At 35.5% G+C, this 1,153,433-nt stretch overlaps 2 protein-coding genes, 1 non-coding gene and 1 pseudogene across 6 annotated transcripts; 1 reads left to right on the top strand and 3 right to left on the bottom strand.

Moving 5' to 3' along the window:
• Nucleotides 1–62,125: 62,125 nt before the first annotated feature.
• On the bottom strand, nt 62,126–62,904 carry LOC116754383 (serine/arginine-rich splicing factor 7-like). Its single transcript, XM_032632963.1, has one exon. The coding sequence runs from the start codon at nt 62,840–62,842 to the stop codon at nt 62,213–62,215; it is 630 nt and encodes a 209-aa protein (XP_032488854.1). The 5' UTR covers nt 62,843–62,904; the 3' UTR covers nt 62,126–62,212.
• Nucleotides 62,905–224,782: 161,878 nt separating this feature from the next.
• On the bottom strand, nt 224,783–928,191 carry ADGRL3 (adhesion G protein-coupled receptor L3). Of its 4 annotated transcripts, XM_032632860.1 has the most exons (23): nt 928,128–928,191; nt 807,159–807,379; nt 705,646–705,859; nt 625,099–625,208; nt 551,813–551,827; nt 548,855–549,655; nt 495,023–495,103; nt 399,107–399,409; nt 396,924–397,027; nt 386,625–386,810; nt 383,664–383,702; nt 357,656–357,839; nt 356,600–356,722; nt 351,241–351,449; nt 350,370–350,546; nt 330,532–330,741; nt 320,318–320,538; nt 307,606–307,672; nt 306,215–306,306; nt 265,556–265,724; nt 258,348–258,473; nt 251,642–251,738; nt 224,783–227,129 (listed from the first exon to the last, which is right to left on the bottom strand). In XM_032632860.1, the coding sequence occupies exons 2-23, from the start codon at nt 807,229–807,231 to the stop codon at nt 226,330–226,332; spliced, it is 4,401 nt and encodes a 1,466-aa protein (XP_032488751.1). In that variant the 5' UTR covers nt 807,232–807,379; nt 928,128–928,191; the 3' UTR covers nt 224,783–226,329. The 4 variants fall into 4 exon arrangements, with proteins under 4 accessions (XP_032488751.1, XP_032488753.1, XP_032488752.1 ...); XM_032632862.1 differs by lacking the exon at nt 383,664–383,702; XM_032632861.1 differs by lacking the exon at nt 551,813–551,827.
• On the bottom strand, nt 366,178–366,282 carry LOC116754874. Its single transcript, XR_004350203.1, has one exon. It is a non-coding gene; the product is annotated as a U6 spliceosomal RNA (small nuclear RNA).
• On the top strand, nt 617,078–618,691 carry LOC116754491 (annotated as a pseudogene).
• Nucleotides 928,192–1,153,433: the final 225,242 nt, after the last annotated feature.

Raw genomic sequence — 1,153,433 nt, 5'->3', positions numbered from 1 at the left:
ATTTTCCTTTTGTTTATTATGGTGCAGTCACAATGCTTACTCAATGAATGGTGATGAACTATCTAGACCAGGGCACTATTTATCAATTAATTACTATATTATTCTATCAGGGACTCCAGTGTTTGTAAACCTTGTATTAGTGTGTTAGAGTTTCCACAACAAACTATCACAGTCTGGGTAGCTTAAAAAAGAGAAATTTATTACCTCACAATTCTGAAGGTTGGAAGTCTGAGATCAAGATGACAGCATGTTTAGTTCTTCTGAGACCTCTTTCCATGAATTGTAGATGGCCATCTTCTTCTGATGTCTTCGTATGGTCTTCTGGTGTTGGTTCATGTGTACAAATTTCCTCTTCTTTTTAGAACACCCAGTCATATTAGATTAGGGTCCACTCTGAAGACCTCATTTTAATTTAATCACCCTTTATAAAAACCTTATCTCCAGATACAGTTACTAGAGCTCATCAATGGAATTGATAAAATGGAGGATACAAAATTAATACACAGAAATCTCTTGCATTCCTATACACTAACAATGAAAGATCAGAAAGAGAAATCAAGGAAACAATCCCATTTACCATCACATCAAAAAGAAGAAAATACCTAGGAATAAACTTACTTAAGGATGAAAGACTTATACTCAAAAAACTATAAGATACTGATGAAAGAAATAAAAGATGACACAGATGGAAAGATATACCATGCCCTTGGATTGGAAGAATCAATATTGTGAAAATGACTACACCACCCAAAGCAATCTACAGATTCAATGCAATCCCTATCAAATTACCAATGGCATTTTTCACAGAATTAGAACAAAAAAAATTTACAATTTGTATGAAACATAAAAGACCCTGAATAGCCAAAACAATCTTGAGAAAGAAAACTGGAGCTGGAGGAACCAGTCTCCCTGACTTCAGACTACACTACAAAGCTATGGTCATCGAAACAGCATGGTTCTGGCACAAAAACAGAAATATAGATCAATGCAACAGGATAGAAAGTCCAGAGATAAACCCATGCACCTATGGTCACCTAATCTATGACAAAGGAGGCAAGACTCTACAATGGAAAAAAGACAGTCTCTTCAATAAGTGGGGCTGGGAAAACTGGACAGCTACATGTAAACAAATGAAATTAGAACACTCCCTAACACCATACACAAAAATAAACTCAAAATGGATTAAAGACCTAAATGTAAGGCCAGATACTATAAAACTCTTAGAGGAAAACACAGAACACTTTTTGACATAAATCACAGCAAGATCTTTTTCGATCCACCTCCTAGAGTAATGAAAATAAAAACAAAAATAAACAAATGGGACCTAATTAAACTTAAAAACTTTTGCACAGCAAGGGAAACTATAAACAAAAAGAAAGAATGGGAGAAAATATTTGTAAATGAAGCAACCAAAAAGGGATTAACCTCCAAAATATATAAACAGCCCATTCAGCTCAATATTAAAAAAACAAAACCCAATCAAAAAATTGTCGGAAGATCTAATAGACATTTCTTCAAAGAAGACATACAGATGGCTGAAAAGCACGTAAAGATGCCCAGCATCACTAATTATTAGAGAAATGCAAATCAAAACTACAAACTTCACACTGGTCAGAATGGCCATCACTACAAAATCTACAAACAATAAATGCTGGAGAGGGTGTGGAGGAAAGGGAACCCTCCTACACTGTTGGTGGGAATGTAAATTGGTACAGATACTGTGGGGAACAGTATGGAGGTTCCTTAAAAAACTAAAAATAGAGCTACCATATGATCCAGCAATCCCACTCCTGGGCATATATCAGAAGAAAACCATAATTCAAAAGGATGCATACACCCCAATGTTCATTGCAGCACTATTTACAATAGTCAGGACATGGAAGCAACTTAAATGTCCATCAACAGAAGAATGGATAAAGAAGATGTGGTACATATACACAATGGAATATAATTCAGCCATAAAAAGAATGAAATAATGCCATTTGCAGCAACATGGATGGACCTAGAGATTGTCATACTGAGTGAAGTAAGTCAGACAGAGAAAGACAAATATCATATGATATCACTTATACATGGAATCTAAAAAAAGGGTGCAAATGAACTTATCTGCAAAACCGAAATAGAGGTACAGATGTAGTAAGCAAACTTATGGTTACCAGAGGGTAAGGCATGGGGAGGGATACATTAGGAGATTGGGATAGACATATATGCACTACTATTTATAAAATAGATAAGTAATAAGGACTTGCTGCATAGCACAGGGAACTCTACTCAATACTCTATAATAGCCTATATGGGAAAAGAATCTAAAAAAGAGTGGATATATGTATATGTATAACTGATTCACTTTGCTGTACACCTGAAACTAACACAACATTGTAAATCAACTATACTCAATAAAAATTAAAAAAAAAAACAAATACAGCTACATTCTAAGGTACTGGGGCTTAGGACTTTAATATGAATTTGAGAGGCTATAATTCAACCCCTAACAAACCTGATCATAACACTTCCCAAAATTCAAACTTTGCCATCTTAATTATGAAGGTTTGAGTTTCTCCCAACAAAAAAGGTAACCCTAATTTAGAATTTCACCAATATTCATGTGGCATAATTTTCTTCTCAGTTTACAAATTCACAATTAGAAATACAGACTTTGCATGAAAAATTGCCTGTCTGCTAGAAAATAATTTATTAAAAAAATATGTATGTGGAGGGAAAATGTTTATCTTCTTTTTCTGTGAATCACTGAGCTTTGGAAGATCTTTATTTGCCAAAATTGTTTCATATAATACAGGTTTTATTAATGGATAAAATATATTTTCTTATTATTGATATTTTACTTGTTCCCTCTGGAACTATTTTAATATTGCTTTAAATAAAATTAAATATAAACAATCTGTTCTTTTCAGAACACTCATCTGTTCTTTATAGCAGTACTTTAGAGTATATGTCAAAGGTATTTTTAAATGAATACATAGACCGTATTTAATAGGCAATGGCATTTTAAAATGTTACCTATGTAATACAAAGGAGAATATCTGGAGCATTTAAATGTAGATAATTACTGGAAGAATTGTAATTGCTACATCATTTTCAAATATTTCCTTCCTGATGTTGGAAATCTTTTTTGCTTGGGACAATTACTGAGCTTTAAAAATATATTATATCATGTATTGAACACCCAAAAACTTCCTATTACATCTTTGTCTGTCTCAAAATCTCAATGTTCAGAAGATCATTCTATGCCAAGTTATCTTTTTTTCAAATACTTGCAAAACTAAATATTCCCTATGATGCCATCTTTTTCTATTTGGGTCATTACGTTTTTCAACCCATTTCTTTCCTGGATCTTGCCACATACCAAGATGAGGGAGACTACAGTGAACATCTGTTGTTTTTCCTGCCCAGCACTTTCTGATAACCACATTCTAATTTTCCTCTCAGTCCATTTGCTTCTGTTAGATTGGAATCCATCTCCCAATACTGTGTGATTTAGACCTGGAAATTTGGAGTACAGCATTTGCCTGGCCACATCAATTGTTAAGGAACAGACACATAACCTAAGCTGAGCTTGTGAGATGGAAGATGATTTTACTCTAATCTCTGGAAAGGATATTACTACCCTTTCCTGTGAGGCCTGAAATTACATCGGAACTGGAGATCCTGCAATCATCTTGTTACCACTTGTAATCAAAAATGTAAAAGCAAGGCAAGAAATGATGGAAGATACAATGAGTTCTAATGACATTGCCTTGTGAAGCCACTGGACTTCCTAGTTATGGGACCCAATAAATTTAATTTTGCTTAAGCCAATTTTGGTTGGGATTCTGTCATTTACAACATTAAGAATATCAACTAATGCAGAGAAAGATACTCTTTTAACCTAAAAACGTATAGGAGATGCTCCAGCAAATACATCTTCTTTTGGTTATATGTGTAACAGATAAAAATTCTATGATATGCAGATACAGGGTCAGAAGCTGCAAAAGGACCTTGAGTCTCACAAAAGAATTTCAGCAGACAAATGAAAATAGATCCACATTTTGTATTAGAAGAGTTAGAATTCTTTCTAGTATACCTTGTAAAGTCTAAAGCCATAACCGGGAATGCTAAGGCTGTGTACAGAAATATCTTTCTACATTTTCATAAATTAGTTCAGAGGAGAATGTATGCCACCTCACAATCTGTCAATAACTGTGGCATATATAACAGATAGTGAAGGGTGTATATTGAGAAGGAAGAGAATGAGGGACCTAGAAACCTGTGAGAGGCCCTATATCCTCTCAAGCATGGATGACAATGGAAGGTTTTGTCTCACATGTGCCAGGGCAAGTCCTCTTTGGTAGAATACATTCAAAGAAGCAAGTAGGAGGCTTTAAATGAAATCATTTAAAACCATTGTATCTCAGGGAAGAAAAATTAAGAATTCCGGACCACTGCAGAAGAATGAGTATATACAAAGGTGAATTTATAAAGTAGCCAGTTTACAAAGCAAAGCGATAAATGACAAGTTCCCACAGGACGTAAACCAGCTAGCTAAGTGGGCAGGGAAACTATTAACTCCTTGCTGTGTGACAAGCAGTGTTTCAAGTGAATTCTTTTTTATCTACTATGAAGAGAGGGAGTGTTCAGGACTGAAGGGATTCTACCAGGGCAGCAGGTGGTAGAGCAGATTTTGGTCCACCTCCCTGCTCTGTTCTTGGCCACAGACAGAGAAAGCCATCATTTTCCTATCATAGAGGCAACATGAAAGCAGGAATTTTCTGGATACTGGGAACTTGGATCATCTTTTATCTGTTCCACTCTGAGTCCAGTTCATGATCAGAGAACCATTTCCAACCTCCCTTCCACCTGTCATCTCCAATCAGCAATGGAAATAGAGGGACCCTAGTGACTGAATATTGAAGCAGAAAGTAGAGCCAGTAAAAGATTCTCAATGGGACAGAAAATCATTTAAGGGGGCTGAGAGTTAATAGGGCAAGAGAGGAGAAAGGAATCTAGAAAAAAAAGGAGTTTTGCTTACTAAGAAGGTATGGCCAAGTAGGTTTGAAGGTAGAGTATTAATGTCCTAAGTTTTATGGAGAAAATGAGCCTGGTGGGGATGTGGGTGTGGGACTGTTTTATGGTGTAAGAAACTGTTCCCCCATCTCCAACACTCTGTGAACTTTATGGATAATATTTTACCATTTGAACCCAACATAAAGGAATTTTTTTCCTTTCCCACTCCAGAGCCTAAGATTCATTTTCAATTGTTGTCTATCCTTACTTACTAAATGATATATTATTCTTTTTCCTGATTTTTTTAATAAATGGTTTTATCTGCCTATATCAGTCTTATTTAGCTTAAATTATCAGTTTCTTGAAGCTTGAAATGTTTGCCATACGACTTATGTTGTCCAGATTCTAGGACCAGGGATATATAGCTGTTCTTGGTGCTAATTTTGATAAAAATTAACACACAAAGTAAAAATTCCTTTTAGCTTCAGGAATAAAGTGATGCTTATTCTCTAGAAGAAGAATAAAAAGAATAAGAATCAGTCTGACAAAGGTATTATAATTTCCTTCTCATTTCACCTTACTGAAAAATTATTATCAGATAAATTCCAGTGAAAATCATGTCTGCTTAGGATTTTGATGACTTAGTAAGGCAAGCTATTGTAAACAGATTTCGTTTCAGATATTGTTATTCCTGCTATCTTATAAAGTCAAACTCAATAAAGTATAAGGCTTTATCTCATCATACTCTGGATAAGGAACAACCAGCTTCTTTAATACAATTCACTGAATTGTATTAAATAATTTAGACTTTGTTTTTTGCATAAAAATAATAACATTTATATTTGTTTAGTGTATAACAGTTAATAAAAAGCACTTATATATAAGTAATAAGGTTACCATGAATGAGTTTTAACCCCAAGGTTATTAAATCACTGGTGAAATGAGACAAAAGGAAACTAAACTATGTCTTATTAGCCCACAGGATAAGACTGTTCATGTTTAAAACCAAATAATCTAGGCTCTGAGAAGTATACTGATGTCTTACTATTACGTTACGTTTTTTTTTTGTTGTTGAGGCCTTGGGAACAGAACAGAAAACTGTGAATGGAGATGAGGTTTCTCCTGAAGAAAAATGGACATACTTGTTATCATTCAGGCTCCAGAAATAAGTCACAAGTCAAGGGTGCAAGCCTTAATTAGGTGTGAGGAAAAAGTTTATTTTTCCTTTTAGAGTTGAAAGTAGATTTGGTCTGAATTCAAGGTGTGGAGATCTTGGTAAATTTCAGTGCAGGAGTTCAGTACTCCTGATCACATGAAGAGTGGTGGGCAACGAGGCAGGATAAGGAATTCTAAAATGACTTGTTGGAACCCACATATTGTTGTAAATCAATTTCTGTGTTGTATTTCCCTAGAATCTGGTTCCTTAGACCTTTGGGAAAATATCCTTAAAGTTATGGACTGCTCTCAGCTGCACTTTGTAGAATTAGCATCCCCAAATCACATGCTGAGCTATGCATCTATTACTGTAGCAGAGGTCTGAACCATAGATCACAGGGCTCTCATGGCTAGGATGGGGAAAGCAACAACCAATCCATTAGAAAATTTGTGTGTCTAAAGACAGACTATAGGTTGACCTGCAAAACAGGCAGTCATAGGGCGGCATGACAGAGGGACAACGCAGAAGGACTTCAGGGGCTTGCCCTTGAGCGCATAAGAGGCAGCAACCTGGAAATCACCTCTGGGGTGTAAGTCATTTTAAGGAGGATGGATTGCTAAAAATTAGAACCAGTGAGAGCTCAACACATGCTAATCTGGGCATTAAAAATAATTTTGTAACTATAGGCTTGCAAGGTCTAGGAAACTGATATTAATACATTTTCTCAGTCATATCCTATTCATTTCCAAATGCCATTTAGGCTATAACTTTATCATCTCAAATCTCTACTTCTTGCCTTATCCCAAGTTTAGATCATCATAACCTCTTGCCCGAATTATCACAATGACCACCTAGATGGACTCCTTCCCCATCTTATGTAATATAGCTAATTAGTCTTTACAAAATATCCATCTCATTGTGCCAATGTCTTTTTAAAATTCCGCACTGGTGACTTCACATTCCACACATTATGGTGTGTAAAGCCCGTACTAATTTGGCTGCTGTTTACATGTTCATGTTCATCTCTCAAGACTCTTACCTTTGCCTCAATTAGCACATCAACTACTTACAGTCCCATTAATGATCAATGCTCTGTTACCTCCAAATTTTTCCATGTTATTCCCTCTGCCCAGAATGCCCCACCCACCACCCACTTCCATTATAGAATTTTTCTTCCTACTTTACTTGCATCTTTCTCTGAACAGAACATCCCCTGGAGAAGTCTTCCTGATTCTTTCCCACCATATATACACAGAATGGGTTATGTTCTCACCTTACCCCCCAGAAGTACTAATACATTTGGTATCATCTATCATTTCTTAAGGGAAAAGACTATGTCTTGTTTACTCTATCTCCTAGCACCATTCCAGACACAGTAGGTGATCAAGAAATGTCAGCTGAATAATTAATTTTTTCATTAGTAACACAACCACTCTATGAGTTAGAAGCAATTACTATCCCACTTTACAACCATGAAAACTGAGTGTAAGAAATAATAAATGACTTTTCCAATGTATCAGAAATAGTCGATGACCCAGCCAGGATTCAAAATTGGATCTTCTGTCTACAAACCTCATACTTTCTCTGCTCTATTGCAAAGCCTTATAGTATTCATGTATAGTGTACTATACATTTCTCTACGAATATAATGCTTTGCTAGAGGACTATAATCTAGGTTTGAAAATTCAATATTGCAGAGATGCTATTATAGAAGAAAGAGTAGATATTTGAATAAGGTAAATCTGTCCACATGGTTCTTACACTTAAATGTGTATTGAAATTACCTGGAAAACTTGTTAATACACAGATTGACCAAAGGTGGTAAAAAAAGGTTAAAGCATAGCTATACAATTCTACTTATGTGAAACCTATAAGAAAGCTTCTCTACATCTTTTCTTTTTAATCTTTAGTTATTTTAAATGTATTTCTGTATTTTCCTAGTACACTAGTGATAAGAAGGAAATTCTCAATCAACCAGATATTCAGAAAATTGGTCCAAACAAGGCTTAATCCTAGTACTGGAAGAACCCACCTTGGTAGTGCCAAATTTATTCTGGCAGTCCAAAGACTCTGGAAGGCATGGCCACAGTGACCACATTCCAGGCTCTGCTACATTCACTCACCATCTTGAATAGTAAATGTCCAGAAACCTTGGATGGGTGGCAGTATTCCTCCCACACTCAGGCTTGCATGAGATCTAAATGTGGGAGAAACTCAGACCTGGAAGCTAGTAGTCTTTATGCTGATCACAGATACCTAAAAAATGATATTTGCCAAGGAAGCTGACAGAAGACACTTCACCACACTAGATATCTCAATTTAGGAACATAGTTTCTTTTTAATTCATTTTTTAATTTAAAAATTCTGATTTCAAATGTTTATTTGTTTTGCTGGTTTTGTTTTCTTACACGCATCTGTTCATTTAAGTAAAATTGTCCTTTTTTTGGCTTCTGTTTCCTCTAGTTATAATGTCACATCTGCTTACCATCTTTATTTTTAATTGATGTGTGATAAATGACAACTTCATGCCTAACCCTTTAGCTCACAGTTTGGAGTAAATATAATCAGAAAACAAAATTGTACCCTCCTGCTTTTGTCTAAAATTCTAGGGCCACAAAAAAACTTAATATTTTTATGTGTATGTGATTTTCTTCTTTTGGCTTAGAGCCCCAACTAGGAAATTTATACTGTTTACCTACCACCTAGTCTAATATAGACCTTCAATACGCATTTGTCAAATAGTATTTATAGTGTAGTAGGCTGCCATCTGTAGCCCAACTTGCAAGATGCTGGCCACAATGGATTCAAAGTAAATTCTATTAAAAGTTGATAAAGTAAAGAAACAAATCACAGCAAATCACAGCTACCACAGTGCCTCATACGTCAAATATTTTCAAAAACAGTCTCTGAAGAATCCTTTTCTAATAAGCATCAGAGTCAATAATTCCCAGAGGGTCAGCTAAAATATCCTCTGCTGAGCGGTCTTCACAACGTACAATCTTATGATCTCCCCACTGGCCTGATCCATCTTTCCCCTCCACCAATGTGCTCCTCTGCTGGAAGTCCTAATTCAATGGACTCTCCCCATCCCAGTTCTCTAGAGGTTTCATAGATATTATCTAGGGAAGTCCCCTAGTTTTCTTCCTGATCTAGCCTATGGTTACAGTGCCTTCAGAGAAGTGTCATCATAACAATAAGTGCCAAGTTGGAGCTGCATACCCTTAATACCTATTTCCTTCTCAAAACCTGAAATAATATAATATAATGGGATAGAGAGATAATATAGTGCAAGGGGTCTCACTCTTTAGTGTGCCTCAAAATCACCTGGAGAATTTGTAATACACAGATTGCCAGGCCCCATGCCCAGAGATTATGATTCAGTAGATATAGGTTAGGGTCTGAAAAGTCTGTATTTCTTAGAAGTGGTATCGATGCTGGGCTGAGGACCACACTTTGAGATCCACTGTTATAATGGAAGGAGTATCAAATTTAGAAGTCTGAACTACAACTTCGTTATTTGCTAGCTGTGTGACATTGAGCAAAATCCTCAATGTCTTAAATCTTCAGAGTCCTCATTTGTACATATGAAAGATGGCAATCAACACTACTTAGGGTCATTGTGGGGATTCACTTAAAATTAGAAACATACACAACATTAGGCCAGTATCTGACTAAAAGAAGTGTTCTATAAATGTTCACTCTCTTTCTTCCCCTTTTCTCTGCTCTTCCCAGCTCAGTTGTCTTCTTCACAAAGAAGCAGCAACCTCTCCGCTCTGGGCTACAGCAAAGCCAGTATCACTGACTCAACCCCAAGATAGGTGATTTTTCTCCTAAATATAGTACTACTAGTAATCCTTCCACAACCCTTCCCTTGTTTCTCTAAGAGCTGCCAAAGGGCACCAGCTGCCTCCCAATTACTTTTATTTCATTCTCTGTGAAAATAACCAAATAACAAAAGGTTTCTTTCTAATGACAGACACTGATCACTGGCTGTAAACTCACTTGAATGAGGACTGCTTAAAAGTTCTCAAGCCCTGCCTATCTTTGAAAGTCTTCCTAAATAATGCAAAATTAACTTGAGCCAAAGGAAACTCAGATTCATTAATTTTCAGCAAAGGACAACATAGGCAAGAAAGCCTTTCTGTTAAATTCTTTTTTTCCTTTTCAGAGTAGTTTAAAATTGAATTAAGTAAAAATATGTTAACCAACAGAATTATACCTTCTCCAAACTTTTCTTCAGTTTTCCATTTTCAGTCTTAATTTGATTTAATGTTGACTGTGAGTATGCAATGCCTGAACAGTAGAAAGAGGGAGCAGTGAGGCAAGGATGGAAAGAGATGACCAGTACCTAATAAAAATTTCACTTTTTCCTGAGCACTCATTTTTTATGAGGGATTAGGCTGAAACATTTTGCTTATACTCTCTCATTTGATCTTATAGTAATCCTGTCAGGTTGAAAAGTATTTCATCCCCATTTTATGTATGACAAAACTGAGGTTATAAGAGGTAAAGCAGTTTTACATAGATAGTAAGTAAGGGTCAGGATCCAGACTTAGTTCTCTAATGCTTTTGCTCCTAATCATTACATCAAACTCTCTTCTAATAGGCATTGAAGAGTCCCTAAAGAATCCCTTATTCCTAAACACACACACTAAAATACTCAAGGGTGAATTAGAATACACACATACATACACACATGCACACACACCAATATGGCAAACATTAACAACTGCCGAATCTAGATGAAGAGTGTCAGGGGTTTATTGTATTATTTTTTGTTGTATATTTTTATAATAGTAAGCTGGCTTAAAAGAGGCTTCATAAGGTGATAGCATGGAGATGAGTTCAAGATATGGATATAAAAATAATAGAAGACAGAATGCAAACAGTATAGAGAAGAGGTCACTGAGTGAATTGATATTCTTTGAATTAATTCCCTTAATGCCCTTGGCCTTGACCATTCCATATCTCTATAGCTTTGTTGTCTAAATATCTTCCTACACTCTCCTTAGGCATCTGCAATCATCACAAAAGTTCACTTACTCATTTCAGTAATAAAAATCATCTTCTAGCAGTCCTAAGAGAATACCCAGAGTACATTTCTCTTTTTTTCTCTTTTATATATAGCTTTGCAATTTACATGTTCTGCCAAACTGATGATTATTTCAGAAAATATAATGAACTTTTCTGTTCCATCCAAGCAGTGATTTGCAGATTTTTTTTTCTTTTTAAGTAAAGCAAAGTCAAAATAAACCAAATTTAATGATATTTACATAACACTATTTGGGTCCTAATTTCTCAATGGCATAATTAAGACAAAATGACCTTTATCTGTGCAGTCTCTGATTACAGAAGATCCTGGATTTAAACAGTCACTATCATAACCTACTTAAATGAATGTGAGATACATCACCCAGGAGGCTTGTTCTCTAATGATTATTAACTTTAATACTAAAAACCAGGCCTGTCTTTTTCCATATCTATCTACAACGTATCTTACATGTAACTGATCCACAAAATGCAATAATTCACCAGAAAATTTTAAATGTCTATAATTCTACTCCAGGCTGTAGGCCCAGTCATGTAATTAGAACCAGAATTGTCTGGTTACAAAAATGTTTAGGGCAACCAGAAGGAATTCAGAATTTCTGAAGACAATGCCCAATTATTTCCTTTTGAGAGCTGGTCCTATAAGAACAGTGTGGAGGGGAGACAGGAAGCTTGAGCTTTGGAAACAGACTGTTTATGTTTAAATTATTATATCAAAATCGCTCTATGCCCTTTGGGAAAGTTATTTGACCTCGAGACCTCCTCAATAATTTGACCTCCTCAAATTATTCATTGTTTAATGGAAATAATGATAGCAACTATTAGATAATGTTGTCACGAGAATAACACAAAATAATTCATCTAGGCTGCATCAAAGATGGCCTATTGATAATTAAGCAGTTAATGCATGCTTCTTATTATCATCATTATTACCATTATTTTCATGCAGATGTACCAGGGCATCTCAAATTCAGAATGTCCAAAACTAAACTTATTCTTATCCTCTCCACTTTCACACCTTCTTCTCTAGTCTTCACCCTAATTAACAGAACCATAATCCACTTCATTCCCTCAAGACTGGAATCCAGGAGAAATCTGCTTATTATTGAATCACAATATCTACTCAGCAATCACGTTGTATCAATGACTAATAGCTCTCAAATTTGCCTTCTCTCCTCCATATCCTTTGATACTGAGTTAATTCAGGTCCTCATCATTTTTCATCTGATCATTGCAATAGCTCCTTTCTTGTAGTCTGGCTCCCTCCAGTATGTTCCCCACAAGGTTCCCATATAGTAACTCTTTAAAATAATTACCTTTTTACTTTCTTTTAAAAAATTGTATCATGACTTCTAATGAAAAGTCTTCAGGTTTTTGTTCAGACATGACAAATCAAACACATGGGATACTCTCTATTCCTTCTTAAGAATCTCTCTATATTTGTTACCTATGGTTATAAAATAAATAATATCAATTTAGCAGTTTAAAACAACAAACATTTATTATCTCACAGTTTCTGTGGCTCAGTGTCTTAGTCTGCTCAGGCTGCTATAACAAACTACCATAAACTGGTTAGCTTAAAAACTACAGAAATTTATTTCTCACAGTTCTGGAGGTCAATAAGTCCAAGCTCAAGACACCAGCAGATTTAATGTCTGGTGAAGGCCTGTTTCCTAATTCACAGACACCTTTTCACTGTATCCTCACATGGTGGAAGGGACAAGGGATCTCTCTGGGGTCTCTTTTATAAGAGTACTAATACCATTCATGAGGGCTCTGTCTTCATGATCTAATCACCTCCCAAGGGCCCAACTCCTAATACTATCACCTTGAGAGTTAGGATAACTTTGATGCAGCTTATCTGAGTACCTCTGCCTCATGGTTTCTCACAAGCCAAAAACCAAGGTGTCAAAGTGTCAAGTCTTCTTACCTGAAGACTTGAATGGGGGAGCATCTGCTTCTAAGCTCATTCATGTGGCAGAATTCACTTCCTCCCAGCCTATTGCACTGAGGGCCTACATTCCTTGATGATTATTGACTAGAGACCTCCCTTTGCTCATTGCCATGTGGGCTCTGTATAGGGCAGCTCACAGTCGGAAACTTGCTTCCCTCAGAGCTAGTGAGAGAGCAAGAATGAGAGTGAGAGCAAGAGACAGAAAGTAAGACCAAAATCAAGGTCTCTTTGTAAGCTAATCTTAGAGGTGAAATTACATTACATTTGTCATATACTATTCTTTATAAGTAAGTCACTAGGTCCGGCCCATATTTAAGGGGAGGAGGTTACACAAGTGCATGAATGCCATGAGGCAGTGACTATCAGAGGCCATTTCAGAGACTACTTACCAAACCCTTTAGATAGCTAATAAAAGGATAAAACAGGAATTAAGCCAGCAGGACAAAGTGAATGGAAAAAGTAACAACAGCAGACAAGAAACCAAGAAAGTAGCTGGACTAATAGTACATGATTTAATAGCTCAAAAAAAGCAACAACCTAAACCCTTAAGATGATTTAGTAATTCAGAGAAACCTGAAACCTAAACCCCAGAGAGATAAAGTCGAACAGAACCTAACCAATGGATAACTCAGGAATTTTCCCCAGAAAGCCAATAGTGAGTGTAGTCCACCAAACTAAGGGAATAAATCAGTAAAGAGGAAACAACAATTCAAAAAATAATAGATGCTGGTCAAAGAAAGGGATTTTCAAGATGATAGTGTGAGAAACAAGTTACAGAGCAAAGAGGTGAAACTAAAGTGGGAGGACAAAGTGTTCTGAGAGTCCTGTCTGCTAGAAGAAAATTAAACGGGTAGAATATCTGATGTGTTTTAACATATCCAGGAGTTATTTTCAATTCTATCAGATAACTTAGGGGTAAATTATTGATAGGGTGGACAGAAAGCTAAGCAAATGAAAATATATTATTGACTACTTTTTAAAAAATTGAATGGTAAAATAAAGGGAAAATGATCATAGTACATAGTACGTCTTGGCTGTAAAAAATATCCAGTTACTTTAATGACTATTTAACCAAAAATTGTAGTATAAGTATATTGGAACAATAGAAGGAAGTAGATTTGTATACATGAGGGAGGGAGGATGAAAGACATGATTTATTTTCTTATAGGATATTAATATCTAAAAAATTTTTAAATCATAAATAAAATTATAACAAATATTGGGAACCATATAAGCACATGCTTCAAACCTTCCTGAAATCCAATTTGAAAACTAATCCCAGAGACCGAACACTGTATAAATCCACAAAAGCAAAAGTAATTTCAAATAAATTCCAGTGCAAAATATTTTGGTATTTTGTTCTTTCAAGAAGGAATTCTTTATTAGATGCAACATATCATACTTGCAAGTTTATATAGAATTCATCATGAAACACAAATGGCACTACTGTCCTACAGAAAAACAAACAAACACACACAAAAAAACAAGAAACTCAATGATGGTATAGTTCTCTTAGTTCTTATCATATTACCTCCTATTTGCTTTGTGTGGAAAATTACCTGGCTTTACTTAAAAGATTTGTTATGACTTTAGGCAAATGATTTAAATTTTTTATGTCTTTATTTCTGCAAGACAAGGTGGGGGAATATGCAACTCAAACTTGGGGAAGTATTTTTAAAACATGACCAAAAAATTAAATACATAAGTTTTAAAAAGAAAGAAAAAAGCATTGATATACTCATGCTATTTAGAATAGATGTCAAAAAAAACACCATAAAGTGGAAGCTTCCAGATGGAATTAGACAGAGACCTGCTCTTTTTATAATTCTTATAGTACGAATTTTACTTTTTAAACTTGATATATTATTTTGGTGGAAATAATGCTTAAATTTTGAGAGGTCCTTCAGAATTAAACCATTAAAGAAAAGATTGACTTTCATCATTTTTTCCAGCTTAACTCTTCCAACTTCACATCTCGCACCAATGTCCCAACAATACTAAATTGTATGCAGTTTCCCAAAACCTGTCTTCCTGTGCCTGTGCGGCTTTTCCCGGGCCATTTCCTTCCCTGCACACTCACCTTCCCTCTGCCCTGCATCTTCTCATTTGTCTGAATCCTGCTCCATGGGCTGGACACAGCTTAGATTTCCTTTCCCCTGAACTGCAAACTGTGCAGTGGAGTTGCCAACTTACGTGTCCTGTGCATGCCACAATGGGAATATTTATCACATTATGTTGAATTATTTAACTTATTCATGTTTCTTCACCTTTGTCAGAAAATGGCAATTTCTGTTGGGTTTTTTTGGTTTGTTTTTTCCCCACATGGTTGGGGCAAAGCACTGTAGAGAGACAATCAGCTACATGAGATGATGGGGAAAGGGATTAAGAACTGACTCAGAAGCAGAAATTCTGAGCTAGAAGTATGGACTATTAAGAGGAAAATGTAACATTATTCTGGGTTATGTGGGATGGGGTTTGTTTTATTTTATTCTATTTTATTTAGATTTGGATATCAAAGGAAAGGACAATTCCCAAATCTAGGAAGCTTCACAGAGCTCAAAATCTCTAACTGGTTTCCCTGCCTACCTCTTGCTCCACTCTAATCTATTCTCCCAAATAGTAAGTATCCTGAGTGAGCTTGCAAAAACACCAATCTGATTAAGTTACTTCCATAACATAATCACAGTTTTAATACTTCAATTGGTCCTCACTGCTCAATGATATAAAGTCTGTAACATGGTTAATTAGACCTTTTCTGCCTGGGCCTCTGCTACCCGCCTCCAGCCTCATTGTTCACATTCTTCTCTCCTACTTTATAGTTCAGTGGTACTGAACATTCAGCTCTTCTGAAGCAAGTCACATTTCCCCTTGCCCCTCCCACAGTCTCATGCTCAGTCAACAAGAACATTCTTCATCATTCCCCTCCTCCATCTCTTTGAGTCTGTGAATTCTTTACCTGATTATCCTACTCCTTCAGGTCCAAGCTTACATATCATTTCTTCTGAGAAGTCTTCCCTGATACACCTGGTTTGAGATCTTGAACTTTGAACTTGTCCCAAGAAAGCACTCATCACCACAAATTAATTTGTTTGCATATTTATTCATATTCTTTACCAGGCTAGAGATGCTGTGGGTGAAGGGACCTTGATTCCTAGCTTACAATGGAATCCTCAATGCCTAAAATAGAGCTTGGCATCATGCAGTCAATAAATACTGGGTTGACTGATTGTATAACCAAATAATGGAATCACCAGAGTTTCAATTAATTACGAACATTTGAGTCATCTTAAAACTGATATTTCTATGAGGAAATATTGTTTGAGAATTAAGTGGCATCGTAAGAGATTTCACAATTCTTACTTGGCTTTTATTCCGTGATTTTTGGGGGTTTTGGCAGGAGAACCACTTTATAACTAGCTCAGAAGACCTGGATGCCAACTAGAAAGACAGGCACAAAGGAATTCATTGTCATGGGACAAATGAACAACTTCCTCCAGCAAAGAAGGACCTGGAAAACTCTAAAACAGCAGACCCAGAGGTTAATGCTATGTGGATTTCAATTACAGCTAAGATTAATAGTCACTGGGACTATTACAATAGTCACTAATACAATCTCCTGTCTAATACTGTCAATTTTTTAGAGGACCAGAAGGAGCTCCCTCTCATTTAATTTTCATAAACCTCTTACTTGATCCAGCCACGTGTGTAGTTCTGAAGAAGGAACTCTGATCTGACATTGACTTCGCCAGGAATTCTTCCCTGACCTCTTCTTTCATCTTACTCCTTGCTTATCACTCCTGGCTGAGCCAGAGTACCTCTGTTCCATGCTCTTTCCACATACATGTTTACCTGTACCTCCCTCTCTCAGCTAGGAACTCTTTTCTCTTTTTAATATAAGTTACAGGTGTACAATAGAGTGATTCACAATTTTAAAAGTTACGCTCCATTTATAAAATATCGGCTATGTTCCTTGTGATGTACAATGTATCCTTGTAGCTAATTTTATACCTAATAGTTTGTACCTCTTACTCCTCTATACCTATATTACCCCTTCCCCCTTCTCTCTCCCCACTGGTAACCACTATCTTGTTTTTAATTTATTTAACTTATTGAAATTTGTTTATGAAATGATCTTTAAATATATCTATTGATACTTAGAAAAGGTACATTTAAATGTCTGAAGATCTTATTTGAGCTATGTTACTTATAATTTTTATAATGTAGTAGACAGGAGTGTAAATTCAGGGGTTCAGTTGCCTAGGTCAAATTCAAGCTCCATGACTATTAACAGTGTGACTTTAAGGGTATTATTTAAACTATCTCTGTCTTAGTTTTCTTATATGAAAAACTGGGATAATATGACCTGAGAGAGCTGTTATAAGGATTAAATAAATGTATGCAAAGCACTCAAAACAGTGCATGGCATATAGGACATTTAATGTTATTTTTGTTTTATTTTTATCTCTGCCAGCCATAAAAGACTAACATTCCTTAGTAGAATAGAGTTTCTACCTCTTTCTCTACTATTTCTCTTTCCCTTTATATATTTTTATATTCTATTATGTGTTGCATAGTGGTTCATAGTTTCATGAGAGATGTAGCTGATTTGTGGACTGTACTGTTTATAAATATGAATGGCTGCCTTTTTTCAAGTTAACTTTTCCTATTTTAAATTCTACTTTGTCTCCTAAGAATATATTGACACTGATTTTTTTTTTTTATGGGTTTTTTTTTTTTTTAAACATCTTTATTGGGGTACAATTGCTTTACAATGGTGTGTTAGTTTCTGCTTTATAACAAAGTGAATCAGCTATACATATACATATGTTCCCATATGTCTTCCCTCTTGCGTCTCCCTCCCTCCCACTCTCCCCCTCCCACACTTCCAGGCTGTCACAAAGCACCGAGCTAATATCCCTGTGCCTTGCGGCTGCTTCCCCCCAGCTATCTACCTTACTATGTTTGTTAGTGTGTATATGTCCATGACTCTCTCTCGCCCTGTCAAAACTCACCCTTCCCCCTCCCTATATCCTCAAGTCCGTTCTCCAGTAGGTCTGCGTCTTTATTCCTATCTTACCCCTAGGTTCTTCATGACATTTTTTTCCCTTAAATTCCATATATATGTGTTAGCATACGGTATTTGTCTTTTTCTTTCTGACTTACTTCACTCTGAATGACAGACTCTAGGTCTATCCATCTCACTACAAATAGCTCAATTTCATTTCTTTTTAAGGCTGAGTAATATTCCATTGTGTATATGTGCCACATCTTCTTTATCCATTCATCCGATGATGGGCGCTTAGGTTGTTTCCATGTCCTGGCTATTGTAAATAGAGCTGCAATGAACATTTTGGTACATGACTCTTTTTGAATTTTGGTTTTCTCAGGGTATATGCCAAGTAGTGGGATTGCTGGGTCATATGGTAATTCTATTTGTAGTTTTTTAAGGAACCTCCATACTGTTCTCCACAGTGGCTGAACCAATTCACATTCCCACCAGCAGTGCAAGAGTGTCCCCTTTTCTCCACACCCTCTCCAGCATTTATTGTTTCTAGATTTTTTGATGATGGCCATTCTGACTGGTGTGAGATGATATCTCATTGTAGTTTTGATTTGCATTTCTCTAATGATTAATGATGTTGAGCATTCTTTCATGTGTTTGTTGGCATTCTGTATATCTTCTTTGGAGAAATGTCTATTTAGGTCTTCTGCCCATTTTTGGATGGGGTTGTTTGTTTTTTTGTTATTGAGCTGCATGAGCTGCTTGTAAATTTTGGAGATTAATCCTTTGTCAGTTGCTTCATTTGCAAATGTTTTCTCCCATTCTGAGGGTTGTCTTTTGGTCTTGGTTATGGTTTCCTTTGCTGTGCAAAAGCTTTGAAGTTTCATTAGGTCCCATTTGTTTATTTTTGTTTTTATTTCCATTACTCTAGGAGGTGGGTCAGAAAGGATCTTGCTGTGATTTATGTCATAGAGTGTTCTTCCTATGTTTTCTTCTAAGAGTTTGATAGTTTCTGGCCTTACATTTAGGTCTTTAATCCATTTTGAGCTTATTTTTGTGTATGGTGTTAGGGAGTGATCTAATCTCATACTTTTACATGTACCTGTCCAGTTTTCCCAGCACCATTTATTGAAGAGGCTGTCCTTTCTCCACTGTACATTCCTGCCTCCTTTATCAAAGATAAGGTGTCCATATGTGCGTGGATTTATCCCTGGGCTTTCTATCCTGTTCCACTGATCTATCTTTCTGTTTTTGTGCCAGTACCATACTGTCTTGATTACTGTTGCTTTGTAATATAGTCTGAAGTCAGGGAGCCTTATTCCTCCAGCTCCTTTTTTCGTTCTCAAGATTGCTTTGGCTATTCGGGGTCTTTTGTGTTTCCATACAAATTGCGAAATTTTTTGTTCTAGTTCTGTGAAAAATGCCAGTGGTAGTTTGATAGGGATTGCATTGAATCTGTAGATTGCTTTGGGTAGTAGAGTCATTTTCACAATGTTGATTCTTCCCATCCAAGAACATGGTATATCTCTCCATCTATTTGTATCATCTTTAATTTCTTTCATCAGTGTCTTATAATTTTCTGCATACAGGTCTTTCGTATCCTTAGGTAGGTTTATTCCTAGATATTTTATTCTTTTTGTTGCAATGGTAAATGGGAGTGTTTTCTTGATTTCACTTTCAGATTTTTCATCAATAGTATATAGGAATGCCAGAGATTTCTGTGCATTAATTTTGTATCCTGCTACTTTACCAAATTCATTGATTAGCTCTAGTAGTTTTCTGGTAGCATCTTTAGGATTCTCTATGTATAGTATCATGTCATCTGCAAACAGTGACAGCTTTACTTCTTCTTTTCCGATTCGGATTCCTTTTATTTCCTTTTCTTCTCTGATTGCTGTGGCTAAAACGACACTGATTTTTTTTAAGTTTTTTCTTTATTTTTCATTTTGGATTTGCTTTATGCATTCTTTGCATTTTAGCTTTCTGTATCTTAAATGTAGCTCTGCAAGCATCATATAGATGGATTTTGATTTGGAACCCATTCCAAGAAACAATTTGCTGTATAAACAAGTAAAACAAGCTGTACTTGCTGATTTTTGTTGTACTTTCTTGCTATTCCTTTATTACATATATTTTATTCTGTGTACAATATTTTCTTAGATTTTCTCATTCTTATAATTTATATAATGTACATACTATTTTTACTTTTACAAGGATGTTAAGGTATTAAATTTATATTTAGACTTATAATTCTCAAATCATCATCAAGATGAAAAAGCATCCTGATTCACTGGGAATTATAAAGAAATTAATAGCCACTTCTTGTTTTTTTGTGTATATTATTTAGAATTTTATTATTAGCATTTTACATTTTATGTATTTTTATCTCAGTAATTAGTCACTGAAATTTTAGTTTTTAGCAGATATGTTTTCTCATAACAAACTGATGTACACAAAAATGTTATTTTGAAAATATCCTTAAAACTAAAATTAGTCTCACTTCAAACTCCTGCTTCATGCAATTGCAAAAAACTGAATCTAGACATTTTCAAGTAAACTCAGTAACTTCTGAGGTTTACTAATAATTTCAACTTTAAAATATGTTAATAGAGAATTGGCCTTTACTCTTCCTTTTACCTGTGATGGCATCTAGGGGTAGAATTTGAGGAGGGCAGCAGGTTTATATAGCATCCCTGCATCAGGAACAAGCTCCCTTTGGGAGTCACTGAAATCCATTTTTTGTTGGCATCAGACCTTTTCTGTAACAAAACCACAAGCTACCATGTTTATTCTACTGGCAGCACCATGCTAGAGCAATAAAACTCAATTCCAGAAGACTGTTCACCTTCTGTGCACCACCTGAGAAATGAGAAAATGTCTCCCTTCTGCCCTCAAATCCCCACCATCACAAAGCTGCTATCATAGACCCCAGCCCTTAGCCTGGGTGAGGATGCAAACTTCTAATGTTTGCTATCTTCTCCAATCTTCTCCCTTTCTTTATTACATCTACAGCAGGAAATCATATACTTATTAATGATGCATTTTTCCCAAATCTATTATTAAGGTATGTATTTTGACTCTGGATACTGTAAAGTCAAACTGTTACCTACACCAGAAATTTCAAAAGTCCATCTTAAAATGCAAATCTGAACATAAGAAATTTAATGGTCTGCTCTCTCCTCCACAGAGGCCTAGGTACTCAATCTTTTCTAGAAAACACGACACAAGTGTCACATAGAAATGTACATACTGGGAGCAAAAAGTACAATTTAACATTAAAATATTAACTCAGTTACCATTTTTATAATAAATATATTTACAAACTATTGATTTAAGTCTATTTAACTATTCAGTACTTACTGTAAGTCCTTTTACACAACAATTTTTACTTTATTTTTGTTCATCTCTCAATTGACTGAAGTTTGTCTCTCATTGACTTCTTTGGAGGCGACTGTTTGAGTGCTATATTTGACTATTTAAGAATTTACTTATCTTAGAATCTTTCTCTGCTAGATTCACCCAAAACAACCATATATTTTTTTTCTTTTTTTTCCCTCCACATGATTTCTGTAGTCTGTTAATTTTGCCTTTTAGAACTATATGCAAAGTAACCAAGGTCTCTGAACCAGGTAAATTGTCACACAAAAAATGCACAGAGTTCATATAGTTTTTATGCATTTACAGACCAAATAAAAAGATAATTTGTTTAAAAATACATTGGATAATTGTTAAGCCGAAAATATAGACTCTTCTTAGACAATACCCCTTTATTAAGCTTGAAGTACACTTAATAATTGAATACAGTTAAAGCTTTCCCTCTGAAGAAAAAGGTTTAAAACTATATGTTGTGACTATATTAAGTTTTCAAATTAGTTCCACTTATATCCATGTACACATTTAAATTTCACACAATTGCAGAAATAAATTGCAGAGATTACAAAGTTCCTAGTGAAACTTTTGTCCAAATATTTTTTTCCATATAGTGCAATGAAAAGTATTCAGTATAGCTCAGTGTATAATGTTGATAATAAAAAATAGAGATAAGCCTGCTCATTAAACCTGTCCTAAATAGAGTCATGGAGTTATGATTGAACGCTATCACTGCTATCATTTTCAAAAATGTGTCAGAACACTTTCCTCTATTTGAAGAGCACAATCATAAGCAAAAACCCATTTTTTACCTTTCACAAAGGTGAAAGCTCTGCTCAAATCCAGATCTGCTCAAATATATAAGGAAGGAAAAATGGGAAAGAAAAGGAAAAGTATTTACAGAAGACTGAAAATAATGTGATAATGCTTCACTGTTTTTAACTTATCTGAATACTTAAAATGTTTTCCTTAAAAAAAAAAACCTCCTAAATAAATGTAAAATTTTAAATATAAAATGCTGTGAGATTTCCTTGTAAGAGGCTGAAATGGACATAAACGTCTACTTTCCTCTGAGTTTCTTACGCAAATGATCAATAAAATGCAAAAAAAAACCCAACCCCCAAATAAAAAAACACTGAAAATTCAATAATAGATCCATTCATATGTCTAACAATCAAACTATTATTTTCATGTGTTGCGATTATAAAACAATTATTATTTTATAATACAATGTACTATGAGCAGACCCTTTATTTGCCACCAAAAACATACATATTGTTTTTAACCAAATAACCTGTTGCTAAAAAAAAAATTAATTAATTAATGGGTCTAATATTTGAATCAGAGATGCTATGGGTTGTAAGTTATGGAATAACCTATTCAAATAATAAGTATTTATTATAAACAACAAGTCTAAAGGTAGGTACTTTAAAGATTAGTTCAATGTCTCAGTGTCACCAAAGATCCAGATTGGCTTCTCTTTTCAGGCTGTGGTTTCGTGGTTTCAGGATTGATGTTGCATGTCTTTGTATCACATGCTCAAACAGTACTCAAAGAAGAAAGTAAGTTAAGGTTCTATTCTAACCTCCCTATTTTTTTTTAATCAAGGAAAATATCAGATACGCATGTGCATGCACACACTCGCACACGCACACACACACACACACACACACACACACACACACACAGTTCTGCTTTTTTTATCTCTTTGGCCAGAGCTATGGCCTAGCCTTACTGTAAAGGAAGCTGAAATGTCAGAATCTGACATTTTCGTTTTTTATGATGAGAGGCACACTTTGGCAGGAAGTAAAAAAGAGGAAATGGTTAAACGTCAAGGCACGGTGTCTGACACCGCTTCATTACCTCATCCAATTATAGCATTGAATCAAATTTTTAGGTTAATCACTCAAATAATTTAATGGATTCAGTGTTAAATCATCAAAATATAGATTCTGTGGGTTTTTACTTAATTTATTTGGAAGACAAGTTTAACTTTGAGGAAATGAAAACTAAAATACTCAAAATGATATGTAAATATATCAAATGGATTATTCCTAATAACATTAACTTTCATAGTTTAGGTGTAAAATGTATCAACTGTCACATACCCTAAAAGAACACCAAAAATCTGTCTTTCCAGCAAAGTTAAGTTTCTTAGAGTTTGGACTGTAAGAGAGAATACCGCATTGACAGTCCTAGCTGCACCTCAAAAGAGAGAGATCAAGGAAAGATTCTTACAAAATTTGGGAGACTAGGTTCAAAGTTCAAGACAAGAACTTGATTGATATTCAGCATAGAATATGACATAATAATTTAGAACTGATGGACATAACACAGTGAGGGTTTTGATGAGTAAAATCTTACATGACATGTGAGTTTTTGCACCAGTGATCATTCTATTTTCCTGACAGGAGAGTTGTTTGCCCAGAGGAGAAAATTTTTTGCCCAGATAAATTGATTTACAGCAATTTCCTGAAGTAAACAGAAAAGTTATTTTTTGGGTTACACCCTTACCTTCCTGAGAAAGAACTTCCTGGGACAGAGTTGTGTCATATTATCACATGTAATCACAGTTCTCTATCCTCCCTTGTAATTCTTATATCTGTGCTGAACAATAAATCAGTATCATCTTGGGATGTGATCAGTCCAAGTCTAGACCATGCTTTGTGGAGTGTGATCATGTAACAAGTTCTAGTTGTGGTCATTTCAGTCTCTACAAAGTTTAGATTTTCTCATTCTTTTTGGTATATGATTGTTTGGGGCCAGTAGCTGTATAACAGCATTTAAGACTCTAGAGATAATACATTTGAGTACTGCAACATAGTAAATACTAAGAAAAGATTATGATCAGAGTTTTTAGTTTTCTTCGAGACTAGAGGATAAAAGTGCCCAAATTAAACCAAGAGAACAATCCTTTTACCAATCTAATAGAAAGAGATACTGGGGTATTTACCAAAGCATATTTGGCATCTTGTGTATATACATCTTGTATATGTAAATATATATTATATGTATATGTAATGGGCTGAATTGTATCTCCCCAAAATTCATATATTGAGATCCTAACCCCTGGTACCTCAAAATGTGATTATATTTAGAGATATGGTCTTTAAAATAGTAATTAAGTAAATGAGATCATTAGAGCGGGCCCTAGTCAAAAATGACTGCTGTCCTTATAAGAAAAGGAGATTTGAACACAAACACAGAGGAAAGAACACATGAGGACACAGGGAAAAGATAGCCATCTACAAACCAAAGAGAGAGACCTCAGAAGAAACAAACCCTACTTGACACATTGATCTTGAACTTTTTGTCTCCAGAATTGTGAGAAAATAAATTTATGTTACTTAAATCATTCAGTATGTAATAGTTTGTTATGGCCGCCCTGGCAAACTAATACACTGATATTTCTCTGTAACTCTTGAACCAAGTGTTACCTAAATATAGTTTATTTTTAATTACTATCTTTATCCAAAGTAACCAAATTTTATTTTTCCAAAGTCAAAAATAAAGGCAGAAAGCCAACAAATATTATTTCATAAGAATAAATCTATCAGATTAATAAATTTTAGTTTGATCATTCAAAGGCAATTGTATATACTTTTACTATACAACCATTCTATAGTATATAAAAATAAGGGGTAGATATAGACAAGGACTAATGACCAGTGTTTTTCATCTTTTTCTTCTTAGAAATTGTCCAAGTAACCAAAGATTAAGTTATTAACTCAGTAAGATATTAGTCTAAGACCTTAAAGTAACAGTCTAAAAATTAAAATTAAGTGAATACATTGTCTATATCATTGGTAATATTGTAAGTATTCATAGGCTTAACCACTTTTGGCAGTTATTCATTAAAAAAGTTATTCATTATTACAAGCTCTTTTAGTTAAGTAAAACTGCATGCCTTTGTAATATTGAAACAATTTGTGGAGGACTTCCCTGGTGGTGCAGTGGTTAAGAATCTGCCTGCCAATGCAGGGGATACAGGTTCGAGCCCTGGTCTGGGAAAGATCCCACATGCCACAGAGCAACTAAGCCCATGTGCCACAACTACTGAGCCCGCATGCCACAACTACTGAAGCCCGTGCACCTAGAGCCAGTGCACTGCAACAAGAGGAGCCACCAAGATGAGAAGCCCGCGCACTGCAAAGAGTAGCCCCCGCTTGCCGCAATTGGAGAGAAAGCCTGCACGCAGCAACGAAGACCCAACGCAGCCATAAATAAATAAATAAGTTTATTTAAAAAAATGTGTGGAAACACTGATGGCTCAACCCATATTTTATATGCAATATATAGTATAATAAATGTTACATAATATAATACAAACATTTTTAAAGTTTAACTCATAAGAAATTAGACTCAAGGCATGCCCTAATTGAAATATTGTGCTAAGATATGGTAGTAAATCAGGGAGAAGATAATAATCTTGAGTTCCATGTCTTGTTTTGGAATGTCACATGAACTCAGGATTTTACAGTGACACTAGCAATGCAAGAGAGATTTGCTTTCTCTGCATCCTCATCAGCATTTGGTATTGTAATTATTTTTTATTTTAGCTCTTACAATAAGTATGTCATTTTGGTTTAAATTTTTATTTCCCTAATGGCTAGTGATGTTGAATATTTTTTTGTGTATTTATTGCCATTCTTACACCCTTTTCAGTGCACTATTTCTTCATGTTCTTTGCCCACTTTCTATTTGGAATGGTTTGGGTTTTTTGTTTGTTACTGTTGAGTTTTAAGAGGTCATTTTATGTTCTAGATATAAATCTTTATCAGATATGCAGTTTACAATTCTTTCCTCAGTCTGCAGCTTGTCTTTTAATCTTCTTAACCATCTTTCTCAGAGCTAATGGTTTTCATTTTGATAAAGTCCAATGATCAATTTTTTTTATCATGCTTTTGGTGTTTCTTTCTAAAGAACACTTGACCAAGTTCTAGTTTTTCTCCTATGTTATCTTCTGAAAGTTTAAATAGTTTTGAATTATCCATTTTGAGTTAGTTTGTGGATAAGGTGTGAGGTACACATTGAGGTTTATTATTTTTGTCTGTAGGTGTTTAATTACTTCAGCACCATTTGTTGAAAAGACTACTCTTTCTCTTGCTGTTGCACCTTCATCAAAAATTAAAAATCGGTGTTTGTCGGGGTCTATTTCTGGGTCTAAAGTTCTTTTAAATAAATTACTAGAATTGGTCATGTTAATTTTCCCACTAGTTTTGTGACTCTGGTATAAGTTTTTAGTGTCTGCATTTTATTCATATAACCCTTAAAGACTAGTAAAATTACAAAATATACATTTTCTAATGTAACCTATTTCACATTAATAAAAACACATTTGAACTTATTTTAAATGTTTATTCAAACATTTCTTTCTTGATCATTCTCCTATCTTCTTTATCTAAATAATAAAATAGAAATTATATTCTACAACATTAGATTATATTCACAACATAAAAGTTCTGTCCTTTAATTGGATGAGATATTCCAGTGATTAAGAAAGTTTTCCTATTCTACTGGTATGATATATCATTTGGAACATCATGTAATTAAATACTAGAAATGAGCTATTGTTGAAATGAGAACACTGTCTAAAAGAATAATCTTTACTTATACAACTCTTTACAATGAAAAACATTGGCCAAAAAGTTTTGGCCTTGTTGTAATGATCTAGAATATTTTTTTTTCCCATTTAACTCTCTATACAGCATGAACTTAAGAGGAAAGAGAAATTGTTTCGTTGATGTTCAACATAAGGCAACTTTAACCGAATTACTCTAGGGAAACAATAGCCAGTACCATTAAAATCATCGTTTTATCTCTATTCCTCAGTGATTTATAAATTTTATTCTCTACAGAGAAAGAAGAGGTCGATGTGTAAGCACTGGCCTTCTCTTTTCCACCAAGTACATTCCCTGAATATATTGTTTAATTGAGGCTCAGGTTTAAAATTCTCCTTATAAAGAGTTCAGACGTAGCAAATAGCTGAGTCACTACAAAGCTAAATTAATAGTATATAAAACATGAGTGATATTTACATGAGTCCTTCATTTCATATGTCAGGATTAGAAATATAAATAAATTGGTACTATTCCTCCAGTTATCACCGTATTTAGCTGTGATGGTTAATTTTAACTTGACTGGCCATGGTGTGCCAGATTAAATGTTCTTTCTGGATGTGTCTCGAGAGTGTTCGTGGGTGAGATTATATTTGAATCTGTGGACTCAAAGTAGATTGCACTCCCCAATGTAGGTAAGCATTATCCAATCCATTGAGGGCCTAAATAGAACAAAATGTGAAGGAAGAAGGAATTTGCCTTCTTTTCTAGATTCCTGCTTGAACTGGGACATTTCATCTCATCTTCTCCTGCCCTTGGACTGGGATTTACAAACCTCAGCTTTCCTGGTTGTCAGGCCTTATGACTTGGACTGAATTACACTGCCAGCTGTCCTGTATAAGGCCAGCTTACAGATGGCAGAGTGTGGGAACTCACAACATCCACAATCACATGAGCCAATTTCTAATAATCCTTTTCTTCTCTCTGCTCCCCTATCCCCTCTCAGAACAGGATTCTATTTCTCTTGAGAACTCCACAAATACACTGCCCTTCTCATATCACCTCCAACTGTAGCAAGTTCCAAGCTAAGTTCTGTAAGCTATTTCTTTATATTGTAAATACATATGATAAAAAAGAATTGAAGTTTTTACTTCATTAAGGGCTCAGATTCTTCAGTATCATATGGCTAAAGAAAACCTTAGTATCTTCTTTTAAACAGACATGATTATTATTTCATAGAATTATAGATCTGGAAGAATCTCCATTATTTCATTACAATTATGGTCATTTTAACTGTGCCAAGCACTGTCCCACACCCCTTACATATACTTGACAGATGAAGAAATGGAGTGTCCAACATCACACTGTTAATAAATGACAAAGCCAATTTTGCTTAGGCAGACCATCTCAAGAGCTCACATTATCAAACCATAGGCCTCATATATTTTTTAGCATATTTATCGGAGTACAATTGATTTACAATGCTGTGTTATTTTCTGCTTTATAACAAAGTGAATCAGCTATATTATGTATACATATATCCCCATATCCCCTCCCTCTCGCGTCTCCCTCCCAACTTCCCTATCCTACCTCTCTAGGTGGTCACAAAGCACCAAGCTGATCTGCCTGTGCTATGTAGCTGCTTCCCACTAGCTATCTATTATACATTTGGTAGTGTATACATGTCAGTGCTACTCTCTCACTTTGTTCCAGCTTGCCCTTCCCCCTCCCCGTGTCCTCAAGTCCATTCTCTATGTCTGCATCTTTATTCCTGCCCTACTCCTAGGTTCATCAGAACCATTTTCTTTTTTTTTTAGATTCCATATATATGTGTTAGCATACGGTCTTTGTTTTTCTCTTTCTGACTCACTTAACTCTGTATGACAGAGTCTAGGTCCATTCACCTCACTACAAATAATTCAATTTCATTTCTTTTTATGGCTGAGTAATATTCCATTGTATATATGTGCCACATCTTTATCCATTCATCTGTCAATGGACATTTAGGTTGCTTCCATGTCCTGGCCATTGTAAAGAGTGCTGCAATGAATATTGAGGTACATGACTCTTTTTGAATTATGGTTTTCTCAGGGTACCTGCCCAGTAGTGGGATTGCTGGGTCACATGGGAGTTCTATTTTTAGTTTTTTAAGGAACCGCCATACTGTTCTCCGTAGTGGCTGTATCACTATGGAGAACATAGAATTTACATTCCCACCAACAGTGCAAGAGGGTTCCCTTTTCTCCACACCCTCTCCAGCATTTATTGTTTGTAGATTTTTTGCTGATGGCCATTCTGACTGGTGTGAGGTGATACCTCATTGTAGTTTTGATTTACATTTCTCTAATGATTAGTGATGTTGAGCATCCTTTCATGTGCTTGTTAGCAATCTGTATATCTTCTTTGGAGAAATGTCTATTTAGATCTTCTGCCCACTTTTGGATTGGGTTTTTTGGTTTTTTGATATTGAACTGCTTGTATATGTTGGAGATTAATCCTTTGTCAGTTGCTTCGTTTGCAAATATTTTCTCCCATTCTGAGGGCTGTCTTTTCATCTTGTTTATGGTTTCCTTTGTTGTGCAAAAGCTTTTGAGTTTCATTAGGTCCCATTTGTTTATTTTGTTTTTATTTCCATTTCTCTAGGAGGTGAGTCAAAAGGGATCTTGCTGTGATTTATGACAGAGAGTGTTCTTCCTATGTTTTCCTCTAAGAGTTTTATATTGTCTGCTCTTAAATTTAGGTCTTTAATCCATTTTGAGTTTATTTTTGTGTATGCTGTTAGGAAGTGCTCTAATTTCATTCTTTTACATGTAGCTCTCCAGTTTTCCCAGCACCACTTAATGAAGAGGCTGTCTTTTCTCTATTGTATATTCTTGCCTCCTTTATCAAAGATAACATGACCATATGCATGTGGGTTTATCGCTGGGATTTCTATCCTGTTCCATTGATCTATATTTCTGTTTTTGTGCCAGTACCATACTGTCTTGATTACTGTAGCTTTGTAGTATAGTCTGAAGTCTGGGAGCCTGATTCCTCCAGCTCCGTTTTTCTTTCTCAAGGCTGCTTTGGCTATTCAGGGTCTTTTGTGTTTCCTAGCAAATCGCAAAATGTTTTGTTCTAGTTCTGTGAAAAATGGCATTGGTAGTTTCATAGGGATTGCACTGAATCTGTACATTGCTTTGTGTAGTACAGTCATTTTCACAATGTTGATTCTTCGAATCCAAGAACATGGTATATCTCTCCATATGTGTGTATCGTCTTTAACGTCTTTCATCAGTGTCTTAAAGTTTTCTGCATACAGGTCTTTTGTCTCTTTAGGTAGGTTTATTCCTAGGTGTTTTATTATTTTTGTTGCAATGGTAAATGGAAGTGTTTCCTTAATTTCTCTTTCAGATTTTTCATCATTAGTGTATAGGAATGTAAGAGACTTCTGTGCATTAATTTTGTATCCTGCTACTTTACAAATTCATTGATGAGCTCTAGTAGTTTTCTGGTAGCATCTTTAAGATTCTCTATGTATTGTATCATGTCATCTGCAAAGAGTGACACTTTTACTTCTTTTCCAATTTGGATTCCTCTTATTTCTTTTTCTTCTGATTGCTGTGGCTAAACTTCCAAAACTATGTTGAATAATAGTTGTGAGAGTGGGCATCCTGTCTTGTTCCTGATTTTAGAGGAAATGGTTTCAGTTTTTCACCACTGAGAACAATGTTGGCTGTGGGTTTGTCATATATGGCCTTTATTATGTTGAGGTAAGTTCCCTCTATGCCTACTTTCTGAAGAGTTTATATCATAAATGGGTGTTGAGTTTTGTTGGAAGCTATTTCTGCATCTATTGAGATTATCATATGGTTTTTATCCTTCAATTTGTTAATATGGTGTATCACATTGATTGATTTGCATATATTGAAGAATCCTTGCATTCCTGGGAAAAACCTCACTTGATCATGGTATATGATCCTTTTAATGTGCTGTTGGATTCTGTTTGCTAGTATTTTGTTGAGGATTTTTGCATCTATGTTCATCAGTGATATTGACCTGTAGTTTTCTTTTTTGTGACATCTTTGTCTGGCTTTTGTATTAGGGTGGTGGCCTAGTAGAATGAGTTTGGGAGAGTTCCTCCCTCTGCTATATATTGGAAGATTTTGAGAAGGATAGGTGTTAGCTCTTCTCTAAATGTTTGATAGAATTCGCCTGTGAAGCCATCTGGTCCTGGGCTTTTGTTTGTTGGAAGATTTTTAATCACAGTTTCAATTTCAGTCCTTATGATTTGTCGGGTCATATTTTCTATTCCTTCCTAGTTCAGTCTCAGAACACTGTGCTTTTCTAAAAATTTGTCCATTTCTTCCAGGTTGTCCATTTTATTGGCATATAGTTGCTAGTAGTAATCTTTCATGGTCCTTTGTATTTCTGCAGGATCAGTTGTTACTTCTCTTTTTTCATTTCTAATTCTATTGATTTGAGTCTTCTCCCTTATTTTCTTGAAGAGTCTGGTTGGTGGTTTATCAATTTTGTTTATCTTTGCAGAGAACCAGCTTTTAGTTTTATTGATCTTTGCTATCATTTACTTCATTTCTTTTTCATTAATTTCTGATCTGATCTTTATGATTTCTTTCCTTCTGCTAACTTTGTGAATTTTTTATTCTTCTTTCTCTACTTGCTTTAGCTGTAAGCTTAGGTTGTTTGAGATTTTTCTTGTTTCTTGAAGTAAAATTGTATTGCTATAAACTTCCCTCTTAGAACTGCTTTTGCTGCATGCCATGGGTTTGAGTCATCATGTTTTCATTGTCATTTGTTTCTAGGTATTTTTTGATTTCCTCTTTGAATTCTTCAGTGATCTCTTTATTATTTAGTAGTGTATTGTTTAGCCTCCATGTGTTTGTATTTTTTACAGTTTTCTTCCTGTAATTGATATCTAGTCTAACAGTGTTGTGGTTGGAAAAGATACTTCATATGATTTCAATTTTCTTAAATTTACCAAGGCTTGATTTGTGACCCAAGATATGATCTATCCAGAAAAATGTTCCATAAGCACTTGAGAAGAAAGTGTATCTTGGTGTTTTTGGATGGAATTGTCCTATAAATATCAATTAAGTCCATTTTTTTTTTTTTTTTTTTTTTTTTTTTTGCAGTACACAGGCCTCTCACTGTTGTGGCCTCTCCCGTTGTGGAGCACAGGCTCCAGATGTGCAGGCTCAGGGGCCATGGCTCACAGGCCCAGCCACTCCGCAGTATGTGGGGTCTTCCCAGACCGGGGCACAAACCCGTGTCCCCTGCATCGGCAGGTGGACTCTCAACCACTGCGCCACCAGGGAAGCCCAAGTCCATGTTTTTAATGTATCATTTAAAGCTTGTGTTTCCTTATTTATTTTCATTTTGGATGATCTGTCCATTGGTGAAAGTGGGGTGTTAAAATCCCCTACTATGATTGTGTTACTGTTGATTTCCCCTTTTATGGCTGTTAGCGTTTGCCTTATGTGTTGAGGTGCTCCTATGTTGAGTGCATATCTATTTATAATTGTTATATCTTCTCCTTGGATTGATCCCTTCATTGTTATGCAGTGTCCTTCTTTGTCTCCTGTAATAGTCTTTATTTTAAAGTCTATTTTGTTTGATATGAGAATTGCTACTCCTGCTTTCTTTCGATTTCCATTTGCATGGAATATCTTTTTCCATCCCTTACTTTCAGTCTGTATGTGTTCGTAGGTCTGAAGTGGGTCTCTTGTAGACAGCATATATATGGGTCTTGTTTTTGTATCCATTCAGCCAGTCTGTGTCTCTTAGTTGGAGCACTTAATCCACTTACATTTAAGATAATTATTGATAGGTATTTTCCTATTCCCATCTTTTAATTGTTTTGGGTTTGTTTTTCTAGGTCTTTTCCTTCTCTTGTGTTTCCTGCCTAGAGAAGTTCCTTTAGCATTTGTCGTAAAGCTGGTTTCATAGTGCTGAATTCTCTTAGCTTTTGCTGTGTATAAAGTTTTTAATTTTCCATCAAATCTGAATGAGATCCTTGCTGGGTAGAGTAATCTTGGTTGTAGGTTTTTCCTTTCATCACTTTAAATATGTCCCGTCACTCTCCCTTTCAGCAGAGTTTCTGCTGAAATCTCAGCTGTTAACGTTATGCGGATTCCCTGTATGTTATTTGTTGATTTTCCCTTACTGCTTTTAATATTTTTTCTTTGTATTTAACTTTTGATAGTTTGATTAATATGTGACTTCACATGTTTCTCCTTGGATTAATCCTGTATCAGACTCTCTGCACTTCCTGGACTTGATTATTTACTTTCCCATGTTAGGGAATTTTTCAACTATAATCTCTTCGAATATTTTCTCAGTCCCTTTCCTTTTCTCTTCTTCTTCTGGGACCCTTAAATTCAAATGTTGGTGCATTTAATATTGTCCCAGATGTCTCTGAGATTGTCCTCAGTTCTTTTCATTCTTTTTTTCTTTATTCTGCTCTGCAGTAGTTATTTCCATTATTTTATCTTCCAGGTCACTTATCGATTCTTCTGCCTCAGTTTTTCTGCTATGGATTCCCCCTAGAGAATTTTTAATTTCATGTATTGTGTTGTTCATCATTGTTTGTTTGCTTTTTAGGTCCTTGTTAAACATATCTTGTATTTTCTCCATTCTACTTCCAAGATTTTGATCATCTTTACTATCATTACTCTGAATTCTTTTTCAGGTAGACTGCCTATTTCCTCTTCATTTGTTTGGTCTGATGGGCTTTTACCTTTCTCCTTCATCTGCTGCATATTTCTCTGTCTTCCCATTTTGCTTAAGTTACTGCGTTTGGGGTCTCTCCTTTTCACAGGCTGCAGGTTTGTAATTCCCATTATTTTTGGTGTCTGCCCTCAGTGGGTAATGTTGTTTCAGTGGTTTGTGTAGGCTTTCTGGTAGAGGGGACTGAAGCCTATGTTCTGTTGGGTGGGGCTGGATCTTGTCTTTCTGGTGGACAGGGTTGCATCAGGTGGTGTGTTTTGGGGTGTCTGAACTTAGTATGATTTTAAGCAGCCTCTCTGCTAATGGGTGGGGTTGTGTTCCTGTTTTGCTAGTTGTTTGGCTTGGGGCTTCCCGCACTGGAGCTTGCTGGCCATTGGGTAGAGCTGGGTCTTAGCATTGAGAGGGAGATCTCTGGGAGAGCTCTCACTGACTGATATTACATGGGGCCTGGAGGACTCTGGTGGTCCAATGTCCTGATCTTGGCTCTCCCACCTCTGAGGCTCAGGCCTGACACCAGGCAGGAGAACCAAGACCCTGTCAGCCACACAGCTCAGAATAAAAGGGAGAAAAGAAGAAAAAAATTCAAAAATAATTAAAATAAAACAATTTTTTAAATTATTAAAATTAAAAAAATTAAAAATTAATTTAAACAAAGAAGGGAGCAACCAAACCAATAAACAAATCCGCCAGTGTAACAAGCACTAAAAACTATACTAAGATAAACATAAAAATCGGAAACAAGTCAGTTGCAGACAGCAAACCCCAAGTCTACAGTTGCTCCCAAAGTCCACTGACTCAATTTTGGATTGATTCGTTGTCTATTCAGGTACTCCACAGATGCAGGATACATCAAGTTGATTGTGGAGTTTAATCCACTGCTCCTGAGGTTGCACAGAGAAATTTCCCTTTCTATTCTTTGTTCTCACAGCTCGTGGGGTTCAGCTTTGGTTTTGGCCCCACTTTTCATGTAGGTTGCCCACAGGCTTCTGTTCCTTTTGGGAAGTCTGGGGTCTTCTGCCAACGTTCATTAGCTGTTCTTTGGGAGTTGTTCCACATTTTGATGTATTTTTGATGTATTTGTCGGAAGGAAGGTGATCTCCACGTCTTATTCCTCCGCCATCTTGAAGGTCCCCCCACATATTCCTCATATACTTTAAACCATACAATCTCTAGTAGAAACTTCTCCTTCTACAGATATGAACCAATCCCTATAAACATTTTCAGTTTTTAGTCTTTAGTAGCAGATTTTATTAATATCAATGTCAAATGTTTGTTGTATTTTACCTCAGTATATGTTAGAAATTATTTAATATAGTTATTTGTGTTATAAATAACTATAATTATTAGAGTTCAATATCTTAAGTATTTTTGAGTCTTACGAAAGTTAAGATCAGAATGTTTACTTACAGTCTACAAGTTACTGTAAATCAGAAATCTGCAATGATTTAATCATTCCACTGCTCTAAGGATACACACACACATCATTGCCATGATTGTATCTGTCCCTCTCTGTGTGCCATGTATGTAAACATGTGCATGTCAAATATATGTATGTGAGTCTACACGTGTATGTATACATACATGTGTGCATATGTATGTACATATATGTACATATATAATGTATATACACCAAAATACATATATATATATACACACACTTATATACACACACTCACCCACATGGAGAAGTAGTACCAATGAACCAATGATCACATATTTTCCATTACAGTTGTCCCTCAGTATTTATGGAGAATTGGTTCTTGGACACCCCCTTTGGAGACCCAAATCCACAGATGCTCAAGTCCCTTGTATTAAAAAAGCATAGTACAGTGGGCCTTCTGTATCTGCAGGTTCTGAAGAGAGTGGCAAACCCAACTGGGGTACGTTTTCTAAAGAGAATTGTTAGTTCTGTAAATATAGCACTTAATCTTAAACACCCTGTGATTAACTTTAAGCTCAGTGGACTATAACTTGAGATCTAAAATTTCCTCCCAGCCCAAGAATTAGCAATAACTGACTGCAAGGTTTCCAGTAGGTAGAGTGTACTTGGCTGTATTTGAAAATTTGTCTAAATTTCTCATATAGTAGCTTAAAATGAAGCATATTTGTGTCAAGACTATGCATTAATGATGATGTTTCACAGATATGATGGACTTTAAAGATAAACTTCCATATTTTGTAACTGGATAAACTAAGATCTGTGGCTAGTAAATCATCTATTTTGGATGCACAGCTAATTCGTGGCACAAAAAAGATTGTATGGCTAAAAAATTGCTTATTCCACTAAGCACTGTCTTCATGTATCAAGAAAAACAGGAGTATATATGTCCCTGGACCTCTAGCAGGATGATCAGGGAAGATTATCTGCACTTAGCCTTAGGGATGGAACTGGAGATATTAGAAAAATGAAGAGCATATCCATTTTTTTTAAAACAGGGGCAAATCAAAGATGAGATCTATTTTAAATAACTATACTCATACTAATATTAAGTATTCACTAGGTACAAAGTACTATTTTAAGCATTTTACAAATATTGTCAGTTACTATTAACAATTTTCAGATGAAGTAACTGAGTTACAGTGAGGTTAAATAGCTTGCTGAAAAGTCACCCAGACTTAAGAATATAGTTCCAGAATTCATATGTTTAACCACTGTGTTCTAGTGCTTCTTTGAGTAGATTACAACCTTTTTCAGAACAGAGGTCTTATCATTTTATATCCTCAGAAACTGGTTCATAACCTACCATTTGATAGGCACACGGAAGACATTAATTTTGCTTCCATTGAAAAACAATAGCTGGGAAAGCCAAAGTCTAAGCCAGCAGTCTGATACATTTTCAAGTCTCTGAGGGAGAAACACCATGCAGCCCTTTGGTCCCAGAGTGATGAGTGATATCTTAGCCTTGTGATCTTCGAGTATTCTTTTCTACCCACTGAGTTGTTCAAATTAAAGTAGGTCGAGCAATACCCTTATCTGCTTTCTCCTAGGTCAAAACCAGGCTCTGGGATCTACTACTCTAGAATTTATTATAACATACTTGAACAAAGTTTTCCTAAGTTGCCAATTCTGTACCTGATTTCCACTAGACCTCACCCTGGCTTCTCCAGGCTTCCATGGGACTTCCTAAAGGAAGGAAAGTGCAGTTTACCCTTGCCACACATGGAAAGGAGAAGAAGAGGAAAGGCCAAATCTAAAAAACATAATGTTACAAAACAAAGAGTCTTTCAGACATTTTAAGAAATACCAAAAAGGCATTCCTTTTGGAAGAGACAGCTTTTAACTTCTTAGTTTCCCCTTCTGCCTCTGCCGTCTTAAATCTCAGACCCACTGTGTATATTAAGTATTCCATTTTGCCTATTTAGCCTTTCATTCTTGAGATGGGAGAAAAAGAAATACTTTCTTTGCTTTCTCACATCCGATGTTTCAAAGTGAGCCACTATTGCCAGATAACTAACGTTTGCAAAATTAAAGAAACCACAGGCCATATTAAAATATCAAGAATTAAAAAATTCTAAATTTTACTTTTTCCAAGACAGAAAAATATTTGATGGACTATGAGTGCACCTTTACCAATTTTTCCATTTATCAGATGAAAATCATTCTACAAAATACTTTCAGATATACCACAATTGATTAAGCTGCTTTTATATTACATATATATATATATACATACACACATATATACATACATATATATAATTTTTTAGTAAAAAATTGTTGCTTAATGCCCTGACAGTGCAAAGTTATCTTGTCTGTATGTTTAACCTAACTTATGGTAAGATAAATGCAAAGAAAAGCTATACTTCAATGGCATTTCTCAACTATTAGGCAAAAATCCAAAAGTTTGACTACCTACTCTGTTGGCAAAGTTGTAGGGAAACAAGCATACTAAAACATTGCTAGTGGAAATGCAAATGGAACAACTCTAATGGCAGAGAATTTGGCAATGTCTAGTAATTTCATATGGTTTACTTTTTGACCCTATGGTCCCATGTCTAGCTACCTATATGAAATACGCAATGGCAAAAATACAAACAAAGTATCCACAAAGCTAGTTATTACAGCATTATCAAAATAGTAAAGTGTGCAAACCACTCAGAAGTCTATCCATAGCAAATTTGTTGAGTAAAATATGGCAGTATTACTCAAAGTCTAGTTTATGCTCTAAAATCAGCAAAATTCAGGCTGCAGGTAATTCTATGGGACAAACACCCTGGTCTCTTTAATAGCAAAATTATAAAGAAAAAATGTTCGATGGAGATGAAACCCATTCATCAAAAAGACTCAAGAAACATCAGTCATTCATCTATATGCATGGAGCTTATTTCAACCTTGAATTAAGCAGACAAACTGTGTGTTCAAAACAATGATGAAAATTGAATACTAACTGGATATTTGACAATATTGAAATTATTATTATTTAGATGTGATACTTGATTTGTCATTGTGATTTTTAAAGACTTTGTGTTTTAAAGATCATACTGAAATATTTACAGATGAGCGAATATAATGTTGGTAATTGCTTCAAAATAACCATGTGGGAGACAAAGGATGGGGCTATAGATGAAACAAATTGGTTGTGCCCTGATAATCATTGAAAGTGGATGATGGGTATTTCATGTTCTTTTCACTATTATCTTTAATATTACATGTTTCAAATTTTCTATATTAAAAAGATTTTTATCTTATCTCTAAATATATATGCAACTCCAAAAAGTTTCTCATTATACACTTTTATTATTCTATTTTAAAAGTATGCATGTATTTTCAAAAAGTTGGGAAGTTTTTGGTTTATTAGTTTTTTGTTTTTTCAGTTTCGCATCAAAAATCCCATACCCATGAAATAATTCAGAAATACCCTATGATGAATAAATAAACAGTACTGAGCATTCAGCCTTCAAATATTTATGATGAGATAATTGTATGACAGAATATGAGTCTTAAAGAACCCTTTGGAAAGAGAATCTTCAGCAACCTAGGAAATATCATACAAAGGACAAAAATTTTGTTTTATATTCTCTCTTGTAAGGCACAGGCGAATATTAGAATAACTAGAGTAGATTAAATAGCAGTAAGCAAGGCTGGTGGTATACCACTGACTTTTATTCCTAATGAGCTCAAACAGAGCACATAATCTAAATTTATAGAATTTAGTTGTATCTTTGCATTGTTACTGGAGAACAGGCTGGTATAGATTGCTTGAGACTAGCATTGTTTAACAAAATTATTTTGTCATAGGAAATCATGAAGTACAACTAAATCATCAATGAGGTGTAGTAAATAGTCTTGTAAATAGCTAAGTAAAGGTTACAAGCAAGCCTATCTATCTATACGGTGATCAGCTAGCAGTGGCCAAAGAAAAGTAGTTGTTAGGGATTTCCCTGGTGGTGCAGAGATTAGGAATCTGCCTGCCAGTGCAGGGGACACGAGTTCCAGCCCTGGTCCGGGAAAATCCCACATGCTGCAGAGCAATTAAGCCCATGCGCCACAGCTACTGAGCCTGCGTTCTAGAACCCATGAGCCACAACAGCTGAGCTCCTGTGCCACAACTACTGAAGCCCGTACACCTAGAGCCCGTGCTCGGCAACAAGAGAAGCCACCACAATGAGAAGTCTGCGCGCTGCAACAAAGACTAGACCCCGTTCGCCACAACTAGAGAAAGCCCGTGCACAGCAACAAAGACCCAAAGCAGCCAAAAATAAATAAATTTATGAAAAATAAAAGTAAAAAAATGAAAAGTAGTTGTTTACCTTTATAGAGACAAATATGTCCATGTACCTTAGATATTGCACCATCATTTTTAACAAAGAAGTCTGAATCAGCTATTTGAGGCAATAATGATAGTGTGTACAGTAGTCACTAGCTCCATGTCACTTTAAATAAAATTTTAACTATAGTTAAATAACATTAAAATTTGTGTTCTTGAGTTGCACTAGCCACATTCCATGTGCTCAGTAGACTCACATATCTAATGGCTATCATATTGGACAGCACAGATATAGAATATTTCCCTCATTGTGTAGAAGGTTCTATTACACATTGCTCCTAGAGAGACTTCCCACTAACCAAGCACCATAGTACTTGTAAGCTACTTTTCATTCTTGAAACTAGCCTAATAGCTGAAATTACTATTTACTCCATTTTATTGTTAAAAACCTGATTTGCCAATTATAACTCAATAACAGCCATTTGGGTGAGCAGTGTACTTATTCCTTTTTCTTTTTTACATGCATAGCATTTTATTTATAACTATTTATACCACTTTCTACATTCTGCTTCCATATATGTATGTGTGAGTGTGTTTAAAAGAAATACATATTTTTTACAAGCAAAAAACGACATCCTTGAATCTCCTTTACTGCTCTAAAATCTTCCCCATCCCAGCTGTGGTTTCCTTATCCACAAGTTAAATAAACTAACACTGTCAACTCATTATGAATCAATAGCCCTTAAAAAATTAAAGAGGTAAGAGAAAAAAAAGATTATAGTTATGGAAAATTACACTGAATAGATTACTGAAGAGAATTAACTTTTGTAATTTTCTCACATATCAACCCGGGAAATTACTATGGCAATGGCTACTCAGTATCAGTACAGATTATTAAGGTTAAAAGATTTCCTAAAGCAACTGGACTACAGTGGATTTTAAAGGCAATTATCATCAAGTGGATTACAAACAATTATTTCCTGATGTTTTCAATTTGCAATTGTCACAGATTCACTTTACCTTCCTCTAAACAGAATATACCTGCCCTTTAAATTCCTACCTCTGCTCTTCATCAGCAGTTCTTAAACCTTTCTGATTTCCAGAGTCAACTGGGCAACTTTAAAAAATAATTTATAGATATTAAAAAGTTCATTCTAAAGTGGAAAGTAAAACATGCAAAAATAGCCAGGAAAACAGAAAACTAGGAGAGGTAACTAACCGCACCAGAAATGAAAGCACACTATAAGACCTGGGTAATTAAAAGTGTGGTACTGGATTAGAAATAGAAAATAGACGAGTGTAATTGAATAGAAAGCCCATAAATTGGCTCAAGTATACACAAAAATCTTATATATGATAAAGGTAACATCTCAAATTACTAAGGCCAGAAAACCCAACAATAATAACTTCCAATTCACCTTCCATATCTGAAAACACTCTTACTCTCTGAGGGTAGGAACCTACAATCTTTAAAGCTCTTCAACAACCAGCCTGACACAGCCATCCTAACACAAATCCTGTGTTAGTTTCCTATTGTTATTATAACAAATTACTAAAAACTTAGTGGCTTAAAACAATAAAAACATATTATTATCTTACAGTTCTGGTGGTCAGAAGTCTGAAACACGTCTCATGAAGCAAATCAAAGTTGCTTTCTTTCTGGAGGCTTTTGGCAAAAACACATTCCCTACCTCTTCCGGCTTCTAGAAGTGGCTCACATTCCCTGACTTTGGCCAAACCACTCTGGCCTCTGATTCCATCCTCACTTCTTTGACGTTGACCCTCTGCATCGCTCTTATAAGGATACCCGTGACTACATTGGGGCCACCTGAAAAATTTCTCCATCCTAAAACCCTTAACTTAATCACACCTACAAGTCTTTGATCCACTTAAGGTAAAACATTCACAGGTTTCAGGGATTAGGATGTAGCCATCTAGCAGGAGCGAAATTCTTTGTGATACATTGTTTTGGTTGAAATAGGTTAAAAAAAAATCTGGCCTCACACAAATATGCAGTTAAAGAAGGGACCACATTTTGAAATTCACTGGTGTAGAGGAAATTCAAGAGAATTAAGATTAGGATTTAGAATTAAGAATTAAAATTAAGAATTAAAGGATTGCCTTCATTTAGAAGGGAAAAGAACAAAAGCAGGAGATGAAGGAATATCATAGCAGAAAATAAAAAAGGGGAAAAATATAATCATAAACAAAAAGAAAGTAAAAATGGAAGAGTAGAGATAAGGAGAAAGAAAGTGAAGAAGGAAACAACTGGTGAAAGAGAGGAAAGGGGGAATGAGAAAGGACAAATAGAAGTGGCAGACAGTAGAAGATAACAAGACAGTAAAGATATTGAAAAAGAAGCATATCGTAGGACTATATTAAAGTAATGGAGAGAGTTATGAGCAGATTTCAACAGTATTAAATGCTAAAGAAAACTCAAGTGATTTTATGAAAAGCCAAGTGATTTGGGATAAATACACAATGACTATTACTATAATAAATATTTATTATTGGTGACCCTGAGATGTAAGTTCCTAAAATGGAATCAAAATAACAAAAAGATAAAACTGCATGCTGCAGGGTTAAGATAAAAGCATATGTAGATTTTAAAGCTACATTTAATTATATTCTAATTCATTTAAAATCTTTAGTTTCAATTAAAGAGTTATACATTGCAATTGCCCGGTGAGTTAACTGAAAATAATTTGCACGCCTTCAATATCCAATAATATGGGTTTAATTGGAAAGTAAAATTAAATGTCCAGCAAGAGGAATTAATTGGAACAAACTGTTTTTCACAACTAAGCATAAAATTAAAACATAGCAAACCAGCAGAAGTGAAATAATTGGTTTATAATGAATTATAATTTTTAATCACTGAGATCCCCCAAACCTACTCATTTTCCTTTTACAGTAAATTTTATTTTTAGATTAATTCTAGTTTTCCTATTACAAGTGCAATACTTACTACAGAATAATTGATACAATTAAGTGAAAAAAAGTCATAGGAAAATCACATGCCTCCAGATATTTTCATGTATCCAGATACCACCACTAATAAAACCTTGATGTTTATATTTCCAAATCCTAGTCTATGTTTAAGTAAGTTTTATTGACTTTAGGCACACTATCATAGTTTACACAAGCATCCCATCAGCTGTGAAACCCTAAAGGGTTCCAACTAACCCATTCTTGTAAAATTGCTCCACACAGTATATTAGGGTTAGATATTTTCAGTTTTCTAACTAATGTTCTACTGTTTGGTATTAAAATTGGCACAAGTTTTTTATGTAACAAATAGTGATATGTATATATAATTGACTTAAAGTTGATTATAAAGAGTACAAAATTGAGAGAAATCTAAAAATAAACAAAGCAGAGATCCAAAATAATTTACAAAAACTACATGATACACCAAAATTGCCAATGCTCAAAACACTAGTAACTGAGACTCAATTCTCAACAATAATTATCATGTTGATCAATTTGTTTTCTCTTAAATTGCTTTAGGCAATTAGCAAGGGAAGGAGTTGGGAGGTTGGAAGAACAGCAAAATTAACTTCACAATACTTTTCTCTCCCTGGGACTGGAATAAATGATTTCTCCGGGAAATAGATTTATAAGGAAATAAGTTGCACTCTATCACTCCCCAGATTTTATTATTTTAACCTATGGGTCTTAACTATTAACCCTTAGTAATTAAAAGCAGGGATGTGGCTGTGCCCCTGTGTGGAGAAGATCATTATTCTCTCAGGCTGGTCCTACTCCCACTTCCTAATATAATTTCTCTATACCAAATACAGCTTTTTTGGAATATCATCCTGGGACCACTGGATGTGGGTTTAGCTTTTGCCTCAAGAAAATATTAGATTAAGTCAAAATATCACACAAAATTAATTTCAAGGACACACTACCCCCACCGTCCAATAAAGTTGCTTCCTAGAATAATCCCCATCCTAAATGTTATATCTTGTCCCAAGGACAGATATAGCTTACTAGAAATTTGGTAATCAGCTCAGTGATGGCAGAAATACACCTCAAAGAACACAAATATTCAAATGTCTAACATTTAAATACTATTAATTCCTCTCCCATTTATCAAAGTCCAGGAAGAAATTAAAGTCCAAACTTTAATTCTACTTCAAAATTATGAAAATCTCAAGAAATGAAATCCATAATTACCATCCTCAATTTCTTACTCTGCTCACTTTCAGTTAGAGGGTTCTCATGGAATCCCAGGTAATTAGTCTCATGACAGTTTTCCCAGGAATTATAAAAAAAAAAAAAAAGCTCTTTTAGGCTTTTAGGCTTTAAGGTTGAATTAATTGGACCCTAAGGTCATTTATGTTTTAAATTAAAACTTTAGAACAACAGTGTCTGGCACATACTAAGAATGATCAATAAATTATTATTATTATATGTATGCATATATGGCTGTTTAAAAGGCCCTTAATAATTACAAGGACATGTCTTGTGATTGCAAAAACAGCCCTATGCCCACAAAATTTAGAGAACACAAGAAATTCCCAAGTGTCCATAAGCAATTTTTCATTCTTAGTGTTTTTGTACTCCATACTAATGTTGTAAAACTGTCCTTTTATCTGAAGGAAGGTTCAGACCACAAAGATGCTATGAGAATAAAGGAAAAGTTCTCTTGGCTTCATTTCAGCAGGGTGCCAATTAGCCTGTGCAAACTGATGTAGCTTACAACCTTTAAATTTAATCTCAATGGATAAAACAAGTGGTTCATTATGTCACCATGTTTACCCTATCTTGGGAGGTAGGGAAGGAAGGTGGGGCAGCAGTCGGCACCAACCTATTCTTTCTGCCTCCTTTCCTGGCAAGTGACTACCAATTTTCATGTAAAATACAGAAATCTGCAGTGGTGATCCCCAGTCCCTGAGTCTTACATGGTAAGTTTCCTGCTAAGCCTTCTGGCATTGTAACCCACTTACTTGCCTTTGCTTCTTGCTCTGAAAATTGTCTTAGCCCTGGGAAGTCTGCCTACTGAAGAAAAGCCTCTCAGCGTATTATTTTTCCCAGCTGGAAAGTTATCCTCAGCAGAATCTTGAATCAAAAGTACAACTGATCGTTTTGAAACATGTGTCTCGGAATTCTGAAGAGGGCCAAAAACCTACCTCAAAAACTGTCCTTTTGAAAACTTTTCTATTTTCCATACCTTGAGTAATTCTACTACTTCGACAACAGCTGAAACATTTTGTTTTGCCAATTATGTTTTTCTGCTTTAATAGGGTTACCCTCTTGTTTTTTATCTTCGGTTTCTTCTTCTAGGCAGGCTCAGCAGATTCTAATCTTCTTCAATTATCCCTTTTCTTCTCTCCAAAGTGTACATATTTTACTTTTTTTTTCATTTTGCTTTTGGGTCAGGTTATTAATTTTTTCTAAATTATTGTTACTATTAAATGCTCAACTATCAGTATTAGACTTCATCTGTTAATGTCTTGCTTGGTTTCCCTTTAGTATAGTTCACATTCCCTATACCTTTCCTTTGAGCCCTAACTACATATATTTCCCTGGTGTGCTATCTAAGGATAAATGTCCTGTTGAAACTAATCTAAAAATGATATGTCAAGGTTGTCTTCTCAGGCTCCTTTCATATCTTTTTTCTTACCACATTAATGTGTCCCATTCCTCAATGAACAATTAACCCAAGAATGTTTTAATTACTGATTTCATGTCTGAAGTTTAACAGGGAGCCTCTCAAAAGTGTACTTATTTGGATCCAGGATTTTTCAGGGGTATGACTCCAGTTTATTCCATGAGCTCATGCCTCTTGTTTTTTTTTAGGTTTCTCTGACCCCAGTCAATCTAGTAATAAGTCACATATAGCTGCCCTTATAATACCATTTTAACAGCAGTAAGTTCTGAGTATATCTGCTAAAATATGAGCTCTATAGAGCACAGGGATTTGTGGCTTCTTTTTTCCTTTTTTTTTTTTTTCTGTGCAGTATAGCAAGTGCTTAAGTATTTTTTAAATAAATAAATAAAACTATTTTTTTAGCCTGTCAGATGGATCTACTTTGGCTTCAATGACCTTGCCTCCTTTTAAGTATATTTCTCCAATACTCCTTGATACTTCCCCAATGTGCTTGCTGCTATTTCCAGAGTTAAAATAATTCCCTGAGCTTCATTCATCTAACATCTTGAAACTTTTCTGATGTCCAAAGTTCTTATACGCTTTTGGTGCCACCAGATTTTACGCAACAAAGCACCCTACATACAAGATTTTTTTTTACTTTGATCTTGGGATGTGTGGTAATCTCAAAGTTTCTTCTACCACTTTCAAAAAGAATCAATATTACCATTAAAATGGAGCCCCCCTCTCTATTTATCTGTTTATCAATAAATATTCACCACTCCTCTGTGGTTGAATACTCTGACTGGCTCCTGAAGCCAACGTTCACAGTCAAGGCTTATATAATCAATAAATCAAACATGATTTGAAGGATGTGTTAGAGGAGGGGATTGGCCCTCCAACTAATGGACAGGCCTCATAAATACAGTAAGTTATCAGCTCTGCAACGTTTTTTCTTTGGTCCTGAATACAGCTAATAACAAGATAAAGTAGAACAATGGTTTTGGCTATTGATTTAATATGCCAACTAACGATCAATGCTAAAATTATAAGGCAAAAACCACATACTCTAATGCTCTGTAGCCCATGTGACACATAGCTTGTCTTGAGGTTTAAAGTCACAGCCTGTAGGTTCTGTTGAGAAAATACAGGGAGGAAAAGGTCTCTCAACAACCTTTGTATATAAAGTCTGTATACTGCTCCTTTTGTGGTAAGCTTCAATAAGACTAAAAGACTCTCTTTTCTTGGTTCTCTAATCCCTGGCTTGGTGGCACCTACTTAGGTTAGGGCTGTTATTCAAAGTCAGTCTCTGAGGTGTGAATAGTCATGCAGACTGAAGTCAGCCACCATCTTCTCTCCTATTGACTAAAATCATCTTGAATCTTACCACTTAGTACTTAGAAAAGTTGAGCAAGTTTACTAACTGATATTTATGGAATACATCCTAATGCCTGAAAATGCATAAGATGCTAGAAATCAAATGGTCCCAGAAGCCACATGGCTTTCAGTCTACTCAACAAGCAGATGTTAAATAAATAATAGCACAAACAATTATATACTGTATATCATCAGTTTTAAAACACAAGTTTTTTACATTTTATTGTGCTTCACCATTCTACTGTGTCTTACAATCAATGGTGTTTTACAATTTCTGAAAGCCAGGCAGCACCCATGGTGTAGTTGTCATTGTCAGTATATAACCAAGCTGTCCATTGTTGTCACTTAGGTTGAATTATGTGTATTGTTGGAAACACACCAGTGAATTTCAGTGACATTTTAAATACCTCTGAAAGATAACGCTTTGATTTGTCCTGAAATTTAAAATATTATTTTCTACACAAAAAAAGAGAAGCAGGGTAGGTCAATGTAAATGTAATATGAGGGAAGAGGTAGTCAGTAGCCAAATCATGATAGTAGCCTATAGGCTATATGAGTGAATTTTAATTTTATCCAAAGTGCAATGGTAAATTATTGACATATTTTAACCAGGTAAATAACATAATCCAGTTGGTATCCTAAAAGATCAGTATGAATTGTGTAAGCTGATTGAGAAACAATACTAGAAGGGGAACCATTTAAGAGCCTATAGTAATGTAGGATGGTGGAGTGGAATAGAGATTGTCAAAAGTATACAATTTGGGATACATTTGTAGAATCCACAGGACTTGATGATGAATTGAATTTTAGGTGAGAGAAAAAGGGAAGTGTCAAGGATGACTCCCAGATTTCTAGAGAGAAGAGTTGGTCATGTGATTTATCACATGGGTACGTTTTAGTGAGATGGATAAAATTGGAGAAATGGTTAAGACTAGAGTCCACTAACATTGAAAATTGAGACCAAGAATACTTGTAGGAAATTTTATTTCTCACTCATTGCATTGTAGCAGTTAGGAGACAGGAACTACACTGGTTATTCAAAAACAGAAATTTCAATATAAAGAATTGTTAACTAGTAAAAAATGGTTTAACTACTAAGAGTAAATAAAATGGACTTCAAGGGATCTAGAAGCAGTGGGTTCAAAAGGGCAACTACTACCTCTAGAGGATGAGAAACAATAAAGAAACTAAGAACCAGGAAAGACCACTGTCCAGCCAATGCTGAGATTCAGACTTCAGCAAAGAGAGCATGGGTGCCACAGGGATACACAGCCTGCCAGTGGTGAAGAAACTTGTCAGAGGGCTTGGCTGACAATAGCTTGTAGAAGCAATGAACTGTTGGGGTTTGGGAGCCTTCAGAAGGGCTGCTGGTGGGGAGAACATGGCATGAGGGCACAGCTGTTGCTTGTCTATAGAGGCCCCTGGAGTCCCCAACTCAATAATGCCATTTGCAGCAACATGGATGGACCTACAGATTGTCATACTGAGTGAAGTAAGTCAGACACAGAAAGACAAATGTCTTCATATCACTTATGTGTGGAATCTAAAAAAAAAAAGGGTACAAATGAACATATTCACAAAGCAGAAGTAGAGTAATAGATGTAGAAAACAAACTTATGGTTACCAGGGTTTAAGAGGAGGGAGGCATAAATTGGGAGATTGAGACTTATGTATACACACTACTATATATAGAAATAGGTAACTAATAAGAACCTGCCATATAGCCCAGGGAACTCTTCTCAGTACTCTATAATGGCCTATGTGAGAAAGGAATCTAAAAAAAAAAAAAAAAAAAAGTGGATATATATACGCATAACTGATTCACTTTGCTGTACACCTGAAACTAACACAACATTGTAAATCAACTCTACTCCAATAAAGATTAAAAATGATAATAATAAGAATAAATGGGGACTTTGAACCTGGAAAGAAAAGTGTCTTCCTACTGCTATCACCTTGCAGTCACTCCAGTGCCCTCTACTGATGAAGCTTAACGTTCTGCCAGCTGCAAAGGAGATTCCAGAGCACAGCTCCAATGTCAGGAAGCAAGGTAAACAAGGGTAGATTTGGAACTTAAACACAGTAAGTTGATAATTGGCACAGTCATTTATGTGTTAATTCTTTTGATAATAATCTACTGTAAATACATTAGTTACCTTATTTAATCTACCATATTTAAGGCAGTAGCTGAATATAATGCTATATCATTAACTAACAACTATTTACAGATTTCAAATAACAACTCTGGATATTGCTAAGGAAAGTCTTTATTAGGAAAAATTATTGCAAGAGAGGGAAAGGGACTATTGTAATTGGGGGAGGGGACTGTTTCAGGAGGGAGAAGCTCTGACCATGAGATCAGCCAGTGTCTCAGAGGTCAGGCAGAAAACGGTTCTCTTCTTCTTTCTTTTTTTTTAAATAAAAGGGTTTTCTTTTATAAGGAGTAAATAAGGCTAAAATAGGTGGGAAAGTGAGGTGACAGGATAGTAGGTAGTAGATCAGAAAATGTTTTATCTCAAGACCTGAAATACAGCTTGGGAGAGGCTGTTAAGGAAGGTTCTATGCTGCTCAGGCTGGGGGTGTGTTAATATTTAGGGGCCTGAGGGAAGGAGAGAAGCTTAACCAAGATCTAGTTAACCAGCATTTTGTTCCTATTGACCAGTGGGGCAAGCCTTTCCGCTAGTCATTTAGAAGCCAAAAAGGGGAATTTGGTGGGTCTGTGTCTGGCTTGTCATCAATAAGTAGGAGGCATCCTGAGTGTTATCTATGTCACCTGGGAGGGATGGTTCTTCCAAGTAAGGCCTTTTCAGGAACACAAAAGTGTTGAGGGATTTCTTTAACCTTCACTCTTCCAGGATCACAAGGCTTAGTTCAACATTGTCACTACTGATCTGTTTGGAAAATACTGTCCTTTTCAGGATTGTTTCTATAATAAACAAGTAAGCCAGGCTAAACATCTGCCCTAGTTCTTCCCAGTAAGCATATACAAAATTCTTAAAATTAGAGTAAGCAAAAGGGCTCCATTTCAAATTACTTGAAACTTATAGTTCAAAAAACATTAAGAGAAAAAGAAGCTGGAACAACAAAATTATACAATCAGCCTTTCATATACAAGCACATTTTTATACCAGATTTTAACTAAAAGAACCCTAATATAAAGTATCCCAAAGTGCTTGGAAGTCAGGACAAATCCCAACATGGCTTATACGAAACAATATAAGAAAATAATTCCAGAATTAGAGGCAAGCAAAAAAAAAGATAAAGTGCAAAGGTCAACAAGGAACTATTTCACTTACTGTTTCCCTAGCTCAAATTCTGAAAAACATCTCAAAGGAATGGTTGTCCTTCTGCTTTCCAGGCCTCTCTTTTTTACTGTGTTTTCACACATAGACCAGAACAGAGAAAGCCTGAACTGCAACTATTTAGAAGTGGCCTATCTATCATATACTGTCAGTATCTGGAGAGTGTTATTAAATATTTTAGTATGAAGTGCTAATGTGACTAGTGGTGTAATAAAAATGAAAATAATGATAATAATGTTGTCGTTGATGATGATGATATAAAAAGATACATGCCTTAAGAAACCCATAACTCTAAAGGGCATTACCTTTAATAGGGAAGAAGAGATTTTTATCATCAGACCAAAAGGCCAATATAATGTTAATCTTGGTCTTTTTCTGTGTTAATTTATTTATTTTAACTACCATTTTAACTGCCATTTATAGGAGGACATATTTTTCTACCGAGAAAGTCTGTTGCAAGGGAGAATTAACTTAATTTGTGAAGCCCTTTGTAATTTCCAGTTATCCTTAAATCATTCCTTTCAACTACTCCAGTAAGGAGATATATCCAATGTCATGCTTTAAGAGCCAATTAATTTTTAAAGTCAGAAAGATATAAAATAGGCATGTACATGCCCTGAGAGAATTTTGTTTATTACTCTGCCTTATAGAAGTTTCCAAGCTTAGAATTGAAGGTATGCCTGCATTACTATCAAAATATATTTAAAGTCACAAACTACAAATTAGCCAGGAAAATGATACTACTATTTACCTGTCTTTGTCTAATCCTGGATAGTAGGTTTTTATTTTGGGTGACCACAACCATAATGAATTTCTCTTCATTTTTTTATCATTGCAATTAGCCGTATAAACTCACATGCACTAATGAATCAGAAGCAAAGGCTGTGCCCTGTTCCTGTTTTCATCCACGGTGCCCAGAACATAGTCTGTCTTCAGTGACTGGACCTCTGCATACTGTATACTCACACTGACAATACTCAAACAAGAATACTGCTGGGGTCAATTTTTGAGAATCCAATTAGCTTCCACACTTCATTTACTGGTTCTCCCAGAGAACATTTCAATAACTTCTCAATATTATTTTTAGAGAGGCAGCATTTATTTCTTAATGCTTTCTTCCACTATTCAAAGCAAATCATCCTCTGAATAACACATCTTTCACATATTTTCCGTGTATTTACCCAATCCCATTTGCAACTAATTCATGTCCACACAGCAACAACACACCTTGAAGTTATTTTTAATTACAAATTCATCTTGGTTTGAATATACAGCCACTATGTAAGTTTCTATAATTGACACCTGTAGAGAAATTTATTTTTTCACAAAACAAAATGAATGAAGAGATTAGGGTGTTACTAATATAGGGAGGATGTAGGACCAGAGTGAGATCTTACAAAAGCTGGATTTTATAAAATACAGGGACAAGAGCCCCACCAAATAACTGGAAACAACTGCAGTTTGGTGAAGAGAAAGTTACAATAACCGTATCAAATAGAAGTTCTCACACTTCTGATTGAGATAGGGAGAATGAAGGGAATTATGCTTGAAGCAAAGAAAAGGTGAGGTGGTGGTAGTAGGTAAATGTGTCAAGTCGTGGTTACAAGATGGGAGATATAACAGAGGGAAAACAGTTATTTTTTGGTCCCCTAGGCCCAGTTATCGCCTTTCCAATCCCAAAGTTTTGGACATGTGCACATTGAACCACGCTGATGTAATTTAATTTTCTCAAATGGATCATCCATTCTTTTATATTTCTTGCCTTAAATAATCCATAACAAACTTTATCAAACAGACTCAACATTTCATCATGAAAACAACTTCAGAGAAAGGAAAGAATATACTATGCATTCAAGAATAGTCACAGTTGTTAAGCATCTAGTAATCTATTTGGAAGAAAGGTGCTATACACATGTTAACCCATCATTTACATAAATAGATGACATCTACAATTGGTTTGCAAAAGTTTCTTAAGAGATTTCCTCTCTTAATTATTTTCTCTGAGCCCCTTTTTACAATAATCATTCATTATTGACAGTACTGGTATGCAATTCTTTCTGCAAATAAAGGGTTTCATGGATTTAACTGGCAAAACACAGTAACTCAGAGACCCAGAGAGAAACTTCCATAATGATGAAGAAAGGTAAAACAAGCAAAAAATAAAAACTCCAAAAGATAATGAAATGCGAGGACCATCCAAACAACCAGGCTTTCTCTAGTGTATTTTGCACAGAAAGAGAGGCCCTCCAAATGCAGATAAACTGAGAGGAAAAAGATGTTCACTTCAATACCTCCTTTATTTTCTTTTATTTTATTCTGTATGGTACATTAGCAGGGACTACAGGCACTACTAGTAGGAGAACCGATCGGAAATGAAATCTCTTGATGGTACATGTTTGTACACATGGACTGCAACTTTGAGATTTTGAAGCATGGGGTTGTTGAGACAAAAAGCTCTCCAAGAGTATTACTGGGAAAATTACACTCTTGAACAGATCTCATTAATGGAGGAAATCAAGCCTAGCAGCTACTTCAGAAAAAAAAGAAAATCAGTAGTATTGATGACTAGGGTCTGTGTGTAGGTGTGTGTGTGTGTAAGAGAGCTTTAGATAGAAAAAAAATTTTTTGTATTGATATTTCAAAGCTTTCTACCAGCTTTTTTGGTTTTCTAAGAGTAAAAGCTTTTTGTTTTTCTTCTTTTACTATGAATTTTCAGTGCAATTCGGGTAAAGAAGTGGGGGGAAAGAGAGTTTTCTCTGAGAGATTCAGATTAAAGAAGGATATTTTTCACTAACGTGAGATATTCCATGAAATTTGTTTTTTGTTCGTTTTTTTAAGAATACAGAAGGTAAGAGTTAAGAGAAAAACTAGATTTAAAGGAGGACAAAACCTAAATCCATTCTTCTGTTTACTATATAATTAATCTCTGTCTTACTTATTCTTATTCTGAGATCTTGTATTTAGTGTACCTGCTATTGTATAATTTCACTTCAGAATATTCACCTCTTACTGATAATTTATCATGCTAATTTGCATTTTTTCTATATTTGATGTTAGCATGCTTAATTTGTAAATAATTTGAGCATACTGATGTTTAATATTATCTGGAGAGTACCTGGATTTCAGAAAAGACCAAAACGTGGGATACCTCCTACAAAAGCTATTTATTTTGAGGTTAACAAAGTATAAGGAAATATTTTCTATACTTCTTGCTTGAAAGCTCAAGAACTAAAAGCACTCCTATATAGGAGTTAGAAGATTTCCTCTGGAGTTTAAATTGATATGCCCTACAACATAAAAATGACCTATTCAGCTTAATTGACTTTTACAGTGTGCAAACAAATTTGAATGAATGTTGATGTTGAAAATCCTATGTCAGTTAAGAAACACAAATTTAGATCACAATAAGAACAAATTTATTTAACACTGTATGCTTTGAATTGAATTTGGAAATCTATTTTTTTCCCCAAGATTGGAATCCAAAGAACATTCTTTCTAATATAACTTCATGTAAATTAGCATTGAATTTATATCATCTGTTTTTTGTTTTGTTTGGTTTTTGGGTTTTTTTTTTACATCTTTATTGGAGTATTTTATTCCCTTAAGTTAGGAACTATGTTGTTCAAATTCAGGGGACAATAGGACTTACTACAGTCATAAATATTGATACATTTTTAAAATTAAAAAGGAATTCAAGAGATCTATAACCTTCAAATATAACCAAACATGAAGTTATCATAAAAATATCTATTTAATTTGGCTATCTTTGGATATCACGTTTTCATATGAGCTTAGAAAAGAACCCAGGTCCAAATTAATATCCCTGTATTTGAAAGTATTTTTCTTAGCCCAATCCTTGTCAAAATTCAAGAACTAGATACTACTACCTGGCTGTCATGTTCTGATTAATGGAGGATTGCAAATAAAGGCTAATAAAATTTCCTAGAAGAAGCCAAATGGTATCAGGATGCCAATGTGATTCTACTGTTGCAGCTGAAATTTTCTTGAGGATAGGGATTCTAGAAAATAGCTTTATTTACATTTAATATGGCCTTAGCACAGCACTTTGCACATAGAAAATACTCCACAAATATTAGTTGAATGAATACTTTTGATATTGCTGTAGTTTTCTATTGTTGCATAACAAATTACTGCAATCTTTGTAACTTAAACTAACACACATTTTATTATCTCACACTTTCTATGTACCAGGAGTCTGGGCAAAGCTTAGATGTGTCCTCTACTCAGCAATTCACATGGCTGCAATCAACATTTCAGCCAGGCTGTGCTGTCATCTGGAGCCTTGACTGGGAAAGAATCTACTTGCAAGCTAATGCAAGTTGTTGACAGAATTCATTTCCTTGCAGCTGTATTACTGAGGGTCTCAGCTTTTTTCCAACAGTTGGTTAGAGGCTGCACCTAGTGGCTGTCCACAGTTCCTTCCATGTAGGTTTCTCTAATATGGCTGCTTACTTCATCAGGTCCATAAGGAGAATCTTTCACCTCAGGAAGAGCCCAGTCCTTATTTTAAGCATTTTTGTATGATTAAGTCAGGCCCACCCAAGATAATCTCTCTTTTGATTAATGCAAAACCAACTGATTTAGGACTTTTATTACATCTGCAGAAGCCCTTAATGTTTGCCATATTCTACTGACTAGTAGCAAATCATGGGTCCCACCTACACTCAAGGGACATGAACATCAGGGGGTAGAGAACCATGGGGGCTACCCTAGGATCTGTCTGCCACAGAGGTAATCTGATTTACAAAACATATCATGAACTTTGTAGTTACACACACATACCCTTACTGTCACTTTCTGTATGATTTAGAACAAATCATTTCGTCTCTTTAGCCCTCCTCTCTTTATCTATAAAAAGGAAGTGATAACAATAGTTTTGCAATATCAGTATGAATAAAAAATTATAAATGTGTAGAAATTCATAAATGGCTGGTAATGACATTAGTCTAGCCATTGTGTGAGGAATCAGAAAAGATCAGCCTTGATTTTGTCTTCAGTAAATTCATTAAATTTGTCAGACCTAACTAAACCAAATGTCACTGATGCATACCAACTTCTTGCTCTCCTCTCTGGTTCAGTTCAACATTAGAGTAGGCACCTTGCACAAGCAAAGAAAAGATGAGCTAGAAGAATCAATATTGTGAAAACGAGTACACTACACAAAGCAATCTACAGATTCAATGCAATCCCTATCAAATTACCAATGGCATTTTTCACAGAATTAGGACAAAAAATTTTACAATTTGTATAGAAAAACAAAAGACCCTGAATAGCCAAAGCAAGTCTTGAGAAAGAAAACTGGAGCTGGACGAACCAGTCTCCCTGACTTCAGACTATACTACAAAGCTACAGTAATGAAAACAATATGGTACTGGCACAAAAACAGAAATATAGATCAATGCAACAGGGTAGAAAGTCCAAAGATAAACTCACACACCTATGGTCACCCAATCTATAACAAAGGAGGCAATATACAATGGAGAAAAGACAGTCTCTTCCATAAGTGGCTGGGAAAACTGGACAGCTACATGTAAACAAATGAAATTAGAACACTCCCTAACACCATACATTAAAAATAAACTCAAAATGAATTAAAGACCTAAATGTAAGGTCAGACACAATAAACCTCTTAGAGGAAAACATAGGCCGAACACTCTTGGACATAAATCACAGCAAGATCTATTTTGATCCACCTCTTAGAGTAATGAAAATAAAAATTAAACTTAAATGCTTTTGCACAACAAAGGAAACCATAAGCAAAATGAAAAGACAACCCTCAGAATGGGAGAAAAACTTGCAAATGAAGCAACCAACAAGGGATTAATCTCCAAAATATACAAACAGCTCATGTGGCTCAATATCAAAAAAACAAATAACACAATCAAAAAATGGGTGGAAGATCTAAACAGACATTTCTCCAAAGATGTACAGATGGCCAAAACGCACATGAAAAGATGGTCAAGATCACTAATTATAAGAGAAATGCAAATCAAAACTACTATGAGGTATCACCTCACACTGGTCAGAATGCCATCATCAAAAAATCTACAAACAGTAAATGCTGGAGAGGTTGTGGAGAAAAGGGAACCCTCCTACACTGTTGGTGGGAATGTAAATTGGTACAACCACTATGGGGAACAATATGAAGGTTCTTTAAAAAACTAAAAATACAACTACCATATGATCCAGCAATCCCATTCCTGGGCATATACCCTGAGAAAACCATAATTCAAAAAGATACATGCACCCCAATGTTCATTGAAGCACTATGTACAATAGCCAAGACATGGAAGCAACATAAATGTCCATCAAAAGAGGAATGGATAAAGAAGATGTGGTAGGGCTTCCCTGGTGGCGCAGTGGTTGAGAGTCTGCCTGCTGATGCAGGGGACACAGTTTTGTGCCCTGGTCTGGGAGGATCCCACATGCCGCGGAGTGGCTGGGCCTGTGAGCCATGGCCACTGAGCCTGTGCGCCTGGAGCCTGTGCTCTGCAACGGGAGAGGCCACAACAGTGAGAGGCCCACATACCGCAAAAAAAAAAAAAAAAAAAAAAAAAGAAGATGTGGTACATATATACAATGGAATATTACTCGGTCATAAAAAAGAAAAAATAATGCCATTTGCAGCAACATGGATGGACCTAGAAATTATCATACTGAGTGAAGTAAGTCAGACACTGAAAGAGAAATATCATATGATATCACTTATGTGTGGAATTTTTAAAAAGCATACAAATGAACTTATTTACAAAACAGAAGTAGAGTAATGGATGTAGAAAACAAACTTATGGTTACCAGGAGATAAGGGGGGGTGGGATAAATTGGGAGATTGGGATTGACATACACACACATACACACACACACACACACACACACACACACTACTATATATAAAATAACTAACTAATAAGAACCTACTGTATAGCACAGGGAACTCTACTCAATACTCTGTAATGGCCTATATGGGAAAAGAATCTAAAATAGGGTGGATATATGTATATGTATAACTGATTCATTTTGTTGTACAGCAGAAATTAACACAACATTGTAAATCAACTATACTCCAATAAAAAATTTTTAAAAAGAAATTCATTTTAAAAATAAAAAAAAGAAAAGCTGAGCTACTGTTTATTAACGATGTATCACTGGTCAGGCTTTGTGCTAAATGACGAGGTAGAGATAGAGTTAGAGATAGAGATAGAGAAAAAGAGATAAAGAGACAGAGACAAGAGACAGAGATAGATATGTCTCTATGAATATATATATACATATTATATATATAACATTCATATATGTGAGGAGGAGGAAACATTATTATTCCTATTTTACATGAGGAAACTAAATCTAGGACTCTAAGGAAAGCTAAATAACATTGTCACACAAAGTGGCTAAGAACAAGAGAATTTAAGTTAAAAAAATGACCACTCTCAACTTGAACAAATTATTTAATCTCTCTGTGCTAATAATAATACAGTTAGCCCTCCTGTATCCAGGGGTTCCACATCCATGGATACCAAGTGCTGACTCCACTATGTCACTTTATATAAGAGACTTGAGCCACTGAATTTGGGTATCTACAGGGGTCCTGGAACCAAATCCCCTGCAGATACCAAGAGACAATGATACTTACCTCCATGGGTTGTTACAAATATTAATTGAAATAACACATAAAGCATTTTGCCCTGCCTAAAACACAATATTAGCTCTTATTATCATGGTTTTTATTTTTGGTAATAGTAGTATTAGAACTGTTTGGAACAATTAGAACAATATTAGAACCATTGGGATTCAACTTCAGGTTCTGGCCACTAATAATTATCTTTTCTCTGTGCCATTTCAGAAGGTGCTAATTCCCCTTGAAACTAAAGGTAGAGTACCTAGCCCAGAGGTGCAAGTTGCACCTGCAACTAAGTAAGCAGTAAATTACACAGATCCACAGGGTGAGCCCACTCCATCCCAAGGGCAGCTAGGGAGTTCCAACATAGAATAGGCTGAGTTCCCAGGATCCTGTGGCCTGGAAAAGCTCATTCTTATTCACACAATGAAATAGGGAATTGCAAACAGCCTAGGGTGCTCTTTGTTTCAGCAGCTGTCACAGAGAAAAACAAGGACTTGTCAGTGGCCTTGAGGAGACCACATCTAGCCTGGCACTCATCCACTAATCCTCCCTCCCCACTAATCAAATTATATTTTCAGGTAATACATCTCCAAAAAACTATCTAATAAAGAAAATCCAAATAATAAAAAGTAAGGGATATAGTATCTCAAAACTCACCACATCTCAGTACAAATCTTTAGAAGAAGGAAAAAAAAAACCACATTAAATTAATATTAATCAGCCTCTCTCATATGTTAAATATTTCATCATCTAGTACATTAATTAAAATGGTAAATTTTATCTCCAGATTTTGCCCTAGAGATCCATTTTGATATCTTAAATTCCAGATTTAAATAGAAATGGAAAATACTAGGACAAGGAAGAACAACACAGAAGTTACATCCATTGGGCCAAGCTGGTTTCTGTGTTTGGTGTGGGAATAGGTGTCTGGTTGTCCAGGTTGAACATTTGTTTTAAACTGGTAGCTGTTAATCATATAATAAAGAAGGCAATCTCCCTATGATAGGAAAGGAAAATTAGGAACTGATAGAAATACATTTGCATACATCTAGCTCATTTTACTTTCTTCATAAAACTTACCAGCATGTGAGATGATTATTCCTTTATCTGTTTACTAATTTGCTAATCTATTCTTCATCATCCTCCTCTAGAATGTAAAATAGGCCAGATCAAATATCTTGCTTGTCTTGTTTACCACTTTATTATTAGAATCTAGAATAGTTACTTGCACATAGTAGAAGCTCAGTAAATATTTACAGAGCCTCCTTTAAAGACCATTAGGTCTAAGGAAAGAATTTGTTAAGAACTCCATACACATTTGCTTCATGGCCATGTCAGTACTTGATAAATATCTGATAGCAACTTTGATGATATTGAGTTCTTTATTTGTAAAAATGGATCATGAGAAATAAATATCAAACCAAGTGCTAGAAAAATAAGCAGCAAAAAATACATATAGAGAGAGTTGTGGCCATTTGTATTTCAATTACAATTTCTACGAGTTAAAAAAGAAAATTTTATTTTCATCTGAAGATTGTTAAGCAGAATTTGAATTTTCTTGTCTTCTTTCTAACAACTACAAATCACTAAAATCTCATCAGATTTTGGCTTTGGAAGGAAGCTTGGAAATCATCCAGTCTGCCTCCTTATTTTCTAAATTTGTACAGGGAAGCCTGGAGAGACTTAGCAATTTGCCTACATTACCCAGGTTTTAGCTCCCATGGAAAGAGTAGAAGTCAGGTCTCCTGACCACTAAATCCAGGCTTTTTTCCACTATATTTTTGCCTTCTTAGCAAAATTATTTTTCTAACTTCATTCCTGCTCTTCATGTTTCGGGGTTTTGGTTTGGTTTGGTTTTGCTGGCCTTTTGACAGTTTTATGCATATTTCTTTTCACAGCACATCATCACGGATGCATTTTTATTACCACGTATCTTGATGTTTTATAGTTGGCCTCAAATATTTAAGGCAGATGCATTTTGTAATGCTCTGTCAGTTTTTCAATAAAGGAAAAGACAGGAGCTGAGGTATTACCTGTTCTATTAAAAACAGGGTGGCAAGACTACCAAGTTTTTTTTTTTATTCTGTGCAGATTTATTGTTGAGTAATCTTATCTTCATATCCTACAGAACAATTAAAGCTGACCAAGTGCAACAAATAAGCCTGCTGATTACACACATAGCTATATACCAACCATATAATGCAGCCAATTGTCAAAATTCCAAAAACAGAACATCCAAACTTCCAACATACTAATGATCATTCAGACCAGTAAATAAACTTGAGGCAGATCAGTATTCCCAAATTGTAAAGTTATCCAATAACTTTGTTTAAAAGCATAAGAAACAAGGGCAGACAGCTGTGCCACCAGCACTAAATATTTTTGCACCAAAAGCTTGACCAGAAAACTCAAAATTGTTACTGCCGTATGATACTTAAGATATTTAAAGTCCAAATAAAGAATCTACTGGCTCTAACATTCTAAAATTTACCAGATGCTACCAAAAAATAACTACATGAGGTGTTGCTAAATATAGGTCGGATTTACAAAACTACTTTAGTCTTTTTAACATTTCTGATTGACATCTTTAATTACTTTGCACCAGCCTGGCAAAATAAGATAAAGTGTGTTGGTGTTTGGGAACTGCAAAATCTAACTTGGGAATTAACAGATCTCTGCTCAGAGTAAGGCAATCCATTTGAAGAGACAGAGGAGAATATCTGGGCTGGAAAATTTTGCAAAGCTGGTTTACATGAAGATGTTTTGTCCCAAATTCAGACTATTCTTCAGACATGCAAAAATGTTGGCATAAAATTGGTTAGTGTTTGAAAACAAAGGAACATTGAGTATAACTTCCTAGAATGGAGAACTCTAATTTGACACCATCTTATCTAATAGGCTGAAAACCTCAATTAGTTACTATACTTAAATAGGCTTCAAAAAATTCAGTTTCTCCAGCATTAAGTCCAGATACTCTTGCTCAGTTCCTGTTGCATTCACCTTATAGCAAGTCAGTGGTCCCTACAGCCTGACAAAAGAGATCGTTAGCCTGATGACATCTAATAATGCCAACTCCAACAGATTAATTTAGGGACTTGTCATGGTGCATTCATGCTACTAAGGGAGACTCACTCGAGTTCTTACCATCTTACCCAAAACTCTAAGCATAGAAAGGAATCTTCCAAGTGTATATATACTATTCAGTGATGTTCAAGACTTAAATAACACCATTAAACTTTGAATGTAAGTCTGTATGAATACGGTTAATATCAAGGTTGACTCTTGAAGCCTACCAAATTGAGGAGCATTAATACTGAACACAAATCAAAAATCTAATTAGAAACATTTTATTTTAAATGTGCCAAATAAAACCTACATTTTCAGACCATAGGATTTAATACATTCAACAAAAATTTATATTACCTTACTGCTGTGAATTTACAAAGTAATAGTCCAGATCCGTTTTGATTAGATGGTTAAATTACCCTTCCCTAAGTTACACTTTACAGACATCACAAATCCCTTATAATAATGTAAACAAAATAACTTTTCCCTAAAAGGTGAACTTGAGTAATATTCCATTGTATATATGTGCCACATCTTCTTTATCCATTCATCTGATGATGGACACTTAGGTTGTTTCCATCTCCTGGCTATTGTAAATAGAGCTGCAATGAACATCTTGGTACATGACTCTTTTTGAATTTTGGTTTTCTCAGGGTATGTGCCCAGTACTGGGATTACTGGGTCATATGGTATTTCTATTTGTAGTTTTGTAAGGAACCTCCATACTGTTCTCCATAGTGGCTGTACCAATTCACATTCCCACCAGCAGTGCAAGAGTGTTCCGTTTTCTCCACATCCTCTCCAGCATTGATTGTTTCTAGATTTTTTTGATGATGGCCATTCTGACTGATGTGAGATGATATCTCATTGTAGTTTTGATTTGCATTTCTCTAATGATTAATGATGTTGAACATTCTTTCATGTGTTTGTTGGCAATCTGTATATCTTCTTTGGAGAAATGTCTATTTAGGTCTTCTTCCCATTTTTGGATTGGGTTGTTTGTTTTTTTGTTATTGAGCTGCATGAGCTGGTTGTAAATTTTGGAGATTAAATCTTTGTCAGTTGCTTCATTTGCAAATATCTTCTCCCATTCTGAGGGTTGCTTAGCCATAAAAAGAAATGAAATTGAGCTATTTGTAATGAGGTGGAAGGACCTAGAGTCTGTCATACAGAGTGAAGTAAGTCAGAAAGAGAAAGACAAATACCATATGCTAACACATGTGTATGGAATTTAAGAAAAAAAATGTCATGAAGAACCTAGGGGTAAGACAGGAATAAAGACACAGACCTACTAGAGAATGGACTTGAGGATATGGGGAAGGAGAAGGGTAAGCTGTGACAAAGCGAGAGAGAGGCATGGACATATATACACTACCAAACGTAAAATAGATAGCTAGTGGGAAGCAGCCGCATAGCACAGGGAGATCAACTCAGTGCTTTGTGACCACTTAGAAGGGTGGGATAGGGAGGGTGGGAGGGAGGAAGACGCAAGAGGGAAGAGATACGGGAATATATGTATATGTATAACTGATTCACTTTGTTATAAAGCAGAAACTAACACACCATTGTAAAGCAATTATACTCCAATAAAGATGTAAAAAAAAAAGATGAACTTGAGAACTTCAGTCCACTCTTTCAGGACTTGCACTTCTTCGCGGACTTCCTGATGGGGAAGGACTTCTTTTCGGAGATAGAGATCTGGACTTCGATCAGCTGCTTCTTGCTTGTGAAAGAGACCTGGATCTTGATCTCGACCTGGACCGGGATTGGAAATACCTCGATCCTTTTATAGAACCAGACCTAAATCGTCTGACTGAAGCTGTTCTTGATCTACAAAGAGACACAGATCTAGGTCGCCGAGGCGGTGCTGATCTTGACCTCCTTCCCCTGCTCCTGCTGCGAGAGCGCGAGTATCGCCTACCTCTGGATCTTGAATGTGATCTAGACCGTGACCTGCTTCTTCTTCGGCGGCTATAGAGATGACAATCATAAGCATAATGTCCCTTTTCGCCACACTCATAGCATCTATCATTGGGATCAAAGGGACGTCGGGCAGGTGGTCTATCAAAACGAGATCTCCAAGGCATGCCTGTTGATAGTTCAACTCTCACTGGGGAACCACAAATCACTTTCCCATCCGGGCCTCGCACTGCATCTTCTGCATCTCTAGGATCTTCAAATTCCACAAAGGCAAATCCCGGAGGATTTCTGGCAATCCACACAGTTCTTAAGGGACCATAATAACTGAAAGCCCTTTCTAACTCTCCTTTGCCAGCACCAGTTCCCAGGTTACCAGCATACACCTTGGTTTCTCTTCCGTACCGCCCGTAACGCGACATGATAACTGGCCTGCGAGCTCGGCTCTTTCAGCTCGCAGCGCCCAGAGATCGATTACTACAAAACCTACAACACAGCCACACTCACCAACAGTCCCGGCGGCATGCAAGACTACCAAGTTTTAAACTACTTTTGATGGCTTATATTAGGAAGCCTTGTCAGAATAAAGGGAACTCAAACTCTGATTGATTAGTGTTGTCTGGTACATCGTAGTCAACTGCCTTAGGCCAAGGGTTGTGTGTTTTTGTTTTGTTTGGTTTTGTTTTGTTTTGCGGTACACGGGCCTCTCACTGTTGTGGCCTCTCCCATTGCGGAGCACAGGCTCCGGACGCCCAGGCTCAGCGGCCATGGCTCACGGGCTCAGCCGCTCCACGGCATGTGGGATCTTTTCAGACCGGGGCATGAACTCGCGTCCCCTGCATCGGCAGGCCGACTCTCAACCACTGCCCCACCAGGGAAGCCCAAGGGTTGTGTGTTAATGCTATTTGTGTGTGGCTGAAGTCTGTCAGAATGTGATCACCTGATTGCTGTTCCACTGCCGCCATCACAAAAATAATGTGAAGAATTTTATGAGGTTCTCAGGGCACAGAAATTTTGAATAAAGAAAAAAATGTGAGAGAAGCATGCAATATTTCAAGAACACTGTTTTGTTTGCTTACTTACCATTTTAGATATTGTCTTCTAATATGTTTCTACTTTCCCTGTTTATCATCGGTGTCTACAATGTAAGGAACACTGAGGTTTGGTAAATGTGTTTTGTTGTTTTGGTTGTCATTTGTTTCTGGAAAATATCTGAAAATGTAGAAAATAGATCATTATGAAAATGTAGAGAATAGAACACTATACAAATTTTTCCTAGGTATTTCCCCTTCTAAATTGTAACATTTTGTTTCCTTGTAAAAGCTATGAAAACTCTAATAAATATAGAAAATCCAGTTGTATACACAATATCCATGATACACTTCAGCCTCTCCAACCCCAATGGTTTCTTTTTTAAATTTAATAAATTAATTATTTTTGATTGCATTGGGTCTTCATTGCTGCACGTGGGCTTTCTCTAGTTGCGGCGAGCAGGGGCTACCCTTCCTTGCAGTGCGCGGGCTTCTCATTTCATTGGCTTCTCTTGTTGTGGAGCACAGGCTCTAGGCATGCGGGCTTCAGTAGCTGTGGCTCATGGGCTCAGTAGTTGTGGCTCACGGGCTCTAGAGAACAGGCTCAGTAGTCGTGGCACACAGACTTAGTTGCTCCTTGGCATGTGGGATCTTCCCGGACCCGGGATCGACCCTGTGTCCTCTGCATTGGCAGGTGGATTCCTAACCACTGTGCCACTAGGGAAGTCCCCCCCACCCCAAGTGGTTTCTTTATAAATTATTTATGCTTATTTTGCCTTAGTTAGTTCCTGTTTTTTTTTTACTTCTAATTCTTGTGTTGAGTTTATAATACAGCAGATATCAGAGGGGCTGGAAAGGAACTAACTGTTGTTTAGAGAATCTTACCAGAGTATTTTATGTACTGGTCCTTGTCCTAACTCCTCACATCAATTTTTTCAATGGTGAAGACTTTCATGGGTTTAATCAAGATCAATTAGGTCTTAGTGCAGATTCATCCCATCTTTCCAAAGTATTTAACATTTATCAAATGAGATGTAAATTTAGATAGCTGTTTACCTTCCCTAGCATTTTTAATAGCTTTACAAATATACTTGCTTCAGGGGAAAAACTCATCTGGCAGTCATAATTAAGCTCTCCAGCTTAAAATAGACTATTATAACCATGGAATGTATTCCTCTATTATGTTGACACCAGGTGGAATTTAACCTCTTGAAGACATTATTCTGTAATACATTTTGTTTCCCTGATTTTTCCAACTTTAGGTATAAAAGTTTGATGCTAATGGACAGAGAAGTTCCACCTAAACCAATGATTTTTTTTAACTTACCACTTTATGAAGATGATAAAAAGATGTACTGAAACTGAATGGATTATGACCATGTAATGTGAAAAGCTTACAGTTTAGAGTACTATGTATGTGTGTGTGATATTCAGAAAATTCTCAAATCTATTTCACTTTCTGAGTAAGGAAACAATTATTTTTAACTGGTATTGTTAAGATCATCCTCTCTATTCTGATCTAGTATGGATTTCTTTATGAAAGTTTTAAGGCATTACTTCCTATTACAAACAAGTTATAGTTTGTCCCAGGCTGTTTGCAATAGAATGTATATTTATTATTTTAAGGACTTTATTACTATCTGCAAACCTATTTGTTGAAAGGAAAGAAATCAAGTGCCAGTTCTTTAAAAAGTTGATGTAGTAGGGTGACATGTTGAGGGCTGAAAGAGCATGCCATTCTTTCTGTACCTTTCTCCATGAGTATCTACTAGCAGTGGGTGAGGATGGGAAAGGTAGGCCAGGGCTGACAGGACTGCGCCTCTACAGAAAGGAATCAGTGTATTGACTGCCATCCTTGAACGGTAGCCAAGTGAAACCTGTCTGATCTCCTAGGATGCATGGCAGCAATAGAAGCATCCTGGTGGACACTCTGGTATAGCACATAAAACGTGACAGGGTATATGAAGATGATACCTCTGTATATTGCTAAAAATTGCAGAAGACCACAGGTTGTAATCTAACTGAAGCTTTCTTAGTGGATCCTACCATAAACAAGGTGCAATTCTTCACCTTCAAGGGATCATGCTAGCTTCTTCTGGGAATTAGAGCCCAGACAAATTTCATGCACTGCAGATAATGAAGACTCAACCATAGCAACACATGGAAGTTGTGAAAAGAACTCGGAGAAACACAGAAAAGTAAATCCACAAGTATGTGGAAGACGGAGTTACTTCTCACTTTTTGAAAGCCCGTCAGGTTTCTTGGACAATCTGGCAAGAAGGGAGCCCTAAAGAATACTTCCAGGGACTTCCCTGGTGGCACAGTGGTTAAGAATCCACCTGCCAATGAAGGAGACATGGGTTCGTTTCCCGGTCTGGGAAGATCCCACATGCCACAGTGCAACTAATCCCATGCACCACAACTACTGAGCCTGTGCTCTAGAGCCCGTGAGCCACAACTACTGAGCCCTCATGCTGCAGTTACTGAAGACTGAGCACCTAGAGCCTGTGCTCCGCAACGAGAAGCCACTGCAATGAAAAGTCCACTCACTGCGACGAAGAGTAGCACCCGCCTGCTGCAACTAGAGAAAGCCCATGCACGGCAACGAAGACCCAATGCAGCCAAAAATAAATAAATAAAAATAAATAAATTTATTTTTAAAAAAGAATACTTCCATAATTCCAGAAACTTGAGCAGAATTTAATTTTTTTAAGCATTAACCAAATAAATGAGGGTTGCATGTAATTCAGAAACAAATATTCTTTCCTCCTGGGTACACATTCAAATCTATCCTGTAGGTTTGGTTCTTTTCTGTCACCATGTGAAATCTTGGGCAGGCCTTGAATCCTATCTCCTGACTCTCAGAAAATAAAACCTCTCTGTTCACTTTTAGTTATGAGCCTAATATCATTTATACAATTTAAATATCTATTGTATCTAACAGAACTCTGAATTACATTTCAAGTATAAGTTTCCCTTCTTCCCTAACTTGGACATAATGCTAGTGGGAAGGTCACATATGACCAGTACTGTCATGAGGGTTATGGTACATTCTGGACCAGGTAGGTATTTAAAGCTACCACTTTCTTTCATAGAGTAGTGTTATGGTTCTCTGGATTCTCTCTCATTATTCAAGTTGTCTTATGCTCTTGGATCATGTCTAAGTCAGCCCATGGCCAGCATTTTCTTGTTCATATGGTCCAGATTTTTTCAACAAAAAACATATAGTCTTGGTCTATTGTGTTGGGAGTTAGAGTGTAGTTACTGTCCTAATACAGAGCTCTATTCTGCTTCTATAGGTCATTTCAGCCAGCCTCTGACCTCTACACTTTTTGAGAGGAGAATATAAGTGGGGAAAGTGTTTAGGTATGCATCTCATGCCAGTTCAATATGTTCCCAAACTGCAGGCAACAAAGTCAAGACCATCACCCTTGACTTGAAATGAGGTAAAGCTCAATTTCCCCTACCCCTTTTTAAACAAGTATAAGTTTCTGCTGAAGAAAAACCATCCCTCTAATTCCCAAGCTCAACTTTTGAGGCTGAAGTAGATAGTGACAAGGATTGCAAAACTGAGTTTTGACCTCTTCATTTGCATGTCTGGCATAAGTATGTAGCCCTTCAGTTTGGAAGGCCAAAGCACTTGCCACCTGATTATTTTATTCTTGGTCTTCTGGGACCATTTGTGCATTCTGGTACATAGACAAAAACTAAACATAATAGCACTCACACCTTAAGTTAGTAGAACTAATCATATCAGTTTTCTTCCTTGCAATATGTATCCAAAATGGTGACTGCCAGCTTCATTAAAAAAGAATGGCTGGGTATTACTGCACTATTTAATTTTAGCTTTCTTACTCTGTGTTGATTATAAGCTGTATTCTTTCTTCCCTAGTCAGTATTATCATCATCACCACAGTTTTGCCTACTGTGATGATGATAGAGATGTTTAAATTCCTTTGGCAGAAAGATTCATTTCTTGCTCAAAGTATGTTATGAGCTGAATTATGTCACTCCAAAAACTCATATGTTGAAGTACCAACCCCCAGTACCTCAGAATGTGATTATATGGAAGATAGAGCTGTTAAAGAGGTAATTAAAGTTAAATGAGGTCATTGGGGTTGATTCTAATTCATTATAACTGGTGTCCTTATAAGAAGAGAAGATTTAGAACAGACAGGCATGGAGGAAAGACCATGTGAAGACACAAAGAGAAGATGGGTATCTCTAAGCCAAAGAAAGATGGCTCAAAATAAATCAGCCCTGCTGACACCTTGATCTTGGACTTCAAGCCTCCAAAACTGTGAGACAATAAATTTCTGTTGTTTAAGCCATGCAGTATGTGGTATTGATACATTGTTATGGCAACCCTAGCAAACTAATACAAGGCCCAAGCAGAAAATACATCCACACTGGCCAAACAGGGACATCATGACATTTCTTTTGCAAGCACATTAAAATCACCTTCTTTTTTAGTCTTCATACTACAGAAACTTAAGAAGGGCTTTCATTTAACCATTTCAAACTCATTATTATCTAACTTTGACAGTCTATGCATCATAAGCAGAGTATTATATACACCAATATCCTCCCTTAAAGAAAGACATTTTATCATGAACAAGGTATATTTTTGAAAAGACAAAATAATTTAACTTATTAAAATATCTATTAAATTTTAAATATTTGTGTAAAAATTTGTTTAAGCTAGAAATGTGTAAGAAGGGAATGAAGGTTTGGCCATTTAACTGCTGTTAAATTCTGTGTAATACATGAATGAGTTAAATAAGGATCTGTTTTCTTAATTCCACATATTTGGTTAATTACAGAGGTTTACACAGATCAAAATGAACTTTTAATTTTCACTTAAATATGTTGATTTGTGTGGACATGGCTCAGTTTTACTTTCAGCGAGTAAGATAATACGGTAAATGAGAATTTTTGCCACTGTTTTAACAATAATAAAGATAAATTGAGTACCTTGGATTTAGCCTAGGAAAAGTCCAAGCTACAGAAAGTTATCAACTTGCAAGTCAAGTTCAAAGTAATTCTTGAGGACGGCTTGAAGATGGCGGAAGAGTAAGACGCGGAGATCGCCTTCCTCCCCACGAATACACCAGAAATACATCTACACGTGGAACAACTCCTACAGAACACCTACTGAAGGCTGGCAGAAGATCTCAGACCTCCCAAAAGGCAAGAAACTCCCCACGTACCTGGGTAGGGCAAAAGAAAAAAAGAAAAAACAGAGACAAAAGAATAAGGACGGCACCTGCACCAGTGGGAGGGAGCTGTGAAGGAGGAAAAGTTTCCACACACTAGGAAGCCCCTTCGCGGGCGGAGACTGCGGGAGGCGGAGCGGGGAGCTTCGGGACCGCGGAGTAGTGCACGGCGACGGGTGCGGAGGGCAAAGCGGGGAGATTCCTGCACAGACGATCGGTGCCGACTGGCACTCACCAGCCCGAGAGGCTTGTCTGCTCACCCGCCGGGGCAGGCGGGGCTGCGAGCTGGGGCTCGGGTTTCGGTTTCGGACAGAGCGCAGGTGAGAGGACTGGGGTTGGCTGCTTGAACATAGCCTGAAGGGATTAGTGCACCACGGCTAGCCGGGAGGAAGTCCGGGAAAAGTCTGCACCTGCCGAAGAGGCAAGAGACTTTTTCTTCCCTCTTTATTTCTTGGTGCGCGAGGAGAGGGGTTTAAGAGCACTGCTTAAAGGAACTCCAGAGACGGGCGCGAGCCGCGGCTAAAAGCGCGAACCCCAGAGACGGGCACGAGGCGCGGCTAAAAGCGCGGACCCCAGAGACGGGCGGGAGACGCTAAGGCTGCTGCTGCCACCACCAAGGGGCCTGTGTGCGAGCACAGGTCATTCTCCACACCCGTCTTCCGCGGAGCCTGTGCAGCCCGCCACTGCCAGGTTCCCGGGATCCAGGGACAACTTCCCCGGGAGAATGCACGGCGGGCCTCAGGCTGGAGCAACGTCACGGCGGCCTCTGCCGCCGCAGGCCCGCCCCGCACGCAGTGCCCCTCCCTTATCCCCCCCCCCCACCGCCAGCCTGAGTGAGCCGGAGCCCCCGAATCAGCGGCTCCTTTAACCCCGTCCTGTCTGAGCAAAAAACAGACACCCTCCAGCGACCTACACGCAGAGGCAGGGCCAAATCCAAAGCTGAGCTCCTGTGAGCTGTGAGAACAAAGAAGAGAAAGGGAAATCTCTCCCAGCAGCCTCAGAAGCAGCGGATTTAAGCTCCACAATCAACTTGATATACCCTGCATCTGTGGAATACCTGAATAGATAAGGAATGATCCCAAATTGAAGAGGTGGACTTTAGGAGCGAGATCTATGATTTTTTTCCCTTTTCCTCTTTTTGTGAATGGGTACGTGTATGCTTCTGTGTGAGATCTTGTCTGTATAGTCTTGCTTCCACCATTTGTCCTAGGGCTCTATCCGTCCATGGTTTAAAAAAATTTTTTTTTTCTTAATAATTCATTTTAATTGTAATAACTTTATTATACTTTACCTTCATTCTTTCTTTCCTTCCTTCCTTCCCTCCTTTAGACAACGAATCACCCCAAATTGAGGAGGTGGTCTCTGAGAGCAAGATTTATGATTTTTCCCCCTTTACCTCTTTTTGTGAGGGTGTATGTGTATGCTTCTGTGTAAGATTTTCTCTGTATAGCTTTGCTTCCAACATTTGTCCTAAGGTTCTATCCGTTCCTTTTTTTTTTCTTAATATTTTTTAATTCAATAACTATTATACTTTATTTTATTTTTACTGTATCTTCTTTCTTTCTTTTTCCCTTCTTTCCCTCCTTCCTTCCTTCCTTCCTCCCTCCCTCCCTCCCTTATTTCCTTCTTTGCCTCTTTCTTCCTTCCTTCCTTTCCTCCTTTCCTTCTTTCTTTCCTCATACTTCTACTAATTCTCTCTACTTTTTCTCCCTTTTATTCTGAGCCGTGTGGATGAAAGGCTCTTGGTGCTCCAGCCAGGAGTCAGGGCTCTGCCTCTGAGGTAGGAGAGCCAACTTCAGGTCACTGGTCAACAAGAGACCTCCCAGCTGCACATAATATTAAACGGCGGAAATCTCCCAGAGACCTCCATCTTAACACCAGCACCCAGCTTCACTCAACGACCAGCAAGCCACAGTGCTGGACAACCTATGCCAAACAACTAGCAAAACAGGAACACAACCCCACCCATTAGCAGAGAGGTGGCCTAAAATCATAATAAGGCCACAGACACCCAAAACACATCACCAGACGTGAACCTGCCCACTAGAGAGACAAGATCCAGCCTCATCCACCACAACACAGGCACTAGTCCCCTCTACCAGGAAGCCTACACAACCCACTGAAACAACCTTAGCCACTGGAGACAGACATCAAAAACAATGGGAACTACGAACCTGTAGCCTGCAAAAAGGAGACTCGAAACACAGTAAGATAAGCAAAATGAGAAGACAGAAAAACACACAGCAGATGAAGAAGCAAGATAAAAATGCACCAGACCTAACAAATGAAGAGGAAATAGGCAGTCTACCTGAAAAAGAATGCAGAATTATGATAGTAAGGATGATCCGAAATCTTGGAAATAGAATGGACAAAATGCAAGAAACAGTTAACAAGGACCTAGAAGAAATAAAGATGAAACAAGCAATGATGAACAACGCAATAAATGAAATTAAAAATACTCTAGAAGGGATCAATAGCAGAATAACTGAGGCAGAAGAACGGATAAGTGACCTGGAAGATAAAGTAGTGGAAATAACTACTGCAGAGCAGAATAAAGAAAAAAGAATGAAAAGAACTGAGGACAGTCTCAGAGACCTCTGGGACAACATTAAATGCACCAACATTCGAATTATAGGGGTTCCAGAAGAAGAAGAGAAAAAGAAAGGGACTGAGAAAATATTTGAAGAGATTATAGTTGAAAACTTCCCTAATATGGGAAAGGAAATAGTTAATCAAGTCCAGGAAGCACAGAGAGTCCCATACAGGATAAATCCAAGGAGAAATACGCCAAGACACATATTAATCAAACTGTCAAAAATTAAATACAAAGAAAGCATATTAAAAGCAGCAAGGGAAAAACAACAAATAACACACAAGGGAATCCCCATAAGGTTAACAGCTGATCTCTCAGCAGAAACCCTACAAGCCAGAAGGGAGTGGCAGGACATACTGAAAGTGATGAAGGAGAAAAACCTGCAACCAAGACTACTCTACCCAGCAAGGATCTCATTCAGATTTGATGGAGAAATCAAAACCTTTACAGACAAGCAAAAGCTGAGAGAGTTCAGCACCAGCAAACCAGCTTTACAACAAATGCTAAAGGAACTTCTCTAGACAAGAAACACAAGAGAAGGAAAAGACCTATAATAATGAACCCAAAACAATTTAGAAAACGGGAATAGGAATATACATATCGATAATTACCTGAAATGTAAATGGACTAAATGCTCCCACCAAAAGACACAGATTGGCTGAATGGATACAAAAACAAGACCCTTATATATGCTGTCTACAAGAGACCCACTTCAGACCTAGAGACACATACAGACTGAAAGTAAGGGGATGGAAAAAGATATTCCATGCAAATGGAAACCAAAAGAAAGCTGGAGTAGCAATTCTCATATCAGACAAAATAGACTTTAAAATAAGGACTATTACAAGAGACAAAGAAGGACCCTACATAATGATCGAGGGATCAATCCAAGAAGAAGATATAACAATTGTAAATATTTATGCACCCAACATAGGAGCACCTAAATACGTAAGGCAAATACTAACAGCCATAAAAGGGGAGATCGACAGTAACACATTCATAATAGGGGACTTTAACACCCAACTTTCACCCATGGACAGATCGTCCAAAATGAAAATAAATAAGGAAACACAAGCTTTAAATGATACATTAAACAAGATGGACGTAATTGATATTTATAGGACACTCCATCCAAAAACAACAGAAATCACATTTTTCTCAAGTGCTCGTGGAACATTCTCCAGGATAGATCATATCTTGGGTCACAAATCAAGCCTTGGTAAATTTAAGAAAATTGAAATTGTATCAAGTATCTTTTCTGACCACAACGCCATGAGACTAGATATCAATTACAGGAAAAGATCTATAAAAAATACAAACACATGGAGGCTAAACAATACACTACTTAATAATGAAGTGATCACTGAAGAATTCAAAGGGGAAATAAAAAAATACCTAGAAACAAATGATAGTGGAGACACAACGACCCAAAACCTATGGGATGCAGCAAAAGCAGTTCTAAGGGGGAAGTTTATAGCAATACAAGCCCACCTTAAGAAGCAGGAAACATCTCGAATAAACAACCTAACCATGCACCTCAAGCAATTAGAGAAAGAAGAACAAAAAAACCCCAAAGCTAGCAGAAGGAAAGAAATCATAAAAATCAGATCAGAAATAAATGAAAAAGAAATGAAGGAAACAATAGCAAAGATCAATAAAACTAAAAGTTGGTTCTTTGAGAAGATAAACAAAATAGATAAACCACTAGCCAGACTCATCAAGAAAAAAAAGGGGAAGACTCAAATCAATAGAATTAGAAATGAAAAAGGAGAAGTAGCAACTGACACTGCAGAAATAAAAAAAATCATGAGAGATTACTACAAGCAACTCTATGCCAATAAAATGGACAATCTGTTCATTGCAGCTCTATTTATAATAGCCCGGAGATGGAAACAACCTAAGCGCCCATCATCGGATGAATGGATAAAGAAGATGTGGCACATATACACAATGGAATATTACTCAGCCTTAAAAAGAAATGAAATTGAGCTATTTGTAATGAGATGGATAGACCTAGAGTCTGTCATACAGAGTGAAGTAAGTCAGAAAGAAAAAGACAAATACCGTATGCTAACACATATATATGGAATTTAAGGGAAAAAAAAGTCATGAAGAACCTAGGGGTAAGACAGGAATAAAGACGCAGACCTACTGGAGAACGGACTTGAGGATATGGGGAGGAGGAAGGGTGAGTTTTGACAGGGAGAGAGAGAGTCATGGACATATACACACTAACAAACGTAGTAAGGTAGATAGCTAGGGGGAAGCAGCCGCAAGGCACAGGGATATTAGCTCGGTGCTTTGTGACAGCCTGGAGGGGTGGGATGGGGAGAGTGGGAGGGAGGGAGACGCAAGAGGGAAGACATATGGGAACATATGTATATGTATAGCTGATTCACTTTGTTATAAAGCAGAAACTAACACACCATTGTAAAGCAATTATACCCCAATAAAGATGTTTAAAAATAAATAAAATAAAATATGGGATATATCAAAAAAAAAAAAGGACAATCTGGAAGAAATGGACAAATTCTTAGAAATGCACAACCTGCCAAGACTGAATCAGGAAGAAATAGAAAATATGAACAGACCAATCACAAGCACTGAAATTGAAACTGTGATTAAAAATCTTCCAACAAACAAAAGCCCAGGACCAGATGGCTTCACAGGTGAATTCTATCAAACGTTTAGAGAAGAGCTAACACCTGTCCTTCTCAAACTCTTCCAAAATATAGCAGAGGGAGGAACGCTCCCAAATTCCTTCTACGAGGCCACCATCACCTTGATACCAAAACCAGACAAGGATGTCACAGAGAAAGAAAACTACAGGCCAATATCACTGATGAACATAGATGCAAAAATCCTCAACAAAATACTAGCAAACAGAATCCAACAGCACATTAAAAGGATCATACACCATGATCAAGTGGGGTTTATTCCAGGAATGCAAGGATTCTTCAATATATGCAAATCTGTCAATGTGACAAACCATATTAACAAATTGAAGGAGAAAAACCATATGATCATCTCAATAGATGCAGAGAAAGCTTTCGACAAAATTCAACACCCATTTATGATAAAAACCCTGCAGAAAGTAGGCATAGAGGGAACTTTCCTCAACATAATAAAGGCCATATATGACAAGCCCACAGCAAACATCATCCTCAATGGTGAAAAACTGAAAGCATTTCCACTAAGATCAGGAACAAGACAAGGTTGCCCACTCTCACCACTCTTATTCAACATAGTTTTGGAAGTTTTAGCCACAGCAATCAGAGAAGAAAAGGAAATAAAAGGAATCCAAATCGGAAAAGAAGATGTAAAGCTGTCACTGTTTGCAGATGACAAGATACTATACATAGAGAATCCTAAAGATGCTACCAGAAAACTAGAGCTAATCAATGAATTTGGTAAACTAGTAGGATACAAAATTAATGCACAGAAATCTCTGGCATTCCTATATACTAATGATGAAAAATCTGAAAGTGAAATCAAGAAAACACTCCCATTTACCATTGCAACAAAAAGAATAAAATATCTAGGAATAAACCTACCTAAGGAGACAAAAGACCTGTATGCAGAAAATTATAAGACACTGATGAAAGAAATTAAAGATGATACAAATAGATGGAGAGATATACCATGTTCCTGGATGCGAAGAATCAAAATTGTGAAAATGACTCTACTCCACAAAGCAATCTACAGATTCAATGCAATCCCTATCAAACTACCACTGGCATTTTTCACAGAACTAGAACAAAAAATTTCGCCATTTGTATGGAAACACAAAGGACCCCGAATAGCCAAAGCAATCTTGAGAACGAAAAAAGGAGCTGGAAGAATCTGGCTCCCTGACTTCAGACTATACTACAAAGCTACAGTAATCAAGACAGTATGGTACTGGCACAAAAACAGAAAGATAGATCAATGGAACAGGATAGAAATCCCAGAGATAAACCCATGCACATATGGACACCTTATCTTTGATAAAGGTGGCTGGAATATACAGTGGAGAAAGGACAGCCTCTTCAATAAATGGTGCTGGGAAAACTGGACAGGTACATGTAAAAGTATGAGATTAGATCACTCCCTAACACCATACACAAAAATAAGCTCAAAATGGATTAAAGACCTAAATGTAAGGCCAGAAACTATCAAACTCTTAGAGGAAAACATAGGCAGAACACTCTATGACATAAATCACAGCAAGAACCTTTCTGACCCACCTCCTAGAGTAATGGAAATAAAAACAAAAATAAACAAATGGGACCTAATGAAACCTCAAAGCTTTTGCACAGCAAAGGAAACCATAAACAAGACCAAAAGACAACCCTCAGAAAGGGAGAAAATATTTGCAAATGAAGCAACTGACAAAGGATTAATCTCCAAAATTTACAAGCAGCTCATGCAGCTCAATAACAAAAAAACAAACAACCCCATCCAAAAATGGGCAGAAGACCTAAATAGACATTTCTCCAAAGAAGATATACAGAATGCCAACAAACACATGAAAGAATGGTCAACATCATTAATCATTAGAGAAATGCAAATCAAAACTACAATGAGATATCATCTCACACCAGTCAGAATGGCCATCATCAAAAAATCTAGAAACAATAAATGCTGGAGAGGGTGTGGAGAAATGGGAACACTCTTGCACTGCTTGTGGGAATGTGAATTGGTACAGCCACTATGGAGAACAGTATGGAGGTTCCTTAAAAAACTACAAATAGAATTACCATATGACCCAGCAATCCCACTACTGGGCATATACCCTGAGAAAACCAAAATTCAAAAAGAGTCATGTACCAAAATGTTCACTGCAGCTCTATTTACAATAGCCCGGAGATGGAAACAACCTAAGTGCCCATCATCAGATTAATGGATAAAGAAGATGTGGCACATATATACAATGGAATATTACTCAGCCTTAAAAAGAAACGAAATTGAGTTATTTGTAATGAGATGGATAGACCTAGAGTCTGTCATACAGAGTGAAGTAAGTCAAAAAGAAAAAGACAAATACCGTAGGCTAACACATATATATGGAATTTAAGAAAGAAAAGGATGTCATGAAAAACCTAGGGGTGGGATGGGACTAGAGACGCAGACCTACTGGAGAACGGACCTGAGGATATGGGGAGGGGGAAGGGTGAGCTTTGACAGGGCAAGAGAGAGTCATGGACATACACACACTAACAAACATAGTAAGGTAGATAGCTAGTGGGAAGCAGCCGCATGGCACAGGGATATCAGCTCGGTGCTTTGTGACAGCCTGGAGGGGTGGGATAGGGAGAGTGGGAGGGAGGGAGACGCAAGAGGGAGGACATATGGGAACATATGTATATATATAACTGATTCACTTTGTTATAGAGCAGAAACTAACACACCATTGTAAAGCAATTGTACCCCAATAAAGATGTTAAAAATAAATAAATAAATAACAAAGTAATTCTTTCTCAAAATAAATAAATAAGTAAAGATAAATTATAGATAGTTTATATGAACAAGTAGTTCTCTTATCTGAAAGAAGTATTTCATTCCCTAATATGTTCAAAGATAATATAGCCAGAAAAGCGATCAGTTTAGGTCTTGAATTAACATTAACCAAAATAAAGTCATTATTTGTTTGAGTCAAGAAAAGTCTTATTAAATTTTTTCCCTAAGAATAAAGGCAGTATTTCCTTTAAAGTAGTTCACAGAATTTAGAAGAAGACCTAGCTCTGGCATATACGGTCTATTTATTCCATGAATAATACTAATGAACTTAAAGAGCAAGAACTAATTATTATGTAATCAATTCTCTCACACACATTTCCATATCTTCTCTGTGATAAAGGCGTTTCATTTTTCTAATGTCATATGTATTATTAGAATTAAAAGAAATCATTTCATGTTCATTTGCAAAGGCAAGACTTCTCTTTTGTAGTTAGTGATTTTCATCATAATTGATACTCCTTGAGATCAATTTCTCTGCTAAGGTAACATTTGTTTAAGTAGGGTCAGACCTTTTAAAGACCCATGCATATTCAATTTGTTTTAAAGGTGGTTTTCTTTTCCAAAATGTAATGATTTCTAAGTAGCTAGCAGACATTTTATAGTTGTTGAAATAAAATATATTCACATAGGCGCTTTAAGAACAAACAGAAACATGAGAACTGTAGAAATCTCTTGGATGGCAGCAAAGCAATAAAACATATTAAGCTGAAATACACTACTGGGAAGAACATAGTAACAAAACTTAAGAGGTGATAAAGTAAAAGAACAAGTTTTATACCTTATGTTTTTGGTTTTTATTTTTGCTGTATGTGGGCCTCTCACTGTTGTGGCCTCTCCCGTTGCAGAGCACAGGCTCCGGATGCACAGGCTCAGCGGCCATGGCTCACGGTCCCAGCCGCTCCGTGGCATGTGGGATCTTCCCGGACCGGGGCACAAACCCATGTCTCCTGCATCGGCAGGCAGACTCTCAATCACTGCGGCACCAGGGAAGCCCATACCTTATGTTTTATTGATACATGTACATTAGGACAAATGCTGCTGGATTGATCTATCAGAATTTATGGGATTTAAGCCATGATTTAATATAACTCAGGATGATGAAGTTATGAACATGTCACAGATGTGTCCATATTGAGAAAACCTATCAATATAATATAAAAACCTGCCAATGGTAAGTCTTATATAAATTGAAATTAAGGCTTTTCTGTAAATCCTGGTGTTTAGTTATACTATGTTATCAACAAAAATACTTGCCAGATAGTTATTTCTATAACTTGTACACCATTGCCTAGTGCTGGGCTTCAGTTATGTCTCTACATCCTCTTTCTTTGTCACTTTTACTTTAAATATGTTTCCGACTGTTCAATGTTTTCTATGGTATTTTACCATCAAGATGTTTCAAAATTTTAATCTAGCAAATTTATCAGTTTTTTCCTTGTGATATAATTTTCAGGAACCAGAAGGCTCAAAAAGCCCTTTCTCATCTGAGATCAGTGTTTTCTAGATTTTTAATTCATTTGTTTATTGTTCATTTGTTTATGAATTTTACTTTCAACACTTTAATTCATCTGGAGGTTGGGTGTTTTGGATACAACAATGGTCTGATTTGATTTTTTATTTTTAAGCACACTTTTTTCATATATTTGTTGAAAAGTGTATTTCATTCCTAATAGTTTATAATGATATCTTTATTATATACTAAGAATATGATAAATACAATATATGTATATATTTTACTTTGTTTTGTGACAATTAGTTCTGTTTTACTGATCTGGTTTCTAAACCTTGCTCAGTACTATGATTTTTCATAATTGCATTATTTTGTTTTTATAACATGATGACACGTTTTTATGTTTGGTAGTGCAAGTCTATCCTTGTTACAATTTTAAAACATTTTAATATTCTGTTCTTACTATTTGTCCTGTTAATTTTGAGAATTGAATTGAAGATGGGAAAAAATTGGCATTTCATTGGCTTTACACTAAGCCAAAAAACTAATTTGGAATTAACTGATATTTTTAAAACATTCTATTTTTCATCCAAGAATATGTCATGTGTCTCCAATCATTAAAATCTTTTCTCACATATCTCAAGAAAGTTGTGTGAAGAGCTTCAAATAAATATTATGAATTTTTTAGAGTAATTTCTAAATATTTACAGTTTATTTTAGGTAGTGACTGTTATTGTTTCTACATTTCAACTTCTGGCATACAAAAATGCATTTTGATTTTGTGTATCTGTCTTAACCATAATCCACATAGTAAATGTTCTCATTATTTCCAAGAATTTTTGGTTTCTTCTCTTTGGTTTTCTAATGTTTAATTGTGGCAGAGACTATTTTTCTCCTACCCAATGGTCATCCTCCTCTCTCTTACTAAAAAATCTCTAATGTTATTTAATATATCAATGCAGCTTTAAAAACTGTCTTTCAGCCTCACTTGGAGAGTAGAGATCATCATGGGACATAGTCTGTATAAGTAGAAAATTTTAAATGCACTTTCCAGGAAAAAATAGTTAAATAGCAGGGCAGACTCACCTAGCCATGATTTTTTTGTTGTTGTTGTTCTTTCCCTTTGTCCTGATCCTTCCTGCCCATTAGCTATCTTGAAAACATTAACAACAATCACATACTAAGGAAGATGGAGCAAAAACTAGAAGAGACCTCATTCTCTGATGATGTCAGGAAAACTCAAATCAATTGTGAAGTTCCTACCCCTAGTATTCTTTTATGTGCAACAATAATAATAACAATAATAAATATTAATTTTGTGTAATCCATTGTTTTTCAGGACTCTCAGGTGAGATGTAATTTTGAACAAATATAATACCTATGTTATTTGGAAATAATGACAATTTTTTTAACAACTTACTGTGTACAATCTTATTATATTGGCAGGGCTTTACAGACCCTGTTAAATAAAAATGGTGACAGCTTCTTGGATCTAGAACTCAGTTCAAACACATTTCCAAATCTATTTGAGTCTTGCTGGCCTATATACTGATCCCCAATATTTAACATACTCTTGCTCACTTATTGGTGGGCATCCGTAGAACTAACAGGTCCCTGTATTTGTTGCCATACCCAAATCCCAAGCTTTGGCTCTACCTTGCAGAGGTCACTATTCAGTCATATTCAAAGCAATTGCAGTGACCTCACTTTGACCCTTCTTTCATGTGTAACTGCAGCCAGTGTGAAAGAAAGTAACAGAGAATCATGATGGAGAATGAGGTGTTATTTACAATAGCCTGATCAATGGTTTGGAAGTGACATAGAATTCTACTACTATTTGAAGTTTAAAAATAACGTTGCTGAAAGAAAAGTAAAACCTGTGATAGAAATGTGAAAAATTGTATCAAGAAAGTGAGATAAAAGCTACCATTTAGCCTTTTATAAAAAGGCTTCAGGAAATTATATATGGTCATGAAAATATGGTGTTTCAAAAGACACTTTCAAAAGAAATAGTACAAAACTATTTTTGGAAGCACTTTTGTGGTTATGAAAGAGAATTATTCCCTACAGAACAATGCACCTAGCATGGATGAAATGGGAAAATTATTTTTTACATGTAACTTCTTCTATGATTATCAATAAGAGCAAATATTAAAGTATAAAACAGAAAAAAACTCAATCAGATAAGTTTATTAAGAGCAATGGTCTGAAAAATATGAGTTTCAATATCTGATATGTTGAAACTCTTAATCAAATACCATAAAATAAATGTAATAGTAATTTTATGAAAGCAAAGGAATATGATAAAATTTATAAGAACTAACAGAAATTACATAAAACAGAGTAAGATATGCATGAAGCCATAGTTTGGTTAGAGGAATAATGATTAAAAGCCAATAATAATAAGAAAGTATAATGGCTAATGATATATATAAAAATATGGTACATGGATCATTCATTTGTGGCTGTTAGAAATTTGTTATTTCAAAACCTGGTTTACTTTCATTTCCATTCAATACTCTTTTCTTGTCCCTCAAAAGGACATTGGAGAAAAAGAACACTACATTGTAATCTTCAATACTGAAATGATTCTATACCTGGAATCAGAAAGAGAGAAAAAAAAAAAAAGACCAGCAATTATTCATGAATTAAGAAAACTGATATCTCTTTTCTCAGCTAGGGAAGAATTAAACTAGGCTGCAAATTAATGAGAAGAGCTGTAATAAAAAACAAGTGAGAGCCCATGTCTTTTGCTCAAATCTACTCTATCCCACTACCCCCCTCAACTCCTGCCAGGGAAGGAAGGCAAAAAAGATATGCAAGGTTAGCCCAGGAAAGATATCTGCTGAGTACAGAGTGACAGAATTGACATCTGGTGATTTCCATCTTGCTATTTCTAAGTATATTTTGGCCTGTCTACAGGCTAGCTCTGTGTATGGTTGAAGATGCCTACTACATTTCCATCCATCTTCAAATGCCCATTCCAGACAATGCCCACAGGAAATGTGTCTCTTTTTCAGAAATCCTCAGTCTCCTTCCTTTCATATCTCAACAGCTTGAATTTTTTCTGATGTCCAAAACTAATGCACTTGTCCTGAAGAATGAAACCATTGAGATAAGGCTTAAGCCAATGGGGCAAATGATACACTAGACACTGGCATACCAGGGAAAGGATATTAATGGGTTTTGTTGCTTTTTTTTTCAATCAGATGTTAGTAAACAACATAATGACATTAATATTGTTTAATTCTGTGCCTACCACAAAATCTTGTAATGATGATTTGTCTTCCCATGTTGCTTGTCTACAGGGAGATAATGTATAAGACAGAAGTGTCTTGGCCCTTTCACAGTTATTCCTCACTCTAAAATAATAAATTTTCTTGTTGATTTCATTAAAAGAGAGTAAGGAATAGAGTGTCACAGCCAAAAATTCCTAAAGCCAGCTTTCTCAGACAAACTTCCTCCAAGGAAGTTTCCCAGGAGACTATGTACAAGGTGGGAATAGAAAGAGAAATAAAAGTATGAGTTGATTAGGTGGGCCAGTATCAAATGCTTTCCAAAGCAGAGCTCGAGTAAAGCTAATACGGGGTTTCTCTCTAGGTCTAATTCTAAGTGAAAATATTGGGGTTATACCATGTTCTGGTCAGCTCTGTGCTGTAAGAACTTGAAATTTGACAAGATTCTTAGAGAGAAATTGTGGATGCCATTGACTCTATTCATGGTAAGTATAGGAATATATATTCAGATACGACATGTCATTGAATCCAAGAAGCCATTAATTTTTGAATATACCATTACTTCATGTACCACTAAGAAAATAAAGCTACCAGTCAAATCATGGTATCATTGCCAAGAACTGTAAAGGGTCCACAATTTTACTCTATTTGGAAACTAACAAGTTAGCTTTCCACAGCTTCATGAAAGCTGGTAGAAGACATGAGATTCCTGGGTTAGAGATGAAGAGTTTATTACTCACAACATTAGCAATAGCCAGAGTACCCTCATTCTTGTGCCAATTCCCCAGCTGCCAATTCCCATAGGGCAACATAAGAGAGTCATATGACACCTGTTTACATAGTGGACTGCATTACCATAGAGGAAGATGTTGCATTCCAAAATTACAGATATTGTTAATAAGTTAAATACTTGCCTTATATAAAGTGGCTAACAAACAGCAGAACAGGTGTGTCTGAGGATGCAAGTGCCAACAGTAAATGAAGGGAATATGGACAAACAGTGAGAAAACATTCAGAAAGTGAAACTGTAGTCCCAAAAGGCAAATGTATTTTAATTTTCAACCTAGCATTTAGATGAGCCCAAACTAGTAAACAGACATATAACCTCTCTTATAAATTAAGGCACGGAAAATTTTGGTCCAAATCCAACCAGGAGCAATTAAGAAATTCCTAACTTAGACTAAACAACTAATTAATTCAATTGGCTAACCAAATGCTCTGTTAACAAGCACAATGAAATTATAAGTGAATGAAGGATCAAATAAATGAATAAGCATATAGACAATTAAGTACAGTTCTGTAATTTAACCTGTAAATCTTTTATCACAATTGGTGAGATATGCTGTACTGCTGTCTGAATGCTACAAATCTTGTTAGTATTTTTACTATGTTTTATCAAATCCAGTAGATTTCAAATAATTATATAACATTTCAAAGTAAATATAGATCATTTATGGTTGAATTTTTAAAATTTTATAATTAAGTTATTTCTCCATAATTTCTTTAAATATTCACCCAAAATTGGTTATATTTTGAATGCACCAGTGACACATTTCCAAGTTGTGAGCTTATTAAACCAAGAGCATTACGTTGGTTATTTGTTTTATCCTGCTTTATCATTTACATTAAATGTAAGCCCCAAATATCATTGCTTAAGTTACCTTTTTCTACAATGTTTTCTTCTAAAGGAAAATATCTTTAACAGTTTTAAGTATTGCTAAAAATTATTTTTATTTTTTAAATGTCATCCAACATCCATCACAGATAGTAACCTTTTATATTAGGTGACAGCTGTATTGACAATCTTCACAGTACATTTATAAAAATATGTCACCATAACATATACCTGAACATATATAAGAGTATATACACATTGGGAAAAGATTTTAAAATAAAAATTAACCCAATATTCAGTTTATCATCATACTTTATAGAATTGTTTTACAGAAATTTTAAGGACATCACTAATAGCCATAAAAAATGTCATTCATAACTATAGAAACTTTCAAAGATAAGATCATCTTTTCTAAATATAACGGTACCCTCAGCATCTGTATGTCAGCTGTTGTCTTTGGTTGTAGATATGGTCTTACTAGAAATTAAGAAAATGATGCTTCCAATTAAGGTTATTATTTAGGAAGTCAAAACCTCTTGGCATGAGTGTGTCTCAATATTTTTAATGTTCGTAACACTCAGATCTCTAGTAATTTATCATCTGTATTCCTTTTCTTTCCTACTAGTGGTTTCAATCTCCATCGATTCTTCTTTTTTTATTTTTTTCTGCGGTACGTGGGCCTCTCACTGTTGTGGCCTCTCCCGTTGTGGAGCACAGGCTCTGGACGCGCAGGCTCAGCGGCCATGGCTCACGGTCCCAGCCGCTCCGTGGCATGTGGGATCTTCCCGGACCGGGGCACGAACCCGTGTCCCCTGCATCAGCAGGCAGACTCTCAACCACTGCGCCACCAGGGAAGCCCTATCAATTATTCTTTAAAACAGCACTCTTGCGTGAAAGAACTTAGAAGCTGGTGGTGTGAAATAAACCACTTAGTAGCGTTTAAGGCTAATTCTTACCGCACTAGCTCTGTGCATGCTATTCCCCTCCCTGGGAATACTCTTTCTTCTTTCCACCTGTTCTTCAGAGGCCATTTTAAAGCTCCCATCCCCTATGAAGTCCTCCCAAATGTTTTTAGCGGTATCGATTTCTCTCATCCTTGAACCTGGACTGATGGCTCACAAGGTGCATTGTACTATTCAGTCTTTTTCTAGTTATTCCACTCTCTAATTAAATTATAATTTCCTATGAAGATAAAGATCTAGCTTTATAAAAAAATTTTATGTCTTTTCTTTAGATGCCAGTGATAGAGACTTCAAAGAGAAACAAGAACCTTGTGCATGCGGAGGTTACTTTTTATTCGAAGGAGACAACCAACATGTGATGACATAAAATATATTCAGATAGTCTCAGGTGACATACAGAAACTGAAACATGGTGATGTGATGTAAGTGATGAAGGGGCAATATTTTATATTGCGAAATTAAGAAAAGCTGCTCAAAGAAAGTAATTTATGAGCTGAGTCCAACTTATGAGAAAGAGCTGAGCAGGTATTGATCTAGAAGAGTGTGTACCAGGCAGAAGGGAGAACAAGTTATTAATTGGTGAACTGAATTTTGTTTCCTTCAGAGAGAAACACATTTAGCTGTATCTCTACAATTCAGTCCCCATTAGACTTCTGGCTTCTTTAGCCCTACCCCTAGCTCTCCAGTTTATCTTTTTAATCTCTCCAGTTATGTTTGCTTATCTTTTCCTCACCTCCAGGAGCAGTGAATAATATGAGTGGAGTTGATCTAATCTAAAGAAAAATCAAGAGGGAAGAGATTAGTGGGGGAAATGGATGTTAATAATTAATGAAAAAACAAGAAAAGGAAATAAACAGATCTGACAAACAAGGGAGGTTTTCTATGAATATGGAAGAGCAAAATGATCTGAAGAAAGCTATATCTGCCCCATTTAACACAGTCTATGTTCATTGTGACTTGTTGAACCAGAAGTGCAGCAGAATGTTTGAATCATACTGTCCTATACAGACCAGAGAGTAGTTCAAACTTCTTTTTTAGCAAGAAAAACACTAAATTTTAATAGTAAAGATATTACCTAATTAATTAGGACACAAAGTTGGCTTTAAATATTTCTTTGGGGGAGGAGATACTACATTCTATTCAATTAAGAAAAAAACGAAGTCCTAACTTTTACAACTTTTACAATCTGTGAATTCATAGGGAATAGGTTCCAGCTGTTCAGGTTCCTTTCCATTGGTGCTCACAAAGTGTGCTCCTCTGGGTGGAGCAGACTGGGGCTTCAAGTGAACCCAGGTACCTTTCTCCTTGGCTTCCTTCTTTTCTGATCATTTTCCTTCCTGAGTTTCAGGAAGCTATCATGGCTCTTAGAGTGTATATGCCTAACACATACACTAATTCTCTTGGCAAGAATCTTCCCCTTAACTTCTTACAATAGTGCGAACAGCCTGCTGGGTACACTCTAGACACTTCCAGTTTTGCCATGGTAATATTTGTGGCATATTCCTTTTTGAACAGTGCCCATTCCCTCGATGTCTATAGTATCACCTTTCTTGTATATTTACATGTATGTTGCCAAAAGAACAACTCGATGTTTTCTAAAAGGCCTAGAAAACATATGGCAGGTGTCTCTCCTCTTTATCCTTGTGTTAGTCATTTTGGCAAATTACTGGAAGATGGCAGTTCCCATGGAAAGGAGCTCAAATGTTGTTTTTCTTTTTTTGAATTTTATTTATTTTTTTATACAGCAGGTACTTATTAGTCATCAATTTTATACAAATCAGTGTATACATGTCAATCCCAATTGCCCAATTCATCACACCCCCCCACCCCCCCACCACTTTCCCCCATTGGTGTCCATGTTTGTTCTCTACATCTGTGTCTCTATTTCTGCCCTGCAAACTGGTTCACCTGAACCATTTTTCTAGGTTCCACATATATGCGTTAATATACGATATCTGTTTTTCTATTTCTGACTTACTTCACTCTGTATGACAGTCTCTAGATCCACCCACGTCTCAAAAAAGGACCCAATTTCGTTCGTTTTTATGGCTAATATTCCATTGTATATATGTACCACATCTTCTTTATCCATTAATCTGTCGATGGGCATTTAGGTTGCTTCCATGACTTAGCTATTGTAAATAGTGCTGCAATGGACATTGGGGTGCATGTGTCTTTTTTTTTTTGTGGTACGCGGGTCTCTCACTGTTGTGGCCTCTCTCGTTGCAGAGCACAGGCTCCAGATGCGCAGGCTCAGCGGCCATGGCTCACGGGCCCAGCCGCTCCGCGGCATGTGGGATCTTCCCGGACCAGGGCACGAACCCGTGTCTCCTGCATCGGCAAGCAGACTCTCAACCACTGCGCCACCAGGGAAGCCTGCATGTGTCTTTTTGAATTATGTTTTTTTCTGGGTATATGCCCAGTAATGGGATTGCTGGATCATATGGTAATTCTATTTTTAGTTTTTTAAGGAACCTCCATACTGTTGTCCATAGTGGCTGAATCAATTTACATTCCCACAAATAGTGGATGAGAGTTCCCTTTTCTCCACACCGTCTCCAGAATTTGTTGTTTGTAGATTTTCTGATGATGCCCATTCTAACTTGTGTGAGGTGATACCTCATGGTAGTTTTGATTTGCATTTCTCTAATGATTAGTGATGTTGAGCAGCTTTTCATGTGCCTCTTGGCCATCTGAATGTCTTCTTTGGAAAAGTGTCTATTTACGTCTTCTGCCCATTTTTGGATTGAATTGTTTGTTTTTTTAATATTGAGCTGCATGAGCTGTTTATATATTTTGGAGATTAAACCTGTGTCCGTTGATTCATTTGCAAATGTTTTCTCCCATTCTGAGGGTTGTCTTTTCATCTTGTTTATGGTTTCCTTTGCTGTGCAGGTCCCATTTGTTTATTTTTCGTTTTATTTCCATTACTCTAGGAGGTGGATCAAAAAAGATCTTGCTGTGACTTATTTCAAAGTGTGTTCTTCCTATGTTTTCCTCTTTAACATCTTAACATCTTTATTTTAAAGTCTATTTTATCTGATATGAGTATTGCTACTCTAACTTTCTTTTGATTTCCATTTGCATGGAATATCTTTTTCCATCCCCTCACTTTCAGTTTGTGTGTGTCCCTAGGTCTGAAGTGGGTCTCTCCCACAGCATATATATGGGTCTTGTTTTTGTATCCATTCAGCAAGCCTGTGTCTTTTGGTTGGGGCATTTAATCCATTCACGTTTAAGGTAATTATCGATATGTATGTTCCTATGACAATTTTCTTAATTGTTTTGGGTTTGTTTTTGTAGGTCCTTTTCTTCTCTTGTGTTTCCCACTTAGAGAAGTTCCTTTAGCATTTGTTATAGAGCTGGTTTGGTGGTGCTGAATTCTCTTAGCTTTTGCTTGTCTGTAAAGCTTTTGATTTTTCCATCGAATCTGAATAAGATCCTTTCCAGGTAGAGTAATCTTGGTTGTAGGTTCTTCCCTTTCATTACTTTAAATATATCATGCCACTCCCTTCTGGCTTGTAGAGTTTCTGCTGAGAAATCAGCTGTTAACCTTTGGGCATTCCCTTGTATGTTATTTGTCGTGTTTCCCTTGCTGCTTTCAATAATTTTTCTTTGTCCTTATTTTCTGTCAATTTGATTACTATGTATCTTGGCGTGTTTCTCCTTGGGTTTATCCTGTATGGGACTCGCTGCACTTCCTGGACTTGGGTGGCTATTTCCTTTCCCATGTTAGGGAAGTTTTCGACTATAATCTCTTTAAATATTTTCTCTGGTCCTTTCTCTCTGTCTTCTCCTTCTGGGCCTCCTATAATGGGAATGTTGTTGTGTTTAATGTTGTCCCAGAGGTCTCTTAGGCTGTCTTCGTTTCTTTTCATTCTTTTTTCTTTATTCTGTTCCACAGCAGTGAATTCCACCATTCTGTCTTCCAGGTCACTTATCCGTTCTTCTGCCTCAGTTAAACTACTATTGATTCCTTCTAGTGTAGTATTCATTTCAGTTATTGTATTGTTCATCTCTGTTGTTTGATCTTTAATTCTTTTAGGCCTTTGTTAAACATTTCTTGCATCTTCCTGATCTTTGTCTCCGTTCTTTTTCCAAGGTCCTGGATCATCTTCACTATCATTATTCTGAATTCTTTTTCTGGAAGGGTGCCTATCTCCACTTCATTTAGTTGTTTTTCTGGGGTTTTATCTTGTTCCTTCATCTGGTACATAGCCTTCTGCCTTTTCATCTTGGCTATCTTTCTGTGAATGTGGTTGTTGTTCCACAGGCTGCAGGATTGTCAAGCAGTTATATCAGTAGATGTAGTAAAATCCACAGTATCATTTCAGAGAGTCTGCTCCAAGATCTCTCTGCCATGAAATTTTAGCAAATAGATATTACAGCCTGGTTCTTTCCATAGTCTGGTATAAGTAAAAGTGTTCTTGTCTTGGAGGCAGAAAGATGGCATCAAATCTGGTTTGTCCACTTCTGACCTGGGTGTCCTTGGTCAAATCACTTGAACTTTGGGAGCTTCACTTCCTGCACTTATGAAATAAAGACAAAAACATCTATCTCCCAGCATTGTGTAGGAGGGTGGATTATAAACGTGAATCTCAAATGTTTTAATACATGTAAATGTTTTAATACATGTAAAAATACAGTAATTTTGAGGAGAGACACATGGAAATCTAGCCATGAGTGATGCCTCATTTTAGAGAGATAGGCCAAGCAAAGATGTTGAAATGAAAACAATGCTCTTGTTTGTACAAGACAATCATACAGGTGACCTTCATAGATTTGACTATATCCTTTGACTGATGTAATTGAGGATTATCATCCACTTAACATTATGTACTGTCTCTGTAGTGCCTCAGGGGACTGACATTCTTCCAATACCAAATCATGTCTCTTTATGTGCCACTACCCCTCTTCTTGATTAATTCGTTCAAGAATATTATACACACATATATTTTAACCAGCTCAGGAAAAAAAAATGAGTCTATATTGTGCTAGCTGAATAGGGAAGTGAAGTGTCAGGAGGAGCTCCTCTGACTATAAGATTACTTATGTTTTTGGCTTTTGGTTTTTGTTTTTCCTTTGTGTAACTTCAGATCTGGCAAGCCCTTTCAGTAAATAGTTTAAATTGCACACTTTAGTATTTATGCAGGAAAGTGGCTGCAAGATTTATAGCACAATAAAATATCAATTGGTACCATACTGTGTTGGTAATAATTATTATTAAGGACTACTTAACTAGGTATTTCACTTTTCATATCTTCATTAAACACTTGTAGTCCTTGCTGTCTCCTAACTCTCCCATGTCTCTCAGGTGGGAGAATTGGTTAATAGTATTTTCATCTTATTTCCTAGAGGCATGAGGGCTATTTATAATTGAAGTTCATTGATATGATTTAAAGCTTTCTTCAAAGAACAAAAAAGACATGAAGATGTCTTTAAGAATTTAAATAAGGGTTCATGTTAAAAACAAGCCTGTTAAAAAGGTTAAATGTACACCTTAAAGAGCTTTTACCCATTATGTTTCTAGAAATCTTGATTTTTTTTTAAGTGGTCGTATCACTTATGATGTGATAGTTATATATGTAAAAGCACAATTGTATCCTAGGTAGATTCCAGCCAGTGAATTATCTATTTTTTCTGTCTTTTAACCAATTGGAAAAGTAATATGTGTCCCCTTTTCTCTTTCTTCCCTTCTTTCCTACTTACTTCCTTTTTTTTCATCCTTTCTTTCTTCCTTCCTTCCTCCTTTCCTCTCTTCCTTCTTTCCTTCCTTCCTTCCATCCTCTTTCTCTCTTTCTTTCTCTCTCCTTTCTTCCTTTTTCTTTCCCCAAATATATTTTATCTAAAAAACAATTCTTTGTCAGTTCTTCTGAGGAATGCTGCATCCTGCAGTCCCCCACTGCACATTCATAATACATATAAGCATATTAAAATCTAGTATTTCCTGAGGTGACAACTTTTATTTCACCTTGTTTAAGCCAGCATTTTTCAAACATATGTGACCTGAGAATTGTTAGTATATAATAAGTCAACACCTAACTAAAAATAACCCAAGAAGGGCACTTGGGGACTATTATCAGAGAACTCTAAAGATGATTTGCTTATGAAAATACCTAAACAAATAACAGCATGTTGTTGGTAAATGTTCTCCAAGGAGAAAAGTGTGGGCGTGTGAGTGTGCGTGTGTGTGTTCATGTATGTATATGTGAGAGTATGTGAATAGACAACTTTCTATTATTTTCTAATTTGTGGGGACATAAAAACAGATTAATTTTAGCATAGAGTTAAGGTATTTCTGTACATTTTAATATAAGGTGTCACCTGTTTATAGTAAAAACTATTGTAATCATTATTTTCTCTACTTTATTAACTGTTACATAATTATTACACTGCATTTAGCTGGAAAAAAGGAAAATTATTATATTCGTGTGTATGTGTGTATGATCATATGTCTGCATGTCTCTCTCTATATAAATGCACATTGAAGTTTAGCTATGAGAAAATGGTAGAGATAAAAATACTGATGCTCCTATATATACAGAAAGGCTGTAAAAAATTGGGAGAAAGCTGAGGCTGCAGGCTGATGCTTTGAGCCTTGGAGGTGCTAGTTATATAAATAATGTTGAAAGATTTCTCCCTTTGTACAAATAAAAGGCTCAGTGATGCTAGAGGTCCCTGGTACCAGAGCCATAATATAGCAAGGCCATAAGTGAAGGATTGATATCAATGGCCTCTGACAAATGAAAACCATACCCATGTGGATGGACCAGAAGGATCAAAATATGTCATTTCAAAGGGCATTGGTATAAGCTTGGAATGTAAGGACAGCAGTCTTGAAGATCAAGGCTGCTGCCTCCTGACCAACCTGTCTACTGCTGTCATTTTGAGGCAGCCCAGATCTAAACAGAACTAAGTCTCCTCTAGGTAAACTTTCTTATGCAAGAGGGCTAGAGCAGTCACTCTGGCTTGACTGTCTGAACTTTATCACTTTAGACTAAAGTTGGGCAGGTGATTTAGGAAACTAACTTTTGAAAAGTCTAGAGTTTTAGGACAAAATTACAAAATTGACATACATTAAACATATTTGATGTGTCCAATTGGCCATTTAAGAGATTTATCACAATGCAAAATCACATTTCTCCTCAACGTGATTATTTTTACTCTTTGACCAGTGAGAATGACAATTCTCATAGTCTAATCCGATTATCCCTAGAAAAGCAGGGAGGGATTTAAGAGAGGAAAGAACTTTACAGTAATCAGTAATGTTATCCTTAGGTAACATATCCCTAGCATGATATTCCCATGATATCATGTGATAACGAACATTTATTATGTCATGGTTAGAGATTCAAGAGAACTTAGCTGAGTGTTTATGCCTCAGCATCTCTCACAATGCTGCGATCAATGTGGCAGCCAGGGCTGCTGCCACCTCAAGGGTCAACTGGGAAGAATTGTTTCCGAGTCCACTCACATGTCTCTTAGCCCTGAGAAGATATGTGTTTAAACTCACTCACATAGCTCTTGACAGAGCTCAGAAGATCTGCTTTCAAGCTCACTCATGTGGGATCCTCCACAGGGCTGCTTTGGGACACCAAACTTACTTCCCCCAGAACTGGCAAGGTATCAGAGAAAGGGAGAGCACCCGAGACAGAAGCCATAGACTTTTTATAACCTAACTTCAAAAATGACTACCCTTCATTTCTTATATTCTATTCATCAGAATTAAGTCCATTTCACAGTCAAGGGGGCAAGATTAAACACGGGTGTGAATACTAGGAGGTGAGGATAATTGAGGGCCACTGTAGTGGCTGCCTACCACATGAGAAAAACAAATTAACTGCATCTTCAAAAAGTTAACTGACTTGGTCATTGGACTCCAGTTCTCTTGACAAGTTTGCATTCAAGTATCTATTTCTAGAAATAATGTATGGCTGCTTACATTATCTAGACAGTATTTTTGGACAGTATTTTTGGCTTGATCTTAAAACTAATTTTAGAAGCAATACCTAAATATGTGAGGACTATGGAAATGATTATAAAGCTAATTTTATAAGTAGTACCTACCTAAGTGAAAACTACAGGAAAGACTAAAATGAACACAAGACAGGATTCCTTGAATTTGTTAGAGTGAAGATTTTAAGGATTGTAAATTTTAACAAGAAATACAATTTTTAAATTCTTTGCTACATGGTATAAGATAGCAATGGTATCCTTATCCTATAAATATTGGTTGTTGAATGTATGCTATTTGTAATTACTTTGGTATTGACATTAGTGGTCCAAAATTCCCCTATCAGGAGACAAATAGGCATTTTGGAAATTGACACCATAGAACTGCATAACAGAGACAGAGTTCTTCACCTTTAAAGAGTTTTAAGAGAACATCTCATTCAATTCCAGGTATTCCAATGCATAAATTTTTTTATAATTACAGAACTAGTTATAAAAATGATTTTGTAGAAATCATTCAGTCTAGTGGTCATTAAACTTATTTTTTAGTGTCTGCTCTGGGGGAAGGCTGGGCTAGTCATAGTGAATAGAAAATGCAAAAACCCTGAAGTGGATGAATAATTAGCATGTTTGTGCACATAGTGATGTTGAGAAGCCAGCTGAACAGAGAGAATAAGAAAGTGTGGAAAAGGATAAGATCAGAGAGATAGTAGGTAGAAGAGGGCAGCTCAAATAGGGCCTTGTGATAGGAGGTACATTAAGGGTCAGGTCATGTAGGGCCTAAGTGATATGGGATACCGTTGAAGAGTCATGAGCACAGAAATGACCTGATTTTACTCATCTTTTTTTTTTTTTCTGGTACGTGGGCCTCTCACTGTTGTGGCCTCTCCCGTTGCGGAGCACAGGCTCCGGACGCGCAGGCTCAGCGGCCATGGCTCACAGGCCCAGCCGCTCCGCGGCATGTGGGATCTTCCCGGACCGGGGCACGAACCCGTGTCCCCTGCATTGGCAGGCGGACTCTCAACCACTGCGCCACCAGGGAAGCCCTACTTATCTTTTTAAAAGGATTATTCCAGCTGCTCTGCTGAGAATAGACTACTGGGTAATACAGGTAGCAAAAGGGAACCATTTGGGAGGTGCTTGCATTAATCCAGGTGAGAAATGATGATGGTTTTGAATATGGTGATTAACAGTGGGGATAGTAGGAAATGATCAGACTTTTGAAAACAGAAGCAGTAAAACTTGTGTTGTATAGAGGCTGTGAGAAAAATAGAGGAATAAATGTTATTCTAATATCGTTGTATTAGTAGCAAAAAACTTTTCTTCAATTAAACCTTTTGTAACAAGTAGGAACAGAATCAAACTGATTGAAGCAGGAGTGGTGAGCTCAGATCCCTCCCCCACATACCCTATTGCCCCTGATGTCACTCTGAGGACCTGTAGAACATCTCAGAAAACAGTTCGAAAAATACGTGTAGCTGGTAACATTCCTCAATCTATATATTACTTTTTCCTTTTTAACGATCACTGAACTAAGTTTGAACTTAGTTTCAAAACATAGACAAAAACATAATCTTATTCAATCTCAGATAAACAGCCATCTCAGGTTATAATCAGTCAATTTAGGCTCCTTTATCCAGGGATTTGACAGTACCATGGTGACATTAATGGACAGGGATAATAATATTTTGTTATATTGTTTACTATGCTGCCATTTGTATCTACGGCCAAGTAAATTTTTACATGGTCGTAGGCACCTCTCTATTCATCCAGGTGCCCCAAGTTAAATGCAGTCTCCATATGTATACCTTGTTCAACTGTTGTGTGTCCTTAAATAGACTGGGACACAGTAAAATGCAGCTACATTCTTATTCCAATCTAGTGCCATGAGAAACTTCGTAAGGCTACTTCAAATACTTCTATTTGCCACTTACAGCTAGAGTGATCATCTAATTTATCATCTGAAACTGGGACATGTTGTCTGAGACAAATGCTATTGAAAAGCAGATGTAAATCAGGACTGTCCTGGGCAAACTAGGCTATGTAATTACCCTGTGTCCAACTCCAATAACCATCTATCTTCTCTTGTTCTCATGTCAAAATGGCATAGTGAATGCCTGCAAGGCTGCAGTTTTCCAGTTTTACAGACAAATTTGGAGAGCACAGCTCATTTGAACTCTTAGCTGCCCAAATTTAACTGGCAGTTTTATTATCCCAAACTTGAATCGTAAGACTCAGGGGTTGAAGTGTTAGAGCACACAGCCTCTTCTTTCACTAGAGTTTACTTTTGCTTCCTCTCATTGTCATGTCTAAAATTCAGCCAGGAATTTTAATCTCTTCTAGTGTGGGAGCAACATACCCAGGGCCTTAGAGTGTTTGGGATGCTATAACAAATACCATAGGCTGGTGGCTTACAAATAACAGAAATGTATTTCTCACAGTCTGGTGACCAGGAAGTCCAAGGTCAAAACAAATTCAATGTCTTGTGAAAGCCCACTTCTTGGTTCATAGATGGCTCCTTCTAGCTGTAACCTCACCTGGCAGAAGGGACAAGGAAGCTGTCTGGTGTCTCTTTTATAAGGCCAATAAGCCCATTCATGAGGGTTCCCCTCCCATGACCTAATCTCCTCACAAAGATCTCATCTCCTAATACTATCACATTTAGAGTTAGGATTTAATATACGAATTTGGAGAATTATAAACACTCAGTTGATAGCATTCAGGAAGTATTCTTACAGATCTCTTAATGTCATCCATGGACTGCTACTTAAAAGTCAAGCATGTACAGTTCCTATTTACTGGTTTGGCAACTGTGACCATATGAGCAACTGTGACCTCGTAAGTCAAATGGGCTCACACGTGGGATTAAAGCGAAGAGTGGGATGGAGTCAAAACACAGTAGCAACTTATATTACATTCACTCAATATTGATCAAAAAAAATCACTTTATTGATAATACTTATATCTCAGATCACATAGCTAGATAAAGCAAAGTTGGGATGACAAATCAGTTCTCCTGATGCCTCCTCTACTGGACTTAATTCTTTGATGATACTTTTAAAAGCACTGAACTGTCTTGTTTTAGTTCTGGTTGTTGTTGCCTCCAAACTCCTACCAAATAATATTGTTTCAAGGTTTTAAATCTCTAGGCTTTATATGCAGGACAACTTGAGATAAACTCCAAGTGTCTGCTTTCTCTCAGTATATGTCAACTTCTTGATTTAATGTGCTATATTTTTAAGTTATCTCACTATACTGTAAAGGCTACTACAAAATATGTAGTGAAATAATTCAATTAGTTTAAGTGAAAAAGAGGAAATTTTTATATACGTTAATATTGCTATAAAGACTATAACGATTTCAAAAATCTACTCAATTCCAAAAATTATAGAGGTTTTATAACATACTGCCTATAGTAAAACATATCTACTACCTTACACCAAGTTTTAGAAGCCTAAAAGTGCAAAAGGTTGACATTCTTTAAATGGATGGCATATTGGGATAGTTAAAGATTATACTGCTCTATTTGTAAAATGACTATTAACCGGTAGGGAGCAATTAGGAAACTGCTATGTTTCAGAGTATAGGTATATCATCATATTTAAGTTTAGAACACCCAAGATATAGGTTATCAACATAAAAAGGAAAGAACTCAGTTTGTAAATTTGGAAAAATAATCTAAGTTTAAAACGAGGTTAAACTTAGATTAATATAAACTTCTAAATTCTTACTTATGAGTTTATTTAATTTTATTCAAAATATTTTCTTGATCCTATTTGAATCTACACATACAATAAGAATAGAAAAAAAAGTGTATGTTAAACTGAGCTACTAAATTTCCCTTTAGGAATAAGTTAACAAACTACCCAATAAAGAACAACAAAATTTAAAGGTAAATGAATGCCGACCATTTCAAATTCATTTGCTTATTCACATGAACAATTTATTGGAGCATCTACTATTACTTAGGTCCTATTCTGTCTGAGCTAAAGTAGTGAACAGCACAAAGTATCTCAGAATAGCTTAGAATCTAATTAGGGAGTTCATTTGAATACCTTTAAAAATAATTATTTAGAAATATAATGTGAAGTAGTTTTGAGGTATGTAAAAAGTAAACTAAAATGGGTGAGAGGATAGAAAACGAAAGGTGGTAGGGAATGGATGATGTTATTTCAAATATTATGGGTTCCTCCTCCTACACTGTTAGTGGGAATGTAAATTGGTATGGCCACTATGGAGAACAGTATGGAGGTTCCTTAAAAAACTAAAAGTAGAGCTACCAGTTGATCCAGCAATCCCACTCCTGGGCATATATCTGGAGAAAACCATAATTCAAAAAGATACTTGCACCCCAATGTTCATTGGCTACTTACAATAGCCAAAACGTGGAAGCAACCTAAATGTCCACTGACAGATGAATGGATAAAGAAGATGTGGTACATATATACAATGGAATATTACTCAGCCATAAAAATAATGCCATTTGCAGCAACATGGATGGACCTAGAGATTATCAAACTAAGTAAAGTAAGTCAGACAGAGCAAGACAAATATCATATGATATCACTTATATGTGGAATCTAAAATAATGATGCAGGTGAGCTTGTTTACAGAACAGAAACAGACTTACAGACTTAGAGAGCAGGTTTGTGGTTGCCAATGGGAAAAAGTGAGGGGAGGGATGAATTGGGAGTTTGGGATTGGCATGTGCACACTACTAAATGTAAAATAGATAATCAACAAGGACCTACTGAATAGCACAGGGAGCTATACTCAGTACTCTGTAATAACCTATATGGGAAAAGAATCTGAAAAAGAATAGATATAGGAATATGTATAACTAAATCACTTTGCTGTACCCCTGAAACTGACACAACATTGCAAATCAACTATACTCCAATATAAAATTAAAAAAATTTTTAATCTTCCCTACAGAAGAGCCTAAGTCTGGAATTACTACTGTTCAAATGACTTATTGGGAAGATCTCTAAGGAGAAAGGGAGAACTCAAAGTGGAAAGAGCAGAGGAAAAAAGCATAGTAAGAATGTGGTCTCAGCCAGAGACTAGCTTCAATCTGATCCCATAGGGAAGCTTGGGGATATCACTGCCCTGCAGAGGTGGCCCTATCTCCCTGCCAGTTAGAGAATAGCCAGTGCTTTTTCATTTACTATCTTGAAAAAAGCATAGCTTTCAAGACTTCTAGTCCTTTCCTTCTAGCTGTCTCTCGACAGGTCAAGAAAGAAGTATGAGGGTTGTGCCAACAGCTAAGAATATCAGTTTAAGTACCAGAGACATGAGCATAGGCTGGGCCAAAGTTGATCCAGTGGACCCACTGTGAGATGGACTTGAGCTCTATTACCTGATCTTGTTCATCCCTCCTTTAACAAGGGTGCCATGACAACACTTTGGGTCCCAAATGTCAGTGCCAACTCAGATCCTCCATCCAAGGGTCCTCTAAAGATCTATTATTCCCCATTCCCCAGTGTATGGTTACCCTAACAAGCGGCCCTAGGTCCTTTTAGGGGAGGGAGTAGGGAGATCACTGCTGTTCAATCCATGATTTCTTGGTGTGAGAACTGGCTCACATCTAGGAGCTAAAAAGCAAGAGATCATAACTTTCTATGGAGGCAAGTGACCTCCACTTCTACATGCCCATTCTTGATCTTCTAATTATATATATTAAGCAGTAATCTGTGGCCACTTATTGATTTTGCTCCAAGAACAGGATAAATCCTATCATATCTCATCAAAAACCACATGCCATCTAAATTTATTGTCAATATTTTTATGTTTTACCAATGCTATATAAGTAATGTTATTAAATTATATTCTTCATGTTATAATTTTAACGTATCACTTGAAATTTTTAACATTAAACATATTTCTCTTTAATGTAAAAGAAATGAACATCTACCCTATTTTAGGTGCTGTACTGGGCCCTGTGTTGACTTAGAACTAGAAGTATTGCATTCAATTACTGTGGCAATTTTGGAGAACCACAGACAAATTCTCACAACGTCAGTTTTCCCGGTCTGTACTATGAAAACAAAAATATTTGCCCTATATTACCTTTCTATTTTGAAGTTCAAATTTTAAATTAAAATTTTTTTGAAAAACATAAAAGCCCTATGTAAATATCATTTACATGATTATCCTCATTTGAGCAGATGTCTCAGGTGTGTACTATTTTAGAATATATATGTGTACATATATGTATACATATATGTACATATTCAGAGAGAGGAATTAATACATAAATGATAACACCAGTTGGAACATTAAAAGAATTTGGTCTCCTGATAATTTTCTACTCATAGTCATTTTGTTAGCTCATAGAAGAATGCTACTTTTTTTTTTTTTTTTTTTTTTTTTTTTTTGCGGTACACGGGCCTCTCACTGTTGTGGCCTCTCCCGTTGCGGAGCACAGGCCGCGGACGCGCAGGCTCAGCGGCCATGGCTCACGGGCCCAGCCGCTCCGCGGCATGTGGGATCCTCCCGGACCGGGGCACGAACCCGCGTCCCCTGCATCGGCAGGCGGACGCTCAACCACTGCGCCACCAGGGAAGCCCTTTTTTTCACTTTTTAACATTCACTCTACTATTCAGGTCCTAAAATAAGAATTTTTTTTTTTTAGTTTGAATTTAAAGCTGGCCTTTGTAATACATGACATTTCTTGCTTCTGAAAAGGCCTCCTCGTAAAAGCTACAAAGGGCTCTCACACTTCAAATAGTTCCCTCAGACATTTCGATAAGTATAAATGAATTTTTTAATCTTCTGGCAGATTCATAATGCCCCACAGATGTGTCCCTGGCTAAGAAAATCACATAGACGTCTATAAGAGGAATGCTGTCCACTAACAGCTGCTATATTGCTTCCAGTGCCTAAAATGCTGTTCCCAGCTGCCATTTCATCCTCCCTAGAGAGATTTTATGTTGCAAACTTCAAGTTAGGAGAGCTTCTCTTATTACAGCAATTCAGGAGTGACTACCTTCTGACAAACTCCACTGCATTTGACTTGAGACTTGAATGAGAAAACAGTCATTGAGTCAATTTTAAGGTAACTTGTCAGGAAGGAAGTTTGAGGAGACAGACAGACTTGGGGTGTGGGGGATGGGTAAGGAGGTGGAAAAGGGAATGAGAGAGGTTTATACAGAAGCAACTTATTTAGGTGTTATAGGTGGAATATATTTTTCCACTCAGAAGTGACTGTGTTTCTAAGGAAATATTACTGAGGTATGTTCTTCAACAACATTTGCTCTGAGGAACCTGAAGGGCAGATGGAAAATGGAAGAATTCAATCTGAAGGTTTCGCAGTGGTACAACTCAAAACTTATCCACGAATCATGTCCTCCCCAAAACTCAGTTTATAATATCAGATTTTTTTAAGTTAACTCAAAGCAATCTACAAGACTACAGTTTAATCATATAAACTAAAATAACATAATTACATACAGCAAAAACCTATCTTGAGCATGACATTTACCATTTCATGTTACCTCTACTGTTATATCTTTTTTTTAATGAAGCATGACTCAAAAAGGTAAATTTTACATGTTACCCAGTTTCATTTTTCCTTCAAGCATCAGGCATTTTATTTCAGTGCTTTGCCTTTCAATTTCTTTTTCTCATTATAAAATGTATTCATATTAAATATCTTCTAGTTTAACAGGTATTCACTTCAGAGGGTTTCTCTGGAATGGATTTTCTACCAGAAAGGTAATTTATCATATTGAGTACTGTCTCTCAAGCTAAAAAGGAAACTGGTAGATAATAAACATTCTCAATGCACCCTCAGTATTTGCAAGTGCAGTCTTTAAAATAAGAGGGATGCAGTTTAAACAACATGTGGTTCAGGGCTTAACATGTGTGTATGTTTAGTCCAAATTGTTTTTTGAAATTGGCTTTCTTGACACGCTGTTGTAAAGCGTTTGTAAAGTTTGTAACCTAGCCATGCTTTAAGATAACCAGAAGTGCCACTTTAATTTTACAACATATATACCTATTACAGATACATTCTATGTTAGGAAACTCTGATATGAAAACACAGCTTTCTAAATATCTACATATTTTTATAAAAATCACATTTAATATGAGATCTATCTACCAAAACTTACTACTTTTTCAAAAAATTATTTTGTAAAAATTGATTTTATAACCAAGTTTTTAGGAATATATTCAAAACTGAATGTTAAGGACTTCATCTGATGTGTAAGTTCATGGGAAAGATCTCATGTCTAGATAAGTCTTTCAGTACTGAGGTCTTAACTGAGGGGAAATTCTGCATCTCTTCCTACATCTACGTGCCAAATTACATTTTATAAACATGCCATTAAAGGGAGACTGGAGAAAACATTTTCCATAAAGGTTTTAATTGGCTCCCTGAGCTTTTTCCACTGTTGCAGTTGTGTGGAAACTACTGCTGTGTGGAGTACTATGGCGCCATATGCTGAACTGCCAAGGCCTGTCCAGAATGTCATTCATTCGCATAACACGTACTCATCAAGTACCTTCCGTGAGCCACACGTTTATACAATGTGGATTCAGGAGTTACCAAAAAGTCGTTTCCCCACGGAGCTTAATTTCATTGGGATTTTCTTAAGGCAACCAAACACTTCAGGTAGTGATAAGTGCTATAAAGAATATTAAGCAGTGAAAGGGGATAGACACTGACTTAGGGGTGTGGAATGGGAAGTGATTGTTAAATATCATGGTCAGGGAAAGTCTCGCTGAGGAAGAAACATATAACAGAGAATAACATTGTGAGAAGCAGTGACCATGTAAAGACCTGAAGGAGCACAGTGAGGGTTGAGGAGATGGTGAAAGAGACCAGAAACTTAGACTAGGTCAGTTGCACTGTTGTGAATCGTGGTGTCTAGTTTTAGTTTATTCCAGGTGTAAAGGGTAGATATTGAAGGCTTAGAAAGAAAGAATCATGATGAGATTAAAATTTTGAAAACATAATATTATTGAGAAAAATCATGAGTTTTCCAAGTGGTTGTGAGCAAGTTGATGACAAGAATCTTTATTTTTGCATCTCTATTGACCTGCACAGTCCTAGACATCATGGTCATTACTCAATACGTGTGTGTTTAATTACTGATATCAAAGTAGTTGTGAAAAGAGTACACACAAGGCAACCTACACCTACTCCTGGTGATGTTGTAATTCTTTGGGGAAAGATTTAAACTGTTGGTCTGTTACTTCTGACTGGACAAATATATTCTCTAGTCATTTGTACTTTGTTTACCAAAGATTTCCCTTTCTAGAAGTAAAATTCCAGTAACAAGGCATTACCTCAGTCCACATAGTCCAACTTTCCTCTCAGGAGCAACAAGGCAGTTTCTTTATACTCTCAAAAGCAGCAAGATGTATAAGTATGATTTTCTAACATTTTCACTCACAGTCCACAGAGGACTTGATATGCTCAATATATATTGAACAATATACTCAATACTTCATTTAAAGGGATACAATAGTAATATATCATAATGGTTTCTAAAGAACTGAGGGCATGTAAGACATAAGGAACAAAGGCTACAAGCATTTCTCATAGTAATCAAATAGTCAAAGTCTTTATCTAAAGTAAAGAGTAATGTTATTCCGAAATTTATTATTTGACTAAATGTTTACAAACCTGGACCCAATTCCTGGTGAAACTGATAGCATATACTTAGAAATGATACGTTTTTAGCACAGTCATTGCACAGGCATTCTCTCTTCCAGGAGTGTTTTGCATGTGAGTTCCCTTTCCATGCTTCACTCACTTTCAATCACATTTCAGTTTCACTGTTTGAAGAATAAAGCTCTAATTCATTGTCACACACAATTTACAACCTTGATGGCTGGGTGGACATTTCTTCTCTTAAAATGCACATGCACACACAGTGGCAGAGTCTCCTGTCTTTTGAAAGCAATCTAGTGATGAGAGCTACCAGCTCCGTTACCAGGCAGAAACTTGACAGCAGCAGCCTCAGCTGCCCTAAAGCATCCGCCGTGTCACACAGACTATCCTTTTACTTTCTTCCTCTTGGTTAATAAGGATGCTGGGCTTCAGTTTTTCAATACAACCCGGTTGTCAGTTTATACACGATATCAGCATCTTTCAAGCTTCTCTTTGTAACGTGCAAAGTGAAAAAAAAAAAAAAAAAAAGTGATGACCTGATTCTTGGGATCAAAAATATAGAAAACTCTTCAGTACAGAAAATGATAGAAACAGAAGAAGAAAATATTGAAGACAGCAAAATCATATAATTAAAGAAAACTTATAATTTTTGAATTTTACCCTGCCATTAATCCCAGACCTATTAAAAAGCTGATATATTGGGCTTCCCTGGTGGCGCAGTGGTTGAGAGTCCGCCTGCCGATGCAGGGGACACGGGTTCATGCCCCGGTCCGGGAAGATCCCACATGCCGCAGAGCGGCTGGGTCCGTGAGCCATGGCCGCTGAGCCTGCGCGTTTGGAGCCTGTGCTCCGCAACGGGAAAGGTCACAACAGTGACAGGCCCGCGGACCACAAAAAAAATAAATAAATAAATAAATTTGATATATGTTAGAAGAGCTTCCATAATCTAATCATTCGTTCAGTAACTTCATCCTGTTGAAGGCCTACTATATGCCAGGCTCAACAGTAATACTGGGATTAGAGCAGTGGGCAAGGTAGGATTGCTATTTCTCAAGGAGCTTATATTGTAGTAGTACATATGCTAGTAAAAAAATATAATTTTAATGTACTGAGAGAAATATTATCATGGGAGAAGTATGGATTACTTAATTACAAAAAAAAAAAATAGGTTTTGGTGATAGCTTAAAAGAGCATCTGACCCAGATTTGAGAGTCAATAAAGGTTTCCTGTATAAAATGCTGTGTAAACTAAGACCTTAAATATGGACAAGATTCTTGGCAGAAAGTGTTCCAGGCTAAAATTTCCACATGTACAAAGTACCAGAGGCAAGAGGGAACATGATCTTTCTCAAGAAATGCAGCTTAGTCTGGCTAAAGCATAGAATGTAAGAGGTGAGTGAGAGAAGAAAAGAGAAGGAGACAGAGGACAAGGGTACAGAAGTAGACAGAAGCATATTAAATCATGCAGGGAATTTCACTCAGTTCTGTGTTCAAGGGGGAAACATCGAAGAGTTTATACAAAGATCACTCTGGATATTAAATTGGGAATGAATCGGAAGGAGTTAAAATTAGGAGAATGGCAGAAATACTAATGAGGACATTTCCATAGTAATCTAGCCAGGATGTAAGTTAGCATATTCATACTGAGACTGGAGGAAAGTTGATGGTCTGGACAGATCTTCAGGAGACAGAACAGATTTTATTTTCCTAAGTAACTCATTAAATATCAGGAGAGTGAGGAATAATGAATGAATCCCAGATTCTTGACTCAAGCAACTGTTGCTGTTCTTGATGGATAAAACAAACAGCCAGTAAATATCACATAAAGCCTCTTTTCACAGCATATACTGTTTCCTTAGTTACTCAGGGTACTTTTTAGAGTTTCTCATTGTTCAGCAAATCTAAACCCCTGTAACTCTCTTATGGACTGAACGTTGTCCCCCTCAAATTTGTATGTTAAAGCCCTAACACCCACCCCCCATGGGACTATATTTGGACACAGGTCCTTTAAGGAGGTAATTACAGTTAAATGAGATCATAGAGTTGAATATGACTGGTGTCCTTATAAGAAGAGGAGATTAAGACCTACATAGAGAGACACCAGAGAAAAAGCCTTGTGAGGATACCACGAGAAGATGGGCATTTGCAGGCCAAAAAAAGAAGTCTTAGGAGAAATCAAACCTTCTGACATCTTTGGTCTTAGACTTGCAACCTTCAGAACTATGAGAAAATGAGCTGTTGCTTAAGCCACCCAGTCTCTGGTATTTTGTTATAGTAGACCTAGCAAACTAATACATGCCCCAAAGCAGAATTTGTCTAAAGATCAAATTCACCATAAGCATATAGGAAATGTATCACATTTATCAGAGATCATGTTAAAGTTCAGGTGAGGTGTACATATTAAAAACATACCTGTTAAGGAAGAATAGCAAATACTATGCTGTAACAAATATTCTTTTTCAGTTAATGCCATTGCAAGTAATTTCAGTTGTTCAGGCCAATGAAAATTCCCCCAAGAAACTAATCATAAGAAATTAGGTTATTTAACACAGTAAAATCTTTCAATTAATGATCTCATGGTTATAACATGGGTTGCTGTGAGGATGAGGTTTGCCACCCCGTGTTCTCTATCAGCCTCCAGCTATCCCAATATACCTACACTCTAAGGAAAATAATGTGCTTCCTAAATAAACACAGCTACAAGGTAAGTTCACTAACCAGATTTCTGGCCCTAAGACTCTACTTAATGAAACTTCTAGTATTAACGTGAATCTCCTGCAGGCTTTTCAAGTTTTCTTGGTTTCCCGGTAGCTGTAGTAGTTTCAATACCACTGGGTTTCTGAAAATAAACACATGACTCAGCATCTCATCAATGAGTCATACTATTTTTCAGTGGGCTGAAATAATTTATACCAGTGATTTCTACCTTTACCAGTTTATAATAATTTATGTGGAATTAAAGCTCACATATTAGAATTTTTTCAGAGTTATGTACTGTATCTAGGATATTCTACAAGGTTTTCACTATTTGCTAAAATCAAGTAAAAGTAACTACTGAATATTCTTAAATCAGAAACACTGATTTTACAAATAAGTTTTCTCCAAGAATATTTTGAAAGTAAGAACGTGGTAATTTAGTACAATTTGAAGAAGATGACTTTAAAATAAATTGCCATACCAAAACCTCAAATATTTTAGGGCTACTCATGTGTTATTACTTAGGAATAGAGCAACAATGAAAAAACTCTCCTTTCTGTACTCCTACATTGCATTTTACCATTTTTAGAACATTTTCTATGTTTTATTTTTAATACAGTTATTTGCAATTGGCTTATATTCCCTAATACATTATAGTAACTTGAGAAAGTCACCTTATATCTTTTTGTTTTGATTCCTACATAGCATCATTCAAAATGGCTCAAGCATGATATATACTTCTAGATTGAATGACACCAAATATACTCACTATATATACTCTCTGAAAATCAAAAGATTTTCTGTACAGAGCCTGATGATTCCAGAGAGACTACAGAAACATACTTAGTATTATTACCAACAGTTCAAAAATGAACCACAAATTCCAATTAGTCTTTATCATTGATGTAAATCTTATCAGATAGCTACTACTGAGAAAGAAATGAAGCTTAACTTACATTGAAGAAAAAATCCACAAGGAGTATTTATTCTCTTTTAATTATTAACATCAAAGGGCAAATTCAGTGGCATTAATCCAGGCTTAAAAGAAGGCACACCACCCATGGAAAAGATAGCTCCACAGGGATCAATTTATAAAGCCAGTGCAACTAAAAATGTAATAATATTCAACTAGTCTAAAGCAAAAATAGTTGAAAGTTGCTAGCATTAAATAATCTATCCTTTTTCTAAATTAGTGGTTCAAGAGGCTCATAGAAAATAAAGTCAGGCTCCAAACTACGGTTCAGTGGTGGTAGGAATTTTTGTTCTCTCCTATACAGCATCATAAGGGATCCTTCCCCAGGTCTAATTCAACGAGGGATTTTGGAGATGTGCCTCTGTGTGTGTGTGTGTGTGTGTGTGTGTGTGTGTACAAAATGATGGTGGAAATAAAAATAGGTCACAAGGCAAAAAGATAAAGATGCAAAAAGTATTTTACTGTTAATGTGACAGTTGTATGACAACATGTTCAAAGTACTGAATTCATAGATATTTAATATGCAAATCATAATATAAACAGCATGTCAATCAAACCAGAACTTATGAGCGCTTTGGTTGATGGAATTTAGATCCTAAGATACAGAGCAGACTCAGATAGTGCCCCTACACATCCAGATGCCAGGTTTATTTGGTCCTGCACATTCAGTTGAAGGGAGAAGAAAGCATAAAATAGAGCAAGAGGTGGAACTGGCATGAAATGGAACACTGGATAGGTAACAAATGGGGATAATGACCCAAGCCACAGAGAAACCTGAGGTGTTTTCATGAGAGAGAAAGGGGCTCTACTGACACTGAACTAGTTACTATTAAGAAATGTGTAAAAAAGTATAACAAGGGATCAGGAGATAGAAAGCAAAATCAAGGTTATGGACTTTCAAATACCAAATTCCTCTTGCTCCAACCAAACTGGACAGACATGTTCTAATATCATTTTAACTTGCAGACTATTTCTTGTAGCAATTCACAGAAGTTTTATATTGATGGGAAATGAATTTGTGATTTTATTTCTAAAACCAGCAGGCTCTTAGAACAACGAATGCACATAGGCCCCTTATCAATAATCACTCTTATTTTTACAGTTGAATATTACATAATGCATAAGATTTTCCAACATCTCAATGCACTATATTTCTTTGTCTTTTATGAGTATCAGTAGCTCACAAGAGCAATGCCACACAAGCAAATGGCAACAGATAACACTTTCAATGTGAGCAGTTAGTGTTCTAAAATAGGAGTGTTACAGATAGCTAATTAGCCAGCACGTGAGTATCTAGAATAAATCAGTAGAATACATTCATGTAAAAAAAAACAACATGGCAATGGCATTCTCTTTTTACTCTTGTATATGTGTTCAATTTAGGACTGGAGGTATGAATAGTGAATCCTTCACTAATTCGACTGTGGGTTGTTTTTAGAAAGCCAACAAATACATGATCTAAAGAAATTAAAATGAATCCCTAGTTTCTAAAATTAAGATAGTTTAATAGATTGTAATCCTTGAACTACAAAATCTCTTTATTTTTGGCTGCCATCACACAGCTGTACAATTGGCATAGATTCTTCTCAATGAAATGTGGTACCATCACAGATGGAAAAGTTTAAGGATTTGTCTTGCACAGAGAGTAGGTGTTAGAATCACAATGCTACAACATTTCCGCTAAGCAGCATGACACTTTTCCTTCTTGCAAACAAACCACGTGATAATTTGAAAATTTTGCACCTGTCTTGGCACCTGCAGCAATATTTGTCACAAAGTTTGAATAACACTATGCTCCTACTTTGTATCTCTCTAGATGGCATGGGATGCTTGGGCTTACGGTACTTCCTACATTAGTAGCAAAATCAATACAAGGTCTAGTACAAACACACACACAAACACACACACACACACAATACATATAAAGGAATATTTTTGTTTTCTTAAGTAGATGCTAATTTTCAGTTGTTTTCATTAGATTTTTTTCTTATAGATTCACAAAGGAGATTCACAGCTTCTATCAAATGTTTGAAAATGACTCGGAACATTTTACTTCACAAGAAAAGTTGCACTTGGGATTTGTTCCTAAATAACTGTCACTTAAGTTTTATTTCAGAGGTTACATTTTTTCCAAATTCATCATCTTTAAGTTGGGAGAACTATTGGATTTTATGTAAGTAATAGGGTGTGCCACTATAGTTTCAGCTCTAGAATGGACAGAAGGCATACATTTTTATTCCTTTTGCTATGAGAGCATAATATACAACAATGTTGCATTTTGTTGGATATCATGGCTAGCTGCAGCATCAACACACTAAATAAAAAGCTGTATGTTTTCTGTGATTTCTTTAACAAACTAAAATTTTTGAACTCAATATTTCCTACTTCCCTCAGTGCAAAATTTATTTACTGACTTTAAGAATTCTCCAAAAAAATAAAATAATATAAGAATTCTCCTATCAATCCAGATGCACCTCCCATAATTCTCTAATACCCACTACTGCCTTGGCTAAGTAATTTTATCTTGCTGTCACTGAAATAAGTTCTCTTCAATGGAAAACACTACTTCAAAAAGATATATGCATCCCAATGTTCATGGCAGCATTATTTACAATATCTGAGATATGGAAGCAACCTAAGTATCAACCAACAGGTGAATGGATAAATAAGATGTGATATACATAAACACACATGCACACGCTGACAAAACACAATGGAATATTACTCATCCATAAAAAAGAATGAAATTTTGCATATGTAATAACATGGATGGACCTACAGAGTAATATACTTAGTAAGGTAAGTCAGAGAAAGACAAACATTGTATGTTTTCACTTATATGTAGAACCTAAAAAAAGAAGAAAGAGTATAACAAAACAGAAACAGATTCATAGATACAGAGAACAAACTAGTGATTCCTGGGAGGGGAGGGGCAAGATAGGGGAAGGAGATTAAGAGGTACAAACTACTAGGTTTAAAATAAATAAGATATGGGAACTCCAAAACAAATAAGTTATGGGAATTCCCTGGCGGTCCAGTGGTTAGGACTCAGCACTTTCACTGCCGTGGGCCCAGGTTCAATCCCTTGTTGGGGAACTGAGATCCTGCAAGCCACACAGCGTGGCCAAAAAACAAAACAAAAATAAAATAAATAAAATACAAGGATGTAATGTACAGCCCAGGGACTGTAACCAATATTTTATAATAAACTTAAATTGAGTATGATCTATAAAAATATCAGACCACTATGTTGTACACCCAAAACTAATATAACATTGTAAATCAACTATACTTCAATTAAAAAAATAATAACAGGTTCTTTTCTACCTCTGACATTGACCAGTGTTCCACTTCACCTTGAGAATGTCAACTACCCTCTCCAGGACTCAAACATCATTCCTTATGATAATCCACACGTGTAAGTGATACATTTTTTCAATGAGTAGTGAATAACCAAATCAGAAATATTAATGATAAATTTTGTAAGTTCTCTAAGCTTTCTATACTACCTGATTATAGAAAGATTAAAAGTTTTAAATAAAATATCATGTACGTTCAAAACTTCTTAAAGAAATAGCTTAATACAAAAATTTCCTAGTATTTTACTGCATATTAATATTGTGTTAGAAATTACGAAAACACAAATAACTTTACTTTAAAGGAAAACATTGGTAAACATAAACACATACATGTGCCTGTGTATCAGTTATCATCTCGCTAATTTAAGTTGATAGCTGCTCAGCTCAGTTGTTTCCTTTTAACTTTAGTCCAGCACACCCAAGGCGAGCCTCGGATGAATTCCTAACTCTGGGAGAGCTGGGCTTATTAGGCTTCAGAATTGCCTCAGCATGTTTATTTACCCTGACAGAAGTTCCTCAAGGAAATTTCCTAAGGGCAATTTTGCAGAACGTTTGATTACAGAATGTCCTTTTTTTTAAATCTAACTTCTCCCCTTCTCAGATGAAGATAAACTGGGAGAGTTGGTGGGTTGCCAGACTAGAGGGGGTCATGGAGAAGAGTGGAACAGGTGGGAAGGAGCTTGTAGGAACTGTGTGGAGACAAATAGTTAAGGACCTGACAGTGAGAGTACCAAGTTTCAAGGGTGAAAGTGTCAGAAAAAACCAAAGAAGTTGGGTGGTGGGCAGCAGAGGAAAGGGAAAGAAATTGCAAAAGGGAATTGGAGGTGCTGACTGATATCACAACCAACTACAACAATGTGTATTTTTTGTACCTAAAATACCATGTTATGGCAGATATTAGAATAATGAATGGTATTATAGCAATCACTACTTCAGAAATAATCCTCATAACTTGGACAAGTAGTAAAAAATGGCTTAGTTAGTGCTAGTTTTAAAGAGATGGGGCCTGGATTAGAGAACGTCTCAAAGTGACTCTCTTTGAGGGTAGGTAAACTGAACCCCGATGCAAGCTGGCAGTGTAGAGGTCAAGAAGCTCCTACTTCAAAAACTCTGCGAATATGTGGATTTTACAAACACTTAATTCCATTAAGGAACTCACAAAAAAATTACCGACCCAGCACCTTTATGTGTCAGACTCTGTGGCAGGTGCAGGAGGAACCGAGCTGATGCTGGCTTGTACTGAGAGTGGTTCTGTAGAGCATCCTTTTTTAAAGTTCTTTGTATTATATTATATATTTCTATTCTATTGTTCCCAAGTCTTCAGCAAAATCTTGTTAAATATTACAACCTGTTCTCAGGGATTCATTCCTGTGGGGAGCTGAAAAGCCAGCTCTCTGCCCACACTTAAAATGAAGCAGTTTGGATCAACAAGAGTCACCTGAGAGAAGTAAGTCTTAAGACAAAGGGTGAGATGACAAGCCACAGAGCACATGGTAAACTGAGCAGAGTGGAGAGCTGGATTCTAGAGGCAGGTGGCTACTTGATGTGCCAACAGGGATCAGAACTTACGTACATGCATTCCCTGGAGATTGCCAGAAGTAGGGTAATCTGGTAAAAGCCTGGACATAACATAGGTGGAATTCCAGCTGTATGTACACTATGCATTAGAGGGAAAAATCATGTGACTTGTCGATTGAATTCTAGGATATTTAGCAGGCATTATCATTAGATTAGTAACTATATACATAATAATTATATATATAATGAATACATAATTTTTTATGTTTTAAAAAGAGTAAATGGGTCCAAGACATTTTCATTCTTGTGTACTTTACCAATTAAATATCCCAGGGCTTGATAAAATTTAAAGGAATTATACCTCTCAAATTAAGTACCTTAATATGCGATTCACCTATTTAATTTCAACTTCTAAAAAGTCCTCCTAAATTCAGAGCTAAATGCTTTTCCTCAGGTAAAATCTTTCAAACTAGGGGCTTCCCTGCTGGCGCAGTGGTGAGAGTCCGCCTGTCGATGCAGGGACGCGGGTTCGTGCCCTGGTCCTGGGGGGATCCCACATGCCGCGGAACGGCTGGGCCCGTGCGGCTGGGCCCGTGCGGCTGGACCCGTGAGCCATGGCCGCTGAGCCTGCGTGTCCGCTGAGCTCCACAGTAGGAGGGGCCACGGCAGTGAGAGGCCCACGTACCGCAAAAAAAAAAAAAAAAAAAAAAAATATTTAAAAATAAAATCATTATTTCCCAAATGCCTAAATAGTTTACCGCAGTTTGCTCACTCAGTGGCAGGGAAACTGATTCAATTCAGTTGCAAATCTAGAAAATGATCTGCCCATCAGTCTTGGACTATATGTGAATCAGGGGTGTGTATAGGTAAACAAGTAAGGGCGGAAGACAAGAAGCAAAGAGGAAATAAAATGAAGAAGAGAAAGAATTGTAATGACAATCTTACCCTTCTCCTTTTCTCTATTTTAGACACTAATGCAACCCTAGGTGCATTTTAAACATTAATGGATTCTACTCTGGACACCTCTTCAGATGTGTTTACACATAGGAAATAAGTTAACACATTATATCCCCCATCTATTAAAAAGAAGTTGTATCTTCTTGAACCCATGTAGCTTACACATTACTCTAGAAGGAATAGAACTTCAGAGGATATTTTTTAGTTATACTTAAGAAAAAATATGACAATTCTTACCTAAAATTTTTTATTTAGGTAAAGACTGTGATATCATGTATTTTTTTTCCCTTTGGCTATAGGGTGTTCCAAGAAAATGCAATACATTTAAAATAAGAAAATATATAGTTTTATCGCTATCATATATGTTTACTAATTTTGTGTTTCAAGATACATTGTCTAAATTTATATTTTAGGAATCTTGAAAAGCAAGAAGCCAAGATATTAAAAAAATATTTCTGTGCTTGTAAAATAAAAATATGATCTACTTATAATTATTAATATAAATTAGAGTTGCTTCACAGATGCTAAAAATAAAAACTGCTGGTGACTGTTTTAATAATTCCATAATTATTACACTGTGCATAGGATCTTATATTGTGACAGCTTTACAGCTATTTTAACTTAATAGAATATAGTTATATGTTCATAGGACTGTGAATTTTATTCTAACTGAAATTTTTTCCAAAGATTCGGTGTAATTATGATTTTTCCAAGAGTAAAATAAGTTGTAAAACTTTAAAAGTTGTGAATCTTGGGGCTTCCCTGGTGGCACAATGGTTGAGAGTCTGCCTGCCGATGCAGGGTACACGGGTTGGTGCCCCGGTCACGGAACATCCAACATGCTGCGTAGCGGCCGCGCCCATGAGCCATGGCCGCTGAGCCTGCGCGTCCGGAGCCTGTGCTCCGCAACGGGAGAGGCCACAACAGTGAGAGGCCCGTGTACCGCAAAAAAAAAAAAAAAAAAAGTTGTGAATCTTACATTTAATCCTTAAATTCTTTTCATCTAATTTACCTCAGCAAGTCACAAGGTAGTTAGTTCTTTTCATTTACAGAGATTGAATCCATTAAGAAATGTGGGTCTGAGTTGGGTCAGAAGGACATGGATTCAAGCAATATGGAAAATGAATGAATGACTATTATTATTTCCAATTGACAGTGAGATTTTCTAAATCAAGAGAGATATAGAATTCTAATTTTTATCTTGTTTCATTCATTTTTTAGTGGTAACTCAGATATTTAACTTCAAATCTTTGTTGAGAACTGAAATGTATTTGCAATTTTAAACTATTTGTTGTTATAGTCCCCTTGATTCCAAATATATAATTCAACAAATAACTTACTTTCTACTCTATCATTTACAAAAATGTCTTCCTTGATTCCTTATAATTACATTCTTTTGTAATTATATAGTATTTATCATTTAATCCACAACTATTCCGAAGTCTAGCTGTGTGCTCCATTGGTTAAGAAAGAAAACATTATTATATCAAATTTCCCTTGCTTACACAAAGGTTCTTATTGAATTTGATGTTTCAAATAACACACTTGACAATTTTATTGTTGTCACTGATAAGAGTGCAGCTCAAACAAAACAAATGTCCTTTGCTGTCAAAAACAAGGATATCTCATGCCTTGAATGCCAACACAGACAGGAAATTGCTAGTACTGGTTTGAAACAGGGATTTCAGGAAGGAAAAGGGAAAGGCTTCTTGACAAACTGCATTCTTTACAAATTGCCCATCAATCAAAGAAGAAAAAATTTCTTTAGATTAGATGTTAACTTTCTTAACAGATGCATATGGTTATGCCAAATATTCTCCATGCAAGAAAACCTAGGAACTGTAATAATCAGAAGGGCATATTCTGAAAAACTTAATGAGTTTTATTCATTTTGTTGAAATACTGCTAATTAAATTATAGGTAATAAAATGAAACTGTATGGAAACAGACATGTTAACTATAATTTTAAGTCATGTTGGTTAAATGCAATGGCAAAATGTGTGAAATTTCTGAAAAAAAATAAACCTTCACTTCTAATTTTTTAAATGTATTCAGAATGTATAATACATGTATTTTAAAAGAAAAAAATGCAAATGTTAAATCACCCAAATATGTTAAAGATCATGAACTAGGAATCAGCTTTGGGTATATTCTCTCTACATTTAGTATCACTAATGTCTTGTTCTGTTACCTAGGGTGAAATCTCAATTGACTGGCAACTTATTATCCAGGTACTTTTGCTTCCACAACACAAGGCCTTTTAATGCATTTTCTTTCCCTTGTGCACTGCCATAGTATTTTTTACCAAGATATACTATTACAAGTGAGTTCAGCACATTTTGACGAGGAAAAATCTTCCCTTTTCAATTGCCTTTGGGATGTGGCAAGAAAATTAATTAAATGTATTATATCATACTATTGACTGGAAAACTTCAATGTCATTATTTACGTTTCTCAAAGTATTGCTACATTTCACAAAGGCATATCTGATTTATGAAACAAACCTTAGCCCATGAGAAATGGGGTTAAATGTACTTGTTCACAAATGGAATAGGATTTAATCAATACTCCTTGGTAACCTAGTCTTACCAATAAGTTATTGCAGAATTCATAAATTCCATGATAAAAAGATATAAAGTAAAAACATCACATTACTTTGTCTCTGAAATTAAGAGAACAAGAACATAAAGATTTAGGAAGCATTTGTATGTTTTGGGCTCTATGTGAGTGAGGTATTGGATGAGCTGGCTAACAAAAAGCCTATGCTTAAACCTGTAACTGAACTGGAAAAATATTTTCACTCATGGAAAAAAGGGCAAAGGCTTTACATCTTTCCTGTATTCCATCTCGCTGTGAAATCAGTGGGGTGAGAAATATAGGCAAGTACAGAACAAAGATTCATGACTGAGAACTCAGAGAAACAGTTTAACGTCTTAGAAAGAGAGAAAGCATCCCTAGTCATTAATTACTGAAAAGTCACAATAAAAAACATTGCATTACATTGTGAAAATGATTATACTACCCAAAGCAATCTACAGATTCAATGCAATCCCTATCAAATTACCAATAGCATTTTTCACAGAACTAGAACAAAAATTTTTACAATTTGTATGGAAACACAGAAGACCCCAAATAGCCAAAGCAATCTTGAGAAAGAAAAATGAAGCTGGAGGAATCTGACTCCCTGACTTCAGACTAGACTACAAAGCTACATTAATCAAGACAATGTGGTACTGGCACTAAAACAGAAATATAAATCAATGGAACAGGATAGAAAGACCAGCGATAAACCCACGCACATATGGGCACCTTATCTTTGACAAAGGAGGCAAGAAGATACAATAGAGAAAAGACAGCATCTTCAATAAGTGGAGCTGGAAAGTCTGGACAACTATATGTAAAAGAAGGCAATTAGAACACTCCCTAACACCATACACAACAATAAATGCAAAATTGATTAAAGACATAAATGTAAGCCCAGACACTATAAAATTCTTCGAGGAAAACAGGAACAACACTCTTTGACATAAATCACAGCAAGATCTTTTTGACCCACCTCCTAGAATAATGGAAATAAAATCAAAAATAAACAAATGGACCTAATGAAACAAAAGCTTTTACACAGCAAAGGAAACTGTAAACAAGATAAAAAGACAACCCTCAGAATGGGAGAAAATATGTACAAACGAAGCAACTGACAAAGGATTAATCTCCAAAATATACAAGCAGCTCATGCAACTCAATATCAAAAAAACAAACAACCCAATCCAAAAATGGGCAGAAGACCTAAATAGACATTTCTCCAAAGAAGACATATAGATTGCCAACAAACACATGAAAAGATACTCAACATCATTGATCATTAGAGAAATGTAAATCAAATCCACAATGAGGTATCATCTCACACCGGTCAGAATGGCCATCATCAAAAAATCTACAAACAATAAATGCTGGAGAGAGTGTGGAGAAAAAACCCTCTGGCACTGTTGGTGGGAATGCAAATTGATACAGCCATTATGGAGAACAGTATGGAGGTTCCTTAAAAAACTAAAAATAGAACTACCATATGACCCAGCAATCCCACTACTGGGCATATACCCTGAGAAAACCACAATTCGAAAAGAGTCATGTACCACAATGTCCACTGCAGCAATATTTACAATTGCTAGGACATGGAAGCAACCTAAATGTTCATAGACAGATAAATGTATAAAGAAGATGTGGCACATATATACAATGGAATATTACTCAGCCATAAAAAGGAATGAAGCTGAGTTATTTGTAAGGAGGTGGATGGACCTAGAGTCTGTCATACAGAGTGAAGTAAGTCCGAAAGAGAAAAACAAATGCTGTGTGCTAACGCACATATATGGAATCTAAAAACCGGTACTGATGAACCTAGTGGTGGGGCAGGAATAATGATACTGGTGTAGAGAACGGACTTAAAGAACACAGTGGGGGAAGGGGAAGCTGGGATGAAGTGAGAGAGTAGCACTGACATATATACACTACCAGATGTAAAATAGATAGCTAGTGGGAAGCAGCCACATAGCACAGGGAGGACAGCTCAGTGCTTTGTGACCACCTAGAGGGGTGGGATAGGGAGGGTGGGAGGGAGGGAGAAGCAAGAGGGAAGAGATATGGGGATAGATGTATACTTATAGCTGATTCACTTTGTTGTACAACAGAAACTACACAACATTGTAAAGCAATTATACTCCAATAAAGATATTTAAAAAATTTTTTTAAAAAAAGCACTGCATTGAACCTATTATCCACCAAACCAGTAACATTTAGCTGGAGGCAAAATTATGTAGGACTCTGAACTGAGATTTGGGTGTCAGACAACTCAGGCTCTTCTTCTAGTTCTGTCACTCCAATGTTTTGTAAGCTTGGCAAACCTAATTAATCTTTCTTAGCCTTCATTTCTCCATTGACAAATGGAGCTAATAACTACAGTACTGAAGTACACCCATGCCTGCAAGTGAATTTCTGCTGCTTTAGCCAGTGGGCTGATGAACCTTGTATAACGACTTACTGTAACTTTCTGCAAGTCATTAATGGATAAAAATCCTGTTGTACTCCACCAGTTATTGATAGTCTTAAGAGCTTAAAATAAAGATCTGCTCAAAGTGATCACTTTTAAAGTTTTACAGTAAGTTGAAAAGTATATACTTGCCAATTCCTCTAGGCAAAGGAAAAGAGATATGTGATTTGACCAAAAAAAAAAAAAAAGAAAAATCCTACCAGATAACCACATTAGGTGAACAAGTTCAAACTGTCCAGGATAGCTGATATGAGGAATAGATAGTATTTCCTTTTATATTCAAACAGAAGTATTTGAATGCTATTGACTCTTTCATTTCTCACTATAACAGTGGCTAATAGAACTTTATATAAAATTTCTGGATATTCATGTCTATAATGAACAATACTTCTTAAGAAAACAAGCCCCATTCTACATTTAGAACATATGACTTGATCTTGCAAAGAGTATCTAAGAATCATTCACAATTTTTATAATTAATTATAATAATTCAAATAAACACTGAATATAAAATTAAGATATATTTGTTATTAAATAAGAAATTGAAACATTGAAAAGGCCAAATAATTTATATTATTATAGGTCAGATTATTCTAGCAAATACATTAAAATCATAATACTAACTATTCTGCTCTATGCCTCTCAGATGCCCATTGACCCTTTCTGTTCTGTAACCAACTCAGCATGTTCCAACATCCTGACCTTTGCACTTGTTCCTTTGGATACTCTTCCTATGAGTATTCAGGTAGCTGAATCCATCTCATCATTCAGATTTCAGCCCAACTGTCATTTTTTCAGAGTCCCTTGTGGACCATCCTACCCAGAGTTCCTGTCCCAGGCACATTCTATCACATTCAGCGTTTGTATCCTTCAGAACAACTATTGCTCTCAGAAATTACCCTTATTAAATCACTAGTTACATATTTATATTTGTCTCCAATACAGTCTAGCCAATATAAGAGACATGCCTCAAGTTTAATATCCAGGGATAAAGAGTGGGAAGCGTGGGAAGATTCTAGACTTAATTGCCAGTGGCCTGTTTTAGAAATTGGGTACTTAGAGCCCATTTATCTTTAGCGTTAAGTCTCATACTCAATTTTGAGACAGCAGAGAAGCTCCACATAGCTTACACTGACATTGCTATTTGACAAGAATCTAACATGTAATCATGAATAGGTGAGCTAGAGGTGGGGTACAGGGCATAGTTTGCCTCAATTCACACCTGACTGAGAAAAATACATCTCATTCCAATTATACATTAAGTACTGTTTGCAGAGAAAAAAATTTTTTCTGAACTAATGGCAAAGATTAAAAAAATTTTCAAATAAACTAAAGACAAAGATGGATGAATAATTGTATTACAATCCTGTTAATGGTTTCCTTATCTAACTTTAATGTTCAATACTATAAACATATATATATTTATATATATATAATATATATATATAGCTTTTTATAGAGATATAACAAATTTCAAATCTCTGTTAATTCTTTGTGTGTTAAAATTGAACAAACTTTAATAAAATTATCCTTCTCACTTAGTAATTAGCAGAATTACTTGTATCTTCTATTTTTCCCCAATACCACTAGATTCATTGGCTTTTTTTTTTTTCTTTTTCCTTTATTTTTTTTTCTATAGACAAGTAGAAACCCACATCTCAGGATATCAGCAACTAGAAGGTTTCAAGGGACCTGGGGAGCAAGCTCTGCAATCTTTCATATGTGCTTCTTTCTGATAAAATGTTTAAATAATTTTTCTCAACATATCTACTTTCTCTACTACTCAGGTCACATGAAAGAAGGAAGATGACTGCCAACAGTTCCTTAAATTTACATGAAAGAGGTCCAGTCATAAGGAGAGAGACCAAGTTTCAATCTTCATTTTTCTCTCTCTCCATTTCTGTAGCCCAACTCCAAATTTTCTCCTCCTGTCACCCCATAAAAAGGGTTTTGGATTGCTTGCATTGTCCTTTGCCCATCTCCAGACCAACCAAATGCTACCAAGACCCTCAGTAATGGATTCTCTTTACAGTTAAGGGAATTATTTTGGATAGCAGTGCAATCCCCAAAGATATATGGGGTCAATGGGATAAAACTTGCATGTCATCCTGAGGTATCTGGACTTCTAATGGTTGGTAATTCAGTGTCATTTGAGATTTTCTATCTAAAATTTTGAGGTATTATATCTGTGTTTTGTAGTAAAAATTAATGGAAGTGGAGAGAATAGTTTAGAGCTAGACAGATTCTGAAGATAGGCACAAGAGTCAGGAAGCTATTTTAATAGATCAGAACACAGCTGTGGAGTTTCTGACTTGAAGCAATGTTTGGGAGGTTGTGATCAGAGAGGACAAATTTGAGAGATATTTCAGGAAGAATCTTGACAAGACTCAATGAATGATTATGAAAATGAAGGGGCAGGCAAATGTTAAGGATGGCTCTCGTTTCTATATTGAGTCATAAGTTAAATGGTATTTCCATGCATTGAAACAAGAGTCAGAAGAGCAGATGTGGACTGTGGATAGGATGAGTTCAGAGACGAAGAAAGATGAAACAATAGATAAAATCTATGTAAAGCTAGGTTAGCATCCTCTAGCTGTAAAATCCGGGATCCACCACAAAGAAATATGAGTCTAGTTCTTTGCACACTGACCAGTCAGAAGCATTTGACTATAGGTTTTCTTGATAGTGTGGCCAAGGATATCATAAACTGTGCCATCATACTGGTAAGCATTTTTAAAATTTTTCCTTTAGACCCTCCTGCTTCCAAGTTTCATTTTCAGGGTATTAAGAATCTCTCTTTCCTTCCACTCTGTCCCAGCACTACTACACTGTCACACTGCTCACCTCTCACTACATCTCCTCCAAATCTTGACATATTTTCAACCATGACTAGTCACTGGAAAAGTGTCATCCATCATCCATTTATTGCATTTTTTTGAAATGAGCATTTTGCCTAGAGTCCTAGTAAATAAAGCCTTCTTTTTAACATGTCATTGATTTGACAGTTATTGATATATGTAACTACTATAAGAAGTAATAAAATCAACGAAAAATTGTGAGAAATGTTTACTAAGTCAGGCTGGGTCTAAGGTGGAAGGAGACAACATAAGGGCATAAATACCTTGAGGCAAGGATCATTAGCAGTCACCAAAATAGGCAAACTAGAAAAATTATTCTCAAAGATTAGAGCTATGTTAAAATAAATTTGAAGAATCAATATAGCAATGTTAATATATAATAATGATAGGCTTATTTCACTCTCAGTTAAAACTGAATATTATCAAAAAAAAAACAAAAAAAAAAAAACTGAATATTATCAAGACACATTCAACTCATTACTAAATTGCAGTGTTTTAATAAAAAGAATATTTCCAAATGACCTTGTATTTGTCAAAGATATCTTTACACATTAAAATATAAATGAAGACCATATTCACAATTATTCAAATAAACGCAGTGGAATCACATAGGCTTTGTAAACAGCCTCAGAGGATATGTTAGAAAAAAAGTCATGTAAATTATAAAACTTTGCCTATTAACAGTCAAATTAAACAGACTCCTAGTTATAAATATGTACAGTGAAATTATTTTGGGAAATTTCCATAAATTCAAACAAATTTACTTGCCATGCCAAAATTTAGCACACATTCTTGAAACTGTGTTATTTCTCCCTCTTTCTTTCTCTCTTTTTCTCATGCACAAACACACACACACAGAGATGTTATTCATCTTTAAAGATGCTTTAAATCCTACCATTGACCTAAGAAAGAGCATATTTGCTTGTACTTTTTCCAAGTGGAGAAATAAACGAAGCAGTTTTTTTTTTAAAAGAAAACAGAGTTGATAGAATAACAAACATTTTCCATAAATACAAAAAAAGAACTTTTTAAAAATCTTAATCCCAACAGAAAATTAATAAAAAATGAGCACAGCCTTATGGAGTTGATAAAAATAACTACACTGAGAGGAAGTATTTGTTTCAAATGATTTTTAAAACACAGTAAATCAATTGTTCATTCTTAATAGGATATACACTAAAAGGGAGAAAACTGAAAAAAATTCTCAAACTATTTTCAGTAATCATACTTTTGAGAGCTAGCACTGTTTCCCTGAGTGTGCTGTACAGAACATAATGAATGAATAATAATAATGATGTCATTGAAAACTGGAATTTTGGTCATGAGGAAAGAAGGCTCACATGTAAAAGGAATTTGGTTAAGTAAAAGTCCTGAACTCCTGGGCTTTCCTGGTGGCGCAGTGGTTAAGAATCCACCTGCCAATGCAGGGGACATGGGTTCAAGCCCTGGTCCAAGGAGATCCAACATGCTGCAGAGCAACTGAGCCCATGTGCCACAACTGCTGAGCCTGTCCTCTACAGCCCGCAAGCCACAACTACTGAGCCCGTGTATCACAACTACTGAAGCCCATGCACCTAGAGTCCGTGCTCTGCAACAAGAGAAGCCACCACAATGAGAAGCCCGTACACCGCAACGAAGAGTAGCCCCTGCTCGTTGCAACTAGAGAAAGCCCGCGCACAGCAACGAAGACCCAACACAGCCAAAAATAAATAAATGAAAAAATTTTTTTAAATCCTGAATTCCTAAATTTGTTAAATTTGAATTGGAGCATAAACATGAATATATGATTTAAAAAAATATATATGTCCTACTTCTTTTCACTAAAAAGACCTACACAGGGACAATAAATATCACTTTTAACCAGATTTTGGCTTCCAGATATCATTTATCACAAAGGAAATGGAGCCCCTCAAAAAATTTTTAAATTTCAAGCTGGGGTAGAAATTATGCAAGATGAGCTGAGAACATGTTATCAAACCACACAGTAAGGAGGCAAACATTACTGAAATCATGTCAAAAGGACCCAGAAGCCAACTGGGAAACACTCCTACTATCCAAATCTGGGAAAATCCAAACATAAAAAGTAATAATAATTTCAATTGTTTAAAATACATCAAATATTTAAATTCATAAGCTCTTTAAAAAATATATTTTATAGAACTAATTCATGATTTTGCAAGGATGCTAGGAAGCCAGCTCATTATCTAGAAATCTGGTAAATAGGGAAAAGACTCAAGCATCTACCCTGTAGTTCTATCCCTACATGCCCTGAGTTCAGATAAACAAAAAGTTGACGGGGGAGAATTTTTTATTCATCTAAGTTTTTTCAGATAATAATTGAAAAGGAATGATTGAATTAGAATATCACCCTTTTACAACCCTTTATGAAATAATGGAACTAGCAGTGATCATCTGCTAAATTCACAAAAAATAGACAAGCAGATATAATGACCCTTCCAATGGAAATATTGCATCACCCATCAAGTAGCTTTGTCCAAAAACATCAAGCCTCAATCTGATCAATTTATAGGAAAAAAAGTAGAGGACCAATTTAAATATATCACAGGATGCAATCAGCAAAATTTAGACTGTGGGAAATTCTATAACACAAGCCATAACAAATAACTGTGAGAAAATAATAGTGAGATAGAGATAGAAGCTATAGATTAAAAGAGATGAGATATATCCACCAATTGCTGTACATGGAATTTATTTGGATCATGATTTGAAGAATTAAATTGTTTAAAAATAATGAGATATAGTTGTGGGAATTTAGACAATTTTATATGTTCAATTATATTAAAGAATCCCTCCTAGTCTTTTATGTAATAAGAGAGGTTCTATTTTGAAATGAGCCATCTTTTAGAGATACATAGAAAATACACACAGACAATGTAATATGATATGTGGTGTTTTCTCCAAAATAACCCAAGAGAAAGGAAGAGGAACAGGCCAGGAATATAGATAAATCCAACTGACATGAGTTGATAATTATAGAAGCTGGGTGATGAACATATGGGGATATATTGTATAATTTTCTTTCTTTTGAGTATGTTTTTTTCATTAAAAAGACTTGCAATGCGAATTTTTTTTTAAATAAAATAAACATTTGCCTGAGTCTTGAAAGCCATATTCAATCTGAACAGAGATCAAAAGAGAGAAATAGAGTAGAGGCTCTAAGGAAGTGAATGGCCAAGGGCAAAGTTTCAAGGAACACTCTATTCCCTATGTTCTTCCCTAGTAGCTTCTTGGCCAGAGACCTCAAGTTCTGCTATCTCTTGTAACTTCTGCCAGGAAGAAATGATGAATTCAATGAAGTTAATGAATTGAGTGGAGAAAAAAATAAAGAAAATACGAAAGCAATCTTAAGATCATGAGCTGTATACAGTCAGGCAGTTGAACTGAACCTCAGAATAGAACTTTTAACAAAAATTACAAGAAGATAAGAGCAGGGATCAAATCTGTAATCATCATTTCCCTGCAACCCTATCTGAAAAGAACTAAGCATGTCAGAAACAGACATGCTGGACTGAGTGGCTACTGGTATTGCCCCTTCACGCCTTGAATCTGGGAAGTGAGCGAGGGTGCAGCCACTCCGCCCTTCCCGCCATGGGAGCCCCCGTGAAGCTGTGGACGCTCCTTTTTCTGATGTGATTTAGCAAAACCTTCCCGCCCCCTCCCGTGGACTAGGACATGGCTGGTAGCATTTGTGAGAGAAGCAGCTCAAGACGCAGACAGACCCTGTTTTATAATTAAGGAAAAAACAAAGCCAGAACATGGACCTTTGTAAAAAGAGCCTTCTATGTTGGTGTTCTAATTTTGCTAAAAGATCTTAAATCCAGGGGATTCCATGCTCAATGGATGAATGTAGACACAAAACCACAAAACTTGTATGAAGGTGTAAAGTGCTGAAAATATTTTTCCTGTTTCCTTTTGTCTTTTTTTTTTTTTCTATCTGAATTGTGCCCTGTACTGCAGTTTTTTGAATAAAAGTTTTATTTATTGCCTCGAAAAAAAAAAAAAAAACCTATCTGAAAAGAAGAACGAAGGAGAGGACACTGTGTTTCAAGAGAAAACCAGATCCACAATTGTTCTGGCTTGTATCTATTAATTCAGTAGTGTTTAATATCTATGAAAACTAACAAAACTACCAAATAACTGGAGCGGCCATAAAGAGAGATAAAGAATGATAAATGTACTATTTTAACCATTATAGTAGATAGTCAATAGAAGACACTCTCTAAAGCCTATGAATCAGTATAGATGTTTAAGCATATAATATAAATTTATAAAGTTACCTCAATGAGTACCAAAATAAAAGTATAAACCTCCAAAAACAGTAGCAATAGAATTTATAAAAAAACAAAAGTATTTAAACTAAATAGCAGAATTTATAAACAAAGCACTAAAACAGAAAATATAAATGACAGAAGTATAACATACAATCATATTGAATATAAATATACTACGATAGTAGAAATTATATTATATTTTCTTTTCAACAGATGGTGGAACATTTATACACATTGATCATATGAAATCCTCAATAATTTGCAAAATATATTTTAAACTACAGATTCTATTAGCTAACCATGTAATCATTCTGAAAAGTTTTAAAACTTAGAAACAAAAGTATCTAAACAATTGGAAATTTTATCTTAAATTACTCTTAAGTTAAAAACTACTTAAGAACCTCTGATTATTTAGAATATAATTGTAGTGGTAATTAGGATTCTTCATGAATATTCTATTTTTGGTGGGCACAGAGTGTATTCCCCTCCTTTTGATATTTCTATGTCAATAAGCATTTTTACAATTTCACTAACTAAATGCCCTTCAATTCTTCACTTACTGATCATGTCATTTCTGTCATAAATTGAAGTGCAATAAATGCATGTGTTTGTTTCCAAATCTTCTGTTTTGTTCTATTCTATTTTATTCCTTACAGGAGTGCCTGTTTTAATGATTGAAGCTTCAAAATAAGTCCTGATGTCTTGTAGGACTCATCTTCTATTCTTAATTTCATTCTTCAGAAACATCCTGATTATTCTTGGCCTTTTACTCTTTCATGTTAAGAAGGACATATAAAGTTTTATTTTCTGCATTTATATGTTTAGAATATATAAATGGTATTTTGCTGGGAACATTATGCTTTTCTTTCTTTTTTTTTTTCCATGCAACACTGTTCCTAAGAGCGATCAAGTTTTATGTGTATATCTAGTCATTGTTTCTAGCAGCTTCATGGTATATTTTGAAGTGTAACCACCACATCACACGCGTCCATTCTCCCAGTGAAAGACAATTGCCTCTAACTCTCTGCTACTACAAATCATCATCAATGTCTCCTTACGTCCTTTGTAGAATTTCTCTGGGATATACACTTAGGAGCTGGATTGCTGGGTTTCGGTGTGGGCATACATAATTATACCAAGTGATATAAGATATCTTGACAATGTGGTTGAACCAGTCTGTACCTTCAACATCAGTGCACAAGATTTCTTTCTATCTAAATATCTTCCAGTACTTGGAATTATAAAACTATATCATTTTTCCCCAGTCTGATGGGTACAATTTATATGAGCATCTCTTCATATAACTGTTAGCCTTTTAGGTTTCCCTTATTTGCATTTCATAAGTTGGCCTTTTTTTGAGGGGGTGTGCTTTTTCTTTTAACATAGGATGCTTACAAAGAATGAGAATTGGGCTTCCCTGGTGGCACAGTGGTTGAGAGTCCGCCTGCCAATGTAGGGGACACGGGTTCGTGCCCCGGTCCAGGAAGATCCCACATGCCGCGGAGCGGCTGGGCCCGTGAGCCATGGCTGCTGAGCCTGCGCGTCCGGAGCCTGTGCTCCGCAACGGGAGAGGCCACAGCAGTGAGAGGCCCGTGTACAGCAAAAAAGAAAAAAAAAAAAAATGAGAATTATATAAATATCTTTTCATCAATAACATTGAATCTTGGAACATAACCCCATAAAAGGAATGCTATTTTTTTTGAACTTTGAATTCAGTCAAAACAACCCCTAAATTGAAATGTTTTCAGATATACAAGAAAGGGAATTAAAAGATGCAAAAAGAAAGTAACAAATCTTAAAGCACAAATTCTGAAACTAGAAAATAAAAGAAGCATGCAAACTAAACAGAGTAAAAAACAGAAGACAATAAAACCAAACTGGCTCTTTAATGAAAATAAGTATGTATAATTTAAAAAATGAGAATTATCATTTTTATAGATGATATAATTTTCCATCTAGAAAATAAAAATATAAACTGAAACATTATTAGATCCACTAATTATCATTTGCCATATACTAATCAGGTGAAAATCAATAGCCTTCCTATAAACAACAATAATTAGATGTAAAATAAAACATACTCTCAGATTAGCAGTTGCCACACCATCCTAACAACAAATAAAAAGCTGAACAGACCCCAAAAATCAACAACTCTTCTAGGAGTCTTAAGAAAGGGGATGACACAGGGCAATCTGCAGCCCACAACATTGGAGAGACAGGTGAATACAGGAAATGGCTGCTTCCTGGAGTGGAACACTTATGCTGCAGGAAGCAGTGCTCTGGTAGGGAAATCTGAACTGTACTAGACAAACTGCAGACAACTCTGACAACTAAAAGCCCCAAGGGGATCCTGTCACAGGGGAGCCCCACAATACTGTGAGATTTACCTCCAGGAGCTTGACCAGATTCCCATGGTATATATTGAAATATTTTAGGAAAATACCCTTGGACTTCCTGCAGAGGGAAGGGAAAGGGAGCCATTTTGAAATACAACAGAGCACTCTGTCCTTCTTAACAAGGCCTGCCCTCAGAGGAAACTAGTTAACCAAAGCCTAACCTGATGTAGTATTATCAGAGCCTAATTGACCTGGGCAAGGGAAATTTCTAACTGCAGCAGCTCTGGAGAAGCTGGAAAAGGAAAATACCAAAATCCAGTCCACTCTAGCCATACTATCCCACCTAACAGGAAAAAAAACAAAAACAAAACTGAGACACCCTTGTGAAGTACACAGTACAGAAGTGCAGGCTCACTAAAAGACTGAGACCCAATCATAGGACTACACACTTCATGTTATATATAAATAAGAATTTAGTACCTTATTGAGTTGACCTTTGAAATCAGTAGGGAATACACAGTTTATTTAACAAATAGGTTAGAGATCACATAAATAAGGGGTTTTTATCTCTTATGTAATACTATGTAGTAATTTCAAAGAATAGTATAGCTATTCTAAATACAAGAGTTTCTCTGCATGTATGAAGTTTAAAAATCAGATTGCAGAAAAAAGATGAAAATTATTATTAATTTTATAAATAAATGAATCAGATGTGTGAGAGAGAGGCTATGTGTATGTGTGTAAACATGTTTCTTTGTGGTTAAATACAGAGGGCTATGTCTGAAATGATTCACAGCAATCTGACAAGGTTATAGATAGAGAAGAAAGGTGACTTCCTAACTTTTGCATCCATATGATTTAAATTCTTTACAATAAAATGTATTTATAAATTCTTAAATGATTCAGTAAAGCTTAATATGAGTCCATTTAAGCTATGATCTTGAACAATTCAGAAATCTTAAAAATGTTATTTCATTATATATAAAATAATAGGATTATCTAAATATTCTCCAGGTCCAAAAAGGCCTAGAATCAAGTCTAGGTCTGGTTCCCACAACCAAGGTGACCTTGAAATTCAGGTTCCACATGAGTAACTGGAATTACATAGAAGTGGCTAATTTGCAGTGTCTCTGTGAAAAAGCATATCCCTGCAAAAGCTACAAAATTCAATGTACTGTTACTATTATAATCCTATAACCCTATAAATCTATTAGTGGCATATCATATTGTTCACAGAATAATACAGTTATATATATATAAATATATATATATATATTTCTTTACTCTTACTATATCAACTTGTTTCTATAAGATGCTCCTCTATGCCTTTTAAACCTAAGTAAAAGAGCCTTATCTACAAAGAGGAGTCTGTACTGGTAGTATGTATAAATATAAATTAGAATGAAGTTCTGTCTCTCAAGAAGCTCCATAAACCTTGAAATCATCTTACATTTATTCATAAGTGGAATGTAAATTTTAACTAAAAGTACTGATTTCTCTCTTTTGACAGAGAAAAAGGAAAAAGAAACAATTTCTTGGGATAGTTTTTACACATCATGGAGTATTAAATAGATGCCAATTGATTTCCCCTCACTTGATTGTCTCCATGTCAAAGTAACTCTAGCTAGCCTCACCTCTAACTTACTCATTCCCTTAAAGCTTTAAGGAACTGATTCTTCCTAATAAAACAATTATGCCTTTGTAACTAAATCAATCATTCTTCATGAGGCATGGGCTTACATTTACTTGTCTGGAGCAGGAAGGCTGAGGATAATGAGCCATTAAGAACTATGCTTTCCTAGCCACAAAAAAATCATGAGGCTTACTGGCAAAGAATGGGTTTTTAGATAAGAATGAAAATCTTAAGAGGGTCAATTTGTTTATAATTTGCTTGGAAGACTATCCCCCCTTTTTTTTAAAGTGTCACAGTGACAGAGTTGCTTATTTTTACTTCAGAACAATTATGTTAAATTAGGACCATACACTTATGGAATTACTGACACTGGAAATCTTTCATGAAAAACAAATAAAATCATCTCTGATTATAAACTTTAACATCAGATTAAATATCCCAAACTATTTTGAAACAAAGAAAATGTGTCTTTGTAACTTAATGTTCAGTCATTTCTGAACATTAAAATCTGGAGGGCTTCCCTAGTGGCGCAGTGGTTGAGAGTCCGCCTGCCGATGCAGGGGACATGGGTTCGTGTCCCAGTCCGGGAGGATCCCACATGCCGCGGAGCGGCTAGGCCCGTGAGCCATGGCCGCTGAGCCTGCGCATCCGGAGCCTGTGCTCCACAACGGTAGAGGCCACAACAGTGAGGGGCCTGCGTACCGCAAAAAAAAAAAAAAAAAAAAATCTGGAGAAAGAGTAACTAAATATTTCAAGGAGAATGCTACTTGATTTTTCTCTTTCCCAAACTAAGAAGTATGTTTAAATTAATAATTCGCCAAACAACGACATAAAAAACAAAAAACCACTTCCACTCCCACTTAAACTCAGTCATTTGCAATAAGAAAAATAAGTTCCCAAAAAAGGCAAATGTGAAAAGCTTTCTCCTCTGTAAGAGGTTCATCTCTAAGTTTCCTTATTATGAAATACTATAAACAGTGAACTTAAGATACTGCAGAGACGTACAAACACTCACTGATTCCTTATCAAGAGAAAAGTGTATATGAGAACGGACACACTACTCCACTGAAGCACATAGAAGTCATGCCCTTTGTTTCCCAGACCAGCACAAAGGCTCAGTCCATGGTGATAACCTATCTGGGGAACACCTTCTCTCTGATCACTTTTTCCTTGTTTGTAGGATGATGCCACTCAGAAGGAGCAGTATAATACCTAGAAGCTCTTTCTCAGAGAGGCTCTTTATTTATGGACAGGAGGGCTAATGACACCGATGGGAACAGTTGGTAAGAGATTTGCATCTACCAGGTGTATATTAGCCTGATAGAATCATGTTTCTTTGTTTCTCAACCCGTCGTCCAGCTGACAAAGTGACCCGCATTTTGACAGACATTCTTTCAATTCAAACCCTCTAGCAAAAAGCAAATGCTCTTTGAATACAAGGCAAAAAACAAAAGACATTCAAAGGTGCCACAGGATTAGCTTTCATTGTTCTTTCCATTGTATATTGAACTTGATACAGTTAAAAAGAATAAAGCATTGGATGAACTCTGTAGCAATTTAGAAGGCTTTTTGCTATTATTGGTAAAGGAGATAGCCTTTTCAATATCTCATGATTTTTTTTAATTGATAGTGATTCCTTTAAAAAATTATTAGCTAATATCAACTCTTTGTTAATGAGCTATTATTATGTCTAATGGGCCATGTCTTATCAAGAACTGCATTTCTAAGCCCAGATTTATGCTTTTAAATTATTTTCAAAAATATTTCTTTCCCAATAAATCCTTATTTTTATAATTTCATAAATATAAAGTGACACACAGATGGTAAATATAGGACCGTAATTTTGTGGGTGAGAAAGCTAAATCCTATGTGCAAGTTAGGGATTTTAGAATCCCAGCTGTTGATTCAGCTGCCACAGCAAAATCTCCCAAATATGGTATTAGTGGTAGCTACTAGGTGCTGAGCTCACTCACCACTCCTGCTTCCAAGAGTGAACTGATGTGACCCCAATTTGAAAACCAACTTATTTATAAAGTACCTGTTGCCTGAAGAACAAGATTATATCACCTTTCCACAGCTTGGTCTCACTCAAACCCTGGGCCAACTGCAAGGAAAAAGCACTTTTCCAAGTCCCTCAGGAAGGCATGTAACAAATACTGCTTAAGCTAAAATCCCTTAAGAATGTATAAGGTCCCTGAGAGCAAGGACTTGTCTGTTTTGTCTGATGCTCTATCCTCTGTCTAGATTATCAATACCTCAAAATAATCATGAGTTTTCATCAAAAAGTAAGGAAACTATATTCTGCCTGACCAGTGGGATAAAAAGGACAGTGGAAGATGAAAATAAAGTTGCTTTTATGATTATACCCTATAAATTTTTCTTGTTTAATGTACCCACTACACATGGAGTCAGTCCTACTTTGAAGGAAATACTAGGTTAGTTAGTTGGCTTGCATGGGTTTCCTGTGTACATAGAGGATGATGAGATAGAGATAGAGACAGAGTTGGTATAAGATGATATAGACAGATGATAGATAGATTTTTTTCCTCTCAACCCACAACATTCCTTGAATGGGGGACACTAATTCATGGTTTCAGGTTATTGTTGGGCTGGGGCCTAGTGACAGTTTTGCCAGTAGGGTATACAGATAAAGAACCACTAGTTAGGCAACTGGAAACTCTCCTCCCCTCCAACAACATTTTACAAATTAAGGAGGGTATATAATTTGTGGGGGTTTTTTTTTGGTGGGGGGGTGCGAGGCTGAGAATAGAGGAGTCTTTTTCTTGCATTCATTGTTTAAATCTGTTTACCTCAAATTCCACTGTGTTTCTCTCTCTCTCTCTCTCTCTCTCTCTCTGTCTCTCTCTGTCTCTCTGTCTCTCTCTCTCTCTGGACCCAGTAAATTCACCCCTGAGGCCAACGACAAACTCTTTCTAGAGCAGTTCCTGGCTTGAGCTAAGGGTAAAGTCATTACTGCCACCTATTTATTTAAATGAGAAAGAGCAGCTCTATAATGAATTTGCTGTGCTGGTTGCTCCCTGGCCCATTCCCTTGTACCTGTAGATTATGACCTTGGAGTTTCTAGAGAAGATCTATGCTTCTGTCTAGTGCCCAGGGCCAGTTTTCTTTTCTTCCTCCTTCAGTCTCATCGCTTGCTTTCTAACCTCCAGGAATCCTTTTAAGCTTTTGTTGTTCTGGCAAAACCTTTTCTTGATTTTTAATGACAATATTACATCTTGTTGTTTTGTTAAGGTTTTTCTGTGATTTCAGAAGAATCCTCAGAGGAGAGGAAATAGTTGCCTGAGATTAATATTTAGAGACTCCTTTAAATGGTTGAATTCAGCCAGAGAGATATTTTTCAAACAATTGCAGTAATTCATAATAATATAACTGGATTTATGACAGAATTTGAATGGTTTATTTTTCTATATTCAGTTTAAATCATTTAAATATTTTAGAATTTTAAAAGTTTCTTTGGGTGGACATGTTGGAAAGAAGTAGAGCTATCTTTCAATCTTCTGAAAATTAAAAAAAAAATTTAAAATGCCTTTTGAATCTATTACTTACTGGAGAACATCAGATTCTTATGTTGTTATTTTTATTTCTTTCAAAAAAAATAATAACTGTAGAGAGGAACCTCATGATTCAGGTGGGCCACAGACTGAAGCTACAAAATAGGAGACCAGGGCCACCTCCCGTCTTGTTGGAGGCACTTCCTCTCAATCATTTCTCCTCTGCCATAACTTCAGTTTATGTGTGGCAGATTCCAGCTCTACTTAAACTTGCCACCCTCACAGACAAAATCTACCTATTTCCATATTACTTATTGTGTTTCTTCTGTCTCTTGAAAAAGCCTAATCACATGAGGTAGTTGTGGTGCACTGAATGAAAAATGGACCAAAAGTCAGAATATCTCAGCTTGAGAACTAACTCAGATGCTCAGCCAGTCACTATACTACTAAGACTCCTTCATTTCCGGTAAAATGAGATTAATAAGAAATTTCACGGGGAATTGTTAGGATCACATGTGTATTAAAACAAATGGGGAGGGCATTATAAAATCCATAGAAAGCTTGGTTGTTACTATTAATTGGAAAACATTATCTTTTATAGTCAGAGATGACATCATCTAGCCATCAGCTTAACTTAATGTAAATTACAAACATAAAAAAAGAAAATTTTTTCTTTCCCAGTCTGAACATAACAGGACACAGTTCAAAATATGTATTCACCACCTTAGAAAAAAAATCTGTCATTTTCTGAAACTGACGGTTCTATTTCCTTAGTAGTAAGCTGAGTAGAAAAGATATATACAGGTCAGATGTAGCAGGCTAGACTGTAAAAAATATATATAAATAAATCCTGACCAGACCAAAGGATTTGCTTTCACTAAAAGAGTCTTTCAAGCACTGAAGAGTAAGCTTGTTCAGAAGTTCAGAAGTTCAGTTCAGCTAAGCACTCCCAAAATTTGGCAGTCGATCCAAATGTTATTTGAACCTTTAGAACACATATAATTAGACTGAAAATCTTATTAAAACAAGATCACTGTCTGGTACTATTTCCACAAGTTTTGCCTCTTGATATAGCCATAACAGAGGACTAGAAACATATGTAAATGTAATTGATGAAAATTACCCACATTTTTTTGAAATACAGGACAAGACTAAATCCGGATCATGCTCATGTACAAAGTTCAAGTTGCTTTAAATGCATTCCCATGTGGCAGTTCAAGTGGGTGAAAAGTGAATGGTTTAGGTGATAGCTTTCTCCTAAACTAAATTGTGAAAACAGTCAACTTAAGAAAGCCACCAATTTCTTCACATACAGTGAAACAACAATTGTTATTTCCCATGTAAGATACTGAAGAACATTTTTTTTTTTTTTTTTAGGTATACCAGTCTTCTTATAGGCTGATAAGATCTGCTTGGTCAAAGTTTATAAAATTCTTGAAAATAGAAATCGTACTGTCTTTTAAATGTCACCAGCTAATTTGATTCTTCTCTCCACTCAACTGAGGACAACATGCTTGCAAATGTAGGATATAAATGTAAATCCCCCCCTCCCCAAATAGTATTCTACAGCATAATTACATGTTACTATCAGTAATTTCAGGATAAAACACATACAAGAATAACATGACCTTTAAAATGCGAAAAAGTGCTCTAATCCCTATGTGAACTCTGTGAATTCTGACATTGCCATCATTTCCTAAAGGAAGGAGAAAGAAGAAACAACATTTTTGACTGCCACTCTGTGTCAGGTTTGTTTTCTTATCTTATTTCATTCATCATCAGCCTAATCTTGAATAAAAATAACAGCAGGATCATGTACATAAATGATAAATACTGTTAAAATATCTGTGCAGTAGAGAAAACAAGTGTGAATACAGAGCCTACAACTTCAAATCAAGCTTTATTTCCTTTTCATTTGAAGTGTATTTGGCATGTGTATGACTATGACACCTCACTTCCCCAACCCAAAAGGAGAGGCACAGGAGGGAAAGTAAGAGAGAAAAACAGAGAGATTCATGCAGTTTCCTCACCCCAGTTTGCTTGAATAAATGTTTCAGTTAGTATTGTGTTTACCTTTATATAAAAACAAAAATAAACAGGGCTTATAGGGTTTAACAAAAAAACTGTCATTCTCTCTAACAGATAGTCCAGGGTGAAGATGGCAGCAACACAGTCATCAAGTCCTCAAGTTTCCTTTTACGGAAAGGAAACTTGAGGACTGACTTACTTACTTACTTACTTACTTACTTACTTACTTATTTATTTGTTTGTTTATTTATTTATTCCAACATCCTTGCTTCTGAGATCTGAGGCTGCATGCTTCCTGAAACCCAAAAAGTCTCAGGGACTGAAATTTCTTATTAAAATTTTTCTTTTCCATAAAGTAAGTGTATGTCTATTATTTTTTATTTCAAAGAGCTTTTCTTCACAAGCCTAGTTTTCAAGGTAAACATCCTGTATATTTTGATTACCACCTAATTCAGTAATACTTGTTATTTGAGTTGGAAACCAAAAAATCAGAACCTTGGAATGCAGATTCACAAGGTGCTTCCAACAGGAAGAGTTAAAATCTGTATTCTAATACATCAGCTTCTTAGGCAGGCAGGTGACAAACTACCTGACTCTCAAACAATTTGCTTCTGAATCATTTTACACAACTCGGTCAAAATGCGATGTTTGTGCAATAAGTTTTAAATTTAGTACCTTTTTACAGAAGGAAAAAACCCATGAAAGAAGAAATCCAAACTAGCTTTTCCAAAATCATGGAAAACACAAAAACAAAGTAATCACGGAACACAAAGAGAAACAAACCTCACACCATGTAGGCTTAAGCCAGAAAGCACACACCTATAAGACCACCAGCATGCTTTCAGAAATACACCGAGGTATGTTCTCAAGGTGTATATTAAATGGGCATTTGGCTCAAATTTATGTGTAGTAGAAATCCTATTCCATTTAATAATTTCTCAATGTTTTTCAAACTGTCAAAGTAGTTCACATTTAGTTTATATGCATAAAATTCCTTAAGAATAAGGCAATTACCTGGATGTTGTTATTCTTTGACTCATAGCATCACTGAAATTCTTAGATACAGTTGCTGTCTCTCTCTCAACACTAACAAAAAGAAACCTAAGATTTGAGACAGTGAATATACAGCCAGAACTGTCCCTTAAGAGAATATGAGCTGTCCCATCCTGGAGGTATGTTTTTACTCATATCAATACAAAATAAGAAATGGCTTAAGAGCCAAATGCCATTTAAATTTTCCAAGTCTAATAGTCTCCTTTACGTCACTGTAACACACATCAAAGGCTATAGTTCAAGGCCCTGCTTCAAGAGACCGTGAGTTTCAGTTACTGATCACTGTAAGTACAATTATTTAAACAATCATCTCACCTTAAAGCTTGCTCAATTATTTTAACTGCATTGTTTTCAAAAGAAAATTTAAATTTCCTTAACTATTGAACACAGTCTCTGAGGAAGGCAGATAATTCTTGCCCATCTTCATTTCAAAAAACTTACTTCATATTGAATTTAGCTACAAAAAGTTAAAAAAAAAAAAAGCTAAGAAATTGGTACGACAAAAATGATTTTCTATTTTGACTATTGATGTCTTCTTTGCAGAATCCTCTGACAATCCTACTGGAGTACAGGTCTTAAATTGACACCTGTCAGAGAGAGCCAGCCCCACCAATTAACAGCAAATCTTTTTTGCTCCTAAATCCCGGCAGCAGACCTGTATTTCTAAAGAAAAGAGCCTCCAGAAAATCTCATGAATTGCTATTTCCTCAGAGGGCAAGAGAAATGAACCTTTATATTAGAAGAAAGACAATATTAAACAGCTGCTCACGAAGTCTCTCTCCAAAAGCACTTGATTTCTATAATAAACAGAATTAAATTGTGTCCATTTCTGGTCCTAAACAACAGGGCTGGGCTTTAAAATGTAGACAAGACACATAAAATGCCACCGTAAAATCCAGCCTCTATCATAATTAGGGTAGTCTAGGGAAATTCCCGATTGAAATTGTAAGCCAAAGCTTATTAACCAACTGCTTTAAAAGGACATAGGCAAGTTTTAATTATTTTTTTTCTTTATATCTGTAAACCAAATTAAAAAACAGAAAAAAACCAGAAACGAAAAACAACAAAAAGAACCCTTTTGTTTGACAAACAACAGGGCTTTTCCTTTTTTTTTTTGCCTTTCTAATTTGGAATGAAGAATAAAATTAAAATTGCCAGTCTTGTTTAAATGCCAACGCATGTCATTTGTGCCAAAATGGGTTTAGTCTGTGGGACCAGCCCCATCAATTAAAATTCACAAGTAGAAGGGACTTGGAGATTTAATGCTTTGCCTGTTGAGCAGCCAGTGAGCAGAGTAGAGAATTTCTTTTCTTTCACATTTAATCCCTGCTGATGACAGGAGTACAACACAAACTCTGATGAGAATAGCTGGAGTTTTTCCAGGCTCCTTACACCTCCCCAAAACCTTTCTAGGCTCAGTTTTTGTTTTGCTCTGTGTGCCCTCAAGACATCAGAACTGAGCTGTTGAATCTATTTACCTAGAACAGGATTCCTTTGGTCTGTTTAAATACTTTCTCTTTAAATGCTTGAATAAAAGGAAGCACTAGAAACCAGAGGAAATAGAGATAGAAAACCCAGAAGAAATATTTAAATGGAGAGAGGCCTGAAGGTAGACATTTTGGAAGCCCTCTCTATTGTTTGGAGTTTTTTCCCCTCTTTAAGTGTGAATAGATTCCACTCTAAACTGCAAAAGAAATACAACAGTACCTTAACCTTATAAACCTGCACAGACTGTGTGCCTCTCAGATTCCTAACTCAGGTGTGAGAGTCTAGTAAAGGCTGAAGAAGCAGAGCATCCTGAATGAGAACCTGGCCATTCAGAGACAAGCACCACACTGGAAAAATGACCAGTTTATTAGCTTGGCTGAACAAATGAAAAGAATGTCTTTGACATGATCTACTTGGTTAAATAGTTAAAAACTTATTGTTTTAGATGTTCCTTAATTCACTCAAAATGTGTTCAATTCAGTTACTGAGTAACTTGGGCTTGATTAGCAATGAGAAGAAATCATAGTAAACATTTACAAAAGTATTTTTTAAAAATATAAATTACTCTCATAAAATATGTATGCATGATTGGAATAAAAAAAAAATTAGTAAGTGCAGGGACTTTCCAAATCACTGAGCAAAGAATAAAAATAGTAGCCTCAAACTATTAAAATTATTTTAAATAAGTAAGAAATAATATTCTAAAAGTTATATATCTGATATATACCCTTTCATATTATTTAGTGAAGTAAATGAGTAGAAATCCAATTTCTACTCATTGGATTTATATGAGTAGAAATACCTTGAAATTTTAAAAAAAATGCTGTGATACTATTTCAAAAGTTCAATTGGGTGATATTGAGAATCTCATAATCTATTTTTTTCATAATCAAGATACTTGGAAAATGAATAATTTATTACATCAAATAAATATAAAGATGGGAGGTAGTCTGAAAACTTACATACTAGAAATATTCAACTTGAACTAATGCTATTTCATACACACACACGTGCACACACACATATATCCGTTGTTCATCCAGACTGCTTTTTGAGTTCCACTATGTTTAGGGAGCATTTTATAAATAAATAGACACATATGGAAAAAAATGTGTATTATGTGTCTAAATGCATGTGCATACATGTACACACATGCACACAATACACACACTCAGGTGCCATATATTTCAATGTAAGTTTCAGTCAGGATTGCAAACAATAGAAACCATTTTAGCAGGTTACGTAAAAAGTGGCCTTTAGGGGCTTCCCTAGTGGCGCAGTGGTTGAGAGTCCGCCTGCCGATGCAGGGGAAATGGGTTCGTGCCCCGGTCCGGGAAGATCTCACGTGCCGTGGAGTGGCTGTGCCCGTGAGCCATGGCCGCTGAGCCTGCGTGTCCGGAGCCTGTGCTCCGCAATGGGAGAGGCCACAACAGTGAGAGGCCCGCGTACCACAAAAAAAAAAAAAAAAAAAAAAAAAAAGTGGCCTTTAGGGTCTCTGCTACTTATGTCCCCCCCAAAAAAGAAATGTCTCCACCAGGCTCCGCCACAATTGCCAGAAAGATCCTATGAGTACGTCCTTCTTCAAGCCAGTCTCTTCCAAACAGAATTCCTGAGTGGTATGTCTGATTGGTAGCACTTAGGTCACGGATCTATATTTTAGCCATAAGAGAACCTGGGGAAGGGGACTTCCACCTTGGAGATGTGGGGTTCCTAACACTGGAAATTCAAAAATAGAGGAGGAATGTTCAAAACATGCTCATGGCCACAACAGATGACAAATATCCACTATTATCCATTTCTTGACATCCCAACATCACCACATATTTTCCTTTCATATTTAAATTTCAAACAAGAAAATGTCCCAGGTTAACATACTGCAATTTTCTTCATACAAATGAAAATACAAGTGCCCTCACTCTAAACAAGTAGCAAATCCAAAGCTCCAAAGATTTCCCCATTCAATTCCAGATCTAAGGTATCTAGGTGGTAGTCATTATTTTTCTAAGTCATAAGTCCATATTTATATTCTCTTATATACTAAATTGTGAAATAAAAGTATATAAATATAAAATAATAATAGAATGGGAAAGAGAGAAAATATTTTAAATTATGTAAATATGTGTAAGACACTGCAGGGAATATGAGTAGATACTATATTCTTTATTTCTGGAATGGCTTATTATGTCAAGTTTTGATTTTCTTTCTCTACTACATATTCTAGGCTTCTTTTTCCCTCGACTAGTTCCTCAACTGTTCAGGGTTCTTACCTGACATAGTACACCACATTTTATTCCTTAGATACAGGGACCTTGGTGGTCCTTCCTTTGTGTACCTACCTATGGTAGCCTTCCATTCACTTTATCACTAGCTATAATAGTACTATGAAGACCAGCATGTCCCCTATATTTTAAATATTCATCCCTGTACCCATCACTCTAGCAACACTTTAACCCCCATTCTTGTCCTGTTTATAAGAAGCTTGTAACGCTCATGAAGCAGTCTCTGATCCCAGTTATATGGAAACACAGTTGTGTGCCAGGGTGAAAGCAATGTTTTCTTGAGTACTGAGACTTCCAAACCAACAAAGCCAAAAGTCATGGACCATGAACTACAATTTTTGTCAATAGGTCATGAGGTCTAAAAGTGAGAGGTTATATTCTGACTCCCAATCACTTTGTTCTCAGATCTTTGAAAGAAAAAGCACTGTATATTATTGAATAGTATATAACATATGCCACATTCTGCAGGATGGCATTCTAGCCTCATAAGACTGGTGCCGTAATGTGTCTTCAATAATCTTATACACAGCAAGACCAGCAGCTTTTGGGTGACAGGGTACAAAGCTAGACCTCTAAATCCAGTGAGTATATATCTATGCCTTAATTTTGTCCCTGTAAAATCAGTTCCAGGATCAGAAGCACTGGTACATGGATATCATAATGGAACACAAGGCATTCAATTAGTCCACAGATATTATTCATGGAAAAGAGAGAAAGTAAATCCAAATCCAAAATAGTAATTTATTCCTGTAAGCCCAAATTATTGTCCAGTTCAATGGTAACTAGTTCACACTAGTTGACTAGCTCTCGACTAGTTCATACTCTACCCACAGGTATGGATGGTATCTATATTCCTCAAAGAGCTATTTAGATAGAAAATAAAATATACCTAGAGTGTGAGTTTATTTGCCAGCCATCTACCATTCTCGTTCCTTCTAAGTAAGTCCAAGCCAATCCAGCCTAACTATTAATCAGCATCTATGAATGGGTGTGAAAGGTACCTAGTGTCATTTTTCCTTCCGAGACAAATAAACAATGAGAGGTATATCCCCTAATTCTCCCCATTAGGATATTAATTCTTCCCCACTGTCTTTGAGGAACATCCCTGAGCACTATTCTAACACTGCAGAGGTCCACATTCCTGATATACCATGCAGGACGGTCTATAATCCAAACCAAGTTCAATTTTTTTCTTCCTCCATTAATTAACTGCTCATGAAATCATAGGCATAAATTAATGGAATGGATGAACTCACGTTATGGTGGAGGTTTACTGCACATGCCCAAATATATGGTTTGGTACACCAGGTAACACCCAACATGTAATGATAGCTCCTATTCCAAATCAAACTCTTGAATGGATGCTTCTAATTGGCAGAACCCTCTAATTCCATAGCCTAGTTTCAAGGGAGGATGGGAAAGTAAATTCCTGGTATTTTCCTTGAGAAGACAAGACTTATAAGGAAGAAAATTCCCCCAAGATGAAAAGGAATGTTCAAAATGTGGCAGACAACTACTGAGTATGAAGAACAGTCATTGAAACATACTTGTAGATCCTAGATGCAAATGGAATTGGCCTTCTAATTTAAGGTAATGGAGGCTAAGAATCAAATGAGAACATATTACATACTTTTTTGTAGAATATAGTAGTAAACAAAACAAAACAAAACCCAAATTGTCTCATCTAGACTCTCTCAACCTAAGTTAAAAAAATCTGCTGGAGGGAGTAATTCACTTATCCATTTTATTTATTCACAACATATGACATGATGGTTTCATTGCTAAGCACTAAAGTTACAAGAGTGAGCATGCATTCCACTGGGAAAGCTTAAAGAATCACACAATTTGAAGTCAGACAGGGCTTTATGATCAGACCCTCAAAGTACAGTCCCAGCAAATGAGACAGCTCTATTGCTAACTGAATAAAAGTGAGCAATGACAGCAAAATTAGAGATAAAAAAAATTCTCTTCAAACAAATGGAATTTTGACGTCATTACAAAAATGTTTATTCAGAAATTCAACGAGTTATATTGAGTGACCCTAATTTCTAACTAACTCATTCTCTAATAATAATTAAAGAGCTTAAGGAGATTTCTTGGTCCTTTCTAGCCTTTACTATTTTCTATGCATTGCTTCCACAGGGATTAATAGCCAGGAAAGGCAAAAGAATAAAATGAAAATGACAGAGTTATTGATTTTCTAGTCAACAAATTCCAAGTTGACAAATTATTTCCAGGTTAGGCTTCCAGTCAGGCTGTAAAATGTTTCTCTGGCTAAAGTTTTTTAAAAGGCACATTACGAGACATCACCTGTCTGTCTGTCTATCTATCTATCTAAGAACATTCTTTGAATCAACCATATGGAGGACTACAACTTACAAACCGTAAAAAGCACTTATTTTAAGAGAATAGCTCTATGAGTTTTGGCAAATGTTATACACACATTTAACCAACACCACGATCAAGATACAGACATGTTCATCACTCTAAAATAATCCTTTGTTCCCCTTTCCATTTGATACCTCCCCCAACTCCTAGCCATCATTTATTTTAATCTAAAAAAGCTAACATTTGGGCTTCCCTGGTGGTGCAGTGGTTGAAAGTCCGCCTGCCAATGCAGGGGACACGGGTTCGCGCCCCGGTCCGGGAAGATCTCACATGCCGCGGAGCGGCTGGACCTGTGAGCCATGGCCGCTGAGCCTGCACGTCCGGAGCCTGTGCTCCGCAACGGGAGAGGCCACAACAGTGAGAGCCCCGCGTACCGCAAAAAGAAAAATAAAATTAAAAACCTAACATTTGAATTATTAGCTTGTAGATACGAATTTCCTGTCTCTGCTTCTCTCTAACCTTCCTGATTTTGCCTTCTGGCTGCTGACAACAACCTTCACAAGGTTAAACTCATTCTGCATTTGGCCAAACTTCATGTGTATATCTGGTTGTGTACTGTTGTTAAATCTGTAAGTGTAGGTCACCTTATGTCTGTATAGGAAAAATTCACTTAAATCCTCATACTCATTGCCAGGCATTATATTTAGCATCAGTCTCAGACTATGGTGCTAAAAAAGTTAGACAAGATCCCCACCCTCGTGTGGATTACAATCTAAGTAAGTTGAATAAATTTACTGTAAACCAAACCCAATATCATTAATTCTATTGAATCTAACACGTCCTGTGCAATTTTAACACCACAAAAATGACAAAACTGTTTCAGCTGATAGAAACTCCATACATTTTACATGTATACAATTAAATGCATATAATCAATAAGTATTTAAATAATCATTGTACACTAAATAAATAAATTTTGTACTTTTCATTCATTTATTTCATTCAATATTTGGTTGGTTTGTCTAATACATTGTAAATCAACTATATTTCAATAATTTTTTTAATTAAAAAAATATTTGGTTGGTTTGAAGAATTATATCATTATATATACATAAGACAGTTTTGAAAACTACTTCTAAGAGTCTTTCTTTCATTAAAACTAATTAACAAAATATATTCTATGGCAACAAAACTCTTCCACCAACATCTGTTTTTTTTTCCCCAGTATCTATCTATCTTCAATTTGATAGTTGAAATGACTTCCAGACTCCTCTGTTATTTCCCATAATGTTCTGACATTTAAAAAAAAAAAAAAAAACCTTTTCTACACTAAACTTTATATGAACGGCTTTCTTCTCTGAGTAAAAAAAAAAAAGTTAAAATCAATTCCATAACAAAATATAGAAATGGCTCAACTGAATGTGTGCAAGCTAGGGAGCAAAACAGGCACAGTCTATATTATGTTACTCGATGAAACAGAAATGGATAATAAACTGAATGAAAAAAATATACAAGCAAAGATGGAATACAGCCAAAGAGCTAGTAAATGGAAGGTTGTAATTAAGCAGGCACCTAGTGGATTAGAGGAAATTAGACCACTGCTGCTGTGTTTCTGCTGCCAGCACAGAATGCTTTTTAACTCAAAATAGTCAACAGCCTACCAAGAGGACTGTAATTATATATGTTTAATTTTATTTCACAGCTTATAATTGAAGACAAGATAAAATCAACAAAAACTGAGAAAAATGCCTACTATCAATGACATTAAGATTAATAAGTATATCTCTGTGAGAAGAGTTATTAAATATTAAGTTTTAAAACTGGATTGCATATTTCTTTTAATTCTGGTCATGTGGCATTCAGTCAAAGCCTCCCAGATAAAGATCAACAGGTAAATATATGAAGAATTTCATTGCCGGCATCCTGCACAAGAAACATCTGGCATCATAATCCTAAAATAACATGTATAGAGAGCAAATGCCTTGAGCTGAATAAATAGATTCAAAGCATTTCAGACTACAGAATCTACATTTTGAATTAACCCAGTTTCCCTAGGAACTTTGATTGGGGGGCCAGCTTTCAGGGAAAATTAAAACTCAAAGGAAGTTTTCAGAGAACTCGTATATTAGCAAGTTTCTCTTCCCTCTCTGCACCATTCTCTTCATACCAACCCTGCCACCCATCAATGTGTCTATAATTCTCATTCAGTTATCTACTTAATATGGGCTCTCCCAACTCTAGATTCCCACAGTATTCCAAAAAGTTGTCTCTGTTTACTGGTCCTGATGACAGAAACAAACAGGTTAGCTTAAATACCAATAGTTAAATGAATAATGTCTTTATGTGCTACTCATTCTAAAGAACATCTACCTACAGTGAGTTATATTACAACTGCAGATTGGGTGGTAATGGATAACTAAGGCAAAATCTATAGGAGGTTGGAGAAGAAAAATTTCTAGAAATTATTGCTTTATCTAGTGTAATCTCTGACTAAACCTTTCTTTTCCTTTTATTTTCCCCAGATTATGTTATAGATCTACCTGCTTCCTTTTCCACTCTCACCACCAGTTATAACACCAGTTGTTATAAATTGGTCATTCTGACTGAAGGTTCTTTAAAAATAGGTAGGGCAAGCCAGTCTACCTCCATCAAATGACTCCAGTCTACTGAGATTGTCATGTATAGCTGCAGCCAAGTACAGATATTAGACTAAAACTCAACCTCTCATCAAATCTTTCACGATTAAAAGAATGAAGAGGTATGTAAATAAATACAGTGGAGATGTAATACTACCCCATACAGAGAAAAATCATTAAAAATCACATTCTCAGTTACTCTAAAGTATTTAGACTTGCGACTTGTTTGGTGAAACCTAGAGGTTGTGGACTATGGGCTATTGAATCACCATTTTCAAAAAAGAAAAAGGAAATACTTGCTTTTAGAAATAAAAGCACTTTTGTTATAATCCAATCAGCCAAACTGCTATTGAACACTTAAAATTATATAATTTTAGATGTGGAAGGTGATTTAGGGAGATTTGCTAAGTACTTTCATTTAAAATATGATGAAATTGAGTCCTTCAGATACGAAGCAATTTACATAGAATAATACAAGTTAAAACCAGAAGACCTACTGTAACTGAGAAGGACCCTATGGGGTCTTCCTGGGACAGACCCCTCCCCCATATCCTCTGCTTTAGCTCCTCTCTCAAATACCTAGATAACAGCTTTTACAGATGCTTTAACCAATACTAACTGGAAGATATTAACTACTTGATGACCATGAGCACATAGCCCCCAGGCCTAATGGAACCTAGCAATTGACAATGTTAACCCCTGTGACACAGCCCTGTTACCTCGCCAACAACCAATCAGAGAATTGTGCATGAGCTGATCACATACCTCGGGATGCCCCTCTCTCACCTTGCCTTTAAAAATGCTTTCCTGAAACCCACCAGGGAGTTTGGGTATTTTTGAGCACTAGTTGCCCTGGACTCCTTGATTGGCACCCTGCAATAAATGCTACACTTTCCTTCACCACAACCCGGTGTCAGTAGATTGGTTTTACCACACACAGGTGAGTGGACCCAAGTTTGGTCCACCGTGCCTCCCAATTTTCAAGGCAGCATCTTACCTTGAATGCAATGAAAACACAGGGGTATTTTCACACTGGTCAATTCAGGGAAATGAAAATGACTGTTGGGCACTTATTTTTCTTCCTTCAAAAGTAAAATAAGGGCTTCCCTGGTGGCGCAGTGGCTGAGAGTCCGCCTGCTGATGCAGGACACGCGGGTTCATGCCCCGGTTCGGGAAGAACCCACATGCCACGGAGCGGCTGGGCCCGTGAGCCATGGTCGCTGAGCCTGCGCATCTGGAGCCTGTGCTCCGCAACGGGAGAGGCCACAACAGCGAGAGGCCTGCATACCGCAAAAAAAAAAAAAAAAAGTAAAATAATTTTATTAAGACTATGAAAAACAAAATATTCTGTACATTAAATTCACAACAGAGGGTATTTCTGAGGAGCAAGATGACTGGGATATTTCACTTTCTATGTTGCGTGTATAACCAGAACATTTTGAAGTTATGCAGCCTTCCAGAGTTACCCTTTATTAATAGCCTTATAAAGTCGACCCAAGCCTCCATTCCATGAAACTGGAGCAGGTTCATTCCTCTACCCACTATTTCTGAGTCTTCCTGAGTTACCACACAGAATCAGAAAGGACACTTGCAGAAGGGACTCTTAGACTTGCACAGACGCTTTACTCTAAATCCCTGTTCCCGGTTCAATTTTAAGTTACTTAGTAAATCTCAATGCTACTTCACGGTGCTCCAGTTCTCTGTGTGTGATTTTACACCAAAACATGTTTTTAATCTTTACACTATGCCTAGAGGTGGTATAAGAACTTCATATGCATTAACACAGGGGTCCCCAACCCAGCCCTCCGACCCCAGGCCGCACAGCAGGAGCTGAGCTAACGAAGCTTCATCTGCCACTCCCCATCGCTTGCATTACTGCCTGAACCATTCCCCACTTCTTCCCACCACCCCCCCCATGGAAAAATTATCCCTTGTGCCGAAAAGGTTGGGGACTGCTGCATTAACAGATTTAATCCTCAAACAACTCTATGGATTAAGCACACTTTACTCCCATTTTGGAGCTAAGGTAAATGAAGCACAAAGAGGCTGGTAGTTTTAGACCTTAAAAAAATTTATCTATCCTTGATCAATGCTTCTTTTCCCTCTAAAATTAGGGTGTGAATATAGTTCAATTTTGTGTGATATTTTTTCTTCCCATTATATGTATTTTACCAAAAATACCATTTTTTGTAAATTAGAAGAAATTATTCTACATTATAAAGTTTGATTTAAACTTATTTTTTAAATGTCAGTATGAAAATTGACACTTTTCTAGACATTAAAATGTAATATAGGGGTATATTTGAGAACTCGAATAGTAGAGGATCCTTTCTACTTTTTCTTCCCGTGTATAAGTGATGGACTCTACTATAAATTTAGGTGGATTCATGTCTGTTAAGCTGTGTGATATTAGAAGAGTAATGAAGAATCAAAAATGAATTGTAAAATTGTTTAATGTAGTCATTAGAAAATATATACTATATAATCATTATTTGGAATACTAAAATTAATCATCTTAATTATTTAAGATGTTTTTCAGTTTTTGAATACTGACTTAGAATTAGATGAGAACTACAGACTTTATGGAGAAAAATACATGTACACATATACAAAAAGAATTGTGTACAAAATAACAGAAAGTTGACCCTTGAAAGGGGTCCACTGAGCTCTAGGTTTGAATTGTGAAGTATTACGTTAAATTTATTTTAAAATGTTTATTTTGTACAGTTTATTAATCTTACTTTTTCTAATGAATATCTGTTTCTAAATTTAAGGCATATTACTGTATTTAATCAAAGCAAAGTTAACTTCAATTGTAACATGCCTCATTATTTTAAGTTTCATGAAGAAAAAACATTATTCAATTTTAATTGTAGGATGCCATTAATTATAAGATGCTTCCAGGTTCCAGAGGTGTTAAGAATGTGAAAAAGTGCATCTTAGAATCAATGAATTATGGTATTTCTTTTTTATTTTAGATATGAAAAATTGTTTTTACTTTCGATAAATGAATATATGAAATATTAGGTTTTAGAGGCTTTGCCATTTTTCTTTATTATTTTCCAAGAACTAAATTCACTTTCCCTCAGAAATTCATATACTTGTACCTAATTTTATCATAGAATTATCATTTTCAAAATATTATTTTAACATGTCTGACCTTATCCTGCAAGCTTCCGACCTTTCTTGCTTAAAATGATATCTCAAGACCTGAGCCTACCCACTCTAGGAGGTAGTATAAAATGGAGCAGAGGCCAAGCAGCCTGCAATTTCTAGAATCAATCATATTTATTCTCTGATTTCTTAGATGTTCTATCTGATATATTTCAATCTAGAACTGAGGTGTCTGCCACACCACTCCTATCTATTGTGATTTTTTTGTTCAGCCTCATGTTGATGTAAAAGTTTACTATATCCTTGATCTAAACCTTTGCTTCAAATAAGTCCTAACACTATCCTTCTGATCCACCTTTGCCAGAGTTATCAACAATGCCAGCATTAACTATAGGACTGGCAAGGTTTTCCACTTGGAACTTGGTTTTTGGATCTAATAGTTATTTCTCCTCATTTCTTCATAAAATATATTTCATATTATTATCTTCATTGACATAAACCAAAGGTCAAAAGTCAGTGATCCAAGAAAAAGCTGAGAAAGATTGAAAACTTTAAGGTACTGAGAGCACTAAGCCATACTGACTTTCTGCTAATGTCCAGAAAGAAACCAAAGGTGGGAATGTTGATGGGAATTAGGCTTATTTATGTTTTGATATCTTTAATTTACCAGATGCTCAGGGAAGTCATTTGACTGATGAGGTCTATCCAACTCATCAGATGTGTAAGTAAAAAAAAATTTATTTCAATCTGAGTATGCTTGAACAAAGGAGAGCAATTAATTATTTAGATGATTACCTTTAAATGTAGTTTAGAGATTGAAAATAGTATACAGAACTTTGGTACTAGCTTTTTGTAATGGATACCTGACTAAAAGATTTTGACATAACTGAGCAAAACTAAAACCCACAAGTGATAAGCAAATTCATAGATGTAAAAAGGTTTTCAAAGTATTAGTAATTAACCTGGACAACCAAATAGAGAACAGATATATAACTTCTCACATTATCACATTTATCTAATAATAGAAATATACTAGGAATTTTAAATGTTGAAAGGTTTCAATGCTGATACAGAATTTTCAGGTATGTTAGATGATTAACTTACACTACTATGCTTTCAGTTTTATATGCATGTGTATGCTTTACAGTTTGCAAAAGCACAGCACTATTTGTTAATTCCAAATATATATATGTATACACCTTTCATATTTGTTAATTCAACTACTTGCTGAAATTTATTTGTAACCCCAAAATCAATACTTGTGGCATTTTTGCTGTCATTTGCAGACACACTCAAGCACAGAGCAGCAAAAAATTTCGGCTGCCAGCACTCACATTCCCTTTGGAAATTGAACAAGGCAACACTCTGCCTTCCTGTTTTAGCTCTCATACTGTAAACAAGTGTCCTTTTCACAGTTTATTTAGCACCACACTTTTTGCATTTTTGTGCTTTTTGTTGATGGTTTTGGTGTTTAAAATGGCCGCCAAGCATAGTGCCAATGTGCTATCTGGTGTTACAAATGTCAAGAAGTCTGTGATGTGTCTTATGGAGGAAATATGTGTGTTAGACAAGCTTCGTTCAGACATCAGTTGTAGTGCTGTTGGTCATAAGTTCAAGGTTAACGAATCAAAAATATATGTTAAGTAAGGTGACTTTAAACATAAAACCAAATAAAACAAAGTTACACATTTGTTTTGGCTGATGAAAATGTTGTAGCCAGTGGCTCACGGGAACCTAATTCTGTGCTTTTCCCTAACTGCAATGTTTAGCATTGGCTAACTCAGTGTTGAAAGAGACTTTATAGAACGTAACAAACGTGAATAACAATAATCAACTGTCTATATATTATAGAATGCCTAGTTTAGAGGACATCTGTTTGTCTTTAGTTTCCCTTTATTCAAAGTTTCTTCTAATTTAATGGAGGGTATTCTTCCATTGTTTAAACCTTGGTTGGAGTGTAAATTGTCAAGCTGAAGGGTACCAGATACTGTCTCTCCATAACCTTGGCAGTAAGGGTCAGGCACTTAACTATTATCAGTCAAGTGAATGTTATTACCTATGACACTGAATCTCGAGATGGACGTGAAAGCTTGTGACATGAAGACAAAGGCATAAGTTTTAATATATTCTCAGGGGGCAACTTTCAGCAGCAGCAGCATTTTGTCATGGAGACCAGATCAGACAACTTTGTAATGTGACCAGAGCTGGAAATCTTAATGTTGATTCTTCCTTGTTTCCTATTCATTCTCTGAGCCTGATTCTCCAGTTTTCCCATTAAGTCTGTGAGTGATGGCCTGATATACTTCCAAGAAATTTCTTTTCTTATAAGTTAGCCAGCTATTGATAGTGTGGCTTGCAACCCAGAATCCAGACTGTTATAACCATGATATGCCAAGTGTTATGCCAAGCACTGTCAGATTATATTGAAAATATATATAAATTTGGGATTATTTTGGAAAGTAAAAAACCTATATGAAGTAAATATATCTTCCTTAAAAGGCTTATCATCTTATGTCTACCTTCTATCTAATAATTTAATATAATAGAGAGAACTAGAGTTTTTAAAAGGTGTTTTAAGATATTTTAAAAGATTAATACGTACTCAATAAAACTATTAAAATATATGTTAACGACTTAGAATTAACTAAAATTAGACTCTAGGATAAATCTTTTCACTGATAAATTGATCCTAATTTTTACTTCCTTAGAAAGACCTTTCACGATATTTTACCTTTCTTCAATCTTTCTGAATTTTAGGGTGTGACATTTTCTCCTGCAGAAATATTTTGTAATTATAAAGCATAATTGAATTGCATTCCCACTCCATCAAAACGTGTAAAAATATATCTAAAAAGAATTAAAACTTAAGGAAGCCAAACAACTGTTCTATAGATATTTCTTACAAGTATAAGTTTAAGAAATTTGCCAAATACTGCACATTGGTTAGATACAGATAATGCAGCATTTATAGGGTTATTTTCCTGGCATATTGTCATGAAGCCATTTTCTTACACTCTCGTCCGTATTGCCTTCATGTTAAGAATCTGAAGCCACCAAAAATATGCAGGCTTTAGTTAATTATTCCATCTATTTTACAAACTATTCCGTCCCATGGTACTTTTGGTTTTGTTTTGTTTATTTCATTTTCACATTTCAGATGTGTTGAATAATGAAACTGTTTTCACAGATTATATTTCCCCCAAATTGTTTAGATATATTTGCAATTTCTCTCACTTCTTAAAAAAGACAGTTTCTGGCCCCACATGTTGAAGTGTTGAAGGGCCCCAGAGGAAAAAAAAATAAGATTTTTGTTACTCCTAGATTAAGCCTGATACTAAAAGCAGTTAGAAACACTTTTTGCATACTAGAAATACAACTGTCAAGTTCTAGAAAGAACAGCCATTAACCCCACCTGAGAAGCAAAGCTGACACAGAACAAAAAGAGTCTCATGGGTGCTGAATATCTTGGCAGCTTCTAAACCCAACATCTCTGGGTGTTTGTAAACCAAGTGAGCAACTCCAGGCCATCACAGAAATATGTGCACATGACATCTATTCAAATAAAATCTGTTGAAGTTAAAAAGGAAATACACCAACAGTAACAGAGTGAGCAACCAAATTAACAAGGGTCTTCTTCATGCACACTGTAGAAGATAGAAAAGCCAGATAGCCAAGAAGCTATTCTAAATTCCATTATTTACACTGTCTGGAAAATAGCCCCTTTCACTTGAGGTAGATATTTTTAGAAACCTTTTCCTGAAAATATATTAACATTAAATTTTATATAATAGGATATTGGAATTATTTTTTCTAAATCTTTTTAAGCATCCCTTAAGACATCTAACAAATGTCTTACTAATTCTATATATTGTTAACAAATATTGTTTAAATAGCCATACTACTCAAAGGCATTTATAGATTCAATTAAATTCCTATCAAAATTCCAATGACATTTTTCACAATAATAGAAAAAAACAATTCTAAAATTTATGTGAAACCACAAAAGACCCCAAATAGCCAAAGCAATCCTGAGAAAGAAAAAAGCTGCAAGCATCACACTTCCTGATTTAAACTGTACTAGATACATATAGTAATCAAAACAGTATGGAACTGAAATAAAAATAGTTACATAGACAATGGAACAGATTCAGGAGCCCAGAAATAGACCTTCGTGTATATGGTCAACTAAAATTTGACAAGGGAACCAAGAATAATCAATGAGGAAAAGATAGTCTCGTCAATAGTGTTGAGAAAACTGGGTAATCACATGAAATGAAATCAAACCCCTACCTTATACCATGCACAAAAATTAACACAAAATTAATTAAAAATTTAAATGTAAGACCAGAAACCATAAAACTCCCAGAAGAAAACCTGAGGAAAAGCTCCTTGACATTGGTCTTAGAGATGAGTTTTTGAAACTGACATCAAAGGCACAAGCAAAAACAAATAAATAAGTGAGGCTTTTTACAAACAAAAAAGCCTCTGCACAGCAAAAGAAACAATCAACAAAATAAGACTTATGTAATGAAAGAAAATATTTGCAAATTATTTATCTGATAAGGGGTTAATATCTGAAATACATACGGAACACATATGACTCAATAGCAAAAAATAACCAATCTGATTTTAAAATGGGCAGAGGATCTGTATAGACATTTCACCAAAAAAGACATCCAAATGGCCAACATGTAAATAAAATATGCTCAACATCATTCATCATCAGAGAAATGCAAATCAAAACCACAAGATAACATCTCACACCTGTTAGAATGGCTGTTATCAAAAAGACAAGAGATAAGAAATGTTGGCAAGGTTGAGAAGAAAAGAGAACCCTTGTGCACTGTTGGTGGGAATATATATTGGTTCAGCCACTATGGAAAACAGTACAGAGTTCTTCACAAAATTAAATTTAGAACTACCATATGATCCAGCAATCCCACTTCTGAGTATAAATCCAAAAGAAATAAAATCAGGATCCCAAAAAGATATCAGCACTCTCATGTTCATTGCAGCATTATTCACAATAGCCAAGATATGAAACAACCTAAGTGTTCATCGATGGATGAATTGATAAAGAAGATGAGGTACATATGTACAATGGAATATTATTCAGCCAAGAGAAAGAAGGAAATCTTACTATTTGTTACAACATGGATGAATCTTGAGAGCATTATGCTAAGTGAAGTAAGTCATAAAGAGAAAGACAAATGCTGCATTATACCACTCTTATGTGGAATCTAGGGGAAAAAAGTCACACTCATAGAAAAAGAAAGTAGAATGATAGTTGCCTGGGGCTGAGGGTGGAAGAAATGGCAAGATGTCAGCCGAAGGGTACAAACTCCCAGTTATAAGATGAAAAAGTTCTGGAAATCTAATGTACAGCATGGTGACAACAGTTTAAAATACTATATTATATACCCTTAAATTGCTGAGAGAGTAGATCTTAAATGTTCTCACCACATAAAAGAAATGGTAATTATGTGAGGTGATGGCGATGTTAAGGAAGGCTACCATGCTAGTTTTGCAAAATGAGTATATCAAATCATATGTCATACACCTTAAACTCACACAAAGTTATATGTCAATTATACCTCAATAAAGCTGAGAACAACATATATATTCAATAATATGTTAAATGACGATACCTTATATGAAGAAAATAAATCAAGGTAAGACGAATAGAGAATGTCAGGTGGTAGGTGTTGTCTCCTCTCTGTCTCATGAAAGTTAAGAATCAACTGAGAATAAGCTGTGCAAATATCTTGGTGAAGAGCATAGTGAGAACAGCACGTGCAAAGATTCTGAGGTTGGAACATGTTCTACATGTTCAAGAAACTGCACATTGGCCAGCATATCTGGACCTAAGTGAGCAAGGAGGAGACCAGAGGTGGAAAGCATAAAAATGTCACAGAAGCCAGATAATTAGGACTTTAGATTTTAGCCCTGTGGAGATGGGTAAACATTGTAGGGCTTTGTAGGGGATGACATAATCTGACATGTTAGAAAGAATCACCCTGACTGTGGGAAGAGACTAATCTGTAGTGAGAGAAAGGTGATAATGGAGACCAGTTATAAGGCTATTGCAAAAGCCCAGGCAAGAAATAATGGCGTTTTGTATGTAGACAGTAGCAATGAATGTAGTAAGAATTAAATTCTATATTGGACTGCAAACAGAGATGATAGAATTTACTATTGGTTTGGATATAGGGTAGGAACTATAGAGAGAAATCAATGATGACTTCAAAGTTTTTGTCTGAACAGCTAGAATAATGGAATTGACTTTGACTAGGAGGTGGGATTATAGGTGAGAAAAGTTAGTTTAGGATGGGAACTCAGGAACACAATTTTTGATATATTAATTTGAGAAATCTAAGTGGATATGTCTATGGCAGTTTAACATACATGCCTGGATTTCATGGAAATGGTTCAGGCTGGAGATATAGAGTCATCACAATATCAATGTTATTTGAAGCCATATATGTGATCTGATGAGATCACTGGAAGTGTGTAGATAGGCTGACAGGACAAAAGCTTCAAGACTGAGCCCTGAGCACTCCAACTTGGAGACATTAGGAAGAAAGAAACTGACAGACCAGACTCAGGAGGAAGAACTCATGAGGTAGAAAAGAACCAAGAGAGAACTGTATCCCAGAATTCAGGAGAAAGTGTTTTAAGGAGACAGGAGTGATCAAATGTTTCCATTGTTGCTGCTGCTGGGTTTCAGGACATGCTACCCCCAAATTTGTCACCTTGGCATATTGAATATTTTAAGCTGAAGGAGCTTGAGAAACAGGAAGTTCACTCTGACCCCCAGCCCCAAGCTTGCCCTTCTTCACTGAAACAGACCATGAAATCCCTATGTGAGAGGTGTCCTCCCTATAACCAGAGGAAACGAGCATCCTTATCTCCAAAGACAAAGGGACACCAAGAAGAATCTGAACAAATAAGCCTTGCTAAGTTTCCCCAGTTTGCTATACTTACCTCATGCTCTCTGACCTATCCTATATCTACACAACTGTGCATTCTTCATCAAACCTAGCATTAAAATACTCAGGTGTATTTATTTGGGTCTTCATTTCCTTAATAAAATCTCCCACGTCACATAAAACTTATATAAATTTGTGTACTTTTCTCCTGCTAATTGCTTTTTGTTAATTTAATTTTCAGATGCAGCCAAGGACTGCAAGAGGATTGAGTAACCCTTTGTCCTCCCCTACACTGCTGATAGATGAAGTTAGCATCTGACGGCATGAAAGTCACTGGTGCTATCCAAGGCTGCCAGGAGCTCAAAACTCTATGAGGGCATCTTCTCTCCAGAGACTATAGGGTGACTTCTAGGGAAGGGTTGTCTTATGTGAAGAAGGAAGCCTCCTCTTTCCTGAGATCATGAAGCAAGGTATTCCTTCACTTCTATAGTGAAGGCAGCATGTCAATAAAATTATCTGCATATCAATAAATTATTAAAATTATTTAATTTTAAAATTAAAATTATTTTTAATTCTTCTCACATCCAAACATGGGACCACTAACTTTACCATGCAAAGCAAGTCCTGCCCCAGGTGCACCTTCCAAGAGCTAACCAAGTTCCAGCATCTGTGAAAAACTGAAATGGCATAGGGATTGGATTAAATGGCAGTGAAGGTAATCAAAGATATGCCTCCTGAATCAAGGGGATATGTTGCAGGTAGAGTGGAGGATTGGAGTGATTTCCAAATTGATTAAGTAAACAAATTATAATCACTCAAGGAACTTCATGTTTTATATATGTTTTTATAATTTAAAAATCAGTTATTTCAATGCCACCTGTTAAAGAAGGTATCTCTCCCACAAGATTTTTAATTCCCTGGTGGTTGGTTTCTGTTGTGTGTATATCTTTAGGGCCTAGCATAATGCATGGCCAATAGGTGGGTGCTCCATAAATGTGTTACCAAAACCCAGGCTCAGTTAGTATATGAATAGTTGTCATGACCTCCATTCCCTAGCCTGAATCCCTGCTCTGACACCTCTAAGTTCACTCCTGGTTTGGGCTCCACGCTATCTCTTAATATTTATGAGATCTTAAGTTGCTTGTATTGTACCATATCTCCATAATACACTTCCTGATGCTGTGGGATTCATCTCCTGCTACTTGTCATTTAGATCAATTGCCACCCAAACAATGTGTCCTTATCATAATACCACTAAAGACGTAGGGAAAGACATATTTACCACCATTTGATGCTGGAAAGTTGAAGAAAATCTTGTTCAGCATTGTATTGAAAAGCGAAGGAGAGTGCATTCTTTTTGTTTTTTCAGGTTGACACCATTTGTTTCCAATTCAAAGGATAGGAGAATCATGCTTTCCATAAGATTACAAGAGACCAGGGTAAGATTAACTATGAAGCTAATATAGCTTAAAATTTGGGACCCTCACTAGACCACACCCCTTCCAAGACCCTAGGAGGGGTCCCTTGTAGTTATGTGTTTGCAATTTTGTACTTCATTCCTTTAAAAATTTTAGAAACTTCAGACACCACAAAATCTGTATCTGCCCTGACTAAAAGTCTTCTGTTTGATGGACCAGGAATGAAGCAAACCTAGTCATACAGTGCTAAGTACCATTAATTAATATTTGTTGAATAAATCAGCCCTCATAATAGAAAACAGTTAAACAGTTGCTTAAAAACATAATTTAACTTTGTTGAATATGGAAAATAATCTCTTTGCAGGAGTAGAAAGAAGATGAAATTTATTATGGTCAAAATGAAAGTCAAAGCTATAGGTTTATATAAACGTTTTCAAAGTTCTTTCAGGACTGTTGTGTCATTTTAACCTATTAGTTCCCTTTGAGTAGGAAATTATGCTTCACTTATGTGGTAACAATATATAGACTTTATGTTTTGGTATATTAGCCTTCAATCATAAAGTCTTCTTTAATATTAAGAAATTGGCATTTCTTAATATTAAAAACTTAGTATTCATTTTTATCTCTAAGCCTAAGCAAATAACATCTATGAATACCTATATGTTTTTCAATGTTTCTGTAAAGTATAGTAACTCATTTTATGGGGAACCTTTCATAGTGAAGCAATAGATTATGTGAAACCTGCATCAGCCTGCTCTGTCTGCAATGGCTTGTCAATCTTTGATGCGCTCACCAATTCTCCCCTGACCATCCGGTAATTTAAAACTGGTCACTGGGATTGAGACAGAGCTTCACTAAATATTGTTCAGTTTGTTCAGGGAGGATAACTAAAATGAGTTTTAGAAAAAAGTGTTTGTGGTTTTTGTGTGTTTAAATTCAATCTCTTTTTTTCCACATTCTCCAAAACCCAAAATAAACAAGTGGAATTCAACTTCATTCTGGTTCTTTTTCCAAATATTGTCTGTCCGTGCATCTGTTTTTCTTTCTAAGTTCCACAGTTGTTAAATGAAGTAGGATTGCAAGCTCAAAATGAAGAAAATCTAATTCTTGTTTTGTGTGAAACTTCAGTCCAGGAAAGTAAATATCCCATCCACATAGGGAATTAAGTGTCTGTAAAGTTTGTGTATGATGGGGGTCCTTTCTCTTCAGTTATATTTTATTGCTTCATCTATTGACTGGAGCATATTAATTCTCATACACTTAATTTCTTGCACAGATGAGAGCATTAGGCTGAAAAGAACAATATGAAAAACTACTTGCACACATAAAGTATAATAAAACCAGGCTCTCTCACTTTTTTCTCTCTCACCTCGCCATTTTTTTCCCCAAAGCCTAAGACTAGCAATGGAAAGAAAATGTTATTAATAGGAAACATAGCACATACATGGGCTACCCCTTTGTCTTTAAACAATGTGGGACTGATATAAGAAATAAGATTCCTATTAGTTTTCATAGACCAAAGTGTTGAACAGAGCTGAAATATTCCTTTGTATAATATTACAGAGTGTCTGGCTTTCAGTTCAATTCTCTTTTTGACTATGAACTGAATTTTTCTTGGTTATTATTCAAATTGTGAGAATATTCATATTAGTATTATTCTATATCATAAATGTAAAATTTAAAAAGAAAATTTCAATCACTCATCAAATGTGTTAGTGACCATTTCCATTTTCATAAATAACTGTGTATTGTAAATGACATCTGTAAATCTCTGATATCTCTGGCTCTTTCTCTTGCAATGTATCTCTGTCACTCTCTCTGCTTTCTGCAAAATCACTTAGAAATTTTAGTTTAGAAAACTAAATTTGCTCAAAGCAGCAAAAAAGATATTGGTAGAGATGGGCATATAAGATGTGCCATCTGAACTATGAAACTTAATAAATAATATCAAAACTTAGTAGGGGAAAAGATTTGAGTCAGCTATCCTGGCAATTTACACCTCATTACCCACAATGCCCAGTACTTGGAATAGTATTTAAGAAGTCTTCACGATTACATAGGAAAGAATAAAAAGTAAACCCTGACAAATATCCAATCTAACTTCTTGAAATCAAATGTGTGATAATCACCTATTAAGTTGTACTGAGAAGTGTTTTCCATGCTGTTTGTAAATAAATTTAAAAAAAAAAGAACGTGAAACAAAGGTGATTTTGCCACACAATAAGGGATTGCATTTGAGAGCAAAAGCAGGTCTCTGCAGGGCCATCAGACAGCTTCCTGGAGTGGAATAATTAAGTTTGAGATTGCTAGAGGAGACTGCAATGGTATTTTAGTTTATAGCCTCAAAGCCAAGGGGACCCATTAAAATGAAATAAGTGAAATTGTGCTAGTTCCTTGTAGGCCAAATACCTGAGTGACATCACCGTCATCAAGGTAACATACTTAAATGATGCTGGGCTACATTTAACCGTACTGGAATCTCAGACAGCCTTTCTGCCCTATGGGTGGTGAAACAGTGCTCTAGGACCTGACAGAAAATGAGCCACTAAAGGAGAAACAATTAATTAAAGACTCATTTGGGAGCTTAGAGAGCTGATAAACAGTCATGAGAAAGTCACTAAAATCTGATATTAAATGTGATTTAGCTGAATTCGTTTAGAAGGCAGTTTCACATTATGACTTCCAGACAGTCTGTCTCTAAAAGTCAGAGTTTTCTCATCTCCAGTGAGTGAGGTGGGAGGCAAGGCTGTATGGAATCATGAGTATTGACCCTGGATGACAGACACACTCTCACTAACATAAGGGACACCCAGATTCTTCTGAGAATCACTAAGTTTGGAAATGAACTATATCATGACCTGAAATAGTATGGAAAACACATCAAGGATTAAATATGTATGACTTATCATTTTAATAGTGAAAATGATGGAGACTAAAACATATCAGTTGAAAGCTAAGTACTATTAGACTCTACCCATCTATTCATCTACGGTACTATAAAAAAAATAGTATGTTGCATTAAAAAAAAAGAATCAGTTATCAGTATGAGTACTAATTGCCTAGATTCCATTTAAGCAGTATAACCAGTATAATGAACAAATAGAACTTGAGACATGAATAAAACACAACTTTCTTTTGCTCTAACACCATCCCTTTAAATTTTCTACAGTAAAGACCATCTCCCTGTAGCCCTGGATGGAAGTTCAGTGGGTCCAAAGGCTTTTTTGCACATTCTTGAGGAATACATCACAATATGGTCATTTCAGTTTGCAGATACTATTTCATTTTAGTAATTAGAATATCCACTATCAGATGCTCAAAACACTCCAGTCGATGTTGTTTGAAATCTCTTTCTTGCTCAAGTGGAAGCTCAAGGAAGGTGGATGAGGGTGGTGCCCAGGGCTTCTGCTGTCTACCAGCTTCTCTTTCTACTTGCAAGCTGCTGTTTGGTTCCTTACCAGATTTACCCGACTGGGTGGCTTTGCGCTATCTGAGCAGAGGAGATGGGTGAACCTCTGGGTGCCTTCAGTGCACCTAGCAGATAATCAAAGCTGACCCTTTCTCTCATGATCTTGATTTTATAAGACTCAGAATCGTTCTGTGCTCCTCCTCTTGCCTGAAATGCCCTTGTCCTGGGTTGATCTGTCTCTACAACATGTGGCCTCTTGTGACTTTGCCCTAGTCCCAGAGCATCCAGAGCACACTTCCAGCCCTCATTGCTTCCTCCTGAGATCCCTAATGGACAAGCCCCCCACACCCCAAAAATCTTCAAAGCGCATCCACGTCTGGTTCACCAGGAACAATTACACCTCTTTTTCCTTGACAGGATTTGAGAGGGTGGGCCTACCCCAGTGCAGCCACCAAAGCAACAGCTTTTGGTCAGAACTTCTCTCTTCCTTTGGGTTTCCTGGGCAGGAAAAACCTCAGAATTCATTCTGCTTTACCTTGCTTTATTTTGGTCAGGCACAAATAAAGTTTCCTGACTATTTCAAAAGTCAACAATTGTGAGTCTAGAAGCCCACCCTCTTAAAGCTTGGGGTTGGAAAGTAACTCCCCTCTTAATGCCTCGTCCTCAAAAGAGGATGGAACAGCCCAGCAGGGCAACAGCTCCAAAGAAACATCTTTACTAATCCTTTTCATAAGATCCTTTCTTTACACCGTGATCCTCTTGTATAGTCTCTAAGTAAGTGAGAGTGTTCAAGAAATAAAAGAGTAGGTTCTTAATCACTCTTTTAAAATCTTCCTGGGTAGATTTGTTTCACACTGACTTTGGTATCTGATATTATCAAAATAGAGTCTACATTGAAACTGAAACAGGAAGAATCCAGTCCTAACACACACCCTAGAGTCATATAAATGTCATGTTACCTTTGACTACAGATAAGCTTATTAAGCTTACTAAATTAAATGATTAGAATGCACAAATGAAATGTACAACTTTCAGGAATGTCACTTGGATAAAGCTGAATGGCTTAAAAATGAAGTGGAACTAGTCTTTATTTGAGCAGAGCCTGTCAAAGCCAATAGTGTTAGTGGATTTTTTTTGGAGGGGTGGGGCTGTGTTGGGTCTTTGTTGCCGCGCACGGGCTTTCTCTAGTTGCAGCGAGTGGGGGCTGCTCTTCGTTGCGGTGCGGGCTTAAGGTTTTAGAATCTGATGATAATAAATGGGCCATACCCTCCCCCACCCCGCAAAAATCACAAACACACACACACACAGAAAAATGCTTAAAATATTGCATACAATTTCAGCCATGAACTCTGGATTAAGCACCCCTCAGGGACATGACAGTTATAGGTTCCTTCAAGCTGGTTGCTACCTTGAGGAGTAATTTGTGTGTTACATAACACTGTAGTTATATCCTCTGCCAAACAATCTTCTGTTAGCAGATTCCCTTAATAATTATAGTTCAAATTAGAAACAATTATGAACAATATAAAGGTATTCCTTCTGGATTATACTACTGTTCATATATACTGTCAACCTGGGCTTTATGTCAATCTTCAAATTTAGACATTATATCACAGATATATAAAACTTTATGAAGGAAATGAAAATAATATAAAAATAATGAAAATACAAACTAGGGAAAAAGAAGATACAGAAATGCTTATCCTAAAAATCACTTTATTTTTGTCATCCAATTTAATAAATGTAACAAATTAAAGAATATGTAAATTTTTTTAAATGTAAACTATCTTTTCCTATAATTGCAGAATGGGGAGAAATAAGAGATATAAATTGTCTCCCACACTTCCTATCCCTGACAACATCTACGCTATCTTTTAACTGTATCAGGCGCTCACCACGTTTGCAGAATGAGCAAACTTTTAATTTAAAATTGTAGTAGAAATTGCTCTCTCACTCTCTTATTTTTTAGTGGTAATTAAAGATGTGAGCAAATAGGAAGATTCATTTATGGACAAAAGGTAGTAAATAACAGAAAGGGGAAAGATCAGATAAATGGCTTCTTGCAATTTTATGCCACCTGTAATTGCTATGGAAAATTTTTGTGACAAGTCACAATTATCTTGCATAATGAGAATTTTCTCTGTAACATATATACAAATATATATATATAGGTGATAATATTTGACTTCATTCTATGAAACATCTATGAATATCTCATTAATATTTTCACCTTTTTTAGCATGTGCTCACTAATTAGATTCAATTAGAAAGAAAAAATATCTGAAAATAAAATGATCCATCCTCATTATAATGTTGAAAATGCTTTGCCATTTAACACTGAGTTTCCAATTTATTCGTTTGAATTTTAAAATTCCTCAGTTTCATCAATATTTTAATCATGGTAAAAAAAGAATTCTGTCAAAATCTAAAAATAAACATAGACAATATTTAGGGATCCACACTTCTCTCATATTAAATCTAGAACTGAAAACTGCCTCTATTCGGGAAATCATCAAATGAATAATTTCTCTGGAAGTTGGAGTCAGGTTGAAATTTTTACTATGTTACAATAAGACCAAACTATTTTAAACCCCTCGTGACTCTGAAAAGAATATTATAGTGTGAGGATAATGACATAGTAAAGGACATTGCAGATGTATATACCAGGAAATAGGTGAAGATCCATACATGTACATACATGGGTACTCTGGAATTTTGATGAACTTTGGAATTTTATAGATCTCTGGAAGTAGGTATAGATCAGTGTTATCAAACCATCTTTCCCTTTTTATAGCAAATAATTTGTAATACACGGTTTACCACCCAAAATGAAGACCACAGATATGAAGATCTACCTACACATATTTTTTTAATATCTATATAATGCCCCATCTGCTATTTAAGTATAAATAATAAGAAAGCAGTTTATTAGGGAAAAAATCTGAAGTTCAGTATGTACACTCTTAGGCATAGCTACACAAGAAGATTTCATGACATAGTCAGATGCTGGCCTGTATCCATATAATTATATAAATGCAAAACTACAAATGCTACCTGATTCAGGTGTGAAGGATTGGGGACTCAAATTCTATGAATAACTTGCTATTGCTGAAATGATTTTGTGAAAGAGTGGCTGATACTAAACAATGCTGGCTAAGACTTTAAACAAAATAAAGTGCAATCATCCCTCAATGTACACAGTAATGTGTATTTCAGGAAAAATATCTCTATAAAATTATGCAAGGAATCTTTATATCTCTCTCTATAAAAAACGGAATTGAGTTTCTATTCAAATAAATAAGAACAGATTTTTTTTTGTTGCATGAATGTCCTATGTGCCATTTGAAAATCATGTGGAACAAAGAAGAATTGCATATATAATATTTCTGGTCCCTTATAACTAAAAGGACTAGTAACACTCACTTCCTATCATTATGACAAGAAAAATATGGTCTCATACTGTCTAAGTGGCATAGAGAACAGATGTATGGACCATTAAATGTGGAATGGACATTAAAGGTCATCTAGCAGAGGTTAGGAACCGGCTTCCAGAAGACTTGCTATAATTGGCTTGGCTAACAATGTCAATATCTCAGGTAAGTATTGACACTTTTAAGTTGATTGCAGCCCCCATTCACAGTGACTACTCTGCACATTTATTTTCCCTTCTATCTCCTAAAAACCGGTTGCATAAGAAATACCTGATTTTTGTCCAATTCTCTTACTTTACAAAGAATTAAATTGAAGAGTCCAGTTGGACATCATATAAATAGTAAAATTAAATCGTGCTAACTGCTTTTTCACATTAAAGATTTTAATCCACAAACTTAAAGATAACTAGTGGAGGGATTTCACGTAAAGTATATGTAATGTTATTGAGTGAAATGGCTCCCAGTGCACCGCCCCAAATCAGTGTCCAGCATCCAAAGTTGAAGACAAAGAGGCACTAATTACCCAACATTTTAAGGAGAGCTGGTCAACAGCTAAGGGCAAACACTGTCTACCCCCACCCTGACTCCTGAGTTAATTATGGGTTTGGAGAACCAGCCTCAACTATACCACCAGCTGCAATTCCATCTTCTTTCCCAATCTAAGAAAGAGGTTGGGTCCATGTGGAGTAAGAGAGAGAAAGACATTAGGTTATTTTTCTTGTAAAAACTGTAAGTTCTTAGAGAAAATATTATTAATCCCCCTCCCCACAGGGAAGGGGGTGATGCTTCTCAAAAAATCTGAAACCATGCTGTACTCTTAGAAATGAATGTCCTTCAGAAGAAAGAGCTGGCATACCCTTCCCTAAGTTAGTTAACTGTTAGGCATTAGACTCCTCAGAGCAGGACAAGAAAATTAGGGAGAGGTACAGAAGTGAAAGGACTAGAGTGACCTGTTTTCAGTATTTGTCGTGTTGAAAATGTGTGGGTTTCTCAGAGATCAGGGGAATACAAGAGAATATCTGATCTATCTTGCCAGTGAGCCATAAATGAGAATTGACCTCAAGGCAAGAGGATAAAAACAGCACAAACTTTTGGATATACTGCTTGCTACAGGGGTTAAGATGAGGAGGGAAATTTGAGCTCAAGGCTGACTTTTCAGATCAGGGAAATGACAGTGGGAGACTGCCTAAGATTCTCTTAAGAACTCGAGTATACAGCCCAACAGGGCAAACATTTAGATATCTGCCACACACAGGTATCAAGAACAAGACTGTATTAGATTCCTATAGCTGTCATAACAAATTACCACTAACTAGGTGGCTTAAACCAATAAAAACTTACTATCACACAGTTCTGAAGTCCAGAAGTCCAAAATCAAGGTGTCTGAAGTGTGGGTTCCTTTTGAAGGCTTGAGGAAGAATTCATTCCATGTCTCTCTCTCCTAGCTTCTGATGGCTACCAGCAATGCTCGATGTTCCTTGGCTTGTGGATGTAAAACTCCAATCTCTGTCTCCATCTTCACATAACTTTCCTCTCTGTATGTCTCTGTGTTTTCTCCTTTTCTTTCTTTTATAAGGATGTTCATTGTTGGATTTGGGGACCATGCTATAAAAGCAGGAGGATCTCATCTTGAGATCCTTAATTACATCTGCAAACACCCTATTTCCAAATATGGTCACATTCATAGATACCAGGGGCTAGGACTTGGACATATCTTTTTAGGGTGACTATTCACCCAATTGCTATCTGTCCTTAGAAGCTTTGTAGCCAAAAACAGGAGATTCTATCTCTTCCCTCTGAAATGATAAGAGTAATCTTGTCCCCTAAGCTGAACCCTCAATTCCTAATGGAAAAAATTTTGGACCTGGAAGAGAGAAGTGGTGGATGTATTCCAAAGCCATGCTCCTCAGCACTCCCTTCATGTGTTGGAGCCAGGAATCTGGTCTGTGCTAAGTAGAGGTGAAGAGATGAGATTTATAGAGTTTAAGTTTCAATGTTTTAACTGGGCTGGTTATAATAAGTGAGATTGACTGGGAATAGGGAATCTCTCTTAAATATTTTTTAAGGGACCAGAAATGGAGATAACTTACAGCATAGCTAAAGGCAGTGATTGAAGAAAAATAAAGCTGCTTCATTTTTTTTTAAAGTAATTGAATTTAGACGGCTTAACAAACTGATTATTTAAACCTTGAATGGCTTTAAATATATATATTTTTAAATGTTTGAAGAGAGTAGTCAAATTGTGGGTGAAAGGGGCAAGACACAGTAATCAGATTCCCCCCATCCAGAAGTTATCTTCTTTATTCAGTACTTAAATCTGATCTGATACATTATCATCTCTTTCTTGAATAATATGTTTAAAATGTTTTCAATATGTTCTTACTCCTATATCTAATGTTTTTTATAAATACACAGTTTCTTGTAGAACAAGGATTTATAGTAAATCTTAGCTGAGACAATTGCATGTTATATTTTATGGATAGAATTTGTAGAAGATGAATAGAAAAGTGATTAGATGAAGAGCCTATGAAATGTATCTCAAGACTGCAAAATATAACAAGTCTTAGCTCATCCTTTGGATAAGTGTGAAGGGCTAAAATTAGTAATAATAGCATATCTTTTAATGGATAAAAATCCCAAACCATCTAATTGGAAAAATATCCATTGGAATCTACATCGAATTAAATTAAATTCAATCACACTAAATCTTAATTACTTACATTTTACTGTGAGCAGTACCAAGAAGTCAAAAGACACAGATCTTGTCTTGATAGAGATTAAAAGCTAATTGGGGAGATTAGACTTGAACAATGAAGAATTAAAATCACAGTGAGGAATAATTTATAAAGAGTATTTGTAAAACAATAGTAATATAAGATTTCAGAGGAGAGAGGGTTAAAGAGGGTCAGTCAGGAAGTGTTCTTTGAAGAAGTGGAATTTGAAGAATAGAAGAACAATTGTAGGGAGATATTGTTGGGTGAGAGAATCACATCTGTAGATGCAGATTTATTTCTCCAAACATTGCATTAATCAAAAATTGCAGTATTTGGAAACACAAATTAATAAGATAAATACCTTGATAATATATTAGTCTCATTTTAGAGTCTGACATGTTTACCACTATTAAAAAATGTACACAACACACCATGCTTTATCTAGGAAAAAGTGATTATTGACCAAGTTTCCTAGAATTTTTTGTTTTCTGTTGGAAAACTATTATAAGAGAATTTCTGTTAACAGATCTCCTGAGCTATTTCAAAGGTACTGACCTCTGAGTGTTGAGGAACCCTGATGAAGAAAAATTATGAAAGTCAATTTTTTGAATAAGATGATGCCTAAGACTTCAAATAATTATATTTTTATAGATATCAAAGTATTTTTCCTGTACTAAGATTTTTTATGCAATGTGTGGCAAGTTTTGTATACATCATACAGTGATATTCATATTCACTTCCATTTTTATAGCTTTCTTCCTGTTTATCTAATGACCCTAACAACTAACTTCTCTGCCAGCTGCAGTGGCCCCTTCTGTCATTTGTGAGTCAGTTAATACTTATAGGCTCACCATCACAAGCTTGATAGAAAACTATGTCAAAAATATAACTTACATCTGGTTAAGTGACTAAGAGTTCATGCTTTTAAACAAATGTATTTTTTAAATTATGATTGCTAAATATTTATAAGGGATGGATAAAAGTTTTATGAGGCCTAAAAACTCACATAATTTGGAGGACTCTACTGAAGAAAAATAAACTAACATCTTTTAAAAAACTAACATCTTTTGATTGTAGCACAAACATAAAATTGAGGGGAAAAAAATATCTGTATTAGTTAACTGCCTGACACTTTTGTACACCTTTCCTGTATATTCCAATATATATATAAAATTAATGAATCTAACACATATAAGTGCAACTTAAAATTTCTTCTAGGTCACATTGACCTACATAATTATGTAAACAATATTCTTCTATAAAGGACAGCAACATGCACCCAAAAAATGCCTCTTTGGCATAAGCATTATTTTGAGCTGATTATTTTGAGCAACAGCACAACAGGAAAAGCTCTCAGAAAAGTAGAAGGTACCCTTTTGAAAGAGAAATTTACATTTATAAATGAAATCTTCATTTGTAAGGGTGTCTGCTTCTCTCTATCAGGAAGAGAAGGATGACTCTAAGTCACAAGAGAATCTTAATCAGTAGAGAAGGCACTAGCTTAAGTCTTCATAACAAACCTTATAGTTATTTACTAAACTTTTCCTAGTAACCTCTTCATAACTGACCTCTGCCAAACACACACATTTCTTTCTTTTATCTTTAGGTTAAAATGACATTCAAGCCTGAGTTCTAAGCCACCCCAGAGAGTTTTTCATGTTTTCCTGGGTATCTCCCAAGTATACCTGAGTTGTACATGTTAATAAACTTGCTTGGTTTACTTTTGTTAATCTGTCTTTTATTACAGGGATCTCAGACAAGAACTCAGACAGATAGAGCAAAAATTATCTTTCCTCCTCTATATTCTTCATTTTTCTACATTAATATATCCAAGTGCAATTGAATTAAACAGAGATTATCAAAAGGTCATCTTTGCCAACCCCTATGCAACCTCCCCCACCTCCCATTCTCACTTCCCATGTTCCAATAGGAGGATGTGGTGGTATCAAAAAATACTGAAGAAATGAGGTATGTACTATTGTGCCCACTCTGGTGTTGTCTCCCGTCCTCAAATGAATGAACGAACGAATGAATGAATTCTATTCAACATTTAATCATGGTCAATACAGTCTAGGCACTGATAGGCTGGATCTCAGAGATTTCAATTGTTCTTGGTTGTTGTTTCAGATTTTATTTCTCAAGCAAGATAGTTTGTTGTTTCAGAGTCTTAACTGGGTCTTATGGTTTATTTGTAGCCCACTTCCTTACCTGGCACACTGCCTCTAGCATAATAGTTGAAGATTGCTTCTTCAACTACCCCTAAGAGCCCTTTAAAAACTCAAAGACCATAGAAATAGTATATTTTTGTGAGTACTTCTTATTCTCACCTCAGTCTTAGTGAACTAATGAATTTAATATCATTAAAGAGCTGCAACTGACAAAGTGACTTAGACTCCTCCAACCATGGTCAGCCTTATAAGATGCTCATATGCATGTTTCAGACACAGCAAGCCTGAAATAGCACACCAAATTAGGTATTTGCAATTATCAGAGGTCTTGGAATGTGCTGTCACATTTGAGCCACACTCTACTACCACATCACATATATTGCCCGTGCCCATATCAGATTATGCTTTTCATCCTCTTACATGTTTTTGGTAACCCACATACCCACAAAGCATTCCTTTATTTGACCCATTCATCTTCCGGCTCAAGACTAAAACAATGTAGAGGGGGTATAATGAAAAGAAAATTGGATTTATAAACATAAAGTCCTAGGTCCAGGGCATTCTCCAAGTTTGATTGTTTTTCCCCTCTGCAATGACAAAAAGAGTGCTATAATCAACATGCATACATATTGAACAAACTGAACTTGCCTAATCTGACTGTGAAGTTTAGTCAGTTTTAATGAAGACTCATGACAATAATACAGCTTCCTTTATATATCATGGACTCAAAATACTGCCAACTGCACTTTTACTGAGCCTTGAAGTCATGTGCTGAGCATGTGAAGATGAAGGATTCTATCAATTTTATTCCACTCTTCCCTTGCCCTCTCCCTTGCACCTCTCTGAATAGATTTTTCAAATAATTTCACTGAAATCGAGACTCTTAGAGTTCCCTCTGGCAGACCTATAAATCACATGTTTTAATAGTGACTTCTATTTTCTGGGCCTTCTCTATTTTTCTATTAGTTTTCACATTGGGTTTTGTTGTCTACCTCTCAACTTCCATGGAATACAAAATTATATCCTTAAGCATGATGTTCTGATTTACTTCTGGATCAGCTAATTTAGCTCTTTACTTTTGTTATGAGAGTGACAATAATTTTTCTTGTACTTCTGTCCACAGCTGCTTCTCAACTTCCAAGATTTCTATTGCTGTTACAGACTGCATGTCTATAGACAACACCAGTGATCAAAAAACTTTTCTCTGAGCTGGCTGGCTAACAAAGCAGTTGCTAAGCCAAAGAATCCAATTTATGATAAATGGTTAAGTGCTTTAGAGTTGTTTTCCATATATAAAAATATCCATTCAGATGACCTTGTACAGGTCTTGAAAGCAACTCTTTTGCTTCTTTCCTATTTGCCCATTCCTGTTCCCCTTTAACCTTAGAAGAACCTAACTACAGAAAGGAGATCATGAGGCAGTTTAACCTAACTCCTGACTTATGCTCTACTGAATGCACACCATGACTTGCCTAACCTGTTGATTCTTTTCCTAGATTAAAATAAATAAGAATGAAGAATTAAGTAGTTAAGGAATGACTAGCTCTATACCCCCCAGGAGCTCCCTTAGCAATCCTGCAGGCAGATCACGTGGTCTAGATAAAATCTGAAGAAAGATAATGAGGATTCAGCCAGTCTTCACACAATGGAGAATGATGCAGAACCTAACCTCCTGCCTCGATGATTCACTGGGATTCTTTCACCCTTTTCCCTTTAAAAACTGTTATGGACAAGCAGAATTTCGGAGTTGGTTTTGGAGACATAAATCCACCTTCTCCACAGATTATTGGCCTTCTGATTAAAGCAACATTTCCTTTTTACCAACACTTCCCTCTTGAGTATTGTCTTTTGAGTGGCAAACAGCCAAATCTGAGTTTGGTAACAGTCTCAACACCTGGCATAGGCACAAATAAATTTCATTTCCAAAGACTTAGGAAGATAAAGCGGGTAGAGGAGATTGAACCATACAAATAACACTACAAACTTCATTTATTCATTGGACTGAACCTCATTCTTATGGTTTTATCTCCTCTCCTTTTTCTACAATGAAAGTTCTGAAATGTAGTGCAGCAGGAAAAGGAAATCTGCAGGAGAGAGTGGAAGGGAAAACGAACACTTTCAATAGTCCACAGATAACATGAGTGTCTTAAAAATATATACATTGGGCTTCCCTGGTGGCACAGTGGTTGAGAGGCCACCTGCCGATGCAGGGGACACGGGTTCGTGCCCCGGTCTGGGAAGATCCCACATGTCGCAGAGCGACTGGGCCCGTGAGCCATGGCCGCTGAGCCTGTGCGTCTGGAGCCTGTGCTCTGCAACGGGAGAGGCCACAGCAGTGAGAGGTCCACATACCGAAAAAAAAAAAAAATATATATATATATATATATATATATATATATATATATACATAAATTGGTGGCTGGTACATAGCTTTCAGTCCTGAATTGATGACAAAGGTCTATTGTTGTGACTGTTAAAAGCAATGAGAAATAAGTCAAAAGCAAATTTGAACTAATCCACAGCAAAGGAAATAACAACTTTTAGAATGATTTATTTGAAAGTCCATTTAAATACATGATAAATTAGAAATCTAAAGGAGTATTATTTGGCAGCATTTCTGGGGGGAAAAAAACGAGTATGAAGATTAAAATGTAGCCAAAAAAAAAATGAATTAGAGACAAATTCATATCTAAAAATAGAACCTCACAATTTACAACTCAGAACAATTATTTCTAAATTTAAAAAATGCAAGCACAAGGTCAATTTGAAAAGATATACTATCTTAGTAGTGAAATCTATGAAATGCTTCAAGAATAGGACTTGGCTTCTTTTAAAGTGTTTATCCAAAATATTTTGCACTCGGATGAGTTCAGAACAGCACACTATCACCACCCCATTATCACTGGAACCATTTCCTGTGGCTAAAGAATATGTCCTTTTAGAATTTTCAATGCAACACAATTGTTTTAAAATAGTTAATTCTCCATTCCTACTCCAACCACCTTCATTGTGTATCCAGAGGATTCATGTGGTGAAATTCTGTGTTTCAGTTTCAATCTTAGTCACAAAAGCAAGCCTTCTAATTCTGTCACCATTTAATGATCGACAGACGATTTTGCACTCATTTGACCTTTTCCATGCTTTCCATGCTCTCTTGTTTGATTAGGAGTCCATTCCTGCTTTCTTACAATAAAAGGTAGAATGGATAAACCAGTCAGAATTCAGAATATTTAAGTAGTTAAAGCATAACAACAGACTTCTGCTGGCATGTTATGCTGACGTTAAAATTCTAATGACTCATTCCCCTGCTACAGAGGAGGAAAGGAATAGAAATAGACATAACATGAATCTGTTCTTCTGAAACTAATTATAACAGGAATTTGAGATGGTAGAGACTTCATCCACTCATGTAAATAGTGTTTTTCTTTAGCTTGATGGGGAACCCCTTGGGATTTACCAAAACTCAGGCTTTTGGGGTATAGAATCAAATTAGTTTAGGGTTCAGTATTAAAAGATACGTTTTAAAGATAAAAGAATAGAAGGATGTGAAAGAAGGTAGAAAGGGGAGTTATAAACAAAGGTAGAACCTCTTTATTGAGGCATAATTTAAAAGAAAACTTCTTTAAAAAAGAAATCAGACTCTAAGGAAAAAACTTGGAATCATTCTATGACAATAAATGAATATCTATACAAGATATTTCCTTTTTTCCCTTGTGCTACAATAATGTAATCCCAGATATTATAAACTATTCTTATCCTACACTATAAGAAATAATAGTCAAAATAATCCAATAAATGTATTTCCTGAATTTGGGGAGGTGGTTTACATGAAATTACTGATATCAGTGACTGAATCCAGCATGTCTCCTGTCCTCTTGGAGCCTATATTCAAGTTCATAAGAGAGACATTAACTAAATGATCACACAAAGAAATATAACATTGCCATTGTAATAAGTAATGTAAAAGATACAGGAATATGTCACCCCAAAATATGCCTCTTTGGCATATGGATTATTCTGAACTAAAGGACACAGAGAACCAGCAGATGCAGAAAAAGTGTTAAAAACAGGGCACAAGTTTTCCACTTGTGAAGGAAATTTACATTTATAAATTTACATTTATAAAGGAAGTTTCTATCTGTAAAAGGTGTCTCCTTCTACCATACTAGGAAGAGGAGGACTTTTAATACCTCTTATCAATGGAGAAGGCACCTACTGACTTAAAGCTGCATAACAAACCTTATTAAATCTTTGTTTACTATACTTTTCCAGGTTACTGTCCCCTGCCTGGAAGCCTAAAACTTCTTTTTCATTGGTTTAGCTTAAGATATTATGTTAATTTAAGTTCTAAACACCCCTTTGGGTTAGTCATCACTGGGTGTTTTTCTGTGTATATGTGTGATGCACATGTCTATAAATTTCTATTGTTTTTCTCTTGTTAATCTGTCTTTGGCCAGTCTAATTTACAGAGCCCCAGCTAAAGAACCTAAAATAGGTAGAGGAAAAGAAACTTTTCTTACCCTACAAATGTTTCAGGAAGGAACACAGTGATTATGAGAACTTGTAATGGAGGAAATGACCAAGGTGGAAAGTCCTGGAAGGCTTGACCAAGGAAGTGGTGATTGACCGAGACATGAAGGAGAGGGAGAGTTTAGTGAAGGCAAGAAAGGACTCCTGGTAGAGGAAACAGTCCCTGGAAAGGCAAGAACAGAAGGTAGTTTGACACTTTTAAGGAAATATGAGATTGATGTGGCTTTTGTAAAAAGATCAAGGGGAAGAACGTTGCAAGACATGGAGGAAAATAGGGATAAAATACAATGCAAGTCTTTGTATCTTGTATCTCATGTTAAAGATTTTGACCTTTTTAAAAACAATGAAATAATTGTTTGAAAAATAAATAAATAATAAATTCAAACAAAAAATAAAAAATAAAAAAAATAAAATAAAAACAAGACATGTGTGTGCGTGCACATGTGTGTATCTGTACGTATGTATGAATAAGAGTTGATTTCTATTTACAGTACCACATTAGTACACTGTGGAGTACACTGTGGAGAATGGGTTGGTGGATAGTAAGGCAACAGGAGATAGTGAGGATCCAGGTTAGGAAACTATTGAGACTCTCTAAGTCTGTGATGGTTGCAACCAGGATGGAGCAGGAAGTGGTGAGGAAGAGAAGTATTTGGACAATACAGGTTATAAAGCACTAAAAAGTTTACAACTACTGTCTAAAACGGAAGGGAGTTGAATCGATTTTAAAAGGCATGGCAGGGTTTCCCTGGTGGCACAGCGGTTGGGAGTCCGCCTGCTGATGCAGGGGACGCGGGTTCATGCCCCGGTCTGGGAGGATCCCACATGCCACAGAGTGGCTGGGCCCATGGTCCATGGCCACTTGGCCTGCGCGTCTGGAGCCTGTGCTCCGCAATGGGAGAGGCCACAACAGTGAGGGGCTTGAGTACCGCAAAAAAAAAAAAAAAAAAAAAAAAGGCATGGCAGTTGTGAAATTTAATACACAGATGATACTGGTAATAAGCAAGACCATATAGAAAATAGATTATTATTTAATCATTCATATTATCTCTTTTACTCCTCACCACTTTTCAGTGAAGTAGAATCTATTATTCTTTATCTTAGGTTTGCATATGAGGAAGCTAAACTTCAGAGAAGTGGAGTGTCTCACCCATGGTCACTCAAATAAAGGGTGCCACAGATAGGCTCTGACTCTGAGTTTGAAGCCTGGTTAATGACTTCATCATTACTTGTTTGAAGTAAGTTTGCTTGTTGTTGAGGTAAACCATTAGAACTTATCTCTGACCCAATAGACAGTTTATTGTCCACTTTTTGAGAATGGTCTAGAATAACATTTCCCAAAGCACCTAGGATTTTATTAGGTATTTCATTTTAATAAAAATAACTTCACGGCTCTCTCTCTCTCTCTCTCTCTCTCTCTATATATATATATATACATACATATGTGTATATATATATATACATATATATATATAAAGTTTGCAAAATTTTCATCAAACAATGCTATTTCAGATTAAATGGAATTATTGCCCTGATTCTTCTCCCTTACAATGCATCCACACCTTGCCATGGCCTCACCATGGGTATATTTCACCACCCCTTGACTTTGGCTTAGTCAAATGACTGACTTTGATTAAAGGTCTATGGGTAGATGTAACAATGTGCCAGTGCCAAGCCCAGACCTTAGAAGGATGCATGTTTGTGCTTATTATCTTGCACCTGTGTGCCAGTGCTATGAGAGGAAGGGACATCTCTGGCTACCTCTCTGACACAAGGAAAATAAGAGATACTGAATATGCCCACTCTGACTTCAACCTTTAATTAGAATCAGGATCTGAGGCATCACTGTCTGCAGAGTGCCACCTAGTCAAGTTCAACTGAGATCAGCCAAGCCCCACAAGACAAACAGATACACAAGAATAAATGTGTTATTTCAATCCACTGGATTTTGGGGTGGTTTGGTACAGATCATTGTTGTGATTTCTCAGAATCCTTATTATGCTGGGAGCCCGAGGATCCCTCCATTAGAAGAGTCTTTCTCTGCAGCATTAGGAAGTGCTAGATTAGAATAAGATCAATCAGAAATAATAGTTTTCCCTAAGTCTATATTAGTTTAATACTCTTTAGTTTTGGGGGGCAGCAAATGAGCATAGTAATATATGTCATATGTTTTAGGATGTTGAATGGGACGTTTCCTATCGACTTGAAACATTTGGTGAAATCCCCAAGCTGCAGAAAGTAGGTGATATATAACTGCCTCACCCAAAGAGAGCTACAAACATTCTCACAGAACTTAATAACATGTGATTAAATTGTTCTTTGACTATCAATGACCATTATCCACTTCCAGTCTTTGTTAAAAATGACTGGAAGATTCATAAGGAGATTACTTAAAGGAAATTCATAAGAGTAGAGAAACCTGTGCCTCACTCTTTCCTTCATCCATGGAAAGGAAAGAGTGTTTCCATTGTCCCACCACCGCCAAGTGAAGAAAGGTGCCCCCCAAAATTATTAATATAAATAAGAGTTTTCTGTAAGAGGGAATATTAGCATCTCTCTCACTATTTGTATCTTATGCTTGTGAAGCTACAGATCTAATGACGTAAAGCATGAGAGAATTCTTAAGAAAAACTGATGTGAGTCTTCCGGGTTTGGGGGTAATGTGAAGAGAAAGACTGTACACACTTATCTTGGGAACTTCAGAGGAGGCAATGATGCCAGCCTTGGTAACATTAACTGACAAGGTGAAGGGAGAGGACAGTACAGCAAGCAGGCAGCCATATGCCTTAGTTCTTTTGGGCAGCAAGTGAGCATAGTAACATATGCCATATGTTATGGGACATTTGATGGGATGTTGAACGGGACATTTACTATCAACTAAAAAATTTAGCTAAATTCGGCATTTTGTAGAGCCAGGAGGCATGAGTTCCCTTGGGCCACAAGAATTCCATTATGGGTAAGTGGCTGGACCTGGAGCTGTGGACTAGGGGACAGAACCACTTGGATGGGAAAGAATTAATAAAAGAGTAGAAAGAGACCAGCCCAAAAGTATTATCTGTTGTGTATAAGCCTACATAAACCCATGCATGCCTGACATGGCAGAGTGTATTGAGAGTCAGTTTACACCAGTATCCAACTAATGAAAATATTTGCTCTATTTCTCTGTTGAATTATTTCTCTGTTGAATATAAACCTTACCCTGGCAGTATCAGAAGGATTGGGAAGGAGGTGGAGGGAAAGAGAAAAAGAGACTAGGTCTCATCCCTACTGCAGGTACCAGGCCACAGATTCAGTGTGAGGAAAGGGAGAAGAAAAGACTTAAATTTTATTTAAGATTAAATAAGACTATTTTTATAGTTGACAGTGACTGTGTACAGCCACAGGATCTGCCAGAGATACTGTCATCAGGTAGGGAAAGAAAAGCCTATATCAAAACACAGAAAAAGGGAAAGAATAAAGAATAAAGCTGTTCCCTTATTGCACTTTACTAAGTTAACCTGTTTTCTTAAAAAAAACTAGCCATATATATATATGGCACCTGTGTGGTGAAGGATTTGACCTTGCCCCACAAGAGCTTGGCCTTTGTCCTCAGCTTCTGCCAGGTATTCTATGCCATTGTTTAAAGGTGAGGGCTCTTGCCACACTGGATCTTAGTGTGGAGCTGGTCCTGCTAGAAAGACCAACCATGTGGATTAGAGTGGGGGCTTTGAATCCCGTGGTATCAACTGACCTGGTTTTATGGGTTGAGTGTTTGTGTCCTTCCAAAATTCATATATTGAAGCCCTAAACCACAATTTGACAGTATTTGGAGAAGGGGCTTTGGGGAGGTAACTTTGGTTAGATGAGTTCATGAGGGTGGGGCCCTGGTCTAATGAGATTGGTGCTCTTATAAGAGACACCAGATAGCTCTTTCTCTGTGAGCCCACAGAAAGATGGTGGCCATTGACAAGCCAGGAGAAGAGGGCTTAGAATAAAGTCTACCTTACCAAGACATTGATCTTGGACATCCCAGCCTCCAGAACTATAAGAAATAAATTTTTGTTGTTTAAGTCATCTAGTCTGTGGTATTTTGTTATGGCAGTCCAAGCAGAGTAATCTACCTGGTGATTGAGTTAAACCACATAGGCAACAAATCAATCAATTATTCCTATGTAATAAAACCTCAGTAAAAACTCTGGACACTGAAACTCAGGTGAATTTCTCTGGTTGGCAACACTTCAGGTGTATTGTCACCACCAATTCCAGGAGAGTAAATCACCCAGAAGTCAATAGAAGCTTCACATCTGGAACCCTCCCAGACTTTGCCTTATGCATCTCGTCCCTCGCCTGATATTTTCATATATTGTCTTTTCCTGTAATCATCTGTAACATTGAGTATACTGGTTTTCAATGAGTTCTGTGAATTCTTCTAGCTAATTTTTAAAATTTTGAGTGGTTATGGTAACCCCCAAAACTTGCAGTTGATGTCAGAAGTCTTGGGCACACTTGGCAGTCTAGAGGTATGTATCCTCAAACCTCACAATCTGGCAAACTGGTAACATCTTATTATATCTGTGAGAGTAAATGTTTAAGTCTAACTAAATTCGCAATATGTGAATTAAGTCCTGCTGCTCATACAGTTGATCAAATTAATTAACATACATTAATAATGTATATATTTCTTATTTATAAAGGTAATACAAAAAGATAAAAATTAAAAAAACAAAAGTAATAAATGTCATTTTAGAAGAATTTAGGAAATAGAACATGAAAAAGGAAATTAAAATCATTAGTAATAATATCAACCAAATATATGCAATATGAGTATGTTAACCTTTTACTGTATTAACATATATTCTCGGTCATATGAGCTAATATTATTAACATATTGTTCTGCAAAAAGGTTGTAACTACTTTCCAAGCACAGATGAATTTCTAGACTCTAAACAATGTCATTCTTTCCTAGTCTCCTTATTTGTTTACTTGCTGTACTCTTCTTTCTTCTACATGTAAACTTTATTCTTAGGCACCACAGAGTGGCAGGATGGCTGCAGTAACTCCAAAGTCATATATTCTTGGGTTCAAGTTCAGTGGGAAAACCTCTTTACAAGTAGCCCCCAGAAAGAGCCTAAGATCTGAATGGATCCTCTTTGGACACATGCCCAACTCTGAACTACTGATTGCCTTGAGCCTAGATTACATGGTTCACCTGTGGGGTCAGAGGTGGAGTCCCCAAATGAATTTCATGGAGTGATGTCAGAAGAGAATAACTGCTGGAGAGTTCAAGGAAAAACAAATAGTCATCACAGTACACTTATAGGCTATTGGTATTTCTCTGTGAGCTATTTCCAAACTTTGTCCTAAAGTAATTAAAATTTCCTTGTGAATTTGTTTTTTGAAAAGCAAGAGGTTAAGGTTCTAAACTATTTTTCTGTCATATTTCTTAATCATATCCGTCCAGTTTGTCATTACATTTGATTCGATGAATATTTCCATATAGATATTTTTCTAAGGGACATAAACTGTCTCTTTTGTCATTTCTTTCATTTGTTTTGTGCTTTTAAAAGTCCTCCCTGTAATACAATCCAAAGTTATCCACATATTTATTCTTGTATTGATTTTTGTTTTGTTTTTTCATTTTGTTTGTTTTGTATTATTTTTGAACAGTAATTTTACTATTTTTGCTCATGGTCCTCCATAGAGCATACAAAGAAAAACACATTGGCATGCCAAAAGAGTACCGCATACCTTTCTGAAATTTGACCTGCCTGGTTTTCTCTTAGAAAATTCAGACAACTGTGTAAACTGTTCACATCCTTAATAAAAAATTAAGGGATTCTGTCAAACTCTAGAAACCCACGAATTGTGCTTCTCCCACATTGTTTGCAAAGGCTAGCCAACTGTATAGAACTTTGCAACCACAGATCTTACCAATTCCTGTCATAACAGGAGGTGAATTCCTAATGGCTGCATAGTGTGTATTGTGGTCATGTTAGATATGATTTGTCAGTCTCAGGTCATTCCTCAGAAGGGAGAAGAAACAATCCATTGGATAAAGTTTTTCTCCCATCTCTTAGTTATAAAAGGTTTTACTCTGCCTTATTGTTTGGATTTACTAATAATTCAGCACCTTACAACATTCTGGAATCACACTAGGAAATGACCCTAAAAATAGACAGGAGGTGAGTAGGAAAATTTTGCCTCACTGTCTCTAATAAGACCATTGCCTCTGATACCTCCTAAAGAGCAGAAGGAAACTGTCAAGATATTTCAGCTGAAAGATTCCCAAGGGCTTCATCAAAATGTCTTTGTCTCCTAAATAACAAGACTTTCTGACTAATCTGTAGCCATATGTTTCCTAACTTTTTCTTGATTTATGGGGCTTGTGAAAATCAGTTCCATCTAATTCTATGGGAGGGTCGCAGAAATGAATCCCACGCAATGGTTAAACAATAATGATTATAATAAAAAGTATATGTGCAACAGAGGCCTACTTGAAGGGCAAAATCCGTGAGTGTGCCATGAATTCTAGCTTGTCAGCTCTTTTCATGCAAAAATGAAGTGTTTCCTTAGAAAAACTGTGAAAGGACCCTAAAGTCTGACAGTTAACCTCAGAACCAAGAATCTATACATGACAGGCACCAGGAACGCCTCCCTCTCATTTCACTCCAACATTCACATTCAAACAAGCATAAAATACTGTGAGGTTTACCTCCTAAGTAGTTCTTAAACTTTCCACTTTATTCTGTCACGATCACCAGTTAAAATGAAGCTCAATTGTATTACTGCAATAGGTTCCACTCTGCCCTACCCAACCAATCTCCAGTCTTGCCATTTTCCCTTTTTCCACTGCAACATGAGTCAAAGAATGATCTTCCTAAATACCACTCCTAAAATACCACTCCACTTCAAGAATTCCTCTTCGTCCTTTATATAAAGTCTAAACTTCTTAAAATCGCTCTCAAAATCCTCAGGATCTGGCTAACCTCTCCAGTCTTCTCTCTTCCCATTCTCCTGTCATACCAAATGCTTCAGCCATTCTGAAATCACTCAGAACTTTACACACACCAGCCTCTCTTAATATCTAAGTATCTGCTTTAGGCTTTTCTTTTTCCTTCAAAAAACTGTATTCTCCATGCAGCCATCAGTCCTATCCTCTCTTGCACTTCATTTGTCTAAGGAGTGTTGATCCTTTAAGTCTCACCCTACTGAACATTTTCTCCAGGAACCATCCTTTAACTCTCCAAATCAGAATTAATTGCCTCTCCTATGTGCTCCTGTAGCACCCTAAATGTCTAGTATTCTCCAGCATGTCACTCTGGATTATAATTACCTGTTTCATGTTTTTTTTCCCCATATTTAATAAACTCCTTAGGCAGAGATTGTGGCTTTCATGTTCATCAACACAGGTCTGATGTGCACTAAATTTTTAATCATTATCCACATCCTAGATCAACAGAAAACTCACTCTGTGCTTGGCAAAAAGAATACCTTCATCTTGAACATCTTCTGTCAATGAGAGAGCTGATGTTAATGTCCTCCATTTTAGCCTAGGAAAACTGCTTGAAGTGCCTTGCAAGAGAAGGCTATGAGAGACCTACAGACATCAATTAATAAAGGAGTATACAATATTCAAGTTGGTAAAAGAAAGAAAAAAAGAAACCTAGGGGAAGAGAAAAGGCCAAAAATGGCCTTGAATCATCAGAGTGATAAAGAGAGAAAAGGGTGGGGCATCTCACCCATGATTGAGGATTCATGGTGAATGGAGCAACCCTGGTTGGCAGGGACAGAGCTAGGATGCATCAGAAGCAGTGTCAAAATGTCACTGACACAGGAAACGCAAAGGTGGACATCTTTGCAGATCAAGAGTGAGAATCAGGAAAGAGGTGGAAAGAAGAAGATTTAAAAGTATATAGAATACAGAGGTGACTTCTTAGGATCATGTGAGGGGAAGGAAGGGCAATGGAGTGTGCTTGGTTTCTAGTGATTCCACTAGGTGATGCTCAGAGACAAAGATCGTTTTTAACTAAATTGTTTTTGTCACCCACATTCTTTGAATAACATACACAATAGTGTGGCTTCGAGGGATACAAATGATGTCTATGTGTATAACTATAAATTAGCTGTATTTCATAATAATTGTTAGCATTTATTGAGCCTTTGCTTAGAGCCAGACAAGAGGTAAAGTACTATGTGTGTATCATCCCACTTGTGGTAGGCTGAATGAAGACTCCTATGTTTACCTACATCTAGGACCTGTGAATGTTTTCTAATATGACCAAAGGGACTTTACAAATGTGAGTTATTTAAGTATCTTGAGATAGGAAGATGATTCTGGGTTATCTTTGTGGCCCTAAATGTAATCACAAGGAATGCAGGTGGCCACTAGAAGTTGAAAAAAGCAAAAAAAAAAGAAAAAAGAAAAAGATTCTCCCCTCAGAGCCTCCAGAGGAGACTGCCAACACCTTGACTTTATCCAAATGAAACTATGAGATTTGTTTAGGACTTCTAGTCTAGAACTGTAAGAAAATACATGTGTGTTGTTTTATGCCACTATGTTGTGGCAATTTGTTACAGCAACAGCAGGAAATTAATACACCACTTAGTTCTCACAACTACTCAATGTACCAACTATTATTGGAAGCACAGTTTACTTATCCAATCCAGGTAGTGTGGATCCAATCCAGGTAGTCTGGTTCCAAACCCCTTATCCTTACCTGCTACACTGTATTCCATGGGAAAGCTGACTGACTTACCCAGTATGTATCTATGATCAATCCAACCATATTTGCATTTTTGGTTAACCAATGTCAAAAATTCGAAACTGGAAATATGCATTTTGGGAAACTGGAAATTTTTTCAGCTTTTTTTAAGCCTCAATTTCCTGATTGTTTCCCATAATGGAATAATAATTCCTTCTATTGTATTAAATTTTTGAAAAACTCTCATAGGACATTAATTCATTAGCTATTGTAATCACATTATTATTGTATTCACACAAATAATATGCTCAACTGTAATTAATGCAGGATTCCATTCCAGAGGGGAAAAGGTATAAAGAAAATTCATAATGTGCATAGTTGACTATTGAAGATTTGAACTTGTGCATAGTTGACTATTAAAGATTTCAATTTACAAGTTAGCAGGACATGAATTTCAGCTGCAGATTTGCTCCTTAGAGTATAACCTTGAACAAGCAATTTAACCTCTCTTGATTCTCTTATCTATAAAATGTGGACTTTTATCTGTCAGCCACCTTCCTTCTCTAAGGTTCCATGAGTCTGTGATTCAATTCGTTCCTCAAACTTGTTGGTGACACTGTATTTTTCCATATAAAGTTATATTTTGCTGGTCCTGAACACTCTGCTCAAAGTTTGATTCTAAACAGAAATCCATCCCTTTGGCTTATTTACAACCACTTTGGCTTGTTGGAAACTCTGATTTTGTAGCAGACTGAGGCATTTTTAGTGCCATTACCTGTTGAGCAAAAATTTGGGGGAGCATTTACTGAGCACGTAGTATCTGTCAAATAATTTTGCATATTATCTCTTAAATCCTCACAATAACCCTTCAAAATAAGTGTATCATACTAATTTAATAGGTGAAGGATTTGTCAGAGACACTAAATAACTTAACAAGGACTTTTAAGTAGCAAAGTATCCTGATCTCAAATCCTTGCCTTTTCCACAATTCTATACTATATCATATAAAATAATAATAGCTTCTATATGTTGAGTACTGTAGAAATTTTATTTTCTAAAAATGACCACAGAATGTATGTACCCCATCCCACATGTTCTTACAATGTGACTGAAAATCTTCCCATCAAGAGGTAGGGTTCCATTGTGTCTGGGCAGGTGTTTGCAAGTGCTCTACCCAATGGAGTATGACAGAATAATTTTATTGACTGCTAAGGTTAGGTTGCATAATGGTTGCAGCTTCCCTTGGTGCTCTCTCAGGACACTCATCCTTGCAACCCAGATACCATGCTGTGAGGAAGCCTAAACTAGCCCTTACACAGAGAGGCTTATGGAAGAGGTACCTGTTAAGGTGAAGGACATTGTAGAGCAGATAAAAAAACATTCCCATTGTGCCCTGGCTGAATTCTGGACCCAGAGAACACTTGGACAGTTGTATACCATTAACTTTTGGGTGATTTGTTATGAAGCCTTAGAAACTGGAATAAGTATATGTCATATACACAGCACCTTAAAATTATCTCATTTTACAGAAGTGAAAACAGGCTCAGATTAAATGACTCACTCTGACCCACACTGTTAGTATATAAAGACATTGGGATTAAAACTCAGGCTGTTGTTTGGGGGACATTTGTTTTTCCAAAACCCATGCCCCATTCACTTTACTACATTATCTCCTAAAATGTATCCCAATTTGGAAGTTGTTGAACTTTATGGATACTCACAAGCTTACAGAATAAACCACATTTTAATATGACATTAAATTTATGACATTTGCTAAGTCAAAGACCATTCTATGTATGTAATCTGGTTTATCAACAAACAAGGCTTTTAGGGGACCACATTATTCCTAGGTTATTTATATTTTGTACCCATATTATCAGTTTCATTGACTTTAAGGCATATTTTTATTCTGTCATTTATACTGGAAAATATAAGGATTTTTTTTGAGAGCTTTAGTTTTCACAAGAAATACAGCAATTAATACATTAATGTATAATGCAATAACATACTTCAAGTACATTGAATAATTTGACTACATCAAAATTGATTTCATATAAGCCCTTAGAAGCATATGTGGTTGATTGCCTATCTAAAAACCATTCTATCTTTATCTTTGTTCTCAGAAATATGATTTTGTTTGATATTTACCACCCATTTTCCAGGCTTGTTCTAGACTATTTTTCAAAGTAAGATGAATTTTGCTAGTCTAAAGCTTTTTGTCTTTCAGGGGAAACATATTAAAAAGAAATTATGAGGCAATTGGTTTGGAGGAGGAAGCTCTAGAATAATATTATAAACAGCTCTTTCTTTTAAAAATTAAGTCACTGAAAACACTAGGTTAGCCCCAAAAGAATACTTTGTTCTGATTATTTCTTTTAAATGTTCCCCTATGTCTTTTGCATTTCCTCTCCTAAGCCAGACAATTTAATTTTTTTAACCCTCTGTGGAAATAGGTCAATAATTTCACTTTGAGACTAAATATTGACCTTCTTTTCTTTAAACATGAAACAATACAAGTGGTGGTATATAGACTCTCTAAATCTTTGCTATGCCTTCTCAACTATAATACAGCTGTTGTGTTTTTTGGGTTTTTTTTAAAGAAGAGAATGTTCTCTTTAAAGTAAATCAAGTATTGATTGGTGCAACAGATATTTGAAGCTAGTTTTAAGATGTTGTGCCTTTTAGCAGTAATTTCATAAATTCAAGTGCTACCCAACTTCCTGAGAAATTTTTGTCACTGATAGAATCTGGCTCACAGTGAATGAAATGGAAGATGTTTTTAAACCAAACATATGTTTCTAATAACACACTTGTGTATGCTGTGTAGTGCTCTCAATGTAGATGAGGTACTCTGATGACATCATCCTTTAAATTCTCTTTAGGTAAACCAGATGGTTGAAGTGAATACAGTAAGAGTGCTGTTAAATTGTCCAGAGAGAATAGTTTAACCATCTTTAAGAATGTAACTAATACCCAACATGTGTATTTTGAAATGGGTGTTTATATTGAAAAAAATGATGTCCCAAAATCTGTTTCAGACAATACTCAATTAAATTAAATGATAAAAGTTGCAGGTTTTTAAAAAACAAAAACAATAGTCTTGAATTCTACAATTAAAATATAAAAAAGGAAAAGAGAAGCAGAACTTCAACTTCCTTGTCCACTCATGAAACCTTAGAGCTAGAGATTTGACAAATAAATCTTGTCTCTGTGGCTTTCTTATGCATTCCATATACACAATGTCATGGGAAGAGATTAGCTTCTTATGATGATGTAATGAGTGAGGTTGGAGCTGGAGGAATCAAAGTAAACTGAGTTGATCCAATAAAGAAAAAAAAGTAAAAGTAAATTTTAAATTCGATGTTTGAGATTTTTATCATTGCAATTGCATCATAATTAATGGTTTGCCTTGGATCCTACCCAATGAGCTTCCTCCCACCCTGAAACTGTTGGTATACTAGAAAAAAAGTTGGGCAGAAGGAAATACATGAAGTTAGAAGAGGTTTAGTAAAGAAGGTGCACCCTTTAACAGTCAATGGTAAGAGGAAATCTACAGCATTTTTACAGCTTAAATTCATAGCTCCAAAGATTGGCCTAGATTTTACTGTTCTGAGGGTATCACAGATCTCTATTTAATCTTACACAAACTTAAAATGATAATACATTTAAGGTGAAGAATCTATCCTTAGGTTTTGAAAACTACCCAGAATGTTAGAATGCTATTATTTACCAGTGTTTAAGATGTCTTCAGTTCCATAGTAATATTAAAGTTTTGTGTTATTTCACTGTATTACCTTGAAAAAAAAATAAAGTTCATATTACCTTGATCGTAGAAGGAGGAATGATTTTCATGATGATGATGGTGCTAGAAGAAAGAATTAAGCATAAGTCTCTTGGCAACTTCTGTGCTTCTATTTTGTCTGCAGGAGGCATCTATTCTGGTCTGTTTACTGTCTTATTTGTAAGGGGAAACAAGTCTGGTATATCCACTCTGGGATTATACAGTTCTCCCATTAATGGGGTGAGTTAGTCTGATACAGAGATGGATTATTAGTAAGCCAATTTAGCTTTACATCTAAATTTACCTTTTCCAATTACTCATGAGAGAAATGAATGTGACATTTTGTTCTTTGTCTGGTCTTCAAGTCTATCTCTCAGTTGCTTCCAAACCCGAAAAAAGGATAAACCTTGAGAAATGAAAATTCAACGTGTTTTCATGTGAGATACGTTCTACCTGAAATTTTCATCTCATGAAATATATGAGAAATAACAATATTGAATCAGAATAATATTACACCTAACCCTGTGTCATACAGAAATATTAAAAGTATATTTGCAAAGTTCTTTAAAATAAATTTTTATGAGATCAAGGATTGCCTTTATGATTATAGGAAAGTATAAATTTACCACAAAACTTCTAACCTGGAGGTTCCAACCTCTAAAATGTTGTATGAATTGTCTGTGGCAAATCTAATATTGAATCAGGAGGTAAGGAAACTAGAGATCTATTTATGTTTAAAATATATATAAACATCATCAAACAATGCCTTTCATGTTGACTTTTCTCTGCTTACCTGTTTCCGACGCAGTATATATACAATGGTATAAGATTACATGAAGTCAACCTAAATAAGGATCCAGTTGAAGACTCCAGTGGAGTTTATAACCAAATACAGGCAACACATAATGTATGACCAAATATAGGCAACACATACTATTTTCAAGTTCCCATTGAAGAAGGAGAGCTATTGGCCATAAATCTCTAACCCAAATTAGCCACATCTGCCTTAGTGAAAATAATCTGACCAAAGAAGAAAATTTCTTTTTCTTAGTAGTTAGATAGAGTAAAAATGTTTCCAAAAGCAACATGAAGAAACTTCCTGTCAGGAACCAAATGAAATTAAGTAAGGGTGACTGTATAAGTAAATAATAATAATAATTAATCCTTACTGAAGTATTGGGCTGCACGCCGCAGGCTTGCAAGCCTCGTAGTAGCCCAGCCTCTAGACCAAAGAAAGAGCTCTGAGATGGAGACAGAGACATTGATGGCTTACCAGACAGGGAATCTTACCTGTCTGAAGCAAAAGGTCCTGGAGCGACATCGCTCTGTGGACAGCAAGTAGCAGAGAGGACAGACAGCCATCTTCACTACTCAGGGGAGAAGGAGGCTACCACTTACAGGAGAAATTGGCGTCAGGCTGGCTCATCAGTTACCAGGGAAACCAGAGGCTGGGGCATTTCCCTCACAGCCCCTCAGGTTAATACCATCACAAGGGCTTTCCCTTTAATGAACTAGCAGGTGGACCCGTTCTGGCCTAAGGATTAGGGCAATCACTAGCTGAGGCTGAGGGCAAGCATGTTCACGTGAGTAAGACGTAGGGGAAGCAGGGACTGGTCAAGCAGGGAATGTACAGAGAGCAAAAGCACAGCCATCTTGAGTGGCCTGACCATACATGATGCTATCTGCCAGGACATATACACTTTCTCTTTCAAGTCTCACAACTCTATAAAAAAATTGCAATGATTATTTCTACTTTATAGGCAAGGAACTGAGGCTTAGGGAAGTGATGTAAATAACCCCAGCACATACAACCAGTAAGAAGTTGAACCTGAATTCAAATCCAGTATCAGTCCATATCCCAAGCTCAAGTTAAAATGTATACTACCATGATAAAGAGAGAAAAGAGAACCTAGCTTTAAAAACAATTATATTCGTAAAAGTTCATTAATGGTAGATCACAATCTGAACACCACCAAATATAAACCATAAAATCTATGTAAATTATTTAGGAAGGTTTTTGGCATGTAATAAACATTAATAAACACTCAGCTAATAATATTTTACTCCACAAGGTGGTATGCTTACATAAAAATTAAAGCATATGGATAACCTAAGACCTGATGATTTCCATGATCTTAAGCATCTTCATAAAGGTTACCTGAATTTCTTGTTTCCACCTGAATTGTCCAACCAGTTATTATTTTTTTGGTAATTAATATAATGTGTCATACTAGTAAAATTTTAAAATATTAGGAATACATTGTCAATAGATATATTATGCTATCCTTCATATGTAGAATTGGGACTATTGACCCAATTATTAGGATCTAAATCTTAAAATGTTTGATTTTTCCATGAATGGAAATGAATTTGCAGTGATCTATCACACTCTCAAGATTGACCTTTATATTATAATTAAATCTATACTGTGTCTATATATTAAATTATGTATATCAGTTGATGGGAATTCTTGCCAGGATGTAAAAGGTTAAGTTGGGAAGCTAAAGGGTTATGTCTGATTAGGAGTAAAAGATACCTTGAAATAGCATCAATTTTTATGCACCTGGTCCTGACTTTTTAGCAGAACTAGACCCGTGTTTAATTTTTAACCTGCATTCAAATCACCTGAGGATCTTGTTAATTGCAAATCCGAATTCATAAGAGATAGAGTGCAGCTGAGATTCTAATTTCAATCAAGCTCCGTGATAATACCAGCATTATTATTCCATTGACCACAACTTTGAGTGGCAAGCGGTTAGGGAATGCAGCCTCTAGCCAAATACAAGAGATACTACTAAACTGTTGTCCAGCATCTCTTTTCTCAGAATATTCCCTTTTCTCTCCATCAACATTGATACAGTGGAAGCCCTCAAGATTCTATTTGATTCACACCCCAGGAGTGAGCCCTGAACTCAACTAATCAGTTCCTTGTCCAATAGTGAGAACTGAGACCCAGGGAGAGTCAATTTAGTATTTCTCAATTACCTCATGACTTTACTTAAATTCCAGAGCAAGTGTGTGGTGGTCATTTTCTACCCAGGGGACGGGGAAAGAGGAAACTGTCTTTCAATGAGAGAAAAAACAAAGCATGTATTCAGAGAAAAAATAGACATAAGAGGAACCAAGAGACTAACAGTGTATTCGTTAGTGTGTTCCCATTCTAATTCTATTCCTGAGGCTCAGATATATTGCTGTCCTAATAAATTAGCTTTTTGCTCAAGCTGAGTGGGTTTCCATTTCATACAACCTGAGTGCTAACATTATACTCTGACGTGTAATGTACTTTATCAGAATACATCTAAAAGCACATGAACTTGGGAATCATAATCGCAGCCGCCTCATTTACTTGAAGTGCTAGGAATCTGTGCTAAGCAGGCACAATTATGTATATAATAATATATATTACATACATGCATATTGTTGTAATGAATTTTTGCATCAAATATATTATTTCAGTACATCTGTTGCTTTAGAATTTGGTTCTAAGTAAATAAAGAAAGAAATAATTAAACTTAAAGATGTGCAGTGATAGAAAAATCTATTAAGTGATGTATGAGTGAATATTATATCTTTATAATCTAGGCAAACTGCTTTTTAAAAATGTGTGCATTTCTCCTTTCAGAAGCTCAGTAGTTAATAACGATGATGAAAAATCTTACATTAAATACATATGCTGATTGCTAACAAAGGCACCAGAATGGTATTTTCCTTTAGATAAAGGTATTTTAAACTACTCTGGTGCTTACATTATTATTCATAGTATCTATTCATATTTAACTGCTTAAAAGCTTAGCCTAAGCAAAATGTTTACAAATAAGCAATGCCATAAAAACATCTTCACATTTTGGCCTCTGGCCAAATCAATTTCCTGTAAACATGCAATGATGAATTCTATAATTGAATAGCTATTAAACCCATCTAACCTTAATCTTAAACTGAATCCACACATTTATAGCAATCAGATCATTTCAGTAACACAGGTGTTATAAAGCTATCATAAACTAGGATCTGAAGGAAATATCAAATTTCCTGTTTCTCAAGTGTTTAGACTAACTGCAATGCAAACTCAAAGTATGGCTGTTAATCCTAACACAATCAATAAAATTGTTTGAATAAATCACCAATAATTAAATTCCCGGAGCAAACCTATAACATAGAACTGACTTTGTGAAGTAGTAACTCAGACTGGTCCCAAGGTGAATTTGCTGCCAAAAATTCACATTGTACTGTTAATACATGAAAACTTGTCATAAATTTACAGTAAAGTTGATGGAGATTGCTAGTACTTCCAGGGATCTGGAAGAAGCAAATAAAAATCTTTTCTAGAGGAGCAAACCTTCATCTTAGGACTCAAAGAACTCTCATGGATAATTTCCCCAAAACATAAGCAGTTATAAGAAAAATAAATCAAAAAGCATTCAAGGAAATAAGCCACTATATGTAAGAACCAGCAAAAAAGAAAAAAAATAAATCAGACTACAGAAGTAAACCATGAATGCATCAAATATTCACATTATGAAAATAAAAAGCAATTATGCTGGCTAGAATTAAAGAAACAAAATATTAGTTTGACTCTACTTCAGGAAACTGGAAGCAATAAAGAAAACAAGCAGCTTTGGGAAAAAAAACAAAGAAAAACTTATAAAAATTTAAAATGTTAAAACTGAAATAGAAGCTCAGTAAATGATTATAACATCAGATTAGACACAAAAGAGGGAAAGAGTACAATGGAAGCTAGGTAATAAGAAAGCACACAGAATGCAGAACAGAATGTAAAACTTAGAAACTATGAAAAAGGTTAAGAGGTGGTGAAAATAACTGAGAAAATCTAACATAGTTCAATTACTGATCCAGCTAGAGAGAAATAAATTAATTAGTAAAAAGGGTGAGGTTGAGAATATTCTATAACTAATGGAAGATGCCAAACAAAAGACTCAAGAAGTCTGATGTGTCATTTATAGAATAGATTAAAGAAATCCATACATAGCAACATTTTAAAGAAATTATAGACAGCAAATAAAAAGATAAAATATTAAAATGAGATAGAGGAAAAGACAGGTTATTTTCAAAGGAATGTACCCTAGACAGTTAACTTTTTAATAAAAATGGAATCCAGAAGATAGGAGAGTTCTATCAATTTTTCAAAGAACAGATCATGCCAAATATTATAGACAATAGAAAAAGAGAAAATCTTCCAAACTCATTCTACTATTCATGGACATGCCTGATATTAAACCCAGAAAAATAAAAGAAAGGAAAATTACAGAAATATTTCATTCATGAATATAGATGCAATATCCTAAACAGAATATTAGCAAATAGAATCCAAGTGTATTTTTCTAATAATATATTTGGCCAAAATGGTATCCCAGTTATGTGAGATTAGGTCAATATTTTCAAATTCATACATTTAATTCAGCACATTAAAAGATTAAAGGGGAAAAAAGTGATCATCTACTTAGGTTGAAAAAAAACATTGAATAAAATCCAATGCCCATCATAGTAAATGTTATTAGTAAACAAGGAATGTAGAGTAGAACATCCTTAATCTTATAAAGAGGATAGACCTAAGGTTAATACCATCCTGAAAGGGGAAACTTTAGAAAAGTTTTCTTTATAATCAGGACAAAAACAAGGATGCACAATACCAGTGCTTTTATGCAACACTGCTTTAGAAGTCTTAGCAAGTGTAATAAGAAAAAAATGAGACATAAAGATGTGAAGTAGGAAAGATATAATTTACATAGAAAACCAAAGAGTTTATAAATTACTAAAAATAACTTAGTAAATTGCCTATATATAATTATTATTTAATTAAATAGTAATACAAAATTTACATCAGTTACATTTCCAATTGCCAGTAATAAGCATTCTGAAAATACAATTAAATAGATATCATAATTTACAATATTATCACAGAAGATCAAGAATCTTTAAAAATGCTCAAGACTGCTAAGATGACATTTTTTAAAAGCTTTATTATCAGATATTAAAAGACATCTAAGTATACTGAGTAATGTACCATGTCTCTGGCTAGAAAGACTGATGTTTGGAAATAGTATATCTTCTGATAATGATTATATCCAATATAATTCCAATGTATACCAATGTTATTCATGAAACATAATCTGATTCTAAAATGTTATGTGGAAGAGTAAAGGGCCAATAGTAGCCAGAGATGAAGGGGAAAGGAATTGCCCAAAGAGTGACCAGGAATTATTATAAACCTATAATAAGTGGGAAGTTAAACTGGTATAAGAATAAACAAAATGACAAGTGAAATAGAGAACTAAGACACATACCCACACTTGTTGATACATGACAGAGGTGACATTTCAGATCAGTTGGGAAAGGAAAGATGTTTGGGGAAAAAAAAGACTATCCATATGGAAAAAAGATTAAAAAAAAGAAAAAAAAAAAAAAGGAAGCCACTTCATCTCATATATAAACATAAAGTGCAAAGATTTAAAGACTTAAATGTCAAAACTGAAGTGTCTTAAGTGTCTGGTAGAAAAACCTATTTAAAAAGATTTTAGAATTAGGGACATGAAAGTTTCTTTAAAATACATTTAGAAAAAAGAGTTGACCATAAATAAAAAGACATAAATTTAACTATATCAAAACTGAGAGCTGTTATTAATCAAAAGATGTATTAAAGTGAAAATGTTACAAAGTGGGAGAAAATATTTGCAATATATATAACAGTAAAGATGTAGTAAAAAATTAATATGAAAAACTTTTAAATAATAAAAGAAATGGTCAAAAGGGATGGAGACTTTTCAAAGAAAAAGAAATTCACATGGCCAATAAAAACATTAGTATTGGGCGGGGAAATGCAAAAAAACCAATAAACCAAGAAAACAAAAAAACCACAGTGAAATACCATTTTATATGCACTTAATGACAAAAATTTTAAAAAGTGATAGACACAAATCCAGATTTTGTAAGAATCCAGGGGTTTAATTTGGGGTTCTCTCTCTAAGAAAAAAGAAATAAAGAATAACTAATAACAAATTAGGTATACAATTTAATATTTATTTAAAAAGAGAAATCACAGCAAATTACCAATTTTAAAAGCTGATAAATACCACAAACACCATAAGCCAAAACAAATAAACAAGAAAACTTTAAAAAATTTCCTTTTGGATATATCTTATAATGGTATGTACCTGAACTTTTTGTCTGCATATTCCCTCCTACATTTTTGTTTGTTTGTTTTGTTTGTTTTCTTTTTTGGCTAGGCCCCAAAGTATGTGGGATCCTGGTTCCCTGACCAGAGATTGAACCTGGGCCCTTGGCAGTGAGAGGACAGAGTCCTAACAACTAGACCACCTGGGAATTCCCCATGGCTGCAAATTTCTTTATTGCTCTTCATATACTGATAATAACAATTTTGGAAAATTTTTAGTGAAGGGAATAGAAGGATAATTCCAATTTTTAACATGATTGAAGTTTGTTTCTAATATTGTTAGTGTAGAAAAGTTTCAGCTTTATGACTTATTATTAGTAATATCATTTAGATTTTTTAAAAGATTTTTGTCAAAATTAGGAAAACCTCTGTAAGTTTGTTTCATATATAAGCTAGGAGATTTCAGGGCATTTAAAATTTTCTGGTGCAGGGAAATATATTAAAGAATTATGTATTCTTTAACCAAATTTTTTTTTTTTTTTTTTTTTTTTTGCGGTACGCGGGCCTCTCACTGTTGTGGCCTCTCCCGTTGCGGAGCACAGGCTCCGGACGCGCAGGCTCAGCGGCCATGGCTCACGGGCCCAGCCGCTCCGCGGCATGTGGGATCCTCCCGGACCGGGGCACGGACCTGTGTCCTCTGCATCGGCAGGCGGACTCAACCACTGCGCCACCAAGGAAGCCCCTTAACCAAATTATTGATAGCCTTATTGTGTGGTATATTTTATGGTATATTCATCAGTGTTAGTATTTTGGGTCACATCAGCAAGAAATCTTTTTTTTTTTTTTAGCATGAGCCATACATCTGGAACGTAAAAGACAAATGCATTTAATATACTAAGATGTGTTCCCATATGTTGAGATGTATAAAACAAGGTTGAACATGCTGGTGTACTTATTTGCAGTATGCCTACATGTTTGTGCCCTACAAAACATTGGAGCTCTAATAGATTCTACTGTATAAGTTACTTTTTAAAAAGTATGTATTTATAACTGTACCTGTGAATTACTGGGTGTGTATTGGACAGGACAGAGCTTCTGTTCTGAATAAGCATTGAGAATAACCACACCTTCTGCTTACCATTTTAAACCTCCTTGGAAGAATTTTCCACAAGTAAGTTCCTGCATTCATGCTTTCCAAAACGTATTTCTCCTTCACTTCACATATATTTCTGTTGCCAGGAACTGTAGGACAAGTTCATTTGGCAGCTCAGTTTCAGGGCCATAAGTTCTGTGCTGTGATGCCAGGTAAGACTGCATGATGCGCGGTTGGAGAACTCCTGGAAGGCTTTCCTACCCCAACACAGCAAACAAGAATTAAAAATCCAGGAAAGTTAACTCTATAAACCGCATAAACACATTTCTCTACACCTAAAGAACTTATCCCCTTAGCTGAATCCCCAAAAGTTCCATGGCCACTCTATTGCCATCAACCAGGTAGGGAAGTATGACTGAGGAAAAACTGAGTGGAAAAAAAGGAGCAATCAATTACAGTCAAAATATCTTTTACTGCAAATTTAACCAAAACATACGGCCAATGAATATATTGATTAAAGCCTTTCCAAGGGCTTTGCTACTTGTGAGAGAAACATTTAGAATTGAAAAATAGAGAGTTGAAATTAAAAGAATTCTTAAAAAGTTATAGCACACCATATTCTTATCAAAGAAAGCTGTTGTAGCTTTAAAAACAATAAACAGATAGACTTTACGTCAAAAAGTACAGTTAAAGATAGTTATTAAAGAGAATAAGTACAATTTCGCAGGGAAGTAGAACCCTTCTAATTTTAATGAATTTTTATATTCAGGTAAAAAAAAACTTAAAATGTAATAGGAAAAAATAGACAAATACATAATGAGGCAAGTACAATTTTCTTATACACTTCTATTGGGATATAATTCATATAACATAAAACTCACCTATCTGAAATATAGAGTTGTCTTTGATGTTCATAGAATTGTGCAAACACAACCACTAACTAATTCCAAGATATTTTTATCGCCCCCCAAAGAAACTCCATACACGTTAGCAGTCACTCCCAATTTTCTCCTTCCCCCAGTCCTTGGCAACAATTAACCTACTGTCTCTTTCTCTGGATTTGCCTATTCCAGACATTTTGTATAAATGAATGATCGAATATCTGGTCTTTCGTGAGTGGCTTCTTTTACATAGCATGCTATTTTTGAGGTTCATTCAGGTTGTAGCATTTACCAGTCTTCATTTATTTTTAGAGATGAATAATATTCCACTGTATAAATATACCACATTTTGTTTATACATTTATGTTTGCAGAATTTGATTTGTTTCCATTTTTTGACTATTATGAATATGCAGCTGTGAACATTTGTATGCAAGTTTTTGTGTGGACATATGTTTTTAGTTCTCTTGGGGATATCCCTAGGAGAAGAATTGCTGCCACATATAATAGCTCTATGTTTATTTACTCTTTTGAGGAACTGCTGAACTGTCATCCTTAGTGCCTGCACCTTTCACAATTTCACAAGCAGTGTTTAATGGTTTCACTTTCTACACAATTGCCAAAATTTGTTATTCTATGTTTTTTTGTTTCAGCCATTCAAGTGAGTGTGAAGGGGCATCTCACTATTGTTTTGATTTGCCTTTCCCTAATGGCTAGTGATACTGAGCATCTCTTTTCATGTGCTTATTTGTCACCTGTGTATCTTCTATGGAGAAATGTCGATTTGGTTTTTTTACCCATTATTTAATTAGGTTATTTAACTTTTCCTGGTTGAGTTGTAAATTTTGTATATATTCTGGATACAAATCCCTTATGATTTGCAAATATTTTCTCCCATTCTGTGGTTGTCTTTTCACTTCCTTGATGGTACACATAAAAACACATTTTTATTTTTGAAGAAGTTTAATTTATCTATTTCTCTTTTGTTGTTTGTGCTTTGATCAGCATAACTAAGAAACTATTTACTAATCCAAGGTCATGAAAATTGGCTACTGTGTTTTCTTCTAAGAGTTTCATATACTTAGCTCTTAAATTTAGGTCTTTGACTCATTTTGAGTTAGTTTTTACATACGATATGATGTAGAGGACCAAATTCTTTCCTTTTCGTGTGGATGTCTTGTTGTTTCTATCCTCACCACCACCCCCCAACTAAATTGACTTGGCACCCTTGTCAAAATCAATTGACCATAAATGTAAAAGTTTATTTCTGGAACTTAAATTCTATTCCATTGATATGTATGTCAATCCTTATGCAAGTATCCTACTGTCTTGATAAGCAGCTTTGTAGTAAGTTTTAAAATCAGGAAGTTTAAATTCTTTTTTTTTTTAATCTGCTTTGGTCATTTGGGGTCCCTTGCATTTCCATATGAATATTAGAAGCAGCTTGCTAAATTCTGCAAAACAGGTCGCTGGGATTTTTGACAGGATTTGAAATAATCTTTAGATCAATTTGGAGAGTATAACCATTATATATATATGTTTTATAATCTTAAAATGTGTTGAAAAAATCCAATAATGGGGGCTTCCCTGGTGGCGCAGAGGTTGAGAGTCCGCCTGCCGATGCAGGGGACACGGGTTCGTGCCCTGGTCCGGGAAGATCCCACATGCCACGGAGTGGCTGGGCCCGTGAGCCATGGCTGCTGAGCCTGCGCGTCCGGAGCCTGTGCTCCGCAACGGGAGAGGCCACAGCAGTGAGAGGGGACGTATCGCAAAAAAAAAAAAAATCCAATAATGTGTGGAGTAGCATTAGTCAGGAAAAGTCTCTTAGGAAGGCATATAAAATCACTAGTTGAATGAGTGCAGGAATAGCAGTGATACACAACCTATTTTCAATGAATATTCATTTAATAAAGTGACTTGAATGACAAAATGGAGTGGTTTTGGGGCTAGAAAGAAGTTCATTTGGATAGGCAAAGGACCTGAGTATTATGTTTAACTGTTTAATTTTATTGATTAAATTTATTTCATATTAAATGTTTTAAAGTTTTCTCAATCTCATCACTCACTGAATACAAAAGTAACCCTTGACAATGTGTATTTGTTTGACTCCCCCTCACAGTTTAAAAGAGTGGGTTATCTAGTTAATTCTTGATATATATTGGAATGGATACCAAATTTGCCCAGAGAGCTCTATTGTATGATTGTTTTCTATCATCACATCTCTTTTACTTATAGCTAGGCTAGATGCACAGGATCATCTGAAATCACTTCAAAAATTATTTTGTTTTAATAAAGCTAGTTAAGTGAATGTGTCCTTTGTGCTGCACAGTGACCTCCTGCCAAAAGCATTCAATTCACCTGGGAATAAAGACACTTGACACGTCTTCCTCCTGAAGGTAGCACTCACGTACCTGGGCATGAGTACCACAAATTCAATTCTATTAAAAGTAATGAAGTAGGAATGTCAGCACAATTATCTGCAAAAGGTTTGTGTCTGTTCAGGTTTTTTCAGGGTAAGTTCAGGTAAGTTCAGGGTAATAACTGCTGCAGGCTTATAAAATTTCTGTGCAGCAAAGCCTTACTGTGTGATATTTATGTGAACTTTAACTCATAGCTGACTTTTTTTTTTTCAAACAAACACCCAAAGTCCTACTTAGAAGATGATTTTGGTCTCAGCATTAGTTACTAGCAATGCAGTAGAGAGTTTCCAGTTTACAGAATTTAGAGAGACTTTAAAAATAAATACAACTTTTGTTTACAATGTAGTGGTGGCATTCATGAAGTTGGAGATAGGCTGGCAGGTTTTTACTAGTTGTATGACTTGGGACAAGTTACTTAGATTCTCTGTGCCCCGGTTTTGTCAAATACAACAAGGGGACATAGTGATCACCTAGCTTAAGATTGTGTTAGTAATCTTATGTGAATACTAGAGGAGATAAAACTTGTACAAAATTTAGTTCGGCACTGGCCATACAGTAAGTGGTTAATGGATGTTAACTATTATCATCAGTAAGAGTAAAAATAAAGAAAATATTGACAAAATTTTATTCCATGAATATCTCGATTTAATTTTATTGATAATAATTTGTAAATATATTTCTTTTCTTCTCTGACTCTCTATTACACAGACAAGCCAAGGTAGCAGAATCAGTACAGAAAGGAGAGTTGTAGGCAGACTTCTAAGATGACCTGTAATGACTCCTGCCTCCTGTTATCATGTCATTTTATGATCCCTTTCACTTGTATGTGGGATGAACCTAGTGACCTACTTCTAATGAATTGAACCCAGCAAAGGTGATGGGATGGTGTTACCAAGACTAGATTCAAATCTGACTGCCATTTGCTAGCACAGCTTTCTCTTGTCTTCTTGCTTGCTTGCTCTGATGAAGCAAGTTGCCATGTTGTGGGTGGCACTATAGAGAGGTCCAACTGGCAAGGAACTGAAGGCAGCTTCTGACCAACAGCCAGTGAAAACTGAGGCCCTAAATCCTGCCAACAATTTGGTGAGTGAGCTTGGAAGTGGACCCTTAGTCAGTTGAACCTGATGATGACTGCTCTCCTGGTTGACATCTTGATTGATTGTAACTTGAAACAGAACACCCAGCCTAGCCTCACTTGGATTCCTGACCTACTGAAACTGAAAGATAATAAATATTGTTGTTTTAACGGAGTGTCAGGGTAGTATTTTATGCAGCTACAAATAACTAATATAAGGAGGAATGATTTGAAACCTGAGCCATGTTTTCCAATAGCTCAAACAATCTTTAAAGGGGAATTAGAGAACATGAATTAAGAACTTATGTATAAACTGTAAAGCAACTGTTTTGTAGAAGAGATTATACTTACTCTGTTATTTTTTAAAATATAAAGCTTGCTTTTTTTAAAGTAGTAATCTCCTATAAAAACGAATCCAAAGAAAAATTATTTTAGAAACTGTCTCTGGGTATAAATGACATATTTATGATATTTAAAATGGCTACTTCTATGGTTTTAAAAGGCTCTGTAAAGATTCATATATGATTTTTCTTGAGGGAAATTGGCAATAAAAAAGGGTTACAATAGGATATTAGGCAATAAGCTCTCAAGTTCAAAAACAAAGTAATTTATCTTTGTAGCCTTAGCGGTTAACACAGAATCTGGCACACAGTACACACCACAGATTTGTTTTTCTTGATGAATGAACTGAAGTTTTAAAAAAGAAGAACCATGTATATAGAGCATAAATTTTGGAGCCAGGCAGATTTTATTTCAAATGCTGCCTCTGCACACCACTAGTTATGTGTCTTCAGGCAAGCCACTTACTTCCTTAAAAAGTAAAAATTATAATTAAATTTCATCTAATAGAAAGAAAACATTAAGAAAAATGTGTTGAGAGGAAAATAGTCCTAATAGATATTAAAATATACTGTAAAGATAATAATTTTAAATGGATTGTGATAGAAAAGAGTAGGCAGACTCTTCAAGTGAATCAGAATTAAATGCCCATTAATCAATCCAAGTACAGTTTTGTAATTTGTGATAAACGTGGGATTTCAAATCATCGAAGAAAACAGAATATTTGGGCAACAATGTTTAAACGCCAGGCTGTTTTATGAAAGACAAATGACATGGAATACTTAGGACACTATGAATCACTACATTGAAATTCTCTAAATAATTTAACCAATTTATTAATATATTAAAATAATAAATCAATACTGACAAGACCACCAACCTGTTAGAAATATGTTCAAAGGATACAAAACATTAGTTTCTAGGAAAACATACATGATTGCCCAGTATATCCATGAAAACAGTTCAAATCACCCTTTCTTCTTAAGCTTCTTTCATGAAAGGCAACATAAAACAGTGATCTACAACTGTTCAGTTGATAGACTGCTGAAGATGAAAAGTAATAATATCTAATGTTAGCCATGGGGTGGGGAAAGAAACTCTCATAAACTGTATGTGAGAACACAATGACTAAGACTTTGTTGAGGGAAATTTCCCCCTACCCATCAAAATTAAAAAGCCACATACCCTGTTTTCTAGAATATTCTGAAATGATTGTTGTAGTGGTATAACGTTGGATCTTCCAAAATCCCACCATAAAAAGAGATGCAGAAACTGCATAGCAAAAACCAAAACCTCACAGCTAGCAACTACAATAAAAATGGCAAAGTATCTCCATGGACTCCAAAATACAAGCAGATGGGGGTAGACCACCAATAATTATAAAACTGCAATTCATAGCATTCATTGGAGGGATAAAAAATGAAGCAAATGGAAATCTGAGTGATCTGAAAGGAGGAGAACTCCAGAATTCCAACAGATTTTTACCAGAAAGCACAGGAGCTGAAAGTGAGAGAGTTTTTGCACATTCCAATTCTTGAGTGCACGAGTTCCATGGTAACGTCTGACAGGATGGAGCAGTATAGTCTCTGTGAACACTCAAAACTAACTAGCCAAAGCTTCCATCTAGGACAAAGTCCCACAATGAGAAGAAATTGTTGGGAACAGATTGCAACTTGAGCAAGACAGGGATGATATAAAATATAAGAAAAGAGAAGGTCTGAATAAAAACAGAAGAAGGGTACCAGATCAGCAGAGTTCAGAAAATAAAAGACCATATCTTTTAACACTTTATGAAAACAAGAAGGATTCCTAGAAATATGCTAAAAAAATATTCTGATCGACCTCTCCTTTCTAAAAGTTCAGAAAACTAAATTTAGATAGAACTGAGCTACAGAAAGTGATTGGTTTGAAACCCATACAAAGTTTTTGGAAGCAAGAAAAGAATATGGAGCAGAACTTCCTATACACATGAAAGCAGACCAGATGTCCTCAAAAAAGATAAAAATTATAAAATAAATTTTAAAATAAAGTAAAAGAAATAATAAAATGATAGAAGTTATGAAAGAACAATATATATCAGAATTTTGAAAGTTTAGACAAGGTAATTGAACAAAAAATATTAATTCAGTAATGAAAAATTATTATAAAGAATAAGTGCTATTCCCTCTGTTGCCATTGAAATACTCAAAATGTAAAGAAAAAAAGCCATTTGCTGAAAATAATTTCTCATAAGTGACATAAGTAACATATTAAATGTGAATATGTAAAAGTGTCAGTGTAAAATATATAATTATATAAAGCGTGCCTATATATGCATATCAACATAGATATACGTGTGTGAATGTATACCCAGGCACAAATACACACTGGCATATCCCTAGAAAGTTTTTAGAAGGAATATGCACCAAACTGATATCAGTGGCAAATTTTATAATACGCTATTTTAAAATTTTTCATTATTGCCTATCCATTCATTGACTCATTTATTTAACAAATACTTATTTAGTGCCACTATGTGCCATATATGATTGCAGGAACTGGGAATACACTAATGAATAACATTATTCATTAGTGATTTATGAATAACATTATTCATTATTCATTAGTGATTTATGAATAAATCACTACTCTCATGGATAGTGATAATATGCCAGATAAATAAGTAAAAATTTTAGCATATCACAAGAAAAATTAAACAAAGAAAGAGTGGGAGGGGGAGATTGATGAATTTTTAGATAGGTTGGCCAGCACAAGCCTCACTGAGGAACTGTGGGCAGTAACTCTGGAGATTTTCTTGGGAGGGAGCCCTGCAGCAGAGAGAATAGCAATTGCAAGGACTTTTTGCAAGAGCACACCTATCTTTGAGGACTGGCACTGAGAACAGCGTGGCTGAGGGGAGAGAATGAAGGGAAGAGTATAGGAGATGAATTCAGAGGGAACCGGGTGCCTAATCTTGTAGGTCTTAGTAAGGACTTACTTTTTTGACACTGAGTGAGATGAGACAGGCTATCAGACATTTTTTTATTGTTTATTGCAATACTAGCTTTGGGCATTTTTCTTACGTAGTTATTTTGTTGTGATTTATAAGTTTGTATCATTTGCACATGAAAATACTTATAAAAAGGTGTCTGTGGTTGTCTTCACGTAACTTGGAAGTATGACCATTTGCAGAAAAGGAAAGCATTAGCCTGGGTGCCAATTGGCAGTGATCTATTTGAGAGCCTATCAAATCAAACCTCGAGTCATTTTTAAATACTTATGTGTTTAGCTCTAACAATCTTCACTATTTTTCCTCGTAACCACTTGTTGAAACTAGTTTCTTCACTTGCCACTACATCTAATTATGCTCTTCCTGTTTGTTCCTCTTAATTTCAAATAATGGAGGTATCTGTATATGTGCAAAAGATGGAGAATGCAGAAATATTCAGAAATGTCCATCTAAGCAACACTTATTAAGTGTTTTACCAGCCAATTGCTTATCAGCTTGATTATATTATGCTAGTCATGTGTGCCGTGTTATTTGGACAGAGAGTTGTATCTTACTGACATCATTGGGTAAAATGGCATAGCCTTATCAAGAGGAAAGTTAAATCACATACCTGGCCATCATTCCCCCTTCCCCAATAAGATACTGCAGCATTTGTTAAATAGCCATCTCACGGTGTGTTTGCCATTATGGCCCTTGCTATACCTTATCTAGTGCTCTTTTTTAATTGAGTAGTTAAGTGTTGATATAGACAGCTTTTATGCATGAGTCAAGAAAGAAAAGGATTTGTGTTGCTATCAGGTTTTAATTGAAGCATAATTTACTATCTTTCACCTAAATATTTCATTGCCATTTTCATAATGATTGCAGCCTTGAGAGGAAACTCCTCTGATAACTGTAGGTTAGTAATGAGAAATCATGCTGTGCTGGAGCTAAATGATAGCTGAGATTTTTCCACAATAATATATAACCCATGAAGAGATTAGAATTAAATGGAATCATCCTGTTTTAAGCGGTCTAAAGTGAGACCTTGATGCAAAGCTGTAGTTTAATGTTGAAGGGTAAAGCTCTGCCACTCTTTCCTTATGTTTAAAAAAAGGGGCATTATTACCTTTTCCCACCCCCATCAAAAGAAGAAAATAATAATTTTAATTGATTCACTGCTCTATCAGTTAGGAATTATGTTTAGCTACATGTGCTAGAAAAGTCTAAGTAACAATGACTAAAATAAGTTTGTGATTTATTTTTGCTCAGGTGAAAGATGTCTGAAGGTGGACAATTCAGGGTCATACAGAAGCTGCACAGTCACCAGGGACTTATGCTCTTACAGTCTCTTGCTCTGCCATCTTTAGCATATAGTTTTCTTTTTCAAGGTTGCTTAATGGTCCAAGATGGCTGCTAGCATTCCAACCATCACAGTTATACTCCAACAAGGATAAGGAAGAAGAGGAAGAAGGATGAAGGACACACTGCCCAGCTGAGGCAACTCCCATTAAGGAGTCTTCTTTGAAGTAATATCAATAATTTTCAGCTATATCTCATTGATCACATCCAGCTACAAAAAAGGATGGGTAATATTGATTTGTAGCTAAGCAAACTGCAATGGTATATAATATCAGGGTTTTATTAGTAATAGTAATAACAGTTTAGTACTTATGTACACTTTATGTGTATCAGGCATACACGTGTATCACAAGTTCTAAGTGCTTTTCCTAGATTAATTTATTTAGTTCTTATAACAAGCCTATGAGGGAGGTAAAATTATTACTCATGTTTTGCAGATGAGGTAACCGAGACAGTGAAGGGTTGTGTAACACACCTAAATCAGGAATAATCCAAGATTTGAAGCCTGATTTATGGTTCCAGAGTGTGTACCTCTAACTAGTAATGTCGAGGTTGACAACCTTTTAAAATTTTTTTTTCAACACTGCAAATTCCAAGAAGTGGTCCTTCTTAAAGACCTTCTTAGACCTTTTTTTTTTTTTAACATCTTTTTTGGAGTATAATTGCTTTGCAATGTTGTGTTAGTTTCTGGTGCATAACAAAATGGATGAGCTATACGTGTACATATATCCCCAACTCCCCTCCCTCTTGACCCTCCCTCCCACCCTCCTTATACCACCCCTCAGAAAGAGAAAAACAAATACCATATGCTAACGCATATATATGGAATCTAAAAAAAAAATAAAAATGGTTCTGATGAACCTAGTGGCAGGACAGAACAATCTTTTTTTAAAAAGGGCCGGATACTCAACATTTTAGGCTTGCCAGCCATAAGGTCTCTATGCAATTATTCAACTCTACCCTTGTAAATCAAAAGCAACAGCAATAGATGAAACTAAATGAATTGGCATGGCTGTGTTGCAGTAATACCTTCAAGGCGGACTTTGTTTACCCCCCCACAAATAGCTATGCCACCTCTCTCAGTGGGACAAGGATGACTGGGTAAATAACGTGCAATTGCTTATTCACCGAAGAGTGAGTCTATTCTGTCACTCCTCTCCAATATCTTCTTGCAAAATAGAGCATGATTGGGCTTCCCTGGTGGCGCAGTGGTTGGGAGTCCGCCTGCCGATGCAGGGGACACGGGTTCGTGTCCCGGTCCGGGAAGATCCCACATGCCGCGGAGCGGCTGGGCCCATGAGCCATGACCGCTGAGCCTGCGCGTCCGGAGCCTGTGCTCTGCAACGGGAGAGGCCACAACAGTGAGAGGCCCGCGTATCGGAAAAAAAAAAAAAAAAAATAGAGCATGATTGAGGTCCTGTTGATCAAGAACTAGGTTTAGAAATCAACGGATCATGGACTTAGTAATGGATTTCTAATGTTCTTTCTATTTTAATTTCCTTCTTTTACATCCCATCATAATCTGGAATATTATCCTCTTAGAATAACTTCTTAACGCTTCATTGCTGGAGAAATGTCATCATGATAGAGATTATTTTGAAGGCTTGATAACTTTTCCAAACTCTTTGAAAAAGAGGTGTAATATAAGCATTCATTTACTGGAGAAACACTAAGCTTACTTTGAGATCAGTAGATCTTTTTTTTTTCTCTCTCTTCTTTTGCAGAACTACAACACAGAAATAATTATTCAAAAGCTTTATCTCTAGTCCTTTGTGTCTCAGTTCCTAACACAGTAAACATTCTCTTGCCAACCTATGGTAGCTTTTGGCAGAGAAAATAACCCTAGCAGGGTGTGTTTAAAAAGTTACTTACTTGTAAGTGACCCTATACATTCTTCCATTTCTCTATGTTACTTTCCTTCCCCAAGCCTGCTTAATGTAGTTTGAGACTCAAAGTTCTAAGGGGATCGCCATAAGGTTTATTGCAAAGGAAATCAGATAATAGCAGCCAAATAACATGCAAGTCAGGTCATCCCTCCTCCATCCTCTCATTTCCAAAAATTATTTATTAAATGCCTATTCTGGGAAGAGGATTGTTCTGGGGACATTGTTAAATATTAGTGAAATAATTGGAAATAATTATTTGGCTAAGCTGTTTCCATCTAGCAGTAGTTATGTATTTATTAGTTCACTGACTCTAATAGAGTACTGTAACTTAATACGTAGTAGTAAATAAATATCTAATGGGATAATTAAATCTCAGTAGGGACATAATTGCTGAATAGCATTCTAAAACTCTGGAGACATCAGAGCTTCAGCTCATTTAATGAGAAAGGTTTTATTATTTGCATAGACAGCTTGTATTTTCCCTTTAAAGGATGGTCTTTACAGCACCTATTTTCTGTAACAGTCACATCAGGATTTATTTGTAGCACAATGTGCTTAGTTACAACAGTCTTGTGAGTTATAATCCTTTTAAGCACTCCCTTCTCTTGAAAGCATTTTCAAACACTTTGGGCATGTGACTCTACAAGCCCCAAGTGTGATTTAATCCTCAGTATTTTGGTTTGTTCTTGAAGTTGATATTCCTCTGAGAAAACTGAAAGTATATGTTGATTTTTTATGTTGTTAGCACTTATGTAGGGTGACAAGAAATGGTTGAACATTCTATCATCTTAAAAACTTTAGTGTCCTGAGATTATGCAACTGCTTTAATGTAAAGCATATATAGATAAAGGAAGAGGTCTTTTTTAGTAATCAAAATTCCATAATTCCAAAATGTAGGCTTTTAAATCTAGCAAACCTTCAATAAAGCATTAACATTCAATTGAATTTTACTTTTAAAATTGACAAAATTTAATCTTGTCTGTAATTAAGTCACTATTAGACTTTAATTATTTGAATTAAAGATTTGTATCATTTTCTTATTATGGTCTCTCCTGCAGCTTGTTTTGAATTAAATCTACTCGAAATAGTAATTTCTTCTGACATAAATCCAAGTTTTTGCAGATTTGTAACACTTCAAACTTTTTTTTAATGAGACCACTCAGTTTTTAAATTTTTGTCTAGCTTTAAACATTTCAGTAAGGGCTTCAAAAGAAAAATCAAAATTTAGTAGCACTTCTAGTTTGTTTATCCACAAAAATCTCAATAACCACTTCCACTTAAAACTGAAGAGGGGTCGGCGGGAAGATGGCGGAAGAGTAAGACGTGGAGATCGCCTTCCTCCTCACGGATACACCAGAAATACATCTACACGTGGAACAACTCCTACAGAACACCTACTGAAGGCTGGCAGAAGACCTCAGAGCTCCCAAAAGGCAAGAAACTCCCCACGTACCTGGGTAGGGCAAAAGAAAAAAGAAAAAACAGAGACAAAAGAATAAGGACGGCACCTGCACCAGTGGGAGGGAGCTGTGAAGGAGGAAAAGTTTCCACACACTAGGAAGCCCCTCCGCGGGCGGAGACTGCGGGAGGCGGAGTGGGGAGCTTCGGGACCGCGGAGTGGTGCACAGCGACGGGTGTGGAGGGCAAAGCGGGGAGATTCCTGCACAGACGATCGGTGCCGACCGGCACTCACCAACCCGAGAGGCTTGTCTGCTCACCCGCCGGGGCGGGCGGGGCTGCGAGCTGAGGCTCGGGTTTCGGTTTTGGACGGAGCGCAGGGACAGGACTGGGGTTGGCGGCTTGAGCATAGCCTGAAGGGGTTGGTGCACCACGACTAGCCGGGAGGGAGTTCGGGGAAAAGCCGGCACCGGCCGAAGAGGCAAGAGACTTTTTCTTCCCTCTTTGTTTCCTGGTGCGCGAGGAGAGGGGTTTAAGAGCGCTGCTTAAAGGAACTCCAGAGACGGGCGCGAGCCGCGGCTAAAAGCGCGAACCCCAGAGACGGGCGCGAGCCGCGGCTGAGGGCGCGAGCCCCCGAGACGGGCGCGAGCCGCGGCGGGAAGCGCGGGCCCCAGAGACGGGCGCGAGCTGCGGCTGAAACCGCGGACCCCAGAGACGGGCGGGAGACGCTGGGGCTGCTGCTGCCGTCACCAGGGGGGCTGTGTGCGAGCACTGGTCACTCTCCGCGCCCCTCTTCCGCGGACCCTGTGCAGGCCGCCACTGCCAGGTTCCCGGGATCCAGGGACAACTTCCCCGGGAGTACGCACAGCGGGTCTCAGGCTGGTGCAGCGTCACGCCGGCCTCTGCCGCAGCGTCACGCCGCCTCTGCCGCCGCAGGCCCGCCCCGCACGCAGTGCCCCTCCTTCCCCCATCCCCCAACCCCCGGCCTGAGTGAGCCGGAGCTCCCGAATCAGCGGCTCCTTTAACCCCGTCCTGTCTGAGCAAAAAAAACAGACGCCCTCCAGCGATCTGCGCGCAGGGGCAGGGCCGGGTACAAAGCTGAGCTCCTGTGAGCTGTGAGAGCAGGGAGGAGAGGGGAAGGTCTCTCCCGGCAGCCGCGGAGGCGGCGGATTGAAGCTCCACGATCAACTTGATGTGCCCTGCATCTGTGGAATACCTGAATAGACAGGGAGTGATCCCAAATTGAAGAGGGGGAATTTAGGAGCGAGATCTGTGATTTTTTTCCCTTTTCCTCTTTTTGTGAATGTGTGCGTGTATGCTTCTGTGTGAGATCTTGTCTGTATACTCTTGCTTCCACCATTTGTCCTAGGGCTCTATCCGTCCATGGTTTTTTTTTTTTAAAAAAAAAAATTTTTTTTAATAATTAATTTTAATTGTAATAACTTTATTGAACTTTACCTTCGTTCTTTCTTTCTTTCTTTCCTTCCCTCCTTCCCTCCTTTAGACAGCGAATCACCCCAGGTTGAGGGGGTGGTCTCTGGGAGCAGGATTTATGATTTTTCCCCCTTTGCCTCTCTTTGTGAACGTGTATGTGTATGCTTCTGTGTAAGATTTTCTCTGTATAGCTTTGCTTCCAACATTTGTCCTAGGGCTCTATCCGTCCATGGTTTTTTTAAAAAAAATTTTTTTTTCTTAATAATTAATTTTAATTGTAATAACTTTATTGTACTTTACCTTCGTTCTTTCTTTCTTTCTTTCCTTCCTTCCTTCCCTCTTTTAGACAGCGAATCACCCCAGGTTGAGGAGGTGGTCTCTGGGAGCAGGATTTATGATTTTTCCCCCTTTGCCTCTCTTTGTGAACGTGTATGTGTATGCTTCTGTGTAAGATTTTCTCTGTATAGCTTTGCTTCCAACATTTGTCCTAGGGCTCTATCCGTCCATGGTTTTTTTTTAAAAAAAATTTTTTTTTCTTAATAATTAATTTTAATTGTAATAACTTTATTGTACTTTACCTTCGTTCTTTCTTTCTTTCCTTCCTTCCTTCCCTCCTTTAGACAGCAAATCACCCCAGGTTGAGGAGGTGGTCTCTGGGAGCAGGATTTATGATTTTTCCCCCTTTGCCTCTCTTTGTGAACACGTATGTGTATGCTTCTGTGAAAGATATTCTCTGTATAGCTTTGTTTCCAACATTTGTCCTAGGGTTCTATCTGTTCTTTTTTTTTTTTTCTTTCTTTCTAAATATTTTTTAGTACAATAACTATATTATACTTTATTTTATTTTTACTGTATCTTCTTTCTTTCTGTCTTTTTTCCTTCTTTCCCTCCTTCCTTCCTCCCTTCCTCCCTCCCTCCCTCCCTCCTTTCTTTCCTTCTTTGCTTCTTTCTTCCTTCCTTCCTTTCCTCCTTTCCTCCTTTCCTTCTTTCTTTCCTCAAACTTCTACTAATTCTCTCTACATTTTCTCCTTCTTTCCCTCCTTCCTTCCTTCCTTCTCCCCTCCCTCCATTTCTTTCCTTCTTTGCTTCTTTCTTCCTTCCTTCCTTTCCTCCTTTCCTTCTTTCTTTCCTCATACTTATACTAATTCTCTCTACATTTTCTCCTTCTTTCCCTCCTACCTTCCTTCCTTCCTCCCTCCCTCCCTCCTTTCTTTCCTTCTTTGCTTCTTTCTTCCTTCCTTCCTTTCCTCCTTTCCTTCTCTCTTTCCTCAAACTTCTACTAATTCTCTCTACATTTTCTCCTTCTTTCCCTCCTTCTTTCCTTCCTTCCTCCCTCCCTCCCTCCCTCCTTCCTTTCTTTCCTTCTTTGCTTCTTTCTTCCTTCCTTCATTTCCTCCTTTCCCTCTTTCTTTCCTCATACTTCTACTAATTCTCTCTACATTTTCTCCTTCTTTCCCTCCTTCCTTCCTTCCTTCCTCCCTCCCTCCCTCCTTTCTTTCCTTCTTTGCTTCTTTCTTCCTTCCTTCCTTTCCTCCTTTCCTTCTTTCTTTCCTCATACTTCTAATAATTCTCTCTACTTTTCCTCCCTTTTATTCTGAGCCGTGTGGATGAAAGGCTCTTGGTGCTCCAGCCCAGGAGGCAGGGCTCTGCCTCTGAGGTAGGAGAGCCAACTTCAGGACACTGATCAACAAGAGACCTCCCAGCTCCACATAATATTAAACGGTGGAAATCTCCCAGAGACCTCCATCTTAACACCAGCACCCAGCTTCACTCAACGACCAGCAAGCCACAGTGCTGGACAACCTATGCCAAACAACTAGCAAAACAGGAACACAACCCCACCCATTAGCAGAGAGGCTGCCTAAAATCATAACAAGTCCACAGACACCCCAAAACACACCACCAGACGTGAACCTGCCCACTAGAGAGACAAGATCCAGCCTCATCCAGCACAACACAGGCACTAGTCCCCTCCACCAGGAAGCCTACACAACCCGCTGAAACAACCTTAGCCACTGGAGACAGACATCAAAAACAACGGGAACTACGAACGTGCAGCCTGAAAAAGGAGACCCCAAACAGAGTAAGATAAGCAAAATGAGAAGACAGAAAAACACACAGCAGATGAAGGAGCAAGATAAAAACCCACCAGACCTAACAAATGAAGAGGAAATAGGCAATCTACCTGAAAAAGAATTCAGAATAATGATAGTAAGGATGATCCGAAATCTTGGAAGTAGAATGGACAAAATGCAAGAAACAGTTAACAAGGACCTACAAGAACTAAAGATGAAACAAGCAACGATGAACAACGCAATAAATGAAATTAAAAGTACTCTAGATAGGATCAATAGCAGAATAACTGAGGCAGAAGAACGGATAAGTGACCTGGAAGATAAAGTAGTGGAAATAACTACTGCAGAGCAGAATAAAGAAAAAAGAATGAAAAGAACTGAGGACAGTCTCAGAGAGCTCTGGGACAACATTAAACGCACCAACATTCGAATTATAGGGGTTCCAGAAGAAGAAGAAAAAAAGAAAGGGACTGAGAAAATATTTGAAGAGATTATAGTTGAAAACTTCCCTAATATGGGAAAGGAAATAGTTAATCAAGTCCAGGAAGCACAGAGAGTCCCATACAGGATAAATACAAGGAGAAATACGCCAAGACACATATTAATCAAACGGCCAAAAAGTAAATACAAAGAAAGCATATTAAAAGCAGCAAGGGAAAAACAACAAATAACACACAAGGGAATCCCCATAAGGTTAACAGCTGATCTCTCAGCAGAAACCCTACAAGCCAGAAGGGAGTGGCAGGACATACTGAAAGTGATGAAGGAGAAAAACCTGCAACCAAGACTCCTCTACCCAGCAAGGATCTCATTCAGATTTGATGGAGAAATTAAAACATTTACAGACAAGCAAAAGCTGAGAGAGTTCAGCACCACCAAACCAGCTTTACAACAAATGCTAAAGGAACTTCTCTAGATAAGAAATGCAAAAGAAGGAAACGACCTATAATAATGAACCCAAAACAATATAGAAAATGGGAATAGGAACATACATATCGATAATTACCTTAAATGTAAATGGACTAAATGCTCCCACCAAAAGACACAGATTGGCTGAATGGATACAAAAACAAGACCCTTATATATGCTGTCTACAAGAGACCCACCTCAGACCTAGAGACACATACAGACTGAAAGTAAGGGGATGGAAAAAGATATTCCATGCAAATGGAAACCAAAAGAAAGCTGGAGTAGCAATTCTCATATCAGACAAAATAGACTTTAAAATAAGGACTATTAAAAGGGATAAAGAAGGACACTACATAATGATCAAGGGATCGATCCAAGAAGAAGATATAACAATTGTAAATATTTATGCACCCAACATAGGAGCACCTCAATACGTAAGGCAAATACTAACAGCCATAAAAGGGGAAATTGACAGTAACACATTCATAGTAGGGGACTTTAACACCCCACTTTCACCCATGGACAGATCATCCAAAATGAAAATAAATAAGGAAACACAAGCTTTAAATGATACATTAAACAAGATGGACTTAATTGATATTTATAGGACACTCCATCCAAAAACAACAGAATACACATTTTTCTCAAGTGCTCATGGAACATCTTCCAGGATAGATCATATCTTGGGTCACAAATCAAGCCTTGGTAAATTTAAGAAAATTGAAATTGTATCAAGTATCTTTTCTGACCACAACGCCATGAGACTAGATATCAATTACAGGAAAAGATCTGTAAAATATACAAACACATGGAGGCTAAACAATACACTACTTCATAATGAAGTGATCACTGAAGAAATCAAAGAGGAAATAAAAAAATACCTAGAAACAAATGACAATGGAGACACAACGACCCAAAACCTATGGGATGCAGCAAAAGCAGTTCTAAGGGGGAAGTTTATAGCAATACAAGCCCACCTTAAGAAGCAGGAAACATCTCGAATAAACAACCTAACCTTGCACCTCAAGCAATTAGAGAAAGAAGAACAAAAAAGCCCCAAAGCTAGCAGAAGGAAAGAAATCATAAAAATCAGATCAGAAATAAATGAAAAAGAAATGAAGGAAACAATAGCAAAGATCAATAAAACTAAAAGCTGGTTCTTTGAGAAGATAAACAAAATAGATAAACCACTAGCCAGACTCATCAAGAAAAAAAGGGAGAAGACTCAAATCAATAGAATTAGAAATGAGAAAGGAGAAATAACAACTGACACTGCAGAAATAAAAAAAATCATGAGAGATTACTACAAGCAACTCTATGCCAATAAAATGGACAATCTGGAAGAAATGGACAAATTCTTAGAAATGCACAACCTGCCAAGACTGAATCAGGAAGAAATAGAAAATATGAACAGACCAATCACAAGCACTGAAATTGAAACTGTGATTAAAAATCTTCCAACAAACAAAAGCCCAGGACCAGATGGCTTCACAGGTGAATTCTATCAAACGTTTAGAGAAGAGCTAACACCTATCCTTCTCGAACTCTTCCAAAATATAGCAGAGGGAGGAACACTCCCAAATTCCTTCTACGAAGCCACCATCACCTTGATACCAAAACCAGACAAGGATGTCACAAAGAAAGAAAACTACAGGCCAATATCACTGATGAACATAGATGCAAAAATCCTCAACAAAATACTAGCAAACAGAATCCAACAGCACATTAAAAGGATCATACACCATGATCAAGTGGGGTTTATTCCAGAAATGCAAGGATTCTTCAATATACGCAAATCTATCAATGTGATAAACCATATTAACAAATTGAAGGAGAAAAACCATATGATCATCTCAATAGATGCAGAGAAAGCTTTTGACAAAATTCAACACCCATTTATGATAAAAACCCTCCAGAAAGTAGGCATAGAGGGAACTTTCCTCAACATAATAAAGGCCATATATGACAAGCCCACAGCAAACATCATCCTCAATGGTGAAAAACTGAAAGCATTTCCACTAAGATCAGGAACACGACAAGGTTGCCCACTCTCACCACTCTTATTCAACATAGTTTTGGAAGTTTTAGCCACAGCAATCAGAGAAGAAAAGGAAATAAAAGGAATCCACATCGGAAAAGAAGAAGTAAAGCTGTCACTGTTTGCAGATGACATGATACTATACATAGAGAATCCTAAAGATGCTACCAGAAAACTACTAGAGCTAATCAATGAATTTGGTAAAGTAGCAGGATACAAAATTAATGCACGGAAATCTCTGGCATTCCTATATACTAATGATGAAAAATCTGAAAGTGAAATCAAGAAAACACTCCCATTTACCATTGCAACAAAAAGAATAAAATATCTAGGAATAAACCTACCTAAGGATACGAAAGACCTGTATGCAGAAAATTATAAGACACTGATGAAAGAAATTAAAGATGATACAAATAGATGGAGAGATATACCATGTTCTTGGATGGGAAGAATCAACATTGTGAAAATGACTCTACTACCCAAAGCAATCTACAGATTCAATGCAATCCCTATCAAACTACCACTGGCATTTTTCACAGAACTAGAACAAAAAATTTCGCCATTTGTATGGAAACACAAAAGACCCCGAATAGCCAAAGCAATCTTGAGAATGAAAAAAGGAGCTGGAGGAATCAGGCTCCCTGACTTCAGACTATACTACAAAGCAACAGTAATCAAGACAGTATGGTACTGGCACAAAAACAGAAAGATAGATCAGTGGAACAGGATAGAAAGCCCAAAGATAAACCCACGCACATATGGACACCTTATCTTTGATAAAGGAGGCAGGAATGTACAGTGGAGAAAGGACAGCCTCTTCAATAAATGGTGCTGGGAAAACTGGACAGGTACATGTAAAAGTATGAGATTAGATCACTCCCTAACACCATACACAAAAATAAGCTCAAAATGGATTAAAGACCTAAATGTAAGGCCAGAAACTATCAAACTCTTAGAGGAAAACATAGGAAGAACACTCTATGACATAAATCACAGCAAGATCCTTTCTGACCCACCTCCTAGAGTAATGGAAATAAAAACAAAAATAAACAAATGGGACCTAATGAAACTTCAAAGCTTTTGCACAGCAAAGGAAACCATAATCAAGACCAAAAGACAACCCTCAGAATGGGAGAAAACATTTGCAAATGAAGCAACTGACAAAGGATTAATCTCCAAAATTTACAAGCAGCTCATGCAGCTCAATGACAAAAAAACAAACAACCCCATCCAAAAATGGGCAGAAGACCTAAATAGACATTTCTCCAAAGAAGATATACAGAATGCCAACAAACACATGAAAGAATGCTCAACATCATTAATCATTAGAGAAATGCAAATCAAAACTACAATGAGATATCATCTCACACCAGTCAGAATGGCCATCATCAAAAAATCTAGAAACAATAAATGCTGGAGAGGGTGTGGAGAAAAGGGGACACTCTTGCACTGCTGGTGGGAATGTGAATTGGTTCAGCCACTATGGAGAACAGTATGGAGGTTCCTTAAAAAACTACAAATAGAATTACCATATGACCCAGCAATCCCACTACTGGGCATATACCCTGAGAAAACCAAAATTCAAAAAGAGTCATGTACCAAAATGTTCATTGCAGCTCTATTTACAATAGCCCGGAGATGGAAAGAACCTAAGCGCCCATCATCGGACGAATGGATAAAGAAGATGTGGCACATATACACAATGGAATATTACTCAGCCTTAAAAAGAAATGAAATTGAGATATTTGTAATGAGATGGATAGACCTAGAGTCTGTCATACAGAGTGAAGTAAGTCAGAAAGACAAAGACAAATACCGTATGCTAACACATATATATGGAATTTAAGGGGAAAAAATGTCATGAAGAACCTAGGGATAAGACAGGAATAGAGGCGCAGACCTACTGGAGAATGGACTTGAGGATATGGGGAGGGGGAAGGGTGAGTTTTGACAGGGAGAGAGAGAGTCATGGACATATACACACTAACAAACGTAGTAAGGTAGATAACTAGGGGGAAGCAGCCGCAAGGCACAGGGATATAAGCTCGGGGCTTTGGGATAGCCTGGCGGGGTGGGAGGGGGAGAGTGGGAGGGAGGGAGACGCAAGAGGGAAGACACATGGGAGCACATGTATATGTATAGCTGATTCACTTTGTTATAAATCAGAAACTAACACACCATTGTAAAGCAATTATACCCCAATAAAGATGTTAAAAAAAAAAATAAAAAATAAAACTGAAGATACTAATAAATAAAACACAACTCTACAGTCATATGGATCACTGCGCAGAAGATGCAGGACTGTAATTGTTTTTCACTTCTGACTTTGGAAATCCTATGGCACTATGCTAAGGGCTGGATCTTCTCCTTAACTCAGAGAATGTGGAGAACCCCAGAATATGCTGTATACATATACATCTTTCGTGAAATTGGGGGAAAACTGGTAGTATTCACTTTTGTTTGCTAGAATTGTGTATATATATTTTTCACTTGTTTTTTCCTCCCAATAGTTGCGTGTGTTGAAAAGTAAGATCGGCAACCCATGTTCAAATAAAATGCTTTTCGTGCAAGGCATACCTTGGGAAAAGTTCTGACAATTTTACCTGAAAGACTTTCTGACTGGTGGCAGCATTCTTTGTAAATATAACTGTTCTTTTATTTAGATGTACCATTGTGGTAGGGTGTATCCTCAGCTCTAAGCCTTCAGGCTTAGTAAGAATAACAGCTTTTCTGGATATCTCTTGCTAATCCTGGATTAAACCTAATAGCATTTTCATTTCTACCTTTTTTTTTGAGAAAGAGTTTTCATCAAAACCAATTTAATTATCTTTTCAAGGACACATAGTATTTAGAAAAAGTAGTATTTCTCTACTTGAAAATTTCAAACTTACAGTGTGGAATTCAAGACCTTGATCTGAGAGAAGAGTGAGCAGAACAAAACATTCATTTCTGATTTTCTAATGTTTACAATTAAGGCTTATTAAAGAGAGGAGAGAAATGAACTGTAACTGATGGAAATGTGTCACTTTGTAGTATTGATTGAATTATTGGGTGCATTTGATTAGCAGTATACTGGTGAGATAGAACACGGAACTGAGTAAAGATAAACAGTTAAGGTCAGTCAGACGTGAAGCATGATTTAGATAAGAAAGAGTGAAGTTTGCAAGGTTCATGTCTCAGATGGACTCGGTAAGACATAACACTGTAAGAACTGATTCTACTCCAAGTGTGTACTCAATCCTCTGGGCAAAACTGGTCCAGGGTGAGGTATAAGAACCAAGCATGGTGAATCTGAATGCTTCCTTGAGATTTTTCTAACCAAATACCCTTTCATATTTTCATGGAGCTATTTGATTCAAAGTCCAAAACTGCTGCCAAACATGAGTGTCTATAAAAAAGAGACTGTCTTGTTGCAACAGTAAGAAGAGGGAACAATTCTTAAGCATGTATTATGTGTAAGGCACTGTTCTAAACACTTTATTAACTCATGATTTTATCTCTATTATCTCAATAACTCTATTCAGTAGATTTTATTACCTTTTTTTTTTTTTTTTTAATAGAGGAAGAGACTGAGCTATAGAGAGGAACTTGCTCATAATCCCAAGACTAGAAAATAGAGAAGCAGGCTTTTAACTCACAGAGTCTAGATTCAAAGTCTGGAAACTCAATCACCATCAGATACTGCTTCTCAGTAGGAAAAAATATCAAGCTAGCACACAGGGAAAAACAGAAAAAATAAGACACAGAGAAAGTCTTTACTGTGTTCATTGCCCTGGTTCCTAATTAGCCTTGGCCTCACACATTTTCTTCATGATTAGGTGAGTCAATAAATCCCATTAAAATATTTGACCTAATGAAACTTAAAAGCTTTTGCACAGCAAAGGAAACCATAAACAAGACGAAAAGACAAACCTCAGAACGGGAGAAAATATTTGCTAATGAAACAACTCACAAAGATTAATCTCCAAAATATACAAGCAGCTCATGCAGCTCAATATCAAAAAAAATCAAACAGCCCAATCCCAAAATGAGAGGAAGACCTAAACAGGCATTTCTCCAAAGAAGATACACAGATTGCCAACAAACACATGAAAGAATGCTCAACATCACTAATCGTTAGAGAAATGGAAATCAAAACCACAATGAGGTATCACCTCACACCAGTCAGATGACCATCATCAAAATATCTACAAACAGTAAATGCTGGAGAGGGTGTGGAGAAAAGGGAACCCTCTTGCACTGTTGGTGGGAATGTAAATTGATACAGCCACTATGGAGAACAGTATGGAGGTTCCTTAAAAAACTAAAAATAGAACTCCCATGTGACCCAGCAATCCCACTACTGGGCATATACCCTGAGAAAACCATAATTCAAAAAAATGCATGTACCACAATGTTCATTGCAGCACTATTTACAATCGCCAGGACATGGAAGCAACCTAAATGTCCATCGACAGATGAATGGATAAAGAAGATGTGGCACATATATACAATGGAATATTACTCAGCCATAAAAAGAAACAAAATTTAGTTATTTGTAGTGAGGTGAATGGACCTAGAGTCTGTCATACAGAGTAAAGTAAGTCAGAAAGAGAAAAACAAATACCGTATGCTAACACATATATATGGAATCTAAAAATATATATATTATTCTGATGAACCTAGGGGCAGGACAGGAATAAAGACGTAGACACAGAGAACGGACTTGAGGACATGGGTTTGGGGGAGGTGGAGGGGGAAACTGGGATGAAGTGAGAGAGTAGAAATGACAAATACACACTACCAAATGTAAACTAGATAGCTAGCGGGAAGCAGCTGCATAGCACAGGGAGATCAGCTTGGTGCTTTGTGACCACCTAGAGAGGTGGGGTAGAGAGGGTGGGAGGGAGGCACAAGAGGGAGGGGATATGGGGATATATGTATACATATATCTGATTCACTTTGTTATACAGCAGAAACTAACACAACACTGTAAAGCAATTATACTCCAGTAAAAACGTAAAAATAAAATTTGATGTTTTTCATTTGTTTAGCTTAAGCAAGTTTGAATCATGGTTCTATTGCTTAAAATCAAAGGATCCTGAAATACTCATCTAGTAAGAGAGGAGAAACTAGATCACAGGTGAGGCAAACATGTTGCAGTAGAAAGGCTTAGCCAGGAAAATATTTTAAAAATAACATAGTAGAAAATATGCTGATCAGGAAGCCCTGCTTCAAGAATTAGCTCCAGCATGAATGAGCTATGACATTGAACAGTCACATGTCCTCTGTAGTCCTCAGTTTACTTATCTGTGAAGTAAAGGGATTGAACTAAATGATTTCAAGGGTTTTTTCAGGTCTGCAATTCTGTCAATTTACACTGTACATAGGAAGAACAAAGGACTTAGAGTGATGAATGGAGAAGTTCAGAGAGATGGATGAAAATGACCTAGAAAAAAAAAATGTGGTTGAGGGCTAAGACAAAGGTGGGTCTGGGAATTTAGAGAGAAAGAAGAAACGAAGAAAAGAACTATCTGATGCGTAAATCTCTAGACTGAGTGAGAGAAGATGCTGCTGATTTTTGGAGTTAAAGAAACAGCAGATAAGATAGAAATGACTTGTGAAACACAGACGTAAAAGGGGAAAACGAGTAAAACTAAGATTAAACATAAGAGGGAGACTGAGAATGAGATTGATAGGTAGGAAAAGATTAAAGAGAAAAGAGATCTCATATTTCTATGACAGTAGATGGAATTTAGCCTGAATCTGAGGGAGACTGGTCAGGGATGTGGTCAGATGGAGGTGATGACTGCATAGAGGAGGGGAGGGCTTAGGTATAGCTCTGTGAAAATAATGGGAAAGAAAGCTTTCTAAACATAGCCCAGTAATTTATATAAAGCAAACATGAGAAAGAAGTGGAATGAATGATAGAAATAATTTTTCTGCTCCCCTTGTAAAATATCAATATTTTCTATCATTGCATAATTGAAGTAGCTATCATCAAAAAGGAGTTAGGGCACTGGATTCTTCAAAAATATATGTCAGAGGTTCTTCCCTGGTGGCTCAGTGGTTAAGAATCCACCTGCCAATGCAGGGGACACGGGTTCGAGCCCTGGTCGGTGAAGATCCCACATGCCGCGGAGCAACTAAGCCCGTGCGCCACAACTACTGAGCCCACGTGCCACAACTACTGAGGCCCACGTGCCTAGAGCCCGTGCTTGGCAACAAGAGAAGCCACTGCAATGAGAAGCCTGCGCACCGCAACAAAGAGTAGCCCCTGCTTGCTGCAACTGGAGAAAGCCCTCGTGCAGCAACAAAGACCCAACACAGCCAAAAAATAAATAAATTTAAATAAATAAATAAATATAAAATAAAATATGTGCCAGATATTTGTATTGACAATTTGTATACAAGAGATAAATATATATATAATTTATATGTAAATTGCATGTGAGTTGATTATTACCCCTGCAGTTCTTTTCAATGACCATAGCAGACATAAATAATCCATCATGGAATTCTTTCTTACTAATCTTAGATGCAGCCTTCTGAAGACGTGCTCCAAACAGGCATTACCATTGGATTAGCTGTCACCAGAGTAAAAACTATTTGACACCCTATCACTTTATCCATGAAAGTTATGTGGTAAGTATCTTGGTAAATTAGATGTATTAATTCTATATATTGTTACTAACCATTGAAGGAGAAGACTAGTGGTTGTGAGAACCCAAGATAAGTGGTTATTTCTATCTAATGAATGGTTACTAATTTTTCTCTTACCTTCCATGGGGTCCTCCATGCTATTTAGAGAAACTTTTAGGAATCAATATTAGTTGTTTACTAAAACTGAAAAAGAAGAATGTGAATTGGGTGGCCAACAGCTAAATATAAGCTGGGAGTTATACTGAAGAAACTCGATTTACTATCATGCATTTTAAATAATAAAAAATATATATCCTTCATCAATTTACAGCTTTATTCTGTGGAATTACAGTCAATTTACTTTTACAATGAGTAGATTTTTGAATAGCTGTGACACTGTGCTAACTACCAGGTAGATATATGGTCTGATAACAGTCAAATTTCCAGGAAAAACCTGAAGAGGCTTTTGTTCCATGTAAATAATTCTGATATTTATCTGTGAATTCTGCATGATTTAAAATTAATAACTGACTTCTTTCTATATGATAATATTCATGGACCCTGAAAATGGTGATAGAAATCCAGATATTCTGAACAAGAGTTTTTGTTCTATGAATTAAGAAATGAAATATATATTTAATAATCCAGTTGATTTTTATTTTGAGAAATACAATTGTTGAGTAAAAACTCTTTGTCTCCAGCTGCTTTAGCCAAGTGGATATTTGATATTGGAAGATAGGAAGCTATACTAAAATCAAGGGATTCTATGATTAGGGCAGAATACTTAAGCCATCATTCATCTTATTAATTGCTCTTTCTCTACCTGAAGATTGGGACCATACATTTAGTGGAGAAACTTTTGTAACATTATTTTATGATGAGTTATAAAACCAATTAATATTGGAGGAGTCACACCTCCAGCATCTCATTGATGTAAAATACTCGCGGAAACTCAGCTGCAACAAAAATATTTTGGGCAGTGTTTTACAAACTGAGTTCCATGGGTTAATAGTTTTAAATTATTGCTCTTCAGGTTCCTTGAGGATTTCAGGGCCAAATTAGTTTAGGAAACAGCACGATAAATACTCTTCTACTTTGCAGCTCATTCTCTGAAATCTTGTAATAAAAAAGCTATTTTACTTTAGCCTGACATCTGCCAAATGTATTTAAACTCAAAAGCATTTTTTTTTCATCAAATGAGACCTGCTGAAAAACAAGACACACACACAAGGTCTATTTAGTACTAACCAAAAATCTGTTTAAGAGTTTTCTCGAGAATTTCATGTGTGCCAAGTACATTATGTGTCACATACAAATTAGGTATTGAATTTACTTTAGAGATGAGAAGGCTTATTCTTAGAAAAGTAATTTGTTCAAAAGTATAGAATCAGTGACACTTCTCTTTTTCTCTCTCTCTTTTATTTCTCCCAACTGCCTGGTACAATGGAGTTTGCATAAACTGCAAAAGCTCTTTAAAAGCAGGCTCCAAGTTTTTTTTAAGGTTTCCTTGAATGCCTGTTTCACCCATTTATTTAAACGAGAAGGGATGGGTTAATCTCTTTTCAACTCTTCATTTAGTTGATGCAATGTAACATGGTTAAAAAAGAATAAAATGGACTTTAGACTGAGAGATTTTGGTTCAAAACTTACTAGCTTTATGACTCTGAGATCTGAATTTCAACTTCCTTCATAAAGCAAGTATGAAAAAAATCTATTTCACCATATTATTGAAAAGATCAAATGAGGCAATGTAAAGTGTCAGGCACATACTAGCCACTCAGAAGCTGCTGATTTCTCTCTGTTTCCTCTTTGGAATATTTCTTACGAACATGTGTTTTCAATATTATAAAGTAGAGGCATCTAAATTAGATTACTCTAGCTGATATCTGTACTCATATTACTGATGCTAAGAGTTAGTAAACTAAATAATCAGAACCCCTGACACTACAGAAGGATGGTTAAATAATGTCTACTTTTGTGATCCACATGTATACTAATATTTATTGTGCTCTTTATTCAAAAGAAGAATAGCATCGAGTTCCTAACTCTCCTTTGGACCAAAGGTTCATTGGTGACTGACTCTCCTACTACCCAGTTTAAGATTAGGAGAAATAAATTGATGAGGCAGCAGATATAGGACTACATCTGATTATATCACATCATTGGCAAACTTTAAGGGCAAACTGTAAGTTCTTAATTTAACTTCCTATCTTCCTGGAAAGAACAAATCGACTTACAGACACCTTGGGTGGCAGCAGTTCTCTGGAAACATAAAGGAAAAAGCCTCACATTTTATTTTCAATATATGAGAGGAGGTTGAAGGGTGCGGGGATAGTAAGAAAATATACTAGGAGTCCATGTTTCAGTTATTATCCTGTAGTTTGAAACACTGTCCCCAAACCAATGTTTGAGTATTACCATATAATAACAGTGACTACATCACTTATTGTTCACTGATATTTTTTATTGAGGTTTGTAGCTCATGACTTTACATGTGATTGTACAGAAGATTTAAGGGGGAAAAAAGAGGTTGGAAAGGTTGTACAAGGGAAAAAAATCCAATAGGTTGAAATCTGGTGGGTGTATATGGTAAGAGTAATGCCATGTGTAATATATGAGAATGTAAGAGACCAAAGCTTGCAATAGCTATATCTTGCTCCTAAAAAATGATTTTTCTTATCAATGAGAAATAGCCTAATTAGTTGTTAGTCTTTAAAGTAAACTATCATTTTTAAAAAAGATGTATCTTGAATTAGATTTAATGCTTGGCAAGTGGGAAAACAGTATGAAAAAACTTTTTCAATTATCCTTCCATTTTCCAATACATTCACAGAAGCCATTAAGGGAAATCAAGTTGACCCTTTCTACAATTCTTGTCTTTGTAGTTCATAGGCAAAGAGCAGTGTTAGAATATACAAATAAGACTTGTTTATAAATGAAAACATTCTGATTGCCCACAGCTGTTTCAAGACATATCATCTTTTATTACTTAGGATGGTAAAGGAAATCTTTATTTTCAAATGCGGCATGAAAACCAACTTTAAATGTTTTTTTCCTCATCTCTTGATTCATGATGTCATTCAAAACATAAGATATTGTGACAAGTTGAAATTCAAGGCATTAAAAATGTTCTAGAGGACTAGGCAGTGGTCTGCATAAGAGGACACTCTGTTCTAGTCAGTGTATCCTGAGTTCCATCCCCAAAGACCTCTACCTACTATTAAAGAGTTGATGGCATTCATAAATTTTGCCATTTTTTTAGGTCAACTAATACGTTTCATTTTGAAGCCAGGACTATTTTGCCAGTTTCACATTAAGAAGAATCAGAGGAATTTTGAACCTTTAAAAAGTCACTTTGGGTATGGATTTTAAACACATTTCCTTGCCAATGTACTGTGAAATTCTGCAGTCTTGGGCCACTGAGACAAACTTAACTTCTTTAAAATTTAGGGGCTTCCTTGGTGGCGCAGTGGTTGAGAGTCCGCCTGCCGATGCAGGGGACACGGGTTCGCGCCCCGGTCTGGGAAGATCCCACATGCCGCGGAGCGGCTGGGCCCGTGAGCCATGGCCGCCAAGCCTGCGTGTCCGGAGCCTGTGCTCCGCAATGGGAGAGGCCACAACAGCGAGAGGCCCGCGTACCACACACACACCAAAAAAATTTAAAATCCTCCAATACTGGACTAAGTGTAATCTTTAATAACCTCTCCCTCAGACCACAAAGTGGAACGTTCTCATTTCAAATTTTTTCATTCTGAATGACAATATTTATCTAAATTAGATACTTAGAAGACAGCTTTACTTTCTCTTCTTTCAAGCTCTTTCCTTTAGCATTCTAGAATGAAAGAAGCACTGGAATACTTTTAGACACATTTGGATTATGGAGCACTTTGATAACATATCATGTGTACAACTGTCTGCAGAATTTTATGAATTGACTACAATAATTGAAGAGAGAGAAGGACTTGAGAGTAATATTTTCAGCAGTGTAATTATTTGTTCAGTCTCAAAGTAATATACATATATAATGAATTATCCTATGACTACTGCTTGGTTATGAATTATTTTGCACAACATACATAATTCCAATTTAATATTAATTTAATGTTTATTAGAAAGATTCATAGTAAAGCTCTAAAAGGTACAAAGCTACTAGTAGCATTAACTGCGTTGGCATACAACAGAGTAAGCAGATTAGAGAGTGAACGTGAATTGAGGCAACAATACTTAGACAAGAAATGCCTAAAGTGTTAAAAGTGTTTTAGTGTTTTCTGTGGAATCAGCAGGTTAAAATTATAATATGGTAAACTTCAATTTTATTTTTTTCAACACATCAATAGTATTGGGTACAGTGTTTAAGATTTTTATCACTCTAAGGAATTTTATTATTTTTTTCCTGGATAATTTTTCTCTGTATCTCTAATTTAGGTCCAGTTACCTCACCATGAATTTGCCAACTTGGTTCTGCTCTCCTGTTCCTATTGTGATTGAAAAGACTTTGTTATCTCAATAGAGGTTTTTTCCGTGTATAGTCTTCCTAGACTTCTTCACACAAATCAAAGTTCTTCTTTCACATGCCTTCTTAAAAATCATAGTTTGTATTTACCTAAATGCAATAAATGTTCTAAAGGGACACAAATTAAGAAAAATTTGCGTGATGTAATATTAAGAGAGAGAAAGAAACATCACAACATAGTTGAAATCAAGACATTGGAATAATAACAAAGATCCTAGACGTAAAAGAAGTGCTGACTTCTAACTTTTAAAAGAGGGAATAGCAATAATTTTATTTCAAATGAGAATATGCAAAACCATAATAACTACCTGTTTCATTGCAAAAATCACAAAGTTTGCAATAATGTAAACAAGCTATTTCCTTTGCAGGCTGGAAATAAAAGGAATGGAGTATGTAAGTATGTGTATAGGTGAAAGTTGAAGATTGATTTCCCTTTTAAAGCAAAGAAGAAGTAATCAGGTTAATTAGTAAACAGGAAAGATTCCTCTTACAGCCTAAGCAGGAAAGAAGCAACTACCAACACTTTAACTTCTTCTAGTCTAGAAATAAAAATTTAGATATTTAGCAATATTTTCCAGATGGTTTAATAAGGACCTATTTGCTGATTACAAAATTGAATTTACAGTTTGGATCCACCGAATCTATTTTATAAGGTCAAAGATGCGTCTCATGTAGAATTCATTTGCACAAAAATTCTTCCATAAACGATTTTGCAAAGCTGCTGCTTCACTCTTGTGCTTCCATGTTCCTAATTTACTGATGTGCAGAAATCCAACATGAGATATATTTAAAGTATTACTTAGAAATGCATAAGAATTATCTATATGGTGAGTTATGCATTGCTAAATGTGAACTAATTAATTCTTAATACCTTGATACTATAATATACTGGGGAGATCATACATATTGTTATTTTATCTAAAATATTTTTGTTAGAGAAGAAAGGACATTCACGTCAATATTTTCAGAATTGCTCAAAATCAAAATCAAATTAGGGTTTGGGTTCTTTTTTTTTTCCTCTCTCTAAATTTCTCTCTCTCCAAATTTTAATTGACTGTATTGTAATTCTGCAGTGTTTTGTGTTTTTTGAAGAATGCCCCAAGAAGTAGCACTTTGGTACACTACTGATGGACAACTTCTAAAAATGAATTATTCTTTCACTAATAGGAGGCGATGATTGATTAATTTGCAGTTGATCCTTAGATAACCCAGAAGAAATATTTTTTCTCTCCCTTTTGGTTTCTATAATTGAGCCAAAAGTCAGTCTTTGAAGTTTTTAATGTCATTTTCAAAAAATAAGCAAATTAGTCAATGGACCTGAACAAGCATGAGGGGAAAAGCTGAAGATATTGCCTAAATTTATGTCTATGGGTTCTTTATAAAATTACTAATTCACTTACATGCTTATCTCCATTATTATGAAAACGTCACACCAAGTTAATATTAAAAAATTACAAGATGAAATCTTAAAGACCTTTCATCAATATGTCAACATTTTTAGATTAATGGGGAATTTAAAAATACACATAATAAACTACACTTTAAGTCATTGTGAATTTGTATTACAGGAAGTTAAGGGGTTTCCATTACCTGAATTTGATTACTACATTTTCCCCACTATTTTTATCTCAAGAAGATTGTCCTCATGTCAGTTCTTTTTTGTCATTATGATTATTTTAGCATAGCAATTATTATTTAAGTATAGTATTTTTAATTGTAGTAGAGTGAAAACAAAGAGGGATGTTCAAAAATTGAATTGGAATTCCAGCCTATTCTCCTTCACAAAATTTATATTTCTCCATAAATATTATCAGTTAGGAATGTGAGCTGTGCAACAATCCAACAGCTTCTGAATCAAATAACATGAGGTTTGTTAGCTAGTGTCCTAATAAAGTAGTAAGTGAAATAGACCTCAAAGAGGAAAAAAAAGTGTAAAATGTTATGAAAATATTATTTTACTTGGAAATAATAATTTGTTTCATTGGCATAACTTTTACTTCCAGCTATCCAAATAATGTGCTATGTATGTATAGTATATTTGATGAAAATTTACTTCTTAATGGAAAATCAGATAAACACATCAGAAATATGCAAATAAGGTCATGAATGTCACAGGGTATTGCAAATATAGAGACAGCCAAAATGGCAAAAAATGAGAAAATTTTAAAGTTATTAATTTATCAGTTGCAACACATGAAAATGCATGTAAAAAAAAGATTCAAGTTCAGGAATTCAACCCTTGCTAGTGTAAAGAGGACTAAATGAGTACATGTTAGACATACACAAATTTCTATTGAAATGTATACATAATTAACTTTCATCCAGTTTTGTTTTCATTATAGTCACATTGAATTTGGGGGAATAATATCTTCATGTGAAAGTCTTTGGGATCTTAAGTCTTGCTGAAAGCACACCAGTTACGATGTATGCGAGTTCAAAAATCTCACCCTTTCATCTTGATGTAAGAACTTGGTAGTAACTAACAGGACTGAATGGCTTTCCATACCAGTTTATGTATTCAAGTGATTTTCTTCAATTTGGACTATGTAGAGCTGGGAAGCTATTGGCTTCAAATTTCCATATAATGAAACACAAAAGATAATGGGCAGGGAGGTAGCAATAGCAGAAAATCAGAATCGGCAGCATCAGCAAGCTGAATTGAGGTAGTTTCCCTATTATTCTGTGAAACTAGCTTCTTATTGATGGAGCTGCTTTCATATAGATTACTGTTGGATTGGCAAAACTAGCATAAATACTCATAAATCCACAGACTACATTTGTGTTTCTGAAGTTACCTTAAACATGTCTAAAAAGGATTCTTTCATTACCAAATGTATTCTATGTAACAGATAGGCTAACCACCTTTCAGGTGCTAATATTGCCATATGTGGTATGAGAAAACCTAATTACTATTAAAGCTTGTGGTTCTCCTGCAACTTAGAGAAAATCTGTAGACTTAAAAAATACTTATGTCAAAGGACTAAAAAGGAATGGTGCATAAGATATTTTGAGGTGATATTAATTTAAGGTTATGATGTACTCTGGCCCAGCACAGAATTTTTTCTTTTGTTATATATTTTAAAACTGTATGTATAGATTACTGGCTATTCTCTAAACTACTCCTTCTAATCTTAAGAAATTCATTTATAAGTGGCTGGTGCTTAAATTTTTTTTGAAAAAATAAAGAAAAAGAAATTGCCAAGATATCACATAATATAACAGAAATTACAATTTGGCAAATGCATTCTAACTTTGCCCTAGGAGGATCTCCATGCTTGGACACTGCTGGTAAAGATTCTTCAGTAATTGGAGATCTAGGAAGTTTCTTTAAAAGGACTTTTTCCCTCCCATTTTATCCATATATAGAAAAACAAAGAATTAGCAAAAAACTGTCTTATAGTACCATCTTTATAAAATGGATATTCTCCTTGCCATTATTCTTGCATTTTTAGCCAATTGAGTGAATTTAATATCCAACATCAAAATGAAGCATACAAAGGAGGAAAAAATATGATTCCCCCTTCCCCAGTTCAATACTGAAATCTCTGACTGAAGCTGACTTATTTATAATAAGCCATGTGACTGCAGTTGGCTTATAAATAAGCACATAGTAACCTATATATTAACCTGCTCGAAAGTACGTTATGCATCTTATTTCAGCCAACATAAACATGCCCATCCCATTTTTCTGGATTACTTTGCAAAAACTGTATAATTTTGTGCTTAGTTTAGGCAGTTGATTTCTTTTGCATGGCTCATTTGGGCCATAGAGGATTAACAAAGTTTATATATTGAAAACAGAAGGAAAGACGAGAAAAATGAAAAGAATAATTAATCATATAGTACATACATCAATACAATACCTTCTAAATCTCAATCAGTTGTTTATTGGTTGGCAAACAAGTTTCACTTTTACAACAAATATTAGTAATGAGGTCATCCAACTTTGAGACCATACAAAATGGATCATAAATTTAAAAAAAATTATATGTGCTGCTAATTTACCTCTTGTATTCCTACATTACTTAAAATCCTGTCAAATAAATAAATTTCCCTGTTAATAAACAGAAGTTTTTAAAAAAATCACTTCAAAATAATTGACCTTTCAATTCTTTCTACGAGGGAGTGAATTTCTTTTAAAAATTGGTAGTGCAGGTGCCCACTTGGGGAACAGACTGAGCATTCAGCACTCTCACACCCACGGGATACCATTTCTCACATGCAGAAGCCCCACTAGTTCTATTGACACCTCTTTACTTCTAGAATCATAGCTACTCTCTTAGTGATGAACTGCTTGCCACATATGTTTTGCATTACAACAGATGTGCACTGTAAACAGAAAAGTTCTTCCTGCTCTAATTGCAAAAATGTTCTTGGAAATATTCTGACTGAATAAAGATATATAGTGAGGGAAGGAAGTCTAATTTTATTTATTTTATTTTTTTTGTAAAAAATAATTTGTTTGCATTACTAGAAAATGATTCTTATAAAGTGATAGCTTCATTTATTTTATTTATTTATTTTTTGCCATGTGAAATTTTAAAGAAAAAAAAGGCAAAAAAAAAAAAAAAAGAACGAAAGAAAGAAAGAAAAGAAAATGAAGAAAAAAAGAAGAAAGGAAGGAAACTTTGCTCTCTTACTGGTAGACAAACTTGCAAGACCAGCACGAAAGAAAAAGAAAATTTCTTTTTTTTCCACTACATTAACAGGACTCAAATTCTGGAGGAACAGAAAGCAGACTACATGTGCAATGCTAGTATCTGTACATTACATAGAATTGTTCAAATTTTTTTCTGCCATTAGTTTTATCATCAGTTAATACAGCAAATCATAAAATATGCATTTAGCATATAATTCTAGAATTCCCCTCCATTCCATTATCGATTTTGTTGTTTTATTTTGTACACCTCAGCTATTCCTGCTGTGGTGAATTCAGGTTGTGAGCGACTAAAAACCACTATGTGATAGTTTGCTTTGATTTTATGTTTGTGCAGGACTCCAATCTAGATGCAGCATTGTTACTAATTTTCAAACAAGTGTTCTGGCCTTTTAAAAAATCAGGTCCTTGTAATTATAGTAACAGAGCATCAGAGATGTTAGAACAAACACAACATAATTCAACAAGGCCACAATGAGCGCCATCTTCTTCAAATCTCGTTCATTAACATAATGAAGTCTCCACCTGAGGGGGGAAGGACAGGAAAGAAGCTGGCACAGGGGAATTTCAGCAATGATCTTTCTCCCCTGGGCTGACCTAAAAAAATCCCAGTTTAAAAAAAAAAAAAAAAAAGAAGTCTGAGAGTTTGTGTTTGTCGTTTAAGAACAGCATATTTAGGAGTACACACATTATTACCACTGCTTATATCAACTCAGAACAGTCAACCAGGTGTTAGCAGTTTTGTTGGCTTAAATTTCTGTCATCTTCTATAGGCTAGTGACCAAATGAGCAGGTCCTTTTGAACTCCCCTCTGGAGGGGTCCCATCTTTGTTTGGAGGAACTATAAATCCATCACTGCTACCGCGGCCTAGCTGGTAGTAGGTATGCAGCTGATGGATGTGGTTTCTGGAGCCTAGGTTTGGCATGCTTTTGTAGTAAACATCTTCGGCATCACCACATTTGGCCAGTGGGGGTTCGGTCTGGGTGCTGGTGGTAACGCTCTCTGCGGCGGGCACACCAGCCAGTGCCGGCATGCTGGTGTAGAGAGAGTCCCTATGGGGTGACTGGAGATCTTCTGTGTGCTCGTTGGTTAGCAAAGGGAAAAAGCTCTCACTGTGGTCTTGGGGGATCCGCCTTCTGGTGTAATGATGTGGCTGGTGGTTCTCTGTGGAGTAAACTCTTGGGGGCAGCAAAGGAGCATCAGATTCCTCATGAATAAGTTCTAGGCCCAGACTCTCCTCATGGTTAAAGGAGGTGGCATCATCCAGGACAATGGCATCATCTTCACTCCCACTGCCCAGGTTATTCACCAGCTTGTTCATCAGATTCCTGTTCTGTTCGCTGGAGCGCTCATGGTTATTCAGGTAAGACGGGATATAGTTGGAAGTGAGTTCCTTCAGAATCTTTTTCTCTAGGGCGGTCTCGTTATGGTTATAGCCACGGTCTATGATTTGCACACAGTTGCTCAAGTATTCGCCACTGGCAATGCTGTAACTATTGCCATGGTTACCATTCAGTGGTAGAGTATCCATGACACTTGTATCCCTGGCATTGTTCAGAAGCCCCTCTGAAAAAGATTACAAAACATTATGACATTTATATCCAATTGGCCATAGAACACATACACAAACACAAAAGCGAAAACACCCGACTATGAAGTATGTATAAATTGCTAGCAATTTTAATTAAGTATAAAATGTTTGGAAATAAAAAAATATTAAATCTGTATGTACATATCTATATATATATGATACTTGGACAATTGATAGAAATCTTATAAACAGAAAAGAAGTATTTAAAGTAAATCTTTAAAAGAATTTTAAAAAACCCTATAAATTTGCAATTTCCACACAACATTGTTTGACAGTATTTGAAACATATTTGGTTATAACTTAGGGAAAAAAACGCAAAATTTTGCTGTAGTCATTCATAGCTTTCAATTTATACACACCAAAGTCAATCCAATAATTCATTACCTTTAATTTTATGTGCTGTCTTTAAATTGAAATAGGTATAAAATTAACATAATTCATGTGTGGTACTTTGAATATACTGGTCAAAGTAAAAGATTTGAGCAGGCTCTAATAATCTGATACGTAATTTATAAGATTGAAAATAATCCCTACACACAAAACCACAAAAGGATTATGTTAAATTTGTCAGAATGATATAGTCATGAAATAATGCCTAGTCAAATAAATGGCACTTCAAAGTAATTTGCACATAGGAACTTTCAAAAAAAATATTTGGATTTACTTTCCAATTTTTTTTCTGCTGTAAGTACTTTGGTTACTATTATATATTAATCCATTAGTAATTGTTTAGGGGCATTAGATAATTCTACAAAAGACTGTGTAAAGACATGGGGGATCTGATTCCTAAAAACAGTGTCAGTATTAAAGGTTCCATTTCATAACGAGTGATGACTTTGTGTGCATATTAAACTTTGGGTTTAAAAGAGATTAAATGTCTTATTCTGGGAAGAAACAGCTGCAGTGAAATTAATTTGACCACATGCTTCTTCAAGGTTTTTGCATTTTCTTGAACGAATAGAAATCCAAGGATCTATAATAGTTCCATAAATCTCTCCAAATGCAAACACAAAAAGAAAATAAAACACAAACATTTAACAAATACTGCTAAATAATAAAGGGTATTTCTTTATAGAACAATTAATTGAAGAATTCTATTAAACTTGTCAAAACATCACTAACTTGTGAAAATATAGCATTCATTCTATATCTGTGATGCAGTTATGTTTACCAAAACTGAACTAGTTCATTACTTGTTTAAATAAAGTATCCCAAATATAACAATTTTTATACGGACTTCTGATGCATACTCTGTATTCAAGTAACACAGTTTTCAAAAATAGCAATGCATTAAATACATTAAAAAAGCAGCCATCACAGACATAGGGTGAAGCGATTTATTTTCATGTTATAAGATATCTTGTAGACAAATCCACAATGTTAAGAAAAAATAAAAGTAAATGCTTTTTAAAGGGCCATATGTGATGGGTGATTGCTGCTGCAGAGGCTGCTATGGTAGGCTTGATGGTTATGGTTGAGCAACTGATGCATTGAAACATGTGTTTATTATTTCTGTTGTCAATGCATTGGGTATGGCTTGAAAACAGCCATAGTTAAATAAACTGGGTATGTTGCATGTATTTGTATGATGGAATGTAGTAATGAAAATTAAAAGTTTATGGATTACTTAGCAAAAATAAATGCTTAATTTAAAAACAATTTAACTCACACAAACATTACATGAGACTTAACAACTATGTTATGTGACACAATAAAAGAATCAGACAACAAAAGCGTCTAATCTCTATTAACATATATTTATATAAGTTGATTCATAGGTTCTTTAGTTTTTAAATTGTGAGATGAACTGTTTTTAATAACTACATCATCTATATGTGATGCAATAAAAGTGAACTAAAAAAAATTACATTTGATATGCAATGTTTAGCTTTACTCCCATACTTGTCTCTCTGTAGGGCTCTAAACGACAGCATGAAGAAAAGGAAAGAAAAAACAACAAGTAAGCTTACAGCGACAGTAGAAGAAACATGAGTAAAAAGCAAATTGATGATATGCAGAAAAAAGAGTCAAAGGAAATAGTTCCACTGCCCCAAAATTCATGAGTCTGTGTTACATGGTTTATCATAATTAAAAATACTGAAATGTTAGTCAGAAAATAAGAAACCCCCATAATACATGCTAATGAGTCTTTAATAAGCGTTTCTGCAGTTTGTAAATTTCAAACAAATACACACTTATTTTAAAGTTAAAATTATCACACCAACCAAAGAGAGTAAAATCTTGAGGGCAAGCTATGACTATTTCCACAACTAAAATTCAGTATTATGTATATGTGTGTGTGTATAGGTTAGGACATACTTGCTTCTAAGGAATGTCATTTAACTTTAACATTTTTCAGCAAGATTATAAATAAATTCTTTTGTTTATATACAGAGGAAAATACCACAGTTTGAACTTTTCATAATTGTGTTTTCTCTTATGTATCTTTTCTTTTCATGTACAAAGGTTATTTTTCTCCCACTGTACCTATACAAGTGCTTTTTATCATTTGTAAATTATACTGATCGATACTGTCATTTCTGGAGCTCATATTCAAAAGTTGTATAACTATGGAGAAAGAAAAAGGCTAAATGCAACCATTATTCTGTATCAAGAAAATGTGAGGAGGGAAAAAATACCACCAATCAATATCAGGTTTTCTTCTGGATTGTTGCACAATCATATGCAATCTAACATTTTAAAAGTTAATCCTTTAAAAACAATAGTAGCAAAATTATTTAAAAAAAGAAAACCCTCATATTTTAATCCTGTCAAAAAACCTGCTCTTGCTGATTTTGTTTATAAGAAGGTTAAATCATCACAAAATAAAAACCAGTGATGTCACTGGGCTGTATCATTTCAAGAGATTCCAACTTGTTATAATTTAGCCGTTGCTTTAGAGATACTGTTTTTGTACTTTAAAAGTCGACTTGCTTCTCAGCAAAAGACCAACAATATTTCAAAATGCAGAGAAAATTTCTTTTAAAGTTTCAAAACACATTTAGAAAAAGAATTGGAAATAAAAAGCCAAACTAGTATAGCAACAGATGGAAATTGCTAGTAGGCTCATTATGGCTCCTTCCGTAAATGATAACATTTTAGAACTGGAAAGCACATAGGAGATAACTGAAGTTCAGCTCCTGCTTTTTAAGATGAGGAAGCTTCAACCAAAAGAGACTGAGCCTTATCTAACGCCACTTCTGCTAACAGTGGCAGAACTGGGATCATAATGGGAATCTTCTAGATTGCCTCCGTGCACTACTATCTACCTCCTTCTCCTCACATCTGCCTTAGGCTTTGAAAGCTATAACAGAATATTTATTTATATACTTTATACTATAACCTTGTATTCTTGACAACTATAATGTATTCTTCACTATATCCCATCCTAGAGATATGTTTTTCTTTAAAGTTTTAGAATTGAATTAAGTTACTTTAAAATGTAAATTAACTTGTAAAAGCATGACTTCTCTATATTACATTTTGTTGACAGGTTAATCTATAATGAGATTTATCTAACAAAAACTAAATTCTCCAATACTGACAAGAAGATAATGGTCCAGAAATACTATGCATGAAGTTTTAAATATTTCCACAAATAGAATCTGAATCTAATATAACAAAATTATATTATTTATCTTTATTCCTAACTCTATATGCATTAGTAATACTGTAACATATCTTTACATATTTTAAGTAAAGGCATCACAAACAAAAATGGATACTTTAAATCTGAATGCTTCTTTGCTTGGATGGCATTGGTACAACAGAATTAAAGGACCAACAGAACAGAACCAAGTGGTAATTCAACATAATCCACTCCAGTACATACCGAGCCACCTATATTTCATGTAAGATTTCACCTTGCCAGTAAGAATATAAGTGCATTCATCTGAAAGCATAAGATTAGTAGCAATATGACAATCACCAAGTTTTTTGTTCAGTGGTAAAAAAATTATTTTAAGCACTACCATAGTTTCTTAACATCTCAAAAATATTAAAACATAAAGTAGTTGAACAATTCCATTTCTGACTCTGAAAACCAATAATAAAATTATTTACTTTTGTTTTTAAGGAAAGTCAGTAGAATCTAATTTACTGGCATAAACATCAAATCCATTCTGAAGAATCCTTTGTGTATTTTTTTATAATCTTAATAGCAATATTCAGTAATAGGCTCGATAGGAATAAAACTTTGGATTTATATGGTATTATTTAAAATTTTTAAATTTGTCATGAGAATTTCTCTTTGATAGTGTTTATAATAGTGTTCCATCCTTAGAAAAATCTCCTAATTTAGGATACCAGGAGTAAGATAAGACAAGAAGGCAGATACTGAATTAAGGAAAACATACAGATTAATGATTGTTAGTTTTTCATTATTTAAGACATTAGAAATTATATCTGAATAATCAAAAAAGCTAAACAAAATATGATCTAAACTATTACTTATTTTAAAACAATTTCTAACAACTCTGTATAAGGTGAATAATGTAGAAAAGATTTAATATGCAAATATGGTGTAAATCTTCATTTAACATCATTCAAAACATTAATATGTCAGAACAATTTAAAATACTCTAATGACACACTTATGTCATTTAGCCCAATGAAAATAAAGGGAAAAACCTAAACAAGACTCTATAAGGTCTGCAAAATTGTTCTGACAAACCACATTTAGTGCATTATGTAATATACACATCATTGAGTGCTACAACGAAATAGGGACATTGACAAATGGTAGACAATGTAAAGGGGGACAACCATGAAGAAACTTTCTCCTCCTGATAGCACTGAGGTTGCTTTACTAGAAAATGGAGGACTAAAAGAAGCCAGATTAACTGCCTTCAAATATTTAAAGGATTGCCACAGACAGCAGAAAAATGCTCTGTTCATCTTTGTTCTAGAAGGCATACCTAAGCATCACAGCCACAGGCAAATTTCGACTTGGTGGAAAGAAAAAATATTTATAACGAATGGAACACTTCAACAATTGAATATGTAAAATCCCGAGGTAGGAAGGGCCTCATTAGAGGAAATACTTAAGCACAGGTTGACAGAACGTCCACAATGTGGTACAGAGGATTCAATGAGTTCTATCTCTTCTTTTGATTCTAAGTCTATGATTCTTAGGTGTAGGCCCTTAAGAAACTGGATAAAACTGACAGTTTGCTTAATTATTTAATCCTATTGAAAAACAACTTGACTATTCCTGAAGTCACTTCTGACTTACTGGCTTTGGTATTTTTGAAATAATTTAAAATTATCCTTCGTATCTGACAAGGTGTCACCTGGGAAACTCAGATGGTTTTAGACACCCAATGACCATGTTGCAACAAACATGCTTTTCTGGAATAAGCATGCACACCAAGTTTTTCGCACTCATGCCACTAATCTTTTACCTCTGACTGAGAAGAAACACACAGACACACACAGACACACACACACACACACACACACAGATTCCCAAAGAGGATAATAGAAATTTTATTCAAGATTGCCTGGGAAAAATTTAAAATATTGCTAATCTGTCTCATCCAACTTGAAGGAACCACCAAAGTCTCTTTGTTTTTGTGAATTTTCTTTTAAATATAATTTTAAATAGGTGTATCACTGACTAAACTTTTTCTTTTATGACACTTTTACTTGAATAAATTTTTCCTGTGGTCACTTTATTTATGATATGAATATTTTAAATTTCTTGTACCCCAATACATTTTTTAGCTTAGAAAAGGTAAAAAGTCATGTAAAAATGCTTAGATTGTAAGTGGTTTTAAAGAGATTTATGCTTATGTGTTCGAGACACAATTACATTTTTAAATCATTTAAAGTTGGAGGATATACAGAGGAACCATATTCAAAACCTTTGTTTTTAACATGCAGCCACAGTAGAAAAAGCATTTCATGACCTTCCTGAGCCAGTTCATAGAGGCAATATCAAGCTATGGTAGAACGTGATCTGCTACTGTTCAATTCACTGTTCTTTCCACCACAGCTTATTTCAGTGTTTTCCATGGAGTTGATCTAAGTGCTTTCATCTGTAGTGATGTTTGTGCCTAGAGTGTGATTCATGGTATAACAGAGTAAGATTACTTTCTTGATCTTAAGATTGCTGAACCAAGTCTTCCTTTATCTTACTTACCTTAGGCAAATATATCATTTCTTAAAATGAATACATAGGTATTTAATATAGAAATCAATCAACAACAAGAAAAGTACTGACAAACCACAATACATTTTACAACATTACAGAGAAACAAACACATATTGATGAATCAAGCATTTGTTTATCAGAAGGAAGGAATCCATTTCTTACTAAGGAAAACCTAAGGAAAATGGAAAATAAAAGCACCAAGAGGGGTGGAAGGCAAAAAGAGTCTGTGCATCTGCTTCCAAAAGAAAGAAGAGGCAGGAAGAAAGAAAGAAAAATAGAATGTGGCCATAAAAGCTACATAAACTGGGACTCTCACTTGAAAAAATTAAAATAAACTCCAGCACACCTTGTGCGTTGTACATGCTGACAGAAGGGTTGTTACAGACCGCCGGTTCCCCAAGCAATGTATTATAGGGATTGTTAGTACCATGCGGACGAAGCAGAGCATTGCTTATAAGATGATTAGCCATGGCTCCTGGAGCAGCCCCATAGAAAGACAGAGAAAAAAAAAGGTCAATCAGGCAAATGTGTTTGAAAAAAAGGAAAGGAAACATTTAGAATGACAACAGTTGATATAGTCCTGATTACAGGCAGGCAGCTAGTTAGACTCAAAAATATATGCCACTAAAGCACACGTTTCCATCAAGGCACAAATCCAACTCAATGGGAAAGAAATTAAATGATTTACAATGTTGATTAAGCCACATTTAGGGTCTTCTCTTTCCCAGAGTGTAAGCAAAAATATATTACCATGCTTGCTAAAAATGAAAAAGTAAAAAAAAAAAAAGCAAAATATAGTCTTCCATATAAACAAAACATATAACACAAAACAAAAGCTGAAAGAAAAGTTTAAAACACAGAAAGAAAAGTTAAAATTACACAAAACATTTCCTCAATCACGGAAACCGTTGGGTTGTTTTCAATGAGATAATAAAAGGCAACATTTATGATAAAACACTCATTTGGAGAGCAGCTGTTGACACAACAGAAGATTTTGACATTACTTAAAATTCTATGAAGAAGAATTCTTTAAATTGAAATAAACTAAAATGCAATCACACTTATTAGTACACCATAGTAAGCATACTAATTAGGTGAACTTACAAATCTGATAAAATAATCATAAGGATATTATTTTTAAATATTTTAAATAAAATATTAACTTCATGGTATCAAGCAATATATATAATTCCATTTTCCATTTTCCAACTGGTTGTTTGGACTTTGGCATAGCAAAGTAACAAAGTTAAACTCTTTCATCTCTTTATGAACAGATGTACTTAATCTCTAACATACTGTCAGTATGCTTACAACCTCCCACCCTCAAGAGCCATTTAACCAAAAAAGCAAAAAATTGAGAATGACAGTTTTATTAAATATCATTAGGCCATGTATGGAAATGATAGGCAGAATGCATGTTTATGTTAGATGATAAAGAAAAGAAAAATGAAGAAAGAAAAACACAAATTATATAAGGATAGGTTGAAAACACAGGTATATATTAATTTAAACATAGATTAGAGAATAGAAATATATAGAACAGGAGAAAATACTTGCAAACAAATTTACAAATATTTGCAATCCAACAAAGGATTAGTTATCTGGGATATATGGGACTTTGGACAACTCCCAAAGGTCAACAGTAAAAAACAATCAACAGGAAACAAAACCAAAAACAATCCAATTAGTAAATGGGCCAAAGGTATAAACAGACATTTTATGGAAGAGGGTATACAGGTGGCAAACAAGCTCATAATGAGAAAATAACTATTAGTCACTAGGAAAATACAGGTTAAAACCATAATGAGATATCACTACACACTTAAAAATGGTGGTGACAAAAATGCTGGCATGGATGAAGAGAAACTGGATCACTCGTTCTTTGCTGGTAGGAAAGTAAAATAGTACAGCTACTCTGAAAAACAGTTTGGCAGTTTCTTATAAAACTAAACGTGCAATTACCATATCACCCAGCAATTGTACTCTTGAACATTTATCCCAGAGAACTGGAAATTTATGTTCACACAAAAACCGACAGATGAATGGTCATGGCAGCTTTATTTGTAATAGCCCATAATGGGAAACAGCCCAGATGTCCTTCAACTGGTGAACAGTTAAACAATCTGTGGCACATCCATACCATGGAATATTACTCAGGAATAAAAAGGAACAACTATCAATACACATAATGACCTGGATGAATTTCTAGAGAATTATACTGGGTAAAAGAGACAATTCAAAAACTGAATGATTCTATAAATACATATATTCTTGAAATGACAAAATTATAGAAATGGAGAATAGATTAGTGGTTGCCAGGGTTTAAAAATGCAAACGGGAGGGAGGTGCGTATGGTAATAAAAGGGCAGCATGAGGCATCCTTGAGGTGATGGAATGACTCTGTATCTTGGCTATGGTGGTGGATACACAAACTTACTCTTGTGATAGAATTGCAGTGAACTAAACACACACACACACACACACACACACACACACACACAGATACAATTAAGTACAAGTAAAATAGAAGAAATCTGAACAAAATTGGAGGACTGTTTCAACGTCAATACCCTGGCTGTGACACTGTAGTACAGTTTTACAAGATACTATTGAGGAAAACTGGGTAAAAGGTACATAATCTCTGTATCATTTCATACAACTGCAAGTGGATCTACAAAAAAATAAAAAGCAATCTATATTGAATGAATATGACAAGAACATTCAGTCACTCATAGAAATGTTAAAAAAATGAAAATGGAAAACTTGGCCATGGCAGTTTTAATTTTCTCTTAATCATAGCTCTTTGTTTTATAGTAAATTACCAGTCAAATAAATATTTTAACCTCAAAATTGGGAAAGTGAACTATTGATTTAAAGGACAATAAAGCTTGTCTGATCGCTAGAGCTAGAAAGTTTCAGTTTTATCAGGAAATAAGCCATATGTTTGCATCCTACACATTCTGCAAAGAACTAGCATAGAACTAGCACAGACGTTTTCTGTGTGCTCGATGAATATTTGCTGAAATTGTACTTCATATACATTTAGATGTCTTTACACAGTGAGATGACAGATCTTCAATTTATCATATAATGGGCATATCAGGTTATTATTTCCCATTGATGAATTAAATACATGGTATATTAGTATGAAAAGCTAAAAAGAGTTGGCTACGGTGCCTTTCAGATAAGAAATGGAATACTGTTAATCTTAAACATGGATATTGTTGATGTTACACAAATTTAAGATTAATTGTTTGAGACAGGATTTGGTCTGCCCAACATTTTTAGAAAGCAAACTACCTGTAAATTGTATCTGCTACCTAATATTTATTATTGCAGCCTTTTCTCAAGTAAAAAGGAAAGTTAGTCTTCTAACACAAGTAGCTGTCTTCTAAAGTTACTCTAAATAAGCATTTAAATAAAAAATGAAAGGTGTATAAGCAACTTAAAATGAACTAGGGTAAAAACCTTAAAAATATAAAATTGCTCAAACTCTTTACACTTCCTTATAGATCAAATAAGGGTAAGATCTTTATGTCTGGCACTTATATGTACATCTCTACACATTCCCTTTATTCCTACACATTATGTAATTTAAACTAACTGGAAAACAAACATAGGCTGGAAAGATGGCTCGTCACTTCTTTCTCTGGCTTCATATAGCTTATAAAAGAAAATATTCCTTTTTTTTTTAACCTGCTGATGTAAAAGAAGATGATCTGCTTAAAAGTTCTCATCAGAAGAAAAAAAAACTGTAATTATTTATGGTGATGAATGTGAACTAGACTCATTGTGGTGACCATTTCACAATATATACAAGTATTTAATTGTTATACACCTGAAACTAGTATAATGTTATATGTCAATTTACCTGAATTCAAAAACTAATAAATAAATGATAAAAGAATGTAATTAAAAAAAAGATGATTATACGTTAGAATAAGGAAACAATTGAGTTGGGAAGAATCAAGCATAAGCAAGAAGCAGGTGACTCAATATTTCGGTTTCTGTTTAGCGTTCAGTTTACAAAAAAGCTAATAATGTGAGAATAAAAAAAGTTTAATCATACAAAAATGGAGCTCCATAATGGAATTCTAACAAAGCTATCACAATTTGTGTAGATAATCTATCTGGTTCTAGCTTTCTTAGCATAAAGTTCCTTTTCAGTTTTTCTTAGTGTTTTTCTAATTTTTGAATGTACTTTAAATTTAAAGCACTTATATCAGTGAAATCTACTAATATAGGAAGACTGAATTTTAAAGTTCACTTACTTATCATCAATTCCTGCTGAGCTAGAAAGGCAAGCAACAATAGCAGAAATGGATTGGTATACAGCTGTATTATGACACAATGTTGGTGAAGTGGAACAATATTCAGTCTCTGCCACATGGCTTTGGTAGGGTGCTTCCTCAAATCTGGGTGCAGCACAGAATCTGTTACTAATCTACAGCCCTAATGAGTGACATGACTGGAGATCTACCTGCCGTTAAATCTAAAATCACACAAACACATTAAAAAAATTTAAAACAAAAATAAAGTCAGTTTTCTTTTTATCCTTGGTATTAAGGACATTTTTGCCTGATAGAAAAAGAATCGCTATTTAAATTAAGTTGCTTTTTAACTATCGCTCATTTTTATACTTCATGCACCATTTAAAACTAATATAATTAGTGTCACTGAAACTGATTTAGTCCTGAAAGTGGAGAGTTATAACACAAGTGAGGGCTCAGTCACAGGAACTACAGAGCAGGATGTAAAGTTTGGTGATTAATGTTTTGCAAAGAATGTAAGGTTATGGGTAAGCTCTATGAGTTTGCTAGTTTGAAAGAATGAGGGAGATGTCTGAATAACTGAACAATTATCCCTCATTTGATTCACCTAGTGTAAGAAGTTAATAATTTTTAACGGACACTCACAGCTTGCTGTGACCTCAAGAGGCCATTTTTCCTGTTGGCATGCCAAACAAGTGCAATTTTCCTAGAAAGTGTTTCCTACAGTACCCACTCACATTTAGGCATTTCAGTTATACTTTTTAAAGGTAGCACCGTCTGTGCTAAAAAAAACCAGCTTGTTGCCAATGCCTAGATCTTTTCCTAAAAACCTGCACAGAACCTGTCTACCTTCATCTTTTATGTGCACAGTTACTTTTGTCTTTTCTCTGTAGCTGCACTGCATTTCACTTGTCTTTGCCTAAGTCTATTCTGTTTGCTTCTAGCTGCTTCTCCAATTTAATAGGGTCACTTTGAATTCAGATACTATTTTCCAAGGTTCTGTCCATCCTGCCTCTTTCTCTAACCTCCAACTAACTTCTGATTTGTAAACTTCCCTTCTAATAGCTGTGAAATTGCTGAAGACTTCCAAGAAGATCAGTGTTTACAGACCATCTGTCACTGTTTTTCAGCTGAAAAGTTAAGCTTACTGGTTAGTCAGTTTGAAGACACAAATCAGTTGATGCTGGGAGGTAGTTACAGCCTATGTATGTGAAAAGCATGTTTATGTGCTAATTTCACTGGAATGTAAACCCCAGGAAAACAGGGAATACATAGGGTTTTTGTTTTTTCACTGCTCTATACCGCATGTCTAGGTTAGTTCTTAGAGCACAATAAATATTTCCTTAATTAAAGAAAAAATTTATGTGAAATCCATGGCATCCTGAAAATATGAAAACTAAAACAAGTCATTTTATCAATTATGAGTAGTTTTATATTTTGAGTAAATTTTTGAAGAGTGCCATTTGTCTAATTTCTAATGTGATTTATTTCCTTCTAATACTACACCAGTGGCCATAATACTGAAACTTTTAAAGCAAAGATAAACATTCATATAATTATTTGGAAATAGAAAATGCTACCTGAATACTAACTGAAGACATAAATTAGAGGGGAAAAAAACAGTACAACCTGCCATGACTCAAAAAAGCTAAAATAGGGTAAATCAGCTCAAGGTGGCTGTGAAAAATAGCTGTTCTTTAATTCTCTGAGTCCTTAAATCCTGGCTACAGTCTAGTCATACCTGCATATTTGCTATCAGAAACAAGGGTCAGCTCTTTCATAAAACCATGGAAAAGGAATTAACATTGAATTTCAAAATATATGAATCATTAACAAGGCTATCGACAGAAGACCAAGCACAAAATCTTTATTTCTGGTGAAAGCATGATAGAAAGCAAAAGAGGATTTTCATATTCCACACTGAAAAACTTAGAGAAGTTTTTCTGATGATTTTTTTGTAAGACAATAAGTTACTGAAAAAAGACTAAGTTTAAAATCACAGATAATCATTTTAAGAAGAGTTTGTTTTTCTTTTAACTTTATACCTGAAGACTGATGTTTTTGATATAAAAGTTTTTAAATGAGTGAAATTTGAATGGAATAATGAGTACACTTTTCAAATGTGTAGTTTTTACCACAAAACTGCTACATTTCTTTCCTTATGAAAATAAAATAGGTGTTTTGACATTGGGAGGCCCTGAATGACAGCACTGCCTCGGCCAGTTCAATGTGAACATGTGATTGAGGACTGAAACTCCAAGGCAGATCTGCCTGCTTTGAAATTGTGAAGTAAAGAACAGATCTGAAACAAGGTGACAGTTGGATCTCACTTGAATCTATATTATATCATTCAGAAACATAATTCAAACAACGTTTCTTCTTGACAGCAGGCTAACAAAAGTATACTGAAAAGCTCTTAAAATAACTTGAACTATCACTCTGCTCGCCCCTCACACTTCATTTTTTAAAAAATGTAGTTACATTCTTATTTTATCATATTGAATGGGCAAAGTTTTATAAATTAAGACCTCGGTGATCTAATGAACCAAATGAATACAGCCATTCTCTAATAGTCACATACCAATATACATCAATTTTCAAATTTTTATGTATAAACATGTAACATAGTAAATGTTCTGTTTTATTTCAATAAAATAGCTTTACCTGGATGATTCTTTCTTTCTTAATGTACCTCACCCTCCACTTAATTCCCTCATGGTTCTCTCTCCTTTGGTTTGACATATTTTTCTTTTATGAAGTCATTTTCATTATATATATCGACTGATGCATACAAGTCAGAGTTATACACACAGCAGAGTTACTACTGAGTGATGACTTTGTGCTTTTGTTTTCAGCTTTGTGCTTGGGTTTTGTTTTGTTTTGGGCCACATTAGTTTTGGCCCAAAGCAGTGACTTCATTTGTAACAAGCAAAAATAATTTCCCTAATGATGGTATTTTCTATAGAATTAGAATACTAACTTCAGTGTAAGGCAAGGAATCTTTCACCAGGAGATGGTATCTATGAAGTTGTGAAACCCTTAAAATTGTATGTAAAATGCTTTTGGTGTATGTTTGTGTGCTCCGTTGTGCACACACATGCCTGCACTTCTTTCTGGTGAAAGGGTCCTGAGGCTTTTACTTCCTTTTCAGTATTAAAGAAAAGAGGTATACAGGAAAAAAGACATGTCTCTTTCTTTGGCGAGTGACCTCTAATATAAACAAGAAAACTGGAAAAAATGATTCAGAATACACAAAATATATCTTACATATGTAAGTATCACCTAATCAATTGCAGTATAACATAATGGAGAAAGGTTATAATCCAGAATTTACAATGGAATAAGATTTTAATCTTATCTAATCTACTATCATCGCTCAATATGTAAAGAAACGCAGGTCCAGAGATTTATTCAAGGTCACACATGACTCTGATAGTTTTTCTTAAACATAGTTATATCAGCGATTTTCAAACATTTTTTAGCACCCTCTCCCAAAAATATGTTTCAACAAAATTTTATTAGGAGCCTTACAGGAGTGCATTACTTTTTTATAGTATGCTTTTCTGTAATGTTCAATTATTTTATTTTCATATTCACATATTAATTCATATAACATAAATAAACAAACAAAAATAAAAGTAAATAGATAAAAGAGACTTCTAGAACTGTGGAGAACTGATTCAATAGGCATTTTCTATTTTAAATATTTTGTTTCCAATTTTTGCTTTTCTATATAACAAAACAATATCAGCACACATGCAATCTACAGAAAGCCAGTGTAAGCAATGATAAGTTCAATTTTAAAGGGCTACTTTATAAAATAGAGACAGCCATATTAATCAAGACCAAGTTGTTTATAATAATAAACAAAGTTAAAATAATCTGCATACTATCCCTAAAAGTTATACAAGTTTTAAGGCCATAGAAACCATAATTTTATATTTTTTACTGTTTTTATTCAAACAATTAATGAAATTACAAAGTGTCAAAGAAATGCTTTATTGAAAGCCAAAATCTTTTTCATCATTTTTTTCTAAAGTCATAAATTGAAGAGCTGACATCTTGATTTATCACACTGTGCACTTTTAATAGCCAACAAGTTAGCTATTACATTTTAATCAACCTGCCTATTAAATTTCTTTCAAATGGTTCAGAGATACTTCCGTTTCTTTTAATAGCTAATTCATTCACTGGTAATCTATTAATATGGATTTCAATGACATGTCTTCTCCAGAGTACAGATCGGGTCATTGTTAGTTCAGTATAAAATGAAATATTCTGAATGTAGAGGTGTTGCCTCTATTTCAATATGTAAATTCAAAGCTTTAGAGTTGGGAACCCTAGAAATTACGTATTCTGTTCTCCCTTATTTTGCACTAATTGGCTTTATACATGTCTTCTTCATCAGATACATGGGTTTTTCTACAATAAACATTTAGAAGTAAAATTCCTGGGTCATATGTGGTCCACATTTTCATCTTACAACATATTGCCACAATGCTGTCAAATATGTATGTATCAATTCACACTTCCCATAAGCAGTGTATATTTCTTAAATTCTTGCTAGGACATGGTATTGTCAGGCTGACATTTTGCCAATTTGATAGAGCATGAAGTATCTCATATTACTGTTATACTTTGCATTTTCCTGATTACCAGACAGATGGAATAATTTTTCATATATTTATTGGTTGTAAAGGTTTCTTATTCTGTGAATTGCCTGTTCTTATCTTTTGCCCACATACATATTAGGTTGTTGAATTTTATTTATTGATTATTTATTGATACAATATATGCATTAACATTTTGTTTTTTATATGTATTGTTTATACCTCCTTCCAGTAGCTCACCTGTTTTGAGTACTGTTTAAATTTTGAGATAGGACTCTTATCTGTCTTTTCCTTTGTTTTCAAGAACTCCTTTAATTTATGATCTTTGTTTTCAAGAACTTATTTAACCTAAAATCTAAAGTATATTTTCTTCTAAAAGCTTTAAAGTATTATTTTATGTATATACATTTTTTTTTTTGCCCTGAAATTCAACACAACCCGGTTGTGCTGCAATGAAGAAACTGATACCATTAGATGCTCATTATTGTTTTTTATTGAAAAAGAAGCTTCTCAGAGCTCTTATGTTTTCTGACTGCTCTAGACAACAGTGGTAGGCTTAGAAATCATAATTCTTGACAAATCTTTGCCTTACAGTATAGGGAGTGGCTGATTTGCAAGTAGAAATGATGAACCTATACTACTCAGTCATTCATCTCTAAAACTCATTTTTTGTGGTCAAAGTCATGTATTTCTGTGTGCTTTTAACTTGGACATTTTCAATACATTGGCATAGTACTCAAAACAAAGAATACTGAGCCCAAAGATAATGGGCCAAGTATGCTTATCCACAGGTAAAATAGCAGTAAATTCCATTTCTTTCTAGTAAGAATGTAAGTCATTCCCACAGCTGTGTTTATTTGTAAATCACACACTGCTTTACATTTTATTTGTAAATTCACACTGCTTGTGAAGTTTTGCTGAATAAAACAAACCTCAGACAAAGGAAAGTATAACTATTTAACAATATAAAATAATTTACCAATTTGAAGAAAATATGACTTTTCATATACTTCTCTGCCCTCTATTGGTATACTTTCTTATATTGTACAAATTTTACAAACTCGTATGCAGAAAGTCTATACCAGCTAAAACCTGAATTTTATATTTGGAAATTTATTTGAAAAAAAGTATGTGAGAGAAAAGTAGATATGAATTAAAACAAGATATCTATGAATAAAGAGATTCTTGATTATGTTGTTCAGAGAAGGCTTATTTTGTCATATAATCACAACCAGCTCTGTTCTGTTTAGACTGAGACTGTTTCAGGAAACATATTGTTTCTATTTTTCTACATCAAGACTAATTGTCTTCCTTCAATCTGTATATCCTCTTAAATCCTTCTTAGTTCTCCAGTGATTTTCTGGGGTTATAAATTACTATCTATGAATGTGATGGGTAACTTGTTTTAGTTTTTAAAGCACCCACATTCCTTATAATAATAAACTATGAGGAAAGTCTATTATGAAGATTATAGGAAAGCCTATCACATAAACACTTATTTTTAAATGGCATGCAGTATATAAGGCTGAACTGTATAAAGTACAAGCCTCAGTGTGCAATAAACAGGGGCTATCCTGGATAATACACAATTATTGGTATTTAAGTATCTTTTTTTCTAAGACCTTCTTATGCTAAACATATATCCCATTTCCATATTTTAATTTTTCATGTAAATGAACTAACTTCTATTCACTTTCAAATAGCAGATATAGGTTAATATAATCTATTTCTTAGAAAAAAATAATCTGAACAAGTGATGACTTTTAGTTAACTTTGGTTATTATATACCACATTTATAGCATCACAATTTTATGCTTATAATACAGTAGGAATATTTTTCCAAATGAGAGGTACAGTCCAGTATTTTTTGCTTTTAAAATTTGAATTATAAGGCATTTCATAGTTTTTAAAAAACTGGAATTAGCACACAAAAGTAATAAGAAGTTTAATTTATAACATTATCACTACCTATTTGAAGTCAACTCAAATAAATTTCCTATCTGTTCTAGGCATTATTATATTGCCCTGACAGAGGACACAGTTTCAAGGAATATAAAATTCAGGAGTACGGAGATTTGGGAAAGTTATATCTTTGGTTCTATTACTAAATGATTATAGGCAGAAGCTATTTACCAGATTTTTTAAACACAGTCTTTGCTCTGACCAAAATATTTATCCTTTTACTGAAATATAAGAAATTAAAAATTAAAGATAAAAGGATTCAACTAATAAAATATCTTGAGATTTTTGGTATTTGAGAACTTCCAGGAGAAAAGAATGATTATAAAATTCTTGCAATCTAAGTCCTACAACTGAACAGTTATGTATAGTAATTCAGCATATTCGATATCAAATAGTTTTGTAAAAAAATGTTATTGGTCAATCCATCTCCCCATATATTCACAATATTTTAAAGCTTCTCCTTCCCTAGGTAAATAGGATGAATGAATCCACTCTAAAGAATTGCACTTATAACAAAATAAAGTGGAAAGAAATGAATAGTACATCAAGGAAATTAAGAAATAAAGATGTGAATAATTGTGCTTTAAGAATATCTTATTTCCATGAGGTGATAAAAATCATTCTGAAATACATTCTTGGAAACTTAATTTTAGTCTTCAGCAAGCTTCATGTAAAACTGTCATCATAAGAAAATAACGAACACTTTTATTATTGTGAGTAGGGCTGTGTGGTCAGAAAGCCCTCGTTTGGAATCTAGATTGTGTTCTTTATTAGCCATGTGATTTTGGACAAATTGCCAGAAAACCCAGGTTCTTCATGGATATAAAGATAATGGATAATAAATAATGAACAGTGTAAAACAGGTAAGTGATAGTTACACACGCTAAAGGAGAAATCCCAACTTCACCAAGAGTATAAAGAGGCTCATTGTGTTCTATCAGAGAAAAGAATACCACTAATTTCTGAAGATAAGTTGTAGTATTCACATTTAGTTCTCAAAAAAGATACTGTTTTCTAAAAAAACTTACATCCTCAGCAACTTATACAAAACAGTAATATTTTAAAACCAATTGGAAGTGTTCTATAGCACCATATTTAGAAGTTATCAAGGTAACCCACTGTGGCTTGTCTGATTTATAACAAAGAGGTAAGAGATACTGCTAACTATATATAAAGGCAGTAAGATAATAAATCATAAAAATGAGAAATCTACTCTACATAAATAAGCCTTTGTGAAGGGATCTTTGAAAACTATAATAATAATAATAATAATAAAACCATTTTTAATATTGTGTAGTTGACTGTGAGAGGCTGGATGATTTCAAGGATTCCGAACAAAGAGACAAAGTTAAGAACAAAACATAAGAAGGACTCACTGGGCAAGCATTTTAAAAGTTTTTCTTTTTCAGTTCCTGCTAACAATTTATAGAAAGAACATTTGCCCCAGATTGACTAGAGATCAATATTTAATATATTCCATTTTACAATGAAAAGTTCATTCTGAAAGTTATTTGGTCTCCTAGAATTAGGAATCAGGGTATTAGTAGTATTGTTTAATTATCTATTTGATGCAGCAACTCACTTTTTAAAATCTGTACCTATTTTGCTTTTGTATATTAAACTGATTTTCCTGAAACAGAAGATATCCTTATTTTATTGTACATTTTCTGATTATTGAGGACACATACAAAGGAAAGAAATTAACACAGAAATCACTGTTGCCTCATTTACAATCAAGAATATAAAGGTCAAAAAATACTAGATATAAATATAATGGCGAATGTCAAATGAAAAATTTCTCCATGCCATGGGACACATTATATTTGTGCTCATATCACTGTAATACTTTCTCAAAACAAAAAATAATTTGTTATATAGCCTAGTCTGATTTGTTAGCTATGCAAGAAGTACTCTTAGGCATATGATTAACTGTTTCTGCAAATTTGACAAATGTCAGATTATATTAGAATCTGGTTAATATTTATAACAAATGATTTTATAATCCTTCAAAACAGCAAGGCTTTGGGGCAATATGACACTTTAGGCATATAAGCCAAATTATATTTACTAACAGTAATAAAATGGAGTGAATGAGTTTGCGTGTTCACCCTAGTAGCTTTAATTTATAGAAATCATTAATCGCGGTGAACACCACTTATACCTTTCCATTTGTATTTTTCTTTAAAAACATAAAAACAAAATATGTTTAGTAGCCTGAATATTAATGAGACAGCAGGTGATTTATTGTGAAGTTTCATCCGTGCCAGTGACCAGCCTCCTGGGAAAGACAATACAGGCTCTGAGAAGATATGAGTTTAAAAAGGGAATGAGTCACATCCCTACTCTGCTACATAACTGGTTATTTAGCAGGCCTAACTAGTGTTCTCTAAACCTCTGAAGGGTAGGAGGGCTTGGAGGAAACAGAAGGCAGTGCTTGTTTATATCATTATCTAAGGTAGGGAGAAGAAATATTGTACCTTTATTTCCTCATTGCTAAAATATAGTTACAAATCAAAAATGGAAAGTACAACTATGCAGATGTAATTTGCATTTAATTTCTAATTTAAAAGAGATAATTCAGTTTTATGAGTTTATTTCCTTTTGTTAGCATCAAGGGGAGCACCATTTTAGGTAAATTATTTCTTTTACTTGACATTCAGGTAACCACTTAATTCCTCCCACCTATTATTAGAAAATACAAAGGAAAAGAAACCTTTGGTAGTGAATGATGAATTTTTTTTTTTTTTTTTTTTTTTTTGTGGTACGCGGGCCTCTCACTGTTGTGGCCTCTCCCGTTGCGGAGCACAGGCTCCGGACGCACAGGCTCAGCGGCCATGGCTCACAGGCCCAGCCACTCCGCGGCATGTGGGATCTTCCCGGACCAGGGCACGAACCCGTGTCCCCTGCATTGGCAGGCGGACTCCCAATCACTGCGCCACCAGGGAAGCCCGTGAATGATGAATTTTAATAACATTCTTGAAAGCACTGGCAAGGACCAGTTTTCATTTGTTAGAAAATATAAGTGAACTTCTGAATAGAATAATAATAGTACTTATTATGTCCCTGGCATGTTGTAAGCAATTAACACATATTAACTCAGTCCTCTCAGAGTCCATCTGAAGTGGGTACTGTTTATATCCCTATTACATAGACACTGAGAAGTTAAGCAATTTACGCAAAGTCACTGGGTTAAAGCTCCTTACTCAAAACTTCTATGCAAAAAACAACTACAGATTAGACATTCTTCTGCCATATAACACTTAAATATGGCTTAAATAAATATAGCTTTACTGGTCAGATCTCCATGAATAAAAATCTATATTGCATTAACTTGTATGGGAGGTTGATAAGATGGAGAATGGGAGGTAGGGGAAATAAAACCCCGCAATACAGGCCAAGTCATTGTTGCAGAAGGAGAAATGCCTTTTTGCTAATTCTGCCACTCAGATGTGGCACATTTTTGCAATCCACAGCTGGGAGGGGGGCCACCTTTTGGTAATTCATATAGCAATACCATATTGGTAGCAGCTACCTAGCAAACCTTGATTTTAAACTGAAATTTCTGATGTCAATTCAACTTATTAAAAAAAAGAAAGTGGGAAATGCAATTATATTATTCATGATGATAAACCTAGTAAAATCTCATTTCAGAAAAATTCCAATTTCCACATAAATCTACAGAAAGAGCGGAAATGTTTAACAATTAATTGAACTACCAGAGAAATTTCTCGCCAAATGCTTCATTTTTGGATCAAACTCAAGTTTTATAGGTATTGTTAATCTAAATCGCTCAGAATGCTGTTTGGCTAGCAGAGATTGTGGGTAGGGGATACAGGTGAAAAAGATTACCTTAGCTGCAAATCGTTTCTACTACTATCAGGAATTTAGAGCTACCAGAAATTTGGATTAGAGTTCTATTGGCCTGGGAGGAGCTTGGGGATTGAGGACTGACTTCGAGGTATGTGCAAATTGTATATGTTTAAATGAACAAATGAATAAACCCTCTTGTGGGGGTTGTGAAACTTGGGTTTGGATAAGAGTTAACTTTCCTTGAAACTCTCTGTAATCAACCATCACCTTAGGGCTCTCAAAAAGCTCCTTCTACTTGTGTATACAGCGGCATCGGTGAAGTTAACTTGATGGTAAGCCTGGCGTATTTGGTATTGCCCTCAAGAAATTCTGGCTTTGTATGTGTGTGTAGCATTGTAGCAAACAAGTCAGCAGAAGAAAAACTTTTGAAAATGTATAGAGAACACCTGGAAAACATTTTCATAAATATATTCAAAGGGCAATGTAATGAAAGTTTTTAAAGAGCTGATGTGACCAAATAACAAAATCCCAAAGAGAATATATAAGAATGATTACATAAATTGAAAATTATCAACAAATGTTCCAAGGTCTTGCTTGATTACAAGGAGTAAAATCCCAATAGTAATCAAATTTATCACATTGGGAAATCTGGACAGGTAAACTGATACATAGGATGTAACAAGCTGGTTCAAGAACAGAATATTAGAGATGATTTGAAAAAATAAAAACCACTGAGAAAGATTTCTGCACTGCATGGTAGATGCTTTATTCTTAATGAATCCCAAAGATGATACTGATGGATTCTTGTTTGGAAGAATAGGTGATAAGACGTACAGAATTTTAAAATAATTATTCTTTTGATGAATTGAGCAGTGGTTATGAATAGGAAAGAAAACCTGAAGTGAAAATAGGACTAATTTTTAGACAACTTCTTGTAGTTTTCAAAGGTCAGAAGTACTCTAAAAGCAAACATAAGAGATTTAATATATCTGTTAGAAAGAAAGGAAAATGGAGTTGGAATTTAAAAAAAAAATTGCAGCTGTAAGAAACTAAGAATGAATGGGAAGTTAGAATACTGTACATGAAGATGTAAAAATGCAGTGCCTAACATTTTATCTTAATAATAGGGAATATAATTTTTTGAATAAATAGATGTGACTAATTATGTTGCTGAGGTGACTGAACTGTTTATCTGGAAAGGTGAATCTTGGATGCCACCTACCTAAATATGATACACACGCCTGAATGCAGGGAGGATAGGACCCTGGGAAATAAGACAAGATTAAAGAAGGAAGTTAAAGACTAGCTTCAGAGATATAATATGAAGAAATAAAAATTTAAAATACTGTACTCATCTAAGATAAAAAATAATGAGATGAGAATAAAATGAGGAGTTTCTGACTAGGGGAACTAGGAAATTAATATAGGAGATCAGGAAGATTACTATGATGTCTACCACCATTAAAGTCACTGAGTGAAAGGAAGAATATATATCCTGAAGGAAAAGATCACTGCATGAACATACAAGTCATAAATTCAATTTAACCCCCTCCCCAAAGCCATCATCAAAGTAACTTATTGGATGTCACAAGAAATTTTATACCCTTTCTTCAATAACTTTAAAAAATATCTTTTAGAGCTAAAGATTTTAAAAACAGATTTAAACATATAATCAGACAATATAAAATATTATTTTCTATAAATATATTTCAAATTGACCTAGTCATCCTCATAGCACATATTCCAAGTTGAACTTTCTGAGAAGGAACTAAAAAGGGCACAGCAATGTTATATAATGTGATTGACCTTAAAAATCAAGGTCATAAAAATTATTCATTTAAAATAAGTTTTAATAAAGCTGCATACCTTATTATCTTTAGATAAATTTAGATCATAATGCTAAACCAAATAGTTATTTTACATATTTTATCTGTCTTCACAGTAGGCAAATAAACAGTGCATCATTAAAATTAAATCTCATCTTTTGTTTAAATGACACTTATCCTATGGCTGCTGTGACCGTTAGATGCAAGATACTTCTAATAATAAATCTTATTAATAAGGATAGTTTTCTTAAAGGAACATGTTGTAAATTTTCTATGTATTATTTCTATGTATTATTTAAAGTAAAATGAAAAATCTGTCACTATGAAAGCAAATTTGTTCCTAAACTTTGGAGGCATGTGTAAGTAATCTGTTCTCTGTGGTTTAGGAAGTATGTCAAAAAGTTAAAAGTATTCATATTTAAATTTTCACAAACTAACCAGTAAAACTAAACTTAAAATGAGAAGAATACTTAAGAGATATTATGTAAAATAAACTAAAAATGAAACAAAATAAAAGAAGGTAATTGTTTTATTTTAATGTATTTTCTTCAGATTTGGAGGAATATTTGCACTCACTGTTTTAACTTAAGCAAAAGTGATGTAGAAAATTTAATATCATTACTAGCTTATAGTTAACTATATCACTACCACAAATAAAAGTATGTAAATCAATCCAAATTAAATATAATATGGATGAATCCCTATATCAAATTCAACTTAGACACTACTTGTTGTAACTTCTTTTATATAAATAAGATGCAACTTACTTGAGTAAAAGTAATTAACAGCACCAGCATCTGAATCTTTCTTAATCGTAAACCATAATTATTAAATTGTTTCTAAGTAGCATTTAATATAACAGAAAGCTCTCAGAAACAGGTTTAAGACAAACAAATAATTCTAGCTTAGAGGCTAAAAAAAATAACAATGTCAATCATAAAAATAACCACTGAATATATGCATTAAAAAATGTCTCTTTTAGGACAGTGCAATTAGAATGTGCTCATAGAAGTGCCATCCCCCAGATAAAAGTGTATTCTAAAGATTTCCCTGTACAGACTGTAGTGTACTCTAGCTCTCCACAAACATTATATCTACTCATTTTTACTGCAGTCAATTTAATTTTAATCACACACACACACACACACACACACAGTGGGGAGGGGGAGAAGAGGGAGAAAGAGACAGAGGCAATAAAAAGATCAACCACAAACAAAATAGTAGATTAAGGGAACTTCATTTTCAAAATCAAAATGATACCCCAGAAGCATTTTAACCAGAAGCACATACACACCAAAAAAATCATTTTATATATATATAAGATTTATATATAGTGGGTTTTTTCTTCTGTATCTTTAAATAGCCAATATTATCTGGACACATCTTTTTGATATTAAGATTAGGTGGGATTTTTCCCCAAATACACAGGTTGCCTTAAGTATGTATCAGAGAGTATAATTTTACTTCCACAAAGACTATGAAATTGCTCTATACGTGGGGTAATGTGGAACTCTATGATGTCTAGCAGACTATATAGCCACATAATTGCCCATTTTCACTGCTTCCAATGAGGCCTGACAGCTCACCTGTTTATAACAGTGGCAGATGACTAGAGAAAGAAGTTTCTCACTTTTTAACTTACTTTCAGAAAAGATCTCCTGAAAATTCTGGATTGAAAAAACAAAAAGGTTTATGAATAATGGAACACACTACTACACTTAACCAGGTTTTATATCCTTGCAATATTCCTATCACATGGAACAAGGTCCAGAAGTTGTAAATAAAGCAATGCATTTAAGAACTTCTTAAAGTAATCACAAAAAAGAGTGAATATGAAAAATTATTTCTAATTACCTCTGTTGAGTGACGCTGAACTGTTTATATCTCCAGTAATGAAGGAAGACTCTGACTGCTTTCGGACCGTGTCATTCCACATCCTACGAATTCGGCTCTGGATGAGGGAAAGGAAAAAAAGGAAATGCGCTCACCACACTGTGAATTTTCACACATATTGTTCTTTTTTGTTTCTATTACAGTTATATGAGGCTTATATTTCTGGCATCTGGCAAATATACAACTTCTACATGCTTGTAGTACAGTAGCATAAGAACATCAGGAACTAAATTAATGATAATAATTGGTTCTCATTAAGTGTATTCTTAAATGCCTATGCCAGAAATAATTATAACTATTTAAAAGGAATAAATGTAACATACTATACCAATTTAAACATGAAGATACATAGAAATGTACTCTAGATAGAATTTAATAATTTAAATTTCTAAGGTAAAACAAATTATTTTCATTGTAACTTTTATGGGAATGGGATATTTAAATATGCATTAATTTGTAAGTTTTATTAACAAAAGATTTACTTATGAATTCAGAATCTTGCAAGAAGAAACAGTTTGGTAAGAAAAGAACAGAGTATATTAAAATGTTACTAAACTTAACATTTTCCATAAATTTTGTAAGACCAATGTAATTTTACAGGTTACATACTATCTCAACTTTTCTTTCTTTTGAAGGAGATAAAGGAAGTCGATTCATCTTTATTCATTTCTAGACAGTAGGAAGTTTTATAGAGAACTGAACATTCTTACATCATTATATATATTCTCAAATTCAATTTTCCAAGTGTCTGATAATTCAAGAAAGCAGTGTAATATTTTTCCATTGAGGGGGGACTTTTTTCTGGTTTACTGCTTTGCTACTTTATTTGAGTTAGGGATCAAAAAGTATTAACAATCTTGTGAGCAGGAAACAAAATATTTTCAGAAGCTTTTCCAAGGATGAAAAACTTCTTAGAACTATTACTAGTACTAATGGTGAAATCAAGCTCACAAATGGGTTATGTTCCAAATATATTTGAATTCCTTGAATAACAGGAGTACCTAATCTTAAAATACTAGACAACTGGTTTTATGAATATTGGGATATGTTTATCTTTTAGAAATGTCTATATTGTTATATAGGTCAGCAAATACATACATACACATACAGCAAAACTAATAAAAGTACAATAAGAAAACTGGTGCAGTAAAACCTGCACTTGAAAAATGTTTCTATTGAAAAATACTTCAAAACTTCAAGCTGAAATACTGAGAACAAATCTCTCACATTTGTTTTATTAGTTAACTAATTAAAAATATTAATTACCCTCTACTGCATGCCGAATACTAATCTAGGAAATACAAAGGGGAAAGGCAAACACAAACATCTTTGCCTTCATGGAGTTGCTAGACTAGTAAGTGACAGACTAATCAAATATAAATTAACAAAAATAAATGCAAAAGTACAATGTGCCCACAAATCTCCATAGAAGCATTACTTATAGCTGAAAACTGTGAACAACCCAACTGATTATCAATGGTAGAATGAGTGAATAAATTATAGAACAATATACAGCGATGAAAATAAAAGAGCAACATAGCCTCCTGAAGCAACGTAGATGTCCAAGGAAAGGAGGAAAACATAAAAGAATATGTATTGGATGATTTCATGTGGATAAGTATCAAACACATGCAAAACAAAAAGTACTGTTAAAAGTTAAGATAGTGACTATGTTTTGAGGTGAATGATTAAGAAGGGTTCAAATGGTTTCTGAGGCACTCTCAATATTCTAATATTTGGTCTGGGGAAGGGTAATAAATCATCGTGCCATACGCTTATATTTTGCATGCTTTTTTAATGTTTTTTATACTGCTTAATTGAAATAATTTTTAAGTGCACGTAACAAGAGAACATGTTTAGGAAATCTGAGAACATTGCACTGAAGAAGTGACATCTCAGCTGAGAGTTGATGGAATTATGATCATTGTTAGGTGACATTTATTTGAGCTGCCCCCATTATCTTCTATTATTATTTTCATTAGTCTCGCCTACCTGGGCTAGCCACACCTGTTCCCCTGCCATTCCTTAACACACCAAGCACAATTCTGCCTTAGGTTTTTTTTTGTTTTTTTTTTGCCGTACGCAGGCCTCTCACTGTTGTGGCCTCTCCCGTTGCGGAGCACAGGCTCCGGACGCGCAGGCTCAGCGGCCATGGCTCACGGGCCCAGCCCCTCCGCGGCACGTGGGATCTTCCCGGACCGGGGCACGAACCCGTGTCCCCTGCATCGTCAGGCGGACTCTCAACCACTGCGCCACCAGGGAAGCACCTGCCTTAGGTTTTGTATGATTATTTCTTCTGTCTGGAGTGCTCCTTCCCCAGATACTAGTATGGATAAACCTTTCACCTCTTCAACTTTCGATCCTGAAAGAGACCTAACTTGATCACCCTATTTAGAACTGTATTGCACCCACCCAACTCTGCAATTTCTGCTCACATAGCATTACCATCTTCTACAATATTATTATAATATAGCTTTTTCTTATATTTAATGTCCAATAATTAATGTCCAATGTCTGCATTAGGTTTGAGGCTCTAGAAAAACAGAAATTTTGGGAATTCCCTGGTGGTCGAGTGGTTAGGACTCCATACTTTCCCTGCCGAGGGTCCAGGTTCAATCCCTGGTCGGGGAACTAAGATCCCGCAAGCAGCGCAGCGTGGCCCAAAGATAAAAAGAAAAACAAAAATTTTGCCTTTTTTTGTTCAGTGATGTATCACACACCTGAAATAATGCCTGGTACACAGTGATTATTTTATGTGTATATACATAAAATATGTATTATAAATATAATATTTAAATATTTCAATTCTTTCTATGTTCTAGGTTTTATGCTATGTATTTTTCATGTATTCACTCTCTTATTCATTACAAAATTGAGGTTTAGAGGTTCACATGTCCAATATCACAGACCAAATAAATGGCATAACCAGTATTTGAATCCTGATCTAGGAGATTAACAACTCACTACATTATATCAAATAATTTCTGAAAAAGAAACGGAGAAAAGGGTAAAGTATTGCAGGCAGAAGAAAAGTATACAGTATGTGGCACAGAGCCAACACTTAAATGTTCATGGAACGAACCAGGACAAGCCTTAGAATGTGGCAGTGAATAAAGCAAGTCACAGAAGACTACATACAATAAGGTACCATTTTAAAGAAAGATTTTAAAAAGGTGAAGTAAACAACATATTTTCTGGAGGTGAAGAAATTATTAGAAAAGTCAAGGAAATGAAGAACAGAAGTTAGTAGCTGTCTCTGGTAGGGAGGCATAGGGATTGGTTAGGGAGAGGTTTCAACAAGGGAAAAACATATGGAAAATATTGTTTCCTAAGTTGGTTGGTAAGTTCATGGGTATTGATTTTATTATATTATGCTTCACAATTTAATATATGCCACATATATTTTTTTATGTTTCAAATATTATGTAACAAAAGTAAATACATTTACAAAGTCAGTAAAACAAATGAAAGATAAATGACAGAACAATTAATGGAAGGTCAAAGTGGAAAGGACAATACTTCAGCTCATAGTTTTTAAAAATACACACACATACCAATCCTATACACATCTCTGTGAATATATGTTTGTGTGTGATTATGGATATTACCACCTTTTCATAAGTGATTAGCACCAGGGGATCAACAGGTGGAGAGGATTTTTAATTTTTAGTCTTGCCAGTCACACTCTTTCATTACCTATATAGTAGCCACATGATCTTTATTACATGTGGATGATTTCCTGTCACTGCCTTTTCTAAATGATCCCATTACCTTTCTAAAGTAATCAAAATAAAATGTGAACTTCCATACTCTTAAAATACCTAAGGATCTGTCTCCAGCCTTCTTTGACTTCATCTGCTACTCACTCTCTCACCACTTTAGCCAATGACATTCTTCTTATTCCCAAAGTTGCAAGGTCTCATCCACCTAAAGGGCTTTGTATTTGATGTTCTCTCACCTGGAATTCTCTTTCCCTGAACTCCCTTCCTGTCATTTCCCCAAATAGTCTTTGTCTAGCACTTAATCTAAGTAACTACCTGGACTTTCTGTATCACATAACCATATTTGGTTATCCACCAGCTCTCACAATCTGATATTCCCTGTTGGTTTATTTGTTAATAAATTTTCTGCCTTTTACAATTAGAATGAAAGCTCCAGATCATGGGGAAAGTTATTTGTCTTTCAACCATTTTATCACCAGAGCTTACAAGACTGCTTGGCATTTAAAGAGGAACTCAATGTTTCTCAAAAAATATATAACAATTGTGATTTTAGAAGTTCTCTGATGTGGAAAAAGGCATCTATACTCCCAAAAGTTTACCTTAATATCAGTGACTGTTTTAGACTTTGCTCATGGAAGTTCACAGTTAATATGAAATATTTATTATTTTTACCTAAACAGACTAGATTTAAGTGACTATCATTTTATGTAGGGTTGGATTGTTGTAGTTAATCAGAATTAGTATTATATTAAGCATAATAAAAACCTAATATTGGGTTTTTGTTCCCACTATTAGAATTGTGATGTTATAACTGTAAAAGTGAAAAAAATGACACAGCTTTAAAATATATACCTGAAATTATAGTCTGCAATAATGACACTAGTAAGTGGTACCTGCTCCAGTTTATTGAGCATGTACAGTATGTTGTGTTTGGTATACATTAGCTTGATCTTCCTAACAACATAAGAAATCAGAAACCACTTTACTTATGAAAAAACTGAGGGTCAGTGAGATTTAATAACTTGTTTTGTGTCACAGCTGGTAGGTACATGGCAAGGCTAGAATTCAAACCAAGGTCTCCCCACCCACCAAGTTTATGGTTATTCTATTAAGCTGCACTGCCCTATCATGTAGCTTAGAAGTAATGCTAAACACTGCACAACTCTGTTTTAACATAATAAATGAAGCCCCAAAGTATTGTTTCATTAAGGGCATATGTCAATAAAATAACTACGGGATAATGGTTGATGCATTCGGTTTTATGAGAAGTATGCACAAACAAATCAAGTTAAATGACATAGAATCTCGGCAATTTAAAAGCTGTGGAAAAGATTGTTACAAAAGAGAGAGTTAAGCATTATCAGGTTGAAAATAAAGGAATGGATTACAAGGAGGTCATGCTGGAAGCATCATCCAGGTATGCCCCAACTCTTATGTGAAACTTCAGATTTCTAACGGACAAATTTAGTAGTCCTAGACTAAGAAATCTCAGTCCACCTAACTTGGAACATTTGCTTCCCCTAATTTACAATTTTGCAACCTCATTAAGGCATAGAAATAATAAAATAAATTCAAATTATTAATAGCTGTATATTATATGTAGGAATAAGTTTCATGATCATTATGATAATTAGTGCTTGTTAAGTGTTGAGATAGTCTGATAGGTTTGACAGTTATAGGTTAGTTTTAAATTTTTAGTTGGAAATATTAGATTGATATTAGATATGTAGTTTTATTTGTAAGATAAAAGAGAACTCCTTTAGTGTGAGAAAGTGTTTATTTCCGACAATATCGTTCATTATCTTTGGTTTATAGAGTTTTTCAAGTGCTAGTTAGGTGTGTACGACAGTCCAGTCTGACAGTGAATGTGTTTGAGAGAATCAGATATATTAGATTTGTAAATGATATTTAAAGGTTACGAGGATATTTAATTTTCTAAGCATATGAATGGAATTGTTTAGGTGAATTTAATGGATTAAATTTACAAGCTGATTGGAAATTAGTCAAATGTGAAGTGTTCTTTTTTATATTATATATAAAATTACCAAGTTAAAAAAATAGATTTATAGGTTGAGCTGAGTTAAAAAAATGTTATTGATTTATAACTTTATTTAGGAATTAAAATTCAAGTCTTCTTCAGAAAATTGCTATTAACAACACTGAAAAAAATGATTGTTTTTCCCACTGAACCATACAATCTTAAAAATATTAGTATGCTAGTTGGAACCCAAACTCATTCATGCATGACCCACATATGTCTTTTATTTGACTGGCTCATTTTAGTCATCCTAGAGTTGCTGAACTTTCTACGTAATAATCTTTGGACTGACATTGTGGCCTAGGAAAAATGGCAGACAGGTTACCTAAAAGTTTAAAATTTCCTTGATGAGGGATAATGCAGCTACTATATTTAATGCTGGACTGATGGGAGTAGCACTTAGATCAGTTAAGTCAATGATGCTATTATGGTATTCTTCACTACCTGAATTGCCCTTTGATTTACCAGCATACAATATGGTATGAGTTAGAACTGTTTTTATTAAACATACCATCTAATAAGTAAATACAGTATATGATAAAGAATTATTACACTAGTTAAGTGAAGTAATTAACTCAAGAATCATATATCTATGTAAAATATTACTTTCTTAGAATTTTGGGTGAAATGCAAAATTCCTTTCCTTACCTTCTATATTCATTCAACTGGGAATAATCTGAAATCATGAATTATTATGCAAACTTAGACCCTAAACTTCACTTTTTTTGCAATTTGGTTTCTTAAATTTCTGTCATAACCATTTTCATTTGAGACACACTAAAACAAAACAACAAATTTGATATGTTAAATACTTGGGATAGAAAATAGATCTCATCAAGAAAGGATAGCAACCCATAACAGAAGATAGGTAAGAGATATTTCATTTTAGTTAACAAATATTGTTTACCTGTGAGCCTGTGGAGTACCGCCCAGGAGTTCGAGAACCAGATGTTTTCCCTGAGCCAATGGAGCTCTCTGTACTTTTGCCACTACAACAGTGTGTTCGCAGACATTTCCCATACTCTTTTCGTACCTAGCCAAAAATATTAACTTCTGTTAGCAAGTAATTCATTTCAGCTAGGAAATATAAAATGCATGTGTTTTATTTTAGATAATTAATATAAAATTTTTTTGCCCTACAGATATAAAAAAGTCTGTTCAGCATATATTTTATACATTTTTCACAATATAAAATAATATTCATACTGTCAAGATTGAAATTTTGCATAATTGGAGCCTTTTAAAACACGCAAACACACATATATCCAATCACACTATAATGATACAGTCTCAGTTGGAAAAACAAAAACTTAAGACTCTTCAAGACACTATTTTTAGCTTCATAGATTTGATATGAAGTAGCCTATCTAACTCTTTCTCCATTCCCTCTTCTCTCTAACTTCCTCACTAGAACAGTTGTACTGTTCTTTTTTTTTTTTTTTTTGCGGTACGTGGGCCTCTGACTGTTGTGGCCTCTCCCGTTGCGGAGCACAGGCTCCGGACGCACAGGCTCAGCGGCCATGGATCACGGGCCCAGCCGCTCCGCGGCATGTGGGATCCTCCCGGACCAGGGCACGAACCCGTGTCCCCTGCATCGGCAGGCGGACTCTCACCCACTGCGCCACCAGGGAAGCCCAGGTGAACTGTTCTTTAGGCAGAAGTGTAGTGAGGAAGTTAGAGAGAAGAGGGAATGGAGAAAGAAGGAGAGGGAGAAAGAGAGGAGAGAGAATATTTAAAGACAGAACAGAAAAAAAAGGAATGTGTTGGGCTAAGCATTTTTTAAAATTTTATATTTCTCTGAAGTTTATTTCTCTTAAAAGAGGTCAAATCTGCAACTTGAGACTATAAAATATTCTCAAAATATTTTTAATTCATTCCTTCAAAATAGTTCTATTCAGTAATTACAGAGAAATATGATTGCTTTTCTATATAGCATTGTGGCTACATTATTAATCCTTGCTGTAGTATAAAAATCACAGGATAAAAGGAGATAATCATTTTTTAGCTGATGTTTTCAAACAGGAAAATATATCAACAATTTTGGGGAAAACTTTGATCATGTTTATTTAAAAATTTTTATTACTGCCTATTTAATCAAACAAGACATACAAAAATAAACAGTAACTGTTCTAAATCTCACCTCCACTAGCAACATCAAGAAATATAATTACCAACTACTTGCTCATCAATTAAAAACACATTCTAGGATAACTTACTGGTTTTATAGTCACAAATTTTATATTCATTATGAAATAACACTGTATATATGTTATTCTTAGCACTTTATTGATTTCACATGAGTTCATAGTTTCCAGAAATTGTGACAATGTAATATTATTTAAAACAAAGTTATAAAAACATGCTCTTTTGAGAAGTGTTATTTAGAATCAAAAACAAAAAAAGGAGTGTGAATGACACATCAAAATTAGTATTTGAAAAAAAACATTATATCAATATATTAACATTCATTCTATCAAAGATATAGCAAAATCAAAGACTGACTATATTCAGATTTGTTTGAAGAACTCACATTCATTAAATCCTTATTATGTGATAGGAACAATGATACAGAGTGAGGTGAATCAAAGCATGGAGGAGGAGAGCCTGATAGGAAGTGGGTAGGCAGACCAAAGAAGGCTTCTCAGAGAAGAGGACTTCTTCAAGCTATCTTTAAAAGATAGGTTGGAATGTGTTGGTTTAGAAGATCAAGTTGAAAGAATGGATAGTTAAGAGAAAAAAGGCATTCAGTGAGAACAAAACAGAGAGGCATGATGTGCTAAGCTTTGAAGCCTTTCTCTGATTTGTAATGTCAAAATTACATATTATTTAATATATTTAAGTTATATTAATGTTTTCCAACCAACCTCTTCTATGCTATATTTCTCAATAATTCGAAATAATTATTTTTATTCACTATTTACAAGCCAATTCATATTTTGTTTATTTTTTAGAAGAAGTAAGTTTGTGCCCACCTGTGTGTGTCCAAGACATGTGTAAGTTTTGGGAGGGTGAGATGAAAAAGCTTCTACTTTTTAATCACTATTTGCTAGGAACTATGCGAGGCTCCTCCCTCAAAATGATTCTGGGAAGGACTTCCCTGGTGGCACAGTTGTTGAGAGTCAGCCTGCCGATGCAGGGGACACGGGTTCGTGCCCCGGTCCAGGAAGATCCCACATGCCGCGGAGCGGCTGGGCCCGTGAGCCATGGCCGCTGAGCCTGCACGTCCGGAGCCTGTGCTCCGCAACGGGAGAGGCCACAACAGTGAGAGGCCCGCGTACCACACACAAAAAAACCTCCTATAGGAAATATGATTGTTAAATGTCCGTAAGAGCCAATACTGTCTATAGATTCAATGCAATCTCTTGAAAAAATTTCAATGATATTCTTCACAGATACAGGAAAAACAACGCTAAAATTTGTACAGAACCACCAAAGACCTCAAAGAGCCAAAGCAATCCTGAGAAAGAACAAAGATGGAGGTTTCGTGTTTCCTGATTTCACACTATACTACAAAGCTAGAGTAAACAAAGCAGTATGGTATTGGCATAACAGACACATAGACAATGGAACAGATGGAGAGCCCAGAAATAAACCCTTGCATATATGGTCAACTAACATCTGACAAGGGAGCCATGAATAATTAATGGAGAAAAGACAATCTCTTTAATAAATGGTATTAGCAAAACTGGTTAACCACACGCAGAAGAATGAAATTGAACCCCCATCTTATACCACCCACAACATTTAACTCAAAATGTATTAAAAAATTAAACATAAGGCCTGAAACCACAAAACTCCTAGAAGAAAACAGGGGAAAACTCCTGGACATTGGTCTTGACAATAATTTTTTGGATATGACATCGAAAGCACAAGCAACAAGAGCAAAAGTAGTAAGTTGTACTACATTAAACTAAAAAGCTTCTACACAGCAAAAGAAACAACAGAATTTATTGGCAATCTACAGGATGGAATAGAATATTTGCAAATCATATATCTGAAAAGGGGTTAATACCAAAAATATATAAAGAACTCATACAACTCAGAAGCAAAAAACCAAACAATCCAATTTAAAAGTGGACAAAAGAAATGAATAGAATTTTTTTACCTAAGAAGACATACAAATGGCTAACATGAAAAGATGCTCAACATAACTAATTAGAAAAACGCAAATAAAATCACAATGAGATATCACTTCACATCTGTTAGAATGGGTAGCATCAAGAAGACAAGAGATAATTATTGGTGAGGATATGGAGAAAAGAGAGCCCTTGTGCACTGTTGGTGGGAATGTAAATAAGTACAGCCATTATGGAGAACAGTATGGAGGTTCCTCATAAAATTGAAAATAGAACTACCATATGATTCAGCAATCCCACTTCTGGGTATATATCCAAAGGAAATGAAATCAGGATCTTGAAGAGATGTCTGCACTCCCATATTCATTGCAGCACTATTCACAACAGCCAAGATATGGAAGCAACCTAAGTGTCCATCAGTGAATGAATGGATAAAGAAGATGTGTTACATATATCTAGGAATATTATTCAGCCACAAGAAAGAAGGAAATCATGCCATTTGCAACAATGTTGGATGGACCTTGAAGGCATTATGCTAAGTGAAGTAAGTCAGACAGAGAAAGATGAATCCTGTATGGTATCACTTATATGTGGAATCTAAAAAAGCCAAACTCATAGAAACAGAATAGATTGGTTGTTACCAGAGGTTGGCTGTGTGGAAATGGGGGAATGTTGGTCAAAGGGTACAAACTCCTAGCCATAAGATGAATAAGTTCTAGAAATCTAAGGTACATGATGATGATTCTAGTTAACAGTACTGTATTATACAGTTGAAAGTTGCTAAGAGAGGAGATCTTAAATGTTCTCACCACAGAAAAGAAAAGATGTTAGATGATAGAGGTATTAGCTATTCACACTATGGTGGTAATTATTTCACAGTACATAAGTGTATCAAATCAATACATTGTATACTTTAAACTTACACAATGTTATATCTCAATTATACCTCAATTTTTAAAAAAGGAATAAAAGAAAAATCTCCTAAGACTGTTTCTGCAATTTCAAAGAGAAGTATCTGGATTTTTTGTAGGCAAAAAAAAGGTGAATGATAATTCGATGTCCATATTCTCTGATGTTGGGCCATGTTCTTGACACCCAATAAAAACGCCACCAAAATCGAAAAATTCAAAACACAGAATGCATGAAAGAAAATATACTTATTACTAGTTATTATAAATCATAAAAATAAGCTTCTGAATCAGGACCTGGCACTTTTTTCATGAAGGGCCAGACAGTCAATATTTCAGGCTTTGTGAACCAAGAGGCAAAACCAACAATGCTGTGTGTGTACTTATTTTAAATTTTAAATGTATCCATTTAAAAATGCAAAAACCATTCTTGGCTGACTGACTGCAAAAATTAAAAGCAGCTGGACAAATCTGGCCCACAAGCTGTGGTTTGCTGAACTCTGTTCTAATGAATCACAAAATTGAGCTTGATGACATATATTTTTAAAAATTTCACTTCTGTTAAATATGTTCAATATACTAAAAAGTCTAGACTTGTTTTTGGATCCTGAGGTCTGGTATCTCTACCTGGACATCAAAACATTGACATGTATTTGTAATACAATAAAAATAATAATTGGGAAAACTAATAGGTACTGGCTAATAAAAAATAATTACAATCAAAATCATTCATGCACAAAGCACAAAACTATTTTCTGTTCTGTAGAAAACTTCAATATAAACATTAAAATTTTAAAATGTGTTAGTCCAATTTCCAGCTAATACATAAAATAATTGATAAAGCTGGTTCCCTATATTTGAAGATGTTAGTATGACTAAATATGATGGCCCAATATTTCCTTATTTATATGGACAAATGCCACCCTTTCCCTTAATCTCCTGATTTTGCACCCATCATTCTACATATTGCTCTTGACAATCAGTTATAGCTTTTTTCTACCAAAATCTAGAAATCCTTCCAAGTGCTTAGTCTTTCTGACTTCTCTGAGTTGTTTTATAATACTGACCAGTGTCTACTTCTGGACATTTCCCCCTTATCTTTCATTTAGGTATTACCTTCTCATTCTTCTCCTCAAACACTTTCTTTCTTCCATTTCTATTCTTACTCATTACTCATGTCTCCTACTCTTCATAATCATCAAGTGTGGTAGACTGTTAGCTGTTTGTGATACCCAATTCCTCATCTTCCTGGGGTACAAAAAGTAGAGTATGTTTCCCAGTTTTCCTTGAAGTTTAGTTGGTACTATTTATAGTGTCCTATCTGATGGAAGGTGAGTAGAAGTGATGTGAACCACTTCCTTTTTATACAAGATCCTCTCTCTCTTTCTCAGACTATCTGCTAGATGTCAACACCCAAGGTGGTTGTGGAAATCAAACAGTGAGGTTGACTGAGCTTTCATTGGGCTGTGTCCCTCCATGAGGCACCCTCATCAATTGTGCAATGAGTAAAAAAAACCTTTATTAGGTTAAGTGATGGCAATTTGGGGGGTGTGTACACTAAGTATTTGGGAAGATTCATCCCTTCCAACACAACCTCTTTTCTAAGTTAATTCTAATCCATTAGATTAGAATCCATCCATTCTAATATCACAAACTCTTTTCTTTTCTGTAACTTACATTTACAGGTCTGAGTCATCAATACAATTCTAGCCTGTATTTAAGATCATGCCAACACATTTTTAATACCTACCACCACATAAAACTGAAACAGGATAAAACTGGATGCATCTCGACAAGTGAACACATTTCTCAACCTTTATTTGAGGTTCCCTTAGTCTCTCAAGCCAAAAATCGTAGAGGTGCATATCTTTACTCTTTATCTTCCAAAAACAATTTTAGGTCTTATAGTTTCTTTCTTAGAAAAAAAATTTCACTTCTTGCCATTTCATTTTCAGAGCCACCTCTCAATATCTCATAATTATTTTTATTACCTCCATTTTACACATGAGGAAACTGGAGTATATAAAGGTTAATTAAATGGCCCAAAGTCACATAAGCCTTTAAGTAGAGGAGCTAGGATTCGGACCCAGTCTTGGTTCAGGGGTCTATATGGTCAACAACTAAAAAGACCACATTTATAATAGAGTTAAACAGTGTAAAATGAGAAAATCAATCTTGAGATTAAAAAAAAATGCAATTTAAGTATTTAGTTGCTAAAATTAACTTTGAAAATGAATATTTTCATCCTTATAGATGTGAAAAATCATAAAAATAGACCAATATAAAAATTAAATATTGCATTCTAATCATCAAAATCATAGATTTTATAAAAGATGCTTTTAAAGAAATACAGAGATCTTTACTAAGTTTCCACCATTCATTTAAAAAATAAATGTTTTTATCATAAAATGTTTAGATAATTATATTTTCTAGAATATATCAATACAAATTAGTTTTTTAAGAAAAGAAAAATATATATTTCCTATGCCATGCCATATATGTACATATATATACATATATCCCATGCCTCCATAACATCTTAGAAAATCTACTCCCTAATACACAAATTCCATGTGTCTGTCAATAAAAATATTAAAGACTATAAGGTCAAATCTATAAGAATATAGTTTTTGTACACTGTCCAAATCAAAATATTTTGATTCTGTTTTTTGCTGTCAAGCACATTTGCCAACTTTTATGCTTTCATTTTTTTTTTTTTTTTTTTTTTTTTTTTTTTTCTGTTTTTTTTTTTTTTTTTGCGGTACGCGGGCCTCTCGCTGTTGTGGCCTCTCCCGTTGCGGAGCACAGGCTCCGGACGCTCAGGCTCAGCGGCCATGGCTCACGGGCCCAGCCGCTCCGCAGCATGTGGGATCTTCCCGGACCGGGGCACAAACCCGTATCCCCTGCATCGGCAGGGGGACTCTCAACCACTGCGCCACCAGGGAAGCCCTATGCTTTCATTTTATGTCTGTTTTGTCTTTACTATTATAAAAATGAAATCAAATAAGTAATATATTTTATTTATTACTTTATTTCTTAGAGACAAACACATCAAGAATGATTTATGTTATGGGTACTTTGCTGTCATAGGATGTATGCTATTTATTCTTGAACAGAGAATTCTAGCTTACCTTCTTTTGTAGGACACAATGGAAAATGAATATAAACATTCCCTGTAGAGAATTGAAAATGGTGAAGAGATACGCCATGATGACTGTGCTTTCATTAATATACATGAGTCCAAAGGCCCAGGTCAATCCTAATAGGCAGAGAAGAGCTATTGCACCTATAACCCAAGACCTGCAGAGAGAAGAGAAAATTAAGGGTTATCAAATAATTTGTCTTTAATTAACACAGTTATATTGTATCAACAATACTGACACTGAAAAAAATGTTACAGTTTTATTGACAGAAAATGTAAGACAGGTGGTATAAGTACTTTAAGATTTTAATGAGAACTTACATGTTTTCAAGCTTGAGGAGATATACACGAATGAAAATGCTATAAACACAGAAATTCACTTATGCAAAAGCAGATTTGTACTATTAAATTATTCATGTATTTGCAGCACATACGCAAATGGTATGGAGATGTAATTATGGTGAATGGCAAGGGGGAAGAGTCTGTAAAGCTATGTTAGTCTCCACTGGTCTCATTGGTATGATAACATTTGTTTGATTGGACTCTTTCCATTAATCAAACACTTGTTTGATTGGACTCTTCATCTGATACACTTTTACCCCATTTTTCCAAATTTCCTCTTTTTCCATAAAAAATTTAGTGTTTACAGACAAGAACAGAAGGAACCAGTATATGGAAGATTGTATAAAATTTTAAACTTCTATTTGTCTGATTCTATAGTTAAGTAGAACAAGTGTGAGATACAGTAAATGGGAAAAAATAGTTCCCCTCTAGATCACCATCTACTCTTTCAGCCTTTGGATTGCTGTGTCTTGGGTCATGTTGGACTAGACTTTGGATATCGGGCAATTGGCAGCTTTGTTGAAAAGAAGCCCAATAGCTCAGGACACCTTCACGTCTTTGAAGTGTCTGCAAACTCGCAGGAGAAAATGAAGCTGAGAATGGGATGGAGAGGGATGAACAAAGTAGTCCAGAATGGAAGACAAATTCTCACTCTCACTCCATTTCCTTAGTTTCCTCCAAGCTGCCATTCACAATAGTAATAAATGGGTGACAAAAGTCCATATATTTGTAGTTATGTATTATGTATTTACTATCAAAATAAAATGAATCTTTCCAATAGACGGGAATCCAATAATTGAAAATGGAATCTTCTCAACTTCTCTCTAAGTATATAGAATAGGACCAAAACAGTCTAGATCTCTATACTCTTATGAGCCCACCTTTTCCTTTCCCAGTATACCTTCCTGAACATGGTAATCTAATATTTATTTTTAGCAGACTGCTATCTGCTACTTACATTGTCTAAGGAATAAATATGGGGATTGAAACTTTACAAAATGAAGGGGAAAAATCACATATGTTTACTATAATCTGAAGCTGGGTTTAATAAATTTTTCAGAGAGAACTACGTCTTTAGAAAAATATGTCCCAAAGTAGTCAAATATTATTAAAGTCTTATTAAAATTAATCTCAAATATTTACCATTTTCCTTCTACAACCATCAGCCACTATATTTCAGATGTAAACATCCATTAAATTTAATGTGCTTAATTTAAAACTTTAATACTCTTGAATAAAGAATCCCTAAAGGAAGCTTGCCATTGTATGTGGCATGTTTGCTTATACAAATTAGAAAACATCTTAGATATTAATATCTTATTTTACAAGCAGATTCAGAAGTATGGGAACTTTCAAAGTAAAGCTCTTATTTGTTTACAGGTATTGGAATAAGGAAAAATGGGAAGAGTCGCCATTAAGTCAAAATCGCTATTCAGATTTAGAAATAAAATGATAGGATAAAATACTCAAGCCAGCTATTATCCACTAGAAAACACATGATGGGCCCAAGTGTTAATGATATAAAAGAGTGATGAGCCCAACTTCAAAAGAAAAAAATAAGCAAGAGCATGAAGAAGTAAGTGAAATGGTATTGGAGAAAATGAAAACAAAGGACTCTTCACCAGAAGAACAAACTGAAAGTCTACAGCAAGGTCACCCAAAGGTTGCCAATCTTAATTACAGGACATGTAATTTTAAAATGTACAAAGGAAAAAAAGCCCAAATATTAGCATTTGTGTTTATGCTTATAGATTAGTACAGACTTGTAGCTTTGTTTTAGAAATTTAAAAGACACGTTCATAAACAATTGGATCAACAATCAAGTGACGTATCGAATTTGAAAGAGACAATTTTGCATATGTAAAGTTTAATTTTTGAAGGAGATATTTTCCCCTCTTTTGGATATTTAACCTAAAACTTCATTAGTTTCATTTGCAGTTGGGTAGTTTCATACCCCTGAGATCATTTGAAGATATAACACTAAATCACAAAATAATTTTAGATGAATGATGTCCAAACAAACAACAGAAATGAGGACATATGCAACACAGAGGAGCACACCGAAATGAAAGGAGAAATCTATTAAAAGCAAAACAAGTCTGTACCACATGAAATTGCTATTACTGTGGCACTAAATTCAGGTGATATCCAATTAAAAGAGGTGAAGCAGAATTTTTCTGGCAATACACCTGCAGCATATTTATTCTGCATAGAAGTTGTATGCCTGATTATTTTCCTGCACAGTTTGCTCTTCTGCCTCAATGTGAATGACAGAAGCTCTAATGATTTTTCAGTACTGATCTGACAGCTGGTTCATGGGACCACACTGATAAATGGAATTTATCAGCCATTCAGGTCATTCTTACTTGATGAAGGGTCTGTTATCCTCATAGCTAAAGAATGCATAGACATAAAGACAAGAACACCAACATTAGCATTTTATGACAAAGAATTTCATATGAAAAATATTCTCCTGGTCCCCAAAAAGGCCTCTGTCCCCCACCTCCCTAAAAGGCATCATAAACTTCCCTTTATATCTAAAAGGTAAATGCTAAAATGACCATGAGAACTTAAATAACGAGGAATAAAATCAATTTTACAATACTGCAATATCCCTTATGAGACTAAAAAAATCCATTTTTTCATCATATGCTCATATTACTTGTGACTTGACAGAGACATTTATTTCTAAGAGATCACATTTCTCTAGAGAATGAGAAATCTTATGAGCAATCTGGAAAAGGCTTGGGGGCATACTTAAAATGACAGATTTCATGTCACCTAAAGGTCTTCTTATTGTATAATATTAGTAGGTAAGATTACTTAATTATGGACAGTACACTTCTGAGTAATTTTAACTTGCAGATGATTGACCTGAGTTAAATCTGAACATTATAGCTCTATAAAAATAATCAACCCAACTACTTTAAATTTTCTGATAGTGCACTGAGAAAAAATTTTGAATAATCTTTTGTAGTAATACAAGCAAACAGATGGCACCTGTTCATTATCACTTATATATACTAATCTATTTAGTATCATCCTGATAAAATGAGATCTAAGCACCAAATTAGTAAAGACTAGTTAGGGGATATTTTGGATATTTTTTTACAAACATAATTGCTACTCAGTGAATTGTGATAGGACAGAAAAGACTGTGTCCTCTTTTCTCTTACCTCTTGCAAGAGGCAATAGTTTCTGATATTATGCATATACAAGTAAGGTTCTTAGAAAGGCTCCAACTGTGATGCATTTTGAACAAAGAGAACCACTGATAAAAAAAACCTTACTCTCCAGGGTGATGAAAGGGTAAAGAATAGAGTGAGAGCCTGGGCTTTGAAGCCAGTTTGCCTGAGGTTTACATCCTAACTTAATTCACTTACTAGCTATTTGATCTTAGGCAAAGATTAATTAGCCTGTGGTTGTGTCATTTTATACATCTATAAAATGGTGGTAATTTTCTTGTGATAATGAAATGATATACTGTGTATCGAGTGCTCAGAACAGTGTCTGACATATTGTGTTTGATAAATATCACATAGTTATTATTAGACTATTTTCACAATGAAAATACAGAATTTCTTACCCAAAGACTAAAACACCAAATAATAAGGGAGAGGACTGGCAGCGTGAACACAGCCTGAAGGGTTTAGTGCACCACGGCTAGCTGGGAGGGAGTCCGGGAAAAAGTCTGGACCTGCCGAAGAGGCAAGAGACTTTTTCTTCCCTCTTTGTTTCCTGCTGCGCGAGGAGAGGGGATTAAGAGCGCTGTTTAAAGGAGTTCCAGAGGTGGGCGTGAGCCGCGGCTAACAGCGCGGACCGCAGAGACAGGCATGAGATGCTAAGGCTGCTGCTGCCGCCACCAAGAAGCCTGTGTGAGAGCACAGGTCACAATCCACACTTCCCTTCCGGGGAGCGTGTGCAACCCGCCACTGCCAGGGTCCCGGGACCCAGGGACAACTTCCCCGGGAGAACGCACGGTGCACACGTGCAACGTCACGCCGGCCTCTGCCGCCGCAGACTCGTCACACACTCCATACCCCTCCCTCCCCTCGGCCTGAGTGAGCCAGAGACCCCGAATCAGTGGCTCCTTTAACCCCGTCCTATCTGAGCAAAGAACAGACGCCCTCCGGTGACCTACACGCAGAAGCGGGGCCAAATCCAAAGCTGAACCCCGGGAGCTGTGCGAACAAAGAAGAGAAGGGGAGATCTCTCCCAGCAGCCACAGGAGCAGCGGATTAAATCTCCACAATCAACTTGATGTCCCCTGCATCTGTGGAATACCTGAATAGACAACGAATCATCCCAAATTCAGGATGTGGACTTTGAGAGCAAGATTTATTATTTTTTCCCCTTTTCCTCTTTTGGTGAGTGTGTATGTGTATGCTTCCGTGTGAGATTTTGTCTGTATAGCTTCGCTTTCACCATTTGTCCTAGGGTACCATCCGTCTGGTTTTTTGTTGTTTCTTTTTCACTTGTTAAAAATATTGTTTTCTTAATAATTTTTTATTTTAATTATTTTATTTTACCTTACTTTATTTTATTTTCTTTTATCCTCTTTCTTTCTTTTCTTTCTTTCTTTCTTTCTTTTTCTTTCCCTCCCTTCCTTCCTTCCTTCCTTTCTTTCTACTTTTTCTCCCTTTTATTCTGAGCCGTGTGGATGAAAGGCTCTTGGTGCTGCAGCCAGGAGTCACTGCTGTGCCTCTGAGGTGGGAGAGCCAACTTCAGGACACTGGTCCACAGGAGACCTCCCAGCTCCACGTAATATCAAACAGTGAAAATCTCCCAGAGATCTCCATCTCAACACCAACACCCAGCTTCACTCAATGACCAGCAAGCTACAGTACTGGACACCCTATGCCAAACAACTAGCAAGACAGGAACACAGCCCCACCCATTAGCAGAGAGGCTGCCTAAAATCATAAGTCCACAGACACCCCAAAACACACCACAGGATGTGGACCTACCCAGCAGAAGGACAAGATCCAGCTTCATCCACCAGAACACACGCACTAGTCCCCTCCACGAGGAAGCCTGCACAACCCACTGAACCAACTTCAGCCACTGGGGACAGACACCAAAAACAAGGGGAACTACGAACCTGCAGCCTGCAAAAAGGAGACCCCAAACACAGTAAGATAAGCAAAATGAGAAGACAGAAAAACACAGCAGATGAAGGAGCAAGATAAAAACCCACCAGACCTAACAAATGAAGAGGAAATAGGCAGTCTACCTGGAAAATAATTCAGAATAATGATAGTAAAGATGATCCAAAATCTTGGAAATAGAATAGATAAAATGCAACAAACATTTAACAAGGACCTAGAAGAACAGAAGATGAAACAAGCAATGATGAACAACAGAATAAATGAAATTAAAAAATACTCTAGAAGGGATCAATAGCAGAATAACTGAGGCAGAAGAACGGATAAGTGACCTGGAAGATACAATAGTGGAAATAACTACTGCAGAGCAGAATAAAGAAAAAAGAATGAAAAGAACTGAGGACAGTCTCAGAGACCTCTGGGACAACATTAAACACACCAACATTCGAATTATAGGGGTTCCAGAAGAAGAGAAAAAGAAAGGGACTGAGAAAATATTTGAAGAGATTATAGTTGAAAACTTCCCTAATATGGGAAAGGAAATAGTTAATCAAGTCCAGGAAGCACAGAGAGTCCCATACAGGATAAATCCAAGGAGAAATATGCCAAGACACATATTAATCAAACTGTCAAAAATTAAATACAAAGAAAACATATTAAAAGCAGCAAGGGAAAAACAACAAATAACACACAAGGGAATCCCCATAAGGTTAACAGCTGATCTTTCAGCAGAAACTCTGCAAGCCAGAAGGGACGGGCAGGACATACTTAAAGTGATGAAGGAGAAAAACCTGCAACCAAGATTACTCTACCCAGCAAGGATCTCATTCAGATTTGATGGAGAAATCAGAACCTTTACAGACAAGCAAAAGCGGAGAGAGTTCAGCACCACCAAACCAGCTTTACAACAAATGTTAAAGGATCTTCTCTAGGCAAGAAACACAAGAAAAGGAAAAGACCTATAATAACAGACCCAAAACAATTAAGAAAATGGGAATAGGAAACATACATATAGATAATTACCTTAAATGTAAATGGATTAAATGCTCCCACCAAAAGACACAGACTGGCTGAATGGATACAAAAACAAGACCCATATATATGCTGTCTACAAGAGACCCACTTCAGACCTAGAGACACATACAGACTGAAAGTGAGGGGACGGAAAAAGATATTCCATGCAAATGGAAACCAAAAGAAAGCTGGAGTAGCAATTCTCATATCAGACAAAATAGACTTTAAAATAAGGACTATTAGAAGACACAAGGAAGGACACTACATAATGATCAAGGGATTGATCCAAGAAGATATAACAATTGTAAATATTTATGCACCCAACATAGGAGCACCTCAATACATAAGGCAAATACTAACAGCCATAAAAGGGGATATCAACAGCAACATATTCATAGTAGGGGACGTTAACACCACACTTTCACCAATGGACAGATCATCCAAAATGAAAATAAATAAGGAAACACATGCTTTAAATGAAACATTAAACAAGATGGATTTAATTGATATTTATAGGACATTCCATCCAAAAACAACAGAATACATATTTTTCTCAAGTGCTCATGGAATATTCTCCAGGATAGATCATATCTTGGGTCACAAATGAAGCCTAGGTAAATTTAGAAAAATTGAAATTGCATCAGGTATCTTTTCTGACCACAACACTATGAGACTAGATATCAATTATAGGAAAAGATCTGCAAAAAATACAAACACGTGGAGGCTAAACAATATACTACTTAATAACAAAGTAATCACTGAAGAAATCAAAGAGGGAATAAAAAAATACCTAGAAACAAGTGACAATGGAGACTGTATAGCTTTCTCTGTATAGCTTTGTCTGTATACAGCAAAAGCAGTTCTAAGAGGGAAGTTTATAGCAATACAATCCTACCTTAAGAAACAGGAAACATCTCGAATAAACAACCTAAATTTGCACCTAAAGCAAATAGAGAAAGAAGAACAAAAAAACGCCAGAGTTAGCAGAAGAAAAGAAATCATAAAGATCAGATCAGAAATAAATGAAAAAGAAATGAAGGAAACGATAGCAAAGATCAATAAAACTAAAAGCTGGTTCTTTGAGAAGATAAACAAAATTGATAAACCATTAGCCAGACTCATCAACAAAAAAAGGCAGAAGACACAAATCAATAGAATTAGAAATGAAAAAGGAGAAGTAACAACTGACACTGGAGAAATACAAGAGATCATGAGAGATTACTACAAGCAACTCTATGCCAATAAAATGGACAATCTGGAAGAAATGGACAGATACTTAGAAATGCATAACCTGCCAAGACTGAATCAGGAAGAAATAGAAAATATGAACAGACCAATCACAAGCACTGAAATTGAAACTGTGATTAAAAATCTTCCAACAAACAAAAGCCCAGGACCAGATGGCTTCACAGGCGAATTCTATCAAACATTTAGAGAAGAGCTAACACCTGTCCTTCTCAAACTCCTCCAAAATATAGCAGAGGGAGGAACACTCCCAAACTCATTCTACGAGGCCACCATCACCCTGATACCAAAACCAGACAAGGATGTCACAAAGAAAGAAAACTACAGGCCAATATCACTGATGAACATAGATGCAAAAATTCCTCAACAAAATACTAGCAAACAGAATCCAACAGCACATTAAGAGGATCACACACCGTGATCAAGTGGGGTTTATTTCAGGAATGCAAGGATTCTTCAATATATGCAAATCAATCAATGTGATACACCATATTAACAAATTGAAGGAGAAAAACCATATGATCATCTCAATAGATACAGAGAAAGCTTTCGACAAAATTCAACACCAATTTATGATAAAAACCCTGCAGAAAGTAGGCATAGAGGGAACTTTCCTCAACATAATAAAGGCCATATATGACAAACCCACAGCCAACATCGGCCTCAATGGTGAAAAACTGAAATCATTTCCACTAAGATCAGGAACAAGACAAGGTTGCCCACCCTCACCACTCTTATTCAACATAGTTTTGGAAGTTTAGCCACAGCAATCAGAGAAGAAAAAGAAATAAAAGGAATCCAAATTGGAAAAGAAGAAGTAAAGCTGTCACTGTTTGCAGATGATATGATACTATACATAGAGAATCCTATAGATGCTACCAGAAAACTACTAGAGCTATTCAATGAATTTGGTAAAGTAGCAGGATACAAAATTAATGCACAGAAATCTCTGACATTCCTATACACTAATGATGAAAAATGTGGAAGTGAAATTAAGAAAACAATCCCATTTACCACTGCAACAAAAAGAATAAAATATCTAGCAATTAACCTACCTAAGGAGACAAAAGACCTGTATGCAGAAAATTATAAGACACTGATGAAAGAAATTAGAGATGGAGAGATATACCATGTTCTTGGATTCGAAGAATCAACCTTGTGAAAATGACTCTACTACCCAAAGCAATCTACAGATTCAATGCAATCCCTGTCAAACTACCACTGGCATTTTTCACAGAACTAGAACAAAAAATTTCACAATGTCTATGGAAACACAAAAGAGCCCAAATAGCCAAAGCAATCTTGAGAAAGAAAAACGGAGCTGGAGGAATCAGGCTCCCTGACTTCAGGCTATACTACAAAGCTACAGTAATCAAGACAGCATGGTACTGGCATAGAAACAGAAATATAGATCAATGGAACAGGATAGAAATCCCAGAGAGAAACCCACACACATATGGTCACCTTATCTTTGACAAAGGAGGCAGGAATGTACAATGGAGAAAGGACAGCCTCTTCAATAAGTGGTGCTGGGAAAACTGGACAGGTACATGTAAAAGTATGAGATTAGAACACTCCCTAACACCATACACAAAAATAAGCTCAAAATGGATTAAAGACCTAAATGTAAGTCCAGAAACTATCAAATTCTTAGAGGAAAACATAGGCAGAACACTCTATGACATAAATCACAGCAAGATCCTTTTGACCCACCTCCTAGAGAAATGGAAATAAAAAGAAAAATAAACAAATGGGACCTAATGAAACTTCAAAGCTTTTGCACAGCAAAGGAAACCATAAACAAGACGAAAAGACAACCCTCAGAATGGGAGAAAATATTTGCAAATGAAGCAACTGACAAAGGATTAATCTCCAAAATTTACAAGCAGCTCATGCAGCTCAATAACAAAAACCAAACAACCCAATCCAAAAATGGGCAGAAGACCTAAATAGACATTTTTCCAAAGAAGATATACAGACTGCCAACAAACACATGAAAGAATGCTCAACATCATTAATCATTAGAGAAATGCAAATCAAAACTTCAATGAGATATCATCTCACACGTCAGAATGGCCATCACCAAAAAACCTAGAAACAATAAATGCTGGAGAGGGTGTGGAGAAAAGGGAACACTCTTGCACTGCTGGTGGGAATGTGAATTGGTACAGCCACTATGGAGAACAGTATGGAGGTTCCTTAGAAAACTACAAATAGAACTACCATATGACCCAGCAATCCCAGTACTGGGCACATACCCTGAGAAAACCATAATTCAAAAAGAGTTATGTACCAAAATGTTCATTGCAGCTCTATTTACAATAGCCAGGAGATGGAAACAACCTAAGTGTCCATCATCGGATGAATGGATAAAGAAGATGTGTCACATATATACAATGGAATATTACTCAGCCATAAAAAGAAACGAAATTAAGTTATTTGTAGTGAAGTGGATGGACCTAGAGTCTGTCATACAGAGTGAAGTCAGTCAGAAAGAGAAAGACAAATACCGTAGGCTAACACATATATATGGAATTTAAGAAAAAAAAATGTCATGAAGAACCTAGGAGTAAGACAGGAATAAAAGACACAGACCTACTAGAGAATGGACTTGAGGGTATGGGGAGGGGGAAGGGTTAGCTGTGAGAAAGTGAGAGAGTGGCATGGACATATATACACTACCAAATGTAAAGTAGATAGCTAGTAGGAAGTAGCCGCATAGCACAGGGAGATCAGCTCGGTGCTTTGTGACCACCTAGAGGGGTGGGATCAGGAGGGTGGGAGGGAGGGAGATGCAAGAGGGAAGAGATATGGGAACATATGTATATGTATAACTGATTCACTTTGTTATAAAGCAGAAACTAACACACCATTGTAAAGCAATTATACTCCAATAAAGATGTAAAAAATAAAAACACCAAAAAATAAATGTTGAATAGTTAAATTCATTTGAGGATGTTTCAGGAGCAATATTATGCTGTAAAATAGATGTGGCAGAAATAAGTTTGTAGATGGAGCAGGGAGTGACTAACCACGATGTCTGATATGGAGTTACTGGTCACATGGGCTTGTTTAAATTTAAATTCATTAAAATGAGATAAAGTTTAAAATTCAGTTCCTTAATCACACTAGTTACATTACAAGTACTTAAAAGCTTCAGTAGCTGCCATATTGGACAGTGTAGTTCTAGAACATTTCTGTCTTCATAGAAAGTTCAATTGAGCAGTGCCAGACTAGAGAGAGTTTTAAGCCAGGAAATGAAATTCCAAGAGAAATTTAAATAAAGCCATGGGTATGTGAAAAGATAAAGAGAGAAGAATTTCTAAGAATTGATCATATTTAACAGCTGTAAACTGTGCCAAAAAAGAAAATCCTGTACTTCTGCTAACATTGAAAAGTTACAGAACTTAATTACATGATATTTATTCCATTATATGCATTCCCATTGCATCAATATGTTCCATCTGTGATGCCAAGTTCATGATTGGAATGACTGTAACTTAATCTGTATAGTACAATGTTAAGTAAAGAAAGTTTCAGACATTAGCATGTAGGAAAACATGCAAAAATACTCTACAAAATTTTATTAAGCTATCCAAATGTTTCAAAAAATAAAATATAGAACTTGCACTGTAATTGCTGGAGCGAGATGTTTGCCTTTAATGAGAACCACTAAAGAGAGATATCAGGGTGCAATTCAGCAGTTTTGTTGGTAATTGAGGGGATCAGCCGCTTGCTCTAGTCAATAACAAAGACAGCAATTCCAGCTTTACTTAGAGATAGCTATAGCTATGTGTTTAAGTAGTGTCCACAGGAATGTGAACAGAAGTGAACTGTGACATTTCTGGGTCTTGCCAATTAAAGGATTGGAATTGGCCTTCCTTTGACCATTTTTTTCCCTTCTCTTTTGCTAGGAGAAAGTGACAGACCTAGAAAGAAAGCTGTTTATTGATGTGGAGCCACTGTATTAGATTTAGACCACTTATTCTAGACCCATATAAGTTTAAGCAACTATAATTTAGAGTAATTTTTATAGTGTCTTAGCCTATGCAATAATTGCTAAAGCATTTAATTTGTATGTTTTAGCTATAAGAATCCCTAGTTCATATTCAGTATAGAAATTCATGCTAATGGCAAAGAACTATTCATTAATTTTACTTCCAGGATGACATGAATAATATACAATGGTTCAAAATCTAAAGATCACTAAAGATTATCTATAATATTTCAGTGCCTTCCATCATTTTGTCAGATATTCTATTGGCTTAGAGTATCTAGTTTTAGAATGTCTCTCCATCAAATCTAAATTAAATTGATGATAATGTTGCCACCAGTTATGGTGCTAAAGTGTATGCTATAGATTCTTTTTTTTATTCTAAAAAACATATCTATGTAACTAGTTTCTAAAGCTGAATAATTTTCATTTTGATTTACCAATGAAAGTCCATTGAAGCAAAACTTCATTCCAAGGTGTAGGACTGAAACAATTTTACTGCAATTATTTTAAGGTTTTATGAAAATATGGACACAAAGGCTTAAGATGTTCTTGGAAGACATTAATAGGAACTTACAGGTTATCTTAGAATTTATAAATGGTGACACTGAAAATGAGGTAAAACATATTGTACAAACAATTTTCAAGGCACAGTAAGAAAAAAAGACCCTCCTTTCTTTAGCATATCCACTTTTCTTTTCTTTTTTTTTTTTTTGGCAGTACGCGGGCCTCTCAGTGTTGCGGCCTCTCCCGTTGCAGAGCACAGGCTCCGGACGCGCAGGCTCAGCGGCCATGTCTCACGGGCCCAGCCGCTCCGCAGCATGTGGGATCCTCCCGGACCGGGGCACGAACCTGCGTCCCCTGCATCGGCAGGCGGACTCTCAGCCACCGCGCCACCAGGGAAGCCCCCCACTTTTCTTTTATCAGACATTTTATCATTTTATTCTTACATCTAAATTTGAAAGCTTTATTTAAACATTAATGTCATAAAATTATCTTTAAAAGTGATCATTAGAATCAAGAACAGAATTGTTAGGGGCCTCTGCATAGATTGATAATAATTATGCATATGCTTATATATTCTACAATTCCAAAGAACTTTATAATCTAGCCCCATAGAAGCTTAGCAAAAAATATATCTTCAAGAGGACAGATTTCTTAATGAAAACATTAATCATAAATAAATTAATGCTATGATATAAAGACTCATAATATAGTATATCAGTATAGACAGATGATAAATGGACAGAAACAATATGAATGAATCACATTAGTTATAGGATATTCTTTCTCTGACCTTAACAGTTCCAAGTATAATGTTTTTTGACAAAATTTTTGAAGGAAATATTACATAAAATTCAAGATGTAAAGAACATTAATTTAAAAAATAGTTTTAAACTTTCCCTTTTATTATATAAAATAGTACAGAATTGTTTAAAATAGTGGCATGGGTAAGGTTTGGTGTGAAGAAAGATGGAGTCATGAGAGCCATATTTGAGAATTTAATCCCCAAGCCAAAAGATCTGTTCATTGATAAATCACAACAGGTAAAGGAAAATGAATGCCTTTAGGCAGAATTGTTGATCTCATCAACTTCAAGACTAATACATTCTGGGATCCTCTGGAATTGTTGAATTAGCTAATTGCTGTTGGTGAGTGAACTGTATATTTAACAGTGAGAAGGAGTGCAATCATGATGTATATATACATTCTGGTTAGTGCTCCAGTATTTCCAGGTTCAGTATGCAGCTGAATTAACTTTCCCTGATATAAAACTAATTATATCAAACGAATAAAGATTTTTCCCTTGGATTTGGTTTGGGTTACTGTAGGAATGATAAAGGTAATATGAGTACGTTTCTCAAAATGAAAGTATTCTTCACTTTTCATTGAAGAAAAAAAAAAGTAATAAATACTTATGTATCTGTATGTTGAGTGGGCTTTCCCAGTTGCCCCTCATCGATAATGAGGCTCTCAAACTGAGGATAAAAAGGATTCAGTTACCCATATTCTAGCAACCCAAGCTAACAGACTTCATTTACAAGTGATCTATGAGACACTGCTTTGTCATACTACCAAATCCAGGGGTCCCCAGTCTTTATTTAGTTAGTTTTAATTAATTTTTATTGGAGTATATTTGCTTTACAATGTTGTGTTAGTTTCTACTGTACAGCAAAATGAATCAGCTATACATATACATAATCTCCTCTTTTTTGGATTTTCTTCCCATTTAGGTCCCCACAGTGCATTAAGTAGAGATCCCTGTGCTATACAGTATGTTCTCATTAGTTATGTATTTGATACATAGTATCAATAGTGTATATGTGTCCCCAATCTTTAAAACTGGAAGCGTAAAGACATGGCCTTTTAAGATTGTAATGTTCATAGAATACATAAAATAGTGCAAAGAGGAAGGAAGAAAACACCTTTACTTATACGAATCCCCCAGCCACAAACCTTAACAGGCAATGAAGGAAGTATGTTTTAAATGGGATGTGATTTAAGTATTAAATTGGTTTAAATTTAATAACCAGAATGGACTGACAAAGCATCAAGATCTGTCTAAGGTGGCGTTAAGATATCTGTTACCAGGTTGGTTAAGGGATATTTGAGATAGCATAGTTGGAAGAGTAGTGATCAGAGAAAAATCTAAACATATCAATGTTTATACCTCACTGTATTGAAAATGCTCAATCAGTTAGTAACTCTTATGATAGAAATCTTGACAGCTTTATATTCCTTTAAAATATACTTTATACTAGTGGGACTCTACCATCCTAGAGTTATATTATTATTCAATTCTCTCTCTTTTTTTCAACCAGTATAGGAAGATTAAAAGGAAACATCATTTAGAATGTAATTCAACATTTTTGAGTAAAATATAAGCAATGTTTCCTCATGGTCTTATGTTTAAATCACTAACTATCAAAGATATTAAAAATCCTTTCAAAATATTTAAGTTATATAATATAAATATAAAAATTATAAACAGCGAAGATGATTTTATTTCTACTGTGGATTTTACTACTATTAAAGTAGTACTACTAAAAGCTATATTTCTACATTTTGTTCATATAAAAATATTGAGGAGAATGAAATGAACCAAATAACTAAAATAAATGGTTTTGAATATATCATAAACATTTTCATTCCCATGCCTCAATTTCCTTACAATAGTATTGGAGATTTGAGAGCATACACCAATATTAAACTTTTAACCACAGATTTCACACTGCTGATGAATTGGGTAAGTCTGAAATTAGGCAGAACTGAGTATAATAAATCAGGATCAATAACTATTAAATCAATGACTAATAAAACTTTAATTATATTGTCTCCACAACTCAATGTTATACAAATTTTTATAACTCAATATAATATGGTCAAAGAACTAATATATGAAAGAAATTAGGGGTATCAATTATGAGAATGAATAATGAATTAGTATATTGTACACAGACAGCTACAAACTTATTACAGTTTAGTATCTCCAACTATCAGATTTATAAAAATGAATTGGAAGATTCCATGCAAATAAGATATAAAATTCTGGAATCATGTTGGAAGCAAATAAGATCACTGTATGATTACTTATTACTATTAATATATGAAAGGTAGTATATCATAGTGACTGAAACTGTGGATTTGTGAATCAGCCTGCCTGCATTTGTTTTTTTTTTCTTTTTTTGCGGTACGCGGGCCTCTCACTGTTGCGGCCTCTCCCGTTGCGGAGCACAGGCTCCGGACGCGCAGGCTCAGCGGCCATGGCTCACGGGCCCAGCCGCTCCTCAGCATGTGGGATCTTCCCGGACCGGGGCACGAACCCGTGTCCCCTGCATCGGCAGGCGGACTCTCAACCACTGCGCCACCAGGGAAGCCCCTGCCTGCATTTGGATGCCAGCTGAGCATTCTACTAATGCTGCAACCTTGGGCTAATTATTCAACTTCTCTGAGCCTCACATTCTTCATCTGCGAAATGCGGATAAATACAGAACTCTGTTCATAGGGCTGTTGTGTGTATTAAATAACAGGGCTTGGAACTTTTATTTAATATACAAAAATTATTCAAATACACAAAATTTTAACATACAGAAGTATTATATACAGGGCTTCCCTGGTGGTGCAGAGGTTGAGAGTCTGCCTGCCGAGGCAGAGGACACGGGTTTGTGCCCCGGTCCGGGAAGATCCCACATGCCACGGAGCGGCTGGGCCCGTGGGCCATGGCCGCTGAGCCTGTGAGTCCGGAGCCTGTGCTCCACAACGGGAGGGGCCACAAGAGTGAGAGGCCCGCGTACCAGAAAAAAAAAAAAAGAAAAAGTACTATATACATATGTGCTATTACATTTACTGTTGTGTATTGACCTTCTGACCTCAAAAAACAAGCTATAGCGAAAAAACACAGTTTTCCTTTTAAGTGTTTTGGAAATTCATATATTAAGTAGAAATCCAAAGAGGAAGAGGGAACCACTGTCTCTTTCTGAAATGATATCTATTATTTACATTTAGAAAGCTTCAGTTTATCCAATATTTCATTCTAAGATTTCTTTAGGCTTAGTAAATGCTATGAATTTTTACACTCTCATTTGAAATGGGTTATATTCAGATGCCTAATGAACATTAAAATAGAAACAAAGAGTCCTCTGGATTACATGAGAAATCCAAATTTATTTCATAAATATATTGTATCTTCAGTGTCAAAAAGTCCATTAAGTAACTGCAATGTTTCACTAAATGTAATCATTTGATCGTAAAGTAAGAAACAAAGGACATAAAATTATGTGAAATGTTCATGAAAATTCATTGAGATATGTGTTCTAAAATTGAACTTTATTAATATTTTCTTATGATTTTTTGAAAACTTGAAACTGTGAATAGGAAAGATAAAGTAAATGACAAAATATATAAAGAGAAATCTGTATTTCTAATTAGTAATTTTTATCTTGTAATCTATGAAAACTGGTTTTAGTAAGAAACATCTCAAGATCTATAAAATAATGGCAAGTTATGTTTTATTTATTAATACTTATAGTTAAAATCCTGTTTCCTGGTTCACTATTGAAGGGCCAGTGTTTTTCAGACTTACATGAGTCTTAGAATTCACTGACTCTTTAGAACAAGAGAGCTGATAAAATCTGGTCATTGGAATTCAAAGAGAGGAAGTACTTTAAAGAATCTATTACTTTCAGGGGTTTTTTTTTTGCAACTTAGAAGATACACAAACTTTTAACTTAAGTAAAATAAGTCAGGGAATTCATAACTTTTTGATATTCTTGCCAAATGTGTTCTGACAGGTTGAATGGCTGTTATACTCTTTCTCGTACCATATGGTATCATCACCTCTCACTTCAACAACCTGCAACAGTAACATTCATCATAACCCTTCTGTGAATAAACACCTTATTATAAACTGCTTGTAACAACAACTAAAACATAAAAAAAGCACAACTGAGTATTTAAAACATATTTGTACTTACTAAAGATGCCAATAAATGGAACAAAGGGAGGCCTTGAAACACAGTAGGGAGCAGACAAGTTTTATTTAATTTTGGTCAAGTAATTTAACCTTCATTACTTAGTTTACTCACCTTCACAATGAATAAAACAGTCTTACTAGGGGCTTCCCTGGTGGCACAGTGGTTAAGAATCTGCCTGCCAATGCAGGGGACATGGGTTCGAGCCCTGGTCCGGGAAGATCCCACATGCTGTGGAGCAACTAAGTCATCTTAACTGAGTGCCACAACTACTGAAGCCCATGCGCCTCGAGCCCGGGCTCCCCCAAAGAGACGCCACCGCAATGAGAAGTCTGCGCACTGCAACGAAGACCCAATGCAGCCAAAAATAAATAAATAAATAAAATAAATTAAAAAAAAAAAAAAAAAAAAAACCCAGTCTTACTAGGATCTTTTTAGAGTTTAACGGACCAAGAAAAGAATAGTCTATGCCCCAGCTAGTTACCTAGACAATGAGTAGACCTAGTTAATGACACAAGATCTCCACCACAATTCTGCTTCTAATACAGAAGCCCTGTAAGATGCTGTTGTTCCTAATTAAATTTATTACTAAAAATCTAATCTTAAATTTATGTCAGTGAGAAAAAATTTTAAAATGCTATAGAAAATTTAAGCAAATAAAGTAAATAAATCCAATTTTATAGATACACAAACTCCAAATACCAAAATAACAATTCTTAAATCAATCACATTTTAGGCCAAAGGGCAGCCTCAATAAAGTACTAAGAATCAACATCAGTCAGAATGTACTCTCTGATGATCGTGATGTTAAATTAGAAATAAGTAACTAATAAAATATGCATAGATGCACATGAACAATTATCCTTCTGTTGCTACATCTCCAAAAAGCCTCTAGACCCCAAACATTTTACAAATAAGTGCTATCTAATATTAAAGTAACAAATAATCCTTTTTTCACATAGGACAGGTCTAAACAAAAAGGAAGAAAAACTTTATGAGACTACTATAACTTACTATGTAGGGACAGTTTAAGAGAATAAAAAATAAATAAGAACATTTTATTTAAAATCCTACATAAAAATCCTAAGTAAGCTATTAATTAGCAAAATCTAATGGTGCATAAATATCTTGATCAATTATTCCAGAATGGTAAGGAATATATCAGAAGAACTTTAGAAACTGATTCTGAAATTTATGTGAAAGAAAATGAAAGTCTATGAGTAGTTAAAACAGTTTTGAAAGAAGATGATCAAAATGGGAGGACTCATTCTACCAGATACTAAGCAAGTTTTGGTAATAATGTGGTAATGGTAGAGGAACGAAGTGTATGTCCTCAGAATAGAAGAGAGCACAGAAACAGAGATTTGATATGGAATAGTGTAGCAGCACGAATCTGGAGGAAAAAGATGAATTATTTGGCAAATGATGTTGGAAATTTGGCTCTTTATATAAGGAACACAAAATGTCCTCCAAAGACCTCAAAAGCTATAGAGGAAAAGAAAACAATGATGATTTAAATATATATATTGCTCTCTGTAACAAAGGCAAAATCAACAGAGACATGACAGGCTGGGAGAAGATACATGCAATTAGCCAAAGCATTCAAGTTGTATGTTAGCAAGCAAAAGGGAAAGTTTACCGAAAAGCTAACAGAAAAAATTAAAACATTTTTTAAAACATTAAAAAATCTAATAGAAATAAATGAGCTTAATCATTTTACCAATAGGGTTCCTGTGGGTATTAACTGAGATGTTACATTTTTATTGTTTTATTGAATGAATGAAAGTTACTGAGTGGGAGATCTGGCAATTTTAGAAATCTTTCTACACCTAACTGAGCAAGATGTGGTAAATTCAAAGAAGGCAGAGGGTTTCCCTGGTGGCGCAGTGGTTGGGAGTCCGCCTGCCGATGCAGGGCACGGGTTTGTGCCCCGGTCTGGGAGGATCCCACATGCCGCGAGCGGCTGGGTCCATAAGCCATGGCCGCTGGGCCTGCGCGTCCGGAGCCTGTGCTCCACAACGGGAAAGGCCACAACAGTGAGAGGCCCATGTACCGCAAAAAAAAAAAAAAAAGAAGGCAGAAAAATGGGAAAAGTGCAATGACAATGACGAATATGTGCCATTTTTTTAACTTACATATATGTAATATATTAATATTCAATCATGTCAATACTTTTGCTGATAAATTATTACTTTTCATACTGATTGCTTGTTTTCTTTATCTCATAATTAAACACTTTGAAATTATAACCTTACACTATCAATCTCAGTTCTGGAACTGAGAGAATTTTTGTATTAGCACGTGTCAATGTCTGATTGAAAATGTTAACTTCTACAGACGACATTCCGGAGTATTCTAGAATGCATACTCATATAGCACATTTATAAAAGTGCCAGGGACTTTGTTGACAGATCTTTTAAAAATACATAATTGTATGTAGTGGAAAATCCAACAACAATTGGGATTCAGCCAAGAGGAAATCAGATTAGGAAATTTTCAAGTGTGGACTGAGTAGCTCAAGACACTTAACATTCCACTATACTGTCTACATGTTTTAATTACAAATCCAATGATTTACTACACAGTCCTTTATTTAAAATAACTATGACTTACATGCTTTCACCACTTTTAATATGAGGTAAACTTTTCTAAAACAAAGTAACACTCCTGTTAAAAAGCACTCCTGGAGAGTAGGAGGATGAGAAAAGCTGAAGTCTGAAAGAGTGCTGTTTACCTTAATGTTGTTTTTATTTAAATAAGAGGTATTCCCTTGGAATTAGGGAAAACTGATATGGACCCAGAGTGTGTTGCTAAGTTTTTCAGTCCATTTATGTAGCACATAACCTTTGAGATGATTAATTTGCCAATCAGTGATCTATTTATTACCTTTAATCATAGAGCATTTTAGCCTTCTTTTATGAAATTGGAATATAGTTAAATAGCCTGAGATGTGATTCTTAAGATTATGTATCTTGGTATTTTCTAGAATTTGGGGAGAAAATGTATGTATGTATCTAAGGCAGAGTGTAAGTAGTGTTCTCATCCATCTAGGGGGATTTTCCATTGATACTGGGTAGGAACTCTATTGCCCAAGATTGTAAGTGACTGCAAGAAGATAGTAAGTAATGAATTTGGACAACAAAAATGGTTCCAAGCTTGTTCCATCCACTACTCTAAAATTTCTTTGTATACCCCTTAATCCAATCCAAATTTCCACATTTCTCTTCCCACCCCCAAATTCCATACTGTCCTTTGAAATTCAGGGTCCAATATCAACAAATTCCCCTACATTCTAATCTTCATTCCTGTGTGTTTTTGTCACCTTCATGCTTTAAGTAAAATTGTTGCCTGCTGACAGTGCCTTCCCTAAAGACCACACAAACTCAAATATTGGTTCTCTTACAACTCAGGCAGTAGAAGTGGCACTGCCAAACTACTATTTCTCTTCTGTCCAAACCCCCAGCTCCTTTGAGGTTCTTGCCATCAAATATTTACTACCACCATTTATTTCCTCTTGTTTTTATTATCCTAGTAGCATCTCCAGACCTCCCATTTTTCTGTCTCTCCACATTTTCACTATATATCACCCCTTTTGTGTCCATCCTTTCCTGCTTGGCCAGACTAGATTCTATGACCTTTACTTTCTTACTTCCCCTTTCATCCTTAATGACTTGAAAAAATATGCAACCCTGGATAGGTGAGCATTGATGGAAAAAACACACAACCATGACTACTGAAGACACGTTAAATTCATGACAACAAATGTCTAACAGCCAATATCCAAAAGCCAACTAAACTCCCCTAGCACATATGCTTTCCCCCTTCCCCATAAGGAATATTTCACATCTTCCTTCAACCTCAAACTTCCTTTTCATCCCAACCCCCTTAGCTGAATATTGCCTCCTATTTCCTTAAAAAAAAAAAAAAAAAGAAACAATCTAAAAGTTGCAAATGCACTGGTACACTGTCTAGACCTCACAATCGCTTGCACAGCTCCTGAATTCATCACTCATGTGCTGCATGTTTAGCTGCTAAACACTTGCCCCTGTGACCCACAGATGACTGTTTTGGGGCACCAGAGCTGCTATGCCCATACAGCCAGTGGTGTCTGGGAGTTTACATTCCACTCTTATAACCGACCCCAACCCCCCTCAGGCAAGCCTGTAATCAATTATTAACAGGTGTGAAGTTACAGAATTCCAGCTCCTATGCCTTATGGTTGGACAGTTCCAAAGTGTAATTTACACTCCAGAGCTCCCTTTAGGATCAGGGTCAGTCTGAGACTTCACCCAAAATGACAACCTTGCATAGCTTCTTCCTCTTATCTATCCCCTTGCTTCCCCTTACTTTCTTACTGATTTTTTCTGAAAGCACTTTCTTAATAAATGTTTAAGCTGAATCCTTGGCTCAGAGTCCACTTCTGGGACAACTCAAACAAGACTACTGACAGAAATATTCTCATCTTTCCAACACCACATCTATCAACTACTTTCAACAGTAGCCACACACACTGTCTTCCCTCCTATTATGAGAGAAGGGCCTCTACTCTCATAAAGCCAACATATCCACTCATTCTGACGTTTCTCAAGAACTGTGCCCCTGTCTCTCCTGCTTTTATCAATATCTCCTCCCCTATTGGCTCATTCCCATCAGCAAACATACTTTAGTATTTCTTACTTTAAAAAACAAAACAACGAAACAAAACAAAACACCTTCCAGATCCCAGAGATTCTCCAAGAATCTTTTGTGTTATCCTTTCCTGAAAAATTTATCAAGAGTTTCGTAATTCATACTCAGTCACTTCTCATTTTCATAAAAGCCACTCTATTTAGGCATATGTTCCTAACTCCACAATGCCCCTGTCATTGCCAAATCCCTTGTCAACTTTTTCCATCTTATCATACTTGGGTACTCAGCAATATTCTATAGTTGAATAGAATAGAACTATTCAACTATAGTTCTTCTATTCTTGGGTTATATGACATAATTTTTTATTTACCTTATTGACTATACTTTCTGAGTCACCTTTACCAAAATCACATTCTTCTTGGGCGGTTTCATTCAGTAATTCACTTTGAATACTAGTAACTCTGAAAACTCTACCTCTAATTCTGACAAGACTGCTGTGACATTGACTCCTGAAAATTGAATGTTTCTAACCTGATTTTAGAGTTCATAACTTAAAATATTAAAATAATCACAGGATTTAAAAGATGGGGCTCTTAGGTCATGTATTCCAATCAATATTTGAATTTAAAGCTTCTATAAGCATGTATTCAATCTAAAATTATATTTACTAAAAAACTCTTAAATGAAGCACAATTTATTTATAGAAGTACAATGTGATATAACAAGGAATATATGGTAATGAGTAAAAAAATGGACACTGAAGCCAGACTGCCTGTTGGAAACCAAGTTTTGGTACTAACTAGCTGTGAGGTCTTAAGGTGAGCTAATTACTCTTTTAGAAACCTCAAAGAGTTATTGCAAAGATTAAATTTACACATGTAGAGGATTGCAGAACTGTACCTACCACATAGCAAAACTTCAATAAGTTAAGTATCTGTCTTGTTATTTTGCATATAGTTTCAAATAGACACAAACATGAAATCTCAAATTGATGTTGGATCAAGTGCAGCCATTATAGTTGATTTAAGGGCAGAACCAGAGAGTACAGGTTGTTTATTTCAGAATCTATGACTAAATTTTAACCTACAGCATGTGACTCAAAATAGGATATAATATTTAACTTAATATTACCCATAAAATTTTACTTTAAACATCTCCAAGAAGCATTTGAAACATGGGTTGATTAGGATTTGCAGGCTAAAAGTCTCTCAGCCCAATTTATAAACATATAATCATTGTACTAAATAAAAATTTCAATTTAAAATAATTTGTGTCATTTCAAACAGAGCTATATTAGGAAAAATGTAATTTCTAGTTGGTTCTGACTATAGCAACCAAGACAGCTCTTAAAAGCCACCAGATTATGATATCCATGAGATTTCATATGTACTTCATTCAGCCTGTGTAAGTAATCCTATTTTCCACTTTATACTTTAAAGACCTAGGACCCTAAGTATTCACTGGGGTAAAAATTGGCTTATATATTGAAAAGGAAAATTATCTGCTTGAAAATAATTCAAAAGTGATTCAAATGCCTTCATTTAGAGTTGAAATTTACAGTTCTAACTCTATGAATTCCTTGTATAATTGTTTATAAGCTGAAATTATATTAAAATAAATATGTTAAAAGTGAATGAAATCATTTTAGGATAGGATTTTTGAGTTTTCCCCATAGTATATATAATTTAATTTTATAAGACAGAATTAAATGAGATATTGCTAAATACATGTACCTGTTTTTGAATCTTTATTCAAATGTTTAACATTCAAGGAAAATTACATTTTTAAAAAATGAAGAAATGGAGATTAGTTCAAGATGGTAGAGTAGGATGTGTGCTCACTCCCTCTCGTGAGAGCAATGGAATCACAACTAACTGCTGAACAATCATCGACAGGAAGACAGAACTCACCAAAAATGATACTCCACATCCAAAGACATAGGAGAAGCCACAATGAGACAGTAGGAGGGGCGCAATCTCAATAAAATCAATTCCCATAACTGCTGGGTGGGTGACTCACAAACTGGAGAACACTTATACCACAGAAGTCCACCCACTGGGTTGAAGATTCTGAGCCCCACGTCAGGCTTCCCAACCTGGGTGTCTGGCAATGGGAGGAGGAATTCCTAGAGAATGAGACTTTGAAGGCTAGAGGGATTTGATTGCAGAACTTTGGCAGGACTGGGGGAAACAAAGACTCCACTCTTGGAGGGCATACACAAAGTAGTGTGCACATCAGGACCCAGGGGAAGGAGAAGTGACCACATAGGAGACTGAACCAGACCTACCTGCTAGTGTTGGAGGGTCTCCTACAGAGTTGGGCGTGGCTGTGGTTCACCATGAGGAAAAGGACAATGGCAGCAGAAGTTCTGGGAAGTATTCCTTGGTGTGAGCCCTCCCAGAGTCCACCATTAACCCATTCAAAGAGCTAGGTAGGCTGCACTGTTGGGTTGCCTCAGTCCAAATAACCAACAGGGAGGGAACCCAGCCCCACCCATCAGCAGACAAGCGAATTAAAGTTTTACTGAGCTCTGCCCACTAGAGCAACACCCAGCTCTACCCACCACCACTCCCTCCCATCAGGAAACTTGCAGAAGTCTCGTAGATAGCTTCATCTACCTGAGACAAGACAGCAGAGCAAGAAGAACTACAATACTGCAGCCTGTAAGAAAAAAACCACATTCACAGAAAGATAGACAAGATGAAAAAAAATGCAGAGCTTTGTACCAGATGAAGGAACAAGATAAAACCCCAGAAAAACAACTAAATGAGGTGAAGATAGGAAACCACCCAGAAAAAGAATTCAGAATAACGATAGTCAAGATGATCTAGGACCTCGGAAAAAGAATGGAGGCAAAGACAGAGAAGATGCAAGACATGTTTAACAAAGACCTAGAAGAGTTAAAGAAAGAACACCTACAAGAATTAAAGAACAAACAAACAGAGATGAAAAATACAATAACTGAAATGAAAAATACACTAGAAGGAATCAATAGCAGAATAACTGAGGCAGAAGAACGGATGAGTGACCTAAAAGACAGAATGGTGGAATTCACTGCCGTGAAACAGAATTAAAAAAAAGGCAGAAAGGAAATGAAGACACCCTAAGAGACCTCTGGGACAACATTAAACACAACAACATTCTCATTATAGGGGTTCCAGAAGGAGAAGACAGAGAGAGAAAGGACCCAAGAAAATATCTGAAGAGATTATAGTTGAAAACTTCCCTAACATGGGAAAGGAAATAGCCACTCAAGCCCAGGAAGCACAGAGAGTCCAAGGTAGGGTAAACCCAAGGAGAAACATGCCGAGACACACAGTAATCAAATTGGCAAAAATTAAAGACAAAGAAAAATTATTGAAAGAAACAAGGGATAAATGACAAATAACATACAAGGGAACTCCCATAAGGTTAACAGCTGATTTCTCAGCAGAAACTCTACAAGCTAGAGGGAGTGGCATGATATATTTAAAGTGATGAAAGGGGAGGAACTACAACCAAGATTACACTACCCAGCAAGGATCTCATTCAGATTCGATGGAGAAATCAAAAGCTTTACAGACAAGCAAAAGCTAAGAGAATTCAGCACCACCAAACCAGCTCTACAACAAATGCCAAAGGAACTTTTCTAAGTGGGAAACACAAGAGAAGAAAACGACCTACAAAAACAAACCCATAACAAATAAGAAAATGGTAATAGGAACATACATATAGATAATTACCTTAAACGTAAATGGAATAAATGCTCCAACAAAAAGACACAGGTTCATTGATTGGATAAAAAAACAAGACCCGTATATATGCTGTCTACAAGAGACCCACTTCTGACCTAGGGACACATACAGACTGAAAGTGAGGGGATGGAAAAAGATGTTCCATGCAAATGGAAATCTAAAGAAAGCTGGAGTACCAATAATCATATAAGATTAAAAAGACTTTAAAATAAAGAATGTTACATAATGATCAAAGGATCAATCCAAGAAGAAGATATAACTATTGGAAATATTTATGCACTGAACATAGGACCACCTCAATACATAAGGCAACTGATCACAGCTATAAAAGAGGAAATCTACAATAACACAATAATAGTGGGGGACTTTAATACCTCACTTACACCAATGGACAGATCATCCAAACAGAAAATTAATAAGGAAACACAAGCTTTAAATGACACAATAGACTAGATAGATTTAATTGATATTTATAGGAAATCCCATCCAAAAACAGCAGATTACACTTTCTTCTCAAGTGCACACAGAACATTCTCCAAGATAGATCACATCTGGGTCACAAATCAATTGGTAAATTTAAGAAAAACTGAAATCATATCAAGCATCTTCTGCGACCACAATATTATGAGATTAGAAATCAATTACAGGGGAAAAAAGTAAAAAACACAAACACATGGAGGCTAAAGAATACATTACTAAATAACCAAGAAATCACTGAAGAAATCAAAGAGGAAGTCAAAAAATACCTAGAGACAAATTACAATGAAAACACGACAATCCAAAACCTATGGGATTCAGCAAAACCAGTTCTAAGAGGGAAGTTATAGCAATAAAAGCCTACCTCAAAAAACAACAAAAATCTCAAATAAACAATCTAACCTTACACCTGAAGGAACTAGAGAAAGAAGAACAAACAAAACCCAAAGTTAGTAGAAGGAAAAAAATCATAAAGATCAGAGAAGAAAAAATGAAATAGAAACAAAGAAAACAAAAGCAAAGATCAATAAAACTAAAAGCTGGTTCTTTGAGAAGATAAACAAAATTGATAAACCATTAGCCAGATTCCTCAAGAAAAAGAGGGAGAGAACTCAATAAAATTCGAAATGAAAAAGGAGAATTTAAAACAGACACCTCAGAAATACAAAGCATCCTGAGAGACTACTAGAAGCAACTCTATGCCAATAAAATGGACAACCTGGAATAAATGGACAAATTCTTAGAAAGGTATACCTTCCAAGACTGAACCAGGAAGAAATAGAAAATATGAACAGACCAATCACAAGTAATGAAATTGAAACTGTGATTAAAATCTTCCAAAAAACAAAAGTCCAGGACCAGATGGCTTCACAGGTGAATTCTATCCAACATTTAGAGAAGCGATAACACCCATCTTTCTCAAACTCTTCTAAAAAATTGCTGAGGAAGGAACACTCCCAAACTCATTCTATGAGGCCACCATCATCCTCATACCAAAACCAGACAAAGATACTGCAAAAAAAGAAAATTACAGACCAATATAACTGATGAATATAGATGCAAAAATCCTCAACAAAATAAGAGCAAACAGAATCCAACAACACATTAAAAGGATCATACACCATGATCAAGTGGGATTTATCCCAGGGATGCAAAGATTCTTCAATATACACAACTCAATCGATGTAATATACAATATTAACAAATTGACGAATAAAAACCATATGATCATCTCAATAGATGCAGAAAAAGCTTTTGACAAAATTCAACAGCGATTTATGATAAAAACTCTCCAAAAATTGGGCACAGAGGGAACCTACCTCAACATAATAAAGGTCATATACAACAAACCCACAGCAAACATCAGTCTCAATGGTGAAAAACTGAAAGCACTTCCTGTTAGATCAGGAAGAAGAAAAGGATGTCCACTCTTGCCACTATTATTCAATATAGTTTTGGAAGTCCTAGCCATGGCAATCAGAGAAGAAAAAGAAAGAAAAGGAATACAAATTGGAAAAGAAGGAGTAAAACTGTCACTGTTTGCAGATGACATGATACTATACATACAGAATCCTAAAGATGCCACCAGAAAACTACTAGAGCTGATCAGTGAATTTGGTAAAGTTGCAGGATACAAAATTAATGCACAGAAATCTCTTGCATTCCTACACACTAATGATGAAAAATATGAAAGAGAAATTAAGGAAACACTCCCATTTACCACTGCAACAAAAAGAATACAATACCTAGGAATAAACCTACCTAGGGAGACAAAAGACCTGTATGCAGAAAACTATAAGACACTGATGAAAGAAATTAAAGATGATACAAACAGATGGAGAGATATGCCATGGTCTTGGATTGGAAGAATCAACATTGTGAAAATGACTATACTACCCAAAGCAATCTACAGATTCAGTGCAACCACTATCAAATTACCAATGGCATTTTTTACAGAACTAGAACAAAAAAATCTTAAAATTTGTATGGAGACACAGAAGACCCTGAAAAGTGAAAGCAGTCTTGAAGGAAAAAAACGGAGCTGGAGGAATCTGACTCCCTGACTTCAGACTATACTATTCTACAAAGCTACAGTAATCAAGACAATATGGTACTGGCACAAAAACAGAAATATAGATCAATGGAACAGGATAGAAAGCCCAGAAATAAACCCATGCACCTATGGTCAACTAATCTATGACAAAGGAGGCAAGGATATACAATGGAGAAAAGACAGTCTCTTCATAAGTGATGCTAGGAAAACTGGACAGCTACATGTAAAAGAATGAAATTAGAACCCTTCCTAACACCATACACAAATATAAACTCAAAATGGATTAGAGATCAAATATAAGACTGAACACTATGAAACTGTTAGAGGAAAACATAGGAAGAACACTGTTCGACATAAATCACAGTGAGATCTTTTTTGATCCACCTCCTACAGTAATGGAAATAAAACCAAAAATAAACTAATGGGACCTAATGAAACTTAAAAGCTTTTGCAAAGCAAAGGAAACTACAAATAAGATGAAAAGATAACCACAGAATGGGAGAAAATATTTGCAAATGAATCAACAAATTATTAATCTCCAAAATATATAAACAGCTCATGCAGCTTAATATTAAAAAGCAAGCAACCCAATCCAAAAATGGGCAGAAGACCTAAATAGACATTTCTCCAAAGAAGACATACAGATGGCCAAGAAGCACATGAAAAGCTACTCAGCATCACTAATCATTAGATAAATGCAAATCAAAACTACAATGAGGTATCACCTCACACCATTTAGAATGGGCATCATCAGAAAATCTACAAACAATAAATGCCGGAGAGGGTGTGGAGAAAAGGGGACCCTCTTGCAGGGTTGGCGGGAATGTAAATTGATACAGCCACTATGGAGAACAGTGTGGAGGTTCCTTAAAAAACAAACAATAGAAAAAAATAAACAAAAACAAAACTAACAATAGAACTACCATATGACCCAGCAATCCCACTACTGGGCATATACCCAGAGAAAACCATAATTCAAAAAGACACATGCACCCTGATGTTCATTGCAGCACTATTTACAATAGTCAGAACATGGAAGCAACCTAAATGCCCATCAACTGATGAATGGATAAGGAAGGTGTGGTACATATATACAATGGAATATTACTCAGTCATAAAAAGGAATGAAATTGGGTCATTTGCAGAGACATGAATGGATCTAGAGACTGTCATACAGAGTGAAGTAAGTCAGAAAGAGGAAAACAAATATCATATATTAACGCATATATGTGGAACCTAGAAAAATGGTACAGATGAATCAGTTTGCAGGGCACAAATAGAGACACAGTTATAGAGAACAAACGTATGGGCACCAAGGGGGGGAAGTGGCGGGGGGTGGGTGGTGTTGTGATGAATTGGGAGATTGGGATTGACACAGATACACTAATATGTATAAAATGGATAACTAATAAGAACCTGCTGTATAAAAAAGTCAATAAAATTCTAAAATTCAAAAACAATTTTTTTAATTAATAATGAAGAAAAAAATAAAAATTTTTTATCCCCAAATTATAACTAGATTCTTACATTAATTTTTTCAATGGTATAAACAAAAGCAATTAAAAACCTTAAAATGAGTTCCGTCTGTCAAAGAATTTGGAGATAAATGAACTACAGTAATCTAATGCTCCCGTTTTCATTAGACTTGATTGAATTTTCATTATGTCACTATATCCACAGTAAACAATTAATAATAGACAATTAAACATGATTTTTTGGAAACTTTTTTCAGAGGTTAGAAATATAGAATGAGTTCCAGAAAAATGGCATTTTAAGATTATTCTATTACTAATATGTTTATGGACATAATGTAGGGCAAGCAATTTTGAAGAAAAAATTGTTTATGAGTACTATATATTCATAATACCAACTTCAAAAATTCAGATTGCTGTGGTACAATAAAGAAACAAATATTTGGTCTTTGTCCTGGTTCCTAGTGCAGGGTTCCTAAAACCCTTGTAATCTTTGGAGTGGTAACGGTGTCTTTTGTATGCTCCTGAGATGATGGGGATGGGGGTGGTGCCTAGAGGTAATGGAAGACAGTAGTGGAGGCTAAGTAGCTCCTCAGTGGGAAGTGGTCTGAGAGAAACAAAGCCAAGATTAGAAGTTTGGAACTTTCAGCCCTGCTCCCGCCTATAACCCCATGCCCAGGGAAGGGAGGTGGGTGGAGATTGAGTTTAACCACTAGTGGTCAATGATTTAATCAATCATGCCTTTGTAATGAAACCTCCACTAAAACTCCTAACAGATGTGGTTCAAGGAGCTTCTAGGTTTGGCAAACACTTTGAAGGGCTAGGAGGGTGGAGCCCAGAGACGCCATGGAATCTTAGTTCTCCACCTCCCCCCTGTGCATTGCTTCCATTTGTTTTTTCCTAAGTTTTTTCCTTTTTTAATAAAGCTGCAGTTGTAAGTAGAGCAGTTTCCTGAGTTCTGTGATTTGTTCTAGTGAATTATTGAACCTGAGAGTTGGTCTTGTGAAGCCCTAAATTTGTAGTTCTCCAGGCAGAAGTGTGGGTAGCCTGGGCATTCTGTTTGTGGCTGGTATCTGCAGTGGGGAGCCCTTAACCTGTGGGATCTGCTCTAATGCTATGAGTTAGTGTTAGAGTTGAATTGAATTGCTGGCAATTTAGTTGGTGCTGGAGAATCAGCTGGTGTGTGTAAAAACAACATGAAACTGGTGTCAGAAAACACCACTCAAGTCCATGAAAAAGAACATTTTAAAGTACACACAATCTTGCCACTAAAAGGTGACCATTATTAACTTTTTAGTGCATTTCCATTTAGGTTTTTTTTCTGCATATATAATCAGTCATTTATGAGGAATAAGAATGTTCATTTTATATCCCAAAAGGTATATTAGCACTCAGCTATCCTATAAAGTATATTTGATAAAATTTTATAATATATATATAACTCTGCATTTTATTTTCAGGAAGATAGCTAACTAAAAGATTGTCTCAGGTATAAAAATGTGTATCTTATTATTTCTTGAAGGAAAAGGAATTTTGTTGCTTAAGTAATTTTTATTGATGATTAATCCTCTCCAAACTGTATGATCTATTGATTTTGTTTCTTAAATTAATGAAAAATACACATAAAAGTTACTAAATATGTTCAAAATATAAACTATTTTTACTTATCAACAAAGTATTTGGACATTTACATTTTATATAAAGTATATAGGTTATATATAGTGTGCATGGTACATAATATACATACATACACACATACCTACATATAGATATAGATTTTATAAGCAGAATATTAAATTTATAACAGTATATACATTAATATATATTAATGTAAAAGGGAAAATAGAGGATTAAAGAAAACTTGTAACAACATTGTATTTTTCAAGATGATATAACTTTCTTTCCAAGTAGATGGATGTTTCTGAACACAATGAGTCGTTACTGCTTATGAGTCATGATAACTTATTGCATTACTTTAAAGGAAAATATCTGCTGGTCAATAAGTTAACAGAACTCAGTCATAAGATTCATCATATAAAGGATGAACTGTTTTGCCTGTATTCCTTCTTACCTTCACCTGTACACTAGAGTCCATCTTCCCTTGCCTACTCAAATGCAGAAACCACACAATTTTCCCCTCTCTTGCCTGCATCAACTAACTGTCTATTCATACCAGATTAAAAGGAAGAGGCTGTAATCTTTATCATGCTTAAAAACTAACCAATCAACGAAACAAAGCAAAAAAATGCCCTTGATCCAACATTTCTCGCCAGCTACTATATTTCTTAGCTCTTATTTACAGAAAAAGATCTGAAAAGAGATGTCTTTACATGTGGTTTTTAACTCCTCTCTTCCCATCTGCCTCCAACCCATTTTAATAAGGCTTCATCAAACAACTTTTGTCAAAAACACAAGAACCTCCAAGTTGCTAAATCCAGTGGTCAAGTGTAAGTCCCCATCCTAATTGAAATGCTTCATTGCCTAGCTTCCAGGATCTCTAACTTTCTTCCTATCTCACTGGCTGCTCTTTCTAAATCTACTTTGTAGACTCTGCATTTCCAAGATCTCAAAAGTTAGAGTGACCCAGGGTTTCAGTCCTTGGTCTTCTCCTTTTATATGTCTACATCAATCCCTTCATTTTATCCAGTCACATGGGTTGAAAACAAAATCTACTGTGACCCATTCTCCCAAGATTGTAGCCAGTACCCACACTCCTACATTTGAGGGGTGGCCAAGCAGTGGCTGTTTGTGGGAGAGACAGACACAAGTTGGATGTGCTGGATGCAGTGTCCCGATGCCTGTGTGAGGCCCCACATGGTGTGGGATGGAAGTCAAGGTAGGAAGAGAAGGAAGATGGGTAGTGAGTCAATGGCCATATCCCGACATGGAACTCCAGGGAACTGAAGGATTCTAAATTCAATCCTGGCCTTCCAGGTGGTTTTCAAGGTATATCTGTTAGAGTAGGAGGTTAGGATATGTTTAATTTATCATTTTGTACTCTTGCCCTGAGCTCTGCAAATGTTGAAACTGACCTGTTCCTGCCCACAGGGTTGAGCCAGTCACCTCTGCCAGATCCCTGCTTTCCCAGACTCTCTTGCAGTAAGAGGTGGTCATGTGATCTAGACATGTGATATGAGCAAGGAGCTTCTGGGAAATATCTTCTATCCTGACCATGAGAGAGAAAGGCATGAGAAAAGGCTTCTGAGGAAAGCATTCTTTTCTCCCTTCATTTTTGCTTTTGAACACAATTGCTAAAGGATATGATGGTGGGAGCTGAAAGAGCCATCTTTGGACCACACATTGGCACTCTGAATGACAACAGCCAACATGCTAAGGAAGATAAAAGATGGAAAGAGCTTAGGTACTTACTACCATTACCGAGCTATTAAACCAACTATGGAACCACCTACCTCTGGATTTTAGTTTCTGTAAATCATCAGTATCATTATGATTTAGGCCCTATACTGGTCAGCATTTGCTACTCATAGCAAAGCTATCCTAACAGAAACATACAGTGACTTAGTGACAGAAACCAGTCTGGTTGGAAAATCACTATCTCAAGATTTTGTCATATCTGCATACCACCTTTACATTATTACTTTTTTTCCCCAAAATATCTCACTTTGCTTAATGTTTTAAAAGGAAATATATCATTTTCATAAATAAAAAAACAGGATCATTTACCATTATATAAAGTAATAAAGATATATAAAACAAAATCAATACTGAAAATAAATAAAACCTGAAAACCATTAAATGCAAAAATAAAATAAAATCTATATACCAATGAATCCAGATTTAAATCTTCAGCTTTCATTATTTCAACTGCCTACTCAGCATCTACACTGTAATGTTTAGTAAGTCTTTCAAAGTTATGCTGTTAACCACTTCCCCTAAAGCTCCTAATCTACCCCAATGTGATTTTTTTCTACAGTTCCATATCTCAGTACCACAAGCCAAAAACCTTGGAATCACAATCCACTCCTTTCTCTTATAGTCTATGTAAAATAAATTAACAATTTTGTAAGTTCTATCCTCAAAACATATCCAAAATTTTAGCACTTCTTGTTTATCAAATAAATTAATGAATAATTAAAGGACAAAAAATCATATCAAAGTTTATACATTAAAACTTAAATAAAATATGTGAATAATATGGAATACAAATATTATTTAATTATAATTATTCTCAGATTTCTTCCACTCTTATAAAAGTTTAAGTGAATATTTGCTCTGAACTATTTGGGGGGGAAAACTACAGCCTTATTATGACTACTTATTTTAGATTAATTTTTCTGTGTGTGTACGATTACTTCAGAAATTTCGGTTTCATAATACAATTCTGATTACCAAGCTTTCCCAAAGCTGACTGCACATTTCATATAGGATACAAAGGAAATCTGACTCCAGCCACATATAAAGAACAAAGGAGCTGCTAAATTTTACATTTTTCTCATAAAGAAGAATTATTTTTCCCTTAGGTAGTCTCTCATCCTTAGGCTGCAATTGACTCTCCTAATTCTGATATAAACCTAATTATTTTGGGGAAAAGTGAAAGAATTATTTGATCTCAAGGTATAACACTTAACAGTTCCAGTGTGCCTGTGACAGTCATCCTTCAAACTGTTTTTTTCTCAAGTGTCAGCTCCCAGAGTATGAAGTATGCCAAATACAGTGATACATAAAACACCTGGTTCCTAGAAAGATCACATAGGGATTTGAATGCATTTTAAAGAGAAAGCCTCAAAACAGAGACTAACACTTTTAACATTTCAGAAAAGTTAAAACTACAGCGTAAAACGCATAATACAATGAGACTGGCAACAATACTTGGTGAATGTACAGCTTCGTGAACCAGTGGCTACAGTTCATTTTCCATAGAAGTGATTGTTAAATGCTTGTAAATTGAAATTAAGTTAATCAGCAAAGGACTAATACCTAAGGAAGGTCTTAACTTACCTGAAGCGACTCTAGTGGTGTCAACAATACACAGGGCTCCAAACAGTGCTGTTTAGGTTGTATTACTTTTCAAATACACCTGGATCATTTATGATAATGTTATGGCACATTTCCAGTGATATTTAACCACAGAACAAGGAAATGGAGGAAAGGTGGGGAAAATGAGATAACAGATGATATTCCTTTCAGAATTTCTTAAAAAGTATTTTATCTTATAACAATGAATAAAATAAATCAATTATTAGTTCTGACTCAAGAACTAAAGTGTTCAATGTGTGTGTGGGTGTTGAAAAGTATATTTGATTAAAAGGTTTGGAAAAAAACACATCTTCAGTATAATGTGTTGGCCCTGGAATCTTTTTATAAGACGTGACAGTTTTTAAACACATCTCTAAATATTTAGAAATATTTTAAAATAATTAGAAATTTGTGATGTTTTCATTTAAATTGAGTAGGTTTGGTGGTGGAAGGTAAACAACGAATAAAGTCAAGTGAATGGAGACATAACTTTGTTTTTAAAAGTCGGCATGGACTATATAAACTATACTGAGCTTCCTGTTTAAAAACCCAAAACAATATTTCAACCTTTTTACATCACTAGCTAATATTTTAAGAAGAATGAGAAAGTACTATAAATATTTTCCTCAAAACTCATCCAGAAAACATTGAAGTGGATGAATATTTTTATTAAGTATAATTCAGAACTAGGTTTACTGTTCTCATAAAGGATCAAACTCTTTTTAAGATATTGCTCTGACTATGGTATAAAAATGTTACCATTTTGAAAAGCAGGCCATATATATATAATTCCATCTTAATATATTAATATAAAGAAGAAAATTAAAGCATTGAAATTTTTTTGTGATGTTGTTGCATTTTTCAGGATTATATCATTCTGCTTTTCCACCTTCAATTTTTTAGAACCCTACCACATTTAACTCCATGAAGTACTAATGTAATACTAGTCAAGCTAAATTACTTAACTGTTTCTACCAATATCTGGAAACACAGTACAAAGCAAAAGTTACCTTCTTAAGGAATAAATAAGTTATTATGGATACTGGTAAGGCAAAACATTTTTCTATTCATCCCTGAAGCTACTCAGAAGCCTTCTTAGATTTCATTATGTATGGCAGGTGCCCAAGTTCACTGAGACACTTCTTTTTTTTAATTTAGAGCTAACTACAGAACTTCCTATTTATTAATCAAATGAGCATTTCACTTCTAGAGCCAATTCTTTCATAATAGGATAACTTTGGCTTAAGAAAAAAAAAGGATCATATCAGGCAAATTCTTTATGACACTACATAAGAAACAAAGCCAGTGAAATTCTAATGAGATTTTGATAAGAGGTTGAGCAAATTTCACTAAGGAAAACACAGAGAACCAAAAGCAGCAATATATTTCCACATAGAGTGGTTAAAAATAATCAAACCATACTGTATGAATACTGAATTATGAGCTGTATGCTATACGTATATGATTATATTTAATTATAGCAAAACTCTACAAAGTAGAATCAATTATTCCCAATTCTGAGGAGATACTGAGACTGAGAGCCATGATGTAACTTTTAAGATCATATAACAATCACAGGACTGAACTGAAATCCAAATTGAAATTGTGTATGACACGAGTTTTTGCTCCTCTTTAGCACTACACCTTCCTTTAGCAATTAGAGCACAGGGAGGAAAGAAGGAAAGTGAAAGGTGTTTCTTTAAAAGATCTGACATTGTGTTTGCCAGCCCATCACTCATGTAAAACCCAAGTTAAGGGGAGATACCAGAAATCGGAAAACTGGGCTAGGTCAAAATCAGAATCTTGGATGCAGAAGTCTGTCCCTGGAAAAGGGCAAAGGGTCAGACATAGGAAAGGGAAGCTTAGTAGATTCCTTGTCTCTCCATACGGGCACCAATTTTCTTTCTTAGCCCTAAAAGCTTCTATTATTTCTTTTAATTCTGCAAAGTACTTGTGATGCTGTTAAATATTTTTTCAACAAGAGAAGTAGTTGATAACTACAGAAATGATCAACTTTTATTTCTAAGTTAAATGTCAAGCGTGCTATAAATGCTCCTCAAGAATTAAAGTTCTGTCATAATACTACAGCGATACTATAAATTAATTTTTACTGATAATTCATTAACTGTTTTATTTATATTCATATTATTTTTTAAGAACTAGATTAGATTTTTGCTATGATTACTGTAAGCTCCAATTTCAACTTGTTTGAAATTAAATCAGAAAATTCAAATGACTGGAATTACTTTTTTCCTCCAAATATAATTACCTATTTTGATGAAAAGAAGACAAAGGACAAGTAAGCAAACAGCAAACCGTAATGCATTATTTAGTTTTAAGTACTTTTGTAGTTAAATCTGAGACTTGGAGTACCTCATTTCCTCTGTAATCACGTTAACTATAGGAATTTACTCTATTATTATTTTTTCCCAGAGTATATCATTAATATAGTAATGAGCCAATGAAATGAATGTTTTATACTAATATCAAAAGGTGTTTATTATGATGACTGTGAAGTAAATTTAAAATATAATTAAATTATTTAAAAATAATAATTAAATTAATTAGAGTAAATTAGAGTTAGCCATACAGTGCTAGGGAAAAGAAAATCTGTAGAGTAGCAGCAGATAAGACCTGAAGCACAAGTGAGTACACCCAGAATGGCCAGAGGGACACATGGCTTAAAAAGGGACAACTAGACCAGGAAGGCTAAGTAGGCCATGGTAGTAAGTCTGGACTTTAGTGTAAGAGTAACTGGAAATCACTGAAGAGTTTTACCCAAGAGAGTTGCATAATCAGATTTAAACTTTTCAAGAGATCACTCTAGCTAATGAAGGTAGGAGCAAGAATCAGTATGGGGAAAACTGTCAGGAGACCACTGAAGCAGCTTTGCAGAAGTTCATGGTGGCCAAAAAGGAAGTGGTGGTAGTGAACATGGGGAGAAGCAAACACATTTTAGATAAAGAATATATTTCTATGTGAAAGAATGTGTGTAATTAAAGTAACAAATATTTGATAAATGAATGGTTTTAGAAAGACACTGACCAGCAAAAGGCCTTATATGGTGAGTTTATTTTCTCAGTAAACTGCCCAAGGTGGTGCATCTTATTCATCACTTTACAAAAAAAGCCCCAAGAAAACATTATTAACTTTTATGCCCTTTCCCTGTACTAAAAAAAGAAGACATTGCAAATAAATGATGCTATGCCTTTAAAATACTCTCACATCACCCAATATCACTTAAAAATTCATATTATACAGATCCTTATTTTTGTTAAAAACAAAAAGGATGCCAAATTTTGTGTTCTGCTTAAACCTTTCTTAAATTCTTTCCTTATCAATTATGCCCTGGTGATTTTTTTACAAGCACTTATTAAATAGTTAACATATTTTAAATGAAATAAAATGTCCTTCAGATTCTGGAAAGTTCTAAGGATTATTTTCTTGAGATTTCTCTCTTATTATCTCTCTCCTGCATGCTCTCGTGTCCTGTAGATGATCATTTTTCCTACTTTGTAGAGGAGAGTAGGCAGAAATCCCTCAATTTACTGCTCTACCCTGGTTCCACCACATATCTACATCACGCCTATTATTTATTTTATCTAGTCTGAGTAGAAAAGGATCCTCCTAGTTGGCTTCTGTTATCTCAGTAGAAAAGTGTCCTTCATGAAATTGAATGGAGTGGAATTACTCTCCCGCTATTCTGGATCTCATTCCCTATAGTTCCTCAGGTCATGACTATAACACTGATTTCCTTTCCTCTATCTCTAACCACTTTTTTACTGGTTCCTTCTCATCAGCATATCCATATCCCCCCCCCTTTTTTTTTTTAATGGTACGCGGGCCTCTCACTGCCGCGGCCTCTCCCCTTGCGGAGCGCAGGCTCCAGACGCGCAAGCCCAGTGGCCATGGCTCACGGGCCCAGCTGCTCCGTGGCACGTGGGATCCTCCCAGATCGGGGCACGAACCCGCATCTCCCGCATCGGCAGATGGACTCCCAACCACTGCGCCACCAGGGAAGCCCTATATCCCCTTTTTTTCCATCTTAAAACCATGCTCCATATTCTTTCTAATAGCTACTTAATTTCTCTCCTTGAGCCTTATTGATTTTTCCTTAAAAAGCATCATCAAAGGCTGATTACATACCTCTGTGCATTTGATGGCTGGGTATGTTTCATTATTATACCCATTTTAAAGAGGATAGGAAGCCTGAGCAAGGTTAAATAAACTTTCCAAAGGCTATAAACTATAAAGCAGTTTAGACAGAATTCAAATCAAGACAGTCTCATTTAAGGCTTTATTTTGCTTTGTAATATAAAGTTTTATGCCATCAATATCATTAAATGTATTTATTAGCTTTTGTGTGTTTGTTTTTCTAAATAGTAATATCACAGACATTCAACCCATATTACCTAAAGAAATACATACGAATAATGAGAATACAAATCTATCTTTTAAATATGTGACTGTACTAAGTACAAGGCCTTTTTGAAATTTTTAATCTGGTAAAAGCTGTTACATAAAAAAGTATTATTCACTTCTTTCTGATAGTACTTTAAAAGCATAACAAAAATGATAATAGAGTATTATATGCATTTTGTTTTATATTACACAATAATAGATATAAGGATGCAATTTATACTAAAGTGAGTAGAAGTATGATAAGATAAAGAAATTATATTTTATGTGCCTATTTAACAATCCAAATTCAATATCATCAGGAGCAAACGGTCCAAGGAACTAATACTGCATTTTTAGAAGGGCAGTCTAGTTGTACATAATTCAACAGTATAATGACTCAACTAAGTAATATTAAGAAGTACAAAAGACTATTACTCATAGTAGATAACTTCTAGTTTGCTCCATTACATTATTTTTTCTAATTCCTTAGCTACCTTTTCAACTAATGTAGACAGAGGACCCCTTAAACAAAATTAAATACTTAATGTCAACACACTTCTGTCACTACAGTCTTTAATGTATTACTTTAGTCTATAAACATTCATTGAGGGCCTACTATGGGCAAGGAACTATGTCAGGCACTGAATGTAGGAGGATGAAAAATGGGTGACATAGCTGCTATCTGAGGTAGTTCAAGGAGAATGTCAGTAGCACATGAAAGTCACAGGAGACCTCATGAAACTTCTGAAAGTGCATTCATTTAAATAAAAACATTTAACCAAGTTAACACATAGCACAGGCAAATCATATACAAATGCTACTTAATATAGAATATATATTAATGACTAAAGTACATGTTCACATTACTCTTTCTCAAGTGTCACAGCCTCCAAGGGAATAAGACAAAATTTTTGGTTACACTAAATAACTATTTTTTTTCCTCAGAAAATGTAAATTGTCTTCTTTTTGCATATATATAAAAGAAGTACTACTAGCGAGGAAAGGATTGTGGATATTTTCATATCTCTGCATGGTTCAGGTTTTTGAGGATACAAAAGTAGAATTTGGGTTAAAGGATAAACCTTAGGAATTAAAAGATGATGGAATAGGTAGTGACAGTCTTATGGAGAGATTTACTTCCCAAGAGGTAAATGTTAACATTTCAAAGGGGGTACAACCTGGAGCCATATATATGTATACAATAGGATTTTACATTAGGGAGCTGAGGTCTCCTTTTCTCTCTCAGGAGGAGAGGAGGGCAGCTGTACAACAGCTCCTCTGCAAACACCCAGGTTAATAATTTCAGGGTTCCTTTCTTCTGGTGTAAAAATCCCCCTTTTGGTACTTGCAGGTGCCACCATCTCACTCTCTTCACACTGCTCTGAAGGGAGAGATGGCGTGTTGAGTACTGGTGTGGTTATAGCTCTAACAAAATAGTCTGCCCAGACACAGCAACTTTGTTTCCTGGACAAAATAAATAAATGCATCTAATAAAAACTTATCATACTGTAAATAAGAATTTAGGGGGAAAAGTTTCTTTGAAGACAGAACTTCACTATACTTATTTTCAGGCAGATCAAGTCACCTCAATAGTCAATAAATGATCTTATTCAGCAAAGACAACACACTGATCTTTATAATTTTGCCATAAGATTTCAATACAATGAAAAGTAGGGATAGTTTAGTGTATCAAAGTAAGGTAGACTAAAGAAAAGAAAAAGAAAAATCACTTACTTGATATTATCAAGACAGCCCGATTCAGGTTTCAGAATGGCAGTGTGATGAAACATTTTATATAAAGCAATCCCAAGGAAGATTACATTAAGCTGGAATGTAAAAGGTACTGTTATATTGCATAACTGGAGTAGAAAAAAAGTAAGTGTATTCTCTATGACAGATGAGTTGTTCTGGGAAATTAGCTCTCCTACACTTATAAAGGAATTGGATCATAGATGACTGCCTAGTATTTTAGTAAAAGCAAGAGGCCAGTTTGGGAACTCGGGATACCAATGAGTTACAAAGCACTGCTATGCCAAATACACACACATACAAAATCAGCAGCAGTTGGAATGATGATATGGGAACTGCAAGATAAAGCCAAGTCAAGTATATATATATATATTTTTTTCAAGTATATATTTTTTAAAAAGACACTAATTATTCCAGGTATGTTACTATATCTACCCTTTAAACATGGCCCTTGATTTACTGTTCAAGTGCTACATTACAAAACATAAATACAAAAATCATAATATTTTTGAATAGCTAGGTCAAAAGGATTATAAAATGCTGGTTAAATTTTGATGCTACAACAAATTAGGATTAAAGTAGAGGGAACCCCCACTGACATTGTTATATCACTGGACCAAGAGAGAACATATGATTTGAAACAAAACAAAATAAAAGCTCCAGTGTACATTTCAAATATCACACATATGTAAACTGTATAGAAAACCACATGTTGAATTGCCCTTGTCACCTTCTTCGTTTATATATTCCAGAACTTGGGGCTATTTTGTATTTTAAAATGGTAAGTATATAAATAATATACTACCAATAGTATCTCAATTAGGATAAATAATGCATATTTGAAATCAAGATATTATGCATTTAAAAATAAAAAAAAGAAAATATAATTCCAGAATGTTTACCTAACTTACTTATCATTCGCAAGTGAAATCCTCTTAAACTTTAAAGCTTTTGAGATTTATATAAAAACAAAACTGGAAGGAACAGGGAGGTTATTTTGCAACATTTCCAATTTCTGTTTCCATTCATAATTCAAATTATCCAAATGAAAAAGAAAGAAAATGTACTATTTGTCAAACAAAGTCATCACTGTTTAAAACCTATAAAACCAAATGGATTATGCTAGATCAGGCCCCTGAGGAGCCACAGTACTGCATAAGCTCTTGCAAATGCATGTTTTCTTCTCCCAGGAGTTTTGATTAAGTATTTTACAATATAAAAGTAGACTATAATGAGTGTCTAATTGCTTGAGTTATATAGGGTCAAAAAAGTACATGCTTTCCCAAAATTACTCTATGTAAATTAAAGATAGACAGCACAAAGATAGTGAAAGTTTTATTTCTTGACCTGGGAAACACATAATTAGGAGTTCTTACCATAATAATCAAGGTCGCTGGTCCTATAAAACTCCAAATGAAGTAGGTGTCAAGTCGGAGCCAACATCTGCAATGAAACACAAGGAAGAGAAGGCATTCAAGGACTGGATATGGGACATACATCAAGAGTGAGCGAGTGACAGAGAAGAATGTGAGCTGCAAAGCATTCCACTGGGAGACAGGAAATATTACATTGCTTGTTCATTTAAATGCTGAATTATGTGCCCAATTTCTGACAGCACTATTGATGGAGTAAGATAATCACCCCTAGAGGAAGCAGGAAAAAAATGGCACTGGGCCTATTTGCTAGGGCCTTTTGTGTCTGTCATAGAAACCTTAAAAAAAAAGAAAAAGAAAGAAAGAAAAAGCCATACACATAGCCATTAAATCGAGTAGCTTTAAGCTATCTTTTTCTCTCCAATTATGGTGCTACATAACCTGTCTATCAGCTGTCAGGTAAAGTGACATTTTCCTGTCAAGAAGATCTGAGGAAATTCAGGACAAAGAAGAAATAAATTTGGTATCAGAAAACTGAAGTTTAATTAGGTTGGGCAGCCAACCTTTGAGAGTTCTTAAGTCTTAAAAAGTGCATTGTTACTGCTAGTGCTTCTGGGGTTGCAAATTATCCTTAGCATCCCACGAAGTTGATTCATGATCCAAAAGTAAATTATTAATCACTTAATTTCAGTTACATTTAATACTCCCTCAATTCTTAAAGCCTCTGGGAAATTACATTTTCATTCTTCAGGATGACAGGGAGACAAAATGGAAGTGACTAGTTATGAGAAAGATTAATGTAAATTTTGAACAAATTACATTTGATGTTAAAAATCATATCTTGAATTATTTGCCATTTGGCTATATTTGAGGCATAATTAAAAAAGAAAACACCTCCAGTGGAAAACAGTCGAGTGCTTTGCTAAGTGGTCTAAAAGAGCAAATCCAAAGTATGTAAATATTTCTGATTATTATGTAACTGTTACTTAGACCTCAGCAATAATGGAATATCAGAAAAGCTATGTAGAAAGAACTTTATATATGTCAATACAGGAATAAATAAATAAAATGTTCCCTATTCGTACGATGAAATGTTATAAAATAGTCAAGAGGGAGGAAGTAGATCTTTATATGTCAATAGAATAGACCACAGTAACAAAGTTTAGTGAAAAAGTAAAGTGAAGTATCTATACATCTTGGAACTATAATACACATATTTTTGACAGATACATACATGAATGCAATTTTTTTAATGAAATGGGAAAAATCATCAAACTCAGATTAGTGATTGCCTCTCATATGTGAGTACAGAGGACCAGAAGCAGATGAAAGAGGCTTTAGCCATGTGCTTTATTTTAGTAATTACTGAAAGCTATGTGCCAAAATACGAATAGTTTTAACATTTGAGTGATAGAGGCAGTGATGTTTATTATGTTTATTTTTTTACTTTTATGTAACTTGAATTTTTTTGGAAAAGGTTAGAAGCTAGATTTTTAAGTAAAGAAATAACCAAATGCACTGAAAAAAAGTGATTTCAAAACAAGAAAATCTGGCCTTAGTCTATTAAGTTAAATATATGTAAACTAATTTCAACTGGAGTGTAATATTTGCAGTCCAAAAAGAAACTGACTACAAGTTCATATTTTTTACATAGACATATAATTTCTCTTTATTCAAAATAAACATAATAATCCAATTTGAAAAAATGTTATTAGGGAGGCAATCAATACTTAAACTATTAGCCATTAGTTTGTTTAATTGGTTATCTTTTTGTTGTGCTGTTGTTCAAAATATTTGGTCATGGAAAATAAGAGTGTGGTATTGCCAATTCGGAGAAACAAACCAGAGAACACAAAGGTTGAAATATGAACATTGTCTTCATTCTGACCAGAGGCTAGTTTGTTACCGCCCTGATAACAAAGGAGTGTGTGTGTGTTGTGGGGAGACCAGAGAAGGGGATATATTTGTGGGTCTCTCTGGGTCCTCAACAAAGACCACATTTTCCCTCAAGATAAGGACAATAAAGGACAAATCATGGACATATTCCCTAATTAAAGCACAAAAGCATACACATACACACAAACACATACACCAGAGTCCAAGAATGTTGCTGAAATTGTAACAGCATGATATACTAATAATACATTTAAGAATGACTGTTAATAGTACAGCCCCTGTTCTTCTGTAGGTCAGACGAGTTTTAGAGAGCTAATGTGAGAACCAAAACACATTTTCAGCAAGCTGTTTTCAAAGGAAAATGTATTTCAAGAATTTATGAAAACTGTTATTCTACAGGTTAATGACTTCTTAGACAAACAATTTTAACTACAATATTACAGAATGTCTTGGATAAAGTAGAGAATTTTAAAATTTACATAATTTCACCAAATGTGTTGTTAAAATAAAATAATGTCATTAAATTTTAGCCTTACAAAACTTTTATACTTTTCGAAAAAGGTCTTTGTTTTGCAAATGCTTTATTTGGAAATAAATGTGCTTTTGGCATAGTGATCTCTAAATGTAGAAGTGAAATTACTTTAGAAGTTATTTTTTCTGTAAGAAAATTCTTCAGTATCTATTTGGTACAACAGATTTCAATTCTCTGAGGAACTGAACAGTGAAAGAGGCGATATGAAACACTTAACGTGTATTAAATAAATCCTCTCTCCTTGATGGCTGCCTGGGCTTGACTACCTTCTGGACCACAGTGTGGCAAGAATCCCTTTTCTAATTCAATTGCCATATGGCCATACCTGCTGTTTTTGGCCGCATGCTGGCTTTCTCAAAACTTTCTGTATTTCCTCTTTCCCATTAACTACCTTAAAAGTTTGTGTGATTTGTGCCCTGAGTTTCCTGTGCCAATGTTGAAAGAATTCACCCTGGCTTTAAGGTGAGGGAGAGTACAGACCAGAAACCATGGGGAATTGTTTCCAGCATCCCCCGTGGATACCAAAATCCATGGATGCTCAAGTGCCTTACAGCTGGCCCTCCATATCCATTCATGCTGAATGCATGGATCCGGAGGGCCGACTGTATTATGTGTGTGTTTTTACATGCCTGGGCACATACATCCTACCTCACAGTATCCTCTAAGTCTAGGCCATTCAATGTCACTTAGGTACAATGCAAAACCACTGATTAAGGGGAAACAAGTGCTATAAAGGAACAGCTTATTGTACTAAACATAATAAAGTCCAACTTGCAAATGGCCAGATAGACCTGCCATTGAAAAATACAATTTATCTGAAAATTGCCTTTATCCACAAAGCATCATTTAATTTGTGACATCATTCATTTTAATAGGCTACTTTTGTTTAATTTTTAAGATATATCAATTCTTTTTTTAAATGAACTTCTGTCATATACATAAAATCTATAAATTATGTTTATATCAGTACTGTAATAAAAGAGATAACCCGCTGTTGAAAGAGCAAATGCATTTTTTTTTTTTTTTTTTTTTTTAATGCGTTACGCGGGCCTCTCACTGTTGTGGCCTCTCCCGTTGCGGAGGACAGGCTCCGGACGCGCAGGCCCAGCGGCCATGGCCCACGGGCCCAGCCGCTCCGCGGCATGTGGGATCCTCCCAGACCGGGGCACGAACCCGTGTCCCCTGCATCGGCAGGCGGACCCTCAACCACTGCGCCACCAGGGAAGCCCAGCAAATGCATTTTGATGACACTACATGCTTATTTGAATCAAGACTGAAAAATCTTACAAGACCAGATACATTCTGGAATTCAAAGGAGAACTTGTCACATACCATAAACCTTTACTTTCTCTCCCATTTACCTATACAAAGATGTCACTGAAATTCTTTTTGTAGCAATTTTTTAAAAATTATAAAATCAGCATATATTGCCATATATTTGATAAAGTCTTACTACATTAATTCAGGTTTATTGGTTTAATGCTCTAAACAACTGATACTAATCTGCATGGATAAATTATTATGCTCTTCCAGAATTATTTTCTTCCAAAATATAAGAAACATCACTGCAAATTAAATAATAATAAAGGTGTTGAAATCTGGATCAGTCTCCTGTAAAAATGTTAATTACCAATTAAGCAAGTACTACCTTTAGGTTTACTCAGAAAACAGAAAAATAAAACAATGAAATAAATTAATTTCTCAAAACAGGACAACAGAAAACCATACTTCTAAAGCTAATTCTCTTCTCCTACTAAAATACTCCTCACCATTTTTTTATCATCAGTCATTTAAAAAAGGCATGGCTCTGTATTCTAAAAAGTGGTAAGACCAATTGCCCAACATATATAAATGTCACCTAAAACATATGTTTTATAATGTTTTTAGGTACCAGTAACACCACCAGAGTGTAGTTCCTTATTCAAAGTTAGCTTAACATTGTTCCATTAAGATGCCTTGGGATATTGTATTTTTTTGCCTGTTTAATTCACTCTTATCAAAGCGGACATCTGACCATTAACCAATTCTTTGAAGTAACGTAAATTAACAATGATATTTGCTTCATTTTCTACAGGACCTAAATCACAGACTAAACTATCCTTGTTGAGTATTAAATGTAACCAGTAAAGAATCTTTGTGACTGATAGACCATGAAATTTATAGGGTTTAATTATATCAGGTTGTTTATGAGAGTTTGTAAACTATACATTCTTCTTTTCTCTGTAGCATATGCAGATCTTTCTATATTTGTACTACAAATATCTGGCAAGACTGAGAGAAAAAAGAAGGAATAAGGAGAATTGGGGCAAGAAAGAAGGAAGAGAAGAGGAAAAGGGACAGATACACACTTCAAGCATAATAACTCTATTTCTAAGCTTACTGCATAATACATCTGTTAAGGGTTTTAAAATGACATTTGTATCACAGCACACTCATGCATCTAATACTGAAATACTTTGTGAGCAAGTGCATGAACTGGAAAAAAGATTGGCAGAGTAATGCAGGAATGGAGTGTGATCACTGGTACTCAAGACTGGCATTTGTGGTTCAGCTACAATTTTGAATTTTAGAACACAGAACTAGATCTCATACATCAAATATAGGTTAGGTTGTCTTCATGCACCCAATATGTTTTTGCTTTTTTTTTTTTGGCTGTGCCACATGGCTTGCGGGATCTTTGTTCATTGACCACGGATTGGACCTGGGCCCTCAGCAGTGAGAGCATGGAGTCCTAACCACTGGACCACCAGGGAATTCCCCCCAGTATGTTTTTAAAAAATAAGTGTTTCATTATTTCTTCAGCAAAATACATCCTATAAGTTTATGGTGGACTACAAAGGTAAGAAAAGTGCTGTGTTATAATTTATTGATATTAAATGTTGGAATAATTCCCATGGTCCCATGTTGCTTGAAATAATAGGATGCAGTAGCATAAGAATTGTAATCACTACTCTTATAAATGGATGCTTTTAATATTTATTTTATAATTAAAACAATGTTGCTAATCATAAAGTTTGTATTCCTTCATTTTCATCAGCTAAATAATAGTACCAGTAATAATAATAGTTATAATTTAATAAATGCTTATACATGCCAAACATTTTACATGCATGTATACTTAAATATATATACATATATATGCACACACATACATATACATATGTATTTACTCATACACACACAGTTTAAGATATTGCAGTAGTTTTGCAAGGTACTTATATAATAACCACCATGTTACAGATTAGAAAGTCAAACTGGCTTGCCCACAGCCACATGGCTAATAATTAGTTGAGCCTGAATTTTGTTCTAGTCTACCTGACTCCAAAGTCCCTGAACCTAATATGTGTTTCTCAAAAAGAATGAACATACAAGTTATAAAATAAATAAAAGCTATAGTTTTGTTGACAGTGATAAATTCTCAATGAGTAGATGAGAAATTTATATGCTGTACATAAAGCACACATTGTTGAAATATGTCCCAAGTAAAAATATTAGATCTTTCCAAATATAAGGTGATCTCTTGATAAGTTAGTAAAAATTTTAGTATTTTTAAACAGCTTTATTGCAGTATAATTTATATACTCTGAATCATCCATTTAAAGTATATAATTCAATGCTTTTAGTATATTTAAAAGTTGGGAAATGATCACCGTAATCTAATTTTAGAATATTTTCATGACACCAGAATGAAAACTTGTACCTATCTACAGCTACCTTCCATTGTCTCTACCAAATTCACTCCCTTGGTATGGTAATGGCTTCCCTACCCTCTCCCCAGTCCTAGTAACCACTATACTTTTTGTCTCTAAGAATTTGTCTATTCTAGACATTTAGTACAAATGGGATCATACATGTGTAGTCTTTTGTGACTGGATTATTTCATTTAACATAATGTTTTAAAATTGTGTTCATTTTGTAGCATGTATCAATACTTCATTTTTATTTCCAAGTAATATTCTATCATACGGATATACCACATTTTGTTTATCTTCTCTTCAACTTATGGATATGGGGGTTTCCACTTTTTTGGCTAATATGAATAATGTTGCTATGAAAATTCATGTGAAAGTTTTTGAATGAGCCTATGTTTTCATTTTTTCTTGGGTAAATCCCTAGGAGTGGAATTGCTAGGTCATTCAATATCTAATGTTAGCATTTTGAAGATCTGTCAAACTCTTTTCCAAAGTAGTTAGCTGCACCATTTTACATTGTCACCAGAAATATATGAGGATTCTGATTTTTCCACATCCTCACCAATATGTGTCATTAGCTGTCTTTTTGATTGTAACCTTCTAGAGGGTGAAATTATGATAAAAGGTAATCTCTAGATGTGGAAGTTATTATATATACTTCTTTGGTTCCAGTAAGAACTTAAGTTCCATATTTGACTTCAATTATATTTTCTAAATAACAGGACAGCAGTCCTGATGTTCTCTTATATAGGCTCTGGAATGGATAACTACTTAACCAAAAAAATTATGCTCAACCCCAAATTCTTATATACGGTGATAATCTTATGCCAGTCATAGGGTTCCTGGGTGATGAAATGATGATACAATAAGCCCTCAGTCTCTGATATACATACACATAAAATATGCTCTTGGCTTTAACAACAGAACATATAACATACAGAGCATTCCCCATACACATATTGAATGACTAACTTGATATATGTCAATGATAAATACTTCTTAATTATCTGTACTATTTCTCACTGGCCAACCTAAAGTCAAATGTGCCTGGTGATAAATATTTAGTAAGGTAAATGCTTCATGTCAACACAATGTTACAAGTAGGAATATTTTACATATAATAACATGCTTAGAGAAATATTTCAGATGAATATATAATGTTCTATGAGTAGGATGAGGTGCTTAGGCATTGCAAAATCTATTGAATAAAACTATGCATATAACTTTCAGATACTATCAAGTTTAATGTTCCTTGGCTCGGCTCCTTCTTGGATAATAACATAACCTAGTATTTTAAAAATCAATAATCACTCTTCTACCCAAATGATTATGCTGGTTAGAGAATGAAGTGGCAATAAAGAAATTGGGGGGCTTTTAACTAGCAGAGGAGAGACTACTCCTTTAGGAGCTGTTGTTAAGCTAGTGAGCTACGAAGACAAACCTAAGACTTAACAGATGATTTATAATAACTTTCAGATCATAAAATTGATTTCAATTATTTTTAAAAGCTCAGTTATGCTTTTAGAACTCAAGGATGTTCTTTCTGGTCCATTATAAATGTTCATGACCTGATCAACATCTTTCAGAAAACTTTTACCAATTTTTGAGCCCACATTTTAATTTCTGGGCTATTCTCTGAGCTTTACTCCTTCCCAGCACCCTCCCTTCTCCTCTTCTTGGAAACTACTTCCAGTCCTTTTCCAATCTACCCATGACTTTAACCACTGCTTTTTCTGTCATAAAGTTAGATTTCAAGGAAAATGCTATAAACTATAAATGCAATTTTTCCCCTTTGAATAAAAATTAACTGTTCAAACAGTTTGCATTTTTGGAGGTAATACTGTGGTAATTAAAGTTTACATGAACTAATTAGTTTCAGGTCATAAAATCAAAGTACTTAGCACAGAATTTCCGTATCAATTGTGTTTGAATTATTAAGTCAATGCCAGCCTTTATTTTTTGACAGTATCATATTGGACAGCTTCACCAAAGTCAAATGCTCTCCCTTTGAGCTATAACCCCATGGAAGGCTTCATTGAATGTTCATATGAATAACAGTATAAGAGACTAATGGTAGATAGAAAAACAGAGGGAAAATGGAAAACACCCCATAGTCAGTGCAATTTAGACCTGTGGTCCACTAGCTGAATTTCTTTTTTTTTTAATGACTGTATTGGACCTTTAATCTGATTTTTTAAGTGTCTGATAATTGTGACTAAATGTAATTCTAAGTAAATTATCTCGAGAATAATGTCAATACAGATAAAAAGATTTCATTAAATAACATCAGAAAATAATGAGATTCTCTTATAAATATTGCAAATTGATGGCAAACTAAGCAACTTCTCAAAATCAAATTATGTATGCTTTATGTGTATGTGTTTTCTACATAATAATCAATTCAACAGCCCTAATAACATTTCATAGAAAAACACATCATAATCCTTCAGCCAAATGGAATATGATAGTTACCTCTATCTGCATCAAAATAACATTTATTTAACCTACAAAAACAATTCTGTCTCTAATTTTATCTCCTACCATTGATACGATTCTCTACTTTTTAGAAATGTGAGTTATTATTATTATTAAAGGTTTCAGAAATAAAACCTCATTGTTATTATAATAAAATACATTAAGAGGAGAGAAAAGAAAGAGAAATTTGTTATTTGGATTACTGTAATATGTATTCAATGGTTTTAGTCTCAATGTAATCCAAGTGGTTGAGACTAAGAAGTAAAGATTTAGTAATAACAAAATTCCAAAAATAAGCAAAATAGACTTCCGAGAAATAAAAATTTACTGTATTAAGCTTAATAAGAATTTACAGAAAATGAGTGATAATATGTCTCTGAATTCTGGCTAATTCCAGTTTATTTATGACTGTAGACTTTACGTATTTGTATTTAAAAAAATCAATGTAGCACATAAGAAGGTAACACTGGCAAAAACAAGCAAACAAACCAAAAAGCCCCCAAATGTGATGAGCAGGAAGTAGGAAATGCCACTTGAAATAAAAGAAATAAACAATAGTAACAGAAACCAGAAAACAAAAACAGATTTAATAATAAGGAACAAAATACATAATTCTATATGCAGAAATCCTTCCAGTGTATAAAAATTCATTGCTTATATTTTTATTTGAGACAATATCTTGATTAAACTCCTGACAGAAACATGATCTCTTCATTTCAGCTTATCAAGTAAATACAAATGACTGAATAATGTTTCTTTTTCAACACCTGCTTCCTCAATGGGCAAAACAGCACTGTATAGATGTTGAGTTGGATGAATTCCCAAAGGAAGAAGTTAAATCTTTTTTCCATGTATTTTGAAGTTTTCTCTCTCTGGACAGTTTATTGAAAATGCACAAATGAGACACTAAATGCTCTATGCCCACCTGTGAAAGAATTTTAGTGTAATTTTCCCTATCCTTTTCTATACCTCTTTCATTTACCATTTATTTTATCTGCATCTGTTTTGCTTCTCTTTGTGTTGGGAAAAATCATAATGGTGAAACTGAACTATTATTAAGGCTTGTTTTAAATCAATGCCTAGGAAAAAAATTAGCCTCTATTCTCACAAAGTGATAATGTCAGTAAATGAGATCTTCCAGTTACGGTGCAGGAAATTAAAGCAATGATGGCCAAAACTTTAAAAAAATCACAAGAGACTACATAGTATTGATTCTAAGAAAAGATAGATTCCTGCTATCTAGAAAATGACCTCTCTTTCAAAATAAATGACTAAAACATAAAGCAAACAAGTTGTCAGTTCAGTAATAGGAAAATTTGCAAATATCTAAAGAGAAAAAACAACAGGAAACAAAAATAAAGCAAGTCAAGAACTGCAGAGAGCAAAATTGAACTATATAAGGACAATATTTATAGTATAGGTCACAAATAACAGTATCAGTCAATTTACTACATTAGAGAGAAAATGCATTAATTAAAATGTAAAATCCTATGATCTAAGGGCAGTAACTGCTAATGGGCTTCTTTTAGAGGGGATAAAAATTTTCTAAAATTAGATAGTGGTGATGGATGCCTAAATTGAATGCACTAAAAACAACTGAATTGTATTCTTTAAAAGAGTGAATTTTATGGTATGCAAATTATATCAATAAAGGTGTTTTTTATTAAAGTCTATGATCTAATCCCCCTCCCCTAAAATGTCTTTAGGAGCAAATACAGGCAATATTTTTACCTAATCCTAATCTGGTCCATGATTGCCACTGGGATACACAAAATGACCTCAGATTCGACCACAATTCACAAATGTTAGATTAAAAAATAATTACTATTAGTTACATTTAGACAAATTGTTTTATGTAGCTTGTCACTGTACTCAAGAAAAAAATTCAACAGAAGCGAGATGGTCGTTTTTTTTTTTTTTGTTTGTTTTTTGCGGTACGCGGACCTCTGACTGTTGTGGCCTCTCCCATTGCGGAGCACAGGCTCCGGACGTGAAGGCTCAGTGGCCATGGCTCACGGGCCCAGCCGTTCTGCGACATGTGGGATCTTCCTGGACCAGAGCACGAACCCGTGTCTCCTGCATCAGCAAGCGGACTCTCAATCACTGCGCCACCAGGGAAGCCCGAGATGGTCTTCTTTTAATCGTATTGTTGGTGCTTCTACACCATCGTATATTCTATTTTAACTATGCTCCCTATAACTCTGGAGTCCTCTTTTGGTTCCCTCCTTCTGAATCTTCTCTTCTGGAAAACGAGCTGCTTTATTGCCAGCATATTCAGGCTGCTGACTGCTGGTGAAAAGTCATGAAATTTGGCTTACTAACTTCTGTACAATTGATGTTGTCTAACCTCATCTGAGCCTACACTACTGCTTGGAAATCGTTTTATTAATGTCTAATTGGCTCCTTAACACATTTTCCATAGTGCTCATTTCAGAGCTTTTCAAATCTGTCCTCTCAGTGTGACCTCACCTATTCACTCAAAAATCAGCATCTCCTATTTGATGGAAAAATTCCTCCACTTCCAAATTTATCTTTTCTGTTATTTCCTTCACACCTCAGAAGACAGGGGTCATCTGACTATTTCAAAAACATCCTAGTTTTAGTGGAAATAAGCCTGACTTATTTCATCACATGTCTGCCACTATCTACCTCCATCACCATGGACAAGGCAATTAATTTATCTGGTTCTTGATTCTTTTTCATCTATAAAAATAATGCCTTGGGGCTTCCCTGGTGGTGCAGTGGTTGAGAGTCCGCCTGCCGATGCAGGGGACACGGGTTCATGCCCCGGTCCGGGAAGATCCCACATGCCGTGGAACTGCTGGGCCCGTGAGCCATGGCCACTGAGCCTGCGTATCCGGAGCCTGTGCTCCGCAACAGGAGAGGCCACAACAGTGAGAGGCCCGGATACCGCAAAAAAAAAAATACCTTGGACTAGGTGAATTCTAAGGCCACTTTCAGTACTAAATCAACATTTTTCTCATCTTATGTCTAATCTTATGTCTTTCTATCCCCCTAGGACCTTTTCTTTTCATTCAGCCTATATATATATTTAATACAAATGAGGCATAAGATACTTTCTCTCTACTAATCTCCTCTTACCAACTTGATTCTTCCCTCCCTAGGTATTTTGGGACTTCATTTTTAAAAATCCTTCTTCATTACTGTTACCATGAATTAATATTTTCACTATTTCTCGATCAAACTTTTTCAGGCTGTAGATAACACTTGAAGACTCTACTTCATTGCCACTGACTTATCTCTTCACACTTTCCAATTTGGCTTCTGCTTCCAGCACTTTGCCAAAAATAGTTGTTGCAAAGGATAAATGGACAGAGAATACCACCTTGAAACTTTCTTCTCACTTTCCCCATGGTTCTCTTTTAAGGCTCTGGTCATCTCTTTTCTTTCTTTATTTTTATTCTCCCTCCTCAATCTATGTTCTAAATGTGAGTATTCATCAGAGATCTATTTTGGTCTTCTTTCTAAACTTTTTCTGTTGAAACTCATTCATTCTCAGGATCCTAGCTATTATATTGATGTGGATTACTGAAATATTTTTCACTGAATTTCTTTCCATAAGTATGCTGATCATCTCTATGGGTATGTTTCACCAATTTGAAGGTAAGTTGAAAATAAAGTTCATCACTGTACCCCAATTGCCACCTAGGGGAAAAAAGGAAAACACAAGCTGCCCCTGCTCATATGCTCTATCTATCTTTCTGTTAATGATATGTTACTTTCTAGTGACTAGAATTGACATGTCAGGAAGAAGAGAAGCCATTAAAGTCAGGGACTACACTGTCCTCTGAATACACATCTTTAATACAGCTAGCTCTTCATTTGACAAATGTCTCAGTGCTCTGAAAGATATTAAAAGTATCATTCTTTTATAATTACTCAAGGTTGTGATGTAGATGTTCAATCTCAGGAATATTTTTTCTCTCTTTACATCATAACAAAAGTACAACCCATGAATTGAATTATCTCCATTTGCTTCTACAGTTCTGTTGTTTATTGCTGTGAAGTGATATAAAGCCTTAGCTTCTGAGAAAATGCAAAGTTTCAATTTCAACTAGATTTTAAAAGAGGAAAGAAAGGAAAGAAAACGTAAACTCACACTTTATCTGTTCCATAACTCCTATAGTCTACTGCAGCTGACACAGCCACAATGAGCGCAGGCATCCCATAGCCAACCAGGTAAAAGTATTTCCTTCGTGAATGTTCACTCTCAAAAACCTCCACCAGCATGATATAGAGCTGCACTCCCTCCAGGAACATCCACGTGAAGGCAGCCAAGAAGAAGAAATGTAAGAGAGCAGCAAAAACGGCACAGGCAATCTAGGGAAAGGGACAAATGAGTCAGTCAAATAACTACAAAATGAAATACCAACTGCCATAAAATTAAAATAAATATTTATCAAGACTGCAATAATAAGATAGGTCTGCAAAAAAATAATTGAGACAAGATTCTTAAAATTCAGACATTAAAACCTAATTAAATATAACTTATCTGTGAAAACTCTATTTAACATTTTATTAATAATGGCTATGGATGACAGCAGAGCATTATAATAAGAAAAAAGTATAACATATAGGGAAAAGTTCTAATAAGATCCTACTGATAATTATTACTGAGATTAGTCTAAAGGTTTTAAAATAGATCTCATGAATTTTTTTCTTGGTCATAATCCTGTGTTTATTAACATAGTAAGTTCTTCAATGTAAGTGAAAGACAAACACTAAAATCGAGGAGAATAAAAGCTCTTAAAATAAAAAAATATAATAAAGTGTTTTATAATGAGATTATTAATTCATTATTATTTATTGTTTATTTCTTCCTTGCCTTGTTTCAGAAAGGATTTAAGATGACATTGGGAAGTTCGTACTGCATAGGTGTAAATGTAGATCTAGTTAAAATAAAGTGTTCCAGAAGTGCTTTCATTCTCTCATTTTTTGTTATTTTACTAAATGTTGGGCTATACAAGCTTGGTCACAAAAGGCAGCTAGCCCTTACTTTGGCATATTTTCTAAGGTACTATAAGTTTCAGCTGACCATATATTAATTATCTTATGTCAGTTCCTGAAATTCTCACTCCTTTGGAGGGGAGGCCTTCATTTTTTCTAAGAAGTCTTAACTAAAATCTACAGTTCCTACTAGAAAAGGCAACAAATTTATAGAAATTAACTCATTAGTATGGATTCAATGATGAGTATGATCCTTGAGAAATGAGACAAAGGGCAGGTCTATTTCCTTGGATTAGAGAGATGATGATGAAGGGGAGATGAGGCAATCAAGTGTCAAAGGGGCTAGAAAGAGAAAGTAGAGCCTGACTGCCACATAACAGGCAGGAAGAGAACACATATACGGCAGGAAGAGAACACATATACAGCAATAAGAGTAAAGACAAGTTGGGCTGAGCTGCACTCAACTCAAATTTTTGATATCAATCATTGCCCTTTATGCTACACGTCAGAAGTTTTGTGCAGTATGCAACACTTGGAGAAGTTTATCATACCATATGTAACATCAAGAAGCAAAAATAAGAATAAGGTTTCTAAATGAAAAGAAATCACAGAGCATTTGAATTGCAGGTTAAAAAGAGAATGAAATGATTTCTTCTTGGGAAACAACATCGTTTTCCATTTCTTGCTTTGTAGAGTTAGAACATCAACTATTAATTTTTGTTATCAGAAGGCTTTACGTTTTTGGAGAAAGAATGTGCACTTTGATTGCTTATTCATCTGTATGCATTTATGGGAAAAACTGTCAATTTGTATATGATAACCAGTTAAAAGTATAATCACCATAATTGTACCCTTCACAGCCATTAATCATGAATGTGTAATCACAAACATGAATCCAACTGCATTTTCATTGTAACATACTGTATACATATGGACACATACCAGAGAACAGCATTAAGTGAATCAATTATTTATTATGCCTACAAGTCTTCTAAAAAATGAAAATTTTCATTTGCAGTTTTACTCATGAGAACCAACTTGCGTTATGTGCATAAATCTTAAGTTAGTAGAAAGGGCCTCACAAAAATTACAAATGTGCATAAAGTCTGTTTACTATATTAGATATTGTCTGTTGATCATATTTTCTGTTTGGGTTTATCAAGAACAGTTGGCTAGTGCTATTCATTTTTTCCTATTTCTTTCCTTCCCTCCTTCCTTTCCTCCCTCACTCTCTCCCTCCTTCTCTCGCCATCTCTCTCCCTCCTTCCCTTCCTTTCTTGATATGGCTAAACGTGGTTAGTAGTAAAGTATGAAGTACGAAGTTAGCACTTAAAGATGTAAACAGAATTTAAGAAAATATAAAGTGTAAAACAAAATTTGGGAAGAGTATATAAATTATAAAAATGACATTGAGTTTGAACTATTTTCCAAAATAGGTCAGTTAGAAAAACTCATGTTAGGAGACTTTCAAGATGGCGGAGGAGTAAGACGTGGAGATCACCTTCCTCCCCACAAATACAGCAGAAATAGATCTACATGTGGAACAACTCCTACAGAATACCTACTGAATGCTGGCAGAAGAACTCAGACTTCCCACAAGGCAAGAAACTTCCCACATACCTGGGTAGGGTAAAAGAAAAAAGGAAAAACAGAGACAAAAAAATAGGGATAGGACCTGCACCTCTGGGAGGGAGCAGTGAAGGAGGAAAAGTTTCCACACACTAGGAAGCCCCTTCGCGGGCGGAGACTGTGGGTGGTGGAGGGGGGAAGCTTCGGAGCCACGGAGGAGAGCACAGCAACAGGGGTGCGGAGGGCAAAGCGGAGAGATTCCTGCACAGAGGATTGCTGCCGACCAGCACTCACCAGCCTGAGAGGCTTGTCTGCTCACCCGCCGCGGTGGGTGGGGGCTGGGAGCTGAGCCTCGGGCTTCTCAGGTCAGATCCCAGGGAGAGGACTGGGGTTGGCTGCATGAACAGGGCCTGAAGGGGGCTAGTGCACCACACCTAGGCTGGAGGGAGTCCGGGAAAAAGTTTGGAACTGCCTAAGAGGCAAGAGACCATTGTTTCAGGGTGCTCAAGGAGAGGGGATTCAGAGCACCACCTAAACGAGCTCCAGAGACTGTCGTGAGCTGCAGCTACCAGCAGGGACGGGCATGCAACACTAAGGCTGCTCTTGTAGCCATCAAGAAGTCTATGTGCAAGAACAAGTCACTATCCACACCTCCCCTCCTAGAAGCCACTGCCAGAGTCCCGTGAAACAGGGAAAACTTCCCCAGGAGAACACATGGCACGCCTCAGGCTGTTGCAACATCACTCCAGGCTCTGTCACCTCAGGCTCACCCCACATTCCGTACCCCTGCTTTGCCCAGCCTGAGTGAGCCAGAGCCCCCTAATCAGCTGTTCCTTTAACCCCGTCCTGTGGGTGCTAAGAACAGATGCCCTCAGGCAACTTATATGCAGAGGCGGGGCCAAATCCAAAGCTGAACCCCAGGAGCTGTGCGAACAAAGAAGAGAAAAGGAAATCTCTCCCAGCAGCCTCAGGAGAAGCAGATTAAATCTTCACAATCAACTTGATGTACCCTGCATCTGTGGAATACGTGAATAGACAACGAATCATCACAAAACTGAGGCAGTGGACTTTGGGAGCAACTGTAGACTTGGGGTTTGCTTTCTGCATCTAATTTGTTTCTGGTTTTATGTTTATCTTAGTTTAGTATTTAGAGTTTATTATCATTGGTAGATTTGTTTATTGATTTGGTTGCTTTCTTCCTTTTTTTAATATATAGATTTTTTTTTTCCTTTTTCTCTTTTTGTGAGCGTGTATGTGTATGCTTCTTTGTGTGATATTGTCTGTACAGCTTTGCTTTTACCATTTGTCCTAGGGTTCCATCTGTCCATTTTTTTGTTTATTGTTTGTTTTTCTTTTTTTTAAGTATAGTTTTTAGTGCTTGTTATCACTGGTGGATTTGATTTTTGGTTTGGTTGCTCTCTTCCTTCTTTCTTTCTTTTTTTATTACCTTTTAATTTTTTTATTTTTAATAATTATTTTTATTTTAATAACGTTATTTTATTTTATTTTATTTATTTATTTATTTCCCTCCCTTTTCTTTTGAGTCATGTGGCTGACAGGGTCTTGGTGCTCCAGCCAGGTGTCAGACCTGTGCCTCTGAGGTGGAAGAGCTGACTTCAGCACATTGGTCCACCAGAGACTTCCCGGCTCCATGTAATATCAAAAGGCAAAAATCTCCCAGAGATCTCTATCTCAATGCTAAGACCCAGATCCACTCAACAACCAGCAAGCTACAGTGCTGGACACTCTATGCCAAACAACTAGCAACACAACCCCACACATTAGCAGAGAGGCTGCTGAAAATCATAATAAGGTCACAGATACCCCAAAACACACCACCAGATGAGGTTCTGCCTATCAGAAAGACAAGATCCAGCCTCATCCACTAGGACACAGGCACTAGTCCCCTCCAACAGGAAGTCTACACAACCCACTGAACTAACCCAGCCCACTGGGGGCAGACACCAAAAATAACAGGAACTACGAACCTGCAGTCTGCAAAAAGGAGACCCCAAACACATTAGTTAAGCAAAATGAGAAGACAGAGAAATATGCAGCAGATAAAGAGGCAAGGTAAAAACTCACCAGACCAAACAAATGAAGAGGAAATAGGCAGTCTACCTGAAAAAGAATTCAGAGTAACGCTAGTAAAAATGATCCTAAATCTTGGAAAAAGAATGGAGAAAATACAAGAAACGTTAACAAGGACCTAAAAGAACTAAAGGGCAAACAAACAATGATCAACAACACAATAAATGAAATTAAAAATTTTCTAGAAGGAATCAATAGCATTATAACTGAGGCAGAAGAACTGATAAGCACCCTGGAAGATAAAATAGTGGAAATAACTACTGCAGAGCAGAATAAAGAGAAAAGAATGAACAGAATTAAGGACAGTCTTAGACAACTCTGGGACAACATTAAATGCACCAACATTCAAATTTTAGGGGTCCCAGAAGAAGAAGAGAAAAAGAAAGGGACTGAGAAAATATTTGAAGAGATTATAGTTGAAAACTTCCTTAATATGGGAAATGAAATAGTCAGTCAATGCCAGGAAGTGCAGAGTCCCATACATGATAAACCCAAAGAGAAACAAGCCAAGACCCATATTAATCAAACTATCAAAAATTAAATACAAAGAAAAAATATTAAAAGCAGCAAGGGAAAAACAACAAATAACATACAAGGGAATTCCCATAAGGTTAACAGCTGAAACTCTGCAATCCAGAAGGGAGTGGCAGGATATATTTAAAGTGATAAAAGGGAAAAACCTACAACCAAGATTACTCTACCCATCTGATCTCATTCAGATTCAATGGAGAAATTAAAACCTTTACAGACAAGCAAAAGCTAAGAGAATTCAGCACCACTAAACCACCAACAAATGCTAAAGGAACTTCTCTAGGCGGGAAATGCAAGAGAAGGAAAAGACCTACAATAATAAACACAAAATAATTAAGAAAATGGTAATAGGACATACATATCAATAATTAACTTAAATGTAAATGGATTAAATGCTCCAACCAAAAGACATAGACTGGCTGAATGGATACAAAAGCAAGACCGATATATATGCTGTCTACAAGACACCCACTTTAGACCTAGGGACACTTAGCGACTGAAAGTGAGGGATGGAAAAAGATATTCCATGCAAATGGAAATCAAAAGAAAGCTGGAATAGCAATTCTCATATCAGAAAAAATAGACTTTAAAACAAAGACTATTACAAGAGACAAAGAAGGATACTACATAATGATCAAAGGATCAATCCAAGAAGAAGATATAACAATTATAAATATTTTTGCACCCAACATAGGAGCACCTCAATAAATAAGGCAAATGCTAACAGCCATTAAAAGGGAAATCGACAGTAACACAATCATAGTACGGGACTTTAACACCCCACTTTTACCTATGGACAGATCATCCAAAATGAAAATAAATAAGGAAACACAAGCTCTAAATGATATATTAAACAAGATGGACTTAATTGATATTTATAGGACATTTCACACAAAAACAACAGAATACACTTTCTTCTCAAATGCTCATGGGACATTCTCCAGGATAGATCATATCTTGGATCACAAAAAAGCCTTAGTAAATTTAAGAAAATTGAAATCGTATCAAGTATCTTTTCTGACCACAAAGCTATGAGACTATATATCAATTACAGGAAAAAAAATCTATAAAAAATACAAACACATGGAGGCTAAACAATACACTACTTAATAACCAAGAGATCACTGAAGAAATCAAAGAGGAAATCAAAAAATACCTAGAAACAATGACAATGAAAACACAATGACCCAGAACCTATGGAATGCAGCAAAAGCAGTTCTAAGAAGGAAGTTTATAGCAATACAATCCTACCTCAATAACCAGGAAACATCTCAAATAAACAAACTAAACTTACACCTAAAGCAATTAGAGAAAGAATAAAAAGACCCCAACATTAGCAGTAGGAAAGAAATCATAAAATCAGATCAGAAATAAGTGAGTAAGAAATGAAGGGAATAGGAGCAAAGATCAATAAAACTAAAAGCTGGTTCTTTGAGAAGATAAACAAAATTGATAAACCATTAGCCAGACTCATCAAGAAAAAAAGGGAGAAGACTCAAATCAATAGAATTAGAAATGAAAAAGGAGAAGTAGCAACTGACACTGCAGAAATACAAAAGATCATGAGAGATTACTACAAGCAACTATATGCCAATAAAATGGACAACCTGGAAGAAATGGACAAATGCTGAGAAAAGCACAACCTTCTGAGACTGAACCAGGAAGAGATAGATAGTATAAACAGACCAATCATAAGCACTGAAATTGAGACTGTGATTAAAAATCTTCTAACAAACAAAAGCCCAGGACCAGATGTCTTCACAGGCAAATTCTATCAAATATTTAGAGAAGAGCTAACACCTATCATTCTCAAACTCTTCCAAAATATAGCAGAGGGAGGAACACTCTCAAACACATTCTATGAGGCCACCATCACCCTGATACCAAAACCAAACAAAGATGTCACAAACAAAGAAAACTACAGGCCAATATCACTGATGAACATGGATGCAAAAATCATCAACAAAATATTAGCAAACAGAATCCAGCAGTATATTAAAGTGTTCTACACCATGATCAAGTGGGGTTTATACCAGGAACACAAGGATTCTTCAATATTAGCAAATCAATCAGTGTGATAAACCATATTAAGAAATTGAAGGGAAAAACCATATGATCATCTCAATAGATGGAGAAAAAGCTTATGACAAAATTGAAAGCCCATTTATGATAAAAACTCTCCAGAAAGTAGGCATAAAGGGAACCTACCACAACATAATTAAGGCCATATATGACAAACCCACAGCAAACATTGTTTTCAATGGTGAAAAATTGAAACCATTTCCATTAAGATCAGGAACAAGACAAGGTTGTCCACTCTCACCACTATTATTCAACAGAGTTTTGGAAGTTTTAGCCGCAGCAATCAGAGAAGAAAAAGAAATAAAAGGAATCCAAATCAGAAAAGAAGAAGTAAAGCTGTCACTGTTTGCAGATGACAAAATCCTATTCATAGAGAATCCTAAAGATGCTACCAGAAAACTACTAGAGCTAATCAATGAATTTGGTAAAGTAGCAGGATACAAAATTAATGCACAGATATCTCGTGCACTCCTATACACTAATAATGAAAAATCTGAATGAGAAATTAAGGAAACACTCTAATTTACCATTGCAACAAAAAGAATAAAATACCTAGGAATAAACCTACCTAAGGAGACAAAAGACCTCTATGCAGAAAACTATGAGACACTGATGAAAGAAATTGAAGATGATACAAAGAGATGGAGAGATATACCATGTTCTTGGATTGGAAGAATCAACATTGTGAAAATGACTATACTATCCAAAGCGATCTACAGATTCAATGCAATCCCTATCAAACTACCAATGGCACTTTTCACAGAACTAGAACAAAAATTTCACAATTTGTATGGAAACACAAAAGACCGCGAATAGCCAAAGCAATCTTGAGAAAGAAAAACAGAGCTGGAGGAATCAGGCTCCTGGACTTCAGACTATACTATGAAGCTACAGTAATCACGACTGTACAGTATGGGCACAAAAATAGAAATATAGATCAATAGAACAGGATAGAAATCCCAGAGATAAACCCATGCACATATGGTCAGCTTATTTTTGATAAAGGAGGCAAGAATATACAATGGAGAAAAGACAGCCTCTTCAATAAGTGGCGCAGGGAAAACTGGACTGCTACATGTAAAAGAATGAAATTAGAACATTCTGTAACACCATACACAAAAATAAACTCAAAATGGATTGAAGACCTGAACGTAAGGTCAGACACTATAAAACTCTTAGAGGAAAACATAGGCAAATCACTCTATGACATAAATCACAGCAAGATCCTTTTTGACCAACCTCCTAGAGAAATGGAAATAAAAAACAAAAATAAACAAATGGGACCTAATGAAACTTAAAAGCTTTTGCACAGCAAAGGAAACCATAAGCAAGACGAAAAGACAACCTTTAGAAGGGAAGAAAATATTTGCAAATGAAGCAACTGACAAAGGATTAATCTCCAAATATACAAGCAGCTCATGCATCTCAATATCAAAAAAACAAACAGGGCTTCCCTGGTGGCGCAGTGGTTGGGAGTCCACCTGCTGATGCAGGGGACACGGGTTCGTGCCCCGGTCCGGAAAGATCCCACATGCCATAGAGCGGCTGGGCCCGTGAGCCATGGCTGCTGAGCCTGCACGCCCGGAGCCTGTGCTCCGCAATGGGAGAGGCCACATCAGTGAGAGGCCTGCGTACCGCAAAAAAAAGAAAAAAAAAAAAACAAAAACTAACAACCCAATCCAAAAATGGGCAAAAGACCTAAATAGATGTATCTGCAAAGAAGATATACCGATTGCCAACAAACACATGAAAGGATGCTCACCATCACTAATCATTAGAGAAATGTAAATCAAAACTACAATTAGGTATCACCTCACAGAAGTCAGAATGGCCATCACCAAAACATCTAGAAATAATAAATGTTGGAGAGGGTGTGGAGGAAAGGGGACCCTCTTGCACTAATGGTGGGAATGCAAATTGATACAGCCACTATGGAGAGCAGTATGGAAGTTCCTTAAAAAAACTAAAAATAGAACTACCATGTGATCCAGCAATCCCCCTACTGGCATATACCCTGAGAAAACCATAATTCAAAAAGTGTCATGCTCATTGCAGCTCTATTTACAATAGCCAGGACATGGAAACAACCTAAGTGTCCCTTGATAGATGAATGGATAAAGAAGATGTGGCACATATATACAATGGAATATTACTCACCCATAAAAAGAAATGAAATTGAGTTATTTGTAATGGGGTGGATGGACATAGAGTCTGTCATACAGAGTGAAGTAAGTCAGAAAGAGAAAAACAAATACCATATGTTAACACATGTATATGGAATCTAAAAAAAAAAAAAGCTTTTGAATAACCTAGGGGTAGGACAGGAATAAAGATGCAGACATAGAGAATGGACTTGAGGACACAGGGAGGGGGAAGGGTAATCTGGGACGAAGTGAGAAAGTGGCATGGACTTATATATACTACCAAATGTAAAATAGATAGCTAGTGGGAAGCAGCCACATAGCACAGGGAGATCAGCTCAGTGCTTTGTGACCACCTAGAGGGGTGGGATAGGGAGGGTGGGAGGGAGATGCAAGAAGGAGGAGATATGGGGATATATGTATAGCTGATTTACTTTGTTATAAAGCAGAAACTAACACACCATTGTAAAGTAATTATACTCCAATAAAGATGTTAAAAAAAAAGGTTAAAAAAAAAACTCAACTCATGTTAGACATGCAGTTTTCAATATAATTTCCAGTGTTTTTTTTTTTAAATATATATTATAAACTTCAAAGAATAACAATTACATGTTAGAAAAGATACTCCTCTATTCCCCAAATGATTTAAGTTTTCTCATTATTCAGGTTTGTGATTAAAAAAAAATTAAAGAAAAATACTAATGAAGAAACACAGTTGTTTAGAAAGGCAAGTTTTTGAACAGAATTTCTGAAGAAATGTACATTCATACATCCATATATTCACTGCTTCTTTATGGCAATGGATATGAAAAAGGGAATACTGAAAAAGATCTCAAAATTAGTAACTATCTTAGACAACTGGAAGAGAGGATACTTTCAAACAAGAATATTTTGTGTATTGGAAAGCTGGAAGTGGAGAAATTCTTTTCTAATATCAAAATAAATTGCTTACTGGTTGATCTGTTCGGTTGATCCCAATCAAGAAGAGCAGTTCTGCTACAAAAAGGCTGATGCAGAGGTTCTTATGGATGGTGTTACGGTCACTCTGGAGCCCACGGAAAAAGCAAAATGTGAAGATGCAAATCAGGAGGCAAACAAGGGACAGCAAAATTCCAACCCATGTGATCACATCCAGAAGAAGGTCATGGACCGCATCACTGTGCTGGAAACACAATAGAAAAGGCATAAGTTGCAATTATGCATAACCAATTACAAAGTTTATAAGGGCCTGGTTCTATGAAGCATGATTTTAATAATGTACTAAATATCCTCCACACATGCAATGAATAAGATAACTTAATTATTTGGGTTTTCTAATCCACAGGTAAAGCATTTTATCTTTCCTGTGAGGTGTAAATCAGTTTGTCAATAGTGTTTGCATCTTTCTTAGCTATGTACATTTTCAACTATGTACATTTTCAGTTGAAGCATATCAACTTAATTCTGGCCAAAGATTTCAAGGTAAAGCTTTTCGTTTTTCTACCCCACATCACATTTTTAGGTTAATATTTTTACAACTCTTGCTAGGGAATACTCTATATAAAAATTAAGTTATACACTTAGGAAAGTGGTATCACAACTGAAATTTATTTGAATCTCTGAAGAATTTTTATTAAAAAAATACAATTCCTCTGTCCTATAAATCCTTTATCAGAATTTCGAAGGTTGAGTTCATAAAAGTATGTAATTTTATAAAGATCCCCAGTTAATTCTGACAGACAGCCACATATGTGTACCATTTATTTAGTGGAAAATCTAAAAGAATGAGGATAGTCACTGGATTTATATTCATATTGAATGGCTTAAGGAGATCAAGAAGTTTGATCACTGAAAGGTTTTGCATGAATAGAACCTGTTATACACAGATGGAAAATAAGTATTCAGAATTACTATACCCGATAGCAGCCCCAAAGAGACAGTGGGGCCATGAAAAAGAAATACGTTCATGAAAACTTCCTCATTGAAACTACATTATGTGTCTCTGTTACAGTCCCGTGAGTTCCATACCTGCCATGTTCCTTGGTTTGTCCACTATCTCATTTCTGTCTTTGTTCTAAGATTCAAAACTCCATTTCCACTCTATGATAGCTTGCCTCCGTCGAAACCACTTTTGTGAAGCTTAGAATGTATGGTAGCCCAACACATCAGTGTGCCAACATGTTGGAGCAGAATCGAGAAACTGTCAATTCCTCTTTTCTTCCTAGGTTTCTTGAAAATTCTTAAAGACCTAACTTCTAACAGTAGGGGAATACATAAATAATGGTTGATATTTATGGAATGATATTCAAAAGAGGAGTAGAAAATCAGTGTTCTAGATTTATAGTCACAAACATAGATACTTCTCAAAAATCTAATATTACGTTTAAAAAAATGCAAGTGGCAAAAGTATCTATACAGTATGATATCATTTATGTAAAAATTTAAATGACACAAATCAATGACATTGATTTTTATGGATATATGCATAAGTAGTGAAAGCATAACACATGCATGGGAAATTTTTTAGTTGAAAACAAAGATATGTGTTTCTAATTGACATCTTTTTCAACTGTATAGATCATACACATTGATTTTTGTTTTAGGATGGAAGTTACTACATTTAGTTGTCTCCCACATTGTTAGCTCACCTTAAAAAATTCATAAATATCCAGGTTTTCTATTTTTATTTTTATTCAAACTTTGTACCTTTCTGTTTTGTATAAACTTCATACAAAGATTATTCTGAATGTGGAAATTCTCCTTACAAGTGAGCCACCATGCTGTAACCTGAATCACAGCACTTCGCATATTGCTAGATACAACTTCACAGTTGTTATCTGATAAAGAACTCTGCTAGGACACTGCCAATGAAACAGTTTCAAACTATTCCTGCATAACTCTAGATGTATTTCTCAGAAGGAGCTCAAATCATGAAAGAAAACCACATGAAATTTTGCTTTAACTGCTTTGTTCTCCAGGGGACACTGCTAAAGTAGTGTTGGGTCTCTGATAGCTTAAATTACTTTTACTATTGGAGAGTGGAGAGTGGTTAGTGCTACCCGGTTCCCTGAACAGAGAGCTATTTGCTCTCTTCTTTGACTCAAAGGAAAGATGCTGTAATTGAGTATCAAGCACCAGCGTTCAGCACAGCAGTCTTCCATAATGGCAGGTATAATACATTCTCAAATATATCCTAAAGACCTAAAACACTAAAAAAGAAAGAAAAAAAAAGAAACCAAATAACTCCAGCTTTTCCTGGGTAGTTGCATTATTAGAAATGTATTGACTTTACTCAGTGCCTTTGTAGGTCTTTCAAAAACCTCATGCAGAGTTATTAAGAGAAGAATACCAAATGTCAAAACAACAGTACAAAAAGTACATAACGCTCAAAGAAAGAACAAAAAAGTCTAGCAATTAATTAGTAATCATCTTTCGGGTATTACTGTCTAGTTCAGAAAACATAAACACCAACTACCTTATATGTATTATACTGTGATCAAATGTAACTCACCACTTGAATTTTATCAGTAAGATGAAAGAAAAAGAACAATGAACATTAAATGTGAACAAGACCTATGAGTTTAGCCCTCTTTATAGTAGTCTGTCATAACAGAACTTTCAGGAGGCCAAGCCATGATAAAAACCAACCCCCCTTCAAGAGGATGGTCAATTGAATAAAACTCCTAGGTACAGTTTTTTTTTTTTTTTTTTTTTTTTGCGGTACGCGGGCCTCTCACTGCTGTGGCCTCTCCCGTTGCAGAGCACAGGCTCCAGACGTGCAGGCTCAGCGGCCATGGCTCACTGGCCCAGCCGCTCCACGACATGTGGGATCCTCCCGGACCGGGGCACGAACCTGCATCCCCTGCATCGGCAGGCGGACTCTCAACCACTGCGCCACCAGGGAAGCCCTCCTAGGTAGAGTTTTAACAATGTGATAATGCAGCAAGTATTCCTATTTCCAAGGTTCCACGTTTTGAGTACTCTATAACTCAATCACCCCTGACATGAACTATATACCATTATGTGACTTGAGATCTTATTAGTCTTATATCTTATTATTATATCCTAGCACTTAGTATTGGGCTTGACACATAAAAAATGATGAATAGGGCTTCCCTGGTGGCGCAGTGGTTGAGAGTACGCCTGCCGATGCAGGGGATGCAGGTTCGTGCCCCGGTCCGGGAAGATCCCACATGCCGCAGAGCGGCTGGGCCCGTGAGCCATGGCCACTAAGCCTGCGCGTCCGAAGCCTGTGCTCCACAATGGGAGAGGCCACAACAGTCAGAGGCCCGCGTACTGCACACACAAAAAAAAGATGAATAAATATTTGTTTTTGAATGGTTATAATAACACTATTCCACTTAAACCAAATGTCTAAGAGCTGAGCCCTCTTACATCAGTATAGTTTTAGTATCCATTTAATCCCCACTGGATTTTAAAAAGTATCAATATCAAATGTTACATGTTCAAAACTGAGCCCCTTCTTATCCTGTTTCACCCTCCGCTCCCACCCCCCACTCCCAAATCTACCCTTCCTTCTGTTTTCCTCATTTCAGTAAACAGCAACTTCATTCTTTGAAGTGTTCTGGCCAGGAACTTAAGAGTCATATTGATTCCTCTTTTTCACACACTACTGTTAATCCATCAAGAAATCTTGTAGCTCCTGTCTTCTATCTGACAGCTGCTCCTCACCTCAATTGCACAAAACTGGTTAGAGCTACCTGATTTTTTTTTTTTTTTTTTTTTTTTCTTTCGGTATGCTGGCCTCTCACTGCTGTGGCCTCTCCCGTTGCGGAGCACAGGCTCTGGACGCGCAGGCTCAGCGGCCATGGCTCACGGGCCCAGCCGCTCTGCGGCATGTGGGATCCTCCTGGACCAGGGCACGAACCTGTGTCCCCTGCATCGGCAGGCGGACTCTCAACCACTGCGCCACCACGGAAGCCCCACCTGATTTTTTTTTAAACAGCCTCCTAAATGATCTCCCTACTTTGACCCTCATCCATCCCCCTTTCCTCTCTGTTCAACAACATGGAGAGATTCTCTTTAAATACAAGCCAGATAATAAGATTCATTGATGGAGGCATCCAATGTCTCCTACCTCAATAAAAGTAAAAACCAAAGTCTTTACAAAGGTCTACAATGTCCTATAAGATCTGCACTCCTGTGAAACATTTCCTATTCTCTCCTTCATTCAGTTCACTCTACCCCAGTTGGCCTCCTCTAGCCTTTGAATACATCCAGCACATTCCAGCCTCAGAGACTTTGTACTTGATGTTCACTTGGTCTGGAATTCTCTTCCAATAAATAGCTGTGTGACTTACTTGCTAACTTCCTTCAGTTCTTCATTCAAATGTCACCTTCTCACAGAGTTTTTCTGAATCACCTCATCTAAAATTGCAAACATCATTTACCCACTCTCTCTATTGCTTTTCCTGAATTTTTTTTCCTCTTAACATTTACCTAGACTAAATATTTTATTAATATATCTTATTTATGTTTTCTACATAAACAAGAAATATTAATAAAATACATAGCCTAGAACCTATTGTATAGCACAAGGAACTCTACTCAATACTGTGTAATGGCCTATATGGGAAAAGAATCTAAAAAAGAGAGGATATATGTATACGTATAACTGATTCACTTTAATGTATCCCTGAAACTAACACAACATTGTAAATCAACTGTACTCCAATTAGAAAAAAAAAAAAATTTCTTGTTCATCGTCTGTGGCCTTTACTAGAAAGTACACTGCAAGAGAATAAGTTGTTTAATCACCAATGTATCCCCAGGTCCTAGAAAGCTGCCTCCCATAGAGTGGATGCACAATTAATGTGTGAACTGAATAAATGAATCTCTCTTCAATTACCCCCCCCTTCTGCAATGAATTTAGATTATAAACTAAAAGTTGTATCATGCTGCCCATTGCAACCTTTGGGGTTCTTTGGTTCATAAACTACCTGCTCTAAAATCTTGAGTAAAAGATAAAGAAAATTAAAGCTGGAGAATTAGAAGGTCGTTACACCATAATATCTTAAAATGTGTGGAAGTAAGAGGACTGCAGAGTAAGTATGATTAGAGTCTGAAGATGTGGATTTAACCTTGTCGCTCCAATTCTGCAATTGGACAACTTTAACAACTACTTACCCTTTAAAGTATCAGACACTTCATACATATAGAGATAAAACAGGTTCACTTTATCATATACCTGAAACTAACATGATATTGTAAATCAGTTATACACCAATAAAAATTAGAAAAATAAAGAATCAAAAACTTCAAGGAAATTAATTTCTTAAAGAAGATGGGGAGCTGTGAGAGAAAATCTACAAGCAGAATGACAGAATGATTCATCAGAATATACTTTCAGGAAATTCATTGACTCTATCCACACTAGAAAGAAATTTTTATGAAAACAATACTCATTTTTAAGGCTTTCTGTGAAGCTTACATTCACATATGAAATGCCAGATATTTTGTAAAAGCTACAGAAAGTTTCTGATTTTTCCTTTTATTTTCACCTCAATGAATCTGCTTTGTCTTATCACTGTGGGGTTACTGAGTAATTCAAATACCACAAAAGGGGTGAGTACCACAATGAAGGAAAAAAAGGTGGCTTAACCAATGATGTTTTGTGAAACTCACTCTGTCAGTATAAAACCCTCAAATATCCAATAGGTACATTTAATGAAACTAAGCCCAAATTCATGGAATAGGGAAATGTGACTTCCGCTTCATGATTTAAAAATAACTCAACCTGTGTACACTAAGATCTTTATGTATATCTTGATATTTCTAACTTTATTGTCCAAAGAGCATCTTATCAGCAAACAAGATGGAGAAATAGATTTTGAAATGTTTTCCATTTTTACTGCCTAAGTATTTCCAGATATATTGTATATTTCCAGATACACAAACTATATGAATTAATTCTGAACCCCTCTGGATGTTTTTTTATAATTTTAGAAAGTTGCATTTTCCAGACATTGCTTGAACAATCACCCTATAATAATTATTAATTGTAGGCAGTAATTTTCAAGAACCTGTTTTACTTTCTGCATTAAAATGTATTATTTTAATGTTGAGTCGGAGTTGTTAAGGCATAAGAATATGATTTTTAAATTGCCTCAAACATATCTTGTTCTGAAATACTTGTAATATAGCTAAATGAGTTTTATTTTTTCTTCTTTGCAAATGTAGGAGCACTCACTTTGCTACCAATGTATCACATCAGCATAAGGCGTTGCTTTGACTCAGGAATTTCACTGAAGCTAGTAGGGTTATGAAAGGCCTATTTTCTGATAAATATGGCAAGAACTCTGTGAAATAAGTTCCTTGCATTGCTCTAACAGATCATCAAACACATAGGTCACCACACGAATGCTTGGGAAAATAAAGGGCTCAATGGTCTGAGGAAATTAGAATTTTTTTTTGCAGTAATAGGATGAAGGTCAAAGTTGAGTAACACAGTAAGAAGAATGATATGATTGCATTTCTTATGATTTTTATAGTAAGTTAGCCAAAATAACTCAGCAATGATTTCCAAATTTGTATCAAGTTGAAAAAAAAATCAAATATTTTCAAGCTTTAATTGCTGAGAGAGTACCACTGGCAAGTAAAAGCACACAAAACTATTCATATCCAACTATCCTTTGAATTCAAGAGAACTTATTCAGAATATCCCTTTGGTTTCAGAAGCACAGCGCTGTATACTCTAAGTTATTTGAAGTTTTCTTGCTTTGAATTGAAAAAAGATTTTTTTAACCTCACCATGTTTGGTGAACCAGATTCACAACTACCTTAATAGAGGAAACAGAAAAGGAAATAGTAGAAAATGTGGAAATTAAGTATCTTACAGTAGTTGAGAATTAAATACAGCTATAGGTTTGTAAAAAGTAAAATTGATAAACAAAAAACAATTACTGACCAATTAGAAATTTTTAAAGTAAATGAAGTAATCAAGCAGTAAATAAGAAAAAGATTTTAGGAATATCTGGGGTGAGGGTAGAAAATGAAGCTGGGAAGATAGAAAATTTCATCTTTAACATTTCTGAGTTAAATACAGTGATGATGATAATGGTGATGATAATAATGATGATGATAGCTAACACATAACTTTCAAAATATCAGTTTCTTTTAGGAGTGCTTATCTATTTTATTAGGGTTGTCATTTAGTCCTATAAAACACTGTGATGTGATACTATTATTATTTCCAATTTACAGATGAAAAAACTGAAGCACAGATAAGTAATTTACCCCAGATCATTCAACTAGTAATGCAGTAGATATAGTATTAATGGTAACGTGACCAAGTATCCAGGTTTGCTCAGGAATGTCTTAGTTTTAGCATTAAATTTTTCTATCCTGGGAAAATCCTCTCCCAGACATGAAACTATTCCAGAGATCAGAGTTGGGTTCAGAAGTTTGAAAGCAAAGTACAAAATCCTTATGATAGTCTAGAAAATAGAGGCTGGAAGCAACATTATTTTTAGTATCAAGTGTCTGTGGCATTGAATATCCACCTTCCTTAGTGACTCTTGCTGTCCTTTTCCCTGACTACTGATGCTGGAAACCATGATTTGCAGTTCCTAGTAGAGAATCAGACATTGTTGTATTATTCTGAGTGATGAAACCAAAGTCTGCAAATTCAGGGCCTTGTGATGCTAAATTTCTCTTTGATTTTGGATTAACTGTTGTGCTTTGTACCAAGATTCTGCTAAATTAATTTTTAACATTGTTACTATTGTTGACTGTTCTCTAAGAGTTCATTGATGAAACTGAGAACAATATAATATAATAACATGACAATACTGAAAAGGAATGCTAAACAACTGTGTTATTTTAAAGATACATGGAAGGATACATGAAGTTAGATTAGAGAGATAACCAAAACAAAGCATACTACACAAAATGTGGAAATGAATTTGGGGCCAGGCATGAGAAGACTGTGAATGTGCATACGGAGGCTGAATCTCACAAATCTAGGATAAGACAGGCAAGATTTTGTAGGATAAAAAGTGGGGTTTTTTGTTTTATGTTTTTTTTAAACCTCTCCTCAAAAGGTACCAATGTTCAGTTGAAATTAATGGTAGTGGAGTAAGCCTGAGTATTCCAAAAGAATAAACATGTATTATTGCTTTCTTCCCTTTATTTGTCTTTGCACCTGAGTAAAGTTACTTTTCCTGATTCAGAGGTTGCAACTGAAATGTCCTGTGGGTAAACAAAAGGAGAAATTTTGATAACCAATGTTTTGCTTCCTTACAGTGTAGAGCTGATTCTGTCAGATCATGCTTTCTAAAGTATATAAAGTGAAGTGTTGAATCATAGCAACAAAATAATGTTTCCCCCAGCTCTTATACATTTTGATTTGAAAAATGGAATTTCAAATTGTCTTCTTGATTTCCATAAAGGTTTTGATTAAACTTCAGAAGACACGAAACAAAAGACTGTTGATAACCTTGCCCATATATAAACTAGACTTTGCTCATCTATCTGCATATTTGATGGACAGTGCAAATGTAAATTTTGGAAAATGTCATTCAGCCTATAAACTTCTTACAAAAGAAAATGAACAGTTCTTACCCACTAAATGTGCTGTACACCTTGTAGACAAGGCTGCTAGAAAGGAATGTGATGTGCTTACCTGCAATAGTGAGGTTTCATAATGAAATTATTTGGTCACTTTTCAGTTTCTTCAAAATGTGTAGAAGTACTTAATGAGCCTTTTAACTTTCTAGAATTGGAAGGAGATAGTCTCCTGAGACATGTGCCTTCAAGATGGCTATTACAGGGGCTGGCCATAGACAAGATGTTAAAATACTGACCTGTAAAATCATATTTCCAAAGTGTGGGACAAGAAAAATGTCTTTCTCTAACTTTGAAATATATGACAGATGAGAATGGAGAAAAAGATTACAATAAGACACATTTATATGTTTCTCTAAAACTGTTTGATGAGCTCTGAAGAGGCTATAGGGAACCTGGAAAAAGATGAACTTATTCTACCCGAGTTGCATGGACTTCTGCATAGGTTAGAAGAAAAAAATCATTACAGTGAAAAACATGATTTATTTTGGGGATTTAAGACTGTTTCCAAAAAAAAATGTCATCAGAAAAGGACAGTCATGTTAACAGGACTTTATCATTTCTTTATTAAAACTTTAACTTGCTTGGGTACAACTATTTCAGTGCTCTAAAACCATTATCCCTGATAGTGTTTAAGCTTATGCTGACATCCAATGTGCTTGGAAATGTTTATAAATCATGAACATTTTGGACATGGACAGTGAGTTCACAGATGCAAAAGAACAAATTGACAAACAGCTGGTTTACCAAAACAAGCCTGTACATACAAAGTGGATGGGCATTTCTGGAGATCTGGGAACTAATTGCTACAAGTCTAAAACGCTACAAAGTAAAGCTATTAATTAAAATCCTAAGTACTCTATGCTGAACACTTTTGTTGAGAAGATATTTATTTTGATGTCTTCTATTGGATTGACACCAGGAATCAATGTAATATGGGCTTGATAAAATCAGAACTTCAGGTCAAAGTGAATTTTACTTTTGACTATATTCAGTTTTAACTTTATTTAAAAAAAATGAAAAATACACATAGAAGAAACGTATCATAGTTATTTTTATTAAATATAGGTCATATCTGTTTAATTACTTTGTTGTACTAACTTATTTAATTCTCACATTTATAAAATGTGTGATAATATAGCCTGAAATTTTAAATATTCAATAGAGACTTTTGCTGTATCAGAGGATGGAAAGAAGCATTTAAAAAATATTGTTATAGGTATTCACACTATTAGCGCTACTATTAATGAGCATTAAATACTTCTAATTGTCACTTTTAAGTAGTAATAACACATAGGTGCATAATTACTTATTGCATATTAAGTATATTTTTTGATCTGGTAGTGCTGTTTCCTGGTTGGCTCTCTAAAAGGTTGATCACCCTAACTGATGGCCAAATACTCCATGCTCTTAACAATACTGCTAACAGTGGGGAGGACCACAGATCCTTTCCTATATTTCTTTTGAAGACTCAATTGTACTAAGCCCCTTAGAACTAAACAGAGGTAGGGTTCACGGGTGAAAATTTCTTGATTATACTTTAAATACAATGATTAAATCCAGTGGTTTTGTTAAAACAAAGTTTGCTGGGGATCATTCAGCTAATTTTCTGATTCTCAGACAAAATGGGTAACTTCGTTTAAGATTGTTTTCATTAAAACACATACACACACACACACACACACAATTTTTGATAGTACTTCTTAAAGGGTTAGGTGAAATGGAATGGGATAGAGGAGCTGAAGTATAAATGAAGGGAAACCATAGAAATGCCAGACTTGAATTACTCAGATATGTTTACTATTTTTATTTACTTGTAATTTTTTCTTTTTTTTTTTTTCGGTACGCAGCCTCTCACTGTTGTGGCCTCTTCTGTTGTGGAGCACAGGCCCTGGACGCGCAGGCTCAGCGGCCATGGCTCACGGGCCCAGCCACTCCGCAGCATGTGGGATCTTCGCGGACCAGGGCACGAACCCCCGTCCCCTGCATCGGCAGGCGGACTCTCAACCACTGCGCCACCAGGGAAGCCCCTACTATTAGTATTTAAATATCATTCTTCTCATAGAGCCATTTCCTTTGGCATGTAAGGAAAGATAAATTTACCACAATGAGAAAGAAAAGTTTTAAAATAGAGACAAATAGAATTAGGTTTAACAGAGAAAGTAATTTTGCATAACTACATTATAAAAACCAAATAAATAGAAACTACACCAAGCCAAAAACATCTAATAAAATTTGATAGATTCATCCTAACATTGGATGCCTAGAGTGTGTCAGGTACTGAATAAAACAGAATGGAAATATAAATATATACACACATACACACACATGTATATCTCATTTTTACTTCATTATTCATATTCATTTGGTTTTCTTAGCTATACCAAATTCAGGAAAAAGAAAAAGGGGATGATGGATATTAGGCTTTCTTTTTTCCATTCTCATGAATAAGTTTATTGCATTTTAAACAGAGTAGGGGTCTTCCAAATAATAACCCTGGGGAGAAGTATCCCACAGGCCTCGAGTCAACAGCTTGAGCTAACATTAAATTTTACAAAATTAACAACTTAAAAGTTCCATGATTGGCTTTTTAAATCAGCAAGTAACCAACCATAGAAGATCTTTAAACCATAATGCTTATGCTGTGGGGATACACAAAGGAAACTGGCAGTCCCCTGAATGGTCTATAACAAGGTAAGAAAAATGATTTAGTTCAGCCGTATTTTTGTTCACATGCTTTTAAAATCTTACACACAAGTTGATCTTACTGCCTATCTTAGAAAGCTATAAAACTATTCTGGAAAATCTAGCCTAATTCCTCTAGAGTTCAATAGTTCTCTAGCTTTATTACTTTATTTACTAGACACAGTAGAATGAAATAGGCCAGGAAAAAAGAAAAACAATCACAGAAGAGTCTGAATGTTAAAAAAAAAAAGGGTAAAATTTTGCAAACCAGAGCAAATAGACTACAGTTAGTAAACATATCAACCAATTCTTACCAAGAACAGTATAAGCAATTAAGGATAGTGTTAGAATATTAGGATGGAGAAAGTTTTCATGCTTGCTTCTTTTGCTTGGCAGGTTGATTATACTTTCTCAAGCATGGGTAAATTGGGTGAGTAGAGCCAATATACTAAACAAATTTGACAATTGCATTGTGATAAAAAGAAGCTGTCACTGTGAACAGTGATGCAAAGCACTGGCCTAAATGTCTTTCTTTCAGGTACAGGTAGATGATTATCAGTTATTAGAAACTCAACTAACTATTTGGGTCTTGATAGTTAACTACTCCCAGGATCAAGAGCTCAAAGGTTTTGAGGACAGTTAAGCATATAGTGAATTAAAAAATTATATTTTCGGGCTTCCCTGGTGGCGCAGTGGTTGAGAGTCCACCTGCCGATGCAGGGGACGCGGGTTCGTGCCCGGTCCACGAAGATCCCACATGCCGCCGAGTGGCTGGGCCCGTGAGCCATGGCCGCTGAGCCTGCGCGTCTGGAGCCTGTGCTCCACAACGGGAGAGGCCACAGCAGTGAGAGGCCCAAGCAAAATAAATAAATAAATAAAAATTATATTTTCAGAAAACTTTATAATTCTCAACATGATTTTAATAGATTTTGTTATTCAATCCCCCAAAATAATCCTGAGATAATGTTAGAAATAATTTTATTACTCTCCGTTAACTGATTAATAATGGGAACAGTGAGTCCAAATGATTTGCTAAAGATACAGGCAATTACCTAAAGAACTGGAATCAGGACCCTAAGCCTCCTAACTGTTCTTATTCCAACTTCCCTGCAAATTATAAAATGGGAAAATAAATTATGATGACAATTCCTATTCTGGTTCTGTGGATCAAATGAGATAATGTATGTAGACACTAAAGAAATGATGTTAATTCCTCTATCATTGAACATGCTGGGCCTTTCTGAGAGTTAAGTCCTCACCAGATCTCTACTTTTTGCCATCTCCATAAACTTTATTACTTATATTTCTCACTAGAATTGCAGATGCATCTCCAGCTGCTATTTTCAGCCATGCTTATTTACTGAAGATGATAAAGAACCTGAAAATTGTAAGGGTAAGGATCTAGTGTGCATATGAGAAGATTGCAGGTCTCTTTCTGCTTAAAAATTCTACTACAACTCAGAAATAAAAACAATCAGAAGAAGAGTGTAATTAATACGCTCTTGAATATAAATTTTACTGAAAATATACATTTCAAAACCACAAAAATGCAGCCTTACTTCATGTTACTTCAAGCCTGTTGCTCTCATTTTGCTTAAAGTTATGTCATTTCATCTAGAGCATCTTCTCTGACCTCTCAAGGTCAAGTTAAGGCTTTTCCCCATGTGTTTCTACAGCATTCTCTACCACAACAATAAGACATTTCTTATAAGATACAGATTATGTTGATTACTTATCTGTATTACTAATTAGATCATAAACTTTGCCTGTCACAAAGACAGTATTTAACTATTTGAGGAACAAGTAAAGGGTAGACGTAACAGATTACAATGAAAAAAACTGAGATTAATAAAACAAACTTTCCAGATTCGTTTCCACGTGTTCCTCTTAATTACAAAAACTTCAATGTTCCTGTACAATGTAACTTTAACAAAATGATCAAACTTAGTAACTCCAATAAGGGGCTTCCTGATACAATGGGAAGGATACTGCATCTCCTACAGGGTGTTTTTGCCAAAAATGTTTAACCTGGATCTAATTATGAGAAAACAATCAGAAAGATTGAGATTGTGAAACATTCTATAGGACAAATGGCCTGGACTCTGGACTCTGCAAAGTCTCATCTTCATGAAAGACAAAAACAGGCAGGGATACTTCTAAAGAAGAGCAAAGAAATGTCACAACTAAAGGTACTGTAATCTTTGATCAGGCCCTAAGTGGAAATACAATGGCTGTAAAGGACATTATCAGGATAATTAGAAAATCTGTGTATGAATTATACAGTAGATGATAATATTTAGTCAAAGTTAAATTTCTTCTGTGTTTTAATGGTAGAGCATGTTCTTGAAACCTATTTGCTGGAAGATTTAGGAATTAAATATTATAAAACCAGCAATTTACTTCCAAAGAGTCAAATAATACAGCAAAATATATATGCATGTACATACACAGAAGAGTGACAGTCAAATGTGTCAAAATTTAAATATGAATTCAGAAAAAGGGGTATATGAGTGTTTATTGTAACACTCTTTCAACTTTTCTATAAAAGTTCTATAAAAAGAGTGGAGAAAATAAGTAATAAAACAATTTTTCTTTCCACTCCAGCTACACTGTTCTTGCAGTTCATCAGAATCACCCCTGCTTCAGGTTCTTGTTCTTGTTTCATCTGCCTGGAAGAGTCTTTCCCCAGATGACCTGCAAGACTGATTCTCAGTTCTTTCAGGTCTCTGCTCCTAACACTGAGGTTGAGTCCAGTGGAGGAGGCAGAAAATAAAACAGCAAATAAATAATTTCAGATTTTAATAAATCTAGGAAGAAAACATATCATTATAAAACTGTTTGATGAGAAGGTCCAAGAATAGTTCTTGGTTCTAAGAGGTTGTCAATTTTTTTGATAGAGTTAATATTTAAGATAATATAATAAAATCTTACATTTTTGATCATTTTTGAAACCATTTTGTTTTCATGGAATTTTACATATTTGGAGGGTATTCAACTTGTGAGTTATCTAGTTTTTTTTCCCTCTAAATAAATACATTGTTTAACGTACTATGTAATATTTATGATTTTTAATCTCTACCTTCACCTCAATCCCACTGCACTATAGATGGCAAAATACAAAATGAACATAAAAATTTGGGAATGGACGTGTACAACCTTTAGCATTATACATTAAACATTTTATTTTTCACTAATAAAATCATTTTTTAAACTCTTAAATTAACTTTTCTTTTGAACTTTAAAAAAGTAAAAATACTCTTTTTGAAAAGCAAGTACTTTTCTTCATATTCAACTGCAGAACCTTACAGTGTATTTTCTTCTAACCTAGAAAAAGTGTAGTTATAAAATATTTGACACACAGAATCAATCCATGGTATGAAGTTAAAAATTTCCAAATTATCATTGTTTTAAATCAATACTAAATTTAAAAAGAAACACAATGATTTTAAATAGCAAAATAATGCCTATACTTGGACTGGGGAAAAGTTGGGGTAGGGGCAATAGGATATACTAAGCTCAAAAGAAAAGAGAGGGAGAAAGAGAGAGATGCAAGCATCTAACTAAGGAAAGTGAAGCCTTTTAAAGATAATAAAAATCAATGTCAAGTTGAACTGACAGAAATGAGTAGGGAGACTTTTTTTTTATTATTCCCAAAGAATTATAATTTGGGTAGAGGAAAAAGCTATAGGTGATATAAATTGTCAGATCATTTTCTAAAGCATTTTTTACTGTGCTCTACAAAACCATAGTAGAAATGTTAATTAGTCAATTAGTTTGAAACTTATGATCCTGCAAACTAAAATACCCCTCCCACAAAGACTGTTCACAAAAAGAATCACTGGTATGAGAAGAGACAGACATTTGAATTTAATATATTCAACACTCTACTGAACAACAGACAAATAAACCTGCAGGTGATTCCAATAATGGAAAAGTTTTTAAAATGCCATGCATACTACCACAGTTTGATATAAAATTATATAACTTTCCATAATTATTACTTTTGTATCTAAAAGAGAAGACAACCAAATGTTTCCTTAGACAAGAGCAGTAGAGAAAACTCGAAAGTAGTTAGTCAGCTGTGTTCCTGAAACTGAGCAGGACCCTGTAGGGCTCCTAGGCACAAAATTCTTTCTGTGCCCCCCATTTCTTGTCTGTAGGAAATAGGCTTCATTCAACCTTCATGACATTCCCCTGAGTTCCAAAGGGCAGATTCAAACAGTTACTAATCAGGGAAGGGAGGGGGATGCAGAGACAAGGGAGAAGCAGTCAAGAAACAATAGTGACGCCTTGGGGCAAGATCCTGGTTCCTCCTCAAGAGATACATATAACAATATCTTTGAGCTCTTCTGTAGAACCAACACCCCCGCCCCCCAGCCAAATGGAGGATGTTAACTACTTGATGAAGCATTCTTCATTGCAGAGAGAAGGTCATAGTTCGATAACCTGCAGAACCACAGAAGCCTATCACAAGACCACGGGACGCCAAATGATTTCTGGATTGAAGGAATGCAGGCCCTACATGCACACTGATCCTTATCAGCAACACTGCCCCTTGAACCATTACTATAAGACTCCTTACAACCCCACCCCCAGGTGGGGACACACACTTTTGAGGGCATTAGTCCACTGTGGGCCCCTATCCCTGGCAAAAGAATAAAGCTATTCCTTTCTACTTCACCCAAAACTTAGTCTCCGAAGTTCAACTTGGTGCCCATGCACTGAGGTCAGGTTTTGGCAACACTGCCACCTTGGGGCATCCCTTTCCTTCTTTTATCTGCTCAAATTGACCTATGAAATTGACCTCAGATTGACCTCAGAGCTATGAAACCTCTCTGAGCACCCCATTCAAAAACCAGCCTGAATACTTCTCTCCATTGATAAAGTATAAATTGACTGAGGCCAGGGACATGTTTTGCCTTATTTCCCACAGTATTTTGTGGGAGTGGGGTAATCTGAAATTTTAAAAGGGTGGACAGGGAAAGCCTCTTTGAGAAGGTTACACTGGAACAAAGACTTGAAGGAGATGAGAAAGCTAACCTTGTGGCTATCTGGGGGGGTGAAGGGTAGGAGAATGGAAACTTTAAGTCTAACCTGAGCAAGCCTGATGCGTTTGTGGAAAGGCAAGGAAGCCAAGTGAGCAAGGGGAAGAGTAGTAGGAGAGTAGGTCAAGAGTTGCTAAAGGGGTCAGGATTTGGGACTTTGCTTTTATTGAGATAAGAAGTTATTCAGGTTGGATCAAAGGTGTGAAGTACTTGATCTGCATTTTAAAGGGATTACAGTATGGCTTTTTGAGAATAAATCAGAAGAGAGACTCACATTTTAAGAGTATCCCTCTGGCAATTACGCTGAGAATAAATTTAAGAAGGACAAGAAATAAAGCAAGGAGACCAATTAAAGGGCTGTAACAAAACAGCAGAGGAGGGCTTCCCTGGTGGCACAGTGGTTGAGAGTCCGCCTGCTGATGCAGGGGACACGGGTTCGTGCCCCGGTCCGGGAAGATCCCACATGCAGCCGAGCGGCTGGGCCTGAGAGCCATGGCCACTGAGCCTGCGCGTCCGGAGCCTGTGCTCCGCAACGGGAGAGGCCACAACAGCGAGAGGCCCGCGTACCGCAAAAAAAAAAAACAAAACAGCAGAGGAGAGAGGATAAGGGCTGGAATCCAGGTGGTAGCAATGAAGATACTAAATCTGGCAGGATATGCTCATGAGATTGGGTGTGCAGTGTGAGTGAAAAGAAACAAATCAAAGATGGTGTATGGTTTAGGGCTGGAGCACCTGGAAGAACAGAGTAACCATTTACTAAGAAGGAAAGGACAGATGGGAAAACACCAAAAGTGTAGTTCTAGGATTGTGACCCTTATTAGAAATCTAGGTGGATATATCAAGTTAACTGTTGAATCTAGGAGTCTGGAGTTAAGAAATGGAGATAGAAGTCTGGGAATCATGAGATGATGTTTACAGCCATATGGACATATGAGATCAACTACAGAGAAAGAATGGATAGTGCCTAGACTACATCTAGGATTACGCTCCAGGCCAGAGCAACAAGAGGCTGTGGAGATGAGGAACGAGTAAAGGAAGCTAAAAAGGAGGGAAGCTGCTGCTGGGGAAGCTGCTGAGGAAGGAAAGAAGCAAGAGAGGATGGTGTACCCAAAGCAAAGTGAAGAAAATCTTCCAAGAATGTGCTTGATACAAATTCTCCACAGGTTACCTTACTAAATTCATCCTACTCATCCTTCCCAGAAAGTCACTTTTTTGATAAGCCCTCTCTGACCAGTCCTGCCTTAGATAGACAATCCCCCACTGTGTCCCTAAATCACAGTGTGGGCCTCAATTATAAGACTTATCACATTGGGCTTCCCTGGTGGCACAGTGGTTGAGAGTCCGCCTGCTGATGTAGGGGACGCGGGTTTGTGCCCCGGTCCGGGAAGATCCCACATGCTGCAAGGCGGCTGGGCCCGTGAGCCATGGCCGCTGGGCCGGCGTGTCCAGAGCCTGTGCTCCGCAACGGGAGAGGCCCGCATACCACAAAAAAAAAAAAAAAAAAAAGACATCGCATTTATGACTGCAGCTTCACTTCTCTGCCCTTTCTTTCCCCTTAGAAATGCAAGTTCCATGAGGGCCAGAAGCTTCACCAGAATGCTGGAATCTAGTGATATCTCTGGCAAATCAGGAGGAAGTTACATTTATTGACAGCCTACAGTGTAGCAGGCAACATGTCAATACCTTTACTCAGGTGTTTGAAAATTGTTAGAAAAAAAAATGAAGGAAGTACTGAATGAATAGCAGAGGTAACACAGATGACAGAAAAGGCAACTCAGTACACAGGTAGAACCCTGGAGTGAAGACCCATGCATTAGGGCACCACAGCTTAATAGCAATAGCAACAAGACTACTCAGGTAACTCTACTTGCTCTCATCAAGCAAAATTCTCGAATATAATTTTGTTTCCTTTATGGATTTCCCTGTGGAGTTAGGAAGTGATAACTAGCAAGCACAAATATCTGTTCTAACTGGCTGTTGCATATCTCACTGTGCCTGAATAAATTAGCATACATTTTTAGACATTAGTCTAATGTAAATTTGGTTGGTTTGTTTCCTTTTGGACTTCCACGGATGATCATTCTGCTTGTTTTTCGTTTTTCAAGTGCCAAAATCAGGTTGTGTGATCAAGATGGGAATGACCCAGGCAATTGCAAGAGATTGTGATACAAGAAACCCAGGGCATGCTTACTGTATGACTGACTGTCAAAGGAAAATATTGATTTCCATCTATTTTTATCTCTTGTTGATACACAGTAATGGTCACAGTCAAGATTCTTGTGTGGACTGGGTAGAGATTGTTATGCAATGAACTGAGCAAAAAATTATTTTTTGTGGTTGCTTGAAATATGATCCATTTTTCTGTTTGAATTTATTCCCTAAACTGAAAAGACAGAATCCTAGAGCCATACGAATACATTCCAGGTTTAAACTTAACATTTGTTAGTGTAGCCAATCTTACTAAGCTTGATCAATGCGTGAAGCTCTGACAAATTATGGTTTGTAGTCCTTTAAAGATCAAACTTGACTGTGTTGACACAGCTAAGGTAATTTATTCCTAAGGTCCTGAGTGGGCTTGGATTTGGTCTCCCTCTAAGATACCTGCATCATCTCTAAGTTCAACAGAGTCAAAGACAATTTTGGATGAAATTATTGGATAAATGGTATCAGGTGGATAAAACCTTTGCCATGGTTTTCATGTTTTAAAATGTATTGGACAGTGATACTTTCTCTATTTTTATTGACATCAGGAAGATGAGAATTCACAAGTATATAATTTCTTGTTAGTAACCCATCTATCAATTTCTATAACCAAGCTAATAATCCCTTTGTATTTTTATGTCCTAAGTATATCTGAAATCTAAATCCTCTTCCTGCCTTCCAAGACAACCAGTCACCTGGCAAGAGACTGATGCAGCCAAGTTAGCCACGTTTCTGATTTTGGAAACAACCTATCACCTAGATTTTTCCTTAGAATAGTGTCTTCTTGAATGGACAGAACGATTACATTATGTTAGAATTTGCCAGGCTCTATGTATTACAAATGCTTTGTGTACTGTGTTTAACAGCTATTTCCCCAAGACTCATTTTGAGAGTATTTAATCCCACGCACGGTTCCTTAGTCTTCAGCCTACCAGATCCCAGCTTTCTAACCCTATCACACTGGCCTTTGGTGCTGGGGTCCTACCTTGCCCTGTTCATGAAGATATGGTTTGATATTTACTCACACAAAATAAAAGCAGGGAAGAACACGGGAAGTTTTCTTAGCAAAATTTTATTTTATAAGCAAATTTCAATTTTATGAACTATATTGATAATAGAAAAAAAAAGGGTTCTTTGACTCATCAATAGGATATGGGTTGAACAACAGAGAGTTCTTGAATAGAATTACTGTGAAGGTAGAAACACACTCAAGTTGGACATGGAGTTAGGACTTTTTACAGTTAATGTCTTAACTGTATGCTAAGCCATTTTTATTTCATGGTATGTATCTTACCTTAACTTCCACATGTGCCATCAGTACTGCAAAATTGGTTAGGTGGTTACAAGAGCATGTAGTATGTGTCTTATTTGTTGTCAGGAGCCGACAGCCTTGGGTTGACCAATAACCTGTCATTGTGCGCTTGGAATAGCTCCAAAATGAACAGTTAGGATTGAAGTTTTCCTCAGACTGCTACAGGAAAAAAACATCAACAAAGCCAATAACTACTTTTGGATCATGTAAGTTAGGTAGGCATTTTTTTTACATCTAACACAACTTCACACTATGTTTCAATTTTTGTGGAGAGGTCTACCAGAGTTTTCATATTAAGTGGGGCTTATCAATTCTAAGCAAAATTGAGTATATGTTATTTATTCCCCCTGATTAGAGGTGAATTCATTTTTCAAAAGTAATATTGAAGGAATACTAGTATCATTGTCTCAGAATCACATCAATTAATTTACACTGCAAAGCAAAGAATTGCTCTATACAATGAACTTCGGATAGCATGGTTTTAAAAAATCTTTGTCCAATTTACAATACAATCCTTGCATATACATAAAAATATATCTACACACAAAGACATAACTACTTGTAACATCAGTTGAGCTATGCTGAGTTCCACTGAACATACTGCTAGCTCTTTTTAATTATAGAGAAGCATTTATAAATCCATCTATGAATGTTGTTACCTTAAATATATACACATACAAGAATTATTCTCCTCCCTCATTTTGGAAAAAAAATCACTAATCAGTTTATAGACAATGAATTGCTCTATGTCAAAAAATAGGGAAAAAGAAAAAGGAAATTAAGACACTTCATGCTCTTGTTATAACAAATATAGATAATGTGAACAAAAAACTTCACATGCCATTTTTTTTACCTTGATGTGTTTAACAGTGAACACCACAGGATCAGCCAAATAAACCTTATTACTGAATTCTTTGTTTATTGCTGCTGTAATAACTGGGGAATTGACGATAACAGAATGATTGGTGGACATAGCCTCTGTTCCCAACTTCATGCTGGCATTCTCCGTGGACAAATAAGGACCCAAGTTGTTATACAGGACAAAGGCCACTCTGATCTCTCCTAAAATAAGTACATATAAATTGGGAAGAAACTGATTAGCTTGTACTTCCCACTTAAATTAGAGAGTTCTAATTAGATTGTAATCAAATCTGTATAATATATATATTCACAACAAAATTCAAATATTCATTTCAACCAAAGTGCCAAGTCATTAATGAGGAAAGTCAAATGATACTGAAACAACTACGTATCAGTATTTTAAAAAAATATGAACCTCAATCCCTAACTTATTCCATACTCAGAACTTAATTCAAGATGGATCACAAGTCCTAAATATAGAAATCAGAACCAGAGAGCCTCTGGAACAAAATATAGGATACCTTTGTGATCTTGGGAAGGCAAAGATGCCTTGGATAGGACTCAAAAAACACTAACCATAAAATAAAAAATGGTAAACTAAACTTTATCAAAATTGAAACTTTGTGCCTATCAAAATACAGCATTAAGAAAATGAATAGGCAAGCCACAAACTAGGAAATATATATACACATATGACTCAAATATATTAAGCATTTCTGCTACTCAACAGTAAAATTATAAATAACATACTAAAATGGAAAAAGACATAAAAACACACTTTAAAAATAGATATATAAAAAGCTAAATGGGACTTCCCTGGTGGCACATTGGTTAAGAATCTGCCTGCCAATGCAGGGGACATGGGTTCGAGCCCTGGTCTGGGAAGATCCCACATGCTGTGGAGCAACTAAGCCTGTGCGCCACAACTACTGAGCCCGTGTGCGACAACTACTGAAGCTTGCACGCCTAGAGCCCATGCTCTGCAACAAGAGAAGCCACTGCAATGAGAAGCCCGCATGCTGCAATGAAGAGTAGTCCCTGCTAGCCACAACTAGAGAAAGCCCATGTGCAGCAACAAAGACCCCACACAGCCAAAAATAAGGATATAAATAAATAAATTTTTAAAAAAGCTAATAGACACATAAAAATTAACATCATTAGTAATTAGGGAAATAAAAATTAAAATCATATTGAGATACCATTTCATACCCACTAGGATCTCTGAAATCCACACTATAAAATACTAGCCACACTAATGTTAGTAAAAATGTGGAACAAATGAAATTCTGCATACTACTAGTGAGAGTGTAATATGGTTCAACTACTTGGAAAAATGTTTGGCAATTTCTTACAAAGTTAAACATATATCTACCCTTCCTAGATACATGAAAATATATATCCACAAAGAAAAAATGTTGTATAAGAATGTTTATAACATCCTTATACAAAACAGCTCCAAACTAGAAACAACTCAAAAATCTATCAATAGGAGAGTAAATAAATTATGCCTTATTAAAATAATAGAGTTACTATGCATCAATAAAGAACAAACTAATGATAGATGGAGCATCATGACTGAATCACAAAAATATTATACTGAGATAAAGAATACAGACAGAAAGAGTACATACTGTATGATTCCAGTTACATGAAGTCTAAGAACAGGTAAAATTTGTCTTTAGAAATAGTAATGAGAAGAAAGTAGTTCATCAGGTGGGGAGATGGGGTGAGAAGAGTGAAAAGAGGTATCAGGACATTTTCTGGGTAATACATGAGATTTTCATCTTAGTTTGTGTGGTGTCACAGAAGAATGTACAACTATCACATTCATCAAGCTAAACACAAGATATGTGCATTTTATTTTATGCAAATTACAACCAAAACAAAACAAAGATTCAAAATCTTTACCTGTGGTTGCCAAGGGGGAGATGGTGTGAGGGAGGGATGGATTGGGAGTTTGGGATTAGCAGATGCAAACTATTATATATAGAATGGGTAAACAAGGTCCTACTGTAGAGCCCAGGGAACTATATTCAATATCCTGTGATAAACCATAATGGAAAAGAATATAAAAAGAATGTATATTATGCATAACTGAATCACTTTGCTGTACAGCAGAAATTAACACAGTATTGTAAATCAACTATACTTCAATAAAATAAAATTTTAAAAAATCTTTGTCTTAAACTTCAATTATCATGCTCTTTTAAGATCACTATCTCCATACCTCCTTCTACCTTATTTTTTTTTCCCTTATGGCGATCTTTTACAAGTAATCCTCTGTAAAGTTAACCTTCTTTTAGGATGTTTTTAAAATTTTGTGTCATTTCCTTTCTTAAAATAAGTCAAGCCCTATGTTTTACTTCCAGTATAAATTCATTTTGGTGGATCCCCAAGAGACAGGAACTGCACTGACCACTGTGGTAACTAAGACGAGGAAGCCCCAGTCCTTATCCCTGAATCTTAGAGTCAAGTGGGAATAAAGACAATAAATTTTTTTTCCTCCATTTTTTTGAGGAGGAAGGGAGCTGTCTTGCTCTTACTCTCATGGAGATCATCTCCTAGAGAAAGAGTCAGACAATAAGCAGGCAACTTAAAAATAATAATAATAAATAATAATATAGTTTCATATAATGGTAAGTAAAAATGCTATGAAGAAGCGCTGGCAGAAAATGGCTAATGGGAAAATAGTGATTGGGAAAGAGTAGTCCACCTTCGAGGAGATAGGAAAAGCTTTCCTGAAGGGTTAAGATTTATAATGAGCAGTGAATGACAGAGAAGTTTCTATAAAAAGAAATATAAAATATGCATTCCAGAAGCAAGAAAATGCAAACATCTGATGAAGGAACACTCTTGGTGTGTTTGAGGAATAGAATCAAGACTGAATTAGGGAACCCTGTGCACTGTAGATAAAAATATAATTGATATAGCCACTATGGAAAATAGTATGGAGAGTCCTCAAAAAATTAAAAATAGAACTGCCATATGATCAGCAATTCTACTACTGCATATTTATCTGAAGCAAACAGAAACACTGACTTGAAAAAACCTATGCACCCTCATTTTCATTGCAGAACTATTTATAATAGCCAAGACATGTAAACAACCTAAATGCCTACTGATGGATGAATGGATAAAGAAAATGTTATATATATAATTATACATAGAAATATAAAATGGGGAATGGAATATTATTCAGCCAAAAAAGGGAAATTTTGCCATTTGCTATAACCTGGATGGACCTTGAGGGCATTATGCTAAGTGAAATAAGTCAGATAAAGATAAATATCTTTCTTACATGTGGAATCTTACAAACAAACAAAAAAATAAAGAAAACAGACTGCTAGTTGCTAGAGGTGAGGAGTGGGAGTAGGCAAAATGGGTGAAGAAGGTAAAATGTAAAAACTTCCATTTATAAAATAAACAAGTCATGGGGATGTAATGTGTGGCATGGTGACTACAGTTAATATTGGGTTGGTCAAAAAGTTCGTTTGGGGTTTTCTATAACATTTTACGGAAAAACTCGAACGAACTTTTTGGCCAACCCAATAATACTGTGTTGTCTATTATGAAAGTTGATATAAGAGTACATCTTAGGGCTTCCCTGGTGGCGCAGTGGTTGAGAGTCCGCCTGCCGATGCAGGGGACACGGGTTCGTGTCCCAGTCCGGGAAGATCCCACATGCCGCGGAGCGGCTGGGCCCGTGAGCCATGGCCGCTGAGCCTGCGCGTCCGGAGCCTGTGCTCCGCAGCGGGAGAGGCCACAACAGTGAGAAGCCCACGTACCGCAAAAAAAACCAACAAAACAGACGTGAGGTGGAGCAGCTGAGGCAGGAATGAAGTGGGCTGGGGAGCATGTGGTAGGCCTGTTAAGTCACTTGATTTCATTCTAAGCATAACTGGAGGTGAACTGGTCAGACTCATGTTTCAGGAAGAACACTTTGTCAACAGGACATACTGTTGTGGGGCAAGAGTCAAAGAAGGGAAACCAGTCAGGAAGCTAATGCAGGGATCTGATTTCGTGTTATAGAAAATCTTATTGCACACTCATGTGTATAAAATTGATGACTAATAAGGACCTGCTGTATAAAAAAATAAATAAAATTCAAAATTTTAAATAAATAAATAAATAAAAGAGTAAAAAAAAAAAGGAAAATCTTACTGCTGCCTCAAAATTCACAGTCAATTTAGCAACATAGTACTATTTATAAATTCAGTCTTATAAGATTTCCAACACTTATACAGAATTTTGTTCTGCTAGTAACAAACATAATTTGTTTTTCTTGATATTATTTAACAGTCTCTTCTTTTTTCAAAACTATTTACCTTGTAATATGAAAAATCAGCTTTCAGTTGGTTGCTACAACCTGAAGTCATCTTCCTATCACCTAGCAGGTTAAAGGATCTCACTTCCTTAGCAAAAAATATGTTTAAAAAGTTTTAGGGACTTCCCTAAAGTGGCACGGTGGTTAAGAATCTGCCTGCCAATGCAGGGGACAAGGGTTCGAGCCGTCTGGGAAGTTCCCACATGCCGTGGAACAACTAAGCCCGTGAGCCACAACTACTGAGCCCGCAAGCCACGACTACTGAAGCCTGCACGCCTAGAACCTGTGCTCCGCAACAAGAGAAGCCACTGCGATGAGAAGCCCGTGCACCGCAATGAAGAGTAGCCCCCCTTCACTGCAACTAGAAAAAGCCCGCATGCGGAAATGAAGTCCCAGTGCAGTCAAAATATAAAGAAAATTTTTAAAAAATTAATATTAGTGAGGCTTCAGACATACTTTCTCTGTGGGATTTTTACTTAATTTTATTCAATGAATAAAACCTAGTACTAAATCAATTGATATCTACCAGTTCCATTCCCCAAAAGCATCTCCTTACATTTATATTTTTTATATGCTTTGCAAAGGAAAAGCATAGAAACACCCTCAAAAAGAAGTTAATAAAGAAAAAACACATATAATTTTAAAATTACAAGTAAAATTTCCATTTGAAATTTTAGAAACAAAATCTGTCAACTTGGTGAGAGTTACTCCTTTTAAGGAAAAAATTCAGAACTTCTGGATTTTGCTGTTTATTAATTTCCCTTACATTCAAGTTTCTGATAGTTTTCTACAACTGAAAATTAACAACAATTTCCAAATCTAATTGAGAATTTTGTAGAGCAAATATCATTGCAATATTGTTGGTGCAGGAGCTAAGAAAGAGGAGGAAGAGGAGGTGAAGAAAGAGAACAGTGTAGTGAGAGGAGAGGAGAGCTTTTAGATAGCAGATCTAAAATTTGAAGCCAAGATGCAATGAATTAATGACAAGTTCAATTCCATCAAGCTTAATAAATAAATTCTAACCTACCATTTCGGCCATTTTGTTTTAGAGTATTTGCAGAGAGCTGGATAGTGCTTCCATGACCCATGTTTTCTGGAAACTTTAGGTCTTCTAAGTTTCCTTCAGTGCTCAGCCTTGCAACCTCCAATTCTATTAATGGCAAAGACATATCAGTGGTCGTTGAGAAACATGACAAATTTAAGATAATCTAATTATTGAAATATTTCTGAAATCAAAACACTGGAATTAATGTTCTGTCTGCCATACTTTATAGTACTTCAGTCTTCTATTTAGAAGTTTTTTTAGTGTTTTAATTTTTTTCAAAATAAAGCAAATAAAAGCTATTAAAATCAAGTAGATAAGAATACAAGGATATCAATTATAAAGTCTAGACTTTAAAACTCAAGCTCAAATCCTTACAATTTGTCATTGACTATAAGTTTACTTTCAAAATGTTATCTTTATTTTATGAATTAAGTGAAAATCCTTTTATAATCTAGAGCTGTACTATTATGTCAATATTGACTTATCTTTAAATGTAATAAGTTTGAAATAGCTTTATCAAATGTTCTGAAATAAAACTGTCAGCTACATCCTTAGACACATTAAAAATAGATTTATACTCTTTATGAGCCAATAACACAATTATCAAACTTGTTTTATCACCTTCATGTAAATGACTGGCTTCTTTATAGTTTATAATTCAGAGACATTCTTATTATAACTGAAGTGATCCATAAGGATAAAATTTTAAATACTACTGTACATACATAGATACACACATACATAAAAACTGAAAAAAAAATACATGGACCTCATTGTAAGTGATCTCAGGCTAATATATTCAATATTGGAATGTCCTTAGGAGGATACATACATGATTATGAGGATACTTCTAAGCTAATGATAGGTGATACCCTCCTAATTATAGAAAAAGGATAACTTATCTCCACTGAAATAAAGTATCACTCATGATATCTGGTCCGCTATCGATGATACATTTTCTTTTCTCTCTTCTGCTGAACAAGATGATAGCTTTTTCTTGTCCCTCTCTGGCCCTTCTGTAGAACAAAGGCCACTTACGAATATTGTCTGTGTTCTCCCTGACGATGTCAGTCTTCAAAAGGTTATCAGCCAGCACAAAAGCACTTTCCTCCACAGTGTCAAGCAACATGGTGGCTGCACGTAGTTGATCACTTGTAGTCAGGTCTCTCCAGGCATTCAAGGCTTGTGGCTGGAGGAGGTTGTTAACTGTCTCGACCATTGCCTACGAAAAGGATGAACAGAATGACTGAGGTCTCTAGTGAACCCACAGGGCTGTCAGAAATCCAGGCATACATGTTGCCCAGCAAGTAAGGATCAGTGATGTGCATCAGTTCAGTATTGTCCCAGCCTCCCCTGTGACATGCTGCAGTGGAAGCATTCATTATTTTGCTCTGTAAGACCCTAGCTGAGATTTTGCAAGGCAACAGGAAAAGCTGCTTTTGTTCTGAAGGACAACAAATAGATCCATGGTTGCTTCTTAAAATCAATAGCAAAGGCTTCAATAAGACTATAATTACATAGTTAAATTATTTGGTTGGTGAACTGTTGGCAAGTAATTTAAACTAATACTTTTATCACATCACCACACAAAAAAAAGATTTTCTCTATACATCACCATAAAACTAGATGCTAAACATAACAGAAATCAAAAGGATGACTATAGACAGGACAATACAAGAATCTGTCGCCTATAGGTTGAAGGACTTTGAGCAAACCAATTTTTTTTCTTAGTCAGCTAGTAAAATGTCAGGATAGGGAAAATATCAAAGCATACATACTCCCAGGGGCTTTGGATGTGTTACATGTGGAGAGAAACCTTCGTGCTGTTTATTACTAGGAAGGGGAATAAACAGTTGGAACTTGCTACCTATGGCCCTCAGGTGTTTTTCCTTAAAAAAAAACAGCAGTAGGTACACTCACACATAGAGATAAGGCACCACGTTTCTCTTTGCTTCATCCAAAAGAATCATCTTTCTAGTTACAATTTATATATTTCCTGTGGTTAGCTCAATACTCCAGGTTACAAGAAAAGACAGTTCTTCCAATAAGGTCTTCTTAAGGTTTCACTCAAACATAGAGAATTGCAAAACAGAAAAATACAACACCGGCAGTTTGAAAGTGATCATCCTTGAACCTGTTGATTATCAAATATGCATCTAATCTGGAAATGAAGTTGAATAAACAGCCAACACAGGCAATTTCCAGGCAGCACATAGGTGTTTAGAAACAGGACTCACATTATTGACACTGTTGGCAGAGGGACAGGGAAAGACTGGAGAAATATCCATTACAGCTGCAGTGTTTTCTTCTGGCTGGTGTTTTCATAGTAACTAAGTAACAACTGTTAAAAATTCAGCTTCATAATGAAACACCTTGGCTGCCAATTAACACCAGCTTCAAAAACTAATTTGCCTTTTGATAAAAATTGTTTTTCTTGATATTTTTCCCAGCTATTCCAAGTTCTGGCCAAAAATCATCATCACTGGACTTTTATGTAAAATAGTTCTACTTGCAACTTGAGTATTTTGCATCATTTAAAAAAAAACCTCTCGAGTTTAATGACTGGTTATTTTCACATAGTATGCTTAGCTCTGTCACTTGTTCTGGGTTTAAAGCATGACCTAGAAGCCAGACAAAAGCATTTCTGGATCACAACAATCTGATCTGCTTTTCAGGAAGTTTTCTATGGGGTGATGCCAACAGGATATGCCAAAAAAAGGAGGTGCCAGATAGAAATCAAACAAAAAGAAGTTTAGGTATTTTCTGACGCCAAACAGAGGACACTGACCTCTTGAGTGTAAGGAAATATTCTTTCTGGGATTAGATGATCCTCTGAATTCATTAGAAACGCTCTGAAAACCCCATATGAAACAGAAATTATGCCTGTGCTTTATGGAGCAGCCATTTTAACGTTAGTAAATAATCTTACATTGATTAATTTAAACCTTACCTCAGGGAAGAATTTTTGGGAATAATGCAATGTTTCTGTTCTGCTCTTTATTGCTTTTAATGTTTTAAATTATAAAAAGGCAAAAGGAGGAAAGAAAGAAAAGAAAAAAGAAAAAGAAGCAACTATGGTCAACTCTGGGAATGTTCTAAATAGAAAACTGTTTACAACAGACTGATTTAGCTAAAATACTGTCTTTAAATTGACAGCAAATAAATCAAACACACCCCCATTATCTTAGTTTTGCAACTGAAAATGTATAAGGTGCAATATTTTTTCATAGTTATACATTTGTATACATTTCAACAACTGCATCTTCCCAAATAAAATATAGTCTTTAGAGAAGTTTTCTATTAAAGGCCGAAGGATTTCCAAGTTCATCACAGAAACAACAGACTTAAAATATGGCCCTAAAACCTGGGTGGGTTAAGACACAAATCTAATATTTATTTATTCTTAAAACAGCACCTGTTATGATTGCCCAAGTATAACTGAAAGGAAATGTCAACACAAGAATTGAGAGAGAGAATTCTCTAGTGCTAAAATCAGTGTAGGATTTGGAACTACACCTGCTGAGTTTGTAACTGGACGCTGCCACTTTACTAGTTGTGTGCTGTTGGGCAAGTTACTTCACTTCTCTGTATTCACCTGTGAATTGGAGATGATAATATAATCATTTCATAAGGTTACCTGGCTCATAATAAGTGTTTAGGTGCAATCTTTACTTCCATTTGATATCGAAGTCCAGTGTGGGAAGAAAAGAGGTCTTCACTGAATAAAGCACAAGTCATACCCGATAATTGCAAAATATTCACACTGAAGTGAGATCTGGAAGGAATACCTCTTCTACAATGCAATCTTCATAAACAGACCTGTCACACAACTTTACTACTAAGGAACAGGAGGAACATGTGTATTAAATAGTTCATAATGTGTGTTCCAGAGGCTTGAACTAACTGACCCGTTTTCTGCTAGTGAGACAGCACAATTAAGTCAATCTTAATAGCTTTATAATTGATACAATTTGTGTAAGCTTTCCAAAGGTTGCTGATGTGTCCCTGTTACCAATTTAATGAAGGCCAATTAAATAGGCACAACTCTTCGATGGTAAAAGAATATATTTCGTTTTCCCTATATATTTTGCATGTATATATTTACCCATAAATAATGACATCTGGTAATTAAGTTTTCCATATTCTTTTTTCTTTTTTGGTCAAACTACTTATTTCCATTGCTTTCATTAGCTCAACAACATTTCTTTAAAAAACAGGTTAATTTTCATTGTATTTGGTTACAAAGAAATGAGCTTGACTACACTTAGAACCAAAGTTGAACAGGAAATATACAATGAATTTGATTAAAGTGAGGTGCTGTGGCATTACTTTAATGTCCAACAGCTCTCATTAATTTCTATTTTCTGCTATAATTTTTTTCTGACCTAAAATTTACATTCTAAAGTTGGACGGAAATAAGATTGGTTCTGAATATATCTTAAAAAAAATTATATTCTCACCACAATGCCTTGATCCAGATGGAAAAAACAAACAAACAAAAAACACCTAATGGTTTTGACATGTATAGACTGAAATAATCTAAATTTTGAGAAGTTAATTTAGTCAACAATATCTTTGCCAGAAGCTAAATGTTAATTCACTCCATTATCCTTTTTAAAACACTAGAAACTGAATAGGAGATGGACATTGGAAATGTACATTCTGGTTCTGCCACTAAATTTGTGTGCCTTTGAACAAATTGATGTTTTCTAACCAATCAACAACGTGTGAACTACAAAAGAAAATAAAACTCATCGTGTTTCAATTCGAGGGTGGTTAGGGGCATTCTACTATTAGATATTACTCTCCTCATTATACAGTTTATGGACTAGACTCTAAAGTCACTTTTTTTTTTAAGTCTTTATTGAATTTGTTACAATATTGCTTCTGTTTTATGTTTTGGTTTTTTGGCCAGGAGGCATGTGGGATCTTAGCTCCCTAGCCAAGGGATCGAACCTGCTCCCCCTGCGTTGGAAGGAGAAGTCTTAACCACTGGACCACCAGGGAAGCCCCTAAAGTCACTTTTGACTTTATAAAAATCAAATATAAATTAGGAAGTGTGAAAAGTCACTTAGATTCATACCAGGATCATGTACATAACATACCCTTCTGGACATATATTTGTATTACACAATATTATTGAACCTCTTAAGCAAATTCATTAGACTAATTTTACTCAGAGCATATAATTGTAGTATGTTTGTTAAAAGATGTTATAAACTGTATAATCACACTTTATATACTTCAAAAGGGAAGATGTACTTATTTGTTATAACTACTGTGAAAAATTTTGGAGAAAAACAGCTATATACCCTTCCAATAACAACTTTTGTCATTTTTCCAGGAGAATGTGCTTGTGAAATAGTCTAGGATTCCTTGGCAAGAATACATAAAAGGGAGCTTCCCTGGTGGTGCAGTGGTTGAGAGTCCGTCTGCCGATGCAGGGACACGGGTTCGTGCCCCTGTCCAGGAAGAGCCCACATGCCGTGGAGCAGCTGGGCCCGTGAGCCATGGCCGCTGAGCCTGCGCATCCGGAGCCTGTGCTCCGCAACGGGAGAGGCCACAACAGTGAGAGGCCCGCGTACCAAACAAAAAAAAAAAAGAAAGAAAAAGAATACATAAAAGCGTCCATGGTTGAAGTAAGTCAGAAAGAGAAAAACAAACACCGTATACTAACACATATATATGGAATCTGAAAGAACCTAGGGGCAAGACAGGAATAAAGACGCAGATGTAGAGAATGGACTTGAGGACACAGGGAGGGGGAAGGGTAAGCTGGGACGAAGTGAGAGAGTGGCATGGACATATACACACTACCAAACGTAAAATAGATAGCTAGTGGGAAGCAGCCGCATAGCACAGGGAGATCAGCTCGGCGCTTTGTGACCACCTAGAGGGGTAGGATAGGGAGAGCGGGAGGGAGGGAGACGCAAGAGGGAAGAGATATGGGGATATATGTATAGCTGATTCACTTTGTTATACAGCAGAAACTAACCACACCATTGTAAAGCAATTATACTCCAATAAAGATGTTAAAAAAAAAAAAAGGATCCATGGTGAAAAACATATCAATGGCACTTCTTACTGAGGTGAGCTGTAAATCTTAAACTAGGCAAGCAGAACCACCTGGGAAACTTAGTTACCCTTCTTCCTTTGCTTGAAACCACTAGAATAAAGATCCAAATAGAATGAATGTCTTGTGAAAAGATATACAACTATACCACCATGGTATTTTTCTGAAGACAAGCTTTTTGATCATGATCTCATTCAGGTTTTAACTCAGGTATCAACTGCTCAAAGAGGTCTTCTACTATCAGCATATCTAGGCAGAGTCTCCCACTCTTAAATCCAAGATCTGTTTTGTTTTCTTTGTATCATGTATCATTATCTAAGATATGTCAGATATTTATTTACCTACAGGACTCTCTCAGTCAAGATCTCTCACTCAAGAAAAGGCAAGCTTCATGAGGGTGGTGACTGTGTCATCTGTAAGTGCCAAAAACTCTGCCTGGAACATAATAAGTGTTCAATAACTCTTTGCTGAATGACTGCCATCCAGTGAAGATTCACACAGGAGTTTTCTCCCTTTTCACAACAGCAGAAAACAAATCTCTGATTTTATAAGAGCAAAGATTATCTAAGCACAAATGAAAAAACCTATTAGCTAGCGAATGTTATCTGAATCATTATCATTTCAGAGACTCAATGTCACAACAGGCTCCGATTTTAGTACTTATTCACCTCTAACAGAATTATCCGTATTTGGGTCTGGCATTCTCACTAGCTTATGATGTCCTCAGGGGATACATCATGTTCATTTGTATTTTTCCAGGGTAAATTTTAGTGCCTTGAGACATTTTGGGTATTCAATAAATGCCCATTAAACAAAAATAACCTACTTCTAATATCAAATCATGAATAAAATAGGGAAACTGAAAACATCTTCGTTTAGTTCTATAACTTTTTGTTGTGTCTCCCAAGAAGTCTTCTGAGTGCTCAGATATCAGCATGGTTTGGAAGGAAGGCAGGGTGAATTACAGGGAATTAAGGAGAAAAGCAGAAGCACAGGTTATTGTAGTGAATGCAGATCACTATGCATAATGACAATATATTCTACAAAAAGCTTTCCACAATGTTTTATTTATTTATTTTGGGTTTTTTTTTTTTTTTTTTTTTTTTTGGCTGAGCCACGTGGCCTGTGGGATCTTATTTCCCTGACCAGGGATTGAACCCACGCCCTCGCAGTGAAAGCTGAGAGTCCTAACCACTGGACCACCAGGAAATTCCCCCAAATGTTTTAAAATGTAAGAAAGCTCACTTTCAATGCAACTTAATGAGGTTTTATTAAATATGTATGATATGCAAAGAACTAGGGAAGTCACTGTTGCGTGAGGTTAGGAAAAATAAGGAAAACATGGAATCTGTTCTCAATTTGCCTATACTCCAAAGCAGAAGGTAAGCACGTCACATGGGACAAAAAGTAATGAATTCTTGCTGAGGAGGATCAAGAAAAGACCCCAGAGGTGTTTGGTTTTGAGTGGGACACTAAAAGATGAATAAACTTTCTTTAACTATGATGAGGAAATTTGAAGCTAAGGAACATAACAAGCAGTTGATGATTAAAAAAAAAAAAAAAAAAAGAAGGTACCAAGGCAAGCTATTGTTTGGTTTGAGGCGAGGAGCATGTATGGTGCTTGAAAAGATAGTTTAAGAGATGAGTACAGTGAGAGAAATGGTAAGTAGAAGTCAGGTTTTAGAAGATCTGCAGTATGATGGAAGTTTGGTTTTTATTGTGTAGAAAATGCACAGCCGTTAAAGATATTTAAGCAAAGGAGTTATAAGCTTAGATCTTAAGTTCTTCAGTTCATTTATTATATTTTTAAGTTCTCTCGTGTTAAAATAAAGCAAAGATTTATATATATGCAGATTATCATCAGGCAGCCCATTAGAAAGTTAAGAGCAAATGTTTCCTACTAGTAGATAAATTTAAATTAATAAATTGCTGACATCCTTTTGAAAAAATGCCTAGCAATGAAATTTTATTTTACTCTTTACTTCCACATCTTTGTTTTTCGATGTGTTCTCCTGAATGCAATATTTCTTTATCAATATATACAGTAATCATGCTGAACACTGTTATTTTCTCACTATATTGTACATATGGTTATGTTTAAATATATTTCATGTATAAATTTCAGGATATATAGAGAAAGAAATAAGTCTTCAGGTCTTCTCTACTCTCATTTCTTGCTTTCTCACCATATATATATATATATACACCCATATATATACATATATATATATAGAGAGAGAGTTTACATTGATTTATAATTAAAAAAATAAAAACAATTTTTCCTTCATTCTTCATTTTTGACTTCTTGATATAAAGTTTATTAGTTGAGAATAAAATAAAATAGAGTAAAAGTTTACAATCATTCCTGAATAATGCACATTGTACTCCAATTTACGTTTAGACATTGATTCGAATCGAAAATTTAAAGGTCAAATGTTAGAAGTCTTCAAAACAGTTTTAAACTTGCAGGTTTTTTATTAGAAGTCAAGATGAGTGACTGATAATTTACACATCTGATCAATAAACCTAAGGTTCTTTTTATAATCACTGTCATTTAATATTACTAAGCATATAAAAACCACTAATCTCTGAACTCCCTTTTACATTACAGTGAAGTGTTGGTATCTTCAAGTCTTAAATTAGATTGCATAACACAACTGACCTTAATATAGTAATAAGAACATTAAGTAGTAGAACAAAGTGAAACTAAAATTTCATAGAAATGACTCTGCCTCTTCAAGAAACCCCTTGTTATTTAAAAATGTATTATTTTTTAGCAAACTGTAATTGTATTATTTTTAAAATCTTATTTAGAGTTAAATGATTGAATGCTGTCAAATCTATGCTGTTTTATAGGAATTAAATGGAGCTATAAACTTGACTCAAACTTTCTGCTAACTCAACATTCATTCAACAAATATTAACTAAGTACCTTCAATTGGGATACTGCAAGAAGGACAGATATTCTCCCTTCCCTCAAAGTGGTAACAATATAGTGAGACCACTAAATAAAATACGACATGACAAGCATTATAACAGTGGAAACACAGGGTTCAAGCATTGTATTAGGCTCCATGAAGTAAAATTTCAAGCTTAAATACAACATTGACCAAACAGGCAAGGGGTAAACATGTGTTTATACATACAGAGGTGAAAGAGAACAGGCATCTCAGAGGAACTGAAAAAAAATTCCTTACAGTAGAGCAGAGTGCAAAGGGTTCAGTGACAAGATTAGTAAGTGAAGGCTAGTTTTCAAAGAGGCTTGCAAACCTTGTTAAGATATTTGCAATTCTTCCAAAAGGCACCAATAAGTCACTGAAAAATTTAAGGTAGGGGAGTGATATAAAATACAATGGTTAATATTTACTGAGTGTGTTCCAGACTGTCATCTAAATGCTTTTTATGCATCAGCTCCTTTAATTTTGAGAATAACCCAACAGGTAGAAGTAGTTATTATTCTCATCTTATAGTGAGAAAATTGAGACTCAGACAAGTTTTTTTTTTTTTTCTTTCTGTCATCCTTATGCAGGGGCCATGCTAATCTTCTCTGTATCGTTCCAATTTTAGTATAATGTGCTGTCGAAGCGAGCATGAGACTCAGAGAAGTTAACTTGCTAAAGGCTAATTAGTTAACATAGGGCAGAACCAGGGTTCAAATCCATGCATTCTGGCTCTGGGAATGGAGAAAAATAGAGATTCCAAAAATATTTAAAACAATTTGTTGATTAATTTACAGTTGGAAAGGGAAATGAAGTGAAATGCACAGAATTTGGGGGTAGGCAATGAGGTGGCACTCACTCAAAATGGGAATAAAGGAAAAGGAGCAAATTTTTGATTGTTAAAAGGTAGAGGATGTAAGTACATGTTGGGGGAAAGTGTGCAAAACATGATGAATTCAGGTTTGTTTATTTTGAATGCAAAGTACTTGAATTGAATTAATTTAAAAGGTCTAGAGAAGACTTGTACGGGAGAAGAGTAACCTTCCACTACCCTCTTAGGTTCGGTGACAAGACCCGAGAATTAAACTGACATAGAGTAACAGGAAAAAAGCACACAAATTTTATTTAATACAAGGGATACTTCATATGAAAAATAAAGACCTGAAGAAGTAGTTAGGACTGAGAGTTGACCTGCTTTTTTAACCAGAGAATGATAAATTTGTGATGAAGTGTAAACATAAAGGAAAAGGGATTAAGCTACTAGGGGCACTAAATTGTGGGAAAGCGACTAGGAAATACATGGGGGAAACAAGTGGAAAATAAGGGTTATTTTCATTTTTGTACATTTTTTTGCTCAGATCCATTTTGGCATTGACTCCCACTCTCTGGTGATAAGAATGTTCTTCTCTTCCTGGCACATGGAAATTTTACGATCTGCTTTTAGATAGAAAGGGGGGGATCAGAAAGCCCTTCTTCATCTGCTGTTTCTCAATTGCCTTCGGTTCAAAATAATCAATGTGCCAAAGTGACAGGTTTTGGGGTGGCATATTCTTAACCTCTTCAGTCTGCAGTTTACTAAGATATCTGCTCTTGGCATACAGGTTTAGGCATCATAAATTCGGGAAGCTCATTGAAGCCACTGAGATGTCTGACATTACCCAGATAAACTGAGTAGAAGGAGAAGAACTGATGACCTAGAAACACTAATGATAAAGAAGAACAGGTAGAAAGAATAGTCGACAACTGAGATGAAGAAAGAGTAAGTTGCCAGAAGAGTGTGGTATCACAGAAGTCAAGGGAAGATTGTTTCCATCAATTTCAAAATGAACTCAATCATAAAAGTATCAAAAAAGTCCTTCTTGGGTTTCCCTGGTGGCGCAGTGGTTGAAAGTCCGCCTGCCGATGCAGGGGACATGGGTTCGTGCCCCGGTCCGGGAAGATCCCACATGCCACGGAGCAGCTAGGCCCGTGAGCCATGGCCGCTGAGCCTGCGCGTCCGGAGCCTGTGCTCCGCAACGGGAGAGGCCGCAACAGTGAGAGGCCCGCGTACCGCAAAAAAAAAAAAAAAGTCCTTCTTGAAATAATAATAACTCTAGATTTTTTTCTGGGTATCTAGTAAAATGGTTGTAAAATAAAGAGTAAAACTATGGAGAAGCTGCTTTTGAGGGATAATCAGTTCAATTTTAAGTATCTTTACTTTGAAGTAGGACATTTATTCATTCAATAAGTATTTCTTGAGCATTTAATATGTCCCAATACTGTTCTAGACTCTTGATATACATCTTAAACAAAGCAGAAAAGGGGAAAAAATCCTAGAACTAAATGTTCTGGCAAGGAAAGTAAACTTAAAATCAGATAGATTTATCTATCAGCTAACTATCTAGTAAAATAAAAGTAAAATATACATGATAGGGGGATCTAGAGTTAGGGGTAGGATTGGGGACAGGGTAGCTTGTGATTTTACCTAGGATGGTCCAGTGGGCCTCCTTGAAAGTGTAACAAGTTAAAAAAGGCAAAGTTGCTGAGAGAGTTACCCATGCAGATACTTGGAGGAGATATTCCAATCAGGGGGAACAAACAGAATAAAAGTCCACAAGTGGAAACATGCTCTGCATGTTCCAAAACCTTAAGGAGGCCCATGTTTGGAGCTTTTTACAGAAAACAGGAGGGGTAGGACTGAACCACATCAATTGAGTAGGCAAACATTGCACAAAAATGTAGTTTTCAGGTGAAGACTGGGAATTCAGTTATAAATGGAGGTGTCAGAAAAAAAAAAGTGAAGATGTTGAGAAGTTAGCTTGAAATGAATTTTGGAGTTCAGGAAAGTGGTCTGTGCTACAGATAACATTTGTGAGTCTTAGGAACATAGGTGGTATTTAAATCAATGAGCTCACCCAGGGAGTGTGGGGACAAAGAGAAAACAAGAATAGACTGAGCTAGGAGGCACTCCAACCCAAGGATTTGGGAGAAAAGGAACCAGCAAAGGAGACTGGAAAGAAGCATCAAGAGGAGGAAAACCAAGAGAATGAGCTGTCCTGATGAGAATGTATCAAGGAAAAGGGAGTGGGGAGTGATCAACTGTGTTGGATATTTCTGATTGGTTAAGTATGATGGATTGACAATTGACTACTGAGTTTAGCAGCATGAAATCCTTAATGACTTCAGCAAGTGCAGCTGCAATAAGGTAGTGAGGGCAAAAGCCTGATGAGGTGAAATAAAGAGAGAATACGAGGAGAGGGATTGGTGATGGTGAGTGTAGACAAGTGTTTTGAGAATTTCTACTGCAGTGGAAATACCAGCAAGCAATAGGAAACATTAGCCAGAAGCCTCAATTGAAAGGTAAATATTTAGAAGTCACTTTTTGTGTGCTAAGTAGAATTTAAATGGTATTGGGGATATAGAAATAAAAGTGGCACTGTTCCTTTCCAAGGAGCTCCGAAATACAAAAGTGAACAGATATTACAATATAGCTTGACAACATTTAGAGATCCTTCTCGAACTCTTCCAAAAATTGCTGAGGAAGGAACACTCCCAAACTCATTCTATGAGGCCACCATCACCCTGATACCAAAACAAGACAAAGATACTACAAAAAAAGAAAATTACAAACCAATATCACTCATGAATATAGATGCAAAAATCCTCTACAAAATACTAGCAAACAGAATCCAACAACACATTAAAAGGATCATACACCATGATCAAGTGGGATTTATCCCAGGGATGCAAGGATTCTTCAATATACGCAAATCAATCAATGTGATACACCATATTAACAAACTGAAGAATAAAAACCATATGATCATCTCAATAGATACAGAAAAAGTTTTTGACAAAACCCAACACCCACTGATGATAAAAACTCTCCAGAAAGTGGGCATAGGGGGGACCTACCTCAACATAATAAAGGCCATATATGAAAAACCCACAACAAACATCATTCTCAGTGGTGAAAAACTGAAAGTGTTTCCTCTAAGATCAGGAACAAGACAAGGATGTCCACTCTCACCACTATTATTCAACATAGTTTTGGAAGTCCTAGCCACGGCAATCAGAGAAGAAAAAGAAAGAAAAGGAATACAAATTGGAAAAGAAGTAAAACTGTCAAACTCTATACACTGTTTGCAGATGACACAATACTATACATAGAGAATCTTAAAGATGCCAGCAGAAAACTACTAGAGCTAATCAATGAATTTGGTAAAGTTGCAGGATACAAAATTAATGAACAGAAATCTGTTGCATTCCTATACACTAATGATGAAAAATCTGAAAGAGAAATTAAGGAAACACTCCCATTTACCATTGCAACAAAAAGAATAAAATACCTAGGAATAAACCTACCTAGGGAGACAAAAGACCTGTATGCAGAAAACTATAAGACACTGATGAAAGAAATTAAAGATGGTACCAACAGATGGAGAGATATACCATGCTCTTGAATTGGAAGAATCAATATTGTGAAAATGACTATACTACCCAAAGCAATCTACAGATTCAATGCAATTCCTATCAAAGGAAACCACAAAGAAGACGAAAAGACAACCCTCAAAATGGGAGAAAATATTTGCAAACAAATCAATGGACAAAGGATTAATCTCCAAAATATATAAACAGCTCATGCAGCTCAATTTAAAAAAAAAAACAACCCAATCCAAAAATGGGCAGAAGACCTAAATAGGTATTTCTCTAAAGAAGACATACAGATGGCCAAGAAGCACATGAAAAGCTGCTCAACATCACTAATTATTAGATAAATGCAAATCAAAACTACAATGAGGTATCACCTCACACCAGTTAGAATGGGCATCATCAGAAAATCTACAAGCAACAAATGCTGGAGAGGGTGTGGAGAAAAGGAAACCCTCTTGCACTGTTGGTGGGAATGTAAATTGATACAGCCACTATGGAGAACAGTATGGAGGTTTCTTAAAAAACTAAAAATAGAATTACCATATGACCCAGCACTCCCACTACTGGGCATATACCCAGAGAAAACCATAATTCAAGAAGACACATGCACCCCAATGTTCATTGCAGCACTATTTACAACAGCCAGGTCATGGGAGCAACCTAAATGCCCATCGACAGGCAAATGGATAAAGAAGATATGGTACATATATACAATGGAATATTACTCAGCCATAAAAAGGAATGAAATTGGGTCATTTGTAGAGACGTGGATGGATCTAGAGACTGTCATACAGAGTGAAGTAAGTGAGAAAGAGAAAAACAAATATCGTATATTAACGCATATATGTGTAACCTATAAAAATGGTACAGATGAATTGGTTTGCAGGGCAGAAATTGAGACACAGATGTAGAGAACAAACGTATGGACAGCAAGGGGGGAAAGCAGCGGGGTGTGGGGGTGGTGTTGTGATGAACTGGGGGATTTTGATTGATATGTATACACTGATGTGTACAAAATGGATGACTAAGAAGAACCTGCTGTATATAAAAAATTAAATTAAATTAAAAAGTATATATAGCTTGATAATTGCTGTAATAAGAGGAAAAGCGAGGATGTATAAGAGGGCATTTATCCAGACTAGGTGGGAGAAAGAATGCTTCTTTACAGTCACTGGCTTATAATGTAGGTGTTGGCAGATAAGTCAACGTTACTGAGAATAAAGGATGGAGAAAGGAGAACAAATATAGAAGTAATCCAAGCAGAACATAACTGTGCCTTAAAAGGCACAGAGACATGAACTGCAAGTACTTAGGTGGTTTGGGAGTGTAGAATCTAAGAATATGGAAGGGGTCAGCTAAAGGTATGGGAAATCAGGTATGGGAAAAGAGGAGTAAAATTCTCAAACACTGTAGTCCAAAACAGGAAATTTTTTCTTTAGTGAAAAAGAGAGTAATGGACAGTCTTTGAGTGGGATCAAGTCTTAATCAGATTTGCATCTTTAAAACATTATTCAGCAGTAGGGAGAATGGAATGACAAATTTCTAAGTGTTTAAAGTGGTTGATTAAAGTTTTTTGAGAATTACCTACATAAAAGTGATAACTGAGCAGCAATAATGAATATCAGAGGAAAACTAAATTTGCAACCAAATTAATCTTGCAAAAATCTACTGTCACAACCCTAGTTAAAACTCTTCAATGGCATTCAGAATCTTGACTCCTTCCCATAGATTTCCTAGCCCTGTATTCTCCTTCAACCCATTGCTTCAGGCATATTATCCTTCTTTCTATTTCCAGAACTCTCCAACCTCACTTGGCCATGATGGGTGACCTCTGATTCTAGAATGCTTTTTCTCTAGATAGGCACATGGCTGATCTCTTACTGCCAGGAGTCAGCTGCACTGTCATCTCCCAGATACACACAGTCTAAAGTAACCAAGCAGTTACTTTAACTCATGATTCTGTTTTAATTCTCTGCATAGTACATCGGCCATTATCTTCTTTTATTATTTTGATTGCTTTACTGTCTATTTCCTTCCCAAACTCCAGTTTGCTAAGCTAGGATGTGAGCTCTGCAAGAATAGTAATCCTGTCTGTCTTTACCTTTGAATCACTGCACCTGATACAGTGCCTGAAGCACAGGAGCTCAACAAATATTGTCTGAGTGAGTAAATGAATGAGTATTTCTATGCTCTTTTTAAGTATACACACTAATTATTTTAAATGGAAAATATATTTTCTGACTTTAAAAAGGACAACCTTGCAGGAAAGTCTGAAAAACTGTCACAGCCTAGAGGAGCCTAAGGAGATATGATGTTTAAATGTAATGTGATATCCTGATAGGATCCTGAAACAGAAAAAGGCATACTTAAAAACTAAGTGAATCTGAACTATGCATTTTAGTTAATAATAATATATCAATATTGGTTCATTAATTATAATGAATGTACCATACTAATGTAAGGTAGTAATAGTAAAGGAAACTGTGTGTAGGAGGGATATATGGTATTGGAACTCGATACTAACTGACCAATTTTCTGTAAGTCTAAAACTTTTCCAATAAATACTCTGTACTAGTAAAAAAAAAAATTAAAAAGTATACGTGTGGATTAATCTCCAAAATTTATAAGCAGTTCATGCAGCTGAATAACAAAAAAACAAACTATCCAATCCAAAAATGCGCAGAAGACCTAAATAGACATTTCTCCAAAGAAGATATACAGACTGCCAACAAACAAATGAAAGAATGCTCAACATCATTAATCATTAGAGAAATGCAAATCAAAACTACAATGAGATATCATCTCACACCAGTCAGAATGGCCATCATCAAAAAATCTAGAAACAATAAATGCTGGAGAGGGTGTGGAGAAAAGAGAACACTCTTGCATTGCTGGTGGGAATGTGAATTGGTACAGCCATTGTGGAGAACAGTATGGAGGTTCCTTAAAAAACTACAAATAGAGCTACCATATGACCCAGCAATCCCACTACTGGGCATATACCCCGAGAAAACCATAATTCAAAAAGAGTCATGTACCAAAATGTTCATTGCAGCTCTATTTACAATACCCTGGAGATGGAAACAACCTAAGTGTCCATCATCGGATGAATGGATAAAGAAGATGTGGCACATATATACAATGGAATATTACTCAGCCATAAAAAGAAATGAAATTGAGCTATTTGTAATGAGATGGATGGACATAGAGTCTGTCATACATAGCGAAGTAAGTCAGAAAGAGAAAGACAAATACTGTATGCTAACACATATATATGGAATTTAAGAAAAAAAAATGTCACGAAGAACCTAGGGGTAAGATGGGAATGAAGACGCAGACCTACTAGAGAATGGACTTGAGGATATGGGGAGGGGGAAGGGTAAGCTGTGACAAAATGAGAGAGTGGCATGGACATATATACACTACCAAACATAAAATAGATAGCTAGTGGGAAGCCACATAGCACAGGGAGATCAGCTCGGTGCTTTGTGACCACCTAGAGGGGTGGGATAGGGAGGGTGGGAGGGAGGGAGACACAAGAAGGAAGAGATATGGGAACATATGTATATGTATAACTAATTCACTTGTTATAAAGGAGAAACTAACATACCATTGTAAAGTAATTATACTCCAATAAAGATGTAAAAAAAAAAGTATACGTTGTGAACAGTTGAAAATACATAAATATATACATTAAAACTGGAAAGTCTATTTATGGAATAACACCCACCTCTCCCAAAAGGAATTTCTTTGACAGTTAGTTGTGGACCCCTCCAGACTCATAAATATTTACACATACATACAGATAGATGTGATCACCATAATAACGTTATTTGTTTGGTTATTGCTTGCTTGCCTTTTTTTTTTTTTTTTTTTTTTAACTTGCTACTGTATTATACCCATCTTTCTAAGTCAATACGAGATCTACCTCATTCTTTCTGTGGCTAAAGATTATTCCACTATTTGGTGTAGCATTTTATTCAACTGGTTTCCTACTGATACAGTTAAGTCTTTTTGTTGATATAAACTGTGATACAAGTGTACCTTGTGATCGTCTCTATATGCTTATTCTTCTCAGTGGTGGAATGCTACCACATAATGTGGGTCTGCCACAGCTACTCCCTAAGTACTAGTTGTAGGTAAAGAGAACAGCACTGTTTTGTGATTGTATGAAAAAATTTATAAAGAAACATTACAGAAACATGGATGTGAGTAAAAATTGTCTTTCTGGTAGGATATTTAAGAGGCTGATAACAGTAAGGAAGGAGATCTGAATGACTGGGGAGAGAGGCAGGGCTGCTTGCACCACACAACTCCAAGGGGGTACCACTGAAATAGGTCACAATGTCAGTGGCGTGCCCCAGAGTTAGCAATGCAGCAGCCTCAGTGGGAAGGAGCCATACCTATTATTCTACTTTTTGAATTTTAAACCATATACCTATATTAGCTATTCAGAAATAATCTGAAATAATCTTTTTTTTCCTTTTAACAAAAATGATTGCTTTCATACTATAACTATAAGAGAACAATCAAAAGAACATTTTAATCTATACTTAGGGCTTAAAAGTAACCATTGGTATTGTCATAACTCTGGTAGATTATTACATCAAAACTGGATGAATATATCAATATGTACCATTAAATGAGAAAAAGTATTTTTGGTTGCCTCTAAGAATACTGTTTGTCCAATAATTCTCTTGTTTTAGATATAGAATCACTGGACATTAATAGATATAGTTATGCCCAGCTGCAAAAGTATACCTATTAATGAAGCATTTAGCTATGCAAAGCTAAATCCCTTGGGCTATCCCTGAGTAGCCCAAGGGATATGGTCAGAAGTAGGGGAAATGGTCAAATATAGTTGGGTGAGACATTTGGAAAGTTCTAACAGAGATAAATATTTTAGTTACCTGTCCTTATGCTTCTTTCTATGTAAAAATTAGCACGGATGCTAAGTAACCATCTTGTCATTTTGAGGATGGAAACCCATGTGCTAAAGACAATAGAGCAGAAAAGCAGATGAAGCCTTGGTCTCTGATACGGAGTTTTCACACTAATCCTGAACCGTTTCGGCTGCATTTCCTTTTTACTTAATGAAAATAAAGCCCTAGCTTAAGTTGTCATAGTTAAGTTTCTGTTACTACTGGCTGATAAGGGAAAATATCAGAATTATAACTCTGTTGGGAGCAGTATTAAAAAATCATTTGTTTGGTTCCAAGCCATCAAGGAACTACTCTACTGCAAATGACACCTTAAAACTTCCATTGCTTTCCTGACCTGTACCAGAAAGTAGGACCTTAAATCTGTAATTCTATTTTAAATGTATTTTTTTCCTTCTGGTTAGGTACATGATTATAATGCTGTTAAAGAAATAGCAAAGTAGGGCTTCCCTGGTGGCGCAGTGGTTGAGAGTCTGCCTGCCGACGCAGGGGACACGGGTTAGTGCCCCGGTGCGGGTGGATCCCACGTGCCGCAGAGCAGCTGGGCCCGTGAGCCATGGCCGCTGAGCCTGCGCGTCCGGAGCCTGTGCTCCGCAACGGGAGAGACCACAACAACGTGAGGCCGGCATACCACAAAAAAAAAAAAACAAAAAAACAAAGTAAATTGATGTCCATTCTCTTGTGTTTGCGTAGAAAGTATATCTATTTATATTCTATGTATTTAAAACTTTTCTGAAAGTAAACTCATGCTCGGAAAGCCAAGATGCGTTAGAATGGACTTTATATAAACAATTTTACAATTAAGTAGTTATCTAGGCTTTGATCAAGAAGTTATAAGACAGAAGAAAATAAAATTTGGTGAAAAGTGAGAAAATACTTTTGTTTTAAGTGAAAACATTTTATTTAAAAACAAAAGGGCTTTTTTTTTTTTCCCACCCTTATTAGAATTACTTCCTGAAGCATTTACAAGCCACGTATATACAAACAGCAGCTGGAACATTTTGTTTACTTATAGGAAATGTGCAAACTGGAAGAGTCAGAAATGACTTTGTAAAGTGGCCATCTCTGCCTGACCTGACACATTAGCCATGGGAATTTTGAGAGATTCCCAAAATGATGTTCTTTGCACGTCAAAGCAGGAACTCCCTCATCAACATCTGTCATTGTCCTTTGGAGGTTTTCAAATTATTAAGATTTATGAACTGACCTACCTATGCTCTTAAATAATAACCTGAATAATTTACACTGCTTACATTCCATATGGTTTTACTATCTTTTGATTCAACAATTGCTTTACAACAGCATTTAGAGACTGCAACTTATAGAAAAGAATTCTTATATCTTCTTTATCTAAAGAAAACTACTCTGCTTTGTAGATGGAAGTTACTTTCTTTGATCCCAAAGTCTTTTAGAAATAGGTTCAGGGCACCAGAAACATGCAGGGTGCAGATTTATATTTTTTCTCTTACTGACGCAAATCAAGTGCAGATTTATCAAGCTGTGAAATACATTAAGTTCACAAGGTTTTAACAAAGGGTTACCAAACCTCAAGAACCTGGTGTGATTCAAACTACTTTCAGATGTCCTTTTAATTATATTAAATGAAAGTTTGGGTTGGCTTTGATGCTTATGGGCAAACATCGAAATCTCCTGAAAGAGCTGCTAAAAGTACTCCCCGTTGCTGCAGTTAATATACTACATTGTATGCACACCACTAGCCAATTTATTCTAGCCACTTTAACAAGGATATCCAGCCTGACAGGCCACACAGAATAGTATCACAAGTCAAGCAAAGCACAAATCATTAGAGGACTCAGAAAGTCGTTTGACATGCACCATGGAGCTCTTTGTCACACAGCCAATTAAGTGACCAAACAAGAAACTTGAAAATACTCATTAATTTCTTCCTAGCAGTATAAATGGAGGTTAGAATCTTCCTTGTCTCATGCACCAAAGGCACACAAGTAAAACTGGCATAATTCAATCTGCACTTTGTCAAAGGTGCAAGTAGCAACTTTGGTTCACAGAAAGTCTGCATGCATTACAGACAAAAAAATGAAAGCAATAAGTAAAAATGTTTATGCAGTACATATAATAATATAGATATCTGGGCTTTGGAATTTTAAAATTCATCAAAAGTTGACGTTACTTTTATCATTGAAAAGCTATCAGCATTTTCTTTCTTCTTTTTTTTTTTTTTTTTTTTTTTTTGCGGTACGCAGGCCTTTCCCTTTGCGGAGCACAGGCTCCGGACGCGCAGGCTCAGCGGCCATGGCGCACGGGCCCAGCCGCTCCGCAGCATGTGGGATCCTCCCGGACCAGAGCCCGAACCCGCGTCCCCTGCATCTGCAGGCGGACTCTCAACCACTGCGCCACCAGGGAAACCCCTGTATCAGCGTTTCTGAGCAGATTCAGCAGCACTTGACATCATTTCCTTCTCCATGAAACAAGAACTTGAGTTGACTCCCCGATGCCATACTCTCCAGGTCCTACTCCTTCTTTAAGGCTGGTCATTAGTCTCTACGGCTGGTTCCTCTTCCTCTCCCTGATCTCATCATATGACAGTGTCCTGGGGCTCAGCTCTAGATTCTCTTCTCTTTCTACACTCATTTCCTTGATGAATTCATCTAGTACATTGGCTGAAAATGCCACTCTAAGTGAAACATTACTAAATGATTATGTCTAGCTTGACCTCTCAGGTAAATTTCAAGCTCATATATCTAACTGTATATTTACCATCAATATTGCATACCTAATAAGAATCTCCAACTTAACATGCCCCTGAGTGAAGTTCTTTTTGTGCTCCTCCCAAATTGGTCACAGATTGACTATCTCAATAAATGGTGACTGCATCCTTCCAGTTGCTCAGTCAAAACACTTTGTGTCATCCCAACTCCTATCTCTGACACTTCACATACAACCCCTTAGCGAATCCTGTTTGTTCCACTTAAAAAAATTCCCAAAGCTGAAGAATTATCTCAGCATCCCGCACTCATATCCTGTTCCAAGTGAATGTTGTTATTGCCCAAATGGTCACCCCTGTTTCAGCCCTTACTTTTCCTGCTACAACCTATTCTCCACTTTTTTTTTTTTTTTTTGCGATATGCAGGCCTCTCACTATTGTGGCCTCTCCCGTTGTGGAGCACAGGCTCTGGACGCGCAGGCTCAGCGGCCATGGCTCACGGGCCTAGCCACTCCGCGGCATGTGGGATCTTCCCAGACCGGGGCACGAACCCGTGTCCCCTGCATCGGCAGGCGGACTCTCACCCACTGCGCCACCAGGGAAGCCCTATTCTCCACTTTCAAAACACATCACATCATGTCATCCTTCTGCTCATAAACCTGCAGTGGTTTCCTGTGTGTCTATGAGTAAAAGTTGAAGTCCTTACGATGGTCTATCAGATCTGGGCCCTCGCTGCCCCACAGATTAATGTCCTGTTACCTTCTTCTCTTTCACTCTCCTCCAGTTGCATTCGCTTCCTGGACAACACGGGCATATTTCCACCTCAAAAACTTTGTTTTCTCTGCTGGAATGCTTTTTCCTGCATATCTTCACAGTTCACTCCTTCAGAGTTTTTCTGAAATGCCACCTCAGTGATGTGTTTCTTGCTCTATTTTTCTCCGTAACATTTATCATCATCTCACATACCATGTATTTCACATACTTAGCATACTGTTTATATTCTGCTACTGGACGTTTCACCCTAGGAGAGAGAGCAGGGATTTTGGCCTGTTATGGGCACTGCTATATTCCCAGTACTGATAAAATTACTGGGCACATGTGCTGAACTAGTAATTCTTGAATGTTTTTGTCGTTAACTACTATGTGATGTTTTTTACATAGTTTTGAATATAGAGATTGCTTTCACACTGATGGTACCTAGGATACAGATTTCTAGTGGATAATGAAGGTGAAACAAACAAAATAAATAAATAAAATAAACAAAAAAAGCAAACTATAATTCCAAACTGAAATAAAAAGAGACCTTATTACAAATACTTGGTAAGATTTAAAGAATACCTAGACTATCTGCCTTTGAAAAAAAAGGAAAGAAAAATTTAAGGAGGGATGAGGAAGGATGGAAAGAGGGAGGAAACCAGGTATGCATGTATATGTGTCTTTTAAAAGAAATTTGCATCTATTTACCAATTTTTTCTGATCAGTTCTCAGCCCAACTATGCAAATAATAGTAGGTTCCAAAGAATGACTCAAAAGATTCACATCAAAAACTGTATGTACTTATATTTCCCATTAAGCAAGATCGACTGCAGGCTCTAGGGAGTCCATGCCACCTCTGAGATTTGGAGGACAAAAGAAAACTGCTGATAAATATCTGCTGAAAAATATCTGCTGAAAAAAAAAACTGCTGAAAACTGCTGATAAATATCAAAACATGTTTCTTAACTAGGAAAATGTCCTGCTTTTAAAGCAGTAAAAAATGAACGCTAGTAATCCAGAGCCTGTGCCTTTAGTTCCTGCTAAATTTAGTTCCTGCTAAAGAGAAGAACAATGTTAACAAACATTACTATTTAAAAGATGGGAACTTGGGATTGAAAAATGAGAAAAAATATAAATAAAAGTTCTGGTTACATTTATAGAACATGAAGGCAGTTGTTCTTAAGCTATTTGAGGTCATATTCTACTCTCAGATTCTCATGAAAACACAGACCTCTCTTTGGAGCCATATAGTTTTTTTATTCGTTCATGGATTACCCTCCTAAAACTTCCCCTGCCCCCATTCCACCACTAGAGTTAAGAACTTATGCAATTCACATGTACTCGGATGGTTATAATCAAAAAGAGAAAATAACAGTGCTGCTGTAGATGTGGAAAAATTGGAACCCTTACATATTGCTGGTGGAAATGTAAAATGGTGTGGTCACTTTGGAAAACAGTTTGACTGTTCCTCCTTTGACATAGAGTTAGAATATTTTCTACTTGCTTTTTTCTTCTCTCAATATGATAATTTTTAAATCACAGTCTCCTCTGAAAACCAAACGACCTCAAAGTAAATTATGTTTGTATTTGACCTGGCTATAGGAGTACAAAATAATCACCACACAGCCATTTGAGCTCAGTCTCACAAAAAGGAGAAATTTAGAAAAAATTGTTATACTTTATACCATTCCTGAAATACAGTACCATAAATCAATAAATATAAACCAAATAATATATCTTGACTTCTAACACCAAATAATGTCAGTTTCGCAATCACATTATTTTGGCGAATGAGAGCATGAGTTTCTGAATCAGGAAGACCTAACTTTGAATTCAGGAGCCCCTCAATTATTACTGTGTAATTTTGTGAAAGTCATTTAATGCTTCCTGTGCCACATTTCCTCTAAGTTAAGAATAGCAATAACTTATATCATAAGGTTGTTTTGAATATTAAGAATTTATGCAGAATGCTTTGCACAATTATGGCCACAGTGCCTAATGAACATATTTATTCTTCATAATAAATCACTGTTATTCCTTTTTTTTTCTTGCGGTACGCGTGCCTCTCACCGTTGTGGCCTCTCCCATTGAGGAGCACAGGCTCTGGACGCGCAGGCCCAGCGGCCGTGGCTCACGGGCCTAGCTGCTCCGCGCGGCATGTGGGATCTTCCTGGACTGGGGCACAAACCCGTGTCCCCTGCATCGGCAGGCGGACTCTCAACCACTGCGCCACCAGGGAAGCCCTATTCTTAATCATGGTGTTGAAGAAGCACTGGATGCATATCAGGACAGCAGCATTAGTGCCACTGGTGCTAGTTGTGTGACCTTGGTCCAGTCATTTCATCTCTCCAGATCTCAACTCACTCATCTTCATCTCTAAGGTCCCTCCTGGTAATATTATATCATGGTAGCTACTTAATATGCATATGTAACACAAACCTTATTTGTTATCTCTGGCATAAAACTTAAAACCCTCTCCTAAATGAAGGTATGTATTATGCCTGCAATACGGTAATGCTATTTTTACTATGACATGTCAATATCTATCTTTTGATAGTCAACAAGGATTTTAATGTAATCTAAAATTACAACTAAATAAAGAAAAATAAAATATATTTGACCCAATTTTTTTTTGTTGTTAAAATCCTTGAGACAAAAGAATAATGGGTTTTAGGAGATTCACATATTATTTAAAAAATCAGAGCAACTATCTTTTAATTGTTCACCTATGGATGAGTTATCATAGCTGACGGCTGACAGTCCAGATTTCACTTTATTTTTTTTTGTGGAATAAAAAGTGGGAAGCAAGAAATAAAAAGTAGATCTAGATAATTCATAAAATAGACACTGTATTTCTAAAAAATTAAAAGCTAAATGTGTTTAGATGGTCAAAATCAAACCTAGGAGAATCACTGCTTGTGCCCATGGAAAGGAATTTTTTTTTAAGAATCTTGTGATAACTAAATAATTATACTTTTTCAAATTTAATGCATAAAACATTTCAAATGTATTTCATACCTATTTCATAGGTAGCTCAGAATGTGCTCTGAACATAGAAATAATAGGGAACATAAGCCTTTAAAATTCAAATAGACTAAAGTTTAAGGTATTATTCACTCTAGAATTTCATAGAATAATGACCTACAATAAAAGGAATAGAAATAATGCTGTGTTATAGTGAGCACAGCATTTCTGCTTCACCAATATTCTGTTTGTATTTGGTCTTATCAGATGTTTAGTCAATAGCTGAAACATTTATTCATAGCCAGTCAATTACAACACCAGGAAATCAGCTACTGAATAAACTGTGCTATTAATTTTCCATCAGAGATTCATGTTTGAATGACCATGCATTTCATAGATTTAAATACTGAAAGGCTAATTATCTCCAAGGCCCCATTAAAGGGATAGCATAGATTACAATAAAAAACAATCTTAATATTGCTCAAAAATGATCCTCAGGGGCTTCCCTGATGGCGCAGTGGTTGAGAGTCCGCCTGCCGATGCAGGGAACACGGGTTCGTGCCCCGGACCGGGAAGATCCCACATGCCGCGGAGCGGCTGGTCCCCTGAGCCATGGCCACTGAGCCTGCGGGTCCGGAGCCTGTGCTCCGCAACAGGAGAGGCCACACAGTGAGAGGCCCACATACCGTAAAAAAAAAAAAAATGATCATCAGCTTTCAATGCTGAAGAGTACTTCATTTCTCTGTCTATGGCACACACTAAGCAATATATATACATAAATGCCCCCCCAAGCAATTTCTTTCCCAAAACCTTAGAAAAATAAACCTGAACAGCTTCTTAAATACAAAGATTCATTAATTTATAAAGTTAAATGCAAATTAAAACCTTTTCTTCCTAATCTCTGTTCAATGTTCAAATTATTATTTTTTTCCTTTTAAATGACTGTCTCACAAAATGCCCTTATTGTGAATAAACTGATACTGTGTATTTTCTGGACTACTAATCTGAGAACCAGTGATTTGGGTCTTGAAGGTATCTCTCTTCATAAATGTAGTTGACCTTCCCCTTAAAAATGCTATGATATATACACATAGGGAGTAAAGTTGACAGTCACACAGTTTCATATTTTTTCTTCCTTCTGATAAAGTTACTTTGTATTTTGGGACCCACAAAATGGGGGCCACCGCAGTGGCCTGGTCCACATCACAAATCTAAATCTGTACTTATGGGAAATGACTGTCAAGGAAACCTCACATACACTGATCACAATCCTCCAACTCAGAGTTAGCTAGCTCACCTTACCCTAGAAAACAGGACCTGCTAGCCTTATAAGGAAATCCCCAACCTCCTTGCCAATCGAGCCCTGTTTAGAGTTGTCTCTATAAAACTCACTCTTGTCCAACATCCCTCAGGGAGAGTGCACCACTGATGGTGAGGCACTTACTGCCTCAACCCATGGATTGTTTTTCCTTGAATATAGCACATCAAAGTCATTACTAAATAGCTTTGTCTTTGAATTTGTCATTTGACCTTGCCTGCCTTTGTTCCTACCTCCTCCCTCCCCTCCCCTCCCCTCCCCTCCCCTCCCCTTCCCTTCTCTCCTCTCCTCTCCTCTTCTCCCCTCCCCTCCCTTCTTTCCCTTATTCTAAAAATAACTATGAAGCTTGCTTCTGGGATTCTTTCTCACAAAGAACTCATAAACAGTAGAAATGTTTTTTATCTTGCTTAGAAACAAATTACAACATGTTAACTGGAGGAAAAATTACACTTACATTCAGATTCATGTGTTTATAATAAGTGGAAGAGTAAGATCGTCACAGCTTGTCTTGATTAATTTGGCACAGAAGCATGATATTCCAAGTATCCTGGAATTGTTGTCTTATTTGATTGAGTGTCATTTCTGGATGACTTGCTACTCAAATATTAGCCAGACCAACATAGGAATGAAATGTTTTCATACCCACCTCTCTGAAGAAATTAGAGATTTATTATATATTACACCCAACTCACCTTTCAGTGATGATCAAAATTCTCACACCCAAAGTTGCACCTCTATGCTAGTCTGTGCTCCTCTCGTAAGATAGAGCACTGGCACTGTCAAATTTCTTTTTAGCACATACGCTTTCATATAACTTTCCATTCCCACCCTCCATGCCCTCCCTGAAATTCTTCTAGCTCAACAGGATACATTATCATCTTTCTATCGGATGCCCATACATGCTATCACCAACAGAGACAATTCAACAACTTAACACATTTATAAAAACGCAGAAAGTACCTGGACATAGGCTCTGCAAGAGCGCTCTCTTTTCTGAAGCTGAATCCATTAAGACAGCAGATTAAACACAGAATAGAAAAAACAAGTTAGTGACAGAAGAAAACAAGAAAAATAAAAGAACACATCTACACAAACACCTTATTTTGTTGCGCACTACTTTCAAGAAGAGAATGAAAGCTAAGCAGCAGCAAAATGTCAGCAACAGCTTGAAAAATAGTAACTAACAGCTTTCCAGAACCCAAGTGATAACTGGATGGTATAAAGCTGTTAATGATGGAAAGAAATCTTAGACTAAATTTAGTAGAAATTAGTAAAAATCAATATACTTCATTCATTTGACATGACGTTAGTTATTAATTCATGGGCCACAAATGAAGATCTATGAAGTTGAGTAAATTATGTCAAAAATTTGGAACCCATTTTTTAAAGATAGTAAATTGTCTGTGGTTTACAGATTTTTAGGTGGTTAATGTGTCCCACAAACCATTTGTTCATACATACAAAAAGTTCTATTTATTGAGAAAATAGAAATGCCCATTCATTTGACTATTTGATTCTAAGGGGCAAATACCAAGAGATAAGTAACTTCTGATTAAAAGAATGCAATCGATATTGTGATTTATCTTGTTTTTATTTCTTGAAGAATTCCTTTTGATGGTTTTGACGAAAAATTTTATACATTTTAGAAACTTCTGTGGGATAAGAAGCCTGTTTCTGTGTGTTTCTTTGTTTGCATACAGAATGAAATTTTTCTGGGCAAAAGGTTAACAGCAACTCATACTCAGTCCCAAACATTTTTTCCTGGTGATAAAATGAATAATTAATACATATATTTGCTCTGTTTAAATAAATGACTACAAATTTTATAAATTAGATTGTAGTTTTCCTCCTTTTCCCTATTATTTTCCTTCAGGAGCCTCGATTGTTCAAGGAGAAAATTACCCAGTTTTAAGAAGCAGTTACTCTGATGCCTTTTGTGTGGCTAATACTCTCCCACTTTAATTCATGCATTCTTCAATGAGCATAGAGCAGTTACTCCTCTAAAGAATTAAGTGAGGAATGAGTGCAAGTAAATTGTCAGCACTGTCATTTGGATCACTGACTCTCATTTTGGTTTAGCAGGTCTCTAAACCCTCCAGAATTTCAATGTGGAGCGCAACTGATTTGTACCAAGTTGACTTTGCAAATCTGATGGGTTAAAACTGCTTCAGGGAACAGTGGGAACCACAGGAAATGAGAGCCAGCCAGGAAGCATGTGAATAACCTCTGCCCTCCCATCTTCTTACCCCATCATGCAAATTAACATATAACAAACCACGTTATATAAACAGCTGAAAAGAGCCAAATAAGAAACAAAAGAGAGCATTAAAAAGCTTCACAAATGAAAATTTGTCCATTATGCAGTTATTTGATATTCAGACTAGGCAAGCTGATTAGCTCTAGCTAGTTAGAATGTGACATTAATTGCCAGGTTTACCCGATATTGTCAGACATCGACACCATTTTTAAATAAAGATACAAAGTATTGCTATAACAAGTAATGGTATGGATACGTAACATTAATAGAAATTACTATATCCAGTACATTATGATAACAATAGCTGGCAGCAATATTCATTAATAGCCTCCAGTCAGCCTGGGTAATAACACATTAAAATCACAGCATGCCCAGACTACATAGGCAGCTGTGGATTATATTCTGCCAGCGGCTTGGTTGAGATTCTATCAGGAATATGAATGACAAAAATAACTCCTTTTTGCTCAGCATGAAAAAAACTTTAGTAATAATTTATATCTAATTGATAAAACTGAATCTATTTTCTGAGGATGAAATTGCAGGAAAAACTGACATAAAATATCTAGCTTTTTAATGTCGAACCATTATTATTTAAAAAAGTTTCTTCCATCTCATGAGTGAGACTCCTAGTCTAATAAGACAGAAAAGAAATAAACATAATAAAGACCAGTCTGCAAAGTTATTTTTTCATTCTAAAGGGGAATGTTCATTTAGTGAATTTCATACAGGACATTAGAGGGTCACTGCCAAATTCTTGCTTTTTTAAGTAATAAGATTATCACTGATATTTGAGACCTTAAAATCAAGTTTCAATAACCGATTATCTTTACTACAAAAATGCCATTCAGGGAATACATGTTATCTGATGGCAGCATTCTAGTATCTTTTCACCATGTGATATTTTGTTACATAAATAAATGATATTCTTTATAAATATATTAAATATATTTTACATACTTATGTAAATAAAATGCTTATATGTGTATAGATTATATATAAAATGCTTATATATGAGTATATAATGTATATAAATATATAGTAGATTTATAAATATAAATTAAAATTCCTTAAAATTTAAAAAATAAATTATTTTTATTAGTTACAATTCAAAGTTGCTGAAAAACATTTAAACCTTTTAAGTTATAATGGTAATGATACAAAATCAGTAATTTAAAAATCAAAAGGAAATAAAAATTAAAACAAATACTTGCCCTATGAGTTTTTTAATGTAATATTAGGTTAAATTATTTTTAAAAAATCTATAATGTATTACTAATACCCTTTTTCATTGTTATTTTCTAAATTTCTGCTTGTTGATTAGACATTTGTTTTACTGTTAATTATATTAATATAAAGGTTTGAAAGGGGAAAAAAAAACCCAAAAGAAATGGCATTTATCTATAGTAACCCTGTCCGAATTTAGCATACAAAAGAGTACTATGGAAAATAGAATTGTAATTTCAAAATACATAAAGAGAGATCTCATTTATTGTTCCTTAGATTGAAAGTCAAATAAGGTCATTATTATACTGCAGTAGTGAAGTGAATTGAATATAGCTAGCAATTCTCTTTAGAATGATCTGATTTTATGGAAAGAAAGAAATTAATCAGGGAAGCCTTACTGATTTTACAACTTCAAAGATACATGTAACAAAGGTCCTTACCTTGTTCAAACTTCGTGCAGCACTATCTTTTCCACCTGGGGTCAAGTTCCGGAGCTGTACATCTAGGAGGCCGACCAGCTGATCCATGGCCCGGACTGAATAAGTGATATCTCCAGCGTTCAAGTGATTTCTTGTCTGTTCAGCCAGTTCTCTAGCAATGTTGGCAGCTGTCTCTCCAGATTTCAACTACAATTTTGAAAACAGAACAAAAAGGAAAGAGATCTTAAATAAGTAATTTTATTGGTTTCTTTGGACAATTGTTTTTGCATATGTTTTAATCATTGAGGCAAGAAAGTTATTAAATCCCATCTTTACTTGGTATACATTCCTTAAGTTTTCCTGCTAATCCATTATTTTCTTCAATACCTAACTTAAAATTCATGCCTTTAGGAAGCTCCTCTTGAGGAATCTAACTTCTAGAAATTGTTCTTAGTTTACCCATCTGGGTGGTTAAGTCTAAGGTTTGCCCTATGACTTTTCTCTATGCGTTTCTAAATTGGATGCTGACAGAGGCCAGTACAAATTTTCCATTATGCCTAGTTTAGCACTTAGTTCACAATGAATACTCACTGGCTGCTAAACTCTGTGAAAATTTAATTCCAAATAAAATCCCTGCTTTTCAAAGTGCTGTTCATCTTCTTACTAAGAGATTTTGTTCCCAATGTATTAGGTAGCAAACTATTGGTTAGTTTCTAGCACTTTCCTTTTCTGAAAGTATGTGCTGCTTTTTCAAGTATATTCTACAAGAATTTTTCAAATTGTCAACAATCCAAAGATGTTAAAAGAGATAGACTAATACCCTATGATTACTTGAGCAAATTTGATAGCTCTGGGTAATAAGACAGGAATATATATTAGCTTATAAGGAAGGCCTGGGGAACTTAAAAAAAAAAGTAAGTGTAATTTCCCAATTTATCATGTCCTTTATCATTTTTAAACTAATAGACTAAAATAAGATTATAAAACATTTACACAATACAGATATAGGTATGCAATGCAAAAATCATGAATGTCTCTTCTTTTGCCTCTATATATTCCCACTTCCCAGAGATTGTTAATGGTTTGGCATGGATCTTTCCTGACTTTAGCCTACTCTATTGCTACTTAAATATATAATAGTGTCATTATTTAGAAAATTTTCTTTTCTTCTCTTTTTCTACTTTTAACACAGTCTAATACAGAACTTAGGATCCCGAACAGAAAGGTCCTCTCTTTGTAAGGCTATCTTCCTAATGGATATCCAGAAAGCTATAAGGGGCACAACAAAAACTCTTAGTCAAATAGGTTATCACTATCTATTCAGGGATGCTTAATAAATGTTTGTATCAGTATTGAGTGTTAAAGAAACATGAATAAATTGGAGAAATTGGAATAACTAAATTGTTAACAATCACATTCTCAAGTATATAGAAAAATCCTAATTCAAAAACATAAAAATAGTTTAAGAACAAAGTGTTGACAAAGATTTGTAAAAATGTATATGACCATCATAAACTACTACTGAATGTGTATATTTGCATACTTCCTATGTAGAGAAAAAAATTACTAGTGTCTATTAAACTCTGAAATGTGAAGACTGTATAAGACAGAGATTTCTCTTATCACTATCAACCATAAAAAAATAATCCCACTGTTATGAAAGAGATATGTTCAAAGATGTTCATTCTAGCTTGCTTATAATAGAAAACAAAATGGGCTATGACTGTGGAAAACTGCTTATGTATATAAATACTATGGAATATTAATCAACAGTTTAAAAGTATGAAGGAGAACAATATTGTTAATCTTCAACATGTAATATTGAGTTAAAATAAATGCAAGTATAAAAATTATTTATATGCTAATATATATAGGTATGTTATTTGTGAAATACAAACACACAACTTGAGTAGCATATAAACATGTTACCTATGAAAAATAAATATTATATGTAAATATTTTACATTTATATATATGTGTATATGTTTAAACACATAGAACAAAATCTGAAAGATGGAAATCAAAAAACAAATCCTTTTCTGCAATGTTTAAATTTTACAAGAAGAATATTAATGTATTACAAGAAGAATATGTTAAAGTATTATTATATAGTTAATTGATACTTTTTAGAGACGCTTAAAATAAAAAAAACACTTGCACTAAATTTTTGAATTTGTAAATTATGGTCAGGACCTGAAAACCTGAGATACTTGTAAGACCAAATGGAATAGATTGTAAGGTTCAAGGATAAGTGTGTAACAAAGTCAATGTAGACCCACTGATGGATCATGAAAGTACTTTTAAGTGGTCACAAAGTGACGTAAATGTGATTATAATCCATACATTTAATCATTACATATAATTTAGGGCTACTTACTGGTAATCTAGTAAATCAATTAATGATTTATAAAATTCAGTATTCGTTAATTAAATTGGTGAAATGCTAGTACTCATGAAGTATTCAAATTCAATATTCCATCAGTAAGTCTGAACACCTGATACAATTGCTTGACAATGTTGCAAAACTCCTGTGCACGTGAGTATCCAGATAGCTGGAATTCCTATAATTTTCCAAAGGGGTATTCTTTTAATCAATGCACCACTCATAGAGTTTTTTTTTTTTATAGAAAGGCAGACTGCCACACAGCACTTCATTTGGATATGTCTAGAGTCTTGGAAGCTTGACTACCCTATGTTCTCCTACAAATGGACCTTGAGAGCTTGATTGGAGGTTCTAGCAGGGGAGCATACCTACTCATATACCCTTGACTGAAGAATGGTCCTCCTCTATTGGGAAAGGTCATCCTCTTCAACCAAGCGAGCAGCTTTGGAAGGGATGCACGTGGAGTGGTGAGGGAGGAAGGGGACACCTGCCTAGCCAGCCAGATCAGCCGAATCAACCCTGGAGATCATGGGGTGACAGATGCCACATCCACCATCCATAGAGTCTTGCATTTGTTGTAGTTTCTCACCTATGCTATTCTTATAAAAATGAATCTATTTGTGGAATTACTACTGTTTTACTTTGTTAAGCATTATGAACTTGTATAATTGTTTTATTATCATTATTACTGTATTGTTTTCTTCTATGCCTTTATTACCACATAATATTTTTTCTATGAGAAAATGTCAAGGCACATGGACCTCTGGAGTCTTTTGATTCACTTAAATGGGTGCTGTTGGAAAAAGGCTGAGATCTATGAGATAATAGGCTTTCTTTCACACATTATCTTCAAAACTAAAGATGCAAGTACTGACTTTCATTACAGCTATCAGGGAACATAATAAAAAACAAAATTACTTATCAAACAGAAAAAAATAGGTATTTTCACAGTGTAATTCAATTTCTTTTCTTTTTCTGTGTAGTTGTACAAACATAGTCTTCAATTATTAATTATTATAACATTGGGGTAGGACATGATAAGATGAAAAAGGAGGCCTATGTAACTCCCTAATATAAAAATTTAAACTTTTTCTTTATGAACAGTAATGAAAAAGTTGAAAATGTAAATGACTAATAAGTCAAAATATTACTACTCTCAACATAAAAGATAATGATGCTGCCAATATATGTGTCAAAGCAGATAGTGTAGTGTTGTAAAACCATGAGTCAAATATGAAAATCTCTAGTGGATTATCTTAAAAATAGTAACTACATTTTAGCACTCAAGTGTTTATTTATGAAGAATAAATCTAATTAACCCCACAAAAGAACTGTGGAACTCAATGTTCACCAACAAGGAAGTTGTAAGAAAAAAACTAAAGTACAAATAAGTTATAAAAATGTTTATAATAAAAATGTGATAAGCATGTTTTTAAAGTAAAATAAAAACTAATATAACCAGTTATTCATTACAGTCCTCTCTTCCTCTTAAAATTGAAGAATTCATAGTAAAATTCTTTCATTCATTCAACAATCATTTGGACACTGGTTATTTCTTAAGGAAATAAAGACAAATGTTATATGTGGCCCTTGCGCTCAGGAATCTCACATTCTACTAGTTGGTATTGCGGGGGAGGGTGCATAAAGGCAGGTAATACTAATTCAACAATGCAATCATAATAACAGAATGTATATGAGGTGTTATTGGAATATAGTACAGGGGTAATAAACACCTGGAAATTAGGTGGGAAAGCAACAGAAAGTAATAATAAGTTGCAAGTTAAAAGATAAGTTGAGGGTGACTTGGGAAGATAAAATTCTGGTGGGGACTGGCGGGGAGAGACAGCCAAGAGGATGCTATATAAAAAGCGAAGTCTAAATAATCATGGTTTGGGAAGACAGGGCACTAAAGGCAGAACAGAAAGAAAAAGCACATTTTTCTATCTTCAGAATTCAATTTGGTACCTACATAGCACAAATTGTGTGTCTGTACATATTAAATATATATATCTAGTTTTAAAAAAATAGAATATCTCTACCTCTACTTATAATTTCAACAATTGTTCCTTCAGTCTAAATGTTCATTTGTTATTTAACCAAAATTTGAATTTCTAATAGTATTATGCTAAAGTCTGGGGACAAAATGGTTCCCAATAACAGGACCTTACGTACTAGAAAGCGAAGAGCTATTAATAAATTAACTGCACAAGAATTTGATTTCAGTTTTTTTTGAGGGCAATACAGAATCCCAGTGCGGTAGAGTAGTTTAAAGGCATTTTAACCTGGTATATGAAGTTAGGGAATAATTTAGGAAATACTTCTGTGAGAAAGAATGTGTAATCTGAGATGAAATAGAAAAGAGGGAATTAGGTTGGGATGAGGGCTGGAGTTTCCGGGCAGAGAGAGCAGCTTTTAGGAGAGGGGGCGGGGGGCAGGGAGTCTTAAGGGTGCTGCACAAAGGGCACTTGTCACTGGGGTTTAGGCAGCTGGAGAGGTAAGCAAGGAGCAGATTGAGTAGTCTCACTTTGGAAGTCATGACGACGATTTTGGAAAATTGTGTTAAGAGTGATGTGAATGGGGCTTCCCTGGTGGCACAGTGGTTGAGAGTCCGCCTGCTGATGCAGGGACGCGGGTTCGTGCCCCGGTCCGGGAAGATCCCACATGCCGCGGAGCGGCTGGGCCCGTGAGCCATGGCCGCTGAGCCTGCGCGTCCGGTGCCCGTGTTCCGCAACGGGAGAGGCCACAACAGTGAGAGGCCCGCATACCGCAAAAAAAAAAGTGATGTGAATGTACTGAAGAGTCTAAATAGGAGTGGTCTAATCACTCTTATATTTGAAATCAAACTTAGTAGAATGGATTTAGAGGGTTCGGGAGTCCATGAAAGGAGACCTGCTGTGAGGTCTACTGCCACAGCAGTAGAAGAAGCTGTTGTGGATTAAGGGTAGTAGCAGTGGAGAAAAGAGACAACTGGCCTGATGTGGGAGAGATTTACAAGTACCCTGACAGGCCTATTATCTGATTGGACGTGTGAGGGGAAGGAAAGGGAGGCACCAAGAGTCATCTCCAATTTTCTTGTTGTTAATGGCAGTGGTGGCATCAAGTGGACTCTCTCATAGTCACTGTGACCTCAAGGTTCAAGCTCAGTTCAAAGGTTGCCTTCTCAGACCAGGCCTTCACTAACCATATTCTTTCCACGGGCATCCAGAAGCTACTCTTCTTTCTGATTGTCCTATTTATTTCTCTCACCACTGTTATTATTATCTTATTTCCATACAGAAATATACACATATCTTGAATCTGCCTCAAGTCTTCTGTGCAAAGAGGCAGGATTGAAATAGTTACTTCATATATTCTAGCTTAAAGACATCATTACAATGTCTATCTCTAACATTTCTTTTATTCTGCTTAAGTTATTTCTCAGAAGTAAGTACATGCACACTGAGAAATCTTATGAGTTTTGTGAGGATTAGTAAATTAATGCCTGTATTGAAATGGTGGGATTATACCTAGGGCTTCAATAGGGGAGGGGAAACCCTGCAGTTAAAGATAATAATTATGAGAGAGATGGATACTATTTGCATTTCAAATTTTGACACAAGGAAAAACAGTTTTCTTTGAAATAAGCTTTGACATTTTATGGGATTTATTATATCAAACATTAATCAGGTGTCAAAACAATTCATGATGAAGTTACTCATATTGTTTAAGTACAAAGCTACCATTTCTTTGAAAGATCTGCCTATTTTTTCTATAAATCTGAGTCAAGTAGGTATATAAACAATAAAATGCTTCTAGCTTACAACTGAATGTAGGCTAAATGAGCCTGAAGATGTGGAAATTCCACTAACCTCTGATCAAATTAACAAGCAATTTACTTTCATTCCATAGTAGATCTACAGAGGCTAAAAGAATGGAGAAATTAAGATCTGGGTGACAGGATTCAACCAGTCTTCCAGAGCAAATCACCGGCTTATTTTATACTGTAAAACAGAAACAGCATTTCTAGATCTTCACATCCTTCTTTAGAAAATGCAGGAAGAACCTTACATTATCTCAAAAGCTGTCAGTAGTTTGTGTGCAAACAAATGAAAAGATATTTCAGTTTGCTAGAAATAAGAAGACTATTTCCCAGTAACAATTCAGGCATATCTTTTTCATATAATAGTTGGACCAGGTAATGAAGTAGGAAGCAGACCTTACTTTACATGTAAATAAATACGGAATGTCTTCACAACTTTAATTTCACAATTTCCAACTGAAAAAAAGACAGGAGGGATTATAAAGTGCAATGAATTCTTCAAAGGTATGCAAAATAGAAAGTATAAACTCCTTTTTGATAACACGAGTCCAAGCTAGAGGTCAAGCTGAAGCCAGAGACTATGATTTCAGCAAACAGTCATTAAGAAATGTGAGAAAACAGGATATTTTACCACATATGTTAGAGAAGGCAGAGCTCTAAACTAATTTGTTGGCTTCCAGTATGACCAGAAACATATTTTTAAAACATTAATTCGAAGACATATGTACCTAGTCTCACTATCTATTTAATCTATCTTTGTAGCCAATCATCTGTTTATCGTTGTACCTACCTTTCTGTCCACCCATTCATCCACCCACCCAACCACCTACCGATCTCTCTTTCCCTCTCTGCCCCTACACTCCACCACTGCACCTTTTTGTACAACTTTTGCTTTTCACCTTCTATACAAATTATTAAATCTCATGATTATGAAAGTATTCTGGCCAGTTTGTAACAAATTTTTTTTGCCTTTAAAGGCTTACATTTTCTCTAGTGAAATGTAATCTATTCTTTAATATCACTCAAAATTTAATCTATAATTTCACCAGTATGTAAGGGCCTAAATTCATTTGTGAGTCAGAAACCATCAAGATTCTCTGCTTGCTTTCTCTCTCCTGGCCTGACTGTAGGGGAGAAAAACATTACTCATTTCTTAATGAAAATGAAAATTTAAGGTTTGCTTTTTCCAACTAGAGTAAGCATCCTGATCCACTTATTTGTGTATACTTGCTGTCTACAGTGGTGCCTGACATACAGTGTGTGAATAGTACCAATAACAAAATGAAAGATCCTCCCATAGGAAAGATGCAGTGACGGCGATCCAGATCCAGGGTAGTCTTTTCTTTAAAGCTCTCAGGAATTTCCCACAGGCACTATAAAGCCATAAGAGATGGGCCTCATGTTCCAAGGTACGTTCACCCACAAACTTGCAGAGGGAAAACTGAATACACTGTTTAAATGAGAGAATCGCCCCTTCTTTTCTTTTTTCATCTATGCTTTTATTGCGGGTAACAAGTGTTACTCTATTTTAAAAGTCTGAACCACAATGAGCAGAGGAGGGAAGGAACAAATCATTCCGGATACCTATTTCACTTTTACTTTTTCACACTGGCATTAACAAACAAATTAAAGAAAAGCAGGGAGGTCAGAACAGAGGAAGGAGGATGGAACAAGGGAAAGGGAGGAGGGGTGAGAGAAGGGAAGCAAAAACTGTGAACTCTGCTGGTTACTTTCCATTTGCTAATTCAAGGAAGGCCTCTTTCCATCCTCCTCCATCCTTCTCTCTGCCCTAGGAGGTGGACTTACATGATGTTAGTAAGAGCACCCCTCTTCTCTGGCTTTTGTTTGGGTTTGGCCAGTGGTGAGGCTGGGCAGGTGAGGAGGCTGGAAGAGGTGAGTGGGGGAGATCAGAGTATTTATTCCCCTAGATCTTTTCTGAAGAGTTGCCTGCGGCTAGGTTGTGTCTCTTGTCTATATAGGTCATCTTGCCTCTCAAGGATACCCTGTTACCAGTTTTCCGTCATTCCATTGATCTGGCAACCAGAGGCCTGGGGTTGGGAACAGCTCCATCCCTGTTACTAGCTCTGGGTTCCTCTCAAGCCCTTGCAGTTCACCTCTGCTCCCACAAATGCCACTGTAAACAAACCCTCTTCAAAGGTTCCATCTGTTTGTTTTTGGGACTCAGGTCCTGAGGGAGTAAATGAGCAAAGGGTTGAATTCTGTGGAAGATGCTTTGGGGAGGAGGGAGAGAAAATAGGGACAAATAACTCTGTGGACAGTGCATACAAATTCTCTCTCAGAAGCTTACGATGTGAATAGTTAAAAGTGTTAGAGTTTTGTGGTAACCTGTTCAACTATCATTTATGTTTAATGAATAGCAAAATAGTTGGAGGTATAAGTAAAAGAGTAGAGAGAAGTGAAGAGAGACTAGGTAAGTGGGTGTGGGATATAAAGGCCATCATGATCTATTCACAGTGTAGCCAGTGTTGTGGCTACATGTGACATGTTGATAAAGGTAGACCCAGCTAAACACCAGCTCCAGCACTGACCTGGCAATAGTTACATAAGCCAATTCACAGGGCTCAAAAACCTCCTCTTATACTTTTGACAATTCTATAAATTTATAAGTAATCAAGCTAAGGTATTATTATAAATTCCAACTCTCTAAATTGAATAATCTTAATATAATTATAATACAACATAATTTTACAGGTGCTACAGGATTACACAGAAATGCTCCAAAAGAACGGAACATACTTGCTATAAAACAAAAACATTCCATCCCTAAATCAAATGGGCAAGAGCTGTCTGCTCTTTGCAAGGAATTGTGCCTTTTGTCACAAGATTAGCAGGTCTGCAGAGGAAAGAAAAGAATTAAGCATCATTATCAGTTAAAGTCACCAGTAATTTCTGCAATGAAATAGGCCAACCATATTCAGGAATTATCACGAAAACACTCACTTTCTAGGTGAATTATTACTGAATTAATATTAACCCCCAGGCTTAGTATGTAGGGAATATTTTTTAAAAGTCGCTAATGTAAGGAGATATGCTAATGATCTTTTAATCTGATCACATCCAGGAAGAGTTACTTGCCCTGGGGTCTGAGCTACATTGTAATAAAATCAAAGGACATAAAAACTGTGGCAGGAACAGTACTGAAATTGGAGAAGCATCATTATGAATAGCAACAAGTATGGAGATGCACATGTAAGAGGGTAACTGGAGTCAATATAACCACTGTTCTTCCATGATTTAGGGTAAATAGACGGTTATGGCTCATCTGCTAAAGAATCTACTGGGTAGATATTTATGGATTATTGAACAGCATATTATTGAGGATAAGTCTGGTTAAAAACAAATAGAGAAAAGAGCAAATGGCACAGAGAGGCTTTTAGTAAGGCCATCATTTGTAATATTTCTCAGGAAAAATCTCTTTCAGAAATTCCTCAGCATAGCTAATGTAACATAGAAGGACTCTCCATTTTAAGAGTGCATAAATCCGCACAAATTGCTATAATAAGGAGTCATCCCATAGCCCTTTTGGCATAAATGCACATCTGGTCTCTGTTTGCAATGAAATCAATTCAAAGCCCCACAGTGCATTAATAATAAAAATGTTCAACATATTGCAACCAAATAAGCCCTGCAAATTTGAGTCTGCAAGATTCTGTCACACATGTGTATACTTTCAACACTGATAAATGATTAGGTTACAGAACATTTATCAAATGGATTAAGATTCCAAAGGTAGACTTTTTTTTTTTGGTAATTATTATTTCCACAGGAAAATCCATATGTATATATGCTAGAAGCTTTTGCTTGCTTGATTTATAATACCTCTTGGACTTTTATATCTGTAGTCCACAATACCATAAAAATTTTATTAATAATAAAATTATCATAAGCAATACTGCCTGGCTTAGAGGAAGTACATGGATTTCCCCTTTAAGAACAACAAAATTCTAGAATTAGCTCATAGCATATTAGGCTTGTCATTAAATCTTAAATTAAAATAAAATGGAGAATTTTTTCCACATTAATTTAAAAATTATTGACTATTTTGTTTTCAGCAGTTATAATCAACAACAGAGGATCTAGATCTGGCAAAGCCTTCCTTGTCAGTGACACGATTTACCTTCTGTGTTATATGGCTGACCCAAGGAGAAGAACAGTTGCTAAGGTCTGGTCCTTGGGGATCCCAGATTCCATCAGGAGCCAGGCATAGATAAGTTGATACTCCTAAAATAATGAGAGAAATATGTCTGTTTCAAATGTTCAAACCATCTTTCTTATAATGACTTTATATCCATAATATGTTCAAATATGAGCAAAGGTAAGACTATTATCATTAAACTGAGGTAATGTCTATTAAAACACCATGTACGGTGCCTAGCAAGCAACTGGCATTAGAGAAACATAATATAACAAACACTCAATGTTTTTAAAGCATTTGCTGACAACTATACCAGGTACAGGGAATAACTTCATGAATTAGATGAATGTGGTACCTGACTCCATGGGGCTTACTGCTTGAGTTTTCAGAGGCAAGGTAGCGGTTGAGTCTTAAAGGAATCAGTTTGCAGGTTTTTCAGGAAAACAAGGTGGGTAAGGGCATTCCAGGCAAAGGAAAAATATGCCGTCTTTGGGAATCATCAAGTGTTTTGAATTGAGGTCTACTGGGTAAGGGAGTTGTATTTAATGGAGTTGGAACGGCTGGCAGAGCCAGATCATAAACGCCCTTGTCTGTCATCTGTAGGTGATGGAAAATCAATGAAGACCATTACGGAGAGGAGACAAATGGGCTGATTTAGGCTGTAGAAAGATAACTGTGGCAGGAGCATGGAGGATGAATTTCAGGGAGTGATATGGAAGTTGTGAGGAAGCTATTGCAATAATTCAGGTGAGAAAAGACTGTGTGGGCCTTGAACAGGGGGCACAGCAGAGGGGACAGAGAAAGGGTAAAAAGAAGACCGCAGAGTAAGCACAGTCACCTGGGAGGGAGGGCTTCAGAAGGTTTCCTGTAAATCCCTTTCTCAATTTTCACAGAACAAGAACAACATATTTCTGTAGTGCTTTGCAGTCTGAAAACTGCTTTCAAATAAAGTATTTCACTAACCTCTACAACAAACATCTGAAGAAAGGGGGGCTGTTGTTATTTCTCTTTTAGAGATAAAGGAACTGAGGTCCAGAACTAAGGGGACAGCGCTAAGAGAAAAGTTCAAAACGTTTTCTGGTTCCAATACCACAGAAAACTCTGGAACTAAATATTGTGCCCCTTCGTAAAGGGAAGGAAGATCTCAGAATATTTTTAAACACTTTGATGAAAACAAATTAAATGTGCACTTTTATATATCTTCTTATCTTCCCACCACTTCATATACCATGGAATTCAGAAGGACATTTCCACATTGAAACTTTGTTAAGACAAACCTATTGAAGTAACCAAATCAATAACACCCAAAATCACAGCCCCCGACAATGCTAGTCTAGTGACATCTATTATGCATTTGTTTTATTTACACATTTTATGCAATAATGCAAATTTTATGCAGGGTGTCAAGTATTAGTTTTATGAAGATCAATATCTGTAACAATAAGAAATCAAACTATTTCTGGCTTAAAATGGTAAATAATAATATGGTTACCATTTGGTGATATTATGAATCACATCAGCGTGGAGGGGGCAGAGAGCTGTCTAGTTCTTGACTACCTCCTAGAGAAAACAATGCAGGATTGATCTCTCTAGTGGATGCTGTGTAAGAGGAGGTTGGCTCCTGCCAGCATCATCCCTGACTATGTATGTCAAGAGGCTCCAACTATTAAAGGACAGCTATGATGACTGGTAATAAAGGATAGTCAAATATTCTCTTTTGTTAAATGTTAGGTAGTTTCAATGATCATCTAATACAGAAGTCCTTGATCTAGTTTTCTGCAATAAACATTTGACAATTGGTGACAAGCATGAGAACTAGCTCCCACCAATCCAGTGATTCACTCTGGGCTGTTGCATAGGTGAGCTGGCCCTTTGGAGTAGCTGGGACATCCATAGCTTAATTATAACTTGACCTCACAGCATGGGTGAAAACTATTGATCTCACAGGTATTCCCACCAAATTCTCACCTGTGACTTCTTCAGGTTGCATTCTCAAACTCTGAAAATACTTGGCTATAAATTGTAATTTAGCTGAGTCCAGAATTTAATCAAATGTTAAGTAACAAAACTATGTTGTGACCAAAAAAAAAAAAAAAAAAAAAAAACTAGGAAAGCAAGCCAAAGTAACAATACACTTTTAGCTCAGCTTTGTAGGACAGACTTACCTATAGTTCCTGCAGGGCACGGCTGCTTTGCCATCTGTCCTTGACGGGTCTTAAACCACATGATTTCTCGAGCTTCCACAGCCTCACAGCTCTCTTCCAGAGCTGGAATTTGGGACGATCCTGACAGAAGGTGTGTGGTAATGTCGTCAAGTACCTCAGCTGCTGGAGATGGGGTGCTGGTATTCCGGTTTCTTCTTCCTGACACCGATGGGGTGGTACTCCTGCCTGGGTTCCAAGTTGTGGTCCGAAGGGTGGTACTGGTGGTGGTGCTTCCCGTGCCAAGAGGTCCTGCGGTAGAGATATCTGAAATAAAATTCAGAAGAAAATGCCTATATTGCTTGTTCACAGTAGGACCTAAAAATGTCCAAAGACTTCAGAAGTCATTTTTATTTGACAATTCAAGGAGCCTTAAACATGGGAAAAATAAGCCAATATCAAAATATCAGAGTGCTACTTGAGTTTGACTAATGCTAAATGTAGGCTTGTTTCTGGTTTTTCTCAACTTCAATTACAGAAAACAAAGTTACAGCACAATTCAACTCTTCAGTAAGCTTTAAGAAGCTTCAGGCCTTTTGGACAATTAGGGGATTAAAACATTTAAAGCCCTCTCCTTAGAATCTTCAAATTTGGTATAGGAAGGGAGAGAGCTATATACAATATTTTTTCCTCATTAACTATAACATGAATTTCTAAAGATGTAGCCAAAAAAAAAAAAATCAGAAATTAAAGTGCTCACAAGCTAAAAGGTAAAGAGCAATTCTGAGTATAATATCCTTAACATGAATTCGAGTAGCATGATTTACTCTGATGCTCTTAAAACAGACCCATTGTATCAAAACTTTCAAACTTCACATTAGTAACTTCCAATTAGTGTTCATAAATTATTTTCTAACTAGATTTTTAAAGTGGCATTTTCCAAGTTCCAGATAAAAGTGGTTAGGTTCCTTGATCAGATATTAACAGGTTATTAAATCTATAATGTATACAAAGGAATGTCTTAATGATACTATAGAAATAATCACTGCAGAGAATACCAGGCCTCCACATACATACACTGCTTTCCTAACTGTAAGATTAGAAACTACTCTTAACCTCACTTACTGGCAATAAACAGTGGGGGAACTGGCTCTGGTCAGATTCAAAGTAGCACAAGTTTAAGAAACTGAAGGGAGAGCTATGCTGAGCCTCCTGTTGTTTGTCATTCATGGTCTGCTTTACCATGTCATCAATTAGACTTTGCTGCCCCAGAAGAGATGGCAAATCCATCACAGTGTATTTGGTGCATAAAATAGAATAGAGATGGCAGAGGGAGGGTCTATGAATTTTTCAAACACTTATTTATTTTTTAACATCTTTATTGGAGTATAATTACTTTACAATGGTGTGTTAGTTTCTGCTTTATAACAAAGTGAATCAGTTATATGTATACATATAGCCCCGTATCTCCTCCCTCTTGCATCTCCCTCCCACCCTCCCTAACCCACCCCTGTAGGTGGTCACAAAGCACCCAGCTGATCTCCCTGTGCTATGTGGCTGCTTCCCACTAGGTATCTATTTTACATTTGGTAGTATATATATGTCCATGCCACTCTCTCACTTCGTCCCAGCTTACCCTTCCCATGTCCTCAAGTCCATTCTCTATGTCTGTGTCTTTATTCCTGTCCTGCCCGTAGGTTCTTCAAAACCATTTTAAACACTTATTTAATCACTGAAATTGTAGTATTTCTGAAATGATACTATTTGCTATTTTGTCTTCTTGCTTGTTCTTCTGTTTCCTCTCCACTTCTTCCTCCATTTTCTCTCACGTTCCCTCTCCACGTGAATGGTAATGTTCATAACTACATTTACTCAAAGTTCATACAAGAAACCACAGTATCCTTCGTTCCCCTTCTTTTTTCTGTATACACCATATCACCCAAATTGCCAAGTCTGGCAGATTCCATCTCTTTTAAAAAATTTCTTGGAGACCTTCAACATGGCAGAGGAGTAAGTTGTGGAGATCACCTTCCTCCCCACAAATACATCAGAAATACATCTACATGTGGAACAACTCCTAAAGAACACCTACTGAATGCTGGCAGAAGTCCTCAGACCTCCCAAAAGTCAAGAAACTCCCCATGTACCTGGGTAGGGCAAAAGAAAAAAGAATAAACAGAGACAAAAGAATAGAGACAGGACCTACACCAGTGGGAGGGAGCTGTGAAGGAGGAAAGGTTTCCACACACTAGGAAGCCCGTTCACTGGCAGAGAGAGGGGTTGGCAGGTGGCGGGGAAACGCTGGAGCCACAAAGGAGTGTGCAGCAACAGGGGTGCAGAGGGCAAAGTGGAGAGATTCCTGTACGGAGGATAGGTGCCAACCAGCACTCACCAGTCCGGGAGGCTTGTCTGCTTACCCGCCGGAGTGGGCGGGGTTGGGAGCTGAGGCTTGCGCTTTGGTCACAGTGCAGGGAGAGGACTGGGGTTGGCTGCGTGAACACAGCCTGAAGGGGGCTAGTGCGCCACAGCTAGCTGGGAGGGAATCAGGAAAAAGTCTGGAACTGCCTAAGAGGCAAGAGACCATTGTTTTGGGGTGCGCGAGGAGAGGGGATTCAGAGCACTGCAAAAATGAGCTCCAGAGACAGGCGCGAGCCGCGGCTGGCAGCGTGGACCCCAGAGACGGGCATGAAAGGCTAAGGCTGTTGCTGCAGCTGCCAAGAAGCCTGTGTGCAGTCACAGGTCACTATCCACACCTCTCCTTCAGGGAGCCTGTGCAGCCTGCCACTGTCAGGGTCCCGTGATCCAGGGTCCCGTGATACAGGGACAACTTCCCTGGGAGGACACACGGTACGCCACAGGCTGTCGCAAAATCATGCCAGCCTCTGTCGCCAGAGGCTGGCCCTGCATTCTGTACCCCTCCCTCCCCCTGGCCTGAGGGAGTCAGAGCCCCCTAATCAGCTGCTCCTTTAATGACATCCTGTCTGAGCCAAGAACAGATGCCCTCAGGTGACATACATGCAAAGGCAGGGCCAAATTCAAAGCTGAACCCCAGGAGCTGTGCGAACAAAGAAGAGAAAGGGATATTTCTCCCAGCAGCCTCAGGAGCAGTGCATTAAATCTCCACAATCCACTTGATGTACTCTGCATCACTGGAATAGCTGAATAGACAATGAATCATCCCAAAATTGAGGCAGTGGACTTTTGGAGCAAAAGTAGACATGGGGTTTGCTTTCTGCATCTAATTTGTTTCAGGTCTTATGTTTATCTTAGTTTAGTATTTAGAGTTTATTATCATTGGTAGATTTGTTTATTGATTTGGCTGCTCTCTTCCTTTTATATATATATATATATTTTTTTCTTTTTCTCTTTCTTGTGAGTGTGTATGCTTCTTTGTGTGATTTTGTCTGTATAGCTTTGCTTTTAACATTTGCCCTAGGGTTCTGTCTTTTTTTTTTTTTCTTTTTTAGTATTGTTTTTAGCGTTTATTATCATTGGTGGATTTGTTTTCTGGTTTCATTGCTCTCTTCTTTCTTTTTTTTATTACACTAATTTTTTTTTTTTTTTTTTTTTTTTTTTTTTTTTTTTTTGCGGTACGCGGGCATCTCACCGCTGTGGCCTCTCCCGTTGCGGAGCACAGGCTCCGGACGCGCAGGCCCAGCGGCCATGGCTCACGGGCCCAGCCGCTCCACGGCATGTGGGATCCTCCCGGACCCGGGCACGAACCTGAGTCCCCTGCATCGGCAGGCGGACTCCCAACCACTGCGCCACCAGGGAAGCCCCTACACTAATTTTTTTATGTTTAATAATTTAAAAAAAAATTTTTAATTTTAATAACTTTCTTTTCTTTCTTTCTCTCTCTCTCTCCCTCTGTCTCTCTCTCTCTCTCACTCTCCCTCCCTTTTCTTCTCATCTTTGTGGCTGACAGGGTCTTCGTGCTCCGGCCAGGTGTCAGGCCTGTGCCTCTGAGGTGGGACGAAAAGAGATCTCCCGGCTGCACATGATATCAAATAACAAAAGCTCTCCTGGAGATCTCTATCTTAACGCTAAGAGCTGGCTCCACTCAACGACCAGCAAACTCCACCGCTGGACACCCGATGCCAAACAATTAGCAACAAAGGAACACAACCTCACCCATTAGCAGAGAGGCTGCCTAAAATATAAAAATGCCACAGACACCCCAAAACACACCACTGGTCATGGTCCTGCCCACAAGAAAGACAAACTCCAGTCTCATCCACCAGAACACAGGCTCCAGTCCCCTCCACAGGAAGCCTAGATAACCCACTGAACCAACCTTCGTCACTGGGGGCAGACACCAAAAACAATGGGAAATATGAAGCTCCAGCCTGCAAAACGGAGACCCCAAACACAGTAAGTTACGCAAAATGAGAAGACAGAGAAATATGCAGCAGATGAGGGAGCAAGGTAAAAACACACCAGAACAAACAAATGAAGAGGAAATTGGCAGTCTACCTGAAATAGAATTCAGACTAATGATAGTAAAGATGATCCAAAATCTTGGACATAAAATGCAGAAAATATAAGAAAAATTTAACAAGGACCTAGAAGAACTAAAGAGCAAACAAACAATGAAGAAAAACACAATAAATGATATTAAAAATTCTCTAGAGGGAATCAATAGCAGAATAACTGAGGCAGAAGAACAGATAAATGACCTAGAAGATAAAATAGTGGAAATAACAGCCACATAGCAGAATAAAGAAAAAAGAATGGAAAGAATTGAGGAAGTCTCAGAGACCTCTGGGACAACATTAAATGCACCAACATTCAAATATAGGCGTTCCAGAAGAAGAAGAAAAAAAGAAAGGGATTGAGAAAATATTTAAGAGATTATAGTTGAAAACTTCCCTAATATGGGAAAGGAAATAATCAAGTCCAGGAAGTGCAGAGAGTCCCATACAGGATAAATCCAAGGAGAAACATGCCAAGACACATATTAATCAAACTATCAAAATTTAAATACAAAGAAAAAACATTTAAAGCAGCAAGGGAAAAGCAACAAATAACACACAAGGGAATCCCCATAAGGTTAACAGCTGATCTTTCGGCAGAAACTCTACAAGCCAGAAGGGAGTGGCAGGACATATTTAAAGTGATGACAGGGAAAAAACTACAACCAAGATTACTGTACCCAGCAAAGATCTCATACAGATTTGACAGAGAAATTAAAACCTTTACAGACAAGCAAAAGCTAAGAGAATTCAGCACCACCAAATCAGCTTCACAACAAATGCTAAACGACCTTCTCTATTCAGGAAACACAAGAGAAGGGAAAGACTTACAATAACAAACCCAAAACAATTAAGAAAATGGTAATAGGAAACATGCATATAGATAATTACCTTAAATGTAAATGGATTAACTGCTCCAACCAAAAGACATAGACTAGCTGAATGGATACAAGAACAAGACCCATACATGTGCTGTCTACAAAAGAACCACTTCAGACCTAGGGACACATACTGACTGAAAGTGGGGATGGAAAGAGATATTCCATGCAAACGGAAATCAAAAGAAAGCTAGAGTAGCAATTCTCATATCAGACAAAATAGACTTTACGATAAAGACTACTAAAAGACACAAAGAAGGACACTATATAATAATCAATGGATCAATCCAAGAAGAAGATATAACAATTGTAAATATTTATGCACCCAACATAGGAGCACCTCAATACATACGGCAAAGGCTAAAAGCCATAAAAGCAGAAATCGACAGTAACACAATCATAGTAGGGGACTTTAACACCCCACTTTCCCCAATGGACAGATCATCCAAAATGAAAATAAATAGGGAAACACAAGCTTTAAATGACACATTAAACAAGATGGACTTTATTAATATTTAGAGGACATTACATCCAAAAGCAACAGAATACACTTTCTTCTCAAGGGCTCATGGAACATTCTCCAGGATAGATCATACCTTGGATTACAAAACAAGCCTTGGTAAATTTAAGAAAATTGAAATCGTATCACGTAAGTTTTCCGACCACAACGCTATGAGACTAGATATCAATTACATGAAAAAGTCTGTAAAAATTACAAATCCATGGAGGTTAAACAGTATACTACTAAATAATGAAGAGACCACTGAAAAAATCAAAGTGGAAATCAAAAAATACCTAGAAACAAATGACAATGAAAACAAAATGACCAAAAACATATGGGATGCAACAAAAGCAGTTCTAAGAGGGAAGTTCATAGCAATACAATCCTACCTAAAGAAACAAGAAACATCTCAAATAAACAACCTAACCCTAAACCTAAAGCAATCAGAGAAAGAACAAAAAGACCCCAAAGTTAGCAGAACAAAAGATCAGATCAGAAATAAAATAAAAAGAAATGAAGGAAACAATAGCAAACATCAATAAAAAATAAAAGCTGGTTCTTTGAGAAGATAAACAAAATTGGTAAACCATTAGCTAGACTCATGAAGAAAAAAAGGGAGAACACTCAAATCAATAGAAATAGAAATGAAAAAGGAGAAGTAACAACTGACACTGCAGAAATACAAAGGATCATGAGGGATTACTACAAGTGACTACATGCCAATAAAATAGACAACCTGGAGAAATGGGCACATTCTTAGAAAAGCACAACCTTCCAAGACTGAACCTGGAAGAAATAGAGAATATAAACAGGCCAATAACAAGCACTGAAATTGAAACTGTGATTAAAAATCTTCCAACAAGCAAAAGCCAATAACCAAATGGCTTCACAGGTCAATTATATCAAACATTTAGAGAAGAGCTAACATCTATCCTTCTCAAACTCTTCCAAAATAGAGCAGAGCAAGGAATGCTCCCAAACTCATTCTCTGCAGCCACCATCATTCTGATACCAAAACCAGACAAGGATGTCACAAAGAAAGAAAACTACAGGCCAATAGCACTGATGAACATAGATGCAAAAATCCTCAACAAAATACTAGCAAACAGAATCCAACAGCACATTTAAAGAATCATACACCATGACCAAGTGGGGTTTATCCCAGGAATGCAAGGATTCTTCAATATATGCAAATCAATCAATGTGATACACCATATTAACATATTGAAGGAGAAAAACCATATGATCATCTCAATAGATGCAGGGAAAGCTCTTGACAAAATTCAACATCCATTTATGATAAAAACCCTCCAGAAAGTAGGCATAGAGGGAATTTACCTCAACATAATAAAGGCCATATATGACATACCCACAGCCAACATCATTCTCAATGGTGAAAAAGTGAAACCATTTCCACTAAGATCAGGAACAAGACAAGGTTGTCCACTTTCACTACTATTATTCAACATAATTTTGGAAGTTTTAGCAACAGCAATCAGAGAAGAAAAAGGAATCCAAATTGAAAAAGAAGAAGTAAAGCTGTCACTGTTTGCAGATGACATGATACTATACATAGAGAATACTAAAGATGCTAATAGAAAACTACCAGAGCTAATCAATGAATTTGGTAAAGTAGCAGGATACAAAATTAATGCACAGAAATCTTGTACACTCCTATACACTAATGATGAAAAATCTGAAAGAGAAATTTAGGAAACACTCTCATTTACCATTGTAATAAAGAGAATAAAATACCTAGCAATAAACTTACCTAAGGAGACAATAGACCTGTATGCAGAAATCTATAAGACACTGATGAAAGAAATTAAAGATGATACAAATAGATGGAGAGATATACCATGTTCTTGGATTGGAAGAATCAACATTGTGAAAATGACTATACTACCCAAAGCCATCTACGGATTCAATGCAATTCCTATCAAACTACCACAGGCATTTTTCACAGAAGTAGAACAAAAAATTTCACAGTTTGTATGGAAACACAAAAGAGCCCAAATAGCCAAAGCAATCTTGAGAAAGAAAAGTAGAGCTGGAGGAATTAGGCTCCCTGACTTCAGACTATACTACAAAGCTACAGTAATCAAGACAGTATGGTACTGGCACAAAAACAGAAATATACATCAATGAAACAGGATAGAAAGCCCAGAGATAAACCCACACACCTATGGTCACCTAATTTTTGATAAAGGAGGCAAGGATATACAAGGGAGAAAAGACAACCTCTTCAATCAATGTTGTTGGGAAAACTGGACAGCTACATGTAAAAGAATGAAATTAGAACACTCCCAAAAACCATGCACAAAAATAAACTCAAAATGGATTAAAGACCTAAATGTAAGTCCAGACACTATAAAACTCTTAGAGGAAAATATAGGAAGAACACTCTATGACATAAATCACATCAGGATCCTTTTTGACCCACTTCCTAGAGAAATGGAAATAAAAACAAAAATAAACAAATGGGACCTAATGAAACTTAAAAGCTTATGCACAGCAAAGGAAAACATAAACAAGATGAAAAGACAACCCTCAGAATGGGAGAAAAGATTTTCAAATGAAGCAACTGACAAAGGATTAATCTCTAAAATTTACAAGCAGCTCACGGAGCTCAATATTAAAAAAACAAACAACCCAATCCAAAAATGGGCAGAAGACCTAAAAAGACATTTCTCCAAAGAAGACATACAGACTGCCAACAAACACATGAAAGGATGATCAACTTTACTAATCATTAGAGAAATGCAAATCAGAACTACAATGAGGTATCTATCTCCTCACACAAGTCACAATGGTCATCATCTAAAAATCTACAAACAATAAATGTTGGAGAGGGTGTGGAGAAAAGGGAACTCTCTTGCATTGTTGGTGGGAATGTAAATTGATACAGCCACTATAGAGAACACTATGAAGGTTACTTAAAAAACAAAAAATAGAGCTACCATGTGACCCAGCAATCCCACTACTGGGCATATACCCTGAGAAATCCATAATTCAAAAAGATACCTTTAGCACAATGTTCATTGCAGCACTACTTACAATCGCCAAGATATGGAAGCAACCTAAGTGTCCATCAACAGATGAATAGATAAAGAAGATGTGGCACATATATACAGTGGAATATTACTTAGCCATAAAAAGAAAGGAAATTCAGTTAATTGTAGTGAGTTGGATGGACCTAGAGACTGTCATACAGAGTGAAGTAAGTCAGAAAGAGAAAAACAAATACCATGTATAATGGAACCTAAAAAAAAAATGGTTCCAAAGAACCTAGGGGTAGGACAGGTATAAAGACTCAGCTGTAGAGAGTGAACTTGAGGACATGGGGAGAGGGAAGGGTAAGGTGGGATGAAGTGAGAGAGTGGCATGCACATCTATACATTACCAAATGTAAAATAGATTGCGAGTGGGCAGCAGCTGCATAGCACACAGAGATCAGCTTGGTGCTTTGTGATCACCTAGAGGGGTGGGATAGGAAGGGTGGGAGGGAGACGCAAGAGGGAGGAGATATGGGGATATATGTATATGTATAGCTGATTCACTTTGTTATGAAGCAGCAACTAACACACCATTGTAAAGCAATTATACTCCAATAAAGATCTTAAAAAAAATATTCCTCTTTCTTCCCAATCACCATTATCTATGTTCAACCTGCCATCATCTATGAATGAAAACAGCAGCCTTTTAACATTTTTCCTAATAAAAGCAACACCAGAGCAAAATGCCAATACTGGTATTTCAATATCTACTTTTGCAGAATAGGAATTCAAGATTTAGTAAACAAAATTTTTGACACTAAGCGTTTAACACAATTCAAATATAATATTTAGCAGCATATTTTTAAACAAGTGTAATTGAATTCTTAACATTATAAACAGTACAAATTATTATAATATATATTGTTTACATATAAAATTATCAGAATTTCCAAAAAGAAAACATAAAAGTAAGAAAATTTAATAATAATAAGTTGAAAATCAAATATTATTTATTAATGTTAATTAATGTTAAAAGTAAATAATATAATTGTATTAATATTTAGCATTGGCTTTTAAAAAATATGTGTCAATTGTGTCATTGCTGGGAATATAAGCACATTTTTTGTGCAAATTTTTCCAGCTGATGGAAAAATTATTTTTGACCTCATACTACTTGATGGAGTAGTAAGGCAATAGTTAAAAGCTAACTTCAAGTTATTTTCTCTGACTCCAATTTCAGTAATGCCATCTCTCATTTGTACTTTTGAAGGGATGAATTTTTTTTTTTTTTTTTTTTTGTGGTACGCGGGCCTCTCACCACTGTGGCCTCTCCCGATGCAGAGCACAGGCTCCGGACGCACAGGCTCAGCGGCCATGGCTCACGGGCCCAGACGCTCCGCAGCATGTGGGATCTTCCTGGACCGGGGCACGAACCCATGTCCCCTGCATCGGCAGGCGGACTCTCAACCACTGCACCACCAGGGAAGCCCAAGATATATTTTTTTAAAGTTCAATTTGTTATGAAATACATTTCAAAGACTTTATTTAGTTTAATACAGAAACACTACTGTTAAGGATCAGTATAGATCTCTTTTCCTTGGAACTGTGTCGCAGAGAGATATCTACAAGCATGGTTGTACCTTTCTGTTTGACTTTATGCAGAATAAAAATCCATTTTAAAAGCTGTCCCTGATCCCCCATCCCTTCCCTCCCATTTACGGCCATGTACGACTCCCAAGATCTCTGCTCAATGCCAGCTTTTGGCAGAATAAATACTACTAGTGCCATACATGTTTTCACCAGTGCCCAGGAAAGAACAGGCCTTACTTCTAGATACTGTGAAAAAAGATCTAGATTCATGAAAGAGTTCTAGCAACACACTTTGTTGAAGTTCCAGCCTATATCATATGCTATAAGGAGTTTGTCCTTCTCTATCTTCCAGCAAGGTAAAAGTGATATGACACTTTTCCAGTGTACACTGTTACTGAATTTTACCTGATGACATAGCCAGCTTAATAAAACTATGTGTTTTTAGCGCCTCATATGCTTGAGGTTGTGTATCAGGGAAGGTTACTATGTAAAAGAAAATAAGTTTGAGTGACTGTTTATATAAAACACTTTATCAAAATTGTGCAGTTTTCCTTATTATTTTGTCATTGTCATTGTGCTTATTTTGCTTATACAGATTAGTATTTGGTTATCAGAAATGTAACCAAAAAAGTCCTTCATATTAACATTTTTCCCTCATAATTAACATTTATTTCCAAAATAAATTTTTAATTCTCTTGCCCTCTGAAATTTATTGTCCATGGGTTATTTCACTCTTATGATTTGATTTATTTTGCTTAATTTTTTTTCTTCAACCTGCCTTGAAAAGAATAAATATTATTTTAATTGTTACTACAGATTATACTCTGTGGAGTACACTATGGAAAACTGAAAATAAACGACATTTGTATAGTGCTTTACATTTTGTAATGCTTTCCCTTATCTCTATTATCTCATTGAATTCTTTTTTTTTTTTTTTTTTGCAGTACGCGGGCCTCTCATTGTTGTGGCCTCTCCCGTTGCGGAGCACAGGCTCCGGACGCGCAGGCTCAGCGTCCATGGCTCACGGGCCCAGCCGCTCCGCGGCATGTGGGATCTTCCCAGACCAGGGCACGAACCCGTGTCCCCTGCATTGGCAGGCGGACTCTCAAGCACTGTGCCACCAGGGAAGCCCTCTCATTGAATTCTTATTTTAAAATGTGCAGAGTAATTATAGCTATGAATTCCTAATTTTACAAATGAGAAAACAGAGGCTCAACTGGTAAGTGAATCATAATCATGCAAGTAGTAAGTCAGTGTCCTCTAATTCCATATTCCATATTTTTCATAATATGATTTTAAAAGTGGCAGCCTGAATTATTTCATGCATTCTACAAGTCTTCCATAATGCTTTAAGAAGAGACTGAAGGAACTAAAGTGATTCTAATAAAACATTACTATTTTTGATCACAAAACACATTTATTATTTGGGATTGACACTGTTAATGGACTTAGTTGTTTTCCCCCAAAATTCATATGTTGAAGCCCTATTCCACATATGACTATATTTGGAGATAGGGCCTTTAAAAAGGTAATTAAGATTCAATGAATTCATAAGGGTGGGGTCCTAATACAATAGAATTGCTATCCATATAAGAAGAGAGATACCAGGGATACAGGGGTACAGAGTAAAGGCCATGTGAGGATATAGTGAGAAGGTGACCATCTTAAGTCAAGGAGAGAAGCCTCAGGAGAAACCAATCCTGCTAGCACCTTGAGCTTGAACTTGAGATGAACTTTCAGCCATCAGAACTGTGAGAAAATGAATTTCTGTTGGCTTAAGCCACCTAGTCTGTGGTATTTTGTTGTTGCAGCCCTAGCAGACTAATACAGGCATCTTCTGAAAAATGTAATACTTAAAATAGAATATAAACAATGGAATCAAAAATAGGATAAACTTCACGATAGAAGAAATGTTTTCTTTCTACTCATGAAATACATGGACCTTCTTCTTGATTCTCCATTTTTTCCTTTCCTCTTTAAAATATGTACCTCCCCTCATGGTTTTCCCTTTACAAGCCTTTCTTTCGGGCTAACTTCATCCCAACATAAAGTATTTTGGTTGACTACAGAAGCATTTCCTTCTCCCCACCTTCCAAGCATTTAATCCAAGGTCAATTATTGAAGAAATCCTCCCAAGGGCGTGATAAAGGAAATATGAAAACCAAAACCATAACAATGCTGCAAGTGGCTTTTGGTTGCTTGTGCAGTGCTCTGGGTAGAAGAAAGAAATTCTGCCTGACCTCTATGAATGTCCGCTGGTGGCAGAAGATTTGATTACACATAGTTTTAAAAAGAAACATTAACATTATCAGTCATGAAATCATGAAATTTTCCAATTCTTTTCAGAATCCATCTATAATATTTGGCTCCATGGCCCCTTGAAATAGTGAAATTCCACATACTATCAGCCATGTGGGGGTAAATTTATTTTTGTAACTTGATCCATTTATATTTTCTCATTCTCTCATAGAATATATTCTTACTGTAAATAAAGAAAATTATCTGTTCTAATAAACATGAACTTGTAATGGCCTTATCATGTAAGATATTAAGGTAAAATAAAGGATTTGGGGGGCATCTTATTAGAATTATCTGCTACCTATTTAGCCCTTACCATTCCAGGAACTGTGATGTATGTATTATAAGAAATACTAATTTAGTATTCCTGATAACCTTAGGGTAGTTATACTGATCTTCATTTTGGAGATGAAAGAAGTCAAATTAGGCAATTCTCCCAAGCTTATATAGCTGGAAAGTGATAGAACCAGGATTCTAATCCAAGTCTATCAAAATCTCTCCCTTTCTATTAGGATTATCCTATTGTTAAAATTTTAGACAAAATTTAATGACAGGAACATATATGTAAAAACTCAATAAATTTGGAAATTAATATGTCTCCAATACTGCTCACATATGCTTTCTTGGTATTGCTACGGCCTGGACCTATTGGGTAGTTTTGAGTACTTATTATGCATCTGGCGCTATTCTAAGCACTTCACAGGAACTCGTCCATTTAATTCTGACAGCAAATCTGTACTATTAATTATCATGATTTTCAGATGGTGAAACTGAAGCACCAAGAGATTCAGTAATTTTTCAAAGGTTGAAAGTTCATAACAGAGAAACAACCTAGGCACACTCTTAACCACACTACCTTGGAAGGAATATTGATAACCTGAACTTGATCCACAGGAAAGTACCTGCCCACTGATGGTGAGACTGGAGGAAGTAATACTCTTTGAGCTCATTTCTTTCTGTTATGGCATGTCTAAGTCTCTTAACGTAAGGACCCCCAAGAAAAAACTATAAAGTCCAGAAAATTGAGTACAGTGTTGGGCACACAAGTAGGCAATAAACAATCAGCAAACAATAATGTGAAATATAGCTGCTTTTTCATGAGCATATGTTATGTACCTGGTAGTGTGCTAATGCTTTACATGCATAATTGAGGTACAGAGAGGTGAAGAGAATTTCTTAATTTCACATAGTTCAGAAGTGGTAAATCCAGGATTTTAATAGAGGTAGTTTGACTCCCAAACCCATGTGTAATCCATATTATCTGACAAAGATTTGAAGTCAATTTTTAAAGTATCAAGTCTAGAATATATTATTTGTCTATAAGAGAGCTCATTTCTAGGGATTATAAGATTAATTCATCCCATACATATTTATTAATCATCTACCATATGACAGGAGTAGTACTGGGAATAAAACACTGAATATCATTATCATGTTCCTTGCCCTCATGAAGCCCTAAGAAGCTTTATAGAAAATCTACTGAAGAAGTTAGGAAATAGAAAGAGGAGACATATACTAAAAATATTATTTATTCAGTAAATATTTATTGGTGTTTGTTTTATACTAGACATTGTGATGGGTATCAAGGATTCAGAGATTAAGCACAAGAGCACTGCCCTCAAGAAGATTTTAATATAGTGTATTTTGTGGAAGGTACAAGATCAATTAATTTTTCTTTGTGCCACTTAGAAAAATATCTCTGCCAATTAAACTGTGACATATCTTCAAGTGTTAGGTACATTCCAACTAATGAAATGTTAAGAGGTGAAATCATGAGAATCCTAGAGTTAATAAAATACTGTAGTAACAGAAATGTCTCTTTATAATACAATGAGATAAGTAATCATTTAAAAGAAATGTGACTTTGGACAAATTATAATACCTTTGTACTTTAGTTTTCTTTTTGTGTTTTTCACTAAATGGAGACAATAATATATATATATTTTGAGAAAAACGTGTCAATATGGGTTTAAAGTACTTAGCAAAGTAAATGACAGAGAACAGATTAATAAGCATTTACTATCAGTAATAATGTTATTTATTCCCTAATAGAACCAAGAATTATTGATTGCTTACTATGTGCCAATTGCTATTCTAAATGCAGGGGATACAGAATTGAACAATAAAAACAAGAAAAAATAAAAATCCCTGCCTTCATAGAGCTTACATTTTATTAGGATAAATAGGACAAAAATTTTAAATATATAGCATATTAGATCTTAAAAAGTGCTAAGGATAAGAAGAAAAAAAACAAACCAGGGGAAGGGAAAGTAATCGGAAGTTTTAGTAGAGGAAATTGCAATTTTTAATAGGGTGTCAGGCATTGCCTAGCTGTTATGGTGACAAGGAGGACCTGAAGGAAGTGGAGGGCTGAGAGATGTAAATAACTGCAGAGCATTCCAGGTAGAGGGAAGAGCATCTGCAAAGGTCTATATGCAGTGAGATGACCAGTGTTGCTGGAGCAACGTTAAGGAAAACAAGTATGGAATGAGATCAGAGATGTGGTGAGGGACTGAGCATATAGCACTTTATAGTTATAGGGAGGACTTTGGCATTTACTCTGTCTGGTGTGGGAAGCCGCTGTACGGTCTGAGCAGAGGAAAGGTATGATCTGACTTAGGTTCACTTGGGTTGCTGTGTTTAAGAGTGACTGAATGAGAAGAGAATAGAAGTAGGGAGAACAAGTATCTATTTGACTAAACATCTGAGGTGTCAGTGGTGATCATAATGACTAGAATGCTATGGGTCATGTGCATATATACAAGAGCATGGGGGTGTGAGAGAGGTGATGGCTTTTGAGTTTGGAAACTATGATCCTCATTGGTACATAGTAGGCCTTGAACAATGTTGGTGGAATTGAGCTGATGTTTGATCCTTCATTTTAACAAAAGGAGAGTCAGCTCTTCTAATGTCAATTCTTCTTCAGCTCCATCTCAATTACTATTATTTATTTAAAATTGAAACAACCACGTAGACATATTGACTTCAAACAGTACGAAAATATTCCCAAGGATTCCTGAGTTATAACCAACAGAGTTGTGTTGGTTTTCTCATTACTGCAAAATATCTAGAAGTTTTGATTTATGAGAATATTACATAAACTTTGGTGGCAACAAAGCCATGCAAACAAAAAAACTGGGAGAATAAATTCAACTGAATTTGAGTTTACTGATTCCTCAACAACCAGCAAAGCATTCAAGGAGTGTAAGTAGTTAAATTGGGTTAGGATTTAGAATAATTCCTTACTTCTAGCCTTAATATTGTATTTTATTCCCCTACTTTTGACACCATTGTTATCCAGTTACTAAAATTATTGCCTAATATTTGCAGTGACATATGTTTTATTATTAACTTGTGAATTGTAGTTAACCTATGAAGACAAAGTGATTCCAAACTGTAAGGCTTACACATGATTTATTTGTAAGTATGAAGCTAAAATAAATTCAAGAAAAATAAAATTATTCTCTGTATTTAGAAATGAAATACTCAAAGTGAATAGCAAAGAAAAGCTCATAATTTAAGCTCCAAGATTTTTTTTAAAGAATGCAATTTTAGTAACTTTGATCTACTGCAGATGCTTGAAATAATATATATGTGCTCGCCCCTGTACACAAGTTTCCAAGAAATTGGCAAAATGTAAGGCCCTTTTTCAGGGTGGCTAGAGTTCTTGGTTATTTGTTTTGCTGTTTACGTTTAGAGTACGGAAAAAAGAAGGTCATTATATTGCTTTCTAAGCACTTTCTTAAAAGCAAACAGTTAAACTCAAGCATTGATTTTTATTTTTTTTAACCAATTAAACCTAACAGTGACACAAATGGGAGATCCAACTGCTAGGATCCTAGCTGCTAGGATGGGAATACAAGTTTGAATATGACATGGCCCCTCTCCTCAAGGAGTTTACAGGGTGAGCAGGCTCACTCTATTATGGGTTGTAGAGAGTCACATCTTGTTGCTCCACTGTGCCCATCATCTTTCTAACACTGATGAGACCGCTAAACATTTCATTTTTTTCAGGTAATTTAAATTATCAAAAAGAAGGAGAGGGCTTCCCTGGTGGCGCAGTGGTTGAGAGTCCGCCTGCCGATGCAGGGGACACGGGTTCATGCCCCGGTTCGGGAAGATCCCACATGCCGCGGAGCGGCTGGGCCCGTGAGCCATGGCCGCTGAGCCTGTGCTCCGCAATGGGAGAGGCCACAACAGTGAGAGGCCTGCGTATCGCAAAAAAAAAAAAAAAAAAAAAAGAAGGAGAGCTGTATAATTGTCATATAAATGATTCTTAATTTCAAGTAAAACCGTAAATATTCTTCTAGTCACTTAACAATCAGCTTATAGATTACAGACTTGATAAATTAAGTCATTCTTCCAAAACCACATTTAAACTCTACAACTCTACAGCTATTACTGAGTGAAAGGAAATTTGATATTCTACTTTGTTTTCCATGCAAATATACTACCTGACATATATTAAATACTCAATAATGCATGATGGGTGAGTGATAGAATAATTATGCTTTATTTTGAAAAGTATTTTCAGATCTATGAACATATGTTACTGAATCTTATTACATTGAGATTTTAATAAAGTTGGATTAAATGATTTAATCACCCACTCCAGATTAAATTTTGTAAGATTTAATATACAGGAGTTTCAAATTCAAATATATATAATATCCAGTTATAATACAAGTATCAGAAAATACAGACCTAGACTCTCAAGAAACATAATATTTATAGATACTAGTAATTAATGATTACTTTCCTCTAAAATAAAGGTAGGAGTAGAAACTGTCTATGTTGAGAGAATTAAGTGGTTGAGTGACTAGGCCAAGGTATTTTCTGTTACACATTCAGGAACAGAATTCAGGACATTTATCTCTAAGGCAATGTTTTCTTTGTTTATTTGTTTTGTTTTAAGGTAAAAAGTAGATAGATTTATAAATACCATCTGTAAAGAGGTTGCAGGAAAATGGGGCTTGAGAGGATGGTCATGTCCCAGGTGTCAGGCAAGTTCCTGGGATAGGCCACCAAGTGAGGGTCCTTGGCTTCTCTCAGGAAAGAATTCAAGAGTGAGCCATAGGAAAGTGAAAACAGAAAAACACATTCCATAGGCAGAACGCAGTCCATCTCAAAAGGTCAGAGTGGCCCTGGGAGATACACACTCCACAGACAGAGTATGAGCTGTCTCAGGTGAGAGCAGCCCTGAAATACGGGGTGGACAGTTTTTATGGGGTGGGTAGTTACATAATTTAAAGAGTGGGAGATTTGAGCAGAAGCAAGTAGAACTACAATTCTGCAGCCTGTGGAAGGAAAACCACATTCACAGAAACATAGACAAAATGAAAAGGCAGAGGACTTTGTACCAGATGAAGGAACAAGACAAAACCCCAGAAAAACAACTAAGTGAAGTGGAGGTAGGCAACCTTCACGAAAAGGAATTCAGAATAATGATAGTGAAGATGATCCAGGACCTCGAAAAAAAAAATGGAGGCAAAGATCGAGAATATTCAAGAAATGTTTAACAAAGACCTAGAATAATTAAAAAACAAACACAGGTGAAAAATACAATAACTGAAATGAAAAATATACTAGAAGGAAAAAATGGCAGAATAACTGAGGCAGAAGAATGGATAAGTGACCTGGAAGACAGAATGGTGGAATTCACTGCCATGGAACAGAATGAAGAAAAAAGAATGAAAAGAAATGAAGACAGCCTAAGAGACGTCTGGGACAACATTAAACACAACATTCACATTATAGGGGTAGCATAAGGAGAAGAGAAAGAGAATGGACCCAAGAAAATATTTGAAGAGATTATATTAGAAAACTTCCTTAACATGGGAACAGAAAGGGCTACTCAACTCCAGGAAGCGCAGAGTCCCAGATAGGATAAACCCAAGGAGAAACACAAGGAGACACATAGTAATCAAACTGAGAAAAACTAAAGACAAAAAAAAGTATTGAAAGCAACAAGGGAAAAACAACAAATTACCAGGGAACTCCCATAAGGTTAAAAGCTGATTTCTCAGCAGAAACTCTATAAGTCAAAGGGAGTGGCACTAAATATTTAAAGTGATGAAAAGGAAGAAACTATAACCAAGATTACTCTACCCAGAAAGCATCTCATTCAGATTTGATGGAGAAATCAAAAACTTTACAGACAAGCAAAAGCTAAGAGAATTCAGCACCACCAAACCAGCTCTACAACAAATGCTAAAGGAACTTCTCTACATGGGAAACACAAGAGAAGAAAAGGACCTACAAAACAAACCCAAAACAATTAAGAAAATGGTCATAGGAACATTCATATCGATAATTACCTTAAATGTGAATGGATTAAATGCTCCCACCAAAAGACAGAGGCTTGCTGAATGGATACAAAAACAAGACCCATATATATGTTGTCTCTAAGAGACCCACTTCAGACCTAGGAACACATATCGACTGATCAGGGGATGGAAAACGATACGCCATGCAAATGAAAATCAAAAGAAAGATGGAGTAGCAATACTCATATCAGATAAAATAGATTTTAAAATAAGAATGTTACAAGAGAAAAGGAAGGACACTACATAATGATCAAGGGATCAATCCAAGAAGGAGATATGACAATTATAAATTGCACTGAACATAGGACCACCACAATACATAAGGAAACTGCTAACAGCTATAAAAGAGGAAATCTACATTAACACAATAATAATGGGGGATTTTAACACCTCATTTAAAACAAAGGACAGATCATCCAGACAGATAATTAATAAGGAAACACAAGCTTTAAATGACACAATAGACCAGATAGATTTAATTGATATTCATAGGATATTCCATCCAAAAACAGCAGATTTCACTTTCTTCTCAAGTGCACATGGAACATTCTCCAGGATAGACCACATCTTGGGTCACAAAACAAGCCTCAGTAAGTTTAAGAAAATTGAAATCATATTAAGCATATTTTCTGACCACAATGCTATGAGATTAGAAATCAATTACAGGGGGAAAAAAAGTAAAAAAACACAAACACATGGAGGCTAAGCAATACGTTAATAAATAACTAAGAGATCACTGAAGAAATCAAAGAGGAAGTCAAAAAATACCTAGCAACAAATTACAATGAAAACACGAAGATTCAAAGCCTATGGGATTCAGCAAAAGCAGTTCTAAGAGGGAAGTTATAGCAATACAAGCCTACCTCAAGAAACAACAAATATCTCAAATAAACAATGTGACCTTACACCTAAAGAAACTAGAGAAGAAGAAAAAACAAAACCCAAGTTAGTACAAGGAAAGAAATCATAAAGATCAGAGCAGAAAAAATGAAATAGAAATAAAGAAAACAATAGCAAAGATGAATAAAATTAAAAGCCAGTTCTTTGAGAAGATAAAGAAAATTGATAAACCATTAGCCAGGCTCATCAAGAAAAAGAGGGAGAAGATTCAAATCAATAAAATTAGACATGAAAGAGGAGAATTTACAACAGACACCTCAGAAATACAAAGCATCCTAAGAGACTACTACAAGAAACTATATGCCAATAAAATGGACAACATGGAAGAAATGGACAAACTCTTAGAAAGGTATAAGCTTCCAAGATTGAACCAGGAAGAAATAGAAAATATGAACAGACCAATCACAAGTAATGTAATTGAAACTGTGGTTAAAATATTCCAACAAACAAAAGTCCAGGACCAGATGGCTTCACAGGTGAATTCTATCCAACATTTAGAGAAGAGCTAACACCCATCTTTCTCAAACTCTTCAAAAAATTTTCTGAGGAAGGAACACTCCCAAACTCATTCTATGAGGCCACCATCACCGTGATACCAAAACCAGACAAAGATACTACAAAAAAAGAAAATTACAGACCAATATCACTGATGAATATAGATGCAAAAATCCTCAACAAAATAAGAGCAAACAGAATCCAACAACACATTAAAAGTATCATACACCATGATCAAGTGGGATTTATCTCAGGGATGCAAGGATTCTTCAATATATGCAACTCAATCGATGTGAGACACCATATTAACAAATTGAAGGATAAAAACCATATGATCATCTCAATAGATGCAGAAAAAGCTTTTGACAAAATTCAACACCATTTATGAGAAAAACTCTCCAGAAAGTGGGCATAGAGGGAATATACCTCAACATAATAGAGGCCATTTATGACAAACCCACAGTAAACATTATTTTCAATGGTGAAAAACTGAAACCATTTCCTCTAAGATCAGGAACAAGACAAGGATGTCCACTCTCACCACTATTATTCAACAAAGTTTTGGAAGCCCTAGCCATGACAATCAGAGAAGAAAAAGAAATAAAAGGAATACAAATTGGAAGAAGAAATAAAACTGTCACTGTCTGTAGATGACATGATGCTATGCATAGAGAATCCTAAAGATGCCACCAGAAAACTACTAGAACTAATCAATGAATTTGGTAAAGTTGCAGGATACAAAATTAATGAACAGAAATCTCTTGCATTCCTATACACTAATGATGAAAAATCTGAAAGAGAAATTAAGGAAATAATCCCATTTACGATTGCAACAAAAAGAATAAAATACCTAGAAATAAACCTACCTAAGGAGATAAAAGACCTGTATACAGAAAACTATAAGACACCGATGAAAGAAATTAAGGATGATACCAACAGATGGAGAGATATACCATGTTCATGGATTGGAAGAATCAATATTGTGAAAATGACTATACTACCCAAAGCAGTCTATAGATTCAATGCAATCCCTATCAAATTATCAATGGCATTTTTTACAAAACTAGAATAAAAAATCTTAAAATTTGTATGGAGACACAAAAGACCCTGAATAGCCAAAGCAGTCTTGAGGCAAAAAAGTGGAGCTGGAGGAATCAGACTCTGTGACTTCAGACTATACTACAAAGCTACAGTAATCAAGACAATATGTATTGGCACAATAACAGAAATATAGATCAATGGAACAAGATAGAAAGCCCAGAGATAAACCCATGCACCTTTGGTCAACTAATCTATGACAAAGGAGGCAAGGATATACAATGGAGAAAAGACAGTCTCTTCAATAAGTGGTGCTGGGAAAACTAGACAGGTCCATGTAAAAGAATGAAATTAGAACACTCCCTAACACCATACTCAAAAATAAACTCAAAAGGTATTAGAGACCTAAAGGTAAGACTGGACACTGTAAAACTCTTAGAGGAAAACATAAGAAGAACAGTCTTTGACATAAATCTCAGCAAGAATTTTTTTGATCTACCTCCTAGAGTAATGGAAATAAAAACAAAAATAAACAAATGGGACTTCATGAAACTTCTCAGCTTTTGCACAGCAAAGGAAACCATAAACAAGACGAAAAGACAACCCTCAGATTGGGAGAAAATATTTGCAAACAAATCAATGGACAATGGATTAATTTCCAAAATACATAAACAGCTCATGCAGCTCAATATTAAAAAAACAAACAACCCAATCCAAAAATGGGCAGAAGACCTAAATAGACATTTCTCCAAAGAAGACATACAGATGGCCAAGAAGCACATGAAAAGCTGGTCAACATCACTAATTATTAGAGAAATGGTAAAACTACAATGAGGTATCACGTCACACCAGTTAGAATGGGCATCATCAGAAAATCTACAAACAACAAATGGTGGAGAGGGTGTGGAGAAAAGGGAACCCTCTTGCACTGTTGGTGGGAATGTAAATTGGAGAACAGCCACTATGGTGAACAGTAAGGAGGTTCCTTAAAAAATTAAAAATAGAATTACCATATGAAGCAGCCATCCCACTAATGGGCATATACCCTGAGAAAACCATAATTCAAAAAGACACGTGCACCCCAATGTTCATTGTAGCACTATTTACAATAGCCAGGTCATGGAAGCAACTTAAGTGTCCATTGACAGATGAAGGGATAAAGAAGATGTGATACATATATACAATGGAATATTACTCAGCCATACAAAGGAATGAAATTGGGTCCTTTGGAGAGTCGTGGATGGATCTAGAGATTGTCATACACAGTGAAGTAAGTCAGAAAGAGAAAAAACAATACCGTATATTAACGCATATATGTGTAACCTAGAAAAACAGTACAGATGAACCTGTTTGCAGGGCAGAAATAGAGAGACAGATGTAGAGAAGAAACCTATGTTCACCAAGGGGGAAAAGTGGCGGGGGGTGGTGGTGGTGGGATGAATTGGGAGATTTGGATCGACATATATGCACTATTATGTATAAAACAGATAATTAATAAAACATGCTGTATAAAAAATAAATACAATAAAATTCAAAAATTAAATAAAGAGTGGGAGATTTATTGCAACTACTTTGGGGAAGGGATGGGATTTCCAGGAATTGAGCCAGTGCCTACTTTTTGTCCTTTTATGGCCTTGGAACTGTTGTGGTGTTGGTGAGTGTGTCATTTAGCATGCTAATGTATTACAATGAGCATATAATGAGTCTCAAGGTCTACTGGAGGTAGAATCTTCTACCATCTTGGGCCTAGTTGGTTCTAACCAGTTTTTGTCATATACTCAACAGCTCCATCATTTTTTTTTTTTAAATTGGAGTATAATTGCTTTATATTGCTGTGTCATTTTCTGCTGTACAGCAAAGTGAATCAGCCATACATACACATATATCCCCTCTTTTTTGAATTTTCTTCCTATTTAGGTCAGCAGAGAGCACCGAGTAGAGTTCCCTGTGCTATACAGTAGGTTCTCAGTTATCTATTTTATATGTAGTAGTGTATATATGTTAATCCCAATTCATCCCACCATCACCCTTCCCCCTTGGTATCCATACGGTTTTTATCTACGTCTGTGTCTCTATCTGCTCTGCAAATAAGATCATCTATACCATTTTTCTAGATTCCACATACATGCGTTAATATATATTTGTTTTTCTCTTTCTGATTTACTTCATTCTGCATGACACTCTCTAGGTCCACCCACGTCTCTGCAAATGACACAGTTTTGTTCCTTTTTATGCCTGAGTAATATTCCATTGTACATATGTATCAAATCTTCTGATTTATTCCTCTGTCGATGGACACTTAGATTGCTTCCATGTCTTGGCTATTTTAAATAGTGCTGCAATGAACATTTGGGTGCATGTATGTTTTTGAATTATGGTTTTCTCTGGGTATATGCCCAGTAGTGGGATTGCTGGGTCATATGGTAGTTCTATTTTTAGCTTTCTAAGGAACCTCCTGTTCTCCATAGTGGCTGTATCAATTTACATTCCCACCAACAGTGTAAGAGGGCTCCCTTTTCTCCACACCCTCTCCAGCATTTATTGTCTGTAGATTTTTTGATGATGGCCCTTCTGACCAGTGTGAGGTGATAACACATTGTACTTTTGATTTCCATTTCTCTAATAATTAGTGATGCTCAGCATCTTTTCATGTGTTTTTTGGCCACCTGTATGTCTTCTTTGGAGAAATGTCTATTTACGTCTTCCACCTATTTTTTTATTAGGTTGTTTGTTTTTTTGATATTGAGCTGCATGAACTGTTCGTATATTTTGGAGATTAATCCTTTGTCAGTTGCTTTGTTTCCAAATATTTTCTCCTTTGTCAGTTGCTTTGTTTCCAAATATTTTCTCCCAATCTGAGGGTTGCCTTTTTGTCTTGTTTATGGTTTCTTTTGCATTGCAAAAGCTTTTAAGTTTAATTAGGTCCCACTTGTTTATTTTCATTACTCTAGGAGGTGGGTCAAAAAAGATGTTTGTGTGATTTATGTCAAAGAGTGTTCTGCCTATCTTTTCCTGTAAGAGTTTTATGGTGTCTGGCCTTATATTTAAGTCTTTAATCCATTTTGAGTTTATTTTCGTGTATGGTCTCAGGGAGTGTTCTGATTTCATTCTTTTACTTGTAGCTGTTCAGTTTTCCCAGCACCTCTTATTGAAGAGACTGTTTTTTCTCCAGTCCTCAGGCTGGGAACTTAGTAACTTCTCCTCACTCAAATATGTACCGAACAATTTATTTTTTTCCTACTCTCATGCCAACCATGCCTACTCAACACTTTCCAAATTAATAGAGTAATAAAAACCTCCCCATTTTGCTTTCTCCTGATGATTTTCCTTTTAAGAAGATGGAGTCATGCATTGCACAGGTAGTAATAAATGGGTCAGGGAAGCAAATTTCTTAGGAAAAAAATCTGCCAACAGGATAATAATTTTCAGGTTTCTCTACATACACACACACACACACACTTATGCACACAAATATATGCATATCACATGTATATTTCAAATTGCTAGGAAAATAAGTAAATAAAATGGATACTGATTATATTGAGCTCTTCTACTCCAAAAAAATTATGCTCATTTTCAGAGACCTCTGAAGAGCCCTCAAAGGCTTCATTAAACAGTGTATTTACTGTAGTAATAATCAGATGAAAGACAGTGAGGTGTACTGGAAAGAATATTTATTTTAGCTTCAAATATTAGATAAGCATCTACTAGCTGTTTGGATCTGGGCAAGTCAATTTTCCAGAAAGTAAAAATTTACTTATCTTTAAAAATATGGATTTAAAAAATGTGGATTCCTATGTTTACTTCAGTAATACTGACAAAAAACAGACATTCAGTAATAATAGCATTATTATATCAAATGCAGGTTATCCTGAGATGCCACTGACTCTGTTTCAGAGAAGTTATAAACAGCCATCTAATTTAAAAAGTTGAACTATTTCCTGAATTTATATAACAAGAACTGAAATTAGGGCTTCCCTGGTGGCGCAGTGGTTGAGAGTCCGCCTGCCGATGCAGGGGACACGGGTTCATGCCCCGGCCCGGGAGGATCCCACATGCCGCGCAGCGGCTGGGCCCGTGAGCCATGGCCTCTGGGCCTGCGCGTCCGGAGCCTGTGCTCCACAACAGGAGAGGCCACAACAGTGAGAAGCCCGCGTACCGTTAAAAAAAAAAAAAAAAAAAAAAAAAAAGAACTGAAATTAGACCAGCCTGAAGTACAATTATAAAGTTTATCTTTTTCACCTCAATCTCTGAAGGATATTTAAAACCCCATTAGTAATCTACCACTGACTTTATCCAAACCAGCTTTGGAAAACATAAGATATTGTTACTTGCACTCCAATGGGGAATATTTTTTTAAGTAAGAATAATGTAAATAAGGAGCAAATATTTCTTCAAAATCGTTTATCTGCTCTGTGGTATTTCAAAACTTGAAATTTGTGGGCATACAGGATATAACAAATCTTTTTTTCCAAAAACATTCTATATTTAGTTTTGAAAGTAAAATGGGAGGGATGGGGAAGGGAAAGGACATTTTAAATCAATATTGAAATATACGATATGAAAAAGATGAAACTAGTAAGGAATCAAAATTGTAGATGGCTCACATAATTTAGGAGTCCACAAGCTATCAGTAGCTTGATCTCTTAGAAGCACTGCCTGGTCTTCATATAGCAGAGTATCAAAAATTTGTGTAACACTCTCTGCAGGCATGTTTTAGACTCTTTTGTCCCATAAGGACAGACTCTTGTTGTTTTGCTCAACAGTGGTCCTCAGTGCCTTCAATAGCCTGGGACACAGAGAGTAGCTCAATTAATATTTGTTCAATAAAAGCACTCTAACATCAACTGCCTTGCTTCCATACAAAATATTAACACTGGGACTTGCAAATTTGATTGTCGTTGAGCCCAGAGAATATTGCCTTTCTCATTCTTCACCACCATTCCCATTCTAACCAAAGCCTGTTCTATTACAATAGCTTTTTAAAATTCTTTTTATTTTGAAATAAGAATAGACTCACAGGAAGTTGCAAAAATAGTACAAAGAATCCCTTCCTTTAGCTTCCCTCCAATGGTGAGATCTTATATAACTACAGTATAATATCAAAGCCAGGAAATGGGCATTGGTACATAACTTCTAGTTTGAATCCAGACTTTATTCAGGTTTCACCGTTTTTAAACTGCATTCATTTATGCATACGTGCATATAGTTCTATGTGATTGTATCTCATGTATACATGTGTGTGACCACCACCACATTAATGATACAGAAATGTTCCAACAATAGAGAAGAACTGCCTGTGCAACCTGTCTGTATTCATACCCACACATCCCCATCCCTGTCTCCTGGCAGCCTCTTATCTATTCTCCATCTCTACAGTCTCATCCTTTCAAGAATGTTGTATAAGTAGAATCATAAGCATGAAGCCTTTGGGGATTTACTTTTTTTCTCTAAGCACAATGCTCTTGAGGTCCACTGAGGTAGCTGCAGCTATCAATAGTTATCTCCCTGAATCATCACATGAATACCTATAATCTTTTATTTTATATATATATATATTTTGCGGTACGTGGGCCTTTCACTGCTGTGACCTCTCCCGTTGCGGAGCACAGGCTCCGGATGCGCAGGCTCAGTGGCCATGGCCCACGGGCCCAGCCGCTCCGCCGCATGTGGGATCTTCCCGGACCGGGGCTCCAACCTGCGTCCCCGGCATCGGCAGATGGACTCTCAACCACTACGCCACCAGGGAAGCCCACCTATAATCTATCTTTAACCTGTAGCTGGAGTGATCTTAAAAAACACAAATCTCACGTTGTTGCTCTTTAAAAGCTCCCAACTGATCTTATTATAAATTTGACATGCTTAAACATGGTTTCAAAAGCCCTCTCATCCTCATCCTGCCTACTTCTCAAGCTTCCACTGAAGCCTCCTTGCCTTTGCTCTCTCCCTTCTAACAATCCTGGATTTATTTCCTGTGTCCCAAAAAGGCCCCATCTCATCTTCAATGATACTAACATTTGTTTCTGGAACACACTCTTCTCAGTCTTAACTATTCTTCCCACCTACATTCCACTTCCTTTACTTGGCTAAATCACTAATCTTTTCGATAGCTGTGATTTATAGTGATTGCAAGCAGAAAAGGGGAAAGAGTGAATGAAATGGTCATTTTTAGATTACTCATAATTGTATTCAATATATGTTTATTATTTTTAGGACGTTAATTTAGACTAAGAATTCAAGATTTCATTCTTACTAGTTAGATAGAGCCACATGAAGGGATGTTTGCATATGAATACCAGCTCTTGCGCTTTGAAACTTTGGTCAAGTCCGTAAACCAGGATGAGGGTTAGTTCCCTTTTGTGCTTAATAAATATTTTGTGTATATGTGAGTATCCATGTAAGATATGCAAATGGTGCAAATGTCCAAGAAAGTGATTTGAAGGAAACAAAAAAATCTATTTGACTACGTAATTTTCATGTCTCCCTAAATTATGCTTATGAATAAAATTTCTATAAAATAGAAACTCTGAATTCACCTATGAAAGTGAAAAATACACTTGATATCTACATAATGCAATTTTATCTGTCATCGCATATGTATTAAATACCATAGAATATGTCTTACAGTATATGTAATAGATCAAACAGTATATGGAAAGAACTAGTTATCTGTACATCTTAAAAGAACACAAATGTATAAAAGATTTACTGTAATCATAAAATTATTTCTCATTAATATTTGTGTGTTTCTTGCTTAACAATAATTTTCTTTAATATTATAACATATGTATTATCACAGTTTCACTGCTGAAATTAATTTCCAACACTAGAAATTAATCTGGCTTGTATAAAAGCCAAAGGGAATCATAGTTGCATATCAGAGAATGAACATTCAGCATACATTTAAACAGAGAAGTTCTCCAGTAAGGATATAGTAAACAAAATTTATAATAACAAGACAAATTTATTATTATAAGTTAAGCTTAATGTACAGTGGAGAGAGATTCAATACTGATTTTTGTGTTATGTAACTCATATAACGTTCACTTATTAGTTATCCCATTTATCATATTTATAATTGTATATTTTAAATACAGACGAATCTTCACCCATCACTAGTAATGAACAAGAAGCCAAGATGGCCTTTCTACTCCCCGAACACCCAAACTCCAAGTCCCAAATAATGTGAAAAATTTTAATACAGAGAAAGAAAATGAAACAGACAGAGGAGTGGACACTTTCACACTTTTGTGTAATTCCTTACCCTTGAATGTGGGCTAGATCTGTACTTACTTCTACCCTATAGAAATAGGCAAAGGTGGCAGGATGTATGTGATTATGTGCATGATTTACATTACACATAATATCTGTCTGTGAGAAGACTTTCCTTTTTGGCTTTGAGAGAGCATGCTGCCCATGTTGTGAACTGCCTATAGAGAGCCATGGGACAAGAAGCTGAGGACAACAGCCAGCAAGAAACTGAAACCCTCAATCTGACAGTCTACAAGGTACTGAATTCTACCAACTATTGAATGAGCTTGAAAACAGATTCTTCCCCAGTTGAGCCTTCAGATGAGGACTCTTCTCTGAGTAGCACTATGATTTCAGCTTTATAGAAGACCCACTTAAGCTGTGCCTGGACTCCTGATCCACAGAATCTCTGAGATAATAAATGTGCATGCTTTAAGCCTCCAAGTTTGTGGTAGCATTGTTATATACCAGTAGATAATACAAGTCCTAACTGTTTTCCGAGTTTTAAACGTTTGTGAATTAGAATTTAAAATTTAAGATATGATTTGGTTCCACAACTTTACTGACAGCAGGAATTCCTAACCTTGGTACTACTGACAACTCTTTGGTGCATGCGTGTATATGTGTGTGTGGGTTGGGTAAGGGGGTTGTCCTGTGCATTTTAGGATGTTTAGCAACATCCTTGGATTTTATGCACTAGATACCAGTAGTACTCACTAATCCTAGTTGTGACAATCAAAAATATCTCCAGAGATTGCCAAATGCCTGTTTTGGGGAAAATCAGCTCTATTTAGGAATTTCTTCATTTACCTCTAATCTATATTTGTTTAATGAGAGGGCCACTGCATGCTGATAATGGTTTTAGGATCTTTTAAACATATATTAATCTAAACATGAAATGGCTGGATGGTTGATTTTCAATTTGTGAAATGGTTCAAAGGCTGTAAATAAAGGAAATTGGATGGCTTTCAAAAACACAGATTATGCATTTCAATTTCTAGTGTTTCCATGCTTCTAAGACATAATTCCACAAATCAGACATTAATATTTAAAAATTGGTTCTGTTTAACTTAAGGAGCACATGCATAACAACATACCAGGAAACTAATGAAAAACACAAAATACAAAGCATCTCAATTGTATGCTTGAATTGGGTCAAGGACTGGGGAAGTTGGTGAGAGAAAGAGAAACTGTGGTGGCTTCATGCTTTCTGATTTCAGGGATCACACTGCACAGAATAAATTCTGCTAGCCTCTTGTTTACTATATTAGATCTGCCTTCCAAAGATGTTCAAATGCCTCTAGTGTCCAGTTGCTTTCTGAGTGAGAAATCTGGGAATGAAACTTCTTACTTCAATGTCACTGCATTCGATGAGCACAAATTATCAGCTTTCACATAAGCATACCTCATAGATGTGTTCTCAAGTTAACGTTTAAGGAAGAAATCATGAGAAACAAACAAAACTGCTCTCTAAAACTAGTTTATATCTTCCCCTTCTCATTTATTATACAGTTGGATTCACATCATTAACATGCAAATCATACTGCACTACAGTGCGTTTTTAACAAAGAACTGAAAGAAACCAGGGTTTGTAATTTCCTTATGGGTTGATAAATAGATATTAGAGAATAGACTTAAGAGAATAGACTAAACTCGAGTCACTTTCTGTTCACATTTTTGGCCTAAATAATAATTTAAAAACTAAACAAAAAAAGAACTACTTTTCTCACAAGTACTACTTGCCTATAGACATTTTTTAAGTTACCCTGATTTTAGTGTGAAAAATCTAAATACTGTTGTTATCAAGTTAAATTGGAAAAATACTCTGTTTCGTTTTCAGTCTTTGGGGATGTTGTTTATTTTTACTGAATCTCTACTCTTATTTTTTTTTTAATAAGGTTAACATTGGGACTAAAAACTGACTTGAGACTGATTAAATAAATGTCTAATTTAAACAATGGGGAATAGTCTAAAATAAAATAATAAATAAACAAATTTAAATAATCTTATAAATTATATGTCCTTAGTGTCACCAGTACTTCCAAGTACATGACAATATATACTATTACGGAACGGGTGGGAAAATGAAAAATAAAAGAGACCCCTTCTTACGAGAGAGAGAGACACACACAGAGAGAGAGAGAGAGAGAGAAAGAGAGAGAGAGAGAGAGAGAGAGAGAATTCTGTGCCTCTACAAGTCAACCGAACTAATAATGATCATCACAATCCCCTGGTCATCACCTTCCCATGGTTCTCTCCTGTCTATAGGACATAAGATTAAATTCTTTAGTGTGTCTATGTAAGATCCTTAGAAACAGGGCTTCTCCTTTCTTCTACAGCCTTATTTATACCACACCCCATTGGCTATCCTCTGATCCAGCTATTTAAGAAATATTTGTAGTGTCAAAACAAACCACACTGTTTGAGACCTGGGTTTACTTGTCACTTCTTTTTCATGTAATACCATTCACACATTGAACAAATATCTACTATGTGCTAGAGACTAGAGATATGGCAACAAATTAAGATGCAAAAATTCTTTCCTTCATGAGAAGGCAAATAACAAACAAGATAAGTAAAATATTTATGTTAGATAGTAATATGTGCAAAGGAGAAAATTTTGAAATTTAGATTGGTAATAAAGGTGGGCCCAACTGTAAGGTGACATTTGAAGAAAATGAAGCAGTGAGCCCTACAGATAACTAGGGAAGATCATTCTACATAGAGAGAGTATATAAGTAAAGGGAACATGCCTTTCTGTACCCTTCTTTCCTTAACTTTTAAAAAGTAACAGCTGTATTGAGATATAATTCACATACCATATAATTTAACCATTTAGAGTGCACAATTCAATGGTCTTTAGTATATTCATATGAATGTGTATCCATTATCACGACCTATTTTAGAATAATTTCATCACCCCCAAAAGAAACCGAACACCCATTAGAAGTCACTCCCCATTTTCCCCAACCTCCTAGCTCTAGGAAGCAACTACTTTTCTTTGTATCCTACAGATTTGCCTATTTCAGACATTTTATATAAATGGAATCATACAATATGTAAATTTTTTGACTATTTTCTTCAGCATGATGTTTTCAAGGTTTATCCATGTCGTAGCTTGAATCAGTACTTGATTCTTTTTTATTGCTAAGTAATAGTCTACTTACATATATACCATATCTTATTTATCCGTTCGTCTGTTGATGGATATTTGGGTTGTTTCTACTTTTTGTCTATTATGAATAAATGCCGCTATAAACATTAGTGTATTTTTTTAATGTGGACATATGTTTGAATTTTCTTGAGTAGATACCTAGAAGGAAAATTACTGAGTCATATGGTGGCTCTATGTTTAACCATTTGAAAAAATTATCAGACTGTCTTTCAAAGTGGCCACACCATTTTACAATCCTCAACAGTGGATGAGCATTTCAATTTCTTCATATTCTTGTCAACACTTATAGTTATCTGTCTTTCTGATTACAGCCTGTCTAGTGGTTAGAAGTGATATACAATTGTAGTTTTTTTTTAAAATAAATTTATTTATTTATTTTTGGCTGCGTTGGGTCTTTGTTGCTGCACACGGGCTTTCTCTAGTTGCAGCGAGCAGGGGCTATTTTTCGTTGCGGTGCTTGGGCTTCTCATTGCGGTGACTTCTCTTGCTGTGGAGCATGGGCTCTAGGAGAGCGGGCTTCAGTAGTTGTGGCACACGGGCTCAGTAGTTGTGGCCTGTGGGCTCAGTTGCTCTGCAGCATGTGGGATCTTCCCAGACCAGGGCGTGAACCTGTGTCCCCTGCATTGTCAGGTGGATTCTTAACCACTGCACCAACAGGGAAGTCCTACAATTGTAGTTTTGATTTGCCTTTCCCTGATGGCTAATAATGCTGACTACCTTTGCATGTGCTTACTTGACATTTGCATATCTTCCTTAGAGAAATGTCTATTCAAATCATTTGTCCAATTTTTAATTATTTATCTTTTTATTATCAAGTTGTAAAAAATTTTTATATATTCTGAATACAATTCTCCTATACGATATGATTTGCAAATAATTTATCCAGTTATGTGGGTGTCTTCACTTTCTTGACAGTGCCCTTTGAAGTACAGTTGGTTTTCATTTTGATGAGGTATGATATATCTATTTTTTTCTGTGTTGCTTCTGCTTTTTGGTGTCATATCTAAGAAACTATTGTCTAATCTAAGGTTGTGATGACTTTTCCTATGTTTTCTTCTAAGTTTTATAGTTTAGCTCTTATGTTTAGGTTTATGATCCATTTTTAGTTAATTTCTGTGTATGTTATAAGGCAGGAGTCTAACTCTGCTCACCGGCATGTAGCTATCCAATTGTCCTACTACAATTTGTTAAGAAGTCTACTATTCTTTTCCCACTGAATTGTCTTGTCTTTAACTTCCTGTGTCTGATGTGCACCTACTTATCATTCAAAGCAACTCAGTTCTACTCAGGCTGTCAACAATTACACAAATGTGTTGTTTTCAATCTCAAATCTGCGCAGTGAGTATTGCAAGAATAGAAACTATATTTTGTTCTGTTTTTCTTTCATTTTTGAAACTCTCAGTGCCTTCTACATAGTAGGCACTTGGTAACTGTTTGGTAAGTCAAAGAAAGACCTTTCAGATGGATCTTGAATAACTGATAGTACTCTAATGACTATAGTACCCATGGAAGGCATCCAAATTTGGGTTGCAAAGCTACAAAAGTGGGCTGAAGTGATACTTTGCAGCAATTTGAATGTCTTGCTAAGGACTGTAATTGCCTAGTAAATTAGAAGTTAAAACTTCTGTTGAAGTTTATGAACAGAGAATGAAGTTCTGTTTTAGGAAGAATAATTTGGCTATAGAACATAGAATACAAGAGAAAAAAGAAAGAAAGAAGAGTGTTAAAGAACAGTTTGGAAGTTATTATAATAAACAGTAGAGTTAAAGGACAATAGGGTAATAATGGCACTGGTAATAGAAAAGGTAGTGTGTATTTTAAAATGTGGTCCCATTATTAGTTTGTTAATGGAAAAGACATCATAACCCTTTCTCCTTATATTTCCGTTTCAGGAACTATATCACAAGGAAATTCTACAAAAGAAATGTATATAAAATGATGTATATGTGTGCTGTATATCAGAGAGGAGGTGAAGAGAATACAAATATGCAGTTTTAGAATGGCTTAAGTGGCTATAGATTATTGCCACTAAAAGTGATAAGTACATAAGCTGCACAGATATATCTAAGAGTGTATACAAAATCCAAGAGAAAAAGTACAAGACCCAACAATATGTGTCTATTTATTATAGCCATGTAAAAACTGAGTAACTGGCATAGCACTGGAATAGAGCACAAATACTAATACATGCTAAAAGTATAGCTTACATTTCGGGAATGACTTCTATAGATTTGCTAAGTAATCAATAGAGGGAAAAAACCCTGCTGTTCATATTGTTCTATATAGACTATCTTATGTTCTTTGATTTTGTCTCAAACTTCTTACTTTACTGGGAATTAAATATTTGCATATATTCACAGATAAAACTTTATATAGCAGTGTTGTCAAGAATAATATTGCATTTACCACATCAAAATGGTGACATTTATATTATCTACATTATCACTTATTACCCTATATATTTAATTAGAAAACTTAAAGACAAAAATCAATCTGCCATATATTACAATGACCTAATAAAAGATTGACATTTCATGTCAACCTGTACGTAGTGAAAGACACTCAGAATGTGAAAGTAATTTTGAAAGGTTCTCTGCTATACCCTTTTATAAAATAAGTTCAGTTATATTTCTTTATTTTGGAATATGGCATATGTTCAGAGAAATAAATAACTGTCATCAAAAATACAACAGCAATATTTTGATTTAGTGACATTTCCCATAAAGAAGAAAAGGTATATAAATTCCCCTTTATCATGAAAGCAAAAATCCATTACTTCTTATCAAGTACTCCAAATGTGTTTGGTAAAACTTTAAGGGTTATTCAAATAACTTTAAAAAGTAAACATATGATACGGTTCTTTCTCAGTGGAACAACTTCAAAGAGCAAAACAAACTCTTCGCTCATATTTTATCATAACCATTTGACAAATTTACTAGTCTAATGTGTTGTTTAAAAGACTCTGTATACTATTAATGCCCAATTCAAGTTGCATTTTACCGCTCCTACTTTAAAGGATATACACACTATTTGATCTTAGACTCCACCAGATCCTCCTTAAAATCAACTTCACTTAAATTCGTTTGGTAATGTTTTAGGGGAAGAAAAAAACCTTACTGTCATTTGGAAGGGCAATGCTAGTAACTACCCAAAACAACTTCTTAGAAGTATTGCAGGGAGTCAAAATAAGATCTATCTGACTCCTATGGTGGATCTTTAGTTAATCAGGTGAAATTTTTTCATGTTTCATTCCTTACTACTGTTTTCAATTCCTGCTCCTATTTCACCCAGCTGAATACCTTCTCACACACTTACCTTCTCCACCTCTTGCCTCTCTTACCCTCACAATGGTCTTCCTCCTCTTTACCTTTTAAGTTTAATTCTTTAACTTACTATTCGGAGCTGATATGATTATCTCAAAAAATTTACATTTAGCTGTAAGTTTGTTTGGTTTAATCTAACCAGTTATAATGCAAACATTCCTTAGCATATCTATTAAAAATAGATATGGGCTAATATCGTGATCCCTTTTCTATGACTTTTAACCTAAGAAACAGAATTTGAAGGCCAAGTACATAAGAATTTTCCATGTTGTAATCAAAAGAAACTACGACAAAGTCAATAAGATTCTTATAGAGTCCGTACATAATCTCTACTGTGCCTATAGTTGACTCTCAGGGAAAACAGCTGAATGCCATGAGCTTCAAAAGAACAGAGTTTTTCTTTTGTCTTGTTTACTTTTGCTATTCTACAAGTATGTGGATGATTGATCAATGTGACACTACCTTTAATCCCTAAAACAGAATTACAACAGATATGAGAAAATAATCTTCCTTCAGAGGACCTGATGTTGTGCTCAGGGGAGACATGCATTTTAGTTAATGCCAGGAAGTGAAAGGAGTCTTCAGTGAAAAGACTGGCTGAATAGGGAGTTCCTTAATTATAAGGTTTCAGAAGTTATACTGGAAAGCTTGGAGGCATTTTGAAATCTGAGTGTTTACTATGGACATGAAGGAAGAGAATGAAGTAGCTTTAGGCCAGTACCAATAGCATCTGAATTCCTCCTGCCACAGAGAACATATATGCTGAGGTCAGGCTGACTAGCTCCAGTGCAGAGAAATCTGATGTCATTAGATTGCAGACAGTCCTGAGGAAGTTCACTGCAGCTGGTACAAGTGATGTGACCCTGAGGAACATACTACAGTGAGAATGGTGAGATATGCCACCATCAAGTGTATTTAAGTTATTGAACGGCTGTGGCATTGTTTCCCTCATTTAAACCTAATGAGAAAGGATTCACGGGAGCTTAATATGTATTTCCCATAGTTTGGGGACAAAGCAGAGAAATAAAGACCAAGATGCATAGGGAATTAGCTATAATTCTACTCTAAAGATGACAACAAGGCTGCATAAGTTTCTCAGGAACCAGGGGAGGGTGTGGCCTGGAAGCCCAAGGTGACTTTTGGAGGTGAAAAATGATATCAGCAGAATAAGTGTACCACTGAATTTCCAGGGGCATAAGGAGGAAATGTAAGTGGTCATCCAACTGGAAGAACATGCATCATTTGCTTTTTCACATGAAACGCAGTCAAATATTTCTCAATAGGACCTTTCAGCTTTCAAGTAACTGCCCAAGACAGATTCATTTTTATCTATCTTCCTAAGGAGAAATTATTTCTTATTCCATCTAAATCTATCACATAAGAATTTTCCTGTGCCTCACTTCTCCTCCTCTCCTCACCTGCAATGCTAAACCATTTAGGAGCTAGAGGCAGTCTGTCCCACAGAAGACAAGTGGAACCAGCCAGTGAAAAAACAGAGAGGAAGCAGGCTAGGCACCCAGTTCACACAGCAAGCTTCCTACCTACCGCACTGAGGAGATAGAACGTTTCGAAGAAATTTTACTGTAAATAAAGATTGGAAATTTTGCTATTGTATGGAACTGTACATGGAACTTGGAACTTCAAAAATTATATTATTCTTTGGACTGAAATGATGATTGCAGGGGAAAAGGGGCTATAAGGGCAGGGAAGAAACTTGGTAGGATCAGAAAAAAGGTGTTTTATGACTGATCTCAGAATTCTTATTTAATGTGCTGATTACAGACTAACCATTACAAAAAGAAATGTTAATATTAGTATATTGGGCAATCTTCCTCTATGTGAAATTTCTTTCAAATAGCTAAAATGTATTAGCAGACTTATCATTTATTTTCATTAGAAAAAAGAGATTTTTCCTCAAATATAGTCTAGGACTTCAGTGGGTCTCGATGGTGATGATGGTGTCCTCTAGAGGACATTTGGCAATATCTAGAGATTTTTGGTTGTAACAACAGAGAGGGATGGTATCCAGTGGATAGAGGGCAGAGATGCTGTTCAACAACCCACAATGCACAAGACAGCCTCCTACAACAAAGAATTATCCTGCCCCAGATGTCAAAACGCCAAATGGACACCTGCCTGAAGTGTGGTGGGTGAGAACCTTGAAGTAGGCAAGGAGGGGAAGGAATGGGCATAAGCACATTTGGATTAATTTTTGCTATCAAATAAAGAGTGTGTGTGTGTGTGTGTGTGTGTGTGTGTGTGTTTGTGTGTGTTTCAGGGATATTTGGCAATCTATCTGTTAACTGAAGTGGAAAAGTATCAGATTGGTAAGAAACTATCCTCCATTACCAGGACTAATAAGAATGAATTCCCACTTTGCTTTCTGTGTTGAATATTTATGTTTTGGCTTCCCAGGCTTTCATTCCTTCTGCTTGGGAAAGCATCTCAATTTTGCTTTGAGAAACTATCCAGCCTCATGTGTCTATAAACTTGTGAAATGCCATTCAAGATGCCCTGACCTTCTCTGGTCCAGAAGTGGGTCTGAGAGTCAAGCTAGGTCAGTTAGACTTCCTGAGGATCTGCATGTTGAGTGAAGTGATATCAGGATACAAGAGAGTTACACTAAGGCCCTGAAGAAAATGATTCACTCAATTCCGTTTTTTTCCCCCTCCTTGGATGGTTGAAGTTTCTCATCTAAAATAATCATTTTATTCTAGATGAAAATTTTGTTTCATAGTTTTTGCTTAAATTAAACCAACCTCATTCAGAGAGATATAAGTAAACTACTAAGCAAATTACAAACATTCATACATAAATAATACTTTCTACATTTTCTCCTAACAGGCTAAAAATTGATGCAGCATACTGCATCATTATTTAGATATTTGGGCCATTCTGGATCGAAGTACCAAACATGTGATAGTGTATGGCCCCCAAATAAAACAACCACAAGATATGATTAAATGAAACATTATATACTATGCTTCTGGTGACTGCATTTTAGTTCAACAGCTTCACAACTTTATCAGTTTTTCCAACCTGTTCCTTTTATGTGTCTTCAGGGCACTATTCACAGAACTTGCTCAGTTCAGTAAATGTAACACTTTTTCCCCTCAGTCAGTTCAACACCAGATTGAAAAGAATCTTGTTTGAAAATTCCATTCTTTGCTCCAGTTTCTACTAGTGACCTCAGCTTTATTTGTTGCCTCAGCAGTATAAAGTTATTCTACCACAAATAAAAGGGAATAGTAGATCAAAATTCTTACCTTCTAAAGCCAGCATTACTATAGTTTCTTCACACGTTTTAGGCAGTAAGTGACTGTCACAATAACATCTGAAAGCTTGGCTTTCTGGTGAGCTCAGTTTAACTTGAGTATCTGATGCTCTGGGGCTTTGAAATGTTCAAATCAAATGTAAGATAGGGAAGAAACAGGATTTTATGTTGGACATGCAAATATACACTGAGGCTCCTGAAAGGCCTTTGGCACTGAGAGGAAAACTAGTTTGCCTTCCTGCTCTGATCAGGAGCTTGAATTCAGTGGGGAAATCATTATTAGTTTAGAGAAGCTATCTTTAAAGATCAATTTCCATGGACGTTCAAGATGGCAGAGGAGTAAGACGTGGAGATCACCTTCTTCCCCACAAATACATCAAAAATGAATCTACACGTGGAACAACTCCTACAGAACGCCTACTGAACGCTGGCAGAAGACCTCAGACCTCCCAAAAGGCAAGAAACCCCCCACGTACCTGCGTAGGGCAAAAGAAAAAACAGAGACAAAAGAATAGGGACGGGACCTGCACCTCTGGGAGGGAGCTGTGACGGAGAAAAAGTTTCCATACACTAGGAAGTCCCTTCACTGTGGAGACGGGGGTGGCGGAAGGGGGTAGCTTTGGGGCCACGGAGGAGAGTACAGCAGCAGGGGTGCAGAGGACAAAGCGGAGAGATTCCCACACAGAGGATTGCTGCCAACCAGCACTCACCAGCCTAAGAGGCTTGTCTGCTCACCTGCTGGGGCAGGTGGGAGCTGGGAGCTGAGGCTCGGGCGTCAGAGGTCAGATCCCAGGGAGAGGACTGGGGTTGGCTGTGTGAAAACAGCCTGAAGGTGGCTAGTGCGCCACGGCTAGCCAGGAAGGAGTCCAGGAAAAAGGCTGGAAGTGTCTAAGAGGCAAGAGATAATTGTTTTGGGGTGCACGAGGAGAGGGGATTCAGAGCACCACTAAACAAGCTCCATAGATGGGCGTGAGCCGCGGCTATCAGCGCGGACACCAGAGATGGATATGAAATGCTAACGCTGCTGCAGCCACCAAGAAGCCTGTGTGCAAGAACAGTTCACTAGCCACACCTCCCCTCCCCGGAGCCTGTGCAGCCCACCGCTGCCAGGGTCCCGCAATTCAGGGACAACTTCCCCAGGAGAATACAGGGCATGCCTCAGGCTGTTGCAATGTCATGTTGGCCTCTGCTGCCACAGGCTCACCTCCCATTCCGTACCCTTCCCTCCCTCTGGCCTGAGTGAGCCAGAGACACCTAATCAGCCGCTCCTTTAACCCCCTCCTGTCTGGGTGAAGAAAAGATGCCAGAGGGGGACCTACATGTAGAGGCAGGGTCAAATCCAAAGCAGAACCCCAGGAGCTGTGTGAACAAAGAAGAAAAAGGGAAATATCTCCATGCAGCCTCAGAAGCAGCGGATTAAATCTCCACAGTCAACTTCATGTACCCTGCATCTGTGGAATACCTAAATAGACAAGGAATCAACCCAAAATTGAGGTGGTGGACTTTGGGAGCAACTGTAGACTTGGGGTTTGCTGTATACAACTCATTAGTTTCTGATTTATATGGTTATCTTAGCTTACTTTTTAGTGCTTGTTATCATTGGTGGATTTGTTTATTGGTTTGGTTGCTCTCTTTTTTTATTCCTTTTATTTTTTTTATTTTAATAATTAAAAAAATTATTTTAATAACTTTATTTTATTTATTTTTCTTTCTTTCTTTTCTTTCTCCCTTTTCTTCTGAGCTGTGTGGCTGACAGATCCTTGGTGCTCCAGTCGGGTGTCAGGCCTGAGCCTCAGAGGTGGGAGAGCCGATGTTCAAGACATTGGACCACCAGAGACCTCCTGGCCCCATATAATATCAATTGGTGAGAGCTCTTCCAGAGATCTCCATCCGAACGCTAAGACCCAGCTCCACTCAACGACCAGCAAGCTACAGTGCTGGACACCCTATGCCAAATTACTAGCAAGACAGGAACATGACACCACACATTAGTAGAGAGGCTGCCTAAAATCATAAAAAGGTCACAGACACCCCAAAACACACCACCAGATGTGGTCCTGCCCACCAGAAAGACAAGATCCAGCCTCATCCACCAGAACAGAAGCATCAGTTCTCTCCACCAGGAGGCCTACATAAGCCACTGAACCAACCTTACCCACTATGGGCAGACACCAAAAACAACGGGAACTACAAACCTGCAGCCTGCAAAAAGGAGACCCCAAAACACAGTAAGTTAAGCAAAATGAGAAGACAGAGAAATATGCAGCAGATGAAGGAGCAAGGTAAAAACCCACCAGACCTAACAAATGAAGAGGAAATAGGCATTCCACCTGAAAAAGAATTCAGAGTAATGTTGGTAAAGATGATCCAAAATCTTGGAAATAGAATGGAGAAAATACAAGAAACGTTTAACAAGGACCTAGAAGAACTAAAGAGAAAGCAAACAATGATGAACAACATGCAATAAATGAAATTAACAATTCTCTAGAAGGAATCAATAGTAGAATACCTGAGGCAGAAGAACGGATAAGTGATCTGGAAGACAAAATAGTGGAAATAACTACCACAGAGCACAATAAAGAAAAAAGAATGAAAAGAATTGAGGAGAGTCTCTGAGACTTCTGGGACAACATTAAATGCACCATCATTTGAATTATAGGGGTCCCAGAAGAAGAAGAGAAAAAGAAAGGGACTGAGAAAATATTTGAAGAGATTATACTTGAAAACTTCCCTAATACGGGAAAGGAAATAGTCATTCAAGTCCAGGAAGCAGAGTCCCATAAAGGATAAATCCAAGAAGAAACATGCCAAGACACATATTGATCAAACTATCAAAAATTAAATACAAATGAAAAATATTGAAAGCAGCAAGGGAAAAGTAACACATAACATACAAGGGAATCCCCATATTTTTTTTTTTTTTTTTTTTTTTGCGGTACGCAGGACTCTCACTGTTGTGGCCCCTCCCGTTGCAGAGCACAGGCTCTGGACAAACAGGCTCAGCGGCCATGGCTCACAGGACTAGACGCTCCGCGGCACGTGGGATCTTCCTGGACTGGGGCATGAACCCATGTTCTCTGCATCGGCAGGCGGACTCTCAACCACCGTACCACCAGGGAAGCCCAACAAGACATATTTAAAGTGAAGAAAGGGAACAACCTACAACCAAGATTACCCGACCCAGCAAGGATCTCGTTCAGATTCGACAGAGATATAAAAACCTTTACATAGAAACAAAAGTTAAGAGAATTCAGCACCACCAAACCAGCCTTACAACAAATGCTAAAGGAACTTCTCTAGGCAGGAAACACAAGAGACGGAAAAGACCTACAATAACAAACCCATAACAATTAAGAAAATGGTAATAGGAACACATATATCAATAATTGCCTTAAACGTAAATGGATTAAATGCTCCAAGAAAAAGCTACAGACTGGCTGAATGTATACAAAAACAAGACTGTATATATGCTGCATACAAGAGACCCAGTTCAGACCTAGGGACACATACAGACTGAAAGTGAGGGGATGGAAAAAGATATTCCATGCAAATGGAAATCAAAAGAAAGCTGGACTAGCAATTTTCGTATCAGTCAAAATAGACTTTAAAATCAAGACTATTACAAGAGACAAAGGATACTACATAATGATAAAGGGATTAATCCAAGAAAAAGATATAACAACTGTAAATATTTATGCAACAAATATAGGAGCACTACAGTACATAAGGAAAGGCTAACAGCTATAAAAGGGGAAATCGACAGTAACACAATCATAGTAGGGACTTTAATGCCCCACTTTCAGCAATGGACAGATCAACCAAAATGAAAATAAATAAGGAAACACAAGCTTTAAATGATACATTATAAAGATGACTTAATTGATATTTATAGGACATTCCATCCAAAAGCAACAGAACACACTTTCTTCTCAAGTGTTCATGGAACATTCTGCAGGATGCATCATATCTTGGGTCACAAATGAAGCCTTGGTAAATTTAAGAAAACTGAAATCGTAACAAGTATCTTTTCCTACCACAACGCTATGAGACTAGATATCATTAACAGGAAAAACGCTGACAAAATACAAACAATTGGAGGCTAAACAATACACTACTAAATAATCAAGAGATCACTGAAGAAATCAAAGAGGAAATCAGGGCTTCCCTGGTGGTGCAGAGTGGTTGAGAGTCTGCCTGCCGATGCAGGGGACACGGGTTCATGCCCCGGTCTGGGAAGATCCCACATGCCGTGGAACGGCTGGGCCCATAAGCCATGGCCACTGAGCCTGTGCGTCCGGAGCCTGTGCTCTGCAACGGGAGAGGCCACAACAGTGAGAGGCCTGTGTACCGCAAAAAAAAAAGAGAAAATCAAAAATTACCTAGAAACAAATGAAAACACAACAATCCAAAACCTATGGGATGCAGCAAAAGCAGTTCTAAGAGGGAAGTTTACAGCAATATAATCCTACCTCAAGAAACAAGAAAAATCTCAAATAAACAATCTAACCTTACACCTAAAGCAATTAGAAAAAGAACAAAAAAACCCCAAAGTTAGCCAAACGAAAGAAATCATAAAGATCAATCAGAAATAAATGAAAAAGAAATGAAGGAAAGATAGCAAAGATCAATAAAACTAAAAGCTGGTTCTTTGAGAAGATAAACAAAATTGATAAACCATTAGCCAGACTCATCAAGAAAAAAAGGAAGAAGACTCAGATCAAAAGAATTAGAAATGAAAAAGGAGAATAACTGATACTGCAGTAATACAGTATCATGAGAGATTACTACAAGAGATTATAGGATCATGAGAGATTACTACAAGTGCAATATGCCAATAAAATGGACAACCTGGAAGAAATGGACACATTCTTAGTAAAGCGCAACCTTCCGAGACTGAACCAGGAAGAAATAGAAAATATAAACAGACCAATCACAAGCACTGAAATTGAAACTGTGATTAAAAATCTTCCAAGAAACAAAAGCCCAGGACCAGATGGGTGAATTCTATCAAACATTTAGAGAAGAGATAACACCTACCCTTCTCAAATTCTTAAAATACAGCAGAGGGAAGAACACTCCCAAACTCATTCTATGAGGCCACCATCACCCTGATACCAAAACCAGACAAAGATATTATAAAAAAAAGAAAACTAAAAAAAAAAAAAAAAAAGAAAACTACAAGCCAATATCACTGATGAACATAGATGGAAAAATTCTCAACAAAATACTAGCAAACAGAATCCAGCAGCACATTAAAAGGATCATACACCATGATCAAGTGGGGTTTACCCCAGGAATGCAAGGATTTTTCAACATACGCAAATCAATCGATTTGATACAAGCTATTAACAAATTGAAGGGAAAAACCATATGATCATCTCAATAGATGCAGAAAAAGCTTTTGACAAAATTCAACACCCATTTATGATAAAAGCCCTCCAGAAAGTAGGCATAGAGGGAACTTACCTCAACATAATAAAGGCCATATATGACATACCCACAGCCAACATCGTTCTCAATGGTGAAAAACTGAAACCATTTCCACTAAGATCAGGAACAAGACAAGGTTGCCCACTCTCACAACTATTATTCAACATAGTTTTGGAAATTTTAGCCACAGCAATCAGAGACGAAAAAGAAATAAAAGGAATTCAAATTGGAAAAGAAGTAAATCTGCCTCTGTTTGCAGAGGACATGAAACTACACATAAGGAATCCTAAAGATGCTACCAGAAAACTACTAGAGCTAATCAATGAATTTGGTAAAGTTGCAAGATACAAAATTAATGCACAGAAATCTCTTGCATTGCTATACACTAATGATGAAAAATCTGAAAGAGGCATTAAGGAAACAATCCCATTTACGATCGCAACAAAAAGAATAAAATACCTAGGAATAATCCTACCTAAGGAGACAAAAGACATGTATGCATAAAACTATAAGACACTGATGAAAGAAATTAAAGATGATACAAACCGATGGAGAGATATACCATGTTTTTGGATTGGAAGAATCAAAATTGTGAAAATGACTATACTACCCAAAGCAATCTATAGATTCAATGTAATCCCTATCAAACTCCCAATGGCACTTTTTACAGAAGTAGAACAAAAAATCTTAAAGTTGGTATGGAAACACAAAAGAGCCCGAATAGCCACAGCAATCTTGAGAAAGAAAAATGGAGCTGGAGGAATCAGACTCTCTGACTTCAGATTATACAAGAAAGCTACAGTAACCAAGACAATATGGTGCTGGCACAACAACAGAAATACAGATCGAGGGAACAGGATAGAAAGCCCAGAGGTAAACCCAGGCACCTATGGTCAACTAATCTACGACAAAAGAGGCAAATATATACAATGGAGAAAAGACAGTCTCTTCAGTAAGTGGTGCTGGGAAAATTGGACAGCTACATGTAAAAGAATGAAATTAGAACACTCCTAGCACCATACACAAAAATAAACTCAAAATGGATTAGAGACCTAAATGTAAGGCCAGACACTATAAAATTCTTAGAGGAAAACATAGGCAGAACACTCTATGATATACATCACAGGAAGATCCTTTGGACCAACCTCTTAGAGAAATGGAAATAAAAACAAAAATAAACAAATGGGACCTAATGAAACTTAAATGCTTTTGCACAGCAAAGGTAACCATAAACAAGACAAAAAGACAACCCTCAGAATGGGAGAAAAGATTTTCAAATGAAGCAACTGACAAAGGATTAATCTCCAAAATTTACAAGCAGCTCATGCAGCTCGATATCAAAAAAACAAACAACCCAATCTAAAAGTGGGCAGAAGACCTAAATAGACATTTCTCCAAAGAAGATATACAGATTGCCAAAAAACACATGAAAGAATGCTCAACATCACTAATCATTAGAGAAATGCAAATCAAAACTATAATGAGGTATCACCTCACACCAGTTAGAATAGCCATCATCAAAAAATCTACCAATAATAAATGCTGGAGACGGTGTGGAGAAAAGGGAACCCTCTTGCACTGTTGGTGGGAATGTAAATTGATATAGCCACTATGGAGAACAGTATGGAGGTTCCTTAAAAAACTAAAAAAAGAACTACCATTTCACCCAGCAATTCTACTCCTGGACATGTACCCTGAGAAAACCATCATTCAAAGAGGGTCGTGTACAGCAATGTTCATTGCGGCAATACTTACTATAGCCAGGACATGGAAGCAACCTAAGTGTCTACTGACAGATGAATGGATAAAAAAGAATGATACATATATACAATGGAATATTACTCAGCCATAAAAAGAAAGGAAATTGAGTTGTTTGTAGTGAGGTGGATGGACCCAGAGACTGTCATACAGAGTGAAGTAAGTCAGAAAGAGAAAAAGCAATATTGTATGCTAACATATACATAGGAAATCAAAAAAAAACATGGTCCTGAAGAACCTAGGGGCAGGACAGGAATAAAGATGCAGAAGAAGTAAATGGACTTAAGGACACAGGGAGGGGGAAGGGTAAGCTGGGATGAAGTGAGAGAGCGGCTTGACATATATACACTACCAAATGTAAAATAGATAGCTGGTGGGGAGCAGCTGCATAGCACAGGGTGATCAGCTCGGTGCTTTGTGACCACCTAGAGGGGTGGGATATGGAGAGAGGGAAGGTGGGAGAGGGAAGAGGGAGGGGATATGGGGATATATGTTTACGTATGGCAGATTCACTTTGTTATACAGCAGCAACTGACACAACAATGTAAAGCAATTTTCCTCCAATAAAGATGTTTAAGAAAAAAATAAGATCAGTTTCCAATATTTCATGCCAATTCACTGACAAATTGGAATGTATACATGGCAGTCATTCATGAGTAAACTGATTTGAAAAGAAGATCTAAATGGATTATTATTAGTTTTTAAAACTAAGTAACTTGATTTCCAAGGATAAGCAACCCAGATAGTTTGTTCCTATAACAGCTTAGTGTCCACTATCTTTCACTTAAATACATCAAGGCTATTTTCAATATTTGATGACAACCTCTAGTCATATAAACCATACGCTACAAGAGTTTGTCTATTTCAAATCACTTTCCTTTTTGCTCTCTTGCAAAGCTAGACATTCCAAATAATCAATGCTGACCAAACCTTCACATGGATAGCTGCAATATACCATTTCATTCCAAACACCTGTTAGAGCATAATTAAAATATCCTTTAAAAAAAAGCAATCTTTTCTGAAACTATACTGCTCAGAAATCGATGTTTATGAAGCAATGCTTCTATGATTTCAATTGCTTCAAACTGTGCCCTCATGCTGACAGTGAGGTTTTTTGCCTTTTGTTGCCAATAATAAATTATAGCCCTGAAGTTATAAAATATCTACCTTCCTCCACAACTAATGTGATATATTTGTAAGACTTGTGTTAATGTTTGAAAATAAAGTAATTTCACGTGTATCTATATGTGTGTGTCTATATGCTGCTATCAACATTAATATCCACTTTACCCCCCTTCCCTAAAAGATGTGGGACTGGAATTAGAGAATGAATGATGTCCAGACACTACGTGAAGTAGAGTATTTCCCAGTCAACAGTGTATTCGTCTGTGTTAGTGAGTTCAGGATATCATGTACATCACAGAATGTCAGAACAGAGAAAGGCCATACTGTTCATCTGGCTCAGATTGCCCTTCTCAGAGAGGAGTCACACAGTATTTAAGTGGCAAAGCTGGGCTGCAAATACCGGCTTCTGAAATCCAAGTTTTTTTGCCTATCTACTGTTTCCCTAATGTTCTAAATCAGAATCACTTTGGTGATAGAAAGTAGGAAGCCTATTTTAGTCTGATTTAAAAATATACCCCCTGTCACACCAAAAAATCAAAAATTGATTCAGATGCCCACCCAGGATGAGAACCACTAACCTAGCAGTTGCGCTGGACTAGTTGTGCTGGAGCCCTGCTTTTCATACTTTCTCAAACATCAGAATCACCTGGAGAGCGAGTTTAAACACAGATTCCTGGGTTACCTCCCAGTGATTCTGGTTTAGTCATTCTGAGATAGAGTCCAGGAAGTTGTAGTTCTAACAAGCTCCTGGGGAGGCTAATAGTAGTGGTCCCGGGATTACACTCTGTATTGCACTGCTATGGAGAGCAAGGCCACTAGCTTATGCAGAGACTTAGAGTGGAGGTTTTCCCAAGGGTACTGTTGGCAGTGGTGCTACACATAATACCAAAGACCATGTGTGAGGGGACAACGGTCTGCTTTGTTTTCGTTCAGGGCCAGGTTACTCAATATCCCATCATAGGTCAGTCTCTTTCTCTTCTAACCCACATTTGAAAATGCCAACCAACAACTCTAGCTAAAAGTGGGTCAGGCCAGCTGAAACATGCAAATGCCTATGCTTTGCTGATCTAGAATCTGCCTTCTCATAGCTACAGCTCTGCCCCATGATTTTCATCTTTGGTGCAGGCTATATTTTGAGCAAGTCATCTTCTTCCAAATGCTCTTTTGAATGTGAGCTTACCACAGAGAAACCAACTTATCCTGGCTATCCTGGGACATTCCCAGTTTTAAAACTGAGAGGCTCATGTCATGGTAACTCTCTAAGTCCAAGAGGGTTGGCCACTCTACCTTGTCATTCCCCCATCAAAAGGGAGAGTCTCATTCATCTCCCCTGAATCTTGGCTTTCCTTAGTGACTGCCTTGCACCAATAGAATGTTTCCGAAGTGATGCTACACAACTTGTAGGGCTAGGTCAGAAAAGGCTGTGCAAATTCTACTGTGTTTTCTGGGACATTTGCTGTCCAGAAGCTTTAACTTGGGGCACTCTCTTTCAGACAGCAGATGCCATGCTGAGAAGTCAATCCTACATGGAAAAGCCACATGTAGGCGTTTTGGTTGTCAGTTCCAGGTAGGCTTGGGCTTTAAGTAAACAAGGCCCAGCAGATAACTTGTGATAAGGAAGCTTCCAGATGATTCCATTCTTGGTCATTCAGGTCACCTGTTCAAGATTTCTCAGCTGAGGATATTGATATCATGGAGCAAAAGCAAAGCAATTCCACCATATTAGGGATGAATTGCTGACCCCAGAATTCATGAGCAGAATAAAATGAAAGTTTATGTTATTAAATTTGGGGTGGTTTGTTATGCACCAATAGGTAATCAAAATCCCATCTAATTAAAAGGGGACCAACCTTTTTTCTATTTAGACTTGGCTTTATGAAGATTGTTGCTTAAGCATGCTGCTCCTCAGTTGAATTTAATCTTCCATCCCTTTGATTTCTTGATTTAATCCAATCTAGTAATCTAGTCTTTCAGAATATTTTTTTCCTAAACAAACTTTTATAAGCACGAACTATTCATCAGGCATTACCCTAAATTAACCACCTATATTATTTCATGTAATTTTCACAACACCTTGTGATGCTATTGTCCCCACTGCACAGATGCCCAAGTTGACATCTGACAACCACTGGATTCTGAATTCAAATACATACTTCATTCCAAAGTCCTTGCTTTTAACAATCATGATATATTCTTTTGCTCTCACCTTTCCCAGGTCTTTCCCTGATAATCCTGAAGCTGGTTTCCTTAATTTGGAACCATGCTTTTTTTTAAAACGAGAGGATGTAACTGCCCTTGTACACCTATCCCATGACACAAAGCAGCACTCTGCATCCTCACTATACTAGGAAATAGATTTTAATATTTCATATGTGGAAATACTTGCCAATTGGACACAAAATGATGAGTGATTTAACACAGTAATATTTGGCAGCATGGCTTAGGGAAAAAAGCAGACTTAAGGATTAAGCCAAATGTGGTTCTTATCCTGGCTTTATCACTTCCTATTGTTGGATAAGCTACTTTACACTTGCTGAGCCTCAGTTTTCTTATTTGTAATAGAAGAATAATGATGATGATGGTTATGGTAGTTGTCTTGTAATATTGTGATGATTATTGAATGAGAAGACATAAAGTGCTCCAAAGAGTAGTTGCCACATGGCAGGCATTCTCATAGCAGCTATTAATAACCTGAAGGAGCTCTGAGAGGTGACCGCACTGGAATCGGGCATTCAGTGACAACTCTTAGATGTAGCACCCTGGGGAAGTACCACAGATGGAGTAGAGTGGATGAGAAGATTTGTATAATGTTGGCATGAACAAAAGGGCCCAGATATTGGCATCAGCACACTGCATTGATGCCAGCATCATTAACGTCTTCTACTCCACCCAGATTCAGAGAGATAAAAGAATTAGCTGGCAGCTGCTGTTATCCTATCGCTGCTTGTGGGCAAATTTGTTCACTTTCCGATCAGCATCATAAATAATTCCACATTTCACTCCAACTCTGATAATCTGATTTTGCTTGTCTCACACCAGTCAGAATGGCCATCATCAAAAAATCTACAAACAATAAATGCTGGAGAGGGTGTGCAGAAAAGGGAACCCTCTTGCACTGTTGGTGGGAATGTAAATTGATACAGTCACTATGGAGATTCCTTAAAAAACTACAAATAGAGCTACGATATGACCCTGCAATCCCACTACTGGGCATATACGCTGAGAAAAACATAATTCAAAAAGACACATGTACCTCAGTGTTCATTGCAGCACTGTTTACAATAGCCAGGACATGGAAACAACCTAAATGATGAATGGATACAGAAGATATGGTACATATATACAATGGAATATTACTCAGCCATAGAAAGGAACAAAATTGGGCCATTTGTAGAGATGTGAATGGACCTAGAGTCTGTCACACCGAGTGAAGTAAGTCAGAAAGAGAAAAGCAAATATCGTATATTAACATATATATGTGGAATCTAGAAAAATGGTACAGATGAACCTAGTTGCAGGGCAGGAGTAGACATAGAGAATGGATGTGTGGACACAGGAGGGGAAGCGGAGGGTGGAATGAATTGGGAGATTAGGTTTGACATAAATACACTACCATGTGTAAAATAGATAGCTAGTGGGAACCTACTGTATAGCACAGGGAGCTCACCTCGGTGATCTGTGATGACCTAGATGGGTGGGATGGGGGTGGGTGGGAGGGAGGTCCAAGAGGGAAGGGATATATGTATACATACAGCTGATTCACTTCATTGTACAGCAGAAACTAACACAACATTGTAAAGCAATTATATTCCAAAAAAAAAGTTTTTCTGGCTTAAGTTTATCTCCATATTGTTAAGGAAAAAGACAAAAAGAGGAGAGAATGTCACTGTTCTTGGGTTGGTTGTCCTAAGCTGGATGCAGGGAAGGAAGGAAACAATACACAAACCTGTATATATATACACGCACACAACACAATTGTGATTCTTACCTTTGACTTGCATGTTAGAAAGCTCCTGGGGTTCTTTTAAAAATTACAGAGCCCTGCCACCCTGAAGCTACTGAATCAAAACACTCCACAAGTAATTCTGAAGAATACCCTGTAGTTGAAAGCTTTATTCCAAAACAATAAACATATACATACACATTTACTCCTATTTTTTAAGGTAAGTATAAGGATTTGTACTTTGAAAATTAGCTTTTAGCATAATGTTATTTTATTAACCTAAAAGCAATGAGACCATATTTCTCTAAACCAGACAAACATCAGAAAAAGATTATGTCCTATATTTCTTTAATATGAATAATTAGGCACTAACTTACTTCCTTTAAAACTGGTTTTACCAATGAGATAACTGGTTCTGTTTAGTAGTTGCCTCTTTAGTGAGAATAATGCCACTTTAATACTGCATACTGCAGAAACAGATCATTATTGCAGATCCATAATCACAGTTATTTCCTAGCATTTTATTAGAACTGTTATAAATATCATTTAACAATGTTTTTAACTTTCTGAAATTTGAATTTCTTCTACTTCTTACATAGAACTGTTGTTTCTATGTCATGCTAAGAACAACTTACAAATTGGAAAGATAACAATAGTATTGAGAAAATACGGAGCTCTGGTTCACTAAAACCTACCTAATGATTAGGGACTTCACTAATAAATGTTTTTAGTTAATTATTTTTCACCATCAAGGAATTAGGAAAAAAAAACAAAAACATTTAGCACCATCATGACTGGAGTATGAAAAAGTTAAGTGTAACCACTAATTTGCAATATTACCATTACTAATTCTTTTATTATTACTTGATCTGCAAATTATTTTAAAGTTCTAAGCATTTCACTTAGTTTCCCTACAACTTCCCCAGTTAAATCAAACAGTTCTAAATAATGGCATTTAAAAGTTTTACTAACCATCCATCCTTCTTTAGATATTTTTCAAATGCAAGCTCTATTGCAGGTGGTACACTAAACACTGAAAAATACATAGAAAAATGAGCCCAGAAGCAGCAGTGTAGTATATATACTCATAGTAAATAGATTCATAGTTAACATAGGTATAGAATAATGATTATGGGATTATTCATAACAATACAGAATTTGTTTTACTTCTAAAATGTCATTTATTGACTCCTATCCCATAAATTCTGGTTCCCTAACCACATACTAGCCATGCTCTTTTCTCCCTCAATCCATAGACATTATGGTATTCACAACCATCATTTCAGACTTATTTCTATAGGTTAATAACAAAAACTTCCCACCTCTAAGCCAGATCTCTTTTTAGATCAAAGGTCAGCAAATTAAGGATCTTGGGCCAGATCTGCCCCACTGCTTGTTTTCTTATAGTCCATGAGTGCAGATTTTTTTTTCTGTTTTTTTAGTAGTTAGGGAAAAAAGAATACTTCATGACATGAAAATGATATGAAATCAAATTTTAGTGTTCATAAGGTTTTATTGGAACACAGCCTCCCTCATTTGTTTACATAGTGTCTCTGGCTACTTCCCAGCTTCAACAACTGAACTGAGTAGCTGTGATAGAGACCTTATATAGCTTTCAAAGACAAAAATAGTTACTATCTAGTCCTTTACCATAAAGGTTTGCCAGCTCCTGCTCTAGATCATTTTATTTATTACCTTTTGGGTATGTCACCTCTGCTTCCCATTGGTATCTCAAACTCAATGCGCTAAAACAGTTCATAATCTTTCCTCACAAGCCGACCTCTGTTCCTTTCAATAATGAAAGGTAATTTGGGATATCTTTATTCTTACCACTTATCAGTGATTAAGTTCCAAAGGATTCTGCCTCATCAAAGTATTGGGTTGGCCAAAAAGTTCGTCCGGGTTTTTGGTGTGCTGTGAAGGAAAAACCCGAATGAAATTTTTGGCCAACCCAGTAGCTCACATTTGTCTTCCTCTCTATCATTATTTCTGTACTTTAATTCAGATCTCTTATGTGGACTATTAAAACAGTCATTCAACACCTTTCTCAGCTGTCTACAATATTATGCTCTTCCAAAGCTTTCCTCGATGTTCTACCAGACACATTTAATGGCTGTTGTAACGCCACTCTTAGGTGTATTTCTTCATCATTGTGGAGGAAATTAGCAGTGCTTAGGTGGTAGGAAGTTAAAACAAAGCCACCTTCACTGTCCTTGATAAACAGCTGCCAGAATAACTTGATCATCTTATTCCCTTATTTAAAACTCTAGCCATGTTCATAAAGCCTCCTATAACCTGGAGCATGCCTCTATTTCTAGGTTTTTTGCTTATGGAAGCTTTTCTACTGTAGAATTTCTACTCCCACCATGACTGAAAAGTTCTCAAACACTAGAATTGTCTGGATTTGACATACTGCTTCAGGCTTCTGACTATGCCTTTGGTTTCCCAACTTCTTTGGCATGATGAAAGATATTTAAGCTCTGGAATCACCTGTTCTACAAAGCCTTTGTAAACTGTCCCTATCCTCTGGAATCGATGATTCCTTCTTCAGTGCTCTCAATGGACCCAGGCAAATAGTTTACTTAATTACTCTTATTGATTATATGCTCATTGCCCTCTACTAGACTGTAACTTCCTCAAAATTAGGGACTAAGTTGGTATCTCCAGAGCCTAGCAACTGGTAGGCATTCAATAAATGTGTGCTGAAAAAACTAAAGGAATTAAATCTACTGCCTTTCAGTGACTATTAGGCAAGTATTTTCTTCACTAATAACTCACTAATAACTTAAAACTACTTTAAAATGATTCAAGGTGGGTTATTAAAGTCCCAAGTGGGCCAGTTGTACATTTTACTAGTAAGAAGTTGCTGATATGTAAGGAACAAAATTAAATCTGTCATGATCTTTGCAATAGTCCCAGGAAAATTGTTAAAACTGAAAAATAATCTTTATTGATATTCCCTATTGCTATCTCAATATTCTTCATTGATAGTCAGTTCACTAACTAAACAACGTCTTTTAAATCAGAACTGCTATCTGTTGAAAAGCAAGCAAATACCATATACTCTTCAGTTTCTGGATTTGATTGCTTCCAGAAAATATTCAATACAAAAACTCAATCAACTCTATAAATGTGAGACTTTTGGTTTTGTAATTTTACTTTGTTCTTATAAGTTACCTTTTTATTTTACAATTAAAAAAATGTTTTCTAGCTTACTGCATAAAATTTGCAAAGATTACTTTACTTTGCAACTGGTTTCATATATACTCAGCATTCAGTTTCCCCATTTTTAACATCTTACATTACTATAGTATACTTGTCATAGCTAATAAACCAATATTAATAAATTATTATTAACTATAGCTAATAAACCAATATTAATAAATAAATAATTAACTAAACACCATAGTTTATTAGCTTTTCCCTAATGTCCTTTTTCTGTTCTAGGATTGCATCCAGGATGTCACATTACATTTAGTTGTCATGTCTCCTTAGCTCTCAATGGACTGTGACACTTTCTTACACTTTGCTTGTTTGTGAAGATCTTGATAATTTTGAGAAGTTCTGGTCAGATAATGTGTAGAATGTCCCTACATTTGTGCTTGTCTCTTGTCCTTTTCTCATGTTTAGACTGAGAATGTAGGCTTTTGGAAATATGGCCACAGAAGTGAAGTGGCATTTTAATCACATCATGCCAAGTGTATATGATATTAACATGGCTGACTGATGAAGATATCAGCATTGATCATCTGACTTAGGTAGTGTTTCCCAAATTTCTCCACTGTAAACTTACTTCTTGTTTTTTATTTCCCCTTCCATATTATATTCTTTGATAGCAAGTTACTAAGTGTAACCCACACTGAAGGTGTGGGAATTAAGCTTCATTTCATTGAGGAAGGAGTATCAACACAAATTATTTGGAATATTTTTCTGCAGATTTGTCTCTCCTCCTCCATTTATTTACTGATTTAATCATTTACCTGTATCAGTATGGACTCATGGATATTCATCTTATACTGTAGGTTGTAATCCAGTGTTACAAAATTTAACCTGTTGCACAAATTGTTTCTGCTTTGGCCATGGGTGCTCTTCCCTGTTAGTTACTCTCATCTCTCTTTGACACATCCCCATTGTTTTATTTTTTGAGACACCCCCCCCTTACTTTCTGACACTATAAGATTTTCCAGGCTCATTCTGTACACTTTCTGCCCCAGTCCCAGAGTCAGACACCCCTCCAAGGAGCTGGTTTCTTTGACTGGAGAATATTAGAAACCAAGACTTGGGTGCTACATGGCTTCTTTTATTTTTGATATTGGTTTCAGTTTTGCAAGGAAGGTATTGACTAGTCAACTTCCTGGATGCCCTCCATTATTCCATCAACCCTTCTAAGAATATGAATACAAGCATACTCACACACACGTATTTCTACCAATAAAGAGGAAATAAATTCCCAACTACTCTGGCTTATAAATAGGCTAAGATAGAAGATTTCTTAGAAAATAAACTAAACCATATCTGCAAATGATAACTGTAATGTATTAACATCCATAAGTACCCAAAAAGATAGATATGCTTTATACATCAAGTATAGATCTCAAGACCAGGCTGTAGAAAAGAGGCTATAAATAAAAACAATTATATTCAGGAATCATTATAGTTCATACTTTCCAGTTCTGGATCTCCCTTGTTGAGTTTTACAGATGAATCTGTCCCTTGGGACTGAGACTGAGGCTCCTGGAAAGTAAGAATAAATCTCAAATATTAGGAAATATATATAAACATTAATACAGGGAATGTAAATCATGTAAAGAAAAAATGCTTCAGTGCTTCCTTGGTGGCTCAGTGGTTGAGAGTCTGCCTGCTAATGCAGGGGACACGGGTTTGAGCCCTGGTCTGGGAGGATCCCACATGCCGCGGAGCGACTAGGCCCATGAGCCACAACTGCTGAGTCTGCGCGTCTGGAGTCTGTGCTCCGCAACAAGAGAGGCCGCGATAGTGAGAGGCCTGCGCACCGTGATGAAGAGTGGCCCCCACTTGCCACAACTAGAGAAAGCCCTCGTGCAGAAACGAAGACCCAACACAGTAAAAATAAATAAACATATTAATAAACTCCTACCCCCAACATCTTAAAAAAAAAAAAGACTAGCCCAATAATTAAAAAAAAGAAAGAAAGAAAAAATGCTTCAGCAGGTGGCTTTGAGTTTACAGGCTTGATGGGTCAAAGGCAGGGGACACAAACATGTTTCTTTAGTGTCTAAGAGAGAAATGTTCTTCAAAATAATTAAGGTAATAATAATACTTTATGGCAGAGATTACTTTTAAATTTTTCCAGGTATTTTCATAGCCATTATGCTGCAGCAAAAGTGAAATTATGTAGTAGAACATAAGAAGCAGATGATGAGACAGTAAACACACTGTGAAAGCCTACTGATGGTTTGGGAGAGGAAAATCTGGTCATAATATTCCAATCTCTGCAGAAATCAAACTGTGGCAAAATAAAAAATGTGTTTGGTCTTTGTCTCTGGTTCCTGGCACAGAACTCCTAAAGTCTTTAGAATTTCCTAAGTATTATGAGCGTCTTTTGTTATTAATAACAAATTCTGAGTTAATGCCAATGAGGTGACTCAGGGTGGGACCTCTAGATGGTTTCAGGAGCGGGGTGGTTAACAAAAAGACCAAACACAGGATTAGAGGGTGGGAACTTTAGGTTTCATTCCCCAACTGCCTGGGAGCGGAGAGGGGGCTGGAGATTCAGTCATACAAACTCTTGAACCATAAGATTCTGAAAGTTTCTGGGTTAGTTGAACACATTAATGCACTGGGAGTTGACACCCAGCATTGAGGCTGTGCAGAACGCCACACATCATCTTACAGATCACTTCAATTTGGCTTTTCTTGAGTTGCATATAAAGTTGGAATCCTAAATAGAGCACTTGCATGAGTTCAGAGTTCCATGGGTTGTTCTACAAAATTATGGAACCTGAGATGGGGGGAGGGAGTCATGGGAACCGTCTGAATTTGTAGTCAGGTAGGCAGAAGTGTAGGTAGCCTGGGCACTCATTTGTGGCTGGCCTCTAAGTGGTGGCAGTCTTCTTGGGAATGAGCCTTTAACCTGTGGGGTCTTCTCTTACTCTGGGAGTTAGTATCAGAAATGAATTGAATTATTGGACACCCGGTTGGTGTCAAAAAACAATAGATACAAACAATATGAAAACATACCTTAAAAAATGAAAGACATACCAGATAGTCCCTAACTATTCTAATTCCAGACTTCCTTTTCTTAGTGCCTTCAAAACAGTAGTAAGAAAAACAAAGAAATAGAAACAAAAGAACTATTGCTATTGTTTTGAAATTGCAACTGAGAACTTCTTTTTCCTTTTTTAAAGATAATATTAGGAACCAATACATTCTAAATATGTTTTTAGTCAAAAAAGGAAGTAGAAGGCTGAGAGAATAACACTAGGAATACATTTTTACAGAAATTAAAAAACTGCAGATTGCTACTCACTTAGAGAGGAAATGGTGCATCATAGCAATGATGCTACAAAATCTTAAATTCTAAATGGAATGAAAGATGGAAGCATCTTTCAAAATGGTTGAAAATTTGAAGGGGGGCCTTTTATAAGTAAGTATAAAAGTAGGGAATAACGCATTAGGAAGCTCTTGAAAAAACAATATAGGTAACTGCTGAAAACCGTGGTTGCAAAATGCCAGCTCAGGAACATATACCAATCCATTTCCCTTCTTCCTGAAACTAAAACAATATCTTTTACTCTGAGATTATGACTTTTATTCTCCCTTTCTTCACTGGAGAAGGGTCTAAAATATTCTTTCTTCTTATGTAATGATGCCAATAATAGCTTTAAAAAATATATATAATTAATATATTTATTTGGCAAAAAAAAACCCAAACGTCAATCTGTGTTTCTCATCCTTTGTTTATGTATATATGTATTTATTTGGTTAAGTTTACCAGTACAAAAAGGCCCCTTTAGGGCATGTAACCTGAATTGTTAGAATAGTTTCAGTAAACTGTGAAAAGGGTAATAATATCAACAGATTAGGTAACAAGGGTGGAACACAGAGCTGGATAAAAAAATCCTGCATTATGTACCACTGAAAAGCAATGCATTTATCACAATTCTTGAAGTTACTTAGTAACAGCTAAATCTCAGTGAGGACTACTGATGACTGTGCTCATTCTTGACTGTGAAGAACAAACTAGCTACTGACACAAGAAGCAGCAATGTTGATTTAGACCAAGGAGGGTGGGGGCCTGAAGGAAAACCCGACTGAGAGGATCTTTGTTTGAATTTTGCATTAAAAATCAGTGCCATTCGGCCCTAGTTTGCAGGAGCTTCAAGACGGCAGAAGAGTAAGACATGGAGATCAGCTTCCTCCCCACAAATATATAAGAAATACATCTATGTGCAGAACAACCCCTGCAGAACACCTACTGAACACTGGCAGAAGACCTCAGACCTCCCAAAAGGCAAGAAACTCCCCACATACCTGGGTAGGGCAAAAGAAAAAAGAAAAAACAGAGACAAAAGAGTAGGGACGGGACATGCACCAGTGGGAGGGAGCTGTGAAGGAGGAAAGGTTTCCACACACTAGGAAGCCCCTTTGTGGGCAGAGACTGCGGGTGGAAGAGGGGGGAAGCTTTGGAGCCACAGAGGAGAGCACAGCCACAGGGGTGAGGAGGGCAAAGCGGAGAGATTCCCTTACGGAGGATCAGTGCCGACCACCACTCACTAGCCTGAGAGGCTTGTCTGCTCACCCTCCGGGGTGGGTGGGGGCTGGGAGCTGAGGTTCCGGCTTTGGAGGTTAGATCCCAGGGAGAGGACTGGGGTTGGCTGCGTGAACACAGCCTGAGCAGGGCTAGTGCACCACAGCTAGCTGGGAGGGAGTCCAGAAAAAAGTCTAGACCTGCCTAAGAGGCAAGAGACCATTATTTCGGGATTAAAGAGGAGAGGGGACCCACAGCACCACCTAAACGAGCTCCAGAGATGGGCGGGAGCCACAGCTATCAGCGTGGACCCCAGAGACGGGCATGAGACACTAAGGCTGCTGCTGCTGCCACCAAAAGCCTGTGTGCAACCACAGGTCACTATCCACACATCCCCTCCCAGGAGCCTGTGCAGCCCGCCACTGCCAGGGTCCTGTGATCCGGGGACAACTTCCCCTGGAGAACACACGGCGTGCCTCAGGCTGTTGCAATGTCATGTTGGCTTCTACCGCTGCAGGCTCGTCCCGCATTCCGTACCCCTCCCTCCCCCTGGCCTGAGTGAGCCAGAGCCCCTGAATCAGCTGCTTCTTTAACCCCATCCTGTCTGAGTGGCAACAGACACCCTCAGGCGACCTACACACAGAGACAGGGCTAAATCCAAGCTGAAACCCAGGAGCTGTGAGAACAAGGAAGAGAAAGGGAAATTTCTCCCAGAAGCCTCAGGAGCAGCGGATTAAATCTCCACAATCAACCTGATGTACCCTGCATCTGTGGAACATGTGAATAGACAACGAATCATCCCAAATTGAGGCAGTGGACTTTGGGAGCAATGACATATTTTTTTTTTCCCCTTTTTCTCTTTTGGTGAGTGTGTATGTGTATGCTTCTGTGTGTGATTTTGTCTGTATAGCTTTGCTTTTACCATTTGTCCTAGGGTACTGTCTGTACATTTTTTGTTTGTTTGTTTTTGGTGTTTTTAATATAGTTTTTAGTGTTTGTTATCATTGGTGGATTTGTTTTTTGGTTTGGTAGCTCTCTTCTTTCTTTCTATTTTTTTATTACTTAAATTTTTTTTCACTTTTATAATTATATTTTATTTTAATAACTTTATTTTATTTTATTTTTCTTCATTTTTTTCTCCCTTTTACTCTGAGCCATGTGGATGGCAGGGTCTTGGCATTCTGGCTGGGCATCAGGGCTGTGCCTCTGAGGTGGGAGAGCGAAGTTCAGGACACTGGTCCACCAGAGACGTCCCAGCTCCATGTAATATCAAACAGCTAAATAACCCAGAGATCTCCATCTCAACGAAAAGACTGAGCTCCACTCAACGACCAGCAAGTTACAGTGCTGGACACCCTATGCCAAACAACTAGCAAGACAGGAACACAACACCACCCATTACCAGAGAGGATGCAGAAAATCATAATAAGGTCACAGACACCCCAAAACACACCACCAGACGTGGACCTGCCCATCAGAAAGACAAGATCCAGCCTCATCCACCAGAACACAGGCACTAGTCCCCTTCACCAGGAAGCCTACACAACTCACTGAACCAACCTTAGCCACTGGGAGGGAGACAACAAAAACAATAAGAACTACGAACCTGCAGCCTGCGAAAAGGAGACCCCAAAAGCAGTGAGTTAAGCAAAATGCGAAGACAGAGAAACACACAGCAGATGAAGGAGCAAGGTAAAAATCCACCAGACCTAACAAATGAAGAGGAAATAGGCAGTTTACCTGGAAAAGAATTCAGAATAATGATAGTAAAGATGATCCAAAATCTTACAAATGGGAAAAATACAAGAAACGTTTAACAAGGACTTAGAAGAACGAAAGATGAAACAAACAATGATGAACAACACAATAAATGAAATTAAAAATTCTCTAGAAGGAATCAATAGCAGAATAATTGAGGCAGAAGAATGTAAGTGACCTGGAAGATAAAATAGTGGAAATAATGACTGCAGAGCACAATAAAGAAAAAAGATTGAAAAGAATTGAGTACAGTCTTAGAGACCTCTGGAACAACATTAAATCACAAACATTTGAATCATAGGGGTACCAGAAGAAGATGAGTAAAAGAAAGGGACTGAGAAAATATTTGAAGAGATTATAGTTGAAAACATCCGTAATATGGGAAAGGAAATAGTTAATCAAGTCCAGGAAGCGCAGAGAGTCCCATACAGGATAAATCCAAGGATAAACATGCCAAGACACGTATTAATGAAACTATCAAAAATTAAATACAAAGAAAAAATATTAAAAGCAGCAATGGAAAAACAACAAAATAACATACAAGGGAATCCCCATAAGTTTAACAGCTGATCTTTCAGCAGAAACTCTGCAAGCCAGAAAGGAGTGGCAGGATATATTTAAAGTGATGAAAGGGAAAAACCTACAACCAAGATTATTCTACCCAATAAGGAACTAATTCAGATTTGACAGAGAAATCATAACCTTTACAGACAAGCTAAAGTTAAGAAAATTCAGCACCACCAAACCAGCTCTGCAACAAATGCTAAAGGAACTTCTCTAGGGAGGAAACAAAAGAGAAGGAAAAGACCTACAAACAAACCCAAAACAATTAAGAAAATTGTAATAGGAACATACATATTGATAATTACCTTAAATGTAAATGGATTAAATACTCCAACCAAAAGACACAGACTGGCTGAATGAACACAAAAACAAGACCCTTATCTATGCTGTCTACAAGAGACCTACTACAGACCTAGGGACACATACAGACTGAAAGTGAGGGGATGGGAAAAGTCCATGCAAATGGAAATCAAAAGTGAGCTGGAGTAGTAATTCTCATATCAGACAAAATAGACTTTAAAATAAAGACTATTATAAGAGACAAAGAAGGACACTACATAATGATCAAGGGATAAATTCAAGAAGAAGATATAACAATTGTAAATATTTATGCACCCAGCATAGGAGCACCTCAATACATAAGGCAAATGCTAACAGCCATAAAAGGTGAAATCAACAGTAAGACAATCAGAGTAGGGTATTTTAACACCCCACTTTAACCAATGGACAGATCATCCAAAATGAAAATAAATAAGGAAACACAAGCTTTAAATGACACATTAAACAAGATGGACTAAATTGATATTTATAGGAGATTCCATCCAAAAACAACAGAATTCATTTTCTTCTTAAGTGCTTATGGAACATTCTCTAGGATAGATCATATCTTGGGTCACAAATCAATCCTTGGTAAATTTAAGAAAATGGAAAGCATGTCAAGTATCTTTTCTGAACACAACGCTATGAGACTAGATATCAATTACAGGAAAAAATCTGCAAAAAATACTAATACATGGCGGCTAAACAATACACTACTTAATAACCAAGAGATCACTGAGGAAATCAAAAAATACCTAGAAACAAACGACAATGAAAACACAATGACCCAAAACCAATGGGATGCAGCAAAAGCAGTTCTAAGATGGAAGTTTATAGCAATACAATACTACCTTAAGAAACGAGAAACATCTCAAATAATCAACCTAACCTTACACCTAAAGCAATTAGAGAAGGAAGAACAAGAAAAGCTCAGAGCTAGCAGAAGGAAAGAAATCATAAAGATGAGGTCAGAAATAAATGAAAAAGAAATGAAGGAAATGATAGCAAAGATCAATAAAACTAAAAACTGGTTCTTTGAGAAGATAAAGAAAATTTTAAACCATTAAACAGACTCATCAACAAAAAAAGAGAGAAGACTCAAATCAATAGAATTAGAAACGAAAAAGAAGTAACGACTGACACTGCAGAAAGACCACGTATCATGAGAGATTACTACAAGCAACTATATGCCAATAAAATGGACAACCTGGAAGAAATGGACACATTCTTAGAAAAGCACAACCTTCCGAGTTTGAACCAGGAAGACATAGAAAATATAAACAGACGAATCACAAGCACTGAAATTGAAACTGTGATTAAAAATCTTCCAACAAATAAAAGCTCAGGACCAGATGGCTTCATAGGCGAATTCTATCAAACATTTGGAGAAGAGCTAACACCTATATTTCTCAAACTCTTCCAAAATATAGCAGAGGGACGAATACTCCCAAACTCATTCTATGAGGCCACCATCACCCTGATACCAAAACCAGACAAAGACATCACAAAGAAAGAAAACTACAGGCCAACAGCACTGATGAACACAGATGCAAAAAACCTCAACAAAATACAAGCAAACAGAATCCAACAGCAAACTAAAAGGATCATACACCATGATCAACTGGGATTTATCCCTGGAATGCAAGAATTCTTCAATATATGCAAATCAATCAATGTGATACACCATATTAACAAATTGAAGGATAAAATCCATATGATCATCTCAATAGGTGCAGAAAATGCTTTTGACAAAATTCAACATCCATTTATGACAAAAACCCTCCAGAAAGTAGTCATAGAGGGAACTTACCTCAACATAATAAAGGCCATATATGACAAACCCACAGCCAACATCGTTTTCAATGGTGAAAAACTGAAACAATTTCCTCTAAGATCAGGAACAAGACAAGGTTGTCAACTCTCACCACTCTTATTCAACACAGTTTTGGAAGTTTTAGCCACAGCAATCAGAGAAGAAAATGATATAAAAGGAATCCAAATCAGAAAAGAAGTAAAGCTGTCACTGTTTGCGATGACATGATACTACACATAGAGAATCCTAAAGACGCTACCAGAAAACTATGAGAATTAATCAATGAATCTGGTAAAGTAGCAGAATACAAAATTAATGCACAGAAATCTCTTGCATTCCTACACACTAATGATGAAAAATCTAAAAGTGAAATTAAGGAAACATTCCCATTTACCATTGCAACAGAAAGAATAAAATACCTAGGAATAAACTTACCTAAGGAGACAAAAGACCTGTATGCATAAAACTATAAGACACTGATGAAAGAAATTAAAGATGATACAAAGAGATAGAGAGATATACCATGTTCTTGGATTGGAAGAATCAACATTGTGAAAATGACTATGCTACCCAAAGAAATCTACAGATTCAATGCAATCCCTATCAAACTACCAATGGCATTTTTCACAGAACTAGAACAAAAAAATTTCACAATTTGTATGGCAACACAAAAGACCGCGAATAGCCAAAGCAATCTTGAGAAAGAAAAACGGAGCTGGAGGAATCAGGCTCCCTGACTTCAGACTATACTACAAAGCTACAGTAATCAAGACCACAGGGTACTGGCACAAAAATAGAAATATAGATCAATTGAACAGGATAGAAAGCCCAGAGTTAAACCCATGCACATATGGTCACCTCATCTTTGATAAAGGAGGCAAGAACATACAATGGAGAAAAGACAGCCTCTTCAATAAGTGGTGCTGGGAAAACTGGACAGCTACACGTAAAAGAATGAAATTAGAACACTCCCTAACACCATGCACAAAAAATAAACTCAAAATGGATTAAAGACATAAATATAAGGCCAGACACTGTAAAACTCTTCGGGGAAAACATAGGCAGAACACTCTATGACATAAATCACAGCAAGATCCTTTTTGACCCACCTCTTAGAGAAATGGAAATAAAAACAAAACTAAACAATTAGGACCTAATGAAACTTAAAAGCTTTTGCACAGCAAAGGTAACCATAAACCAGATGAAAAGATCACCCTCAGGATTGGAGAAAATATTTGCAAATGAAGCAACTGACAAAGGATTAATCTCCAAATTTACAAGCAGCTCAATATCAAAAAAAAAAAAACCAACAACCCAATCCAAAAATCGGCAGCAGATCTAAATAGACATTTCTCCAAAGAAGATATACAGATTGCCAACAAACACATGAAAGAATGCTCAACATCATTAATCATTAGAGAACTGCAAATCAAAACTACAATGAGATATCATCTCACACCAGTCAGAATGGCCATTATAAAAAAATCTACAAACAATAAATGCTGGAGAGGGTGTGGAGAAAAGGGAACCCTCTTGCACTGTTGGTGGGAATGTAAATTGATACAGCCATTATGGAGAACAGTATGGAGGTTCCTTAAGAAACTAAAAATAGAACTACCATATGACCCAGCAATCCCACTAATGGGCATATACCCTGAGAAAACCATCATTCAAAAAGAGTCTTGTACCACAATGTTCATTGCAGCTCTATTTACAATAGCCAGGACATGGAAGCAACCTAAGTGTCCATCAACAGATGAATGGATAAAGAAGATGTGGCACATATATAGAATGGAATATTACTCAGCCATAGTAAGATACGAAATTGAGTTATTTGTAGTGAGGTGGATGGACCTAGAGTCTGTCATACAGAGTAAAGTAAGTCAGAAAGGGAAAATCAAATACTGTATGGTAAAACAAGTACATGGAATAAAAAAAAAAAAATAGGTCATGAAAAACCTAGGGGCAGGACGGGATTAGAGACCTAGCAGACCTACTAGAGAATGGACTTGAGGACGCAGGGAGGGGGAAGGGTAAGCTGGGATAAAGTGAGAGAGTGGCATGGACATATATACACTACCAAATGTAAAATACATAGCTAGTGGGAAGCAGCCGCAGAGCATAGGGAGATCAGCTTGGTGTTTTGTGACCACCTAGAGGGGTGGGATAGGGAGGGTGGGAGGGAAGGAGATGCAAGAGGGAAGAGATATGGGGATATATGTATATGTATAGCTGATTCCCTTTGTTATAAAGCAGAAACTAACACACCATTGTAAAGCAATTAAACTCCAATAAAAATGTTTAAAAAAAATCATTGCTATTCTTATGAGAGAAATTAAGTCATTGTTTAGTAGATATCATCCTGCAGATGTATAATGTGTATGTTAGAGTAGTCTGGGTTTATTGTTTTGCTTGATTCATCCATCTTGTGAAAACCACTTGGGGGCATCATTAATTGTTAAATAAATGTTACGAAATTTAAAATGAGAGATCTCCATAGATCAACTTATTAACTTTGTAATTTTGGGCAAGTTAACCATACTCTCTGGGCTTTAGTTACCTTGTCCGTAAAATGTGCAGAAATAGTGCCTACTATATAAGGTTGTTGTAAGGATATAAAAAGAGTGTACTTTAAAAAGTACATGCAATGTTGTCAAGCGTGACAAGTGTTTAATAAATATTAGTAACACAAGCTGTGAATAATAATAGTAGTGTTAGTGGGGTATCCCAAGATCAGAGGGATAAATGGGCTACAATTATCAAAATTTCCTAAATTTGATTGTTAACAATGCAAGTTCTGTTTCACCATCAGGAGCCTAAAGGGTTAGAATCTGGGAGATGGTTCCTGGGAATCTGCATCCCAGGTAATTCTTATGGATCTTACAATGTGAAGACCACCATATCCTTAAGTAGATATTGGTTTACATTTATTCTATATGTTTACATTTCTTTAAGAAATAGTGATTGCATAAGGCATTCAATGAATACCGGATTAGTAAATCTTGCCCCTGTGAGTCCCCATGACAGACACTGTGCGAATTAAGAACAGGAGTACAAAGAGTGATGAGCTGTGACAGGCACACACTTATAGGGCACAAAACGTGTTTCTTTCTTCTACAGTCTAGCTGGTGATTTCAAGAGGGAAGTTAGATGTAGTTTTGAAAAGTAAGAAGCTGAGTTCTAAAACAAGATTCTTCTTCTGTGGGCAAAAATACCTAACTGGTAATTTCACACACTCTAATTAAATGCAATAAACTGACTAAATAACTATGGCATCTGCATTTTTAAAAGTTTTTTAAAACTTGTACTAAATAATACATCAATGTAATATCAGTGCTAACTAAGCAGAGTTTAGAGAAACCAAGGCAAACTTCCTTTTTTTTTTTTTTTTATCTTTTAAAAAACTGTCCTAAGAAGTAAGCAAAAACACAATAATATGGTCACCCTCAAATTTGTGATTTTCCATCCTGGCGGCCTCCCAACATATAAATTTAAGATCAAAATTTTTAATTGCTTAGGAAATACTTAGACACTAACAATATATATTTTAGTTATGACAAGTTTTTCCTCCATAAACACATACATAATTATATAATCAGTTGCTGACAAACTAAAAGCTATGTCAATCTTTTTTCTAGTTTATAGCAAAACAAGTCTTTACTATTGTATGTTGACAATGTCTTTCAAGATTTAAAGAAGTAAATCCACTGCATCCATTATATTATGTCAAAAACACATAAGCAGTTTCACATGTTATTGGAGAGATTTATTCTAATACTTCAAAGGGAAAAAAATCTTTAAAATATAATTTCAGGAAACACGGGTCTAGGGTGAAATTTTTAACAAAATCTCTACCAAAATTACTGTGTAATAACTATCCCCTAAAAGTGCCACTTGAATGCACTGAATCAAGAACCTTTGTTATTCATATTACGGGTCCTTTAATAAATGCTCTTGAAATGAATACATATTTTTCCTGAAATATACATCTTTGCTCACTTAAGTTAATACTAAAGATTTTCATAATTTCTCTGTACAATATGACTTTTGGATAAATCACTACATTTAAAAATAAATATATAAAAGACTTGGACATTAAGATAATATATATGATAAAAATAGTACATAAAGAAGATAAAATTACATCTGTTTTAGAATAAAAGCTACAAAGCTTTCAATTTAAATTTCTACTGTTGAGTGATTAAAAATGCCATTTGGCTCACTTTTTAATTCACTTCCATTATTAGGAAATGTGCCTTTCTTTATTTCAATGAGAAATGCCATGGGCAAAGATGATTCCATTTGGGAATAGAATTTTCAACAGCATAGCAGTATATCTTGATAGGGAATAATTTCTATTTTGCTCTATCTAAAGTTATTTTTTTTCTTTTCCCTTTTGTTGCACAGAGGATACTTTCTAATAGACTATTGACAAAAAATTTTAGATTTTCCATCTATATTTAAATTTCCATTTAACTACAATCCTATATAACATGGAAGATATTTAATGCTGTTATAAAGAAGTAATAGCCTTGCCCAGAGTATCCATTTTAAGTGCAATATGCTGGGAAGAAAATGCCATCTAGAAAGATCCCAGAGAACTAGCATTGTTATATTGACATCTTTTCTATCAACCATACAATTTTCCTGCATAATTTGAAACTCTTTGCCTAGGACAAAATTAGGACAAAGGATCTAAAATGGATCAGGACTATTCACTTAGTTACTAAAGTTAAGTTTATCATCTAATAATGGTAAGGAAAGCTAAAGTCTGATATCAAACCCATTCTACTTTTATATTTCACTGATGGTAAGTACTAGTAAACTGAATAATAGCATTTAAAATAGGACAGAAAATGCAATTATTTTATTTCTCTAAGATTCAGTGTCTTTATTTTTCAAATAGAAAAAACATAATAATCCACAATTGTTGTGAGGATAAAAGGAGATAATAAGCATAAAGTTAATAAGCAGAGTGAATGTGGCCCATAGCATGTGCTCAATAAATATTAAGAGAATATGGATTGACCATCCAATGTTCTGAATTAAGGAACTGTTTACATCAGGACCTGGATCAGAGGATACTACATATTTATTAGGAGTTAAGATTCTGATGTCCACAACAGGTGAAATTAGGAAAATAAAATAATGCCAAAAATCTGCCTAAACATGCTGTATATATTATGCCATTATAATTCAAGTGAATATTTTACAAGTGAATCTGTTTTGTAAAAGCATTCTGTTTACATGTAATGTGTTTATACCTAAAATACCCATGGCAATGTTTACAAGGGTATGAAAATATTTTAAGCAGTCCTCAAATTAGGAGTAAACTAAATGTGTTTGGTTATGTTCACTGCATTTTGTTTTTAAGAAATAAAGTCATAGCTGGCATTTAGATATTAAATGAATATAATATTTGTAAGAAATAATTGAAAATTTAACCCAAAGGCAATTAAAATCAGAGATGAGAAGAAGATACAGAATTGTTTCTAAAGATTACATATATAACTTCTATATAAAATGGATAAAAAGGCCCCCCACAAGCACTGCAGAGAGAGTACGGAAAGGGTTACTAAGGAAGAGTTAAGATACACCAGTTTGTGCCCAATGAAAGAAGGGGGATACAGTTTTTGAACCACATCCCACAAAAATCATATAAAATATTCCTATCTTTACAGAAAAGCAGAAAACACATTAGAATCCATCCTAATGATACAGAGAGCTTCACACTAAGTGAAGCTGTGTAATAGTTACAGCAGACAGCATTTAGAAGTTTGTGCCCTAAAGAACCAATACTTCATTGGTAATACAATGCTAAATATCATTGGATTTAAAGTGAAATTTGAGCATCTCTATAAGCAGACAGGACTTTTAAAAATAGTAGTAAGTGCCCTAGTAAAGAATAGTAGGCTATGGTGAGGGGAAAAATGTTCAAAAATAGAAAAGGATCAAAAGAACTTAAACCAGAGAAAAAAGGAAAAGACCAGCTAAAAAAGACCAGCTAAAAATGACCAGACCAGCTAAAAATGAATATTTTTTTTTTTACAGAAGTGGCTAAGACTTTTCAGTAGATGAAAACTGGTTATTATTGTAACTTTACTGCATATCGCTAAAAGCTGAACTTGTTAAAATGCATATACCTCCTATTTATGCGAGTTGGTTTGGTTATTTTGAAGTATTTAGACAGCTTTATAAAGCACTTCTCTAAATACTGGTATGGACAGAGGTCTGAATGGGCTGGAATTTTCTTCACTGCCTTCTGTCATAATCTAGACACCTGTGAGATCAGTGGCATGTCTCAGAAAATCCTCAGCGTATTTTAATTTTCCTATTACTTGTATACAAGAGGGTCTCTAGAACAGGAAGTAGTCACAGGATGCAAAAGTTTGGTCATTTAATTAATTTCTCCTTGCATGATGTAATACTATTAAAATTATTGACTACAAGTAAGAACTACTATTACCTCATTATCAAAATAGATAATTTATTGGATAAATTTTAAGATATATGGGGTTATCAGTTAATATGTGTCCTCCAAAGAGAGCTTGGTTGAAGTCCTGACCTGAATGTGGCCTTACTTTATAAAACAGAATCTTTGCTGATGTGGTCAAGTTAAGATGAGGTCACACTGGAGAGGGTAGGCCCTAAATCCAACTTGACTGGTGTTTATCTTTTTTTTTTTTTTTTGACTGGTGTTTTGAGATAGAGACACACAGGGAAGACAGCATGTGAAGATGGAGGCGGAGGTTGGAATTACTCTGCCTCTAGCTAAGGAACTCCTGGGGCTAAGAGGCAAGGAAGGATCTTGTTCTAGAGGCTTTGGAGAGATTATGGTCCAGCTGACATCTTGACTTTGGACTTCTAGCTTCCAGAACTATGGAGAGAATAAATTTCTGCCGTTTGAAGCCATTAAAATATGTGGTGATTTTTTACAGCAGCCTTAGGAAACTAATACATGTGGTTTCAAAATAAGAGTATGGTTTATAAGATAAAATTTTAGATACAGTACATGATTTAAAAAATATTCTGCCCTTCTTCTATTACTATTTAAATATGTAAATATTATTTTCAGTTAACATAAATTCCCAACTGGGACTTTTAAGCAACAGAATTCTATGATAAAAATTTAATGATTGGGCTTCCCTGGTGGCGCAGTGGTTGAGAGTCCGCCTGCCGATGCAGGGGACACGGGTTCGTGCCCCGGTACGGGAAGATCCCACATGCCGCGGAGTGGCTGGGCCCGTGAGCCATGGCCGCTGGGCCTGCGCGTCCGGAGCCTGTGCTCCGCAGCGGGCGAGGCCACAGCGGTGAGAGGCCTGTGTACCGCAAAAAAAAAAAAAAAAAAAAAAAAAAAATTTAATGATTCTTCACACAAAAAGTATAATATCTACTTTCAAGTGATACCTACACACACACCCCTCTCCTTAAATTGCTAAACATTTTTTTAAGTGGCTCTAAAGATTTGGTGAGATTTGGGGGAAAGCCCTATTTACATTGTATGTTAGTATAACGTTTCTGCAGGACAATTGTCAATGAGTATTTAAAAAGATGGGATAGCATTTTGCTTATCCTTTAATTTAGGAAGTTCATTACCTAGGAATTTAGTCTAAGGACACTGTCATAGATGGGGACAAAACATAGAATCACACAATTTGCAATATTCACTGCAGTGCTATTTATAATATGAACTAATTGGAATTATCCTAGGTATCATACCAACATCAATAATACTGTAGAAAAACATTTGTTGATGTAAACTTTTTTCATGACTGATTTTGAAGTTAATAAAATAGATTGCAAAACAGACTATACAATAATATTCCCTGTAGAAGTGGAGCAGAAGGCTAGGTGGCTATAAGCTAAGATGACAACATTGGTAATCTCTGGGAAGTGAATATACGAGTAATTGTTAATTTTATTCTTTTTTACTTTTTAATGTGTTCTACATGAGCAAGAGTATAATTTTTAATAAAGACTTTATGTAAATATAGAATTTTGCAACCAAAGAATGAAAGAATTGCTGATGAAATAATGTCATGCCAATAAATATTGTAAAAGTGTACTGAACAGTACACATTAATAGAATAGTACTGGTGGAGGCAATTGCTGGCAAAAATTGATTTACATCTCATCTTGTAAATATCTACACTGTCTCAGTTTGTGTCTTTCTGTATCCCTATAAGCTCTTCCAATTTCCCCCCAAACTGCCACACTTCCCACAGAAGCTATTGATTTCTGTCGTTAAGGGTTAATATTACGACTAAGCAAATTCTGGGTAATTAAATAGAACACAGTGGAGAGTGATCATTGTTAATACAAGAGAAAAATATAATGGGACTCGTGACCACTAGTTATGAATAGCTTCCTCCTTTGTCTCAATATAAGAAATTGTCCAAAAAAGAAGAGGTAAGGGGGCATTCCAAGAGAATTTATGCCTAAAAGAAAATTAAAATGCCAAGAATTAAACTATTAAAACACAAAATTGTAATTAAAAAGTTTATTGTACATAGTAGAAATGTATATGATGACTGTACCTGTCCACATAAAATTTTTAAAATGAATATAAACAGGAAAGCTGGCTTAGAACCTAAGAACAATCCCTTTCATCCTGCCTACCCTCCATCCCTTTTTCTTTCCTAATATTTAATGAGTAGCTACTATATGCCCATTAGTCTAGATAGACAAATGCCCTTCAGGAGCAGTTCCATTGGTTTTGACTGCCATGTAAAGAATGACTGCAGAGCGTGGTTAAGTGTTAAAGAGATATACCGTAGCACAGGGAGCTGGTCAGAGAAGGCAAAGAAACAGTCCAAAAGCAATGAATGTAGTTTGAGTCTCTTGGAATAACATAAACAAGAGTTGAAGGGGTTTTGCAAAAAGGCAAGGACAGTTGGAATGGATGTAAAGGCTACATCAATGTGGATCTTTAAAGCAGTAATGTTCAAACTATGAAACAGTGAGTTTATTGCCATTATTCACTTTTAGCCAGTTTTTCCCCAACTTTTACAAGAATGAAGTAAATATATACCCTTTACTTAAATTTTTTTCTGAAACCTTTTTTGACTGCAATTGCTACCAGTAAAACTAAAAAAAAAAAAGCAAAGATGAAAGAGAAAACACATAAAAATATAATTTTCACATTTTTATGCATTTTTGAGAAGCAGAGACCCTCATGAATTGATATAGGCACAGTCTACTAGTGACATTATTATTGGATCTCATGCTAGAGTATAATAGGATGAGGTTTAGCTGTTGGTGACAGAAAATTCAACAGAAGAATGGCTAATTCAAGAGATCATTTTATTTCTCTCTCAAGAGAACACAGGCTTCCAGGGTTAATATGGAAGCAGGCACCTTCTATCATGTTCTTTTCTTCCTTTAATACATAAGAGTCTACTTTGTGATCTATAGTGGCTCCTCTAGCATATTGCAACCAGTCAATAGGAAAGATTTTAAAAAGGGGAAGGCGAATGCCACCTTCATTCAAGAACACTTCTTGGAAGTTGCACACACCACTTCTATTTATGTACAATTGGCTAAGACATCCTTAGGTATAAGGGAAAATCTCTTTATTTACTAGCCAAGGGTCCAGCTAAAAATGAGGGCTCCATTACTGCAGAAGGAATGGTAAACAGATACTGGACATCTAGTTGTCTCTGCTACATGGATTTTTCATATCCATAAGTTTATATCTATACTTTTGGAAATGACATCAATTACTTCTGAGAATAAAGGAAATGGAACAATTTTGCAGCATGAACAATGATTCTGTCTCTGTCCTATCACACCCTTCCCACCTAGGCTTACATTTTGAAAGATTTGATCCCCTGTTGCTCTTTATTCTCTTTTTCCATTTAAGTCATTCAATACTTGTATAGATGAGGTCATAATCATAAGAATTATGAGTTGCTCTTTTTCTTACATTTGTTTCCTCATAGCCTCCTACTGAAAGCAATTTGTAACAGCCCTTATAGAACCAGTGCTGGAACACCTGTTTCCAATCTCCAATGTATAAACTACATCTTTAGTGTAGACTACATGCATTCATGACTAGAAGCCTCCATTTAGCTAATCTTTTCAAGAAAATTCATCAGTTACTGAAAACAGCAAGTGATGCAGCTTCATACAAAACACAAACTGCTTTCAACTACAGTTTATATAAAGTCATCCTCTAGCTTCAGGATTATAACAAAACTGATGGATTTTATTCATCTGGAAACAATACATTAATAAAATTTTGATTTTCTAAATGAAACTAAGAAGACCTGAGGAGATGGCTCTTTGGCCAGCTGCTATTTTCTCCCCTGGGAGGATGACTCACAATGTTTTTGTGCCTGTGTAACCAAATATAAAAGAAAACCTAGTTCTCTAGCCTTTTCAGTCAACCAGTTACCTAAATCCAAACTCTGAAAGCACTAAAGCAGAATGATGAAGAATTAATAGCCTTTAGTTGTTCCAAAAGTGAATTATCTTGTAGATTAAAAAATCCATTAGGTAAGAACAGAATGTAAACTTGATTATATACTTACCTATATAGAAAAATCCACAGGAAACAAGAAAGAGAAGAAATGGAGAGAGTTAAAAGAAAATCCCTCTAGCCAAAATACGATTATCTTAGTCACCTGCAAACATGTACCTTAATTCTCTCAGGTGAATAATATTTTAACCTATAGAACTTATTTTCACATATCTCTGTAAGATGTTACTTTTGGTCTTAAAAGGTTTGACTGTATGGAGTTTTATTCACTGGTGCCTTTTTAACACCTCTGTATTATGAAATTCTGTCATACATGGAAAAACAGATTTACATTAGGCTTTGGGAGTTTGCCATTTCATAAAATTTTCCCTTAGGAGTTTCAGCTAATTAAACAAATCATTGTAAAATACCCACAGTGTCAATTTTGCTGGCTTTTTCCAGGTACAACTAAAGCCAAATTTCAGTCATTTATCTCTATTTGTGCTGGCCTCTTCCCATGCCCTCTCCTTCCCCCACTACAGGTATTACTCTAATGGCAATGTGTGCAAAGATAATAGTAAAATACTTTAGGCAGCAAGGAACTAGCAAGAAAATAGCAAGCAGGTACAAAAGATTTCACTATGGAAATTATTTTTTCCTCATCATAACTGATTTACTTTGTCCAAAAAAAAAAATTTCTCCCATTCTACAATTTCAAAATTATCTCATGGTTTTAAATGATCTCACGGATGTGATTCTTCCTCTCTGAAAAGACAATTTATCCTTCTTGTGTGAAATATTCTTAGAAACAGATCTGTTTTGCTTTGTTAACCTTTTTCCTCAATTTTCATTCTCAAAATCTCTATCAGCTACTACGTGGTGCTGACGAAGTTTTGAGCCAATTAACATGAGCAGTGAAATGAAAAGGTAGGGAGAACAGAAAATTCTAAAAGAACTTCCTTAAGGGTACTGGCTATTGTGATTTTGACTTGAAAATCACCTGAGAATATCTGTTAGGCCTGAGGATGTATATGAAAATATAAGAAACTACATAATTTATATGCAAATACATAAGTGAGCCTCCAGCATCTTGGAAAGGCCTGGTGGAGACCAACAGTTTTCAGTTATGCCAAAGAATTTTCATACTTTGAGTTTTCAAATGTTTAAAGGTTTGAACAAGGATGTTCACTATTGTCACGGTTGTTTTTATTTAGGCAAAACAGGAGAGAGAAAAAGGAGAGGACCTAGTGAAAAAAGGAAAGGTGGGGGGATGGTGGTGGAAAGCCTAGCTCATGGCTGCCTTTTAGGGGGAATACAGAGTATTTGACTTTAAAAACTTATTCAACGTACATTTTTAGTTTACAACGATAAAGTTCACCTGGAATGTAGTTATTACTCTCCCTTGAGATTAGGGAAAGTTTGAGGAGAAAATCTTTATTAGGCTTGAAATAAAAGAAGAGAAGGGAGGAGGGAAGGAAGCAATTCTTAAAAAAAACATAGTCAAGGGACTTCCCTGGTGGCGCAGTGGTTAAGAATCCGTCTGCCAATACAGGGGACATGGTTTCGATCCCTGGTCTGTGAAGATCCCATATGCCATGGAGCAACTAAGCCCGTGCACCACAACTACTGAAGCCTGCGAGCCTAGAGCCCATGCTCCACAACAAGAGAAGCCACCACAATGAGAAGCCCACGCACCGCAACAAAGAGTAGCCCCCACTCGCAGCAACTAGAGAAAGCCCGCACACAGCAACGAAGACCTAAACGCAGCCAAAAAAAAAAATAATAATAATAATCAAAAACAAACACACAAACCATCTCTCTTTTGGCTGAAGAGGGAAACATTCACTTAAGTAGCATATTTTGATAGATCATCCAGAAGCATTCTTGTAACCTTTTCCTTCCTCCAATTCCAGATGTAAACTCAGGAACATGGGCTGTTTCCCAAATTATCTTACCCATTCTTTTAGGGAAAAATTCTCATTTCAAGATGGGACAGCAAGAAAACTAAACAAGCAATGAACACTTTTATTAGAACCTCCCAAAGGCACTAGCACAGTAGCTAGTAATATAAACACTGAAAAGAGAAGCAAAAATAGAAAAGGTCAGTTAAAGGCAATACATGGAGCTGCTAATTGACTCAGAAGCGTGAACTCAGACTTAGACTCACCAAAGGGTACACTTAAAATGTGTTATTACCAGTCACAAACTGTTAGAGCTTCCCTTTCCTTATATGTGTAAAAAAAAAAGCAAGACAACAGGCCCAAATGGAGTTGCTTATGCTAAGTCCCAGGTCACTAAACCAACCACAACTTATTTACAGTTTTGGTTCTCCCAGAAATGGAATCCTAAGCCAGTCAGTCAGGAATGGCCTGATCAGCACTAATTAGATCATCTGCCCCTGCTACTCCTTAAAGGAAACTAATCTTGTAATCACCAGTCTACATTTTTGCCTAGTATAACTTCATTGCTTCCACTCCCTTCTGCCTCTAAAAGTCTTTCCTTTTGTACAGCTCCTCAGACCTCCTTTCTATCTGCTAGATTGGCTGCTGCCTGATTCGAATCAACTTTTGCTCAAATAAGTTCTTAGAATTTTAATTTGCCTTAGTTTATCTTTTAACATATGTAAATGGGATTTTATAATCACTTCAGGTGTCTCTGTGAAAGTTAAATGATACAAACCAGTTAGTGGTTAATTCCTTTAAATAAAAAAGGTAGCATCATTCTATGCCATTACATCAGAACCATCCTTTTACAGGCTGAAATTTTTTATACATCTTATCTCTAAAACCTATAACTAAATCAAAAGTAACCAACCAATTAAAAAGAAGAGAATCTGGAAAATTATGACGATTAAAAAGAAAAAAAATTACCACATGAATATATTTTCTCCTGTTAATTCAAGAGTCGCACTATAACTATAAACTCTGTAGTTATATAAAAACAAAGAATACCATGGGTGGCAACACACTTTAAAACTACTGCATAAAGTATGAGACTTTTAAATAGTCCAGCACACACCCTCTTCCTTCCTGCTTCCCCCTACTCCACCCTATCTACCAAGTCTCCTTAACAGAAAATCACTGTATCAGCACAACCCTTTACATTAAGTGATTCTGAAGATCACTTCTGTACTAGTCTCACTAGCCTTCAATTCAAATTTTTAAAAGATCATTTCTAATTTCTCTAGACACTTAGACATACAAATGAATGGGAGTTAGTTATAGACAGAGGTTTTTATTTTTCATTAAATTAAACCAATCTCATTATCTCCTCCACAATAAAATATAACAAAGGGAAGAAATTAAATGAATCGGCATCTTCAGACCTTTCCTTAAAGATAAAAGGCACAGACTTTTTTTACTTCCAACCAGAGAAGGTATAGTTTTTCTTGTGCTAAAACTTCATTCATTAATATAAACAGAGTTGGTGATTCTTCAAGATGTTCAGTACATATTTATATATTAGATACCTATATCTACATGTAACCAAAGTAACTCAGTTGTACATGTTCATATGTAGTTCTAACAAAACCTGAAGTTTCAACAAATAGAAAATGGTCTTGAATTTACCTGCTTGACAATCTTACTTTAAATAAGACAAATGCTAATCTACCATGAGAAATCTGTAAAAAATTCCTGTTTGCTTCCTTCTTATAGAGCTAAATTCATATTCAAGTAATTTTAAACCACTGTAAACACAATTAAAATAGCTCTGCCTTTTTCAGAATCTGTTCACAAGATTTCTCGATTTTAAACTTGATATTTATCTTTATATATAATGAGACGGTCAATGGAGTTTATGAACACATTTCTTCCTCTTTCCCCTGTGACAGAATCCACAAGTGTAATTATTACTGATACCATCACAATGTGGTTTACATTTAGTTACAGCTGGGGATCTGAGTAATGTGACCCAGGATAATGAGGATTTGATGAGAAACAAACAAATTTTATCAACAACAACAAACAACACAGTTCTAATCCTTACTCCTAACTGCAAATAGTATATCATGACAAATGGAATTCAATCCAGTTCATTTCACTTTAAAACCATAATGCAATGCTATCCTCTCAACCCTCACCCCTGAGACATAACTATTAACTGGTAATAGTGTGTGATCTTTTCTTCCTAGAACACTACCATGAATTTTTTTTAAGTTGTTTCCTAAGAGATACTAGTATTTTGCTACTTTTATCATATCTGTCACTGACTATAAAAAATGAGGTTACTGCTTGGAATATCTTCCAGAGTCCCAGCTCTAGCACTTAATAGCTGTACAACCCTGGATGAGTTACCTCATCTTCTCTAAGCATCAGCTTCTTATTTCTATAATGAGGATAAAGAGACCTACCTTCCCAAGTTTTCATAAGAATTAGAAATAACCTACGTGAAGTACCAAACAGTGTATAAGGCTTAAAACTGCCATTCAGTCAGTGGTGACCTTTCTTGTTCTTATTTTGTTTGCAAGTAGCATTTCTAAAGACATTTCCTAAGTCTTAGATCTCAATTTTTCTTCTATTATTCAGTATTACTCCTATGGTTACAGTTGGATAGAAGCTGAGTAAAAGTCATATTTTAAATCACATGTTTATAAAGGGAAAAATTTCATATGACAGAATAAATAGAAATCACTTACTTTTTTCTTAATTGAGAACACATCAAAAAGTTCCCCCAAAGTAAATTTGTTTCATGATAATTACAGTCATTTAAAAATGAAATGTTAATAAGTACTACAATAAGCATTTATGAATAATATTTTTATTCAAGGAAAAATATTAGCATAAGGAAGACATTTGGGTTTTACATGTGTCTCTTGATTTGAAATTATGGGTACTTCAGATTCATATAGTTTTAGAAATGCATAATGTCCTGAATATCACACATCCAGATTTGATTGGTAAAATGAATGAGAGACTGTCACATTTCATATCAATTATCTAACACTGTCTATTCTAAATCATAGAACAAAAAAAGAAAGAAAGAAAAAACTCTAGTGGATTTTGTACACGAAACAATGCACGTAAGTTGTTTCCACTTGGCTTTTACAACTATATGACTCCAAGGTTTCACTTATTTGCATCACAAATATTATTCAATAGTACAGACAATAGTGAGTTTACATAGTTTGATAGGAACCTAGTTATATATTTTTTCTCAGAGAACATAGAACTTTGAAGCTTTAATGTAATGAGTAGTTTTTCTAGTTTAGAAAATGAAAAGAGATTAAGCCACAACCTATTTGAAACATAAAAAGGGAATAAAATAAGTAAAAAGTGTGAATTCTCAAAAATGTATGTCATTTTTCTTTAGGCTAGGTATTCTTCAATCAATTCATGCAAATAAATCTAAGTATTGTTCCAAAATTCCCATCAGTTTAATGTATCTGATTTAATAATGGTTCTAATTATACCCAAGAGGGAAAGGGAGCTGCTTACATTTTGGAATTATTCCATTTCTTGCTGACTGAAAGCAATTTACATTTTGCTGCTCTATAGCCTAAAATAGATGCTATATCTTAAAGTTTTCTGTTAAATTCCATAAACATTTATCGAATGATTGTGTTCAAGATAAGAATTGTAAATATTATAGTCTTTTCATTGTGATTGTACACACCTTGAAAAAATTATAATTAGATCACAGGCTTCCTCCATGTTGCTATTATAAATTACTGTTACACTATTTTCTACTATGTGCTATTTCATTAAAATTTTTTAAAAATATTTTCACTTTTATTAACATTTTCTTTTCTTGTTAAACATTTAAAATATTCGTTCATATATATTCTTGAATTTGCTTTGTGCATTATTAGCAGTTAAGCCCAATTTCAGTATGTATGAGGACTAAAGTTACTAATACGGATTTTACAGATTGTAATTATAGCTGGAAACAAAAAGGCAAAGTATTCACCTTTGCACTTTTTTTTTTTTTTGCATTACGCGGGCCTCTCACTGTTGTGGCCTCTCCCGTTGCGGAGCACAGGCTCCGGACGCGCAGGCTCAGCAGCCATGGCCCACGGGCCCAGCTGCTCCGCGGCATGTGGGATCTTCCCGGACTGGGGCACGAACCCGCATCCCCTGCATCGGCAGGCGGACTCCCAACCACTGCGCCACGAGGAAAGCCCCTGCACATTTTTTTTAAAATATAGTATGAGCCAAGTGCCCTTGCAAGAATTATGCTAGTTATTTTACATGAAATTTCATATTTTTCCTACCACTTATACATCATGATACATGCGTCTATTCTCTATTCAGTCTTGGCATAACCAGCAAAAATAAAATGAGTCTGAGGATACACATTCAAATAAATGCATTTTTTCTTTTAATTTCCAGATGGTAATGTTTCTTAATAGTTTTCATTTTGCACACAAAAACAACTGAAGATCCTGCCTGAAGACACAGCAGGAAATAAACATGGCTCTACATAAACATGACGGTTAGAAAGGTGAGAAAAACAATGATTGTGGACCCGTCAAGTGATTATAAAACCAGGTTTTCCAATATGGTTCCAGATGATGTAAATTTTTGATACAGCAGACCTAATGAAGCTGTGAGAAAAATACATATAAGACGATGGGGAAAGGAAAGTAAATGAACAGAGGTCCCTGCCAAGTATCAGTCTGGTGGTTTAGAACGGGCACTGAGGTCTAGTCAGCTGTCTAATGCTTGGACCAGGTGAGGGCTCTCCTATGTAAAGCTTACTATGAAGGTTTTGGAATTTTTCGCCAGCCAACTAAACCTTGAGGCCAACTTCCCCTTGATTCTGGTTACACTTGCCCAAAGGTTCCGATCTGTAAAAGACAGCAGTCTTAATCTGTTCATTTGGGGAGCTTGCATCTCTGAAGAGTCTCAGCCAGAATCACTCTAAGTCACCTTAGCATGAGTTTTCATCAAATAAACCCTAACAACATTATTTGGGTTGGGCGTTAAAAGATCATCTTCTACAACCTGGGTCCCTTTATGAGCTTTCCAGACATTTGAGTCAATGGAATATTCTATGGACTAATATGTCTATTGACCATTGCTGTCTATAGAAAATAGAAATAAAAGGCAGCTATGTCCATGCCGATTAGAAATGTGTCAGTGTAGTGAGGTTTTGCAATTGTATTCATTCACACTACCAGAGCTTTTTGTTTCTTTACGATATTAGAATTAAATATCCCCCACCCAGCATCTTCCCCTTGTCCTTGGTGACAGTTTTCAGTTATGTCAGACATCCCTTCCAAAATGCATGGTTTAAGTTCATAACTCTAATGAAGAAGTTCATAATCTTCTGCCACCTGGTTTCCTGTGTGAGTGCTGCCACTTATCACACTGAAAGCTAGAACTGGGTAGAAGACAAGCAGGTCCATAATATACAGGTGGAACCTTCTTTTTGGCAGCTCTGGCCTTTCAAACAGGCAAAGGCAATTGTAATATGGTGTTGGTACTAATGTAGATTCATCCTCATACCATCCAATTTTATTATCAGTTTGTTAATATTTTCCTGTCTGTACCATTCATTTTCTTTCTAATCTGGAAGGTCCAATAGTTGCATTGATTGTTTAATAGCCTTTGAGATTTCTTTTCCCATGTAGTGGATCCTACCATCGCCCCAGTCCTAAGATCCTTATTAGACAGCAGTTGAGACATCTCTGAAAGAACTTTTTCATAGATAGTAATTTCAGTCTGCAGTCTTCATAAGAACTGAAGCTCTCTCTAATAGAGATCTTGAAAATAGACATAGTGAAGTTCTGGCTGTGTTTACTTAAGTCCAAAGAAAAGGGCCAGAGGGTTCTAAAGATGCCTGTAGGAACATTAATTCTGAAAAACTACAAAGTGCTCGTTTCCTGGCTCTCTTATTTCCCTCAGCTTTTCTCTCACAAACCTAAGATTCTCTTTTCTTTCTACTGTCTGTCTTGTACATATCTTTTGGCAGTGCCACAGTTGATTATGGAATTATTATTATGGTAAAAAATACATAGATGAAATTTACTCTCAATGAACATTTAGATGTACAGTAAAGTATTGCTAACTATATGCACATTGTTGTATCTTTGCAGATTTCTAGGGAAACTTGTTTTTTCCTAAGAGCATTGTCACTTCTTTACCAAAATCAAATTAAAGTTCATAAGTAAAGGAAACTAAAGAATTGTACTATTATTTTAAATAGATATGTGCATTAACACATGGAATTTTATATCACCTGTGATTCATATTTATCTTCTCAAATTTCATAAATATAAGCAAAACATCTTATATTTTGAAATCCCAAAAGGATATCAAATTAATTCTATGTGTTTAAAAAAGGGGCTGGTATTGGGAGAAGGAAATTTACAGTAAAAGTGACATGAATGGACCATTCACTTGTATGGCCACTAATTCTGTAGGGCAACTGATCATAAATTAAATGTCTGACATTCAGTAATAGATGATTATATCTGACATAATGAAGCTATAATGGAAGGTGTTCACACACTGCTTGACTATTAAGTGCCCATTTATTGTCCCTGTACCAGGTGTGATAGTGATAGGTTATACAAATCATCCAGAAGAAATGTCAGAATGGGCTCCTTTGCTGATAAAGCACCACACATGTTTATTAATACAGCAGCTTGTCTTAGAACTGGTCCATCTGCTCATTCAAGACAAATCTTCTTCCTATAAATATCTGAATGTTAAGAGCATGACCACTCATCATAGTTTTAGAGTAATAGGAGTGGAAAGAGAAGAGGAGAAAAAGGAAAATAGCTGTAGCTTAAATAAAATATTATCCTCTTTCTTTTACCTTAGATACGTTTAACAGAAGAACGGGTGGGGAGGTGGCTTTTAATGTGTCATTTGCCTTAGATTACTGCTGCCTGAGTGCAGGTCATCAGAAATGGTCCAGGTTCCAGCAGCTGCTGGTGCCAGGTGGGGGATGGCAAATTTCACCAATGTTTTCAAATTACACGTTTCAGTAAGGTGCAAAATGAAGTACTCCATTAAGGAATTCTCCAGAGCATTAATCCATATGCATTTAAACTTATCAGAAAATATTTTAGCTGGATAAATTTTATAAAGAAAAATAAAACCACATTTTTTTGGGGAGGGTGGTTAAAAATTCTGAGGATTTGCTTCTGAAAACCCATGTTCCATAAGATAGCAACATCATGTTTTTATATAACAGGGAAAACAGAAGCAAAATTTGAGTGTCCATACCCCCCATTTTTTAACTTTAAGAAATCAGAAGTACAAGGCTAAGACATTTTCCATCTGGTATTCCAGGTTTTATGTGCTTGCAGTGCAGCCTGTACATTCTATGTTCAATCTTCAAGAATGGTTTTATCTAACAAAAAAACAAGTATGCCCTGAGGTGCCCCTCTCAAAGGAACACACACATTTGAAATGAAGTACAATTGTTCAAAAGAGTGAAACAAAGGAAAGGCATGGACCATTTGGTGACCAGAGGTGGTTTTCACTCTATAGCCTTGCCTTCATTTATTCATTCATTAAAACGTAAAGTCTGGCAGGCATGCCTTTCAGGTTCCAGGAAAGAGCTTTATCAGACTCAGTATCACATAAATCCACTAGTCATACTCTACTAAATAAATTACATCTCGGGATAACTAACCACCTGGTGACCAAAGGGCCAATTCAATTACTTCTAAAAGGCTAAAGGTCTCAAATACCCCTGAAATTATTTTTCATGTCTCCCATAGACTGAAAGGAAATGAGTTTCAATCATATTCCTTGTTACATGTATTTTCAAAAAATAAATAATGGGTGATCTTTAGTTTGAACATGGATTTCCCTTGTCTTCCAGGACGGTATAAATATTTACCCAAATTAGAAATCAAGGAATTATTTATTTTTTTCCTCTCCAGTATATCCAAGCAACCACCACGTCCTCTTATGCTTTAACTGCATATATGAATGTCTGTGAGTCCATCACATCTTTTGTATTCCCATTGCTACTGTCTTTAAGTTTGTACTCCTAAGAATCCTTTCTTAAATAACCTACTAATTTTCTTTATTCCTAATCCATCCTAAACAGAGTAGTCAACATTTCTATGCAAAATAGTGGTATTAATGCCTGCTATACCCAAAGTCCTTTGTGGTTTCTATAGGATACATTGAATTGCTAGGTTTAGTACACAAAGATCTGCTATAATCTCAGCTACAAACCCTTTTGCCAGCTTCTTTTTTCCCATTTCACATCACACCAATTGTAGACAATGAAGCGTTTCCCAGTTTCAGAGGCAATGCAGACCAACCTGACCAATAGGTTAACAGCCTAGCAGTCACCCAGCCAAGTGACTGAGACTATTGTTGCTTTAACAGGGTCAATATTCAGTGTACCCAGCCTGGGCTCAGCAAATGCAGTGTTTTCATGGGTTATCTGCTAGCACTTAATGCCCTTCTTCCCTCCAGGGACTGTAACCCCCAGGCATTTGTTGGAATCCAGGGATGTGTTCCCTCAGGTCCTACATCTAAAGGACTCAGCACTTAGTCCCACAGACAGTTTCCAGATTTTTCTGCTACTTCTGGATCAGAGAAGTCTCACATTACCCAAAGGGCAGTAATGTGGAAAATGGAGTGAAAAGCAGGAAAGAAAATCTTCAAAAAATTTAAGTGGCAGAAGGCAATTCTCTAAATGAAATTTAAATAAAGGCCACACCAATATGACTGGATTTACCTCTTTCTATGCCATCTTCCACCCTATAGCTAGAGTCATCTTTTTAAAATCAAAATCAGATTATGCAGTATTCTGTGTAAAAATTCCTCAGGGATCCTCACAGATCTTAAAATAAAAGCCAAACTCCTTTCATGGCCTACAAGGCTGACAAAGATTCCCTGCTAGATCAAACTTTAATTAGACTCCTGAACCCTCTTCTAAGTCCATCTGTGCACTTCCTTGTACAATCCAGTTTTGGCAAGGACCCTGTTAAGTCAGTTTAGTCAGAACTCCCACCCTCAATATCTGATCACCTTCCATATCTGATCAGATTCTTATCCTCCATCATCCCCTGGCTGAAGACAGGCCAGGGTGATGTCCTATCACCCTGGCCTGTCTTCAGCAAGAATTCTATTAAGGTGGTTCCAGAATCCCCCTCACCTGTGATATTTCCTTTTAGTAATTTTTCATCCAGTGACCGCCCCCCCCACACCGTTCCTTGGCTATAAGTTCCCACTTGTTTGTGCTGTATTTGGAATTGATGTCCCTTCTATCCCAGGGTCTTTATTCCTCTACTGAATAGCTCTGGGGAAAAACACTTTTTTTTATCCCTTTACTGTCCAGCTCTCTTTTTTCCTTGAAAAGGCCCTTCATGATCTGAGTCTTGCCTAAATACTCTGCCTGTATCCCTAGTCTCCCCTCTCATTATGTCCCAGAAATTATCACGCCCACTTATTTGTTAATTTTTCTGTTCATTTATTGTTTCTCTGTCTAAGGTGTATGTTTCATGAGAACTGAAGTCTTGGCAGACTTATAAACTGCACAGTTCCGTCAACACCTGGCACATGTGAGGCTCTAATCAGTATCTGCTTAGTGAAGAAATGGATTAACACACCATGACTTTTCTACTTCAGGGCCTTTGATTACACTATCCTTCAACTTTAATCATGGCTAACTCACTTTCATTCTTCACAGTTCAGCTCAGTAGTCAACCTAGAATGGTTTTGGTTGACCATCCACCTTATTTATCTCCTTTATAGCTCTAACCATAACCTATTCATAACCTTGCTTGTTTAATCTGTATTTGATCTATTGTTTACCTTCTCCACTGCTAGGTAAGGTCCAGCTGTTCTCTCTTGTACATCACTGTATTGTCTGTCCCCTGTAGAGTGCTTGGCACATAGAAGGCATTCACTATAGTATAGTTACATCAAAATTAATTTGACTTAAATTCAACTATATTCACTCAAAAAGGATTTGAGGGAAGATTCTATTTGCCATTTTACTCAAGGAGCACAAGGCCCAGAGTAACTAGAGAAGCAGAGATATGTTCCCTCGGTTCTATGTCTCTCCACAGCACTCATCACACAAGGACCTCCATTCCCAAGACAGATTTGAGGTATTTTTTATTCATATTTTCTGATATTGAGGAATAACTCACTGTTGGATAAACCATATTTTATAGACAATTTTGAGTATTTTTCAAGGTGGGTTTTATGTTTTGTTTTTTTGGCCTTACCCCCTAACTTCAAAATCTAACCCATGTATAAGATGCAGCTGCATAGAACACTGAACACTGAATGTAAGTTAGTCTTTCAGGAGAGCACAAAGAAAAGCTGATGTAGCTTTATTGTCTGATACATGTTTGAGATTTTAAATGTATAGACATTCAGGACTTCCCTGGTGGTGCAGCAGTTAAGAATCCACCTGCCAATGCAGGGGACACAGGTTCGAGCCCTGGTCTGGGAAGATCCCATGTGCCGCAAAGTGACTAAGCCCGTGCGCCACAATTACTGAGCCCGTGTGCCACACTACTGAGGCCCGCATGCCTAGAGACTGTGCTCAGCAACAAGAGAAGCCACCGCAATGAGAAGCACGCATACTGCAGCAAAGGGCAGCCCCCACTCGCCGCAACTAGGGAAAGTCTGCGTGCAGCAACAAAGACCCAACGCAGCCAAAAGTAAATAAATTAATAATTTAAAAAAATAAAATAAATGTATAGACATTCACAGGAAAAATATGGTTATTTTTAATATGAAACTGTATCATAATTAAGCCAATAGGATTTAAGGAGGATAAGAACATTCAGACTCCCTTGAGGACTTATTTCCTTGATCTATATGAGCTATAATGAGTTTTAGATTAGAGCAATAAAGTATTGCTGCTAAATTATATTAAGCAATATTTGTATAGCATTCTATAGGGTATGAAGCACTTTCACATATAGTATCATATTTTGTATCTGATACTTAAAAAATCTTGGGAGAGAGATTGCTGCTGTGGCTATTGGGTTTGTTCAACACTTAATACTTAGCAAATTAAGATTATCAGGATGAAGTCTGAGGATTAGAGTTGAAGCTGCATACTTCCATGTTTTTCCACCCAGGAGACTCTGATACTAAACTTAACAGGACTATCTGCAACAGTTAGGGAAATTGTTTTTTGCTGAATTGTTAAGAACTGGAAATAACTGCTGGACCCAGAGCTATAACTAACAAAGAGAAAAGTGTTTCTTAGCATTGGGGGAGCCAAATGTCTCTTACAGTGAAGGCAATGCTGTTTGGGGTGTTATGTGATGAATAATACTCAAAGTAATGTTACCCATACTGAAAAATATGCCTTTTAGAACTAAGAAAACAAGATCCTCACCCTCTTCATTTCTCATGATACATTGGTTGTATCTGTAATAGTTTCAACCCCTACCATCTAGGTATAAAAGATGAATCTGGAGAAAAGAGATCTTATCTAATCTCAGGCAACTGACTCTAAACGTAAAATATATTTTACATTTTAAGGATTTACCACACATTTTATCTTTATCATATCTATCTTCTAAACCTTTTGTCAAGTAAGAATTTTTATATTAAAGAAGATACTCCTGAGTAGTGTGTGTGTATGTCTGTGTCTGTGTGTGTGTGTATGCATGTGTTGTGTGGGTACAGCAAATAATTGGAACCTTATAGCTGTGAGTATTCAGCAGGTAGGGATGCAGGTGACTGCTATATTTGGAGGTCAAGCTGACTCCTTCTTCACCCCATCCCAGGCTCTAGTGGTGGCACTTAATACAACTATCAGCCTGCTGTCTGCTCCTGGTATTCAATCAATTGTTTTAGTATACAGGTGAAAAATTATTTTCTGGTGATTACACAAATAACCATTTTGGGGAGAGAATACTGAAAAACACAGTATTAGATACCTCTTTTGAGGGAAACAGTGAGACATTTTATGAAAAGAGTAGAAAGTAACAGAGTGGCAGTAGAACAAAGATATTCTATTTTCTTTTTTTTTTTCGATACGCGGGCCTCTCACTGCTGTGGCCTCTCCCGCTGCGGAGCACAGGCTCCGGACGCGCAGGCCCAGCGGCCATGGCCCACGGGCCCAGCCGCTCCGTGGCATGAGGGATCCCCCCGGACCGGGGCACGAACCCGTGTCCCCTGCATCGGCAGGCGGACTCTCAACCACTGCGCCACCAGGGAAGCCCAGATATTCTATTTTATAGAAAAAGACAACAGACAAAAAAAAATTTATTTGTCACTGGGTAGTAAATAGTACATAAGTGTTCAAACTACTTATATTGTGTTCTAGAGATGAATAATGGAAATGGTGAGAATTTTTAAAAAAATACTCTACTATGGATGGTCAGATCTCTCATTGCTTGCTGACAATACGTTTCATTACTAAATACTTGCTATAGTATGTCGTTTTAGAAATTAAGTCACGGTTCCTCTTGTATAAATGAAAAACTGCCATACCAGATTTTACAGATGCCTAGGTTTGAATCCTGGCTCCAACACTTAATACTTGTCTGACCTTTATGAAGTTAAAGAAAACTCTCTATGTCTCAGTTTTTTCATTCACAAAGTTGCAATAATAATACTACCTGATTCATGGTATTCGGGAAATCAGTGAAATAATAATCCATGTCAAGTGCTTAGAATAGAGCTTGGCACAAATGTTAAGTATAAATATTAAGTGTTCATACCATGTCAACTCAAAAAGGTGGTATCTATTGTAATATTCTGAAGAATAGTATGTTCGGCTCTCTTTGGGAATTGGGACAGAGGGGATCATATGGATAATTTTTAGTTTGAACATAGGACTTAAGGTTAATTTGCATAATAAATGTTAGCTCTTATTATTATTATTGTTATTATTATTATTATTGACTAGCAATACCTGACTGTAAAGTTGTGACATTCAGAAAATACTAAATATTTTCTCCCTCAACAAGATAAAGCAGCTCTACTCTCATTGATCTGAATGAGACAAATCAAAATAAGACAAAGAGAAGTAAGTACTGGAACCTGTGGTAGCAGTCTTAGGAGAGCTGGGCCATTGAGCAACCTTAGGAGGGGGCACAGAAAGCCGGGAGTGGTTGGGAGATGTGGGGAGTTGTGAAGTTCAGAGAACTGAACCCTGGTCATAGCTTCTTAGAGATATCTTAATCCCGGAGACTTTCCCTTGCCTTGAACAACAGCTCCAATGGAAGAATCGTCATATTCAAGTTCAAGGATCATTAACACTGGATTTGCCAGTAGGCGCAGTGAACCTGAAGGAGAATGTTCAGATCACAACAGTATCAAGTTTCTACTGAATACCCTTCGAATACTAGGACTATCATTCCATCAGCCAATGGGAAAGAGAATTCAAACAAGCTCCCTTCTTCTCATTCAGGCTCACTGAGAGAATGCCAAGACAAGTTGACTAGGAACCTAACGTGATAAACTACCAGATCACACTACTCTCTGGAATAATTATTCTCAACACACGAATTATTTTCCACAAGGGGCCTGCAGGAGTGTGCTAAATTATTTCAAATGATAAATGTTGGCTTTTCAACAATAACTTATATTTGGAAAGTATGTTACAATTTACAAAACCCTCCTACTTATTCCTAACAATATTGAATAAAAAATACATTTTACCATCAAGTTTAGAATTAACTTCAATTAAATTCAACCCAGATTCAAGTATTACTTCATAGTATGATAGTACAATGCTTGATACTAGAAATAGAATGATGATGACCAAGAAGTCTGAATGAAAAAAGTGATAGGATCCTTGTAAGACTAAGCGAGGCAATATGTATAAAACATTTTTTCCTGTGTCTGACACAAATACATACTTAATGAATGAGAGTGGTGTTTACCATTAATAATAACAAGCTATACTCTCTGCCTCTACCTTGTAGGTGTTCACAGTGTACTTAAACACAGCAAAAAAATGCTTGGCATTTGAAAGTGTAGGAAAAGGGTGTTTACTTAACATGGTCAAAGTACTCTGTTATATGCAAGTTTAATTTTTATTCCCTTGGGTTAAGGGTGAATAAAGCTAGGAAATTATATTCTACCATATAATATCTGCTAACCAGGTAAGTTAGAAAAACACCATCACAGCACTTTAAAGGACAAGCCTGGAGACTCCTCAATAAGAATGCCAGATGTCTTGTTCCTATTTTATTTTAATCAACATCAAATGCTTTTATATTTCACTAAATAATATCATTTGTTAAAGTCTCAAGTTTGTGATGCTGAATCTTTGGCTATAGCCTATTTTTAATATATATGCACCAGGCAGGACCATCTGTTTATTCTGAACTTAAAAAAATATTGTCAGTGTGTGGATGTGCTGAATGTAATTTATGTTTGCACATGAAACTTAATGCCTGGCATTATTCTAGTTCATTGATTATCTGCCAATGGAACCATGTTTATATTACTCATTTTATTATAGAAAAAAAGTTTAAAAAAATAGACACAGCTTTCCAAATGTGCCCAAATATTTTAGATTTTTTTCAGAGTATAAATTGTAACTGTCAACAATTAACAACTGTATAAATTAGCATTTAGTATTAGACTTCTGATCAAACATAAGATGCTACCTAAAGGAAGACTATACACATTACTATACAGAATAAATACAGTACTGTTTTCACCAGCTTTATTACTAGTGGTTTACCATATTAGAAGGCGGAATGTATCTGGTAACTGGCAAACTTTTATGTAGCAAAATATTCAAAGTATCATCCTTAGTAATAAAATGGAGGACATTTTTCGGAAGTTAATGTCTTTTCTTGGTTATTGACAGGAACTTACCTAAACTGAATTGCTAGTGATGTTGTGAAGAATTCATAGGTAGGGTTCTATCATTAACTGCTAAGGCTGTCAACAAACTGTATAGAAAAACAATGAAACAAAACCAAACCAAAAATAAAACAACAGAGTTTCAACTGAAGAGTGTGCCTCAATTGGTATATTTGAGTCTCAATATTCACCTCTGCTTAGGATTCTAATTCAGCTTCCAAAATAAATTCCCACCCAAACACCTTCATTGAGTGCTTCTGTCTGTAATACAGACATGATTTTGGGGTAGAGTATTTTGTGAGTAGTTAGAAAGCAAACTAAAGGTTAAGGACAGAGGATCCTTGGTGAGGACACATGTCCTTCAGAACTGCAACTTCTAATGAGCCCTGCTAAGAATTCCATTGTGCTGATTTACAAATCTGCTACAAAAATAACAAAGTAGACTTTCATTTCAGTTATAACACACAAAATTGGGAAATATGTCTGAAAAGCATAGGGAACTTATTTGCATACAGAAATATATAATAATCCCATTAAATTAAGTACAAAATTGTAACAAACTTGTTTTAATAATGAAAGGTTTAAAAATAATAGTGCTTCTAGATGAAACTATTTTTTTTTAAATTCCTGATTAATGAGACATATGGGAAGAAAAATTACTATAATGGTGAATGCTGACTCAGGATCTTATTTTTATTAAGTAGTTTATAGTGAGGGCTGTGACTATTTTTTCTATTTATAGTGGCAGCTCTGGTTAATTACCTTGTAATGTATTGTGACATTAATGCACTAGTAAACTATTGGAATTTACACTCCTATTCAGTAATAAAATCTATAAGTTGAAGAATGCATATAAAGTTATCACAGTCATAAATTATGTGACCAAATGCCATGTATGATCACATTAAACAATAGAATCTCTCAAATTTACTCATCGGGGGTAGGTGCCACTGAATTTATTATATACTTCAGCTATCTTGAAATATAGATTTCAACATTTTTTTCAAGGTTATTTGGTAACTTGTTACTACATTTTCCATATGGTTACTAAGAGCATGTTGGTCACAATTAAAATACACAGTACCAAAAAAGAAATACATTTTGACAAACAAGTGCATCAATTTCACAAACTATTTTTTCCCTAAAAAGTGAGTGCAAAAGTGAAAGAAATCAAGAGAATAGAAAGGAGGTAGTACGGTGACATGTGGATTAAAACCAAAATGATTCATAAGCTACATATAGAACTTAAGGGGATGAAAAAGAAATGAAAATGTCACATATACTTTTTGAAAAATAATTATATAATTATTTTTAAAAATAGAGGTTAAAAAACAATTCCAAAGTTACCAATAATTAGTTCACTATCTCAAATATTCAAAGCACAATCACTGTTAAAAAAAAAAAGGTACCAAGTAATCCAAAATATTTGAGATAAGAACAGAATAAAATGGCAAAGTATCTGAAACAATCTGATACGTAATTGTATGTTAGAGAATTCATACTTTCTACTGAAAAATTCCCTGTTCTAATATTGATAGCTATATTAATACATTTTAAACATTGTTTTGTATTGCTCTCTTGATGGATATCAAAAAGCTTAAGTATGATTTTCCTATGAAAATATAGTCAAGTCTGTAAAATACACAGGGAATTAATATATAAAGCAATAATTCCTAAAACATGAACATGCATGTACACTAGTGGAAATTGGTACAGGGAGGGAAAGAAAGAGAATACAGAGAACTGTAGGTCAGTGGGGGAAGGGGACTATCAAGACATAGCTCTCATTTTCTCAATATGTATAAAATTATAGTAGAAAAAATAGATATCTAATGTGGTTTTTCAGGTAGTTCAAAGGATATTGCTATATAATCACACAAAAATGATTAGAGACAGTATTTCAAAGTATTTAAAGAACCTAATTTATCTGATTGTATAAATTCAAATCAAAACCTATAATATACATGAGAGACTCCCTCTCTGTACATAGATATAGATAATGTACAGCTCATTTGTGTAATTTGACTGTGCATAAATATCAAAAATGTACACTATAATTAGAAACAGTAAATGCTGATGAGGGGTGAGAGTTGAAAGTTGAAAGGAAATACTTCATGGTTCCAATGCAATGATATTGTCAACTCTTACCATTTCCAATATTTGTTTTTAAGTAAAATATTAGATAGTTTTAAGAAAAAAAGCACAAGATGTTTTGCAATGTTATTTTGGTGAGTTATACAAATCTCTTTATTTATTCAATTAAATGTTCATTTTTTTTTTTTGAAAATTACAGGACTATGGCACATGAGCTAATGACTATAACTGCAATTGCACTAATCACAGTAGTTTAGGAGGGTCTCTGGGTCAATGCATGTAGAGGAACTATGTGAGAACTAGAAGTTATCAAGACAATTCTTCTAAGGTAGAGAGCACAACTTGAGGTAGATATAAAGCAGAGATCACTGCTGGATTCTAGTAAATCATTCTTCACCAGGTCAACACCATCACTACTTTTACTAAGATGATGCCGCTTTAAAGCGAAGCTCTTAATAATGCTACTTGCCTACTAACTCTTCAGGGTCTAGTTTATGTCAGGTTATTTGCCAGGAACTTGACACTAACTGTTTCACTTAATCATCCTTAAAAACTTGTTTTACAGTTGACAGACAGAAGCTGCCTAAGGTTGTGCAGGTCTGCTTGGCTCCAAGGCCCAGTCTCTTCCCATATGTCACAACAGCAAACCCCAAAGTTCGTATCAATAGTAATAGCCACATATTATCTAGGGCTTACCAGATGCCAGACTCTATTCTGTATCATCCTTAATCCTCACAAAGACACTGTGAGGATTTCTTATTTCTGAACTTCTGTGTGGTAGTTGAGGAAATTAAAGATAAGAAACGTCTAGAACTCCCAAGTTTAAGTTTATTGGCTATAAATCTCTTCATTTTATCACTCAATTTTTGTCTTGCTTCATTCTAAATTTATTTTACTCTTTATCTGCATAGCTACAGTAGGTTGAAATGGCCCAAATTCCTCTCCTTCCTGTATCCATGGTCCTTTGGATTATGGTTCCTCCATCAAGAGATGGAGTCCATTTCTTAAGTCTAGTGTTGCCTATGTGACTGGCTTTGGCCAATGGGACATAAAAAACATGAAACAAGTAGAGTATTAAACAATACCTGAACTTTGGGACTTTCCTACTCATTGCAAGGAATCCTGTCACAATGGGAATGAGCTGGGGCTAGCCTGCTGGAAGATGAGAGCCATATGGCCATCACTGCAGATGACATCAAGGTGACTACCAAACATGTGAATGAATTTCCTCCCCTGAAAATCCAACCAGCCTGCTAACTACTAAACATCCAGCCTCAGTCAAGTCAGCACATATGCAATTCAACCAACTCTGAGAACTATAAAAATGTTTCCTGTTTTAAGCCAATAACTTTTGGAGTCGATTATTACACTGTCACACCCATGACTTTATAGTATTCTTCCCAAATAATACTAGGATCATGTCTGAAGAATTTAATTATATTAAAGTCACCAACTTGCATAAATAGGTCTCCATCTTTGGTGGGAACAACATTCTACTAAGAATTAACATGTCTAAAACAAGGCATCCATTTAAAATTCATCTCTTCCTGATGATGAGAAATTATGTCATAAGCATCCAAGTAGTTAATCAATATAGAAACCTTAGAGACATTTCTGCTCTTTTCCCCGTATCAGTTCAGCCAATGCCATGTCTCTTCAAAACACTTCTCAGACCCTACCATTGCCACCAACACACTCCTAACTAATTTCCCAATCATCTTTTACCTGGATTACTGAAATGGCTTCCCTCTGTCAATCTTTCATCATCTACACTGATTTCAGAGATACTTTTCCCATATCAAGAACTGATTCTGTTATGATGTAACACCCCACTAACTTAGGAAAATTTTTTAAAAAATTAAAAATATTTGATGATTTTTTTCCAGGATAAAGTACAAACTCCTTGGCATGAGACACAGAATCCTTCACAATCTCCCTCATTACATCTTCCCAGTCTCTTCCTCTTAAACTGCTCCCATTTTACTGTGCACTCAAGCACATTTCCTTAAAAATATCACAACTTTCAGGTTTCACTGGTGGCGCAGCGGTTGAGAGTCCGCCTGCCGATGCAGGGGACACGGGTTCATGCCCCGGTCCGGGAGGATCCTACATGCCACGGAGCGGCTGGGCCCGTGAGCCATGGCCGCTGAGCCTGCGGTCTGGAGCCTGTGCTCCGCAACAGACGAGGCCACAACAGTCAGAGGCCTGGTACCGCAAAAAAAAAAAAAAAAAAAAATCACAACTTTCACATATAACATATTTTGGTTCATTCTGCTTCTTCTTTGTAAGGTTCTCTTATTGTCCCTGCTCAGTTTTCTTCTTGAAAAATGAGGATACATCTTTCACAATTTAGGTTGTCACCTTCACTTTCAGTCACTTAGAAATCATTTTAGGAGTTCCTATTGTGTGCCAAGCACAGATCAGTGGCTGGAGGAGAAATAATAATTATGACACTCTTTGCCCTCAAGGATCTTACAGAAGGAAAAAGGGACATTCAAGCTGAAAAATAAACTGCAGTGTTTTAGGAATAATAACTGAGGCAAGCACAGGGGATATTTGGAGGACAGAGGCATGTACTTAGCTCCTGCCTAGTACATGGGAAGACTTAACAGAGGAACTGAAGGTAAAGCAGAGCATTGCAACACTGGTAGAAACTTACTAGGTAGAAAAGAAAAGGTAAGAGACTCCTGGCAGAAGAAATAGCATGTATAGAAAACATGTCCATAAAAGTCAGATCTAATGACTTTTATTGTATACTATTGAAAGTATAAGAAAATATACCATGCCACTGGGACAAAGTGAGGAGAGTGGGAGGGAGGGGTGGAAGGGAGGAGATATGGAGATACGTGTGTATGTATATAGCTGATTCACTTTGTTATACAGCAGAAACTAAAACACCAATGTAAAGCAATTATACTCCAATAAAGATGTTAGAAAAAATAAAATAAAATAAAAATAAAGCTATGTTCCCCTTTGAAAAAAAAAAAGAAAATATACCATATTATTTTAAATTGAAAAATTAACCTTAGGATATTTGGTATTTATAAAATTAAAAGTTTGTCTATTATTACATTAGTTTGAACATTATAAAACATTTAAAAATCATTAATTTTTAAAAGTAGAAAGATAAATTCTATATTTAGATTATGAGATAAATGTTACTTTTAACTTCTATTTTGTATGACTAGTTATTTTTAAAAATCTTTAAACAGATGGCATCAATTTAAATACATAATTTTAATTTATATATTTTAAAACTAAATTATCATATTAATAATAAAATGACTTTTAAAAGGAATAATAAAATATAAGATATCACTTTGCAAGGAAATAAATCTGTCAATATGACTTAGATTAAGACATCTTAACTTATTTTAAAATAAAAAAGGGTAGTAGAAGAAGAAATTTCCAATAAACAAAAGTAACGGTTATCTGGTAATCTTTAAATCTAGGTTTGTTTTCAACTAGTCTTCCACTATGGATCCTCATTTCTTATTTGGTTTACAAACATTTCTCAAAACAATATTTCACATCTTATTATAAATAAGACTTACTCTTTCTGTTATAACGTTCCTTACACACCATTTTCCTCCTGTTTTTTAATAGGCACTGCATTGTAAGATACATATTTACAGTTATCTTTAATTTAATTGTCTTCAACAATGAATGAATAAATTTCTTTTTCTTTAAACTAAAAAAAAAAGAATACAACTCACCTCTAACAGGGGGTCTTTCTAGCTCAGAGTCAAGGTGAATTGGTGGAGAGATGTATGGTACCTGTCCATGATGTGCCTGTCCTGTGGACCCAAAAATAAATGTTAAGATATTATAATTATGTCTTCTTACATTTTTTTTGGTTTTATGATGTCATACATCTCTCTTCACACTGAATTACTAACCATTATAGAGTGCAGACAGATCTATCCAAACACAGAATCATTATGTGTCATCCAAACATCAAGCAATTAAATCAGTCCTTCTTAAGCCATCTACTTTGTTGCTGTTGTTAAATCACAAGTTTATTGTTGAGTGACACTTTAAAAAATACAATAAAAGTGATTGACAAGAAAAATGAAATGCAAAAACTAAAGACATAAAATACAAGTCCCCATTTTTCATTGTTAAACAGACACTAAGTACTCTATCAATTTGCTTTAAGTGTTTCTAAACATTTACTCTTAACTTTTGCATTTATTTCACTGCAGATCAGTAATAAATGGCCTGCAGACTGGCATCTATGTCAGATAACACTTTGAATAGCACTTACTTAGATAACTTTACAACCCTAATTAATTTATACCTTATTTTTATTATTACTTTTAAACTTTTTACTTATTATTTGAGTAGAAAACTACTCCTACTTGCTTATTGTACTTGATGAAAAAATAATAACTAACCACAATATAAAAAAGCAGGTAGATGGATTCATTCTCTGTTTCTTGTAAAGCATTCTGCTAGTTCACATGCATATCTGTAATACATTTTCTGTCTCATGAGTCAAAGTTGATTTGAAGGACTAGACGCTGACTGAAAAAAATTGCTAGCTTAAAAACAAAAGAGTTTTCTAATGCTCAAAGTAGCTATAGCTTGTATACTGATAATCCAGTAAGCAATTAGGATTTTAAGGCAAGAAAGCATAATTACAGAGTTCAATCTCTAAAGCTACTTTATATAACGAAGGTTTGGGTAAAAGTACAGAACCCACAGCTTTCTTTCTATAATGGGAATATGCAGTTATATTTTATACATTTACTATAGCAATCTACAGGGTTGTTAATCTCTTTTCCTAAACAAGGAAAGTTAATGATACATAGATTATGATAACAATTAGAGTAACCTTCCTGTTTCAAGTAATATTCGACTTGTAATAAACTCTGCTGATTTCTCTTATGAGGCACATTTCAAATAATTAATATGGCTCCCTGTTGATAGTAGCTGCTATTGCTCCCAGCATTTTTCTAGCTAACAGCAGACACAGTGGAGAGGCTGTAATACACAGAGCTCCTCATAATGGTAACTAAGAATATTATGCTTTCACTGGTCATGTTTCAGTGGAATACTAAAAGCACTATTATAAAAGAAATGACAGCGATTGTGCACTGCTAGCAGTCCATGTGTAATATAGCTTATTAAAAACTTCAGATTATCTTAATTATAAAAACACCTGATGTTTATCTCTGTTGCATACTTGGTTGCAAAAACATTTTTATTTTTAAGGTCTTCTGTCATTACAAATGAATTGGTTTGAAACGTTATTGATCATGTAAATGAAAATAAGAATCTTTCACTTTATATTGGTTCAAAATACCATCAGCATATAAAATAGTATTGATTTCATGTCAAACCAAGGAACATGGCTTTTACTACATATAATAATAACCACTACGCATTCATACATACATCATCTCCTTTTATGCAACCAATATCACTATAAGGATTTAAAGGTAGGTAATACATTAATACACACACATTTTTAAATCAAAGATACAAGCAGAGGAGATTAAGTAACTAACATGCAGATAGTAAACAGCAAGGCCAGTCATATTTTGACTTCAAATTTCAAGTGTTTTCATCTATATCATAATATTTTTCTCAAAGAAGGTATATTAAACCTGAATATAATGCGTATAGATTTTAGTGATTAAACTCTGACAAGTAACTGCTTTTGGGACTGTTACCTCTACATTTATAATGAAGTAAACAGTCCCTTTAAATGCCACATTTGCCTTTGTTCTTGGGATAAGCATGTAACCTCGACAGTACTCAACACAGGTACTTTAGGCAGTACAAGTTCACAGTGTGTATATCCCTAAGGGAAAATGGGGATATCAAAGAGCCAGTGGAATGGAATGGGGATTATTGATGGTCAAATTCTGAACCTGGTTTGCCACAATTTCCATTCTCTCTCCAAGGAGAAATCTAGCAAACTGCAGGATGCAGTATGGCAGGGAAAGTCACAGTGGTAGGCATTGACTGGGACTCTAAGCCTTAGAGAAAGGTGAGAAATGCAGTAATGGATTCCAATCTGGTAACTGAAATTTCTGATCTACAGAATCACAAAATCACAACTATTTTCAGAGCAACTATTGATGACAAAGAGTGGAAACCAGAAGAAAAGATCTTCTACAACTAAAGATATAAAGAAGGAACCACAACGAGATTGGTAGGAGTAGGTGGAATCACGATATAGTCAAGAGCTGTACCCCTGGATGGATGACCCACAAGGGGGATGATAATTACAATTGCAGAGGTTGTCTACAAAGAGTGAGAGGTCTGAGCCCCACATTAAGCTCCCCAGCCGGGGGGTCTTGTACCAGGAAGACAAATCCCCAGAACAGTTAGTTTTGAAGGCCAGTGGGGCTTAGTGTCCAGAGGGCCAGAGGGCTGTGGGAAATAGAGACTCCACTCTTAAAGGACATACACAAAATCTCACATGCTCCAGGACCCAAGGCAGAAGCAGTAAGTTGAAAGAAGCCTGGGTCAGACCCACCAGTTGATCTTGGAGAGCCTCAAGAAGACGTAGAAGGCAACTGAAGCTCACCGTGGAGATAAAGACACTGGTGGCAGCCATTTTGGGGAGCTCATTCTTCCACGCGGACACTGGTAGTGGTAAATGTCATTTTGGAATCTTCCCTCTAGCCTATTAGCACTGGGACCTGGTCTGCCCACCAGCTTGTTTGCACCAGTACTAGGATGCATAAGGACAAGTAACTAACTGGGTGAGGCTGCCTTAAGACCCCCTGAGCCCACAGCCATCTCAGGACATGGCCCTGTCCACCAGAGGGCCCAGGATCTGGGCCTACATACTACTGCACAGACACTAGACCTGGCACCCCCAGGTCTCTGCAGCCAGAGACGCTGGGTCCCAGCCCTGCCCATCAGCAGGTAGATACCAGCCCCAGGACCACCAAAGCCCTGCAGCCTGCTTTGTCAGGACCCAGCCAACCCACCAAAAGGCCAGCACCAGCCTTAAGATCACTTGGGCCCTGGCCCTGCCCACCAGCACCAGCTTTTTAAAAATTAATTAATTAATTAATCGATTTTGGGCTGCTTTGGGTCTTCATTGCTGTGCATAGGCTTTCTCTAGTTGCGGTGAGCAGGGGCTACTCTTTGTCGCAGTGCGCGGGCTTCTCATTGCGGTGCCTTCTCTTTGTTGCAGAGCACGGGCTCTAGGCACACGGGCTTCAGTAGTTGTGGCATGTGGGCTCAGTAGTTGTGGCTCACAGGCTCTAGAGCACAGGTTCAGTAGTTGTGGCACACAGGATTAGTTGCTCCACGGCATGTGGGATCTTCCCGGACAAGGGCTTGAACTTAAGTCGCCTGCATTGGCAGGTGGATTCTTAATCACTGCACCACGAGGGGAGTCCCCCCAACACAAGCTTTGTGACACCTTGGGCTCCTCAGCCAGTGGCCCAGGATCCAGCCCAACACCAGCCTGACACCAGATTTGGGTCACCCCAGAACCCATAGCCAGCCATGTCAGGAACCGGCCCACCGGCCAGCAGGCTGATAGTAGATCTGTGAACCCCAGCCCTGAAACCACCCACCCCAGAATCTGGCTCTGCCACCAGTGGGTCAGTATTAGCCCCAGGACCCTGTGGCATTCTGCAGTGAGCAGCCTCACGACCCAGCCCTGCCAACCAGCAGATGCCAGCTTCCGCAGGCAACCAACTGGACCAGGGGCCAGCCATACCTACCAGGCCACCCACCATAGTCAGCCCTCCATAACAGAAGGATCCATGCAGCCCACAAAGGGGACACCCCTAGAGTATATAGTTCTGGTGACCAGAGGGAAGTTTGCTGCTGGGATGCACAGGATGCCTCCTACAAAAGGCCACTTCCCGATGTTGGGAAATGTAACCAACCTACAAGATACATAGAAATAAAAACAGAAAATTAGGCAAATGAGGCAACAGAGGAACATGTTGCAACGGAAGGAATAAGATAAAACCTCAGAAGAAGAACTAAGTGAAGTAGAGATAGGCAATCTACCTGATAAAGTGTTTATTTTAAGGTAATGACCATAAAGATGATCAAAGAACTCAAGAGAAGAATGGATGAACACAGTGAGAAGTTGAACAAACAGTTAGAAGATAGAAAGAAGAACTAAACACACCTGAAGAATACAATAACTTAAATAAAAATACACTGTAAGGAATCAACAGATTAGATGATACAGAAGAACAGTCAGTGAGCTGTAAGTTATAGTAATGGAAATCACCAAAGCAGAACTGAAAAAATAGAAAGAAATGAAGTCATTTTAAGAGGTCTCTGAGACAACTTCAAGTGTACTAACATTCTCATCACAGGAGTCTCAGAAGGAGAAGACAGAGAGAAAGGGACAGAGAAAATATTTGAAGAAATGGTAGCTGAAAACTTCCCTAACCTGGGAAATGAAACAGACATCCATGTACAGGAAGCACAGAGACTCCCAGACAGGATCAACTGAAAGAGGATCATGCCAAGACTCATTGTAATTAAAATGACAAAAATTAAATATTAAGAGACAATATTAAGAATGAATGCAAAATAATAGTAATAATAATAAACTCCAGTTAAAACTATAACGCCCATAAAAATTTCTCTTGGACTTTATGGTGAATAATATTCAGCAAAAAAATGCAATCAGCTCAAAAAGAGCATAGGGAGGTAAAAAGCATGACAAACACGTTTTAAAAATATGACACATTTTCCACCATATTTGACTGTATTATACTAGTCTCACCTGGTCCTCATAACCACAGCTTTGTATATCGAAATATGTGATGTGCTCCTTTTATTTTTGTCCTTACTTTTCCAAATTAAAAAAGATACATATCTGCTTATTTTTCCTTCTGAATTTTATTGCATTTTTTTCTAAATTTTAAAGTAAAAAATCATATTGAGATTGTATTAGAATTACATTAATTCTATAAACCAACTTGGAGAATAAATATTTTAAATAGTTTGTCTTCATGTATTTTAAATGGACTGCTTTTTGTTTGAATTGCTTTTTAATAAATAGGAATAAATTATTTTTGAAGTTTTCTATATTTTGGTTATAAGAATATTTCATTGTGTAAGTATTCTATTTTCCCCATTTTGAATAAAATCTCTAAATTTTCTTGATGACTTTCATTTAACTTTTTTGACCTTTATTGTTGTAATTATTAGTTATTGAGTCTACCTTACTAGCTCCTTAGAGCTAGACACACTGATAATAATATTTTGGTGATGCCCTGTGATCTTTGTTTCTTGTAAGAAGTATATTCCCAGGTTAAGATTCATCTATATACCCTTGTATTTAATTATTTTGTGCTGCAGAATTTAAATTTTAAAGATTGAATTTATAGGACATGAATTTTAGGTGACAGTTTCCTGGTGTTACTATTCACATGTCATTTTATCTTTAAGTCCCTACAAAGTAATTACCAAAGGAATAAGCATTGCTTAATGACAGATTTCATAAAAGAATTACAAAGAATTAAAAAGTGGGAGGAAAAAATGCTTCTTGGTACATGGCTTAGGAGTCTAGAAGAATAATGGCAACAGGGTAATGGGTAGGTAGCTTATGAATTAGATTTTATTCAATTTGTAGTGTAGGTAAATGATACATTTGCATGAAAATGTCATATATATGCATTTATATATACATGTATGCACATACATACTTGTATATATGTGTACATTTATATGAAATATATACTTATATAATTTACATATCATACAATTCACCCATTTCATATATACAATTCAATGTTTTTAGTACATTTATAGATTTGTGCAACCACTACCACAATCAATTGAGACTACTTTCATCACCATAAAAAGAAATTTGAAGCCTCTCAGCAGTCACTCCCCATTTCCTCCCAACCCACCCTAGTCCTGGGCAACCACTCATCTCCTTTCCATCTCTATAGATTTACCTGTTCTGGACATTTCACGTAATTGGAATCATACAAATATATAGTCTTCTGTGATCAGTTTCCTTCATTCAATTTAATTTTTCAAGGCTCCATATGGTAGCATGAATCAGTACTTAATTCCTTTATGCTGCCAAATAATATTTCATCGTAAAAACATACCATATTTATTGTATCCATTAATCAGCTGATGGACTTTGGGGATAATTTCCACTTTTTGACTATTATGAATAATCCTGCTATGAACCTTCATTTAAAAGTTTTTGTGTGGACATATGTTGCATTTTTCTTGAATACACATACCTAGAAGTGGAATTGTTGGGTCGTATAGTAAACTCCATGTATAAACTTTTGTGGAAATGTCAGTCTGATTTCCAAAGAAGCTATACCATTTTACTTTTCATTAGGAATGTATGAGGGTTCCACTATCACAGAGATGTTTTTCAGGGTTTTTTGCTTGTTTGCTTGTTTGTTCATTTTAAGGTGATAGTCTAGTTAATCAGGATTGACGAGACCTGAAATAATTAATATTAAGACAATTGTGAAATCTGGGAAGGGAATAATCTCCCCAAATGAACACAGAAAAGTAAAGCATAGGGTTTGGGTCAGAAGCTGTACAGTTCATCCACATTGCGAGAGTAGAAGGAAAAAAAATGATCTGGCCAAAAAAACGAAAACAAAGAAAGAGATGCTCACATTCTGAAATGAAAATGTGTGAGCTATCTATCCAGTGTTAGGTATGCCAAAGATGTAGAAGATTTAAGGGTGCTGGTTAGTAGAAGCCAAAAGGCCATTATGGATTTTGGAAAAGCCATTATTTTTCTATTTTCAATCTCTTTTTCAACTTTCATTTAACTTCTATTTCTTTGAGGAATTCTCTGCAATTTCTACTAAAGTTCAAATATAGAAAAGACTTGACCAACACTAAGTACAGGAAAAGGATTTTTTTTTGTCCTCTTTCTACTGTCAATACTTTACTTGCACATCAGAGCACAGCAATACATTTTTAGAACCATAGAGTTTGGAGGGAGAAAGACATTTGATATCTTATAATCCCAAACCTACATTTTTAGAATAAGGAAGCTGACATCTTGATAAATTGGTGACTTTCAAATGTCAAATCAAGGTGGTGGTTGTCAAGAGTGATGTCAGAGGACAGTAAGAAAGGGGATGCAGCTAGCCTGCAGAGAACTGCCCTCAACCCTCTCTTACTTCTGAAGCCTTACTTAGCAAGCAATTATTTTCAAGTTGTGTGGGCCATGAGCTTTCAGGCTGTTGAGACATTAAAAGGGTTGAAAACTATTTATTTATAAAAATATGTATATTTTTTTCGATTTGGCTCTGCCTATAAACTAAAGGCAACTTAGCCTATCAGGTAAGATCATGCCCAGGAAACAGAACTGCCAGTGTTGGTATTTGGACTCTGCCACATTTTAGCCATAGAATTATTAACCATGTAAGTTATTAGCCAGCAACTATCAAGCTGTTTAACTTCTATGTGCCTCTATTTCCTCATTTGTATAATGGGGATTATAATAGCACTGACCTCATAGAGGTGCTTTGAAAATTAGATAAATGTATACATATGTAGTAATTAGAACAGTGCATGGGATGTAGCAAAGTACTTAGAATTTTTAGCTATATTATTATTATTATGCTAAATTCATTCTTTCATTCATTAATTCACCAAACAACATTAACTGAGTGCCTCATATGTGACAGGTGCCTTCTTAGGCGGTTGGCATTCATCACACAACAAAATAAATGATAATCCACACTCTTATGTAGGAGAAGACAGATAGTAAGCGTTTAACACAGTAAATATTATAAGTGTGAGATGCTGAGGGCAATGGAAACAAATTAGAACAGGCTAAAGGGGATCTGAAGTAGGAGGGGCAGGTTGCAATTTTAAATAGAGTGATCGGGAAGGCCTAATTTAATTTCTATGAATAGATTTTGAAGAGTTCAAGAAAAGGCAAGAGATATTATCTGACTTTTATAGGAAATTGTAAAAAGATAAAAGTATAGATAAGAGTCCAAATCTAATTCTATTAATTAAGAATGAAAGAACAAAATGTGCTGGTAGCAGATGCTTTTGCCTAATATTTATTTCAAGTTTTACACATATTCGTAGACATATTAATAATGACACCAACGAGTAAAAGAAGACATAAATAAAATACGGTGATATATAATTGGGAAAATGAACACAACTTTATTCCTAAAGTAAAAACACATTTTACTACCATAAAGTCCCCATTGGTTTCTCCAGTTATACTATCTTTCAACTCAAATTTTCCTCATTTTCTATATAGTGCTGTAAACAAGTTTAATAGTTTATGGCTCTCCAGGCAGATTTCATGCCTTCTTTTTGTTCGTTTCCTTTAAATTTTCAACTTCTGATTTTAATTATTTCCTCTAGAGATATGACATTTCCCCCTCCTTAAAAACAATAAAATAGATCTCACATTTTTGAACGTGGGGTTTTTAATGATATTGCCATTTTCCTTTTACAAGCTTTAGAATGATAGCAGGTTACATCGCTGCATTTCTCTGCCCTATTATAATAATGATTCCATGTGGAATGTGGAAACCTATACTAAACTACATTGAAGAACGGCATATGGGATTTTTCTAAATTTTTCAAATACTCTGAAAGTAAATGAGACTCCTCAAAAAAAGTTTAATTTTTTGTTGAAAATAATTTCAGCTACAAAAAAAATACCCAGAGGTCAATGTGTTGGTTGTGCTGATGGAAAACTGCGTGTGCCTGACATTACAACAGCTTGCTTTTTTTGTCTTTAAATCCCAGTCTGACTATAACCATCTGGCATCCAAAAAGTCAGCTTTCAGGTGCAGATATAAACACCAATCAAAAGTAATCATCAAAGAAAAGAGTTGTAAAGTTGTCAATTTAACACCTATCTTTTCACTCTGGTTTCCTTTTCCCCCTTCATCTTATTACTCACACTTATTTTCAGTAACTTTAGTAAAATATGAAGTAGCAGAGAAACAACTACATGATTGACTTCTTATTGAGGATATAAAGTCATTGATGGAGGTGCAAAGGTCACTGACTAGCTTCTCTCCAGTGGATATTTCTTGCCACAAAGGAAACAAATCGAGTAATTTGGAGCAAAGGTAACTTTCTTGTGTTGTGTGTGTGTGTGTGTGTGTGTGTGTGTGTGTGTGTGTGTGTAGTTCTTCCAGCAAATATTTCTTCAGTACCCACTCCCACTCTGTGACCAGTATTAACAATACCATATGAACAAGATAATACAATGCTCCAAAGAGAGACTTCAGCTTAGATGCAGGGTTAAGAAATTGCAGTGAAGTATGATATGTACCTTGATAGAGGTGAGAGAAAAGAGTACAACAATAGCATTGAACTGAGGTAAGTGAAGTGAGGGAAGATGAGAGAAAGATGAGACTGAGGGAACAGCAATTAGTCTAGTGAAAGAGTATGGCAGGCACGGAGAATCAGAAGGAATGATATGAGGGGAGGCCTGCTGATCAGATAAGTGAGAGGGCTAGGAGACAGGGACCCACAAAGGAGGGTGGGCAGAAAAGATGATTAAAAATAATGTAGGGCTTCCCTGGTGGCACAGTGGTTGAGAGTCCGCCTGCCGATGCAGGGGACACGGGTTTGTGCACTGGTCTGGGAGGATCCCACATGCCGCGGAGCGGCTGGGCCCGTGAGCCATGGCCGCTGAGCCTGTGCGTCCGGAGCCTGTGCTCCGCAACGGGAGAGGCCACAACAGTGAGAGGCCCACATACTGCAAAAAATAAATAAATAATAATAATGTAAAAATTCAAAAATGTACAAAAAAGGAAAGAATAAAAATTACATGTGAAGGGGAACAGAATGTATCACCCCAAAGCATGCCACTCTGGCATATTGATTGTTTTGAATTAAAGTTACTCGAGAAACAAATGGTATAAGAAAGACACTCTGACCCTCCTCTGTCTCCCTGAAAGCAGGAAGGTATCCTCTCTGCACAGGGAGGACAGAAGGCATCATTATCCCAGATAGGGAACTCAGGGCTGAGAAAGCTGCATAAACAAGCCCTGTTACTTCTTCACTAATTTACTACCCCAAGTCCAAGCCCCTTTCTTACAATGGTCAATTCTTTGAGTCATATTTTTTTGGGCCTCCAGTACAAACAAAATCAAATCTGTTTTTCTCTTGCTAATCTTTATGTCAATTTAATTATTAGACCAGCCAAAGAATTTAGAAGGGGAAAAGGGACAAGTTTTCCACCTCTACACATGTTTATCACCCAGCTTCATCAATGGTTAATTCAGGGGCTATATTGTTTCACCGTTCTCCTCCTATGCCTCTTTCCCCATCCCAGAATAAGGGGAAGCAAATCCCAAACATCATATAATTTCATCTGTAAATTATTTGAGTATGTGTCTATAAAATATGAGTTCTTTAAAAACAACCAGAATACCATTATGATACCTAAGAATTAGGAAGATACATTGTGAAATGAATTTAATGTAAAATTCAGTGAAGCAATTGTCAGGAAGAAATCAGCCAGTCTGAAAGAAATGAAACCTGTTGGCCTGAAAAATACCTCATTGGTCCTAGGGCTGAAATTGTGTTGGACTGAGGAATGTTTTATATCAATTATGAATTTCAGGTGCTCACAGATATAGAGGGGACTCTATCTTATAAGCCATACAAATGTTTTCCTTTCTTTCACAAGCGTGAAAAACAGACTTGGTAGTTAAAATGATAAACACTGAATTTTGGATGCATCGCTTCAGAATTATTCCTTGAAGTCTCAGAAACCTATTGTAGCAAGCCTTACAAAAATAAACTAGAAACAGAATAGAAAAAGAAAAAGAAATCAGAGCATTTATCTTTCCTGAATGTCTAGTTTTTATAATTCTTCAAAAATAAACAGGAATGAACACTTTGGAAACTGAAGATCATAGTAATAAAAATAATTATTTTCTAATTTTCTAAGAGACTAATACTAAGGAGCACCATGTGAGGTAAATGTTGCTTCTCATTTTAAAAATGCAGTAACCAAAGCTTTATAAGGTTAAGTGGATTTTCAGAGGTTACACAACAGTGTGTGTAGGAATCAGGTTTCAGTCCAGAGACCATGTTCTTACTATGTAGCTTACTGACTCCACACCCTATAAATAGACCTACGAGGGTGGAGAGAGGCAAATATACTAAATTTCTGAAACATTAGAAATTCTTAGTCCTTTTCCAGGCTAACCTAAAATTAAGTGTTTACATTAATAAAAGACTAAATCACAGAACAATCAGGACTCTAAAATCACTTTTCTCAAACAATGAGCAAAACACTATGTTCTACTTAACCCTAGGTTAACTATATTAGCCTTCCCCGGACATTTGTTTTTAATTTTAGTGGAGGTCTTAAAAATGGTAGGGGTCAGTAATACAGATTTCCTTGAATCACTGTGATTCCAAAAGCTGGAAAAAAGAAAAAAGACACTTGAAGTAGTCCTCCTCCCCACATGCACACTCACATCTTTCCTATTGTTTATCATCATTGTACTAAGCCCAAGTTTTGCATACAGTAGAATAAGGAGAAAGTATTTTACTATTGAAGTAGTTAATATTCAGGCCTATTCCACTGAAGGTGTGTATTCAGGATGAGGAGCTGTGAAAAGCTAGTTTAGAAAAAACACAGGTGAACCTAATGAGCAGAACTGATGTTAGCATGAACACAGGGGTCCATAACTTCAGTTGGTCAATTAGCACAGGACATACAAGAGGCTGTTCCTAAGCCTCCTTCTCTTCCAGAGCAATTCTGATTTGGGAATTATACCTTCCTCAGATATTTTGCTTATAGCTTATGGTAGATAGAACACTGGTCCTTCCTAATCCTCAGGATCTGTAAATATGTTATTTTATATGGCAGGAGGGACTTTGCAGATGTGATTATGGTTGAGATGGGGAGATTATCCTTATGACAGTAGTTCTTGAAAGTCGAAAAGGGAGGCAGAAGAGTAAGTCAGAGTGGTGCAACGTGAGAAACACTACATAAGCTATTGCTGGCTTTGAAGATGGAGGAAGGGGACCAGAACCAAGGAATTGGGGCTGCTTCTAGAACTAAAAAAGACAAAGATCCTTTCCAGAGTCTACATAAAGAACTACTTTTAGCCTAATAAGACCTGTGTTGAACTTCTGTCTTAGAGAAATATAAAGTAATAAATTAGCATTGTTTAACCCTCTAAGTTTGTGGTACTTTGTTCCAGCAGTGATAGAAAACTAAGACACGATATAATAACTGGTATTTATTTTAATTCTAAAAATATCCTTTTCATATTAAATATACTAATTATTTGAACAGCTAATACATGGATATGGTATATATTCAACTGGGACAAAATGAAAGCCTCTAATCAACCTGATGGCTATCCACAGGCAATCTCTCTTTCCGGTATCTTGTGTACATTTCTGGAGTTATTCTAAACCCTTATAACACACACATATACACACACTCTACCATATATTTATTTATTTGAATTGCTGCCATATTAAAACACACTGATATTCTGCATTTTGTCAAGACTGCTCTAGAAGACAGTTCTAGAGCTTCAACGTTTAACCACATCTTTCTAATACATACGAATTCTTGCATACATTATTAAGAATGTATCATCACCTAAAATACCACCAGTGGCACAGATAGTTCTTTTAATAAGAAAGAGGAGATTACTTCACAAGGCAATGTAATAACTTGATGACTGCAACTAAATGATAAGCATAAAACACAACTATATATAATGAGATAGACAAAACAAAAATCAAAGAGATAGAACAGCTTCCTTAGAAATCATCTAGCCCAACTGCTGTAATTTACAGGGGGAAATAGGCCTAGACAAGGTACAGGACTCACGTAAAGTCACCCTATAGCTAAGGGCAAGAGGCAGACATAGCATAATAGTTATATAACCCCTAGTTATGTGTTCTTTCCTTTATACTACTCTATCTCTTTATTTTTTTTAATTAGGATTTTTTTAGAACATTTAAAAATTCATAGCAAAATTAAGGAGGTACAGATTTCCCATGTATCCTGTCCCCACAAAGGTATAGATAGCCATTATCAATGTCCCCGACCACAGTGGTACATTTATTACAATTGATGAACTGACACTGACACATCATAATCACCTAAAGTCCATATAGTATTAGTGCTCATTCTTGGTGTTGTATAGTCAATGGATTTGGACAAATGTATAATGACAACTGTCCATGATTATGATATCATATGAGTATTTTCACTGCCCTAAAAATTCTCTGTGCTTTGCCTATTCATCCTCTCTCCTCCTTTATTTCTCTTATTTTTATGACAGAAAATGTAGAAAGTATAGAAACTTTGTTGGCTAACGATTAGGGCTAGGAATGCTGCATTACAGGAAAATAAAAGTTTTGTATAAAAGGAAGATTTAGAGTTTATCCACTGTTATGAAATTACCTAGGTCACAGATTTACTGTGAGAATGAAATCAATAGTGACATAAAGATTACTAGTGTCTAGTACAGAATCAAGCTTCATTAAATAAGTTTAGTTCCTACCCCTTTAATAAATATTTCCTTTCAGGTTACTTTATTGCTGTGTTGTGCATTTCTGACATCTTATTTATCAGTAAACAAAAATGATAAGTATAAGTAATGAAAAATAACTTACTTTTTAAAAGCTTTTTTAATATCTAATTTTGGGGAGGAGTAAATTAACACATGAGAATTTTGGATCAAGCTGGAATCATTCCTTGTCATGTTTTCCAATACTCAGAATCTAATTGTGTAGTGGGATATTAAAATGTGGGCAAGCTTGGTTACTGATTCAAATTTTCTGTTATGTATCAGCTGCATTTCTTATTAATATTCAGATACTTTGTGGTATTTTAAGAATATAGCAGATATTCTGTGCAGGATTGTGATAATGAAGTATATCTGATCTTCCTGAGGATATATCTTTGTTCAAGAATGGGTCATTCTAAAATTGTAAATTTTTAAAATAAATTACCAAATGTTAGTTTTATAGCAGTTATTGATCATCGAACTTGCAAAGACTGAGTAAAATAATTCTTTAACACAAATAATGGCAAAAGAGAAAGAAACTGTGTATGAGCTTTCATTAATTTCCTTAATTACTCATTTATTCATTAGGACAATATTTAATGAGTGCCTACTCTTTACTGGTACCAACTACTGGAAGTAAGCAAGTAAACTGTTAACTCTTGGAAGCTATAATCAGAGATATAAAATTATAGGATTTAATTGAAAAATCCACTTATTAAGGTAAAGGGAGCACAATAAATATGTATGTGACTCAGAGTAGGTGTTCAATAAATACTTATTATTTTTGCCTATAAGAAAGGCAAAAATAACCTTGATTACTGAGAAATAAAATCTCCTTGGGTGACTCAGGAAAGACTGGCAGAGGACCAGCATCAGGCGCACACTGTGACTCTGTAAGACTGAAGTTGTCATGTTCACTCTCCTAATTCTCTTGTGATATTTGGAAATATGATTCACCATATCATAAAGTGCTTTTTAAGAGAGAGAAAAAGATGAGGTGTTTTCCATGGTATCTGATTTATAGCAAAAAATACAGAAAGGGCATAGTCTATTAATTTACTGAATCCACGTTTTTACTTATAATTAAATTCACCTATCAAAACTTAATGTCAAAAGAAGATACCAATTATTTAACCTTTTCAACATGCAGCCTAGATATCAAATTCCAGGAAAATAAAAAGGGTGAAGTAGGCTTTATACTCATTTTCAGTTATGAAAATTTATATAATATTAAAAAATGTGTATTCTCCAGAAACTACGTGTGATGTGGGAAAATGTGAATAGCAATTTTGTGTGTGTATTTCTATTTATATATTTATATTTATAGTCACATGAACACACACACATACACATCTTGAATACCCTCACATTATTCTAGGATTTCTTAAACTTGTTTTAACATTTGCTACAATTTTGTAAATATTAAAACTGAAATATCCTTTCACTTCTCTAATCTGTCTTCATTGGAAGAGTAAGCGAACTGAACACATTTATAGCAAAGACTTTACATAGGTCAATCCAGGTATAAAACTCCATGAGAGTTGGAAGCATAACAACTCCAGTTTCCATGTATTCTCTGGCATCCTAGGACTCACTCAAATGTCTTAGTCACTGTAAGAATTCAGTGTATTTCTGTGAAAATTCACATCGATGACATAAAAATTAAGATGAATGTTAAAATTGCTACACTTCAAATTATAAATAAGGTAAATAGTAAAACTCTGTGAAAATTTCTTTCATAAATGGAAATAAATTCACAGTGCCACTAATTTTGTTTGAGAAATGTTACAAATTTTATAACTATTCAATTCTCTCAGCCTGTCCATTTCTACCAGAAAAGATTCATGCCATTCTTGAAGAGGTCTTTACCAAATGAGATGCACAGTAATTCCCTAGTACAGACTTTAACCCAATGCATTTATGTAGATTTAAAAAAAAAATACTCTTCTAATGTACTTTTATCAATTTTATTTTCCCCCTTATTAAGTAGGTGGCAATTACATCATTATGATAAACTGTGAAAAAAATGGATAAATTGGCACTATATTTATATTATTTATCTCTATTTAATGGAACTGAAAATAGTTAATGTCATAAAGGAAAGATTGGAATTACGTGCTTAGGATAAAGGGTTACAGTGCCTGAAAAGTGATATTAGAATTACTTCAAAGGAGAACTAGCAAATGAAAATCCACTTCTAGAACCACAGAAGCAAGCAGCAAGAAGAAAAGTATAGACCAGGGTCTTCACAACAAAGAGGTTTGTTCCCTAGAGTACAGAGCTAAGAAGCTGGCCTGCTGTGTTTATACTTTTAAAGTTCCGCTTTAAAGACTATCCTAGCATGCTAAGAAAAGCATAACATGTTAAATTTTCTTGTCCTCCCTGCTGACAGATCAGAAAATATCCAGTAACACTAATCCACAAAGAAGAATGGTAAAGCATGTCAAATGTACCTGAGGAAAAATTCATAGGTGGATGGCAACAAAATGCTAACACCTTGCCCTTAGCCCCACCCCCAAGGAAGGGTCCAGAATATGAAAAGTAGCAGCCTGGATTTGACTGGATAAATGTTATCAGTGGAGAAGTGTGACAACATAGATCTCAAAGTAAAAGCTACTAATCAGGTGTTATTCTCAAATGATGCCCATCAGGCATTTTTCCTCTCAGCTTCTGAGTCAGTAAATCTTAGAGAAGGCATATCTATAGGAGAATTAGAATGAGACCTTTGGATACTAGAGTATAATAAACTAAATATACTGAAACTTATTTAAAGGAGTAGAAAAATTCAAATATATTAATTACAGGTCCAGTGTTCAAAGTTCTTTTATATGTAAAATGATATAGTTAGGCAAGATAATGAAGAATCAGGCTTCCCTGGTGGCGCAGTGGTTGAGAGTCCAACTGCCGATGCAGGGGACGCGGGTTCATGTCCCGGTCCGGGAAGATCCCACATGCTGCGGAGCAGCTGGGCCCATGAGCCATGGCCGCTGAGCCTGCGCATCCGGAGCCTGTGCTCCGCAACGGGAGATGCCACAACAGTGAGAGGCTCGCGTACGGCAAAAAAAAAAAAAAAAAAAAAAAAAAAAGATAATGAAGAATCAGAGGAGATTTTTTTTTTACAAGAATATATATGAGGTTTGTTTATGAAATTAACTTTTTTTTCAAAGAAAAGAGAAAGGGAGATGCTTATTTCCCCCACAATTAGGTTCGAATCTCTTCTCCCTTTTCATCAATCCATGCGATCTGTGAGAGGATCTATCATGAAGAAAGCTCAGTAGGACCTGCCAGATTATTCAGTTAGTTGACAGAGATCAATATACACCCCAAAAGACCTGAATTCAGAAAATTCCATGCAAAAGGTATTGCATGCATAAGGCTTACAAAAGTGGGATCAGAGTGACCCAAGCATAATAAGACCAGATTTTCACATCGAGAATAAAAGGATATGGATATTCTTCCAGGATGACGACAGTGAATTTTACCACCTAATTCTTTCAATAAACTCTAAAATATCTCATTGTATAGAACGAAACTGCCTGTAGTGAAATTTTGACAACTCCCCTCTATGTGCTAAAATGCTGTCAGCTGAAAAATCTGAACTCTTTGTGCAAATTGTTCATTTTTGACAGATTTATCCTACTTTTATGTTTGCAGTCTTAATCAAAGGAATTTGGAAAAGTTAGAATTTAGCTTTACACTCAAAGAATAGGAAACACTATTAGCATAATTTGGAGGTACTAGGCATTTATATTATAGTTATCTATGAGAAGTATAAGCTGTCATAAAAGTGAAAATATTTATAAAGTAATAGTATAGAGTTTGATTGATTTTAAGATACTATATATTTTAATAGAAATATCTTTTTCTTAGTTATGCCACATTATTTCATAGTTTTATGTTTTCCTCTTTAAGAGACAGATATATTATTTTCATATTTCTAAAAAGGTCATCATACTTCATTATTGCAACTTAATGTATGATTAAATGAATCTTTCAGCTCCTATTATGTCTCAATTTTGGTGAAAATTTTGCATATTATAGTCTTATTTTTTTCCTTCAGACTTCAAGCAAACACCATCTGATAGATATTTTAGCTTTCCTCAAGTGATCTGAAAGTGTTAATTCTTATTCATAAAGGATTTTAAGATTTATATTGGGGAAAACAAGTAAAGAAGTAATAAACATAACTCCAAGGACAGGCTTATAAAAAAAAAACACCTCTACTAGTGTAAATTTAGATGATTTTTTTTGTTGTGTGGAATTTTGTATGTCTGTTTTTATTGTTGTTCAGCATCCCTTTGTTTCAGGATATATATAGCATTCAATATTAATCCTGCTCTAAATACACTGGGTAGGGCTCACCCTTTCCAGTATCCTCTAAAATCTGAGAGGTGAGTTCATCACCCAGGTGTGGTCACTCAGAGGGTTCTATCAAATATATCAGAAGACCCTATCAGAATTTTCCCTGGAACTTGCTAATGCTAATAGAGAGAAGGAATGCTCTTTCTCTGAGAACCTGAGCTCCATGAAAAACATAGGCTTGAAGATGCTGGTGATCATTTTGTTACCATGTGGAAGAAGTATATCTGAAACAGGAGCCAATCAGAAGCAAGCTGAGTTTAGGGACTGAGTGAGATAGAACCTTGGTAACAGAAATGAACACCTCCTTTTTAGATCTGAAGCAAGCCTCTCTGTTTGCAAGTCTAGTTACCTGAGACATCAAATGCCTTCTTTTATCTTTAGCCAATTTGAGTTGAGTTTTTCTTACCTTAAATCAAAAGCATTTTGTGTGTGTAGACATATACCTGTATGTCTAGGAAGCAGAAATATTTTCTTCCTTTAATAAGTGCACTCTATAAAAGGAAGCTAATCACTTCAGCTTTTTTCCCTTGACCATTCAAAAACTTGCTAACATACTTTCAGTTCAGTTAATTCAGCCACATATAACTCAATTAACACATCTTAATATATCAGTTTTTTGAATGTGAATATTTGGAGGGCTAATATATAATTCTTTAAAAATTACTCATTATCAAAGTCCCTAAAATGCTTATTAACTAGGAATAAACCTTAGAAATTTTAGACAGCAGTATCTACAAAAAATAGAGAAACTTGCTAAATCACTTCATATGTTGGTGAGGGAAAAGCATGAAATCATTAAACCATTAAGGAGAATATTCAGCTCTGGAAATTAACTATGTCAATATCCAACATGTTTGAAGTACTTTTATATCTTGAAAATGCTTTTTAGGGACACTAGGCATCAATCAAGATTCTTAGCAAATCCTACTATGAGCTGCTTGTATTACATAGGAATGCTAGACTTGTCACTGTACCCTCCTTTAGTATAGAATGAACAATTGATGCCTTATACCATAAGACCATGACGCATCATAATATCTTTACTTTTCCCTTTTTGTATTTCACTGGTACAGTGATTTAGAATGTGATAGTCCAAGGTTCTACTTGTAACGAGAAGTTATGGTTTCAATAAAGGAATGATGCTTTTTTCACTTTATTCTACTATCCAACATCTTATTTTCATGAGATGAATGTAAGATTCTATTAAAAAAATAAAAGCTAGAGAATGAATAGAATTCAAATAATCTCAATCTAATTGAAAATTTGTTCCATGTTATGTATATAAACCATTGTGTCTTATCATTAATATTTTACATCAGGTGCTAGTGCTGTACTCAAATAGCCTTGATGTTCTAAGTGCTCATAGAAATGTTATCTCAAGAAAAAAAAGCATATAAACCTTCCAAAAGCCATTATCCATGGCCTCCACTTTAGTGATGGCTTTACCAAGTACCCATCACTAACCTCATTTCTAAAAATAAGCATACTTTCAAGTAGATTATCTGCGCAGAAGAGCACGAGGTCTTACCTACAACTGCAAAACCAGAAAAGCAATGTTGAATACTGATGGGCTGAGTCATCTGCCACTGAACATCAAAGGTGACACTGTGCTAACTTCATGGAAGGTTTGAGGCTAGTGGACCATCTCAACTATCTTTTCAACTTGATCAAATTGACAGTTAACTGTGTAGGACAGCAGTCCTATAAGCCAGGTATGAAGGAGGACATCAGTACTAGAACATGGCTGAGGAAATAAAAGCTGGTCACAAAATAACAATTTGACTTATCTGACATACAGTATACTATTAAAGGAAAAAATTAAGTGGTTATTCCAGAATATTATTGTCACATTATGTAGAAAATATTATACACATGGAGGGACGATTTTCTATAAATCCTCCTTAGAATTATGCTCTAGAGGAGTTTAGTCCAAACTGTGCTGTTCATGATAACCCATTAAAAGAAATTACATTATTAGAAGATGACCAAAGATGTTTGAACAATATCTTCAGTTATATTTTAGGATAACTCCAGGGGAACGTCTCGATTTTGCAGGGTTACTTATCAAAACAACATGAAGGGTTTCTAGTTCTATCTTGAACCTCTGTTTTCATTATCTCAGCTCTGAGCCAATTATTTTCAATATACCGATGGCCAGATATTATCTTTTTGTGGCCATACCTGAATTTATCTCAGTTGAGGTTGGAAAGTTTATGAATAGTATCCTTATCTGAATGCCACTCTTCTTATCAAGAAACAGCCAAAATGATGGTGCAGACAAGAAAGGATCCCATATAGCAGAATGAAAATAACATGAAATAATATGAAATAATTAGCTAACGAATTGTGACAAATTGCTCAGTCTTCAAAGTGTCACTCAGTATCCCCAAACAACAATCATTCCTGCTGCATCCCATGGTGATAGCTTACATCTTGCTTCAACTGTACTCACTAAGGAAATCTTAAAAAAAAAATACATATACATATATGTATGTGTGTATGTGTGCATTTTTTTTCCTGTTTTTGTTCTACTTCTTTGCTGACTGTTACTAAATAGTTAAGAAGGTTAATCTTTGCTAGACCTTATTTACAAGGCGAAATGAGATCGGCTTCACTAACTCTAATCAAAGTCACGTATCCCAGAACACATGAGTTTCAGTAGTGAGGCAGTATAGTACCATGGTTAAGAACACAGGTTTTAGAGACATAAGATCTGTGGGTACTCATACAGTTACATCACTCACGGATTCTGTGGCTTTGAGTATATTCATCTCTTAGTGTCCATCTCACCTGTAAAAAGCAAACAATAGCATTCCCATTTCACAGGATTGTGGTGAGGGCAAAAGAAATAATAAATATGAAGCAGCGTGCCTGCCACATATTAAATGTGCCTGAACGTTAAAGTTTTGTCATTATAACTGTTTGCATCATCACTATCTCACACTTGTTTCCTCTGAGACAAATGAGACAGTATCAGCACTGTTCATCAAACCCCTTTGAGCAGGGGGTATATTACCAATAGCTTGGTGATTAGGAGATGGCATTAGAGGTGAGATTCTTAGCTGAAGATCAAAGTATTGTCTTTAATTGAGGAACCCTGGGAAGGCTGGTTAGCCTCTTGGAGATTCCATTTCCCTATCTGGAACATAGGGATAGTTAAAGATATTTCATAAAGCATGAGTCAGCCAACTACAGCCTGTAGACCAAATCTAACCCATGCTCTGATGCTGCATGGCCTGTGATCTAAGAATTGTTTCTCAATTCTTAAAAGATTAGAAGAACAAAAAAAGAAGTAGAAGGAAAACGAGGAAAGAAGAAAAGGAGGCGGAAGAGCATCACTAGCCGCACTGTAGGTCATATGTAGTCTGCAAAATCTAAAATATTTATCATCCAGTCTTTTTTTTTTTTTTGCGCTATGCGGGCTTCTCACTGTTGTGGCCTCTCCCGTTGCGGAGCACAGGCTCTGAACGTGCAGGCTCAGCGGCCACGGCTCACGGGCCCAGCCGCTCCGCGGCATGTGGGATTTTCCCGGACTGGGGCACGAACCCGTGTCCCCTGCATCGGCAGGCGGACTCTCAACCGCTGCGCCACCAGGGAAGCCCTATCATCTAGTCTTTTAAAGAAAAATTTTGCTGATCTCTGTCTTTGAATTACTGTGAATATTAAAGGAGCCAATATATAAGTAAATGTTAAGCAGAGGAGTTGGCATAATTATAGTTAATATTCCTGCTACTAACCTAAGCCTTCTTCTAAAAGCCATAGTAAAGGAAGCAGTAATACTTCTTGTGTCACCTCTGACTTCTGATGTGAAACTATCTGATATTCCAAACTCATTAGAAAGAATTTTCCAACAGGGTTCTTCTTTCTCTGGTTAAAGAAATATGCTAAATAAGGCAGAGACAGATAACGATATTATGCTTGCAAGGAATTATTTGGCAAATATAGTTTAGATCATTTTGGTTCATGCAGCTGCATTTAACAGGAGTAAGTCCTACATCAAAGATTTCCATTCAGACACACACCCACAAAGTATAGTGGGTGCTGCTTTGCGTGTACCTACTGTTGGCTCAGTTTTATCATAAGGGACATTAACAAACTATTGAACTCAGAAATGATAAAAGTTCCCACTGTGATTTGGTGTGATTTTAGCTCTGAGAAGTTTTTAAACCTAGCAATTGTTGACTGTCCCTCTTGCTATTTTATTACTAATCAGTACAACACAATGGGAGTTAGCTGCTTCAGAAAATGCATTCTCCTGATTTTTGTCCATAAGGTGCAAAATATGAATAATAAAGACTGCAATACATTTTCTAAACATCCCTTGATCATTCTAACTCTTCCACTTGTCAAATGTAATAGAAGGCTATGCCTTCCTATACTGAAAGATGGATGTGATCCAGTGATTTTTCTGAAGTCACAAACTAAGTCCTCAAGAGGTGGGTGTGGAAATAAAATAGCTAACAAAAATGACAACACATTAATTATTTAACATTTATAATGACATGGCTTCTGATATGCCAGTTGAACATGAAGGAGAAAATTAATCTATCCATTTGGAATTGAGAATTCATATATATATGGTCAAATTTAATCTAAAAAAGAATATGTGTTTTGGGTTTTTTCCCCCAATAGCATGAATATTTGGTTAAATAGTCAGACTTTTTCTTGGTTTATCAATTGGCTTGTGTAATGATAAACTGTTATAAAAGATAATATAAAAATGAGGATAATGATAACATTGATGATATTTGTTGAATATTTAACTCGGTACTAAATTCTCTGTTAAGGACTTTATAAACACATTTTTACACTTACAACAGATCCATGAGGTAATTGCTCTAGTCATCACTGTTTAACAAATGAGGAAACTAAGTCTCAGTTTAAACATGTTTTTCCCCCATATACTCTGCCTCAAATTTGTGGTAATTTCAGAGAAAATATGACCCTCAAATTAAAACTAAGGACTTTAATTTAGAAATACCCTTTTGTAGGGTACTTAATTTCCATATTGGTCTAAAATTAAACAACTGATATTTTGAAACATTCTTCATCACGCATCATAGAGTATGAATATCGTTCTTAGATACCAGAGTTCTAACCAAAATTCTGATTTTCTTATGTTATAAATTTACATTGCTTAACTTCTCTGTGAATGAAAAGCTATCAGAAAACTGAAAGAAGGAAAGTATTACCAAATTTCATTTGAATTGGTCATGTAAGGAAAAAAGACAAGAACTTCAGAGAAATCCTTTTAATTCTTTGGATAAGCAAAGGGATGCTGTGTTTGAGAAGAAAAGGTAAAGCCAGCCAGAGAGAAGAAAAAAGAAAACCGAAGGTTGTAAGTGCTAACCTTTAAAAATTCTAAAGAATAGGGGAAAACAACTCCACCACAAAATCAAATTGTTCAATTATAAAACCCAAAATACCAGAAGGGGTGCAAACTGCTTTCTTTTTTCCTTTTGAAATCTGCTTCTACTTTGTTAGAATGAAATCCATTAATGTTTAAACTATTCTAAGGAAAAAATTTAAATCATATCTGGTAAATAGCTGACAATGAACTAAAACAACAAACACATGAAAAAGGAGAGACATTTAGATTTAGCATGGAAAAACAGAGGTAAAAGAGAAATCAGTAAAGCCTTTTTTCATCATAATAGATTTCATCACGTGTTATTATTACAACAAACACCTCCTTTATTAATTCATTAACAAATGTTTATTAAATCCACATGATGTGTTACACCTGTGATTCTCTAGCCCATCTCCCTCGGAATCACCATCAGAGCATTTTCAAATTTCATAAGAGCTCTGATTGCAGTTTCTGATTTGATCCCTTTATCTTTAAGCCAGGGTGAGATGGCCTTTCCATCTCCACCAAGAGTTACTCTGGTAATGAGACACAGACATTGATGAGAGGAGGATGTCCCTCAGAAACGTTAGCGTGAAAAAAAAAAAAAAAGAAAAAAGAAACGTTAGGGTGGAAAAAATTGTCTCTTGTGAAGTATGTATGATGAGGATTTGAAATGATTATGGCATTAAGAACCTGCCCTAAAAGATCCCTTTCTAAGAGACAGGCATGTATACAAACAGTAAGTTTACAATGTGTTAAGTTCCATAACAGGTACAACAGCAATTAAAATAGGAAACAAGCATTCCTGTTTTGGGATAAACCATCACAGAGGACATAATGTTTTAGATGGCTCTTAAGTAAGAGGACCATACATCCCTGTTGACACCTATTTTCACACTTCCCATCTGGTTAGCTTTCTTTTTTACTTGTGTCCCAATTTGGGTGATAAATTCTATGATCATCCGAATCTCAAAAGATACAGAGGAGTTTGCTTCTATAGTGAGGAAAGAGAGGCAGCATCAAGGCAGCAGCATGTGGGGAGGTTCATTTGCATGAAATAGCACAGGGACACAACAGTCCATTGTACCAAGTAAGGAGTAAGAAGTGGGATATGGGATAAGAGATGTAAGCAGGAGCAGATTCTGGATATATTTTCCAACATGGTCACAGAATAATCTTTTGGGGGAGTGAAATAAAAAATTATCCTTTTCTGCAAAGGATCTTTGGTTTCTGTCTGAACTTACCATACTTCTAAGAAACAATGGAAACCCCCATGAATAGCTGAAAAGTGTTCCTTTGAAGAGATTACTTGATAAGCTGGAAAAGTGACTCATTTTCTTTATTTTTCTATATTTTATTTTCAATATTTGCATAATATATGTACTCCCTAGCCATAGTTAAACAGAGATGAGTTCAAATGATTTCTTCAAGGTCACATATAAACTGAAAAGAATGAAACTCAAGAATTCTAATCAGTACTTGCTCTCTAATCGTTCTTGATCTGATCTTTTTTTAATCTACGTTGAGCTCCAACTGATTTTTTTCATTTTTAGAAAATAGCTATTATTGTTTCTGTTTGATATACAGAAAAATCCAATGAATAAGCTCTTCAATTTCTCGTCAGTGACCTGACATAAAACCATTCATGTAAAATGCAATTATTGCATAGGAATTTTTTGAGCTGCTTAGGCATAAAAAGAGGTTAAGAGATAAGAAGTTATTCATGTGGAAGTAATTGTGAATGCAACAGAGATGAGTGACTTTCTTTAGAATAATTTGCAGTTAAGATCTATGCTCAAAATGGTCATTAGCAAACATGACAGAAACTGAAAGAGCCATCACCTAATAGTTTTCCTCATTTAGGCTCCACGACTTACAAATGAACAAGTGCCTCTTAAACTCTGTTACCTTATTCTTTAAGTCAGTCAATCATCACCAAGTGCATTTGAGTTCCTCTTCACTAAGAATATCTCCATAGGCAAGTGAACAATCACTTGTCTTTCCAGGAACCTCAATAACAAGAAGCTTTCATTTGTTTCAAATTGGAAGAAATAGACAACTACAAATGAATCATGGCTATTCAGCTTTACATTGTCTCTTAAACTGAATTCATGGGAAAACATCACACTCACTATTTAAGAAGAGACAGGTGTTCTCTTTTTTAGATTAATTGGTTTTAAAACCAACCAATTTGGTCTTTTCAGAAAGTATTACAAGAAGAAATTTCCATCCTGTTTAGAATATGCTAACAAAGGGCATCACAAAGGTGTGAAATCCGACAGTGGAAAAATACTAAAGACAGCATGCTGTAATAATTCATCCACTTACATCCTTACCTTTGTGAGGATAAAATTACCCTCGGCTAATGTTCAGGTGACAATGAATCCACCCCTACCCCCCAATGGTAAACAAACTTATAAGCAGGAAAAATGGCTAAATGACATTTTGTGTGAGTACTGTCAACTAGAGTAGATCACATGTTTAAGACTCTTTTAACTACAAAAACATATATGATCTACCTGGTTCTCTCAAGGCATATAACCTTATCAACTATGACTATGTCTGCAAAGTAGGTTATGACATTGTGGAAATGTCACCTAGAATCCTTCTTTGTAAAACAGATTTCCCATGAGTTAATGTGCTGATCATTATCAGGGAATTATTCTAGCTTCTCCAGCTACTTAATGTATTTAAAGTCTATTTTAAAAAATATTAGCTTACATTAATATTCTTCTTAGAACTAAATATATAAAATGCATTCTCATTCATAGTATAAATTTAGGTGAAATTATGACAACATATTGTTTATGGTGCAGTCTATATATTGAGGTCATATTTCTCATGATAGGTTTCATAGGGTTTACAATAAAATCAACAGGGAGTCAAGAAAAACTATAGGATTTAGATTATTGTTTTGAGTTTTAGAACTATCTGGTAGTTGTATGGAGGACAGACTGAGAGTGGGAATGAGGGTGGAGAGGAGTCTGCTGAGACTGGAGGCTGAGAGTTAAATCAATTACTGCAAGTCGATAGGCAAGGGATGCTGGGAACCTCAACCAATATTTCTCCCGCATTTTAGCCTCCAAATATGTAAAGGAAACACAACTTCCATCAGAAACAGTGACTCACCCAGCAATCATTCTCAACAGGTGAAACTCTAGAAGATGAGGAGGTTTAGGAAGCTTAATGTGTTCAGGTGATTATAAAACATAATTTGCAAGGTCCCTACCCCTCAACTGAATAGAAAATCAGTGGACTGAAGTAAAACAATGACAGTGGGGTAGAAAAGGGGATGCCAAGGTTATGTAATTTTAAAAAATATAAATAAATCCAGTATCCCAGAATTTGAAAAGAATTGATACAAGTGATGTAATTTACAGTGTCAACACTGTTTGACTTCTGTTTTTGCTTATTTTAAATAATAAGACAAATGCATGCATTCAGTGTAATCCAAGTTATTCATGATTACACAAATAAATGTATAGCCAACTATTATCATAGGAGCTGTGAAAGTTTAATTTAGAAATATAAATGTTTGTAATGAACATATATTTTAAGTTATGGGCACTTAATTTCTCATAATATCATAGTAAAAATAACCCACTTATCTTGAAACCAGGAATTTAAATATGAAATATACGTAAGACAAGTCAAAAGCCACAAACATAATGATAAACTGGAGTGACCAAGGAAATGTTAAAAGTTAGAGTGAGTTAGCTTTGATACAGAAAAAAAGTGTGATGAAAAAATAGAAAGTTAGTGTGTAGAAAAAATTACAGAAAGGATTTCTACAAAATGATTAAAATATATTGTAAATGTTTTAGTGCTTAAACATTCTCATTTAGAAAGAGAATTCAGCTATTCAGAATGACTCATTTTCTAAGGGATTCAAAAAGGAAAACTTTCATTCTATTTTTAATAATAGGTGCTGAGAAAAGCGCATGGTTCAGTTATGCATTTGCACTTTATATTGTTCATTCAAGTTTTGATTATGTAACAATTTTTTGGTGCCCTTTTGGAACCGTTTCCATTGACGTTACATAATGCATATTCTAGTGTGTGAATGTATTTTGGCAAAAGTGGAAAAAATTTATAATTAATTACACCTTGCTGGAGAGCAGACAGAAGAAGCAATAAGAACTACAATCCTGCAGCCTGTGGAATGAAAACCACATTCGCTTAAATACAGACAAAATGCAAAGGCAGGAGACTATGTACCGGATGAAGGAACAAGATAAAACCCCAGAAAAACAATTAAATGAAGTGAAGATAGACAACCTTCCAGAAAAAGAATTCAGAATGATAGTGAAGATGATCCAGGACCTTGGAGAAAGAATAGAGGCAAAGATCGAGAAGACGCAAGAAATGTTTAACAAAGACCTATAAGAATTAAAGAACAAACAGAGATGAACAATACCATAACTGAAATGAAAAAATACACTAGAAGGAATCAATAGCAGAATAACTGAGGCAGAAAAATGGATAAGTGACCTGGAAGACAGAATGGTGGAATTCACTGCTGCAGAAGAGAATAAAGAAACAAGAATGTAAAGAAATGAAGACAGCCTAAGAGACCTCTGGGACAACATTAAACGCAACAACATTCGCATTATAGCAGTCCCAGAAGGCGAAGAGAGAGAGAAAGGACCTGAGAAAATATTTGAAGAGATTATAGTCGAAAACTTCCCTAACATGGGAAAGGAAATAGCCACCCAAGTCCAGGAAGCACAGAGAGTCCAAGGCAGGATAAACCCAAGGAGAAACACACTGAGACACACGGTAATCAAACTGACAAAAATTAAAGACAAATTATTAAGAGCAACAAGGGAAAAATGACAAATAACATACAAGGGAACTCCCGTAAGGTTAACAGCTGATTACTCAGCAGAAATTCTATAAGCCAGAGGGGAGTGGCATGATATATTTAAAGTGATGAAAGGGAAGAAACTACAACGAAGATTACTCTACCCAGCAAGGAGCTCAATCAGATTCGATGGAGAAATCAAAAGCTTTACAGACAAGCAAAAGCTAAGAGAATTCAGCACCAACAAACCAGCTCTACAACAAATGCTAAAGGAACTTCTCTAAGTGGGAAACACAAGAGAAGAAAATAACCTACAAAAACAAACCCAAAACAACTAAGAAAATGGTAATAGGCACATACGTTCGATAATTCCCTTAAATGTGAATGGATTAAATGCTCTAACTAAAAGACACAGGCTCACAGAATGGATACAAAAACAAGACCCATATATATACTGCCTACAAGAGACCCAATTGACTTAGGGACACATACAGACTGAAAGTGAGGGGATGGAAAAAGATATTCCATGCAAATGGAAACCAAAAGAAAGCTGGAGTACCAATACTTATATCAGATAAAATAAACTTTAAATTAAAGAATATTACAAGAGACAAGGAAAGACACTACATAATGATCAAAGGATCAATCCAAGAAGAAGATATAACAATTATAAATATATATGCACCCAACATAGGAGCACCTCAATACATAAGGCAACTGCTAACAGCTATAAAAGTGGAAATCTACAGTAACATAATAATAGTGGGGGACTTTAACACCTCACTTACACCAATGGACAGATCATCCAGATAGAAAATTAACAATGAAACACAAGCTTTAAATGACACAACAGACCAGATCAATTTAACTGATATTTATAGGACATTCCATCTGAAAACAGCAGATTACACATTCTTCTCAAGTGCACATGGAACATTCTCCAGGATAGATCACATCTTGGGCCACAAATCAAGCCTCATTAAATTTAAGAAAACTGAAATCATATCAAGCATCTTTTCCGACCATAATACTATGAGATTAGAAATCAATTACAGGGAAAAAAACATAAAAAACACAAACACATGGAGGCTAAACAATATGTTACTAAGTAACCAAGGGATCACTGAAGAAATCAAAGAGGAAATCAAAAAATACCTAGAGACAAATAACAATGAAAACACAACAATCCAAAACCTGTGATATGCAGCAAAGGCAATTCTAAGAGGGAAGTATATAACAATACAATCCTACCTCAAGAAAAATCTCAAATAAACAAACTAATCTTACACCTAAAGGAACTAGAGAAGGAAGAACAAACAAAACCCAAATTTTGTAGAAGAAAGAAATGATAAAGATCACAGCAGAAATAAATGAAATAGAAACAAAGAAAACAATAGCAGAGATCAATAAAACTAAAAGCTGGTTCTTGGAGAAGATAAGCAAAATTGATAAACCTTTAGCCAGACTCATTAAGAAAAAGAGGGGGAGGATGCAATCAATAAAATTAGAAATGAAAAAGGAGAAGTTACATGGACACTGCAGAAATACAAAGCATCATAAAAGACTACTACAAGTAACTCTATGCCAATAAAATGGACAACCTGGAAGAAATGGACAAATTCGTAGAAAGGTATAACCTTCCAAGACTGAACCAGGAAGAAATAGAAAATATGAACAGACCAATCACAAGTAATGAAATTGAAACTGTGATTAAAACTCTCCCAACAAACAAAAGTGCAGGAGCAGATGGCTTCACAGGTGAATTCTAACAAACATTTAGAGAAGAGCTAACACCCATCCTTCTCAAACTCTTCCCAAAAATTGCAGAGGAAGGAACACTCCCAAACTGATTCTATGAGGCCACCATCACCCTGATATCAAAACCAGACAAAGATACTACTAAAAAAGGAAATTACAGACCCCTATCACTGATGAATATAGATGTAAAATTCCTCAATAAAATATTAGCAAACAGAATCCAACAACACATTAAAAGGATCATAGGGCTTCCGGGGTGGCGCAGTGGTTGAGAGTCCGCGTGCCGATGCAGGGGACACGGGTTCATGCCCTGGTCTGGGAAGATCCCACATGCCGCGGAGTGGCTAGGCCCGTGAGCCATGGCCGCTGAGCCTGCGCGTCCGGAGCCTGTGCTCTTCAACGGGAGAGGCCGCAACAGTGAGAGGTCCGCATACCGCAAAAAAAAAAAAAAAAAGATCATACACCATGATCAAGTGGGATTCATCCCAGAGACGCAAGGATTCTTCAATATATGCAAATCAGTCACTGTGATACACCATATTAACAAACTAAAGAATAAAAACCATATGACCATCTCAATAGATGCAGAAAAAGCTTTCGACAAAATTCAACACCCATTTATGATAAACACTCTCCAAAAAGTGGGCACAGAGGGAACCTAACTCAACATAATAAAGGCCATATACTACAAACCCACAGCAAACATCATTCTCAATGTTGAAAAAGTGAAAGCATTTCCCCTAAGATCAGGAACAAGACAAGGATGTCCACTCTTGTCACTCTCATTCAACGTAGTTTTGGAAGTCCTAGCCACAGCAATCAGAGAAGAAAAGGAAATAAAAGAAATACATATTGGAAAAGAATAAGTAAAACTGTCACTGCTTGTAGATGACATGAAACTCTACATAGATAATCCTAAAGATGCCACCAGAAAACTACTAGAGCTAATCAATGAATTTGGTAAAGTCACAGGATACAAAATTAATGCACAGAAATCTCTTATATTCCTATACACTAACAACAAAAGTTCAGAAAGAAAAATTAAGGAAATAATCTCATTCACTACTGCAACAAAACGAATAAAATACCCAGGAATAAACCTACCTAAGGAGACAAAAGTAGGGCAGAAAACTATAAGACACTAATGAAAGAAATTGAAGAGGACACAAACAGTTGGAGAGATATACCATGTTCTTGAATTGGAAGAATCCATACTGTGAAAATGACTGTACTACCCAAAGCAATCTACAGATTCAACGCAATCCCTATCAAATTACCAATGGCATTTTTTACAGAACTAGAACAAAAAATCTTAAAATTTCTATGGAAACATAAAAGACCCCAAATAGCCAAAGCAACCTTTAGGGAAAAAAACAAAGCTGGAGGAATCACACTCCCTGACTTCAGACTATACTACAAAGCTACAGTAATCAAGACAATATGGTACTGGCACAAAAACAGAAACATGGATCAATGGAACCGTACAGAAAGCCCAGAGATAAACCCACGCACCTATGGTCAACTAATCTACGACAAAGAAGGCAAGGATATACAATGGAGAAAAGACAGTCTCTTCAATAGGTGGTGCTGGAAAAATTGGACAGCTACATGTAAAAGAATGAAATTAGAACACTCCCTAACACCATACACAAAAAAACTTAAAATTGATTAAAGACCTAAATGTAAGGCCAGATACTATAAAACTCTTAGATGAAAACAGGAAGAACACTCTTTGACATAAATCACAGCAAGATCTTTTTTGACCCACCTCCCGGCATAACAGAAATAAAAACAAAAATAAACAAATGGGACCTAATGAAATTTAAAATCTTTTGCACAGCAACGGAAACTATAAACAAGATGAAAAGACAACCCTCAGAATGGGAGAAAATATTTGCAAACGAATCAACGGACAAAGAATTAATCTCCAAAATATATAAACAGCTCATGCAGCTTAATATTAAAAAAATGAACAAACCAATCAAAAAATGGGCAGAAGACCTAAATAGACATTTCTCCAAAGAAGACATACATATGGCCAAGAGGCACATGAAAATGTGCTCAACATCACTAATTATTAGGGAAACGCAAATCAAAACTACAAATGGAGAAAAGGGAACCCTCTTGCAGTCTTGGTGGGAATGTAAATTGATACAGCCACTATGGAGAACAGTATGGAGGTTCCTTAAAAAACTAAAAATAGAATTACCGTATGATCCAGCAATCCCACTACTGGGCATATACCCTGAGAAAACCATCATTCAAAAAGACACATGCACCCCAATGTTCATTGCAGCACTATTTATAACAGCCAGTTCATGGAAGCAACCTAAATGCCCATCAACAGACGAATGGATACATAAGATGTGATACATATAAACAATGGAATATTACTCAGCCATAAAAAGGAACAAAACTGGGTCATTTGTAGAGATGTGGATGGACCTAGAGACTGTCATACAGAGTGAAGTAAGTTAGAAAGAGAAAAACAAATATCATATATTAACACATATATGTGAAATCTAGAAGAATGGTACATATGAACCGGTCTGCAAGGCAGAAATAGAGACACAGATGAGGGGAAAGCAGGAGGGGGCTGGTGGTGGTGGTGGTGGTGGTATGAATTGGGATCTTGGGATTGACATATATACACTAATATGTATAAAATAGACAACTAATAAGAATCTGCTGTATAAAGTAAAATAAAATAAAATAAAGTAAAATGCAAAAAAACAAAAAATTACACCTTGCTAGTAATGAAGACATTTCATTCCTTAGAGAATTCTTTGAAAGTTAACTATCAGTCATTTTTATTATGGAGTATGTGTTTAAATGTGTCTTATAAAGCCCTTATAGGACAGTTCTTTTGAGAGTTTCTTCTTTTCTTAATGAAGACCAACTTATATCCATATTTTTTACTTATATAATTTAGTGAAAAGTATTCCAATAAAACATAAATTCAGTATATAAACACATGCTTTTCATTCCTATAATAGAACCTAAAATATAAGACATATTTTAACAAAAATATTTTGAGAAAAAGTAAAAAATATAAACAGTCTAGATAAATAGAACAGCTTTAATGCATGTCTTCATGACATAGATATATAAATTTCTAATATCCTGGCTCCAATGTTAAAATTTATTAAAATATTTCCTATTCTCTACTTAAATTTTAAAAGTGAAGAATGACTTCATTTAAGGTCTCATAATTGGGCTGAATTTAAGTTTTAAAATATGGAGTGTACATGTATATATATATAGGGTTAAGGAGACATAGTTTTATATTTTACATAAAAAGTCATATTTTGGAAAGCTTGACTTGATTTTCTTAACCATAAATTCATCATGAATCAATAAAACGATACAGATGCTTAAACTCTGATATACTCTCAGTCTGTATTAAAATGTTTTAGTATTCTGAACAGAGTCAAATGTAGATTGAAATCTCAGCTTTTAAGCTTACTAGTTATGTGATCATAGAGATACAGTCCAATCTTTGTAACTCCCTATTTCATCTGTAAAATGGGAAAAATAAAACCTCACAGTTCATTAGAAAAGCTCAATAAATTTTAGTGGTTACCATTGATGACAGTCAAACCACCTCTACATTGATCACATTATATCTCTATGTTGTGCCCAGTTTTGAGAATAGAAAGAGAAAAGGAGATAAGGAGTCTTAAAAACCTTGTTATGATGATACATGATGCTCAGACTGGAGAAGAAGACTGAAAAAGGGCAATTATTAAATTTGTGATGGACAATTATATTTAAATGAAGTTGATTTATTGCATCCTGCTCCAAAGGGAAGTGGAAAACTTTTTAAAAATTGGGTAAAAGATATTGATTTCATGTAAGGAAAAACTTATTACACTGGAATAATGGAATCAGTTCTCAACAATGGAATCCATTCTTAAAAATGGAAACCCATATCATACAAAGCAGAAAAAGGATGGCCATCAGCACATAAATTATAACAGGTATTTCCACATAGGGAGAGAAGATATATATAGATATATATATATAAACATCTAATCATTTTTGACTGCAATATTTGATAACTCAGTTACATAAACACACATATACACATAAATTTTTTATCATATTCTCATCTATAGAAAAAGTTCTTTACTGTCAAAATTGTGGCCAGATATCACGTTATGTAGTATGCATTTTTAGCCTCATTACTTTCTTCACTGTATTTTCTTTATTGTTTTTCTTAGTCTTTTTCAGTTTTAGTTTATGTGCTCTTACTCTATATTATGTACCAATATAAGACACGTTAAACTTTTTCTGATTTTTGGAGAACTATTCTATACCTTGATTGTGGTAGTGAATTTATGACTACATTTGTTAAAATTCATAGAAACCTATACTAAAATGGGTGAATTTTACTGTATACAATTTATTCTTTAATTATAAAAAATTTTTTAATTCTCTTTGAAATCAGGTAGGACCTTAATAAAAAATAAAGAAAATAACGTACAAGGAGTTCTGGCAAACATTCAATTAATGGTAAACTGCAAGAAAAATAGATTTGGAATGGGTTTGTTTTGGATCTCAAATTTCACTGGCTTGTTTTCTTCTTTCACAGGCATAAGCTGAAATCCCCATAAAACTCTTTATGGTGTTACTTCATAATACTGAAGGAGCATACAATAAGATTTTCAAATAACACAGTGGCAAAATATTATTTAATCCAAATTCACTGTTAATATGGGCCTATGATTTTTTTAAATCCATAATGTTACTTTTATATTTACTAAGATCTGGAATATTTGAAAAATAATGTGAGGATAATTAGAAATTTTCACAAAATTCTAGGATGCACAATAATGCTTGGATAACATATGCAATTAGTGGAAAACAGTACTCTATCTTAGGTGACATATCAATCACAGAGAAATGATCTATTCCATTGTGAGGTTAGTGAATTATTCACAAATTATGTCATTTACAGGATATAATAACAACTCCCTTGCCTGTAACAACCTCCCAGGGCATAACTTATATGGGAAATTAAGAATGGTTAATAAATTTATTTTTAATTAATTAATTTATATTCTAGATTTCTCCTTATCTTTTTTGTACTGGTGAATGTCATTAGAATTAGCATCGCTTTGTGTGATAAATTTTCTTCTTTCTTTTTTTAATACTAAAGAAACTCTTAAATAATCAGGATAAGACTTCACAAAGATCTAATTTTTGGTACTGATACTGTAAAATGAGAGTTCTTGAATATAAAACATTTGCATTTATTAGTAAATTAATAGGTCTATTTTGGATGTATGGCTTATCACCATCATAATATAAGGATTATTTGGGGTACCAAATGATGAATTCCATTCTAATTTTTCAGAAAGCTGAGTGGCTCTCAATAAAATCTATCAACTGAGAGATTATATTACAATAAATATATGAAAGCATAATGGGCAAACATTAGAATGTTTTTGTACCAAAAACTCATTTAGGGTAAGAATATCCTATTAGTTCATAAGCTCATCTGTGAGCAAAAACTGCAATTTTTAAAAATTCATTGTTTATACTATCCAATATAATACCCTTTTCAGATAGGTTATTGGTTAAAAAGTAAAAATAAATAAAAGTTATGAGAAATGTAATACTCTGTTGGTTAATGGCAATAGCAACTAAGGAATGGGTGCCTTATCAAATACCTTATTTCTCCTTTTTTCCCCATAGTCACTCATGCCTTTTGCCTTTTTGAGTGTTATTTCATCATTTTACGAATGCTCTTCCTCTCCTTTCTCCATTTGGTTTATTCATTTAAGGTCTGTGCCCCAACTGGACTGCATTCATTTTGGGCAAAATATATATTTTTTTATATATGTTAAATCCACACACAGTGTCCACCAAGTAACCTCATGAAAACAGAGTGAATGAATGAATAAATGTTTAAACTGTAGGAAGATGAATAAGAGAACTATTTACTGAATGCTAAAATCTGACTGCTTACTAATCACATCTCAAACCTTACACATTTCTAGTAAGGAGAAATTGGTGTTTTTGAAAACAGCCAAAACAACATTAAATGTCTTTCTAACAGCATGAATGTAGATACATATCAGTGGAGACACAAAACTAACATTCTACAGATGAAGCTATAATATTACAGCTAGTATACATACAAGTATCTTAGGTATACAGCCTCCAAGTTTATAAGGAAAACCTCGGTTGCCCAATTATACAACACTGCACAGCTAATATCACTGAGCCACAGTGTCGGTGGATGTGCTAACACTTTTATTTTTCTGGATTATTTGTGGTTGGCCTAAAAATATTGTAGGCTTAGCATACCAGGGAAAAAAGCAATTCCCTTTTAAGGAAGTCACTTTTAGAATATCATTTCAAAAGCTCCTCTGTTTCTTCATAACCATGGTTTTACTTTGAAAATATTACATTATATTAATGTTAGCAAGAGAGGTTTCACTAAATCCATTAAGAACAGTCAAAGGAAGAAGTCACCACAGTAGGACCAGTTACTATAAGAAATCTCTGATAATGTTAGCAATAGCACTGCATTGATGAGATTTTATTTGGTTAAAGAAAAAGAGAGGCTAAGAAAATTATTTGAGTTTATTCAGATAATCTCTGGCAGAAGCGCTACTGGAATAGACTTTACGACCTCTGGTTACCACTGAAAGTCAGCTGTATTATCAGTCACTAGGCAGTCATGCCCTAACATGGCATGTACTCAATTAGGTGCCAAACCATTATTAGAATACATTTTGTTTTCATATTAGGAGTTGACAATATTTCTGAAATTTTTTAGACCTTAAAAACATTGCTGCCTAGTTCACATGAAAGCTGTCAAGTTGCAGGGTTGTTGAAGCTAATTTGCCAATTCTGCATCATTTTAGCAATTACCAAAATTTAGGAAGGAGAGCAGTGCATAAATACAATTGACTAAATGTAAAAATTTTAAATTATATTTTATAAAAGATTATGATTTTCTTCACCCTGTGGTTTCTAACCACTTACCCTTGCTCACTGTAGGAAGAATGAAGTACAAATACCTTCTCATCCACAGACTTCTCTTCAGATCTTTGAAGACACCTCTGATTTCCCTACTAAACCCTTCTATTTATTTATTAATAATCTCTCTCTATCACTCTCTCTCTCCCTTGCTAGCCATTTATGCATTTTTAGCACTTACATGTCACTTATATTTCATTCATAGTTTTAAGTACTTTACAAATATTAACCAACATTTTGTAACAAACCTGAGATGTAGCTACTATTACAATTTCCATTTTATAGGTGAGGATACTAAGGTGAAGACAGGCCAAGTAACGTTCCCTAAGTCACACAACTAGTAAGTGGAGGAGCCATTTTCAAACTCATGCAATCAGCTCTCATCTCTGTTAGCTAAATATCCTGATCCTTCAAATGGATCATAGTTCCCAGAATACACAGCAAACCTAGACATCCTCCACTGGACGAACTCTCATATATTAACATTGCTCCTAAAAGCTGGTGCCCAGAAGTTCTGAACCAAATTCTTAGGAAATGGTCTGAAAGATTGGGAATAGCATGACATTTTCTTCTTTATTCCAGGTACTTTGTTGTTGTTGTTATTGTTTTTGTTATCATCAACACATTTGAAGACTGCATTCACTGTTTCTACCCCATATTTCAAACTGTTGATATAAATTTCATCTGTGGTCCTCCACATCCTATAAGCTTGGGAAGATAGGGACTAACTGGGTTTGGATCATTGCATTCCCAGTATATTATGCTGTGAGTCAACTAATTTGTATTTGCTGACTGAAAATGAGCTAAAAGTTTTGTTTTGTTTTTTCTTTCACATGAACAGCTGTCTAGCAGAGTCTTCTCATTTGGGTATTATATAATACACAAACAAACAAACCTGAACAGAGGACTTTATACTTATCCATGTCAGATTTCATCTTTTTCATTTTAGATCATTGATAAAGGCTGTCCAGATCCATTTGGTTCCTGATTTTATCACCTGGTCCATTATATTTCCTCCCAATAATCTGTCACCTATCAATGCAAATTGTCACATTTTCTATATCTTCATCAAAGTTATTCATTAAAAATATTGAGCAGGAGAAGGCCAATGACAAAGCCTGTCAACATGCCCAAAAGACCACCTTCTAGGCTTACTCTGACAAATCAACGTATTTCTTTATTCTCACTTGGTGATTCAAGCCACTTATGAAGATGTTACATTACATTAAGTCAAGTCATATGAAACTGGTAATTTGTAAATCAAAACTGCAAAAATATTGGCAATTCTATATAATGTAACCTAATCTAATCCAATCCATATTTCTTCATCTTCTCTTAAGACTGTTATATAAGAGTTGGCTAAATACCTTATTTAAATAAAACTAAATCCAAGTTGAATATGACTTTTGCAAGATTTATTATTTTTTATTAAGATGTATTATTATTAATTTGGTAAGTTTTTTTAAAAACTAAAAATATTGTTTACTTGGCATGACTTGACTTTGTTCAAGTGCACTGCCCGCTCAACTGAATTATATGTTTATTATCTATGGAGCCAAAGCTCTTATTTTATTTCTCACAGCATTCAGTAAAGTATTTTGCACATAATAAACACTCACAAAATGTTAAATAAATAAACTAATATTTTGAGTGTGCGCATAACTCATCCAACAAAAAATTTTCACTGAGAGGCTTTATGTACAATTTCCTGGAACTATCTCTTTTCAAAATATCTCCTATCACCAATCTAACTTCTCTTGGCTTTAATAACTTTTGGCACTTCCCACCCATATGAGACTCACATATCTGACATTTATAAACAAGAAAAAGGAATTCCTTTTCCTCATTAAAAATAACCTCTTTATTGAGGTTGAATTGAATATATACTAAGTTATCCAATGGGTTTGGCCCAGATATGGAGACACATGCTGATGGTGCATGACAAAAGAATAAAGTAACGTCACCTGCCACAATCCTAATGAATTCCCAAAATGAGTCATAGTATCCACTAAGTTACAAATGGCAAGAAATGTAATTTTAACCTCTGTTTAGCCCTCAGGCAAAATTGATGCTGTATTAAAATACTCCAATATAAGCTTTTTCATATCACTCTATCAAATACTACATGACATGCTACTGCATAGCCAGCAAAAGTGAATTTCTGATAACACCAGGTCTAGTAAATGGAGCCTGAGAATACTTTTCTTAGCAAAATCCAGAGCTCTTCAGTGGGCTTATGACACAATAAAGTCACTTATAATTAGAGGAAAATATCAGCAGTGATTATGGGATTCTTTCCAATTATGGATTTCCTGATCCTTGAATTAAGACTTCTTTGGCTCTAAAATGAAGCAGAATAACACACTCAGACTATGTCTATCAATATTTCTGGGCTGGAAAGCTCATGTAATGCCAGGATTCTTGGTAAGCTGTCTGACTCTTTTACTGGCAGAGTCGTCTTTCAGAGTGAATTTATTATTTATAGATGATTGCTTATTTTCTATTAAAGTAATCTTCCATTTTCTACCCATGCTGTTGTTTTATGTTAAGGAAAAAAACAAAACAAAACAGGGAAATTATGGTATCTGAATGAGTATGTGTTTATCTGTGCTATTCTTTGGAAACTGAAAGCCAAAGGATTCTAATGTGATTTTTTTTTGTAATCTGACCATTTTCCCCATTTGTCTGAGGCTTATTATGTTTATCTGCGGATAACTACTATAATATTCTCAGTACTACTTATTAAAACTCATCTCCTGAAGTCTTGCTCGACATTGCTAATTAACTTCTTCATTACCATAAGCATGCTGCTAAGCCACACTACTGTCATAAAATTTTTAAATGAATAAACAAAATCATGTAATATAAACAATGATACAGCTGCTCATTGTTTATACAGCTCAGCAAATAATGGCCAAGTGCTACAGCCTGAATCAGTGAATATTATTCCTTTTCATTAATGGAAAAAGAAAGGAATCTAGTATAAGCTGAGTATGTCAAAATAGCAGGGAGCTCACATATTTAGGATGCAGCCAGTGTTGTATCTCTGCCTATAGTACCCATAGATACCCTGCCAAATGATAACTATGTCCTACTTGTCCCATTTCAAGCAGTATAATCAGTCCACTTTAACACTAAAATGAATTGCTTTGAAATTTAAAAGGATCAATTCCATCACATATTCATTCTAATTAATTTAAGATCTTGAGTACAGAGCTGGACACAAAATTAAGAATTAAATAAGTATTTGTTAACAAAATGAATTATGTAAAAATTTTAGCCTTACTATATAAAATAATTAAGGAAATTTAAAAGGCCTCTGAATTATCTCAAAGAGAATATACTTAGAATCTAAAATCAGAAATCATGATAGCTATTAGTAAAACAAGATTTTTAGATTTTCCATCTCTTAGATTTTCCTTTTTCCTATAGTTTAGCAATGCAAAAAACCCCAAGGCTTGTGTGAGGCTTCATATTATTTTATTGCTGTTACTATTTCATATTATTTTAAACAGGAAAAATAGCAGAATTGCCTTACATACTAATCGGAATAGAGTACAGTCAAAACAAATAAATCAAACTTCATGCAACCAGAATGAATGACTGTATTTTCAGCTCTAAATCAGGGGGATGGATGGTGTAAAATTAAAATAATTAGAGGAAACTGAACAAAAAATCTTTGGAACAAACAACTACCATTTACCCTAGTCACTAACCAAATATTTCTAGGGATAACTCTAATAATAGATATTTTTTTTAAAGGCAAAAGGAAAATTTAACATAAAGTTTTTCATAAAAATAGTTATTTCCTTTAGTGGAACAGCAATTACATGCACAATTTTAATTTAAAAATTAAAATGATATAAAATTTTTGAGTGCCTTTTAAGCATATCAGCATATTTAATTCAACAGGTTCACATTTGAAAACATGCTTTTAAATTTTACATTCTTATTAGGTCAAAGCCACTAGATGCTTCTGTCTTAAAAGAGAAAAATGAGAGCAGCAGGGGGCTGGACCAAACAAAGATTACACATCAGCCTGATTCAGGATGGGCACGTTTTCTGCATCCCCTCAGATCTCAGCTGGCAAATCTGAGTGCCATTCATGCCGGCCTTGAATAGCCAGAATAAATGAACAGTCAGAAAGAGTGATCGGACTCAGGCAGCAAAATAGCATTTCAAAACAGCTTGTCATCTGTCCATGTTTACAAAAGTCAGTGGGAATGAACAGAAGAAGGAACTATCATGTATTCCAGACTATGTGTTAGTATACTTGTAAAATTATGAGCATAAATGAAAAATTCAGAATTCTACCTATCTCACTTTTGATTATGAAACAAAACTTAGCCTTAAATTAGAATATGGAAATTTGAGGTATTGCTCATGGTTTAAGGATGGGATTATACTGGTTGCTACGTTCCTTCAAATATAGTGACACGTCTAATTTGTTTTCCTGCACATATTTCACCTTTTTTTGTTTGTTTCCCAATATACGATTAGACCATGAGTGGTTGTGAGGCACTGCATGATTGCCTAGAGTCTCATTGCTCTTCTCACTGTGTTAATTAATTCCAGCTATTCAAGGTGAAGATGAATGGCATCTTGCATTGCTAGGACAAGCCTGAGAGGGAATGTGTCCATCCTGTATCAGGCTGCTGTTCTTTTCTGTCAACCACACAGGTAGTAATTCTATGAGGACACAAAACAGGGTCATTTAATAAAACAAAGTGATGCATTTCACTGCCAGAACAGCCTTAGCCCAGAGAGGAGGCAGAAAGTATATATTGCTCCACAGATTCTTAATGCATTAAGATAACATTCCTAAGATATAAATTTTATTTAAACCTTAGGGAACCTAGAGTAGTGATTTTTTCCAAACCCAGAATCACCTTTAAAATATACTATCCCCACGCCTCACTTTGCATACTGAATCAACATTTTAGGCCTGTGATTTGAAAGAGACAGGAAATCTGCATTTTAACATGCTCCCTCAGTGATTTTTACAGCCTCATTGCAGGAGTCATCAGATAGGGGACTGGGAAACAAAGGCAATCAACAAATATCACAGAAATTTAGAAAGCAAAAAAAAAGTTTAACGTTTTTAATTATACTCCATAGTGTATACTAACCTAATATATACAACCTAGGTGTTATGGCACCCACTGTTCACTAGAACAAAATTATTTGCCTCCCAAAATAACTACATAAAATTGCAGCAAAACACTCTAATACTTTCGCTATGAATGGTTTTTAATATAATTACACCCAGATAAAAACCATTAGTGCTTCTCCTTCATCAAAAATATTCATTGGATATCTTATTTTAATGGTTAATAGTCTATGTTCAATAAACATACTTACCTACTTCTTCCTAGAAAATATAAGCATGAACATAAAAAGGGCATAGTTGTATAAATAAAAAAAAGAATATTGAAAGTTTCAGATGGGCAATTTATCTGCTTTATTGTCAAAGCTAAAAGTAAAATATTTAAGTTTCATCTCTGATTAGAATGGTTGACTCTCTTTTCATTCAAATTCAATGTGGGTATATTTAAACTCATGGTTGTCTTTTTATGTTTTTGCCTTTTCAATTTTTATCCTTACAAACAACTGGTGAAAACTGATGCTTTGAAAGTTTAAAAGTCAAAATTGACAGAAAATACCACTAAACCAAATAATATAATGACTCTGTAGTCAAGGGGTAGAAGCAAAGTTTCTAGGAATGCCCAATACTTTTAAGAACTACAAATTTTCTTCCTTAGCAAAGAAAAAAAAGCTAGAAATGGAGTAAGGCTCCTCTCTTACAGTTTCATTCTCTCAGTAAGACTATGGCAATTTCTTATTTGTGTGTCCTAGTCACAAGGGGGTGGGAATTAGGTAGTTGGGTAATTGTCCTGAACACAGTTAGAAGGCCTTTTTACATTCCATCATAGAATTCTAAATAGATTATTGTCACTCTAGTCATGTGGAATATTAGCTTAATTTTCAGAAATTTATTTAAAATATTTCAGAGACTTAACATATTCACTAAAGAAATTTGGGAAAACCCAGAAAAGCTCAAATCTGAACCATTAAGAAATTAACTATCATTAAAACTCTGGATCCTCAGCTTGTTAAAAAAATGTACTAGGTATAATGAATAGGCCTATTCTACATAAATCATTTTTTAAAAACTTAAAAAAAATTTTTCAAACATAAATAGTAGAAAAATGTATAATGACCTGAATTCCAAATCATGTAAACCTGCTTTCTAAGAAAAATTAGCAATACATAATGAATATTTCTGATATCATTAAATATTCTTAAGTCACATGACTTTGTTAGTTGTACTGCTGAAGCACTTAATAAGTGATCTAATAATTGTATATAAGTTTAATGGGAAAGTAGAAATCAATATATTCAAGAAGAATACATGTGTTACTTAGGGAAAAAAGCTCTCACGGAAAGAATTTACACAGAAATAATTATGGAACTTTTTTTTTTAATACAGAGTAATTGTATCACAGATATTACCTTCAATTTAAATAAATTCATGTAGTTCTTTTATGTAATTAAAATATTATAAAATTATACTCTGTAAAGGTACCTTTTATTATGCACGATATACATTGCACAGTAATATATAATGCTATCTGTACTCTATACGGATATATTTTTAAAAACTCATTATATTTTATAAACTACTAAAGGAGTTTCAAAAATAAGTTTGACTATATTTAATTTTTACTTTAATAGATGATTTTAGGCTCTAACCCCAATATACAATTCAACTCCACTAGATAATTATTTTTTATATTCCTTATGTGATATTTTGTCCTGAAATTCAATACTTTCATGGCACGTATCTCTTAAGATTAACATCTTTTTCAGCCGTATAACTCAGAGAACTAAAACCTCCATCTTAATTCACATATGTCTTGTAGTTCACTATTTGGTTTAGAAAATTTTAGGTTTTCCATGCTTACAGAAACTGGGCACTTGAACCTGTGTCATGGCATTGTAAATTCTTAACTTTGGAACATGATCAGCTAACTCAGTAGTCCTGTTCATCCCCTGAAGTACTTTGCCATGTTCCTGAAAGCTTAAAAAGTATTGTTACACCAAAAGCTGTTATAGGAATCCAGAGTATATGAATCTATTCATACTCAGGGGGAAAATTCAGTGAAGGAGGTATAAAAATACTTTTAAAGCAATTAAATTCTCAAGAATTGTTTAATGTGCACAGTGGCTGAAACACATAATAGCTACTATTATGTCACACTCAATTAAAATTTCAGAGTGAAATTTTCCTTTTCTGACAAGAGAGAGCTTCTTTTACTAACAATGTAATGATTTCTGAGAAAGAGTTACAGGAGTTAAAGGTTGTTGGTACTTTGGCAAATTGTAATCCTGGCTTCTTTAAGTTATTACAGCCAGCTTGAGACCAAATGGAATGATATTACTAGAAAGAGTAAATTTCAGTATAAGATCCTTTCTTACTTATCATTTCATGGTACCAGTACTTAACTTAGTACATTTCTTTCTAAGGAATAACTGATCACATAATGCTTCCTTCTACCTTCAACACTGACCAGGGCTTTTAATATCTCTGTGCCAGCGAAGATAGATGTCCCATTCATGTCTCCTATTCCAGCTGCTTATTAGTCACTTGGGCAACCACACACAAAGCTTGCTCTCTATGCACACATGTAAGAAAGTTTCTCCAGTGAGCAAACCTAGAAGTGGATTTGCTAGTATATAAGATATGCCAATCATGTAGACATGGGCTCTACTAAATATTGCCAAGTTTCTCTCAAAAGTGGTTAACAACAATTTATATTTCAGCCAGCAAGGTATAAATATTCCATATTTTGTCTTTAATTTTATCTTTAACCACTTGAGGTTATTTCTTAAATCAATCTTGGAAAATAACATTTTTAAATGCATGCTCTTTCATCACCTTCCCTTTGAAGAAAGGGAACTCATTCATTTCTTGTCCATTTATTTTTAGGAAAAAAAATTTATTTCCCTCGTTCTTTGCCTCACTAACTCCTTTCTTTTCCTTCTTCGTTTTACTTTTTCCCTATTTTTCTAATCTTGCTCATGGAGAGTAACCATAATAGTATTGCTAGCAAAACATCTGGATTAAGAAAATTGAAATAAGTAGAAATAAATCTAACAAAGAGCCAGTCCCCAAAGCTCTAAAGTCTTTTATTTTTTTTAACATCTTTATTGGAGTATAATTGCTTTACAATGGTGTATTGGTTTCTGCTGTATAACAAGGTGAATCAGTTATACATATACATAAATCCCCATATCCCCTCCCTCTTGCTTCTCCCTCCCTCCCTTCCTATCCCACCCGTCTAGGTGGTCACAAAGCACGGAGCTGATCTCCCTGTGCTACGCGCTTCTTCCCATTAGCTATCAATCTTACATTTAGTAGTGTATATATGTCCATGCCACTCTCTCACTTTGTCTCAGCTTACCCTTCCCCCTCTCCGTGTCCTCAAATCCATGCTCTACATCTGCATCTTTATTCCTGTCCTGCCCCTAGGTTATTCAACCTATTTTTTTTTTTTTTAGATTCCATACACATCTGTTAGCATATGGTCTTTTAAATTGCTCAGAATTTCCACAAAAGTTTCTAAGTCTTCTAACCCTCCAATAATTCAATCTGTTTCTTCAAGCATTTCTAGGAACAGGAACACACACACACACACACCCCACATCAAATCTATACACCATTATATCATGTTCTATTGTATGTTTGTGTGTATTATAATTCTTTCCCTTGTAAATATAAACTGTTTCAGCTTCATGACTTGGTCAAACAAACCTGGGCTTCTTTGAAACCCACATCTACGTTTATCAACTGGGTTTCTCTGGACAGATGATTTTACATTTCTGAGTCTTATTTTCCACATCTGTACTTCATAGCATTTTTTTTAAGCGTTAAGGCAGTGTGAAACCCAGTACAATTTGGAGGGGATGTCAGGTGCTTTGTGTGTGTGTGTGTGTGTGTGTGTGTGTGTGTGTGTGTGTGTGTGTGAAAACGGAAGTGATCTGGAACCATCTCTTCAGTTCTCCAAAGTCCTCTCCAGAAACACCTGTAGCTCCTACATCCTACACCATCCTCCTGACAAGATCACTGGACCTCTACTTTACTAGAGCAGGTCTTGGCCGGGGATGGGGGGAGGGGAGTACACAGCAAAGCAGTGGAGACTGCTCTCTCTCAGTCTTCAGCCAAATGACTTATTTGTCTTCACTATTCTGTAAACTCGATGAGGGCAGGGCCAATGCCTGCCCTGTTCACAGTTGTAACCACAGAGTATAGCACAGTGATTGGCCTCAGCTACCTAAAGCCAAATTTCTTGAGTAATGAAAGGAAGTAAGGAAGGGAGAAAGAAGAGAGAAAGAGAGGAAGAAAGACCTATCAATCAATCATTGGACTTCTGACTTAAGCCCAGTCTGGCTCCCTGCTTCTGCTTTCTGCAGCAGGTTTGATTTTGTGCCTGAATTTCACTTTTCACCTTTGACCTTATCTTAAGATTTCCAATTCCACTTTCAAGCTTCTTCTCCACAAACAGGTTGAAGGATTTATTTTTCTGTATCAAAATAAAGAATGAATTTTCAGAACCCCCTTCCTGACTATTATCATTGTTTGTCTCAGATTTCTCTCAGTGGGCTTCTCTATAAAATATAAAAGTCTCTTTTTTTTTGTTTAATGTGTAAATATGTATACTATACAGCAAAATTATCATAAATTTTGAAATTTTGTTTTCACTAATTTAAAAAGTTTATGATTTTATATTTTTATTGAACAAAGTGTTTTTAAGTGACATTTTCTCTCAAAAGCAAGTTTCTTCAAAAACATTTCTTATTTAAAAAATTAGCATAAGAGGGCTTCCCTGGTGGCACAGTGGTTGAGAGTCCACCTGCCGATGCAGGGGACACGGGTTCTTGCCCCGGTCCGAGAAGATCCCACGTGCCGCGGAGCGGCTGGGCCCGTGAGCCATGGCCGCTGAGCCTGCGCGTCCGGAGCCTGTGCTCCGCAACGGGAGAGACCACAACAGTGAAAGGCCCGCGTACCGCAAAAAAAAAAAAAAAAAACCCACAAAAAATTAGCATAAGAGATAATTCTAAGTTATGAAATCAACAAATACCTAACTTCACTTGCATTTGTGTATTTTTGGTAGAATTGTTTTTTCTAACATTAGTTTTAAAAATCCAGATTTTAAGGCTAAAATATTTCAGTCACCTGACACTTCAAAGAGAAAGTCCTAGATAATTTTAATTTGTATTTTCATTGGGGTAAGTGGATGCATAGAGTTTGGCTATGAATTTGTACTACTGAAGGGAATGAAGAGAAACAGGCAAATTCTTATTAAGCAAACAAAAAAAAATATTATCCATTTGTTATCAGGGAAATCTGACATGTCTCATCCCATAAAATTATACAACATGGTAAATTATACCTGTAATTTAGGTATCTTAAATTTTTGGTCATTAATCATTATTATCTGAGAATTTAGCTCTGTGGTGGAAAGTAGTTATTAAGAGGGAAATACTCTTCTGCTTAAATTCATATTTTTGCTTGGCAACCCTATTCTAAGGTATTTGTTCATTGTCTAAAATTTTTAAAAAAACAACAGAGAAATAAAGCAAATGTCAGACTTTGCTATATAATAAAGTTAATTCTCAGTTATTTATGTCAATATGGATAGAAGCAGAGTATTCTAAAGTGGAACCCCTCGATAACCAGAAATCCCATGATAATCACTATTGCCAACCCTGACAAGGTGGGCTAATAATGAGCAGCCAACTATTTCAGTTCCACCTGCCTGCCCTCTGGTGGATGTGCTAATGAGCAGTGAAATGGCTACAGCAAAGACAGCTGGTGTGAGTGGGAAGCTTATTCACAAGTCATCTTTTACGAATGTGAGCTACATGTAGAAATAATCATGATTATTGTCCTAATAATTATACATTATCAGGGACATCACTCTGTAGGAAAAAAATTAATAAGTTAGTAACATTTGTGAAGCTTGCAGCTTGTCTCCTTTATTAGGAGGGTCACCTAGATGTGGGATGAATGGCTAACACTGGGCTCAGCTGTACAAAGCCAGGTCCAGCTAGCTGTGCTTTGTACAGGACTGCGATGTTGATATTCAGAGCCTGAAAAGCAGAAGGTGTTGTTCTAGGAAAGGTTTAGTCTTCAATTATGAAGAAGAAAAATACAAGACATGTAAAAACAAACATAAGAGAATTCAGCTGATGTTAAGTGGCAATGGAATAGCTATTGCAAATTTTGCAAGTTTTGGCTGTGCTCCCTGAAACATCACCAGCAGCAATGCCCTTCAGGCAGCAGCTGTCACTACAGGCAATGAAGAAGCATTGGAGAGAAAAAGAGGGGGCTCCTCTGCAGACAGGCAAACAGATGATGCATAAAAATACAGACCTGGATGAAATTAGCAACAAGTAGCTATTTTTTCTTTCTGTAAAGTTCACTCAGCTACTGAGATAGATGTAAACTAAACTTTACAGACAATGTGGCATCTCAAGTGGAACTGTGAAGCAATGCTAACCCATACACTGAGGACAAGTTTGATTTAAAATCCCACTACTTTCAGGCTCTATTTTGTGACTAGGGTGCAACGTATTTAACTAAATCGTTCAGGAAGCAGATTCAGCTACTTATTAAACACGTGATAGTTTCGAAATGTTCAAGATTCTCTGCCCAGCACTCACATTACTCAGCTGTCAAAGTAAAGGGCTCAGATATATGATGTGAAAATTACATTTTAACGAGGTGTCATGTGTGTTTAAAGTTCTTATTCATCACTACATAGCCACAGCTTTTACTGGAGACACAGATGCACTTAATCAGCATATTATAAGGACAGAAGGTTCACCTTATCTGCATTGTTAAACTGTTAGTGTAGGCTTTTTGTTGTGGTTTTAGAGTCTACTATCTTCAACATATACAAGAATGATTACATTTACATAAACTCAAATGGCTTTCAAGAAAATGTGGATTGTATTTGGGAAGCAGAAGAGTAGGCACTAGACAGTAGCTACATGTCCTTATCATTTGTGGTTCATACTGACTGCTTGATGTGTTTCACTAAACCTCAACCAACAGATTTTTAGATCTGTTAGACACACTAAATTCAGAAAAATTTTGGCTCTGGGCTTTTCTGTCTAGTCTATTCTTATTATCAACCTGAGCCTACTTCTTCTTCTTTCAGTAGGAAATAGTGGAAAATATTTGTATATTTGACAAGGAATGTTTGGATTATTCAGTGGACACTTTAGAAACAAAATGGAAGAGTCAAAGAAAATACCTCACATCTCCTATTTTATCAATGAATAATGAACTCAGCACAAGGTGCTTTAGCAGAAAGAACTCAAGAGTGAAAGTCATTCAACACCAGTTAACTAAAGGCAAGTAAAGCAACTATTTAATTCTCTCACACCGGATATATCAGGACATCAGGTAGAATTTTAGAATTATGATGCTGACATGAGAATCACTCAAATAACTTGTGAAATAGCTAAGTATTGTTTGGAGGTTTTTAATGTGTATCTTACAAAAGATAGCCAATTGGAGGCAATGATGAATGTATAGTTTTATCGTATTTTATAGGACAGGAAAAAGGCTCAGTTAAAAGTACATTTGAGGGCTTCCCTGGTGGCGCAGTGGTTGAGAGTCCGCCTGCCGATGCAGGGGACACGGGTTCGTGCCCCGGTATGGGAAGATCCCACATGCCACGGAGCGTCTGGGCCCGTGAGCCATGGCCGCTGAGCCTGTGCATCTGGAGCCTGTGCTCTGCAACGGGAGAGGCCACAGCAGTGAGACGCCCGCGCACCGCAAAAAAAAAATAATAAATAAAAGTACATTTAAGAAAAATTCTAGATTTGCTAGTTCTCTGCTCAGAAAAAAAAAAAATAGCACTTTCATATTTACTTCATCCTCAGGTGCTAATGCTTACAGGCATTTCTGATACTGGTGTCCAAAACCAAATCAATCACCTGTTCTGCACACAAAATGTATTTTCAAAGGAACACACTTATTCACTTGAATACACTTTCTATTTTCTCTAAGTTGAAAAAATTCCTGTAATTCATTAACCGAAAATTTTGAGAATAGGTTCCGAAAATAAAATTCATTGAACAGTTGTTCACTTTCTCATTGTAAATACTGACTAATTTCTCTAATTACTTCTTCTGGAAGAAAGTGCATTAGGTGTTAAAGTGCTTTGGCACTTTTTAACAGACCTAACTTCCTTTAGGTTACCAAGTATCGCTACAATCTGAGTGAAGAGAAGAAGTAGGTATGGGTGGTGTGTGGGGAATAAATGGGGTGACATAACACTTCTAGATCATAGGATTGCATGGTAAACTGAGAAGCATACATGTAATCTTAATAAAACAAATGTTAGGACTAATACTCCCATTCCCATAATATGCTGAAAAAGAAGGTTTCATATATATATATATATATATATATATATATATATATAAAATTCATTTATTTCTTTCTTAAATTATTCAACAAATCTTGACACAGTATGATTTCACCGTTGAAAAATAGAGGCAATTGTTTGGAGTGCAGATCTATGGTAATTATCTAATCATGAGAACTACAAATTAGATTTGCATCTGCAGAGTGTCTGACACATGGGGATACTGAGATCACTTCTGTCAAGTGAATGCATCCAGAACATAGCTTCAGTAGGCATACTTTCCACTACTAGTGTCATGGAAGGGAGCATGAATCTCCAGTTGGGCTGAATTTTAATAGCTGAGTAATTTTTAAATAAATTATATGAGCTGTAGTGCCTTAAGCCCCTCTATCAGATGATATGGATAATAATGGTCCTTGTAGGGTTGGCATGTAGATTTTATGTTAATCTTGCTATGCCTATTACATATATCATAACAATAATCTTCCGAGATAGGTATTATTTTTTTTCCATTTTATAGTTGAGGAAACTAAGACCAAGAGGCTCAGTAGCCTGCCTATAGTCAAACAAGCACCTGAGGCAGAATTAAAACACAAGTCCTTCAGGCTCCCAGATCCATGTTCAGAAGCAGTATGCCACCTCCATGGATGCTTCACCTGAGGATTTTTATCCATCTCAGAGAACATATTTGTCTCAACTTCCAACACCCAGATCTTTTAATTTACAGAATAGTAATATTCAGTAGAAGTAAAACACAGATACCCCATTACATAAAAACTTCAAAAGTGTGACTTTTCAATGATTAGAGCTCAGTTGAAATCAGAGCAAAAATACTCAGCTTGCTTCCAACAGATGGCAACAGAAAATATACTGTAGATCTATGGACTTAGAATTAGTCAGAATTAGTCTTTTTGACCCTAACGTATTTATACTATAGTTGGTTTCCATACATAGACACATAAGAAGATCCGTAATAAGAATTCATTAAAGGAAATTTCTTTGAAAAATGTCAATGTAATTTATACTAAAGAAAAACACTCAGTTGAAACTGTGTAGAATAAGGTGAACAGCCTCCATTAATGCTAACTGAAATTCTCATATTCATGCATAAAATGCACACTTATTATTATTCTACACTTATTCTTTCTACCTCTAAACTGTTAAGTCCACACCAAAGTACTAGCTTTTTAATTTGAGCATTCATGCATGAAAATTGATAATTTTTCTTGTGATTATATATACAAATTTAATACAGCTGAAATCTCACTCTTTGCAAAACATAAGAGAGCTTCACTGTCATTTAAAAAGAGTGAAAACTGAATCTCCTGGCTTAAGTTAGGAATTTGTTTCAGAAGCTGAACTTTATCATTTCTCAGTGTTTGTCACTTTAAAAACATGCTTTTAACAAATAGGAGCACTAGTACAAGTGGGCAAGATGGCTGATAATTTAACTCCCATAATCAAACAAACAAAATTAAATGAGTGGTATAATTTTCCTATGTCCACAATTACAATGACATCATATATATGGATACACACATAATTTTGTTAATGTACGTTAGAAATATTTTTTGGCAAGTCTCTAAATACATGAGGCTATGGTATCATCTTTTTCTTTAAGGATAATTTATAAACACTAAGCTAAGAATTTGCTTCAGTCCATCAAATCAAAACCTGGAATGTTAATTAATTTTAACCTATCTATTATTCTAAAAAAATAATGCATGATCTTTCCAATAAATAAAATGAATATACATTACTGCTCCTTATTCACGAACATTAAAAGATGGTGAGTTATTATATATTATTTCTTTGGAGGCAATTAGAAATTACTCCAGTTACAATTAAAAGTCAAAAAATGCTTAGAACCACTCATCAAGAGTTTTCACTGCCAAAATATGAATTTTGGTTTAAGAACATCACAGATCTGAAAGAACTGTCTTCCCAGAATATTCCAGATGATTTGCTTAGGTTTTTAATTGAAGGATGTGTTGGATTGAGAAACCTTACCTGTACAGAGGTTAGCCAGGTCTACGAGATTTTTGAGAACTTAGTAAGGAGAAGTTGCTTTTGCTGTATATTAGGCTTCTCCTTCCACACAAAGCAATTCAACATAATATCAGCATTGCTGGCCATGGAAAGAATTGCCGTCACTCTTACAGGGATTAGAGAAAATGCCACCCAATTTGACATTCTATCACAGTGAGAAGTGGAAAGGCATTCATTCATTCATCCATTCATTCATTCAACAAAGAATTATTGAGCCTTTATTTTCTATATGCCATATATGACACTAGTGTCTAAGAAGGCAGAAATAATGGTCAGATGAAAAATAATAAAAAGATGGGTAAGGCAAGATTACTGGCTCTATGGCACTTAGAATCTAATTGTATAAGAAGATATGTATATAGTGAAGTAAGTTAGTAAGCAGAATGACATGCTAGTAAAAGCAATGCAGAAAATAAGAAATATTAACATGTAAGCACTAGAAGAAAAAAATTAAACTATGAATTTCTACGTTACTATCAAAATTCGGACACCTATATCTTACTTTTCCATTATACTTTATCAGGAGGAACAGTATTATTGCTAGTTAAAATAATTTAACTTCTAGACAAAGATAATTCTGCTCATTTGTGCAAATAGAAATGTAAAAGATAAAGCAATTTATGACTGTCTTTAAATAATATTAAAAGTAAACAGTATGTCCTAGAGAGGAAAAATACAATTTTAAAGAATGGGAATTAAAGCTTATCTCATTTTTTTCAAAGCTGAGTTTTGCACTGCTGTTTCTTATAAAATTGAGATCTATTTTTTTGTCTGTATCAGTTATGAACATTTTTCTGTATGTATTAATTAGATACACTCAGACATATGTACAGTCAAACCGACAATATTCCCAGTAGGGGTGGTCATATATGATGCTCTTAGTGAGTTGAATATATTAGTGCAGGCCTCCTGAAGAATTATATCAAGCCAGCCCTTTGACATTTTCCAAGTGGAGAGCACTTTGCAGGGCATGTCACAATTAATTAGATGGGATGGCATTCTATTTTTGCAAAGGTTTTGTGTACTTCACTACACAAAGAACTAACTAGCTGATAATGAAAATGCCCTTCAAATAAGGGCTGAAGGTTGGAGACTAGCTGCACGGAGGAGGAAGAGTCAGTTTCTTATGCCTATATTTTTTTAAAGTTGAAAGTGATTAACAGCAACAATTTTTTAGCTGAAAAGACAATGAATAACTTTCAATACACAGGCCAGAAGACCACAAAAGGATGTCTAATCAAAATATACAATCAACTTACTAAGAGCAAGTTGTAAATATTGCCCCTTAAAGTACCATCAAAAGTCAAACTTACCTGATCTACTATCCAGAGGTCCAAAATCCAAAGAATATTTCACGACGTGATAGTTATTCCATACATAAAGAAGGTTGTCCCTGGGATTGTAATCCACAGCTGCTATGTACTGGTATGAATTGGGAAAGGGTACATCCACCAAACTATCCTTACTTTGGTCGGTGTTGTAAATGTAGTCAATCTTATTCCCTGTGGCCTCATTGTCATCATCCTCATATACAGATTTGACCACATATAGAATCCCACATATCATAAATGCGTTGGAAGCTGACCTTTTATCATATGCAGTATCCCATGTCCCTTCAATCCGCAGGGTGTAAGGGTTCAACTGACTAATGACAATTTTACCATTGTTTTGTTCTGTTGCATAGATTACCCATAGCCCATTCTCATCCACTGCCAGGTCTATGTCAGATTTGCCTCCCCAACGGTAAGGGGAGGTATCATGGTAATTGGCATTTGCTATGATAGCCTCTCCACTCTTTATCCTAGTCCGCAAATCAAACTTTACTATGTTCCTGGTGCGCTCTTTATTGAAGAACAAAGCTCCGTCATACACTACAAATCCTGTGCCATCCACCCTGTGAGGGAGCTTGTAGGTTGTAGTTGGCCTTCCAGCAATGAAGTCATCCTTGGACGAGTACTCAGTCAGGGTATCAGTTCTGTAGGGGGTCCAGGGCATATAATAAATCTTGTCAGAAGCCTGCAGAGGGTCTTTGCACCATGCCCCAGATTGGTGGTCGGACTCAAACAAATGTTCACTCTGGTATACTCCTTTTAGTAGTCCAGGACAAAGAAAGACTGTTGGAAGGGAAAGAGTCAAAATAATAAATGTATTAATTTTAATATTTTGTCATATATTCTTATTTTTCACCAAATGGAATTCAACTCTAACAAGAAATACCCACCACCACTTAATTATTTTGCTGTATTCTTCTGAGAACATAAAGTAGTCGTCCACATTAATTTTGACATTTGTTCATAATCATTTTGATTTCATTTGCTGAAAAACTTTGGCCTTTTAAAGAGTGGCTGTGCTTTCCTTTGCTCTTTACCTTTGCAAGTGTCTTACAATAATTTTGGATATGCTATATATATAATTGTGACTTATGTCTATGTATTCTATAGACATATAACAAATATAAATTTTTATATGTGATGGTTTTATATATCTTAATTGGAATTTTTAAAGAAATTGTTTTCATTCTGATGCTATTAACTATTTTATACTTATTAAGAAGCATATGGAAATATAATAGTAATTAAAATATAATAATAAGGGAAAAGAAAAGCCCTGTAATACAGGCCACTGAGCCTTCTAGGTAAAAAGCTCTTAAAGCTGCTATAGCACACACAGAGCATGCAACCCACACAATTAAAAATGAGTGATGGATGGATACTGGAAGGAAAAAGAGAAAGGAAGAAAAAGAAAGGAAAGAAGGAATAAGGAAAGAAGAAAAGGTGAAAGGTTACAGGGAAGAACCCAAGATCTAGATTTTAATCAGTTAAAAATGTCCTGTTAAATACAGTAGTATTGGAACTTAAAAACATGTACCTTTTACTGTTACATGAGAAGAACATTAAAAAACAAGATTACTTGCTAAAATATTTTGCTGCTCATACTTCAGACTGAAAATGGGCAGGAATTATCTGATTCAGTTGATTTTTAGTATGATTCAGTAGCACATCATATGAGTGGTGGTAAAAAAAAAAAAAAAAAAAAAAAAATTGGCCAATTCATCTGTAATGAAGTGGCTAAAAAGCAATGTTTCCCAAAGGGAGGTCATTGAAGCACCTGTTTTAAGTGGTTTAGCCACATATTACACAGAAAAAAAACAGGGATCCCTAGCCATCTGTGTTTAAGAAATATCATATGAAACATAATACCAGGACTCTAATAGCTGAGGTACATTAGTGAATCTCCAAGATGGAAGTGGGGAGGGTGAGCAAATTTCACAAACTAATTTGATCATGGAACCCTTTCTACAGAGCCTGATGGGGTGTAATGTTCTGCTGAACCTGCTATGGGAAACAGTGCTCCAATATTTTTGCAGAGAAAACACACTGAAAAATAATCATGCAGTCCACTGTTATGTTTGAAATGATTAGAAGTGTATTGGGAGGAGAAATTAGGAAATCACAAGAAATTTGGATGTTGACCCATATTTTAATGATTAAAGTATTATTCTCTTGGTATTAGTGATTAGCTCTTTAACAACAACTATAAACCTACATCCAATGGAAAATAATCTAAGATGAAACTCAGCTAGGGTTTACAGATTATTAAAAAGGAAAGTACATTATTAAAATGCCCAAAGTTTTAATTTTGGAAAAATGAAAAGTTTAGGGGAAAAGTTAACTATCAAAATCTTCCATAGCAAGGATAAAGGGCCATGATCAAATTATACTCGATAATAAAATTGATTATTAGAAGAATTTCTCAGGATTCTAATATGATGTCTATAATTATAAACGATGGGTAGGTATTATTGTCAAAATTGTATATAAACTTTATGCTAGTTAATAATCAGCCCTTGGTTACTAAAGCAATTTATTTTAAGGTATTTTAGAAAACCACCTCCCCTTTTCCCCTAATAGTTAAAAATTAAAGGAACAGGGGAACCACACCAGAGCTATGGAAAATTATCTAGTATAGAAATAAAAACAAATCTAAAGCAGTTACTATCCAAAACCATCTACTGTTTTTCTAACTGCTTAAATAAAGAGGAATAGAATGCACGGTTGAAAATTTTACACTATTAAACTGTTTTAGGATTAAAAAAATCAAACCAGCACTGGTCAGTACAACAGACTAAAGTGAAGTTGAGCAGCAGAAGTAGTAAATAAATTTTCATAAAATAGATAAGAATTAATAACAAAATTATTTTAACTAGATGTTAAACTGTTAAATAACTTAGCCTATAAATAGTATATAATTTATGAAAGGTATTTAATTACCTTTTTGTTCCACTTCTATTGGAGAGAGAGAAGTAAAGAGAGAGAGGAGAAAAGAGAATAGATTAATGGTACGATATTGGCCAAGCACTTTTTATTCACCTCTTCCAAACTGAAAGTAAATTATTTATTTCACTCATACTTGCTTTATTGAACATTATGTTTTTTAAAAAAACCCATTCCTCTATAAAATTATTTTTAAGAAACAATCACATTATAAGCTTAAAAATACAGTACAAACTTGGAAAAAATAAGGCAAAAGTTAATCAAGCTAAGACTGAATAAACATACCATTCCAAATTATAGACATAGGGAATACAATATTCATAATAATAACACAACTATTTTCCATGTGAAAGACAGGTTGGTAACTATACATAGAAAGCTTTCAGATAGCTGGGATAGTCTCATTTATTAAATATTATAGTTTATATCATTATTTAACATAATAGTCTTGCTTTTTACCCATCTCAAAAATTGATGTCTTCAGAAGAAACTACTCTGTAATTCATTTCCTAAGGCCTAATATTTTCTATATGTTGTCAGTATTATGAGAAATGTACTTCATGGGGTGACACATTAACAGGGAATGATCTCATTCTGAATAAACATATTTAGAATCTTTATTGAAGAAAGTTCTAGTCCTCACACTCAACAATATTTTATATTATTGTGGAAAAATACCGTCTTTCAGAAAAATCTGTATCTGAAGGTTGATATAATAATAAGCCACCTGCCCTGGGCTTTTCTGAAATTCCTAAGAGAGCCTTTCAACAAACTCTTAAAAGAATAAATTGGTATCCTCAAACACGTTACGGTTATGTATCTTTCAAATTAGATTCCATTATTATTTTAAGATATTGACTAATACAAGTCAGGGAAAATTCAGGGAAATTATAACATATTCATGAAACTCATCAAGCAGCATCTTCTTTATCTTATAAACATTTGTCTCATTAGAGACAATTTGCCTAGACCACAACAAGAAAAAAAAAAAGAATCAATGGGAAAAAAGAGTCAGGAAAGAATGGGTTCATAATACAAACTTTGAAAAAAAATCACAGATTTCAAGTGATACAAATCTAAGATAATTTCAGTGGAAGGGATAAATTGAGCTACTATGCACAATAAATAAAACTACAGGAAATTTTTAAAACAAGGGAGAAATATCATTTTGGATAGTTACTTTTAGGTGAGATTTTTGTGCATTGACCTAAGCTCATGTCTTCAATTGTTGGCAAAATCACACTCATTTCTCTCCACTGACTTTTTTTGAAAGCTCAGTATCACACGTGTTAGAAGACAAAAATGGAATATATGAAAAGTTATGCTTAGGAAGTTGTAAATGGGGTTCTCTTTTTAAGATTCCTTATCTCATTAATTTACAAATCTTATTTTTAGCAATATTTCTAGGACTCTTAAGAACTCTATGATACTTATACTGTTAAAATTTATCATCATCCTCAATTATGGATCTTTATCAAGTAACTGTACTGTTCACTGGACTGTATGCCTCATTATAGGTCAGTTAAAAGCTTTACCTAAGAGATGCACTTCATGCTATGGCTAGATTACTAACAAACCTGAGTTCAGACTGACAACTAGAAGAACCATAACTAAGCACCTTAAAAATTATTTAATCAGAAGAGCTTCAAGATGGCAGAAGAAGAAGACTTGGAGATCACAGGACATATTTAGAGTGATGAAAGGGAAAAACCTACAACCAAGATTACTCTACCCAGCAAGATCTCATTCACATTCGACGAAGAAACTAAAACCTTTACAAAGCAAAAGCTAAGACAATTCAGCACCAGCAAACCAACTTTACAACAAATCCTAAAGGAACTTCTCTAGGCAGGAAACACAAGAGAAGGCAAAGACCTACAATAACAAATCCAAAACAAGAAAATGGTAATAGGAACATACATATAGATAATTACCTTAAGTATAAATGGATTAAATGCTCCAACTAAAAGACACAGACTGGCTGAATGGATATAAAACAAGACCCATACATATGCTGACTACAAGAGACCCAGTTCAGACCTAGGGACACAGACAGACTGAAAGTGAGGAGATGGAAAAAGATATTACATGCAAAAGAAAATCAAAAGAAAGCTGGAGTAGCAATCCTCATATCAGACAAGTAGACTTTAAAATAAAGACTATTAGAAGAGACAAAGAAGGACACTCCATAATGATCAAGGGATCAATCCAAGAAGAAGATATAAAAATAGTAAATATTTATGTTCCCAACATAGGAGCACCCCAGTACATAAGGCAAATATTAACAGCTATAAAAGGGGAAATCAACAGTAACACAATCATAGTAGGGGACTTTAAAACCCCGCTTTCACCAATGGACAGATCATCCAAAATGAAAATAAATAGGAAACACAAGCTTTTAATGATACATTAAACAAGATGGACTTAATTGATATTTATATGACATTCCATCCAAAAGCAACCAATACACTTTCTTCGCAAGTGCTCATGGAACATTCTCCAGGATAGATCATATCTTGGGTAACATATCAAGCCTTGGTAAATTTAATAAAATTGGAATCGTATCAAGTATCTTTTCTGACCACAACATTATGAGACTAGATATCAATTATAGGAAAAAAAAATCTGTAAAAAATATAAACACATGGAGGCTAAGCAATTCACTACTTAATAACCCAGAGATCACTGAAGGAATCAAAGAGGAAATCAAAATATACCTAGAAACAAATGACAGTGAAAACACAACGACCCAAAACCTATGGGATATAGCAAAAGCAGGTCTGAGAGGGAAGTTTACAGCAATAAAATCCTAACTCAAGAAACAAGAAAAAAAAAAAAAAAAAAAGAAACAAGAAACATCTCAAATAAACAATCAAACGTTACACCTAAAGAAATTAGAGAACCAAAAAAAAAAAAAAGTTAGCAGCTAGCAGAAGGACAAACATCATAGAGATCAGATCAGAAATAAATAAAAAAGAAATGAAGGAAATGATAGGAAAGATCAATAAAACTAAAAGCTGGTTCTTTGAGAAGGTAAACAAAATTGATAAACCATTAGCCAGACTCATCAAGAAAAAAAGGGAGAAGACTCAAATCAATAGAGTTAGAAATGAAAAAGAATAACAACTGACACTGCAGAAATACAAAGGATCATGAGAGATTACTACAAGCAACTCTATGCCAATAAAATGGACAACCTGGAAGAAATGGACACATTCTTAGAAATGCACAACCTTCGGAGACTGAACCAGGAAGTAATAGAAAATATGAACAGACAAATCACAAGCACTAAAATAGAAACTGTAATTAAAAATCTTCCAACAGACAAAACCCCAGGAGCAGATGGCTTCACAGGTGAATTCTATCAAATATTTAGAGAAGAGCTAACAGCTATCCTTCTCAAACTCTTTCAAAATATAGCAAAGGAAGGAACACTCCCAAATTCATTCTAAGAGGTCACCATCACCCTGATACCAAAACCAGAGAGAGATGTCACAAAGAAAGAAAACTACAGGTCAATATCACTGATGAACATAGATGCAAATATCCTCAAGAAAATACTAGCAAACAGAATCCAACAGCACATTAAAAGGATCATACACCATGATCAAATGGGGTTTATCCCAGGAATGCAAGGATTCTTCAGTATATGCAAATCAATCAATGTGATACACCATATTAACAAACTGAAGGAGAAAAATCATATGATCATCTCAATAGATGCAGAAAAAGCTTTTGACAAAATTCAACATCCATTTATGATAAAAACCCTTCAGAAAGTAGACTTAGAGGGAACTTACCTCAAAAAATAAAGGCCATATAGGGCAAACCCACAGCCAACATCGTCCTCAATGGTGAAAAACTGAAACCATTTCCTCTAAGATCAGGAACAAACCAGGGTTGCCCACTCTCACCACTATTATTCAACATAGTTTTGGAAGTTTTAGCCACAGCAATCAGAGAAGAGAAAGAAATAAATCCAAAACGGAAAAGAAGTAAAGCTGTCATTGTTTGCAGATGACATGATACTATACATAGAGAATCCTAAAGATGCTACCAGAAAACTACTAGAGCTAATCAATGACTTTGCTAAAGTAGCAAGATACAAAATTAATGCACAGAAATCTCTTGCATTCCTAAACACTAATGATGAAAAATCTGAAAGTGAAATTAAGAAAACACTCCTATTTACCATTGCAACAAAAAGAATAAAATACCTAGCAATAAACTTACCTAAGGAGACAATAACCTGTATGCAGAAATCTATAAGACACTGATGAAAGAAATTAAAGATGATACAAATAGATGGAGAGATTTACTATGTTCTTGGATTGGAAGAATTAACATTGTGAAAATGACTATACTACTTAAAGCAACCTACAGATTCAATGCAATCTCTATCAAACTACCACTGGCATTTTTCTCAGAATTAGAACAAAAAATTGCACAATTTGTATGGAAACATAAATCACCCTGAATAGACAAAGCAATCTTGAGAAAGCAAAAGAGAGCTGGAGGAATCAGGCTCCCTGACTTCAGACTAAACTACAAAGCTACAGTAATCAAGTCAGTATGGTACTGGCACAAAAATAAAAATATAGATTAATTGAACAGAATAGAAAGCCCAGAGTTAAACCCATGCACATATGGTCACCTTATCTTTGATAAAGGAGGCAAGAATATACAATGGAGAAGAGACACCCTCTTCAATAAGTGGTGCTGGGAAAACTGGACAGGTACATCTAAAAGAATGAAATGAGAACACTCCCTAACACCATACACAAAAATAAACTCAAAATGGATTAAAGACCTAAATGTAAGTCCAGACACTATAAAACTCTTAGAGGAAAACATAGGCAAAACACTCTATGACATAAATCACAGCAAGATCCTTTTTGATCCACCTCCTAGAGAAATGGAAACAAAAACAAAAAACAATGGGACCTAATGAAACTTAAAATCTTATGCACAGCAAAGGAAACTATAAACAAAACGAAAAGACAACCCTCAAAATGGGAGAAAATATTTGCAAATGAAGCAACTGATAAAGGATTAATCTCCAAAATCTACAAGCAGCTCATGCAGCTCAATATCAAAAAAACAAACAACCCAATCCAAAAATGGGCAGCAGACCTAAATAGACATTTCTCCAAAGAAGATATACAGATTGCCAACAAACACATGAAAGAATGCTTAACATCACTAATCATTAGAGAAATGCAAATCAAAACTACAATAAGATATCACCTCACACTGGTCAGAATGGCCATCATCAAAAAATCTACAAACAATAAATGCTGGAGAGGGTGTGGAGAAAAGGGAACCCTCTTGCACTGTTGGTTGGAATGTAAATTGATACAGCCACTATGGAGAACAGTATGGAGGTTCCTGAGAAAACTAAAAATAGAACTACCATGTGACCCAGCAATCCCACTACTGGGCATATACCCTGAGAAAACCATCATTCAAAATGAGTCATGTACCACAATGTTTATTGAAGCTCTATTTACAATACCAGGACATGGAAGCAACCTATGTGTCCATCAACAAATGAATGGATAATGAAGGTTAGGCACATACATACAATGGAATATTACTCAGCCATAAAAGAAACGAAATTGAGTTATTTGTAGTGAGGTGGATGGACCTAGATTCTATCATACAGAGTGAAGTAAGTGAGAAAGAGAAGAACAAATACCATATGCTAACACATATATATGGAACTAAAAAAAAAGGTTCTGAAGAACCTACGGGCAGGACAGGAATAAAGATGCAGATGTAGAGAATGGACTTGCGGACACGGGGAGGGGGAAGTGGGACTTCGTCTCACTGGGACGAAGTGAGAGAGTGTTATGGATATATGTACACTACCAAATGTAAAATAGATAGCTAGTGGTAAGCAGCTACACAGCACCAGGAGATCAGCTCGGTGCTTTGTGACCACCTGGAGGGGTGGGATAGGGAGGGTGGGAGGGAGGGAAACACAAGAGGGTAGAGATATGGGGATATATGTATATGTATAACTGATTCACTTTGTTATAAGGCAGAAACTAACACACCATTGTAAAGCAATTAAATTATACTCCAGTAAAGATGTTAAAAAATTATTTAATCAAAAGCCAACTGTTAAAAAAGGTAACATAAAAGATTATACTAATGCCCATTAAAATAATGAATTAAACGTGATTTCAAAAGTGCAAAAATTTTTTAATCAATAGTCTCAAAAGTTTGGACTTGAGGCCCATTTTACAATGAAGTTGGAAGTTCGGAATGGAATCTTACACTAAAGTTGACATTTTTCAAGCACTAGCCTATACAGGGATTTCTAGAACTTATTTCATTCCTTGAAATAGCTCTAAATATATATCCTTTGAATTATATATGAAGGTATTTATATTCTACAACATAAAATGTACACTCACACAACTTTAGTCTTATTCCACATAAAATTCTTCAACTTAGATTGCAATTGCCCTAGCTTCTTGGTGATTAGTACTTCTCTCTCCAACAAATATTTAATGAGGAAGATGGCATATATGGTAAAAAGTATTGATAAGTTATTTATTATAGTCTATAAATACTATTTTACAATTCAATGGACATTTTTATTTTTCCAACAACTTTTACCTCTTTTTTTCTAAATTGTCATTAGGTAAAATTTAACTTTTAATTCTCTGGTCCTGGTCTAACGTGAAGAAATTGGCAGGAACTGTAGCATAAGTAAAGCGTGCCTCTGGTACTGCAGGTGACTCAAAATTAAGATTTATTAGGCAGTTGTACTTCGGAGAAAATTATTATGGTCTTGCCTATGTCGTGACTGGCTGTAGCCCATTCATCATTTATTTGCTAGTTTCAAGACTAAAGTAAAATATCCTATAATTTTAGTTGAAGTAAGTACACACAAATCAAATTCCCATAACAAAAACTGGCAAGGCAAACATGATTTGTCACTGAAAAGCTTAGTAACATTTAGGATTGGCCAGTCATTGCCTATCATCTAATTCTGATTCTAGAAGCTTCCCTCACCTGAAAAAATAAACAAAAAACATGCAAACAAATTGCCTGCATACAGAAAACATGCTTACCACAGTATCCTTCACAAGTTCACAATGCCTGGCACATAATACATACTTGATGAACAGCTATTGAATTAATACAAAATCCACAGAGGTGATTAATTCTGCTTCTCAATATTTTAAGCATGTAGTAAAAAGAAAAACGTGGCAAAAGAGAATCTGAACTTGTTATATAGACTCATACGTGCAATGCATATCTGCATGATGTCTTTCAATATTTTAATGCATGGGGAGGAAAATAAAATTTATAAGCAGTTTGTTTCTTCAACTCATTATATGTAAAACCAGAGCAAAAAAAAAGGCAAAGAGGAAAAAGTATATGAATGGTTCCGAGGGTTATATTGGCAAGAAAAATTTGTTGTTATAAAACAGCCTGTGACATACTCCCTTTACTCCTCTCTGTTATGAGATCATAAATAAATGAATTGTATGATGACAACTCTGCTAGGTCTTCTTTAGGACCTCTTGTCTTTAGCCTGGTCCAATATCCTGAATTCCACATTATAGCTGTCATTGTTCATGTCCAAATTTCCTTGGAACTAGTTTCTCTCCTTTTCTCTCTTCACTTTTAACCCCCAAACTATTTTCATTGTCCATTCAACCTCCATAAATATATTTATGTATTTCCTTAAATGATTTCCTTGTTGTCCTTTGTCCTCCTTAACATCTCAAGCTGTATCCTGTGGTTAGAGTAAGTGACAAATTCAGACTAAGCGTAATTGTATTCTGTATAAAAGGAAGAAACAGGGAAAAAAAAGAAGAGTAAATTTTCCCTTCATTCCCCAACAGTTCATAAAATAGATATAGTCATGTTATTGTTTAGAAAAATAAGATGTTATTAGTTCTATATTAGTTCTGTCCATATTTGTACCATATGCAATACTTTTGAATTGTGTTCCTTAATTAGAAAAGGTATAGATGAGAGAGCATATGCATGCATTGCCAAGTTTTTTTTAAGTTGTATTGCAAATTACAGAGAAATAAAATTGTTGCACGCCAAAAATTGTTAGAACTAAATTGCTATAACTAAGAACTATGAAATTGTCTCTAATTCTAATGTAGCTTAAAATTTCTTTTCTTTTAAACTGCAAGTCATACAACACATTTTCTATCTATGATTTAAAGGTTCCAAATGAGTAGAATGTTAGAATACAATGATGCCTCTGGATCTCCGTAATATATAAATAAAAAGATACTTAGGAGTAGCATAGGATAGTAATGAAATATTAAATAATTTATAAACAAAGATTTTCATCATTGAAATGTACTAGTTTTGTTTTTGTTTTTGTTTTTGCGGTACGCAGGCCTCTCACCGCTGTGGCCTCTCCCGTTGCGCTCCGGATGCGCAGGCTCAGCGGCCATGGCTCATGGGCCCAGCCGCTCCGCGGCACGTGGGACCCTCCCGGACCGGGACACGAACCTGCGTCCCCTGCATCAGTAGGTGGACCCCCAACCACTGCGCCACCAGGGAAGACCATGTAGTAGTATTTTGAATAGAATTATTTTCTTGGTTACATTTGGCTTAGACTATGAAAATACATTTGGGTACACTTATCACAGGCCAGCTGGGCAGTTAAGGAGATGGCAGAAAGGCAAACTAAGTAAGTAATAAGCAAATCAGTCTTTGATGAAAATTTGCCAGTGCATTATCTACAAACAAAATCATCTATAAGTGGATAACCAAAAGTTCACAGTAATATTTTATATCAGTATAGTACTAAGTAAACGAAATGTTTTCATATGAATCACTTGCTTTAATTCTTTAAACAACACTGTGATATGGTGCTAGTTACTACCATATCAGAGACAAGTCAACTGAAACTCAAAAGGATTTGACCCAGGTCAACACTAGTAGGTGGCAGAGTCCTATCATTTGTCTAATATCATACACTGGTTCTCACAACATGTAAACTCAATGAAACACAGTTTGTTGCATTCTTGCTCTCCGTTTCCTTTCTGTCACCAAATCCAAGCAGGAGTGTACTTTAGAGGAGATTAATAACATAAATGGAAACTCCCTAAGCTCAGGCACTGTGTCTATTATAAAAACTAACAATAATTAAGTATGTACCACATGCCACATATTGCATATGATACTAATTTAATCATCTCACAACAACCTTATGAGGTAGATATTCTCATTATCTTAAGTTTTCTAATGACAAAACAGGCACAAAGATGCATGGATCTTTTGTTAATAAGTAGCAGAGCTGGAATTCAAATCCAAGTTTTGATCTTATTCATCACTGCATCTTCAACGCCCAGCACACAGAAAGAGCTCAATTAATATTTCTTACGCCTCCATGCAATGATGAATTGCGCTGTGTTATTTTCAAAGAAAGGAACTGAATGTCATACTTTTCAGTGCTATCAAGCCTGAGAATGGTGATGCAATCCATATCTCCAGAGAAGATAAAATAATAGAAAAAATGGGTTCCTCATTTCTTGGCCAAGGAAACGAGATATTTCTTATCACCAGAAACAAACCAGTTCTGAATACCTCATGTCCTGTTAATTATTATTCTGAAGCAGAGAAAATTCTCTCTTCTTCCATTTCACATCCACCAAGAAAATACAGAAGCACTTCAATAAACAGAAATAAAAAGATCTCTGAAGTTAATTAATTTTTTGGTATATTACATATGAAAAATTCTGACAGACATCTGTCTCTTTCAGTAAACAAAGTGCTAATCCTTTATTTAATGAAAGACAAGGGTAATCTCTGCAGCTCAGCTTCTAAATTATGTTTTTCAAATGATACCCATGCATCAGTGAAGAAAAGTGCCGCTCAAGCACCTTGTATTACAATGGCTTTACATAATGTGTTTCCAAAATTATCACCTCCTAATGAATTTCATCCTGGAGTGTGTAGACTGAAAATGTCAATAATTTATAAAATGCTTTCACTAGTCCCATTATAATTTAAGCACTTAAATACAATATCTATAGATGCTGCAGAAAATGAGACTGCCTTTTATTTTGTATTAACTTTCCATTCCATTGATGTATCTGTAAAAGCTTTCAAACTGTTAATTTAGCCTTTTAAAAGAAAATGGTGCTATTAGTTGACTCCTTTGTGAATCTATTGGTAATAGCTTCTAGTGAAAATAGTAATTTTCAAAGTTATTATTGGTAACAGTTAAAGTCAACAACACATTTGGTTCATCTAAGATGTACCCTTGTCATAATGATTTGTCACCACTATGTAAAAACCATGTGGCATTTAGAGTTGCTAAATAAAAAACAAAGGCAGAGTCCCCTCAGAGAGTACTAGACTATATATGCATATTTATATATTAGATCCGCTGACTGCATTTTTTATGTGCAAGGCCCTCAGAGCTGTGAATACAGAGATAACTAATAACAATCATAATACCTAACAGTTACTGATCATATACTATGTGAATAGTCATCCAGTAGATCATTTTCTTTAGTCCTCAAAGAAACTGGATTTGCTGGTACTATTATGAATATGTTACAAGGGAGGAACTGATCTCTGCCTTAGGGAAGCTTATAATAAGTGGTGATTTTCAGTTTACCAATAAGTGGTATTCAGTTTACCACCAATAAGTTCCTTTTAAATGCTTTCAAAGGAGCTAGTATAAAAAGATTAAAAATAGACAAGAGGGCTTCTCTGGTGGCACAGTGGTTGAGTGTCTGCCTGCCAACGCAGGGGACACGGGTTCATGCCCCGGTCTGGGAAGATCCCACATGCCGCGGAGCGGCTAGGCCTGTGAGCCATAGACGCTGAGCCTGCGCGTCCGGAACCTGTGCTCTGCAACGGGAGAGGCCACAACAGTGAGAGGCCCGCGTACCGCAAAAAAAAAAAAAAAAAAGACAAGAAGAGAAGTGAAAGGCAGAGAAAGGGGAATTGTTAAGAGAAGCTGAAGTTAGAAACACATAGCATAACAGTTTGACTACCATCAAATTTCTTGTGGAAAATGTTATCCATTTGCTCTTGAGAAATATAGTTTTCACTGATGCCTATTACTAGGTTCTATGGATACAGCTCTGCATATCTAAACAAATAAAATACTCAAAATGAATCTAAATAAAGTCCCAGATAGTTAGTAAATACCTTATAATTAATGTTCCCAGGGTTCTAGGGCTGAAAGTTCTTTTTAGGTATCTAGTCCCAGCCAGTATTTTACAAATTAGAAAAATGAAGCCAGAGAATTAAGATAATAGCCCCAAATCAGTTTAATTATGTTTTTTTTTTTTTTTTTTTGCCGTACGTGGGCCTCGCACTGTTGTGGCCTCTCCTCCTGCGGAGCACAGGCTCCAGACGCGCAGGCTCAGCGGCCATGGCTCACGGGCCCAGCCGCTCCACGACATGTGGGATCTTCCCAGACCGGGACACGAACCCCTGTTCCCTGCATCGGCAGGCGGACTCTCAACCACTGCGGCACCAGGGAAGCCCTGAATTATGGTTTTAATAGTATTAAAAACAAATTATTAAGTAATGTGAATATTTTGAGACACTTAACAACTTTACGCATTGTGAAGGCAGAAATGGCTATCCTAATTTTATTGATGAGAAAAACCAGAAGCTGAAAGAAGTCAAGTTACTTTACTTTTGACTAAACATTATTCTTTCAGTCTTCACCAGAGCTCTTAAGATCTTGTGAATTATTCTTGGAACTGAAAATTTTTATCATCACTTGGTGCAAGAGAAAGGGACAACAAAACCCACAGTGACATTCAGTAAGGAAAAAAAGAAAACAACATTTTGAAGAATAGCTTAGGAATCTGAGGACCTACTACGTACTAGGGTACTTTGTAGAACTCTTCCAAATATCCCAACCAACCTGAACTAGATTCACTAGCCAAAGAGCAGAAAATATTTTGTATTCAGTAATAGCATAGATAATAATATAAATATGATTTTTGGAACTATAAACAAAATTAATCTCAGAATTCATTAGTAGAAAATATACACCAAAAATATATAGAAAAAGTGCTTCAGATGATTCTAATGTGCAGCCAAATTTAGGTGCCACTGCTTAAGCTTTTGAACCGCTGCTACATATTTTCACCTCATCTTCCTATGAGAATATCCAACTGTATTTTTTTCTTTTTCTTTTTTATAACTGTCTTATTATAAGATTTACTGTCTTAAATAAGATTGAGAAATTTAATGCTGAGCGGGACGAGGGGAAAATGGCGGGACGAGGGGAAGATGGTGGAATGAGGGGAAGATGGCGGAAAGTAAGATGTGGAGATCACCTTCCTCCGCACAGATACACCAGAAATACATCTACGTGTGGAACAACTCCCACAGAACACCTACTGAATGCTGGCATAAGACCTGAGACCTCCCCAAAGGCAAGAAACTCCCCACGTACCTGGGTAGGGCAAAAGAATAAAGTATAAACAGAGACAAAAGTATAGGGACGGGACCTGCACCAGTGGGAGGGAGCTGTGAAGGAGGAAAGGTTTCTACACACTAGGAAGCCCCTTCGCGGGCGGAGACTGCGGGTGGCGGAGGGGGGAAGCTTCAGAGCCGCGGAGGAGAGCGCAGCCACAGGAGCAAGGAGGGAAAAGCTGAGAGATTCCCGCACAGAGGATCGGTGCCGACCAGCACTCACCAGCCCAAGAGGCTTGTCTGCTCATCTGCCGGTGCGGGCGGGGCTGGGAGCTGAGGCTCGGGCTTCTGTCAGAGCGCAGGGAGAGGACTGGGGTTGGCGGCGTGAACACAGCCTGCAGGGGGCTAGTGCACCACGGCTAGCCGGGAGGGAGTCCGGGGCAAAGTCTGGACGTGCCGAAGAAGCAAGAGACTTTTTCTTCCCTCATTGTTTCCTGGTGCACGAGGAGAAGGGATTCAGAGCGCTGCTTAAACGAGCTCCAGAGACGGGAGCGAGCCGCGGCTAAAGCGCGGACCCCAGAGACAGGCATGAGACGCCAAGGCTGCTGCTGCCGCCACCAACAAGCCTGTGTGCGAGCACAGGTCACTATCCACACCCCCATTCCGGGGAGCCAGCGCAGCCCGCCACTGCCAGGCTCCTGGGATCCAGGGACAACTTCCCCGGGAGAACGCACCGTGTGCCTCAGGCTAGTGCGACGTCACAGAGGCCTCTGCCGCCGCAGGCCCGCCCCGCACTCTGAGCCCCTCCCTCCCCCCCGGCGTGAGTCAGCCAGAGCCCCCAAAGCAGCTGCTCTTTTAACCCCGTCCTGTCTGAGCGAAGAACAGACGCCCTCCGGTGACCTACACACAGAGGCAGGGCCAAATCCAAAGCTGAGCCCCTGGGAGCTGTGAGAACAAAGAAGAGAAAGGGAAGTCTCTCCCAGCAGCCTCAGAAGCAGCGGATTAAAGCTCCCGCAATCAACTTGATGTACCCTGCATCCGTGGAATATATGAATAGACAACCTATCATCCCAAACTGAGGAGGTGGACTTTGAGAGCAAGATTTATGATTTTTTCCCCTTTTCCTCTTTTTGTGAATGTGTATGTGTATGCTTTTGTGTGAGATTTTGTCTGTATAGCTTTACTTCCACCATTTGTCCTAGGGTTCTATCAGTCCATATTTAAAAAAAATTTTTTTTCTTAATAGTTTTTATTTCAATAACTTTATTATATTTTATCTTACTTTATTTTCTTTCTTTTTCTCTTTCCTTCCTTCCTTCCTCTCTCCCCCCCTCCTTCCTTTCTTTCTACTTCTGCTAATTCTTTCTTTCTACTTTTTCTCCCTTTTATTCTGAGCCATGTGGATGAAAGGCTCTCGGTGCTGCAGCCAGGAGTCAGTGCTGTGCCTCTGAGGTGGGAGAGCCGACTTCAGGACACTGGTCCACAAAAGACCTCCGAGCTCCACATAATACCAAAGGAGAAAATTTCCCAGAGATCTCCATCTCAACACAAGCACCCAGCTTCACTCAACGACCAGCAAGCTACAATGCTGGACACCCTATGCCAAACAACTAGCAAGACAGGAACACAACCCCACCCATTAGCAGAGAGGCTGCCTAAAATCATAATAAGCCCACAGACACCCCGAAACACACCACCAGACGTGGACCTGCCCACCAGAAAGACAAGATCCAGCCCCATCCACCAGAACACAGGCACTAGTTCCCTCTACCAGGAAGCCTACACAACCCACTGAACCAACCTTAGCCACTGGGGACAGACACCAAAAACAACAAGAACTATGAACCTGCAGCCTTCAAAAAGAAAACCCCAAACACAGTAAGCTAAGCAAAATGGGAAGACACAGAAACACACAGCAGATGAAACAGCAGATAAAAACCCACCAGACCTAACAAATGAAGAGGAAATAGGCAGTCTACTTGAAAAAGAACTCAGAATAATGATAGTAAAGATGATCCAAAATCTTGGAAATAGAACAGACAAAATGCAAGAAACATTTAACAAGGACTTAGAAGAACGAAAGATGAAACAAACAATGATGAACAACACAATAAATGAAATTAAAAATACTCTAGATGGGATCAATAGCAGAATTACTGAGGCAGAAGAACGGATAAGTGACCTGGAAGATAAAAAGTTGGAAATAACTGCTGCAGAGCAGAATAAAGAAAAAAGAATGAAAAGAACTGAGGACAGTCTCAGAGACCTCTGGGACAACATTAAACACACCAACATTCGAATTATAGGGGTTCCAGAAGAAGAGAAAAAGAAAGGGACTGAGAAAATATTTGAAGAGATTATAGTTGAAAACTTCCCTAATATGGGAAAGGAAATAGTTAAGTCCAGGAAGCCCAGAGAGTCCCATACAGGATAAATCCAATGAGAAATATGCCAAGAAACATATTAATCAAACTGTCAAAAATTAAATACAAAGAAAACATTAAAAGCAGCAAGGGAAAAATAACACACAAGGGAATCCCCATAAGGTTAACAGCTAATCTTTCAGCAGAAACTCTGCAAGCCAGAAGGGACTGGCAGGACATATTTAAAGTGATGAAGGAGAAAAACCTGCAACCAAGATTACTCTACCCAGCACGGATCTCATTCAGATTTGATGGAGAAATTAAAACCTTTACAGGCAAGCAAAAGCTGAGAGAGTTCAGTACCACCAAACCAGCTTTACAACAAATGCTAAAGGAACTTCTCTAGGCAAGAAACACAACAGAAGGAAAAGACCTACAATAACGAACACAAAACAATTGAGAAAATGGTAACAGGAACATACATATCGATAACTACCTTAAATGTAAATGGACTAAATGCTGCCACCAAAAGACACAGATTGGCTAAATGGATACAAAAACAAGACCCATATATTTGCTGTCTACAAGAGACCCACTTCAGACCTAGAGACACATACAGACTGAAAGTAAGGGGATGGAAAAAGATATTCCACGAAAATGGAAATCAAAAGAAAGCTGGAGTAGCAATTCTCATATCAGACAAAATAGACCTTAAAATAAAGAATATTAGAAGACACAAGGAAGGACACTACATAATGATCAAGGGATCAATCCAAGAAGAAGATATAACAATTGTAAATATTTATGTACCCAACATAGGAGCACCTCAATACATAAGGCAAATACTAACAGCCATAAAAGGGGAAATCGACAGTAACACATTCATAGTAGGGTACTCTAACACCCCACTTTCACCATTGGACAGATCATCCAAAATGAAAATAAATAAGGAAACACAAGCTTTAAATGATACATTAAACAAGATGGACTTAATTGATATTTATAGGACATTCCATCCAAAAACAACAGAATACACATTTTTCTCAAGGGCTCATGGAACATTCTCCAGGATAGATCATATCTTGGGTCAAAAATCAAGCCTCAGTAAATTTAATAAAATTGAAATTGTATCAAGTATCTTTTCCAAACACAATGCTATGAGACTAGATATCAATTACAGGAAAAGCTCTGTAAAAAATACAAACACATGGAGGCTAAACAATAAACTACTTAATAAGGAAGTGATCACTGAAGAAATAAAAGAGGAAATAAAAAAATACCTAGAAACAAATGACAGTGGAGACACGACGACCCAAAACCTATGGAATGTAGCAAAAGCAGTTCTAAGAGGGAAGTTTATAGCAATACAATCCTACCTTAAGAAACAGGAAACATCTCGAATAAACAACCTAACCTTGCACCTAGAGCAATTAGAGAAAGAAGAACAAAAAAACCCAAAAGGAAAGAAATCATAAAACTCAGATCATAAATAAATGAAAAAGAAATGAAGGAAACGATAGCAAAGATCAATAAAACTAAAAGCCGGTTCTTTGAGAAGATAAACAAAATTGATAAACCATTAGCCAGACTCATCAAGAAAAAAAGGGAGAAGACTCAAATCAATAGACTTAGAAATGAAAAAGGAGAAATAACAACTGACACTGCAGAAATACAAAAGATCATGAGGGGCTTCCCTGGTGGCGCAGTGGTTGAGAGTCCGCCTGCCTATGCAGGCAACACGTGTTCGTGCCCCGGTCCTGGAAGATCCCACATACCACAGAGCGGCTAGGCCCGTGAGCTATGGCCGCTGCACCTGCACGTCCAGAGCCTGTGCTCCACAACAGGAGAGACCACAACAGTGAGAGGCCCACGTATCGCAAGAAAAATATAAAAGATCATGAGAGATTACTACAAGAAACTCTATGCCAATAAAATGGACTACCTGGAAGAAATGGACACATTCTTAGAAATGCACAACCTTCTGAGACTGAACCAGGAAGAAATAGAAAATATGAACAGACCAATCACAAGCACTGAAATTGAAACTGTGATTAAAAATCTTCCAACAGGGCTTCCCTGGTGGCGCAGTGGTTGAGAACCTGCCTGCCAATGCAGGGGACACGGGTTCGAGTCCTGGTCTGGGAAGATCCCACATGCCACGGAGCAACTGGGCCCGTGAGCCACAACTACTGAGCCTGCGCGTCTGGAGCCTGTGCTCTGCAACAAGAGAGGCTGCGATAGTGAGAGGCCCGCGCACCGCGATGAAGAGTGGCCCCAGCTCGCCACAACTAGAGAAAGCCCTCGGACAGAAACGAAGACCCAACGCAGCCAAAAATAAATTAATAAAATTTAAAAAAAAAAGAAAAATCTTCCAACAAACAAAAGCCCAGGACCAGATGGCTTCACAGGCAAATTCTATCAAACATTTAGAGAAGAGCTAACATCTATCCTTCTCAAATTCTTCCAAAATATAGCAGAGGGAGGAACACTCAAAAACTCATTCTACGAAGCCACCATCACCTTGATACCAAAACCAGACAAGGATGTCACAAAGAAAGAAAACTACCGGCCAATATCACTGATTAACATAGATGCAAAAATCCTCAACAAAATACTAGCAAACAGAATCCAACAGCACATTAAAAGGAACATACAGCACGATCAAGTGGGCCTTATTCCAGGAATGCAAGGATTCTTCAATATATGCAAATCAATCAATATGATAAACCATATTAACAAATTGAAGGAGAAAAACCATATGATCATCTCAATAGATGCAGAGAAAGCTTTTGACAAAAATTCAGCACCCATTTATGATAAAAACCCATTTATGAAAAAAATGCAGTAAGTAAGCATAGAGGGAACTTTCCTCAACACAATAAAGGCCATATATGACAAACCCACAGCCAACACCATCCTCAACGGTGAAAAACTGAAAGCATTTCCACTAAGATCAGGAACAAAACAAGGTTTCCCACTCTCACCACTCTTATTCAACATCGTTTTGGAAGTTTTAGCAACAGCAATCAGAGAAGAAAAGGAAATAAAAGGAACCCAAATCGGAGAAGAAGCAGTAAACCTGTCCCTGTTTGCAGATGACATGATACTATACATAGAGAATCCTAAAGATGCTACCAGAAAACTACTAGAGCTAATCAATGAATTTGGTAAAGTAGCAGGATACAAAATTAATGCACAGAAATCTTGTGCACTCCTATACACCAATAATGAAAAACCTGAAAGTGAAATCAAGAAAACACTCCCATTTATCATTGCAACAAAAAGAATAAAATATCTAGGAATAAACCTACCTAAGGAGACAAAAGACCTGTATGCAGAAAATTATAAGACACTGATGAAAGAAATTAAAGATGATACAAATAGATGGAGAGATATACCATGTTCTTGGATTGGAAGAATCAAAATTGTGAAAATGACTCTACTACCCAAAGCAATCTACAGATTCAATGCAATCCCTATCAAACTACCACTGGCATTTTTCACAGAACTAGAACAAAAAAATTCACAATTTGTATGGAAACACAAAAGAGTCCAAATAGCCAAAGCAACCTTGAGAAAGAAAAACAGAGCTGGAGGAATCAGGCTCCCTGACTTCAGACTATACTACAAAGCTACAGTTATCAAGACAGTATGGTACTGGCACAAAAACAGAAATAGAGATCAATGGAACAGAATAAAAATCCCAGAGATAAACACACGCACATATGGTCACCTTATCTTTGATAAAGGAGGCAGGAATGCACAGTGGAGAAAGGGCAGCCTCTTCAATAAGTGGTGCTGGGAAAACTGGACAGATACATGTAAAAGTATGAGATTAGAACACTCCCTAACACCATACACAAAAATAAGCTCAAAATGGATTAAAGACCTAAATGTAAGGCCAGAAACTATCAAACTCTTAGAGGAAAACATGGGCAGAACACTATGACATAAATCACAGCAACATCCTTTTTGACGCACCTCCTAGAGAAATGGAAATAAAAAGAAAAATAAACAAATGGGACCTAATGAAACTTCAAAGCTTTTGCACAACAAAGGAAACCATAAACAAGACCAAAAGATAACCCTTAGAATGGGAGAAAATATTTGCAAATGAAGCAACTGACAAGGCATTCATCTCCAAAATTTACAAGCAGCTCATGCAGCTCAATAACAAAAAAACAAATAACCGAATCAAAAAATGGGCAGAAGACCTAAATAGACATTTCTCCAAAGAAGATATACTGACTGCCAACAAACACATGAAAGAGTGCTCAACATCATTAATCATTAGAGAAATGCAAATCAAAACTACAATGAGATATCATCTCACACCAGTCAGAATGGCCATCATCAAAAAATCTAGAAACAATAAATTCTGGAGAGGGTGTGGAGAAAAGGGAACACTCTTGCACTGCTGGTGGGAATGTGAATTGGTACAGCCACTATGGAGAACATTATGCAGGTTCCTTAAAAAACTACAAATAGAACTACCATATGACCCAGCAATCCCACTACTGGGCATATACCCTGAGAAAACCATCATTCAAAAAGAGTCATGTACCAAAATGTTCATTGCAGCTCTATTTACAATAGCCCGGATAGGGAAACAACCTAAGTGCCCATCATCGGATGAATGGATAAAGAAGATGTGTCACATATATACAATGGAATATTACTCAGCCATAAAATGAAACGAAATTGAGCTATTTGTAATGAGGTGGATAGACCTAGAGTCTGTCATACAGAGTGAAGTAAGTCAGAAAGAGAAAGAAAAATACCGTATGCTAACACATATGCATGGAATTTAAGAAAAAAATGTCATGAAGTACCTAGGGGTAAGACAGGAATAAAGACACAGACCTACTAGAGAATGGACTTGAGGATATGGGGAGGGGGAAGGGTAAGCTGTGACAAAGCGAGAGAGAGGCATGGACATATATACACTCCCAAATGTAAGGTAGATAGCTAGTGGGAAGCAGCCGCATAGCACAGGGAGATCAGCTCGGTGCTTTGTGATCACCTGGCAGGGTGGGATAGGGAGGGTGGGAGGGAGGGAGGGTGACGCAAGAGGGAAGAGCTGGGAGCATATGTATATGTATAACTGATTCACTTCGGTATAAAGCAGAAACTAACATACCATTGTAAAGCAATTATACTCTAATAAAGATGTAAAAATAAATAATTAATTAATGCTGAAAAAAAAAAGATTGAATGTACAGAAAATCCTGCTAGTCCATCTGCTATAGCTGGATACTTAGAATAATATCTTTAAGATATATACCATTTAAGTATTGTGACTGGCCTTTTTAAAATCATATATATATATATATATATATATATATATATATATGTATCATATACACGTCAATTGAATCTCTTGAAAGTAGATTTAAGATCCTTATTTAGATTTTGGCATTTGATAAAGTTAAGATGCTAATACCAATTCATCTGAATAAATTTCAGGTGTTTAGATGCATTGCTATAAATTTCCAAAAATGTGTTCTTTTTTCAAAAAATTTTTATTGGTATACAGTTGATTTGCAATGTTGTGTTAGTTTCAGATGTACAGCAAAGTCAATCAGTTATACATATTCATATATCCACTCTTTTTTAGATTCTTTTCCCCTATAGGATATTATAGATTATTGAGTAGAGTTCCCTGTACTATATAGTAGTTCCTTATTAGTTATCTATTTTATATATAGTAGTGTGTATATGTCAATCCCAGTCTCCCAATTTATCCCTCCCCCTCTTACCCCCGGTAACCATAAGTTTGTTTTCTACATCTGTAACTCTATTTCTGATTTGTACATAAGTTCATTTGTACCTTATTATTTTTTAAGATTTCACATATAAGCAATATCATATGATATTTATCTTTCTCTGGCTGACTTACTTCACTCAGTATCACAATCTCTAGATCATGTTGCTGTAAATGGCATTATTTCGTTTTTTTTTAATGGCTAAGTAATATTCCATTGTATATATGTACCATATCTTCTTTATCCATTCCTCTGTCAATGGATATTTAGGCTGCTTCCATGTCCTGGCTATTGCAAATAGTGCTGCAATGAACATTGGGGTGCATGTATCTTTTCGAATTATGATTTGCTCTGGATATATGCCTAGGAGTGGAATTGCTTGATCATATGGTATCTCTATTTTTAGTTTTTTAAGGAATCTTCATTCTGTTCTCCATAGTGTCTGTACCAATTTACATTCTCACCAACAGTGTAGGAAGGTTCCCTTTTCTCCACACCGTTTTCAGCACTTATTGTTTGTAGATTTTTTGATGATGGCCATTCTGAAGTGTGTGAGGTGATATCTCCTTGTAAGTTTGATTTGCATTTCTCTAAGAATTAGTGATGTTGAGCATTTTTTCATGTGCTTTTTAGCCATCTGTATGTCTGTCTTCTTTGGAGAAATGCCTATTTAGATCTTCTGCCCATTTTTTGATTGGGTTATTTGTTTTTTTTGATATTGAGCTTCATGAGCTATTTGTATGTTTTGCATCACGTCAAAAAGAATAAAATACCTACGAATAAACTTGTCTAAGGACCAAAAGACCTGTACTCAGAAAACTATAAGACACTGATGAAAGAAATCAAAGATGACACAAACAGAGAGATATACAATGTTCTTGGATTGGAAGAATCGATATTATGAAAATGACGATCCTACCCAAAGCAGTATACAGATTCATTGCAATCCCTATCAAATTACCAATGGCATTTTTCACAGAATTAGAACAAAAAATCTTACAATTTGCATGGAAACGCAAAAGACCACAAATAGGCAAAACAATCTTGAGAAGGAAAAACAGAGCTGGAGGAATCAGGCTCCTTGACTTAAGGCTATACTACAAAGCCACAGACATCAAAACTACTACTGGCACAAAAACAGAAATATAGATCAGTGGAACAGGATAGAAAGCCCAGAGATAAACCCACACACCTATGGTCACCTAATCTATGACAAAGGAGGCAAGAATATACAATGAGGAAAAGACAGTCTCTTTAGTAAGTGGTGCTGGGAAAACTGGACAGCTACATGTAAATGGACGAAATTAGAACACTCCCTAACACCATACACAAAAATAAACTCAAAATGGATTAAAGACCTAAATGTAAGGCCAGATACTATAAAACTCTTAGAGTAAAACACATGCAGAACACTCTTTGACATAAATCTCAGCAAGATCTTTTTCCATCCACCTCCTAGAGTAATGAAAATAAAAACAAAAATAAACAAATGGGACCTTATGAAACTTAAAAGCTTTTGCACAGCAAAGGAAACCATAAACAAAACAAAAGGACAACCCTAGAATGGGAGAAAATATTTGCAAATGAAGCAACTAACAAGGGATCAACCTCCAAAAATGTGTTCTTTATAACATTTTTCCAATTTTGTGTCTTACTGATTCTACATGCTAACCATATTCTTCACAGTGTTTTATTCATTTTACTTCATATACTCCACACCTATATTTATTTTTCAACTTTTACTCACTCTGTAGCCCCTACTTAGAATGCCTCACACACCTTATATCCCAGTTAAGCCAAACCCTATCTTTAGGTTCTAAATTATTCCTTCATGAACACTACTTTATTTTCCAGCTCCATAATGAATAACTGCATAATTCCAACACAGTTTATGGAGGAGGGGAATTTCCACAATGTCCCAGTCCAGAGATTGGCAAACTTTCTGCAAAAGGCCAGATAGTAAATAATTTAGGTTTTGTGAGCCACATACAAGCTGTGTCACACAGTTGTCTTCTTCTCTCTCTCTTTTTAAACAACTCTTTAAGAACGTAAAAGATACTCTTAGCTCATGGGCCAATACATAAACAACCCACTGGATGTTTATCCCTTGGCCATAGTTTGCTAATATCTATTCTAGTTAATTACATTTGTATGGTCTCATTTACTATTCTCCTGGACCTTGGTATTTTAACCTTCTATCCTTCTTCTGGAAGCACAGTTGACCCTCTAACAATGTGAATTTGAACTGTGCAGGTCCACTTATACACAGATATATTTCAGTAGTAAATACTACAGTACTACACGGTCCATGGTTGGTTGAATCAGTGGATACGGAGGACCAACTATAAGTTATACTCAGAGTAACCCTTAAGTTGTTCAAGGATCAACTGTACTGAGAGGTTCTTGAAGGCAAGGAGCTCTGTATCATTCACTCAGGCATTATAAGATTCTAAATGTCTTGTTATAACTGCTTGTCAATAAATGTTGGCACTGACATGCTTTTAAAATCACAGGCAAATGGCTCCAAATATGAACTTGGTATGGTTTATTTCATAATGTGAACAAAAGAGAAGGCGACAAATCTTAAAGATGGCAAAGTACTTTTGGTAAACAGGCACATAAAATCCCACTTAGGTACTACTTCTAATCTCTCTAGAGTGGAGTCCATTGTAGCTCTCACTATCTACTTAAACAACTGTACACTACAAAATATTTCTTCTACGATCAATTGCTAAGAAAGATTTTGTAATCCCTGTGGAATTTCTCCTTAAGAATGTTGAAACGCGTTATTTTTAGATTTTTTATGTTTAGTTAACATTTATGCTATGTCAGGCTACTTGCCGAATACTTTATATTATCTTATTTAATCCTCACAACAACCCTGTTGAGAATGTTGCCACTGCTATACAGATGAGGAGTTCAGAGTCCATATAATTAGCAATTAGTAGAGCTGCTATTTGAACTTCTGAGCCTGCACTCTTAACCTCTGTGCTACACTCTCTGGCAAACGAGAAGGTGATGATGAAAATAATGAGTACAACTAATATTATCTGAGTGCTTACTAATTACTAGGTGGTCTACTACTACTGTTTAAAATAATTTACATATACTATTCACATAATAGTCACATTACCATTATAAAGTGGACAGTATTATTATTTCCATATTACAGAAAAGGAAACTAGATGCAGATAAGTTAAATAAATAGTAAATGGCAGACCCAGGATCCAGTGCCAGGCCTCTGACACAAGAACCCAAGTGCTAAACCAGTATCTTTCAAGTGCAAGCTACTATTGTTGAATAATTCCATCAGCTGAGTGAGGAATAGAGTCTCAGCTATCCCTATTACTTTCTAAATGCCAATAGTGCTTTATCCACTAAATTATATTTATCAGGCATAGGAAATGAGTTGATGGCATGATCACAAGGAAAATATCTGATTGTGATTTCAACAAACAAAACCTTTTAAAAGTTAGTAATAACAACTACCAATAACTTAACTTGAAAAAAAGTGCTACACTGATTTTTGCTAAAGAATCTCTTCTCAGAGCCATCTATTTAAGATCTCTTTCCAGACAACAGCCCTTCTTTTCTGACACTTTTTTTGACTCACAAGACATACACTGGTCACCTGTAAAGGCAGGAGCTAGCATCTGACTTAAATCAATAATGTTGGACAGAGCTGGGAGAAATGCAGGGGTAGAAGAATTAGGTATAACAAAATAAAGGTGACATACGTAAAACTATTTGCTACTTTTTTCCTACTTGAAGGAAAAACACATGTTTTATTAATTATGCATCCTAAACTGTAGACGTAGCAGATTTCTTATGGGAGTCTCCTGTTTCTTAATTCCTCAGTATCCATCATAGCGTGTCTATAACAATTTAGTTGCAAGATTTCATTGGCCTAGCCAAACATAGTTAATTGTATAGTGAAAGGGTTCTACTTTTTTCTCACTCATAGGTGGGAGCATTCATAATGGAATTTAGCTCTGCAATGTTATAATATTTGACATAAAAAGTATATGCTCCTAAGAATGGGAGCATATTCTTCCCTCCTTTCCTTGTGAATTTATGTTCTTCTTTTGAGAGACAGTAACAGAAGGAATAAATATTCCTTAAAAGATGGTTGTAAATTAGCTAGATGAAAGTTGAGAAAGGAAATAATGAACAGGCAGCCTTTCAAATGTATATAGTGTGGTACGACACCCAAAGCTGAAATATTAAAGTTAAATTAAAACAAAACATAAAGAGTGCTGTCCCTTCCATTCTTTATAATACTCAGCCAACATCTGTTCAGTAATTCACTAAATGTATTGTTTTGTTTTAGTAAAATATGTCAAATTAGAGGAAAAGCAAGTTTTAGAGAATGAAATAAACGATCACTTTATTCTTTGCTGTAGTGGACACTGGCAAGATACTTTACAGTCTGCTTAAACTGACTAGGCTCCAACTGTTTGTTTGTTTGTTTGTTAATTTTGCCTTAAAAGCTATCTGTAGGAGGATCATAAAAACGAATTTGCTGGTTAGAGCATTAAGGAACGAACTATCATCAGTGTAACATTATTATATATAATTTTCTCACTTTTTAACTAAAAAAGTCCTATAAACAAACAAAAAAGCAATTAACATCTAGTAAACTGATGTAGATGGTATTTATTTAAATGTTTAATTTCACGTTTACAGGTGTAATTGTAAGTACTACATAAATGTTATTATTACATCTACCACATTACATCTACCACATATCATTACATCTACTACATAAATGCTATCATTATATCTACCACATAAGGTGATTTAAAAAATCCAACATTAAAGACCAAATAAATTTCAAATAGAAACTATATATTTCCTCAAGAACACTCATATTACGACCTGCTCTATTAATCTACTAGAATGTTAGTTGTATATATTCAAGGACTCTCACCATTTTATTCACCACTGTATCTCAGCACCTAGAAAAGTGCCTGGAATATAGAAGCTACTCAATAAATATACTGAATTTGTTAAATCAGTATAAAGCATCTCTATCTATGATGGTCTTGAATAACTGGTATAACTTTACTCATATTTCAAAGGCAAAATAAAAGGAAAAAATTTTAAATAGTATGTTGTATGTGGATTGCATAATTGCTATACTGAAGTAAAAGTTTTCTGCATATGATGTTTAATTAATAAACTCATTTGCTATTTTAGGTTAATATCTAATTACGTAAAAAAAAAACAAGTACTATACTCTATTCCATCATGCTCCATTTTAAAATAATGAACATTGAAACAAAATCATTTGCATTTTTTGGCATGTTAAAACATGACAATAAATGCATAATTTTGAAACAAGAAGCATTTACAGCAACAACAGCCAACAGTTACTGAATGTTTACTATGTGGAAACCCTTACTATTAACTCATTTAATTATCAAAACAACTGTTTAAGGTAAGTATACTATCATCATTTTACAGGCGAAGAAAGTGTAAGGAGGAGAAATTAAGTTAATTACTTAAAGTCACAAATTTAGTAAGAAACAGAGGCAGGATTTGAAAAAAGACAATCTGGCTCCAAAAGCTTATGCTCATCAGACGGTCTACATCATCTTTTAAGAAGATTATCAGTTTATACTGACTAATTTTTCTCACTCAGAAAACAGAGTAACACAACAGTTTGATGTCCTATTTTAAATGTCAATAAATTTGAAAAATAGATTCAAAAGTATGATGTTTTGAGTGAAATCTCAAGTTGTGAATTTTGGCTGGTTTGCTACATATATGAAAACTATGTGGCCCACAGAATCTGGTATCGACTTGCAAATAAATGACACATACATTTGGCAAGAGAGTGTGAGGTAAGTTTTAGATTTCTTAGATTTCTCGAGTTGATATTTTCTAGTCACAAGCAATAGCATCTTAACTCACAAGTCTTCTCTTAGCATCAGTTCTTTGGTTACGCACGTAGCATGGATTCATCAGACCAGGGTGAGGATCTATGCTCTACTGTGCCTACCAATTTTAGAGAAGGGGAGAGATTTGTGATGGAAAATTACAACTCCTTAGCAGCAAAAGTAAAAGTCAAATGCTTATACTACGAAAGGAAGAACAGAGTGCAAAATTCTAGTGCGCAGAAGTGCTAAGAAAATGGCTTTTCCTTATTTTTGAAATCAAATATAGTTTCTTCTACCACTGTAAAATTTCATGTCCAAGTTAAGTTTATGCATTTGGAGAAGGCAAGCAGTCTTTTATGAATCTTCTCTCTCAGCTTAGTAAACTATATATTGCCTATTTGAATTCAGGGCCATTAAATATTTGAAAAGTATTTGCTGCACTATATATATTATTGGTTCTGTCTCTGAACAGTGCCCTCTTTCTGTTTTATAGCTAATGTAGCATTTCTCCATGGCATCCATAGATTAAAACATTCACTACCAGAAAGCAAGTGAAAATGGAGCAAGCTCATTTTGCTACAAGCTAAATTAATAAATCTGTCTAGTTTACTGATGTTCACTTTCACTTAAAATTAGTACATATTTATCTTGCAAACTTCAAGAAGGCAGAGAGATTAAGTTTCCTTTTTTGTCCCTGGCAGCAATGCTACTTTGTTAATGTTAATAAATGGCAGTTTAATAGGACCAGATCTATATTTCTGATATATATTATACTTGGCAATATTTATAAGAGGGTCAATGAGGGGTATATTAAGACTTTAAAAGATTCTATCTATTGTTTCTAGAGCCATACAACTCTTCAGTATAGAAAGAGGCAAGAGAGCTTAAGTTAACTGGCTGAATTTTATAATGTTAGTTTGATGCCTTTTTAAAATTTAGTACAGAAAAATAGCTTATTGATGAACCTAGTTTATTTCCATTTGGACAAATAAAAACAAAACAAAAGCAAATTTAGTCCAATATTCTTAAGCTGATAATTGAGGGATAAAACAAAATATTGGAAACGATCAGCATTTTTCTTGACAGTATTGTAGAGGAAAAGATTTTTTACTTTAAAGACAGATAAACTCTTCCTTTTTACAGTTCCTTACTTCCCACAGAAGATAGTTATAGATACAGCTTATATAATCAGTCCCCTAGAGCGATTCTTACCAATTGGTCAAGCATGCAACAGTCAGAATAGATGCTCACTGATAATACAACCTGCTCTCTCCCAGTTCTATATGGCAATCACTTTACCCTTGGTTATGACAATACAATGGAAGAAAAACATTGATGTTTATTAAATCAGATCATGCCCACAGCTGTAAACTAGATATACTGTATCTTTTATGCACCTATCACAAGTACAAAATATCTCTCAGTAGATAAATCCCAGAATTTTTATTATTATACACTTGATTTTATTTCTGAAAAGCTGTGTGTGAATTAATGCCTTGCTTTCATTTTTATATATTGATACTATTTTCTTGCACACAAACTTCCCTTTTACACAAGAAAAAACAAGTTGGTTATAGGACCACTCTCTCCCAAACCATCTCTTTTGCAATGAAACACAGTAATTCTCCTATATCTGTGCCCTTGCACATACCACTTATCATTTAATGCTGACTTTCACAATCTCCAATACATTTATCTAAGATTTGTTGAAATCCCACCTCTTTTATGACGTTTTGAACAACTTCCCACGTGAACCACCACTTTCAGGAAGGCCTGCTTTCGAAAGATAAGCCTTAGGAAGAAAGTTTTGCAGAAATTGATCACTTTGGTAGATATGGAGTAAGACATCACTCCGATTAGTATGTTAACAAGAAATTCAGTAATCAGTAGAATCCCAGAAAGGAGCAGATTCTCTATATTACTGGCCAACTGTTTCAAACATAAAAATCTTACTTCATCAACAAGATTATAGCTGCTTTCCAAGAAAGTAGATAATATGTTAAATGTTATAAGAGGTGATAAGATGATTAATGTTTTGTCAAATCAGATTTACAAGAGGCTATGTAATATTTTTATAATAACACTAAATAATTACATAATGGTTGGTAGATACTTATTGACTGATGATGCCTACAAATGCTTTGAGTTACTCAAACATAATAAATCCAAACAATCTTATGTGGTATAGTGTCCTAATTTGGAATTCCCGGAAAGTAGACCCTGAGACAAGTATTTTGATGTAGGTAGTTTATTTGGGAGGTGATACCAGGAAACAAGTATGAAGGAACAGGGAGAGAGAAACTGAAAAGGAAGAAAAGTCACAATATGCATTATTATTGGAGTTGCCACTGTTGGAAAGGAGGACCAAATTCTGCCCAGATCTCTGAGATATTTCCCTGAGTAACATATATCTGGAGTAATGATACACAGGCCCTTCCTCCCCAGTGGTTGAGGACAATTTCACCAGATGAAAGCCCTTCATACAAGTGAATGGCTGGATGCCAGCCAAACAAGTTTCTGGGCTTGGGGAAAGTCTTATGGCAGAATGCTAAAAGACAAAGGCATTTGAGGTGAGAACCGGGTAACTGAGGTGGGCCTGAGTGCCCACAAAATAGTTTATTGTGGGTCTGGGTAAAATCAGAGTAGAGCCAAGGGGATGCTATATGTATGCCAGAGGCATCTGCTGTGTGTGTGTGTGTGTGTGTGTGTGTGTGTGTGTGTGTGTGTGTACATGTGGACATGAACAAAACATTACAATTAAGGTTTAAGGTACCTAAACCTTAATCTTTAACTTCTATTCTCTCATGATACCGAGTTTCACATTTATTTAGCAGTCACTTCAATTTTGGAAACAGCAATAGGTATTGTTACTCATATGGTTCTTTACATAGCAGTTTTTCTTCACTCTTTCTCCAACAACAACCAAAAAATCTTTACTACTGTAATATTACTAGCTTATTTTTGTAATATCCTTTCCGGTTACACACAGCTGAGAGTGAAAAGTTCAGAAAAGAATTGTCGCTAGAGGTCTAAAATTTACACATTCCACAGAACTCCTCCTGCAGGCACAGAAAGGGAAAAACAGAACTTGCTGTGACTGATTCTGTCTATTCTCATGTCAATTCTGGGAATGAAGAAAGAGAAAGATAAATCACTTAGATCACAAATCCTAAATTCACAAGCAGTTAAGACCCAGCTGACAAGTGGGGCTTCGGGAGAAGTAATAATTCTTTTCTGCCACTTTATACGGTAACAGTCACTTAAATTTAGGCTTTTGATACTCCTTCCTATTTACACTTAAATTGAGGCTTTTGATAGCCCTTCCTATTTTCATAAGAGAAAATTGTTTAGATAGACCTCATAATAAGAAACTATTAAAATACTTCCTATGTAGAAAACATTATTCATATTGGGAGGTCTAATTTTTGGCCTTTTAAAATACAGCATTGAGGGCTTCCCTGGTGGCGCAGTGGTTGAGAGTCCGCCTGCCAATTCAGGGGACACGGGTTCGTGCCCCGGTCCGGAAGATCCCACATGCCGCGAAGCGGCTGGGCCCGTGAGTCATGGCCGCTGAGCCTGCGCATCCCGAGCCTGTGCTCCGCAACGGGAGAGGCCACAACAGTGAGAGGCCCGCGTACCGCAAAATAAATAAATAAAATAAAATACAGCATTGAATTTAATAAATCACCTGTAGCTCAGTACAGTTACAGGGTGGTCTAAAATTCTTGAAGAATGAAATGATGGTCAATGCTTGCAATTTTAACTCAAATATTTTCATTTACTAACTCACATACAGAAAAGTGAACCCCTGCAAATTTTAAGATTCTGAGAAGATGTAATTTAAACCTAGAAGTAGATCAAGGTCAATTAACCTAACACAGTAAATTAGCAAGCAACCTGAAATATTTATAAGCAATTTAAAGGCAACAAAATGTATGCTTTGTTGAGCACTGTGTACATAATAAATACTTGCTGATTTATCGACTTAATGAAGATAATGATGAGTTAATAAGAACTAATTTCTAGATGGAGGAAGAACATACAGAAAAAAGAATGAGTACCCTCAGTGCTCACCATACAAGCATAATTGGCTCCAAAATGTTTTCTCATTGGAGGAAATGAGCACAAACGACCATTAACTACTCATATAATTAATATAAAATGACAGTATGTTTATTAATGTAAAAGTAGCTACAGAATCAAGCTAGTAATATAGTAATATGCATTCATACTTACATACTAAAATAATAATAAAGTCTTATCATTACACATAAATATAATTACTTTTTAATGAGCAGGGTACTTGGAAGTAGCTGCAATATCAATCCTCATCGTTTTCCACGTATCTGGGTGTTGTGCAACTCAGATACCCAGGTTTAACTTACAGACAATTTTGAAAGCATATGATAGTCATTTTTGTCAAAAAGGGCAATTTTAATTTTAAACCAACACTTTTCAAGAAGAAACACAGAAGATAAGTGTATACAGAGAGTGCTACATCAAGAGGCAAAGGCAACCAAAATCACAGTGAAGAATAAGGCATAATTTGCCTTCGTGCAGATGGCAGCCATCACTTGAATTCAAATAGGTGGCAAGTATGCTCACATAGTGATATCAGCCATGTAACTGTATGGACATGAAAGGGATCAGAATATGCCACCCTAAGATATGGCGCCTTGGCATATTAAATAATATTTTTACGGTGAAGAAATGTGAGAAACAGCAGATACAGGAAGGACTCTCTAACCTTCCCCTTCTCCCCTGAAGCACGTCATTAAGACCCTCTTGTGAGAGGTGCCCTCCCTATACCCAAAAGACAGAGGGATGCTGAGAGGAAACCAAAAGAACAGTTTCTCCCAGCTTACGAACCTTCACTCATACCTTTAGTCCTCTCATGTTTTCTCACACCTTCGTACTCTTTATCAACTTCCGTATAAAAATGCTCAGGTTAAGGTCTTCATTTCCCTAGGAAGGCTCAGCGAACTGGATAGTCCAGGACACAAGTCACACAAGTGTGATGGAAAAGCCTGGGATTTCAATCCAGATTTGTAAGATTACAAAACCTACATTCTAACCAAAATGCTATACTTCTGTTTGTGGATATAACAGAGTATAGAATGAAATACAAATGTAAAATATAATTTTATTTGCGATGATGCTGAAAACTCTCAAAAATGTTTTTCCCTGATACTGTTCAAAGCTAGTGGTATTCTAATTGACTTACTGAAATAGTTGCATCTATTATTTCTATAATTAAACTATTACAGCAAATCTCTGAAGCATATGTTTTAAGACAGCACTGTTAGGTTCATAGCATTCCCTGTTGCCAAATGGATCCTAACTTTAGTAACAGACAAAAAGGACAGAAAGAAGCATCAGCCATCATTGCATACTCCTTATTTAAGAGAAATCAATACTGCAAACTAAATATCATGTATAGCCTGTGCAGTGAAATATATTTTCCATTAAAATTATAACAGGCAAATAACATTGCTCACATTGTTTGTGAATGCTGACAGTCATGCTACAATATGTGCTTTATAAGCAAAGAAATATCTTCTGATATAAAAAGAGGTTCTATTTTTTAAAAATGTGTCTAATTAGGTCACTGAAATCTTGGCATTGGTCTTTCCCCGAGACATAATGTCCAGCTGTGGCTGACTTTGCTGGACAGTCTGCAAAAGTCTATAGAATTCATAATATACCACAAACCCTTCACAGATGTGGTGCCAAATTTTGATCAATGTGCAAAATCATTATCATAAATACAACTGAGAAGAATAATGTCTGCTGGATGAAATGTTAAATTAAGTGGAGTCGTGGTAACATGTGGGGTGCAACTTAGAGTACAGACAATTCCAGAAAAACTCCTCCAAAATAAACAGATTTACAAAAACCCAAATCAGTGATATTTAGTTGAAACCTACGAACTTTGTTTGACAAGTATATAAGGGTAGTAAGTCAGAAAACGTTTATGTTGAGAGGGCAACACACCAAAATGAATATACAGTGCTATATTTGTGAATGAAATTTAATTCATTCAAAAGAACCACAAAGATTCTGGTATTTGGAGGTGTTTTAATATACACATGTACATACACAGGTTCAGAACCATTGATATATACTCTAAGCATAATCTGCAATAACCTTAGTTTAATTCTTTCCAAACACTATCTGGAAATTCAGATATTCAACAAATTGCTATATTCCTGTTGGCCTGTCACTTAGCCAGAAGAATCAGAGAATCCTCCAGTCAAGGCAAAGAGAGTGGCATCCTGCAGGTGAGGATCTCCAGGAGAGTAAAGGGATATTGTGAAGAGAGACTTCCCCTAGTATAAATTTAAGGATATTTTAAAGCTCAAGATTGGATCCACTGGCCATTCCACAGACTAATCCATTGGCTTTTCTTTCTGTAAATATAATCTTTTTTTTTTTTTTTCTGAACAACAAAGTCATGAATAATCTTTCTTTTATAAATATGGAAATCTAGAATCTCATAAAAGCTTTGACTCAAAGCCTTGGGTAAACCTACCATCCAGCCACTGGCTTCAGAACTGCTTTTAATGCCATTGTTTAGACATTTGGGTAAGATAAAGAACCCATCTCATTTTAAACATCTGTAAGAGTAGCTTCCATTACCAAGTTCAGTTTAAGAAATAATAAGCATGTTTTCTATGTTAATTATTTCAAAGCTTTAGCCATAGAAAAACCAACTTGGCTACCATAAAAACATATGCTGCTTTGAATAACTTTTGCCTAGGAAATAGCATGCCCACACCCTGCTAAAGGTCACTAGGACCTAGGACTCTCAAGTCACTCCAGGAAATTAGCTGCATTTGCCTACGTCAATTCTATTATTATATCATGTGTACTCCTCTATACCCAAGTATTAACTTCCCTGAATATAACAGAAATTTGATTGCAATCATTAATAAAGTATATACTAACCACTACTGGCAGAATTTGGATTGGTCCACTAAAAATAATTAATCAACAAATAGTTCATTGCATGGTACTTTTTTATTGGGCAGAGTACTGCAGTGGTGAAGAGAACAGGTTTTGAGTCACATAGTTTCAAACAGATTCAAATCCTGGCTCTACCACTGGATAGCTATGTATCACTGGGTGAATAACATGTTTCTGTGCTTCAGTTTCCTTGTTGCTAAAAAAAAAAGTATAATAAAAGTCTCTATCTCTCTGGTTTATTATGAAGCTTAAACAGTGCTTGGCACAGAATAAATGCTTGGTAACTACTAGGTATTATTATTACTGTTTTAAATTGTTATTAAAATGAAAGAAGGGTCACTGGTAAACAAAAGACAAGCAAACACATGGTTTCCCTGCTTTTATGGTTTTCATAATTTTGCTACTAAAGATATGACTTCTACTGATTGAATAATTAGAAAATTAAATACATGAGCAAATTAGATAACATTTAAATATGAAATAAACGACCAGATTAGATATAAATTGGACTAAAATAACGGGCTAAATTTAAGAAGTAGATACAATGAGCTACAAATCATTCTATGGATAAGGTGGGGCTTAAACTGAAAGATTAAGAATTGTTAAAAATGGAAAAAGTGATCTTTTAACTTTAATAAATTTTCATTTATAACTTAAAAAAATATAAGTAGAAAACATCATGTGTTTCTTGAATTTCCATTGAGTTTTCTAGTTCTTACTTTAAAAAACTAGATCTAAGAAATTCTGAATTTTCAACTTGGAAACTTTGTATTAAAAAAAGCCTAAGACCTTAAGAGTTTAAACAACCAGTAACTTAGTAAAAATAAGTACCATTAAAAACTTGTTCTAAACCATCTTTAAAGATATTAAGAATAATCAAATCTTTCTTGCTAGTGGTGTAGGAAAAAAAAACTGCAATTAAAGAAAGGCATTTGATAGGTAAGATTTATGACTCTGATACATTACTTTACTTAGAATGAGACAATTTATTATGGCTCTAAATCCCTCTACATCCCAAATGACACTTATTGTTGGCACTGCAGTCACTTTCTCCCAGTGCCAGTGTAAATTCACATGATATTTTTCATGAATAAACATGAAAATGTCAGCAATTCTAAACAAAAGGGAGATGGCAAGTTTGGAAATAAGCCAATAACTGTGCCAAATGACCCAAGAAAGCTGATTTTAAGAAAAGAACGTCTGAAATTTGGGTAAGTTGAATGCAACTGAAGAAGACATAGTTAAATTACACATTATAGCCACAAAAGAAGGGAAAGAGTAGAAGTAAGATGGGGTGATCCACAGCTGAATTTGAAATAAAGTAGTGCAGGCAGTGACATGGTGAGTTAAGCCCTCCACTGTTCTCATATTGGGGTCCTGGTAGACTTGCAGCCAATATGCAAGTACATATGGGCCTTTCATCAGGGGGCTAGAGCAGCAGACAATCTTACACACCAAGGAGTATATGCTGGGATACATATGAAGAGAGACAAACACATGAAACTCGAGGGTTTTCATTTCTTTTCCATAGTTCTTCTTCATTGGCTTAAAAAAATTCAAAGTATGCTTATACACGCTGAAAAGTATTTCTAAGATCCGATTAGATAGCTAAAAATGTTTGCATGTTTGAACAAGGCTAAACTAATACAGCTTAAAAAAAAATCAAGGTCAAGCAAATACCTTTAAAATCATTGAAAAGATAGTAATATTAACACATTAAAAATAAATCAACAAACTGCTATTTATTTTATATTGCTATAGTTTACCTTTCTTTCCAAGTATTTGTACTCCTATGGAAATGTTTACTTATTGGTAAGTGAAGAGACTTTGATACATATTTTCTAGTCAATCTTGGACTTGATGTGATATCAAATAACAAAGCCTGGGCAAACTTACCTTCTTTAGCAATTATACATTTTTATGTTCCCATTAAAATCCTTCAGCTAGTAATAGTGTTGCCCCATGAAGCACTATTAATTAAATTTTACTGTTAAACATCTTCTAGAGAGCATAGATGCTACCCCAAAGAAGCTGTCTCCTGCTCAGCACTTTTGAAGCAAGTGATTCTGAGCTCCAATGACAAGTGACCACCTCCCTAGGGTGCAGATACTACTCCTTAACTTTTCTCCATTCAGCTCTCTAAACAAACCTTGTTATGTAAAAAGAACAATGGTTAAAATAACATCAAAGCAAACAATAGAAGAAATACATCATAAAGGAACATTCTACAGCCCAGTGGAGGAAGGGGATGTAAATTCGGGTCGGTGACAGGGTTTGGTCTTTTTATAGCACCCATTTTCTCTGTCATCTGCCTCTCTGAGTCACTGCCCAGCAAGACCATCCTAATTTTCTATCCCTAACAATAGAAATAACAGTCTTGATGACTATTTTATAAATTGATCCATTTTTCCTAAAACCGTACCCTATTTTTCTAATACTTGGCATTGTAACTTCAAATTCGGAAAGTTATTTTCAGATGTTGAATGGATAAACAGCACCCTTCATTATTACATATTTTTAACTGGATAGATGTCTCCCAGAAGCTGTTTATGTAGAAATAATTAAATACTAAGTTTCCAGCATAAGACTTGTACTCACTCCTCAAGCTTAGTAATTGAAAGAAACTTTGTATTTATTCAAAGACTTACAGTTCCCAAAAGCACTTTAACTCTAGGGTTGTAAATAGATCATGCTTCTTCGAAAAGACTAGTGTGCTGAAAAAAATAACAACCAAGATTTGTTGAGCATTTACTGTGTAAAGTATATTTTCAGCACTTAAGTTTATTTAATTTTCACAATGATGAGGAAACTAAGGTACAAAGAATTTGAGGGCATTACTCAAGAATGCAAAGCCACTAATATAAACTACTTCACAAATAAAATACAAATGAAAGTTGTGGGGAAGCAAGAGGAAAGACACATACCTTTGGTAGAAAGGGAGGGAATGTATGTTTAGAGAAACACATTAGTGATACTGAATTAGGACACAAGCTAGATTCTAGAATGATTGAAGAGATGGGTTCTAAATACATGAAAATGGAATCACTTACAAATTATAGCAAAGTAACACCACCTTTTTCATAGAAAATCAGGAAATGCAGGAATAAAGATTTTACAGGACACCAAATGGCTTTGACAAATTTTATCCTGATATATATGTGAATAGATTGTAGAAATAAGAACAACAATGATGATTCATTTAAGAGGACTTAAAGCTGTACCCAATGAGCTGGATGCAATTAATAACTGTACTCAGAGGATACCTGGGTAAGTTAAAGTTGGACAATGATTTATAGCAGCTTTCAGCAAACCTCTGTCCTTCATACTGATCACTCAAATATTAATATTCAGTTGGAGAAGGAAAGAAATCATAAAGATCAGATCAGAAATAAATGAAAAAGAAATGAAGGAAACAAGAGCAAAGATCAAAAAAACTAAAAGCTGGTTCTTTGAGAAGATAAACAAAATTGATAAACCATTAGCCAGACTCATCAAGAACAAAAGGGAGAAGACTAAGATCAGTAGAATTAGAAATGAAAAAGGAGAAGTAACAACTAACAATGCAGAAATACAAAGGATCATGACAGATTACTACAAGCAACTATGCGTCAATAAAATGGACAACCTGGAGGGAATGGACAAATTCTCAGAAAAGCACAACCTTCCGAAGACTGAACCAGGAAGAAATAGAAAATATGAACAGACCAATCACAAGTACTGAAATTCAGACTTTGATTAAAACTCTTCCAACAAACAGAAGCCCAGGACCAGATGGCTTCACAGGTGAATTCTATCAAACGTTTAGAGACGAGCTAACACCTATCCTTCTCAAATTCTTCCAAAATATAGCAGAGGGAGGAACACTCACAAACTCATTCTACGAGGCCACCATCACCCTGATATCAAAACCAGACAAAGATGTCACAAAGAAAGAAAACCACAGGCCAATATCACTGATGAACATAGATGCAAAAATCCTCAACAAAATGCTAGCAAACAGAATCCAACAGCACATTATAAGAATCATACACTATGATCAAGTGGCGTTTACCCCAGGAACGCAAGGATTCCTCAATATACACAAGTCAATCAATGTGATACATGATATTAACAAATTGAAGGAGAAAAACCATATGCTCATTTCTAGAGATGCAGAAAAAGCTTTTGACAAAATTCAACACCGATTTATGATAAAAACCCTGCAGAAAGTAGGCATAGAGGGAACTTTCCTCAACATAATAAAGGCCATATATGACAAACCCACAGCCAACATTGTTCTCAATGGTGAAAAACTGAAACCATTTCTTCTAAGATCAGGAACAAAACAAGGTTGTCCACTAACACCACTATTATTCAACATAGTTTTGGAAGTTTTAGCAACAGCAATCAGAGGAGAAAAACAAATAGAAGGAATCCAAATTGGAAAAGAAGAAAGAAAGCTGGCACTGTTTGCAGATGACATGATAATATACACAGAGAATCCTAAAGATGCTACCAGAAAACTACTAGAGCTAATCAATGAATTTGGTAAAGTAACAGGATACAAAATTAATGCACAGAAATCTTGTGCACTCCTATACACTAATGAAAAATCTGAAAGAGAAATTAAGCAAACACTCTCATTTACCACTGCAACAGAAAGAATAAAATAAACCTACCTAGGAATAAGCCTACCTAAGGAGACAGGAGACCTGTATGCAGAAAACTATAAGACACTTATGAAAGAAATTAAACATGATACAAAGAGATGGAGAGATATACCATGTTCTTGGATTGGAAGAATCAACATTGTGAAAATGACTATATGACCCAAAGCAATCTATAGATTCAATGCAATCCCTATCAAACTACCAAGGGCATTTTTCACAGAACTAGAACAAAAAATTTCACAGTTTGTATGGAAACACAAAAGACCCCGAATAGCCAAAGCAATCTTGGGAAAGAAACATGGAGCTGGAGGAATCAGGCTCCCTGACTTCAGACTATACTACAAAGCTACAGTAATCAAGACAGTCTGGAACTGGCACAAAAACAAAAATATAGATCAATGGAACAGGATAGAAAGCCCAGAGATAAACCCACACACATATGGTCACCTTATCTTTGATAAAGGAGGCAAGAATACACAGTGGAGAAAAGACAGCTTCTTCAATAAGTGGTGCTGGGAAAACTGGACAGCTACATGTAAAAGAATGAAATTAGAACACTCCCTAAGACCATGCACAAAAATAAACTCAAAATGGATTAAAGACCAAAATGTAAGTCCAGACACTATAAAAGTCTTACAGGAAAACACATGCAGAACACTCTTTGACATAAATCTCAGCAAGATCTTTTTCAATCCACCTCCTAGAGTAAAGAAAATAAAAGCAAAAATAAACAAATGGGACCTAATGAAACTTAAAACCTTTTTCACAGCAAAGGAAACCATAAACAAGACAAGAAGACAACCCTCCGAATGGAGGAAAATATTTACAAATGAAACAACTGACAAAGGATTAATCTCCAAAATTTACCAGCAGCTCATGCAGCTCAGTATCAAAAAAACAAACAACCCAATACAAAAATGGGCAGAAGACCTAAATAGACATTTCTCCAAAGAAGATATACAGTTTGCCAACAAACACATGAAAGAATGCTCAACATCACTAATCATCAGAGAAATGCAAATCAAAACTAAAATGAGGCATCACTTCACACCAGTCAGAATGTCCATCATCAAAAAATCTACAAAAATAAATGCTGGAAACAGTGTGGAGAAGAAGGAACCCTCTTGCACTGTTGGTGGGAATGTAAACTGATACAGCCACTATGGAGAACAGTATGGAGGTTCCTTAAAAAAGTAAAAATAGAACTACCATGTGACCCAGCAATCCCACTCCTAGGCATATACCCTGAGAAAACCATCATTCAAAAAGAGTCATGTACCACTATGTTCATTCCAGCTCTATTTACAATAGCCAGGACATGGAAGCAACCTAAGTGTCCATCGACAGATGAATGGATAAAGAAGATGTGTCACATATATACAATGGAACATTACTCAGCCATAGAAAGAAAGGAAACTGAGCTATTTGTAGTGAGGTGGATGGACCTAGAGACTGTCATACAGAGTGAAGTAAGTCAGAAAGAGAATAACAAATACTGTATGCTAACACATATGTATAGAATGTAAAAAAAAGGTTCTGAAGAACTTAGGGGCAGGACAGTAATAAAGACGCAGACGTAGAGAATGGACTTGAGGACACAGGGAGTGGGAAGGGTAAGCTGGGACAAAGTGAGAGAGTGGCATGGACATATATACACTACCAAATGTAAAATAGATAGCTAGTGGGAAGCAGCCGCATAGCACACGGAGATCAGCTCGGTGCTTTGTGACCACCTAGTGGGGTGGGATTGAGAGGGTGGGAGGGAGACACAAGAGGGAGGAGATATGGGGATATATTTATATGTATAACTGATTCACTTTGTTATAAAGCAGAAACTAACACACCATTGTAAAGCAATTATACTCCAATAAAGATGTTTGAAAAAAATAAAAACCACAGTGCCTTAGAAAAGGCAACAAACTTCTGATTTCAGTTCTGAGCAACACTTTTTGAGATCAATATAATCAAGGTGGACTAGTTCAAAGATTGAAACTCGAAAGGATTGGGGTCTAGAAACCATGAAAAAAGAACTGGAGTCATTAGCAGGACAAGATAATTCAGGGCCTGGTATTCCCATCATGCTTTGCACATCCTAGATACCCTGTTGTGAGCTCTGTAACCAACCTGTCTCCAGGGTAATTCTAACACAGTCATTAAACTAGTGGGCCTCACCCTTTCATCCTAATTCTACAATTCCACAATTCTCTTCCATTTTCTACCCCTAATCCTCCATCCAGATTTAAACTGTTCTTTTATCTCTGCACCACCTCTTTTAACATTCTTTAGATCTTAGTAACTCAAGAGCCCCCTCTTTTAGAACCTTCATCCTACCCCTAAATGTGATTCTTTTGTTAAAATATATTCAAATATGTAATTTCTAGGTTCAAAAAATAAAAAAGAAGATGTCTTCTAAGCTACCATGAAGTGAGCTTCCTTTAATTATTTCTCTGTACCTTTAATGTGTTAATTTACACTGTGATTCTAGAGGATGAGGGGAAAGAGGGTAGTGACAGCCTGTTATTTTGTGTCTTAACAAACTTACTTGGTGTTGGATGGACTCCTTCCTCCGCCCCCCTCAAATATGGTGTATGGCTAATATTCCACAGAACATACTTTGAGAAATGTTGCTCTACAGAATTCTACAAGCTAATGCACTTCTTTTACTTTAAACTTCTTTCTCCTACTTTTTGTGACAATAGCTTTTTTTCCTGGATTCTGGATTAGTGTCTTTCAATTTTAACAAATCTTCTCCATATGCATCTCCATCCTGTTTTCCAAATTTTTGTTATCTATCTTTTTTCTTTGGTGTGTTTCAGATATTTGCATCACTCTCAAAATTCCAATTGTACCTCTCTACAAATGATTCTCAAATGTTTAGTTCCTTCCTAAGTGGCAGCATAGTGGTTTGGTTCAGTGAAATGACTGTGAAGGAGTTCAAACTTCAGGTCTGCTTATTAGCTGTATGACCTTGGGTTTCAGCAGTACTTGCTCAGCAAGTTTTGAGAATTAAGTTAGAGTTCAAAAAAAAAATGCCTCAAATACTTACTAAAAAAAGCTATTCTTTTTTTTTTGGCTGCACTGCATGGCATGCAGAATCTTAGTTCCCCGACCAGGGATTGAACCCATGCCCCCAGAAGTGGAAGTGCGGAGTCGTAACCACTGGACCGCCAGGGAAGTCCCACTATTGGCTATTCTTTTTCTTTCCTAATCCATGCTCTTTTTTGGCCCTAAGGCTATCATCACTGCTGAGGGCTATAAATTTCAGCAGCGCCTCAAACTTTAGCTGTTTAAGACTTGCTTCCAACTCCACTTCACTGAACTCTACATATCAACATTTCTTCATTTTCCTATTGTAAATAATGGCAATATTACCACATGCACAATCACTACGGCTCAGAACTCAGCTCTTGGTTGTTTTTTTTTTTCCACCACATTTAAGAATTTGTTAGTTTCTGTCAAATTTTCTTTACCATGTCACCCCAATCTCACTTATCCCCATCACCATCATTGGCATATTAGTTCAGTTGGAATCACCCAGCGTCTAGACTGTGGAATTCATCTCCTTACCTATTCTTTCTGGAATCTAAGGCACCTGAATGCAACTGTCATAACATTTTCTAAAATTCTCTGATACATTTGTCTTCTTTTAAACTGGTATTTAAGGTAAGATCTGTTCTCTCTTGAATTAAAACGTGTTATTTTATTGTGTACTATTCTCAAATTCAAAATGTGCTTGGGTTTTGGGGTAGTATTAAATTTCTTCTTTCATATTCCATTTTATGGTACTTATGACACTTTGTCTAGTATTAGAGCTTTAGGCAAGTATTATTTTTTCCAATAGACTATAAGCACTATGAATACAAATACAATGTCTTATTCACATCCATATCTTCTTAATAACTTTCCATAGTGATTGGAAAATGACATGGCTTTTTGTGAATTTTTTATATACATTTCCATGGATTGACATATAATATACAGCTTCTTTCTCCCTCACTGGTCATTTTCCCCTCAAGTAATTGTTTTCTTTTTAGAATTCCTACAATACCTTATCTAGCCCAAATGACAAATGGATAGCCCAAATGGATAGATGATAGATAAATAGATCCTTGTTATCTGAGCACAGATCTAAACTTTTCTATTAGACTGTAACTTCTTAAAAGCATGATTTATCCATAATACTTTCTTCCAAGTTAAGCAATTTTCAAGTAGCTCCTGAATAAACAAAATAGCGTATTTTATTAGAAAATTCAACATTACTTATTCCTGTATAATTGCACAGATTTCTAGAAGTTATTATTATGTGTTTAGGAACCATTGAACACGTGGTTAAGAGACAAGAGCAAAAACAGCCAATATACAATATTAGAAATAAAAATCCTAATGGGTTTTCTCTGCTCCCTGTCTTAAATCCCCTATTTCACATTCCACTGAGAGTGATTTTTTTAAAACCTAAAACATGCTTTAAGCCCTTCAACAAACTTAGACCAAGTCTAAAACCCTTTCCCTGGCCCACAGGCCTTTCAGGGTCTGAAGCCCGTTTCTTCCTCTCCACCCTGGTTCTATTTTGCTTCCTGCTGTACTCAGTGCATAGCATACCAGAGGGCCCAGAGTAGCCAGTTAATAAATGATTAGCAGAAAATGTTTTTTAAAATTAAAATTATAATTGATTATAAGTATATTTCTAAAAAAATTTTATATTCTTCTGGAGTAACTCTGATATGCAACTTACTCCTTCTCACAGTTTTTCTTTCATTTTTAAATGCACATTACATCACATTAGATTTCCCTCTTAAAATCACATTTGGAGAACACTTTTCTCCTTCACCCCATTCTTCCATCTGTAAAACTGAAGAAATTCTTCTCACCTAGTGGCTCCATCTCAGGGATGCTGCAAACATTAACAAGGTCATATTTAAAAGTGCTCAAGATGCCTTTGGATGAAAGATGTTACTAAGTATAAAGTATTACTACCATTTCTGATAGGATTATATTCTGAATGGGAAAGTATAAATGGGAGTCCCTAGAGGAAGAAGCACACTAATGGTTTAAGTGAGATGCTCAAACCTCAAGATAAACTAATTTAAGTCAAAGCTCCAGAGTTAAAAAGAAAGTAATTTTAACTGGATTAAATAATGCCACCCACTGCAAAAGAACAGTCTGCCATTTACATAAGATATAATTTTAAAGTGGATTTTCTGGAAGTCTATGTAATATGCAATTATCTCAGTTTATAAGCAGGGGCTGGAATCAAAGATTGCAATACACTGTGACTGAATGAAGGATCACAAACCAAAATGAATATAATACTTAATCACAGATTTTTCTTAAGATAATCTCACATACTACTAAAATTTCTGTAAATAATTTATTTAATGTATAATTAGAGGAATTTTAGAACTAAGTATTTGAGAATGTCACAAGAACTTGAATGTGTGTAACCTCTTTTCACTCTGTAAGGTCAGTGACCAACTATTTTTTCACTTTTGGCCTCCGCTTTTTATCCAGTGCCTGGCATATAGCACTGAAGCTCAATAAATGTTTTTTGAATGAATCATAAAATTCACAATCATTAATATTTTATAACTTTGTATAGCCAAATAAGTTTTGATACTAGTGCCTCAAAGGAAGAGTCAGAAATCCAACAGAGAAAATTAAGATGAGTGATATTCTCCTCTATGTCTCCCAATTCCTAATGGTGGGAAGCCCCTTGAATAGTATTTAGTAATTCTAAATATTACTCTGTAGCTGAGAGATAATGGTATAGATCAGAATGATCTACTCTAGTCCAATAATCTCTCTTGGCCTTCATGTGGCAGAAATTTCTCTGTGGTTAAGAGATGAATAAAACAGACTAACTTGAGATTAGTAAATGAGGTTCCATGCTAACAGCAGAGAACTGGTGCAGAAGCTCTGTGGGTTTCCAAAGTGGGCACTGGTTCAAGTTCAAAGATACAGCAAAGTTCCCTACGCATAACCACAGTATGATACAATTATTAGGCCAGCTCCTGGAGAATTCAGAAATGGACAGAATACAGTTGATAGTGTTTTCTTGGAAACACCTGTCACTTACACCACATGTATACAGTCCTCTGATGTTTCACTGAGCTTTTGGATGTTTCCACCTATTTTTATCAATTTTCTAATAATATCAAATATGTTTGATTTAAAAAATTATTGAGGCTTATCTTTTAATTCACTTCATCATGAGTATTTCTTCTACCTTGAAATCTTTGCTTATTTTTGTTTTTGAATATTTCTTTCTACTTCTATAGAACCTGGTACATGATAATTTTTATTTTATACATATAGCACTATAGCAGTCATTCGTGAATTCGTATTTTCTCACCTATTTGGAGATAAGCTTTTAAAGGATATTAAGGTTATTTTGTATTTAGTCTTCAGTTGATCGTTGAAAAAATACTAGGAAGTATCTTCTATATATTGAGCAATGCAATTCATAACAGGATATAAACATGGACAAGAAATACATAGTTCCTGACCACATGGGACCTGGTGAATATATCACTTATCATTTAGATAGAAGGCATTCAGTAAATATTTGTTGAAACTATATGACAAAATTTTTTCTGTGGTTGGTGGGATTTTAAAATATAGTATCTGTTGCAATTAAAACTAAAATATAAGCTAGTAGGACTTCAAGTATCTTAATTAATTAAAATAATAAATCATCACTTAAATCCATAATAATAGTGATAGAAAACAAACAAAGTAAACCTATAATGGAAAATAATTTGAAAAACAATGATGTAAATCAACTATGCTTCAATACAAAATAATTAATTTAAAAAGGAAATAGAGGAGACCTTCAAGATGGCAGAAGAGTAAGACGCGGAGATCACCTTCCTCCCCACAAATACATAAGAAATACATCTACATGTGGAACAACTCCTACAGAACACCTACTGAACGCTGGCAGAAGACCTCAGACTTCCCAAAAGGCAAGAAACTCCCCACGTACCTGGGTAGGGCAAAAGAAAAAACAGAGACAAAAGAATAGGGACGGGACCTGCACCTCTGGGAGGGAGCCATGAAGGAGGAAAAGTTTCCACACACTAGGAAGCCCCTTCACTGTCAGTGATGGGGGATGGCTGGTGGGGAAGCTTCAGAGCCATGGAGGAGAGTGTAACAACAGGGGTGCGGAGGGCAAAGCAGAGAGATTCCCACACACAGGATCACTGCGCACCAGCATTCACCAGCCTGAGAGGCTTGTCTGCTCACCCACCGGGGCAAGTGCGGGCTGGGAGCTGAGGCTCAGGCTTCAGAGGTCAGATCCCAGAGAGAGGACCGGGGTTGGCTGAGTGAACACAGCCTTAAGGGGGCTAGTGCACCACAGCTAGCCGGGAGGGAGCCCACTAAAACGTCTGGACCTGCCTAAGAGGCAAGAGACCATTGATTCAGGGTGCGCGAGGAGACAGGATTCAGAGCACAGCCTAAACGAGCTCCAGAGACGGGCGCGAGCCACAGCTTTTAGCGCAGACACCAGAGACGGGCATGAGACGCTAAGGCTGCTGCTGCAGCCACCAAGAAGCTGGTGTGCAAGCACAGGTCACTAGTCACAGCTCCCCTCCCGGGAGCCTGTGCAGCCCGCCACTGCCAGGGTCCCACAATCCAGGGACAACTTCCCTGGGAGAACACATGGCATGCCTCAGGCTGGTGCAATGTCACGCCGGCCTCTGCCGCTACAGGCTTGCCCCGCATTCCTTACCCCTCCCTCCCACTGGCCTGAGTGAGCCAAAGTCCCCTAATCAGCTGCTCCTTTAACATCATCCTGCCTGGGCTAAGAACAGAGGCTCTCAGGCGACCTACATGCGGGGGGGGGGGGGGGGGGGGGCAAATCCAAAGCTGAACCCCAGGAGCTGTGCGAACAAAGAAGAGGAACAGAAATATCTCCCAGCAGCCTCAGGGGCAGTGGATTAAACCTCCACAATCAACTTAATGTACCCTGCATCTGTGGAATACCAGAATAGACAACGAATCATCCCAAAATTGAGGCGGTGGACTTTGGGAGCAATTATATATATACTTTCTTACTTTTTCTCTTTTTGTGAGTGTGTACGTGTATACTTCTTGGTGTGACATTGTCTGTAGAGCTTTGCTTTTACCATTTGACCTAGGTTTCACTCAGTTTTTTTTTTTTTTTTAGTATAGTTTTTAGCACTTGTTATAATTGGTGGATTTTTTTTGGTTTGGTTGCTCTCTTCTTTCTTTCTTTTTTTATTACTTTTATATATATATTTTGATTTTTAATAATTAGTTTTAACTTTAATAACTTTATTTTACTTTATTATTTTATTTATTTATTTCTTATTTTCTTTCTTTTCTTCTGAGCCATGTGGCTGACAGGGTTTTGGTACTCTGGGCGGATGTCAGGCCTGTGCCTCTGAGGTAGGAGAGCTGAGTTCAGGACATTGGTCCACCAGAGACCTCCTGGCTCCACATAATATCAAACGGTGAAAGCTCTCCAAGAGATCTCCATCTCAACAATAAGACCCAGCTCCACTCAACGACCAGCAAGATACAGTGCTGGACACCCTATGCCAAACAACTAGCAAGACAGGAACACAACCTCACCCATTAGCAGAGAGGCTGCCTAAAATCATAATAAGGTCACAGACACTCCAAAACACACCACCGGACGTGTACCTGCCCACCAGGAAGACAACATCCAGCCTCATCCAACAGAACGCAGGCACTAGTCCCCTCCACCAGGAAGCTTACACCACCCACTGAACCAGCCTTAGCCACTGGGGGCAGACACCAGAAAAAAAAAAGGAACTACGAACCTGCAGCCTAAGAAAAGAAGACACCAAGTACGGTAAGTTAAGCAAAATGAGAAGACAGAGAAAAACACAGCAGATAAAGGAGCAAGGTAAAAACCTACCAGAGCAAACAAATGAAGAGGAAATAGGCAGTCTACCTGGAAAAGAATTCAGAGTAATGATAGTAAAGATGATCCAAATTCTTAGATATAGAATGGAGAAAATACAAGAAACATTTAACAAGGACCTCGAAGAACTAAAGAGCAAACAAACAATGATGAACAACACAATATATGAAATTAAAAAGTCTCTAGAAGGAATCAAGAGCAGTATAACAGAGGCAGAAGAACAGATAAGTGACCCATAAGATAAAATACTGGAAATAACTACCGCAGAGCAGTATAAAGAAAAAAGAATGAATTGAGGACAGCCTCAGAGACCTCTGGGACAACATTAATGCACCAACATTAAAATTATAGGGGTCTCAGAAGTAGAAGCAAAAAAGAAAGGGACTGACAAAATATTTGAAGAGATTATAGTTGAAAACTTCCCTAATATGTGAAAGGAAATAGTTAATCAAGTCCAGGAAGCGCAGAGAGTCCCATACAGGATAAATCCAAGGAGAAACATAGCAAGACACATATTAATCAATCTATCAAAAATTAAATACAAAGAAAAAATATTAAAAGCAGAAAGGGAAAAACAACAAATAACATACAAGGGAATCTCTATAAGGCTAACAGACGGTCTTTTAGCAGAAACTCTGCAAGCCAGAAGGGAGCGGCAGGACATATTTAAACGGATGAAAGGGAAAAACCTACAACCAAGGTTACTCTACTCAGCAAGGTTCTCATTCACATTTGACGGAGAAATTAAAACTTTTACAAACAAGCAAAAGCTAAGAGAATTCAGCACCACCAAACCAGCTTTACAAGAAATGTTGAAGGAACTTCTGTAGGCAGGAAACACAAGAGAAGGAAAAGACCTACAATAACAAACCTAAAACAATTAAGAAAATGGTAATAGAAACATACATATAGATAATTACCTTAAATGTAAATGGATTAAATGCTCCAACCGAAAGACACAGACTGGCTGAATGGATACAAAACAAGACATGTATATATGCTGACTACAAGAGACACACTTCAGACCTAGGGACACATACAGACTGAAAGTGAGGGGGTGGAAAAAGATATTCCATGCAAATGGAACCCAAAAGAAGGCTGGAGTAGCAATTCTCATATCAGACAAGTAGACTTTAAAATAAAGACTATTACAAGAGGCAAAGAAGGACACTCCATAATGATCAAGGGATCGATCCAAGAAGAAGATATAACAATTGTAAATATTTACACACCCAACATAGGAGCACCTCAATACATAAGGCAAATACTAACAGCCATAAAAGGGGAAATCGACAGTAACACAATCATAGTAGGGGACTTTAACACCACACTTTCACCAATGGACAGATCATCCAAAATGACAATAAATAGGAAACACAAGCTTTAAATGATACATTAAACAAGATGGACTTAATTGATATTTATAGGACATTTCATCCAAAAACAACAGAATTCACTTTCATTTCAAGGGCTCATGGAACAATCTCCAGGACAGATCACATCTTGGGTCACAAATCAAGCCTCGGTAAATTTAAGAAAATTGAAATCATATCTTTTCCAACCAGAACGCTATGAGACTAGATATCAATTACAGGAAAAAATCTGTAAAAATACAAACACATGGAGGCTAAGCAACACACTACTTAATCACCAAGAGATCACTGAAGAAATCAAAGAAGAAATCAAAAAATACATAGAAACAAGTGACAATGAAAACACGATGATCCAAACCTATGGGATGCAGCAAAAGCAGTTCTGAGAGGGAAGTTTATAGCAATACAATCCTACCTCAAGAAACAAGCAAAATCTCAAACAACCTAACCTTACACCTAAAGCAATTAGAGAAAGAAGAACAAAAAACCCCCCAAAGTTAGCAGAAGGAAAGAAATCATAAAGATCAGATCAGAAATGAATGAAAAAGAAATGAAGGAAATGATAGCAAAGATCAGTAAAGCTAAAAGCTGGTTCTTTGAGAAGATAAGCAAAATTGATAAACTATTAGCCAGACTCATTAAGAACAAAAGGGAGAAGATTCAAATCAATAGAATTAGAAATGAAAAAGAAGAAACAACTGACAGTGCAGAAATAAAAAGGATCATGAGCGATTACTACAAGCAACTGTATGCAAATAAAATGGACAACCTGGAAGAAATGGAAAAATTCTTAGAAAAACACAACCTTCTGAGACTGAACCAGGAAGAAATAGAAAATATAAAGAGACCAATCACAAGTACTGAAATAGAGATGCTGATTAAAAATCTTCCAACATAAAAAGCCCTGGACCAGATGGCTTCACAGGTGAATTCTATCAAATATTTAGGGAAGAGCTAATACCTATCCTTCTCAAACTCTTTCAAAATATAGCAAAGAGAGGACTCCAAAACTCATTCTACAAGGCCACCATCACCCTGATAACAAAACCAGACAAAGCTGTCACAAAGAAAGAAAACTACAGGCCAATATCATTGATGAACATGCAAATATCCTCAAGAAAATACTAGCAAACAGAATCCAACAGCACATTAAAAAGATCATACACCATGATCAAGTGGGGTTTATCCCAGGAATGCAAGGAATCTTCAGTATATGCAAATCAATCAATGTGATACACCATATTAACAAACTGAAAGAGAAAAACCATATGATCATCTCAATAGATGCAGAAAAAGCTTTTGACAAAATTCAACACCCATTTATGATAAAAACCCTCCAGAAGGTAGGCATAGAGGGAACTTACCTCAACATAATTAAGGACATATACGACAAACCCACAGCCAACATCATTCTCAATGGTGAAAAACTGAAACCATTTCCACTAAGATCAGGAAAAAGACAAGGTTGCCCACTCTCACCACTATTATTCAACATAGTTTTTGAAGTTTTAGCCACAGCAATCAGAGGAGAAAAACAAATAGAAGGAATCCAAATTGGAAAAGACGAAGGAAAGCTGGCAATGATTGCAAATGACATGATATTATACATAGAGAATCCTAAAGATGCTACCAGAAAACTACTAGAGGTAATCAGTGAATTTGGTAAAGTACCAGGATACAAAATTAATGCACAGAAATCTCTTGCATTCCTATACATTAATGATGAAATATCTGTAAGAGAAATTAAGGAAACAATCCCATTTACCATTGTAACAAAAAGAATAAAATACATAGGAATAAACCTACCTAAGGAGACAAAAGACCTGTATGCAAAAAACTATAAGACACTGATGAAAGAAACTAAAGATTATACAAACAGATGGAGAAATATACCATGTTCTTGGATTGCAAGAATCAACACTGTGAAAATGATTATACGATCCAAAGCAATCTACAGATTCACTACAATCCCTATCAAACTACCAAGGGCATTTTTCACAGAACTAGAACAAAACGTTTCAAAATTTGTATGATACACAAAAGACCCCAAATAGCCCAAGCAATCTTGAGAAAGAAAAATGGAGCTGGATGAATCAGGCTTCTTGTCTTTAGACCATACTACAAAGCTACAATAATCAAGAGAGTATGTTACTGGCACAAAAACAGAAATATAGATCAATGGAACAGGATAGAAAGCCCAGAGAAAAATCTAGGCACATATGGTCAGCCTATTTCTGATAAAGGATGCAAGAATATACAATGGAGAAAACACAGCCTCTTCAATAAGTGGTGCTGGAAAAACTGGACAGCTACATGTAAAAGAATGGAATTAGAACACACCCTAACACCATACACAAAAATAAGCTCAAAATGGAATAAAAACCTAAGTGTAAGCCCAGACACTATAAAACTCTTAGAGGAAAACATAGGCTGAACTCTCTATGACATAAATCACACCAAGATCGTTTTTGACCCACCTCCTAGAGAAATGGGAATAAAAACAAAAGTAAACAAATGGAACCTAATGAAATTTAAATGCTTTTGCACAACAAAGGAAACCATAAATGAGACGAATAGAAAACCCTCAGACTGGGAGAAAATAATTGCAAATGAAGCAACTGACAAAGGCTTAACCTCCAAAATTTACATGCAGCTCAATATCAAAAAAACAAACAACCCAATCCAAAAATGGGCAGAAGACCTAAATAGATATTTCTCCAAAGAACATAGATTGCCCATAAACACATGAAAGAATGCTCAACATCTAAATCATTAGAGAAATGCAAATCAAAACTACAGTGAGATATCACCTCACACCAGTTAGAATAGTCATCATCAAAGAATCTACAAACAATAAATGCTGAAGAGGGTGTGGAGAAAAGGGAACCCTCTTACACTGTTGGTGGGAATGTAAATTGATACAGTCACTATGGAGAACAGTATGTAGGTTCTTTAAAAAACTAAAAGTAGAACGACCATACGACCCAGCGATCACACTAGTGGGCCTATACCCTGGGAAAAGAATAATTCAAAAAGAGTCATGTACCACAATGTTCACTGCAGCGCTATTTACAGTAGCCAGGACATGGAAGCAACCTAAGTGTCCATCGGCAGATGAATGGATAAAGAAGATGTGGCACATATATACTGTGGAATATTACTCAGCCATAAAAAGAAACAAAATTGAGTTATTTGTAGTGCGGTTGATGGACCTAGAGACTGTCATACAGAGTGAAGTAAGTCAGAAAGAGAATAACAGATACCGTACGCTAACACACACACATATATATATATAGAATCTTAAAAAAAAAAATCTTTATGAAGAACCTAGGTACAAAAGAGGAATATAGACGCAGATGTAGAGAATGGACTTGAGAACTAGGGGAAGGGGAAGGGTAAGCTGGGACAAAGTGAGAGAGTGCCATGGACTTATATATACTAGCAAATATAAAATAGATAGCTAGTCGGAAGCAGCCACATAGCAAAGGGAGATCAGGTCCATGCTTTGTGACCACCTAGAGGGGTGGGATAGGGAGGGAGGGAGAGAGACGCAAGAGGGCGGGGATATGGGGATATATGTATATGTATATCTGATTCCCTTTGTTATAAAGCAGAAACTAACACAACATTGCAAAGCAATTATACTCCAATAAAGATGTTAAAAAACAAACAAACAAAATGAAATAAAGTAGATACTTAAAATCACAGTCATTCTATTTTTTTATGGAAGGAAAACTACCATGAAGATTAAGTATGACCTGCAGGTAACTTGTAAAATTCACTGGCAGTCAAAACCCTGTCCTTGGAAGCACACTCCTTTCTGGAATAGGATATTCCCCCTGACTTTGTGGGTTCAAGTCATATGTAGAGTCAGAAATCTACATGTAATAAATTTGAAGAAGAAATTCTACCCTCAAGAATTTACCACTAGACTCACATGTTTTGTTAGAGGGCTTTTTTTTTTTGTAATATTTATTATAAATGTAGTTAACGGCTATATTTAATGACTATATGCTACATTAGAAAGAAAACATGATAAGGGCCAGAATCTTATCCATCTTATTCACTGGTGCATGCTGACTGCTTAACATGGTACCTATATTAATTGCATACAAGATTCAACTGTTGAGTAAATTTTGTAATTTTTTTGAGTTAAACTAAAAACATTGTTGAGGAAATAAAATGTTAATGCCTCAAATGCGGCCACATTTTTCATAAATTAAATTTCTATTTTTTTTCTTCTTTGTATATGTCATCAGCATATTAAAAAAGCAACTATACATTTTCAAAAGGGCTAGACAGATGAGATGATTATATGATAGGTGCCTGGATTAGAAATAAAATGTAGAAGACATACTGTTTTGAAGTCATTATCATCTCTTGGTTCAGAAACAATTTTGTGAATTACATAATATATATACTTTTTGCTCAATATCTGAAGAAACAGAATACTACATATTACTAAGCCAGTTAGAAAATGGATATCATACTTAAAACTTGCAGATGTAATTCAAACTTTTAGCATTAGGAGACTCTTAGAAGTTATTAACTACCTTGAAAAAGAATTTGGACCTCCTGATTCTCTTCTAAGTAGACTCCAAGTGTATCTGTTTCATGTTACTGTAGATAGTCTCTATCAAATTTCACAATATGCTATTCAATATCAAGCTGAATGAGGATAATTATAATTTTTGTAACTTTCTGTTTGAATAAAAAAAAAGTTAGTAAAAAAAAAAGAACCAATGCAAGAGGGACAGTTTGTCTCTCCTTTCTGTCTCCCTAAAGCAGGAAATAAATCTCTCATATGACAGGTACACTCCCTGCATCTGGAAGTAGGACACTCTTATCACCAGAGATAGGGAATTTGGGGCCAAGAAGGCTGCGTAAACAAACCTTGTTACCTCTTTAATTTACTACCCTAAGCCCAAACTCTGTTTAGATTCTTCTCTTAAGCACCCAAAGGCTATCTTTCTTTGTCCTGTCCACTCTTCACAAATGTATTGTTTCTTTGTCTAAAAAATATAAAAGCTTCCTGCTTTGGCCACTTCTTAGGTCCTATATCTATGAGACCCCCATACACGTAAATTAAAATGTGTTTCTTCTTCTCCTGTTTAAAAAAAAAAAAAAACAAGCTGAAGAAAGCTGACATGACCAGTCCTTTCTTGCCAAATTTTTGAAAATTTAATTAGACATTTGACTTCAAGAAGGCAATGTTAAAAACTAAATAAACTTTATCCTTTTAACCTTATTGACTGACCAAAGTAACATGAAAACATTAATACTTCATCTGCAGTGAGAACTCATATTGGATGAACTTTGTCTCTGTCATGGATATGACTACTTATGGAGGTGATGGAGCCAGACTTAAAATCAAATTACTCTGATGTGACAGCTTAATCTCAGACTTAACATAATCTTTATTCTACCACTGTGAACCTTCTTGGTGATTTAATAATACTCAATTTAAGGGTATAACATTATAAGCTTTAGGCATGCCAGTTAGAATTCTGGCATTCTAAATCTTTGGTTTGCCTAAAACTCTCACTAAAAATAGAATACATTTCAGTTGGAACTAAAGTGATCCATTTCCTTTGAAGCTTTAGAAAAGTGAACATGGCAGTTTAAAGGTTAATCTGGTTACTTTATGTAAGAAACTAAATAAACAGTGGTAATATTGAGTTAAAGTATGATAATAGAAGAGCGCAAAACAAAAGGATACATTTTCTGTTATTATTCCAATTATTGCTTTTCTTTTCACAAAAGTGAAGATAATTAAGCCTCACAAGACTAAGAATAAAAGAAAAAAAAAACTGTCCTTAACTTTAAGTACTTTTGTTCATGGATTTTGGCATTTTTCCCTGAGTTCTAAATTACTTTCACACAGGGAAGTTTTATAAAAAATGAAATTATACAATAGTTTTGGGACACGAAGAAATCGCTAAGGAGCAAAAGGATTGGAGCATGTTAATTTTCAAGAAAAGAACTCACATTTTTCCATGAATAGTCAAGAACACACTGAAGCTACCCACTACATGTTTGTGGAAGGATTGGGGTCATTGAATTCTTCAAAGTATAAGAAATTCAACAAACTAAAATAATAATTGTAGTATGAGATTGAACTGGCGACGGTTCTTCAAAATTTAAAAACAGTTCTCCGTGTGTGTGAGAGAGAGAGAGAGACAGACAGGTAGACAGACAGACCGAATGACTAACAGATAGAAGGCAAACGAAACTCAACCAGTACCTTGATTGTACAGTTCTTTATATGGAGTTTGAAAAATAGAGAGGGACAAAAGAAGTGTAGAGACGAGGGAAGGAAAGGGATGCCAAAATGAATTAAGAAGAAAACTGAGAGGATGGGATTAGATATTATGTAAAAGATAATATTTTCACATAAGTCAGAGGAAGAGCTTAGTAAAGGAGGAGATAGTAAATAGTCACAACTACTGCAGAGATATTGAAGAATAAGTTCTGAGAAAATAAAGTTTGACTCAAAAGAAAGTTTCAGATGGTTTTTGATAAAATGTTACCAGTAAATCGGTGGAGGAAAAAGATGGCGAGGAGGTAGCTACTAAATGCTTAAGGAATATCATTAAGTTAAGAAACAAAAACAAAAAAAAACCCTCCCAGCCTTGTGTCACTACAGAAATTAGTTCACATGTGTAGTCCCTCTGTTTCTGAGTAGTTCAAAGTTATTTTGGTTCTCTTGCCACAGGTATTTTGATTAAGGTAGTTGCACTACCTGTCACAGATACTTCTAAAGTTTAATTAATGAAAACTCTCCAAATCAAGCGACTCTACAGATTCATAGAACACATGCCTCAAACGTTAGCAAAGGCTAAGATTTGTCAGTGATGTTGGGTCAGTCATTTTGGTGGAGAATTAAAAGTCACAGGTTCAATCCCATTCAGCTTGAAAGTGTCTCACTGCTGTTTGAAAAGTAAGATAACACAAATGATTCTTAGTAAACCAACCGAGATCATCTTACTGGTAAAGATCATTCATCTTATCACATATGAAGCAAAATAAAAATTTCCATCAATAGGGGAATGACTGAATACATTGTCTACATCAACCCATGAAATATTATAAAGCTCTTAAAAAGAATCAAAGTTATACCAGCTGACTCTGGCTAACTTCACAAGATATCATATAATGAGAAAAGCAAGATGCATGTATGATATGATCCCATACACACACACCCAGACACACACATATATAAATCTATATTCATGTAAAAATCTCCAAAGGATACCTGAGTATAGGAAGAACTGTCAAGAACATACACTAAATTGTATGTTTATATATATATGTGTGTGCTTATATGTGTGTGTGTGTGTGTATATATATATATATATATATATATATAACTTCCATCCTTGTACAATCATGCATGTGTGTATATATGCATAAAGCAATGCCTAAAATAATGATAATTACAAAGTTAGTTGAATTTATCTCCAGTTAAAGAAACTGAAGTAATCTTTACTTTCATCTTCCTTTATATTTTTGTAATATTTTTATTATTTGATCATTTATTCTTTATTTATGTAACCAGAATAAAAGACATTTTATTGTAGAAGAAAAAAGGCAAGTGGATTGGTTTCAATGTAATCCATCAGTCTTAAATTAGCCATGGACTGCCCATTTTCTCCTAGATATTGATATTATGAGCATTCTGCAATTGTTGATACTCAATAATCAGGTATACTTGGTCTTTAAGAAACAGAGCAATAGAACTTCACATGTGTTCTATACTGAACTGTACTCTTTTAAAAATAAAAATTCGCACTTTAATTAAAACAAATTTGTAGAAGGCTGAATAATGACCCCTCCTCAATCGTCCATGCCCTAATCCCCAGAACCTGTGAATGTTTTACCTTTCATCATAAAGTGAACTTTTATGGATGTGATTAAGTTAAGGATTTTGAGATATTAAGATAATCCTGAATCATCTAGGTGAGCCCATGATGAGTCTTTATGAAAGAAAGGCAAGGGATTCAATGTCAGAGAAGAGACCTGAGGACAGAAGTAGAGGTTAGAGTGATGTGCCTTGATGATGGATGAAGGGGTCACAAGCCATAGAATGCATGTGACTTTTAGAAGATGGAAAAGTCAAGGAATCAGATTCCTCCAAAAGGAACAGACTCCTACAAATACCCTTATTTTAGACTTCTGACCTCTACACCTGTAAGAGAATAAAATTATCACCATGTTGTGATATAGCAGCAGTAGAAAACTAATGCAAAAGTTTAACAATTATTGACAGCAACAAAGCATTATAAATCAGATTCAGTTCAGAGCAAGACTTACAGAATCAGTGACAGTGATCACCCCACTCACTAACTGCAGTTTCTCTCCCTCCTTGTATTAACACAGGTTCCTACCAATGATTCCTGCCTCCTGACAGAAATTCTTTTCAAGTCAAGCTAACTTCAGCACACACAACTCTAATTTTTAGGCATCAGGCTACAGGGTAGTAAAATATTTTGTAAAAGGTAGCTGGTTAGGCTTCTCAATTCTCAGACAAGAAGATATTTTTACCAGCCTTTAACAAAATGAACAAAATCACATGAGTCAAAGGGACCTGTATTCAAATACCCACCCTCTCTCCCCACCAATCTACTAGGCATGGGAATTTGGACAAACTAAGGACTTAATTTATATTCTTGTGTTCCTTATTTTTAACATGGGAATTATACAACATAAATAAACTGCTATGAGGATAAAATGATATTGGATACAAAGTATTTAGCATAGTGTTAGCACTTGGTACTTGCTCAGAGAACAATATCTATTATTAGGGGGGAAAAAAAAGCCCTCATTTTTCTCCAGCAATTTTTCTTCTTTATATTTTAATTTTGACAAAGAGGAAGAAAATCAAGTAGAGGAATTATAGTTTATTTTTATTAAACACTCTAAGATATTCTTTCTCAATCATTTCCTGGGCCGTCAGCTTCTAAGTCACTCCAGTTTCCACTCCAATCAGAGAACGAACTGCTAAATGTTTAATGAATTATTTGCATCAAATGGTTACCTGGCAACCATCACTAATATAAAATTGGACTTGAGTTTCTGTAAAAGTCGACAATCTACTGAAAGGATTCGAAGATAGATAAATACTAGTCCCTGTCAGAATTTTAACTCTTAAAAACACACCCAGGTGGGCTCTCAAGAGGCTAAATCGGGAATGTGCAATATTATTTATAGCTTGGTATTCAGAATTTCATTATTTAGTGTTTTCAACAATAGGCTAAACACTCTATCCATATTGTATGAAAGACTAAAATAATACCAAACTTTTATCAAGCACTAATTACATGCCACTAACTATTTTAATTCTGATGTGTGTATTAGTTATTTGAAGAGTCAAAATAACTTTGATGTAGTGCTTACATTGAAGAGGTAAATCATATTTCTAAAGCATTAGATTCATTTGGATATTTCTGGTACACAATGAGACTCTTCGTCTCTATTATCCGTCAATGAGGCAAAAAAAGATTCTGGCTTTCCATTACTTAGGTAAAATAAAATGGCCTTTGTAGGTTGGTCCCTATTAGGTCTGAATCTTGAGCACTTTTAGAACCAATGATAAATGGGATTTTTAGTGAACAGCTCCTCCAGTGTTCAAGCTACTGCCTGATGATAAAGATAAGGTATTTCAACATTTTAGAAAATACCATCTGATACCCCCAAGGAGCAGCAGCTGGTGAGATTCAGTCAAGTAATATAACTCATCATAAACTCTTGAATTTTGTATTAGAAACAGTGTTAATCACAAATGTAGGCCATCATTGATAAATGACAGAAGGATTGCCAGTCCTAAAGACAAAGAATAGCTTATGTTTTTCACTTTACACTTATCACTCATTCTTAAAAAGAATAACACATGCCATCTGTTGCAGGGCAGTCATTCATAATTTATGAGATCTGAGCTTGATATTTGAAAACATTTAATATGAGTATTAGTGAGTGCATGATAAAGTAGAATCAGGAATTCTTAGAGCTTTGCCTTGATAATCTCCCCAATAATATTCTTTTACTAGGAAAGCATTTTTCTTGAAGTTAAGCCTTGATGAGTCTGGGTAGATAGCTCGATAAGTAACAGATCAGGATAAAACCGAAATATGGCCATAAGAACAATTTCTGTTAGATTCTGATACACACAAGTAGCCAGCTACCAGTTCTATTGGTGCCTGAGCAATCAGAATGAATACAGAAGAAAAAAAAAAGAAAGCATTGTTGTAGAAATAAATGCATTTTATTTCCAACAAATTTGAATATGATCTTCCTTCTGAGCCCTCCCTGTTGTCTTGATAAACTTAACAGCAAAGATTTCTCTAAGTGTAAGAAAAATAGGGGAGAGAACAAGTCAAGAAAAATCACATTAAAGGAAATCCTGTGTTCTGCCTTTTGAGAGATATGCATTCTCCTATTTTCTCCATAAGTACATTAGCTGGGTTTTTTGTTTGTTTTTAACTGCAGATGGTTTTTAGCAACTATGAAATCTCAATTCAACTGAGTACTGAACTTATTTCAAGCTGCTTTAAAAACTAAAATGAGAAAGGATTTGCCACAGAAATTTGGATACATATCTGACAAAGGCTTCCAAAAGTAAATAGTTAGCTTATAGTGAACATAAAAGCAAATTGCACACCCCAAAAATGTTCACTTACTGGCTTTCTCCAGGCAATTTTGAAATAAATTTATGAGAAAGGCCATGAGGCTTGAAATCTAGCTGTATGCACAGAAAAGACTGCTCTTTCATAATATTGAGAAAGTTGGTTTTTTTGATAACTCAATATGCTATTGTATGTATGTAATTGTATTAATTACAGGCTATACTGAAGGCAAACAAAGACAAAATAATCCAGTAGTCACATGAGGGCCATTTTGAATTTTGAAATCTTCCTGGAAGAATGTGAATTAAAATGAGGAACTGAATTAGAATGACAAATATCAACTAAAGGGGATATATTTGAATCTTTTATATTTTTGAGACTATGCCTTAATCACTGCTTCTGTCTCTAGGCTATAGAAACCTATTCTGAAATTTAAAGAAACAGAGTAGGATGATGGATTGACAATTCAACTTACAATTAGGTGTCAATGAGTTATAACTATATAATCATTAACTATTTCACTTATTCTGAGTCTTAGGTTGTTCACATACAAAAAAAAACTAACAGATAGGTTTAGTTTGCTTTATGATTAAATTCCACTGTGAACAGTATAGATCCAGTGGATCCTAGATCCAGTATATGAAAACTCATATGATAAAGGCTGAACCAATATTTGTTGAATGAAATAAATGAACATGGCCAGGCTCCACCTGGAGGTATTTGAGGACATTGACACCTCTTTATCTATTGTTATCTATGGGGAGAAATGGGTCTGGAGGTAAATAATCTAGTACTAAAAGCTAACAGCAGTGAGGAAAGTATGAAACTAAAAGACACAATGCTCAAACTCCATAGCAAGCTTGGGTGTGATTCATGCAATTTCTAGTACCAGCAGGTTAAGTCCGAAGGGGACGCAGAGCAGGAAATACGTGATAAAAGAACCCACAGAGACAACTGAGCTGAGGGTAGGTTCAGAAAATCTGCTTGCTTGATGTGTCTTAGTATCACTTTTAGGCGAAAGAGAGCAACCCCATAAAAGAGAACTGGTTCAAGAACTAAATCAGATGACAGATGCCTTTGTAACTAGCTCTGAGAAAGACTAAAAATCCAGAGGTGATCTGAAATAAAAAATGAGGAACTAAGACAAAAGTCTTATCTGTGAAATTATACCAATAGTCAAGAGCAAAAGAGAAGGCTATAACTCTATGATGCCTGGGGCTCCCTGGGATAAGTTAACAGCATAACATAATTCTAAGCCCCACTACATGATAGTATTGATCGTCAAAAAACTTCAGAAATGGATGAGATGCCAGAGACATATTAATTTTAATAGCTATGGTATACTGAGAATTTCTAACATGGCCATCACTGTACAACCTTTTTACATATATTTGATTTTAATTTTCATAGACACTGTGTGAATTGTCATCCCTATTTTCTATGTGAAGAGACTCATTCACAGAGGAGTAAAACAACTTCACTAGAAAACAGCTATTAATTAGCAAAATCAGAACATAAATTCTAAGGCTCTTACTCTTAACCACTATGTTATGCTCTTATGCTTGAGAGAACTTGATAAGGCAAAAATAGGGAAAATGTGATAGGACCTGCCACCTGCCTAAGTAATAATTAGAAATATATCATTGCCATGAAGAATACCTGAAAACAGCCACTTAACGTTTGTCTCCATATCACTTACTATTCTATTCTGCATTGGTTTCTGTTTTAATTGAAGTAGAAAGCAGTTAGCACAGAGAGGAGGAAATATATTTATAAAATATATTAATAAAAACTAAGCTGTAAGGCCAGACACCATCAAACCCTTAGAGGAAAACATAGGCAGAACACTCTATGACATAAATCACAGCAAGATCCTTTTTGACCCACCTCCTAGAGAAATGGAAATAAAAACAAAAATAAATAAATGGGACCTAATGAAACTTAAAAGCTTTTGCACAGCAAAGGAAAACATAAACAAGATGAAAAGACAGCCCTCAAAATGGAAGAAAATATTTGCAAATGAAGCAACTGACAAAGTAATAATCTCCAAAACATACAAGCAACTCATGCAGCTCAATATCAAAAAAACAAACAGCCCAATCCAAGAATGGGCAGAAGACCTAAATAGATATTTCTCCAAAGAAGATATACAGATTGCCAACAAACACATGAAAGAATGCTCAACATCATTAATCATTAGAGAAATGCAAATCAAAACTACAATGAGGTAAAACCTCTCACCGGTCAGAATGGCCATCATCAAAGAATCTAAAAACAATAAATGCTGAAGAGGGTGTGGAGAAAAGGGAACCCTCTTGCACTGTTGGTGGGAATGTAAATTGATACAGCCACTATGGAGAACAGTATGGAGGTTCCTTAAAAAACTAAAAATAGAACTCCCATGTGACCCAGCAATCCCACTACTGGGCAGGTACCCTGAGAAAACCATAATTCAAAAAGAGTCATGTACCTCAATATTCATTGCAGCTCTATTCACAATAGCCAGGACATGGAAGCAACCTAAGTGTCCATCAACAGATGAATGGATAAAGAAGATGTGGCACATATATACAATGGAACATTATTCAGTCATAAAAAGGAACGAAACTGAGTTATTTGTAGTGAGGTGGATAGACCTAAAGACTGTTATACAGAGTGAAGTAAGTCAGAAAGAGAAAAACAAATACCGTATGCTAACACATATATATGGAATCTAAAAAAAAAAGAAAATGGTCAGAAGAAGCTAGGAGCAAGATGGGAATAAAGACACAGACCTACTAGAGAATGGACTTGAGGATATGGGGAGGGGGAAGGGTAAACTGTGACAAAGTGAGAGAGTGGCATGGACATATATACACTACCAAATGTAAAATAGATAGCTAGTGGGAAGCAGCCGCATAGCACAGGGAGATCAGCTCGGTGCTTTGTGACCACCTAGAGGGGTGGGATAGGGACAGTGGGAGGGAGGGAGATGCAAGAGGGAAGAGATATGGGGACATATGTATATGTGTAACTCATTCACTTTGTTATAAAGCAGAAACTAACACACCATTGTAAACCAATTATACTCTAATAAAGATGTTAAAAAATTAACAAAATAAAACAAAACAAAAACTAAGCAATATTAGTTCCTTCCCTGTCTGATTCTATGTTGATATGATTACTCTAAGGATTACAGAATAATGAGAAGATTATTGTTTCCTGGAAGTTAGAAAACAGTCATATTTATATTATAGGGGACATGTAGACATTGTGCAATGTTTTAAGAAACAAGTAGGTTTTCATTAAGGGCTGATAAAACTAAATTAAATTAGTACATACAGAGAAGAATTGGAAGTCCATAAATACGGATTTAATTCAAGTATTACAAGTCAGTTATTGTGAAATTTTCCTGTTTGTTTGAAGTATAAGAAAATTTAAACAGAAATTCACTACATTTATTCATCCTGTCCATCTACTCATATATTTATAATCAACCACTTATTTACCCATTCACTATTTCTGCTGCCTCATATAAATAGTAGATAGGTGTAATACAGTAAAACTGATTTTACTAAACACTAACTTGACTTCAGTTTGCCTTGGGTTTTGTATATTTATAGAATTAAAATGACTTTTGTCTATAACAACATGCTGTGCATCCCACATCTAGCCAATCCATGACAGGGAAGGTTTCTATGTTTACATTTTAAAAATATTGTTACAGAAATACACCATAATCTTTATTTAGAAAACAAAACTATGTCTTTACTACTCCATGTCCTAAGTAAAAAAATGAATTTTTAAACTATATTAATCATTTCAGAAAAAATATTATAGCAAGTTGTATTAGTATTCTACTGCTGCTATAACAAATTACCACAAACTTAGTGGTTTTAAACAACACAAATTGTCAGAAGTTCAAAATGGGTCTTAAGGGCTAAAATTAAGAGGTCAGCAGAGTTGTGCTCATTCTGGATGCTCTAGGGAACATTTATGTCCTTGCTCTTTCCAGCTTCTTAGAGGATACCTGCATTCCTTGGCTAGTGGCCCCTTCCTCCATCTTCAATATTCATCACTCTAATCTCTGCTTCTGTTGTCATAGCTCCTGTTTCGAACATTAACCTCTTGCCTCCTTTTTATAAGGATATTTATGATTAGATTGGGTCTCCATGGATAATCCAGGATAATCTCTCCAACTCAAGATCCTTAATTCAATCAAGTCTGCAAAGTCTCTTTGCCATTTATAATAACATATTATGGATTTCTTTGAGGGACCATTAATGAACCTACCATATAAGTATTTAATTGTGTAAAAGAATTTGGGTTTTATAGCAGGATTTTGAAAAAGTTTAAGCAATTTAAAAACTGACAACATTCACAGGAATTGTGATCTCCTACCATTGGAGAAAGTCCTCAAAAATAAAACAAAAACATTAAAGTTTATGTAGATTTTCCCCTATACTAACTAATCATTCTAACGAAGTACTATTATGTTAAAATTGCAAAATCTGAATGAAGTACTTTCCAAGCAAATTGATTGCTTTTTTTCTAGCTTCATAAGATTAATGACTATAATACAAGAAAATTAACAATGCTCTTTCATAGTATTTCAATTGATTTTACAAGAATTTAGAAAAATTTTATCTGGAAAATTAACTCTTTAGATCTCACACATCAAGTTTGCTATAAGAGCTTTTTAGCAATAAACACTTTGGGGAAAAAAAAACCCTTCACATTTTCACTACTTCTCTTCCCATACAGATGCAGTATATTTTAAAAACAAAATGTTATATTCCATGTCTCTTTAAACCTCACGTGTTTATGCTATTCAATTTCAGGATCTTATAAAAATTTATTTGAATTAAGTTTAAGTGCATTAGTTCTATAATCTTACTATTTCAAATAAACCAAGTGAGCATGGGTAAACTAATCCCCCAACTTTATTTATGTCTGTAATAATATTTTACTTCCTAAATCAAATATTTTCCTAACTTTGCCAATCCAATTAATTTTTTAATACTCTCAATTCATCTTGTTTCCTTACAATTAGCATCATGTGTACACTTACATATTATTAATCCACTATAAATATATGTATTTATTCTTTCTAGCTGTTGATGCCATTTGATATTTGGTTTATTTGATATAAGTTTACCTTTATGTTATTGTACAACGTAATATTTTCAAAAATATATGTTTTAAAGGAAATATCACCTTATTAAATTTCATTCTGCAAACATATTTTGATTCTTAATAAATCCTAGAAACTTGAAAGAAATTGCTGCTTCATTATTAATGGTATTAATAGTACTAATTGCTGGTTGGTAATTAGATTGGGTCTAAGTCACTCTCCCCCATGTTGACTGCAAACATACTGACTTTCTATCAGTTATTAGGACAAGCCAACCTCTTCCCAACCTCACACTTTTTGGAGCTAATGATCTCTCTGCTTTGAAAGCTCTTTCCCAGGCTCTTTGCCTGACTGTCTCATTCTCATTCTTCAGGTTTCAAGTACCCTCTCTTGAGAGCAGTCTTTTATCACACCTATATAAGCTAGCCCTTTTATTGCTTTCTATTGTACAACTGTGTTTATTTTCTTCTTGCATTTTATCATTTACGATTATATGTATTGGTTAATGTGTATATTATTTGCCTTATCCACGGGACCACCAGATCCATAAGGCCGAACTCTACTTTTCCCCAGCACTTAACACACTGATTAACCCATAATACGTACTGATAAACTTCTATTGGTAGAATTATTGTTGGTGCAAGAACTTAATACTACATATTTTGAAAATAAAAAATATATATATAGTAACTATTTAGAGTGCTTTTACACCTATTAGCATTGATTAGATACAAACTCTAGAACAAGAGTTGTAAATTTAAGTATATTCAGAAGCCAGGAGATATTTTAAGAGTATAATGAACCAAGTACAATAAAATAAGTAATGGAAATGACAGGAAATAGCAAAGAGCAGACCCTATTTAAAAGGTGCAGCAACTACTCAGTTCTAGTTTCATGCAGTCCTGATGTCCTAGCCCAGATCACTACAGGACTTAGATCAGATGGACCATTTTTGTAACTGATTCATCCAAACGCAGAGTACTTAAGAGACTGTCCACTAACTCTTGTTCACTAGATCACTGGATCTTATTTTTTCAGACCTGTTTTTCACCTTTCTTCTTTTGATTCTGGAACTATTACTTTGTATTTCCCACCCTCCCTCCCGCCACAAAAGGCTTCATTTTTCAACTTAAATTAGTCAAAATTGCTTTTTGCAGATCTTCAAACAAGTATTTCTTATTAATATATTAGTTAATTACATTAAAAATAGTTTATTATCTTTATGCTCCACACTGTGATGAGTATTAGGGCTCAGAAGAATCCCAGCATACAGGTAAGTCATGATTTCTACCCTGCCCATCTATGGGTTCATCTCCTGTCACTCCTGTGTTTTGTTTTTCATGCAAACACCAAAGTGTTTTGGTTTTATATTAACGGTAACAGTTACTTATCTTACATCGTCCCATCTGCCAAAAATTATTGCCCTTCTCATTAAAGTCTACTCATTCTTTAAGATTCAGCTGAAGAGTCATCTCCTCTAGAAAACCTTCCCTGAAGATATACACCCCCCACACACCCCCTACAAACATCAGCCGCTATGGGATGGGCATGTCTTCCAGGTGCACTGCTAACATGAAGTGCTCAGTTGCTTTGCTGAGCTAGGAACAGTGTAACTTTGGGGACCTTGAGCCTCATTTGGCTAAATTCCTCTATGGCAGAATTTTTATCCTAGCATTCTACCTAGTGTTTAGCATAGTGCCTGGTCTGCAATAGACGTTGTGTGATGAAAGGAAGATAAAAGAGGGAGGTCTTGAAAGCAAATGATATAAACTAGTTGAGAATAATTTCCATAAACATATGAAGCAGCTAGACAAGAACAGGAGAGAATTTAGGGTGAAAACTTCTAAGAAAGTATATAGTCCACCTATGCTTCCTGTTTTCCAAACTTATAATAGCAATTTTTATGAATATTTCATATTTTGGACATACAATAAAAGTTTAAATTAACTATTAAGTAATTACTGATTCACTCGAAGAAGTTTTATGAATTATATGTTAGGTGCAAGATACTGTCAAGTAGAAACTATTTAAGAAAGAAACTGGCCCCTGGCCTCTGCGCCAAGCGGGTCTCCTCTCTGTCCGGTCTGCGCTTGGAGCAGGCATGAGCCTGGCCCTGGGGGCCGGGGGAGCCGGGCGGGGGAGCAGCGCCCCAGACGCCGTCGCCATGGCGCACCCTCACAGCCCCCGCCCGCGTTAACATCACGGTGGCTGCCCAAGGAGAACCCCAACTTCAGTTCAAACTTACATTGGTTGGTGATGGTGGTACTGGTAAAACTACATTCGTGAAACGTCATCTGACTGGTGAATTTGAGTAGAAGTATGTAGCTACCTTGGGTGTTGAGGTCCATCCCCTTGTGTCCCATACCAACAGAGGACATATTAAGTTCAATGTATGGGATACAGCTGGTCAGGAGAAACTTGGTGGACTGAGAGATGGCTATTATATCCAAGCTCAGGGTGCCATTATAATGTTTGATGTAACATCGAGAGTTACTTACAAGAACGTGCCTAACTGGCATAGAGATCTGGTACCAGTGTGTGAGAATATCCCCATCTTGTTGTGTGGCAACGAAGTGGATATTAAGGACAGAAAGGTTAAGTCAAAGTCAATTGTCTTCCACCAAAAGAAGAATCTTCAGTACTATGACATTTCTGCCAAAAGTAACTACAACTTTGAAAAGCCCTTCCTCTGGCTGGAAAACTGATGGGAGACCCTAACTTGGAGTTCATTGCCATGCCTGCTCTCGCCCCACCAGAGGTGATCATGGACCCAGCGTTGGCAGCGCAGTAAGAGCACGATCTAGAGGTTGCTCAGCCAACTGCCCTCCCGGATGAAGATGATGACCTGTGAGAAAGTGAAGCTAGAGTCCAGCATCAGAAGTCTAGTTTTATAGGCAACTGTCCTGTGATATCAGTGGTGCAGCATGTTTGCCACTTTATTATATAGCTAAGCAGAACATGTGCTTAATCTTTGGGATGCTGAAGGAGATGAATGGGCTTCGGAGTGAATGTAGCAGTTAAAAAAAAAAAAAACCTTCATTTTTTTGGACCTACATATTCAGGTGTTTTGGAACACAGTTGTTTCCTCCTTGAGTTCCAAATATAAGACTGCTACAGTCACATCACAATATTCAGTGGTGGAATCTTATTTGTTACTGTCATTCCCATTCCTTTTTGTTTAGAATCAGAATAAAATTGTATTTCAAATATCTAAAAAAAAAAAAGAAAAGAAAAGAAAAAAGAAAAACTTTGGTGGGAAGAAAAAGGAGAAAGAAAGGAAGAATTTTATTGTTCTTGTTATAACTATCATTCTAAAAAGGAGAATTTAGATAACTGACATTCCTCTTATAAAGGGACAATACTTGATGCATTATATGGAGGCATACAGAAGAATAATATGAAAAACAAATTGGTTGCTAGGACCATTCTAGCATTCTTGAGGAATACAATTACAACATCAAACAATTTGGAAAAACTAAAATTCATATAATCTATATTTTTTACCATAGATCTTCCCTTTGAATTAATAAGGTCTTGTGTGTAAACAAGAGTTTCTTTTGTTTATCATTTTAGCAATGAACATAATGATTTTAGAGGATTAAATTTTGACCATATTTCCTTTTTTCTTTCAATCATTCAATATGCCTTAACTGAATGTCTCCTATGTATCAGAAACTGGAAAAGGTACTGAGGCATTGGGAATCAATTTATATCGACATTCTGTGATATTTTTAAAACTTAACATATGGGTTAATTTCAGCATGAGTTTTAAAATATGTAATTATTTATTTACATAATAGGAGCCAAAGTGTGAACATATTAAAATATGCACTCAGTTGAATATTAGTTGCAAAATGTATTTAGTTATTTATAACTAAATATTTAAAGGCTTTTGTTCATTTTAAATGCTGAAAGATAGTACTTTTTTCTTTTAGTAAAAAAAGACAAAATATCAGATTATATCATTAATTGTAAATATTAATTTCCAACATTACTTGTTTTGCAGGTCTTTCCATAAAGACAATCACATACATAACTTCAGATGGTTAATATGAATGGTGAGAAAGTCTGTAAGTGCTATAAAATAAGATTGGTTTAACCAAACACTCATTTTTTTTTTTTTTACATCTTTATTGGAGTATAATTGCTTTACGATGGTGTGTTAGTTTCTGCTTTATAACAAAGTGAATCAGTTATACATACACATATGTTCCTATATCTCTTCCCTCTTGTGTCTCCCTCCCTCCCACCCTTCTTATCCCACCCCTCTAGGTGGTCACAAAGCACCGAGCTGATCTCCCTGTGCTATGCGGCTGCTTCCCACTACCAAACACTCATTTCTAGTGGCTCTCCAATTGTGTGCTTCCCCCGTCTATTTCAAAGAAAATCTACCAGCAGAGAAGATTACTGAATAAGTAATATGTACTTTGTATTTTTATAAAGAAGAAACAAAGAACTGAAGAGAAATGCTGGACTGTGAGAGAAGACAAACACTTTTTGAGTGTAATGTGTGTGAAACTGTATGCCTTGGAAAAAAGACAAATTATCAGCAGGATACAAAGTAAAGCTAAAGTAAAGACTTTTTGCTCAGAAATACTCTATATAGGTGGTTAGTTGTTTTACTGTGTTCTCTCTAACACAAGTCATCCCCGTAAACTGGCTAAATGAAGGAAGCTCTACTTAAAGATGCCAAAATTTCCATCCCAAATCAGGCTAGAAGTGATGGGGTGGGGTGAGAAGAAGGAAGCTGCAAAAACAAAACTGTGGCATTGGTAAATGCTGAGGTTTAACCTCTTGAATATTTGGGTCATCTCCTAGGGAGGAAATATCACGAAGGAGGAAAATCAAATCTCAAAAGAAAAGGCAAAGGCTATAAAAGTCATACTGGAACTAAGGTGTCACAGGAACAGAGAAAAGTATTGATTCAACTGTCCCCAAAACAGGCTACCTGTTGAACCCAAACAAGAAATTACAGACAGTAGAAAGAAAAGATTAAATACAACTTTAGTGATTTTGAAAAAACTGTGTACAAGACACTCAAAAAACTGAGTATAAGACAAATTCAGTAGCCTCACTAAATTGTTTAAAATTCCTAATTTTCCTTATTTTATTTCCCACTGTCATCTTTTCAAAACAAGCCACACCATTTGGTTGATTTAGGTTAAAGTCCTCTTAAAAATTTCAGTGTTCATTTATACACCAATTTACTGACTCCTAAAACTCTGCAGAAATTATTGCAAGCTTATCTTAGATGTTTTTAATTTTCCTTCTCCTGTGTGATACAATAAACTTTGTTGAATTTTTCTATATTACCTCTTATATACTTATATATCATTAATATTGATGTTTTTCTATATATTTTTATTTTTCTATATTTCTATATTTTCTTTCGAGATTTTCCATGAAAAAGTATCACCTTAAAAATAAATATTACCATAGAAACATATATACACAGAGCATATATAAAAAAAGAAAATATCAATAATATTTTTCCACATATCAATATTAAGAAAACATTCATAACAAAGTATATCACCATATACACTGCAGTTTGTCATCTTAAATTCAAAATGAAAATGGATATTATTAAATTATATAACAAACAGAACCTAAGAGTATTTGTTGTTTGGTTGTTTATTCAGTTGTTCAGTTAGAAAATTTTCAAATATTAATATTGAATCCTAAATATGAAGTCTGTCTGCTACTAATACAATAGGGTCTTTTAACAAGCATATTAATTAAGTACAAGGATTTTCTCCTATAATACAGGTAATTTAAACAACTTTTTAAGTTACTACTTAGATAAGAGCCTCATTCTAAATTGTCGGTGGTATTTTTATAGCACAAATTAGTCTTTGCCATAAAGCTTCATTAGGTGTTTGGGAAAATAAAAGTTGCAGTGATTCAGCTGTTTTAAGAAAAGAATACAAACCTCTTAAAAGTAAGTAGCAAAAGAAAGAAGAAAAAGGGTCCGGGCCCTTGAAGCATTTGCTTTCACTATGTACCTTTACTGTACTGATGAAAGTTAAATATTGAACACCACTGAATAACTCTTGAAAATATAAAGGGTAAAATCTAGGGGGAGAACTATAGCTGCGTCCTTAAGAACAGGTATTACAGACAAACTCAACTCTTGGCTCTGCCATTTCCTAGCTATTCTACATTTTACATGAAACATTTTACTAATGCTATTGAGTATGTTTCCTCTTCAGTAAAGTGCTGACACTCATACCTAACAGGGAGGAGAGTGTGAGAAGTAAATAAAATAATGTATGTAAACATATAAGCCATGTAGTAAATGTTAATAAATGAAAGCTATTTTAATAAGTGAATATTTTCAGCAATGGAAAAATCAGTGTGTTTTTATGGTGGAGAAAAGAAAAAGAGCTTATTATTAACTAAATCAGAACTTGTAGTAGCCCACCCGTTATCCACAGGGAGTACATTCTAAGACGCACAGTGGATTCCTGAAACTGCAGATAGCACCAAACCCTATATATACTGTTTTTCTTCCTATACATACATATCTATGATAAAGTTTAATTTATAAATTAGGCACAGTAAGAAAATATCCAAATTTCCAGCATGACTTCTCTTGTGTTTTGGGGCCATTAAAATATGGGTTACTTGAACACAAGCACTATGATAGTGTGACAGCTGAAGTGTTACAGATGACTAACAAGTGGGTAGCATATATAGTGGATACACTAAACAGGGGGATGATTCACGTCTCGAGTAGGATGGCATATTTCATCATGCTACTCAGAATGGCACATGATTTAAAACTTATGAATTGTTTATTTCTGGAAAGTTCCATTTAATATTTTCAGACTGAGGTTGACCATGGATAACTGAAACCAAGGAAAGTGAAATCACACATAACAGGGGACTACTGTACTATAGATGAGGGAAAGTCTATAAGGTGAGATCCAGAAAATTTTAATAGCTTACCTGAGGCTAAAGTATCCAGAATTTTTGTTAAGTAACCAGGCTTCCTGATATCTGGCCATTTTTCTACTAAACCAGCTTACCTTGCAAATGAGTCACTATAGTTTATTTTACGGTTTTTACTTTCTTTTGGATTATTTTCTTTTAAGTTCATGTTAAATTTTCTAAATGAGTTTCCAGTTACGCATTACACTTTTAACTGAAACATACTGAAGATAATTTAAACAAACGCAATTATACTATATCATATAAATTAAACTGTGTATAAACTGGAAAGTGGTTGCACCTGTGTTTATAATTCTTATTTAATGAAACAATCAGTTAAATATTTTAATATAATATGAACATACTTCTAAGGCAATCAGTACATTTTCAGGATTACCAGAAACCTGAAAATGTAGGATATTCAGGAATCAAATTGCCCAACTCTAAAAATTTATGAGAGACAAAATCTGTGGTAAACCACAATCCTTTTATACAAAAGTGTATGAGCAAGTTCTTATCTATATTGAAATGATTTAAGATGATTTTTCAGAATGAGTTTGGCAGAGGAATTTGGAGTAGTTATCCTTAAAGGAACTCTGAAGAAATACAGAAAACTGAAGAAAGAACTGTGAAATTCTTTAAATTTTAAAAATTGTGAAAAAAATATTTGACAAAACTTCTTCAGCTTTCATGTTGCAATGATTGTAAGTTTCTTAAAACTGTCTTTAAAAATGAGGCATACCTTATTTAATATATTTTTTAAATGCCTTTGGAAATAGCTATTCTACATATTTCACAAAGATCTTATTATGCAACCTAAGTATAACTGTCACAGTTCTAAAGTGGACTACAAATTTTATTTCTTTAAAGTATCACTAATGAACAATAAATGGTCATTTAGCTTTATATTTTTATAGAAGGGTTCCTGGAGATAACAATATAAGAAGCATAACCTCAATTGAGATTTCAATAAAACCTATACACTTATGCTTTTTCACAACAAAGAAAGTAAGCTTATAAAACTTCCCTAGATAAACTTTCTCTATTCAATCACACTGTAAATAAAGGAACAATGAAATTTTCTCTTGATTGCTTTCATTATTACTTTTAAATTTCAATTCATTTCTTGCTGGCCAAATTTCTCTATTGTTATTGGAGTACACACACTTACAGCTCATGAGCAATGTGCTGCTTTTTAAATAAACATCAGTGAGGCAAACCTAGAACTACCTCTTGACACAGTAAACTTGCTGACCCCCAGATGCTTTGTTTCTTCTGAGATATCAAGGGAAGTCGGAACCTGGGATTTGTTTATGAGGAGTTTTCTACCTCTGGGATGAGCTGCATATGTAATACGAGAATACAGGATTTCCTGAGTGATCTTCACTAAGGTATCCCATGAATAATTAACTAGTCAGATCAAAAATATTTCTTTTGAGATGATGATTCTACCTTTGGATAAAAAAGTCAAGAAAGGGCTTCCCTGGTGGCGCAGTGGTTGAGAGTCCTCCTGCCGATGCATGGGACATGGGTTCGTGCCCCGGTCCGGGAAGAACCCACATGCCGCGGAGCGGCAGGGCCCGTGAGCCATGGCTGCTGGGCCTGCGTGTCCGGAGCCTGTCCTCCGCAACGGGAGAGGCCACAACAGTGAGAGGCCCGCGTACCACAAAAAAAAAAAGAGTCATTTTTGATTGTTTGATTTTTCATTATTCCTGAAGAAAAAAGAAAAGTTGTTGGTATATATCATTTCTGACATAAAGGTTGCAAAGACACAGTTCTTGAGACTGTAAAAGATACATTCTCTACAGAGTGTTTTAGTCCATGTAATCCTTGTATTTTCTTTCCAATCTGCTCTCTCTGGGTGAATATATTTCTACTTCTCGATATCTTGGCAGCACAGGAAGCTTAGATATAATTGTTCCTATCAAATTCAAGATTTATCATTTTCTATACTACTATATATACAAGTATATTATTCACTTTCATTTCTGTTTGCTTGGACCTGGAGGGATATAGTACTGGCATACCACTCTTTCATCGCTTTTCTAAATATTTTATATTCTTGCATTAAGAAAAGAGCTTTAGAATAGATACTGATATACAAAAATATATAGTCAAAATTAAATGCTGCAGGATCATGCAGGCAACACCTAATTCTTCCAAGGGTGGGGAAAATGTAAGACCCTGAAAAGTTAAAATTAGCCAGTTTTTAAATATAATTTATGTGATTATTTTTATGTTTTCATAGAGACTATGTTGTCAATGCATGCAAAACAAAGCTTAATATCTTTCCTTTTTATAAGAAAAGTACAGGAATATACATACTGTAAGGGACACATTCATACTGCACTTCAAGGTATTTATAGGTTCCCGGACATGGATCTGGAAAAACATCGGGACCTGCCACCACTGCACACTGGGTTCTGTTATTGCACCTGAAGTCAAAAGAGAAGAAAAGAAAAAAATAATAAGTTTCTACATAGTAAATCATTATTAACACCAATACCAATTTTATTTTAGTTCCTAATTACACAGATTTAAATAAGGTTTTGGTCAATTTAGGGTTTTAGACTTGTTAAGGAAATATCTACAGTATACCTAAAAAAAAACTAGACATTAAAAAATTCATTCAGTTTATTCATATTAACTAATTTAATATTTGATTGAACACAGCATGATTTTGAGTTAGGAGTTAAATACTTCTTAAGCAACATTAACTGGCCCATAGGATATTGCCAATGTGAAGACAGGATGATTTGGTAGGAAAAACTCACTCTCTTATAAAAAAAATAATTAAGAAAATAGAACCACAGAGCTTTACTTAGGCAGTAGTAAAATAAATTCACTGATTATCATATTATTTATTTTATAGGCAATGAACATATGGTGTTGAAATGCTTTTAGCCAAACCTAAAAAATAAAATCAGTAAAAACTCTAAATATTAAAATATATCTAAAAATTTAATTTATATAAATTAATATAATAATAAACTAATCCCATAAGTAAAACCATTTTTAAGAATGGACTCATATTCCTCATGTACAGCCAAATAATGGCACTAACCTTAAAGATTGCTATTCACAAATGCCAATATCCTATAATTTAGAATAACTTTAAATCTCCAAAGAGAATAATCAGACATCACTATTGAAACAGAAACACAAACTAGGCATATTTTGTGGCAATTGGGCTAAATAGATCTGGGTTAGCAGATTTACTCAAGGGTAAATAAATATACATATAATGAAATTGATTCCTACTCTGAAAAAGACACTCAAGGTCAGAATGGCCTCCTTACAGTAAATTTTACTCCGAAACTTTCTAGACCCAATAGAGTTCCTCCCTTCCTTCCTTCCTTCCTCCCTTCCTCTCCCTCCCTCCCTCCCTTTCTTCCTTCCTTCTTTCTTCTTTCTTTTTCTTTCCGCCCTTCCTTCCTTCCTTCTTTCCTTCCCTTCTTTCTTTCCTTCCTTTCTTAAAAAGATGCTTCCTTTTTTGATATGACCAATACCTCTGAATCCTTGCAAGGCTACTAGTTGGATAAGGAGCATTTAGGGCAGAACTCATTTTGATTTAGAGTGAAAATGCTTTGAGTTTACTCAAGGCTATCATTTGCCAGGCTTACTGAGGATTTTATTTAGTCCCTAAATTAAAATTGATTCATTAGTAAATGTCTTAAACTGAAAAATACATTTCATGTTATCAGTGGAAGATTAATAAAAGCCAATATTCCATTCTCATCAGTCAGTTTAGCATAACAGCTAATCCTGAGGGTCAACATGTTCTAAAGTTCTCTTGTGTAGATTTAGTGTCTAAAGATGATTATCAGACAATTGTATAATAACATTAATGTAAATGTGGCTGTCCTCAACATGCATTACAAATAGGTAGTGCAAATATTTTAGTGTATTGACACTTTTTAAAAATAGCAGTACTTTCCTATTACATAGAAAACCCTTAAGAGGAAGCTGTCTCAAGTTAAAAGACATGTTTTTGCAGTTAAAGCAATACAATTTTCACATCACGCCTTGAAAAAATAAACTCATAAATCTATCTCAGGATTTTATACAATGAGCAGCTATATAAACTCAGTTATATTCATAATTGTTACAGAAACAATCAGCTATTATCAAAAATGCATTCAAAGTAGAAATAATGAAAAATGAAAGTATACATTATAAAATTTGATATTTAAATATTTTGTAAATATAATATTATTGCTGATCTCAAATCATTAAATTATAATGTTTAAAATAAATATATATACACATATTATATATATTATGTTTTGTCTCTTGGCCTACTGTTGTTTTACTGCCTACTATCGTCCTTTTTTCTAATTACTACAGCTCTTATAATAATAAAATTAATTTACAATCTGTGTTTATTCTTACAATTTTCAGATGTAAATGGGCAATTACAAATCTTTTATTATTTAAACAATCAATGTTTGATATCAACAAACCAAATTACTAGTCATTTTTGAGTAGGGCATAAAGGTTAAAATTTACAATTATGGAAGTGTTTGTTTCACAGAAAATTGTCTTGAATCAAAAAGAATTTCATATGGTTATATATGTATAGATCAGATATTAAAATATAATATGGACATTAGACACATCCACCCCATCCATTTAGTTATCTAAACATGTGAACTGATCATTTGCATATTATATACTATTTAATTTGCAAAAATACTATTTATGTGTATGTAAAAAAACCGAAATAAGCGACATTTGTTATAAACATTAGACACTGTAATGAGTCCCAAACATCTTACTTAATGTTAACCAAAGAAGAATCAAGAAAGCCTTCTACCTGGTGAGATAGTGTATGTGAAGAGGTATATAAACCAACACATTCTACACAAATAATATACTGCAATCATTGTCATCACTGTTCTGTAGAAAACAATGCTTTACAGCATTTACTTTTCAAAATAATTTACATTCTATTATGATTTCTATATCAAATGCTTTTTATAAATTAAGATACTGAAAAATCAAAAGGTAGGCAACATCTGGAATATTATTTTTGTATAAGATATAATATTGATTGTTTAAAGACTAGCTACATTTCAAAAACAGGAGTTTAAAAGTCTGTCTTCTTTTTTATGATTTCAGTCGCTGTGAGTCAAAATTAAATTAACCTTAATATTAGATTAAAGATTACTGATCAATTTACACCAGTAAGAGTACTTTTATAATTATATCAAAGTCATCAAAAGTAAATCATCCTAAATATGCTTGATGATAAAAGGGAAATAAAATAATTGAATGTTCCAATGTGCTTTACACTCAGATTTTTCTTTATATTTACTTTTAATTTAAATATAAAAAATGATTTTCAGTAACCCTGATACTAAGGATATTCTTAAAACCCATAGTAAAGGATGAGAAAAGACTACAATGATATGGTCAAATGTATCCTAATCTACTAATATCCACAGAAAAAAATGCCATAATCTTATAAAAGCATTAAGGCTTCAACTTTTCATAAAAGTTTCACTATTTTTTCATTGGAAAATTTATGCAATAAAATTTTTCTACCCCAACAATAGACAATTTTCAAATAAAGTATTTGATTAAAAAAAAAAGCAGATTACAATAACAAATACCAGATAGAATTCTCAAAGGAATCTATTGGAGTTTCGATTTTTACATATATAACACGGAGGTCAGTTATTTTACTACCTCACAGAGTTGACGTGCTTATAAAAATGCATTAAAAATTTGTAAAGTATCACATAAATGCACACGGTATACTATTTGTTGCTGTAACTATCCACATTGTTATCATTATTAACATCAGTCATTTGCTTTGGGATGGGTTAATAACACTTCATTCCAGATAGACTGAGTCTTTTGAGAGAAACCTACAACACAGAAGAAGTGACACACAGACAAGCACATAGATGCTTTGGATTAAGAGTAGAAACAGAAAAAAACAGATTCACGTTTTTTTTTAAAAAGAAAGCCAAATAAATTAGTTGTATGCAAAGTACATTACCCGGGATACCATGAGTTTGAGATTTATACTAACGCTTTAAACTTATCAAACATGTTCACATATATCTTACTTGTCACTTCTTTTGAGATGAAGTTACTAGTACCAATTTCACAGAGGAGGGAATAGGTATGGTGATGTTGAATAACTTTTCAGACTCTCAGTAGTCAAATAATAGTCACTGGACTCCAGAACAGTGACCTGAAAAACACTATCCTATTGTCTCCTGAGCGTATGAGTCATACATCTCATGGTCGCTCTGGGAAACTAATTTAATTCACTCTTATATGTTGTCAGGAGTACTATGATGATCTGATGAGGTAAAGATCAGCTGTGAAATATCTAACTGGCCCAGGATTCATTCAGTTGTGGTGTGGATCAGGCATTCCAAGGAAGCTCTGAATTTAACATTACATAACCAGGCCCTCTCAATTCAAATTGGAATGCAGCAATCAGAAAGATCAATATCTGAACATAAGGTGGAAGGAGTAATAAGATAAACGAGTATTTCTTTATATATAGACTATTCCAAAAGAAAAAAAGAAACACAAAAACATGCCATTTTAATTCAACCCACATTCAAAGCTCCAACTTAAGTATATTTGCCATCTATTGATAAAGTTTATTTAATAAATATTATGTAATATGTTGAATGCTATTAGTTATTTGCACTAATTTTAAAGTAGTATTGTTTAACTTAAAAAGAGGTCTTATGATGACTGCCAGGGAAGATAAACATAATTACAGGATTATAAATTAGATACAGAATTATTTGATGCTAACTTATTCACTCCAATATGATTTATAGCAGTATAAGAACAAAACTGGTTAAGAACGATAATGAAAAAGTCACCTCTGGGGCAAAGAAGTTCCTTTATTTGCCACAACATACTGCAGCATATAATAAAAATGATATTGCTAGGTTTATGCACATATCATCTATTCAGTAAGTTCTTATTATATATAAAATAAATGAACCAACCTCTTTTCTGCTAAATTTAGGAAAGTGATGTTTGTTTTAACTTCCATATCTAGATAAAAAGTAGCAGCCATTTTCTCCCGTTTAGTTACAACAAATTTATAGATGAAGCATATAAAATGAATCTTAAGTATAACTGTTTTAAAACGTTCTTACATAAGAGACATACAAGGATTGTATTGGTTGGTTCCATAACTCTAGTAATCTAATATGGTACAATTAAAATAATTTAAATAAAATATTGTTGTATTTCTCTACTAGGAGGGTAATTCATAGGGTTCGCCCTTAAAAAATCCAATTACATATTCTTATTATGCTCTTAAATCAGTGTGTACAAAAAAGCCAATCCTATGAATGCTCAGAAACGTCTCAATTAATGCTTCAGTCATGCAAATATATAAAACTCCATTTAAAATAATTGGAATAACAAGATATGATGGTGTAAAAAAAACATACTTTGTGGGTATCTCTTTGTTAGCAAAATAAGTCATATGAATTTATATTAGTATTTATCAAATGACTGATGGAGAAATACATACACTGAGTATACTCAAGTAATTCACAGCATCTAAAATATGGCAAATCAGTGTTTAAATCATATAAGAATGAGGCATTATGTTCCAAGAGAAAAATGTCTTAAAGATAACTATTCATGCAAAAAACAAGGCACTACCATCATGACACATTACTATTTAAAATCTAAAAATGTTTCTCAAGATTGCTGTGGCTATTTGGGGTCTTTTGTGTCTCCATACAAATTTTAAGATATTTCGTTCTGGTTCTGTGAAAAATGCCATTGGTAATTTGATAGGGATTGCACTGAATCTGTAGATTTCCTTGGGTAGTATAGTCATTTTGACAGTATGGATTCTTCCAATCCAAGAACATGGTATATCTTTCCATCTGTTTGTGTCATCTTTAATTTCTTTCATCAGCGTCTTATAGTTTTCAGAGTACAGTTTTTTGTCACCTTAGGTAGGTTTATTCCTAGGTATTTTATTCTTTTAGATGTGATGGTAAACGGGATTGTTTCTTGAATTTCTTTCAGATCTTTCACTGTTAGTGTATAGAAATGCAACAGATTTCTGTGTATTAATTTTGTAACCTGCAACCTTACCAAATTCATTGATGAGCTCTAATAGTTTTCTGGTAGCATCTTTAGGATTTTCTATATGTGGTATCATGTCATCTGTATACAGTGACAGTTTAACTTCTTCTTTTCCAATTTTGATTCCTTTTATTTCTTTTCCTTCTCTGACTGGTGTAGCTAGGACTTCCAAAACTATGTTGAATAAAAGTGGCGCGAGTGGACATCCTTGTCTTGTTCCTGATCTTAGAGGAAATACTTTCAGCTTTTCACCACTGAGTATGATGTTAGCTGTAGGTCTGTCGTATATGGCCTTTACTATGTTGAGGTATGTTCTCTCTATGCCCACTTTCTGGAGAATTTTTATCATAAATAGGTGTTGATTTTTGTCAAAAGCTTTTTCTGCATCTATTGAGATGATCATATTGTTTTTATTCTTCAATTTGTTGATGTGGAGTATCACACTGATTGATACTGAAAAATCCCTGCATCCCTGGGATAAATCACACTTGATCATGGTGTATGATCCTTTTAATGTATTATTCGATTTGGTTTGCTGGTATTTTGTTGAGGATTTTTGTGTCTATGTTCATCAGTGATATTGGCCTGTAATTTTCTTTTTTTCTGGTATCTTTGTCTGGTTTTGGTATCAGGGTGGCCTCACAGAATGTGTTTGGGAGTGTTCCTTCCTCTGCAATTTTCTTGGAACAGTTTCAGAAGGATAGATGTTAGCTCTCCTCTAAATGTTTGATAGAATTTGCCTGTGAAGTCATCTGGTCCTTTAAGTAACCAGGGTAACTAGGAGTTTTTAATTCTCAGGATGGAATGTAGCAATATAAAAAAACCCATAAATTCATATGTGAATATCAAGAGTATTTTGCTCAATGTCCATAAACAGAACAGAACAACTCTCTTTTCCTCAAGACAGTACTTTCCCTATGTGCCACTCCCTGTCTCTCTCAGACCTGCAAATACGTCATTCAGAATATGAATATATATATATATATATATATATCATAAAGGAATCATGTAGATCTCAATTAGTAAGAGAACTAAATAGTCAGAAAGAACGAAATCAATCATCATCATAAATATTAAAAATTTTTTCTAATTCTTATATTGTATATCTACACCTAGCATTCACACAGGAATTTGCCAGTGTTGTCCACATACACTTTAAGTGGCAATTTAAGAAGAGTAACAGAAGTGATAAAGCCCTTGTTTGCTGTTTTTATTTTTGAGAACATTGATTCTAAATCATAAACTAAAAATATAGTAAGATCTTACAGAACACATCGTGACAATGTATTTAAACCAAGTTCTATGATTCACAAGGTGATTCTTTAGCCTCAAGTCTTTCATTTTCTATATTCTTTTATATTTCATTTCACAAACATTCTTTACATTAGAAAAATGTGATGTGACACAAGCAAGTGAAAACATAACCAAAATGATGAGTGGGGAGAACCACAGAAACTAGGATACTATGTTAGTTTTCTTATTGCTTCTGGAACAAATTACCACAAACTTAGTGGCTTAAAACAATGCAAATCTATTCTCTTATAGGTCTGGAGGTAGAAGTCCAAAATGAGTCTTCTACGGCTAAGAGAAAGGTGTTGGCAGAGTTTGTCCCACATGGAGGCTCTGAGGAGAATCTGTTTTCTTGCCTTTTTTCAGTTTCTAGAGGCTGTGCCCTCATTTGTTGGCTGTGACCCCACACCACATCACCTTTTTTCACCCTGATTCTGACATGGCACTGCCTTCTTCCTTCTTTGCCCTTCTTGCTTCCCTCTTATAAGGACCCTTGTGATCATGTTTAAGGCCCACCTCCATAATCCAGGATAATGTGCCCACCTCAAGAACCTTAATATTGTCACATAAGTTCTTTTAGCCATATAAAGTACAATTCACAGATTATGAGGGTAAGGATGCCAATATCATTGGGGGTCATTCTTCGGCCCACCACAAGTGCTTAAGCAAAAAGACATATTGAGACTGTCTCCTGAGGTGGTCACTTTGTAGAAGTCTTACATGGGAAGATGCATATCATTACAGTGGAGCATGGCTACGGTGTTTAATGTCTCCCTAATATACAGTTTTATTTATTAAAAAGTTGCATAGGCCTCCACTTACATACACTATCTTTCAGTACAAACAAATGGTTTGATTATAGTTTGGCTAAAAGGCATCATATTATATGCTTGTTTTGTTGGATCACAATGGAATTTTCAGTGCATAAAGCTTATTGTGATAGATGTGAGAAACTGAGCTAGATTTGCCTGACCCATATAGGTTACTTTTAGAGCATTTTACAGAAACTGGGTCATTGTTTCAATTTGGAACTTCATAAAGTTTAAAATATCAAACATAAGACTTCATAAAATGTGAAATATCAAACATTAAGAAATTATTAATGAAACCCAACTGACTCATATTAAACTGAATTCATGTTTCAGTATCATTACACCTTTCTATGAATAAATAAAAGGTGACTATTTCACATTTACAGATTTAAATAATTTTATTTTGACAAAATTCAATTTAAAATACTAATTCTGTACTTCACTAAAAAGTGAAGTACATAGACATAGTAAAAAAGATATTATTTGTCTATGCTCTAAACTATTTCAGTAGCAATTTGAAAAATAGGAAACTCTTCAGATTCTCTTATTATAGAATAAATTTACAAGTTTATGAACCTTAAGGGTTTATTATTGGGAATTTTTCAAACTGACTTAATAATATTTTGAAAACATTGAAATATGTTTGAAAATGAGTAATCCTGCAAGGAAGTCCAATTTCCAAATATTCCACATATCTCTGGGTAATGTTTGATAGAATAAATTATAATCATCAGTCAGCATCCACAGAATATTTATGGAGCTCATTCCAAAAATAAAATGATTAGCTATGTTAGACATGAATACAATTCATAGAAGCATGTGTTCACAATAAATGGAAATGTGCATTTAAAATTAACATGTTCACAAACATTGCTTGGAAAAGTATTTCAGTCCTGAGTTATGTGTCAGTGATTTCTAAGCTGTAATCTTCTAGTAGTAGCTGAATGCTATAACAATAGTTACATAGAATTATGAGAAACTTTACATTTAAAAATAATTGGAATTGCATCTGTATTCGTTTATTACTGTCTACTTTCAGTAGCATATCAGAACTGAACATTCTTTACTTGCATGTATGGTTAACCAAATAAATCTCTGTGTGTGTATGAATTCATTATCTGAAAGTATAGCAGCAAATGGAGGTATTACTTGTTTTCTTCTAAATAAAAAGGAACAATATTTTATATGTATGTATTTTTCTTAAGTGAAAACAATGTTCACTTAACAGATATTAGTTTTTTTTTTAAGTCAGAGACAGACATAATTGATTACACTTCCTAAGGGTGCTGCAAGACATTCTTTTCTTCCCTGAGCTACAAGAATATCCTATCTGCCAAGACACAGCTAAGACAAGAGATGTCATACTGATTCATTTGGTTAAGTCTTTTTTCTTGTCAATGTGTAAAATTTCCAAATCAAACTATGTATGTATGAGAAAAATAAAAAGAAATGAATTCAAACCTTGAGAAAGAGAATTGCAACGGAAAAGGAATTTTACTAATGTTGGCTACTGAAGTCAGTTAACATGAAAACCAAGGAACAACATAAGATGAGCTCGGAAAAACATCTTTGGCTTCCTCACATTTGCTTTCAATAAAGTGCTAAATGAAAGCAAATGAATAACTCTGTGTTTGTGTGTGCGTGTGTGTATGTGTGTGTGTATGTACCCATGTATGCACATGCACACACTCATATATACACATTTATATACATAAAGACTTCCAAAGCAGAATATACAGCAGAAATAAACTTTGTCTGTGTCCTCATACATAAATTTTTTGAAGAGTGCAGTAGTAAGATTCATATTACACAGAAATAATTTTAGTCATCTTCATGCTTTGTAAGTATAATGTACCTGGTGCAGCACAACAAAATATGAAAGAAAGCCCCCATGTGCCAGTGACTGAAGATCAATAATTCTCATGGTCCCCTCTCCTCTAAGATGCTTCATCTCTCACTTCTGGTACTTGGCCTTGTTGGGCTACCTCTGTTGAATCACCTCTGTTGAATTAAGTCCAGTCATGACCTCAGACAGAGACTCATCTCAAGCATATATCTTACCTGCTTTGAATTATGGTATCACCAGGAAGCAATAAGTACAAGAGAAATGCAAAGACATTTCTATTGGTATCAGAATGCTTTAGGCTTCAAAAAACAGCAAGTACAAATTAAAGTGGCTGAAAAATAAGGGTTGTATTATCTCACATATTAAAAATTGGAAGATGAGTTGATTCAAGTTGGTTAATTCAGAGATTTACAAAGTCACGGTTGTGACTTGGAGTCTGGGAAATTTTACTGGATTTATGTCCTATAGTCCTAAGATGGCCACTGCATTTGTAGATGTTACTTGAAGATAAAATCCAGAAAAAGTAAAGTTCCTATCTTGTGTCTCATTTTAAGAGTAAGGATATTCTACACATAAGCCACTCAGCAGACTACCCTTAAAGAACAATGATCAAAATGAGCCAATGCCTACTCCTAAAACAATCACACAAGGGGAAGACATCCACATGACTGGTTTTACCCAGTGAAGTTTCATTATCACAGGTCCAGAGAGGCACCTGGTCTCCTCTGAAGCACTAGCCGCTTATAGGAGAGTGAATAAATCATGGCTTTGCTAGTGAGGATGGGTTTGTCGTAGGCAAACATATTTGATACACCATTCTCTCAAGTTCCCTTCTCTAGCAAAAATCACCTCATATTTAAGATATTACAAAGTTTTCAGCACAGCTACCAAAAAAATATTGGGACATATAAAATAAGTCGTTTCAAATTTAAACCACAATATTTTACTTTGAAAGTATGTATATGCTATGTGCATTCTAATGTATAGAGTCTGGTTAAATACATTAAAATGAGTCTGTACTATGTGATGCTAGACAGCCGTTAAAAATGATGAAGTAACTCTTCCTTTATTAACCTGAAAAAAACCCTTCATATTGAAATTTTAACTAAAAACATTAAAAAACTGTATAGCTGAATACACGCATAAATGTACGGAATATCTATGAATGATTAGTACCAACTGATTATCACTGAGATATAGAATAAGTGTGAGTTGTCAGTTTCTTAATAGTTTTTCCCCCCTTTTAAAACAAAGTGAACATTTACTATTTCATGATTATTCCAAAGTGTACATAAAATTCAAAGAGAATGATAATTCTTTCAGGACTATCCATACTAACTACTTCATATTCTGATAACCTTTTAACTCTTTAAAAATTTTACATAATATCTATAGAATGCAGCTTTCATAGAAGTTATATTTCTGTAAAACAAAGTTTCTCCTGTATTTATTGCACATCTCTCTGCCTCTAAAACATTACATTTATTTTTAATATTGAGTTGAGAAATAGCCTCTTTCTAGAGATAATGTACAGGTGCAGATCACCTAGCAATTCTGGCATAAAGAAAATCTAGATTGTCACATGTCCAGAAAGCTAATGCATATCATTCACAACTGAATAACCTCTGTTACAGTTGCTAAGGGCCTTAAGATGATAACAGTATTAGTTGATTCATCTTAGAATGACTCTGATGACAACTTATGACAATTTATACTGACACTGTCTTCAGGGAGTGTTTCACATTTGTCTCTTTGCAAGTGGTGGTCCTTATTCCATATACGAGAGAAATATATTGAAGGGATACTATAATGCTTAATCCAACACAGTGATTATCTGAGACATATGCTTCATAATTTATGCATGGTTGGGAAAGCTACCAATATTTTTTTATACATCTTTATTGGAGTATAATTGCTTCACAATGCTGTATTAGTTTCTGTTGTACAACAAAGTGAATCAGCCATATGCATACATATATCCTCATATCCCCTCCCTCTTGAGCCTCCCTCCCACCCTCACTATCCCATCCCTCTAGGTCATCGCAAAGTATGAAGCTGATCTCCCTGTGCTATACTGCTGCTTCCTACTAGCTATCTATTTTATATTTGGTAGTGTATATATGTCGATGCTTCTCTCACTTCGCCCCAGCTTCCCCCTCCTCCACCCCGTGTCCTCAAGTCCATTCTCTATGTCTGTGTATTTATTACTGCCCTGCCACTAGGTTCATCAGTACCAGTTTGTTTTAGATTCCATATATACACATTAGCATATGGTATTTGTTTTTCTCTTTCTGACTCACTTCGCTCTGTATGACAGACTCTAGGTCCAGCCACCTCACTACAGATAACTCAATTTCATTTCTTTTTGTTTAAGAAAACTTAAGCAATTTAAAGTTTGTGGTAAAAGAGAAAAGGGCAGAAAAAAAATCTGGTATCACAACTTGCCTTTACAGAGAATAAGCAATAGTTAGGTAAATATGATATATTTATTTTCTTGGTTGCCAGGTTGCCATTTTCAATGATTGGCACTTGGTGTTTCCTTTTGCATTTGGAATCATAGATAGATAAATAGATAGATAGATATTTAATAACTAATCTATACAACTTGAAGTTTAAGTGGAAGAACTTTATTTTACTGAACCTTAACAAGCTTAAACACATTTTATTAACATTTCCTTTATTATTATGAAATCACATATATGAAATAGAAATAAAATATTTAATATAATGCATAATGCACTGTTCTAAAAACTTTATAATGAAATACACACAATTATTACTTTATGTCAAACTTGAGAGAAAAAATATCAATATAATTCAACAGTCATTAAATTTGCTCTTTAAGAATTGCGTTCTTTAAAGAAAAGTTTCATAAATATTTATAACAACTAATAAACACAATAAAAAAACAAAGTTTTTTTATGAATACCTACTATGTGCTTACTATGTACTAGACTTTTTGTTATTCACATAAAACACTTAACTAGAAGAATGCCCTGATATAAGCCAATGGTTTCCAATCTTTTCAGGAATATAGAATTCCTTTTTAAGAAAAATACTATTTTTATTACAGAATAGTAGTTGTATTCTTGTTGCTTTTTGATTAAAAAGTCTAGAATGGAAAGTGATCATTTTATTCTTACTATTTTTAAATGGATTTATATTGTATTATTAAAATAATTTTATACACACTTGAAAAATATGCAAAATGTGCAGAGGTAGTTTTCAGGTTACTGACAATGCTTGAAATGTAGAATAATTTTAAGGTACTGAAAAAATCCACAGCGAAAAGTTTAGATACCATTAGTAATACAGAAAGTATCCTAGAATTAAGCTCAGAAGCCTACATTTGAACCTATATTATGTTGTAAACAAGACAAGATATGTAACCCCTCAGGGCCTCAATTTCTGTGTATGTGTAATTATAATCTGTGATTATTTTAAGACTAAAAAGCAATAATATACAGGATAATACAACACATAACCCAGGATGGTGTAGGTACTCAATAAATGCTGGGTTACTGAATCAAGATATATGATAATTAATTCTAAAAAAGGTAAGAATTAATTAAAAGGTAAAAATAAAATAAATGCATTCTAAAAAGTCTTTAATTTGGCATTCCAAATAAAATGAAACAATTCATAGACAACGAAGTAAAGCATTGTACATCCAAACCTCACGGTTTCATTTTTTTTTTTTTTTGTGGTATGCGGGCCTCTCACTGTTGTGGCCTCTCCCGTTGCAGAGCACAGGCTCCAGACGCGCAGGCTCAGCGGCCATGGCTCACGGGCCCAGCCGCTCCGCGGCATGTGGGATCTTCCCAGACCGGGGCATGAACCCATGTCCCCTGCATCGGCAGGCGGACTCCCAACCACCGCACCACCAGGGAAGCCCACGGTTTCATTTTTGAACAACTGGGTTCAATGTAGAAAGGTTACTCAGTAGAAAGAAGCCACTTAGCACTGTGCACTTCGCTTTTCTTCCTTCACACAGGATTGCCATCAACTAAAATTATTAATATATGGTGATTTTCATATCACTATGCCATTAGGTCTTATTCATGAACAGTTTAATTAAAATACTCTTGATTAATGGAGACAAAATTAGGAAACCATTTAGTTTGGGTTTGGGAAAATTGTTCTGCACTTTAAGACCATGCCCATTTCCAAATACACACGATATTTTCAACTATTATAGGAGACCTCCCTGATGATAGATAATGACTAAGAAACATTTGTTTTTAGTAGCTAAGGGAACGAATACATGTTGATGTAGTCAGAGAAAGCAGACTAAAATTACATATATGCTTTACTTTAAGAAAAAAATTCTGAATCAAAAGACCATTTTCAAAGTAACAATTATCCAACCAAACCATTTATCCTTCTGAGTTTTACTCTACTCATGTGTAAAACAACTGTAACAGGGCTTTGCCTCCCTACATCAAAGGTAATATGAAGTGGGAACAGTGAGGGAAATGTAAATATTTTATAATTACAAGGTATAATAATTCAGTATAGGTCTCATTGAAGCACGCATATACAGAGAAAGACACTTAAAGCCTCCAATATTTTCAAAAATATCAATCTGCTGAATTCTAAAATTTTAGATTCCAGCATCCATAGCATCATATGTGGCATCTGAGAACGGGTTCAAAGATTCATTCAACAGTGCTTCCTGAACCTCCTTCTCTTCCTTCCCAGTGTATAATCAGCCCCATACCTGTGTGTCCGCCCTCAACTCCAGTATCCCTTCTTAACCAGATTCTCTACTGCTGTTTTAGCTCAGCTTTTCTCAGAATCCTCACTTGATTTTCATGACCCTTCATTCCTTCCAGATTAGAAGCTAAACATGACATACCAGGCTCTTCATAAGTAGCGTCTATTTTCTGATTAAATTAAGTATCTGATGGTTCTGGAAGGGAAAGTGCATGATGCTGAAAACGAATCAGTAAGTTATAACTTCTTTTATTTATAATTTATAGATAAGCATGAAGGAATTAAGTAATTTCCCCAAAGCGGTACTAACAATGAGGACCCTGGGAAAATAACTATATTCTCTTTGCCCCTGATTCAAGGTATTTCTATTTCCTTTCTCTTTGTAGTAATGGGAAAACAAAAATCAGATTATTAGGTATTATGTGACATTATCAACTCTTGTAATCTTTTGTATCCCAAGACTTGTTTTTTAAATAGTGAACAATGATATGTCCGCTTAATTGACATGTATTAAAAGCTTACCATGTGTCCTGTGCTAGGAAGATAGATTACACTTGTCACATGCTCTAGAGAGGTTGATATCTACTATAGGAGATACACGAACAGGTTATTAACATATGATGAGTTAAGTGCAATGATAGCTGCATTACAGGTGATATAAAAATACACGAGAGTCACTGTCATTGGTTGAATTGTGTCCTCAAAAATATGTTTAAGTTTTAACCCCCAGTACCTCAGAATGTAACCTTATTTGGAATTAGACTTGTTGCAGATGTAACTAGGTAAGATGAGGTCAGAGTGGAGTAGTGTGGGCCCTTAATCCAATATGATAGTGTAGGGAAGTGTGGACACACAGGGAGAACACCATATTATAACTGAGGCAGAGATCAGAGTGATGCAGCTGCAAACCAAGGAGTACTAAGTATTGAGGGCCAAGGAAGGATTCTATCCAGAGGCTCAGAGGCAGCGTGGCCCTAAGACATCTTAGCATATCTGACTTTCAGAACTGTGATAGAATAAATTTTGTTGTTTTAAGCCACCTAGTTTGTGGTACTTTGTTTTGGCAGCCCTAGGAAAATAATACAGATACCTAACCTGGACAGAATAGGGGATATCAGGGCAGGTTTCCTGGAAATGACATCAGAATTGAGTGTTGAGAGATGAATAACAGTCACCTTGGTGAAATTACTGGAAGAAGAGAGAAGGCACTTCAGGCAGATGAAAAGAGAAAGAAAATTGAAACAGCATGGTTACATAGAGACCCAGAAGCCATTTGGTGCTCTTGGAGTAGAAGACAGGCTGACAAGAGGAGAGGTCAGAGAGGCAAGCAGAGGCTCAGATACAGAGATTTTGTATAACATGTTAATAAAGATAGTAGCTAACATGTATCGATCGCTTGCTCTGTGTTCAGCGCTGCGCAAAGTGCTTCATGTGCATTATCTTGCCTAATCTTCACAATGACCCTAATAGTGCTGTATACATGAGAAAAGCAAGGCTTTGAGAAATTGTGATTTATATAAAGGTTATCCACCTAGTTATGAAAGGAGTCTGGACTTGACCTACTTGGTTAAGTAAGATCATAGAATGTGTTATAAGCAAGGAAGTAATAGCTCTCACTGCTTTTGATATACATTAATCTGCCATTTCTATAGAAAATGAATCTGTGAAGTAAAGGCCTACAGGCATAGGGGTTGTATAACAGAGATGGAGAAAAAACGTGAATTCAAAATATATTTAATATATATTTTAAGTAATTCAAAATATATTTATGTGAAACTGAAAGGTCTTGATAATTGGTTAGAATGTCAAGAATTAAAATGAGGGAGGAACCAAGGCAGACTCTAGCTTTGGAAACTGAATGTTTGGTGGTGAAATCCAAGAAGGCAGAGAATACAAGAGGGGGCAAAAGTTACAGTAGATCTACATTAGGAAAATGATGCATGAAGCACTGGTTCTGGGTTGATGTGTACATAACAGGAGCTCTGAATGACTGCTGGTAAAGCCCCAATGTCCTTCGACAAGCACTGCTCCTCTGCTATATTGTGCTATAAGGTGGCAGAGTGGCAGATAGCAGCACTGTTAAACAGACTCCAAACAGACTCTCTTGCTCTCCAATGTTTATTGGTGTCCTTAAAGAGATTAAGATATAAACCTAAATCTCATATGTCAAAAGAAATATCTTGGGTATCCATCCTTTGGTTTTCTAATATATAATCTGAAATATTTAGCAATTTCCAATGCAATATATACATTCAAATAACCAGATTTTGTTGTTGTTGCTTATTCTTTCTCCAAAGAAAGAAACATTTCCAAAATTAGTCAGAAAGTCTCAAATTTCCCAGAAGAGCAACTATAAGAAGTGGTTGAAGCAGTTGGTTAGCTACAGAATTAAAAGGACAACCTTGTTTCTTGGCTTTGGTGTTGATTCGAAATTTTTACAACACATTTTAAAGAACTGAGTCTCCAGAGAGAATAATACCTATGTGAATAAAATTCCCATACTGTCAGAGATTGATTAGGGTTACTATCAGGTGACAAAATATTTTTGAACACATGCAATTATAAATAAACATTTATTTATCTAAGGCATATATGTATCTCTGTAGAATTAGCTCTTGAGGGTTATAAAGTATGAGTGTGTTGCAGAGTTGATAGTCCCTAAAGCCAGGGAAGAAGGTGGCTGTTTCCTTCTGCAGCATTCCCTATGGTCTAATTACAGAGCGATACTTGCGTCAGCTTGAGGGAAAGCCACTCTCATGGCTTCTCAGCGGGAAGCAAGTTACATAAAAATGATGGAAAGTAAATGGAAAAGCCTGAAAGGGAAGTACAAGAATGGACAGGAGGAAAGGTGAAAAAACACATATGCTTTTTACTGCTTACCATATTTCAAGCATTTTAATCCACTTGATAAGTAAACACATTTTACAAATAAAACGTATCAAAAGGGTAGAGATTTGGCAAATGTATGCAAACTGCAGGATGTGTTTGCTGCTTTTACAAGGTGAAAAGAATACTGGGAGACTGCCATTAATAGCACATCAGCTTAGAAAATCAGCGGAAGTTTAGCAAAGAGAGAAATAGCAGGGCATAAAAACTAAGTAGCTGCAATGGCTAACTGAATTTGAAATGTCTAAGTGGACATGAACAAGTAGTCAACTAGTAAGCAAGATGGTATATGCTAGGTGAGGAGGCTGATAAAGTTAGGAAATTCATTGTTTCAATTCTCTAAATCATGCATTGGCTGTTTTCCCCCTTCAGTGGAGACCCACTCTAGAAGTGTAGCACACAACTACTGCATCTCAACTTGCCAAAATTTACAAAATAGTAAGATAAAAATATAAAAAAAAACCAACTTGACTTGTATTTTACCTAGGAGCTAAATAACTCATGTATATAGTCATTTATAACATGCAGTTTTAAAATTTAGATTCCAAAATTAAGGGATATGGGTTCCAATATATATTTATCCTGATCTTCAAGGACTTCTTGAGTTCACTGCACACAGCAATGAAAAAAAGTGTAACAGAATACACTTTTTGTATGTTTCAACCAATCTATATGTACATTTATTGCAAGATTTTTTTAACTCAGCAAATGGTCATATATAAGTTTAATTTCATAGAGGAAAACTAAACTACTGATTCATACTAATATTTTAAAGATATTTTAAGATGCAGACTTATAGTTATACAAGTGGTGGCATCAAAAGAGAGCACTAAGGGACATTCATGAAATTTGTATCGCTGTCTGCTGAAAGATGGAATGTATGCCTCACTAAAACAATAAACGTCCTTTTGGCAATAAAGTGGGCACTTAATGCTTTATTTCAACATTAAGAACCTGATTAAGAAAATATATCAAAAGTTACTAGAGAAAACCAAACAGCTGGGGCCAAGTCAACCACTGATCTTGAATTTTAACATTGACAAGGAAGCAGGTATTTTTCTTTTATACCAGTTAGTAAAGTATATTCCACATATACCTAGAATCTCATAAATCCAAAGGAAATACATGTTTTTACTCAAAATCTAAATCTACGGTAACATTACATTTGTTTTATTTGAATTAAATTCAAGTCAACTGTGTACTCAGAGTTCCATAGGAAGAAAAGTATAATAAATCTTTTTTAGAAACTTGACTTACGCAGAAGTCAAATTTGCCAATTTTTGTGCCATAATTTATCATAGTGGCCAGCATATAGAAATCACTGATTTAAAAAGTGTTTTGAATGAATCTATCGAAGGAAAAATGAAGGTCTCAGTTGTTACTAACCACCACCACAATCTTGAGCCAAAAATGCTTTAACTAGGAAACACAAGCATTTGCATAAGAGAAACTCAAACTTTAGGTTATTATTTTTTTCCTATTGTAAAATATTGATTATTTAAACTGCTTTCTCATTTTAAAATTTTATTTCCTTTATCTTAGTTAGTACTGACTTGACTTAATGGCAAGCCTGAGGAAGCACATTACTATTAAATGCAATCATAACAAATTTGCTAATGAAGATTTTATGTATATACTATTGTTTTTATTATAATGTTTTTCAAATGTATGATTTTCAAATTACATGATAGAGGTAATTGGAGGTAGCCTTGCATAAATTAAAAACATTTGCTTAAAAATTATGCAAACCTGAGAATAAATCCTGGGTCAATTATCAGCTATTATATTTTATAAGTTACTTAACCTTTCTAAGCCTCAAACACCTCGTCTATATGATGGACATAATTGTACCCATGCTTCACAGGGCTCCTGTATGAATCATAAAGTATATGTAAATACAATACTGGTCACCAAGAAGACACTTTCATTTAGGTATTAATAGTGCTGATAACAGGAACCATACCAAAAATATAAAAAAATAATAATAATAATGAAAGGCAGCTCATTTAAAAAGGTCAGATTCCTGGAGAACCCCATTCTCAAAACACTGTTTCCTTTCCATATTTTTTAATATATTTATATATACAATAATTAAAGAATAACATTTTCTTTAGACTCAGGTCTTTTACTATATAATACAAATTTCATAATCTTTTTTTTTTTGAGTTTTTTTTTTTTACATCTTTATTGGAGTATAATTGCTTTACAATGGTGTGTTAGTTTCTGCTTTATAACAAAGTGAATGAGTTATACATATACATATGTTCCCATATCTCTTCCCTCTTGCATCTCCCTCCCTCCCACCCTCCCTACCCCACCCCTCCAGGCTGTCACAAAGTACCAAGCTGATCTCCCTGTGCTATGTGGCTGCTTCCCACTAGCTATCTACCTTACGCTTGGTAGTGTATATATGTCCATGCCACTCTCTCGCTTTGTCCATAATCATTTTTATTTCAGGAAATAATAGAACATGGAATAGAATTTTAAGAAATACAGAAGTGTTAAAATCATTTTCATATTTAATTTTCAAGTTGGTACTTATCTTACAGCATATGAACAATTTTATATATTCATCTGGAAACATTTCAAACTCACCTCATAGATAATGAAAAAGAGAATCCAATTTAATATAATAACCATGCTGTATTTATATTCATATCTAAATTTTGGGTGCTAAGAGAAAGTTCAAACATACATATATATTTTTTTCTTAATGAAATAAATCACATTCATTACAAAAATTTTCATTATTAGGGATATAAAAAAATCCGAAACTTTTAAAAAAGTTTCAAATTTCTAAATTAACTAATCACCAGGATATACATAAGAAATACAAACTTTTACCAAAAAAAAAAAAAGTCACTGTAGTCTTCTCCCATACTTTTTCATTGTACATCACCAAAGACAAAAGTCATATTCTTTTTAGCCCAAAATATCACAAAGAAAGATTAACGTAGAAAATCCTAATTACATGGAATTACACATTATTGAAAAGTTTCCCTAGAAGAGGTTTTTGGGTTAACTGAAGGTAGTCAATATCGATTTGTCTACCTAGCACCCACTCCTGTAAGTGCATCTGGATTTTGCCCTGAAGAATCATTTGCTCATATGTTCAATCTATTTGGGCATGTGAGCCTCACCTGCCTAATGCCGCTCCTTGGTCACACTGACTGAATCAGGGATGGGCTTGCAATCCAACAGAAGTCAACAGTATCCAAACTTGGAATTTTTGCTGAGAACACTGGAAAAAAGATTGCTGGTAACCTAAAACTGAGATTGAAAGGTCACGTACATAAGTCTGCTGCTCCTGGAGCCAATATGCTAACACTTAAAAATGAAGCCCAACACAAAGGACAAGAGAAGTGGAGAAAGACAGACTTCTGATCGCATCTCTTGAGCACCTAGATGAAGAGAGACCTAAAGTCAATTAAACCTGGGGCTTTTCAGGTAAAAGAGTAATTTCTTGCTCTGTAAGTCATTTTAAGTTAGACTTGAGCTCTCTGCAATTTAGAGTCCTGAATAGCTGAGTTTCCTCCAGGCCTGACTACATCTTGTTTAGTGCCTATAACGCATGTGTTGATTTAGATTATCTCTGACTCTCCCAGTGGATTGTGAACACAATTATTCACTTTTATATCATTAGTACTTACTTTTTCTGTGCCTACCAAGTGCTCAGTAATTGATTAAGGCATTAAGTAATTATTCTATTGGCAGCCATTATATAAAAAATTCTCTTACAAGAAAAATAAAAGGTGGTTATAATTATGATAGAAATACAAGTATTGTAGGTGAGGGAAGCAAAAACTGATAAACTTGGAAGAGTTTATAGATTCTATACCCAAACATTTTCCTTCAAAACGGTGTCTAAAATGACTGTAATATGGTGATGATCTATGTATGGTATATATGTATGTATTCCTTTGAGAGGTCAGCATAAGTTTTCTTTAAAAGTCAGGTAGTAAATGTTTTAGGCCTCACTGAACTGATGGGCTCTGTCACAAATATTCAAATCTGTCATTGTAGCAAGAAAGCCTCCACAGACAAAAAAACAAATAAGTTGTGTTACAATAGGCCTAGTTTGGTATGAGGGCCATTGCTTGCTCTCCCCTGATTTATTTAATCAATCAATCCAAAGAAACCTCCATTTTGATTTCAACAATAATAGCTATCTTTAACTTTGAGATTGGGTAAAAAATAAAATGAAAAATACTTATTAAAGTCCTATGGTTACCAGGGGATAAGAGAGGGGGAGGGATAAACTGGGAGATTGGGATTAACATATTCATACTGCTATATATAAAGTAGATAACTAATAAGAACCTGCTGTATAGCACAGGGAACTCTGCTCAACACTCGGTAATGCCCTATATGGGAAAGGAATCTTAAAAAAAATAAATAGTGTATATATGTACATGTAGAACTGATTCGCTTTGCTGAACACCTGAAACTAACACAACATTGTAAATTGACTATATTCCAATAAAAAATTTTTAAAAATGCTATGCATTCCATCATCAAGTAATACAAAAAATTTTCCCCAATTTAAAATTATATAGCTTTGCATTCCATGCATATGTTGATATCTAAAACAAAACACACAAAACTACCACCACCAACAGCAACAACAAAAAGATTCCAGTATTCTGCAATATTCTGTTAAAGTTATCTATACTAAGGCCATCCCTTAGATGCTTGGCAAAACATAGGGAATAAATTATGCTTTCTCCAATTTTGTTAGAGGGTATTAAGGAAATTCTTTTTTAATATGCATATGCAAACTTCTCAGAAAGATTGAAAAATAATAATTAATTCAATTATATTTCCTTCTTTGGCATAAATATTTTTAATAGAATTTTTATTTTTTAAAACATTATTAAAATTATCTTAAAAAGTAATTTATTTTGAAAACATTACTCAATAAAAGTTTTAAGCCTGCCCCTAAAAGTAAAACTGGTCTCTGTATGAAAAGCTTTCATTCCAAATCTCAAAAACACTACAACTTGAAATATATTTTCAAAACTGCAGCTGGTAGATCAGGCTACTGTATATTAGAAGTGCTCTCATATAGCAATTAATGACAAGAAATGTTAATAATTTAGTGAATTGTTTTTACTGACTCAATAAACAGTATAAATATATTTAGTGGTATTTTAGTGATTTAGGAAACAGTATAAATACAAAGGATTTATAATCATTGTACACATTTATCAGTTTATTTATCAGTTTTCATCACTCCATTTGCATTTGTTTGGGGATTGCAATTACCCTTGTAATATGATCCAAAAAAAGAATCATTTCTGCTTTCTAATGGACCAATAATGATTTGCTAAGATTTCTAACCTCATTCTCATATGGAAAGTGCCTCCATAAGCTAAAAATTTTCCTCCCAACATTTTAAAACTACCAAATTAATAGGAAAAAAAAATCATTTTGTTCAAGAATCACAATGATTGAGGTTGATTATATTATTCAAATCTCTTTGCCCTGTCTGTATTATTTTATTACTCCATTTTATTTTTCTTAAGCAGGCAAACAGATATTCAAAGAACACCCTTCTAAAAATTATTTATTGCTTATTGTCCACTATCACTTCATATGTAAATACAGTGGTCACGTTAATTTTCACTGTTTTCATATTTTATTTTATTTTAATTATTTTATCTACTATGGTTAAGGTGAAGGATGATCTCCATCATGACCTTGTAGTCAGAAGTCAAGTTATCTTCTTCAGCTGATAAGGATCCAGGTCAAATTAATATCATTTATTCATTTAGTTCACTTGGTAGTCATTTTGGTCAAAAGTTTCCAAAACAACAAAACAAAAAAATTAACAGAAAGACCCAGAAAACCTATTAAAATAAAAATACCAAAAAATTACAAAAACATGAAGGATAGTAGTCATAACTTTTAAAATAAATATTGTTATAAAAACATTACAATTGGAATTTAATATTTAAGTTTTAGGAATATATCATTACAAAAATATACAATAGAGAAACTTCATGCAACATAGACAGTGCTAATAATATAGTTGCATACTGAATCTGGTAAAACTTTTGGAAGCCTTAGAATATGCTTCCATTCAATACATCATTTCTAATGTTATTTAGTATGTATGACCAACAATTACAATTTACTTCTTAGAAAGTAATGAGTATTTTGAGATTGAATCAAGTCCAATTTTGATTATACTTTATAAAATGGTGTTGTATTTTATTGATTATCCTCCTTAATAAATTTCCATTGTAAATCCTGATAACATAAGAGGATATATGGATACATTTACTATTGTTCAAGACAAAGATTAAAAGTCTTTATTTCTCTTGGTAGATTTAATTGCCCTAAATTGCTTCTCCACTTTAACACCTTTAGCTGGTTACAATATACATGTGTTATTGTTAACTGGATACGATACTCTTCTAAAAGGGCAGAAAAGATGCCAGACAATGGATTGCAGCTTCAGTTCCAACTGCCCATCCTGAAAAAGGTCATAATGAAGCCTAGACAAGGCTAGATCAGTAATTCTTTGTCACCTTTACTGTAACAAGAATTACAATTCCCTTCTAAAATATGAAGGATCTCTATAATAGGAAAACAAACTGAGATGTGGACTCAAATCCATATATGTGTGTATGAGTGTGTGTGTGTGTGTGTGTGTGTGTAAATGGGTATCTTCTAGAAATAATAACTAGAGAGGGCTTGGTTCTGGTTCTAACTTTGCTATTTACAGGTCAAAGAAAAATAGTATTGATACATTACTTTTCTCATCTTTAAAAAAGTGATTGGACTCTCTCTAAAACTTTCATCTTAAACAACAAGGGTGTAAAATGATGATAACCAATCATTAGGATCAACCTAAAAGACGTTCTGTGTTTTGCTTAGTACTTTAAAAAGGAAAAAAAAAAAGTATAGATCATTAAAATAAAGAGATGTGAAAAAAGGTTAAACCCTGGTACAAAGTATATAAATAACCTATAAATTTAGTAAAAAAAAATAAAGGACCTCTAAAACATAAACGATAATATAAAAAGACAAAGCAAAGTTCATCCTATCAATTTACTGAGAACTGAAGGCATACAAATAAAAGATAAACATGCCTGAGAATAAAAAGAGGCCTAAAGCCTTAAAAGTTTATTTGGCAAAATTAGATATTGCCGCTATTAAGGATGAATTAATTATAGACCTTCATCTTATTAATAAAATACTAGAAGGATACATATCTTGTTATCATATTACCAAAAAAATTTATGAGCTTGATTTTTTCATTAATTAGTACGTGATGTTACCTTTATATATAACTATTTAAAAAGAATGAGATAGCACTGTTTTTACTAGCATTCTTTTCCAAAATGTATTCTAACTTCAAGTACCTATTTTAACTGCTCTATATTTAGAGCAATATACAGAGTAAGATCCCCTTTTCTTATATGTAGTTCATATATGTAGCATTAAAATATGATTGTTTAAAAGTGGTTACTTATAAGGACTAGAATGTGTGGTTTTTTTTTTTGAAAACATTATTTCTGTACTTTAAAGAACTTAAAAGAGAGAAGGATAGTATATAGAATACTAGAAAGAGATGGCTGAAGTCATAGGAAACTGTGTTCTTATTATGTCCGTAGTACTTTTTTTTTTTTTTTTTTTTTTTTGCGGTACGCGGGCCTCTCACTGTTGTGGCCTCTCGTTGCGGAGCACAGGCTCCGGACGTGCAGGCTCAGCGGCCATGGCTCACGGGCCCAGCCGCTCCGCGGCATGTGGGATCTTCCCGGACCGGGGCACGAACCCGTGTTCCCTGCATCGGCAGGACGACTCTCAACCACTGCGCCACCAGGGAAGCCCCGTTCCTAGTACTTTTAAGATTAAAAGCTATTTTTAAAAATTACCACATCCCATGGGACTCAAGTTCTTCATCAATAAAACTGAAAGAATATCTAAATGCCTGAATTAGATGAGAAGTAATTGAAATGATACATGCAAGGTGCTTAACAGTGTCTGGCACATAGCAGTTACTACATGAATTCCAGTTTGCTCATTTTCCTCCCTTGTTCATTAGTGAAAGGCAATGATGTTTCATATTCTAGACTGTTTTTTCTCCCCTAATGAGAATAGAAACATAGCTTATTAGACATTTAGCTTCACAGACTTGAAAGAGGATTACTCAGCATAGGAAAAGACTTTTTTAAAACCAAAAATACCCCCAAAACCCTCCTAGTACCAATGATACCTGTAACCAACAGGATTGGCAATGGTGACAAATCCTTAACTTGATTAACTTAGTGACCTAGAAAGGAATGTGTATCATTCCAACATTGCTGAACAGAAAATCACTCACTAAGAGCTGTTTTCAACTTAAAAGTATATGCAGATTTCATTCCCCAATTCTTCAAGCCTACTCACTAAAATCCTAGATTAAAAACTCTTGCTCTGCAAAAGACAGTGTCAAGAGAATGAGAAGATAGTCCACAGACTGGGAGAAAATATTTGCAAAAGAAACATCTGATAAAGGACTGTTACCCCAAACATAAAAGAACTCTTGAACAAACACGATTTAAGAAATGAGCCAAAGATCTTAACAGACATCTCACCAAAGACGATATACAGATGGTAAACAAGCAAATGAAAAGATGCTCCACATTGTATGTTATTAGAGAAATGCAAAATAAAACTAGATACTACTACACACATATTAGAATGACCAACAACCAGAACATATACAACACCAAATGCTGGCATGAAATGTGGAACAACAGGAACTCTGATACATTGCTGGTAGGAATGTAAAATGTACAACCAACTTTGGAAGACAGTTTGGCAGCTTCTTACAAAACTAAACATATTCTTACCATAGGATCCAGCAATTGCATTCCTTGATATTTACCCAAAGGAGTTGAAAACTTATGTCCACATAAAAATCTGCACACAGATGTTTATAGCAGCTTTACTCATAACTGCCAAGACTTAGAAGCACCCAAGGTGGCTTTCGTTAGATGAATGGATAAACTCTGGTACATCCAGACAATGGATATTATTCAGCTCTAAAAAGAAATAAGCTATCAAACCATGAAAAGATATGGAAATACCTTAACAGCATATTACTAAGTAAAATAAGCCAATCTGAAAAGGCTTACATACTGTACGATTCCAACTATATGACATTCTGTAAAAGCTAAAACTATAAAGACAATAAAAAAAGATCAGTGGTTGTTGGCAGGTGGGGTGTGAAGATCACAGAGGATTTTTAGGGCAGAGAAAATATTCCATATGATACTATAATGATGGATATATGCCACTATGCTTTTATCGAAACCCATAGAATGTATAACACTGAAACTAAACTCTAAAGCACATCCTGGACTTTGGATAATAATGATGTGCCTATGTAGCTTCGTCCTTGGTAAAAAAAAGTATCATTCCGGTGAATGAGGCTGATAATGGGGGAGGCAAGGGGTATAAAGGGGTGTAAGGGAAATCTCTGCACCCTCCTCTCAATTTTGTTGTTAACCTAAAACTGCTTTTTAAAAATTCTTTTAAAAAATTGAAAGATGTATCCATTAATCCAAAGCCCTAATAGTTAAAGAAAATTAAACAGCTTTGTCAAACTGTGGTTAATTACAAAGGAAAACAAGTTTATTCTAGAAAAATAAATCATTTTTGTTTCTTTAAAACAAACAAAAAACGAAGCCCATCCAAGCAGAACTCCAGAATGATAATGAGCCCCAACGACCTGTAAAAAAATGATTAAAAATGGTCTATTTTTCTAAGTACTGACTGGTGGAAATCAATAATTTTCTTAAATAAAAAGTGTTACGGGGGCTTCCCTGGTGGCGCAGTGGTTGACAGTCCGCCTGCCGATGCAGGGGATGCGGGTTCGTGCCCCGGTCCGGGAAGATCCCACATGCCGCGGAGCGGCTGGGCCCGTGAGCCATGGCCGCTGAGCCTGCGCGTCCAGAGCCTGTGCTCCGCAACGGGAGAGGCCACAGCAGTGAGAGGCCCGCGTACCGAAAAAAAAAAAAAAAAAAAAGTGTTAGGTACAAATAAAAACTACCTATTGAATGTCTAGTATGTGTCAAGACCTGACAGGGATCACTATCACTGATAGATAAATTAATAAAATGGAGTTTCCACACCCAGAGTTATCCTATGGAGAAGAGATGGATATGGACAAATAGATCAGAAAGTATGATGGAAATGTGTCACAACTATAAGGTCATATGGAGAGTAGAGTGAATCACAGTTTGCTCACAAAATCCCACATAATGAGACTGTGTGTCCTAAAAAGGCAATTACAGCTAACTACGTAACAGCGATCTTCTGTGGGGTACCATTAACATTCTTAGTTTACACTACAGAAGGCAAAAGTAGCCTCCAATGGATACTGTCAGAGGCAGAATGATGTGTTATGTAACTCATTCTCAAAAGATGACATCTGTTGAAAACATGGTATTGTATTTAATTACTATTTTTCTTGTTTTTCTCTGTTCAAAATGAAGACACACTCAATTATTTCCTCTTGCCATAGTCCGCTTTCTGAACAGACTTAGTTGGGCAGCAGCATGATCCAATCTGATTATTCGATCACAGCAGTTTAAATGATTCTAAGTTGTAAGTCTGCAGAAAGTAAAAAGAGGTGTTAACTATGCTGACCACTTCTTGCTTAGGGAGATAAGGATATTATACTCTGAACTGTTCTCTAGATTCCAGCTGTCAGCAGTAAAGTCAGAAGTAATTTACTCAGACATTTCTATTCTCTTTTAATGAGTGTGAGTACTGGTTAGCCTCTGTGAACTATAGATGGTCTCAACTGTTTTTCCATGTAATCTGTAACAGGAAGGACTAAGTAGAAATCTAGATAGATACTAAAATTATTTGAAAAGATGGTCAATATTAATTAGAACTTAATATGGGCTCTATGACTGAAGTTTAAAAATTATGGTTATGAACACATAATTCTGAATGAGAAATATGTGCACTCATTTTCTTTAATTTAACCCACTACTGAGACTACAATTTTAAAATCCTTTTTAATGAGATTTTATGACCTCTCTGCTACTTCAGTTTATACTTGCTGTAGTCGTGTCTTCAGCAGGATATCATATTTTATTAATTGAGTAAAATAAATCCCCCTAATGAATCAGTCCTATTTTGCATGATAAACCTACTTTCCAGAGAGATTCTAATTTATATTCACCCTTTCCTATTTGAGTTGTAAATGTAACTCTTGAAATGTCCTTCCTAAGATGTCACAAGTATGTAAGTTTTGATGACCAATTTCAGAACGTAGCAGTAATGTTTCATACTATTTTGGGAGATACATTTTCTAATTTTTTAAAAAGAATTTGAGCATATCATTTTATTTATTAAGATGCTGCATTATTCACATACTGTGTTAAATATTATTCCAAAGTCTTATCTTCCTCATAAGAAAGTACCTAATGCCTCAACAACCTAAGATCTTTTAATAATCACCACAACACATCTCACAGCCTTGGGGAGGTGGAGGAAGGAGGATGGCAGAAGTATATGGTTAAAACAAATAGGTTTTCTACTTTAGAGTACAAAGACATTTTGAGTTGGCATTTCTTCTACTTCTAAACCTACTATATGCACAAAGGAAATAATCTCACTCTTGTCATTGGCTGTTTTCAATAACTAGGTTTTATTCAGGGACATGGAAGTACAATATGACTGGCTTAGAACATAGGGTCAATTCAACAAGGCACCAAGCTTTATGCCACCTAATGCTCAAAGAGAACCACTTAACATAAACGAGACATAAGCAAGCAGGTTAAGTGAGGGGGAGAGAGGGCAGGAACTAAATTTATATACTATTGAGCTTTCAGTAGAAGACATTCACTGAAATGAGTCAGAGTCAAAATACTGTCATTTAAGATTTGTCTTGGCCACTGATCACCTCACTGATTCTGGATAAATAAACATGAGTGACACCATCCCCTCTATAAAACAGAGATAATCATACTGAGCCTTTCCTGTTTAACTCAGAGTAAGTTTGAAGGCTGAATATAGTATATATGCAGTATACTTTGTAAACTGAAACTCAGTATGAACATTAATATTAAATATTTGTGGTAGTAGTATTTTAGTAGATTAAAACATGGTGTACAATGTTCACTAAAGATAGATAAATTCAGATAAAAAGCGACCACATGTCAGTATAAGTAAATGTGTTTCTTATTCCAATTTTTTCCCAAGTTACATACATAAAATAAAGAGATCTTAAACATATTTTGATCAATTTCGGCAAATGCCTAGATTCACCTAACCCACCCTATGTAGCATGGGTTAGTCCCATTACCCCACGATTCATATATGCCCTTCTCACTGAATCCCTACTCTGCTGGAACACACACACAAAAAACAACTCATCTGATTTCCATTACCAAGTAATCAAACTGTATATATTTACTTAGTGTCTAGTTTCCTTCACTCAACAATGTTTTTTAGAGTTTTCCTTTTTGTGGCATACATCAGTGGTTTGCTCTTTTCTACTGGGGAGTAATGTCATATTGTATTAGCAATATACCACAGTTTGTTTATCCAGTCTCATATGGATAAACATGCAGGCTATTTCCTGGTTTTGGCTATTATCAATAAAGCCAGTATGAACATCCTTGTACAAATATTTTTGTGGATATATGTTTTCATTTCTCATAGATAAATATTTAGGATTGGAATTACTCAGACATAAAGTTGATGTATGTTCATTTTTATGAGAATCTGACAAAGTTATTATCCAGTCTGACAATTTCTGCCTTTTAATTGGAGTGTTTAGTCCATTTATCTTCAATGCAATTACTGCAATGTTTGAGTTTAATTCACTATTCAGGTGTTTGATTTCATTTCATGAAATCTGTATCTTGTTTCGTCCTCTTTCTGCCTTATGTTGGGCAGAAAATAAGGCGTTATTTTCTGCCCAAAATAAGGCATTAACCAAGTACTTTTAGTATTCCATTTTTTCTTTGCTACTGACTTTTTATTTGTGCCTGCATTAGTTTGCTAGGGCTGCTGTAACAAAGTATCACAGGTTGGATGGCTTAACAGCAGAAATTAATTGTCTCACAGTTTTAGAGGCTAGAAGTATAAGATGTGAAGGAGAAATCTGTCCTATGTCTTTCCCTTGCTTTCTAGCAGTTTGTTGTCAATCTTCGGTGTTCTTGGCTTATTGAAATACCACCATGATCTCCGCCTTCATCTTCACATGGCATTCTCCCTGGGTTCCTGTATGTGTCCAAATTTCTCCTTTTTATATAAGGATACCAGTCACATTGAATTAGGAGTCCACTCTACTCCAATAGAACCTCATCTTAACTCCAGTAGAACTCATCTTAATTACACCTGCAATGATACTATTTCCAAGAAGGACACATTCTGAGGTACTGGGGTTAGGACTTAATATATGAATTTAGGGGGAGAGGAAAAAATTCAATCCATAACAACGCCTCTTTTGTTGACTTCAGTTATTGCTCAAAACATAACTATATGTGTATTTAACTTATCACCCTCTACTTAAAAAAAATTCTATTAGTTCATAAGAAACATAAAAACCTTACAACAGTATATTTCCAATTATCATCCTCCCATCCTTTTTTTTTTTTTTTTTGCGGTATTCGGGCCTCTCACTGTTGTGGCCTCTCCTGCTACGGAGCACAGGCTCCGGACACGCAGGCTCAGCGGCCATGGCTCACGGACCCAGCCGCTCCGCGGCATGTGGATCTTCCCGGACCGGGGCACAAACCCACGTCCCTACATTGGCAGGCGGACTCTCAACCACTGAGCCACCAGGGAAGCCCCATCCTCCCATCCTTTGTGCTCTTATTATCGTGTTTTACTTCTATATATGCTATAAACATATTATACTGCTATTAGTTTTCCTTAATCACACAAATGAATTTAACTCGATTGATAATATATTTAATGTGTGCATATTTATTATAAAAATATATGTATATACGATATATACATATTCCCATATATGTAAATATATTCATATGTATATATTCCATATCTTTGAGGTATTCTTTACCTCAAAGATCACAGATACATATTTGTTATAATTTCCCTAGAGCCTGAAGAAGCTTTCCTTTTTATTATTTTTTTAATATTAACATATCTGTAATGGAGAATGCAGAGAAGAATTCAGCTTTTTTAATTTAGAAAAAATGCCTTCATTTCACGTTCTTTTTTGAAAAATATTTTTTTGTAGGGTATCGATTCTAGGTTGACAGATCTATCTTTTAGAACTTTAAAGATGCTATTCTGTTATCTCATGGCTTTCACTGCCTCTGATGAAAAACTGGGTATCATTTACATCACTTGCCCTGTATTTAATGTGTCTTTCTCTGGTTGCTTCCTTGAGTTTTCTTTATCTTTGATTTTCTGTGTGTGATTAGGGTATTCTAGGTATGTTTTTCTTTGTATTTACACTGATTGAAGTTCTCTGGGGTTTTGATCTGCAGTTGATGTTTTTCATTAATGTTGGAAAATTATCAATTATTATTCAAGTATTTCTTCTGTCATTCTCTTTCTCTTCACCTCCTGGGACTCTACTTAAACATAGTCTTATAGAAATCAGTTACTCTGTTATAATTCTTCCTGTGTTTCAAGTTAGAAAATTTCTATTGCTCTATGTTGGCCAGGTTCACTGATATTTCCTTTCATGTGTTAGATTACTGATAAGATCATGAGAACTGTTCATCTCCAATGCAGTATTTTTCATCTCTAGCATTCACATTTGATTCTTTTTCATAGTTTCTATCTGCTGAAATTCCCCATCTGCTCACACATGTTGTCCATCTTTTCAAGAAAATCCCTTAATGCATTAGAGGTATTTTAAAATCCAATCTGATAATTGCAACATCTTGGATCTGGTTCTATTGATTATTTCCTCTTTTGGCAAAGGATTACATTTTCTTGTTTTTTTGTGTACTGTAATTTTTTGATTGAATATGAACATTGTATGAAAGAACAATAAGGGTTGAGGTGAATAATATTTACACACAGAAAAAGGGTACAATTCCTGTTTGGACCAGATGTTAGTACAGTTTACATAGGAATTATAAGCTAAACCGTGTAACTTCAAAATTCATATGTTGAAGTTCTAACTCCCAGTACCTCAGAATATGATTGTGATTGAAGAAATGGTCTTTAAATAGTTAATTAAGATTGTATGTACTCATTAGGGTGAATCTCAGTCTTCCAGCTTCCAAAATCACGAGAAAATAAATTTCTGTTGTTTAAGTCACTCAGGCTGTAGTTGTTTGTCATGGCATACCTAGCAGACTAATACAGTGGCCCGGGGCTTTGCTGTTGTTTTAATTAAATTCAGTTCACCACAGGCTTAAATGCTGAGGGTGGAATTAGAAACTTCACTTTAGAGTCTAAGTGACAGAAGGTTTTGTCTTAGTTGTCATACTCTGCCTTCAGATGCCCCAGAGGCGTGTCTCAGCAATACTTTTCCTGTCCCAGTGCTATAGGGCCACTTCCTGGTACTCTTTCAAGAGCCCGGAGTGCCTCTCAGGTTTCTCCTGGTTTTGATCTCAACCCCCCAGTGCACTGGTGGCACCTATTCCTGGTCCATCTTACGACTTCATTCAACAGGGTCTCTGCACCTGTTATTTAGCCAGTTTCTCTCTCAACTCTCTTCTCCCTCCCCTAATGGAAGACAGACACTGACTCAGGAGAGAGAGCTTGTGGGCTTCTCTCTGTTCTGCCTGCCCTCAAACTTGAGCAGTCTGTATGGGAGGTCTCATCTCTCCTAGCCCTCCCCACTCCCACCCCAGAGCAGGAGCAGTGGGGATCTCTCCTGCCCCCCTCCTGTGGCAGATTGATTCTTCCACTTGTTCAATGTAAGTCCCAGAATGCAGAAGCATTTCTCTTAGTTCTCAATTATCACACTGAAACTACAGCAGACTTGGTGTACCTGCTCCTTACAGGATGCACTTCTCAGTTCTCTTGACCTTATCCTGTCCTGTCTCATGAGCTCTCAAATGAAAGCCAATGGGAAAAAGATGAGGAGAGTAAAGATTCCCCTCGTATCTAGGACTCCTAGGAATTCTGAGCTCCTACACCAGCCCACATACGGCATTTTAAAAATTTAAAAGTTCAGCTGCTTTATTTTTACTTTGCTGACTTCCTCCTCCCACATTTCAAAAATGAAAGCAGTTATATATGCTAAGAGAGGTTTGTCAAATTTTGGATTTTAATTTATTCAATTGCTTTGGGCCTGATTCTTTGATGGGCTAAAGTAACTGATTATATAGTTTATTCAGCTTGTTTTTATTGTTAGGTTGGGAGGAACATTCTCTCGCAACATTGTACCTCCTGAATCGAAATAGCAGCCCCATCACATTTCTTTTTAATTACCCTTTCTCATTCCCCTGTTTCCTTCCTTTTCATTTCTCTCTTCTTCTTCATGCCTGTGTGTTTTGATGTTCCAGTGGTCTCAATATAGTTTGAAGTTTCCATTCCATTAGTTTTTTTCATAGCTAAAAATTAGCAAGTGTTTGTACTAAGGGCATTACACATATTATGCCATTTAATTTTCAGAACAATTCTACAAGGAAAATACTTTAATGGTACTCCCCTTACACATAAGAAAAATGAGTCTTAACTAACTTGGGCCAGATCACACAGCTTGAAAGGAGTGAATTAAAACCCATGTGGTCTGACTTTATAGGATATCTACACTGGTATACTGCTTTTACTTCCCAGCACCCTAATATTTGCTTCTTTCTGTGCCTTTAGAATATGTGAAATCATATGCTTACAGAGTACAGTAACACAGAAGTGATTTGCAATTAGCATTAATGCTGAGATACTGCCCACTTTATTTTTGCATTGTAAAAGGAGCACACAAAAGATAAAATAAACTTAGGACTGCACATGAAATAGATGTTAAGCCTAAGTGTGAGTGCCAAACAATAACCATTCTTTAAAACCAAAAATTGCAACATGGGTCCAATGTTGTCAAATTACTACTTCAGGAACAAAGAAGTAAGAAAAACTGGCTTTGGAATCCCAGTTCCAAAACTTCCTATGTGTATGAGGACACAGTGAAATTGACTCTACAATATACACTTCATCCCTTCATTATATAGAATAATAATATCTATGATCTTAACAAGGTTGCTGCAAGGATAAAATAATATATGTGAAGGCACATCTGCAAACGTGTAAATTACTTTCAAATATAAGCTATGAACATCACTGTTATTATTGGGAAGCTCCAAACTTTAAAAGTTATCAATGTTATTTTCTAAAAATAAAGTTAATGAACCTTTTAAATTGTTAATAATGTGAATTCACATACAGTACAACAATGCCAGACATATATGGTAGATCAACTAAGGAGAAAACATTCTGGAAACCCAGAAAGGTCATTTACCTCAGCCAACAATTACACTGTATTGATAATTTATATTTACACCATTAAGAAAAGCAATAAGGACTGTATGCAATTATCCTTAGCAAGAGAAAATAAGTATGAGCACAGAAAAGTTGTTTGGGGGTAATGAGGTTCTGAAAAGGGAAACAAGAATTACCTTCCAGGTATAAAACATCAAGGAACAGTATCTAGGTTAGACTGGGACACTAGTTCATTTTTATCATGGAGTTAACAGGCATGACACCAGACTGTACATCTAAAGGCTCAACAAGGACTCTTCCTAAGCTTCTAGGTACAGGGAAAAAAAATTAGAGTGGAAAGAGCACAATAGAAGGCAGTTCCCTCATTGATTTTTAAACAATACATGCTTTTATGATGACTACTGCTTCCTTTCTTTAACTTAAAAGAACAAGCTAAGAGGACCTTCAAGATGGCGGAGGAGTAAGATGCAGAGATCACCTTCCTCCCCACAAATACATCAGAAATACATCTACATGTGGAACAGCTCCTACAGAACACCTACTGAATGCTGGCAGAAGACCTCAGACTTCCCAAAAGGCAAGAAACTCCCCACGTACCTGGGTAGGGCAAAAGAAAAAAGAATAAACAGAGACAAAAGAATAGGGACGGGACCTGCTCCAGTGGGAGGGAGCTGTGAAGGATGAAAGGTTTCCACACACTAGGAAGCCCCTTCGCCGGCGGAGACTGCGGGTGGCGGAGTGGGTAAGCTTCGGAGCCAAGGAGGAGAGCACAGCCACAGGGATGCGGAGGGCAAAGCGGAGAGATTCCCACACAGAGGATCGGTGCCGACCTGCACTCACCAGCCCGAGAGGCTTGTCTGCTCACCCGCCGGGGTGGGCGGGGGCTGAGAGCTGAGGCTCGGCTTCGGTCGGAGATTAGGGAAAGGACTGGGGTTGGCGGCGTGAACACAGCCTGAACGGGGCTAGTGCGCCACGGCTAGCCGGTAGGGAGGCCGGGAAAAAGTCTGGACCTGCCGAAGAGTCAAGAGACCATTGTTGTGGGGTGCGCCAGGAGAGGAGATTCAGAGCACTGTCTAAACGAGCTCCAGAGACAGGCACGAGCCACGGCTATCAGTGCGGACACCAGAGACAGGCATGAAATGCTAACACTGCTGCTGCAGCCACCAAGAAGCCTGTGTGCAAGCACAGGTCACTATTCACACCTCCCCTCGCGGGAGCCTGTGTTCAATTTTTTTTTGACAAACAGATTGCCAACAAACACGTGAAAGGATGCTCAACATCGCTAATCATTAGAGAAATGCAAATCAAAACTACAACGAGGTATCACCTCACACCAGTCAGAATGGCCATCATCAAAAAATCTACAAACAATAAATGCTGCAGAGGGTGTGTAGAAAAGGGAACCCTCTTGCACTGTTGGTGGGAATGTAAATTGATACAGCCACTATGGAGAACAGTATGGAGGTTCCTGAAAAAACTAAAAATAGAACTACCATATAACCCAACAATCCCACTACTGGGCATACACCCTGAGAAAACCATAATTCAAGAAGAGACATGTACCACAATGTTCATTGCCGCAGTATTTACAGTAGCCAGGACATGGAAGCAACCTAAGTGTCCATCAACAGATGAATGGATAAAGAAGATGTGGCGCATATATACAATGGAACGTTACTCAGCCATAGTAAGAAACAAAACTGAGTTATCTGTAGTGAGGTGGATGGACCTAGAATCTGTCATACAGAGTGAAGTAAGTCAGAAAGAGAGAAACAAATACCGTATGCTAACACATATATGTAGAATCGTACAAAAAAAATGGTACTGAAGAACCTAGGGGCAGGACAGGGATAAAGACACAAACATAGAGAATGGACTTAAGGACACAGGGAGAGGGAAGGGTAAGCTGGGACAAAGTGAGAGAGTGGCATGGACATATATACACTAACAAATGTAAAACAGATAGCTAGTGGGAAGCAGTGGCATAGCCCAGGGAGATCAGCTCCATGCTTTGTGACCACCTAGAGGGGTGGGATATGGAGGGTGGGAGCGAGATGCAAGAGGGAAGGGATATGGGGTATCAGTAGACGTATAGCTGGTTCACTTTGTTATACAGCAGAAACTAATACAACAATGTAAAGCAATTATACTACAATAAAGATGTTAAAAAAAGAAAAAGAACAAGGTAATACTCATGGAGATTTAAAGACTCAACAACACATTCTCACTTTCATTTTGACTTTCAAAATATTTAGATAAACATTTTACTTTACATGGAAAAATTATTATGATCTTAAGATTTCTAGTACACCAAAATAAATAATATATTTCTGGTTAGGAATTTTAAAATGTAAAATGTTTCCCAGTATCACCATTTAAAAGAAAATAATACATAACAGGCAAATAAATGTTAAGGAAGCAATGATCAAAATTAATACAGCTTGATTTGTCCTATTATCAATTATTACCTTTGAGTTGGTATGTATGTTATAAGAAGCTACTAGATATTTTGTTTCATAGTTCCCTTATAGGGGCCTTGCTGATATAGATATGTAAACAGTAGTTAGTTTTTAAGTAAAACAATACTAGTTATATTACTTTTTGAAATTACCTTAAGCTTATTTTAAGTAACTAACATATGTTACATTCTAGTAAGTAATACCTGATTTTAATTAAGCTCATTTTCTTTTTTCTCTAGGAAGTAAATCCAGTCAACAGGATTAGTAATCACTTTCTATATGCCCATTACGTGGTGGTATTTCATAATTATTGTTTCAACAGCATTGTATAGGATGCAGAGACTCAGAAAGATAAGAAATAGAGAAAGTGGTTAAGAATTCCTTCTAACACTTTACAGCTCAGCATTTTTCAATGATTGATCTATAGAACACCACCTCACGAGATTCTAACAGAAACTCCACGATAAAAGAATTCACTGGGGCTTCCCTAGTGGCGCAGTGGTTGAGGGTCTGCCTGCCAATGCAGGGGACACGGGTTCCTGCCCCGTCTGGGAAGATCCCACATGCCGCGGAGCCACTGGGCCAGTGAGCCATGGCCGCTGAGCCTGCATGTTCGGAGCCTGTGCTCCGCAACGGGAGAGGCCACAATAGTGAGAGGCCCGCATACCGCGCAAAAAAAAAAAAAAAAAGAATTCACTGGTTAAATGTTTTAAAGAAATGCTAGGATAATCAACATTAAACAGGTTTCTTTACTGTAGAACTTCTCAAAGCATTAATGTACACTGTGAATCTCCAAGGGGTGACAGAGTATGCAGCTTTCCCAAATTTATTTGAAAACAGAAACCTTTTATTATTTTTTCCCAGGACTCTCATTAATATCTCACTGGATATGACTATTCCAAAAAACTGAATTTAGAAAGTGCTGATCTAGGCGAAGTCAGGATTAGGCAGATGCCATTGGAAATATTGAGAAAGGTACAAATTCATTAAGCATAGTGAAGGAACAACAAAAAGAACCTCTGAGAGTGTACTAAAGATGAATAAAAGGAAGGGCTAGTCAAAGATAATTGTCATGGTTTTTAGCTTGGAATATTGGAAAATAATGGAATTAGCAACATAAATTGAGATACCAATAGGTATGCCTGCCAACCATTACTTCACTCATTTAATTATGCAATAAATATTTATTTGGCATTCTGAATTATTTAGGCTAGGAAGGTGGCCAGTGAAGAAAAAACTATCATCCAGTTTCAACCATCATAGTTGAATGACTGAATACAATATCCTCTAAAAGATAATATAAGTGGACATCTTTCAGGGTGTCTGCCCACCTCTTCTTTGAGAACTACCACCTATATCTCTGTCTATAAAAAATGCTCCATATTTATATACGCACTTTTCACTCACTCATATATTTACTTTGTGACCAAGATTTACAACCTAACCCAAATGTTCTTTCCTGGGTACTTGGCTAGCCAGCTTGGGCTGGTTTCTTGAACTGCAGACATGTAAACATGATTTCTATAGGATTTTTTTTGGCCATTTGTACACATTAGCTGCAAGAAACATTTAATAGTGAGAAAAATAAGTGAAAAAAAGAGAATTATAAAGAGAGTAAGGGAGAATGACAAAGTAAGTGGAAGAGAGAAAGACACAGAGCTTACTGAGTCCCTGAAGTCTTTTTTTTAATATATTTTATTTATTTGGTTGCCCCAGGTCTTAGTTGCGGCAGGCGGGCTCCTTAGTTGTGGCTTGTGGGCTCCTTAGTTGTAGCATGCGTACTCTTAGTTGTGGCATGCATGTGGGATCTAATTCCCTGCCCATGAATAGAACCCGGGCCCCCTGCATTGGGAGCACAGAGTCTTAACCACTGTGCCACCAGAGAAGTCCTGCTGAAGTCTTCATAGTTCTTTGTTCCAGAAAAATGTAAAGTCAGTAGACAACACAATATATTTCTAAAATAATTTCTTTCTCAATCAAACTATTTTTACTAAGATCCTATTACTTGCAGTAAAGAGACCTATGATTAAAAGAGAAATGTCATGAATAATATTATATACATATGAAATTATAATAATGTCAATAGTGAAAAAATTAGTTCACCTTTTGAATAGCATTATATTAGTTAGAAGGGTTAAAATATGTCTGAGTATTACATGTGTATAAACATACCCTAATAATTCAATTGCCAATTCAGTTCAGAAAACTGGGGTAATATACTGTTCCAATATATACAGTACAATAAAATCCATGAAAAGTATAATACCCTTGAAGTAGAGATTTCACAGGAGTAATCTTTCACATTTGAATAAGGTGGGTATGCAAAATACATAGATGAAGAGAACTGTCATGTTGCTCTCACTCTGGAGCATTAAAATGGCAGTGCTGGGAAGCATTTGCCCAAAGATTGGCAGGAATTCTGTCAACGACTTAGCATAGTAATTTATGGAAATCCAGAATGTTTAGACAGAACTGATTAGAATTAGTCTCTACAGAATATCATGCCAGCACATGGATACAATTAGGACACATGTTCAATGCAAATGACTGTGATTCTAGCAATCTGCATTATGATTTTTAGATCAATCCAAATTAGCTGGACTTTTTTAAAGATGGAGGAAAAATATGTAGTACAACTTTAGATACTAATAGCGTATGGCCCTGAATAACTATGAAGGATGTATGTTGTTGAACTACAAATGCAAGTTCACAAAGTAAGTAACAATGGGGACAGAAATAACTAATGTCACTACATCACCATAAAAATATACATTTAGCCCTACAAATTTCTAATAGTTTCAGCACCGTTTGTGAATATTACGAGTTGTCCTTTTAGAAAATGAAAACAAATCTTTCTATCTCCATAGCACTTCTGAAGCAAAAAGGTTCCTAAAGAGAATCTCCATCTATATATGTTAAGTTTCACTCATTCTCACCTTGCTGATCTGCAAATCATATCATTCTCACCAAAGTCTCACTTGTCTTTTCAGCATTGATTTGTTAGTCAAGTGAGGTAGCAAGATCTCACATTTCAGAGACTCAGAGGCTCTCATGCAGGCAAGGTTGTATTTGCTTTGCAGGAATAGGTGCTATGTAAGCAGAAAGTACCACTGCTATGCTGTGGCAGCACTTATTCTCCAGGTATTTTATATACTATCAAAAAGAACAAGGTCCAATTCTATTTTCTTTAATACTGAGATTCTTAAACAGGACTCTCCCTAAACTATATTTTGAAGCAGGAAACGTTGAGTTTGGCAAAGCAGTTCTCAACCTCCCTACAGCCATCTCTTTGAGGAATGAACACTGCCCTCAAAACTTTAATAAGAACAACAACAAAAAATGGAAAGAATATGTGAGAGAAAAGAAGCAACCATCTTTCGTGCTAGAGAGCCATACCAAAATTTTCCAAGTAGGCAGGTTAAGATGTCAAACTGTGATTTAAGCTTTTATCCTTAATTTATAATTAAATTCCAGTTATCAGTGAGATGCATAATGTTAAATGAAACTGCTTAATGAACTCAGTCATGAGTAAACCACATTATAAATATTAATTATTCTCTACAAACTCCTTTGTTTTAAAACAAATAATTTGTCAAGGAATCTGAAACATGCACTATTTTTGTCCTACTAATCATTAAGCTGTACATAGCTATGTTATGCATTAGCTGCTATTATTATTATCATTATTATTATATTCTTTCTACCATGCTATCAAGTTAACTCCAAGGGGAGTTGCCATGAAATAAACAACAATTTGGTCCAAGAGTCGCTGTTACCCAGGTTTACTTCCTACCTGTATATCCTTGCTTTTTTGCATCTCCTCCTTTCGTCTCTTCCATCACTATCCCACCCAATCACAAAATATATGATAGTGACTCAAAGATAATCTATAAAGTAATGTGTTGACATCTCAAAAGAAACTTTAATGCAAAAAAAAATGAGTTTAAATGATTGGGAAATTAAGGCACTATAAGCAAGCAGAGGGAGCTTAGTAGGGTACTGTCCCCTTGAAGTAGCCAAACACCGCCACTTACTCTACTTTTTTGAATCAATCTGGTATTATAATTCCAATATACTGAGAGTTAGGATTTGTTATTAATACTTAAATGTACCAGCTCTAAAGGAAAATGTGTGAACACTTAGGGAAAGATGACTATTATTTTTCACAAGGTACAAGTAGAAAAGACAAATTTTAAATAAGGTAAAATGAATATAGGGTCTAGTAAAGATGAAAAATTCTGCGGAATATCAGAATTACCATGTCCCTTGATACATGAAGGAAATACTAAAAATGTTAGTATCAGAAGGAAAAAAGGGTAGAGAGGTTTTCCAATTTCTTTGGAAAAGGGGATATCCAGACTAAAATCATAAACTGATGCAAAATATTATTGTTTTAGGTGCTCAAATATAATAGTAGATGTCTAATTTAATAAATGAGGATGAAAAGTCAAAAAGATATACAATTGTGCATTACATCTATGTCAGATACATTGCAAGAGTGACTAGTATATATTTCCTTTAATTTTCCTAAAACAATATATTTGATATAATTGTTCCCATTTTAGAGATTAAGATAGTAACAACCATGAAGATTAAGTAAAGGTAATTTCACGGATAAACAAAAATTGTTATTAACCTTAGGTCTTTATCACTTTAAAGCCTGTGATCATCAGCACCAAACTATTTCCAGAATTTTCTTTCACAATGGTATAATAAAAATGGAATTAGAAATTATGCAATTAATAAGCATAAATTAGGAAACATCCTTGGACCTGGAATACAATTTTTAATGATTAATTTTTGTTGTTGTATTTGATCCCTCTTGAGGAAGAAAAAGTTTTACTTCTTCAACCTTGCCAGATGGTAGACAACACTATCAGGATAATACAACAGAGATCAAAAGAAAAAAAAAATTATCTTTTAAAAGAGTTTGAGGAGAATGCAAGTAGCATACAGTCTATGACTCCAACTTGGTTCCTATCAAGCTTTTCTGTTTGAAGATATGCTGAATCATGAATTGTATGAAAATATGAATACTTGATAAGTAGTTTAATCTAAATAAACAGGTATTTGGAGGAGAGGAAATGAAGCTGAAGACAAACACAGACAAAAGTTATCCTGTGTAAAACATTCACTTAATCACTAAAACAGTAATATTTCTGAATAAAATAAATCATTAAATCATGTAAAAAATAAATCAGTCCTTAGATTCTTACAGACTTTTAAAGTGAGAAATTATTTAACATCTCTACCTATAGTTTTCTCATTTGATATGAAGATGAAATAAAAGGCTCTGTAAAATTCATTCTACACTGTGAAATGGTGAGAAAATATACAGTCATCCCTCGGTATTCATGGGTGATTGGCTCTAGGACCCATCTCAGATACCAAAATCTGCAGATGATCAACTCCCATAGTCAGCCCTCCATATCCATGGGGTTAGCATCCATGAATTCAACCAATAATAAATATACATATATTTATTGAAAAACTTCCATGTATAAGTGGATTCATGCACTTCAAACCTTTGTTACTCAAAGGTCAACTGTAATTTAATGGCATTTAATTTACTCTACACATACTTAGAGTTCTATTTAATAAATAGTTGTCACTTGCAGAACCACTTGATCTTTGTTCTGTGGTATACAAAAATATATAAAATAGAGCAAAAGAAAATATTGTCAATTGATGCAATGCTTCCCATTATGTACTCACTGTTAAAAATTAGTTTTAGTGATATGCCTACAGTGCCCACAGCCACACCAATAATTAACTTTATTCTTCCTTCAAGTAGCTAACATCTTCTCTGTGAAGTCTCCTTCACCACCCCCATGCTGAATCAAGACCCCATCCAAGTTCTTAGCTTTGCATTATTCATCTTTATATGTCTGCCTGACCTTCATTAGGACTACCAGGTCTGTAAACGGACAAATGACCAAATTCACAAATATTCAAATTAAGAAGTGGAAAACACCTAAGTTAGGGTCAGCATAAACAGATTTTTAAAAAATTTTAAATATGTATTATAACCAATATATAGGTCTCTACATACTAATTAATATATATAGGCTTTATTCCCTCTAACACTTAAGTTTATTATCCAAAAAAGAACAAAATAATAGCAGAAAATACCGAAAGTTTATAAACTAAGTCCATATGCTTTTTGTAACAAATACTCTCAATCTTGCTTATGATTTTTTAACAAGAACTTTTCTGAACATCTTATATAAATAGCAATCTGGCCTATCCCACCCACAAACGTTTATTTTATCTAGTGTGTTCACTGATTTTTCCAGTGCCATAAATACTGCTTGGCATATACCAAGCACTAAATAAATAACACTGAATGACTGGATGAAAAATAATACTTTACCTTAACGTAATTACATCTAAAGTTCAAAGTTCAGATGCCATTGTTTCATTTTCTACATTTCATTTTCAACATTCTAGTCTCTTTTGGGGTCTTTATCACCATTCAGGCAATTTTTCAAAATAATTTCCAGTTTTCTACTTCAAAATAAGGAGCTATGTATACTTCAAAAAGAATTGTAAATATGCAGCATTTGCATTTTTAATAGAAATCAAAAATTTTATCTCTAAAGCATCCGAGAAAGGGTACATTAATGATGCATATCTACTATTATAGTGTAATTTTTAAGGACATGTTTTATGAGTTTTTAAAAGGTATTTCTTAACTATATATAACAAAATATATAAGCTGTTTCTGAGGTACCTTAACTATTAAATACAGTTAAGTTGTTATAGTTAATCTCATCATGACAATGATTTTTCTTCACTTAAAATGCTTAAAGATATCCCATATTCATTACATTCAAGACATAGGTAAAATTGTATCTGGCATGAAGCAAACCAGTCTTTCTCAATTAGTGTTCTGCAAAGATAATTAAACCCTACATAAAAAGACTGAGATGACTATTTTCTCAATTCTTCCAAGGATGTTACAAGACTGGTATCATTTCAGATACATAGGAAAGGAGTAAATTTCTAGCCTCACTTGCCTTGTACTGCAAGCACCAGCCACACTACAAGTGGAACCTTTAAGTTCCCTGAAGAGCATTTGGCCATACTTTCCCTCTCCTTAGAACCTATTCCTATCTCAGCTCCACACGCCTCCTGACCCTTCTCCAGTGTTTCAGCTCATGTCTCTTTTAGAGTGATTTCCCATGACATGCCCACTCAGACTAGCTCAGATTTCTTTGTTAAACACTCTTCAGAACCATGTTCCTATCCTTCAGGGCACTTCTATCAGACTAATAATATACTCATTGGGGTTATTGTTCGAATGTTTGTCTTCTTCAATAGACACTATCTTCTCCCTATCCCCTAGCATAGTGCCTAACACATATCAGGAACACAGTAAATATTTGCTGAAATTATTACAATCAGGGACAAGCTGAATACCAATTACTGACAAGTACAGGTAATGATGGAAGAAACTGTATCAGTTTCTGAAGGATGAATGTGTTTTATCTTTGGAAAAATCTACAAAGAAGTATTTCTAGAAGGATTACATTCTAAGATTCAAACATGAAAGAAGATAATAGAGGATTTTTGTGTTGACAATTAATTCATATTAAAATCTTTTTAAATTATAGGGTTGTGACCACACAGTTCTGCTTGAACACCATCTCTCTTCTTTTTCAGTTTTTAAAGTTACCTTTTGTTTTGAAATGGCTAATGCACATTTACTGGGATGGCTTCTAGAAAAATCAAGATTGCTGAGTAAGGACTGGTTTTATTAGGAAGATGTGAATGTATAAAATGAGTAAGAGAAGAAAAAGTTAGGACCTTAAGTTAGAGAAGACTTGTGGCAAAGACAAAATAGGACAGCAGAATAAGGTTTGAAGAAGATGAGACTTGGTCATTTTCTGAAATTGCAGAAATGTTACTCTAGGTCACAATGGGAAAGACTGATACCTGGTTAAATAGCCAATTTCAGGTTATCTTTTAAAACATTTTCCTATTCAGTAGCCTATTAATATGACCATTACAATAAACATTTATCTTTCAATCTTTTTTTTTTTTTCCTTCTGAGATGTAAAGACAAAACTCAACAGCTGGTTTTCTCAATTTTTGCATAATTCTTACTGAGAAGAATGCCATCATCATAGTTACTTTATGATATGACTACACTTAACCACTAAGGAGGAAGATGAAGTAGAATGTTATGGTTATAGTGAATCCTTGAAAATGACTGCTTAGATTTCAATCTCAGCTCCTTTGCTTATTCACTGTATGACTTTGGGAAATATATATTTTTAAATTTTCCCTGCTCCAGTCTTTTTTTATTTTTTAATTTATTTATTTTTGTCTCTGCCACACCTCATTTATTGTTTTTTTTAAACATCTTCATTGGAGTATAATTGATTTACAATGGTGTGTTAGTTGCTGCTGCATAACAAAGTGAATCAGCTATACATATACATATATCCCCATATCTCCTCCCTTTTGCATCTCCCTCCCACCCTCCCTATCCCACCGCTCTAGGTGGTCACAAAGCACCAAGCTGATCTCCCTGTGCTATGTGGTTGCTTCCCACTATAGTCTGTTTTACATTTGGTAGTGTATATATGTCCATGCCACTCTCTCACTTTGTCCCAGCTTACCCTTCTCCCTTCTCCATGTCCCCAAGTCCATTCTCTGTGTCTGCCTCAGTTTTTTAAATGGAAGCAAAGTTTTTATCTGCTTAATAGTGATGATTAAACGAGATAACCCACATTAAGCACCCACCAGAATGCCTGCACAGAGCAAATATTTAACAAATGCTAACTATTCTTTTCTTCATCATATTATTACTAATCTGTTTTTTTTCATTTTTATTATTTTCATTTTTACTTTATTATTATCCTGCCACATGTATAAAAATATACCTTAACAGATCCGACTGAATTTGTAAGAAAAGCTTTGGGGAAACAGGAGGTAATGATGAGCATGTTAAGATAGAAGCTTTTATAATGGACAGTGAGAATTTTATATGGACATTTTTTAATCCCAAAGACATAATATCAATATTGGTTTGGATTACTGTTCTCTTACTTTAACAGACTGTCCTCAATCTGAATACAAGAAAATTTATGGAATCTTTTGAATGAAACTGAGGAGATTTGGCTCACTGATGTTAGGTCAATGATTATAGATCACTTTCCTTTAAAAGACGGGGTTTTTTGCAATGTATAGAAGAGATGCAGTTCCAAAGTTTTCATTGTTTTGTACATATGCCTCAGACTTGGTTTTGTAAACTCTCAGAAAATGCTGAAAGCAGTACTGACTGGTTTGATATAAGTATACCAACAGCAGCCACAGACATACAGGCAATCTCTTGATGAATAATTACTGTGGTCTAACTGTCTGACTAAAATTTTGCTTACAAGTACAGACAAAGATGAAAACAGCAATTTCTTCTATCCTTAGTCTTGATCTGAATAAATTATGGAAGTGAAATTAATTGCCTTTTTCCCTTTTTAAGACAGGAAATGAAAGATATAACTATTTTTCTTCTTTAATACTAAATTTCACAGCAAAAATTAAAAGCACTCAAAAAACCCCTAAAAACTGCCTTTTTTGTACTCAAATTAATTAGCTCTGCTGTCCTTGACAGTAAGTAAAGGAAAATTAGCTGTTTGGAAGAATTAACTAAGCACACTGAGCAATAAAGTGTAATGTTGGTTTTACTGAGAACAGTTAATATACATAAAAAAGACTTTTATTAATATTAAGAGCATAATATTTTTAAACATTTGAGCGAAGAGAAGCAAAATGTTAACACATATGATAAAATCCCAACACCGAAGACTTTTTAAAATGAAAAAAATTCAAGATTAATAAAATTTCCTTGCTTCATTCAGATTTTACTAATTTACCATAAAAAGTATTTTCACCATTATAAATCCTAAGAAATTTCCAGCAAGCCAACTACATCTTGAGGTCCACTAGGGGAATGGGGGGGGGGGCGGGTGAAACATCTTTCTTAGAAATTACTGTGTGTTTGTCATCATTGTTATTATTTAAATTCCAGATAAGACTTTAACCTCTGATAATTTCATTATAACTGTCAGGCTTCAACTCATCCATGTTATTAAAATAAACTATATAATAGAGAAAAGATATAGGCAAAGAAGAAGCTAGGAAAAAAGTTATAATAAATATGAAAAAAAGATTAAAAAGCATTAATACTAAATAAAGCCATAAGACTGTTCATTATCAACATACACTTCAGTGAGGGAAATCCTCCACAGTCCTATGGAGGCTTTATTGTTTAAAACGAAACAAACAAAAAACAAAAAGGAAAAACAGAAACAAAGAACCAAATAAACCCATAAAATTTGTTACAGAAATGAACTACAGGAAGGCATAATTTACACTACATATACTATACACAAGAGTAGAAAATAAGTCAGCCAAACTTTTTCTTTGTCTACTACTGCATAAGAGATAAGGGAAAGAATACAAGGCACACTAGAGATACTTGTGTAGATTCAAGTGTTCAGGCTTCTCTGCGAGTGTGGCTTATTAAATAACTTTATTTTTATTTTATTTTCTACCTCCAGAAGGACCTGGTACCATCAATCCCTTAGACCTTTGGATGGGCTTGGTTTTAGGCTTTCTGCAATGTCAGTTTAGAACGGAAATTTCTCAGCTATGCTCAAATAGTTACCATTCATCCATCTACTTTCCAGCTTCCAAAATTGCCTAGCTATTGTTTCCTTTATTAGTCTTCCCATTGTTGTAGAATTTATGTCTTAAAAATCTCTTTACTGTCATTAGTATGGGTTTCAGAAAGGAGAGAAATTCATTTGCATGAGTTAAATCTGCTACACTTATTGGAAGATGTTCTTGTTTGTACTTTTCTACATTATTAAAGAACCCCCCAACATTTTTTTTAGAAACAAGCCTAAAGCCAGCCTTATTTTATTTATATATTTATATATGTATACATACATCTATATGTATATATACATCTATATAAATACATGTGTATATATATCTAAAATATGAAAAAGTATCCTAAATTATCTCAGAACAGATTTTAAATATTTTATTTATAATTTTACTCTGCTCTATTCTTTCTACTAGTAAAAACTCCACCAGAAACTTGATGCAGAGAAATTTTAACTATTTGTTCTTACCAGGATGAGTAGCAGCACATTTTTGCTTAATCAGCAGTAATCTCCAGAAATTAAATTTGCTCTCTCCAGAACGTAAAGTCCTTTGGTAGGATATGTTTCCTTGGAAACAGCTGATATATTTTGAGTGAAGAAAGAAAAAAAAATGTGAGAGAAGTTGCAGTCTCTAGAACTTTCAAGGGTGAACTGCAGTAGCTACAGTGGATCTGCTCTGAATGGCACCCAGGTAGCCAGAGAGCAGCAATGAGCCTTGTGAGTTTTAATTACTAGCTAGGAGTACTTTGGATACCAGGGAAAAACTGGATCTAAAATATCATAAATGTTGCTATATATCCAAAAGCATGACCAAAAATGTATATCTACAACACACTCTGCAAAAGCCTAGTAATAAAGCTACCAAACAGAGTATTTCAAATGTGGGTACTGAGTAGCAAAGAAGTATCTTTTAAAAATAATTTCAATATCTCCTTCCAGAGAAAATAATAATTTTCTTGCTTTGATTTCTAGAAAGAAAAATATTTGGGGGAATTTCTTTACAGAAGATTACATTAAAAAAAGATCAAGTAGAAAGAACAAAGGAGATCTGTGAGGAAACAAATGTACTAAATTAACAGTAACAAAAGCAAACAAACAAAAAACACATCAGCTCTTCTTACTGTAAATTTATAATAATTGGTCCCAGGACAAATTGGAATGTGCTTTTTAATATGAAAACAACACAATGAAGGAAGAAAAAGAATGAAATGATAAAATTTTACAAGGTCTACAGAGTGGCTGGTAAATTACAAAGATAGACACAGATTGTTCCTATCCCTATACAAATAATCTGTTTGAAACCTGAATTGCAACTATTTTCTTAAAAAGAGGTGAAGTTTCTTTCTCCACAGTTGTCTCTGGGATCGGCCATGTGGCTTGCTTTGGTTAATGGTTCACTTAAAAAAAAAAAAAAAAAAAAAAAAAAGAAATGTGACTCAGGCAGAGATTTGAAAAGCACTAGCATACTGGACCTTGCTCTTGCTTGCAGTTTCTTGCAACCTTGAGACCACCTTTTAAAGAAGCCTGGAGATCTGGAGATCAAGGAAAGCTCAGACAGCCAGTTCCATCTGATCCCTCCAACTCTCCTCTAACCAAAGGAATCACTCTGCCAACCACTAGAAATATGGGTGAGGCTATCCTAGGCCATCAAGCCTCAGCCTAGCAGGCCAAAATCTGATCAGAAAAATCACACAGTTGACCAACAGAACTGTGAATCTGATCACCATTTATTGTTTTAAGACCCCAAGTTTTGGGGTGATTTGTTAAATAGAAACAGCTGATACAGCAATTTTATGCACTGTCTTACTTTAAAATTCACAGTATGAAAAAATAACATTTTGAAACGAGTATTAAAAATAATACAACAGTATTTTATTAAATAAAAATTTAAAACTTATAGTCTTCCTCACATTCATTCTGTTTCATATCTGGGCTTCTGCTGTTAGAAATATCTTCCCATTTTGCTTACTTTTACAAGATAGAATCTTTCTCAAGAAGCTCTCCTTCAATTCTAAGATCGAGCCAAGAATTTATTTCTAGATTCCAACAGAATCCTGATTATACCCTCAATTTCACAGCTTAAAATATTAGGCTGAAATTATCTATTTATGTAACTTTTTCTCTTACTAGACTTTTAACTCTTCAAAGTCAGGAAGATATCTTATTGTCAGCGAAGCCCTAATACTCAGGCCAAATAAAGGTTTTAAAGTAGTAGATATTCAAACTATGTTACTGAGCTGAATTTACTAGAACTTGACTGATACAGAATTTGATTGATACAGAGCAGTCAGAGAGACCCTAGGTAGATAATAGAGTAGATACTCAAGTAGGATTTATAACAAAAGTTAACAGAAAAGATAGGTCAAGGTTTTTGCTTAGGGAAGGAAATATTAAGCATGTCTTCAGAATTCAAGCTATGTCAATAAGATTGATAGTTGAAGAAATAAAAAAAATAGAGCTGTTGAACAAGAAACATTGAAGTGACCTGAGATGGGGTTAGATGCTGTTTGAATTCTTGGCTGCCTCTTACCTGCCCATTTTATATATGGAGCAGCTCTGAAGAAGAAGGTTCTTTTTGACTGAGCAGCAGAGGTGCCAGCCTTAATGGAAGCACTCAAAGTAATTTTGGGAAAAAAGCAAGAGGTGGAAGAACCAATTAGTGATCACCAAAAATAATGAGAGGCATTAAACACCTGGAAAGAAAGTGCTCATTTAAAAGGCTTAGAGAAAGCAAATGCTTTGGGGTTTTAAAGCTTAAGAAAATACAAATGCTATAATGGAAAGAAAAGTTTAAAAGAAGAAAGAAGTATAAAAAGGAAAATATGAATGTACTCAAGCAATCATGAAAAATTCTAAAGGCCAGCATTTGTCCTGAATAGCATAAACATCAAAATTGATAACCCCCATATTAAATTAAAATGCAATTTGTTTATATGTAAGTTTGTATTTTCACACATTTAAAATACAGGGAAAATCATTCTAATGAACAACACAGACCATTCGCATCTGTGATCAAATTAATTAGGAATCAAAATTAATCCTATGCCTATGAAAGTTCCCATGCAAGTCCAGATTTTCATGAAATGGAATTAACAAAATAAATATTCACTGTACCATAAAGATAAAATTTTATTATAGGAAGAAATCATAAATTATAGGATCAGGTTTAAATATTAAGAATCCACTCATTAATATTTTTTTTCTAATTTTGGATACCAACATAAGAGAACATAACATACTTACAAAAGCTTATTTTTAAATCATTGGTCACACTGTATATTATGGATAACAGACATGAAATTCACAAAGTAGTATCAGAAATCTAGCCTTTCCTTCCAGGTACCAATCAAAATTATAAAGAAAAAAAAAGAAAAAAAAATCTTTGTCAACATGGGAAGGTTGTAGTCAATAGTAGGATAGAGACTATCTCACTGGCAAGACAGCACTACTTAGAAAAAAGAAAAAAGAAAGAAACCTTCCATCAATCAAGCTGTTTGTGAAAAACAAGCCTTCTCGTGTGGTCTTTGTGTTGCTTCAAATTCTACATGACATCTTTTAAGGATAGAAAAATTTAAGCTCCTTTCCATGATTACTGAAGTAAAAATTAATCTACAGTAGTGATAAAATTGTTTTGCCCACTAAACTATTTAACAGCTTTCATTCTGAAACTAAAAATATAAATGGCCTTAAATTATACTTTAAAATGTCAATTGCATGAAGTTTAGTCATCTGCCATGTAAATTTCCATATTTTCAGTAAGACACTGCTTTTAAAAACTTTTATTTCTAATAATGTTTTAGTTTCCAACATATCCCTATGTCACAGCTATTCTGTAACAACTTATCATTCTGATCAAATAACTTAAGTCTTCGTTTTCTTTTCCTACCACTTATATTGTCAACCTTTAAAAATAAATATTTTGGACCATTTTCTCTCAGTGTCTAATTTCTTCATAATTTTCAATGTGATCTTTAGTATATTTTTGATGTCTTTCCTGTGTTTCAACAAAATGGTCAGTTTTGAAACATATGCTCCCAGACTCTTTGAGATGCAAATGTTCCCTACCCATTATTTTCTATAGAAGAAGTTTGTTCCTTATATTAAGGTGTCTCTAAATCATTTTGAATAGAACTCTGCCTTGCTGTCATGTAATTATGAGGAGGAAAAAGTCAGACTTTTAAATTCAAACATATATGTATTGAGACTCTTTTTGGCGTATTTATTTATCTTCAATAAAGAAAATCTATGATAACAGCTGTCTATCCAAACCATAAATTCCCCCCCAAATCAAAATAACTCACTAAAGTGTTTGGGGCAGTCTCTTCATTAACACTCCTATTGCTTTAACTCAAGCCCTCAAAGTGTGTTCCTTTCAGCTGGGGCCCCATTAAAGAACTGATTTCTAATATCCAAGTGCATTCACTGTATGTAAGAAATTAGCTTCTCTTTTATGCATCTAGAATGGTATTACCTATGAACCATGCTTGGGAGAATTGCCAAGAGGCTCACTCAAATAATTTTCATTAAGGGCTTAATTTCTCATAGAAGCCCAGTTGAGAAAGTCCACCTAAATGCTAGCACTACTAAGGATTCAAGAGTGTCATATATAAAACTGGCAGTTGACAGGAGGAGGGAAGGTACATGGTTCCATGGCCAATCATGTTTGGAAAACACGACATAACGTTCCCCCAACTTAGAGATTCATGATGCACATAAATGTACTGAATTTGATTTAAAAAAGTTCTGTAGCAATAATAAAATAATAGAAATAATAAACTTTTTATCTGTGCTTAACTTAATATTGCCAAACCATAGCTGATCACGTGATCCTTTTTTCACACACTCTCAATGGACATCCCCTAAAACCAGTGTTCCATTGAACAAAATTTGGGGAACACTGGAGGTCTCAGATATCAATCTCCTACCTTGCGATATTGTCTCCCTCCAATGTACTAACCACATTCTAGACACAGAAATCACTTTTTAAAAACACAAACTTGTTCAAGCTACATTCCCTTGCTTAAAATTCTTTGGCAGCTTCCTATCACCTAGAGAATAAAATTAAAATGTATTCTCTAATCTGATATTCAGAACCATAATTTGCTCCCTCTTTCTCTATCAGTCTCCTTCCATTCTGTCACATAACACATGTACACACATACACATGATTCTGACCAGAACATACAAATTATTTCTCACATCTTTGCTCCTTTTTGTCTAACCAACCAACAAATCTCTATCATATTTCAAAATTAAATTTAAATAGTACCTCTTTCTCAAAGCCTTCCCTCAACATTGCAAGGCATTTCCCCTCTTTGTTCCCACAGATCCTTCGGCTTCTATTTTAACACATACATTATTGATTTAAATATATTGTAGTTGTTTGCAACTCTCTCCAGACTGTGAACCTTTGAAGGGCAGGACATATGATCTATTAATCTTTTTATGCATAATGTCTAGTGTAATGTCAGGCATAGTAAGCATAATTTAATAATTATTAAAAAACAATTTATAGCACTCATAATTCAAGATGTTAGACTTCTTAAAATCTTCATCCTTATGCATACCTCATATAAATATTAATTTTTGTTTCCTTTCAAACTGTAGTTTTTTCTTACCATTATCTTATAAATTAATAGCTCCCTTTCCATTATAAAAGGTTCTCTGTAAAACTCTTTCTATATTCTGAGATAGTTTATTAAAAAATTCCTTACTTTGGTTCTAGTGAGAAAAAAAGGATAGTACATTCCTTTTTACTACACATCATTCATTTATTTTTTTAAAAGGTCTTTTATACTCCAGGCACTGTCTTAGACACTGGCATATTACAGTGATCTAAAAAAGACAAAGTCCTTACCCTCATAAAGATGATATTCTAATTGGGTGAGACATACACACATACATACATACATACATACATACATACATACATACATTTAAATAGATTTATATGGATTGGTAGTCATGTTTGAAGAAAAATAAATGAGAAGAAGGAAATAAAATAAGTGTGTCTGGGGGTAGGGGGTCACAACTGTTCTTTCAGACATGGAGGTCAAGAAAGGATTCTTTAAGAGGTGAGTCTTAAGCACAGACTAAATAAAGTGAGCATCATTCCACGTGCAGTAGGTTATTTCTTGGCACCCTGGATTTTCTTTCTCTATTAGACTTGATGAATTTATCTTAATTCTCTTAGCACTAGGGTGATTACTATGATAAAGGTGTTTTAAATCTAGTGTGGCTTATTTAAACTATCAGAAGCTAGCCTTTATATTTTAGCCATCAGGATCCCAACTGATTGCTCACATCCTCCAGTGCAAATATTCTCAGTAGGGATAAATGGTGCACAGAATAAGTAGTGACCTTAAGCATCACTGCCTCATAGCAGACAACAGCAGCTGCTTAATAAGATCAATCAGTTTCTGAACTGCATGCTATGAAGTTTGGAAAGAGATCCTTCTGAAGTTTGCCACTTGGTATAAATTCAATGTTTCTGAGATCATTTTCAGTGTAAGCATGCATAATGCTATTAGTGAGAGTACTGTGTTGAGTAGTATGCTGGCAGCCTTTGAATCTTCCAGTGACAACTTTCGCTTCTGTGCTTGCTGGCTGGTGACTGTGAGTATTGCAAATACAGTTAGCAGTAGTACCTTTTTACTTTGTAATATTTTTCTTGAGATCTAGATATTTCACTTACTTCGTAAAAATATTACTTTTTCAACTTTATTAAAAATTAAACATGTGAGGAATAAATTCATTATCCGTAAAGCATCTCTACCAATAAATGCTGGACAAATTCACACTAATGATTTTGACGCATATACCTTTTAGGAATTTAACAAGTGCCTCTGTCTTCACAATTGGAATCCTGCACTCAACAGTATCAAGCTGCAGCATTGCCATCACATTTTCATTTTTACACATGACATATTTCCATATTTGTACCTTAGTGTATATATTTCATTTACAATTGAATCTACTACTACAACATGTCTGCAGGACCCACTCTAGATCAATTTTTTAAACATACAACAATTCTTAGAAAATATCAGCGAAACTAGGCCTCAAATATATCATTCTTTGTAGCAAAATATGCAAAACAAGAAAAATAGAGAAGAGAAATTGAAATTATGCTCTCATTTAAGTCAGCTTTAAAACCTCCCCAGACCAATATAAAGAAAATGTTAAAGGAATGAATCCAGAGTCATAAACAACATCTGGGTGGAATTTGGTGAAAATGGGGAACATGGTAGGAGATAAGATCAGACAGGAGTTGGGATTCACATCATATTCAGTCTTGAGGGCTATGGTAAGGCACAAAATATGATTATTTAAGGGATAATCTGCTCCTTTAAAATTTTTGTTAAATTACTTCAGATGTATGAGGGTAGGAACTTTGCCTAAATTGCACATAGATGTCCTATAAAATGATTTAGGATGATTAAAAAAAACAAAAAACAAAAAAATTAACCTTCTTGAGACTTAAAGAAGCTTTAGGATTTCCTCTTCTCCTTTTCTCCCTTGAAGTAGACAGCAGCTCCCAGTCATGCCCTTAAGGTTTTTTAACATGGGACAGCCAATTTCATGTTCACATTGTCTAGACTAAACTGGCGAGCACACCATTCCATACATCCCAAGTATAATGATAAATAATTTAGCAGTGCTCAGAGTAGTGAAATCTATAAATGGTCCTTTTTTCTGCATACTAGGTTGCAAAAGCCTAAATCCATCACCTTTTTGTAGCTAGTAATATAATCCACTTTCCCAATGGCAAAAGAGACTGCTCTTTGCATTTAAGGATTTTTCTTGAGTGCCTTTTTTAAAAAAAATTAATTAATTAATTAATTAATTTATATTTTTGGCTGCATTGAGTCTTCATTGCTGCGCGTGGGCTTTCTCTAGTTGCGGCAAGCTGGATGCCGTGCATGGGCTTCTTATTGCAGTGGCTTCTCTTGTTGCCACGGGCTCTAGGCTCATGGGCTTCAGTAGTTGTGCCACGCAGGCTCAGTAGTTGTGGCTTGCGAGCTCTAGAGCACAGGCTCAGTTGATGTGGTGCACGGGCTTAGTTGCTTTGCGGCATGTGGGATCCGGAACCAGGGATTAAACCTGTGTCCCCTGCATTGGCAGGCTGATTCTTAACCACTTGGCCACCAAGGAAGTCTCACCTTCATTTTTTAATTCTCCCTTAAAGTGTATTACCATCTCTATCAAGGGTAATAACCCTCTTACAAAAGTAAGGAAAAGGTCATTATTGTAAGGTGAACTCTTTAGAACTAGTTAAAAGACTCTTCATATTTTTGGTTGATCCACAAATAAATAAAGGTGTATATTTTCAGGACAAAACACAGGGATAATTATGATTCCTTCCACCGTCTAATGTCTAGTGAGCCTTTAGACTATCGTTTCTGTTTTCTCATGAGTCTTTTAGCAGAATGAATCACTTGGAGATTTTTCAGAAGTGAAGAGAGCAGGCTTCCCACCAGTAAATGCTTCAATTGATAAAATTCACAATAACCTCATGGCTGAAAGATTGAAAGATATCAAAATCATGCCAATTATATTGTGCTATATCTGCTTTTTTCTCTAAAGCACTCATCATATGCTTAAGCTGGCCAGATGTCAATCTGACTAGAATAAAGGGATTTTTTTTCTTTCATCATGTGAACTAGTGGGAATGTTTTCCAAAAAGAAAATTAAGCAAACCCTATTTCATCTTTTTAACTTTTATTCTCTTTAAATGATCAAGTTCCCATTTTGTAATGTGCTAAGTAAATAAAAGATGTATATGGTTTACAGTAAAACACTAGGGTAGATGAGTTACTGATTACTAACATTCTTTTCCATTAAATTTACATAGATAATTAATCAGTTCACGCACATGGTATTAATTCAAACTGTAAAATGATATTAACTGAAGATACTTTTCCCCTTGGGGACGCAGCTCACCCTTTTAGAGGTACCACTCTGATGGCCTGTTAATACTCATCTTTTGAATGAACTTTCACTATCAAATTAAATTTACCATAATTACTTTGATAGAGATAGTTAGTCAACAAAAATTTGTGTTCTTTACTCCAGAGTGTAGGAAGTAGCCACATATAGAAACTATAGACCAGCAGAACACTTTTTTTTTTTTTTCTTGGCTGTGCCACACGGCATGAGGGATCTTAGTTCCCCGACCAGGGATCAAACGCAGGCCCCCTGCAGTGGAAGCACAGAGCCCTAACCACTGGACTGCCAGGGAATTCCCAGAACACCTTTATCAGGTGTGGCTATGTGACTAGTTCTTGCCAGTGGATCATGACTGGAAGCAAGAGGTGACCTTTCCAGGCCAGGGTTTTGAAGATCTGTTGGGGTTCCTCTGTATCTAGTCCATGTCCCCTGTCTGCCCTGCCGCTGGATGCAAGGAAATCCTAGGCCCTAGGGAAGATGGGGAATCACAGGTTAGAGGGATTCTAGGTTCTTTGCTAACCATATGAAAGAAAATCACCTGTCAAAGAATCAACTCCGAAGTCTTATAAGCAGGGGTCCCCAACCCCCAGGCCACAGACTGGTGCTGGTCTGCAGCCTGTTAGGAACCGGGCCACACAGCAGGAGGTGAGCTGTGGGCAAGTGAGCGAAGCTTCATGGGCCGCTCCCGCTCGCTCACATTACTGCCTGAAACATTTCCCCACATCCATGGAAAAACTGTCTTCCACGGTTGGCACAGGCCCTTGTGCCAAAAAGGTTGGGGACCGCTGTAATAAGGACAAGAAATAAACTTCAATGTTTTCAGCCTCTGAAATTCTGGGGTTTATGAGAGCATCTAGCATCTCCCTAAAACAGAATGGCCCTGCATATATTGACATTTTGACATAATGGACTTGAGGGGAACAAAAAGAATATTTTCCCTATGCATAAAAATATTAAAAGATTTTGATAAGTAGTTGTCACTTTTTAGTCAAATTGCTAATGCTGATTATATGCAAACATTCTTCACTATCTCTTCAGTATTTATTTTTTGACCTCTAAAAAATGAATTTCTAATCTAAAAGAAATAAAAGATTTCATCTTTCAAAGTATTCAGGTAGTGTTCGGTTCACCATGGTCAAAACCTTTTTCTCTTCTTTTTCCACTGACAAGCAGATAACATGTTAGAAGAATAAATTGAATATTTGAATGTTTGCTTATATTCTTGCTAAAACTCAAGGAAAAATATGATATGCTCTAATCACCGGACCATCTCACTATTATCTCTGTGAAGTTATTTCTAGAGGATATCTCTTCAAAAAATACTTAGACTATGGTTATTTTTTTAATCTGCCAGATCACTTACAGTATAAAACATTAAATGGTATTTTTCCAAGGTCCATCACATCCTTTAAAGATCAGCTCTGATATAAGAAGGTGACCTATCATGTCTAAATTTGAAATTACACATCTTCTAAAATGTAGTTTGCTGACTTATCCCCAGGCAATCTTTGGAAATAGGGCCCATTAGAGGTGAAGAATCAATGCATTACTCACATACGTTTAAAATTAAGAATGGATTTTAGCAAAGAAGCAGACATGGAGAATGGACTTGAGGACACAGGGAGGGGGAAGGGTAAGCTGGGACGAAGTGAGAGAGTGGCATGGATATATATATACACAACCAAATGTAAAATAGATAGCTAGTGGGAAGCAGCCACATAGCACAGGGAGATCAGCTCAGTGCTTTTTGAGCACCTAGAGGGGTGGGATAGAGAGGGTGGGAGGGAGACGCAAGAGGGAGGAGATATGGGGATATATGTATATGTACAGCTGATTCACTTTGTTATGCAGCAGAAACTAACACACCATTGTAAAGCAATCATACTCCAATAAAGATGTTAAAAAAAAATGGATTTTAGGAACGTGACACTTGTCTTAAAGAAAAGTACTGTTAGAGAGTTAGTAAATCTATAATTAAATGTTTGCAGCATAGATTTCCTTGCATTAAAAATGAAATCATGGGCTTCCCTGGTGGCGCAGTGGTTGAGAGTCCGCCTGCCGATGCTGGGGACACGGGTTCGTGCCCCGGTCCGGGAAGATCCCACATGCCTCGGAGCGGCTGGGTCCGTGAGCCATGGCTGCTGAGCCTGCGTGTCTGGAGCCTGTGCTCCGCAATGGGAGAGGCCACAACAGTGAGAGGCCCGCGTACCACAAAAAAAAAAAAATGAAATCAGTTCCATTTGTAAAAGAGGTATATGTATAACTTCTTATTTTAATATGAAATGCTCATAAAAATATAAATAATTCTGGGAGATAGATTTCATACACATGGCCTCGTTAGTACAGGGCTCTTCTTGTATACCCCTACTATCCTGACATAATTACTAACACTGCCCACTTTGACTTTCAGAAGTGTCTCTCTTTAAACAAAAATTCGTACCTGCCTACATATGACATATCTTTGGTAACTATTATATATTTGTTTCGTTTCAGTTTCTTTTGGGGGGAAAGTTTATTGAAGGTAGCAAAAATAACCATTGATAATTTATGCCCATTTTATTCTGCATATTAAAACCAAGTACTCATAGGCAATTTTAAAAATTCATATAAGAAGCTGGAGGGTTCTAATTTGAAATATTTGTTATCATAATGTTACACATTTGAAAATAACATTGGGCATGCCAAAGGGATGGAAGGATTAAGACGTAATAATATTAGGTGAAGCTGGGTTGCATAATCAGGATTGTACATATAAATACAGGAAAGAAAATTCAGAAGGAAGACTTCTGAAATACTCAAAATACTTACAGAGAAACTGAACTAAGTAATACGTTAAAACATAAAATGATTCTTTAAAAATGAATCCCATATATTCTGGGTGTTTTCCCCATGAACCATGTTTACTTCTTTAAATTTAAGAGCTATGCCATTAAATATTAATAGCTATGAAGATTAATCAGGCACATTCTTACTCATAAATGACTTTATGAAACCCAACAAAGGTTTTAAAATCGTCTTTAGGGTGTAGTCCAATATAGTATATACAGCGGATTTTACCTTGCTTATTAATTATGTATTTGCACGAGTCTGCAGAGTTAGAATTTATTATTTCAGAAGGTGTGGAATAACACATGAATGTAGATTTCTCTGGGAATACTGATGAGTAAATTTTAATTAATTTCCAAATTAAACAATTTGGAACTCAGATATCCTTTTCCACGTAAAATTGGCAAACAGACTAACCAATAAGAATATTGTTGGCAAGGATTTCCCGCTTCATGCCTGCTGTGACTTCCTCTAGATAGTTAGTTAATAGCTTCACAGTTGATAAGGCTTATCTACATAAACACAAACAAATAAGCATTATCACATACTTAACAGAATGTTAAACTGTAAAATATAAAATAGAGAGACAACTTTAATACAAAAAATAATTATTATTTTTTCTCATTGTAATCTTAAGCAAGAAATTACAAATAATTTCATGGGTAAGTCAGTGAATTATTAATTTTCAAAAAAAGATTATAACCTTGTTTCAAAATACTGCCACATGATCGAGCTGCTGGAGGTCGCTAACAATACTCTCAGGTATATTTCTAATCTAAGTCATCTCCTTATGCTATTGCATATATCAATGATTTAGACTATTTTCAATTACTAGTGTAAATAAAGGTATAGTAAATTCCATATACCCATGACTTTGTAGTGCTTCCCGTAAGAGACTTAACTCATGAAATTAAAACAGACACATGTTTAAAAGATAATATTAATAGATGAAAATTTCACCTCCCTCTCACTCTTACACTTATGTACAATTAGGGTAAAGTAGGTGAAAATGCCAGCAAAAGAGCCAAATCAATAAAAGAATATCTCTGTAACAAATCTGAGGTGTTTTGTCCCTGAATAACTAAGTTATATTTGGAAATTTGGAAATAGTTATGTTTCCATATTTTTCAACTATGAAAATCAAAGATAATTTGTCCCACCTCATTTGCTGTACTTAGGCAATATCTTCTCAAATTACGAATAAGTGAAGGCATAACATTTCTAATGACATCATGTCTGAGGGAAAACATTTCTAATAAGCCTATAATCATTTATTATTTTACTATCTGGCTCTGGCCCAATGTAATTATGAAAACCTAGCTTTGACATAACTCCAGTTTGTGTTGCAAAGCTATACCCTGATGGTCTTTAGCTCCTCCTTTCATTACCACCACCCAGAAGAATCTTGGAATGTAAGTGCATGCTGTGAATTTGAAAGTAAACTGAAACAAACCCTGAGATTGTCAGTTTTGTGAACTTAAGAGATTGTCTACACTAATTAAGATCCTTGAATGATTGAAATGCATTTTAAACAGAAGATTAAATAGAGCCCTATTCATTGACTTCTTGAAGTAATAATCAATATTCATGATCATTCGTATTTGAATCCCCAGATTCTAGTAGACACCAGTCAAATACAAGCTAAATCTCTTCTTCACATATACTTTGTTCAACCCACCTAATGTATTTTTTAAGTGATCCAATAGAATTTAGGAGATTTTTATAAAACTCCAATTTCTGACTTCTCCTTAATAAAAAAGGCCTAACTGCACATGGCTAGCATTCCAATGGCAAACCTCTAGACAGTGTACATATCTCTAGTTTAACATTTCTTATCATTATCACCCAAAAACCACCAGAGTTTGTCTTTATATTTCAATACATAAACAAACAAATACTGATTGAATGAGTCTGCAAAATGCTACTTCTTTCCCTTTTACATTTCTAATTTGGCCTCACTTTTTGTTTGTTTTGGGATTTTTGTTTTGTTTTGTTTTTTTCTCAGTTTATTTATAATGCTGACTGTACTTAGGAGATTTTTTCTATTTATCTGTATGTACTTTTGTCTACAGCATTTCACAGCAAGGCAATGAGAACAATGCTTCTGCTGTCACCTTTATCTACTCATAGCATTGTTAGGTGGTGGGTGTCTGTCATGTTCAAGGACACACCATCATGGCTGGATTAGAAGAAGCAAGACTGGGAGTACAAAGAGACAAGATCAAAGAGGCAAAGCTGTGTGGGCAACTGTGGGAGACAGGCAGTGGAGGCAGATTGGTTCAGTGCTGAAGGTCGGTTTTTATTCCCTTTCTATGTCGGCCTGTACCACTATCTATTTTCCTAAGACAGAAGTTGGGACTTTTATTTTTTTATCCCCTTACCCTCTGTATCCCATTAATGATAGATTTCTCTCAACTCAGTATCCCCTTCTCCATTCATTCTACAACTGCCCTGGATCAAGCCTCTCACAGCGAAAAACTTGTTATATGTTTCTAACTAGTCCTCAGGCCTCCATTATTTTTCCCCTTCAAATCTATCTTCATTATGCATCTAGACACAAATTTTCCTAACGCAGGAATTTACTTCTTCACTTAAAACCCTTCAGGGGACCCTCTTCATAATTACTGTTACAGACAGATCTGTGTCCCTCCAAATCATATGTTGAAGCCCTAACCTCCACAGTTGGAGAGAGAGGCTTTAAAGAAGTAATTAAAATTAAATGAGCTATAGGACAGGCCCTAATCCAATAGAACTGATGTCTTTATATAAAGAAGAGATCAGGGATGCATATGCACAGAGAAAAGGCCATGTGAGGACACACAGAAGCCATCTGAAAGTCAAGGAGAGAGGCCTCAGGAGAAAACAAATCTCCCAACACTTTAATCTTAAACTTCTAAATTCCAGAACTGTTAGAAATTAAATATCTGCTGTTTAAGCTATACTGTCTGTGGTATTTTGTTATGGCAGCCCTAGCAAACTACTACAGTCATTATAAAATCCAATATTCTGAACATGATAGTCAAGGCCATTATTTTGCCTCTATATACCTCATGTTTTCCTAGTCTCTGGTTTACAGTTTAACTTCCAGTGTCACTGAACTACATTAGTTCCCTTCACATCTGTGCAATCCCATATCTCTCCTTAGCCCTGAATACTCTTCTGATGCCTTTCTCATGTCTACTTTAAGACTTAGCTAAGATTTTACCCCTTAGCTTCCCAGTCCACTTCAGGCTACATTAGGAGCCCTTTCATTTAATCCTTTAGTTATCTGTATCATTCTTACTGTATCTACCACATTTTATTCAATGTAATTGCTTATGTAATCTTTTCCTTTAAACTTCCTTATAGTGAGGAATGATTTTAGTCATGTTTAAGTTCCTGGCAGTTATCAGGATTCGTGGCAAAGGTGCATAAAGTGGAAGTATCTTTAGTAATAGCTTATCTCTGTGGTTAATTTGAGTCTATTTGTGCCATCAAGCCTGGACTTGCTTACCAACAGCTTTCAATACTCATTTCACATATATAAGCTTTTATTAAAGGTCGACTGCAATATAGAAACTGTGGGTATTTGTTGGATGTTTGAGAAGTAAAACTTGTACTTTTTGTATTGAAGTAATTTTATCGACAAAACAGAGTAGGCTTCTGGTTTTTCTTATGCTTTTAGTTTGAAATCAAGGATCTTGAACTACCAATAATGTAATCATATCCCTAGATTATAAGTATTTGAACTACTTGTACCTCATAGTGTTTGTACAGAATATGGAATGATTAATGAGAGTACATATCATTGCATTCATTACAAATGACTCAAGTGGAACTGCCAGATCCTTCTAAGAAGTAGCATCACATTATTTACTATTGTTGCAGACACATGTTTGCTATCGACAATTCTTATAAAACATCAAGGTCTCTTTCACAAAACAAAATTAACAGTCTTCTTTATCAATGCATATACACAAAAAGTGAAAAAGACTACTTTTCAACGATCAAATTCTTCAAAAGTTACTTCCTTCTTTCTTCCTTTTTTTCCCTCCACTTCAGTGGATCCTTTGTTCCAAATTATGTTTTATCAACCAAAGCATCTTGCCACAAAGGACCACAGTCAAGGCACAAAGGTAAAAGGAGAGCCTGGACAAAGTTCTGCTGAGATGGTACAAGGAACTAAAATGTCCTCAATAATGTGCAGTTTCTTTTCCCAATCTTCTGTGAACCCCTGATGACCCAAAAAGTAGACAATCCAAGCGATTTTAGTTCGGTTGGCATGCATCGCTTTACCTTTTTCGAGATGTATATACCATATAGGTTTTTTACTTGGGCCTACTATTAAAATGATTTACATTCTCTGATAGGGGAAATGGCAACGGTGAAGGATGGTACAAACAAGCTAAAGACTGGCTGTTGTGAACACTAGTTACAGGCCAGATGCACACAGACCAAGGGAAGCTGTCTATCTATGGTTTTTCCCTATGCATGCCACCTTCCTCTACCCTGCCCTCAGGGTGAAGAAGGCTCCATTACCTTCCTCCCTTTCTGGTTTGGAAACCTTAGCCAGGTAACAAGGCTGACAACTTGGAAGCAGCTAATTAGTTACATTCTTGAAGGCTGGGGATTTAAATAGTAATACCTTTCTCTTTCCTCTAATATCTGACTCTCTCCTTTCCTGTCTTTTCAAATAAGACAACTTTAAAGGTTTCCAAAAAACCAGAAGAGTGAACTTTTGATTTGCATTTTAGTGCACAGTAGTTTCTTCCTATAATGAATAAGTTTCCTAATTTTTGGTCGATTAATAGATCTCATATGTTTATAACAGACTTTTTATTTATTTTTTTTATTCAGACTGAAATGGAAAATGAGTTTCAAGTGTTTGGTTGCTGCTAAAAGCAGTATATATATTTTTTGTTTGTTTGTTTTTCCTGTTACAAATGAATTATACCATTTACTATGCAATATCTAACAATGGTTCATTTAGTATATGTGTTAACAAGAGAAGTTAGGATGCTGTAAAAACTGCAGCAATTATTTTTATGGTAGAACATATAGAATTGTTTTATCAAATTTAAAAGTGCAATTTGAACTAAAGAAAGGGGAAGAAGAAATCATTTGAGATTTTACATTGTTTTAAGACTTTTTTTCTGTTGTCATAATACAAAATTTTAAACATTTAAAAACTTTCATCACTGAATTCTCTAGTTATTTCATCCTAAGAGCAAAATGTGATGGCATTTCTTTTTTAAACTGGACATTTTATTTCCGAGCAAAAATATCACTGATTTTAAAATTTTTAAGTAATTTTAGAGGTTGCGGTTAGTGTGAAACCTGACCAGTGCTTCCCACATCCAGTTTCTTTCAGCAGTTTGACCTTGACAAGCTGGAGTGGAAGGCCAATGCTAACATAAAGGGGGCATCCAGGTCTCAGGTCAGAAGCACCAACACACACTCAGGGGTGTATGCCAGCCCAGGGCTTCAGTATTAGTCTCCTCAGATCAGTGATGAAAAGAGAGGGAGGGCTTCCCTGGTGGCACAGTGGTTAAGAATCCACCTGCCAATGCAGGGGACACGGGTTCAAGTCCTGGTCAGGGAAGATCCCACATGCCGCGGAGCAACTAAGCCTGTGTGCCACAACTACTGAGCCTGCGCTCTAGAGCCCGTGAGCCACAACTACTGAGCCCACGTGCCACAACTACTGAGCCCACGTGCCACAACTACTGAGCCCACATGCCACAACTACTGAAGCCCACGTGCCTAGAGCCCGTGCTCCGCAACGAGAGAAGCCACCACAATGAGAAGCTCGTGCACCGCAACAAAGAGTAGCCCCCTCTCGCCGCAACTATAGAGAAAGCCGGCATGCAGCAACAGAGACCCAATACAGCCAAAAATAAATAAATTTATTAAAAAAAAATTAAAGAGAGGGAGAATTCGCAAAGGCCTATGTAAAACTTGCAACAAAACTAAAATTTGAATTCAAATTTAATTAGTGCCAAAAATCTCTTCTTTCAGGCAGGATCTCCAATCAGATCACAAGGCATCCAGTGCTCTGAGACTGAAACAGAGGCACTGCTTCTCTTTCTTTCAAAAGTGAAGTACTACCATGTGGGAACAACGTTTATCTTCTTTGGCTTGGTTTGGTTCATGTGGGGGAGGTGATACTGCCGAGACCTGAAAGATTCTGAGATTCTGAGTCTTTGTGATTAGCATTGTTATTTCCAGTAAAGGGGAAATCGTTTTATGATATTCCACATAAAATACTGAATTGTATTTGGACTAGGGGATGGATAGTGTTGATTATCTCCCCAGCAACTGTATGTCTCATTTTCTCTCAAGAACATACAGATTTACTTTTGGTGAGCATTCTTCCCTTATTTTTAGGCATGTGCCTCCCTGGGATCGGAACCATTCTTAGCCATTGGTGCCATTAACCCAAAGGCCAGAGTTCAGGAAAAGGCGGGAAAAAATCTAAGAGGAATGGGAGTTAGTATGTTTAGTTTTTCAAACAGCTGCTTTTTCCTTTTTCAATTTTTCCTTCTGAAAATATCAATACCTCAGTGCTGAGAGACAACTGCTTTATTCCCAAACCTATAGGTATATGTAAAAGAGCCTACTTAAATAATTCTGGATCTAGTCTTAGGGAGGACGGCCTTCACAAGCCAGAGAATTCTGATCCTATTTAGGCTTTGTGGCCTTAGCCTACAAAATGTCCAGCTATACTAGAAAATGTATGGCAACATGTATTTGGAAAGAGCCCTGAAGTTTTCTAAGCTCCTAGACTGGACTGTCTAAGAGGCATTTCCTTACAAGAGAGCTTCTTATCATTTTCAGTAGTAGCAAACGTTATATTCAAACCTTTCCTTCCGACACTTAATAGTTTCTATTTCACAATCTTGCCTGCTGGGTTTAAAAATGCAGCTGGCCGCCCACTGTGCTAGTTACTTCATTAAGAGGAAAATTCTGGAGTGATGACACTGCCTAAAATCCCTCCTAAAATTCTATCTCTGTTAATTACTGATGTAAACAGTGTGTGGGTGACTCTTCCTTATGTGGTCTATCAAGATGTTTCCAACAATAATGACAGAATAAAATGACACTGGTGAGATGGAATTCACAAGTATAAGGCTTCCTTTAAAATTCCACGAAGATTATTATTTGAAATCACTACCTTAACTAGAAGAGAGAAAATCTACAAAATTTGATTATTCAATGCCAAGACTAAAGAAATGATGTGTGGAGACATTCCCAAGCCACATTTCTTGCCAAGCTAGTGACATTTTCATAGCTCGAAATATAGCCTCTTGTAAGTATGTAGATGAACTCCTAAGAGGGAAGCAAACACTTTCAAGAAATAATAATAGCTTTGTAATATATTATACAGTATTACACCTGGCATTATTCCTATTTAAGGGTAAATCATTTTGTGATATTCCACATAAAATTCTGAATTGCCTTTGGAGCAGGAGTGGATAGTTTTGATTACCTCCCCAGCATCTATTTCTCTCATTCTATGTCAGGACCACTTTGGTAGGCCTTCTTCCCTCATTTTGAGGCATGTGCTTCACCTGAAATTAGAACAATTCTTAGCTTCAGAGATACTTTTTTTTTTTTTTTTTTTTTTTTTTTTGCGGTATGCGGTCCCCTCACTGCTGTGGCCTCTCCCGTCGCGGAGCACAGGCTCCGGACGCGCAGGCTCAGCGGCCATGGCTCACGGGCCCAGCCGCTCCACGGCATGTGGGATCCTCCTGGACTGGGGCACGAACCCGTGTCCCTTGCATCGGCAGGCGGACTCTCAACCACTGCGCCACCAGGGAAGCCCCAGAGATAATTTTAAAGTAAGAAAGTAATGGCATTCTTATATAGGACTATAAAGCAAGGACTAGGATAGGGAAGAGAGACTATACACACTAAAAAAATGAGGCCTGCGGTCCCAGAACATAAAGAAGTGAAAGCCTCCAACCCTGCCCCCCAAAAAAAACCTTTCTGGCTTCAAAGATAAACTTCATGTGCTTTAAGGATTTTCCCAGAGCCAGAACTCTTTATACAGAAATCATAAAATTTAAAAAAATTAAAATAAGTACAGCCAGACAAACATTTACAAGTATAAATAAATCCTATCATATTTCTTTGGAATATGAACTTGATGTATTGCTAAAGACAAAATGGAGAGTCTTTCTGAGACAGGAATTCTTTAAGCACTTCTCTTTTGACTTACATAGGAAAACAAACATTAAAATCCAGACTGACACCTCTTATTCAACAATAGACAATAATACAGAAACATTTACCTCTAGTCATAATAATAACCACTTTAACATTGTGCTACTACCTATGTGAAAAAACATAAACTTTTCTATCCTCATTATGGCCCTTCAAGGCAAGTATATTACTTCTAACTTGCTCAGAGAAGCAATGTGCACCAGGACACATGTCTCGAATTTCAAACCAAAGTCTGCTGCAAAGATTTCAAAGCACGTACGCTGAACCTACAAGATAAGGCATACATGTCCGAGGAGTAAGAGGGTGGTTTCTAAACATCTTCCTAAAGCTAATATAATTTTGGAGCTCTAAGAGACAGCTTTTTCTTAAAAAGTCTCTACATCTTTGTTGAATATCTCATTTCCAATTTGCTTCCACTTATAATTAGGAAATTTTATTTTTGAATTGTAAAGTCTAAGAATTTAAACTGTTTTTTTCATTTTGCTACTAAATGAAAGACATACTTTTATTTCATAAAACCAAATATGAGTCAATCTGTTTTCCAACTAAACTAGTTTTAAAAATAGATTAGTGAATCTATAAATAAAGGCACAGGGTCACATTTAACCTTGGATTAATCATTTTATCTGTTTAAGCATCAGTACCATCAACAGTAAAATAAAATAAATATATCTGCTCTACCATCCTCACACAAATAAAAAATATTTTAAAATAAAATAATCAAATAAATGGAATGAGAAACATATCCCTCTACTTAATAAATGATAGAAAAAAGAAAATCATCTGAAATCTTGACCCATTAGATAATGATGTAACTATGTGATTATAGGGCAAATACATTTTTTCTTAACATTAATCTGCATTCAAGAAATACATATCATATATGCCCTATACTTATACCTGAGAAGTTATGTTCTCTTTTATTTGTGTTTTTGTACATGTGTCTGTATACACATGTAATGCCAACACTGCTGACATAACAGTTTCAAAGCTGCCACTCTAAGGAAACACTGAGTTCATGCTATAACCATCAAAACAACATGCTTTTCAATTGTTTCCCACAAGAAATTGTGGTACAACAGACTAAAAGTATCTGGGGGATAAAATTTATGTTGCAGCTCCTTTTTATCATTTGTTGCTGACCTTCTTTTATAATGCAATTACAGCTATAAAATATGTATTCAATTATATCACATAGATAATTATATTTTCCTTTACATATAATAATGTAATATTTTAGATACATGTTATGCACCTCACAACTTATTCTGAGACATTTTTTTCTGTTAATTTGCATAATGAGGCTAATATTCCATTCCAGTATCCATGTGGGCTTGTGTTGTTTTTATTAATTTATGCTTTTCCATGTCTTTTATTGAAAGATTATATATAATTTTTGTTGTTATAGTTGTATTTTTTGTTATATCACAGCAGGGAAATGCTATTGGAGGAAATAATTGAATGTAAGGTCATTTGAAAGACTATAGTTATTGTTTTGTTTTATTTTGTTTTGTTTTTTAAGACCTGAACTTGGAAATAATTCAGAATCTTATCTCCTCAGGCAAGAATGATCTACTTGAATTTCTTGGAAAGGTGAAAGGCCTTTTAATGTGACAAATTTTGCCGAGACTAATTTGTGAAAAAGGAGTACATTTTTGTGAACCTAATTTCTAAAATACCTTCAGAGAAATAATTCACACTCTCTAGAAGATTGTAAGCAATGAAACTGGTTTCAGGTACTTTTACAGCATATTCTAATGGAAAGACAAAAAGTTGTGGTTTGGGGAGAGAAATAAGATAATAAAAAATAGTATCTAAATAAAATTAGAAACATTTAGATATTTATCAGAATCACATTCATATATAACAGAAATGCTCAAGGATGTAGCATGTTGTCTGGCCTTAGTGGGCATAACTCTGAAACTAAAACAAAAACTACTATTACTATGAAATAAAAAAGTCAATGCCCTTAAATCAGGAGATAATTTTAGAATATTATCTTTAATAAGATGTTCATATTGGTAGAGGACTCATAAATCTTTCACATAACATTACTATATTGTTACATTTGAAGGTTTGAACCCATAGCCATTTAATTTCTCTTTTTGTCTTTTATAATACTCTTGAAGTATGTTTTTCTCTTTTTTATATGGCAATATTTTTGTAGAATTATATTCTTTTCCTAATATTACTTCCTCAATACACTAACAAGTCCAAGAAAGAGTTCCAAATGTTTATTTTCACAAGGTTGATAGTACTAATAGTCATGGGTACTAGCATTTTTGGAAAGATCAAAGTCTTTTTGAGCCAAAGCTAACAAACATATATTTATATATAGAAATAAGCCCATATGCATGAAGAAACATATTTTGCTTTTACCATTTGGTAAACCAAGTTACAAATAAATATGATTTACATATCTTCCTGCAACACATGTGACAAAGTAAATATCTAATTTTACAGAAACTGGTATCAATAAATTCATTTTTTCATATTAACAAATGGTAGAGTAATGGTTATTCCCCAACAACTTGGGAAATACCATTTTTCTTAGAGTTAAACTAATCAGATCACATAATGAGAAACTGAAAATGTATTATGCAGAATGATTTATTAACTATAATTTATTTAGTCATATTCTTAATAATAAAGAAAAAATAAATCAGTTAAAGCTTGTGTCTAATAGAGTATTCATGGAGGCAAATTTACCAATATGTTTTCAGCATAACCTGGCAGAAAATGAAAAATAAAATGGAAAATATCAAATAAGAGTAAACTGACCTCTATAATAAAGCAAAGTTACCATAGTGTGGTACAAATAAAGATCCACTTTCATTTTTATAACTATTATCAAAAACTTCGTGGAGTTTAATGCTGGTTAAAATCTCATTATATAAAACATTAGAAATTTTAATGCACACTGTTACTTACATTCAAGTTTGATTAAAAAAGGCTGGCATGACACATTTTCTCATTTACAAGTATTTCAAAGTGCCCACATGATATATTTAGCTTCTCTCATGAGTCCTCATTGTTCTGAAGTTTGCACATTAACTGATACCTATTTTCTTTTATTTCCATACACATATAGAAACTGGTGTATTATTCCCATTACCACCCATAAGTTCACCTTTACTGAAGTATTTCTATAGATAATTGTTTCCCTATAAACTCTAAAATGTTAAAAACAATAACAAAATCTGATTTCATAGTTTTTCTTATGAAAAATTTTATCACAAGTACTTGAGTGATTTTTCCTGAAAACTTATCCTAAGGCAGAAAATAAATGTCATATAATTTAATAAGTTTCATGTCATGTTTTCATTATTTGTATGTGAATATGACAACAAACCACTTAACGGTGTACATATGTGTGTGGGTGAACATGCACACACGCACACACGTGTGTTTTCTTTTCAGGAACAGTGACTGGTTCATACTTGTTTCCTGGGTTAGGTCTTTTGTTAAAAATAGATAATTTAGACAGAGCACACCAGCCAAGAGATTGTAGTAGTTATCCTGGATTTTGAAGCTGGATTTCCTAGGTTAAAATTGCAGCTTTGCCATGGAACTGTGTAACTTTGGGATGTTAATCAAACTCTTTAGTTCCCCCATCAGTAAAGATAACAATAGTATCCATTTCATAGGAGTGAACAAAGAATTAAATGAGTTAATTCATATAAAGTACTTAGAACACTGCCTGGCTCATACAACGTTGTCAATAAATATTGCTTTATATACGGTTATAGCTGGAATATTTAGTAATACAATTGGCTCTGTTCTATCAATGCATGTTTTTCCAAGAAACATGACATCATACAGAACATTTTGTAAACATAATTGATTCAAATAAAAAAGGGGTTGAGAGGCTGGAGAGTTTCAGATTCACAATAATTTAATCATTTCTATCAAAAACTTCAATAATAAAAATCTATGTATGGCTGTAATTGAACATTAATCAAACCTGAGACAAACCAATCCAATATTTGGTTGAATGTTTCCATGAGATGGAATGAGGTTCTTTTCTCACCATCATGATCATAATCAGGAGCACTGTTCTTAACTAATCTTAACATTTTATCATTTTATCATCTTTGTTACAATAAACAAAACCCCAAATCCTCAAATAAGGCAGTAGTACATTGGCTTAAAATAAATTCTTCAGCAAGTTAATTTCTATGTGCTTTAATTACTTATTTGTATAATGGAAGTGATAACAATATGTATCTCTTAGTGTTATTGAGAGGAATAAATGAGATAATGAAAGGTAAATTCATTGCCAGAGTTTACGGCAAATAAAAAGCACACAATAAATGTTAACAGGTATTATTATTATCAATAACAACTGAATATCTTTTCTATTTATTCAAGCACATAATATCCTAAATATTAAGGATATTTTCCTGAAGATGAAACTAAATGGCTACACTGATCAATTTTGTAAGGTTGGTTTTATTAAAACCCTTCTCTTGTTTGACCAACAGATGGAATTATATAAAATGTGGATGGATTTGACTATCTGACTTGCTTTTTCTGATGTACTAAAAACAGGAAAAGACCTTTCCTTGTGACAAAAATTATTCTTAGTGTATCACTAGTTATTAGAGAAATGCAAATCAAAACCACAATGAGGTATCACCTCATACCTGTCAGACTGGCTATCACCAAAAAGTCTACAGATAATAACTCTCCTATACTGTTAAGTAGGAATGTAAATTGGGCAGCCACTATGGAAAACAGTATGGTGTTTCCTTAAAAAACTAAAAATAGAGCTACCATACGTATGACCCAGCATTCGCACTCCTGGGCATATATCCAGAAAAAAAACCCTCTAATTCGAAAAGATACTTGTACCCCAATGTTCATAGCAGCACTATGTACAAGAGCCAAGACATAGAAGCAACCTAAGTGTCCATCACCAGATGAATGGGTAAAGAAGATATGGTACATAAACACAATGGAATATTAGTCATAAAAAAGAATGAAATATTACTATTTGCAGCAATTAGTATGAGGTTATCATACTGAGGGAAGTCAGATGAAGATAAATATTATATCACTTATATCTGGAATCTAAAAAAATAGTACAAATGATTCTATACACAAAACAGACTCACAGAATTAGAACTCAAACTTATGGTTACAAAGGGGAAAGGGGGGGATAAATTAGGAGTATGTGATTAACAGATACAACCTACTCTACATAAAACAGATGAGTAACAAGGATTTACTGTATAACACGGAACAATATTCGATATAATAACTTATAGTAGAAAAATAATTGGAAAAAAAATATATATATATAACTGAATCACTTCGCTATACACCTAAAACTAACACAATATTGTAAATCAACTACACTCAAATTTAAAAAAAGAGAAAAAAAAGTAGTCTTAGTGTCTTAGAAGAAGAAAAAAGAGCACAGTAAAAAAATCACAGGCCTTGTGCCCAAAGAGAGCAGGTATGTTTGTACCATACAGTAAGTTAAGTAATTTCAAGTAAATTTCGTAACTCTGTGTAACTTAGCCTTCTCATCAGTAAAACGAAAACTGAAAGGCAAAGTACTTCGAAAGCCACTGCCCCAATATCCTCAGCAATCTTCAAAATCATTGTAATGATAGAGAAACTGAGGTATTTATTCTAAATATCTGCTACGTATCACTGTAAATTATTTTCCTCCAGAGTCCAGTGACATCCCATTAATCAGTGACAGAATTTATGTTCATAATCTGCTTAGTTCTTTTCCATTTGCATTTCAGTTATACTCAAGATAACTGCTTTGGTGTTTTTATCCTATATTCTCTAATTTTCAGAAACTACTTATGTTTCTTCTCTTGGTAATATCTTCTAAACACTTTACACAAGATGTCAAGTTCTACATAGTGACCACAGAGTAAAAAATTTCTAAAAAGCTAGAGGTGGGGAAACGATTATGATTGTCATTTACTATGAATGAAAAAAAAGTGATTCTTATGTTTTATAAATCTATGAGAAACAGGGCAAATTCCAGGTAAATCTATCATTGTCACTCTACCTGTATTTCTAGGTCCTTTCTAGGTTTATTTTGTTTAGTTTGTTTGCCAATGCATTTACTAATGGCTACAAGCATTGGAATAACCATTAACACTGCTAAATTAAAAAGAACTCAGAAAATTTAAAAAGTGCCTGGAAACAAAGAGTGCCCAAGACTTCTTAAACTCTGTCTTTACAAGGTTGACTCTTTTTAAAAAAGAAAATTGACATCAACAATACATTAAATTGAAAAATATTTTTCCGTATACATACTTATAAATTTACTTCTTCCAAGATATTTGTGTTTAGAACATCATGGCAGGGCTCTCCCTCCCGTCCTACAAAATCATACAGTTAACCTGTGCAGTACTTTTTATTTAAAAATTAGCTATTCTAAGTTTCTATTGTTTTAATCGTTTTATTTTTAATTTAAGGAGGTTTTCATAATTTTATGAGAATTATGAGTGTCTGAACAGAAAATTATGTTAGTAATTTTCAGGCAATGAGTCTAATTCTCATTTGATTCTGCATTAGCAGGGGCTACTCTATAACATGCAGATATTCTTCCCTTCAAAAATAATTCACTCATAGAAAATGTCTAGATGATATTAAAGCAAATAGAATGAGTATTACGCAATGTAAAAACAATGAGAACAAAACACAAATCACTAATTTTCAGCCAATAAGTAGAAATGAAAAAATAGTTGTGTTTGATGAATCATCGATTTTCCTAAGTTTTTGTCTCATGACCTTTTTAACTCTCAAAATAATTAAGATTCTCAAAGACTATCAGTTTATACGAGTTATAGCTATCAATATTTATCATATTAGAAATTAAAATAACTGACATATTTTTAAAAGTACACTGTTGCTGCTACCTTGATCCCTGCTAAGATGCCCACAGTTACCTACCACTGCTTTTGCACCATCAGTGCCTATGTCAAATACAATCAAAATGGCAAATTTTATGTCAGAATTTTTATGAAAATAGTTTGGACGCTGTGGAATCCCAAGAAAGGACTCAGGGATTCCACGTTTCCATGAACAGTGCTTAGAAAATGGCTGCACAAAGGGTTAATACTCCCCAAGACCTGTAAGAGACAGCCAACACAACTCCCTTTAACTTTTTTCCTAAGCTATCCTGAAATACTTGAATCATTTACTAACTTTCTGAATTTCAAACTACACATACATAACATATAATTTCATTCAAAATTAAGTTAATATTAGTAAAGATTACTAGGAAGCATTTTAGTAGAATATTATCAAATATGTATTCTCAGAATCAAAATGGGACAAAATATTAGAGAAGAAGAGATAAATGCTTTCCAGATAGAAACTTTCCAGTTTCTTCATATCCTCTACATTTGGGCTTTGGGAATGGGAGTTTTCTTCCTTCCTTCCTTCATTTCCTTCCCTCTTTTTTCCCTTCTGTTTCTAGGCCTATCTGTTCTTTTGTTCATTATACTGCATTAGAATATGGATTCAATGGAAAAGTCCCTGATATGCAGGGTTGTTTTTGATCTGCTATAATTCATAAGAGAAATACAAGACATGATGTAATGAATCTGTCAAGGAAGCAAAGGAGAATACTCAAATTGAAAAACTCATGTCTACATACACAGTTATTGCAGAACATTTATTCAGCAATGTACATACAAAAACTGCCACTGGCGTTTCTTCTTCTACTGCTATTGAAAGAGTTAACTTCATCAGGATTAAACACAACAAAAACAAAGGTCTTTTTGTATACTGTAAAATCCCCTGAAGTGATACGATATAAACTGAAACATAACTTTTCCGGAAAGGTGAGAAACAATTCTCCCTCCCTGCCTCTTTTTCTTTTTTTTTTTTTTTTTCCGCATGTTCTTGATGTGACTATGATATGTGAAAATGTAATATTGCTAAAATGGTGCTGGAAGATTAAAAGTAAAACTTAAATCACTCATTTAATCAGAAAAAACTTACTCCTACTTTATACGTTTCACATCTCTCCTTGATAGAAAACCCTAAAGAGGGTACTTTTTAAATGTGTAGATTCATGATCTTTGATTCTAACATAATTCAAAAGGCAAGCAACATATTTATGTCCATGCCTCCAGGAATAACTGCTAGTATTTCTTTGATAACGTCCCCACTGAAACACCCACTAAATCTAACTTGACTTCAAATATTCAGGATTTAGCTTAAAAAAGTAATGCATGAAGGATGGACACAAAGACAGAAAATAGACTAGTCATTGCATGGGGTGGAGAAGGAGATGGGGATTAACAACAATGGGTGTGAAGACTCTTACTGTGGTGATGTAAATGATCTAAAACTGACATGGTGATGATTGTATCACTTGGTAAATTTACTAAAAAAAAAAAAAATCATTGTACACTCGAAATGGGTGAATTTGATATATAAAAATGCTTCAAGAAAGTTATATTTAAAACTGAATACACTGAATGTGAGAAGCTAGACACCAAAAAGCATATTCTATATGAATCCATTTATTTAAATTATAAAATGAGCAAAATAATTTAAGATGACAGAAGTCCCAATAGCAGCAATTCTTGGTTGAGGGGAGGATGGCTGGTACAGAGCACAAAGTGGGGTGTCTGAGGTACCCTTAACATTCTGTCTTTACTTAGTTGTTGTTAGATAAGCTTGGTTTGTGAAAATTCAATGAGTTGCACACTTATCATGTGTGCAATTTTCAGTATATATACCTCAATAAATCACTGTACTTCCTATACATATATACATGCTTGTTCAAAATTCCTTTTCAACTAAAAATATATGGGCAACTCTATGCAGAATAAGGCTGTTATGCCACATGTTTAAAATATTTGTCATAAAAAGCTGGTGTGAAGATATCATTATATATGATATTCAAACTTCCCACATTTAGATGGAATCTATGTCCAATTTATAAGAAGGACTCCATTCGGAGCTTTTAATGACAAGGGAATAGCATCCAGGCTAGTTTATCATCGAATTGTCAAGGTGTACTGGGTCTATAGGGATGGATGATGGTGGAGGGCTGGCTTCAGGCACGTTTGGAAGAGGGCCTAGAGAGAGTAAGCTGTGCACAGCAGACACCAATAAGCTTGTGAAGCCATGACAGAAAAGGATGGGTGAAGGGTTACTGAAGAGAAGCTGTTTCCCACGATCTTTTTTGGCGTTCATCCACTTACATATCTAATATCACTTTGGTCTCTTCCGGTTCCACTAACGCTGCAATCCTTCAAGGACGAGCCTAACACTTTCTCTTCAGTGAATACTCCCTAATATCATCTAGGTAAAAGAGTATTCCTTCATGTTTTGAACTCTTCAATAAATGTAACAGATAAAGATAAATTACTGAACAAATGATATAGCTATTTGTTTTTTATTGGCCAAAAAACTACAGTTTTGTGGACAGGAACCATGCCAGATTTATTTAACCACCAAACTGCAGAGTAATTGTCATAGTGAACGGCATATCATGGACTTTCAGGCATTGGTGGAATTAATAAATGCAAGTTTTATCAACCAGACTTCAATAAAAATGATTGAAGAGAAAAAAAATACAAGTATTTCCATTAACAGCTGAAGAAAACATAAACACCTCAGCTGCATTAAAAATGTAAAATTTCTGTAGTTATCGGTTGCCAACAGTCATTTTCACATTTATATTCAAAAGCTATATGTACCATCTTTTTAAACTTTTAAGTATATAAAGTAAAAAGAAACAAAAATGACTCAGAAAATAAAGTTAAGAAAGTTTTTAAATGGCATGACAAAATTGGATGGGGTATTTCTAAATTTATACATATATTTGATTTGATTTGAAATATATATATATTTGGTTTGATTTGAAATATATATATATGCATATATTTGATTATTACATATTAAAAGTTAGTTTTAGGTAAGATAAGAGAAACTCTGCCCTCTAGAAGCCTACAATTTACTTTACACAAGAAAACTGTCTAAAATATGATACTACACATTTATTGTTTGGATGTAAAAATGATGGATGTAGATGATAACAGGTGAGTGGCCTCAGAAGTTCTGAGAAGAATAAATAAATGTGTTCTAGTAGTATAATGAAAAAGTCTTCTGGTAGTATAATGAAAAAAGTAAAGCACAGAACACTCAGAGAAATCGGGGACAGAATGGCATGAGAACACACTTAGATTTGAGAACACCAGGCTCAATCTGAAAGGCAGTGAGGAAACTGACTTCTCTAGAGCAGATATCAGATTGTATAGTTCTACTGGGGAAAAAAATGTGGAAATCACATGTCATACCCTTTCTGATTCAAGTCCCCAATTTTTCACACCTAACTAACATGTTAGTATACAGTTTTATTTATGCATTCATTCAATGTGTATTCAAACATCTGCATGAATAGAAGTCCCAATAGCCTGTGACATCTGTCTAATTTATGAGGCTGAAGTAAGTTAGGAAGCGTTTTTAACAAGGTTATGCAAAGACACACAAATAATTTTTTGAGTTTAGTGATAATCCTCCCATGTAGAGACATGCTTAAAACTTTTAGGCTGATATAATATCTTTCTAGAAGTTTAAATGAAAGAAAACACAATAATCTAAAACACCTTTTGGAAAAGATATTTTCTACTATTATTTTAATTCAAACACATTATTTAAACTGTTGAAATCATAATTAATATTATGTGCCCATATCATAATTAGTAATTATGAACATTATTTAACATGCTATCATTGGCGTGACAGTGAGAGTTCATTATAAAGTAGCTTAAGTGGATGTGATCATCCCATATCTTGGTAGCTTACAAAATGGGACCAGATTTCTTCTCTCCATTTATTTTGGACAAGTGTAAATGTAGTACATTTAATGGTCTAAATACAAGCAAGAAACTTGCCTCCATGGAGAATCAACCACAGCTATTTTAACTGACAATTCTTAGTTGAGAACCCCCCAGGAAGGCTTCTACAAATGATTTACTCAGGGTGCTTAAAGCAATTTTACTCTGCAGATTTGTCACTATACAGATGCATCCCATATAATTCAGTAGCTCCAGAGAGAGGATCCACTGTAACTATTTTTTGCAATAATTATAAGATTAAGGGCTTATTTTGGGAGCCATTAATAATATCAATGAAAGGATTAAGACAATTCTGGTGAAAATCATATAGAGATCAAAAAGCTAGTGAAGTTAATGCTTCTGCTACACTTTAAATGAAAACCTAATCACAGAAAAGCAGAAAATCCTCCTCAACCCACTTTCCGAATGGATTCTGAAGAATCCTGTGTTTGGTTTTCTGACTGAAACAAATAAAATAACAATTTAGTCATGGTGCCCATTCCATACTACTTATGGAATAACCACTCCTGAAAGATGATTATAACACCTACAGGCAACAAAATGATTAGATTTCTTTTAGGTATAACATCAGAGAATTTAGCCATAGCTGGAGGTATGTCAATATATAACAAGAGACAAGAAGAAGAACCAAATGCAACCAACCTTAAATGGAATCGCTAATTTTAAAATCTTATTTCTCATTAACACTCACCTTAGCATGAGCCAGCATTTTAGAAATAGACAAATAAAAGCTCTCAGATTTGCCCAGAGACCACTATCCTTCATGTATACCTCAGATGCTCTGATCATCAAAATCCTGGCATGTGATAATTTCTTTGAATAAGTTATACGACAGAAATTTATAAAAATATTGACTATCAATGTAAATATCAGAATTTTATGTATCAAGAAGGTTAAAAATAAGGCAGGCTTTCTTAAGTACAAGAAAGATAATCCTTAAAATCCACTGTCTTTGCTTTTATAATTCAATTCATTTTTACATATGTTTGATCTCCCCCATATTTTAAGAAGTCCTTAAACAAAAGAAAGAGATGCCTAAATAGAAATCCTAATGAAAAACAAATTTACTAAGTAAATCATATATTAAGTTTTTAAAAATTACTTTGTGAGCAAGTAGTCAGAAAGTATGAAGGCTTATCGTAAATGAATGACTCTGTCACTGATTTCTGAGAAGTCATAATAAGTGAACAAATATTTGAGATATATTTAATATTTAACTAATTTATCAAGAAATTTTAATATAAACTTTCTATAGTATAGATTCTAATTGACCAGTCTCTTTAGAATTGAAGATTTTTTTTACTTATCCAGTGATATTCTATGGTACTTTATACTATTTTACTATGGTAATATTTCAGATAGTTTAAATGTATTAAATAAATTAATTTATATACTAGATATCAAAGTAATATTTTTGTTTTCCAAGGCCAAATAATCATTACTCAATAGTCTTTATTATTTTTTGATTAATAGTTATAAAATTGCCTCTGAATTTAAATTTTACTCTTTTTCCCACACTAATGGAAATCATTGTTAGCAGTAAAATAATTTTTCTGTAATTTCTGGAGAAAATTACATAATTCTGTTTATGAAAACTGAAAAATAAATTTAGTTTCTCAACTAATGAACTCAGTTCTAGAGAACACAGAATAGAACACATGAAACAATAAATAATCTAATACATTCTAATATTTTCCAAATGCCATTTACAATTTCTAGCACTAGCATTTTAGTGATATGGGGAATAGTTTGATATTGAAAAAGTCGTTCAAAGTATCCTAAAGTACACAATTTTATGTGCACCTATGCTCAGTATGTCACACAGATGCATGTTGAGAGTTTATATTAAATGCACAAAGAATATTAGAAATATCATACCTTTGAGACATAATCTTATAGGCATCAGGCAGATAGCATCGTATATTCTCCATCTGAGCAGGGTCAGAGTCACAAATTTTGTCATCAGTCCTCCCATAGTTGGCACTTTCGATCATGATGACATCTGTTCCTGGACAGCGGAGTTCTATGGGGTAGCTCTCACAGGAGAGCTCTCTGCGGACCACAGCCATTGGAATTGGGGCACGGCTGAAAGCTACCAGGAGGAGGAAGAAAAATAAGTCATCTTTATTACACAGAAAGGAAAAGTACCCATTTCTGATATACTAATATAAAGGAATAAAGCAGTTGCAATTCATAATTTTAACTAAAAGTAGACTATCTCTCATTTCAGTAACTTGACAGAATTTTTAAAAATCTAGCTAAAACAATTATTTCTTAGAAACCTTATCTCACAGGTATTTTTCGTATAAATGGAACAAAGCACTCTGGATTTTCTAAAACACTGGCTGGTATGTGAGGTAAAGACTATAGAGAAATATCATGCAGTTTGTAAAACAAGATTCTCAGATTAACCTCAGGAATACTGTGTGTATTTGTTTTGTTTTTTAATAGAAACCATGAATGACAACAACAAAAAACGTACTGCTCTTGAGTTTATATATACCTATTTAAATAATCTATTTCAATTTTGAAACAGTTTCATTGTTTCAGGTAATAACATAATCAGTATATTTTTTGAGTTAATTATAGAAATAGGGAATGTTCTTTAAGAAAACAGAGATTTGTAAGGAGACAAATTAAATTTTCCTTCAGCTCCTTCCCACACCTTTCCCCCAATGTCAAGAGGTAAGCAGTTAACAATGTGGTGACTTTTCTATTAGAACTGTCTACAGAAAAAAAACAAACATTGTATATTTCTTCCCATCCCTCTTTTAATTTTACTTAAGTAACTTTTAATCGGGTAGTATCACACTACACACAATGTTTCATATATTGATTTATTTTACTTATTAATTTAACAATATATGGTGGAAGTCTTTTCATTCCTATGTTGTATCCCTCATTTTTAATGGCTACATTACATATACATATAAAACATTATTTAATTGGTCTTATGTTAATGGGCACTTAGAAATGATTGACATGTATACACTGACGTGTATAAAATGGATGACTACAAAGAACCTACGTATAAAAAAATAAATTAAATAAAATTCAAAAAAAAAAGAAATGTCCCAGTGTTTTTGTGTCATAATACTGCAAGAAGTATAAACCTACCTGTGTACCTTGGCTATAATATTTTAGAAAAAATATAACTATCCAAATACATTTTATGGTATATGTTAATAAATGAAATTGATGAAGGCATAAATATATTTGAAATTTGGCAAATATCAACAACTAGATGTCCAAAAAGCTTAATACAAATGTACACTTCCACCAGCAGTACTTTCCTCTTCAAAACTACACATTACCAATTCCTTTATATTTTGCCAATGTGATAGACAAAAAATGATATAACATCCTTATTTGAATTTTCACCACTTCATTTATACAATGAAATACATTTCCATGTTTCTTGACCCTTCATCTTTTTTTTATTATACATTACTATTGTAAAAGTTCTTTGGATAGAAGAAAATTGAAAAGTTGTCCTTTATACTTGTGGCAAATATGTTTTTCTAGTTTGTTGTTTGGTTTCATGTTTGCTGAATATATATATTTCATTTTTATACAGCAAACTGTCTATCTTTTCACGTCAGATTTAATAGTTTCACAATCCAAGACTGTGGATATAATCAGTACATTATTGGAAGACAGTCAAATGTTTAATTGTAAAAACTCAACAAGTCTTCTTTTAAAAGCACATAATTGAAATTCTTTAGCAACCAGCCAGTAAGGTGATTTTCACATAAGAGAATTATTTATAGAGATAAATACATGATAGCTATAAATTTGCATTGACAGTTGATTAACTCACTAATGCTGGCACACACATAAAAATGTATTTAAATAAATACATTCACCTTTTCTTATGGCTTTTTTAGTAAGCATGAAATGTGGAAAGCAAAGAAGGGAGGAGAGAAGCAAGAAAGTGTAAAAAGAGTAGGAATAGGGAAAAAGAGATTTTATTACTATAAATATTTTCACTTGAAACTCTACAGAAAGTATTGATTTGGTTTATGAAACCATACCTATTATTTCAAAATAGAAAATGACATAAGTTTTTATCCCATTTCTATACCATTTTGGAAAAACTATACATGTACCAAGGACCCCACGCATAACTTCCGAATAGGTCACTCAAGCTGCACTGCACAGTTAATTCCATTCTGGTTCTCATTCAACATCTTTCTTGTTTTGTCCTCAATCCCCCTCAAACACAGACAGATAGATACACACACGCAAACACACACACCTGAATCTAGCACATCCACAGCACTGATCAAAGAGAGTTAACACGAAGATTGGTGGTAATAATTTTTTTAATATATAAATTTATTTTATTTTTGGCTGCATTGGGTCTTCATTGCTGCAAGCGGGCTTTCTCTAGCTGTGGTGAGCGGGGACTACTCTTTGTTGTGGTGCACAGGCTTCTCATTGCGGTGGCTTCTCTTGTTGAAGGGCACGGGCTGTAAAGCGCAGGCTCAGTAGTTGTGGCGCACAGGCATAGTTGCTCCACGGCATGTGGGATCTTCTCGGAGCAGGGCTCGCACCCATGTTCCCTGCATTAGCAGGCAGATTCTTAAGCACTGTGCCACCAGGGAATCCCGGTAACAATATTTTTAAAGTTTGTTCTTGAGTCAACATTTTGACAGGGTAGTCTCACAACAGACACTGAATTTCTGAAATGTGTGTTTCTATGGTTCCTAAAATATATGTATTTATCATTTAGAAATTAGATGGCTGTTTAAACATGAAGTCATTTTTAATACTCAGATTCTATTTTAATGGAAAAAGATATTTTCATTACTGTATATAGCATTTTAAGCAATAAAATCGTTGAACAATAAAAATGTTCCAATTTGGGAATCCAGTTTCACATTTTCAATCAGTTTAAATAGAATAATAGATATTTTTTGCTTACTTTTTTTATAAAATGTTCTTGAAATCAGAATTTTTCAGAATGCTTTACAGTAAACTTTTGAGCATTTGCTGAGACAATTTTTTTCTTAACTTTGGTATAGCCATTTTGTAAAAATCAGATTGAAACTGCTTCCAAACATTGAGTTGATCTTGCTATATTTTGTTAACCTAACCTATTAAGTCATATTGTTAAAAAACAAGTTAATTTAACAAAGAAATAAAAATAAGCAAATAATAAAGTCAAAGCGTTGTTTGACTAAGTGGACAATTTGGTTGATTAAACTCATCAGTCCATTTTGCTAAAACGTGTACACAGACATAGCTTTAATCTGGGTCTTAACTGTCAAAAACATGATTTAGAACCAGACAGTGGCAAAGTCAACTAAAATGTTGAGGGCAAATTTCCCATGTATCTCGTTTGAGCCTATAAGGATTATTCAAAAGTTATAGATATGGAAATTTTTACAGGGTACTAGGGTTGATTTGTGGATGCTTTCTTCCATTTAACATATAATTGCATTAGTATCAGTAACTCAGTGATAAATTGCATTCCTGAATAATGAATGCTTTGTTTAAAGGAATGTATTACTGGAAACTATTCTATAACATATCTAATTAGCTATTTAAATTATTTTAATTACATTGCTAAATGCTTTAATCAGCAACTAAAGTCCAATGGAAAAATATGCTTAAGTTAAAAGATTTTTATTGTTGTTGTTTTGTCTTTCTTACCATTCAGTTACCATGCTAACAACGGAGAGACTTTGGTTACTGGAGAAAACAACTAAGACACGGAAAATGTCAACAATTCAATGCAAGCTAGCCAGTGAAATAATACGGGGAAAAGATGGCATATTCTTTTTTTTTTTTTTTTTCTTTTTGTTTTGTGGTACGCGGGCCTCTCACTGTTGTGGCCTCTCCCGTTGTGGAGCACAGGCTCTGGACACACAGGCCCAGCGGCCATGGCTCACGGGCCCAGCCGCTCCGCGGCACGTGGGATCTTCCCGGACTGGGGCACGAACACACGTCCCCTGCATCGGCAGGCGGACTCTCAACCACTGCGCCACCAGGGAAGCCCAGATGGCATATTCTTGAGGTCCTTCTCATTTTCATACCATGAGTTAATTTGTGGTAACAAAGAACAGAGTGTCACCTATTAGGTGTGTAATAGACATTGGCTGAATAAATGGGAAAAGCTTTAGATGTGAAATCTGGTAGACTTCTGTTAAGATGCTGCACTTTAGAACTACCCACTGACCACGGGACTAAGAGGACGCAAATGAAACTAAGCTTCTCTGCTAAGGACGTCCAGAACCTCAGGAATTGCCCAAGTTCCATGCGGAACACATCCCTAATTAAAAGTGCTCCTGACCAAGGATTAAACAACAGGAGAATTAGCTCCCGGTTCTTGCTCACTTGTTTCTGCACAAATCACTCTTATTCTTCCTTTTCTGAGACCTCAGCCAATCTGTTGTTAAAACTTCTTGTTTTTTGTTACTCTCTTCTTGGGCTTTCCTACTGCAATCCTGCTTGGTGACTTTTGACTCAAGATGCTTTAAATTCTTGGTGAATGTGGGTTATGATAACTAAAGATACCAGTCTAAAGATGGGGTGAGGACGGGAGCAGGGTGCTAAAAGCTGATGACCAGAGTCAATTGATTCCTCCTGGACTCAAGGACAGGGGTCAGAGATTTGCTAGGATAACCCTAGGACTTTACAGGGTAGCATTCAAAGAAGGGAGTGCTGCTTGAGACACAGGATTTTAGGACAAAGGATATCAATAAGTAAAAGACTAAACACAGATTAAGAGGTAAGCATTAACCCAGTATAATTAATTAAGTTTTTAAACATGTTGAATTTAAGGTGTCAGGATAACACTCAGGAATGTTTAATTTTCATTTGGGTTCATGAGTCTAGAATGTATGAGTAGACTATAGGCTAAAACCATGGTAATAACAGTAAGTAGCTGAAGAGGATAGATGTAGAGGAGAATAAATGCAGAAGGTGGAGTATCAGTAGCCACTGAAGAAATGTAGAAGAGCGTACTACTTAGTTGCTTATCATATATATAACATAGAGAAAAGCACTGTGTATCTATTCAAGGAAGATTTTCACTAAATGGATAATATGCCTGCCACTACTACTTAGTTTTAGGACAGATGAATCAAGCACTTATATATATCTCTCCCTGGGCCAAGCCTTCAATGCACTGTTCAAATCTGGTTTTCCATGGACTGTTCTACATATTCAATGATCCACTCAAAAATAAATGGTGCAGTCTATTCTCCATTAGGCAGAAACTAAAATCTTCAGCCTGCCCTATGTGTGTGTTTGTTGTGATATTAAAAACTATTAGCAATACAGCTTATATTTTTATTTATTCTTCATTTCCTTACTTTTATACTTTCCTTACCCAAAATCCCATGTATTAAATAAAATTTACTAAGAAAAAAATTTAAGCATAGATAAGAAAATGCAAATTAAAAGGCTATTTTGCAGCGGTAAAGATAAAACAGTTGCTTTAAATGGGTAATGACAGAGAACATATTTGACCTATGTTTAGGGACAAAAAAAATTACATGATTTGATGATTGGTTGAACATGAAGGGTAAAAGTGAGGGTACAAGGATGACTACCAGGTTTCTGGCATAAGCAAGTGATTAGATTGTAGTGCCATGAACAAAATCTAGTAGGAAGTTGAATACAGGTCAGTGATTTAGAAGAGAGATCTTCATAAATTTGAGAATTGTAAGGTAGTACTCAAACCAGAGCAGTAGATAAGATAACCTATGGAGGGAGAAAGATTGTATTAAACATGTCCACGTGGCAGTTTTAAAATACGTTCCTAATTCCTTGCTACTTCTCCATTTTTTTCCCTTTCCTCTTGAATGTGGGCTTTACTTAGTGACTCACTTCTAATGGACACAGCCTGGTAGAAAGTGTGTGATTTCCAAGAGCAGTTCATTAACAAGACATTGGAGCTTTAACCTCTCTTGAATCACTCACTTTGTATAAAGCCAGTCACCAAATCTTGAGCACATTCAAGCAGCCCCAAGGAGAGATCCAGAAAAGGAACTGAACACTATGCTGACAGCCAGAATGAACTTGCAAGGCCGGCAAGTGAGGCATCTTGGAGGCTGACTCTCCAGCCACAAGAAACCCTTCCTTTGGGTAACTACAACCCTATGAGAGACCTGGAGTCAGAACCAGCAAATTAAACTATTCCCAGATTCCTAACCTAAAGAAACCACAGAAGATAATAAACGTTTACTGTTTTAAGCCACTAAGTTTTGGGCTATATATTACTAATACAGTGCAGAATCAATTCTGAAGGAATGTGTAAAGAGTGGACATTGAAACTGTTGAACGATACTGAAGATTACCAAATCAATAAAAGAAAAATACTATGAATGACCCACACAGATAGTCTAATATTACCATCCCTTTGCTTAAACATAGTTTAGGCCATTAATTTAAAAAATATAACATTCCATATATATATAATTTATTATACACATATTTTATAATATGCATTATATATAATACATAAATAATCCAGGTTCAGCACTAAAAACAGATTACTAATAGGTGTTAAGTTTTTTCCCCCCCTGTATCCCAATGATCATAAGAAGGGAAAAAAAAGGCTCTTTTGAAAACTTTAAAATAAAAAGAAAATAGATCTGGTTCCTTATGAGAAAGAAGTAAGTTAAACTATTTGTAGGTCAAGGCTAATGATTTTAAAGGTGTTTCTTAATTATAGAGAAGGACACTTACATATCTGGAAGTGGGTTACTGCCTATAATAAAGTATTGGCAATGCCTTTTAAAAATTCTTCATTACTTAAATGCTGCCAAAAAGCAAATATCCCCAGTTTTAAGTTTCAGCAGAACCTATGACATAATTTTCTTAAATATACGTATTTTCTCTGTGCTGTTTTACATGCCAACACACTTATCCAAATTTTAAAAAATGTGCTCTGAAAATCTAGTCTGAAATGTTTGGCAGCAAAAATAACACTGGAAATCCAGTGAAATATCAAACTATCATCTACTTTCTATAAAAGTACATCTACTACCAGTAAGCATCTAATATACTGAATTTCAAAAGTCTATTTCTACAAAGAATACATATAATTTAAATACTTTAGTATTTAATTAAGTGTAACACAGTGACAATTAAAATTGACACCATAAAGAAATAACCAAAGGCAATTATGTTCTGAGGTCAAAAAGAAAAGCATGAAATTTAGAATTTCTGAAATTACAGGGAAAAAATGTCCTAATGAGAGGAATGTCATAAAACAATTACTGTAAAGCTATCCTTCTGACTTATGGAGCTTCAGCATGAGGGTAACATTAATCATTCTTTTTGAGGATATGTATACGAAATGGTGACCTTTAAGTGACATTATCCACATAGAGGTTGCCTAAAAAATGTAGCAAGTGTTTGAATAAATAAACTCATATCTACTTGTTATAAGTTTTCAACATTTAATAAAATTATACTCTACATTGTCTTCCAATTATATTCATGAGGGACAAAAATTTCTAAAACTGAGTCAAACTTCACATATCACTATTATCACAGCCTTTTCCTAAATGTCAAAAACACCAAACTGGCTGTTCAAAGTGTTCTTAAGAGTAAAATTATAATTTCAAGATAAACAAGAATCCAGTAAAAAGAATTATACAAGTCAAAAGAAATTTTAAAAGATATGCCAATTTAACTCTAAATGTACATTTATCAGTTACAATGTGGCTGCTGGGAGTTACTAAACACAAGACATGGATATTGTTTAAATTCTCCATCCACATTGGTGATTATCTCAGGCCTAGGAGTGGTCCTATATAGAATGGGATTCCAAAAGTCTGGCAGAAGGAGCTTCAGAGGTATCATATGAAATCAAGAAAATGATAAACATTTGTGTGTGATGGTTAATTTTATGTGTCATTGTGACTGGGCTAAGGGATGCCCAGGTACCTGCTAAACCATTATTTTTGAGCATCTCTCTGAGGGCATCTCTGGAAAAGATTAACAAAGATTGATTCTGTAGACTAACAGAGATCACCCTCACCAATTTAAGGTGGTCTGGTGAGGGCCTGAATACAACAAAAAGGCAGAGGAAGTGTAAATTTTCTCTCTGCTTGAGCTGGGATAGCTATCTTTTGCCCTCTAACATTGATGCCCCTTGCTCTCAGGCCTTCAGACATAGGCCAGAGCCTACACCAGTGGCCCTCTGATTTTCAGGTTTTTGAGTACAGGTTGGAACTACATCACTGGTTTTCCTGGGCTGCCAGCTTGCAAACAGCAAATCATGGGAGTTCTCAGTCTTCATAATTGTGTGAGTCAATCCCTCATAATAAATCTCTTCATATTGACCTAGATAGAGAGATAGATAGATAGATATAGATAATATAGATAACTGTGATATGTGAAATTTGACAGTTTAGAAACTTCATCCCATGAATATAACTGGAAAACAATCTAGAGAACCCTAATAATGTGAGTGTAGCAAAATCCCCAAAGGCAAAAGATAGCATCAATGATTACTAAAACCCAAAGATTATAGAATAATGACAACAAGATCAGATGGGTGAAAGTTCACAGCAGGGGAGAGCAGATGGACAGCTGATCCAGAGCAAAAGTACTGAGAATCTTCCTAAGTATCTCCATTTCACTCTAGAATCTTAGAGTTGAAGAGAGAGTGCACAACCTATGTAAGGTTTAACCATCATAAAGTACAATGAAAATGTGAAACAGATTACAAAGTAATGAAGTGATAAATTTGTTTAGTTTCTTAAGACAGATTTCTTGAAGGAAGCAAACTTGAGATGTCCTTTAAAGATGAAATAATATATGAATATAGGAGAAAAGATGAAATAATATATGAATATAGGAGAAAAGATAACAAAATATTCCAGGCAGAAATTCTGAGCAAAGAGAGGTATATTCAGCATTTTGAGTGAGGATCTCAAAGAGATATCTGTACCCCCTTGTTCATTACAGCACTACTCTCAATAGCCAAGATATGGAAACAACCTAAGTATCCATCGATGGATAAATAGATAGAGCATCTGTGGTATATACATACAATGGAATATTATCCAGTCATGTGAAAAAAGGAAATCCTGCCATCTGTAACAAACAATGATGAGCCTTCAGGAAATTATGCTAAGTAAGGTAAGTCAGGCCAGAGAAAGACAAATACTGTAAGATACCACTTATATATGGAATCTAAAATAGCCAAACTCATAGAAACAAAGAACAAAATAGTGGTTTCTGGGGGTTGGGGGTTAAGGGAAATGGGGAGATGTTGGTCAAAGGGTTTAAATTTCCAGTAGTTGTAATATGGATAAGTTCTGAACATCTAATGTACAGCATCGTGATTATAGTTAACAAAACTGTATTATATACTTGAAAGTTACTAAGAGGGTAGACCTTAAATGTTCCCATCACAAAAAAATAAATGGCAATTATGTGAGGTGATGAAGGTGTGAATTACTTCTAATGTGGTAATCATTTCACAACATACATGGGTATCAAGTCAACACGTTGTACACCTTAAACAAACACGATATTCTATGTCAATTATAACTCAATAAGTATGGAGAAAAGAAATTATATTCACAAGAGATTTGGGAGTAGATGGCAGACAGGAACTAAACAGTCAAATCAGAAAGAGGCTTCAAATTAGATTCAGAATATAGTCCAAATACAGGGTAGTGGAAGATTACAGCATAAAAGAATAACATAATAATAATATTAATGAAATTAATCTTAAAAAGCACTAACCAATAATTATTCAAACAGATTAGGTGAAAGATAACAGAGTCTGGAAATTGATGACACAAAAGGCGATATGATGATGGTAATTGCTAATACATATTGGGTGTTTTAATTTTAAAAGTATCATTTTATTTTTTTTTAAAGTATCATTGCTAACGAGAACATACTGTGTAGCACAGGGAACTCTACTCAATGTACTGCGGTGACCTAAATGGGAAGGAAATCCAAAAAGAGGGGATATATGTATATGTTTAGCTGCTTCATTTTGCTGTACAGTAGAAACTAACACAACATTGCAAAGCAACTATACTCCAATAAAAATTAATTTTAAAAAAAGTATCATTGTATTTCAAACTCCAAACTATAAAAGCTTGTCAATATCATCATCCCCATTTAGTGTACACCAGGAAAATATGGTTTAGCCCAAAATGCTAAGAATGTGAGGCATGAACTAGAAAGTCATACAAGTGAGAGAAAAGACGCAATGACTCTTCTTGTGTGTCACACAAACAGAAAGAACAAAGGAAGGGGAGTTCTGTCAGGAAATACATAAGGCAATGTGACAATATCACACTAGTTATAAATAATATAAAGTTTATGGATTGCCATTCCTTTGATGAAATGAAGCCTTATTTCCAAATATGAAATGCAAGTTAAATATTCCAATTACTGTGTCTGACAGGGGCCTTTTTTTTAATAGCACAAAACATAACAGCATAATATTATTATTTTAAGAATTTTAAGATTTCTTTCCTAACATTTTAATACACTTTAATATTGTATCACAAAAACTAATATGAAAATTTCCTTTGTATGAAAATCCACTGCAGTTAAGATGGAAAATCACTACTTTACTTTTAAAATTTGACATTAATTCTCAAATGTAGTCATTATACTTTTACTGAAGTATATAAATATGATTTTCTTTATTGCAAATAGCCAAATTTAAAGTTTATGTTATTCTTGTCATATAACAGAGAAAATCTGTAGTCATATAGATTTTAACAAGAAATATACAGTAAATTTAGAGAAGGATATATATAAGTTTTGAATAAACAGTGATGTCTCAAGTTAAGACTAAATGACATTTAATTTTGAAGGGAAGGAATTCCTGAACAGTGAATGAACTCTCTATTGCACTGCAAACGCCATTCAGAAATATACAAGCAGCACCTACTTACATTTGTCCCCTCCTCTCTCCCCGCAAACACACTATATACCTTGGAAAGGATGAAGAGCTTTCAGTGGCTTAAAAGTCTTTGTTTTGTTTTATCCTTAAGGAAAGCAATGCTAAGACATTTTCTAATTCAGCAGGGTAAATCTTCTGCAGAAAAGACCTTGTAATAACCTCTTTGGTAATCTTCAATATTGAAAAACATATACAACAGGGTTTATAAATCCTTTATCCACAAGCTTTACAACAGCTTTCACATATATAAACTCACCCAGTCAGTGCTGAACATTAGTGTCTGTGTAATGCACCCAAGATTAGAACAATAAATCTAATCATAAAGACCCTGACCAAATCCTCATCTCCACATTGGTAGTTTCTAGCCAAAGTTTCCTACTACCTGGTTGCAGAAGCTCAAAGTTAAAATTCATTCCACTAGAATGTATTTGTTAGGAGTTAAGTTTCCAAATTGATGATGCTGCTTGCAAAATGAAATGCTTATTCTTTTTTTTACTCCCAGTGAAAACTTTTATTAGCAATGTTTTAAAACAAATATATTTTCATTAAGAAGTTAACTAAACACTAAATACCGAATGTAAGTCCTGGCTTTAAATACAGTGAAATCTCTATTTGGTGATATCGGTAAATGAGGAATGTATTAACCAATCAAATCTCTCAGCCTAAGAAAGTCCAGATACTTGCTAAATATGCAAACTGTAGGATAGGAAGAGTAGTCAGATAGTTTTTATTTCATAAATACTGATGACAATTTTTCCTACAAAGTAGGAAAAATAAGCAGTCAGAATGTGAAAAAGGGACTTCCCTGGTGGCCCAGTGGTTAAGAATCCGCCTGCCAATGCAGGGGACACGGGCTCGAGCCCTGGTCCGGGAAGATCCCACATGCCACGGAGCAACTAAGCCCGTGCGCCACAACTACTGAGCCTGTGCTCTAGAGCCCACGCGCCACAACTACTGAAGCCCACGTGCCTAGAGCCTGTGCGCCGCAAAAAGAGAAGCCTCAGCAATTGCAATGAAGAGTAGCCCCTGCTCACCGCAACTAGAGAAAGCCCGCTCGCAATGAAGACCCAACACAGCCAAAAAAAGGAATGTGAAAAAAGTTAGCCAAAATGAAAACATAAACCCTAGGCAAAACAAAAAACAAACAAAAAACCTGAGCACACACTGGATAATTCTGGACACTAGTGAAGATTGAAAGTGAAATATGTTGGGCTGGGTCAGAAGTGAACTCTCACCTTTCCCCAACTTTGAGGCAAAGCCACCAGAAGGATTCTGAATAAACAGATTTTTCTCTTCTCTCTAACAACAATAAAAACAATAAAAATATTCTGAAAGGCAGAAAAGCACCTCACACACTTAAGTTTCAAAAGCCTTATGAACTGACCTCAAAAACCACATTAAAAAAAATCACAGGAAACAGGTGATAAAGGCTATACCCAGGATTATTTGTATACATGGGAAAACTGTCGTGAAATGACATAGGGCATGTCCAGCACTCTATTTTATTTGTTCAGCTCAACTACAAAATATACCACTGAGGTTAGTAAAATTTTCCCACCTACAAAAATATTTAATGGAAAGTTTTTATATAATACATTTTCAGGATCACATAGCAAGTTTCTTGAAATAGATTAAAATCAAAGTTCTAAACATCTACCCTGATTCTTCCTCAAATCATTAAAAAAAAAGTTATGAAATAAAAAACAGTATTCAAAATGATGGTTGAGAAATACATATTCTGACATGCCTGAATAATAAATATCAATCAATGATTAACTTCATCTATTCATTCAACAAATAAAAATAGATCATTAAAGGAAGTATCCAACACTGTTCCAGGCTGTGGGTATTCAATGGTCAATAAAACATTGATTCACGACCTTATGGAATTTACAACATAAATGGAGGCAGGGGATAAACATTAAAAACAATTAAATATACAAATGATTAAATAACCCCAAAATAATCATGAAGACTATGATGGAAAAACAAAACAAAATATGACACTATGAAAGAAAACAGCACAGCTTCACCAACTGAGGTTTGAACAGCATGTCTGTCTCTGGTTTACCCAAGAAATTTGGGAGTATCTAAAATGATTTTAACGAGTGTTTATAAAATTACTAAAACACAAGTTTAAAATCTTATAATGCTCAATGTTATTCAAAATGAATTATCTCATTAAGTCTTGCTCAAACTCTTAGTAGAGGAAGCGCTCAAAAATGTATTATTACAAACAGACATTTACTTGAATCAATAAGTTGTTGAAGGGGAGAGCAGAAAGGATGATTACACTCATAATTAGCTTTCTGTGATTCATACCAAAAAAGAATGAAGGGATAAACTGCATTGTTTTTCACACTTCAATCAAACCATATCACTTTATAAGTATATTTAAACAGATGTGATAAAAGAAAATGCTGACATTTGTAAGAGATTTTCAGATCTTTGATTAACTGGCATAGAATGTAATACATATTCTTTGAATGCAGCTATAAAAAAGATGTATGCAACTTTTAATAAATAATATAGAGAGCCTTCTAATATTAATAATAAATAATATACTGAGTTAATCTAATATGAATTTTCCAATCTCTCTATTTCTAAAAGAGTTTATGGGAGCAAAGATATCTTACAGATTTTAATAAGTTTCCAAATTATAATTTCAGGATTACAAGGTAAAATGTAAGTTGTTTTTAGTGAAAGAATCATTTTAATGCCTAGAAATTTGCCCAACTCCAAGAAACAAATCCATCACTAAAAATACATAAATCCAAAATTATTTCCACAGTTGACACATCCTCCTGTCAATGATATTGGAGTCATTGAATTGAATTTTAATTATATCCTGCTGATCATCTAATTTCATATTTATTTATCACTTGGAATCCTCTAGTATTTCCAAGATCCTTGTTAATGTTGACTATGGCTGATACATTTCCCTGTTATTTACACAGGATTCTGTTCCTAATATTTGAGGAAGTTTTTTTTTTTAATTACCTTGTTTACTGAATTGATAATGTTTTCAGAAGGCATTTTGCCAAGTTTATTATTTAAAAACTAAAATTTGAACTTAATTATTAAAGTTCTAAAGTGACACACTGATATTTACAAATGATGACTATATGCATATACCTTATTGCAATTATTACATTTATTTATGCTTGCTTTTTCAATATATACAAGGATTACAAATCACACAGACATACCATACATACATACACCCGTAAGGCTGCTTTATGAAAATGTCAATTTTTAAGTTATTTTTCTAGTACTGCTGATGGTGTAGGTATGATGGAGTTACTCTCTTTCTCTTGGTTTGATTTGAAGTATGTTTTCAACATATCTGTTTATCAGTAAATGCCCAATTCAGATAACAGAATTAGGTTGAATGACAGAGGCCACTTGGTTTGAGAATGAAAGTATTTCACTTTAAACAAACAGTTTAAAAATAACCATTAATACAGTTTTCAATGTTTCTTCATTCTTCTTGTTTGTACACTTATTTGGCCAAAGTTTTGTATTGGTTTTTTTTCCCTCACATGAACATCCAAGAAAAAGAGACCAGTTATTATTTTTTTAAAAATCAACTATCATTCTATAATAAAGTGTAAATAATATCTAGCTTTCCGTAATTAGTAAGCTTTCTCTAGTTATGTTTTACATCTGTCCAAGTGAATGCAATTTAGCAGGCTTTTTATAAGTATTTGTTGAATGCAAGTCAGTAAAGGGATTCAAAAATATTCTTTATATATATCAATTTTAATTGAACAGACTTTTTGTCCAAAGTCTCTGCAAAAAAGATTCTATTCTAGTTCATAAATTTATGGGAAAATATTAATCATTTGATTTCTATTTTACCAAAGTATAATTTAATATCATATGAATATTAATTTAGGAAAAAACTCACATCATGTTGTGAATATAAGGGGTTTTCCTGAAAAAAACAGTAGGGAAATTGGAAGAACTAGAAATCAGATGCAGGTTCACTCAATCACTCACTCATTCAATATGCATTAAATGTCTATTTACCATGTATGAAATATGTTTAGGCACTTGAAAGTTTAAAGATGAAAATAAAATGTTTCCTCTCCAGGGAGCCAGGATGCAGATATATTTAAAATCTGTGTACTATAATGATAACATTTAAATCTAAGGTAACGAATTGATAGTTCCTATGTGGAGAAAAGTTATTGAGAGAAAATCTGAATCTCCAGAGTATTCAAGGTTATAAAATTCTAGGGTCAATACAAGCAATTTATATATCATATTTATTTCATGGGGTTATTTTTTCAAATACAACAGAACAGATCCCACCAGATCCCAATACCTAACACTATGCTTAGCATGTATTTATTGAATAAGTGCCTTTCTATCTCTAGTTTTGCTGCACTAATAAACAACTTATTTTGGTCCTACAATTTTGCTTGGATCACCCATAAATCTTATTTCAGAAATGCACTACGAATTCATCACAAAAAACCTGAACTTTTTGGCAAAAGATGATCATTTACATAAAGATGCTTGGAGACTCAAAGCGGTCAAAAGCATTTCTTTATTTGGGTGGTCTCAAAGATGAGGTCATATCACAGAAGGGGGCCTTGAGAACACATGGAATTTTCACATCTATAATACTTATAAATCTCTGAAGTATTTAATTTCACATGACACAAATTAATGCAGTGATATCTATGGAGAAAACGAATTGTGACATAAGTGAGGTTTTTATTAATCACAAGTTGCTGGTATGTTATTTAATTTATAGTATTCTGAGATACCACATTGCCATAAATATCACAAGTCACATGGTTTAAATTTTCTAATATTGGGAAATATATTTTTAAACATATATATTAAAAAAGGATTCATCTATAGTCTCTTAGATAATTCACACTTTCTCATAAATTGCTCTTTTTACAAACATATGCATTTAAATTATATTTCTTTTCTCACATTACAACATCTGGATAAACTAAGAATTTTAACTTCTCTGTCTAAGGACAGACTGGCCTATAAATTTGTTCACAAGACAAAATAGGAGACCATGTGAAGCTGAAGTAATTGTGGTTTTCACTGAAGCAAAAAATGACACAAGGAAGAATAACTGCACAGATAGGATTTACGAAGAGTTGAAGTTTCTTCTGTACCTGTAGTCCCCTGATCAGTTTCTGTAGAGGAAACATAAGCCCACGGAATAATATTTGCCCTTTTAAAAAAGTGGTGAATTACATAATTACAGTGTTTTGTATGGTTTATGTGCTTGTTTACCGTAACACTAAATCTATTAAAGCAAGTTTTGCCAAGAAAAAGGATTTAAAACAAGCCAAGAGATTTTTCGAAAACTCTCTAACAAATATTATTAAAATCTTCAAAAACACTCAAACAGTTCATTTGGGAAATATCATCTGATGTGAACCTCTTATTACTATTTGTAAGTTAATACAATTTATTTATCTATCTACTCAGCCATTCATTCAACAAACAGCTGTTGAGTTTTATTATATGCCAAAAAATAAGCTTTATTCTCTAGGAGATGAATATGAATGTAATGAATATAAATGTTATGGTTCCTATCCAAAAGCTATTGATTCATGAGCAACTTTCTCAAACTTTTTAAGTAGTTGTCGTCTTCTGTATGAAATGAGGATAATAATTTGAACCTCCTTCATAGGAATTAAATCAATTGTCAAGCATAGTGCCAGGCACATAATAAGTGCTTGATCAAAGTTACACATCTAAAAAAAAAAAAAAAAAAGTTACACATCTAGTATATTTCAATACTGCCAGAGTTTTAAGTGAATATGAGAATTATATACAAAACCATTCCTTAGTAGATGAAATGGTATAAATAAAGCCATAGAGAGTCATCTCGGAGGCCGAAGTACACACAGACAACCAATAACACAACTATCTGCCTCCATGTTGCCCAAAACCTCCACATTCTGCTGATCTGAGCTCTCTAACTGCCTCAATGTCTACAACGTAGATCTCATGTTTTTGGTCTCCACTATAAATCTCATTTGGTTTTTATGCTTTTTTTCAGATCATATTTTATGTCCTTTTCCGTGTCTCCACTGCTTTAAGATGCCTTTTGAGATAACCCTGATTTCAGAACTACTTTGACGAACCCTTCTCCATAATCCTGAGCCATACCACTCTAGCCTCAGTCATTTCCATTCTCATCCATTTCTCCATTTTTTCAAATTGAAATTAACACAGAAATTAATTTAGGAAGTGGCAAGAAATCTACTTTTGCTATAGCTACAGGTATAAAACAAGAAATAATATGTGTTTACTAGTGAAAATATATATTAGGTTATGTTCAAGAGAGGTCTGGGTTGACTTTTAGTTAATTCAACAAATAATTATCGAGCTCCTACACACAGTCCAAAGAGCTGGAGCATAGCAGGAAAACTAACAGAAAAAAAACTCTACCCTCATGGAGCCTAACTTCTGATTGGGGGAGACATAAAATGAACCATCAATTTATGTTGTGTTCATTGGTGGTAAGTATTATGGCAAAAAAAAAAAATGTAACAGACTGTAGTGTATGTTCCTGACATTAAGCTTTCTGATTAAAAGTACCTGATATTAAACTTTTGATTGCTGAGGTGTCCATTTCAAAGACAACCATATTGAATAACATATTTCCAGCTGTATGACACAGTTAATAGCGAAACAATTAGAATAAGGAACTAGGCCACCCCCCACCCATGAAGTTCCTTCTTTCAGAAAGCCCTTGATAACCTAGAAAACAGACCACTTGAGTGGTCCTGCTTCTCCTTTCATGAACCCCAACTCCCACTCTTATGCTTCAACTTAGCCAATAAAGAGTGAACCCACAGATACTAATAAAGGCAGAACCCCAGGTCCATATTTGCTCTCTCTGTATCTACAACCTTCCTGTGTGGCCCTTGTGCATGCTGTGCGCCCTGCAGGACCTGTGAGTAATATATCTTGTTCCTCAAAGTTCCTTGGTAGTTTCTGCCAAAGTGAGTCCCGAGATCAAAGTAAGAACCAGCCACTACAATGGCCTCAGTGGCAGAAATGTCTGTGGAGCTTACTACAAGTAATACAGGCTTGAGTGAATGTGTCTGGTGTTCCTAGCTGAGAGCACTGCCATCAGTAGGCTCAGGACCCAGGGAACACAGGCCATGAGGGATAGGGAGGGGCTTCAGAGACAAGGCACTGATATCTTTGAGTGGAGTCTGGATTTGGTTATAACTGCACATTAGGAAACGTAGTCTGCGTGAGATGATCAAAATGGATTTGAGAGAATTTAGAGAGAAAAAATAGTAGAAAGAATAATAAGATAACAATAGTACTCACCCAAATAAGAAGAAATGATGATGTTAATAAAGAAAATAGAGAGTGTGACTCTAAGAGACTTGTGGAAATTAATCAAAATTCTGTTGACTTTCAGGATGTGGGAAGAAAGGGTAGGATGTAATAAAGTTGACAAGGATGGCTATATTAGTAGCAGAAAAAGGGAAAGTCAGGAGTATTCTAATTGGTGGGAAGGGAGACAAAGATAAGCTCACTTTAAGGTAAGTCTTTACATAGAAAAAGACTCAAAAACTATCTAGCCCTTAAACCTCAAGTACTCATATAAATCAGTCTTGGGGACATAAGTGAGTAATTACCTGATTTAAAATGATACATGAACTCCATGAATTTTAAAAGGTTGACAATAAAAATGTGTATACAAATGTTCACAGCAGCAATATTCATAATAGCCCAAATGAAAACAAGCAAATGTCCATCAACTGATGAATGATAAACAAAATGTGGTATATTCACACAATGGAAGATCTTTCGGCAATAATAAAGAATGAAGGAGGTGACAAAAAGGTTTTAGAAATTGATATATGTGGTTACTGCATATCATTGTGAATGTATGAAATGCCATATAAGTGTACAATTTTAAATGGCTGATTTTATGCTATGTGACTTTCACCTCAATAGAAAAATTAAAATAAAAAACTGAAGTACTGATACATGCTGTAAGTTATATGAACTTTGAAAACATTGTGCCAAGCAAAAGAAGCAGTCATAAGCTACAATATATTATATTATTCTGTCTTTATTAAATCTCTAGATAGGCACATCTATAGACAGAAAGTAGATTAGTGGTTGCCTAGGGCTTGGGAATTTGAAAAGAAATAGTGAATGAGTGTTAATAGGTATAGTTTTTCTTTCTGTGATGATGAAAATATTCTAAATTCTAGATTGTGATGATAGTTGCTCAATTCCGCGAACATACCATAAACCACTGAATTGTATATTATAGGAGGATAGATTTTATGGCATATGAACTACATCTAAATAAAGATTTTTTTTTTTGATTGCCAATCTAGACAGGGAGGTATTTCTGAAACTTTTTTGACCATGACCCTATCGAAATAAATTTTATATATTTTTATTAAAAAATTTTATATTTGGGCTTCCCTGGTGGCGCAGTGGTTGGGAGTCCGCCTGCCGATGCAGGGGACGCGGGTTCGTGCCCTGGTCCGGGAAGATCCCGCGTGGCTCGGAGTGGCTGGGCCCGTGGGCCATGGCCGCTGGGCCTGCGCGTCCGGAGCCTGTGCTCCGCAACAGGAGAGGCCACAACGGTGAGAGGCCCGCGTACCACAAAAAAAAAAAAAAAAAAAAAATTTTATATTTACCCAATACAAAGCTCATACACACACACACAATGGAAACAAGTCTCTGCAATCGGTACCAATGCTCACTATATGAGGTTCATTCTATTCTATTGTGGTTCATTAGAATATTCTAATCTCAATCCAGTAAATTGATTTTCTAACTCAATCATCATAATCCATAGATTGAAAAAACACAAACCTATTCTGGAGAACATAAGAGAGCTGAGGATTATCCTAAGGATTAGACTCATTTTTGGAAGAAGGGGTAAAAATAGAAGAAGGAATCATAAAGGGAAAAGAAAAGAGAGTTAAAGAAGCAAGAGGAGAACCATGATTATGCTCTACAGAATCAAATGGAGTGAAGGGGATCATGAAGGAACTAGCAATTAATATCGAGTAATGTAGAATTTTCACCGATGATGAAGAGTATAAAAGACGATTAACTTAGTGCTATATAGACTGAACGTTTGTGTTCCCCTTCCCCCAAAATCCAGATGGTGAAACTGAATCCCCAATATGATGGTATTTGGAGGTGGGGGCCTTTGTTAGGTGATTAAATCATGAGCGCAGAGCTCTCATAAATGGGACTAATTCCCTAATAAAAATGACCCCAGAGAGGCTTCCCTGGTGACGCAGTGGTTGAGAGTCTGCCTGCCGATGCAGGGGACACGGGTTCATGCCCCGGTCCGGGAAGATCCCACATGCCGCGGAGCGACTGGGCCCGTGGAGCCATGGCCGCTGAGCCTGCGCGTCCGGAGCAACGGGAGAGGCCACAACAGTGAGAGGCCCGCGTATCGAAAAAAAAAAAAAAAAAAAAAAAACCCAGAGAGATTCCTTCCCACTACGACCATGAGAGAATTCAGCAAAAAGATGGCCACCTATGAAACAGAAAGCCTCCTCATCAAACAACAAAATGTTCTAGCTTCTTGATCTTGGGCTCCCCACCTGCCAGAACTGTGAGAAATAAATTTTTGTTAAAGTCACCCAGTCAGTGATATAACTGTTATAGCATCCCAGACTAAGAATTTAGTTAATGCCTTTGCATTAATACATTATAGTGGGACTAAGAGAAAACTTTGGAAAAAATTATTTGTTAAGAGTTCTGATTTCATCACTTGTTAAGTGTATAACCATTGTAAAATTTCTTAATTCCTCACAGCCTCAACTATGAATGTAAGCAATTATTTCACAGTGCCTCTTCTACTGCTTCCACTTAGCAAGAATTGGTTCTATAGTAGTCAGAAAGAAAGGAAAACATGAATTTGAGCCCACTAAAGATAAAGAATAAATTTAGTTACAAATTATTAGTATGATTTGATAAAAAAGTATCAGTAGAGAACCAGGTTGAAGGGTAGTATGGTGTACAGGCTTTTAGAAATTATTATTGTTATTATTTTGTTTGTTTGCTTGTTTGAGCATGTCTTGCTGGAGAAGCCTTAAAAGTGTTTATAAATATTTGATATGGGGCCATGAGAAAAGATTAAAAATGAAAGGAGAAATTTCCTGATAGAAAAGGAAGTTTTCAAATAAAGTCAGAAAATACACTAATAATATAATTAGGTAGATTAAAAGATAAATGAAAATTGAATAAGGAAAAATATAAGGCACCATAATAATTAGAAAAAACACACCAAAATGAATTGACAGTTAGACTTAACTTCCTTTCTGCCTTGACAAGAATGGTGTATGGGACACATCAGTGAATTCACCAGAGGCTCCAGAAGGGGCTAAGGAATAGCAATCTAGTTGGGGAATTAGATGGTAGGAGGACAGAGGGTCTTGTCCTTAAATTTTAATATACTTTTCTTCCTAATGACTGGCTACTTATTCCAACAGTAGTACAAATTGAGCTGTGACTTCAATAGTCTGAAGATTGCAGATATTCTCCCTATTTTTCCTACCTATGTATGTATTTTCTTAACTATATTTAGCAGTTACATGTAGGGTTATTTGGAGGAAGGGGTGATGAAGATCAGTGTAGGCTACCTAATGGCCCCTAAAACATCCCATGACACTGACCTTGCTTGAACTGATTTCTAAATGAGTGCAGCAATTAAACGTGCATTTTAATATTTACTCTGCCACTGAGCTAACTGTATGACTTTGACAAATTATTTAACTTCTCTGAGCCTTAATTCTCTCATCTGGAAAATTACAAAGCTGTTGAACTCAAAGGTCATTTAAAGTTGTAAAATTTGTTGAATTTTTATTCTGTAATTTTTGGGTTCTTGCCCTACATTTTCTACTAATTGCATAGCATTTGGCAAGTTTCTTCATCTATTTCCTTATCATAAGACATAGGAAGTAAATGATTAATAATGTTCTTCAAGCTTAGAGTCCAAGTTGAATAGGTGATTGATGATACAGTGTGGGCAATCCCATGTTCTATAAGTTAGGATGCTATATTTTTGTTGAGCAAATAGATCAGATTTACTCAAAAAGACAGGAACTCGGTTTTTTTTTAAATTAAAATGGGCACACATGTATTGCTAATGATAGTAAAATTGTACAAATTTTATACTAAATTATTCTATTATTCAATTATTTATACTTTAAGAACAAAATTCCTTGTATAAACCATCAAAATTGCATTGATATGTAATATTTAATTTTATTTTTTAACCATACACGTCTTAACCTTCATCAAACATATTAAAACTATTGAGTACATGCCAAAACATATTTTGTTAAATCTCCTCTAACAGATGCCAAGAGAAACAGTTCATATTTTAAAAATTAACTTTAAATAGCAGGTAAAGAAAAAAAAATTACAGATTGTTTTTTCCAAAATGCAACTTTTCCTTCCCATTATGAGTTTAATTGTGTCCTCCACCAAAATTTCTATGTTGAAGTCCTAACCCCCAGTACCTCAGAATGGGACCTTATTTGGAGATAGGAACTTTACAAAGATAATCAAGTTAAAATGAGGTTATTAGGATAGAGTGAAATCCAGTTTGACTGATGCCCTCATAAGAGAAAATCTAGACATAGAGACAAAACATAGAGGGAAGATTGCATGAAGAGACACAGAGAGAAGACAGCTATCTATAAGCCAAAGAGAGAGGCCTGGAACAGTTCCTTCCCTCACAGACCTTAGAAGGAACCAATGTGAGGATACCTTGATCTCAGACTTGTTGTCTTGAGAGATAAAGAGACAGTAAATTTCTGTTGTTTAAGCCACCCACATTGTGGTACTCTGTTACAGCAGCCCTGACAAACTAATAAACTTCCTACAGCTCAGTGTTCTTGGGCAAATCCTCTCTTCTCCCTTTCTCAGAATCAATATACTTTTAGACTTTTCTCTTCAAAACTATGACTCGGAAATCATAAATCTCAAGTAAGCTCATAAATCCATACAAAATCAAGCAAGTGAGGGGAAGAAAGGATCATTTCAGCAGTATCATAGCTAATAATAGATTCCCAAGTCAAAGAAAATTGAAGACAACACATACCTAAACTGATATATAAGTACCATTGATTCGGCTTTCTATTTTGGTTCCAGTGTATTGGCAATTAGACAAGATTTATTATCCTATATCATCATCAACAGTGCCAATATAATATGTGATTAAATATAAATTGTAAGTCTACTTAAAACACTAATACAGTTAGAGCCATCTTACAAGTAATAAATAAATTCTCAAGATGGCAAGCTTGAGCTTAGAATTAGTAATCCATAGTATAGATAGTATGACAAGATAAGAGCAAACATTATGATATACAGCTAAAAATAATTTCTGAAGTCAACCTTACTGAGAATTAAAATAATTCATATTTATTTGGAAGGTTTTTATGAGATTTATAGGTTGTAATTTGTAAGTTTCCATGAAATAGAAATGGAAAAACTGTTAGAGTGTTTCATAATAGAGAGAAACATATGCAGAAAACATTTGCTTTCTCTGCAAGGACTTGACTAATATTTACTTAGCATAAGGCTATGAAAATTTCAGGTATTCAAAAATTCACTCAAAGTAGATCAAATATCCTGGAAAGATTTTTCCCTTTCTCTTTCCCCACCTCCTGAATCATCTGTTTTAAAAAACAAACAAACAGTAAATTACTTATTTTTCTTTCTGGAGAAGGGAAGAGATATCAGGAAACCTAATATACCTAGAGTTAAATGAGATTATAAATGATACAGGTTGAAATAATTAAATCTTGAAAATTAAAAGGTCTATTGTCATCCAAAACATGTATTACTTTCTTGACAATTTTCCTCAGTCAGAAGATTGGCAATGGAACATGTTTTTTTTAAATTATTTTAAAATGGTGCTGTTAAATAATGTAAGATAAGCAGAATTAACTCCTGTTTTATCTACTGCCAAATAAGGTATTCAACATGGAGCACTGCATCCTAACAGAAATGAGTCTTGAATGGCAGAATTAGTTTTCCCTGGATGGCAAAAAATTTGATATAAAAGCTTACAGTGTAAGTACTGATCAGTATTATTAATAAAGCATACTCATACTCTTTAAGCACTTAGAGAGAAAGTTAAAATAAAACATACATGTTTATTTATCTATACAGTACTATATCTTTCTCAACGTTTTTCAAGTTCCTAGCAACCCAAGTTATCATATTTCACCTAAAGAAAATGGCTACAACCATAAATAAATAAATAAATAAATCAGAGAATCTGTATTTTAGTGACAATGAAAACAAACTTATAACTGGAGAACAATTAGGCATCTCTCTCTCACACTGTCTTATTGCCGTTAAGTTGGCCATAAGGAATCAGCCAGATGGAGATAAAAGACTTCTTTAGGTTGTTATGAAGGGGTAGATTATCCTTCCTTTTTTAAAGTAAGGTTAAAAAAAAAAAAGGCAAATTCAGTGGGATCTGGAATATTTGGACATATTTGGCAGGACTGGGTTTCTCTATCCCAACACACTTAGTGACTTACAAAGGCAGGTATCCACCATAATTACTTTAGGTGCTCAGATTATCACACCATTTCCCAAAAGACAAACAACAACCATCACAACAATTTCAAGATATAATAATTTGACCCTTGGAAATTTAGATTCTCCTGGTCACTTAACGGTCAAATGTAGTCAGTTTACCGTTAGTTTTTACAATTTCTACTCTAAAATGTAGGGAAATTATGTTATATACAAGTGATTTCTGGATACATAAAAGATACCTTATTAACTATTACAGTTAGCATGCATTATTTCATGAAACAAACAATTATTCATTGTACATCACAAGCTAGTCACCACCATGCTAGGCATCAGAGATTTAAAACAACAACAACAAGACACATCCAGCATTCCTCCCCAGTTTGTACTTTTATTTTGCTTCAGGCAAATAATCAATAACAATATATAATAGGCTAAATGTCATAATAGAACTCTGGAAGGCAGGACATAGGAGCAAAGAGGGGGCCTCTCTAATTCTACCTGGCCAGGGGAGGAGTAATAGCACAGAAGGACTTCTTTAGGATGTAATGAGTCTTGAAGCTGAATCTTGAAAGATAATTAGGAGTTTGTCATGTCAATCAGAGGGGTATGGTTAAGGATCAAACAGAAAGAAGATAATTACATATAGAGGGAATAGGAATGAATGAATATAGCATATGTAGCGGGGTAACAAGTGAACCGAATACCATATTTAGTTCCTCAATTCCTTCAAAGCTAATTTTTGTTCTATAAAACATATATAACACTAGGATAAAAAATAACATGATTATGATTATGCATAAATGCCCTATTATTTCCTCTTTTGGTCAGTGGACTATACACACTAATATGGACATCAGCAAATAGGGAAGAAAGACACAAATATTTTACTCATACTTTTCTCATTTCCTACATTTTTAGTTATACTTTCATCCCCTTATGGTACTGCCAGAAAAAAAGTAACACATAACAAATATGTCCACACACTAAGTACAAAATATTACAATGCATGAACATGTGTGCTGGAAAAACCTTCTGCCAATGTGTCAGATGCACTGACTATCAGTAGACAAGCAAGAGACAAATTCAGACTAATCACACTAAATGCCATGGTGGGTGCAATCCAAGGTTTTATTTTTAAACTTTTTCATTTTCTAATTTTTATTTAAGTCTTCAGCCAGGCCATAAACAAAAGCAACTTATATTGACAAAGGGAGGGCAACTGACAGAAGACTTTCAAGTCACCACGCAAAAATTAAAGGGAACTGAAAACCACTTGTAATTACTGATTCATTTCTCTGCAGACAGATTGTTTTATTTATCATTCAAAAACTAAAGTTTGGAATTTTATGTACTGAGAAAGTGTCAGTGGTTAGGGATGGTGATGGTGGTGATAATGATAAGAAGCTACCATTGCAGAGAGCTTACTCTGTGACAAACACAGCACTGAATATATTATGTAACCTGGCTCATTTATTCCTTACATAGCACAGTATGTGATGATAATAATAATCCCGAAGTATGACTAAGCACTTACTGCACCAGAACCTGTGCTAATCATTATTCTTTTAATTCTCAGTACAACTGTTGTGTATACATAATATTCTCCTTTAATTCTTATGATAACCCAAGGAGCATTATAATCCGCATTTCCCAATGAGAAAAAAAGACTCAGAAAATTCAAGTCATTCACCCATTGTTTAACAGCACTTTGAAACTTTATGAGATTTGGATATGTCCAATATGTTCTAGAAATAGTACCCATTTTGGCCAGAAGCTTAATAGCATCCCTCTTTAAAATAAAATGGTTCCATTCTAGGAATCTTAAGAGAATTTTTGAAAAACGATTGAATAATAACAATAATTTCTTCAAGCAACTTTACAGGCAGCAAATCTAGGTAGATAGAGAGGTAGGTAGGTAAATATCTGGAAAGAAAAAGAGAGATCTATCTTATCTCCGATACTGGTAAAAGAGAGTAGAACCAAAAGCAATATGGTGTATCAGATGTTTACCAAAGGGCTAAACACCAATTTCACAGTGCTACTTTTTTTTACTCAACCCCTAAAATGGGCATCCAATGCAGACCGGAATAGTCCACAAGGAAAGGAGCCAGGAACACATAAGAAAAATGATTTTAAAGTATTACAATTCTATCAAAGCTCCATTCAACTAGACTATCATCAGATTTTCTAGCCAGAAAATTAAATATATTGTGATGAGAAAGAATATAAATCAATAACCTCAAAATCTGAGCTAACTCAATAGGAGTACTTTAATAAAATGCAAGATATACATTGTGACTTTCCCAAAACTTGGGATACTTTTTAAATATTTCACAAGCCACTATATCAAAGATGCCATTTTTACCCATAAGTTTTGCACCGGGTTTTAAGATAAAGACCCATATTACCTCAACTGTTTTGTAAAGATTCTCATCCAGGCAACCTGTTATTCCCTTCTCATGAAAAACTGGTGGAGTCAATCACAGTTCTTTAATATTTTTTTATAAAATAAAAAGAAAATAAAAAACTACAGAAAATCTGATCAATGATTTAAGGCAAAATAGCCAAAGTATATATATATACATACATTCATTCTAAAGAAACCACACCCTGTGAGAGATTCTTAAAGTTGGTTTTTGAGTGCTCTTATTAACTGCAACTCTGGGGACCTACAGCACTTTAGCATTACAGAGTAAAAGACAGGCACTTAGCCTGCTGGATAATTTTACATTAGTAATGACTATAAATGCCTGTTAGATAGATCTACCCACTGGAACAGGCAGTGCATCATTAAAATACCCAGTTCTGTAGAGGGTACACATTAATAATAAATGGGTTATCAACTTTTACCACCTTATTTTTAACAAAACCACACAGTGAGTCTATGGATTCCAGCAATTCCTGGTGTCTCATGTCTGTCAATCAATGATGTATTTATAATTTTGTACCAGGTGTACAAAATTATACAAAATGACTGTACCAGGCATCCATTAAGGGTCCATAAGGAAAATCTGTTTTAGATAATATATACAAGCTCCTGCTATTCAAGGATAGAGTATTCTAGCATCTGAATGTGTTAAGGATCATTTTATTCTGATAAGCAAACTGAAAATCATTAAGGCATAATAATTTGTCAAACTCACTATTGGGTTATGACTAAATATTTTTCTGAAGAAAATTTTGATAAGACTTTTACCTGAAAAGATCAGAATATAAGGACTGATCTCTCTCCATCTTTATCTCATCTCTTATTTATCAGTGTTGAATCTACCGGCTTTATCTTGCTGTATGTAGATTAGAGAATGCAAACTGGAACCTTTCTGCTATATCCTACCCTCAGAAATCCTTTAATCAACCCAGACAGTATTGGGCTATTGAGTGTTTTAAATATGAGCTGGTGGCCATACTTAGCTGGTGGCAGATTTAACATAAAAATTCATATTGTTGGCTTCTCATAAAAAATCTGAAGACCTAGCAACACCTGGACCCATGTTATCACATTGTAAAAACTGGAGATGAGCAATGACCACACCTCCACAATGTGCACCCTCATTCTGATTTGTCTCAGCCTTCACCACTCCCTAAAATCCTCAGCACTGAGGCTAAATACCTACTGCCTTTATCGTCTTAACACCCAGCTGCTTTCAATCTTTAGCTTTACTCTTTGACATTATCTCCTGGGGCCCTGTAGGCACATATGTTTGTTAAGTGGAGCTTTAGTTGTTTAGGAAAACCTTTCATTTCAAAATGAGCAAGGTCCTTCCCCACTGTTATCTATAAAGTAGGCAGGATGATCCCTGGATACAGGGAAGTCAAGTCCTGTTACTCAAAGCCACATTTTCCTCAGATCCAAAGTCCTTACTCTGGCCCAACTAACCCCCTCAACACACACCTCGCACTTCCATAACACTGCCATTCCCCAATACTCATCCCTTTGCTTATTCTGCCTTAGCCACACCGATCTCCTTGCTGTTCTTCAAATACACTCCTATCTCACAGCCTTCTTTTACTGTTTGTTCCTTCTGTTTGGAATGTTCTTCCCCAAGGTATCAATCAGAAGTTACTTTTTCATTGCACTCTTTTCTGACTATATTCTTTATATTTGCAACCTTTTTCATCCGCCCTGCCTTATGTTTCTTTATATCACTTTCTGATATATACCATGCTTTTTGATCTATGATATTGCAGGGCTTTAAAACAGGCCTCCCCAAAATGTGCCATCTTGGCATGAGGATTATTTTAAGCTAAAAGCAATGGAGACCCAGAGGTTCAAGAGAAATAACTGCCCCCTTTCACAACCTAGAAGAAATCAGGTTTTTTTTTTTCTGAAAAAAAAAAAAAAGTTATTGTCAGAGAGAAATTTTATCTAAGTGATTCCATCTGTATGGCAGGGAAACATCTAGTTACCCAGTATCTGTTCTTTTTATTGTCCTGTGAATGACCTTCCTGTCCTTGAGAGTCCTAGGCCCTTATCCCATTTCTTAGCCCAAGATGTCATATATAGTTCATTTTACTTTTCTGTCTCTGAGCCTCTCATGTATATGGGGTAACTACATGTATGAAATTAAATTCAATTTTCTGTTAATCTGTCTCATGTCAATTTAATCCTTAGACCAGCCAGTGAAACAGAGTCCCCCTAAAACCAAGTTCTCCTGCCAAGTTTATGATTAACTTCTCTATTCAAAACTTTATTCCCGGGGCTTCCCCGGTGGCGCAGTGGTTGAGAGTCCACCTGCCAATGCAGGGGACACGGGTTCGTGCCCTGGTCTGGGAAGATCCCACATGCTGCAGAGCGGCTGGGCCTGTGAGCCATGGCCGCTGAAACTGCACGTCCAGAGCCTGTGCTTCGCAACGGGAGAGGCCACAACAGTGAGAGGCCCACGTACCACAAAGAAAGAAACAAACAAAAAAACCTTTATTCCCTTTCTTGTCCCACCTCTGTTCCCCTTAGGATTGAGGAGTATCAAAAAAGAAGGGATTCAAACCAAGCAGGTCCCTGTGGAGGCCTCTCAGGTACAGAATCCCCTCCACGTCCCTCATTTCTTTTTTGTAGAAAAAGGTTTTAATCTCCTAGGCTTTTGCTAAGTTCCAAACAGCAGACTCAAGCAGTTACTAATTAGAGAAGTGATGCAATGCAGAAACAAAGGAAAAGAAGTTAAGCAAGGTAACTTGAACAATAGTTCAGCCATAAAACAGAGTCCTAGTTCCTCCTCAAAAGATATACATAACACTCTGATGCATATCTTTGAGTTGTTAGGCAAAACCTAAGACCTCTACCCAGGTGGAAGATGGTGCCTAAATGCTGACCACAAGCATGTAGACCCCAAACTTGCTAGAACTAGAAGACTGATGACTGAGATTCCCAAAATACTACCTGTTACCTCCCCACCAACCAATCAGAAGAAAGTCATGTACCCTGCAAACTTAACCCAAGATGTTGCCTTTAAAAACCCTTCCCTGAAAGCCATCAGGGAATTCAGGTCTTTTGAGAAGAGCTGCCCATTCTCCCTGTTTGATGCCCTGTATAAACACTGTACTTTCCTTCACTACAACTTAGTAAGTAGGCTTTGCTGCACATCAGGCGAGTGGACCAAAGTTAGGTTCGGTAACACCGGAAGAAGCTAGAATGGTAGAAGATTATTTTCCTTTGATACAGTATACCAACGAATTATATTCCCATTCTTTTTTTCTCTATCTGTTACCCCCAGACTGCCTATCCAAGAAAGCAGAATACTGTCTATTGCTCATTTCTATCCCGCTGCTGTGTTCTCAGTATCTAGCACAGTTCCTAGAGCACAGTGATAGTCAATTAATATTTATTGAAAAAAAGGCAGAATGTATATAACCCGAGCTTTGTTTTTTGAAGTCTCATTTGTCATTTGAATTCACTATAAATTTCTTCTACCTTTTAGGTAGGAAATAAAGAGCTAAGGTACACAGTATGTTAAAATTTAAACGCCTATATTAATTGCAAGAAAATTCTCTTATTAGACATTCAATGGCATTCTAAAGCAGATAAAAAGGATCAGAACATGTTACCCCAAAATGTGGCACATTGGTGCAAGGATTATTTTGAGCTAAAAGCAATTAAGAAATAGCAAACTCAAGAGGAGCTCTCTGCCCTTCCACTTGCTACCTAAAAGCAGTATATAAATTTCCTTTCTGTAAAGGAAATTTCCATTTGTAAAGGTGTTCTCCTCCCCCTACGAGGTATGAGAGAACTACTCTGGAGACAACTCTTATCACCTGAGATGACTGGAGTCTGCACAACAAATGTGTTTACAGGACCCTTATTACCCTACCTTTCCACAATTCCTTCCCTCCCCCAGAAGCCCCAAAACATTCCCTATAAAATGTCTCCAATCCACACTTTTTCACGCTTTGTTAAAATGGTATGTAAGGCCCCAAGTGTAACTCATTTTGGGGATTTCGCTCCCTTTCTGTGTTGCTCCTCATAAGCATACAAAATAAAACTTCTCTCCTGGCTAATCTGTCTTGCATCACTTTAATGTGGAGGCTCCAAAGAAACAAGAAAGGAAAGTTTTAGCTGAGTTATGTTGACATACAATTTAATTCAGTGTGCCTCTGAAATTAAAGTGTAGAAATGCCATAAAATTTAAAACCTGTAATTATTGTTTAAACACTTAGATACATAATCAATTTTCTTCTCTCTCTGTCTCTCCTTCTTTCAGTTTCTCTCTCTCATGAATACACATACACACACACAGACTCACACACACACACACACACAGATGGTGGGTTAGGAAACATATAGCAGAAATTATGAATATAAATGACAGAACTAAAAACCTAAAATTAGGAGAGAAATTTTTTACAAGTAAACAGCATCAAACATTTTAAAGGTCCAAGTAATTTACAGTAAAAGTCTGTACTTAATATGACTTTGAGATCCTTATTAAAGAGCTATCATTCCAAACTGGACTAAAAGTATTTCTTAATAATCTTACGAGTTAATGAGGATTACAATGAATTCCTAAAACAAAGACTGACAAAATGGACACTTTTTTTTTTTCCTTTTAATAGTTTTCACACAAAAACTCTCTCCTGGGTCCTCCAACATGTAGAGGCACTGCCCTAGCACTAATTTAAAGAAAATTCCACATAACATTGATATGTAAATTCTGATTGCTTCAGCTCAAATACTCTTCATTTGCATAAACTAATTTAAAAATGGGCTGTTAACCCTGTTTCAAGCTTGAGAATCTGAAAACCCAAAGATGTCAATTGTAGGAGTTAATTGAGAAGTTTAGAAAATTTCCAAGTCTACAAAACATCCTGTTGCCTAGCCACCAATTAACCAAATACTTCCACTGGGTGAGGTGTTCAGAACAACATACTGTGAAAATTAATAAACAGACAAGTCATCTAAATAGAGTTGGGAGACCAGAAGGAGGAGCTCTCATGCCCTATAATGATGACAGAGCCCAACAGAAAGAAAAAAGACTCCTCTTCTTTCCTGGCAAAGATTCAGCTAATGAAAAGCCATGGACTCTTTTACTAGAGCCCTCCCAACTTCCTTTCCCCCTCTATAAAAGTGTTTTCCTTCCCTTGTAGTGTAAAGACTTACATGTGGCTCACCATGGTTACAGATTCCAAATTATAATTCTCTGCTGATCCCAAATAAACCCATCTTTGCTGGAGAAATATCTGGTGATCTATTTATTTCAGAGCACTTGATAGAAAAATGTGCAATGAATTAGAATTATTGTGATTTCTTTTTATGCTTACACTCTTAATACCTAAAAATCATTCCTTTTATTATATTGTAAGGTCAGCCAATAATTAATAAGTCCATATGGGAAAAAAATAAAGCTAAATAACAGTTAAAAATCACACAACCAACCAGTTATATAATCAACTGGGGAGGCTGAATCTATTTTAATGCTAAATCATTTATACTGTTTAGCTTTCTTTATTTAGCATTCTGGAAAGTATTTTGTATGTTTGTGGGAGCATAATTCACAGTTGTGCTATTTTATCCAGCTAAAACAATTCTTTCTCCCCTGCCTAAAAATCTAAATCTATTTTTCCATTTTGCCTACTGCACTAAAGACTTATTTATTCTTATTTTTATTGTTATTTTTGATCTCGATTATATATTTTAGGTACAGCAATGCTTAGGTACATACACATGCTTTCTTTGGCTTTGGAATTTCAAATGAAAAGAGAGTGGAAATACAAAAATAACAGCTGTTTCACTTTTGTCACAGACCATTTATATAAAATTTAATTAAGAAAAATCTGGCCAGCCAACTTAGTAACATATCCAAATGTAATACATGCACCTATAAACTAACCCCATTTCTAAAAATGACTGGAGGCATCGTATAACTTAAATGGTGCAGGTGCAATAAACCAAATACCTTTAACATAAGTTGAAACTACCTGTTAGCGTGTGTTGCTTCCCACATATAGCAATGATTGATAGTATACATCTTTGTTTCCCAGAACTTGCCATGGCACTGGACACATTGCAGCCTCTCAAAACATTTAGGGAAATAGGTAAGGAGTTGAATGTAGGACAGAATGTGAAAAACAAACAAGAACACAGGGAAAGAACCTAGATGGAGAAATAATTTCTGATATTTTTAGCATACAAGGTCTAATAATGTAGTCTTGGCCTGATATAACAAAGTCAAATACAAAAGGCCTTCAACAAATAAAAGAAAAATATGATTCAGTTTGGTAGTGGTACCCTGTGATGCAAAGTTTGGCAATCTTCTGAGGAGTTCCTTTTTATTAAACAAGGAAAGAATACTTTTAAATTAAAAAGTATAAATCAAGTGTTTGTAACCAGTTACCTAAACTACAGATTAGAAAGTAAAGAAAGCACACCTAAACTATCACATATCAACATTACTTCAATTTAAAAAAAGAAAAGTAAAGAAAGCAATTGGTAATAAACTCTGAGACAGTAGACTATGATGGAACAGTACATGATTTGATACTATAGTAGGTGTTCAATAAATTTTATTGAATTAAATAGTGAGTAAATGACATATATGAGACTTATATTGTGTAAAAAATTAATAAACAGAAACCTCACTTAAATAGAGTTGGGAAACTAGAAGGAGGAGCTGTCATACTCCATGATGATGGCAGAAGCCAACAAGAAGAAGGATTCACTCTTCTTTCCTGGCAAGGACACAGCCAATGAAAAGCCAGGGACTCTGTTTACTAGAGGCCTCCCAACTCCCCTTTGCTCTTTCTAAAATTGTTCTACTTCCCTTGTTGTGTGGGGGCTTGTAACTGGCATGTTACAGTTGCAGACCTGGAACTGCAACTCTCTGCTGATTCTGAATAAATGACCTTTGCTGGAGTAATACCTAGCAGTCAATTTGTTTCAGGTCAACAATTGTCATGAAGCTGTCCTGTATTTATTGAGTCTATTCCCTAGATAATCATTTACTCCATACCTAGAATCAATATGTGTCATAAACGAAGCTTGCACAAGCCCCTTAGATAGCCTCATCCACCAGAAGGCAGACAGCAGAAGCAAGAACTACAATGCTGCAGCCTGTGGAACGAAAACCACATTCACAGAAAGACAGACAAAATGAAAAGGCAGAGGAATATGTACCAGATGAAGAAACAAGACAAAACCCCAGAAAAACAATTAAATGAAGTGGAGATAGGCAACCTGCCAGAAAAGAATTCAGAATAATGATAGTGAGGATGATCCAGGACCTCGGAAAAAGAATGGAGGCAAAGATCGAGAAGATGCAACAAATGTTTGACAAAGACCTAGAAGAATTAAACAACAAACACCTAGAAGAATTAAAGAACAAACAAACAGAGATGACTAACACAGTAAGTGAAATGAAAACTACACTAGAAGGAATCAATAGCAGAATAACTGAGGCAGAGGAACGGATAAGTGACCTGGAAGACAGAATGGTAGAATTCACTGCCCTGGAAAAGAATAAAGAAAAAAGAAGGAAAAGAAATGAAGACAGCCTAAGAGACCTCTGGGACAACATCAAATGCACCAACATTTGCATTAGATGGGCCCCAGAAAGAGGAGAGAGAGAGAAAGGACCCAAGAAAATATGTGAAGAGATTATAGTCGAAAACTTCCCTAACATGGGAAAGGAAATAGCCACCCAAGTCCAAGAAGTACAGAGAGTCCCAGGCAGGATAAACTCAAGGAGAAACACACCAAGACACATAGTAATCAAACTGACAAAAATTAAAGGCAAAAAAAAAATTATTAAAAGAAACAAGGGAAAAACAACAAATAACATACAAGGGAACTCCCAAAAGGTTAACAGCTGATTTCTCAGCAGAAACTCTACAAGCCAGAAGGGAGTAGCACAACATATTTAAAGTGATGAAAAGGAAGAACCTACAACGAAGATTACTCTACCCAAGATTACTATACCAGGCAAGGATCTCATTCAGATTCGATGGAGAAATCAAAAACTTTATAGACAAGCAAAAGCTAAGAGAATTCAGCACCAGCAAACCAGCTCTACAACAAATGCTAAAGGAACTTCTCTAAGTGGGAAACACAAGAGAAGAAAAGGACCTACAAAAATAAACCCAAAACAATTAAGAAAACGGTAATAGGAACATACATATTGATAATTACCTTAAAGGTGAATGGATTAGATGCTGCAACCAAAAGACACAGGCTTGCTGAATGGATACAAAAACAAGACCCATATACATGCTGTCTACAAGAGACCCACTTCAGACCTAGGGACACATACAGACTGAAGGTGAGGGGATGGAAAAAGATATTCCATGCAAATGGAAATCAAAAGAAAGCTGGAGTAACAATACTCATACCAAATAAAATAGACTTTAAAATAAAGAATGTTACAAGAGACAAGGAAGGACACTATGTAATGGTCAAGGGATCAATCCAAGAAGAAGATATAACAAGTGTAGATATTTATGCACCCAACATAGGAGCACCTCAATACATAAGGCAGCTGCTAACAGCTATAAAAGAGGAAATTGACAGTAACACAATAATAGTGGGAGACTTTAACACCTCACTTACACCAATGGACAGATCATCCAAACAGAAAATTAATAAGGAAACACAAACTTTAAATGACACAATAGACCAGATCAATTTAATTGATATTTATAGGACATTCCATCCAAAAGCAGCACATTACAGTTTCTTCTCAAGTTCACACAGAACATTCTCCAGGAAAGATCACATCTTGGGTCACAAATCAAGCCTTGGTAAATTTAAGAAAATTGAAATCATATCAAGCATGTTTTCTGACCACAATGCTATAAAATTAGAAACCAATTACAGGTAAAAAAATGCAAAAAACACAAAAACATGGAGGCTAAACAATACGTTACTAAATAACCAAGAGATCACTAAAAAAATCAAAGAGAAAATCAAAAAATACCTAGAGACAAGTGACAAGCAAAACACGATGATCCAAAACCTCTGGAATGCAGCAAAAGCAGTTTTAAGAAGGAAGTTTATAGCAATACAATCCTACCTCAAGAAACAAGAAAAATCTCAAATAAACAATCTAACCTTACACCTACAAGAACTAGAGAAAGAAGAACAAACAAAACCCAAAGTTAGTAGAAGGAAAGAAATCATAAAGATCAGAGCAGAAATAAATGAAATAGAAACAAAGAAAACTATAGCAAAGATCAATAAAACTAAAATCTGGTTCTCTGATAAATAAAATTCACAAACCTTTAGCCAGACTCATCAAGAAAAAGAGGGAAAGGACTCAAATCAATAAAATCAGAAGTGAAAAAGAAGTTACAACGGACACCGTAGATACAAAGCATCAAGAGACTACTACAAGCAACTCTATGCCAATAAAATGGACAACCTGGACAAAATGGACACATTCTTAGAAAGGTTCAACCTTCCAAGACTTAACCAGGAAGAAAGAGAAAATATGAACAGACCAATCACAAGTAATGAAATTCAAATTGTAATTAAAAACCTCCCAACAAATAAAAGTCCAGGAAGAGATGGCTTCACAGATGAATTCTATCAAACATTTAGAGAAGAGCTAACACCCATCCTTCTCAAACTCTTGCCAGAAATTGCAGAGGAGGAAACACTTCCAAACTCATTCTATGAGGCCACCATCACCCTGATACCAAAACCAGACAAAGAAACTACAAAAAAAGAAAATTACACAGAAATATCACTGATGAATATAGATACAAAAATCCTCAACAAAATACTAGCAAACATAATCCAACAACACATTAAAAGGATCATACACCATGATCAAGTGGTATTTATCCCAGGGATGCAAGGATTCTTCAATATATGCAAATCGATCAGTGTGATACACCATATTAAGAAACTGAAGAATAAAACCATATGATCATCTCAGTAGATACAGAAAAAGCTTTTGACAAAATTTAACACCATTTATGATAAAAGCTCTCCAGACAGTGGGCATAGAGAGAACCTACCTCAACATAATAAAGGTCATACATGACAAACGCACAGAAAACATCATTCTCAATGGTGAAAAGCTGAAAGCATTTCCTCTAAGATCAGGAACAAGACAAGGATGTACACTCCCACCACTATTATTCAACACAGTTTTGGAAGTCCTAGCCACGGCAATCAGAGAAGAAAAAGAAATAAAAGAAATACAGATCAGAAAAGAAGAAGTAAAGCTGTCACTGTTTGCAGATGACATGGTACTATACATAGATAATCCTAAAGATGCCACAAGAGAACTACTAGAGCTAATCAATGAATTTGGTAAAGTTGCAGGATACAAAATTAATGCACAGAAATCTCTTGCACTCCTATACACTAACAACGAAAGACCAGAAAGAGAAATTAAGGATACAATCCCATTCACCATTGCAAGAAAAAGAATAGAATACCTCGAATATACCTAACTAGAAGATAAAAGACCTGTGCTCAGAAAACTATAAGACACTGATGAAAGAAATCAAAGATGACACAAACATATGGAGAGATATACCATGTTCTTGGATTGGAAACGTCAATATTGTCAGAATGACTATACTATCCAAAGCAACCTACAGATTCAATGCAATCCTTATCAAATTACCAATGGCATTTTTTACAGAACTAGAACAAAAAATCTTAAAATTTGCATAGAGACACCAAAGACCCCAAATAGCTAAAGCAATCTTGAGGGAAAAAACGGAGCTAGAGGAATCAGACTCCCTGACTTCAGTCTATACTACAAAGCTACAGTAATGAAGACAATATGGTACTGGAACAAAAACAGAAATATAGATCAATGGAACAGGATAGAAAGCCCAGAGATAAACCCACACACCTATGGTCAACTAATCTATGACAAAGGAGGCAAGGATATACAATAGAGAAAAGACAGTCTCTTCAATAAGTGGTGCTGGGAAAACTGAACAGCTACATGTAAATGAATGAAATTAGAACACTCCCTAACACCATACAGAAAAATAAACTCAAAATGGATTAAAGACCTAAATGTAAGACCAGACACTATAAAACTCTTAGAGGAAGACTTAGGAAGAACACTCTTTGACATAAAGCATAGCAAAATCTTTTTTGACCCACCTCCCAGAGTAATGGAAATAAAAACAAAAATAAACAAATGGGATCTAATGAAACTTAAAAGCTTTTGCACAGCAAAGGAGATTATAAACAAGACAAAAAGACAACCCCAAGAATGGGAGAAAATATTTGCAAATGAATCAGTGGACAAAGGATTAATCTCCAAAATATATAAACAGCTCATGCAGCTCAATATTTAAAAACAAACAATCCAATCCATAAATGGGCAGAAGACCTAAATAGACATTTCTCTAAAGAAGACATACAGATGGCCAAGAGGCACATGAAAAGCTGCTCAACATCACTAATCATTAGAGACATCACCAAATCAAAAGTACAATGAGGTATCGCTTCACACCAGTTAGAATGGGCATCATCAGAAAATCTACAAACAACAAATGCTGGATAGGGTGTGGAGAAAAGGGAACCCTCTTGCACTGTTGGTGGCAATGTAAATTGATACAGCTACTATGCAGAACAGTATGGAGGTTCCTTAAAAAACTAAAATTAGAATTACCATATTACCCAGCAATCTGACTACTGGGCATATACCCAGAGAAAAATCATAATTCAAAAAGACACATGCACCCCAGTATTTATTGCAGCACTATTTACAATAGCCAGGTCATGGAAGCAACCTAAATGCCCCTCAACAGATGCATGGATAAAGAAGATGTGGCACATCTATTCAATGGAATATTACTCAGCCATAAAAAGAACAAAATTCGGTCATTTGTGGAGACATGGATGGACCTAGAGACTGTCATGCAGAGTGAAGTAAGTCAGAAAGAGAAAAACAAATATTGTATATTAACGCACATATGTGGAATCTAGAAAAATGGTACAGATGAACTGGTTTGCAAGGCAGAAATGGAGACACAGATGTAGAGAACAAACATATGGGCACCAGGGGGAAAGCGGGGGGGGGATGGGATGATTGGTATTGCCATATATGCACTAATATGTATAAAATAGATAGCTAATACAAACCTGCTGTATAAAAAAATTCAATAAAATAAAATTCAAAAAAAAAATTATATAACAATAACCTAAAATTTGAACATAATCTCAATATAGATTTGCTAAAGCTGCATTCTTTTAAAATGATACCAAGCATGAATTTAATCAATCAAAATAAAAATGTATCATAAACACTTAAAATAATAGCCCCCAAATTCATATTGTTAAATAAATGTAATCCACCCAACAAAAAGTGGTGTTTCCCCTTCTCCCTTACTGGGCTGGTAAACGTCTAGATTTGGGGCAAAGTTGTGAAGGGTAACAGAATAAGCTACCACAAAATACATGCTTCTTTGCTATGAAGATTATTTAGAGAAACAGCAATTGCAAAAGATGCTCTGAAAACAGAAGTCACTTTTTTGTAAGGGACATTTATATTTATAAAAGAAATCTTCATTTGTAAGAGTGTCTCCTTCTCTATACCAGGAAGAGAAGGATCCCTAAATCACAAGAGAATCTTATCAGTGGAAAGTCACCAACCAAAATCTGCATAGCACACTCTACCTTTGTTTATCTTGCTTTACCTGGTAACTTCCCTTAAAGGACCTCCTCTCCCCCTCCCCTCCTACCAACTCCCCATCTACTCCAACCCTCACCCCTCACACAACCGTTTTTCTTTAGCTGAGGATGGTATTAAGGTGGTGGCTTAGCCCACCTCAAGGAATTGCTTATTTGTTTCTATTTCCCATATGCACATGAGGTATACACGTTAAAAACTTCAGTTTGTTTGTTATATAATCTGTACAAATTACCCTAGAATCAGGGATTTACTAACCCAAGGGGTAAAAATAAGATCTTGATTATCTTAACAAAAGGAGTCATGTCCAAGTCTATATACAGTTGACTCCTGAACAACGTGGAGGTTAGGGGCACCAACCCTCCATGCCTTCGAATATCTGTGTATAACTTATGGTTGGCCCTCTATATGCATAGTTTCTCCAATGCCACTGTTCTACATCTTTGAATTCAACCAACCATAGATCATGTACTGTAGCATTTACTACCGAAAAAAATCTGCATATAAGTGTACTTGAGCATTTAAACCCATGTTGATCAAGGGTCAACTGTAATGAGTTATATATAACTGCAATCACAGCTTGTATAAATGCTGACAGTACATCCTATGAATAAAATTTTCTAGTGTTTCGCAGTTATTACAGTTCCTTCCGTCTCCTCCAGTTATTACTCTTAATTTTCATATGTGATGAAAGTAAAATAAGAGGAAAAAACCAAAATCTTTTTTAACATTCAAATATCCATAGTGTCATGATTTTGTGAATACTTTCAACTCTACCTAAAATGAAGAATTCTGATTAATTATGACCTTTGAGATATACCTTTTTTTTTTATTGAGCATGAAAGTGCGTAGATTTTGTCACCCCCTGCCTAATATATCACTTTCGCATGAGGATTATTATAAGCTAAAGGTAATCAAAAACCCAACAGATTGAGGGACAGCTCTTTACCTCCCCCTCAACAGCCTTAATTTCTATTGGAAAAGGGACTTGTACCAGGAAGACAGCTGTTACCAGAAATATATTTTTACCTAAGAAACTGATAACTTATAACAGGGCAACCTTTGTTTTCTAAACATCTCCTCTGCCTTCCTGTGTATGGCCTTTGACTCTTTTGAATCCCCACACCCCTACCCCTTTCCTTAGCTCAGGATGTTACGTAAGCTTTAATTACCTGGCTGCCTTTTGAGTCTTCATTTTTATGGGGCTCCTACATATACACGCCATTTTGTTTGTTTTTCTCCTGTTATTCTGTTTTATATCAACTTAATTATTAGACCAGCCAAAGAACACAGAAGGGAAGAAGGGAAATTTTTTCTACCCCCACAAGCACATACCTGGTTTTATAATTACACAAAACATCACTAGGAATTTGCTAATACTTGATAGGCAAGTTTCTAACTAAATTTAGAAGGCAGGATCTACTATATAATTTCAAACAGTTACACCTGTCTCAAGGCCTGGTGCTGGAAAAATATCCATAGAATCCTTAGTTTAATCTACAAGGAATACGTACAGTGACTCTTGGATCGGATGTTCAGCTACAGTCTACTAACTGTGGAGCTGATATGAGAAAGGACTATGAAGCTACAATGTGATTAATATTTTCAATGTAAAAATATACAAGTGTCTAATCACACACAGAGACATATACGAGCTGACAGTTGAGAACTGAACGGTCCTATGACTAGCTCAATTTATAATATAAATAGTGAGATATTTAGGAATTACCTGGCTTTATAGTGCCATTATTTAATAGGGTAACTACTTAGTTGGCCACCTCCCTAGATTAATGACCCATAAATTAATATATATATCATAACTCTTAGCCCCTCAAAATCAATTAGCCTCACAAGTAAGAATACTTCTGGAATCATATTTATACTTGCTCCTTTGTTACCCCTAGACTAGTGCTTTTATCACTGATTCACCATTCACCACAGCAAAATATACAAAATATTGATAGTTTGTTGCTTCATAAAGTGAATCAACAAAGATTATAGGGCACTGAAGTAATCCCTATTCCCTTAATATTTTATTGACATACCTAGTTAGAACACATACACGTGTGTGCATGCATATATGAATTACTATACAAATAAGGCATGCCTCTTTCTGAGAAAGTGTCACCAGCAAAGTCCATTAACAATTCCTGGGAAATAAAAATAGAATCTGGGTAATGAGATAAAGTGTACCTTTTTTTCTTTTTCCTTTTCCTTTCCTTTGTGCTCATAGAGTGTCACGTACAGAGGCCTCTAGCCTGTCACTTCAGACCAGAATTCCTCCTGCCAAATGGCTGCTCCCAAAACCTCAGCTGGGCGGGCACCGGCAGAAGTTCCACAGGACACTTGGACTCAAGATGGCGGCAGCGGGCCGTGAGCAGAGCCACTGCGCATGGCACTGGGGTCTGGAGCGTGAGCAGCGCAGCTGTGCCGGTCCCAAGCGAACTCCCTCGCCAGTTAAGAGAGCCCTATAAAAGCAGCCCCACCCGCAGCCTGTCGGGAGAGCTTGCACTGGAGATGATGAGCTCCCACCTCTCCATTCTCTGATCGAAGAGTAAAGCTTTCCTTTACTTCTGAACTGAACGCAGTCTCGTTCTATTGGCTCGAACAATACCAGGCAGAAGGACGCTTGCAGAGGGCCAACTTGGGAGAGTCGGCAACAAAAGTACACAAATTCAAAATTCTCTGTCATTATTAACAATATTGTCTGGGCTTCCCTGGTGGCGCAGTGGTTGGGAGTCTGCCTGCCGATGCAGGGGACGCGGGTTCGTGTCCCGGTCTGGGAAGATCCCACATGCCGCGGAGCGGCTGGGCCCGTGAGCCATGGCCGCTGAGCCTGCGCGTCCGGAGCCTGTCCTCCGCAACGGGAGAGGCCACAACAGTGAGAGGCCCGCGTAACGCATAAAAAAAAAAAAAAAAAAAAAAAAAAAAAAACCAATATTGTCTTTTTTAGCCCTCTTCAGTTCGTTTTCTTATACCAGAAACCACAGCAGAAGAAAAACAATCTAGTTCTCTGAATTTACTTATTTTCTGGACTTCGACTGAATCCCAAAGTAAAATGATTCTGATCAAAAAATATTGCTTGCAAAGATGAAGATACTGTATGAATTTTAAAAAGCAAACATATTTGATGTATTTAAAGCCCAGCATCAGTCTCTAGGGTGGTGTATTTCCTCTATAACAGATATACTAGATAATTCCTGAGGATTAAGACACAATAAAATTTCAAGTGGTATATTTCATGATATTTCTGTATTTTTCCAGTAAGGTAAATAATTTAAATTTTTCCTGCATCATTTCAATAAGATAAAATTATATTCTACAATTACTCTCAAGTCCAAGCAACATTAGTTTCAATACATATAACCATATTTGAATATTTTAAATGTAATTTAATAATCAAGCTGCAATCTTTAAATGTAACATTTCTATGATAAACAAAAAGAGAAAATAAGCCAAATAATTCCTAGTGTTTAATAAATGCTAGATATTGTTCAAGGCCCTCTGAGTAAAATGATTAAGCCAGATACCAGATCTCATGATAACCTTATATTTTAGAGGGATAAGGGTAGAATTTGGGAGGCAGAAAATAAACAAAAATAATAATGAGGGGCTTCCCTGGTGGCACAGTGGTTGAGAGTCCGCCTGCCGATGCAGGGGACACGGGTTCGTGCCCCGGTCTGGGAAGATCCCACATGCCTCGGAGTGGCTGGGCCCGTGAGCCATGGCCGCTGAGCCTGTGCGTCTGGAGCCTGTGCTCCGCAATGGGAGAGGCCACAACAGTGAGAGGCCCGCATACCGCAAAAAAAAAAAAAAATAATAATAATAATGATAATATCTAATCTTCTGCAGAGAATTAAAATAGGATGCTGTGATACAGAGGAACTATTTTACTGTGTTGTCAGAGAAGGTCTCTACAAAGGTGACAATTAATCTGAAGATTGCAGAAGAAATATCCAAGCAAAAACGAAGAGGAAGAAAAATCTAGGCAGGGGGCATAACTAAGGCAAAGGCCCTGAAGTGAGAGCTTAATGGATAGGGGTGGAGAGCAGTGATATGCTGACAAGTGTTTAACTGGCTTTCTAGAAAAACATGTGTGTATATAGAAACATTAAGTTTATTATAAATTTTACTAATATAAAAGATGTCTAGCATACAATTTGTAAACAATAATAACATATACAATACCCTATGTTGTAAATTCCATATAGCCAATTGATTCTCATGGTATGCTGTCATTGACTTGCTGAACTCTTTTATCTGTAGCCAAAGTAAGGTTGTAACTGATGAACAAGTGTAGTTCCAAAGTTAATGCTGATTGATATTTCTGTTTAATGAGCAAGATGAAAATAAAACAAATGTTGAAATTTTACTGGTTCATCAGTAATGTGAGTAACTTCTTTGTTATATTGCATTATAGTTCCTAAATTCTGGAGTATCTCCTCAAAATTTTGTGCTATTCATAATGTAACAGCTAGGTACAACTCACTGTTAAGTTTACTCTGCATTACTAATTTTCTCCAACACTTATGTCCGGACAATCAACAAAACATTAAGTGAGCACCGATTTATAACATTTGCCCTTTTCTATGGTGTAAATTCTCCCTCCATAGCTGATATCAAGATATCAACATGACTTCACTATACATGAAGTTGGGAAGAGATGTGCAAAAACAAAACCATTATATAGTATTTCAACCATACACATACCATATACTTGAAAAGATCCCAAGAGCATAAATAATACTAAAAGGTAATAAAATAATTAGGAAGTGATGAGCTTGGATATTTATTACATTTGCTTGCCATGTAATTTAGTTAATTGTAAGATTATATACTATTTTTAATAGTTGGTTTTAACAGCTGGCTTGCAAATTTTCTGAAAATTTTACCAATTCGGTCTCACAGGTCAATGCAAGCCGACTCCAGCACACTGGTTCAGTATACATATAAGGTGATATAAATGAGCCTGCAGATGTAAACAGGGACAGAGCAGGTAAGGGTCTTGTAAACCAATGAAGGGAGTTTTTATTTCATTGAAAGAATAAGGAAAAACCCCTAGAGGGTTGAAATCAGGAGAGAGATAGGACTCAATTTGTGTTCTAAAATGATTCTTCTCAGGAGAGTTAATTTCAAGAAGGTAAAAACAGGAACAGGGAGACCAGACAGAAGCTACTGTAGAAGCCTGGGTGAGAGATAATAACGGCTTAAAAAAGGTACTCATTACAATGATGTTTTCAAGGTAGCCTGACTAGACTTATTGATGGGTTGAGGTAGAGGCAGCCCTTAGATCAGACTAAGACCCACAAATCACATTCACAGAAACTCTTGTAGGTCATATGAAAGTTTTTTGATAGATCAATAATCAAGGAGAATTACTGGGAGAGACCCAGGAGCTGAACTGTCTCCAAAGTGCTGGCAAGTCTGACAGCTGGGGGAAGGAGGAAGGGTGGTGGTAGAAGGTGAGAACTGAGGAAAAACTATGCAGTAGAAAATCAGAGAAAAGAGTGGCTGCTTTTGCCTAAAGTTGTCTTTCTCAAACTAGCCTTAGTCAATGTCTAGGGAGACAGAGTTCCCTCTCTCTTCCTCACTGCTTGGAAGGGCCTAGAACTGCCTAGAAATCCTGAGTTGGAAAAGTGAGATACGGAGGAAAGGCATTGCCCACCCTTGTCTCCCTGGAGAGTTTGATTATGTCAGTCCCGCCTCTGGGTAGATCCTGAGTAAACCCAGTTTCTACCATTTCCTACCAGCAGAACAGTACAAGTTTCAGGTTTATTAGCGTTTGTCTCACAAGGAGGGAAACTCCTTCAGCCTCCATATTTCAGGATGATAACACGGGCAGGGTATTGAGGATAGCTTGATTTATAACTTTTAACTACGATATATGATATGCAGGCTTCTATTGAAGCTCCTGTTCTAGCCCCACAAATAGTAAAGGCAATGTAGTAGGAGGGGGAGGTAAACAAAAAAGAGTAATGGAAGAGGACTTCTAGATTTTTGACTATGTTATTAATATGATTCACTTTATTTATTAACCTCCTACTAATCAATCTAAACTCAATGAATTTCTAATGAAAACTCAATCATAAAATTTGGGACAAACTTGACAATCTGGTTTAAAAATTTTTAAGCCAATTTTGAAAAAGGAGTAAAAAAAAAAGGGACTTGTTCCTGCAGGTATTAAGCAATATTGCAAAACCATAGTGGTATACTGGATTAGATGCAGGCTAATGACCAGTGAAAGAGAATAAAGAGTCTAAGAGTACAGGAGAATTTGTTATACAGAAATAGCATCAGAAACCACTGAAGAGAGCTTGCATTATTTGGTAATATGAATTGAAAAAAATGACTCACTACATCCAAAAAACGTTTTAATTCTAACTCATAATATATAAAAACTTAAAGTTAACCTACTTGAATTCTAAGAGTGACTCTAAATGTGAAAGGTAAAATATGTATGATATTGGGTGAGGAATAGTTTTTCAAACACCTGCAAATCTCAAACCGAAAGGGAGAAAATGGCATGTTGTGACTATATTTCAGTGAAAGATTTCTGCCCAAACTTATCTAAAAGGCAACAGAGAGGAAGAAGATATTTGCACAATTAAAAATGTCAAAGGCTTACTATCAAGAATTCTTACAAACTAGGGGGAAAAACAACAAAGAGAAAAATAGGCAATGACTACGAAGAGTCAGTTTACAGAAGAAACTATCCAAATGGTTAGTTAGTATTGAAAATGGATATTCAATCTCACTAGTAATCAGAGAAATGCAAATTAAAACAATGAGACACCACTTAATATCTATCCAACAGACAAAAATTAAACAGCTGGCTTCTACTATTAAGCTGTGGAGAAGCTAAGAAGAATGGGAAGCTCTAGCCCAAGTGAAAACTGTCACAGCCATTCTGAGGAGCAACCTGTCATTGCTTAGCAAAGTTAGTTATCTATGTGTGTGACCTACTCTGGAATGTATTCCCAAGGAAACTCTCATACTGATACACAAAGAGACATTTAGGATGTTTGGCACATTGTTTTTGATCATAAAGAGTTAGAAGCATCCTAAGTACCCATCACTGGGTAAGTAAAATGCAAACCACACATATGATGGACTAGATAAGCAGACAGAATCACTAGTAGATGGGTAATATGTGGTACATGCATATGATGAAATATGATACAGCAGCGGAATACTCAATAATGTAGTATGTCAGAATCACTGAACAAACAGCAATACGGACAGCATTCAATGACAGCACTGAGTGAAAAAAGTAATTAAAGGATAAGATGAATAGCATGATACCACCTATGCATTCATGTGTATTAAAAAACACTCAAAATATTTTCTAATTTTTTAAGGATACAGGTATAGGTATGACCAGAAGAATATATATTAAATACACTAGAGTAGGGACACAGAATGAGCTTGAGCAAGGAGGATGAAAAGTAGGTATTAGTTTTCTGTTGCTGCAGTAACAAACTAATATAAACTAAATCGCTCACAACAACACAAATTTTATTATTATACAGTTCTAGCAGTCAGAAATTTGATGTGGTTGTCACTAGGCTAAACTCAAGTAGTTGGTAGGGCTGTGTTCCTTTCTGAAGCCAGCCACTAGGGGAGAATTCTAGATTCTAGAGGCCCCTTTCTCCATTTTCAAAGCCAACAAATGGTGCATCCCTTGTGCCTTTCTTCCCTCTCCCTCTGTCTCTCCCTTTTTCCTCCTAAGTTGACTTTTAAAGATCCTTGTGATTACACTGAACCCAACTGGATAATCCAGAATATTCTTTCTACAGCAACGTCCTTAACTTAATCCCACCTGCAGAGTCCTTTTTGCCAGACACAGTAACATATTCACAGGTTCGAGGGATTAGAATGGCGACACCTTTGGGAGGCCATTATTTGCCCACCACAGGGAAAGATAAAAATAAATAAATAAAAACAAAGATTGAACAAGCTGGGAAGAGTGATGATAGTGTGACACCAGTGTGGAACAAATCAACTCAATTCTGTGTGCCCAAGGTCCTAAAATAGCATAGGAAAAAGAGGAATATGAGACTGTGGTGTTATCAGCTGTGTCAAATGATGCTGTGAAGTCAATTAAGATAAGGATAGAGGAAACAAACACTGAATTTGGCAAAATGGTATTACTTGGTGAACTTAATAAAAGCAATCTGACTATAGTGTTGGCAAATAATACAGCATTAAAGTGAATTGAGGAGAGAATGTGAGGTGAGGAAATGGTGAGAGAGCACAACGTCACTTCTCTAAGATGTATTTGTATTATGCAAAAATCTCCTATTAGTAAAAATGAAACGCCAAAAGATAGAGAGCACATAAATTATTCTATTCCTTAATGGAGTATCATGCAAATACAACTGTTGTAAACACTTTAAAAGAGTCCAATGTTTTCAAAATCTTAGTTAAAAAAAAGATAAAAAATATTATAGTATAATCACAACTGCATTAAATATATCGATACATAGCTAGCATAAATAAAAAGATAAAATACATAAAACTCGTCATAGCAGTTGCCTTTAGCAGCTCGATATATGATTTTTTTCTTTAAAAGTTTCCTATGTTTTTCCAGTATTCTATTATGAACATGAATTATTTTTTAATTTCCAGAAATAATGTAAATATTTAGAAATAAGAAGATTCCTCAGAAATGTTTTTGTTTGAACAACTAAAATCAAAATATAAATTTCACTTAAAAAATGTATACGTGTTCACAATAAAGAAACTGTAAAACTTGTTTGGAAATGGAACTGGGTCCATAACTGGCGTCAGCCCATTAACTATGGGGAAGTTACTTGAAACTTCCAGGCCACAATTTCCTCATTTACAAATCAATAGATTGTAGATATGATCTCAAATGGTCCCTTCTAAGCTTAAACATTTTATGAGAATATCCAGATTCAAACTGCATTCCTACTTTCACATAATCATCTTTATTTATATAAAAATCTATATAATTTACTTAGATTAAAAAATTATCATAAAAAAGAAACTTTCCTGGGCTACTTCTAGTAATCAGGGTTTGTTAAAATTTGGATGCATTTGCTATAACCCCACAGCTCTATGTCACTAAATACGGTCACAGGCAAGGACAGACTAAACCAATTTAAAATAGGTTTAAAACTCAACCAGCACTGCCACTGAAAGATTAGTGTGTGTATGTGTGTGTGTGTATATATATATATATAATTTGTCTCAATATATCCATTTGCCTGGTTGGTTGCCTTTCTTTACAGATTGTTTGCTTTGACAGGAGAGAGAAGGGAAGAACACACTTACAGGCTCAAGGGAACTTTGGGTAATCATCTAGTTCTTTCAGTAGAGGGCTCCCTCTGGAAATGTCCAGAGGAACTGCTCTCCAGGTAATCCAGCTGACTAGAGCTGACATTCCTTCTGGATTTCTAGGGAGCATTCTTCCTCTTTCCAATGACAGCTTTCCTATCAAGATGACTTTGTAGTTTAGCTATGAGATGGAAGCAAATCAACCTTACTGAAGAATATCAATACTTCATTCCCAATCCTTTCTTTTTATTTCCTTAGCTACATCAGCCTTCAAGCATATAAGAATGGCAGACTTGTGGGCATGGGATTATAAGAAGAACCATTACAATGTCTAGCTAAAAGAGTAAACTACATGTGACTTGCCCAGTTGTCAGGAAAAAAAAAAAAAAAACAAAACTCTACCAGAAAACAGCATCTGCTCTACCCCCGCCCTCACTAACAGCCAGCTGTTTTCAGTTATTCTCACCTGCTGACCAGGTTCTCTCAGGATGAATTCTCACTGGGGGTGAAACAAATAAAGACAGCCAAGACTGAGCAAATCAAGCTGCTTCAGAACTTTATTTTGCTGCTGGGGCCACAAACTCCTGCCTATTTTGCCCCGGACCTTTCATTTCCTATGGCTCTCCAGGCCACCAGCAGTTTCTATGAACTTGGAATGCTTCTCTTACTCTGCCTCCGAAAACAATGTCCTCGAGGTTTCTGCTTACCAAGCTCTGTGTCATTACCTCCCCAGCTTAATCCAGCTGATCCTAATTATTTGTGAACGGTGTATGGCTAATTTTCTTCCTTTTGGGGAATATTTCCCTTTTTATCATATATAACCTTTGATAAAAGTCGAGTGAGATGAATGTTGTATATTTTAACTTCTTTTCTACACCCAAGGATGCCCCTGTATGTCCGTGATCAGCTGTAGTTTATCAGTGGTAGATTTCCAATATGCACAGATATAATATTTTTTAAAAAGTCCCTTTGAAATATCAACCTGGGTATTAAGTTCAGGTTAATCTTCAAGCACAATGAATTCAACCTGACAATTCTGCTGTATTCTCAAATCTTCTCCCCCAAGATTTTACTATATTTAATCCAGTTTTAGGAATGTGTTTCATAATTCTAATGTCTAAAACATGTGGAAATGTTATATTCCTGGAAGAAAATCCACTGTATTTCACTCAGTATTAAAGTGGCTACAGAGGTAAAGATTTCAGACTTTGTGACAGACTGCCTGGGTTCAAATCCTACTTCTGCCATGACTTTGAACAAGTCATTTAATTTCTTTGTGCTTCAATTTCTTTATCTGTAAAAGGAATAATAATAGTTCCTACATCAGAGGTTCATTATGAAGAGTAAATAAGTTAATATATGTGAAGTACATATATTAATGTGAAGTACTTAACAAAAAGTACTCAGTACACAGTTCATTTTTAATAAGTAAGTTATTACTATTGCTATTGTTTATCTGTATCTTCTTTTGGCTAAAAGTATCAATAATAGTTCCAATTTCATCATTAATATGTTATGTTTTGGAGGAAACTTAGACATTTGAATGCAAAGCTATGCTTTAGAAATCATAATATTAGAAAATTCATGAATATGGACATTTCAAAAAATAGAAATTAGATAACCTAACCATTTGACATTAGACATGGCAAAGAAATTACAGTGTTGTGGTAGAAAGGCTAATGTCAGAAAACAAAAGAAAAGACCTCCGAAATGTATTTAAATTTTATTCAAGGGTTCTTTCAGTCAGTCAAGCTAGTAATAGTGAAACCAGGGCAGATGGTTAAAATGAAGGTGATAGAGAAATACAAATGCTCTCAGAGAGATTACAATGCTGAGAATTGCAGTCCCCCAAGAACTTTACATATCATTCAAGTCTAACCCAGTCCCCTCATCTTCTCAACTGAGAACTAAGCAGCACACAGGTCAGAGGTGCTGTCTTGGATCTCATGGTTTGGAAGGAAATGAGTCAGAACTAGAAACCAGACCATCTCGTCCTATCCAGAGATCCCCATATAGAGTCCCAATGACTTCACATGTTTGAGATCTCAGGTTGAAATTGCCAAGGCTGCATGTTCACAAGCTTCATTATATATACATTTTATTGACCAGACTCCCCAAAGAGTAAAAGATATAAATCTGAGTCTTAATTAGCCAGAAAAGTCCTTTTCAGTAACAAATTCTATCAACCTTCTTGTCGATTTGCCTATTCTTTGTTTTATGACAGATAGCTTTTCCCTAATTAAGCCTCCCTTCAGAACATAGAGATTAGGCACTACACCTTGAGAAAGTAAATCCCTTTTTCCTAAGAGCCCCATGTTCTTAATATCCAAAGGAACTGAGGCAAAGAAGCTGAACATAATCCAGTCTTCCTTTTCCAGCTGAGCTTTCATTTCATACTTCACTACAGTTTCTCTAATCCTCACTTTCTCTTTGGGTTGCAGGGTACACCAAATACACAGCATGTTTAAAATCCCTGCTGATCCGCTGAGATGCTACACAGTGCATGACAGAGTTTGGCAAGCATGTGCATTGAGACTTAAAAAAAAAACCTAAATAAAATGGAGTCTATGTTACCATCAACTTTACTCTGTTTTTGAGGCCACTAAATCTCCTCGCTACTCCCAGGAGTGCCCCTTCTTGCAACAGGCATCATACTAATTGAGATCCGACCAAACAGCTGGATTTACAATGAAGCATTAACTGTCAGCTGAATTCCTTAGACACACAAACACACACACACACACACACACAGACACACACACACACAGACACACACACACACACACACACACAGCATCCTGCAGAAACAAGACTTAAAAATGAGTGCCTGAAGACTCATTTCTCACTCTGACCCCTGGGGTCAATGATGTCAGAGAAACTATTTCGGAAAAGAGCTCTTAGAGTGGGAGTGAACAATCAGAACCAACAATAATGAGTAATTCTTGAAGGTCACAGCTGTTGAGCAGCTAATTGTAACTTGAAAAGCTGAGTACCAAGTTATTAATGACGTTGCTGATAAACTTTTTTCCCCACTCCAAGTCATACAAGCTTTTATTCTAACTTTGAAGATCAAGAAAGAGCTACCCTGGCTATAAATGCAAAACTTTTCCTGTCTAGATGCAGCCGCACATATCTGACTGCCTGCTTTCCTCACATACTCAGTATAAACTGGTGACCTTCATATAAATTGAGGTATGCTTTCCGATTCCAAAATCTCTCCTAAGGAAAGGGATCGTCAACCCTGCCAAGTATTTTGTTTTAGCTTATTAACTACTCAGTATTATAAAACAGACGGAATGGAATCAAATAAGTAATTTACTCAGAGAGCCAAAATGATCCTTTCCTTATTTTATATGCATGTGGTAGAAAACACACCACCTTCATTTGAAACACAGACACTATACTATGGGAGGTAAAAATAATACTTCTACAGGCTAACAGAAAGTATACTAGAGGATAAAAAGAACTGTCTGCTTTTCTTAAGAAGTACTAAGGGCTAAGTCATGCAGGCAGGAGGAAACACAAGGCATACTATTAGAAAATTAGAGAGCACATCATGTATGGGAATTCTATTCCAACAATTATCCCCTATCCTTCAATGATTTAAAACAGGGTCGCTCTCCTCTCTACTTCATCTTCTATCTTATCTACTGGGTTATTATTTCTTCCCAAGCAGGAGTTAAATTTTCAGATTCCTATTGTTTATCTAAACAGAGTCATTCATTTACACACTGTAGGTTCATAGTAAATGTTTGCTGAATGAAGGAAATGAAATGCTTTAATTATAATGTCTTTCCAACTGGAGGGCTGTTCATTGCTCTCACCACAGCAAGCCACAAAGGTTCTTGAATGAACCCCTGAGGCTATCACAGAATGATGCAAGGTACTCACCTTTCCTCCCCTCCACAACCCCAAAGGAATTAATGAGCAGCTTCCACAAAGCCCAGAAGCAAACAACTGAAATCTGAACTGCAGCCTGTTAGTACAAAACAAGTCAAACTAGGAGAAAAACGTGTCTCCTGCAGGGTAGAGGTGGGAGCAAAGCACTTAATTATTTTAGTGAGATTCAGGTCTGTGAAAGAACATGTGTGCAAACATGCACACCCATTTTATTTGCTTTAATAGGCTTGTCAGTGGTATGTCATAGAAGCATGCCAATATTTTATCAGCTACATCCTGCTTTCATAGGTGGTAGTCTACAGAGGACAAATATTGTGCTACTTGCATTAGAATTAATACACCATTAAAGAAATATTTATTGGGTAAATACCATAAGCCACAGATAATATTAAGAACCCTGGCAAATACATTATAAATAAAATAGTTCCTCATCTCAAGACTTTTATAATCAAGTAAGGAGGAAAAGGTACATATATACATAACTATAATATGATAGTGTGATAAATTCTCTACTACATTTAAGGGTCAAGTGTTGCCATCTAACCTATGCTAATTCCTATAAACTGCCAGTTATACACAGATCAATACATTTCCATCACTCTTGCTTCTCCATCCACCTACAAAAATGAGAAAGTTTCCACTAAGCTAAAGTCATTTAATCATCCATCAAATCTCCTGGTATTTTCAAAATTAATGTGTTACCACAGCTCGCTGTTAGAATCATTTTTTAGTCGTGTCAGATCATCACCTAAGCAGGGGTGCAGGGAGACTTGAATAATGAATGAATGTATTACCCCCAGCCCATTCAAAGTGGAATAACGATATGAGTGCAAAATTCCAAAAGGCGAAATCTATCTCCCTATGGTCTGTGTTCAACAAACTCATTGCTGGGCCATGGGATTTTCTACCCATGACAAAAACTAAAATAAGCAATGTTGCATTAAAATGAAATAATACAGATATATATTCTAGGAAGATTTTTTCTGTAGGGCAGAGCAAATCCAGTTACTATATGGTACGGTTTTTAGTTGTCAATCTTACCCACAAAACAAGAATTAACTGACCTGCAAAAAAAGAGTCAGAAATGCTGTCCAGATTTTCTTCACTTCCCTTCTATGTCTATACTAACCCTTCTGGGACAGTTCATACATTTATGTGATTTCCTCTCTGTAGGTAATATCCAAATCCATTGCTAAAGATCTGATTTACTTTAATTCCCATTATTCTCAAAATCCCTATAGAACTGGCTATGGACATCTGAAAATATATCATAGTGAAAACTAAAATTATTATCTTCCTCAAAAACCAGTATTCCTCGCCAACTATTTAATTCAATATTCAGATAAGGAATATAAGCATAGGTTGAACTCACAGCCATAAAGTATTTTAAAAACCACAAAGAGTAATTTCAAAAACTTTTATTTAATACACTCAATTTTTAAAGAAATTAATAAAAGTGCTTTTAGTTTTTCAACTTTAAAGTCCATGGTTACAATGTCTCAAATATTTCACCCCAAGTATAAATTAAAACTAATTTTTCACATTTCAAAGTAGTTAATGCATACATTTATATGCAACTTGTATTTAGGTCCAGTTCTAATGGATAAATGTACTTGTCTTCAGGGTAGTAGTCATATGAATAGACTCAATGAAGTAAAATGCTTTATATTTTTTTCTATAAATATCAAAGGTTTTTTGGACTTGGCAAGGGCTTTACAAATAATAGCCAATCCACAAATTCTATAGATGGGATATTATATAATTTACCATAATTTACATAGTTTTACAAGTAGCAGATGGTAGATTAATACTAAGGTGGCAATATACATTATCACCCAAATCAGAACACTTCTGAGAATGGGAAAGGATGCTATTAAGGACTTACTATTACTATTACTAATACTGGAGGACAACAGGTATAAACTGGGTCTCTCTGGGAAAACCAGAACATATGGTTAGCCTAACTATAACACATGCAATATGTATTTGCTATTTTAATTGAGAATATTCAATCTGCTATAGATACAAGAAACAAATGGGATAGATAAGACTTATGTGTTAAATACACATAATGTACAGGCAAGTAACTTGGGAGACAGGCAAAATTCATAAGATGTACTAAGAATAGAAAGTAAGTTAGTAACCCGTACACATATTACAGAATTAATGGAACAATTACAAGAATGAAACAAATAGAGTGTTACTTACAAAGGGATATAAAGACCATAAATCTTAAGTATTCATAAAGCCCAGATTATATCACCTCTATATTGATAGCTATATCCCTCTAAATCTGCCTCCCTTAGTGACATCTATTATGGTCCGTTTCTGACCCCATGTGTTCTCCACTTGAGAAAGACAGATATAGGCCACAGCAGCTCAACACGTTCAACTGTGAGGTACAGCTGCGGTCAGGTGTACGAGTCTCTGCATCTCTCCAACAAACTGAGCTTGTGTTACCTGCAGATACCTCCCAACCACTGAGCTTCCTTGTTTATCTGGTCTTTGTAACCACACCATCAGCAGAAATAGCAGATGAAGTGGAAGGTGAATCAGGATAATGCAACATTACATTAAACAGAATTAAGAAACTGTGAACCTTTCAACCATCCAATGGAACCCTATCCTAACTGTGTAAACGTATCCTATAGCTTTGTTCTTGGCTTCCCCCGACAGAATAAATAAAGCATGTGATTCCAGAATCTTGGCATCTTGGTCTGTAAGCCTTGCAGTCCTGACTTCTATTATAGCTTGCCTGGTAGTTTATGTAGAGGCTTTTATTGCATTGATATAAATTCCCACACAACAGCACATATCCCCCAAATCCCATTGATTTATTTACTCATTCAATAAATTTGAGTACCTACCACACAGCATGCTCAATTCTGGGTGCCTGGAATATAAAAATGAAAGACACAACCTCTGTTCTTTCTTTTTCTTTTTGGCCATGCAGTGTGGCATGAGGGACCAATCAGGGATCAAACCCATGCCCCCTGCACTGGGAGCGCAGTCTTAACCACTGGACCACCAGGGAATTCTCAACAGCCTCTGTTCTCAAACAGAGTCCAAGGAGGAAAACAGATGAGTAAACAGACAAGGTATGATAGTGTTGTCATATCCCAGCCTCCAGGGATCAAGGAAGGCTTCCCAGAGGAAGTGACAGCAAAGAATATAGAATAGGACAAAACAGACCAGAAGAGAAAAATAGACTTACTAACATGTATTGCTTACTGCATACCGCAACAATTTTCTAACTCATTTAAAACTCATAACAACCCTATGAGTCATTATTGTTATTATTCCTATTTGAAAAATAAGAGAAGGAAGGCATAGAAAGGTCATATATCTAGCAAGTGAAGGAGTCAGGACTGAATGCCAAGCATTCTGGCCCAAGAAACCAACCACTTAATCACTAAATTACACTACATCATATCCCAGGTGCCAAGAACTGAAATATGAATGTGAGTTAGAAAGGCAAAAAAGGGAGAGAAGGGCATGGTAACGTGAGAACCCAAACCAAGACAACCATCATACTTCAAGAGTTAAAACATGGCATGCATATGCGGAATTGTAAGATGAAGCTGTTAAATTAGGCAGGGCCCAGAAAATGAGATTACCAAAGGCCTTATCAAAACACCTCATCACCTTCCTTGTCACATGACCCCATAACTCAAAGTCTACATCACAATGTTATAGGGGAAAACAAGTGAATACATCATGCAGCATGAAATGGAAAAAATGAAACAAGCCTTGAAAATTTCAATTAGTGATAACTTTCTTTCAATTTAAGGCAGTATCTTATAAAAAAATTCAACATTCTCTGAACTACAATGCAATACAAATAAAGATTTTAACAGAACTGACATCTAGTCTGTAGTACAGTTCTACCCATAGGTTATATAACCGTTTTTATCTTGTTTAGATTTCACACATGTAATTATTATATGTAATTCTATGGATAGGCGCTTATGTATATGTATATGTCAACTAAAAATGTGCGAAATGCAAAAATAGATCTCATACAAGTAGCTTTTCAACAATAATATGTTGTCATAGATGTTAACATGGTAAACAAATCTGTATAACAGGATAAATGAAATATAGGTAAGAAGTAAACCAACAAGACACACATCGTCATCGGTTATTCAAATAATTCTGGTAGAATATCTTCCCATTATAAACACATTATTTCTCTAATGCTATAAATAATCACATTACTTAATATAAATGAAACAAGATTTATAAATGTCAGATGAACAAATGGTACAGTTTTCCTTTCAGATGTGAAACTGTGGGAATAAATTACTTTTACAAGACCAGTAGTTTCAAATAAAATTGAGAAGTCAATCTGTTTGGTATAATTCTTTTTTTTTTTTTTTTTTTTTCATTGTTGTGGCCTCTCCCATTGCAGAGCACAGGCTCCGGACGCGCAGGCTCAGCGGCCATGGCTCACGGGCCCAGCCGCTCCGCGGCATGTGGGATCTTCCCGGACCGGGGCACGAACCCGCGTCCCCTGCATGGGCAGGCGGACTCTCAACCACTGCGCTACCAAGGAAGCCCATATTTGGTGTAATTCTTAAATTTTAAAGTGATTTAAGTATTTAAACAAGTCTTCACTTTTTTTTGCTATTGACTGCATATATTTAGATTCAACCAGTTAGAACATATTACAATATATAGTTTAATTATTAATTTCCAAGTCTCATCAAAAAATATCCCAGTGTTTTTCTATTAATCTCAAACAGTATTACAACATTCCAGAAGTTAACATTTTTAAAACTTTCATATACTTTTAATATATGTTCACACCAGCACTACTTTAGCCTGATGATTCACAATTAACCAATGATCGAAAACAAATAAACAGGGAACTGCATTTCCAAAATAGAAGAAAATCACTAGACCTAGTCATATTTCCCCAATTCCATCATATGTACTTATTAATCTATTATTTGCTCCACTGCTAGAGGGTATTTGAAAAAGGTCAGCACACGTCACAAATCTTTCAGTGAGAATCAAAAACACTTTCATTTTCTCATCCATTTAGCTCATTCTCTGGCATCATCTTAACATGCATTTATGAACTTTCTGTTAGCATTAGCCGAGGCTACCAGAGGGGCAAAGTATAAGAAAAGTTTGGGACTTTTATTTACCAGTTGTATCAACCCATGATATAATCACCTCCATTGGCTTATAATTTTCCCTTCTCTAAATCAAAGTGTGTCCCCCAGTTCTCCCCTTGCCCATTCTCTTCTGTGCTTTGATGATCTCCTAAACCCCAGTGACCTTAACTATCACCTTTATGTTGAAAATGTCTAACCTCTGTTACTAGCAATAACTTCTCCCTTGATATTTAGATTAATATTTCAGAGTTTACTTCACATTTACACCTCTAACTCAGTATTTCTAAGACCAGATTCATCTTTTTTTTTCCTGAAAACCAAAGCTTCCTCTTGACATTCTAATTCTACGAATGGGAGCACACAGTCACCTAGGCTCCTACATCCAGTTAGTAGCCAAGCACTGCAGATTCGATCTCTGTGCATCTCTCACATTGTTCCTCTTCTTTCCATCCCGATTACTCTCTCTCCAGTTCAGACACTCATTACCTTCTGCCCTATGGCAACAACCTAACTGATCTCTCCATGTTCAAGTCTCTCTCCATACTAAACTTTCCCACACAATCCTGACAGGTTCTAAACTGCAACTCTGTTCAAGAGCTTCCAAAGAATCCCCACTACAGACAAAATTATGTACACGTGGGCATTTAAAATGCCCTACAAGATGGCTACAAACTACCTTTCAAACTTCCTGCCCCACCACTTCTTTCCTCATGCTCTTACTGTTGATTAAACTAGACTATTAACTGTTTGATGAAAATGTCATAATTTTCTCCAACTATAACTTTGTTCACATGATTCACTTCTCTGGAACACCCTCCCTCTGCCAGCACTTCCCAAATGATCCTAGGGATTTTTTTTAATAGTAAAAATACCACATTATCTAAGGAAGATTTACCTGCCCTCCTTTCTCTGCTATCCCCACATACCAGGGATGCCATTTCCTCCTTCTTTAAAATACTATAGGACCTAAAGAAAACCATAATTCAAAAAGATACATGCACCCCAATGTTCATTGAAGCACTATTTACAATAGCCAGGACATGGAAGCAACCTAAATGTCCATCAACAGAGGAATGGATAAAGAAGATGTGGTACATATATACAATGGAATATTACTCAGCCATAAAAAGGAATGAAATTGTGCCATTTGCAGAGATGTGGATGTACCTAGAGACTGTCATACAGAGTGATGTAAGTCAGAAGGAGAAAAAACAAATATATAATATCGCTTATATATGGAATCCAGAAAAATGATACAGATGAACTTATCTGCAAAGCAGAAAGAGAGACATAGATGTAGAGAAAAAACGTATGTATGCTAAGGAGGGAAGGGGGAGATAGGATGAATTGGGAGATTGGGATTGACATATATATACTATTATGTATAAAATAGATAACTACTGAGATTATACTGTATAGCACAGGGAACTCTACTCAGTGCTCTGTGGTGACCTAAATGGGAAGGAAATCCAAAAAAGAGGGATATATATATACCTATAGCTGATTCACTTTGCTGTACATCAGCAACTAAGAAAACATTGTAAAGCAACTATACACCAATAAAAGTTAATAAAAAATAAAATAAAATACTTCAGCATTTGTATGACACCACATTTCACCAAATCATTGAGTCAAATGCCTACTGGTTTTTCTATTCTCTCTGTTACCAGCAACAGACTGTAAGTCCTTGAAGAAAAAACAGCATTATAGAGGGTTCTATGTGCATTATAGGCACAGGAAATATGTAAATTAAATTAAATTAAGTTATTTTCTCTCCTAAACATTTATACTCAATGTTCAGTTACCCAAGCTAGGAACCCATGATTGTGACAAAAATATAAAGCCAGTATTTTATTACAGAACTTTGTCTCTTCCCAAACCTAAACAAAAATATTAACAAGTAACTAAATAAATTCATTGAAAATTCTTCATGGATCTTCCGTTACATATCTCTGATATGATTACTACAAAACAGAAAGCCAAAAAGAGGGTAAATAGTAGTAGGTAACACATATTAGGTTTCAAAAACTATGAGTTTAATCATTTTAATATATTCACATATGCTTAATCATCACAACAATGTATGTACTTTTATTATCACACTCTACAGATGAGTTAACAAAGTTTTTTAAATGTAAGTCCTTAGCCTTGGTTAAGACAGTTAATAAACAGTAAAGCTGAGAATGAACCCAAATCTGTCAGACTCCAAAGCTCACGGGGTAACTATAATTCTATACTACTACCTTCTCTGTAGCAATTAAAAAAAAAAAAAAATGAAGAGTTAAAGATATGTCTATAGCCAAGAAAAAGAAATTGCTTCTTTAGGAAGTAATAGCTGGGGGGAGAGGGAGAATCATCAATTTACTTAACTATACATATGAAAGAGAGAAAGTATAAATTAGAGTGCCTGGCCAAATTTTTGCACTGCTGTACTGGAGACCTATATGAATAATGCAAAATCTGAAAACACAGACGTAAACCAGTCTATGAAAGTAAGATGTTCTATGCAAAACAACACCTGCTCTGCTCTCCCCTTTCATCTTAATTTGAGGTTAAGGCTTCTATAAATATAATGGAAGTTTCCTCTCTGTATCTGGGATATACTTCAGATCTCTTTTACTACCACACATTGTTTGAGTTGAAGGGAAACAAAAGAAAAAGGAAAAGATTTTCTAGTAATTAACTAATTTATTCTGAAAAGCATCTGTGACTGGTAGGGTAAAATTTGGTTCTTTGGAACATATACACAATTATTATTATGTGGCAGACACTCAAATAATGAATTAATGAAATGACTTATATATTCCTAATTAAATCATTTTTTGGCCAGAATGTCAAGGTTTAGCATCCATTTTCCATTAGTAATATTCTTTGTAACAAGAAAAATGTAATGGTGAAAAATATAATTTCCATAAGCATTTTGAAAAGCTACTCAAATTTTACTTCTCAGATGGAAAGGGAAAATAATTTGTAATTTATGCCAATAGAAACAAAAGAGTTTATCACATTTTCCTGAAAATACCTGAAGGCCAAACTCACTAACACATTTATTTTCAACTGGATACATCATTCTGGTATTTATACCATTTGGGAAAGGAACAAGATCCTAAAAAAATGTTTTAAAATCATGTTTAGGGCTGAAAAGTTTATTATTGTCTTTTAACCTCAATACTTTACCTATTTCCCTAAATGCCTATTAACCTATTATCCTTCTTCCCACATAAACATATAATTTTTTCCCTTTTTTTTTGCTGACAAACAAGAGACTTTAATGGGAAGGGGTGCCCTAGTGGACAGCAGCAGGGTAAGGGAATCCAGGAAAACTGCTCTGCCACATGGCTTGAAGTCTCGGGTTTTATGGTGATGGGATTAGTTTCCGGGTTGTCTCTGGCCAGTCACTTGACTAAGGGTCCTTCCTGTGGCACGCATATCGCTCAGCCAAGATGGATTCCAGCGAGAAGGATTCGGGGAGGTTGGTAGGACATATGGACTGGCGTCTCCTCTCTCCTTTTGACCCTTTCCCTGAATAACATCTAATATTAAGTATATAAAGATTCAAAAGGGTGATGTCCAAATAATTTATTTTTGCATATCAATTAGACCTGACATTTTGTCTAAACGTGGCAAACCTCACTGAAAGACACAAATAAATGTGAACGGGTTTTTTATCTGAAACAATATTATATTGTCATATAAAACAAGAAGCTAACAGCACTTCGAGGCCATATTATATTATTCTCTTGCAGTAAGTTATATCCAAAAGGCTGAGCTTGTAAAACAGAGGGTTTTTATTATAGAAACAATAATCTCTGTTCTTCTGTTACAAGTTCTTTCATCTCTCTACTTCCCCATGAATTCCTGTACTTTACCTATACACGTCAGACTGTAATGTAATAACAAAATTAAAACCAGCTTTTCCAAAATCTGGGAGTAAGGGAATAAGAACATGAGAACATGCCAGAAGGATAACTCATCAAAGTCAATATAAATAACACTATTAAAAACATATTGAGTAAAAAGTCTCAGGTTTTCCTATGATCATTAGTTATATCAAATGAAAATATATAAAGCCAGAAGGAAGTAAGAGAAATTGTTACCAAATGCACATACACAACTTTCAGGGCCACTGTAATTCAGAATCAGAGGGTAGGATAGAAATTGTTTTTGGTCAAGAATAGACCTAATGGGCTTTCCCTGGGTGGCGCAGTGTGTTGAGAGTCCGCCCTGCCGATGCAAGGGACACGGGTTTGTGCCCCGGTCTGGGAAGACCCCACATGCCGCGGAGCGGCTGGGCCCGTGAGCCATGGCTGCTGAGCCTGTGTGTCCGGAGCCTGTGCTCCGCAACAGTGAGAGGCCTGCATACTGCAAAAAAAAAAAAAAAAAAAAAAAAAAAAAAAAAGGATAGAGCTAGGATGAATGCAAGCAGAGGAAATCAATTCAAGTCAACCCTACATTAAATTTTTAGCTGAGCTGAGGAGGACTCAGGTGATATAGGACATTCCAACCAGCAAAGATATCACTTGCCAAAGATGTGGAAGGAAGGGGGGGCATGGTTTGTTTAATAAACTGTTAGAACTTCCATGTGGCTGAAGGATAAGGCATGTGGAGAGGTAGTTTGAGGCAAGAGAAGAATGTGTTGTCTACTAATCTTATTTACTGGAGGTATGTGTTTTGGCTCATAGGTTTTTAAAAGCGTTCTCTGCTCCTTATTTAGTCCAGTGTCCATGACCCTGCCCTATCATGTTGGTAAATCATGGTATACTAAAGACTTGGCTCCATTCCCAAATCACTGTCTTACAATTATTCCAATAAATGAGCTTTTGCCACCCTTTCCCTGCCCTCTATCAGCTTATTATAATGCCTTCATATGTACAATTAGGTGGGTTCCGCAACTGTGGCTTGGATCTATGAATTTAAAAGTGTTTATTTTTTGGAGTGCAGCTTTTATTTTCCTAGACTCTTAACCAATGAGAACATTCAACATTTCCTTAAGATAAAGTATCACTTAACAAATGGCATCAAGTTGATACTCTATTTTAATAATCAGTTGATTTGGGCAAGAGTAATTATATAAAGATTCATTTCTGAGCATCTCAAAAGACATATGAAGATTATTTTGGTTATATTTTATTAAACTGTGCTGTTATGTTACACTGTTAATGAGCCAAATGTGAGCAGACTAGTTTCCTACTGTCTTTCCAAATTCTGACATGGAACATCGTACTAAGAACTGAATGAATGCCCAGTATACTTAGGCCCGCAGATCAACTGGCTTAACCTCATCCAATTTGTCTCCTTGCCATAGTACTGAAAAATATACATTGGAAAAAAACATATATAGTAAGAATTCTTTCAGCTGTTTCATGGGAACACAGGAGAGCTCAAAATCAAATCTAATCTTGGCTGCACTACAGCCCTGCTAGGTATTATTGGGAAGTAGAAGGAAGGACTGAATGAAAAGCCTAGCAGATGATCTTTTGTGGCAGAATCTTATCACACCTAAGCCAAAATAGAATCCTAACAATGAATGATAATAATTTTTGTTCTGATGAGAATAACATGCTCAACAAACATCATTTTTAACTATGTTTTTACAGATTTATATATTATATTTAAGTGTTCTTAAATTTGGGACCAGAAATTTGGGTTTCTATTCAAAGGAGTATGCTGAAGAAATCATTTGTAAATGTTTGGGTAACACCACCATCATTCCTTACCAACACTCTGTGCCTCCTCTTGTCTTTCTTATCTCAGTGAGACGATCATTCTTCATACAACCTTTCAAGTCAGAAACTCGGTGGTACTCTTTGGGTTTTCCCTTTGTCTTACTCACTTATCCAATGAATCTCTAACTTCTGTCAATTGGTCCTCATTATCACTAATGTCACTCACTCCTAGAGTCAGTGCCACCATCATTTTTTATCTGAATCAAAAGAATAACCTCCCATTTCCAGTCTTGAAGCCTCTAGTTTATTCTTCAAATGGAGGTGGCAGGTCATTCCTCCCTTAATTCCTCTAAGATTAACTTAATTTTTCCCTTACTGCCATCAGAGAAATTCTGAACTCCTCATAACATTATATCATGCCACCCTGATCTTCTCCAGATGATTTCTGGACTGACAACTAGAAATTATCCTTTGGACACGTTAAGTTCCAATCATACTGAACTAGGCCTTTGTGCTACTGTTTCCTATCTATAATAGTATCTTTCTTCTACCTCTATGCTTGGCTAACTAATACTTGACTGTTGGGTCCCAGCTTAAATGCACTTTTCTTCAAAAGCATCTTCTCTGATCCTCCAAGACAGGGTTGACAGTCTCTCTACATGCTCCATAGTACTTTATACTCACTTTTATAAAAGGTATTCTCAGTATTGCTTCTTTGTTACACAAACTTGCTTCTATGTGGGCCTAGGTCATGAGATGGCCAGTGACATGAACAATTAAATCAGGGACATTGGCCTTACCCAATGAGGATTAAATTCTCTTTTTGGAAATTCAAACCTAAAGGCAAGACAACAAGTGCCAGTCGCTGGTTAGTGCTGTGGCTAAGAGCAGTGGTATACAATTCAGGCTAGTGGTCACTTACAATGTTAATGAGCAAAGAAAGCTGTTGGGAAGTAAGAGAAGAATCAGAGAAGAGCTAGGCCCACAGGAGACAAACCAAGGTCCAATACTCAAGAGTGTCCTTAGATTTCCATAAGAATTATGTATTCTTAAAATAGTGCTCTTACAGTTAGTATTCCCCCTCAAATACACACACACACACACACACACACACACACACAACCTAGGCATATGTTAATCACCATTTTACAAACAAAGCTCTTGTCTCCTTGGGTGCAGGGAAGAGGTATCCTCTAGCAAATGTTTGCCACACTGTACAATTTTTGACTCCCAATACTGACTGAGGGATCGAAGATTATAAGTTCTCCATCACTGCTTCCTGACACTTAGTGCAGTACCCAGCATGCATCGGCGGCTCAATTAAAGTTGAAAAATAAGTGAGGGCAAGGATGAATGAAAGAACCACCAGTATTTAATAATTCAGACTAATTTAAGGCTGATATTTGTGTAATGCAATAAAAAATCAAATGGAGGCTTCCCTGGTGGCGCAGTGGTTGGGGGTCCGCCTGCCGATGCAGGGGACGCGGGTTCGTGCCCCGGTCTGGGGGGATCCCGCGTGCCGCGGAGCGGCTGGGCCCGTGGGCCGTGGCCGCTGAGCCTGCGCGTCCGGAGCCTGTCCTCCGCAACGGGAGAGGCCACAACAGTGAGAGGCCCGCGTAACGCATAAAAAAAAAAAAAAAAAAAAAAAATCAAATGGAGTTTCTCCTTGCTTTAATTATCAAAAAAGCATTCTAATTTATAAATACAAAAAACTCAAGAATGGGAGAAAATGAAAAAAAAAAGTGATGGCAGAGTTGGATGTGATTCACCAATAGGATTGAGAATACACAAGCCCCTTGTAAAGCATTTTGGCTCTTGCAAAAGGTACGCTTAAAATGAGCACAGGGGGCTTCCTTGGTGGCGCAGTGGTTGAGAGTCCGCCTGCCGATACAGAGGACACGGGTTTGTGCCCCAGTCCGGGAAGATCCCACATGCCGCGGAGTGGCTGGGCCCGTGAGGCATGGCCGCTGAGCCTGCGCGTCCGGAGCCTGTGCCTCCGCAATGGGAGACACCATAACAGTGAGAGGCCACGCGTACCGCAAAAAAAAAAAAAAAAAAAAATGAGCACAGGGTCTTCCCTGGTGGCTCAGTGGTTGGGGGTCCGACTGCCGATGCAGGGGACACGGGTTCATGCCCCGGTCCGGGAGGGTCCCACATGCCGCAGAGTGGCTAGGCCAGGGGGCCGTGGTCGCTGGGCCTGCGCTCCGCAGTGGCGGGGTGGGGTGGGGCACAACAGTGAGAGCCCCGAGTACCACAAAAAAAAAAAAAAAAAATGAGCCCAGGGCCAGCGGGCAGCACCATTGAAAGAGACAGGACCAAAGCCATGAGCTTTGCAGCGGTGAAGCCCTCGGACAGAGGCGGAAATGGCCTATTGTAAACGGCACTGATGAAGATGTTTGGTCAGTGAGAATAGCTGGAGACCTTCAAGATGGAGGACGAGTAAGACATGGAGATACCTTCCTCCGCACAAACACATCAGAAATACATCTACATATGGAACAACTCCTACAGAACACCTACTGAATGCTGGCAGAAGACCTCAGACTTACCAAAAGGCAAGAAACTCACCACGTAGCTGGCCATGTGGGTGACAGGATCTTGTAGTTCTGGCCAGGTGTCAGGCCTGTGCCTCTGAGGTGGGAGAGCTGAGTTCAGGACATTGGTTGACAAGTGACCTCCAGATCCACGTAATATCAAACGGCAAAACCTCTCCAGAGATCTCCATCCTCAACAATAAGACCCAGCTCCACTCAACGACCAGCACGCTACAATGCTGGACACCCTATGTGAAACAACTAGCAAAACAGGAACACAACCCCACCCATTACCAGAGAGGCTGCCGAAAATCTAACGAGGTCACAGACACCCCAAAACAAACCACGGATGTGGTCCTGCTCACAAGAAAGACAAGGTCCAGTCTCATCCACCAGAACACAGGCACAGTTCCCCTCCACCAGGAAGCCTACATAAGCCACTGAACCACCTGTAGCCACCTGGGGGCACACACCAAAAACAAAGGGAACTACGAACTTGCAGCCTGCACAAAGGAGATCCCAAACACAGTAAGTGAAGCAAAACAAGAAGACAGAAAAACACACAAGATGAAGGAGCAAGGTAAAAACCCACCAGACCAAAGAAATGAAGAGGAAACAGGAAGTCTACATGAAAAAGAATTCAGAGTAATGATAGTGAAGTTGATCCAAAATCTTGGAAATAGAATGGAGAAAAATGTAAGAAATGTTTGACAAGGATCTGGAAGAACTAAAGAGCAAACAATGATGAACAACACAGTAAATAAAATTAAAAATTTTCCACAAGGAATCAATAGCAGAATAACTGAGGCAGAAGAACGGATAAGTGACCTGGAAGATAAAATAGTGGAAATAACTACCCACACAGCAGAATAAACAAAAAGAATGAAAAACATTGAGGACAGTCTCAGAGATATCTGGAACAACATTAAATGCACCAACATTCGAATTATATGGGTTCCAGAAGAAGAGAAAAAGAAAGGGACTGAGAAAATATTTGAAGAGATTATAGTTGAACACTTCCCTAATATGGGAAAGGAAATAGTCAATCAAGTCCAGGAAGCACAGAGAGCCCCATACAGGATAAATCCAAAGAAAAACACACCAAGACACATGTTAATCAAACTATCAAAAATTAAATACAAAGAAAAAATATTAAAACCAAAAAGGGAAAAGCAATAAATAACATACAGGGGAATCCCCATGAGGGTAATAGCTGATTTTTCAGCAGAAACTCTGCAAGCCAGAAGGGACTGGCAGGACATATTTAAAGTGCTGAAAGGGAAAAAGCCTACAACCAAGATTACTCTACCCAGCAAGGATCTCATTCAATTCGACTGAGAAATTAAAACCTTTACAGACAAGCAAAAGCTAAGAGAATTCAGCACCACCAAACCAGCTTTACAACAGATGCTAAAGAAACTTCTCTAGGCAGGAAACACAAGAGAAGGAAAAGAACTACAACAACAAACCCAAAACAATTAAGAAAATGGTAATAGGAACATAAATATCGATAACTACCTTAAATGTAAATGGACTGAATGCTCCAACCAAAAGACATAGACTGGCTGAATGGATACAAAAACAAGATCCGTATATATGCTGTCTACAAGAGATCCACTTAAGACCTACGGACACATACAGACTGAAAGTGAAGGGATGGAAAAAGATAGCCGATGCAAGTGTAAATCAAAAGAAAGCCGGAGTAGCAATTCTCATATCAGACAAAATAGACTTTAAAATAAAGACTATTACAAGAAACAAGGACACTACGTAATGATCAAGGGATCAATCCAAGAAGAAGATATAACAATTGTAAATATTTATGCACCCAACATAGGAGCACCTCAATAGAGAAGGCAAACGCTAACAGCCATAAAAGGGGAAATCGACAGCAACACAATCATAGTAGGGGACTCTCACACCCCACTTTCACGATTGGACAGATTATCCAAAATGAAAATAAATAAGGAAACAAAAGCTTTAAATGATACATTAAAGCAGAGGGACTTAATTGATATTTATAGGACATTCCATCCAACAATAGAATACACTTTCCTCTTAAGTGCTCATCAAACATTCTCCAGGATACATCATAACTTGGGTCATATATCAAGCCTCGGTAAATTTAAAAAAACTGAAATCATACCAAGAATCTTTTCCGAGCACAACGCTATGAGACTAGATATCAATAACAGGAAAAAAATCTGTAAAAAATACAAACACGTGGAGGCTAAACAATAAACTACTAAATAACCAAGATCACTGAAGTAAACAATGAGGAAATCAAAAAATACCAAGAAAAAAATGAAAATGAAAACACGACGACCCAAAACCTATAGGATGCAGTGAAAGCAGTCCTAAGACGGAAGGTTATAGCAACACAATCTTACATCAAGAAAAAAGAAACATCTCAAATAAACAACCTAACCTTACATCTAAGGCAATCAGAGAAAGAAGAACAAACATCCCCAAAGTTAGCAGAAGGAAAGAAATCATAAACACCAGTAAAGAATATGCAAAAAATACAAAGGATCATGAGAGATTACTACAAGCAACTATATGCCAATAAAATGGACAATTGTGGAAGAAATGGACTCATTCTCAGAAAAGCACAACCTTCCGATACCTGAACCAGGAAGACACAGAAAATATAAACAGACCAATAACAAGCACTTGAAATTGAAACTGTGATTAAAAATCTTCCAACAAACAAAAGCCAAGGAACAGATGGATTCACAGGCGAATACTATCAACATTTAAAGAAGGGGTAAACACCTATCCTTCTCGAACTCTTCCAAAATATAGCAGAGGGGAGGAACACTTCCAAACTCATTCTACGAGGCCACCATCACCCTGATATCAAAACCAAAGATGTCACAAGAAAGAAAACTACAGGCCAATATCACTGATGAAGATAGATGCAAAAATCCTCAACAAAATACTAGCAAACAGCATCCAACAACACATTGAAAGGATCATACACCATGATCAAGTGGGGTTTAACCCCAGAATGCAAGAATTCTTCAATATACACAAATAAAGTGATACCCCATATTAACAAATTGAAGGAGAAAAACCATATGTTCATCTCAATAGATACAGGAAAAAGCTTTTGACAAAATTCAACACCAATTAATGATAAAAACCCTCCAGGAAAGTAGGCATAGAGGGAACTTACCTTAACATAATAAAGGCCATATATGATAAACCCACAGCCAACATCGTTCTCCATGGTAAAAAACTGAAGCTATTTCCTCTAAGATCAGGAACAAGACAAGGTTGTCCACTCTCACTACTATTATTCAACATAGTTTTGGAAGTTTAGCCACAGCCATCAGAGAAGAAAAAGAAATAAAAGAAATCTAAATTGGAAAAGAAAAACTAAAGCTGTCACTGTTTGCAGACGACATGATACTATACATAGAGAATCCTAAAGAGGCTACTAGAAAACTACTAGAGCTAATCAATGAATTTTGTAAAGTAGCAGGACACAAAACTAATGCATAGAAATCTCTTGTATTCCTATACACTAATGATGAAAATCTGAGAGAAATTAAGGAAACACTTCCATTTACCATTGCAACAAACAGAATAAAATACCTAGGAATAAACTTACCTAAGGAGACAAAAGACCTGTATGCAAAAAACAATAAGACACTGATGAAAGAAATTAAAGATGATACAAAGAGATGGAGAGATATACCATGTTCTTGGATTGGAAGAATCAACATTGTGAAAATGACTATACTTCCCAAGTGATCTACAGATTCAATGCAATCCCTATCAAACTACCAATGGCATTTTTCACAGAACTAGAACAAAAAAATTGCACCATTTGTATGGAAACACAAAAACATCCCGAGTAGACCAAAGCAATCTTGAGAAAGAAAAATGGCGCTGGAGGAATCTGGCTCCCAGACTTCAGACTATACTACAAAGCTACAGTAATCAAGACAGTATGGTACTGGCACAAAAAACAGAAATATAGATCAATGGAACAGGATAGAAAGCCAGAGATAAACCCATGCACATATTGTCACCTTATTTTTGATAAAGAGGCAAGAATATACAATGGAGAAAAGACAGTCTCTTCAATAAGTGGTGCTGGGAAAACTGGACAGCTACATGTAAAAGAAGGAAATTTGAAAACTCCCTAACACCGGGAACAAAAATAAACTCAAAATGGATTAAAGATGTAAATATAAGGCCAGACACTGTAAACCTCTTAGAGGAAAACATAGGTAGAACACTCTATGACATAAATTACAGCAAAATCCGTTTTGGACCCACCTCCTAGAGAAATGGAAATTTAAAAAAATAAAATAAATAATTGGGACCTAATGAAACTTAAAAGCTTTTGCACAGCAAAGGAAACCATAAACAGACGAAAAGACCACCCTCAGAATCAGAGAAAACTATTTACAAATGAAGCAACTGACAAAGGATTAATCTCCAAAATTTATAAGCAGCTCATGCAGCTCAATATCAAAAAAACAAACAACCGTATCCAAAAATGGGCAGAAGACCTAAAAAGACATTTCTCAAAGAAGATATACAGATTGCCAACAAACACACGAAAAGATTCTCAATATCACTAACCATTAGAGAAATGCAAATCAAAACCAGAATTAGGTATCACCTCACAACTGTCAGAATGGCCATCATCAAAATATCTACAAACAATAAATGCTGGAGAGGGTGTGGAGAAAAGGGGAACCCTCTTGCACTGTTGGTGGGAATGTAAATTGATACAGTCACTATAGAGAACAGTATGGAGGTTCCTTAAAAAACTAAAATAGAGCTACCATACGACCCAGCAATCACACTACTGGGCATATACCCTGAGAAAACCATAATTCAAACAGAATCATATACCACAATGTTCATCGCAGCTCTATTTACAGTAGCCAGGACACGGAAGCAACCTAAGTGTCCATGCACAGACGAATGGATAAAGAAGATGTGGCATATATATACAATAGAATATTACTCAGCCATAAAAAGAAACGAAATTGAGTTATTTGTAGTGAGGTGGATGGACCTAGAGTCTCTCATACAGAGTGAAGTCAGAAAGAGAAAACAAATACGGTATGCTAAACACATATATATGGAATCTAAAAAATAAATCATTCTGAAGAACCTAGGGTCAGGACAGGAATAAAGACGCAGACGTAGAGCATGGACTTGAGGACATGGGGAGGGGGAAGGGTAAACTGGGCCGAAGTGAGAGAGTAGCATGGACTTATATGTAATATCAAATGTAAAACAGATAGCTAGTGGGAAGCAGCCACATATCACAGGTAGATCAGCTCAGTGGTTTGTGACCACCTACTGGGGTGGGATAGGTAGGGTGGGAGGGAGACGCAAGAGGGAGGAGATATGGGGATATATGTATATGTATAGCTGATTCACTTTGTTATAAAGCAGAAACTAACACACCATTGTAAACAATTATACTCCAATAAAGATGTTAAAAAAAAAAATGAGCACAGGGTAGAGTTTTTATGACTTGTCAGGATTGAAATGCTTTAGCTGTACTCTGAGAGAACACTTGTATGAGCCCTGCATACTGTACGTATGGCTTTCAGGAGGGTTATTTGTAGATCATCTCAATGAACTTTTTAAGCATCTGCATGAAAATCACAATTAAAGCAAGGAAAATGCTGATAAAAAACACATCAACATTCCTTTAGCTTCAAGGAAATGTCGTGATATCTAGTCATTAACTGTGCAATCTGCCCTCAGACTTTCTTCTGCCTTAGTACGCTAAAGAGAAAAAGGTCTTCTGAGAACAATGTTTTTTAATTCTTCATGCTTTTGCTGCTCTACTGTGAAGTCCTAATTCCTGTGAATCCAAACACTCATTAACTCTCAAGAACTGCTATTAGCTATCTGGAGTCAAATGAATGTAAAGGGGGGAAAAGGGGCAAAGTTTAATTTCAAACAAATAAAAGGGTTTTTGTTATATTGTTAAGGCTGTGTGTATTGGGTTTCTATTTGCTTGTTTGGCTATCCATAGAACAAATAGAGGTTAACTGTTTTTTTTTTTTTGCGGTACGCAGGCCTCTCACTGTTGTGGCCTCTCCCGTTGTGGAGCACAGGCTCCGGACGCGCAGGCTCAGCGGCCATGGTTCAGGGGCCCAGCCGCTCCGCGTTATGTGGGATCTTCCCGGACCGGGGCACGAACCCGTGTTCCCTGAATCAGCAGGCGGACTCTCAACCACTGCGCCACCAGGGAAGCCCGATTAACTTTTTTAAAAGTAATCACAATTTTATTTTCCAATCAAAAGACTGCATTAATATCAGTCTTCATTATTTCCATTTTTTTCTGATTTTTCTAAATCTTAAATTATCTTGTTTCTATAACATACTGTTGCTTTTGTTTTAGAAAGACAGAGGGAGGAAGGAAGGAAGCTGGAGTTCATTGACATTTTCTAGTTTGAATTCATCATGTCTTTTCAATTTGAAGAACTCAAGGTAATGTGGTATCTCCCATTTTAATTTCATTTTTAATAACGGTCCAAGTGTTCTAGCTGTATGTACTATCGTCTATATCAAGAAAGAGTATGCCCCTGTAATACTTACTTCACTTTTCTTTATTCTTTCTATAGGGAACATTTAAGATGACCTTCAGTTGTTCTCTATCTCACTGATAAAATTACTTTTGCACAAAAGCAACTTTCAAAAAGTATGGCCTCATCATAACAGATTAACATGATTCTGTAGGCTCCTTTTAAATCACATGACATTTACATCAGTCTTCATTTACAAGATCACGTAAAGGTTGCCTTGTACCCTCATTTTTGTCTTTGTCCAAAACAGAATAGAATACAATTTTCCTATTTATAAGTTGATAGAAAACCTGACTTAATCCCATTACTACACTGTAATCTGCCACATATGTGGCAAAAAGTAAAAGCCCGTAATATAGAAAAATCTTATTAAGCTATAAAAGTGGGGGAATGTAAAAATTCAGCCAACATCTTAGTAAAAGTACTATAGGAAAAACTAATCTAATTGACTGCTATTCTAAATTTTTGTCACAAGACAGAATTGCCAGCAGGTGTTTATGTGTGTGTGTGTGTGTGTGTTTATGTTATAGTTGCTGATTTAAACATTTATAACATCTACTCAAAAATTAAAATTCATTTCTAGATTTCTTCTTCAATAGTACTAGAAACTGATGAACATATATGCATTGGGTAAATTAAATAATATGAATTTCATATTACTATTTTACAATATAAATTAAAAGCCAATATTATGAAAACTTTGTGATTGCTGAAGCACATTTTGTGAAAAATGTAACTGCACCCAATTTAGAGAATTTCAGGTTTGAAATGGTAATGCAAAGCAAAACAGAAAAGAAAAAAATGTAGTTCTTAAAGGATGTTTACCATACATTTTACCTGATTTTTCCAAACACACTGGAGTCAATTCTACATGCTTCTGTAGAAACATATGCACTTACCCACCACCACTGCCCCCCAATCATCACCACTAGGGAAGAAATGCTAATCTGAACTGAAAGATTCTAGGCCAGTGATTGAACAATGTGACTGAGTGGACAGAGCCACTGTGAGTGTGAAAGTCACCACACACTTACTCTTTTTATGTGGCTGCAGTAATTGAAGAATTAGGTTTAAATTTCACAGGTCTCTTAAATCTCAAATTGATCAAAGGGTGATGCATTAACCTTAGTCCCTGAACTAAAACACAGTATTCCAACTTATTTTACCAGGGATTTCTGTAATGGGGCTTAGAAGATAAGCTCAGCTAATATAGCGGCATTTCATGTTCCTTTGCCAGTATTTCCTGTATAATTATTAAATTATGCTATAGGAGAGGTGAGTGTGTTTTGGAACAAGGCTTGATACTCGTGGTTCCACCTGCCAAATGCTTCTCAGCCTTTTTCATGCTGCAGACACAAAGAAAATTACAAATATAATATTTATATAATTATATAAATACTTAATAAACATATAAATATTATATAATGCTTGTATATTATGATGTTATATTATATTACATTATACATATTATATTCCCTGAGGGAAATTAGAGGGATAAGAGTGTCTGTATTGAGTTTGGTGAGTAAAAAGAAAAATTATATTGCCTAAATATTACATAAAGGTAAAAAGTATATATACAAAGTATTGAGGAAAAGAACAGTATTGAATTTTGTGCAAATATTGTATAATATTCCTCACTGGAACTTCAAGGGCTGGATGTCACTCACTGTAATTGCCAGCTGCAGAGATAATATAAATAAAGCACTTTCCAACATTTTCATAAGAAAATTAGGTTGCTTGTGTAAAAATCACTTTTCTATCAGGTTTTATGCTTTAGATGACTATACACAATTCCTAACCAAGATGTTTTCACCATAATCGCCTCAAAATTCTTGGTAGTTTCCACTGATGTGAATTTTATTTCAAACAAGCAGATGATCAGAAATGTTAAAACATGTCTTTTACAACCATTCAAATTTTACAACCATTGACATTGTCACTAAGAGTAATTGTAAACTTCCTGTGATAATGCAAAAATATTTCAAATCCAATCAGAAATTTAAAGTCAAACGTTCTGAGATGGTGATGAGGCTCTAATGTAGAACAGGCATGCATTGTTCAACAACAGATCAGGTTATCAGTGGGTGCAAACATCAGCCACTATGAGTGGATGCAGAGACTAAGTATATGAGAAGACACACTTGGGCCACTGCCTGAGGCTGCGCCTCCCAGGAGCCCCCGCCCAGCCACCCGCAGCCCTCTTCCCACCGCTGGCCGCACCTTGGGCTGAGATCTGAGCTCCTTGGGCACCCGGACCACGAACTCCTCTGGCAGCTCCACGGGGCCCTTGTCCACGATGAGCAGTGGCGCGCTCCGCAGCTGGCTGCTGAAGGAGATGTCTGGGAGGTAGAGCGCCTCCTGGGCTGCGCTCAGCATGTCGCAGTGGAGCAGCAAGGGCTGGATGTCGCTCACTGTGCTTGCCACCTGCGGGGACCGCAGGGCGCACCATCAGACTCCGCTCAGCTCAGGCCGGCCTCAGAGGAGCCCTGCTAGGGGCTATTCCCAGGCTGCTCTCTGCTGCAGGCCATAGGCCCAGGACTCCACCACCCCAGGCCCCACAGACAACCCTGGAGCTGAGGACATGGTATCTCCTAGTCGCTAGTGTGATACTGACTGTATAACTCTGTCCTAGTTAATCACAATCTTAAGTAAGCAAAAAACCTCATCCTAATTCCTAACAATGATTTAAAATTTAAATATAATTATTGAAAGCAGAGAGAGCTACCTGAAAAAATATAAAGATTATTTATATTTGTTAAAGATTCACAGCATTCTGTTATAATTTATGGGCACTAATATCTGTGTCAATAAAAATACTGGTTATTGAACTAAATATTTACACATGAAAAGCTTGATAAAGTAATGGGTGAAGAAAGTTTCAGAGAGGTTTTCTTTTTATTAGTTTCGTTTGCTGTACTGTTACACTTACATGGATTGTTTCATATTTATTTATATGTTTCAGGTCACTTAACCTTTTTGGAAAGATGTTATATTAAGGTCTGTGATGGACATTAGGGTGAAAAGGATATACATACATTTTTGCCATTTACATACACAGTGATTTTACTGACAAATGGTACATATTATATAAATGAATAAATATGGAAGACCAAGACAATAATGAAAAAATAAAATTGCACAAACATGACTATTTTTTAATATTCACAAAACAGTCATACATTATGTGATATGAAAAACAGAACAATATAAGTACAGGATTTTGTTTTTTTGGTAAATTGGTACAGATACATATTTCTCTACACTAATTCCAACTAGTGTAATAAATAGGAGTGATAATGAAAATGTTCCTATTAACAGAAAGAAAAAGACTTTACAAGGAAGAAGATTTTGCTTTACATAATTATTTTTAACATTATAACATGCATATTAAAAACATGATAATAATGCTATAGGGCTACCATTCAATAGTCAGGAGAGAAACTAAGAAATTCGATAAAGCAAGAGAATTTTAGATCATCTTTCTAACACTGGAAGTTTATAAAGTAGCACTACAATTTCTTGATATATAAAATATTTGCAAATTAAGAGTGAAAAACATGTTCTCCTCCAAATCACAACAAATGATACAGCTCTTATAGAAAACAAAAATTATATTAAGAAATCAGTCAAACAATCCATCTACAATGAAAAAGTTTAGAATATAACTTTAAGGCATCACCCTTAAACATTTTTATTTAAACTCATTATAAAGTGTGTGTACTAAAATATCTAGGCAAGAGGTATCTGAGTGCTATTTTGATAGTTCATGTGAATGAAAAGGTGTCAAAGAAGGAAACAAGTTTTAAGACCAAAAAAACTGTGAAAATTAAAATCTCTAAATAATTACCTCCAGTGGCATCTTTTCTGATCTTTTAACTTCCAAAATATCATTCTCTTTGTTATCCAAAATGACAATGTGACTAATTTTTTATTATTTTTACATGAATATATACAGGTATGTTTTTGCTAACACCTTTTTTACTGCTCTATGGAAGGAAATTAGGAAAAGATTATAAAGCTATTATTTATCTTGCAAGCTTGAGTTATAATAAAGTTGAAAGATTTCACCCTCAGCCAAATTAACATATAAGGACATTCGGAGTGATGGAACATGCATTTACTTGTTCATTCATTCAACAAATATGCTTTGAGTTCCCATTATATGCCAGGTCCTTTTCTAGGTGCTCGAGATTTTGGTGAACAAAACAGATAACATACCTACTTTAATGAATCACCCATTCTTGTGTGGGAGATGGAGAATAATGCAAATACATAAATAATTTTAATACAATATAGATATGAGTAAACCATAGAAAGTTTAAGTAGGGTAATATGTAAAGGCTACTCCGTTTAGGTTTTTATGGAAGACATATCTATGGGAGTAAAATTTAAACTGAGATCTCAAAATATTGGTAGTTGCTAGTCATACAAAAATCAGGAGTAAAGAGCATTGCAGCCTGCTGCAAAGGCCTCAGGCTGGAACCACCTTGGTCTGATCAAGAAATTGCACAATGGCCAATGAAGCTGTATATAGTGGACTGGGAGAAGAGTAATCTGGAATGAGATCAGAAAGGTAAGCAACAGCCAGATCATGGGCTTTGTAAACCTGGGCAAGGCTTTTAGTCTGGGCACAATCAACCATCTGTTTAGGATACTGAATAAAGCTCCTGGGAAAAAAAGACTAGGGCAGGACAGGGAAAAAGACATAGGAATAATGATCTCTACTGAATTAGAGATTATTTCAGGAAAGGTCAATTGCTAGAGTAGGCAGAGAATTATAATTGATTTAAAATGCATATAGAGTGGAATCACCATCAGTTGAAAAATATAATAGTGCCTGCATTAAATGAAAGAATCTCAGCTTAAACAAGAAATAGACAAAAATGTTTGAACTATAACCAGAAAGCAAAGTCTAGGGACCTAGAAAGAATAGATCTGGATCAAAGAACAAAATAATTCCATGTGGTAAGACTGAGGAAAATAAAAATACCAGGAAGTTAGGTAGACTTTTACTCATAAATTAAAGGAGATTAGACTCCAAGGTGTTCCATGAAGCTGGATTATCTTATATGTCTATAGATCAGCCTCTCCTTTAAACTGACCATCTCTATTAAAGGAAACCAGAGTCACAGACCACTGGAAGCAAAAGTGGAGGGGACGTTACACTGCCCACATGGAGAAGGGTTGTTAGAACAGAGCCAAAATCTTAATTTTTGTTTTAAAAAATATTGTATATGTTATACTTAAGGTATTATATAAATTCTGGGGAAATACTTACTCAAGTATAAATATAAATCTAATTTTTCTTCCTGAAGCGATTATAAAAATAAATCTTCAAGATAAACATCACTGTTGTAAGTCTGGTATTCCATTAAAAGCACTGACTCTCAAGTCTGGAAAGAACTATTCAACTCACACAATAGATAACCCTTAGAGCATCACTGCTAAAAATCTCCAAGTTTCACACAAGGAGACAGTGATCACAAACTCACTCTGTTCTTGGGCCACCCAATCCCATTTGAAGCAGCAAGTTCTTCCTCATGTTGAAAAAGGTGTGATATCTATACTCTGGCTTCTCCATCCACTTGTCTAAATTTGATACAAATGGGCTATGTGCAAAACGTATCAAGCTACTCCTAGAAGGCATTTGTCTTCAGATATCTGAAGATAGCCTTCACATCCTGAATGTCTCTTTTCTTCTCCAGATTCATAAGGGAAAGGTTTCTTTCAAATTAACTATGAAAAAATACCCCACAATGTTGTAACATTATCTGTACTTGGAAGGTATCCCTCTTATGCTCCACACCCATCTCTACTTGAGACCACATTTTCAAATTTTGTTGTATGTAATTTTAGGATGTCTCAAAGGTAATTTTGGTTCCAGGGCAGGAAGTAACGATGAGGCCAATACACCTTGTTCTTCTTTCTTTCTATCCTTCTTCAAAGAGAGAAAAACTTCATTCTTAACTTCTTTAAAAATTACATATCTGATTCAGATTTCATTTTTTTAAAAGAGGGACACACTAATTTTTTTAAAATGTGAGTTGCTTTAATCATTAATAATATTAAAAGTTCATCATAAGTAATGTAAATTATTGCCATACTTAAATTGTCTACATAATTAATTCATATTCAGATATTTTTACTATTTAAACACTTTGATTCTGCTTTCCTAGTGGGCAAGAATTAAATATAAAAATTAATATTTCACAACCTACTGAAATGATCAAAATATTTCCACTATGTTTAAGTGTAGTCTCCAAACATCAAAGGCCATCAGAGTATCAAAGTTCCTGAATATTGGCTGTGGGTAAATATGAGGCAAGAAGAAAAGGAAAAATAATGAGCATGTAAGAGGTAAAGTATTCATGATGGTGGTACCAGAGTTTTCATATTATCTGTGGAGCTTATAATTGAAATAAATATTAAAATATCAGATTTCAATAATATATGCCATCAGAGATCAAAACTGATTTATAATTAATAAAAATACTAAATAAGCATAGTTTTTAACCAATTTCAACTGCTTCTATTTTCTTGTTCACCTTAGGTGAGTAGCGATGTAATTCAACTGTTCAGCTTCTTCCTCCAAACATCTATTGATCATAATAGTGAGCCTGGAATCTAGACATAGCAATGGGCTGCAGTACTAAGATATTTCTAAGGAGAGAGAAATGCTTACAACAAGACATCATCAGAGTGTTATTTATCAGAGTTACATGTGATTTAACATTCATATTCACGAGTCATTCGTCTTTGTGTTTTGGGGTAATAGTTTACCATATCTTTTTAATAATTAGCTAATTATGAGCCTTACAGGGTTTAACTGTACTGTAATGTATGTACTGTAAATATAGCTATGACCCTAACCTACATATTCAATTCTGCCTTTCACTATTATCTCTTGAATACAAAACTTATTCCCTATATGTACCTGCCAAATCCTTTGTTTAAATTATCCTTCTTAACAGGAAATTCTTTCCCCTACTGCTCAGGCTTTCCAAATGACATTCCTGGTATCATGCTTCCCATAATTATTCTAAACTATTCACTATGTATATAATCAGCACCAAATTTCACACTACTTCCCTTCTATTCTCTACTAAAATCTAAAAGTTTAAATCTACTTTTAAATTAAAATTTAAATTAAAATTTAAATCTTCTAAACATTTAAAATCTTGATTTCCTTTTTATTTCCAAGATTTAAGCAAATACAATACTGCTTTCCTTAAATCAAATTTTACAAACTTTACTTCTTTTGTTTCTAGCTCGTTCTTCTATATGCTGATTTGGTTGGTTTATTTCTAATTTAAATCATAGGTCTACAAAATAAGGCAATTCTCAGTAGGTTATTAAAATGCCTTTGGAAGAAGTCTCCATGAGCTGGTTAAGGAATTTTGACTTGAGTTTCTCTTCTAACAACTATTTGAAATGTCACTGCATCATTAGATTGCATCATAGATCCAAGTATATTTGTTCATCTTAAAATTACTGATCCTACTACTTATGATTCAAGGGATTGTTGTGAGTATTCGCTGAGCTATTGTGTGCAAAAGTGTTCAGCTAACTGCAAAGTGCTACATAAATGCTAGAAATTATATTGAAACACTTATAACAACAAATGATTGATACAGAATATCTAATCCAATTCAGTCCCATATCTATAACTATATCTATCTATTTATGTATAGAGAGAGGGAGGAAGGGGTGGGAGGAAGCAGGAGGGAAAAGAGAGAGAAAGGGAGACAGACTACTGCTTTCATTTCTTTTCTTATAAGTAAAGGTCATTTTCCAATTCTGCTTCCTTTTGCATACCTGAAAGGCTCTACCTTTCTCCCAGCACCTTCATTTTGGCCACATAAATAAATTACTACTCTCCTGATTTCTCCCTAGAAGTGCATGTGAACAGCTGCAAAATTCCTTTCTAGGCTGGGTAGTAATCTCTAACAACCGTCATAAAAGTTCCAATTCAAGCACCTGACTAAGGATGCCACCAAGTAGAAATTACAACATGGAAGTTCTAACACAGAGAAAAATCTGACTTAATTCTGGGTCTTATAAGAAAATGGCTCCGAAGTGATGAATTGTCTACCTGTGTATGATGAAGCAACCTTCATAGTATACGCGAATATTATTCAATTTAACTCAACAGACTCCTGCTCTGGGCTGAACTGTTTTATGAAGCGTTGGTATGTCCTGTGCGGGCAAGCAATTTTCCCTTCAGACTGGGTTCCTTGCTCTCCTTCTCTACAACATAGCTGTTTCAGTAAAATAAAATATAATATGGCTAAACTTTCACCAGAAGACTGAACACTCAAGTTATGAAAGCTATATAAGACATCCTGAGACTAGTGGAAGAAGCAAACACTTGTTATGAATAAAGCTAAAGGGAAACTTAATTCCTAGTGTTAAATAACAAAAGAAACATTAAAAGATTATTTTTTATTTTATTTTTTGCAGTACGCGGGCCTCTCACTGTTGTGGCCTCTCCCGTTGTGCAGCACAGGCTCCGGACGTGCAGGCTTAGCGGCCATGGCTCACGTGCCCAGCCGCTCCGCGGCATGTGGGATCTTCCCGGACCGGGGCACGAACCCGTGCCCCCTGCATCGTCAGGCGGACTCTCAACCACTGCGCCACCAGGGAAGCCCTAAAAGATTATTTTTAATTGTCTTTCATGTATGGCATCTTCCATGTTTTAAACATAGAAGAAAAATTGTGGCTTATTCATTGTAATGGTTGCCTAGATTGCAATATTGTAATGTAAATATCTCAAACATTTCTTAAAATGAGTAAGCAGAGTAAGATTTTTGCTACTGATGTAAATTTGTAAAAAAAAAAAATCAGTTTCTGACAAAAAGACATTATTTTCATTCGAATTAAATAAAATGCCTATTACATATCTTGTTCCTCAGAAGAGTGATAACTAATAGCTTTTTTTTAAATTAAAAACACCTGCCTCTTTGTAAACATAATGCAAACAGATTTCAATTCATGATAACAAAAGAAAAATTCTGGAATTTATTCTTTGGAAAATACGGATTTTCTTTTAACTTCTCTCCCTCTACTCCCCTCTTAAAGGATATTAAAATTTTAATGGTATAGAAAATGTGCTTTCAGAATGTTGTAAATAATTTCTTTAAAAATCTTTCCAACTGTAGTAATGGGGCACTTTTCTTAATCACGTTGCCAATTGTACTCGACATGTGGGAAAAAAAACAGCAAAACCATACATATTTTGACAGAGATCTGTCTCATTAGCGAGTTCTTTCCCCCCATCCTAAGTTAACCATAACTGGCATCTCTGAAGGTAGTTGAGAAAATGAAAACTTTTTATGTACTTTTTTTTGGTAATAAGAGACTTTTACCCCTCCACCCCCTCTTCAATACACATAGTAAATGAAGGCCTAAATGCTGGTTCACAAGAAAGCTGATATGTTAACAGGCTCACAGGTCAAAACGATTGATTATATTATGTTGGTGATATATACACAGAGTGTAATTATTTTTTTTTTTTTTTTTAACATCTTTATTGGGGTATAATTGCTTTACAATGGTGTGTTAGTTTCTGCTTTATAACAAAGTGAATCAGCTATACATATACATATGTTCCCATATGTCTTCCCTCTTGCGTCTCCCTCCCTCCCACTCTCCCCATCCCACCCTTCCAGGCTGTCACAAAGCACCGAGCTAATATCCCTGTGCCTTGCGGCTGCTTCCCCCCAGCCATCTACCTTACTACGTTTGTTAGTGTGTATATGTCCATGACTCTCTCTCGCCCTGTCAAAACTCACCCCTCCCACTCCCCATACCCTCAAGTCCGTTCTCCAGTAGGTCTGCGTCTTTATTCCTATCTTACCCCTAGGTTCTTCATGACATTTTTTTCCCTTAAATTCCATATATATGTGTTAGCATACGGTATTTGTCTTTTTCTTTCTGACTTACTTCACTCTGTATGACAGACTCTAGGTCTATCCATCTCATTACAAATAGCTCAATTTCATTTCTTTTTAAGGCTGAGTAATATTCCATTGTGTATAAGTGCCACATCTTCTTTATCCATTCATCCGATGATGGGCGCTTAGGTTGTTTCCATGTCCTGGCTATTGTAAATAGAGCTGCAATGAACCTTTTGGTACATGACTCTTTTTGAATTTTGGTTTTCTCAGGGTATATGCCAAGTAGTGGGATTGCTGGGTCATATGGTAATTCTATTTGTAGTTTTTTAAGGAACCTCCATACTGTTCTCCACAGTGGCTGAACCAATTCACATTCCCACCAGCAGTGCAAGAGTGTCCCCTTTTCTCCACACCCTCTCCAGCATTTATTGTTTCTAGATTTTTTGATGATGGCCATTCTGACTGGTGTGAGATGATATCTCATTGTAGTTTTGATTTGCATTTCTCTAATGATTAATGATGTTGAGCATTCTTTCATGTGTTTGTTGGCATTCTGTATATCTTCTTTGGAGAAATGTCTATTTAGGTCTTCTGCCCATTTTTGGATGGGGTTGTTTGTTTTTTTGTTATTGAGCTGCATGAGCTGCTTGTAAATTTTGGAGATTAATCCTTTGTCAGTTGCTTCATTTGCAAATGTTTTCTCCCATTCTGAGGGTTGTCTTTTGGTCTTGGTTATGGTTTCCTTTGCTGTGCAAAAGCTTTGAAGTTTCATTAGGTCCCATTTGTTTATTTTTGTTTTTATTTCCATTACTCTAGGAGGTGGGTCAGAAAGGATCTTGCTGTGATTTATGTCATAGAGTGTTCTTCCTATGTTTTCTTCTAAGAGTTTGATAGTTTCTGGCCTTACATTTAGGTCTTTAATCCATTTTGAGCTTATTTTTGTGTATGGTGTTAGGGAGTGATCTAATCTCATACTTTTACATGTACCTGTCCAGTTTTCCCAGCACCATTTATTGAAGAGGCTGTCCTTTCTCCACTGTACATTCCTGCCTCCTTTATCAAAGATAAGGTGTCCATATGTACGTGGGTTTATCTCTGGGCTTTCTATCCTGTTCCACTGATCTATCTTTCTGTTTTTGTGCCAGTACCATACTGTCTTGATTACTGTTGTTTTGTAATATAGTCTGAAGTCAAGGAGCCTTATTCCTCCAGCTCCTTTTTTCGTTCTCAAGATTGCTTTGGCTATTCGGGGTCTTTTGTGTTTCCATACAAATTGCGAAATTTTTTGTTCTAGTTCTGTGAAAAATGCCAGTGGTAGTTTGATAGGGATTGCATTGAATCTGTAGATTGCTTTGGGTAGTAGAGTCATTTTCACAATGTTGATTCTTCCCATCCAAGAACATGGTATATCTCTCCATCTATTTGTATCATCTTTAATTTCTTTCATCAGTGTCTTATAATTTTCTGCATACAGGTCTTTCGTATCCTTAGGTAGGTTTATTCCTAGATATTTTATTCTTTTTGTTGCAATGGTAAATGGGAGTGTTTTCTTGATTTCACTTTCAGATTTTTCATCATTAGTATATAGGAATGCCAGAGATTTCTGTGCATTAATTTTGTATCCTGCTACTTTACCAAATTCATTGATTAGCTCTAGTAGTTTTCTGGTAGCATCTTTAGGATTCTCTATGTATAGTATCATGTCATCTGCAAACAGTGACAGCTTACTTCTTCTTTTCCGATTTGGATTCCTTTTATTTCCTTTTCTTCTCTGATTGCTGTGGCTAAAACTTCCAAAACTATGTTGAATAAGAGTGGTGAGAGTGGGCAACCTTGTCTTGTTCCTGATCTTAGTGGAAATGCTTTCAGTTTTTCACCATTGAGGATGATGTTTGCTGTGGGCTTGTCATATATGGCTTTTATTATGTTTAGGAAAGTTCCCTCTATGCCTACTTTCTGGAGGGTTTTTATCATAAATGGGTGTTGAATTTTGTCGAAAGCTTTCTCTGCATCTATTGAGATGATCATATGGTTTTTCTCCTTCAATTTGTTAATATGGTTTATCACATTGATAGATTTGCATATATTGAAGAATCCTTGCATTCCTGGAATAAACCCCACTTGATCATGGTGTATGATCCTTTTAATGTGCTGTTGGATTCTGTTTGCTAGTATTTTGTTGAGGATTTTTGCATCTATGTTCATCAGTGATATTGGCCTGTAGTTTTCTTTCTTTGTGACATCCTTGTCTGGTTTTGGTATCAAGGTGATGGTGGCTTCGTAGAAGGAATTTGGGAGTGTTCCTCCCTCTGCTATATTTTGGAAGAGTTCGAGAAGGATAGGTGTTAGCTCTTCTCTAAACGTTTGATAGAATTCACCTGTGAAGCCATCTGGTCCTGGGCTTTTGTTTGTTGGAAGGTTTTTAATCACAGTTTCAATTTCAGTGCTTGTGATTGGTCTGTTCATATTTTCTATTTCTTCCTGATTCAGTCTTGGCAGGTTGTGCATTTCTAAGAATTTGTCCATTTCTTCCAGATTGTCCATTTTATTGGCATAGAGTTGCTTGTAGTAATCTCTCATGATTTTTTTTATTTCTGCAGTGTCAGTTGTTACTTCTCCTTTTTCATTTCTAATTCTATTGATTTGAGTCTTCTCCCTTTTTTTCTTGATGAGTCTGGCTAGTGGTTTATCTATTTTGTTTATCTTCTCAAAGAACCAGCTTTTAGTTTTATTGATCTTTGCTATTGTTTCCTTCATTTCTTTTTCATTTATTTCTGATCTGATTTTTATGATTTCTTTCCTTCTGCTAGCTTTGGGGTTTTTTTGTTCTTCTTTCTCTAATTGCTTGAGGTGCAAGGTTAGGTTGTTTATTCGAGATGTTTCCTGCTTCTTAAGGTGGGCTTGTATTGCTATAAACTTCCCCCTTAGAACTGCTTTTGCTGCATCCCATAGGTTTTGGGTCGTTGTGGCTCCACTGTCATTTGTTTCTAGGTATTTTTTGATTTCCCCTTTGATTTATTCAGTGATCACTTCATTATTAAGTAGTGTATTGTTTAGCCTCCATGTGTTTGTATTTTTTAAAGATCTTTTCCTGTAATTGATATCTAGTCTCATGGCGTTGTGGTCGGAAAAGATACTTGATACAATTTCAGTTTTCTTAAATTTACCAAGGCTTGATTTGTGACCCAAGATATGATCTATCCTGGAGAATGTTCCATGAGCACTTGAGAAAAATGTGTATTCTGTTGTTTTTGGATGGAGTGTCCTATAAATATCAATTAAGTCCATCTTGTTTAATGTATCATTTAAAGCTTGTGTTTCCTTATTTATTTTCATTTTGGATGATCTGTCCATGGGTGAAAGTGGGGTGTTAAAGTCCCCTACTATGAATGTGTTACTGTTGATCTCCCCTTTTATGGTTGTTAGTATTTGCCTTATGTATTGAGGTGCTCCTATGTTGGGTGCATAAATATTTACAATTGTTATATCTTCTTCTTGGATCGATCCCTTGATCATTATGTAGTGTCCTTCTTTGTCCCTTTTAATAGTCCTTATTTTAAAGTCTATTTTGTCTGATATGAGAATTGCTACTCCAGCTTTCTTTTGGTTTCCATTTGCATGGAATATCTTTTTCCATCCCCTTACTTTCAGTCTGTATGTGTCTCTAGTTCTGAAGTGGGTCTCTTGTAGACAGCATATATAAGGGTCTTGTTTTTGTATCCATTCAGCCAATCTGTGTCTTTTGGTGGGAGCATTTAGTCCATTTACATTTAAGGTAATTATCGATATGTATGTTCCTATTTCCATTTTATATATTGTTTTGGGTTCGCGACTATAGGTCATTTCCTTCTCTTGTGTTTCGTGTCTAGAGAAGTTCCTTTAGCATTTGTTGTAAAGCTGGTTTGGTGGTGCTGAACTCTCTCAGCTTTTGCTTGTCTGTAAAGGTTTTAATTTCTCCATCAAATGTGAATGAGATCCTTGCTGGGTAGAGTAGTCTTGGTTGCAGGCTATTCTCCTTCAGCACTTTCAGTATGTCCTGCCACTCCCTTCTGGCTTGTAGGGTTTCTGCTGAGAGATCAGCTGTTAACCTTATGGGGATTCCCTTGTGTGTTATTTGTTGTTTTTCCCTTGCTGCTTTTAATATGCTTTCTTTGTATTTAATTTTTGACAGTTTGATTAATATGTGTCTTGGCGTGTTTCTCCTTGTATTTATCCTGTATGGGACCCTCTGTGCTTCCTGGACTTGATTAACTATTTCCTTTCCCATATTAGGGAAGTTTTCAACTATAATCTCTTCAAATATTTTCTCAGTCCCTTTCTTTCTTTCTTCTTCTTCTGGAACCCCTATAATTCGAATGTTGGTGCGTTTCATGTTGTCCCAGAGGTCTCTGAGACTGTCCTCAGTTCTTTTCATTCTTTTTTCTTTATTCTGCTCTGCAGTAGTTATTTCCACTACTTTATCTTCCAGGTCACTTATCCGTTCTTCTGCCTCAGTTATTCTGCTATTGATCCTATCTAGAGTGATTTTAATTTCATTTATTGCATTGTTCATCGTTGCTTGTTTCATCTTTAGTTCTTGTAGGTCCTTGTTAACTGTTTCTTGCATTTTGTCCATTCTACTTCCAAGATTTCGGATCATCCTTACTATCATTATTCTGAATTCTTTTTCAGGTAGATTGCCTATTTCCTCTTCATTTGTTAGGTCTGGTGGGTTTTTATCTTGCTCCTTCATCTGCTGTGTGTTTTTCTGTCTTCTCATTTTGCTTATCTTACTGTGTTTGGGGTCTCCTTTTTGCAGGCTGCACGTTCGTAGTTCCCGTTGTTTTTGATGTCTGTCTCCAGTGGCTAAGGTTGTTTCAGTGGGTTGTGTAGGCTTCCTGGTGGAGGGGACTAGTGCCTGTGTTGTGCTGGATGAGGCTGGATCTTGTCTCTCTAGTGGGCAGGTTCACGTCTGGTGGTGTGTTTTGGGGTGTCTGTGGCCTTATTATGATTTTAGGCAGCCTCTCTGCTAATGGGTGGGGTTGTGTTCCTGTTTTGCTAGTTGTTTGGCATAGGTTGTCCAGCACTGTGGCTTGCTGGTCGTTGAGTGAAGCTGGGTGCTGGTGTTAAGATGGAGGTCTCTGGGATATTTCCACCGTTTAATATTATGTGGAGCTGGGAGGTCTCTTGTTGACCAGTGTCCTGAAGTTGGCTCTCCTACCTCAGAGGCAGAGCCCTGACTCCTGGCTGGAGCACCAAGAGCCTTTCACCCACACAGCTCAGAATAAAAGGGAGAAAAAGTAGGGAGAATTAGTAGAAGTATGAGTAAAGAAAGAAGGAAAGGAGGAAAGGAAGGAAGGAAGAAAGAAGCAAAGAAGGAAAGAAAGGAGGGAGGGAGGGAGGGAGGAAGGAAGGAAGGAGGGAAAGAAGGAAAAAAGACAGAAAGAAAGATGATACAGTAAAAATAAAATAAAGTATAATATAGTTATTGAATTAAAAAATATTTAGAAAAAAAAAAAGGGACGGATAGAACCTTAGGACAAATGTTGGAAGCAAAGCTATACAGAGAAAATCTTACACAGAAGCATACACATACACCTTCACAAAAAGAGGTAAAGGGGGAAAAATCATAAATCCTGCTCCCTGAGACCACCTCCTCAATTTGGGGTGATTCGTTGTCTAAAGGAGGGAAGGAAGGAAGGAAAGAAAGAAAGAACGAAGGTAAAGTATAATAAAGTTATCACAATTAAACTTAATTATTAAGAAAAAGAATTTTTAAAAAAAAGTCATGGACGGATAGAGCCCTAGGACAAATGGTGGAAGCAAGAGTATACAGACAGGATCTCACACAGAAGCATACACGTACACATTCACAAAAAGAGGAAAAGGGAAAAAAATCATAGATCTCGCTCCTAAATTCCACCTCTTCAATTTGGGATCATTCCTTGTCTATTCAGGTATTCCACAGATGCAGGGTATATCAAGTTGATTGTGGAGCTTTAATCCGCTGCTTCTGTGGCTGCTGGGAGAGATTTCCCTTTCTCTTCTTTGTTCTCACAGCTCACAGGAGCTCAGCTTTGGATTTGGCCCTGCCTCTGCGTGTAGGTCGCTGGAGGGCATCTGTTTTTTCGCTCAGACAGGACGGGGTTAAAGGAGCCGCTGATTCGGGGCCTCCGGCTCACTCAGGCCGGGGGTTGGGGGATGGGGGTAGGAGGGGCACTACGTGCGGGGCGGGCCTGCAGCTGCAGAGGCAGCGTGACGTTGCGGCAGAGGCCGGCGTGATGTTGCACCAGCCTGAGACCCGTCGTGCCTACTCCCGGGGAAGTTGTCCCTGGATCCCGGGAACCTGGCAGTGGCGGGCTGCACAGGCTCCGCGGAAGAGGGGTGTGGAGAGTGACCTGTGCTCGCACACAGGCCCTTGGTGGCGGCAGCAGCAGCCTTAGCGTCTCCCGCCCGTCTCTGGGGTCCGCGGTTTTAGCCGCGGCTCGCGCCCGTCTCTGGGGTTTGCGCTTTCAGCCACGGCTCGCGCCCGTCTCGGGGGCTCGCGCCCTCAGCCGCGGCTCGCGCCCGTCTCTGGGGTTCGCGCTTTTAGCCGCGGCTCGCGCCCTTCTCTGGAGATCCTTTAAGCAGCGCTCTTAAACCCCTCTCCTCGCGCACCAGGAAACAAAGAGGGAAGAAAAAGTCTCTTGCCTCTTCGGCAGGTGCAGGCTTTTCCCCGAACTCCCTCCCGGCTAGTCGTGGTGCACTAACCCCTTCAGGCTATGTTCAAGCCGCCAACCCCAGTCCTCTCCCTGAGCTCCGTCCAAAACCAAAACCCGAGCCTCAGCTCGCAGCCCCGCCCGCCCCGGCGGGTGAGCAGACAAGCCACTCGGGCTGGTGAGTGCCGGTCAGCACCGATCGTCTGTGCAGGAATCTCCCCGCTTTGCCCTCCGCACCCGTCGCTGTGCACTACTCCGCGGTCCCGAAACTCCCCCCTCCGCCTCCCGCAGTCTCCGCCCGCGGAGGGGCTTCCTAGTGTGTGGAAACTTTTCCTCCTTCACAGCTCCCTCCCACTGGTGCAGGTGCCGTCCTTATTCTTTTGTCTCTGTTTTTTCTTTTGCCCTACCCAGTTACGTGGGGAGTTTCTTGCCTTTTGGGAGGTCTGAGGTCTTCTGCCAGCCTTCAGTAGGAGTTCTGTAGGAGTTGTTCCATGTGTGGATGTATTTCTGGTGTATCCGTGGGGAGGAAGGCGATCTCCGCGTCTTACTCTTCCGCCATCTTCAAGGTCCCCCCCAGAGTGTAATTATTATTGGACACCTACTTTTAAAAATCGGCATAGTGGTTTTTAATCTTTGTGCAGAGCCACGACAACAAGCCTGCCTCTAACAACAGCCTGTAACCCATAAAACATCTGGGCTATCACAGCTCTTCCCACTGGCCTGAGCCATTGTGACTAATATAAAAGGCATCCTTTTAAGCAAATATGTAGTGTTCCTTGGAGGGAGCATCATACCAGCCTGTTGCTTTGAATTTTATGTATTATCTGTCTGCATTATTCAATCATGTGCCCTTAAAGTTTGCATGGTTTCACCAACTTCACTATCAAAAGGAATTTTTTTAAAAAGGATCATTGCTAAACAGTCACCACGATGTTGATTTGTAACAAGCGCTACAGAAAAGAATAGTCGTAATCTAATTCAGGTAGTGTCTATGATCACTACTCTCCTAGTATCTCTAACAGCCTGGAGAGAAGTAAAGTGTGAAAGCTGTTTTTTCTTTTATAAATATAGAGGGTTTTTTTTCCTCTACATGGTCTAATCATATCTGGATCTTTTTTCCTCATGTCATCTGTTATTTCTTAATGCAACAACAATATTAATCGGTTTTGAAGTCACCTGACTCCAAGAAAAAAATGAATCGTAAAATGCTATTTTAATTTTGCATATTATTTTATCTTTGTATTTAATAAGCAATGATTTCTCTAATTTAGCTCAATGTATTTATCCCCTTTAACTTCACATTAAACTAATAATATCAAAATAAGGGTACATCTGTCACTCGTTATTCAATTCCTTCAAACATGGGAAGAATAGTGAAGACAGGAAATTTGATTGGGCTTATAGTCTAATTAAAAGCAACAGGCTTAACTATGAATAGCTTTTCAACACTCTAACTTTTTTATTTTTTGCTGATCTAAGCTTAAGATGTTCATTAGTAACTCATTAAAGACTTAGTTACAGTCCAGTGGGTAAGTCCTGAATATAATGATGGAATGTGTGTACAAATGTGTAGGCTCATAATTAGAGAAACTGTCACATTTGGGGATTAAGAATATACAATGCAGTCTTTGAAAACCACTATGGAAAGTAAGTGACCCAAGATGGTGTTGTATTTTAAATTTTGCTTACTATCCAGGTCATTTGGTTTTGAGTTCTAATTCCTAAAGGTATGTTTTAATGACCACATTTTCACAGGATTAAATGTGTGAGGCTTTGGGCCTTTCTATACATTATTTTACTTAATCCTCCTACTATAACAAGTAGGCCTAATTACCCCTTTAATAAATAAACTGTGATTCAAATTGGTTAAGGTCATGTTTCTTGGAAGTAATAGAATTGGAATTAGACTCTAAGGCTTGAAATCCTTCTACTTCATTCAATAGAACCATGCAAATTAGGATTCTAAAGCAGTTTAGATTGAATAATACTCTAAATTTCAGTTTCTGGGCTTCATTTAAGTATTACTTTCTAAATACTGACATCTTCCTTTATTCAGGGTTCCTTGAAACTGTAGGAGCTGTTCACAGTATTAACATTTATAAATCATTATCTTTATTTAGTTTTCTCCTAATCTTTTCTCCCCAAATAGTACTATTTCAGATATGCCCAATGGGCTGAAATAGTGCAAGTTTACTAGGATCCTTTCCATATAGAACCTCAGGTCCTTTTCCATTTCTCATCTTTTTCTGTTTGTTTGTTTAAAGATGTGATATGAGTGAGTCCAGAGGACACTAATTAAAATATGTAGATTTGGTAGAGAGACACAACAAATTGCCTAAATTTCTTGAGATGAATTAAAAGAGGTATTGAGTTGTTTGTAGAACATATCAGAGAAAACGAGTCTATGGAAATAAAATACTCAATATTTATAATATAACTTGAGCAATGATACAAAAAAATGTAAAAAAGGAGGATTTCCAGAATCTGGAAGGACAAGAATTCATACTAGAACAAAAACAGAAACATTTCTGGCCACTACAATTAAAGCTTAATGTTTTTTACTATTTTCTTAAGGAGGAGTAATTGGAAACTAAATAGTAGAACCCAATGAATTACCTTGCTGTTTTGTGTATAATTCACCACTATACCGTTCACATCTCAGAATAAAGTTTCAATCATTGTCAATTACTAGTTTTTGCCATTATAAAAAGAAAGCAGATTAATGAACTATTTTTAGGAATCAAATATGTAAGCAAAAGAGGAGATGGAGTGGGGCTAGACAAGCGATATATGATTTCAAAGTGAATTTAAAATAGATGAGATTTAAGTGGCTAAATCCAGGCAAAAAGCCTCTTTTACAAAATGCAGTCTAAAGAATTCTTAAATCTAAATGTATTCTAACATTGATATCTTGTGGTATTTTCTAAAAACGATATTTAAGAAAGCTTACAAATCAACAATAAAAATTGAGAAATGATTAAATAATATTTCTTCAAGTAAGTAATACAAATGGCCAATGAGTACATGAAAAGAAGCTCAACATTATTCATTAAAGAAATACAAATCAAGACTGGGAGTTTAGGACTGACATGTACACACTACTATATTTAAAACAGATAAACAAAAAGGACCTACTATATAGCAAAAATTAAAAAAAAATTAATTCAGTTTGTCAAAAAAAAAAAGAAAACTACAGTGAGATACTACTTCATCTTTACTAGAATGGCTAAAAGAAAAAGGACAGACAATAACAAGTGCGAGTAAGAATGAGAGAACCCTCATACTGCCGTTTGGAATGTATAAATGTGCAACTACTCTGGAATATAGTTTAGCAGTTCCTCAAAATGCTAAATATAGTTATCATGACTCAGCAATTCCATTCCTAGGTGTATACCCAAGAAGTGAAATCATGTCCACACAAAAACTTGTACATGAGTTTTCATAACAGCAACACACAAATTAGCCAAAAAGTAGGAATAATCTAAATTTCCATCAACTAATAAATATAATGTGGTATATTCATACAATAGATTGTTATTTGGAAACAAAAAAGAATTAACTACTGATACATGCTATGATATAAATAAATTTTAAAATTATTATGTTAAATGAAAGAAGCAAGTTGCAAAAGATAAAAAATTATATGATTCCATTTATACAAAATGTCTACAATAGGCAAACCCATAGAGACATTGGTTAGTGGTTGCCAGGGACTGGGGAGAAGGGAAAACTGGGTATGACTATTAATGGGTACAGAATTTCTTTTTGGAGGACTGATAACATTCTAAAATTGATTCAGTGATGGGTGCACAACTATGCATACACTAAAATTCACTGAACTAAACACTTTAAGTGGGTAAATTTTATGGTATGTGAAATATAAATCAATAAAGATATTTTTAAATCCCCATTTATACATTAAAAAAGATATTGGTGCATCAGATCTAGTTTTTTTAAAAATCCACATGGCATCTTTTATAAATATTTTCTTCTTCCTTTATCACAAGAGGACTATGCTTTTCTGACTCATTTATAGATGTGGCTATGAGGAAGAGTTTTAATGAATGAAAATGGAAGCAAAAGTAAAGTGCACCATTTCCAAGCATATCCATAAAAACCTTCCATTGGAATCTTCCCAATGCTTGTTCTTCCTTCCTGTAGACAGGAATGGCAATGAGCATCAGAAAGATTTTGGAACCCTTGTTCCAAAATCAGACTGGGCCTCTGAATAACTGTGAGAACAAGAAAAGGGCATCCTCCCAGCCCCTACCACACGCACGCACACACACACACACACACACACACACACACACACACACCCAACCAGAAACACTTACCTGCCTTGGAATGCTTGGTGAACAAGAAAATATTCTCTAGAATCCATTATTCATTTTGGAATCTACTGTGACTACAGCCGAAGTTTATCCTATCTAAGACATTGCTCAAGAATGGAAATTAGGGCTTCCCTGGTGGCACAGTGGTTGGGAGTCCGCCCGCCGATGCGACTCCAGGGTACACGGGCTCGTTCCCCGGTGGTCCGGGAAGATCCCACATGCCGCGGAGCGGCTGGGCCTGTGAGCCATGGCCGCTGAGCCTGCGCGTCCAGAGTCTGTGCTCCGCAACGGGAGAGGCCACAACAGTGAGAGGCCCGCGTACCGCAAAAAAAAAAAAAAAAAAAAAAAAAAAAATGGAAATTAAAGTAGGTAACTCAAATTTCTTTCTCCAGAAATTTCATAATATATAATTGGAAACACACACACACACACACACACACACACACACTTGATTGGATCCCTATTTGACTACTTCGTGTCTTAGATATTTGATTTTCTGAGGACTCATTCCTATCAAATTACACCACAAACATACAGAGTGCAGTAATGTTTCAGGGATCTCTTTTACAATTGATCAATTTGCCTAATTTTGAGACTTTATCTTAATTACTGTACTTTCATAATATATATATTTATGTTCAATTTATGTCATCCTATTACTCTTTTCATTTCTTATTAACTTTTGTTTAATATTCTATATATATTTTTTAGAATAATTTTGTTGAATTTCTACATAGAAAAGCTCACATCAGTACTCTGAATGCAGTGTGTGAACATATATATGAATTAACTTGAAAATAACTTACAATTTTGCTATTCCTAGTCTTTTCATCTAAGAACATGGTATATTGCATGTCTTCTTTTATAACTCCCAGTAAGTTTCACATTTTTCTCCTCTTAGGTTCCATGTAGCTCCGGCTATGATACTTCCTAAGTAACTCAGGCATTTCATTGCTGTTTTGATGGAATCATATGTGTATGTTTGAATCATACGCCTGAAATCAGTGCTCCCATTAATTCTGGGAAAGTTATTATTTCTTGAATTTTCTGAGTACATCATTACACTCCTACAAATAATAATTATATCTTAATATTTGAATATTTACTCTTCTTATTTATATTTTGCTCATTATTATAGTACCCAACATTTGTGGAATTGTTTTAAACAAACTGTCATGATAACAAGCAAGGCTGTATTGATCATTTACTGCCATTCATTTTAGATAGTATTGTTATTCATTATCAATTATTAATTATTAAGTAATTATTAATTAACCTAAAAATGAATCATTCTTTTCTTTTACTTTCCATATCTTGAGATTTTCTTCTAGGGGTACAAAGATGCAGTCAAATTTTATATACAACCGTGTTCCATTTTACTGCTATTTGTAATGGCAATGTATCAGTGACCTTCAATGCTGAGCCCTCAACATATGGTTAAACAATGGTTCGTTCATATGACATGTTATCATAATTTTTTGAAACTTTAATAAGATGCTAGAAATGTCTGAATTTTAAGGTTTAGTCAAAATTTTAAATATAACTTTTATTTCTAGCATTATTCCAATTTTTTAAAAAATGTGCATACACATAACTGCAAAAAAAATCTAACAAGCATTAATATTAATTATACCACTGAGTCATGGGATTATTGGATTTTTTCTTTCTGATCTAAATTTGTATGAGGAGAATTACTTTGACAATAAAGTAGGAGACACTGGTAATGACAAACAAAAAAATACATGAGACTATGTTCTTGTGCTCTAACAGTAAGCTACAACCTTGACTTCTGGACAGTCAAATCACCGCAAACTATAATATGTATAAACAAAATAAACACTGGAAGCTTATCAAATGTCATTGTGAGAATCTATTTTTGTACAAAGATGTCTATTTATTACTTTTGTAAGTACAACTAGCATATTTCTCTTGCAAATCCTTAGCTAGCCTAGCTTATTTGATCAAATCCTTCATATATATTTTTTCTGATAGGAATACAATTTTCTTTATTTAAAGAAACTAATTCTGCCATGATGGTAATATAGGACAAATATAGATTCAAATAAAACAAAAATATAAGTATTAAAATGCAAGTAGTTTATTTTCAATTTATCAATTAAAAACATGAAATAGAGAATGAATTAATCCTATGTTCCAATAGGGCCTTATTCTATACTGTCGAATTAAAACAGATCACAATATAATATAGTGTCTTATTTGCATGACAAATCAATGAGACTCTTTCTTATTGCATTTCAATTTTTTATTTGGTCATTAAGTAATCATTTCCCAATCAGAATGGAGGAAATAAATGTATGAAAAATGCACTATGGCTATTTATATTAAATTATAAATATAAGAGAACTATTCTTAACATTGAGAATGAAAGTAACTAGCAATGCAAAGAAGAGGAAAACAGATAATTAGTTATTTATATATTATATATCAAAATACTTTGAAACTCATTCAACATCAAGTGTATGATGACCATCCTAGTGCAGTCACAGTCTACCCCAAAGCCAAGAAATACAAAAAAATATGATCCTAAACCCCCCAAATAGTCACAGTACATAAAATCTGAAAATAAAAAATGTTATTTTATTCTCAAGGTATACCCGTGTTACTCATAGAGTATCACTACAATAAAATTCACATATAACATGTTTTGCAAGTGCAAAGGCAAAATAAAACTATTTTCCAATTGCCAACCTGCATACCGAATGTGTAGGGAAGGCTCCTAAACACATCCTTACAAAGGAAAGCTGTCAGGCATGTATATTTGTAGTAAATATTGTGATATTAGAGACTGCATAGTTAACTTTTGAAATATATATTTTGAATTTCAGTACCGAGTGGCTAATGTAGATGGTGTTGGATGTGTTCACCGTTACCTCATATAACATGATAATGACAAAGATTTTTCTGTATAACATATTTGACCATAAAAACAGTGATATTACTGCAAGTATGACAAATTGCCTAGGCTGGCAAACATTATAAACATTTAAAGGATGATTAATTTCTAAAAATAACAAAGTTAAGCAGAGCTTAGAAGTCAACCTTTTTCACAATTAATAAAACATGACTTCATAAAAAAATTATACGGTAATATGTTGTGTTATAAAATGTAATTTTGTACTTTCTCAAGCTTTACATTTTATTAGAGGTCAAAAAATATTTTAAATTATTATTTTAAACCATTGACACATTAAATATTATAATTGTAAAAATAGTTAATAATAAAATGCAAATTACATAAAAACATATAGTACGAAATATATATGCGTTCGACCATTGTTTTGTCCCTGCTAAGAACTATTTATAATAATTAACTTCTTGGACATAATAAAGAGCAGGTTTGCCTGTAAAGTCCATTAATATATAAATATTCATTCAACTTTAATGACAAAAAAATAGACTTGCAGAAAAAAGTACACATATGGTGGTCACAGAAGAATTTTGTTTAATTCTACTTTTTTCTGCAAAGGTACCATAAAAAGTATTGTTCCCTTTAGCACACAGTAGGCTCCAATGATCCTGTTTTATATCTTTTTAATTGTGACAGTTTCTAAACACAGTTTAATTAAGATGAGATGCAGTTAAAATATTTGAGCACCCCAATCACCTTCTCAACTCCCAACCCATTGTGGCTTGTGTGACATCCCTCCCAGGACCAGATGTCCTAGTCCAGGTCCTACACTGAAGCATATTGCTTTACTGCCAATAAGGATGAGTCCCAGGTGCCCATGTTATCACTTGATTTTTGTTCTCTGATTCCCCCTTTTTCTCTTGCTCCCAACAAGATCAATAGAACAAAAAAACTTTTATCTTCATGCAACACTACATTAGTTAACAGCAAAGAACTGGCCACCTGCTTTAGCTGCTTCTCTTTACTTCTGCCAGGTCTCATTGCATTATAGATAAGGATTTTATGGCTGTACAAGAAGGGGGCACAGTCATGGTAAACAGAAAAAGAGAAATACAGAGGTACACAGAGACATAAAATATGGACAGATAAACACAGACCTAGAGACATTTCTTAATTTAAAACTTGTGTGTGTGTGTGTATATATATATATATATATATATATATATATATATATACACACACAATGTGGATATACTAATTAATTTTGTTTTCCTATAAAAAACACTGGCCAGACTTTCTAGGATGATGTGGGAGATTATTCAACTAATGTAAACATTATTCAGAATTAATTCTTCAGCTTAGTTTCTAATTTTACCCATGTAGAAATCATGCAAAAACATGCTTCTCTGACAATTATATATTACCAATTATATACTACTACCACTGACAATTGACAACTAGATACTATATTATTATATACTGACAATTATATACTAAGCCTTTATACATATATATACATATATATATATCAGTTTGATAAGAATTTTGTTTAGATACTAGTTTTAAAATTTTCTGGCAAAACTTAAATGCTGAGGTCCAAGTAGCAAAAGATTTCAATTATCAGGGTAAGAATAATGATAATTACACATTTTCCTTATGTAATGCTGAGAGGTTTAGTTCTATTTCAAGGTAGTTAGGGCTAGGAAAATAAAATATAAAGATTTATTGAATGCCAAGCACTATGTTAGAAACTATTCACATATCATTCCATCAATTTCTTAAAATAACCGCACATGGAGTAAGTGTTCATTCTTGCGGATGAGAAGTATGTTTACAAATGTTTCAGTTACTGTAAGCTTGAGGGAAAAATTAAGAATCTTTTGTTCACTACCTTACCTTTAGCAACTAGCACAGTTTTCTGGCTCATAGTCTATGGTAAATGGCATGTGTTAACTAGTTTACCAGGTAACAGTGTCACAGTGCTTGTAAGCAGTAGAGCTGAAATTTTATCTCAGGTCTGTTAGACTTCAAATCCCAGTCTGTCTGTGCCCAGAACATGGAAGAAGCAGGTAATCTACTTTTCTGCCTTATCTGCTCCCAAAGGACCAGGAGAGTTGAGGTGGGATTTTTTTCTGTAGGGAAGAATGGCCTTGATAGTAACTGATTATCTACTGGCATTAAGACCAGAGCTTAAGAAGCTAAGTCCTTTGTTTTAAAACCTCTCTGGGTCTCATGTGCAACTTTAGTCAAGTTCTTTTGCCACTTGGTACCTCAAGGATTTTACTATAAGAAGTTAATGATAATGATGATAATAATAAATAACATTAAACCCATGAGAATGTTGTGATAATTAATTGTACCAATACCTCTAAAGTTTATGGCTACAGAATTTATAGTCATCATTATTATTTACTCTGGAGAAAAGGCCAGCAATTCGGGTGATACCCAGAAAAGTTAATTCTCTATGGTCTCAAGGACAAATGAAGCTAGGCATCTCAACAGCAGTAGGCAAAGAGATGCTATAAGGGGATGTTTTGGAAACAAGAGTACTTCTATAACTGAGACATCCACGTTACCTCAGTCCTCTAAGGTTTCGAGCTATATGGTATTCCTTTAAGCCAGGACTGGGACTCTAAGCTATATGGGACTCTAAAAATGCCTATCCTATTAGATTTCATCACTGCTCAAAGGTACACACACTCCTCTGTTTATGAGTATGCTGGATTCCAAAAGCCTGCTCAAGTGAAGCCCTTTATTTACAAGCCCGAAGTGCTATCACAAAGGCAATGGAGAAAGCCTCCTATGGAAGGCAGACAAAACTGATTTGCATTTTCTCTGGTGTAAAGTTTTAAAATACTTACACAAGGTAATAAGAATAAAGTTTATAAGTGGAACGCTTCTATATTGTTTATCCTGATATGGTTCAAAGTCAAGATAATATAAGGTAGTTCACATCCAATGGAAAGAATTACTTTAGTTTTTAGCCAAAATGTTTTATATTTTTTATATACCAGGCTCAATATTCTCTGTGCCCTATTAGGAGTTTTTAAATACTTCTCAGAGTTACTTGGAGAGATTGTCTGTGTGTGTTTGTGTGTGTGTGTATGTGTGTTCAGTACAGGCCTTAACTCAAGACCTATGATCTAAGGCTCAGACATGTTTGGGGCCCACTGAAATACACAGTAGGTGTCAGTTTTTGGAGACCAGAAATTTCACCTCTGAAAAGGGAGTCTTTCTTACAATATCTATTTCTGCTATTTTTAACCTATCTTGCTCTAACAGTGCAATTTTAGACTGACTTTTTAAACTTGACTTGTACATAGAGTTTTTTTGTTTTTTTTTTCTGAATATCAACATCAAATGAAAAAGCTCTCAGGGTTAGCTAATTCCTAGTTGTTACAACTTACTGGCACAAAAACAAACTGGAGGGGCAGATAGTATGATAAAGGAGATTAATGTGTTCAGTCACAATATCTGTCAGGCACTGTGCTAGATTCTTTACATATACTATTTATTTAATCTTCAAAGTAACCTTATGAGTGAGGTGTTTTTATAACATCTAAAAACCTAATTAGAATCATCTTTAGATATACAGATAATCAGAAAAGCACTTGTTTAAAGCTGTATAATTCTTATACTGTCCCATATCACAAAATGTTATATGTGCCCAAGTATGTGAGTATGTAAGTGCTACATCAATATAAGAATTAAGGAAAAATTTTGAAATATCTGACAAATTTACATTGTTTAAAAGTAGATGGTTGTATAATTTTACTTTCATTTTTTAAAAAAACACTATCATATAGCGATTTGTTAGAAATAAAGGTGTTAAATCAGGGGAACTTTAGGGAAAATGTCAAGAGAGAAGTGATAATATCCAGTTTTTATACTGACAGCAGAATGCAGAATTCATGTTGAAACTTATATATGAGCCAAATTCAGATTCACATCACTGACAAACTACAATAGCTCCCTGTAGTCAATTAAAAACCAAAAGTGAGCTGAAGAGGCTAAAAATGCTTTTCAGCTGCTTGCTAAACTATAATATTCTGATACCTTCTAAGCAGTGGCAAATACAGCTGTGTCCCTTTTTCTTTGTTCTAATTACCATTAATGTATGAGATAGTGACTATATTATGCCATTTTCAATCTTAGTGCAAAACCAATGATAATTAGTAGAAAACTTTAAATTGTGAAAAAGGAACATATATATAGACTTTAATTTGCCAATTTTTAGAGAGATCCCGTGAATACTGTACTAAGTGGTACAGAATTTGTTTTGCTTATTTACTGAATAATTATGTTTTATAAAATTTGCAAAAGGAGATCATTTCTTAACTATCATACTCATGTTTTAAATACCAAGCTGTCTAAATGAACAAAGAACACAGTCTTTTATGGGTATGTTAGCATGTTTCAAGAAAAATACCTTTCTGCATATGTTGATATCATTTTGATGTTGTTGGTTTTTTCCCTTTTTTTGCATTGAAAGGGATGTGAGAATTTTGCTTTAATGAGAGGTTTAATTTTTATCCTGTTTGTTAAAGATTGAGGAGAGTAGTAAACACTCAGAAACAAATCATTATTTGGTTCAGGAAGGTAGATTTTTGAAGTGTTTTCCTTCAAATGTGCATACTTACTGTATTAAAAGTTATTTTACCTACAAAATAATGTAAATAAAAATAATTCACAATAAATGACATAGTTAATAATTCAGATGATATTCCTTAAGTGTGGTAAAACAAAGAATAAAACATGCATTATTTTTTTTAAACTTTGGTTACATATACATTTTAAATGGTATTTTAAGAAATCAAACTCGAAATCCTATTTATTGCAGCTTAAGGTACATTACTTACTGCTATTAATATATGGTAGGCAAAAGCTGCAAAATCATAGAGCAAAAATTTAGAAGAAAGGGTCTAGTGTAAACAACTAAGACAACATTAAGCATCACACAAAAATATACTTAAAGGTCTTACCATGAACTATCGGTGCTAAGAGCATCATGAAGACTAGTAGCTGTGATGGCCACATGGTCATGTTCTCAGGCATGAGAGTGCCTCAAGAGTGAGTGTTCCAAACTTGAAATAAAATAAGTGTCTTTCTGATTCTTCTGTAGTCCAAGACCGATGATTAAAAAAAAACAGCTCAAAAGGAAATATTCTTCAAAACAGAAACACCAATATCCCAAATCTGAATCCTGCAAATAAGAAAAAAAAAGGGTTATCAAATACAGGTTTTCCCATTTGCTTGAAAATTTCCTTCCTGAATAGAACATCTGTATACTGTCTCCCTTCTTCATTTTAATGAATACATGCATCATGTATAAAAATAAGTAAGTAACCTAAGGTACATTATTTATGCATGTATTAGCACAGTGTTTACTTCCCAGCCCCCAAACTGACTGAAACAAATAATTCAGTCTCGCTGGACAAAGCAGTATAAATATTACTATACTCATTTGTATAATAATTAATGATTAGTTTGTATAATTTGTTAATGTGTTTAAACAGATTTGGTACTTAACTCTGTGTAAACATTTTCCGCAAATATAATTTTTACTAATAATAGAAAAGTATAAAAAAAAGAAATCATTCATTACCATTACTGTGTGTTTAAACAAAGTTAAATGCATGAGCCGTACTTTCATTCCAGGCCCTAATAATCATTCAGAAATCATTCCACATATTAACTATATTACTTTTCTAAATATTTTTATAATTAAATTTGTGAAAATTATAGATTTGTGTTAATTAATTATGCTCAACCATAATCAATTCATTCAACAGAAGTTTATTGAGTGTCCGCTGAAATACAAAGCACTGTGCTAGGAACATAGAATAGAATACTGAGTAAAACATGCAACCTATCCTCCAGGATCTTACAACTTAAAATAAGGAATCTGGCTTAAATGTGTTAAGTGCATATGGAAGACATTAAAAATTGTTAGCGTTGTAAAGTTATTTTACTGAACCAAACTGATATAGCTGCTCCCTCTTCAAAGTTTGCACAGACTTATCTTAGGAAGTGAAAATACTAAAGGAACATGACTCAAATTTTGAAGATGTTTATCACAGTGAGCATTTTTAAAACTGATCAAATGCAAACTGGATCTTCCTTTTCTTTCCTTCTTTCCTTCTCTCTCTCTCTCTTTCTCTTTCTATTTTCTATTCAAGTGAATGGTATATACTTAAAATCATTTCACATTTTGAGTATAAGTTTAAAATATTTCTGGAAAGGAATATTCAAAATAGAGATAGTTTACTGAGGATTGTATTAAGCCTCATTCTACCAAAACACATTCCAGAGTATTTTTGAAGTACTTGCCTTTGTTATAAGGCAAAATTACACAGATTTATCTGAATCTCTGGCACCACTATTCATAGCATGGTAATTAAGAGCACAGATTCTGAAGCAAGATAACCCAATTTCAATTACTAGCTCTACTAGAACTAAGACCTTGGGCAAGTCATTTAAGCCCTCGGTTCCTTGGTTTCCTATCTGCTAATGGTGGGGGAGTAATATTAATTCATATGGTTATATGAACATTAAATAAGCTAAAAATTGTCATTTTAGTTATATACAATACATAAAAATATGTATTGCCCAGAACAGTGTCTAGTATGTAATAAGTGCTATATATCTTAACAGTTATTATACATCTCATTACTTTTCAGTTTTATCCTACTCATACTTTTTAATGTGGTTGTGTAAGAAGCAAGACCATTTGATAAATCAAGCCAAAAATATTTATTGAGTCACTATTGTACAGACAGGCTCGGAGAACGCTAAATCTGGAAATAACAGATATAATAATTTTCTTTCTAAACTCACAGACATTATAGAAAAATGAAGCTCATAATAAACACTCTCATAACATTTTACTTTTACAAACAGAGAAAACATTGACAACAAAAAAATGTGGCTGAGATGAAATAAATTATGTGAAAAGGAATCATGTTTAACATTTTTCTTTTGTTTTCCTTATTCACACTCTGACTTACAAGAAAACATTTAGAACTTTTCCTTAATTACCATAAGTGCCATAAGTGTTTAACTTTTTCTGAAAATAAACTTGAAAGCAGGTGCTAATTTAAAATTGCATTCTTTTACATGCATGTAATAATTAATGGATACTTAAAGGAGGATACTTAAATTGACTGATGCATCAACAAGTAAGCAATTACCCCCTCACACTCAGTTGTCTTTTTTTCCCCTCTATAACTATGGCATCAAGAGATATGTATATACACAGACATATACACACAAACACCTACACACATATACGTAAGATAAATATATACAGTACTGTTTTGCAACTGAAAAAAAGATTGAGGGCAGCCATCTAGGCGAGTTATTTATATATTATTTCAAAAATATACACTAAATATCTACCATGGTGGATATTATTGAGATCACAAATAAAGTAGAACAATTTTTCTCACAACTCCCACTGTAATGGAAAAGACGTAGTAAATGAAGTCTCAACATAAAGAGAAGCAGTAACATTTTATAGTTCCTATCATATTCCAAGCAATGTTCTAGATTATTATACAATTATATGATTTAATTCTCCATACAAATCTATCAGGCAGATAATATCGTCTCATGTTGACTGAGAAGTAAAATCAGACAATGTTACTCAGCAAGAATTTCATACCAAATGTCTGACTCCAACATCAGTGCTCTTTCCTCTCCCTATGGTAGAATAAACAAGAAGATGTATGAGCATAACCAGGGGTAGTAATTGTGCAAAGGAAGGGGGACAATGTAACAAGTTTCCAAGGAAGACTTAGGCCTTGCTTAAATGTGTTATCCAATTGCGACAAGTAGAGAAAAAGGGAACAGCATGGATATATGAGGTAGAAGTGGAAGGACAAAGAGAAAGGAGAAAAAGGACATGTTAAAGAAGGAAACCAGCCTAATTATAACATTGTACCTTTTGGAGGAGCCGGAAAATTATTTCCATAGTGAAGTATGAGTATTGCAATTATTAAGTCTAGCTTTAGTGAAAACCAGAATAGTTTATTTCATATGACATAGTATATTTTCACCTTGATGAAGCAATGAGAGTTACTTTATAGAAAGGATAAGAAAGTGTTATCTATTATTTATAATAAGGACTTATTTTAAGATATCACAGCAGGGCATAAAGCCACGTCTACTAAGATTATTTTGCATTTGATTTGAGCATAAGAATTTGTTTTCATGATTACTCTGTAAACAGAGGTGGGGAAAGGAATTTAGATGAATAGAAGATATTACTTGAGGAGGGTAATATGTTTTCACACCCTAGCCTCACCACCCATGGACCTCTCACCCACAGCCCCACAATAATGTGCTAATTTGGGCATATATATAATAAAATTGCAATAGTAAACTATATAAATTTTAATAGATAATGTTCCATACAAGTATGCTTATAATCTACAGAAAGATAAACTACCACTCTTTAAATACTAACTTAAAAAAAAAAAAAAAAAAAAAGAAAGAAAACTTTCTGGGATGATTTTTTTTTTCCAATTTATGTGTTGTCATTAACTTAACCAAACCAGTTTTCATATAAAAGGGATTTTTCACTCAAGTCATTTCTGAAACATAGCTCTTCAAAAACACATAGAGAAGAAAAACCAAGAAAAGACATTAGGGGCTCATTAAGTCATATATATAGACAAAATAATTACTCATAAAAAAAGATTTACTAATGATAAAAAGCATTTGAAAAGTCAATTTCAACATGTATATCCATCTCCAGTGAATTTCTTAGCCTTTTCTTTGTACAAAGCTCTGTGTTAACACTATGGGTCGAATGACGAGAGTGTGTCTACAAGTCTATGATCACCGTTTTAAAAACAACTTGCAGTAAAATAGGAATGCTAGAAAGGTATACTCACCAATAATTAAAGCTGTGCAAAATGTGATATGTGTTATGTGAGATAATCTAGAAACACACACATACACACAAAACGGCCAGATTTTCTTTTGTATGTAACAGCAAGGGACTTAAAAGCACGCAAACTGAATATTCTGGTACTAGGCAAGTTTACAAACCTCTCTGACTCTCAGTTCTTCTTCAACTACAAAAGAGAAAACAATATTCACCTTGTAGGTTGGTTGAGAAGATTAGCGACAGCATAAAGTATTGTCTGATGCAGAGATGTCGTGTCAATCGTGCATGTCTGTCAGTGCATGTCTGTCATTCGCCGATTCCTTTGTTTCCTTAATTCTTTCAAAACTGAGGAAGAGACTACAAGCCAAATCCCACACCTTTCACTTACATGTTTAGGAACTAAAAACAGACTCTCCTTGAGTGAGATGCACACTCAAGAATTCTATGGCTGAATGGTGGCTACTAAAACAATGTGAGATTTTGTTTTTAAAAAAAGGATTTTCAGTATGCTTCTCTTGTTTGAAATATACTTTGTTACTTAGGCTACTAATTTCCAGTAACAAATCAACACATAAAATGCTTTAAAAAATTATTATTGAAAGAGAGTGTTTCTAACTTTACCATAGATTATCAAATATGGCAGTTTTGCCTGTACCCTATCTAAAACTTGGAAGGTATATATTTCTAATGCAGACTTTGATTAGGTAAGTGAAGTTATATGTCTTTCCAACAAGCTACCTAACTTCACTACACTTCACAATATTCAAAATTAAAAAGTGAGGTTAATTAAAAGTGTCCTAATTTATATCATTAATATTTAAGATTATAATTATGTAACTGTGTGATCTGACTCATGTCCACTAAATATTTTTTTAAATCACATGTAAAAATAGTCTACAAATGCTTTATGTAAATAAAGTCTTTCCTCATAAACTGCATGGAAAATTCCTTATTTTTACATTTAGACTAAATTTTGTTTATATCTAGCACAATTATACTCTGAAACTATTTGAATTTTTTTGCTATTGCTGAAACAAAAGTTCTTCTAAACTTAAGACATTGATTTTACTTTGAGGAAACTGGCACCTTAAATTCTGATGTCATAACTTTTTTCCCAGTTAATTTTTTCATATATCCTTCTTCTCAAATCATATTTGAAAGCTATTTTTACTTTATATTAGCTTTCTTTCTACCCTCTAAATAAAGGTTAGGATTAGAATCTGAATGTCACTCATCTTGGAATTGTTACTTCTATTTTAGCTACTCTTAATCACATATGTATAACTTACTCTCAATCTTTTCCCAAATTAAATTGCATGTTATAATTATACCTTTCCCCTCATAATGGCCTAGAAAAGACACTATAATATCTTCTTTATAATATTTTTACATCTCCCCACCTATTAAATGTTCACTTATTACAAATTCTGCTAACTACAACTTTTACTCCATATCAACTTTACAAATTTTTATTAATCTACATTTCGTGTATTTACATGTTTTGTCATTTAAGTCTTTTTAGAGCTTGATTGCTTTTGCATGTTTGGCATGTACTTTTTCAATATTTTGACTCTGAAAACTGAAGCACTGCAATTAGGTTCAAGGATCTTTCCTTTCTTTCAATATTTATGGAGTCAAAGAACTTTATATTAAATAACTATTAAAAAGTATTTAACTATCGAGTCTGATAACAATAAAGAGCTGAATGTTCTAGCAGTGAATACTTTTTTAAATAGTACTAGATCCCTTTGGAGATTCATAGAAAACAAATTCTCCATCATCTTGTTTAATATTTTCAAGAAATATTAAATTTGATCAACCCACATGTTTTTTTCATCACTGTGTTCCAAGAGATCATCACTGAATACAAACAATGTAAACTGTGGTCATAGAAGATATGTGAGATATATATGGCATGATTCTTGCATTAAAGAAGGAAGAGGAGGAAAAGGAGTAGCAGGAGGACAATAATGGGACAGAAAAGAGGAGAAGAGATAATGCAAAAAACTAAAAGTAATAAAATTTAAATCCAAATATGATAAAGAAGGGAGTTAAAAAAATAAAGGAGGGGCTTCCCTAGTGGCGCAGTGGTTGGGAGTCCTCCTGCCAATGCAGGGGACACGGGTTCGTTCCCTGGTCCGGGAAGATCTCACATGCCGTGGAGCGTCTGGGCCCGTGAGCCATGGCCGCTGAGCCTGAGCGTCCAGAGCCTGTGCTCCGCAAAGGGAGAGGCCACAACAGTGAGAGGCCCGCGTACAGCAAAACAAATAAAAGTAAAAATAAAAAAAAGTAAAGGAGATAACATAGCTTGGAAGGTCTGGAAGACCTGCAAGAAGAGAATGATACTTGTATCATTCAGGATACAAGGATATGAATAGATGAAATTTCACTAAACAGTGGTTGGAGAAGGATCATTCTAAGTTAGGCGTTGTTATGAAAAAAGTTAAGAGCAGGAAAAAGAAACAGCATATTACAGAACTGCAAGTTATCTGGTATGTCAGGTCTACTGAGCAAGTAAGGAATAAGAGAAAATCACATAGACAATGCATTTGGGTAAAACAGGAAAGGTTCTGAGGGTTATACAAAGGAAGCTGAATTCAATTTGCTTAGTTTCCAACTATGAATTATGAAAATTTAAATAATATTATTTTTTTAATTTTTAAAAGCACAAATTACAGTAATAAATAAAAATCACTGCAAACAGAAGATACCGGAAAAAATTAAATCAGATTAGAAGTAGGGAGAATAGTTCAGAAATAAAACTACGTTTCCACTAGAACTTTCACTCAAGTCTTCATTCTTCCCTCATTCCTTTCCTACTATCTTCTCCACAAGTTTCAAAGCGATCAGAGCAAAGAAAGACCTATTTGTATACAATTAAATTTTTTAAAATATTACTTACTACACTTTTCAAGCAATGAAATGCTAAATCTCTACACATTGTCTGAAACGTTAACAAACAATATTTTTTATTGCTTAAGTAAAACACATATTGCCTTATAATTATATTTCAAACATAATCTGATGCTACATTAGAAAACAAGTAATCTAGAAAGGTAATTTTAATAAGGAAGTTCTCTAGAGTAAAAGTCCCATCTAATTGTCTTTCAAATAATGTTACGATCTAACAAGTGTCTATTAATGTTTAGGAACAAATTTGGATTTAATGAACAATGCTATTTTTAGCTTTAGGGCAACATATCATTTAACCATAAAATAGACTGATGTTTTACTGAGGATCATTTTCTTGCCAAGTGTCCTTGAGTTAACCTTCTCCCTGAGATCCCACAAAGCACCTGATTGGAGTTTGTTTCCAATGGACTTTGGATAAGACAATATTTTCCTCCATTGATATGTTCAATAGGAAATAAAAATCAATGAGTCTGAAATTAAGCTAACTATAAATAATTGCATTAAAGCAACTAGTTTGGGAAATAATTCTGTTTGAAATGAGCTAACTTAAAACTAAAAACTGAATCTCACACTCTTTCATGTATATGATTTGTAAAATAGATACTTTGCTCTTCACAAATGAAAATACTCAGAAAATCTCAAATTTTTACCGTCAATATTAGCTGTGAAAAATAAGCTTGAATGAATATAGCCATTATTTAAAAGGATATTCAAAAAATTAACAATTGCTTTAAAATACATCATTTACGGGCTTCCCTGGTGGCACAGTGGTTGAGAGCCCGCCTGCTGATGCAGGGGACACGGGTTCGTGCCCCGGTCCGGGAAGATCCCACATGCCGCGGAGCGGCTAGGCCTGTGAGCCATGGCCGCTGGGCCTGCGCGTCCGGAGCCTGTGCTCCGCAACGGGAGAGGCCACAACAGTGAGAGGCCCGCGTACGGCAAAAACAAACAAACAAAAAACATCATTTACGATAATAATCAAGGATTGATTTCTGTTTCCAAGGGAAGTAGAAATTAGGAAAGGCAAGCAAGCTATAGTTAAAACGTGCAGATTTAACAGGTTTCTACTTCAAAGTAAATAATTCCATTTCTAACAGAAGCATGTGAATCTATTCCAAAATCTGGAGCACGAGGCAAAATATAGTCTTCTTCGTAACAACAGCTAACATTTATTGAGCCCTTACTATCAGGCACTGTTGTAAGAGCTTCCCACATATTAAATAATTTAATTGATTTTAAATATAAACATTATTGTTAATCCTATAACAACTCCAAAGGAAGGGGCTATTATTATTACTAACTGGCCATTGAGGAAACTATGGGAACAAGAAGTTAAAAAGAGCTCGCTGAGGTCACATGGCTGAAAATAAAGAGCCCAGATTTGCACCTAAACAGTCTAGACCCATGGATTGTGCTTGTCCCTCCCCAAGGATTCATATGTTGAATACAAATCCCAATGTGCTGGAATTTGTAGGTGAGGCCTTTGAGAAGTGATTAGGTCAGGAGAGCTGAATCCTCATGAATGAGTTTAGTACCTTAGAAAAGAAACCCCATAGAGTTTTCTAGCTCCTTCTACCATTTGAGCTCACAGCAAGAGGACAGCTGTCTATAACCCAAGAAGTGGGCTCTCTCTAAAACTCAACCATGCTGGTACCCTGATCTTGGAATCCCAGTCTACAGAACTGTGAAAAATAAATTTCTGTTGTTTATTTAGATATCCAGCCTATGGTATTTTTCTTAGAGCAGCCTGTGATAAAACAATACTTTATACAAATGTAAGGAGCTTTAAGCTAGTTATGATAGTGATTATGGGTTGAATGAAGTGAGATGAAGATCTAGGATATCGTTGTACACTGAAATATTCAAACAAACTTCAGACTGAGAGATTCATGCCATAAACAGAAGGCCTTCATTATCTTCACTTCTGAAAATCTACTAGCTGGCATCATATATCTTACATCTCTGCATATCTGAATAGATGCCAATGATCCATTTTATTCATGCTTGTTTGGGGTGAGTGAGGGACAGGACCACAGACTTTATTAGATGAGTAGCCCAGAAATGATGATCTCTGAGGTTCTTAAGAGCCAAGCAAGTGCTTCTTAAATTATATAAAAAGTTGAAAGCAATCAGGAAAAAAATAATTATCTCCCAAGTGAAATTCTGAAAAAGCTTCAAAATGTATCAATTTAATTCCAATCAGCATGACTAATTCTGTTAGTAATTTTTCTAAAAAGGGAACTGAGACTACTTGGAACATTACTGAGAAGAAGAAAATATATCTTCAAAGTATTAAAATTATTTGTGACTTTATCATACTTATTTTAAATTCAAGAATCAAATTAACAAATGATCAGCAAAGCTGACCTCAAATGTTTCTAATATTTATTGGATTTTCTTTTATCTGCTGAGGCTGTATGATTGGGATAAACTAGTACTGCCTTATGTCACTTCCTTTTTGACAATTTTATAACTGAAATCACCTGAGTACTTCATAACTGACAACTATGACAATATATTATATCTACTCTAAGTTTCATTTAAAAGTGAAGTTGCAGGTTTTGATTTAAAACCAATATAACCACATTTTCTCCAGCAAAACTGTAGAAAATATCATTACAGATAGCACTACAGTTGAGACTGGTGAAAAAGTTATTTCCATAGCTGGGAACAATAAACTTTAAAAGTCAAATTATCATATCAAGCTACAGCATGGGTTTAAGGGGCTGAATTGGGGAGAAAAGTCTTAACACTATTTCTCTGAAAGCAATGACAGTTACTAAATAACTGACTTAAAAATAAAGCCTAGGATAGAAAAGCTACAAGAAATGAGGTAGCAATGTCAAATTCATTCTATTCCAACAAGTCTCTTTTTCAAAATTAAATTAAACAAGTATTAATAAGAAAGAGATTACTGTAAAATAGTGGAAATATTTTTAAATGTATAGCAGACAAGGTCTAAAAATAATTCCTTTAGAATCTCCTGACATAGGATATCTATATATTTTAAATACCTTGTTTTTGAGATTATGAAAGAAATACATTGTCTTTTGTGATTCATAAAGGTAACTTTGCTATATTTCATTCCTTGTAGTTAGTGTATCAGTAGTAACCAGGCAGGAGAGAAAATACACATTTTGAAATTATCTCATCTCAGTAGGGTGCACCTGGATAGGTCTCAAATTAAACATCTTCCTTAATGGCCCATTATGGAGTATCATGCCTAAAACACCCAAAGGTAGTCAGGGACCATTACTGTCAAGGGAGAGTTGTAGCATATGATGCAATATTTCTGCTGTAATTTTAGCCTGACTGGGAATTTATTTAAATATATATTTATGATTTTAAAATCAACAGTTACCATAGTGAGGTTTAGCATAACACCAAGACACAGATTAAAACTATGAATGTATCAATACATTTTATATTAATGCTTTGATGATTAGCATTTATAGGTAGCTACCAAATTATGAAATGGGTCACTTTACAAAACTTAACTTTTAAGATAGCTGCTTAGATGTCAAAGTATTTTTCTTCATTGGGAAGAAAAATATATCTAAAATATATTTAATCTTTATAGTAAAATGTATATAATTTGGTAGAAATAATGATCATCATAATATCAATTCTTCAGGAGCTATAAAACAAGTATATGATGGAGATATTGGCATTGCTGCTTAAGGTAAAGAAGCCTATTTTCACATTAAAAACATTTCCTCAACTTCTGGGGTTTTAACTGGTAGGCAAAATGGCAAACAGGAAGTAAAACGAAATCAGAATGAAAACATCTTTATGTTTCATTCATCTTGTTTCTGGTCCTATCACTACAGAAGCTGATGTGGAGCAGCATTAGGAAAAACTAAAAAGCACCAATTAGGGGCTTCCCTGGTGGCGCAGTGGTTGAGAGTCAGCCTGCCGATGCAGGGGACACGGGTTCGTGCCCCGGTCCAGGAGGATCCCACATGCCGCGGAGCGGCTGGGCCCGTGAGCCATGGCCGCTGAGCCTGTGCGTCCGGAGCCTGTGCTCCGCAACGGGAGAAGCCACAACAGTGAGAGGTCCGTGTACGGCAAAAAAAAAAAAGCACCAATTAGGTCTGGGGATAAGTAAGCAAAAGCTTGGGAAATAAAATATCAAAAAAAGAAATTTAAGTGGAAATTTCCACTTAAAGGTAGTACCTCAGCGGAAAAGGAATAACTAAACTGGTTTGGCTAATGTATTTAAATACAGGATAATAAAGGATGTATTTAGAGAAGGAACATGTAAGTCAGGTCCTGTTCAGATTCCCATAATTAGAGAATTTTATAACAGAACTTTTATAGTTATTAATATATGAATTTATTCATTTGTGTATATGTAATATATAATTTATATAAATGCACATATAACTACAATGATAACACATAATCTTTTATCATACCATTCATATTTTTATCCAATAAATATTGCAACTCACAATTTTTGTGAATTTAGTAACCTAGTACAACATGAGAATGTATATGAATACATAATCCAAAGTTATCATTCAAATAGTCAATTTCTATTTCTCAGTGTACCATCTGTGTGTCTGGTTATTTTATAATACTAAAACTAAGTGGCACCTCAAATTATAATAATGTCAAACACTTGCCATTTAAAAAAATTACACCAAATGACTCCTACAGATGTCCACACAAATAATAGCACACGTTTTCTGATGTAAAAAGATAATTAAACCAATCAAATACAGTGACTTAAGACAACTGGTAAAACTAAACCAAAACAAAACAAGTCTTGGTTAATGGGAAGAATAACCAAGTTGTTTTTTTGTTCTTGAAAAGGAACAGCCCCATTAAGAAATATGAAAACGTATGAAAACCTAACCACACAAATGGGCATACACATCTCACCTAGAGGTGTTTACACTGCATCCTCTGGGTGTTCGTGCTTTCCAAAGTGTTCAAAAACTGGACACATCAATGAAATCATCTCACTGATTTGAGCAAGATACTATTCTATAGTGTGACTGTTTTTTATTTACCATTAGGTAAGAGGATATGTTATACAATTATCTCCAAGTTATAGTTAAATGAATTTAGGCCAAAAGCAATCCGTTCTAGAGACTATGCAAATAAAAAGCATAAGGAAAGAAACTTGAAAAAGAGCAGTACAAAAGTGGCTATCCAAAATTACTTTGATAAAGATTATTATTTAAGGTAAATGCCCGTAAGAAGGTTTTCTCATGAAATTTGATTTTCTTAATAATTAAGACATCTAAAATGGCTTAATGGCTCCTATTTATTTAAAGATACCACTGTTTTGATTCCCTTACAAAAAGCCCTTCTCCCCATCTTTGGTAAAAATATCTTTGAGTTATGTAGTTTCAAAATCACATTGATGTTTCAGTACCTAAATCATTTCTTTGTTCAGTCCTTTCTCTGTAGAATGGTGATTCACAAGGACAATTCAGGAGCACCTAGGTTCTAAAATAACCAAAATTGGCAAATTGTACAAAAAGATATATAGTGTCATTGTTACTTGGCTCTAGCTAGAAATAAAGTAAGGGAACAGAGATCAACTGTGATGGAAAATCCATCAGAAACAACAAAGCTGGCAGATTATTATACACAGTGATATCTGGATCAATTTTAACTAACATTTTATTTAAATATTCTTCTAATATATTTCACAGTGATGGCAGATAAAGAGCCAAAGCAGATAACTGTCTACCATGGAAACTGTGGAAACAACTTTAGGTTAAAAATATTTTTTAAAAAAACAGTAACTATATTTGTACTAAGTTTGTAGTTAAATTTTTTGTGAATTAGAATAATTACGAATCTATCTTTTTTTTAGAATCAAGAGATAGCTATGTTTTCTGGTTTTGCTTTCTCTATCATGTCTGTGATTACTGAATAAGATATAGTTGAAAGCACCCCAAAGATTATTTCTCCTTGCATTTGAGACATTAATTTATCTTTCAGAAAAATAAGGTATTCCATGAAATATCTCAGGAACATGCATTTCCAAAGAAACACAGTCTTGCTTTTATGAAGATTTACCATAGCAATAATTTTTTAATGCTATGCATGAAACATAACATGGTTTAAACACAAAGCTTATATCCTTTACTTTTTTTCCTAAAACTGTTAAAATAAAAGGGAGATTATTTTTCTCTGTGAAACGATAAGATTATTTAGTCAATTAAAATCATGGCCTTTTGAAAGGGCTTCTTTCTTTTTTTCTTTATGATAAGGCTTATTTTTTACTTTTAATGAAAATGTATACTTTAATAACTGGTTTTTCTAGTTACAAAATAAATGAGTTACAAGGATGAAATGTACAGAGTGGGAGGGCTTCCCTGGTGGCGCAGTGGTTGAGAGTCCGCCTGCCGATGCAGGGGACACGGGTTCGTGCCAGAGTCCGGGAAGATCCCACATGCCGCGGAGCGGCTGGGCCCGTGAACCATGGCGGCTGAGCCTGTGCGTCCGGAGCCTGTGCTCCGCAACGGGAGAGGCCACAACAGTGAGAGGCCCGCATAACGCAGAAAAAAAAAAAAAAAGAAAAAAAAGTACAGAGTGGGGAATATAGGCAATAATAATGTAGTATCTTTGTGTAGTGACAAAGGTGGTCAAGAGGTACAAACTTCCAGTTATAAGATAAATAAATACTAGCGATGTAATGTACAATCAATATAATTAACACTGTTGTATGGTTTCTATGAAAGTTATTAACAGAGTAAATCCTAAGAGTTCTCATTGCGAGGAAAAATTGTTTTCTTTGTTTTAAATTTTGTACCTGTATAAGGAGATAGATGTTCACTAAATTTCTTATGGCAATCTTTTTATGATGTATATCATATATAAGTCAAATCATTATGCTGTACACCTTAAACTTATACAGTGCTGTATGTCAATTATATCTCAATAAAACTGGAAGAAAAAAATAAAACACAGATAAATACACTCTCAAACTTCCCCGTGGTCTTGATAAAGGAACCTAATTAACATATAAAATTCCAATTATTCCTAACATAAACATCTCAATAGATTAATTACATTTATTGGCTTTTCATAATCTTGTCATGAGTGGCTTTTTTTATTCTAACAAACTGCATCAGTTTTGCCCACATGAAGAACAGGTACGTTTCTGGTGGGTCTTGTTCACTTGTTGGAGTTGAGTAACTCCAAAGCCTATCTTCTTCTAGCTCCCTCACTACACCTGAGGAAGCTGAGAAAGCCAAGGTCTACACAGTGTCATCGTTAATCAGTATACGCTATCTACAGAGCATCATCCTACCTTTTCTCGTCTTCTTTGCCTTTTTATTGCTATTCTTTGTAATTGTACAAAGAAAACTTTGCGATCACCAAGTCATTTTAGTCAGATGAAGAAGTGCATGAAATTTTTTGATTAAATCTCATCACTGAACTTACTACTGTTTATTAATTAGATCGTTGAAAATTATATTGTTTCAGATTCTGGCTGTTTGGAATAAATGTTCATTATCACAGCCAGTATATTACTAGAGGTGTGTTAAGCATAGTTTAATTTTACAATTATATATAAAATATCAGTATTGACCATTATAAACTATTCAGGGGATAAGTTAATGTCTTCTAGAGTAATTCATTATGATTTAAAATTAAATCATAATGCATCCTTGGAATGTAACAACAATGCTAACTTTAAAAAAGGAGAAATTATATCATAGGGAACAATATTAATATGGATCTCAAATATTTAAAAAATCATGTAAACACTATATGGTAATTTCACCTTTGATGTACATGTTTCCAGTGAATTTACACTGTATTTTTATCCCTCAAAATTCCTTTATTACCTTAATCAAGACTTACGCACCATGGTGCTTTCTCCAGTGGTGGGCTCAATAAATAGTTTCTGATTTAAATCTTCTCTAATTTCCTAAACTTTTTAATACTTACTTAAAAGATATTTCTTAAAAATTTCCAAAGAATAGCTCCCTTTAAGAATCACTCCTATCAGTCAGCAGAAAGAATGACTTCCTACATTTTATATTTTTACAGAACTGAGGAATGCTTTATGGTCCTAATGTATTTTTCACCAAGGAACTCTATAGGAAGACAGGTAGGTAATATAACCAAATATTTTTGAATATCCGTTCTTCCACCAGGGTGTGCATTTGTGCATGGGTGTGTATTCCACATGTGTTTAGTTTATAAAGCTTATGTGTTAAGTTTATTTTAAATATCCTCTCATAAGGTCCTTTTATAAATATGGAAGTTTTCTAGCATGGGTAGTTGATTTATACTGAGGGATCTGTGGCTTATTAATGTTAATTTTCTTCTAATAGAAAGAAAAATTTGAATCTGGTTGGGAGCCTGGTGTCAAAACACAAAAGAAGTTTGGGAATCAAGATGTCAAAGAGGCATCTCTTTGACAATTTTGTCTAGAGTTAATCTGCTAATAACTAATATCAAAAAAAAAAAAAAAAGGAAAAAGGGTTCCCTTTTCTCTACACCGCTTCCAGCATTTATTGTTTGTAAATTTTTTGATGATGGCCATTCTGACTGGTGTGAGGTGATACCTCATTGTAGTTTTGATTTGCATTTCTCTAATGATACTGAGCATCCTTTCATGTGTTTATTGGCAATCTGTATATCTTCTTTGGAGAAATATCTATTTAGGTTTTCTGCCCATTTTTGGATTGGGTTGCTTGTTTTTTTGATATTGAGCTGCATGAGCTGCTTGTAAATTTTGGAGACTGATGGGAATGTAAACTGATACAGCCACTATGGAGAACAGTATGGAGGTTCCTTAAAAAACTAAAATAGAACTACCATACAACCCAGCAATCCCACTACTGGGAATATACCCTGAGAAAACCATAATTCAAAAAGAGTCATGTACCACAATGTTCATTGCAGCACTATTTACAATAGCCAGGACATGGAAGCAACCTAAGTGTCCATCAACAGAGGAAAAGAAGATGTGGCACATATATACAATGGAATATTACTCAGCCATGAAAAGAAGTGAAATTGAGTTATTTGTAGTGAGGTGGATGGACCTAGAGTCTGTCATACAGAGTGAAGTAAGTCAGAAAGACAAAAATAAATATCATATGCTAACACATATATATGGAATCTAAAAAAAAAAAAAGTTCTGAAGAACCTAGGGGCATGACAGGAATAAAGATGCAGATGTAGAGAATGGACGTGAGGACACCGGGAGGGGGAAGGGTTAGCTGGGACGAACTGAGAGAGTGGCATGGACATATATACACTAACAAATGTAAAACAGATAGCTAGTGGGAAGCAGCCACATAGCCCAGAGAGATCAGCTGGGTGCTTTGTGACCACCTAGAGGGGTGGGATAGGGAGCGTGGGAGGGAGATGCAAGAGGGAGGAGATATGGGGATATATGTATATTTATAAGTGATTCACTTTGTTATAAAGCAGAAACTAACACACCATTGTAAAGCAATTATACTCCAATAAAGATGTTAAAAAGAAAAAAAGGAAAAACTTTGTTAGTTCAGCGGAAGTACAGCAACAAATGTTAACCAATCAAACAAAAATACATTGACTAATTCCTATGTGACAAATGCTATAGAAAAAATGAGCTCTTTTTACAATGTATCTATACATTCTATTTTTTCACTGTGTAAATATTTCCTGAAATAATTATTTTATTATTTCATATGAATATAAATAAAACACATACACATGTGCACACACAGGCACATTTAAAAATTTTAGATAGAAATGGATGTATTATTATTATAAATTAATAGATAAGGGGAAATTTGCTGAATACTGCCAGTAAACATCCACTGTAAAACATCTTCATCATCCAAATCCAAGACACAGATACTACAATGGTTCTCTTTATCTCAAACAGAGAAGAGTCAAATAGCCCCACATTGGATTCCTTAATTTTTTTTTTTTTTTTTTGGATTTCTTAATTTTTTTAAAGATTCAGAAATGAAGATATATAGCAGAAGCAAAAAGAAATGGGATGGGCAGTCTGGAGAACATCAGTGTTCCCAGGGATTAAAACAGTTACTGTAATGGAAAAGTTTCTTTGAATTCTAAGGAACATTAAAAAATATATTTCAGGTATCATTATACCAAAAGCATCCATTAGCTCCTCTCAGACATGACCCCCTATGTTTCCCTCTTTTTTTTCTTTCTCTTTTGCTTTGTTGACTTACAGTGGTCCAGCCAAGAATGCAAAGAATCACCCTGCTATCAATGCAGATGGTTTTATGCAAACATGTATCTCAATGTGAGCATATGTATCTTAAAATTAACCAGAATATACAAAATTATGTAGAAAGAAATGTAGCATTAATCCTCTTAGCACAGAGTTAATCCTAGATAACTATAAAAATTACTCTGACAGAGATCAACATTTTATTGGCCTTGGGAGATTTTATTCCAAATGAAGTAATTATTATTTTATGTTCTATTCTCCAAGAAAATTTATAAGGAAATAAAAATGAAACATGTGACTCAAGACATTCTATGGAGAAATTATCTAAAATAGTTTAATATATGTAAAAAGTATAAAGTCAATATTTGGGTAATTATGGCATGTCAGAACTAAGGAAATCTCTCAAAATCATCTTCTTCAAGCCTTTTTTTTAAAGAGGAGAAATGCAATGCATTGAACATTAAAAATCGACTAGTTTTTTTATGAATACTAGTAATATATTTTTCTGCCAAAATAATTAAAGCTTTTTAAAATAATAAAGATAAAGGACTATAATAGTAAGGTAGAAAGTAGTAATTCCAACCCCAAACCACAAAATAAATTTAATTTCCTTTTTTTAACTCAAGTACAGTTGATTTACAATGTTGTGTTAGTTTCAGGTGTACAGCAAAGTGATTCAGTTTTAGACACACACACACACACACACACACACACACACACATATATCTATTCTTTTGAGTCTTTTCCATTATAGGTTACTACAAGATATTGAATATAGTTCCCTGTGCTATACAGTAGGTCCTTGTTGTTTATCTATTTTAGATATAGTAGTGTGTATGCACAGACTTTTTTTTTTTTTTTTTTTTGCAGTACGCGGGCCTCTCACTGTTGTGGCCTCTCCCGTTGCGGAGCACAGGCTCCGGACGCACAGGCTCAGCAGCCATGGCTCAAGGGCCCAGCCGCTCTGAGGCATGTGGGATCTTCCCGGACCGGGGCACGAACCCATGTCCCCTGCATCGCCAGGCGGACTCTCAACCACTGCGCCACCAGGGAAGCCCTGCACAGACTTTTAAATCCCTTAAGCCAAGTGAGGAGGAGTTAATGTTGTATACTTTCCTAAGCTGTCTGCATCCTTCCCCTATACACACTGGGATGCATTTACAAATGTCTTAGAGAAACTGAAGAAAATGTAAAATACAGTTGGGGGTAACGTCTGTTTACAAGAAGCTAAAGGGTACAGTTCAAATTCTTGATTCCACACATTTTTGTACGAAGCAGTTTTGTCCAGAGAATTCACTGATTCTTGGAACATTAATATTTTTACAAAAAAAAAAAAGAAAGCAGGCTTTTTTGGTTCAACTCTTTTTTATAATTTTTGATGTGGATCATTGCTATTTTAAATAAACTATCACCATTTTTAAAAAAAATACTACTACAGCTTAATAATAACAAAACATAAATGACCACCACACCAAAGCTTGACCATATTGCCAGATAAAAATTCTGGCCATGAATAACATAAATAAACCTAAATAAATAAACCTAATAATGAGAAATTTTATTAACTTCTCTATTGCAGTTCACTGTTTTGATTTTATACTATTTGTATGGAGACTGAAACTATAGTTGAAATTAGTTTAGATGTACTGAACAAAAAATTATTGAAAAGCTATGAAAGAAAGAATTTTAAATTATGTATCAGACATATTACAGTACAGTGCTTTTTCAAACCACAAATATTAAGATTTGGTGCAATGTCTTTTCATTTATTTCTGTATATTTCATCAATGTTTTCACATGACTGAGTTCAAGTCTTTTGTTTAATAAACAAATAAAATGGGAAGTAGGATGTGGGACAAAAGCTCCCCAGCAGTAATAATTATCCTTATAAATTACTGATACGCAAGGATATTTGTTGAATACTTGATTATGGTAACAAAGGTTTTCGAATACTTAATTTAGAAAGGAATTAGCCAGATGATAGAACAGTAGCTATAGCACAACAGAATATGTGACTTATAAATACAAAGATAAATAATAGAACTCTTATGACCCAAACTGAGCACAGCCCAAAAAATGCCCCTAGGCCAATACAGATTGTGACTCTGCTAATCCACCCATATTTTTCTGAGAAGCCACTTTATCTTTTAAGAGCAAAGTCTAAATTCTAAACTAAAATGTTTGTGTAACATCATGTACTTTTTGAAATTAAAGGTTGTCATTATTTTTTCATCAGTACAGGATCTACAGATTTGCTCTTTACAATGAGTAAGATGATGTCTATAGATTTCAATACTAAATGCACATAGTCTATAAATCTACTGAGGTAATAGAATTTAGAAGTTTCATTTTTCCGTGATTTAATATTCTTGAATTGAAGTTTAAAGCCTTGAAATATTATCAAGGGTTGAGGAATCTCTGTGGCCACAGCAGTTAACACAAGATCTTAGCAGGTATTTTGACAAAACAAAGAAAATGTAAGATCTATTTTATGACTATTAATCAAGACCTATACTTGGTAGTCATAATTCATCATGGTTTCAAAAAATCAGAGTTGCTTTGCTAACATTCCCCAAATCTACCTTTAAAATACACCTTCATAGAAAATATCTTGCCGTTAGCACTAACCGTTTCTTATGTACTTCAAGAAAGAACTAGTACCATGGGGACTAAGCAGGACTGACAGAAAAGAAACTATAAATCTTTGTCACTTTCAGAAACGAGCCCAGAATTCAATCAGAATGGACTGTATTCTTCTCTTGGCTGAGGTAACACAGTAGTTTTGTTAATAGTACCCCAACTTATTTCACCTACCTCAGGTTCTGATAAAACATGCTTAAAATTTCATGACTCAAATACCATTATTTTTAATACAGAGAATCAAGGGACCCTATGACATGTGACATGCAATAAATACTACTATAGAACAAATCAATAGTAAACAAAGAAGCACAAGAAAATGCCCCAGCTTGTGAAAACTCTGTTCAGAACATTCAATTAGAGCACAGTGAGAAGACATTTATTTTACATTTTCCCTCACGTTCTAAAATAGTTTGTTACATTAGTCTAAAATAGTTTAATTGATTGTTATGAAGTGCACATGTTCTTTGGTGAGCAATTAATCATTTTAAAGTAAAAACGTAACTTTGTGCAATTGGGCAATAGTGATTTAATGAGAGTTGGACAGTAAGTTATATTAATTTAACCAGCAACAAAATCTTGTGGGGGAAAAGGATTTATCTTTGGAGGAAATACACTACATTTGGATAAATAGATGAAGTATAATAGCACTCAAGTGAAATAAATTTATGCTTTAGATGCTAAAAAAGCTGGTAATTCCTTAGTGCTAAAGCTTTGAGATATGCAGGTCTTTTCATGTTAATAAAATCTGTAATGGTGCTGATGATGTTAACATACTCTTTACTGTTAAGGGTGAGAAAAATTATAAAAGTAACACAATAAGGACATTTCTCAGTTTTTGTTTATTTTGCTATTTGAAGTGTTCTCACTGTTCCTTCTTGCTAGACAAATGGTTTTCACATGTTCTCCCTCAAAAAATTATCAAGGGCTTCCCTGGTGGCGCAGTGGTTGAGAGTCCGCCTGCCGATGCAGGGGACACGGGTTTGTGCCCCCGTCCGGGAAGATCCCACATGCCGCGGAGCGGCTGGGCCCGTGAGCCATGGCCGCTGAGCCTGCGCGTCCGCAGCCTGTGCTCCGCAATGGGAGAGACCACGACAGTGAGAGGCCCGCATACCGCAAAAAAAAAAAAAAAATTATCAACACTTAAGGGCAATGATATCACTTTGGTTCTATGAATTTGGCAACTAATAATAATCTATAAAACCACTGTGTTCAACGAATGATGTACATAAATTATCTCAGTATCCCAAAAGTGCTATTTACCATAACACTCAGTGAGACTTGTTTGCTACATGTCCTTAACTTTTAGAACCTAACGTGGTAGGGAGGCTAAAACAAAGTCTCCCATAGAAAAGACTCGAATTAACTGTTTTTACTGTCATTCACTAAAAATGATAGGATATTCATATTCTTTTCCTTATTTAAAAGTTATTCATATAAGAGAGTTGTACCTAAATACCAAGACTACATTCTGAATATTTCAGAGGGATTTTGCACAAGTTGTCCTAACCTTCCTATTGTACACTGAAACTTAGCCTTGCAAAATATTTTGTCTGCTGGCTCTATTGTAAAAGTATTTTTACAATATTGTAAAAGTAAGGATTTTTACTATTGTAAAAATAAATTCAAGCATGGGCTCTGTAAACAGAGCTAATTGTCAGTATTGATAATACATCCATTAATCTCTTCTATCACAAAATAAACCCTACTTCTATAATATTCACAATTTTTTATTCTGCAAATGTTTTCCTGACAAATTCCCCAAAATGTCTATTCACATTTCTATCACAAGGTCAAGAATACTTTACTACTCTCATTTGTTCACATAGGTGTATCTCCTCCTGGACAATAAGGCCCAAAAGAACAAGATCATATTTTATTCATTTTTATGTTCACATCAACTAGCACAAAGGCTTGGCATCTAATAGAAGGTCAATAAATGTCTGCTTCACTAAACTGTAACAGAATAAACCAATGACTAAGGTTCCAGATGATGAGAAATTAGAGTTTATTAGGTCAAAGAGAAAATGACTGAAAATATTTTTTCCTAAATAAAACTATTTAATAATAAAGGTTAACATACATCAAGCTCTTAGCATGTCTCATGCCCTATTATAAACAGTATATATGTTTTTGGTTTGTCTTTGTTTTTTCTTCATTTATTTCTTGTTCAGTCTGGAATTATACCCATTTTACATATAGAAAAGCTGAGCCACAAAAACCTTAAGGAACTTGCTCAAATACTGTCACCAAACTAAAATGTGTGGGATCCAGGCTTCAGTCCAATTAGTTCCAATTTAGTGCCTGCTCTTAGCCGTATAACTCTGCCTCTGATGATGGGAGAAGGAAAAGCTGCTTTCATTCATCTATCAGACCCTTGCCCTGTATTTGCTTTGCTCCAGGCACTGCACAAAGTACCTAAGGTACAAAGGTGAATAAGGCTGAGGCTCCCTTTTACCCCTTGTCTCTGTCTTTCTCAGAAATATATAAAAGTCTCTAATGCTTTTAAAAAAACACATACATACACTCAAAAACATACGAAGAGGTGTCTTTTTCATTTCACTGCCAAAATTCTCACCTTAGCAAATAAATGTTGGCTCTATTACCTCACAGCCACTTCAACCTCTAATTACTTCCAGTCCAGGTCTGTCTCCTTCACTCACTGAAAAGTCTCTCAAAAAATTCCCTAATGGCTATTTGTCAAATCCAGTAGCCTCTTCATAGTTTTCAATCTACTTAATTCATCTGTAGCACTGATGATCCTTATACCAATCAGATTCCTTGGCTCCTAAAATTCAATCATATGCAAAGGATAAAAGGAAATAACACCAAATAATAATGAAACCGTAGGTATAATCGAGCTCAACACCTCACTTTACAAACGGGAAATCTATGGCCTAAAGAAGATAAGTTAGTTCTCTCAAGATCATATCTTCAGTTAGACACAGAGCCATGGTTAAAATTTAGGGCTATCTTTCCAAAGTTCATCAATACTTTCTTCAGTGTAGATCTTTTTTTCTACTTCTACCAAATCTACATCTCAGGCTTTCATCTCTTTGGTGGGCAGCCTCAAGATGGACCTCAATGATTCCTGCCTGCAGGTGTCTACCTTCACATGTAATCCATCCCCCTTGAGGCTGGAATGGACTTACTGACTCCCTTCAAACAAACAGAATAGGGCAGAAGTGATAGGATGTCACTTCCAATATTAGATAATAAATATATTGTGGCTTCTATCGTAGGTACTCTCTGCTTTGTATGGTTCACTCTGGAGGAACCCAGCTGCTATATCATGATGTAGCCAGTAGTGAGGCCCATGTTGAGTAAGGTTGGAAGTGGATTCTCCTCCAGTTGAATCTACAGATGAGACTGCAGCCTAGGCCAACATCTTGACTGCAACCTCCCAAGACAGACAGAGCCAGAGGCACTCAACTAAGTAACACTTAGACTCATAACCCCCCAAAATTATGAGAAAATGCTTTTTTAAGATAATTTGAGCAATTTTTCTCATGCAACAAAGATAATACATCTTATCCTGAAACTACTTGTAATAGTTAAAATATCTCTTCAACCCAAAGCATTTTGTATTGTTCTACTCCATTATCCCTCCAACACCATTACATTGACCATGTTTTTTTGTTAATCAATGTCCCTTAAGCAATGTCATAAACGTAGTAACATACCAGGAATATGTTAAAAATACTGAATCTAGTACCCAAAGTCAACCACAATCTTCCACTTTGTGTTAACTGGTTTACTGTTTCTTAGATATATATAGTGGTTTCCTTCTGCTATTTGTGGTTGGGACAAGTTTGCAGCCTTAGAATAGGTATTGAAATATTACTTTAGAAGTTCAAAATTAGCAAAAATTCTGTTCAATAACATCTATATTGACCACTTCTGCAATTCTAAAAAAATCACTGTTATCTAAATGCTTTTGTCAATCAGATAAGAACCTCTCTGTCTTATTGGTTCTATTGTTATTTTCAGTTGTTACTTAAGTGTTTTAAGACAGTATTTTTCAAACTCAGGTATGCCTACTCTGGGAGTATGTAAAGACTCTCTAAAAGGTATGGGATACAGATAATTTTAATGTAATCAATTTCCAGATCCTAAGATTCAACCTATTCTCTTTTTAAAATGAACCTGCCTCAGACAGTACTTACGATCAAGATTTTCCTCCCCATTCAAAATCATAGTTTTTCCAATTATATGAAAAAAGACTTTCCTCTCAGCTGTCTAGAATCTAACTATGATGTACCATCTAAAAGTGTGACAAAGTGATTAGAATGGAAAAGCAGAATTTAAATTAGCTTTATATAATCAGTGTATATAGTCAATAATGACAAATAAAGCACCCACCTGGTAGAAAGTATACCCATTTCTTTAGGGTATTTTTTTCTTTAAACAAGACACAGTGAAACAAGTTCTTACTGGGGGCACAACAGCGATAAGAATATCATATCTTCTTTTTCTTCCTAGGCACATACAGTTAGGGCTCTTGGAGTTGTATCTGACTTTTCAAAACAATTCATATATGCAACTATATCCTAAATTAATTTCCATATTATATATTCTCTTGGCACTTGTATTCCGTGCAATATTCTCATGTGGTAAACTACAATTTGCCTTGAAATTGCATAATGTTTAAAAATTATGAATCTTCATATGGCCAAATCTATCCCTTTTTCTATGCAAATTCAATCTCAAAAGAGTAACTAAAAATATTTTACATGGGATAAAATGTTATTAGGATGATGTAAAAACAAGTTTTAATATAAAACAAGTTTTTAGATGTCCAAGAGCATAGCTTTCAAATGAAGAGACAAACTTGAATCACACACACATACATACATGCACACACACACACACACACACACACAAAGGTAAAACTGCAACTCTGACCATTGCTTCTAAAGAGAAATTTATGCGGCTGTGTGGGAGCTTTTAAACAGAGGTCTTTCCTTAGGAAAGCCTTCCCCATCTGAACACCTACGATGTACTCAGCTTCATTCTAAATACTTGAGAAAGGTTCATTTATTTCTCAGGATAATTCTTTAAGTTACACGCTATTATTTCCATCACTTTTACCGATGAGGAAACTGAGGTACAGAACAATTAAGAATTTCCCAAGAAGACATCTCTGTTCACAAAGTCACACAGTGGCCAAAAAGGGATTCAAACCAGGCAGGCTGACTACAGAGCCTAAACTCAGAACCACAAGGCAGTGTATTGCCTTTCCTTCTAAGATCTGAGGGCTGACTGGGAGTCAATTAGAAATAATGGTAGCTGGACCTCCCATTAAGAACAGAGAAAAATTCCATGCTCCCTGGAGTTAGGACAGGATTAGATGACAAAGCCCAGCCAAACTGAGCACACAGTCCAGAACTCTTGAGTCTGGCTCCAGGGACATAAAGAAGTACGAAGAGTTTTAATTATAACATTTTTATACTTTAGTAATCTATTTTACTTTTATCTTTCATTTTACCTATTACTTGAGAAATGAGAAGCTGTCAGTACGACGAGGTGATTGGGTTGATAGTCAATGACTAAAGTAGAGAAGTTAGGTGTCCTTCTTTCTGTGGTCGAGTCTGCAGCGTAGGCTCTGCTAAATGACATTCCCTCTCTTGACGCCAGCCACTGTAACAGAGCTGGCGTCCATTAAGTTATTAAGTCCATTAAATAAGAAACAAGGACTTCTCACAGTTGCTAATCATTATCCTAGTCCTACTTGCAGCCTCTATTGCTAGAGTCTCAGATCGCTCTCTCCACTATTTCCAACATGCGGCTACATAAGACACTATTATTCTGGACAAAAAGAAAGAATTTTTAACTCAGTTGAGGCTAAGGTTTTGATCAAGTAAAATCTTCTCTAAACTCTAATCATCCTGTATATTACAGAATATTTGGGACACTCTGAAAAAGTCTTTTAGAGAAAAATGGTTCCTTTCAGGGTGATTTGACAAAGGCAGACCTTTTTGACAAAAGAGATCTCTCTCTAGCCCTCTAGCATTAGTATCCCAGCTGCACCTTATAATGATTCACCAAAGCCACGAAGTCAGGAAAACAGTTGCTGAAGCCGAGCTACCTGGTATTTATATGCCAGGCAGTAAAACACATACACCGTTTCACAAAGTTACCTGACTGATACTGCTTAAGAGATGGTGGCCACTATATGGGCAGGGGCTCAGGAGAAGGGATGGAAGAAATTATGCCTGTGGTAATAACTGTTTTTCAACAATGGGGTTTTTACTTTGTTTTAGTCCCTTTTATGCATAACTCCTTTGCAGCACCTGTTGCAATATATGCTGCCATGATTTAGAGAGCTGTTAGCTTAAAGTGATTTTTGTAACTATAAAGACGACAGGGGAAAACCTGTTAGAGCCTGGCTATTTATTGCTTCCCTAGGACAAAAGTAAAGGAAAGGGCTTCCCTGGTGGCGCAGTGGTTGAGAGTCCGCCTGCCGATACAGGGGACACGAGTTCGTGCCCTGGTCCGGGAAGATCCCACATACCGCGGAGCGGCTGGGCCCGTGAGCCATGGCCGCTGAGCCTGCAACGTCCGCGAGCCTGTGCTCCGCAACGGGAGAGGCCACAACAGTGAGAGGCCCGTGTACCGCAAAAAGAAAAAAAGGAAAGCAATATGTGTATGACTATGTCAGAACATAAGTTCATGTATGTTAAATTACTTAATCCTAAATTATTGTACATGGCATAGAACTATTACACATGGACTTTTACAAAGCAATATTTTGTGAGGATGGCAACAGACATTCAAAGAAACAAAGACAAATAATCTGATATCATTAGAACTTTGCATCGATAGTCAATGCTGCCATTTTAAAGTTTCCTTAAGGTTTTTCGTTGGCTTGTTTCCACAGTTCTGGCTTATTCATATAAAAGAGGCATTTTGACCAGCTAAATTATTCCAAAGTTTAAAACATGGGCATTTGTCTCACCCTAGTTTACTGACTAATGCTTGATAAACGACATCTAAGGTAGCTACTTCTTTCTCTAATTCATCCCCTTCCCCCCAGCACACAAAGAGAAACTCACGTTCTCTTCTCTGGATACCTGTGTTCTTCTCCATGTCCCCTTCTATGTATATTACCTGAGATATCATGGTATACTTGCCTTACCCAAGGCCTAATCTATCCTTCCCTTGACAGAGGCCAAAGGTGTGACAAAACACATTTAGGTAGCAAGAACATAATTTTCTACAATAATTACAATATTTTCCCTGGTGTACATATAAATTCAGTGACTAAAAAGACAGAGAAATACAGACATGCAGCCATAGTCATGCACAGAGAAGAGAATATATGTGGTTATTCATAACTATTTTCAATGTTCCAGAAATCAAAAATAGATGAAAGGAAAGGAGAGAGAGAGGGAGGGAGGGAGGGAGAGAGAAAGAGAGAGGTAGAAAATAATGAAAAATAATCAAAGATTTTTTTTTAATGAAAAAGGGAAATTGTTGAAGCAAAGCAAGAACTGCAAAATTACAAATGATATAATGAGGTGTCAAATAATTAGGAGATGATTTAGCTACATTCACACAAACTGTGACAAGGAAACTAGAGATCACTTTCACTCCTGAGTGTTTCAACTTGAAATGAGGTACCTTTCACTGCCACACTTCTTAAAGAAATAATTGTTCTCCAACTACATCTACCTCAATCTTCATCTATTTCACATATACATATGTCCACACTTGAAATGCAATCAAACTTCTCATTAATGTGTCCATTCACTCATCCATTCAACAATTATTTTTAGAGTAGCAGACACTGAATTTCTTTAACTAAATGTATGTCAAGCATTGAAATTCCTTAGCTAAATGTATGGTCTACAACACCATAAAAATAATTTCAAGACTAGAGCAGAGAAGTCAAAGGTAACAGGAATACTCTCAAGTGCTTTAAGCAACTACCAAGCTTTCACACTGATAGGTGAGAGAGACTGGGAACAAAACACACCCAAAGACAAAATGCATGTCTCCATTAACACTGTAATGTCCATACCACTATTATGGGCATTAAAATTTTATTGTAATTATTTGCTTTTATAACTGTTGCTTCTCCTTGACTTTGAACACATCCAGGCTGTGTCTTACTCATTTCTGCATCCTCAGGACCTAAACCAAAGCTTGGCACAGCAAGTGATAATCACATGTTTAATGAATAAACCAGTCCATAGACATAGTTTTTAAAAATAATTACTTTTTAAAATATGTACCACGCATCTTATGCATTGTGCTAAGTGCCTTAAATGCATTTTTTTATTTGGTCCTTATAATAGTTTTGTAATTTAGGTATCATCATCCATATTTTATTAATGTGGCCAGTCAGGTGCTTTTCTAAAATCAACAAAGCTGACATTCAAGCTGGGTTCTGTTTGATTTTAAATTTACTTCCTTAATTTTTATATGATAAATTTTCCAAAACGATTATTGGTTTAATTGAACTCTCATTGGTTTAACAAACACAGGAAGACATCCTTTATTCAACAAATATTTATTCAGTGTCTACTTTGTAACCAGACATTCTAAGTCTGGGGATAGAGCACGGAACAAAGCCAGCAGTCTCTGATTTTACGGAACATATAATCCCTTGAGGATATTTAATTCTCTAAATAGTACTGGATCCACTGTTTGGCAATTTAATGGCATGAAGAAGGTAATGTAAAACACACTCATCCACAAGCTGACTTTTGTATCCTCCCTGCTTTACCAGACTAAACCAACTATAACTTCAATAGAATTATCCAGTGGACATTTTGCTCTTGGCACCCATATGAAATGCTAACGATACAAAATGTTTAGGGATTTTTAAAACGATCTTTCATGTAAGAAAATAATATGGTGAACTGAAATGTATTTTACAGTCATTTTTAGAGATGACAAATTTCCCCAAGGCTTTGTTTTCTGATACTGGCTAATGTATGAGATAATCTAGAAATAAGGTCGAAAGGGATCAGTTAGTGGAAATTGTTTTAAATGTGATTATCAACTGTTAAATCCTTTCAGTTTTCACGTTAAAAATGAGTTGGCTTATTTGTATTGAATTATGATTATATAACAAAAATATGTATCCCATATAAAATTTATGTATATTACTTTACCATTCAAGAACCAGCCCCAAAATCCAAAACAAACCACATTTTATATTCCACAATCATGTTGGACTAACTTACCAATAGAAAAAAATAAATTTTGGCAAAATCATTTGTCAGAAATACATAATTCATACTCAAGTAATTATTGGATTTTTTGAACATTCAATTTTAAAATTATAAGAAATATAAGTAGAAAGCATAATATTTGTTTTTCTTTCAATAAAATACAATATAAATTCATCTCGATTATTTATAGAATGGACAGCCATATGTCTTTGCAATTGTATCCCAATTATATTTAAACATAATATTATGTATTGTGTTAGAGCTGATTAATCTGCTTGTTTAGGACAAAAATGTAGCTATTTGTAGGTTGTATTTATACTACTTAAAAACTTCTCACAATTATTTCCTAAAATCCTTCCTATCTTCCTCTGGACAAGCTTTTCTAACTTTAAATCAGAAAAAATATTTACTATAAAATGAAATATACTTGCAGTCTTGCAGCTAATTGTAGTTTTATATTTGCATATATATACCTATAAATAAATATATTTGCAGATACATTTTTATTGATATACAAAATACTCTAAATGTAGCATGTCTACATGGGTCTTCTAAAATAATCACATATTTTAACATTTACTTAAATGTATGTTCCCAAAACATGCACTGACATCAGGATCCCAGTGTTGAGGATCAGTTGATGACAACAATTTATAAAGAACAATTCTAAAGGCCTTTTGTTTCAGTCGGAGATTCAGAAGATACAGGTATCAGAGGAATAATCATATTGTTATGCAGACTAATATGCTTATAGTATTATTTGAGGCATTCACCAATTATATATACCATAAACACAAACTGGTTGCCTGCATTAGAGAAGGTTGTAAAGAATGTACTTATATGCTCCAACCTTGGTAGGTTTCCTAGGGAAACATATAACTAATAAATACACTATCTAAAATTTAAAGCAATTTTAAATCAAGTGGTCAAGAAAGGATACCTTCCATATCAATTACAAGTAATGCATATTCCTAGTTCTAATATTAAAATGTGTATTGCATAGTGTAAATTCTTTAGGAATTATAATATTAGTTATAAGTTATTTTAAAAGAATAGACATATATTTAAATGTTTGGATTTCAGAACGTCAGTTAAAACGTTTTCTAAAAGTCTAAATTAAGTGCAAAAGGCATTATAGCAATTGCTGGAATAAATGGATATTTTTAAATATCATATAAACAGTGCAAACCAAAAGTTAAATTTAAGAAATTTCAGAAATGAAAATATGAAAACACCTTGGCAGAGAATGTGAACCTGACTTAGCATGTCCCAGCTAACAAATTTGCATTTTTATATTCCCAGGACAGGCATTAATTACTCTTTATTTAAGTTTCACCCTCTTGCTACATATATGTCCATGTACCCCAATATGCCAAACTTAAGAATGACTTGTTTTGAAAATATAAATTTGTTCCAGTGCAATTGGTGTGGTTGGGAAACTATTTGAACATAATGCAACTTTTGTATTTGCTTATGTGAGACTTTGTAGGCAAGAAAACTTTAAGCCATGGGTCTGCGAACCCATGCAAACCCAGCAGGTAGCCTGTTTTTGTATAATAAAGCTTTATTGGAAGACAGCCATGCCCATCCTTTTATGTATTGCCTGACTGCTTTCAGGCTTCAAACGTCAAATAATTGTAACAGACCATTTCTAGCCCCTTAGGAAAATGCTGTACTCAACTGAATCCAGATGCAGAGTGACACACAAAATGCACAGACACACATTCAAAGGTCCACTGGTGACTTCAGTTTGTCCACTCTGGCATTGAAACTTTCCATCCAATTTCAGATAACCTTCATATCCACTCCTTCCTCACAATAACTCACAATCTCACACACACTTCTACAATAAACTTGAAATACTTTTCAAGGTAAAGCAACATATGCATTGTATTTATTATGTTCATTTTTTTCTTTTTAATGTGTCCGCTAAACAAGGACTGCCAGATTAAAGTAAAAAATGCAGGATGCTAGGTGAAATTTGAATTTCAAATGAACAGCATATGCTTGTATATGCTGTATATCTGTATGTCTGTAGAACTGCAAGTCATTATGCATACCCTACCCGCCCCTTTAACCATACCTAGGAACAAGGAAAATTTAAATGGCCCATGTCTGCTCCTTTTGTGATTTCCTTTCTACATTCACTTTACTTTTAAACTATTCCACCTTTGGAAGAATATTAGCTCTGTAACTGAGGCTTATGTTTTTCTACTAAACACTCTGGAGGTGGGAACAAGCAAACATCTGAGAAGGGGGCCACTGAAACCGTTCTGATTAGGCCCAAATGTGACTAAGTCTTAATCTTGTTGGTGTAGGAGTTGTGCTACTTGGCTTTGGCCCTCTATCTTTTGTCAAGTAGCAGGTACTGTACAACCATTATACTCATTGAACAATGGCTGTGTATCCTGGGTAACACCGTAACACCTGGCTAGGCTGATTGGCCCACTGTACTCGGCCAAGGTGAAAACAGAACTCAACAGAACTTTCTATCTCTTTTTCTCTTTTTTATTTCTCTCAAATACTCAGATCTATTACTTCCTTCTGTTAAATGACATTTAAGACATAGTTTACCAAGGGACAATGACACTATCAAGTCATCATATTCTTTGCTAATTATGTTTCAGTAAATAACAAATTTTTCTACTGATTCAGTGAACTGGACCAAACCAAGCCCAAAGCATCCAGGACAGCCTCCCAGTCTCCTCTATTTTGAAACTATTTTCCCCACACTGTTTCCTTTTCCCTTCAGAAGCACCCTTTTCTCAAATTCTCTCTCCTTGTTACTTGCCTTAGAAAACAATGTGATAAGCTCCTTTACCTAAAGTTCTGCTAGGGCTCAAATTATCCTTCCCAAGAACACCTGCATTTCAATAAAAGCCAAGAACTGATCTTACTGGAGATTTAATTCATTAGCAAAGTAAGAGGTTAGTTGATCCAAGGACTTTCTGGAACCCTTGAAATAACAATATATAGACAACAATTTACTATGCTTGTTATTAAGTTCAGCTCAAATTAGAAATACTTGTTGAAATCATATTTCTTCCTATCTCTATTTATGCATTTAATGGAGATAACCAGGTTCCTAAAAAGGCTATAAAAATGAAAGGTCAAGTATAAATTTTACAACAAGATGCTCCTTAATTACATATATAAATATTATATTTTATTATACCTCATGCAGTTAATAATACATGTCTTAGGCATTTATGATGTTTTTGTTTGATTTTTTTATTACTGTTTTTTATTATTAGGAAAAATAATTCATCCTCTCTGAACAGATGAATAACAGAAAATAAAGGATGCACTTTTGAGCTGACTCACACCAGCTATGAGGCATGGAACTGGAACTAGCTGTAATCCTGAGGTATATCAATTTGTTACCATACAGTGTTTATATAAATCCATTCAATATGGTATCTACTAAGATCCGTACTGGTGACTTAGAAAGATGAAACAATTCAGTTTCTAATGACTTTTTAAATTATTACTGGTTTTTAAGATAAGTGCCTAAAAAGTTAGTGTCAATAAATGAGAATGGGTTTAAAACTTAAGATTAAATAGTTGTCCTTAATATATAATGAGACAAATTTATAAATGTAATTCACATACAGTAGAACATGAGCTAAATAAGATAAACTAAAATATATTTTTGACTGCGATATAAAGTTCATCCTTAAAAAATCACCATCAGTTATGTCATTAAATATTAACATGGTTTTGAACAAACACCTTATTGGTGATATTTTAAATGTACCAAATCCTTTAAAAGAAAATGTGACAAATAGGAATTAGAAAAATAAATGGAACTGAAATTCTAAGATACTAGTGTCATGCTAATCACACTGCAGTTTTGCTATTTTGAAAAATAAAATATCTCAAGAACATCTAGGGATAACAGGTTTCCAAAAAGGAAATAAATAAATGCTTCATAATTTTAAATGTATTTATATATAATTTTAAATTAATTTTGGTCAGTAATGTTAGATGACCTGAATAATTTGTGTTGGATAATTTGATGTGGTAAATTCAATTACTTGGCAAGAAAGCATTATATTTTCTTATTTATAAGTTAGAATAAATTGGTATTCAGGATCAAAATTTAGGAATTTACCTATTTCTATTCCTATTATTTTTACAAATTCATTTCTTCTAAGACAAATCACTATTTGAGAGCTAACAAGAATATTATTAGATCATACTCATATCTTAAGTACATTTATAAGTCATGTATCTAGTACCTATTTAGTACATAAAGAACCATTATTGGAGGTGATATTTCTAGTCTTAAAATAATATTATCCTTCTGACCAAACAATTATTAATGAAGATTTTATTTATTACGTTTTTAGAAATCTCCTTGAAAATTAGTAAAGTAATTCAATTAACTCAGATTTAAACAATAAAGAAAATTTGAATTAAAGAAACTAAATTTGAACTAAAGAAACTAAAGTATGTTTCATCATACTTTTATGAACTAAAACACTACTATTCATATCTATGGACATATCCAATTAGTTATTTTCACTTCCCATGAAACAAATACAAATCAAATAGCAGTGGTCCAAAAGCATAATGCAAAGTACCCCACCTATTATGACAAAAAGAAGAATACTATCACATGCAATCTATTTTTATATAGTTACTATCTACAGACACGTTAACTCATTGACAAAGCATCTTGACAAATTTATGGAAAAAGCATTTCATGAAATCTGAAGACTTCCAGAAAGACTGAATTCTATATTTGCAAGAGGCCTTAAAAATCAATGGTTGTTTATATACTTTTGGAGAATAGGAACTCCAAGCAAAATCTGCCTTCATACACACACACACACACACACACACACACACACACACACACACACACACACACATGAATTTATACAGAAACTCAAGGTCTTCAGGAATAACTAAGAAATTCCAACCTTGTCCAATCTAATCATTTTATAAGTCAGTAAAATAAGAGATGTTAAATGACTTTCCTAAAATTCACTCATATAGTAGCAGACCTTAAAAGCCAACTCATGAATCTTAATTGCCAGTGTAGGTCTCATTCTAAAATATACTGAATCTGACCAGTCACAAAGAACAAGAAACACGTCAGAAGGAATTAAAAATGTAAATTAAAGCTCCATTAATTTGATTAAATTCCCATTATTCAACTGTCTGTAATTTGCATTTTAACAGAGGTTTTCAAACTAAGCTACTTCAGGAACATGACTATTACATGATTTAAGCTGAGATCTCTGCTATCAAAACTGTATTCACAGAAAAGAATAAGTCAATGGACAGAATTTTAAATTTTTCTTGATTTTTCCTTAATATATGACATGGTAAGTGATTTAATGAAAATCATATTTTTATTACTTTATATTTAATAATCAATTTCCCATCATCTTCCAAAGTAAGCTATGACTACCAGGTGCCACCCCCTAAGTATTTGAGGATAACTACATACAACCTAGTGAAATAACTTGCTTAATGACTAAACACCAATTTTATATCTGGAAAAATTATTATTAACTTGGGCAATTATATATTTTCAAACCATGGTTTAATAAACGGAGACTAGTTTCTTGGAAACAATGGAAACAGTCACTGAATCACATTCTGAGAAGTATTTAATGGCAAGGAGAGTACCTCGTGATGTATTAATTTAAGTAAAAGACACAAACTGTATATACATCTGGTCCGTAAAGACTCTATATCAGAAAAAACATCATAGGTACATTTTTTTCAGAAGACTAAAAAGAAGTATATCAAAATATGCATAAATGATATTAACTGGTAGAAAAACATCTAAAACTAATTTAGAAGAGAAACTGAGTTGTATAACTCCCTACATTTTGCCATGTAATGAAATTTGTATGACTAAATGTTAACCAATAAATGGGAGGTCATTTCCCATCTTCTCCTTCTGACAATTGCTTATGCATATTTTGAGACTTACCTCAATACACCACATTTCAAAACTCTTATTTACCTCTTCTAGACTCAAAAGTAAACCAACATAGTTTTATCTGAGTCACATATCATTTTGTTTGTTCTTACTTGTTCCCAAAACTCTAGGGACTGTGTTTTTCTTTATATTTGATCAGCCTAAGTAACAAAGCAAAGACAAGCAGTAGGTATGGAATAAAGACTGTTTAAATAACTCATTGAATTCCTTTAGGAATGCTTTGTAACATTCCGTTCAAATATCTGCTTTGTTTTATTATTAAATACACGTGAAACTAATAGACAATTTGGTAGAGATCAAATGAATAAAACAGATACAACTCCGTACCTATGTGAAAATTATTTTTTCTGTGTGTGTAACAAATAACTAAACACATATCTCTATGTTGTTATTGATCAAAGGTCTTTTACATCTAATGATGAAGTAACAGGTTTATTCAATTTCAAATATCTCAATGATGTAAGTAGAGTAAGTAGAGTAGGGCTATTATCTGGAAATATTTCTTCTTAATTCAGAATCAAGAATAGAATGCAGTAGAGTAGGATAGACTAGAATAGAGAATAGCTGAGTTAGTTAGGACTATTACTATATTACTATTATTATATTACTATAGTAATATAGTAATAGTTACAGAAAAACAATGTTTTCTGTCTATTTTGTTCACACCTACAATTTCTAGGCCAGGGACAAAGCTGATGCTTAGTAAATTTGTTAAATAAACAAATTTATTATGTAGAATACTTTAGTCTCAGCATCCAGCCTCAAATATAGATAGCTAAGCTTTGACCATATTTTTACCTTTTCTAGTTATAAATATTCTCAACTGTAATCCCTGTCATAGGAAAACATTTTCAACTTTGAAAACATTCCAAAGTTATGATTAATTCTTCTTTTTCATTTTTAATAATAATGCTTTGATGTTTTTCTCACTGCCTTGTCCACTCCTCCAGCCTTCATACGATATTCTTTCTGCTTCAATTGTCATCATTAGTCAGAAAATAACCTCTTTGAAGTGTTTCAAATCTAAAACATGTCTTTTCCCACCCCACCACCACTATGTTAGAGTGATTACATTTAGGTACATAAAAGGAAAACCAACTAAATTTTAGCCCAAGATCATGAAGTCGTTTTTTAAGAGTTTTGTTTTGTTTTGCTTTAACAAACAGGTAAAATATATTACTAGCCACATAATTAAATTTCTCATCTTTAATCTATAATACCATTGTCACTGAGGAAGGATTTCCAGTGTGAAAGGCATTCAGGCCTTCCTAGTAAAGTAAGCTCTAAACAAAAGAAATTCCAAAGATAAAGACTTCTCTCACAGATTAAGGGGGAAAAAAAAATCTTCCATTCTGTCAAATCACATATTTCTATGTTTAGTTTGTGATTAAAAACAAAATATTTGTATGTGAGTCTACATGGACAAAAAACTAAAGACCATAGCTGTGTATACATATATACATATACATGTATATATATATATATGCACACAAACAAAAAGCTAACATTGTTCAGCCAAATTCATTCTGACTATATGCAAATACTATATTCTAAATCTCAGAAGAGGCTCACTGTGGTAATGTATGATTTATTCATATTAACTATCCATGGTTATAAATCAAGCTCTTCATACTCTAGTACAATAATATATTATATTTTTCACCAAAATAATTCTATTTGCATACATTCTCACCGTTTTCTTTTAAATATGTCTTTGTTTTGAAGTAAATTTAGAATGCAAAATATTTGTGTCATATTATAATTTATCTGAGTACTATGCTAAAAGAAAGGTAGGAATGAAAAACAACTCAAACAGGAGAAAAAAAAAAAAGAAAAACAGAATCAATGTGCAAAACCACTTATTTTTCCTAAATAAACCCTTTTCTTTTCTCAGTGAAATCTGTATTCAGAAAGTAGAAGTACTAATTTTCTTAATTTTTCTTTTTTTTTTTCTTTTTTTTTTTTTTGGCTGCACAACAGGAACAAACAGGGATTGAACTTGTGCCCCCTGCAGTGGAAGCACAGGGTCCTAACCACTGGACTGCCAGGGAATTCCCTTAGCTTCTTTTCTAAGGCCACTAAGTTAAGGTGAAACTTAGTTATAGGAGCTGTTCAACTGAAACCTCATGGGGATTCAGAGCTACAGGAAGAATTGTAATTCAAGAACAGGCAACCAAGATAGCTGAAGGTTTCCTTTCTAATAGACACTGTGCTAAGCACTTTACATATGTTAATCAACTTAATATGTACCACAACCTTACAAAGTAAGGACTCTTAGTACCCCTAATCTGTATGTAAATAAGGTAAGGAACAGAGACTATAAGTGACTTGCCTGAGGCCACTCACCAAGTAGGTGGCAGGGCCAGTATTTGAAACCTGACTGGCCCACATACAGTCTCTTCACCACTACACTTTACTCCTCCATTATAAGTATTTCTGACAAAATATATATTAGTTTAAACTTTACATGGTCCTGCATATTCAGCTCCTTTTCAAGAATATCTTATTTTAATTGCTCTTCACAATAAATTGATATGTCTAGAGGACCTTCAAGATGGTGGAGGAGTAAGATGTGGAGATCACCTTCCTCCCATAAAGACATCAAAAATATATCCACATGTGAAACAATTCCTACAGAACACCGAATAAACGCTGGCAGAAGACCTCAGACTTCCTAAAGGGCAAAAAACTCCCCACGTACCTGGGTAGGGCAAAAGAAAAAAAAGAAAACACAAAGACAAAAGAATAGGGATGGGACCTGCACCAGTGGGAGGGAGCCGTGAAGGAGGAAAAGTTTCCACACTGTAGGAAGCCCCTTCACTGGCAGAGACAAGGGGTGGGTGGAGGGGGAAGCTTCGGAACCACAGAGGAGAGCACAAAAAAAGGGGTGCAGAGGGCAAAGCAGAGGATCACAGAGGATCGGTGCCGACCAGCACTCGCCAGCCTGAGAGGCCGGTCTGCTCACCTACTGGGACGGGTTGGGGCTGGGAGCTGAGGCTCAGGCTTGAGATGTCATATCCCAGGGAGAGGACAGGGGTTGGCTACATGAACACAACCTGAAGGGGACTAGTACACCACAGCTAGCCGGGAGGGAGTCCAGGAAAAATTCTGGACCTGCCTAAGAGGCAAGAGACCATTGTTTCAGGGTGGGCGAGGAGAGGAGATTCAGAGCACCGCCTAAATGAGCTTCAGAGACGGGCACGAGCCGCAGCTATCAGTGTGGACAACACAGATGGGCATGAAATGCTAAGGCTGCTGCTGCAGTCCAAAAGAAGCCTGTGTGTAAACACAGGTCACTATCCACACCTCCCCTCCCAGGAGCCTGTGCAGCCTGTCACTGCCAGGGTCCAGTGATCCAGGGACAAATTCCCTGGGCGAACACATGGCACGCCTCAGACTGTTGCAATGTCACGCCAGCCTCTGCCGCCAAAGGCTTGCCCTGCATTCTGTACCCTGCCCTCCTCTCAGCCTGAGTGAGCCAGACCCCTAATGAGCTGCTCCTTTAACCCCATCCTGTCTGGGCAAAGAACAGATGCCAGAAGGCAACCTACATACAGAGGTGGGGCCATGCCATTCCAAAGCTGACCCCCAGGAGCTGTGTGGACAAAGAAGAAAAAGGGAAATTTCTCCATGCAACCTCAGGAGCAGCAGCCTAAATATCGAAAATCAACTTGATGTACCCTGCATCTGTGGAACACCTGAATAGACAAAAATTCACCCCAAAATTGAGGCAGTGGATGTTCAGAGCAAGTGTACTTGGGGTTTCCTGTATGCAACTAACTAGTTTCTGATTTATATGTTTATCTTACTTTAGTTTTTAGTGCTTCTTATCATTGGTGGATTTGTTTATTAGCTGGTTTGCTCTCTTCTTTTTTTTTCATTTTTGATTTTTTACATAAATAATATATATATTTTTTTATTTTAATTATTTTATTTATTTATTTATTTTCTTTCTTTCTTTTTTTTTTTTTTCCCTTTGCTTCTGAGCCATGTGGCTGACAGGGTCTTGGTGCTCATCCGGGGGTCAGGTCTGAGCCTCGGAGGTGGGAGAGCTGAGTTCAGGACATTGGACCACCAGAGACCTCCTGGCCCCATGTAATATCAATCAGCGAGAGCTCTCCCAGATGCTAAGACCCAGCTCCACTGAACGACCAGCAAGCTCCAGTGCTGTACATCCCATGCCAAACAACTACTAAGACAGGAATGCAACCACACCCATTAGCAGAGAGGCAGCCTAAAATCATAATACTTTCAGAGACACCCCAAAACAAACCAACGGAATTGGTATAGCACACCGGAAAGACAAGATCCAGTCTCATACACCAGAACACAGGCACCAGTTCCCTCCACCAGGAAGCCTACACAACCCACTGAACCAACCTCACCCACTGGTGGCAGACACCAAAAACAATAGGAACTATGAACCTGCAGCCTGTGAAAAGAAGACACCAAACACAGTAAGTTAAACAAAATGAGATGACAAAGAAATAGGCAGCAGATGAAGTAGCAAGGTAAAAACCCACCAGACCAAATACACGAAGAGAAAATAGGCAGTCTACCTGAAAAAGAATTCAGACTAATGACAGTAAAGATGATCCAAAATCTTGGAAATAGAATAGAAAAAATAAAAGAACTGTGTAAAAAGGACCTCGAAGAACTAAACAGCAAACAAACAATGATGAACAAGACAATGAATTAAATTAAAAATTCTCAAAAAGTAATAAACTGCAAAAAAACTGAGGCAGAAGAATGGATGAGTGACCTGGAAGATAAAATACTGGAAATAACTACTGCAGAGCAGAATAAAGAAAAAAGAATGAAAAGAAGGAGGATATTCTTAGAGACCTCTGGAATGCACCAACATTTGAATTATAGGGGTCCCAGAAGAAGAGAAAAAGAAAGGGACTGAGAAAATATTTGAAGAGATTAGAGTTGAAAACTTCTCTAATATGGGAAAGGAAATAGTCAATCAAGTCCAGGAAGAACAGAGAGTCCATTCAGGTTAAATCCAAGGAGAAGCACCCCAAGAACATATTAATCAAAGTATCAAAAATTAAAAACAAAGAAAAAATATGGAAAGCAGCAAGGGAAAAGCAACAAATAGCATACAAGTGAACCACCAAAAAGTTAACAGCTGATCGTTCAGCAGAAACTCTGCAAGCCAGAAGGGACTGGTAGGACATATTTAAAGTGATGAAAGGGAAAAAACTACAACCAAGATTACTCTACCCAGCAAGGGTCTCATTCAGATTCAACGGAGATATTAAAATCTTTACAGACAAGCAAAAGCTAAGAGAATTCCGCACCAGCAAACCAGCTTTACAACAAATGCTACAGGAACTTCTTTAGGCAGGAAACACAAGAGAAAGAAAAGACCTACAATAACAAACCCAAAACAATTAAGAAAGTGGTAATAGGACCATACATATTGATAACTAAATTAAGTGTAAATGGATTAAATACTCCAACCAAAAGACATAGATTGGCTGAATGGATAAAAAAACAAGACCCATATTTTTGCTGTGTACAAGAGACCCACTTCAGGTCTAGGGACACAAACAGACTGAAAATGAGGAGATGGAAAAAGATATCCCATGAAAATGGAAATAAAAAAAAAAAAAAAGGAAATCAAAAGAAAGCTGGAGTAGTAATTCTCATATCAGACAAAATAGACTTAAAAATAAAGACTATTACAAGAGACAAAGAAGAACAATATATAATGATCAAAGGATCAATCTAAGAGGAAGATATAACAATTGTAAATATTTATGCACCCAACATAGGAGCACCTCAATAGAGAAGGCAAATGCTAACAGCCATAGGAGGGGAAATTGACAGTAACACAATCATAGTAGGGGCTTTAACATCCCACATTCACCAATGGACAGATCAACCAAAATGAAAATAAATAAAGAAACACAAGCTTTAAATGACAAATTAAACAAGATGGACTTAATTGATATTTGTAGAGCATTCCATCAAAAAAAAAAAGAATACACTTTCTTCTCAAGTGCTCATCGAACATTGTCCAGGATAGATCATATCTTGGGGAACAATATCAAGCCTTGGTAAATTTATGAAAATTGAAATCATTTCAAGTACCTTTTCCAACCACAATGCTGTGAGACTAGATATCAATTACATGAAAACAACTGTAAAAAATCCAAACACATAGAGGCTAAACAATATGCTACTAAATTACCAAGAGATCATTGAAGAAATCAAATAGGAAATCAAAAAATACCTAAAAACAAATGACAATGAAATGTCGATGGCCCCAAACCTATGGGATGCTGCAAAAGCAGTTATAAGAGGGAAGTTTATAGCAATACAATCCTACATCAAGAAACAAGAAAAATCTCAAATAAACAAACTAACCTTACACCTAAAGTAATTAGAGAAAGAAGAACAAAATACCCCAAAGGTAGCAGAAGGAAAGAAATCATAAAGATCAGATCAGAAATAAATGAAAACGAAATGAAGGAAATGAAAGCAAAGATCAATAAAACTAAAAGCTGGTTCTTGAGAAGAAAAAACAAAAGTGATAAACTATTAGCCAGACTCATCATGAAAAAAGGAGAGAAGCCTCAGCTTTACAGAATGAGAAATGAAAAAGGCGTAGTAACAACTGACACTGCAGAAATACAAAGGATCATGAGAGATTTACTACAAGCAGCTATATGCCAATACAATGGACAACCTAGAAGAAACGGACAAATTCTTAGAAAAGCACAACCTTCCAAGACTGAACCAGGAAGAAATAGAAAATATAAAAAGACCAATCACAAGCACTGAAATTGAGACTGTGATTAAAAATCTTCCAACAAAAAAAAGTCCAGGACCAGATGGATTCACAGGCGAATTCTATAAAACATTTAGAGAAGAGCTAGCACCTATCCTTCTCAAACTCTTCCAAAATATAGCAGAGGGAGAAACACTTCCAAACTCATTCTACAAGGCCACTATCACCCTGATACCAAAACCAGACAAAGATGTCACAAAGAAGGAAAACTACAGGCCAATATCACTGATGAACATAGATGTTAAAATTCTCAACAAAATACTAGCAAACAGAATCCAGCAGCATATTAAAATAATCATACACCACAATCAAGTGGGGTTTATCCCAGAAATGCAAGGATTCCTCCATATATGCAAATCTATCAATGTGATAAACGATATTAACAAATTGCAGGATAAAAACCATATGATAATCGGAATAGATGCAGAAAAAGTTTTCAACAAAATTCAACACCCATTTAAGATAAAAACTCTCCAGAAAGTAGGCACAAAGGGAACTTACCTCAACATAATAAAGGCCATATATGACAAACCCACAGCCAACATTGTTCTAGATGGTAAAAAACTGAAACCATTTCCACTAAGATCAGGAACAAGACAAGATTGTCCACTCACACAACTATTATTCAACATAATTTTGGAAGTTTTAGCCTCAGCAATCAGAGACGAAAAAGAAATAAAAGGAATCCAAACTGGAAAAGAAGAAGTACAACTGTCACTGTTTGCAGATGACATAATCCTATACATAGAGAATCCTAAAGATGCTACCAGAAAACTACGAGAGCTAATCAATGAATTTGGTAAAGTAGCAGTATACAAAATTAATGTACAGAAATCTCTGGCATTCCTATGCACTGATGATGAAAAAATTGAAAGAGAAATTAAGGAAACACTCCCATTTACCACTGCAAAAAAAAGAATGAAATACGTAGTAATAAACCTACCTAAAGAGAGAAAAGACCTGTATGCAGAAAACTATAAGACACTGATGATAGAAATTAAAGATGATACAGATGGAGAGATATGCCATGTTCTTGGATTGTAAGAATTAATATTGTGATAATGACTATACTACCCAAAGCGATCTACAGATTCAATGCAATCCCTATCAAAGTACCAAGGCCATTTTTCATAGGAATAGAACAAAAAATTGCAGAATTTTATGGAAACACAAAAGACCCCGAATACCCAAAGCAATCTTGAGAAAGAAAACCAAGCTGGAGGAATCAGACTCCCTGACTTCAGACTATACTACAAAGCTACAGTAATCAAGATAGTATGTTACTGGCACAAAAACAGAAATGTAGATCAGTGGAACAGGACAGAAAGCCCAGAGATAAACCAACACACATATGGTCACCTTATCTTTGATAAAGGAGGCAAGAATGAACAGTGGAGAAAAGACAGTCTCTTCAATAAATGGTGCTGGGAAAACTGGACAGCTACATGTAAAAGAATGAAATTAGAACACTCCCTAAGACCATACACAAAAATAAACTCAAAATGGATTAAAGACCTAAATGTAAGGCCAGACACTATAAAACTCTTAGAGGAAAACATAGGCAGAACACTCTACGATATAAATCACAGCAACAACCTTTTTGACCCAACTCCTAGGGAAATGGAGGTATAATCAAAAATAAACAAATGGGACCTAATGAAACTTAAAAGCTTTTGCACAGCAAAGGAAACCATAAACAAGACCAAAAGACAACCCTCAGAATGGGAGGAAATATTTGCAAACGAAGCAACTGACAAAGGATTAATCTCCAAAATTTACAAGCAGCTCATGCAGCTCAATATCAAAAGAACAAACAACCCAATCCAAAAATGGGCAGAAGTCCTCCATAGACATTTCTCCAAAGAAGATATACAGATTGCCAACAAACACATGAAAGGATGCTCAACATCACTTATCATTAGAGAAATGTAAATCAAAACTACAATGAGGTATCACCTCACACCTGTCAGAATGGCTATCATCAAAAAATCTACAAACAATAAATGTGGAGAAAGAGGTACTCTCTTGCACTGTTGGTGGGAACATAAATTGATACAGCTACTATGGAGAACAGTATGGAGGTTCTTTAAAAAACTAAAAACAGAACTACCATAAGACCCAGAAATCCCACTACTGGGTATATACCCTGAGAAAACCATAATTCAAAAAGAGACATGTACCACAATATTCATTGCAGCACTATTTACAATAGCCAGGACCTGAAAGCAACCTAAGTGTCCATCAACAGATGAATGGATAAAGAAGATGTGGCACATATATAGAATGAAATATTACTCAGCCATAAAAATAAACAAAATTGAGTTATTTGTAGTGAGGTGGATGGACCTAGCGTGTGTCATACAGAGTGAAGTAAGTCAGAAAGAGAAAAACAAATACAGTATGCTAACACATATATATGGAATCTAAAAAAAAAAAAAAAAAGGTTCTGAAGAACCTAGGGGCAGGACAGGAATAAAGACGCAGTTGTAGAGAATGGACTTGAGGACACGGGGAGGGGGAAGGGTAAGCTGGGACGAAGTGAGAGAGTGACATGTACTTATATATACTACCAAAATGTAAAATAGATAGCTAGTGGGAAGCAGAGCATAGCACAGAGAGATCAGCTAGGTGCTTTGTGACCACCTAGAGGAGTGGGATAGGGAGGGTGGGAGGGAGAAGCAAGAGGGAAGGGATATGGGGATATATGTACACATAGCTGATTCACGTAAAGGAATTATACTCCAATAAAGATGTTAAAAAAAATTAAAAGGAAAAGAAAATATACAAATGGCCAGTAAGGAGATAAAAAGATATTCAACATTACTAGTCATTAGTGAAATGCAAATCAAAACCATAATAAGATATCTCTTCACACGCATTAGAATGGCTATTATCAAAAACACAGAAAATAACAAGTGTTGTCGAGGATGTGGAGAAATTAGAACCCTTGTGCATTTCTAGTGAGAATGTAAAATGGGGCAGCTGCTTTGGAAAATGGGGCAGCTTCTTTGGAAAATGGTGGTGATTCTGCAAAAAATTAAACACAGAATTCCCCTTTAATGCAGCAATTCTACTTCCGGGTATATACCCAAAATAAATGAAAGCAGAGGCTTGAGTAGATATTTGTATACTTATATTCATAGCGGCATTATTCACAATAGTCAAAAAGTGGAAGCAACTCAAGTGTCCATCAATGGATTAATGGATAAACAAAATGTGATCTATACATACAATATATTATTCAGCCTTAAAATGGAAGGACATTCTGACACGTGCTTTGAAATGCACGAACCTCGAAGACATTATGGTAAGTGAAATAAGTCACAAAAGGCCATGTGTTGTATGTTTCCATTTATAGGAAATATCAATGATAGGCAATTCCATAGAGACAGAAAGCAGATTAATGGTTGCCAGGGCCTGGGGTGAATGATGAGTGGGAAATACTGCTCAGAGTGACGAAAATGTTCTTGAAGTACATAGTACTGGTGGTTGCACAACACTGTGGTTGTACTAAATAGCACAAAACTGTATACTTAAAAATAGTGAAAATGGTAAATTTTGTCTTATGTGTATTTTATCACAAAAAAATCATATTACTAACCTGAATAGAAATTCTACAAATTATATATATGTGTGTACGTATATGTGTATATATATGTATATATTTCTAGTACATGTTGAAATAAACATAAAAGCTAAAAAAAAATACAATAAAATAAAAAGTCATGTACCACAATGTTCATTGCAGCACTATTTACAATAGCCAGGACACTAGGAAGCAACCTAAGTGGCTATCGACACATGAATGGATAAAGAAGATGTGGCACATATATACAATGGAATATTACCTAGCCATAAAAAGAAACAAAACTGAGTTACTTGTAGTGAGGTGGATGGACCTAGAATCTGTCATACAGAGTGAAGTAAGTCAGAAAGAGAAAAACAAATACCATGTGCTAATACATATATATGGAATCTAAAAAAAAAAAATGGTTCTGAAGAACCTAGGGGCAGGACAGGAATAAAGACACAGACATAGAGAACGGACTTAAGGACACGGGGAGGGGAAAGGGTAAGCTGGGACAAAGTGAGAGAGTGGCATGGACATATATACACTACCAAATGTAAAATAGATAGCTAGTGGGAAGCAGCCACATAGCACAGGGAGATCAGCTCGGTGCCTTGTGACCACCTAGAGGGGTGGGATAGGGAGGGTAGGAGAGAGAGACAAGAGGGAGGGGATATGGAGATATATGTATATGTATAACTGATTCACTTTGTTATACAGCATAAAGTAACACAACAATGTAAAGTAATTATACTCCAATAAAGATGTTAAAAAAAATTCATGTCTAGACATGGGTTTTTAGGTCTTTTCACGTCCAAGTACTTTCTTCCCCAGAATAATGTAGCAATAATAGACTTTTTACCACTAGAAGCTTCAAAACATTTTAATGTCTACATATCAGCTGCTATTCCAAAATGATCTATAAATTGCAAGGAGAAAGCTATTACTACATCTAAGAGCAATTTTAAATCCTGGCAGTTTCCTAAGAACTTTTATTAATGTCAAATCATAGAATTGCTACTTAGAATATTCTGTTAAAAATCGTTAGCATTAATAACTGTATTTTTTTTGCAGTATGCGGGTCTCTCACTGTTGTGGCCTCTCCCGTTGCGGAGCACAGGCTCCGGACGCGCAGGCTCAGCGGCCATGGCTCACGGGCCCAGCCACTCCGTGGCATGTGGGATACTCCCGGACCAGGGCACGAACCCGTGTCCCCTGCATCGGCAGGCAGACTCTCAACCACTGCGCCACCAGGGAAGCCCAATAACTGTATTTTTAATAACAGTTCAGAAAAAATAGTATAAAATGTGCTGCTTTGTTTTTAGGTGAAGATGTGGAAAACAGCAAGCCACTACAGAATCACAACGAGCCTGATAGTTGCCTCTCTGCCCATTAGCACTACCCTCTAGGGTCTGCCATTCACAATTGGAATTCGGTGTGCATGGAGGGCCCGGGTGGAAAGAATCACCCACATATGACCCTCAAAACAGTTGAGTTTATTTATCTTAGGTTACCAATTTTAAAATACATTAACATCATCTACATTTTCTATTTTTGCTATTAGAATTGATGATTCAGAGAGAGAAAGGAGCCTCCATCTTCACCTAGGTTAAAACTCCAAATCTCACTCCAGGAAGAAAAAATAATCGACTAATATAACACTCTATCAATGAATATTTTCATGATGTCTAACAACCTTTCTGCCTTGCAGGTAGGAAGAGAGGAAGAAAGGATTCAAGATAAAATTTTACAAATAAACACCATTTGTATGGATTCACAGTAAAATATATGTGACACGTTTGGCCAATAGATTCAAAATCACTTATCAAGATGTTGTAGTATAAACAATATGTATAAATAAATATTATCTCTTAAATCTCAAATACTTCAGAGAAAGTTTGCTTCAAAAAGCCACATTAATAAGTAAAGAAGCAAACAAAGAGTAATCTAATTTACAGATTGAACAGTGAAATGATTCAATTTCAGCTTGTCTTGAAGATTTAGAAGCATATGCTTTTAGGTTTTTATCACTTAAATATTTGGCTCATGGAACAAATTCACACCTGAAAACAATATATATTATCATGTAAATATCAATATTTAAGTATATGTGTACAATTGTTAAAAATTCAGCATAGGAGGAATGTTATACATATAGATACTACTATAGTCATGTGTGTGATAAACGTTAACTATGTACTATTTCTATTATATTCATTAGATTTAAACTGAAAGTGATGAAAATTAACAATGCTCATTTGAAAAATTCATTAACCAAACCCAGAATGAAAGTCTACTGCATGCTCAGTATAGGGAAAATAATATCCAAATTGCAGAAAGTTATTCAATATAATTTTTCAAGGTAAAAAAAACAGATTTGAAAATAAAAATAAATATGAGATATAGGAAAGAAAAGTTTGCACATAAACAGTCACTAGTTATGTATTTGCAGAAATCAATCATACATTTTGTTTTATTCTTTCTTTTATGACTTCTACATAAGAATCAGTCAATTCTCACTGATAACTAACTTTATAGTAATTTCTACCAAGGTCATCTATGCAACTTTTTCTTACCTCACACTCTAAATACAGCAAAGGCCCTAAAGAATATTACTAAAGAAAAGAACAGGAATATGAAAAAAGGAAAGGAAAGCTGAAGCAATAAAATAATTAAAAAATAATAATATTCTTAATGTGTAATATCTTCCAAAATATAAATAAAATCAAGCAAAGTCACTGTTATTAATAGATGGAATGGATAAGTTTTCTTAAAATTTCTTTATATATATATATCCGTATACATACATATGTATATATATCTTTCATAGTTTTGCTACCTGCTTGTAAAATTCCTGAACAGTATTGAATATAACAGAAATTATTTCTCTATGATAAATCTAAAAATAAAATGATTCAATCAACATAATTTATCTGAAATTTTCATTCTTCTGCCAACTTTACACTTCGAGTTTTTACTTTTTAGTCACCTCTTCATGAAACCTCTGTTAAACAGGATCTCTGCTTACATAAGTCACATAGTTTTTAATAATGTCATATTTACAATTAAGTTAAATAGCTGGAAATCAGGAAGATACAAGTTTGTTTTAGAGTAATGCTTATCTTAGTTGAAAGGTGATACTACTTACTTCCATAAACCACATGGAAAACAGGGAACTTTCTTAGCAAATGTGAAGTTCATAGAATCTAAAACAAGTGAAATATAAATGCAGATACCAAACAATTTCCTCAGTTTTGAAATACTGGCTATCTGAATCACCAATACTAATTCAATTAAAAGGGACAATCGAAAAATGACAGCCATTTGAAAGCAAGTCAAGTAAATATATATATAAATACCTATTTATGTATCTGTGTGTGTGTGTATATATATCTTTGTGCATATATGTAAAAAATGTGTATGTATACAGGTATTTATGCAACTTTTAGGTAATATTATTTCTAGGGCTACTACCTAGTATAATGCTTTTTAAATGAAATAACCAAGTTAGTGGAGACAACAGAGGTCTAGATATAATCTAAGTGTTTGTATAAAAAATGGACAATAATTCTAAGTATAGATTAATGTATACCTGTAAGTTCAAATCAATTTTCCATTATCTGCAGACGTGTGAGATACTAGGTAGATCCAACATGGCTTTGTAAAGTATAAATGCTTCCAAACCAATTAAATTTTCTCCTAGGATAAACTTAGAGGCAATGAGATAAGGAGGAAGCAATATATTTAATCTGTGGACTTCAGTGACTGTTCTGATTTTAATCAATACAATACCCATTATAAACCAAAATGACAATTTTGTGACTAAACACACCAATACCCCACTGCCTAAGAAGGGTTTGTCAGCTATACAATTATCCCAGATAATCCATGTCAATAGTAACCCCAGGAATCAACCCAAGGGATATGTAACATAAACATACTTGTAAGATTTCTGAATATTGGAACTGAGAATATGATAAGTAGATCTGTGTCCTTCCTTATTGAGATCACTTCCTAAATAGGGCCCTTCCACCACTCTCTTCCTTTACCAATTCATTTTATGTATCACTTTTTCATCTGTAATATATTTCTTACATGTCACCTATCCCTTGAATCGTTTAAAACTTCATACTGCCTAAAAAGTAAAGTTCAATGTCCTTAGACTAACATTCAAAATCTTTTACAACTTACCTCCATCTTACTTGACTTTACTCACACTGAGAATGTTCTCCCATTGCTATACCCAAATCTTTCACCATTGACCTAGTCTTTTCTCTTTTATAAATCCTTTCCAATCACACTATGATACTTCTGAACTACAACAGCACTTACGGACTTAATCACTTAATTATAATTTAGTATTATGATTCCTAAAAATGCAATCTATGCATGTCTCTCTGAAGCATAGCAAAATTAACATTAAACTTCTGGGGAATTTCTCCTAAGTAGTCTGTACAACAGAATTTCAAAAATTAAGAAAATAATAATAATAAATTGTCCATAAACTGCCAAGCTATTTTACATGCTGGTATTTTTGTTTCAGGCATTTTGTGAAATAAGAGCTGTGTCATTTGCCTATTCCATTATCTAGTGAAGGTACATCATGAGATTTCATGTCACAAATGCTCCAAATCTCAAAATGGATGGTGAACACATCATATTTATTATAGTTATACCTACAATTTTAGTAAGAATGAGGAGAATACAGAATTAGTCTTAACATGTTTTGTGCCTTAAAGCCCTGTTAACGATTTAAAAGATGCTAAAGATAATTTCAAACACCAAGCAAGGTACATTTAAAAGATTCTCAAACATTATCACAAGTTCAACTAAGAACAAATTTGTCTTCCTGTTTCAGGAATCAATAAAAACTGAGACAATATCTGCAAGATTTGGAATATTATCATGAATATGACTAGCGTTCTAGGTCAGATTCCCTGGGAAGCAGACTCTGAGTCCAAGATACTTTGCAGGAAGATTATTGAGAACAACACTCGAGAGGAGTAAGGAAAGCACAGCTGAGCAGAGGGCAAGGTTGAACTGTGATAGAAGTCAGAGGCCTTACCCTATTAATGAGGAGACTGCAAGGCAAGATTGCCTCATGAGGGTACTCGTGCAAGGCAATGAAGAGGGTTTGGGTACCCTCGCATTGACCATTCATTGGAGGAAGACTTCCTTAGGACAGAGACATAACCTTGATCAAGGCAACTCCTTGCCTAAGGGAAATTCCTACAGAGAAATTTGGATGTCAGCCCAAAGCAGCCACAATCCAGGCAATTGGGGGAATCAGCTCTAAAGGAGGGGAATCTGGACACTGTATAAAATACCCATCACCAACCAGTGATTTCTTTTGTGTAGGTAGAAGGAAAAGGATTTGAAAATAAAGTAATGCAAAATCAGAGTTCAGTACATATTAAGCTTAGTATACTATAGCAAAAACTCTTTAGCTGGTCTTCTTGTTATGGAGACTTCCTGTGACTTCTGGGAAACTGACCCCTGTTCCCTTCTATGTAGATCAGAAGTGATTAAGGAGGACTACTGGCCAGCTGAAGTGGTGTCCAGAATATGTCCAGATTAGGCTATGAGTTGGACTACTCCAAACATATGGACATTTGTATACAGATAGAAAGAGAGTCTGAGGATTACAATTGGTCTTCCAGAAGATATAAAGTAATCCTCACTCAATCAAATGTTATTTTCTGCACCTCTGTATCCTCTGGTTAGGAACACGAGCTCCAAATTTGAAGGTCCATTTCTATTAGAAAATATTGCTCATGTCTCTGCCATGTATCCAGACTGCTCTGAGATTTTTAAAAACATATTAGGTAAGTAAACTCTTCTCTTTACCTTAGTGGTATCTGAACTGGCCTATCCATCAATCTGGAAATTGTTGAATAAACTGACATTCAACACAGTGGTTGTACAGCCTTGTACAGTATTTTTCATTACCTGAAAGCTAATAAAATCCTTCACCTTTCAGAGTAAGTTGTGCTTTGCCCTTTTCTTTCATTAAAATGTTATATATTGGGGCTTCCCTGGTGACGCAGTGGTTGAGAATCCTCCTGCCAATGCAGGGGACATGGGTTTGAGCCCTGGTCCGGGAAGATCCCACATGCCAAGGAGCAACTAAGCCCGTGCACCACAACTACCGGGTCTGCGCTCTAGAGCCCATGAGCCACAACTACTGAAACCTGCGTGCCTAGAGCCCATGCTCCGCAACGGGAGAGGCCACCACAATGAGAAGCCCGCACACCGCAACGAAGAGTAGCCCCTGCTCGCCACAACTAGAGAAAAGCCCGTACGCAGCAACGAAGACCCAACACGGCCCAAAATAAATAAATTTATTTTTAAAAAAAGAATGATCGTATTTCATAGAATAATTACATATTTTTTTTAAATGTTATATATTTTACACTGATGTCTTTAATCATCTATAATTTATTAGTCATGTGGTATGTAAGAGGGGAAATGGATTTTTATAGAAGTATCTAAGAAATTAACAAAGGAACAGTTCTTAAATATTTCAATCTCTTTTCTGTTTGTGTGAATTATCTATTTTATCACATAATCAGGTCATATATATACACCAGGAATTGTTTCTAGGCTATCTATTCTATTCTAATGACTTGTCTGACTATTCTTGTATTAAATTTACTCCTTTAAGAATATTTAAACTGTTAGATAAAAAATGAAATAGTCAGCAAACAATAAGTACTCACTAAATGGTTGTCAAATATTTATTAGGGTTATTCATAGATGTTTGAAATGTTTAAGCCTGTAGTGTACAGAAATTTCTTCAGCAAAATTTCAAATTTCTTTTGCTTATGCATAAGAAAGCTATGTATAAGAAAATTTTTTATCTTTATTTTTTTACCACTTTATTAAACATAGATTTCAATAATAAACAATTGCACTTAAAATGAGCTGAAAGAACAAAAAAGCAGATGGGGCAAACAAGAGATGAATCATAGTCTCATACCAAACATATAAATAATTATAGTAGATATAAGTAGACTCAATATGCCAACAAGGGCTTCCCTGGTGGCGCAGTGGTTGAGAGTCCGCCTGCCGATGCAGAGAACACGGGTTCGTGCCCCGGTCCGGGAAGATCCCCCATGCCGCAAAGCAGCTAGGCCCGTGAGCCATGGCCGCTGAGCCTGTGCGTCCGGAGCCTGTGCTCCGCAACGGGAGAGGTCACGGCAGTGAGAGGCCCGCGTACCACAAAAAAAAAAAAAAAAAAAAAATGCCAACTAAACAGGCAGAGAATGATAGTCTAGATAAAATGTAAGACTAAACTAAATATTGTCACTTATAACTGTGTTATGTAACTAGAAGAAACATTTTTTTAAAAAAGAAACATACAAAAAGACACAAATAATTTAAAGTAAAATAATAATTAAAAAAAGATATAACTTGTAATATGAGTTGTAAAGCTTCCAATGGCTATCTAGCTTCGTAAAAAACAGGACTAACAGCAAAGACTAATGAAGTAAATAATCAGTAGACTTTTTTGGAGAAAACTATGTTCATAGTAGAGATTTATGTTTCCTCCCTTTTTAAATAAGGCACCAAATAAATTGTTGAGACAAAATAATTATTTAGAGCACTCAGAGTTTAAAGACAGGGGAACCTGAACAGATCTTCTAATTCAGGGATTGTCCTTTTTTTTTCTTTTTTTAGCGGTACGCGGGCCTCTCACTGCTGTGGCCTCTCCCACTGCGGAGCACTGGCTCCGGACGCACAGGCCCAGTGGCCATGGCTCATGGGCTCAGCCGCTCCGCGGCATGTGGGATCCTCCCGGACTGGGGCACGAACCCGTGTCCCCTGCATCGGCAAGCGTACTCTCAACCATTGGGCCACCAGGGAAGCCCCTTTTCTTTATTTTAGTGACATAATATGTGGATGAAAAAAATAAATAACTACAGGACTGTGTGACTAGGAAGATACAGTTTGAAAACTCTAAGTCTCATCTATTTATTCAAAGCATAACTAGACCCAACACAGTGATATGACTTGCTCCAAATCACAAACTTCTTAGATGCCCAGTCTGGACTATGAACATTGCACTCTGTTGTATGTAACATTCTCTAACTTAGTGTTAGTTACTTAAAGTATGTTCACAAAACAAGTTATCATCTAGAGAACGGAACCTTAATTTCTTTAGCTAAATTTTTTTTTTCTTACCTAATTTGTAGTTGACTAAATAAGGACCCTTGAAACTAACAAAAGGTAAAGTGCTCATATTCAGCACTTTCACTGAATACAATTAATGGCAGTCTATGGCAACTGAGTTTCTCCATCACACTTAATAATCATATTAGAATATGTAGTCTTACAAAATAAAGAACGTAATAGTGTTTTCTAGGCATGATGTCTGCTAGAAAAAGCAATGTAGTATTCAACTACTCTAAAATAATAAGAATTGTCTTATTTAGATTTTTGTTTTTTATGGCTCATCAATAACCAATCTGCTGGGGCCAACAAAGAATAACAGCAAGAGCTCAGAAGCCCAACAGACTTGTGTCTGCAGTCTTGCCGAGGAACAATGTGGTACATAGTCACTGTATCAGAGAATGCTCTGAATAGAATAAACATTTATGTTTTTAACAGGCTATAATGTAACACTGGTCAACCATTTCTTAACTTCCCTGAATTGTCTAACTACCACCAGATCTTTTTAAAACATTAATTTTGATATAGCTTTAGAAAATCTCTAAAAATATAAGACTTAAAATAGTTCTGTATTGGTAGAATAAGCACCATTACAAATTACTAATCGATTATGATGAAGGTAGTGATAATGCAATAATGTCTTTTTAAAGAATGAATTATTTGGTGGCTATTTGTCACACATCTATCCATTTGTCATTTAAACATCCAAAAAATCCAATATTGTCATTAAATTGAAAGTGACACTAAAGTGAAAATATATATATATTTCTATCATATTACTATACGAAAGGGTATTAAAATGCTAAAATGGGTATTGATTTGAATTTTAACCAGCACTGTTCTTATTCCTTTATGTACATTATGATATTTAAACCTTACAAAAATCCAAATGGTACCCACAGTTATCACCCTCTTTTCATAATCTGTAAAACCAAGGAACAAAGTAAATATACAACCACCAAGTAGTGAGCCAGAAATCAAACCCCAGCAGTGGTATAAAAGGGCTGGAAATCTCAGTATATCCACAGTAAGGTAAAGGAAGCTATAGGATTCTTATTCCTTCGAGAAAGTTTGATTTAAAAAAATAAAAAACACTCCTTCATATTTTCCATATTTGATTAAATTCCCTTTGCTTCTTTTGTAACGCAAAGAAACCATACATGAAAGATTTCCATTTTCTCACAAATTACACATTAATGCCTGCCACTTTCTCTTAATACTCTACTAGGGCCTTTATTATTATTTGTTTGAATATTTTATCAATCTAAAGCAATAAAGAGAAATAAGCTGATCTTAACATTCAACTCTAGGTCTACGTTACAATGCTGAATGCTAGTCACGATTACAATTGCATTGTCCGACTTCATTTGTTCAAGTTAATAGAAGGAGAATAATAAAATGTCTAAGAAGAGTTTTTCCACAGAGTTAAAAGGTGACTATAAGGATGTGCCATATTCTTTTGGAATATCTCTGTAGAATAATTAAAACTGCCATTGAATGACTCTAGGACGCAGGACATCTGTGACAGAGAATTCAATTATATTATCTAATGCTTACTGTCATTTGTACATTAGATGAATGTCAAAACCAAATATTCAGGGCTGCCGTTAGCCTATAGGGTATCTCCGCAAATTCATTCGAAAAAGATGCCCGATCTGTGCATACTCAGCCCATACTAGAGCATATACCTTGGAAAGTAAAGCAGAGTCTGCGTTTCAGGCTTTATTTGTCTCCTTGACTTGTACAGTAAACAAACCATACATCGTACATGACAACCCTGTAAGTATCAGAAAGCAATGCATATGAAAAAGTTGTCCAATGTACCCATGAATAGTTGAAAGGTACATTTCTACCTCGACATGTCTTTTCTGTCTGAGAAATACACACATTTTATCCAATTTGATATAAATAAAACACTCAAAAATGCAAAAAAAAAAAGTTGTCCAAAATATCATGCAATTAAATATTTTGTTTATTGGCTTTGAAAATTGTACTGCTATAAGAAAAATCAAATGGAACACCAGCAGAGAGAAAGAGAAAAAAAAATAACATTATTCTATAGGTTTTCAAATCTTTTCTTTTTGTTTCATTTAGGGAAAGTAAAAGCAGCTTATCAGTTCATACACCATTATTCTTAGCAAGCTATACACTCGACAGATTATAAATACCTGTAGTAAAAGACTCCAAAAGACTGGAAAAACAATAGATTATTTTTTTCCCTACATGTACATTATTCTCTGGCCTGACACATTCAAACAAAATTACTCCAAATTCTAAAACAATTTATCAAGGGGTCTCACTAAATATTTATCAAGATGAGTTAAGATTCTAGGTCTAACGAAAAACTTAAGTAACTAAATATATTTCCAATTTCAACCTCCCTACAACCTTCAATGCCATTCTTGCCCTTTAAAGCTGCTAATGAAATGCATTTGAATGACATTTCAACTTAATTATTTGACGTTCACAGGATGTAAGGTGTAACACTGATAAAATGATGCATATGCTGAGAAGTGTTCTAAGCACTTTTAAACCTAACAATTTTTTGTTTTTTTTAAAAAAAACCTAACAATAATTGTTAAACCTAACAATAATCTATGAAGTACTTTTATTATTTTCATTCCACAAATAAGGACAGAAACTGAAGCACAGACAGGTGAAATCACTTCCCTAAAATTCCCCAAGAGAGGCTCATCCTTACCAGCTAGGTTGCTTAGAATTATTTCCCCAAGTCTCTTATCTCTCACTATTTTCCCTGTGTCCACATCTCCTTAATAGGTATATTTTCAGCTTTGTAGCAGCAAACCATTTGCTAGAAAATACATTTTTTGTTCTAGGCGAGGCCTACAAGCAATTAAATAAATATACACCTGGCTGCCAGCAACTGAGAAGGAAGCAGGGGAAGATTTTATCAGCACACTATTACTGATTTCAACCAATGTGTATTACTGCTCTGTGCCTGCCACAGACGAAAATTCTGGGAATTTCATGAAAACAAGATTGCCTTTGCCTTTATATAAATCTTCTCTGACTTTTGGTATTCTCATCTATATTTTCTCCAACTACCCTAGCCAGGGCATCCAGAATACATCTTTTCCTACGGGCAGTGCTATCAGCATTAAGCCTGGCATAGGGCCTAGATTTTCTTCCAAGATGCAGAACGTACAAACATGAAAGGAAATCCCACATAGAAGTAGCATGTTTTAATAATTTGTCAGTTGTCAATCCTGTATCATAGGTTCAAGAAACCTAATCTAAACTGTTTGTTCTAAGGATACAGGGATTACTGAGGGGAGAAAAAAACAAAACAAAACAACTATGATACCTGGTTCATGATTAGCTTGTAACCATGGTATGGCCTGTGGCAATACAGGCCACACTGGGTTGGTTGAAAGCCAGTAATGGATTATAAAAAACAAAGTGCAAGTTCAGTGAATTGAGAAATATTGACCCAACGGGACATCAATAATAAGAGATCAAACTACAAATGTAAATGATATACAGAATGCAAGAATCATCATAAAGTAAGATCTAGTGCCAAGACCAAGATCCCTGGAATTTATTAGACGATTACAAAAGAGACAAAATCAGGGATCCGGGCATACAACAAACTGGAGTAAGGGAACAAAAAGCAGGTTTAGGCAAACTGAGCTTAAATCAGAGGCTGTGTTCACATATCAAGACAAAAGCCACTTACTGAATTTGGTGCCTAGAGAGGATGGGAGAGGCGTCCATAGACCAATCCAAAGGTTTGGAAAGGAGACAAGGCTAAGGATTCAAGAATTGATAACCTAGGAAAACAGAATCAAAGGCTTACAACCAGAGACAAAGCTCCAGTATTCCTAAAAACTGTTCATCTGAAAGAATTAATCACATTAAAGTAACAGATACACCAAGTGATAAGCAATGCAAATGTGCCCTCTTAAACAGGATGTCATTCCACCCCGAAATGTTATGATTATTAAATGCATAGAACAGATCTGATACTGTGAACAAAGAGTGCCTATGTATTCCAGCAAATAGAGTCCCTTTGCCTATACTACATAATATAAAATAAATTCCTGTCACTGTTTTTCATCTAATAGCACACACTGATTCAAGAATCAGAATCAAATACATCTGCAATGTACTTAAAGTGAAACCCAAGGAGAATGAAAACATCTAAATCTAGTGTTAGTTAATTAATAAGTTTTTCATATAAAATCTCACATAATTTATAGTGCAATTTGTCCTTGTACCTATGATCACACTCACTGAGTAAAAACAAAAGGATTTCATATTGGAAGTTAGTTATGGCTTATATCCATCCCGTTTTTCCTTTGAAACATTGATCTGTGGTCTTTCAGTGAGGAATACAGAGTATAGAGGGCCAAAATGTGTGAATGAATTTTTACATTGCTTACACACCATTGGTCTAGAGAAGGAAAACCATGATCACATAAGTGTACAAAACATGATCAGCAATATCTTCAAATTTAAAGAAATATTTTTAAATAACAGAATGAGAGAAAGAGTATGAGCCATTGAATATCAGGGGAAGAGCATTCCAGGCAAGTGGGAACTGCAAATGCAAAATCCTGGTGTGTTCAACATTCAGCAAGAAAATTACAAGACTAGAAAGGAGTGAGCAGGTGGGAGTACAATAGGAGACAAGTTGAGTGGCTGACAGGGTCTTGGTGCTCCAGCGAGGTGTCAGGCCTGTGGCTCTGAAGTGGGAGAGCCGAGTTCAGGACCTTGGTCCGCCAGAGACCTCCCAGCTCCACATAATATCAAACAGTGAAGTTCTCCCAGAGATCTCCAACTAAACACTAAAACCCAGCTCCACTTAATGACCAGCAAGTTCCACTGATGGACACCCTATGCCAAACAACTAACAAGACAGGAACACAACCCCACACATTAGCAGAGGGGCTGCCTACAATCATAATAAGGTCACAGAAACCCCAAAACACACCACCAGACGCGGTCCTGCCAACCGGAAAGATAAGATCCAGGTTCATCCACTAGAACACAGGCACAAGTCCCCTCAACCAGGAAGCCTACAGAACCCACTGAACCAAGCTTAGCCACTGGGGGCAGACACCAAAAACAATGGGAACAACAAACATGCAGCCTGCAAAAAGGAGACCCCAAACACAGTAAATTAAGCTAACTGAGAAGACAGAGAAACACACAGCAGATGAAGAAGCAAGGCAAAAACCACCAGACCAAACAAATGAAGAGGAAATAGGAAGTATACGTGAAAAAGAATTCAGAATAATAAGAGTAAAACTGACCCAAATCCTGGAAACAGAATGGAGAAAATGCAAGAAATGTTTAACGAGCACCTACAAGAACTAAAGAGCAAATAAACAATGATGAACAACACAATAAATGAAATTTAAAATTCTCTAGAGGGAACCAAAGTCACAATAAATGAGGCACAAGAACAGATAAGTGACCTGGAAGATAAAATAGTGGAAATAACTACCACAGAGCAGAATAAAGAAAGAAGAATGAAAACAATTGAGGACACTCTCAGAGACCTCTTGGACAACATTAAATGCAACAACATTCGAATTATAGTGGTTCCAGAAGAAGAAGAGAAAAAGAAAGGGACTGAGAAAATATTTCAAGAGATTATAGTTGAAAACTTCCCTAATATGGGAAAGAAAATAGTCAATAAAGTCCAGGAAGCACAGAGAGTCCCACAGAGGATAAATCCAAGAAGAAACACACCAAGACACATATTAATCAAACCATCAAAAATTAAATATAAAGAAAAAATATAAAAAGCAGAAAGGGAAAAATAACATACAAGGGAATCCCCATAAGGTTAACACCTGATTTTTCAGTAAAAACACTGCAAGCCAAAAGGGAGTGGCAGGATATACTTAAAATGATGAAAGGGCCAAACCTACAATCAAGATTCCGCTAGGCAGCAATGATCTCACTCAGATTCGACAGAGATATTAAGAGAAAAAGTTAAGAGAATTCAGCACCACCAAACCAGCTTTATAAAAAATGCTAAAGGAACTTCTCTAGGCAGGAAACACAAGAGAAGGAAAAGACCTACAATAACAAACTGAAAACATTAAGAAAATAGTAATAGGAACATAAATATCGATAACTACCTTAAATGTAAATGGATTATGTGCTCCAACCAAAAGACATAGACTGGCTGAATGGATACAAAAGCAAGACCCATATATATGCTGTCTACAAGAGACCCACTTCAGACCTACGGACGCATACAGACTGAAAGTGAGGGGATGGAAAAGGATATTTTATGCAATGGAAATCAAAAGAAAGCTGGAGTAGCAATTCTCATATCAGACAAAATAGACTTTCAAATAAAGACTACTACAAGAGACAAAGAAGGACACGACATAATGATCAAGGGATCAATCCAATAAGAAGATATAAAAATCTTTAATATTTATGCACCCAACTTAGGAGCACCTCAATTTTTAAGGCAAATGCTAACAGCCATTAAAGGGGAAATAGACAGTAACATAATCATGGTAGGGGACTTTAACACCCCACTTTCACCAATGGACAGATAAACCAAAATGAAAACAGATAAGGAAACACAAGCTTTAAATGACACATTAAAAAAGATGGACTTAATTGATATATATAGGACATTCCATCCAAAAACAACAGAATACTCTTTCTTCTCAAGTGCTCATGGAACATTCTCCAGAATAGATAATATCTTGGGTCACAAATCAAGGTTTGGTAAATTTAAGGAAATTCAAATCACACCAAGTATCTTTTCCAACCACAATGCTATGAGACTAGATATCAATTACAGGGGAAAATCTGTACAAAATACAAACACATGGAGGCTAAACAATACACTGCTAAATGACCAAGAGATAACTGAAGAAATCAAAGAGGAAATCAAAAATACCTAAAAACAAATGACAATGAATACACGATGACACAAAACCTATGGGATGCAGCTAAGCAGTTCTAACAGGGAAGTTTACAGCAATACAATCCTCCATCAAGAAACAAGAAAAATCTCAAATAAACAACCTAACCTTACACCTAAAGCAATTAGAGAGAAAAGAACAAAAAAAACCCAAAGTTAACAGAAGGAAAGGAATCATAAAGATCAGATCAGAAATAAATGAAAAAGAAATGAAGAAAACAACAGCAAAGATCAATAACACTAAAGCCTGGTTATTTGAGAAGGTAAACAAAATTGATAAACGATTAGCCAGCCTCATCAAGAAAAAAAGGGAGAAGACTCAAATCAATAGAATTAGAAATAAAAAAGAAGAAGTAACAACTGACACTGCAGAAATACAAAGGATCATGACAGATTACTACAAGCAACTATATGCCAGTAAAATGGACAACCTGGAAGAAATGGACACATTCTTAGAAAAGCACAACCTTCTGAGACTGAACCAGGAAGAAATAGAAAATATAAACAGAAAAATCACAAGCACTGAAATTGAGACTGTGATTAAAAATCTTCCAACAAACAAAAGCCCAGGACCAGATGGCTTCACAGGCAAATTCTATCAAAAATTTAGAGAAGAGCTAACACCTATCCTTCTCAAACTCTTCCAAAATACAGCAGAGGGAGGAGCATTCCCAAACTCATTCTATGAGGCAACCATCGCCCTGATACCAAAACCAGACAAAGATGTCACAAAGAAAGAAAACTACAGGCCAATATCACTGATGAACACAGATGCAAAAATCCTCAAAAAAATACTAGCAAATAGGGCTCCCCTGGTGGCGCAGTGGTTGAGTCCACCTGCCGATGCAGGGAACACAGGTTCTTGCCCCGGTCCAGGAAGATCCCACATGCCGCGGAACAGTTAGGCCAGTGAGCCATGGCCGCTGAGCCTGCGCATCCGAAGCCTGTGCTCCGCAACGCAAGAAGCCAAAACAGTGAGAGGCCCGTGTACCGCAAAAAAAAAAAAAAAAAAAAATACTAGCAAACAAAACCCAACAGCACATTAAAAGGATCATACTCCATGATCAAGTGGGGTTTATCCCAGGAATGCAAGAATTCATCAATATACGTAAATCAATCAAGGTGATACACCATATTAACGAACTGAAGGAGAAAAATCATATGATAATCTCAACAGATGCAGAAAAGGCTTTCAACAAAATTCAGCATCCATTTATATAAAAACTCTCTGGAAAGTAGGCATAGAGGGAACTTACCTCAACATAATAAAGGCCATATACGACAAACCCACAGCCAACATTGGTCTCAACCATTGCGAACATTATCAACTGAAACAACATCATTCTCAACTGAAACCATTTCCTCTAACTACAGGAACAAGACAAGGTTGCCCACTCTCACCACTATTATTCGACATAGTTTTGGAAGTTTTAGCCACAGCCATTAGAGAAGAAAAAGAAATAAAAGAATCAAAACGGAAAAAAAGAAATAAAGCTGTCATGTTTGCAGATGACATGATACTATACCTGAATCCTAAAGAAGCTACAAGAAAACTACTACAGCTAATCAATGAATTTGGTAAAGCAGCAGAATACAAGACTAATGCACAGAAATCTCTTGCATTTCTATACACTAATGGTGAAAAATCTGAAAGAGAAATTAAGGAAACACTCCCATTTATCATTGCAACCAAAAGGATAAAATACGTAGGAATAAACCTACCTAAGGAGACAAAAGACCTGTATGCAGAAAACTATAAGACACTGATGAAAGAAATTAAAAATGATACAAACAGATGGAGAGATATACCATGTTCTTGGATTGGAAGAATCAACATTCTGAAAATGACTCTACTACTCAAAGCAATATACAGATTCAATGCAATCCCTATCAAACTACCAATGGCATTTTTCACAGGACTAGAACAAAAAGTTTCACAATTTGTATGGAAACTCAAACGACCCCCAATAGCCAAAGCAATACTGAGAAATAAAAACGGAGCTGGAGGAATCAGGATCCTGGACTTCAGACTATACTACAAAGCTACAGTAATAAAGACAGTATGGTACTGGCACAAACACAGAAATATAGGTCAATGGAACAGGATATAAAGCCCAGAGATAAACCTATGCACATAAGGTCACGTTATTTTTGATAAAGGAGGCAGGAATATATAATGGAGAAAAGACAGCCTCTTCAAAAAGTGGTGCTGGGAAAACTGGACACGTACATGTAAAAGTATGATATTAGAACACTCCCTAACACCATACACAAAAATAAACTCAAAATGGATTAAAGACCTAAATGTAAGGTCAGAAACTATCAAACTCTTAGAGGAAAACATAGGCAGAACACTCTATGACATAAATCACAGCAAGATCCTTTCTGACCCACCTCCTAGAGAAATGGAAATAAAAACAAAAATAAACAAATGGGGCCTAATGAAACTTAAAAGCTTTTGCACAGCAAAGGAAAATATAAACAAGATGAAAAGACAACCCTCAGAATGGGAGAAAAAAATTGCAAATGAAGCAACTAACAAAGTATTAATCTCCAAAATTTACAAGCAGCTCATGCAGCTCAATGTCAAAACAACAAACAACCCAATCCAAAAATGGGCAGAAGACCTCCATAGACATTTCTCCAAAGAAGATATACAAATTGCCAACAAACACATGAAAGGATGCTCAACATCACTAATCATTAGAGAAATGCAAAGCAAAACTATAATGAGGTATCACCCCACACCAATCAGAATGGCCATCATCAAAAATTCTCCAAACAATAACTGCTGGAGACGGTGTGGAGCAAAGGGAACCCGCTTGCACTGTTGGCGCGAATGTAAATTGATACAGCCACTATGGAGAACAGTATGCAGGTTCCTTAGAAAACTAAAAATAGAACTACCATACGACCCAGCGATCCCACTCCTGGGCATATACCCTGAGAAAACCATAATTCAAATAGAGTCATGCACCCCAATGTACATTGCAGCTCTATTTACAATAGCCAGGACATGGAAGCAACCTAAGTGTCCATCAACAGATGAATGGATATAGAAGATGTGGCACATATATACCGTGCAATATTAGGCAGCCATAAAAGAAAACGAAACTGAGTTATTTGCAGTGAGGTGGATGGACCTAGAGTCTGTCATACAGAGTGAAGTAAGTCAGAAAGAGAAAAACAAATACCGCATGCTAACACATATATATGGAATCTAAAAAAAGAAATGGTTCTGAAGAACCTAGCGTCTGGATTGGAATAAAGACACAGATGTAGAAAATGGACTTGAGGACATGGGGAGGGGGAAGGGTAAGCTGGGACTAAGTGAGAGAGGGGCATGAACACATATACACTACCAAATGTAAAATCGATAGCTAGTGGGAAGCAGCCACATAGCACAGGGAGATCAGCTCGGTGCTTTGTGATCACCTAGAGGGGTGGGATAGCGAGGGTAGCGGGGAGTTGCAAGAGGGAGGAGATATGGGGATATATGTGTATGTATGGCTGATTCACTTTGTTATGAGGCAGAAACTAATAGCATTGTAAAGCAATTATACTCCAATAAAGATGTTAAAAAAAAATAACAGAATGAAATGTTGGCCAGTTTATATGCTAAGATTATTTGGACTTTTTAAGGGTCTTTCTTAGAAAAGAAAATAACCATAAAAAAATTGAACAGTGATAATAAGTAACATCCTTGTTAAACAAAATAACACAGTTCCAACTGCTTTAAAAGGAAAAAAAATAACAAATTTTAAGTAAGATTAAATAACATGTACTGAAATATCCTTTAGAACATGAGTTCCTGTAAATCTTCATTTAATATCTAAAAATAAATGGAGTATTTGTAAAGAATGTAACTGTGTATGTTGCAATGGGATTTGGAAAATTACTTCGTTTGCTGGTAAACAGACTGTGTTGCATAAAACAAAGACTAAGTGGCCTTTAGTTGAGAAAACTACATGACTTCATTCGTATAAAACTGGCTGAATTTGGCAAGAAAGGGGTCAGAAACAGTGCACTAGATTTAGAACAAAATGGTTTTGTATCAGAGTCTTTTAACTTCTGTTTAAAATGCTGTACAGTTCATTTTTTGTTTCCAAGATACACTATATTAAACGTAATTTAGGACAAAAATGAATTCAAACTGAACAATGCCCCATAGCCATGAGTGCCTTGAATAAGAATATTTTACATTTCCTTTCTCTTTCTGGCCAATAAAAAAAAATATCCCCTTGCTTTGGAATGGAGAACTAAAATAAGAAATATATGGTTATGTTGTATTTTTTGAAATATGAATTATTAAGATGCATAAGCATGTTTTGACTTCAAGGAACCCAGATGTAAGCTTAAGTACTTAATAAACTTGAGACAAATTCATTATGCTTTCTTCACCCGCTAAACTCTCCTGCTTTCTGTATTAAACTGGTATTATGACCCAGCCAACGTTCAAGATGAACATCTAAGTAACCCTCCTCTCCTTTAAAACCCACACTCAATGGAATACTAATTTCTTTGATTTCTCACATTTGCCTCATTCCACTCTTATTCCCCATCCCAGCCCTAGCATGATATTTTCTCTGAGGTTATTGGAAGTGGTTCCTAAATGATCTCCATGACCAGTTCTTCTCCCTCTCCAATCCAGCATTTACAGTGCCATAAATATGACTGTGTCATCTCTCTGCTTAAAAGGATCCAATGGCTCTCTTTGACCTGTTCCAGCCTCTTTTTAAGCCTAACCTCTTGTCATTTTTCTCCCATGTGTCTGATACTCTGCTTTATCAGCTCTTACTTTTCCTCTAGCACAACGCACTAGTCATTCCTCCAAAATATGTCTAAAATTCTCCACTTTACTTGTAATATCTTTCCTATACTCAGGTTTATGCTTCAAGGTTCAACTCAGATATACCTCTTTCTGTGAAATAACCAACTGTATCTGTTTCTCAAATACTTTATTTGAACTAGCATTATAGCTATCATCAAAGGATTTTTGTTAATACCTAGTGTTCTATTTTAAACAGGGACAGGGACTGCTTTTCATCTTCCAGGCACTCAGTACACTCACCCACTAAGTGATCTAAATATTTTCTCAAACTCAAAAAAATCGAATTAATATGGTGTACAGTTGGGTAATACTTTATAATAAAATAAAATATTTACAGTTTTTATGAAGAAAGCTATTTACTCCCTGCAATTCAAATTATTCCCTTAGTTGAAACCACTATTCCTAATTTTCACTGAATACCATAAAAATATTCTCAACTTTTAAGCAAGAGTTTTATGAACATCATTGTGAACCATACTATCTAGTCAAAAATGAAAGCATAATCAAACAATATATTCATAATCAGAATCAATATGATTCCAGCAAAAATAGTACTTCATGTGAACTTAGAGCTTTAAAATTATCTATATCTTAATAGCCAAGCTTAGAATTTGGATGAAGCATGGTCAATTCAATGAATGTTTATTCATTGAACATCTACAACAGAAAGGAGAACACTCAGCCAGACATGGTCAGTTTGTTCATGGGAGAGATTACCTCCCATTGGAAAAGTTATCTAAACAGAATGAATGAAGGGTAGAATTCAGAAAGGCAGTTAATAAGGGGGTGGGGAGAACAGAACATTCCAGGGAGATAAAAGAGCCATGAACAAGGACTTGGACACATTGATAAGTAATGAAAAGTTGTCCAGCTTATTGTAGTTTATGATTTGTGAAGCTTTCTGGATGTAACCAATATTTGTTGGCATGCAATAATGTAAGATAGTGAATACCAAGATGGAAATATGGCAAGTGTGCCCTCTCTAATTCTTTTTGAAAATGTGCAGGCAATGAAGACTGTTAAGAGCATAAAGAGAATCTTTTCAATTATTTCAGAAAGATTATTCAGCAGTAACATGTAGAAGTAATTTGTAGGGCTACTTGCAGGCTTTAGAACATGCTGAATAGCAATAACATTTAAAAGAATGTTATATATCTGAGAGATACTGTAGATATAGAACAATGAAGGAAACTAGGAGACAAGATAAAAATCAACATTACATGCGTCCTGCTTGTAGATAGCAACTGAAGTGAGAATAGAGACAAAAACAATGTTGTCAGTCTGAGTATTTAAAAGGATAATGATGATTTAACCAAGAAGAATCTGGGGTAAGTATTGGTAGAAAGATGATGATATTTCCAGAGTATTTTCAGGCAGAGGCATTGATCAGACATCTGGAGATATAGATTAGAAGTCAGAAGAAAGAGAGGGATGGGATTATAGATATCGATTTAAGAATTATCTACAAAGAGATGAAAATTGATGGAGCAAGAATGCATCAGTTTCGCAAGAAAAAGTACAAAAAGAAGAGGAATAACAGGAAAAAAATAAAGTTTAGTCACTCTACATGCTCTCAAAGAGACATGAATTCACACATTGGTTCTGTCATTTATAGTTGCACAATACTGTACAAATAATTTAACTTAGAATGTTGTCTTAGAATGTTGTGATGATCAACTGGCATAATGTTTAAATTAATTAGCACATGACTTATTATATAGTAGGACCGCAGTAAATTAACTGTAATTTTATCAGTATTTTTGTTGTTGTTGCTACTGTTGTTGTCATCATCATCATCTCCACTACTTGTTAGGTGAAAAAAGAGAAAAGTCAGGGAACAGTGAGAATCAGGACAACTCAGAACAACAGAAATCATGATAGGAAAAATGAGTGGGACATCATGGGTCAACAACATATTGTGATACATTATATGTATTTCTATCTCAAATTTTCAAGTAGCAACTCAACTTCTACCATCTGCAGATGTTAACCTCTTATGAAATCATCCTGTCATGCTCTCTTCAGAAAAGCCACTCACAAACTATAAGAAATCTACTGACATGGCTAATACATCTGAGAAGTCCCTTGAGACAACAGATGGTGTTTTATAAATAGGATTTGAATCACCTGTTACATGCCTTGACCCACCCAATTATAATCCCTTCTTCTAGACTTTGTCAGTTTCCAAATGAAGTGTGAAAAAATATTCTAAATGCAAGAACCATAAACTTTATATTATAAGAAATATTGGGCAGATACATCATTGATGGAAATAGCTGGTTGCAATAATTTTATTGCATATGACAGGCATACATATTAAATCAATGTGTGTACATATCCATGTATAGTGCACATGTAAAACAGGTGTTGCAATAGATAAAAAGGGGTGGGAGATATAGGATGAATGTAGGAAGAAAAAGAAAAAGTAGAATATTTTTTCTGAAATGTATCCTTCTAAGGATCATCTTCTAAAGATAAAAAGGAAACCTGTTTAAAAATAAAAATTCAGCCAATATGATATTTATATGCTTCCTTCAGAAGAAAAATGTCACCTCTTATTTATAAGGGGAGGGGGGTCACTCTCAAGAATTACTTGAGACCAAATCTTGACAGAAGTTTAAGCTAAGAAAAAGTTGCTCTATCAAGTACTGTCTTTCAACCCCCTAGGGTCTGTTTTACTCATTCAATAATTTCGAAGTACAGTGACCTGAGAGTTAACACATCTCAGGCAGATTTACAGAGAACCTTCCTTATCAAATGAAGTCCAAATCAGGAAGCTAGAATTGAAGAGAATACTACAACATAATGATGTTTTCACAAGTACCTTAAATTGGCACTCAGTATCATTTATTTAGATTAATAGCTTTCTCCTGGTTTCTCTTTCCTTCAACTTAAAACCCAGTGATAGAGAATAACATATAATCTGTAGGCCCCATCTTAGGGTATTAGCATTGTATGTTTTTGCTTAGTTAATTGATTAATTAATTAATTAATCTAATATTTACTACGTTCCAGGTACTATGATGATGCTAGCGACACAGCAGTGAAGACAGACAAGTATCCTATGGAGCCTACTCTATGTATCAACTAGACAAAAATGCCACTAAATAAGTAAATAAATAAGTTCATTTCTGATGATACTTAGTACTAGGAAGGAAATGAAATAGGCTAATGTGAAGGAGAGTGATAGGGTGTCTCAGATACTTACAGTTTTATATTTTTGTATGCATTTTAGCATGCAAATTCTTAAAAAGGGTATTAAAATATTCATATCTTCTTTCACTCTGTCATATTCATATTCATCATCTCACTGACAGTACATCTGCCTTATCACTCCATCAAAAAATGCTTAAACACTATATATTGAGAAACACAACACTGAGTATAAGGAATTCCAAGAAGTACAAAATGTGCAGACAGCCCTGGTGGAGTTTTCCAGGTAGCTAGGGAAAACAAGGTACATAGGCCTGAGAAGTCAATAATGTAAATCTGTTACTAGTGTTAACCATTTGTTTGGATTAAGTTCCAAGTGTGGATGGGTTTCAAAAGAATTCAGAGAAAAAATATCATTGATGTCCAATGAAGGAGAATAGGATTTGATCTGGACCTTGAAGTGAGGAAAGGGAGGGAGGAGGACAAAGAAAATTGTAAGCAAAGAGGATGAACTAGGTATGGAAGAAGTCTGTCAGAGGTGGGGCTTATAGAGAAGAAGAAACTTGTACTGAAAGGGAAGTTTACTTAAGGAGAAACTTGTTCATGGATTTTTATCTGCATTCATCAAGTAATTCAATTATTTCTAAGGAGAATGGCATGATGAAAATGATATTTTACAAATGAGATTCTGAGACCAGTATGCACTTTTAAAAGGAAGATGACAGGAAATTTACAAATAGAAGGTGACAGGTTTAACATAAACACAGCTGCGGTAAGAAAGTACATATATAAAACTGTTACAGATCCAATAGACAAGACATCATGACTGACGAGGTGAGGAGGTAAAGAGCATGGAAAAAGGGAGTTGTCAAATTTATTATCATTGCCAGGAAAGGAACGCAAAGTGTCTGCCTCACTGCCAGTAATATTATGGTGTATTAAAGACTACCGTTGAATAAACTTAGCAGTCACAAAAATGCAATGGAGTTTTTAGGATGTCTTCACATTTTTAACATAAACCCTAAAGATTTCTAAAGTATCCATTACATTGCATATGTTTTATGAGAGTATACTCACCTTTTCAAATCAATGAATAAAATTTAATTATAAACATACTGAATTTTTGATTTTAGATCAATGGTGTAACAGTCATTATACTCTTTACCTCAAATATGTTTTTTCTATATTCATATACAACAACATTTTTATAAATTCACCTTCTGTCTTCCCACTTTTAGGTTCCTATCGACATTATTTAATCCAGTATTACTTGTGATCTTTAGATATTTATGCATTAACAAGAAACAAAGTTGGTCAGTGCTGAAGGTCTATCAAGTTCAAGGTCCCTGGAAATTTCAGGCAAGCCCACGTTTTCTCTGAATCTATATGCTGACCAATCCCAAATGTTTGTCTCCAGCCTAGACCTCTCTCTTCAATGACAAATATTACAAATTCGAAAGCATTATTCTAACAGTCTTTCATACGGACAACGGCTTTGGTTCCACCCTGCATTTTATATGAGGTGTTAATTTTCTCATCTATAAACTTTACCACTAGAGTTTTCAGAAGACTGGCCTCAACAGTTACAGGGAGGCAGCTCTACTGCTGTCCTTTAACTCTGGGTACCACTGCACTGTCTCACACCACTGTCTCTTTGAACATATTCTCTCTACTTGGAGTGGACAGCTGTCAGTGCTAGGTCTCATAATCTCCTAGTACTTGCTTCTTTTCTCTGGGAACTTTGGCAGAGTTCCTTGCTGTCCTAAATTCCTGCAATGCCCCTTGCACATACATCTCTTAAGAAACTCATTACATTTTCCTGTAACTGTTTATTTATATTGGTCTTCCCAAATCAACATGACATATTCAACTATGAGCTCCTTGAGAGCAGAAACTGTCCAGCCAGACGTGTATCACAAGTACTAATACAGAAAACAGACTGACACTCAGGGACTGTTCATGGATGAATAAGTGAATGAACATATAAGAATCAGAATGAGTTTATCCACATGATAAGTGATCTATTAATCATGGTCTTTTATAGGATGAGGTGCTCATCAAATTGCATATCCATAAACATTTATTCCATAAATAAAATCAAAATACAAAAATATTTTTAAATTCAAGTAGAAGCCAAAAATGAAGTAGAGTTGTCATCTTTAATTTTTCTAAGAAACAAAAAAATAAATTTTAAACAAACAATAATTAGATGCCAAAGATGATGAATTAACCAGTATTGACAAAAGTATTATTATACAAAAGCTGCTCACATTTGGAATCATGAGCTTAAATTCAGTACTAATCATCTCTTACTCTTGATTTCATGTAAAATGAAATCAATTCTTTTTGTCCTTTCACACTAATGAAGTTATTCAGAGTACATCAGGTCTGCAAGCATTATATACTAATTGAATTTTTAGAATAAACCCCAAATTTGTAAAAAGTGTCTACTATGCAAGGTTCATATTTATTATGAACACATATTACATATTAGGAACTACTTTTATTTTTTAATACATTCTTTGAAATATGCTAGATTATATAAAACTGAGACATTGCTTTTGGTTTTGTATTTTAAGAAAAATAGGACAAAAAATCGCTTAACTGTGGAGAGAGATGTAAAGAAAGGTGATGAGTAAGGACAAGAAAACATACTAGAACTAGAAAAGAGGAAAAAATTCAAAACATGAGATGCATTCTCTCAATTTGTCTCAATCTGATAGATCGTATCTATTATGTCTCCTAAAAATAAATGTACTCTCTCTCCTTTAACTGACCTGCCACCAACAAGCAATAACTAAAATAGTATGTATATTCATCAATATACACGAAAAACCTCAAAATATAATTTTTTTACAGCTTTATTGGAGTATGATTGCTTTACAATGGTGTGTTAGTTTCTGCTTTATAACAAAGTGAATGAGTTATACATATGTTCCCATATCTCTTCCCTCTTGCGTATCCCTCCCTCCCGCCCTCCCTATCCCACCCCTCTAGGTGGTCACAAAGCACCGAGCTGATCTCCCTGTGCTATGCAGCCGCTTCCCAATAGCTATCTGTTTTGCGCTTGGTAGTGTATATATGTCCATGCTACTCTCTCGCTTTGTCACAGCTTACCCTTCCCCATCTCCATATCCTCAGGTCCATTCTCTAGTAGGTCTCTGTCTTTATTCCTGTCTTACCCCTAGGTTCTTCATGACATTTTTTTTCTTAAATTCCATATATATGTTAGCATACAGTATTTGTCTTTCTCTTTCTGACTTACTTCACTCTGTATGACAGACTCTAGGTCCATCCACCTCATTACAAATAGCTCAATTTCGTTTCTTTTTATGGCTGAGTAATATTCCATTGTATATATGTACCACATCTTCTTTATCCATTCATCCGATGATGGACACTTAGGTTGTTTCCATCTCCGGGCTATTGTAAATAGAGCTGCAATGAACATTTTGGTACATGACTCTTTTTGAATTATGGTTTTCTCAGGGTATATGCCCAGTAGTGGGATTGCTGGGTCGTATGGTAGTTCTATTTGTAGTTTTTTAAGGAACCTCCATACTGTTCTCCATAGTGGCTGTACCAATTCACATTCCCATCAGCAGTGCAAGAGTGTTCCCTCTTCTCCACACCCTCTCCAGAATTTATTGTTTCTAGATTTTTTGATGATGGCCATTCTGACTGGTGTGAGATGATATCTCATTGTAGATTTGATTTGCATTTCTCTAATGATTAATGATGTTGAGCATTCTTTCATGTGTTTGTTGGCAGTCTGTATATCTTCTTTGGAGAAATGTCTATTTAGGTCCTCTGCCCATTTTTGGATTGGGTTGTTTGTTTTTTTGTTATTGAGCTGCATGAGCTGTTTGTAAATTTTGGAGATTAATCCTTTGTCAGTTGCTTCATTTGCAAATATTTTCTCCCATTCTGAGGGTTGTCTTTTGGTCTTGTTTATGGTTTCCTTCGCTGTGCATCAAAATATAATTTTATATATTTATTACCAAAAGAGTAGATGCACAAGAATGAACACAGGCACAACACCACACACACAATCTCCTTGTCCTTATTAAAACTGAGGCACTTGTAAAGAAGAATAAATACTATTAAGCTGGTATAGATCCATATTCACTTGTGAGCTAATGCAAAAGTGCATGTTTTCTTCAAATGAAGTGTCGCAAATGTAAATAATCTTTTCAAATAATTCTTGAGCTTCTCTCCCCTCTAATTTTGCCAAAGATTGAATTTTTCCAATTTAGCAAAGATATTTCCTATATTTTGTATAAACAATATTTTATAACCTTTTCAGAAATAAATGACCTAAGAATAGACTCAACATTTTATAATATACCTACTACTAATACACATATACATAAGACTATAGTCTAGACATAAGAATAGCCTGCAAAGGGAAATATGTAATACATAGGCAATAAACGGTTATGTAAACATGGAAAGGAATATTAAAGGGTTCAGTATTCCAAAGGTTTTTAATTTGAATCCTGAAATATTCCTAAAAATGTCTGACATAGTCTAACATGAAAAGTGACTATCTTGAGATCTTTAAAATTTTATAATGTTGACTATCACAAAAGTGATTACTAATAAAGGTCTAGTAGGAATACTAACTCTAAAAATGAAACTGACACAATGAAGATTAATTTCCCATTTATAATTTTAATTCATACCTCCCAAAATAACCAAATATCAATGTTTAATTTGAAAGTTTTAATCAGCGAAGTGATGAGATTTATCTTTTGGGATGATTTCACTTACTGTTTTATGGAAAAAGGACTGTCAGGGAACAAGGTAGAAGACCAGAAAGAAGACTGTTCAGGTGAGGGATAAAACATTTGGATTATGCACTGATTAAAGGAGATGGTGAAAAGTAATCAGATTAATACATATTTTAGAATGAGACAATATTATGTAGACAATACAACACAGACAAAAATAGCTTTCTGAGCCTATACATAGAGACCCAAACCAACCTTTCTATTTTCACATTGAAAATGGGCACATATACATTTATCAAGAAATGCATTGAAAAAAAAAAAAGAAATGCATTGGTATGGAAAACTTAAGATATGATGAATCTCTAAGTGTCTGGTAGGAGTTGAAATCTAAGCAGAGGATTGGAAAGGAACCTCTACTTTTTACTCTCTACATCTGTTGTTATTTTTTCTTTCAGTTTTATTAGTAAGCATGAACTCTTTTTTGAAGCAATGACAAACAATTCTAATCATGAAAAAAAATGAAATAAATGGCAAAATCAATGATTCACTTTTATTTCAGGGGCTACAGTACCATAAAAACAACAGTCATCTGCATAAAGCATATCAAATTTAAATGGTCACATCACACAAAAATTCACCAAAAATATCATAATTGCATTTGACCAAATATATTACTGAAAAATATTTTCAACATAAATAGCAAGTCAAATTGTTCTGGCATTTAAAAATATGGGTTACATTATTTTTATTTCATTATTTACAATAAACAGAATTATTAATTCTATCTTCTTCAATTTAATGTTTGAAAGCTTTCTCTTCACAGAACTTGAGTGATATTTTTATTCTTAGTGGCCATATAAACAAATGAATTTGTTTTTTTAATAAATGTAAATTATGATTAATATTAAAAATATCTGCAGAGTCCATTTGAATTAAAAAATGAGAGTGATGACATGTACATCTTCAGTTTTACAGATCTTCATTTTACAAGTTATGTCAGTTAAAACCAAGCTGTGATTATGTTTCAAAATCAGCTCTAATCAAAAACTAAAAAAAAACAAAAAAAACAGCATAGGTGAAGTACCTTGGTTAATTTTGAAATCACTCAAGGAATAAGAAGCTAAATATTCACTAAATATTGAAGTATAAAGTACTCTTTCTGCTTCAAAATTATTACATCTCAGTAATAATTTTAAAATAGCAGGATTCAGGATAATCATTAAGCTTTCATTAATGCTAAAGAAGGAAACTATTTTGTGTGTGTCCATTACCTATTCTGACTATAGAAACAAAGGATTAAAATCAGAATATCATTTGATTTTATAAATATTTAAATGTATGGAATTTCTTAGATACCATATATTTTGAGTTAAAGATATATGTGCACATGGCATTCACAACACTGCTTTTATGTAAATCACGAATCACTCTGTCAAAACTTATCACTGTATCAAAGTTCCAGAAAGATTTCACCAAAAAGGCACTAGAATTTACCTCGAATAATATCAGGGTCAATTAATGCAGGATTTGCCAGCAGTCTTCCCACCATGACTGTGGCAGACCTCTCTATCAAGATACCATTATCAGGGATTATAGAAGAGGCTCCTCCAGGAAGCCCCAATCAATCCATTTATCCCACAGATATCTTCCAATACCTACTGTGAGGCAGCTGCTAGGTTAGTCACTTGAAAAATAGCAAGAACCAAAACATACCTAATTACTGCCCTTAAGAGGTCACATTCTAGTAGACTAAATCAGAAAACTAAGTGGCTTGGACTAAGCAGATAGCCTTTAGGAGTATAATGAAAACTGGCTCCATTTGAGAGATATTTGGGGGGGGTCCAATCAAAAGGAGCAGCTTCTGGAGTGAGTAAGACAGAGGTATCATGGATGATTCAAAAGTCCTTGGCATAATGGAAGTCTTACTTATTGATATGGGGAAGATTGGTAGGTAGGTAGAACAGTTGTGGAAGGCAAGAGAGATTTTTTTTTAATATTTTTGAAAATGTTAATTTGAGAAGCCTATAAGACACCCAAGTTGAGATGTCAAGAGGCAGCTGAATATATGATATATGAGTCTGGAATCAAGTCCATACAGAGAAAAATTTGTGAGTCAGCAATACAGAATCAGTATTTACAGAATAGGAATATAAGAAGACAAGTAGGCTAGAAAACCCAAAGAAAGAACTCAGTAAACAGGGAAAGGAGGAAAATCAAATGGCATTGCCTACAACTGAAAAGGAAGTGCCAGAGATGTGATATAGTTCATCACGTTAAAAAAAAAAAAAAAAAAAAAAAGTGTCAGAAAAAAGTGAGTCATTAAGTGCTTTGAATGCTACTGAGACTTAAGTAAGATGATACTGGAAATTATCCATCGTATTTAGTAACACAGAAGTTATAGCATTAGTGAGCAGCGAGGTGGCCTGATAGGTTAATTTTAAAAAGAAAATACTATTCACAATCCTGACATTGTAAAGTATCAAAAGTCACACCTTTGTAAACTTTCACTAATACAATATCTAGATATCTTATACAAGATATCTTATTATGTATACATTCATAAATTAAACTTAACAAACTTTTATTAAATTTCTACTGACAAGCAATCTACTGTGAGCTGACAATTCAAAGAGGAATAATACACAAGATGCAATCTTTATATGTAATGAGCCCAGAATATAATGATAAAAATATACATAAGAAACACTGAAAATACCAGATAGAAACAGTGCATAGTGAAGTTCCGGGATCATTGGAATGCAGGAAAATAATCATTTAATTTCTCTATTCTATGAATTTGTATTCTAGAACTGCTACTTCTAAATGTTAGAAGAGCTCTTATAAGGCTATTGGTTTTGTAGCATACCCTGATCCTTTGCTTTAGGAAATTAGTAACTTCATGCCTAAATGAAGCACAAAAACACAGAAAACACCAATCATGAGTAAGAAAAGTATTATAATTAATGAGACACTTGCAACAATAATTCAGGATTAGGAGAGAGTCCAATGTACTTGTTACCTATCAGGCTTCTCTTGTCTTTTAAAAGTTAAAGCCTGCCTTATAACTAATTGCATAATAGGTAATACAGAAATGTGAAATGGACTAAAAATGGATGAGGATGGATGAAATATGTCATGGCAGAACAGTCATAATCAGGTTAATATACAACATAATTACTTGATTTAAAAGAGTCAACTTTTTATATGTACACTTACTACAAACAAAATTTATGGCATTTACAGAATCATAAAAGTGACAGTGGGGCTTCCCTGGTGGCGCAGTGGTTAAGAATCCACCTGCCACTGCAGGGGACACGGGTTCAAGCACTGGGCCAGGAAGATCCCACATGCCGCGGAGCAACTAAGCCCATGCACCACAACTACTGCAGCCCGCGCGCCTAGAGCCCGTGCTCCACAACAAGAGAAGCCACTGCAAGGAGAAGCCCATGCACCGCAACGAAGGGTAGCCCCCGCTCGCCGCAACTAGAGAAAGCCCGCGCGCAGCAACAAAGACCCAACGCAGCCAAAAATAAATAAATAAATTTATAAAAAAAAAAAAAGTGACAGTGAAATTTCAATTATATCTTGAAAAAAACCAGTTTCAAGAACTTGGTCTTACACTAATTCTTCAGGGTAAAAGATCAATGGGTTTACATACTTCGTAACAAAGCAAGTGATTCTGCAAAAGGGTAAAGGAAAGCCCACTAAGTCCAGTTTGCTATTAGTAATTATTAAAAATAATAGCAAATATTTAACTTATTCTGTCCTAGAACCCTTCTGAATACTCAACATATATTGGCTCAATCACTGTAACAAAACTATAAAGTACCTATTAGTATCCCCATTTTACTTATGAGAAAACTGAAGCAGAGATAAATTAATTAGCTTATCTATGGTTACTGGGACAGGGCATGTCATTGCTATTAATTTATTAAGAACTTAAGTAATTTTTTTAAATACTGACCCTATTAGACAAGTACATTATAAGCTATTATTGACATTAATAATATGACTTAAAATAGCTTCCTTCCTGAGGCAGATTTAATATTAAAATCTATCTTTCCACATTTTCTTGCTTTCATTCTTTCCTAATCATTTCTTCTTACATGGTGATTTTACAACAGAACTTTGTTATATTCCAATTCATTTTGTTGATACAGTTAAATTTTGAACAATGCAGGGGTTAATCCTCTCATAATTTATATTCAGCCCGGGGATCCTCCCTTCCCCACATCCGCAGTTTCAGCCAACCAAGGACTGTAGTACTGTAGTATTTACTGTTGAAAAATATACATGTGTAAGTGGACCTGCACAGTTCAAATGGGTGTTGTTCAAGGGTCAACTATATTTAGTTTGCTCTCTGTACAACACAAAAATATTTAGAACAGTTTAATGTCAATGGAACTTGTTATAGGTGGTAACAAACAGGTCCAGTTACCTGAGACTGAGTATTCCTACAAAAAATAGTTGTCTTCTATCTCAGTAGGCTATCTTCTGTTGAGTGTTCAGTCTCTAAAGGGACAACAACTTCCCGGGACAAAGGAAGGGTACCTACTGTGGAATGAGAACAGCCACTGAGGAAGGGACAACGGAGGACAGCTGCTACTGCCAGATGACCCTCACATCTACTGGTTTTGTTTTATAGAGGGATTGTTTAAGCACCTTAAAGATCCTATTTCATGGTTGGTGCAATTTACCTCAGATTCCTAACAAAGACAGACTGTTTCCATTAAAACGACAGAAACTATACATAGACTGCATTGCCAATCCACCTCTTTTCTTTGGTTACAAGTGATAATAATGATTACAATGACAAGTAATTTAAAATTAAAGAGAAAGGCAGTTTATCTTACCCTCTCTGTGGCTCAAACTTTTGAGAAAAAACCAGACTTACGGAAGGAGAATGGATATTAGTAGCATTCAATGACTATTGGAACATCAAAGACACTGAGTTTGAAACTACTGTTTAACATTCATTATTCTTTGTAAAATCACCCTGAGGCTTTCCTGAGCTCAAGGTTTTAATGTTGCCACTAAACCTCTGCTATACTTAATATCAAAATACTAGGTGGAGTATATTCTGATATGATATCAACATATCAGATATGTGCTGCATTCACAAGAAAAATTTTAATTCTCTCCATAGTCAGTTACTGGCAGATTCAATTTCTTAATTCCATATTTACTAAGGGGCATTGAGAAACACCACCTTTATAAGGGACCAACAAAGAATGAAATTAAGAACATAATTTTTTTCAAGGTTTATTTACTTATTTTTGTATCTTGGTTTTATTGATTGTGGGTTTTAAGTACAAGCAATGTTCAAATGTACATTTCAGTAGGAATAAAATATCTTGGCTAAAAGATGAATGAGAAATAGGAATAAATGTTCACTTGAATTCAATATCGTTAATGCAAGTTGCAAGTACAGTCTTATTCTCCCTACAGAGGTTGCACTCGAAATTGAAATGTCATTGATATACTTTTATAAATCAGAAGTGCTAGTTCATGTATATTTTATTCTCTATAGCAATCCTTTTAGGACATAATTAAATGCAAACAAGCAGAAAAGAACTAACTTGAATCAATGTGTCCTTCTGAATGACATATTCTTCATACCTGTGAAGCCATCTCAACAGCTACACTATTGCACTTGTGTTCATAAATTTGACTAGGTTGGTTGACTTGCTTCCAATCCCATTTACATTTAGAAATATGTAGCCATATAACTTATTTTTCTATTAATTTATAAAGTGCTTCGGTTATGATGAAAGGCAAAATTACCTGTTTGTTTCCAAAGTACAGGTTAATATTTTGATTATCTTTGTACCTCATTGTTGGTGTAGAGCTTTTGAACATAAATATAAGACAGATTTTGTTGTGTTTTAGAAGACAAAGCATTCAGTTAGGATACGCCAAATCTATCAATGGGATCACCTTTCACTAGGGCCAAGATATGGATAAAATGATTCATCACTTCAACTCTAAAACACATTATTTCTAGTTAAAAACTACCCCATAAATACCTATTTCATAGTGACGTCTGTGTGGTAAATAAATTCAAGTGATCAGTAAAACACTCACCAAGGAAATTACCTTAAAAAAATTACTTCATTTCCAAGTGTATCTTCCTAATTAAAATGACTATTTCCCATTCATATTTCTGAACTGTAATTTATAATAACTTGAGAGTCTCTTAAATATCCAGCACTCAGGCAAGCTACTGCCCCAATTTCTCAAATCATACTGCCTACAAAACAGGAACTTTTTAAAAACCATTTATTGGTCTTTTTGAAATGTGTACATGAGAATGTATAGAGCTACCTCTTATGTTCAAAGAAGAAATAACCTGATAAAAACGGTAATCATTTTCCCCAACTCTAAACAAGAGAAGTAAGGGTAAAAATCAATTCAACTACACTGAGTGTAAAATTACCATGTGTAGAACTTTAGAATATATTAAAAGATATATGATACATGAACCTACTTACTCCTGAAAATGGCAGTCCAAAGTATCTTGTCTCTCCAACTGTTTACTTAATATATGCTTTATTTTCCTTCAGCTTTAACTTTTCAGCTTGCTTTCTACCCATGTTCTCTTTTCTGGAGAGACAACAGGGTGTAATGGAAATAACTTGAGGGTCATGTTTCTTTCTATACTGATGTGAGTCTTTAATTTGCTATTGCTGGAAGTACTTCTTTAGGCAACAAAATTTCCTTTGCTAAATCTCAGTTTAAATTACTCAAGCTTCAATTCCCTTTATTTCCTGTGCTCCTGAGATGACTCTCACCCAATATGCAATTATACACTTCTCAATATCTGAATACAAACTACATTTTCAGACCCCACGGTCTTTTCAGACCTAACTTTCATAACCTTTGACACTGTTGATTTCCTCGAAATTTTCTTCAGTATTAACTCTGTGACATTGTCCTCCCCCTCTGTGTTTCTTTCTGAATCTCTAATGTTAACCCTTCTCAGCTTCCTTCACTAACTTCTCATCCTCTACTTCATCTTTAAATGGAGGTGTTCGTCAAAGTCCCATTTTTAAACATGTTCTTAGCCTAGAATCCACCCTTGGCTTATGACTACTATAAACATTCTGTCCCATTCTTCATATCTCAGTTGAACTGTGGCCTTGCTTCTAAGTTCCAAAACAATGCATTTCCAACCGCAAAATGAACAACACAACCAAGATTTTTGGCAATTCTGAAACATCCCCCAACCATTACCCTCTCCTGGTAGTCCAGCTCTTTCACTTCTTGTGATTTCAATATATTAAAATAACATCACTGGTCTTCCAGTCAGTCACGTTACAAATCCTGCTACTAAGGTGGAGACTCCCTCTTCCACATTCTGCTCCCCACATAAGCCTGTGAATTCCTTTAAACCAAATCCATAATACCTCTTTCAACACCATCCCCTTCATTCTGTTTCTGTCATTCCACAAGTTCAGGGCCCTGTGAATTCTTTGTCTGAATCCTAACTTACCTTCCACACTGCTGCCAGACAGGTCTATTTGAGAAGGCCTTTCCCTATCTCTTCATCAAGTCTCAGATGACTTCATGTTGCTGTAGCATGAAATTCAAACTCCCTACCATAACACTCAATAACTCTTGAAATTCAACCTCATTATACCTTTCCAGCTCATCTCTTGCTAATCTTCTCCACACCGGATTCAACATACCCTGGAATATAACGAAAGTTCATGGCCTCTTGCTTTATCCATGCTGTTCCCTAAGTCCTCTTCCCACCTGTTACTTCTCTACCTAGCAGAACTTTAATAATTCAGTTTCTTTAGTGAAATGATCAGTGCCTTTCTTGTTGTTTTATTAGGGTAGCTGTCAACTCCAAGGTTTATCTGCAACACAAATACTATGTAAGACAGATAAGTAGAACTGTAAAACTTTGGGTGTAGTCAAGATGTAACCAACTCAGACAAACTATATAGTTTTATCTCAAAACAAAATCTAGTTCCTCTCAATTTTAAAAAGTATCTGTCATGCTCCCCCACACCAAAATTAATGTCAAAACTCATATAACATAGTCCCCTTAGAACTCTCAGAAATACCTCTTCATTATATTTAGGCTAGGATTTAACGTTTTATCTACTTTTATATTCATCAAAATTTCACCATGAAAATTGTTACTTTTTCTGTTATCTGTTTAACATAATACTTTAGGGAAAAGCAAGGCAGTGACTTTTAATTTCTTTCTTTCTATCAATCTATATAATCTATCTATTCTTAAGTATATATAATCTTACACGTATGGTTTATATTTTAAGAATATATAAGTTCTTAAAACTATTTATAAAAAATAAAATCACATAACCAAAACTTTACTAATTAATAAGACAGTGTGATACCATACCCCCATGCCAGACTTTATCAACATTTATAATACCAATGAATTAGATATTCTGCAGCATTTATATAAGCCTTAAAATTACTTACTTGCATATACTACATAGAAAAATATCTTGGACCAGTTTTGGTTTTATCATGTTTACAAAAAATATCTTGGAAACCTCAGTACATATAATACAACCAAGTATATAATAAGATGCTCCATAATACTTAACCATAAACCACTTTGTCTTATCTTTGTATAGACATAAACATGATATGTTTGTGAATGTTTGTGCATATTGACAAGCATAATAATGACATATGTTTGTCACAATCTTAGCTGAAAATATGTGATGAGAAATCAAATAAACTAGAAATCAAAGAAGCATTTAAAAAGACAAAATTTTGAAAATGTTTTAAGGAGGATATTCTAAAGAGGATACTCTAGTTGGTAAACTTTTCAGAGACACTAAAGTTAACATTTGCATAAAAAGGTTATATATTCATTTGAATTCTAAGGCTCAAAGGTTACCTTAAATGAAAGATTCTCAAGACTTTCTACCCTCAAAATACACACATTGAAATCTGCTGACTATTCTCTTTAAAACATGGAAAGACCTGAAAATGCAAAGCAGTAACTCTTTACATGCCTTTTGGGGACAAATTTTCATAGTACATCCTTTACACGTTATAAAAGTTATATAAATTAATAGATAAATTAGGAGAAGATTCACAAAGGTGGTAGTATCAGATTGGGACTTGAAGGATGAATAGATGTTTTCAAGGACAAGAAAGAATGACGGAAAAAATTAATGATGTTTAAAGAAAATTCCTATCTAATTATAGACACTGTGAATGGTATTAAGCTACAGACATACTAGGGATGCTTCTCCTAGTAGCCAGGTGTATTTTTGTTTCCTTGAAAATAGATAGTAAAATCAGCACCATCAAGGAGTTCTGGCTCCTGATACTAACCACATCTATGGAACTATTATCAGATGAACTCATTAAAGTTCCTAATATTTAGTTATTTGATACTATAGATCACATTTATATACATTAACTTTAAATAATTTGCAAAAATTATAAATTAAATTTAATCCTGCTGAAATCATGAGAGAAATTTTCCTACTTGTATTTAGCATCACAGCATGTAGAAATATTTTTCATGATTCCTCTGTATAAAATGAAAGAAAAATAAGCAGGTCAAATGAATTAGGCACTAGAGCAATAATAAATAGTACTTCCTAAAAGTGCCATAGAGATATAAATTATTCTTGTTGGTGGTACTATTATTAGACTTCTAGTGCTTTTCACATGCATCTTATTTGATCTTCACAGCAATCGTGTGAATGAATTTGTTAGTAAGACGGCATTTGCCAGTTTTACAGAAAACTGATGACAGGCAAGTATTTTGTTCCAAGTTATGCAGTTCTTAAGAGACAGAGCTAAAACTTGAATATATCTTCCACTAGTATTCCAAAATAACTAGAATGGCATTTCTCATCTGGTATGCAGATTTCTTCTTTGAGTCAGGTGACAGAAAAATAAAGATTTAGAGAATGAAGTTCTAATTCACCTCACCTAATAAGTGGCTTTTTTTGAACTTGGGTATGATTCTGAATTACTCTACGCTTTAGTCTCTTCATCTATAAAAAATGAGGCTTTGAACTAGTCTCTAAACTTTTATCCAGTGCAAATATTTTATTATTATTTAGAATTTATCATGATAAAAATATGTATGAAGTACTAACCCATGAGTACATTTACAGAAACCAAAATGTTTTAAAATTACTGATTAGTATATCTAATGCACATTCACAGAGACATGCTCCCTAATGTAAAAGATACCATGTAAGAAAAAAAGGGAAGAAAATAAAAAGGTGTGCCTTAAAATTTTTAACTTTTTAGTCATGCACAACCAGATCTATCTAGAGTTGTAAAAAAATAGATTATTTAAAATATAGAAATATATTTTACTTCTCTGAAAACACCAAAATAAAATATAGTCATAACAATACAAAAAATCTACTTGCATGTATCATACATGTATTATACATAAATTCTTTTTTTTTTTTTTTTTTTCTTTTTGGCGGTACGCAGGCCTCTCACTGTTGTGGCCTCTCCCGCTGCGGAGCACAGGCTCCGGACGCGCAGGCTCAGCGGCCATGGCTCACGTGCCCAGCCGCTCCGCGGCATGTGGGATCTTCCCGGACCGGGGCACGGACCCGTGTCCCCTGCATCGGCAGGCGGACTCTCAACCACTGCGCCACCAGGGAAGCCCTATACATACCTTCTTAATACAACAATTGTCGTCTATGAATTTGTAAAACTGTAAAGCCATAAAAACCACTCTGAATCAAGTAAACTATTGAAATGTATGACAGGATTTCTATTTATAATCAGTAACATGTAGATAATATCTGAATTAAATTCACATACGTTTTCTTCCTAAATATTACAGAGCTTTTAAATTTTACTCTGTGCTACCTGTATATCCAATCGAGTATCTCCTCTTAAACTCCACTCATAGAATAATGAATATTCAACACAGTTAATAAAATTAGGTATTGAGCCATATTATATGAATGCATATTAATGATGAATAGAGCATTTTACTAGAAAATGAACAAAACAAACATTGGGCCTTACTGAGAATTTTCTGAACAGAATGCCGTTTCCCTATTCCAATGGTCTCTTTTCATTGAAAGTGGTTTTCTTTTGCAGAACTTATCAATGTGTATCATTTTATCAAAGAACAAAGCTCTTACCGAGAGCAAAAAAGAAAAAGAAAAAGAAATAATATCAATAGGAAGACTGTCAGGAAGAATAAAATACTGCAAGAATATTAAAAAAATCAGACAGTACTCAAGACACTGAAGTAATGAACAGAGATGACCCCAAACAGAATTTGATCTAAATTTACTGCCATTTTGAAGACAAAAGCAGGTCAGATGTTCAGAGCTTGAAATATGCTCAGTTGTGGAATATCAGACCATTGCTATAGCAGAGACTGCCAGGTCTCTGCTATATCCATTGGATATACCCAATATCCATTCTCTAACGCCACCTTACTAAAATTTCATTTCTCTTGGCAGAAGCTCTGTTCTCACCTTAAAAAGGAATTACACTTCCACTCTTTCAGATATGAGAGAATACGTGGCATCATTTTGCCAAATGAAATATAACAAAGTTATTAAGTGCAACATGTAGAAAAATCTCCAAAATGAAGGGCAGTGTTAGATGAAATGTGCCTTTTGCTTCTGGCCCTTCTCCTTTTTTAGCCAGAACATGGTGACCGGCACTCTAGTTAGAAACCACTTTGCAAGGGTGAAAATGAAGGTTACACATAAGTACAACAGAAAAGCTTAGTCCTAGGAAACCACACCAGTCTCTGTTCCCTGTGTCGGGATAACTCATCTTAGGAAAAATTAAAAATCCTATCTTTAATCAATTTGGACCAAGCTCAACTGCTAACTGATACACTTTTGCCTAAAATGTGTATCTCATTAAAAAAAAAAATTGAACAAATGCTTACCAAAAATCTTCACTGTTCTACCACCAACATACAATGAATCTGATCCCTTTGGGCTTATTACTTCAGCAGTAAAAGGTTTCCCCCTAAAATTGCCTCCCTCACCAAAGTTCATAACCCATATGTCTCATTCATGGAGTAGACACAATTTAAGCACAAAGTTGGATCCTCAATTATATTTATAGACACTTCCTCTAAAAGTGAAAAAATATAAAATTTGACAAACTATTCTAAAACATCTATTACCATAATATTTACCACTTAGGAAAACTTTTCTAAATTTTCTAAAAAATAGCCATACATAAAACAATCAAACCAGATGAGAGGATTGTTTTTCTAAACCATTGCTTTACAGACTATCTGTGGTAAAAGACTTTTTTTTCCAATACAATGTGTCACAGACCAATTCTTTCATGAAATATATCCCTCTCAACAAAACAAGCCCATTGATCATGTTTGGATGTTGCAACAAGTAACAAATTGCTATAAAATTTCCCCAAAATGAATCTCAACTTTTCCTTGCTTCGTTGCACACTGGAAACAAGCAGTTATTAGCACATTGGAATTTATCCACAGCCTGTACTTTTTTACCATCTTTCTAAATCATTTATATTGGAATCCAAAAATGTAGGCAAAAATATTTTTCTAAACTTTGCTCTTACATACTCTGACTCAGTTTAGTACTCAACCACACTTTACCACAACTTGAAACTGAATAAAATAACATCATTTTGAGGAATCTGGGGAAGTTTTTGATGAAAGAGATAACGAGGTTCAATGACTTTTGATAGAAGTTTAAAAGTTATTTCATTTTTATCAATAGGTATATAACTATTACAAATACTTGAAATTTTAGCTTTTACTGAAGAAGTAGAGTTTCTTACCTCCCGTCATGTTTTCAGCCAAAACTGAGACAGATATAAGTCAATATTATGCTTGTGAAAATATACTAACAATAACTTCAAATAACACATTATAATATTTTGCATATTTCACCTATTCTAAAAATGAGGACATAGAAAAATATAACTGAAAAATGTATTTTTTATATTCCAAAAATTACACTCTATAATAACTAAGCTTCTTAACAATAAGATTGCAGAATTTTGAGAATGTCTAACTCACTAAACCACAGAAGAGACAGAGGGAGGGAAGAGATAGGCTTAAAAAGGCATAGACTACTATTAAGTTCTAAAATGCTTTATTGGAAGAATAGCTCAAACAAGAATAATATCTTAGTGTCAGAACTTGGGGAAAAAATGTCCTCATCTAGATTCCCTACACTGAGATATCACTTGCCATATTATTGAAATGTATGTGCCTGGCTCTATCAAGTGATTATTTGAAAAGCTGAAAATATGTACTATATTGAAAAAGAAAAAAAAATACTTTAAATAAACTTTTTTTTTTAATGAGAAGAAGTGAAGGAAAAAGGAGAGAAAGAAGAAGAGATTGGTAAGAGGAAGTAGAGAAAAAGAATAGAGGAAAATGAGATAAACTAAAAATGGTCAATTTTATGTGTTACCATTACTCATTAGAAGCTTATTATCTTTATAATAAGCATCTCAATCTTAGGCAAACAATGATGTGCTAGACGGTACAACTTTAAAATTGTTTCCTTCATGCAATAAATTTCTAGATTTAGTTTTCCTAACTATTTAGTATTAATATTCTACAAAAATTGTTTTGGATACACTACTTTGGAAAAAAAAAACCTCTGTCTTTCCTCAATAACTCTTCAGTTCCTCAGTAAAAAAACAACTTCCTAAAATAAAAAGGATTCATGGAAATAAGGCAATTATTTACAAATAAATAAAATTTTCAATAATGAATTACCAAAGCCAAACTAATATAACTGTAAATTTCTTGTATATGACTTCTAATAAATAGGCTTTTCCTAGTTTTATTAAGATATAATTGACATATAACTTTGTATTAAAGTGTACAACATAATGATTTGATATATGTGTACACTGAGAAATAATTACTACAATAAGCTTAATTAGCATTCAGCAATATATCTTAATAAGTCTTTTTTTTGTTTGGCTGCGTCACATGGCACATGGGATCTTAGTTCCCCAACCAGGGATGGAACCATGCCCCCTGCAGTGGAAGGGTGGAGTCTTAACCACCGCCAGGGAAGTCCCTTAACAAGCTTATCTTTAAAGGTTCTTATCTTTGTATTCAAGACTATTTCCATTGAAACATATAAAACATTTTCTAATGTCAAAGCAAAAAATAAGAAATAGCTGTAAATAAAAATGTAGCATCTCCTTCCATTCAGATTCAATCCAGAAACCTAGTTAGAATTTGCACATTTCCGATTATTTTTACAACCAGAAACCTACAATGTAGATTAAGTAAATATAGTATTTTTGCTTAAGATCTCCATGAAAGGTTGAAGAATTTAAGCTGAGATGATAATATAAAAGATTTCTTTTTATTTTGATGACTAAAATTGGAAAAACAAATTTTTATGTCTTTTACAAGAAACTAAGTGAAAAATCACTTTTACAGTATATGACAAATATCAACTCCTGTAAAAACCAGAGAAAAAAACAAAAGAAAATAACCAGAAATATAACTCTTAGATTTCATATACTATTGCAAAAGACAAACCAATTCTCATATTTCTTGTCTCTGTCTCCTCTCCACCATTTCCCTTAATGTAACTGCAAAAACACAGGTTAACTAATAACTATTCAAAGAGCTAAGCAACCATCAACAAAACAAAAAGACAACCTACCAAATGGGAGAATATATTTTCAAATGACATATCCAATATGGGTTTAATATCCAAAATGTATAAAGAACTCATACAACTCAACAACAAAAAAAAACAATTTTAAAAAGGGCAGAGGAGCTGAATAGACATTTTTTCCAAAGAAGACATACAGATGACTAATAGGTACATAAAAAGTTATTAAAATCACTAATTATTAGGGAAATGCAAATCTAAACCACAATGAGGCATCATGCCTGTTAAAATGGCTACTATCAAAATGGCAAGGGCTTCCCTGGTGGCGCAGTGGTTGAGAGTCCGCCTGCCGATGCAGGGGACACGGGTTCGTGCCCCAGTCTGGGAAGATCCCACATGCCACAGAACAGCTAAGCCCGTGAGCCATGGCCACTGAGCCTGCACGTCCAGAGCCTGTGCTCCGCAACGGGAGAGGCCACAACAGTGAGAGGCCTGTGTACCGCAAAAAAAAAAAAAGGGGGCAAGAAAACAAATGTTGGCAAGGATGTAGAGAAAAGGGAATCCTCATATGCTGTTGGTGACAATGTAAATTGCTACAGCCACTGTGGAAAACAGTATAGAGTTTCCTCAAAAAATTAAAAACAGAACTACCATATGATCCAGCATTTCCCCTTCTGGCTACTTATCCAAAGAATATGAAAACATTAACTGAAAAGGATAAATACACCCCTATGTTCATCACAGTATTATTTACAATAGTCAAGATATGAAAGCAACCTAAGTACCCATCAATAGATAAATGGATAAAAAATGTGGTATATATACACAAAGGAATATTACTTAGCCATAAAAAAGATGAAATCCTGCCCTTTGTGACAGCACAGATGGAGTTAGAGGGTGTTACGCTAAGTAAAATAAGTCAGACAGGGAAAGACAAACACCGTGTGATTTCACTCATACATGGACTATAAAAAAACAAACAAAAAATCAAAATAAAAGAACAAACCAAACCAAAAAAAAAACAGCCCACAGAAACAAAAACAAACAGATACAGAGCACAGATTAATGGTGAAAGACTTAAGCAAAATAACAAGCATAATAATACAATTGTTGAAAATATTCATTTGGATCATGTTACCTTAAATAATTCATCTCTTTACCAGAAGAGAAGAAGAAAAGATTCAAGCAAATAAAGTCCTTCTCTGGAAATAAGAGTGGTACATACTTATTATATAAAAGAATAAATAAAATCTTCAATTATCAGCTCCAATGTTCAAAAATAATTAACATGCACTGAGTAGTAGAAACAATAGTCTCGCCAGTTCCTCTTTATATTACATACAAGGGACCATGTATCTTGAATTAGTGAAACATTTTCATTGCAGAATTTATTAAACTTCACAGATTTTAATTAAACCCAACCAGAGGCAGGTGAAAAGCCTTTGATATTATTATTCCCATTTTTCCAGATGAGTTAGCTCCTGGGTTCCTGTTTTTATGTAATGCTTTCTGCCCTTCAAAATTATATGAGACAGCCTAAGAGTGACTTCTGAGATGATTTTCTGACTTTTTTTCTCACAAAGCTGATGAATTCAAGTCATAACAATATGGTTTAACTTAATATTAGAAATGGGACTTTGGAGCATAAATATTTACAATAACTACAGGAAAATCACACAGCTGCCAAATATGCATATACTATTTGAAAATGCATATTTTTAATAAACTGGTTTCCAAACAATAAGACCCAAGACATGCCATGTCAACATTTGACTCTTGTTTGGCTTCTTATTCTAAGGTACCAAGATGTAAAATAAGGGAAGGAACAAAGGAAAAGAATAGGAGGAAATGAAGGTTAAATATGTTCTCATATTTCAAAAAGAAAAACCACAATAACTTCTCATTCTTCAACATATTCATCATTAAACTTTTAGTACATAAATGGTAAAGAATTTTTTTTTTTAACTTGGTCATACAGAAGATGTCTTTAGAATCAATTTGTCAAATGAAGGAATTAGTATGGATCACTAAAGACAATATTCTCAAAGAAAGGGAATAAGATAATAAAAATAAAATTAAAACAATAAAAAGTTAGAAGCTAATGGCAAAGTTGTGGATTGGTAACATGGAAGCATCTTATTAAATATAAACTTTCATACTAATCTGGCTTTTTTACACAAAGATACTTCATATCAGTGGAACATGTGAGTTTAATATTTTTCCATTAATAGTCAAAAATTAGCAATAACGTATTAATTCCCCTTGATCCTGAATCTACATACATTACACAATAAATCCGAACAGATACATTTTCTGAAATCAGGTAGTATCTGGAACTGCTCTTCTGAACAACAAGGTAGAGAGAACTCTGATCCCAGGAAGAAGGTATACAATTTTTTCTTTTTTTTTCTACTTCTTCAACTAAGTAAAACTAAAAACCCTGAGCATTATACATAAAACAAACATAAGAAAACCCTGAAAATTGGAGAGAATAGGCAGACAAGTTAGGGACCTTAAGATTCAAGGAACGACCTGGTGGTGAGTTCCTAGGTTTTCTTTTGGATTTACAGAAACTAGACATAGAACACAAAAAAACTGGCAACCTGAAAACAACAACAGGTGCAGAGAAAAAACTGTCCAACTAAAGCTTCCTCTCTTGAGCCAAAGAACCAGGAAAGAGGCATCACAGTAATTCAGGAAACTTTTAACAAAACCACTTTTCCCAAGGCAAACAACACAGAAAACACTGTACCCAATCACCATCCATGCCATCAAATGCCAAGAAATGCCTAGAGTTCTGCCCCCAGTAGGTTATAACAAGACAGCTTAATATTCCCCCCAGAAGGATGGTATCAGAGAAGGCATAGCGGGGACCTAAGACTTTCATCCCCTCTAGGCAATAATAAGAACCCCCAACTCCATATTATCAATAAAGATTACATGGGGAGCTTGGATACCCACACCCAACCAATAGTAATGAAGCACCTCTTATAAGGTAGTGTGAGCAGAGACCAAGGGGAGACTTTCACCACTGCCCACAGTTAGGATGCTCCCCTGCACTGTGGTGTCAGTGGAGGCCACACAGGAAGTAGTAACAAAGCACTCTTACTCCTACAAATCAGGGAGGCATCAGTAGAGGACTGGTGGGAACTGGAGGTCCCAGCCTCACCCAGCAGTGATAAGGAGCCCCCTTATTAACAGTGGCCAAATGGGAAACGTGAACTTCTATCTCCATACGACAGTAACAAGGCAGCACTCAATCTCCCCAGTTGGGGCAGTGACAAAAGAAATCAGCTAAAACAGAAGATTTAAATAAAATCCAGAGATTCATAACATAATACACAAATGCCCAGGTTTCAACTGAAAATTATTCATCATCCAATAAGACTCAAAGAAATGAAAAATTGAATAATGTCAATACTGAGATGACAGAAGTGTCACAATTATCTAAGATTTTAAAGGGACTATCACAAAAATGTCCCAAAGAGTAATTACAAAAACACTTGAAACAAATAAAACAGATAATCTTAGCAAAGAAATAGAAAGTCTCAGTAAAGACATATATGATGTAAAGAAGAGCCAAATGGAAAATTTAGGGCAGAAAATTACAATAACCAAAATTAAAAACTCAGTGTATAGCCTCAAGAACCAAATGGAAAGGACAGATAATAGAATTAGTTAAGTTTATACACAAAAAAAGAATTATCCAATTTAAACCACAGAGAAGAAAAAATGAAAAATCAAAATTTGAAAAAAGCCACAGAAACTATAATAAAAGATCTACCATTCCTGTTCTGATAGGCACAAAATGCCACCCCCCACAAGATGTCCACATACTAATTGCTGGAACCTGTGAACATGTTGCATTATATGTCAAGGAAAATATCCTTCAGGAATCATAGGGAATAAAGATATCCTCAGATGAAGGAAAACTAAGAAAATGTGTTGCCAAAAACCTATTCTAAAAGAATGTCTGAAAGTAGTCCTCTAAATCAAATGGAAATAATAAAAGTAGGAATCATTATCAGGAAAAAAAAAGAATATAGTAAGAAAAAATAAAGGTTAATACAACAGACTTTCCTTCTCTTCTTAAATTATATTTGACATTAGAAGCAAAATTTTGACTCTGGTGTGGTTCTGAATATATGTAGAGAAAATAAGACAACTATATTATAAATGAGGGAGGGTGAAGAGACGATAAGGGAGACATACTGGTGAAATGTTGACAATAGTTGACTGCGATGTCATTTATACATAATGTAATACCTAAAGCAACCATATAAAAAGACATTAAAAACACTAAAGGGCTTCCCTGGTGGCGCAGAGGTTGAGAGTCCGCCTGCCGATGCAGGGGACACGGGTTAGTGCCCCGGTGCGGGTGGATCCCACGTGCCGCAGAGCAGCTGGGCCCGTGAGCCATGGCCGCTGAGCCTGCGCGTCCGGAGCCTGTGCTCCGCAACGGGAGAGGCCGCAACAGTGAGGGGCCCGCGTACCGCAAAAAAAAAAATAAATAAATAAACAAAAAACACACTAAAGATATAAGCCTTAACATTAAATTAACATATTCAATAACTATATTCTATATTATATAAATTTATACCAAATAAAAGCCAAAGATTGGCAGATACGATATCTACAAGAAACTCACTTCAAATATAAGAATATAGGCCGATTGAAAGTAAAAGTATTTTCACTATTTCAATGTCATACCCTGTTTGTAATATTCTACTGCAGTTCTGCCATATATCACCATTGGGGAAAACTTAGTAAAATGTAAAAGAAATCTCTCTGTAATATTTCTTACATGTCAATCTACATCTATTTATAAATTTTATATATAAAAAGTTTAATTCAAAACAAAGTAAAAATTCAATATTAAAATTTGTTTTGAAATAATGTTTGCTTATAATCCTTTACTACAGGGCCTTAATTAGGAATTGTAATATGGAATAATGAGGCATTATAATTATGCATATTTTTAAATTAATACCAATATGATTAAGTTATTCCAATAATTTTCACAAAGACATCAAAAATTTGATCTAAATAATAAAATGTCCAAAGATTTACTAAAGTGATTAGTGATAGTAAATCCTAGGGAAATAGTGTAATTTAACTTCCAATATTTGCATACATATTCAACTGTGTTTATTGGATATGCACATAAACTATAAACTTTCAAAATAGAAACATTTTATAATTTTGAGTTGAGAGTAATTGTATATTTATTAGACAGTCATTTCTAGTAGATTATTTTAAATGAACAAATTTCACACCATTAATTGGTTTGTAAGTTGCAAAACTAAAAGTGTTTCATATCATTTCTTAGGCTATAGTTATAACTTCAGGAATTACTTCCGTCTCTTTCTGTTTACATACTACTGGATTGGCAAAAAAATTTGTTCGGGTTTTTTGGTAAGATATTATGGAAAAACCCGAATGAAAATGTTTGGCCACCCCAATACTAAAAATTCTATGAAAATTATAAAATTGATGTAATTTAATAAAAAATATTTTATTTTTTAGTACATAGTAGATTCCAAACATTGTACACTATGGAAATATTAAGGGTCAGTACATAAGTTTAATACATTTGATGTATTTGAAATTCCTCAGTATGAAGTTAATATACCAAAGTGTTCAGTTAATATATGAGAATATTTTAATGTGGGTATTTTTATCAGATTTTATATTTATTATTTTACAATACATTATCAGACCCAAGCCTCTTTTCATAGGTTGCAATTTGTAATATAACAAAATATTTTTCAAATTATTCACTGTATAAAACATTTTATGTACCTCTTAAATTGTACAGAAATTTTTTTCCCCAAGATAGTATAAAAAAGCTTATTTGGAATATCACAAAGCTTGCTGTCAAAGCTTAGTTGCAATAATGTTACATCTTCTTTTAAATCATTTTCCTTGAAAACCTAAGACACATTACAGATTTCATTGGAGATTAATGAATAAATAAAAAAGACTACCTTAAAGAAAATCTTTCACCTTAATATATAGTAGAGTGAAATAAGAATGTAAAAGCCAACTAATCATCAGGGAAATGCAAATCAAAACTGCAATGAACTATCAACTCACACTGGTTAGAATGGCTATTGTCGTCAAAGAGACAAGAAATAACAAGTGCTAGTGAGGATGTGGGGAAAAGGGAACCCTTGGGCACTTTTGGTGGGAATGTATTTTGGTGCAGCCACAATGGAAAACAAAATGGAGGACATTGTTCAAAAAATTAAAAACAGAACTAATACATAATCCAGCAATTCCACTTATGGATATTTACCCGAATAATACAAAAACATTAATTCAAAAAGATATGTGTCCCATGTTCATTGCAGCATTAGTTACAGATTCAGTTTAGCTAAATAATTATTTATTAATGCTGTGTTTCCACTCCTGTTTGTGGTAGGTGGGATACTTTCAGGGAATTATGGAACCTCTTTGGGGGAATCAACAAAACAAAACCAAATTTACTAAGAAAGCATTATAAAATGAATAACCATTAAAGGTAATATAAGCACAACTGCTCTAATTTATTTCCTCCACTTAGAATGCTGTCCCTAGTCTCTAGTCATCTTTCAAAATTTATCATATATTCGGGCAAGCTTACTGGGAAACATAACACTTCAATAAATTTCTAAGGTGAGTCAGGCACCCACATCAGAGCTCCCAGAACATCCTCTCCCTGCCCTTTTCATAGGACTTAGCCCCACTGAACTGAAATTATTGAGTTACCTGTCTGTGACTCTGGCCAAACAGTTAGCTTTTTAGAGACAAGCTATCACAGCACTTAGTGGGCTGGAGTGGAGATTTGAGAGGTGATGTATTACCCAGAACTCAATTCGTGTTTATTAAAGTGAATGAATGAGGGTTAACATTCATATTAACACATTCTTAATATTTAATCTAAAAAAAAAGTTTTAATGACTTTAAATCCTTTCAAAAACTGGTTCTCATCTTAAAATAGAATTATCACTTCATTCACTGAATTTTTAAAGTGATTTTCTCAGAAATATCACACATGTGAAAGTGTTTGGGAAATATCTCAAATCTCCCAAGTATTTCCTGACATCCAGTTAGTAAAATATAAGTAGTCGGTCCAGCAACTCAGCTTAAGATGTACTTGAAATTTCTGACAAGTCACAAATGTGGAGAAAACAAAATTTCAAGATAAGGTAATTGATCATTTTTCTAACAAAAGATAAACACTGAAAGAGCTATTAGCCAAAATTGCATGTGAAAGAATGGAAATATCATTAATAAATCAAACCTAGAAGTTAAATATTTCTCTTAAGTATTAATATGCATCATATCAGTGTGAAACAGCCAGTTATCCATATAAGAGGTGAACAAAAATGTGAAAGCTAGTATTTAAGAAAGAATCCTGCTCATTCTGTTACAATAATCTCTACAGAGGAAGGAGGGCTGGCAAATTATTATTACTGACATCACTTGCCTCCTGATATGACGCACTGAGAACACCATATCATTTTTGTGGTGTTCTTGTCCAAAACGTCTAACGTGAATCTAATCATGAGAAAACATCAGAAAAACTCAAACTGAGGGACATTTGTAAAATAACTTCCTATACTATTCATAAATGTCAATGTCATGAGATGCAAAGAAAGACTGAGAAACGCCTAAAAAAAAAAAAAAGGAAAAAAGAAACTAGAGAGGCACAATCACTGAACGTAATGCATGATTAGGGATTTTCTCTTGCTATAATGGACATTATTGGTACAACTGACGACATGTGAATAAGGTTTATAAACAGGGCTGGCTTCGTGGGCATGTAACCAGTGTAGTCACACGAATGCCATGCGCAAAAGGATCAACACTTTGGGTTAAATGCTCTTCATTAACCATGTTGACATTCTTCATAATTTTATCTTTGCATCTGTGTTTGCATGTGAAGCCCAATGATACGACAGAGCACGTATATCACTGTGCTAAAACAGGTAGTTTTTTTTTTTTTTAGCAACTGTGGTTACAGGTAAAAGTTTAATATTTTGGGTAATGTGGTTGAAGGATATACAGAAATTCTTTGTATAATTCTTGCAATATGTCAAATTAAAAGAAGAAAAAATATCCTGTTCTATCTAGCTCACCTCTCAATACTACGCATTTTTATAACCTAGGCTTAAAGAATTACAAAAATAAGTTATGGAAAAACATGTTATTTTAAAGTGTCCAACACCAATTCTTTTAAAGTAATGAGTAACTGAAAACAACTTTTAGAGTCTAAATTTTTCTTCCCTTACATTTGCCAAAATGCTGATTTAAGCAATTATTTTTCAAAAAGAACATTACACACATACACACACATGCACACACATTCATCTGAATTATTGTAAAAATCTAGTATATCTATACTCATAGACAAAAATGTAACTATAATGTGTTACCTGTATTCTAAACTTCCCTTTCTGTGATCCCTTAATTAAACTCTGGATTAAGTTTTAGTTCTACGAAAGGCTAAATATTTGAAAAGTTCATTTTAAAATGTCAGAATAACACTTCTTTAAAAGTAAGGCACAGCAAAACCCATTCTTCTTTTGGATTAACCTTACAGATCAAATCATTGTCAATAATTGTTATTTTAATAATAATATAAATCAAACATAAAAATCAATGCAATCATTTTTAGAGTCCCAGTAAAGGTATATCATCTAATGCTTACAAGTCACTTTAAAAAGAAAGTATTGATATAACATTTTATTTTCTGGTTCAAATTTTGGTTAAAAGGGCTTATGGTAATATTCTTTTTTTAGATATTGCTTAAAAAGAATAAAAAATGAATGAGGTGACTTTTTGTATAACGGAAACATTTAGACCTCTACACAATCTGGTTTTTTTGGATGGCTTTCTTTCATTTAGTTCAACTGATCTAGGGTTTTGGAATTGTGAATTAATTAAGGTTATCACAGTGCCTAATTTTTTAGACATATCAAAAAAGAAAATAAATGATATTTTTCCTGCTTGATAAATATGAAAAGGAAAAGTTTGGGATGAGACGGACATAGTTATCATAAAATTTTTCAACAAAACTGGAATTTTCAGTGATTTTTCTCAAAATATATCTTTGCTTTTATTAAAAGATAACTGGAAAAACAAACTAATAAAACAAGTAGAGCTAGTCCTGGGGCATAAAATGCCAGTATCAGATTTCCACAGCCAAAATCATTGTTCTTATGACGTGTTAAGAGTCAAGACAAAATTAATAAGTAAATTGTACTATTTAGACTTAAAAGTCAATATATGTAAGCTGAAGATTCAACAGCTTTCTTTATTACTAATGACTCTTAAATTAATCTGTAAGAATAATTTTTAAACTGTCAGAAATAAGCTTAATAGCTTGTTAGATTTAGCAAGAGGAAATACACTTTGGCATCATATAAACTCAGTGTTTTCTTATTGAAATTCCAGAAAAAAAATAAAAATCAGGCTATCACTGAATTTAGGTTTGAACCTCAGTCTATCTAAAGTCATACGTATTAGTTTCAAGAATTTTAAAATTCATCATTACTGACTCTTTTGTAGTTTATATAAATAAAATAATCCACGTTAAAAAAGCAATTTCCAAGTTAAATACTGGTAAGCAGGGGACGTTTTCACAAGGCTTAAGCAAGAAAACCAAGCTTCAGTCCAAAATCAGTCCTCCACACGAGTAAGAGCTGGAAGATAGATGTGGGGCTTCTGGTAACCTATTCTCACAAGCAGGGAATGATCAAATTAATCTCTGTACAGTCTACAACCAGGCAAGTCTTTACAAGCAGTAGAGAAAGGGGAAAAAATGGACAGCAGCTAATACCCCCATGAGCTACAAATACCCAGGTGCAGGGTCAGTAGTTTAAAATAGCCTTCTCATTGGCCAACTGGGTCCCAGCAAGAGAAGTAAGGGCCAAACTAATAAGCCTGGCACATTTGGAATTCATTGTTGGCAAAGAGAAGGGAAAATACCCACAAGAAGAAAGCATACAGAAGAGTATAATAGTCAATTTAATGCAGTGTTCACAAGAATCTTGCTGGAAGTTAAATTTTGTAAAATTTCTCTGAGAATCACAGATCCATCTTATAAATAGTAATGACTTTATTTTAATATTTTTTTATCTTATTTTCCTTTCCTTCTCCCTCTTCCCCCTGCCCTCTACGTCACAAAATATGATATAATGTAGACTCACCATCATGTGTACTTAGACTAGATTGTTATTTTTCCAGATGCATTCCTCATAAATATAGTCCACAAAATGTTTGTTATGGAGAACTAATTTATAATTTTGAGTCTACGATTTACAAAAGAATCCCTTCATTTACTAATCTATTCTCTCATTCTCTAATGAATTAATTAATTGTTATAGAGTACACACACATATACATAAGAATGCAAGCCAAAAGAATTTTTATAGCTTTAAATACAGGCATTTGTGAAATTAATGGCAAATTATGTACATTACATATGAGCTAATCCAGTCTCCTTCACCTCTTGGGATTTGACTCTCTTTGCCTTTTCCCAATCCTTTAAGATGTTCTATAATAATGACAGAGAAACTTATTACAGAGCTTTGTCTGGAAGGTAAAATTTTGTCTGGAAGATGCAATGTAAACTAAAAATTGGTTTACAAAGCTGGCGTTTTCTTTTGGTTTTTTTTGTGGACAACTCTGAGACATCATCAAGATGTTACAAATAAAGAAAGATTGTGAGAACCTCAAACCTTGAAGTTTGAGGGTTTCATAGAACATAAAGGAAGGAAATTAAAGGATTAACTACTGTTTTTATTGAATTATGCTTTCAGACTCTGTCCAAATCTTAAGGGGCTGGGAGTATTCGCTCATTATGGATTTGCACAAAGAGAAAATTAATATGTGAAAGACTAATGACATATCCTCTTCTGCAATATCAAAGCAAATTATTTTTAAGCATATTACTTTAGGATAATTCTTCAACAGTTTTTTTCCATATGGCTCTAACCTTGGCTTCCAGTTAGAAAAAAATTACCTGAAATTATCTTTATTAATTCTGCAGAAGTACAATAAAGTACTATAAGGTTTCATTGTATCAGATTTAGGCACTGAATACAAATTTTATCACTGAAATCCAAGTACAGAAGTCCTGCTGAATTACTTATACAATTACTTGCCTAAATTGAATGCCATAGGAATGAAATAAAACCTACACAAATCTGACTAAAGTAATCATATCCATAACATTCATAAGGTTACTTTTATCCTTAGTTGTAATATAAAACCTTACACCCCATTTTATGACAGTTGGTTCCATGGAATGATTTGTGGCATACAGCATACTGTTCTAAGCTAAAGGAAATACCAATGACATCATTTAGCCATTACAGGAGATAAGCTCACCTATTAAAGAACAATACTAACAGTGTTTTATTTTACTAACCTGACATGTCGAGTAAGTTGCACAGAATATTTTCTTCTACAAACTCATTATAGTTAAAATATTTGAACTACTCTTGCCTCTCCCAACATGAATGCATAATATTGCAAAGGTTTAATAATTGCAATGATTTATCAGCCACCATTACCTATCCTGTTGTATTTTGATAAATAAGAAAAGGACAAATTTAAAATATACAAATCTGGAAATGACTTTTTAAAAATAAAAGTGGATTATCTATTAATGCAGACATATTAAAAATAATTTTAAACACAAAAAAATCTGTATGTTCTCCAGAGAAAAACATCTTAATAAAATATTGCCTTCTCTATCTCCGTCAGTAATATATATCATCTTTAAAATGTACTACTAATTCATAGACATGGCATGTAGTCCTCACTAACATTACAAAAAGTAAGTCATTTGACCTTGAAATTTAACCACTCGTTATTCTTATAGGCAGGGTCAAAAGTCACAAAAGAAACTACAGCAGCATAGATGGAGATTGTATTGTGTAGCATTTTGGTCTCGGCTTGGATTCAAAGCTTGCCTTTCCACATGTTAGCTGTGTAATCAACCACAACATTTTTCTCCTTAGTTTTCTCAGCAAGAGCATAAAGAACAAATAGAATCTGTTCTCACAGTTAGTGTGAAAACTGAACAAGGTTTTATATACGCAAATAGCAGGTGTGCAAGTCCTTCTCAATAAATGTTAACTATTTTCATTACGAATATTTTTACCATTTCAGTGAATGAACGAATAAACTGCTTAGGTTTGTTGGTTCCTGGTAATGTCTTTGACTTCTTTTCAAATACATTTTGCTGCACTGAATAAAATACAATGTAACCATAAGTCACATCTGGCAAAGAGCATTTCTGTAGGCTTAGCATTATAGTGACAACCAGATGTTGAATTATACAGAATAAAATGCATTCTTTTTCTGCTGTGGCTTACCACTACACTGAGTAAGGGTAATTATCAATACTTAGAAAGCTTAGCATTTGGCAATGTGAAAAACATGTTTTGCATTTAATACAAAGAAGCCTCTCAACATAAGAATTTGGTAAAGTTAGGATCAAATCTAAATTTCACTTTGCATCCCTAAATTTAAAAAAATCTATGTCTTACAGCCAGTACTAATATTTACTTATAATTTTATATTGTATATTTTTTACTTCAGAATTAAGAGGAATTTGAATCACAATAAGTGATATATACCAGAATACAACCTGGTGTTCCATTGGGCTTAATGAATAGTTCTCATGCCATAGGAATGCTTCAGTCTTAACAAAACTTAACTCATAACAAAAGTTTTTATTGTCATCATAAATCTCAAGTTAAAGAATCCCTTTGGGTATTACTACAGATATGTATCAGGACTAGGTAGATCATAACTAATACAATTAAGATTAAGTGCTAGGAGTCTACAAATAGTACCACTTACAGAACTGTGCCCTTTTATTATACATATAATAATAAGAAATGTAAATAGTTACTATAATACTAAGTGCAGTTAAGACTGAGCTCCTGTCACACATGGAAAAACTTATCAAAGCCTATGAAATTTTTGTTTCCTTTCCAAGTGGAATTGTTCATTCACTGTAAAATCAAGTCGTTTTTTAATTTGCCAATATTTTTGTATTCTCCATGATGAACAAGTAGCAGTGTTTCCAAAGACTTGACATCTACATTCCCTCCTCAATTAATCCCATCTCTTTTCAAAGAGGTAAGTAGTTACTATGAAAAGTATTCAAGCCCCAGTCTGGGAGAGGGTTTAGCAAAAAACTTCTGGTCAAGTGGAGTGCATTGTAAGCATACGCACCACATCTTTATTTGCATCTCAGTTGTCTATATACGTATATATCATCACTTTCTATTTTATTCTCATGAGTATTTCATATATTTTTAATATTCTTTTGTAGTATTAGGACACTACTAACATACTAGAGTTCTAAAAAGACAAAAAGCTTTTTATTTAAGGCATTATTTAATCATGATTCTGATACTTTTTGAAAAAATTATTGAAAACATGAATAGATTTTCCCTTTGACTGATATTAACCAAACATTTTTTGCCAAGGAAAAAGGTAAACATGTTATCAATTTAGACTAAACTACTTATATACACTATCAGGATTTTTAAATTTCATTCAGAGTGATGATAAAAAATTGATGGATTGAAAGTTTCCACTTCTTAGCAGTAACACCTAGTTGAGACATCCTCTATTAATAAATATTAAAGCCAGGATAAAGAAATGTCAAATGATATGATTCTAAACTTTTTCAGATAAGTTGTTTTACATGTAATTAAATTATTTTTTACAGACTACGGATTTATTCTTGTATTTCTGCAGACCAAAAAGTTAGCTGCAATTGGAAAAAAGCAAGGTACTATTCCCCTCATGGTAGCTGAACAGGAAAGACTACAGATGCATGTACCCCACAATGACAAGGTTTTTTGGGGGGGTTTTTTCCCACAAAGCTGCTACCTTTCTCTAGAACATTCCTCTTCAGTCCCCAGGGAGGCCTTCTCTGAACCTATCTAGGTTAGGCTTTATATTATATATTACATATATACTCTTTATTATTATAATGGTCTCAAAAATATTCTTCTTTTCCTTAGAGAAGTTATTTCAGTTTGCTATTACACATTAATTAGTGAAATTACTTGAGTGATGTCTGTCTCTGCCAATAGACTATAAACACCATGGTACCAGGAACTTGCTGACTAATACACATATATTAACTAAAACAGAGCACAGAGTAGGTGTTATGGAGTAAATTGCTCCCTTCCAAAATTCATACATGATTGTGTTTGGAGATGGGGACTCTAAGAAAGCAATTAAGGTTAAATATCATGAGGATGAAGCCCTGATCTGATAGGATTAGTGTCCCTACAAAAAGAGATACCAGCGACCTCCCTCCCTCTCTCTCTCCGTGAAAATGTAGGGAGGAAAGGTCATGTGAGGACAGTAGGAGGGCAGCCACCTACAAGCCAGGAAGAGAGTCCACACCAGGAACCAAATAGACAGGCACTGTGAGATGGGACTTCTAGCTTACAAAATTATGAAAAAATAATTTTTTGTTGTTTAACCCACCCAGACCATGGTATTTTGTTATGGCAGCCTGAGCTGACTAATACAGTGGATAACTAAAAAGAAGTATTGAATAATTGACTGAATAAGTGAATGAATAAAAGATAGGAAAAACAAAAACCTTTTCTCTAAATTCATGAGAAAGAACAGCATTTAATGTAACTTTTGGCACTTGCCAGCCTTTATTCACTCTACCAAAGGTAAAAAACGTGACTTATCTAACTGATGAGCTTAGGAAAGAACCTGACATTTCCGGCTAAATTATTTTCCCTCTTCCATCTGTGGGCAGCCAGGCACACAAAGGAAACACAGATTCTAGTGTATTATTCCATACCATAAATTTTACAGTGGCATCACCCTACGTGGGGAGGCCTGTATGTATCCCTCTGAGCTTGACACCGCTTAATTCCGGGATACAATGTTAGGGAGCTAACATTGCAGCTATATGCATAAGCCACATTCTCCAGTCACTTTAATCAACATTTTGACCCCCATCTACACAAATATTTGCCTAGCTCTCACCCTGATTAAACCTCACATGTGGAAAAAAAACACGCTACTTTGGGGGCATATCAAATCCATGTAGATGATATTACTATTGTTTCAAAATAGAATGGGTCATCAAATATTCACATCATCAATGAGAACTGATATAGAATTTAAAAAAATAATTTGGGATACATAAGTGTTTAGTGTTGAAGTACTAATTTTTGTCATGCAGGTAGACATTATACTTTGCATTTCAATAAACAAACAACCCCCCCAATAAAAATAAAAAGACAAAAATCAGAAAATAAAAAAGGTCAGGGTTTGGCAAACTACAGCCCACGAGAGTAATCTGCCACACTGCCTGTTTTTGTACAACCCACAAGCTCAGAATGCTTTTTTATATTTTATAATAGCTAAAAGAAGAATATTTCATGACATGTGAAAATTATATGAACCTCTAATTTCAATGTCTACTTAAGTTTTATTGGAACACAGCTATGCTTATTTTTTAGCATATTGACTACAGCTGTCATTGCACTATGACAGCAGAGTTCAGCAGTTAGGACAGACACCACATGTCCTGCAAAGCCTAAAATGTTTACTATCTGGCCCTTTATAGAAAAAGTTTGTTGATATCTGCAACAGACCAATGGTCTGTAAAATGATGTTTAATTTAAAAATCTGATCCAATGGCATTCTTACATGACTAAGTATTCATAGAGAAGTACTTAATCTATGTTATTGATTCAAATATACGTTACAAGTTTTGAACTATTTCATGAGAAGTATTAGCCTAATTAGCATTTTCTGTATTTAGAGATGAAGATGTAGAAAAATATTTGTTCTTATTTTTACTTATTCTCGTCAAAAATGTCACCAGATCACATGCTCCTTAAAGTATATAAATTCAGACAGTGACAAACTTAGCATAACTAAGCCTATAATAGGTGCTCAATAAAGCACCACTACCATCATACAAGAAAAATTCCTTACCTGAGCAGGTCTCTACTGTTTCTACAGCACAAACATTACCCAGTCATGCCTATATATATGTAACACATTCGTTTTCCAGCATATGCTAAATATTACATTTCTATAAAAAATGAGACAGGAATGTAGCATAACAGTTTAATGATTATTATCCCCATCTGTGACCAAAGTGTATTCTTCAAAAATAAATCTGCAAACACATTTTATCTTTAGCTATCAGTGTCTTCAACTACTTTTTACTGTACCAATTTTTTTATGTGTCCAATGTTTTGTGTTTTGGTGTTTTTTTTTGCTCTTTGGCCATGCCATGTGGCGTTCAGGATCTTAGCTCCCCCAGGGATCGAACCCAGGGCCCCGACAGTGAAAGCCCAGAATCCTAACCACTGGACCGCCAGGGAATTATCTTTATGGGTCCAGTGTTCTTAAACACCTTGAATTACTCAATCTCATTTCTTCCTTGAGACTCTTTTCATGTTGATGATAAAAATTAACTTAACAAAAATGGAATTTTAAACAGTTGTCCTAACCTAAATATTCAAAATGAAAGCTTATAAGCAAAAGTCCAGTACTACAATTCTATCTACACATTTTCTAAAAAATTTTCAGTGAAAAAAAAATCTTCTTCCATATGCATTATCATGAGTTCCCTAAAGTCAGATTCTGCAGATGTGTTAAAAATGAAAATCATAAATAAATTTTAAAAATGTAAAAGGTACCATAAAAATAATCATTTAAAACCTAACGAAAACACAGCATCCACATGAGAATTACAACAGACCTTTCAGTGTACTGCACAAACATGTGACATACTATTAAGCAAATATAATTAAGGACAAGGGAGCTGGACTTTTTTTTTTTTTTGGTAACTTTAGCTGCACATATGGAGTATTTTGTTTCACTTCTGGTTTACTTTCTTTTAATCAAAGACCCCCACTGTAATGCCTTCACACAGGGCTCAGTGTTGTGGTTACCATGGAAACCATAATTCTGAATGTCCTAACTTGTGTGATTAAAATTTAACACAAAGTAACATTGATAGTCTCCCTCATTTCCACTACCACCAATATCCAATTCTAATTAGTAGCACAATAACTGGTTTGGAAGGAATAAAGAGCTCTGACTACTATAGTCTCACATCGCCAGTTATTCACAGGGAATCTCATGGACAATCTATAGTGATGGCTCTCTTTTACAAAATGCCAGGTTTAAACAGGGATTATTTCTAGTTGACTTTCTAGTCTTCTGTACAAAACAAAGTATATCATTTTTCTTCTTTCTTATACTGTGAGTTTTTTTAATTCTATATTTATTTCATTTGACTATTCCACTGGAGCAGAAGCTTTTTATAATAATTATATTCATTTCTATAATTATTACACTGCTTTCAGCATGGAATTAACTCTTCCAGCTATATTAATTATTAAGATATCACATATGCAAAACCTTTTTATTTAACTGAGGTTTAAAAATTCAACTAGATCTTTCCCCTTTTCTTCATTTTTAAAATGAACACTCTAATAGAAGCTGATAAACTCTCAGTACTCCATTAAGGAAATATATGCTCTCTTGCTGATTATTTTGATTTGCAGAAAATTATATTGTCTCAGGGGCACACTTGCACTGATCATGTGCCCTGGTACTCATCGCCTGTACTTAAAACTAAGTACAAATTTACTGCATTCGTCAACACAACATTTTAAATCTGGAAATTATACCCTGCCATCCTGACTGCGCTTCTTGTCTACCTTACCATATATAAGAGCAAACATGAATGACATTCCTTCTCACTTCTAAAATCCCAAAGGAAAGAGTTTAAGTTTGTAAAGCAAGTGGGAAGATTTAAATATGAAACATTTAGCACCAGTAAGATACCTCAGTCATTTAGTTCAATGATCTCAGATTTTAGGGTAGAAATTCAAGTCCATGGAAGTAAAATCCTATCTTTAATATGTACTAATAGAACCAGTACTAGTAGTTTTAAGTACTCATTTAGTATTTTTATTCATTACAAAGAGTGACATTTCTCTTATTATTAGTTGATAACTTATTCTACTTTTATTTACAAACCTAAATACATTAAAAATATAAAGTATATATAATATTTGTAAAATAGATCTTGAAAATTAATGAGATTAGCCCAGAAGATGAAATAGGAATAAATTAATAATTCTGTTACATATTATTGTCTAATATATGATTTATGTCATTTAAAAATTGGATTTCATACGGAAAATAATCCACTTTAAAGATTGCATCTTTAACCATAAAAACACACTTTCAACATCAATGCCAAACTAGTCAGCAGTGCCCTTTTCTAAATTATATTAACTCCTATTATGAAAAATGTAAAAAATCATCTCTATTCCTGTTTCACACAGTTCATTTAATGTTATTTATCTGTTAGTAAAGATCTGAATACTAATTGAAGTAAGCAATTTTCATTTCAGATGTCATGACATTTGAATAAAAAATAATTTTAGTATCATTGAATTCTATGGACAATTTCTATTTCCGTATACTTTCTACTTACAAGTAAGGGATTGTCCTGTCCTATAAATGGTCCATTCAGTACTTTTATTTCTAATTAGAATATGTGAATAAATTCAAGTAACCCTAGTATACATTATTCTTTCCTTTGCAATAAGAAAGAAAAAAGGACTGGTGTGGAGGGGGGAGCGGTCAGGGAGACAGTTGTAGAAGGAGAAAAAGCACATGCAAAAGAGAAGAAGGCAAAAAGAAAGAGAGGTTTCCTTTATTTAAATGTTTTCTACATCAGATATGATTTGCTAATTTAAATGAATATTCGATTTTCACAGATCCTTTGAATATGTTGGTTCATATTTCAAGGGTATACCAAGGAAGTCCAACATGTGTTTTAAAAAAAAAGGTGTTCTGTACCAGTGGTTCCATATATGGTGTAAGAGGACAAAAGTACAGAGGAAGCCAAAAAGGTGGAGTGGCCAGCCAACCTAGGGAAGCCAGGAAAGGCAGAAGAGAAGATGCTACTTTACCAGGTACTAACTGAATCAGACTAAGGTTGACGGATAGGATTATCATGAATTAAACTTGCTAACCAAGTCCAGATGATGACTTTAAATATGAAATCCTTTGCCATGTTTTAAATGTTAAGAGACAAGAAAAGATAATTTATCTCAATGAAAAAACTACGTTGTTCAAGTTGAGCTGTGGTGCCATTTACTGTCAATACATTTACAGAGACTAATAATTCTCACCCTCTGATATCTAATGAAGGGTCTGCTTAAATGGATATTTTCAATCGATCAAAATCCAAATTCAAAGCTAAAATCTCATATTTTATATGGAATTTTAATTTCCAAAGCCTGATTTCTTACTTAATAAATTATTTTATCTCATTCAACTATTTCTTAATTTTAACTCAGACATTTCACAAAGGACACTGACAAATTTTCAGGATTGTAGTTTGAGTGAAACATTGTTCAATGAATTTTTTCTCAAGGCAAAATAAAATATAGCAAAACTAACATTACCTTGTTATTTCACCATTCAGAATCTAACCTGCTGGGTGTGATAAAGTCTTCTAAAATACTATGAAGAATGGTTCATTCCAGAGCTTCCAACAGTTCCAGATTTACTTATCTGTTCAAAATATGGTTTGCTACGGTTCTCCAGCGACTGATTTATTACTCATCCATTCTACTTCTACAACTATACACTCAAAGGATCTTTGGAGTACAATACAGAGAAGAAGTAGAATCTTTAAGTTTTAAAATCCCTTCTTTGAAGAAATGATCCTTAAGGGATAAGAGATTCAACATAGCCCTCTGGAGCCTGAAAAGACCAGTTACTATTTTTACGAAAGATTAGCAACTCCTGCAGTTATTCAAATTTTCCCAAGATAGGTACTCATATGTGGCACTTACAAAACATAAGGAACAGAACAGGACTAATCTCAACCAGCATCTTAGAAACAGTGGTGTTCCAGCTCTACAGTGCAAAGGAGGGAAAAAAACTTTGGTGAGGAAATAGACAACATAGCTAACTAGGAAGTGAGAGGTAGGAAGATGCTGTGAAATTCACAATTTTCTGGAGGATTCAGGTGGTCTCTGAAGGAGTTTTAAAAAGCAAAACCTCCAGAGACCATGTGCTTTCATATTTTCATATCCCCACATTTGCACCCATTTCTCTTTTGGATATCTTTTTTTTTACTGTTTGGTTTTTAATGCTGACCAGACCACAGAAATGGAGGGTAATTCTGCTTCAATCACATTGGTCCTATTCCTTAATTTCTTTTGTAAAATTATTTAAAATTTGAAATTGAGAAAGTTCTGTGAGAAGAACAAGAGGACAAAATTGTTACGGGGGAAAAACGCAGAAGTTAGATTAACATGCAAAAAAGAAAAAGTTTGTTGCTTTAAAATCCTAACTTTACACAATTTTGTAATAACTGGTGAATGACGATGCAATGATTTGATGATAATTTTTATATAAGTGAACTCCTAGAAACTGCACTATTGCTGTTGTTGTTATACATTATTTTACACTTTTAACATATCTTTATTATATTGGAAACTATGAAATATAAAACCTTATTCTACTAAATCAAATTTCCATTCATCTCAGTGGGTAGTCTCTTCTTCACTAGGTCAACGGATTATTAAAAATTTCATGAAAATATGTTTCCTAGTACCTGGGACATAACAGACACTCAGTGATGTGAATTTGAATGTGAGAAGCATCAAAAACACCAGTCAGGGACTTCCCTGGTGGTCCAGAGGTTAAGACTTCACCTTCCAATGGAGGGTGTGCAGGTTCAATCCCTGGTCAGGGAGCTAAGATCCTACATGTTTTGCAGCCAAAAAAAACAAAACATAAAACAGAAGCAATATTGTAAATTCAACAAAGACTTTTAAAACGGGCCACATCAAAAAAAATCTTAAAAAAAAAAACACCACCAGTCAAAGCACCGCATGAATACGTGTTATTGGTGTCAATTTATAAACTAATTTAGTAGCTGGAAAATACATAAATTTATAGTTAATTTATAGTAACTACATTATACATTAATATAACAACAATAAAATTTTCCTCCTAGATAAGTTAAAGTTGGATGTTACAAAAAAGTCAGTGACGGGGGAAAGCCAAAAGTGTCTTGGTTACTCTTCATATTTACCTATATTATACAATATGTTGTCAGAGATCAAAGCCCTTCAAATGATAAAATACTCAAGAATTCAGTTCAGAGTCAAGATGGCAATGATTTTCCAATATAAGTCAAAATAAGAAACCTCTCCTTCCAGATTAGTATAATAGATGTTTTAATGTAACTTGATATATGTACATTCTTTAAAAAGTTTCAAAGTACCCAATTTTTGTTGCTCTATGGCATTACCAAAGATAGTAAAAAATGTGGGCTTTTTACTTTAAAGACTTTACCATCATTAACGGCAGAAATGGGCCAGCACTTTGAGTTTGCATTCTAAATGTATGAACGATGAATATGCATAATCGGAAAAAATCTAATGCTATCTAATTCATTTAAACTTTTTTAGAAGTTTACTTTCTGCTATAACTAAAGTTAAAAGAATTTTGTTACTGGATATCACACACATACAAGAAATGTGGCAAGCATTTGAGTGAAAGGCACAATGTAAGTAGTCCTTCACAAATAAATCCTTTCCCTCTTTAGCTAACATAGGCTATAAGTAAATGCAATTTGGAAATAATCTCAGTTCAGATGTGATCTTCAATTTATGGCGATTATAGTTTAGTGGAGACTCCATTAGCTCATTATTCCTTGTTTGTCTATTAGCATTAGCCCAAGGTGCTCTCTTAGAAGAAAGGATAAAAAAGCAATTAGTGTTACTCTTTCTAAACCAACAGTTGAGCTATTCCCCACCATATCAATGTTTTCTAAATTATATTAAATTTATTCCTTGGCATTCTATTGAAGTTCATACCAATTAAAATATTTTCAGCTATCACTTTCTTATCTATTACAAATGGGTTGCAATTGGCTATTTCTTTTTTTTTTTTTTTTTTTTTTTTTTTACAGTACCCGGGCCTCTCACTGTTGCGGCCTCTCCCGTTGTGGAGCACAGGCTCCGGACGCGCAGGCTCAGCGGCCATGGCTCACGGGCCCAGCCGCTCCACGGCATGTGGGATCTTCCCGGACCGGGGCACGAACCTGTGTCCCCTGCATCGGCAGGCAGACTCTCAACCACTGCGCCACCAGGGAAGCCCTTGGCTATTTCTTAAATGAAAGCTCTAATTCATTGTGATATTTTGCTGAGTGGGTTTAACCTATTATAGCCCTCATTTTTTTTTTTTTTTTTTTTTTTTGTACACGGGCCTCTCACTGTTGTGGCCTCTCCCGTTGCGGAGCACAGGCTCCAGACGCGCAGGCTCAGCGACCATGGCTCACGGGCCTAGCCACTCTGCGGCATGTGGGATCTTCCCAGACCCAGGCACGAACCCGTGTCCCCTGCATCGGCAGGCTGACTCTCAACCACTGCGCCACCAGGGAAGCACCAATAGCCCTCATATTTTTATTATATTTATTGCATAGGATTAACCTAATAGTATATTTTAACTGCAGCTAGAAACAGTCCAGTTGAGATAGAAAGCAGCTGAAATAACATAATACAATAAAGCAAAACTGTTAGAAGTGATTTGTATAGGATTTTGCCCAGGGATAACTTTTCAGAAGCTATATATTCAGCAAAGGTTTTATAATACACTTCCTCTGCTCTTTCCCTATTAGCAATTCTTTTTGAAGGTAGTATCAGAGGGAATTATTGCTACTATATTTACTGATACAGGTATAATGATAAGAAGCATTCATTGTCTTTGGATATTTATTTATGCCCAGAATAAATATCCAAACTTTCATTTTCAACTACTTATCACTAGATTATCCATAAAATGACAATCCAAAATATTACTAATTCAGTGTATTTAATCAGGGATGAAATTAAATTGAAATGAAAAAGAACTCTATTAAAAACTGCATTTGTGGAATAATTAATAACATCAGGGATTTCTTCACTCATGGTTGAGAACACTGAGACACAATATAAGAAAAAGTGTCTACAAAATTCAGTTTCTTCATTCAAATTGACAATGGAGAGTTTACATGATTATACATGCATTACCACCAAGTTTTATAAAACTCTAGCCATTCACAGTTTTTGGCAACAAAGCAGCAAACAACTGCCTGCTTCCATTACACTTGTAAGAGGCAATTTGAGAAGCTACTCCCCAGGAATTAAATTTTGTGGATAAACATTTTAGCTTATTGCATTATTGTTCTGAGAATATTGAAGGCAGCACTAAGCCAAACCAAGAAATCCAATTTCTTTATTTCTTTTTTTTTCTTAAACAATTAAATTTTCCTCCACTAACACATCTTAGGACTCAAGAAAAAATGCATATAATGTGTATGAGATGAACTAGAAAGATATAAAAGAAACTTTTGTTTAAGTGTAAAATTTATAATGTTTTAAAGAAGAAAAAATGTAGTCCTCCTGAGCTAAATAAGTTCTAAAGGTATATATTTCAAAGGTTCATATAAAAATTCAGTGGAGAAAGTTCAGTATTTGGAATTTCATCAATGCTGAGAGCACTGGTGTTTGCAAAAAGTTCACAGAAGATGGTAGCTATCAGTTCTAACCCTCTATTTCATGTTTCTTATCTGATGGTTCTATCCCACCTTTAATGAAACTCTCACACTTCCAAGAGATGTTGTTCTTTAAAAAAAACCAGTATCACAATAATAGCTATATTATTAGGTCTCTACTAAATATATAATAATATTAAAAGGGTCTCTTAATGTACTTAAATTTCCTCAAGTATCTTTACGTAATACTCTATCACCCAGGAAAATTACACTCCCCAGAACAAAATATTCACTATTTTCTAATGAATACTCTATCTGTTCTCTTAGAATGTCCATTCTCTGTTCTCCAGTAGTAAAATCCTTCCCATATGCTACCAATTCTGCAAAGCTTTACTAAGGCTTTTTATTCAGAATTACTTACTTCCTTTTTCTCATGTTTCTATTATAGTATTTAGGACATTATAATGTATCTAGTTGTACATGTTTCTGTAGCCCCAGCTAGACTTGTGATTTTCTCTATATCAGGACAGCACCATTATTCCAGAACACAGCAGAGGTCATATGCACACTAGACACTAATATAATATGTACTAAACTTTTTAAAAGCAAATTAAAATTAATGTTTTAATCTTCATTGCTCTTCAAGATTTACGATGACATTCTTTAGCATTTGAAACATGTTACTTAATGTAGTAGTTATCCTGCATTAAGCAAATGTAACCAAAGATGATGTTTTTAATCAGTCTCCTTTTCTTGTGATTATATAATCTTGAAATTGTTTAGAAAAAAATGCATATTTATTCTGAAAAAAGTTGAGAATTTATTATGAAGCCTGTGTTTCGTAATTAACGGGAGGCACTAATTCAATAAGTTTTTATTGACATTAGAAATTCCGGAAAAATCTTAAAATACAATTTTCAATAAAGATCTCTAACACTAAAAAATGGGGATATCAATTTATATTTACTCATGTAAATACTTAATATAAAACAAAATCCAGAATTTTTCAAATTACTTAACTTTTTAAAAATAATAGGGAAATTAATGATTCTATAATAGCCAAGCTTTCTAGAATACCTAGTGGATTTCTTCCAAGCACCAAAACTGTTTTTCAAAGTTACATGTATTTTTTAAAAGTTTTTTAAAATGTACCGTATATATCCGTGCTTTCTGACAAAGTATATTAAACACACACAAACGAACTTTTCTTTCTCAATGACCCAATATCACCACAGAATTGCAGTATCCTATTTTTTTAAGAGCAAGAAGGTCCTTTATGGATAATCTAGTACTACCCTCACTAATTGGACAAATGAGAATACTATAATCCAGAGAGATTATATAATGTGCCCTAGGTCTCACAGCAAGTTAATGGCAAGACCAGGCCTAGAGGGAAGGTAACCTGATCCAGAGGTGTTCCTAATAGAAACCACATTTGTAAAATATGTATAATTCAAAGGCTCTTCGATACATATGGAAACTTTGCTCTGACATATAACAGATCCAGACTGCTACGTTTACTAAATTTTTTATGATGACTTTCAGTGGTTATTTGGTCCCCATCCTTAATATACAGATTCATGTTTAGTTTTTAGTATTTCTACTTTTTATAATTTTTATTTTCATCTCCTGGGTCTTGGATGCTAGACGACCAAATTTCTTAGAACATATTGCAAACTATTTTCTCAATGAGGGTCTTTTCTATGTAAAAAGTGCTTTAGTTAGAATAAAACAGTTCATGTCGCATCCAGTGCAGAAACAGTTAAGCTGCGGTTCCTGTGGTTAGTTGTTTGGGGATCACTTACTAACGGAAACAAGACACATTCCTAAAGAAAAGTGAAAAATATCATGGAAGGAAAAATCAGGAAAGCAGCATTTTCCACTTGGATGATATAATTTTTTCTACTTAAATTCAGAGACCAATAAAAGTAGGTCCTGTCATAGTCAAGCTAGTGTTAAAAAATTAACAGCTTAACTTAGCACTTGAAGATTAATGTTTTTGCACAACAATTTATATGATAACAATATCACATAAAATACAAATAAAATAGAAACAAAATACAGATAGAAATACGAACAAGAAAAAATTAATATATACACTTATCACGATCCAGCAACCCAACTTTTAGGTATTTACCCTAGAGAAATGAAAGTTTATGTGCACACAGACACATACACACCCCGCATATGAATGTTTACAGAAACTTTATTTTCAACCAAAAATTAGAAACAACCCAAATGTCTTCAACAAGTGGATGGATAGTTGAACCGTGAGTCATCTATACAACAGAATTCTGCCCAGCAATAATGAATGAATGAATTATTGATATACTCCAAAACAAGTAAAAAATGCATTATGATGAGTGAAAGAAGTTAGTTTCAAAAGGTTACTTACTGTATGATTCATTTATATGATATTCTGAAAAATTTGAAAATATAAGAATGAAGAACAGAATTGTGGTTGCTAGGGGTTAGAGACACAGGCAGAAAATGACCACAAAGGGGCAGCATGGGGGAATTTTTAGGTGATAGAACTATTTTGTATCCTACTTGTGATGATAAAAACACAGTTCTATACAAGTCTTAAATCTCGTAGAATTGCATGCAGAAGACAAAACAAAACAAATACTATAAGCATAGATACACAAATCTATAAAGACAGACAAATAACACTCATTATTTGCATGGGTATACACATTTAATAAAATTCCTCCAGTATTTACAAATTCCTAAGTAATTTTAAACACATACAGGCAATAAAAATTTTTAAATGTATATGTTCAATTTAAAAATTATTAAAAAATCCGTCTCCTGCAAAAAACAAATAAAATCAATAGTCAATAATGAAATATTTTTAGTTTTTTAGCTGTGGCACAAAACCCCAATCTATAAATATTTATGGCCTAGAGCAGATCTCTCTATATCCAACATAGCATCCCTGATTTAGGTAGAAAAGACAAGTCTTTTTGAACCATCATATTATTTTCAATGCCATAAATTAGAGGCAGCACTGGATAGTTTAAGGTAAAGAAGGTCTGGTCAAGTATAAGGTTCAGGACACAAGATTCTGTCCAGGGCACTGCCGGCTCAGGGTTTACCCATCAAAATAAGAAATAATGGAAAGTCAACATACAATTGTCCTAGAGGTTTGACTAAACTAGTATACTTCCCACATAATGTCCAAACTTAAGATTAACTATTATGTCAGGAAAAAACTGTATATCCATTTATAGTTTATTCTCAACTAGGCTTTTTGTTTTATTTTTAATGTACTGAGTTAAAAACAAAAACAAAAAAAAAACATGTTCAGGTATTTCCAAGATGAAAAAAACTAAAGGAGGTCTGGTTGCATTCCAGTATTACAGTGGACACTACCTTGTTTGCCAAAGCAGGAAAAGTCACAGGTGTCCAAAAAAGAGGAGATGAAGAATAAACTTTGCTTGCTCAGCTAGTCTCTCTTATCACACAATTTATGTATAATTATTTTGAATGCTCAAAGTTTTTGAATTTTGTTTTCATTATATTTTACTTTCATTTTAAAGATTCAGCACTATTCTGAAATATGAATGTTTCAGGTTTAGGGTGATGAGTATGGTAAGTTATAAAGTGACATGCTACTATATATAGAAATTGAAATTTGTAACAATTATCAAAGAAAATATATTTTTAATTGAAAATGATTTTCTACCTTACAAAGATTTTAATACATTTCCTAAACGGCAGGCTTTTATCAGACATTTAAAATATAACATTTGGGGCTTCCCTGGTGGCGCAGTGGTTGAGAGTCCGCCTGCCGATGCAGGGGACACAGGTTCATGCCCCAGTCAGGGAAGATCCCACATGCCGCAGAGTGGCTGGGCCCATGAGCCATGGCCGCTGAGCCTGCACATGCGGAGCCTGTGCTCCGCAAACGGGAGAGGCCACAACAGTGAGAGGCCCACGTACCGCAAAAAAAAAAAAAAAAAAAAAAATAGGTTGTATTTTTGTTTTGGTGAAATAAGTATTATTGTTGTTTTGTATAGACTCCATTTGCTATTCTTGCTTCACTGCCCATTCTATGGTTTAGATGGTGGCTGACTTTTGCCTTGCAAAACTGACTGGCAGCTATCATTCCAATGCCAGACTTATATTTATGCAAATTTCCAAAGGTCACCATTTATGCATGTAAATCCTGAAGGGCACTAACTATACAGCTGACAGATTCTGACAGCCACTTTATCTCCAAGAATGGGATAAGCAGGGATGACTGTCTGAATAATTAATGTGCTTTTGCTCTGCCCATGGCCAGTTTCTACATCCTGCACCTTCTGACTGTGGTTTTGAAATTAATTAGAAAATGTAATTTCATAGCAAGTCAAAATATTTTTTAATTCCTATAAACAATTGGGTAAAGAAGTGAGACATTAATGACCTTCAGTTTAAGGTGTTGTATTTTTAGAGATCATTTCTACCTAAAGATAAAAATTAACATCTAGCTCTGGACTTTATTTCTGTAAAACACAAGAATTATTATTTCTGTGAAACCATTAATTATTTCTGTAAAAAAAACACACACAAAGAACCCTGCTCCCTAAACCTCAGTAAAAGGCGTCACTGTCCATGGGGTTGCCACTTTCAAGCCTGAGACTTGTCCCACTGAGACTTCAACTCTCACTAATCAAATACAGTCACTAAGACTTATTAGTTTTACTTTTTAAACACACAGTCTCGAATGTGTTACTACCACTCGATCCCCGGTGGTGTTGCCTTAAACCAGATCTTTATAATTCCTTACATGAGATATTGCAAATATTTCCCAGATAATCCTCCTTTCCTCTAGTCACACGGCCCCCCACACTGCCTGCTTCCAGAATTAACTTTCTAATATCCAAATCCATGAGCAAGGCCAGTGGTACAATATAAAAGACACAGAAAAGTAGAAAGTAAAAGGATGCCGTAAAGAGGAAATATTTAAAATCCATTAACTAATGGGATGAGACAATAAACAGAATTGTGTGTAATGTGGTATTATATGATCTGGAGAAAAATAAAGCAAGAGAGGAGGGCAGGGAGTGCCCCCAGACAGTTTCAATTTTAAGTAGGTTGTTCAAGGAAGGCTGCCATGAGAAGAGGATATTTGAAGCCTAGGAAATGGGTGTAACTTGGGAGCGTGTGATTGGTAGAAGGAGCTAAGGCTCCTTCGTAGAGCGGTCTCTTGTGTTCAGCAAACGGAAATGGCGTCTGGAGGGCAGGGGAGGTTGAGAGTAGAAAGAGGCTCTCGGGGCTGTACAGTGAAAACAGTGGAGCAAGAAAAACAGGAGAATGTTGTAATTCTCCGGCCAAGAGGGGATTGCAATTTGGACCAAGGTAGTAGCCGAAGAGGTGCTCAGTAGCTAATGAATGTGCAATGTAGGTGAAAGAAAATTCAAGATGCACTTCAAGCATTTGTGCCTAAGGAATTGGAAGAATGGAGCCATTAACCAAAACTTGTGTGGGCATGATGTTCCTGAATTGGTTTTACTATTTTGAAAACTTGATTTGATGCTTTGTGGTTGAATCCATACTAAGAGGTCATTTACTGTGGAGAATATATCTTCTCCAGTATATCTTTCCTTAAAGGTTCAAAAAATTATGGTTTATTTTAAAAACATTAAGTGTTTATAAGTGCTTAAATATACCTAGCTCTATCCTAAATGATATGTGGTAGACGGTTTTGTTAATCCCATATTTCTAATAAAGAAATGGAAACAGCGAGAGGATAAGTAACATCCTGAAGGTCATATATAGAATCTGTTTTCAAAACCTGACCTCTTGGGTTTCCCTGGTGGCGCAATGGTTGAGAGTCCGCCTGCCGATGCAGCGGAAACGGGTTCATGCCCGGGTCCAGGAAGATCCCACATGCTGCGGAGCGGCTGGGCCCGTGAGCCATGGCCGCTGAGCTTGAGCGTCTGGAGCCTATGCTCCACAACGGGAGAGGCCACAGCAGTGAGAGGCCCGCTTACCACAAAAAAATTTTTTTTTAAAAATTAAAACAAAAAAAAACCCTGACCTCTTTAGTCTGCGTCCTCTCAGGTGTTTGTTTTTGTTGTATTTTCTTTCTGAAGAAGAATCTAGAGTTTCCCGGGGCTGACAGTGGTGGAGGGAATGACTACAAAGGGGCACAAGAGAACTGGGGGTGAAGGATGTATTCTATATCTTGATTTTGGTGGTACGTTCTCACACAACTTTATGCATCAAAATGGACTTGTACATTACATAATTATATATCAATAAACCTGATTTTAAAAAATAATCTAACAAATAGCATAAATTAATGCATGTTGGAAAAACATATATTTTGTCCAAAGGCAAAACAAATCCCTCATACTACATAATTTGTTCTAATACTTTTTTTTTCTGGTTAAAATAATGTTTTTCATGTCATCTTCCAACAGTATTTGGTGATAAAGTAATACAATTTTATTTGTTGCCATATAATTTATCTTGTGTGATTTCAACCATTTTTACCACAGCAGGAAGAACTAGGGTTTTTTCCAATGATTTCATTCCTTCCCCCCAGGAAATCTCAAATAAGGCTTCTAAACATTTATCATAAATTTAGTGAAAATTTGTAAATGATTAGATTGAGCATGACTTCAAACATTGCTGAAAAACCCAGAGAGGTGTGCACTTGTGTTCCAGATGTTATTAAAAATCTTGCTATTAATGATGCTGTGTACTAGTACATATAGTACTATATGTACTATATATACTATATTAATGATGCTGTGTAGTTATACCGCAAGACAAATATGTCCTTAGGCCAAGTTTAATCACATATGGTATGAGATTATTTTGTTTTTGCTATCCTTAATAAATCTGAGTAGCTTATCAATTGTTTATCATATAATAACTCTGAAAATATCCCTTAATAGGAATAGAGAAAACACCAGCTCTACCATTTTTTATTGTTGACTTATGCATGTATTGTTTAAATATGAGAACCAGTCTAGTTTAAATTTGGCAATAATTACATTTAATGCACTTATCCAAACTTATGTAACATCAGTACACTAAAATACTCTTAAAAACAAACACTGCTAGGGCCTCCCTGGTGGCGCAGTGGTTAAGAGTCCGCCTGCCAATGCAGGGGACGTGGGTTCGTGTCCCGGTCCGGGAGGATCCCACATGACGCGGAGCGACTGGGCCCGTGAGCCATGGCCGCTGAGCCTGCGCGTCCGGAGCCTGTGCTCCGCAACGGGAGAGGCCACAACAGTGAGAGGCTGGCGTACCGCAAAAACAAAAACAAGAAAAAAAAGAAAACAAAAAACACAGCTATCAAAATCCAATTAGATATCACTTGACATCCATCAGAATGGTTATAATTCAAAATGACAATAACTTTTGGCTAAAATATGATGAAATTAGAACACTCATACATTTTGGTGGGAATGTAAAATGGTATAGCCACTTTGGAAAGCAATTTGGAAGTTCCTCAAATGATAAAACATGCAGTTACCATATGACCCAGCAATTCCACCCCAGGTATATACCTATGAGAAATGAATACATATGTCTACACAAAAACTTGGATATAAATGTTCATAGTAGCATTACTCATAATAGCCAAGAAGTATAAAAAAAACCCAATGTCTGTCAACTGATGAATGGATCAGCAAAATGTGATATTATTACTATTATCCATGCATAAAAATTAAGTCCTGATTCACACAAGGGTGAAACTTGAAAACATTACGTTAAGTGAAAAGGGCAGATACAAAAATATTGTATGATTCCATTTATATGGTAAATTCATAGCAGCCAAAGGTATATTAGTGGCTGCCAGGGGATGGGGTGAGGGAGGAATAAGGAGTAATTGCTCGTGAGTACAAAGTTTCTTTTAGGAATGAAAAAAATTTCTAGATTAGATAGTGGTGACAATTACACAACTTTGTGAATATACTAAAAACCACTGAATTGTATACTTTAAAAGGGTGAACTTACAGTACATGTATTATATTTCAATTAAAAAACAAGGAAGCAAACATTGTCAATCATTTAACACTGTAAAAATTCCTACAATTTTCCAGAAATGTCGTATGTGGGGCCAGTAGCAGTCATTATATTAAATATTATAAGGCCTTTCTTTCTTGTATTTCTTAATGAAAACAAGCATCAGGAGAGGTTCTGAAAATTTCTTCTCACAACCTTACAGATACCCTTGAGCACTCCATAGAGACAGCTAAATGGAAAATTAAGCATTCGTCTGGCAAACATGATATATTACATGGGCTGCTCCAAATCTACTTTTCCAGACTCATATCTTAACATTGTTCTACCACGTGTGTAACCCTTCAGCAACAAAGTAAATATCAATCCTTCAGTGGCCATCCCTTGCTCTATATGCTCTTTCACAAGCTGTTCTGTTAGTCTGGAATGCATGACCTCACCTTCTCTGTCTCAACAACCTCCTCAGTGAATTTCACAGCCTCCATGAAGGTTTCAAGAGCCTTCAGCAAAGTGAGCTGCTCCCACGTTTGTTTCCTTAGCAGTTTGCCACTGACCCTTTTAAAATGTATACAGTAATTTCTATAGAGCTTCATATCTTTCCCACCAGCATTTAATTTCTCCAAAGCAAGACGTCTAAGTTTTGCTTGGCTTAATTTTTTTAAAAAAGTGATTCAATCAGCCTAAATTTATTTCTTTCACTAAGTACCAAAAAACCCATTTTATTCAAGTCAGTAAAAGAATGTCTGTAAACTTTATCTGCCAACATATAGATAGCTAGCAAATAAAGTAGATTCAATCATATCTATTCTGGAAAAGAGGGATAATATTATTTGTTTGCATTTGTGAATGTGTGCAGAAGAAAGCAGTGACAAAGAAATTAAAACAAAAATATCTAAAAGAAGAGACATCAAGGGGAAATTTTAGGATCTACAAAGGTGAGTGTAATGTTTTTATACTCTTAAGTTAGTACTCTTAGAGTAAAAAGGAAAATACAGAATCTTTGAAAATAGGTTTATAATGATTTATAGTACATACAAATTATATTAACAATTCAAAATTAAATGAACATGATTTTAATATAAAGAAAATAAAAAAGTTATTTCTACTTTTAAGCTGCATATTTATAAGAATTTACATTCTAGAAATTACAAAATTGCTTTAAGGAAGTTAACTTTAGTAACTTTAAGAAGAAAGGAAATTCCAATTTATTGTTGATTGATTAATATAAAGGCCTGTTTAGCCTTCAAATGATTGCTGAAGAAGATGCAAATATGTGTTCTGGCCTAAGGTTATACTCCTTGAAGTCTCTTAGGTTGTACTCTATATATATATTTGTGATAAATAAAAACACTTTTGAAAAGGACGTGCTTTATGTTAAACAGCTTGGTCTGTAAAATGCATACATTTTATTTCCTAATATTGACATTCACTATCACAGATATGTAATTGAGAGCAAATGGAATGAGTTAAGCAAAAATGGCTTTAATGAACTGTGTCATATACATGTACTAATTTCTTAAAAATTTGAATAGTTATTCCATATTAGTTAAGAGAGTAAGACAGCGATGTGTCTTTTAAAAGAGGTAGAAAGCTACTGAAATTATTTATTTTTAGTAGCTCATTTATTTTTCATACAGCTGGAGTACACTTCCCCACAACAGCAAATACTTTGAAGTATATTATTTACATTTTTGTTCACAAGAAATGTCTATTTTCCAAGAATATGTAAAATTTCATTTCAGTAGCCCATTAAACAATGTTAAATTTTCAATATGATACTTATAAAAGCAGATACTAACTTGAATATAAACATATTAAATACACTTTGAAATTACTAACAATGATTCCCAACAATAATTTAATAATTACCTTAATTTGCTCTTCAGTTGCTAAAAATCCATGTTTTTTTCTTCCGATTTACTGAACATTTAAACATTTCTGTAAAAAAAAATTAATTAGATGATGAGAAAAAATATACATTTTATTTTATGGTTATAGTTGTAGGACTACTTGAATAGACTTGTGTATTTCTTATTGTTTGTCAAGTGTATTTTTTCCCACAATGCGTGGGGTGTAGCAGCAGAACCATGTGTAAAAACGAATTTCAATTTACATGTGACCTATATTTGTACACCATCACATTACTATAATGTTCACTGAGAAAAGTGAATGAATTTGATAGGCATGGAATTTAAATATTTTCCTAATTCAATGAACACACAAGGTTTTAAAATAAATTCTGAGATTTCCAAGAAATGTTCTGGTTTCTTGCAACAGGCACTTCTAGCTAAGATCCTGGGTGTGTTTAACCACTTTTATTACTAGAACTGCTGTGAGAAAAAAATTGGAGGAAGACTTTACCATATCTCCCTACTCCATCATACATATACACACAAACACAAAAAATACACATGCTCTGTGTATTCATGTATAAATACAGAAGCTGTGATTACAATAATTTAGACAATTTCAGATTTTAAAAATATTAGAAAGGAATAAACAATGAGAGTTTACTTAAATGGTAGATTTTGGTCTTCATTTTCTGTAAATTACCATAGCATTTTCTATTTTTGTTATTATTAAAATAATATCAATGTCAGACATTTTACAAAAAAAGGAATAATGTAAAGACATATATATATAAAGTATATATATATACTCTCTCTATATAGTATACTTTATATATACATATAAAGTAAATTGTAAAAAGGAGTAATGTCCTTCAAGGTATTCTCTGAAATTTCAGTGTTTTCTAAGTGTTATGCAACTGGTCCTATCAACTTTTGAACTTTCCAGTGAGTTCACTTAATGCTTTATACAAGCATCACCTGTATTAATTATTATGATACTTAGTATTTATTACACTATTAGTAGTATTATAGTAGTATTATGCTATTAGCAGAAGGTTAAGAAATCATGTACATGCCAAAACAATGACAAAATCTATTATCTATTCTAGAATCTTGTCCCCCAAATGGATAAGGAATTAGATACAGGCAGAAAGTCATTAGCATAAAACTAAAATTGAGTTCTCCTTTACAGAATCACTATTGATTACCATCAGATATGTATGAAAACAAATTAGTGGAAAAATATTCACTAGTAGAATCATTATATTTTGTTTGAGCATTTTAAAACATTAAAGCAATAGAACTCGCTGTATTTTTTCCAGTGAATATCTACGCATATTTGGCCAATCAGTGAGGTTTGGTACAAGAGCAATCCAAGTCCATGTTTGAATGGCACATTTGACCACTTGAACAGGAACCTGAAAGCAATTTTTTCATCAACTTCTTGAATTTCCCTGTACATCTTCTTTCAACAAATTGAATATGTTCCTTGAATAATTATTGGCTAAAATACCAATAAGGTATTTTTCCCTGTTTTTTGAAGAAAAACCATGTCCCACCTTGTAAATATTCTACATATCTGGGCAATCATGGGTAATGACAGCACAGGTTCTCCTCCAAATATCCTCGTGCTTTAGATCTTTTTTTCTCCCATTTAGGAAATACATCCTGAAATCCAAACATAACTTATTCCACAACATTCTCCCTGATAGCACCAGAACGACTACGCCACAGACAGAGCCAAGCAGATTTTCCCTGATGCTCTGTTACCTCTTTGTGTATTCTTCTATTTTGCTGAACCCTACATTGTAATGTGGATTGTTTGAGAACAGGGGCTGTGACTACTTATTCAATTTCCATTACCCCTCCCTAAAGAACAAAGCCCCTAATACAGCCTCAAAAATGCTGACTGGGTGAACAAAACAATTTTTTTAGTTAAAAATTAAAATTATTAATTGGAAACTGTCTGTATTGACCTTACATAAATTGAGACCAAGAACAAAAGTGCACCATTATAGGTGCCTTTGATTTTGTTTGCATAACTATCTCTGTAGGTCATATTTCTATTGATACAGAAGAATAGAGATTCTCCAACTTACAGTATGGCTGTTCAACGTCTCAGTACTTCACTCAATTACAGCCACTTAAGGGACTTACGAGTTGTAGACAACTCAGAGGAAAGAACAAGCACACACACGGACACTTAGCCTCCTAAGAGGAGGAAGGTCAGGTCTGAGGTAAAACACAGAAAGGAAAAGAGGAGTGGACAGGTAAAGAGAATAGAAAAGCAGAGAAGGGCATGAAAAGGTATATCAAATGACACTGTTCTATCAGTATAAAGTAATAAGGCTTTTCTAATTAGTAAACTTTCGTTTCTAATTAGTAAATTAGAATTTACTAATTTCTTTTCTAGTTAGTAAACTTGCCTAAAAGGGATTTTTAAAAGAAAAGTCACTGGAATTATTTTTGAGCAATGTGACTACTTCGAAGGAAAACACTCATGGAAGACATAAGAATTTGATAAGTTTATATTTTCATGTTTTCGTTACTGTTCAAAAGTTATATAAAAAGCAATTCACAAGCAATTATTGCAATTCACTCTAGGTTTTAAGAATTAGATGGAAATACTTTGGATATGAATACTAGATTGCTTTAATTAAAAATTAAAAGTTAAATTAGTCCATGCTTTAGATAAAATGTAAACAAACACATATATATCAAAAATGGAAATTAATATAACAATAAAGTTTGACTCTCCAATTTTAAAAAAATACATGATAAATATGAATGTTCAAGGTAAATTTTCTAATACTGAGCTAGCAAGTGTAAAAAGTAAAGCAGCTTCCTCCCTTCTTTCACTTAGCAATTAAATATTTACCCTGTGTCAAGGCACTGTTCTAGGTACTATGGATTCAGAAGTGAAGTAAACAGACAAAAATATCACTTATAGAGTTTACACATCATTCTCAATGGGGATTAAGACAAAATGGAAAAAAGAGAGAAAGAGAAAAAGAGAAAGTCTGATTTTGTATTCTTAAGACTTTTAAAAAATAATTTTTAAGTTTTAAACACTATTTTCTGAACAATTTATATTCTCATTTAACTTAAAAAATTTTAAGGACTAAAACACCTTATTTATATTCTCATTTAACCTTTACAAAAATCTTCTGAGATTGGTATGAATGCTATCTTCTAGTTTACAAATAAATATTCTAAGATACTAAGTGGTAAAATCAGAATTTGATCACAAGTAGTCCAAATTCAGAGTCTATACCCTCAAGCTTCTCAATAGCATTATACTGACTATTACTGTCCATATATGTTACGAGGATGTTTATATTGGAAGGAAAACAAGCTTCCTTAAATGAATTTTTCAGGAAATAGTCATCTCAGAATTTCCTAACATTGATGACTATTAGGAGGCACATTCACATTCTGATATTTAAATGAGATTCCCCAGGAAATCTCAGTAAAAATTAGTCTGGAGTTAAGAGGAAAAGACATTTTATTGTCTTTGTCTGTGTGGTATTAATTCCAAAAGTATCTGACATCTTGTACTGAACTGTCCAGGAAAGGTTCATGAAGCAATAAAGAAGCGACATGTACAAACATATTTTTAAAAGATCATTCTGGTATCAGTTAATAGATGGTCTGCAACCTAAGATGACAGTGATATTTTTAATGATCAATGAGAACTGAGATTTTATAAAAATACAATGAATCAAAGAAGTCATTATATGGCAACATTTTTGTCTATGAGAGCTAGTCTTTCAATCATTTTCAGAATTAAACAAATAAATACTGGGTGCCACAATTTATTATCTGTGAAAGGAAGTATATGGCCTTCATACTATCATTTCAAACTATTTGGAAGTTAAGAAAATACAAGACAAAGCTCTATAAATAGATACATTAACAGCATGATTGACATTCCATCTCCATATCTTCAACTTGCCTTCAAGTGTTACCTCTTTAGTTGTGATGTTCAAATCATTTTTCCAACTACCCCCTTTCAGTCTTCCAATCTACTAGTCTATGAGTTATCTTCAAATATTTTCTACTTTAATTCCTTATTGATAACCGTCACCATGTGCCACCATATTATTCTCTCTGCAGTGTTTAGATTCGTTTTTCATCTCTATTTCCATTAACATAATCATCCTAGCCACGTGAAGCAGGCAGAGGCAAAAATATTCCTATTCTACAGATTAGAAAGCTGCAACTCATAAAGATTATCATGGTTATCAAGTAATAGTGCCAAAACAAGAATCCAAAGCATCTGACACTTAGTTTGGCCACCTGCTACTACATGTTATCACCACTGGCCCCCATAACTGCCATATTGCAACAGCACCTTGGTACTCTTAGAGCACCATTCTACACCCTTTTAAATCTACCTTGAAAACAGTTAACAGAATAATCTAAGACCTCGTTTTCCTCAGTAATCCAAAAATGCACCCTATTGCTTACCACAGAGCCTGGCTTTCAAGACCCTCTATAGGATGAATACATTCTTTTCCATTATAAACATTTTTTGACACTACTCTACTCCATTAAACTGAATTTCCCCATCAGCCAGCTTGGGTTGCTGGCTGGTTCCTCAGACAGATTACAGCTCAGATAGAGTAGCTTGTTAAGGTAAACTCCATGAATTTAGCCTCAACACTTTGAGCACAAAAATATCTCTAAAGTCCTGGTGCTTTTTTTTTTTTTTTTTTTTTTTGTTTGCGGTACGCGGGCCTCTCATTGTTGTGGCCTCTCCCGTTGCGGAGCACAGGCTCCGGACGCGCAGGCTCCGCGGCATGTGGGATCTTCCAGGACCAGGGCACGAATCCGCGTCCCCTGCATCGGCAGGAGGAACTCTCAACCACTGCGCCACCAGGGAAGCCCTGCTGGTGCATTTTAAATCAAGAGGCAAAGTTTAATTCTAAATGCACCATATTTTTCACATGTGATGATAATTTAGAGGCCCCAAGAATGTATATTTTATAAAGGAGAATACCTTAGGGTAGATTCTAAATCAATTATAAAACTAGACAAAATTGCCAAAAACAACTATTTCAGAACAATGAAAATTGACTAGTCATATAATAAATTAAGTGCTTATGCCAGAAAAACTACTCTGCTTCTGGTAAGAACAGTAGGGATGCTGTGGCATTTTTACCTAGGAATTATACCATCTTTCTCGCAATTTAAAAGAATTGAAATCATACAGAGTGAGTTTTCTAACCAAAACAGAATTAAATTCAAAATAAAAAAGACAGAGGTTTTGGAAATCCCTAAATATTTGGACTTTAGGCTCCGGACGCACAGGCTCGGCGGCCATGGCTCACGGGCCCAGCCGCTCCACGGCATGTGGGATCCTCCCAGACCGGGGCACGAACCCGCGTCCCCTGCATCGGCAGGCGGACTCCCAACCACTGTGCCAGCAGGGAAGCCCTGGACTTTTTAAAAATGTTTTTTCTAAATATCCCATTCATCAAAGAAGAAATCACTTAAAATATTTTCAACTTAAGAAAAACTAAAGCACAACATAACAAAATTTATGAAATGCAGCTAAAGTAGTGCTTAAAAGCAAATGTATAGCTTTCAACATCTATATTAGCAGAGAAGTTCCCAAATCAATAACTAAAGCTTCTACCTTAAATGGAAGTAAGAAAAGAAGAGCAAACTCAATGCCAAGTTAACAAAAACAAGGGAATAATAAAGGAAAGAATGTGTAATGTTGACTGAAGACCAATGTTAAAATGAAAACACTCCCGCTAATTATTTATTATATGTTATGAAAAATCCCATCCCTTTTCTAGCCCTTAGTATCTTCATTTTTAATGTGGATAAATTAGAATAAATTACTTATAAACTTCCTCCTCATGGAAAAAATATAACATATTATTTGGAACAGCAAACAGATCTACAAAGGATATAAATAATATACAGTACATGGACAACTCATAGTTCATTGGGGGAAAGGACTGCACACAATCCAAAATAGGGAATAATCCTCAGAGCTCAATCAATGTATTACCCAACATTTTTACTTATAAAATGCTGAACTTCTTACATTTTTTTAAATGAATATGAAAATAAGTTATAATTAACACAAGACAAGGGAAAAAATTTCTTATGGTGACAGTCGGTTTGGCTGCCTGCATACAGAGGATAGGACTGGGTAGGACAGGATAAGATAAAGTAGAATAGGATAGGACATGGTAGACAAACAGAAGGGAAGGGGAAAACCCTTAATTAGTGTCTCCTGTATACCCAGCCTCTGTAGTTAATAACAAGGATTAGAATAGTGTACACAAAGTTCTCACTTTCACAGAAAAGTTTTTATTTATTAAAATCAAAACCAAAAATAGGTCTTTTACTTCATTTGTAATTCAATTACATAAAGATTGTTTCTGCCCCACAGATATGGTAATTTCCTGATTAATCAGAAGTTCATGGCATATGTAACACCAAAACTCTCATCTTGGTTAAGGCGTTGTACTTGAGTGGTAATTCCTTCAGGAGTCTGTTTCTGCTGTACTCTTTTGGCCTTGATATCAAGATACTGAAAGGCAAGAAAATTATTTTCTCCCCAGTTTTTGTACCCACAAGCACCTCTTTCTTTGGGCTTGGCCTTAGAATGGAGTCACAGATGCTTTAGCTTGTTCCTATGTAAGGACCTCTGCAGCTATTGCCCTATGGCATAATAAGGAAAAAAATGTGACCTGCTGTGAATAATTCACCATCAAAAGGAGTTCAAGCACTCTGTCACTTACAGGAAAATGAGAAGCTTCCTATGATGGGAGAAAAGATGGTAAAATATACAACAGATGTGACTATGGAAAGTTAGAACCAATACTTAGAAAAAGACTCAGTTCATAATGGAAACTCTGTGTGGGGAAGATGGATTGATGGCTGAGGGCAGGAGGGTTTCCTGCTTTCCCTTTAACATTTCTGCATTACAAGTAGTCATCAGCCCATTGCTCTAACCCTAAGAGTTGGTGAGATTCCAGGAAGATTATTTCCTATGCAATGTATGCTCTTTTCTTTCCAATTCTTTCTTTTCATCCAATTTAATGTGTTTTTAACCCTCAAAAATGGTTATGTTTTAACTATAACAACACATATTTACATACTAATCATGATTTCTAAGTTCTACAGTAAAAGGAGTTATCTAGCTTCTTTCATTTATAATAAAAAGTGCCTGCCTGTTCTCTATACTTTTAAATAATCATTTTCTGGTAGAACACACAGAAATCCACTTCATTACTTATATCATGAAGTATTAATTGTTAAAAAAATACACATTTATATGTTCTATGACAGAACAGTTCAAAATAATTTGAACAGTTTGCTTTATAAGTAATGAAAATATAACAGTAATTGAGTACCCAAGAAGTTTTATTAAAAAGAGGATTATTTAGATCAATATCCATTTGTTTCAACTTCAGTAGCAATATAGCAAATTTTGAATAATAAACATTCTTTTTTCAAATACAGGAGTTAGAAAAAATATGGTCTCAGAATTCCTGTTAAAATACAAACTATGATTCACAAATTATATAGAATTAATTTAGTATATACATCAACCAAGTGATATTGACTGCTATTGCTCCATTGAATATACATTTTAAAGCTCATAATGTTTCCTTTTTTTTAAGGTGGATTGCAAAAAGAAAAAAAGTACAGTTATCTTGTTTTTTATAAGATATGTATTTTTGAAAGGTTGCATATGAATTAATTCATTTTGTATGTATTGCAGATATTTGCTATTTAAATGACCTCTAAATAATTTTTAAATACAATGTATAGTAATTTTTAAATACAATGCATAATAATCAACTTTCAGTGTATATTATTTAAACACTCTACAATCAATCCATCTTGTTTTCTTTGACACCTGTCAGGCACCAGAGCCTAGCCTGAAACATGCGTGCTAGAACAGTATCAACCAAAATAACTTGGGGAGTACACTCACTGATTCATATGAGAATTATATCAGAATTAAGGATGTAGGAAATCTTGTCAAGTTTTATCTCATGTTCAAAATTTAAACAAGAAACTTTAAAATGCACTGAAACAGAAATCCTAAAATATGAAAAGATATTTTTCTTTAAACATTATCCTATCCTTAATTATCAGGTTTTCAGTTGACAGAAATGTACTTTCTCTTCATGGCTAATTTACACAATTAAAATGGTTTAATCTCAAATGATTACAAATAAGGAAAAGAGCCTAAGAACAAGTTATTGTGCCAACTCATGCTACCAAATACTTTCAACAGACGCATGACCGAATTTTTTAAAAAGAGTTACTGAACTTTTAAATACTTATGCAGTTTCTGTCAGTTCCAGAAAAATGATTTTTATCTCCGATATCTGTGAGGCCAAATTGTCAGCTGATATCAATCCCAAGGAAAATCCAATATGCCAGAATCCTCTCAGAGTTTTACTAATGATGAGGACCCGGCATCTAATGAAGTGTTCTCAAAGGTTTAAAAGAGTTCGGATTGCCAAGTCAGACAGTGAATCGCAGATGAGCTTTTTCCAAAAATCCTCATTCCACTGGTCATTAAAAATTTTTTTTAATAATTTAATAAATAAATCAATAAAATTTAATAATTTTAAGCAAAGCCACATGACAAAATTCATTCTTATTGCTTCTTCTAAGGGCTTCCCTGGTGGCGCAGTAGTTGAGAGTCCGCCTGCCGATGCAGGGGACACGGGTTCGTGCCCCGGTCCGGGAAGATCCCACATGCCGCGGAGCGGCTAGGCCCGTGAGCTATGGCCGCTGAGCCTGCGCGTCCGAAGCCTGTGCTCCGCAGCGGGAGAGGCCACAACAGTGAGAGGCCCGCGTACCGCAAAAAAAAAAAAAAAATCAATAAATGTATTCTAACTAAAGTTTAAAAAGCCTCTGAGAAGTGACCTCTGCCAAAGTCTTTTGGGGACATTCCAACTGTGCAGGGGGCAGGGTGTGGGATCAAAAAGCAGAAAGAAAGAAAGAAATGCTTCTGCACAAGTGAAAAAAAAAATCTGGCTGCAGGACTAGAAGGGAATAGCTTACATATCAAGTATCAGATTTCCATTGCACTGCTACTCTGCTTTCTCCTTTTTTCTGTTCCATTCTTACACTTCCTGTAGTTCATTGCATGCAGCTTTATTTCTCACTTTGTATAAGATTTCAAGCAGAAAATCTTGAGTACTGAGATCTTTAAAACGATGTGCTTTATATGCCACAGTAAAAAGTCCCTTATCACGAGACTCCACCATCTGGAAATCAGATCAATCTAACATACAGTCCTTAATCAGGAAATATGTTTAAAAAAGAAAATAGTCACACTGCACTAAAACTCAATGCACTTGACTCACAGACAGGCCCTCAATCAACACTTAGTTATTCTTTATTTTCTATAGAGTTCTATCAAGTAAAAATCAGAAGCAGAAGCAGCACAATGACATACTGACAGACTAACCACCACCACGAATACCTGAAGCTCTGAGGAAAAATGAAATCTACCTAAAAAGAACCTTGGAAACTGTTTTAGTCAAATTATCAAACATTTGGAGTTTTGCCACATTAATCGGGTAGGTGTTTGCTTCAATTTTTCAGAGGTTTTTCTCTATGCAAAGAACACATTGCCCAAACAAGATTCTATATAACTGAATTTTTACTTTTGTGCAGTTCAATAACATCAAACTATGTTGGTATTATAGACAATTAAAAGTTAACGCCCGGGCTTCCCTGGTGGCGCAGTGGTTGAGAGTCCACCTGCCGATGCAGGGGACACGGGTTCGTGCCCCCATCCAGGAAGATCCCACATGCCGTGGAGCGGCTGGGCCCGTGAGCCATGGCCGCTGAGCCTGTGCTCCTCAACGGAGAGGCCACAACAGTGAGAGGCCTGCGTACGGTTAACGCCCTTGATAAAGTTTAAAGGATACGTATATATGTGTGTGTTTTACACATTCCCTTTGAGGATGTTACTTTTAAATATGTCTATTTTATTTCTATAAATTATGTACATCAAAAGAAGAGCACAGGGGCTTCCCTGGTGGCGCAGTGGTTGAGAGTCCGCCTGCCGATGCGGGGGACACTGGTTCGTGCCCCGGTCCGGGAAGATTCCACATGCCGCAGAGTGGCTGGGTCCGTGAGCCATGGCTGCTGAGCCTGCGCCCCGCAACGGGAGAGGCCACAACAGTGAGAGGCCCGCCCGCGTACAGCAAAAAAAAAAAAAAAAAAAAAAAAAAAAAGAAGAGCACAGGGGGTTTTCCCTGGTGGCGCAGTGGTTGGGAGTCCGCCTGCCGATGCAGGGGACACGGGTTCGTGCCCCGGTCCGGGAAGATCCCACATGCCGCAGCGCGGCTGGGCCCGTGAGCCATGGCCGCTGGGCCTGCGCGTCCGGAGCCTGTGCTCTGCAATGGGAGAGGCCACAACAGTGAGAGGCCCGTGTACTGTAAAAAAAAAAAAAAAAAAAAAAAAAGTACATAAATCCACATTTTAAGCTATTTATTTTTTAATATTTATTTATTTATTTGGTTTCACCGGGTCTTAGTTGCAGCTCGCTAGCTCCTTAGTTGCAGCAGGTGGGCTCCTTATTTGAGGCATGCAGGCTCCTTAGATGTGGCATGCAAACTCTTAGTTGCGGCATGCATATGGGATCTAATTCCCTGAACAGGGATTGAACCTGGGTCCCCTGCATTGGAAGTGCAGAGTCTTAAGCACTATGCCACCAGGGAAGTCCCTAAGCTTTTTAAATATCACATACCCATGAGGGGGGAAATTCATATCTCTCCTTCTAAACAATGTCCAGTAGAATATTTTTAATTAGTTGGGGGTTTTGGGGGGGGTGTTGGGGAACCATATTTATTCACAGGTCTTTTAACAGTAATAAATATTGCTTGCAAGCAAACAACACAAATCTTTAAAAAGTAAGGTCTATCAAAATGAAACAGTACTTTTCAGAATAACAAGTCAAGGAACATAACACAAGGGAAATCACTGAATTAAAATACTGAGATTTTTTAATTTACTTGGTACTGCAATTTAGTTTCCTTTGTTACTGAATATAACCAGTTTACTTTAAAGTATGCTTTCAGGAGATGTAAAGGAAATACTAATGGTTAAAGTAAAATGTTTTTTTCTATTTTTTTCTACTTTTCCTCTTAACAAATAAAGTTAAATTCTCAAATTCATGAGATAAAATATGCAAATATAAAGTTATCTATAACTATAAATGAAAATAAAATTTTGCATGTTTCTTATTCCTTCAAATAGCATTTAGAACTAAATGACCATGCTTTATAGAAAACATAGTCATATATCCCCTCTTACATGATTATTACATACCTATTATAACCGTAAACACAGCAAGCTACGGTTATTATAGTTACGAATCAAGATCAAAGATGAACAAGTTATTTCTGGAAGGGTAAGACATAAAGGGTTTGAAAAACTTGGCTAAAATCATTTTTTCACCCTCAAAATTAATTTTTTTCTTCTAATGCTTGGCAAAATTCCTACTGATAGGCAACAGCTTTTAAATTCTATATTTCAACTTGTAATTTTAACCTTCGTTCTATTAAAAAGGATGAAAATTTTAAATATATTAAAAAAGCAAACCTATTTATATATTTAGATTTCAAGGAAGAAAACTATTCATAGCCATTTTCATTCAGTAATCAATCCAATAAACAAAGCCACAGAAAACCTGAAGCTGGGTTAGCTAACAGAGCTGACAAACTGAAGTAAACATTATTCCTGCTCCCAGGACACTCAGATCCAATTCTTAACAATGTACAACACCTTTCTTTGGAGCTATTTTAATTACCAGCATTAGGAATAAGAATAATAATAGTTACAAAACAACAACAAAAATAGCTTAAGAGATCAACTACCTTAATCAAAGTGCAATTTACATTACAATCTGGGCAAACTGTGTTAATAGCACAGTGCAGTACAAGGGAAAATATACTGAAAATATTACCTAAACAACAAATAAAAATAAAATCTTTCTCTACTTCACTGCAGTCAAATGCAACCTGATCCAATTAAGCCAATTTAGGATACACAACTACTTAAAAGCCTGAGTTACACTAAGTGATGAAGGCAAAATGGATTCAGTCCAAATCTGCTTTATTAGCTTAGATGCTATTTATTATGGCTATATTTTATTATACAGTAGTTATATAAAAAAAAAAAAAAACTACAAGGCGACATCCTGTTATTTTCCACTGGGAAGAATGATGCAGATGCACTATTAAAACTCAGCATAGACGGTAGCATGCCAGGCTGCATTCCACTTGTGCCTTTACAATGTCTCAATAGAAACTGATGTTTATGTGGCTAATGGTAAAGTTAGCGGAACTACTGCCACTTAAATGTTCCATAAGACTGTGGCTTTGCAGAAACCTAGAGCCTTTTCAGCATCTCTAGTGACTCTATACACATTGGAAGGAGAAGAGTTGTTTTAAAATAAAGCGACTAAGTACCATTACTCCTTTTTTAAAAAATAAAATGTATTAATTTTCTCCCCCTAGAACTACTACCTTATTTCCAGGGAAAGTAGCTGTCATTTCATCAGAGTATAAATTGTAAACCCTAGTTCAAATCAGTTATTCAATATGTAGTCTAATTTGTTGGAAAATTGAATGAACTTCACAACAGAATTAAGATAATAACTTTCCTAAGCCCAACAAATATCTTTCCTCCTTTCATCATTATTCTCATCAATCTATACTCATCGTGTGTTGAAAATGTTGTAGGCATTATGTAGAATTCTTACTATACAAAAGAGAAATACAAATTTTTTAATGTTATTTGGGAAGGGGAGAAAAAAGAGAAGGAAAATTAGTTTTTTGGTTGATATTTGCAGGTCCTAAGGGTACTAACTGGTGTTCTACCATTCTATACACTTTAGACAAGAAAATATTTGTGGCGCAAAACTTGAGGAGTTCCAAGAATTGCTTTTAATTTTGAAGCAGAACCAACTTTAGATTTGCTACCATGATGCATCCCGTCAAAATTTCTGCTGATCCAAAAACTGAGAGTTCCTGACATGCAACAGGACCACTGCAAACTACCCCTGGACCAGCTGAAAATGTACAACAAGGATGGCACCAAGGATACTTTTACCTTGTCTCCATTATATAGAAGGTGTCATTCTTTTTGAGATAGTTTAGCTCAAACGATCTTAAACATCTAGTTGTCTATGTTTGCTGAGAATCTCCTCTACACCTTTTTATTTCCCAAAGTATTGGTCTCTTCAGCAGTTTCTGTAGAGCTAAAATGTAGATTTTACAATTTAGAAAAATCAGTTAAACTTCTGAATGGTAGTTGGATTGAAGTTTTTTGTTTTTTGGCATTGTCATCTTTAAAGTTAAGTAGTCAAGTAAACTCAACAGTAAAAGTTTCTTTTATTTTTTTTTCCCTTCCCTGTTTACAGCAACCAACTTCAGTTAGAAGGATACCCAGGCAGTGGCATCTGCATGATAGTGATAATACCCTAACCATTCATTGTTTCATGGCTTGGGTATAATGATAGTAGCCTACAACACCTATCTCATCTTCCATTTCCTTTACCAGACAAGAATTTTTTTGTTGTCATTTAGAGAATACCCTACTGTTTAATGTTCCGTCTAGAAATTCAACCTAAGGCAAAAGTAAGTTTTATCATAATTGCTAGAATAGTTTTAAGAACATGCGTGCAGAATTATTTTTTATTACATCTATTACAACATCACACAAAACACAGCTGTTCAAAACTTGATGACATTAAAGTATGGTTATTATTAAAAAGACTACTGCAAGTCACATTACTGTAACCATTACTATCATTACTGCATTGTGGTGATCTCTCAAATGCCCTGTTTCCATTTCTGACTCCAACCTGTTGTACATATCATGACCAACATTTAGAATGTCCCTCTTTGATCCTCCATTTATGTTAATGGCTTCATTTATTTATTCATTCATCCTACAAAATTTATTCAAAATCTACTGTGCTCTAATCTCTACACTGTTATGTGTGATACAAAAAAAAAAAACAACCATGAGATCCCTGCCTACTAAGAAGCTTTATACCCTATGGAGAAAACAGGTGTGTAAATAAATATTCAAAAAACATGAGGTAAGTACTTTTAAAAAAAAAAGAACTGAAAGAAGTGAAGATGCACAATAGGGTTTTATACAAGATAAATATAATTTTGCCTTATATACTCTATTTCACACTTCATATATCACCCACCACATAATAAACCTATAGAAGACAGGATATATCATTGAGTGGTTCTCTCACACCTCTGATTATTTATCATAAATTATGCGTATAACATATAAAATATCTATGTAATAAGAGCAAAAGAAAAAAAAAACCATAAAGTGTATGCTCTGGAACCAGACTGCTTGATTACAAATTATAACTCTGACACTAACTGTATGAACTTAAATTGCCTCAATTGTTTGTGATTCAGTTTGCTCATCTGTAAAACTGGGTCTAGGAGCTATCTTAAAATATTTTTGAGAAGATATTAAAAGTAGACCACGTGAAAAAACTAGAACTGTTTTTAGCACATAATAGGCACATTTTTTTAAGCTATTAAGGCTGTAAATGTTACACTTGATGCTTTACATGCATAATTTTTAAAATCTTAACTTATAAAGTAAATAACATTATCACCATTCAACAGATGATGAATCTGCAGTATAAAGAATGTAAAACTTTCTCAACATGAAAGAGGTATTAAATGGCAGAGTCATAAGACAATATTCAAAAAGGACAGAAATAAACGGCATGCTTATATTATGCTGGGCATCATAACTTACGTGCTCACATTTCTAGCCATTTCAAGAAATAAGTGAGTATCACTACAAGAAAGAGTAAACAAAGGGCAAAATTTCAAACATTAAAAATATCCTCAACAGCCAAATATTACTAGCATTTAATTTGAGGTTTTTTTAAAAACTGGGACACTTGTCTCAGGAATCCTGACAAAATGAAGTATAGATATCATTGCATTCTTTATTAATAAACAAAAAGGAACATCAAATAATCACTTCTGATGACATTTTATATTATGCCCATTAAAAAATACTTAAATGAAATTATATCTTCAAGTCTTTTGGAGTAAGACTATATCATAAAAATTTAGATATAAAAATGCATGGCATTTTAGCTGAAATTATGTACTTGCTTTTGTTTCTTATCAAGTTTATATTAATCATTCAATTAATTCATTAACTTAGTTAATGAAATTTACACTAATAGCTTTCTCCTATAGCCTTAGAAAAAATAATTACAATAATTTTCAACAATACAACACAATAATTTCAACACTGTAATAATTGTTTCAACAACTGAAACAGAAATTTCCCCTCCCAGGACTAGGAAGCTAGAACACATCTAAGAGTTTCACTCGGCTTACATGATGATTATTACAATAATCTCCTCTAATATTAATGTTAGTTAGGACAAATGCTACTCATATCAACAGATTGCTTAAACAAAGAAGTTGCCATTCTAACAGGCATCCAATATAAAGTTCTAAAATAAACATTTTAAATTCCTCAAGCTAGACAGTTGTAGCAACAATACAGAATTTAAAATCAGAGAAAAAGTAGTTAAGGGCTAGTCATGGGACATTGGTGTCAACATGTTATGCTCTGAATTAAAATACAGGAAGATGGTTCTTATTAGTTCCTGCTGTATAAAAAAATAAAATAAAATTCAATAAATAAATAAAATACAGGAAGATGAGCTTGTCATTGGTAAATGGCTACACAAAGCTTTGAAAAATAGACATTAACAATAGGCATTGGGATATACTATAGCAGAAGTATCTAGGAAGTAATCATTTCTTCTTACATATATATATATCAAAAATAGCACTTTCAAATATATCCTTGCAGCATAAAATAAAATGCATCCTTCCTCAGAGAACTTCTTTACTTCAGCTCACACACAATTTCATAATTCCTTTAACTGTTTCTGTATATTTGTCTTCAAATTTATGACTGGATAGGTATGTTTCACAATTTATGCTTATTTCTAAAGAACACTAAGCTTTGTGGTATGCTGATAACTTTTTTTGCTAATTATTATTTACAGAAGTCTATCATAGTTTTCTGCGTCTCCCGTTTTCTTTCTGCTAATTCATACTGTTTACTGCTTCCAGAGTATCTGTCCTAAAATACAGGTAAATTCATAATGAAAATAGCTAACTTTATTATATGCTAGGCCCCATTATAAGTCCTTTTGCATACATGGACTCATCTAATCTTCCCAATATCATGAGGGTAGCTATCATTACTGTTCTGATTTTAAGATGTAGCCATGCAAGTCTAGAAATTTGTTACTAATTGGCAGGGCCTAGACTAGGTATCAAGCCTATTTAATCCCAAAGCCCACAGTCTTAACCATTTCATTTTGCTCTCTACTTTCTTTGACTGGTTTAATGTTATTTATACTTCAAGGCTCAAATCAAAAGCAGATTATTTCAGGGCTTCCCTGGTGGCACAGTGGTTGAGAGTCCGCCTGCCGATGCAGGGGACACGGGTTTGTGCCCCGGTCCGGGAGGATCCCACATGCCGCGGAGCGGCTGGACCCGTGAGCCATGGCCGCTGAGCCTGCGCGTCCGGAGCCTGTGCTCCGCAATGGGAGAGGCCACAACACTGAGAGGCCCGCGTACCGCAAAAAAAAAAAAAAATCATATTATTTCAAAAAAGCTTTTTACAATCAGGCAATTAGTCAAAACGAAGCTTCCCTCTCTCTCCCCATCCCATGTACCTGTTCTTCTCTGATCCCTTATACTTATTAATATTCACTATACGCTAGGCACTATTCCTATACATGAGTCACCTCACAAATGATATAGGTAATATAATTATCCCCACTTTATAAACGTAAGAAATGAAGACCAAAGGCATTTTAAATGTCACAGGAAGTCACATGGCTGGTAAAAATTCTACCTTGGAAGCTGTGCTCCCCACATAATGCACAGCACACAGCATTCTATTGCTACTGGAGAGAAGAGAACAGGATGAGGAGCCCTGGGCTCATATCTGGGTCTCCTACTTACTAGATTCACAGCCTTTGGGCTGTGGTACCTACCAGCCTCAATTTCTTCACTGGTATGAATATCTATATAAAATCAGTGTCTACCAAAGGGAACACTCTTGCACTGCTGGTGGGAATGTGAATTGGTACAGCCACTATGGAGAACAGTATGGAGGTTCCTTAAAAAACTACAAATAGAACTACCATATGACCCAGCAATCTCACTACTGAGCATATACCCTGAGAAAACCATAATTCAAAAAGAGTCATGTACCAAAATGTTCATTGCAGCTCTATTTACAATAGCCAGGAGATGGAAACAACCTAAGTGTCCATCATCGGATGAATGGATAAAGACGATGTGGCACATATATACAATGGAATATTAGTCAGCCATAAAAAGAAACAAAATTGAGCTATTTGTAATGAGGTGGATAGATCTAGAGTCTGTCATACAGAGTGAAGTAAGTCAGAAAGTGAAAGACAAATACCGTATGCTAACACATATATATGGAATCTAAAAAAAAAAAAAAAGGTCATGAAGAACCTAGGGGCAAGATGGGAATAAAGACACAGACCTACTAGAGAATGGACTTGAGGATACGGGGAGGGGAAGGGTAAGCTGGGACAAAGCGTGAGAGAGGCATGGACATATATACACTACCAAACGTAAAATAGATAGCTAGTGGGAAGCAGCCGCATAGCACAGGGAGATCAGCTCGGTGCTTTGTGACCACCTAGAGGGGTGGGATAGGGAGAGTGGGAGGGAGGGAGACGCAGGAGGGCAGAGATATGGGAACATATGTATATGTATAACTGATTCACTTTGTTATAAAGCAGAAACTAACACACCATTGTAAAGCAATTATACTCCAATAAAGATGTAAAAAAATAAAAAAATAGTGTCTACCTCACAGTACTGTTTGAAGACCTAAAGGAAATAACACAGGCACATGCTCACTGAAAGAGCCTGATATATAAAATGTAGCTGCTATTATTATTATTATTGCTATTTACATTGTCAAAATGTAAATAATGGTATTCTAAATGTATTATAATTGCTATGACATTGCCACCTAGTAGGGAAAGAGCTATTTGAAAGCTCACTTCCTCAAAAATCTCAGTATTCGGTAGGCAATGAAAAGATGCTCGTTAAATGTCTAAAGGGTTTTAGCCTTCACTATCTTTTACTGTAAGAGAGAAAGTGCATCGAAGTATGTTGCACTGAGCAGCTATTTTTAGGCACCTATAATCCAAATCCTTCTTAGAGTTTAGTTTATAGATCCATTTCAGAGAAAGGGTTTTTCTTTTTTTAAAAAAAACTATCATAGAAAGATAATTTTATTACTAATATATCCTCTTATTCAACAACTCTATCTTAAAGAAAATGTTTACAATTAGGGCCAAAGATCATTTTTTAATCTATTTTGTCTGTTTTGGTAGTTATAGAAACTTTTTGGACAATAACTTTGGTCATATACATAAAGCCTGCCATTTCTCTTCTTCAGGCTGAATAATCTCAATTTCTTTAGAAATTTTACATATACCGTCTTTTCTAATGATTTGGTTCAGTTTTAGGATTCCTACAGCTAATAAATTGCCCCTTTTACATTGGACTGAATATTATAAACTGTATTCAAATTTACAGTTTGAAATATTTATGATCCTTAAAATCACAACATGGAATTGTCTAGGTCCCAAATATCATCAGTTGGTAAACCAATATTACAGATAAAGACTAATCCATACTATATATAATACTATGTATAATAATGAAAACAATAACATGATACTAATAATACACAGTGTAAACTGAATATGTACTAAGTGATTTTAAATTCATTCATTCAAAAAATATTTAATTATTTCAATAAATGTATTGAGCTTTTCCTATGTGCTAGAAATTTTTTTTCTAAGAGAATAAAGTAATGAACAAAACCATTATTCCTAACTTTTTCCTTCTTATGATTAATGATAAAATGCATTTGCAAACCACTTTGTTTATGAGAAACTACAAGAAAAATTTTAGTGTTTGTTCTTAATTTAAAATGAGACCAAGCAAAAAAAATTAAGAAGCAAAAATTGAAGAAGCCGTTTAATGCAATGAACTTGTCAAATATCACATGGAATGAGTTGTGTTTGCTTCACTAGAGTATTAAAAAGTGCTTGCAAAAATGAAATAAAAACTATGATTAGTATTATAGAAATTTTTAAAAAGCTATTTTGTATGGTCATTAGTTACATAACATTTTTTTTATTCCTCTTTGAGGAAAAATAGTCTTGGATTCTTCCTCTTAATATGTGGATACATTTTTTCTGCATTAACAGAAACAGTGTACCATTTTACTAATGAGGTGCCAGAACACAGTGCATTTGGTATAGTCTTAACTGTTTTGCAGAAAAAAATTCTACGTAACATATTTTTTAGGACTTAAATGCACTCTTTTCCAACATCACTGCTTTGGAATGCAGAAATCTATAACCTTACCTAGACACCAATGAGAATACCAGTAAGTGGGTAATCTACCTAAGTAGTGGCAAATGTTCTATTTTTAGAGAAAAGAAAAGGAATTTAACACGGATAAAAGGAACAAAACTGTGGTCAAATGTGTATAATCTCCTCTATCCACCAGTCATAAATATCACATTCTATATACAAGGATCTAGCGTCAAAACTTCCCTACAGAAATAGCATCTATCTATCTATCTATCTATTACCTATCCTTGTGTGGCTCAAATAATAAATTATTATTATCACTAAAGCTAAATTAAAAAGAACAAATTAATACCACATTAACTAACAGATTCAGGATTACACTTCAAAACGTGAATATCACCATAAACATTATCTCCGAAGCCAAAAGACTATCCTTGAAACATAAACTTGAATTTATTCTTCATTCATTTAACCAACATTTATTGAAAATCTTTCATCCCTTTAATTCTCTGCTAGATGCATAACTCCCATAGGAAGGTTAGCACAGCTGTGCTGAGAAGTGAAATGGTCAGCAGCTAAAAGCTACATATATACATATACATTTAAGGAGAGTAGGTCAATGTCTGCTCTGACTGCCAAGGCATATTTTGTCAAGATAGACATGGCCAAAAAGGACTCAGTTGCATGCCCTCCACAAATTGAAAACACCCAATTTAATTTTCAAATGACCACTTTTAGAAAGATATTACCTATCTATTACCTTTCTATTTTACCAGTAGATGTTTCCATATTTTGATATGTACCTTCTTCACTCGAGAACTTAGAAATGCATTTAAACCAAGCACAATAGCTGTGCTTATATAACAGGAACCAAATTAATTTATGTAGAGTGAATAATGCACCACTATTATTTAAGGATTAAGAAATCATCAAAAAAGATGGACTATGGATACACATGTGTATATTCTAAGAGTAAAATATGTCTCTGAGAGGAAGCTTTTTTGGAAGAGGCTTAAAAAATTAACATGAGAATATTAAAAATAATCAGTTATAATAATAATATAATGTGGGATCTGTTTGTAGCAGATGAAAATGTTTTATCTTACTTGACTTTTACACTTCTGAACAGTAAACACGTTATACTTCATCTTACCAGATTTTCAGATGAAAATATCTAACTACTTAGTTAAGTGTCTCCTCTAATATTACCTACCAGGCAGTTAAAGAATTGGTGACAGAAAAGAGATCTCTATGCTACTGTTTTTATAAAATGAAACTAATCTTTCTATTCCTACCTTTAAGGAACTCAAGAAAGGACCAAGGACAAATTATTGTGGTCCACTGACCTTAAATATTACAATCAATTCAGACTGTGACAGAAGGAAAAGTTGAAATCAGAGACTGACTTGCTCTAGCAAGTATATAACTATACCACTGTTCAAACCTAGGCAGAACAGAGACTCAAGGTGAACACTAGAAGCTTTTTAAAGAGTCTTAGCAAGGTCGTGCTGATAAATTGAAATGAATACGAATTGGAACTACTAATAAATCATGCTAATTTCTTCAGAAACCACCGTCCTGGCCTCTCTGAACCCAGAGGTAATGGGTAGATCATTCACATTCCTGATTAATAATTTTGAAAATTTTATATATCTTACAATAGCTTATTGAGTCAGCGTTCAAAGTCTGAATTTTATTTGGGTCACTAAAGCACCAAAAAGAACAGTCTTATCAACTCCAAGTAGTAGAGGACTTTATATGAAATTTGTAATATATGCCATCATGCTTTATTACCCAAATAAATAACCCCGACCATTATCATTTCTTCTTAAATTCTTCCTTCATTTCTACAATTATTTGTATTGCCCATGACATATTTTTTTTCTTAAAACAATTTTGTTTCTGAATGTAAATTTTATATTGTAACATAGTATACTTAGAACTTCCAGGTATTTGGAATAAACTATTTTATAAGCAGCGGCATAGTTCAGTGGTTAATAACATAAGCAATGAAGACAAATGGCTAAGGATTCCATCCTTGATGTTCCAATGACTAGATGTGAGACCTAAGACAAGCCACTTGACTTGTCCATACCTCAGTGTGCTCCCCTATGAAAAGGCAGTATATCATTACTTATATCATAGGGCTGTTATAAGGATTTAAAAATTTAAGAGAAATCACTTAGACGATACATGGCACATAGTAAGCAACCAATTAGTATTTGGTATTACAGTTATTATTTATATAGTATATGTTTCTGTCAGAAAAGAAGAGAGACATAAATACAAAATATGGCTGGGTATAGGTTCTACCTAGAAAATGAAAATGGCACTATTAAACCCATTTGTGGAATTAGAAAGAAAAGTAGAAAACCATACTGGTAAACTTTATCACTTCAAAAAAAACTAATTCCAATTAGAAAAGTGAAGAGAAAAATGCAAGGCACAAATTTTATACACATTCATCCACATATTGAAAGCTAAGTATTTCTCCTCTTCATCTCTTTTCAGACGGTGGTTAGAGGCCGAGTATTTTAAAATTAACTACACACAGAATGCCTTCCATTGCCAATTATTAAAAAATAATAATATTTTCTATTTAACCACCATTCTGTTTTCACACCTGATTTAACAATCACTATTTAATATCACCCACTATCCAATTTATCATTTTTTACTGCTGATTTGTTCAAAAAGGATTTAATAATGGTTTATATCCAATATTTAAATATGGCTTTTAATGATCTTTTAATCTAGAAGAGACCACCTCCCATAGTGGTACATTTTTAAGTCGCACCTTTCCTACGTTAATATTAACTAGTTTAGTAATATACCACAACCACCAACTATTATTTTTGAGTTATACAACATTTTTTCAGACTTATTAATCTAATCATAAATACTTTTCAATATTTTCCCAAGTTTTTAACTTCTTTCAATACACCCACCAAAAGAACCACAACTTCTCAAAACAGGATCAGAACACAGTTTCACGTTTTTACCTGTAACTTAAATTTTGCAGCTCTCTCCTAATTATATCCAGCAATGTCACATATCAAACTCCTTCTATGTCTATCATCCTTTAACAAATTTAATATCAAATACTAAATACAGTGACTCCCCTGGTGGCGCAGTGGTTAAGAATCAACCTGCCAACGCAGGGGACACGGGTTCAAGCCCTGGTCTGGGAAGATCCCACATGCCGCAAAGCAATTAAGCCCATGAGCCACAGATACCGAGCCTGCGCTCTAGAGTCCATGAGCCACAACTACTGAAGCCCACGTGCCTAGAGCCCGTTCTCTGCAACAAGAGAAGCCACTGCAATGAGAAGCCCACGCACCACAAGGAAGAGTAGCCCCCACTCACCACAACTAGAGAAAGCCCGCGCATAGCAATGAAGACCCAAAGCAGCCAAAAATAAAATAAATTAAAAAAACATAGCTAAGGAGAATTTATTTTTTAAAAAAAAGGCACACAAATAAATTGTACCTTAGATCACCTGGATCACTTTGCCCAGAACATCAGCAAACTCCTCCTTCTTGGAAGTGCTACGGTCTCCCTAAGCTAGAGTAGCTAGACAGAAAAGACTCCTCTCTTGGGATCTTTGAACCAGGAGTTAAAGAGATGGAGAGACTCAGGTCCTTTCTATTCATGCTGAACTGCAAGTGTAGGAACTAACAGGTATTGAATATTTTCAAATTCATAAGATCACTCAAATCTTTAGGTGCCTGAATGTACTAAAGTGGTAATTATGAATAACAGAAAGAACACCACATCACTGCGTTTAATTTTATATTTCTGACAGAACAGTTATTATGAAGGTATAGATTTGCTTAGGCAGAAAGAAAATATTCTATATGAGAATATTTGGGGGGAGGCACACCTTTTCATAAAAATTACACTTTCTACTTCATAATTACTCTTCAGTATAGAATTCAAAATCCAAAAAGGAAAATGAAGACTGTATTAACTGAAAACAGTACACATATTGGTTCATGCTCCACTGATGTCAGATCTTAAATAATGTTTTCTGATTGTTATCAATATCATGTTTGAACCTGTTTCCTTGCTTCCAATTTGAGCCCCATCTGAAATAATCTCTACAACACCTGGCCCATACCTACAGTAAGTGCTCAGAATGTATTTGTGAAACGAAGGAAACTTTAAAATAACTAAGTACATCCTAATCTACTGACAGCCTCAGAGAGTGTCCTGGTTCTGAGTGATTACTCAATAAATATTTGTAGAATAAATGAAAGAAGTAATAGATGTTTTTAAATTTCCAATGGCTAACTCAAAAATGAGTAGGAGTGAGGTATAGCGTGAAAGGGCAATCCACGAAACATTCATTCATTTATTTACTGATTCATTTAACATATATTGACAGTGGGAAGGCACAGTTTGAGGAGCCATGGATAAATATTACAGAAAACAAAGTTCTATGGACCCCACAGTTTAATGGAAAATAATGACATCTAACATTTTTGACAGGTTATTTTATATAAAGGTACTTGCACTTGTTAAGCCATATTTCATTGATCCCCACTACAACCTATAAGACAAGTACTAATACTATGCCATTTAACAGATGGTAAAAGAGGTAAGTTGTTACACCCTTGTGTGCGATGAAGCCAGGGGGCTGGACTTGATCAATTTTTATAAAGGGACACTGTGTCTTATTGTATGGTGAGCCTAATACAGAGATAACACAGATAATTGTGGTGTAGCATTTTAGGAAAAGGAAGAGATTTACTGCTAAAATAACCACAGGTTGTTATTGTTGTGTTGTATTTTCTGTAATCACTGGCAGAAAAGCAATAACCAAATGCTTAATTACCTTTAAAGTAAAAACGTATCATGAATGGTTCTCAGTGGAATGAAAATATTTAAAAATTGTTACTGTTTTCTGCTATTCAGGAAAGGAATCCACATATTGACGGAACACATCTCTAAATACCAAAATTAAAAGTCTGTTTATTTATCAATTTTCACTACTTCATAAGATTCAAAATGTCCTGTTATTTTTAAAAATAGCACTGCCTGTTTTTTACATGAAACTAGTAACATGATAAAAATGTTTTACTTAGCATTCAAACATAATCAGTTCTTACAGAAATAAAATAAATAAGGCAGTTAAATGAAATGTATATATCTTAAATAACTACTCTTCCAACCCATTCACCTTCACTACAAAATTCTCTTCTGAAATTACATCAAGAACTTGGTTAAAATAATAGTTTTGGATTTAAGTTCAGAACTTTTTACTTACATTCGCATTATTACTCTGCCATGCCTGCAGATTTCCACATTCCTTAAGACAGATTTAGCTAACTACTGCATTAGAAGACAAAGGAATAATTTATTTAAAAAATTAACCACTGAATATTAAAAGGCAGATTTATCAGATTGTCAGAACTTCCAGTTTATGAAACAACGTCTAATAAAATGGCACAGTCATGATTTACAAAGGTTTTTAAATTCATTATTATAGCTACCATATTTTATAACTTGACTAGTCCTTTCCTCACATTTAAGCTTTCTGTATTACAGAAATTTATTTTCACCCATTAAATAACCTTAATTCTGTCTTGTAAAAGTTTAATTTGAGAATTATGCTTCCACGTTCCAAAGAATACAAGTTTTGTTAACGTATTTTAAGAACATACATTTATTCTGGCAGTACTACTAGGATACTCGTTTGAGTATCCATGGTTTTTTCCACAACTCTGCTTTGCAATAATAAGGAGTATTTATTACATGATCTCATTGAAGTACTCTAGGAAGAATAATTATAAAATGTTGAAGGACCAGCTGTGACTTATTTTTTAAATAAAAAGATTAACAAATGTCTTGATGCACATTCAAAAATTACCCTCCAAGTAATTTCAAATTCTATGATATAAATATATGTAAAATAGAGAATCAATTACATAGGAAAATAATTATTCTGTAATCATTTCGATTAAAACATTCACATGTCCATTAAGGAATAAAAAGTGTCTGTCTTTGGGTTTGGGGGTTTGATTTGATTTGGTTCCTTCTCTTTGGCAATCATGTTTTCTATTTTTCCAATAATATTTGTTTTTATTACAAGTCTAGAAAAAGTGCTAAAATTATCCAAGAGTGCTCTCTGGTGGTTTAGATGATGAAGGAATATTAACAAGGCAGCTTATCTGATTTTAATAAATGATAGACAAGAAATTATCCATTAGGAGTAGAATAATTCACTAACAGAATCTTTTTGAGAAATAAGAAAAATTCTGAATATAGTTTATTTGGATAGATAAATGCAAACTCTCTATACATAAGATGTACAAAATATGAGTTAATGATGAAACATACCATAAGTCAAACTGGTGAAGCCGTCTCTTCATCCTGGTTTTGAGCAAGTACAAAACTTCAACATTTTTTTTCTCACAATATCCAAGATTTTCAAGTACCTGTGATAGGTCCTTTCATCTGAATAAAGGCATTACCTTCTCTGGGACTCTATTTTATATTGGAGTATAGTTGATTAATAATGTGTTAGTTTCAGGTGTACAACAAAGTGATTCAGTTACACATATACATGTATCTATTCTTTTTCAAATTCTTTTCCCAATTAGGTTGTTACAGAATATTGAGCAGAGTTCCCTGTGCTATACAGTAGGCCCTTGTTGGTTATCCATATGTACATGTCAATCCTAAACTCCCTAGCTATCCCTCCCCCATCCCACCCTTCCCCCCTGGTAACCATAAGTTCGTTCTCTGAGGCTGTGAGTCTGTTTCTGTTTTGTAAATAAGTTCATTTGTATCATTTCTTTTTAGATTCTGTATATAAGGGATATAATATGATATTTCTCTTTCTCTGTCTGACTTACTTCACTCAGTATTGACAATCTCTAGGTCCATCCATTATGCTGCAAATGGCATTATTTCATTCTTTTTAATGGCTGAGTAATATTCCATTTTATATATGTACCACATCTTCTTTATCCATTTCTCTGTCAATGGACATTTAGGTTGCTTCCATGTCTTGGGTACTGTAAACAGTACTGCAATGAATACTGGGGTGTATGTATCCTTTTGGACCATATTCTTCTCTGGGTATATGCCCAGGAGTGGGATTGCAGAATCATATGGTAGCTCTATTTTTAGCTTCTTAAGGAACTTCCATACTGTTCTCCATAGTGACTGCACCAATTTATATTCCCACCAACTGTGTAGAAGGGTTCCCTTCTCTCTACACCCTCTCTAGCATTTACTGTTTGTGGATTTTTTGATGATGGACATTCTGACTGGTGTGAGGTGACATCTCTGGTAGTTTTGATTTGCATTTCCTAACAATTAGCAATGTTGAACATCTTTTCATGTGCCTCTTGTAGTAAAAACTATATGATCATCTCAACAGATGCAGAAAAAGCTTTTGACAAAATTCAACAACTATTTATGATAAAAATTCTCCAGAAAGTGGGCACAGAAGGAACATACCTCAACATAATAAAAGCCATATATGACAAACCTGCTGCTAACATCATATTCAACAGTGAAAAGCTAAAGCATTTCCTCTAAGATCAGGAGTAAGACAAGGATGCCCACTCTCGCCACTTTTATTCAACATAGTTTTTGAAGTCTTAGCTACAGCATTAAGAGAAGAAAAAGAAATAAAAGGAATCTAAATTGGAAAAGAAGAAGTTAACTGTCACTGTTTGCAGATGACATGATATACTATAAATAGAAAATCCTAAAGATGCTACCAGAAAACTACTAGAGCTCATCAAATGAATTTGGTAACACTGCAGGTTACAAAACTAATACACAGAAATCTGTTGCATTTCTATATACTAACAACGAAAGATCAGAAAGAGAAATTCAAGAAACAACCCCATTTATGATTGCATCAAAAAGAATAAAATACCTAGGAATAAACCTACCTAAGGAGACAAAAGACCTGTACCCTGAAAACTATAAGACGCTGATGAAAGAAATCGAAGATGACACAGATGGAGAGATATACCATGTTCTTGACTTGGAAGAATCAGTACTGTCAGAATGACTCTACTACCCAAGGCAATCTACAGATTCAATACAATCCCTATCAAATTACCAATGGCATTTTTCACAGAACTAGAACAAAAAAATCTTACAATTTATATGGATACACAAAAGACCCCGAATAGCCAAAGCCATCCTGAGAAAGAAAAACAGAGCTGGAGGTATCAGGCTCCGTGACTTCAGACTATACTGCAAAGCTATAGTCATCCCTGGGACCTTAAACATAAATCAGGTTTAATATATGCATACAATACATTGGCTTTTTTGTTTGGTGAACTCAAACATCATACTGTAGGACTATAATTCTAAGCAGTTGTGGTTATATACTAAAAACCAGACTGGTGTATTAATAACACAATGAGCTCTATTATTTGAATAATGACACCTGCTGGCCTGAAAAACCTAACGCATCTTCCTATAGCTATAGGAAGAGACTTAGTTACCAGGATGAAGCAAATTGAATATACCTTCTTCCTACTTAATAGCAGGAAGTATATATCTTTTCTTTCTTCTTATAGTTGGAAATATTAACTTTGGTGTAAGGAAAGGTACATAAAGAACTTAAAGCAATTCTCCTCATAACCATTTTAAGGAAGTTTCACATACCAGTAGAGAAGCTTAAGGTTCCTTATACCCTCACTGTATATAATTTAGGGTACTCTGAAAGGTGTTTTAAATCTCACAAATATTCTGGACACTTATAGTAGGGCAAATAATAGTAAAAGCATGTATTATGGTATTTGTAGGCATCAGTACAAAGCTGTCATATCCCTAAATATTCTCTTCCTTAGGCTAAATAGTCTTTCAATATTTCTTTATATAATATGGTCTGGACCTTCTTCACTACCATAATTTATCATAACTAGGGTATGTAAGAATGGCCCTAATTCTTAAGTTTCTTTCTTTTCAATACTACATATAACTGCCTTATTCTGGATAATATTAATTGTCACTAATGATACCACCACAATGTCAAACTGTGGTAAGGTAACTGAAACCTCAAACATCCGAAGCAATGCCCACATTAAAATGACTTTAATTTTGTTTCTGCGCAAACCTTCTACTTCTGACAGAGCATCTATACTATTGAACATCACTAATTTGTGTATATCTATTTCAGCAGTTACTATAAGTTCCTTGGAGGCACAGCAGCAGCTGAACCTAGCATGTAGTCAGCCCTCAGACAGGTTTGACAAATGAATAAAAATCCCTCAGTCTTATCCCACTGAGCAGCTCCTAACCCACTTCATCCTGACAGAGTATTTCCTCAGATGGTTTCTTAAAGAAAATAAGATACCATAAACCTCTTCTATAACTCATGCAAATTTTATAGCCTGTAGAGACCAATTTTGGAATTTATTTCCGAAATGTAATATTTTGCTACCAAATAAGTGTCCTCTGCAAATCTGGAGAAATTCCTTTTGATGTCTTTTTTCAAGTCATTAAAAAAATGTTGAACATTTCATAAGAGGACAAAAGAAACAGAAAAGTGTAGTATGCCACTAAGGACTTCCTTTCAGAAAATATCAATGACCATCCTCTTGGTATAGTTCGTGAATCAGTAATACGCGGAACTGCTCTTGTATCCGGACCACAGTTTTCATTCCTGCCAGTATAATAAACACATAGAGATTTTGCCATGCTGTATCATGGGCTTTTTCTTTGACTTGCAAAACATTTCGTATAAAACAAAAATCAATAAATTGAAAACTCAATCAACATCACAGCCAATAAAACAATTAATTTTTAGAAATAACAAAATATGTAATTATTTAATCATAACAGTTATCAAAATTAAACATAACTTAATTGTCTATGCAGTCATTAATTATGTAAAGGTGAAAAATTACACTACTGAAGCAATCATTTAATCATTAGAGCTAGAAAAATGTCTAAGTATTGATATTAATTATTTCTGCTATGATCTTGGGGAACTATTCCTCATATTTATAATAAAACCAACATAATTATTTTAAAATGCATAACTAATAACATTTGCATGAATCATCTATATGCTAACTTAATATTTGAAAAAGGTCAAATTTAGAAATATTTTCTCAAAAAAATAAATTTAAGACAATGAAACATGGAAACAAAAAATAAGGGGATATATACAATTCAAAGAGCTCTGATTCACACGTAGTACATTTAGTTAAGTTAATTAAAAGTTAAATCTCTTATTACTTAATGACCGGAAAAGGCTCAGCTATCATTCCCACCACTCTTATGTTGCTTTAACATATAAAAAATATTTTTAAAAACATATTTTAAAGCTCTCTTGTATTTTACGATGCCAGGAAATACCTAAATTTGAGAATTCTCTTCAAGGGAACAGTAGACAGAAGCAGGACTTTTGGCTGACCTTTTAGGGGACATTTTACTAGGATTCATATGCTGCAGAATTACAATTAGTCTCTGACAGTGACTTCTGTTCATCAAGTTTGCATTTCCTTTGAACTTTACAATCCTGTACTTGCATGCATCTGTTTAGCTTGTACTTACTCAATCAACCTAACAGAATCACTAAATTATGCAAAGCAAGTACTGGCAATTCTTACATATATGCATTCCCTCCCCCCCAAAAATGTATCTACTTTTTCATTTAAGTGACTTTGAAGGAAGGTCCTAAGAAACCTTCATTTTCACTGAGTGATGACTGTGGAATAAGGGGTTACTTGTCACAGCATAGCTAATAAGTCACAGGAATTGTTTTTCTCTCTGTCTCTGATACGGCATACAAAATACTGATGATCTCAAAAGAATACCTCTTAAAAAAGGACCACCGTCAATGTACTATTTATTTGTGGATGATATGTAGCATAAATCCATCTCACTGCACTATGGAGATGCTGAATTGTATCTATCCTAGATGTGCTTAGTGACTAAAACAAGCACATAAAATAAATTACAGAATCATAAACTTAAAGATCAAAAATAAATAATGCCAAAGATAATCTGACCCAGCAATCCCCAAAGTGTGTTCAATTTGACCCAAATTCTACAGATATAAATTAAGCATGTGAGCCTCCACAGTCAAAGAGTTTGAGAAATGCTAGGATAAATAAGGTTAAATTGCTTTTTTCTCCCTATAGGAATTCTCAGAGCCTTTAAGATGTTATCATGCACTGTGAATTTGTAAAAGGGAGTAATATGCTATGTTTGCCAAACACATTTGACTGTGGAACTCTTTTTTTTTTTTTTTTTTTTACATATAACATCTGGGTCTAGTATCTTATATTTTAGAAAATGATGATCTAGTCCAAACACTACAATTTATATAGCCTAGATTAGTGAAATGACTTGCCAAGGTTATATTGCTAGTCAGCACGAGAGCAAGAACTAAGCCTGACGTGGCCAGGGTCCTTCCAACACATCATTTTCGACACAGGGTAAGGCATCTTGCCAGGCTACTGTGATGGAGAGAGGGGAGCAAGGCTTCTGAGAGTATTTTGCAAGGCTGTAAGAAAAATGATGGTCAAGGAATCGAACATGGATAAGGATGAAAATCAATGTGTTAATGGTACTGATGTTATGAGAGTACCTGAGAAAGTTAACTGGAAGAAGAGAGGACTGTAATCAGAGGTAGGTCTGATTTCTGTGGTTTTGAAAACTGAGATACCTGGTGATGATAAGATTTAGGATAATCATGGCAGATACATAAATTTATAAGAGATGGTTAGTCTTCAAAACTGAGCTGTATTAAAACCACGGCTGTTTGAAGTTAGAGGTTTGGTGAGAGGAAAGCTATGAGACTGACCCTAGAAGCTTCCCTGAATGAGAAAATGATGAGGGAATCAGTCATGTCAACGATAAAAGGGAAAAAGGTGGTAAAGCCTGGTGACAAGAGCTTCAAAAGAATATGGCTTGTCACAAAAAGAAGATAAATATGAAAGAGGAGATGGCAACCAAAGAAGATATGGACCCGCTTTTTCCTTCTCTGAGGTACACAGGGTGTGCGAGAAATGGATGCAGATGACATGGTCTCCTAAGGGATCACCAAGAAATATACAAAGTTGAAAGGAAATTTTATGTATATGGCATTTCTCTGGAGCGTCTAGGTTTTCATTATCACCATTAAACATTTATATAATTTGATGGTTCATCACTGCTTACCCCTCCACACACAATGCATGTAAAACTACACAATAAGGAAACAGTCATAAAGTGTTTAATAATTTGGCCAACTGGCAGGCTCAACAGGTTTAACCCAAGTTGTAACTTTCAGCCAAAACTATAAAGAAGTGCTTATAACAAATAAGAAATAATACTCTAAGACTCAAAGAAGTTATGGATCACAGCCTTCCAAGCATCATAAAAACCCTTCAGCAGCAGCATGGGAGTGCTGAAATAGGCATACTTAAACTATACAGAAGGGGCTGCAATTGAAACAGTCTTTGTGGGAAATAATTTGACATCTAAATACATTTGTCATCTAAATGCATTATACTATTACTACTATTTAACCTAATTATTTACATGACTTTCAATATGCTCTAAGAGACATACGAAATACAGAGAAAGCTTTACACGAAAGATACTTCTTACAATTTATGACTGCTGAAAATGGAGATATATTAGGTATCAATACAAAATAGAGGCATTAAGTATCATGCTAGTGCTATATAATAAACAATGAGTGAATCAGTTTCTAATGATGCAGGTATAAATGCACTATAACATTTAATAAAAAAATCTGAGGTATCAACACAGTAAAAATTATTCACAGGAAAATGTGGACTGGAACTAAATGTATCAAAAGGGCAACAGCACTTGCTTCTAGATGGTAGGATTTTAAAGCTTTTCTCTTTATTCTTTAACATTTCAATAATTCTAAATTTTCTACAATGAATATATATTATTTTATAATTAGAAAAAAATGTACTAACTCTAAAACACCAAGATCCTGTTTTTAAAATAACCCTGTAAAAGAAAGAACTCCTGCAATTGCATTGTGTTTTGGCAATATTTAGCAAAACACTTATTATGTATCTCATAATTTCCCCTATAATTTCACTTCTACAAATATAATCTCCCAAAATACTTGCACTGGTGCACCAATAAGTATGCCCATGATGTCTGCTACAGCAGTATTCAAAGAAGGAAAAAACTGAAAAGGCCAAGAAAAGGAGATTGAATCACTATACTGTGGGTCTTGTATATGTAAGAATCGCTATAAAACTGATAAAAAGGAAAGAAAGAAATTTATACACATTAAGAGAGAAAGATTTCTACAATAAGTTTTGCAGAGACAAAAATATCTGAGAATGTTATGTATAACGGCTACATTTCCATTTTTAATGAATATTCCACGTACTTTATATGTGTATACCATATATATACATAAACATATATTGCATATATAAATACACTATCCTATATATGACTGTATATACAGAGAAAAGTCTAGAAAAATACAAACTAAGTCATTTACCATATTTACTTATGGGCAATAGGAGGGGTTGGGGATTTTTACTCTTAACTTGATACAGCTCTGTAGTCCTTAATTTTTTTATAAGAATTCATAAATTAGTTTTGTAATTATTTTGTAATATAGTCAGATGAGATTTACCCAAAGGGAAATAGTAACTAATATCTCCATGTTAATAGATACCTTCCTAGGTTAATAGTTTTGAAAATCTCGAAGTAGCTATTCCTCAAAATTGTACTGATTTCAATGGATTATACATTTAACAAAATGATTTTACAATAAGAACAACAACAAAAATAAAAAACACACACACAACCCATTATACCAAACATAAGACGACAAAACATATATACATTTTAAAAACCTCAATGTTATTTTGGCATAATTGCATCTAGAGGGTGCATTTAAAGCAAATTCTTTTAAAAGAACTGTTATTAAATCTTTCACTTCAAAGTTGCCTTGATTCATCAGACTAATACAACTGTCACCCCTACCCATCCTACCTGACCCCTTGCACACAGACACACTGCAAAAGGGAGAGAAAAAGAAAACTATAAAAACCAGCAAACAAACCTAAAGAAAGTCCTTTGACTCTTGATGTAGCATTATTTATTATTACTGCTGTTAAATACTAGTGAAAAACAGCTTTGTAAAAGTGTCCTTAGGGCTTTCCTGGTGGCGCAGTGGTTGAGAGTACGCCTGCCGATGCAGGGGACACGGGTTTGTGCCCCGATCCGGGAAGATCCCACATGCCGCGGAGCGGCTGGGCCCGTGAGCCATGGCCGTTGAGCCTGCGCATCTGGAGCCTGTGCTCTGCAGCGGGAGAGGCCACAACACAACAGTGAGAGGCCCATGTACCGCAAAAAAAAAAAAAAAAAAAAAGTGTCCTTAAAGGAGAAAGTTGAGCGGAATTCTCCAGATGAGTAGTAGTATGTCAGAGAAAGATCATTTAAGAGAGATGAAATGGTATAAATTACATTTAGTTACACTGGACAACAGCAACCCTGTTGACTCAGGTCCAGTGATACCTATTAAAGTCTACCTTACAAGGAGATATCCAAATGACATGTTCATTCATTCCACTTTTATTAAGCACTTACTATGTGCCTGACATTATACTGGGGACTTGAAACAAATAAAGCTGTACAGAAAGAGTATGAGAATGCCATCTCACTCTCCCTGCCCTCCAAAAGTGAGACAAAAAAAGTCAGAAGTCACCAACTGCTATAATAGAGAGTAGCATGAAAGATATGGTAGAAAAGCGGAAGGTGAGAAAGGATTTACTGAGAAGGTACTATTTTGGCCTGGACTTTAAAATGAGGATTAATAGGGCCAGTCGGGCCACCCTCTGGTAAGCAGCAAGCAGTCAGATGTGAGTAGAGCAGAACTGTTCCCTAGAGCACAATGTCCAACTTAGTTTGAATCTGAGAGCTGATGGCTCGAGATGCGTGACCTGTCTAAAATACGAACCTAATCACCACATCATGGCTACCAAAATAAAGCACTGCATCCTCAGATGGAGTTACTTTATGAAGTGCAGAACAAGTACAGTCAGATACCCACTCTAACTTTGTACTCCTCTTTACGTGGCAGCCAGGGCCAACTGTAAAGGAATTATCCTGATTCCAATAACATTGGTTCTCAATTATTTTGACCAATCTGACTGCTTCTATTTGCCTGAAGAGTTACTGCCAGAGCAACTCCTCTCAGAATAAGCCAGCTGGCAGCAGACTGGACCCAAAACACCTGAGCTTCACAAACCCAAGGACAAAGAAATCTAAGACTGTCCCCCTAGGCTCCATCATCATGCAGAACCACTGCCAAACTATGGAACCAGCTTTGCCAATTTATATTAATATACAAAGTGCAAGACAATTTTAGTTACAAGGCTGTTTAATATCAGCTGTATGTTGTAACTAGATCCAACTCAAAAGGAGAAAAATGTTAAAAATTTAGTATAAAAAGTTTCATTTTCCTGCTAATATTTAAAATACATACAAAATATCTTACAGAGTGTAAATGATACTCAAATGGTTGCTATCTGACGACAATAACTCAACTTCTGTGAGTTAAGGCACCATAATTTAATATTCAAAGGTACAGTGAGGCTAGAAGATGCATATTCGGTAGCTGGAGCAAATAAACCAATTCCAACGCCAACCTATTCACTATTCTGTATACATTCCTTCAGTGTCTGAAATGAAAGATGGTGGCATGGGTGTTTATTTAAAAATCTCTAAGATCTCTTTTAGTATAAAATAAACCAATCTAACTGCCTTGTTGAGTTTAACAAACATCTAAGTAAAACAAAACTGCTGATACAATCAACAACTCTGGAGACTGTATGTGTTTCCTAGACACTCCCGACCACCTAACTAAACATTTATGGAAGGTTTAGTATGTGTGAAGCATTGTGCTAATGGTTGTGCATATATGCTTTCAACAAGTCTCAAAATAAACCTATGAATTAGAACTATTCTTATAATTGCTTAATAGCAAGTACTAAGAAGTTAAGGATCTAAGCAAAGACTAGAAAAGAATGAGCTTGGGTCAATCACTACTAGAGTCAGTCTGATAAGAAAGCACTTAAATACTGTATTGGTGGGCGTACTAAGAGTAAAATCTTCCCAACACTACCATAGTACTCATTAATGAGAGAGGTAGCAGGAATTAGAAATCACATATATGTATGAAATGGAATGACCATGAGTCAAGTTTGCAGACACATGAAAACAGGATTACCTGATAAGCTCCACCGAACGTAAAATATACTTTCATAATACTGTGGTAATCTTCTAGTTTACCTAAAATTTGTTAGAAGACTAGAATAATGCACGTACATATAAAATGTTCATTATGATTTACACACCGACTTTCACTATAGTAATTCAACAATTTTGGATTATGAATGGAAAATATAGGGTGTTGTCCAAAATATAAATATTGAAATACATATGTACAAAAATGACTATATATAGATTACACTGTTCTTTTGGTGATCAAATTTAGAAATTAATATTTAAACTAGCTCAGGTGATGAGCAGAGCCTCACACAGAATGATTCATTTATAAATCAGATGGCTTCTCTCAGTGGTCCTCAAACTATGGCTTCTGAGCCTCTGTATGAAAATCAGAATGTTTATTTAATATGCATATCTCTGTGCCACCACAACACCTGCTAAATCAAATCAGTCTCTTCTCAATCTCTGTCACACACACCAAAACACCAGTGAATCATATGCACACTAAGTTTTGAGAACCACCTACAAAGATGAAGAAGTTTCCATCATTTTATACCGTCATGGAAGTCCTGAAAATACTACACTAAAGATGCACTAAAAGTCAATGTTAGAGAGACCACCGTATAACAAGGACTTTTTTATTCTTTTAATGACAGCAGCTAAAAGACCTAGGACCTGCCCTGTATTCATCTGTACTGATTAAGACCTTAGCAGACACTGCTATTATTAGTGTGTGTGTGTGTGTGTGTGTGTGTGTGTGTATATGAATTTATTCAAATCAATGCTCTGTCCAAACAAGGTACAGTAATATGAATAGATTTATGATTCTTAAAAAGCCAAAGAATCTCCAAAGGAAGCTCTGAATTCCATGGTCATATATAAGTTCACTAGTTAAATGAGAAAATACACGTGAAGCAGAGCACTTGGCAAGTGTTCAATACTTTAATGCAACAACTTAAATATCAGTTTACACTGATTTTTCACAAAAAGGGTAAACATATCATTTCCATCTACATCAAGTACTTCAACAAAAACAAAACAGAAAAGACGACAAAAGGAAAAGAGTACCCTGACCCCCTCAAAGTCTGTGCCAGCCCCCACGAGGGGCAGAAAGGACAGAGGCAGAATCACAGCATTTCTCTCAGTTTACTGTAGCAACCCGAATGCAGCGCTTTTCCTCATAACTCAGGGCTGGAATTCTGTCTTTAAAGTAATGGGTGGGGGTGTGGAGGAAAGAAAAACAAGCCTTCCTGGTTTCCTTTGTAACTGTCACTTGTCTGCTGATTGAAGATTCGGTTACTCTTTATTCTCAAAACCACCTCTCACACCCACAGACAAGAGAGGATAAACAAGAAATTCAGAGGAGGTAACCACACAGAGGTCAGAGGCACATCTTCCTTTGAGAAGGGTTCAGAACTGTCTAGGACTGCGGAGGACAAAGCAGGAGCTCACAAGGATCAGAGAGGCACTTCTAAAGCACATGCCAAGAATACGCAATGTAGCCACCTGCTAGGCAAGGTAACAGCAAGAAGACAAAGGCCAATTCACCCACACCTCCGCAAGCAGAAAATGACCCTCAAGTGCAGCCCACTTTAGCCAAAGAAACAAATCTTGTTTTAAAATTAGAAACTTCCCCCTGTCCCCAAACACTGTATTATGAAAGTATGGAACAGCGTGGTGAAAGCATAGTTTCCTTCCTACTCCCAGAAAATCCCCTCTTCAAAGCTGGTTTGGGGTTTGTTTTGTTTTAAGGGATTATAGGAAGACTGAGAAATACAAAGGATGCCTTTGTGGCTCAGCACACTGTCTATATACCGAGATACCATGAAGCTTTGCATTCAAACCCCAGTTGTAATGGAGTTCCACAGTAGAATGAGTACAGTGAAAGCAACCACCATGAATGTTGGCAGATTATGATACAAAGGGCAGTTATCCCACAGAGAGGACTGGCAGGTTGACAGGGGACCAACAAACGAATAAACCGAAAGGCATAATAAGCCCAATTTCCACCCTCACACTTCCCCACACACTTACACACTGAGGCAGGCAAGCTTCCAAAATAACATGCGACCCTCCGTCCTCTTTACTTTCCTTTCAGGGAGAAAAACCCTCAACAGATAGACCTGCTCAGGACAGCACAGTCCCATCCAGAGAAAGGAAATAAAAGGAGCAGAGGCTCAGCTTCACAGGGCTGCATGGACTTGTACGAATCCCACAACACAGGCATACAGCGAGGTATTTTCAAACCATGTGGAACGTGGGTAACAACCACATGATTCCTCAGGTCCAACCCATGTTTCAAATGGAAAAGAAAAATAGCCACCCCAATCCATTCTCTCACAAAAGCAGAATTTTCAGAGATGTGAGGGGAGGCTTATTGTTTGGATTTGCCTGCCAACTTGAAAACTGTGCACTTGTGTAGTCTTTCATTGATCTGAATACTGTTTGCCAAATGATCGCCACAATTAAGTTAACATTTATATTTACAGTATTTTTAAAGCAATTTCAGTGGTGTACATTATGCATTCTATATATTACAATTAAGTACGTATAGAATACATCATATATATTCTACATTAATATATAGAATCTTTGTTCTCTATCCAACTTCTTTTCGACATCCATATGCTATCCTTGGTTTCTTCGTTACCAATATATATACAATAAATAAAATTCTAATTACCAATGAAAAGCATTCAATCACAGTTCTAAGTATTTAGATATAAACAACAGTTAACTGAAAACTTCTTTATATACACTGGAGAAAAGACAGCCTCTTCAATTAGTGGTGCTGGGAAAACTGGACAGCTACATGTAAAAGAATGAAATTAGAACACTCCTTAATACCATACACAAAAATAAACTAAAAATGGATTAAAGACCTAAATGTAAGGTCAGACATTATAAAACTCTTATAGGAAAACATAGGCAGAACACTCTCTGACATAAATCACAGCGAGATTCTTTTTGACCCACCTCCTAGAGAAATGGAAAGAAAAACAAAATAAACAAATGGGATCTAATGAAACTTAAAAGCTTTTGCACAGCAAAGGAAACCATAAACAAGACCAAAAGACAACCCTCAGAATGGGAGAAAATATTTTCAAATGGAGCAACTGACAAAGGATTAATCTCCAAAATATACAAGCAGCTCATGCAGCTCAATATCAAAACAACAAACAACCCAATCCAAAAATGGGCAGAAGACCTAAATAGACATTTCTCCAAAGAAGATATACAGATTGCCAACAAACACATGAAAGGATGCTCACCATCACTAATCATTAGAGAAATGCAAATCAAAACTATAATGAGGTATCACCCCACACCAGTCAGAATGGCCATCATCAAAAAATCTACAAACAATAAATGCTGGAGAGGGTGTGGATTAAAGGAAACACTCTTGCACTGTTGGTGGGAATGTAAATTGATACAGCCACTATGGAGAACAGTATGGAGGTTCCTTAAAAAACTAAAAATAGAACTACCATACGACCCAGCAATCCCACTACTGGGCATATACCCTGAGAAAACCATAATTCAACATGAACCACAATGTCCATTGCAGCACTATTTACAAGAGCCAGGACATGGAAGCAACCTAAGTGTCCATCAACAGATGAATGGATAAAGAAGATGTGGCACATGTATACAATGGAATATTACTCAGCCATAGAAAGAAATGAAATTGAGTTATTTGTAGTGAGGTGGATGGACCTAGAGTCTCTCATACAGAGTGAAGTAAGTCAGAAAGAGAAAAACAAATACAGTATGCTAACACATATATATGGAATCTAAAAAAAAAAACCTGGTTCTGAAGAACCTAGGGGCAGAAACAGGAATAAAGACGCAGATGTAGATGATGGACTTGAGGACACGGGGAGGGGGAGGGGTAAGCTGGGATGAAGTGAAAGAGTGGCATGGACATATATATACCACCAAATGTAAAATAAATTGCTAGTGAGAAGCAACCACATAGCACAGAGATCAGCTCCATGCTTTGTGACTACCTAGGGGGGTGGGATAGGGAGGGTGGGAGAGAAACACAAGAGGGAGGGGATATGGGGATATATGTATATGTATAGCTGATTCACTTTGTTATGCAGCAGCAACTAACACACCATTGTAAAGCAATTATACTCCAATAAAGATGTAAAAAAAAAAAAAACTTTCATGCAATCTCAATGATACCCTGGGTGGCAATTCAAAAGTCACTTAAGAGTTTGAAATCAAGCGCTTATAGGAATAAAGAAATAGATCTCAAACCTGAAATTTACAAATGAGATGCAGCTTTTTATATACACAGGCACAGGGTATTCTGATCTCTGCTTACCTTTTACCTCATGCACTGTCCCTTTTACCTCATACACTGTCCTAAAAACATATAAACTTTGGGCACCCTGATACATTTTTGAACATTTACTCCTATCTCCTCAAATCATCAGCCAGTCTTTGCCCTGATGGCTACAACTGTCAAATCTCTTGCTTTTCTACTGGGTAAATAACTCTAAGTAAAAAAGAAAATGACATTCTACTCTTCAAAAATGAAGCTTTTGACATTTCAGCATGTTAAAAGATGGATAAACTGTACAACAGGAACATCAGTCCTGAAAAAGGATTTGACCTGAATAGCCATACACTGCACTCATGCATTTATAATTGCACTAGGAGATGAATGAGAAAAGATGAAGTGGAACCATTTTTCAAGATGCACGCTGTGAGTTCTCATTACAGGGATAATCTCAAGTAGTAATGATATTTCTTTAAAAGCTGAATAACTTTAATAAGAGTACAACAGAATGAAAAGGAATCTGTGCATTAAGCACTGCTTTTCTAGGTATTTTCTGGAAATGTGAGACAAGTCCATTCTCCTAATCCCAGATGCAAATGCTCTAAGGTTCTTCTAAATGTCTCTTCTTCAAACAAAAACAAAAATAATTGGTTATTAACTGAACATTGCATTCGTTTTTCAATAAACCAGTTTTATTATTTTAAACAATGTCTTCCAAGGAAAGGCAACAATCATTCTACTTTTTTTCATAGAAATAGTTTATAAATGTGTTTTTAAAAGGAAGAGTTAAGAATTTAAGTCATATGGATTATAATAGACATTCTTTTATGTTTAATAAGGAAGCAAATATTGTATCTACTATATAAATTTGAGAAATTTTATTCAATGGATACAACTTAAGACTAGATTTTGTCCCCATTTAACCGAATAGGATGACAAATCTCTTTCTAAATCCAATTTGATGCATAGAAAAATCCTACCAAAGCTGCCTCACAAATCTAATTCAACTGAGTTTGAAAAAGACGTAGTTTTTAGTCTGGTCTAGGAGTCTTTTTAAAATATATAACATTCTATTCTTGTTTGTTGTTCCTAACAAAAAAAAAGGAGATTAACGTAGTAAAACGCCAAGTGAAGACATCTGCAGAAGTCTCCCCAGTGTCCTAAAATGTGACTAGAAAAACCTTGCTTCTAAGGCACATTTTCTAGAGCTGTGGGAACAGATAGCAGTTTGTGTGAGGAAAGGAAGGTTGTCCCTGACAACACTTACTGATGGCTCTTAATAGTAACCACTCTGGTTTTTTCTTTGAATGCATTAAGTATCTAAGGTTTAAAATGCTTCCTCTCACTTTCATTTCATGACAAATACACCCTTTTAAGTTTTGCTGCATGTAATTAATACCTGTCCAGAACACAGTTATTTTTCTCAGTTTCTTTCCTGATAACACCAGAGGAAGGGGAGCAACTACAAAATGTTCCGAGGGTGGAACTTCTCTCCCCAGTGCCCCAGAAATTCTATTCCAGTCCTCAAATAGAGAAATAAATTTAAATTATCTGCAAACTATGGAAACTTTTTAAATTATTTTGCAAGTGAAATTTATGTTAAAGAATATTTTGAAAATAATAAGATCAGGAAGTTAGTAAACTTCACAGGTTAAACAAGAATTCAACATATCCAGATTAAATAAAACACATTTAAGTGACATTCCCAAGTAAAATTAGGCAGCTTCTAATTTAGTACATTTCTACGATATTATACTACACATTTTGTGATGTTTTACCTGTACCCTGAACAATACAACAAAAAATAAAGTAGAATTCCATTAGTTCATAATTACAAGGATTGAAATGTTCCAGAGTTCAAACTGTGTCCCCAAGTTATTATAGCTCTATGTATTAAAGACATATAATATACCTAGTTTATAATGAACATGTTAGTTCTGTCAGCAATATTAGTATTATTCACATCAGAGTTAAAATTTCACAATGTATTATTTTTCATTTAATTCACAAAAGAGTCCAAGTAGTATAAAATTTCAATAAATATTTCCATGTGCTTATGACTTGTACTCAAACAGGCCATTTTTATCTGTGGTTTATTGATAAGGAGACAGCTTTTTCAGTCAAGATAACCTTATGCACCTGCCTCATTTCCCTGAAGCAGAGGAAATAAATCTCATTATTTTACTTCTTTGTAAAGTACACTATTTATCACATGGGTGAAAAGTTCACCCATTAATGGAATACAGGTTCTTTTGCCATGCCAGCAACCCAATTGTCAGAGCCTTCAAAGACAGTAAGTTCTTTAACATTGATCTAACATGCTAATCATGTGTTTTTCAAGACAAAATCCACAAAGCTTGAGATGACAGCTTTATTTTCATTGAAGTTTAGTTTATACATATTTTTTCAATTTAATTGTATGAAAGGCAGAATGAAATAATACACCATTTTTAACAGAATTATGGAATAGTTTGATTTTCTTCACTACTATACGTAACTATACATATTTATAAACTAAAAACAAGCTCAGATATATATCATAATAGGAAAGAGCACTTCATTAATTTTAGTGTTTTTTTATTTTATCTCTCAACCTCTAACCATTTACTTATTTGTTTCCATAACTGGTCATTAGCATTGATCAGCAAAAGAGCTTACATGTAACAGACACATTAAAACCTTAATTATCAACATAACCCCATCTAAGTTAAACTCTTTCTTACTGTATGTAGTTTTTAAGAAAAAGATAAATCACAAGAAAACATATTATAAATTATTATTCTTAGAACATTATTACCCAGAGTACATTCTAGACTCAAGAGCTATGTCACATAATTTCATTCATAACCCATAATTACAATTAAAAACTTCATATTTCAAAAAATGATCCTTAAACACTGTAAGAGCCTATATCAAAGAGGATATATCATTTTTATAATGCACTACCCATAAATTAATGTGCTAAAGCATTATAGAAATATTTTTAATACAACTGAAAAATTGAGGTAACTAGTTCACACTTTATAAATTTGAAGCTCTTTTAAATCAGAATACTTAATTACCCAAGAATTCCATTTATTATGATTTCTTATAAGTTTGAATTTCAAATATTTGCATTCTTAATAGTGGCACAGGCCCACTAAAGATTTCCTTTTCAGGATTTAATCAAGATATAGTTTGCTTTTAAGTCAATTTGTGATGGAAGTACAAAATAGAAATAATAAATTCCCAAGTGTTCTCTCCTAGTCATAGGTGTTAATCCCTGTTCCTACTTTACTTGCAAAATATATGTGATTATCTCCTACTTTGGTTAAATGCTTATTTAAAGCAAATGATTTAAATTTTTTTGGAATGAAGCCTTTACAGAGAGTAAATTTTAACAAAAATTTAGCCTTATTAAGCCAAAGAAAAATGTTTCTACTGCCAAACTTGAGGATAGATTTAGAAATCCATGATGGATTTAAAGCCATATAAGTATCTCTTCTGTGAAGAGGACATTTACTAAGAGTTTTACAAGATTCATTCCAATAAAAAGAATGCCAAGACATAATCCAATGTTTGGATAGTTTGAACTGGTGGAACGACAGCTTGTTCCAAAACTGCTCTCAAGCTTCTTACCTTGGTGGTATATTCATCAAGAATAGTTCAAATTACAGGGAAAGTAATGTAAAATCGTTAATCTACTGAGCTTACAGGCTAGAGGGGAAACAAGAACAGAAATCTAAAATACAATTTACTGTGGTAAACACCTTAAATAGCACTATGCACAGGGTATTCTGCAATTACAGAAGAGGAACACTTACATACTTGAACTGAATAATGAAAAGTGAGTTAGATCTACTGAGGTAAAGAAAAATGGGAATTGCATTTCTAGTAGAGAACAGAACAACACCCAAGAGAGAGTTACATGAAAGAGCAGAGAGCAGGATTCCTTTGGTAGTTTACTATCAACAGAATATAAGTGTGAGGAAGGAAGTAACCAGTGACATATTCTGACAGAGAACAATTCAGATCATACTAACAGATTACGATGTATTGGGTTGGCCAAAAAGTGCCTTCGGGTTTTAAGTAAAAATAAAAGACACATTTTTCATTTTCACCAAAAACTTTATTGAACAATGTATTCACCCTTTTGTTCCACTACCTTCTGCCATTTTTCAGGCAACTTCATAATTCCATCTTCCCAAAACTTTTTATCTTTTTGAGCAAAGAACTGTTCCAGGTGCCTTTTAAAGTCTCCAGGGAATTGAAATATTTTTCCATTAAGAGAATTTTGTAAAGACCAAAATAAATGGAAATCCGAAGGTGCAAGGTCTGTTGAATACAGCAGATGAATGAAAACTTCCCAGCCAAACTGTAGCAGTTTTTGCCTGGTCATCAAAGAAACATGCGGTCTCGCGTTATCCTCATGGAAGATTATGCGTCTTCTGTTGACTAATTCTGGGCACTTTTCGTAGAGTGCTGCTTTCAGTTGGTCTAATTGGGAGCAGTACTTGTTGGAATTAATCGTTTGGTTTTCCGGAAGGAGCTCATAATAGAGGACTCCATTCCAATCCTACCATATACACAACATCACCTTCTTTGGATGAAGACTGGCCTTTGGTGTGTGGTGTTGATTCATTTCACTTGCCCCACAGTATTTTCTGATCCACATTATTGTACAGTATCCACTTTTCATCGCCCATCACAATTTGTTTTAAAAACAGAATGTTTTTGTTATGCTTAGTAGAGAATCGCATGAGGAAATATGGTCAAGAAGGTTTTTTTCACTTAGCTTATGTGGAACCCAAACATCAAAGCGATTAACGTAACCAAGCTGGTGCAAATGATTTTCAATGCCTGATTTGGATATTTTGAGTATGTCAGCTATCTCCTGAGTGGTATAACATCGATTGTTCTCAATGAATGTCTCAATTTGCTCGCTATCAACTTCAACTGGTCAACCCGACCATGGAGCATCGTCCAGCAAGAAATCTCCAGCACGAAACTTCGCAAACCACTTTTGAAACATTCAATCAGTCACAGCACCTTCTCCTACACTGCACAAATCTTTTTGTGCATTTCAGTTGTGTTTTTACCTTTCTTGAAATAATAAAACATAATATGTCAAAAATGTTGCTTTTATTCTTCCATCTTCAATATTAAAATGGCTACACAAAAGTTCACCAATTTTGATGTCTTTTTTTAAATGCACGCTGATATGACAGCTGTCACATACAATCTAACAAAGTTGTTTTGAATGAAGTTAAAGACAACTAAGTGCTACTAGAGCCATCTTATGGAAAAAAACAAACGAACCCTCTGGCCAACCCAATAAAATCTATAATACCATGAAGGCTCTGGATATTCTCTTAGTAAACAAAAGTGCTCAGTATTGAAACTCTGGGTTGGATGGTAAGTGGCAGTAATAACTTAGTAGCTATTAGTAGCTATTAGTATGGCTGCTCCTATTTGCGGCTATGACTCTAGGACATTTTCAGTACATGCAACAAGAGCCTGAAGCTAAATGGCATTATACCTTCTACCAGGCAGTAATAATACAAGAAGAAGAAATGTCCCCTGCGCTCGTGGATATCATAGGAAAAAAAACTGTTTCCCAATGGGGGCACCAAGGGCAAATGTGGGGGGAAATTCTTTGTTCTAGGAGCTTGAAGTAGACATTGCAAAATGTTTAGCATTCCTGTGCCTCAATCATTAAATGTCAGTATCAACTCCCAGTCAATGTGACAAATGAAAATGTTCTCCCATGTTTTCAAATGCTCCAGAGGTAGTACCATTTTCTACTCAAGAATCATTGATCTAGATGGCAAATACTCACTAAATATATCCTCTTCCCAATTAGAAACTAAGTTTCTGGAGCACAGGGTCTATATCAGATTAATATAAATATATGATATAATCAGGAAAATGAGAAGTTTTAAATTCTGAAAACTAAATTCACATTTCAGTTCTATCATACATTAACTACATGACAATAAGAAAGTTTAGTTCATTTCTCTGAACCTCAGATTCTCAGCATGTAAGAAGCAGGCAATAATACCTATCTTACATGGTTGAAATGATGAATAAAGAGCACATGAAAATAGGCGGATAAATTATAGATGCTCAATACACACTGATAGAAATTACAGTTCCAAATGCCTTACTTTACAGCAGATGAAAAGAAACCCGTGAGGGCTTCCCTGGTGGCGCAGTGGTTGGGAGTCCGCCTGCCGATGTGCTCCACAACGGGAGAGGCCACAGCAGTGAGAGGCCCGCGTACCGCAAAAAAAAAAAAAAGAAGCCCGTGATATCTAAGAGACTTATCCACTCCTAAAGAGCAGTAAATGTGCTCACTTTTTTAAGTAACCGTACCATGAGAGAGCTTCAAACTTTGTGCTATTTCCCCAAATCAAAAAGGAAAAGACTGATCTGAAATTGCAATGCATACATTCAAGTTAGAAAAATGACTAAACTCTGCAAGTAATTACATACATTTTTATATTTGCACTAGCAATTTATACCTAGTAATGTTAGAAGCAATTATTTACAGCTAAAGTTACTTTTATTTGCAATGTATATTCCTCTAACCCAAAATTCTGTCATGCTTAATAATTGTCTAAATAAAAATTTAAATGTCTGTATAGCAAAATCATCATAAACAAGGTTGAAAGTTTAAGTGGGAAAATAATTTCTAATCAATGATAGACAAAGTATTAATACCCCAAATGTTAAGAAAAAGCTCCTACAAATTGAGCCAAAGGTGATCAAAGAAAAATTCATCTATGAAAATTTAAACAGAAGAAAAAAACACTGGGAAAATATGTAAAATAGTTTTAACTTCACTTTTAAATAAATTTTATTGAAACATAATTGGTCATAATTGTTGGACTATCATACAGGTTCACAGTTAAAAGATTGAGAATTAAGTACTGCTGGAGTAAGCATCAAGGAAGAAAAACATTTCAGGTACAGTTGGAAGGAATGTCTACTGGAAGAACCTTTCCAATAAACAAGCTGGCGGGATATGTTAAAATCTGCAATAAGTGCTTTTTATCTTGAAATTTTACTTCAATGTATTTATCCTAGAGTATCAGATGACTACAAAAGTACATGCAAAATTGTTCCCTCCATCATCACATTGTCTCTTTAGAAAACTGGCACACATACTATCTCCACTGTCCCTGCTGAGTGCACAGTCTACTTTACCCCTCACCTTGAACCTAACCAATCGGAAAAGCAGAAGCCATTTGACTCATGCTGGCCAAATAGAGCTCCTCTCCATTAAATTTGAAAATAAAAATGAAAACTTTAATCAGCCTTAAATTGTGAGCATATGTAAGACTGGAACAACCATTTTCCACCATATACACAGATGTAAAGTCTGACAGCAGATGCCAAAAAGAAGCTAAGACAATTAAATGTGCCCAAGAGTGACCCCAATTTATCTGATTCCAGGCTTTACAGGAGACCCAACTGAATATCCTTAGGTTCTCTGAGGTGCACCTTTCCCCTGCTAACACATCCCAATGTGCTCAGATAGCTTGAATAGCTCTCTCCTGACACCAAATAATGAATAACACAAAGTTTTTCCTCTGCTTTGTTTATGATTTTAGAAAACTGAAGACACCTCCATATGCCAACCTTTAGAAAACCAGTTAAATATCTGAATCCTGTATAGTCATACAAAGAGAACACAGATCTATATTTATTGTCCTAGAAAACGGTCACAACATACTGTTAAGTAAAAAAAAAAAAAAAAAAAAAAAAAAAAAAAAAAAAAAAACCAGTTTACAGAACACCATCAATTCAATATATGGGCACAGAAGGATAGTGATTAAATGTAACAAAATTAGTTTTTGTAGAGATGTCAGGTGGTTTCATTCTCCTCTATAATTTTCTGTATTGTTGACTTTTCATTGAGCATTTATCTTTGTTTATATAAATGGAAAAATTAAATTTCTACATTTAAAACAAATCAGAATAGAATCAAAAAAAAAAAAAGAGAAGAAAGAAAAGAGGAAGAAAAGGCTCAGGGAAACATCAAAAGACTAACTTTTAATTTCAAACAAAGGATGGTTTGATCCCTATAGGAAGGAAACCCTGGCATTACTATCAGCTTTCAAGAGCAGGTATAAGCAATGATACAATATTGTCAAAGATTTCTTCGAATTTCTATTAGCCAGCTAAATGTTTTTCCAATTATAAAACTTGTTTTATTTTATAAAGTTATTTGAAACCACATCAGGAAGACTTACCAGAGTAGAGGAGTATTTTACTTAAATGCTAAGGGAATGGCTTTTAAATTTGTATCCTGTCATCTAAGCTGTTCAGAAGCAAGGAGGGGAAAAAAAAAAAATCAATAAACACCAGTCCTTCATCTCTGTTCAATTTAGCTCCTATGGTGAGCAAAGAATTCCTTACAGCAAATGTCCAAAGCAACCAAATTTCAGGCAGCTTGACAGGGCTTTCAACCAGGTCAGTCCTAACAGAGATAGTAATCAAGTCTCCCACGATGAATTTCATTCACAGAGCAGGACTGATTACAGAGCAGGTCGAATCGCTGCACACTATTGACTGGAGATCAATTTTCAGCTTGAGGGACTATGGGGAACAGTACACAATAGGGCAGGAGGAGGACCAGGAGAATTCAATAGTGTAACAAACCAAACCAAATGAGATCCTCTTAGTTTAAAGAGAGGGCAATCATATCACCTAACATTCCTACCATATTTATCAAGAAAATATTCTGCTTTAGAAAAAAAAAAAAAAACTTAAACTACGCAAAAAAAGTTTCATCTAAATCTCATATGGTCCCATTTAATATATCTCAAAAACATTAACCTGAACTTAAAAACACATAGACAGGGCTTCCCTGCTGGCGCAGTGGGTGAGAGTCCGCCTGCTGATGCAGGGGACACGGGTTCATGCCCCAGTTCAGGAAGATCCCACATGCCGCGGAGCGGCTGGGCCCGTGAGCCATGCGCTGAGCCTGCACGTCCGAAGCCTGTGCTCCGCAACGGGAGAGGCCACAACAGTGAGAGGCCCGCGTACCGCAAAAAAAAAAAAAAAAAAAAAAAAAAAAAACATAGACAAAAAAACAACTATGCAAATCTGGCTATTTTCTTTTGTAATGGGTGGTATTCTCTTTGTCATATTCCTTTATACCTTGTGTCTACATGCATCTGTAAAAACTGTTTAGAGGGTCATATGCTGTTTCTGTCTTTCCCCTTCATTGCAAGGAAGATGCTCTTTGATATATTATGAAACAATTGGCATAGGGCTTACAAGTTTTGCCTCTGCTTTATAGCCAATCATTGGGAAAGTGTCACTGGATCCAATTATCTCAGGAATGAATGTGGCAGTGTTTCTGCTCTCTATATCACCCAGAACCCTAAAAGCTGTTTATGCTACCCCAGCCTGTCCAGATTAGAACTGAAAATTATTAGGCTTAATTCTCTCTACCTGTAAACCGGGTATCTATTTTTTTTTTATTGGAGTATAATTGCTTTACGATGTTGTGTTAGTTTCTGCTGACAGCAAAGGGAATCAGGAATACGTACGTATATATCCCCTCCCTCTTGAACCTCCCTCCCATCCATCCCGCCCATCTACATCATCGCAGCACACCAACCCGAGTTCCCTGTGCTATACGGCAGGTTCCCACTAGCTACCTATTTTACACATGGTAGTGTATTTATTATATCCTACTTTGCTAGGCATAGTTCCTGTGTATGCCTGTTATCCTAGAGCAAATACTAATAGCCCCTTTTCACTAACAGAGGAGACCCAGTTTGGACTATAAATTAACACATTTTCCAGTGAAAAATGGATGCAAATCTTACCCAAGCAAGAGAAACAAATCAACAGCAAAACAGCCTCCCACAACTTCTGCTTCGTATCATACCACCCTCATACTTGATTCCTTCTTCTCATGGCCAGTGTACTGAAACAATTTTTGACAGTCTTAATGGCAGCTTCCATTTTATTTTCCATTCAGGCCTCAATATTTTAGAGTGCAAGTTCTATCTTTTTAAAACTAGTGAACATACCCATGGATTAATAAGTTAAATTGCCTTTTCTCAGTCAATCTGCCAATAACAATGTGAAACATTAGGTATTTGAGCTCTTCATCTTTCTTAAAATTTTTTCTTCCTTGTCTATCATTTTCACAATCTCTTCTTTACTCTTCAAATTCTCCTTGTCTTTCTCTGTTTCTCTTTCTCTTGATTTGTATGATTTCTCCAGACTTTTCATCTCTTATTCTACTTCCTTTTTCTTTAGTGATCTACTCTAATCCTAGAATTTCAGCTACCACCTCTATGATCATGATGCCAAAATCTGTCCCTTGAATTGACCTCTCCCCCAAACCCCAGACGTTCAGTTTTAATCAGACTGGATGATACTTATTTATGGCATCTAGAGGTACGATGAACTCAGGAAGTCCAAACTCATTTTCATCACTCTTAAATGTGTAATCACACTCCCGTTCCAAGTGCTTTATTCATCTTTCTAACATGGAGAGTATCTCATGGTGCTTTAGTCCTAGATAGTAATATTCAATAACCTCAGTAAAGTGAATGAAAGAGAAAGTATTCTTGACATGGGTAAAGCCAGATTTTTTAAATTAGGCATGTTGTGGAATTAGTTTGATTCTTCTACCAAAGTCAAAAAACTACCGTCAGTACAATCCACTTCCTTTTCCTTAATATAAATATGCTACATCACTATGATATATATATACATATTGCTTAATATAGGTATATTTTCAGATTACATTTCCTTTTTGTATTTCTTCTGAAACTTCCTATATCAAGCTTTCTTCAAACCAACACTAAACACTAACAAAGCAAAACTTAGGATGTTTCTTACTTGAACTCTGCTAACCAGAAAGTTCCAGGTAAGAAATGTTCTATAATCATTCTTCAATGATCAAAAAAAGTTATTTTTTGTTTACTATTTAAAGAGTCACAAGGTTCTACAAGTACGTAATACCATTCAAAAGTAGCATAAAATACAGTAAGTATCTGATAAATTAGCTTTACAGTAGGTTTGAATTTCTCTAAATTGATCATTTTAAGAAGATGCAAGGCAAAGCACTTTAATGATAAAGCATTTACTTGTACTTAAATAGAAAAAGAAAGCAAGCTAGGAACATATTTTATAGGAAATACTTGTGTACTGTGCCTCAACCAGCAAAATGAAGAAAAAAATACCAAAATTCAATGTGTAGCTTACACTAGATAGAATGTTTTTGAAGCCTTGGATGTACTTATATTAAAAATAAGGACAGGGCTTCCCTGGTGGCACAGTGGTTGAGAGTCCGCCTGCTGATGCAGGGACACGGGTTCGTGCCCCGGTCCGGGAAGATCCCACATGCCGCGGAGAGCCCGTGAGCCATGGCCGCTGAGCCTGCGCGTCCGGAGCCTGTGCTCTGCAACGGGGGGAGGCCACAGCAGTGAGAGGCCCGCGTACCGCAAAAAAATAAATAAATAAATAAGGACCAAGGGGAAAGAGGGGGAAACTCTAATAATACTCCTAGAATATGGCATTCCATAAACGAATCCACTGGGTGCTCTCACTCTGTACCACAGTGGCTTCTGTTCAGAATCACAGCAAGAAGTAAAATGAAGTCAAAATGAAGCAGAGCATTCCTATCTTGGTTGAAGTAAAATGTATAGTTTAGTTCATTGAGCACCACTATTTTCAATATTAAGTAGTGTTAGATTGGAGCTCTATGTAACTGTTCACATAACCCTACATCAAATAAATACTTTAAAACTATCTAAATATATATTTATACTGTGGAGTATAATCACTATTTAGCATTTATGATAGCCAGAAAAGTACTCAAACGTTAGGGGGTACATTTTCAGCAGAGCATGAGCAGATTTAGCCTAGAGATTCCCATTAATGTCAGTGAGAGTTGCGTGGTTCAATCTTAACACACACTGCATTGAAAATTTACCCCAAAATATCCGAGCAAAAGCTCCCCAAAAGAAAGGAATTTAAAATTTTCCAACACAAATCTATCTTCTTTGGTATAATTACCCATTCACCATTCTTAAACTCAGAACATAAATTCTTTCCCCTAACATCAGTTGTTCTATCTTCAAAGCAAAAACAAAGTAGTATAGTAAGTTTTAATAACGATAGGTCTGTACTCCATTAAGATTAACCTCCTAGAGAAACTCTTCCAAATATTTTAATCAGAGATTTCACTCAAAATTCGCTGTTAGATGGCTTACTAGTCTTGTGCTTACCAAAATATGCTACTTTACCTAAATGGCTTTCTGTTGACTGTGGATAACCTTCAGTACAAAAAGACTATTAATATTAAATATGTTTTTGTGCCTTATTTCTTTAAATTTCTGTTTTAAATATTTTCCCAAAGTTTTGGCTCATATAAATCTAAATTCATGTTTGAATTTAGAGCTTATTGTATAAAATATGAAAATAGTTTGGCAAAAAATACCATTCTCAGACAATACCAATTCTCAGATAATTCTTGGCTAAATATATTCTAATATCAAACTTTGAATTCTTTTTTTTTCTAATAACATTTTTAAACTGGAATAATTGGCTAGCTGGATATCAATAACACTGAAAAAATCATAATCAAAAGTAAATTCTTCTAAATAAAATCTAATAAAAGTTCACGGATTTTGCTACATTAAACAAATAATTGTAGCTACTATTAGGAGTAATATTAGTTGGCTACCTAAATTTTTCTATATTTTACAATGGTTTTAAAATAACAAAATAGTTATGATTATAAATAATTTCTCTGTTAAAAATACCTAATAAAAACATAGCAAATGACCAGATATGTCCTTATGTGTCTCAGACAGCATTTAAATGAAGTGACTATGTCTCTAATTATTTCACGCCTGAGGAAAGAGATTGGCAAATTCATCCTCTTACACCCAGCACACAGCAAATAGTAACTACTCAAGAAATGCTTATGATAAGATCTTGTTTAATATGTAGTATTTTTTATACCAACAAAATAAACTTTTTATTACATTGACAAAAATTTTCCATGTATGTGAAAACTAAGGAGAAAAAATAGAGGTAAATTTCAACTACAGAAAATGATTTAATGCTTATGGAGATTTAAATTTCTTGATTAAAAAACAGTTTATAGAGGATTTATTTTTCTGCAACAATTAGACAATAAATGTTTATTTTCCTATACAATTCTCAAATATTTAAGTGCTCATTTGAAACCTATATGCAAATCATATATTTCCTAGAATTCCCATTGATGTGTAGATAAGTGAGTCTTTTTTATTACCTGCATGTGGATTCCAATAGGTTATAATGGTTCTAAAGTCAGAGGATTCCTTCTGTGTGAGAATACATACAAACAATGTGACCAAAGAGACTTCAAATTCCTCATAACAAAGTACATATTAACATCTAGAAACATCCCACTCAAGAGAATGAGTAATTTACAAACCAAACTGTTGGTGGGAATGTAAACTGGTACAGCCAATATGAAAAACAGCATGCAGGTTCCTCAAAAATCTAAAAATAAGAGTTGCCATATGAACCAGTAATCCCACTCCTGGGCATATACCCAGACAAAACTTAATTCGAAAAGATACACGCACTTTCCGTAGCAGCACTATTCACAATAGCCAAGACATGGAAACAACCTAAATGTCCACTGACAGATGAATGGATAAAGAAGATATGGTATATATATACAGTGAAATATTACTCAGCCACAAAAAAAGAATGAGGGCTTCCCTGGTGGCGCAGTGGTTGAGAGTCCACCTGCCGATGCAGGGTACGCGGGTTCGTGCCCCGGTCCGGGAAGATCCCACGTGCCGCGGAGCGGCTGGGCCCATGAGCCATGGCCACTGGGCCTGCATGTCCAGAGCCTGTGCTCTGCAACGGGAGAGGCCACAACAGTGAGAGGCCCGCATACCGACAAAAAAAAAAAAGAATGAAATAACGCCATTTGCAGCAACATGCATGGACCTAGAGATTATCATACTAAGCAAAGTAAGTCAGAAATAGAAAGACAAATATCACATATCATTTACATGTGGAATCTAAAATACAACACGAACATATCTACAAAACAGAAACAGACGCACAGATATAGACAACAGATTTGTGGTTGCCAACAGGGAGAGGGAGTGGGGCAGGGAAAAATTGGGAGTTTGGGTTTAGCAGGGGCAAACAATTATATATAGGATGAATAAGCAACAAGGTCCTACTGTACAGCATAGGGAACTATATTGAATATCCTGTGACAAACCATAAAGGAAAAGAACATGAAAAAGAATATATACATATATATAACTAAATATCTTTGCTGTACAGCAGAAATTAACACAACACGGTAAATCAACTATACTTTAATAAATTCTTTTTAAAAATTTACAAACCAAGATGCCACATTTCATTTGGGTTAAGAGTATTTATGTTGGAATGAAATATACCTGGTTTCCAGACTCAGCTGAGGGCCCTGCTTCCTCACCTGTATAACCATAGCAAACAATTTAACTCTCTAAGGTCCCAGTTTCCGTATGGCCCTATTTCCTAATTTGCTACAAGGAAGTTATACTGTTCAGTATAATAGGTTCTAGTTCCTAAAGGGACATAATTCTCTGCAATATGCAAGTAATCAATAACTATTTACTCAATGATCCCCCTCCTCTTTCTATTTCACGGTAATCTATTTAATCCTATTAGTTCAAAATTAAATTTTTATGTAATAACTTCTATTAAATATACTTTTACTCCTCTAATTTATTTCATATATCCAGTGACAAAAAAATACGATCATAAATTACCAGAAAAGATAAAAATTATCACATTATTTTTTTTAAAGAAGGCTAGAATATAAGATGCATAGGAAAAGAATCTCTTATGCCTTGTTAACTTGTCCTCAACAGCCAGAATCGGTATTGGAACATGTTCAACAAATACTTTTTAAATGAAAACATTTTTAAAGAAAAAGCCTGTTAAATGAGAATTCATATGCAACTTTCAAAGTGATAGTTTTCTATTAAGCTACTAAAAAAGTTATTTCTACTCACATTTCAATAGTACTTCCACCTTAGTAGATGAGCATATGTTAATATCCAAATATTGCACTACAACATAAATAAAAATAACAGTACAAAATCTGTTATAAATTTTCTATACACTATTCTTAAGCAATGCATTCAGTACAGTAATCTTTAAAGTGAGAGTTCCATACAATAAGAACTCTATTATAAGTATGATAATAAGGTTATTATTTGAGGCTTTCAGAACTTAACATTCTATTTCAGGTATGATTTAGTGGATCATATTACCCATGTGCTTGGTTAAAATTTAGCTTCTCCCTATCTATGCCAATGTAAGTACTAAATTCACAATATTTATCATAGACAGGATTTGTCAAAACCAAGAAAAATGCAGAAAAGTTTAGTATGTGGTCATTGGTGTCAAAAATCTTAAATATAAAAAGTACATAACAAAATGTCTGTAATATTTTAAAATTCAATGTAAAGAAGATATATCATCTTGCTGCTACCATATTTGCCTATTGAGCTGCCAGGTCCTAAGAGGTAAACTATTTGGCAGATTTTCTCATTTCCAACAATAAAAATCACAAACAAACACATATCTATGCCTGATGTCGATTTTGTAACCTAATCTGGTTTTGCTTTTGATTTCCTACAGAGAATATTTAATATTTAATTACAGGGTTATGTGTTCTTAAAAATAATCAAGCCTACCTCACTCTTTTTCTAAAACCCCCACCTCCTTCTTCAAATCAGGAGAAAGTCAGGAAACAATCAACCCCTCTTTCAAATTCTTATTTTAATATGCTCATTCACTTCTTTGGTGATGTTTTGTTTATTTGTTTCCATTCTCAGGCATGAAGTATTTTTTATTTAGTAGGTACATATGTATATGTAGAAAATACCACTGTGTCTCCAGATTTCAAGATAACTTCAAAGAGAAAAAGTAATCTTAGGTTACACAAAACCTAAAGAAAAGCTATGGAACAAACTGATTTATTATATCTCTCTCCTTTCCCCTAACCAATTTATATTAGTTTTAATTGAAACAACCACATTTGAAATCTGTAATCAAAATAATAACAGATAAATGAGTTGATTTCTTGATTATGTGCTAATCACTCTTCTAGGTGCTTTACAAGTATCAACCCACTTAACCCTTCCAAAAACTATCAGTTCAATTTATAGATGAGTAAACTGGGGCAAAACGAAGTCACCTACCAGATGAATTTGGTTAGTCAGAGGAAGAGCTAGGACTGCCAACTCAGGTGGTTTTACTTAAAGGTCTGGTTTCAACAATTACCATATGCTTCTTTGGCCACAAAGATCAGCTAGTGAAGTAGGCAGAAGAATGCCACTCCACTCCAAGATGTCCATGTCCCAAACCCCAGAAATTTGGGAATATCTTATGTTACATGGCAAAGGGGAGTTAAGATGACAAATGGAATTAAGGATGCTAATCTGCTGACCTTTAGATGAGGAGAGTAGCCAGGATTATCCACGTGGGGCCAATGTAATCACAAAGGCCCTTATAAATGGAAGAAAAAGGTAGAAGAGAGAGAGACCTAGGGAGATGACAATATAAGAAGGACTTGGCTTTGAAGATGGAGGAATGAAGCCAAGAGGCAAGAAATGGGGGCAGCCTCTAGAAGCTGGAAAAGACAAAGAAGATTTTCTCCTAGAACTTTCAAAAGACGCTCAGTCTTTCAACATCTTGGTTTTAAGCCACTGAGAACCATTTCAGACTTCTGATCTCCAGACTGTGAGGTAATAAATTTGTGAATTTTTAAGCTACTAAATTTGTAGTAATTTGTTACAGCAATATAATAGTAATTTTACATGTTAACTTGCCTAGACTATAATGACCAAACACTAGTCTAGATTTCCTGTAAAGGTATTTTATAGATGTAGTTTACATTTCAATCAGTTGACTTTAAGTAAAGCAGAATGCTCTTCATAACATGAGTGGGCCTTATATAATAAGTTGAAGCCCTTTAGAGCAAACACCAAGGTTTCCCAAGGAATAAAATATTCTACCTCCAGGCTGCAACACAGAAATTCTGAGTGACCAGCCTTGGAATTCAAGACTACAACATCAACTCTTGCCTGACTCTCCTGACTGAGCCAATTCCTTAAAGTCAATCTATCCCCCCACCCCCACATCCCGTCCCACATAACCTATTACTAGGTTGGTGTAACTTGCTACTAGTTCTTTTTATTACAACTATCCTTAGTTATATTAGGTATATTAGTATACTGAAGAAAGTAAATTAGTGAGCTTGGGCTGCCAAAACAAAATACCACAGACAGGGTGGCTTAAAGAGCATACATTTATTTCTCACAGCTCTGGAGGCTAGTAAGTCCAAGATCAAGGTGCCAGCCAATTTGGTTCCTGATGAGACTCTCTTCCTGGCTTGCAGACAGCTGGCTTCTCACTGTGTCCTCACATGGAGGAGAGAACTCTGGTATCTCTCCCCCTTCTTATAAGGGCACTAGTACCATTTGATTAGGGCCCCACACTTATGATCTCATTTAACCTTTATCACTCCTTCACAGATCCTATCTCCAAATGCAGTCACATTATTAGGGTTAGGACTTCAACATATGAATGGACAGGGGGGAGGAACTCAGTCCATAGCAGAGGAGAAAGAGTTCAAGCATATGCACATATTTTGGTAGCTTTCATACTTAAAATTTAAGAAAGTTACACAGATATGAGTACCTTAGTTGCTAGAGATCTGTAGTTTGTTACATAATACAATTATTTATATAGCATTTGATAGCTTATAAAATGCTCTCAAACAGATTAGAAAAACTTTAATAGTTATTCTCATGTTATGATGATCAAATTATAGCTCAGTGAGGTACACTGAATCTCAATACTACAGTCTCACAAATAGTGAGCCAGGATCAAACCTATATCTGTTGATTCTAAATGTTACAGGCTTAGATATTCAGAACTGCTCATAAACTGTGACACATAGTAGAAAAGGGAAACATTTATAGACTAACACAATATGTTAAAGTCAATTTTCAGGATTTAGCCATACTTTTCCATCCTATTCTTAGCTCTAAGTATAAACATGTAAATATACCCAGGGTTCTTTTTTTAAAAATAAATTTATTTTATTTATTTATTTTTGGCTGCATTGGGTCTTCATTGCTGGGCACGGGCTTTCTCTTATCCAGGGTTCTTAATAGAATAAAAAATAAACTTTAAATATCTTGGGCATATAGGACTGAAAGTATTACTGATGTGGAGATTTTTATCAAACTATTTAGTAATTTATTCCAAGTGGTTGTAGAGAGAACTGAAATTTTCTTTCCCCAGAATGAAACAAAAGTGAAGGACTGTCGTGTGTTTTCCTTAAGTGGTGTTTTTTGAGTTTCTGAAAATGCTGCATTTCTATCTAAAATTTTTCTGAAATCTTTTCAGCAAAAAACGACCCTGGGAAGGTAGTACAAGGTAGTATTTCAGTGCACGTTTTAAAACTAGGCAGCCTGTTGCAGGACAGAAATAGAGATACAGATGTAGAGAACAAATGTGTGGACACCAAGGGGGGAAAGTGGCGCAGGGGGAGGGGGGCCGGTGTGATGAATTGGGAGATTGGGGTTGACACGTATACACTGATATGTATAAAATGGATAACTAATAAGAACCTGCTGTAGAAAACAAAAAATTTAAATAAAATTCAAAAGTTTTAAAAAATAAAACCAGGCAGCCCGGTTCTTTTAGCATCATTTAGCAGTTGTAACCTGCACAAGTTATTTAATATCTCTAAGTTTCAGATTTCCTTTAGCTAAAATGGGCATAATAATGCAAGATGGTTGTAAGGACTAAATTCGAGAATTTATAGAACTTGACAAATATCTGACAATGAATAATTGCTAAATAAATATGACATTTAATTGGCATTGTGACTGTCAACATAGTAATTCTATTTAAAATATTTAAAATTCTCTGGAACATTAAATTTGCCAAGAAAAACACAGAAATTTTAACTAAGGGGGTTCTCACATTTTGCAAAATCTTACAGGGTTTATAACTGGACAAAAGTGTGCACTATAACTGTACTTGCAGCATACTGGGATGATGCAGAGCTATTATCCTGATGAGGGACTCGGATGCTTATCTGAAGGCTATATTCATGACACCTTTGTTATTTTGCCAGCTAGCATGGGTTAACTCCACAGAACAGAGTGACAAAACTTCAGCAGACAGTGTGTGTAGCCAATTCTTCTGAAAAGGAGTGATGACGCAAATCATAAAAACTATAATGATATTACACTACTTCATGATTCACAAACTTTTCCGAGCATTACCTCATTTGATCCTCAAAACATCTTGACATGAAGGCAAGGCAAATACTATGGACCTTTTGCTGCTAGGGGAACTGGATTTCTGAGAAGGTATAATTGTGGACCATGAACAAAGCCAGAGCTAAAATCCTTATCTTGAGTCTCCTTGGGCAGTGTTGTTTGTAACAATCTTCTTCCAAAGTTGAGTAGATTGAATTTGAAAAAATCATTTATTTACAATAAGACCTATTCTTACAAGGCACAGAAATAACAGCTCTCTTTTTAGCGTTTACATCAGGATGGAGAATAGTAAAAATTATTTTAAGAAGATATTTTGCTATTTAAATTGTTAGTGTGGCAGATTGGAAGGATAATATAGTCCCTGGTTATTCTATAAAGATAGAAGCTACACTTTTCACTTTTGCCTTTTTTTCCCCCAGTCAAAAAATATGACTGGGAAATAAGCTCCTTTGCTCTCCACTAATCTGCACTCACATTTCACAAGTCATTCTTACTGTGCCCTTCAAAAAAGTACCAAACTCAATGGATTAAAAATAGTCTACTAATGTAAGGAAAGGAAGGAAAAAAGCAAGTTAATAAGAAGGAAAGGAAAAATCAAGTTAATGTAAGAAGGAAAGAAGGAAAGAACAAGTTAATAACTTGTAAGAAGGAAAAAACAAGTTAATAACTTTTGATATAGGGAGATCCATATCCAGCCCTACAAAAAACCCCTTAAGGATCCTGGCAGTACATAATGAATGTACTCTAACCACTGTTAGAATTACAACCTGGTGAAAGACTTTGTAAGGATCCCATTAATATTTGGGTCAAAAGTGCCTTACATTCAGTAGGGTACTTGCATATGTGTCCACCAAAAATCTGCTTCATATTGTAAAAAGTGAAAATAATTGCTACTTCTTTAGCAATACCAGTAGCTAGGATGTTGGTCTGCCAGATCCTCTCCCAGATTTAGCTCTAAGAAATGTACTAACATGCTTGAAGAACATATAATCCAGCCTCATGGTTTATACCACAACAATCACACAATCAGAAAGTGACCAAAGTTTTCAGAGCTGTAAGGGAATTTAGAAATCAGTAGTTATTTCATTTCTATAAGTTTCAGAGTTTACTTCCCTCTTACATCTTTCTGGCTAATAAAATAAATAATCTCAAAAGGTAAGTCTGGGTGGACACTTAAAAGTTTCAAATCCTTAAGAAAAAAAATTTCAAAAGAAATCCATTTACACTGCTCAATTTCTATATTATCAGGAATTTTACTACTAGTATCTTTAACAAAATAAATCTTGAAAAAAAGACATGAAGAAAATGGCCTAAAATTCTCTTCTCCCCTTTATATAGTTCCCAGAAATATAAAAAACAGAGAAAGCAAGAGGCCACTAAGCCACTTTAAATACACACACACACACACACACACACACACACACGTATATATATTTGTATATCTTGTATATCATATGTATATATGATACTTTAGGACTCTCCCAAGGTAAAGAGTCCTAAAACATGAAAATGACACAGAACTGAATGGAACAATTCCAAATCATTGTCTGCATTTAGACTAGCTCTTTCTATAGTTCACTACCACAATTCTGGCAACTTACCATCCTCTCTCACCTAGCAAACTACAAAGGCTTTGTAACTGATCTCCTGCCTTCTACTCTTACCCCCAACCCACCCCCAGTTCATTATCCATCCAGTAACCAGAATGATCTTTTACAAGATAAATCAGATATAGCATTCTTCCTTCTAAAAACTCTCTAAAGTGGTGTGTAAGAAAGTAGAAGAAAAAACAAATTTCTTACTGTGGCATTTTAGAGACCTACATAATTTAGACCCTGCCTATCTTTCTGATTTTATATTTTATCCCACTTGGCCTGGCACACTAAATGCCAGTCATATTAGCCTCTTCTGCCCCTGAAATAAGGCAAATTTGTTTGTGTGTCAGGGCGCTTGCCTTCGTTATTCCCTCAGATCCTCAAGAAACTTCTTCTTATCATTTGAGTCTCATCCCAATGGAACCTAGGTTAGCCTCATTCTCAGAACATTCTATGTTTCTTTACCCTGTACTATTTTAAGTGTATTCAACACTATCTGGAATCATTCTTTAGATTATTTAAAAATATTTTTCATAGTCTGTCTCCCTCAAGTAGAATTAAGTTTCATGACAGCAGGGATAAACTTTCATTTACTGTTATATCCCAGTGCCTCAAACAAATTTGGTCTATAGTAGATACTCAATAAATATCTATGAAAAGTGCAAATTATGATACTTCAAAACTATTTTTACGCATGGTACATATGTGGAAAATGGGGAGAAAATGAGACAAACTTATTCTGTAAGTTCATTTGGCATTTAACTTGCTGCCAAAAAGTATTGTCATCTTGAGGACTCTTTAATATCTAGACTGAGATCTGAAAATGGTTTTATGGTGGTTTAGAAAACAGCAGTCAAAAGCCCCACAAAATCCAACCAAGTCTGACTCCTTTTATGTCTCTGGGTCCTTAGCCCTCTTTCATGGTTTCCAGAAGTTGCTGGTAGGAGGAAGGTACCTGTTAATCTATACATCCAAGACTTAAAATCAAGACCAGCCTGGTTCCTTGCCTCTGCAGCTCCTCCAAGATCACTTGAACTACACTTTTAACACTGCCATTGGAGACTTAGTCTCTGTCCTCATAGAAGAGGGCTTTACACAGAGCCCTTGCCTAACATCCTGAGGCTCACCACTAGGGTGTTTGTGGCTAGTCTAGGTTAGACAGAACTTCCACTCAACTCCTGTGAGTGGGTTGGGGGGACTTATAAAGAACAGTCATTCAATCTGTGTCCTGGAATTGGGATAAACGAACAAACATTGTCCATAGCCAACCTAGGGACTAGATATCCTATCAGAAGTAAGGGAAGGGATCCACAGACAAGGTACCTGTGAGTTAAGACCTTGGGCAGGAATTGAGCAGTTCCTCCTCTTGATAAGTCTAACCTGATTCTTATCATCCTTGGAAGTGTTAGCTCTGCTTGGGATACTCTTTGCTCTCCACACTTTTTCCCATCTCGCACTTAGAATTTTCACTCTTAGAACTTATACGTATATAGTGACGTATCCAACAATACAGTGTCCTACAGAATAGTTTCTCTGCCCTAAAACTCTCCTGTGCTCTACCTGTTCATCCTTCTCCCATTCTCCTGAGTCCCTGGCAACCACTGATCTTTTTACTGTTAAGCTTTGCATTTTCAAAAATGTCATATTGTTGGAATCTTACAGTATGGAATTAGACTGCTTCTTTATTAGACAACATGCATTTACCATTCTCCGTGTCTTTTTGTGCCTTGATAGCTCATTTCTCTTTATTTGTGAATAATATTCCATTGTCTGGATGTATCACAGTTTGTTTATACATACATCTATTGAAGGACATCTTCTAAGTTTTAGCAATTATGAATGAAGCTTCTGTTAACTTGTGTGCAGGTTTTTGTGAAACGTGTTTTCAACTCATTTGGGTAAATACCAAGGAGCATGACTGCTGTATCATACAGTAATACAGTTAAAAAAAAAACAGTTAAACTGTCTTACAAAGTAGTTGTATCATTTTGCATTCTCATTAGCAATGAATTAGAGTTCCTGTTGCTCCATAGCCTTGTCAACAACTGGTGTTGTCAGTGTTCTAGATTTTAGTCATTCTAATAGGTGTGTAGTAGCATCTCATTGTTTTAATTTACAATTTCCTAGTGACAAATGATGCTCAGCATATTTTCACAGGCTTACTTGCCAACTGACTATCATCTTTGGTGAATTGTCTGTTTAAATCTCTTGGCCACTTTTTAACTGGACTGTTTTTTAAGAGTTTATTGTATTTTAAGAGTTCTTTGTATATATTGGATACCAGTCTTTTGTAAGATATGAGTTTTGCAGATTTTTCTCCCAGATATGACTTCTCTTTTCATTTCCTATAACAGTTACATTATACAGGGCAGACTTTTTTTTATTTTAATGAAGTCCTACTTATCGATGTTTTTCATTCATATACTGTGCTTTAGTTGTATAAAAATTCTTCACCAAGCCCATGGCCATCTAGACTTTCATGCTATGTTATCACCTAGGAGTTTTATAGTTTTGTGTTTTATATTTAAGTCTTTGATCCATTTTCAAGCTAATTTTTGTTAAAGGTTTAAGGGCTGTTTCTAGTTTCATATTTTTTGCATGTGGATATACAGCTGCTGTACTACCATTTGTTGAAAAATTATCCTTTCTCCATTAAATTGCCTCTGCTCCTTTGTGGATGATGAGTTAACTATATTTGTATGGGTCTATTTCCGGATTCTTTTTTCTGTTCCATTAATCTTTTGACAAAAACAATTTGTCTACTCTTTCACCAAATACCATATATTCTTAATTCCTGTAGCTTTACGGAAAATCTTTAAGTCGGGCAGTGTTGGTCTTAAGTTCTGGTTTTCTCTTAGTGTTTTACGAACACTGAGATATATAATATATCTAGGTGTGGCTAACATAATTTGAAAGTGACTCAAATGGCAATAGCATAGGTTGTGTTATATGAATTTATAAGAGCACTACCTATAGGCAAAGACAATGAAGCCTAGTCACCCATTACTACTTCTTCCTAGACATACTGAAAGAGTGCTTTCCCTGTTCTCCTTGCAGTGAGGTTGCAGGCTAAGTAAGTTCTAGATTATGAAATGTGGGCAGACCTGGCCCTCAAAATATAGCTCTTGGTCTTCTACTTCTCTTTATACTACTACAGCAATGTTAGAAGCCACATATTCCAGAAAGAGTAACAACAAAATGGAAGCAACCTGGGTCTACAAATCATGACTTAGAGAAGAAATGCCCAAGAAAATCACCTACTACGCACTGGATCTAAGCAAGAAACAAATCTTTATAGTGTTAAAACCTTTATTTGTCACTGTAACATAGCCTATACTATCCTGAATAATACACTAAAAATAGTAGGTTGGTTTTTGGGTTTTTTGGTCAGCATCATTTAGTCAGCATGAGAAACTCAGAACACAGAAGACATATTTTACCTTAAGTTGAAATTAGGCACAAAATAGAATGTCCTTTCCTAAGATCTGGATATCCCTTTTTATCCCCTCTCTATCAACATTCATACAAAACATCTAAGATATTAACTACTCACCTGAAATCACAACCTAGACTGGAATACACCCATTTCATTCTTTCTAACTGCTATATAACGTGCATAATTTATTTAGAGGCATTGAATTCTTAGGGTCCACTGGCATTCATCCGGAGGTGATTCAATTATCTTCCCCTGAAGTGGGACAAGCGAAAAACAGGAGATGAAAGAAAAGAGAAGAAAGGAAATCTAAAAAAAAATAAGCTGATCTTAGAGGGCATGGAAAAAGGTTTCTTAGAAAGTAGTAACTGTAATAAGGATGTTCATCATTTTCACATGCTATCTTTATTCCAAAAAAGCTCAAAGGATTTTGGATTTGATCTTGCTATTTCAATACACGTGTGACTGTTTGAGAAAACTAATAATCCTCTCAAAATATTCTCTTTGAAGTCACCGAAGAGCAGGATATAATTATGTGTCCCTATGGATTGATCACTTGACTACACCCTGGAATAACCCATGCCCTTGGCAAAGAATGGGAAATTAGTATTGTTCTTGACAGAGAGAAAACAGATTCTGCATTTAAGCAGTCATTCTATAAAGTCAGGAGAGACAGCAAAACTATCTGCACGTATATCAAAAGTCAATACCAGGAGTAAAGTTTACCAAGAGGCTAAGCGATGTATTACTCTACAAATCTGGTCATTTAATAAATAATCTTTGAATGTTTAATCAAAGTAAGAGTTCGTCCATTTTATATTTTTTTTATTAGGTTTTAGCCAGGGAAAAGAAAATCTCTCCTTTTGTAAGAGCTCTCATATTCTGCACATCTTAGAAACTGGGCAGCAAGAGACTACCTGGAAAGTTTTCTAGACCTTAACCTTCCCATGACTTTTTGAAATTCAACAAGCAGAAGATCCTTTAACAGTACATTGCATTTATATCTGTTTAAAGATTAACCAGTGCCTATACATACATTCAGCACACAATTTGTGTTATGTACCAAGTGCCAAAAATAATAACTTAGATCTCAAAATGAGTGAGCTTCTTATATACATAAAATTGTTTGCAAAGGAGAAAAACAGATAAATTAACATAATTCCTTCTTTCCTCAATATCCTTGGCAGCAGAGAACAAAACCCCCCACTGGTAAAAAGCTGTTCCATCTGCCATCCTATTGCAAGAACAGCTCGCTTTCTTGGAAAGATGATTTATGGGACAACCAAATCATATGTTTCATTTTTTTGGGTAGAAGATTGGGTAGTTAGGTTTTTGTGGAGAAGGTCCACTGATGAAAACACCTAAAAAACAATACTCTGAACCAATGAATCATCAGCAATCTACCTTTCTTTTGCTTCTAACCTCTTTAAAGCATGAGGTTATTCTTATCTGAAGACAATGCTATTCTAAACATGATTTATTAGAGTTGTATACATAAAGAAGAGATTTTTTTAGTATGATAAATTATCACTGCTATATAGCAATAAGAAAGCATTATGGTGGAAGTAATTGTCTTGCTAATTTTCACACACAGACAAGGAGTAGATAAGATGCTAGTATCATACCCAGCCTTTACTCTCCAGCATTTTAATTTGTAGAGGCTAGTAGAGGGGGAAAAAAAAGCAGGCCGTGGGGGGGGGGGGGGGGGGGGGGGGCGGTGTTAAATGATTTGACCCAAATCCCCACTGTAAACTGAAGTAGAGCCAAATTAGGATACCAGTTGTCCTGACCTCAGATACTGAATCAGGCAGTAAGACCAAGCCATCTCTTTATTTACTGAATTCAAATAGACATCCAGAAAAGTAATTGACAGATGTGACTTTCTTTCTTCCTTCCTATCTTTCTCCCCTCTGGAAAATCCATTCGAAATGAGCAATATTTACAGCTTTACATTTTCATGACTCAAAATATTTTGATCTCTTAATTTACTTTGAGGCCATATAATTTGGAGTATTCTTTTGTCTATATGTGCAGCAAAAATATAATTAAAGAACTTCCCAAACAAATAGATATTTTACTTTGTTTTAAAGAAAAATAAAATGGAAAGGTAAAATAGTATTGTTTTCTACTGTATTACCTTTGACAGTAAACTGTAATACCTATCATCAATCCAGTAATGATGACTGTGCAAATTCCTCCTTCCTTGGCTTCATGAGCTTCAGAATTGCAATCTAATGATAAAAGAAAGGTTTCAGAAACCATTTTAAAACAAGGTAAATCTTCAGAACTATTATTCCATTCAGTTTTACATATGCATTTTAATTTTTCTACTTTATGACTCCATTAATCTCTCATTTTCAACAGCCCCCACTTTTAATTAAAGTACAAGTTTTGCAGGCTTTATTTTTATTACTGACTCATACCTTCACTAATGGGTTTTATTTTATTGTGAATTTCAAATCCACTTACAGTGCCAGGATGAATTAACACACTAGCAGCTGACTGAAGTGAATGAACAGGTTAAGCAAAGTAAGTGTCCTCTAAGGAAGTCTTAAAACATTAAAGGATGAATACACAAATATTTTACTGTCATTCACAGTGAAAACTCAAGGTGCATGAAAAAATTGAGCAACAGTTAATAAAGTTGGAACTTCTCCCTCACTCCCTCCCTCTCTTCTCACTGCCGTCCTTCCAGGGAGGTGCTCATGTGTCCCCACCCTCCCCGCACCTTTCCACTCTCCAGAGCAGAGTCAGTGGAAGATCCTGCCACCCCTCCATGCCATATTTGTTCCCTCAAAAGGAGACAAAGAATTGCTAAGAGGCTAGCTTTCAGTGAGTCATATACTCAACTTCAGCACAGGTAAAACTGTTAAGGTCACACTCTTACATGGGTCCCTCCCTGGGCTCTTTCCCTTTTTCAGAGACCACTATGCCCTTAAGCATCTTTTTCTTCCCACTGGGAAGAAAGTCACTAGGACAAGGCTTGAGCTTGCTTTCAGGGAGATCTTGATTCTCCAGCTTCTCCCTCTACAAATGGGTAGGTGAGACCATTTCAGGGGGATAGTTTGAAACACCACATTTCACTCAAGCTACCCTCACTTCAATTAGCCTTGATGATTCTAAAAATAGTTTGATCTTAATTTCCCAATTGGTTCCTAAATGATACAGAACAAAGGGTGGATTAATGTGTACTATTAACCCCCAACCAATGGGTCAAAACATTAAATTGCTAATTATCCAATTTCTGGACTTCAGATCTCACCCTTCAGTAAAATATTGTATATATCTTAACTGTACTTTAAACACTGGTTTTTTTTTTTTACTATTATATTAGGTTTATATATAAAAATATCATTTTTCATCCATATTGTTTCCACACTTTTGGAAACACCTATATTGTTTGTATACTTTCACACTTCATATCCATTAATGATATCTGTAATCCATAAACATTTGTCACAGAATAACTCATCAAGTTTTCTTTCCAAATAAAAATCAGTAATATTAAAACAGTAAAATATAACAAATAGCAAAATAGTTTTATAAAAAGCACAATCCTGGGCTTCCCTGGTGGCGCAGTGGTTGAGAGTCCGCCTGCCCATGCAGGGTACACGGGTTCGTGCCCGGGTCCGGGAAGATCCCACGTGCCGCGGAGCGGCTGGGCCCGTGAGCCAGGGCCGCTGAGCCTGCGCGAACGGAGCCTGTGCTCCGGAACTGGAGAGGCCACAACAGTGAGAGGCCCGCGTACCGCAAAAAAAAAAAAGCGCAATCCTTAAAGTTAGACTCCTGTTTAAATTCTGGCTCAGTGATTCATTTGATATGTGAATTTGGGCAAGGTAATTAATATCTCTGTTGGGCTGCACCCCGCGGGCCTACAGGGCCCGCACTTGCCCAGCTTTAAGACCTAAGAGCCAGCCTGGAGTCAGCAACAGAGAGATCAATGGTTTAATGGATGGGGGAGCTTACATGTCTGAAGCAAGGTCCTGCAGTACCACCCCACCGCGTCCAGCACACGGCAGGCAGAATATGGTGGCAGTCTTGGGTGGGGGAGGGGGGATCACTAGTTAGAGGAGAATTGACCTCAGGTGGACTCATTAGTTACCAGGGAAACCAGTAGAATGGCACGAAGGCCCCTTTACCGCCTCTTTGATAAGAACAATCACTAGCTGGGGCCTGGGGCAAATGTCAGTCACGTGAGCAGGGTATAGGTGAAGCAGTCAGTGGTCGGGCCGAGGATGTAAAGAGAGCAAGAGAACAGCCACCTTGAGTGGCCTGACCGTACAATCTCTTATTGTATGGTCCTTATTTTCCCAATCTGTGAAATAGGAATAAAAGTACTACTTCTTAAATTTGAAAGTGAGGTTGAAAACAGTATGTCAGAATAGTGTCAGGCAATTAATAAATGAATATATTTTAAATGTCATCACCATGTGGTAATCATATGGAAAACCATTTTTCATTATTATATTAATGTTCAAAAATACATTTCCAAGCTAATGGTAGTAAGAAATCTTTAATACTATGATTCTGTTTTTTCTTTCTCCCCTTAGCTACTAATTGTTTGACACTTGGGCAAGTCACCATTTCATTATGAGCCTCAGTCCCTGCAACTAGATGCTTTAAAAATCGCAGAATTTTGCACACGGGGATTCAAAAATGGATATAAAGTGGTCAACACAGAGTAAGCATTAAATAAATATTATTTCCCTTCCCTCCTTCCCTTGACCAAAGGAAGTTCATTTTGAGTTCATTTTGTTTTCTTTATAGCAGGAGATTGCCAATGGTAGTTGTAGCCCTTGGGCTTCATCCCATATACAGACAGAATTTCTTTGCCCTTTAAAATAAAGTTCCAGAAGATGGCTGCACACGTGGGGCACGGAGAATTGACTGCAAAGGGGCACCAGGGAACCTTCTGGGGTGATGAGAATGTTCTGAATCTTGTTTTAGGTGGTGGTTATGCAGTTGTATATAACTATCAAAAATCATTGAAGAGAACACTTAAAGAGGTGTGCATATTTCATGTTAATTACGTCTCAATTTTTTAAAACCCAGGCTAACCTGAGAGTTAGAAACCAAAAGAGCTTATGGAAAGATACTGTACATCTTTTCTTCTACGAACCATATATTTTTCAATAATTTTAGAAAAAAGTTTGAATTAGTAGGCAACATTTAAAAACTAGGAAAATTCACATGGAAAGCTAGATGCCCTACTTCTCTTTAAAAATCAGACCTGGTAAGAGTGAACCCTCATTTCTTCAAGAAAACATTCACTAAAGGTGAATAAAAGATAACCTTTCAGAAAGAGTTTACCACAGACCCTACCAACTCTAGCATTTCCTCCACCAACTTCATATACTTATGTAAACACAAGCCTCATTGATGTTATAATCCATTTGATGACACCACATATAATACAGTTGTTTTGTTACTTTAAACTTGAACTCTCCTCAGGAGGGGCACAAGATACTTTATAAGTTCTGTAACAATATAATAATATAGAAATTCTAATACATGTGTCCTACTACTGAAAGCCCAAATGTAGATTAAAACTCATGTTTCCAAGGAAGATATTCACAATTTAAGTGTTGTAACTAAAGTATGTCTTTTTTAATAGACTTAAAGTAAAATAGGTGGAAAAAAATCATTTGCATAATCTGCTGTTTCAAAGAATTAAGTGTTTCAAATTATTCCTGCAAATGGTTTATGCAAGGCACAAGGCTTACGACTGATAACAAACACTAGTTGTTTGATCTTGAGTAATAGAATCTATCTTCATAATTTAATAATTTAATCTTGTTTCATAACTTAATAAATATGACCCAGAACTCTGCTTTCTTTGACTGCAACTTGAGCCGTATCCAAAGACAAAGGATTCTAAGGTAGGCAATGGTATGCATTGTTGCAACTGATACTTCCAAGACTGCCAGAATCACTTCAGGTGATTCTTATCTTAAAATGGGAAGAACCTTCCTATCAAAGGCCCATAATGCTCTGAGATTTCAGTAAGCAGTCACTATTTTAGTAATATTCATTTATGAGATTTAAATCAATAAGAAGATACCCAGGAGAAGTTATACCAAGGTCCTTTGGAGCTTGCTAAAAGCCCCAAATGTTTCAGACATAATCAGAAACATGTTATTGCAAGGAAGCCACACACACACACACACACACACACACACACACACAATTAACTTCTAAAATGAAAATCTGAAAATTATAACAAACGCAAGAAGAGAAAGCACTCATTAGCATACAAAAGCCAAAAACATTTATAACTACTAAGTGTGAGAACACACAAAGTAAAAAACCTCAGGTATAAAGCTTAAAAATGAAATAAAAAAAATAAGACCTGCTCACTGCGTGTCACAATTCAGGAGTTTGTTTCTCAGTAGCATAACCCAAAGGTGGGGTGGGGTATTTAATCACTTTACCCAATAATATAAAGAAACAAGCTGGAAGTCTCAGGACCTGAAGTGCACAGGGAGAATTTCATCTACAATAGTAAAATGGGTATTCCCTTGAGAGTCACACAACTATTGGATTAAAATCAAATGCATTTCACTACAAAATGAGAAACAAGGAGTGAATCAATTACCTGAAGGCAAAACCAATCGCAAAATGAGGTCTTTACCGCTATGAATGCGGCAGAAGAGCCAGGCAGCAGGGCTACTGCACAAATATTCTACAATTATCAGCAGCAGCTACACAAACAACATTGTAGCTCTCATTTACCTGGAGAGTCTGTCACATCTATGCACAGCAGCCCCAGCTGCTACCCAAGGCACAGAATGAACATGTTCACAACCTTGAAAAAACAAGCTATCTATTATGATCTGCTAATACTGAACATGATGCCTTGTGAATAGAGCAGAGATTCTGTGTTGTGGTTAAATTGTGATTTTTGCAAGACTTAACATATCTTTATTTTTCCATCACATCCATGTTTTATATAGCCATTCAAGAGTGGTGTGTACTCTTTAGTATTTACTCAATTAAATGTGGGAATCAAAATATACTAGGTAGTCTGTGGAACCATCCATAAAATTCACACGTTTAAGAATACAGAATCACTTACTTTAAAATCCTGAGAAAGAAAGTTGTGCTAACCTTAAAAATCCCACATTTCAGACATTTAATGATGCCAGCTGAAATGTAAAATGTATAAACATCTAATTAATCGGTTTTTATTGTAAAAGTGTTAAGACAGAACAATTAATCAAAGAAAATGACAGATTTTGTTATATAACACTACTTTTCGAGAAACTGTTTTTTCAGGTGAAAATCACAAATAGGAACGTTTAATGTTAAATTAGATGGTGAAGAAAAAAAAGACTGGATAAATTCAAATTTATCAGTATCAACTTAGTAACTGTCAACATTAGACAACATTTTTCATGTTCAGGGCATCATTCTAAGCACTTCACATGCACTCAGTTATTAATCTTTAAAACAACCTATAAGGGAGACACTATTATTATTCCCAATATACAGATGAGGGAACTGAGTTACAGGAAGATGAACTGATTTTTTTCCCGGTAAGACCACACAGCTGGTAAAAGCTGAAGCTGGGCTTTCAAAGTAGGCATTCTATCTCCCAGGCTCTGAGAGCCTAACTACCACGCAACTAGTATCTGAATTACTCTCCCAAGATTCGAGTGTTTGGTGTTTTAACTCCATAAAGGAAAGTTATTAATATGGATAGTCACATGAGTTGACATTATAAAATTAACTTTTTAAAAGTTTGTTAGAATTTATACATGCTAAGGAATGTGATTCCTTCCTTATAACTCACCTTAAAATTTTATGCAGTAATACAGCAAATTTTTCATTAATTAAAAAAAAGATATATTGGAACCCCTTTTTCAACTTAGCACCTCTGTTAGAATTCATATTCATTACTCACTAATGTTTTGGGGGTACTGATGAGGTCCGTATTAAATTTCATAGTATTTGTGAAAAGTGGATTTCATTTTTTAAAAAGCCAAATATATTTTGAGCCAAGCCAGATGAGTGATGTGAAAGAAAGAAATAGTTCACAAGTTTTTGACAAAGCAGTGGTTCTTCCTTTCTTATCCATTACTGGTTATAAAGACAATTCCAATGAGAAGTTTCAAAAATGATTTAGCAGTATCCTTATCACTGAAATAAGAGGATAGTTTTCAAAATGACTATTTTTAAAGGTTGCCTTAGTTACATTAATTGCAGTAATTCTGAAAGTTTGGTTTTTAAAAGCACATTACCTTGTAGTTATATCTCATAATCTAACATGAATAATGAGTAAGGATTTTGCTTTATGTATATTTTTAACCATTATCAATGTGCATAATGATATATGTTAGCAGTTTTTGAACCTGAATAATAAAAACTTAACATTAGAGGTGAAAGTAAATCTTATAAAAACTACCCATGACTAAAGAAATTTTTTTCAGTGCTAAGCAAAAAAAAAAAAAGAAAATAAAGGGTTGTTCAAGGAGAAGTGAACAATGCTCAGTTCCACAAACTACTCAACTTTTAATAAAAAATTCCCAATGACTACTTGTTAGATAAAAGCACACAAGGACAGGATAGAGTTTAACCATTTGCTTCAAAGTCTCCACTTGTAGCCTTCGCTTCACCATCTTTAGCTCTGGACAAATCCTCACTCTCCAAGCAAACAAGTGGCCTCACCTTGCTGTTCCTTCATCTCTTCCCCTCATTATTCTCACCCTACTATTATGCACCATCACATTTTTAATAAAACCCTCACACTCTAGGAAACAAAGATGCATCCAATCTTATCTCAAGCACAATGTTCTGCCAATTTTTTCCTCTCAATTTACATCTGCAATAGTATCAGGCACTTTACCTACTTTAAAGAAAACTCCTTTAGACCATGGATTACGATATAATCTTTATATTGTAATCCGAGAGTCAAGCAGATAACTATTCTCCAGTGTTTAAGTTTAATAGATATCTTCAAATTAATTTCTAGGCATTTATTTTTTGCTTCTGCCAAGCTTTATCTGTAAGTTTCTGAAGGTCGAATTCTGGACGGTCCTTCTTAAAAAAAAAAAAAACCTCAAACAATAAGCACTAAATAAATCAGCAAATACACTAGTATTTGCTGAACTACTCCTAGAGTACAATTTTTAACACTTTTCGTATTATTGTTATTTTTTGTTGTAATTTCAGATTTATCCTCATCAACAGACAAAATGAGATTTGTCCTTACTCCTAATACTCAAAGAAATCTCTCTTTCTCTACCAAAACTGTTTATTTAGCTATTTCACCACTAGGGGAATAAAAGGAGGCAAAGCATGAGAAAGAATTATCTGTTGGCCCTTTTGGGGGAAAGAGACATTTTTACACCAGTTAAGATGGTTTAAGTGAATTTAAAATATTGACACAAGATTGGCAGCTGCTCACATTCTGCCTGAAAGGTTTACTACTGGCATGAACTCCCAGCAGCTGCTTGTTTGAAACGTGAGAAAACATTTGGACAGTTAGGATAGCCTGATTTTCCCCTTAAAATCTGTTTGGCAAAACTTCCTGGCAGATAATTTGATCCTGTGAAAAAGCTTTCTTTAAAAAAAGTGTTCACATCTCTTCATAAAACTTGTTTTGCCAGTATAGACAATATTTTAAAAAGTGGTGTTTTAAACTCATAATCTTTTTATTGCTGGCTAATACTTCTCATTTAGTCAATACAAATGTAAAGTGGATGGCAAAGTAAGTTTTTATAATAAAATGATTAGATGGTCCATAGTGAAATATTTTTAAGCGATTACCAGTATGCTCCATGGAAGTTAATTTTCTTATACAAAATTGAGATGAGAACAGAGACCATGATCTACAGCTTTATCAGTAAGTACAAAATATTAAGAAACTACTTTAATAATGCTAAGATTTGAGAACTCATTCTCAAGCATTAGGGCAAATTTGCAGGAACGGTTCAAACATCTTAATTCTGTAACAGTCACAGAGTGAAAACCAGCATGAGCCATCTCATTCATCCGTGCACTCTGCATAAAACAACCAGTGCCCAGGGATGTGTAATTGGTGTACTCAACTTTTATAATAATTTTCTAAGCATTTCCTTTCCTTAATGGGTGTTCCTCTCTTACTCTGACTGCTTTCCTCTCATTCACTTTCAAGGATGTCATGGCCTCTGCAGTGCTACCTGTTATCTAAGGCAGAGCAATCTAAAGGATATTGATTTATGATGGCTATGTAATTTACACACTCTGCAATTTTCCTGTATAATTTATTCAAAAAATAGATTGTACATTAAGCTTGGCATTCATTAGGCTGGCCCATTCCAGTTTCAAAATTAATCCTGTATCAGATTTGTTTGGAAGATTTATGTATTTAGAGCATGTATATGTATTTGGCAGATTTTTAAATACTTGCAAAATCATAGTAACCCTTTAGAAGCATTTGCATTGGAACACCGAATGAAGACTATGACACCAGTAACCTGAGATTACATGGAGATAAAATACTGGTATTATATAGGAGAATGAGTTTCCCAGTGAACATGACTTTTAAGAAGCTGTTAAATTTCAACTAATAAGTTCTTTCTTTCATTGAAATAAATATAATAAAATTATGAGAATTATTCAGTATCAATAAGTGTAAGCTAAATATATTCTTAAACCTATAAAAAAAATCCACTCTTCAGCAAGCTGCTATATTTGTCTAAAAAAGAGAAAACTGGATCTCAATATTTGATGATGAATGAGACAAGTGAAAATCTGAAAGGTAAAAATAATAATAAATAATAATAAAAGATACCATATACACTTTCTACTATAAACATCAAAATTTTCTTGGTAACCTTTTAAGAAATCACATCTATTACACTGGATTTGCTAATGAACAGTGAAATTGTTAATTACTAGCTTTTGCCAATAGTTGAGAAAATATACAACATAAATCTTTAAGTAAAGTTATCCAGATTCTTAATAATAGCCCTCACATACATCAAAGAAAAAGAAACAAGTCTTCAGGTCATCTGAAATATGCATCTTTTTTTTAATAAAACAAAAACTGAATTTAAATTCACATTCACATACAGCCCTTCATTTTTTTCAAGTTGATACTGACAAAAGTAAAACAGATCTTTGCAAAGATATAAAGTTTCCAGCAAAAGGTGGCAACATTGTGCACAGAATGATGCCTCTAATTGCATATGTGACTTAAAAGCAAATTGCCAGCAAACTGACCATCGGAGTCAACACTTAGACCTTATTTCCTTTATTTCTAGAATAAGAAGGAAATTGAGGATGCTGACAAAAACATGGGCTTTCATTGAAGACACTAGTAGAGAAGAACATGATCAAGGACATTTAAAATAAAGAGAACCTGATATTACACAAGTGAGTTCTGTGAAAGTGTCCCTGACACAGCCTCACAATGATGCTGTATAAATTAATATTTATATTTATGGTTTGATTGCAATATATGAAGTGTTACTTCAGTGTTCTGAACAGTGATAAGCCATGAGTTTCCAAAAGTGACACATCACAGAAAAGAAGATAAGAAAGAAGGGGGAGAGGGCTTCCCTGGTGGCGCAGTGGTTGAGAATCTGCCTGCCAATACAGGGGACACGGGTTTGAGCCCTGGTCTGGGAAGATCCCACATGCTGCGGAGCAACTAGGCCCGTGAGCCACAACTACTGCGCCTGCGCGTCTGGAGCTTGTGCTCCGCAACAAGAGAGGCCGCGACAGTGAGAGGACCGCGCACCGCGATGAAGAGTGGCCCCCGCTCTCCGCAACTGGAGAAAGCCCTCGCACAGAAACGAAGACCCAACACAGCCAAAAATAAATAAATTAATTAAAAGAGAAGGGGAGAGTGTACAGGGTAGGAGAAAGAGAAGAACACTCAAGTTGTAATTTAAAATAATTATTTTCTTAATAACTTAATCACAAACAGATTATATTCAAAAGCCAGCTAAATGTTCAATATGTAATGTGCCTATTATCACTAACGGAGAAAAATACACACGATATGTGGAGATGTGTGTGCACTAAAGTTACTTTAAAATTTATAATTATTGGGCTTCCCTGGTGGCGCAGTGGTTGAGAGTCCGCCTGCCGATGCAGGGGACGCGGATTCGTGCCCTGATCTGGGAAGATCCCACATGCCGCGGAGCGGCTGGGCCCGTGAGCCATGGCAGCTGAGCCTGCGCGTCCGGAGCCTGTGCTCCGCAACGGGAGAGGCCACAACAGTGAGAGGCCCGCGTACGGCAAAAAAAAAAAAAAAATTTATAATTATTCAAATGGTTACAGATTTTTGATTGCTCACTCACTGAACTACAAAAACAAAAGCCAAAATCTGATTAAGTTATGGTAGCCTGTAATAAATCATTTGAAGTTATTTATTTTGAAATGGTACCCTTTATAACCTTTCCTATTATTAAAACATATCAATCTAATCAATTTAATTTTCAACACAGATATTACTTCTCCTTTCCTGTCAAAATGTACAGTGGGATTTCTACTGAATATAGGTAATTAATTTTTAACTACAGAAGTAAAGAACTCTGCTATTTAAGGACTTGATTTTATTATTATTTTTAATGTAGCAATGGTTGTCCTGATGGTTATTAATTGGCTGAATGAATTGAAGTGAGGCTCCCTGGGCAGCAGCTGACATGATGACTGATTGTGTGCAGAGCTGAGAATGTGAATGATAAATTTTGAAAGGCTCTGGAATTTGTGAATAACAAAAGTAGCTACAGTTCATAAAATCTAACCATTTGTTCTCCTCAACAAAAGAAGACTTGGAAGGCTTTTGTTTAATGAAATGATTCAAAAACAGGATACAGAAGAATTAAGAGTTATCTCTACCAGCAAAATATAGCAAGCAGCTTGTGTGCCCAAGTAGAGGCACCACAAATGTAGGCGGGTCAGCACAGTATAAATGGAATTAATCTGATTGTATCCCCCTTAATATTATTATGATATTCTCATGACAGCTTCTTAATATCTTTATAAAAAAAAAAGGGAGCACATAGAAATAGGAATCATTTAAATAACTTTTGCATGGACAGGTTAATGATGAATTCCAGAATATTTAATAATTAAAACATACACTCAAAGTAGTTTGCAACAAACATGTCATAAATCATTAAAAATGTTTTAAAAAATAGCTGGAATTCTTGGCTATAATATGTACTAACTATGTAATCTTGAGGAGCTGATTCTTCTTATACCTGTTTCCATACATCTACAGTGACTATTTGGCAGACTATACAAGGTTCTAAAACACATAACAGGAAGCCTGGCAAACAAATAAGTGTTTTAAAGATTGGGTGGTTGTGGTGCTGGTAAGTGATATGAGTACTAAGGACCCTTCCACAGGGGGTCTTACTTAACCCTCAAAAGAGTCTCCTGAGATAATCAAAACAAACCCTTGAAGGGCATCAAAATACACCACCCTAAAATATACAGGAGTTCAAGACATCTTACCCCAAATCATGCTGCTCTGAAATACTGATTATTTTAAGCTGTAGACATCTGAAAAATGGCAAATGCAGGGAGAGGCTCTCTCTGAATTTCCCTTATCTACATAATGATAGATCCTCCAAAAGGAACTCAATGTCATAAATCACTTCCCGGGAGTTTCATCACCAGGAAAGATTGACACTTGTCACAGGAGAGAAGCCTAGAAGTTGACACCACACCCAGACAAATTCTGTCACAAACTATCATACCTCCCATCTTTTTTTCTAAAGGCCCATTCATCTTTCCTGAAAATCATCTATTCTCCCCTAACTTGGAGGCCTACATCCCCCTACCCTTTCTCTATTAAGATGGCATTTAAGACAGTTCTAAGCCACCTCAGGGAGTTACTACTCAGTTTTCCCTGGGTATGTCCCATATATACATGAGGTACACATATTAATAAACGTCTTTTGTTTTTCTCTTGTTAATCTGTCTTTCATTACAGGGGCCTCGGCTAAGAACTCACAAGTGTAGAGGGGAAATTTTTCCTTTCTTACACGCCTACAACAGAAATGAGAGAATGGGATAATGTTATTGAGGTAAAAAAATAAGGTGGGAATTTAGTAAGTTCTGTCTCATTCAAAAGCCCCCCTTTCCCCCAGGCTACCCTGTGCCTTCAATTATAGAAACATGATTCAAGTAAAAAAACAGAAGGGAAAAGAATCTTTTGTTAGGAATAAGAATTGTACTCTAATGCTTTACAAAAATTCAAGGTAGAAACTAAAAATGCAGCAGATTTTTATCAACACTATTAATAAATTAGAAATTAACTTCCAGTGTTCGTGTTTCCTATAGTTTTTCAAAGTACATATAAACATCCCCATTCTACAGACAAAGGCTTGAAATCTGTAATTTGGCATATATTATAGAAGGCCTAGGACCAAGCACATAAACTGATTAGGTTGCAGTCCATTCAATGCAATTAAAGGGACACCAAAAACATCTCAGGTATCCAGTAACGGTTTTCAATGTATCCATTGAGAGATGAGAATTATCCATTTTATCCAGGAAATAAAACAGAACAGTTTTAAAATAAACAGTTACCTATGCAATCAAAGAGTTCAACAGATAATATCAATTATGGTGCTATACACTGATCCACTGTTTTTATGTTGTTTATAGATTCTTAAGGAGGTGTGAGGGTATGTCAACTACTATAAAACCGATGTTATCGTTGTGAAATACCTTGGTGAGAGTTTTCAAATAACATAAATATGTCAAATATACCATAGTAACACATTCTTAATTACATAATTAATGTAACTTTAAAGTAGTGAGCCAAAGAATAGAGATATATATATTTCAGCATTGCCACTTTCACAAACTAATATTTTATAAACATAATTTAACAAGCTTTGCTTTGTGTAAAGCAAGGTACTTTCAGAAATACAGGTACACAAAATCATATCTTATAATGATAATATATTTTGGAAATATGAGAGTCTTCATTTCCAAATGAAGTTTTGAGTAAAGCCTTCTGCTATTTACACTTTCTCAAGACACTGTTCTGACATGAAGTAATCTTGGTTTTCTGGGAAAAGAAGACCAAATAAATCCCTTAATTCTAATCCAGTATGTCTCATCCTTATTGTGGATGGATTTTAAATCCTTAAGCAATTTAACTATCAAAATATAAGGCAAGGCACTGACTCCCAACTGCTGATTTTTATTTCATATATCGACTGAATTTACAAATCTGCTGAAAGGCACACACCAGAGCATCAAAAGCTCCCTCGTAACTGGGTTTGCAGACATTTACCATGAAAGGGCAATGAGTCTGTCTATGTTCCCAGCCCCAGACTTTGAGTTAAACTGAGATTTATTCTGAGTAAGAGTCAGTCTACCTTCTGTTTCATTTCCTATAACTCTCAACCTGTCACGTTCTGGTTGGTCCTGGTCTTTCATCACTGCACTCAGGTCTCGTTCATCACATCATTTGCCCAAGCAGCACACAAACAAACAGTGTTAATAAGATAGCTTTGCTTTTGTTTCTTATCAGAAAAATTCAATAGCCTCTATTTCACAGCATCCTTTTCGTACTGCACATAGTAGTAACACACATCCATACTATACAGCCACAAAAATCAGTCTATCTTAGATGAGAAACTATGGGAAAGTCCATTTAAAAACATATAACATATACTATCAATTCCATACTGGATGGAGTTTTAGTTTTTTAACTCCTATGAATTATGTAGAGATCAATTGTTTTATCAGAAACTTGGTGTTGTGTGAAAATATCTTTAGCTAAATCACAGTAGTTATTAACTTGTTCAGTTACAAAAATTTCAGCACTTTTATTATTTGCTTTATATTTGTGATGTCTATATTTTATTAATCAAAAATAACATATATTTAATTTGAAAATCACAAAAGGAGCCTAGACTGAGACTTAGATTAGCCATTAGTATTGAACAATGGCTGATAACACCAAATAATAGCTCCATGGAAAAGCAAAGGGAACTAAAAGTTTGGGAACACCCATTCCCGTATTTGTAAGATATTAAGACACCTTTCATTAAAGGGCAGACTATTATTTTAGATGCCATTTTATGAATCATATTTCAAAAAAAACACAAGATGCCACTGATTATAAGAATATAATTTTAGGTACCATTAAGGTAAAAAGCATGTTGCCAATTACACCGATAGGCTATCAAATATTATGATGCATCCATTTTCAGATATGTTAAAATATGAATATAATCTAGCCTTGGAGTGGATAAATTATAGTATGTTCCATTCACTGTGCAAAACTCTTAAGTTCATTCATTACCCCTAAAAACCACAAGAGAGGGCTTCCCTGGTGGCGCAGTGGTTAAGAATCCGCCTGCCAATGCAGGGGACACGGGTTCGAGCCCTGGTCCAGGAAGATCCCACATGCCATGGAACAACTAAGCCCGTGCACCACAACTACTGAGCCTGCATTCTAGAGCCCATGAGCCACAACTACTGAGCCCGTGAGCCACAACTACTGAAGCCCACATGCCTAGAGCCCGTGCTCCACGACTAGAGAAGCCGTGGCAATAAGAAGCCCGCACACAGCAACGAAGACCCAACGCAACCAAAAATAAATAAAAATAAATAAATTTATTAAAAATAACCACAAGAGAGCTTTTCATATCTATGAAGTGGAAAACTGACAGAGAGAGATTGAGTTACTTGCTCTAGTAAGACAACTAAGAAGGTCAGAGTAGGATGTAAAATTAATCCCACATTGGCTGAACCCTCCTCAATTCTTACTGCTTGCTAGATCTGAATTCTTATCCACAGACTTGAAATTAGATTCACTTATTAAAAAGTGGGTAAACAAATATCTGGGGCCAGTAGAATATGCTTCTCTATTTTGTCACTTTCTTCTAAGTACTGTCAATCAGTATAGAATTAATTAGAACATTCTTATATTCTTATTCTTAGTTTATTAATTTCTGATTAACAAATGCAGTTGTGATGCACATACGTAGGTAAGGTATTTGTTAATATTATATTCAGCACTACTGTGTATATTGTAACAAGTAAAATTAAGTCATAAGTCTAAATTCTGAGTACCTCAGCTATCTATATACTTCCATTTACAGGAAAAGGTAGAGTTTCAATATCATTGTGAGGAAATGAAAATAAATCCATTTGGAAATGTCTGAGCAACTGCTTTAAATCATATGGTTAGCAAGTGAATCAAGATGGCTTTATTCAACAATCATACTTAATATAAACCTAGCAGAAATCATGTCTTATGCAGCTCCCTTGGTAATAATGGCTTAAAAGGCAAAAGAGGAAGGGGAATGCATCTGTTCTCTCCATTCCAGAGATCTTCACTCTTCCTTCTGATGAGTCAGCACCACGGTTTCTCTCCCTCAATATAACCAGTGCTTGGGCTTGACTTTGGTGTCTTAAACTTCACAAAACCCCCAGCTGCTACACAATGTGTCTCAGCAATTCACCAACTCTGTTTCCTGTGTATCCCTGGCTGTGCTGAGGCAAGTGTTCGGTGTCTGATAACTAGCTGTGTTTGGGACTGAAACAGCGGAAACAGAAAATAGTCTGTGAAATCCCTCCTTACTGTTCCACTGGGGCCTCAAATTGGACAGGTGATCTCAGGAAATTACAGGTCAAAAGATATAGTCGAGCCACTCAGGTACATATTTTGTTAAAATGAGTCTTGGTTGTTGGTCAAGAAGGTTCTATTTGCCTTCCCAGTGGTACAATCTGAACAAAGGGGAGCATTTTGAGAATAGGCATCTAAGAGAACATAGAAAAGCATCTAAAATTCTCCTTCCTTGTCAACTAGATTCTTTCCTTCCTTCCAGCTACCTCCCAGCTTTCATGATTTTCTCAGACTCCGGGGCTCTAACTTTGCTGTTAACAAAGAAAAGCCCCCAGGCAGACTTTCTGCATTTGCATGATTCACTCCAACACCACCCTGCACTCACTGGATGTACAGCATAGTCATGACGGACTATGCAGTCTTCAGATTCACAGGCCTTTTTTTTTTTAATGTCCAAATTATGAATACACAGTTACACATATACACACACAAGCATGTTTCCATATAAACAAAAGGTAATTACAAACACTTACAAGTGCTCTATCTAGTTGAACAATAATCTGATTCCCAAACACTATCAGTGCCTTCCAGATGAATTGTAGTAAATGTTACTAGTCTTATAACTATAGCCTCAAAACTCCCAGAGATTGTTTTATGTTATTATATTCCTTTTTGTCGTCAAATTTAGAAGACTTTCTCTTTGAACCAAACAAACTGGATTAAATATACAGAATAATATGTTATACTTGAGCCGTAATGAAAAATAAGTATATTTCAGTAAGCATAAGGTAGTTTTGATTATGAAGAGACCTTGGCCTCTCTATAAGTTATACCTGTTTATTTACTGTGGTTTGTGCTGACTACATTATTAATTGTGGCTCTATACTTTTGACCCTACAAACTCTATACCAGTCAACGGACACTGGAAAACACCATTTCCATCTCATTTACTCTTCTCTAAGGGGGCAATATTTGCTCCTCCCTTCTCAGTTGCATGACTTAAAAATTAATGGTGGGGCTTCCCTGGTGGCGCAGTGGTTGAGAGTCCGCCTGCTGATGCAGGGGACACGGGTTTGTGCCCCAGTCCGGGAAGATCCCACGTGCCGCGGAGCGGCTGGGCCCGTGAGCCATGGCCGCTGAACCTGCGTGTCCGGAGCCTGTGCTCCACAACGGGAGAGGCCACAGCAGTGAGAGGCCCGCGTACGGCAAAAAAAAAAAAAAAATTAATGGTGATTAAAACTCTCATCTTTTAACATCAGAGCTTAAAATTGATGCTTTCAACAAAGAAAAGCAGTGTAAATCTTCTCCTAAATAATTTGAAAATAGTCACTATACTATTATTATGTCTTCATTTTATATTCCTGTCTTAACAGTAGTCATTTTTTATATACTAAAAATGACATAAGGGCAAATAACATCTTTCATGAGAAGTTATGGTTTGGCATCTGTATTAAACCATTCATTCATTTCCTCAAATACACACACACACACACACACACACACACACACACAAACATATATTAACCCCACTAAAATTCTAGGCCTTTGAAATTCAAACTAAATACAGTGCAGTTCGTATTTACAAGGAAACATGATGTCATGGGCAATGATCTTTCTTTTACAAATTTCTACCTTCCCCTTTCAGTCAAGATCAGGATTTTCACTAGTGACCAAGCTAAGTGACTTAAAGCAAAGGTAGCAGTCCATTCTTAAGAAACTAAGCACCTACGTTTTTAAGAAGCTTATTTATTTATAATATCTTACACATAATATGGTAATTATTTTTATTTAGAAATATAACTTCTGGAGCTAAAAAAATAATAATGTGCCACAGATTTACAACTGGGGAAACACGAAATTAATCAATGGTCAGCTTGGTCAAGGCCCAACTCATTGTAAATAAAATCACATATGAGGACGAAAATAACTTAAATATAGTCCTATGTTCCTTAACACTGTGTGTGTGTGTGTGTGTCTGTGTGTGTGTGTCTGTGTGTGTGTGTCTGTGTGTGTATAAACGTAGAAAGATAAACAGGGAAAGAGACAAAATACGTCAGTACATTAAAATTTTAATTATATAATAATGTCATATAATCAGAATGCAGAATTTTAGAATCAACTATTAATTTTTATTGGCCAAACCAACTGCATATGTTGTGATAATATATGAATGACAACTCCAAGAGGTCATCTACTCTAAATTAATCGCAGATAAACTTTGTAAAAATTACAAAAATTGTAACTGATTAAGATGAATGCATTTAAGATATATGGTACTAATCAATGTAATCTGATGAAATATAATTATGAAGCCTACTGAGTGTTCAAGTCTTTTTATAAGTATAATATAATAGTTAATGGACACATGAAGACCCACAATATTTCTTTGGTAATCAGAGGAGAGGTATGTTTTGTCTGTTTTACATTCTTCAAAATTTAATTTTAAGTATCACTTCCACAAATTTTACAAATTAAATGATGACAAGAGCTAACAGTTACTAAGTACTTACCATATTTTAAGCACTATGCTAAGTGTTTACATGGATAATTTCATTTGCTCTTCATAACGATCATTTTATAGAAAAGTAACCCAAGGAACAAAGAGCTAAAGCAAGTGACCCTGGGTCACAAAGCACGTAAGTGGTGAGCTGGGTTACCAGCCTAGACGTTCTGTCTTCAGTATCCTATTACTATCTCCTCACATTATATTGGAATCACTAAATTTGCCTTTATTCCTTTTTTAAAATATATCCTACCTGAACAAAGATAACAGTCATGGAGAGAATCTTTGTTATAGCAACATCCAAATATTTGCCTCATTCAAAAGTTTGAAAAAAATTGATTTAGAAGTTCTGATTCTGATAGCATGAGGAAAATACTACTATGTTAGAACTTATCTCTAAACGGGTACCTTCTATAATATAAATTATGACCATGCCATAAAGACAATTATTGCCATAATGTATATCTCTACAATTTACTATGCTCTACAATTTACTATGCTCTACAATTTAATACTCTTTTACTGTCGGAAGTGACCAGTGAAACAAAATTATCTATGTCATAATTATTTAAGTCTGGTACAATGATAAGTATCTTATTAGTCAGACATAAAGTGAGAAAAAGAGAAAGATGGTGTGAACTGTAATAAGCAAACATTTATCTGAGAAGACACTAATATTTTCTATGGGTGGAAATATATCTAAAGCATTTCTTGCTAATAGACTGCACTGATCATGTAAAATTTGAATGGAAAGATAGTGGTATCTGAGCCTATGAAAGGAGAAAAGCTTGGAAATCAGTAAATGAAAGGAAAATATGATAAGGCCTATTTTAAATTACTAGAATTCCTCAGTTGTGCTACATCATGGAAATGTTACCTCAAAAAAACACGATAATATGTACACGTATCTAGGTGTATATAACATTCTGTGTGTATATATGCATATATATATGTATAATTTTACTTTAATTTTTTGCATAGTTTATTTATTTTGACCTATCCTGTTTTCATTATTAGCATCCTGATTGAGGAAGCATGCAAGGATAACAAGTTTAGCATAATCAGCTTCTATTACAGGAAATATTTTATCAAAATGACACTATCCTAAAAATTCAGAACCTTAGAAAAAGCATAAGAACTAAACCAGAAAAGTGGATTTCAATATAAAGTTTTCAATATGGGACTAGTCTCTTGCTCCCATGTTTCTACATAAAACAAAAGGAGCCATCTCTTATTTACTTTAAGCAGCTGTGGGAGACACTGGCCATGCAACTACTCTCAGTCACATTCTACCTGGCACAGTAACCTACCTGGAGTATTGAAAACCCTAATATTTATTTACCCGTCTGTCTTACAGCTAGGAATTATTATGTGTCCCAGTTCTAGTTAATGATATGGAAGGGGAGTTTACTGGGTGACTTCAGAAAAATATTTATTCAATCTACCATACTTCTGTCTTTGAATGCTGTTATGTCAGGACCTGATGCGAAGATATCTGAAAACCATTTTACTGCCTAGAGTTAGCAAAACTACACACCAAAGGCTCTGAGAAGGGAATGGGTCCTTGATGATTCAGTTGCAAAGCCAAACCATCACAGGTACCACCTTCTTACAGAATTATTTTTAAGTAAGCAAGTGTTCTTTAGTTAAGGCCTCTGCTAGTTTGGTCCTCTGTTATATAGAGCCAAAAGCTCCTAAGTTACTCAAGCAAGGGGATGTATTAATTTGGGGAAATAAAAATAGCTTAAGGACTGGGTGAAAAACATCCTTTGATAAGGGGAGGGACATTACAGCTAAAAAGCACAGAGCAAGGCTTTCTCCTAGCAAAACCTTCTAACACTACTGCTGGTATAGAGCTGAGAAAATGGCCCTATCCACCAGTGCCAATTTAGGGGAGGGTCTAAAAGAATTATGTTTTAGTCTGCTTCACTTATAGTGTTCTACTTCACTTTTCTTAATACACTGAATGGGTAGAGTAATATGAATAGAAAAGATCCTAAAAATAAGGAAGAGGGGGTGAATGTCAGTGTCCAAAAAATATAAAACTTATGCTAAGTCCTCTCAACCCATCAATAGTCTCAGTGTCTACGAGCTCCAAAAACGAAACACTTAATACTGCAGTGAACATCTGTGGTTGCCACTCCTGCATCCAGTATCTTTTCTAAATAGTACCCCAAATTTCCCAGCAATAGGAAATTGGTCTCACTCTCATCTACATATCAGCCTTTATTGACTGAGGTCAATTAGTACATGCCATTCTCATTGACCTACAGATGGATTGGGATAGGTATATTCTCCAAATCAAGCCAGTCAGAGCCAACAGCATTGATCCTGGGACATTTATAAGACAATATGGGAAGCAGATTTTTCTCCTTCCCATCAGGATTTTAAAGAGAAAGTATGTAGTACTAGAGCTTGTGGCCACACCATCTTTGGGTCACTAGAGAACAGAGTCAACACTGAGGAAGCAGGACCGAGAAATGGAGAAAGAGAAATGCTGGATCTGATCATACTTCTTGATCTTGCTTAAAGCTGCTGCTTGAAGCCAGATATATCCCTGCAACTCATTTGTAAAATCAATACATTCACATATTTTTTGAAGTCATATGGGTCAGATTTTTATCTGTCCCTGAAATCATCATCACTGTCTTCAACTATAATATCTCAAAACTTATCTCAACCATTAATCACATTAAACAATTTATTCTAGCTTACTAAAGTTATATATCAAAAGACAGGTATTATTCTTCAAGGATAAGTTCTTCTCAAGTTACCAAAAAATCTGAATCCATAATCCGATATTATCAATTTCTCCTAAAGAGGTAGAGCTATAAACAGTACCTTTTAAAAAATGTCATGCAAGCATAGCCCATATTTCTATGCTTCTGATTACCACTCAGAAAGCTGCTTATAGAACTCTTGTACAATTTAATGAATGTACACAGAACAGTAACATTTATTCAAACAATCATTTTTCTACAATACAGAGAAAAATAGTGAGTTAAATTGCCTCTAATCCCTTAGAGTGGGCATTTTTACTTTCCAGGTAAAAATTTTTTTTACTGTTTCAAGAGCGCAGTAAAGTTATCCTCACCAGACAGGTATAATGCATTAAGATGAAAATGTCAACATATTGGAACAGGATGTGTCACCTTAACAACAAACATATTTATACTCTTAGAGCAAGACCACAGCATAGAAGAAGACTGCGTTAGTAACTGTCTATTATTAAAATCCTGAGATGTTTAAGGGGGCAAACGGTCATCAAAGTGTAACTTCTACATGACTACACTTCTACGATATGGCTACAACATCTACAAGTATTTTGTGCTTGGACTTGGTGTGTTAAATTGTATTTTCTACTCAAGTACTGAGAACATGGTCTCTCCTACCTATGTAAAATCCTTACTATAGAGAGCACCATATTTGTTGGTGATGCTCAATCATTAAACATGATCCAGTGAAAGTAAAGCTGGACATTGCTTTTCTTCTTGTAAAGTGAGGGAGGCCTTTGACCTTTATAATTACTAAAGAATACAGACATCCTGTTTACCAAAAATAAGAGGATAAAATTTGAAAAAAGGAAATGTGCATAAAACTAGTGACTGCATTTTAAAAAAATTATGGACTTTATAACTTTGAAAGAAATATTATTCCCAACATTATACATCTAGAAAGAGAGAGAAGAAAAGAGAGACAGAGAGAGAGAGGGTGTGTGCTGAATTTTGGAGTTGTTTTCCCCCTTTTCTCACCTTATTTAAATCAGGACTTCTAGAAAGAACATACTGCTAAAAAAATTCAATTAATATGATGAATTTACATAAGAATTTATAACCATCCACAAGGTTTATCTGGGTATACAAAAGAGGGAAAAATTCATGTTGGGCTGAATTATTATATTTAACTATTTGCATAGCTTCCCAATTCACTGGGTAATTATATCTAACTCACCAATTTGCCTTAGTTATACAGATACCATCTTAAACTGTCAGACTGAATTTAGCTTCTCTCATTTAATGATCTCTGTCACCATCTCAAATGCTCTAAAATATTCTAGAAAAAACTTTTAAATTTTACTTCCAAAAAAAAGATGACTGTCAAAAATCAAACATTCTTTTAAAATTTCATTGCCAAGGCCACCTGGCTTTCACGACAAAGTGAAAATCTTAATTGTTGAAAAAAAAAACTAAACAAGTGACTCCATACTCCAATCAAAAAACAAACTTCATTGTTTTGTTTGCTTTTAAATTTTACTTCCAAAAAAAAAGATGATTGTCAAACATCAAACATTCTTCTAAAATTTCATTGCCAAGGCCACCTGGCTTTCATGACAAAGTGAAAATCTTAATTGTTGAAAAAAAAAACTTAAACAAGTGACTCCATACTCCAATCAAAAAACGAACTTCATTGTTTTGTTCCAGGGGATGACATGAATTTGGCACTGCAATCCATGTGAAATATTCTATGGGTTCACATATTTGAGCCAAAAAGATAAATCAAGTTTAAAATAATTGTAGTTTTAAAAACACACTATATAACCCTATATATATATATATATATATATATATATATATTTCACATGCTGTGAAATAGTTGACCACAAAGAGGATTTATTTTACAGCAGAATAAATCAAAGTATTTTAATATATTTAAGATCTTGTTTCATTTTTTAAAGGATTCTGAGGGAATTAAACACTTTTCTCTAGTTCTCCTACATATGAGTTGGAAGAAAAAAAGAAAAAAGATAAGGAAAGGTAAAGCAGAAGCCCAAGTCAAAGCTGTCAAGTATAAGGAAATGATTGTTTTTAATTTCCTAACAGGGAATAGCCCCCTCTCTGTTCTTAATGGTACTATATTAATGAATTCAAGTTCTTTGGAATGTAGGGAGAGCACCAAAAGGACGAAGCATTTCACAAAACCTATAACAATTTCTAGTATAATGCCAGTCTCCAAACTGGATCACTTTAAACCTCTAACTAAAGCAAGAATAGGTTAAAAGTGAGGTTAGAGAACACATTTTCGTTTGTTTACAACAACGAGTGACTGTCCTGCTTCACCGGCCCTGGAGCACAGTTCACAAAGTGCCACAGAAGAGCACTGAGCAAGACACTGACGCTGGGATTTGCAAAGTGTGACCGTGGGACAATGCTGCTCCATGAGGGGACAACATGAGGATCAAATCAGTGGATTCTTCGGCAACCTATGTGCACGGTCAGGGAAACTGAAAAAAAGTACTGATAAATATTTTACATTTTAGAAAATATATTTTGTCAAGTTTAACACCAGGAAAATTACTTAACTATTTCTAGCCACTGACAAAAATTATAAGAAATATACCCCTCATTTTATATATAACTTAATACTCAGCAGTATCCCAGGGATGAGAACTAAAACTATATGTGTCTTCTCTTCCATTTGTTGATAATATTCTGTATTGTTACTTAGTAAGATAAACGCAAAGTTTTTTTTAAGGTTGATTTAATCAGTGCAGGTGGTAAACCCTTCTGTAGTAATTAGCATCTAGAGATGTGGTCTTTTAATGTGCGGTATTCTGGCTGGCTGAAGCATTATACTAAATAAAGCCGGGGTCATATTTCTTTCTTTCTCTACAGATTAAGTTGTTTCTCTTTCACTGCCAGAAAACATGCCCATCTACCTGTAGCCAACCATCTCATAAATACATATTTTTGAACCCTAAGATCATTAAGGTATCATGGAAAGATTAAACAAAGTGGTTGTTAAAATAACACCAAAAAATAAAGAAGACTAAGAAGGATAACTTGAAGGAGAAAGGAGGAAGGGATAGGGGAAGGGAGGGAAGAAAGAAGGGAAAGGAAGCACGAACAGTATCTTTGTCAACTCACATATGCTGATATATTTTCCAGTTTGATTTCCCACTCACCCCAATGTGATGCAATTTCAGTATTTGTTTAGGTATTTTAAGGAAAACACACATTCTTTCAATGAGAATTCTTCCATTATACAATATGATAAAAAAATACCTCAGTGCTAACATTTTGGATATGCCCCTCCAATTATTTTCACAGCTAGACAAAGTTATTTAAGAGCAATTACTTATGGACTTCTAAAATTTCCATATTGATTCAACAAAAATATTTTTATAAATAAGAAACTCCAATTTCTTTGGTAGCCAAAAATACTGATTAATAAATAAAAATGCTGCATACTCGTAGAAAGAGGAAAGGTATATCTCTGGATTCATATGCAGCTTATAAATGACATGAGGTGAGATGCCTTGGTAAAGAGTAGGCACTGAGCTTTTATTTATATTTGTCATACACTTTTACTGTATGTATGGGTGCACAATATGGCCCTATTAGGTTAATATAAAGCAAACAACTGCCCATTCTTTCTCATGGGAGACCTAAAAGCAGTAGAATCACCTGAGACAGATATTTTAGAAGGGGAGTCAGTGGACTCTGGTTAAGAAAACTGGTTATCCCTTTTAAATGAGTTAATACTCTATAAATGTGTAACAGTGTCATGGTGTTTTGTTACTTCTGAAGAAAGCTCTATGACTGAAAATTATTGCTTGTTTGAGTAGTTGTTTGCAGGAGATCTGGAGTTAAAAGACCGTTAAGTGTCACTTCACATCAATTAAGAGGCATGGAAAGACACTGAAATGGGCAGGATATGTTATTAAGGATAAACAATCCAGAATGTACTGGGTTCAATTACATACTGGGAACAGGACCACAAATTTGTAATTGTGGATGCAACAGGTATAGTTACATAATTGTAAGAGTAAATGGAGGGGGATGCTCTGCGGTATGGACCTTAGCACTATGAATCATTTTAACATCAAGGGAGATTAAGGACTCTGGGCATGGCCCTCTCAAATTTGCACTAGAATGCAGAGGCAGTGAGGTAGGCACTCAAAGTACTCCACTTGATAGTGTAAGCTGCCCAGGGTTTTGAAGCAGGTTAGGAGCTAGAAGATGCAGAGGATAAACCTCAGCCTTTGAGATATGAGATCTCTTTAATAACATTTGTAAATTACCATGTGTTATTTTTCTTTCGTTATCCTTGAACTTTACCAGTAAAGTCTGAACCATTGGAGTCTGATCTCTATGTACTTTGGAGAACTGATTGAACAGTCTGTCCCATTTCTGAAAGTTAGTTGCAAATAGGGAGAGTAGTGTCTCTGATTTCCCAGGCACGAGGTAACAATATATGATACGCAGAGCTGAAGGAATAGACAAGGGCAGGTCTCACTGAGGTCATCAGCACCTGAGGCAGCTGCTGCAAAAGGAAAAAAAGAGAGAAAGAAAAAGAAAGAGTAAAAAAGAAAAAGCTGGAATTGAAGAACCTGAAGGTCCTGTTCATGAGCACCACTGAAAAGGGATTCCTGAAAAAAATCTCAGTTGTTAATGGGCAATTTCTGGGGAAGCTAAATTTTAGCCATCAAGCCAGTGGTAGCTACAGTTATTAAAAGTAGGAAGGTGGATCAATTCTGATATAGCCAAGTTATACATTTGTCAATTGCAAAGAAAACAGAAACACAAAAGAAACAGAGAGGAATACTTTTATTTTTCCAACTTACATTAGGCAGTAAGTGATAGAATTATTGTTGGGCTTATTGAAGACCTTTACAAAGTGTGACTGGCTACATAGCTAAATGCAACCTTCTATTATGATTCTCTTTGGCATGAGAACATATTACAAAGAAAGAACAGTGTACATTTTTTAAAGTAGCTGGACCATGATTAAACAACAACAACAAAAAGTCTTGATCTCCACTATGAAAAGTAGCTGGACCGTGATTAAACAAAACAGACTTGATCTCCATAATGAAAATTTATGTTTCATATTAAGAGGAAGTCCTTCACATTTTAAGGCTTTCAATGGATAACAAAAACTTTGGGTCTGTCAGGTAATTGTGAATAAATGAAATAACTACTGGTTGTCAAACTCAGGGCAACAGGTTCCAACTACTCATTAAATTTAAATTGTGAGTCTAAAGATCAAAATCGAATCTCAATTACTGTGGAATTTCAGATTTTACTTTTATCAATGCTATTTATATAAAATCTATTACCAATATTCACCCTCAATAAACAGTTCTAGGCAGTGTGAGATAAGATAAAAAGATGTATAAATATAGGAATTAAAAAAGGATCTATTATGTTAAATACAAAAGGTGTGGGGATCTCTTTAATGAAACCACAAATCATCCAGAAAATTACTCAAAAAAACTCATAAAATGTTATGAATTTAAAAGCATTATGAATCTAACTTCTTCACTCCCAAAACCAACTTTCCACTATGCTACACTACAACATGTGTAAAAAATCCTCACACAGAATTATCTTATATGCATATTAAAATGATTACCAATCAATTTAATAACCAAATGTGGATTTTAAATGTGATGTAAAAACCTCATTATACAGTCCTGCCTTCAATCTTGTGAAAGTAGCTGTTAAACAGTCTTTAAAATTATGAGACTTACCTATTTTAATCCTCTTTAACTGAAAATTTTGATTATCATTTGCCAGTACTTCAAAGAAAGAATGAAGGCATATAAATGGCATTCTTGCGGGCCTCTCACTGTTGTGGCCTCTCCCGTTTTGGGACACGCAGGCTCAGCGGCCATGGCTCACGGGCCAACCGCTCCGCAGCATGTGGGATCTTCGCGGACCGGGGCACGAACCCGTGTCCCCTGAATTGTCAGGTGGACTCTCAACCACTGCGCCACCAGGGAAGCCCTAGCCCTAAATGGCATTCTTTACAGACTACTCTTGAAGCCTGCTACTTAGAACTTCAAGATATGCAAATTTATCCCAAGCTTCATCTCAATGAATGATAAAAGGAGGTTGAAGTTATTTTTTATTTTATTACATTTTATTCTATTGTAATGCTCCATATTTGGAAGGCAAGCAAAAGCAGCTGTCTCACCCTACTTAGAGTCTAGATAGTAAAATGAAAAATAGGTTGGATGTAGTTCCCAGAGTTAGAAGACCCAGACACTAAGGACCAAGTAATTTACTAGCACAGAGACACAAAATGGGCAGTTTGGAAGACACATTCACCTTGGTGACCTTAGAAAGATGGTACTGACAACAAACTGAAAAGATTTTCTAAACCTTGAAAAATACCTTCTTTTCTAACCTAACACTTATTAAAAATGCTTTTCCCAAATCAATGCTATGGTTTTGTCAACTAAAAGAAATGGAAGGGGCTTCCCTGGTGGCGCAATGGTTGAGAGTCCGCCTGCCAATGCAGGGGACACGGGTTCGTGCCCCGGTCCGGGAAGATCCCCCGTGCCGCGGAGCGGCTGGGCCCGTGAGCCATGGCCGCTGAGCCTGCAGGTCCGGAGCCTGTGCTCCTCAACGGGAGAGGCCACAACAGTGAGAGGCCCGTGTACCGCCAAAAAAAAAAAAAAAAAAAGAAAGAAATGGAATGCTGTACAAGAAGACTGTAACCAGACAAACAACCAATGCTCAGTCAAGGTCAGCCAACATGCCCAGATCTAAAAATGAAATTCTACAGAATTACTTCACCCTATTCTCTCCTGCCTTTGCTTCCTTGGCCTTAAGGCATTTCTAAGGAATCAAAGGGAAGGAGTGCTTCAGTCCGAAGATTCTAAAGTCTAAATCCTGCCTTCTTTTCCACACTTTGTTCGGAACTTAATGCTTCATCCAAGAATCAAGTCCCTATAGGTATTCTTAAGGATTAACAATTTCTTATTGCAAAAAAAATATAACTACCTCCAAGTATGTAAGTCCTCTTAAAATATTTACCTCCTCATTAGAATACAATTTTATGTGCAAGGGATACTATTCTTGAGGTGCCAAAAGGTTAGGTCAGAGAAATATTGCCAGATTCATAACAAAAGGAGGTTTATATGTGAAAAGATTAAAAATAATTGCAGCAATAAATATAGCAAAAATATGGTTTAGAATATCATAATTTTACTGGTCTTTGGAATACACCCCCATTTAGGAAAAGTAATTCAAACAGTCCCAACTTTTCTTCAAAAAACTGAAAATAGCTTTATTGTTTTGTCTGATAATAAAATAGTACTTGCTAACTTTCAAAAAGCTAGACATATATAAAGGCATATATAAAAATGAAAAATATCAGAAATTACTAGAAGCTTCATTAAAATAGTATTTGATATACAATATTCCAAAACTTTCTATGTTATCATATATATCAATATGCTTTATTTCAAAAGTAGGTCATATTATGTGACCCATCTTTCTTTTTCTAATTTTTATTTTTTTCAATTTATTTTTTTTTAAACTTTTATTGAAATATAGTTGATTTACAATGTTGTGTTAGTTTCAGGTGTACAGCAAAGTGATTCAGTTATACATATATATATAAATATATGTATTCTTTTTTTACATTCTCTTCCACTTTAGATTAATAGAAGATACTGAGTATAGTTCCCTATGCTATACAGTAGGTCCCTGTTGGTTATCTGGGTTTTTTGTTTGTTTGTTTGTTTGTTTTTGCAGTACGCGGGCCTCTCACTGCTGTGGCCTCTCTCGTTACGGAGCACAGGCTCCGGACGCGCAGGCTCAGCAGCCATGGCTCACAGGCCCAGCCACTCCGTGGCATGTGGGATCTTCCCAGACCGGGGCACAAACCCGTGTCCCCTGAATCGTCAGGTGGACTCTCAACCACTGCGCCACCAGGGAAGCCCGGTTATCTGTTTTATATATAGTAGTTTTCATATTTTAATCCCAAACTCCTAATTTCTTCCTCCCCACCTTTTTCCTTTGGTAATCAGAAATTTGTTTTCTAAATCTGTGAGTCCATTTTTGTTTTGTAAATAAGTTCATTTGTATCATTTTTTTAGAGTCCACATATAAACAATATCATGTGATATTTGTCTTTGGCTTACTTCACTTAGTATAACAATCTCTAAGTCCATCCATGTTGCTGCATATGGCATTATTTCATTCTTTTTTATAGCTGAGTAATATTCCATAGTATATATGTACCACATCTTCTTTATCCACTCACCTGTCATTCGACACTTAGGTTGCTTCTACGTCTTTCTTATTCAATAAAATATTACAGCTATTTTCTGGGTCAATAGGCATAAATTTTGCATCAACAGTTTGAACTGTTGCAAAGCATTCCACTAAGATTCCACTAAGTGGATCTCTCACAACATATTTAATGAAACTCTTTTAGTTAGACAAATAAATTGATTCTGATATCTTGCTATCAAAATATATATCTTTTCATGGACCTCTGTGTTTGTCTATTTCCTTTGAAAAAAAGTATATGATAACTTTTTAATCATTAAAAACAACTCTGTAATTTAGAAAGCCTATCTACTGTGAAATAATCTTCTCAGGAAAAATAATTTGATTATCAGAAGCTATACTTTGGAGAGGGGATTTTAATTTAACATCATCCAATATGTAATCCCTACTAATGTCTCCCAAAGTGACATGGTATATTTAAGGGCAACATACAAAGAGCACCTTATACAGAAACCTACTTTACTTCCATTAATTTATCCTTTTTCTTAAAAAGTACTTTAAATGTATTTTAGAGAGCAATAAATCAAACGGGTTAAATCTTCTTTTACAATGTCAGCCTCTCCGGGGGTGAAGGTACCAAAACACATTATATTCCCCACATATTTTGTACTTGTCAGAGCCCTTCACATGCACATTTAATACTGAAATATTAATAACCTTCTAACACTCCGAAGTAGTTACAACACATAATTATCCTCATTTTCCAGATGAGGAAACTTTGTCCCAAAGAGGTTAAGTGACTTAGACATAATCACACATTTATTAACAGAACCAATATAAGAACAACACATTTGACATTACTCTCCTAAAGCCAAGTGTTTCTGTCACAAGGCAAGGACAGCTGTGGGGGAGGGGAGATGGGCTAAAATAAATAGATGTAAAGGGAAACACACACACAAAAAAACCCAGCAGTAGAAACGTGTTAAGTTCTCAAACTGGAATATAAAGCCATGAAGAGACATGGTAAAGCCAGTCACAGGAGATTATTCTATTACACACACACACAATCACAGATGTGACCTTTGATATCATTAAGTCCAGCCTTATAGAGATGAAGGACCAGCTCTAACGTTTTAGGCCTGAACTTAAATGTTATCTATTTAAAGATGCTTTCCTTGATCACACTCTCAACAATCTCTCCTATTACATCATTTGTATAAGGTGTTCAGTAATGTACTCTGAACAGGTGAAGGGGAAGATAGTCGGCTGGCTGACACGAAACAAGTTCAGGGAAACAAATATTTTCACCTGATAAACACAAAACAAAACACCTCTCAGAAATGTCAATAAACACCTAGTTTTTGATGCAGCAGAAGTGATACCTTTTTGGCTTCAAGAGTCAGTCCAAATAGATCTATATTTTAAAAGGAGCTGCCTCTAAGCTATTACAACATCTATTATCAAATAATGCAATATCTTTTTTGAAACCAGTCTAGACAGACACAATCTGCTGGAGTCTGAAATATTTTTCTTTTATCATCATGAACAGACACGGAACAGCAACACACTTAATGCTCTAAATAGTGGCCACATAAGACTTTATTATTAAAGGAGTTTTGTTCAATGTGAATTAAGAGTTGGCATGTCTGTATGCGAAACATACCAAAACCCGTGATATAAATCAGACTTTGATACTGTACATGCTCGTATCTGTTCCTTTTGTATATGGACTCCAAAACCATTTCTTACTCATGAAGTGCTTCTTTTTTCCCTTCGAAACACCACTGCAATGTTTCCTAAGATTTTTTGCAATTTGATGTCACATTTCTTATTTTCACTTCCGAAGACTACCAGAAATACTATAAGAAATATTTCAATAGTCCTAGAAAAGCTAAAATTCAATTTGTTACTAGCTCATTAATTATCGTTGCTCAGAACTCCAGAGTTTTTATCTGAGGAGAAAATTCCCTTCAGAAAAAAGTACTTTTAGATGTTAGCTGCATGTTGTGGGGCAAGAGAAAAGGCAGATGAAAGAGACCATCATTTCAGAATGTAAACATGATTCGTTCCATAACTACAGGCAGCCAAACCCAGATACAAGTTTAAAAAATGAAAGGATCAGCTGTGTCGCAGTTGAAAACTTTCAAGTATAAAGGTTCAGGGGAAATATTACCCAATTTTACTTTAATCCGTTCCTTTAATTTCCCGACCAGCCCCTTGGAAATTGTTGACTGCTCAACAATTTAAGGTAAGAGTCACAAAACCTTACAACTGAGAATTTACTCAGCAGATATAAATTCTTAGCTGGCTTCCCTCACGGGATTAGGCCATTACTGCTTCTTCCTCAGGTCTGAGGGTCTATCTATCTTCTCCTGAAGTGTCCCCTCCTAATACTTGCATTCTTTGCCTAATAGGAACAAGAACCTCATTTACTTTTATAGTGCAACGGAGCTTATGATATATTTTGACATGTATTCATTTATTTGATCCTCACAACAGTCTTTGCTGGTACATAGGATAAATATTATTATCCTATTTTTATAAATGAGAGGTGGATTTCAGGAAGGTTAAGTAAATTGTTCTGAACAACACAGCTGGTAAGGTGTGGCTCTGGGACTGGAATTAAGATCTTGAGACTCTCTATTCAAACATTCTTTCCACTCTATCCCTGTGATTTCAGATTCTGGATTCTAGTCAAAGTCTATGCTAAGACGTTGACTCTTAACTAAGTAACTGAAATTTTGACCTCCAAAAATGGTATTTATAGTAAAAAAAAAATGCCATAACTTAACAAGAAGGGGAAACAATTAATATTGATGTGTGTCTACCTGGATCCTGCCGTATGCTAGGTACTTTATACGTTACCTATATTCATCAAGAGAAAGCAATATCAACCCCTTTCTGGAGTACTTTAATCTATGTGCTATTCTAAGATTCACATGCATCACTCTAGCTCATATAACTTGGTCAGGCCTATATTATCATCCGCAAAATGTAGAACTTGAGACTCAAGAAGTTAAATGACTTATTTTCCCAAAATTACACATCCATTCTATGGCAAAGTCAGAAACTGAAATCAGGTCACTGGCTCTTGTAAAGTTTGAGGAATTATAATGCATATGTTATAAACCCTGCCCACAGGGAGCCAGAAACCCTCAAAAAACAGTTGCTGAATGTCCAGACATTATTTTTCAAAATAAATAAATAACACCTGGGGGATTTCTTTTCTAATAGCTACAATAAGAAATAAAAATTTTAACTTATTTAGTGCTTCAAAGTTTCCAGTTTCTTTCACAAATCAGTTATCATTTGATTCTCACTACAGTATCTATTATGTATAGCAGGCATATTGGGTATATTTATTATGTAAATAACAGTATCTATTATGTATATTACCCCAATTTTACAGATGAGTACACTGTAATTTTTTTTTTTTTTTTTTTTGCGGTACGTGGGCCTCTCACTGTTGGGGCCTCTCCCATTGCGGAGCACAGGCTCCGGATGCGCAGGCTCAGCGGCCATGGCTCACGGGCCCAGCCGCTCCGCGGCATGTGGGATCTTCCTGGACAGGGGCACGAACCCGTGTCCCCTGCATCGACAGGCGGACTCTCAACCACTGCGCCAGCAGGGAAGCCCCTACACTGTAATTTTTAAAAGTTAAGTAATAAACTGAAGATTTGATGGTTAAAAAATTTCAGAAAAGAAGAATTAAAATGCAGGTTTTTCTAAATTTGAACTGCCTTCTTAGTAACGTACCAGCATGAAAAAAAAAAAAAGGAAGACTGTCTAAGTAAGAAAAACAGGCAAACCAACATTAAATGAAGTTCAGAGCTCAGTTATACATTACCAACTATGTTGACTAAAAGGAATTAGAAATAAACAGCAAGAATTTCAAAATCTATAATACAAAATAATTCTTTAAATACACCTGCGGCAACTACACTAAAGGATGAAGTACTTTATATAGCCCAGAAAGCCAAAAACAAAGTATAAGTACAATCAAAATCTGTAAAATCATGACTAGTAGGCCTAGACATTCACTAAAGCCATATATAGTAGAACTGAGTGCTATTCTTTTAAGTTTGAAAGAGGTAAATATATAACAAACAAAAATACATATTCTCTACACTGCAACCATTACATGTGAACCCAAGAAGTTGTACAGACTGAAACCATAAATGGCTTAAAATGTCTAAATTTATGGATGACATGCCTTTAATGGGGTTAGTCAGGGAAGCTTTAAAGTTAAGATGAGGAAAGAGCCTTCTTTGTTGTGGACAGCAACATTTTGAAGATGTTGAAAATAATATAACATATTCCTTTCTGCCCAGCAACATGACCTTTACTGAAATGGATTGGTTTGCTGAATAAAATAATCAACTTCTTTTATCTAACAGTGTTTTGCCCCCAGGTACCTACTTCTCATTCGGCAGAATAACTCCCATCTTTCTGTTTTGGGCCCACACTCTTATATTATGAACTCTGATGGCAGCTTATTGTCTTTCCCCTAACGTCTGTCTTTGGCCTGTGATATAGTCTCAGACCTAATACTTTAAAAAAAAAAAGTAGAGTCACAAATCTCTACTACTTTAATCCTTATTTAGTTTTCTACTTCTGTTTTTAAGAGAATAAACAGATTCAACAGGGTCTCCCCTGAGGCCAACAGACATTGCTTTTATTTTATATATGTAAGTAACTGAATGCCCACCCCATCTGTCTAGACAGGGTTCAAACACAAGGGCCTGCAGGAACCAGGCAGGTTATGTAAATCAGTCAAGTGGGCTGGGTAGAAGCAAAGGGAAGTAGTGAAGCTCTGGTAAACTAAAGCCTGCATGCTCCTCTACAGGGATCTGATTAGAATTTGTAAAGAACACTGAGAGACAAACTTTGTAGACTAGGTAGACCCTGTAGGACATTCTGTGACGCCTGGAGCAAAAAGAAGAACCAGAGGCCTAGTGCTTCCTTTCTGATAACACATTGAGAGAATAGACCACTTATCAACATGAACTCATGTATACACATCCTGATAAATTAGAAACAAATACCCTTTAGCTGCTACACTGGTCAGATGCTCCAGGAAAAACTTAGTTATTACTAAAAGGTACGTTTTTGTTGTTAGTGAAGAAAACATTTTGTCAGGTATAAAACAGCACGGGCACCCACCATTCAAAGTTGATAAAGGCAAGATTCCTACCCTCAGATAAACTTGTAGTGTAATGGAGGAGATACCTGCCTGATAACGCAAGGGAGTGAAGTGCAGGTTTAAGTAATACAGGGGGCAACACTGACAGCAAGGAATAATTATTTTGTCCCAGCAGTATGGACAGTATGTAGTGTCTGGGCCAATACAGCAGGTTAACCCTATCCTCTTCTATTTTTTTTTTAATATATTTATTTATTTATTTTTGGCTGCATTAGGTCTTTGTTGCTGCGCATGGGCTTTCTCCAGTTGCAGCGAACAGGGGCTACTCTTCGTTGTGGTGCGTGGGCTTCTCATTGCAGTGGCTTCTCTTGTTGTGGAGCACGGGCTCTAGGTGCACAGGCATCGGTAGTTGTGGCACACGGGCTCAGTAGCTGTGGCACATGGGCTTAGTTGCTCTTCGGCATGTGGGATCATCCCGGACCAGGGCTCGAACCCGTGTCCCCTGCACTGGCAGGCAGATTCTTAACCACTGCACCACAAGGGAAGTTCCAACTCTATCCTCTCTTAAAGTCTGAAGGCTAAGGACTAGGTTGGGGTTGAATACAGTCAAACATGTAGTCCTAAACCATAAATTGGATCCTACTACTCCCTCACTTAAAAACCGCCCTTGGGTGGTGGTAATCATTTTGCAATATATAAATGTATCAAATCAACATGTTGTACACTTTAAAATTACATAATGTTTTATGTCAATTACATCTTAATAAAGCTAGAGAAAAAAATAAAGGAATAAATTCTGAAGGCTAAAAGTGTCCTCAGTTGCAATTCTAGACCACTGTTTTCCAGAAAGGAGAGTGAAGCCCAGAAAAAGAAAGTGACTCCATCAAGGTCACAAAACTAGTTAGGGGCAAAGCCAGGAACAGATTTCTAAGTGTCCATCTTGTGTTCTTTCCTGACCAGCACTCTACCTCTGATAACCAAAGAAACATACAGAGAAGACAGATTATGAACCCTAAACACGTTAGTTTTAAAATCAGTCATTCTGATAAATATAGTCACTCATTCAACACATTTGCTGGGGAGTTCTAGGCCAGACGCTGGGTGCATGGGTTACTAAACACAACGCAAACAGTCCCGCCCTCGTGGAAAGGCAGTGCCGTGGGGAATTAGATGTCTGCAACATGGGGCCAATGTAGTTGAAAGCTCGTAACATATTCTTCCCTTCTTCTCTTCCACTAATGGGATACGATTTAGAAATCCTCAATTTCATACTGGAGACAGCAGTCTCTCCCATGGTTTATATAATAATGTTAACATTTATCATTTTTATACTTGCTCATTAAACTGTTAGAGACTCTTCATGTTGGAAGGTAGGAAAAACCCACTCCTGCCAGAACTCTGTCATCAAATATTTCTTAGACTTCCACACTTTAGTGAACTTTTTCCTGCCAAAGCTTTTCAAATTATAGCAACTTATTCCTCTAATATTGCTACACGTGCACTATAAAGTTTCTTAATTATTTGCTCATTTATTATGTTGCACGTAGATTCTCCTTTTCCTAAAAAGATGAAGATTATTTTAGCATCCTTTATTATAACCAAGACTGCTGAAGACAATAGCTTATTTTGAAAAAGTCAGAGTTTTCACAATTTTTCAAACAACTAATACTTTTTTTTTTTTTTTTGTGGTACATGGGCCTCTCACTGTTGTGGCCTCTCCCGTTGCGGAGCACAGGCTCCGGACACGCAGGCTCAGCGGCCATGGCTCACGGGCCTAGCCGCTCCGCGGCATGTGGGATCTTCCCGGACCGGGGCACGAACCCGTGTCCCCTGCATCGGCAGGTGGACTCTCAACCACTGCGCCACCAGGGAAGCCCCAAACAACTAATATTTATTATGTCAATTTCTCTTAAAATGGCATTCTTTATGCCTAGGAACAGATATCCTTGTGGGAAGAAATATTTTTAAAATGCCTATTAAAATAGGTAAATAACAAAGAACCATTAGGATTTGTACCACAAACTCCATTTGGGGGGACAGACACTAGTTAACAGAGAAAGTATTCTTTAGAAGCTCTAAATATTTTTATTATATGCAGCTGTGAATTGGTAAATTTGAAATAATGAGTGTGGAAGCCATTCTCCTCTCATGTGCCACATGGTAGAGGGAGGGGAATGAGTCATAAACAAAAATTTTACCACAGCTTTTATAAAACTACACTTCCATTTTCTAATACCACTTCTTTTTTTCTTTGTCTTTTCACATTGACTAAGAAACAGCTGGTAGTAATTCAATGCCACAAAATACGCCACAAGGCCTTTCCATACAAGCATATTTTTCAGCAAGTACAGGACCTCTGCACAATTCTGCAGAAATGATTGGGCGGTTGGGCAAGAGTGGCAACTGTGCCACTCATGTGGGCTCAAAGTAATGAGGCCAGCTTTCTCCATACCCAGGACAGGGCATCTTAGCAGTGCCTTGCCTCTGTCAACTGCAGAGAGGCAATATATTGCACAATTTCCTTCAAATATCATACTTAGGAAAAGGGAGTGTTGCATTAATGAGAGTGGTCTTACTTAAATATTTATGTTCCTTTCCAAATCAAATAAATTCAACACAGGAAACTAAAATCTGGTCCTGAGTGAGTCAACATGTGTCCTTACTCTCTGTTAAAAACAACATCAACAACAAAAATAATTAGTGAGGTAACATTTATGCCAGAAATTGTACTAAGCATTTACATTCACCATCTCATTCCACTCCCACCCCTAAAAAGTAGGTTTCCTCATTATCCCCTGTATACTGACAAGGATACTGAGACTTGAGACAGTAAGAAACTTACTGAAAGTCACACAGTTAGCATGTAGAGGAGGGAAGCAAATCTAGACAGCTGACACTAGAATCCACATATAATATATCACTCCAGAATACCACATAATAGTTCCATGCAAATTTTTCTTATCTTCTACTATCTATGTAGAATATACTTTATACAGCAGGCTGAATGCTCTTCAATGGGCATTTGATTACACAGAATTTCCCTAATTTACTTTAAATGAAGAGTCTTGTCTCACAAATATCAAAATTAATTCAATACTATTGATAGTTAAGGTCATTCAAAACCTATTTTTCATTCTAAATATTACATATGTCAATAAAACAGGAGCATCAGTGTTGGTTTTTAGTTACCAACTCATCATGGAGTCCATAGAGGCCATAGCATTATTCTCACTAGCAGTGTATCCCAAGCTGTCTGTGGAAATGTTAGAATAGGGTTCTTCTAATCATTACTGCATTTTTTTTTTAATATATAAAGGCTGTTCAAAAAGGAAAATCTTTTCTATAGCCCTCATTACATAGAATGCAGGGCTCACATAGGTATTTGATTTATACATGTGAATGCAGCATTAACCTTACCAATAAATTACCTTTAATTTCATTTGAAAAATGTAAGATATTACCCTACCTCCCCCTTCTTTTAGATTCACTTTCTTTGCTTATTTTTAAAGCATGACTTCTGAGCACACTTATGTTTCTGAGCATAGATTTTTTTAATTAAAATTTTAAAAGTCTGTCACTAAAATCAGAAAAATGAACACAAAAATTTTAAACTTAGTATCATAAAACCATATCTTTTTTGAAACTCTGTAGAACCTCTACTTTACCATAAGCACAAATTATATGAGAAAGTAAAATGTTTTAGTGTCCTATGAGACACCAGTACTTAGAGAAATCAGATGTTCTAAATAATTCCCAAATATCCAAATTACATGGAATTGACTATGAATTCATTCTGTTAAGTGAAGATCTCACGAAGATCAAACACTTAAAAAACAATGTATTTTTACCTCTAATGGTAAATTTAATATGCACTGAAAGGTCCTTTGTTAAATGAACGCATCGTTTTCTTCCCTCTTGCTTTGCATTAAACATCATACAAATGAATAGCAAGAATCCAGAATTAGATGGAACTATATATCACCCATTCATTCTCTAATGAGAATGAACATCTATGAAAAGGAAACCCTTCTACCATTTAGCTCAAATAGAAGTAAGAGAGGTTCATGACATCTGAAAATCTACCCCTTCCAATGATAAGTGACGTTTTCCTCTGTCCCAGTGCTGAGAAAGGTCACTTACACATTAATTCTGGGCTGGCCTTGAATGCTGCTTCTGAATAATTTGAAGCTCAAAAGCAGTGAATACTCTCCCGTAAATTAGTGAGCGCTAGGACGCAGCTGCCTTCAGCAAAGAGTTAGAACACCAGTAGGCTTCTCTGTTTCCTTACCCACTTCAGACTTTAGTAAGTTACTTTTTTTCCTTAAATGCCAAAAAATCAATCTTATAAAGACCTATTTCACACTGATGTGTATGTGAAAGTGCTATAGACATAAGATAGATTTCATTTCACAAGTTTTTCCCTGTTATTTTAATATCTGAAATACAAACAAAACCTTAACAATACTTACTCTGAGCCACCAAAAGTTCTAGGGTAATTACATTTCTTAATGCCACAGCATAACCTCAAATGAGATGAGATATTTCAAAAATTGGGTAACATTCAATTCTGTCAGATCTTTGAAGGACATTCAATACAATACTATAGTGAAGAGCAAAGATTTACAACACATAAATTTCAGTTTCATTTTACATTCTTGTCTCTTAAAGGCATTTGAGTTTAGAGTCCTGACTTGGATTCTGAAGACCTGGATTTGAATTCTGGTTCTACTACTTCTTAGCTGTATTTCCTGATCATTCATTAATTTTATAGAAAAAGAATACTAATACCTATCTTTATCACTTTCCAGGAGAAGGTCCCATATTCCTCTCATACAAGAGATGCTCAATAATTGTTACTGCTTTTCTGTTGTTTCCTTTAACAACGAGGTTTCCTCAGTCTATTATGAGACAGAGTTTTCTAGAAATGTATGTACCATACAAATATTATCATTCCCTATATACAAGATATGAAAAGAGTTTGGAACCCACCAGCATCAAGTCTTCCAAAATTAAGTCTCGACATAACTGTGGTCAATGAAGGAACTGATCAGAAAATTCATAAAAAGAAAATCAGGTATTTCTAGCATAGTGAGGGCTGGACTCCATATCTAAGGAAATGCTTGCTTTTTTACTGTATTAGTTGCTATAAATGGCAGGTGTTTAGGACATTTTGCTTTTCTTGGCCATTCTTGCATTTCATCTGCCTACTGGCAGCAATAATAAAAACATGCTTCAGATAACATTAATTTCCTGACAACCTCTCCAATTGCCTTTGCATTTTATACTTCTTTCCTCTGATGCAGTGTTATCTTACAAGCAAATCTAAACTACTATAATTGCCACTCTCCTAAGACGCTTAGGACTTTCATGATTAGACAGATATACGCTTCCAGAAATGTCTAATCTCAGATAAACAGATTTTTTCTTATTAAGAATATTAACTGAAAAGTAATACAAATAATGTGATTCCAGTGTGGGAAATACTGGTGCCAGTCATGTGTAAAATTCTCTCAAATTCCCACCCTCTATGGAATTTAATCAGTCATGCAACAACATTCTGTAAGTACTTTAACCCTAAACATTTTCTTTTATAAAAACATAGAAGTAAACAGGGTCCATGCACTCAGGAGCCTGTAAGTTTAAGTTTAGGCTTATAGGCTATACTTATCATTTCTGGGTCTCTAACATTTAACCTTTACATATTCTGACCTTTAAACATGCTTGCTTTTGCAAGCTAAATTATTTGTACTCTAATAATTCTAAGTAAGTTGGGGCCTGAGAACAAAATGGTTTACATAAATAAATTATAAACAGTAACTGTTTCTTATAAACAGTAACCAGTGTCGTTGACATGATGGTTTGAAAAGAAGACTGGGTTGGGGGAACTGGTTTTCCTGGCAACAATTTGATATGTAACTTTGGGCATGCCACTTAATTTCTCTTGGTCTCAGTTTCTCCATCTGTAAAACAAGGGAGCAGAACTAAATGATTTGGAAAGGTTCCTGCCAGCTCTCAAATCAATGATCTCATTTAAATCTTTTACTCAGATGAATTAAATGGCAAGTTAATAAATCATCTATTAGATTAAATGTGACGGTCTGAGTAAGGTTTTGCTGGGGAATGGCAAGGACTTGCATTTTGGTTTAATTTTTTAAATAATGGCTCTCGCCAAATTTAGAGCTAGTCAGATCTGACAGCTTGTTCTGCAAATGACATTATTACTTGAATAGAGCATTAGGCCATATTTGGAAAGTACTTCAAGTAGCAAAGCAAAATAGATTTTATTATAGCTTTATTTAATGCCATAATTCAGAAAAATCACAAATCATTTTCATTAAATTTAAACAAAGGTACATTTAAAACTTGACAAAGGTGACTATGCTAATGAAGAACGATTACTTCTCTACCTATCTGGTACTGCCAGCCTGTATATTACCACAATCAGATTTAATCTATTCAAACTCAAAACAAATGGGCTCTGTACAGAGTTCAAGTGCATGATAGTTAAATTTCTCAAAATCAGATCTATTGTTCTCAAATTCTCTTTCAAAAATCCGTTCTGTAAAGAGCACACACAAGAGAACAGGAAGGAGAATGTAAAATGCACTAACAAAGCATATGTGCTATTAAAAAGGGAGAAAAAGAATACGTGAATTCTTATTCCACCTTGATCTTCTAATAAAAATTAGTCATACAGCAGACACTGCACCTGCCGGCCAAAAGTTTATAATGAACAGAGAGACTTACTGCAGTCTCTTATCAGTGTAGCTCCCTTGGGGCCAAAAATATTGATCCCTTTCATTGAATAAATACTGAAGTAACAACAAGAATCCATTATGTCTGACCTAACAAGAATTTTTAATTGAACAAGTTCCTATCTGAATGCCCAGGAAACGGTGGATATACTATCACTTGCCTTTCACTTCTTAAAGCTCTAAGTATAAAGGGCAAATAATGAATGAGTTGACAAAATAATTCATTTTCCCAGGAGTACTCTCCAAATAAATGTCCTTAGCTTTAAAGAATTAAGATAGCTTTTGCCATCTGAGAAACTCGATAACATGATCATATTTTCTGTAGTATAGTAGCAGTGTTTCTCAAGAAATTATCTTGCCCAATTAATAAATGATGTATTACAGGTCTAACATTTAATTTCATATAATGTCTTTTTTCAAATATGTGTCATATTTTAATGTCACACACAACTAGAATAAAATGAAAAGGAAGGCCATTTCTTTTTCTTTAGAGTAGGTTATTAACTGTTCTAAAAAGGTATGCTAGCAACTTGATGTTAAATATTTCACAGGGCATTTCCACAGGAAATTATGATATATGAATATCTTCCTTAAACCACAGAATTTACCTCCCAAACAACAGCTCAGTCAGTCCAATAAATTCTTATATACTTTATTAGACCCTAGACTAAAACAAAACTGATAGTAAGAAGATGTAAATTTGGTTAATCAGCAGGTAAAAGAGATAACTATTCTTCAGATGAAGTTCTCTATTCTGCATCTATAAAGAGGGAAGAACGAATTCAGGAGAGAAAACCTGCAATTATCTCAAACTGGAATATTAGGCCTGTGGCTTGTGCACTAAGAAGTTGACTCTGTCCACTCAAAAGATAAATAACTTTCAAAAGAATTGAAGCAATATTAACTTACTGAGACCCACTTTTTTTCCACAAGCTACTTACACTTTTTTCATTTTGATCAGTTAATAAATTGGATTCATAACAAAAGCAAAATAACTTTTATGAACTCTCTCTAAAAAGTGCAGCCCTGTGTTTTAGGAAATCAATCATACATTTACACGGGATCATGAAAAATGGCATGTTGGCCAATCTGATAATTATACATATTCATAACTTTTAAAATCAGTTATCAATTTTTCTTGCCAAGATTTTGGACTAAGAGCATGCTTATATACATCCACAAAACCTACTTGATCAAGATTTTGTATTTTCAAAAGCATTTCAACACCTCCCTGTAAATACCGATATATTACTCATCATATAATTACAATACTTGAATCAAAGTATCAAAATAAGAAAGTGAAGATAACATATTCCATGCCCTATTCCAATTTTAGACAAATGATGCCTTTACTGAAACAGATTCAGAGATTTAGTCTATATACAGCCAGCCTTTTAATTGAGTAGCTCTCAGTTTTTGTGAGCCAGTACAAGAGAGGGACAGAGAAGACACCTTTTCTTTTTATTGAACCATGATATTAGGAGAGGGATAGCACATTTATTTACCAAGCTTACATCAACTCACTTTTAATGTTCTTTCTAGTCTGTGCTGGAATGTTGAGGGTAGTTTTTGAGTGAGCTACAATCAAAAGAAGGATAAGAAAACTGACAAGCTAAGTCAAATGAATCAAACGTCGGCTGCCTCAACTCTTCAGAAGGGAGGAAGAGGTCTGCAGTTTGGCCAGTCTCTGAGATCAATGATGGTACAGTGGTGTTACAAGAACTCTCTCTATGTAACTCTTACTTAAAACATATAAATCTTTCAGAGGGGAGGAGACAGAGACTTTTATTCATGCTAAGTTGCAGCTGTGACCCTCACTGAAAAAAAGAAATCCTGATTGATGCCTCTTAAATATCACATGCCAGTAATTTATTATTTAAGACGTTTATTTTGTTTTTAGAAAAGGTTATTATGAATATATTCCAAGAGAGTTGAAAGCTTAATTTTTCAACTAGAACTGTAACTGCTTTCATTTACGCAACTTGAGTCTGTTTAAATCTTTTAAATATATTTTAAAACATGGCATTCAACACATCAGAATTGCCATTAAGCTCAGAATTATAATACTTAGACAAAATATAATACACCAAAATTAAGGATATTTGCAAAAATACTATTCAAAACTAAATTAAAATACATTTATTAGCGGTAGCCCAGCACATTTTCCTCACTGAACATGTAATTCTGAACACTAACTTTCCACTGCCTTACAACAATAATGTTCCTGTGAGTTTATTGTTAAAAAATAAAGGTGCTGACACTAGTCCGTGGCTTACTTTAATTACTGGACTACTATAATTTGGGTCAAAACAATTTTTTGAGTTAGGCATAAAATATTTTTGGAATGACTAGATTCTTCTTACATATAAAACCATTTTCATTCCATAAGAATGAATGACTACAGCAGAAAAACTACTTCCTGAAAATCCTTATCCCTATATTTTTAGAACAGTCTGTAAAAATGTATGTACCAAAAATCTCAATATGGGATCCACTACAGACCATTCCCTGCCCACAAATTCTTGTCCAAAGATGTCCTAAAACATCCAGTAAGGATTTAGAGAATCAAAGCAATATATGACAAATCTCTTTTTCCAGTAGAAATAATGTTAAAATTGAATGGCATCTCCTTAAGAGTCTAGAAACCCTACTCTCTAAAAAGGTCTCCCCAAATAAGAAACAACTCTTTATTCTGCCTTATGAATATGTATGAGTACAATTTAATCTTCTTGAAGTATCCCTAAATGCATTTTTAAAAGGTAAAAAAGACTGTGAAGTGGAGAATCAAGTGCAGGGCAGAAAGACCCTTACGATATAGATGTGCAGGGTGGCTAGAGGAGGCATGAAGGAAGAAGCCCAGAGAACCTCTCTGAAAATGGAACCATTCCAAAAATAAAAATCTAACCTGAAATTTGTTGTTAAACCAACAAATTACCATTGGGTTTGTTATCAAATTCTAACTGCCTGAAGAAGAATTCTGGAAATATATCAAGACTAAAAGATGTAAAATTTAAAAGTTAATATGGCGTAATTCCTTATTGAATTTACACCACTGCAGATAATTTCCCCAAATATCTATGTGCATCGATGTGTTTTTGCAAGGACTAAGGAAAAGATAAATTCCAAAATGCAAATTTTAAAGATCATTATTTTAAGTTAATCTCTTTTAACTTTGATTGAAATTGCATTGAAGGTCAAAAATCTTAGATTGAAGCTAATTTTTCACATTATCTTACTATGCGTGCCAGTAGCTCTCACTTCCTAGCACTAAATGACCTCTAGAGTATGTTATATGGCTTTTATTTAAAAGCCAGTTTGATTGGGCACTTTTCAACATTGTTCAAGGCTAGTAAATTTCCAACTTGTCCATTTCAGCCAAGTATCTCACTTTTTCCTCCCCTAGCAAAACTCCTGAGGTTATATTTTTTATCTTACATTACTTAGAGCTTTTGCCCACAGAGATTAGAAGTTGTTTACAACACAAGGTATACACGCTACATTATTCTGCCACTGTTCAGTCACTTTATTAACTACTCTCCTCCTTTTATTTAGCCCAGAAAGATAGGAAATAACTGCTGCTGTCATGAGGTGGACACAAAACCTAGAAGGTACAGCATAGAAATTTAGGTATATAGCAACCCTGCCATGAGTCAGGGAAAAGTCAATCAAGCAAAACCACGTTGGAAATAATCTTTTTAATTGTGAACATGATGTCAGCAGATGACGAAGCTTCACTTATTAAAACCCAGTATCTATAGCAATGTCAAGAATGTTATTTTACCAAGTTGTTCTTTGATAGATTCTATTTTTTAGAAATATAGAAATATTAATCAAGTTAATTCAATTAATAAAAATTAGCTCAAATATTCTGTATATAAAGATAACATATACTACCAATCATTCAAATGAGTATATTTTGAAGAGTTTATCATTTTGTCTTCCTACCTTACCCAGGTAGAGATGGATGGTTGTGAAATTCCATTAATACTTTCTTGCCTCTTACTAGCATGATCAACAATACAATTTTATAGATAACTGGTTGTAGCTATGACACATAAGATGCCTTTTATTGACACAAATGGTTACTAGGACCTATGACCTTGGTCTTCTTAGCTTGTATTGGTACTTACTCAAAAGACTTTGTTTATTTAAAGAAACATTTTTTTTCCCCCAGATATAATGTACACTTTCAACACAATGTGTTTTTTTCCTCTCCCATTCTGGAGATCACAAAAGATAAACAGCAAATTTTTGGTACTGGCAGTACTAGTGATAGGTCAATTATACTACTCTGATAATTCTATATTTCATTAGGAAAATGTATGTTTGACCAAGTTTCCCATGTCTTCTAAGCACAATATTTATCACTATGGATTTATAATTTGGCATAAAGAAAGCAAACCTTTGTGTTATACACACTGGTTTTTCTTTTGTTGAATACACACCTCAGTGATTTTTAGAAAGGAAGAAAGGGAAGGTGGGAGAATTTGAATTTTGATGTGATTTAGAAAGACAGAATATCCTTCATACTCTCACTGTATGTCTCAAACATATTTTATAATGTCTTTCCAACTTTATAATCACTCTGAGCAAAATCTGAATCCAGATAACATGGTCCCAGCTATGTTACTCATCTGGAGTTCTGTGTGGAGAGGGTAGTTTAAAGAAAAGGTTAATTAACACAGCTGTGGTCTACATGGAACATTTTCTAGGCTAAGACAATTTCAATTCAGTTCCCCTAGAAATCAGTTGACTGGAATTCTTGGCTTTCTCCCAGGCAGTTTCTTAAAAAGGTTACCAGCTTAATTGAATGAAATCAGTGTCTGCAACCATCAACAATTATCTTTAGAGCAATACTTGTTATTAGACTGAATAAAATCAAAGTTAGAAACCAACCACAATTATTTATGGAGTGGTAATTCCCAATATTGGCCAGTTTGATCGCATCTGTAACTGTTATGGAAACTTGCAGAAATCTACTTTTTTCTTCTTTCATGCAGACACCACACAGATAATCAAAGATATCAATAAGTCTATCTAAAAATGATTTCCATTTATCTAAAAGAAAGTCAAAATTAACCTGGAACAAATGAGAAAAATCTACCCAAAATGGATAAATAAACATAGTCCTTTTTTTTTCTCTGACAACAAAGGAGTATCTTTTATTCATATTTATATCTTCTCACGCCCCCACACAAAAAAATACAGGGCCTGGCAGGGCATCTGTTGCCCAGGAGGATGACAGTAAATGTTATAACACAGTCCATTTTATCCACAATCACAATGCTCTCTACATTATGTATGCTGTTGGCCAGTCACTTCTACTTCATAGCAAGTTTCTTCCTCACTATTTGAGTACTTCTGTCTCCCTGGCCCTGGAAACATTTTTTCTGATTCATTTGAGAAACTAGTGCCCACAGTTTTGATGGCTAGAACTTGAAATGACCAGGTAACATAGTCATAATCACGTTGCACTGAATGCCTCATTACATGACCTGTAGCACATCACATATCATTTAAGGCTTTTTCTGGCACTTCACAGTAGACAGACACTCCATACAAATAAAGTTTTAGAAGTATTTTTTCTTCCTGCAAAATGAAGGGCTAGAATTATACATAAAAATACAAAGAGATTAAACTTTTCCAGGGTCTTTTTTTCTTAAGGTACTAGATATAAAGACAAATGCTTTATAATTTATATTTAATTACAGTTAAAATTAAAAGGATTAAACCCCAGTCGCCAGGTTCCTCCTCTTAAAAATTTCCTAATTTTTTTTTTAAATGCCAAAGTGAATTAATGAACTATTTTAAATCCCCTCTTTCTGGGAAAATTAGGGATATCTTTACTACAAAGCTCAATTTCTATTAAATAATATTTTACACACTGTCAACCTCATTCCAATTATTTTCATTTAATAATGCTAACAAAATGTTACATACTTTACTTAGAAAATAACACAGCAGAAAGCAAATTGAGGATTAATTATTTCTTCAATAACTTTACATTTACCTAACTTTTTAGTTTAGCTATTCATTATCTACCCAATGACTGTTTATATCAAGATTGTATTTAACCATTTTCAAAAACTTCAGATGTGGAATTTTCACCTTTACACTTTAAACACATATAAATATGCACAGTTCCTAATACACCTGGCCACTATTTTATAAACCTTCCCTTGCACTGCCATTTGAAAGCTGAAGTGCTAGTAGTTTGTCCAGAAATAACAATATTTTAAAAGACACACCCTTTTATGGTTGAGTTATAGCCATTTTTAAGAGTGGTAGTAGTGCATCACAGGACAAAAATAATGAACTGGCTCCTCATTATTCAAAACAAAAAAGACAAGAAGTCTCTAGTTCTAGGTGGCATTGTATAAAGTAGGGCAAAATTAGAGCAAGGAGACAGAAGTTCTACACTCTTATTTTTTTCTTTCTCTATCAAGGTAAACGCTCTTAAAACTATTATAAAACAAATATGATTAGGAGGAAACTAGGGTTCAAAATTGAGAAGATAATGGAAAGAAACCAAGGAAGAGATATATTTCTTTTAATTCAGGGCTCTGGGCCAGGCAAGAAGCAGCCCAGGTTAGTTAAAAGATCTGATAGTGGTGACCACTGATATACTGTTTCGTGAATGTGAAAGAAAGCATTGCCTGAATTTTTTCAGAAGAGTGAAGCCTAGAAATAACACAATGGTGAGCTTAGTATTTCTTCCTGGCAAAACTGAAACAGTTATAAAATAGAATTAGTACTTACAGAGGAATACGGTGATTCCTAGGAAAGTCACGCCAAACTAACTGTGTTTTCCAATTTTGAGAGAGTGACTTTTCTCAGGCAGAATTCAGATACTCTATACTGAATTTCATAAAGGCCTTCATTTTAAAGTAAAACACATAATACAATACAAAAGAATGAAAAATATATCATAATTACATAGTTAGAGATGGCTGTGTGACCACACCACACAGATGGCTATGAATAACCACAGATTTCCCAGAATCTATGGCACTGCTAAAAAAATACAAATAATAAGTTTCATAACTATTATGTATTAAAGATGATCCTCATAGGTAAGTCTGGATTACTTTAACATGGAATAATGCTGAAAGTCAAATCTTCTAACCATGACTAAGCCCTTCCCTGATCTCTGTTTTACCTCTTCAATCTCTCCTTCCCTAACATCTCTATCTCCCGTAGAAATCTAAGACCAAGCCCCACTGAACTCAGTTGTTTGAAAGAACAATCCTCTTAGCTTTGGACCCTCACACAGGTTGTTTCCTTCTGCCTCAAATACTTTTGTCCCAAACTTTGCATGGCAAATCCTAGATCTTTCAGAACTCAACTTAGATGTTACTTCTATTCAAAGGAGATGCTCTTTTTGACACCCCTGGCTGGTTTCAATGTCCTTGTAAATACTAAATTGAAACACTGTATCATGCTTTCTGTCATACTTTACTGTGATTCTTTAATCATTTGTCTCTTTTATTCAGCACTGTGCATGTAAACAAGCTCTTGGAAAAATAAAGATCCCTGATGTGTATGAGTGTCAATTTCCAAGGCAAAACATCCCCACCCCCACCCCCACACACACAGGCACACACCGTGGCCAATCTCAACATACGAATCATGTCAATCCTGAAAAACACCTTGGTAAATTGATATATTTCTCTTCATACAGGGAAATAAACCAGATGTGCTTGCAAAAGGTTACAAAGGTCTTAAACCAGCCTCTAAATTCAATTTATAGTTAAATTTGTATGTGTTGAGGCGTATTCTACGCCAGACACTCTGCTAAGCACTTTTCATTTACCTTATTTAATCCTCACAACTACCATGAAATACATATTTATGGATGAAAAAAATGAGACATGGTGATATTAAATATCTTTTCCAAAATCATAAAGGCAGTATCAAAAATAAGAGCCAAAATCGCATTGTTTACATCAAAGCCTTTGTTCTTACCATTACACTATACTTCTGACATAAACTGTACTACACTAGACTGTCTCTAGTCTTCATTATTTATTAACAAGTAGATCAAGCAATGCCCAGGGAAAAGAACAGACAGAAATGCACCTTTTGGTTCTTTCTATAAACAGCTGTTGGCTAAACGCTTTGGTAGGAGATATAAAATTTATACAGTTCATCTGAGGCTTTATCTAGTCTATCTCTCATCCATAAAGTATAAAACAACCAAACCATTATTAGGTTTCCAATACTCTTCAAAAGCTTCACATCTTTACAAGTTTAATATTCAATGAAGCCATCTTCAAATATCTAAATCATTCTGATCTCTTCCAACTCTGACCTTGTGTGGTATTAACATCTACTATGTTCCACATACATTTTGACATTTAATCATACACACATCTCATGAACACCAATGAAATCTGAAGCTCCTTAATTGTAAAAACCATCTTTATACTTCTTTGGGAATGCCTGAAGCCTCTAGCACAGTGTTAGATACTAAGTACTTATTCAAATGTTTCCTAAATTGAATCATAAAGTAATGATTTTTGAAATTATAGAAAAGAGGAAATCTAATATGTCAATGGTATATATCCTGGTAACCTATTTGAGTCTGCATTGATTTGCATCACTTTATAATAGAATCTCATAGATTTCCAATGAAAGTGAGTGTCTTAGAACACAAACCTGTTCAAAGAAAAAAAAAAAAGCACGAGAGAAAGATCCAAAAGCCAGTGATACCATTTTCCTCCTTTCTGTCACCATGTCAGTGAGAGACAAGGATTAACTTGCAGCTCAGTCAGGCTTCGTGCAATACAAACACTGTGAGGTTAAAACTGAAAGACTCTAGGCTGTGAGGAAAACTGCTTTGCTTAGTTGCTTAGATTTAGGAAGAAGCCTGATCAGTTCTGAGCAGTGATGGTCTTCTATCAAATTATCATGTCATTTGTCTTGATTCTGAAATAATTAAATATGGTGAGAATGGGAATATGCTGGTGAAAGATTTTACTGGAATATATCATGAATTAGTTGTGAAATAAGCTCAACTGATGGAGAATTATGCCTGAAGTGATATTAGGAGCTAATCAGGCAAGTATGGGAATGCTTAAAAATCTTGGTGTGACAGAGAAGAAAGGACAAATTACTATCTTCTTATTTTGGACATGGGATTTAAGGAAGCAAAGTATATGAGGACTATTTTTTTTGTACTTGCAATACTCAATACTATCTAATATACTTTCAAAACTGAGTTACTTTGTGTTTTTATTATATATATATAAGAACAATATGTGATTATTGCTGAGGTAGTTAACCTAGCTACTGTTTATAGACACACTGATTTTATAGGTTTAGGGGCTACAAGGAACGGTTATGAATAATACAGTACTCTAAGTTTACTCTTTCACCAGTTAGACAACATCTCAGGAGTGTCAGTGACAATTGATTTCAGTAACACTGATTGAGCACTTACCATGTGCCTGATCCAGAACTAAGCACTTTATATGCATTCTGTTATTGAACATAACAATTGAGGAGTAACTATTTGTATTCCCCTTCTACATGGAAGAAAAGGGATCAAGGAGGTAAAGTAACATCCTGAAGGTCACACATCCCAGAAGAATAGATCAAACACTTGACCCTAAGGCCCCGTGAACCACTTTATGATGATGTAACATATGCCACATGCTTACACCACCCCAGGAGTTCTGGTGGGTCCTAAATACTGCAAGCACAATATGTAGAGAGGATTCTATTACAGTTGGAAAAATCATCATCAGTACCAAAAGCACCGTGGCTTGTAGAGCTAAATGTATCCTCATTTGGGGATTCTCTGATGTTATGAGAAGGAGACTTTTTTACTGGAACCCAGCCTAAATTTTACTAAGGGACCTGGTTCATTAGTCCATTCAGTGCTAACAAGCAAGATCCCTTGGTATTACCAATATTTTAGTAGTGGTGGGGTAGAAATTGTAACACTCAGACTAAGGTTTACAAAAAATATTAGTCTTGAGGATAACGAGAGGGTTGGTAGCTAAAAGGAAGAACTTGAGGGACCCTAACCTGTACCTATTCACACATCTCTTCTTACTCTGGGGAAAAACAGGCAGCTGAAACCACATATACATCTCCCCCACAAACCACTGTGCCTTCTGTCCAAAAGTGCACAAATGCACACGCACACACACACACACACCCCTACCTCACGCAAGCAAAATGGATCCAAAAATGGTATGAAGTGAAATAATCTTTAATAATTTCGAAAAAACTGAGTATAGAACACCAGCGACAACTTAATAGCATTATGGTGTTTTATTTGATTTCTACTTCAAGACTGTTAACTATCATCAGTAGTGGGTTTTTAAAACTGAATTTTAATACTTATCTCCATCATTTAAATATGGCACTCATAGCGTACATTTACAGTGTTCCTAAGCTATCCTATTTAGCGTGTCTAAAACCAAGTTCAGAGAACACTGATTTTTTTAAATACATACCCGGTCTACGAACTTAAACAAACAGATTCACTGGCCCACACAATATAAACTTGCTACCAGAGGCTTATTGCGGTTTTTTAAATAACAAGAATAAATAGCACTAATTAGAAATCATGAATAAATATTAAAACTATTGTTTTGAATAACATTTTTCCTCTCTTCAAAATTTGGAAGCAAACTGAATTTTTAATTTCTTCCAACAGAGCGAAAAATTGGACCAAGATCAGTTTCTTGACATTGTGATCTGTCACAGACTACAATGATGTGATTCATAGGAGGGCAAATATGTCAGGGATAGACTTGGGAATATGGATCTAATAGAAATACTGTATTTCAATCCCAAGGAATTCAAGATATTGAAAGGTGAAATAAAAGCACTGAATATATTTTACAATGAAACTGACTCTAAGAACTAAGGGCAAGATTTGTCACTGGCTTTGCAGAATGTACATTAAGACTTTTACAGTATATTATTGTGTTCAGCTGGGAATATTACGTTATAATTTTCATAGTTCAATTCACACTAAAATTTGATTGTATGTGTGTATTAAAGACCTCACACATAAGAAATAAGAAAAGCAATCACAAAAATGTTAGAATTTTTAATAGGAAAAATATTAAATTTAGTTTTTCAAAGACATAGATTCATTTTCCATAAGTACAAATGACAGGATATGAGGATACACACAGTCAAATGCACGACAAACTTAACTGGCTTTGCATTTTTAAAATGTGATTCTACCCTGGATGCCCTCAATCATCTTTAGAGTTTATAAACTCGGGTTGTGCTAGATTACACTTAATGAAAGGTAAAAATTAACCTAAAGTAAGTCACTGGCAAAGCAGATTAAAAATGTGCTTTCTGTGTTATATTTAGTGTTCATTAACTTACTTCTTCACACAAAACAAATAAACAAAAGAAACCAAACTTTGGAGATTTATCTTGAAACATATGAATGATGTTCCTAAAAAATGTCAAGTACTTTTACTGGCTCATACAGAGGGAAAGAAAGAAAAGAAATGTTAGTAATTAGTGATACTACCTCAGAGAAAACCCTTGCAGTTTTAATACATTCTATTCAGTTTTGCAGAAAGATAACTTCTGATTTACTTTTAAGTTCTCTACCAACTAAATACCAACTATGTGCTGTAATAATTTAAAGCAATAAGCTAATACATACAATCAAGGAGAAAAGAGGCATACATTTTGAAATTAATAGTATAAAAGATAAAGGATAATTAAAAGGATGATTAAAAGATAGCCAAACAACTAATGTTCATGTTGTCTCAGAATTCTCTGTCAGAGAATGACCACTTGACTGTAAAGGTTAGAAGAAAACCTAGTCAGAAGCACAGGTAAAGCCTCAAGGTAAGAAAATATGTTTTGAGAAATATTATGCTGCTGGAAAAGTATTCCAATCTCCTAGACCATTTGACTAAAGAGCAGATTTTTTTTTGAGAGGACCTGCAAAATATATCCAACAAATGCAGCAATCTTTGAAGGAACTTAAGAGATTGGAGAGGGGCCAGAAGACCCAGGCAGACTCAGACGAGTGCATTTTCAGTTTGCAAAAGGGAACAGTAATTCTTCAAAATATCGACAGAGAAAGTTTTACATTATTCTTTAAAAAGCTTCCTTAACAACTTATTAGGAATTGATTTGTATGGTGCTAGAAAAGGATTTATTTATTTATTTATTTATTTATTTATTTATTTATTTATTTATTTACCAGGGGCTACTCTGGCTACACTAACCATGAGGCATCTGAAATGAAGTAACGAGAGACAGTAGAGAGCAATGGTGAATAGTGAGAGCTCCCAGGACTCATTTACAACCTGTGTGATCTGGGCGAGTAATTTTCACTTCCTACAGCGTGGCTTCCCTTTTTTAAAATAGTAATATTTTAAACCTCTTTATAACGTTGTTAAAAATAAATGTATTTAATCGATCTTCATGACGACATGAACAATAATGCACATCTTCCCCAGAGTAAATAATCAAAAATGGCATCTCTAACTACAACATCATCCTTTCTGAACATATCAGACACGTAAAGAAGGGGAAAGCAGAAGACTGAGTTTAACTACAAGTCCTACAAAGCAATTGGCAAGATCACTCATAACAGTCTTGTCCATACACTGGGACATACAGAAATAAAATCAAACCAATGTTTAGGAAGAGGAACCCAAAAAACATTTCCTAAGAGAGTCAGCTGAATCATTTCAGGACCTCTAGGCACCAGTCTGCGTATACTGTAACTTCTGTGCTGTAAGAGCTACTTCAGAACAGAAGCTCTTTTCTTGAAAACTTGCCACTTAAAAATTTCACGGAAGTGAGCAAGTCTGTGTTGAAGAACAATGGAATATCAACTCTGATTGCCAACAAGTGGATTCATCACTCAGGTAATGTCATTCTAATACCAACCCATAGCATCCTTCTTTAATCTAACGTGTGGTTACTATATTTATGCTGCAATTTAAGTTACTTTGTTTATATCACCCATCCCATTCTTTCCATTAATGTAAAAAGTGCAAGAGTGTATAAAGTAATAAGAAGGCACACATGATGACAGAAGCGAAAAGGTAACAAGAATGAAAGAAAGCACTGGTGCTGAGATGGGCACTGAGTGAGCAACAGGGATAACTCTGAAAGATGAAGAATAAATCAGAAAACATGTATAACACCGTAGGTTGATCCAGAAGAAAGAAAGACAAGTGACTGGTAAAAAGGAAGGGTTTTGAGTGTGAGGATGACCCAAGGTTCCGCATCAATCCTGGATGCCTGTGAAACTGATGTTAGTTCAGGTGATAGAAATTTGTTCAGGAGCTTAATAAGCATGGCAAGTACTACTGAGGAACTCTTGTCAAAATCCAGGGGTAACTATAGTCTCCAGGCACGTTCACACTTGTACAACATAGCAGTGAGGAGTGGAGATCTCCCAGGGTAGGGGTCTATTTGGGAGAATGATTCACAACAGAATATCTATCAGCACGAAGCAAAAGAGTGTGCCTGGTTTTAAAGCAGAAGTTAAAGGACTAGTAGATCTGGTCTTGCGGAGTCATATCACTTTTATTTTCTTTCATTTTTTTTTCTTCGGAGTTTTAAAATAATTTCCAACGGCACTAAGAAGGTGAAACACTTAACAATAAAAACCTGGGTTTCTAGTTTCTAGTAAAAATAATCAAGGAGCTTGTACTACTTACACAATATATGTCTAACTTACTAAGAATATCTGCTTGGCCCTTGAAGCTTCTAAGTTTATGATCCCAGTTTGCAAACTTTCAAAGGACTGAGCCACACACGCTTCTACAGGATGGGGAGTGAATGGGGGTGTGGAACAGTAAACATGCACTTTGACTAAACCTGAAGATGCTGAATGTAAATCAACTTCTGTAACTGAAATGAAAAAATGCACAATGAGAAGTGGTTAATATAGGAAAAGCTAAAGGTAAAACGCTTTCCTGTTCTCACCATAATACTGATAATGCTACTTCATTGCTTGTATGCCACTTTGATCAGGATAATGTTTACACTAAAAATTAAGCAAAGGCAAAAAATAAAACTGGAGGCTCAAGTTTAGAAAAAAAGGAAGTACCACAGAATCACAAGGATTTAGAACTGCCTTTGGAGATCACCTGGTTCGATCCTCACAGATGTAAGAATGAACTAACTTACATGTAAAATCTCAAAGCATTTGAAGCTTACTTTAATTATAAAGTACATGAAATGAACTTTGTAATTTATAACTTTATAAAAGGCTCTGGCTATATATTAAGTCATAAATACATACACGTATGAGTAAAACTGAACATATAAACAGAGCTGTATACATGTCACAGACTAGGCCCCTTTCAGCTCTCTTGGCTCTCACCCCTGTGACCTAGTCAGGATGCTTTAATGAATACCTAAGGGGATACTGCAGCACAATGTATTCCCTGGCCTGTTTGGAAATCAGACAACAGTCCCTCTTAGAGTTAAGTCTTTGGTTCAAAGGTTTTCCTCTCTTTTTTCCCATCAAATGAGAACAATGTTCACCGCTGGAATAAGAGAATGCTGGTTACCTGCCCCCAGTAAATACACTGAGTCAACACCCTATACGTCTGAGACAGTCAAGGAGCCTGAAAATGAATGTCCTATTCATAGTGAAAATACAAAAGTAAATTACCGAATAATAAATGCTGAATCTTTGGAATTTGGAAGAGCCAGCTTAAAAAAAAAAAAAGGTCTTGTGCATGAGTCACAAAATCATTAACATAACGTTGCTGTGTCTGCAAATTTCTGGTAGGTTAATTTTTGATAGCTGGGGAAAAGCAAAGCTTCCAACCAATTTTCTAAATCATCTTTGGGCAAACATGTAGGGGCAATCACCTGTAGACTCCTGCCTGCAGACCCAGGTATGTTTTGAGAAAGCAGTCAGATTCCTGAATGATTTACAGAGTTAACTGTCAGAGCTGCTCATTTGCCTGGCTTAGACTGAGAATGGGTAACTAAAAAAATATGCATGACACACTTTAACCTTAGTGTCCTCACTTCACTCAGAAATCAAACATCAAGAAAAGACATACTTATCCTGGCTGTTCAAATAATTTTTAGACTCCTACTTATGCAAGGTACTCCTAGTATGAGGTCACTATAAATAAAAATGAAATAGCAGGCTTGATAGTGAGCAAAACAAAATATGGTCATTTAGATGTAAATAAGTTTGCTTTCTGCTTTTAGTAAGTTTAGAAGAGCATCGTTAAACAGCGGGTGCTATAATCTCAGGTTTTGAAACAAGCTACTGAGGCCCCTCAAAAAATGTTCTTTAAATTTGAGACAAAATACAAGTCAGAAATGATCTAAAATAAATCTGAATAAGTGAGCTATTAGCCAAGTTTGATGATACACTGTTGCTTCCAAAAACTGAGAGATCAATTTGGAAAATTAATGAGACATTCATATCTGAAATATAATTGTAACTATCATCCTTAGGAAGAATATTCAGTCACTGTAATTAAAAAATTTGAATCACTAATTAGTTGACAATAAATTTTGACCTTTAAACAAATTAACAAAGTCACTTTTGTTTATTTTTCAAATCTGGTGAAATAGTGTAGTGATAAATCTTAATGGTACAATATCGGTAAATATTATATTGATTTAAGAATAGTTCACTTCCTATTTTTCCTTATGGCATTTTAAAAGGGATTTACAGGCATTTTTCTAAGTGTAATGAACACTTATTTTGGTCTTATGGTATATGTACTTGGTACTGTTCTAAGCACTTTTCAAATAGGCAATTTAATCTTCATAAAAACCTTAGGAAGAGAGAACTTCTATGTGAGAGAAATAAAATGTGCCTGCCTGAGAACAACAATGACTTTTTTTTTTTTTTTATAAATTTATTTATTTATTTTTGGCAGTGTTGGGTCGTCGTTTCTGTGCGAGGGCTTTCTCTAGTTGCGGCGAGCGGGGTCCACTCTTCATCGCGGTGCGCGGGCCTTTCACTGTCTCGGCCTCTCCCGTTGCAGAGCACAGGCTCCAGACGCACAGGCTCCAGACGCGCAGGCTCAGTAGTTGTGGCTCACGGGCCCAGTTGCTCCGCGGCATGTGGGATCTTCCCAGACCAGGGCTCGAACCCGTGTTCCCTGCATTAGCAGGCAGGTTCCCAACCCCTAGCGCCACCAGGGAAGCCCCAACAATGACTTTTAAACTTTTTAAAAGAAAGACTTATCCTAGAGTTGAGAATGTAAAGGTCCAAGATTAACAGGATTAAAAGCTAGGATTACGTTTACAGTGATTTTAGGCCTTTGATGAAAAACTTTAAATGCTTGCTCATATTAAATGTTCATTACTTTTGAGAATAATTTACAGAAAAACTACTTTCGAATGAAATCATGTTTATTCCTTTTCACCTTTCAACCTTCTATAAGAACAGTAGGGCATTGGAGATGGTCCCAGGTCCTTTGACACTCCTTCCAAAGACACATAAGGTCTATGTCCCCTCCCCCTGAATCTGGGAGGGCTTGTTAACTCATCAACTAATAGAATGTGGCAGGAGTGATGTTATGTACCTTCTGAAGCGAGGTCATAAAGTGCCATGCAGCTTCCCCTGGGTCGCTTGGAACACTTGATCTCTGAATGTCTCCCCTCCAAACACAGCTGTCATGCTGGGAGAAGTCCAAGCCACAGAGAGAGGCCATGTACAGGTTCTTTTGTCAGTTGTCCACATGGACACAGCCATCAAGTCACCACAGCCCGGAAACCAGACATTTGAGTGAAAGAGCCTCCAGATGATCCAGGCCCCAGACCTGAGGCACCCGCAGCCTTTGGAATCTTCCCCACTGAGGCCCCGGACAAGTGCAGAGTAGAGAGGAGCCCTCCATGTCCTGTCAGAATTCTGCCCACATAATTTGTGAGCATAATAACATGGTTATTGATAGTTTATTATGTAGCAATAGATAAATGGACCATCACCCTAGTTAAATTAGCTAGCTTTCAAGTCCATTTCCATAATGATACTAGTACTAGTAGTACTAGTAATAAAATAATAATTGTCATAATCTTTTGCTTCAGATAAATGGTTAACACTTCACATTCATGATTTTCTTTAACTCTCCCTCCTTGACCTATAAAACAAGTATAATAAATATTCCCATTTTTACAGATGAGATTGTAAGTAGTCTTCCAAAGCAACAGAAATAACAAATACCAGAACAAGTTATTTACTTGGAGTTGTGTGGAAGAACTTAGTTGTTAGTAATGCACTGCTCACTTGGGAGGAAAAAAGTCCAGTTCCTTTCATAAAAGTACATGTTGAAAATGTATTAATATAAAGGAAAATAATGTATAATGCTATGGCCGTTTTACAACAAAAGATGTATTAATGTAAGTATCACTAAACTTTTATTCTCAAGAGTATTACTTGGAATAATATGCAATTCTTAGAGCTTAAGACAGGAAAATAAAGAAGTCGGTATCTCAGGCAGCAAAATCCAATGGTATAAAATTGTGAGGGCTCCTTAAAGCACACTGGATGAGCCCACCTTCACTATCCATCTTCATATAAAAGGTAGCAAACACCATAAGAACTTACACGGTCTTAAAAGATCTGAAGAGAATGGGATTCCTACAATTATATTATTTAAAAATAAGAAAGACCTGAGAGATCAGCCAATCCAATCCCTCCTTTGACAAAGAGAATAGCCATGTGACTTGCCCAAAGACTGCCCTTCTTTTCTGACACTCGTTTAGTACCCTTGACTAAGGAGCAGGCTGCTTCTTTAAGGAGACTATTTCAGTGAACTCTGTAGTCCCCAAAACTTCAGAATAGATTAATCGTCACTGTGGCTAATGCTTTTCCACTTTAAAGAGTGACTAATCCCCAGTTCTCAGTTATATTTAGGGCATGAAGATAGAACGTCCCCATGTTGTATAAGGCATTATAGAAGAGAGTCAATACCAAGGAGATAACCAATTGCAAACAAAGCACATATTAGTCCCAAAAGTGAAGTAATTCACAAGTTAATGTGGATCTTCATATCATAAGTGTCCATAAAGCCTTGAGACTTCCTGCTGCTCTAATGTTGCAATAATGACAAGGGAAAGGAGAAGTTGAAAAGCAACCATGATAGTATTTACTCTGTTCCATGACTAAGTATCATTCATGCAGCATCTCCCTTAACCCTCATACAAACACCATGGGGAGGATACTCTTTTGCCCATTTTAAGGATGAGAAAACTGAAAATTGGAGAACCAACTATCACATATATGAACAATGACAGCTGCATATAAACTGCATTCTCCTTTTTTTCTTTATTTTATTTAAGTGGGCAATGTACCCAGTTAAAGACTAGGTATGGCCATGTTATTACATTCAGGCTAATGATATATATGTGTTGTGTGGAATTTCCTAGAAGGTGGTAGATTCAGCTGAAAAATGCATTCCTTTTGTGCTCCCTGCTTTGCATCCTTCCTTCCTGCAATACGGAATGTAGATGAGGTTGCTTCAGCTCCAGAAGCCATGTTGTGACATGAAGTGATCCTGAGAATAAAAGGCAGAGTCAAAATGTGGAAGAAGGAGGCAGGAGCCTTGGTCTCTGAGACCATGGAGACAATGCAGAGCCATGCACTGCCCCATGAAAGACTTCTTTTCCAAGAGAGAGAAATTTCTATATTATTTAAGCCCCTAATGTGCTGGGTTTTCTGATAAATGCTATGAGACACAGCTAATCCTTACTAATGCATTACCTTTACAGAAAAATATTGCCAAACAAAATGTTGAAAGCTCCTAAAAAAATTTAAAACTCAATGTATACCTAAGAGTCTACTTCACTGTAATTCCTGTTTCTTTCTGCAAAAGATCTATACTTCAAGACTGAATGTACAAATTTACAGATAGACACTGAACACTATAATTGTCTAAACTGCATAATTCTGCTTGGATCATATTTCAGGCAGGAAGGTGAGATGGGGAAGGGAGCTTAGCAAGTTAAAGATGGCTTAAGGAAGAATCAGAAATGCTACAGTTAGTGGACTCTAAGCTTTATGCTGTGCACGTACAATACAACCAACCAAGAAATTCTACCTATTATTTACGCTGTGACAGATAAAGGAAAATGAGGTGTAGCTCGATAAACAAGCTCTCTCCTAAAGCAGATTTCAACACTATTCATCCCCTTCTTTTCAGCCTAGAAGCCTGCTTAGCTGGAACTGTAAAATAAATTCCAGCACTCAGAACATTTCAAGAAGGAATAATTTTCAAAACTGGCTCAGGCTTTATTTTTCCTTACTTTGAAATTGATTAGATGTGCTGTTAAAAGAAAAATTGGTTGGTATCTCAAAGAAGAGTGTATTAGACAAATATAAGACAGCTAATTTTAGATGCTTTAGCTATTACACATTTCTGCCCATGGGTCATCAACCCACAAACAAATCATGTCAGATTAGGTTTTACTGCAGATCTAATTATACCAAGAGGTAAAACAATCAATATATTAGTATTAACACAGTATTTGCTGTTTAGTCAACTGATTATAAAATCAGCAGTGAAATTTGTTTTTTAAAGGACTTTAAACAAACAATAAATGAACTAAGGCAATGGAAATAAAATCACTGATGAGTTGCTTAGTAAGTAATGGAAATCAAACTCAATATACTTGGAAAGAAATGTTACATAATAGTAATTTAATTTAACTTTTCAATTGAGAGCATGCCTAGTCATATGTAACTTTCCTAAGTGAAGCATTTCAACAACCTACCATGGGTCTGCTTTAGAAGATAATCTGAAAATCTATAAGAATAACAAAAAATTTACTCTGCAGTACCACTTGATATAACTGCTAAAGAAGCAAAGACAAGTAAATGAGAATGTTTCAATTCAGTGAGTCAACACTGTATTTCACACATGTAGCAGTTTTCCCCTCTGAAATTTTTAAATGGTTTTCAAACTAGGTTACTACTCTCCTTGTGGGGGATGCCTGGAGTAAATAGAAAAGCTCTAAAACATAAATCACGCTAATTCTGTTTTGAATGGTTTCATGTTTCCTTAAAGCATTACTAATAAACTGAAAATTCAAATCGGTTTCTTTGCTCTTAACTCTGTGAGCAAGGGAACATAATCACAGAAATAGAGTCAGCATGCAATAAATAATTTTTCAATAAATAATGAGTCAGTGAATGACAATGCACCAGATTGTTTCACATGATCTGGATATTCCAGCTCTAATAACTGGCTGAATGACTTGATTAATTCATACAAGGGGGACACAATGGTAAGGGAGAAAGACACTCCAAGGAAGTTTTAGAGGCAAATCTGGGTTCAATTCCTAATGTAGCCAGGCAATAGGGAGGGCATTTACCATGCCTGATCTTCAATTTTCTCAACGGTAAAAAGGAGTTAATAATGTATAACTCCCATGGCTACTATGATGTATAGTTCCTGGTACTGGTCCTGACAAATCTTTGCTTTTAATTTAAATGATAGCTATTATTATTATTGTTGACATCTTTAAGTATCATTTTACTATCTCAGAAAGGGAATAATAATTTCTGGTAAAGCTAAATTTCAGGGAGGTTGGGAGAATGCACTCAGATTTTTTATGTGAAAATGCACAAAAAACATAAAAATCCACAGAATGTAAATTATAGCAGAATTATTCTTCTGTTATTCAACCCCAGCAACGGACTGAAATTTACCAAAAAGTGTCACTACTTAAATACAATCCTGGGGCAGGAAAATGGACAACTGTGAATTATGACGTTAGGTAGGAAGTACGGTGGAAAATAAGCCCTTTGAAGTATTTTTAAGTGCCATCACAAACTATGCAGATGAGGTATTTAAAAACCTGCCTGAGTTTTAGAATCCATACCATCAAAAAGTGAATGCCCTGTGAACTTTTACAATAGAGCTAAACAAGTTATAGAATTTACAATGCACAAATTGCCGTATACATTTTGGTCTGCCTATTGGAGGGAGTATACAGGCAAGATTTCTATTTATAAAAGCACCCCTGAATTGCGACAGAATACAATGAAGGTTCTTTGTGTGTTGTACTCATTTCTCTATCCCCAGGATGTAGCTCAGTGTCTGGAATATTATATGTTAAATTAATGGCTAAATGAATTCAGCTAAAACTAAAAATGACTGCTTTCCATCATGCTTTAAAAAGCCAATATGATCATGACAAAAAAATTTGAAACTAAAGCATATAGAAAAAAATTAAGTATTTATTTCTTCTTTCTTTAAAAACATCTCAATCTCAGATTGTTATATTATTACAGTGTTTGCTTGAAAGATAATCAGTAGACGTACTCAATTGTGCTGCCTTATATATTATAAACTTTCCTATAAGCACATGATAAAATTTGATGCCCCACAATAGGTAATCCTAGTAAAAAGCACTCACCCCAATTCTGATCCATTACCCCCCCCTGAAAAATTGAAACCTCAACTTGGTTAAAATACTATATTGGAAAAGGTTATTAGCATAAATCTATTACTTGTGACATAAGTAAATCTTCATTTATTCTGGACAAAACAAAATTAAAATAATAATATGATAAAAAAAGACAAATAAAAAACAAGTGAAATTTGCATCAGATTGGGATACCTTCAAAGCCAATATTGCTGAATTCCAACCTAAATACATATTTAAGTTTAAATAGATGGAGAAATTAAACAACTTTGGACACAGGCAAATAATCAGGTCCTGAGGGTTTGTGAACTTTTTCATAAAAGAATACCCTTTAAGAGTCCCAAATTGCAGCAAGATAGCAAAACTTACCTCCAGTGCTAATGCTTGATATAAGTTTTGTTAGACACCACCTAGCTTCCCCCAGAACTAGTCCCACTATTAATCATTCTTCAGAAAACTCTTCCCTGATCACCTGTTGCAAGACAGATAGCAGCTGGGCTATTTTACATAATAAGGGACTTGGGTTTTCAAGGTGGTGAGGGAAAAGAACCAGAGCAACTTGGCAGCTGTGAACCAATGGCCCCACCCTTTCACCATATAATGAAAATCAGCTGTTGCCTCAACAGCTGGCAGGCGGCCAATGAAAATGAGATCTGAAAGGGGTTGTAGATTTTATGTAGATTTTTAGAAGAGAGCCATAGTTAGGAGGCAGCAGAGTAGCATAGAAGAAGAGAAGATGAGGGTGGAAAAGAAACAGAAATAGACTACTGATGCTAACACACTGTGGCAGGAACTACTTATTGAAATTATGGCAGCCTATAACCTGAGAAACCTTGTTAAAAAAAAAAAAAAAGAACAGATATCTGCCCGAAGGTATATTTTATTGCCCTATCTAAAAGTAGGAAAAATAGATTATCATTTGAACTATATCCTCACCCTTCCATCTGTTTACCACTTAATGCTATTACTATGTAGTGATGTATTTTAAATAAAGTATGATAATTATAAACAGGAAGATATTTGTGACGAATGTCAAGAAGATGACGACTCTGGCTTCCCCAGCAGACCGCATTTTGACAGGTATTGATTTACTCAGCAAACCTAGACTGATGTCAACCATGTGTCCCCCACTGGGCTAGACAATTAATGACGCATGAACATGGCCTCCAGTAATTGCATGTGGGAGAGAAAGACTTCAACACTAACAACAATGCTACTTGTGATACACTAAAAGCCTGCAAAAGAAAGATAATAACTGCACTAGGGAAACGACCTGAGGAAGGTGGGCAGGAGGAAGGGGCAGGCTGCAAAGCTTTGTAAATTGAGGTAACATTCCAGCCGGTCTAGAAGGATGACTAGGGTTTATCTGAAGAGGAACTTTTTAAAAAGGTATTTCAGGAAAAGAATACATACAAATACATGCAAATGTAAAGACCATGATAGATGGGAAAAGGAAGCTGGGAGACCAGTGAAAGGATTTGCTGAGGTTCAGGTGAGGCTAAAAACCTTACATGTGGGGCTTCCCTAGTGCCGCAGTGGTTGAGAGTCCGCCTGCCGATGCAGGGGACACGGGTTCGTGTCCTGGTCCGGGAAGATCCCACATGCCTAGGAGCGGCTGGGCCCGTGAGCCATGGCCGCTGAGCCTGCGCGTAAAACCTTATGTGTAATAACACGGATCCACGAGTCTATTTGATTTTTCTTCAGCTGTCCTTGACAGTCTGGCAAAGAAAGCAGAAGTAAGGACAGCAAAATTGAATGTGCTTCAGCGAGAAGAGAGTATGAGAAAGACAGACAATGCCCGGATGCTGTGTCTCCATTAGCACTCCCCAGCCCTCGCTCTAGTTTACAGCTTAGTTCTTCACACCAGGATCTGCAGAAGAGTAGGGGCAAGGAGGGATTATATGGAGAGGGCCCCTTTTGGTAAACCCTTCACTTCTCTCTAAACAAATATTCTTTCATTAAAAAAACTAGTATAAGGTATAATAAGCAAAGATGAGTGGTGGAAAATAGAGTAGAAAAGCAGATCAGAAAGACAGCACAGAAGTCACCCAGTAACACCATATCACAGTGTAAAGTACAAATATTTAGATGAAGATTATCAGGCTGCCTACTTCTCTGGCCACACCGATCAATATTCCAATATCATTTCATCTCTGCCAGAGTAAGCAGGTTCTACCAAGTTCGAGACTGGGTTTTATGGGGGATGATACCATCTGTGTTCCCAATTATCAACTCAGGGTACATCCACTCAACAGCAAGAAATCCAAGAATGGGTTTTATGTGGCTCTATTTTTATGAATTTATTTTGTTATTACACAACAACCCTAAAAGATTAAATTCTAATTTTATTTTCTCAGTATTACAGATTTAAACTCACATGATATAAGAGAACATGCCATATATATACGTACACATGCGTACATCTATTTAAAGAGAGAAAGAAACATCAGTTTTATGCTTATTATTTGTATAGTTATTTAGGCCTCACAGAGAAAGAAAACCAGTCAGCAACTCTTCTATAATACTATTTAAGTGATTTTTATTCCTATTCTATCAAATGGGTGTTTATGTCATTAAAATATTTTTATAAGGAAAATATTCCCCAGAGAATAGATGACCTGAAATACAAGTTTAACTCTCAATGTGTTTTCTGATCAGTTAAACATAATCCCTCCCCCTTCATCATATTTACTACCACATAAATCAGTGTAACTGGAGTCAGCTAATAAACTTTCACAGCCAAAGGTCTCACACTGAACTCCATAACCCACAAATATTTGCTATATAAAATATGACAGGTTTGGAAAGTTAGGTAGATCTGGATAGCAACAAATGATCCTAACTTTTGTATTCTATCAATGATTGTATTTCAAGTCGCCAATACAAATTTACCTTCGGTATAGAAAAAAATCATAAGTCCAAGGATGGAATTTCATTAAAATATTTTAGTAGTGAAGTAAAATTGAATTTAAATCAATCTCAATAGTGAGGTTAGCTTCATTAGATTGCACAGTGAAATAATGTCCTTTAACTTATTTTATGATGACGGTATTAAAATCAACCTTGGGTTTCATTCACAAATCAGACATAACAGCCTTTTAAAATTATTTGCCAAAGATTTCCACTAATACAAACATGACTTCCCTTTAAACGTCTTTGAAGAAAGAGGAACTAGAATGGATATTAAATAGTTTTCCTTCAAAACAAAATGATAGCTTTGAAGAAAAGCCAATATTAGAACTAACAAGGCTTTATTTAAATATTACAAGTAAGTATTTAAAACTTAAGCTGGTTTCTATTAAGATATATCCTGTTAGGGGGAACCGTAATCCCCTCTCTCATGCATAAACTTCTACTCCCAAGAGGAAAACATATTTGACCATCTCTTCATTCTGTAATCACTGCTGCCCATGGGAGAAGCAGAGATTACATGGTGGGTAGGACCTTGAGAGTCTGTCAGTGACATCTGCATAATTCAATTTAGCAAGAAAAAGGTGTAAAAAGTTTGCCCAGCACGTGGTTGTCCTTTTTCACTTGGTCTGGATAAGTTTAACTCTATGAGAGAAGTATTTGAAAAGTAGATTGGTAGATTGAGATCTACCAATAATAAAGTACATAGTTTGATTTCCACCTGATTCTGTATTTACTTCCCATCTAGTTTGAAACTGAGCTCCCTACACCAAACACACAGTGGGGTCACTGTGTTCTTACCAATTCACCTCCTGAAATGCCACTCATCTTTAAATGTTCATATCTAATATCATCTATTTCCGTGAACGTTTGATTGCCTTGTTGAAATTGTTTCTCCTCAATGTCCCCATGGCACTTTGTAGTTTGCCTATAGTACTTGTCCTATTTCCTCACTAGCTTACAAATAAAGCCAGAGACAATAAATTACTGGTATGCCCTTCGATCAGTGCCTTGCACAGAACTGTTCAATAATTTTGTAAAATTAAATTATAAATTCATATATTCGTTAATGTTAAAATATTAAAATTAAGAATGTGCTTATGAAGTATGAGGAGAATGACAGTCTGTAAAACTGAAATCATCATATATATTCTATTTACCCAACAAGTAAGAGCACATTCTTTTTTTTATATATAAATAATTTTTTTTTTTTTTTTTTGCGGTACACGGGGCTCTCACTGTTGTGGCTTCTCCCGTTGCAGAGCACAGGCTCCGGACGCGCAGGCTCAGCGGCCGTGGCTCACGGGCCCAGCCGCTCCGCGGCATGTGGGATCCTCCCGGACCGGGGCACGAGCCCGTGTCCCCTGCATCGGCAGGCGAACCCTCAACCACTGCGCCACCAGGGAAGCCCAATAAATTTATTTTTTTCAAAAAAGAAAGGAAGGCCCAGATTATAATAATAAAAAAATTAAGTAAACGTTCAGTGTTTAGGTACTAGAACAGAACTGGAATGATTCCAAAGAATAAAATTTAGCTTCATTTGCTATCATGACCCACTTTTGCCTGATCTCTGAAATGAATTCTAGCCCACCAGAACCAAGCCTGGATGGCACACACTGTCTCAACTGAAAAAAAAGAATTCTTTTTAGCTTATTAGAAAATGTGCATTCCTGAACACAGCTTATAAAAAATTCCATAGAAAGAAAATAGGTTCAATAAAAGACCAAATTCTAATTAAAATAAATAGAAACACTAGTCATAGCAGAGGTAAGAGAAAAAAATAGGCCAAAGAAAAACAAAAAACAAAAAAAAACTAAAGCTGAAGAGCACATTCTTAAATAGTGCAGGGGAAACTGTTAGCCAACAGCCTTCAGGCAATGATAACTTGTGCGCTGGGAATTTCTATGTATTTTCTGCACTGCTAGTTCTAATGTTAAGGAAAAATGTATACAACTGTTTCATTGGAAATCTCCTCACTGATAAATCCAGGCCTTGGTTTTTCTTGAAATTTCAGACATTAATCTTAATTTTATGTTTACATATAGATAAGAGATTTAATTTTTAAAATAATGTAAATGCCCTTTGATTCAAATATAAATCACTGTATGAGATAATAGAAAAAAGAAAAAAGGAAAATTGCAGAAGCACTCTAATGGCTATACACAGGCTTCCCTGTGGCAATTAACAATCCCACGTGTTTAAAAAACACTGAAGCACAATTTCATCAGTCTGCAAGACATTCATTCACTTCATTTAACAAATATTTACTGAACACCAACTACATGTCTGATCCTCTGCAGGGATTGGAAGTACAGCCGTGCAACATAATACACAGAAACCTCATCCTCACAGAGGTCACAACTGGTGCAAACCACTAGATATTAAACAGATAATCAAGCAAATAAAAGTATGACTAAGTGTTGCCCAGGAAAAAAAATTAGGTGAGAGAGGTGAGCAAGGAGTTACATGATCAGATATAGTCTGATAATCCAAATCATGTCACATGCCATGGCGAATTTAGTAATTTTTAACATTTACATATATTATGAAATAGAAAACATATTTCTCTCAAGTAGTATATTGTTCAGCAAAATAAGGGAATATAAAATTCAAACTATACTAAGAGTAAATGGTGTATCTGAGTGTATTTTTGCGCTCACAAGTAAAAATAGTTACATTATGCTGTAACCAAGTGATAAATATGGTGATGCTTACTAAAGTCTCAGAAAGATTCAGGTTACAAATGGACAACAATGGAAGAGAGGTCACTCCCAATTCAAACTACAGATTCTGCTTAAAGTAACTTACAAATTTTAAAGAAACCAAATATAGAAAGCGTAATTTAAAAAAATATTTTCCTTTATACTACCTGTCCTAAAAATAAAAAAAGTAATCTTTCAAATGCATTTCCAAGTCCCTTTAAGATTAATCTGGCTAAAATGGATATTGATGAAAGTAATTTCAATACATTGATGCCTAATTCAAGAATCTACATGTTATCCAATTTCTTGATGAGGGAAAATATCCTATGCCTGTCATTTAAGATCTTCTGGAACCTATCCTGAACCACATGGCCTCTCCAAAACTTTTAACCTAAACATTATAAAAGCTATCATAAATGTCTTAATCATCTTCATTGAACCATCCTATCAACTTATTCAGCTCATTTCTATCCTTCAAGGTCCAACATGAGCTATATTTGCTCCATTAATTAATCTATCAGATTATTCCTAGAAATTATCAAAGATTTATACTTTCACTATAAATCTCACCTTATATGTTTTGTATGGATATGTGTGTATAAAAAGATATGTTTTTTCATCTAAAAATGAGTACAATAGCAGAACATAATTTGTATGATTTAAATGAAGTAATGGATGAAAGACCAAAAGGTAAATGCTCAATAAGTATTGATGTATTATATATATAGATATAATAGCACTAAAATCATAACCATCATTAGTTTCAATGAAACCTTTCATTAATTCATTCAACAAATATTTGTTAAAGATATACGCTTCATAAAATTGTAAGGAACAAGATAAATTTATCTCTCATGGAAAGTACACTAAAGAATTGAATGCATGAACCAAAAAATTACATCTTTTGGCAATTATTAAGAAAGGAATGAGCATTTATGAAGAACCTGCTGGTGGCTTATGAATATACCCCCATCAAAATACCTGTATATAGTTCTATATATCCGTTGAATTTCCCTAAAATTTGCCATTCAAATAGGAAGTTAGTAAACATAGAAAACTACCACCTACTCAACTGAATTTTAATCCAGCATTAAAAGAATAAGAAAAATTACAGATAAAGACCTTTACATCTGTTTTATATATATATATATATATATAAAAATAAGCTCTCCTTTGTCTCAAAGATTTTTTTAAATTGAAGTTTAGTTGATTACAACGTTGTGTTAGTTTCTGGTGTACAGCATAGTGATTCAGTTACGTGTGTGTGTGTGTATTCTTTTTCATATTCTTTTCCATTATGGTTTATTACAAGATACGGAATATAGTTCGCTGTGCTATGCAGTAGGACCTTGTTGTTTGTCTGTTTTATATATAGTAGTTTGTATCTGCTAGTCCCAAACTCCCAATTTATCCTTTCCCCACCTGCTTTCCCCTTTGGTAACCATAAGTTTGTTCTCTATGTCTGTGAGTCTGTTTCTGTTTTGTAAACAAGTTCATTTGTATTATATTTCAGATTCCACATATAAGTGCTATCATATGGTATTTGTCTTTTTCTGTCTGACTTACTTCACTTAGTATGATAATCTCTAGGTCCACCCATGTTGCTGCAAATGGTAATATTCTATTTTTTATGGCTGAGTAGTATTCCACTGTATATATACACCACATCTCCTTTATCCATTCATCTTTCAATGGACATTTAGGTTGCTTCCATGTCTTGGCTATTGTAAATAGTGCTGCTATGAACATTGGGGTGCATTTATCTTTTCAAATTAAAGTTTTCTCCAGACATATGCCCAGGAGTAGGCTTGCTGAATCATATGGCAACTCTATTTTTAGTTTTTTAAGGCACCTGCATACTGTTTTCCATAGTGGCTGTACCAATTTACATTCGCACCAACAGCGTAGGAGGGCTCCCTTTTCTCCACATCCTCTCCAGCATTTGTTATTTGTAGACTTTTTAATGATGGCCATTCTGACTGGTGTGAGATAATACCTCGCAGTTTTCATTTGCATTTCTCTAATAATTAGAGATGCTGAGCATCTTTTCATGTGCTTATTGGCCATCTGTATGTCTTCTTTGGAGAAATGCCTGTTTAGGTCTTCTGCCTTTGTTTTTTTTTTTGCGGTACACGGGCCTCTCACTGTTGTGGCCTCTCTCATTGCGGAGCACAGGCTCCGGATGCGCAGGCCCAGCAGCCATGGCTCAAGGGCCCAGCCGCTCCGCGGCACGCGGGATCCTCCCGGACCGGAGCACGAACCCGCGCCCCCTGCATCGGCAGGCGGACTCTCAACCACTGCGCCACCAGGGAAGCCCTATCTGCCCATTTTTTGATTGGATTGTTTGTTGTTGTTGTTGTTGTTGCTATTGAGATGTATGAGCTGTTTGCATATTTTGGAAATTAAGCCCCTGTTGGTCCCATCGTTTGCAAATATTTTCTCCCATTCCGTAGATTGTCTTTTTTGTTTTTTTTATGGTTTCCTTTGCTATGCAAAAGCTTTGATTAGGTCCCAGTTGTTTATTTTTTATTTTATTTTGATTGCCTTGCCCTTGGTATGATTTATGTCAGAGGATGTTTTGCCTATGTTCTATTCCAGGAGTTTTATGGTGTCATGTCTTATATTTAAGTGTTTAAGCCATTTTGAGTTTATTTTTGTGTCTGATGTGAGGAAGTGTTCTAACTTCATTGATTTACTTGCTGTTGAAGATGAACTTTTCATTATATTGAACTTATGGAACAGAAGGTCTTGTAGAGATGGGCAGAAAAGGAAATCTTCTGAGATCTATTTTGAAAACACCCCAATTAGTTAGGTCTGAAAACTGAAGTGGTTGCCAAATAATCAATCGCCATATTATCTTTTGATACGCAACTAAATACACACTCAAGTAAACAGATATTTCGGTTTATGGACTACAGCCAGTTCTTTCTCAATAATGCCTTTCTTAACTATTTTCTACTTCTAAAGTAACAGCTCTCCTTCTTCAATGTCATATTTAGTCTTACCTACTTTCAACGGATGTGATGCCCTGAAAGAAGGTCCTATTCTCTTCATGTTAAAATTTCATTACATTCAAGTACCACTTAAGTCCTCTCAAAGAAATAAAGCTAAAGCATTATATCTTGCAGCTTCTTTTTTATTTTCTTTTCTAGAAATCTACTTTGACTCATTTTTTACTCTTTCCCTATGTTTGTATTTAAGTGGGCAGGCAGCAAACAGTGAGGATAGAGATTTAGACTGTCAATTATTCTGCTTACTCCAAGTTTAAGTGTTCTGTTTGATGTCTCCTGGGAGAGAGTAACAGATGTAAAAGCACTTACTTTAGGGCTGTTTTAAATGCCATCACTAGTTTTAAAAAATATTCTATATAGGAACATGCCTCTCACGGCAATAGGAATTAGCAACAATTTTCTCTTTAAATACCATCAGCTAAAGTCTCACGATGCTGAAGTCTGATATACATTAAGCAGTCAGCCACATGTTTAGCATCCCTATAAAACATCAACCTGTTCTCTACCTTCAGCCAAAAAATGTAGTCCACGTTGTATACGTGGACAAACTGCCTTGAATTTATGTAAGTATTTCATCATTCATGGTTTGATTTTTTTTTCTCCTATCATTTGTTGTGGAAACCATTTAAAACAAAAACAAAAACAGAAACTGCCACTGCTCAGCAGCAGTTCTAGAGAGGACCCCTCAGCCTATCTGTAAGAATTCCCATATGAAGAGCTAGAATGGACACCATGACTAACAGGACGGCTTTCTGGAGAGGAGGCAGAGGCATATGTGGTGCTCACAAGACAGTGTAAAAAGCCTGCCCATCTGGAATTAAAAGATATATTTAGTTAAAGGGGGTCTAGTTATCCTTTAGGTGTTCAGTAATTATTTTCTTTGCTAAGCTTACCTAAGCTAAAATAATCTTTCTTCTATATTTTTTAAATGTAGATCATGTTGAGTATTATTTAATATACACAGTAGGTTTTTAAAAGCAGTAACAGTTAATCGTTATTCAATGTACACTACACACTTTATGCAAAGTACTAGTTTTAATCTTCATAGGAATTCTATTACAATCTTCATGTTACAGTTGAAGACAGTGAGAATTGAACCGTCAAGTAACACGCCCTAGAAAGTGGCACAGTAGACTTGAATCTACGTTTGCCTGAACCCAAACCACAGTTATTTTTTTATTGGAGTATAATAGCTTTACAATGTTGTGTTAAGTTTCTGCTGTATCACAAAGTGAATCAGCTATATGTATACATATATCCCCTCCCTCTTGGACCTCCCTCCCACCCATCTAGTTCACCACAGAGCACCGACCTGAGATCCCTGTAAGTCAGAAAGAGAAAAACAAATATCATATATTAACGCACAAATGTGGAATCTAGAAAAATGGTACAGATGAACCTATTTGCAGGGCAGGAATAGAGATGCAGACATAGTGAACAGAAGTGTGGACACAGCAGGGGAAAGGGAGGGTGGGATGAATTGGGAGATTAGGATTGACGTTTTACATATTTTACCATGTGTAAAATAGATAGCTAGTGGGAACCAAATCTCAATTTTTTAACCCCTTCACTCTACTGTCTCTAGTTGGGGCTCATCAATTTTAAGCTGATTCCCAAAGTAGCTTTGGAAATAGAGTGAGTGTTACTGAAATTAGCATAAAACTTGAAACCAAGATTTTCGACTATTTCAGTAACTACACACGTGTGTATGTGTATACATACACACACATATAAATAAGAACTCACACTTTCACAAAATAACATTTAAGTTCCATTATAAAATTTTTACGTAAACCTTGAAAACATAATCATATATATAGAGAGAGAGAGAGAGAAGATGAAAGGAATTGAAAATTGAAAAACTTTTTCTTTTAAGTGAATCCTCAATTTGTTAAAATGTTTTTAGTGCCACAGTGATTAAGTATTTCAGTAATTATTAACCTCTCTTTAGAAGATCTAAAGAGGCAATGTAAAGTAGACACAGTATAGCTCTATTTGCTTCAGCACTTAGTTTGTGCTCTTGTACTATAAGAACAAATGCTAGTTACTGTTCAGCCCTAATGCTAATCTCAGCATCTGCTAATTAAAAGATCACATCTTCTGCAAAGTAAGCATTATCATTCAAATGAAAACATTAATCAGTTTGAAAAATTCAAAATCAATCAGCTGAAAGGAGAAAGTTGTCAGCCCCCAATGAATTGATATCAGCGCAACCTCACAAGTGCAAAAGAGCTAGTGTCAATCTATATGCCTCTGCTACACAGATTCACATTGTTGCAAAAGTTGTTCAGAAATGTTTTTTATTGTGTTTCCCTATTTCACCCTGACCATTCACTTACATATTGTAAGTATTGATATTCAATATCACAATATCATCTGGCTTTTAAGGAGACCTTGCTTTACATTTAATGCACTAGAGATGTGATTGCTGACCAGATTTTAAAAATAGATGCAGAGTTTTCAAAGAGCTAATGCAACTTAGTGAGATATTTCCAGAATACTAATAACTGCAGAAAAGCTCAGCTGCATTAATTATCTTACAGCTGTTTTTTGCTTTTTTAAAGCTAACTGATAGGTCTATCTTTTATGATCTTTATCAATATTCAGAACATCTAAAATGCAAATGGGGTTATCCTTCAGGTCAGAGAAAAAAAATGGCATTTCTCAGCTTCACTCACAGAGTTGTCATAGACAAAAGACTCTAGTATTTTGTTACTGGTGATCTACTCCACCTCATTTTGTGTTCTTCCCTGTGTCAAAGGATAGAGACTAACAAGAACCTACGCTCTTTTCTCTCTCTCTCCAGGTGGAGGACAATGCAGCTAACCTGTTAGCCAAAAGATTATTTACTTGTTCAACAGGAACCCATCCCACAAAACTAAAAACTGTGACATATGTATACATAAGGGATAGAAAAATACACAAAACATACCGTGTAAAGCTTTCAATTTCTTAAATTTTAGACGTTTAATGTACCTCAGATTCCCGGCAGCCCAAATGAATATATACTTGGAAAATGTTAAGATTCCTAACATTTTCAGAATGTATTGCTCATGCATTAAAAAAAAAATTAGGGGAAGTAAGCTTAAGTGATTTCTTACTAGTCAGCAACAACAATAAAGTAAAATATAAAACTATAAACTCAGGGCTTCCCTGGTGGCGCAGTGGTTGGGAGTCCGCCTGCCGATGCAGGGGACACGGGTTCATGCCCCGGTCCGGGAGGATCCCACATGCCGCGGAGCGGCTGGGCCCGCGGGCCATGGCCGCTGAGCCTGCGCGTCCGGAGCCTGTGCTCCGCAATGAGAGAGGCCACAACAGTGAGAGGCCCGCATACCACCCCCCCAAAAAAACAAAAAAAAAACTATAAACTCGGACGGAATACAACTATAGACGATAAATAAATTTCTTTTCATTCTGAAAAATAAATGGGTAAAGAATTATACATAAATTCACATGTAGAGCAAAAGATATAAATGTAGTAATATCTGAAAGAGAAAGTCAAATTCATAGCCTTGTTTATCTAAAAAGATAGGAGGAACGCAGGTCTAGACAGATTTACAATAATGATTTCATTGGGTAGACATAAGAGTTTTGATATATACCACACTGAGGAAACAGCTCTAATTCACTTTATTGAATTATGAAATAAATAATACTTTTTACAAAACAACTTCATGTGACAACTGTAATTCAGAGGAATTATTACTAGAATTTATCATGCTTTTCTTAAAGTTAATAAGACAGACTACTGGAAACTATATATCTTACACTGACCTTCACCTACAGCAACTAAAAATCACTAAAAATAATTAGTTTGCTATCTTAATATTGATGCATGCTCATAAAAATTCATTTTATATGCATAATCCCTAAAAAGCTTTATTAAAATAACAGTCATATGTAGTAAAGACTGTTTTCATATAATACCAAAGAATAAACAAGAGTTTCAATGGTATTAATTTTTTATCTCCATGATGCATTGCGTAGAAAAATGGCTGCTGGATTCACCAAATAAAAAGCTGTAGCATGTCTCCTCATTGACCACATTACAGACAGAAGGATTCACTCTCACATGCTTAGAAACACTGATGAAAGCTGAACATCTAGAGGAAAAAAGGCCTCTCAAGAGCAGGTTCGCTATATTCAAGTCCACAGAGTTAGATATACACGAACAGAAGGTCAACTTACTAATTTACAAGGAGAAATAACCTTCACAGATACTAGAGGTCTCATGCATCAGTCCATTATTTCCCTAAGGGCAGATGGTCTCACCAGTGGGTGAAGAATTTCTTTTCTATACAACCACTATCAACCAGCTCTTCTCCTGAGTGACACATTATTTCATCAGATCTAGTCATACTTCAACCCAGCAAAGAGCTTCAGGCCAGAGAGCGATTCAGTCACTTTGAGGTGGCTTTACACACCTATGCTTTATCCATTCTGCACTTATCTCACCATTGGAGGAATTTTTATTTCCCTTCTTTCTTACTTTCATAAGCAACACTTTGGTCTACAAGCTCTCACACACTGCACTATCATTCTGAACAGTAAGCATTATATTTGTAAAGCTTTATACAGTCAATGACATAGCCAGAAAAGACGCAGTAATTTAAAAAATGAGCCAAATCGTAGGTGTGAACTGCAAATTAAGAATTACAAGTCAACTAGTCCCACCCTTTTTAAATTGTCATAAATGTAGGATAAGTAAACACATAGTACAGTTGAATACTTTCCCTTAATACATATCTGCTAGTGCAAACTCTAGGTCAGCAAGGCACATTTGGGGAATGAAGATTTGGAGGCTGAATGGACCTAACATTTACTGAGTGCCTCTTACCATTAGGCATGTAACTAGGTAAATGAGAACATATTCTCTCATTCACTCCTTACAGACATAGGGTGGGTAGTGTTACCTCTACGTGCAGAAGAACAAACTAAACCTCTTCTTCCAGGTCTACTGGCACGTGCTCTGTTAGCTATGTAGTTCTTCTTTCACTCACATTTTCTACAACTCATAATCACGTTCCAGCCTCTCTCGTCTTGAAAGTGCAAGTGAGCAATGCAGCACACAAATAAAAAACCAACCCTTACAACTGTCTACAATTCTCCTTTGGACTCTGCCAAAAACTTCTCTACCTCTTCCCAACAAATGAGGAAATAATTTATACTTGCTGTCTGTTCTCATTCACCCTTCATTCAATCACCAACCCACTGCAATCATCTTTCAGCCAGCACCACCTTTCACTAAAACTGCTTTGGAAAAAGGTCACTAATTATATTTGAACAAGAACTTCTGAAACACTCTCTTTCTTTGCTTCCATTTTTAAATTAAAGTGTTTTTCCTCCACACTCTGTGACCATTCCTTCTTGTTTCCCTTTTCTAGTTTTGATCCCTCAGTGTTAGAGTTCTTCATGAATTTATCCTTGGCTATATTTTATGCCTGCACTTTATGACTCCTCCTAGTAATTTAATCCATAACCTTGGCCTCAACCTCCACCCAAAGATGCCAAAATCTATATCTCTAGTCCAAATCCGCCCTATAGCTCCAGAAATCTAACTCCAGTCCAAACCCATGTGGGAGGGGAAGAAATGTCCTATACTGAATGCAATACTTTTCCCACCAATTTTTTTATGTTCTTCTAAGACCATAAAATGACACCACCGTCCTCGCTATCACCCAGGTAAGTAACATGTAAATCAATTTAGATTTCTTCTCCTTTACTGTCCATCCACAAGTTAGTCATTAACTCCTAAATATTTTACTTCCTTACAACCTCCTATATATCAGTACACTTCTCACCATACCTGGTTAGGTCCTTAACATCTTCTCAAGAGGCATCTAAGACTGGCCTCCCTTGCAGAACTACTTATTCTCCATATCCTATACCCACTAACTGCGAGAAAGTCCAAATTCCTTATCAGTGCCCAGACCCAGAAGTTGGCTCATACCCAGCTTTAATCATCAGAATTCCTGACTCTTCCTGAAAACCACATCAATACAACACACGCGCGCACACACCAAATTTATTCTAAAGTTCATCCTCTTCTGTCACACCTTTCAGCACAATATTCAGGTCAGTGCCACATTGATCCAACACCTGATGCAGTCTCAGGAAACCAATTTCAGCTTCTTTGTTGACTGACCTGATCCACAGTATGTTTTAAAACCAGGGTATGATTATTAAAATTACAGAGTTCTCTTCTCAGTTAAGTGTCAAGAGAAATAATTCTCACTTTGCCAGTTTAGATCTGCCAAACCACAACTTCCACCATAGCAAGAATTTTAAACTAAGTGTATTATCATGTTCTTCACTGTCCCAAATTAAGAAGCTTTTCTATCTACATCCACCAGTAATAACAGGGCTCATACTTTACTATACCAGGACTTCTGAATTACTTAGCAGTTTCAGCTCATGATAATAATAAATCCCTACACTAACAATATAATGCTGATGTTACTTAGACTGTGAATACATGCATATGCTGCTTAGGGTTATCAGGAAGCACTTCTGACATTCTATAACTTCCAGTGTCAAGAAACAACTTAAATTTGATACTGAACCTTGAGGGCAAGCCCTTGCATTCGCTCAGATAACATAACACTGCCTTTCATACATAACTGGATACCAAAATTGATGCAAATATCATTAAAGATATATACAGTAACCCTAATACTGAACACATTTTAAGATATAATGAACTTACCACAAGAATGAAGAAAATGTAATTTTTCAAAAGTAAAAGTTTTTCCTTCCCAAAGAGGCCCTTTTCATGGTGGGGCTAAGGAGGATGCTGAAATTCTTAACCTAAGCAGGTCATTTTATCTATCATCCTCATTCTATCAGTAAAATATGCCTCCCTCCTTATTAGTAAATTAAGGTTTTCCCTAACAAGTATCCTTGAAATCTCCTATTTACCGCTAAAGCAGGGTTCATATCTATAGCTATGGATTATATATCACTGTGCCCAAACAGCAGAGATTGTAAGTAACACACTTTTATCACCTTATTCATTTTCTAACTTCTATACAATCTAAATTGTATAGAAATTTGGATTAAACTTCCTTATACATTCTGACATCCATCAAGTCTTTATTCAAACGTCACCTTCTCAATGAAGGTGATATTTGTAACAGGGGAACACTCCCACGGTCAGCACCGCAGGAGTTAAGCTCATTAACATCTTCTCACATATCCTCTGGCCCACCCCCCAGAACGCCCCTCAATACCCTTCTCCAGGGCTCCGCCTCCGGCAGAGACAGCACTGTCACGGGGGCTGCTAACTGCGCAGGAGACATGTAGGCTCTCGGGCTAACTTCATTATTGTTGTTTGTTCCTCTGAGTATTCTGTTCCATGACTTTTGCGTTTCAACAACTTCAACTTTTTGCTCTATAAAATTAAGGATCTGGATGGTAAATACAGACCTTGAATTATTTTAGCAGTATAGCCTGGGAAGAACAGCTCTTGCAACCAAAGGGATGAAGGAAGAAAAAATATAAAAGTAGTACATGGGGCTTCCCTGGTGGTGCAGTGGTTGAGAGTCTGCCTGCCAATGCAAGGCACGCGGGTTCATGCCCTGGTCCGGGAGGATCCCACATGCCGCGGAGCGGCTGGGCCCGTGGGCCAGGGCCGCTGGGCCTGCGCGTCCAGAGCCTATGCTCCGCAGTGGGAGAGGCCGCAGCAGTGAGAAGCCTGCGTACCGCAAAAAAAAAAAAAGTAGTATATGGCATCAAGCGTGGGTGAGCAATGGCCTTAAAAAGAAAGAAGGCAGAAGTACCAGAAACTAAAATAAAGAATAAGGAGATTAATTTTTAAAAGAACTGTAGGAATTTAACCCACATGACTTCAATCACTCACAATTGCCTAAATAGATGACCTGGTCCTAAATGAAAATATGTGTGCAGAAGCACTTAAATAAAACTAAGTTGAATACGTTTAATATAAGGTTTTATTATCATTATTATTAGGGGATATTTACATTTTAATTAACATATTCAAATAAACCAGATGGCTTTTTTCATAATGAATTTTAGTACTAATTATAAAATAAATAAATTTGTTTAAAAAGTCCATCATAATAAATACTCAAGCACATAATTCTACAATAGAGCTATATTATAGAACTACTGAGGCATCATCACTATCCACATTCAAGCTGACACACAGGCAACAAAATCATCTTGACTGATGACAACTTTGGGTGAGTCGTGGTGCTGGTGGCAGTTCCACACGTGGCATGGCCTCCTTTGGTGAGTGCCCTGATGAAAGCTGAGGGCCTGTCTCTTCACAAGGTATTTTCAGTGACTTCACCTATAATAATAACTATCTTGAAGCACATTCTCCAAGTGCCAGGCACTGTTCTAAACACTTCACATATCTTAAGCCATTTAATCTTTAGAACAGCCCTGTGAAGCGGCTGCTATCGTTAGCCCATTTTCAAGATGAATAAACTTACTTTTCCAAAGTGACACTGCTAGTAACTGGTAGAACTAGAATTCACACCTAAGTAAACATTAGAATAGACATTCTATCTCTTTAAATCTAGATAAGAATATATAAGGTAGTGTAATATAATACATATAACAATAATTGATCACTTACTCTATAACAAGTCTGACTCTGGTTTCTCCAAACACATCACCACATACGTAGTATTCCCGAAGAAAAGAAAGGACCAAGGAAGTCCCAATTCAGGGAGAGGGTTTGTGTTTGTGTTTTGTCCCCTCCTGACAACCTCCATAAATGATTTCCCTGTGTGAATCACTAGTCAGCTATTGGCCTCTTCATTCTTCAAACCCTCTCACCTGGAATGATAAGACGTCTTCCAACTTCAGTTTCTGCCCCACCCAGCTGCCAGAGAAGACTGCAAGCAGAACAGCAGCTTCGGTCCACCCACTGGAGTCATGTGGATTTACTTTTATTGCAGCAAACTGCTTATCTGGCATGCCTGGGTCCAGCCCTGCACACGCTGACTGAGACCATCTTCTCCTAGAGATCTTTCTAACAATCCTCGCCATGTTGGAACACTCTATCCAACTGGGCTGTTGCTTCAGTTTCCTTGTCTAGAACAATCAACACCAGCTTGGGCTGGAGGCCTGCGTGGGACAGAAGCCTGCCTGGGCCCAAGCCACCCTGCGTAGTTCTTACCAGGAGACTGTTGGCTTTCATCTAAGACTAAAACCTTTGAGATTGACCTGCAAGTTTGCTAAGCCTCAAGATATTATTAGGCATATCAGGATACAAACTTCTAATTAGTGCACAGTAAATATTTTGTTGAATAGGTAACTAAAGCTATACTACTATAAAACTCATGGGATAGCTGGTGGGATAAACAGTAATACGTATTTTTATAAACAAAACATGCAAATAAAAAAAAATACAATGCAGGCGAAAGGGTTTTAAAAAGTTGGAAAAAAAATCTCGACAGTTTCTTGACAACTTACGCAATTAATCCCACATTACAAATGCATAAATGATAAGGAAAGGCTGCAACGTTTGTAATATTCACAATATTTGAGAGTTCTACTAAGTACTCTTTCATTTGACCAAACTGGGACTAATGCTGATGATCACAAAGAATTCACATGTAATACAGTAACAGTAATAACAACAGCAGAATGGCTACCAGACATGGAGCGCTCACGAGGTACCAAGAACTGTGCTTAAGGACTTCTGCAGATAGTACTAGCTGCTTGTCATTCACCTCCCTTTTCCTAAGTAACAGAAACTTCATATTGTTCAGGATAAGAATGTGCTTATTTAAAAATTACTTGATTCCCCTGACACCCCTGTAGCTAGGAGTGGCCCTGTGACACATCCCTGATGAAAGACATGTAAGCTGAGTATTTTCTAGAAAGGTTTTCTTCTCCTAGTACTAGTTCCAATACCTCCCCACAACTTTTTCTCCTCCTTCCCATGGCTGATATGAACGCCTGGAATGTGAGGGGCTGAAAGGGCAGCATCCATGTTGTGACCACCAGAATACGCAGGCTATAAGAGCAACATGACCAGGCTAAAGCAATAGGAGCTTCAGGCCTTACTGTCATCACAAACCTGCTACACTAGTATTGGACTACTCACCTCTAGAACTATTTTTGCATGAAAAAAACAAAGCTGTATTTGGTTAGGTCTCTTTAGGCATATTTGCATGCATTACCTCATTTCGGTTTTTAGTTTGTGAATTTAGCAATATTCTTATTCTAGGAGCCTAGTAAAATTAAAGTGCCTCTATGGCAGTATTTTAACTACTGTAATAGTAAGGGAAAAATGTGTTAGTCACCATTATTTAATAGCTTTCTTCTTTACTTGTTGTCATACCACTCCTAATTTATCCCCACCTCTCTACTTCTCTTTATTCCTAAGGCTGCCTTAATACCTACCCATTCTTGGATAAAGCACTTACATGTTATGATAATAGCTAAATCCATTCCAAAGTAAATTAACAAATCTCTTTTTAGTGAAAATGAAAATAAATATATACCAAAATTTAACAGTGTTTAACTTCTAATTACCTAACAATGATACTTCTGCAAATTTATCCTCCATCCTCTCTCAAAATATTATCATATGTTATATGGTGATTTAAAATCCTAAAATGATGCCTTCTTTAAAGAATTATAATAATTAATATTTATTGTTTTTATTGTGGAACAAACTCCTCTGTGCTTTAGATATATTATCTCATGATTCTTAACACTACTGATGAAGTACTATTTAGTATCCCCAATTTGCAACAGACCCAAGAACATGCCGATATCACATAACTAGTCATTGCCAATCTTCACTCTAGACATTCTGACTTCCAGACATTCTTTAGCCCTCACTTAAATACCCGATGCTGAAATAAGTTTTTAAAATACGTTCTAAATTTTTGATTCATAAAGTCATTTAATGTTAGTCTGGCTTGTTTTTTTTAATTTTTATTTTATACTGGAGTATAACCGAACAATGTTGTGATAGTTTCAGGTGCACAGCAAAGGGACTCGGCCATACGTATACATGTATCCATTCTCCCCCAAACTCCCCTCCCATCCAGACTGCCACATAACATTGAGCAGAGTTCCCTATGCTATACAGTAGGTCCTTTTTGGTTATCCATTTTAAATATAGCAGTGTGTACATGTCGATCTCAAACTCCCTGACTATCCCTTCCCCCCATCCTTCCCCCCTGGTAACCGTAAGTTCATTCTCTAAGTCTGTGACTTTTTTTTTTGACATATTTAGAAATTAAAATTAACACATGTATGTTTGAAAGAAAAAAATTAAGTTAAAAAAAGCCATATATCCAGTGTCAATCTGAAGATCAAGATGTCTAATATGTACATTAAAATTCAAATGTAAAAAATCTTACCCCAAAATTCAAGTTTTCTCAAAACAATATTATGAAGCAAATAATGTTTAGATAGGACTACCAGAGTAATTCTTTTCATTGGCTTACTACTACCTATTTGAACTATTTACTTCAAAACTGTACTGTCTATTATCACTCACTTGGCATAGGCCATTTTACATTTGCTCATTATTCATACACAGATAAATAAGTCTGTAATAAGCACATAAGCAAAGACACCAACATATGAAATGTTGAGCATAGTAGGCAAAGAGTTAGTAGTTTAATATGACTAGGTGAGAGTGAGCAATGTTCCAGAAGATCACCTTAAAATAGTCAGAGCCTAGGCCTACAGGCTAGAAGGTAGCAGAGCAGGCCCCTAAATCCCTTGCTTTGCCTCTGTCTCAGAGTCTCCCTCAGGGAAGCAGACACGGACTGTAACTGTACATTTGCCAGATACCATGCTCAGGTGAAGCACATGAAGATAAATAAGGGATGAACCTGTCCTCAGTGAGCTGATGATCAGTTATCAACTGCTGTTGACAGAGAGGGATTTAATCCATGCTGAAGCATACGATTAGACATAAAGAAAAATTTTTCCACATAATGTTAAACACGTTAAGGACTAAGGAAGGTCTTTTGCAAATAATCAAAACTTTCCTCTGTCAGGATTTGCTATGCTTACAGTTCCTCTCAGTCCTGATTTAGTCTGGAACGTTTACTTTTTTCCACTTACTGTCTTCTACTATAAGAATAGTGGGTTTTATGACTGATGAGATTGGTGAAGAATATAATCTTGATAGTATTACAGAGATCTAAGCATCAAACTAGAATATTTAACTTGATTCTGTAGCCACAATGACTTGGAAGTACAGAATTTATCATGCTATGGAAAAGATCATTTAAATGGTGACAGATAAAATGTTAACCTCAGTAACATTTAACGATTTCCTAAAATAGTAATGGCATCCCTTTCCTCCTATGCTAGCCTCCAAACATGAACTTCAGGATAAGAAAAAAGGAACACCATTATCATAGCACCATGTATTAAAAGAGGCATGGCATATCATTACTGTTTTAACAAAGTAAATAATGGCAAAAATTATCAACCTTACACAGTTGCAACTATAACTTACAACACGTTTAAAAACATCCCCAGTACATTAGCAGAAAAACTGGTGAAATATGAACAAGATCTTCAATCCAGAATTTAGTTAATGGTATTTTACCAATGTTAATTGCCAGATTTTGATAACTGAACTACTTACTGTATTAGTCTGTTCAGGCTGTTATAGCAAAATACCAGAGACTTGGGTGGCTTATAAACAGTAGAAATTTATTTCTCACAGTTCTAGAGGCTGAAAGTCCGAGATCATAGTGCCGCAGATTCGGTATTTGGTAGGGCTTCCTGGTTCACAGACGGCAGTCTTTTCACTGTGTCCTCACACGGCAGAAGGAGGTAGCTAGGGAGCTCTGTGGGGTCTCTCTCATAAGAGCACTAATCCCATTCATGAAGACTCCACTTTAATGACCTAATAAGACCTCTGAAAGGTCTCACACCTCCTCATACCATCACATTGGGCATTGGGATTTCAACACATGAATTTGGGGAGGACACACTGAAACCACAGCAGTTACATAAATGGTAACATTAGGAGACACTGATTAGGCGTATATGGGAACTCTTTGTACTATTTTCCTGTTAGTTGAAATTGATCCAAAATAAAACATTTAAGAAAATCGCCAGTTCGTTTAACATAAAATTTTAGAGTAGCTTGTTGAGCTGTCCAGATGTCACAGAACATCAAATGATGACCATTTCAAATATTCAAAAAGCTTTAGAATATCAGCATATCACAGCTTCTACTGTCTGTGTTTAACAATTAGAGCTTATTAACCTTTGATTTTTGACAAAAGAATGGTTTTACAAAGATAGAGCCAGGAATGAAAAATGAAAATCTAAGTGCTACTTATGAACCTGACAGGCAAAACACTGTATTTCATTAGTTATAAAATTCTAAGGCTCAGCTCAGCCAAGGATAGAATTAAAGAACAGATCATACTTTCCCATTAGGATTGTAATATAATTCTGAAAGATAAGAAATACTTTGCAGGAAATATGTTGCCATAAGAAAAGGTAAAAATTCCCTACGCCATCTTTAGCAGACATCTTTGCTAAGGCAAAACAAAGCTTTACTCCTTCATTCATCCACTGTGCGTTTATGAAGCATGTATTATGTGACAGCACTGCAATTCATGTTGAGCTCCAAAAAAACAAAATTTTAAATAAAAAGATTTTAAGATCATTTTGATATATAACTTGCTCCCAAAGCACAGATTAGTAAAATAATCTAGTTCTAAATATCTAAAAGGGGTCAAATATGGTTTCTCAGTAGGGTATATTTCTGTTTCTTCTTCACTGAGAGTTTAATCTCAATTTACAAAGATAATGAGGCTCCACTTTCAGATACCTTTTAATTATTCCGAGGATAGAAGACAAGAGTTGGATTTTGTAGAATATCCATTTTCCATTAGTTTTTTGGGTTTTTTTTTTAACTAACACCTACATATCTCCAGAGTGGGGTGAAATTACATCTTCATGCCACATTCCCACTTGAGCTGCCCTTCAAGTTGTTTGCTAGGCAATTTGAAATAAAAGCAGAAAACCTCTCAGTGTTTTCACCTCCTCCATCTTCCCATAACGTGAGGCCAATAAATAAAGGTCAAACATACTCTACTTTATAATTCAGAGATTATTCACCTCAGTAGTGATATCTGCATTTCACCTAAAGTCAAGAATCTAAAGTCCCATAAAAATGAATGGACTTCTGCTATCCACTCCGCAACAAAATCTCAGCTCTATTAATGACGCTGAAGTTAAAATAATCACACGTGCACAGAAAACGAGATTTCTGACAATGTAGAAACCAATGTTACACCTCAAAAAAAAAAAAAGATTTTTCTTGTCTCCCACACTTCAAAATGAAATGATTTATTTACAGTTACAAATGCTAAAGATTGTCTAGTTATAACTAAAATAGGCTTGAAGTGTTCTCTTTTAAAGAAGGGGTCGTTAAGCTCAGCCACTGGGATAACTATAGATACTGAGACACCCCTCACCAAGCTAAGAGGAAAGAGTTGTGCTAATGTCTGATGGGAAGCATGATAATTATAATTGGGTTTAGAAATGTTAATGTTTAAAGAAATAGAAAAAAAAAAAAAAGAAATGTTAATGTTTACGCTAATATTTGAACTGAAAAGGAACAATAGAGAACTAAATCTAAGCTTGGCAAAGTGACTCACCTGTAACCCACGATGAATCGTCATAAATTCTAGATGGTAATTCTCGGGGAGACAAAGCGTGGGGGTGGGGACCGTTCTGAGAGGCTGTTAGAGAAAAATGAGACTTTGAGAGCCGTAGGAAAAAATATTCAGAGAACCAGAAGGCAGAAAGCAATGATGGAAAAGATGTTAAATGAAACAAGGGAAGCAGTCACTGGATTTTCACTCTGACCATGGGCCAGGAAAGAAAACAGATACATAGGACTGAACCCAAAGAACTGGATGAGCTAGTAGGGTTGTTACTGAAAGACCGGTTTTGACTGTTGACTGGGGCTCAGAAGAAAGGGCCTTGCTCCACTAAGAATGAAGTAAGCTCAGCTCTGGAATTAAACTGGATGTCACTAAAAGAGCAGAAGGAAGTAAAAATAGAGATGCCCGTTAAACAGATGCCCCTTAAAATATATTAATCTATATATTGCTGAACTGAACAACAAGGTGGTATTTGTAATTATCTGCACAGAGGAACACTGACTCTAGTATTAGGACTATCTTGCCCTACCACATGATAGTTAAATGATATTATATTCATGCCCTAGGACAACACTGAGGTTAAAGAAGATGAGGCAGAAAGGATAATGTCCCTATCGGTATAGAGATAGGAATGAGAGAAATGGGAAGGCCAGACACTAGCCCAGTAACTACATAAAACTAGGCATGTTTCTAAAAGGTTCAGTCTTACATAGCCCTTCAACCGTGGGGCGATCAACTCCAGGAAGGTGGGTTTGATTGGAAACTAACCAGCCCACAGTACCATCCAGGAAGTGGCTCATGTCACAATAGGACACCGAAGGAACACACGAACACATTTCAAGTTTCTGGCCACTACTCTATCAAATTGTAATCAGTTTTAAAAGAACGAAAGAGTGGCTTCCACATTCATGTAGCATACATTCTAATGTCAATACAAACATAAAGGCACATAAACACTCTTCTGATATGTATAAGCCCACCCCCAAAATCATAACTCAAAAAGTAAACACATTGAAAGCTTTCTGAAAGCTGGAAGAAAGAGGAATGACAAAGGTAGTTTATTAGATATGAAATGTTCATCAGATCTGTCTTTGAGACCCCACTCAGATATACACAAAGATTCTTTCTGGAAATAAAAAATTAAAGTATGATTTTTCAACATTATTCCAAAAATACGTTATAATTTACCAACATAGAAATTTTATGAGTAGAAAAGGTACTGACCACTTTAACAATGCAGCAAGCATTCTAAATGAGAGGTTAACAGATGTCAAGACACTTACCTAGTGCTTTGTTAACTCATATTTCTGACTATAATATTTGGAGATTCCTCCAATGACACACTTAAAGTCTGGGATCTGTTGGTGTTGTGCCCTTGGAAGCTGATCGCTTGCTTCTAGATTGTCATTTCTGTTGTGCTTCAAAAGGCACGGGGAGACAGACAGAAACTAGGCAATGTAAGAATGGCAGGGGCCTCAAAACAACCTACTCTTCTGCCCAACGATCGCTAAGTCACAAACTCTCAGGCACACACCTCAGCACGGCAGGAAAAAAATAAAAATCAGTTTGGGGTTCAGTTTGTTACCCCAGAGTGTGTGGGCAAAATACCCACAATGTTGACATATAAATCTTAAACACAAGTAGAGGCATTTGACTGACACCACTACTCACCAGTCTGGTTCTAGACCTACATTCAAAACTACTATGTTCCAGGAGAAGCTGAGGGAACGATTTCATTTCTCTCTCGTTGAGTCACTGAAGCGAAGACCAATGAGAAATCCATAAAAGGACAGTCGTGCGTCACTCTCCTTTCACTGCTCATATTGTACGTAGTATTCATAACTGCAGAGAGACCCTTAAATGTGCTTTTCACTCTTCCCTCAAAATGCCATAATAAAAGCAAAAGGAAGTAAAACTATACCTATGACTTCCCCTTCTTCCTTGGCATTCCAATCTCTCTCCAAAGAGAATTTTGTGAAATGCTTCCAACCAATTTTCTATCCACCAATTAAGAAGAACACTTTCAAAACTTGCTTTCTAAAGAGGACACGAATAAAACTGAGAAAAGAGAGTCTGACTTTCAAAAAAAAAAATCTGAGACACATCCTTAAGAATTATTCTTAGAGCAGGAAATAAAATTCCAACTTCAATCTTCATTTTCTGTATTTCCTCAATGAATAGCCTAGACAAACATCCACATAAACTGGAACAATCAATTAGCTCTGGTAATTATTACAGCTCATAGAGGTTTTCTACTATGCTAACAACTTTTCCTACAAGCTTTCCATATATTTGACAAAAATCAACAATTACAACCATAATATCAAACCCCTCACTACAACCCCTGTATACAACAATAGTGGAGGCACCTAAGACAGCATATAAATTCAAAACTTCTATTAGTATGGAAAAGTATGATGTTGCTGATATCATAAGAGGAAATTATTCACTTTATGGTCTGAGATTTTCTTTCCACTGTCCTTGACTGCACAATAAGAAGACAAAAATACATAAGCTCATTCCTTACCAATTCAGTCCCTATACCTATCATCCTTTCCTGCCATTCTTCTCACTGGCATTTCTAATGGAGCTTAAAATTAACATTATTTTTCCAGGCCTGATGGCTTATTTTATTTCGTTTTGTTAGCATGGCTTTTGTTTTCATTTAGTGTTTTATGCACCATTTTCTGAGAAGTCAGCACAGCTCTAGAAGCAGTTTGTCTTAACTAATGCTACAGAAGAGAACAGGGAATCTATTTCTCCCAAGAATTACAACAGATTTTAAAGAACGGTTAAAGATAGAATTTAGGTTTGTGAGGAAAAAAAAAAAACCTTGGCCATGTCACAGCATTATGTTTGTAGAATAAAGCACCCAATAGTGTCCTAACAAGTAGCCTCAAGACAATATAAAATTAACAAAAACCTACATGGACATATAAACTAAATGAAAAGTAGACTCTAACTCAATGCCTCCAGAGGATAAAAAGAAGTAAACTTCATAAAGATAAAAAATCTAAAATGCTTCTCCGTAATTATGGTTATGATGAAATTGGCACAGCATGGTTTTAACCACATAGAAGATTAATATTTATTTTCAACAAATGTAGCTAGAAAAATGTTATTATATCCCCTCCCTTTTTTTCACTAGGAGCATGCTGATTGAAATGGATTCATTTATCTAAGCTGACAGCTAGACAAAACTATATTGCGAATATTTTTTATCTCTGATTAAATAAGAACTTAGCAACATCTGGTTTGCTACAATTACCCAAAATTGTTCAAAGTTTTTTTTTATATGCTTAACTGTGTCACTCTGTGTTTCACAGTTTTTTTTAATACAACATTCAGAAGAAAATAAATAATAAAACAACTTAATTATGGAAGAAATTAAGAGACTCAAAAACTCATGGAAAAATTACTAATTCAATTTTAGAGCAGTCAGGATTATAAGTAATATCAGATATTCAATTACCCAGAACTTGGGTTTTTACTTTCTTTCAAAAAGTCTTTTCAGCTGTCAAGAGAGGTTTAAAACTGTAACTCTGGGTTTCCCTGGTGGCGCAGTGGTTGAGAGTCCGCCTGCCGATGCAGGGGACATGGGTTCGTGCCCCTGTCCAGGAAGATCCCACATGCCGCGAGCGTCTGGGCCCGTGAGCCATGGCCGCTGAGCCTGCGCGTCCGGAGCCTGTGCTCCGCAACGGGAGAGACCACAATAGTGAGAGGCCCGCGTACCACACACACACACACACAAAAACTGTAACTCTTCTACATACTATAATTAGAGAACAGAGAATATCTTATACTGAAACAGCAGTTCTTCAAGAGGATACAAATACTGACATCATACTACAAGCCTACCTCTGAAGAGTAAGTTCTCACAGGCCAAGTATAAAGGGCACCAAGTCCTAGTTCTCACATACCTGCAATTGCTTTCAGAATACTTGGCTACAAAATATTTTTGAAAACTAGACTGTTTTTATTATGCATACCAACTGTATACTTTTTTCTCAAAATCACCAATAATTTTGCTGAATTTTACCTAATCATAATTCTTCATTGTTTCATGTTTTTATAAAACTGCATTCCATTCAACACGAGAGAAGTTTATTCAAGATAAAGGACTCTAAGCTCATACTCTGTCCTCCTTATCAGTTAATTCTTTGTGACAGTAATACTGTTTGTTCAAATTGTCCCTTTTAAAATAAGCAATTTTCTTCAAATTCTAAAAATAGTTGATTTAGGGGGGAAATGTACTTTGGGGAAAGGGGAAGACTGTCTGCCCTGAAATACTAAGTATAGAAAACTATATTTTATAGCCTGTATGTATTAGGTATATATGCCTACAGAATGTATTAGAAATAAGTAATAAAGGCATTTCTGACATTCTTACCTGAAAGTGCCTGCAAGTGTTCAGGCTTCCATTTGGATCTCATAAATTGCTACATAATCAATCATTCCTTTCAGAATAAGTCAGAGATTTAAAAAAAAAGATAGTATGGTGTTCATGAAGTAACATGACAAAATGATTCCAAATGGAAAGCCATGAAGATTGAAGGCAACAGATTGGGATGATGTCAATCTTGCAAAAAGTTTGGCAGCACAGGATAAAAAGAGATGGCTTGAATCACTGTGTTCTACTCCTTCTTGCTATGTGCAAGTGTGATAGCACCTATTTTTCCCATCTGACGCTCATATACAATAACCAAACCTTATATTATATGACAGAAACTAATTGAATTCTCATCATCTCACTATGAAATAGATATAATTAGCCCACTGATAGACAGAGTAAACTGAGGCTCAGAAAATGACCCAAAGTCACACAGCTATTACTTGGCATGTAGTTCCAAAGTTTAGGCTTAAGTTCATCTGACCCTAAAGTCCATGTTCTGAATCACTAAGTGTCATGGACACAGCCAAGTTATTAGAGGTTATGCTATTAATTTTTAAAATCATACAAGACATATTTCATGTATGATATTTATCTAACATACTACACACCTCCATCTTTAAAAAAAATTAACCTATCAAAATAAAACACAAACTCCATTTATATAATCAGGTACTCGAGGTTATGAAAAAACTAAAAGCACTCCCAGCCTTAAATGAAATTGTATTTCCATACAAGCATAAAACAAGAAGAGAAATAATCAAAAGGAATGGCAGAACGTCATAAATGCCATAAAAGAGATATAAAAAAAAGTATTATGGGGAATTAGAAAACAGAACACAAGGGGGAAATATAATATTTAAATTACTAATGAAAGATATAGGAGGTAAAATGTCTTAGAAAGTCTTAAATAATATACTGTCAGCTTTTTTGCGTTTGTCACTCAGACTATCAGTCCACTGTAGTGTTGCAAGAAACAATGTATTACTGTCTTTTCAGGTATCATTAAGATAGGAATTCCTTTGAATGACTTCAGAAATGAGGATTTACAAATAAATCACTTTGACCGAGATGAAAGAATTTTGTGGTATAAACCGTCTTAACTAAATCAAATGTGGCCCCAACATCTGATTTTATGATTTTTTGCAGAGCATTTAAAATACAAATATATAAAAAAATTCTAGTTATATTATACGTCTCCAAAAATGGATTCTAACTTTTAGGTGAAAAATAAATCTGAAACAACTGGATACAGTATTACAACAATATATCAACAGGTAGATGAGTAAAAATTAATAAGTACCGATAGGGTAATTTAAATAATGATTACCATCACTTCACTCCCCCGTGTCTTTATAACCAGAGTACAGTAGCATATTAGAGTTGAAAGGGATATTATTTAATACAAACCCCTTCCTTATACATTAAGCTCTGGCCTACACTTCCCAGCTGAGAAGGGGTACAGCAGAAGGTTAGACGCTCACCTAACTGGTCTCCCAGTATCCCCTCTTGATGCCTCCCTCCAATGACACCTACACAGAACAGCCAACATGATTTCTGTAAAATGAAAATCTGATCTTGTTATTTCCCTGCTTCAAACCTTTAATGACTTCCCACTGCTCCTAAGATAAAGTCTAAAATACTTAAACCTCAAAAAACACTGCAAATTCTGGACTCCCATTTACTTCCCTAGCCACATTTCATGTCACTTCCTCTCTCAATCCTTATGTTCCAGCTGCTAGGACCTTCCCTGAGTTTCTCACGCGAGCTGAGCTCCATCTTACTCTAGGCCTTGATACTGGAGGTCCCTCCTTCAGGAAGACTGTCTGCTTGGCCTATTTCTACATATCCTCCAGGGCTCAGCACGATGAGAAAAACTTTCATCTGGAGTGCCTGAGATCCTTGGGGCAAATATTCTCATAAAACTCATTATTTTCCTTTTTCTAATCTCTATCACAATTGTTTTTAATTTTATCACACAGGAAGCACACAATAAATGTTGATAAATGGATGAAAAAGATTAATGATCCCAAGTTTGCTACTTCTTACTACAGTATTTTTCCTATATTAAAATTTTTATTCCACTAAGATAATTTTCTTAAACCACATTTATCCTTTTGCTCAGACTCTTAAACTAATATCATTTGTTTTATAGAACATACTTTACCATTATTTTATTCACATTCAATGATTTGTTCTAAATAACAATAAAATCAGTTTTATCATCACATACTGTGGAAAGCCTTCAAAAATTTAAATAGTAAGATTAATCCTAGCAGGGGAGAGATGCTAAAAGAAGTCAGCTGCCTTTACTAAATAATAATACCATTTCCCTCTTAACAATTGTTTTCCATATTGATATTTTACTGCTGTTCTTTGACAAGTAAAGAGTCATAACCATAGCACTGCCAAACTTTAGCACTGGTATTCCTAAAGCTAGTTCCTCCATTTCTGCAGAGTTTCTCAGAACCAAAAGACACCAGACACTTACTAAGCCAATGGGCATGGGAAGAAGTTAGGATAAAAATGAATAGAAACCAACTTCTGGAGTAAAACTCCCTTCTAGTCACAACACACAGATATACAATGTCTAAAGCTAAACTAAGAAATCTTGGTTTCAGTATCTGTATAGATCTTATCTACTCTCCTCATTTCAAATCCACAGTGCCTGACCATTCTTTATGGTCAACAGATACTTTATTTTCTGACATTCTGAAATTTAGTATTATAGGCAGACAACTAATATTAAACCATTCTCTGTGTTAACTCAGCTTCTCTGTAAAATGAAAAATTCAGGTGTGTTGTCCCTACTGTCAAATCAAGGTAACTATGCTCCATCTTCTTCCCTTTACTCACCTCTGTTAGCCTCCTCCACTTGAACATGCTTGGGCCTGTGATGAGCTCTCCTAATGACAGAATGTGAAGGGAGCGGTGAACCAGCACATTCTCTAAAGCTACCTAACTCAAACTTCGTATCTCAGTTCAAATGTCACTTGCATTGGGAAATCTTCGCAGACCCACTCACCCGCCAGCTCAGACAAGGTCTGAGCTGCTATCTCATAGTATCCTGGACTTGACCTTTGTAGGATTTAGCAGAATTTTAACAAATAATTCATGATAGATACACTGCTTAATACATCTTTATTTCCATGATTTGTGCAAGTGCTAAAGTCAGAGCTCTCTCTGTCAATGTTATGCTCCACATTCTGCAGACATCTGGTGCTAACAAATGCATAGTGAATGACAAAAATCAATGACTTCATAAAGCTGGTCTTTTGAGAACTGCAGAAAAAGCAGCACAATTTAGAGTCCCACTTAAAAGAAGGCATCACTTCAAAGATCTATGAAAAGTTAACACAAGGTATGCAAGCTATCAGTGTGCTATATGTTTTATGTACATCATCTCATTTAATCCTCACAATAACTCTGAAAGGTAAGTATTATTTTTATTCCCATTTTACACTAAGGCATGAAGAGGCTGAGTAACATTTTCAGAGTCATAACAGAGAGCAGGTTGGAAGTCATGCACTTCTGACTCTTAAGCTTCTGCTCTCTTTCTATTTTACCTCCTTGCTTCTCATTAATATACAGTATGTTCCTGTATTTTGTATTTCTCTACATGTATATTTATTACTTTCAGTAAAGATCATTAATATAGAACTAAATGCAAGTTAATGCTTAAACCTTAAAATAATTTGTAATAATTTTATGTAAATAAATTTAGCCATGTGATACAAAAAAGCAGTGAAAGGGAAACACTAAGTATATATCTAAGTATACACTAAGTATATCAATGTATACACTTCTGCTTTATAAATGAAGACATGTTGAAATTGCCTTGATACAAGATGTACTGTGAGCCCAAAGTTCTGGATGTACAATTTATTTGATCTGTAAACATAAGGGAAAGAAAGCTAATATGAGAAACTCTATCAAATCCTATATCATATCCTAAAACAGTTGACTATTAAAGAAAACTTATTAGCATCCTTAACTGTAGGGAAATATAGAGAAATTTGAGAGAAACTTATTACATTCCTTAACATTTTTAAAGAATGTAAAATATCTTCATCATATCACTTTCTTTTTAAACCTTCACAAAAAAGAATGTCTAACCTATTTTATTTGTTTAAATATGCTAATACCACATGCAATAGCTTAACTCTTTAAGGAGAATGTAATGTGAAAATTCTTATAAAATCAACTACCTTAACAGGTAAGTTTTTTGAAAGATTAACTTGTAAACAAAGGTATTCTCTTCTAATAAACTTTATTCATATTATTTTATCTCATGGTTGTTTTAGAGAGAAAGAACACCCAGCCCTATCCCCTAACTTACAATGAAACAGACCTAGAAAAGTTATATGAGTATGTGATACAGCTACGCAGAGACGATGTCTGAAATCAGAAATGAGAATTCTCAAGTGCAAGGCTGAGAAATCCCTTGATAAAATGCAGCATATGCTATAAACCAGCCATGTCACTTTGGGCAAGTCAGTTCAATTCTTGACAAGTAACTTTATAAAAATTTTTTTACTGTGGTTAAGAAGCTTTAACATGAGATCTACCCTCTTAACAGATTTTTAAGTGGACAATATATTATTAACTATAGGCACAATGTATTCAGCAGAGCTCTAAAACTTACTCATCTTGCATAACTGAAACTTTATACCCACTGATTAGCAAATGGGGAGTTGCTGATCAACAGTTTTTTTTTTTTTTTTTTTTTTGAGGAAACAAAGTGTGCAAGACTGTGCCTTTTAGGATTCCTTCTATGCCTTTATTATTCCACATGCAGGTGCAGGGCAATTTTCAATGGCACTTGAATTTATCCTGCACCAGTAACTTCAAAAACGGCTTTCATGTTCAATTGTTTCTTCTAGGTCCACAAAGCCCATTCAAGCAGTTATACATTCATTATTAACCTAGCATTAAACTCGGTCCCATAAATATGTTCTGGTGCAGATTTGAAGAAAATATAGAAAGTGAAGTAAGAACTGGTCTCCAACTTGACTGTTAGAAGTGTACCTTAAATATATGTCTTTATGATTGGAAGCAGAAATCACAAAGATGCTGTTTAAGTTAGAACAGTTAGTCCCTCTGACCAAAGAATGAACTAATGAAATTAAATTCAGTAGATATTGGCATTAGTGGAAAAATGATAAAAATTTGCATTGCATACCTACTGTTTTCCTCTTCCACTTGACTTAAGTGCTACCAAACACAGTTTTTGTACCTCACTCTTATTCCTATGGACAGATCTCTAACTGAACTTAAACCTAGCAAAAATTGACTTCACGTATACTAATTATGAGCCATACTATTCTCTTTAGTTACTTTATTTACTGATCTCATTCTCCTTCTATAGACAACCTTCAATTACTATAAATGTATTTACCGACAATTTACTCCTCCTTTTCATCCTTAAATTTTAGAATAGCCCAAATCAAGCCCACCAATTTTCTTTTTCCATGAGAGGTTTGGTACAGAAGAGCCTTGTTAAAGTGATGTTTTTAGATGAACTTAAGAGATAGGTCCATTCAAAGCAGAGAACAAAACTAAGAAAGTTTATGGAGACATAAAGTGGATGGTGGACTTCTTAATTCTTCATAATTAGATTCACTGTATGGTTTTGTTTTAATATTATGTTAAATTCAAAGATATTAGGCACAGTCCTATTTAAATGTTAATAGCCAATAAATTTCAGTTTTTTAATTCCTGACTACAGTATTTTACTGACCTCAACTTTGATACATTGATATAGATGAGAGTTAGTAGTTCTTAAGAATTACCAAACAATTGGTAAATTACTAACTTTATAATAATGAAGAGTTAATAACTACTAACTATACAACTGACAGTTAACAATTCTTAAAAATTTCCCAAAAAGAAGACCAGCTATGCACAGAGGACAATGATGCATGTGGATCACTGAAACCAGGTGGTAAAAGTCAAACAGTCGGGCTTCCCTGGTGGCGCAGTGGTTGGGAGTCCGCCTGCCGACGCGGGGGACACGGGTTCGTGTCCCGGTCCGGGAGGATCCCACATGCCGCGGAGTGGCTGGGCCCGTGTGCCATGGCCGCTGAGCCTGCGCGTCCGGAGCCTGTGCTCCACAGCGGGAGAGGCCGCAGCAGTGAGAGGCCCGCATACCGCAAGAAAAAAAAAAAAGTCATTATTTACTCTTTGTCCTAATAATTATACTTCAAGGAATCTGTGCTACAAAAATCATCAGAGAATAGGCGAAGCTTTATGTTATTTATCCTTGCAAAATATAACAACCCACATGAATAAGAAACTGTTTGAATACATCATAGTGTGTCTACACTATGAAATATTTTACAACATTAAAAATGATGCTCTCGGGCTTCCCTGGTGGCGCAGTGGTTGAGAGTCCGCCTGCCGATGCAGGGGACGCGGGTTCGTGCCCCGGTCCGGGAAGATCCCACATGCCGCGGAGCGGCTGGACCCGTGAGCCATGGCCGCTGAGCCTGCGCGTCCGGAGCCTGTGCTCCGCAACGGGAGAGGCCACAACAGTGAGAGGCCCGCGTACCGCAAAAAAAAAAAAAAAAAAAAAAAAAAAATGATGCTCTCAAAAAATTAATGGCATTGGGAAATTGGAGAGAATTATACAAACTCTCTATATATTTAATATATTTCAACCTCAATTCTACAAAAACAAACACACATACACACGTAAAATGCTAATACATGGAAAATCAAGCTAAAAATACATGTGACATAACCTCTGTGAATATGGCAATGTACCATTATATTATGATATACTGGTTGATTTCTGTTTTGAGTTTACATATCTCCATATTTCACAAGTATTCAGCATGAGCATACTATACCATATCAGAAAAAAAAAAAACTTTTTAATATGTGATCATTGAGAATGTAGAATAAGTTATATTGAGAAGAATGAATAGGAATCAAAATTCAGCTATTACTGGCACCCAAGTAGAATCAAAAGAGCATACATAAATGATATACATTGGGATTGTGGCACAAATCCCAGAATAACATCTACCAAGCTAAGAGACAGCAGCAGAAAAGGAAGTAACTCAGCAAGATTACTAAAACAAAGCAGATGGCCTAGTACACCATCCTCTGACAGTAATACTATGAGTCCTTCACACAGATAGTTCATTCATTTATAATAATGCAGGTTAATTTCTCATTTATAAATCTAATGCTTTCTTTCATACACCATTACTTTTTTGTTGTTGCTCTATCTCAACCCCTATATTCAAGCAAGAAAACATACATACACACTACTGCAATTTCACCATCATCCATTATTCAGTAAGGGTCTCATTGAATAAATGTCTGCTCAAAGGCTCTAGGCAAATTTCATTTCTGAACACTACTGTCTGCAGCCCAACAGGCTATTTCACCAAGATAAGATCACACGTTTAATCAAATGCACCAAAAAAAGAAATACTCCCAAAGTTCACTTAGTAATGTCAGATCATAAAATGTTGAGAGCCTACTAATTTTTAGGGCTCTTTCTTTTTCAAGGAATTGCAACAATAAGGAAGGTTTCTATTAACCTTTAAAAATACTCCCAAATTATCTGACGTTACTATTCACATTGAGTTGGTGATTTAAAATGAAAACTCAACACAACTTTCTGTGGTGAATAAAGAAAAAATAAAAAACAATAAATTTAAGAGGTTTCCCAACTTATACAAATGATAGCTCTAAAGCACCTTTTAACTTCAGCTGGTCAAGTGACAGCATTAAACACTACGCAGACTCTAGTTTTTGTAATAATGGATACAAATTAGATGTCTGTCATTTCAATAACGTTATTAGTGGATAGGATGAAGTATATTTTCATTGGACTCTTTAGTTAGTAAAGTTATCCATACTCGATTATTTGAAATATCCTACATGATGTACTTTTGAATATTCTGCCTCTAAACATAAGGTTTACTTGAATAAACATATATTCCCATCAGTAGCATGACATAATGAGTACACTAGCAAGTGTAAAATAATTAGATGTCTTAAACAGATGGATGAATTCATATCTGTAAATCCATTTTTTCTGCTTTTACTTCTATTTGCATTTATTTTATGCTGTATTCATTTCCATGCCATAAGTTTTTGTTCCTTCAGTTTCTTCTGGGATAACTTTTTCTTCTGTGAAACCTCCACTTCTGGTTAAGGAACAATTTGTTCCTTTTCAGTAAGGACCATCTTAATGTAGCTAGTGGAGCTCATACATAAGTTAACTCAACCATGAGTTCCATGCCCAATGACACATCTTGGGGGATTTTTCACCTGGAGGTACTCAATGCTTAAATAATCTACACTTAAACCTGTAAGATCAGCATTTTAAAGCAAGAGTAGCAAAAATTCAGCACTCTAAGTACTGTCTCCAGTGTCCCCTGTTCAGCATTGTACGATGGCAACTCCACCATCGAAAGATGGAATGGCATACATTATTTATGTAAATGACATCTTTCGGATATTTGATGGCTTTTCAGACATGCATAGCTTTGACAAGTTGGGCAGTTTCACAGATGTTCTTGAATCTGAAAATCTGAATCCCTTGATTTGCATGTTTTTGTTGGGTTTTCTGGGTCAAGTAAGCAGGAAACCATTTTCCACGATCACTTTGGCTGCTTAAAGGAAAAGGGTACACCCATTTTTAATGGCTTTCCTAACCAATTCTCCTAATGCTTGATCTGTCTGAGTTAACAAAGGATCTCTGTAGTGGACACTCAGGTTTTATCAGCCCCTCTACTTTGTTCTGTAGACATGAACCCTCTCTTAACTGAGCATTCCCTTCTTCAAGCTATTAGTGCATCCACCTAGGAACTGCAATATCCTTATTGACTCTAGTAAGCTGGTGATAGTAGATTGATCTAAAGCTGGTACCTAATTCAGACTGTGGTGAAAGGTTAAGAATACAGTAGGCAGAGAGAAGGAAAAGTGCTAGTCTGCATAGGAGCATGCGACTGGAACAGAATCCTGGTGGTATTCAAGGTGCTAATATTTTCTAATTTTTTCTAAACATCCATCCTTCCCCAAGATTCTTTAGCTGAGAAACACAATAACCACCCAATAAATTAATCATTATGGCCTAAAGCTAGTTGGAGGTGTCTGCAATTAAAAGAAAAATAATGAATACACCCATTCTACTAAATCTTTTAAGTTGAATTTAAGTCCATATGACAAAAGATATGTTATCATAAAATATGCTGCATTTTGGAACGCTGCAAAATAATATTTAACTGTCATACATAAAAAATATTGAAAATTAAAGTAAAATTTAATTGAGCATGCCTAAAATTTTTTAAACGATGGTATATTATTTTAAAAGAAAATATATGCCTAAGTTTTTCTTTCGAAGTCAACTATAGTTAATAATATGATTAAAACTCAACAGACAAATTTGACTGAACAGTTAACGCCAATATAAAGAAGAACGTCTACAGATATAGACACGCCTCATGTTAACACAAAACTATTTCTCAATAGACTCTTTGTCCACTCCTTGAAGTCATGATCAGTATTCTGAATCAAGGTTCAAACGGCAACCATCAGCCACTGACAAATCAAGAACACTGAAAATATGAAAAAAACAAAAGACAGAAATGTAAACCAGTTGAGCCCTTCTGTTCTGGCCAGAAATAAAATCTCATACAAAAAGATGACCATCCTCCAGGACCATTCCCTCTTATCTGAAATATTTGGAAGAGCTCTGAGGAAAGGAAAAGGGGGAAAAAACCCAAACCAAATGAAAACAAAACAGGAGACTGTTGAAAAACCTCTTACAGGGTCAGCTGTCAATGGAATGCATTTTAGTATTCAGGTTACCCACCCATGCAGAACATCAAAAACTGGGCTTGAGTCTCTCCCCTATTCTCACAATCTCAGGCTACTGTGGAGCCACTGGGGCTGTCTTGAATAGTAACACACTTTGCCTCTGCAGGATGCATAAACACCAACACAAGCTGATCAAACAGAAGGGGGTATCTTTCTACTTGGCTTTCATTTTCTTGAGTCATACTTTAAAACACTTAAGCCTGGTACAATTTAGCAAGTCAGACGTCCAACATGCAGCTTATTTTTTCATTCATTCTTACCACCAACCATGTTGTACTTTTTCCATTTTAACATAAACGATGAATGATTCGATGTAAGAGTCACAGATTTACTAACTTCTCTTATTGGCACCTGTCATTGAAATACAGACATTCATTCTAAAACATGGACTTATTTATGACCCTTTCCATACTTGTAGTCTTTAAAATAATTGGGGGTTCTGAATTTTAAGGGTTCATCTGCATTTATAGCAATCTTATGAGGACTAAACCTTGGGATTATAAATCCTTTAAAAGTATGGGAAATCCTTAAATCTTGGAAGTTTATGATCATTTAGTTACAACATTGTAGAATATTCTGATGCAGTTAAAGCTTAAAGAGCTGCTGACGCCACATGAAAAGATGATCAGGAGTTTAATTTAAAACGTCTTAAGTTAAACTGCTACTTTCATTTTATACCTGATTTAAAGTCAATCGTCAGACACAGCACTTGGTGGCTGTCAAAAATATTTTCCTGTCAGGATTATGATTCTGTGGGGAGCATTAGTAGCAGAGCATAATGTTTTAAGATTATGAAGAAGAACTGAGAAATAGGTACTTAACAAACGGTTAAAAAAGGAGAGAGGAAAAGAATATGGAAAAGACAAAAATACACATAAAACTTTTCTCAACTGCTTAAGAAAATGCTATTGATGTTCCTAGCGCATCAAGAATTCCTCAATTAAAAAAAACAATATTTGATTTAGCTAAGTTTTCTTAATACCGGTAGTTAAGGACATTTCTAATAATACTCTGACTAATAATAATAGTTACCATTTATTAAATGCTCACTCTTATCAGGTACTTTTTCCATTCACTTCCTATTCCTCACGCTAAACCAGCAATGCAGATTTTATTACCTTTATCTCACAAAGAGAGATGAAACAGCTATAAAGTTGTGGCATTGGGACTGTATTCAAGTGTCTCTCACTCCAAAGGCCATTTCTGAGCAGTTCATAATCAGGGACAGTGCCCAGCTATGCCCATCTAAGGAGTATAGTGTAGTTTCTACAGCACTAAGTCAGGATTAGCCAACAGGCTGGAGAAGATTAGTGCTACAGTACTAATTTCAGAGTGGTCGGCTTAAGTCAGAAATTAAACTAGCCGTGAAATATATCCAAATATATACACATAATTTATAAATATCTCTATAAAGTTTTCAAATAGATGTCAAAGTGCCATTCAGAAGTATAATATTACAGGTCATCTTTAAACTTCAGCAACTATTAAAACTAATCTCTATGTGGGGCTTCTGTTACTCATTAGGCATATCACCACTCACAAACAATCAGAACTGCAGTGTATAATTACCCCAAGGATGCTTTTCACTGAAAATGGCCTGTTGTGATGCTTAGATAGTGATTAACAGACTAAGAGTGTAGTGAGTCGTCTTGATATCACTTCAGAAAAGTGATTTCCTCCCTAATAATTCCCAAGATACATAAATATTCAATTAGGGTCTTTGAAATCTCGTTTTAATTGGACATTCATGCTCTACCAAATTTCAAACTTGGCCCAAACTAAGAAGGTGTTTTATTAATTCTTACAATACAAAACAACACAAAAATCCCAGTAAATCTTCATAAGTTTTCAAATAGAAGGGTAAAATAAAGCCAAGATTATCTTTTATATGAAATTTTCAAATTTAATAGCATTTTAAGACATGCTCTAAAGCAAAGAGCTAAAACAACTGCATATCTGAATCACATAATCACATGGGGAATTGACTAAAGTTGTGTGGGACCCTCATGAGACCTAGTAAATAATACTAATGATAGTAGCAAATAGTTACAATCCTATTATGTGCCTGGAACTGTTGTAAACACTTTGCATACATTTTTCGATTAAATTTTCACAACAAACTGTGAATTAGGTATAGTTGTCATACCCATTAAAACATACCAGGAAATTGAGGCACAGAGAGAGGATCCAGCATCTTGTCAAAAATCAAATAATTTATCAAACCTTGGCAAACACACCACAGAGTCCCTTCTCATCACCACCACAACATTCTGCCTCTCCAGATAGCAGAATATCAAGACCTGGGGCCTAGATTTAAAATTTTCCCAGTAGCTCCTTTGCTACTGCCAGCAGGTCAGGCTAGAGACCTGCAGCCTTAAAGTTTCCGTTTCACTAACTGGGGACTAAAAACAAGCTTTTCTACATTTGGAAGAGAAAAATGAAAATGTCAAATAATTAATAAAATACCCATATGGCTTGTGTTTTTTTTAAAACTTGAACAATCTACTTGTTTTCTCATCCTAGATGGCTCTTTATATGGTCCAATGGGGTGAACTTCTGAGTACAAGGAAGCAGATCTTGAAAAGTTAACTTCAGCGGTTCTCAAATTCTCTGATTCCAGGACCCTTTTACATGCTTAAAAATTGATGACCTAAAGTAACTGTTGATTATGTCGGTTTAACTATCAATATTTATATATATATTGATAGTTAAACTGGTAAAATTTTAAAACACAAGACTACACCATGAATACACATGCCATAGGCCAGCAAAGCAATGATGTCATTACATATCATGAACCTTCTAGAAAACTCTACTGTACATTTGTTAAAGTATGAGATTGAAAGGTAAAATGCATCTTAGCATTATTATGAAAATGTTTTCTTCTAATAGATCCTCTGAAAGGGTCTCAAAGAACCACAGATTTCCCCAGAATACACCTTGAAAAGAGAGGATTCTCTGCTCTACAAAATAACTGACATAGAAGTCTACCAGATAGCAGTATTCAGTTGGTTGATTTAATTTTCTATCCCAGAGATAATGTTCACAATAATTAGGACTACCACCAACAGCATTCCATTTAAGTTCTTGAATAATATGGATCAAATGTTAACAGTCTCTAATATGTATATGTAATCACTCTTATGAAGAAATTCATTAACATTAAACTAAATTCTTGTCTTAAGTGTCAATAAGACATTAGTAAGACATAAATTATTAAGATCTATAGAATCTGTTATGATCAAATACAGGAAGAACTCTCCCCTTTCATCCACTCCTTAAATCAAACGGAGAATTTCAATGAATTCAGAGTAGGACAGCTAATTTTTTATATATATTTTGTATTTGTGAGTGCATGAGCACACTTAACAATTCTAAGAAAAATATTACACCTGGTTACTTTATGAGGTAGAAGAGTTAATTTTATTGGGCCACATAGACACTCAGACCAGGGTAATGACATTAAAAGATTTGGGGAAAACTATACATCTTTGGGCTCACAGATGCTATTTACAGGCATGCTGACACTACTCTCTCAAAGTGACCAATAAACATCAATATCAAAATCACAACCAATGAAAAATCTGGATTTTTCTCCTCACTGATCAACAACTACCTAATAACACACACACACACACACACTCACACACACAGTCAAGAAAGGAAAAATGTCAGGAGGCCCTTACTCATATTTGAATGTTTTAGTTTATATTTTACTATAAAATTGGGTATTCTATAAGGGAATTCATTTGCATAAAAGAAAAAGACATAAATGTAATAGTAATCTAAGCATAAATATGTCCTTGAAGGCAAACAAATGCTAAATTACAATACAGCCTCTGTCTTTAGGGTTCCTCCCTATGCGAGCAACCGCATATTTTGAATGTAATGCAAATCTAAGAGATCAAAGGGAAAATAGTCATTTGCAAAACTTAAGGAAAGATCATCTCCCTCTAATTCCAACTGCTCTAGCCATTCACACCATGCTAAATTAAGGCTGTATAACATTGCTCAAAATCACTTTGTTTTTAAATACACAATCAGTTTTCCTTGCTGATTTCTGGGCAAAACTGCCCCACTTCTAATAGTAACTGTCACTCCTACTTGGCAGCTCTTTTCAGAGTTTCATCCAGCAGTTGAAGCAGCCTAAATGAAATCTGAAAAACAATTCAGTTTAGCATTATATTATTTGACTGACTTCAATTCTTTTGATTTGATAAACTTTTTTTTTTAATCTTCTATTAGGATTAACTTGGCTATAACTCACCAAGGAATCTAAAGGACAACAAGTCCATAAAAATTTTGCCTTTCCTAACTACTAGAAACAATGTCAGGCACAGTAGCCGGAGCCAGTAAGTCTCATACCCACTATTATTCCCCATGGAAAGAAATGTTTAAATCTCCAAAATGCAAGAAGATTATCATTAAGAAAATCATTTCTAAAAGACCTTCCATTCATATTTTCATGGAGGGCTCTCAATCTGAAGGATAATCACACCAAGCAACTTAAAATGAGACATCAAAAGCATTTACCCATCAAGCAAATCACATGCTTCAGGCCAGGGATGCCCGGAGCAACCTAACATATCTATCTAAAAAATGTGAATAGTTCACAGAAACCTTTATACTAATCATTCCTCCTACCCTGAGTTTATAGAAATAGTCTAGTCAACCATAGACACCAATGAAGCAGGTTATTGAATATTTAGTTATGAAGAAGTGCTAGGGAATGGCATTCAGGCACTTCTGACACATTCACCTTCAGCTAAAGACAGCACACAATACATTGACAGACACAGTTCTAATGACATCAGGACCTGTGGAATGTATGACTGCTAAGAAACACATGCTGCTAGGAAACAAAGAACAGATCTGATCAAATCTTCTAACATAAGGGCTCCGAAGAACACTGTGATTAGATCTTCTAAAATGAGAGGACAAGTATTCTTTAATCTTAAGAAATATTTGCAAGTGCAAAGGCTTTAACACATACCCTCTAGGAAGGAAAGAAATATATGAAGCTAGAACCTCATGGATGAAATCACAATTCCTTAAGTTTGCATTAAGACAACTGCCACCAGCACTATCCCATAAAAATATAACTTAATCAAGATCAGGCATCAATGATTCAGTATTCCTTTTTGGTGGGGGGAGGGGGGGCAACCTAAGCTTTTTCAAAAAGTCAAGATCCTAAAATTGAAAGAAATGTGGAAATCATGGTACCCAGAAAAAAAGTACCCTTTCACATTTACAGTGCTATACTTTTTTCAACAAAATAGAACATAGCCATTTGCAACAAACACAAAAGCAGTCACAGCTAATCTACAACTAAGCAATTTAATGTCTTTTTAATAACTGAAAAGTGTTTAGCTTTCCAACTTTTTAAAACTGTTTGTCTTTGTACATTTTTAACCCTTGGACACACACACTCAAAAAAAAAAGATTGGGTGAAACAAAGGTGAAGATATTTCAATGCAAGTATTCTTTTAACTCCTAGACAAACGTCTGGAAACCTCTTTTGGTGATACTATAAAAGAACTGACAATTCTGTCTAATCCACATACAGACAAATTGGGCACCAGAACTCCAGGTCATTTAGTACCATTGCAGATTGAAAAATATACCAAGGAAATCTAGCTAAATTCTGTTTAATCTCACAGGGAAATAAAGTACATTCTCCAAATGAAAAATTACTGAAGAACTATTTCTTTGTAGATTCTGCAATGACATTCTTTAACTAGTGTTGATAACCCATATGACCCTAAATTAGCAGATTGCCTATTTACTTCAGAGCAAAACACATAAGGCAATTTTCCCTGCCTGCCAGAGTCTATGCATCTCCTCGTTTCCCCAGCAGCTGGCTGGAAGGATGTAAAATCAGAGGGTCAAGAAGGCTTATACTTCCTAATGAGTAATCTACCCAGGAAAGTAAACACAAGACACCACCAGGTTGGGCTCTAAAGGAGACTGTGGCAGGGCTGCTTACACCGTTGTTTACAATGTACTCTACCGCAGGCAAGATCACACACAGGCACAGGGAGGAGATACCCAGAGGTGGCTCGCACACCTCGAGTTCGCCCAATTGCTGTGATTCCTCTGGCCATAAATAAAACAGCGCACGTTCGTATCTGAAAGTGGCCAGAGAATTCCGGGGACCAGGGGTTATGCTGGCTTGACTTGGTTATTTCAATCTGCCCGAAAGACGACTACTCTATTCCTTGGTCCTCATCAGGGCCAAATTGGGGGTGCCCTGCGCGCTGCACCAGAGACTCTCGGGCGCTGCACGCATCTCTCAGAGGTGCTCAGTAGGGGAGAGGGGACACAGTGAGGCTTCTTCGCAACCCCTACCGGCCCCCGCGGCCTCCTCAAACCAGATTTTCCAGTTAAGCGGATCCCAGGCGATTTCGATAAACAAGCTCAGCTCAAGTAGCATCAGCTCTGCCAGCCCCGCAAATATCGCCAGGCCATCCCCGGAGCGCACGAACGCGCACACAGATAGGCACACGCCGACCCTGCTGCCAATTAACCCTGGTAGCGGAGGTTCCCCCCACCCCACCCCACATACACACCCACCCACCTATACTGCTAGGGGCCTGGCACGTTTAGCCCTTGAGCTCCGCTGTGGGACCATCGGCGGGGGCGCGGCGGCACCGACGCTCCGCTGCAGCCCAGAGCCTTCCCTTCACTGGTGAGAAGATGCGGGGCACCTGCCCTCCTACCTTTAACCCAGCCGACCGCCGCCACCGATGCTCTGCCCACCCCGCCCCGGCGCCCCGGCCACCCCGATTCGTGCAACACCGCCCCCCGCCCCGTGCCCACTCCCAACACCGTGCCGCCCCGGGCCACCCACGAAAGTGGCAGCTTTCTCCAGCCAAAAGCGCTTAACAAAGGCCAAACAAGCAGGTCTAAACCAAACTGCCGTGAAAGGGACACAACGGGCGGGGTGCAGGGAGGTAGCGAGGCTCCGCGACTCAGGAGCGCGACCTGGGCAAACGCGGCCACCATGGATGCTCCAGGCAAGCGTCTAGAGAAGATCGCGGCGGACTCACCGCCCCGCAGTCCCCATCACCCCTGAGCCCAGCGCCTCACCCGGTCCCTGTCGGTCCTCCAGCCCTCTCCCGCCTCCAGCGGCACCGGCTCCGGGCGGGTAGAGAGAAGGCGCCCCCTGGTCGGCATTCAGTTCCTACCAGGGGATGACACTGGGGTGAGAGGGGAGGAAAAATTCCCAGGGTGGAAACCGTTCCTATCCCCCAGAGTGTTGGACAGCGAATGCTCCCGGTCAACTCTCCCTTTCATTTCTCTCAGCCGCCAAATCGCCCAATAGCTGGAAAAACCTCGAACCCGTACCAACCCCCAGCGCCCACCAGCCATGAGGTTCCCTTCCCGCCCCGCATCACGATCGGATGAGTGTGTGTGCGGGCGAGTGTGTGAGTGGGAGGGTGAGTGTGCGTGAATCCTGCACCCCCTCGGTTGCCTGCCCCGCGGACGCAGATGCCTGCGCCGGGCCAGGGCCACCACTATCAGGAAGTGTGAGAAGAATAAATTACCTTTCGTAACCGCCGGTCCCTGAGATCGTCCCATCAGTTGGTCAACAACCTGCAGCCCGGTGCAGTTTCCACAATCCAGCCATGGAGCTCGGGGCAAAAGACCGAGCGGCCCCAGCGAAGACACCCCCACCGCACGCGTCCAAGAATGATAGCCAAAGCGCAGAGAAGGCAGCAGGAGGGTAGAGACCCCAGCGAAGGAAACAACAAAAAGTCTTTCCTTCCCCCTTTCTTCTGCTACACAGCCATGAAGAAAAGGGAAGGGGGGGGGGCAAAATCCAAATGTTTGTCTTCCTTTACGTTTCCTCTCTTCACACACACCAAGGGGGTAAAAACGGAGCAAAGGGGGTGGAGGGTTCAAATGTCTCTTCCAGTCCACAGTTGCACAACTTCGGAGTCAGGCTCTGTCTCCAGCGGCAGCCGAGGGACCCAAGCGGCAGCTATTAACATGCGGCAGTCATAGCTGGGGCTGCTTTTCCTCCCGCTGCCGCTGCCGCTTAAGAAAAGACGCTTCTGGAGAGACCAAAAATGTTCCACCATCCCCCCAGCCGATCTTTATATCCAGTTCTCCCACCCCACCCCCTTTCTTTTTCTTTTTCTTCCTCGTCCTCCCCTTTCCGGCTGAGTGCGGGAGCGAGGGAAAAGGTAGGGGGAGCCGCGAGGGCCAGGGGTGGCTTCTTCTCCGCCAAACCCTCCTCCTCCTCCTCCCGAGGTTGTCTCCCCGCCGAGGGTCTCCTCTCGAGTCCGCAACCTGCGCAGAGAGCTGGAGCCAGGGCCACACAAACTCCTTCCCGGGTGCACAGCGGGGACGCGCGGGCGGAGCGGGCGCCGGGCAGCCGAGGGCTGCGTCCCGGGGGCCGCGGAGCCCAGAGCCCGGAATGCGGCTGATTAGCTCGCCGGCCGGGCCGGGCAGCTGCGAGCATGTGGGAGCTTCATCGCGCGGCCCCGGGCTTCGCGCCGCCGCCGCCTCGTCGGTCCTGTATCTTCTTCGACTCCCCGAGAGCGAGCAGGGCTCTGGCGCTCTCCAGACACGCACACTCACACACGCGCACACGCGAGCGAGCTCCGGCCAAAGCCAACCGTGCCACCGGCGCGCGCGCACACCCGGAGAAAGAGGACGGAGGCTAAAAGAGAAGAAAGAAAGGGGAGGGGGCGAGTCACAGGCGGCAGCAGCGGCAGCTGCGGGAGCGGAGGCAACGACCAGTACGGGAAAAGCCGGTAGTGGCAGCGGCAGCGCCCACCAGGACCAGCGGCAGCATCTGCATCCCAGCTCCTGGGAACTGGGGCGAGCAGTGCCGGGCGAGCAGACGACCCGGCGACGCGCCGAGAGCCGGTCGGAGCGCGGGCGCGCCGGGGCCGTGCAGCCTGCGTGCGGCGGACGCAGCCGGGGCCCGAGCCGAGGCCAGAATGAGCCGCGGGCGGGCGAGCTCCGAGAGCGCCGAAAGCCGGGGAGGGGGCTTGCGCCGGAGAAAGGGGTGGCGGGAGGCAAAACCCGGATCTGGAGTGCGCTCGGGCTCCGCCGCGCGGGCTCCACCTAGCAGCTCGACAAACGGTTGGAGGTGGGAACGAGAGCTGCTACAAGAGGCTTTCCTTTCAGGGTTTGTCAAACAAAGGGTACCTCTCCTCGAGGCTTTGAGACAAGCTTCTCTCTCTCTCTCTGGCTCTCTCTCTCCCCGCCCCCCCCCCCCTTAGCCTTCCCTCTTCCCTCTCCCCTCTTTCTCTCTTTCTTTCCCCCCTCCCTCTCTCCCCTCTTCTCTTCCTCCTTCATTCCACACCAGGTGAGTAAACGACGTCAGATTGAAAGTACTGCCAGTGTCTCTTTTTACAGGTACAGATTATTCCATATTTTCATTATGCAGGTACCGAGTCCCAGTGCGTTTTCTGCCTTTGGTCCATTTTATGTTCCTTCAAACTTACCTCAGCGTGCAAGTTCATTGCAGCCGTTAAAGTGCCTTCTGATAATAGGATGTGGGGATTCAGTGACTTTATTTTACATCGATAAAAATTACCATAATGGATACAGAAAGGTGCCGATTCCAAAGCAATGCCTTGTGATAGAGGAAAAGTCTGTTCAAGTTAACTGAGTGACCTTGGTCAATTACTGAACCCCTTTCTATCTTCTTTGTAAATGAGAGGGTTAAGTAGGTAATTTCTAAGGTCTTGTCCTGCTCTAAAATTTCATAATCTGAAATGGCTAAGATGTTATTTTCTATATCAATACCTTCGGGTTACCATTACAGGAGAAACTAAGATTTATTATATGCATCCAACAAGCACATTATATCCAAATTATATTTGAATGTATATAATATATTCAGAATGATCTAATGCTCTCCCAGTTCTTAGGGAGGTAGAGTCAACATATGAAGAACATAAAACCTCATTCGAATTAACAGACCATACCCAGTACCAGTGACTATCAAAATCTCATTCAGTCTGCAAAGCTCAATTCCAGTACCAACTGCTCCAAAGATCCTTTACTCACCAACCCCATTCAAAATAATCACCCCTTCCATTATATTCCCTTTGATTGTATCTCTACAGAACACTTATTTCATTCTGCTTTTTTCTTGTTCTTTTAAAATTATTAGCTGCTTGTCTCTATGCCTCTTCGCATTATAGGATCTTCCTGGAATCTAAATTACAAATTTTAATCATCTGTATAACATAAGATTAATCTGTATCCACAATATTTTGCACGTTATAATTCTTTTTATTTTTAAAAAAAAATGGGAAAGAGATTTAATGATATTGCTGAATTCTGACCAACTAAATGTTCACAGGCTCAAGTTAGGCTACTTGAATTTGCCTATTATGGGGCATCTATGAATTCCCCTGAGTACTTAAACAAAATATAAACTGACATCTGGAGTCACTTGTTACTTAAATAATTTTGGAAAGAGTAGACTCCAGCCAATTGTGACAAGAGGCTCTTATTTGTAAAGGAGGCAAGATGGAAACTACTCAATTCATCTCCCAAATGTATATATGTAGAAAAGTAATAAAATAATAGAATATAGAATGAAAGGTGCTATATAGATATCAAATGTTATTAGTGGTAGCAGCAGAAATATAAATAAACAGCACCTATAGACCAATTTTTAGAATCAGACTTATCACAATATGGCAGGTCTGGTAGGATATGTGAAAGGAATAAAATTTCAATATATAATTAATATATTTATCAAAACATGAAAGATATTAACTGAAAAGTAAGCATATTGAGTTAAATAAATAATTAAAAGTATTCACCACAGAGGGGTTGACTACAAATAAGCAAAATTACAAACAGAATAATGAGGGAGAAAGAACCAAAAAGGAAAAAAAAAGTGAATAAAAATAACGGATGGTTAAATAAAAGCAGTGGAAAGAAAAGAATAGGTTTATACAACTTAAATCAAATGTCAAGGTAACAATTTTTACAGCAGTTACCTGTATTTTAGGTTCAAACTTCATGCTTCTAAATCATTTTTAATCTGATGGGCATAGTCTCCTCTATTTGATTTAAGATACAAAGTGTCAATACTCCATTGCCAGGAAATCCATGACTCTTGCCAATATTTTTCTAAGGTGAACCTTCCACAAAAATACACTCAAATAAAATACTGTGCCCTCTTTGCTACCCAACTATATTGAACACCTTCTACTCAGTGACAAGATAGTATAGCAGATGATGTTTGAGCAAAGATGCTATTATACGTGGTAGCTCTGTGTGCTAGAGTGGTTTTTAAAAAAGATCACACTGTCAACTTCAACTCCATTAAAATTGAAAAAAATCAATATTTGTAAAATGGAAAAGAACCCCTCCTCCAATTTTTTAAAAAAGCTGAGTAGCCAATCAAATAAGATAACCACAATTAAAATGTTTTAGTAATTTAAAAAATTTCCTAACCAAAGGATTTTTTCAAATTAATAATTAATATACTAAAATCTCCAATACATGTAAGTTAGGAAAAGAACATGGATAACATGTTCACAAAAAAATTCAAATGGCCAATAAACAAAAGGAAAAATGTTCTGCCAATATAAATCCAATACATAAAAATATATTAAATTAACTATAATTTTATAATTATATAAAAAATATATAAAATTACCAGATCCATCATGTTTCATGTTTCACTCATGAAATTAGCTGAAAACTAGCAGTTCCCTACTACTAAACTTTAACAAAAGTGTACTGAGACAGGCCTGCCTCTATGCTAGTGATGTACACTGACACAATTTTTCTGGAAAGAAAGCTGAAATTATGTCAACTGCCTTATAGAATATATATGTCATTAATCCACAGTTTCTATTTACAGATATCACTTCTACAGAAATAAACAGAGGTATGGACAAGGATTTTGTATAGTGATACACACCTCAGTTGTAATTGTTATATAAGGGAAGTAAGTATGTAAGATATCTTGTTTTTGCATACTCAGTAAATGCCCTTACCTGATTGGAATTGGTAGTTATTCAGTTAGTTGGGGGGGGAAGGTTGGTTAAAGCAAACAAAAATTTTTTGAATGATCTGTATATTCTATATTAGTTAGAATTCATTTTGGCTGCAAGCAACAGAAACACAAAGCAACAGTAAACAAGATAAAAGTTTCTTTCTTTCTCAGGTTAAAGTGTAGCAGTTAGTGATCCTGGGCTCTTGTGGCCCTAACAAAGCATTCCAGCCTGAAACAGACAACTTCCTTAACTTCTTGCTCAGCCACGCATGGCCATTATTCCCAATTCCAGTTCTAGCAATCATGCCTACATTGCAGGAGCAGAGAAGAAAAGGAGGAAAAGAAAGGCATATTCACACCCAGAGACATTTTCCTAAAGTTTCACGCACCATTTGCCCATTCATTTAATCCTCAGAAATGGTGAGCTGGTAACACTTAGCTACAAGGATAACAAGAAATGTTGACTATTCCAGGCAGTCATGAGTCCAACTGAAAATCAGGATTCTTTAATGATTTAATTCTTCCTCAGCCTGCGACTTGACATTGTGCACCACCCTGGGCTGAGCTTTGCATACTTTAGGTTTTCAGTAACTAAATGAATCCCTACTGCAGACAGTAGACAATGCCACCTTCAATGTAATGACCTTCTATTTCAACCAGACATAAACTTTCACAAAATTACTGAGCTTTTGTCGTTGGGAAAAATACTCCCTAATAATCAATTATCAGCAGTTACAATCTTAAATGCTACTGGGCCTAGATACACTGACAAATCAAGGTAATCAGGGGTAAATCACACCTGCAAAGCAGGCAGCAAAGCTTAATACTCAGATTCCTAGTATGCCATGGTATGGTTAGAATTCCAAGGGGTCGTGGGTTCATTAGAATAATGACTCAAGTGTAGATTATATATATATATATATATGATCAGAACATATTTGACTGACTAAGGGATAGTTTAATTCTAAGAAGTATCCAGTGATGCTCTCTAATCCTTGGGATGTACATCAAAGGACCTATTTTAAAAGACTGTAGGGCTTCCCTGGTGGCGCAGTGGTTGGGAGTCCGCCTGCCGATGCAGGGGACGCGGGTTCGTGCCCCGGTTGGGGAGGATCCCACATGCTGTGGAGCCTGCGCGTCCGGAGCCTGTGCTCCGCAATGGGAGAGGTCGCAGCAGTGAGAGGCCCGCGTACCACAAAAAAAAAAAAAAAAAAAAAAAAAAAAAAAAAAAAGACTGTAAAATCTTACCCAGGTTATATATCCCTGCTGATTTGGTATCATCTATTCTCACCTTGATTCAAACAATTCACCCTTACTCTTTTTCAATCCAAAAGAGGATCTGTGTATTCTACATTCTAAATGACCTGGAAATTTATCTATAGATCTAGATAAAGTAAATCTAGATCTAGATATTTTTTATAAACAGCTTCTCCTAACTAAGTGTTTAACCTTTTTTTAATATCCTGACTTCTTTTCTTTTCAATGGAAGAGTCTCTTTCGACTCCTTTTCATAATTTCTGTAATGTTTGCATATATGCTTACCAGTTCTGGATGACTATGAAAGGAACAACAAGCTTCTTTTTTTTTCTGTAACTATCCCAGCTACTTTGTCTTAGATCCCACAATTAAATTACCTTTCATAACTTTAAATTAGCTTGAACACCAAATGCTTTAAGCCACTTACTGTAAATGTCAGCAATAGAACACTGCTGTTCTTGGAGAAGTACTCAGCACTCATACAAACATAGTTGCCTTAAAAATATCACATCACAATGTCTAGATTCCAGACTCTAGAAATATGAAAATATTCAAAAACCCAACACTTTTCTTAAGGTCTCCCTCTTGTAAAGGCAAATGTGCTTATATGTTACAAATGAAAATATCATGGTCAACCAGATATTTAATAATGATTGTTTGGGCCTGGAACAGAAGGGAAAGACTCTGTTCCTTTGTAAAATATTGCTACCCTGTTGGGCTCTGCTCCTCAACCCTGTTCTTTTAAGACTATAGTAGACACCAATAGGAGATACTGGACTCATAATTACTCCCTCTTCTCTGAGCGTGGTTCCTGTACATGTAAGTATGAGGAGGCTTTGTCCATACTTTTGGCCCTGTCCCTTGGCCATGTTTGATCCAGGCAAGGGGAGCTGACCCAAACTTGGCTAACCAGAATCCTTTCCTAGGCGTTTTCAGACTATACTATGCAAAGGGTCTCAACATCCTTGATGGTGGAGGATGCTATTCATGGCCACATTTTCTGCTATATGGTGCTGTCTAAACATGACATAGTACAATATTTTCCTGGAGAAAGCAATCAGATTTTTAAAATACTGCTAGCCTTAATCAGAAATGCCTTTTTCTTTTGCATCTGTATCTAAACTCGCAAATAAGATGTACACAAAGGGAAAATTCTACATAGACATGTTGTTATAGTGTGAATATACAGTCTGTGTTATGGTGGTGATATCTAGGAAATTAGGTTCCTTATAAGATTGCCTGCTGGATTTTCCTGAAAGCTGAGCTCATAGAAGGCATATTGAATTATCCTTCTTGGAATGTTGGTCATATTATTTTTGCAGTACTCCCAGTTAGATGATTTTCTCATTTCTGATATCTGCTTCAACCATACACCTCACCTATTTTCTTATAAAAGCAAAATGAAGAGTGGTAGGAAGAATAATAATTATTGCCTACTTTAAAATACAGTGCTCAGGATCATATCAGATAGTCAATAAGATATTCAGTAAATGTTTGGTGAATGAAATAATTCAAGCCAAGTGTTATATGATATATGTTATAAAATACATAAGATGTATCTGTTAAATTATGTCTGATTAATATTAATATATCGTTCTATTAAGATTATATATTAATAGAATTTATATATCTAAATGAGAGCTACCAAATTTAAATTAGTCACCTTTAGGTAGCTCTCATATCTAAATGAGAGCTACCAAATTTAAACTAGTCACCTTGACTAGAATTTATATATCTAAATGAGAGCTACCAAATTTAAATTAGTCACCTTGACTAGTCACCTTGACTAGGGGAGGCTGCCATTGCTCAAAACAAATTGAACCCTTCTGAAATAATTTTATGCTATGGCATGCTTTGGAACAGCCTTGAGATATTAGCAAATCTCTTGCTTTTAAAGCACTCTTTCTTTGGCTAATGGTTTAGCATCCACTGGAAAAAAATCACTTGCATTAAAGAACTGGAAAAGAGCTTGGAAATCATCTAATTAGCTATCAAGCCAGGAGAAAATATGTTTTTTTGTTCAAAATAAATAAAGTATGACTAATTTTTTATGTAGGTTAATTTTACACTACAACTCCTTTAGTGTAATGACCCTCACCTTCTATGGGCAAGGCCTAATCCTCCCAAGAAACCAGCAACATAGGTATTATTTCTACTTTATTAATAATGATACTAAGATTCAGACAGTATAATATCTTTCTCAAGGCTGAACATTCAGTAGAATACACCATTTAGACAAGTTTATCTTACTAAACCTCTGCCAACATTGGTAGAGATCCTACATGCAAGTTTTTACAATGAGAACCTTCCTCCTTGGTTACAGTTCATTGGATCAGGAAGGGAAGGAGGTAAGTTGCTTGATTAGTGGGATAATCAAGTCTTTTTCCCAGGGAAATTAGAATTGGGGCTGAGAGAGTCATTGTTTCTTTCCCTCAGTAGGCCATGTTAGCTTCCAAGCTGTGGTGTGGCCCTTTTTTCCCTGCCATTTTAATTCGAGAATCAGAGGTGGTTTGCATTTGATGGAAAACCTGGACTAGTCTATCATCGGTTGAACTTGCCTTTAGGCACCCAACAAAAGTGAAGACAATGATAATCTGCCGAAAGGAGCATAAAACACATGCACAGAGAAGAGCCTACATGAAATGCAGAGAGATTTTAGATGGCTTTCTGGACCTGGGTTCTATTTCTTTCCTAAGATCCAGCTACATTTCTGTACCTAGTTTCTGGAAAACAGCCCTTGAGGTATTATAGTACATTCCCCTTTTTGATGAGGCCCATATGACTTTGTCATAGTCATCAACGGATTTTGTCTGGTCATTTCCCTCTTCCTACTTTTGGAAACAGCCTGCCTACTCCTTGGTGTCCTTTTCCTCTGCACTTTATATATTGGTAATGACCTGCCGTTGTGGTACCCAGCCCACAAAGGGAAAGCAGATGATCCAGGCCAAATCACATACTGTAATCATCTCTACCCAGTGATTTGTTATAGATGGCCATATGACTTAAGCCGGGCTATTTAGAGTCCTTCCCTGCAATTTTTAAAATATGAACACTGGAGTAGAGAAAATTTACCTCCTTCTCTGGTGTGCTTTCAATTTGGAATGGTTTAAATCTCAAGTATTTATTTATTTATTAGTTCATTAGTTAGTTATGTTATTCCAAGCTGTCTCTCAGAGATTTAACAATTAGAAAAATAAAATAATAATTTTCTCACAAAATGGTGAAAAGATTAAATGTATATATGTCAACAGCTTGGTATAGTCTTACCATAAGTTATTCAATTTATATTTTAATAAGATATATTAGTTATACTTATGTGAAATGTCATGAAATAAAATTCCAAATCTATACTGTACATCTTTCACTAAAGTATGCCTATTGTGTTTCTGATTCTCTAATGGTTAAGAAAACCCTGGATTAGGAATCTAAACTGAAGGGGGGCGGAGGGGCTAGTATACAGGCATCTTTGTTCCTTTCAAATTGTCAGAGATCCAGGCTAATGGACACTCCTCCATCTTTAACGCATGGCTTTTGCCATTGCACTGGGCAGACCGTGGGGATGATTTCTTAGCATTTTATTTATGGGCCTGCATGATCCTTATCACAGCTCAGATTCCATTCACGAGAACTCAGTCATATGGCTACACTAACTGTAAAGTAGGCTGGCAAATGTGGTCTAGCTTTGGATCCAGGAAGAAATTGTTGTGAGTCTGATGAACAACTATGCAGTTCTTGCCACACACTCTCTTGGTGGTATTGAAATATAGCAAAGTGTAAAAGAATATTCAGAATTGTGTAGTACCATCACTGCCACATAACTGAAGTAATATTTAGGCCATATGACACAGTACAAAGAACACAAGACATGGATTCAGAAGACCATATTTTCAGTCTTGTCCTTACCATTAACTCCCTGAGTATTGGGCAAGTCAGTTGATATTTCTAGGCTTTATTTTCCCTATTGGAAAAATTAGTATTTTAAAATATCCGTCCTACCTACATTACAAGGTTAATGTGGCCACCATTATTATATTTTAGAGGGCTATGCAAATTATATTATAAATTTAGAGGGCTATGCAAATGGAAGATCCTTGCTAGGATACACACACACACACACACACACACACACACCCCACAGACTACACCATTTATATACACAGAATTCCATGCACTGTACTCTGATTCCCATGTTTTCCCATGCTGTTTGAATCTCTCTTCTATCATTGTAGTATCCCCTTCTGGAGATGTTTTGACGCACCTTGCATATTCCTTCTCCCAGGACCAAGTATTCATTTCCACAGCCTGAAGAATGTTAAGCTGCTCACAGATGAGTTCCTCAAATATTTCCCTCCCTTTGCTGAAGGGAGATGTCTTACTCAAGATTATGATCCCTCCCCAGGAACCTAATTCAATATCTGCCTTTCACAGGGATACTTATGGTAGGCCCATTTCCTACTTCAAGTTGACTCTGAAGGACCATCTCACATTCAGTGAACCCCCACTGAATTGCCCGAGTGTACTATGAGCTCCAGTGTTCCCTCTGTCCAGTTCTGAGTCCCTCATTCCCCCCACCACAACCCCATTCTCACCCCGTATTGTTTCTGAGACCACTTCTGGATGAACCTTCTGTTTACAATTCTCCATCTTAGAATCTGCTTCCCAGGACACTTGACCTAAGATAGCTTCCTAGTTCCTATCTTGCCCTTTCTATAGTTTATTTTTGACACTCAGCCAGAGACATGCTGTTAGAACAAAGTGACTGTGTTAGTTTCCTAGAGCTACTGTAACAAAGTACTGCAAACTGGGTAACTTAAAGATACAGAAGTCTATTGTCCCACAGTTCTACTAGAAGCTAGAAATCAAGATGTCAGTAGAGCTGTGATCCCTTTGAAACTGGATAGAATCTTTCCTTGCCTCTTCCTAGCTTCTGATGGTGGCCGTCAATCCTTGGCCTTCCACAGTTGGCAGCTACATCACTCCAAATTCAGCCTCTGTCATCACATGGCATTCTCCCTGGGTGTCTCTGTCTTCACACGGTGTTTTCCTTTTCTTATGAGGACAATGGTCATATTGGATTAGGACTCACCCTATTAACCTCATCTTAACTTGATTGTATCTACAAAGACCCTATTTCCAAATAAGATCAAAGACACAAGTACCTGGGGTTAGGACATCAATATAACATTTTAGGTACTCAATTTAACTCCTAACAGTGGCCTTGCCTTAAATCCTCCAGTTGTTCCCTTATCACTCAGAGAAGTCTGAAGTGGCCGGCAAAGCACTATACAGTCTGCCTCCCGACACTTCCACAGCCTGATCTTCAGCTCCTCTCCCCAGAGATCACTTTGCTGCAGCCATAATAGCGTCTCTGTTGCTTGTCCACATTCCAGGCACACCCCTATCTCAGGGCTTTGCATCTGCTTATCTTTGCACCTACAACGCTCTTCACCTAGAGGTCTGCACTGCCTTTTGCTTAACTTCCTTCTGGTCTGTGCACAACTGTTGCTTCTCAGTGATGCTTTCTCTAACCTCTATTTAAAATTTCAAACAGTCTTATCCCACACTCTACCACACTTCCTGTTTTTTTTCTCCACAGAACTTCTCACTCTCCAATATACCACATAATTTACTTGTTCACTTGTGTTTATTACAGGTCTACAATATAACTTCTGTGATCTCAAGGCACTTTTGCTTTAATAGTCTCCTTCCTCCATAAAAAATATTTTAAATTATATTTTATGGACGCATTGGTATAAAGAAAAATATAATCCAGGATGGATGCATTATTATAACATTCATATTTTTCTTCTGGTTTTAAAATAAATTAAAATTAAAACATTTTTGTGGGCCCTTAGAAGTACCATGGACCTTAGGCTCTGTACGTAATGGATAAGTTGGCCCTGGTTTATAAATATCTTCCCAGCAGAATGTAAGCTCTTGGAGGATGAGAACTTTTTCCATTTTGCTCATTGATATTTCCCCAGCAAGTAAAACAGGGCCTGGCATATAGCAATGTTCAATAAATATTTGCTGAACATACGAATGGCAAAAAATATCATTTTGGTTTTCCATTAGAATTAGTTTTCCATTCCTTTAGTGAAATTGGTTTTGTGTGGCCTAACCTAGAATGTACTGTTACTTCCACTTCAACACTTAAATCTTCAAGAATAATTCTGCAATAGACCAACGAGCCTTTGAACTAACTGCAGGACTCTAGCCTTACACAGCTCACGCGAACCATGGGAAGCGATAGTAAGTGAGCTGGAGGAATTACTTTTCTGTAGCCCACCTTGGTTCACTGGCAAGTTATATACTCTGTTGGAAAGTAATTACAAATATTATGAGAGACATTTTTTGAAATTAAAAAAAATCACTTGAACAATTATAAGAAAAATTTTGCTGGTATCTTGAGATAAACCCTAATCTTGAAATAATTTCTACATAACAAAATAAATCATAAAAAAACCTTAAGATAATTTTATAGAACTAAACTAGTGTGGTTGCCGTATTACAGAGATTTATTTTAGTGAAAAAGACAAAAAGACCTCTATGAAACTGGTGGCTCTCAGGTGGTAGAGCAAGGATAAAAAAATGACTAAATTTGATTTGTATTTATTAGAAAAGCAGAGATCAGACCTCCAATTTGATTTGGGAAAACTGAAGTTAAACTTGCAGGGGTATAAATATTGCTTATTTTGTACTGAAGAATCCTGGTACTTATGAATTTCTTAGGATAAAAATCACTGAAATGCTTTTGAGAAGAAATATTATCTCATGGGAGGTAAAAATCATTACAGTGCCACATACATTTATTAATACTCAGAATATTTAAAGGTACAGCTGATCAGGAACCTTCATGATTATTTCCTTACCCTTTCTGGAACTACTATAAAATTTCCCATTTGTCCTACCTTCCACAGCCTCATGTGTCTTCCTCAGAACTTGGCTAATATTCAATATTCAGTTAAATATGTCTGTCCTTCATTAGGCTGTTGGGGAAGCAGTTACAATTTATTTTAGTACATATATTACCCAGCAAGATGCCTTTCATATTGAATAGATATTCATTGAGTGAACTGTTGAATGTGAAATACTTTTAAAACTATAGACAGAGTTATTTTCTTAAGGTTGTTTTCATTGTATAAATATTTAGGAAATTCTTTCCTTTGAGGGTTTCTTTCTTTTTTTTTTTTTTTTTTTTGCCTCTGAGTCCTTGTGGGATTTTTTTTTTTATTCAAACAGAAAGTCACAAAAATTATAATCATCCTCATCAGTTCAGTCAGTCCCATGTAATTAAGTTTTTTTTTATCTTGATCTTTTGTTAGCACTTTTATGAATTCATCAGTTTTCCATTAGAGTTCTGAAAATGCTTATTCATTCAGTTCAGCAGTATAGTCAGTACCTGATACAAATGTATTTCATTTACCTATTTAAGGTAGGGCGTCCAAAGCCCATCAGAGCAGAGCAGTATTATTTATCTAATACTTGCCTAGAAACTTGCTGGGAACATTATATACATGATCTCATTTAACAATAAAAACAGCTCAGAGATATAGGAGTTATTTACATCATATTGTAAATTTAAAAGGCCAAGGGCTAGCTAACTTTCTCAAGGTCAGCCAATAAGTCAAAGGGCTGAATTCAAACCCAAACCTATCTATTTCCAAAACCTATGTTCCTGGACTTCCCTGGTGGTGCAGTGGATAAGAATCTGCCTGCCAGTGCAGGGGACACGGGTTCTATTCCTCCGGGAAGATTCCACATGCCGTGGAGCAACTACGCCTGTGTGTGCCACAACTACTGAGCCTGCGCTCTAGAGCCCGCAAGCCACAACTACTGAGCCCGTGCGTCTAGAGCCTGTGCTCCACAAGAGAAGTGACCACAAGGAGAAGCCTGCACACCACAACAAAGAGTAGCCCCTGCTCTCCACAACTAGAGAGAGCCCGCGCACAGCAACGAAGACCCAACACAGCCAAAAATAAATTAATTAAAAAAACAAAAAAACCCTATGTTCCTCCACCTACATCTTCACATTAGCAAAAGATCAACTCTACAAAATAATGTCATTTCAGAACAGAGCAATCTTTTTAAGCAAGATGTTGAAAGATAACATAATGAATTTTTATAAAATAGCTGAAATTTTAACTTAGTAGCCTCTACATTAAAAATAATAATTCTGAAACAATGATTTTTGCCAGAGAGACCTATATGAAAATGAGGAATATATTCCTAGGTAAAATGTAGACATTTACTGTGACAGATATTGGTCCATAGGATTTTATATCATTTTAAAATCTGTATTTTGTCATGTCCAGTTCAATTGTGAAAATGATTCTACCACTTTTATCTTCTTTGTCTTATGTAATTATTATTATTATTATTTTTAAACATACAAGCTCCATCCTTTATTTTATTTTTTGCTGCGTTGGGTCTTCCTTGCTGTGCACGGGGACTACTCTTCGTTGCAGTGCGCAGGCCTCCCATTGCAGTGGCTTCCCTCATTGCGGAGCACGGGCTCTAGGCATGCGGGCTTCAGCAGCTGTGGCCCGCAGGCTCAGTAGCCGTGGCTCACGGGCTCTAGAGTGCCGCCTCAGTAGTTGTAGCGCACGGGCTTAATTGCTCCGCGGCACGTGGGATCTTCCCGGACCAGGGCTCGAACCCGTGTCCCCTGCATTGGCAGGCGAACTCCTAACCACTGCGCCACCAAGGAAGCCCACCTTATGTAATTATTTATTCCTGCCTGTTTCCTTTAGTCTTATATGTCCCATCTTCACTTGCATTGCTGATTTTTTTCTTTCTTATTTCTATGAATTCATTATTTATCCAAAGTTTCTTTATATGTTTTTTTTTTTCCTCCTGAAAGACCTTATTATAATACTATCTGTGTGGTTTAAAAAAGTTTCTATGTAGATTCATGCAATGTTTCTTCTCAGATTTCAGAGCTAGGGAAATACCTCTTTTCTGATCATTTGGTTTTCTACTTATTAGCTATTGAGAGCTATGTATCCTATTATGTTCCCATTTTGCTTTGAATGCCTGAAAGATAAGCATCTGGTTTTGTGTACAATAGCAATAGTTTCCCTAGACTTTGTCATCTGGGATGATTATTGTTCCCATCATTACTTGTCTGTTGTCATTATTTACATGATGTTATGGTTTTGTTATTTGTGACCTTAATTTGTATAATACCTCCCTTTCCTATTGAAGATAAGGAAGAAAAAGAGAAAAAGTTGAGAAAGACACTGAAAGAGAAAAAAGGAGACGTGAGAAACTTTAACATTTTAACAGTTTTACTTCAAGTCTGGCTCTGCCTAGTTTTCTTCAGTTTAAGTTAATGATTTCTGTCTTGATTCACTGAACAAGCTCTTGCTCTGTATCCAACTTGGAGTAGCTGGGACAGCTGCTTTAGTTTTTTGTGCTTGACTACATGTCTTCATATTTCATTTCCTCTGGGAATGAAGCATTTCTTTATTTTGATAAACTTTTTTTACAGTCTCTCTTCTTCGCAGATTGGAGCCCTTCTAAAGGCCAGATCTACATAGGTGGTCTTGTTACCCTTGGCCAGATAGACCCAATTCTGAATGTGAACCTCTCTGTTCATCTGTCTGTTGCTATGTATATATATATATGTATGCATACCTGCATGTACACAGGTGTATATACACACACATACATTCATATTAATAGTATTAAAGTCCAGTAGGAGGTGCTAATGTGTATTTACATCAATGCTAATCACTTTTCTGGGCTGTTCCTGTTACCTGTCCCATGTTTTAGTTGGTTGACTTTTCCTCTACTATTTGCCTTTCAAGGTCCCTTTTACAACTCAGCATCTATGTCTAGTTTGAGATTAGACCCATTGCTGCCAGCCTCAACCCACGGCAAATATTCCTTCTGTTGGTGGGGCAATCTAGTTTTGTTTTAAATTATTTTATCTCTATAAAAATTTAGAAAGAAACATCACTTTATAGCCCTTTAGTTTGGTTTGGAGTTTGATTCTAGGTTGATAGTAGATTAGATCAACCTACATGCATGTACATACATAAGTATATATATATATTCTGCCTCGTCCAATAAAAAGAATATTCATTTCTATATATTAGTTGTGCCACTACATATTTTTCACCTCTAATTCTATTCGTCAGAACTTTACTGGGCCTCTACTGTGTACAGGGCACTAAGCTAGCTCCATAGTAATACATATGAATAAGACATAAAGTTTATTCTTTATGGAGTCACAATCTATGTCGGAGACAAAAATAGCTGTAATATAAGCAGGTGGAGATATGGATCTTGACAGTGATTCAAATTCTGTGACTTAAAATGTTTCCTAGTGACACACTCCTGGGTTATACCTAGGGATTTGTGTGAGTTCCAGAGCTCTAGCTGTCACTGTGATCTTTTTCTTCCTACTTGGTGGTGGTGGTGGATTGTTTTAGGAGTAATCTTGAATTCAAACCAATGTATGCTTGATATGTGAAACTGAATAAGTTAGTCTCTCTGTAACTCATTTCCTTACTAATAGTATGTAGTCATATGTATTTATTAAATGAATTAATACATATAATGTATGTGCCTGACATAAAGCCATTCTAGGGGATACAGTGATGTACAAGACAGACAGGTTTCTGTTTCATAAAGATTACATTCGAAAGGACAACCATACTGGTCAAACTATAGTAACATATAGTTATATACACAATACATAGTATATTATAGTAATATTTTATGTCATTATGATAGCATATTGGAGAGATTATTTAATTCAATATATTCTATATATTTTCTTTATGTATACAGGTAATAAAAAGTGAAATTTTCTTGCATCACCCAGAAATCAAAGTGGCAAAGATATTGTTATCACCAAGTGTTACATATATGTTTTTAATGTTTTACCTCAAGGTAAAGAATGCAATATAGTAAGTGTATTTGGCAACTTTCACTCAATGCAGAGATGTCACAGTTAATATAAAATGTTGCTTGATTTGACATTCCACTGATTCTTGAGTGTGGCAGTTGATAAGAATACCAAAGTTCCTAATATGTTGTGTCTTAGGTTTTAAATCACCTTCTGGCTCCTCTATTATCTCTGAACTTAATAAGGACATTATGCTCTGTGTTTTCCAGATCTCATAAAGTGTAAGGAGATGTAATTTAATGTGTTGGAGGAAGGAGTTAATAGATACCTCAGAATAGCTCCTTTCATCCTGATTACACCGCGTGGGACGTTAACAGAGATCATACTCTTCTCCAGCAGCTGGACCCCAGGGTAACTTCTGAGAAATGCTGACCTCTGGACTGGCTTTATGCAGAGATAAAAGAAATGTGTGTGTGTTTTAAAAGCAGTGATTAAAGATTTGTCAGGATTTCTACAATTTTTTCATCATTTGCTCAAACCTATGGGTATGACAAAGTGAATCACTAGAAGGCTTTTTGTAAAAATGTAAACAATGAAGATACTCTTAATGATGTGTTAAGAAGTTTCAAAGCAGTAACTTAATGTTTTTTTCCTAAACTTTTTTTAAATTGAGGTATAGTTGATGTACAGTATTATGCTGTTTTTCAGGTGTACAACCTACTGATTCAACATTGAAATACATTATGAAATGTTTACCGCAATAAGTCTATTAACCGTCTGTCACCATTCAAAGTTAGAGTATTTTTGACCATATTCCTTATGCTGTATATTACTTCCCTGTGAATTATTTATTTTATAACTGGAAGTTTGTACCTCTTAATCCCATTTACCTATGTCATCCAACCTCTCATCCTCCTGCCCTCTGGCAATAGCCAGTTTGTTCTCTGTATTTATGAATCTGTTTCTGTGTTGTTTTGTTGTTTGTTTTCTATTTTTAGATTCCACATATAAGTGGGGTTATGCAGTATTTGTCTTTCTCTGTCTGCCTTATTTACTAAGCATAATACCCTCCAGTTCCATTCATGTTGTCACAAATGGCAAACTTTCATTCTTTTTTATGGCTGAGTAATACCCCATTTTATATATATGTATATATATATATACATATATATAATAAATATTAATATATAATAAGCAGTATATAGTGAATCTTATATATATAATAAATCACATCTTCTTTATCCATTCATATATCAATGGACACTTAGCTTGTTTACATAGCTATTGTAAATCATGCTACAGAGCATAGGGTGCATAAACCTTTTCTAATTAGTGTTTTTGTTTTCTTTGGGAAAATATTCAGAAAAGGATTTGTTGGATCATATGATGGTTCTATTTTTAATTTTTTGAGAACCCTCTGTACTGTCTTCCAGAGTGGCTGCTCCTTTTACATTCCTTTTTCTCCTCATCTTCACCGATGGTTGTTATTACAGACTAGTTTTTAAAATCATTTTGCTCAGTGAGAAAACAATGTGAATGTAGATATACTGGGCCTCAGCTCACTTACCTGTATACAAGGGTAATAACAGAAAGTACTTGTGAAGATTAAAGAAGTTAATATATATGAAGTGAAGTGCTTAGAAAAATATTTAACACATAGAAAGCGCTAGAAAGCTTTCTATATATATAGAGAGAGACAGAGAGAGGAAAAAAATACATATATACACACATATGCTATTATCCTTAATTGTTTAAATGCAAAGTACCTAAGTAATTATAAAATAGCTGCTTGAAGGATATACATATACATCAAAATGTTAATGATAGATCTCTGGGTTATGTGATTACAAGTAATTTTCTTTTCCTTTATTACTATCTGTGTTTTGTAAATTTTCTATGATCAATATGTATTTTACTGGATGTGGCCAAGATGATGGAGTAGGAAGAACCTGAACTTACTTCCTCTTACAGGCACACCAAAATTACAACTCTAGAAAACAACTATGAGGATGACCTGAAGACTAGCAGAAAGGATTCTCCACATCTAAAGGTATAAAGAAGGAATCACAGCAAGGTGGATAGGAGGGAGGGGTGGAGATGCGGTAGAGACAAGACCTACACCCGCAGGTAAATGACCCACAGAAGGAAGGATAATTACAATTGCAGAGGCTCTCCCCAAGGAGTGGGAGTCTGAGCCCCCTGCACAGGAAGAGAAGCCCCCAGAACATCTGGCTCTGAAGGCCAGAGAAATTAGCATACAGGAGAGCCAGAGGGCTGTAGGAAACAGAGACTCTATTCTTAAAGGGCAGGTACAAAATCTCATATGCTCCAAGTCTCAGCAATTAGGCAGTAATTTGAAAGGAGCCTGGGTGAGATCTACTTGCTGATCTTGGAGAGTCTCTTAGAAAGGGAAGAAGCAACTGGGGCTCTCCCTGGGACATAGATGTTGGTGGCAGCTATTTTGGGCAGCTTGTTCTAGCAAGAGGACATCAGTGCTTGAAAGCACCATTTTGGAGTCCTCCCTCTAGCCTATTAGTGCTGAGGACCTACCTGCCCACCAGTGGGCTGGCAGCCACCACATGACATAGGACCTGGCAACCAACTGGGCTGGGGGTCATTTCTGCCTACCATCGTGCCCATAGTGGTCAACCTGCCACAGCAGAAGAGCCCACCCAGCCAAGCTAAGGGGCACTCCTAGAGCATCTAGCTCTGGTGACCAGAGGGGAATGTGCTGCTGGGTCCCATAGAATGTCTCCTACACAAGGCCACTTTTCCAAGATTGGGGAACATAACCAACGTACCTGATACATACAAAGAAATTCAGATAATTAGGCAAAGTGAGGAGATAGAGGAATATGTTCCAAATGAAGGATGCTCAGCAAATTTGGGAGAAGAATGGGTGAACATAGTGAAAAGTTTAATGAAGAGAAAAGTATAAAGAAGGGTCAAACAGAGCTGAAGAATTCAATAACTGAAATAAAAACATGCCAGACAAAGTCAAGAGTAGATTAAATGATGCAGGGAACAGATCAGTGAACTGGAAGACAGAGTAGTGGAAATCACTCAAGCTGAACAAAAAAAAAATTTTTTTCAAGCGAGCATAGTTTAAGAGACTTCTGAGACAACATCAATCACACTAACAATTGAATTACAGAGGTCCCAGAAGTTGAAGAGAGAAAGAAAGGGGCAGAGAACTTATCTGAAGAAACAGAAGGTGAAAAAGTGCATAACCTGGAAAAGGAAACAGACACTCAGGTTCAGGAAGCATAGAGAGTTCCAAATAAGATGAACCCAAAGAGGTCCACACTGAGACACATTATAATTAAAATGGCAAAAATTAAATATAAATAGAGAATCTTAAAAGCAGCAAGAGAAAAGACACTAATTATGTACAAGGGAACTCTCATAAGATAAATAGCTGATTTTTCAGGAGAAACTTTGCAGGCCAGATAGGAGTGGCATGATATAGTCAAAGTGATGAAAGGAATAAAAAACCCACAACCATGAATACTCTATCTGGTAAGGCTATCATTCAGATTGAAGGAGTGATAAAGTGTTTTACAGACAAGCAAAAGCTAAAAGAGTTCAGCACCACCAAACTGGCCTAACAAGAAATATTAAAGCGACTTTTCTAAGTGAAAAAGGAAAGGCCAGAACTGGATACATGAAAATTATGAAAGGAAAAATCTCATTGGTAAAAGCAAACATATACTAAACCTAGTAAGAAGGTTAAAAGACAAAAGGAGTAAAATCACCTATATCCACAATAGGTAGTTAAGGGATACACTAGCCAAAAAATGTAAAACATTATGTCAAAAAAATTAAACATGGGAGGAGGGCATGAAAAATGCAGGGTTGTTAGAATGCATTTGAATTTAATAAAGGAACAAAAAAGAACTACAAAGAAAACCCACAGAAAACAATTAACAAAATGGCAATAAGAACATACCTATCAGTAATTACTTTAAATGTAAATAGACCAAATTCTTCAAGTAAAAGACATACAGTGGCTGGATAGATTTTTTTAAAAGACCCATATATAGGCTGCCTATAAGAGATTCACTTCAGATATAAAGACTCACAGAATGAAAGTGAGGGAATAGAAAAAGGTATTCCATGCAAGTGGAAACAACAAGAAAGCTGGAGTAGCAATGCTTAGACAAAATAGACTTTAAAACAAAGACTGTAACAAGAGACAAAGAAGGACATTACATGGTGATAAAGGGATCAATCCAACAAGAAAAATATAACAACTGTAAATATATATGCACCCAACATAGAAGCACCTAAATATATAAAGCAAATATTAACAAACATAAAGGGAGACATTGAGAGTAATACAATAATAGTAGGGGACTTTATCACCCCACTTGCATCAATGGACAGATCATCCAGACAGAAAAGCAGTAAGGAAACACTGGCGTTAAATGACACATTAGATCAAAGGACCTTAGTAAATATATATAGCACATTCCATCCAAAAGCAGCAGAATACTGATTCTTTTCAAGTGCACATGAAACATTCTCCAGGGTAGATCACATACTAGGCCACAAAACAATCTCAATAAATTTAAGATTGAAATCATATTAAACATCTACTTTGATCACAGCAGTATGAGACTAGAAATCAGCTACAAGACTGCTAAGAACTAAACTATATGCTACTAAAATACCATGGAAGAAATCAAAGAGGAAATCAAAAATTATCTGGAGACAAACTAAAATGAATACACAATGATCCAAAATCTGGGGGGGGTGCAGCAAAAGCTGTTCTAAGAAGGAAGTTTATAGTGATACAAGCCTACCTCAGGAAACAAGAAAAATCTCAAATAAACAATTTAAACTTACACCTAAAGGAACTAGAAAAAGAAGAACAAACAAAACTCAAAATTAATACAAGGGGGCTTCCCTGGTGCAATGGTTGACAGTCCACCAGCCGATGCAGGGCACACGGGTTCGTGCCCTGGTCCGGGAAGATCCCACATGCCGCGGAGCGACCAGGCCCATGAGCCATGGCCACTGAGCCTGCGCGTCCGGAGCCTGTGCTCTGCAACGGGAGAGGCCACAACAGTGAGAAGCCCGCGTACCACAAAGAAAAAAAAGCAGAGTCATAGATACAGAGAACTAAATGGTGATTAGAAGAAGGAAAAGGGGTAGGGATAAGAGAAATAGGTAAAGTGATTAAAAGGTACAAACCTTAACTAATACAGACTTTTATGTACATAATCAATGTGTTATTTTGTTATTCACTGAGGATTTTCTTCCCACTAATTACTTGAGTATTATAATGTTTTGTCCAAAATTGTTTTGAATACAGTATAGATGAGGAATAAAGGGTACTTTTTAAGCACTTGTTTTTTGCCAGGTACTAAAATACTTAAATTATCTCACTGATGCTTTACAGTGTGACCCATGGCGGATATACAATTCTTATTCTCATTTTACAGATGAGAAAACTAAGGTTGAGATAGGTTAAGTAACTTGAGTGAAGATGTAGCTGGTAACTTGGAAATTATTAGATACTTAGTACTGTAAAACAGGATAAACATGAGATTGATGATGATCAAACTCATGAATATAGATGATATTTCCTAGAGACAGTATGTTGTACGGGAGAGAAAAACCAAACCAAAACAAAAAATAAATAAAGAGAAGATAAGAAAAAAGAGCTTGGTGCAGTACTTGAGAAATAATTTACTTTGAAGCATGTATAGAGTAAAAGAAGCTGTAAAATGAGAGTGATCAGAGTCAGAAAGGTAGGAGGAAAAACATCAATAGAAGAGTATGCTTTCGTGAAACTTAAGAAAGTGAATGTTTCAAAAACAGAGTAATCAGGAGTGCTAAACTTTGCAGGGAGGGCAAGTAAAATAAGGACCAAATGATAAGTTTCACTAGAATTATTGGTAAAAACATGCCCTTGGCAAGAGCAGTGTGTGAGGTGGAGGTGGGTCAGACTTGTACAATGAGACTTAGGTGGAGGTAAGAAAATGAAAACCATGAGTAGAAACATTTTGAAGACATTTAATTGTGGAGGGAGAAGTATAAGGTAGTAGCTGGAGTGGACTATGGTGCTGAGTTTTTTTGTTTGTTGTGAAGTAATCAGTAGAGGTGGGGAGACGATGCAGAATAGAGAACATGAAGGTCTTCTGAGAAACACAAAAGAAGGGAATCCAAGATGCAGGACAAAGATTTACATTTTAATTTGAGAGAAGCTGAAAAGGATAGACAGTGATGCAAATAAGTATGTAGAATTATTTTAGGTGAGGAAGCATGTGTTCTATTTTCTCTCAAAAGAAGGATGTAAAGTCAGCTGGCTGAGAATGAATATAGTTGAAGGTTTGAAGAGAGTGGTGATGATTTTAAACATCTTCAAAAACTAGAAAGAGAGCTGATAGTACAATACAAACATAATACAGGTCTGCAGCTTGGAGGACCCAATGGAGGCTGGAGGCCAAACACTTATACAGATTAAGAGTGCTAAAATTTTGCATACTCTTTGATCTACTATGCTTAGATTAGAAATTTATCCTAAAGAAGTAATTATAGATGTATTCAAGATAGAGCCATAAGGGTGTCCATGGTGGAATTTATAATAATGAAAAACAAACCAATTTAAATGCCCATTGATAAGGTTTATCTAAATATTAAGGTACATTCATAAATAGAATATCTTGAAGCCATTAAAAGTTTTTTCAAACATTTAACAGCCTAGAAATATGTTTGTAATATGCTTAATGAAAAATTGGAGGTTTATATAAAAAAGAAAGGAGGATGATTCCTTCTTTTTTATAAAAAAATAAAAAAATAAACTTACTAATACATACAAAAATGACACAAAATATTAAAAAGTGTTTACCTCTGCTTGATGAGATTATATATGATTTATATTTCTATTTGTTCTTGTTTATATTTATAATTCTATTATAAGCATTTATAATTGCTATCATTAAAAATACCTTATTTTTATGGGATTTAGCAAGAGTTTATCGACAATCTATAATTCATGACAGTAAAGCATACCCTAAACCATTTTTCTGAAGAATATTATTCCACATGCTGTTAATAGGTATCTGTTGGGGAAAATGCTCACATAGGTTTGGAAAACTTAAAGCTTCACAGGTATGATTTTTAATGGTAAGAGTGCACAGAACTTCTAATATGCTAATTTTCATAGAGAATCTTCTTTTCAAATTTTAATTGACACAGACTTCTTTTTGCATGAAATATTTATCAACATTTTTTAAAACTAATATTTTTTATATTACTTTGATAAATGATGTGTTAGCATAGCTCTCCTTAAGACCATTGACGGTCTCTACATTGGGTACCTTATTGTCCTGACACTGATAAGCAAGAGCAGGATATGAAATTTTATGGGCTGATAAAAATTGTCAGTTTTTAGAAATCTATCTTCAAGAGTGCACCACTCAGTATATAGAGTTTGGTTTTTCTCATGTCAAAGATATCATTTTTTTAGGTGACAGAACTTTTGCACTGCTTCAGAAATGCAAACGTTGTGCCTTTTAACCAATTTAAATCAATGAAACGATGTGACTGAACAGTGCTCATGACAACCATTTTTGAGAGTTAGGCCAACCAGTGTTATAGAAAATAACGATACATAAAATGTGCTGACATAAAACTTTAAAATCTAAGCTTTTTCTCTCTTCATAGAGTTTGTGAGATCAAAATGAAGGCTTAATTATACACTTTACCTTTTAAATATATTTAAGATGCTTAATATTGAACCTGTGGCAGTATACTTTTCTTCTTGCTACTTATTCAAGTATTCTACCTATCATAACTTCTTATATTTTAAATGAACACATGCCAAAAATTCTACATAATTCATTAAGTAATGAGGGAACCAGTAAGACATTACAACCAGTTTGTAGGAGAATCCAAAGAGCAGACATCTTATGTAGGCCCATGGTGAATATTCAAATAAATTTGCTTAATAGATGCAAAACTGGTCAATATCCACAGAGTAATAATCAATTTCATTCCACTGAACACAATTAATTTGTACTTCCATGGTCAAGAATCATTCACATTGATTTTCTATGACTTATACAATTATAAAATAGGTCAAGGACAATGAAAAGTACAAACTTCTTAGAGTCAGAAAACCTGGAAAGCTGTGCTCTAGACAATAGACAATTTTCATTGTAGACACCAAGTAATCTTTCTGGTACCTTTCAAAGTCTTTCAGAATTTTCCTTGACAGTTTCCCCTTACCTTGTAATCATGATAATCTCAAAGAATGATTACAAAATAAGTCTGGTCCCACTAGTTTGGCCTGATTATTTACACAGGTGCAGTAAGAGTATTAATTTACCATATAGACCTTTTTAGACTTTTTGCAAATCATGAGCCATATAATAGCTAACAATTACAAACACTATAAGGCTAATGTCTGCTTAGAAATTTTCATAAGTAATCTCACATTTGATTTATAAAAGCTTTTATTATTTACTAGCCCAAGGTAAGGAAATGAACCCCAAGATAATCCCTCCACTACATTCACCTGCAGTAACTCTAATCTTGTGTAATTTTTCTCTCTTCTCATAGTGCCCCAAATTTTCTAAGGTTCTTGACCTTAGAAGTAACCTTCTTTACTATCTGCAAGGCTGAGCCCTGCAAACCAGGTATCAGGCAGTTTTCCTGGGAGAATTTTGTAGCCATTTTCTCCATAATAAAGCCAGCTTTGTTTCTCAAAAGCGGCTTGTCATATCTGATTAAATGAGCATTGTTCTCAAATATGACACTCTTGAGATAAGGCCATGGTGGTACAATCATTTTGTTCTATTATATCCTGGTAAAAAGGAAGACATTCTTATCAAATGTATGCAAATAACTATATTGGCATAAAAGTAAAGAGAAGCAGTAAGAGTTTCTGAATTTGATAATCAGTGAGAATTAGGTATCATCTAAAATATTTCATCTCAATTTACAAAAGCAGAGGTTACTCAATTGTTCTGGGTTTCAGATAGCTGAACAAAGAGAAAACACTTTCTTATACATTCAGGAAATAGAACATTAAAGCAATATTAATAATATTCCCTTCCCTAAAATAAACTATATTAAAATTTCCCTCATCAGTTCATTCAGTCCTATGTAATTAATTCTTGTTCTGTTGGATATTGGGTTAGCATTTTTATGAGGCCATCTGCTTCTCAGCTAAAAAGAGTTCTAGAAATCCTGACTTAGTCCACTGGTACAGTCTAAATGTGGTCTAAATGATGTCAGGTCAGAGGCATGTATCCAACATGCTATTTGTTGAAGTGTCAATAGTGTGAAGTACCTAGAACAGTCCTTTTCCACAAGGCTTTGAGAGCATCCTTTCTTGAAGGAGACTGAACTTTTTTGTTTTTAAAGAAGTCAGTGACTGTTTTATCTGACTATTAAAAGACAGATAGAAATTTTCTTATAAGAAGAAAAAAATTTTGAGATATAACATATAATGATCCTGAAACATAAAATACACATCAAGAGCATGTCAAAAATATCAAGTAAGCTCTGGAGTAAGACCTACACTTAGGTTAGTCTGATATGCGTCACCGTTTGAGAATCACTGGCCTAGAAGGTGGTAGATTCAAACTAAAGAAGTAAGGTGGTGGTCTATAAACATTTTAAGTAATAACTGAAACTATGACTGATAACATTATATTGTTATTGACTAATATTATTAGATAAGGCACTACCAGAAGACTGAACAATGCAGGAAAACTTGAAAAACTATTCCATAAGAGTTTTGATCAATGTTTTTCCTGAGGTTAAAACATGCTATTGAAAGCAAGGGCATTAACAAATACCCCAAGACTTCCCATAAACTATGAATATTTATATTAATAACATTTTACCAATATCAATTTAACCTAAGGAAGGCTGAGTGTCTCTTCTGATTTGACAAGTCTGCCTATGCAACTCATCAAACAAACCTAATTAGATACTTTTAGCATCTCTTTTTAAGAAGTGAAAGAACAAATCTTTGTGATTTTCCAGGGACCCTCTGATATAGTCTGATAGTTTTATTTTATTTTCTTGTCCACACCCTGCAGCATGAGGGATTTTAGTTCCCCCACCAGGGATCAAACATGTGCCCCCTGCAGTGGAAGTGTGGAGCCTCAACTACTGGACCACCAGGGAAGTCCCAGTCTGATAGATTTAGATATAAAAATATCCTTAAAGTTTTATCTTATTTTTCTGCATTTAAGACCTGATTTTTGAAAGATACATTTTAAAAAGTTTTTAAGAGAGATTTGGACACTCGGTTTAAAAAGGATCATGGCTACCTGAGGAACAGTACTTGGTTAACCGTTTAATTAGAGTGATAATAAAGCATTAAAAAAATAGATGATAACAGGATTTAAAGAACCTTTATTCTTTGATAAGTGGTAACTTTTGTTTTGCTCCTTTTTCCTCTTAAATAATCAAGGATCTAATAAAGTTAACATAAAGCACAGAAAATTATTCTGGTAAAACGTAGAATTTTACAATGCAGGCAGATTACACAAAAGGTAAAGAATTACCTTCCATATTGTAGGTGAAGATATTAATCAGTACACCAAAGAAGCAAGCCAATCAGGATTAAACAAACTGCTAAAATGGTAACATATTTCTTAGTTTCTTTTCAGATTAAGGTATTATAATTTAAGAAAATAAAATTTGCCTTCCAAGTTTCATTCTTTATTATGCTTTTTCATATTCTAAAACTGATACATTACTTTAGGATAGCTTTTAGAGACTCTACTGGGTAAAAATTAATTTCATAATTATACTAAGATATTATTGTCAACATACAATGTATTCATCATTACTCTCTTAAAAGAAATAAAAAATCATCCATTTTAATTTCTAATATGTAAATATAGATAAGTATAACTCACATGAATGCAAGCTCTTGGGGGTCCTCAGTAATTCCTAAGAATATGAAGGCATCCAAAGACCAACAAGTGTGAGAACTCCTGCTTTGGGACAAATTACTATGTTTCCTTTAAAAAAAATACAAAAAAAGGTGAATTCTCACTATATTGTCTCAACTACTCATTAATTATACATTTTTAACAAAAGTAACTAACTTCTATTTCACAGAGAAAACAGTAGATTGCAGAGTGAATAATAGAAAACTGTCCTCTTATGAAAGCATTTTAACAGATTAGCAGCGCTTGTGAAAATAAATACATAATAAAGTTTTTGATAGCCACACATCCCTTTTACATTCCTGAAAGTGGCAAAAATGAACACTCATTAGCATCACCCCATGATACAGCTTATCTATAACATAGAAAAATAAGTAAAATACATAAACTTTAAGTAATGCATATTAATCAATGGTTTGATGTTTCAGTATTCTATCTTAAAAATTAGTTAGGTATCTAATGGTTATCCATTAATTAACTCAACTGAATATCAATCTGTGGTTTTAAGTTACCTTAAAATATTTTGGAAATTATCGTCAAGTTGACATACTACAAAATATAACTGCTTTTGAAATCAAAAGTTTAAGAACAACTATTCAATTTAGTTGAATACAAAGTTACATTTTAATGACCAAAAACATTATGTAGGAGTAAAATTATCTTATTTGATCAGTAAAAAATGTAAAATTTGATTAAGAAAAGCAAAACCAAGTAGAATAAATGTATGCTTGTATTATACTTAAAATAGAGAAAACTTGAAAACTGTGTCAAGAGGAAAGGCATAATTGTTTTCATTAAATGAAAATTATAAAATGGTCTTGTTTGCCATAGATTGACCTTAATTTACGAAATTCATATAATATAAGTATGCCTTGAGTATACGAACCTGGATTCTTAAAACAGTTCTGAGTTATTTTCTGTAAGAAGACTTTTTTTTAAGTCTAGCATATTTAAAACACTAGAAGTTAAATTTTCTGACTCTTTAGAAATTTTAGGAATATTTAATTTATATATTCACTTATCTATCTCTATAAACCATTTAGAGCAGAGCTCCTTTAAGTAACTTATTTTCCAATCATTAATACTCTCTGGAAGTAGAAAAATGTTTCACACTAATGTAACAAAAAATAAAAAAGCCTTCATGAATTGCAGACACATAGACATGCAGGACATACAATGAGCTTATAACATAAAATCTACAATTTTAATCACAGGTAAAGAGACACAGGAGAGACAAAAACACAATGCCTGAGAAATCCATATACAAAGAATTGTTATCCTTGCTGGTGGACATGACATTCTTAAATTATTTGAGTTCAAAATAAACAAACAAATAAAAGAAAACAAACAAACCAGATTCTCTGTGAGTTCTCACTTAACAGAGAATAAATCTCTATGATTTATTCATCTAGTTTCAGAAATCACTAAATGATCAAATCATAAAACCAAATTATCAATCATTGCTGCCACCAATGGGTAATAATTTATCTGCTATCTGCACACCAAAAACTAAACAATACACAAAATTAGCAGAGAACAAGAGCTAGAGAAATAGAAAAGTAAAGTTCTATTGATGTTTGTGATTCACCTCTGAGAGTACAAGAAAAGAAATGCCTGGGCTTAAGCCATCTATTGCGTGCAATCACCTGGCAGCACATTTTACCAGTTTCTGTCATGTGAAACCATCAGGCATCTTGATGGATAGGTTTTAAGAGTATAAAATTAAGACTTTCATGGAAATATAAAACAAACATATGTCAAAGATTTTATTTAACTCACTGATGAGGTACCCAGTAAGATGTTACACTTGATTCCTATGCTGTTTTTTTTACTTCTTTATGTTATTTCACCAAAGTTTTTCCCTTGAATTTTATAATTTACTATCTTTGCTTCCATATTTTCAGGGTGATTTCCTATTTTTGTCACTTGGCTTTTTTTTTTTTTTTGCGGTACGTGGGCCTCTCACTGTTGTGGCCTCTCCCATTGCAGAGCACAGGCTCCGGACGCACAGGCTCAGCGGCCATGGCTCACGGGCCCAGCCGCTCCGCAGCATGTGGGATCTTCCCGGACCAGGGCACGAACCCGTATCCCCTGCATCGGCAGGTGGACTCTCAACCACTGCGCCACCAGGGAAGCCCCCACTTGGCTATTTTTTAGCCTATTTAAAAAATAATTAAAATGAATCTTCATTTGAAAAAAGGGATTTTCTATATTATATTGAGAAATAGTTCTCAGTGATTTTACAAAAAATGAATTTTGAATTTCCAGGATAACATCAGTTACATAAAAGGGAAAATACCTATGTCCATTTTTCTTATTTCACTGTTTTCTTCTGAACCATTCTTTTGCTTGCCATCATTGCTGAAACACTCTTTTGACTTAGAAATATCTGGAAATATTGCATTCTAACTACTTGGGACTGCATAATGTCTCTTGCTTACTATTCTTGATTAATTTCTCTTGGGGATGACATAAGGATGACTAACACTCAGAAAATAACAAGAGGTATCACAAAATCCAAGGTCTCAAGTAAGCAAAATGAAGTAGAAATGTTGCCACACTTCCTTTCTTTCTCTGTCCTCCCTCCCTCCTTTCTTTCTTTCCTTCCTTCCTTCCTTTCTTCCTTCTATCATCCTCATTCATTTGTCTTATAGCAACTCTCTGTCTCTCTAGATATTCTGCTCCTTGAAGATGGAGACAGTGAAGTGCTCAATTTGTATTCCACTCAACACTTAGTGAAAGCTCAATATGTTCGCTGAATGGTTTCAGTGAAAGAGTAGGTCTCAAAATTATACATGGTGATGGTAGTTTGATCTCTCTCTGTGAGCTATAAATTTCCTTGGACTCTCAGGGTTACATTTAAAAATTGAGCATTTAAAATATTCATATATATGTATGTATGTATATTTAAATATATTCCCATACACATTTTTAATGGCTCTGTGGTTTTATTAGTTAATAGTTAATATAAACCCTATCCAGGTTTTATAGATTCTGAAGCTTATAAGATTTCGTTGGTTCATTAAGGAAATGAATATAAAATTATGTATATAAAATTAAGTATGTACGTGAACATTTATTTAGAATGGGAAATCACAGCAAATATCACAAGGATCATAAAGTCCAGAAAAAAATAAAACGTCTTTATTAATTAAATGCATAACACACCTCTATACTATTTCTTTTCCTTTTTTTTGTCTTCATACCCTTTGATTGTCTTTTTGTGGCAAGAATCATAAAATATCATTTTCTATAGAGAGAATACAAAGATAATTTAGTCTTCCTTCTAGCATAACTGATTGATTACTATTTTTTAATGATACTGACATTAGAAAAACTTCTTATAGCATCACAACTCATTATTTATAATGTCATGTAAATTTTTTGCTTTCGAATTTGGGGAAATCTTTATGAATTTTATTTCATGTATAAGCTACAAGACTTGGAAGAATTTTCTAGAACTTAGTTTCTGGCTGCATACATTTCAAACCTTGTTTCTTCTCAACTACCCACATACTTCCACTGCCAGGTGCTGCAGGATAAGTTCACCTTGCTACAGGACGAGTTTATCCTCTCATCCTATACCTTCATATTATGACACTGGGCACATCAGCACAGCATGCTAGGAGTAATGCTGGAATGCATTCGTTCACCAAAACAGTCAGTACCAAAACAGCTAGTACCTTAGCTATACATGCAAATTATTCTACTAAGCCTAAATTCAACAACTCTCCAACTCAGCTTACCTCTAGCTGGTTCTGAATGCCCAGTGCTACTCCAACTCATTTGACATGAAAGAAAGCTGATGCAGAGGGAATCAGAATGGAAAGAGACAGCTGTCTTAAGTGATTATGTTTTATTTTTGCATATTTATAAAAAAGATGTGAGCCTGTGAAAACATTGCAAGGGTGCCACCCAAGGCTTGAAATGAGCAATGCAAAGGGAAAAAACAACCCCTAATGCTAAGGTTTACAGCTTCATGGTAAATCCAACTCTGGTGCCAGTCACTATACTTTTAAGTGACTTACATGTATTAGCTCAATTAATAATCATATTAGGGCTCCCCTGGTGGCACAGTGGTTGGGAGTCCCCCTGCTGATGCAGGGGACGCGGGTTCGTGCCCCGGTCCGGGAGGATCCCACCTGCCACGGTGTGCCTAGGCCCGTGAGCCATGGCCGCCGAGCCTGCGTGTCCGGAGCCTGTGCTCTGCAATGGGAGAGGCCACAACAGTGAGAGGCCCGCGTAACGCAAAAAAAAAAAAAAATCATATTATATGTCTTACTAACGATTATCCCCACTTTATAGATGAGAGAAATTAAGACACACCCAAATTCACAAAGTTAATGATTGGCTCAAGAAAATGAACTGAGGCTCTTTGGCTTTGGATTGTGCACTGTTAACTATTTGTTCATTGCTGTGCTTGCTTTGATATTACACATTTAATTCCCTTTTTAATCTCCCTAAAATTTAGCCTACAGGAATACGTGCACTGTTTATCTTGTGGAGCTGTCAAGTATCACCTGGCACTGTGCTATACACACCTTCCAAACCTCATTTTGAGAAGCATCGATAAAGCTTATGGTACTGTTTGTCTTCTATTTATCAAAAATGAACAAACCTGGGACTATGTGATCCATCATTATACAGTTGTACATAGTACCAAGAAATGTGTCCATATCAAATACTATTTAATATAATGCCAACATATTGCTGATCCAGTTACAAAATAACAATTATTTATTTAATCATATCATCTGACTACTACCAATGTCAATCAAATATGATGCTTAGAGTCAGGTATATCTATTGTAATTATGCAAAAAAGAAAGAAAAATTTTCTCGTGTATCTGTAACTTGCTTATCTATTTTCAAACAAAATGTTGACTTTTCAAGATTTTAAAAGTCACAGGTACATCTTAGATCTTCAAAATCTTAAGTAAATTTAAATGAGGTATAATTAAAGTCTGAGGTTATCTATTTTATTAATTATCATCACTCCATCAGTGCTCTTGGTAATTGCAATCAGCAATGGCCCCTATATAAAAGTCATCACTAATAACATTATTACTGTTAATGTTGATTGAATGTCTGCTATGTATCAGATGACAAATATACTTTATCTTAATTGAGCCACAAAAAAATCTGAAAAGCTTGTATGGTAGGTATCTTCATATCCTTTTTGTAGTGAAGCTGAGGCTAGGGGAAGTTAATTAATTTACCCAAAGCTACACATCTAGTAAAAATGACACAGTCAAGATTTTAATTAGGATTAAATCTCAAACTGTTTTCATTAAAGCCCACTCCAACAGAAGGGTAAACTGTGGAAAACATCCTTTTTGACCATTGTATTAGTTTCTTAGAGTTTCCATAACCAATTACCACCGCTTGGTGGCTTAAAACAATAGAAATTTGGGGCTTCCCTGGTGGTGCAGTAGTTGAGAGTCCGCCTGCCGATGCAGGGGACACGGGTTCGTGCCCCGGTCCGGGAGGATCCCACATGCTGCGGAGCGGCTGGGCCCGTGAGCCATGGCCCCTGAGCCTGCGCATCTGGAGCCTGTGCTCCGCAACCGGAGAGGCCACAACAGTGAGAGGCCCGAGTGTTGCAAAAAAAAAGCAATAGAAATTTGTCTCACAGTTCTGAAGTCTGAAATCAAGCTGTCAGCAGGGTCAGGCTCCCTCTGAAGGCTCTAGGGAAGAAACTTTCCTTGCCTCTTCTTTGCTTCTGATGGATGCTGGCAATCCTTGGTGTTCCTTGGCTTGTAGGTGCATCACTCCAATCTTTTCCTCCATAGTCACATGGCTTTATTCCCTGTGTGTCTGGGTGTCTCCAAATCTTTGTCTCATTATAAGGAGACTAACCATTGGATATAGGGCCCACCCTAATCCAGTATGACTTCATCTTAACTTGATTACGACTGCAAAAATCCTATTTCCAAATAAGGTCACATTTATAGGTACCAGAGGAACCTAACTTTTTCAGGATATATTTGAACCCACTAAGACTATCTTCACTCTGGAAAGTATGATTGTACTCTTCTCTCCATCTTGACTTATCAACACATTTACATCTCCTTTAAGACTTAACTCAGATACTACCTTGTTTTAGTCTTTTCTTATTTTTCAGCTAGAAATACTCTTATTTTCAGAATTCATTAAGTACTTTGTTCCATATGTACCATAGGTATCAACAATTTTTTCATCTTATATTCATTCAGTTGCGTGCCTTATTTCACTTAAAATACTGTTACTTATTAAAAATATAAAATGATCATTTCTTAAATGTCTTTGTTGCAGGCCATGTCTATCCCTGAAGTAAATATAATATGCATTCAACAATTGTTTGCTAAATGTGTTAAAGTTTCTTCACTTGATAGTGAAACAAACTTTTCATTTTCCCTTTAGGCATTTCTGGATTTTGATGTAGAATATATAGCATATTTTTCATTTAAATTCTCTGAGAATTTCAACAGATTATTTTCTTTAGATTTAAGAATAAGATAGATTTCTCCAGATGTCTGGAGAAAGGGGGGAATCTTCAAATTATTTACAAGTGAATAGCAAATGTGAGTACCATTTGTCAGTTTCTGCAAATTCTCAGAATCAGAAATGATAAACCACTGAAGACTGCTGATAACATCTAGCCTTACCAACAAAAATTTATTTGGTATAATGCTATTCAATTTAATTCTATTTGACTCTATTTGATTTAATTAATTCAACAAATATTTATTGGGATTCAATTATGTATAAAAGGATTTAAGAATTTCAAAAATGAGCAAAACATTCTATCTATTCTGAAGAAAGCTAGATTTTGAGGTAGAAGATAGACCACTATTTACAAAATACACATTAGTTGTCAGAAAATATTCTAGGTGTTCTTTTCATAAAATATCACATTTAACTCATACAACATCCCTGAAAAGAAAGTATGATTATACATATTATGAAAATTAAAATTTAGAGAGTTTGATAATAATGATAATTTTATGATATATTTTTATTATAAAATTTAATATTTTATTGCACTTACCATGTACCAGTAACTGTTCTAAACACTTAACATGAAATATCTGATTTAGTCATCATAATACTTGTATCTTAACTAAAAAGTATTGTTACCTGCATTTTATAGGTGAGAAAACTGGGACACAGAGAGATTAAGCGTCAGACAGTAAGTAAGCGATTGAGCGAGATTAAGGTAACTTTTAAGGCCACACGGGGCAGTAATTGTGAGGCTGGAATTTCACCCTGAGTTTGTGTAATATGCAAAGTCCATGATCTTTCTACTTCCTCATGCTGTTCCCACATGCTTAAAAAATGAAGCCATGTACATACAAAACTATAAGTCCAAGTACGATGTGAACTGAAAGTGTTATAAATTACAATTGGAGTTGTGAGGAGGGCAGAGCTGATGAGGGAAACTTTAATGGTGGAGTTGACTTTTTAACTGAATCTCAGTGAGTCAGATTTAGCAATAACACATATCTTACATAATTTCAATAAGTGCATTTATGATATTCCCTAGAAATTGTGTGGTTCTTTTGTATGGATTCTTAATCTGGAAAATGAATTTCCAATGGGATATAAAGACCAAGAGAGAAATAAAGTCACATATACCTCAAAGTATGCATTAAAAAAGCATTGAGGAAAATAAGAATTCCCCTTGAAAGGGAAGGTAAGGACTGGCATTTGTGATAGAGGAGGCTGGAAAGGAGAAATACACTTACACACGCATCACACTTTCTAATTTTCATCAGCAAGAATTGCTTTAAAAAGAGCAAAGAAAAGAATCTAGCAATATTATGAATAGAGAGGCTTCCCTCATCTAAGGCTGAAATGTGCTCTAGGCAAAATTGTCTTGAGTGCTTAAGTAAGAGTCACATTCAGGACAAGACCTGGCAGGGCTCAGTATGAAAGCAACTGTTGAGAAATTCATCACAATACTTGTGTATTAGCTAGATGAGAAATGTTTATTGTGGGATTTGATTCAAAGAGGCAGAGCATACCATGAATTTTAGTTTTAGTCATTTTACACATACCTCATATTTGATTAACGTTGTTTTGTGTTAATTAACTCTTTTGAACTACTGAATAGAATACTTGCCAGTACAGGATCATGCCATCCAGGAATATCTACCATCTATTGAATGCCTAAGAGCCAAAAGTTTTAAATATATATTTATATTCTATTGGGGCTCAGGGCAGGTCACCCCAACATGTGCCACAAATGGCATATTTATTATTTCGAATTGAAGTTTCTCGAGAAGCTGCCAATGAAAGAAGGGAACGCTGATCCTACTTTGTCCCCCTGAAAGCAGGACATAAATCTCTTATATGAAAGGTGCACTCCCTGCATCTGGAGGGAGAAGGACCCCTTATCACCAGAGATGGGGAATCCAGAGCTGAAAAGCCTGTATAAACAAACCTTGTTACTTCTTTTTTTTTTTTGCGGTACGCGGGCCTCCCACTGCTGCGGCCTCTCCCGTTGCAGAGCACAGGCTCCTGACGCACAGGCTCAGCGGCCATGGCTCACATGCCCAGCTGCTCTGAGGCATGTGAGATCCTCCCGGACCGGGGCACGAACCCGTGTCCCCTGCATCGGCAGGCGGACTCTCAACTACTGCGCCACCAGGGAAGCCCCCTTGTTACTTCTTTAGTTTACTACTCTAAACCCAAACTCTGTATAGATTCTTCACTAATTGAGCACCCAAAACCCAAGTTTCTTTGTCCTGTCATTTCCTCACAAATTTATTGTTTCTTTGTCTAAAAAGTATAAAAGCTACCTGCTTTGGCCAATTCTTAGGTCCCAATTCTATGGGAACTCTGTGGGCATGAATTAAAATGTGTTTCTTTTTCTTCTGTTAATCTGTCTGTGTCAACTGTATTATTACTCCAGCCACAAGAACTCAAGAGGGTAGAGGGAGAAATTTCCTGCTCCCTTACAATTCCTATATAGGCAAGAATACCTACAATGCATATCACTTCACGGATTAAGAAACTAAGGTTAAAATAAATTAAGAAACTTGTTTAATTTCTAAAAGCTAACAAGGGGCTGGAGCAGAATTGGAACAAAGATCTGTCAATTCCAAAGCTCATTCTCTTTAATCTGTGTAAAGTTAAATCTAAGGAAATATTTTTTCCCAAGTGCTGAATGGGGGCCCAGGCCAACCAAAAATGTCATTCTTTCTTTGCCTTGCCTACTGTAACACAATGTAGACTGCAAGCCCCAGGCATCTCAGGTACAAGTTACGTAAGCATAAACCATAACCCAAATTTAATCATGATAAATATGGGTATTATATTTCTTGGATCTTTTCTCATTTATTTAGTGTTTATTAGTCATTCTTCAACTTAGCAATTAAAATCTGGGAAGCTGGAAGACTCAATATTATTTTCTTTGCTAAGTCATTTTTAGCACACACCTGTAGTGCATAGTTAAGACCTAGACCAGAAATAAAAACCATTCACATACCAATGTGAAATTTTATACTGACTAACCTTGAAATAAATACAAGTGTTGAATTACTGAAAAGGTCCAAAATTCAAAAAATCTAATTCATAGTGATGTCTAAAGCTCAGATCCCAAATGTTTTACAGGTTTGTTTCATTTTAATGACTACTAAAAAAGAAAGAGTTCATTTTATCCCATTTCAGGAGAGTTGTCTCTAATATTCAACAATGGGTATAAGAGAATATTCATTTTTTAAGGGTAAAAGGCTTATTATAATTTATATATATACGAATAAATCTGGAATATATTTCATAATAATTTACTATAAACCAATGCATTACTAGCCTAAATTTGTCATTATGATTTCCAAAATGATTTTATACTTGATTTTAACTTGATTATTGTGATATCTCTTACTATTTTATGTAAAGTATATTTTAAAACCCTGTGGGATATAGTTAACTATGATCAGACAAAATATTTTGTTTTTTGAGAAAAATAAAATTATGGTCCTCTAATTAATAAATGTTAATAAATTTCTCTTAACCAGAATGGGGGACTTTGAGTAATATTTTTTTCTTTTTTATTTGTCCATTAATAAGTTTATACCTGCAATAATAATAGCTGGGCTTCCCTGGTGGTGCAGTGGTTGGGAGTCCACCTGCTGATTCAGGGGATGCGGGTTCGTGCCCCGGTCCGGGAGGATCCCACGTGCCGCGGAGCGGCTGGGCCCGTGGGCCATGGCCACTGGGCCTGCGCGTCCGGAGCCTGTGCTCCGCGGCGGGAGGGGCCACAGCAGTGAGAAGCCCGCATACGACACAAAAAAAACAAAAAACAAAATAATAATAGCTAATATTCATTACCAGTATACTATCTTAAGAATCCTGCAACAAGGAGATTTTTCTCATAAAAAACAATCTTTCAAGAGAAAGTTGACACCATTTTGGAGTAGTATAATTTTCTGAAGTAGAATTGAAAAACATTTTAGTGTATGGTTGTTCCTGTATTCCCTATGTAAGACATTTTACCTAGTTCACATGTTCAAAACACATCTTCAATGTTATATTTAAGAACAAAACAAAAATAATTAATATATAAATGGAATCAATACCTTGGTAAACGAATATCTGTGTTTTCTTGGATCAAACAGAATATGATATGCATGGAATTGCTTATTTATTGTTAAGCACTTTCTGAGTTCCCTTATAACCAGATTATAACAAAGGATTAAGAAGTAAGATTAATCTTTGGGCTAGTTTCTTTTCAGTTTCTCACATTTCTGAGGGAAATCAAATTAAAGACATTTCATAGTAGGACACTTGTGACAATACTTTATGAATTTAAAAAGCAGTAATTAGGAATATCTTTCAAAACAACTTTTGAATCTTTTTCTATTCAACCTGAAGTCGTCAGAGAAGTTTAGCTTTAGACTTATGGGACTTCCTAAGCTTTACCAATATTTGAATTCTTGTGCCTCCAGAATTCCAATAACTTGCATGTTAAAGGTTGGATATTCTCTCAGTTAATTGGTGTTTTATTTTATTTTCCATATTTGAAGAACAAAAATTTAAATCCTTCTCAAGTGTAGAGCTGGACATGAATCTAAATAACAACCACTGTTGATCCTTTTGCTGTTAGGAATTTGGAAATTGGTTCTTAAGTGTTATTTTGTAAAATTACATAGTTATACTTTTAAATTAAAAATACCATGAGTTAAGCTGAGTAATGACTATTTGGTCTTTTTTTTTTCATTTCAGAGAACTCTGACATGAATTTTCTTAGATAATAGAAGACTACCTATGATGCTTTATTAATGCTTTACTTTAGGTATTGCATGTTTTTTCAGTTCAGAACTTCTATATGATTTGTTTGTTTGTACTTCAATTATCTGGTGAAATTCTTCACTTTACTTTTTTGTCATGGTTTTCAAACTTTCTAGAGCATATCGATAACAGTTACGCTAAAGATTTTTGTTAAATAACTGCCGTCTGTTTCACTGATGGATCTGATTTTATTATCTGTTGTTTTCAACTACATGGTCCTGACTTTTGGCATGATAAGCTATGTTTGATTGAATGCTGGATATTGTAGATGATGTTATCTTTCTCTGGAGAGAGTTTACCCTTTCTATTAGTTGAAGAGAGTGGTCCCTTAATCCATCAGTGATTTAACTGAGTAGAGGCTGGTTTTAGCCCTGGTTAGGTTCAGTCTGTTTGTGGTCCACCCCTGACCCTCTGGGATTTTCAACTGAGAATCTAGTGAGTTTTATTGGACATTACCCATCTTACAAACCTGCTGAAAAATCGGATCTGCTTTTCAGAGGTTTTCCGTTTAAGTTTTCAGTTTCCTGTCTCACACAAACTGGTCACACGTTTGAGGCTTCTGGAAATCTCCACCAAAAGCTTTTTTGGTTTCTCCGTGCAATGGTTCTTCATCAGTATAATTAGCAGATTCTCAGCCTTCTACTTTGCTTAGAATTTCTGCGTAACAAATTACCAAAAAATTAGCAGCTTAAAACAGCACCCACTTACCGGGTTATATTTCTGTAGGTCAGATGACTGGGCATGGCATGACAGTTCTCTGCTCACAGTTTCACCAGGCTGCCATTGTATCAACTAGGTTGTGTGATCTCTGAAGAGTTGACTAAGGAAGGATCAGGTTTCAAGCTCATTCAGGCCATTGTGAAAATCCAGTTCCTTGGGGCTATAGGACTGAGGTCCCCATCTTTTTGTTGTGTGTTGGCCAGGGGTTACTCTTAGCTCTTAAACACTGCCTGCTGTGCCCTGTCATGTGCCCCGCTCCATTTTCAAACACAGCAAAGGAGAATCTACCTCAGTACCTCTCACATCTGGAATCTCTCACCAGGAATGGCTTAGCCCATCAACAGTAATCTCTTCCTTAAAGTCAATGTAACCTAATCACGGAAGTGATATCTACCCTATTCAAGGTCCCTCCCACACTCATAATTGGCAAATGCTCCAGGGTAAAAATGGCTATAGAGGTAAACTTAACTTTTCAAAGTTCTTCTCTCTCTCTGGAATTTTAGCTCTTCTGATTCTCATTGTCTAAGTAGCTCTCTGAATTTTCCATTTATCCAGCTTTTCTGATTGCTCTAAGTGAAGAACTGATCAGTTGCAAGCTGCTCCATTCCACTTGAAAGCAGACATCGCTATTATGTTTGTAAAAATCTTTGAATAACAAATGCCTAATTGCAATGATAATAGTGAGCAATGATTTAATTGTTTATATAATCTCACAGCTCACTAAAGTGATTTCACGAAGACATCTCTTGGTAATTTGTGCTGTATAACTTATCAGAAATGCTGGTTTTGTTAGATATGGTTGTGTTGGGTTTTAATTCATTTGTTTATATATAATTTACGATATTTAAAAAGTGAATATTTATAGTCAAAGATACATATGCATAAAATGATGTTGACATTTTAAGACTGAGATTTTGAAAATTTTCAGTTTTGACACATTAAATTGAAGCCTCTTTTAATAATAAAAATACTTCTAATTGTATTTAGAAAGCAGGCAACTATTTAAAAAATGATGATTAGGGCTTCCCTGGTGGCGCAGTGGTTGAGAGTCCGCCTGCCGATGCAGGGGACACGGACTCGTGCCCCGGTCCGGGAAGATCCCACATGCCGCGGAACGGCTGGGCCCGTGAGCCATGGCCGCTGAGCCTGCGCGTCCAGAGCCTGTGCTCCGCAACGGGAGAGGCCACAACAGTGAGAGGCCCGCGTACCGCAAAAAAAAAAAAAAAAAAAAATGATGGTTACATACTAGGATAAATGAATTCTCTGAACAAACTCAGTCAATAGGATAATTAATATACTTTTAGGAAATGTGCAAAATTCTGCAGTTATAGTACACTAAGAAAACACTTAAGTAAAAAGTATAGATAATGTGTTCTGTAAATGTAAAAACATATTTGTAAATATGTTTTGAAAGAATAGGCAAGAGGTCATTCGGATGACAGAATGTGGTAATCCTGAGTAATAAAAATGTCTCATAGTTGTAATTAATACGTGTTTGCACTACAATTACCTTCAGGCTATCCTTTGTGTTATTCTTAACTTCATGGGATTCTTCAATATTGCAAGAATCAGAGAAATAAATGGTTTATTATATTCATTCTCTTTGGAGCAGTGTAGTATAGTGGACTGAGAGCATGAGCTACAGAGCCATTAAATCTATTTTCTTATCTGTGTTCCCCTGAAAAAAAAATAGAAAAGACCCACCTTGAAGGGCTGTGAAGATGTAAACACATTTAAGCAAAGCAACTGGCCACAAGGTATGAGCATGCAATTCTCAAAATATAACCCAAAGCAATTATTATTTAATGGAAAGTTTTGGTAAATAGAAATGTTAGGAAAACAAATTCAGTTCAAAATTAAAATTGTCGCCATTTATTCATTGGACAGTCAGGTTTATACCCTTATAAGTACTCAGAAACAATTATTATCAAAAATTGTTTTAGTTAGCTCACTGAAATAATTCCAGGACCCAGAATGAGTTTCTGAGTGTCTGAGGAGATTTATAAATGGTCCTACTTTCCTTGGTACTAAGTTGTAGAGTCCTCAATGCTCACTTCACACAGTAATTATTTTAATTCCTTTGTTTACATTGATTTATTTAATATATTGTTTTGAGGCTGAACTCTAATATTTCTGAACTTCAAATGGCTCTAAGGATAGAAGCCATATATTTTTGGTGACAGACTCTCCCTTGTTTCTAGAAGCTAAGACTTTTAAGAGTATTTATAGTCATGCAGATGTTAGATAAATACCAAAAATATAATTTCATTTTTCTACAGAGACACCCAAATTGAGAATAATCCAAAAGCAAATGTTTCAGGCTAGGATGCTAAATAAATCTGTTTCATAATGGAATTGTTTTAAGTAGGGATATCGCTGTACAGATAATTATTATGTTATCTGAGGACTCAGACCATATATGGAGTCTGGGGACTTAATGAAGAGACAATTTATGAAGAGGTCTCTAGTTTAAGAGGTGAGCCCTATGACCATGGTGACAAATCTGGGTGAAGGGGAAGGGTAACCACTAGGGCCGAGGAGTAAGGGGAGATCTTTCAGACTTAAGGATTAATTTTAATTTTTATTATGTTATTTTTAAATACTTAGAATGTTCAATTCAAAGGTCTCAGATGAGTGGTAATTTAAAAGATAGAGGTAGAGGTAGGTATGTGTATTTTGTAGTGGAAGTGAATCAAAGAGACCCACAAATTTTTGAGTAATTAGGCATGTACTGGTCAGAGGAAATGAGCCAAAAATACCAAAAGTACTAGCGGAAGGGACTGGATTTCTCACAGTCAGCAAGGTATAGGCTCTAGGTAAGTAATGTTTAAATTTAAGGGTAGGTTGAAGGGTGACCTGGAAGACTGAAAACTTGGGGCCATGGCTACATAGGAAAAAATAAATGTGTGTGTGTGTGTTTATTTCATCACTCATTCAAATCTGACCATACTGAAAGGACAGGATGGGGAAGGAGGGTTAGAGGTGCCTATTACAGTTAATTTTGAGTAAGTTTGTACTTCTAAGGTTGCTCTTTATATTTCCTTATTGTCCACACAATTAAATTCAGTCAACTTTATTGAGGACTTATTACATATTAGGTAGTATGCTAGACTGGGGATCAAAGAGAAATGAAACACTACCATGGCCCTCTTTATTTCACAGTCAGGCAGAAGCAACTGAAAATATGAAATCACTTTTTCTAGTTTCCGGCAGTACAATCAGAGGCTTATACACAAAATAATGTTAAGAAAAATGAAAAATGGAGTGATTACTTCTACTTTGGTAATTGAGAAAAGTCCAGTGTTACAGAGAAGCTAACTAATCCTAGGCAAAACATCTCTGATAATTTGGTCCAACATTCAGTTTAAGCTCTGACAGGAAGATCTGAGAGTGAGACTCTCCTAATGTGAAAAAGTATCTTGCATGGATACCCTGTAAATTGTCTGGGAAAATGCATTGTCTATTTTCCCTCTCTTTGTTCTTTTCCTTTTTTTCCTCTTCCTCTTCCCCTTCTCCCATTCCTCCCCCATCCCTCCCTTCTATCCTAATTTCCTCTCTTCCTTCCATCTTTCTTTCCTTTCTTCCTCCTTCCTTCCTTTCCTCCTTCCTTCCTATTAAAGGAATACATTTAGCAATTATTCAAGGGTTACAATTCATTCAGCTTTAAAGTATTAATTTGGTATATTTTTTGGTCACCTCCTATGTTTCTGGCACTGTTTTAGGTACAGAGGATATAAGAGTGAAAAAAAATGAACAAAACTCTGACCTCATGGAAGTTAAATTCTAGTGGAAAGTATTGAAAAGTAAGACAGATAAAGAAAAGTAGAGGAAGTATATTGCATGTATGCACGTGTGAGGAATGAGATTAAACTTTTAGACAGTGTGACGTCAGTAGGTTCTGTCTGATGAAAACAAGAAACTTAAGTAAATTGTTGACTGAGGGAAGAGAGCAAAGTATAAGGATGTCTGAGGAAAGAACATGTGATGCAGAGGAAATAGCAAGTACAAAGGCCCTGAGATGGGAATATACCGATTGTATTTGAGAAATACCAGGGAAGTGTGAGTGTCTGCTTGGAGTGATTCCAGAGAGGAGATCAGAAGGGTTTATTGTGAGGACTTTACCTTTTACTTCGAGAAGGTTGGAAAGCCTAAACTGAAGAATAACTAGATTAGATTTTTAAAAAGTCACCCTAAATGCTGCCCTGAGAACCAAAGGTGCCATTTACTGAGATGAGGAATTTTGAGAGAGAAGCAAATGGTTTTGCAAGGTGAGAGGTAGGAAGGTTTATTAGCAAATTTGTTTTGAATATCATAAGTTTGCGATCAAGTAAAGATAACAAATAGCTATATGTACAAATTTGGAGTTCAAGGGGGAAAGAAGCTCTATATTTGAAATAATATCTATCTTTAATGTCCTGTTACCTACCTTAGTCTTATGAGAAAACTTTTCATCGCAAGTGGCAGGTGCAGAAGTTCACATAAAGATGGGTGTAGAAATATATTAAATGCAGGAGCATTATGTCGAGTGGTATCACTACGCAAGTTCCCAGCAGGATGTAACCAGGTCCATAAAGAGGAGTTCTGGCTAAAGAGAGTAAGATGACAGGGTCCACCTTTCCTAAAGGTAGCCCTGCCTTAATCCTAATACCAGCTTTCCCTTCTTCTCAGGTGAAGTTGTGTCTCCCCTCTCCCCCGTTTCCCTTCTATGGTCTTTGTAGACAACTCCTATTTTTTAGGAGACCCACACTTCACATTGATTTGTAGTTTTGTGTTTATAGGTTTAACTCTACCATTAGATTTGAAGCTGCTAAAGAGTGGGGTCATATTAATTAATTTTTATACTTTCTGTTTCTACTACAGTGCCTGATATATACATTATACTCAATATCTATTCATTGAATGAATAACTGACTGAAGCTTCTCCTGTGTTCCCGAGACTAGGATTTTAAACTGCTTGCTGGTTATTCTAGCTGAATGTCCTATAGCCAACCTAAATATAATATGCTCAAAGCAGAATCAACTTACCTTTGACTCTCTTACCCAAATCTTATGTCACTATGCCGTATGCTCTATTAATTCTATCTCTGAAGTGTCTTTGAAATTAGTTCCTCTAGTCTATTCACTCACACCTCTCCTTCCTACCTCATTCCCAGTGAACTTTTCTACTTTTGCTCAATTTTTTCCCACATTCCCTCCATGTTATCACAACTAGTTACAATCCTTGAAGTCCCAGCTTAAACCCACATGTGGCATGAAGTGGTCCTCAGTCACACAGTCAGCATAATTTTTCTCCCTCCCCAATAACACACTGTGACTCTCTAGCACATTTGGCATTATAGTGGAGAAACTGGCATATTTATTTCACATTAGCCTGTGGTTTTCTCATCTTTATACCTCAACACCTAATACATTGCCTTCCATGAAGAAGATAATAAACGATTGTTGAATTGAATGAGTACATATGTTTTACTGATTCTTTGACATAGTAATTCTCTTCAGTGGAGGAGTAAGTAATTGCCACTCATCAAAAGTCATTCTCTTGAATATGTTTGCTCTTCACAAAAATTTACCTTCCTACTCAGTAGCAGAATATCTCTGAAAGGCACTTTTTAAAACAGTATTTTCCACGTTGACAAAAAAGTGTTCAATCTTTGAGCATAAATTATTTCCTCACTTGTGGGAGGTCGGATTGGAGTCAATTTTGTCTGATTTCTGCACCAGTGCATCAAAATTTCACCCCAAATGTGCTAGTCCTTTACGTTTTAAAGATTTTGTGACACGTTTTGCCTGATTAGAGAAACACGATGTTTTAAACTTTTATTTACGTGGTGCTAACAGATACTTTGATAATGCATTAGAAAGGATGTTAAGCACATAAATATTTCACTGTGCGTTGATTTATTTATCTTCCTTTTAGAGCATAAGAGGGAAATATGCTGTCAAGATATTCTCAAGAGTAGAGAAAAATTGAGTCTATTGGCCTTCTAGAAAAGTGAATAGTATTGTGTCATCTCAAAAATGAGGATTTATGGTGAAATGTTTACAAATTCGGGGGGAAAGTTATGGAAAAATGATTTGTCAACACTAATATAAAAGCAAAGGGATATCCAAGATGGCATGCCTAAAGCCGGTAACCAACAATCTTTAGGGTGCAGTGAAATTCTACGGCTGGTTACCCAGGTTTTCAATCTGATTCATCCCCTGTGAACGAAATACTATTCCAAATAAAAGGTCAAATGCAGCAATCACCTATTGAATATGTGCTCTACATGATAAAAATATATCACAATCTTTATGAATCCTAGAACTCCTGATCTCATCTTATTCATGGTCCTATTCAAATAGGTATGCAGAAAAACTAAACGTAGTGATACTTCTGATATCCAAATTTGGGGACTATTCATTTTCTCTTTTCTCTTCTACTATATTTTGCTTTGGAGTCTGTCTTTCTCTAAAACCAATGCCTCAAAATATATTTGAGTGTAAATAAGTGATAATAAACCCCATTTTTCAGTATCTCCCAATCAATGAAGATTTTTCTTCCTGATTTATTTTCCGGTCTATAATTACTTTTATTATGTAGGTAATCTTAGCATCTCACAAAAAGGCTTTTCTTGCTCCATCTATTTCTTCTTTCTGACTACTATCTGATTCAGCATCATGATATTCTGACAAAGACACATTTCATCAGGGAGAAAATGTACATTCTCTGTATTTAGCAAGGTAGAAACAACTGGGAAATTTATGAGTTAAAAATTTTACTCTTTTAACACGTTTACCCTGGTCAATCTTCAGAGATGCCTTCAAAGGCAAATCTGATATGTAAATGGGACTTTCAGATGATCCTTGTATTGACAATCTATCACACACTAACTCCCTTTCTTTTCATTCTTTTACTGGGGGCAGAGGAGGAGGGCTTAGCGAGTGCTGTGTAATTTATCTGGAAGAACTCCAGAAACACTGCCAAGCAGAGCCTTGTTGGGTTTATCACAGTCCCACTCCTCTACTTTAGGCCGGGGGAAGGGCATTTACTATTTATTTCCTGTACTTTCTAGGTGTCACTTAACAGTAGTTTGAAAAATAAATTCTGCTTACTTTATAATGATATTAATAGTTATTTACCACTGAAAGATATTCTTTTTTGCCAAAACCAGAGCAAATGTGTGACCGATTCCCAACTGAGTTCTGAATGCAAGCACAGTAATTCTTCTTAGGTCCAGTCCTAACCTGTAACTAGCGAAGTCCACTGATTAAGAAGGGAAACTTTATTTCAGCCCTTTGGGATCTTTCATCTTTTAAAGGCAGAGACATTTATACCACTTCTGGTTTATCAGATTCATCCCCGCACTTCAGTTTGAGTTTTAGTTGATCTGGATCCCCTGATAGCTTCTTATGTGTCCTCATTTTCCTTTTGCTTCACCAACAATGAAAATCTAGGAGATTTTGAAAGAACAATGGATTTCAACAGAAGGTATGAATTCTTTACTCCAAATCACTACCATTTTAACTTACTTCTGAGCCTCCATGTCTTGTTCTATTGTTCCTTGTGGAGCTGTCCACTAGAGTTGGGATAGCTTATCCAGGGGACCGAATATATTTCCCCTGGCTTTGTGTCCATTTATGAAATTGGCAGAGGCAGAGGTGTCTTCTATTCTATTCTTGTTCCGGCATACTGGTTGGCAAACTTTTTCTATAAAGGGTCAGCTAATAAAAATTTTAGGTGGTACAGCCCTTATATGGTCTCTGCCCCAACTTTTCCACTATGGCCTTGCGGTATGAAACCAACCATAGACAATACGTAAATGAATGTGACTGTGTCACAATAAAACTTTACAGTGGATCTTAAAACTTCACTTTCAAATAATTTTCACGTGTCACCAAATATAATTCTTTTTTTGATATTTTTTTACAACCACTTAAAAATAATACCCATTCTCGTTAGTGGTTAAAACAAAAAACAAACAAAAAAACCCACACCAAGCATGTAGTGGGCCATGTTTGCCTACCCTGTTCTAGAGCAGTGAGTTAGTCCCTTTATACATATGCTATTCTTTACAGTTTTAAGTCCCAATGCAAAACTGGCTTGAAGACTAATTAAAAATAGTGGCCTTTCTCTGCCTGTAATATTTTACATTTCTATGCAACGTCAATTATGGCTCAGAATTTTATTCACTTCATAAAATATTATTTCTTGCCTATTTTCCAAATTCTTTTGGCAAATAACATACGTAGATAATTCAAAATGTTTTTTAAATTCGAAGTCCCTTGTTAGCATCAAGCCCTTCAAAACTTTGGTATTGACCATGGAGAGATGGGAAGGAGCTACTCGCTTCACCATGCAAGGTGAACTTAGAACTCTTCTAATAAGGACTCCAATTTCTTAAGAAACTGAATATGGGGATGTGTGGATGTACATGGCAGTGGGCTGGCCAAGACTATATCCCATTTCAACACTTCTTAAGGGAATATTTTTTGTTTCCTCAATTTAGCAGACTTATTTGTAGGGCCCCATTTGTTTGGATCTATGGCTTGTATATCCACTTCTAAATAGATACGTTTCTCAACTTTGAACCCTTGACTTCATTGTACTGTCATCTTCATAATGGTTTTTTGACTTTCTAATTCAGAGAAAGTTGACTGCATTATTATTTTAAATCCTAGCAGTTCTGATTTTTATCCCAGGATTACTTCAGAGTTTTAGATGAGCTACCCAAATGTAACTCTTTTGATTCTTGGACCTATATGTCCAGAGAATTCCAGTGTCTGAATGATAAAGCTTCCTCTAATAAAAACTCAATATATAGTCATAATCTTTTCTCACTCCGCTTTCAGTTACCTTCACCACCCAACATCGGAAAATATCCCTCTCTCTTCATGCTACTCTACCCCATGTGACTTCCCCCCCCACGCCCTTTTCCTCTCAAGTTTATTATATGTATCTTCTTGGCCTCTTGTGACAAGTTTTTCTTCTTCATTTCTCACAACTTTTCTTCCTCTGCACAGTATCAGATAGTGCAGCTCAAAAGAACTGAATTGCACAAGGTACGATGTTTGGTGGTGCAAAGATAGCATTATTTGTGATCATGGGCCTTGGAAGTGTGCAAGATACCAGGAGCTTTTGCATATTATTAATTTTAGAATTCATTACATTATTAATAATTATAGGAAGGGGGAACCAACAGTTTTCTTAAAAAAATAATAGTAATAACTATAATAAGATATCAGAGATATTGGTTTCTGTTCTTCAATTACATTTTCTTCCTAAAGGACTCTTTGATTTTAGGGACCATGCTAAGGAACTACCTCTTACCTCTCATTTCAGAGATATATACTCTTGTTCAGGTAAATATCAAAATGCAAATATTAGGACGATCATGTTATTTACTATATTAAATTTTTTCCAGTTAGAGCAAGAACATCATATGAATAAACTCTAACAAACATTTAAAATATCTGTATTGGGACTTCTCTGGTGGTCCTGTGGTTAAGACTCTGTACTTCTACTGCAGGGGGCTCGGGTTCCATCCCTGGTCAGGGAACTGCAAGTCTTGCTGTGTGCCCCCCCCCCCCAAAAAAAAATCTGTATTATCTTTTTAAAATGGTTGAATTGTTGATTCATGAGAACTAGAATGAATCTAAAGTTAATATTTGTTGAATATTAGATGAAATAGAAAGTTGTAACACTTATGGGCCTGAAAGGACTCTGACAAATTGTCTAAATTGCTAACCCAGACTTTATAATACTTAGCTTACACAGTTTCTCCTCACACCTAATATAAGTGTCTTCAGTAAATTTTTGGTTTCAAATTTTAGAAGTCTGTAAATATCCAGCAATTTGCATATGAAATATGCACCAATATCACCAGCAGTTTTTCCTTAAAATATGTACTTTAGTGTCTAAGTCCTTAAAACTAGCATTTCAATATAGAAAATTTTTATGAGGCTGCAAAATTTACTTGTATTGGCTAGTATAGGTCTTAGCTAATTTTTCAATTGTCCTCTCTTCAAATATCTCATGGAGAAATGGTGTTTGGTATTTATACATTCTCTTCCTGTCCATCGTGCCCTGAGGCTGCTTCACCACCTTGAGCCACAAGCCCTTTCTCTTATGGCAATCAATCCATTTTCAACCAGTAACACTTCTTGTTGGTCTGCAGAATGAATTGTCAAAGTTTTTTCTAGCGCCTTTCTCCTTACATCTCAGCAAGTTCAACATATGGTTATTTTCCACTTTTGCTCTGACTTTTCTAAGCAAACATTTTCTTAAACGAGGCAGGTTGGCAGGGTAAAGTCAGAGAGAACTGCTGAAGTGGCTGCAAAACAAAACTTTCCAGTGAGCAGTGCTTTCCATGCATTCTTTCCTTTTCCTCACCAGGACTTTTATCAGGTGGGTGCTATTTAATCCCTGTTTCAAAATGAAAAAAATGATGCTTAAAGGAGTGATGCTTCTGGTCAAAGGTAATGTAATAATAAGTGAAGGAGATTGAAATATGTTACTGTAATTATAATCCCACTCCATATAACGCGCTGAACTCATGTATTAACTTGATTCATGAACTTGCCCTAGTTCCTTAACTTTCCAGTTACTTAATTTTCTAGTTACTGATTTGTTAGGTAAAGATAACAGTATCTTTCCTTCTCACTTCATACAGGATCAAACTGACTCCAAAGTGAAAATATGTAAACATCCATCAAATGTAAAATTTTTGCATGTGACCGTTTAAGAATCTGTCTCATTCTCTACTCTTCACTTTTGCCTTTGTCCACAAAAAATACTATTTTTCTTTTTCTCTTAGAGAGAGAGAAAAAAACATGGCTTCTTACACATATCAGGGAAAGAAAAGTCTTACATTTTGAATTTCAAATCATAGCAAGTAATTTCTAGGGTCCTTAAAAGTACAAAGAAATCTCAGTCAGAATCCTTATGAAGCCTTCCTATTCTTTCTAAATTAAAATTGATTTTGTTCCAAGTACACATAGGTACTTCCATTTGAAAATTTGGAAATAAACTCAATTATTTTACTGAATAACTGCTAGTCTTCCACTAGACTTGGAATTAGAGATATAATTATTAATGGGGCTATGTTCTCAATATATTTATCATCTAATAGAGAAAATGCCCACACACATATCCATAATTACAAATTAATAAAATAAATGCTAAAATTGAGTGCTGTGTTTACCAAGCAAATAGATTCATTCAACCTGGAGTGTTTAGTATGGAATTCGGAGAGGATGAGGAGAGGAAAGAGAAGGTAAAGAGCTAGGTATTGGGAGGAAGAATGGGGAATATCTAAAAAAATAAGTGACTTGTGACTTGCTCAAAGCAACATTATAAAAATTGGACAAATGAATGATTGAATGTTCTGTGTTGATTAAGTTAAATAATCAGGAATTTTATTGGTAAATGTCTGTTGTGATTGGAATTTTAGTTCATTGAAAAGTGAGACCATTTACAAAATCCAGGGATACACAAGTTTCAAGAGAGCCATCAGATTATGACTTCCTTGTCTTTAACGGGATATTTTAAAAGATTTTAACATCCATGTTCTAGAGAACTTTGCTGTTGAAACCTGATCAGTTCCTCAGGCCTAAATTGTCTCTGTTAGCTTTACTGGGTCTGGGCCTGTTTCAGGAGTATGGATACACACTGGTCAGGTAGTGACTTCAACCCCTGGTTGATTATACTTCTTTTAAGAATTGACAAATGGTCGGTTTGACCTTGAAGTTCTTCAAGAGAAGATGAGTCCAAGTTTCATCACTCACTCATTCATTCATTCACACACTTACTCATTATTCTTTCATCTGAAATGGAGCAAACCCTTCCAGAGAAGAGCAATAGTATTCAATTTTTAGTTATATTTCATGTCAGTACATACTTTCATCATAGTGGGAATTTTCACATTAGGAACAAGCAGCTATTTATAGTCCATAGTGAAGACATTGGTAGGTACAATGACCTTCTTTTCCCTCCCTCTGCTGTTTATGTTTTTTTAAAAGAGAACTTATTATTATTTGAGGATTCTAAGTGGCTTTCCCTCAAATACCACAGTGACAGCATGTGATCCAGCCCTGGCCAATCACAGTATATCATTTCCCCCCTAGCCACATTGATTGAGTCAGGAAAAGACAGATGTGTTCCTATTGGTTGGGACTATCAAAGTCCCCAGGACACATTTTCTTGAGCTATTGGTAAAGAGGCTCTTTTTCTCTCTGATGTCTGTCAGCTT

The sequence above is a fragment of the Phocoena sinus genome, chromosome 5, assembly GCF_008692025.1.
Source record: "Phocoena sinus isolate mPhoSin1 chromosome 5, mPhoSin1.pri, whole genome shotgun sequence".
Taxonomy (NCBI): domain Eukaryota; kingdom Metazoa; phylum Chordata; class Mammalia; order Artiodactyla; family Phocoenidae; genus Phocoena; species Phocoena sinus.
Note: the sequence above shows the minus strand (reverse complement) of the source record. Positions and strands in the feature narration are given on the sequence as shown.

Bases quoted from the DNA above. Each gene is read 5' to 3' on its own strand.
- ADGRL3 (XM_032632860.1), bottom strand. From the start codon at position 807,231: ATGCCTGAGAACATGACCATGTGGCCATCACAGCTACTAGTCTTCATG. The intron at 357,840-383,663 runs GTACTTTCTGCG...TCCTTTTCGTAG, and splicing joins CTTGCAGAGCCTATGTCCAG to GCAATGGTCGAGACAGTTAA. The intron at 330,742-350,369 runs GTAAGATACATA...TTGTGTTTCCAG, and splicing joins TGGCACATGTGGAAGTTAAG to CACAGTGATGCGGTCCATGA.
- LOC116754383 (XM_032632963.1), bottom strand. From the start codon at position 62,842: ATGTCGCGTTACGGGCGGTACGGAAGAGAAACCAAGGTGTATGCTGGT.